General features: G+C 40.9%; 1 protein-coding gene and 1 pseudogene across 3 annotated transcripts; both read left to right on the forward strand.

Annotated features, from left to right (window-relative positions):
- Nucleotides 1-189,465: 189,465 nt before the first annotated feature.
- On the forward strand, nucleotides 189,466-756,949 carry SNTG1 (syntrophin gamma 1). Of its 3 annotated transcripts, none has more exons than XM_030553070.1 (18): nucleotides 189,466-189,524; nucleotides 473,620-473,674; nucleotides 486,569-486,701; nucleotides 505,598-505,654; nucleotides 513,448-513,505; nucleotides 517,366-517,409; nucleotides 517,515-517,556; nucleotides 555,924-556,026; nucleotides 557,399-557,481; nucleotides 570,296-570,426; nucleotides 575,192-575,321; nucleotides 616,790-616,828; nucleotides 654,411-654,527; nucleotides 659,909-659,980; nucleotides 687,563-687,715; nucleotides 700,905-700,997; nucleotides 731,119-731,229; nucleotides 750,382-756,949. In XM_030553070.1, the coding sequence occupies exons 3-18, from the start codon at nucleotides 486,597-486,599 to the stop codon at nucleotides 750,538-750,540; spliced, it is 1,497 nt and encodes a 498-aa protein (XP_030408930.1). In that variant the 5' UTR covers nucleotides 189,466-189,524; nucleotides 473,620-473,674; nucleotides 486,569-486,596; the 3' UTR covers nucleotides 750,541-756,949. The 3 variants fall into 3 exon arrangements, with proteins under 3 accessions (XP_030408930.1, XP_030408928.1, XP_030408931.1); XM_030553068.1 differs by having other exon boundaries at nucleotides 189,472-189,681; XM_030553071.1 differs by lacking the exons at nucleotides 189,466-189,524; nucleotides 473,620-473,674; nucleotides 486,569-486,701; ... (2 more) ...; nucleotides 517,366-517,409; nucleotides 517,515-517,556 and adding exons at nucleotides 531,185-531,270; nucleotides 532,232-532,362.
- A 32,305-nt stretch (nucleotides 756,950-789,254) lies between these two features.
- Nucleotides 789,255-791,161, forward strand: LOC115645048 (annotated as a pseudogene).
- The last annotated feature ends 300,516 nt before the right edge of the window (nucleotides 791,162-1,091,677 follow it).

Below are 1,091,677 nucleotides of genomic sequence, written 5' to 3' on the forward strand. Positions count from 1 at the left end.
AGATCAAGAAATAAATTCACGGGCTATGTAAGCTCCTCTTTCAGTGAGGCTAGTCAAAAATACTTCTGCTGGGTTCAGAGAATAACTCACATAGCATGGGAATTACTGATTGGTTTTTTGGAAATTGTTTATAACCCAAATACCACCTATTCCTACCATATAAAAGCCAGCTGAATGTGACCAAAGGGTTCTTGTGCATTGGCAAATGCCTGTTAAATGATTTCATTACCTCTTTAATGGCCCCTTTAACAGTTTCAGTGATCTGCTACTAGGGCTCTGAAAGGCTTTTTCGCTTGTGTAAAGGTTCATAGGGAACCCCTCCGCTCGCTTCTTCTCACACACATCCTGGCTCCATGGGAAGAGGGGGTGAGGAGGAGAGATGCGGCCAGCTGCAGGGACCTCTGAAGGGAGGAGGTAGAGTGGAGGAGAGGAGGAAGACTCACCAGGCAGCAGCAGATGGTGAGAGCCTCAGGGAGGGGAAGAGGCTGGTGCGGGGACACCACAGCATAGGTGTCAGGCAGCAGGGGTGGCTGTGCTAGAGGAGGTACAGCCTAGGGTTGCCAACTTTGACTGAAACTATTCTGGGAGATTTTTTTCCCCAACATGACGTAATGTCACTTTCTTAAAATATCCTATTAAAATCTCCCGGATTGCTTTCAGTAGTCACCGGGAGATCAATGCCAATTCTGGGAGACTCCAAGCCAATCCTGGAGGGTTGGTAACCCTAGCACAGCCTCCCCTTGCCTGTTATACCCACTGCCCATGATTTTCATGTTGGTTTCAGTTTTGCAGTCAAAATAGTCAGCTAGCTGCTGTGGAAATTTAAATGAGCTCCCTGTGTTTGTATCTCTTCCTCTGCTGTGTCCAGATATAACATTTAGCAACAAAGGATTTATGCTAAGGTTGCCAATTTTGGTTGGCCATATTTCTGGAGGTCTTTAATTTGAAGATTAATCTTTAATTCCTGGAGCCTCCAGGACAATCTTGGAGAGTTGGCAACCCTAATTTACGCACATCCAGTGCACTCATTGCCTGAACAACAAGAAGAAGAAAAATTAAGCAAAATACGATTAAAAAAAAACAGTCACAAGGTGACAGTCTGCTGCTGGGACTGCATGCACTATTTAGTTAGAGAGGGGAAATTGGTAATTAAAAACAGAATGAAGGAATAGGGTACTGCAAACAAAGCAGTGAGGGGAAAGCAAGCAGTCATCTTGCTTGAACTTGCCGTGCAAGTAGGCAAGCAAACTGCTTATCTTGCACCAAAGGCCTACAGCCAGCAGAGGAAGCCCAAGTACAGCCAAAGAAAGTTGCTGTGTTGGTGCACAGCCAGAAGGGGCAGATGGAGTGCAGATGATGCACAGTTTAAAAAAAAATCCCTGTGGCAGAAAATGGGTCCTGGAGGGCATGAAGTCCAACAGGAGAGCTGAGAAATGGCAACTTTTGTGGGGAATGTTGGTGAATTTGATGACAACGTCAAGTCGTGGGGGGTGTACCTTAAATGTTTGAGCAACTTGTAACCTTCAATACCATTCCAGATGGACAATGAATTCAACCTTGCTGACAGTCACAGGTCTGAAGGTACACAGATTGTGTATAGCCTATTGTCTGCAGCTGTGCCCAGAACTGCCATGTATGTTGCTATTACTCAGCAATACAGGAACATTTTTCTCATATCCCATAGGCTCAATATCACTCTATCATCTATCAGCAACATCAAGGAAGTGGAGTCAGTAGCACAGTTCATTTGCTGCTCTAGGAAGCTGTCTGAGCATTGTCAATTTGGACGAACACAGAGTGATGCCCTGTGTGACCAATTTGTCTCTGGATAGAAAATGACCAGATCTGGAAGAAGTTGCCTGATGGTATCAGTGCTTATAATAAAGACTGTGTGTTGAGGTAGCAGTTGCAATGGAGACCACAGAGGAGAAGTCTCTGGAATCTAGTGTAAATTGAGAAGTTCACCTCCTGTATCGGTGAGACAGAGGACCATGGGGCCGTAAGGAATCGCCATATTGTTGTTGTTGTGCACAAACTACACACTCTGAAAAGGATTGCTGGGCAAGCCAGGTTATTTTAAGAAAGTGCCAGAAGAAAGGACCTATCACTGTGACCTATTGCACAGTTCAATGACCAGTAACACAGAGAGGATGGAAGTTCAGAATTGAGAATGTGACAAAAGACAAGTTCTAATTATACTGATTGACCTAGCAGTACACTTGTTGTTAGAAGCTGGAGTCAGAAAACTCATCGGGATTACACCCTTGATCAAAGGATTTCCTACAAGAATGGAGCTTGATACTAGAGTGGCTGTTTCATGGATTTTATGCATCTATCTATCACCAGACTCTGTCACACATTTCTCTGGAAGAAACCTCTATGGGTTTTGAAGAGTTAGACTGGAAAAAAGTTAGTCCAAAAAGTGATACTCAATGTGAAAGTTCTACATGGAGAAACAAGGGTGGGTTGGTTGGTTGGTTGTTTAATCCTTTTATGTGATGTGAAGGAAAATGTCCACCATTATCTGGCAGATTGTGGCTTGAGAAAGCCAAGATAAATTGAACTGAGATCAAGGCACTCACAAAACCACCTTGAAATATTCCAGAAATACTGAACAGACACTCCAAAGTTTTTGAAAAGAGAGTTTGAGAAGATGAGCAACATAACAGTGAAGCATACCGTTAAGTCTGACAGCTAGTCAAAATATTGCAAACTCAGAATTGTGAATCATGCTGTAAAGCCTCTGGTAGATGCTATTTTGGACCATTTAGTGAACATTTGAATCTTGACATTGGTTTCACATAGTGGGTTATACCCATTGTACAAGTGATTTGAGAAGGATGGGTTCATCTGAGCTACTGGAGATTTCAAAGTGACATTGAATCCACTTTTTATGTGCAGACAAGTATCCATTACCTCATACTGAAGACTTGTTTGCTATTCTGAATGGGGGACGGTGTTTCAGCCAACTGGATTGTCTCAATGCATACCTACATTGGTGATTGAGATTTGTGAGATGCCAGATCAATCAATATGTAAAAAGATTATTTTCGTTACAATAAGTTACCTTTTGGTATCTCATCACCACCTGCCTTGTTCCAGAAAGCCATGGATGAGATCATGAAGGGACTGAACATTGAACAATGCATTTGGATGACATCTTTGTTAAAGGAAAGGATCAAGAAGATAATTTAATTTTGGATGCTGCCTGTCCATGGTCTTCCAAACATTGCAAATGTATGTCAAGATAAATGTGAGGGTTCCCAAATCTTGATATGAATACCTTGTACATGTAATTGATACCAGGAGCTTAAGGAAAACTCCAAAGAAAGTTTCTTCAAAGGATCTTCAAAGACCTCTCCCAGAGAATGTGTCACAATTATGTTCATTCCTAGGGCTGCTTAATTACTATGGTAAATTGCTGACAGATTAGGCAGAATTCTTGGCACCTTTATGTGAACTGTTATAAGCAATGAAAAAATGGAAATGGACTAAAGTGTATATGTGTGCGCATTTAAGGAAGCAAAGAAACTGTTGATGTTTTGATGCATTTTTATTCTTTCCTACCATTGCAGTTGGCTTGTGATGCTTCAGCATATGGAGTGGGTGTAGTTCTTTCCCATGTTTTTCACATGGAGAAAGTAATTGTCTTCATGAATGCTCACAAATCCTGAGAGGAACTATATGCAAATAGAGCAAGAAGTTCTCAGCATTATCTTTGGAAATCAGAAGTTTCATACCTATCTGTATAATAGACATTTTACCTTGCTCATGGATCGTCACCCATTGCTTTCCATTTTTGAACCAAAACATGGAATTCTGTCATTTAGCTGCTGCTCCAGTGCAACAATAGACTATACTATTCAATTCTGTAAATGGACTCAGCATGACAAGGCTGATGGTTTGTCATGCCTTCCATGCCCAGCTCTCATCAACCCAAAGTAGCTTTTGGGTGAAGTGTTCTATCTCAATTTGATGGATAGGTTGTCCATAGCTAGCACAGACATCCACACAGAAACTGCTTTCTCTTGTGACGGGAATGGTGCTACAAAGTACAATGCTGAATCATGAGAATCCCCAGTTTACACAATTCTTGTCACATCAGGTGAATTAGCTGTGAATCAAGGTTGCATGTTATGGGAAATGTGAGTGATCATTCAAAAAATCACTTCAATCTCAGGTTTTGGCAGCTCTCCACTAAGGTCATTTTGGCATTGAATGGATGAAAGCTGTAGTCCGAAGTCAAGTCAGGTGGTCAGGGATCAACAAAGATACTGAGAGAATGTGAGGTGCTGTTCTACTTGTCAGTCAATTCAGCATGATCCTAGTTCAGATCATCTACACACTTGGTCATAACCTCAAGCTCCATGAGCGTGTATTCATATGTTTTTGGTCAGTTAATAGCCACTCAAAATGGCCAGTGTTCAGAATGACTTCTACTACAGTGACCGAGACCATTGGATATTTTCATACCTGGTTTAGTCAATTTTGCTTTACTGTTACAGTTTGAGTGACAATGGACCTCAATTCTGTTTTAAAGAATTGTGGAGATTTCTAGTTTCAAATGGAACTCAGCATATACATTCTGTTCCATAGCATCCTGCTACAAACAGACAAGCTGAATGATTTGTACAGACACTGAGGCATGCCTTAAAAACTAACAAGTCTATTTTGAGCCATCTGCAGAAAGTGGACAACTTTTTGTTTGTCCATAGGCACGCATCATGCGTTACTACCCAGAAATCACTTGCAACTCTTTCCCTGAAGCAATCTTTACATACCTGTTGGGACTTGCTACATCCTGATATTGCCTCATGTGTAGCCAAATCCCAAGCTATACAAATGGATTATGAGACTTGTCATTGTTCTTTTCAAGTAGGAGACTTAGTGCCCATTTCATTGTGGAATGAAATGCATACCCAGAGAACTTGTAAAATACCACAAACTAAACAGATCCTATGCAAAACTAGTCGATGGTATTATTGACACAACATATGAACCAGCTGAAGCCTTGATAAGCGCCAGAGTTTCAGGATGTTACCATAGGACTTTCTGTTTCTCCTGTTGAACTCTGTTACAAATCATAACTTTGATGACTTGTTGGGGGTATCTTTTGATTCCTTACCACAGACTGTTCCTGTTGTTGAAGACACTCCAATGCCACTATCACTACATTATCCCAGGAGACTGTGAAAACCAGTTGTGCAGCTGAACTTAGAAATTTATTTAGTGAGTTGCTATTTCAGATCAGAATAATCCCTTACAACTTGAATCTGCAGTAGTCCACCTGCAAGTTTTAGGAGTGTGTGTGTTAAGGTAGGTCCTGTCCCTTTTTTAATGTTTGAGGTTCTCCTACCCCCATTGCAAAGCCTCACTTTCATGTGGGTTGTTGTTGTTCAAATAGAACAATAAAAGCTTTACCAGCAGCTAGTTGTGCTTAAATGAGCTCCTCTGTGTCTGTATCTCTTTCTCTGCCAGGGCTAGATATAACACACAGGTTAGTGACTTGCCCAAGGTCACTTAGGAAATGTCTGGCAGAAACAAGATTTGAATCCATATCCCTTGAAGCCTAGGGCAGTGCTTTAACTACAAAACCATCCTTCTCCAGTACACAAAAAGAGGCAGTTATAAGTCCATGAACCCTCCAATCTAAAAGTATTGTGCTAATTGAACTTTGGGCAGAGATTTGGTTCTAAGTAATCCAGTCACCAATGTATCTAGGTGCTATGCTAAACCCCCCTGAACTTCACTATATTAGGCATTCCTTCAGAATTCAGATGCCTGTTGAGATGCACTCCCCTGTACATACAGTATTTCTCATTTTTATTTCCATTTCACTCATTTAACATGACACTGTATTATGTGCTGTAAGAAATATGCATCTAATCCTACATTATTTACTTGAATGAGAGTTTTGCCACTGTCCTCAATGGGTGGAGGATCAGGCTTTAAATGTGAGCAAAATCGATCTTTTTTTTTTTTTCCAAAATATTATTTTCACTTTGGCCATAGACATGTATTCACTTTGCCTGCCTTCTCTTATCTCTGCTCTTAGCCCTGGAACCCACTTCCATACCTCCTGCAGCCAAGCCTTCCTCCCTGACAAACCAGCAGCAATCTCAAAAGGAAACAGTGTGGTGTATAACAGTCTTTCTCTAATCTTATTATTGAAAGGTAGAGACAGGGTGAGGCCTTCCAACCCTGGGGAAGAGCTAAAAAATAACACCTTCATCCCCATGGAAGACAAGCCATTCTGCTGCTCTCACTCCCTCTTGGAAGAATTGCTTCTGACTCTGATGGTTCAGTCTGTTCCTCCCTCCTTAAAAGGGGTGTAGATGGTGAGACAATCTTAATGCTATGTATAGTAGCATTAGCTTTGGGGTGGGTATCTACAGTCTCTTGAGAGAAGCATTGGGTGATAAAATGTTATGTGAAATCTTAGGGGTGGGAACAAACATCTTTTCAAGGAAGGATGTAGCTGTAATATTGAAAACTAGCTATCATCAATCTTAACAATAAATAGGTTATCACTGCTCCATAAAGAATTCTTCTGTCAGAATAGCTGACACCAAAAATACCCGAGTTGAAGTTTATTGTTGGTATTAATAACATTCCAAGGGCTTTACTTTAAAGTAATGACTTCATAAACCATTTATAACAATGAAACTGTTGTAGAACGGTCATTTACTGTCATTTTCATAGCTAGATTCACATCACTTAATTTGAGCCATAGACCATTTTAAGTCCATTAAATTTATTGTCTGTAATCTTATTTAATTTATAAATTAGAGTTGAGTTATAGGTTAACAGAGTATCTTGGTGTACTCATGCAATATATATATCTACAATATAAAACTACTATTTTTTTTTTTTTTTAAAAAAAGCTCCTAAAATCAGACTCTTAAGAGCCATACAATTCCACCTTGGAACATAATCTTACCACATCCTACGAACTAAGCAGCATTAAACCTGACCAGTGCTTAGATGGGAAACCTGCTAATAATACCAATCCTGACAGAGAATCAATATCCCAGCATAAAAGCAAGTGACATTGTTGCCAGGAATTCCTCTCTTCAGATGATATCCAGGTCATTACTGATATTCATGATTATTTTTTCTCTTGTTTGTACCCCCTAGCCACTTGTGATCATTGAAGATAAATCCACGCTTTGCAAGAGTTGGGTGTGGAGGATGTTAATCCAACTGTTCTGACCAAGTTCAAATTTAGGAAGCTATAGGGAGCGTACCAAACACTCTCCTGCAGCCTTATTTGGAAGCAGTATTTGTCTTTACTTCCTTCCCTTACTAGGGTGTAGCATGCTGTGTTCCATCCCAGATGTGGCTGAATGCCAATGGTAGGTGAAGTGATTTTTATTATAGATCTAACTAACTACTAACAATTGGTCATTTTATGTGGTTACATTAAAGTCAAAGGGCTCCCTCTGTGTCCACACTGGCACCAGTCTGCAGAACCTTGTAGAGGTGGAGTTCTCTGCACTCTCGAACATCTTTGTAACCTTAGTCAATGGATTCCTGTCTTCTTTTGCAGCACCCTCTATATTTCCAGGGATGTACAGGCAGCAGCTGCAACTCACATCCACAGATCAATAATAATTATAGATTTGGTTAAACAACATACTGCTTATCTAAGAGAAGAAAGAGAGACCAATAAAGAGAACCACTAACTTAATTTTGCAGATACACAACTATTCTGCTGGGGGGTTGGCAAACAAATTACAAAGTTTATGGGTGATAACATTGCCCTTTTGCCTGCTAAGCAGTCTGTAACGCTATCCTGTAAGTGCTGTATCTATGGAGAACTATCTCAAATCATATACACCATTACATTCTGTCATGATGCTAAATCACCATTTTAATTTGCGCAAACAACAGACCTGCAGCACATGGCTCAGGTCGTGCCCATGTCATGGCACAGGTCTGCAGCACGTGGCTCAGTGGGAGTCACATGGCCCAGCCAGACTCAGACACTATCATATGATCTGTCTAAGTAAGTTGCAGAACACCTCACTATTCTAGAAGTCTTATGTTCCCCCACGTCCAAAAAAATATGATCTATAAGTCCCTGTTCTGGCTAGGTGTGAAATCTTTGTGCTTTGGTCCCTCTTGGTGACTTAAGTCCCATCCAATCTGAAGAACACTTCATAAAAGATGACGAACTGCCAGTCATGTCTTTCACTTCCTATGGCAGTTCTATGGAACTTCCAGGAGTAACTTTTATGGGTCTAATGTTCAGGAAAGAGAGGGTCAATATGAAAAGATGATTTACAAAAGTTTCCAGCTTAATCCTGAAGCATGATGCCTTCCAAATACAGGGAGCTGACTTCTTCTGGCACTACTATCATCTTCTCAAGCCTTCAGGATATTCTAGGTCAATACCCTGCTGCAGTATATGGCAGGAGAGAGAGAGAGAGAGAGAGAGAGTGTGCCCCTTACAGCTTTGTAACCAATGGTCAGGATTTATTCCTGTCTAACATAGATTACGATGGCCTCTCCCAGTGTTTTTAAAATGAATTAACTTACTTAATTTTTCTTACAACAGAACCTTCATCACCTGTGATTTGTGTCCAACAAAAATCACATTTGAGTTTTTCTGGTTGCATTGTTCCACTCTTGTTTGTATTAAAGAATTTGTTATTATCAACACTGTCAGCTTATTATGTAGTATTGCTCTTCTGTCAATGTATAGTAAGTTAAATAACCCTTGTCACTATTTAAAACTTCCAAATTTGTTCCAAAAGCATTTCATTGAACAGGATGAAATGAAAGGATGTCTTTATTTTTGATACCACAATAAACTCAGTACATGATGGGGCGGGAGGAGTACTAAGAAATCCAACTCGGAAATACATTTACAGTTTTGTTTTATTCTTAAATCTTAAACCACCCTTCAATTGAATTCAATCGTATTCATACTTCCTAAGCATTTATCATGGCAATCATAATATTGTTATTTTCTGCACACAATTTTTTCTCATGAATGGGAAATGTCCATATCTACTTCCTGTACTGAATAAGACTGTCAGGACTGATTTAAAATTGTAATTGTAACTCTGGTATTATACAGTACAAAAACTGATTTGAAGAAATAGGAAATATTACTGAATTTCCCATGTCACATAGTTTATGGTGGTATTAATATTTTTAAATGTACACATTTCAAACCTTTGATTTTTCTTGAAAGCTATAACTACACTTCCCAGCTTGAATACTTAAAATTAAATACTTAATTCCATATTTAGATAGCCTTTAGTGACCTGATATTTTTTGATCACCCTAATTCCAATGGGCAGACTACAGTAGTGTACCCTAAGTGCAAATGACAGCTGTATTTTACTGTAAGGTACCATATAAACTGACATAGAAAAATGTTTTGGTTCAAAGTGAACTCTTTTATAAGTGATGAGTTGACTCTGATTTGACAGCCACAGCAAATGCTTGGAACTAGAAACCTTCTATGTTCAAATCCTACTCACCCCAACCTCTCCTAGAGAAGTGAGCTAACTCGTTGAAGAAATAGGGAAGGAATCTAACTTAAAGGGAGTTCTTATTTGAAAAGACAAGTCTAGCAAAATACAAAGTGAGCATAGAACAAGAGCAAGGCTCCTGACTACTTCTGTGTTCCTTCCAGCAGTGTCTCATCTTAACTAGATTGTCTCTTTGCTATCAAGACCCAAACCTTTTAAAATGGTGTAACCAATAATCCTTTGCCTAACCAAAAAAAAAAAAAAGGGGTGGGGGGGACCAGACTTTCGGTGGTACCCAACTTGAAGCATCTCAGAAAATTTAACACCTACTAAAAATTTGCTTTAAACTATCTAATAAGGCAGAGTTAACAAACAGTAATGCTGGCAGGCAAAGCATGTCTATTCACCTATCCTCGTCTCTGATGTAAATTAAGCATTGTAGGCCAAACCCAATGGGAGCTATATTTGCATTCCAAGGCAACATAGGGGCCATCACAACAGAGAGCAAACAAGGGCAATTCAAAGGTTTACTGTACTGTAACTGCGGGACAAGTAAAATATTTTGTTATCCATTCGAAGAGGAAACCCCTTGAAGGCCAAAGTTTGGATCCTAGTTATGACTGAAAACCAGCAGCTCTGTCAAAGATTGAATCCTTGGGAGAAAATCTACTTCATTAAATAGGAAAGTTCACTATTAAGTGTAGATCTAGGATTACATTTTATGGTTTGTTTTATATGTGTTACCACCACCACCGCCCACTTACTTGCCTTACTTACTCTCTAAAGTTTCTTATCAAAGGTTACATTTTATGATTTTCACCATTTATAAATTCCAGTGCTGTAATATTATGAAGGGCTTGGTCATGAGTTGCACCAATCAAGTATATGTTCACTGTTTCTTCAGAGAAAGTTACCTGGCAATTTCTGTGATTGTCCGATGGTGGGCTGGACTCTACACGGAGGAACTATAGCAGAACATGGGAATGGAGCACGCCAAGGGTTAACCATCCAGGGAAAGATGAGAGCTGCTAAAGCCTTCAGGAGATTGTTTGGGTGGCTAGCACAGTGGTGGTGTGAGGGAGCTGACACCCAGCCTAGCACCAACGAGTCTCTGTATTGCTGAGGCAGGGGGATAACACAGTGACTCACGGTTCTGAGGAAGCGTCACAGGATCACTCTTGTCCTTTCTAAAAACAGTGGGAGATCCCTTTGAGTTACTGACATCAGAATGATAACAATCAAACATTACCATGTTCCTTCCTTGTAAAGCTGTCTGTGAGTAGTTACCAGTCCAAGTGCTGTATGCACCAGAGGCCATTTGCTTGGCTTAAATTGAGATGAGAGAAAAGTAATTGTAGAAGTTGCTTCTTTTTTTCACCTCATATCTGTGGGTACTAGGGCAGTAGAGGTACTACTACCATTGCTGTGGCAATGGTGCTGATGAGAAACTAATCAAAACCTGACTAATTAGTTTTGGAATTAAACCTTAACTCACCATATTTTATTTTTTAAGATACTCAATGGATCAAGTCAGGTTATGTGGGTAGCAGTGGGTGTTTTGGTGGTGGCTGAGGGTATCAAGACAGCTCAAATCTTTTTTTCCCCCTAGCATTTTCTCTTTATTATTTATTTGTAGTCCCATAGTGCATAGGAGCCCTAATCAAGGACCAGGACCCTATGGTACTAGGGATTGTACAAAAAGACTGTGTCTGCCCTAAGGAGCTTATAATTGAAGTATAAGGCAAGAGACAACAGACGGAGGCAGATAAACAGATGGAGTATTGTTTTATTAGCTTCTGCAGAGAAGATGGAAGAGGTAGGAAACAGCAAATCAGCTGCCAGACTTTTAAGAAATAAAAATTCACAGATCTTCATTTGTATTCTTTTTCATCCAAAAGAGGTTTTTGGTTTTGTTTTGTTTTTAAGTTGAGAGAGCTAGAGGCATCTTATTAGTAACCACTGTATTGGAAACATTTTGCAACGCTGAAGTGTCACAGATTTCTAGTCCTGTGCTTTAATACAAAAGTTGACAAGTAGTAGTCCATTCAAGGCTTCTATGTAATGGCCTATACTGATAAACCACTTATATTATTACAAATACTTATTCTTAGTTTATAGTACAGAATAGCAGAAACATGTGCATCATCTCTAAAAATATATGCTGCCTAGAGGGAAGGGGCCTTGTGTTCTCTCTCAGCCTACCCCCATCCACAGCAGGGGCGGCTCTAGGTGTTTTGCTGCCCCAAGCACGGCAGGCAGGCTGCCTTCGGGGGCCTGCCTGCGGAGGGTCCACTGGTCCCGCAGCTTCAGGAGGTCCTTCGAAGCCACAGGACCAGCGGACCCTCCGCAGGCAAGCCACTGAAGGCAGCCTGCCTGCCGCCTCCACGGTGCTGGCAGAGTGTCCCCCGTGGCTTACTGCCCCAAGCACACGCTTGGCGTGCTGGGGCCTGGAGCTGCCCCGATCCACTGCTACTATCTACAAAACCTCATTTGCAAGGACACAATATAAATATCACACACACACACACACACACACACACACACACACACACACACACACAGTGCAGTATTGTGTAAATAGAATGTCCCCTAGTACTTTAGGTGAGCATGTGCAATCCTCAAAAGTACTTGCAAGTCAGGGATTTGTCCCACTGTAGTGCAAGAATTTTACTATGTACAAAGTACCCCTGCTGACCTGCCCACTTTGCCTTTCCCTCATGGCCCTGAGTGAACAAGACTTATATCATACAGGGAGGAATGAGCTCAGAGGTTCCTGGGTGTTTACCTCAATCTCTCCATGGACAACTCTGGGAAGAAATAAGGGTCCCCTATTCCAGGATATTCTTAACTTACTCGTTACCCTTTCAACCTGTAATCGCTCCAGTTCACTTATATAATTTATTTACACCAAAATTGTTTTTGGAGGGGATTAAGGAGCACTTTACAGAGTAAGCATTGTGAGGAAATGGCTTGGGTGAGGTTCAATGCACCAGTCTCTAAAGTGCAATAAACTTTACAGTTAACACCACACTCATACATTGGTTGTGTCTTCCTGGACCTAGATGTGCTGCAGTGATACTGCTGCTGTGGCCCTACCCCAGGATGGGTTGGGACTTTATATAGTAGAAGCCATTCTCTACCTTTTGGTTCTGGCACTCTTGACTGTTGATGTTCCCCTCTGTGTCTGGCTCTTAATGTCCTCTGGAGTTGCTTTGGGAAAGGGATCCATCTCTCCCTAGATTGGTGCACATGACCCTGTGCAAGAGCAGGAGACTCACCCCACCACTATGACACCAGTGCTTCTCTGGCTCTGGCTTCTGCTTTGCTTGCTTGACTGCTGCACCCTTTCTTGTTCTTCACATTGCCCATGGAGCCTCAGCTTACATAGAGCACAGGCTATGAGTTCTTGACTCCCTCATTGGCCTACCCACCCTGTCAATCTGGCTGATTTGAAGTGCTAGCATCTCCTTATTGGCCCTATGGTTAGAGCTCTTCTGATTGCTTGGGGACCTGTCAGTCCAGGATACCAACTTCTCTTTGGCTTTTCCCCTTGTCCCCTCTGGTATGGGGACAGGGCCAACCAAAAAAACCCCACCAAGTTTCGTAAGGAGTCAACAGCTCCCTTACATTCTGTGACACAAAAACGGAGGAACAACATGGTTTAAACCCCATATTTGTTTTTAAAATAAAAGTCTGGCTTAAAGGGGGATGGTATGCCTTTCTCACTGGATGGGGGACTTTGGAGAAAACAGTTGTCCAGTCTGTCTCCAGTTGATCTGCTTTTTTGTTTTTCAAAATTGTTTGGCACATCATAAAGTAAATCCAGAGGAAAAGGCCTTTAAAGATATAGTTTGGGGCATGAGTTCCATTTCCAGGGTGGTAAAACTGCCTCCTGGCTTGCAGGACCAATTGACTTAAACTCCATGTAAACGGCATTTTGGAGAGAGGAGGGGGTACAGAGTTTAAGGAGAGATTATATTCCTCTATAGCATGATAACCCCAACTATGGTATTGCTGAGCTAGTATAGGAGACTTACAAAGTGAAAGTGATCATAAACAAATGTTAACCATAAATGAGTATTTATTAGCCAAACTGGTAGGCATGGCTTACAGAAAGTATACAATTTAGTCAAAGACTAATTATGGTAGAAATTAACTTTTTCAGTTTAAGTATGTTCAGATTTTAGTAACTTTTTTAAATGTATTTTGTTGACAATGTCCTCTTGAAGGCATATTTGAACACATTTTATTACTATAATAAAATGTATATAAGCAATATAATTTGCCAGGAGAAGATAAACAAGATTTTTGCCAATTAGATGGGCATACAACAATAATTGTGATATTTCAATCACTTTTCTAAATTTACCATGTGCAAATTGTTAACATCTCTGAAATAATCCATTAAATCTTTCTTTATAGAGCTATTTCTTGGCTACCAACATGTAGTTGATGCATATACTGTACACTGTCACTTGTTTCTAATGACTTTTTTCCCCTGCACTCTTTATTAGCCCAAACAGGAGTCTTTGTAGACTGCTCCCATTATACTTCAAATTCATAGCCTAGCTATTGTGACACCCAAATTGCAGCATGGTTGGGATGATCTAGCGTCTGTTCAAGAAGTTGAGTGCCTTCTAAGGAAAATCAAATGAAGAAGTAAAAGTGACTTACAATCTTTGAATTTATAACTCAGAAAAATTATACTGTGCCCTGAGATCTCATCTTTCATAAACTATCATCTGCCCTCAGTGCTGTCAGTGTTTTATAAGATGCATCAGTGTACCATGAGAGCAAGTTTAAAGGCTGCCACAAAACTATATATATTTGTGTGTGTGCTATGTTTTTGCACTGCAGAGATTTAAAGCACATTATTACAGTTAAATAATAGCTGCTGAAAACAAAATCGGGGTGGGATGGGTAGAGACCAAGACTGTCTATCTGACAACTACCTAGTGCAATGCACACATATAGACTATCCTGGGTGCAATCCAGGTATGAGGAAAGGTGATCCAATAATTAGGGCACTAGCATAGAAACTGGGATATGTGGGTTCAAGTTCCTGCTCTACCACAGACTTCTTGTGTGACTACGGGAAAATCTTTTAGATTTTCTGTGCCTCAGTTCCCTATCTGTAAAATGGGGATATTTGCACTTTCCTACCTCACAGGGGAATTGTGAGAATAAATAGAGTAAAGGTGTGAGGCACTCAGATACTATGGAAATGGGGGTCCTATAAATACCATAGAATGGTAACCTCACTTGAGAGCTGATCATCAATTTAATGGTCCACCTCTTACTTTAACTTATAATTATGAAGGCTGAGAGAAGAGGGCAATCCCATGTGTTGCCTAGGCTTTACAGAGTTTAGAAAGCCACTCCTCTTTAAAATCTAAGTTTGAATCTGTCTTGCTGTACAGAACTCTGTAAACACACCAAATGAAAACTTTTAAACCATGTATGTTTTAGTCAGAGAGCATAAGACGCAGAATCATAGAAGATTAGAGTTGGAAGAGACCTCAGGAGGTCATCTAGTCCAACTCCCTGCTCAAAGCAGGACCAACCTCAACTAAATCATCCCAGCAAGAGCTTTGTCAAGCCGGGCCTTAAAAACCTCTAAGGATGGAGTATTCACCACCTCCCTAGATAACCCATAACAGTGCTTTACCACCCTTCTAGTGAAACAGTTTTTTCTAGCATCCAGCCTAGACCTCACCCACTGTAACTTGAGACCATTGCTTCTTGGTCTGTCGTCTGCCACCACTGAGAACAGCCTAGCTCCCTCCTCTTTGAAAACCCCCTTCAGGTAGTTGAAGGCTGCTATCAAATCCCCACCCCCTTATTCTTCTCTTCTGCAGACTAAATAAGACCAGTTCCCTCAGCCTCTCCTCATTAGCATGTGCCCCAACCCCCTTATCATTTTCGCTGCCCTCCCCTGCTCTCTCTCCAATTTGTCCACATCCTTTCTGTAGTGGGTGGGGGGTCCAAAACTGGATGCAATACTCCAGATGTGGCCTCACCAGTGCCGAATAGAGGGGAATAATCACTTCCCTCAATCTGTTGGCAATGCTCCTACTAATGCAGCCCAATAGTTAGCCTTCTTGGCAACAAGGGTGCACTGTTGACTCATATCCAGCTTCTCATCCACTGTAATCCTCAGGTCCTTTTCTGCAGAACTGCTGTTTAGCCAGTCGGTCCCCAGCCTCTGGCAATGCATGGGATTCTTCTAGCCTAAGTGCAGGACTCTGCATTTATCCTTGTTGAACTTCCATCAGATTTCTTTTGGCCTAATCCTCCAATTTGTCTATGTCACTCTAGATCCTATCCATCCCCTCCAGCTTATATACTTCGCCACCCATTTTAGTGTAATCTACAAACTTGCTGAGGGTACAATCCAACCCATCATCCAGATCATTAATGAAGATGTTGAACAAAACCAGTCCCAGGACCAACCCCTGTGGTACTCTGCTTGATACTGGCTGCCAACTAGACATCAAGCCGTTGTTCACTACCCATTGAGCTCAACGATCTAGCTAGCTTTCAATCCATTCATCTAATCCATACTTTTTTAACTTGCTGGCAAGTTAAAAAAATCCATCTCTGAGGACAAGTGAGTGACCCTCTTATAGACATCAATTTCAATGGAGCATTTTAAAACTCAAGATGCTTCTTACTATTTGTACAGATTCTCACTTGGAGTTAGAACTGCAGCAATACTTGGTGTTTCAGTAAATTCTGGATCCACCATGTTCCTACAGTAGTTACAGACCCATTGTGGTGGGCGGGGGCAGGAATCTGCTGTGATTAAAATGTGCCAATGAGACTTAGGAATACATGCATACAAAAGGAGCTAGCATAGCATACTAGTCAGTTTAGTACCTGATATACATCCCCGCTCTGGGCGCTACAACACGCCCTGAGGAAGGTGGGTGCAAACTTGTTGATCTACTATTGGTTCCACTTCTTATTTCTGTGAACCCTGTGGTAACGCATGCAAACCCCACTCTGCCCAGGAAAGGATTAATGATCTATTGTGGGCTCAATCAGCCCAGCCCTGCTACACCGGCAGTGGGTGTCAAGCTTAGAGGAAAAGGTTAAAAGGGAGAGCACAGGTTAGTGAGGGAATGACTGGGAAGGGGAGCAGATCTTCAGTTCTTATCTGTGCAGGAGGCCCGGCTGTTTAAGAAATGGCTGCCTGTCAGAGCCTCCTGGAGGGAAGGTAGGCCTTATGCGTGATTATCATTCTTCTGATTTTCTACAAGTGATTTGCCTGCAATTACAGAGGCAGGTGACTGCAGGGGGTGCCCCATCTGAAGATGACAAGAGCCAAATAATATCCCTTTTGTTTCTTTACCCCACCCAAGGACTTGGGAGCTGTGTAGCCCAAGCTCAGGTCACAATTTGCCTTCAAATGCTAAACTTGGTTGGACAGTGCCCTGAACCCTTACCTTTTTAAGGGTTAGATTGCAACAAGTATTCCCTTGCATTTGTAAATAACCAGAGAAATACACTGAGGTCTCAACAGATCCGTCAGTCACTGCTGGACACTGTACTGTCTCCAGATATTGGGTCCCAGAGTTTTCTCATCTGGGGACTGAAGTTTCATGTGGTTCCATGAGAGTGTCTCCTTCTCCTACTTATTCTTAGGTGGTGCTTATTGGGGAATTTTATGTCACTTCCTTCCCTTCCCCATTCTTTTCTTTGCCCCTTACCACCCTCTCCTCCCCCCACCCCCCAAAGAAATAACCCTTCAAAATCTTCAAGGGAAAAATTCAGTTTTTAGCAGGAAAGCTCTAAATCTTTCCCTCATGGAAAATCAAGGTGAAATATCTCACTTTGGGTTAATTAGAAACAAAACACACCTTTCAGGTCAGTTTGACATTATAGCTAAAGGCCTATGTGAGGGTGGATGTTATGTTTTATAGCATTGGTTATTTTGGAAAAAGTTTAAGGGTATGTGCACACTGCAGCTGGGAGAATGCTTCCCAGCTGCTGTGGTAACTCATGGGACTTGCATTTGAGGTGCTGCATGCCCCCCCTTTTCTTTCTTCTCAGGGTTAGACTTCTGGGCTGTACCATGTAGATCTTCCATGATGCAGCACAGTTTCCCCTCTTGCTGAGCCACTGTGGTGCATTGTGCGAGATATAGGCCATCTTGGAGCCAAATTGCTATTGGAGGCAATTTAACCCAGTGGACAGGATTCAGGATTAGGGCTGAAATCCAGCCTGCACACAAGTGCAAGGCAAAACTTCAATTGAATTCAGTGGATTTAGGATGTAGTTCTAGGATTCAGGAAATCTGTGCAACCTTGAATTAGATTTTCTGTGCTTCAGTTTCACCATTCGAAAATGTGAATAATAGCATTACCCCATCCCTGTGGGAAAGTGCTATGAGATTTATCAATGAAAAGCTCTGTCAGTATACTAAATTACAGCTGGAGTAAAGAATTATTTGAAGTTTTGGCTGCTCTTAGTCTGTAAATTTGGTCTCGCCCTCGATCATATAAGTCCAGAGTTAACATTCATGTTCTGTGCCTGTTTCTTAGCATAAACATATTCTATTGAAATTATGACAAGTTATAAACAAACTTGGGCATATACATTTAAGGAAAAATTTATTTTCAGTTCTGTATAAAGTATAATTTTTCACTAAACATATTTACTTAGTTTTGGCAGCTGTAATTTAATAAGATTCATCTTTGGACAGAAATTAATTTAAAAAATGAGTCACTTTTTTGTTTAATGGTGAAGCGTTGACAATTTTTTTTATGTAACTTCACTGTATGAAATAAAGTTTGCTGGACATTATTAATGTACCAACTAAAAATAGACAGACAGTCTGTCAACCTTTAATTTGATAGAGGAGTAAAGATCTAAGGTTCGTATGTGTGTACACTGCATCTGGGAGTGTGCTTCCCAGCATCAGTAGACAAACATGCTCCAGCTCTGTTTGAACTAGTGCACTAAAAACTGCAGGTAGTACAGGAAGAAGCTCAGGCTAATCACTTGAGTACAAACACACCCAGACCCTGTGCTCTGGCAGCTAGCCTGGGTTGCCATGCTACCCCTAGCTACATGGCTGTTTTTGTGGCTAACATGGCTAACTCACGAGAGCTAGCACCTATCTGTCTACCTGGGCTGGGAAGCTCCCTCCCAGCTGCAGCATGCATATACCTGTCATAAACAGATAGCTAAGGGTTAACGTCTCTTTCACCTGGAAAGAAGTAATCTGAACCACCCGACCAGAGGACCAATCAGGAAATAAGACTTTTTCAAATCTGGGTGGAGGGTTTGTTGTGTGTGTGTCCTTTGTTTTTGGGTCTTCTGCCTGAATCTCTCTCAGCTAGAGAAGGATTTTTCTATTTCCTGCTTTCTAATCTTCTGTTTCCCAGTTGTAAGTACCAAAGATCAGATAGGGGACTTTTATGTTCTTTTGTATTTACATGTCTATAGTTGCTGGAGTGCTTTGAATTGTATTCTTTTTGAATAAGGCTGTTTATTCAATATTCTTTTAAGCAAATGACCCTGTATTTGTTACCTTAATACAGAAAGACCATTTTTATGTATTTTTCTTTCTTTTTATATAAAGCTTTCTTTTAAGACCTGTTGGAGTTTTTCTTTAGTGGGGAACTTCAGGAAATTGAGTCTGCAGCTCACCAGGGAATTGGTGGGAGGAAGACGTCGGGGGGAAATCTGGGTGTGTTAGATTTACTAGCCTGACTTTGCATTCCCTCTGGGTGAAGAGGGAAGTGCTTTTGTTTCCAGGACTGGAAATAGAGAGGGTGAACTCCCTCTGCTTAGATTCACGGAGGTTGCTTCTGTGTATCTCTCCAGGAGCACCTGGAGGGGGGAAGGGAAAAAGAGTTATTTCCCTTTGTTGTGAGACTCAAGGGATTTGGGTCTGGGGGTCCCAAGAAGAAGGTTTTTGTGGGGACCAGAGTGCCCCAAAACACTCTAATTTTTTGGGTGGTGGCAGCAGTATCAGGTCCAAGCTGGTAACTAAGCTTGGAGGTTTTTATGCTAACCCCCATATTTTGGACGCTAAGGTCCAAATCTGGGACTAGGTTATTGACATGGTGTGCAGCGTCATGGGAAAGATAGAAGCCAGTAGGAATATTATATTTTTCTTTTCTCTGCTAGGGGCTTTTTAGCAGAGAGAAACAGTTTGGTTTTAAAAGGGAACCAGAGAGAATTTTTTTTTCTGCTCTCTCTGGCAGTTGTGGCTTGCATATTAAGCAAGAAACAATTAAGGGGCTGTTAAAGGTCTTTTGTGACAATAGCACTCCCATTAGGAGGCAGATACCAGTACTATACTCATGCAAATAAAGTGGTTTTTCTGGTTTACTTCACATTGAAAAAATTAGCTAGGAAGACAGAGAAAAAGGCACTGTTGCTAGGCAGACTCCAGGAGGCAACAGAGCCTGCAGTTCAGAAGATAAACACCGGAGGGCACCCCAACAAAAGAAAACAGGAACCATGACTTCTAAGGCAAAAATGGAGGCTGAAGAACAATCCTGAGCTGATGGTGTCAAATTTGCAGATAAACTGAAGCTCAGCAGTTTCTCTTTGAAGTCTGGTCCTGAAGTTTTTTTGCTGCAGGATGGCCACCTTAAAGTCTGCTATAGTGTGGCCAGGGAGGTTGAAGTGCTCTCCAACAGGTTTTTGTATATTGCCATTCCTAATGTCTGATTTGTGTCCATTTATCCTTTTCCGTAGAGACTGTCCAGTTTGATTTCAAATTTGATGACAATATATATCTCCAGATCAGTGGCACTGCTATGGGCACCCGCATGGCCCCACAATATGCCAATATCTTTATGGCCGACCTGGAGCAATGCTTCCTCAGCTCTCGTCCACTCACGCCCCTTCTCTACCTACGCTGCATTGATGACATCTTCATCATCTGGACCCATGGGAAGGAGACTCTGGAAAAATTCCACCATGATTTCAGCAGCTTCCACCCCACCATCAACCTCAGCCTGGACCAATCTACACGGGAGGTCCACTTTCTTGACACCACGGTGCAAATAAGTGATGGTCACATTAACACCACCCTATATCGAAAACCTACCGACCGCTATGCCTACCTTCATGCCTCCAGCTTCCATCCCGGACACATCACACGATCCATTGTCTACAGCCAAGCACTGAGGTACAACCGCATCTGCTCTAACCCCTCAGACAGAGACCAACACCTACAAAATCTCCACCAAGCATTCTCAAAACTACAATACCCGCACAAGGAAATAAGGAAACAGATCAACAGAGCCAGACGTGTACCCAGAAGCCTCCTACTGCAAGACAGACCCAAGAAAGAAACCAACAGGACTCCACTGGCCATCACATACAGCCCCCAGCTAAAACCCCTCCAATGCATCATCAAGGATCTACAACCCATCCTGGACAATGATCCCATACTTTCACAGGCCTTGGATGGCAGGCCAGTCCTTGCCCACAGACAGCCTGCCAACCTGAAACATATTCTCACCAGTAACTGCACACTGCACCATAATAACTCTAGCTCAGGAACCAATCCATGCAACAAATCTCGATGCCAACTCTGCCCACATATCTACACCAGCGACACCATCACAGGACCTAACCAGATCAGCCACACCATCACTGGTTCATTCACCTGCACATCCATCAATGTTATATACACCATCATATGCCAGCAATGCCCCTCTGCTGTGTACATCAGCCAAACTGGACAGTCTCTACGGAAAAGGATAAGTGGACACAAATCAGACATTAGGAATGGCAATATACAAAAACCTGTAGGAGAGCATTTCAACCTCCCTGGCCACACTATAGCAGACCTTAAGGTGACCATCCTGCAGCAAAAAAACTTCAGGACCAGACTTCAAAGAGAAACTGCTGAGCTTGTTTATCTGCAAATTTGACACCATCAGCTCAGGATTGAACAAAGACTGTGAATGGCTTGCCAACTACAGAACCAGTTTCTCCTCTCTTGGTTTTCACACCTCAACTGCTAGAACAGGGCCTCATCCTCCCTGATTGAACTGACCTCGTTATCTCTAGCTTGCTTGCTAGCATATATATACCTGCCCCTGGATATTTCCACCACATGCATCTGAAGAAGTGGGTATTCACCCACGAAAGCTCATGCTCCAAAACGTCTGTTAGTCTATAAGGTGCCAGAGGATTCTTTGCTGCTTTTACAGATCCAGACTAACACGGCTATCCCTCTGATACTTGACACCATGCAAGGCACTGCATTTAGCCGTATGGAGTGGAAATCCATCAACCTCATGAAGAAACTTGCACAAATACAGACAGATATCATTTTCCTTTCCAAATGCAAACGGATGGACATCATACCAAATGGACTAAAGGTAAAAAATCCACTGCTATCTACATACTACACAGACCACAGTGAGAGATTATGCCATACTCTATCAAAAAAACTGAGGAACCACCTGATCAGCATCCTATACAGCAAACAGGAAAACATCAAAAAAGAGCTCTCCAACCTGGAGACTCTCATTAATAACCAAACTTCTATACAAACAGACTTCACTAGAATAAGACAGGAGATCTACATTACTCACTTCACCTCTTTACAAAGGAAAAAGGACTGCAAGCTGTCTAAACTCCTACGTGCCACATGGGGCCACAACCATGGTACCCCTAACCCACCCAGCAATATCATCAATCTATCCAACTACACACTCAGCCCAGAAGAAAAGTCTGTCCTATCTCAGGGACTCTCTTTCTGCCCTGCCACCCCCACCAACATGATACAGTTCTGTGGCGATCTGGAAGCCTACTTTCGCCGTCTCCGACTCAAAGAATACTTTCAGGACAACACTGAACAGCGCACTGATACACAGGTACCCTCCCACCAACAGCACAAGAAGAAGAACTCCACATGGACTCCTCCTGAGGGTCGAAATGACAGTCTGGACCTATACATTGAATGCTTCCGCCGGCGTGCACAGGCAGAAATCGTGGAACAACAACATCGCTTGCCTGACAACCTAAGTCATGCAGAACGCTATGCCATCCACAGCCTCAGAAACCACCCTGACATTATCATCAAAGAGGCTGATAAAGGAGGTGCCATTGTCATCATGAACAGGTCTGACTACCAAAAGGAGGCCGCCAGACAACTCTTCAATACCAAATTCTACAGGCCACTTCCCTCAGATCCCACTGAGGAATACACTAAGAAACTACAGCATCTACTCAGGACACTCCCTACACTAACACCAGAAGAAATCAACATACCCCTAGAGCCCCGACCAGGGTTATTCTATCTACTACCCAAGATCCACAAACCCGGAAATCCTAGACGCCCCATCATCTCGGGCATTGGCACTCTCACTGAAGGACTGTCTGGATATATGGACTCTGTATTCAGACCCTATGCCACCAGCACTCCCAGCTATCTCCGTGACACCACTGATTTCCTGAGGAAACTACAATGCATTGGTGACCTCCCAGAAAACACCATCCTAGCCACCATGGATGTAGAGGCTCTCTACACAAACATCCCACACACAGATGGAATACAAGCTGTCAGGAACACTATCCCTGATGATGCCACAGCACAACTGGCTGCTGAGCTCTGTGCCTTTGTACTTACACACAACTATTTCAAATTTGATGACAATATATATCTCCAGATCAGTGGCACTGCTATGGGCACCCGCATGGCCCCACAATATGCCAATATCTTTATGGCCGACCTGGAATAACGCTTCCTCAGCTCTCGTCCACTCACGCCCCTTCTCTGCCTACGCTACATTGATGACATCTTCATCATCTGGACCCATGGGAAGGAGACTCTGGAAAAATTCCACCATGATTTCAACAGCTTCCACCCCACCATCAACCTCAGCCTGGACCAATCTACACGGGAGGTCCACTTTCTTGACACCACGGTGCAAATAAGTGATGGTCACATTAACACCACCCTATATCGAAAACCTACCGACCGCTATGCCTACCTTCATGCCTCCAGCTTCCATCCCGGACACATCACACGATCCATTGTCTACAGCCAAGCACTGAGGTACAACCGCATCTGCTCTAACCCCTCAGACAGAGACCAACACCTACAAAATCTCCACCAAGCATTCTCAAAACTACAATACCCGCACGAGGAAATAAGGAAACAGATCAACAGAGCCACATGTGTACCCAGAAGCCTCCTACTGCAAGACAGACCCAAGAAAGAAACCAACAGGACTCCACTGGCCATCACATACAGCCCCCAGCTAAAACCCCTCCAACGCATCATCAAGGATCTACAACCCATCCTGGACAATGATCCCACACTTTCACAGGCCTTGGGTGGCAGGCCAGTCCTTGCCCACAGACAACCTGCCAACCTGAAACATATTCTCACCAGTAACTGCACACTGCACCATAATAACTCTAGCTCAGGAACCAATCCATGCAACAAACCTCGATGCCAATTCTGCCCACATATCTACACCAGCGACACCATCACAGGACCTAACCAGATCAGCCACACCATCACTGGTTCATTCACCTGCACATCCAACAATGTAATATACGCCATCATATGCCAGCAATGCCCCTCTGCTATGTACATCGGCCAAACTGGACAGTCTCTACGAAAAAGGATAAATGGACACAAATCAGACATTAGGAATGGCAATATACAAAAACCTGTAGGAGAGCACTTCAACCTCCCTGGCCACACTATAGTAGACCTTAAGGTGGCCATCCTGCAGCAAAAAAACTTCAGGACCAGACTTCAAAGAGAAACTGCTGAGCTTCAGTTCATCTGCAAATTTGACACCATCAGCTCAGGATTGAACAAAGACTGTGAATGGCTTGCCAACTACAGAACCAGTTTCTCCTCTCTTGGTTTTCACACCTCAACTGCTAGAACAGGGCCTCATTCTTCCTGATTGAACTGACCTCATTATCTCTAGCTTGCTTGCTAGCATATATATATATACCTGCCCCTGGATATTTCCACTACATGCGTCTGAAGAAGTAGGTATTCACCCACGAAAGCTCATGCTCCAAAACGTCTGTTAGTCTATAAGGTGCCAGAGGATTCTTTGCTGCTTTTACAGATCCAGACTAACACGGCTACCCCTCTGATACTTGTTACCAGAGTTGATTACTCCAATCAAATCAGTCACTTGTTTCTCTTTTGTGGGTTTGCACAGGTCTGTGTGGTCAGGTCCCAGGCAACAAGCTCCTATACAGTACTTTTCCCCTCAGAGTAGCCTTCCACTGCCTCACTATGAACAACTCTGCTCCCCTTTTTAAAACCCTGCCTCCAGTGTGCACAGGCTTTGCAGGTGTGTCTGGGTGTGACTGCTTGGGCCCAGAGCTGTTCTTTTATCCTTTGCTCTCTAGTGTGGGGCTTGTATACCCCATCACACCCATAAAGTCAATTAAGGTGTTAATGTGGCCCTGAGAGGCCAGTTAGGCTTCCTGGCCACACCCTGAGTGTGTGCCAGCCTAGATTAAAGATGGGAGAAGAGGTAGGTGGCTAGTTTAAAGGCAGGAAGGAACACCCGGAACAGGAAGGAGCTGAAGGGAAGACAGGAAGTAACTTTGTAGCAACTCTCTTAAAGTAGACCAGTTGTGAGGAGAAAGCTTACAGGGAGAATTGGTCCTGGGGTCCTTTCCTGAATAGGGGAATTTGGCAAGAGGTGAGGAGAGACTTGGAGAGGCAGCAGCAAGAAATCAACCTTGGCTGCTGGTTATATGGTCCCTGCGCTGGGATTTGGTTAGTGGAAGAGCCTGAGTTCCCCTAGCAGCCACTGAAGGTGGTTGAAGGCCAGAGGAGAGGATGACTGAGGGTAGGAAGGACCCCCTACTCTCCCCCCTCCACACACACACACAGCCTCTGCTTAAACCAAAACTGATCAGAGAAAAGACTTACAGAAAGCAATGAAAAGGTGGTGGGAGATGCACCTAAACCCATCCTGACAAGGTTGATAGGATTAAGGCAACTCCCCTAGCCTCATCTGCATCAAAGATGGGACAGGGAGGTATCTCCATTAGCATATAGAATGGAGAACAGAGATTCCAAGGCAAGAACCACACCAAACTCTGGGATCAGAAAAGCTGAGAAGCACTGCATCCTGGGGGATCTCTGCTCCAGATGTCAATGAACCTCCACCTGCACACACCCAGCTCAGCAGTTATCAGACCAATTCTAGTAATGAATCCTTGATTGATATCCAAAATACTGAAGCAGCCTAGTTGCATTGTAAGCTCCCTGGAAGAAAACACCACCCATAACCAAGAGTGATCAGCTCCTATTGTCTAGCCTAAAGAAAACCCTTGAGTCATCAGTTTACCCATGAACAAATCTAGTGTTCTCTCTTGAGCCCTTGTTATTTCCTTACAAAAAATCCTTACCCATGCTCAAGTAAGTGTTCTGATGCCTGATCCAAACTCTGTATCAGTTCCACTGGGACTTCATCTTCTCTGACTGATTGTGCTGGGGTCTCTGCCTGTCTCCAGCACTCAGGATCCTGAGCTACCACTATCACCTGGGAACCCCAACCAGTTTAAGCTTCATGGAGTGGTGAGACCCCAGCGCACGCTCTCTCTTTCTTTTCTATCTCAGGTATAACTTTTTAACCCTGACTTGTTTGATCAGGTATCATTTTCTATATATGACTTTTCTAATCTTTTATAATATAACTGTTTTGCTTGTTTAGGCTCTCCTTGTGTGATTATCACTATTACTCAATAAATAACTTTTATGGTTAAGCTGGGTGCTTCCCTTCCCCTTTCTCTGAATTTTACTTTTTTGTGTTTTGGCTTCCCCATTTACTCTGCAGCAACACTCTTCTTACCTAAGCTAAAGATCCCTGTCGCACCCCAAAATACTGTGGGGTTTGCGCCTCAAGTGGGTTACTACCAGAGTAATTGTAACGTGAAAGTGGGGATACATATGTGCTAAACCTGTGACATACGAGGGTGGCAGCTTGGAAGTGCTGCTTGGCCCAGCCTATTGAGCCCAGGGGCATAAAGAGGTGGCAGCTTGAAAGTGCTGATTGATCCGGTCCACCCAGACTTGCTCTGTTAATGTGTATGTGTGTGTTCATCTGGTTCTGGGACTGGAGGAGCCCAGCGCTGGGGAACCTCGGTCCTGCAGGAGAGCTCCATTGGGAGGGGACTTGCAAAAAAGAGAAGTAGAACTCCATATAAAAACACAAGTGACTCAAGCAGTACATTGGTAGAATTACAGACACCCCGCCCCCCCCAAAGAGTAACCCTAATAAATGAGTGTACCCCAAAGTATCGGGCAAATCTGGTAACAATGTCTACACTGCAGTTACACACCCACGACTGGCCAATGCAAGCTGATTTGGGCTTCCAGGGCTCAGGCCAAGGGACTGTTATATTGAGGTGTAGACATTCAGGCTCTGGCTGGACCCCAGGCTGTAAGACTCTGAGTTGGGAGGGTCCCAGCTTTTGGGCTGAAGCCCAAGCCTGAATGCCTACATATCAATTAAAGACCCCCCTGGACCAAGCCTGAGTCAGCTGGCAGTGGCCAGCCATGGGTGTCTAATTGTAGTGTAAACATACAATGAGAGCCCTGAGAGAAGGATGTAAAGACTATGGGGCCTAGAGTTAGGCCTGAAGATATTTTTCTAAGGACATTGGAACTTTTATGTCCAGGACTCAGTCATGACCTGGCTGGAGGGCTGAGTTAGAGAAAGAGAGACCATCATAGGACCAGACCAGGGGTGCCAGGTGGGGAAGAGCCTGCTACATCACACACATCCATGAGGGTGTGTTCTGTAGTAGTGCGTGACTTCTTCTATGCATACACACAAGCAAAGCAACCTTTCATAGTTGCACACTTTATAAAATTGACTCTCTCATAATTAAAAATGTACTGCATATGAAGAAGTTGCAATGATGAATGGGTCCTCTGCCAAGTGATGCTACTATTGACTGGAACACTGGCTGGCATATCTTCAAAGTGAAGACTATTTCCCTGCAAAAGCTAAACTTTCTGGGTTGGTCTCAGTTTGTCTAAAATGACATAAGGCTTCAATAGGATTATACCGATTGCTTCACTTGTGATTCTGACCTTCTCTCCAGTCATTTTACTACTAGATTTTTGGGGAAACCCCACCCACAATATTTTTCTTAAAAGGAGTGAATTCATATTTAATGTTTGAATTAAAGTGTATCTAGGTTTTCCTGTTAACATCACCCATAGCTCATGTGATAATGTACTTGGAAATTGAGTGCTTTTGCTCTCTAGCCAGCAAAGCATTTAATGATAGAATCTAACTTTAAGCATACCAAATATCTGTGCAGCCAAACACAATCTTAACATTATCCATGCACTTATATGCTTTGTTGGAATAGGACTAGAGTGCTTGACACATGGAAGGGTTACACTGAGTGATCTGTTGGTTTGAATGGTGGTTGATAATATAACTTGAGTCTGTTTAGAAACTTCTGTTTCTATTTGATATATCTCTGTTAACTTACAAATGGCTGTTTGAGTTTCATAATGGAAAATGAGAAGGGCTACAACAAAAGGAAAATAATGTATTTGATATGCTGGCATGGAAAATCAGGTTAATTTAACACTTAAAATAACAATTCTTACTGTCTGTATTGTTAATCAGAACATGAAAAGGAGTAAAATTCTTTCTTGAATCCATGCAGCACATATTGTACTAATTCAAAAGCATATTTTTAGCTGTAAGATGAAAGCGATTGGATGCACTATTGCTGTTTATAGTTGCTTCATGGCAAAAGAGCAGGCTGTTATGTATCAATTATAAAAGCATTGCCATATTAAACTAAACTAAACTTTAGAGCTGATAGTGAAGAGTTATAACAGAAATCAACTAAACTGATATAAAATTCAATCGCTGCCAGGATTCTTATGCTCCCAGACATTAGTGCTTTGTTCATTTGTGCTCTATTGAAAGTGTATACATACATATGTGTACAGACCACGGGTTGTGCACACGCATATTGTAGATTGAATGCGCACATCTGAAGATCTAGCTGTAAATTTTTTTTTAATGAGGCTGTCAGATATTCTACATGTCTGATATAGATTGGAGTGGCTTTCCAAATCAATATGTTAGATAAATATGGGCCCCCAAATTATAAAGAGTGAAGGTAGTTAGTTTTGTGCTCCAGTTCGGGGTTTGTGGATATGTAGAGTCCTTCATTCACTAGGAGGAATATTAGAGTCAGAATGATATCTGTCCTCATTTTGACACCCCACTCCAGGCAAGGACACTTAATACCAATTGCTGGACCACCTGGTTCCATCCCTCTCCTGTGAAAGGAGAAGCGGTGCTGCTGATGGTGGCTGACTTCGATCTCCTTCCATACAGTTCTCCATGGTTCTTCTCAGTGGGTATTGACATCCACCCTCCTAAAATTTTTTATTTAAAAATTAAAATAAAAAACAAAACAAAAAAACTCCCATAAAACTTAGACTTTGCATTGTCTTTCTTCCTCTTTCTGCTCCACTTCTTGTCAACTGTATTAAACCAGCAGATTGCAAATGTTACATTTTAAATATTTTAATCAACTTTTTTCTTTTTCTGGTTAATCTTTCAGACACACAATTATGGGTAAATCTAATGTAAGTGACATAGTCAGTTTCATTGAATCTGCACACCATTTCATATATGGACTTTCTGAAATAGAATTTGCAATAAGCTTTCTGCTAGACCCATGGGTGTTCTTCATGAATGATAGATATTGAATGTCGATGCTATTGAAATGTTTATTCTACCCATGATTCAAACTCAGTGCTATTCATATCCATAAGAAATAACCTAAAGTTCATATCAGCCCTCTCTCTCTCTGAACTCTATCCAATGAAGACTTTTGGGGAGGAGGGTGGTAGTGGGGAGCGGGGGAAATATCTTGAGGACTATTTTTTTGTTTGGTTACATAACTTCCAGTTTATAGTCTCCATGGCTTCTCTAATTTGAAAGACATTAAAAAAGAGCAGGAAGTAATCCTGTAAGTTTGTTTTAAAGGAAGAACAGGAGACAAAATGTTATTAAAAGCAGGTGAAAGAGAGAAGCAGAGAAACAGGGAGGGATGTTCTGAATATGGCTGGGGTGCAAATGTCAAATATTGTTAGCATGTGGAGTTCCCACAGTGCTGCAGTCAGCGTATACACACAACGGATCTGGTACAAACGTATCCTGGGGAGTTGCATTTATAGTTAGTTTAAACAACAGCAAAAGACAGACCTCTGCCTAAGCTTTCTCCTGTGCTTGGCTGGACATTTTTGTGCAGAACTGCTCTCTCTGCATCCCATTCTCTTATGTTCTGGGTTGAAGATAATAGGACCTACATGCCAGCATTAGTCAGCAGAAATACTTCCCCGTTATGCATTATTCAATTTCCTCACATTGGGGCAACTCGCCTGTTCATTATCATCTGGAGAACGGAGTCAGTTCCATCCCACTGGCACTGTGAAAATATAAAGACAGCAAAAGAGATTGTAACTATCGTGGCGTTACTCTTCTATCCAGCCTGGGGACAATTTTGTTTCTGTCTAGTTGACTTATTCCCAGCCATTCCATGACAGAGCAAATCTTCATGGTGTGCCAGCTTATTGAGAAGGTACGTGAATTCAAGTGCCCCATTCAGATTGGATTTGTGGATATCAAGTCCACATTTGATACTGACAGGGAATCACTTTGGCTGATTTTGAAATTTGTAGGTCTACTTGACAAATTCTGTAGAATATTCTGTCTTCTATAGGATAAATTCTCAAGCTGTGTTCTTGTAAATGGGGAAAATGCCTTCTTCCAAATTAGGCAGGGCCTTCAACAAGGATGTGTTGCAACACGAGAACCCTTCAGTGCCTTCATATACTATGTGCCTGACCTGGTACTGTGTAAATTTAGTTTGGCATAGGTCTTGCTGATAAAACCTCGCTGATGCCAGTTTTGCTGATGACATAGTGCTAGTTGTTGAATCAATGGGGGAGATAGTTGCAGTGCTTAAATCCCTGGAAATCTCAATGGCAAAAGTCATCCTGAAAATTAATTGAGGATAAACCAAAATACTTCCAGTTAGTGATTTGGAGCATACAGTGAGAGTTAGCATCTTAGTGGGTGACCACCCAGTCGAGATTGTTGGTGATTTCACCTACCTCAGCTCTGTCAATAACATGGATGGTATGGAGAGAACTTAAAGCCTGCACTGCAAAAGCATCATCAGTAAATGGGGACCCTCATCAAGAACCTCTTTTACAATTAGCCTCTTAGAGTTGGTAGGACAACTCCTACCTTTTCATGTTCTCTGTGTGTATATCTATCTCCTTACTATATGCTCCATTCTATGCATCCAATGAAGTGAGCTGTAGCCCACAAAAGCTTATGCTCAGATAAATTTGTTAGTCTCTAAGGTGCCACAAGTACTCCTGTTCTTTTTGTAGATACAGACTGGCACGGCTGCTACTGTGAAACCTTTTAAAACCAAACATCCTGATGATAAAAGAGACGAAGCTGAGGATATATAATGCTTTGGTGGTCAGTATTCTGACCTATGGGACTGAAACAGGACCCTAACTGTCAAGATTGAAGAAAAGCTGGACACCATTCAGCAATTATACCAGGAGTCGGCAACCTTTCAGAAGTGGTGTGCCAAGTCTTCATTTATTCACTCTAATTTAAGGTTTTGTCTGCCGGTGATACATTTTAATGTTTTTAGAAGGTCTGTTTCTATAAGTCTATAATATATAACTAAAATATTGTTGTATGTAAAGTAAATAAGGTTTTTAAAATGTTTAAGAAGCTTCATTTAAAATTAAATTAAAATGCAAAGCTCCCCGGACCGGAGACCAGGACTCGGGCACTGTGAGTGCCGTTGAAAATCAGCTCGTGTGCCGCCTTCGGCACTCATGCCATAGGTTGCCTACCCCTGAATTATACAAATTCAAGATGAATGAAGGATACATTTTTCCCCTAAATGTGTCGTGCACTCTCAAACCATTGCTCAATGTTCATCTGCTCTGAATGCCTCCCATCTTGGCTGTGAGAATAATCTTCATCTCTGACTAAGGAAAGCTGGATGGAAAAGACACCCCACCCCCACTCCCCCCAGAAGACCTAAAACACAATGGCTGGACAGCATAAATGGACACCTGTCCATCATAGGCATTCTAGCCTGTAACGCATCAGATGTGGCTAAGGGCAGAACACCATGGAGATACATAATGTGTTCAGTGGTATCTTTGCTGGCCAACTGACAGCATGAAAGCTAACCTAGTCTAGATAAACATCAATAAATGTTAATGAGAATGCTGCATATTTTCTCAAATTACTTGCAGGTCATTTGCATTGGGTTCTTCACATCAGACTTGTGTCTAGAAAACAAAGCAGACCCACCAAAACCTAAGAACAACTTGATACTGTATGGTTTAAGGTACTAAACTGTATTGTCTTGATGCAAGACAAAATATTCCAGATTAGACTTTCTGGTAGTGGGGTTATTTTGTCATTCAACTGTGTAGGGTTGCCACTTGTTGTGATGCTGCAGTCATCCCTTCTCCTACAGGATGATAGCTCATTTAAGAACATCACAGGCAACATCTACGGCATTACTGAAGAATGTACCAATATCCAAAACATGTAAGGCTGCTATATGGGCTTCAATACATATGTTTTTCAAACCATTACGCCCAGATCCAGGTTGTGCATCTCAGAGGGGTAGCGATGTTACTTTGTATCCACAAAAACAATGAGGAGTCCAGTGGCATCTTAAAGACTAACAGATTTATTTGGGCATAAGCTTTTGTGGATAAAAACCCACTTCTTCAGAGGCATGGAGACTGAAGATGACTCCATGTATCTGAAGAAGTGGGTTTTTTTACCCACAAAAGCTTATGCCCAAATAACTCTGTTAGTCTTTAAGCTGCTATCGGACTCCTTGTTGTTTTTGTTGTCACTGCAGAACCAAATGCTGATGTACTATCTTCGGTTCTGCAGTCTATTCTGAAGCTCCCTCCTGCATCTGGGGATACTGCTTGGAAGTCACCAGAGGTGGAGCACCCATCGGACATTACTTGAAGAAGGTTACTTACTTTGTGCTGTAACTGGATTTCTTTGAGATGTGTGTTCCTGTGGGTGCTCCACTATCCACCCTCCTTCTCCTCTACTTTGGATTGTTCCTTAGGGAACATTTGGGAAGAGAAGGAACTGAGGGCAGTTCACCCACATACCTTTATACAGCCTTGTTATCCAGCCTCAGTATATAATACTTTAAATGCTTTTTATTGATTACAAAACAAACCTTACTTACTCCTTATTCAGACCCCAAAAATACTATACCAGAGTCCAAAAAAAGTTTTTCTATACCTTTTTAATTACCATATTTTTAATTTTACCTTAAAAGTTGGTGGTGGGTTTTTTTACGTCAGGTTTTGTTTGGTCCTGTTTTTCCCATTTTGTCCCATGAATAGTTGAATGTATTTATTCCTTTTAATTCATACCTTTATTCTAGAGATGCTTTTTTATGTGTATTTATGTATCCCTAAAATTTTTTAAAATATTTAAAAAAAATAAAAGCCAAAAACCATATTTTTACCCTTTTTGAATTATGAGGATTCTTAATATTGAAGGCATGGCCATTATTCCATAGGAATAATGTCCGATGCTTCTGGCCATATTATTTTAAATACTTACACTATCCTCTTTTATCTTTGCTTGAGCGCCAGTATTATTTTTTTTAAATATAACACACAAAATGCCAAGCAAAGCAAAAGCAATAAACCAAGTAAAAAAATTGTAGCACCATATCCACATTTCAAATCGAAAGTTCATATAGCATAACTTTCAGAGCAATTGGGCATTTCTTTTCCTCTGTAAGAAAAATTAGAAGAAAAACAAAGGAACATTATTTAATTTTTAGGTCATAACTTTAAGTGTGATGTGTGAACCTAACCCCCCCCCCTTTTTTTTCTTGTTAATTTGCACTACAGTAGGTGAAATTTTATGCATGATGGAAAATGGTCCAACCCATTTTGACTCCAGGACATGACTTTATATACATTACTTTATCTTTGATTTCTTTTTTTATAATTTACTGTCCTGAGAGACATGAGACTTCAGTTTCTTGCTTTTTCAATGGCATCAGTTAGTTTAAATTTCATTTTTTAAAATTTAATTAGTAACTCCCTTTCCCATTGAGTAACTGATACCTCCTCTTCTTTTTCTTTTTCTTCTGGATACAATAAAGGGTTTCACAATCTTATAGGCCTTCCAAAGTGTCATAAACAGATAGTTAAGGGTTAATGTCTCTTTCACCTGTAAAGGGTTAACAAACAGTGACCTGCAACACCTGACCAGAGGACCAATCAGGAGACAAGATACTTTCAAATGTCGGTGGAGGGAAGCCTTTGTGTGTGTTTTGGGGTTTGGCTTTGTTCTCTCTGGACCACACATACCTACAGGCTCTCTAATCTTCTATTCCCATTTTGTGAGTAAAAAGGTAGAAAGGCGGCATAGTCTTTTTATTTCTTTTCCTTTATTTTCAATTGTGTAGGTTGCTGGAAGTATTTTAAATTGTATTTGCTGGGGGAAGGCTTCTTTTTAGTTTCTATAAGCTGACAGACCCTGTAACTTTTTACCATCTAAATTGCAGAAATAGACCTTTTATTTTTTTCTTTCATTTTATTAAAAGTTTTGCTTTTAAGACCAGTCTGATTTTTTCTTCTTGTTGAGGCTCAAGAGAATTGAGTCTGTACTTAACAGGGAGGGAGGGGAGAAGGGGGAATCCCTTTGTTTTAGATTCACAGAACTTGAATCTGGACTGCCTCTGAGGGAAGGTATCATTCCTCCCTGTGTGGTGATTCAAGGAGTTGAATCACGGTGATCTCCTAGTGTACCCAGGGCAGGAAAGAGCTGGGAGGAAGAAAGGAGGGGGAAGGGAAATGGTTTATTCCCCTTTGTTGTGAGACTCAAGGAATTTGGGTCTTGGGGTCCCCAGGGAAGGTTTTGGGGGAGACCAGAGTCTATCAAGCGCTCTACTCTAAGTCCTGATTGGTGGCAGCACTACAGGATCTAAGCTGGTAATTAAGCTTAGGGAAATTCATGCTAGTACCCATATTTTGGATGCTAAGGTTCAGATTTGGGAATTATACTATGACACAAAGAGAATTTGATAAGGCTGGTAGCCAGTATCCAATTGATTACTACTTCGGTTGGCCCCAACACCATTGGCAATTTATCAGTCCAATTTTTACCAGTTTTTTTGCACTACTTTGTGTAGAGCTTGTTTAATAGTTGATTTACTTTATTTTACTGTTTCTGACGATTGAGGATGATAGGGGATATGTAGTTGTTGCTTTCTTTTTAAAGTTTTTAATGAACTTTTACTTACATTTTTTTACAAAATGGTGCCCATTATCTGAATCAATTACTTTTGCAGTTTTATATTTACTACTTTTTTACAACTTTTTGGCAGTGTTTTTTGTAGTATGATTTCTGGTGCCTTTACCCATTCAGAAAAGGAATTTACTATTACTAATAATTACTGTTTTTCCCTTTGCATCTTAGGCAATTTATTAATATAATTAACCTGTATTTTACTTCATGGTCCCACAATTTTTTGTGCAACAAAGGTCCTGAATTTGGTGGTCTATTTCTCTTTTTTTCTATTTGAAGTTTTTCAGGTACCCATTTTACCTTTCCTGTTTTTTTTACTTACCACATAGCCACTTTGTATATTTTAGTTTCCCCATCTTTCCTTAGCTTTAACCTCTTGTTTTATGGTTTGAGCTTAGTAACTACCATAACTTCCAAAGGTTTATTTGCTGCTAATTTAGCTAAAGGATTTGCTTTATTATTTTAATTTTTTTTAATTTTCTTTTTACTTTTGATTACCTTTAATATGTCTCACTCTTAATTTTCCTGGGTGGTTTTTTTTAACCAGTTATAGATAGATTTTCAATTTGTCTTTTGGACCAAATTTTTCCCCTCAGCTGTTTCTCAGTGATTCTTTTTTTCAAATCCCAATTCAGTATAACAGTCCTTGTACACACAGTTTGAATTCATATAGACATAAAGACAGTCTGCAACATTATTTTTCTGTTTAAGCAGATGACTAAGAGCTCTGTGTGACAATGCAGCACACAAGGCTTTATGGAAATATGCTTATGAATGTGTGTGTGTGTGTATATATATATATATGACATAACTGGAATACATTTTATTCTACATATGCCATGTAACATATCTCTGTAAAGGTTATGATCTACTGAATCTATTCATTCTATTTGTATGCATGTGTCATTGTTGTATTCGAAGTTATGAATATTGGCTATGTACTTGCTTTATTTCTAAGTAGCCTTAGTAAAGCATTTGGTCAGCTTCTTGAGAAAGGAATGTGCAAATTAAGTGCCCAATCAAGAAACACTTAAAGGACAATGAATCTTGGAAGGCTACAATCCACATAAGAAGTCTACCTGAGGTCATTTAGGGTAGAATGTAAACAAGGGCTGCTGCCTGTAAAAACTGAGACATGCATGGACATGTGACTTGCCCATGTGACTCCAAAACTCCATCTTGGAGATGGACTTTGCTTAGGATAGAGGAGGGGGTCTCCTCCCACAAGAGAGAGTCTATTTAAACCCTTGGGAGACCCCTCCATTTTGTCTTTAACTGGCTAAAGAGATAGCCTCTCTACCCCCAAAGATACCTGAAAAAAACTGGAACAAAGGACAGTAACTACAGGGGATGTGAGTGACTGCTGGACCCAGACTAGAAGGAGACTAGTCTGTAAAAGGAAGCTTACTGGAATTCATCTGAGGATGAGGTTTTATCTGTATTCAGTTTTCTTACTGTATTAGACACAGACTTGCGTGTTCTATTTTATTTTGCTTGGTAATTCACTTTGTTCTGTCTGCTATTACTTGGAACCATTTAAATCCTACTTTCTGTATTTAATAAAATCACTTTTTACTTATTAATTAACTCAGAGTATGTATTAATACCTAGGGGCAAACAGCTGTGCATACCTCTCTATCAGTGTTATAGAGGGTGAACAATTTATGAGTTTATGCTGTATACATTTTATACAAGGTAAAACGGATTTATTTGGGGTTTGGACCCCATGGGGAGTTGGGCATCTGAGTGTTAAAGACAGGAAAACTTCTTAAGCTGCTTTTAGTTTAAGCCTACAGCTGTTAGGGGACATGGTTCAGACCTCGATCTGGGTTTGCAGCAGACTAGCGGGTCTGGCTCAAACCAGGCAGGGCACTGAAGTCCCAAGCTGGGAGGGCAGGGAAAGCAGGGGCAGTAGTAGTCTTGGCACATCAGTTGGCAGTTCCCAGTGGGTTTCTGTGATCCAACCCGTCACACTCTGACCTCTGCTTCCTGAACTGAAGTTATATTTGTAGAACCAGAAATAGTTTCCCCGTTAATTCGTACAGCAGCATGTCCTGCATATTGCTTAGAGTTATCATGAAACTCTCAGTACCATTTGTAAACCAAACCTCTTTTTCTTTGAGGCTTAACATTTCATCTACCAGGGGTGTTTCTTCTACTAACTTTGGTTTGGTTTTTGGAAGTGGGCATTCATGCTTCTCTTCCATTAGGAAGGCATACAGGAACATTATTGCTTGTTTATTATTTTTATAAGTAACTTGTCTGCTAGTTAACATCAAGGTCCATTGGGCCATTCTGGTATTTGATACTCCTTTCCCCTGCAGTTTTTCTGATAAAATATACTTCCGGGGAGATTGAGATGTTTGACTACTAGCACAGCCCCTATTATAACACAAAGCAAAAGCTTTAATGGCCCACGCAGCAACTAAACATATTTATTTATTTATTTATTTTAAAGATCTCAAACTACTACTCCGTATAGATTAATCTTTTAGACTTGTATGCGACCGGTATTAACTTTCTGTCAATTTTCTGCATTAATACTGCCGCTAAACTCTGTTGGGTTGCTGCCAACTTAATTACAAATGGCTTATTCATCTCTGGAAATTTCAATGGTGGAGCTAGCATTAAGGATCGTTTTAAATTACGGAAAGCTTTTTCTTCTTTCGGCCCCCACTCTCATTCTACTTTTTTTCTTTTTAAATAAACGCCACAAGGGTCCTGTTATAATGGCAAAATTCCAGATGTATTTTCCCACTTTTGTTTGAAAACAAATTCTTACAACTTTTACAAATAAGGAGTCACCCTTATTAGTTTTAAATAAGAACTCCCCCAACCCTGTAAGACCCCATCTCGAAATCTAGCACTCCTTAATATCTCTCCCCCTCCGCATTCTCCACCACATGTTAGACCCACAATAGAGGTCTCCCTTACGGGATGGGGAGTAGGTAGATACCGGACACAGTGTTGGTATATATACTCTAAATGCCCTGTACTTGTAATCTTACTGATTTCAAAACAAACCTTACTCACTCCACATTCACATCCCAAACATATTATACCAGAGTCCAAAGGTCAGAATGGTCCCAATAGCCAGTCGAGATTCTGTCCGATCATAAGATGTGGGGAGCCAGCAAAAACTACATCTATATCCACAGAGGACTCTGGATCAATAAACAACTCTGATTTGCAGAAATCATAGGCAACCATTTATAGTCCATTCTGTTATGTCATCGGTTCTTTGCCTTTGTTTACTAGGCCTTCAACCCACACAATTCCAAAGAGACAATCCTGGGCGGACCGCCATGATCCAAGACATGCCATTTCCTCCAATTCTTATGCAATTTTATATCAGTCCACCTGGTGGTGTTTCCTTTTCTGCTCATTTTCTGCATTTTTCTTGGAACATAGCAAGATTGGTTTTACACAAATAGTTCTAATAGTCCTTGAGCTTAAGTTCTTGCTTCGGTTGCTAGATTGCAACACACGTATTCATGTCAAGCACACATCATTCATACCAGGCCTCAATGACCTATAACATGAATCACAATATATAATTGTGTGTGTGTGCGTGTGTGTGTGTATACACACACCAACAGTGGTACTTGACTGGATAGGCATTCAGAACAAAGTCTTTTTATTTGGGCTTTGCTCCTGTGTTATGTAACTTGGCCCATAGAAGAAATTTCCTAATTTCATTCTGACCTACTTGTAATGAAGCCAACAGCTAGGTCTTTACATGGGCTTCTTTTATAAAAATCAAAGGATACCCTGCAGCCATTAAGATTTGAACTAACCCTTAAATATGTTTTAATATCATTACTGGAATTGTGGCATATATGTAGCATTTCTGGAGTATTTTGTATAAGAACAAATTGTAACTGGTTGAAACAACCAATATGCATATCATAAATATTAATACAGTAGTAATTCTCCATGGAAGAATATTCACTAAGAACATCAATATAAAATACGTTATAATCTTTCTTTCAAATGCAAAGTTTTAAAATATGTTTAAATAACATGGATTTTTTTTTTTTTTCCTGGTAACCACGACTTTGAGAGTTTTTACAGCACTCTTCTCCTTTATTATCAGGCTGATTAGGTTTTTAATCTAATTTCAGTCTTGTATCTAAGGAAACATAATATGATAATCTGAATGTTGTATATTGTTTTGGGTTTTAGAAAAAATGTTATTTTTAGATGCTAATGACAGAAAAATGCAAAACTTTTTTTTTTTGCCTTAGCCATATGGAATGCTTCTCTGCAGTGTATCAAAGTACATTTTCCATTCCCAGCCATTTTGTAAAGAAAGTTTGTTCACAAACCCCCCAGAAAGAATAAAGGGAAAAAAATTGCATTAGTTTGTAGTGTGATGTGAACATATTCTGCACAAATTGCTTTGGTGTCATGTGTGGCTTCTGCCTTTGATGTGTAGGGGGAGTTGCATGCAGACTGATGGCAGGATGTTTCCTGTAATCAGCAGTGTTCCATTACTTGCTAGGTTTTCATATAATGTGTCATTACAGCTGTTCATTCATATCCATCCTTCCCTCAAATAACAAATTTCCAAAGTTTCAGAATACTTCTCTTCATTAATAACAAGCACGAGAGAAATTTCATTGAAGTCTAGGAACAAAGAATGTAGGCCATACTTACAGGATCGGGACTCTATCCTGGAAAGCAATGCCTCTGAAAAGTATTAGAGGGTCATGGTGGATAATCAGTTGAACATGAGCTCCCAGAGTGAGTCTTTGGCCAAAAGGGCTAATGTGATCTTTGGATACATAAATAGGGGAATTTGGAGTGGAAGTAGTGAGGTTATTTTACTTCTATATTTGACACTGGTGTGACTGCTACTGGAAAACTGTGTCCAGTTCTGGTGCTCACAATTCAAGAAGGATGTTGATAAATGGGAGAGGATTTGGAAAAGGCCATGAGAATAATTAAAGAATAAGGAAACATGTCTTTTAGTGATAAATAGCTTGAGCTCCTTGAATTTAGCTTGATAAAAAGCAGGTGACTTGACCAGTTGATAAGTACCTGCATGGTGAACAAATATTTTAATGGGCTCTAAGGTATGACATGATCCAGTGGCTAGAAGAAGAAGCTTGATAAATTCAGACTAGAAATAAGGTGTAAACTTTTAATAGTGAGGGTAACTAACTATTGGAACATTTTGCCAAGGTTTGTGGTGGATTCTCCATCATAGGCAACTTTCAAATCAGTATTGGATTTTTTCTAAAAGATCTGCTTTAAGATATGTTTATTTTGGGGAAGCTTTATGGCCTGTGTTAGAAAGGAGGTCAGACTAGATGATCATAATGGTCCTTTCTGGCACTGAAATTTCTGAAGGTCAGAGGAGTGACCCAAGTTACACTGTCTGAGGATCTGAACCTTGGTAATGTTTTGATTTAGCAGCTTTGGTATGTGTACATGTGTGTATCCATGTCCATCTGTTGGCTCTCATTTTATACTTTTTGTTCTGTTTGTACAGCACCTATCATAATGGGACTTAGTCCACAACTAGGGCTTCTAAGTGCTATATTAGTAATAACTTTACTAAATAATATAGTGATTTGCTACTTATATAGCACCAAACTTATGGCTATTCCATGAATTTCAGTCAATCAGGAAGGTGCCCAATAGTTTTAAGGCAGGTATGGACCATATTAAAACAAAGTGTAATAATTAAGTCAGACACCACACACCTGGATTGAAAAAGAGAGGGATTTGGGGTTCCAAATGACCAAAGAGGACTGATGATGTATTTCTGATTCTGTGTTTAACATAATCATTGAGATATAGTACACCTCTACCCTGATATAACGCGACCTGATATAAGGCGGGTTCGCATACAAGGCGGTAAATCTCTGACATGCTGCTCTGAGCAATGTGTTAAGGGTGCTGGGGCTAAGGGGTTCGATAAAGGGCAGAGGGTCTCGGGGGCAGTCAGGGTCTGGGGGGCAGGAGCTGTGGGAGGGCACTTTTGGGGGCCCCGCAGTTCCAGAGTGGCCTAGGGGGTTAGCAGGGGACTGGAAGCCGCCCACTCTGCTTCCTTCACCCGAGCCCCAGCCGTGTCACTCAGGGGAGAGGTCCTGAGGGAAGAGATCCCTCTTGCATTCACCGACAGCCCAGCTCCTGCCTACTCCACTCCGCCAGCTCCCAGCAGTGAGTGCAGGAGGAGTGACACAGCTAGGGCCAGGGCAACGAAAACAGAGCGGGCTGGGGCTGGGGCTGCTTCCCACCGCAGGTGTCATAGTATAATTCCCCACTCTGAACCTTAGCGTCCAAAAGATGAGGTACCAGCATGAATTCCTCTAAGCTCAATTACCAGCTTAGTACTTGTAGCGCTGCCACCAACCAGCAATTCCAGTGCCTGGTACACTCTGGTCCCCCCAAAACCTTGCCCAGGGACCCCCAAGACCCAGACCCTCTGGATCTTAGCACAAGTAAACCCTTTCCCTCACCGTTGCCTCTCCCAGGCTTCCCCTCCCTGGGTTACCCTGGAAGATCACTGTGATTCAAACTCCTTGAATCTTGAAACAGAGAAGAAAATTCACCTTCCCCCCTCCTTCTCTCTCCCCCTCCCAGACTCTCCCTGAGAGAGAAAGTAATCCTAACACAGAGAGAGAAAATTAACCTCTCTCTCCCCCTTCCCTCCTTTCTCCCCACCAATTCCCTGGTGGATCCAGACCCAGTCCCCTGGGGTCTCACCAGAATAAAAAACAATCAGGTTCTTAAGCAAGAAAAGCTTTTAATTAAAGAAAGAAAAAACAGTAAAAATTATCTTTGTAAATTTAAGATGGAATATGTTACAGGCTCTTTCAGCTATAGACACTGGGAATACCCTTTCAGCCTAAGTATACAAGTAGAAATTAAAATCCTTTCAGCAAAATACAAATTTGAACTCCTTTCAGCCACAGGGGAGTGCGGGAGAGGGGGGAAATCCTTTCCCCAACCTCCCTGCACTCACTGATGATGAGAAGCGGAGCGCTGCAGCTGGGAGCTGGCGGAGTGGAGCAGGCTGGGGCTGGGCTGCTCAGCTTCCCACTGCTGCCGGTGAGTGCCTGTCAGGGGGAAGAGGGTGCATAGGGGTCAGAGCAGTCAGGGGACGGGGGGTTGGGTAGGGGGTGGGGTCCTGGGGGTGATTAGGGATAGGGGTTTCTGGAGGGGGCAGTCAGGGAACAAGGAACAGGGGAGCCAAAGCAAGCTTTTGATATAACGTGGTCTCACCTATAATGCGGTGAGATTTTTTTTGTCTCCCGAGGACCACATTATATTGGGGTAGAGGTGTATTAATCAAAAGGACATACAACACAGCATACACCTCCTCCCCCATCCTCGGAAATCTAAAATCTTCTTTCCAGTAAACATTCCTGTGCTGGAGATGAAAAACCAGATTCTGAATTCCAGTAAACTGGTGTAAATCCATAATTACTGAGATCTGTATCTGGCCTTGTATATAAACTCAAATTTTAACTCAGAATTTCTGGGAGTTTCCTTTCATAGAACAATTTTGGATAAAGATAAAATGATGGAAGATAGAGGTCACTAAATATTTTCTGCTAAGACCTTTTTATTGGATGGTTGCTCAAGTGAAGAAAGTTCTCTTATAAGGCTTTAAAAAGAAATTAATTGACCTGTGGTATAGCTACAGCAAAGCTTTCATAAATGAGAAAATCATCATCTTCAAAGACCTCTGAACAGATTTAATGAAGTGACACTGAGCAGCATTGTACTGTAAAAACTGAGAGTTCCTTTTCATCAGAGAGATATGGAAAGAGCTACCATGTGAGATACGTAAAATGTGTAGCCAATTAGTTCATTTTGACGTTCATTTATCATTGTTATTGATCGGTTATGGTCAACACGTTATTTCATGTGTAATGTGTGAGAAGTAGATTTAAGTTTTAGGTATCAATAGAAGTAAGCTAGGATTATAGAAGTATAAGATTGACAAGTGTTTAGGAGTGATGAATGTGTATTAAATATACAAATAAACAAGGTTGTAATGCAAGGTCTATAGGCTGAGGCCTGTAAGATTTCAGCTTAGTCACGCTAGGCTTAAAGAAACTTGACATAAATGGATGACCTAAAAATAACCATATGCGAGTAGAATCACAAGATTTCTGAAAAGAATGTGCCAGTAGGTAATGTTCCAGAAATATATTGTAATGTCCATGTCCAGACCACAAGACACCTGATTATAACATCATAGATAGTTCTGTTCTGACAACTGTGTACTGTGGAAACAGGTTGATGCAAATGTTAATAAGATGCCAATAAGAAAAAGGGGAACTGAGAGACCAACCTATGAAAAGAGGGCACCTCATTTATGGGATGTGGAAGTACAGATAAGCAAAAGGAGGGTTAGAACCCTCATGCATATGCATAAGGCATATTAGGTGTGGTCAGATAAGAGGTCCTCTGATTGGGATAGAGTGGGAATACCTCATTGGGAACCACCCCTCTATTGACCACCTGTTGAGAGATCCACTCAAATCTATGAAATCTTTGGGTATGTGAGTATGGATATGGCATTGGCCAAAGCATGGACTCTCTCTCAGGTTTTGTATATGTGTAACACATGATACAAACAATATTTTTTACTTCTAACTGTATTTGTGGTTACCTTCCTTATTCTTCATGTATTCCTAGAGCCTCCAAATCGAAGGGTGATTGCCACCCTATTTATCTGTGAACTGTAGCAGCAGGAGCCAGTTTCCCCGTAACTTACCATAGAACTATTAATTCATTCAATTTAAGTATGTGGCTACAATGTTTTGTGTTTTAAACCTTAGGTAATTTCCATTGAACCATGAATATGTATCTCTGTCTCTTCTTGCTCTGTGTGTGTGTGTTATTACAACTGATTTGAGAATATGGGTCCTATCCATGAATCCAGCTAAGTACTGGACCCAAATGAGAAGGGCACAAGGATTACTTAGTCATCATTACAGGTTCCGGAGTAGCAGCCGTGTTAGTCTGTATCAGCAAAAAGAACAAGTACTCCTGTTCTTTTAGTCACCAATATGCTCTCCCCAGTTCAAAGGGAGCATGTAGTTTGGTTCTTGGAGTAAATTAGAGCAGTTCAAGGGCTGTTCTAACATACATGGGCTGCAATGGGGCAGTAAGAGCTATTCTGCCAGTCCAAGTTGCTTCAGCCATACCCTCTTTAGCCCTCAATATGCCTGCTACATTGTTGTGGAGGGCTGATGGGGTTGTTTAGAGACACATATATCTATGGCAGCCAAGGATTCCCATATATCAAGGGAATCCACAGATATCTTCTTAGGACAGCTGTCTACTGGGTGCAAAGGGGGCTGAGAGTCTGTCCTGTTTTGTATTAAAAGACTAGGGAAGCAATAAGCTATGTATTTGATGGTGATATTTTCAAAAACAATTAAAGGGGGTAGTAAGAAACCATATTTGCATTATCATGGAAATAACTTAAAAAGAACTTTTAAATGTCAGCCTTTTTCTAACACATTTATCATATTCTAAGTGTTTTGAAAATAATGGAATATCTCCCTATTTATTGCACCATCTGCTCATAAGAGGAAAGACAAAATTTGAGAAGGTTGAGCTTGTGTTTTAAATATCAACCTAATGCTATCTTGGGAGAGAAGTAATTTGGGACTATCCTTGAAATAACCTTGATAGACTGGAATTGTGACAAGGAAAGGTTATATGAGATAGCTGACAGGCTGCTGACCTGCTTAGCTGAAGTAACAGTGATCAGAGAGACTATTTTCACGAGTTAAATTAAGCTTTCTGGCAAGGGAGAAGAACTATAGACTGTGAAAAATCAAAGGTCACATTTGGTAGAAGTTCTCTTGGTGCTGGCTGTGCACATAAATCCTCTAATAATTTTGGGATTTATTGCTGATCTGCTTGACACCTGTCATACACTGGGGAAGTAAATGGAATTACCCTCAAGTCACCCTTGATTTGTATTGATGTGCAACTAGAATTGGGCCCTTTGTCTTAAATTTTTATCTTCAAAATGGTAAAATATCTGGACCTAAGGATGACTTCTTTTTATAGCCAGAAATGTGCCTGAGGTAGAAATTCTATGTGATTTTTAAGAGACAGCTAAAATCCCACTAATGGTCAACCTGTATTTCTCTGGACAGATAGCTGATTTTTAAAATGGTGATGATTTTGTCCTGTCCTGAATTAATATTTTGGAAAGGAGCATGTCCATATGCATATTCTTAATGGTTAAATTGATTTGTTGGAAATACCCACTTGAGATTTCTTTATGGTTTAACAGGATTTTTGTAATGGAGTGAGAGGGAGCTTTTTCACTTTCAAAAATGGCCATGTAAAATTCTTCAGATTGTCAGTTCAAAGTAAGAAGAAATTACGCTTTTTTTCAAATATATGCCCTATTAATTTTATACCCTTTAGCATAATATACTTGTAACCAACAGTAACAGAAAGCAGCAACTTGATTCAAGCCCCTGAGGCAATAGCATTCTGCCAGCAGTTATCTACATGTTTCCCCACCTTAAAGTTATAGAACCAAATTCATCCACATAGTCCACTAAGTTGGTGAATATTTTTCAGAGAAATAATGTACTTTAAAATATAGGAAATACTTGGCTAAGTTCTGATGTTACACTGATGCAGTATCATTGAAGCCAGTGTGGTTGCACTAGTGTAAAAGAAAGAATTGGCCCAGTATTGATGAAAAAATTTCAAAATCCACTAATCTAAAAGCTTTATGAATGTCACTTATCCAACATTTTTCTTGCTTCCTTTTTTCATACATGCATTTCCCCCTATCTATCTGTTTCCTTTTGGTTTTGGTTTTCCCCTCCTTTGCATTTTTTTCACAGGCTAGGCCTTGATCCTTCATTGGGCAGCGTCCATGCAGAATACTGCTGCCTTTGTGCAGGATAAGAACCCTAATGTATGTTTATCTTACATGCTTTCTCTTGCTCCTACACTGCCTTACTCCCCTCTCAGCCCTACCTTTTACTGAGTCCCTACTAGCCCCTTTCTCCAGTGAGGTTGAGAGCGCTCTTCATCTACTGAGAACAAATGCTAAAAGACCTGTATGCTATACCAAGTCTATTCTCCACTTTTCTGCATCTGTTGGCTGATAGACATAATTGGAGTTATACCGAGGTGGAATTTAGAGCAGCATGTAGTTCTGAGTGTATGACTGAGATTTAGGAATTTGTGTCTGCCCCTCCCTAATATATTGTTTCTGAACAAAATCCTGAGTGGTTTTGTGCACCTGCACAAGGTCCAGATACCACAAAAATTAGACACTTAAGGCTAGTAGGAGAACCAAGCTAGGGAGAGCTTGTATTGGTTTCCACGATGACTCTCCTCACTACCACACAGAGAGGAGAGGGAGCATATGTAGGACATGATTAATGGGTTCCTGGGCTGTATAAATCCACAAGAGACTATGTGGGGAGGATGGCCAGGCTGTACCACCTGTTACTTATCCCATCCTCCATGCCTATTATGTCAATACAAATGCCCTGGAGTGCTTATTGGATTTTCTTCCTCTGCATCCAATAGGAAACATATTTCCCATGACTAGACAATGAGGAGGATGTCTAGATCTTAGACATCCTGCATGGTCCCTGGTGGTGGAGCTGGGGAAGAGCACCAGGAAAACCATGTTTCTCCCCTTCACTTGCCAAGTGACTCAGCAAAGAAGACTGAGGATCTGCTGTGCTCCTATTCGCTACCCAGCGAGCAGTCTCATCTCCTGCTGGAGAGGGAGGCAGTGAAAACAATAACAGGTGAAACAATGGAGTGGAGGGGCAGGAGCAGCATTGCCATGGTGGTAATGCACAATCCTGGAGTTTCAGAACGAACACTGTGCAGTGATTATGGATGCAGCTAGTTTACATGAGTGCTTTGTAAGTGGGTGCACAGAAGTCAATGAGCAACAGCATATATGCTTTTATGTCTAGACTTCAGTGTTCCTTTTCCAAAAATGTTACCCCCAATCCTCCTTAATGCATCCCAGCATCTTGACCTCATTTTGAGGAGTGGAAAGAGGGAGAGCATTTTGTTCATACGTGAATAAGACCTATTTTTTCAAGTCCAAGTTTATCAGTAGCATAATTAATTTTGGTTATTCTTGATAAATTTCCCCTATCTAATGCTGACTTAGTGTCTATCTGGGTAGATATTTTACATGACAGTTAAAGGGCTTTTAATAATACCACGTTGACCCAAGTTCTTGTTCCTTGGCTATAAAGATGGACCAATTTCTTTTCAGTTACATCAGGATAAATCTAGAATTAGAGCAGAGAGGAGAATCTGGTCTCACAATCTCTTTTTCTATGGAAACTTTAATTTCAGGAAAAAATATTGATAAAATGCATTTTTGTTTCAAGTATCTATATTTTTCCTTTTTAAAATAAACTTTCAGTATATATTTTGTCATCTATTTATAAGGTACATATTTACCACAATTCTCAGCAGAAGTTCATGGTGAGGGGAAAAAATCTAAATGTTATAAGAGCTACAGGGTTTTAGTTCACAGAAAAGTTGAAATCCCTGTTTTGCCTTTGGGTTAAATTCTGGTTTAGATTATGTTTATATTCTTCTGTCTTCCATTGTTTTCCACTCTAGCCAATCTAAATTCTTAGCCTCATGTGAATCTTCATAAATCTCCCTTTTTGCTTCTTCCACTATAGGATCAGATCTAGAGCTGCTGAATCCTAGTCTTAAAACAATTATCTTTGTATTCAAGCATTTTGTACTCCAGGTTTTTTCCTTTAGGAAGAGAAATTGATGATAGGTATTTCTTTGATTTAATCCTGTTTATTTATAATACTTACAAAGTCCTATTTCCCTGAATGCAGGAGAAACAGAACAGAAGACCATTTTCTTATTCAGCTTGAAACCTCTCTGAGCCACACTTAACCGAAAAACTTTTTCTTCCCCCCTCAGGGTCACACTAGGGCTTCTCTGGCTGTCTGGACTTTTTAGTTCTTTTTCTCTGACCTTCTGTGCGCTTCTGCCACTTCTTTGTCTCACACATACACGGACTATTCGACTAATCAATACCTTAGCCCCTTCAGTCACTTTTCATCATCACAGAAAATCCTTGGGCCAGATGGTTCAGCTTCTACACAAGCCTTGTCATTAACTTGTGTTTTGGGAGGTGGTTCTCTGATTCGACTATCTGGTTCCATAAAGGAGCTTGATTTGTTTCTTACATTTATTCCGAATGAAGGCCATGTCTATACAGAGAGTTAGTGCATAGGAAGCATTACAGCTCTCTAGCATGCCAGGCACTAACTGGCCCCGCACTGAAAATTTTGTAGTACAGTTTGACTTACTGCTATTCCAAACAGTGACTAATTAAACATCAAGGGAATTAGTACATCCATTCAGTGCGTGGCTTCTACTCTTGAAATACAGTTCTGCTTATATGAAAAAGATTATTGTTACTGTCTGAGATGGATGTGCCTTCGCTGAAATAATAATGATGTTGAGAAGACAAAATTAAATCTTTTTTTTCCCTTCATTTTGGCAATAGTTCATTAAACAGACAACTTAAATGCTTGATTAAAGTACAATAGATTTAACATTAGATTTCAAGACACAGAAGGCTTATGGCTTTTTCACAGATATTTTATAGGTGCTATTTAATTGGAATGAGGAAGAATTGGCTGAATATGTATATAATGTATAGCAGACACTCAGTAACATTATTTAACAAATAACAATGCTAAATTACTGTATAAATAACACCATTAAGTTGGCCAGTGCATATTAGGTTCAAAATTAAAATGGAATACTGCTACTCAGGCTAATACCGAGTCTTAGATATTATTGTCATTCTGATTATTAATGGTTCCTGGATTACTTACTATTTTGTCATGTTGCACAGAGGCTCTCCTTTAATATGTCATGCCTATTAAGTCATAGATTAGGCAAATGGCTCAATTCTGCCAGTATTACTACATTGCAATATACTGTTAGATAAAAATTCTGTCATTCCCACAAGGTTCAGCTGAATTGATACATTACAAATGGCCTTTCAAACTGCTTTTCTTACTGCACCTGACATGTCTAGGCACATTAACTCTTTATTTTGTTCTTTTTTTTTTGTATACACGTTATATTTTCTTGTAAAATAAAACAAAGTATAAAACCAAGGTACTATTTATGGGAAATCAACATTCATTACAGTACGTGTAAGACAAGACATCATTCTTGTAAAACAAGTTTATTTTCCACACACATCTTTCTGTTTCAGTCATTTGTCATCTTATATGCATGTAACCGGGCGGACTCACCCCTGCGGCGCCTCCTGCTGGTTACTTCTGGGAATTAGTTCGGTTCCAGCCCCAGAGCACCCTCTGCAGGCCGGTGATCCACCTGTCCTCTGTCCCCGTGTCCCTCACTGGACCCAGCGCCATTTTATGTGGAGTGCTGCCCCTGGCAGTGACCCCTTGTTCTTAGGGACCCCCTCCCTAGGGAACCCCTGCCCTCTATTCCCACCTTGCCTCAGTGTATGGCTACTGCTAGTCATTGTCTAGCCCCACACCCTAGGGCAGACTGCAGTATCAGCCAAGTCATCACTGACAAGGGTTTGGACCTGCTGCCCTGGCCTACCCCTGCGTTGCCTCCTGCAACCCCCAGCACCTCTTGGCCTAAAGCTAGGTTGTAGCCTGGGCTCCAGGCAGGAGCTCCCTAGCTCCTCTGCCTTCCCCAGCCCTGCTCCACTTAGGCACCCAGTCTCTAGCTCCCCACAGCCAGGTCCATCTCCCTCTACAACTAGAGAGAGAGACTGATTGTGCTCCTGGGTTCTCTGCCTTACATAAGGGCCTGTTGCTCAGTTTGGGGCATGGCCCCAGCTGCTGCCACTTCCCCCAATCAGCCCAGCCTAAAAGGCTGCTTTCTCCAGCCCCAGCCCTTATCCAGGGCTGTTTTAACCCTTTCAGGGCCGGAGCAGTGGTCCACCCTGCTACAATGCAATTCACATTTCATGTGTGGAGAAACATACTGAGTGCTCCGTATACCTTATTTCTAATTTTATAAGGAGAAAGCGTAATCGTATAAGTAGAAAACCCAAATAATTGCTGACAAAGTTTTAACAGTGAAGATCTGATCATTGCACTAACTTATTATAAAGTATTCCTGGCCTAAATGTAGATCTCTGATATTGTTGTGATGGAGAGTGGATAAAATGTTGAAACTTATAGGTACGACAGCTGTCATTCAGTCAGGATAAATGTAAGAAGCAGTTAAGCTCTTTTAAAAAAACAGTAGCTGAAATCATAGAAGCCATTGTTCAAATCACAGGTCACATACAAAGCCAATCATGAGCTAAGTTGTGGGTGAAGGGTGAATGCAAATACAGAGTATTTGCTGGGTATTGCTTGGTGGAGCAGTGTCTGTGTGTGCAGCAGCACCCAGAAAAATAGAGAAGCAACAGGAAGCCAAGGACAAAGTGAGAGAAGCACTTGCAGAGTGAGAAAGCCAAGAGAGACTGCTCTTCTGGCAGAGTGCTGGCTGGAAAGAGGCTTGGAACTGTGAGCAATAAAGCTACCTCCTGTTTAATTCCTACTGCGTTCTGTTTCCAAGAAGTGTGGGTACATTCTTTGATACAGGTATTTCTGTTTATTTGCAAAGAAATAGCTGGTTCCATCACCAATTTCTCTTCTCAATTGCTTTAGGTCAAAAGGGGTGGCAGTATTTCACACTCTTTCCCTCTGCATTCCTGAGCAATATTTCAGATAACCTACTTTGGAAAGCCAAAGAAATACAAATATACACTACAAAAGTAATGTCAATGTGTGCCCATGTTGTGATTGTCTACACCCAAGCATGCAGTTCCACCTCTATATGTGCTGAGGAGCATTGCAAAATGTCTTTCAGGGAACATATGGGGTAATTGCCAAGTCAAGCCACCTCTAAACAGCAGGCCATAAAGCACACTGATGTGGTTCCTGTAATGGAGGTTTGCTGAACAGCTTCTCTGTGAATTTTGAGATGACCTAGGAAAGCTCCTTGCTCAGTGAAGGTTTTCTGGTAGAAATGTATGTGCAGTACCAGTAATAACTAATTTGTAACTATTTTGACACTGAGGCATGGGGTTATGTTTAGTGGTGAATATTTTAGATGACTGCAGTGCATTTATGAATCCCAAGAATTAAGGACTGTAGTCTGTCCTCAGCTGGTAGAAAATGAATATGTATCAGAAGCCCAGGTGATATGAGTTAAATTATATTTTAGAAGTGTGGCATTGCACAGCTAAGCCTGAGTCCAGTTAATGCTCCCTTTTGGCAGGAGGGCTCCAATGGCATGGTCCAGCACGTAGGATGTTATCCTGGACTTTAGAAGACCTGCATTCTGTTCCTCACTGTACCACAAGCTTCCTTTGGGGCTTAGAGCAAGTTACCTAGCCTCTCTGTGCTTCTGTAAAATGTGGGGTAATAGCACTTCACAACATCCTGTGAGGTAGGGAGGATAAATACATTGAAGATTGTAAGGGCCTCAGACACGTTAGAGATGGGGACCGGAGATGTGGTTGAGACACTATGATAGGCCCCCTATCAGTAGTGGGACAGGAGCAGACATCAATAAATGTGTATTCTTACCTAAAGATATAGTAACGTCAAGATGTTCCCTATCGAGCAAGGCTGTTACCCAGGCCTTACACTAGACATTATTTTATACTACATAACTTGATCTACTGTGATTTCTCTGTTTCTAACTCAAACAACCCTATTTTTAACTTTAAGATAAAATTGGAATGATTGGACCAGAAGTTCAAATATGCCCCAGGAGGAGTGAGGGGCACAAAGGAGCCATTTACACACTTGATTCTAAGGCTGATCCTAACTTCATAGTTAGGCAAGTTTAGATCAGCGTCAGGGTGGCTGTAAACTATGCAGGTTTCTAATGGCCCTCTAGGACCTTTCTGGGAGCTCAGACACATTGAGATGGCTGGGCTACACCATTGCTCTCCTGAGGGAGTCCTCCCGGCACTGGGGTGGCCCTACACCATCTGGAGGTTCCCTTTAAACACCTGAACTCCACATTGAAGTCTGACTTGTGATGGGACAATCAGCACAAAAAGGACTTCTTGGTCTCAGGCCAATTACCTAACCCCATCATCCCCTTTTTTTTTTGTGTGTGTGTGTGGCTGCTGACTCTTGAATAAAAAGGCACCTGTTCCAGACAGGTGCTGTTGAAATTGCTGGCTATTATGAGTTAAGAACAGAGAGCCAACATCAGAGCTTGATGAGCAACAGGACAGGGCCAACGTCAGGCTAGATTTTTATTTTTTTTTAATTTCCTCAATTTACCCATCTTCAAAGTAAAGAATATCAAATTATTGCTCTAATCTGAATTTATGGACAGTGGCCCAGACCTCAGCTGAAACAGTTTGACATTGACTTTTCTGGATCTATACTGATTTATAACAGTTGAGGATTTGGCCCAGTATTTTTTGTTCTTTTTTTAGAAACACCTAAGACAGAGAAATAACTAGTTAGCTTTTAAAAGTTTAAACAAATGATTCTAATAATTATTTTTATTTTTGTCTCTACAGCTTCCCCCCCCCCAGGTTAAAGCAAATAGATTAGTCCATTGTCTGGTTAAATCCTAAACTTGTAGCGTGTACAGATGTGTCCTCAGATGCCTTTAAAAGCTTGTTCCATAATTCAGTTACTTTCTGTGTACAGAAATTCAGTCCCAGAATTTGCCTAATGACTAGATTCTTTCTCAGCTTTAATACACCTTTTGTTTCTTCTTCTCTTAGTGAATCTTTTATTATAATTCAAACTCCTGCTGTAATTTTGCTGTGCTGCTTCTCTGAGATGAAGGAGGGCTTTGCAACTTCAGTAGCTCATGCACACCCTGCTGTCTTGCTCTGATGCAGATGCCTAGTAGGAAAATGTTAAAAGAATTCCATGTCAATATCTGGCTGAAGATTTCTGCAAGGGTTATGCATAGCCACCTTCAGGAATCCTCATCGTTTCAAGCTCCTTGGAAATTACTGTTTCCTCTAAAGGACACTTAAATGATCTAAAGAGGTATCTGGGTTTTGCACAGCAAAGAATTCAATAAATGTATAAATCTAAACAGGGCCCAACTTTTCTTCTCGAGATCCACTCTTCTTCCCCTACAATAAATAGAAACACTTTAGTCATAAGTGACCAAAACAAGGATTTAATAAAAATCACATTGAATGTAATAAATAATTATACACCACGTATGAGATGCTTTTAAAATACTCTAGCAGAGAATTGAATTATTTTCAGTAGAATCTACTGGATCTGAATAATTTCTATAAGAGGTAGTAAATTTTACAGGACTCATAGTTCTTACAAAATCATAAGTTATTCCATATGTTTTTTCTCTGATTTTTTTGTTAATTTTGTTATTTTAAAAAAAGAATATGCAGACTATAAAAAGCCCATCTCTGTAGGGCCACATTTCGAAGTTAGGCATGCAGCACATATGCAAAACCACAGAAACCAGGTATTACATACAAAGTGGCTGTGGTTGTGTCAGCTGTTGAATTGGTCTCAACAAACACCAGATTTGTGCACATAGGTGCATCAGATTTGTACATTTATGTTAGCTGTGCAAAATGTATGGAGTGACTTCTACCTGCCTAACTTTGAACATCTGGACAGCATTGTTTTGTACTATTCTGTTGCACAAAAAATTGAGGGGCCATAAATTAACAAATAAACCCTTGTCTCAGAATTGGGCAGAGATGTTAATACTGATACACACACATTACACTATGATGTTAGGGCCTGATCCTTTCAACTTCTACTGATGTAAGTAATCCTTTTTCTGGAGTAGTCCCTTGATGATGAACTGGACTACTCATGTGAGTAAGAATTAGGGCGTGACTAAGGGGTTGAAAGCTTAGACTCTTAATTTCTAACTCTAAAACACAGTCAAGAAATCATTTTTTGCCAAGTGGGCAAAATAGGAAATAATTTGCATCTAAAATGTAACTATTAAAGGACTTTTGGTTTTTTAAAGTTCCTCTAAATGAGGGAAATGTTTGGGAATCATGATTCTCAAAGCTTTATTAATAAAACAATTTACAGTAGTCTCTGGCAGTTAAGTGGGACCTATTCATTCTCTAGGGGTATAGATTATTTAGAATTAAAGGAATATTAGATTGTAGTAAATCAGACTGTGGACAGGGTTACCATATGAATCTTACCTCCAGGCACCTATCAAGATGTGAAAAGATCTGCCTAAGAAATCTAACCAAAGGTAATAGTTCTCTTGGAGACTTGAGCCCAGATCACAATGCCAGTTACACTTGCTTAAATCTGGTGTAACTCTCCTGAAGTTAACTCCCAGCTGATTCCTGTCTCGTTCTGGGTCATGCTGTGTGTCCTTCACATGAGCATGCAGGGTGGGGAAGAAGTGGAGAGGGACGGTACCTATTGGGTGTCTGGGAAGTGGGCGGGCAAAGCCCGCCCACTGCTAAAGGATCCTCCCCCAGCCTAAGGGGAGGAACCACAGGGCCACAGAACTCACTGAGTGCGGGGGACAACTAATAAAAGAACAGGGACAGGAGTGAGGTCAAAGGGTCAGAAGGAGGGAACCTAACGGGGACACCGAGCAGAGAACCCCGGACAGCGCCCACTGCTCCTCGAAGGCGTCAAGGGAGCCAGTGGACGCCGCCCAGAGGAACTCCGCCCGGATGCATGATCAGACCATGGAGCGGAAGCAAGCCCCACAGTCACCGGAGTCTCCATCGGCCAACCTCCCCTCCCTGGTCGCGTGGATGGCCTTTTTCGCCAGGGCGAGGAGGAGGTTGACCAGGAGGTCCCGGGACTTCGTGGGGCCACGGATAGGGAGTGCATACAAAAGGAGGTGAGGGGAAAAGTGTAACCAAAAACGTAAGAGGATGGCTGTGAGGAGCCGGTGTAGGGGCTGCAACCTGGCGCACTCTAAGTACACGTGCGCCAGGGTCTCCCTCACGCCGCAGAAGGGGCAGGTGTCTGGGACAGGGGTAAACCGCGCCAAGTACACGCCCGTGCTCACGGCCCCATGGAGGAGCCACCAACGGATATCCCCAGTGGGCCTTGGGACCAGGGTAGAGTAGAGGCTGGCCCACCGGGGCTCCTCACCCTCCAGAGGTGGCAGGAGGTCCCACCACTTCGTATCAGGGCGGGACACGAGGGTGAGGAAGTGAAGGGTGTGGAGCACGAGCGTGTAGAGCTGTTTCCTCGGCGCGGTTTGGAAACGGACCGGCTGCAGGTCGTGCAGCCGGCTTGCGGAGAAGGGACGGGGGTGCCGGTCGGGCCTACGGGGCAGGGGCCCGATGAAAAGGTCCGGAGGGCTTGGGGAGGGGGGTGGGCGGGGCGTGCCCTCCCGCAGGACCCGGTCGAGATAGGCCCGAGCAGCGGGCAGCAAAGCGGCCTCCACCTCCTGGAGTACGCGCCGGGGAGTGCAAGGTCTGGAGAGGGACGGTATATGGGGCCATCCCATTGCCTTGCAAAGCTTTAGAAGTGCCAAACACATCAGCATTCTCTTCAAGGCCTGCTCCTTCCAAACTCCCCCCTGGGTACAAGGCCTCCCAAAGAGGGCAATTACTGAAATATACAACTGCAGATTTGCGTTCCCTAGTTTAAAATAACCTCTGAATTTTCCCCATAGCATCACTTTCAAATAAGCTGTTGTGCTCAATAACTTTGCATCAGTCTGAAAAGATTTAGTGTTCAATAGCACATACTACCTTTTTGCTTCTTATTACCTTCAGTCCTCTGATTTTTATATACTTAACAGGAGGGACATTTCAGACCTCTTAAAGAATACTTTGCAAGAGTGCGTTTTGATTTTGCTTTCATTCTCCACTTATCACTTATATTGCTGGGTTTCTGCATTTTAAATGAGACAAAGTAAGTTTGAAGGATGCTAAATTATAGAATCCATGTCATGCTCAGGAGGAAAAAACAGTGTAAAATGTAAGAACAAAGATTCACTTTCCTCTATGCAAAAACTGAAAAGTGGGAAGATATAAAAGGTGGTTTGCAGGAGAGAGATGACTAGCTACAACATTTAGGTTTAGAGACAAAGTTCAGTTCCAGCCCAAAGTCTGACTGAGGGGGAATTTAGATCTACAGTTTTTGGCTTTGGCACATCTCCTGAGTTAGGCTCTTTTAGAATGAGTGATTCTCATTTAATCTTTTTGCATCTGAGGTGTGTATATTTTGTTCAGAGTGTGTAGAGTCGACTGTGCCTATAGTTTGCATCAGGAACCCATTTACATGGCAGTTAATCTCAAATATTTCCACTGCCAGCTCTACCATTACATTTTTAGTGCAGAGTTGGAGCTCCGTTGAAGTACACTCATTAGTTTTCACACAGCAGCTCTTCCTTGGGAGAATGAAGCCATGCATGTTGAAAAGTATTAACTTTAGCAGGTACTAGAATTATTCCTCTCCTACCCCATTATGCTATTTTAAAAAATGTGTTTATGATGTTTCTATTCTGATTAGACATACAGTGGCTCATTAGAGCTGAGAGGAATTGTTATCATAGGGTATTTCCAGTGTTCAGAACAGTGAAGCAATGCTTTTTCTCAGGACTTTTATGCTACTGCTGTTGGTGAAAAGAGACACTGCTCCCTTCCCACTAGGGAACTGGGAGGACGTGGGGAACAGCCCCTTAAGCCTGAGGAAAGCTTGAAAGGCCTGTTCAAGCTTTGATGTTTCATTTCTGTCCTTGTTACTTCTAACAGAAGCAGCACGAGAGGAAAGATGCCATCATTTAAAACAACCTCCGTCCCACGCACACAAGGGCCTCCTCCCGTCCCTTCATTCTCCCCCAAAAACTCCCTCTGTTCCACCCTCCCATCCTTGTCTACTTCAGAGAAGCCCCGAAACCTCCCTACTGCTTCCCTCATGCCAGGAGCTCTGCGAGTCCTTCCCCTCCCTCATGCCAGGGTCTCCCATTCTCTTCCTTCCCTTCTAGGGCTCACTTTGCTTGGCTAGTAACCCTCCTCCACTAGTGAGAAGTACCCAGCATAGGAACTCCACCCTCCCCCACTCTGAATAGGAGGCCCCTGTCAGGGACCAGGGCATTTGAACTTCCTGGATTTGGGGGCTTTGAAGCCCTGAATTTAAGAAGCAATGTTATGAGTGCCCTAGAAGAGAGAGATCTCTGAATATGTAATTAGTCATTTAACAGAGAATGTCATACAGAACCTATGAATGATCAAAATTGTTGTGCATGTAATAGCTCCCATTGTGGAGCTCTTAACAAGCAGCACCTTATTTTCCCCTACCCTGGAAGAAATAAAAAGGGACTCCTCCCCTCTGCTAATTACCAGCCACACATCAGGACATAGACTACAGGTCCCCTTCCCATGTCAGGACAGCCCATTGCCTTTAGCTTTAAAAAAATACTGTTTAAAAACGTGCCTTAGGTCAGATCTTCAAACATATATAGGCAGGCAAGGAAGGATTAGACTTTTATCAGTAAATGTCCATAAACATCAATTTAACAGTAAACGCACACAGATCCATGAAAAAATATTTCAATTGAGATGATTTAAATGTATAAATAGGCAAAATAAGAAAAATGCTGCTTGAGAATGTATTGGAGTTTGATTTAAGGATGTTTACCATTTTTACTTTATTTTGTTGTTGACAATGTATTTTTAATGGTTATAAAGTTTTAACTTTTTGAATCTCAAAATCCACTGCAATTAATTGTCTGACCCACCCCACTCCCCACATAATTTCTTGCAGCCGTGAGAAATTTAAATAAATAAAAATAGAAAAAAATGCTTAAGAATCAATATATCAAAATTATTTAAAAAAAAAAAACAGATGTTGCCAAGCCTCTAATTGCCATTGAAAGTCGAGGGGACTTAGTCCCATGTCCTCAAAATGACTTAGATGCCTAACTATTCTTGACTTTCAAGGAGTTCAGTGGGAAGGGGGCACATTTGAAATTGTTACCCAGAATCTGTTGTTTGCAATCCCATTACAAACATTCACCGGCTTTGCTTCTTCTCCAGTCATATTCTTGCTTTTCACCTGTAAAAGTTTAGGAGCAGGGGGAAGAAAGTGGGTGAGAAGACAGCATGCATAAAGTTGTTGTTTTTTCCTTTGGCCATAATGTGATTGTATTTCCATTTAACATGCCATACAGGTGTAACCTCCATAGGGTTAGTACATTCAATCAAACAGCAGGTGCAGTTACAGCATGAGAAACATGCTGCTGGAATTCTTATAAAACCTAGTATGGGAATGTTCTTATATGTGCATGCATTTTGATTAACTTTTCTATATTGGGGCTTGCTCCCCAAGGCTTATTATTCAAGCACCATCAAACATTCACCAGGCATTTGGCTCCAAATTAGAGAGACCTCGTGATAAACTCCTTCGGGTTGGATTTCTCTATCAGTCCGTTCCACTCAAACTGAGGCAAATAATTCAGTTTTTAAAAAAAACAAAGTGTTTATTTAAACATAGTACATTCTTAACCAGGTGTAAGTACAGGTGACTAGAGAAGAGTGCCTGTTGTCTTTATTCCAAACAGGGGAGAGAGACAATGGTTTTGTCTAACTTCCAACCCAATATAGATTCTAAAGTTTAACTCCAATTGTATTGTTTGTTCACTCAGGGGAAATGTGAGGGGGAGGAGGGAAAGTTGCCTAGAGACTGCAAAGAGGAAAAATACCATAATCATAATAATAAAAAAATAAATAATAAAAAGCTTAAAAGTGAAGCAGTCAAAGTGAAAGGCAACTACAGAGAGTATATGGAAAAAAGAAGTAGAGAGGAGGTAGATAAATTCCAATGAAAAGACTATTCTGTGTAGGGTTCCTGATCATGCAAGCCTGGTGTTTTGAAGGGGTTTTAGCAGCAGAGAAAAAGAATGATCCTGTGGTTAAGACACTTGATGGGAGTTCAGGAATTCTGAGTGAAATTCTTTGCTCTGCCACAGACTGTGCTTGACTTTGAGCAAGTCCCTTATGGGGCTTCACAATGGAACCTAAGCACTGTGATGCAAAGCATCAAAAACCCCGCTTTTAGGTATCTAAAAGATTGCAAAACCTGAGTTAGATGCCTAGGCTCCCTACAATGAATGAGGTGACAGAGGTGCCTTAGATTGCTGCTCACAAAACCCAGCAGGCTCAGTGGGGAGCCACCTAAGCTAGCCAATGGGAGTTGCGGATGACAGAGGTGTGTGCTAAGTCCTCTCTTTCCCACATAAGGTGCCATTCTCTGGTAGCAATCTCCAGCCCAGAATCCCTCTCCTGGGGTCAGGTGACTTAGGGCATGTCTACATGGTGAAGTAAAGCATGCTGTGGGGGTATAATATCTAAAGCACTACATTAAAGCACACTAGGCAATATTTATGCATGCCACCAAGGTCTACATGGGCCAATTAAAGTGCAACACATTAGTGTGCCTTAGAAATTATACCCCCATAATGGGTTACCACTCTGTGCAGACAAGCTCTTAGGCCCCTAAGGGTATATCTACCTGGTGAAGGAGGGGAGGAAACATGCAGCAGCAATCTCAGAGCCTGGGTTAACTGACTCTGGCTTGTGGGGCTTGCACTATGGGCTAAAACTAGCAGCGTAGATGTTTGGGCTGGAGCCTGGATTCCAAGACCCTCCTCCCTTGCCGATTTTCAGATCCTGGTCTTCCAACCCAAGCCAAAACATTTACACTGCTAATTTTAGCCCAATATCACAAGCATGAGTCAGTTGACCTGGGCTCTGAAACTCGCTATGTGGGTCTTTTTTGGAGTGTGGAAGTAACCAAAGGTGTTTGTTGTAAGAATGAAAGCAGACAACTAACTCCACACAAATTGGGGTGGAAAGACTTAAACTGTAATTAGCTGAGAGAGGGAATATGATGCTGTAGTCTGGTGGTTAGGACACTCATTTGTGAGGTGAGAGATTAAAGGTCCAGTCCCCCTGCTTTAATTACTTTTTATACACAGTGGAACAACTTTAACAGGAAAAGACTGTGAGAGACCCACATCAGACTACCCTATAGCTCAGCATTCTCCTGAGGTGGAGGATACCTGTTCAAATCCCTTCTTCTCCTTCTGCCTGAGGGGGGAACTGAACCTGGGTCTCCCACAGCCCAAGTGAGTGCCCTAACCACTGGGCTAAAAATTATAGAAGGGGCACTGCAGTCTCTTCTGGACAGAGTTTTGAATGAGACTGGATCCAGTAGGTGTGTTCAAACGCCATTTACCCAACTGGGACCTGCATGCAAGATAGGTAAATGAATTCCTATCTTTCCTGGCTCATTAATTTCTCTGGGGCTTGGCTTAGGAGACAGGCATGCACTCACGTAGAGGGAGGCAGCAGTACACATGCCCAGAGACAGAAATTCAGTGACCAAGGGGACCTTATCCTGAAAAGTTAGGCGCCAAGTGAATTTAGGTGCCTACCGGGTTCATGGCAGGCCTGTGAGTTGCAGTGGAGCATAAAACTGGGACTTAGTCGCCTATGTATGTGATGAATCTGGGCCTTAATTTTTCTGTCCCTCCATTCTGCATCAAACTGGCGAGAAAACTTCTTTTCTCAGTCTTGTCCATTTAGATTGTCCCTGTCTTGAAGAGCTTAGCCTCTTACTGTATTTATGTAGCGTAGAAGTCCGCTGTTGGGAGAGAGAGTTCACCCCTCTCTGGGCTAGGAGCCAGGCCACCTCACTACCTGGGGTGACAACAACAGTTCCAGGCCCAAACCCTCAGGCAGGGACTGAGCAAGCAGTTCAGTCTATAGAGCCCAGGCCCTGGATCAGGGCGGGGCAACAAACAGTGGTGCAGGGCTCAGAGCCTCAGGCCGGGGCTGAGCAAGCAGTTCAGTTTATACAAGGTAAGAGGCCCAGGCTTCTGGGCCTGAGCGTTGGGTCAAGGGGGAGACTGCCACCCATGAGTGTGGTGGCAGGGAGGATGCAGGCCCGCCCACTCCTCTGTGTCCCAGCCCGGGGCCCTAACAGCAGCAGGCAACCTGCGGCTGTGTCAGTGGGGATCCTGGCCGCAACACACTGACATTGGTTCTGGTTCGGCTGCAGCCAGACTAGGGTCGGCTGCCCCCAGGCTATTTCCAGACTCCCCCTCGGGACTTACCTGGATCTTGGGGTCGTCCTCCGCAGGGTCCAGGTGCATGGGTTTGTCCCAGCTGGGGCTGGAGGGTAGATCCGGCAGCTCCTCGGGGTAGCGAGCACGGGGGGCCTCTGGCAGCTCCTCAGGGTAGCGAGCACGGGGGGAGGTTCCAGCAGCTCTTCTGGATAACAAGCACGGGGGGGGGGGTGGTTCCGGCAGCTCCTCTGGATAACGAGCACGGGGGGGGGGAGCCTCTGGCAGTTCCTCTGGATAATGAGCATGGGGAAGTTCGGGCCACTCTGGGCAGTTACCCTGGGTTGCAGGAGTCTCCCAGTCCCAAGCTCCCGGAGAGACATCCACTCGCTCTGGCCACTAGTGCCTCACTGAGCTCAGAGGGCCTGCCTTTATATTTCGAGGTCGGCGCTTGACCCTTTGTGGGGCGGGCTCAGCTCTGTAGCTCCGCCCAGTCTGGCCTCCGTCTGGGCTCTCTGTCCTCCGGGGCAGCTGGGAGCCAGGCCGCCTCACTATAGTAGAGTACTTATCATAATGGGATCTTGATTGTGGTTGGGGCCTGTATGTACCACCATAGTATAAACATCACAGACGTCCATTCAGAGTATGCACTAAATGAGGGGTTGTTTGGTTAATACTAATTCTGTAGGGTGTGGGGAGAGTAGAGACCCAGTTTGCTCTAGGGCAGTGGTTCTCAAACGAGGGCTGCTGCTTGTTCAGGGAAAGCCCCTGGCAGGCCAGGCTGGTTTGCTTACTTGCCGCGTCTGCAGGTTCAGCCGATCGTGGCTCTCACTGGCCGTGGTTCGCCACTCCAGGCCAATGGGGGCTGGAGGAAGGGCAGCCAGCACGTCCCTCAGCCCACACTGCTTCCTGTAGCCCCCATTTGCCTGGAGCGGCGAACTGCAGCCAATGGGAGCCGCGATCGCCCAGACCTGCAGATGCGGCAGGTAAACAAACTGGCCCTGCTCGCTAGGGGTTTTCCCTGTACAAGCGGCGGCCTCAGTTTGAGAACCACTGCTCTAGGGAAAAAGACTCAGTTGTGCACTGGGCCCTCTAACCTTGTGGATGCAATAAACAAAAATAGGGGGACATAAACAAACAATCCATGAGTATTGTTTTTCCCAAGTCCCAGTTCCAACTCTTAAAGATATGGTCCTGTTAAGTAAGGATCAGAAGTCCATTACATTTCAGCTATCCGCAGGCACATCAGTAACAGTATCAGTGGCCCAGCTGCAACTGAATTATCTTTCCAGTATTAAAAAGCATTTTCTGCAGGAAATAACCTGGGTAAAGTAATGCTTGGTAAGAGGGCTGCCATGAACCTACTTCCCCACAAAAATGCTGTGTCTCTTTTCCTTTTTGCTCCCCACTTTAAATTCTATCTCTATTGGCTCCAGTCTTTGGCATTCCTGCTTTATGTTTTCCTGACTTTCTGATCCATTCAGTGTGTGAGAGAGATTACAAACAGGATGAAATTGACTACAGTCCTTATATTGCTAATTTCAATTTGTTGCTAGTCAACTCCAGACTGAACAGCGGGGGAACAGATGCAGGCAGGTGGAGGTTTGCCTGTTTCTGGAAATGTTGGGGCATATATGCCTTGTTCCAATTACATGGCAACTCTGTTGGGGTGTGTGTGAATCTAAACAAGGAGCAATATTCTGCTTTCACATATGCAACTAAATAGCGAGAGCATCTCCCTTGCCTTCAGTGCACTTGTGTAATAGCAGAATCTGGTCCAAGGTACTGGTAGGCTCTGTAGTCATTGAAGCATGTAAAATGGGAGTAAAGTGGAAGCATAACAGAGTTCATTTATTTATGGACTATTTGGCATACTACAAGAGAGTCTTATATCAACCAATCTACTCTGACTTGAGAATAAAGCAATGAACGTATGTGAACTGTGAAAGAACAGCAATTCCAAGACATGCTGTTCATTCTTCTACTCCCACATTTGTAATAGAAGTGACAGTGCATCAGCCTAGTGTTTCTGGAAATGACTATTTAATAGGGGGCCCAGTTGTCCTCTGGGTTACACCAGTGTCAGTCAGACACAATTCCATTAAAATGAGTGTTGTAAATCTGCGTTAACTTACAAGAGACTCGAGCCCAGGGAATGCAGCTTCACTAAAGCCTTAACAACAAGATCTTTTCAACTCGGTAGTCTGTAAAGGCATTTGTATCTAAGAATCCTGATGTCTGTCACTGTAGAGGGGCATTTCGGCAACCAGCCAGGTGTCTTAGACACTGCCAATTATTGGAATGGACTATCAATTGGCTGCTTGTTGCATTTATCTATGTAGTAGGCCTTTGTAGGAATTTAGCATAACTAAGGCAATCGGGGTGGGTGGGGGCAGCTATCACATGGAGTGGGCTTGACTCTATGCCCTCTCTGAATATGTTGGGGGAAGTGTCTGTGGGAAAAGTCTGGATATATTTTAGGACTGTTGTCATGGGGAAATATGACTGCTTGGAAACTGCTCTCTTAACAATTTTTTTTTAATGATCTATTTTTGTAACACCCGCTTTTTGCCCGTTAACTGTTTCTGTTTGATTAGCTATGTAAATTTTTCTTGATTGACATGTCTTTGAGGGAAACTGTGGGTTTGGGTCAAGCAGTTCGCTTCATGAACACATTAAGAAGATATCCAGCCACAGACAGTCACCAGAACTCTGCCGGTTGAGTCACCTAAATACCGCTCCAAACTCCAGAGGGGTAATCCTAAGGGGTAATTATCAAATTGGGGTGTTCTATAACCTATTGTGTGTATGTGAGTGTGCGTACTAGAGACTACATAAAGCAGTGACTTCAAGTAAAGATATTCCCATTGGAATACCAAAGATTGCTAAAGTACTGGCTTTAAGTAAAAGCATGTGGTTCTGATTTGTTTGTATTAGCCATTGTCATAAACAGAGAGTTAAGGGTTAATGTTTCCTTTACCTCTAAGGGGTTAACAAGCAGTGAAAACAGGAACACCTGACCAGAGGACCAATCAGGAGACAAGATACTTTCAAATCTCAGTGGAGGGAAGTCTTGTTTTGTGTATTCTTTTTCTTTGTCTGTTGTTCTCTCTGGGTCCTGAGAGTAACCACACATACCTACAGGCTCTCTAATCTTCTGTTCAAATTTAGTAAGTACAAAGGTAGAAAGGCAGTTTAGTCTTTTTGATTGTTTTTCTTTATTTGCAAATGTGTATCTGGCTGGTAGAAATTTAATGTGTATTTGGCTGGAAGTATTTTTAAATTGTATTTCTGCTGGGGGAGGCTTTTCTCTAGAGTTTATAAGCTGAAAGACCCTGTAATAGTCCATCTTGAATTTACAGTGATTATCTTTACTCTTTCTTTTATTAAAAGTTTTCTGTTTTAAAGACCCGATTGATTTTTTTCCCCTTGTAAGACTCAGAGGAACTGAGTCTGCACTCACCAGGGAATTGGTGGGGGAAAGGAGAGTGAGGAAGGCAAAGGGGAGGGGGGATGGGACATTCCTCTCTGTTTTAAGATTCAAGGGGTTTGAATCACAGTGATCTTCCAGGGTAACCCAGGGAGGGAAAGCCTAGGAGAGGCACTGGTGAGGGAAAGAGTTTACTTTCCTTGTGTTAAGATCCAGGGGGTCTGGGTCTTGGGGGTCCCCAGGAAGGTTTTGGGGAGACCAGAGTGTATCAGGCACTCCAAGTCCTGATTGGTGGCAGCTATCAGATCTAAGCTGGTAATTAAGCTTAGGGGAATTCATGCTGGTACCCAATCTTTGGGACTCTAAGGTTCTGATTGGGGAATTATACCATGACAGCCATAAGCAGACCAAAAGTGCTGTTCTCCCTTGATTTTTCCTGATACTACCTCGCATATCTTTGGTAAATGAAATAACCAAACAATCATTCATTTTCTGATATAGCTGTAAAACTCATCTGAAAAGTTTTTTCAAAATAAACCACTGTTTAAAAATGTGTAGTGTGTACCTTCTAAAAATGAAACTACATCTATCTCTGAGTTGTGAAGAATATGCATTAAGGTTATAACAACCAACAAGAATGCACTTTTATATAGAAAAACCACGATTAAATCGAGTCTTCCTGACTAGTGATTTAAATTGTGATTTAAATCAAATCCATCCTGCCCACTGTGCTCTTGCCCCTGACCCCTTCGTTCCTCGGGGGGGCCCACATGTACGTTAGGCACGGGGCCCACAAAACGTTAATCTGGCTCTGTTAACCATCTGTTTATGACAGTGCATTAAAGGTTAGTGCCTCTTTTACCTGTAAAGGGTTAAAAAGTTCACCTAGCCTAGCTAACACCTGACCAGAGGGATCAATGGGGGAACAAGATGCTTCAAAAGGAAGTAAGTACGTTTTTCCTTTGTTTAGAGTTTCAGTTTCAGCCGGAGGTGAAAAAGATCAAGGAACCAGCCTCTTATCAGAGTAGTAAGTTTAGAAAGGAATAAATAGGTTATGTTTATTTCTTTGTAACCTGTCTTATGCATTTAGAGGTAGAATCAAATTGGGTATTTGGGTATTTTTTTGTGTAACTAAATTTGTGCCCAGGGGAACTCCTCTGTGTTTGAATCTGTTGTCTGTCAGAGTAGCTGTATGCTAATCTCTCCCAGAGAGTTTTCTTTTACCTTTCTTTTCTTAATTAAAAGCCTTTTTCTAATACCTGATTGATTTTTCCTTGTTTTTAGATCCAAGGGGATTGGATCTGGACTCACCAGGGATTGGTGGAGGACAGGAGGGGGGATGGTTAATTTCTCTTTGTTTTAAGATCCAAGGGGTTTGGATCTGTGTTCACCAGGGAATTGGTGAAGTCCCTCAAAACTACCCAGGGAAAAAAGTAGTGCTTGGGGGGGTGGTGGCAGCGATACAGATCTAGCTGGTAATTAGGCTTAGAAGTGTCCATGCAGGTCCCCACATCCTGTACCCTAAAGGTCAGAGTGGGAAAGGAACCTTGACATGCACTTACCTAATTCTTTGTTGAACCCACTTATTCTTTTGGCCTTCACAGCATCCCTTGGTAATGAGTTCTATGGGTAGACCCTGCATTGTAGGAAAAATGCTTCCTTTCATTCGTTTTAAATGGGCTGCCTATTAATACATTGGCTGACTCATGGTTGGTTGTGTTATGGAAGGGGTAAATAAAGCTTCCTAGTCACTTTCTCCACCAACCATTCATGATTTTATATACCTATATATCACCGTAGTCATCTATTTTCTAAACTGAACAGGCCCAATCTTTTTAATCTCCCTCCTATAGAAGCTGGTCCTACCCCCTAATCATTTTTGTTGCCTTTCTCTGTTCTTTTTCCAACACTAATGTATCCTTTTCGAGATCAGGTGACCAGAATTGCAAGCAGTATTCAAGGTGTGGTTCTACCATGGATTTATGATATTATGATATTTTCTGTCTTTTATTACCTCTCTCTTTCCTAATAATTCCAAACATTTATTAGCTTTTTTAACTGCTGCTGCACATTGAGTAGATGGTCTCAGAGAAGTGTTTACAGTGACTCCAAGATCTTTCTAGAGTGGTAACAGCTAATTTAAACTTCCCTCGCTCTGCGTTGCTTCCCGCAGCCCCCATTGCCTGGAATGGCGAACCACGGCCAGTGGAAGCTGCGATTGGCCGAACCTCTGGACGCTGCAAGTAAACAAACTGTCCCAGCCCACCAGTGGATTTCCCTGGTGGGACGCATGCCAAAGGTTGCCAATCCCTGTGTAATAGGAGCCTGAACTTTTCACATTTTCTGACTTCAAGAAAATTAAATGCAAAAGCTCCATAAAAGAAACCTTAAGATTGCAAAACTCGTATTTTCTTAAATTTGCTTTTTAAAGGAAAAGCAGAAAAAAAGGAAATAATGTGTTGTGGTAACTGTCATGATCTGAGGTACTTATCATGTAACCTTGAGTGCCTTAAAATGTTCTGCTGCTGTAGTTCCCTTGTCCGTGGGCTCCCAGCCAGATATTGAGTATCTGTGTGATAAGCCACCCTGGACCAGCAGCTCTGACTCCAGAAGTCTGCTTGTTATACCACAGCCATATTCTGGCCCTCACCAGCCTTGGTTATGCTTGAGAAGATGACCCCAACTCCCTCCAGTCCCAAGTTTTCCCAAAAGGTGCGCTCTGCAATGTCCAGTCCTTTCCTGGATTAGTCAGAGGAACTGTAAGATTTATTTGCTCCTCGAACAGGAAAAACTGCAAAACTTGTCATTTTAACTGGTATTAGCTATCACTTTAAATCAAACACAGCACTTGGCTGGTTTTGTTTAAAAGTAAAACAAGTTTATTAACAAAAGAAGATAGAATTTAAAGTGAGTTCAAGTATAAAGATAAAGTTAGAAATGGTTAGTGGCAAAAAAAGCTTTCTAGTGGCTAAGACTTAACAAGCTACAGCCTTTGTTCAAGGTAGTTTCCTTACCAATCAAACTTCCATTAAGATGGTTGACCATCCCTTAGGAACTTTCATAAAGTCTAAGGTGCTCAGTTCCTTTGTCTTCTTAGGTGAAAGATAGTTTGGTGTTCTTTACCCCTCTTTTATAGTCCAGTGAACCTTTGAAATAGATTTTTCTGAAAGTTACCGCTCAAAGTAAAGTTTATTCAAGTGATGAGGAAGGAAACATGGATTTTACTATTGAAGGAATTTCTGTGCTTCTTCCCCTGCTGGTGTTTGCTAAAATGCAAATGCATGGCCAAGTGTTTGCTAATTGACTCTGGTGACACCCGGCTGGAGGCATCATCCTGTCCTTTGTGTGGAGAAACCTGTTTACCCACTTCCCAGACTTGTCTGGTAAACACATTTTGGTTCCACATTCCTTCATAGTTGTAAAGTCTCTGGGACATTTTACTATATGTATACCACACAAGAATATTAGTAATCAGTGTGTTCGCTTTCTATTGATATCTTACATGATATCTTTTAGACACAGGTTTCAACATTAGTCAATTGGGGTACACTGAATTGGTCAGACCAGCTGAAAATCACTACTGCATACCAGTGAATCCCTTGTCCTCTTGCACTAGGATGCTGTTAGGACCATAGTAACCTTGCCAGAACTTTCAATACTCCAAAAGTTTATGGCTCCAACTTTCAGAAATCACTAATGATTTTTGTGGCAGTTTGTGGCATCTTTTAAGGATCCAGATTTTCAGAGGGTAGGTGCTCAACATTTTCTAAACGTTTTAAGGAGACTCAGACTGAGCACCCAAAATCATTTGTCACTTTTGACAACCTGGTCCTATTTAAAGTACACTAAAAAAATGGTTTTTAATGATTTTATCTGAGCTCAAAGTTGACTTCTGTGATTCCTTACCTCCACTGCCTTACTGGTGACAGGAGCAGGAGGAGCTGGCCTCATGTCATTTCTAATAGAACACAAGGGAAGTAGTAGATTGTAAGTTTAGGGACTTAGCCTGCATCCTTACAGCCTTCTCCAAAGTTTTATGGGTAATGGGGGATCCGCCTCCCCTGTATCTGACAGATGCAGAACTCAGAGGAGAAACTACAGCAATTTGGGAGAGAGAGCAAGAGAGAGCCTGTGAGATAGACTCAGCGAGGAGTGGGCCTAGTGGGTAGCTGCTATTAAAGGACTGTTCAGGCTGAAATGATAGTTCTTTCCCTTAAAGCTGTTTCTGGCCTTCTGCTCTCCTTGACTCAGCACTGGCACTGCTCAGAAAAATCCAGTTAAATGTCTTACTGTCATGCACACAAGAAGTAGAAAAATGGTTTCTCTAAGAAGAAATAACCACTGGTGGTTCTCACTAGTAATACCTGCTCATCATCTGCTCCTTCTGTAGTGGCTACAGCTGCTTTGACTAACTGGCTTCCCTGGAGGAGAAGAGAATTCAACTTTTCCCAGCACTTCCTTACGAAGTTGTTACTAATATAGCTGTGAAGATAAAGAGGAAAGAAGGAGGAGAGATTTTATCTACCTCTGTGTTTATCTATCCCTTTGTTTTTATATAATATATAAAACAAGACAAAGAGGTGCACACATGAAAAAGAAGGTATCATTTATCCTGTAGAATATTCATCACTACTGGAGGTGGAAAGAAGGTAAAACCAAGTTTAATTTTCAGATCCCAAGGTCAGTTTATAGGGGTGGGATATTAGGATAAATATATTTTAATTTCTAAAATGAGTATATTTGATCTGTAATCTACTGCAACACAATACATATGTAACCCCATGATGTCATTTTAACAGTCATTTTTCAGAGACAAAATGGACTTTGAAATCTGCTATCCCAGGGGTGGGCAAATTATGGCCCAGGGGCTGCATCTGGCCCTCCAGACATTTTAATCCAGCCCTCGAGCTTCCTCCGGGGAGCAGGGTCCATGGCTTGCCTTGCTGTGTGCGGTTTCTTGAAGCAGCGGCATGTCTCTCCTCTGGCTCTTACACATAGGGGCAGCCAAGAGGCTCCGCATGCTGCCCCCGCCCCAAGTGCCACCCCCCGCAACTCCCATTGGCCATGGTTCCCAGCCAATGGGAGAGGCAGAGGTGGCACCTGCGGACAGGGCAGCACACAGAGCTGCCTGGCCAGCGCCTCCACATAGGAGCTAGATGGGGGATATGCTACGGCATCTGGGAGCTGCTTGAGGTAAGCAACATTCGGCGCCTGCACCCCTGACCCCCTCTTGTTCCCCAACCCCCTGCCCCAGCCCTGATATCCCTCTTGCCCTCAAACCCCTCAATGCTAGCCCAGAGCACCCTCCTGCACCCCGAACACCTCATTTCCAGCCCCACTCCCAGAGCCCATACCCCCAACTGGAGCCCTCACCCCCTCCTGCACCCCAACCTCCAATTTTGAGAGCATTCATGGCCTGTCATATAATTTCCATACCCAGATGTGGCCCATGGGCCAAAAAGTTTGCCCACCCCTGTGCTATGTTACACCAATATATTGTTAGACTATGTGAAGTCCAAAAATAGATGACAGAGGTATAAAGCTTCTCACCAGTCTTAATTCACCATCAGTCAATAATATTAAATTATATTTCACATTGATACGGTGCCTTTCAGCCCCAAATAGTTTACAGATCATAGGCTGTACATACCCTACCACTGAAATGCACTGCTGAAGCAAAGAGTTCTAGCCAGGGAGGCCATGCACTGCACAAAAATCAGTGAAGGTGGACAGTTCTCTTAGTTCAAGTCCTTTTTTTGTGGTTCCCAAAAATGTATTATTATTTCTTGATGACAAATGCTAAAGGTTGGCCAGGTACTTTTCCAAACAGCTAGAAAAAACAAGGTCCCTGCTACGGTCTAAGTCCACCATTTGTCAAAGCACTTAGTCACATGCTTAACTTTAAGCAAGTGTAATCAGTGGGACTTAGGATATGCCTACAGCACCTGGAAACACGCTTCCCAGCAGGGCTACCGAGAGCAAGTTCAGGCCCCCGGTGAAAAAAAATTTTCAGGCCCCCCAGCAAGGGTGGACCAGCAAAACAGGGCCCCCTTCCAGACGACCGGGCCCCGGTAATTTGTACCGGCTTCCCCCGCCCTTGTTGGCCCTGCTTCCCAGTGAGGGTGGACAGACATGCTAGGGCTATCCAGCTAGGGCACTGAAAGTAACAGGGTGGCTGCATAACACAGGCAGTTACTTCGGCTAGCAACCTGAGATGTGTACCAAGAGACTCTGGTAGTTAGCCCATACTGCTGCAGCCACACTACTATTTTTAACACACCAACTCATGTGCAACTTATGTGAGTCATTTTACCTGTGCTGGGAAGACATACCTTTAAGCACGTGCTTAAGTGCTTCACTGAACTTAAGTCTAAACACCAAGCAAGTAAAGAAGAATGGAATGCAGTGAAAGAGACCAAGAAAGTTAAGTGTTCATTTTGTTACTTCCATGGGGATTTTTTTAATTGATTTTTATACATAAAATGTTTTTTTGTTTATTTGGTTTTTTTTTGTTTTTGGTAAAGTACCTGACAAATTTTTGGCCCTATAGAACCTCAAAATGAAATAATAATAGTTTGGAGACTGCACTGAGTAGGTCTTGAATCAAGTGTGTATTATAGCCATCCTTCAACTTTGCACCGTATACTTGCCCTCATTTCAGCCTGATAGTAAAACTTTTTTTAGTCGCTGAAATAAGCAGATACATCTCTCAGTAGCCTCCAAGAGCAATTTTGTTGAGTAAGAAGGTGCCATTTTCAGTCAATTTTCGGAATAGAACTGCACTTTGTGAGGTTTCATCTGAGGAATATATTTTAAAAATGTAAAGCCAGCTATGTTTTGTTAATATCAGTTCACTATGCATGATAGTAAAAGTAAATGTATCACAGTGATATATTGATGCCCTCAGTTTCACACACACAATCCCATAATTTTTGGAATCCATATGACTGCATGGCGAAACTCAAGGAGGAATCTGATCTAGAGTTTGAAGTGTATCAGAAACTTTTATAGCATTGTATATATCATGGCATGTTCCTATATTATACTTTTTTTAGTCGCTGAAATAAGTAGATACATCTCTCAGTACCCTCCAAGAGCAATTTTATTGAGTAAGAAGGTGCCATTTTCAGTCAATTTTCAGAATAGAACTGCACTTTGTGAGGTTTCATCTGAGGAATATCTTTTAGAAATGTAAAGCCAGCTATGTTTTGCCACAGTGATGAGTGGCTTAGATGCTTATATGGGCTTTTTGCTTTTTCTAGACAAGTGAATTGCTAGAATTGTTCAATTGTTACTACTATTATTGTATTTAAAACTACTTTTGTTATGTGGTATACAATCCCTGTAGGCATAAGAACAGAGAGAAATGGTCTAGTCTTACATGCACACACACAGTATTTAAAAAGATTGATCCTGAAGATAACTCATGTCAATATTCTGTTCTTATGTTATGCAAATATTTACTTTGCTGTTCAGTTGGGGAAAAAGTACCTTAATGTCTTTGGGACATTCCTTGTTTTGCCAGTGAGCTATTGAAAGTTGCTTTAAAATAAGACTGTCATGTACAGTGGAAACACTGGGAGCTGAAATGTTTGGAGGAAAGCACATGATTGATTTAAATATTTTTGCTTTTTTAAACCATTTCCCTTGCAAAATAAGTTATATGAAGCAAAATAAAATGCATGATAAGGAAATAGGGAGCTTTGGAAGGAAGGAAGGAGAGAAAGAGTTACGTGAATAGGGCAACCAGACAGCAAATGTGAAAAATCGGGACAGGGGTGAGGGGTAATAGGAGGCTATGTAAGAAAAAGACCCAAAAATCAGGACTGTCCCTATAAAATTGGGACATCTGATCACCCTATAAGTGAATGAACATGTTGGTTTCTTTATAGATCTACTATTAACAGTTTCTTTGATGAATGCCCCTATTAGTGCCTGATCTAAAACAATAAACTGAATGGATTTTCATTCTACTGTCACTAACACCAGTTCTACACTGGTGTATTTCCATTGTCTTCAAGAGTTATTACCACTTTACACCAGCCCAGGGTGACTGAACGGAGAATCAGTCCCATAGTGGGTTTTTTTTAATCTTATAAACTATGCAGATTGCTCCTCTAAGAAAAACACTAGTATGTTGTAGTTTTTAATTCCATGAGAGAGAGGAAGGGAAACTGATTGAGATTATATGGCACATTTGAACAAATTAATGCAGTTAGGGAGGTGAGTGCATGCATATCTGTGTTGCCTGCAGGATTAGTCAATGATTTAAATGTCTAGAATTAAAAACATTAGCAGACCTTCAGAGATGCATGAGAGCTTAAACAGGGGAAAGTGTTGAGATCATATAATCTCTATGCTCTCACACATCTCTGAAGATCAGCTATGGTTTTAATTTTAGACATTCACCTCATTAACTAATCCCACCAGCCCCCCACCCCCACACGTGTATATTTATACGCACACACGTGTGTGTGTCTGTGTGTATATGTATATTCGAAGTGGACATTTAGCAGATGAATCAAAATGTTTTATATTTTAGTACATTTTAAACCAGGCCTGTATGTTAACTGCAATATTTGACTGACCTTGTAACAGTCACATACAGGAGATGAAATTGGTTGCCAACACCAACACCTGGTAACTTTATAAGATAACTCATTTCTGAAGGTTGGTAATTATCCAGAATCTTATGAAGTTTGAATTATCACTACCCAGCTGCAATGACTTGAATATATTTTTGTTCGTCTGAAACATTTAATGTCACAGAGGGTTCTTTCTCAATATTAACAAAAAAGGACTCCTAGTTCTTTAACTTCCCTTTATTGCAAAGCCTGGTGTTCAAGGTAATCTCAAAAGAGCATGGAACTGTTTGATGCTTGTTTTGACTTGTAAAGTCCTCTGATGGCGTTTTTCAAATGGCAGTTAAGTGACAGCTTGGAAGTAGATGTTGAGAGCATCTCAGCAGATTTCCCCCCCTCCCCGGGAGAAAAATGAAAAAAGAACATAGGTGATGTGAGTCCTAACTAAATATTTTCAAAGTGATATGCACGCGCCTGATCCTGTGAGGTGCTGAGCAACCTCAACTCCCATTGAGCTCAGTGAGAGAGTTGGACACTCAGCACCTTGCAGGTTTGAGATCTGTGAGCATGGTAGTATTAATGCTAGTCAGTGAAAGACAAGGGAACAGCACTTGGGACAGGAGATCTATGCTCTCAGCCCTGCTATCGTTGCTCTAAGCTGTGTCTCCATGGGCAGTGGTAGCTCCTTGAAATTTCACACTATTTCTTCTTAGCCTTGTTTGTTTTGTTTCTTTATTATATTAAAAATTATTTTGATTTCTCCAAAGCTTTGCAAATCCAAAAACTGTGAAAACCCGATTCATGTATTTCCCCAGGCTTTAACAGCTAGTTGAAAATAACAGACAAATGTTCCTTCATTTACATGCGCAGGATTTACAGAACATGTGTTTTGGGAGTGAGGGAGAATTGGAGGATTCTGCAGTTAGGAAGTTTCTAGACACAGAGTGTGATGCTGTTAGAGCCATAATTGCCACAGAGAAAGCTGGAAATTGGAACAGCAGGGGAATGCTGTGTTTTGATGTAGTTTCAATGGATTGAGCGGATCCATTTCTCTGGTGCTAATAATAATAATGATTATGATTATGAAAGGGAGGACAGACCCTCAGCTGGTATAAATCCATATAGCACCACTGATTTCAATTAAAGTCTGTCAGTTTAAACCAGCTAAGGATCTAGCCCCACGTACATGCCAACCAGTGGAGCATACTGTATGAGAGCAAAAGCAAGTGAATTCAAAGGGATCACGAGTATTCTGATCTGGAATTCTGTAACTGATTTCTCATTTTCAATTATTTACCAATTTGTATATTTAAGCTTCATATGCAGCATTGCTCACGTGGATATTTTGGTTTTAATTTACAGAAGGTATATCTAGCTTACTCCAAAATGAAATCCTGAACCTACAGATAGGACTGTGTTCTACACTAGGATACTTGTTAGAGCAAGGCAAGCTGAGTTTGCTTTAATTGTAAGAAATTCAGCAAAGTTATTAGATCACTTGTTTCATATGCAGAGATAGTGAACTTGTATGGATATGTGCATCACTACTCTAATTGTCACTGATTGGGTGACTGATAATATGGGATGGCCAAGTGATTGACTTCATGTTTGCATGCACTGAAGTCAGGCAATAGATAACTATGAAGACTGACAGCATATTCAAGGCAATAGGCATAAAATATATAATGTGGTATTAAAAATGGTAAAAATGTCAGTGTTTTGGGAGGAACAATTTTCTATTTGTCTTATAAACTAAAAGTTCCAAGGTCTGAGTTTCAGTTGTGATTGATAGAGCATTACTAATTTTCACAGCAGCTCTTCTTCTTGTCCCCTCACAATACCACTGTGCTACATGGTTAGTTATGAGAAGTCAATGGCAGCTACAGATGGCTGGGGCACATGAGTTATGAGGAGAGGCTGAGGGAATTTAGTCTTCAAAAGAGAAGAGTGAGGGGGATTTGATAGCAGCCTTCAACTATCTGAAGGGAGGTTCCAAAGAGAATGGAGCTCGGCTATTCTCAGTGGTGGCAGATGACAGAACAAGGAGCAATGGTCTCAAGTTGCAGTGGAGGAGATCTAGGTTGGATATTAGGAAAAACTATTTCACTAGGAGGGTAGTGAAGAAGTGGAATGGGTTACCATTCTTAAGAATCTCCATCCTTAGAGGTTTTTAAGGTCCAACTTGACAAAGCTCTGGCTAGGATGATTTAGTTGGAGTTGGCCCTGCTTTCAGCAGGGGGTTGGACTAGATGACCTCCTGAGGTCTCTTCCAACTCTAATCTTCTATGGTCTACATAGGATTAAAGTAGGCTTAGTGCAAAATTAAGTGTCAGTTATCTGTGCATTTAACACAATTCAGTTTAAAGGTCAAAGGAGATAATGTGATAGTATGGTTCTGGAAGATTTTTCTCTAGTGGAAGAAAGCCCAAAGCAGTTTTTTTCTGTAACTGTACAATAGCTCATAAATCTGAAAAATGGATGACATGTCAATAGTAATGATGGTTTCTCATTGATTTAGGATTAGAGTTAAAGACAAAACGAATAGGCCTGTAGCAAGAACTGAATCAAAATACTTGGGATTCACATGCATTCTTGTGTCTCAGGAAGAACAAAGCTATAAGTTATCATGAGTGCAGCTCACAAAGCTGGTAATAACCAAGATGCTAGCTGCTGATGCCTGAAGTCAGTTATCACATGACAAAGATTGTTACACCGGAGAAGCCTTGCAGAATTGGCACACTTTGTCTTTTAGCAGACTGGTGAATTCCAGTGTCACCAAAACATCTTTAAACATCGAGTCTTATTTACTGTTTCTCTCCAATGTCTGTCTTGGCATTTGCAGGAAAAAAAGAGGACTAAAGACCGATGGATACTTGGAATACCACCTCAGAAATTTAACTTGCTAATGGTTGTATTCAAACTGAGAGAGCTGCCATTATTTGTTTAATTGCTCATTTGACAAATAGTATCTCCAGCAGGACTTGAATTGTCCCATCAATGTCAACTGCGCTATGACATCATTACAGCTTTCCTCCTGGCAGTTCTTCAGTGTCATTATTCAAGCTATTGAGGTAGATGAACTCTGTCAAAAAAATGGACCTCTCTGAGAATCTTTATATGCCTAAAAAATGATCAAACAAATTTAGAGGGATCGTGGAGCTCTTGCGCGGAGTCTGGAAATCCCAGAAAGAATAAACAGACACAGAATAATGCAGGAAGGTAAGATGAATAATAATAGTACCTTCAGTGTGCGATCTAGTCAGCTCTCACTGCAGGGGAGTGACTTAGTACCTGCAAGGGTTGTTTTAGGTGCTGCTGCACATAGTTTGGGTGTAGTAAAGTGGTCATCAAGGGGTTAACTGGGTTACTCTAAATACTATCAGTTAGCTCTGCCTTATTTCCTGTTCAATCAGAGAGTGTTCCCCCCACCACCGCCCCCAGATACTCTGTTTGTTATGTAGGTGAAGGAAGCAGCATGTTCCCAGCCTGCAGTAAGGATGATGTGTTTATTGTGCACTGAGTGGTCCCTTTACAAAGTTGATGATTCAGTAGGTGTCGCCTCTTCCCTACGGAGCAAGTTTAGCACTGTTAACAATGCCAGACCCTAATGTATTACTAGGTGGCACTGAGCTACAGAGGTGCATTCTTATAAATGAGACTTAAAACTAAGGGCGGATCGCTTGGTTACTCTGTGTAAGAATAAAGAGATTTTTAGCTCTACTATTTTGGCCATATTCTAATAGGTAACTACAGTCTGGCTCCTCTAAACGTCTTTGGCTGTTTCATTTAAAAAAAATACTTGTGCTTACTTTCCACCCTTGGGTAGTTGTTGCTGTGCATTGTCAAAAATTACCATAGTTCATTGACGCGGTATTCTACATTCTAGTGGTCTGAAACAAGAGAGGTAGGGAGCTCTTTGCTCCATCTGTTGATGAACAGGGAAAGAATGGCTTCACAGTTGCTCATCTGCATAAGCTATTTACTCAGAACTCCAGTTAGCCAGACCTCCAGAGGAGAGGAGCAGAGCAATTGGCCCTCATATACATGAACAGAGGAAGCACAGCTCGAGATCTTCATTTGCCTTGATTTCTACCCAGAGTTCCTCCACTGGACATTCCAGGAGTCACCATAGCTGGGCACAAACTCAAAATTGGTTGAATAGTGGAATTGAACAGAAAGAAGAGGGCAAAGGGGCTTCTGTTTTGTGGTAAGAACTCTAACTCTGCACAAGGGTCTTATGGTAGGGTTCTCCTGTACTTAGGGTTCTGTAGTTTGAGAGAACTCTGTAGTGAGATGATGCAGAGACAGTTCTTTGATGTATTTGCAGAGAACAGCAGGACTGCCCTAGTGTGCCTCAGGACTTGGACTGTGATATCCACAGACACCAAAGTGTGAATAGGGTTTAGCAGTTGGGGAACAGGGGAAGTGATGTGAGGAAGAATACTTGCCAGTGGGTGGATAGCAGGGTTAACAGACTACTACCAAAGTTACTGTGAGGGACTGTTTTATTTGTCATTAGTATAGATTGTTGCTGTGTTCCCTTTCTCCCTACTATACTCTTTCTTGTTTCATACACAGACTCTGTGCTTGCAACTATGAAAGCATTTCTTATTAAGAATGTCTAGGAAGGTATTTAGTGATTCCAGAAATTCTGGGTGGGGACTCAAGCCACTACTGCTTGTTTAGTTTAAGAAGGACCTCTAGTGATTTGAACCTGGCTGTTGTTGCTGCTGATAGTCTGGTGGAAGGATTATATCTGCATATAGTTTCTATACGATTTAAATCTGTGCGTGCATTGGGATAAAGATGAATAAAAAATAGGAATTCTTACCAATAGAAGTGAGAGTGAGAACTGAAAAGAAGTTTAGCTCTGCCCTACTTTAATGTAGCATTATTTAATATGACAGTTAGTTTACTTACGCATTTGTATGTCTATATACATTACTGTATTCAAAGGGTCAGTCTTTAGACTTAGTTTATGATGGTAATTGTTTGAATATGTAGGGCTAGACTGTCTTTTGCTTGGCAAAGAAGTGAAAACTATTATGCACCTTCTTCAGAAGCTGTGTCAAGGAGATACTTTGTTAAGCTGGGAGGAAAAGGGGTGGATAGTCTGTTTGTTTCTGGTCTTTCTCAGAGATTCTGCAGGAAGGAAGGACATCTTTAAGTCCATATCATAAGGCAAATAGACTATTTCACTGCCAGACAATATGGATGAATCTGAACTTCAAAATGAATCACCTGTTTTAGTGGACTGGATGAATATGATTCAAGAGGAGGGAAACGAATGGCATTGTGATCTGTAGGCTGGATGGTGTGTTTAATAGCTTTCTTAACCCAGGCTGCTTATTTTCTTCGTCCTGTTGCAGAAGTCACGGGTGACAATTTTTTTCATGGTTAGCTGAGCTAATAATGCTCCCGTGTAAGATTTTTGTGCAAACCATTTATTTAGTCCTTTTGTTAAGGAGACTGGCTAACTGGCTCAGCCAGACTTCTCATGTTGTATGTATGTGTTTAATAGTTGTAATGGAATAATATGCTTTCAAGGCTTGTGCTCTGAAATTAATTCTGAATGTTTCACTGTGATGCACTTTATTGTGAATGACTAGTATCTTTGACCAAACATTTCAACTGAGATTGATAGCATAGATTGCAGTTACATGTGTTTATAATTGCACTACAGAAAAGTCAGCATATAAGTTTATATTGTTAAGGTGATGTTTCTTACTAGCCTAAGTTTTGATTATAATATCTAAAAAAGCTCAAAAATAGATGAGTTTTCTCTCTCTCGCTGTATTCCAAGGGAAAGTATGTTTCAAATTCTACCCAACTGTAAACCTGTGCCACTCAGTTGAAATGAATAGCAATGTTATTAACCCTCTTCCCCCTAGAATTTAGCCCAGGACCTCTAGTAAATGAGGTTATTACAATCTCTTTGCATATACAACTTCCCTATTTCATAACAATCTGTTCAGTTCATTGCAATCGAGTTACACCAGGGATGAATCTAACCCAATTACTTTAGTGAATTTTACAGTCTTACCATTCAGGTACTTTATAATGTCTTCAGCCTAACAGTAGAAGCTGAATGAAGAAGGGGGGGGAGCTGGGTAGTTTTTTTTTTGTTGTTTTTTGTTTTTTCAGATTTCAACATCTAACAAAAAGCTTAAAGTCTTGTTCTGTTCCATCTCTAGTAAAGGTTTCAGCCTTACCAGTCTGTTCAGAAAAAAATCCTGCCAGCTCACAAATATGAGCTTGGGGTCTTCTCCGGTTATGTAATAGCTTGAGCATAATGATGAAGAGCCTTTTCTCCATCTGGATAGAATTCCCACCCTTTCTCAATCTCCTCTTAAAAATAACCTGCATTGACACACACTCCTTTAACTCTGTCTCTTGAAGATCCCTTACATTAGGCTGAGGACAGTGATAAATGTTGGTTACAGTGAACAATGGGGCACCTTTACTTGATACTAGGGGATTTTTCAGGGCAAGGCTACCTTTTTGCTTATCTCAATTAGTTCTCTTCCTTCCCTGCTGCAGGTTCCTCTTAATCTCACAGTTACTTCAGTATTTTTTTGTAGATACTTGTCCTTCCTATCTCTTTAGGTTCATGAGTGAGACCTTGACTTCCATCTATCCCCTGGGAACCACTAAGGCTGCAGTTTTCAATGGAACTTGAATTTCTATGGGAATGGGCACCAAACCCTCTTAGGCTCTTTTGAAAATCTCAACCTTAAATGGATTGTTTTCGTCAGGGAAGTTTGTTTGCCTTAAGAGACTCTTTAGTTTCTCCGTGCATTCAGATCTGTTATTTGGCCTCCATCATTCACTGCTAGGGCCTGGCTGCCTTGCTATGGACTTTGCCAGAGATACCTCAACTTTGTTCCACTGTTAGTCTTTTCTCACTGTTTCACAGCTTGCTCCTATTTTTCCACCTAGGCTCCACCAGCACCATTTTCTTCATAATTCATTCAAACATCATGAAAATGAAACCTCCACTGATTTGTTTGAAAGCATTTACAAGTTTAGCATTGCAGGTAGCTGTTCATGAGAGTAGTGGAACAACAGCAATGGCAGCTAGAGTTAGGCAGTGAAACACCCTTGCTCTTTCAATTCTGCCAATTTGTGTTTAAAAGCTTTGTGGACCTCATTCTAAAACAACCACACCAATTTCATTTACACTGTCTAAACAGAGGTTATAGTCCTAATCTTTGGCTGTTTCCATGAACTGCAAAGCGAAGGGATCAGCAACCTTTGGCATGCGGCCGGCCAGGGTAAGCACTCTGGTGGGCCGGGCTGGTTTGTTTATCTGCCGTGTCCACAGGTTGGGCCGATTGTGGCTCCCACTGGCCGTGGTTCACCGCTCCAGGCCAAAGGGGGCTGCAGGATGTGGCGCAGGCCAAGGGATGTTCTGGCCGCAGCTTCCCGCCACCCCCATTAGCCTGGAGCAGAAAAACCGTGGCCAGTGGGAGCCACGATCGGCTGAACCTACGAACGCAACAGGTAAACAAACCAGCCCACCAGGGTAAGCACATGCCAAAGGTTGCCAATCCCTGGCATAGCACAACTTGCATGAAGAGACGCAGCTGTGACTGTAAGCCTTGCTGTGCTTCCTTTATCTTGAGCAAACTCTGTGGTCCCCAAAGCATAAGTTAGCGGGCTAAAAGCTGCCAACAACCTTGAATTAGAGAGACAAGGTGGTTGAGGTCATATATTTTATTGGACCAACTTCTGTTGGTGAGAGAGAGAAGCTTTTGAGCTACACAGAGCTCTTCAGGTATGGGAAAGATACTCCCAGCTTCACAACTAAGTACGAGGTGGAACAGATTGTTTAGTATAAGTAGTTAACACATTTCAAGGGGAAGTGTCCTGTTAATACCTTTCTAGTAATTGGGGGCTGAGGGAAAGAAAGGCAGGGGTGGAGAGTGGGGAAGCAGCAAGGGGGGGGTATTAGTGGATTATAAATTGTTGTAACAAGCCATAAATCCAGTATCTCTATTCAGCCCATGATTTTTAGTGTCTAGCAGTTATGAATTTAATTTCCCAGGCTTATCTTTTAAAAATGTTGTACAGGTTTCCTTGAGGCTGAGGACTGATAGGTCAGATATAGAGCGATTGCTTTGCGAAAAGTGTTCACCTACAGGAGACATAATGTTTTTGTCTTTTATCATTTCCTGTGCTAGTTCATTCCAATGTAGTGATTGTCTGGTTTCATGTTAATGGTCTGTGTCATCTTGAGTGGTCTCTTGAAATGTTTAGCTACTTATACTGTTCCTTCTTGTACTTAGCTGTGACACTCTGAGTATGTTTCCCTGACCTGCTGAAGAGCTCTGCGTAAGCTTGTCTCTTTCACCAACAGAAATTGGTCCAATACCTTGTGTCTCTAATATCCTGGGACCAACAGGGTTATAGCAACACTGCGTATAACCCCCTCAAATGGCCATTGCAACAACTGGGGGTGGCCAACCACAGATAAATCCCAGATACACCTTTATGCTGGAACCTGGGTGTCAGGGTGATTTTGGAACCATGCTGTGATGGCCCTCAGGAAGAGAGATTGCTCTGGGCTGGTTTCACTGAGGGCTATTTTGCACCAGTAGGTTGGTGCAAAGTGGCTAGATGCAGTCTAGGATTAGGGCCTCTGATTTTAATGTCTTTTGAATTGGCATTTTTACCTTGCTGTTTTGTCTTCTAATAAAGGCACACTCAAAAATAAAAATCATAACCATTTCAAAAATGTTGGCTTAGGAACTCTTTTTTTTCCCTCTGACTCATTTTTTTTCTGCGACAGTAAAAAATCATAATGCAGGCTAGAGAGCTGAAGAACACCAAAAAGGCAAAAGATGTTCTAGAGTTTATATAATTAGAAACAGTTTTTAGACTTTAGTGCTGGATATCTTCATTACTTTGATATAATCTAATTTATATCCTTCCCTTTTGAGAAAAAGCCTACTTTTAAAATTTATTTTTTATTTATTTATAGGAAATTTAGATCCATTGGGTTTAGCCAAATCCTGTTTTTCAAACAGACTCACTGGCATCTGTGATTTTTCTCTTTTATAAAGTCTAGATTATTCAAGCATGCAGTCTGCAGTGCTGTTATTTATCCTGATAATCTGCCTCTGGAACCAAATGACTGTCAGTACAGAATATGCTTCCTTTGAATACTTATCTTCACTCATCTATTTTTGATGGACATCACAGCTCTTTAAATCTCCTCCTGAAAGCCTACACTTTCTTAGATGGTTTTGATTTTCTTGCTGCCTTCAGGCTCACACTAGACAGCCCTAGCAAAGAAGTTATAAAGAGTGTAACTGCATGATTGATAAACTTAATATGGATCACAAATAAACAGCCTGCCTTTGCATTCTGTTTCATGGAAATATGTGCAATGCAAACACCACAAATGGCTTTTTCAGGGTCTGCACACCTAGGGTCAGATCTTAAACTAGAGTAAATTGTCATCATGGTATCGAGTTCAGTGTCACTACAAGTATTTACACAAACCAAGAATCTAACCCCGTATAATTCCTTTTGTCCTGAGGAGGAAGCTGCAGGTTTGAGTTCATATGACAGATGAATTAGGAGCAATATTTGTGTATTTATAACATCTTTTTGGTTGATTAGTAATATTCTCTTCCTGTCAGTCTTCAAGATTTTGATATTGTACATCAATATTTTATGTCTTATCAGAATTGGTGAAAGTATTCACTGGAAATCAATGATCTGATGAATGAAGAAGCCTTTTTTTCCTGTTTTCAGGTTGTTAGTAAGCTGATCTCAATCTCTGTGAATATATTCATAAATATTCCCTGAGTAGTTTATAAAGACAACTTGCGGCCTCTGGGATGTTTGCAAACTGTTTTACATGGAGGATTCACTGTTCACATTGTTGTTTGTGACATATAATTGGTCACAGAGTATTTTTTTACACCCTGTCTGGATGCTTGAAGCTTTTAAAACAGAAGAATAACGGATAACCAGTGGCAAATTAAGATGTATTTATGTTATATTTTTATTTGTGTCTGGGATTTGCAAATCCCAAAAGGAATTGAAATTCATTGAAAGTTGGGTACCTAGTTCTCTTTATGCTGCTTTGAAAAGTCCAGTGTGTAGAGTGCTGTCATAATAAGACCTCAGTCAGCAGGGCCCGCTCCAGGCCCCAGCGCGCCAAGTGCATGCTTGGGGTGGCATGCTGTGGGGGGCGCTCTGCCGGTTGCTGGGAGGGCAGCAGGCAGATCCGGTGGACCTCCCGCAGGCGTCCCTGCGGAGGATCTGCTGGTCCCATGGTTCCGGAGGAGCATCCACAGGCACGCCTGTGGGAGGTCCACCGGGGCCATGGGACCGGTGAGCGGCAGAGCGCCCCCTGCGGTGTGCCGCCATGCTTGGGGTGGCGAAATGGCTAGAGCAGGCCCTGTCAGTCAGGATCAGGGCCACACTATACAACTACATAAGAAGATGCACTACTTACCCCAAATTGCTTACAACCTAAGTAAAGACCAGACTCAACAAGAGAGCATAACAAACAGTAGGAGAGAGAATCTGATTCATAGTTATAGAGCTGGCTTGGTAACATAGGGCTAGCCCTATGCAACCTGACTGCTCTAATTTTTCTAACATTTTTTTTTAAATTATAATTTTAGTGGGAGATTTTCAAGTCTGCTTAAGGGAGTTAGGAACCCAAGTCCCAGGGAAAGTCAATGTCACAAGCTCCAAAATCCCTGCTTCACTTTTTAAAAAATATTCTCCTTAAAGAATTTCTGTCTTACCCAGGACTTCCAGTACTCTGTTAAATTCTGAGGAAAAATGACCAAAAATACCTAATATTTGATCATTTGTTTTGTATTTTCCCCTTCTATACAGGTTGTTTGAAACTGCCCCTTTGCCTATTATTAGTTCCTATTTAAACTATAAATTAGCCCACCATTCCCTTAGACTCAATGGGCCCCCTTTCTCTCCATTAGCTCTTTCCACGCCGCCCCAGCCCCATCTAGGACTTAGGAGGCATTGATGCTTCTCCGTTCTGCTGGTGTCGAGTGGGTCCCTACAGTGTCGGTGCAAGAAGACAGAAGGTCCAATAACACTGGTCTACAATTTTTGAGGAGTCGTCTGCTTCAGAGGTAAAATGTGATATTTATTATGTATTTTGATGTGCTGAATTCAAATATGACAATTAAAACAACTGATTGGCTACTGTTTCTAAGATATTTAAGTGTTTACATTTTATGTCTATGTATATTGTGTAGATAGTAGAGTTTTAATCATAAATTGTAAACCTAGGTCTTTTCATGTGTTATGGTTGCTTTACATGATAATATTTCACCTGTCCTGTTTATGTAACACTTTGAAAATCAGCAAAAGGGTTATATAAATAAAATTTATTATGAAACAAAAGGCAAAAAACTATTATGTACATAGTTTAGTCCTATTCAGTGTCTACTCAGTGCTTCTTGGCTTGTCTCTTGTACTCCTTAAATGGAGCATCTCTTGTCACTGTCCAGCAATAGTCTGCAAGCATTGATGGGCTCCATTTGCCCTGATAGCCTGCCAGGAGATTCCACTGTTGTAGTCTGGAGCCCAACAGCTCTGCCTTACTCTTAGGTAGTTCCAAATCCCTGACAAGGTCATTCAGTTCACCTTGTGTTATGAGGTGTGGTTCAGAGGAGGAGGATGGGAGAAAATGGGGGTCCTGTGACATTGATGGTTCAGGACCAGAAGTTTCATCCTCTTCCTCTTCCTCGTCTGACTCAAGTGAGAGTGATTCTGGTGCATCAGGAACCGGCAGTCCTTCTCCGTGGGGTACTGGGCGTATAGCTGATGGAATGTTTGGATAATGCACAGTCCACTTTTTCTTCTTTGACACACCTTTCCCAACTGGAGGCACCATGCAGAAGTAACAATTGCTGGTATGATCTGTTGGCTCTCTCCAAATCATTGGCACTGCAAAAGGCATAGATTTCCTTTTCCTGTTCAACCACTGGCGAAGATTTGTTGCACAAGTCTTGCAGCAGATGTGTGGGGCTCACCTCTTGTCCTGATCTCCAATTTTGCAGCCAAAATAAAGGTGATAGGCTTTCTTAACCATAGTGGTTATACTGTGCTTTTGTGATGCAAAAGTCATTTCACCACATACATAGCAGAAGTTATCTGCACTGTTCACACAAGTAGGAGGCATCTCTGCTCACTTTGGCTAAACAGAAATGTGTTCCTTTGCAAAATCAAACACTGACAAATAAGAGAGCACCACACTGCATGATTTCTAGAGCTGATATAGGGCAATTTGTTCAGCAGAGTGATGTAAGCTTCGTTATGATTGCATCATCCATGACTTCTAGGAATAACATGATGCAATTCATATCATGTATGATGCAATACCAGCTTCAGATTGCATCATTCATTGTTTTGCCTAAAAAGCAAGTACTGTTTAAACCCAGTCATAGATTTATTCATAGATCCAGTCAAAGATGTATTTTAGTCATTTCTGGTTTAAACTGAGATCCCTTCCCTTTACAACTCAGTTATCCTCCGTCATTCCCAAGTCAGGGGTCGTATATACTGACCCAATAGTATATCTTGAAAACGAGAGCCAATCAACAATTTTAAGCATCATTTTCGTTCTCAGTGACCCAGAATTAGTAAAGTTGGACTACATTTATTTCAGAAGCATTTTGGCTGTAGAGCAGTGTAATCAGTTATGGAACAGACACTGATCTTACTGCAGACCGTGGGGCTGTGAAGGTGCCACTGGAGCCTCTACCAAGAGCTCATCTTCCAGCCCTGTTTTTTTAAAAATTTCAGAGTCTGGAGCTCCAGACTACAGATGGACAAATAACAAAATTGAAGAGAAGTTTGAGGTCCTGTCAAAACCCAAAATTCTGAAAAATGTCAGTGAATTAGAAAAAGTTGAACAAAATATTTAGTTTCTGGGCATTTCTTAAATAAAAAGCAAAAGAAACAAAGGGCTAGATTCACAAAATGTCTGGTGTTTCCACTGCTCTCATATCCTTTATCCCAGTGATTGGAGCACCCTCCTGTGATGTGAGAGATATGGTCTCAGTTCCCTCCTCTACTTGATGTGGAATAAGGACTTTGGATCTCCCACCTCCCAGGTGAGTGCCCTAGCCACTAGGCCAGAGGTTCTCAAACTGTGGTCCATGGTCCACCAGTGGTCTGCAAGCTCCATTCAGGTGGTCTGCAGATAGTTCCCTCTAAGGTGCATGCCTGGGCAGCCACACACAAAAGAATGAAGGGCCACGCACCTAATTAGTGGAGACTTGTAGGCGTGACTCCACTAATTAGGTGCCTGGACCCTGGAGAAGATGCACATGTGAGGTGAGGTGATGCCCTTGGGGGTAGTAGGGGGTAGGTGGGAGTGGGCAGTCGGATGAGAAGAGGGAGTGGGGGGAATTTAGGATGTGCAGGCCTGCAGTAGCCAGAGAAAGAGGCAACTTTCCCCAGCTTCAGGGCTGTGGCTGCCCGGGAAAGATGGCTTTCCTTCCCAGCCTCAGCTCTGTGGCTGCTGGGGAGGGGGAGAGACACTCCCCCCCCCATACTTTCCAGCCCCAGCTCAAGGGCTGCTTCGCCGGGGAAGAGAGGGCGCATCCATCGCATTGGAAAGGTAAGACTATTGATATGAAAATATGAGTTGTATGCTTTTATTTGTAGAACAAAAACCTATTAATTATTAAGGGATTTTTTTTATATATATAGTGCTTTTATCCAAAGTGCCTTACAGTAGTTAGCTAATGGTACAAACAAAATTTGGAAAGATCATTAAGTGGTCTGCCGAGACCCTCAGCAATTTTCAAGTGGTCCGAGAAAAAAAATGGTTCAGAACCACTGCACTAGGCTATATTAGGTAGTCTGGGTTGGGATGTGTCTCAATCTCTCTTGCTGAAGCTATTCAACTTTGTACAAAATATGTGAACAGTAATTGGGCCAGAGAATAAGCAAGTGAGAATAGCTCTATGGGGGGACTTTTCTGGGAGTTGGGAGACCCAAGTCCCTGCTTCATGACTATTTAATTATTTTATGTATAGTTTTAACAGCTTCAAGAGGCGAGATTGAGAGAGATCTATCACCCTATATCCCAGTGGTTAGGGCACTGTACTGCATTGTGGAAGAATCAGGCAGAGGAGGGATTTGAATTTGATGCTCCCCCAATCCTAGGTGAGTGCTGTAACCACTGGGATGAAATATACAACTAAGATACTTCTTTATCCGGCTGTTTTGTGAATAGTGCCTACATCCTTCTGTGAATCCAGCCAGAAAAAAAGGTTTGGCACAAACTACCAGACAAATCTGTGTCAAACTTGCAAATAGTTTTGGGTCTACCAAACAGCATTTTTCAGCAAATAGATGTGTTGAGTTGGGACAGCCTGTGACACAATCCAGCCTCTGAGGTTCCATTGTAATCCCCATTAACCAAAATACAGCTCATCCCCATAATCCCAAAGAAGTGGAGAAAATTAGATACCCAAGCTGATGTACAAACAGTATGAAACAGGCCCATGGATTTCTTTGGTTTGTCTCGCTAATTTCTGCTTACTCCTTCTTCTAAAAAATTTCACCCTTTCTAGTCTGCCATTATCTGAATTCTGACAGCTCATTCTTCATTGCCTTTCTTTAGTTTCACTGCTGATTATAAGATTTTGGACTCTGTTATTCTGGTTAACCACAATGCACATTTGCTGTTTGGCGCCCTTTCAAAAATGAGGTGTTGAGCTAAAATTCACTTCCTCTTCCCCTGGTTCACTTAATTAGGCTGTCCTCCTCTAACTAGATCTCTCTCATTTTTGTCTCCTTGATATTCAGACCATCTCAGAGCATGAAAGTCCCATGATAGCTGATTATTATAACTGAAGCAGAAAAACTCTGAATAAAAGATATATTATCAATTAAGAAGATATCACATGGTTTTTAATAGACTGCTCAAGATCTCTAGTTAGCTTTAATTGCCTTAGGATAAAAGGGTTCTGCATATTTTCAGAACTGGTTGCTACTCTTCTGTTTCACCCAGCTGAAACATAACAGGAGCGTACTGTTGAAGAGAATTCATCTAGTAATGGTATTAGTTGCAACACTGTGATATTTAAGAGGCAGTTCTGCACAGAGGGTCATGCAGACCTGTGCTGAAAAAGTGCAAGTTCAGTCTGTCACCCAGGTGTCAATTTTTAGAAAAGCATTCCTATCATACTCTGTACCCCAAAGCAACACCCTGGCACCCCCATATTCATCATGGTGATGTAATTATGATGTGTTTTGTACAAAGTATGCCTTCTAAAGTATTATTTTAAATGTCTTTAATATTAATATCCGGTTGGATTGTATATGCTATCATTGTATGGGAAGTTATGAAGTTTTGCTATGTTTGTGTTACTGAAATATATTTTAAAGTTGGAAACACCCACAACCAACCTTTCTGGTACAATGTGAAGAAGCCAGACAGTGTTGATGGCTCATTAAGGGGAATCCACACTACTAAGGACTATCACAGAATTTGTATACAGTGAAGACTTCTTGGAGGGAGCATGTAGGCAATGGAGGCTGGTCACAAGCATAGATGTTTCCAGCAAGCTGGAAGGAACTATAAAAGAGGAAGTGACATCATCATTTGGCCTCATTCCCTCCACAACTCAACATTTGGAAACATAGGTGCTCACTCCCTGGGTGCTCCAGGGCTGGAGCACTCCTAGGGAAAAAAAATAGTGGGTTTTCACCACCCACCAGCAGCCCTGTGGATCAGTGCCCCCCACCTGCTGCAATCAGCTGTTCAGCAATGTGCAGAAGGTGCTGTGGGGGGAGGGGGATAAACAGGGGCAGGAAGAGGTGGGGGCAGACCTGGGGTGGAACAGGGTTCAAGCACCCCCCAGGAATTGGGTAAGTTGGTGCCTTTGCCTGGAAACCCATCTGGAGGAAAAGAACTGAACTGGAAAGGTGGTCCCAGGCTAGAAAGGAGAATCCCAGCCTGTGCATTAAGGAACAATACTATCAGAGTGAGACACTGCTTGATTCAAATCTGTCTAGTTTATAGAGCTCAGATTGCAGTTTTATTTTTATTTCTTAGGTAATCAGCTTTGATCTGTACGCTTATTACTTAACTTCTGTCTTTCTGTAGTTAACAAATCTGTTTTATATTTTATCTAAAAAGGAGTATTACTTGAAGTGCTTGGGGAATCTGCTCAGTGTACAGAAGCTGGTGCACACCCACTTTCCTTTGTAGAAGTGGTGGACTGGGTAATAAACTTACACTGGTCAGACTTCTAACTCAGGGAAAGATGGTACAGCTCTACAGGGGCAGCTCTAGACATTTTGCTCCCCCAAGCACGGCATCATGCCATGGGGGACGCTCTGCCGGTCGCCGGTCCCGCGGCTCCGGTGAACCTCCCGCAGGTATACCTACGGAGGGTTCCCTGGTCCCGCAGCTCCGATGGACCTGCGGGAGGTCCACCAAAGCCAGCGGACCCGCCGCAGGCATGCCGCCAAAGGCACCCTGCCTGCCGCCCTCCTGGCGACTGGCAGAGCACCCCCCGTGGCTTGCCGCCCCAAGCACGCGCTTGGCTTGCTGGGGCCTGGAGCCGCCACTGCAGCTCTAGGGTCTGAGGCTGGGAAGCTGGGGGAATTGGCTGGAGCCACTCTAGTGTTAGTTCATGAATGCTTCTCCTAGCCATTCATGTAACTCAGCTGGGTGTGTCCCTGCCTGTGGATGGCTGTGTACATGTAGAACCTGGAGAGGTTTACAGCTTATCACAGTGGAAGAGGGAGCTAAGGTTGGTATGACAGCGGGCTCAGTGCTACCCAAGTATCCAGGTTGCATCATGGGGAACCCATCACAATCTCTTTCTAGGAAAACACCTCAGCACATGGATAAGTCCCAGTGAAGTTAAAGGGACTTATGCATGTGCTGAAGAGCTTTCTTGATGAGGGATGGACTTAAACATGTGCTTGAGTGCTTTCCTGATTCAGGGCCCTATGCTCCTACTTGTGCCTGGGAAAAGTTAAATCTACTCCAGTCCTCTCTGCCCCCATTTTGGAGCCCTATTCCACAGGGGGAATTAACAGTGACCCACTGCCCAGAGTTCAGGGACTGCTGTTCAGCCTATGTACAAGCACACAACAGGTGGGGGAGCTTCTTTCTCACTTCTCTGTTGGCGTGTGATTGTGCAGGGGGTATGTGCAGTCTAGCACAAGGAATTTATGTAATTCAACAAGATGGATCATGGAGCCAGTGATGTATCCTCTTTTCTAGAGCAAATCACTTAATTCTTCCATGTAAGTTACCTTGCTCTCAGACAACTCAGAAGGTACTAATAAAAAAGTATGAGTTCATTCAACATTATTTTATTATTGCTGAATCTGTTGTTTATATGCTAGATAATTTAAGGCTAATGCATCAATTGCTTAGGTATGTTAGCCTATTTATCCTTTTCCTTTGTGTTCCACCCCAGAGATAGCTGCATTTCACTGATGCACAGATAAAATGATTCCTAAGTAGTATGTTCTCTATCAGTAACACTGGATAAGTAAGAAGCTCTTGTGGTCAAGCAAAGCCAGAACTGGAGAAAATTCATTGAATAGTATAAGACTTATTTGCTTGGCCAGGATCTTAATTTTGTTTGTTTGTTTGTTTGTTTTTAATAGGGGCAATTGTATTCTGTTGACTCTGTTTTCATTTGTTTATGTGAGGTGCTTCAGTGTCTTGGGGACTGGAATCCACATGCATTTCTTAATTAGTTTATTTATAAAGGGTTTTTATTTCTTCTGGTGAAAGTTGGTACTACTCCTCCACTATTCATTTTCTGTGTTTCTTCAGCACAGGGAAATTGACATTTAGGGACTGATCCAAAGCTCAGTGAAGTCACTAGAAAGGCTTCCATTGACTTCAATGGTCTTGGTATCAGGCCCTAACAGTAAAATGATTCTCAAAAGACAAGTCTTCCCTGGATCCATAGGGTTTAATCAAAGAATTGTTTGAGAAGTTGCTTTTAGCAAATATTTAGAGTTTCTTGGTTGTATTTTCAGGAAAAATGTGGCTTAAAATTTCACATTTCAACCAGAATTTTGATCACAGGGCGACACTATACCAGTATTTTGTGGATGACAGATGATTCATCTTCTGCATTTTGTTAGCGCTTATGCATCTATTCTTGAATGCAGCATTTGGCACTATTGATTGCAGCAGATTAGGCTGTTATATAGCAGTTGGAATCATACCATGTTGTTTTAAAATATGTATTAAATTAATTGAAGTTGGCAGGTTTCCAAACCTCCAAAGTAGCTTTTGCATTTTGCTTTTGTTTGTAAGTCATACATGACAGATAATATCTGGAAGTTAGGATTTCATGTGGTTGAAAGCTGATTGGAACAATAGACATGATCGGGCTGCTGTCCTAAATGATTATGGTTTTGATATTTTTTTAATATTCCTTTGAATACGCTCACACCGGTGAAGCTAGTCTGAAATCAGAGGTAAAATCCTGAAATCCCCTCTCGTTTTACCTAGTTCTTAGGCAAAACTCTAATCAAGATACTTTTATCCACACTAAAAACTGATTGAGGACCACAGGAAAGGTCTATTTTTAGTAACTGTGCAAAATTGTATTAGCAGTTGAATTTCCAGTATTAGAGTGGGTCAAAAATATTTACTCGGAAGAGTTTTCTGCTGGAAAACACAATTTTGTCAAAAATGAAATATTTTAAAATATCAATTTTTTTAAACAGGAAAACGTAAAAATGAATCATTGACATTCTTGTTTCTTTTCACTAATGCCAAAATATTTCATGTGACTATCATTTTGACTCACTTTTAACTTTACTATTAAAAATATTTAATATTCTACACTATAATGCATGTATATATATGATATAATTAGAGCAGGTTGGAAAAAGTGACTGTTTTTCCATTGAAAAATGCTGTTTGGTCCAAACAAAAATGTTTTGCAACAACATATGAAAAGGTAGAAAATTCAGACTCTTAACCTGTAGCCTGGTTGTTCGGGCACTCACCTGGGGGACCCAGGTTCAAATCCCTATTCCAAATAAAAGAAAAAAGGGTTTTAAACCTGTCTCCGACATCTCTAGTGAATGCCTTAAAGCAGTGGTTCTCAAAGCCAGTCCGCTGCTTGTTCAGGAAAAAACCCTGGCTGGCTGGGCCAGTTTGTTTACCTGCCATGTCCACAGGTTTGGCTGATCGCGGCTCCCACTGGCCGCAGTTCACCACTCCAAGCCAATGAGGGCTCAGCCCATGGCACTTCCTGCAGCCCCCATTGGCCTGGAGCGGCGAACCGCAGCCAGTGGAAGCCGTGATCGGCTGAACCTGCAGACGCGGCAGGTAAACAAACCGGCCCAGCCCGCCATGGGGCTTACCCTGGCAGGCCACTTGCCAAAGGTTGCTGATCCCTGCTATAAAGTGAAGCTATCAGCAGATATATTCTGATTTACTCAGATTCAGTTTCAATATCCATCAGGCCCCTGTATAGGAAGACCATAGCACACAGCTACTAGAGATTGCTTTTCCATTTTTGAACATTTTCTAATTTGGATGTTACGTCCATTTCAAACAATATCAAATGGAACAATTTTTCATTTTTTTTCCAAATAGTTTTTTTAAATAATTTTCTGAAAAAAATTCAGGTATTCAACATTTATTTTTCCCTCTTGCCCTGCTTTGTTTAATTTTTGCCAGTAAATGTACCAGAATAAGTAATGTCTAGATTCGTTTCCAATATTTTATTTTTTGCTTTTGCTTTTCCTTGTGCCCCCCACGGCTATTTTCAAAACTTCTCTAACTTTTTAAAGTTTACAGAGTGGTAAAAAAGAGTACAGGGAGAAAAGAAAAAAGTAGTGGTAAAACCTCTAGACAACATTAATTCTGTTACATTCAGTGACAAAGGTGTGTGTGCGTGGGTGGGGAATAGGGCAAAGGGGAAAAACAAATATTCAGAATTTTGAAAATTATTCACTTTCCAAAAAACAAAAAAAATGAAAATATCAGCTTGAAATAGAATGAGTATTTCATTTCAATTCAAAATTTCCCATAGAAAAAAATAAAATAAATTCAAAATATTTGATAAAACCCAATTTTTGGCAGGAAAATATCAACATAGGAACTGCCACTGAGTATTAAAGCAGCGGCCCATCTAGTTTCCAACAGCAGTCAGAACCAGATGCTTCAAAAGAAGGTGTAAGAACCCAGCAAAAAAATTTCACCAAGTCTACTCAATACAGAGCCCTATGATTTGTTTCTATCAAATCTTGCGCAATAGAGACCACGTCGTTTGTGAGATCTATATGTGATACAAAGTTGTACGCCTATAGGTCTTCCTGTCTCTTAGGGTACTTTGCAGATCATTCATGAGCAATGTGTTGTAGTTGATGTTCAAAATTCAAGCTGTGATTGGTCACTTAAGTGCCATGGTATGACTCCGTTCCTTGGCTAGATGACTTTAACTGCTAGATTCAGATGTCTGATCTGAAAGGTCAAGGAACCCAAATATAAAATGTAACTTTTGGTGCGTGTTTTCTGATTCACTTAAAATTGGGTATTTTCTGCAAATGTTCTTGCCAATAAAGTGTTTTGCTAGAACATCCGTAGAAAACACACACAGAAGGGTCCTGAATAGAGTTGAAGTGAGATCTATTGTTCGTGATGCCAGCTCCACTGGGAATAGGGAACGGAGAAGAGGGACTTCTGCACTAGTGAATTGTGCATGAGTCTATAGTACACTCCACAATTGGACCTGGGCTTGTGGTAGCCCATGCTTGTCCACACTGCATTGTAAACATGGACTTGAGTCTCACAACTATGCTAAAGCGTCCATACTGCATTACACAGACCTTCTGACTCAGGTCTGCAGCTTGATTTGCATCCATGGTGCAAAATGTGCAAACAAGGAACTTGGGCTCTGACTCATCCCCTGTTAGGGCTCTAGGTCCTGTGTGCTTGCTGACCCAAGTCAGGCTGATTTGTGTTTGGACAGAGGGGCGACTAGGTGCCTATATACCTTTTCAGGATCTGGATGGACCTGTGAGTTAAATGGACCTACTCATGTACTTGAAGTGAAGCGTGTACTTATCCTTAGTTGGGCCAAGGTAAGAATGCTGAGCATCTGTAGGATCAAGCCCTGTTTAGCAACTTACCTCATTGGTATCTGAGCACTGTACCTATGGTCACTAATAGAAACACAGACTAGAATGGCAGTGACTATTAATTAAGTCACCAGAAGCCTCTGTGAGCCTTTATCAATGTTGTAACAAGCTTTGGATGCAAAGTGTTATGTTCTTGCAGCCATCCAACTGTATTTTTTGCCCGGTAGCACAAACCTGAGATAGTTGATCTGGCTTCTGAGACTCACTGCCGTGGGCTATTTTTTCTATGTGGATGTACTCTTAGGGGTCTGGTGTTGACAGCACACCCACATATCTACACCAGCAACACTATCACAGTACCTAACCAGATCATCCACACCATCACCGGTTCATTCACCTGCACCTCCACCAATGTAATATATGCCATCATGTGCCAGCAATGCCCCTCTGCTATGTACATCGGCCAAACTGGACAGTAGCTGCGGAAAAGGATAAACGGACACAAATCAGATATTAGGAATGGCAGTATACAAAAACCTGTAGGAGAACACTTCAACCTCCTTGGCCACACTATAGCAGACCTTAAGGTGGCCATCCTGCAGCAAAAAAACTTCAGGACCAGACTTCAAAGAGAAACTGCTGAGCTGCATTCATCTGTAAATTTGACACCACAGCTCAGGATAAACAAAGACTGTGAATGGCTTGCCAGTTACAAACCCAGTTTTCTCCTCCCTTGGCTTTCAAACCTCAACTGTTAGAAACGGGCCTCATTCTCCCTGATGGAACTACCTCATTATCTCTAGCTTGCCTGCATATATAACCTGCCCCTGGAAATTTCCACTACATGCATCTGACGAAGTGAGTATTCACCCACGAAAGCTCAATGCTCCAACGTCTGTTAGTCTATAAGGTGCCAGCAGGATTCTTTGCTGTTTTTACAGATCCAGACTAACACAGCTACCCCTCTGATACATTTATATAGTTCTTTTCATTATGAAGAGTCACAAAATCTTTTTCAAACTAGATATATTGAAATGGAGCTGCATCTGGACAGCAGCCAGGGGAAGCAATTAGCACAGTGATCAGGAAGGGATGTATGACTATATTGGAGCAAATAGGGTCAGCTTGATATGAACAATTCATCTGTCTTCATTCTGAAGTTAAAAGGGCCAAACTTATATTAACAAAGAGGGGAAAAAAAGATAATTGTACTCCCCTGCAGATCATTCATGAGCAATGTGTTGTATCTGATGTTCAAATTCAAGTTGTGATTGGTCACTTAAGTGCCATGGTATGCTCTCTGTCCTTTGCTAGATGACTCTAACTGCTAGATTCAGGTGTCTGGTCTGAATGCTCAAGGAACCCAAATATAAATGTAACTTTGGGTGAATATTTTCTGTTCACTTAAAATTTGGTATTTTCAGAAAGTGTTCCCTGTCAATAAAGTATTTTGCTAGAGCGCCATAGATAAAACATACAGAAGGGTCCTGAACAGAGTTGAAGTGAGTCCTATTGTTGTCTCTGATGCCAATTCCACTGGGAATAGGGAACAGAGAAGAGGGACTTCTGCACTGGTGAATTCTGTGCGAGTCCCACATCATATCTGAGCAATGTTCCGGAACTCCATGTAGAGTTGGCCTGTGCCTCAACTTTAGAGTATGGACAGCCCAGGATGGTAGGAGACATTAGGACAAGACTAGCAATGTCAGAATCAGAAAGGCAGTCATGAAAGACTTAGTGTGAATAACTACCTGGCCCTGACATGGACTTTCTAGGACAGGTAGTACTGAAAGATTCCATAATAGCAGCAAATTCTGTGGTCCTTTCCCTTGATTCTGCCCCCAAGTTATGCAGGAAGCCCCCGTGGATCTAGGCAACCATTCTGCATAGGCCCATGTACACATACTTATGCTACAAATCTTCCTAGAATCTCTGCAGCAGAACCTTACTGCTTCTGCTTTCAGGAGCCTTCATCATCTTCACATAAAATCAAATCAGTAACACTGAGTAGGACTCTACCAGTGTGCGCAAAATTAAATATGTGCATACGTCTTTGCGGGACCAGGGCCCAAGTTTGTATTTTTCACTGTACATATTTTCTTTCCTTCTCTTTCCCTCTTTATTTCTCCCCTCCTTTTGCCAAGCGCACACACAGTCTCAGTGCCAACATGACATCTTCCTGTAGGCAAGAGTGTGGGGTGGAACTGCTTCAGCACTATTCATATAGCAGTTATAACACCACATACTAGAAGCAGAAATAAGCAACTAAATTGGTTCTCCCACTTGAGTATCTATACTATCTTAGTTGCTTTTGCCTCAGGATAGGCTGCAAGCTATAACCTCTAGAAGGCCAACTTCAGAAACCATCTCCTTCCTAGATATTGCAGACAATGAATCATTGTTTGGATACAAAAAACACAAGAGTTTCTATAATGTTAGGTCTTAATTATTTTAGTGGAATTAATATTCTGAAATTAGTTGTATAGAATGCTGCTGGTTGGTGTTCCTTTTTCTTCAATAAACTGAAGTGCTATTCAAATCTTGATTATAAAATTGAGTAACAATGGTCTGTGCCTATAACCTCGTAATAAGTAAACAAACAAAATCTGGCCAATACCTGAGCTTTTAAAAGTTTTCTTACTCATCCATGTCAACAAAAGCTCCTAGAAAATATGGTCTACGGTATTCTGTGTTTTGCTTATTTGTCATCTAGTTACCTGTGAATGATGATCCATACCCTTAGCTCACCAGTGGAGTTTTCCAAACTGCTGGAAAGGACAGGCCAGAAATATTAAATTTATGTTAAGCATGAAATTTTATTTGGGAAAAGCCTGCTGTTGCAAAATTAATTTTTTGGTAGTTTTTTGAATTGGTTCAGTGTTTACTTAAAAGAAGATGACAATTTTTACCATTATTTCCTGAATAATGTATTTGATGTGTAGTACTCAACTAGCTACTAAGATGGTTACATGGTGCCAAAAGTATATGTCAAAAGATTATTCAACAAAAAACAGTTAAAATTTTTCTTCTAATAATATATGCAACAAATAGTATTCAATTACCTTTGCTGTTCTTACAAGATCCATGTTTTGAGACTGAAGACATTCTTTGGCTCTATATGACTTTATAAACTGCCCAAAATATGAATGAACCTTTCTCTTTCTTTGCAAAAATTAATTGTTGGAATTATGGAAATTGATTTTATGAAGGAACTTTTACCCTCATTAAATACTCAAATTTCCCTCAATTTTTTTTAAATTTATAATAACTTTATGCCAAATTGAAGCATAATTTTCAACAGTCTCAATCTGAGTTTAAGGGCAGTAGTTTAGAATAGTACTGTGCCTGTGTATATGTCACATTGAAAAGTGTTGTGTACTCAGGTGCTTTGTAACACTGAAAAATGCCTATGTAAAAACTGGTAGTGGAGTGGGGTTTCACTAGTTACAAAAAAGGCTGCAGTTTTGTATTGTCATGTAGATTAAATCTCAGGAAAAACTTCCCTACTGTAAGAACAATGGAACAGACTGCCTAGGGAGGTTGTGGAAGCTCTTTCAATGGAGGTTTTCAAGAGGAGGCTGGAAAGCCAGCTGTCTTGGATGGTATAGAGCAGTGGTTCTCAAAGCTGGTCCGCCGCTTGTTCAGGGAAAGCCCCTGGCAGGCCAGGCTGGTTTTCTGGGTATTCTTTGGTCATATTGAGTGGCTAATAACAGAACACTAAAAAGTTGTGGAGTTGGAGAACATTTCATCATTGTTGATGGCAACACTGCTCTGCTGGGCACTGATTCTGTCCTGTATACATTTCCTCAGCACTACAAAGGCTTACCTTACTCTGTGCTGGCATACAGAGTTGCTCAGAGACTAATAGAAGAAAACATATGTGTTATGTATCTACTGCATTAAGATTCTTATTGAAGCAGAAGGTGGGCTATGCTGGCCTATAGGGATGACTCAAAACTAGTCTCAGCAAGGTTTACTTGGGAATGAAAGAAAACTTCATTATATTGACTCTCCACATACTGCAAGTGGCCCTCTAGACTTGTGCGGCTAAAGAGATCAAGGTGAGAGCACTCGAAGGAAAGCTTACTGATCCGCGAGTTAAAAGGCAAGAAATATAGCATTAGTTTCCTTTCCTCCTCAATCCATACAGATTACAGCTCATTGGTCATTTTCAACAAAACGTTTTTCATCAAAAATAGCCCTGTGTCAGTACTGAAACATCTTGTGGAAACACATCTGTTTTGATTAAACTTTCATTGGGAAGATTTCACAGCTCTAGGGTGGAATTCTAGTCAAAACCAATGAGAGAGAAAGACAGAACAGAATAGCCAATAGCTCATTGATTAGGCCACACTCACCTGGGATGTCAGAGAAGTAGCTTCAAGCCCTTTCTCTACCTGATTCAGAGCAGGGACTTGAAACCTGGGTCTCCTACAACCCACGTATGTGTCCTGACCACTGGGCTAATGGATATTTATGTGGCATGCACATGCAGGTATGTTCTTCACAACTTTCTTTTTTTTTTTTAGATCTAGTTTTCATTCTGGTGAGTATTTAAGCAAATGTCGAAACCTCAATTTTTCATGATCTCAAATGATCATTTTCTGTCCAGTCCTAACAGCTCAATTCTTTAACCCCTAACATGCAGAGCTGCCTGTGGGAGTGCATGGAGAACTGTTATGCCAAAAATTATGACTCCAGTGACAGACGTAATAAAAATGCAGCCTTAAATTCTGAGCTTGCCATTTTTTTTTTGCAAGTATCAGTAATGTTTGACATTTTATATGTGTCTGAGTAGATGGATTTGATAACAAGCTGGGGACACTGCATTGCACTGAGAACTGCCAAGATAAAAGCTGGACCACATGGGAAGCCAAGAAAGCAGGAATTCTCATAATTAGGGCTAGTGGTTTGTCACTCAGTGAGGAGTCTGCAAAGTGCAGTTGCTCCTGCTGCTCTGAGAGTGGCTGAAGCAAGATAGCAGCTCTGAAGAATATACAGACAGCAATGACTCTCCTGCACTCCTGCTGCTGTGGGGCTAAAATGGTTGGCACAAGGATAGTGATTGTAAAGTGGCTTTAAATTATCAAATTGTTGTTTTTGTTGTAGATGAAGGAACTTCTTGGCAATGTGGCCATTGGCATTTGATATTTTGTATTGTGAATGCATGACGTTAGCTGCCTTTTCCATGACCAGACTGTGTTTTGTTTTCCACATAATTTACCATGACAAGTCATTATAACAAACACGTTGTTGCCTGCACAATTTATGACCCTACCCTCTCCGGGGATACTCAGGGTGTAATATAGAGCACCCACTCCTACCCATCCTTATAGGTAATCAGGGCATAATGGATGCAACTACACCTTTCTGTGGGTTCAGGGCTCTACCCTTCATGGGCTCAGGGTTAACACAAATTCCCAGGGGGTTCAGAGGTCTACAGGTCTGTGAGGCCTTTTCCCAGTGAAAGAGCCTTCACACAGTGAATATCCTTAGACATGTACAAGTATTTATTAACAGTTAGCAACAAATCAACACAATACACATGCCAAGCATCTTATGCTCACCACTACCAATAAAACAAATGGACATCTTCTGATGGTCAATCAGAGTCGTGTCATCTGGGTTCTGGATTCTGCACAGTCTGGTCATGCAGAGGTTAAAAAGTCCTTGCAGCTTTGGTCTTGACCTATATTCCAGAGTTAAGTTCCAACAAGCCTGTTTTCTGACCCTTGTTATATAGTTAAAATGAGAATTTCTCTTATCTATGCCTTAACCAATTATTTTATTTAAAACAGCTATATAAAATGTAAAAAAAAACACTAACCAACCATATACAGGGGTTCACATGCCTAAAAACAGCCTAATCATTAGCTTTTATATTTTTCAAAGTTAGTAAAAACTTCTCAAGGTCCACTTATCTTTGTGCTTCCTTAGTGGGATACACTTGCAACAGCAAAACCTCATACTTTTTTATTATCAGGAAAAAGCTGCAGAAACTCGAGGTTAGTTTGTCCATTCTCTCCCCATTCTCATGACTTTGTGAATATATATCTATCCCTATTAGTAATGCTGCAGCTGATACTTTCCTATCTGTCTGCCTATGCCAAGGCTGAATTCCCCTGACTCTATAGTTTTGTTTCCAGCTTATGGTGGGTGAGCATACAAGATGGTTGCCGGTTACACTAAGTTCATACATGAGATGGCTATGAGTCATGTCAAGTCCAGGCCTCTTGTAACAACATAAATAGACAAATTGCAAAAAAGGCTTCATTACTGTCAAGGTTCCTTCCCCACTCTGAACTTTAGGGTACAGATGTGGGGACCTGCATGAATACTTCTAAGCTTAATTACTAGTTTAAATCTGCCACCATCCAGAATTTCAGTGTCTGGATCACTCCCTGTCCCCCCAAAACCTTCCCCTCCCTGAGTAGCCTTGAGAGACTCCTTCACTAATTCCCTGGTGAGTGAAGATCCAATCCCTTGGATCTTAAAACAAGGAGAAATTAACCATCCTCCCTCCTTTCTCCCACCAGTCTCTGGTGAGTCCAGATCCAATCCCCTTGGATCTAAAAACAAGGAAAAATCAATCAGGTGTTAAGAAAAAGGCTTTTAATTAAAGAAAAGAAAGGTAAAAGAAAACCCTCTGGGAGAGATTAGCATACCAGCTACTCTGACAGACAACAGATTTAAAACACAGAGGATGTTCCCCTGGGCACAAATTTAGTTAAACAAAAAAAATACCCAAATACCCAATTTTGATAATTCCCTAATGGTACCAAGACAAGTTACAAAGAAAATAAACATAAACCTATTTATTCCTTTCTAAAACTTACTACTCTGATAAGAGGCTGGTTCCTTGATCTTTTTCACTCCGGCTGAAACTGAAACTCTAAATAAAGGAAAAACTCCCTCCTTCCTTTTGAAACATCTTGTTCCCCCATTGGTCCCTCTGGTCAGGTGTTAGCTAGGCTAGGTGAACTTTTTAACCCTTTACAGGTAAAAGAGGCATTAACCCTTAACCATCTGTTTATGACAATTACCATATTGTCTCATGAGAGCTCCTTTGTGTTTGTGTGTGTGCGCGCACGTGCACACGTGTGTATATATATAAAATTATTCAAAATTCACAACCAGATAAAATAAAACATATTCATTACACCATTTCACCAGATGTAGATCTGAAGTGATCAACATGTTGTTAATAGTAGCCCTTGTTTTCCCTTCACCCTCTGTGTTATCACTGCAAACATTATCTGTAAACTTGAGTTCTGATCCTGGAAATAGTTCCATATAGGAATGGTTGCCCATCCATGCCATGCTCATTGCAGGACTGGGGCCTTAGATTGAAAATCCTTTGGGTCATGGTCTATCTCTCTTGCATATTCTGTAAAGTGCTTAGCACTTTTTATGTACCGCATAAATCAAAGATTAATAATAAGATGAATTAATTTCCTTGAAAATGCAAACCAACAGTAAAAGTCTCAGTACATGACAAAAAGGAGTGTAGGGGGGAAAGAAAAATCAAACTGACAAAATAAAATAGACCCCCTGCTCCCCTCTGTTTTGCATGAGGAAGTAGCAATTCAGTCCAAAGAGCAGCACAAGTAATTAAAAGTGAGAAGTCCTGGTTCTCTGACATGACTCCCCCACAAGAGAGCATTTAGCTGCGTTACTATGAGTTTGGAAGAGGTGAGCTAGAACAGGAGCGGAATTGAAGGAAGACCCGGGGAGCAATGCTATTTACAGCTTGCTCCCCAAGTAACTATTAGATTTCCCTTTGAAATTCACCATCAGAGATAAACATTGGTCAAAAGGATATAAATATTCCTATCTCATAGAAGTTAATGAGACTTTAGTGCAGAGGAGGCAGAAAAAAGTGTAAGTTAAAATAACTCCTACCATATTTCTGGTACTTAAGTAACAACTTGGACTCCTTACACATAGATAGAATGTATGTAAATAGGTTCAAGGGCTTCAACATTGTGTATGTTAGCCCCTCTTACAGTAAGAGTATCTTACATTACTTCTGAACTTGGCCTTCTGATTCTAGAAGTGAGGAATCAAAATCAGTCACACACATGCAATCAGATAAGCTGACGGTATTTGATAACTTACAATTGGCTCTCTTTTTGAGTACATAATCTACTAGCGCCTATCACGTTCTCTAGTAAATGAAAATCTGCCACTTACGTAATGTCAGGGTTTAGCAACACCCACATGAAGAATAAAGGCAATCCTTACCCATATTTTTGCTAACCTTAGAAGAGGCACCCACAGCTGAAGAAAATACTTCCAAAACCAAGAGAAAGAAATGACAAAGAGCAGAATTAAAGGGAGGGATGTACAAGATTGGCAGAATGTGTGTGCCCAGGAGAAGACAAATGTATAGGTCCCATTTTCACAATCACCTCCTTCTGTACCTATAGATATTCTACATTTTGTCTAGGTTGCTCATGATTGTTTTGTTAAACAACTGCTGACAGGACTGTTAATGTGAGCCAAATTCTTCTTACACTCCTACATACGCATGCAGTCCAAGTCACAATCTAGCCCTATGCAATTTATAAAACTCTGTTATTAACTGCCAACAAAGTGTTTGGTTTTTGGTATAATGTGGCTATTGCTCTCGTTTGATGAAAAACAGACATTCCGCACTGTTTTCAGAAAGTCGTGTCAACTCTAATTACCAGGCTGTTCAGCTGCACTTCCACAACTACAGATGAATATTTATGGTCTCTTAATGACTCATTCATATAGAAAAGTCACTACCTTAGCATAACAATAACAGTATAATTGGTAAGAATATAAAAATAGAAGTGTATTAAAAACTGAATGAGTTTTCGGTTCATTAGCTATAAAATTGGTATCTCTGAATTTTTCACTAAACACTACATCTATTTACAAAACAATGTTTAAGAGGTAGCATGACTAATATTCATTAGGAGTACATAGGGTTTTTTTCTTAATGTGACAATTTATTTGCCTGCATGTTACATTGATTTCAGTATGCTAAGTGGAAGTTAAAAATAGACTGAGAAGGTGATGTCTATTAGCAATTAAGAAATGCATGGGAACACAGAACAACCAGTGTGAACAGGGTATACAGATTCATAGATACTGTTTGCATTAATATCTATGCATGTTACACCACAGAATGAACATGCTCTGAATGAGCATTTTTAGAGGAAAAATGCTAGGCGAAGTAGCTGGCAATAGTTCTGTTATGTATGAATGTACCTGCACTTGCATCGAGTAGTGAGTGTGACTGTCATGGTATAATTCCCCACTCTGAACCTTAGCGTCCAAAAGATGAGGTACCAGCATGAATTCCTCTAAGCTCAATTGCCAGCTTAGTACTTGTAGCGCTGCCACCAACCAGGAATTCCAGTGCCTGGTACACTCTGCCCCCCCCAAAACCTTGCCCAGGGACCCCCAAGACCCAGACCCTCTGGATCTTAGCACAAGTAAACCCTTTCCCTCACAGTTGCCTCTCCCAGGCTTCCCCTCCCTGGATTACCCTGGAAGATCACTGTGATTCAAACTCCTTGAATCTTAAAACAGAGAGAAAAATTCACCTTTCCCCCTCCTTCTCTCTCCCCCTCCCAGACTTTCCTTGAGAGAGAAAGTAATCCTAACACAGAGAGAGATGGTCAGGGATCATCAGGGATGGTCTAGACAGTATTTGGTCCTGCCATGAGGGCAGGGGACTGGACTCGATGACCTCTCGAGGTCCCTTCCAGTCCTAGAGTCTATGAGTCTATGAGAGAAAATTAACCTTTCTCTCTCCCTTCCCTCCTTTCTCCCCACCAACTCCCCGGTGAATCCAGACTCAGTCCCCTGGGGTCTCACCAGAACAAAAAAACAATCAGGTTTTAAACAAGAAAAGCTTTTAATTAAAGAAAGAAAAAACAGTAAAAATTATCTTTGTAAATTTAAGATGGAATATGTTACAGGCTCTTTCAGCTATAGACACTGGGAATACCCTCCCAGCCCAAGTATACAAGTACAAATTAAAATCCTTTCAGCAAAATACAAATTTGAACTCCTTCCAGCCAAATACACATTTGCAAATAAAGAAAATAAACACAAGCCTAACTCACTTTATCTACCTAGTACTTACTATTCTGGACATATAAGAGACCGTATCAGAGAGATTGGAGAGAAACGTGGTTGCACGTCTGGTCACTCTCAGAACCCATAGAGAACAACCACCAAATTCTAACAGCACACACACAAACTTCCCTCCTTCAAGATTTGAAAGTATCCTGTCCCCTGACTGGTCCTCTGATCAGATGACAGCATGGCTCACTGATCTTGTTAACCCTTTACAGGCAAAAGAGATATGAAGTACTTCTGTTCCATTAACTCTTAACTATCCATTTATGACAGTGACAGACGGAGGTAGTTTGCACAGCCTAATGGGGAAAGCCATGCTGGGTTAAATAATTAAAAGTAATACCTTCTTCCAGTAATTTTTAACTGAATTTAGAAGTGAATGGAAGGTGTCAGGCTCACATCCCATCTGAAATTGAATTGGATGCAATTCAACAAAAAAATTTGCACCTCAGTTAACCAATATGTATTGCTAAGAGAATATAAATGGCCAAACCTAGCGTCCAATGCAATTAAGTTGCCTTCAGCCTTTGAAGTCAGTGAGGGTTGACAGAATTCATTATATCTCAGAAGTCATTTGGAAACTCAGGCTCTGGGGTTCTCATGACCCTCTATATCCAAAACAAAAATCAGACTAGTTTCCAGCTGTGTGCTTTGATGCTGTTGTATCTCTGTACCTATTCGGAGCCAACAATTTAGGATATCTCATTTGCTTGTTGTGTTGTCTTTGTTGTTAAGGCAGTGGAATGTGACTCGAAATTGCCCTGTTCTGTTCATCCTTCTGAAGCATCTGCCACTGGTCACTATGAGAAACAGGATACTGAGCTAGATGGACCATTGGTATGACCATTTGTATGGCAAAGTTAGAGTCTCTTCCTGATCCTGCTTAGGCCAAAATTTTCAAAAGTAACACTGTTTGGGGTGCCTCAGTTATTAGATGGAAAGCAATTTCGGCATCTAAAAATGGTGGCAACCAAAATTATTGGCCACTTAATAAAAAGACTTTTAATTTCTGTCTCTCAATAACTGATGTTGAAGATGGGGAATAATACTTCTGCTACCTCTGGAGTTTCATGAGGGAAAAACTGTTAATGTTCAAGAGATAGTCAGATACTATGGTGATGAGCATCTGCCTATGAACATTTTAGCCATATTTAGACAGCTGGTGAGAAACAATTACATGCTTGAAAAGTGCACTGCTACCACCAGTTCACAGCCCATCATATCTTATTAACACTTACAAAATGCATGTTGTCATAAACAGATAAGTAAGAGTTAATAGAACAAAAGTGCTTCATATCTCTTTTGCCTGGAAAGGGTTAACAAGAACAGTGAGCCTGGCTGTCACCTGACCAGAGGACCAATCAGAGAATAGGATACTTTCAAATCTTGAGGGAGGGATGTTTTGTGTGTGCTGTTAGGTTTTTGGTTGTTGTTGTTCACTCTGGGGGCTCAGAGGGATCAGACGTGCAACCAGGTTTCTCTCCAATCTCTCCGATACAGGCTCTTATAAGTTTAGAATAGTGAGTACTAGGTAGATAAAGTGAGTTAGGCTTATGGTTGTTTTCTTTATTTGCAAATGTGTATTTGGTTGGAAGGAGGTCAAATGTGTATTTGGCTGGAAGGAGTTCATATTGGTATTTTGCTGAAAAGATTTTAATTTGTACTTGTATACTTAGGCTGAGAGGGTGTTCCCAGTGTCTATAGCTGAAAGACCCTGTACATATTCCATTTTTTAAATTTACAAAGATAATTTTTACTGTTTTTTCTTTCTTTAATTAAAAGTTTCTTGTTTAAGAACCTGATTGTTTTTTTATTCTGGTGTGAAACCCCAGGGGGCGGGGTCTGGATCCACCAGGGAATTGGTGGGGAGAAAAGAGGGAAGGGGGAGAGAGAGGTTATTTTCTCTCTGTGTTAGGATTACTTTCTCTCTCAGGGAGAGTCTGGGAGGGGGAGAGAGAAGGAGGGGAAAAGGTGAATTTTCCTCTGTTTTAAGATTCAAGGAGTTTGAATCACAGTGATCTTCCAGGGTAACCCAGGGAGGGGAAGCCTGGGAGAGGCAAAGGTGGGGGAAAGGGTTTACTTTCCTTGTGTTAAGATCCAGAGGGACTGGGTCTTGGGGGTCCCCAGGCAAGGTTTTGGGGGGGGCAGAGTGTACCAGGCACTGGAATTCCTGGTTGGTGGCAGCGCTACAAGTACTAAGCTGGCAATTGAGCTTAGAGGAATTCATGCTGGTACCCCATCTTTTGGACGCTAAGGTTCAGACTGGGGAATTATACCATGACACATGTATTAAAGATTATCTGGAATCAGATGCCTAATCCTTTGCTGCTATTTAATAAGCCAAGTAGGTGGTTGTTTTATTATTTAAACTGTGGTAGTACCTAACGGCCCCAATGAAGGATCTGGGTCTCATTGTGCTAGCTAATGTACACACTCAGTAAGACAGTTCCTTCTATATAGAGCTTACAGTCTAAAGAAGAATGCTGAGAGGAGCAGAATGTTGGTCAATACACAGGAGTAGATTGGCCTGATATCACTAAAACTCCAAGATGCCCTAAAAATAGCATCTCCCTGACTCCTTGATTTACCTCCCCCATAAGCCTCAAACTTTCTTCTAGATAAATTCTTCCTGTTCTTTTCCCCATCCATTGGATTCCTTGATCTTCACCTCCTTGTCCCGCACAGGCTTTTGATGCCGAATTCTGCCCTCATTTATACCTAGGATTTCCATTCAAATCAATAGAAATTGCATTGGGAAGAACATGACCCTTGATTTCTCCCTGACTCAGTGCTGTGTTGGGCTCATTCAAAGCACTGATCCTGTAGTCCAATGATCTTTCTTGCCAGTCCTGTTGAAGTACTAGACAAATTATTTTAGCACATCACCTACAGAATGCAGTTTTAAAGGTATGCCACTGAACTGGTTACAAATGCACAAATTAATTTGTTTTAGCCTTTGTTAAAATAAAATTTAAAATTGCCCTGTCTGCAAGTTTTATCCTAGAGTGAATTCTATGGCTAACTGATATCCACCTAAAAACAAGGTTGATAATAGAAAGGTTTGCAAACATTAGTATCATTAGCTGTACATTGTGCCACAACAAGAAAGGCCAAATTAGAGACTTGATTTCAGAACAAAAGCTCTGGGCAAGAATGGCTTTTGAAATTAATAAAAGGAAGATGAAAGATTGGTATTTGGGAACTGAGCCAATTACAAGACAAAGATCTAAGATATCAACTATCTGTATTAATCAGCAGGACAAAAATCATGCAAAGTAAACACTGTGGCATACAGGAATAAATTCTGGTTTTACAAACAGCCATGGAAAACTGGTGAAAAGGGAGTTAGGCGCCAATATCCCATTGACTGTCTGAGATGTAGGTGCCACAACACGTACATACCTTTGAAAATCTATGCCTAAGTAACTAACTCAAAGTAAAAATCATGTGACCAGCTAGGGAATCAGGCTCATTCTAATTTATTGTCTTTTTCTGACTTGTAATGGGTCAGTGGTTATGGGAGATGTGGGGCTTGCAACACCCCAAGCCTTGTTGAGAGCCTCTATTCCAGGGTGCAGAAGGCGGGAACGAAACACTGAAGTTTTGCCTGGAGCAGAGGATTGTATTGAGTGATCACTGATTCAGAGTAAACAAGTGCTAAGTGCTTGAATTTCTCAATGGCAGAAACAACATACTTTTAAGCCCCAAATTAATTTGCTTTCAACAGTCTTGTCTATAGTTTTCAGAGAGATTATTTCACTCAGAATACTCCTCCTCACTTTTACGAGAGGATATTTGGTTTTATTTTGTTCAGACACTAGTCTGTGACAGTGTTTCAGACAATAGTGTGCAGAGTACGGAGACACATATATCCATAAACCTTTGAAACTTTCCCTGTCACCAGACACTTTTGACATTTGAAATAAATACAAACTATTTCCTAGAGCTATCCTGAACATAAATTGACAGAAGATTCAAAGAAAAGCTGAGAAATCTGGGCTCTTTCTGAAAGTACAAGAAGCGACAGAACCCGCTAGTGACCTGACTGAAGTTTAAAAGTATATGAATCTAGGAGAAAAAGTAGTCTCAGAACATAATCTATAAGTCAACTCTTCACAAAGAAACCGAACAGAAAGGGATGAAATATGAGAAAACAGGAAATCAAGAGGGAGGGTGGATGAATGAATCTTATCTATTCAGTAAGGTACACAGAAAAGAAATCGGTAGCTGCTGTTTAATGTTGAAGTCAGAAAAGGTTTGTCCTAGCCTTCCCTCTGTCACGGCAGAGGGGCATCTTGTCCAAACTTCAGTGAGTAGTGTTGCGGCCCTAATTTGCCTGTAGCTAGAGCAGCCCTGGCTTGACTATACATGCTTTGAGTCATATTTTTCTTTTGATCTGTCTGGCGTCTGATATGAAATTCCACATGCTTGGAAAATGATATTCTTTTGATACAACTATTAGTGCTTATTGTGAGGCTTAAAGGAGCCTAAATATGCAATGTTGTTATTTTTTTACTCAGAATTTATAAAGTAATGGTATAAAGGCATACCTAGCTTGAAAACTGGCCCTGAACCAACCTAAAGTGTAAAACCACGTTTCCATGAACCTTGGCTATTACAGACACTGTCTATTGTCTTTTTCCTCTTTTCTGAGTTAAAGATACCTCTATAACCAGGAATTGGATCAGTTATGTTCAAAGAAGAAATATAGTGTGGGAGCAGATCCTTTTGACACCTCATCATATTTAGTGTCTGAGGTAAATCCACTCCAACTTAAACTCTTACTCTGAAGCTATGATACCAGAGCTAATATAGCAACCTAATTAGAGATAAGATGTAATGCCATAAAGGTCTCCAGTTATGATGTTCAATATTAAGACACATATGTTAATCCATCTTTTGAAATTCACAACAGAAGGCTGTACCTTGTCTTGTGTTAAACAAGGTCCTTATTGGCTATGAATAGGCATAAAAGGGAAGTTACTTGGGAATATGAGGCCATAAATATTAGAGCCTCCTAAATTCATTTTGGAAATAAATCCTTATTGCTAAATTAAGCCAGATATTAGGGTGTCAATTTAAATACATCTTAGATAGATGGAAGGAAGTATATCAACTTAAAAATCTAAATCAAGGTTCCCAGATTTTGACATTAGAATTTTATGCTCCAAATGTCTTAGCATTCTGAGAAACAGGGAACTATTGAGACCAAAGTAATTTGTGGTCCTTCTCTGTTAGTTTCAAGGTGAGAACTTTGAATTCCTTTCTGGTAACAAAACCTAACATTTGAGTATATAGCTGCATTGGTTATAATCTTTTATGTTTCTAGTTAAATATTTTTACCACTTTAGGAATAATACTTAAGTATTAAGTAACTTAAGTTCATAGAGTCATAGATTCCAAGACCAGAAAGCACCATAGTGCTTAGTCTGACCTCCTGTAGACCTTCGCCAAAATATTTCCTAGAGCAGATCTTTCAGAAAAACATCCAACTTTGATTTAAGGATTGCCAGTGATGGAGAATTCACCATGACCGTTAGTAAATTATTCCTATGCTAAAAAGATGGGTCTTATTTCCAGTCTGAAAATTTCTAGCTGCAACTTTCTAGACATTGGACATGTTATACCATTCTCTGCTAGATTGAAGAGATCATTTTCAAATACCTGTCTCCCATGTAGGTATGTATAGACAGTAATCATCACCCCTTGACCTTCTCTTTGCTAAACTAAATAGATTGAGCTCTTTCAGTCCATCACTATAAGTAGGATCCTACCAAATTCACAGCCATGAAAAATACATCAGCTGATTATCCACCACAACCCCAAAATCCTTTTCAGAGTCACTGCTTCCCAGGGCAGAGTCCCCTTTCCTGTAAATATGGCCTACAGTTTTTGTTCCTAGGGGTATACATTTACATTTAGCTGTATTAAAACACATAGTGTTTGCTTGTGTCCAGCTTACCAAGCAATCCAGGTTGCTTTGCATCAATGATCTGTCTTCTTCCTTATTTACCACTCTCCCAAATTTTATATCATCTGCAAATCTTAGGTTTTCTTCTAGGTCATTGATAAAAATGTTAGCTAGCAGAGGACCAAGAATCAATCACTCTGGGACCCAACTAGAAACACGACTGCTTGATGATGATTCTCCATCTACAATTACATTTTGAGACCTAGCTCTTAATCTACTTACTGTGTCTCTGTTCACTTTATAATTTCCTAGATTTTAATCAAAATGTCAGGGGTACCAAATCAAATGCCTTACAGATATCTAAGTATATTACATCAACACTGTTACCTTTATCAACCAAACTTGTAATTTCATTTAAAAAAAAACAGATAGTTTGACAGCTTCTGTTTTCTATAAATCCTGATATAATGATTGTCATTAATTATACTACCCTCCTTAATTCTTTAAGTCCCATTTATTATTTGTCCAGGATCAATGTCAGACTGACAGACCTATAATACCTGGGTCATCCATCAATCTTTTTAAAAGATTGACGTATTAGCTTTCTTCTAGTCTTTTGAAACTTCCCCAGTGTTCCAAGACGTATTGAAAATCAAAGAGCTCCTCAGCTAGCTCTTTTAAAACTCTTGGATGCAAAATTTCCAGACCTGCTAATTTAGAGTGTCTATCTTTAGTAGCTGCTGATTAACATGCTCCTCAGATACTATTGCAATCAAAAGAGTAGAATCATATGAAATGACTACATCTTTTTTCCTCCCAAATACAGAACAGAAATATTGATTGACTTTTCTGCATTATTATTGATAATTCTACCATTTCCATTTGGTAATGGACTAATACCATTGTTAGGATTTTTTTTGCTCCTAACATACTTAAAAAACTTATCCTTAGAACATGCCTAGAAAACATGTCCTTATCTCTGTTGGCGATAGATTGTTTTCCTATGTCCCTTCACTTCCCTTATCAATTTTTGCCTATGGTTACCACAAATATAAGTAAGCCTCTAATCCAGTCTCTCTTTGATAGTGGCTATGTAGATGAAAAATAAAGTCCTTCTGTATGCGCGTGTGCACACACGTGTATACGCTTAAAGTTCATGTTCAGTTATTGAACATTTTGGTTTCTATAGCAAAAGGATATATAAAAATTAACACTAACATTAATTTATTTGAGGCTAACGCATGTCTAATTTAAGATGTAAGCTTCTAAAACATAGATAAGTATGAGTAAATTTGATTTCTGTCACAAAACTCAGAATGGTGAGTGACCAAGCCTGTCTGATATTTCATATCATGATTTTTCTTTAATGTCAAATTATTTCAGCTGCCATCACCATCAAGATGCCTAATTTATCAGGTCAGAAAAATGTGATTTATATAAGGATCCGTGCATCATTAAGTCAAAAAGCAGGAAGAATTCATGTTTGGCTAAGCCTCCTTGTTTTTTGCTTTTTGAAGGAAGAATTATTTTCCCTTCAGGGGAGAATGTAAAAGTTGTTTCCGAACTGGCAGTTTTTTAAGGAAAAGATCCTAGTTTAAAGTCACAGTGATGCTGAAAATTTGGTGTAAGTGTGACCATATGATCTGTTTTGGCCAAGCAGTGCCTTTAAGCCCTATCTTGGTCATACCAACTTCTTTGGCAAAACTGAGCATTTTTCCTATTTGTTCTTGCCAGCTGATCATCAAAAAAACAAATCAAAAACCAAAAAAGTGTAGGGGGGCACAGAGGAACTTTAGGTGGGCAAGCTGTGATTTTTGGGGGGGATGTCCCCACACACACACACCGCCCCATGGGCAGCCCAAGGCTGGTGCCCTGCCCCCCACAGGGAGACTGTGCAGAAGCCTGGACAATGTGTCTTCGCTATGCCCTGCACCTCCAATCAGGGTGCAATGGAGTGTCACGTGTTCACTCTGAAGCCCAATCAGAGGGCAGCACTGTTGGGCCTCTAATTCAAACTCTTCCATTTCTGTGGAGATGGTGTCATGGCTACCTGGTCCGGCTGACTTGTAGGCAATCCGGCTTGTAAGTGCCTGACTGGGACTTTCAGCATCTGCTTGTGCCAGGGCACCAGGCATGGCATGGCCCCACCGCCCCTGACCAGTTGCCAGAGACCCCAACCCCTGTCTTTTGGGGCTGTTCCCTGGAACCTTCTCCAGTCCCCCCTCCACCCCAATTGGTCTATTTCCCTTCTCCATCCACTTTCAGTCACCCACTTCTGCCACATCCCGTCCTCCACCAACCTCTCCAAGGTTGCCAACTTTCTGACTGAACACCCTTGCCCCATCTCTTCTCTGAGGCCCTGCCCCCACTCACTCCATCCCCTCTCTCTCCTTCGCTTGCTCTCCCCAACCCTCACTTGCTTGCTCATTTTCACCAGCCTGGGGAAGACTGGGGAGAGGGTCCCTTTTCGACCAGGTGTTCGGCTGAAAACTGGACACCTGGCAACCCTAGTCCTTGGTCTCTCCCGCTAAACGGAGCCTCCTTTCTCGCCCTCTGCGATCCGAAAAGGGGCTTCGTATCACTAGCTGTATTGTAATTCAATATCTTCACTGTCTGCATCCGAGCCCAAAAGTACCCGCACACTCACTCTGCTGTGCTGCCCAGATCTCAACCCATACCCATTTCTTTCCTCTCTGCCCCCATGTCTATTAGTTGGCTCACCTGGAGGAGCGGAGGAACGTTTGTGGGGAAGCAGTGGTGAGAACAGGCAGCTAAGGCCAGCCCCATGGATCCCATTTTCACTTTAGGGAAATATGGTTGCTCTAGTTAGAGGCCAAATCCTACAAACTTTAATCAACATTTATCCAGGCAAAATTACTATTGAAACAAAAGAGATTCTTTTTTTCTGAGTAAGGATTGAAGGTCTGAAACTCTTCTTCTTACTTTACACTAATGTAGCTCCATTGTCTTCAATGGTATTACTTATGAGTTAAACTGGAGTAAACGAGAGCAGAATTAGGCCCTAAGTATGGACAGCAGGATTTAGCCCCTGATAAATAGGCTTCTATGACCTGAATTATGCAGGAGGTCAGACTAGAAGATCACAGTGGTCCCTCTGACTTTAGAAAATCTACAAACTTGCAAAGTAAGCATCATTATGCAAATAAAAAAGAAGTGTACAGTTTTAATTGTACTGAATGTATTTAGAGTTACAGTGTTTGGGTTTGTTATGATATATTTGTATACACTATAGTATGATTTCCACCCCATTTGAAACTAAGGTGGCATAAAGAGAGGCTGATGTGGCAATGGAGAATCAGCCTCTCACATTTTATTTTCTCATCTACTCTTGCCATTCTGCGTTTTCCCCAGCCTCCAAGGAAAAGCCTAGACAATTTGCTCCGAAGGTCAGCACATCTATACTCTAGCAGTCACACTCTAGAATTAAATTTCTTCCCTTTACCCCTCTCATTGAGCAGCTGGCAGCCATCTTCCAACTAACCATCTACTATCTAAGCCTGGGATTTGGGGGAAGGCAAGAGGAGGAGGAAGATGTTGTCTCCTGTTTAAACCAATGACCTTTATCTCAGCTGTAGACTGTTGCTCTGGGGGGAGAAGCAGTGTCTGAGTCGTCTTCTCAGCATATGCGCAATGTGTCTCACGTGGCCTGTGACCAGGATTTATCATCAGATTTGGTCCACTGGTAATAAGGGTTTAAAAACTATTTATTGGTTAAAAGTAACATCTTGAATTGCATCCAGATGCCAATGGGAATTTGGGAATTAGCTTCAATAGAGCCAGGATTCCACCCCAAGATTTGACAAGACCTCCCGCAATCAAACCTGAGCTACAAAATTTAGCCAAACAATGTCAATTAAAGGAGCTGATTATTGCCTTCCCAATTTCTTCTGATGTTATTTCCCATTCCAGCACCCTTGCCTCCATCTTAACTCAGCCAACTAGCTTTCAGTCAAGTCTCAGTTTCAGCAAGGCATTGGGTGAGCTGGTATACTACTCTGTCTGTTCTAATGAAACATAGATGTAGAGCTGAGTGTCATCTGCACAGATTCCACAATGTATGACACAGATTTGAGCGGACAGGAAACAAAAATAGACTATTTAAAAGGTTACGATTGTCCAACAAACTGCTGTCTTTCAGATATTCTGCAGGGCAATAAAATTCTCAGGTTCCTTTTTGTGAGAGAGAAAATGAGGCAGACTGAAAATGGCACAGAATTAATTTGTTCTCATGACAACAGTTTTAATGGAAATGGGAAAAGAAATTAATTTAGCCAATTCTTCCTGTAAAGTGAAGATTGTAATCTATGTTCATCCCTAAATGCTGAGCCCATAAAGGCTACAAAATTGAATTAAAAAGGGAAGTACAGTGATTATGCTTCTATTTGCACATCTTACTGGTTCTCTTTGAGTTCCAAAATGAAGTGCATGGCATACCACATAGCACTTGATAAGGGAAAGTTTTATCATATCATGCTTGACTATTCTTCATCATGTACAAGACAACTGGACAATTCTATAATATCTGAGATACTTAGAAAAAGAGGGAATCATTAACACTTCCATTTCAGAGGGCCAGATTTTGCCACTCCTACGCAGATTAAGTAGAACCTTCCTGAGTATTCCCCACTGAGTTCAATAGGACTATTCATGGAGTAGGGTACTGATCAATTTACGTAAGACTGAATCCGTCTCATAATTAATTTTATATTAACAGCACAAAGCAAGACTGCATAAGATGGATGTGAATGGCACTATTAATCAGTTTTACTTTCCCATTTCATAAAATGCACACTTTTTGATGTCACAAATTGCTCAGTCATTATTATGCCACTTTTACCTTAAGTGAACTTAATTTTAAGCTTTTTTTTAACTTGTTTTTATTAGTATAACTAAGAAATGGTTTCAATGAGTTTCATGCCACTGAAATTAAGTCACTTGGAAAAAGTGTATTAACAATGAACTGATCTGGAGAAAAAACAGGTGGGTGAGAACATGAGTGGATGCAGGAAATAAGGGTGTTTATAATGGAAATTAGAATGCTGCTTATATTCAGGCTGCATTAACAGCTCTTTCTATGTTTGTTTGAAACATATGAAACATTAGGGAAGACTCAGTTGTATGAAAATCCTTTTCTTGGCCAGAGCTGCCTACAGAGCAGACTCCATCTTGGCCACGAAGGTGCTAAAGTTACACATTTTAAAATTTCGTGATTTTAAGACAATCTCCTGATTTTCATTTATTTATTTATATTTTATTTATTATGGTTGGAGTTAGCAATACTTGAGAGTGTCCATGGTCACATCCTCCCCACTTGTAGATGTCAGGCCCCCGGGAGGGCCCTCTGTAGGTTCCAAGGAAAGAAAGTGAAATGACATAGAGATAGCTGCCCTTCTCTTCTTTTTGTATGACCAGAGAGAGAACCCTCTCTTATGGCAGGAGCAGCAGTAATTGGAAGAGAGAAAGCCCTTGTAACTTCCTTATCTACCAGTGGCAGATGGGAGGAGGAGATGTTCTGGTCTTTCCTTAACCCAGAGGGAGATGACCTCTGGTGAAGGAAGTTCCTCTGCTGGCAGGCCCTACTGAGCGTATGATTCCTGGCAACAAAGTGCTCAGCTGTGGTCATGACACCCCAATTTCCGTAATTAAAAGGAAGCAACATGTGCTTGTGAAGTGAGATATTAGGATCCATGTGTTTCTTAAGTTGCTCAGGGGAGAGGAGACAGGACAGCTGTACCTGATTACCAGTAAGGGAAATTATAAAGACAGTCTCCTAAGGGAGGTGCTGTTCTTCATTTCTGGAGGGCTTCAGAGGCAGTGGAGTGAACATTACAAGTCCAAGTGATGTATGCCCTCTTTTGTTTGTTGTGTGGTGAATACGCTGCCTGGATGAATTGAGGGTCTCTGCAAAAAGACCTTGATTTGTTTTAGGACTCAGAACAAATTAATACAGCTTTTTGTGCAAAAACCAGTTATTAGCATTTTACTCACAGGGGACTTCTCTGTGGGAAGGACTCTGCAACTGGGACCTGGGTACAGTTGGTAAATTACCCATAAGCACTCAGAGGAACTGGTAAATAGCTTGCTAGCTGTAGGCAGCTGTTCTACCTGGATCACAAGAGCAATGAAGATGTGGGTTTTGAACTGTATTTTAAAATAGGGATGGGCAACCAGTAAGATGGAATGAGACTGTTATATATAGCTGATGCAGAAGTACTAGCACAAGGATCAAATTGTGAGAGAAGAGATGAAGGAACAAGGGGAGATAAAGAAGCCAGCAGTGGCTGGGCAGAGAGAACGAGCTTTTTTATGTTCTCATCTCACTTTTTATCAAAGATAGACTGGGTGAGGAAGGGTATGAGGATCTTTAAATATACGGTTCTGAAAACTTGATGATTTGCTCAAAATAACCATGTCTGAGCATTGCCCTTTTCTTGTAGGGCCAATCAGTGATGTTTTTAATTTACTGGCAACTAAAATGCATATTTAGCTCCTTTAATCTCAGGCAAATGCTGTAATTTGAAGATGGGAGCCAGGAAATATATGCATCTATTAGGGAAATATTACAGTGCTTCCAAAAAGCAGATTTGTTTTGTAATTACCAGAAGAGAGCACTGCCACTTTTCACAGTTGAAGACTTCTTGACAATGTGCTAATCAGCATACTCTGTTGTTTCTGTGTAGATGGTTGCATGTTCTGCCTCCTACTTGTAGAAAAGGTGTCAACAGCGAAACACCTAAAGGACCATTTTATGTGATGTTGGTGCTGGTGTAAATATGAGATTGCTTGCATTGATTAGAGCCAGGCACTTTCTATTTAAGCTTCCCTGCACAATACAGATTTAGACAAGAATCAGGCAGGGGTTTGAGTTTCAGACTGTAGTTCATAGGCTGGGTTTCAGGTCTGTATTTGATGGTGCCACAGTCTTGGCAGCATTCCTTCAAAACCTCAGAAAAACTCATGACAGATGTTTTATATTACTGGATCCTTTCACACACATAGTTCATGCTATCAGTCATGAACTGCTGCTGATTCCCCTTGGAAACCAAGAAGTGGTAAGTGTCAGCATCTGAGAAAGAGATTATTTTCTAGATAGTAGTGAAAAGAAATGGCACCTCTCTTTCTCCAGAGCTCTCTTCTGTAGTTCTATAAGCTCCCACTTTCTTATTGCACTCTGTTAAAATTTTATCTCAAACCACTGGGGGAGATTGAAAGGTAACCTAGACTTAAATGCCAGCTGTACATGCACACACACACACACACACACACACACACACACACTTAGCCATATGTATCTGCTTAATACCAAATACAAATAGTACCATTTGCCAGATCTCCCAATGCCTTGCAAGACGTCAGCACCTGGGTGAAGTGCTGCTTGGCTGGAGCACCCAGAGAAGACCAGGGTGATGCAGGTAGGAAGAGGAAAAATACTTAGAGGTAGCCAAAAGTATATTATCACCCTCCATAAAAGGCTTCCGTTTCCATTCTCAATCCTCCTTGTAAAAGAGAATGCAGCCTCTTTTATCCTCTATACATTGATGGCAACAGCTTCAAAAACGCACCTTCTCCTACCTATGGCTGGCCAGGAAACTATAGATCATCCTAACAAACTTATATTAGGCCACTGAGAGACCACAGCATCCAGTTTTGATCACTGTAGTGCACTGTACCATGGACGCTATAAAAGTTCTACCTGGTGTAACCTGCTGTCACTGACTTTCTAAGCATATTACTATTGTGCTGTGATCAGAACACTAGCTTCCAGCTGAATACTGGATTGCTTAAAGATGGATCTTAGTCCTGTTTATCAAAATTCTGAGTGGATTATCCTGGGCTATGCCGATGATCACCTCTCAGTCCAGGACCTTCTGCATTGACTGCACTCCTCAAGGACAATGGATCTTTCTGTGCCAAGACTAATAAGCATGAGAGTCAGAATCTCTTCAGTGACTGATATGTGATTGCAAAACAACTTTCCATAAAAACCACGTATGACCACTAACTTTGAAGGCATCAAGGGGAAATGTAAGAACCCTCTCCTCATTGCTGCTTTCCTATCAAACATATAATAGTAACTTATTTATTTATTTATTTATTTATTTATTTAAAAAACCTTTTTAGGCAGCAGAAAGGAAACCAAAGGGACAATTATATGTTTAGACTTCATCATAGTCTGTTTGCTTTTTGTAGCCAGTTGAGAAAATAGTGGCTGCTTGTGTGCATCTAGGAAGGCAGACTACATTTTGCCTTTCAACATGTATAGTATTGGAGTTAACAAGAAAGCCCAGTAGGATGTAGGGGGAAGAAAGACTTGTGCAAATCACTGTGGCAAGTTCAGCTACAGTAAAAAAAAAAAAAAAATTATGAGCTTCAGGTGAGTATTCTTAGTTCGTTGCTCTAAATCACTGAGGCACCTTAAAAGGAAAAAAACACAGGAGGGAAACAAAGCAAGACAGACACACCGAGAGAGCCCCATAAATAATGATATGTTATGGCAAGCTTAACCACAATATGGAAATGATTCTAGTGTATTCCAGTTTTTCTTTTATTTCATATAGTTTTACTTTTTGGTATTTTTTTAAATTGTTTAAATACCCCTTTTCACTCAACATGAGATTTAAACTTACCATGGGAAGTTGTTGAGGCCAACAACTTAACAAGATTTGAACAGGAATTGGATATTTATATGGATCTCCAGAGTTAACATAACTAATGACATCCAAAATGTTGTCAGGGCTATTCAACCTTGTGCTTCAGGGTTTAAGCCAATGCCTAACTATAGATCAGGATGAGACCCAAGCAGGGGGCAAATTAACCCTCACCTGCCTACTGCAGGGTTCTTAAACTTCTGAAGCACCTGGTGCTGGCCACTGAGAGAGACAGGAAACTGGTTTAGATGGGTCTTGGGTTTGACCCTCTACGGCAATTCCTATATTTCCTTTGTGAAAAGTAGAGTTAGGTGAAATTTGTTCTGTGAATAAACTATTTGTTGAAAATGCAGTTTTGGTTGACCCAAAACTATTCCCGTAGAGTTTGCTGAATGGTTTTGACTGAACTGAAAAACTCTTGTTTTGGCGTTACCAAAACATTAAGGCTTTTTTTGTTTGTTTAGTTTTTGTTTTTCTTCCCCTACCTGACCCAATATGTTTTTTGTTTTCAGTTTGGGCACTTTAAGAAGAACAAAGGACTAGATCCACAAAGCATCGGGAAGGCAGGTGGATGAGGGGGAACCTGTTTATATAATCTTTAGTCCTGCGGTTAGGGTACTATCCTGGGGTGTATGAGATGCTGGTTTAATTTCCCCTCTGCCTGGTATGGAGAAGGGATTTGAACTTGGGTCTCTCCTGTAGCAGGAGAATGCCCTAACACTGGGTTACATTTATTTATTCCTTAGGTGCATTTATTCATAAAGTGAAAGCATTAAAAAGTAAATTCTTTAAAACAATAAAAGAAGCTACATGCCTGCTAATAATCTTACAAGAGATGACCCTAACCCTTGTTTACAGGATATTCTGGTGTGGGTATTTCCTCAGGATATTTATCCAAAATTCCTTTCTTTGTCTGTTGATCCTCTAGAGAATCCAGTCTGATTCAGTACACGGGAGCCTCTCCAGGTGGTGGAACCTCTTGAGCACTGTTACAACACGAACGAATTTGCCTAAAATCACCACATTGTTCTTAGTTCCTTATTGTGGGCCAGAGATTGTATGCAATTCCATGGGGGAGGGGGACCACAGCCCTCCAGAAACTAAGAACTATGTGGCGGTCTTAGGCAAATTCACTGACATTGAACTTGTTCAGACAATTCTCTAGAGGACAAATAGATAAAGAAAGAACTTTTGGATAAATAGCCTGAATGTAAACTGGCTAATCCAGGAAACAGATAGTAACTTCCCTCCAAGGGAGCCCCAGTCCTCCCTAAGAAGTGTTGGAAGGACTTGATTTATTCAGGAGTGTGCTTATTCTGAGCTAACAGCTGTTATGAGTTTGTAAACACAGAAAAACCCCTTGGTGGGGTTTGAAGGACTGATCAACTGCCATAGACATTGTTGGAGTTGGGTGATCTCTGATAAGATTATTAGCATGCAGATAGGTTCTTTTATTGCTTTAATATATTTTCTCTGTAATGCTTTCACCTTAGGAATAAATGTTCCTGCTTAGAAAAGGTTGTGCTAAAAACTTATACCCTTGGGAAATTACCCTGTTTATAGCCTCTGGACCATAGAGGAGAAAGGCAGGTGCAGTTACCCTGAATGGTGACAATGCTATTGCATGCGAGAATCTTGCTTGCACATTTTGAACCAAGCTGAAAAAAAAAAGGAGGCCAAAGATGCAAACGCAGTTGTTCATCTGTGCTGTTTGTAATACTTGTGTTCAATAGCACACTCAAACTTTGTTGCTGTACTATGAAGCAAATGGTCCCATCAGTATTTATGGGGGCCATAGTGAAGTGCTAGAATCTTTGCTTCAGAGCCCCAAAATAATGATTAGCTTAGGAAAATGAACTCTTATATTATTTCAACAGGCAAAAAAAAAAAAGTTCTATTACTTTACAGATGGTTTTGTAAAATAACCTGGGTCCTGATCCTGCAATTGGTAGTTTGTAGGCTGACTACTACACCGCTACCAAGCCCAGCTGGTTTCAATGGGTCTCTAGGCAGGTGTAGCAAGCCTCCTGTGCGCTATCAATTGGAGGATTGAGACCTCGTATCATAGTCACAAACACAATGAGCCGAAATAGATAGATAGATATATCAAGCCCAAGGTGCATAAGCATGTGCAATTGCATATCTGAATCTGTACATGCACCAGAATTATAGCAGTTTAGGAATTTTTTGCCAAAACACTTTTTTAAATCAGAAAATGCATATTTATAAAAACTGAAACTTTTCTTGGAGAAGAGTTTGTTTTCACAAAACTTCTATTGGGAAGGCTTCTTAGGTCCAGGGTAGAATTGCTGGTGAGAGAGAGACTGACCACAAGGCTATGCACTATTCTTAGGTGGGTCTCTCTTAATCTCACCTGTTGGAGCTAATCCACTTTGTAGAAATAACTCATAGATTCCAAAACCAGAAGAGACCATTGTGACAATCTAGTCTGACCTCCAGTATAACATGGGCCATAGAATTTCCACAAAATTATTCTTTGAGTATATCTTTTGGAAAAATATCTAATCTTGATTTAAAAATGACCAGCGATGGAGAATCCACTATGACTCTTGGTAAATTGATCTAATGATTACTTCCCTTCACTATTAAAAATGTACACATTATTTCCAGTCTGAATTTGTCTAGCTTCAACTTCCAGCCACTGGATCATGTTATACTTTTCTCCCCTAGATTGAAGAGCCCACTATTGGCTCTTTGACAGAGATACAGGCCTAGTGGATAGGCGGGAAGCAATAGATGTGATATACCTTGATTTTTATTAAGGCTTTGGACGCAGGTCCACATGACATTCTCATAAGCAAACTGGAGAAATGTGGACTAGATTAAATTATTATAAGGTGGGTGCACTACTGGTTGAAAGAGCGTATTCAAAGAGTAGTTATCAATGGTTCACTGTCAAACTATGTTGATAAATTGTATAGTCAATTGCTTGACCACACTTTGGTTCATTATTTCGTTATAAAATATACTCTAGACCAAATAACCGGTGTCAGTCAGGTTTATTAATATGGAACAGGAAAAAGATGCTATACAATACCAGTCTCCAGGGAGCTGTCCCATGCAGTGATGTTGTATTCACCTTATGCAGAAGGTGTGCTCTCCAAGTTACTCATTTTAGCTGGTAAAAGCAGCAAAGAATCCTGTGGCACCTTATAGACTAACAGACGTTTTGGAGCATGAGCTTTCGTGGGTGAATACCCACTTCCTCAGATGCATGTGCATGTGCATCTGAGGAAGTGGGTATTCACCCACGAAAGCTCATGCTCCAAAACGTCTGTTAGTCTATAAGGTGCCACAGGATTCTTTGCTGCTTTTACAGATCCAGACTAACACGGCTACCCTCTGATTTTAGCTGGTATTATTTATATGACTTTATAAGTTACACATTTCTTTACACATTACTAAAATCCAACCCATCAATTTGTTCCAATTCCCTAATTTGCTATTCTGTTCCTTCCTTATCTTTGTATTGGATACTGGCATTCCAGGTACTGATCCATAAAGATACTTCCCTAACTTGTAGTAAGACATAGAACAAATGTATTCTTGATTTTGACAGGTTTCCTGTCTTGTCCCAAATGCTGCTTCAGCAAATGCAAGGTGTTATGGAATCCTTAGCATAAGAAACAGGATTATTGTATAGGTCAGTTCAGGCTATATTACTGTTACAATATTTGTGCTTAATATTATTGGTGCCCTATGCATACTAATAGTGTGGATAATATATATTATTAATACAATATGTTTAGACACTAACGAGCATGTATTAGTCATCAGGTTCCGCTTGTCGCCTTGCTGATTGTGATAGTCAAGACAACACCTTTCACAAATTAACATATCAATGAGTGGTGAGTGCCTTTATATGTGATTAAAGTGTTTTAATAAACTGTGTAAGCAGCAAGACAATTAATTACAGCTAAAATTAATACACCTTGTAACACAAGCAAAGCCCTAAATGAAACTTTTATCCAAGTATGGGAAATTAGTATTTCAAGATTCCCATCGTGGATAAAGTCATTTGAGGCTTGTTATGTCTTGTGCGTGTCATTGCTAATCTGAATAATGTGTGTCATCATTGTCTAGTAATGTTTTAAAATTGGAAGTGATTAATATGCACAACAAAAACTAACAAATACATTTCAACTTCATCCTGGTTTGGGGACGCATTCTGAATGATAAATTCATTTTGAAAAAATGGGATAGGCATTATTACAGTGTGCCCCACAGTGCTACATTCTTGAGAAGTGAAACAGAAATTTGGAGAAGTGAAATTACAAGTGAGGCCTCCATATATACATTTTTTGAAATTAGTTACTACACAGTACTGTCCATTTCTGTTATACATTACCCTTATTACTGGTTGTCACCATCTGGTAAGCTTCCGCAGAAACGGGGATAGGAATAGCTAGGTTCTCTGTCTCATTATAATGGACTGAAACCACTGTGACCACATACTGGAGCTGCAATGTCAAAAACATCTCATCAGCACACACATCAATATCACTTAATGGAACAACAAGCTAGGTGAGATTCCCTCCAGGGTTATGTTGCGGTGTAGAACACCAATAGTTGTGGTAGATCCAGTTGTTTCCTGTAGATGCCATTTTCCAGAAAACCTACTGAATGGGTAGTAACCAATACATTAAATATTGCTATGTCAGGATCCAGTATTGGTAGTGATACCATAAAAGAAATGTCCGTATCTAATAGGGCACCACAGGGTTCAGTCCTGGGTCCAGTAATAGTCAATATTTCCATTAATAATTGGATAATGTTGTGGAGAGCATGCTTCTAAAACTTGTGGATGACAACAAACTCTGAGGGATGGGGAACAGTTTGGAGACTTGGTCTAAAATCAACAAGATGAAATTCAGTAAAGACAAGTGCAAAATGCTTCACTTAGGAAAGAAAAATCAAATGCACAACTACAAAATGAGGAATAACTAACCAAGTGGTAGTTCTTCTGTAATGGATCTAGGGATTATAGTGGATCACAAATTGAATATGAGTGAACATTGTGATGCAGTTATAAACAAGGCAAATATAATTCTGGTGTGTATTAACAGGAGTCCCATATGTAAGATTCAGGAGCTAATTGTCCTGCTTTATTCTGCACCAGTGAGTCCTCAGCTGGAGTACAGTGTCCAGTTCTGGGTGTTGCACTGTTTAGGAAAGATGTGGATAAACTGGAGAGTTCAGAGGATAGCAACAAAAATGATAAAAGGTTTAGAAAACCTGACCTATGAGGAAAGGTTAAAAAAAACTGGCTGTGTTTTAGTTTTGAGAAAAGAAGACTGAAAGGGGACCTGATAACAACAGTCTTCAAATATGTTATCTGCTGTTATAAAGAGTACTGTGATCAAACATTCTCCATGTCCACTGATGGTAAGAGGAGAGGTAATGGGCTTAATCTGCAGCAGGGGAGATTGAAGTTAGATATTAAGAAAACTTTCTAGCTATAAAGATAGTTCAGATCTGGGACAGGTTTACAAGGGAGGTTGTGGAATCCTCATTTTAGGAAGTTGTTATAACAGTTTGGTCCAAAACCTGTCCAGTTTTACTTGGTCCTGCCTCAGTGGGGATGAACTTGATGACTTATTGAGGACCCATCTAGCCCAACATTTCTATGATTTGTTGTCCGTGTAGGTATTTACAGGCTGTAATAAAGTCACCCCTTAACCTTCTCTTTGCTAAATAGATCGAGCTCTTTTGAGTGTATCAATATAAAGCATGTTTTCTAATAATTTAATCATTCTCGTGGCTCTTGTCTGAATCCTCTCCAGTTTTGTCAACATCCTTCTTGAATTGCAGGCACCAGAAATGGACACAGTGTTGAGCAGCAGTCACACAAGTGCCAAGTATAGAGGTAAAATAAGCTTTCTACTCCTGCTCGAGATTCCCCTGTTAATGCATCCAAGGATGGCATTGGCCTTTCTGGCCACAGCATAGCATTGGGAGCTCATGTTCAGTTGATTATGCACCACAACCCCAAAATCTTTTTCAGAAGTCACAGCTTCCCAGCATAGAGGCCCCCATCCTGTAAGTATGGCCTACAATCTTTGTTCCTAAAGGTACACATTTACATTTAGCCATATTAAAACATATATTGTTTGTGCCCAGTTTACCGAGCAATCTATATTGCTCTGCCTCAGTAACCTGTCCTCTTCTTTATTTACCACTTCCCCCAATTTTTGAGTCATCTGCAAAACTTATCAGTGATGATTTATGTTTTCTGCCAGGTCATTAATAATAATGTTAAATAGCATATGCCAAGAACCGATCCTTGTTGGACCTGACAAAATGCAAACCTATTCAATAATGATTCGCCATTTACAATAATATTTTGAGAGCTATTAGCCAGCTCTTAATTCACTTATAAAATTAACATTGCACATATTATCATTTGAGGTTTTCTAGTTAAAATGTTGTGTGATACTGAATGAAATGTCTTACAGAAGTCTAAATATATCACATCAACACTATTACCTTCGTCAGCCAAACCTGTAATCTCATTAAAAAAATCAAGTTAGTTTGACAAGATCTATTTTCCATAAACCCTTGTTGACTTGCCTTAATTATGCCACCTTCCTTATGACCATGATGAGTTTCTTGTACTGTAAGTCTTCAAATATATTGGTGTATTTTCCAAAGCAGAATGTGTCTTGCATATATGGATAACAATAATAAAAAGGGGAGTTGAGGTAGTCTACAAGTTAAAAAAAAATAGGCTGTATTTTTAATTCTAAATATTTGTAATGAGAAAATATTTGGTCCAGGCTTTGTGCAATGTGATAGTTTGTACTGTTCTCATCTGGTGTAGAAGAAGGGAGTACGTAAAAAGGCAGGGAAATACAGTGCCAGGGGAATTGTGGGAAGGCATTGGAAGACATTGGTGCTGCACTTAAGTAACATCTGCCCTCACTTCAAAATGGCAGAGATAAAGCCCAAATTAAAGCAGAACTTTAGGCTGTAACCTAAAGCACCTCCAAACCTAGGTCAAAGGTAGGGGTGTGTGTGTGTGTGTGTGTGTGTGTGTGTGTGTGTGTGTGTTGTAAAACGATTAGGGGGAAAGCCTAGGTAAGAGATCAAGTTAACTCTGTAATGAAGATGTATAGTTAGATCTGGATCTGCAACAAGTAGTGGTTTAGTAAAGTTGTCATTTAGTTAAAAAAATCTATTAATCTTAAAGTGCTGCTTCAGGGATGAGCACAGATATACATTTCTAAAGAAATATTCTCTTGCTTCACATTAATTCTGGTTTGTTTAATTAGTTGCACACGGGTAAGCTGTACAATTTGTATCATAGAAATATAGATATCAGGGTTGGAAGGGACCTCAGGAGCTCATCTACTCTAACCCCCTGCTCAAAGCAGGACCAATCCCCAACTAAATCATCCCAGCCAGGGCTTTGTCAAGCCTGACCTTAAAAACCTCTAAGGAAGGAGATTCCACAACCTCCCTAGGTAACCCATTCCAGTGCTTCACCACCCTCTTAGTGAAAAAGTTTTTCCTAATATCGAACCTAACACCTCCCCCACTGCAACTTGAGACCATTATTCCTTGTTCTATCATCTGCTACCACTGAGAACGTCTAGATCAGGGGTCGGCAACCTCTGGCATGCGGCTCGCCAGGGTTAGCACCCTAGTGGGCCAGGCCAGTTTGATTACCTGTCATGCCAACAGGTTTGGCCGATCGCGGCTCCCACTGGCTGCAGTTCGCCGTCCCAGGCCAATGGGAGCTGTGGGAAGCGGAGCGGGCCACGGGATGTGCTGGCCACGGCTTCCCGCCACCCCTATTGGCCCAGAGAGGCGAACCGCAGCCAGTGGGAGCTGTGATCAGTCGAACCTGCCAACACAGCAGGTAAACAAACTGGTCCGGCCTGCCAGGGTGCTTACCCTGGTGAGCCACGTGCCAGAGGTTGCCGACCCCTGGTCTAGATCCATCCTCTTTGGAACCCCTTTTCAGGTAGTTGAAAGCAGCTATCAAATCCCCCCTCATTCTTCTCTTCTGCAGACTAAACAATCTCATTTCCCTCAGCCTCTCCTCATAAGTCATATGCTCCAACCCCCTAATCATTTTTGTTGCCCTTCCCTGGACTCTTTCCAATTTTTCTACATCCTTCTTATAGTGTGGGACCCAAAACTGGACACAGTACTCCAGATGAGGCCTCACCAATGTCAAATAGAGTGGAACAATCACATCCCTCAATCTGCTGGCAATGCCTCTACTTATACAGCCCAAAATGCTGTTAATCTTCTTGGCAACAAGGGCACACTGTTGACTCATGTCCAGCATCTCATCCACTGTAACTCTTAGGTCCTATTCTGCAGAACTGCTGCCTAGCCATTCAGTCCCTAGTCTGTAGCTGTGCATGGGATACTTACGTCCTAAGTGCAGGACTCTGCACTTGTCCTTGCTGAACCTCATCAGACTTCTTTTGGCCCAATCCTCTAATTTGTCTAGGTCCCTCTGTATCCTATCTCTACCCTCAAGCATATCTACCATTCCTCCCAGTTTAGTGTCATCTGCAAACTTGCTGAAGTTGCAGTCCACGCCATCCTCCAGATCATTTATGAAGATATTGAACTAAACTGGCCCTGGGACTGACCCTTGGGGCACTCCGCTCGATAGCGGCTGCGAACTAGACATGGAGCCATTGGTCACTATCCGCTGAGCCCAATGATTTAGCCAGCTTTCTATTCATCTTATAGTCCATTCATCCAGCCTATACTTCTTTAACTTGCCAGCAAGAATTCTGTGGGAGATTGTATCAAAAGCTTTGCCAAAGTCAAGGAATAACATGTCCACTGCTTTCACCTCATCCACAGAGCCAATTATCTTGTCATAGAAGGCAGTTAGGTTAGTCAGGCATGACTTGCCCTTGGTGAATCCATGCTGACTGTTCCTGATCACTTTCCTCTACTCTAAGTGCTTCAGAATCGATTCCTTGAGGACCTGCTCCAAGATTTTTCCAGGGACTGAGGTGAGGCTGACTGGCTTGTAGTTCCTCAGATCCTCCTCCTTCCCTTTTTTAAAGATGGGCTCTACATTAGCCTTTTTCCAGTCATCCGGGTCCTCCCCCGATCACCATGAGTTTTCAAAGATAATGGCGAATGGCTCTGCAATCACATCCGCCAATTCTTTTAGCACCCTCGGGTGCAGCACATCTGGCCTGATGGACTTGTGCTCGTCCAGCTTTTTCAATTAGTCCTGAACCACTTCTTTCTCCACAGAGGGTTGGTCACCTCTCCCCATGCTGTGCTGCCCAGTGCAGTAGTCTGAGAGCTGATCTTGTTCGTGAAGACAGAAGCAAAAAAAAAGCATTGAGTACATTAACTTTTTCCACATCCTCTGTTACTAGGTTGCCTCCTTCATGCAGTAACTGGCCCACACTTTCCTTGACCACCTTCTTGTTGCTAACATACCTGAAGAAACCCTTCTTGTTACTCTTAACATCCCTTGCTAGCTGCAACTCCAAGTGTGATTTGGCCTTCCTGATTTCACTCCTGCATGCCTGAGCAATATTTTTATACTCCTCCCTGGTCCAATCTTCCACTTCTCATAAGCTTCTTTTTTGTGTTTAAGATCAGCAAGGATTTCCCTGTTAAGCCAAGCTGGCCGCCTGCCCTATTTAATATTCTTTCTACACCTTTCTACTTGCAACAAACTGTATGGGCTTCCAAACAGCATCTCCTGGCAAATCATATTAAACCTACTCCAATATTCTAATCCCATAAAATTCATGTTCCATACGAAAAGAATGAGGAGTACTTGTGGCACCCTAGAGACTAACAAATGTATTTGGGCATCCCTTTGCTGATACAGACTAACACGGCTCCCATGCTTAAACCATTTTCCATATAGGGGTTAGTGGGCATTGCATAAGCAATGGAGGTGTTTTTTCTTTAGATATAGCATTAGAACCTATCATGGTACTGATTCAGTACATATTAAGCAACGTAATAATAGCACAGTACTTCACAGGAAAACACTGTATTTGGATTAGATGACTGTTATCTGAAAGTGTGGGATTTAACGTGCAACCAAGCAGATCAAAGCATGGAGCAGAGGAACTGTTAAAGCACTTGCCATTTGAATCATTCTGCGAATTGGTTGGTCAATGTGATTTCCTTTTTATATCAATTTGCCTCCCTGACATCAATGGTAGCATTTGTTTCTGAAACATTCTATATATAATCTAGAAATGGGAATATAAAATGAAATGTCTAGTGATATAGTACCAGGCTAACAATGCTTCAAAAACGTAGTAAACCACGGTCAATTGTTGATATCCCCTCCAGCTTGCAAACCTTTTCAGAAGTGGAATGGATCAAGAATTGTGATGTGTTATGAAAGTCTAAGGGAAAAAAAACAGCCTTGGGGATACAGTTTGTCACTAGAATCTTATCAGTGAAATTGAACTGCATTCTGCAGGTTGACCCCTTTGCCATACTGAACTTTGCTTCCTTTCTTGGCCAAATAGTGATGCAGGTCTTTCAGGCATTTCTTTTAACCTACTTAAAATGTCATGCAGAGGTAAAGCAGAAGAGTCTTGCTCTCCACCTCCCTTTGCTTCTTTCACAATGCTATACTTTTGCTGACCCTTCTATTTTATTATAGAATCAATTTGTTATCAGGAGTATTAAACCTAGCCAGGTCCTCAGGAAATCTGAAATGTGTCAATTTCTGTGGTAAGAGAAATCTGCTGCAGATTCAGAAACGTCTGTGACACCAATGTAGAATGGTAGTTGGCAGAAGTCACCATGAAGTCACCAATGGTTTCTCAGTTCCCTGGCTATGTAGTCGATTATTCAGTGTTCAAAATACTATTTTTTTAAACACCTTTTGATGAGCTCCCACAAGCCTTTGTGGGAAGGGCTGTCCTGTTAGGATTCATGTAATGTCTGTGATATAAATGTAAGCAGAGTCGGGATGACCCTGACATCTGTTGTTGAATTGTGGCAAGTTGTGGAAAAGAACTTCAGGGGCTGATCTTGTTTGCATAGGCACAACCACCCTGCTTAGCATGAGCCCAAATAGTCACTTTGGCTGCTGTGGGATCTCCAGTTTCTCTGTTATTGGGGCAGGAAGAATAAAGTGTTGTTACCCTGATTATGTGAATCAAGGACAATGAAAATGTTTTATGACAGAAGGACTCACCTTCAACTAAGTAGCACTTGCTAGACGAGGGATATGGGTTCCAAAAGCCAGTGAATTGAGAGAGGCTGTGGACAGGTATTTGTACCTGATGGTAAGGGTCCCTTTTAAGGGTCTGAAATACCAATTGTACCTCCTCCTCTCTCTATGGTAGAATATCAGAGCTAATTTTAATTCTATTAGGAGTCTAGTTACAGGCTGCTGAGCTGAATTCCGTTTTGGGCCAATGGTGCACCAGCACTGAGGCTCCCCTACTACAAGCTGAAATCACTAAAGAGCTAAAATTACTAAGAGCTGAAATAACTGAGTGGTGGGGTGGGGCTGAAGATATATGGCTGAGCAGCTGGTGGAGCAGAGCAGTTCGTGGAATGGCTGGAGCGGTTCACAGGACAGCTGGTAGAGCGGAGTGGCTGATGGAGTGGCTCGCGGTGAAGGCTGCAGCAGAACCCCATGGAGAGGCGGGGCAGTCGGCCTCAGACCACGTAAGGTGCCCCTCAACACTGCTGCGTGCCCCTCCCCCCAGGCTGGGAGGTAAAACTGTACAGATAAACTTTTGAAATCTGGGGCTGCACTGACCAGGGACAGAGACTTTTGAGGTGTTGGACTTTTGGGACTTTGGGTGATTTTTTTGGGTTGCTGGACTTAAGACCCTGAGGGGAAATGGATACTGCCAAACTTACTGGGGGGGGGTCTTTTGCTCATGGTTTGCGTTATGAATCCTATTTGTGGAGTTTCCCCAAAATAATGCCACATTGTTTCCCTACTTTATTAAAAGGATTTTGCTACACTCAGACTCCGTGCTTGCAAGAGGGGAAGTAATGCCTCCTAGAGGCACCTGGGGCGTGGTATGTAATTGTCCCAGGTCACTGGGTGGGAGCTCGAGCCAGTTTTGTGTTGTGTTATTGAATCAGAACCCCTAGATACTGAACCTGGCCCTTGTTGCTGCCAACTCAGATGGGTTACATAAATAATCAGTCAAGTTCACAGGGGGGGGACAGGTAGCTCAGTGGTTTGAGCATTGGCCTGCTAAACCTAGGGTTGTGAGTTCAATCCTTGAGGGGGTCATTTGGGGATTGGTCCTGCTTTGAGCAGGGGGTTGGACTAGATGATCTCCTGAGGTCCCTTCCAACCCCAATAATCTATGATTCTAAGTTTTTATATTTGTTGTACTTGTTCTTATGAATTTTATTTTGTATTTGTAATGTGTCTTGTGACTGTTTTTTTGCATCAGTTGAGAAGTTTCAAACTGGATTTTAGGAGCTTGTGAAAATCCTGTTATACATTCACAAAACACAACATATATTTCAATATTAAAATAGGTGTTTTTTCCAAATAAGCCTAAATGTTACCCAGATCTTGCAATCCTTACCCAGTGAGACCCTGATTCTGATTGAGTTCGCTGGGCACTACAATGAAATAAATAGCAGTGGGCCATGGAATTGCTTGCTGAAAAATCCTCCCAGTAGAAACACCAGGCAAAAAAATCTCTTTCTGCTCCAAATACATTGACAGATGGCAGTATTTTATAGCCACGTGCTGCATTCTTTCTAATTCAATTATCCTCTGACAGCATATTTCAATAAATAAACAGGATGGCAGAAAAATCACTGAAACTGATGGAGGTGGAGGGGACTATCTTTTAGATCATGTTTCAATTTTAACTTTTTAAAGCAATTTTTAAGAGCTTCCCAGATATTCTTTTGGGAGGTAATATGGATGTTCTTTAAAAGGCCTTTGTTCCTGTTAAGTCCAAGATGATCAGCACACCTGTCCCTCCCTAGCTGATCCTCTTGCTCAGGTGAAGAGAGACTTTTCCTGCTATTCACAACTGGAGTAGAATCGTTTGCTATATTAAAGAAGGAATAGCAACAACCAGTGCAGTTCAGATTTCATGAGCACTTTCCATCTAGCACTCTGGTTTCAATTGCTCATACCTTTCTGAAATGTTTGCCATTGGGGCTGACATTTGTCAGACTTTGGGTATCTGCCAGAAGGTGATTTTTTTTTTAAAAGAAATGGGTTGGCAATTCTGAGTACAAAGACAGTGAATATAATATACTCTTCCTATTATAAAGTTAAGTCTTACAACCTTTTTTGAACAGCTCCTCAACAAAAAAGTTAATTTTGGGTAAAAAGTTCAATTTTGGCATGAAAATGACCCTCTTTTCAAAGAAATGCCTCTGTGTATTCAGGTGAACATCAGTTTGGATTTGGCCAAGTTAGAATTGCTTGAAAATAGTACTCTGTGTCAGACATGGTGCATTGTTCTTTTTTTTAAAAAAAGAAAATAGTATTGGGGATTTCATTGTTGTTTTCTTCCTGCTACATTCATGAAATGTGCAGCTATGGAAGGCCGTATGTGTGGAAACCCAACTACGCACTGACACATGTAATCAGAGAGTTCAGGAGCTGAGGCCATGACTCCATAAGATGCAAATGTGTTAGTGGGAGTTGCAGCCCACTTCATAGGAAGAATCCCAAGTCTGGGCTCCCCACTCCAGAACCTCCTTATTACATCCGGTCATATAGTTCCAGGTCTTGGAATTGACACATTATATCAAATCATTGCAAATCTGCAGTGATTCAAATTCACTAGAAGTGATGATCCTCTTCTCCCCTCCCCTGCACCTGCTTTCCACTTGAAAAAAAAACAACAACAAAGAAAACCCCCATCTTATGTTAAGAGAAGGTAAAGGTTGCAAGGAAAAACACTCAAAAAGAAGGAAAATTCACATTTAAGGCTGCATATACAACCTTTACTGATTCTGTTATGTGTTAGCATTGCTGTACAGTCTTTAATTACACAATTGTGTCATACTTCTCAGATAATACAGTATGATGTGTTACAGTTTCTTTCTTGACAACCTTGGATTCAACCTTCTCTCTCTTTTGATGGAGTTAGTTCATAGCTGGGCAGTGAACATGGTTGAGTTTTTTGGGGAAGGAGCCTGATTATGCAATGGAACTGTTGTTTGTATCACTGTAGTACCTAGGAGCCCTGGTCATGGGCCAGGACACCAGCTGCTGAACAAAAAGATGGTCTGTGTCCCAAAGAACTTACACTCTACATATAAGATAAGAGACAATAGATGATAAAACATAGATGGAGGAGTACAAGGAAAAAATGAAATTATATTGATCAACATAGCCTCAGCACACCAGCAGCCTAACTATTGTCTAATTTTTTGTAGGAATCAGGGAGAAGAGATCTTTAAGGGGCATATTGAAGGATAATGAGGTAGTTTTGGGGACTTTCAAGGGGAGCTCCTCGCAAGGGTTAGGGGGTAGCATGGGAGAAAGAATGAAGGTGCTTGTTTGAAAATTTAACATGGGCCACAAAGGCTGCATCATGGGCTGATCAAAGGCAGTAGTCGACATCTTGTTAGTGAATGAAAGGTGATAGATAGGGTGGGAATAGGATGTGAAAGGGCTTGAAAGCAAAAGCCTCATCTATAGTAGGAATTTATATTGGTATATTTATGTTTCTCAGGTGTGAAAAATTCACACCCCTGAGAGATGTAGCTATTCCAACCTAACCCCGATGGAAGATTTTTTTCCCATCAGTCTAGCTGCTGTCTCTTGCAGAGATGGAATACCTTCGCTGATGGGAGAAACCCTCCTGTCAGTGTAGGTAGTGTGCAAGCACCACTGATTTATAAGTGTAGACAAGGCCAAAGAAAAGTAGTTTATGTTGGATGAGATAGAGAAGGGATTTGTATGCTCTTTAAAAAAAAATAAACACAATGGGTCAAATCTTCAAACATCACCTCAGTTTTTGCAACTTCTAATTGTGTATACAAACAATTTTGGGGTGTAAGGTCACTCATTTGCGTTTCTGTATACCTAATTTGTTGGTGCAATAATTTAGATATCTCAATTATGTTATCAGAACCCATAAAATTGCAGGTGCAAAATTCCACTTCCAGTTATTTGTTTTCCCAATGTGACAGACACAAAAAGAGAGGTTCTTGAATTTTGCAGCCAGTACTGAATCCTGCATGCTTGCAACTGCAGACATTTGCATATTATTACTACCAGTGGCTAGAAATACCAATAGTTTCCTAAATTACGATTCACTCAAAATGCTTTTAATCTTATGCCAAAAACTGGCACAGAAGTAACACAGAAATAGGTGTTCCATGTTCTAGACAGAGAATATTGGGCCAGAATTCCTAGAGCTGTATCAGTCCTACCAATCTCATTTTGAACAGCATAGGAAAATACAGTTCAAACAGTACATCTTTACAAGTGATGTTTTCTTACAAATCAGTTTCGCTTCAGGCCAAGACCATAGTCCCCAGACAACATAGATCAATTTGACTAACCAAACTTTTGTTGAATTTGATAAATGTGAGAAATGTAGCTCAATGGCTATAGATTTTTTTAAAAAGGCTTTTGATACTGTGAATCACACCATTCTATCAAATAAACTGTCACTGCAGGGCAGTCATGGGCATTATTTATGCTGGTTGAGGTCTTATCTGTCTAACGGGAAACAGACTGTAATATGAAACATTCCCGTATCAGGTTTTGCAATGGTGAGAAATATCAGAGCACCATGAGGAATGTGTGAGAAATACTCCAAATATAATTTAGGTAGGCAGTGAACTATCCTGGTCTCTACTTGTTTGCTCAGAGATTCTATAGGCACCTTATAGACATTCTATAGGCATTATAACGTCTCTTACTGGTTTGTTAGCTTTATCTGGCATTAGGTCGATGTCATTAGGTCGCTAAGCATTGACACCAGATCTGTGATCAGAAAACCGTGCATCTTTAGAAACATGGCAGAATGTGTCGTGATGTTCTGTTGCTCATACTGTTGCTCGTTATTCTGCATAGCATCTGATTTATAATATATTATTATTTAATAATATAATATATTATTTAAACCCCAATGTTAATATACACCTTCCATTTTTATGAGTGAATACTGAAGAGCCCTGAGCTGATTAAACAGTATTGAAAAGATATAGACAAATTGGGTAGTGTTGAGCACAGAACAAAAATGATCGGTGGTTAGAGGAAATTACATAGGAGAATATTATAAGGCCTATGTATAACCAGATGAAGCAATGGCTAATGGGGACATAACTGCCTACATCAGAATGCTATAAATACTAAGGCTGAAAAAAGCATTAGGCTGCTCTAACTTACATTGGCTATTTGTGGCCCTAAGGGCCATTGTGGCAGATGGGGATACCCAAAACATTATTGTCACACCTCTACTTCCCTGGCCATATCCCCACTATTTCACAGCTCTTTGCTTTGTCCTTGCTCTGTGTGACCTAGAGATTCCCCTTATACAAAGGGAAATCTCCAGATATTTGGTTACAATGGCTTTGCTAGCAGAGCGGTATAGGGCACTTCAGGGCCAGAAGTTGGTATATCAGCTGACCCAGGATCTGGGGACTACAAAATGAGCTAATCTGCTCTCTGGTGTCCAGCTATGGCACTTCCATGCAGTTAAGTGAAGGGATCATAGGGTAATCAGGAAAAGGTGACCATGACCCTGGGAGATGAGGTCTGAATCCAGTGCAAGGGAAATTGGAGATTTCACTGACAGCACCAGGGGAGAGGAGAACCAGTGCTGGTGGGCCCCTGCTGGGGCTATAAGTATGACTCCAGCCTGGTTCTGTCTTATTTTTAGCAATACCCTGGAAAAGTGTAGAGGAGCATTGTCATAAACAGATAGTTAAGGATTAATGTCTCTTTTACCTGTATAGGGTTAACAAGCTCAGTGAACCTGGCTGACACCTGACCAAAGGACCAATTGGGAGATAAGATACTTTCAAATCTTGGTGGAGGGAAGTCTTTGTTTGTGCTTTTTGAGTTGTTGTTTGTTCTCTCTTGGGATTAAGAGGAGCCAGACGTGCAACCAGTTTTCTCCAATCTTTCTGAAACAGTCTCTCATGTTCAACATAGTAAGTAATAGCTAGAAGGCGGAATAGTCTTTTTGTTTGTTTTCTTTATTTGCAAATGTGTATTTTGCTGGAAGGATTTTACCTCTGTTTGCTGTAACTTATACTTAGGCTGGGGGGGAGGGAGTCCCTCTGGTCTATGTAAAACTGAGACCCTGTAAACATTTTCCATCTTGATTTTACAGAGATAATTTTTACTTTTTCTTTCTTTAATTAAAAGCTTTTCTTTTTAAGAACCTGATTAATTTTTTTTCCTTGTGTAAGACCCAAGGGGATTGGGTCTGAACTCACCAGGGATGGTGGGGGAAAGGAGGGGAGGGGAAGGTTAATTCCTCTCTGTTTTAGGATCCAAGGAGTTTGGATCAGTGTATATCTCAGGGTAACCCAGGGAGGGGAAAATCTGGGAGGGGGAAGGAGGGGGAATGGTTTATTCCTCTTTGTTTTAAGACCCAAGGGATTTGAGTCTTGGGTTCCCCAGGGAAGGTTTTTGGGGGACAGAAAATGTACCAAACACTATATTTTGATTGGTGGCAGCGTTATCAGATCTAAGCTAGGAATTAAGTTTAGAGGGGTACATGCAGGTCCCCGCTTTCTGGACGCTAAAGTTCAAAGTGGGAATAAGGGCTTGACAAGCATGCTGGACCACATCCGTAAAAAGGCATCTGTCATGGAACTCAGTCTGTGGCCCTGTAGGAGCAGAACTGCTGACACTTTTTGCTGGACTTTGTGACAAATAGATTTACTTGTGGAAACTCCCATCAGTTCTAGTTGCTGAGTCTGCTGTGTCTAGTCCCACCTGCAATGGTGTTCTCGTGACTAGTCCCCCATTGACTAGGGTGGGGAAAGAGGACCGTCTAGTGTTCTCCAGAAGCAGTTCTCTGAACTTTTCCATGGAGCCCCATAAATTAAAATCCAACCACCCCAGCAGTTCTTGTTGGATAGTGATATGCAGCTTCAAATCCCCTGTCAAATAAATCTTTCTGCCAACTAAGTCCAGACTTTTAGCATCCTTTGATTTGGGAGTGGCAGTTTGATGCCATTGATGCTTCCTGGTGAACTTGACCTTCTCATAAACAAACTAGGGAAGTGCAATCTGGATGGATCTACAATAAGGTGGGTGCAAAACTAGTTGGAAAATCGTTCCCAGAGACTATTTATTAGTGGCTCACAGTCATGCTGGAAGGGCATAAGTGGGGTCCTGCAGGGATCAGTTCTGGGTCTGGTTCTGTTCAGTATCTTCATCAATGATTTAGATAATGGCATAGAGAGTAAACTTATAATGTTTGTGGACAATACCAAACTGGGAGGAGTTGCAAGTGCTTTGGAGGATAGGATTAAAATTCAAAATGATCTGGACAAACTGAAGGAATGGTCTGAAGTAAATAGGACTAAATACAAAAAGGACAAATGCAAAGTACTCAATTTAGGAAGGAACAATCAGTTGCACACATAAAAAATGGAAAATGACTGCCTAGGAAGGAATACTGCGGAAAGGGATGTGGGAGTCATAGTGGACCAAAAGCTAAGTATGAGTCAACAGTGTAACACTGTTGCAAAAAAGCAAACATTCTTCTGGGATGTATGAGCAGGAGTGTTGTAAGCAAGACACAAGAAGTAATTGTTCCACTCTACTCTGTGCTGTTTAGGCCTCAACTGGAGTATTGTGTCCAGTTCTGAGTGCCACATTTCAGGAAGGATGTGGACAAATTGGAGAGAGTCCAGAGAAGAGCAACAAAAGTGATTAAAGGTCTAGTAAACATGACCTATGAGGGAAGATTGAAAAAAATGGGTTTGTTTAATTGGGAAAAGAGAAGACTGAGATGAGACATAACAGTTTTCAAGTATGTGAAAGGTTGTTACAAGGAGGAGGAAGAAAAATTGTTCTCCTTAACCTCTAAGGCTAGGACAAGAAGCAATGGGTTTAAATTGCTGCATTTAGGACAATAAGAACTTCCTGTCAGGGTGGTTATGCACTGGAATAAATTGCCTAGAGAGGTTGTGGAATCTCCATCATTGAAGATTTTTAAGAGCAGGTTAGACAAACACCTCTCAGGAATGGTCTAAATAATACTAAGTTCTGCCACGAGTGCAGGGGACTGGACTAGATGACCTCTCGAGGTCCCTTCCAGTTCTGTGATTCTATGTTCTCTCCCATTAGCTGCTGTCACAAGTAATGAGCCCACTGGTGGATGAGTACAGAGATACTTTAAGCCTTTGGAGGGCAAGTGGGTAATTGTGTGGTACCAGAGGTTGAATCACGGGCAGTGGTGACCAGGGCTTACCTTGGTAGAAAAACTCCAAAGGGAGAAACAAGACCAAAACCTTTTTTTTAGTTCTGTTTTAAAAAAAAAACTTACTAACTATCCTAAGAACTAGACTTTCTGTGTGTGTGTGTGTGTGTGTGTGTGTGTGTGTGTGTGTGTGTGTGTGTGTGTGTGTGTGTGTGTGTGTGTATATACGTTCATGTGTATATACACTACATTACACAAAGGCTGAAAGAAGAACTGCTCTTTTATAAAACAACAAGCGGTCAGAAGGAAGTGAGAGGGGCTGGGGCAGCTCTGCCTTTACACCTGCATGCAGTGGCACATGGTAGCAGGCAGCTTAAGCTGCCCAGTGGGTATCACTGACAGAAAAAGTTTCCGATGGCCATGCACTGAGCACACAGACGCCATGAGTGGAATGTGTGTATGCAATCACTCAAAGTACAAACAACATTTCTTCTTTCCTGACAGACTGATTTCATTTCATTCTTGGTAGCTGTCTAATTAATAACACTAGCACAGAGCACAATATTCATTCTGAACAGTTCGCACTAATTGTTTCAAACTTGTGCTGAGATGAACATGAAGAATTTATATTTTTGCATGAACTTAATCTGCAGGAAGGTGAGTCATTTGTACTACAAACACCTGTAACTAATGAGATGGATGATTATCGCATTACATTATTTGTGAAAGTGTTTTGTCTCTTTTGTTTACATAATTTTGCTACAATGAATTCTCCAGTTATCTGACGCTTCAGTTAATCTATCATAGGACTAGAATTAGAATAACTGCACTATTGCTACAGGGTTCTTCAGCTAGAGCAACGAATGCAGATCATTTCTATCCCACAAACATGAAATATATAACTTTGTTTTAGGGTTACCATATACAGATGCTCTAACATAGCTACAGTATTTGCATGAGAAACAGATGGTTTTAATATATTTGGCAGTTACCATATACATTTGTTCTAACATAGTTACATAATTTGCCTGATTAACAGATGATCTTACTTTACAGCACTAATATTCAGCATATCCTTCCTCACACCTTGACATCATGGGCCTGTACACTTTTTCTTTAGCAACCCCCAACTCTCTTTAGATTTGCCCAAAATTTTGTGGACATGGTCCACGTTTCAGACACATTGTACTGACCACCTAGCTCCAAAAAGACCATTTCTAAGAATTAGGGCATAGTGGTCCAATATGTTCTCCTTTTGATTGTTAGTTACAGACCGGCACATTAAGATATATCCCTCTACTGGACAATTGTACAAATTCATTGGGCTTTCTCCCCCTACTAGAATAATTTGCATACTAACCTAACCCTTAGATATCAAATGAAGGGTTTACTTTTAATTATTCTAAATTCATGTGTCAGTTGTCATACAGCATTAGCCACAGTTGTGACTCTTTGTTGTAAATCATTGTTACTTTGAGTCGGTAGATTCGCAAAGAATCACATCATGATGGTAATACAATTTTTGTAAGAGTAGTGCTGGGTGATGCTCCAAATCAGCAGAAGTGGTTATTCCTTCTCTCACAGAAAGAGAGGTATGAACAGTCTCAGGTCATTCTTCCCATGCTTACACTGAAATGGGATGGCATAACAGATGCCCAGTAAGAACAGAAGGAACACTTAAGAGGATGAAGAACATCCAGGATGCTATATCAATTCACAACATAAATGTCTTAACTCACTTCTCCTGCTTGTAATATTAATCCCACATGGAAGCAGCAGTTGGCTAAGAGAAATTGAGACACTTAATTGCTGGAAAACTGGCAATTCAGAATGCTGATACCTCATCAAATGTCATCAAATCCTGAATGCAAAAGGAGAATATGGAAGGAAAGTAACTTCCATGAAATCCTCTGTTTTAATGCACAGATATGCACAATAAAACCATCAAATACAAAGACCAGAATCACAAATATCATTTTTTCCAATCAGAGAAATAGAAATTGATGTGATGTACCCACTTCTTCCAAATCCTCTAGAGGTAGATGCCAACTTCCCATGTTTCCTGCCATAGGCCTTGCAGGAAAATTTCTTCCTAACTACAAATCTGTGTCCAGATTATGCTTGCATATGATCTCCCATGCTCTGAAGAGGATCAGACACCTTCTCACAGTGATACTCTTCACTCCCTCCACTCCCATCCCTTGCAGGTGGCAGTCTGTGGGATTGGCAGCAAGTGCAGGATGTGTTGTCTCCCTCACTAGCTCCACATAACTTACCCTCTCTGGAGTGGCATTCCCTTTTCTTAGTATCTCCTTTTTTATGAATCTCCTCCATGTTGGGGGAACCCATACTCTTTCAGGGAGACATAAGGGAATAGCCATTGCCATGAGTATCAATTGGACCAAAAGCCCATAGCGTGGTCCAGGGCACAGATCTTGGGTGGGGATCTTCTAATTCCTCAGGGCAGCTCCCTGGCTTACTTACCACTTACAATGTTTGGAAGAGAAATTTCATGAGGAACTGGTCTTGTTGAATCCCTCATCTCATGCCTCTGTACATCTAAGGCTACTTTTCAATAGTTTTTCCACAGGAGAGGATGCTCCTTGCCTCAGAAATCAGTATTAAACATTAAGCATATGCAGGCATATTATCAGCAGTTTGCCTATCATGTAATGAACAACAATTATGTGCCCAGTTTTGTAGCGGAAAAAAATAGCCTTGTTAAGTCCATGCAGACTGTGGAAAAACTCAAAAGTTTTCATCAGTTGTTTCCAGAAATATATTTTGAAATTCATGAATTTCAAAGGATGGAAAATTACCTGGAAACTAACAGTATTTCAGGATAAAAACGAGGTGATGGCCACAGTTTTCAGAAGAGTTTTCTCATGGGGTGAGGGGAAAGAATGTAAGTTTTTGGATGGATGGCTTGATTCATCCAGTGCCTGACTTCCAGAAGTGCTGACTAGTGATAGCTGGAGCTGAGGGCAAAGAAGCTGAATATTTGAGGCAAGACAAATGTAGGAAGGGGTGGAATATCTGTGTAAAGAGGATAATTCCAGCACAGTAGAATAAAAATGGTATAAAACTGATGCAAGAGAAAGGAGAAACCAGGACTAGCTGTGTTAGGATTAACTAGCGAATATAGGTGTCCATTGCATATATAGAGCTATCCCAGTTTAAACTCATGTGCTGCTTCTCTGTAAACCCAGGCTTATAGAAAATGGGTTGTAGACTACCAAAACGAGCAGTGCAGGGATGAGCTCTTACCCACTGCCTCCCTCACCTTTCCTGGCACATTCACATCTATAGGGCATGAACATCAGGTCTATTTAAATGCTAACACTACTAAATAGGAAGGTATTGTTTTAAAAGCAATCAAGAATGTAAATGCAAAAACCAATGGGCAAAATTGCCTCTGTGTCATTGCCCTCCAACTCCACAGAATGCCTCTGTAGGGATGGGCTCTATGGGTGGAGCTGGTAAATGGCAATGTAACAGGTTGTCTTTGTGGCATTCTCCTCCCACCAGCCCAAGAGGGGATTTCCTTACTAATCCACTTCTGACTCCTTTATTCTCTCAGCCAAGAACACACTGACAGCAAGGGAGTTCTCGGGGAAGTCGCTGATATAGTTGTTCCTCAAAGCACAGGAACAGGGCAAGCCAGGAGGCACTGCAGAGATACAGGACCTCCATGTGATGACTCTGACATGCCCTAAAGTCTGTGTGGATCCAAGCCATCTTTGCACTAACGGGGCATGTAGGGCAGCAAGCTTTGAATGCATGAAGGAATGATACAGTCTTTGAAAGAAGTAATAGACATACTAACTGACCATTTTTTTCCTTAAACTGATGTAGAGGAAGATTTCAAAATTGAAAGTAAAGAGGCCTGGTATCTGTGCTAAAAATTTTTCTGTAGATTCTTGCAGTTAGTTTTTCTAATCAGGCTTAAAAGTAAAAAGAACAGGAAATGTGGGTTGTTTTTTTTCTGAAAGCCATCATTATTTTGTCACCTGGCTATGTTGTGAGTCACCAGGAAACCTGGAGACAGGCTCATAAGAGGTAATGGTAATACACTGTTGGCTGCTAAGCATTCTTTCTCAAACACAACTATTTAACGAGTGAGCTGCAGCTGAAAATAAAATGTGACTGGCTTAATCATGTCCCTTTCTAACATGTATTTAGGGTCTTAATAGCAATAAGACTTAGATTTTGCCATTCATTTTTTTTCTATGTGAGTCAAATTGCGAGCCATAGGTGCTTTGCCCAAAGTATTTAGTAAGCACAAATAAGGTATATATTCAAAGAAAATCAGGACTGGTTTACTAATGAAAAAGGGTGACAGTAATTTTAAAGAATCATAGCCACAAATAGTTTAATCAGTTCTATGTATGTAACAAAACAGTGATTTAGCACAGGCTGAGTTAGTTATCTACTGTACTATGAAACTAACCATTTGCTTCCTAAACAATGCTGGAGGCTTCAATTCACTTGCTGCCCATACTATACCATGTTCACACAATGTTAATCCCTTTAACCATGAATAGACAAAAAGAAGATTATTGTCCATGATTAAATACGCACCAAAGTAAATTGTCAGACAAGAGCTGTCTACATGCTACCATACTCTGATGCATTTCTATTTCTAAATACCTTTAAGCCAACACATGTGCTCTTGGATAAAATGCCCTGATATTCATAAGCTTTAAAACCATTGAGTAAGGCCTGTAAAGTCAAGGAGGTTTTAATGTTTTTGATGCCAACAATTTTCCTGAAACCCTGGAGTCCACAGTGTATTTTTATTTCAGTCATCCACTTGTAGTCAGAAGACAGAGTGCCTGTCCAGAGCTGAGCTGCTGTCCTTTTTTTGGATATCCATTGTAAGCCTCAGGCACTGTGAATCCTAAATGCATGTTCTTTTGTGAGGAAAGTGTGACAACAGACTCTCTTTTATTTATATATATAAAGATTCTCAGGTAGTTCATACATGAGAAAGTATAAAGTAACTACAGTTTTAACTAGCATTCTCCAAATGATACCCCAATTCAGAATCTGTATAAGTTATTATGGGCAGCTCAGTCCATGAACAGCTGCACATTAATAACATTCTTAAGTGAAAATCAGAAGTTTTATGGGTTCCAAATTTTATCACTGCCAGATAACATACAGTAACTCTTCCTGTTTAAGAGAAAATGTTGTGTTCTCAGGAATGGGTGCCAAGATGTACATTTTTAGTAACTTAACCACAGCTAAATAAATTTGTATGTTAATTTAAAATATCAGTTAAAGGAAGCAGGCAAATACTTGTGCCATTGTAAGGCATTAATGTCCTATTCTTTGTGAATTATGACATTCTTAGGATTGAAGTTTGGATTTTAGGGATTGATATATAACTGTTTTCGGAAAAAGTATTTATATGAGGCAGTATGGTGTAAGGGAATGAGCACAGGACAACTAAATCAGACACTCCATAAATTCGAATCCTCTCTCTGCCACTCACCCTGCGGTGTGATCTTTGATAAATCATTTAATATCTGCTTCTTTCATTCCCCATCTGTAAAATGAGGTTAATACTTACTTTGTGATGGCCCCTGGGAGTTGAGAAAATGAGCAGAAGTTTGTACAGTACTTTGAGGATCAAAACTTCTATGGTTAAGGCTACACTATAAGCTAGGTGTGAGTCTCCACTCGTGTACACATACTTGCACAAGCTCACACTGAGCTAGTGGAGTATAAATAGTAGTGTAGCCATGGTAGCATGAGCAGTGGTGACATGGTGAGTACAAATCTTGTGCCATTGCTGCTACCACGGCTACACAATGAGAGAATGTGTGAATGCGAGCTGGGAATCATACCCCAGGTTCGTAGTGTAGACAAAGCCTATATGGAGTGGTGGGTAGTAGCAGTACACTGTGTCAGAATAGAATCCTTTATATTTCCCTTGAAAATTCAGGGTCCAAGCCTGCTGTGGCTGAAGTTAATGGAAAAACAATGTGAAGTGCTAAGCCCCCAACTCCTGCTGGTTTCAATACTCTGTAACCCACAGTATTGAACCTCTTACATTTCTCTTTATGGTTTTATTACATGACACTTAGTGTAACAATATATCCCAGAAACATGTTCTTCTTAAGATGATGCTGATCCTATCTCTCCAGTAATCTGCTGAAACCTCAGTACAGATTTGGCCTGACTTTAAAGGTCCAATGATCTGAGCAAGCAACAAAGGTTGGATCAGGTATGAGAAGGGAAGGAAAAGTAGTACTTTGAGAGGTAACTGACAGCAATGACAAGTTTGGGTCCAAGGAGAACTGTTGTAGTCAAAGAAGGAGGGAGGAGCTGGGAGAAGTAGATATTTTGTATGAAATATGGCAATTTTATATTCTAATAGATATTCTTGCATAAAAACCAAACCACTTATCTGGCTTCACAACTTGATGAGAATGGCCTTCAAAACCTTATAGTTTGGATATATCTAAAGTTCAATGAAATCAAAGTGATCTAAGAGAACAATGATGCAAACATAAATCTAATAATATAAGATATGCAAAATTGTATCTGCAATAAAATCCTGGCTCTTTGCTCATCTCTGGGATGTCATTCAAAAAGTCTGATCGTTTTAGCCACTTTGCAAGTCAGTCAAAATTATGAAAATGTACATGAACATCATCTAGTTAGACATGTTTGAATAGGTCCTATTCTTCTCCTGGCTTTTCGTCTATTACATGCTTCATAGACTTGTGCAATGACAGAAGACTAGCAAAATAATGTGTTTCTGCTGTATGTGGAAAAAAGGGATGAGACCTGATTTCGGAGGAGGCTTATGGTTCACTTGTGCCAGAATCTAACTTTCTGCAGAAAGCTAACGCTTGAAATATTCCCTTGTTTTACAAGCAACACAAAAATAAATAAATAAATAAATAAATAAAAGGAATCTTTTACACTGTTAAGCTGGGGTTTCTCATGAAATTTGCGGTATAGTATGAAATGTCACTGAATCAGAAATAAACTTTCTTAAAAAAAAAAACGTTGTTACACATTTGAGGCTAGATGCTGGCCTCCAGCATGGTCCTTTTGCTCTGCTCTGCTGTGGCAGTCAAGCTGGCTTAATTGGGAAAAGCTGATATCTGTTGCCATGCAATCCTATCCCATACCACAGAGGACATGGTAGGTCATTTTCTTGGGTGGACCCAGTGACTGGCAGGTTCCCAAGCTCTGTGTAGTTCACAGGGGATCCAAGTGTTCTGGGGGATTGAGCTACTGGCTTCTTGTTCTTAGAGCAAGAGTGGGGAGTAGAAAGGAACCCCAAGCCCCAACCAGAAAAATTCCATGAGCCAGATCCTGGCCTCTTCTGTGGGCTACTTTGCTTCCCTTGAGTGGCACAGAGCAGCCAGCAAGCCAGAAGACCTGCTCCATTAGGATTCCCTCTAAATTCAGGAATCTTTAGGTATTGTACAATCCCCATAGTAGCTCATATGCTGCCCCTTTCCTGGTCCTTGCTGAAGGGACATGTCTGGAAGAACAGGGTCTTGGCTGGGTAGCTAAGCTAACTACAACTTCCAGAACGGCAATTAAGGTTGTGGAAGCTGGCCTGAGGTTTCTCTACTCCTTCCCCATGACTGAGCTGGTGGCTAGTTTCTGGATTGGGGTGGGGGGGCGCAGGAGATAGGATGCATAGAATTGTCTGTGTAGCTAAGACACAGCTCAGGATCTGGGCCCATGATTCCAATATATTAAAATAAGCAATACAGAACATAATGCTGCTTGGTAAGTGCACAATGCACTTCTTGCCTTGAATCTTATGATTTCTTTGCCAAAGTTAATAAAAATCTATGATTTCCTCAGGTCATTGTAGACCTGGGGTCATAGTTTGAAATAAGCTACAGTAAAAAGCAATGCACTCCCAGTCTTACTGTGCCAAGCCTAGATTGCTCCCTTTTCTGAATTACTTTCTTTTATATGGACAAAAGATTTTATTCAGTATTCTAGAGTTTAAAATATAATCAGATCTGTAAACTTTATTCAAACTTTATTTTATGTCACTTTCTGGAAAATGCTCAGCTTTTTGTTGATAGCTCATGTTAATATTCTTGAAACTTAATGTCCTGTTAGGATGCTTCCGGGGACATCCAGGCTTGTCAGGCACCTGCGGCCACCTGCCCTTGGCATGAGGGAGCTTGTATGTGCATGCTAGGGGGTCAGCTCCCCAAGTCCACTTGCCATGGGCAACACAAGCACACCATTCTAGACCTCACAGGCCCCACTGTCTCTCTCTAGGTTAGCAATAGGCACACTCCAACTCTTGATCCCCCCGAGCATCTCCAGAGAGTGTCTAGCCACTGGTCCACTGGACACTGGCAGTATTCACAGATTTGCTGCTTTTAAAGAAACAGTACATCCCAGCTTACCTGTTCCACCTCAGATCCCCACTCCGCTTAACACAGAGCACTTAGATATGTTTACAGTGAAAACAAGTATACATTTATTATAGAAAGCATAGAGATTCAAATAATAGCAAGTATAAGTATGGGATACAAATGGTTACATATAAAACAAAATAATAAGATGCATTCCAGAGCCTAGTGTTATACCCCCAAAGCCCCCTTCCTAAATCTGTCACACTAGACATAATTAACAAGACTCTCCCATCTCTTGTAGAATATTATTCTTCCAAAATCCTTACAATGTTTTATAGTCAGGCTGACGGGGATCCTCCTTTTATAAGACAAACACTGTTAGCTTGCTTTCTTGGTGAAGGATTCTGTGTTTCGTTGTTACCCCCAGATATACCCTAACAATTCATTGCCTTTAGTCATAAACAGGACACCCTCTGCTGTTTGTGTTAGCCTGTGAACTTCCTTTCTTGTACATTTCACAATCTTTTCTTTTGTCTGTGGCTCATTATGCAAGTAGGCCTACACCATGAGACTGACAATACATACATGACCAGACAGAAGATAAACATCTGTTACCTCTTGCCTGAAAGGAACATATCTGAGATACATCACCTCCTGGGGACCTCCCTTAACTTTAAGATGTTAAGGACATAATTTTCCATACAGATACATAACTCCTTAAATATTATGTGCACATAGATTTCCCCATGATTATGATGACTAGTGGGCTACTAGCTCTCGATAGAGATCTCACATGCCCTCCTTCGGTGAATCATGACTATAGCTGGGGATCCCTGTAAAACCCTATACATTCCCAGTGTTACCCTGAAATTTAGGCTTTGGGGCACCCCTAAAATAACCTGCCTATTGCCCTCTTAATCTGCTCCCTGGAGACCCACACCTCAGGAAGTAGTCAAGGAAACATTTCAAGGACACGGATATAACCTTCCAATAAATTGAATGACGCAGGCAGTATTCTTTCCAAAACAAAGTATCATTTATTAATGTAACTAATAATCCCTGCTACAGTGGAAGATAACAATAGAAATTAGACACAAATTCCTCCTAGCAAGTTAAAGAGCATCTGAACTACAATAGCATCCAATTGAAATGATTCCAAGTGGAACCAGTTTTCTATCAATGGCCAGTCTGCAATGAATTATTGACAGCAATTCTTAAACTAAAGTATACGTTTTACATAGGTACATTTAAATTAACACACACAGACACACACATATTTCAAGCATACACATCCTAATACTATATGCTATAGTTTTAAAAAAAAATAACAAGCTTACGCTGTTCATTCTGCCATGTTGTTTACTGTAGCTGCTGATTGCTGCTACTGATATAGCTACTTAGCGATTGTTGCCTCTTGGTCCACTCACTCTCAGCAGCTTCTCTTGCTCTGCTACTGTTACAGCTTTGCATCTGTTCTTTTCTTTTCTCCAGCAGCCATTCTAACACCTTTCCAGCAGCACTTCTGAACAGCACCTAACTGACCTCTGCCTGCTGATTGTCTGCCTTTTATACTGTCCTAGCTGTCAGGTCTTTGTCTGGGCATGTTTGTTGCTGCCAGAAAAGGCAGCCCCATACTAGCCCAGACTGGAACTATTTCACTCTTATCTCCTTGGCTTCCTGCCAACACCCTTTCACCTAATTTTGTACAGCACATGTTCCTTGTCAAGCATTTTTTTTCATTCTGCACATGCTCACTGCCATTGTTTACATCAGAGTTATGACCTTGCCCTACTCTGCTTTTTTGCCAAGACGCCATCTTAGAAATTCTTGGTTTTCTGCCAATTAACTGAATTTTTCACCCTACTTTTTGTGGGGGGCATGCTCAGCCCAGGAATCGCTCAGCTCTGGTCATATGACCTACAATAATGACCTGCAGCTTTCAGTTAGTGAAGTGACTCCTGCTTATTCAAGAGGGAAGCCAGAGACAGAAAATGGAGTCCGAGGGAGTCCAGGGATTTTCTCTGGTATCACCAGCAGGGCTAGCATCAACAGGTCATACGATTATTTGTTTCAAGTTCTCCTAGTTGTGGTTGATTTTTCTTCATAAATCTACAAAAACTATTCCACTAATTTTATGTGGATTAATAGCCACATAAAATTAATTAGTATTTAATCACAGAAAAGAAAGGATGTGGAAAGATTAGCTTTGCCTTGCTTTTGATATTACTGTTTAGCAACCCTTTTTTTGGCATCAGGCTGGTCTTCATCAGCTCAGTTTGAAAAATAGTCTACTCATTATGTAAATCTGAAATATTCCCCATTATTTCCAGGGCATAATATATCCCGTTATTTCTCTGATAACCTATTTTTCCTCAGATGCTTTGGCTCTTTCAGTTCTTTTTGCTACTATTACTTATTATTTATCATTTTTGAACAAACAAGAATGCCTGGCACATCTCAGAAACAAGACACTGAATCATTTTTACAACAAATTTAGCCCTCTCTTCTGTTTGTAAATTATCTGTAAAGTTTGTTTGCTAGTTGCACTTGTTCAGTAGTTTTTGCAAACAAATATTAGCAATAAAATGTACTCTGACTACTTCTGTTCCAGAAATATGTCTCCATTTCCTCATTGTGTGACCTAAGCATTATAAACAGAAGGCATCTCCTTTTCTGCTTGCATTATTGTTTGCATTGCTGTTAGTTCTATTACATTCCTAACAGCCTGCATCAGATGTGCAGCTATTAAATGGCCATGAGATCATGTCAAGTGTGAATGTTCTTAGAAGTAAAACCAGCTTGTATTTATTGGAATTTAAATTTCTTATAACGTTATTGAAGGAGAAAAGCTATACTCACCTCATTGTTCATAAATAAGTGTGTACGAAGGGATTCAACTCTTGGCTAAATAAGTAAATCAACACGTTTCATTCTCATAAATATCCATGGATACTTTTGCTTATAATTGCTTTAGTTAACTCTAATTTTAAAATATTGGATTCACATCCTTCCTTTGCAAACCTTGAGAAAGCAAACCTTGCTCACGAAACCTTGGTGGATTAGACATTATGATGTACCCATTTCAGCTGAATTAGGCTCCAGATGGCAGTGGGGAGACAGAGACTCCACAAAATGCCTTTTAACCTAGAGAATGGGGCACCAGGCTAGGAGCCAAGAGACCACGAATTTCAGTTTCAGCTCACCTGCCACCTTCCTTCCCAAAGCCAGGAATAGACTCCAGGATTCCTAATCTCCAGCATTTTATTTCTATCTAGCAAATAGTTGTGTAACACTGGCAAAGTGTGGCTAGACCATGGAGATGATGACAGTTATTCCCTTAGCTCAAGCAGTGCTTTGTGCTGGAGAACAGAAAATCCAGGTTTCAAACACTTGTTGACAAGCTACGGGGAGGGACCTGATGATTAAACACAACAGAACTTTCTTACAGTTTTTTTAATTTAAAAATTATTTATTTAATTCACACAGTGATCAAATATCCTTAAACAAGTTTTATAATTAAAATCAGTATCTCTCAGTCCTGGTGTGACACACCAGTGGTGTTCCTCATTATGGTCATTTCTAACATGTTTTGATTGCTGTATTTCTCATTAGCAAGTCTGAACGTTGAGAGGTATGACAGGACATCTGCATAGAAGCTATTGCTCCATTAACACACACCCTTCCTCTGCACAATCAATTCTTTATTAGTTTGCTTATTACAATGCCTCCCCCACAAAGACAACTGACAAAGCATGAACATTGCTTTTGTCAAGGTGGTGTGTGATCTTTAAATCTTGTTCACTTCATTTTTTAAACTACTTGGACTATTGTACATTGGCATTTTTTAATCTAAAGAGCCATTGTTCGAATGTATGATATATTCTGAGTATGATTATCTCCATGCAAATAATTGTAAAAAAATGTTCAATAGCTTCAATTATTACCCAAAAAGGCACAATAATTTCTCCTGGCAGAATTCAGATTTTAGTTATAATATGCCACCATCATTTCCAGGTCTCATTCTTTACACAAAAGTGCTCCCAGTAAGCACTTGCATCTGTATTTAATATGACAGGGGATTTGAAACAAGAGTAAGCCAACAAAGGAGTAAAATTAATGTGCAAATGCCAAGTCCCTCTCTTGTGACCACTCCATTTTCTTTTAGCATTTAATTTTTCCAGTTGCTTAGTTTTATGTGCAAGTCTCTAAATGACTCAAAAAATAGAAGAGCCCTAGAAAACTTGATATGCATCTAGGGTGACCAGACGTCCCAAGAAAATCAGGACCGTCCCGATATTTAGGTGTTTGTCTCATATCCTGACTGATCTTTGGTCGGGACGCAATTTGTCCTGATATTTCGTTCCGCTGGCAACACTCGGCTTTTTTTTTTGCTCTGCCAGCAGACCTCCTTCCCCCCATGTGTCCCAATATTTTCTCCCTCTCATTTGGTCACCCTATATGCATCTGTGTTTGCTTTGTGGGATCAAATAATGGCACGAATGTGCTACTTCAGAGCATCCTCAACAGGTTCATCCAACATAATTCGGTGTTGGACTTCCACGAAGGTATGGTTGGACATAAAGTGACAACACTTCTGTGGTAGAGCTGAAGCAACAGAAAACATCTGGGATTTAGGCAGATGGTTCACCTCAGTGGCCAGTAGCACATTCACATTTTCAGAAGAGTGGCAGGTGCCAACAATTTTTCAAGGCTTATTTTGTATTTTTACATTAAATAATACGAAAAACATCATATTTAATATTACATAATATATCCATAAGATAAAAAGAGTAATTTTACATGTAAAAGGTGTTAATTAAATTATTCGGCAATTACTCTTTCATCTTACCATGTGAATTTGCTCTTTTTTATCTACCTGTAAGAAAAATTAAGGAGTTTTTACAAAATAAATATCATAAAGAGTTTTTGTCTTATTTATTTTAAAAAAGTAAAACATTGTTGAACTGCTGGTCCAAATATATTTGTTATTCTTACTTCAACATAGAATGAAGCTTGCAGCCCTGGAGTTCTTTGTCCCCGGCAGGTGCGAGGCCCCAGCTTCTCTCCGGCTTAAGCTGCAGCCCCACGCCTGCCAGGGACCGAGAACACTGGCACCCGCAGCCTGCAGCCCTGGAGTTCTCTGTCCCCAGCAGGGGCAGGGCTGTGGCTTCTCTCCAGCTTTGAAGCCAGAGAGAAGCCACAGCCCAGTGCCTGCTGGGGACAGAGAACACCGGAGCCCGCAGCCTGCAGCCCCAGAGAAGACTGAGAGAAGCCGCAGCCCCGTGCCTGCCAGGAATGGAACGCCAGCACCCGCAGCCTGCAGTCCCGGAATTCTCTGACCTCGGCAGGCGTGAGGCCCCAGCTTCTTCCCCCTGCTGGGCACTAGGCGGGCACACATAAATACCCCAGCAGGCGCCATGGCACCTGCGGGCACCGCGTTGGGGACCACTGACCTATCTTGTCTATGGCTGAGGTGCAATGTAATAGACAGTTCATTTGAATTTAGGTATAAAATCTTCATTCATAAAGTCTTTAATTGACTCAACTTGCTAAGATGCTGGTTCTGTGATACACCTCTACCCTGCTATAACGCAGTCGTGGGGAGCCAAAAATTCTTACCATGTTATAGCTGAAATCCCATTCTATTGGGGTAGGGGCGGCAGGGCTCCGGTGGTGATTTAAAGAACTCCGGGCTCCGGCCACTGCGGGGAGCCCAGGCCCTTTAAATTGCCGGCGAGCCCCGCTGCTGCAGTCCCGGGGGAGTGGTGGCAGGGCTCTAGCGGTGATTTAAAGGGCCCGGGGCTCCCCGCAGCAGCTGGAGCCCCAGACCCTTTAAAGGGCTGCCGGAGCCCCACTGCTACCGCGCTATATGCGAACCCGTGTAATATTGGGTCGCGTTATAGCGGGGTAGAGGTGTAGTTACTGAAAAACATTGTAATGGATGATATCTTCCTAGCTTAGATAGGACTTCGAGAAATAATTTACCACTTTTACCACAAAACATTTGGGTGAAATCATAGCCTGCTGAAGTCATTGAGAATTTGGCATTGACTTCACTGGGGGCCAGGGTATACTCTCTAGTGTTTATTTGAATTTTTAACTACTTCATATTCCTTCTGCCCCAAGACTCTTTCTGACATTTCAAGCTTTGGAGCAGCTGCAAATAATCCTTTATTTGTTTCTTTTAAAAAATAAATACACACAACACCACCACCTTTGTGTGTGTGTGAGAGAGATACTAATATTAATGTGATAAATTAAAGTGCCATATGACAAATTAAATTTATAACAGATTGCCTAAGTGTGCATATTCCCCTCTAGTGAATAGTCTACATATGGCTTAAAGCCTACTACTGGTGCCAGCTAAAAGGATTTATTAATTTTGCTTCTGCAGTAAGGGTCTGCACATTTTCTGCTGAAGATTTTGAGTGCTGACAACATGTAGTGAGATTATTCTGCATTCACCACACACCTTACCAATGCCTCACTTGCAAGCTGCTCATTAATCCATCCTTCCCACGACTATTTTGGATATTCCAAATATCATGAACAGCTTCAAAACAGATGTCACTAAAAAAAAAAATGTGCTAAACTTTTTATCTTATTCCCCTCAGAATCCTTCTTCTGCACCACAATTACACTGGGGTGAGGTAGTGCAGAGAAAATATTCATCCTGATTTTTTGACAGGTTTAGGACCCATCAAGACTAGCCCTGACAGTTTTATAGCATGTGTAAATGACAATTCCTAGATTCCTCCACAAGACATCAAGAAACCATCACATAATTTTTAGTTGTTTCTTATTTTATTTCTTTACATTTCCTTTATTTTAGTGTTACATAACATAGGTCTTCTAAAATTCCCTTGAAAATCCATAATCTCCCATTGATACTCTAGTTTTGAAGTTTGTAGTTAAAAATTGATAGAAAGCTTTCCTCTTCAGATGAAGGCCAGACCAAATGTTACCAATTAAAAAAACAATAGGAAAAATTCCTTCGCCTGCTTGAAAATAGGATAATTAAGAAAGTCAGAAAGATACCAAGGTATCCATTTATGTTAAGGTGAGATCAAAACAGATTTAATTAATGATTATGCAATAAGAGACACTATATTCTTGGCAATGGTATAATAAATGACAAATCATTATTAATGTGTTTTGGTATTTATTTAGGGCCTGATTGAAAGTCCATTGATGTCAACAGGAATTGGATCAGGCCCTGACTGGATTGTTTTCACAGATACAGAATGAATCTTCAGGTGCTGTTCCTGACATCACAAGCTCCAGAAGTAGCACTTATAATTCATTTATGCTAGATAAATGAAGCTTTAACACTTTCAAAGCCTCTTGTAACATGTAGTATCGTATATTTCTTTTTGCTGCACTTGAGTTCCTCTTTGGTGAAATACATGCTGTAAGTTTTAGAATCAAGGCTTCAACATAAAATATGCTAATTACAGTGGTGAGTCTGGAAGATGAAAAGAATATTTTTGAAGCTGAATTTTTAAAATGAGAATATATCTTATCTTTTGCCCACTAGGTATATCTGTGACTGAATTTATATGGGATAGGTCTACACTTACAACTACACATCCAACTAGCATGCATACAAATAGCAGTGTAGACAGCGAGACACTACTCAGGTGAGTAGGACAGAGAGATGTCAGAACCTAGGGTATATCCCCTACGTGGCTCTCTACATGCCAAAGCAATCACTTTCACATCTACGCTGCTATATTTACCAATGTAGGATTCTGCTGCCTCCCCATTGCTAGAGCCATGCCCTGCTGCCTTCCCCTGCCACAGCCTGCCACTATACCATGTAGCTACATGCTGCAGTGAGCATGGATGCAGCCTGTCTTTCACTGTGCCATGTAGCTATACATATCCTATACGCCACTGCAAGTATAGACAAGTCCATGAAGTAACATGGGATGTCTCCCTCCTTTACTCACACCCTACTGCAGTTCTTCCTTTTCCCACGTTTCAGCTCTAGTTATCATTGTTCTTATCTTTTCCTTAAAACCTTCTCTCTGCTTATCCTTTATTTCTTTTTTAATTAGAACTATTTTCTGAGCTTGACAGATGCCAACAGTAGAGTGAATACTGGGAAATGTATTGATCTGAGACCTCATGCCTACAGCTACAACGCCTCAAGGACCTGGACTACAAGCCTGTTCAGGGGAATGAGAAGGTGTAAGAACATTCTTTGTACCCTGCAAAGGATATCAGGAGGACTTTGGGTCGGTGAAAGCAGGAGGAAGCAAACACACAGTTCCTGCCTACCAGGCAGGTTGGTGGGGCGTGTGCAGATTCTGCCACCCTTCCTGAAACTGAGTAGAGTAGTGCTTTTTCACGAGTAGTCCTGTGAACTTCAGTGGAGTGTAAAAGTACAGTTCAACCTAAGGAAGGATGGCAGAATGTCACCTATAGCAAGGTGGTCTGTGTGGGTCCTACAGAATCTCAATTAAGGCTTTGTGCAAAGCCCATTGAAGTCTTTCAACTGACTTCATGAGCTTTGGATTAGGTCTTAGGTCTCTTTGACTTCATTTGTGTACTGACCCATTTGAGCAGTTAGCATTTTGTAAAATCGCTGGAGCTGGTCAATGTAGAATAATGCTCTCACCTCCTTTTTTATTTTTTTTTAAACCAGGTCTAAAATTGACTTACTGTATTCAGCTGGCCTATGTTAACTCTTTGGCCTTTATGCTAGCCATTTTCAGAGGAAGATCATTCTATTTAAACTCCTGTCTAGGTTCACCTAGTATCAAAGGCACTGTCAAATTTTGTACAACCTTGAGTCACAAGCCAGACCTTCTACCAATTGTGGCAACTCTGTACATACTGTAGGTGCCCTCTTTCTGACTGTACATACATTTTCTGAATGTCCGTTGTTTCACCAGGAAAGGAGATCAATAGATCACCATCAATGTAGATTTCTGAAGACAATTTTTACTTTAAGAAATTAACAAAAGAAGAATTCCTAATTCATTTGGTTTAGAAAGGCCGCAAAAAAATCCCTTTCATCTTGTGTTGGCTCACAGGGAAACAGATTTTGATAGAATGCCACCTGTTCTGTCACTGTATATTGATGTCTCCTGCTTGTGTGGACAACTGCTATGTGGCATTGACTGTTCATGAATGTTGCTTTTCTGTCCCTGACACTGCCAACAGAATATTACCTTGCATCATATCCTCATCCAGGATGTCTCGGCTTCTTGATACACATGCTTGATATATACAGCATGTAATGTATAGATTTTTTCCCTTCATTTAACATTCTTCATTTGCTCTTTATCTCCTTTCCCCTCTCTACATACACACAGTCTTTGCTTGTTGCTCTCTTGGTTTCCATACAACTAGAGTTAAGATCTATGACTCAATCTCTTGCATATTTGCTTGCCTGCAGGATCCAACTTTTCTAATCAATCTGTCTGACTAGTTAAGACTATTTCCAGAAAATCTATTATCTTTGTATCTAAATGCTTTTATCTAAGCCCCTATACAGTGCAATAGATCAAATCCATACTTTTATCTGCCTGACTTTTGCCAACAGACATTCAAAATCCTGCTTTGACTCAAGCCAAATGGAGCTGTAGAGAGACAAGTGGAGTTGTGACAAGCATCCTAAATGGTTTTAGGAATAGCCCTGGATTTTCAAAATTTGCATAGTACAGCACTATTTATTTAATTGGTATTTTACTGGGAATGCTGGGGCAAGCATAAAGTGGCAAGGAATATGACACAGAATGGTCACAATGAAACCTAATTGCCAACATTTACCATATAACTACATCTAAGATTACCATAGAATTTCCTTACACTTACAATAGGAGACTGTCTGTGGTAACAGCGGGCAAATGTGACATTTTAATGGCTTCTGTATAGTGATTGCCACTATAATGTCATCATTTATCAAGGGTTGTTGCACAGTGGTGGCTACATTACCACAGTTATTTCCTATTCTAGATAAAGGGAAAATCTATGGTATTTCATATGTCACTGCATCCTAACATCTAGAAAATACTGACTTTCTAATAGCATCCACTGTGTCTTGCATAAGGACCCATCTGGACAGGTTATATCTATTTGCAAAATTTCTGAATAATGGAGAGAATATACTGTAATCGAGGCCACATTTGGATACTGTTGTCTTTTGCAACCAATCATTTGTGAAACCCAACACCCGCTCAAGCCACTCTCATTCAACAGGAATTTTAATGAATTTATACACTCATCAATACAGATGGCTTCATAAGCAAAAGTGAGATTAGAGCACCTGCTTCCTCTAATGTGGATTGCATAATAGCCATCAATTTCACACTAAATGTGTATTATCATCAGAGTATAAAGTACAGACATGTATAGCGAGATACTCTATTATACTTTTTCTAATCCTGACTGCTGGTTTCTGGGCATAACAGACAAGTTACTTAGAGTTAAACAAATATGTATGGAAGTTCCTTTAGAACTTCATGTGACAGATTGAGTAAAATTCTCTTTCATAGGCTATTGAATATGTCCACAGCTGTTGGTTGTAGTCTTTTCCTTTTTCCATAACAATCACAGTATGGAGTATTTTCATACACTTCACTTCAGTTAATGACTTTATACTGGTATGTGACCATACACTCACTGACCCTCAGTTTCTGCTCGTGCAATTGGGGGATAATATTTACCCACTTCTGTGGAGTGCTTTGAGTCTATGGATTAAAAGCATAACAACATTGTTAAATCTTGTTTTTTATGCTGTTTATATGTTTTATGCCTTTAGGTAGAGCCCAGGGAAAAGGACGAGGGGACAGCTTCAGGGGTTAACTACCATGTTTGAAATACCTATTTTAGACTCTAGGGAAACACAGCTCCATAACTTGCAGGGAAAACAATGATCCACCCTGCAGAAAGTGATCGAGTTTCTACACTTAAAACATTGTTTGATGTAGCTATGGTGCTCAGGAGTGTGAAAAATCTGCATCCCTCGGCACCATAGCTATCCTGTCCTTGCTCCCAGTGTAGACACAGCTATGTTGATGAAAGGAATGCTTCCATTGACCTCTAGTTACTGTTACTAGGGAGGTGGAATTCCTGCAGAAAAGGAAAAATCCCTTCCATCACCAGACTTTGTCCCCAATGTGGGGTTACAGCATCAAAGCTATGATGGCATAACTATAATGCTGTAGCACCCACAGTGTAGACATGGCCTCAGTCTTGTGCGATGCTGTTTGTTTTCAAAGCTAGGGTACCTCTAGCATGCTCACTGTTGAAAATAGTCAGCCATTATTGCCAAGTAATTCTTAATTACCCAGCCGCAGCACAGCTTTTGAGACACAATATCTCCTATGTTAGTATTGGATGCGTTTTGTCTGTGTCCTTTCTCTCCTCCAGCTTTCAAATTCACTTCTCATCTATCTTGATATCTAATTCTATTGTGATATGCTGGCTATGGATATGAGTGGAAATTTAAAAACGTATCCCCCAAGGTAGATTGGTAGAAGGAATTATTTTCCATGCCAGCGCCTGTTTTGTATTTAACATTTCATTGTCAGTACTTCTTGTTTTATCACTTGTCAGAAATCCAAATGAACGATTCAGGACCAGAGTCCCTAACTTCATCAATTATATCTCACTTTGACAGTGAGGAACCCCCATGGGGATTCAACCTACAGAAGATTAGCCGTTTTCGCTTTATGTTTCTGCTGGCGGAAGGAGGAAGCAATTTTAGCTGCAAATATGCATGTGTAATACCAACAGAGCCCAGTCGTTGACGGGTGAGATCGAACCTGGGACCTCTGGAGCTAAATGCATGAGCCTCTACTGCAGGAGCTAAAAGTCATATGCCTATTAACCAAGGCTGTAGAGCAGACTCATTAATATCTCACTAGATGGGGCAGAACACCACACCCAGGAGGTGTGTGGATTACACATGCACTTAGCTTCAACTGACTTCAGTGCAACCACTTAAAGTCAAGCTTGTGTAAATGTTTGCAGAATTATGGCCTTTTATTCTTGCTAGAGCTCCGTAGGCATGAGACAATACAAGAAGGCACATACACGGCCACTCTGACAACAGTTCTTTCCCAGTCAGTGCTGCCCACTTCTTGGACTGGATGGCATCCTGGGTCCCTCTCTCACCTTAGCTCAAGGAAACTTACATCTGGTTTTGTTCTCTGCCATCTTCTCCCTATTGGGTGCTCACTGGAGGTACAGTCCCTATGGAAAATCTAGGCTCCTCATCTTAAGGTTACTTAGTTAAAAGGTGTCAGACTGGCTATAATGCATATTGATCCCTAGGTTATTATCAGCCACCAACATATTCTGTTTTTTGACATATTGTAACTATTGGCACCCTGTTACACAAAACATATTGTTCATAGTGTTAATGCCACTGAACATCTTTTTCTTAGAGGCAATGGGCTCAAATCAACCCCCTGAAGCAGAATACTCGCAAACTGTGTGCATATGTGGGGGGGTTGGAATCTGGATCCAGAACTAAATCTGGTGGCTTAGCCCCATCTCTAATTTCTAGCACATCAGTTGTGATAACAAAATTTCCAGAGCTGTACTGTATATTTGGAGATTAGATATTTTGTTTTTCATGGGTAACGCCACTAAAACATGTCTCTTTAAAAATTAGTAGTCCCCCATATGTAGGCACATACTATTGGTATATAATTTAGGCATGACATCTATGATCATTGGCAGCTCTGTTGATAAGTACTCTGGGCCTACAGGTTGTTACAAAAGCCTTCCCTTATTAAAATAATACATATTTTGCACTCATGCAGTCCTATGAGAAAACCAGTTTAAACTTTGATCCACTAAGCTGAGTTGTCACTGGACAGTTTTTAATCTATTTACTTATATGTATTTGATTTTGAAGTGTTAAGAAACCAAATCTGAAACAGAAGGATCATTAGAAATAGTTTTTTGATCATTAAACCCAATCCAGCACCATGTTGTGCTAATATATACTAATATATCTGTTATTCAGAATAAAATCTTCTCTGGGTTTATCAATTACTTTTCTTTCTTTTATTTATTAAACAAAGACAAAATAAAGAAACTTTGGTATAGCTTGAGGTAACTGTACTTACAATATAGCTAACAAATTACTAATACATAATAGAGTAAATATTGCAGTTGTTTATAAACACTATGGCCCCAACTCTACCATTGACCCTCTGTTGCTGGATCCCTGCACTGTTCAGAAGCTCCATTCTAAATTTTTGGTACTTTCTCTGGCTAAAAAGTGATTACTTTCTTTTTCTCTTTTTTGTGTGGAAAGTCTGAAAAAAATCACTTAACTTGCAGAGCCCAATAACTCCTTATGAAGGTAAAATGCTTTTCTCAACTTTAATAGAAAAAAATGCCACACTCTTTTTGCACACAACTGAACTTTGAAATTTGATATGGTAACGATTCTCATACAAGAATACATCCATAGTCAAGTTTGAATAGATTTGGTTGTACAGTAATAGTCATAAATAACACAGCTTGTTGGAGTTTTCTGTTGGAAAAGTCTGATTCAATGGAATCAAAATGTTCCATGGGAGTACGCTAAGTCCATCAAAAATTTAAATGGAAACTGCCTGCCTGGTTTCCTGCCAGGCCAAGTTGCCTATCTCCCAGGTTGCCTGGAAGCCCACTAGATGGGCTGCAGAGGACCATGGGACAATGAGTAGCTTAAACTAATTTTTTTAAATCCATTTTTATCCTTCCATAATAGATGTTTTTGACAATGTCCATCCTGTAGAAAATTTCACTTTTTATTTTTGTTCTAGTGCGAAACAAAATGTTTAATGGAAATGTTTAATGAAAATATTCCATGGGACGGAAATATCCATTCTTTCACAGCTCTAATTAAAAAAAGCCTTTAAAATGGCATCTATACCTGCAACAGAAAATGTTGTCTTAATGTTTGCACTTACATGGTGATGCTGTTCATGTGTATGTCTCCCAGAGTTGCCAGCTCTTGTGATTTCATCGCAAGACTTTCTTAAAGCTTCAGTTACTGGAGTGAGTTTCTAGCCTCAGTGTTGAAGATAAAACTTGACACAAGAATACCCTAAATGTTCAAAAAACAGAAGGTAAACTAATAGAATCCAAAATGTATTATATACTTAAAATCTCAATCTCATTAATTTGGAAGGCCTGACTACTGTGCGTTGAATGCTTGTTGCTGGCAATCTTAATTTTTCATAGATGTACACTTATCAAAGATCATTGTTACTGCTTTTCCTTCTACCACTTCAAGAACATATTAGAGTTGTTAAAGTGGGTTCTGAGTTTGATCCAGCAACCACTGACTTCAGTGCACTTCGGATCAAACCCTATATGCAGTTACTACCTTAAATTCTTATAGCATCTTCGTGAAGACTTTCAGCCTTTTGCTTTCTTGAAAGAAAAAACAGGGAAATTTAAATACCAAAAAGTCTCTAATGCAACAGTCATGTCATGAAGTTACACTAAAAGCCAGGAAAAGCAAAAGTCATCAATATGTTACTCCAGTTCTATTCTGTCACTCGATGTTAGCCACATTATGCATATAATCCAGTAGGGAGTATTTTCTGTTCCTATGTATCTTACTGCATTAATAGCATACATATTATATATGTACCAGGTTGCTGTAGGAACCATGATTTTGCAATTACTGACACTTTTTAATAGTGCTACCTTAACATGGCATATAGATGTTTACATTTAATATATATAAGAAACAAATCTTGTCCATATCTGAGGGTAGCAGCAGTGTAAACATTGCTAAGAAGAAAAATACTTCCTGAGATAGTACATATTTCCTGAAAGCTGAGGGCCTGATCAAAAGAATAACTTTCCCCTTGGCATTATATTTTTTTTACTACTATTATTTCTGGAAACAGTAAATTTGTCTCATTATCCCTTTGGATTTTTAATAAACAAAATCCTTATCTACAGAGACTCCATATTAAAATAGATAATTTCCCCATAGAAATATGTTGGAGAGCCAAACCAACATCTTGGCTACTTTTTTCTCTGGTTAGACATCATTAGTGACAGAAGTAGAATGATTTCCTTCTTGGAAGAACAATTGCAGAAATATTTAATTTTAGCAACAAGGTACATTTTAACCAAGCAGATTGAGGGAAGAAAAAAATTATCATCAAGATTCTACAATATATAAAATAATGTGTGTTTCACAGCACTCTGCATTTATAATACATTGTATCTGTATTTGAGGATCTGAAAGTACATTACAACATGGGGATTGTTGCAGTTTTACAGATGATGAAATTGAATCCCAAAGTTCATTTTCTTGTTTACCATTTTACTGTTGGTGACAAATTCAGAAATAGACCTGTTTCTTGCTTTAATCATTAGACCATATTCCCTCTCTGTATGTGGCTAGCTACATACAGTAGACAAATACACATTAATCACCATGAAAATGTCAACATTTGCCATACTCCTATGTGAGCTATCAGTTACAGACATCCCATTTTAAATATAGGGAACTACTGCAATATCTCTGATAACACCATGTGATTGAAGTTATTAAATTTCAACTTTGAGGTGTTGATCCCGTTGTGTATGTGTGTGTATATATACAGGAATAAAAATACATGTAAACTGTTTTTAAAATTCTTGAAAATGAAAGGTGTTATAAAAATGTTAGATATTTTCAGTGTTTATTGGCATGTGTAACGAGGCGGTGGGATACCCCACAGTCCCGCTGAGGGACGAACCTCCCCTACCACCGCCATGGGCGGAGCCGCTGGGTCCTGCGCCCACCCTTCAGAGGTCACGGCCCAGACCCGGAAGTATAAAAGCTCGCCTCCAGAGCTCAGTGGAGGCCCAGCCGCCGCAGGGGCAGATGTCTGCGGCCGCTGCCAGGCGGAGCTCACACCCAGCCACCCGAGCCTGCCCCATGCCCGCTACCCCGAGGAGGACTGGGCAAGCCTGCCCCGCACCAGCTACCCCGAGGAGGACTGGCTGAGCCTGCCCCGCGCCAGCTACCCCGAGGAGGACTGGCCGAGACTACCCTGCTTCAGCTACCCCGAGGAAGTGCCGAGCCTGCCTCTCACCAGCTACCCCGAGGAGCAGCTGAGCCTACCATTGGCTACCTACCCAGAGGAACTGATGGTGTTTGAGACTGCCGGTGACGCTCCGACGACTCAGGTAACCTACGAGGGAGAGAGTGGAAGTAGCCCGGGGATAGCCAACCCCAATCTGGCTGCAGCACTGCCAGAACCAATGTCAGTGTGTTGCGGCCAGGATCCCCACTGACAGCAGTGAGTCTCTGCCGCTGCTAGGGCTCTGGGCTGGGACGCAGTGGAGTGGGAGGGCCTGCGTCCCCCCTGCCACCTCTCCAGGGGTGGCAGACTCCCTCTTTCTCTGGCCTAAGGAGGCCGAAACCTACTGTTGCTGCTCAGCCCTGCCTGAGGGCCTGAGCACTCTGACTCAGCGTTTGTTGCCCCGCCCTGACCTAGGGCCGGGCTTAAGACTACTGTTACCACTCAGCACTGCCTGAGGGCTGGTAGCGAGGCGGTGGGATACCCCACAGCCCCGCTGAGGGACGAACCGCGGCCGAGCCGCACTACAGCATGGAAGTCAATGTTTTTGCCCTGTAAATTACACAAACCTTTAGAAGACTTTCATTTGGCAGGGGAATAAAGTCATAGAAATAGAACTACTGACAACTCTGTGGTATTAATATCTTTATAGTATTAATAACTGTACTGATTACTAACCTGACTGCAGCAGATCCAGTATGCTTCCACTATGAAGGAAAAGTAGTATTGCTTCTATTCACAAGGAATCCCCACTAATAGGAGAAAACCAACTGTTTAGATTCTAGTTGGAATTTTTTTTATTATTTTAGCAGATTTTTGACAAATCATAACAAAAAAAGGTGGGAGTTGGAGCTCCTGACAGATCATTGCTTCCTTGAATCCGCCTGTAAACAGAGCTTTCTGTGAAATATATTTCTCATTTGTCACTTACTTTCCCTTTGCATTCTTTTTTCTTGATGTTCACTGATAGACTATAGCAAGGCTTATTGGTAGAAAAATAATTTTAACAATAATACTTTTTCTGAATATACCACTATCAATTCAGCAGTCTGATCTATGTCACTGATTCTAAGGGCTGGTCTACACTATACAGTTAGGTCAACATAAGATAACTTATGTCGACCTAATTATGTCAGTGTCTACATTATAGCCTTCCTCCCAGCGATGTAAGGCTGTGTCTACACTACAAAAGTTACGTCAATTTTATGTAAGTCAGCATTGAGCCTCTGATTTAAGAAAGTGGATCTTGCATGTCTCCACTATGCTCATTATGTCGGTGAGGTGCATCCTCACTAGCAGAGCTTGCATCGACACATGGAGTGCTGCACTGTGGATAGTTATCTCACAGTGCATATTGCCGAGTGGAATTTTGGTTTGGGCTTGCAATGCCTTATGGGATCAAAACGTTTGCATGAGTGGTTATGGGAACATGGCATTAGCCTCCCATGATGCACTTACCTCACTCTCTCCTTCCCTCCCTCCCTGAAATCAACGCAAACAAACCAAGCCTTTTTTGTGCCTTTTTTCATAAGCCTGGGTTACCCGTGCAGATGCCATAGCATGATAAGCATGGACCCCGCTCAGCTGTACACTCTTCTTGTGAGCATTACAAACATCTCATGCCTTATCCTGCAGTATTTATGCAGCCGAAACAGGAGCCACCTCATAGAACAATGTGATGCCATGCAAGCAACCCTGCTGGAAGCCATGGAGCGGAGCAATTTGCAGTTGCTGGCGACAGTAACGCATCATCTTGACACCACTGAGCGCCGCTTCTGGGCCCGGGAAACAAGCACTTACTGGTGGGACCGCGTTGTTATGCAGCTATGAGATGATGAGCAGTGGCTGCAGAACTTTCGAATGTGTAAGGCCACTTTCCAGGAACTGTGTGAAGCATTTTCCCCAGCCCTGAAGCACAACAATACTAAAATGAGAGCCACTCTGACAGTGGAGAAGTGAGTGGCGATAGCTTTGTGGAAGCTTGCAACACCAGACTGCTATGAGTCAGTAGACAATCAATTTGGAATGAGTAAATCTACCAGAGGCTCTGTTGTGATCCAAGTTTGCAGGGAAATCAACAGACTTCTGCTAAGGGTAATAACTCTGGGCAACATGCAGGACATAGTGGATGGTTTTGCTGCAATGGGGTTCCCTAACTGCAGTGGGGCTATCAATGGAATGCAAATCCTTATCTTGGCACCAGACCACCTTGCCAAAGAGTACATAAACTGAAAGAGGTAATTCTCATGGTGTTGCAAGCGCTGGTGGATCACAGCCATTTCACTAACATCAACGTGGGATGGTTGGGAAAGGTGCATGTCACACGTATCTTTAGGAATTCTGGTCTGGTCAGAAAGCTGCAAGCGGGGACTTTCTTTCCAGACTGCTGAATAACCATTGGTGATGTTGAAATGCCAATCATGATCCTGGGAGACCCAGCCTACCCCTTGCTCGCATGGCTTCTGGAGCTGTACACAGGCAGCCTGGACAGCGGTGAGGACTGGTTCAACCATAGGCTGAGTAAGTGCAAAATGGTGGCAGAATGTGCCTTTGGATATTTAAAAGGCTGCTGGCATTGTTTGCTTACTAGATTAGATGTCAGTGAAATAAATATCTTCATTATTATTGCTGCCTGCTTTGTGCTCTATAATATCTGTGAAATAAAGGAAAAGTTTCTGGTGGGGTATGTGGGGGTTGAGGCAGATCACCTGGCAGCCAGTTTTGAGCAGCCAGACACTAGGGCAATGAGAAGAGCACATCGAGGGGCTCTGCGTCTCTGTGAGGCTTTGAAAACCAGTTTCAGCAATGAGCCAGAGTAATGTGACACTTATCTGTATTGTTCCTTATCAAACTGTCCCCTCCAGTGCATTTTCTCCCCTGTAAACTACACCCCCGCTAACCTCAGTGTGCTGAATTAATAAAGAGCCTTTTCTCTTAAATCTGTGAAGTTTCATTATGCACACAAACACACAGAGACAGCAAAGAAAAGTAAGATAACCTGGGGCAAAAGGACTGATAAAACCAGGGCAGGGGGAACAAGGACAGCTTGCCTACAATTGCACTGCAGTAACAATCAAAGGTGTGGGAATGGACACCTTCTGGTCCTTGTACTCTGGTGCTGAGTGCAAGGGATCTCAAACTCTACCATCTCCCGCCTCATCAGACATTTGGGGGAGTAGGATATAGAACTTGGCGATGATGTCAGCAGGTTCACCATAGGCTGCAGAGGGACTCTAGTCCAGCTGCCTTTCTTGAACCTCAGCCAGACACCTCAACATTGCTCCTTCATAACTCTGAGCATCTTTTCCTGCGTGGCATGCTCTTGTTCTCTGCATGCTCTCCTGTTCTCCCTGTTCATGTCCAGGTTCTCGGACAGTTTCATCTTCCATGCGCTGAGCTGCATCTTGTCACTCTCGGAGGCACACATTAATTCACTGAGCATGTCCACCTGAGTCTTCTTTTTCTGACAATCTACAAGCCAGGTTCTGCCTAAGGCTGCTTCTCTTTGCTCAACCAACATGGTGACCTGAGCAATGGAACTCATGAAGGTCTTTGCAAGGGTGGAGAGCCCCAAGGAAATAATAACAGACATGATGATTAACTTCATGATGAAGAATTCATGTGAACTACTGAATATTGAAACTCTGAGAACAACTGCTTAGCACCCCAAGTGGATGGGTTAGTCAAACAATACAATGGGACTGTGAAGGGGATGCTGAGAAAGTTTGTGTCTGAAGACCCTCACCATGGAGATTGCTTTTTAACACATTTCCTATTTGCAGTGCATGAGATTTCCCAGACCTCAAAGTGGTTTTCATCCTTTGATTTGTTTTATAGGAGACTACGCTGGGGAATCATAGATCTAGTTCAGGAAACCTGGGAGAAGCAAGAGCCTAGAGGTACTGGGGTAATAGAGTATGTTCTCCAGCTACAAAAGAAGCTGAAGACACTAAGGGATTTTGCAAAGGAAAATCTCTGAAAGGCCCCAGACTGTCAAGAACAAGCCTACAAGAGGGACACCAACCCATGTAAATTCCAACCTGGTGACAGGGTATTGCTGTTATTGCCAACTTAGAGTCAAAGTTAATGACTAGTAGGCAAGGGCCTTTTGAGATAGTACACCAGGTAAGAGCAATAGATATGAGATATAGCAACTGGGAAAGAAGAAGAGATCTAGATTCACCACATAAACCTTCTGGTGGTCTGGTGAACTGTAAGAACTTATTCATAACATCCTTCCCCCATCAATCCAGAGCTGGGCCCCCAGGCTCTGTTACCCAAGAACCCAGACACTATTTCCTTTGGAGAAAGGTTCCAGCCATCTCAATGGACTCAGATGTTGCATGTTGGACTCAGATGTTGCAGAAGGTCTTTCCCTTCCATGTTCTCATCATGGCCCAGACAAAGCAGGCTGATTTGTTACCACGTCATGATGGAGCCTGGATGGAAGGTCCAGAAGAACCTACATCCCCTACTCAGAAAGATGTGGGACTTTGTATATCAGGAGCTGCAGGTGATGTTGAACCTCAGTGAGGAGTTTCACAGCAGGTGGCAGAGCCCTATTGTCTTAGTGCCCATGGTGGACAGGATGTCTCAGTTTTGAATCGACTTTAGGAAAAATGAATGCAATATCTGTTTGATGTGTATCCTATATCATGAGTGGATGAGTTGTTGGAGTAATTAGATGATGCAAAGTATATCTCAACCCTGACTGAGGGTTACCAGCAGATCTCCTTAACAAATGGATCTCAAGGAAAAAAGCAGCCTTTGCAACACCTTTCGACCTAAACCAGTTCAAGACTATGCCCTTCGGCCTTCATGGGGCTGCAGCTGCCTGCAATGGCTGATGAACACGGGCCCTGCGACCACATAGCCAGTATATGACAGCCTATATGGTTGTTTACAGTTATAATTGGGAGAAACATTGCAAGCATGTCTTGATGGTCCTATGGGCCCTTGAAGAAACTAACCACACGGTGAACCTGGCTAAGTGCTGGTTGGGTTTCATGAGGTAACATAACTTGGATATACCATCAGAAGAGACAAACGTAGGCCTCTAATTGGGAAGGTCCAGGCCTTGACTGATTTCCGTATATTGTCAATAAAGCAACAAGTTAGATGATGTTTGGGTCTGGCAGGCTACTATGACAATTCATACCCAACTTTGCTACAACACCCCTCACAGAATTAGCCCAGGTCTATACTACACACTTACTTCGGTATAACTATGTTGCTCATGGGTGTAAAAAATCCACACCCCAGATACCACTTTTACCATAGAGCCCTAAATACTGATTTTAATGACTTCTATTCCACATGTGTGTGCAACTCCCTGTGACTCAAACTGTCTGCTGTTTAAAAAAGGCGAATTTACTCATAGGTAGCAGGCAGAGCTCTCTAAGATATGGCTGTTATTTCCTTCTATTTACATTAGAAAATAACAATGGTAGTAAATGAGGATAAAAGACAATATTTTTAAAAAGTGGAAGGCTGGAGATGTGGACAGTGGGAGCCAGATTAAATATGCTCCCACACAAGCAGTGGCAGCGCAGAAGAGGCAGCCACTGCACAGGATCAAGATTTTGAACTGAGCTGCCTGCACCTCTGCCAAGCCATGGACAAAAGGGAATAGGTCGGATTCTTGCTCCTGCAGTACTTAGAGAGGAAACTAGGAGAATGAGAAGAGCATCTGAGCTGCCACTAACTGAGAACAGTGTGCAGGGAAGCCTATGGCCTTGGAGCAGCCCAAACAGTCAGTCAGTCTGTCTGTCAGCTCTCACAGAGGAGTGAAAAGACTATTGGGGCCTGTTGAAACCCAGCTGCTAAGAGCTAGCTACATTAAGGAGGCTTCATCCAGGTACTCAGTCAGGGCCCGCTCTGGCTTTTTTACCGCCCCAAACAAAAAAACACCTGCGGGCCGGCTGGAGCAGCGAACAGGTGGGGGGGAGGGACAAACAAACCTGCAGGCTGGCCCGAGCAGCAAAGTAGGGGGGACATAAACAAACCTGCAGGCCGGCCGGAGCAGCAAAGTAGGGGGGACACAAACAAACCTGCAGGCCGGCCGGAGCAGCGAAGTAGGGGGGACACAAACAAACCTGCGGGCCAGCTGGAGCAGCAAAGCGGTGGGGGGGACAAACAAACCTGCGCGTGGCCGGAGCAGCGAAGCTTGGGGGGAGGGCAAACAAACCTGCATGCCAGACGGAGCAGCAAAGGGGGGGGACAAACAAACCTGCAGGGTGGATGGAGCGTGGGTGCAGGGGGACTTCCGGCCCTGCAGATGCACCCCGGGCAGCGAGGGGGGAGAGAGAGAAGTGGGGCAGCCAGGGCTTCCTTCAGTGGGGTGCTCGCCACGCCGCATGTCAGGAGGGCTCTGCGCCACTCTGGTCAGCGGGCAGGGAAGGACGCGGGCTGCCCTGCCACACTTGCTACAGACCTTGCACCGCTCCCAGCAGGGCGCTCCTCTCCTCTGCACTGCTGACCCCTACAGGGTGGCCGGAGCAGCAAACCAAAAAGAAAAAAACCTGCGAGGGTGGCCGAAGCAGCCAATGCCGCCCCTTGGAATCTGCCACCCCAAGCATGAGCTTGCTTGGCTGGTGCCTGGAGCCGGCCCTGTACTCAGTTTTCCCAGGTTCCAGGATTCTACCCAGAGCAGACTAAAACTATCTAGGGGGTGGAGCCAAAGCTGAGTTTGGTGAGGGGCGGGGAGTCCAGAAGTGTTTGCCTGCAGGCCAACCCCCTAAGAAACCCCACTGTACATCTAAAGTGTCTGAGAGTCAGGTGGGAACTCCATGTTTGTGGAATAGTTTTCAGTGGACTCTGATGGAGTTTTTCCCAAGTGTCTGTCCCATGTGGTGCTGAAGGGTCTTTGGTGCTCTGGGGAAGACACAAGTGAAGACTACTGAGACTGTTTAAGACTCTAAAATATAAGATATATAGAGGACAGATGGACATCTCTGTTCGAGGAGGAAGGAATGACAGATTATATGCTATAGTGGATGCTATTTGACTTTGAGATTTGTGGGTTTAAATTCTTTCCTGGGGCCGACCCATAACAGTTGTTTTATCAAATGAAGGTTTTCTACTAGAAGTATATTTCTATTCCTGTAGTCGCTTCAGGAGACTGGCCTTTGTTCTCAGTAGGGGGAGGCTCAGGGTACTGATCCGGGCACTTCTGGAAAGTAGAAGTGCAGGTGCTGATGGAAAATGTCCTATACCTTCTTTGGTATAGGACACAGTTTGACAGAAAAGTGTAGCTCCTGATAGAGAAGGTTTCACGCACACCCATCCCCCTCAGTCTTGGTTGGGCTTAGCCATTCCCGCCCCCCAGCTATATCCATCTTGTGTACTCAGTGCATAAACTTTCAGCTCTAATTAGAGCTGGTAAGACATGTTTGGATGGAATATTTTTCCATCAGAAAATGCTGATTCGTTGAAAACAAAACTTTTTGAAGAAGCATGTCATTTTTGACAAAAAATATTTTGACATTTTTGGAACATACTTTGAAACAGAAAATAAAAAGTGACTTCATTTCAATTTTCAATTTAATTTTTTTATATACTATGATATCAGAATGACCTGAACAATGAATCTCATTGTTTCCTGGGACACATCAAAATTTTTGTTTTGCATTTCCTGAAAAATTAAAAAACTGATTCCTACCCAGCTCTAGCAAGAGTGTAATTAAAGCTGAATATCACCTTAAATCCCACTTTAAAAAAATTTACCTGTTATATAGATCTCTTAGGATCCAGATCTCTAACAAGTTTTATGTAGATGGACAAGGATGTTGTTAAGAGCCTGTCAAGGTTTTTTCCCCACTTTGAACTTTAGCGTCCAAAAAGTGGGGACCTGCATGATCACTTTTAAGCTTAATTACCAGCTTAAATTTGGTACACTGCCACCAGCCAAAAATATAGTGTTTGGCACACTTCCTGTTCCCTCAAAACCTTCCCTGGGGAACCCAAGACCCAAACCCCTTGGATCTGAACACAAGGAGAAATTAGCCTTCCCACCTCTCTCCCCCCCCAGACTTTCCCCTCCCTGGGTTACTCTGAGAGGCTACACTGATCCAAACTCCATGGATCTTAAAACAAAGAGGAATTAACCTTCCCCCCCTCCACTTCCCTCCACCAATCCCTGGTGACTTCAGAACCAATCCCCTTGGGTCTTAAAACAAGGGAAAAAATCAATCAGGTTCTTAAAAAAGAAATCTTTTAATTAAAGAAAGAAAAGGTAAAATTTATCTCTGTAAAATCAGGATGGAAAATGTTTTACAGGGTATTCAGATTCATATAGCCTAGAGGGACCTCCCCCCACCTTATCCTGAGATTCAAGGTTACAGCAAACAGAGGTAAAAATCCTTCCAGCAAAAGACACATTTACAAGTTAAGAAAACAAACATAAGACTAATCCGCCTTTCCTGGCTAGTACTTACTATTTTGAAACAAGAGAGACTGATTCAGAAAGACTGGAGAAAACCTGGGTGTATGTCTGGTCCCTCTTAGCCCCAAAGAGCAAACAACGAACAAAAAAAACAGCACAAACAAAGACTTCCCTCCACCAAGATTTGAAAGTATCTTGTCTCCCCATTGGTCCTCTGGTCAAGTGTCAGCCAAGTTCACTGAGCTTCTTAACCCTTTACAGGTAAAAGAGACATTAACCCTTAACCATCTGACAGAGCCATTCATTAACAATGAAAAGTAGGCCTGCCCTGGAAAAAATTAAACCAGATTGAAAATTCAAAGTGTTCTTACTAAAATAATTACGAAGAGAAACCAATCAGAGCTGCACGGAAAATTGCGATAGGAGTGTACTACCTTTGAAAGACTGGCCAGGAGTTGCAATCAGAATTACCTGCATATAAATAATGAGATTCCCTGCTCCCCCTCCCACTCTCCCCTCTCTGAGGGCTGACCTGTTTAAAAGTGGAAGGGGAGGCAAGGGAAAGTGTAGTATGGAAACTAGAAGATGCATACTTGGTAAGGGATTGTGTTAGCTAGCCTAGCTCTTAGAGACTTTTTTTGAGTAGCCCAATCCTGGGCTCACAGGTAAGAGCCTTTAAACTGTTGTTCAGGTGCTCCTCTCAGAGGGCTTATTTAAAAGAAAATATGCTTATGTTAATTAGAATGTTTGTTTGGCTTCTCCTTGCCTCAGCTATTAAAATGAATCCATTGCTGCCCCACTGAAGGGGAACCTGAGGCAAGCCTCAGCAGATCCATGTTTTGCCAGACAGTGGTGCTACAGAGCAGGCATAAAAACTGAGGGGAAATTTCACAGCAATTGAACACTTACTTTTAAAGAGAGACAAGAATTCATGGTCTATTTTAATCCCATTTTATAATGCAACTCTAAATATGCAGTTGCTACAAACTGTGTCCATAATGTTATGATATTTGTTTAGACTCATTTGTACCTACACTTCTCAAAATCACACTCACTGTTAAAGGACGGGGTGCACCCAGCCTGAGTCCAAAGCTAATTAACCTTAGAAAACAAAACATGCATGAACTTTATATTGACACAGCTATTCAATCAATCAGGAGCAAATTTTCTGAAATGTCTGAGGAGCTGGTGTGTGTATGTTTTGTCTATTCTAAGCCACAAAGAAAAATATCAGGTTGGTAAATGAGATGCATTACCAAAAGAAGAAGTAGGTTCAAAGTATGCCTAGGAGTCATTTATCATAATACAGAGCATAAAATAATAAATGTATGCTTCTAAAAAGCAATAAACCTTCTAATTTGGTTTTATTTAAATAGTTAAATTGCTGCCCCAGTCAACCTCTCACTGTGATGTGCAGTCTACTAAGATAAAAAGTCTACAGAAGAGGATAAGTTTCTTTTCACTAAATATGTATATGCTATTTGTATCAAGAAAAAAGCCTCTTTATTCGTTAATGCATAACTCTTAGTCACAGGTGCAAAGGTGCAAAGATTTACCATTCAAGTTCAACACAAAGTGGAATATCTGAAGTCAACTCACTAGCCACCTACAATACAGCATGGAACACATGTTATTTTTAGAGAAAATGGAATTTTAAGTGCATTATACAGTTGTGAGGATAGATTCAGTAAACCTTTCAGTGGGATTTTTTTCCCATAGAAATATCTACTGATGCCTGTATGCCTTTCCAGATGTCTTGCATATTACTTGAAATGTCAAGACAATACCTCAAGAGAACACTCCAATTGGTTAAATTGATATTTTAAAAATGGTATCAATGCTTATTCTGTATAGTAAGTGCTGTTACATCATGTTACCTGAAATGCCCCTTTTAGTTGCTGTACTTCCAAAAAGAGGGAGGATAATGTAAGAAGGGGGATAGTATTGTTAAGGTTAAGATTTTTGTCATGAGTGTTTTCGGTAAAAGTCATGGAAAGGTTGCAGGGAATAAACAAAAATTCATGGAAGCCTGCAACTTTTACTAAAAATACCCTGGGGGGAGCTACCTGGAACCCTGGCGGGAGCTACCTGGAACCCTGCCAGCAGGTGACCACTGGCTCCTGCTTCAGCCCTGGGGGCACCTGCTTGGCCCAGGGGCCGACTCAGCCTGGCCATGGTGCCTGCTCCTGCTCTGGCCCTAGGAGCTGCTGCTCCTGCATCAGGGTCTGAGCGCCAGCCCCTGCCCCAGGGGCTGCTCCTCCTGCTCCAACGGCCCTGGGGGCTGACTGCTGGCTGCTGCTCTGGCCCCGCCACCGCTCCTAGGTGTGGATTGACAGCTGCTCCAGCCCTACCATTGCAGTGGGCTGAGTCAGCCGAAGAAGTCACAGAGGTCCGTTAAAGTTACAGACTCTGTGACAGAATTGTATCCTTAAATATTATTAATGGACTCAACTGGGACTCAAAGTTCAATTCTTGGTTCTGCTACAGACTTCCTGTGTCACCTTAAGCAAGTCACGTAGCTTCTCTGTGCCGCAGTTCCCCATCTGTGTAGTGGGGATAATACTTCCCTACCTCAAAGGCAGTGGTGCTGGAACAGTTTTTGGAATGGGGTGCTGAGCTGCATCCCTCTTACCCCTGTCCGCGCCCCTCAACACCTCGTGGGGCTGGGAGCAGGGCCATGACTCCAGGAGAAGGGGATGTGGACAGGAGTAAGGTGGCTGTGACCCTGCATGCGGGGCTGGCAGCTGGGCGGGACTCTAGGCTGGTGGCTGGGTGGGACCCTGGGGCCAGCAGAGGAGCCCCCAAGGCCGGCAGCTGGGACCCTGGGCAGCAGGGGGCTGGTGGCCGGGATGCTGGGCACAAAACCTGGGAATGCTGCAGCACCCACCACACCTCTACTTCCTATGCTAGTATTTCTAGCTGTATAGTTCCCTGCTTACACTGTGAATTCCACAGTAAATCAGACTGTCTACACAGGCCTTCTTTGCTTTCTCCTATGAGGCTGTGAACACTGTCATTGTCTGTACCTATAAGCTACCAAACAGCCCTTCCTAAGTAAGCATGTTTATTCTTAGTGTATTTTTAAATACAATAAAGGAACCTAAATACATGCTATTAAACTTACCAGAGATCACCTCCCGCTCCAACAACGATGATCAGTCCTTCAAAGTCCACCAAGAGGGTTTTCTGTGGTCATAAATTCATAACAGTTGTTAGCTCAGATCAAGCATTGCCTGGAATCGTTCATGCTTTCCTTTGTACGGTTTTGGCTTTTGATCTTGTCCTCATGTAACAGGTAATCAGCAGACTAAGGTCACCTCCTGCAGGTGAAGCTTCAAAAGGCTGAGTTCTTGCACAACCAGAGGAGCTACACTTGTATAGAACTCCCCATAGAGATTTCCTGGGAAATCTCCTTCTTTTGTTTGCCTTGAAAATTCATTCTTGTCTCACATTGTTTAATAACGTTGGCCATGTCCTCCCCGCACAGAGAAGTTATTTACAATCCCACAATAATACATAAACTTTGCATTTATAATATAATGGACTTCATAGCTGTTTAAATTTAATTCAATAAGATTGCCCAAAGATATTACAGGAAACTACCATACATGTCACTATAAGTACCTAAAACAGACAGATCTCTTTGTGACTTTATAAAAGTCACTTAATTTCTCTGCTCGTTGTGTGAGTGCTTGAGAGGCACTCAGATTATTATTGTGATGAGGGTGATATAAATAGCATAATACAAACATCATTCTGAAATTATGCCACAGACTACAACTCAAAAAAAAAACAAACAAAAAAACCCCAACCTTCAAAAATACCATGCCGATGCATTTTCACTTCCACAAAATGAGCACATATTTATGTGAGTCTTGCTTTTACCACTAAATTATGAATTTCATGTTTTCTGAATAAATTGCTATGGGTGGTGGTTTTTTGTTTTTGTTTTTTGTTTTTAATAACTTTAAGCAACCCAGGTTGGAGTTGCACAAGGGCTTTGTTTGTCCTGGAGTCTGTAGCTCTTGGGAAATGTGGTATCAGAGCTAGAGCTTCAGCTCAGATATTTCATGTTTTTGTAAAGAGTGGTAATCTTCTGTTATATATACACACAACCCCCCATAAAAAACTTTCCAGCAGGAACGTGTTACTATCTGAAGTAAGCCCTACTACTGAATCTAATAGCTCCTCTCTCCAATGATTCCGGTCAGTTAAACTGAAGTGGATAATATTTCCATGTATACAGTCCTGGAAACTGCAACTCCAAGAGGATCCTACACCAGCAGTCTCATGAGAAGGCTCTTGAGTCTGTTGGAACAGCTGTTGCCACATGGGGAAGAGCAGGCTCCAAGGGCTCTTTGAGGAAAAAGGTGAGGAAACACTACTATGGGGTGCTCAGATGCTGCAGTGACAGTGGCCATATAAGTAGCTAGATAACTATAGAGAAGTAGCAGCTTACCGGGATGGGGGCAGAAGACTAGGGGAAAAACTGTTACATCCCTGTCTTCGTGGCCAGTTTATTGAAGGAGTTCTCTTGCTCACTGTTCACCTGCTATCCTTCCACCTCCCTTTTGGCCTCTGTCCATAGGAGCAACACCCATGGGAGGATATCTATACTTTCAGGAGGAGTAGCAGATAGTAGCTCTTTTATCAGCCATCAGTCTAAGTAGTGAAAAAACAGGGTGGAAGGAGAGCAGTGTTGTAGAGAGAGGAAGAGTCACAGGGACTAGGTGGGAGATGAAACAAGGGGCAGAGCCCACCAGGTTTTGTGGGGTGAGAGTAAAAACACAGGGTGGCATGAGTTAATTAGGAGATCTTTCCAGTGGGTGAGAAAATGAATAGGGCATGAGCATGAGGCAACTCAGAGGTGTATAAGGGGGAGGGATATTTTGCATTTGTGCTGGGAGTCCATCTGAATATTATGCCACTAATTAAAGGGGGGGAAAGATGATACTTTGGGCCAGATTCTTATCTGGTATAAATCTACATAGGTCAACTGACTTCAGTGCAGCTGCTCTGATTTATACTAGATGGGATCTGACTCAGACTTTATCTGCGTACTTTTCAACTGTAAAGTAAAATGTGAGTGTATACATTCACCTTCTCCAGTACTTCTGAGACACAGGGCACTTTCTTAAAAAAAAATACATCAGTACAGTACCTCGGTGATAAATTACACACCCATTTTATAAAAGTGAAAAATAAACTCTTTGCCACATTTTATTGCTGCTTTACCCAGCCTACTGGGGTTCTTAACCCTTTTTGGTCTAGGCATTGCTCCAACCTAAACCTCCCCCACTGCAACTTGAGACCATTACTCCTTGTTCTGTCATCTGGTACCACTGAGAACAGTCTAGATCCATCCTCTTTAGAACCCTCTTTCAGGTAGTTGAAAACAGCTATCAAATCCCCCCTCATTCTTCTCTTCTGCAGACTAAACAATGCCAGTTCCCTCAGCCTCTCCTCACAAATCATGTGCTCCAGCCCCCTAAACATTTTTGTTGCCCTCCACTGGACTCTTTCCAATTTTTCCACATCCTTCTTGAAGTGTGGGTCCCAAAACTGGACACAGTTCTCCAGACGAGGCCTCACCAATGTCACATAGAGGGGAATGATCACGTCCCTTGATCTGCTGGCAATGCCCCTACTTATACAGCCCAAAATGCCACTAACCTTCTTGGCAACAAGGGCACAATGTTGACTTGTATCTAGCTTCTTGTCCACTGTAACCTCTAGGTCCTTTTCTGCAGAACTGCTGTCTAGTCATTCAGTCCCTAGTCTGTAGCAGTGCATGGGATTCTTCTGTCTTAAGTGCAGGACTCTGCACTTGTCCTTGTTGAACCTCTTTTCTATGGAAGACATTCTAGGTGGAACCTTGAAATAATGTCAATAGTTCCAAATTTGGGGATATTATCTGCCCTTCCTACATTCAAGATAAACAATACCTAGAACGTGAGATCCATTGACAAAATGGTAAACTGTTTGGTATATATATATGCCCTATATCAATTTTTGTTTAGGAAGATACATTGGCATCCTGCTTACAGATGATGATACAGATGATGGGGGAAATAAATCAGTGCTATAGGTTTCATTTCACTTTGCATCTTGAATCTTTTGCTTATGGAGATCTTCTTGTCAATAGTGACCGCTCTCTCTCATTGATTACTTACTTATATTTAACCAAGTAAGACAGACTGACATTTTCTAAGAATTTAAAAACATTTGTATTCTAAGATACAATTAAGATGTTTTATCGCTAAAGGAAAATAGTTATTTGTCAATGAACATCTCCCCTGACTGACTTCAGCTATAGTCTGTCATGCTCAAAGCAAGCATTTATATTTTTTTTTCTCAGATTGGAGTACATATAATGCCACTGGCTGTTTTAAATTGATGACAAGGGCTTCAATCTGTGAAGTCTCCGTCAGAGAAAGAATAGGGGACACCCATCAAAAAAGACCCTGACATATGTGCTTCTTCTAAATGGGCCTGATCTGAGGCCCTTTTGAAGTGAATGAAGAGACTCCCCCATTGTTTTCCATGGGCTTTGGGTCAGGGCTATTGTTTTCACTTCCTACAGTGAAGTCATCTAGATATGCTGGGAGGAGTGGTAGATACGCTGGAGAGTAGGGATAGGATACAGAGGGACCTAGACAAATTAAAGGTTTGGGCCAAAAGAAACCTGATGAGGTTCAACAAAGACAAGTGCAGAGTCCTGCACTTAGGATGGAAAAATCCCATACACTGCTACAGACTAGGGACTGAATGGCTAGGAAGCAGTTCTGCAGAAAAGGACCTAGGAGTTACAGTGGATGAGAAGCTGGATATGAGTCAACAGTGTGCCCTTGTTGCCAAGAAGGCTAATGGCATTTTGGGCTGTATAAGTAGGGGCATTGCCAGCAGATCAAGGGACATGATCATTCCCCTCTATTTGACATTGGTGAGGCCTCATCTGGAGTACTGTGTCCAGTTTTGGGACCCACACTACAAGAAGGATGTGGAAAAATTGGAAAGAGTCCAGTGGAGGGCAACAAAAATGATTAGGGGGCTGGAGCACATGATTTGTAAGGAGAGGCTGAGGGAACTGGCATTCTTTAGTCTGCAGAAGAGAAGAATGAGGAACGATCTGATAGCTGCTTTCAACTACCTGAAAGAGGGTTCCAAAGGGGATGGATCTAGATTGTTCTCAGTGGTACCAGATGACAGAACAAGGAGTAATGGTCTCAAGTTGCAGTGGGGGAGGTTTAGGTTGGATGTTAGGAAGAACTTTTTCACTAGGAGGGTGGTGAAGCACTGTAATGAGTTACCTAGGGAGGTGGTGGAATCTCCTTCCTTAGAGGTTTTTAAGGTCAGGCTTGACAAAGCCGTGGCTGGTGTAAGCAGAGTCAGGATGAGCTCTACCCTGACATCTGGTGGTGAATTTCAGGGAGCGTGGAAAGGAATTTCAAGTGTTTGCATTTGCACACCCACCCCCCCAGCACAGCCCACGGCAGCCTGGGATGGTTATTTTGACAGCTCTGGGATCCCCAATTTCTTTGTTATTGGGGCAGGAGGAATAAAGTGTTGTCACCCTGATTATGTGAATGAGGGACTATGAGACTGCTTTATGACAGAGGGTCTCACCATCAATTAAGTAGAACTTGCTAGACAAGGGACATGGGTGCCCAAACCCTGTGAACTGAGAGAGGTTGGGGATTAGTGTGTGTACTGATGGCAAGGGCCCCTTTTGAGGGCCTGGAACACCAATTGCCCTGCCTCCTCTCTCCATTGTTGAAGAGCAGTGCTAATTTTGATTCCATTAGGAGTTATCTAGAGGCTGCTGAGCTGAATTCACTTTGGGCCAATGGTGCACCAGCAGTGGGGCTCCCCTACTATAAGCTGAAATCACTAAAAGAGCTAAACTTACTGAGCTGAGATCACTGAGTGCTGTGTTAACTAGTGGGGGAGCCTGAAGCTTTATCGCTAAGCAGCTGGCAGAGCGGAGCAGTTTGTGGGACGGTTGGAGTGGCCCATGGAACAGCGAGCGGAGTGGAGAGGTTTGCGGGAACGGCTGGAGCAGCTCATGGGTCGGATGGAGGAGCGGCACAGCTGGTGGAGTGGAGCTGGTCATGATGAAGGCTGCAGCAGAACTCCACAGAGAGGTGGACCAGGCAGCTCCGGCCCACGTAAGGTGCCCCCTTAACACCCTGTGTGCCCCCCCATTTCCAGGCTGGGGGGGTAAAATTCTGCAGATAAACTTTTGAACTCTGGGGCAGCACTGATCAAGGACAGAGACTTTTGGGTTGTTGGACTTTGGGGTGATTGGACTTAAGACCCTAAGGGGAAAAGGACATTGCCAAAACTTACTTGGTGAGTCTCTTGCTCATAGTTTACGTTATGAATCCTGTTTGTGGTGTTTCCCCAATATGATGCCACATTGTTTCCCTCCTTTATTAAAAGGATTTTACTACACTCAGACTCTGTGCTTGCGAGAGGGGAAGTATTGCCTCCTAGAGGCACCTGGGGGGGTGGTATGTAATTGTCCCAGGTCACTGGGTGGGGGCTCAAGCCGGTTTTGCATTGCGTTATTGAAACTGAATCCAGCCCTTGCTGCTGCCAACTCAGAGGGGCAGAAGGGTTACACTGGGATGATTTAGTTGGGAATTGGTCCTGTTTTGAGCAGGGGGTTGGACTAGATGACCTCCTGAGGTCCCTTCCAACCCTGATATTCTATAAGTCTATGATTCCTGAATGGATTTTGTAATGTCTTCCTAATTTGTCCATCTTGAATGTCCAACACTGCAGATAACTTTTTCTCATATGCATTATCTTTATTCCTCCCCCACTCCATACACACACACATACTTTCTGGTTAGTAACCCTTACCCTGCAGAATATCCTGCTCAGTCTCACACTGGAATATTCAATAGATTTGTGCACAAATGCTGGACAGCAGGATGTCAAAATCACGTCCCACATTTGAGATGAACAGCTGTTTAGCTAGAATGCAGAATGTATTCTCTGGTAATGGGGTCAGAAAAAAATAGGCATACGTGAGTATGGAAAGGCGGTCTATATAATATTATAAAGTGTATCTTAGCATTGATTCTTGAGGTGACATGAGTTCTCAGCAGAGACTGTGAGATAATGCTGAATTTTCTTCCTCTTTATTTTCCATTTCTTATATTTCTAATTCTCCTCCTCAGAGCTTCTGTTGCAGCTGTAGAAAGTGCATTACCAGCTAAACTAACAGTGATTTATCTTTTACATGGTGTCACTAGTTAATGGGAGTGATATGTTTTTACATAAAAAAGATTCTGGTTTCTCTAATCTGACGTTAAATAGTGGTATCCATGCTTGACAACATTCTGATCTTACCTGTAATGTGATTTCATTCCGCTGCACTTACTATTGCTGAAAGAAAGAAAGAAAGAAAGAAAGAAAGAAAGAAAGAAAGAAAGAAAGAAAGAAAGTTAACTGTTAGCCTGCTCATCTTCGCATGGAAGGAAACAGTAACCATTGCTATTGGAATCCTCAGGAAAGATTTTTAGATCTTCTTGCAGCAGCTGGGAATAAACACATTGATTTGTTTATATCAAAGTTTGTAAAATGTACAGAGAGGTGGCTTCAAAAGGTCAAACAGAGGACAGTCCTTGCTGAATATCTCTCTACAAAGAATCCCTGTCCCTTTTTATTGGGACAGTCTATAACCAAACATTCCACGTTTCATCGATTCTGATTCACCCTCCAAGATAAATCTACTTAGTTTAGAAATTGTGCATTTAAAATTAAATTATGGGGTCGCATGCTTCATAGCTTGTATAGGCTGAGCTTATTGTGCATACTGGGGGCTTCTTGCCTCTCTCTCAATTCTCCCCCAAGATTCCTGCATGCCATCCTCCCATGCCCCTCTGTTTTAGTGACTTCCTGCAACAACCCCCAGTTTCCCCTGCCGGGGTTCTGTGTGTCCTCCATTACCCCTCCACCCATACTAAATTCCCCCATACCAGCAGCTCTGTGTACACCCCCATTTCCGCTCTCACCATGGCAGAGGCTTTGCCTGCAAGTCCATTCCCCTTCTACCCTCAATAGTCGGGTCTCCTAACATTTGCCGGTGGCTCTATATGCCCCATTCCCCTCTTTCCCCTCGTAGCAGCTCAGGATGCCCTATTCCACACACACACACACACACACACACACACACACACACACACACACACACACACACACACACGGGTCATGTGCATGACCCCATTTCCCTCTGGCCCAGCTTTTTCCACCACCACCATTATTCTTTCTGTCTAGGAGATAAGTCATTGTCAATGTGTTAAACTGTATTGGGAGGATAGACAGAGATTAGATAGGAGTATTTTTATGCTGGAAGGCAATAATGGGTGTCCATGAACCAATTATTTGATGTGCGTAGACAACTGCAGGAATACTTGAACCTATAGCTGTGCTAAAGAACTGGCAGGAACTTCATGTGTCTCCCATTTTCCACATCTTGGTTTTCCATTTTACTCACAAATGAATTTCTTTCTGGCCCTGAAAATGTGGAATTGATCAGATGTGGCACTGAAAAGTAATTGCATTAGACAGACAAACAAATACACTCAATTCAACAGCATTTCTGTAAGGGCTTCACACAATCAATCCTTACTGAAAACAATATGAAAATGATTTGAGGAAGGGCATTCATTTTCAAACTCATGGGTCTTTTTCCATATATTGGTTTAGCATATTTGAGTTATAGTTGCAGTGTTGCAATCTCAGGAGATCTATTTAACCTCAACTCAAAGATAAATATTTTTATACTTGGATAGTAGCAGATATAATTGATTATTTTTCCAGTACTTGTGTGGAGTTAAAAAAACCAAATCAACATGACCAGAACTGACCATTTAAATCATTCAAGATTTTTCAGTGGATGAACAGTGGGACAGATATCTATTTGGCTTGCAGATACAAATTGCTCAGTTAATATTTCATTATTAAAAAGGGACTTTGTATCTCCAGATCTGAAATACAAATGTGTTCAACTAGGCATAAAGCCTATCAAACTGCACGTTCTTATGCATTTATTAACTCACCACTTATTTACTCTTTCTAGAGTAACTATTAGCTTTGCATTTACTCTGCATAAAGTTGTCTTCTTTAATGTTGCCTGATGGCTCACTACACATTATTGCAGTTAATATTTATAAAAGTAATAAATAATATGAAGAATAGAGCTTCTGTTTGCAGCAGCTCCCAATTTACAGCTGAAGATCTTTCAACAATAAAAAGTAGAAATGAAATAATACTGTGTCAAGAATGGTCTAAGTAATAGTATGTAGGCAAAAGTTCAGTGAAACATCAACTAGCATTGGGGTTCTCCCAACATTTTTTGGTGGCCTCAGAGTGTGGCCACTAACTCTTACTGGTGGCTGCTATGACAATTTTTCCTAAAATACTTAATTAACTTTAGGAAAAACAAATGTGCACATTATACACATCCCAAGCGTAGTAATTTATGTATGTAGGGGTTTTTCACAAACTGAATAATAAAAATAACATACAGTTGTCTCTATTTCTTTACTAGATCTAAACAGGAAAGAAACACAAATAAGAGGCTTTGTATGTTGTTGTATGTTTTTGTTGCTGTTTCTGTTGCCCTTTTTTTGGTAGACTTGCGAGCTAATAAGTCCACTTCTGTGGAAAGTGATATTTGTACATTTCTTAATATCAGTTTTCACAGTAGCAGATGTGTTAATTAGCTTGGAGGCAGTGAAAAGTGATATTAACAAACATACAAATGTCATGTTTCATTACAGACTTACTCAGGCCTGGCAAGCCAAGGACAACTTCAGCTTGGGATGGGGAAGTGGGTAGGGAGGCAGTAGAGGGTCAGGAGAGGCAGCTGGGGCCAGGGCAATGTGGGGGACAGAGCCTAGCTAAAGCCCAGAGCCTGAAGCCCCACAGTGGAAGCCTGCCAGGGCATAGCAAGAGCCTGCTTCCTGCCACTCCAGGGCTGAAGCTGGAAGCCTGAGCCCCACTGTCCTGGGGAAGATAGGAAACTCACACTGCCTGGCTCCAAGGGTGACAGGGCCCAACCCTTTCTGGTGGCCCTGGGGGAGGGGCTGCTGCTTTGCCTCACCCCCTTTCTGCCCAGGAGCCTGTGGCCCCAAGAAAAGCCAGGTGCCGCATTTGAGAAATGCTGAACTAGCAAATCATTTTTAATATGTTCATCCTCAACTGTGTGGATTTGCCTCTAAAAAATGGGGTGCACTTGAAGTGCCTGAACTTCTCAATAAAACCCTAACTCCCAAAACTCTTAAGACAGGCCTGCACAACATGCAGCCCGCAGAGGCTCACTATGCGGCCCGTGGCGGCATTCAAAAGGCTCTGAGCTGCCCACAGTGGCGGGGAGCTCAGAGCTCTTTAAATCTCAGCTGCGGCAAGGATTCAAAAGGCTCTGAGCTGCACACAGCGGCGGGGAGCTCAGAGCTCTTTAAATCTCAGTCGCGGCTGGGATTCAAAAGGCTCTGGGCTGCCCGCAGCGGCGGGGAGTTCAGAGCTCTTTAAATCTCAGCCCCAGCCCAGATTCAAAGGGCTCTGGGCTGCCCACAGCTGCAGAGAGCCCAGAGCTCTTTAAATCTCAGCCGCAGCCGGGATTCAAAGGGCTCTGTGCTGCCCACAGCCACAGAGAACCCAGAGCCCTTTAAATCTCAGCCGCCAGGGCTGGCTTTAGGCCAATTCATCCAATTCCCCTGAATCAGCCCGCCCCTAAAAGGGCCACATGCCCAAGCCCCAGTGCGGTGTACCGGCAAAAGCCAGTGCGCTGTAGCGGGGTGGCCCAGCTTCCCCAGAGGGCAATTTAAAAGGCCTGTGGCTCCCAGGCCCTTTAAATTGCCACCAGAGCACCACTGCTGGAGCCCTGGGGTAGGGCTGTGGGGCTCTAGGGGCTATTTAAAAAGCCTGGGGTTCCAGTCGCTTCTACCACCCCTGCCCTTTAAATAGCCACCGGAGCCCCACCACTTCCCCAGGGTTCCCGTGGCTATTTAAAGGGCTGGGGCGGTAGAAGAAGGGGAGCCAATGGCCCTTTAAATACCCCCAGAGCCCTGGAGTAGCGGGAGGCTCTGAGGGCTATTTAAAGGGCTGGGGCTCCAGCTGCTTCTGCCGCCCGGGTCCTTAAATAGCCGCTGAAGCCACACCGCTTCCCTAGGGCTCCCTTGGCTATTTACAGGGCTGGGGAGGTAGAAGCAGGGGAGCCGTGGGCTCTTTAAATAGTCCCCAGAGCCCTGGGGTAGCGGGGAGGAGGGGTGTCTCCAGCTGCCTTTGGTGCCCTGGTCCTTTAAATATCCCCCAGAGCCCCACCACTTCCCCAGGGGTCCTGCAGCTATTTACAGGGCTGGGGCAGTGGAAGCAGGGGAGCCCCAGGCCCTTTAAATAGCTCCTGAGCCACGGGCTGCTACTGCTACCCTGGTGGGGGAGGCAGGAGGAGGGGGCACTCACCATACAGGATGGGCTGTACCCCCTGTACCTGCACCAGTTGCCCGCAGCCAACCCCTGCCGAACCTCCTGCTCTGCCTGCACCAGTTCCTGTCTGCAGCCAGCCGTGCACCTGCTGCCCACAGCCAGCCCCTCACCCCCTGCCTTGCCTTCAGCCCTGCACCAACCCGTCTCCAGCCAGCGCTGCACCCCCTTCCTTGTCTCCAGCCAACCCTGCTGCACTAGCTGCCTGAAGCCAGCCAGTCCTGCACTCCTTTGTCTCCAGCCCTGCCAACCCATGCCGCACCCCCCCCGTGACCCTGCCTGAAGCCAGCCAACCCATTCCACACGCCGTCTCCAGTCTGCCCCGCACCTCTTGCCCAGCCTGCAGCAAGGCCCTACCTCCAGCCACCTCCCCCCCATCTCCAGCCAGCCCCATGTACACTGGTGCCCTGTAGTTCCCAGGGAAGTAACCTTGCACACCTGCTTCAAAGAGATGGGCAGGGCGCAGCTGGGACCCACACGTGCACCCTAGCACACCCTCAGGGAGTGGCAGAGCTCATTTCTAGTTCAGACACATCTTTTTAAAAAAGAACTTTAGGTAGGGTTAACATACATCTGTACTTTCCCAGACACGTCAGGCTTTTTGGATCTTAAATCGCCATCCAGGAGGAAAATACAGATGTATGGTAACCCTGCTGGTACAAAAAATACATACTGTGGCAGAACTTTTTATAGGGAACCGGTTGCTAAGAAATGAAAGGCTTTTTTTTAACAAATTTTTTTTTTCAGTCATCCCTGCCGGGGCCCCGCCGAAAATGTTCGAATTGGGCCCCGCACTTCCTAAAGCCGGCCCTGCCAGCTGCGGCAGGGATTCAAAGGGCTCTGAGCTGCCTGCAGAGATTCTCGGCCGCGGCTGAGATTCAAAGGGCTCAGGGCTCACCGCCGCCACGGGTAGCCCAGAGCCCTTTGAATCCCGGCGGCGGCTCCAGCGGATGCGCTGGGGCTGGGATTTAAAGGGCTCGGGCTCCCCTCAGCAGCAGGAGCTCTGGGCCCTTTAAATCCCTGCCCCAGCCCCACAAAGCTCCAGGTTCCCGGAGCCCCGGGCCCTGTAATTTGACCCTGAGGGCTCCCAACCAGCTCTTCAGCTGGGAGCCCCTGGTTGATTTAAAATCAAGTATCACCTCCCCACCCCCAACCTTCCTTTTTTGGCTCACAGCTGTTTTGGTGGGGTGGCACTGGGAAAGGAGGGTTTGTTTCTGCAGGGCTGGGCAGTGCCGGAGCGGAGTGTTTCCACTGGCCGGGGGGGGGGGTGGGGGGGTCGGCCCTCAGCTGTTTTCTTTGGAGTAATGTGGCCCTCGCCGTTTTACGGGTTATGCAGGCCTGCCTTAAGACTATCGCCCCAAACCCAGACCAAGAAAAGTGTCTATTAATTCTACACTCTTGCCGCTTTAAGGGGTGAAGTTTTCCTGTCTGTAGCTCCACATAGCGGCAGTGGGTTGAAATGAGTCATCTAAACATGGTCTGGTCCTCCAGCGAGTGGGTTCTACCTAGTGCAAGGCTGCCCCTGGCTCTCTTATCTGCTATCCTAAAATATACGGAGGGGAAAGCAAGGGATCACCGCCAGACAGAACCAGAGCAGGATTAAGTAGGTTTGCAATGTCCAGTGTCTGTGCGTCTTTAAACAAGGTGCTTGATCTGTTTCCTCCTGCTTTAAATGTCTCTTCCCTACGCGGTGGAGTGTCTGGGGAATCACCCTGCAGCTGGAGTGCAGCACCGCTCCTGCAGCGTCCTATCAGCAGGGAGCAAAGGGGCTGAGCAGGACAAACGTGCACTCCCGGCACAGGCGGGCGGCTCCGGGCCCGACGGCTGGGTAGGTGGCTTCTAACCAACCCGGGTGTGAGCGCCTGTTAGTACGGCTGCCTACTTCCCTGAGCAGCCCGACCGAGCACAATTAGCCAATCCCTGCTACAGCCACGTCCCTCCGTGTGGGGTTTGCTCACCAGCACCCCTGGCGGTAAGATCGCTCGCTCTCTCTCAGCCCTTCCTGGGTGAGCCCGCGCCGGAGAGATTTCCTAGCTCTGAGCTAGGGCAGGAGAAGTGAGCAATCGGCAATATACAGGGGTCTCGAGAGCAGCGTCTTTAAAAGATGCAACATATTACAAGCGTCTCAAGCCTTTCCCAGCACGGACCCGGCTTCAGTTATCACTAACCATTGCTTTGTCTATGAATGCGTAGGCGGCTGCTCCACCTCCCCCCCCCCCGGGTCTGTGCACCTCAATTTCCCTCGTCTCTCTAGAAATGCAGTCGCCTACATCCACAGACTAGGAGAGGAAAAGGCAGGTATCCTGGGAAGTGAACGGTGTGTGTCTGATTTAGTCTCACTTTTACTGAGCCGTTAAAGGGCCTCTCGGGAAAGGCAGGATTCTGCCAGATGCTAGCAATTTTGGCTCGTCCAGACCCTCATTTTCCTCTGCATAATTTCTCCTACTTCACACCCGCCTACGCACTCTGAGGCATCCCGTCACAACAGCCCTGCAAAATCCTGGTTCCACGGTCCACCACCTGGATCTTGTTAGATCCAGCAAATGTGCCCCCAGCACTTCTACCACGTAAATACAGAACAAGTGTAGGCACTCTGCCTGTACCAACAACAGTCTCGACAGGGCCGCATCCTGACGCATCAGAGCAGCAAATACCCAGATGGAGCACTTGGGATCCTGCCACATCATGCCATCTTTTGGTCCTCCAACGTGTAAATTACACACAGGGAACACGGAATTAACACAGGGAATTACACACAGTTGTTCCTGTTGCACAGAAAGACCCGATAAGCCAATGCACCACAATGCACCCCTACATTAAAAACCTGGATCTAGATCTTGCCAAATTTTGGCCACGAACCCTAAAATACAGAACAAGCTTGATTCTACTATTCTACGAAGTTCTGCCCCGCACTCCTTAAAACAAATGTCCCCTCCCTACTCCCAACAAATCCTGAGATAGAGCTGCACAAACTCTATTTGGCACCAGTTTACTTCTGGTTGCATCCCCTCTAGTTTTACTACCTAAATTTTAGCACATGTGCAGCTCCCTTAATCTACAGAATCCAGGTCCAAATGTATCATGATGCACCAACACTGCCCTCTATCCCCTCATCCATATCTCACAATTATATAGAAAACTGTAAATAAGTCTAATCAGTGAAATTGCAACTAGTTAGGAATATGTATTTTAAATGTTAATGATACAAGCTAGAGACAAACCTCAGATCTGCAATGTTCCATAAATGATCAGCCATGCAAATTATGAAATATGGATCTCTGTTTATCTATTTACTGTCAAGAGTCGTAATCAGAGCTTATTTCCTTAGCAGGTGGAACGACAACAAAATCAAAGTACAAGAGTCCAAATTAGAAAATAGTCAAGTGTTTCTAGATGATATGATATAATTGACAAGGAACTGGGTGAGGACTATAATGTTTCCCTTTAATATTAAAAAAGGTCTCTGTAGCTTTAAATGAATCTATTAAAAAAGCCGTACATAACTTTTGCTGAATATAGAACTTGATGTATTATACTTTCCATCTGCCAAGGAATAAATACATGACAAGCTATACAATGGGGAAATGTTGCATTTCATGACGTGTAGTAGGAGTGGGGACGGTAAAACGGCGTATGCAAGCCTAAATTAGCCATTTCTAGCAGGATACAGGTGCCAAAATTAAAATATTTGCCGTTAAAAGGTTTGCTAAGGTCCGGATTTTTGATGAAATAGTAGAAGCAACACCTTTTGCTCTGTTTTCAGGTTACAAGTTCTGAGTGTTTGGTGAAACTTTGGCAAGCTCCAGATGTGGGATCTAAATTTGTGTAGTAATTTTGGCTTTCGGGCACATCCTTGTGGATTTTTAAGGTGCAACAGGAGACGCTAAATGAATTCTCTGTTTAGACAATAGAATGTGGAAGTTCCAGGGCAAAACCAGGACCTGTTCATATTCAGTTTCCAGGGTTTATGGTTGATGTGGGAAGCAGTGATGTCCCTGATATAGATGTAGGTAGGGTAGGTCAGGAGGGGGTAGTACATTAGAGAAGCCACATTTGTTCCCTATTCCGATGGTAAAGTTTGTACTTCTTCTATTTATACAATAAGACTTTAGGACGATAGAACCCCCAGATTGCCTGGGTCTCTTAGCATCCAGGTGCAGGTTGCAAGTTCTAGTGGCGGTGTTGCCCTGAGATAGGTGGGGACCAGGGTTGTTTTGAAATAATAGGAATGGCTGGATTTGGACTCCGATTAGGCAGTGTAACGTGAGTTTCTGGGACCCCAAACTGACAGGGTTTTGCAGGATCCACTTTCTCCCTCTAGGGACCCAACTTTGCCTTTTTTCCCCTTTAAAGCGCTCTCCCCAGCAGCATCAACCTCTCCTAATCACGTGTGATTTCCTTTCGGGGGCTCCAAGGGAACTGAGAAGCTGCCTCTCCGAGCCGGGTCTGAACGTAGGACCGCGAGGCCTGTCCTCAAGCTGCGCTCCACCATTGAGGGTGCTGCTCCCCTGTGATATCCCCACAGGATCCGGACAGAGCCCTGCTTCCTCTCTCCCAAATCACACGCCGGACTTTGCAAAAGGCGCGGGGTAAGTTTCCTGCTACACGCATTGGGTCCGCCTAATCGCCCTCTCGCTCTCTCTGATAGGGGCTGATTAGCAAAGGAGGACTTGGCCGGGGACCTGAGCATGGCTGGATTTTCTCCCGAGCTGCACCAGCGGAGAATGCACTGCACCTAAAACCCAGCTAAACCCCGCGCGGCGAATCCTAGCGGGAGCCGACGAAAGGAGGAAGCGACCGAGGCTAGGCAAGCAGGAAGCAAGCTGGTGGGGTGGGCAGCTCTGGGGGCTGGCAGGGTCTCTCGGTGTCTCAGCTCAACACCAGCAGGGATGGACAGCGCCTCTGGACTCTGCCGGCGCTGGGACACAGCGCTGCTGCGGCTGCAGGTGCCGGTACACCGGCTTGGCTCTCTCTGCTGCTAAAAGGGCGGTGCTCCCTAATCTCTCGCTCCCCCTCCTCCCCTCTGATTTATTTATTTTATTGTTTTGGGTGAACGGAAAGTAACCCCCCCTCCATGCAACTGCAAACAGGGACGGTGGCGTCATTCCGCTCCGGAGTTTGAGATCTCACCAGCGACTTCAATACGATTTAATTTTTTTTTTCTTACACAAATAACAGTGTAACTTTCCGGAGGCTTTGATTTAAATCATGGGCACGGAGATCGCAGGCCAGGTGAGAGATTTTCTGTATTACGCCAAATAACCGCGGAGATGGTCCCGAGTGGGTTGGAAATACTTTGGACAGAGCTCTGAGAGGAGATCCGAAGTGTACAAGCTCTGCAACGTTTCTGCAACTGAGAGCAGATCGCCTAACGCTGGCATATTGGCAAGTAAGTCACTGGTTACAGTCCTGATTGCCGTTGTCACCTTTATCCCTTTGCAGCTGTTGGTTTGAAACTCCTTGGCTGGAGGGAGGACGGGCAGTGGAGTCCTCTGCAGTTTTAGATCTCGAGGTCTCTTTATTTGAGAGACTTGTGATAGTGAGAAGGGTTTTATTGCAAGCCAGCGCTAGTCCAACTCTGTTGAAGTGCACTGTAAAATCCGTTTTACAGCACCTATATGCCTTAGCTTCGCAAGAACAATGGTAAAGAAAAAGCTTGGGGACCACTTGTGCAACTACAGCAAATGGAAATGATGCCTTGTATGTTATTAACATATTCATTTTTGTTCTCTGTGTTCATGTGTAACTAATATTGAGAGTCTCTTAACAGAGTGCATTTTAGCAACAGCCCTTGTAGGACAGCCCTACATGTTTCTCAGGCATTTATGCAATGCAAGACAGTGATTGACTTTGATTTGCATACCTTTTAACTTTTACCCATGTCATTTGGTAATTTTGTTTTTCTCTGATGCTCCTTCTCTGTGTGGGTTTTGTTTTCCTGGCTTTTTTAAATGTATGTAGATTTATTGACCTTTTTCTGGTAACTGACATTTGTCACAAAACAAAAGTTGAGTCTGGCATGGATTTAGGGCACACAGAAAAGATGTAGTAGACAAGGTGGTCAGTCCTGCTCTCATTTAAGACCATGGCAAAATTCCACTTAGGAGGGTGCAGGCCCAGGAGGCTGTAATCTTTTCCTAAAAATTCAGTTGAAGATAGTTTGCTCAGAACTAATCGGCCACACTGCAAAATGCCAGATATCCTGTTCACCTTTCGGCATAGCTAGTGGATAAGCTAGCCAACCTGCCTCACCATATCTACCTCCCATCCATCTCGGAAATTCAGGAGCTAAAGATATGATTCTACATGGCAAACTTCAAAGTATGTTTAATTATGTTTGTGTTTATTGATTTTCTTAGCATCTTCTCTACCAGACTGAAAACCACAATCTTTTACAGTGACCTTGATGAGCATCCTGCTTTAACATGAAGGTTTTACAGAGAAAAAGCATTTACACAGATTTACAGCCAAGCACTGACATTTTGCTTCGAGCGTGATCAGTTCCAATGAGCATGTGAATTTTAGTAGTGGTAGTGGGGATTGGTAGGGGGGAGGAAGGGGTGGTGGTGGTGTATTTACTTAGAGGAATGAACTTTCTTCAGCATTATAACATAAATAATACAGATACAAGAAATCTCCAACCTTTCCAGGTTAATGCACTTTAATTTGTCAGCACTTGTCAACTCTGAGGGTTTAGAAAAGAGATCATTTTATCTGGAGCTACCTACATTTTTTTTTATATGAGGAATATTAACATAGTAGGATAAAAAGGTGGTTATACACTGAACATGTGACTAAACCCACCAGTTTATAGCAAAAAGATGAAATAAGTCTTTCGCATGTTGGTGGATAATTTACGTGCAGCATGTCTGAGATAAATAATCTGAGATGAATGTCAGCTGTTTGAATGCACTTTCAGAAGAGCGCTAATATGGTTAAGATCTCTGACCTGCCCAAGATACAGTGAAGTGTGCAATAAGACTACTAGAACTATTGTTAGCTACTGTAACTAGCTAGCCTTTCTTTCAATTGAAATAGCCAGATTCCACTCTCTGTGTGTGAATCCAATATATTTCTAGTGAAGTATACCTATGAGTTTACAGTAGTAATTCCTTCCTCTGTTGCAGCGTGGCAGGCTTTCACTAAGCGTGTGCCAGAGAAATTGTAAAACACTGAAGTGTGCATTGAGCTGGAATTCGTTTAGGGTATATTACTGTGGTCCTTTCCACAGTGAACATAAATGACGGCTAATGGCTGGTTATATAAATGAATGATTTTCCAGAAATCACGTCAGCTCTGCCACCTTAGATGCAAGCTACACAGTGCTTTGTTTCTCTTCTTTTAAGTCATGCAATTTAACTTAATGCCATAAAGTGAAGTCATTGACTTCACTTAATCTCTGTTTGCCTGGGGAAGAAGAAAAAAACATAATTTAATGATGGGTCATTTGGCTTTTGCAGTGTGTCGTATGATTGCTATGAGATAATCTAATGAGATGTCCTCTTCACTGAATTAAAGAAACTGTTACTGTTTATGCCTTCACTTTTTCAGCTATACTACTCAGAAGAATTATTCTACTGCATGGCTTAAAACAAATTTTCACTTAGTATGACAGAGAAAATTATTCAGTTATTTTCTCCAACAAAACTGAAAATGAAGGGGAAGGTTAATATTAAGAGTTGAACTATTCAAGCGTGTAACTAGAGTAGTAACCACATAAAAGAAATGTATTAAGGAATTGATCAAAAACCTCCTTTACCTTTGCTCCTTGACTAGCTTGATAGTCACTTGAACATCTTTCCATGTATATGTAATAAACATTTATAATGTTTAATTATGAAGGCTAAATGAAAGTCATACACTTTTCCACATGTTTTATTAGACTGGTACAGTAGCCTAGCTTACTTTATGTCTTTAAATTACAAGTTTCCAAATGTAATGCATATTATGCTCAGCTTTAAAGTTAACAGTTTTAATCTTAATACTTCTTGTATAATACAAGTCTCTTTAATGTAGAAGATGGTGATTTGATTCAAGAACCCTGAAGCACAAACAAACATTGCAAGTCCTTCCTAACTTTATTATGCTTGTTCGGCAATACTATTTGCTCATTAGACACTACTTATATGAATAGATATAAAGTATAAGTGAAGTTGAACTTATTGCCAAGCAAGAAAGCTTCATATAGTTATCCAACGCATAAACTCTGTCACTCTTTTCTCCTCATGTTTTGATGAACAAAAGATTACATGTTTATGGATTTATTCTCAGTCTTCCTCAGTCATGCAGCACTCAGAATGTACAATTTCCAGAGGGTAATAACTTAGCACTACTCCTAATGTCTCAAGTCCTGGGAAAGCCATTCTTCTTTTAATGCCACTTCCTAGCAGTCATAGCTGGGTTTCCTGCTTGCATGCATTTTTAAGAGGAAGAAATGGTGAAATATATAGTAAAATTCTAAATGAGATAAAATTAGTAAATAGAGGTCTTCACTTCAGATTACAGGGTAGAGGAGTAGGAAGATTGAGTCCCAGTTTACATGCACCTCTTGCACCCATTTTCTAGTCACAGCTTAGTGATAGCATTCATTGGCAGCAAAAATTGGCATCAGAGCCAGCTATTTTTGCTACTCCCCAATCCCTGTCGGAAGAGGAAGGGGGAAAGCTATCATTATCTACAATATTTAAAAAAAATTAAACAAACATAAGTTGCAAGCATGTGAACTATCCAAAATATACAGGAATACAGTGGAGACTTCTGGTAGTAACAGCCTATTAATATATTGCATGTGTTTGTGTGTGAAATGCATATTATATATAATTACTAAAGGGGCAATAATCCAGGGGCTTTAGTGCTAAATCAGGATTGGACAGCCTCCACACTATTCCTTGGCTCCATCCCAGCTTTTCATCCTCAGTAACGGGGGTTAAAGGCCCAGCACCAACTCAGCCTACTTATGCATAAGCTGTGCTATAATGTCTGAACAGCTCTGCCTCCTTCTTGGTCTTTAGGGAGTCTGCATTTGAAAGGGTAGTTTGTGGCGAACGATACAGGTCCTTAATTGGTCACTTAGCTCTAGCAGGTGTGTCTCCTTCAACAGTCACCAAGAGAACTGAAAAACACAGTTGCATGTTGAGACTATAGAGGACCCCAGGAGCAGGGTTGTGGGCAGAGCTGGTTTTAAGGGCTTAAGTCCCACAATCTCATTGGTAAGAGGGAGAGAAGGTAGGACATAGCCCAGAATCAAGATGATCAGCGTCAATTCCACTGTTGTTGTGTTCCACTGTAATTAGTCCTTAGTGTGTAGATGGTGTGGGGGCAAGAATCTAGTATTCACTGTATGCTGATTAATGCTTGTGTCATAAACAGATAGTTAAGGGTTAATGTCTCTTTTACCTGTAAAGGGTTAAGAAGTTCAGTAAACCTGTCTGACACCTGACCAGAGGACCAATTGGGGAACAAGATACTTGCAAATCTTGGTGGAGGGAAGTCTTTTGTTTGTGCTCTTTGTGTTGTTGTTGTTCGCTCTCGGGACTGCGAGGGACAGAACATCAATCCAGGCTCTCCAAATCTTTCTGAATCAGTCTCTCATGTTTCAAACTTGTAAGTAATTAGCCAGGCAAGGCGTGTTAGTCTTATATGTTTGTTTTCTCAACTTGTAAATGTTTCTTTTTGCTGGAAGGATTTTTACCTCTGTTTGCTATAACTTTGAACCTAAGGTTGCGGGGGGGGGGGTCCCCTCTAGTCTATAGGAATCTGATTAGCCTGTAAAGCATTTTCCATCCTGATTTTACAGAGATGATTTTATTTTTTCTTTCTTTAATTGAAATCTTCTTTTTTTTAAGAATCGGATTGATTTTCTCCTTGTTTTAAGATCCAAGGGGATTGGGTCTGGACTCACCAGGGATTGGTGGGGGGAAAGAAGGGGGTATGGTTAATTCCTCCTTGTTTTAAGATCCAAGGGGTTTGGATCTGTGTTCACCCGGGAAGTGGTGAAGCCTCTCAAGGCAACCCAGGGAGGGGAAAGTTTTGGGGGGACAGAAAGTGCCCCAGACACTGAAATTCTGGGTGGTGGCAGTGTTACGGATCTAAGCTAGTAATTAAGCTTAGAAGGGTCCATGCAGGTCCCCCACATCTATACCCTAAAGTTCAGATTGGGGAAAAAACCTTGACAGCTTGGATGGTAGTTAGTAATGCGTTCACTTTCCATGACTTGCTCAAAGATGAGAATAACCCAAACCTGGTTAAATGACACTGGTGGACTAGTTTTGTCAATGCTGATTCCAAACAGGTATTCAGGACACCATGGACAGAAGGATAAACTGATGGGTTGTGTATGGCCGTACTGCTGCTTGCATCTAGCATGATATGCCGGAGCTCTTCCACCCCAAAAGTTAATCAAATACAGTATGTCCATTTTATGAGAGTCTTGGTATGGAGCTAACATGTAACTGGTGTTTAGTATACCAATTGCCCCACTGCGTTGTAAAATCCCTACAAGACTGTTGACGTTCCTCGCTGGGATGGTACTATATGGGCAATGGGGCTATAGTGCTTGATAATTTTAACATTGTCTTGATAGCTCAGGATTTCCTGGTGACCTAATGACCATGGATTGTTGGCTCAGTTTATACTGCTAGTAACATTCTTGATTTAATGTTTGGGTCAGGATTAGAGGTGAGGAACTGAAAATTGTAGCCTGTGTGGTTTAAGTTGAGGTGCTTGTTTTGATGGTGCCCTTTTAGAAGCTAATGGTACCCTGATCATTTTGGGAGTGCTCTGAGGAGCCCTGGGAGGAAGAATATTGGTCCTCAGACAGGCTGTTGATTGATTTTTGCTCAGTCACCATCAACATGTTTCGTTTCAAGTAATGGACAGTCTAGTTAATCCAGAATGTCTTCATTTTGTAGCTGACACAAATTCCTTCCATTTGTAAGGAAATTTCCTGTTACATTGTGATAAAATTTAATTGACTTACATTGAGTTGTATGTAAGACCACATCAGGAAAAGTTACTGTTTTCTTAAAAAATAGAGAGACTGTTCCCTTAATCATTTTTTCCTTCAGCTGTTATATTAATTTATTTAATAATGCATGGCTGTCTATAACCAGGAGCTACATGACTTTTTAATGTTTGCATCATTTTCCTTACCACAATCGAAGTGATTCTGTTCAGATGACAGATCCAGGCAAGATAGTAGTATCCCTTGACTTACATTTTTTCCCTTCTTTTGGGGTGAGGGGTCTTGTCCTGTGTCTTTTGAAGTCAATGCAGAACCCTGCAGTGATTTCAGTTAGAATAATATGAGTCCTGTGGGTTTTAGTTTAAGGTTCATATATTTATTGTAAATTGTTACAACTTTGTTTTTCAATAAAACATTGCCATTGTGGCCTTCACACTTAAAATACATAATCCTGTTTTTGTCATTTTCTTCTTTTATATTTGAAGTAGTTAACACCAAAAAGTTGTGTGCAGCAGCATTACATACCTTAGCAAAAGTCATGCAAGTCTCACGATATTTTGATGGACTTTTGTAGCAGCTGTTAATAATAAATCATACGGTTAAAAGCTTCAGCAGCACAAATGGGCATTGATTGTCTTTGGTTCTTTTGAACCTAAAGAAGTAACACAATTAGAATTATGCCCATAAGATAATTCACTCCCAATCTTCATATGGTTTTGTGTAGTAAAAGAAAGATAGCATTCTTCAGGATATAAGTTAATCAGATGTTCTTCAGGTTGAAAGACGATGGGAAATATCAATTCTCCAGTGCAGAGGGGCTGTAGACTCAGTTTTCATCACATACCAGCTGATCTTCCTGTGCCCACTCCTAGTTTTATGTTAGAGCTGTATTTACGAGTTGACTTCTACAGAGCACTGCGGTAGCTGGCTACTTGGATTTCAACACTAAATCTTCACAGTGTTTGACTATAATGAGATCAGTTGTTGTCCAGTATTAAAATTTACCTCAAGCCATGCAGGGAAATCTCCATTGAAATCTAAGGTATTTCTTCATAAAAATCGTAGCAGGATGTGTCCCTGTAAAATCCTGTACATCTTAAATACATTTTGGAGTCTCTCTGTAGTCAAAAACTATGGATTCTACGTTTTATTGTTCTTGTATGGCACGACTTTGAAAACACTGGGGTCAGTGTGTGTGCGTGGGGGATGGGAAGAGGGTGCATGTATATGTATGCACACACATAGATTCTAAAGAGACATACTCTCTTTAAAGCTACCTTTAGACTTTGAATCATATGGCTCTTAGGAACCAAAGTGTTGATGTACTAAGAATGTGACATGTTCAGCTGCCATAGAGGAGACAATCCGTATCCATACTCCTGCTGGCAAACCAAGGAACAGTGTTGGTTGTTGCTGTGAAAATAAATATTCCCCAAGTTTTTCAGCAGAGGCAAGGTTTTATTAAATATTGTGACATTCACAAATGATCACAGTGGGGAAAGCTTACTTAAACCTTGCTAGATATTTGTAGACAAGTTTTATGAAAGTCACAATCTTATGTAAATCATTATCACCTCGCATTGTCCATCAAATCACTAGGGTTAGAAAGGACCTAGAGTTCATCCCTCTCCATAAATAGAGGATTGCTTTCTACACCAATGTTTTTAATCTTTTAGCTAGTGTGTTCTTAAACATCTGTAGTGATGTGGCTTCAGCTGTTACCGCATTAGTGCAATTGTTAGTTTTTTTCTCCTAATGGTTAAATTAAATCTTCTCTTGTATTCATTTTGGGCCACTAATCCTTCTTGTGGAATAAATTTCCTCCTTTGCTTCTGTAGCGAGGTGTAAAGCTGGGCCCCTCTGGTTTGTGCCCCTGCTTCACTCGCAAATCTGTCAGGGACGCCTCAGGTTGATGCTCTTTATTTATAGCTGTTTCCCACCACTGCCACCTTACTATCTGTGTACAGGTTTTTAACAGCCAAACTTTGTCAGAAACAGACCTGGCCAGACTAGAGGGTTAGGGCAAGGCCTGGGCTTCTCTGTGTCTGGTCTTTCTCTTTCCCTCTCCTCCCCCTAGCTTCCTTCCTCCATACCTTTATAGCCCTTGGCTGATTAGGCTGGCAGCTGTTTCTCCTTACTAGGCAGGCACAGGGCAGTTCAGCCAGCCCCAATCCATTCCCCTTGATTGGGCCTGGAGTGGCAGGGGGCTGATTAAGCCCTCCTTACTCAGCACCGTCACAGCCACATTAAATAAACCCTTCCCACCTAATGGTGCTTTTCATTTCCTCATAACCAATGATCATAGTCCCTGTTTTGTTGTATTTTTTTCAAGCTCTAAATACTACATTTCTTTAGATTCTCGTAATCGCTCTCTAATCTTTCTAACATTTTTGGAGCCTAACTCATTTATTATTGTCTTATTTTTTTTGTTTTTGAACAGCATAAAGCTCAGCTCTTAGTACTATAAGTTTGGTATTCCCTTTTATCTCCCTGTTCCTAAACATCATGCTCTTTCACATACCTATAGCTGTTTAATTTTTTTCCAGTGACATTGTGTTGTGATCTTTATATCTAATTTGCTGCTCACTAACATCACCAAATTCTTCTCTGCATTAATCTTTTCCAAGATACAGTCTCCAGTTTTGTATTTCTGCTTAGTGTTGTATCTCCCTTCATTTGTTATCTGAATTTATATTAAAAAATCATCCCATTGATATCTTTCTCCTATCCGATTCTGTAATGTCTGCCATTGCTAATATGATTAATGTATAATGCTCTGCCTAGAGTGTGAGTATAGATATTAAATAATACTAAATCCATTATTGATTTCCTTTGAAACTGCATTTAATATTTCTCCTCAGTCTGATTGACATTTGTAATTACTTTTTGTTTTTGGTATGTCAATCACATTATGTAGCCATAGCAGTGGCAATTGATTTAGTAACATCTGTAGGCTCGTGGGAAGATGAAAGGCTATTGGAAAATAGGAAGGAATGAAATGAGAGTGAATGGTTTGGGGCAAGACTACCACTAGCATGTTTCAGTGCCCATGAAATGCACAGCAGTCTATCTTGGATGAACTATTAATGAAATGCATGCTGGTTTGTCTTTCTGTTGACTTCCATTGACTTCAGTGAATATTGGATCAGGCCCAAAGTGCCCATACTACCTTGATTTAAATGGCGTTTTGGCCACTTATACTAGCAGTCAATTTGTCCTTTATGTGGTAAAATCATAATTGTGGGAAAAAGCACCTTCCTTACCTATACATAAAAAACACAAACTACTTCTAGCTTTCAAGCATGTTGTGCAGCTTAATCTCAGCTTCAAAAAAAATTACAAATGTTTCAGTAGTTTGTAGTAAGTGGCGTACAGTTAAATGTACATGGCACATGGACAAGTACCATTAGTCACAAAGGCAAATATGGCAGCTGGCCCTAAATCCAGTGCCTATGAATCAGGCCTTCAGGTGGTCCTCCTTACTCATGGACCCAGCATTTTCATGATGAATACAACAAAATATTAATCTAAAGGAAAATCCCATTAAAATGAACTATAGGAAATTGGTGGCTGGTTGAGAATTGGATCAACACAGAGACCTTTTAGTGAAAGATCTGTCTTCACAAAGTGTTCTACATTGTCACATTATGCAGGTTTACTGTGTCGTGGCCTATAATATGTCATACTAGAGGTGGGCAATAAATTATTCAGTGATTTTAAAAATATTTTAAAATTATTGCATGGATACATGAACACAAATATATGTGTAGGACCCTCCAAATGGCCCAGTTTTATGATTCAGTAGCTTAAAATGTTCTGCAGCAATACTTTACAATTCATATTACTTCCATTCAAATTTACTAGCTTTGATATTTCAGCCTAATGACTATAAAATTCAATTCTAAGAAACAAGGCAATTCACAAAAGCAGTTAAGCACGTGCTTAAGTTCCATTGACGTCAGTGAGACTTAAGCGCATGCTTAAGTGCTTTCCTAAATAGGGATGCTTTCCTGAATTGAGGGACAAGGGGTAAATCCTGCTTGCACTTACTACTGGAGGTAGTGCTTACTGCCTACTGCCATGCAATCTAATGAGTTTCCTTATGGTTGTAAGTGTTACACCTGCTAAGAAGTTTTTCCAGGATTGAACCGTAAATTAGCTTTACATTTATGAAGTCCAAAAAACAATAATTTTGTTTAATTTATCTATCAGAAAAAGGAGTACAAGAGAAATTTTGGTAGGCTACAGAAATTAATAAAATGAATACCCAAACTGAACAGACCCTTCTGAGGTTAATTTCACCAGTGATGCTATCTCTTTAACAAACTGCTCCTCTAAGGGCTGAATACACTAATCTAGATCCACACCAGAATGCCTTTTGATGGATGTAAGGTTTCTTTCAGGGGTATCCTTTAGACGTTAAAGGCCAAATCCTGCCCCTTGGAGAAGATGTCATAGGAAGTCTCCCTTCGAGCAACAGCAGGAAAGGATTGTAACGCTGTACTGAATGCATGCTTGGCAAATGTTCCCAAACCTACTGATGGACTGTGATCCCAATGGGGGCAAGGCCTGATGGCTAGGAAACATGGCAAGGCCCTCACTTGGATAGTGCACATACTCCCATCAGCAGCTGTGCCAGTCGAGGAGTGCATGTTGGTGGCATTGTAGAGTGGCAGTCGTGTGAGCCCTGCAATGGGGTACAACTGCCCATGTTATTATGCCCATAGAAATGCTCCTGTGACTAGCATGTACTTTGCACATCTCCACTCCCTTGCCACCTTAGCAATTGCAGAGTTCCACCTCAACCGTGCATCCTATAGGTAATATATCGCATTATCAAATGGAGAAAAATAATTATGAATCCCTACCATGACCCTCTAGGCTAAACTGATAACATTTTAAACAAAGAGCCCATTTCTAAAAGCTTTCTTTATATTTGGGACATGATTACTAGATGCAGCTACAGCCTTTAATGGCTGCTTATAAAGCATGCTATAAAATGCATTAGTAATGAACATTTAACAGATGACAAGCTGTTAGAAAGTGTTATAAAATATAGATTACTTTTGTTAAACCAACATATGTTTATGCTTAATGCCTGAATATCAGTTATCAAATAGAAAGTGTGTATAAGGTGTTTAAGGTGTTCTAATGAGACAAAGTGCTAAGGGATGAATGCTGCTGTGATATCTGTCTGTTCTTTCATTAACTCTGTCTACTATCAAATAACAGCTTCCCAGCTAACTAGGATTACCTTGAAACATGCAGCTAAACAATAAATTCTTCATGGTTCGGTACGATTACTGTACTCCAAGTCTGGTAGCTGCCAACGGGGTTGGGGTTTGAGCCATTTAAGTGGTCTGTGGGAGGAGAGGGAGAGCAGAATGAGTTTGCCTTTGTGTTCTTTATGCTGTGATATAGGGAGAGTGTGTGAGTATGGTGGAAAGAATGAGTGAATTGTATATCTGGGGGAGATGGATGGAGAACTATTTGAAGGGCAGGAGCATGCTGTTAAAGAACCATTAGGACTGTTTTTGGTGGGGAGTATGGAGTATATGTTGTTGTGAGGAGGGAGGATTTTAGGTTAATATTAATTCAGTTCCAGTAAACTTGTTAGAGGAAACTGTTTATCAAATGGAGATAAATTTTGGTTTTCAGTTTTCTGAAATATTGTAAACCATTCTCAAATAGTAACTGACTATAGCTCTCAGCATCTTTTTTAATGAATGCAGTGAGCTATAGTTCTAGGAGCTCATCCAAATGCAGCGTTACAATACAGCATATTTGGTCAGATTGTACCTTCTTTATGAAATCTCTTCAGGTACCCAATGGGACTGAGAGAACTTGGCAGTGTTGTATATACTGAAACAGGTTTGCTACAGCATTTCTAACTGAGTTGTCTAAATGATATACCATAACTACAGAAATTGTGATTTCGGAAACAGTGAACTTCACAGCTGGCTCCCTATTAGCTTGCTTATTTATTTATTTATTTAAAGCCTCACGATTTGAGAGTTCTTGTTGGTCCCATATTCACTATTTACAGGTTTACATAGGAAAATAAATGGAACAGATAGCAACTTTCCTAGATTACTTTTATTTGTTATTTCCATTTGTTCATATACTAGTGGCACAGAGTTTGGTTGTCTTTTCATTTTCCCCCCCTCCTCGATTGTTACCCAGGCATCTATTGGACATGAAAATAAGTGCCCTTTCAGTTTTCAATTGGATCCAGTTCATCTTTGTACAGGGTCGCTTACACTGACTCCACTGCTGTAAAGATACCATAGGGCTGGTGGATACGGACTCCAGGAGATTTTACTGACATACGGGACTTCAATGGTTGGCATATAGCTAAGGAGCGTTCCAGCCGTGCTCCCCAAATATCCTGGTGTGGGGAATCCTGCAGTGATGCTGCTTCTTACTGATTGTGTAGGGAGCGTAGGCAGCTAGGTATAAGTTAGGGAAGCCAGGTTAGTAGAGATGCAAAGGTTGTATAAAACCACCATGCTCCACCTCTTCCCTCATACATCTACTTCTCTGACTCTACCCCATGCCAAGCTTCAGCACAGGGATAAATGAGGCCTGATATGCACACCAGTCTTTATAGCATATTCCCTACATTGCTCAGAAAAGTGGATGGAGCTATGACTCCTGCTGTGCAATTCTAATATTCCTAGAAAAATTATGGAGGTAGCGTCCTTTCCAGTTGAAGAGGCTTGAATGAAAACAACTCCCTCTAAAAACCAACTTTATAAAAATGCATAAATTATGATAGGGATGCCTCTAATTACCAATCTTCACTTGCTCAGAGCATGGCCTGGGAGGACTTTGCTTATGTGACTCAAGTACTACAATCACCACAGTTCTAAGTGATACACAGGAATAGAGTAAGAAATCTTGTTGCTCATTACAGTAGCTTTATTTTTTTACAGTACTCAGGTTAAAGGTATGTTGGAAAAACTATTCCAGATTTCTGTTTAGGAATTTGAAGTGTCAAAACAAAAAACAGTTTATCTGTAATGGCAAAACTTCTATATATGTAACCTTAAACATCAGTATGATCTAAAATAAAATAACACAGAGGTACCATTTTAGGAGAATTAGTCCTTTATTTGTTTTCCTTTTAAAACTATACGTCTGAAATAGTTAGTCATGTATATATTAAACCTATCGTTTTATACATTCAGAGACCTATAGATTTAACCAAAATATGGACCTGTTTCACATCTCCAATGTAACAACTTCATTCATTAAAAATAAAAATTATTTTAAAATGTCATGCTTTTATTATAGAATGTTTTTCTAAATCAGCCATACAAAGTGTACTGTCATATTTATGAACTGTATGAAGGCAGACAATTTGAAAACATGTTTTGTAAATTCTGCAAGTATTTACAGACATCTAATTATTGTGTTTGTACAAGTTGATTTGTTTCACATTTTGGAGTCTTTATTCTGGATACAAATTCAGGACAATATTTGACCTTAGAGTTTGTGACTCTGCAAACGAATTTTAGCACAATGAGCATATGCTGCAAGATGGCATAGCATTGAGTAATATTCTGTCCTAATGATTTTTATCTAAGCAGATATGATTTATAGCAAAGGTCGCCTATCAGTCGATAAATTAGTCTTCTGAGAGTGATGGATCATTTAAAGTTGGCAAAGCAAAGCAAAACACAAATAGTTTCTGAAGTCCATATATCTGCCCATACAATTTCTGGTTGGCATTGCAATGTAAAATAATAGGTCAAAGTCAGATGAACATAAGCCCTGCAACAGAGAGAGAGTCTTCTGGGTCTAGCATTCCGGTCTTATAATAATGGTACTATCTGATAGTCCCAGTATTTCCAAGCCCAAACACTCAAACATCATGAGTACCTTTTAAAATAATATTTTTTAAAAAGGGAAAGCTGAGAGTCTCATGGATGTGCAAGTGTCCTGGAGCTGAGGCTTTAAGAAAATTGCAAATATCATGAAACTGTTAATGAAGTTATGAGTTGTGTGGCTAAAGTTAGGCTTGGCAAAATTTCAGTTTTTATCATTTCAACAGATATCAATGTTTTAAAATCATTTAATTTTTTTTTTAATTTAAAATTTTAGTTTAAGCATTTTTGTTTTATCATTAAATAGTCACAGTTTTGGAAAAATTATTGGAGGGTGGGGTCAGGCAATTAATTATTTCATGACAGTAAACATTGAGATTCAAAAAGTTAAAGCTTTCAAATGATTAAAACACAAATTGTCAACATTACATGTCAAAATATGCATTGCAGATATCCTTAAATCAAACTCTGATTTCTCAAGCAGCAGTTTCTTTCTTTGCCTATCTTATATTTCAGTTGTCATTGACAGAAATATTTTTGTCAATTTTTGTGTGTATAGAGAAATTGACATTTACTGATAAAAATCTAATCCTTTCAAGCCTACTTATAGTAATGTGTTTGTTGGTGGAAGAAAGATTGGTTAAGGAATTGTGATTGGTGATGATAATACTTTCTTATTTCCTCAATCAAAACCCCGCATAAGCCTCCAGCACTTTTTCAGATCATAGCGGGCTTCACATATGACCTGTTTCACTCAGTCATTTATGCAACTTTCTGCCTTTCACCAAGAACCTAACAGGCTCTTCTTCTGCAGTAAACCCAGTTTTCATTAGTCTGGAAAGTAATAGCCCATTGACTTCTTCTAACTAGAGATCAAACAGATTTAAACAAGGGAATTGTTTCTTTTTTAACACTTTCCTCAGAAACATAGTATTTTATACTGTTGCACTTTTTGCCCTGAGCAGGTTGCCTGTATTCAGGGCCTTGCGGGATTGTTTCTGTTAGGAAGAGAAATTGATAGTCAGATATGTCTTTGGTGCAATCCTGTTTATTTACAAAGTAAGTACACAAAGTCCTGTTTCCCTGAATACAGTAGAAACAAACAACAACTGGCAGCTTCCCTTGTCAGGAAGTACAAGTTTGCCTTTCCAGAGAGTACGGTATCTAAAAAGTTATTTTGGCTTCCTCTCAGGGCTACTTTCACCATTGCTTCTCTCCCTTCTCTGCTGTTCAGTCTCACTCACATCAATCAGTCCGCTAGCTCCTGCATTTGCAATGAGTCCCTAGAAACCCTTTAGCCCACCTGGCTTAGCTTCTGATTGGTCATGCTGTTCAGTTCATGGACTTGGGAGGTGGCTCTGACGAATCAGGAAAAAGATCTTCGAGTCATCGTGGATAGTTCTCTGAAGACATCCATGCAGTGTGCAGAGGTGGTCAAGAAAGCACACAGGATGTTAGGAATCATTAAAAAGGGGATAGAGAATAAGACGGAGAATATATTATTTCCTTTATATAAATCGATGCTATGCTCACATCTTGATACTGCATACAGATGTGATCTCCTCATCTCAAAAAAGATATACTGGCACTAGAAAAGGTTCAGAGAAGGGCAGCTAAAATGATTAGGGATTTGGAACTGATCCCATATGAGGAGAGATTAAAGAGGCTAGAACTCTTCAGTTTGGAAAAGAGGAGACTAAGGGGCGATATGATAGAGGTATATAAAGTCATGAGTGATGTGGAGAAAGTGGATAAGGAAAAGTTATTTACTTATTCTCATAATACAAGAACTAGAGGCCACTGAATGAAATTAATGGGCAGCAGGTTTAAAACAAATAAAAGGAAGTTCTTCTTCACACAGCGCACAGTCAACTTGTGGAACTCCTTGCCTGAGAAGGTTGTGAAGGTTAGGTCTATAACAGCGTTTAAAGAGAACTGGATAAATTCATGGAGGTTAGGTCCATTAATGGCTATTAGCCAGGATGGGTAAGGAATGGTGTCCCTAGCACTGTTGTCAGAGGGTGGAGATGGATGGCAGGAGAGAGATCACTTGATCATTACCTGTCACCCCCTCTGGGGCACCTGGCATTGGCCACTGTCGGTAGACAGATACTGGGCTAGATGGACCTTTGGTCTGACCCAATATGGCTGTTCTTATGTTCCTATCATTTCCAGCTATCACTATATAAAGGGGCATTTAATTGCTCCTTCCACTTAGCCTGTAAGAAAGATGGTCAAATTCCTATCAGTTGGAATGAGTCTGTAATTGTCTATAAATCAAAGACCAGCATGATGGCTGTCATTAACCTTTCTGCATAACAGCATTGTAACAGTGATAGTGCAATCCCATAGAATTCTGGAACCAGACAAAAGTTTATAAATTCTATGGAGCGGGGACTGTCTTTTTTGGTATATGTGCATATAGTGCCAAGCACATTGGGTTCTTGATCCTAGATTGGGGTACTAAGTGCTACTACAATACAAATAATAATAATAATCCTGCAAATGTACAGAGAGGAACATCAACCCATTAATAAAAAGTTGGGCTTGATATGACCTTTATTCTCTTCACTTGTTCCACCTACATTTTATATGGAGATTATGTTTCTCTTAAATCCCCATCATGTTGAACTCTTGCTTCAAGGAAAGACAGAACACATTTGTAACTCCAGACCTGTAGGTCCTTATGGGTTTTAATGTATGGATTTAATTTTAGCATGAATTATGATGCTCTCATGTAAACTTTTGTCAGTGTTTCTATTGCAGCCTCCTGTTACCAGGTTATCACTTGGCCATAAAATATACTCCCGGCAAAAACATGGTGTGTGGTTTTATATTCAAGTAATCCATTAGTCTTAATAATACCTTGTTAGTAACTTAACAGTCTTTATTAGATATATAGTTAACATATGCGCTGAGCATCTTAAGTCAATTTCTTAGTTTAACCTAAGACCAACTGAGGTGATGTCTGTCATGTTCCTTTTTGAAATATTAATTAACGGTTTATGATCTGTTTCTGCCAGTACAGATCTATCATATATAAATGTGATTGATTTTTTTCTTTTTGGCATGGAAAAACCAGTGCCAAAGCCTCTTTCTATTTGAACATGCTGACATTCCATTTTTAATGTAGTTCTAGATGCATAAGCAACTGTTTTCCCTAGATCACCATACTTTTGTGTAGAACTGCTCCTAGACCTTGTTCGGATTCATTTGAAAACAATTTTGTAAATCTTTTACTATCAAATAATTTTTAAATTGGAGCTGTTTTTATTAGTTGCTTAACCTGCTTGAATTATTGTTGATGTTGACAGTCCTATGTCCATTGATTGTTTATTTTTACACTTAAATGTGTTAGGGGGGATTTTCCTGCTAAGTTAACTATGTATTTGCCTACAAAATTAACTATATCCAAAAATTTCTGTAATGACCCCTTATCTTTTGGGTAAGCAATATTATCAATAGCTTGTATTCATTGTGTATCTATTGGTAATCCCAGATGGGTCAGTTTTTCTCCTTGAAAGGTTAATTCTTACAATCTAATTTTATATTTTTGATTTAGTTTCAATCCTGCTGTTTTAGTTACTCTTGTATCATTCTTTTTTGTAATTATTTCCCATATTATTATATCATTTATGTATACTTATGTGCCATCTCTATTTTCAACTATCTTTTGTAATGCTCTATGAAATACCTCTGGAGCCAAACATAATCCAAAAGATAATTTTTTAAAACAGTAACATCCAAATCGTGTGTTAAATGGGCATAACAACTGACATTTTTGCTCAAATGGTATTTGTCAAAATCCACTTGATGCAGCTAAGGAAGAAAATTATTTTGCTCCTGACATTTATCAAAATATTTCTTCCCTGATAGGCATTTTAAAATGTTCCGTTTTAATATACTTATTTTAATCTTTTAGATCTAAATATAAATATAAGGATCCACCTTTCTTTTCTCCTGTTACTAACAAATTAATCCACTCAGTCGACTCTTCCACTCTTTTCATTGTATCTAAATTAATCAACCTTTCAATTCCTTTTTGTACATACCTCTTAACACCAAGGGTATCTTTCTAGTGCATGTATAACTGGTCTCTTGTTTCATTTAACTCTGTTGTGTACACTGTATCCTATTTACCAATGCCAGTGAATAACTCTCTGTAACTTGATGTTCTGTTTCCAGCATATTTCATAATCCTTAATAGTTCTACATTGCATCAATTAGATTTAGTGTCTAAACAGTTTTCTAAACCTAAAATAGATATAATGTTATCCCTTAACCACTACAATCTTATTTGTCTAAATTATCTTTAATTGTGACCTGTAATTCAAAAATGCCAGTAACAGGACATTTTTCACCACTATAAGATTAGAAATTGATATGCATTTGTTTTCTTACTACAGGTTTTACTTTTAGACTTTTTTTAATTTTAGAAGAAAGTCACTTGTGCACCTGTATCTATTACAAAATAAAATATTCCATTACTAGATAGTGTATGTAACTGTCCAATCCTCCTTGTAGTTCAGAGTGACTCTGTTTCAAAATAGTCAGAAACAAATTTTTGTCATCTGTAATGTCAGCTCTTTATTCAGTAACTTCTCTGAGACTTTTGAATTAAATGTATATTTCTAAGTTTTTGCAGACTTCTCTATTTATAAATTTTTGCAAATGGTTCGGTTTCATGAACATATGACAGGTTTGACCATATGCTGGAAATTGTCTAGGCTGGTGCCTCCTTCACATCTAGAACATTCTTTCATATGCTCATATTTTTTAATTTTAATACTTTCACTGTTTCCTTCAATAGACTTGTTATTTACCTTTTCGTATTAAGCCTCTATTCATGTCAGTTTGTTTTCTTTCTAAAATGTGCAGTTGTTGTTGATGAAGTTCAGCAATTTGGTAAATTCTCACTGCTTTTTCTGGATTTACATCTGGTGTTTCTAACGTTTGACTACACTTACCCATCACAATTTGATATTCTGTCATTGAATCAGATTCTGTAAATTACATGTCTAATTTCTTACCTTAGATCTGTTAAAACAGTCTCTTCCTCCATTTTATTTCTCGAGTGTAACTGAACTCTTTCAATTGTTTTATTTCTTTTTGGTAAACGGTATTCCTCAAAAGTTTTTTTAAGGCAGTCTCACAGATAGCTTATCTAACATTAAGTTCAAATGAACTATATCATGAAATTGCTCCAGTGTCTGCAATATTGAGGAAAAAAGGCAATCTTATGTTCATCTTCCTTATGAGTATATTCTGATGCTCTCAGAAATATTTATCTTAAGAATATCTTAAATATTCTTATTTAAATGTTTTCCAATTTTCTGAAGAATTCCTTGAGATTTTTAGAAAAATGGGAACTCTTAATTGATCCATCTTTTTTCATTCAAACTTATTTTTCACTGCTGAGCAACTTTTACCCCAGGTTGTGGGGTTTTTTTGTTTGTTTTTTAATTTCTTCCATATTTTTTCACCATTACCTTCACTCCCGGTACCATGTGTTGATTTTCAAGTAATTCACTAGTCTTAATAATAATTCATTGCTAGTAACTTAATAAAAGTCTTTATTAAACACATAGCATACACAGAGTATCTTAACTTGGGTCAATCTATTAGTCTAACCTAAACCCAACTGCCTGATCTCACTGTCAGCTCCCGCATCCTAAAGATTCTACTGATTCTCTTAACACCACAGTAACACTACCCATGGCATGCAAAGTACTATCACTATCAAGTAGGATGTAAAGGACTTTGGAATTTTTTTTACCAAACCCTCTCTAACCTTGATACCAGCCATGTTATTCCCTGTCCCCTCAAGTCCATTCAAAACTCTAGTGATAGGATCATCATTCTGAGCATATCATTCGCCGCTTTGCATCCCTCTGCTGGCTCCCGCTCCTTCATCTTCTGAAACCTCAACTTCTTGTCTGCATTTAGCTCCACCCTATTTATTTGATTTTCTTTTTATGTTACGTTATATCGGCTTATTGAGGCTTTGCCACGCTGCTCTATCAGTGATGACAGCTTTAATTGCTCAGATGTCTGCATCTCCCTCAAGCTATTACATGCTTTATATTTTGCTGCCTCATATGCAAGGGAAAGACTCCCTATTAAATATTGCAAAGCTGCCACGTTATCTTTTTTTAAATGCCTCCTGAAGCCTTCCTGGGCTATGATGCCTACCAATCACTACTGTCTGGCACTGATTAAGGAAGGGCGAAGCCTAGATTTCAAATTTTCTGCTAAAGTGTTCATTTTTTTAAATTTTTCCTCCAATGCCCCTCAGCCTGTCTGACAGTTTTGTCCACCTGTCTAATCCTGCCAGAGTCCTAGACTGTGGGCTGTCTGGTGCATGGCTTGTCTGCTTTGTTATTTGTCTATAGAGTAGCCCAATGGGACACTGATCCTTGATGATACTCCTTTGCACCAGAATAATATTAATAACAAATCAATTGAGTTATTTTTAAGTAGTTATGTTAAAACTGGTATGCAGTTTTCTAATTACAATACACAACTGACTTATGTACTTAAAAAAACCAAACTGGTTATATAAAATAAATACATATTTGGGCCACAGTCCTGCAACTGGATCTGTGCAGGTGGAGTCACAGCAAAGACTGAAATACAAGATTCTGCCCAGTCATGAAGGCAGATCCTGACAAAACTGTAAATCAGAGCACATTTTGGTCTACTGTGTCCTACAGTTCCTCAGCACTTTAGGGAAATAATTAGTGGGATGCTTTGTTATTATACAATGTTTTGGAAAACTATGACTATGAATTTTAACCTTTGGTACTTTTGTACTGCTAGAAAACAAAGTACAGAAAAGCTGCAGAAAAAGGTTCCTAACTGAAACCAAGTGCTAGAAATTTCAGGCAAAGGCAGATTTCCAGGAAAGATTGTGGATTAGTAACTTTGGATAACTTTTAACTTTCAGAAACTGAAATAAATCAAATTTAACTTTTGAGGTACACACTGTGCTATTGTTTTTCCTCCTAATTTTTAACCATCTTTCTATGTGTTTGTATTGCTAAGAAATAATAGAAATACTTTTTGACCAAATTTATATAACTTAATTAGAGCTTCAGAGGCTGCTTACACCAGGTCTGATTTTGGCCCTTTGCCATTTTAGAACTGGAAATATTTCTCCCCTTTTTACACCAGAATAAAATCTACCTATTCTAAGATGTGGTGTATTAAAAATCCCGTCATGGAGCATGAAATTAAAATTTAATAAATTCAGAGCTATTTAATATATTTAATATTCACTTAATTCAGCAAAACCATTACTATCCTTTGTTTCCTGTCTTTTAACCAGCTACTGAGCCATGAGAGAACCTTCCCTCTGATCCCATTATTGCTTACTTTGCTTAACAGCCTTTGGTGTGGGAACTTGTCAAAGGCTTTCCGAAAGTCCAGCTATGCTATATCCACTAGATCACCCATGTGCATGTGCTTATTGATACCCTCAAATTATTGTAATAGATTGATGAGGCATGATTACCCTTTATAAAAGCCATGTTGAGTCTTCCCCAACATATCGGATTCATCTATGTATCTCATAATTCTGTTCTTTACTATAGTTTCAGCCAATTTGCTTTGTACTGAAATTGGTCTTATTGTCCTGTAACTGCTAGGATCATCTCTGAAGCCTTCTTCTTAAAATAAATAAATAAATTTAAAAAATTGGTATCACATTAGCTATCTGCCAGTCATCTGGTACAGATGCTGGATTGAAGTGATAGGTTACATACCAGTTAGTATTTATGCAATTTCATATTTGAGTTCCTTCAGACCTCTTGGGTGAATACTGTCTGGTTCTGGTGACTTATTACTGTGCAATTTATCAATTTGTTTCCAAACCTCTCCTATTGACACCTCAGATTTGTCACCTAAAAAATATATCTCGGGTATGGAACTCTCCTTCACATTCTCTTCAGTGAAGACCAATGCAAAGAATTGATTTAGCGTCTCTGTAATGGCTTTGTCTTCCTTGAGTGCTCCTTTAGCACCTTGAACATCCAGTGGCAACTTCCTGCTTCTGATGCAGTTAAAGATTTTTTTTTCTGTCTTAGTTTTTATCTCTTTTGCTAGTTGCTCTTTATATTTTTTTTCTGTGCCTAATTATACTTTTACACTTGACTTGCCAGAGTTCATGCTCCTTTGTATTTTCCTCAGTAGGATTTGCCTTCCAATTTTTAAAGGAGGCTTTTTGCCTCTATCTGCCTCTTTTACTCAGTTGGTTGGCCATGGTGGCATTTATGGTCATTTTACTTTTTCTTTCATTTGAGCCTCTATTATGTTTTTTAAAATAATTTCCGTGCAGCTTGCAGTCATTTCACCCTTGTACCTGTTCCTTTTCATTTCCATATAACTAGCTTCCTCATTTTTGTGTAGTTCCTATTTTTGAAGTTAAACAGTGTGGTGGGTTCCTTTGGTATCTGTCCCCCATAAGGATGTTAAATTTAGTTACATTATGGTTGCTGTTATTGAGCAGTTCAACTATATTCTCCTCTTGGAACAGATCCTGTGCTGCACTTAGAACTAAATGAAGAATTGCCTCTTCCCTGGTGGGTTCTAGAACTAGCTTCTCCAAGAAGTAGAAATGTTATCTTTGGATCCCATAGTGAGGTGACGTATAACCAGTCAATATAGGGATAGAGGAAATCCCCCATTATTATTGGTTTGTCTGTGTTAATAGTCTCTCTAATCTCTCTGAGCATTTCACAATCAGCATCACCATCTCTGTCAGGTGGTTAGTAGTATATTTCTACTGCTATACTTTTATTATTCACACATGAAATCTCTAGCCATAGAGATTCTATAGTACAGTTGATTAAGATTTTTACTAAGTTTGATTCTATGCTTTCTTTCACTTATATTCCCACTCCCCAACTAGCACAAACTACTGTTTTGTGCCTTTGTGATGCCTATTGTATCAATATGCTCATTTCATAACAGGCATTCAAGTTCACCCATCTTAATATTTAGATTTCTAGCATTTGTGTACACGCACTGATAAAATTTGTCAATATTTAATTGTCTGCCCTCATGTGAGATACTTGAAATGAGACTATTATTTGACTGTTTCTTTCAGTTCCTACCTTTACCAACTCCTTTGCTATCTTCTTTAATATCCCTTAATAAATCATCCCCTAAGGGATGTGCCTGTCCTGCATCATGTGCTCCTCTGTACCTGTCTTCTCCCCCCCCTCTGGTTTCATTTTGGTTTAGGTGGAGGCCATCCTTCCTGTACAAGCTCCTCCTTTCCTATAGGGTTCCCAGTTGCCAATAACCTAAATCCCTCCTCCCTACAACCTCATCTCATCTATGCACTGAGACCCTGTAGTTCTGCCTTTTCTAGCTGGTCCTGCTGTGGAACTGGGAGCTTTTCAGAGACTGCTACTATGGAGGCCCTCAACTTTAATCTCATACTTATGAGCCCAGCTCTTCATGTAAGTCCTCCTAGATGTCTCAAGAGATCAGCAGCTTTGCACCTGGCAGGTAGTGCACCATGCAGTCTCCCAGTCATCACAACCCAATTATTTATATTCTAATAATCAAATCCCCCATTACTATTACCTTTCTCTGCCTAATAACTGGTGTTCCCTCAGTGTGAGAATGATACCATGACATCATCTGGAAGGAGGGTCCCAAATATGGGATCATTTCCTTCTGCTCCAGCTTGATGTTCTGTTTCCCGGGACTTTCATCCTCCCCAGCAGCACAGTGGATGTCAGACCGAGGGGTGGGACTGCTCTATTGTGTCCCTGAATGTGTCAAGTAGTTACTCTCTTTCTTAGCTCCTCTAATTCAGCCACTCTGGTCTCAAGAGCCTGTACTTGGTCTCTGAAGGCCGTGAGTTGCTTGCACCAAATGCACACATCTGTACATGTGCCATTCAGTGCAGTACAATAGATAGCCCCAACTCTGCTGCTGGACATCTGCATGAATCGTTTTTTACCTTTGCAGGGTGTTAGTTAGTTAGTTAGTTCTTGGTGGGGTGGGGTTATGTATGGGGGAGTATGTTTGTTAGAGTTATCTGCCTCTCACATTCCCTCTCTAAACTCTATTGCAAACCTCTGCTGTTTGCTGATCCTGTTCACTAGCTCCTCTTATCACTTAGGAGCTGGCTTTTAAACCCCTGTGCTCCCAGTTAGTATTTGGATCTAGTTGTGATCAATGTGAAGTGTGTGGTACAACTGGGGAATATACTTCATGAGTACAGCAGGGCATAATGGATATTACCGTGGTATTCCATCAATTTGGATGGATGTTCTTTAAAAACTGTCGATTGGGATTATTTCCACTATTCAATAAATGGGCTAAGAAAAGCTATAATCCAATGACACCAGATGTTTTTCAAAAAAACCCCTCTGGTTGCATGAAAGGATGAAAAAGTTTTTGCCACAAAATTCTGGGCCTTCTCAGTTTGTCCTTATCCCATCAAAGAGATTAAAATAATTTAGAGCTTAGAACATTTACACCGGAGCTGTCCAACACAATGTCCAGAGACACTAAGTCTTCAAACCTCATTCAAATGCGTAGCAATAATATTCCAGAACTCCTATATGTACCTAGACATTTAATATCATTTATACTTTTTGCTTCCCTGTAGTTGACATATGTCCCTCGTCCATGCCAGATTTTCAGTCTTTGTAAAGCTGTTAACAGATCTCATATTCATAAACAGTGGCCACACCATTTCATACTGTTTAATTGTCATGTCAGTGATGTACAGGATTATATAGTGAGATGTTTTGCCTTGCTCATTGGAAATATAAAATGTCCCCCTCTTAGCTTCACTGTTTTGTGGATACCCAACACACTAGAATTAGCTTTTACTACTCCTGCATTTTTGGAAAAAAGGAGTTCCTGGCATTGCTATATTGGTCTGGAGTCCTCAAATATTTATGTAGTGCTTTTGAAAGTTAAACATAGTATTAAAATGTTACTTGAATTTTTAAGCCGTGCAAAACTGGCATATTTTGTGGGTTGGCTTCACATGTTCGGCTGGTTCCTGTGCAAATGGAAGGCTGTATATTCTCTGCAGGTGAAAAATTTTCCTTTTGAATTGGAGAGTGTTTGTTAAAGAATGGTCAAAATGGTAAAAATTAGAATTATGCTTCTGGCAACATGTTACTACTAGAGCTGGGCAAATAACTGATTGTTTTCAGTTTGCTGACAGTTCAAAAGCCCAAACTAATTTTTTTCAGAATTTTCAGTGACTCAGAAGTCAGAAAAAAATTATTTTGCATAGAACTGAAGTTTCATTTTTGTTATTTTGAATATAAGCAAAGGAATTGAAGGGCTAAATTCACAACAGTGGAGGAGGAAAACGGTGGTGCTTTCCTTCTGCCCAAGGTTATGACCAGGGCACTCACCTGGGAGAATATGGGTTCAGGATCCTCTATTAGCTATTCTGGGGTTGATCTCTCTCCGTCTCTAATGTTGAGCCTCTTCTGCTTTGTCCCCCTGCTCTCAACCACTAAGCTATATAGTCATTTTCACCACTGTTTTTCTGTTGCCCAATGACTGTTCAATTATTTTATACAAAGTGGAGCAGCTTCAACAGGAGAGACTGAGAGACACCCCGCCCTGAATAACCTACAGCAGTGGTGGGCAACCTGCAGCTTGTGGGCCACACATGGCCTTTCAGGGTAATCCGCTGGCAGACTGCAAGACGGTGTTTGCATTGACCATCGCAGGCATGGCCTCCCACAGCTCCCAGTGGCCGTGGTTCACCGTTCCTGGCCACTGGGAGCTGTGGGAAGTGGCATGGGCCACAGGGACATGCTGGCTGCCACTTCCTGTGGCTTCCAGTGGCTGGGAACGGCAAACCGCGGACACTGGGAGCTGCGGGCAGCCATGCCTGTGGACAGTTAATGTAAAAAAACTGTTTCATGGCCTGCCAGTGGATTACCCTGACGGGCCACGTGTGGCCCGTGGGCTGCAAGTTGCCCACACTGGCCCTATAGCCTGCAGAGGCGAGCTATGCAGGGGAGACCTGGGTTCAAGTCATTGTTCAAGAGTGAGGATTTGAACCTGTCCTAACCCACTGGATTGTTGCATTTAAGGGGGAGGAGGGTGCCTACCGTGGGTTTTGAATGGTGCCTAAATCCCCTTGCGACTTTAGCCCAAGAAATCTACATTTCATTTTGAGACAGTTGAAAAATGGTTTAATTTGACGTTTTTGAAATATTTTGTGTTGTGACTGAAACAACTTGTAGAAATCAGCACACATTCACAAATGATTCAATCAACCTGAATCTGCATTTTTCAGTGGGAAAAAAAAAGTCTCTGAAAAAATTCACCCAGCTCTAGTTACTCCATGTTATGGACTCATAAGGAAAAGGACATTTTACCCTGAATCAGAGTTGGGAATTATTAAAAACACTTGCACACACAAATGCTCATGAAAGAAAAAAAACTCTCAATCTCCGCTCCACAAACTTTTGCCACACACACAGTATTGCACAGCTCAACATTGGGAGCAAAATGGAATCTGGTAGAAACCGCATGCAGAAATATAAAAGGTGGTGAAAAGATAGTTCTTGATAACTCAGATGTATTTGTATTGGGTTCCTCTGAAGTCTTTTCCACTCAGTTCCCCAAGAATTCAGTCCAACTCTAATCTTGTCACTGAGGTTCTTTATGGGGCATACAGCAAAGATACGCGACTCAAGCATAGGGGATGGGTATAGGGCATACCACACATCCAAAGTTACACAGCAAACCTCTTTCTTATAAACATTTAGCACTGCATTTACTGCACATTGTATCACACATTTTAGGTTTTGATGTGGTCACTTTGTAGGAAACCAATCCCTGTACAGCATTCATGACTTATTCTTTACTTCATTTACCTTCAGCTTATCTTGTACATTGTTCTTGTCCATGAAAATGGTTTTCCCTGGGTGTTCTGCCTTGTCATGGGTCGTATATACCCCATGCTGGCCTCACAAAAAAGGTTAATGCGGGAACTGCAGTCCAATGCTGATCGGAGCCTCACAGTAGCTGAGAGAATAAAAGAGCTGATAAGCAGGGGGGCAGAGTAGCTGCCAGAGGAGCAAGCAGGCTGGAGAAGGAACTCCTACCAGCAGGCTGCTGACAAAGCTGCCAGAGACAACATCCAGAGATGGGGGACCCAATCTACAGCTGGAGATGCCTATAGAACCAAGAGAAGTAGAAAGGAACTCAGAGCACAGCAGGAGTGGCTACTGAGGCCTGATTCTGCCTTCCTGGTTAAAAAGGCCCTGATCTAGAACCCAGTAGAGTGGATGGGCCTGGGTACCCCTTCCAGTTCCTCTGAGACTTAAGAACTGAAGTGGTTTCCAGACCATATGAGTAAAGGGCCAGCATGCACACCCCAGTGAGGACTGAGCGTAATACACTTCATAGCCCATAATGGGGCTATCATAGAAAGGACAGGCCTATCGGAGCAGACTGATGGCCTAACCAGACTGAGCAATGTTGTACAACATTCCATCTGACCAAAGGAGGTGCCATTGCATCATCACACCAGCTCGTGCTCCTTATTTTAGCAGTAGGAGACACTGTTTCCAGCCTACAAATCCCAAGAAATGAGATCTTTACCCATATCCAGTTGCTCATGTCAAGCCAGGCCTACAATATGAAGAGAGACTACTAGCAGGAAAGGGAGGGCAGGGGATAGCTCAGTGGTTTTTGAGCTTTGGCCTTCCTAAAACCTCAGGTTGTGAGGTCCATCCTTGAGGAGGCTACTTAAGGATTAGGGCAAAATCATCCATGGTCCTGCCAGTGAGGCAGGGGCTATATGCAATGACCTTTCGGGGTCCATTCAAGTTCTGTGAGATTAGGTATATCTCCATATATTTAAAAAAAGACTTGAAAGGATAAATATGAATAAAAAATTAGTCCTCATGCAATTACTTACACATTAAATGAGTGCAGACTCCAAAGTAAAAGGTTTAATTGCTCTACAAATTAGAGGACTAGTCTTCAAGCCAATCTCATAAGCACATCAATCTAGATAAGAAATAGAAGCATACTCTTTTCAGGAATGTGGTTATTGTATAAAAACACACAGTGTCCATCCATGTACAGTAAGTGTCACACTCCTGCAGTAAGGTCTACATAAAGGTGACCTAATATTTTCCTTTCTCATGTTTTCCATCCTCTCCCCCTTTGCTAGGCCCCTCACTATGCTTTACGTTCAGTGGGGAAAAGAGGCCAGTTGTTTTTTTTCTGGAGACACTGTCAGCAACTTGTCAGGAGAAAATGAACAAATAGGCACTTTTATTTAGTGGCAAAGGATGTTATTTTGTTTATCAGAAGACTCAGCATGCCACCACTGCCTCCATCACCTGAAGCTTGGGAAACAAAGTCCAGCAGCCTAAGTTTAAGTCACTCTACAACAGTAGTAGTGAATGGAATAGAGTTGAGTGGACTAAACCTTAGTTTCTCAGCAAAATACATTGCTTAGAAACCAATGAATGCCATTTAGGGGACCATATACTGGTCTATTACATCATTCCTAGCACTAGTAATTTATTATGTTGTTATATGAACAAGTGGTTAGAACAAATTCATGTAACACCTATTGCTAGGAGCAAATATAATTATAATTGCATTAGCTGTATTTGAAGTTTTGCCCTGTCTTTCCTCTGCTTCAGTCTATAATGAAATGATTTCTTAAACAAACAACAAAAAATACTAAGTAAGCATATTATTTACCTCAGAGGATAATGAATGTTTTGGAATCTAGTGCTTGAGTGTAGATAATTATCTTTTTGGCCAGAAATAGATACATTCAGTGATACCTGGCCTAGGGCCGAAAACCAGCGAAGGGCAAATTTCTAGTTAAGTAATAATGACATTGATCAATTTAAAAATCCACACTAAAAGAGACTGAAGTCCAAGGTTAAACAAAAGCTGTTAATGCCGTTATCTCCTGCACATTTTTTCTTCTCTACTGAAGGAATTTATTAATCTTAAACTGAGATCTTGTCTTTAACAGTTGTAGCTGTACATAAGTAGTTACTGAACAATAATGACTGCGAAAATAGGGAGCTGACACTCCACAGGCAAGGAAGAATTTTGGGTCTGATTCTCTACTGCTTTGCTCTCTTGTGCAGCCACTCAGTCACTTAAGCAGTGAGACTCCCGGCTGGGTAGATAGCAGTGTGGATGTGCAGCACAGCAGAGGCTGAGGCTTGCTACTGAAGCTTGGAACCTGGGTCATGTGGGTGTGGAAGGTTCCTCGACGAAAATGGTAGCATTTTATATCCAATTTGTACATTCTTTTGTATGGGTGTAAATAACTTCATAAGGAAGAAAGGCAGTGGAGAATTAGGCCTTTCATTTAGTACCAGCAAATGTGCTTCAGAACATTGTGAATGCACGCAAACCCCAAAATCAAACCCCATTTACTCATATTGATTTTTTTTCTGGCAGATCAATGTAATCCTTATTGGCCCCATGGTTAACACATTGACTTTGATTGAACCTTGCATCTCTTGGCTCCAGCAGGTAATAAGATCTAGTGGTACTTCTATAATTTAGCTTTTATTTGCATGAAATTTCCTAGCACCAATACTGCTGACCCAGGAAGTCCAGAAAAGCTATGGGGCTAAACTGAATTTTTTTGAGGCTCACTCATTGTTCTCTAGATTGGCAGTGGTAGACCTCAAACCGGTCTTCACTCATGATCTTTACTTCCTGAATTTGAACCCTGCCTGAGACCTCAATTAATTGTGATGAAATTTTGAGGGAACTGGAATATTTAGCAGTGTAGTAGACAACATCTGCTAAAAACAATATTAATGCTACTTTATTAATGCATAAAAATATTTGTGTTAGTCTGTGTAGCAATTTTTTCTGATGGCGGTAACTTAACTTGCTAGATTTGTGTTTGTGTGTTCCCTTTATTATTTAACTCATCACTCCTTTTCTTGCATTCTTTCCTTATCCTGCTTTATCCTGATTTCTGTTTTTCATATTTTTTTTTTAAAATGGTGAGCCCTCATTTTTCCTCCCTCTATTTTTTTTTATTTTTCTCCTTTCCCTTAATTGGTTTTCTCCTTTCCTTTCTTTCTCTATTTCTCTTCAACTCATCTTTTCACCTTCATCTAGTTACTTGTTTTGAGCATTGGCAATTATTATAAAAGTATCATGGTTAAAAGAAGATCCTTCTGTTGTTTTATAGAATGATAATATTTCAAAGTGTATTTTTACTGGTCAAAACTACATTAATGAGTGACAGTCCAAGAACATTAAACATATGTCACTATTCATTTGACCTTGTGGTACCAGAGATGGAGAACAGAACCAGTCACCCAATACTAATTTAGATTTAACAAGACGGATATTTAAAAGAACAAAACAAAAACAATTGGTGGTCAATAAGAACTGATGTTAAAATTGTAGATCAAATGTGCTGTTTCGCAACCTTGACAATGTCCCTTTATCTTAGTTCTGTCTTGCCGCTGTCATAAACAGATGGTTAAGGGTTAATGTCTCTTTTACCTGTAAAGGGTTAAGAAGCTCAGTAAACCTGGCTGACACCTGACCAGAGGACCAATCGGGGGACAAGATACTTTCAAATCTTGGTGGAGGGAGGTCTTTGTGCTTTTTGTTTTGTTCATTGTTCCGCTCTTGGGACTAAGAGGGACCAGACGTATATCCAGGCTCTCCAAATCTTTCTAAATCAGTCTTTCATGTGTCAAAATTGTAAGTAATAGCCAGGCAAGGCGGATTAATCTTATTTTTGTTTTCTCAACTTGTAAATGTTTCTTTTGCTGGAAGGATTTTTACCTCTGTTTGCTGTAACTTTGAATCTAAGGCTGGGGGGGTGGGAGGTCCCTCTGGTCTATATGAATCTGAGTACCCTGTAAGGCATTTTCCATCCTGATTTTACAGAGATAATTTTTACTTTTTTCTTTCTTTTATTAAAAGCTTTCTTTTTAAGAATCTGATTGATTTTCCTTGTTTTAAGATCCAAGGGGATTGGGTCTGAACTCACCAGGGATTGGTGGGGGGAAAGGAGAAGGGATGGTTGATTCCTCCTTGTTTTAAGATCAAAGGAGTTTAGATTGGTGTGAAGCCTTTCAAGGCAACCCAGAGAGGGGAAAGTCTGGGGGGAAAAGGAGGGGGATGGTTAATTTCTCCTTGTTTTAAGATCCAAGTATCATAAACAGATAGCTAAGGGTTAATGTTCTTTTACCTGTAAAGGGTTAACACAGGGAACCAAACACCTGACCAGAGGACCAATCAGGAAACAAGACTTTTTCAAATTTGGGTGTGAGTCCTTTGTGTTCTTGGTTTGTTCTTTTCTCAGCTCTGAGAGTGACCACAGGAATCTCCAGGCTTTCTAATCCTCTGTTTCCAAGTTGTAAGTACAAGGATAGTAAGACAATAGGTTTATATTGTTTTTTTGTATTTACACGTGTGTAGTTGCTGGAGTGTATTTTTTTGGATAAGGCTGTTTATTCATTTCTTTAAGCAATTGACCCTGTATATTGTCACCTTAATATAGAGACCTTTTATGTCCTTTTTTCTTTCTTTTTATATAAAGCTTTCTTTTTAAGACCTGTTGGAGTGTTCTTTAGTGGGGACTCCAGGGAATTGAGTCTGCAGCTCACCAGGGAATTGGTGGGAGGAAGAGGTCTGGGGGGAAAAATCTCTTTGTGTTAGATTTACTAAGCCTGAGTTTGCATACCCTCTGAGTGAGGGGGAAGAGAGATTAGATCTCTCGGTACTTGTGTTTCCAGGACTGGAAGCAGGGAATCTCCTAGGGTCGTCCAGGGAGGGGAGCCTGGGAGGAAGTAAACAAGGGAACAAGGGGGGGTTATTTCCCTTTGTTGTAAGACTTAAGGCATCTGAGTCTGGGGGTCCCCCAGGGAAGGTTTTGGGGAGACACAGTGAGCTAGGCACTGTATAATTCCTAGCTGGTGGCAGCAATTACCAGGTCCAAGCTGGTAACTAAGCTTGGAGGTTTTCATGCTAACACCCAATTTTGGACGCTAAGGTCCAGATCTGGGAAGAAATGTCATGACACCAAGGGGTTTGGATCTGTGTTCCCCAGGGAAGGTTTTGGGGGAACAGAAAGTGTGCCAGAAACTAAATTCTGGCTGGCGGCAGTGTACCAGATCTAAGCTAGTAATTAAGCTTAGAAGTGTTCATTCCGGTCCCCAGTTTTTGTACTCTAAAGTTCAAAGTGGGGAAAAAACCTTGACAGCTGCTTACTTCTTATGAGCTTCCAATTATCTTTGGACGTTAGTTAAGATTTCTTTTGGCTTGCTGAAAATGTTGTCAGCCAGAAACTGCTTTTTTCTTTTTACAGCTTCGGTAAGCTCATCCACATGCTTGTCATTACAGAGATGGATTTATTTTATTTCATGATTGATGAGTCTAGAAAGAACGTGCTTTGTTAATACTTCAGTTGGACCACATTGCTGAGGCAAGGTTACTTACCACTGTTAGGTCAAAGTGGTGTTCTCACAGACCTTATGTTCTCGTAGGTCTTTATGAATCAGTTACTCCACAGGGTCCCTGTAAACCTTGACTACTGTTTTTTACTGTACTTTTTTATTCTATTCCTGTTTTTTATTGCAAGATCTTACTTGCTGTAATTGCACTTTTTCCAGTCTACATTTCCCCTCATGGCATACTTGGGTACAGATTTGCTAACTATACTTAAATATGGAGACAATACAATGACATCAGAGTAAATATTAATCATAGGAAAAGGCATGAGACTTGCAAACTGATACTGGAATGACAATTTATGAATATTTGTTTTAGTACTTTTTTTCAATGAAACTTGGTTGCATTTCTGCCTCCAGACCCCTGGCTTCAAGGGCAGTAGTCATGAGTGATAAGGGAGCTCTTGGGATTTGTCTGTTTTTCTATTGTTTGTGCCATATTCTACTTTATATGTGTTCTCTGTATGTATAGCATATATTACGCATGGTGTTAAAACCATATGATAAATTCTATTTATTATGCACCTTTACTAACTCTTTTGCATTTTTCTAAATAGTCCATCTCCTGCAGGATATATTCAATTATTCCAAAGTTCTCAGGAACTTCAGACAACTGTCATTAAAAGGGTGAAAAAGACAAAATTATTATTAGTTGTTATTTCTATTATGAGAGCACCTAGAGTCCCCAGCTGACATTTGGGGAAGAGGTGTGGGGGGAAGGGGCAACTTACATGTACAAACACAGTCCTTGCCCTGAAGAGCTTATAGTCTAAAGACACATGACAGATATAAAGGGTGGAATAGGAAAGTGAGGCACAGATAGATGAAGTGACTTAATTGATGTTGCACTGAAGATCAGAGGCAGAGCCAAGAATTGACCCCTAGGTCTCAGAGTCCCAGCCTTTATCCATTAGACAACACTGTCTCTCCTCCTTGAAAAGGGAAAATGTTTCCTTTCTCTCAAATGTAGACTTTTTTTTAACCTCCAAATCACAGTCTGATGTACAGTGTGGGCTATACCAAATATTTGTAATTATTGTCAGACAATTATTACTGGGCATATAAGTTTGAAAAGGGAAAACATTTCTGAAAATAACCTTGTTACAGCTAAAAGGCAGTGCCTGTTGAATAGATTCTTACAGATTACCCACTCAGCTGTATCTGGACCGATGGTAGTATGATTGTCTGGCTTTAAGGTAGAAGGAATGAAAACTACTTCCAATAAATATTTGAACATACTCCACAGCATTTTAAAATATGTTTCTATATCAAACATGGGGTATATGCAAAATACACGATGGTGTTGTATAAAGGCGTTATTGGTACATGTTTGGAATGACCTCTTATGGCTATCTGTGGTGGCTACCCTCTTGGCTGGCACACTGGCACACACACTGAAAGCACATCCTCCAGAACTAGAAGCATGAAGCAACTACAGAGCTCGATACAGATTCACAGCCTCTGTGGGTCAGGCAGAGAACACTCACTGACCAGTAGATTGCATTTGTATAGCAGCAAGTGCATTTCAAAAACACAATGTGGGGAACCTTGTACAGCTTCCTGCCATATTTGCCCTCTAAAGTGAGAGGTGTTTTATGGGAGGGAGGCAGCCAAAGGAAGGGATGACCGCTGTGTATTGCTTCTTCAGTCAGTCCTTCTTCCTAGGAACATCGTGCTGCCAGGTATGATGACAGTGATTGAGATCCCTGCAGTTGTGCAGCAGCAGCTGTGTAAGGGATGGTGCAGGAGTCAATGCTGCTTAAGCTCTCCATATCCACTTCATCATATGCATGTAGTGGAAATTTCCAGAGGCAGGAATAAATATGCAGGCAAGAATCAGTCTAGAGATAACGAGGTTAGTTCAATCAGGGAGGATAAGGCCCTTCAATCAGCTGAGGTGTGAACACCAAGGGAGAAGAAACTGCTTTTGTGGTTGGCTAGCCATGGAACTTAAACCCCAGGAAGCTACTATGGATTGTGCACAGTTAGGAACACATTTCTATTCTTCCCTCCTCTCTAAACTGTCTAGCTTTCTTTCCTGTAAAGGAGGTGAAGGAGAAGATCTGGCCAAGTATAAGGGCTACATTCTCACGTATACCCTGTTCACTTTATTAACTTCAGTAAGTTTGCACATGGGGTAAGTCAGAGAGTTTACCTTTGTCTCTTTCTATAGTAAGTTAATGCACTCTGTAACTAAGAATAAACACCTCACTTTCCCTTTTTTTGCTCCAATCTTATTCTCTCAGTTCTCTCAGAATTCCATAAGTGATCATCTGAAAAGCTCTTGTCAGCGCTAGTAAAATATATATAGTATCTATATATATTACTAGTATCTTTCTGTGTACCACTATGACATCCTTTTCACCCAAGTAATTTACCAAGCAGGGAAGATGCAATGAAAGTGTGATTCTGTTGTCCATTCATCTTGGAAATTTATGACATCCTACAAAATGTTTATTTTACTCCCCTAACATACTCAGGGCCAGAAACCAATCTCAGTCACAGCAGTGGAAATCTGGACTAACTCCATTTACTTCAGCAGAGTTACTCCAGATTTACACACGTGTAGGTGACAGCAGATTCTAATCCTAGTCAGATCATGTAAGACGAAATTTTAGAAGTCCTTACATTCTGAATATGTTATAAAACAGTTAAAACATATTCTATTCAGCGCAAAGTAAGCTGTTGCTAAACCTTGCTGGAAACGTATCTTGAAAAATGTTTTTCACAAAAACATTAAAGTCCCTGTTGTGACAGCAATTTTTCACTATTATTTTACCCTGTTGATCAGAAAGCTACAAAGTCCATTTTAAATGCTTCATCATTCTTTCAGTGGCAGTGGAAGTTTTGAGCTTGGTTCTGTTTTATCCTAAAGTAACATTGTTTGATAACATGGTTTTGAGAAAGAAATAGACAGTAATTAAGCTATGGATGTTTTAGTACTCAGTACTCAGTGTTTATAAACCCAAGAATTAATAAAAAGCGACAAAGAGTCCTGTGGCATCTTATAGACTAACAAACGTATTGTAACATGAGCTTTTGTGGATGAATACCCACTTCATCATATGCATGCAGTGGAAATTTCAAGAAGCAGGAATAAATATGCAGGCAAGAATCAGTCTAGAGATAATAAGGTTAGTTCAATCAGGAAGGATAAGGCCCTTCAATCAGTTCAGGTGTGAACACCAAGGGAGGAGAAACTGCTTTTGCAGTTGGCTAGCCATTCACAGTCTTTGTTTAATCCTGAGCTGAGGGTGTCAAATTTGCAAATTTGCTCAGCAGTTTCTCTTTGAAGTCTGGTCCTGAAGATTATTGCTGCAGGATGGCTACCTGTAAATCTGCTATTGTGTGTCCAGCGAGATTGAAGTGTTCTCCTACAGGTTTTTGTATATTGCCATTCCTAACATCTGACTTGTGTCCATTTATTCTTTTACATAGGGACTATGCAGTTTGGCCGATGTACATAACAGAGAGTATTGCTGGCATATGATGGCATATATTACATTGGTGGACATGCAAGTGAATGAACTGGTGATGTTGTGGCTGATCTGGTTAGGTCCTTGATAGTGTCGCTGGTGTAGATATGTGGGCAGAGTTGGCATCGAGGTTTGTTGCATGGATTGGTTCCGGAGTTAGAGTTACTATGGTGTGCTGTGTGCTCGCTGGTGAGAATATGCTTAAGGTTGGTGGGTTGTCTGTGGGCGAGGACTGGCCTGCCTCCCAAGGCCTGTGAAAGCGAAGGATCATTGTCCAGGATGGGTTGTAGATTAGAATTAATGTTTCCTGTTTTTGTGTCAATATACATGTTTATGGAGCATACACCAAAACAGTTTTTTATATAAATAGTTACTCAGAAGTTCATTAGATGAGAGGTCCATGAAGCAAAGCTAGTGATTCTGGTACCCAAGTGTCTTGCAAGATGGCATTCCAATAATCAAAAGAGACAGGTTCTCCAGGCACATTAATCATTTGTGTTGAGCAAGAAAATAGCTATTCATTTTCAGTTGGAAAAGAGATCTAAACAACAACATGGCGTACTTGTGGTTACTCTGGCATTTTTATACTCATTAAAGGCATCTGTACACTGACAATAAACACTGAAATAATTATATCTTCATTTCTGATGTTAATAAGATGTCTGTATGGGATGTGATTTATTGTGCACACATTAGCTCCTTTCAATTCATTTCCTCAACTCTGCTCCTTGGGCACAAATGAATAACTTGGGCCTACACCGGACAGCAATCAAGAGGGGGAGAGAAAGAGAATATTCTTTTATTAAGTATCTTGCTGTCCTGGAACCCCTTTCAAAAGCAATTAGAGCAGTTGTTTTTAAAAGAACCCTGTTCACACTAGGCTCTCTAAAACCTATTTATAAATCAAATGGAAATACATTTTATATGCAAAATCTCAGGATGCCTCCCTAACAGCTGCTGAAATTTTCTTTAGAAGAGCCAGGTGTTGCATATTTTATACATAACCAAAAGTAACTTATAAAAAATGAGCAGCAAGTTGATTAAAAGAAATGAGGAATGACTAAGCTATAATTGTTTGTCCTCTAGGCTCGCCAAAGATTTTCTTTAATGGAACCCTCACAGCTACATTGTGGGTGGAATCCTGGTCCTACTGAAGTCAATGGGAGTTGTCACCCTGTATTTTTCACTTTGTATGTCATGACTGCATTGCTTTGACCAATGGAGGCATAATTAACAGCAGTTTAGTTACATGTGAGGTTGGAATAGGCCAACAATTTTTGTATAAAAAAAACATTCTCCAAAAGCCAGCTTCTACCAAAACAAATCTCCATTGGTGAATGCCTCCCTATTTCCCCCTGCCTGCATCATGCAAAGAAGTCTAGAATGTTATGGTTGGCAATAAAAAGATGGATTTTTCCCCCCTGGTTTCCTTGTACTGTCATTTGGCTGGAATGAGAGCTGCATAGAATCTTCTTTTCTTTTTGTTTTCTTGATGCTTTACATAATGCCTGTGTTCACAAGACCCCTAAAAAAATAGCTGCGAGAGTGATGACATCTTTATCTCGTTGTACCTGATGCTAATTATTTAAGAAAGAGTAAAAAAAGATGTTATTAGGTTGCAAAGTCAAGCACTCAAATATTAGAAAATACCCATGCAATCTTAATTTAGCCACCTTGTGGTATGCATTATGATACAATCTTATTACATGATTACATACTATTCTTTTCCAAAAGACCCCTGTCTTATTCAATGCACAGGATGGATGGTGATGAGTGAATAAATCAGTATTCTCCAATGAACAAGGCTGTTGTGTTGCATCTAATTTTGCTGCTTTGTAATGGATGAGGCTGTGAACTACAGAAAGAGAATGGATGGTCTTGTGCTTGCTGCAGTTGAATATCATCCAGGAGAACTTGGCTTTGTCTGTGACTATGTTCCACTTTGTATGTGATGCTGATAAATTCACTTAAACTAAAGTTTTAAGGAAGTGACCATTAACTCCAAGTTTTTCATTTTCCGAGTTTAGTCTGAGATACCTGGCATTCAGAAAGGCTGAGCTCGCAAAACTGCAACAGAAGTCAGTAGATACTATAATTGCTTAGCAACTCGAAATAAATCAAGCCCTCTAAATTTTCTCAGTGAGTATCCTTATCACTGAGACCCCCAAAATTAGTAGATATGTTAGTGTTTGCAGTGTTATTATAGTCATGTTGGTCCCAGGATATTAGAGCAACAAGCTGGGTGAGGTAATATCTTTTATTGGGCTAACTTCTGTTGGTGAGACAGACAAGCTTTTGAGCAAGCACTCCAAACAGTTGATTAGGAGTGTCGGAGAAAGCAGAAAGCCTACAAGGAATGGAACAGGGTGTGGATCAGCAAGGAGAGTTACCTCTTGGAGGTCAGAAAGTGTACGGATAAAGTGAGAACTGCTAAAAGCCCAGCGGGACTGGACCTTGCAAAGGGAAATAGAACCAGTAGTAAATATATATATAGCAGGGGTCGGCAACCTTTCAGAAGTGGTGTGCCGAGTCTTCATTTATTCACTCTGATTTAAGGTTCCGTGTGCCAGTAATACATTTTAACGTTTTTATAAGGTCTGTTTCTCTAAGTCTATAGTATATAACTAAACTATTGTTGTATGTAAAGTAAATAAGGTTTTAAAAATGTTTAAGAAGCTTCATTTAAAATTTAAATTAAAATGCAGAGCCCCTCAGACCAGTGGCCAGGACACAGGCATGTGAGTGCCACTGAAAATCAGCTCGCATGCCGCCTTCGGCACCTGTGCCATAGGTTGCCTACCGCTGTTCTATAGCCATAACAATAAGAAACAAAGAAGTGGGACCAGTAAGCACTGAGGATGGGGTGGAGATTAAAGATAATCAAGGCATGGCCTAACACCTAAACAAATACTTTGCCTCAGTTTTTAAGTTTCATTAAGACTAATGAAGAGCTTTGAGGTAGTGGCCGAGTGGCTAATGGGAATGAGGATATGGAGTTAGAAATTATCGCATCTAAAATGGAACTCAACTCAAACAGCTTAATGAGACTAAATCAAGAGTCCTGGATAATCTCCGTCCACGAATATTAAAGGAACTGCCACATGAAATTGAAAGCCCAATAGCAAGGATTTTTATTGAATCTGTAAACTCAGGTTATACCATATGACTCGATAATTGCTAATATAGTTCCTATTTTTAAGAAAGTGAAAAAAGCAATCTGTGAAATTACAGGCCTTTTAGTTTGACCTCAATTGTATGCAAGGTCTTGGAACAAGTTTTGAAAGAGAAAGCAGTTAAGGATATAGAGGTGAATGATAATTGGGATAAAATACAGCATGGTTTTATAAAAGGTAGATCATGCCACACCAACCTAAGCTCCTTCTTTGAGAAGATAACTGATTTTTTAGACAAAGGAAATGCAGTAGATCTAATCTATTTGGATTTCAATAAGGCATTTGATACAGTTCCACATGGAAAATTATTAGTTAAATTGAAAAAGATGGGGATTAATATGAGAATTGAAAAGTGGATTAAAGGGGAAAGGTCAGTCAGGGATCAGTCTTGGGACCAATATTATTTAACATTTTTATTACTGACCATGGCCCAAACTGTAGGAGTGTGCTAATAAAATTTGCCTATGACATGAAGTTGGGAGGTATTGCCAATATGGAAGAGGACTGTAGTATCATACAAGATGATCTTGATGACCTTGTAAAATGGAATAATAGAAATGGGATGAAATGTAATAGTGCAAAGTGCAAGGTCATGCATTTAGGGACTAACAAGAATTTTTGCTATGAGCTGGGGACTCATCAGAGGAAGTGACAGAGGAGGAGAAAGACCTGGGTGTATTGATTGATCACAGGCTGACTATGTGCAGCCAATGTGATGAGGCTGTGAAAAAGACTAATGAAAAAGACTAGGATGCATCAGGCTGAGGTATTTCCGGTAGAGACAGGTAGTGTTAGAACCATTATACAAGGCACTAGTGAGATCTCAGATGGAATACTGTATGTAGCGCTGGCTTCTCATGTTTAAGAAAGATGAATTCAAACTGGTCAAGGTACAGAGATGGGCATCTGGCATGATCCAAGGAATGGAATGGAATGGAATGGAAAACTGACTTTATGAAAGGAGACTCAAATTGCTTGGCTCGTTTAGCCTAACTAAAAGAAGGTTGAGAGGAGATAGGATTGCTCTCTGTAAATACATCAGAGGGATAAATATCAGGGAGGGAGAGGAGTTATTTAAGTTAAGCATCAATGTGGACAAAAGAACAAATGGATATAAACTGGCCATCAAGAAGTTTGTTTGAAATTAGACAAAGTTGTGTAATCATCAGAGAAGTGAATCTCTGGAACAGCCTTCAAAGGGGAGAAGTGAGGGCAAAAACCTAACTGGCTCCAAGACTGAGTTTGATAAATATATGAAGGGGATGGTATGATGAGATTGCCTACAATGAGATTTAGCTGATCTGCAACTGCTTGCAGGAAATATCTCCAATGGCTGGTGATGGAACACTAGATGGGGAGGGTTCTGTGTTTACTACAGAGTATTCTTTTCCAAGTGTCTGGCTGGTGGGTCTTGCCCACATGCTCATGGTCTAACTGATCATCGTATTTGGGATCAGGAAGGAATTTTCTGCTGGGTCAGACTGGCAGAGACCATGGGTTGTTTTTTTTTTTTGCCTTTCTCTAGAGTATGGGCATGGGTCACTTGCAGGTTTAAATGGTGGATTCTCTGTAACTTGAAGTCTTTAAATCATGATTTGAGGACTTCAGTAACTCAGCCAGAATTTATGGGTCTATTTCAGGAGCGGGCAGGTGAGGTTCTGCAATGCAAAGGAGGTCAGACCAGATGATCACAATGGTCCCTTCTGACCTTAAAATCTATGAGTCTCTCTAGATATATTGACATATTTTGGCCTTCAAACTTTATGTGCCTGAGTTTCTTATATGTAAACTGGGGATAATAACACTTCCTTGTCTTACAGGGGAGTTGTGAACATGTACTAATCAATGTTTTTCAGCTACTTAGATACTGTACAGAATTCATGAGGAAATTAATAATTCTGAATTCAGTGTATGGCTTGGATGGTGTGCATTGAATAAGACATTGTGATCACACACTAAATTGGCTAGCGTAAAAAGAAGTATTGAACAGCTGTCTCATTCTCTGAGCAAAGTTCATCCTCTGCACAGAATGAGAGAACCTGTGGTGACAGTTATCAGAGGTAGCCATGTTAGTCTTGATCTGTAAAAGCAGCAAAGAGTCCTGTGGCATCTTACAGACTAACAGAATATTGGAGCATGAGCTTTCATGGGTGAATACCCACTTCGTCGGACACATGAGAAAGCTCATGCTCCAATATGTCTGTTAGTCTATAAGGTGCCACAGGACTCTTTGCTGCTTTTGTGGTGACAATATTGTTTTAATTCTGGCATTTCCTAACTTTCAAGTGCTTAACTTTGCAGCCTCAGTGTTCTTTTAACCTAGTTGTTCTTATAATGTGACACACACAGATATAATTTTGTTTGGTTTGGTATAATGCAGAAAATATTGAATGTTCTCTCAATAGCTGGACTGGACTTGGCATTTGTCAGCTCCTTGCGCATTATGTTTTCAGAAATTAGGCAATTTCAGATATACACTTTCACTTTTAAAAAGTGAGTGAAACTGCCCAGATACATATTTTGATATCTTAATCTAAAAATACTGCTCATTATGTATTAACTTGACTAAAAGCAGTAGCATCCTGTTTTAATCCTTTTTTCAACAGTTGGACGATTTTACTAATCTGTCCTCCTTTTGCTGGATCCTAGCCAATTCTTTAGGGTGAGAGGAAAGTGCTTTTTTATGCTCATCTTAAATATTTTTAGAAAGTATCTGAGAATTGCCTATAGTGGGAAATTGACTAGAAATGTAATTTAGGGCAAAAGAACCAAAAAATAAATGTGCTGAACATACACACAGTCTACCAAAATGTGAACTATGTGTTCTTGTTACCAAAGATTACTTATTAAATAGTAGAACCCTTTTGTATACTAAGCCTTATAATTTGTGCAGAATCCTGAAGCAGATTTAATGTATATTAAATATAGTTTAAAGTGCACATAAATAAAATCAATATGTTTAATAAAGGGAAAAACAAACCGTTATCATAAACAGAAAGAAAGTTAGGAACTGGAGCAGAGTTTAATGTACTATGAAAACTCAAGTATAGCTTAGGATGCCAATGGGATCTGCTTCAATCTCAGCATGTAGAGAGAAGAATTTATATGAACATTTTACCAAAGCAGATGAGGGAGTAAAACGGAAACAAAATAACCCACTCAGAGGAATCTTTTATTACTGTGTAATATCAAATTAATTTTATATAAAGGAATTAGATTCAGAAGGACTTTGATGGAAGTAGGAAGTGCAGTATAACTGTTTACAACATCTGGACATTAGTTACTGCATTTATTATGCTACATTGTTCAATGGGTGAAATTCACCGCTGTGCAGAAGATCAGCAGAGGGATTAAGTGGTGCATAAGCGTTGGCTTGGCCTTCTGCATGGGGATGAATTTCACCAAGAAAAAGAACTCCATAGCTGATAGCTAAGCCAACCCTAAAAACATTTTTGCCAAAGGTCAAATATCCTCGCTGTTTCAGATGTATTTTTAAATAAATAATTACAGGAGAGCTGGCAGTGACCCCTATATTTAGGTTGCCTAAGACTTTTCGGTATAAAGGACTCTTGTGGGTTTTTTTTAAAAAAGTATAATTAACACCTTTCATTCAGAGGTGCTTACTTCCCCAGTTCCCGGGAGGTTTTTGACCCTGCTGTGCCCCAGGTCCTGCCCCTACTCCACCCCTTCCCCCAAGCCCCCACCGTGCCCAGCTTCTTCCCGCCCTTGCTCCACCCCACCCCCAAGTGCACCCTGTCCTTGCTCCACCCCCTTTGCTCCCTAGCACCTCCTGCATGCTGCTGAAAAGCTGATCGTGGTGGGTGGGAGGCACTGGAAGGGATGTAGAGGAGCTGATCAATGAGGCCCGCTGGAGGGCGGGAGAAGGAGGAGCTGATCTGTGGGGCTGCCGGTGGGTGTTGAGCACCCACTATTTTTTCAATGGGTGCTCCAGCCCCAGAGCACTCATGGAGTTGGCGCCTGTGCTCCCATTGTTTGCAGCAGGTCTTTGATATTCCCTGGGGAGAAAGCCTTGGGGCTAGATCAGTGGTCCCCAAACTGGGGGTGCAGCTCACTGGGGGGGGTAAACAACATTTGGGGGGGCACAGTGGGACCCGGACCAGCTCACAAAGGGGACAGAGAGGAAGTGCCACCCAGCCCCGCTCTGCTCCTAGCTTACTGCAGCCCCGGCTCCCGGCTGCAGCTCTGCTCCCAACATCAGCTCTGGCCCCGTCTCCAACCGTGGCCCTGCTCACGGCCCCAGCTCCCGACCACAGCTCCCGGGGGGTGGGGCATGGATGGAGTAAAGGGGGGGGTGCAAAATAAAATATTTGGGGACCACTGGGCTAGATAAATGCCTTTTCTTTGTTCCATGAAATTCAGATTTAGTTGAGCTGCGAAGTGTTAAAAATCAGCATTTCCTTTCAAGAAAACTTTGGTATCCTGCCAAAATCAATGAACATTCTAAAAAAAACTGGCCAATGCTGCTGCCACATACTGGGAATGCTTGGGAGATGGCGGAGCAGCTGTAGCAGGGATGGAGCCAGGTTGGGATTTGCATCTGAATCTGTCCCCCTTGGTCCCAGCATGTGACCACATTGTTTTATTTCTTCTCCCCAGGGAATAGGTGGCACTGCATGAATGAGTTCATACAATTGCACCTAGTCTGTTCTTTGATCAAACAAAACAAAACAAAAAACTAGACAATTACATATAAAAATATCTTATAAATAGTATTTAGGGTGCAGAGCCAAACAGAAGTTAGAAAATGCCAGCTTTATATTTGCCCATGCAACCTTAATTTGGCACCTGTCTGGGTATTGTCTTGTGATCTTTAGTTACTTTTTCACCCTGTAGACTCAGTCAGTGCATGGGTTGAATTCACAAGAGAGGCTGAATTAAGGTTGCACAGGTAACTGCATATTTGGCATTTCTTAACTTTAGGGTGACCAGATGTCCCAATTTTATAGGAACAGTCCCAATTTTGGGGTGTTTTTCTTATATAGGCACCTATTACTCACCATCCCCACCCCAATTTTTCAGAATTGCTGTCTGGCCACCCTACCTAGCTTTCCAGTGTTTGACTTTGAAATCAAAATTACTATTTTAATTTAGTTATTTGTATGGAATAATAATAATAATTAATAAAAGTTGGAATAGTACTGGAAAGGACTTCAGTTAACTAAGAGGAAAGTCAACAGCAAGAACCTCTTTTACAGTACAGGTAGCATAAAAGCAATATAATATGTTATGAAGGAAAGGCAAAATGCAAGTTTTAGAAGGGTCTCCAGTAAGCCAGACTGCCTAAACAGGCCAGGATGTGCACTTTACTTTCTCTCCAGAGGCTATGAATAGTGTAGTGGCCCTCAATTATAAATTACCATGCAGCACTTTCTAGGCAAGCACATGTAATCTTAAGGTAAAAGCTTTCTAGAAAAAAACGTAATAAAAAGCAATGAAAGAACCTACATGAACACTGGAAAGCTTACCAGAAGTCACCCCAACTCCAGATTTGAGCTATGTGTCACACCTTCATTATCCACATCTGGTTTTCCCCGTGCTTACAAGTTGATAACTGTCTTTGATTCAGAACCAGAACAGCCATTTTTACCACCTTTATATAGCTTGGGTCTTTGATCTTGGGCTCATGTAGCAAGTGATCTGCAGCGAATGGCCACTCCTCAGGGTGTAGCTTTAAAAGGCTGGGGCTTTGCATAACTGGAGGTGGGGAATTTGCATTCACTTAACACTTGTGTTCCAAAAGTCCTTGTCAGGCCTATTATTCAATATAATCCTCTGAACCCCAGCTCTGATGTCTGTCACATGTCCCCCATCAAGAAATTGCATACAATTGAGGCCCACAATAATACAAAAGCCATTCATTTAGTACAATGGAACCCAAAGCTACTTAAACTTAATTCAGTAAAGTCGCCAATGGATATTGCAGGAAATTACCTTATCTGTCACTACCTTTATCAGCAAAAAACCACTGGTCTTAAAGAGTGAGAATCAGGCCTAGAGATATTTGAATCAATGGTTCCATGCTGCCTATGGATCTCATGTCATGTTCCCCTTCCATGTACACACATACACAATCTCATCCAGTTTATCCTGATTCTTCCCATCACCCATGCAATCCTGGTCAGAATGTTGGCATAGAACTCTGGTCCACAGGATGCAGGGATGTAGGCTTCCCCGTGTGGGCTCTCGACTGTACGGCCCTTTGCATTGCATTTTGTCCCATATGTGGCTGTTAGGTTGAGGAACACAGAATTTACCCCAAATGCTTGTTTTCATGCTCATTTCTCTCATTTATTTCTGTTTGAATCTTTCTTGTATGTAGTTCCATGTGAAAGCACCACCTGTTAACTTATCCATGTCATGTGTTGCTTTAATGCCATATCACAAATACTTCTGATGTGCAACTGCAAAGGTTAAAGGGGTCAAAGGACATATATAGCAGTAGTTTGGCATTCATTTTTCATTGAAAATATTTAGTGTCCTTTCTACATCATTCATTTTGAACTACTGTAACAGAGATCCAAAAACTCTACATAACCCAACAGTAAAGTTAAGTTTGCTACAAAAGGTAAAATGGTTATAATGTATTGGCAATATCTATACAGTTGAAGGAATGGGATTGGAAGTGTTGTTTAGTAGCTACACTACAGGATGGGCAGCAAGGAATCCTGGATTCTATTCTTGACTCTGTCACTGATTTGCCATTTGGCTTAATATCTTTAGACTCTCTGCTTCAGTTCCCTCAACTGGGGGATAGTTACACTTCTTTACTCCTGGTGAGACCTAATTAATGTCTGCAAAATATCTTGAGATCCTAATATGAACTGAGCAGCATAAGTGCAAGATATTACAGATTGGTATTACACAGGCAAGGTGGGTGAAGCAATATCTTTTATTGGACCAACATTTGTTGGTGAAAGAGACAGGCTTTTGAGCCATAAGTTCAAGCTTTTGCAATAAGCCATAAATCCAGTGTCTTTATCAAGACCATGATTCTTAGCATCTAGCAAAGTTATAAATTTAAGCTCCCAGGCTCATTGTTTGGAGGTGTTGTTCAGGTTTCCTTCGAGGACAAGGACTGAGAGGTCAGATCATTTTGTGAAAAGTGTTTGCCCCCAGGTGATGTGGTGTTTTTGTCTTTTATCATTTCGAGAGTTCATTCGAGAGTGCAGCGATTGTTGGGGCATTTAGTGCACTGGATGAGGTACCCCACATATTGTGATAGGCATGTGTAGCACACATGGATCCTTGGCGTATTATTTATTGTCTTAATAAAGACACTGGATTTATGGCTTATTACAACAATCTGTAACCCACTAACTGACCCTTTTTTTGTCCTGTGACTGCAGAGGTGTTAACAGGCAACTTCACTTTGAATGGTCCTTTAGAACATGTGTTAACTACTTATGCTAAACAATCTGTTCCACCTTATATTTAGCTGTGACCTTCTGAGTACCTTTGCCAGATCTGAAGAAGAGCTCTGTTTAGCTCGAAAGCTTGTCTCTATCACCAACAGAAGCTGGTGCAATAAAAGATATTACTTTACCTATCTTGTCTCTCTAATATCCTGGAACTAACATGGCTACAAAAACACTGCAAACAAACATAGATTGATATTGTTAATTAAAATAAATATATATCACCTATATTGTCTTTATGATTTTCCTAGTTTTGTTTAATTCAAAATATTTTTATAGTTTTGTGTTTATAAATACATTTAAGAAACTGCTTTAAAAAAATGAACAAGAAGAAACTGAGCAACTGTCTGTAATACAATGTTTTCTCTATATGTTTCTAAAAAGGAAATATTTCATTAACTTAGGTTTAGTCCAGTATTATAGTTACTCAGAAAAAATATCAATGCTATATCCATTTGGAAACATTTTGATTTAGGGAGAATGACTGAAGCTGACACTTCAGTTCAATAATGGAAACCAGTACACTGGATCAAAGCTGAGTGGTGTACTGGATGGTAAAATTCAGTTCAAGAAATAGAAATTCAATCCATATATGAAGTGAAGAATACCGCCACAGTCATGAATTGATTTTAATGTCAGCTTCAATTCTTTGTCTGATAGTGAGTCATTTTCAGACAGACTTTGCCTTTTTATCACTGATTTCAGTGATTTATTTTTCCTTCTGGTCTCTTCTTGGCTAACATATCATGTTCATCTGTTGCAGACATGTTTCCAGCTGTTTTAAAAGGTTTGTGCGTGGGAGGAAGCTGAGAGAGAACTTGCCAGAGCTCTGAAAGTACTGCTGTTTCTTTGTTGATTATACTGTTTAATTGTCTCGTTCAAAGCATCCATAAGAGCTGTGAGCATATTGTAAATGAAAAGGAAGACTGGGAGAGGTTCTTATTAGGGTTGTGTTTGGTCATTTCACTCCCAACAAAGAATTAATACATTCCAGAAGTCCAGATACTTCTTGACTTCTCAGAAACCAAGACAAATACTTACATTTCTATTGCGCGTTGGGCAACTGGTAAAATTATTGTAATTGGCATTTTCTTAAACATATTTTAACCTTCCCAGATCATAGTTTAACGTATGGTCCTTGACCTTTGAACCTGAGAATTATGCCCCCTTCCCCCATCCTCCATAAAATGATCCTGGATATCCTCACTGTAGGAGTCATAGGCCACTGTGATGAGAACCATGCTAAATCAGCTTAATGTTGAGGAGCTGTATGTCCACTGAGCCACAGACCTGGAGCACTAACCATGGTTATCAAAAGCTCATTCTTCCTAGCCATCCTTAGCTTCCTCTCTTGTAGCTAGATTCCACAGAATAATGATTCACCAAGGACCTGATCCTGCTTTCAGAGGAGGCACCAGCAAAATTAATATCTGCTTCAGTGGCAACAGGAAAGAGCCCTCACCCACTTAAATGATGTTTTGCTTGGTCTATATTCAATTCATTTCATGCAGCTTCCTGCTCTCTTGCTGTTTCTTTAAAGCCACAAAAAGTTGGTTTTAGCATCATATAATTTTATAACCATTTTGGTGCTTCAGACTATGAGAACTTTTAAAACAATCTTAAGACATAAAAGTGAATATCAAAAAGCCCAGTAGAGAGCTCTTTCACAGCAGGGACTTTCTTCCTCTGTGTTGGGATGGGCTTTGAACACTTTTGCAATACAAATAATCATCATCAGCTTTACCAGTCAGGGTTCGATTTATGCACAGCTCCCCGCTGGAGGCAGAGCAAAGCTGTATCACCCCTGTGGGAACCCAGGAAGACTCCCTTCCTGGTACTCTGGGGAAGTGTGCTTGATGCTATACCCTATCATGGGATGCCACTTACTCCCCTTATGCACCAGACCGGCCTGGAAGGGGAAAGGTGGAGCTATGTTCATACTTCCCCTTCCTCATCACCCACTTTGCAGAGCCCCTGGGAAAGTAAAAAGAAAACAGTTCCTGCACTCCTGCGTTGGGAGACTGCAGTTCTACCTAGTCCTTAAATGATCTGTGATAGTGAGGGGACCATACAAACTTTCTCCCCATGAATTCACATGAAGGCCAGAGACAATCTAGTCTTGAACTGGCATCTTTGTTTTTTCTGTGTGCCAGTGTACACTGTATTATTTCCATTTAAAAGACTCAGATCCTGTAGAGGTTTGATTCTAAAGTATTAACAAATATGCTGTTGAATAATTAGGGACTGACTGCAGTATACATAACTCTCCCCCTCCCCCCCACCCATTTTCCACCTACAAATAGCAGGATTATTAAAAGATAAGATAGGCATTGCTTTGAAATCTTAGCTTTAGTGCGTTGGCATACAGCTGTGGTGGAGGTATTTTACACTTCAAAGAAACAAAATGCTATTTTAAATATGCATTGGAAAATAAAGACGTAATAAAATTAATGTTTCCTCCCTATTTAAGGAGCTTTGGAATGCAATGCTTCGCTGCCAGCAAAACATTCAAAATCTGTTGTAAAGTAGGCAGCCTGAGAAGTCTTCAGGGAGATGTTTTGACTACAACAGAAGGCAAGCAGCATCCATCAGAGAACAAGATTACAGAGGGGCATTTACATTATTCAGCATGTAGCTGGAATACAACTACATTTACATTCAATGATTATGGAATACTCATGAGGCTGTTGATGAGATTATGATATGAAGGAGATATTCTGTAACGCAATCAGTTTATAACCATGTTATCTCATGGGATCTGATGGCATGTGAATAGGACCCCTTGTAAGAAAGCTGTGTGAAGTTCTTATCTTTTCCAAAAGACAGAGATGATGATGATAAACCCATGTTGGTGCAGGCTAAAACTTGATCTTGTTTTCTTTATGCACAGTTCAATCAGAGAACAGCCAGATCAATATGATTTTAAAACTGATCTGTGTAAATGTCTTTTAATCTGGGGGGTAGGTTAGGGGAAATTTGCTCCTTATTCCTGCATGGAATTCAGTGCTCTGCTAGGACAACATTTGTGATTACTGAGGGATGCTTAGATATGTACAAACACAGATGATGTGGTGTTGGGTGACTATGAGTTTTTACTTAACATAGTAAACATTCACGAATTTAGTCAAGGTCTAATATTCCCCAATTCTCCTGAATTGTTTTGTTTTTATTTTTATTGTTTGGGGGTAGGGGCAGGGGGGGTGAGGTAGAGGAGAAGCAAAATTCCACTTTGAAACAAATCACAAATTTTCACTTGTCTACCACACATGAAAATGCCTTCTTGTCATTTTATCATTTTTGTAATAGTATTATTATTTTTTGGCCTGCAATACTTACTTCTGTTACTATGGAAGAGTGCAAATGTTTTGAGACAAAAATACTTTTTAATAGATGAAAAGAAGACTTAAAAAAATCCTGCTCATAGAGTGAATTATTTTTCTTCCAGCTTTTTCAGTGAGAATATACATTTGACTGACAATTCAACCTGTAGTTGGGGATCTATTGATGATTTCCTTTGCCATACCTTACTGATGTTCAGAATCAGAAAATTATTCACCACTTTCTGCAACTTAATCAGCAAAGTGTATAAATCTGTCTAGTTAGTCATTAAAGAGAGAAATATCCATTGATCATATCTTCTTCAAAGTATAATCTCAACACCACTGATGTAAAGAAGATTTTGTCACTCAAGAAATTCCCACTCATATTAGAATTATGATATCTTCAATATTATATAGTAAAATTTTTTAATTAAAGGCTACTTAGGCTGAAGAACCCTTCTAGAAACATGTTGCATGTTTAATCAGATAAAAAGGATCTCATTTAATAAAAATAGAACCTTCAAGACTGTCCCAAACTTTTATACTGTTAACAATATGGCCCATTTTTGAACATCGCTTCCTGAGTTGCTCCAGGAAAATAAATGAACTGGCCTTGTAATGTAGTGAGTAGTTTGGGTGTACCAGTGCCTTCCAATGATAGAATGGTATTCTTCCACAAGAGAGTGTCATAAGGCCTATGTAATAGACCCAAGCCAGTTGGGTACAGCAGAATGGCAGAAGGCAGATATTATACTGGCCACTGGATTAACAGTTTTCTGTTCCCTGACTGATCAGAGCAGGGGCTGCTCCAAACTAATGAGAACACCTGACTTTAATTAGCCTGCAAAGAGTCAGGTGAGGCCATTAAGCTAATGTGACCACCTGACTCTAATTAAGGCCCCACTGATATTATAAAAAGGGCTCACTCCAGTCAGGAAGAGGAGATCCAGGGAGCCAGAGGAGAGGAAGTGCAGCTGAAGGGCTGGTTAATGAAGACACCCTCAAACCATCGGTAAGGGAGCCCTAAGATAAGGGTGAAGAAAGGAGAAGCAGGAGAGCTGTGGGGAAGTGACTCAGGGAAATGTAGCAACTCTGGCAGTGAAAGGTTGGCTACCAACAGCTGCTGCCATTAGGGTCCCTGGACCGGAACCCGGAGTAGAAGGCGGGCCCGGGTTCTCCCCAACCCACCACTACAGGAACATCTCCTGGGAGGGGAAGTCAGGCCTCTGTCAGGACAAGAGGCTAAACTGTTCTGAAATAAGCCTCTAGGGACAACAGAGACTGTGGGAGTTCTCTCACCAACCTCCTTGCTGGCCTAAGATGAAAAGGGCACAGTAGACTGTAATGGTGGCCCTAGAGCGAGAAGGGCTATGTGGAGGGTCACAATGAGCCACTGAGGCTAGCATAAACCGCCTATGCAGGACCCACGGGAGCAAGGTTACAGCTCTGCCACAGCCTAATACTGCTATAGATATCTTAATCTCTGGAAGAAGCCAGTGATTTTGGGGCAGAAGGACCCAAAATTCTATCATTGCTTATATCTGTGAAATCATAGGTTGGTATGGTGTAGTATCAGGAGAACTGGAATGTTGCTAGGTGGCCACACACCTGTTACAATAGGCAAATGGATAGTTACTTATTCAAAATAAATAAATGTGTTGGTCGCTAAGGTGTCACAAGGACTCCTCATTCTTTTTGCTGATACAGACTAACACGTCTACCACTCTGAAACATGCACAGTTACTAATTTTGCACACACACCCTAATATCTTGCATGCATGCACAATTACTTGTTTGTGCCTGCACTTGTACAACTGGCATTCCAGCTTTGTCTCTGCTCACCAGAGACCACACTCTGCTCAGTACTCTCCACAGGACTCATATTCATCTAATGGGTTAATAATACCCTGCCAGTAAACATATCATTACAATAACCACAATAAGTTATACACGTATGTTGTGTATGCAACTTTAGTCCATTTTGAAAATAAATGTGGGTCTACGAGCCATGTAAGTACCCTTCTATCTGCAGGTTGGGCTGTTATTTATACATTGCCTCTCACTGTTAATGGTTTGTAAATTCTAAGGCCAGAAGCTCCTGGAATCATCTAGTATGATCTTCTGTAGAACACAGCTATAGAACTGTCCTTAAATAATTCCTGCTTGAACTGGAACATATCTTTTAGAGATAACATCCAAACTTGTTTTAAAAATTGGCAGGGAGGGAAAATCCACCATGACCCTTGCTAAGTTGTTTCAGTAAACGATTACCCTTACTCTTAGATAATTTGATTACTTCACCTCCTCTGAGGAGGAGGTGGAGGAGTTGTAGTGAATATATATATTATGATAGTGGTCAGAAGAAGGTGTACAATTCTGCCAATACCTAACCTGGAAGGGTAATCAGTCTAAAGTTCTCTCCACATCAGAGAATTCACTCTGTGATTTTATATACTATAACTTCTTGGTATGTTTGGCAGTCATTTTACTTCTTCTCTAACTATTTGACAAACAGCATTATTTTTAGGATGCATTTTTGTGGAGTCAAGTGGAAACAAGCAAACAAATCTGGAAAAGCTCAAGACCTGATGTTCTGATAAAAAGAGCTTAAAGACTTTGCAGGTGTTACGTCTGTCTGTCTAATTGTGTGTGTCTAGTGAATCTCATGCAAAGTGAAGAAGTGATAGTGACTCACAGGCAAAGTAGGAAAGGGCAAGTAAAGGTTTGTTCAATGAATATAATGGAAGGAAGCAGTAACAGACATTGGGTATCGGAAAGTACCACTGGTACATATGAGGAGACTACAAGGCCCTAAGAAGAAGAAATACTCATGGCAGGAAATGAGAAACTGCCACTCATTGTCACTATTTAAGAAATGATACACATTGGTTCTGTTGTCTTCACCCAGTTATGACAACCCTTAGGCACAGTGGAAAAGAAATCACAGTTTGGCCACTTTTCTTTCAGTACACTGGTTATTGTAGTTATATGTTTATGTGCAATATTTACCCACTAGATGAATTTGTGAGCTGTATAGAGTACCAGGTGGGATGTGGTCTCTGGTAGACAACAGAGACAATGTTGGAGCGCAGTTCAGGTGGAAGCCTATTTGTTACCTTGTAGTTTGTAGTTGTGATTCTATAATAAATGCCTCCTGTTTAAGGAGTACTGTGATTCCATGTTCAAACATTTTGTGCTAGCCTGAAATAAGGGTAAATACTGTTGGTGAAATGACATTACAGGGGACAGATTAGCAACAATGACAAACAACTCAAAAAATAATAATGGGGGAACAAGATGACAAGGCTTACAGGGAAGGATGAAGAAATCATCTGTTTTTCCCCCCCTCATTTATCTTCAACCTTTCCTCATGCTTATTAGCAATTCTAATATTATAAGGCAGTGTTTCCCAAACTTGGGACGCCGCTTGTGTAGGGAAAGCCCCTGGCGGGCTGGGCCAGTTTGTTTACCTGCCGCATCTGCAGGTCTGGCCGATCGTGGCTCCCACTGGCCGCGGTTCGCCGCTCCAGGCCAACAGGAGCTGCTGGAAGTGGTGCGGGCCGAGGGATGTGTTGGCCGCCGCTTCCCACATCTCCCATTGAACAAACCTTTACTTGGGAAACATTGCTGTAAGGCATTGTTTAATACACAGTGTCCACAATAGGTATTTTTTCTTTCTATTTCCCTACCATCTGTATATTTCTTTCAGTGATAAAACTGGAGGAAGTACTACTGCCCATAAGGCCACCAGTGGTCAAACCACCATCCTTTGAGCAGGTTTAGATTATATGGTGTAGATCAGCAGTGCTTAGCACAACCAGCAGCCTAGCGGCTCCACCGGAAATGTGAGGCAGATTGAAAGGAAGTACAGAGATCTTGAGGAGAAGAGGACAAATGTATGTTAACAGGACAAGTGATCAAATACTGGACTAAATCATGTCAGTCAAAATGCATAAGGCATTGTTCCAGTCTGTCAATTTCCAAATGGTAGTTCAACAGGAAACATGCAGAGCAATCAACATTTGGGTGAGTCACACCTGCATCAGCTTTCTGCAACAGCAACAACTATGATTTTTCTCAAGTTTGAATGATCAGCTCCTGCATTTGGTTAGGACAACAGTGTTAACATCATCAGTGCAGTAATACTTGGTAGGCTGGACGGTAGAACCACAGAGTTACGAACTGAGTAGTCAACCACCCACCTCATTTGGAACTGGAAGTACACAATCAGACAACAGCAGAGACAAAAAAGGAGACGCAAATACAGTACAGTACTATGTTAAATGTAAACTACTTAAAATAAAGGGAAAGCAGCATTTTTCCTCTACATAGTAAAGTTTCAAAGCTGTATTAAGTCCACATTCAGTTGTAAACTTTTGAAAGAACCATAACATTTTGTTCAGAGTTACGAACATTTCAGAGCTATGAACAACCTTCATTCCGGAGGTGTTTGTAACTGACGTTCTAATGTCCTTACTGCTTGAACTTTATTGTTCATAGCCTTAACTAGCAATGTGTTCAGGATGAACTGTGGACTATAGCTTTCCTGTAAATGCTACCCTATCTCCAAATCCCATTCTCCCCGCCAATAGTAGTAATAATTCTAACCTAGTTACAGGAGGAAATTAAATTTTGGAAACAGTTTTAAAGACAGAAGGCCTAACTTTTTGGAACTGCATGTACTAGATGCATACATTTGGCCATATTTCTTGCACCCTAGCTCAAGGGCAGACTGAAATATTTTCATCTTATAGAGCTACAGCTTGCTGAAAGGATGTTCTCATAAATAAAGTGCTGAAGGACGTGCTATTTTCTTCATTTCCCTTTCATGTTCTGCCTCCAGACTAGATGACACAGTATCTTTAGAGAGCTCTGATAATACAAAATGAGGATGTTAAAAAAGTAACAGTACTAATAGCAGAAAGATTGTGTTGGCTCATACACTATTTCTGATTGCTTTGAACATATGAAGAGTTTGAGCAGATTGGATTTCCTAAACAAATCCAGTCTCAATCTCCCTCTCTGTTAATGAAAAGATGTTACTCTGGCAAAGTCCATGAGTGTCCAGTTCTTTTACATGTCTTCATTTGAGAACGAATCACTGAAAGGCACTACCCATTTACAAGAATCTGATATATAATGTATCCTTTAATACTGCCAACTCTCATTCAGTTTTGCATGCTAAAACACAGAGGTTCTAAAATGTTTCATATTGTTGACAACACTTTAATGCAAACTGTCCCCCCATTTGCAAATCTGTTCCTGTTGGAAATAGAGCAATTGATTGCATAGGAAAGTATTTAATGTGTTTTAATGTGGGTGGGTGGATGGATGACAGGGTGAAAATAATGCAGTTTAGCTGCTGGACATAACGGGGAGGAGACAGCAGAGGATGACATTACTGCCTCTCTGTGAACCTCAGTGGGTCCACAGATCACAGTTTGGGCACCTTTTATCCTCACACATGATGAAGGTTTGACCTAACCTCAGCATTGGGTTCTCCATCACTGACCATTTTTAATTCAAGATTGGATATTTTTCTAAAAAGATATGCTTTAGGAATTATTTTTGGGTAGTTTTATGATCCATGTCCAATGGGAGGCCAGACTACATGATCATAATGGTTCCTTCTGGCCTTGGAACCTATGAATCATTGTCATTGCTTAGACCATTCTAAGCAGCAAGCACAAGGGAATGGAAGAAAAGCAGCAGAATATGGATTGGGAACCAGTGCTTTTCTTTCTGTGAGTAGTCCATCTTCTAATGAGTAAAATGATGGGCAGCTTCATGAAGTGTTAGATTAAAAGAATTTTCATAGGGTAATCAGTGAATTTAGTGCCCCTTTATCTGTCATTCAAAAAGATTACATTGAAAATCTTCAAGTTATGTATACCCCTCTTATACCTCAGAGGAGAAGCCTGAGCTGGGCATCTTCTATGCTACAAAGTTAGGCCGACCCATCTTCATCACTCAGGGGTGTGAAAAGTCCACACCTCTGAGCGGCATAGTTAAACTGGTCTAGATAGAAATGCTACAGCAGTGCATGTGCCGCTGTAGCTTTTCAAGTGTAGACAAGCCCTTAGGGTATGTCTACACTTACAGTTTTGCAGCGCTGGTAGTTACAGCTGTGTTAGTACAGCTGTATAGGGCCAGCGCTGCAGAGTGGCCACATTTACAGCACTTGCAGCACTGTTGGGAGTGGTGCATTGTGGGCAGCTATCCCACAGAGCACCTCATCCCATTTCGGCGCTGTGGCTTGTGGGAAGGGGAAGGAAGTGTGATTGTCTTTCCGCTTCCTGTTCCAACGCCCCGTGGTGCTTTGCTACACATTCCGAGCAGTTTGGCGGCATTGTGATTCTACAGCACTCTTTCTGCGATTTTTGTTATAAATGGATCCTGAGCAGCTGACGACCTTATTGATGAATGTTGCCAGCACATCGCGCATGGCAGTGGAGCTATTCCTTCAGCTGCAAAGTGAGAGTGACAGTGACAGTGACAGTGAGGAGTCAGACGATGATATTGAATCGCCTCACTGTGAAGACAGTAAATTGCTTGTGGCAGTAACAGACGTGCTCAGCTCCGTGGACTGGCGCGTTTGGGCTCGGGAAACCAGCACTCAGTGGTGGGATCAAATCGTCCTGCAATCCTGGGATGACGAGCAGTGGTTGCAGAACTTTCGGATGAGAAAAGCCACTTTCATGGCACTTTGTGCTGAGCTCGCCCCTACCCTGCGGCGCAGGGACACGAGATTGAGAGCTGCCCTGCCAGTGGAGAAGTGGGTGGCTATTGCAATCTGGAAGCTGGCAACTCCAGACTGCTTCAGATCGGTGGCGAACCAGTTTGGAGTGGGAAAGTCTACTGTTGGAATGGTGCTGATGCAAGTTTGCACAGCCATTAATCGCACCCTGCTAAGAAGAACCGTGACTCTTGGGAACGTGCAGGACATTGTGGATGGCTTTGCAGAAATGGGGTTCCCTAACTGTGGAGGGGCAATAGATGGGACGCATATTCCTATTCTGTCACCACCCCACCTGGCATCAGAGTACGTTAATCGCAAGGGGTATTTCTCCGTGGTTCTGCAAGCGCTTGTGGATCACCGTGGGCGTTTCACTGACGTTTACTCAGGATGGCCTGGAAAGGTGCACGATGCATGCATCTTTAGGAACAGTTCCCTGTTCAGGAGGCTGAGGGCCGGGACTTTTTTCCCAGACTGCAAGATCACAGTAGGGGACGTTGAAATGCCCACTGTGATCCTTGGAGACCCCGCTTACCCCTTAATGCCCTGGCTCATGAAACCATATACAGGGAAGCTTGACAGGAGCAAGGACCGGTTCAACTACAGGCTGAGCCAGTGCAGAATGACTGTGGAGTGTGCTTTTGGCTGTTTGAAAGCACGCTGGCGCTGTCTTTATGGGAAGCTAGATTTGGTGGAAAGCAGCATCACCGCTGTTATATCTGCGTGCTGTACCCTCCATAATATTTGTGAAGGGAAGGGTGAAAGATTCAGTGAGGAATGGACCTCCGAGGTTCGACGCCTAGAGGATGAGTTTGCTCAGCCAGAGAGCAGGGCTAATAGGGAGGCCCAGGAAAGGGCTTCAAGGATTAGGGATGCTTTAAGGGAGCAATTTGATGCTGAGAGCCAACAGTAATGTTTGATGCATTTGATGTGCTTTGCTTTACCTTGGTGTATAATATTTACCATTTCCAGCAATAATATAACGTAGTGAAAAAGAAAAAAAACCTTTATTCAACATACAGTACATAACAGGCAAGGGGGTTGGGGTGGTGGACTGTACATTCACAGGTTTGAATATGCCCTATTTTGATCACTATTCAATGTCTGCTGCACTTCAGGATTACTATGCTGCAGAATAATGGGGGTGGAGTGAACAGGGTAAGAATTATAGTTATCAGGGCTGGTAGGTGATCGTACAGGTGTTGGGGGCAGCTGGGGATAATAAGGAACTGGCTGCTGGAGAAAGTTGTTTTGTGGAAATATTGGGGAACAAGGAAGAGGGCTTTGGGAGGGCTGTGGGTTACCATGGTACATATTTGTCTGCATGGCTACAAGAGACTCGAAAGACTCAGTTTGGCGAGCCAGGAGGCTTATCATCTGCTTTGTGGTTTTTTTGGCAGACAATTCCTTTCTCCTGCTTTCTGTTTGCCTCCATTCATGTACACTCTTTCTCCATTCATGTACACTCTCTCTCCATTCATACGTCTTTTCTCCCATTCCTGTATCTTCCTACTTTCTCTGTTATAGTGGCTCATAACAGATTTGATCAATTCCTCTTTTGATTTTCTCAGATTCCGTCTCAAGTTCTGCAACCTACGTGAGACCGGTGATCCGGCTGCAGTATTCAAGGTCACTAGAAAAAAGAGAGATAGAACCATGTAATACACAGAGGCTACATTGTTTATTATCACACGTTGAAGGACTTTTTAGACTTTTGGTAGCATCCTTCTCACATACCTCACATAACACAGAGAGGGCAGGCAAGCTAAGTCATGGCGAGCAATGGGGTGAGTGGTTTTGCCCCTATTTCCCCTTGGGAGTGGGAATTGACCAATGGGTCACTAGGGTTCATCAGCAATGGGTACAGGAGGTAGCTGGTGTCCTGAAGAGGGGACAGTAGTGGACAGGAAGGTGTTGAGCTGCTTGGGGGGGGGTGTTCTTTGGTCCGCGTTCACTCTGTCCTGCTGGTGAGGGGGGGGGAAAGTACCGCGGTGCTGGATGCCTGCTTGGAAGGGGGTGCATAACACCGGAGCAGACCGCGGTGCTGGATGCCTGCTTGGAGTGGGGGCGGGGAACACAGGAGCACACTGCGGAGCTGGATGCCTGCTTGGAGGGGGGGGGACACAGGAGCACACCGCGGAGCTGGATGCCTGCTTGGAGGGGGGGTGGGGAACACCGGAGCACACCGCGGTGCTGGATGCCTGCTTGGAGGGGGGGTGGGGAACACCGGAGCACACTGCGGTGCTGGATGCCTGCTTGGAGGGGGGTGCATAACACCGGAGCACACCGCGTGGATGCTTACGTGCTGGGAGGGGGGGGTGGGGAACACAGGAGCACACTGCGGAGCTGGATACCTGCTTGGAGGGGGGGTGGGGAACACCGGAGCACACCGCAGTGCTGGATGCCTGCTTGGAGGCGGGGTGGGGAACACCAGAGCACACTGCGGTGCTGCATGCCTGCTTGGAGGGGGGGTGGGGAACACCGGAGCGCACCGCGTGGCTGGCTACGTGCTGGGGGGGGGGGTTAACAACAGAGTGCCATGGGCTGGGGAAACGCGAACCTGGCGCCCTGCACTCAAGTATCCCTAAACTCTCAACAGGGTTTCCTACTACCAGACATATCACTGCTGCGTGTTACCTGGGAAGAGAGGGAGGGTCTTCTACAGGAATGTGGATACCGCTCTGGCCCCTATGCAGCTTGCCTGTGTGCAGCCATGGTCCCCCCACCCCTCGCTGCACAGTGGATCGGACGAGTTAGCCTGACCGGGACAGGGACCATGGTGGCTCTCCCGATCAACTTGAGAAAGCAAATTGCAAACGCTTTTGCTGAAACTTTTCAAGAGATTACCGAGGCAGATTACAGAGATGTGATAGAGCAAATCAATGGGCTATTCCACGTTTAGGCATGCATGCAGGCAGCCATAACCCAAACCCTCCTCTCCCAAAACATAAAAATCTACTTACCCCGAGCACGATCCTCAGCTTCTTCCTCACCATCAACTTCCAGCTGCTGCGACTGGCTAGCCTCCTCCTGGCTTGAGAAGAGCTCCTGGCTGCATGTGTACTGGGACGCCGGGGTGTCTCCCTCCACGCCAGTAGCCTCACTGTCGCCGTCCTCTACAACCTCCCCCACTTCACCCTGCTCTGAACTCTCCATCGTGCTCCTAGGATTGGCAGTGGGGTCACACCCAAGTATGGCATCCAGCTCCTGGTAAAAATGGCAGGTCGTGGGGGCAGCTCCTGAGCGGCGATTTCCCTCACGAGCTTTGCAGTAAGCACTCCTCAACTCTTTAATTTTGTCCCTGCACTGCAACACGTCCCGTTCATGGCCCCTTCTCATCAAGGACTGCGATATCTGCCCATCGGTATCATAATTTCTCCTTCTGGAGCGCAGCTGTGCTTGCACAGCCTCCTCTCCCCGAACATTTATGAGGTCCTGCAGCTCTGCATTGGTCTATGCTGGGGCTCGTTTGGTGCGTGGAGGCATGGTCGCTGAGTGATTGATTGATTAATTGCACTCCACACCTGGCTGAGCAAACAGGAAGGGGATTTTTAAAATTCCCGGGGCATTTAAAGGAGGGGTCAGGTGAGCCCAGGGCAGTGGAGTTTGCATGATTACCAGAGAGGCTTCTAAGGTATGCTGGGATACCTGCTTATGCCACGGAGGTCAACAAAAACGCTGGTGGGTGACTACACTTGATGACCAGCGCTGGATCACAGGGAGTTGCAGCGCTGGCCGTGCTGTGCAAGTGTGTACACATCCTAAGTTGCAGCGTTGTAACCCCCTCACGAGCGCTGCAACTCTGTAGTGTAGACAAGGCCTTAGTTAAGTCCTGATTGTTTGGTATTTAAGCATGTGCTTAGCTTTAAGCATGTGAATACTCCCACTGATTCAATTGCTACCTAGTAGAATCAGGGTATTTAGTAAAGATAATTTCTTTATATTGTTGGTTTCAGGGCTCAGCTTGAGTGAATATAGTATACTGACACCTCTCTCATGCTGTCTTTTTGTTTTCCAGAATTTAAGCCTTCGTTTTTTTAAAAAGGACTGTTATGATTGCTGAGGTATACTCAGTTCATGTTTTCAAATCTAACTGCAGTGACATCTGCCTGCATTTACAGAACCTAAAACAATAGCTGTGAAAGGTGTGACCTGCCACCTTCACCTCAGTGGATGCTAATATAAGTGTCACCCTCCCCCCCACAATAGATAATACTTTAAAGGTCAATATTCTTGACTTGATATTCAAAATTAGTCAAAGTACATGTAAAAGGAGAGGAGTGTTATATTACAAAGATCTGCACAATCCATTGTGAGAGAGGGCTCATTTTGGCACCACAAGGGAGTGAGTTTAGGAGAGACACTACCACTTTTTTCCCCTCAAGTCTAAAAGCCAAGGACAAGGAGCCTAGCAGAGTCCATCAAGTCATACAAGCTTCATCGTGGGAGATCCAAGCCTGAGGACCCAAGCACAGTTCATTGGTATAATCTGATACCACTGAGGGGACGCAAGTCCGAGGAGCCCAAAGATGCCTGAACTTAGTTAGTATTCGTTATTCTTTTCATTTGCAAACTATATATTGTGATATTTGCATTTTAAAATATGTTCCCCAGATACACTCCCTATTTAGTTATAAACAGTTCATTGCTTTTAATTGTTATATTTAGCATTCTGTTTTCCTGGTGCTTCCTTCTTATGAGTCATCAAACATGCCAGTTTAAGTCCATTGAGCCTTGATCTTTAGAGAAGTGCACACAAGCACTATGAAACAATCTTCCTGTCAGTTTGACATGCTGAATCACACTCTGTTCTTAAATTCAGGTTACATCATTTTGGGCTTTTTCTACTTCTTTTAACCGTATAAAGTCCAAGGATATTGTTTTTTGGTTGGTTCATGAATGATGATAGTGCAAAGAGTATTGTATTGTATTCAGCAGAACAAGACTGCAGGTCCCTTTCCTGTCTCTGGCTTTTCCCTGAACCCCACAAAGTAATTTAGTCCTTCAGCCACTCCTTGAAGGTGAGGACTTCTTGACTCTGCAAGACTCTTGTTCTTGGGTCCACCACAGAGCACCTCCCAGCACTTTCTGCTCCCTGCAGGGGATTACCAGAATCCTGGCAAGCTTCCTGCCGGCCACCAAACTGACTTTACTGCAGAAGAGCCTTCCGACTCTTTCATTGGTCTCTTTCACTCTGTGAACGTGCATCCCACCTTATGGGAGGCATATTTCTGGATTGCTGTCTTATGCCCTAACAGTATCCCAGTACCAAAGGGCTCACTCATATCTGGTAGTGAGTTTCAGCTGGCCTCACCGCTTCATTGTATCCCAACTCACCAATGTCATAACATGTATCTAGAAGATGTCATGTAAGATATCAATAGAAAACCAATAATATCCTGATCATTAATATTATTGTGCGGTGTATGGATGAAGGACAAATTCAACATAACATAATTTCCAATATGTTTGTAATCAAGGTATGTCTGCCTGGCAGGTCTAAAGTTACCTCACCCCAGACAAAGAAATGTGGTTCTACCACCTTGAAAGTGTTTCCAAGGTACATTAAGAGACAATGAGAATGCAATTTACACAGAAGACAAACAGGACCATCATGCCAATAAGGGCGGGACATAACTACTCAGCATCACAGCAGGGTGAGGAGATTGCAGGAAACAGACCAATTTGCATTTTAGGGAACACCAGTGGAGGAAGAAACCAGCATGGAGCTTCCTTTACCACCAGAACCCTTGTCACTTTCCTCACAGCTAGAGTGTTCTTTGCTTTGAGGGATAACCTTTAGAAGAATCCATTTCAAAGGTGCACAGGGCTATGAAAGAGAGGGGCAAAGAACTCCCATGTTATCTTTCACCTAACCACTTTGGACTTTGTGGGAGATGTAGAGGGGTTGGTCAGCCATTTTGCTGAAAGGTAATGTGGTAAGAAAACTATGTAGCACAAAGGCTGTAGCTTGTTTTGTCTTAGCCTCTAGAAAGCATTTTTCACTTTTATTTGCCTGTAACCATTTCCAACTGTATTCTTGATACCTGAACTCACTCAAAATCCTATCTCCTTTTCTTAACAGATTTATTTTACTTTTAATTTAAACCAAACCAGTGTTGTTTTGATTTAAAGTCAGTGTTAACACCGGTTCATGTGGCAAGCTGCTGGGTATTGTGTCTTTAAAGGAACAAGCAAACTTTAATATTTCTCTGAATGGTGCAGGTGGGGGCTGGACATTGCTTCCCAGAATGTGATACCTATGCACAGAGCAGAGGTTGGGACCTTATCCCCTTTTATACCCAGATCACCTTGTGACACCACCCTTCCTCTGCAGCTAAGTTGCATGAAACAGTTCTGCTGGTTGTAATGAGTCAGTGACCTTGTACACATGTCAAAAGTTTTCATTGGTTACTTAGCCCAACTGTCTGTCGCTGCTCTTTAAAGTTTCCGTTGCTGCATGCTGGCTTGGGAATCAGTGCTTAAAAGCCTCCCCACGGCATGGCTGCCTCTGCTCCATTGCATACTGAAGCAGCACTGCTAGGGAAACTGAGGGAGGCGGGGAGGAGTACAACAATCTGAAGGGCGACATATGAAAAATGTACCTTTGAAAACTCAGTTTAATTTAATCTGGGACCACAAATGCTAAAATTCCATAACTGTAATTATATTGATAGTTTGGTGACAGTACAGGACAGCATTAAATTGTTTGGGTGCCTTAATTGTTAATTTTCATTCCTTAACGTGTTGGATTTCTTTAAAACATAACCTTTACTCTGAATTTCCTGGATTTGTACATGGCATTTGGATAACTAGAATATCTCTGTGTAATAGTTTTTACCCTTATGTTATATTGTTAGGTACTTAACTTCATCTTAACATAATGTTTTCTAAGAATCAAGAGGAAAAGTACTTAGCAATAACTGGTCCAACTTGCCACTAAACCTGCTGGTCACTGGTGCTTTAGAGAAATATTGTTTACTTTCCCGGCCATAAGGAAGGCACGCCTTACAAAAGACCATTTGGCATGCTCTGTTTTTATTTCAGCGCTTTCTTTGGTCTTTTATGTTTAATAAGCACTCAGGGGTCTGACTGTCCTGTCAGTTGCATAGTTGTATCTTTCAGTGAAATTCATCCATATTACATGCTTGCCTTTTCCCATTCTCTAACGTAGGAATAATAGTGCTTCCCTACCAAACAGAGGTGTGGCGAGGATAATTCAGTAATGTTTGTGAGGTATTCAGATATTAGACCATTGAAGGCCATATAAGAATGTATAGCGGTGTAATTAGTGGAATGATTGTATTACTGGAGTTAAATTTGTCAGTCTAAAATTAAGACTTTTTTATAACCTGGACAAACATTCAAATCACTCTGAATCTTCTCAGGCTTCAGGAAACATAGAGTTTTCACTAGGTATGGTTGGAGACTTTGCACAGACATTAATATATAGTCACTCCCATACTAACATGAAGCAGATGTTTGCATAATCACTCCCACATTAGGAACCTTTCCTTACAATCTCTCTGCTAGTCTGTCAGCACTATTCTAAAATGTTAAATGGATCTATTTTGAATTCTGTAAAACGGAAACAACTTTGCAGTTATTTTCCTAGTTTTTAGACAGCTTTAGTCAATAACCTGTCTTTAACCTAGATTTTACCTTAGTTATGGGAGTGTGGGTGTGCAGGAATAGTTTAAAGTTGTTCCATGGTGATGAGTGGGTTTCATGAATAAATGAGTCACTTAATGGGTTGGAAAAGCATGATGATGTAAGAAGTCCTTTTAGCTATTAATCAGTATCCTCTTACCCAATAATTCTAAAATATTCTACATTAAAGCAATTTTTAGTAGTGATAAGACAGTGTATTGGGTTATTACTGTAGTCATTTTGGCCCTGATTCAAATGAGTATTTAATATACTTAGCCTTAAACACACAATCTATGCCATCACTATTCAGCAAAGCACCTAAGCAGGTTCTTAATTTCATACCTGCATTTAAATGTTACTGACTGTACTACCTTATTTTTGTTTCTATTGGCGTTTCAAATAGAATTTGTATTGATTATCCTACCATTGCAGCAACAAATTGCTTTCTCCTGCTGACAGAGATTAAGCACAAAGTTATACCCAGGGCCTGAGAAAATAAACTAAAATGGCTTCTGCTAACTCCTAACTATGCAGAGTAGGTTAGCCCATCAGTGGATTCAACCAATGTCATGTGATGTGTCTGACCAGCAACAACTACCAAAACCAGAATAATGTAAAAATAAAACTGCAAAACTTTGCAATGCACTTTGTAAAATTATTCTAACAACTAAAATATGTATTAATAACAAAATGTTGGAAAATTTCTGAGTTTAGAAAAATGTATTCTATGTCTAGGACTCCATAAAAGGCAACTTTTGACCAGTGAAAATATACATTATCATTATTTCACCCAGGTGTAAATTTTATGTAAAATTAAGAATTATTTATGCATGCAGCACATTAGTACTTGATTTTAATAGATATATAAAAAGTGTGATGCATTTGAGATGTGAATATTGGGGTATAAATGGAGCAGTCAAATGGACATAATAGGTTGTGGGCTAGTTCCTTACCTGCTATGAATCAGTTCAGCTATATTGACTTCTAGCTGAGAATCTGGCCCCATAGCTCTAAAAGAGTATTATAGTGTACAAAATAGTCAGTGATAAAGAAAGGTTGTCTTTTGTTACAGAAAAAAATAAATTTATTCAAGATAGTTTGTTCTAAAACAAGATGAAGAAACATACTAATGCATACTTACCACAGAGCAGTAAGACTGGAAAACAAAGGTATGCACAGTTTGACAAATAGAATAGCAACTATTAGAGGAGCATAACTAACAAAAAATGGATAGTGAAAGAATTACTGAAACAATTCCTAGTAAGTGATTACTTAGTGGATTACAGACAGCCCAGCAAGTGAAGAGCACTGGAGAAATGGTCTGACTCTGAGAATACGTCTAGACTACCCGCCGTACTGGCGGGTTAAAATCGATTGCTTGGGGATCAATATATCGCGTCTCATCTAGACGCGATATATCGATCCCTGAGCATGCTTATATCGATTCCGGAACTCCACCAACCCCAACGGAGTTGCGGAATCGACGGGGAGCCGCGGACATAGATCCCGCGCGGTGAGGACGGGTGAGTAATCTGATCTTAGATATTCGACTTCAGCTACGTTATTCATATAGCTGAAGTTGCATATCTAAGATCAGGGCCATAGCAACAAAGAACGTGGCCCCCTCCGAACATATGTCTGGGGCCCTTACAATGCAGAAACTGGAATGCGGTATTTATTTTATACAATATACAGGGTTCATATTATGTATACATAGGCCTACAGTGTACATGTATTCCATATTTACGCAAAGCACTTCTTTCGAGCCTTGTTCTCCGGAAATTGGTTAATCAGTGCGTCATAGTCCAGAGATCTGGCAATCTTGTTTTCGACTGAGATAACTGCAAGCGCAGAAAGCCTGTCATCTGTCATGGTTGAGCGCAGGATATTCTTGATCAGTTTCATTCTGCTGAAGCTCCTTTCAGCACCAGCGACAGTAACTGGTGTGGTCAGAAGAATTCTGATGCAAATGCAAAGATTCGGATATATCTCCTGAAGGCTGTTCTTGTATATGTACGTTAAAAAATTGTTTGCCGTGACAAGTCCTCTCTCTTTCTCGATGACATAAATAAAACGATTCAATTCCATTATGAGTTCGTTGGCATCAATATCTCCCATTTTTCTTTCAAAATTTTTGCTGTGATTCTCCAGTTCATTTTCTCTGTTACACTGCCTCAGGCTATTAGCGTTGTACAGAAATCCAAACAACTTATACCACGAGTTGGTCAAATCGCGAAGAAACAGAAGATATGGCCTGATCAGTGAGAACAAGAAAGAACTGCGATTTGAATTTTTCTTCGGCAGAAAGACGACTCGAATCATCAGCACATTCATAATCAAACATTCACTTCTTACGTCGCACCCTGGTTTCTGGAAACACCTGCTCAATACCCATGTGCTCTGCTATTTCACGTGCATTTGTGACCACAGAGTTATATCCTGTATTTCGATAGTCTTCCAAAAACTTCATTGTAGCATCGACTTCTGCCTGCAATACGTCAATTGACACATCTGGTGACTGAATTAATTTGCTAGTTTTATTGACGAGAAGTAGTATATCGTACCATGTGTACACAGTCAGAACAAAAGGCCACGTAGTAACATGGTCTAAAAGTGCACCGGCTTCTGTTGCTGTATTGCCATCTTTCTTTTCGAGCGCATATTCTCGCAAAGATGACAAAGCATTGCACAATTCTTCAAGGCGATAACGCAATGGCTTCACAGCATCAATTCTCGACTCCCAACAAGTGTCCGATAACCCTTTAACAAATATTGGCATATGTTCTTGAAGTATATCCCAATGTGAAGGTGAAGAAGAAAAGATAATGTATATTCTGTTAATCAGACCGAAAAAGTCAACAGCATATTTCGATGACTTTGCCACGTCTGAGATCACAAGATTCCAAGTGTGAGCTCCACATGGTACATACAAGGCACAGTCATTTATTTCTAGCATGCTGGCTTGAACTCCTTTATTCTTTCCTCTCATATTTGCGCCGTTATCATAAGCTTGGCTTCTCATGTCAGCAATGTCTATTCCTAAGTTGTTTGCCTTTTCAAGAAACGCTTCCAATAAGCCCTCGCCAGTTGTATCATGAACATTAAGAAAACTAACAAATGCTTCACGAATATTGACACCATCTTCACCGTTGCATTCAACAAAGCGTAACACCACAGACATCTGTTCTTCATGTGACACTTTGGGAGTACAGTCCAAAATAACTGAATAATATTTTGCTTTTTTAAGCTGCGCTATGTTGGCCTCTTGAATGTTACTGGGAACAAGTTGAATCAGTTCGTTTTAGATCTGTGGACTGAGGTACTGAACATGTGTCTCTGCCTTCTTAATCCTCTGTAAAAGTTTGCTGAGGACAGTATCATACTTTGCAAGCAATTCAAACAGTCCCAAAAAGTTGCCATTCGAAGGATCGCTGAGCTTTTCATTACTTCCTTGAAATGCCAAGTTTCTTTCGGACAAGAAAAGAATGACATCAACCATGCGTTTGACAACATTTCTCCAGAAATCTCTTTCTTTCAGAAAAGCCTGCAATTCAAGTTGGTCAATAGATGTACGGTTTACTATGCCTGACCGAAGGTCAAACCATTTCACCATACAGTCTTGATGACCTTTGCCTGTTTCATGCTGCTGAAGTCTTTTTGACAGTGCTTTCCAAGCAGATGTTCCACGATGTAGCGGTATGACGCCAGTGCCAAATAATTTACAACAAAAACAAAAAATGGCATCTTTCTGAACTGAGTACATTAACCATGAACGTCTTATTTTCTCACCATTTGCCATGGTTCGATAGAAATGAGTACTTGTGAACCTCCGCCTTTCCTCGTTAAATGAAAATTCATAACTTTCATTCTGCTGCGGTGGGCCACGTGCAACAATGTCACACACTTGCCTGTCCGATATTGTAGACGGCCAATCTCCTGGATCATCAGTCAGTGGTTCAGATTCAGATACTTCTTTCCCGGCAGCAGCTGGAATATCTGTCACAGTTTGTTTGGTAGAACAACTGGCTTCACCTTCGATCTCACTTGAAGCACTTCTGGATACTTCTGGATATGATTCGTTGCTGCTAGCGCTGTCCGTTTCATGTGCCTGTACCTGTACGTTGGATTGCAGCGCAAAATACGTTGACAACTTTGGAATTTTCTCAAGTTCCTTCTCGGCATCTTTTGCTGCCTTTCATTTACTAGCTCCGCTCTTATACATTCTCTTAGACATCACAGAGCACACTTCTGTGTTGGAAAAGATAAAAAACTAAACAACTAAATTAATAACATTTATCCGCCGACCGCCATTATGAACGCAAATACACATTCTTTGAATGGGTCCAACTAAAATTCGAAACTGACCGAGAGACAACTGATGTAGCCAATAGCATTATGATGTATCATAATGACTTTACGGTTTTGTCAGTAAAACCGACATGGATTGTGCAATAGTGTCAATAAATGTCACTTACCTAGTTATACCTTAAATTTTTTTTCCATTCTTAGGGGCCCCCTTCCTTGCGGGGCCCCCTCCGGTCAGAGGGTACGGAGGGCGCTCGGTACACCTCTGTTTAAGATCAATTTCCCCCCGTAGTGTAGACCAGCCCTGACATAGGGATTTGGTAATTGGTAATAATGTATGTATAGCAGTGAATGATAATTAGGAAGCCTGTTCAGGAAAAAGAAAACATGGAACATGGTCAAGCACCAGAGAATTCTGTTTTTGAGCTATTGCTGAGGTTCTGTGGGCTAAATTTTGCCTCTGGCATAAGATCTTGTATTTTTATGATGGTTTCAATTTGCAGCAGTTCATACAAAACAGGAGCCATCACTGTGAGGTGAGCACAGGGTACATTTGCTGCCTTTGGGGAGAGAGAGCTGGGGGAAGTCTTCTCTCCCCACTGTAGCCCTGGAGCACCCTCTTGCACTCTAAACCTCTCATCCCCAGCACCAGCCCAGAGCCTGCGCCCCCAGCCAGAGCCCTCACCAACCCTTTTCCCCGGCCCTGAGCCTCTCATCCCCAGCCCCACTCCCGAGCCCTCACCCCCAGCCAGAGCCCTCACACCCCTGCACCCAACCCTTTGCCCCAGCCCTGAGCCCCCTCCCACACTCCGAACCCGTCAGCTCCACCCCCACCACATGGATTCTGTTATGTTTTATGTTATACATAACAAAATTCATTCTGGATGTGTGGAAAAAATTAGAGTGAACACTGCTTGCAGACCTTAAGGAGAGCTCTGTGTAAGCTCAAAAGCCTGTCTCTCTCACTAGGAGAAGCTGGTCCAATAAAAGATATTACCTCACCCACCTTAATTTTCCTATGGAATGCATTGAAATGAGATCCTCATGGCTAATCTACATAAAAGCAAAGCCATACCACTCTCCCAGGAAGGTTGGTGATCTTTCTGTGATTCTGTTTTTTCCTGCACCTCTGCCATGAAATTTCCTAAAAGTTTCCATGACAAAGTCAGAGTCTTAGTCATAACTAAAACAGTCTAGCTAATTTTTATATTATAAACCTCTTAGGGAAGAGTCTGTGTCTTATATGATCTAATTCAGTTCTTGTCCAGTCATGGAGAGATTCAAAATAGACATTCATTAATACTCTGTGTTCACACTTTCATGCAAATATTTACCAGAAAATCCTAAGTGGGATATTAATATATGCATGAATTTCTTGCAGTTACATCTTCATTCAGTACTTAGGCCAACATTTTCAAACTTGGGTGTACAAATTTAGGGACCAAAATAAAAGTGACTTGATTTTCTGAAGATTTGAGAATTCAAAATTTTAACTGAAGTCACTGAAAGTAGCAGATGCGCAACATCTCTGAAAATAAGACCACAATTTTATTTAGGTACCTAAATATGGATTTAGATGTTTGGGTTTAGGAACTCTTAGTTGTAAATGTTGAGCCTAGTCCATTTATTTTTACAGTACAGGTACATTAGTAATACTGTAATATGCAATTACACTGTAATTTTAACCCTTTGAAAAGTGCTAAGGCAAGATTATGGTTTTCCAGTCTGTCTTGTGTAGCTGCACTGCTTCATGAACTGTGCTGAAGCTTGCTCACAGAGTGTAGTATTTTGCTACGGGTCTATACTCGTAGCAGATTGGTGCACTCCTTCCATTGACTCATGAGTTATAGAGGTGGGACTAGGGCTTACACATTCCCCCTCTATCGGTTTAAACTAGGGAAGAATGAGCAGACAGTACCCAACTTACCCCTATAACAAGGTCTGTAGAGGCTGCATCAGGGTATGTGGAAGATCTCATCCTCCCTTATGTTCTTGCAGAGTCGCACAGTCCAGACCAGAACCTAGCTCTACGTATTTTTATACAAAGAAGACACGAATAGGAGAGACCATGAATAAGATCCTCTCTATGTTATATTCTTTTCCATTTAACAGAGAGAAGAAATACCTGATGATAAATTGTTAAACTCTAGGTCTCCAAACCCATATTGCAATACCTATGTGGGGTAGTTAGGAACTGAACCTTGGTAGACAAGTTTGAAAATATGGCTCCCATGTAACTACCTTAGTCTATAGCAGGGGTCGGCAACCTTTCAGAAGTGGTGTGCCAAGTCTTTATTCACTCTAATTTAACATTGTGCATGCCAGGAATACATTTTAGTGTTTTTAGAAGGTCTCTTTCTATAAGTCTATAATATATAACTAAACTATTGTTGTATGTAAAGTAAATAAGGATTTTAAAATGTTTAAAAAACTTCATTTAAAATTAAATTAAAATGCAGAGCCCTCTGGACCGGTGGCCAGGACCCGGGCAGTGTGTGTGCCACTGAAAATCAGCTTGTGTGCCGTCTTTGGCACGTGTGCCATAGGTTGCTCACCCCTGGTCTATAGAATAAGTCTATGATTTTAAGTCCCATACCTCTCAGTGTAAGATTACATTAAAAAGAAACAAGTAAATAAAAGTATATATGCAAAGGGTACTTTCACTTTGTCAGTAACAGGACTATTTTACAGAGAAACAGAAAGATGCAGATGAAGTGTTTGATGTGGTTTTGCTAATGTTGCCTGTGAATGAGAGGCCACATTAAAATTCATTACATGTCACAAAGAAGAAGGGACTATATGTTATATGTATTTGAAGAGTAGTTTCTTGCACTGTTCTACTATGTATGTAGATAAATATACAGGTCCATAAACACAAGATGCAAAAGTAGATACCAAATGTGCACATACAATGTGAGGACATAACAGAGCTATGAATACCCACATAGACTGTACATGAAAATAATGCTGTATGTATCAAAGTTAAATGACCATCTGTTATAGTAGGAAAAAAACAGAAGAAATGCATTTAGTACAATACCCCTGTAGCTTTTAAGATGCATATTATAATTATCAAGAGGTCCACATTGTTTGTATCCACATATAGTTTGAACAGCTTGCCACATCTCTAAAGAATTTGTTTGCTACCATCATAACTTTCTAATGTCTATTAATGCATTTTTCAATCATGCTATTTAAATACGTAAATTACATTCATTTTGAGATAATACATTTTATATTAAATTCCATTTGATCTTTAAAATTACTTTTTATTTTCATATTCCTTTTTCCTTGTGATAATTAGTAACTAATTCTTTAGCTGCACTTGTAAATCTGTTTCCTCTGTGATTGGTTTTTAAAGAGGCCTGCATGATACCTTCTTCTGGTTTTGTTTCCCCCCCCCGAGCTGCAGATGTTGATAACACACAAGAACATCTGGTTTCTTTTCATAGAGGTGTAATATATGTAGAGATAAGATTTGTTAAAGTATACTGAAATGTAGCGATATGGGCTGCAAATCCTATTCCTACAATTGTAAATGGAGTATTTCAAGCACCTGCAATTTAGATTTTTGATATATGCTTAGCGTCTGTATGTAAAAGGAAACTGAGTGTAAGACTTGCTTTTCACTTTGTGTAGCTATGGGCTATATAGGCTTCTTTGGAGCAAAGCAAAGAGATTTCTTTGTGCAAAAGAGAAAATATTATTCATAGCAAATAACACATTGGCTCAAACCATGGGCCAGTTTATCCCAATATGCTGTCTACATAGAGAACATTTACCAGCTGAGGAAAGCCAGAATGACAGTCCTTATCCCTGCTGAAAGGCTGTCCCCCTAACCTCCCTTCCCCTCTCCACAGCCAGATTCCTAAAACACCCACTGCACAGGGGCCTGAAGGAGGACATAGGAGCCTGCTCCACTGCTGTGCACCCACTGGGACTTCCCCACTGAAGGAGTATCCCCAGCATCTCAAAGGAAATAGAATGGACATCTACTAAGGCTAATATATGGGACATAATGAGTGACATAGATGCAAAATGATGGGTGCCCAGAATTATTTAAAAAATGCTGTGGGATTCCATTAGCATAAACATTTTTTCTGTAACCCCAATTTTAGGAATTTTTTAATTACTGATATAATTTTCAGTTATACAAGTGAGACGTCACCACACTTGTGTGGAACATTGGGAACTTTTGAACTCAAATGAGAGATGCTCAGGTACTTTTGAGAGCAAAATCTTTTTTCAAAGGAGGATCTAGGGAACCTATTTGCTGGAAAATACATTTTCCTTGGACTTTGTCACCAAGCTTAGTGTGCTTTCAAAGTCAACTAAATGCCAAACTTAAAATTTAAAAAACTTAGAGAAGCCAGAAATAAAAAAGAAACCCAAGTAACAGTAAGGAATATTAACTGTAATGAAATGGCACTGAGGATATTGTGGGCCACCCACCTACCAGCTGCTTGACAATGCTGGCAGGCATGCTAAAAATATGGCATTTCCCTTCCAGCAACTGCTACATTTGATATCCCACTGAGGAAAGGTGAGAGAGAAATATTATTGCCTCTTCCAAAGTGCTTTTGTGTAGCAGTCCTGCTGAGCTTTCTTAGATGCCTGCCACAAATAAGTAACCCCCTGTCATACTTCCTGTTCGTATCAAGAAATACACTAAATAAATGCAGAATGACTGGCAGGTTTTTTTTAATTTAGCTTCTCTCTCTCTCTTCTGCATGTATCAGGGTCTCTTTATGTAAACTCCAGCTACTGGAATTCGTGGTATTCTACTACCTAGACCAACCTATTGAGAGAAGTACACAAAGTACTGTGGAATGTTTAATATTGGGAAAATGTTCACTGAAAGTTTTATCCTAATATAGATATTTTATTTAAATTCTGGGATAAATTATTTAAAATATATAAAAAGTAAAGAATATACGTTCAGTATATTGCAATTTAGTCATTATTTGTATTACAATTGTGCTGATATCAGGGCTTCGTGCTAGACACTATACAAAAATGATGAGTCATCTGAGGTAATTACCTCAGAGTCCGAAGGGTCCAGCCAATCCACAAGCAAGGATTTAACCAGGTTACCCTGAGACAAGTTCCTAGTTTCCTTAATTCACAGTCTGCTCAACATCACTGCCTTGTCAGGGATACTGCTAGCTGCTTGGTGGCTCTGGTTCTGAGGTATGGTCCCTCACCCACAAAGTTTCTAGTCTAAACAGGGAAGAAGTGGGAGAACATAAGACAGTGAGACAGAAGTGCCCAGAGATCAAGAGCCAGATTTTCAAATTTTTAGCATTCAGCAGCTCCCACTGGAAACACTCTATCGTGGGCACTACAAAGAACTTAGCACGCAACATAAGCTCTTTTAAAAATGTGACTAATTTTAGTGCCAAAATGCAAGCTGATTTTAAAAATCTAGCTTATAAGTGACTTACCTAGTGTCATACAGGAAATCTGTGGCAGAACTACGTATTGAACCCAGCACTCTTGTAGTCCAGGCTAGTGCCTTAAGTACATGGCCATCCCTCCCACAATGCTTTCAAAGGGGTGAAACAGAGCATCCCTAACTTTCTTTCCCCCAAATATTTAAAAAATACTTCATAATAGAAAATCCAGACATCACCTTATGTAGCGTTGGTTTTGTTGTTTTGGTGCAGAACATGTCTGGTGATAACACACGGAGAGGGGTTACTGAATTAAATCTTTTACCTTAAACATGGTCATACTTTAAGAAGAAAGTTCAATGAGTTAATTCTCTGTAGTGCTTTCTGAAGGAGCTATTGGTTTTGAAGGATAGAAAGGAAGGATGAGCCAATAGTCAGAGCACTAGTTTATGTGTTAGAGACCTGGGCTCAATTCCCTGCTCTGTCCCAGGATTACTAGATCGAGTTACTTAGCCTCTCTGTAGCTATGTCTACATCTACTCCAGCATGTAGAGTGCATATATAGCTGTACATAGCAATGTAGACAGTGAGGTGCTATTTAGGTGAGTAAAGACACACCAGAACCTTAAAGTATGTACCTTACCAGTCTCTCTACATGCCCAAGCAGCACCTCTCATGCCTACACTGCTATTTTTAGCAATATAGTGTCTCATTGTGTTTCCGCTGGAAAGACTACAGCAGTGGGGAAAGACTCTGCCAGATCCTTTTACTGCCAAGCGTGGCTACACACTGCAATGTGGATGTAGCCTGCTTTTCACTGAGGTGTGTAGCTACATACCCCCTACACACTGCTGCCATTGTAGACAAGGCCTGAGGTTCAGCTTCCTTTCTGTACAGGTGAGGATAATAGTACTAGTCCCATCTCACAGGGGTGTTGTGAGGATATATACATTAAAGATTCTGAGGCTCTCAGATACTATGGTTATGAGGATCTTAAATAGAGAGTGGGATGTGCTATGGCGCTGAGAACCAGAACAGTTTGCTGTCATGGGGGGGACTTAGGGACAGACATGACAAACCTGCAAAAAAAAATGCAGAAATTGGGCTTGTTTTTGGCTTAATTGGTTTGTGGGTTGCTTGTTGGCTAGTTTTTGGCTTGTTGCTTGTTGCGTGTTTGGCTTGTTGCTTGTTGCTTCTTTATTTTTTATCAGCTCCTTGCGCGGGCTGGGGGGGAGGGGCAAGTGAGGGCAAGGGGCAAGCAGGGGCAATGGAGGGGGAGAGAATCAGGGATGCACAGCGAGCCCACCACAGTCCCAGACTGAATGCTATGGGGATCTAGTCACATAGAGTGTTGGGGTTCTTAGGGATTGGCTAGTTTTGGCCTTGTTTTGAAGAGGGATTAGCTTGATTTTTGGCTTATTGTGAAAGTCGGGGTGCTTATTTAGCACATGAAAGTTGGCAGTTGTGCTTAGGGACCCTTGTAAAATAAACATAATGTGTAAGTAAACACTCTTAACTGGAATTAATTTGCAAAATAGACACCATTAAATTAGGCTTGAATAAAGACTGGGAGTGGATGAGTTATTACACAAACTAAACTGTTTCCCCATGCTAATTTTCCCCTTACTGTTACTCACACCTTCTTGTCAACTGTTTGAAATGGGCCATCCTGATTATCACTACAAAAGTTTTTCTCTCCTGCTGATAATAGCCCATCTTAATCGATTAGTCTCATTAGAGTTGGTATGGCAACACCCATTTTCTCATGTTCTCTGTGTATATAATTTTCCTACTGTATTTTCCATTGCATGCATCTGATGAAGTGGGTTTCAAGGACTCCTCACTCTTAAATATAACATTCAATATCTCAGCTGTATAACAGACTGACCTATTAATTAGCACCTAGTAATAGTGTATGCCCCATTGTGTCTTGAATTTAGGCCTGCCAGGCAGCAGGTATCTCCATACTGCCACCCAGAAACGTTATATCCAGCTTGTGAATCACTATCCATGATTCACTGAGGGCACAGCTCACGTGAAGTCCCACCTCAAGGGGTTTGGCAGGCACCTCAAGGGTGTTCCAGGAACTATCCAGGTAACAGTGTGGCTCTCCTGTAGCTGCCATGACCATGCCTTCTCCTGGATCTTGAAATCTGACTGGAACTCTGATGCCATATTGACCCCAGTCTGGAACTTGACTATGAACTCCTCTGGTACTCTGACCCTCAGGTTTGACCCTGCTCTGACTCTTGGTCATGACTTTCCTAGTAAGGATTCTGACAAATGGCAAGTCATGAACAAGGAAAGTGTTTTCAGTGCAAACATTTTTTATAAGTAAAATAAACCATCTTTTTGAAATTATTGGTTGTGGTTTCTCCTGTTGCTCTTTTTATTGCTTTTTATTCCTTCCCACAAACATTTCATCCCTCCACTTCATTGACATCCCACTTCTACTCTCAGGTTAGCAATATCTCAGAATTACCTTACTCATGACCTGAATCTCATCGCTCGGTTTCTGACCTTTTCTGCCCAAATGTTTCTGTTTTTTCATACTGAGAACATGAAATGACTTGTCCTTTCTGCCGTGGAATTTTGCACATGATACTAAAGTCCTGATTTGCTATGTGATCTTTGGTTTTGTTCTGCATTCACTTAAGGATTCAGGTTAGCAAGACTTTTTTTTTTTTTTTTTTGTAATCTTTCCCAAAAGCTGTATTAGCAGACCCATTTTTAAATAGTAATCTGATGATGTCTTCTGTATGCAGCAGTCAGTCTGACAGTGTGACAGTGGTACAATGAATTTACCATAAATTTAATAAAAATATTTAATAGAGATAAGCAGAGCAGCTGGTAATTTAACGTGTTAACCCCCCACCAGTATTATCCAGTCAAACATCACAGCTGCAGACACTGTAGTCTTTGCATTGCAGATTGTATTATATTGCAGATTGCAGTACCTTTGGCTGTCACTTCAGGATTCCAGCTGAACTGAGTTTTTCACCCTTAGAACATATAAGGCTATAGGCAGTTGCACTGCCTGTGACCACCCCCTTGTCACTGGAGAATAAATAACTTCTGCCAGTTCCTATGTTGGCTTTGCCACATCTACAAGCATAGTGTAAGTCTTAGTTGTGTCTCAGCCATCTATCCTTCATCAAAACCCCAGTATCTTTTCTAGCTCTACCTTCAGTAGGAAAATTAGCAGCTGTCTTTGCTGCAAGGTGTAGCTCTGATAGTATTAAAAAAGTTTATCTGGTCTCATCCACCCTTCTGAAACTCTCTCTCTTTTCCCTCCTCACTCACGTTCCACCTGCATAATTCTCTATTGGTATGCTCCTTATCTTCCCCGTTTTTTCCCAGCACCCCATAAGAGAGAATATTTCAGGAAAATAGTGTAATACTTTGGTTTCTAACCAAAAATGAAAAGTTTAGTCACTGAACAAAATTGGGTTAATGATAAACTGAATTTTATTAACTTTAGTGATGTTGGCTAGAGCAGGACATTTAGAGAGATGAAACAAAAAGGATAGAGATCTGTGATTTTCTTTGTGAAATAAAATTAATTGCTTTCCTTTTTCTAGTCGTCCCACTCTCCTTTCTTCTCTGATTCCCTATTTATGTATCTGTACTTCACAGTATTACCTGAGCACCATTTACATCATTGGTTGCAGCTGCTGAATGTATTTTAACCTCCTCTGTTCTTGAATATAAATATTCTTTCATTCTTAGTATAAGTGTAAGAATTTCTGTTGTACATACCTTTTTTCATACCTTTGACATATGTGACAGCCATTACAAATACTAAGAGGACCAAAAAAATACCACTATACTAAAAAGAGTAAAAGAGGTGATTAGAGGCAAAAAGATATCTTTAAAAATTGGAAGTCAAATCCTAGAGAGAAAAATAGAAAGGAGCATAAATTCTGGCAAGTCAAGTGTAAAAGTATAATTAGGCAGGCCAAAAAAGAATTTGAAGGAAAATTAACCAAAGCCTGTGGAACTCATTGCCAAAGGATATAGTGAAGACCAAAAGTATACCTGGATTCAAAAAAAGAATTAGATAAATTCAGGGAGGATAGGTCCATCAATGGCTCTTAGCCAAGATGGTCAGGGATGCAATCCCATGCTCTGGGTGTTTCCAGATCGGTGGGTAGTGATTGATCTATCAGGGATCAATTTATTACATCTAGAGTAGACACGATAAAATCGATCCCTGATCGCTCTACCCTCGACTCCGGAACTTCACTGTGGCAAGATGCAGAAGCGGAGTTGATGGGGGAGCGGCAGTGGTCTACTCACCGCCGTCCTCATGACCAGGTAAATCGACCTAAGATACACCGACTTCAGCTATGCTATTCACGTAGCTGAAGTTGCGTATCTTACATCGACCTCCATCCCGATGTAGACCTAGCCTAACACTCTGACAGCTAGAAGCTGGGACTTGATGACGGGATGGATCACTTGATAATTGCCCTGATCTGCTAATTTCCTCTGAAGCATCTGGCAGTGGCCACTGTCAGAGACAGGATACTAGCTAAATGGACCATTGGTCTTACCTAGTATGGCCATTCTTATTTTGTTAGTTATGGAGTGACCTATTTCTCAGTAGTTTGCAAAATATTTCTGGCCTTTAACTCACTTATTATTATTGCACTGGGCATATTGTACAATAGATGAGTGCTGTATGCTGCTTTTAACCAAAAAAAAAAAAAAAAGTGCTCCTCAAAACAGTGTCTTCAGACTCAGTCCTACAATCCAGTAGGCTGTCCCACACAGAGGAGTTATACTACTCATATGATCATACAGTCAGCTCGTTCCGGACCAACACTGAGCTCAGTGGGTTTTGGATCATGCTCTTTATTACTCATGTATAAGTGTTTGCAATTTCTGACTTCATAAAATAGATGTCATTGCATACTCATATATCAAAATGATGGACTGAATTCTCTGGCCAAAACGTTCAGACTTTTGTTGGGCACCTAATCCTTTCTTGGCACCTAAATAGAAGTGGCCAGATTTTCAGAGGTGGGGTGTATCTACAACTCCCATTGAACGTAATGGCAGTGGTGGGTGCTGAGCATCTGCAAATCTGGCTGTTTCTATTATAGAGCCTAACTTTATACACTCAGGGTTGGCACTTTCCACCAGTGTATTTTTCTAAAATCAGTCTTTTTTCAATGTGAGGTCCTAAACAGATTGTAAGCTTGTTAGAGCAGGGACTGTCTCTTGCTGTTTGTTTGAATAGTGCCTGCCCAGGGGGCTTGATGCTGAGTAGAGCCTCTAGTAGCTGCCATAAATACAAATTCTAAATACAATGGTTTTAGTCCATTTTTTGTTTTTGTTTTTTTGCCTGGAGGGCTAAAAAATTATGCAACCAAAGTAGCAGTATTAATTTTACCTTAAACTCCTACAGTTACCAAGTGGGAGTTCTGTTTATGTAGTCATTCAAAAATCAGTAAGATCAGGTTGGTTTCAATAAAACAAGTAGATGTGATTATCATGAAGCTTCCTCGTTTACACAGTGGGGGGGTCAATTATTACATAACTCTCATTCATTTAAGTGATGGTAACTTCACTCCAGGTTGATTTTCCAATTTTGTTTGTGTGACACTTTGGTTGCACAGCCAGCATATTTATTTTATAGAGTTTGCTAAATTGCCTACAATGTTTTTACAATTGAACATTTTTGACAGTTATTTATTATATTGCAAATAGCAGGGTACGACTGCTGTCTACAGTGTGTAACAGGTTCTTGCTGGGTATAATGGACAACGGCCTCATTCATTTCACCTGAGGCTTATAAACATAGAAAAGGAATGAAGGAATGACTGAGATCAATTATAGAAAATAACCCAGATAGGCTTATAACCGTATGGAATTTTAATATGAGCCACAGAAATACATGGTTTTTTTGAACCAGAAATACATGGTTATTAAAATGCTCACTTCCTCTGTTTTACAGAGTTTATGTGCACATGCATCCCCTTTTATCTGTATATCCAGCCGGTACATCCTTCCCAGAAATATTACCTCTAGCAAGAATTACTTTTGGAAATAAAAGTAATAATTCATGCTTACACAAACTCCAGTACTACACCGTTAATCATTTTACACACATACACAGAATATGAAGGATGTTAAGTCATGGGCTCCATCTCGAAACTATGGGGGAAACAAGCAGAATTTTCCCACTACCTTAGATTTTTAGACCTGTTTCCCAGTAGCTGTTCTCTCCATCACAGCTCACCAGAAAGCCACAGTAAATATAAATATCATTAGTTACAATAGTGCAGGTTAAAGAATCAGGGCCAGATTCTCAGCCAGTCTAAATCAGTAGGTGCTCATTCAGTGTCAGGAACAGACTACTGGAATAAGAAGTTCACAGGGACAAGACTAGAGGAATGGAGCTATGCCATCTTGAATTATGCTTTTTTGAGCCAGCCAAGTATACATCCTTTATTGTTTCCAGCACTTCTGAGAATGAAGTCCCAGTGTGTCCATGTATAGAAGATGTTGCTCCCAAACATAGGTATTGGTCTGAATTGCAAAAAAAAACCAAACAAAAACAAAAACAAAAAACTAACCAAACACTTTATCATGTAACTTAATCAGTGGGCACTGCCATAGTTAGAACCTCACAGAATTTTTGAAGGTATGCAGTACCTAGTACAGTCTGGTAGCCTGCTGAGCTGAACCTTATATAATTGATACAGCCTGCAGAAATGAAACATAAAGAATGCAGTGAACTTACTCTGATGTCAAGGCATCATAAACCAAAGGTTGAAACTGCAGTTTAATAGATGGTAATAGGTCAAAGGGATAAACAAGTGAAGACTGTTATGGCTGTGTAAAGCCTGGGCCCGTGCATGCATTTCCTTGTGTATGATCAGATCCGTAGTGAAATGGTCACTGAACACACAGACCATTTTAGATGAAAGAACATAAATGTCACTGATCCATCTAGACCAATATCCCATTTCTGGCTGTCACAGATATTCAAGAGGAAAGTGCAAGAAACTTCAGGAGTGATGGAACCTGAGGTGGTGGTGGGGAGGCTAGTGGCTCCACAATGGAAATATTGTGGAGGTTCTGCTCCTGTGTAAATTCAAGCTCATGAGGGGGTGTGGCAGGAGGGGTGTGGAAAGGAGGTGAGAGCAGAACCCAGAAGGGCTGGAGTATCTGACACAGTGCCCAGGATCAGGCTGGAGAGCAGAGAGTGGGAACTGCAGGGGCTGAAATGGGCCTGGGAGCAGGTGGGAACCCCTGGAATCCTGCTCCTCAGCCTTGAGCGAGCTGCTCTTTTCTCCTTGAGTAACAGTACCCCCCTTTGTTCTCCCTCCTATCCCTCTGCCAGCCATATGCAGGGAGGTCCCGTCCCTCCCCACGCTTCTTCCGAGAAACTCTGTAGTGGACAATTATGGTATAACCTGCCCATAAGTGGAATTGCTCTTTTCAGTTACAGGTTGGCTTATGCCCTGAAGCAACAGGGATTTAGGTCCATGCACTATTATTTATTCATTCTATCTGATGTAACTATGGCTCTTGGAAAACTGTGAGTCAACCCTTCGAGACCTTTAATTCCATTCTATTACTTTTCTCTAAATTCCTTCCAATATATCACCCTCTTGCTGGTGTTCTGCTGCCCATTATTGTGGTGATGTAATAGACTTTTATTATCCCTAGATATGTCATGTGATGACTGTGTAAGCAGCCCCAATTGGTTCCAATGTTGCACTTTAAAAGCCTGTGTAATTTGGTAAACTATTTTCCCTCCCATTGAATGTGTTCTGCATGATCATTCTTTAGATGTATTAGCCTGTATTTTTCTAGGTTGAGGCTATTTTTTTTCTTCTGTCTCGACATCTTGGCTTAGAATTTAACAAGGTTTAAGATATTTAAAATCTCCCCATGCAGGGAGGCAAGCTGTAGAAGTGACAAAAAGCATTCAGTCTGAGTATAACCGGTTAAGAGGAAAGATGTGTTAGAACAGTACGATTTGAAGCAAGTCCATTCCCCACTCTGAGATGGAGTGAGACGAGATGACTAACGTACTTGTCCCTTCTGATCTTTTTATGATGACACTCTTCAGTGGAGAGTGGTGTGATAAAAATTATCTTCCTAAGCTAAATCAGTTAAAGAAACACATGGTGCCATGCAAACTCACCTATGGAGACCAAATAATTTTTTTAACAAGTAGCAGACATTTAGTGCTATCCTTTGTCCACTTCTAGTTACTGTAAGCATCTCTTCATATATTCTTGCTTAACTGGTTCCAAGGCTCATCATTTACCTGAGGTAATAAACCTTAGGGTCTGAGGGACAATAATAATATAAGACCTAACTTTTATATAGGGCTTTTCATCAGCAGATCTCAAAGTGCTTTTAAAAAGATCAGTATCATTGTCCCTAGTTTACAGATAGAGAAACTGAGGCATGATGTGATTTGCCCAGTCATGCAAAAAACCAGTGGTAGAACTGGGAACGGAACCCAGGACTTCTGAGTCCCAGTCCAGTGCTCTCCCCACTTGGTTACACTGTCCTGCTGAAGAAGTTTTTCATGTTATTGTATAACTGTTTACAGTGACGTAGCCTTTTGCAGATCTTACCTTTCTACAAACCAGAAATAATTGTCTTGAAGGGATCTGCTGTTGGCCTCAGTTTTCTGGTGTTGAATCCAGGATTCAACCCCTGAGAAGTTGTCTGGCATGTTCAGCCACAAGATCACTGCGAGCCATTTTTTTGGGGGGGAAATTATTGGTTTCTTATCCTGGCTTTTCTATATTGGGAGTTCTCAGTGGCCAGGAGCTTTCCTTTATGTGCTGCTGTTAAAATGTTTCTTCGTGGTAATTTATTTCTATTCTAGTAAACTCTGTAGGGGTCTCTGTGGTTTAGGGGCTCTCCAGGACTATGAACCATAGATGTGGGGAGACCCACAGGACCACACAACAGCTCAGGGTACCTCAAAGGCTAATTGAACATTGCTACTTGATTTAGTTAATAGATGGTTATACGTTTTTGAAATTGTGTATTATGTTAATGTTGATTGTTACTGTTACATTTGACTTGGAAAGGAAGATGCAGGGAATTGTACCTTTAAGAGATTCTGGCATGAGCCAGTTGGAACCAGTTCTTATGCTGAGTCACTTTTCTGAGGGTCATAGTCCTCTGGAAGGAAAACTAATAGTCTAGCATAGATAAATAGGCATTACTATTTAAGTTTTGAAATGTACATTGTGTATATATCAGCTGTACTTCTATTGCCCTTTATGATTAATTTAAATCATACAATCATAGAATATCAGGGCTGGAAGGGACCTCAGGAGGTCATCTAGTTCAGCCCCCTGCTCACAGTAGGACCAATCCCCAACTAAATCATCCCAGCCAGGGCTTTGTCAAGCCTGACCTTACAAACCTCTAAGGATGTAGATTCCACCACCTCCCTAGGTAACCCATTCCAGTGCTTCACTACCCTCCTGGTGAAAAAGATTTTCCTAATGATCCAACCTAAACCTCCCCCACTATAACCTGAGACCATTACTCCTCGTTCTGTCATCTGGTACCACTGAGAACAGTCTAGATCCATCTTCTTTGGAACCCCCTTTCAGGTAGTTGAAAGCAGCTATCAAATCCCCCCTCATTCTTCTCTTCTGCAGACTAAACAATCCCAGTTCCCTCAGCCTCGCCTCATAAGTCATATGCTCCAGCCCCCTAATCATTTTTGTTGTCCTCTGTTGGACTCTTTTTTCAATTTTTCCACAATCCTCCTTCCTTCACAGTGCAAATAAGTGATGGACACATTAACACCATCCTGTACCGAAAACCTACCGACCGCTATGCCTACCTTCATGCCTCCAGCTTCCATCCTGGGCACATCACACGATCCATTGTCTACAGCCAAGCACTGAGGTACAACCGCATCTGCTCCAACCCCTCAGACAGAGACCAACACCTACAAAATCTTCATCAAGCATTCTCAAAACTACAATACCCGCACGAGGAAATAAGGAAACAGGTCAACAGAGCCAGACGTGTACCCAGAAGCCTCTTACTGCAAGACAAACCCAAGAAAGAAACCAACAGGACTCCACTGGCCATCACATACAGTCCCCAGCTAAAACCCCTCCAACGCATCATCAGGGATCTACAACCCATCCTGGACAATGATCCCTCACTTTCACAGGCCTTGGGTGGCAGGCCAGTCCTCGCCCACAGACAACCTGCCAACCTGAAGCATATTCTCACCAGTAACTGCACACCGCATCATAGTAACTCTAACTCAGGAACCAATCCATGCAACAAACTTCGATGCCAACTCTGCCCACATATCTGCACTAGCGACACCATCACAGGACCTAACCAAATCAGACACACCGTCACCGGTTCATTCACCACGTCCACCAAAGTTATATATGGCATCATATGCCAGCAATGCCCCTCTGCTATGTACATCGGCCAAACTGGACAGTCCCTACGGAAAAGGATAAATGGACACAAATCAGATATTAGGAATGGCAATATACAAAAACCTGTAGGAGAACACTTCAGTCTCCCTGGGCACAGAATAGCAGATATAAAGGTGGTCATCCTGCAGCAAAAAAAATTCAGGACCAGACTTCAAAGGGAAACTGCTGAGCTTCAGTTCATCTGCAAATTTGACACCATCAGCTCAGGATTAAACAAAGACTGTGAATGGCTCACCAACTACAAAAGCAGTTTCTCCTCCCTTGGTGTTCACACCTCAATTGCTAGAAGAGGGCTTGATCCTCCCTGATTGAACTAACCTTATTATCTCTAGCCTGCTTTTTGCTTGCATATATATACCTGCCCCTCGAAATTTCCACTACCTGCATCTGATGAAGTGGGTATTCACCCACAAAAGCAAAAAAAACCAACCAAAAACTGTTAGTCTATAAGGTGCCACAGGACTCTTTGCTACTTTTACAGATCCAGACTAACATGGCTACCCCTCTGATACCTTCTTGTAGTGTGGGTCCCAAAACTGGACACAATACTCCAGATGAGGCCTCACCAATGTTGAATAGAGGGGAATGATCACATCGCTCGATCTGCTGGCAATGCCCCTACTTATACAGCCCCAAATGCCGTCAGCCTTCCTGGCAACAAGGGCACACTGTTGACTTACATCCAGCTTCTTGTCCACTGTAACCCCTAGGTCTTTTTCTGCAGAACTGCTGCCTAGCCATTCAGTTCCTAGTCTGTAGCAGTGCATGGGATTCTTCCATCCTAAGTGCAGGATTCTGCACTTGTCCTTGTTGAACCTCATCAGATTTCTTTTGGCCCAATCCTCTAATTTGTCTAGGTCCCTCTGTATCCTGTCCCTACCCTCCAGCATATCTACCACTCCTCCCAGTTTAGTGTCATCTGCAAACTTGCTGAGGGTGCAATCCACACCATCCTCCAGATCACTAATGAACATATTGAACAAAACTGGCCCCAGAACCGACCCTTGGGCCACTCCGCTTGATACCAGCTGCCAACTAGACATGGAGCCATTGATCACTACCCATTTAGTCCGATGATCTAGCCAACTTTCTATCCAGTTTATAGTCCATTCATCCAGCCCATACTTCTTTAACTTGCCGTCAATAATACTGTGGGAGACCACATCAAAAGCTTTGCTAAAGTCAAGGAATAACATGTCCACTGCTTTCCCCTCATCCACAGAACCATTTATCTCATCATAGAAGGCAGTTAAGTTAGTTAGGCATGACTTGCCCTTGGTCAATCCATGCTGACTCTTCCTGATCATTTTCCTCTCCACTAAGTGCTTCAGAATTGATTCCTTGAGGACCTGCTCCATGATTTTTCCAGGGACTGAGGTGAGGCTGATTGGTCTGTAGTTCCCTGGATCCTCCTTCTTCCCTTTTTTAAAGATGGGCACTGCATTAGCCTTTTTCCAGTCATCCGAGACCTCCCCTGATCGCCATGAGTTGGACTGGACTGAACTGAATTGGACTGTTTAAAAATAAATACAAAAACTTCTGGAAATCCCTCATAAGCATACATGTCTCTAGTGGAATATTGCAAAATTGTTTTATGAATCAGTCTTTTATTTTACAGCTGCTTACTATGACCTGGTTTAAGGCTATTATTTTTCTGTCTATCCCTGGCTACCTATGATGATATCTCAAAACTCTAAATCAGAGTTAGGAATGCAGCTTCCTGACAGCTGTAGGGTAAGCTAGTCCATGAAGCATATACAAGAAGCACAAAAACCTGAGAGCATAGATTATAAGCTTGACAAGTCTTTCAAATCACATTTTGGCAGTGTATGACTCAGTTCTTGGGATCATAATTAAGGTCTTTAAATCTTCAAAAGTATTGTGTTCCTTTAGGGCGGAATGCTTCTTGTGTAGAGGGGCCACCTTCGGTTCTCTCTCTGTATAGGGATGAATTTCAGTGTTAGTGAATTGGGATTTTTGAAGATTTTAAACGTATTTCAGTTAATCATGTAACTACAGATAGACCTTTTGGCTAAATGTTTCTGCCTATTCTATAGTGGATGAAATATACTTTGGGAAATGTCTGCTCTTTCTTTGTCCCCTTTTCTCACCTATATTAACAGTGTGAATGGTGTACACCTCACAGTCTTTCCTCAGTCTGAGCCCTTCTGGGTTTACAGAAATTTCAAAGAAAATCATCTTTATGCTCTGACTAGTCTCTGATTTCTATACCATTTTAACTATAAAACAGTACAGTTAGTCTTTATGAAGATAAATATGCTTGCTTTGTATCTTTATTATCATACTTTCCTTGGTGTGAATCCACTGTTTTTACTGAGGTGGATGTTCCTCTACCTTGCACATACTCATTTTTTGAGGTTTGGGTAAGATCTGTTTAGCTCTCCCCCCACCACACTTACTAGGTATTCTATATTCCAGTATGGAGAAACATTAAATTATTATTACATCTTTTGTTGAGACAAACAGAGATTTGTCACAGGAGGTGCTTTCTGGAGTGGGGAGAGGAAGCATAATGGTCATGTCTTAATAAACAGAAGATCAACTAAATCCACTAAATAAAATAAAAAAACAAACAAACTCTATATTCATAGAAAACTTGTCAAGTGACTACTATTGAATCCAGTCACCTAGGAGAGAGACAGCATGAATTCTTCATGATTTTTATATTGTTCCACTCAAACAACTTTTAGAGTTCATAGAAATACTGCTTGCTCTAACATATGCAAGCAAAATTTTGGTTGCAATGGGCTCACTTTTGCTTCATTTTTCAGTAACACTTATAGACAATAAAACTCTTATCTTATTTTATTGTTATTGTTTTGCTTTTTAGAACATACAATAACTCCAATTCTGCAATTTCAAATCTGCCCCAATTCATTTTCTCTGCTACATTTATCACATTATGCCAAAAGTAAATTTATTAACAAACTCTGAATAAACACTGAATAAAAACAGATGCTGCTGTAGCTATCATTCCGAGCAATGCAGTAAATCTGGTTTTATGGTAGTTAACTTTGTGACCAAAACCATCAGTTAGTATAAGAACTGTCAATTTAAAATGCTTTTTTCTCACTAGGGATATAATCCTACTGTTGACACCATCAACTCAGGATTAAACAAAGACTATGAATGGCTTGCCAATTACAAAACCAATTTCTCCTCCCTTGGTTTTCACACCTCAACTGCTAGAACAGGGCCTCATCTTCCCTGATTAAACTACCTCATTATCTCTAGCTTGCCTGCATATATATATACCTGACCCTGGAAATTTCCACCACTTGCATCTGACCAAGTGGGTATTCACCCACGAAAGTGCATGCTCCAAAACGTCTGTTAGTCTATAAGGTGCTACAGGATTCTTTGCTAATCCTACTTCTGGGATTCTGTCTGTGGCCCTGGATTTAAATAAAGGTGACAGAGAGCAAAAGACAGAATGATTAGAATTGAAATGCATGGCACCTTAGTATTTGTTCCTACCTCCAAATACCTTGGTATCCGTGAGGATGCAGGACCATCAAACCATACCACATCACTCCTGAAAGACTGACTTTGAAAGCTTTCAAAAATCATGTCAAAAGCCCTGTAGTTCCAGTTTCTTGAGGCTTTTCTTTACATCTGTACCATTTCCTGTCCTCTCTGTTGGGAATGTTAGAGCATTTGCATTGCCAATTCAGTAATTATTATTAAATAATGCAACTGGCAAGGATATGTCAAAGTGGAATGTATCCCTTCATTTTTACTCTTCATATTTGCTCTGATGTAGTTCCAGTTTCACAAAAGGGAAAAACTGTTTGCTGAAAATGTCCTTTACATAATGACAAACAAATGTGATACTTAACTGCATCCGTGAAAAGTGATTTTTTTTGCCCTGTTCAAAATGGTCAGACTTTTTATTTCATTTTGTGTGCAGAATTTTTTTCTGTGCAGTCTATGTATGTTGCAATGCCTCTTTTTCTTCTTCTATATTATAGGTAGATTACATTTCTCACAGTTACAAGGTTGGTTTATACTAACCAATCATACCATGCCCATATTTGGCCTCCAGGTGTGCGTGTGTGCTGACTCAATGGCCTCAGCTGAGAATATTAACCAGAGATGTACTGACCCAATATTATTCACACTGTCAGCGGTTCTTTCCTCATCACACCTTTGCTTCATGACTGCTATAAAACTTCCTTGCCAACTGAAAATGTGTGTCTCAGAGAGCAGCTTCAGGGGTCTTGTCTTAATGCCATAATTCTCATTAACGTTTCTGGTAACTACTTTCATGCCATACTGAAAGACTGGGCTGGATTGATCCATCACTGGGCCATAGGCAAACATTCACTTGTCTCCCTGCCATGTTGCAGAAGGAAACATTTTCTTTACCTATAGCCTTCTTCTCTCCTGGGGAATTATGTGGAATTCTATAACATGATAGAGGGGTGGTTGGGCTAAATGTGAGTGGCATTGTGATCCTGTGCCACTCACTCAAGAGAGTGAAGTTCTTTCAGTTCATACACAAATCTGCATTGATTTAAAAAATTGCCTCTCCCCGAATTTATTCCCTCGGCACTTGCCTAGTTTGTCTATGCGTTAATCTGGCCCTGCTGAGAGAAGGATACACCATTTAGTAAGATGGCAACCTTTCAGTATTTAGGCCTAAAGCCTCAGTTTCATTAGGACCACTTTGCACTTGTCTATTGGAGGAGCACCTCAGCGTAGAGAATCCTCCAGTACTCCACAGCCATTGTAATGGCTCTTTCACCACTTCACCTCCCTATGACAGTATAGAGCTGGAGGGAGTTGGGTGTGGCTGGGATTCCTCTGAACAAGACAGAGCAGTTTGGTGCACGGACAGTCCAGGATCAGAGGACTGGAAAGGTGGCTTAAAGCTACCTCTGCACCCGTCCCTTGACCACCTCCTAGTATATATTGTGCTTTTCTTTGCTTCCACTAAGAACCATGGCCTTTGAGCCCATATCGGTACTGTGCACTAAGCTATGTAGCATAAAGAGAGAAAACAACCTTTTTCCCTACAGGTCTGTTTATAGAAAGAATACATCTAAAAGTAGCTGTGGAAAATTTGTTCTGTATAGAGGGACAAATGCTGCTCAGCTTGTTTGCAAAACAGTCCCACTGTGCTACAGCGTTTTATAGGTCAAATCCTCCCCACCAAATATTTGCAAAGTACTTTAGGCATAGGTGCCAAGTGGTGAAATCATTGTCAACACAGCTTATAAGATATAGTCCCAAAGATATAGAGAAAATATTTGTTTATCCCTTGGTGATAGGTAGCCTCTATCCCAGTGGTCCCCAATGCGGTGCCTGCGGGTGCCATTGTGCCTGGCGGGGCATCTATGTGCGCCTGCATACTGGCCAGCGGACAAGCAGCTGCCAAAATGCCACCAAAAGGTGGCATCATCAAGAGGCACCGCCACCGAAATGCTGCCAAAAAGCAGCATCACTAAGAGGCGTTGCCACCAAAATGTCGTTGATTTTCGGCGGCATTTTGGTGGCAACGCGTCTTGACGTTGCTACTTCTTGGCAGCATTTTGGCGGATGCTTGTCCACCAGCCACAGTCCTCAGTGGCTTGTTGTCCGGCACCTGCCACCTGGAAAAGGTTGGGGACCACTGCTCTAGCCAATAGACAAACTACTTTAAGAATATTGCATCCATGGTGATGTAACTGATTACATGAATAAGTCATGCAAGATTTGCCCTATGAAATATTCTCGGGGGAAATACAACTTGTAAATGCACATGCAAAGCCTCTGTTGACTTCATTGGGAGCAGTATGCCTTCAATGGCCCAGTCTGCCACTGGGCAAATAATCTAAGTCAATGCAGTATTATTGTTTGGTTAGAGGCTACCCATAAATATAAAAGTAAGCAAATAGTTGTCTTACACGGCATATGTAACAGACAGAAGCCAATGTTTGGACCTGTAATTTCTTATGAGTGAGATTGCCAATGTTTTTATCACTCTGCAACTACTCCCATCCCTAAAGTGCCTATTACACATTTAGCACTATGGTAACCAGTAAGTACATTTGTCTTTAATCCATTAATCATATTATTGATGCTCTATATTGCCTTCAGAATGTTTTCCTAAATTATGTATTGTACACAACTGAAGATTCTACTCAGAGAAAATTTATATTTGGGCTATTTCCAAGAAGTAATTTATGTTTAATCTAGGGTGAGTAAAAAAGCTTGCAATGCCCTTTTACCAGGTACACGTGGCTCACAATTTGTTAAATCTTCTATTCACAAATACATAAGAATCAGCTTTGCCTCCAGACAGCAGCCGTTAAAATAACAACTCATCATATGGGCTTTATGTGATGTGTTTACTTTATTGTGGAGGGGCAATTCACACTCTGAATATTCAGTACAAAATCACACACATTGTGCTAATGTAACCCAGTGTTCGGTGTAAGTTATACATCTTTTTCTAGTGGCTAAGCCACCGTGAATCTATAGAGAATGAGTATATTACATTTAGGTGCTAAAGTTACTACCTCTTTAGCTAACATGATAGAAGATCATGCTTTTAGCACTGTAGGTCTCAGGTTCTTTCTGTAGTGATGAGCAGAGCTGGCAGAAAAATGGAATTTCGATATTATGGGAAACACCAAGGTTTAAATTTTAGTTTTGATATCTCAGAATTTTTCACAAAATGAAATATTCTGAAATATTTTGTTTGTCTTGTTGAGATTTTTCATTTAATCTTTGTCATTTCAACTTTTATATTGTATCATAATTTATAACATAAATATGAAATAGTCAAAATGATTAAGTAAAAGTAAAACTTTTCAACCTAATCAAAACTGTTTTGCTAATTTCCTATTGCAAATTTTGACAAAATCAGTACATTCCCATCAACATTTTCATTTGGTTGAATCAGGATTTACAGACAGAAAACTGTTCCATTGAAAACATTTCTATCAGCTCTAGTGACAACCCATAATGTCAGCTATTACAAATAGTGGTTTACCTGGGATTTGAATGGCTGTGGACCTCAGACACACAGGACAGCCTTACTCTCACCAGGGGAAGTATGTAATTTGCTGTTCAGTGTGTGCTATGAATACATCATAAGAATGATCATACTGGGTCGGACCATGGCTGGGCAATAGATAATGTGAGTCTTTTATGCTGGCAACTAATGGAGTGACTCCTTTAGTTCAGGTAGTAGTTGTTCATGTGTCTGGCACTGAAAGTCCCAGATTCAATCCCAGTGATACTTATACTAGTCCCTGAAGCACATTTTGCTCTGCAACTTCAGAGATAGAAAGTACCCTATTATGAAAGGTTGACTCACAACAATGTTATATGCCTTGGGTCCAGGTAAAAATATGTATTTTGTATTAAGTGGACTTACTTCGGGTTTCCTTTAGACCAATAAGCAGCACTTTCCGAGCATGTATATGTGGGGGGATATTATTTCATTTTAAAGAAATACCCCATCACTAGTTCCCTTGTGAGTATTCGTCTAGAAAATCTATTGTACTTATTTATGAAAAATTGAACTATTTATATTTGACAGTTCCTTTTATCCTGTTACACTTTGTTGTAATTTCTAAGGCTGGGGAACTGTGCCAAAACATAAATAAATCAGAGACTGCTTTCGTATGCATTTAAGGCTGTCAAAGTGAACTTGAAACTTACCCTTCAACATATTAAGTTTTGAATGGATGCAGCATAATTTTCCACCAGATTCCTGGCCTTCACTGTAGTCTGTAGTGCAGGCTCTAATATAAATATGTGCTCCTCTTTCTCTGGGTTCTTCAATGCTCTGTGTGAAGGCTAGCTACACAGGGAGTACTTGATTAGACCCCAGCTATTGGACACAGATGGCTCTTGGTATGTCTTCAGTGGATACATTTGACACTATAAATTTGATCCTTGTCAGGATCATGCAACCCAGAATCAATGACTGTGAGAGCTGATCTGGAGCAATGCAAAACTTTGGACTTTGAACCCATCCCTAATTTCTGTTAGACTAATAGCAACTAGTGGATAAAGTAGTCAGGTCTTGAAAGGAGCTGCAGATATGGGTTTTATGTAGGTCTTCCTAGTTCTAGGTCAGTACTTCCCCACTCAGAGAACACTAAAATTGGTATATATGTTACACTCTTTTTTAACTGCCCATGGAGTTCTACTTTGGGTTCTAAACCTTTCCCCACCCCCCAAACTCTTGGCTAAAAATAGTAAAAGGGTAAAACTTTAGTTACAAAACCAGGAATGTCCTATAGTTAGTTACAAAGTCAAACTCAGCAACGGTTTGCAAACACGCTACTATAATAAGCTTGTATATGGTTCTAAGGCAAACTCAGGGGAAATTCAACAATTTTGACTGAATTTTGCTTTGAGATTTGAATGCCAAAATACAGTTAAATTTAGCCTTTATGAGCCAAGATAAATTAAACCCAAAGAAACCACTGAGAATCATAATTGCTGAGCTTTGTACAGCGCTGCCAGTGGGAATCTCATGGGGTTAAATTTTGTTTTATAAAATAACTTCCCATTTCAGTATATTTTGTATGAAGGACTGTACCAGCCTAAACTCCGTCATGTCATACTGGCCATATATCAGTACAAGCCTGTTATAAAACTTTCTTTCCCTTTATGATTCAATGTAAAAATGACATCCTAACTACAGCATGAACTAAATAATTGGAAAGATTCCCTACTTTTTATATTATGCTACTGCTTGAGTTCTTTCCACATTAATAAGCTTTATTTACATAAAACACAATTTAAGAAAACACAGCATAATCTCATTATTTTAAATGTAATTCTATTTCAGTATAATTGGTCCCAGATTCTGTTAGAACCTGACTAAATTGAATGGGCTTACTCACATTTGTAAAGTTATTCATAAGTTTATATGCTTGTAGGTTTGCATCATAATTATCGGATACAGTAGTGCTAGTATGAAATTATTTGTTGATCTGAGACCAGATTTTCAGCTACATTCCATTTGAGCAATCAAGTTGCAGTTACAAATAGAAGTAGTTACATATCTATCTGTCTACTGAAAACAAGTAGATGTCTAACTGCTACTATCTGTGCTTGCAATTCATTGTTGGAACAAAAATGTGGATGGAACTATTTCCAGCCTCAAGACAAGGTATCAAAAATTAGACCAGGGCCAGAAATCTGACCCATATAGCATTATTCTACCCCACAGTTGATTCTGTTTAGCTTTAATGGGAGTTTCATTTATGGAAGAGCTTGTGGCTGTTAGTTATACTTTTCTGGGCCTGTTCTTCCCACTTCAGTTTTTCAGAGTATCTGTTTTTTTACGTAGCTTAATTTAAACTATTTAGGCTTTATTTACAGAAATAAAGATACATATGTACTTAATTATTTATAGGAGGGGGCCCTAGATTTGTAAGCTACTAAGTAATATAAGAAATTTCCATTAAATGATCCTAGATTTTAAGGCCAGAAAGGACCAGGGTGATGATCTAACCTGACCTTCCGCATTACCCAAGCCAGAGAATTTCACTCACTTACTCCTGCATCAAGCCCAGAACTTCTGGTTGAACAAGAGCATGTTTTGTAGAAAGACACCCAGTCTTGACTGAAAGATGAAAAGTGATGGAGAATCCAACCAGAGTGGATTTTCCCTCCAGCCCTGGAAATCCTGGCTGATAAGGCCTCCTGGTGATTAAACAGCACACATACTCCACTGGGTACCTTCATCAAGTGCCTTTATTATTATTTCTTGCCTTATGCTCCAGAGACAATGCATTGCAAATAGAAGGAGCCTGATCTCCGGCTCAGCCTTTTATACTGCTTGATTTCTTCTCTCAGCTATTCATCTGCTGAGTTAATTACCTCATTAGCTCATTAGGCTCCCTAGAGGTGCAAGTGATCCCCTCTAAACTTACAAACTCAGGTTACCTAACTCCCTCCTACCCTAAGTACCCAGTTCCTTGCATGCTTTAAGGCAGAGGTTGGCAACCTCTGGCATGCGACTCCCCAGGGTAAGCACCCTGGCGGTCCAGGCCAGTTTGTTTACTTGCCACGTTGGCAGGTTCGGTGGACCATGGCTCCCACTGGCGTGGCAGGAAGCAGTGCAGGCTGAGGGATGTGCTGGTCACGGTTTCCCACCACCCCCATTAGCCTGGGATGGCGAACTGCGGCCAGTGGGGGCTGCGGTCCACCGAACCTGCCGAGGCAGCAGGTAAACAAACTGGCCCGCCTCACCAGGGTGCTTACCTAGGTGAGCCGCGTGCCAGATGTTGCCGACCCCTGTTCTAAGGATATGTCTACACTGCAATTAGACAGCCATGGCTGGCCCATGTCATTTGACTTGACTCATGGTGTTCAGACTAAGGGGCTGATTAATTGCAGTGTAGACTCCAGGCTTGGACTGGAGCCCAGCTTCTAGGACCCTGCAGGGATCCCAGAACTCAGGCTCTAGCCCAAGCCCAAACATCAACACTACAATAAAACATCCACTTAGCCCAGGTCAGCTGGCATGGGCCAGCCACAGGTCTTTAATTGCAGTGTAGACATACACTAAGTGACCAGAGTGCTGCCTCCCCAAGGGGCTCTATTTATAGCTGCTAACAGCACCCTGTCACACCCTCATAGTTAAAATATGCAACCTTATTTTCAGTTTGAACTTGTCTAGCTCCAGTTTCTAGCCAATGGATCTTGTTAGACCTCTATGAGCTATCCGGTGTGATATTTTATATTTAAAATTCTCTTCTACATCAATTTAAATACAACTAATGCTGTCCCTGGATGGTTCAGCATTACTTTGTGAGCTAAAATTTAGTATCCATGAATGACAGTTCTGTAGGTTCTGTGCAGGTCTCAAAATGTACACATTGTGTGACATCTATCTGAGAACAGCTGTTTGTAACCAATACAATTTCTACAAAGAGAAAAAAAGATTAGAAAAACAGCTGGCTATCACATTATTAGGGATAATGTCTAAAAGATGCTGCAATTAAAATAATTATCTAATTGTTTGGTTTTCAGTGACATAAATGTTGCAAAGATTTTAAAGGTTAGTCTAGGCCAAAATCCCTAGAATCACTATTAACATAAAAAAAATAGTAAAAAATATACAGTTTAGTTTTCTCATAAAAGAGCACTCATTTTAGCCATTATTGTAAAATCCAGCTTTGCTTTTCCTGAATTTCTGCTCCCACATCAGGTTAGAGCTCACAGATTCTGTGTACTCAGATTTCAGAGTAGCAGCCGTGTTAGTCTGTATCCACAAAAAGAACAGGAGTACTTGTGGCACCTTAGAGACTAACAAATTTATTTGAGCATAAGCTTTCATGGGCTACAGCCCACTTCATCGGATGCATAGAATGGAACATACAGTAAGGAAATATATACACATACAGAGAACATGAAAAGGTGGAAGTTGCCCTGCTAACTCTGAGGCTAATTAATTAAGAGAAAAAAAAACTTTTGTAGTGATAATCAAGATGGCCCATTGCAGACAGTTTGACAAGAAGGTGTGAGGATACCTAGCATGGGGAAATAGATTCAATGTGTGTAATGGCTCAGTCATTCACAGTCTCTATTCAAGCCTAAATTGATGGTATCTGATTTGCATATTATTATGCTACCTTCTTGCCTTATTGTAGAAGACAATTAATTTATTATTTGCCATACACTGCTGAGAGTGGAGGGAGCCTGTTTTCTTTCCAATGCCATCGATTTTCAGTGTAGCTGAGAAGCAAGCCTCCTCTTAAAACTGATCTTTTACACTGGGAAAAATCCTGGCTGTCCTTGCCTGAGTGAGCTGAGGATGGAGAGGGCGAAATGAAAGTGTTTCCTCTGTGGTTACAGATCATGCATAAATGAGACAGATTGTTCCCTTGAGTACTAGGCAGTGAGGCCAGCCAGGGGGCCTTAAGCACTCCACAAACTATGAGAGTACAACCAACTGAGTTGGAGGCCAGCCCAAGCCCTGACCCATGTACATATGTTAGCATCTGGTAAGCAGGATTATGATTATTCAGCTCTATCCAGGGAAGGTTCGGGTATTCTCACCAGCTGTCACTGAAGCAATCTAGGGTTCCAGCGCTGCCCAGAGGATTCAGGGGGCCTGGGGCAAAGCAATTTTGGGGGCCCCTTCCATAGAAAAGGTTGCAATACTATAGACTCATAGACTCATAGGTCAGAAGGGACCAATCTGATCATCTAGTCTGACCTCCTGCACAAGGCAGGCCACAGAACCCCACCCATCCGATTTTATAACAACCACTATCCCAGGACCGAGTTATTGAAATCCTCAAAATTGGTTTGAAGACCTCAAGCTGCAGAGAAACCACCAGCAAGTGACCCGTGCCCCATGCTGCAGGGGAAGGCGAAAAACCTCCAGGGCCCCTGCCAATCCGCCCTGGAGGAAAATTCCTTCCCGACCCCAAATATGGCGATCAGCTAAACCCTGAGCATGTGGGCAAGAGTCACCAGCCAGCATCCAAGAAGGAATTCTCTGCAGTAACTCAGTTCCCATTCCATCCAACATCTCCCCGCAGACCATTGAGCAGACCTATCTGGTGGTAATCCAAGATCAATTGCCCAAATTAACGATCTTATCATAACATCCCCTCCATATACTTATCAAGCTTTGTCTTAAAGCTAGGAAAGTCTTTTGCCCCCACTACTTCCCTCGGAAGGCTGTTCCAGAACTTCACTCCCCTAATGGTTAGAAACCTTCGTCTAATTTCAAGTCTAAACTTCCTAATATCCAGTTTATACCCATTCGTCCTCGTGCCTACATTAGTACTAAACTTAAATAATTCCTCTCCCTCCCTAACGTTAACCCCCCTGATATATTTATATAGAGCAAGCATATCCCCCCGCAGCCTTCTTTTGGCCAGGCTAAACAAGCCAAGCTCTTTGAGTCTCCTTTCATAAGGCAGTTTTTCCATTCCTCGAATCATCCTTGTAGCCCGTCTCTGAACCTGTTCCAGTTTGAATTCATCCTTCTTGAACATGGGACACCAGAACTGCACACAGTATTCCAGATGTGGTCTCACCAACGCCTTGTATAACGGTACTAACACCTCCTTATCCTTGCAGGATATACCCCGCCTGATGCATCCCAAAATCGCATTTGCTTTTTTAACAGCCGTATCACATTGGCGACTCATAGTCATCCTGCTATCAACCAGTACCCCAAGGTCCTTCTCCTCCTCCGTCGCTTCCAACTGATGCGCCCCCAACGTATATCCAAAATTCTTATTATTAATTCCTAAATGCATAACCTTGCACTTTTCACTATTGTATTTCATCCTATTTCTATTACTCCAGTTTACAAGGTGGTTCAGATCTTCCTGAATAGTATCCCTGTCCTTCTCCATGTTAGCAATACCCCCCAGCTTCGTGTCATCCGCAAACTTTATTAGCACATTCCCGCTCTTTGTGCCAAGGTCAGTAATAAAAGGTTAAATAAGATCGGTCCCAAAACCGATCCTTGAGGGACTCCACTAGTGACCTCCTTCCAGCCTGACAATTCACCTTTCAATACGACCCTCTGGAGTCTCCCCTTTAACCAGTTCCTTATCCACCTTACAACTTTCATATTCATTCCCATCTTTTCCAATTTGACTAACAGTTCCCCGTGCGGAACCGTGTCGAACGCCTTACTGAAATCTAGGTAAATTATATCTACCGCATTTCCTTTATCTAAGTAATCCGTCACCTTCTCAAAGAAGGAGATCAGATTGGTTTGACACGATCTACCTTTACTAAATCCGTGTTGCAATTCGTCCCAATTACCATTGACTTCTATGTCCTTAACTACTTTCTCCCTTAATTTTTTTTCCAAGACCTTGCATACTACAGACGTCAAGCTAACAGGCCTATAATTACCCGGATCACTTTTATTCCCTTTCTTAAAAATAGGAACGACATTAGCAATCCTCCAGTCATACGGCACAACCCCCGAGTTTACCGATTGCTTAAAAATTCTCGCTAACGGGCTCGCAATTTCACGCGCCAGTTCCTTTAATATCCTCGGATGGAGATTGTCCGGGCCCTCCGACTTCGTCCCATCGAGCTGTTCAAGTACGGCCTCTACCTCAGTTGCAGTAATATCCACTTCCATATCCACATTCCCGTTTATCATCCCTCCATCATCGCAAGGTTCCTCACTAGTCTTATTAAAAACTGAAGCAAAGTACTTGTTTAGATGTTGGGCCATGCCTAGTTTATCCTTAACCTCCATTCCATCCTCAGTGTATAGTGGCCCCACTTCTTCTTTCTTTGTTTTCTTCTTATTTATGTGGCTGTAGAACCTTTTACTATTGGTTTTGATTCCCTTTGCTAGGTCCAGCTCAATGCGGCTTTTAGCCTTCCTCACTTTATCCCTACATGTTCTGACCTCACCAAGGTAGCTTTCCTTACTGATCCTGCCTTTCTTCCACTCCCTGTAAGCTTTCTGCTTTTGTCTAATCCCCTCTCTGAGTTGCTTGCTCATCCAGTTTGGCCTACAACTCTTGCCCATAGTTTTTTTCCCCTTTCTCGGGATGCAGGCTTCCGACAGTCTCCGCAGCTGCGACTTAAAGTAATCCCAGGCATCCTCCGCATTTAAATCCACTAATTCCTCAGTCCAATCCACTTCCCTAACTAATTTCCTTAACTCTTTAAAATTAGCCCTCGAGAAGTCAAAAACCCTAATCCCAGATCTACATTTGTTTATCCTTCCATCTAGTTTGAACTGAATCAGTTCATGATCACTCGAACCAAGGTTGTCCCCTACCACCATTTCTTCTACGAGGTCCTCACTGCTCACCAACACCAAATCTAAAATGGCATCTCCTCTCGTAGGTACTTCAACTACTTGATGAAGAAATCCATCCGCTATCACATCCAGAAAAATCTGACCCCTATTATTCTTGCAAGTACTTGTCCTCCAGTCTATATCCGGGAAGTTGAAGTCCCCCATAATCACACATTTCCCCTTTGTGTTTACTTCATTAAAGACATTAAAGAGGTCTCTATCCATATCCCAATCCGATCCCGGCGGTCTGTAGCATACTCCAAGCACTATCTCAGGGGAAGCTCTAGTTGCTTTTTTACCCAGTGTGATTTTCGCCCAGACAGACTCTGTCTTATCCATTCCATCGCTTCTTATTTCGCTACAGTTAATTTCATCATTGATGTACAAGGCTACTCCACCACCTTTGCCTTTCTTCCTGTCTTTTCTAAACAGCACATAGCCTTCAATACCCGTGCTCCAGTCATGAGTACTATTCCACCAGGTTTCAGTTATCCCTATAATATCCGGTTTCACTTCCTGCACCAGTAACTCCAGTTCCTCCATCTTGTTGCCTAGGCTCCTCGCATTAGTGTACAGACCTTTTAATTTTCGGCGTTTGGCATCAGTGACATTCTTTCCCCCGTCGTGCAGAGACCTTTTACCACCAGCATCACCCGTTACTCTGGTTTCTACTCCACTATTCCTCCTTGGATCAAATCTTGGGACCGCAAGGGTATCCCCTCTCACTTTGTTTACTTTCCTCTCCAGGTTATATTCCGGCGTGGAGATCTCCCAACCATCTCCCCCAACTTCCTAGTTTAAAGCTCTCTTGATGAGGTCGGCGAGCCTCCATCCTAGAATTCTATTTCCCTCCTTGCTTAGGTGAAGTCCATCCTGAGCGAACAGTCGCCTATCCGTAAACGCTTCCAAGTGACCGTACATCCCAAAGCCCTCCTTATAACACCATTCCCTAAGCCATCTGTTGATCGCCATAATCTTGTCACTCCTTCGTCGCCCCGCTCTAGGAACTGGCAGAATCCCACTGAAGATCACCTGAGCCTCAATGTCTTTGAGCCTCTTCCCCAGTCTGGCATAGTCCTCCTTGATACAGTCCAGCGAGTAACTAGCCGTGTCATTCGTTCCCACATGAAGGATAATCAACGGATTCTTTCCCGCTCCCGCTAAGATTGTATTCAGCCTCAGGTCCACATCCTGTATCTTAGCCCCTGGCAGACAGCACACCCTTCTGTTCTCCCGATGAGGTCTAGTTACAGGCCTATCTACTCTTCTCAGTAAAGAGTCTCCAATCACGTAGACTTGCCTTTTCCTGGCGACAGTGTGATTCTGCGGTCTATCCCCCACAGCAGGTGGTCGCAATTCCTTTCCATTTGTATTCGCCCTTACAATCCTCCTATGGCTCGTACTTGGTGTCGCCTCCATCGACTCCTCCCCTCCTTCTGCAGGACTAGCTGCTCGCCTCTTCTTTCTTGCCCTTTGTCCTTCAGCAGCCTGCTGTGCTCCATCTTCATTTCCCAACTCAGCAAACCTGTTCCTGAGTTCTATTTCTCCATCGCTGGCCCGTCTTTTCCTCTGCCTGGTTCTCCTAGTCACATGCTTCCACCGTCCACTTTCCTCACCCAGCAGCCCCTCCTCAGAGTCCTTTGGTCCTGCTTCTATCCGCTCGTCTGAGCTTGTCCCCTGTGCCTCATCATGTCTGTGTTCCATCATCTGCTCAAATCCCCTTCTAAACTCAGCCAGAGTTCGCATTTGCATCTCCAGTCCCCTTACCTTTTCCTCCAGCAGCTCTATCAGGCGGCACTTCATGCAGATGAAACTCCTTTCAGGTGCTCCCTCTAGGACCATGTACATGCCGCAGCTACCGCATCCGGTCATCCTCAGTGTGTCTGCACCTGCTGCCTCCGCCTCCATCGTAGCGCTTCAAGTCTGTGCCTGGCAATCCACGCCTCACACCGCACCGCAGGCCACCAACAAGCGTTGGGCTGCTGGCAGACCCCTGCCTCTTCCCTAGTCTGCCTTCCTGGTTCCCCTGCCTTGGTCTCCCCTGCAACCTTCCCCTGGAAACTCCCACTGAAACTCCCCTGTTAGCCGCTCTGTTCGCTGCCTCCTGTGCCGCTGCAGGTGACTGTGCCTGGCTCCTTATATAGGACCCCTAATCAGGTAAGCCCCACCCCCAACTCAGGGCTCAGCCTCGCTCCCAGCACACAGCCCCTAGCAGCCTGCACACACACTCACTCACACACAAACACCACAAACTACACAAACCTGCTCCTCCAACAGCACTCCCACTGAAACTCCCCTGTTAGCCGCTTTATTCTCATGGGGGCCCCTGCAGGGCCTGGGGCAAATTGCCCCACTTCCGCCCCCCCCCACCCAGGTGGCCCTGTAGGGTTCTAATTATATATAAACTTCCTCTGATTGACCGAACCCTTGGGTCTTTTGGACTTTTTGTTTTATCATTTTATTCATCTAGCTGTGGGTATCTGTAAAGAGGAAACTGCTGTAACTGAACCTCAAGTCTCCACAGACAGATATTGCCTCTGAGCAGATGAGAAGCTGTATGTTAATTGAGCTGAGTAGGAATAAGAATACAGATCCCTCTGATAGGAACGCAGGACCCCACTTCAACCACAACAATAGTGAAAAGTGCTAAAATGGACTAATGTCATGGTTATTCCGAATTCCATTTAAGGATTCTTCTTACCAGAATCATTGCTAGGCTGGAAAGGGAGAGAAAAAGGGACAAAAAACCCTTCCTGGGAAGCCTCCAGATGCTTTGTATGGTGGTACAATATGAGCCATAGAAAGTTCCAGTAAGGATTCAGCTTGATTAAATTCGGATCAGGGCTACTCACATGGACAGGATAAAATTACAGGTAAGGAAATTAATTGTATTGCATCTAACTACTTTTCCTCGAATTATAAAAAATCGGTCCTCTCCAAAGTCTTGCATTCTGAGGGGCGAGCACTAGGTGATCATACACTTCTTAGCTATCATTGGAGCCTCTTCGCCGCTGTTAAGTCAGTCAGTCAAAGTTGGAAATTAAGCTGTTGGTAGATGCCAGCGCAGCATACAGGCAAAGAACAACTTCATTTGAAAACATCAGAAGTGCTGGCAGTTGGGTTTTGCCGAAATGCTCAGGGTCCAACTCATTGCCATATCTGGGGTCAGATTGACAAGGACCCTATGTGGGGGTTGCTTTCTTCTGCAGCATGGGGTCTGGGTCACTTCCAGGTTTAAACTAATGTAAATAGTGGTTTCTCTGTAACTTGAAGACTTTATATCAGGATTTGAGGACTTCAGAAACTCAGCCAGTTATGGGTCTATTGCAGGAGTGGGAGGGTGAGGTTCTGTGGCCTGCAATGTGCAGAGGTCAGACTAGATGATCATGAATGGTCCCTTCTGACCTTAAAATCTATGAGTGTAAGACCTAGACAGCAGTACTGAACTGGAGGTGTATACCAACAGAAGACATGAGCAGCAGTCCAAAACAGTGTGTCATGTAAAGCTGCACATGGGTTTTATTGCCTACCACAAACATACTTTTCAAGACAGCAAGGGTGGAATAGAATTGATAGAATTGAACAGCAGTGACAGCAAGCCAAATACTAGTATGATATAACTTCCTGAATCCCAGATGGGACAGCCAGTAAGAGTACAACCAGCACCTAACTACAGAAACAAGGACAGGCTCATGTATACCAAGAGTAGCACCAAGATCATGCATGGTAGAATTATAAGGACACTTCTAATGCTACATCCGGCATTTCCTAAGTACTAGCCAAGGAACAATTGTAAGACCCAAATGAATCACGAAGGTCTAGTTTCATTGTATTTGATTCTTAAATCTTAATACTGTATTGTGATGGATATGGAGATGCTTTGTAACAACTTAAGAATACTGATATATAGCCTAGTTACTGAGAGAGACTATAACTTATACGGGGGGTAGTGAAATATTTATTATATGTCTAGAATGCTTGAATTCATTGGGCATTATGCAGGAAGGCAACACAATGGCTCCTCCAGTAAGAACAACATGGCTCACACTTGAAGGATAATGGGAGGAAGCTATTGAGTTTGAGTCTCTGTCCAGTCTCCTGTGAAGATGCAGTCCTTCTGTTTGCCAGTCTGGTTGCTCAGAGAGCAAAAAATTCTGAACAGTTAAAAGTCCTCTGAGGTGAGGAGGAGGCTTTTCTATTATTGGGAGTGTCTAGGGAGTAATCACTGAGCTCTGAAATAGACAAGCTGACACAGAGGCAGGCTCTTCAGAGGAGTCTATAGGAAGTTGGACTTATCAGGGTCTCTATGTGGAAGATGGTAAAACACCTGGTAAGCTAGACAAGTGTGCAGTCTGTTTATTGTTTTAAAATCTGTTTTCTCTTAAATGCATAAATCATCTAAGTAAATAATACTTTGTTTTAAGGAGGCTGTTTGATCACTGATTACCAGTGTCATTGTTTCCACAGGAAACATTCACTGTGGATGCATAAAAACAGAACAAAAAGAAAGAAGAAACTGTTAGGGACAATGTCCTCAGCTGGTGTAAATTGTCAATTCCCAACATTTTGCAGTGGTATTTTGGAACTGCAGTGTGAGTCAAGCATAGGTAGAAGCAGTATGGCTCTGTGATACAGGGCAGGCATGGCAGGTTATAATGAGTCTGAATGTTTAACTGAAGTTCATCTACCACTCAGCTGCAATTTTTTTTTTTTTTGCTCAATACAGTAGTATTGAAGGCTTTCCATTAGTAAGCTACAAATAGCAACATTTTTGTTAGGATTTAAGCTCCTTTTATATCCTTTTTATATTCCCACTGGCTCTGATTTCTAGTTCAGGATGAGCTACTGGTTTGCTTCACTTGTTTATGCCTGTGATTGTCGGTTAGTTAATGATCCAGATCCTCAGATGTGGTTGAGGAAAGCTTGGTACAGGTCCTGGGACCACAGGCACAAGGCAGAGTAGTCTAACAGTCCAACTTGCACCTGTTTCCTGTGCATAAGGGGCTGTTTAGAAGTTCTGTGACAAGTTTGCTGCTTAGTTTCATCATTGCTTTACTTCTCTTGCTGACCTGGGATTTTTATGTGATATACTAGAAATTTGGAATCTCTTTTTAATCCTAGTTAGTGCTATATTCCATGTTTTCCTCTTAGCTAACTGTTGCCTAAAAGTCTATAATCTCTGACACAAGGTTTGGGTAGCTGTTATTTACATACACTGACTGAAGGGATATAAACATTCTGGAAAAGGCCTGAGAAATTTCACTAAAGCACAAGTCCCTTGAGAAAAGCCTGAGGTGGTAACCCAAACTGAATTTATTTTCCAGTTGTAATTAAAAAAAAAATCTTATTTCTAAACAACATATTCTGAAACCTCAAGAGCAAGATATTGAGGAAGTCCTGATGGAAAAACTTTGTTTTTGTTGTTGTGGTTGAACTGCCACCAACTTTATGCTACTTAATGAAATTAAAATGACTATCCACATTTACACTGGCCTGTTTTCTAATCTCTGTTACTTAGCTATTTCCATTGTTTTTATTAGTCATTATTTTTCCACTGTGTTTTGCCTCCTCTGCTTTCAAATATGTCGGGGGGGTGTTATATCCAATTTTAGTCAGGGTTGTATCATTCTCTTCTTAATCTTCTGTCTGTCAAAGGATTTGACACTGACACCCATCACCATTTAAATTGTATTTGGAAAACATCGTCCCTGGTAACTTCATGAAGTCTTCTGCTCTGCTCTTCTCCCTTTCTTAGTTATGAGAGTGCTGCTTGGAGTAGATTTTTGGGTTGTTATTATTTTTTTTAACCTTCTGTAACAATATTGCCTCTGGTGGGACACAACTGAGAGTATCAATTCAGGACAAATTGCTTAAAAAAAGGGCAGTTACAGCCCAAGGCTGGGGTCCTTTGCACACCAAACCAGCCAGAGAGGACTGGCTAACCAGACGTCATACAAGCAATTCCCTTAGATGCTCCAGTTTCCCAGTATCACCACTGGCACCACACATTATGGGGATGAATGGTTATGAAACCAATACCCCAGTAAGAGAAAAAAAGTTATCCCGATCCCAAAGGACCAAGCCCCAGACCCATGTCAATATACAAGTCAGATTTTACCCACAAATCATGGTGTTGCCAAAGATGAGAGCTAAAATTGGTTAAATGGAATCAATTACATACAGTAATGGCAAAGGTCTTAGTTCAGGCTTGTAGCAGTGATGGAATAAACTGCAGGTTCAAATCAAGTCTCTGGAATACATCCACAGCTGGGATGGGTCATTCAGTACTTCTTTCAGAGATTCAGTTTGTAGCAAGGTTCCTCCAGAAATAAGAAGCAGGATTGAAGACAAGATAGAGGAGCTGCAGCAGCCTTTTATAGTCTCTTGCCATGTGGCCTCTCTTTCTTTGTTCCAAAGACAAGCTATCCAGCACATGGCATGAAAAAACGTTAGAGTTCTGTCCATAGGCATGTTCTCGCGTGCCTTGCTGAGTCACAAGGTGTATCTGCCTTCTCTCAATGGGTCAGTAGTATAGCTTTGTATAGCACTTTGTTTGTTTGCCCCTCTGCTCTCCTGAAGGTTATTCATCTTTGAGGCATTACCATGTTTGTCATGTTAATACAAGAAGCAGAATATCTAAGTTTGTTTTTCAAACATTTTATTGTATTGGTTCTGTAGATGGATATGCGTACTTTTATTTTGGCTGTCAGCTTTACAATTCTTCATTGAATTTAAATTAGCATTGGCCTTGAGGAATACAATAGCTGAATGAAGTGAATTGCATTATTATGAAATGTGTGAGATGTGTATTGTTAAAATTTAGCAAAACATAAGAAAAAACATTTGGCAAAACATAAGAAAAATCTGAAATTGTCTTGAGATGAATTACATCTATAATATTTCACCCCGAGAATTCCTCCTCCCACCATTTTATCATTTAACAAAAATGGATGATTAATGGTCTCACAAATGAGGGACAGACAACACTAGGCATATCCCAATATAGCACTAGGAAGTGTTGTGTAAGCCTCCATACCTGGTTTGCCCAGGTACCTCAATTCTTGTCATTCCCAGGGGTAATTCATAGTCATTCATGATGACAATGAATAGTCATTTGGACAGGGAAAGAGAGACTAAGAGAATCTATTGCTTAATAGGTTACTCAATAGCTTAAACAGAAAAGGTTGAGAGAAAATGTCAATAGAGTATCCTAGAGTGCAGTGGATAGGAAAATCTGCTGCAATGTGAAAGACCCATGCTCTAATCCAGTGGTGGGCATCCTGCGGCCTCCAGGCAAGACAGTGTTTACGTTGACCGTCCTCAGGCTGCCCACAGCTCCCAGTGGCAACAGTTTGCCATTCCCAGCCATTGGGAAGTTGTGAAAATTCATGGAGTGACAACTGAGAAAACTCAACATTTTTAACAGTGAGAGTAATTAACCACTGGAAACATTTGCCAGAGGTTGTGGCAGCTTCTTTCACTGACAATTTTTTAAATCAAGATTGGATGTTTTTCTAAAAGATCTGCTCTAGGAACTATTCTGTGGAAGTTCTATTGCCTGTTATAAAGGAGATCAGACAAGATAATCACAATGGTTCCTTCTGGCCTTCCAATTGCCTCTCTGCTTTCTCCATAAAAAAGGTACTGCACTGGCAGCTAGCATTCAAATTACCTTCTAATGCATCTCAGCTCTAGCCTAAAAGGATACTCCTCGCCATGTGAGAAGAGAGTACAGCTGGTCAAAAGTGTTCATGTGGAAAATTTCAGTTCTGACAAAAAAAAATGCCTTCGAAAACTTTTGAAATACGTTATTTTGGTTCAAATGTTATTTTGTTTCAGTTTTTGGAAACGAAAACATTTTGCTTCATTTCATAATTTCATGTGGAAAATGAAAAAAAAATTCTTTGGGAATTTTTTCTATGAAATCTTTCTTGGGAAATACTTTGCTTTTCTGACCTGCTCTACAGGATAACCCAGCTCTCTTTCTCTGCCTGAACAATCGTTGGCATTTTACGGAGCCTGCCAAGAACAGTGTTTATAGTGGTGGTTGTGGTGATTTTGAGGTGCATGCTTGTGCCCTAGACACTGGAGCATGATCACAGCTCATTTCTTGTAGCTCAACAAAGAACTAGCAGAGAATAATGTCTTTTTGTCTCTACTGACCCTGAGTGGGATTTTCATGAATATCCTAGTGATGAAAAGCTTCATATGCTGCTACCAATTCCCTGAGCCATTCCGTCCTGCAGACTCAATTGAAAATTCACTTCACTGGAAGCAAATTATGACTTTTTACCTTTACACAAAGTCAGAAGTTCTGATTTCGCTGCATGTCCTGGATCTTCAGATGTAGTTCAAACTGCAAGGTTCATCTTTATGTATAGTTGCTATCTAGTCTAGAGTTCTCTCTCCAGCCCCTTCTACTGCCATTAGTAGTGTCCCTTTATATTTTTATTTAAATAGGGCAGCAGAACCTTAATTTGGATTTGATTATGAAATTACAAGTAAATATTATCTTTTAAAATGACCCATTGATAAAGGCTTCCCAGATAAAATAAGAGGATGTCTTTTCTTCATAATTGTATACAGTATAATTGAAGTTCATATAATTATGTGCAACATAAATTAATGATCTCATTCAGTCCTGTGCATGTGATCATTACAAAATTGGAAAGAGTCCAGCAGAGGGCAACAAAAATGATTAGGGGCTGGAGCACATGACTTATGAGGAGAGGCTGAGGGAACTGGGATTGTTTAGTCTGCAGAAGAGAAGAATGAGGGGGGATTTGATAGCTGCTTTCAACTACCTGAAAGAGGATGGATCTAGACTGTTCTCAGTGGCACCTGATGACAGAACAGGGAGTAATGGTCTCAAGTTGCAGTGGGGGAGGTTTAGGTTGGATATTAGGAAAAACTTTTTCACTCAAGAGTGGTGAAGTATTGGAATGGGTTACCTAGGGAGGTGGTACAATCTTGTTCCTTAGAGGTTAAGGTCAGGCTTGACAAAGCCCTGGCTGGGATGATTTAGTTGGGAATTGGCCCTGCTTTGAGCAGGGGGTTGGAGTAGATGACCTCCTGAGGTCCCTTCCAGCCCTGATATTCTGTGATTCTATGTATTAAAGTTCTTACTATGCTGAAGGGCTCATGAGCATTATATTCGATGCTGAAGTCCTTTATAAGGTGCTAAGAATCCAGAGGTCTCTCTGGTGTGTTTTTTTTAATCAAGCATATGAAAAAGACAAATCTTGAAACATAAAGATTTCATTTCAAGCTAAATGAACAAGTAATATATCTATTACACATACAGAGAGCCTGCTTTTAATCTACATATTTTGAATTTCATTATCCAAGGATTCATTTTCTTAGTGGTGGCTTACACATGAAAATATATAACAAATATTGCATTTTTATAAGTCTTATCATCAAAGTACAAACTGTAGACTTATAGACTCATAGACTCTAGGACTGGAAGGGACCTCAAGAGGTCATCGAGTCCAGTCCCCTGCCCTCATGGCAGGACCAAATACTGTCTTAAAGTGCAAGAGCCACATTTCATTTTTCATCTTGACAAACTTGTTATCTAACAGCTGCATGAGCTGTGAGAATATATACACTTTTTTGCTTCTCTTTAATAAAAAAGATAAAAAGAGGTTGCAAGCTTATGTCTTCTTAGACATGTACAAGAAAAGAAGTTTGCTTTTTTGATATTTTGTTTTGACAAATAACTAAATATTTTGTCTTCAAAAATCTACAGTAGGAAGAACTAAGGGTGAGATTTTGCAGTTGGTTTTTTATAATGTGTTGCTCTTTTGAGACTGTAAAATGTTGCACTGATATCATGTGGACTTATTCTTCCGGTTATGACTTCTCTCAATTATAACATAAAAGGTGCAAATTTTCAGGATTTATTACAGTAGTTGGGATAAAGAAGAAAAACTAAGTTATTGAATTTTTTTCATGTTTGATTATCTATCTTAGATGCTTACGTGGGCCTCATCACTGTAATACCTGAGCACCTCACAATCAAAAAATTTACTTCCCCTCATGACACTCCAGTGAGGAACTGATGTACTATTATCCCTATTTTACAGAGGCACAGAGAGGCTAAGGGACTTACTCAATGGCACGTGGGAAGTTGGCAGTAGAATAATTATTTTCATAATTATAAATGTCTTTATTGTAACAGAATCATAGTCCTTTGGGTTCACTCATGGCCCAGCATGCATGTTGCAGAGACATAGCCTGTTTAAGGCAAGACTTTTAGGTGTTCTGGTTGCCAGAATGAGCATAGTACTGAGGAGTCAGGTGACTGCCTGTGGGGACTGCATAAAAAGTAGTTGGAGCTCAATATGGGAAAGACCAGAGCTGGGAAAGGATTGTGACTGTAGCCCAATTCTTTAATGGTTGATAATTATTGATTTCTAACTAAACAAGATGGGGGTGGTAGGGTTTTAGTCCCAGAATCAGACACATCAAAAATATCAAGGTCAATATCTAATTGGGAACCCTGGTGTGCACAATGAAAACACTTACACTGGGGACAAAGCAAAGCTTTGCCACTTTTATTAGCACAATTAGTAGAGACAGAAAAGCTTCAAACGGCATAAATATATAACAGTAATAAAAAGTTAGTTATCTTTTGTACCATCCCTTGTGTTTACTAATATACTCCCATCCTTCCCTGATCTGGTAGTGAAATACAAAGAACTTGCTCTGTCCCTGGCATGCCAAACGAGTCAGATGGTCCAGACCAAAGTTGAGATCAACCAACCCTATTTACATGGTGGTCTGGCTTATTATAGGGCCTAAGGCCTGTCATGAATATTCATTCAAACTGATTAATAATTTTAGCTTATTATCATATACATCAAATTGTTGTCATGGCAAGTTCATGATTAAGTATCAGCCAACAATTCTATCCTAAATTATCCATGCCTAGTCTGAGTTCATTGTTCCTGAGGTTATTTGGTTTAGTTATATACAGACTTCTCTCTTAAGCATGCTATTCCCAGTTCTTCAAAACTCAGGGTGATAGTTGGGCCATTTAGTTATGCCAGAGTTCAGAGGCCTTAAGCCTAATGCTAATTGTTTAAGCTGATGTCTTAAAGGATTCTGTAGGTTCCTTGCATTACTGCGAAGTAAAATAAAATGCTAAAGCTAGCTCTATGGGCTCCAGTTACTAAGGCTGTCCCGTAGTCAAATTTGCTGCTTAGTTTCACCATTCCTTTACTTCCCTTGCTGACTTGAGATTTTTCTGTGGTACACTAGGAATTTGGAATCTCTTTTTAAACCTATTAAGTGGTATATGCCATGTTTTCCATTTAGCTAACAGTTACCTAGAAGTCTAATGTCTGACACAAGGTTTGGATAGCTGGGATTGACCTACTCTAACTGAACAGATATAAACACTGTTATCTGTCAAACCGTTAGCTAGACCGAGGACTGAAATATTGAAATTGGTTAGCATCTTGAGTCTGCTTAATAGCTGCTCCATCTAGTTTATAACTTGTCTCTAGAGTTGGTTGAAACTTGAAATGTCCATTCTTCAGAAAATTCTGGTGTTTTTTTAAATAAATCCTGAATTTGAACAAAAAGTTGCAATTTTGAAATTTCCTCAGAAACAAAATTTCTAGGGGGAAAGGGAAATAGTTTTGTGTCAATCAAAATGTTTTGATTTGGATTTCATTTTTTATAATTATTTGTATGTTTTCATTCTGTTTGATATTTTTGTTGTATTTTATATTTTAAAATGAGGGTTTATTTCAATGTAACAAAAATATACATTTTTATGATTCTTTGTTGTTCTTTATTATTATTGTTAATTATCGTTTGTTATACCTGTTTTGGGTTCATGTAAAAGAGGACTGCTGGTTCCTCAAATGTGACTTTCTCCTATACTATTAATATCTCCATGGCTTATCTGAGAGAATAAATCCTTATTCAAATCCCACACCAGTGTTCAAGATAGTAAGAGGGAAGGGTTGGTAACTGCAAACCTAATTAGCATCTTCGGTCATGTTTATACACCACTTATGTCAGCAAAACTTTGTCACTCAGGTGTGTGAAAAAAAACACCCCCCTGAGAAACATTACTGCAAAGTAAAATAAAATGCTAAAGCTAGCTCTGTGGACTACAGTGACTAAGGCTGTCCATGGAGGATAGGTAGGAGGCCTGGTGTACAAGAGTTCACCTCTCTGGGGTGGAGGGGAGCCACGCCAACTCACTGCACACCGAGGGGTCTGGGGAAATAGTCCGGCTGGAGTCTCCCTCGGTAGCCCTTGTGGTAGTCGGCTGCACTGTGGCCCTGCCGGAGCCGGGGCCAGGCGTAACAACAACCACTGGGTCAGGAGGCTCAGGCTCCCAGGCAGGGCTGAGCTGTAACAACAGTTATGAGCCCCGGCCCTAGGTCAGGGGCAGGGCAACACACACTGAGTCAGAATGCTCAGGCCCTCTGGCAGGGCTGAGCGGTAATAGTAGTTTTAAGCCCAGCCCTAAGTCAGGGCGGGGCAACAAACACTGAGTCAGGGGTGCTCAGGCCTTCAGGCAGGGCTGAGCAGTAATAATCGGCTTCGGCCTCCTGAGGCTAGGGAGAGGGGGAGTCTGCCACCCCGCAGTTGGGTGGCAGGGGGGATGCAGGCCCTCCCACTCCACTGCGTCCCAGCCCGGGGCCCTAGCAGCAGCTGAAGATCCGCTGCTCAGTCAGTGGGGATCCTGGCCGCAACACACTGACATAGGCTCCGGTAACGCAGCAGCCAGACTGGGGTCAGCTGCCCCTGGGCTACTTCCATACTTCCCCTCAGGCCCTACCTGGGTCCTGAGTCGGCCTCTGCAGGGTCCAGGAGCATGGGTTCATCACGGCCGGGGCTGGTTGGCAGGTCTGGCCACTCCTCTGGGTAGCTGGCACAGGGTATCTCCAGCAGCTCCTCCGGGTAGCGGGCGTGGGGTAGCTATGGCAGCTCCTCCGGGCAGTGGGCGCGGGGTAGCTCTGGCAGCTACTCTGGGTAGCGGGCGCGGGGTAGCTCTGGCCAGTCTGGGCAGCTGTCTTGAGCCACAGGAACCTCCCAGTCTCGAGCTCCCCTAGGGACGTCTGCTCTCTCCGGCGGCTCGGGCCCTACTGAGCTCTGAGGGCCGTCCTTTATAGCTCTGGGTCACCGCCTGACCCTTTGAGGGGCGGGCTCAGAGCTCCCTGGCTCCGCCCACTCTGGCCTCCGGCTAGGCTCTTCCTCCTCCGAGGCGGAGGGGAGCCATACCGCCTCACTACACCTGGGAGTATAGCATAAGAGGCCTTTAGTCTGAAAAGAGCCTTGAAGAACACAAAAGCTCCCAACCAGGGAGAGGCCTTATGAAAAGCCTAGAATGAAACATCATAAATGAAGCAGCCCAGGAGGAAAGTGACACAAGTGTGTCAAGTGGCGTGGACAGACTTTGCATATTTGTGGTCTGTAGGTTGGAACCTGAAGTAGAGAAATAGCCTGGGTTCCTCTACAGTGCTATCTTGAGGTGGTGAAAATAAATTGCTGCATTGAGGGGAAAGGACTGACTGAACCCTAAGAATGGGGACCAGAACATTTGGATTATGATGGAAAAAGAATTGGCTAGAGTCTCTAGAGAGGGGCCTGAAAGGACCACTGAGTCCAGAGAATGGGCTGTGGCACAGCAAGAGGTAGACTTTTGTTAATACCCAAGAGGATGGTTTCTTATAGAAGTTTGGCCAGAGGACTAAATGTCAAGATACAACCCATAGGTTACTACACTCATAGATTCAGATTCATAGACTTTAAGGTCAGAAGGGACCATTATGATCATCTAGTCTGACCTCCTGCACAAAGCAGGCCACTGAATCTCACCCACCCACTCCTGTAACAAACCCCTAACCTATATCTGAGTTATTGAAGTCCTCAAATCGTGGTTTAAAGATCTCAAGGTGCAGAGAAGTGACCCGTGCCCCACGCTCTAAAGGAAGACGAAAAACCTCCAGGACCTCTGCCAATCTGCCCTAGAGGAAAATTCCTTCCCGACCCCAAGTATGGCAATCAGTTAAACCCTGAGCATGTGGGCAAGACTCACCAGCCAGCACCCAGGAAAGAATTCTCTGTAGTAACTCAGATCCCACCCCATCTTACAACCCATCACAGACCACTGGGCATATTTACCTGCTAATAATCAAAGACGAATTCATTGCCAAAATTAGGCTATCCCATCATACCATCCCTCCCATAAACTTTCAAGCTTAGTCTTGAAGCCAGATATGTCTTTTGCCCCCACTACTCCCCTTGGAAGGCTGTTCCAGAACTTCATTCCTCTAATAGTTAGAAACCTTCTCCTGATTTCAAGTCTAAACTTCCTAGTGTCCAGTTTATATCCATTTGTTCTTGTGTCCACATTGGTACTAAGCTTAAATAATTCCTCTCCCTCCCTGATATATCATATCTGCCCTCAGCCTTCTTTTGGGTAGGCGAAACAAGCCAAACTCTTTGAGTCTCCTTTCATAAGGCAGATTTTCCATTCCTCAGTTCATCCTAGTAGCCCTTCTCTGTACCTATTCTAATTGGAATTCATCCTTCTTTAACATGGGAGACCAGAACAGCACACAGTATTCCAGTTGAGGTCTCACCAGTGCCTTGTAGAATGGTACTAACACCTTTACCTTTACTGAAAATACATCACCCAAGACCACGTTAGCTTTTTTAACAGCCATATCACATTGGCGACTCATAGTCACCTGTGATCAACCAATACTCCGAGGTCCTTCTCCTTCTCTGTTACTTCCAACTGATGTGTCCCCAATTTATAACCAGAATTCTTGTTATTAATCCCTAAATGCATGACCTTGTACTTTTCAATATTAAATTTCATTCTATTATTATTATTACTCCAGTTTACAAGGTCATCCAGATCTTCCTGTATGATATCCCGGTCCTTCTCTGTGTACCTCCCAGCTTTGTGTCATCCACAAACTTTAGTAGCACATTCCCACTTTTTGTGCCAAGGTCAGTAATAAAAAGATTAAATAAGATTGGTCCCAAAACCAATCCCTGAGGAACTCCACTTGTAACCTCCTTCCAGCCTGACAGTTCACCTTTCAGTATGACTCGTTGTAGTCTCCCCTTTAACCAGTTCCTTATCCACCTTTCAATTTTCATATTGATCCCCATCTTTTTGCAATTTAGCTAGTAATTCCCAATGTGGAACTGTATCAAATGCCTTACTGAAATTGAGGTAAATTAGATCCACTGCATTTCCTTTGTCTAAAAAATCTGTGATCTTCTCAAAGAAGGAGATCAGGTTGGTTTGGCATGATCTACCTTTTGTAAAACCATGTTGTATTTTGTTCCAATTACCAATGATCTCAATGTCCTTGACTACTTTCTCCTTCAAAAATTTTCCCAAGACCTTACATACTACAGATGTCAAACTAACAGGCCTATAGTTACTCGGATCATATTTTTTCCCTTTCTTAAAAATAGCAACTATGTTAGCAATTCTCCAGTCGTACGGTACAACCCTTGAGTTTACCGATTCATTAAAAATTCTTGCTAATGGGCTTGCAATTTCATGTGCCAGTTCCTTTAATATTCTTGGAGGAAGATTATCTGGGCCCTCCGATTTAGTCCCATTAAGCTGTTCGAGCTTGGCTTCTACTTCACATGTGGTAATATCTACCTCCATATCCTAATTCCCATTTGTCATCCTACCATTATCCCTAACCTCCTCATTAGCCTCATTAAAGACTGAGGCAAAGTATTTGTTCAGATATTGGGCCATGCCTAGATTATCCTTAATCTCCACTCCATCCTCAGTGTTTAGCGGTCCCCACTTCTTCTTTCTTTGTTTTCTTCTTGTTTATATGGCTATAGAACCTTTTACTATTGATTTTAATTCCCTTTGCAAGGTCCAAGTCTACAGGGCTTTTGGCTTTTCTCACTTTATCCCTATATCTTCTGACCTCAATAAGGTAGCTTTCCTTGCTAATTCCTCCCATCTTCCACTCCTTGTAGGCTTTCTCCTTTTTCTTAATCACCTCTCTGAGATGCTTGCTCATCAGCTTGGTCTACAACTCCTGCCTATGAATTTTCCCCCCTTTCTTGAGATGCAGGCTTCTGATAGTTTCTGCAACTTTGACTTGAAGTAATTCCAGGCCTCCTCCACCTTTAGATCCACAAGTTCTTCAGTCCAATCCACTTCCCTAACTAATTTCCTTAATTCTTTCAAGTTAGCCCTTTTGAAATAAAAAACCCTAGTCACAGATCTATTTATGTATATCTTGCCATCTAGTTTGAACTGAATTAGCTCATGGTCACTCGAACCAAGGTTGTCTCCTACAACCATTTCTTCTATGAGGTGCTTACTACTCACCAAAACCAAATCTAAAATGGCATCCCCCCTTGTTGGTTCTTCAACTACTTGGTGAAGGAATCCATCAGCTATTGCATCCAGGAAAATCTGAGCCCTATTATTATTACTAGCACTTGTCCTCCAGTCTATATCTGGGAAGTTAAAGTCTCCCATGATCGCACAATTCCCATTAGTGTTTACTTCATTAAAAACATTAAAGAGGTCTCTATCCATATGCAAATCGGGTCCTGGCAGTCTGTAGCACACCCCAAGCACTGTCTCAGGGGAGGCTCTAGTAGCTTTCTTTCCCAATATGATTTTTGCCCAGACAGACTTTGTCTTATCCATTCCATCAGTTCTTATTTCTTTACAGTCTACCTCATCATTGATATACAATGCTACTCCGTCACCTTTGCCTTTATTTTTGTCTTTCCTAAACAGCACATAGCCTTCAATACCTGTACTCCAGTCATGACTACTATTCCACCAGGTTTCTGTTATCCCTCTTAATATCTGGTTTCACTTCCTGCACCAGTAACTCTAGTTCCTCCATTTTGTTACCTAGGCTCCTCGCATTAGTGTACAAACATCTTAATTTTTGCCGTTTGGCTTCACTGACATTCTTTACCCAATTAGGCACAGACCTATTAGACTGGTATCTACAGTACCCTTCCTCCTTATGTCTATTCTGTATCCTTTCTTACTTTTTCTTCCCTCCCAATGTTAAATTCCAGCTTGGAGATTACCTGGACATCTCCTAACCATCTCCCCGAAATTTCTAGTTTAAAGCTCTCTTAATCAGTTGTGCTAGCCTCCATCCTAGAAGTCTATTTCCCTCCTTACTCAGATGAAGTCCATTCCAAGAGAACAGTCCGCTGTCCATAAATGCTTCCCAGTGGCCATACATTCCAAAGCTCTCCTTATAGCACCACTGCCTGAGCCATCTGTTGATCACCATAATCTTGTCACACCTTTGTTACCTTTCTCTAGGAACAGGCAGAATCCCACTGAAGATCACCTGAGCCTCAATTTCCTTAAGTGTCTTCCCCAGCCTAGCATAGTATCCCTTGATACATTTCAGCGAGTATCTAGCTGTATCATTTGTTCCCACATGAAGGACAAATCAGCGGATTCTTTCCCACTCCCGTTAGGATCCTTTTCAGCCTCAGATCCACATCCCGTATCTTAGCACCCGGCAGACAGCACACCCTTCTGTTCTCTGGATCAGCTCTAGTTACAGGCCTGTCTATTCTTCTCAGTAAGGAGTCCCCAGTCACGTAGACCTGCCTTTTCCTGGTGACAGTGTGATTCTCTGGTCTATCTCCTGTTCCCTCTGGCTGCAAGTCCTCTCGATTTTTATTGTCCACTGCAATCCTCCGCAACCATTCCCATATCCTCCTGGGGATCATATTTGGTGTTGTCTCCATTGACTCTTCCCCTCTTCTTATAGGACTAGTTGCTCTTCTCTTTTTCCTTGCCCTCTCTCCTTCAGCAACCACCTGCTGTGTCCCTTCTTAATTTTCTAACTCCACAAACCTGTTCCTGAGCTCTATTTCTCCTTCACTAGCCTGTCTTTTCTTCTGCCTGGTTCTCTTAGTCCACTTTCCTCACCCAGCAGTCTCTCCTCAGAATTCTTTGGTCCTGCTTCCTTCTGCAAGTCTGAGCTTATCCCTTCAACCTCCTCATGTCTTTGCTCCATCATCTGCTTGAACCCCCTTCTAAACTCAACCAGAGTTTCCACCTGCATCTCCAGTCCTCGGATCTTTTCTTCCATCAGCTCTATCAGGCGGCAGTTCATGCAGACAACTCTTATCAGGTACCCCCTCCAGGATCATGTACATGCTGCAGCTTCCACATCCAGTCATCTTCGTTGTGTCTTCCACTGCTACTTCTGTATTGGTCATAGACTTCCCATCTAAAACCTGTTAGTTCAGGAAACACAAACCAAACCGCCACCACCCACAGCAAAACAATCCCCCAATGGGCACCAGAACACCAACAGAACACCACCCACTCCCTTCTCTAGCCTGTCTATTCCTCCACCTAGCTCTCTTAGTCTCCCTCTGTAAACTCCCCCTGCTTACAGCTCTGTTTGCTGGCTCCTGTGCTGCTGCTGACTGGTTGGCTACCTTTATAGGTCTCTTAAGTAGAGAAGCCCCACTCCCTAATCAGGGCTCAGCTTCTCTCCCAGCACACTGCCCCTAGCAGCTGCCACACATGTAACTACAAAATACAATACACAAAATACAAAAACCTTCTCCTCCGACAGAACTCCCACTGAAACTGCCGTTTAAGCTCTGTTTGCTGGGTCCTGTCCCGCTGCAGCAGTCTATGCCACTGCCTGACTGTCAGGGGAAGACAACAGGTTAACTGGAGAACTAATTTATCAAGGGGAAACTGAGTCACTACATGCAGGAGAAAGGTAAAGCACTGCTACATTTATTTTTATATCACTTTTAAGTTCATTCACCTGAATTGTCAGTGTAGGTCCATCTGAGAAAACAGTTGTTGCTACCTTCACTGGTAAGTTGACTACTGGAATCTAGGTGAACTGTAATATTTACAGCCTTTAGACTAATGCAGTCAAACTTTTTTATTGAGAGAAACATATATTCATTTTATATCTACTAACTACAATAGAATATAGCCAGGTTAACATAATATAAGTGTATGCATCAACTTGTTATCATGCTAGATCCTTTCAAGAGAAGGTAAGTCCAGTATGCTCTTCTAAACACATGCTTTGGGTATATGTTGAGATATATATCTTTGCAGAAAGAAAAAGAAACAGGTACTTTTTGGTGATAGTGACTTTTAAAAAAATCTATTGTGTATAAGCAAAATGTATAAACAAAAATAATTAGAGACTAACCATACTGATAATACACAATATTGTAATTCTGTAACACAACTCTCCTCCCCCAAAAACCTAAACAAAAAATAAACACCTACTAGTAAGGTTTAAATTTGGCTTGGCACCAGCATTCACACCCTTGTTAAAAGGCTGTGCAATGATTGAAAGTGATTAAAATCAGGCTTTTGTATCTCAGATTCTCTATAGATTGTACCTTGTGTAGTGAAAAACAATGCAAAGTGGATGTTAGATGCTGCTGTTTTGCTTTTGTAGCATTTCTTGCCTACTTTTCATGGATGTAAATAACTACATAAGGTGCAGGGCAATAGAGAATCAGGCCCTAGAAATAGGGGCTAACCTGTGAAATTTATATAGTTATACATATGAATGGCATAATATAATGTAACTACATTTGTCAGTGGTAATACTGACCACACACATTCTCTAATTTTGAAAGGAAATTTTTGTAACCACATAAAATATACAGACAGACGTACTACCAAGTGTCACTGTTGATGTGTCAACACCTATAAGTATTATCAAAAATTTATGATGAAATGTCATTTAAGTAAATTAAGTGATGATTCAAAATATGTTGTTCTTCCCTTTCGGTCATTACTCTCTGAATTAGAATCATAGAAGATCAGGGTTGAAAGAGACCTCAGGAGGTCATCTAGTCCAACCCCCTGCTCAAAGCAGGTTCAACTCCAACTAAATCATGCTAGCCAGGGCTTTGTCAAGCCAGGCCTTGAAAACCTCTAAGGATGGAAATTCCACCACCTCTGTAGGTAACCCATTCCAGTGCTTCACCACCCTCCTAATGAAATAGTTTTTCCTAATATCCAACCTAGACCTCCCCCACTGCAACTTGAGACCACTTGTGATAGGGCCCTCAGTGGCTAGGGAGCCTAGTGGCTATATTGTTGGTTAGGGGGCCTGTAGGGGGACTTGACTCATCCTTCTCCCTCCAATCCTGGCTCTGGGTCCTGTGTCACTCAGCTCCTAAAGAGTGGAAATGGATATTTCTCCCAGCAGTGTAGCGATGGGGTCAGGGCCTGTTTTCCTGGCCTGCTCCCTATGCAAGTCCTTTTAGTTTGGGGTGTGGCCCCGCTAGTCCAATTGCCCCACAGTTGAGGCTTATCTGTAGGTTCCGCTTGGCAGGGGGAGGTTTACTTGCCTCAAGTGGCTGCATTGGCAGGCAGGTTGTTGGTCTATGCCTTCAAGCAGGCATCCAGAGAGCTCCTGCCTCTTCTCCAGTTGAGCCAGGCTCCCTTCTTTTCTCCCTCCTCCAGGCCTGGCACTGGCTGCAGGTATAGTGAGGCAGGGCTGGCTGAACCCTCATTTGTTCTTGAACCCTCAGGTGTTCTTTAACCTCCTGCTGTTCCCAGCTTCAGTCTCTCCCTGCTCCTTCACACCATTACTTCTTGTTCTGTCATCTGCCACCACTGAGAACAGCCTAGGTAGTTGAAAGCTGCTATCAAATCCCCTCTCACTTTTCTCTTCTGCAGACTAAATAAGCTCAGTTCCCACAGCCTCTCCTCATAAGTCATGTGCCTCAGCCCCCTAATAATTTTCGTTGCCCTCTGCTGGACTCTCTCCAATTTGTCCACATCCCTTCTGTAGTGGGTGGCCCAAAACTGGATGCAATATTCCAGATGTGGCCTCACCAGTGCTGAATAGAGGGGAATAATCATCTGGACCTCATCTGGAATACTGTGTGCAGGTCTGGTCTCCCATGTTTAAGAAGGATGAATTCAAACTGGAACAGGTAGAGAGAAGGCTACTAGGATGATCTGAGGAATGGAAAACCTATCTTATAAAAGGAGACTCAAAGAGCTCAGCTTGTCTAGCCTAACCAAAAGAAGGCTGGGGAGATATGATTGCTCTCTATAAATATATCAGAGGGATAAATACCAGGAAGAGAGAGGAATTATTTAAACTCAGTACCAATATGGACACAAGAACAAATGGATATAAACTGGCCATCGGGAAGTTTAGACTTGAAATTAGACGAAGGTGTCTAACCATCAGAGGAGTGATGTTCTGGAACAGGCTTCCAAGGGAGGCAGAGGAGGCAAGAGACATATCTGGCTTCAAGACTAAGCTTGATAATTTTATGGAAGGGATGGTATGATGGGATAGCCTAATTTTGGCAATTAATTGATCTTTGACTATTAGTGGTAAATATTCCCAATGGTCTGTGATGGGATGTTAGGTGGTGTGAGATCTGAGTTATTACAGATAATTCTTTCGTGGGTATCTGGCTGGTGAGTCTTGCCCACATTCTCAGGGTTTAGCTGATTGCCATATTTGGGGTCAGGAAGGAATTTTTCTCCAGGGCAGACTGGCAGAGGCCCTGGGGTTTTTTTCACCTTCCTCTGCAGCATGGGGCACAGGTCACTTGCTGGACGATTCTTTGCACCTTGAGATCTTTAAATCAGGATTTGAGGACTTCAATAGCTCAGACATAGGTTAGGCTACACATTCTTCTTCATTTTCCTTGCAGACCCTCAGTTCCCCTCTGTCTATTTGCTGCCCATTTGCTCCTGTTACCTGTCCCTCCCTCTCAATTTCACTTTCGAGATCGTTTGTTCTTTGCTCATTCCACTTCAGTGTATCCATAGGCTGTTACCACTGAAAAATCAAAAGCAAAACTTCAGCTTTTGTGAAAATTCATGTGATGTAGGGTGCAGGTAGGAATTTCTGCTTTAAGAGAGGGGTTGGCCAGAAACCTGTCCCTCCACCCCACACATATGTGCCTCCCTAATTGGCCATCTAGTTTATCTATGGTAAATGTTGCCATGGTTTTTATACAGAAATGAAATGAGAACAGTGTCAGGAAAAGAAGAAAATTAAAAAAAAAGAGGAAGGTTGGTCATTTGCACTACATTGATGTAAGTTACATAGCAAAGGTTTGTTGGTTGACCAATTTTTTTCATTAGAATTGTCTCAGACTAGAGCATAAACAGACCTTAAATAGGTCAATAGTTTTGCTGACGTCTGGAGAATTATTAATGGCTGAATTTTGAATAGTTTTATAAATTCCCATTATATGACTATATAATATATACTCATGTCTCTTTAGAATCATCACTACTTTGTTACATGGAACCTCAAAATACCTTATAGTTGAACTTGAAACCATTGTTTTGAAGTGGTGGCATGCGGGGAACTGACTTTCTACCTTTTTATTTTTTAGGCTTAGCAATAATGTCACAGATCAGAAAGTGACATTAATTTGAAACTAATCCAGCTCCAAGAAGATTGACTTTGTCTGGAAACCCACCCTGTATAAAATGTAAAATGGTTAGCAACCTTTTCTGGCCTGGGATGTTTTCAGGATTGGAGTAGGGTATATTGCATGTCAAAACTGAGTTTCATTAGCAGTTCTACATAGGGAAGCTTACACTGTGGCTCCTCATACTGTAGCAAAACTTTTCTCTGCCTAGTGGCATCCATTTTTTACTTCAGTGGTCAAGAAAATTCATGCCATTTGTATTTGCAAAATACCTCAAATATATTGAATATAGAAATGTGATCTTTAGAGTAAATTCAGGATTAGTTATTATATATTCACCTGTTTTTCTCTTCCATTAGAGACCAGTAGATTTTTTTGTGCATTTGGCCTTCAGCATTTTTTAACATAATTGTTTCATTTTTGTTTTTTCTTAAATTCCTTTTTCCTATTGTATAAATATGTATTGCAGTTTATAGACAAAACATTTTGACTTTCTGCTTATTGTTCCATGTTCTATTTCCAGACACTCAGAGCCGTAAATAAATTATGTTTTGTTTTATTCTTCAAGAAAGGCAAATTGCATTTTAAGAATTTTATAATGTTGCTTGTATACATAATATGTGGCTGTCAACTTGTATAAAGTTATCATAACAAACTGATCACCAGTCTATAAAGACCCATAACATTTATGTTGTGCTACAAATAAATGGAGATAAATTGTATTGGATTATGTTGCACATTAGCATTTCTAATTAGGTCCAGTGTATTAGCTATGTGATGGAGGATTACCAATAATGGACACAGAAAAGGCTATTTTTTCATCATAATTCAGTTTTATTTTTAAATGCTGAAACCTTGGGGCTACTTGGTAGATTTCACTAATGCCACAAATAAATGGAGATAAATTGCACTGGATTATGTTGCACATTAGCATTTCTAATTAGGTCCAGTGTATTAGCTATGTGATGGAGGATTACCAATAATGGACACAGAAAAGGCTATTTTTTTATCATAATTCAATTTTATTTTTAAATGCTGAAACCTTGGGGCTACTTGGTAGGTTTCACTAATGCCACATCCAGGTTTAATTTCTAACCTTAGTCTCCAATTCCCTTAAGTTTTCAGTGGTGTGGAAAAATGGTGGGTAGTATACATTCATAGACTGTAAGAATTAGAGGAATCCTTATGATCATATAGTTTGAACTCTGGCAGAACACAGGCAATAGAACTTCAAACAAGGATTCTTTCATCTAGTCCATTCCTTTTCTGAGTCATAAAAACAGTACTCTAGGGAGCCATCAAGTAATGGATGAGATTATTTCTACAAACAATCAATAATACTTTTTCATTGGGTAGAAGACTCACTATGGAACAGTACACTACATTGCACTGTCCAAGGATCAAGTCCAAAATTTTTAAACTTTGCTAATTAAAGTTAGGCACCTACATCTGTATTTAGATAATAAAATAAAAATATCTGTAATTTGAGAACCACACACTTCATTGAGTACAATGGGAGCTTCAGGTGATGGGAGTTCCATCCATCCATTTCTTTATGGAGTTCTTATAAGAATCCTCAAAATGCCGGGGAAATAAAGAAGTGAAAAATGAAGGAGATCTTCAAGGACTCATTGGGATATAGAAATACCACTACTGAGTCGGGGGAACATCTAAAAGAACAACGTATTTCCAACAGCTCGTATTTTAAATGCTTTGGCCTTTGAAAGTCTATTAGGAGGCAATAAATATTTTCATGAATGCTTCTCTTGAGATTACAATATTTACAATGCTTGAGAAAGTCAGCTGGAAGACAGTATCCTGTTACTGTAGAGCTATTAAAAATTTTATAATGGCTTTGGAAGTGTAGGCCTGAGTTTTATGAAAATAATTTTTGCATTTTCAAGCTACAATATCTATATATTTTTTCATGCTTGTTGCTACTATTGAGTGTTGACATTGAAGTAACAACTTGTAATGCCAGCTGTGGATTGCAAAATATCTAATTTAACTATAAACCTCATTTACAGGTTATTACAATTAATCAGATAAAATTAGTGTAATAATGGCCAAGCAGCCCCTCTGTGAAGCTATAGCTCATTGTACTATAGACTTAAACCAGTGAGTAGATTATTAAAGTAGATGGATTTTTCTTCTTCTCTTTCTGTTCGTTGCCAAGGTAATGATTTTTTACTAAATGTAGCTGAGAGCTGGAGGCTTGTAATCATTGTTGCTAAAAAAAAATAAATAGAACTGCTGAAGTCAACATTAACAAGGCATCATAAATATTAACCCACTGCTTCACACTGCTACTCTTTTCCCAATTACTTAGCACCAGTGTTATTCAAAGAAAGAGTAAAGACCCTGATAATTAATACAATAGAAAATTTAGCAAACAAAAGCTTACCCATAAACAGTGCACTATACCAACATTTGATATTAAAAAAAAAAATCAAATCCTGACTTCACCAAAAGGACAGACCAATTCATTAGGGAGTAACATGCTATTCTAATTAAGGGGCTCAGACATGCCTTACCCTTATGTTTTGGCAATGCAGACCTTTAACTCCATAAATAACAAGTCACTTCCAGTGAGGGATATTCATGACTTGAAAGGATTTTTGGCTGTATATTGGGACTATTTAGCATTTAGTGTTTTACTGTTCTTAACTAATCTGTTTCTCAGAAATCTGTAATCTCACATTCATATTTTTAGGAAATGTAAAATACTATCTGAAGAGTTGTAATTTTTCTAGCGATCATCCATATCTTGAAATCCTTCCAGTATAAATCCTTACTCAAATGGGAAAAAATCCAGGCTTGTTTCCTCCCTAGGTCTAGGTGGCCTGTGCAGAGAATAATGCAGCTCTTTAGCAAGCTGAGTGAATAACTGATTTTTCATTTGGTTGCCAAACAGAACATTAAAATTGCCACTTATGTTTGGTTTGAATGAAGGAGAGAGAGAAATATCAGCTCATTCAGAATTTTTTTTAAAGCAAAGTAATGTAAAGCTACATAGATGGGCCAAATGCTGAATTCCTTAATCAACTTTTACCTAATCTTTTTCCAGGCAAACTTCCTATTTAGTGTCATACTCTACCAAGTGGTAGATAATACATGCCAGTAAGACCGCTAACTCTAACCTGTGTGCAGGCATACTTCCCCTCGACTTCCTAATGATATATCAATGCTCTAAAGAACATAAGCAAGGACAGCAGTGAGGTTGGTGGAGAACCGTCTCTGCCACCATTGCACTCACACTTATAGTAGGAGAAAAAACATTTAGCTTTGGCTGACTGTAAGAGCACAATCCAAGGTTATTTATTTAGATTCTGATTATGGCCTCAAGTACATACACGGGGCTGTCACTGAATTATAAGTCACTATTTTTTGCCTCCAAAGTCACTATCTAGTGGTAGAAAATGGTAGTGTCTTTTGAAGGATGACCTTTCTTTGGAAGGCTGGTACTTCAGAGCAGAGATAACTGGAATAGGAGGATAGTGCTAGAGGTGCTTTTGATTTCCAACATACTGCTCCATTAAACTTTACCATAGCTTCTAGTCACAGATTTAAAAAGAACATAACTATTGTCACTCTTAAAATTGTTTTTGTTGTTGTTTTGATATTTGCTGAATAGTGAAACTGAATGCTAGGCTTGGGTTAGAGAGACATTTTGATGTGCTGTAAGAATAGCTCTCTTTTCTTGGCTACGCAGATGTTTCACACCAACATATGTAAACAGATAGACATAGAATATCAGTAATTTATCTTACCTATCCACTTCCCAAATTACCGCAAATTACAACTGATCTTAGAACTTCAGGCCTCAGGCCTGCTTAAAAAAATCACATGAAATTAGTCTCAAGATACCAATTTAATGATGTACTTTTAAAAAATTAACAAGCCATTGGAAAAGACATGACATGACTCATTAGAGAGCACTACAGAATGGACTGTGGGTGATATCTTATTGTATTCTAAATACGGCCTTTTTAGTTTAAACAGAAAGAGGACACATTCCTTCCTATTTCAGAGTGGAATTAGCCAAACCAGCTGTAGAATGATGCTAATGCTTGAGGAAATAACTTAATTATTTTTTGATGCTTTTCATATCTAACTGAGACACTTTAGTGGATTAGAGTGCACCCAGATTAAATTAACTTGCTAAGGTTTAATATAGATGAAAGAAATATTTGTTTGTTTCTCTGTTTTTGGGAAGATTAATATGAATTTTTAATGATGTGAGAACCTCAAAAAGCTCAAAGGTTTAGTCTGATTTTTAAATACTTTCAGCTACGTTTTGGGATCCCAGGTCAACTTGTTTGAATGTGTTTGGTCTATTTATATTTCATAGAATAAAAAGCACACATGAAAGTTGTTGGATTGACAGAAAGTGTGGAATGCATGAAGAAGGGGCAAAAATATGACTCAGATCAGAATTGTGTAGGAGAAGACAAAGGGCACTGAGTGAATATATTCATCTTCATCTATAACTACCACCAATCTAAAGACACCAACAACAGAGGCAGTCACAATAGTCTGCTATACCTCATATTAAAAAGACAATGAATTGACTTGGTAAAGAAAATAAAATGGCAGGTGATGAGTCTGCTTGATGACCCAGAAAGGCATTGTATATAGGAAGAGAGAGGGAGGACTAACTTAAATAAAATTAATGGAGGTATAATCGCTCCTAGAACTGGAAGGGACCTTGAAAGATCATTGAGTCCAGTCCCCTGCCTTCGCTAGCAGGACTAAGTACCGATTTTGCTGCAGATCCCTAAGTAACTCCCTCAAGGATTGAACTGACAACCCTGGGTTTAGCAGGCCAGTGCTCAAACCACTGAGCTATCCCTCCCCTAGTTTGATAGTTCCAGAGAGAGCTGTGTTACTTTCAGTACAAAATCTGGTTAGTTATAAAAAAAGAAGGTAGCTGTGTCCTTGTGATGGGTGTGTACCTTACAGATGTTAATGTGGGCCTGACAAGCCAGATATCACACCTGGCAGCAGTTGTGAGGGAAAGAAAGCCAGGCTTAACTGATGAAGTCCACCTGGGGAGGGGCTGGGTGGTGATTATAAAACCAGAAAGTTCGTAGCAGAAAGGAGGCTCTGAAAATACTGCCAACCCTTACAACAGTATATGGGGGAAAAGATGCGCTACCAATGGAGTGAAAACATACAGTTTTAGTCCTAGTGTGGAAACCAGGTAAGCTGTGAAGAACACACTGGACAATTGCCCTTACATCATGTGTGGGTACAGTCATAGTTAATCTTTCAGTCACCATTCTTTCTGTCTAGAGAAAAATGGACTTAGGGACAATCTGCAAAGTGAGTGGAGGAGGAGGAATACAGTTGAGCATATAGTAGAGACAGAAACACACATGCACAAAATGAGAAAAAGGATGTATAAGAGTAGATTTCCTTGATATTGAAAATGCATCTGATACATTATGGAAAGAGGGCTTGCTGAATCCATAGCATTCATGGGCATAAGAAGAAGACTGTATAGGTTGATAAAAGATTTGTCATGTAAAAGAACTATGTAGGTCAGAATAGGGAGAGCTTACTGTAACATACACAAATGGTACTCCACAGAGGAGTGTCATCTTCCCTACCTTATTCAATATAATGATAAATGATCTCCCAAAAAGGGCGAGTGCAAGAATAGGCATTTATTTGTTTGCCAACGACTGTGCCATATTGGCTAAAAACAGGAACCAGAAAATAGCTGAGAAGTGAATTAACAAAGCAGTTAGGAAAAGAATGGAATGGGGAAACACAGGGCTTTAAACTTTAAATTCTCAAAACTAAAGGAATGATAGTCATTTAAAAGAAAATTTAAAAAGATTGTAAACTGTCTATGTGGACAGCAAATAGATGTAATTAAAAGCTACAAATTCCTGGGTGTGACATTTGATCGCCAGCTAACATGGAAGGATCACATAAAAAATATTGTAGATACATGTAAAGGTAAAATGTATATACTTAGAAGTCTTTCTGGAACTACCTGGGACATGGATAAGAAAGCAGTGCTAATATTTTATAGAGCATTAATAAGGTCAATCCATTGAGTACAGATGCCAAGCTTTTAGTTCAGCATCAAAAACAAACCTAAAGAAGTTAGACTCAATTCTAGCCCAGGCATTGCATGTGGTGCCTTCATCATGACTCCTTTGTGTCAGATAGCTGCTAGTGAAAAGCCTGTAGCATTAAGAATTAAATTATTGGTTTTAACCATCTGGGCAAAAGTCATAGGAAACAGTGAAGATGGAAACACTAACAAATATATAAAGAACACAGGGAATTTAGTGGACAGCATAGGCTGGGGAAACCAAAAATGCCTAATGTTTCTAAGATTAAAATATAGACAAAGGAACAAAGAGAAAATAATTTAGCATATATAGCCACGGGAAAATGCATATTGTCCATAAGTCCATTATATCAATGTGGAATTATACAATGAGATGAAAAGAGGAAGGAGAGCTAAATACTGAAACATAGCAAGTTGCTATGTATATGGTAAATGGGGCAAGCATTGCCAAATATTTATGGATGGGTTAAATGATAAGAAAACTGGGAGAGCATTCTGCGTCCCAGTGCCTGGACTAAAGAAATCAATTAGATGATCCAATTTTGTTGCTGTTATGACTGTATATCGGTGTTATATTGGATACTGAATATGAGACCTATTTCTGTTGTCATCTTGTCAGATTCACTATCAGGAATACACAGGAGTAAACATTGAAATAGCATGGATTCTAGTGCATGTAGGGATAGCAGGAAATGAAGTGACAGATAAAGTAGCAAAAATGCTGTAACAACCAAAAAAAATGAGAGGTCCCTCAAGGGAACAGATGTTTAAAAACCTAATTAAAAATGAACTAAGAGGAGTGGCAGGAACTGTGGACAAAGGAAATAAGGCAGGAAAGTTTTCATGAAATATGCCCTAGAATCTAAAATGCTGACCTATTGCAAGAACCTGAGAGAGAGTGAGGTAGCTCTACTACACATACTGTTTAAGCCACGGTGTTTGTAACTTCTCCTTAAATAATAAATACAAAGCTGGGCTGTGTGAGATGTGCAAGGTCAAAGAAAGTTGATCACATCTTTTGAGAGTCTAAAGAGTGTAACACTGATAGGGAGATTTTGTATGACAAACTCAGGCACCTAAAATACGACGTTTACACTAAAGTACCTAGTAAGAGCATCAGGAAAATGGGGCAACACTAAAAGAAACATTACAATTTTTAAAAAAAAAATTGCGAAAAGAGAACCTAACTATATTTCATGAAATCAAGCACCTGATGACTATGGCCTCAGAATGTGAGTCTGTCATTAAATACAAGAAGAAATAGAAAGGAGGCTGTAGAGAGAGAATCTGCAGCCATTCTCTGGAGGATAGAAGAGGTAGGAGGTGTTCCTGGGGAGTAGACCTTGACTGCCAGCTATGGTATCTCTGGTTGGAGCCTAGGAAAGGCTGGGGTTCTCCTACCACCCACTGGGGAAGGTAGGATGAAGCATCTGAGGTAAAGAGTGTAAGGACCACAGAGCCCAGGGACAGATGGAAGACCCTGTCATAAACAGATAGCTAAGGGTTAATGTCTCTTTCACCTGAAACACCTGACCAGAGGACCAATCAGGAAACCGGATTTTTTCAACTTTGGGTGGAGGGAAGTTTGTGTCTGAGGTCTTTGTTTTCTGGCTGCCTGCTTTCTCTGAGCTTTGGAGAAGTAGTTCTGCTTTCTAATCTTTTGTTTCTAAGTGTAAGGACAAAGAGATCAGATAGTAAGTTATATGGTTTCTTTTCTTTGGTATTTGCATGAATATAAGTGCTGGAGTGCTTTGATTTGTATTCTTTTTGAATAAGGCTGTTTATTCAATATTCTTTTAAGCAATCGACCCTGTGTTGTCACCTTAATACAGAGAGAACATTTGTATGTATTTTTCTTTCTTTTTTATATAAAGCTTTCTTTAAGACCTGTTGGAGTTTTTCTTTACTTCAGGGAAATTGAGTCTGTACTCACCAGGGAATTGGTGGGAGGAAGAAATCAGGGGAGATCGGTGTGTGTTGAATTGGCTAGCCTGATTTTGCATTCCCTCTGGGGGAATAGGAAAGTCCTTTTTGTTTCCAGGACCGGGAACGGAGAGGGAGAGTCACTCTGTTTGGATTCACAGAGCTTGTGTCTGGGTATCTCTCCAGGAGCACCTGGAGGGGGGAAGGAAAAAAGGATTATTTCCCTTTGTTGTGAGACTCAAGGGATTTGGGTCTTGGGGTCCCCAGGGAAGGTTTTTCAGGGGGACCAGAGTGCCCCAAAACACTCTAATTTTTTGGGTGGTGGCAGCAAGTACCAGGTCCAAGCTGGTAGCTAAGCTTGGAGGTTTTCATGCTAACCCCCATATTTTGGACGCTAAGGTCCAAATCTGGGACTAAGGTTTTAACATGGTGGCAGCGGGTGGGAGATAGACAGAATCCAGAAGCCAGTAGGAATATTATATTTTTCTTTTCTCTGCTAAGGGCTTTTTAGCACAGAGAAAAAGTTTGGTTTTAAAAGGGAACCAGAGAGAATTTTTTTTTCTGCTCTCTCTGGCAGTTTGTGGCTTGCATGTTAAGCAAGAAGCCATTACCAGACTATTAACAGTCTTTTGTCACACAATAGCACTCCCATTGAGAGTCATACCAGCACTATATAAATGCAAATAAAGTGGTTTTTCAGGTTTACTTAACATTGAAGATTAGCTAAAGGCACTGTTGCTAGGCAGACTTCAGGAGGCAACAGAGAACCTGCAGTTCGGAAGATAAACACCAGAGGGCACCCCAACACAAGAAAACAGGAACCATGTCTACCAAGGCAAAAAGTGAGGCCGAAGACCAATTCAAAGAAGCTGAACACCGGCGACAACTGGAGCTAAAAGAAAAGGAAGAAAGCATCAAACTGGCAGCCTACCAAAGAGAACAGGCAGCCTTAGAGGCAACACACAAAAGAAAACTAGAAGAAGAAGAGGTGGCCTACCGAAGGAAACAAGCAGAAGAAGAGTTGGCCCACCGCCGAGACATGGAAAAACAACAAAAAGAAATGGAAAAACAACAAAAAGAAATGGAAAAACAACAAAGAGTATGAAGAGAAGGAAAAACAGAGAAAACGTGAACTGGACTTGGCAAAAGCTGGGCTGCATGTGCCAGCCAACCCTAACAACCCGGCACCAATTATTGCTCCACAGCACAGGAAATTTCCCACCTACAAGGCAGGTGATGACACCGAGGCCTTCTTGGAAAATTTTGAAAGAGCCTGTCTTGGGTACAACATCCCTGAAGACCAGTACATGGTAGAATTAAGGCCACAAATCAGTGGACCTTTAGCAGAGGTGGCAGCTGAAATGCCTAAGCAGCAAATGAATGACTATAAACTTTTTCAAACCAAGGCCAGATACAGGATGGGGATAACCCCAGATCATGCCCGTCGGCGCTTCAGAACCCAAAAGTGGAAACCAGAGGTGTCATTTCCCAAACACGCCTACTACATTGCAAAAAACTGAGGCCTGGATAACAGGAAACAACATTCAAACTGTGGAAGAACTGCACCTCCTCATACAAATGGAGCAGTTCTTGGATGGTGTTCCTGAAGACATCACACAGTACATACAAGATGGAAAACCCAAAGATCTCGCTGAGGCGGGGGAGATTGGAGCCAAATGGATGGAACTGGCAGAAAGCAAGAAAGCTACTGTCAAGGGGAACGATTACCCCAGGGGGCACACAGACCATAAACCCTACAACCGAGGATAGCCAAAGACCCCGCATACCACCCAAGTAAAGCCACAAACACCCTATTCTTCCACCTCACCAGTCTCCAGTAACTCACCTCGGCCCAGTGACCCATCAGATGGAAGATGCTTTAAGTGTAATGAACTGGGACATATCAAGGCCAACTGTCCAAAGAACACCATGCGAGTGCAATTCATTACACCTCCATCACACCAAAGATCCCCAGGCCCAGATGGCTCTCAAATACCCTTGGAGCGAAGGGAAAATTTGAGTGTGGGCGGAAAGAAGGTTACTGCGTGGAGAGACACGGGGGCACAAGTGTCAGCTATCCACCAATCCTTCGTAGACCCCAAATTCATCAACCCAAAGGCCAAAGTTACAATTTACCCCTTCATGTCACAAGCTGTAGACTTGCCTACAGCTGAACTGCCTGTCCAGTACAAAGGCTGGTCAGGAATGTGGACTTTTGCCGTCTATGACAATTATCCTATCCCCATGCTACTGGGGGAAGACTTGGCCAACCAGGTGAGGCGGGCCAAGAGAGTGGGAATGGTTACCCGTAGCCAAACCAGGCAAGCTTCCAGACCCATTCCTGTTCCTGAGCCGTCCACAGAGGCCCCGTCTGTGTTACCAGAGACCCAGACAGAGGTAGTGGACCCGGATTCCATGCCTACCACTGAAACAGCCACAGCATCTCCAGTCCCAGGCCCGGAACTGGAACAGCAACCAGCACCAGCAAGTGCAACCACATCTTCAAACTCAACGCCAGAGGGCGCCAGCGAGCCCAAACTGGCAGAAGCAACAGACAGCCATACCCAAAAGGCTCAGCCAGAGCCTGAAATACCCTCAGGTGCACCAGCGAAGAGCGGTTCACCAGCAACGGAAACAACCCCATCACCTACATCGCTTCCAGAGGGACCAAGCCCAAGTCCACAGTCTGAGGAAGAACTGGTGACCCCAGCCTCAAGGGAACAGTTCCAGGCTGAGCAGGAAGCGGATGGCAGCCTTCAGAAAGCTTGGGCGGCGGCACGGAGCACCCCACCGCCTCTCAGCTCTTCTAATCGATCCCGGTTTGTTATAGACCAAGGACTTTTATACAAGGAAATTCTTTCTGGTGCACACCGGGAAGAATGGCAGCCGCAAAAACAGTTGGTGGTTCCAACTAAGTACCGGGGGAAGCTCTTAAGCTTAGCCCATGATCATCCCAGTGGCCATGCTGGGGTGAACAGAACCAAGGACCGGTTGGGGAAGTCCTTCCACTGGGAGGGGATGGGCAAGGACGTTGCCAAGTATGTCCGGTCTTGTGAGGTATGCCAAAAAGTGGGAAAGCCTCAAGACCAGGTCAAGGCCCCTCTCCAGCCACTCCCCATAATTGAGGTCCCATTTCAGCGAGTAGCTGTGGATATTCTGGGCCCTTTCCCAAAAAAGACGCCCAGAGGAAAGCAGTACGTACTAACTTTAGTGGACTTTGCTACCCGATGGCCGGAAGCAGTAGCTCTAGGCAACACCAGGGCTAACATTGTGTGCCTGGCCTTAACAGACATCTTTGCCAGGGTAGGTTGGCCCTCCGACATCCTTACAGATTCAGGGTCTAATTTCCTGGCAGGGACCATGGAAAAACTGTGGGAAACTCATGGGGTGAATCACTTGGTTGCCACCCCGTACCACCATCAAACCAATGGCCTGGTGGAAAGGTTCAATGGAACTTTGGGGGCCATGATACAAAAATTCATCAACGAATTCTCCAATAATTGGGACCTAGTGTTGCAGCAGTTGCTGTTTGCCTACAGGGCTGTACCACATCCCAGTTTAGGGTTTTCACCATTTGAACTTGTGTATGGTCACGAGGTTAAGGGGCCATTACAGTTGGTGAAGCAGCAATGGGAGGGGTTTACGCCTTCTCCAGGAACTAACATTCTGGACTTTGTAAGCAACCTACAAAGCACCCTCCGACACTCTTTAGCCCTTGCTAGAGAGAACCTAAAGGATGCTCAAGAAGAGCAAAAGGCCTGGTATGACAGACATGCCAGAGAACGTTCCTTCAAGGTAGGAGACCAGGTTATGGTCTTGAAGGCGCAACAGGCCCATAAGATGGAAGCATCATGGGAAGGGCCATTCACGGTCCAAGAGCGCCTGGGAGCTGTAAACTACCTCATAGCATTTCCCAATTACTCACTAAAGCCTAAAGTGTACCATGTTAATTCTCTCAAGCCTTTCTATTCCAGAGACTTACAGGTTTGTCAGTTTACAGTCCAGGGAGATGATGCTGAGTGGCCTGACGGTGTCTTCTACGACGGGAAAAAAGATGGTGGCGTGGAAGAGGTGAACCTCTCAACCACCCTGGAACGTCTGCAGCGGCGACAAATCAAGGAGCTCTGCACTAGCTTCGCCCCATTGTTCTCAGCCACCCCAGGACGGACTGAACGGGCATACCACTCCATTGATACAGGTAATGCTCACCCAATCAGAACCCCACCCTACCGGGTGTCTCCTCATGCCCAAGCTGCTATAGAACGGGAGATCCAGAACATGCTACAGATGGGTATAATCCGCTCATCTACCAGTGCATGAGCATCTCCAGTGGTTCTGGTACCCAAACCAGATGGGGAAATACGCTTTTGCATGGACTACCGTAAGCTAAATGCTGTAACTCGTCCGGACAACTATCCAATGCCACGTACGGATGAGCTATTGGAGAAGTTGGGATGTGCCCAGTTCATCTCTACAATAGACTTAACCAAGGGGTACTGGCAAGTACTGCTAGATGAACCTGCCAAGGAAAGGTCAGCATTCGTCACCCATGCGGGGGTTTATGAATTCAGTGTCCTTCCTTTCGGCCTTCGAAATGCACCCGCCACCTTCCAGAGGCTGGTAGATGGTCTACTAGCTGGACTGGGAGAATTTGCAGTTGCCTACCTCGATGATGTGGCCATTTTTTCAGACTCCTGGCCCGAACACCTACTCCACCTGGAAAAGGTCTTTGAGCGCATCAGGCAGGCAGGACTAACTGTTAAGGCCAAAAAGTGTCAAATAGGCCAAAACAGAGTGACTTACCTGGGGCACCAGGTGGGTCGAGGAACCGTAAACCCCCTACAGGCCAAGGTGGATGCTATCCAAAAGTGGCCTGTCCCAAGGTCAAAGAAACAGGTCCAATCCTTCTTAGGCTTGGCCGGATACTACAGGCGATTTGTACCACACTACAGCCAAATCGCTGCCCCATTGACCGACCTGATCAAAAAGACCCAGCCAAATGCCGTTAAGTGGACTGATGAGTGTCAAAAGGCCTTTACCCAGCTTAAGGCGATGCTCATGTCTGACCCTGTGCTCAGGGCCCCGCACTTTGACAAGCCTTTCCTAGTAACCACAGATGCATCTGAGCGTGGTATAGGAGCAGTGCTCATGCAGGAAGCAACAGATCACAACTTCCATCCTGTCGTGTTTCTCAGCAAGAAACTGTCTGAGAGGGAAAGTCACTGGTCAGTCAGTGAAAAGGAATGCTATGCCATTGTGTACGCCCTGGAAAAGCTATGCCCATATGTTTGGGGACGGCGGTTCAAACTACAAACTGACCATGCTGCACTAAAGTGGCTTCATACTGCCAAGGGGAACAACAAGAAACTTCTTCGTTGGAGTTTAGCTCTCCAAGATTTTGATTTTGAGATTCAGCACATCACAGGAGCTTCTAACAAAGTAGCTGATGCACTCTCCCATGAGAGTTTCCCAGAATTCAGTAGTTAAAAAGTGTTCTTAAAATGTAAAAGTCTGTTAGTTATATACTTAGTGGTATATGTAAAGGTGCATGTGTTGTATTAATCTGTTTATTTTCAAGTTCTAGAAGGAAATCGCCGCCAGTGAGCTTCCCCACTGTCTGCAATTTGGGGGGCGTGTCATAAACAGATAGCTAAGGGTTAATGTCTCTTTCACCTGAAACACCTGACCAGAGGACCAATCAGGAAACCGGATTTTTTCAACTTTGGGTGGAGGGAAGTTTGTGTCTGAGGTCTTTGTTTTCTGGCTGCCTGCTTTCTCTGAGCTTTGGAGAAGTAGTTCTGCTTTCTAATCTTTTGTTTCTAAGTGTAAGGACAAAGAGATCAGATAGTAAGTTATATGGTTTCTTTTCTTTGGTATTTGCATGAATATAAGTGCTGGAGTGCTTTGATTTGTATTCTTTTTGAATAAGGCTGTTTATTCAATATTCTTTTAAGCAATCGACCCTGTGTTGTCACCTTAATACAGAGAGAACATTTGTATGTATTTTTCTTTCTTTTTTATATAAAGCTTTCTTTTAAGACCTGTTGGAGTTTTTCTTTACTTCAGGGAAATTGAGTCTGTACTCACCAGGGAACTGGTGGGAGGAAGAAATCAGGGGAGATCGGTGTGTGTTGAATTGGCTAGCCTGATTTTGCATTCCCTCTGGGGGAATAGGAAAGTCCTTTTTGTTTCCAGGACCGGGAACGGAGAGGGAGAGTCACTCTGTTTGGATTCACAGAGCTTGTGTCTGGGTATCTCTCCAGGAGCACCTGGAGGGGGGAAGGGAAAAAGGATTATTTCCCTTTGTTGTGAGACTCAAGGGATTTGGGTCTTGGGGTCCCCAGGGAAGGTTTTTCAGGGGGACCAGAGTGCCCCAAAACACTCTAATTTTTTGGGTGGTGGCAGCAAGTACCAGGTCCAAGCTGGTAGCTAAGCTTGGAGGTTTTCATGCTAACCCCCATATTTTGGACGCTAAGGTCCAAATCTGGGACTAAGGTTATAACAGACCCGCTGTAAGGTCACTGGACTATAGCATGGTTGGAGTCTGTTACCCCAGAAAAGGTGGACTAACCGTGGATGGAGGGCCGAGTGGTGGGAAGGGAGACATCTGCGGTGATGGTGCAACCATTGACAGGGGACACCATATGAGGAGATAGCTACTAAGCCAGGCCTGGCCAGAGGAGGTGCTCCTGCAGTGAATGAACCCTTTTAACAGTCCTTCAGGTATATTTTACTATATCACAAAAATTTTGGTTAGATCCAGAACTCTGGGTCTAGTGTAATGCATTCAACTTTGAAGAGAAATATAAAATTAAATCACAATACCACATACAGTGTTAAGAGATTGATCCTGTGAAATTCCTGGGTGCATCTGTATGTTACCAGATCCTGCTCTATTATTAAGTTACTTGCTGAGAGGCTGCAAAATTGCCAGCTGAGTATTTTTTTTAACTCGTATCCCAGAGCTACCAGCATGACATTCATCACCCTTGATGAGAGACATACTCAAGAAAGTGAAATAACAGAGAACTAACCTTAAAACAAACAAACAAACAAACAAAGAAACCCCACAGTTAAGTGACCCAAGAACAGAGATCTATCTGCACGCTGGGATTTTTACGTGAGTCTAAACAAATTAGTCATCCAGCTACTACTGAATTTCAATGGGATCTGTGCACCCAATTAGATCTGGGTGAGAAATGGTTTTCTCATCTCATGAAAATTTCAGGAAAAAAAAATCCAATTCTGTATTGGAATGAGACTGAGACCTTTCAAAATTCATGAAAAATCAAAGTGAGACCCACCTCAGAACCCAATAGCCTAATGATTAGGGCACTCTCATGGGCTGTGTGAGATCCAGGTTCAAGTCCTTGCTCTACCTGACTCAGCAAGGGTGTGAACCTAGTTCTCATGTCCCAAGTGAGTGCCCTAAGCACCAGGCTGTTGGTTATTCTGGGTCAGTCTTTCTGTGGCTTTGACCAGAAATTCTGTCTTAGACTTGAGAAGCATTCCCTATAAAAGGTTCACTGAAGCTGACTTTTTCCCACGTAATGTTTGGTTTCAGTGAATTGGCATTGTTCACTGAAAATCTGTTTAGTTGAAATATTTCCAACCAGCGCTACACCTGTTCCCTGTGGGCTACTCTAAAAATGCCAGCTGCAGTATCATAATTTTTTGAAAAAATGTTGCTGACCCAAGGAAGGCTTCAGATCAGATACCTTTGTATCCTAATAGCTCCATTTCAGAGCAAATTACACTCCATAAGAACTTTTGTTTTTTTATTTATGCAAGGGCCAAAACTCCGCAAACAAATTTCAAATACCGCTTCCTTAGTGTCAGATGCTTGCAGCCAGGCTTTTTGAACCTTAAAAGCTGTGAAGAGGAAACTTCGTCATAGCTTCTTCATCAGGCTGTTGAAAGGCTTGCTGTAAATTATCCGTCACTAACTGGGTGCAGAGGCAATTTCAAATAATCCTAGTCTATCATTACTATTTTTGGTCATCCATCACTGTCAATGAAATTCTAAAAACTTTGATAAATAGAGGTTTGTAAAGTGCTGCAAAACTGACACTCCCTTTGAAATGCTAAATAACTAATAGCTCAGGGTTTGTCAAACTGAGGAAAGCCCCTGGCAGGCTGGGCTTGTATTGGGAAAGCCCCTAGCAGGCCGGGCCGGTGTGTTTACCTGCTGTGTCCACAGGTCCGGCCAATTGCAGCTCCCACTGGCAGCAGCTCCCGCTCCGGGCCAATGGGAGCTCCCACCGCTCCCATTGGCCAGGAGCAGTGATCCACGGCTAGTGGGAGCTGCAATCGGCCAGACCTGCAGATGGGGCAGGTAAACACACTGGCCCAGCCATCAGGGGCTTTCCCTACACAAGCAGCGACCCGTTTGAGAAACTCAGTAATAGTTGTACCCAGAGAATGACTGACTGTCAAACTTGGGGTTCAACCCAGATCACTGAGAGGTTTTATCACCACTTGTCTTATAACCCTGAGTGCCTTATAATGCTCAGCTGGTGTAGCTCCCAGTCAGCAACTCTGTCTCTAGCAGCCTGCTTGTTACACTAGAGCCACACACTCGTGGCAGCCAGCCTTGGTTACTATTAGCAAAGTGACCCCAGCACTCTCCCTCCCCGATTCCTGAATTTCTTCAAAATCATCTATCCTGAAAGGTCCAGCCCTTTCCTGGAATATTCAGAGTAGTAATAAGGTCTGTTGCTCCTTTTAAAAGACAAAAACACAGCAGCTTGTGCTGGTTCATGTTCCTCCTGCACTGATGGTTGCTAGTGTGCAGATTCTCTTCCTGCTGCAATGATCAATACAAATGAATAACCCACTGAATTTGGGCCATACCTGGTTTGAGGTATTGGCTTCTTTCCTGTGTCTGGAGAAAATCTGTTTATCAACCCCCCGACACGCCTCGTCTAAACACCTTTTTGTGACAAATTTTAAAGCATAATATTAGGGAGAATCCAAAATCACATAGCATTATTACATATATTTTACAATGATGATACTGATCAGTGTGATGTTAGCTTTCAAATGATACCTCACATGGAATATTTTTTTACAAAGCCATGGCAGTACTGCATGGTGTGAATACAGGGGTGTCTAGGTTCGTGGTGGCATGATTTGCAAAATAAATACATGAACAGCCATAGTTTATGGTGCTAGTATCCAGTTCTGTTAACCCATAATTGCACGTGGTTGTAGCAGATCCATATGATGTCACTAGAATTTGTCAAAAAAAATCTGCTGTCCAGCATTTGGGAGTGGGGGAGGGGGTTCACTCTTGGTAAATTATTCAGTTATAAGAATTTTTGTTTTTCTTTTCTTAAAATGTTTTCCCTTGTGTCTGACTGACTGCTTTGAATGTCCTACTTTCCACCAATACAACAATATACTGTTGAATGTTGGTCATTAATTTAAGAACCATGGTACCTATCACTGATATTGGTGCATAGAGCTTTTTATATAGAGCTGAACTAGGCCAGCGCATACTGGGCATTCCTCTATGCCTAGGTGGTAAAATGGCATACATTTGGCCATGTGTTTTAAAAAAAATTCCTTGATGCTTTTGTCTTAAATATTAATAGTAATAATTATTCACTTAGATGTGAGAAATATTTATGGACAGTATTTAGGATGAGAAGTATCAGAGGGGTAGCCGTGTTAGTCTGGATCTGTAAAAGCAGCAAAGAATCCTGTGGCACCTTATAGACTAACAGACGTTTTGGAGCATGAGCTTTCGTGGGTGAATACCCACTTCATCAGATGCATGTAGTGGAAATTTTCAGGGGTAGGTATATATATATGCAGGCAAACTAGAGATAATGAGGTTAGTTCAATCAGGGAGGATGAGGCCCTGTTCTAGCAGTTGAGGTGTGAAAACCAAGGGAGGAGAAACTGGTTTTGTAATTGGCAAGCCATTCACAGTCTTTGTTTAATCCTGAGCTGATGGTGTCAAATTTGCAGATGAACTGAAGCTCAGCAGTTTCTCTTTGAAGTCTGGTCCTGAAGTTTTTTTGCTGCAGGATGGCCACCTTAAGGTCTGCTAGGATGAGAAGAGTTGCTAAACATTCAGTGCTCAAGTCTTAGGCTCAGACTGCAAGTGGCATCTCGTGAAGTCATTCAAAGATGAGGTAATTTTGTTTTCCTCTCCTTTGCTTAGCGTCTGATGTTTGACCTCACTGTGAGCCTTCTGTGAGATCTGCTGAGTGAATGTGTGTATGTCTTCTCTACTGTAGCCTTTGAAGATTTGGCCTTAAGAAGTGGTTCTCTTTGAAGATGTTTTATTTACAATTTAACATATTTTAGTGGGTTGGTCATATAAAATCACTTACTGCCACATGCATTCAAAATTACACTTATCAAGACTGAGTCTTGCATAAATTAGTGAATCTTATGTAGTTACTTTATATGTTCTGACTGATGTATTTTTTTTTTTTAAAAACCAAGCACCAAGCTCTTCTCCATCCAGTAAACACTTAGGGCCAGACTAGCTTTTAAATCAAAGACCCATAAGTAGTGTTATGGAGCTGTGAAGCCCTAGGAAGAGCATTGTGCCTCAGATTGGGTTCTTTTTCCACTCTAGAGAAAGCAGCTGAGATTCCAGCTTCTTCACTTCCCTTTCCTTTCTTTTAAAAGTGATATTTGGGACTCTCTGCTTCCTTGCTTCTTCGCAGACCTCCAGCAAAAGCAACACCTTTGATGCAAGGTTCCCTCACTCCCACTGCTAAGTTAATGGTATCTTAGCTGTATGCTCCATGCGGTTCTCATTCTTTGAAAGGTGGAGAGGAAGGGAACAACAGTTCAGATGCTTCTCTACTCACCTCACCCTCCCTTCCAGGGAAGGAGACAGTCCTGGTCCCAGTCTGTTATTTGCCTGGCTAAAATCTTTGTTTGTCCTGGTGAGTGGGTTTTTCAGGCATTATGGCTATAAATATCAGTGTGAAAACAAAACATTGCACTGAAAAGAGAGAATATATATATATACATACACACGCACACTTAGGACTCATACTCTTTCCTGCAACTTTAAATTCTGCATTTGGCTTTCCCCCGTGGATTATATTCCACAAAGCTGGTGGTTACTGGTCCTACCATCCACCTTTAAGAAGATTTTTAGATATTTTGGAGTTGACTCATTGTGTGTGTCTCAAACCTTAAAAATCAAAGGAAACATTTCAGTTTAATTTTCAAACTTAGATTAAACAAAATGAACTAGATCTTTCCTGATGCTCTTGTATCTTTATGTATTCCATCGTGGAATGACTATATCAAAAAAACTCATAACACATGATAGTGTCCCAAAACTAACCCTGACAAGGAAATGTTTTGCACACTTCAGAGAACATCTAATTCTAAAATTTCAGCAGGGAATACCTATTTGAGAGAATTGCAATTTCCTGCTGTTGAGAAGCTTGGATGATAAACGTAATGGCAAGTCTCAACATACAAGTGTTTGTCATCTCAGCTGTTATCAGTCCGTTCAAAGTAATGTTTTTTTGTTAACCACCAGCAGAAGTAAATTGAGCTTTTGATTTCCCCCCCTCAAAGAGATTACATATATTTCTTAATTAAAATATAATAGAGCATTAAAAGCTAATTCTTTAAAGTTTGATGTTCTTGCTATTTCCTTCTAGTATACAGTACATCTGCCTTCATTAACACTTTTTTTTAATTGGCCATGACTTGTGGCAGCAACTCTACAGTAAGCCTGGTTTAGGGATTTCAGGGTACTGTATGGGAAGGATCAAAGCTTTGGCCTTTCTGTTCCTTAAAGCTTCTCAGTTCCTGAAGCCTTGTGCCATTTATTTTATTTGAGCAGACGACCTTTTCTCTTTATTTTACAGCCAAGCAAAGCAAAATAATATCTTGGATTTTCCACTACATGCATCCAATGGAGGGGGTGTAGCCCATGTTAGCTTATGCTCAAATAAATTTGTTAGTCTCTAAGGTGCCACAAGTACTCCTGTTCTTTTTGCAGATACAGACTAACACGTTTGCTACTCTGAATCTTGGATTATGTTAGTGAGAGAGCTAGTTCTTATTGTGGAGATGTCAGTAGTAACTATGTAGTTTGAGGGTGAGTCTAGTCTAAATCTTGGTTTGGAATAAGCTTTGTTTGCATGTAAGCATGAGATGAAATCTTTCTGAAAATAGGGAAGGTGCCAGTGTGACTGCCTGCTTGGGGACGTCCAGAGCTGTGAGCCTCTGTGTTACCGCTCTTAGTCTAGGCAACTGAGAGTTTTGCTGTTGCTAAACTATGTCAGCTGTGTGATACACTAGTTCATCTGCCTTGCCAGCAGACTCTTCAGGACTCTGCCAGCCCCAATCTTGTCTAATAGGTAACAACCAGTGAACCCCAATTCCTGAATTCACCAGAAGTGTCTTTCTGCAGTGTTCAGTCTCTCTCTCTGGACACTCACACAAGCTATTAAGCTTGCTGCCTCCAAAGAGAGAGAACACTCACCAGCCTGTTAGATTATCTGAAGACTTGCACTTCACTGTAATACACAGCACTGAGAAGGTTTTGTAATAAAACAAGAATGTTGACTAACAAGAAACAGAAATGTAATTGATAAATAAGAATAAAAGAAACAAGTTATGGTTACAAGTAAACAAAAAAAACCCCATGCTTTCTAGTGACTAAAACTTCCAGCAATTTGTGATCTTGGTCTAAGCAGGTTTCTCACCTATAATCAATTTCCAGCTGCTCTTATCCAGGCTGAGAAGGCACTGAACTCTAAGTCTCTTAAGTGATGAATAACCAGATTGGCTCTTTGCCTGTCTTTATATTCCCCAAATAGCATTGTCTGTTTCAAGATTCAAGAAAGCTCCCTGGAATGCAAATTCCTCCCTCTTCATGATCATTAAATGGTCTTCTCCCCTGCTTGTTACCTTGATGTTTTGTTTTCTTTATATGTAGGGGTCTACTTACAAATCCACAAAATTTGCTATTGATTCCGAGACCAACTCACAAAAAATGTGTGATTTCTGCACAGCATTTCTCAAAGTGAGGGTCCTGACACAAAAGGGAATCACAAGCCTATTGTAGAGGCAGGGCCGTCTCTAACTCTCTTGCCACCCCAAGCAAAAAAGGCCCCTGAGCGCCGCGCCGCCGAAACAAAACCCCCCCCTCCAGCGCTGCACCGACAAACCAAAAAAACCCAAAACAAACAAAAACAGAGCACCTCCCCACCCCGAGGTGCTGCCCCAAGTACATGCTTGGTCGGCTGGTGCCTGGAGCTGGCCCTGTGTAGAGGGTCACAGTATTGTCACCCTTACTACTTCGCTGAAGCTGGGCAGTGGGAGATGGGTGGCTACTACCAAGCACCCAGCTCTGAAAGCAGCATTGTTGCCAGCAGCAGCACAGGACTAAGGGTTGCAATAGTGCACCATGCTATCTGTACTACTTTGCTGCTGCTGCCTTCAGAGCTTGGTGGCTGGAGACCAGATTTCAATGTCTGTGACATGATTTTCAGGGCTGTGGATTTGGTAGACCCCCTACTTATGTTTAAATGTACATGCATTGTCCTCTGCCTGTGGTCAGGCTGGTCAGGTAAGGAAATATACACTTCTTTGTCTGCGGAGGCTGGTCTTCCTTGCTGCCTGCCAAACACATTTTAAGAATATATTTCCAGCACACATCAATAGATCTTTGTATATACCCTGTACATATATCACACAATGATTTTGGGGTGCAGTTCCTTAGCCATTCAGGAATAAGTCATTTTCCCATCATGGAGCATTTTTTCAGGGAAGAATTATTTAAGAATCTTAATTGTTATGAATAGAAGCAAAAAATCCCTGATTCTCATTTAAACTAAGTCCCTTTTATACTATCAGTATGGTATTGAGGGCCTTAGTATACATCAGAAGCAGACTCTGTCTTCAAAGTATATAGTTCATACAATGCTGTCCATGCTACAATGATGAAGCAACTTGATCAACAACTTTATTTTCTAAAAGAGCTGGAAATGACTTAATATTTTCAAATATTATTCATTTAAAGACAAACTTGATAGATTATCCTCTTCCCAGTGACTGACATCCATTCACTGTGAACATAGCAAATTATCTGCTCGGAATCATTAGTTTTCTGTTTCTAATTCTGTCTGTTAAGAGAAGACAGAGAGATTGTATGTGTGCCTACCAAAAAGCATTTTTCGGCCTCCTGATCGATGCAAAGTATCGGTGAGGACTTTGTGGTAATATTACACAAAAACTACCTCTTTTGCCATACATCATAGATAGAATCTGAAAACTAGTCCCAGATGTGTTTTATGCCACTTACATGTCAGAAATGCAACCTTAACTTTCTGCTCACATTTGAAGATTTTTTCCTTCATTCTTCAGCTAGAGTAATTGAATCTGTCACTTTGGTCAGAGCAAGTTATCGGCTGGACTAGAAACTTGAGAATTGGATACAACAGGAAGCACTGACAGATGAGTCATTTATTGAACAATACCATAATATCATTCTAAACAGCACTTCAGCAAATATTTTTCGGTGTTCTGAATCTCTACTTTTTAGTACAAAAAATAAAATCTGTTTACAGAGTGAAGATGGTTTAGTTAGGCACAAATGGCTAGAAACTGGACTCACATTTATTCTAGACTGTTCCAGAGGAAGCAGAAAGTCCATTTAAGTGGCCAGCTGGAGATACCGTAGGTATACTGAATCCCCTGGTGACACAGAGCTAGCATATCTTAATCTGTGCTGTCCCACCCAGCACAGAAGATGTGTGTAGGGGGCATGGCTGGAGCCCCATGTTAATCTAACAAGCCCTAGCTGGCAGAACAGGCCAGTGGGGCCTAGTGCTGCTGGTTGCTCTAAATCATTCCTTAGAATTGATGCCTAACACCCAAAGATCAGAATGCTACAAAGATGGCTTCGACTCCCACTCTTGAGCTGTGGTGGCTCCAAAAGAGCTGGTCCCCAGGATCCAGGCCACACCATGTATTCTAAATCAGTTGTTTCAATTGTGATTCAGCTTAAACCATGAGATGTAACTATAACATTTTTAGAATGTTGCCTTATTGTGTTGTGGCATTGCCTACGTTTAATAGGGTCATCGCCCTTCTAGTATCTGGGCTTATTTCTCACATATTGTGATGCAATTTAAATTAGTCTCTTCCTCAGATGCACACATGCCTTGATTTTATCGAGTCTACATTCTTCATTGTTACAATGAGAAACCTTCAAATAAGAAGATAAAGACTAACAGAAAGCTCTTTTGAGATTACATGTGCAAAGCAAGACATTATTGCAGTTGTGAGAAATAATTCACCTCCTGATAGCAACAAATTGTATTTTCTATCTACATCTATATACTGCTTGATTCCTCTTGTGACTAGTCAGGTGCAATTATTTGTTTCATGGCATATATATTAAATTGGTGAAATTCTTGATAGTTTGTAAATTAAATCAGTTATTTTTGCTACAGTGGCTGCAGCCTTACATGTCTCAGAGATAAACTATGATGCCAATGGGAACTGCTGAGTACTCAGCATTTTTGAAAACACAATCACTTATTTCGATGTCTAATTATAGAGTTAGAAACCTACGTTTTGAACTGGAAAAATCTTGGCCCCACTATAACTGTCTGCTTTCCATATTCTGCCATGTCATTTGCAATCAATTGCTTTTAGAAAGTGTTATTAACTAGCCTATCTATTGGGGTTCTAGAAAGAAAGTAGTATTGTGAACCTTTTGGTTTGTATTTTGTAGGTATTGTATGCAAATGATGATCCTGGCTCTTTTATGATGATGGGGAGGGATAGCTCAGTGGTTTGAGCATTGGCCCACTAAACCCAGGCTTATGAGTTCAATCCTTGAAGGGGCCATTTAGGCATCTGGGGCAAAAATCTGTCTGGGCATTGGTCCTGCTTTGAGCAGGGGGTTGGACTAGATGATCTCTTAAGGTCCCTTCCAACCCTGATATTCTATGATTCTGTAGACATAATGCTAACAATGTACTTTGATTGTGTTGCAAGAAACTTTCTTTTGTAAATCAACAACATATAATCCCACCCTCTCTTCTTTGAAACCACTGCATTTAGGGAAGTGGAGAAAATATGTTCTGTTAAATCACACAGGATGTTTGCATATGTTAGGATATTAATGAAGCTGAGCAAAGCATTTTGTTTATCATCATGTACTTGTTCTGTTTTGTATTCCAATATCTTTACTAGACATGGGACCCACACATAACCTTTGATCTAAACACTTTCTGGACAAGATACTTGGCTGGAGCTAGGTTGACTTACACTAGCCAAGAATCTACCTCACTCCAGCAGAATCCTTTTGGTCAGTAATGTTTTACCTAAGTCTGCCAGGACTCTAGTCCTGATCTGCTATCTATTTTACTGTTGCATTATTGTTAATTGACTCTGTTACATATTGCCATTAAGAACCCATGATGAACATAAATACCGACTTTGGTCATTTAACATGTTTTTTAAAGGAACTATGACATCTCTGAAAGACCCAGGTTCAAACAGTCTTTCCTGGTCATGTTTTCAAACCAGGGTGTAATGATGTGCCAATATTAACTTACACTTGTGCAAACTGCTAGGCATGTATTCATGCAAATTAGCCAATTGTGGGCTTTTTATCAGATTTTTTTTTCAGTCAGTTTCTAGGTGTACTGATTGTGCCCAGGCAGCTGTCCAGTTCACATGTGTACATGCTTATCTAGCTAGCTCTTTAGCTGTGTGTGACAGGTTCCCCTCGGAGTACCACCTGGAGCTGGGGTACCATTGTGCCCTCTGACCCACCAGTCTGGGATCCCTCTCGGACTGTGCTGCTGTGACAAGTTGCAAAGCCCTCCCAGCTTGCACTTTCACCAGCATTCACACAGCTAGGGACACACCCAGGTGCAGTTACATGCAGGCTGCCTAACCACCAGTTTCCCAGCCTAGGACTCCAGAGCAGTACTGTCCTGTCCTAGGCAAATCTGGCCAGTATATGGGTTTAACAACCAGTCTGGATCTCCGTCAATGTAGAAAGGACCATGCACACTTGTAGTAACCAAGCTGAGATTTTCCCCAGACACCTTAGTCAAATGCACACTGGTTTGGATTAAAATATAAAATAAGTTTATTAACTACAAAATATTTTAAGTGATTATAAGTGATAGCAAACGGATCAAAGCAGATGACCTAGTAAAGAAACAAAACTGCAAACTGAGTGTAACGTACTAGATAGGTAGGATATGAATTAGCACATTCTCACCCTGAGTGATACACAGGTTCTTGGCTTTGCAGCTTGGGTTTCCCAGATTTTCATACACAGGCCAGATGTCCTTTAGTCTGGGACTATCAGTTCCCCCCGTTCAGTCTTTATTCCTCCGGTGTTTCCAGGTGTATTATTGTAGGCAGAATGAGGTACCCACATTATATAATTTCCCCCCTTTTTATATTGTCTTCCCAGTTGCTGGAAAGCTCTTTACTGTGACCTGGGTCAAACAGTTCCCATTGTCTAGTGTGCTATCTCTGAGAGGTTTCTACACATTTCCTGAGATAATCCATGTGCTTGTGTGCATTTCCTCAATGAGCCATTAACATTGGCCTTTTTACAGCCTGGATGGCTTCTTGTGGGTGTTTTCAACCGCACAACATGTTTCAGTAACACATACATAGCCTAACTTCACAAACAAAAATAGCACATACAATCCAACGAGATATTAATGTCTAGCAGATCAGGACTTTAGAATGGTACCTCACAAGGCATACTTTGTATAAAGCATATCCTAATTACATAATGGTGAATATTGGGGTGCCACGGTGTCACACCATGGGTGAGCAAATCCAGCAGTAACAGTATAAATACAATCCAAAAATGTATAAATGAACAATCATAGTAAGATGAGTCTATATGTTATGTTTTCCCATACACACAAATCAACTAGCTACCGTCAACAAAAATGACCACCTTTTCAGAACCAAAGCAAACCCCAACACATCAGAGAACAAAATAAAGAGCTGATAATCTGACAAAATTAAAGATTCTACACTGCCTGGCCTCTTCAGTAATTTATATCTGTGCAAAGTAGGTATAAAGAACAACCACAGTACAGGGATAGGGTATTTTGCTGCTATTCATTTGTTTTTTAAACCCTGAAGAAGACAATGGTAAATCAGATCCAAAGTGTGTTCTTCTTTGCTGGCAGCCTGCATTTAAGTGAACACAAAATGGCTCCTTGTTTCTATAGACAACAGAGCCCTTCAAAATATAAAGTTGCAGTATATAGAAAGAAAGGAATTATAGTTACCACATTGCACAATTTGAATGGCTCAGAAAATGGTCATACCACACAACTGTCTTGCATTCCAAGTTATCGTCATTTTAAGCAAATAAAAACCAATTAAAAAAGTACTTATGCTTTCTAAACTGATCGGTTGTAGTTATAGAATCAGCTCTGACTTACAGGATTTCCCCTTTCCCTATTCAATTTTCAGGCCAGTCACTTTTGTATGGTTACATAATTTGGTTTAGATCATAATTGTTCATTTGCACTGTAAGAATTTTTTGAAAGCATATGATCATGAATGGTCATGATAAAATGCAAGAGAGTGTGTGCATGTCTTGTTCATGGTGTTCTGAAACTCTAGAATCTGTCTGCATTAAAATTTTCTAAATAGTTCAACACAATGACATTGTAATACGTACTTTTAAAATCTTCATGTAATAATAGTTTTGTAGTCATGTAACTGCTACCAAGTAAGACTTTTACCTGAAATTTTATTTAAGATCAAGTAAAAGCCAAAGGTAAAGTTAAGTCCAGGTTTCAAAGATGAAGGTGAGGTGGGAATGAAGTATCTCACAGAACATTTACATTGAATTATATTGGTGAGTTGGGAAAGGATTGTGTTAGCTACTTTAATTGCCACTTATTTCAGCATCATAAGGGGCAAAATTTTGTTCAGATTTGTAAGCTATTGTGTGTTTACTTACATTTGGAATATTTGTGCCAGTTGGCTAAAATATCAAATCTAGATTAAAAATCTTAATTCTCTAAATGAGTGGTTGAAGGGAGAATGACCACTCTGCCTCTTTAAGCAGGGAGTGTTTGGCTGGCTGGCCGAATAAGGGGAACAGGCCAGTGATGTTGTGGGGGAGATGAAAACTGCTGCAAAAGGGTCAGCGTGGTGACCGACTCATACCCTGGGAATGCAGGGTTTCAAATGGGCAGCTTTCTGCCTGAAACTCCCCTTTTTGCTGTATTCAGGGTACAGTGGCAGGGCCATCCAGCCAATTGCCTGTGGACAACTTGTGGGTTTTTCCACAAGGCTCCAGGGAATTACATCATGGTTATGAAACAATCTGAGGTTGACAGTGGCATAGCAGGCACCTTATCTCATTTTCAGATCCACAGATTTCTGGAGTTGGCACCAGGAGCCAGCCATGAAGCCAGGTAGATGCTACTAATGCTCTGGAAGCTCGGCACAGAATGGTTGTCAGTGTGGTGCAGCCATCAGTTGCTCCACGCACATAGCAGAGCTACGAGAGAAGTTCTAGTGATTTCATACAATTTCAGGATCAGGAAGGCTGGTCAACAATATGGCCCATTACAGCGGACCATGCTGCGGTACATGCGGTCGTTGGCAACCTGTCAACTGGCATCTTCCACAATCTCGAATCCCCTTTCTGCCATAAGATTAGTCAGCAGGCTAAATGGTTATCCTGATTCTTGCAGTGGTTTCTCAGTTTAAAGGATTTTGGCTGGGTGATCGTGTACTGGTGGCCCCAGGGTGGATTCTCATCACGGTTCAGGTACTCAGGGATCTCAGGCATATCCTTGCTGCTATATGTCATAGAGGACAGGAGGTGGCCTTGTTCAGGGCAGCATTTTTGGCGGCATTTTTTTTTGGTGCTTTCAGGATCAGTGAGCTAGTACCAGGGCCTGGTAGGGACTCTATGGGAAGAGTTTTGCAACTGCATGATACACAATGGCATGAGCATTCAGTGATATTACACTTGTGAAGGTCAAAGATGGATCAAGTCAGCCAGGGTGAATCTATGATCCTCCGGCAGGATGGTGAGCCTGGGGTCTGCACAGTTCAGGCTTTGAAGGCCTACAGGGTAATATGGCCAAAGGGGAAAGGGCCCCTTTTTATGCATGGCGACAGGAGTCCCCTCACAGCATATCAATTTGTTAAGGTTAATGTGTTAAGGTGCGGACTGATGAGATTGGGGCAGCCAGCCCATTAATTTGGTTCCCTCTCATTCAGAATCGGGGCAGCAACAGCAGCAGCACAGCTAGGTAAGGGAGCAGAGGCAATCCAGGCAATCGGGCATTGGCATTTGGATGCGTATTGAATGTGTGTAATACCTGAGGCAGTAAATTAACATTAATTTCTTGTAATCTCATTGATGTGGGACGACTGGCCATGCAGACGGTGGTATGGATCTGCGAGCACCATATTGTCTTTTGGGCACATAGGCATGCATCCAGGTTGCCTGAGGGTTTGCAGCTGAGCTTCAGTGATGAGGCGATACTCAATTGTCATGCCAGGAGGGGCATGTTGTGTGATCATTTAATACCCCTGCTGTATGCTGTGTGGGCCTGTCAGTGGCCTTCGGATATAACTGTGGTGCATCTTGGGGGGAAATGATTTGGGAATGCTTAAATGGGTGGAACTAATGCTCCAAGCAGAGGGGTTTAGGGCTCATCCTTGATCTTTTTCCAGGAGTTAACATTGTTTGGTCAGACATGCTTCAGTGCAGGGTCTGGCAGGGAGCCATGAGGCCCCCCTAGGGTGGACAAGGCAAAGAACTGTGTGAACAGGGAAGTAGCTAAATTCCTTGGGACTATAGGAGGAGCAGTAATTTCACATCCTGGCATAATATATGGGACAGTAGAGTTGTTTCAGGAAGATGGGGTTCTCCTGTCTGATTTAGGTGCTGTCATGGTTTTTAACTGATATAAAAGATTCACATTAGGAGATGTCTGGGAACTCAACTGGGTTTGAGGGGAAGCATCCAAGCTAATTGCTGGCACCTTCTTGTGGTGGAAGTCCAGTGCAGGTACTCCATAGGAAAGGTATACAGTGACTGGATAAATGGCTTGGAAATTGACTTAAAAAGGGACTTTCATTAAAGGAACGAATGGAGGTGGTTGGAAACTCCTATGATTGGTATGGCAGGGAGCCAACCCCATTCTTATAGCCCTCCTTAACCATCCTATGAGGGGTGTGGATGAGAAATGGATTTGCTGGAGGGACCTGGATGGAATAAGAGGAGGAGCTGGTAAAAGCTCCCTTGGTAATTATGGAATAAACATGAGGTTACCTGCACTCTGTACACTTTTTTATCTGCCAGGTAGTCCCAAACATCTAATAGTAAAGTTGTGGCCTGATTATACCCATGTCAAATGTCTCCTGTCCTTTTGGCATAGCCAGACAATTGATGAATTCCAAGTTTCTTAGACAGGAATCACTATTTCAGATCTCAAATATATACATAAGTTTGTAATAGCTTGTGTGCCAGGAGCCAGGATCAGTATGTCCTTTGTAATACAAGATTCAGACTTCAGATATAAGTTTGTGAAAGGAAGTTGAAATAAAACACACTGATTTTTGTGTATAGAAAACATTGCAGTTATTGGGCATAACAGAATGAAATTTGAAACTACAGCACAGGAATAGCTTTACAGAGAATATCTTTTCAGAAGATAAAACCAAGAAAAGAAGCAAATTAGCATCCTAGCTGTACCAATCTTTTGGATGTATAGGTATATCTAATGGAATATGATTTGCACCTTTGTTGGGCCAAATACTCTGCCTAGCATTGTCTGTCTCAGCAAACACACAGCATCCATCTCTATGCACATTTTAACTTCTGATGTTTCAAACTGCAGAAAAACATGTATATAAATGAAGAATAGCATGAGGAGGATTTTCAAGCATCCTGTTACTGACCCCATACACTTTTGTTAGAACACTTCCATTAAAGTGACTGGGAAGGAGGAAGAGAGACAAGGTGAATGAGGTAAGTCCTCGCTTCTTTGCTCAGGGCTGTGAAAAATTCACACCTGAGATACAAGTATCAGAGGGGTAGCTGTGTTAGCCTGGATCTGTGAAAAGCAACAGAGTCCTGTGGCACCTTATAGACTAGCAGAAGTATTGGAGCATTAGCTTTCGTGGGTGAATACCCACTTCATCAGACGTCTGATGGAGTTGGTATTCACCCACGAAAGTTTATGCTCCAATACGTCTGTGCCACAGGACTCTTTGTCGCTTTTTGCATCTGAGAGATGCAGCTAAACAGACCTAAACCCCAATGTAGACATCACTAGGCCAATGGAAGAATTCTTCCATCTGCCTAGTCACTACCACTCAAGCAGGTAGATTTACTGCCTTGACAGAGAACCCCCTTCCCTTCACTGCAGTATCTACTCTACAGTGCTAGAGAGGCACAGCTGCAGCTATGCCACTGCAGCACTTGTATTGAAGGCATACCTTTTGTTTGAGAAAGTTCTCAAACTATTTATAAACCACCTATCCCATTCAACAAGCACCTGTCTTGCCACTTGGTAAGCATTAACAGTTCCCGTTTGGTCTCTTAAGTATACTGTAGAATCTCAGCTGCTTCAATATTTACAAGTATATGGCAAGTGAACATATACAGGACTAATTAATAATGAAGAATAAACTTCATTGACTTACGTATTTGAAAAGAATTTTTAATTACTTAACTTCCTTCTACAGCCGACAAAACTGAGACACAGCAAGGCTAAATGATTTTACCCACTCTGTCATACAATACTGAAAAGTGACTGCAGTGTACTTCACTGTCAAACACACCAGGGCTGCTTTTGTCTTTGTTTGCTGCATGTTATGTTTAACACAGTGAGAGATGCTGGCTCCATTCAAGTTAATGGGAATTTTGCCATTGAGTGACTTTAGTAGAGCCAAAATTTCACCCAGCATGATGTGGCATATATAAAACAAAACTCTTAAACAAAATTATTGTTTTGAAACATTTTCTATTTACCGTATGTGGGGGAGATTATATAAAATTGTTATGAAACATTTTCCATTTAAAGTCTCCCACACACAATAAATTGAAGATGTTTGTTTCAAAACAATTTTATATAATGTATACGTATGCTGTTAAAAAATAGGAAAACTTGTCAAGGTTTTTTGTTTTTTTTTATAATGTCCAATTGTTTCAATGTGTTTGAAAATTTAACCAACTCTAATTGTTTTCACATGTACTATGCGTCATTTCACCTTTGTCCATTAAAAGAGATATTTCAAAGTCTCATGCTTCGGCCCGCTCATATTTTGCACGCATGAACACGAACTCTCTACAGCTGTAACAAAAAAGGAAATAGACTGGCTAACTAGGTAATGATGCAGTGTGATTCTTTGAAAGGTACAGGATCTCTGCCTCCTCAACTACATTTCTGCCTCCCACTGTTAAGTCTCCTCTATCTACTTCTAGATCAGGTGTTGCCAAAAGCATTGGCTTAAGAGTGTAGAAACAGCATTCTCTGTCAGGGGTTTCCAGTGTCAGCTTGTAGCATGCTGTGAAATAGGCAGCAGGCAGAAATAGTAAAAATGTTCTATAATCCATGTCTTTAGCATATTAGAGCTAGTGTTTTATAAAATCAACCTGTAACTAAAAGGTTTCCAGTCACTTGCTCAAATGTTCATCTGCACTGTTATTTCAGTAGCCAAGCAGGTACCAACATAAGCAATATCTTCAGCTTCTGGTTATTTTCACCAGTAGAGCTCCTATTCAGAAATTATCAGTAGGATTTCTATCTCTCAGCTGTTTTTAAACTGGTGGGTGTGGTGTTGGCAGATCAGGTGCCAGCTCATGTCGAGGCCTCACTTAACACTTACAAATGCATAGCTGGTAACCAGTATCGTCTACCTGTGTGTTAGCACCATCAACATAGATATTAGATGGTATGTTGAGAAGAATGTGTTTAGTGATTAGGCTTTTTGATTGCAGGATGCTGCATGTATTGATCTCACTTATCTCTATAGCCCATGGAATAAAGTTGACTATTTGCATTGTAAACCCCTGTAACTGTGTAACTCAACAAACAAGAAAAGCATTTATTGAGGTAAAGTGCACACCCTGCATACAAGAATGGCCCATTGAAAGCAACTGATGTGTTATATAGCATCAAGGGACAGACTTTATTGACTGCATTCCTAACTCCCTCCAGGAACGAGAGACCCCAGGTTGCTGAACCTACAGATTCTGGGGGTGTGGCAGCACCCCCTAGCTTGAAGTGCTTTCCATTATATATAGGTTTACCATTTTGTTCAGTGGCTCTCAGTGCTATGCTCCCACTACAAAAATTGTTCCAACGCCACTAGAGATACCTACACATGAGTTTTGGACTCTGGAGAGGAGGGGATGATAAATCCCAGACAAGGAGAAACTGAATCTCTGTTATGCTCTCTGGACAAGGGGCAAGGATTCCTAAACATAAGCTTAGAGATTCCCATGTTGCTTGGCTCTGAAAAAAGGGTTAGCTATGAAAAGACATTTTAATTTGATCACTACAACTCTGTCACTCTTAGGATTTAGACGGAAACTCATTTGTGTTGTATGCTTGTTGCTTTAACCAGTAAATAACTCTTATTTCTTTTCTCTAGTTAATAAACTAAAAAAAGGTTTATTAGAGAACTGACTATAGGCCTTGTCTTTGGTATGAGCTAAGATACCAATTGATCTGGGGTAAGTGACTGGTCTCTTGGGCCTGGACGCAACCTGAATGTTTTGTTTGTAAGTAACCATTTTTCACTAAGTCTAACTTGCCTGAGTGGCCACATAAACTGGGGAACCTAAAGGGACTGTCTGTGATTCTATGCTAAGACTGATACAGTGATCCATTTGTTTTCTAGTTTGGTGAATTCTAATTATAGAACATAGCACCAGTTTGGTGTCTGCCCTGCTTTTGACACACTGCAGTGAGGGCAGCACGCATGGTCATGAGCCACTCCAGGCAGCAGAACAGTGTGCTCCATTAATTTCAGTGGATTAACTCAGGTATACGCAAAACCACAGTCTGTTTAATTAGGCACGCTGGGATATCATCAGATGCAGCATCTCATATTTGAGTCCTGGGTGACAAAAGAAAAGTATACAAATACTGCCTCCCTATATACATAAATATAATGGTAAGGTGTTTTAAACAGAGTTGGTATACAAAGTATTAGTCAGTCATTTAAAAGTAAGCAAATGCTTTTTGAAATGGCCCTACAGTTGAACCTTTTTTATTTGCCGCACTGAAGCTACATCTACTTAGTTTTCACCTTATATTTTACAGTTTTATAAAACGAGGATATTTATGAGCCGTGTGACTCATTTGACAGGAATGATCTAGGTATGCATAATCCTGCTTCTGAGTGGGGTGGGGGTGGACTACGTGACCTCTTGAGGTCCCTTCCCATCCTATGATTCCAAGTCTCATACTACAACCAGAGACTACTCACTTGACTGTATTTTAAAGGATGCTAGACTTGCATGTTTCTAACCCGAATATCTCTGCAAATGTTCTTATATTTACATGGTTCCTCTCTCCTCTCCTCCTAGGGGCCACTTAATGGCCTTCCCATCTTCTTTATCCCTAACTCAGGGGGATTGAGACTAATAGATTAAGTGATTTGCCCAAGGTCACACAGTAAATCTGTGCCAGAGCCACGATCTGACTCAATCTTCTGAATAGAGCTGCTCAGATGTTTTGTCTCCATAAAAAAACCTTGAAGAGGTGTAGTGTTTTTTTTTACTTTAGTCTAAATTTTATTAAAGTTGGGTTTTTTAAACCTGAAAGTTGATGATTTTTTTTTCTAGAACATGAAAAATGAACATTCTGCCCAAAGTGTTAATTTGGGATTTTGAGCTGAAAATTGTCAGTCATTGAAATCTCAACTTATCAGCTTTTTGGTGAAAAGCCAAAAGAGTGGTAGAAAATGGCATATCTCATGGAAATTTCCATTTTGATGAAGCTGTTTTTCATTGACAATGTTTTGAATGAAAAACGTACATCCAGCTCTACTCCCAAGTTTGAGTCCTGTCCTTTTAATAACAAACCCCATCTCCCCTCTCCTGATGAAGCTCTTGGAAGAGCTGATGAGACAACCTGTGCAGAAGCAACTACATGGGAAATGCCCAGCATACCTGTGAGTAAAAATTAATAAATAAATAGCACCATCTCCTTGCTTTCTGACTCCTGGTCCAAAATTAGCCCCTAGATGAATAGCAGCTGCTTAAGCTGAGCCCATGCAAACTCAAAAACAGATAATGAACATTGGAACATCTTGTACAAATACTTTATATTCTAACATTTAACTAGGGAGGCTGTTGCATGTGAAATATATATTAGATTCTGCTATGGTTATGAGGTTATAGGCAGCAAACAGCTGAGTTTTAAAATAAAAGGAAATTATGTACTTAATTTTAGGGCCCATAGGAACTATTATGGAGTTACAGAAACTCCTGTAGCCTCTTCAGAACTTTATAGCTGCCTGTTAAACTGAAACCCTCCTGAGCTGGGACAAGCCTTTGTCCAGGCTAAATAAGATATGTCAGAATCAGTGCTGCTCACTGCAAAGCCTCTAGGCTGCACTCAGGCTTCCACAGCTCCCAGGAAAATTTGTTTCCTTAACTCCATCCACATTAAACCCAGTCAATGAGCAATCGCTCGCAGTGCCAGACCTCTCCTCTGTAACAGGATATTAAAATACAGCTGAAGATTTCTAAAGCTGCTGCATGTTTCATTCAGCAAATGAATGCAGTTTAGGTTGAACAAGTGGAACTTTATTAGACCCTGTGCACTGCTCTGTCCATGTGGCTGTGTTGTTTCCAGCCTAACTCCCTACACTTCCTGTACCACTGGTTTCCCATCTACAACAATCCATGCAGGCAACATTGGCCCTCTGACTCCAGTTCCACTGATCTTGATACATCTTCCCTATTTTACAAATATTAATACAAACATTAAAAACCAATGTCCAGGCCCCCATCCACGCTGCCCCTTTGGCCAGAGATTGCTAGCACATAGCTGAGTTGGAGTGTCATATTTACCACAGACACCACTGGTTACATAGTCTGGTCTCCTCCGCAGGAAGCCATACTGGGTGTGATCTCTCTGTGTCTCCAAGTCCATAGCTCTGTGGAGTCTTCTCCCCTCACTGTGGGGTGGGCCTCCAGATGGTTCTCTGTGTCTCTGTTCTGTGATTACCTTGGTAGACTATCTGGGGGTTGTGTTTGCTGGCTTATCTCCTTGTCTTCCATGCATAGTCACCTTGTATGATCTGGGTGCCACTCCACCCTTCAGAACACCTTTCATCTGCTCCTTCTGGTGTCTTTCTAATGGCTGGATCCTCACAGGAGTGCCTACTTTCATGCCTGGTAAGTCCTTGGCTGAACTCTTTTGTGTCTGGTTTCTCTGTTGGCCATCCCCTTTCTCCAAAGTTGAGCCAAAGATAAGGAAAAAGGTGTGAATTAAAATCAGATTAGTTATTTCATTTGTTACCAACCTTAGTTAAATTGACCTTAGCCACTTTTATTCCAAAAAGGTCTTCACATGTAGAATGTTATGAACTACCATCCAAAAACTCCATCAGTTTTAGGAGACTGAGGTAGTTACATGGTGCAAGTTTGTGTGTAGGCCAGTCCTCACAGGAGCCCATTTTTTACTTACTGAGACTTCATTATCTTACTAATCCTGTACACTTGACTACACAGAGACCAAGTCGTCTCCCAGGAGCTGGGTAGTGTAGTTCAAGTGAATGTGGAACACGATAGGGAGAAAGAGCAAAGCAGTAGAGTTCTTGTGGGGCGGGGAATTTAAATAGAACAGGGTTGCCTGATGATACTGCTTTGCACTTTCATGGCCAGAAACAATTTAATCACTGTAAATGAATTGTTTTCATTCTTATTGGTTTTGAAAAGCTTCCTGTTTGAATAGGAGCTCTGCACAATAGAGGTCAAGTAAATGGAAGTCTTCCTAACATTTTACTTAATTCAATGAAGTTGCCTCTGCTTGCACCAGTGTGTGTGTGTTTAAACAAAAAAAATCTGTCTACACAAACATTAGTTCATAAAGCTCTTTGGTATGATTGAAATACAAACTAGGGTAGAAAAAATACAGAAATAGTTTTAGACATGTGCCTTAATCTTGGACTTACTGACCATGTCTCTAGGGTAGGTCAGTGATACAGGTTGATAATTTAAAATTCCCATTAAATCTGAAAAATACTGGTATTCAATTAAGAAGTGGAACATCTTCATGGAAACAATCTGTGAATAAGGATTAAGACCTTATTTTACTCATATTTGTGCATGTGCCTATCCCCATGCCCCCTGGGAGATGAGATGACAAAAGCCCACCTAGTACAGCTCTCAGATCAGAAAAGACAGTTAGTAGAATGGAGCTAGGTTTTCACCCAGTGGCAAAACTATCTATTGACATCAATGAGGCCAGGATTCTCTCTCCCCATGTGTCTGATCAACCCCAATAGCAAAGAATTGGCATGAAAGTTGAATCTTGCACTAAGATCTTGATTCAGAACTACATCTCTTTTTGAGGTATTTATGTGGGTACTTTAAGCATGTAAAACGTGTGTACATTTACGTTAAACATATACATATACTGAAGTTACTTTGATTAGGGATGGAGCTAGGAATGTGCTTAAATGCTATAGTGAACTGGTACCCACCCTCTGAAAACTAATACTTAGCCACTGATGAGTTGCCAGAGGTAGCAAGTTATGCAGGCAAGGACCCTCTGTAGTAATCAACTTTACTCTGGTCCCTTTGAGTGCACAACTAGAAGGTGTCTACATATTCTTGCATAACAGTTAGTAGCAAAACAGTGTTAGGGACAAAAGGTTTGGTAACTATCCAAGTTTTGGTATCCAGTTATGTTAATTTCTCTTGCACAGATGATCTTCTCTTAACTTTAGGAGTAACTTTCACAGTCTTGAGATTCAGAAGCAGTGAGAAGTGAAAGGCAAGGAACTCAAGTTAATAGAACAACACTTTGTAAATAAAGCTGCATAATATACATGCAGTTAACATCCCTTTAATGTGGTATTTATAAAGCATAGCTGTGTGAACATATTCTCTTCAGGATCCAAAAGAGAAAACTACTGGGCAGACTCAGGTGCGGTGCAAAAAGTCTGACGTTTGAGGGAGTTTCCTTGTACCTTTCCTGGGTAGGGGTTCCCTGTAACAGTCTTAGTATGCCCCTCCAGCCTCTGCCACACAGCCGAGCCCAGAGCCAGTAGTCTTTTTATTATCAAGGACAGAAAAATAGTCCAAAAGAAACTCACTAGTCCTGTATCAGGCCCAACTTCCTCCACCAGGGCTCTGGCAGTTCAGTCACTGCAGAAATCCTAGGCTGTTTCTTCCAGGAAATGAAGGAAGGAGTAAGGTTACTAGACAGCCAGTGTGAAAAACGGGGTGGGAGTGGGGAATAATAGGGCCTATATAAGAAAAAGACCCAAAAATCAGGACTGTCCCTATAAAATCAGGACATCTAGTCACCCTGGGAAGGAGGGGGACAAAGGATTAAAGTTCTGTTCTCTTTCCTTGTCCGTCAACAACTGAGCTGTTGTCTTTCTTTTTTAACTGCTCCTTAATTACCTGATGATGAGTGTGGGGGTAGCAGGACAGGCTACAAAAACAGCCCATGAACTCTGGCTCACTGTCGGGTTGCTATACCCTTTCCCAGGCTGATATAAATACAGGAAATTGGATTATTTAAATTAAGCAAGTTGTATTATCTTACAACAGACTAGCCATTTAAAAAAAAATCTTCAAAGTTGTGTTGCTCCCTGGGAACCACATTAGAGTGACAATCCCCTAGTCTGGTCTTCCTCTCCCCACAGAGCCCAAAGAAATAGTATGTCAGGGAACGTGACAGACAACTGTCATGGAGGTTTTTGTGCCTCCCACACCAGATCTGCTACTTCTGAGTCCTCTCCACTTATGTCCCACCTAAAGTGAAGGATCTCTTGGAATTTCCATTTAACACTTTTGCAGAATGAATAGGATCACATATACATAAGCAGCAGGCCATCCTGTGCCACTAATGGCCAAATAAGCTCTTGCAAGAGTACACGTGGTATGCAATAATTGTAGGTGCACAGTGGGGCCACATAATATTTAGAATAGCCTGATCAGACAGCACGTGTGAAAAACCGGGACGGGGATAGGGATGTAATAGGAGCCTATGTAAGTACAAGCCCCAAATATTGGGACTGTCCCTATAAAATCGGGACAGTTAGTCACCCTAATTTGGAAGGACATTAGCAAACCATTGTGAATGTAACTTAAAATATGTATTGCTAAGCTCATGAATTCCACAATGCTGACATAACTGTATTATTCATCAGTTCAACAGTAACATTTGAAAACACATATTGAGTTGTCTTGCACACTGTTGGGTGATTTAAAACCCATTAGCCCTTCCTGTTCACTACCATTATCATTTATTATCTACATCATTAGATTTCTTTTCCATGTCTTAATGGATCAGATATGATGCTCAGTCATGACACCATGCTGCCTTTCACTCAGTAGTTGAGTATTGTCAGCACAGTAAGCTGGACACAACTGCAGCACAGGAAACAATTTACAGAGAAAATACTTTTCTTTTAATCCCAAATGGTCCTTCAGAAAAGGAAAAAGCAGCTTTGATTCCCTCCCATTCCCCTTTATTTATCTAGGAGATGAAGCCTTAAAATACGCTTTTAAGAATTCCGTGTTTGAGAATCCAATTAGTTGTGTGCTTTTTTTTTTCAAGTGCTTCAATGCAAGGTTCTCTTCTTATAGCTGCTCAGACTCAATGGTTTGAAAGGCAAGCTTGCCAGTACTGGGTGAGCAAAGTGCCATTTTCCAGTTTCATGCATTGTGATGTGATTTAGCTACTTACAATTCTGTCAAGATATCTAGTGTGACTCATGACTGAGTTCCAACCATAGGGCAGACTGTTACAAACCAAGGCACAAACCCGGAAGTAATTGTGTGGTCTAAACTTGGATTTCACCAACCAAGTATCAGGTGTGAACTCTTCAATCACTATAACAACCTTAACAAGGAGTCACAGACAGACTCGAGTGCCCATGGGGACTATCTTGCCACCTAGGCAAGCTTGCCTTTGTGATGGATGGTCCCTTACACCAAAAAACACAATAATATTCTGGTCACTCCCAGTTCCAATTAACCAGTCACTTACCCCAGGGTCGGTAGTACCTCAGATCTGGAACCGAAGATAACACTTTTAGCCAATTCTATAATACTAACTAAAGATTTATTAACTAAGACAAAGCAGTTATTTACAACGTAAAAGCAGGTAAACCTAGACCAACTCATTTGTGTGTTTGATGTTCCAAAAGGTAGTAGAAGCTGCTGTAATATGCAACCTTAGGAGTAACCTCCGCTAAGCAGCTTGGGGAATCTCTTGTTTAAGCTTAGAAATATTTCCATCTCCAAATTCCAAGTAGCATAGTGATACAGTTCCTTTTGGGCAGGCATTTTTCTTCCCTTCCCCCAGAGTTCAAACTGATGGAACAAGAATTCATGCCCGTCTCCTCTCCATGGAGGTGTGCATCTGGTGTAAGGACAGTCAGCACTGTCTTTATCCTTTGTTCAATGGCCTTCCTTGTGTGCAGGACTAGCACTTTGTATTAATGCTTCTTTCCTGTTTGAGTTACAGGCATTTACAATGCAAACACGGAATATAACTTTATACCCTGGGCTACAGATGCTACAAGTGAGATCAATACATGCAACATCCTACAAGCATTTAATCAAGTCTAAACACATTCTTATCAACTTAATAATTTAATTATGCTAATATAACGCCAACACCCACCAGTGATCAGGGTCTGGGATTGAACCTGGGATCTCTGGAGCTTAGTACATGAGCCTCTACAGCATGAGCTAAAAGCCAACTGGCCATCAGCTAAGGCTGTAAAGCAGACTCATTTTATCTCTCTAAGTCGTCTCGGTGCCGCTAGATGGGCCAGAGCACCACACCCAGAAGGTGTGTGCATTACACTAACATACAGCTGAACCAGACTGGATTCCAGCTGTTTGCCAGTATTCAGTGATGGCCTTATCATTAGCTGGCACCTGGTCTGCCAGAGTCACAATCTCCTCATGTTACCAAAATCCAGTCACAACTAACACCCTGTTCTCAGCAGGAGGATCTTTGCTGCTACTGTATGTATGAGATGAAAGATACAGAAATTGCCCATCAGAAGCACCTATTCTCATGACAGTGATTAATTCTGATGTAATCAAAATTGATAGAATTTTGAATTTTAGGATGTGAAAATTTTAGAGGAAAGTACTGGGTCCGAGCAATGCTGTATCTAGCCCATTGCCAGATGCTTCACAGGGAATGAACAGAATAGAGCAATTCTGAGTGATCTCCTGTCATCCAGTCGCAGCTTTTAGGAGTCAGAGGTTTAAGGGCCCCCAGAGCACAGGATTGCATCCCTGACCATGTTGGCTAATAGCTATTGATTGACCTATCTTACAGGAACTTATCTACTTTTTAAAACCCCATTATAGTTTTGGCCTTTACAACATCTCCAGGCAACAGATTGACTGTGCACTGTGTAAAATACTTCCATTTGTTTGTTTAAAACCTGCTGCCTATAAATTTCATCAGGTGACTGGTTCTTGTGTTATGTAAAGGGAAAATAACACCTGCCTATTCACTTTCTCCACAGCATTAATGCTTTTATACATCTCTATCATATAGATCCCCTTAGTCCTCTTTCCCAAGCTGAATAGTCTCAGTCTCTTCACTCTCTCCTCCTGCATACCCCTAATAATTTTTGTTGCCATTTGCTGGACTTTTTTCCAATTCTAATATCTTTTTGATGGGGAGACCAGAACTGCATGCAGTATTCACATGTACTATAGATGCATATAGTGGCATTATGATATTTTCTGTTTTACCTATCCATTTCCTAATGGTTCCTAACATGGTTTGCTTTTTTGACTGCTGCTGCACACTGAGCAGATGTTTTCATAGAACTGTCCACAATGACTCCAAGATCTTTCCTGAGCAGTATCATCTAATTTAGATCCTATCATTTTGTATGAATAGCTGGGATTATTTTACCCCCATATTCATTAGTTAGCATTTACCAACATTGAATTTCATCTGCCATTCTGTGCTCAGTCACCTAGTTTAGTGAGATCCCTTTGTAACTCTTAGTTAAGTGTAAAATTGAGTGCAATCTTGAGTAATTTTGTATCATGTGCAAATTTTGCCATTTCACTGTTCCTTCCCTTTTACAGATCATTTATGAATAGGTTGAACAGAACAAGTCCTTGTACAGATCATCGGGGAACCCCCTATTTACTGCTCTCCATCGTGAAAATTGAGAATTTTATTCCTCCACTTTGTTTCCTGACTTTTTAATCAGTTATTGATCCATGAGAGGACCTTCTCTTTCCTCCTATAACTGCTGACTTTGCTTAGGAGCTTTTGGTGTGGGAACTTGTCAAAGGCTTTCTTACAGACCAAGTACGCTACATATGTACTGGATTTTGTTTGTTGACCACCTCTAAGAACTCTAGTAGATTGGTGATGCATCATTTCCCTTTACAAAAGCTGTGTTGAGTCATGGTCATCTATATGTCTGATAATTCTGTTCTTTACTATAGTTTCAAATAATTTGCCTTGTACTGAAGTTAAGCTTCCTGGCCTGTAATTGCTAGGATTGCCTCTGGAACCTTTTTTAAAAATTGGTTTACTTTAGCTGTTGTCCAGTCCTCTGATACAGAGGCTGATTTAAGTTAGTAGCTCTGTAATTTCATATTTGAGTTCCTTCAAAACTCCGGTGAATACCATCTAGTTCTTATAACTTATTACTATTTATTTTATCAGTTTTTTCCAAAACCACCACTATTGTCACCTCACTCTGGGACAATTCCTCAGATTAGTCACAAAAAAGAACATCTCAGGTGAGGGAATCTCCCTCATATTTTCTGCAGTGAAGACTGAAGCAAAGAATTCCTTTAGCTTCTCCGCAACGGCCTTGTCTTCCTTGAGTGCTCCTTTAGTATCTTAATCATCCAATGACCCCATTGATTGTTTGGCAGGCTTTCTTCTCCTAGAATTTAAAATTTTTTTTTTGCTGTTAGCTTCTGTCTTTTGCTAGCTGTTCTTCAGTATCTTTTTTGGCCTGTCTAATTATACTCTCACACTTGACTTGCCAGAGTTTGTGCTCATAGCTATTTTCCTCAGTAGGATTTTACTTCCAATTTTTAAAGGATGCCTTTTTGCCTCTGCCTCTTTTACTCTGCTGTTTAGCCATGCTGTCATTTTTTTGGTCCTCTCACTATTTTTTTTTTGGAGGGGGGGATATACATTTACTTTCCATACCTTTTCCACTTGTGACTGTTTTATTTTCCATTTAACTTGTTTCCTCATTTTTGTGTAGTTTCCCTTTTATGAAGTAAAAGCTACTCTGGGGGATTTCTTTGGTATCTTCCACCCACCCCACACACCAGGATGTTTAAATGTAATTACATTATGGTTGCTATCACTGAGTGGTTCAGCTATATTCACCTCTTGGACCAGATCCTGTGCTCCATTTAGGACTAACTCTAGAATTGCCTCTCATTTTGTGGGTTCCAGAACTAGCTGCTCCAAGAAGCAGTCAGCGGTGTCTATCTCTGCATTCCTTCTTGAGGTGACACATACCCAGTCAATATGTGGATAGCTGAAATCCCCTATTACTGTTGGGTTTTCTGTTTTAGTAGTCTTTCAAAACCCCCTGATCATTTCAGTCACCATCACTATCCTAGTTAGGTGGTCAGCGGTATATTCCTACTGCTATACTCTTATTATTCAGTCATGGAATTTTTATCCTTGGGGAGTCTATGGTACAGTTTTTTGAAGATTTTTACTATATTTGACTTTTTTCACATAATGCCACTCCTCTGACAATGTGACCTACTGTCATTCCTATACATTTTTTACCTTAGTGTTGCTGCGTCCCATTGATCATCATCAGTCCACCAAGTTTCTGTGATACCTGTTATATCAATAGCCTCTTTTAATGCCAGGCACTCAAGTTCACCCATTTTAGTATTTAGACTTGTAGCATTTTTATACAAGCACTTACAACATTTGTCAATATTTAGTTGTCTGCCTCCATGTGATGTCACTGAATGGGACTCTTTCATTAGACTATTTCTCTTTAGTTCGTATCTGTACTTTATCATCAACTTCTATCCTGTCCTTTTTACCAGAATATTGAGTATCCTCTTTTTAGTAAAATCTCCCCTAAGGGATGTCTGTCCGAACAGTGTACTTCTCTGCACCTGTTGGCTCTCCCTTTATCTCCTCTTCCTTCCCCCCCACTGCTCTTAGAGTAAGAACTGCACTAACCTTTTCAAGGGCAGACGGCCACAAAATAGTTCCACTCTTCCAGAGCCCTTACCACAATATCACTAGATTCTTTGCGTCACATACTCAGCACTAGATCATCTATTGGTACTTTGCTTCAGTGTTTTCAATCTCCATTCTTGTTTGAGAAGGAAAGAAGAGACTGAGGCCCAAATCCTGTAAATTTTTACATAATGTACTTAATTTATAGGCATGATTGTAATTCCATTGACCTGCATGGGACTATCCACATGCTAAAAACTAAGCATGCACATACGTAAGTGTTAGTAGTATGTGTCATAAACAGATAGCTAAGGGTTAATGTCCCTTTCACCTATAAAGGGTTAACAAACAGTGACCTGCAAACAGCTGACCAGAGGGCCAATCAGGAGACAAGATGCTTTCAAATCTCTTGGAGGGAAGCCTTTGTTTGTGGGTTTTGCGTTTGGGTTTGCTCTCTCTGGGTCCTGGACGGGACTAGCGGTGCAACCAGGTTTCTGCCAATCTCCCTGCTACAGTCTCTTATCTATTCAGAATTGTAAGTAAGAAAAGGCGGTCATAGTCTTTTAATTTGTTTTTTGTTTCATTTGCATATGTGTACTTGCTGGAAGTAGCTTAAATTGTGTTTCTGCTGGAGAAAGTTTCTTTCTATTGTTTATAAGTTGAAAGACCCTGTAACTGTTTACCATCTAAAGTGCAGAGATAAACCTTTTACTTTTTTCTTTCTTTTTTATTAAAAGTTTTGCTTTTAAGACCTGTGTAGTTTTTTTTTCTCCTAGTTAAAGTTCAAGGGAATTGGTGGGGAGAAGGGAAGGATAAATTTTCTTTGTGTTAGATTCATGCAGCTTGTATTATCTCTGGGTGAGGGGGAAGGTAACACTCCTCTCGGTGTGGTGATTCAAAAAGTTGAATCAGGTGATCTCCTAGTGTTCCCAGGGTGGGAAGGAGCTGGGAGGAAGAAGAGAGGGGGAAGGGAATGGTTTTTCCCCTTTGTTGTGAGACTCAGGGAATCTGGGTCTTGGGGTCCCCAGGGAAGGTTTTGGGGGGACCAGAGAGTATCAGGCCCTGGAAAATTCCTAATTAGTGGCAGCATATCAGACCTAAGCTGGTAATTAAGCTTAGGGAAACTCATGCTAGTACCCATATTTTGGATGCTAAGGTCCAGAATTGGGAATTATACTATGACAGTATGAGATCCTTGGAAAAAGAAAATAGTGGCGAGGCAAAACAGAGGAGCAAAACCCAGGGATGATGCAATTCTTTTATTACTCAGGACCAGAAAAATTTTAAAGGTTTAGTTCATATGCTTCCTGAAGGTTCCTTGATAATATTAAATGGCATAAGGAAAAATTGGATACTATAAATCAGGAAGCAATAAACTACTTAGGCTGTTTGCTATTTATAAACTGTTGTTTTTTGCATTTTACTGTGAGAATCCTAGATTATGACTCAGGGCACAAGAGGAATTAATGGTATAAAAAGTCTACTTACTATGAAATCTTGATACAAATTCCATGTGTCAGTTCTGCTTACTGCTGTGTGCTATATGCATTTTCTCAGCAGGTAGAAATAATTTTGCCCTGCTCGTAACAGTGTTAATGAAAAGAAGGAATTTTAGGTAAGTATGTAGGCAGGGAAGGCTTAGAAATTCAAGCAATCAGCTATCTATCTGAAACTGTCATACTGAAAAGAAGATGGACTCTTGCAGGATGATTAAGTGCATGAGGAGCTGCAATTTAAATATAATGTTCTTTCTCTTCACAAAGCTAGAAAATAAGCAGAAATATTTAAATGAGTTCAATGGAAGTGCTGAAGAAATACACAAGTGACTTTACGAACAACTCGAGATTTAAGAATTTTTTTAAATGAATCCAGCAACACAGCATAACTTAAACATGATTCCATTCTGTTTTTATGAAATTGTTGCTATTGTGGTGTTTTTCCTCCCCCTTTCCTTATGTAACAGCTCAATTTCCACAGACAAGCATTTAGGTCATAGTTGTTTTGCATCCTTTGCTTTAGTAAAGGCCTTGATAAAGAATGTAAGCTAACATCAGAGGTATATTTGTTCACCTCATATAAACAAAGTCTCTCTTGCTACAGTAACCCTTGTTGATCTGCCATGGGAGAAAAGAAGGGAAAAGGGATTATGTCCTCTCTCTTTATAATGTGTATAATTTGTGGGGGATAGGGAAGGCAGTTTGAGGCACCAGTTGGGCTATAGTTGGTTGTACTCCTTCCCAGCATGATCTTTACTGAAGAAGAGGGAAATGAGGGATGTGTGTAATGATACAGACCCAAACAAGGAATTGCTGTGGGGGAAGACAAGAAAACTGAGTTGTGGAGGAAGAATGCTGATTTAACGTGTTTAATTTAAACAAAAAATAAAAAAAATCACTCTCTATTGGTAATAACCCTTGTTAAAATGCTGTCATAAACCCTTTGTCCTCTTCTTTCATCTGTCTTTTTATAATGTAAGCTTTTTGAGTTAAGGACTACCTTCTCCTGGGTTTAGAAAGTGCCTAGTGCATCTTGGGTACTACAACACTCTGAATAGTTTGCTTATCAGACTGAATCTGCTGGATTAAACTAAGATGATTGTATTCTTTTACATTGATGAAGTGAGTTAGAAACCCTGGAAAACCTTCATATAGATTATTTTCATCATCTTGAAATTGTGTGCTTGACAGATAAACCAAAGTCAAATAGCTGAATACTGTAAAATGTTATAAATGGTGTTAAGTATTATGTACATTAGTAAATGGTAGACAAATTTACCATCCACGATGAGTAAAAAGAAACCTTCATGTTTGAGATCCAAGGAATCTACATCCATATAGAACAAAATGTTACCCAGAATGTTTTTTCAGCATCTTTTATTGTTTCACACTTTTAATTTGATTGTGTCATTACTTTAGCTGTATGCTATGATCATTTTGTCCTGATTTTTTTCATTCTTCATGGATGTAGAAATATATATATGACAAATGTGTGTGTGTGTGTATATATATAGACAAATGTTCACACTAGTATATTATATATATAAACACACTCTAGTGTGAACATTTGTCTTGAATTATTGACGAAGCATGAAATTGTGGTGTTCATTTCTTAAGAGCCAAGCATAGAAGGCTCTCACAGGCTCATGTGTCTAAACAGATTGTAGTTCAGAGAAAATAGAAAATTAAACATCAACATCTATGCACAGGCTTATGCCTTTTTTTAGCTCTTGTTTGTATATAGTTTCAGTACAGATTGTACATCTTAGTGGTTCTTGTCAGTGCCTCACTTTCCTCCTCAGTGCCATTAATATACATGGTGGTGTTGTCATGGTATAAGAGGATGCAACAGTTGTCTGACATTTTGAATGCAGTTCAGCAGATCCAATACAAAGTGTAGCTTGCGTTAGACACATCAAATACTAAGCATGTTGCCTCTGCAGTAGTCCTCAGGTCACTTGAAAATGACACAGCCAAACCTGACCAGCCAAAGTTTACCTTTTAAACATAAGAAATGTCATGCCTTTACTGAACAAGAAATATCTGAGACAGAGTTTGAGGCACTTCCAGCACTTCATCTGTCATAACAGACAACACACACATGAAAGCACTATCTTATTAAATAGGGCTCTAGAGTACAAGAAATGATTGTTACCATTGTGTTATGCCATCATGTTTGGATGCTTAAGATTTTTTTAAAAAGCACATTGCACACACAAACATCAGACATTTTTCATTCCTGGAAATCATTTCTTGAGGCTGTATGGAGATCTTACAAATCAAACACAAGCATACGAGGCCATTGCTGTAGCAATTTAGTCAGACTTTCCCGTTCCTGTATGAGCCCACTACATTTGATGAATAAGTAACAGCAATTTATAGAAAAGAAAGTTAATCTCCTTGTGTTTCTAATACATGAAGGATCTTTCCATTGACTTCAGTGAGCTTTGGCTCATGTTCTTACATGTGACAATTGACCTAGCATACAGGTGTTCCTTTACAAATTTTGAAGCTCAAGGTAAAGAGAATTTATTTTTACTATGAATTTTTTATTGGTCCATTTTTGTGTATTTTGGTAAAAAAATGGGTAGGCAGAAACATATTGCTTAATTTGCCCAAAGAGGGACAGCGCATGTCCAGTTCGGTTTAATGGAAGAAGCTGCCCAGCTCACAGAAGTGATAGGTGACTACCTGAGAGAGGAAGCTATTAGCATAGTGGTAGAATAACTGATGAGGCAGCTATGTGCGTGCATGTGTGTGTGATTGAAGGAAAATCTAGTCTAGAATGCAAGAAAAGGAATAAAAAGCTACAATTTGTAAATGATGATGCTGAAACAATACTAGAACTGTATAGTCAGATGCTTATTTCAGTTACTAGGAATACTGTGCTATAAAAATACCTGTGAATATTTCTTGTATTCCTTATTTTCTGAAGTGTGATGTCACAATACAAGCTGTTTGATTTTACTGACCTTTTTCCAGAGAGACTGAAAAAGTATCTTGCTAAACCTTGGGCTGGGGAAAAATGAACTTCTCCTTGCAAAGCTGAAAGATACCATTTTCTCCCTTAAAATTGTCACAAGACTTGGAGTCTTTCCTTCTCATTCAGCTAAGGGATAGATTGCTAGAGATTATTATTTAATGTAGTTTAAAATTTTAGATTATCTTTTTTTTGGTTAAAGGCTTGCCACATGTTTGTTTTTGCCATTCCAGGATAACAGAAGACATGGATAGTATAGAGGGAATAATTCACACACTACATATACACTTCAAAGTATTACAGCTAAACGATGAAAAGAATAGCATGAGAAAGAATTGGTTTAGTATTCCATAGGAGACAATGTTATGAACTTGAATCAGCTGAGCATCTCTTTGCATTCTCTGACTACAATCATTTTAGCATTAAAATAAAATATTATTGAAAGATCTGTATTTACTCTTCAAATTTTTTGTTAATCTTCATTAAATCATCTAGAACACTCATGTCTTTGATATAGGATTATGATGATAATCTACTCTCCTTGCTAGGAATCCAATAACAAAACCATTGTTGGATATAGTCTGTTTTGTAGTTAAGACTGTTGGCAGCTATCCGTAGTGTATGTCTAACTACTCATCTATCCAAGCAATGAATAATATTGCTGTGATTTTTCAGCTGTTTTCTTTTTGATTCAGTTACATACAGTGTAATCTGACTCATTTGCATATTCACTGGATAATTCATGGCAAACCATGTTTTTTTTTCTTTCTCTTTACCAGCCTACTTATCTATATTTTACAGATAGGTCAGCATACTTACCTTGAGTTTCTGTGACAGAGATATGTCCTTGCATGAGATTAAGGTAGTCATGACTGGGTGCTTACACAGTACAGGACATTGAATTTTATGACAGGTTTGCTGACCATGTGGCAGTTAAAAATGCTAATGAACTGCTGTTATAAAATTGGATTTGGCTCTTTTCTAATTTTATTATTATTGGGGCTGAGCGGTTATGAATAATATGTGAAGAAATAAAATATAGTCCTATAGCTGCTTTTGACAGAAAGAAGAGCCATTTCAAACCTTCTTGGGCAAACCCTGCTACTGCCCTGAAATATACTCATTGTAGTGCAATTGATTTAGGAATTTTAAAGCAGAATGGACTAGGATAATAAAACACTCAGCATCTTCATTTGGAGCAGCAAGTGTTCCAGAGACCAAGTATGCCCATTGAGGCCTTCAATGCCTAGAGTTCTATGCAGATATTCATGGTACCTTTTAGAGTTTGCAATATAACACAGGTCTACTGGGCTTTCTCTGGGTCTTCCTTCAGAAGACCTATTTCATTCTAGCTACAGTTACTTGTATTCCACTAGCAGATGTATATGAAAAGTCTGGGTTCTTAGGTTAAGAGGGTAACAACAGTTACCTGTTTTACAGCAACTTAATAAGATTTAGCCAGTCACTTATTGACGGTATTGGACAATGCCTCCAGGTGTTATGAGGAGAGCTACACAATGGAGCGTCAGTCTACCTTCAGTATTAACTCTACTATGTATATTTTACACAGTACTCTGAAGAGTTAATTAAATAGTTAGGAAATGCTTCCAACAATAAAACTATTTTTTTTAATCCAATTAAGGTAACTTAACTTGTTCACTTCCTTGCTTTGAAAGGTTATATAAGAAACCTGCTTTAACATGCACATAGTGCGGTACATCAGACCCTGCCTCTCCACAAGGAACTCTCATTCCTCACAGATAAAGAAGCTCACTAAATACACCATATTAGTTTCATTAGCGCTTTGAGGCTACCTCTAATTACAGCCTCACCAGCCTTACCATATTTACAGTAGTCTTATGTACACTAGTTAATTGCATAAGTTATGTTTTATTTGTGGGGTAAATCAGTTGCCTTAATTGCCATGAGTCCAAATGTGCAGGCTTTGGAATCTCAGAAAAAAAGTATTAAATAAGCCTCTAAAGGTAATCTTTTTTTTATATAAATTAAGATTCACACTTGGGATCTGATTTCTTATGGCTTATCAGAGCTACAAACAAATGATTTAAACTGTACAGCTGCAAAGGAGGCATTCTCACCTTCTCACTGACATAAGGCAGACATTTCTAGTCTGGAGAGTTCACAAAAAGTTCTCCAGTTATGACACTTGCTTGGGATAGGTCCATGACTGAAGTGTGTCTGTCTTGGGTGTTTGACAGGAGTAATGTTGAGGGGCAAACACAACATATGGGAAGACAGAAGAAAACATGTTTTGTGGGAGGTTCTTTTTATAAAACAGTTTTTTGTGAAAGCTGCCCAGAAATTTAGAAAGTTGGAAGTCAGAAATAGATTAACAGACAGAATAAAAAAGGGATGATAAAGATGTATCATCATATGATTGGAACAATAAAGGAATATAGCACCGGATGTCATCTCCTGTAAATGGTATATATTTGTTGTTTGGAACATAACTGTGTGTAGTAGTACCTGAGGTTGAGGGAGTGCTATATAATTTTAACTGCCATACATTTGGGATGACTGCCTTGCTTACCAATGGGAAGGGAGTTTACTTTCCATGACTAGTCATTCCTTGCCTGTTCTGCTTAGAACTAAAACAATTGTGTCGGATGTCATGGTGATTTTTATTGTTTGTAGAACTGTCCCTGGGTACAGTACTGGAGTCACTAACTTGTTTCACACAGGACCCCAAATGTAACCATCTTTTTGTAACTGCTAGTTAGTTCTGATATAAATCAGATTTGAATTAGTAACTTAGAGATATCATTATACTATCCAACCTTCCAAGATGTACAGGATGAAATCCTGGCTGTAATTAAATCAGTTGTTAAGACTCCCTTTGATTTCTGTGGGTCCAAGATTTCAATGAAAGTGCTCAATATATTGCTGTATTCATGGACTTTCTTCAATCAAACAGACCTCCATTTTTAAGTTTCGGAGGTAGCCGTGTTTTGTCTGTATCTACAAAAACAACCAGGAGTCCAGTGGCACTTCAAAGACTAACAGATTTATTTGGTCATAAGGTTTTCTGGGTAAAACCCCCCATCTCTTCAGATGCATGGAGTGAAAGTGACAGGTGCAGGCATTATATAATGACACATGAAGAGAAGGGAGTTACCTCACAAGTGGAGAACCAGTGTTGGCAGGTCCAATTCAATCAGGATGGATGTAGTCCATTCCCAATGATGAGGAGGAGGAGGTGTCAATTCCAGGAGAGGCAAAGTTTCTTCTGTAATGAGCCAGCCACTCCCAGTCCCTGGTGTTAAATTTGCAAATGAATTTTAATTCTGCAGTTTCTCTTTGAAGTCTGTTTCTGAAGTTTTTTTGTTTGAAGAATAGTGACTTTTAAATCTGTTATAAAATGACTAAGGAGATTGAAGTGTTCACCTGCTGGCTTTTGTATGTTACCATTTCCAATGTCCGATTTGTGTCCATTTATTCTTTTACATAGATACTGTCCGGTTTGGCCAATGAACATGGAAGAGGGGCATTGCTGGCACATGATGGCATATATCACATTAGCAGACATGCAGGTGAATGAGCCCTTGCTGGTGTGGCTGATGTGTTTGGGTCCTCTGATGGTGTTGCCGGAGTAGATATGGGGACAAAGTATGCAGCGAGGTTTGCTACGGGGATTGATTTTTTTGGGTTGGTGTTTCTGTAGTGTGGTGTAGTTGCTGGTGAGTATTTGCTTCAGGTTGGGGGTTGTCTGTAAGTGAGGACTGGCCTGCCTCCCATGGTCTGTGAGAGGGATTGTTTTCCAGGATAGGTTGTAGATCGCTGACAATGTGCTGGAGAGGTTTTAGCTGGGGGATGTACGCGATGGCCAGTAGTGCTCTGTTATTTTCTTTGAGCCTGTCCTGTAGTAGGTGATTTCTGGGTACCCATCTTGCTCTGTCAATCTGTTTCCTCGCTTCTCCAAGTGGGTATTGTAGTTTTAAGAATGCTTAATAAAGATCTTTTAGGTATTTGTCTCTGTCTGAGGGCTTGGAGCAAATTTGGATGAGCTCTGCAAAGAGAAAAATAAAGCAAGATTTTAACTATCAATTTTAATTTTTAGTGCATTAAACAGAAATGGAAAAGTGATGCAAGCATGATCACTTTTTAAAAAGCTTTTTATTTAGTGCAAGTAATTGTAAAAAGAACTAGAAGCCTTTACAGTAATTTCTGGGGACTATATGGTTAGTCACTTAAGTTTGTTCAAATCAAGAGACTTACTTGCATGGTAATTACAGAATACTGAATAAATAATGTATAGAGGAGTATCCCATGCTTTTAATAAGGACAAACAGGACTTGGATCAGCTCAGGCCAAGTGGGAAGTAGGCAGAGAATCTGAGAGAAGACAAAGTTATGGTTCCTCTAGACTTCATAACTACCTGATAAAAGTAGGAATGCGAAAGGACACATTATTTGTAGAAAGAAAAAACATCATATAAACCTTTTCTATCATAAAAAAGAAGCCAAATATTTGTATGATTATAATAAGAATGTTGGAATATGATTGAATGTATAGGAATTTGGGAACAGAGCAGCCCTATTAATTATTCATGCTACTGAAGTTATTTCAGAGGTTTATCATTCTGCTATACCCATCCTTTCAGCTTTTAATTTAACAGAGTAGAGACCCAAGTGCTTAGCTCAGGAAGAGCAGTATTTGAAGGTACCAAGTTTTGCATCCTATGGTATTTGCACACAAAAAGGTGTCATGAATCTGTGGGAATCTCACTTATTTTTATAGCCCAAGTGAAGGGTTTGGTTCGGCTTCCAAAATGTGGTGACTGTGAGCTAGTGGATAGCAGCCAGAGTGCATGCAAACATTTATTATCAGGAAAAAAACAAAGTTAACATGGACTATATATATCCCAGCTCCAGCCTTTTTTCTACCCCAAATGAAACTACAGGCCTCTGTGACAGAAGCCATTCAAGTAACAGTACCCAGGCTGCCTCAGTTCATGCTAAATGAATCTTACTCACCTGTGACTCCTTAAATTAGCCATATCTAGGCTGGTCAGAACCTAATAACCACCATAGCTATCAGGAAGTAGTTAATGGATTCAACCTCGTCCTTCCTCAAACTAACCCACCAACCCTACCTACAACCCTATCACTTGCCCTTCTTTGCAATAAGAATGTCTACCTCTTTGACCCAGGGATAATGGAAAAACTAAACGGAAACTCCCTCCTCCTGTAAGTAATTTAGGATTCTTCTAGTGTTAGCTGAGCCACCCCCAGCATCCCTCAGAGAACATTTAGTTCTTTAAATAGGGAAAGAACAAATGTTTTCTTTCTGCTAAGAAGGAGGGTTAGAAAAGTTAGCCACCTGCTGCTCTTTACCTAAAGAGAAAGAAATGGGGATAAACCTTTTCTGTATCCTTCTGCATTACCCTCACTTGCTGAACTTCCACAAGAGCAAGAACTTTCTATACAGAGAAGGAGCTACAAATTAAATGAAGAGCCATCCTCAAGCTAACATGGGGGATAGGGGGAAGAATAGAGCTGTCACCACATCAGGAGCTCTGGGCTTATTTAACCAAAATGAACTAACACAATTTTAAGAGCTCCTCTCCCCTGGAAATCTCTGTTCTAAATTCCAAATAAGTAAAAAGGAATGTTTTAAGTTGTTCTAAAGCAGAGCACTCAGTCATGTTCTTCCCAAGGGCAAAATTTTGCCTTTTCCATTTCTGTATGACCAGTTTCACAGCAAAATAGTAAAACTCTTCATTTGTCAGCTGCTTCCCAGTAAACAGCTTAAATGATATGCAAGCCTTGTCCTAAGTTCTAGGAAGTGAATAATAAATCCTGCATCCTTGGACCTTGGCTAGGGACCCAGATATTCCTTTGAAGCTGATGAGTTGTCTATGGTGGTTATGACAGCTTCTGGGAGGCCACTTAGGACCATGTCTAATGAAAAGTTAGTGTTAAAAATGTATGCATTGTTATTAATACTGAGTGTGTAGGTGGTTGAGAGGAAGAGGTAGGAAACAGTCAACAGACTTTTCTTAGTAGGTAGGAGGAGAATGAAGGCAGGACATTGATTGGTTTTGGACAATTATGGGAAGGGAAAAATAGATGGATCTGATGTTTCATCACCACCGCCCATCTCCAGAAAAATATATGATCTCTAAATGAAGAGAAGAATATTCATGTGTAGTTTTAGCTCCAGGAATCAAGAAATGGCAAAGTTGAGATTGCTTAAAGAGCATTAACTCTGTCCTGTGTGCAGGTTTTGCAAAATTATTTCATTGTATGATCAGTTGTTTTTTCTCCAGTTATCCAGCATACACTTGTGCATTTTTTCTTCCATGTTAGATACACGTGTTAATGTGGTATAATTTGTTGTTCTTTTATACTTTGCCAAGTGTGCATTTGAAGTTTTTCTCTGGGTGGAATGTTTTCCACTTACTATCAGAGAACTCTATAGGACGAGATGTGCATAGTCTGAGGATTGCAGCAGACAGCTTGGCTTGGAATGAACATATTGAAAGATATGGCACAATTAATGAACAGCCATAGGAAGCTTAATACCTTAAGATTGAAAGATAAACTAGTAAACCTGTTTGCAAAAAGAGAAAATCTCTGAAGATGGAGAAAATAATTATCTCTAGGTATTCCAGCTGCCTGGGTACTGAGAAGGAAAAAAACTGTGGAAACACTCTGGCAGTGGAAATTTTACTGAATTCAGTAATCTTAACTAAAAGCAAGTACAAAACTAAACTGTGGTATCTAGACAATATGGTGGTTTCCTTTCCTGACCATCCTAAACTGTTAAGTGCTGTTGTTTTCTATTAAATAGCTTCCTTCTACCCAAGAAGTGGGTTTATTTGGAGAAGCTATTCTGGTAACTAGGTAGGCCCAGATATCCCTCCTGAAGGAAAAACCCACAAGAAAGGATTTGGGGAGGAAATCTTCTCCTTAAGAACCCCAAACAGCATATTGTCAACACTGTTCGGACAGGGCCGTTGGTGTTTGCCCACAATCCTCCCTACGAAATATGCAGCAGGAACTACTTCCCTAACTTGGTAGAGTCCCAGGATCTACAAAAAAAAACAGGGTTATCCACGTGTAGCTCTTGTGCCTCCATGCATGCTTTGGCCCCAGGTCTAATCATACTCTTTCTGGATGTAGTTGCCCCAGAAGACTTTTGGAGGTGTGACTTAGTGGAATAGGGACAATACATCGCCAGACTATCATCTTTCAGGCTTAAGCTTCATGGAGATGGAGCAGGAACAATTATTTTCTCTCTATCACCCACTCAGTCTCTGATTCCTTCAGCTCCACAGTATGCCCTATGCAGGTTTAGAGCTCCATGAAGCTGTCTGACCTCCAAAGTATGCCTCCCACACGTAGCTCTGGCAAAGGCAATGTGCTCTGGACCATCATTACTTCGGACCGCTGAAGATGAAATCAGCTATATAAATGTAAGATATTATCTCATTGTCAGATAAGTGAAACTCAGCTCTTGGAAGGAATTAATACTGTCCTGAAAATGTTGATTGGAAATGAACATTTGTATGAAATAAAATCCCTTATGGAAGAGAAATGTAGATATTAGATAAAGGGAAAATATTATTAATCCACTAAAATCAAATACCAAGAATAACAGCAGAAATAAAAGGAACAAAGAATACTAGGGAAAAAATGAAAGCATACAAATTGGGGCTGTTAAGCGATTAAAAAATTGTGATTAATCACGTGATTAAAATATTAATCACAATTAATTGCATTGTTAAACAATAGAATACCATTTATATTAAATATTTTTGCATGTTTACATTTTCAAACATATTAATTTCAGTTACAACACAATACAAAGTGTACTCTGCTCACTTCATATTTATTTTTATTACAAATATTTGCACTGTAAACAAAATATTTTTAATTAACTCATGCAAATAATGTAGTGCAATCTCTTTATCATGAAAGTTGAACTTACAAATGTAGAATTATGTACAAAAATAACTTCATTTAAAAAAAAAAAAGTAAAACTTTACAGTTTACAAGTCTACTCAGTCCTACTTCTTGCTCAGCCAGTCACTCAGACAAACAAGATTGGTTACAATTTTCAGGAGATAATGCTGAAGGCTTCTTGTTTACCTTTTCACCTGAAAGTGAGAGAAGATGTTTGCCTGGCACTGTTGTAGCTGGCGTTGTAAGATATTTGTGCCAGATGCACTGAAAATTCATGTGGCACTTCATGTTTCAACCACCATTCCAGTGGACATGCTTCCATGCTGATGATGATTTCTGCTTGATAACAATCCAAAGCAATGAGGACTGATGCATTTTCATCATCTGAGTCTGATGCCACCAGCAGAAGGTTGATTTTCGTTTTTGGTGGTTCGGGCTCTATAGCTTCCACATCGGAGTGTCAGTCTTTAAAATTTCTGAAAGCATGCGCCACACCTCGTCCCTCTCAGATTTCAGACAGCACGTCAGAGTCTTAAACCTTGGGTTGAGTGATGTAGCTATTTTTAGAAATCTAAATTGGTACCTTCTTTGCATTTTGTCAAATCTGCTGTGAAGATGTTCTTAAAAAGAACATGTGTTGGGTCATCATCCGAGACTGCTATAACATGAAATATATGCAGAATGCAGGTAAACAAGAGCAGGAGACATACAGTTCTTCCACAAAGGAGTACAATCACAAATGTAGTTGATGCTTCCTTGCTGATGATGCTCGTTAAAAAAATAATGCATGTCCTTTGGAATGGTGGCCAAAGCATGAAAGGGCATAGGAATGTTTAGCATATCTTGCATGTAAATACTTCCAATGCCAGCTACAAAAGTGCCATGATAACTCCTGTTCTTGCTTTCAGGTGACGTAAATAAGAAGCAGGCTGCAATATCTCCCGTCAATGTAAACAAACTTGTTTGTCTTAGCGACTGGCAGAATAAGTAGGAGGACTGAGTGGCCTTGTAGGCTCTAAAGTTTTACACTGTTGTGTGTTTTGAGTGCAGTTATGTAACCCCCCAAAGTCTCTCCATTTTAAATTACTTTCATGATAAAGAGATTGCTCTTCAGTACTTAAGAGATGAATTGAAAAATACCATTTCTTTATCATTTTTATAGTGCATATATTTGAAATAAATAATATAAAGTGAGCACTGTGCACTTTGTATTCTGTCACTGAAAGCAATATTGAAAATGTAGAAAAAATATCCAAAATACGTAATAATTTTCAATTTGTATTCTATTGTTATAAGTTATTAATCACAATTATTGAGTTAATCGCTTGAGTTAACCGAGATTGACAGCACTAATAAAAATACAACGAATATGGTAACTGAGGAGATTGTCAGAATTATAAGAAGAGCTAAACGTATTCCAGAAATGTTCTGTAAATGGAGCAAAAGAGGAACAAGAAACATCAAATAGAACAGAATATCTTCTCTTACAGCTTTTCAAACACACCTAGTGTTAAAGGAAAGGTAGCCCCATTTAAGAATTACATGTGGATTTAACCAAAGCTAAAGTATTAGCTACTGAATAAGGATAGTAGTAGGGAATACCTTTCAGCTCTTGTCATGGAGCCCTAAAGAGACAGTGCTGTTAGGATGAAGAAGCAGAGAGTAAGAAAGCTACTGATGAATCCTGTGGTTTCACAGTTGCTGCAATCTGGTGACCTGCCTGCTTTTTTGTGTATCTTAATAGCTTCACTGTAGTGAGAGCAGTAAGTTATCATGAAACCTGGACCAACCCTGACATTTGCAGAAAGGTGATATATAAACTGCCTCCTAACTCCAGTTTTTGGTGGCCTGGAGGCCACATCATCCTTCCTACCTTGTCAATCAAGAGAGAAAAAAATCAGTGGAGCCAGCAGAGCAGTCTAGGAAATAGTAATCTAATTTCAAAACACAGTGAAAGAGAAATCAAGAATGGGGTGAGGGGGATGAAAAAAGGGTGATGTTTTCCCTACATTAAAACATTAACCTTTAAAAAGAAGAAAAAACAGGCTCAAAAGAATGGGTAGTTATCAGAGAAGTTTTAATCCTTGACCCAGTCATATTCCTGATATCCAGGCAGAGCAGCATACTGGGAGGAGCATCTCTAAGATTTTTTTTTTTCCTCCAGCTTGGGCAGTGCCTCTTGCTGAGCACTTCCTATTGGGATATTTGGGTTTAGTAATGACAAATGTAGAGGCATCCACATTTAAAAAATTACTTCTAAAACAAAGTATTTATTACATGAATTTAATAGACCTGAACAATATTCCTATATAATCCACAACCCATGTGGATCCCAGCCATCTGTAGGTAGCATCCAGTGCTATACACATCTTTGAGATCTCCCATTCAGTGCTGGTACAAAAGCTGTCTCTGCTGCCAATCGGCTGTCAACCATAGCCCTTTTCTTTGACCTGGTTTTACAGATCAAACAGTATGTCATTGGTAACTCACTCATTGTTAAGTGAGGTTGTAATAGGCTACCTAACAAAACAACTTCAGATTGGAACATGTCATACAAAGCAGCAGCTTCTCTTTAACTAGGCTCCCTTCTCAACAGCCACACACTCCTTTCTGTAGTCACCACAAAGTGTGTGGAATTACAGCATGGAGGTGATTCTGGATGGTAGACACGGGGATGAATGAGTACTGAGCTGGAACTCAAGAGACATGGATTCTATTTCCAGCTCTGCCTGTTGGCTGGTCCTGAGCACCTCACTTTATCTCTCTCTGCCAGTTTCCCCTGGAGCCCCACTATTCCTGTAATATCTAGATAGTGATACTGACCTCCTTTGAGATTTACTGATGAAAAGTGCTATATAAGAGCTGGGTATTGTGATTGCCCTCTGTGCTGTCTCTTGGCTTGGGCTGCATGCATTTAACCCCCATTTGCTCTCTCCTACTGGCCATGTAATAGAGGAGAGTATTGGGCTCCTTATACAGGCAATCTGAACAGTTGGCTGAGATACAGACCTCTAAATGTAAACTGGCAGTTTTCTAAAACAAAACATAAACCAAATGACCTAAAAAAGTTAGGTAAGATGATTCAAAATGCAGATAGAAGCTGGTTTGAGCTGTAGATATGTGTAGAAATGGCACTGAGGCAAAAAGAGCTAATATTTTGAAGAAGATATCCAGAAATTCTACTTGGTGTCTGACAGATATGAAATGTACAACAATGCTTTTCTCTGCTAGTGCCAGGTGAATCTGTAATTTGTATACAGACAGAAAATGTTCAGTTACCTCAAAGGTTCAGGGCAGGAAATTGGGCATTTATGATCAACAACATTGAATTGGAGATAAAGATTAATAGTGTAGGACATATGCTCTGGAGCTGATTAACCAACAAGCTTAGCTAGACTGATGGAATTTTGGTTACCATTAAAAGGTAACCAAGGTAACAACTGACATAAAACTCAAATAATTTGTACACACACACACACACACAGAGTATCAGTAAGGATTTAGCATCTTAGACTACTGAAGCTGGAAACTATAAAAATCTATTTTTTTTTCCCCGTTTGTTCTATAAGCCAGTTTGACTTTCCATTTCTCATGCTAAGATAATGTGGTTGGCTTGAGCTCACAACATAGTAGAGGTGTGTTTAACATTATAAAGGAGGGCTTTTTATTTTCACGCAAAAAAACCCAACAAACCTACTACACTTGTTAAATAAAACTTTTTTGTAAATTAGGGAAAATATGTGCGGGTCTAAAGGTAGACAGTGTCCCTTTTATATATTTTGATGAGTGCTTCAAAGGAATGCACAAACTGTATGCTGGGTGAAATACTGGGGGGAGAAAGTACAGATTTGAATGGTAGTAAAAGCGATAGCTGAGAAAGAACAAAAACAAGACATTACAGCCTATCTTTAGCAATAATTACAAAAAAGAGTTCATCCCACAGAAGGAGGGAATTATACATCTAAAGAAAGGTTTCATGATTTGTCCTATGTTTAGGTCTGTTGGTCTTAATCTAGCAAAAATTCTATTGACTATTCATTGGAAGTTTTGACAGATTAAGCAGTTCAGGATTTTGCCATTAAATTCCAAAACAGAAAAGCGTTAGGGGTGAATTAACTGATTCCACTAAAATAATTGCTGATCTGAACCTTTCCCCCCTACCCTCCTAAAAAAAATACAAAAAAAAATGAACTAAATATTTTTAAAGTTCAAAATAGTTCTGCCTTTTTAAAAGAATACATTCTACATTTTTAAAAAATTTTAAGTACATTGACTGAAACACTTTAGTAAGCCTTTTGCCGGGATATTACTAGTCTGCTTTTTGCAGGCCTAACAAGTTCAAGGAGCATAAAACTGGTATAAATCAAACCAAACCTACCAAAAGTCATTAAACTGATCATGGCAATAATATATCGTAATGTTTCACTCAAACACAAATCAGTGATATGTTCATATGTGTAAAATAAATTTTTGTCTGAAAATAAAATGAGTGCTTTTGATTTAAAAAAAAGTACAAATAAATAAAAGTTACAAATAAATGCAGTTTCACAAATAGGATTCCATGTAGGTACAGGAGGGTCTTTCTACACAAAGCAGCTTGCAGGATTATGGCCAAAGCTTGGTAAGAGTAGTAACCCATCCAATAATTTTAACTTCAAGCCATTACAGAAACTAAATGAAAAAGGGATAGGGGGGAGAAGAGGTAGGTTGAAAGACAAAAACAAACAAACAACTCCACAATACAAAGATGGGTGAAGCTAACATTTCGGCAGAAGGGTGCCCTTTTCAGACTTACAGCTTCAGGAAAACAATTGCACTTATGAATTTCTTGTACTCCTCCAGCATTCAACCCAGTGCTTCCCAGCAGACATCATGTGAATTAAGCAGGAAGAAAATGTAAAGATTACAAGATGCTAATGAAAATAAAACACACAAAGGCAACAAATGCAGTTTATAACTAACTCAACATTTTACAATTTCTAATTAAAATAAAATATCGTGCTATAATATGTACCTGCTTAAAAGATTTTACAGCACTTTAAGAACTCATATTAAGTGTCTCTCCAGTCTATATATAGTTGCTTTGGATTTTTCTATTCTTCTGTCTTTAATGAAGCCCTCAGTTAAGTGACTGGGGATGATATCCTGCAGCCACCTAAATCCAGGGAAAACTTCCATTGACCTCAGGTGTAATAAGCACTGGATCACATGGTAGGGGATTTTGATCACGTGATGAGGATGATCAGGGAATCGCCTGACAAAGGGGTCTGGAGGTTATAAAAGAAAGGGTCTTACATTGGCAATTTTAGAGAGCCGATAGACTCATAGACTCATAGGTCAGAAGGGACCAATATGATCATCTAGTATGACCTCCTGCACAAGGCAAGCCACAGAACCCTACACATCCACTTTTATAACAACCCCTAACCCAGGACTGAGTTGTTGAAATCCTCAAAATTGGTTTGAAGACCTCAAGCTGCAGAGAATCCACCAGCAAGCGACCCATGCCCCACGCTGCAGGGGAAGGCGAAAAACCTCCAGGGCCCCTGCCAATCCGCCCTGGAGAAAAATTCCTTCCCGACCCCAAATATGGCGATCAGCTAAACCCTGAGCATGTGGGCAAGGCTCACCAGCCAGCACCCAAGAAGGAATTCTCTGCAGTAACTCAGTTCCCATCCCATCCAACATCTCCCCGCAGACCACTGAGCAGACCCATCTGGTGATAATCCAAGATCAATTGTCCAAATTAAACTATCCTATCATAACATCCCCTCCATATACTTATCAAGCTTAGTCTTAAAGCCAGAAAAGTCTTTTGCCCCCACTACTTCCCTCGGAAGGCTGTTCCAGAACTTCACTCCCCTAATGGTTAGAAACCTTCGTCTAATTTCAAGTCTGAACTTCCTTATATCCAGTTTGTACCCATTTGTCCTCGTGCCTACATTTGTACTAAACTTAAATAATTTGTAGGAGAAGCTATATATATTGGAGAGCAGAGGCAGAGGAAGGATTCTAGATTCCTTGGAGGATTTTAACCTAAGCCCAAAGATCACTCAAGTGTGGTGAGGAAACTAAGGCAGAGCATTGCATATAGGTATGTGTATTATTTTGTATAGTGTGTGTGTTTTGGTTGGTTTGGTTTTTTTGAGGGAATCCTTAGAGTCTGAGTGTCTCTTTGCTTCATTGTTATGTGTCCTTGAAGACGTAACTATAAACCCAGTGTTTCAGAGTGGTAGCTGTGTTAGTCTGTATCAGCAAAAACAATGAGGAGTCCTTGTGGCACCTTAGACTAACACATTTATTTGGGCATAAGCTTTCATGGGCTAAAACCCACTTCATCAGATGCATGGAGTGAAAAATACAGTAAGCAGTGTGTGTGTGTGTGTGTGTGTGTATGTATGTATATATATATATATATATATATATATATATATATATAATATGTGTGTGTATATATATTACAGCACATGAAAAGATGGGAGTTGCCTTACCAAGTGGGGGGTCAGTGCTAATGAGGCCAATTCAGTGAAGGTGGAAGTAGTTATTCTCAACAGTGGACAAGAAGGTGTGAGTATCAATAGAGGGAAAATTACTTTTTGTAGTGATCCAGCCACTCTCAGTCTTTCTTCAGGCCCAATTTGATGTGTCCAGTTTCCAAATTAATTCCAGTTCTGCAGTTTCTCATTAAAGTCTGTTTTTGAAGTTTTTTTGTTGAAGAATTGCCACTTTTAAGTCTTTTGTTGAGTGTCCAGGGAGATTGAAGTGTCCTTCTACTGATTTTTGAATGTTACAGTTCTTGGTGTCTGAGTTGTGTCCATTTATTCTTTTGCATAGAGACTGCCTGGTTTGGCCAATGTACATGGCAGAGGGGCACAAACCAGTGTGGCCCCAAGGCTGGAGATCTGGGAAGGGCTGCGCTTAAGCTGCTGCGGAATTGTGGCAGTCAGGATTGGTCCAGGAGGCCAATGGCAGCTGGACTGTGAGGGCTCCATTTCTGTAAAGGGATGATGGACAGCGTTAGTACCCAGGAAATGTGCTAAAGAAGAGATAGTATTACAGCCTACTATTAAGGTGCAGAGAAGTTTAAGAGCACATGGGTCTAGTGTATGAGGCCCAACTTCAGCAGGCTAATAGTGTCCAGCCAGGGGGAGTTCTACCAGGACTGCCTGTGACAAGTACCATGCTAAAATCTTGAGGACAGGATAATAATGAGAGTCTGAAAATTCCTAATGATATCTGGAAGAGACAATATACAAAGATGAATATGTTATCTTGAGTTACCCAAGTTAATAAAAGCTGCTCATTTCTGGAGGAAGTACTAAAACTGTTTATAATACTAGATATGTTTTGGACCTAACAAGAAAATAAGAGGCTTTTAACACTAATAGTAAAAAGGAAGTGTAGCAAAAGAGATGAGGATAAAGAAACTGAGGAAAATCTAGTGATTGCAATATTTGACTTGAGATGGTCCCAAGGTACAGAATATTTGAAACTATGCAAGAAGTCCTCACAATTTCAGTGCAATTTTTCGGCCAAACTCTGGCCACTGACAATGGAAGTAAATCCTTTACACTGGCACATATTATAATGTATTTTTAATCATGTCTCTGTGCCCAAATACAAGCGGCAGAAGCCAGAATAGCTCCACCTTGCCGGATGCACATCCTGTACCATTTTTGATAAATACTTCTGTAAAATTGTAGTTTTGTGTGTATATTCAAGGTAGAGTGAATTTAGCCACCTGATTGGAAGTACAATGTAGAAAAGAACTCTGTGTACACACCTTTATATTTGGTCTTAGTTCTAACATCAGCATTGCCTAAAATAGCTATGAGATGGAAGTACATTTTACTATTGATATGCAAATAAGCTCACCAAACATCCAACTTGCTTCCACAACCAGTATGTCCTTTTCTGGCAGCACAAGTAGCTCTTTACACTGCAGCAGCAGTATTCACAGTGCATAATCCTCTTTGGAAAGACAGGTCTGATCTCAATGTGCTAGTTTTCAACAGCACTCAGCTTCTTTAGATCTCTGAAATCCAGCCTCTTTACAATAATTAATAGATTATAAACTTCGTGAGATAAATCTCACATTGCCACAGTTTTAAATGGCCTCTACTCTGCTTAGCTGCTTGAATGCCAATAATTTATTCAGTAGGAGAACACAGCAAGCCATAGATAAATAATTAAAGCTGCAGAAGAGCTTGCAATGTGTCGCTACCAAATTTTAATTTCAGTGTGTGATTATCTGCTACTTGTGTCTTCTAAATACATATTCTATTTAGAGTCTGCATCACTTAACTCTAGCATATATTATACTGCATTAGATTAAAGCTTAATTATTGTTCCCAAAATTTTGGTAGTGCTTTGGCTGCTGTGTTAAAATAAAATTCTAATATCTTATCACACATCTATACTAATTATCACACTGTCTGGTGTGGCACATGACCATGAGTAGCAGCCTCAGGGCAGACATCCCAGATTTGTGATATGTTCTATGATTATATTTCACCAACTCAGTAACAAATGTAAGCTCCTAAAGCCCTCCAAACCAGAGTGCAAACTGATGGGATGCATTCATGCCTAGGGGTCTCCTTCCTGGAGGAAGTTAAGAATGCAATCAACAGGACCTCTGTCCTTGATACTATACAATGCCTCATTTGCCTTCAGTGGGCCATCTTGTATGCTGGATGAGCACTTTACATTATGATTAGATTCTTTTTCTGATTGAGTTACACAATTAAAGAGGTTTACAAATCAAACACTCACAATGGCCTATAGAGGTTGTAAGTGAGATCAGTATATGCAGCATCCTACAAACATTTATCAAGTCCAAATTCATTATCAACTTAAGAGATAATGTCTAGTTTGATAATACTAACACACAGGTCAGCAGAACAGGTTTCCAGTTATACCTTTTTAAATGTTCAGTGAGACCTGAAGCCTTCCACTTGGTGTGCCAGCATCACACTAATAAATTAATGTTTGGCGCTGTTCAGTAGCATACATCTCTTCTGATGGTGGAGCTGGCTTCCACAATTGGCATTATTTTAAAGCTGGAGAGCTAAAGAGTGCAATTGTGGTTTCTTCAGGTGAACAACTCTATAATTTTGTTAGATTTGTATAAAATTTATGTCAAGAAAGAATTTTCCTCCTTGCTTTCTGCCACCTCTTTTGTCCTGTCAGCTCCCATTTTCATTTCTCTTCCTTCACCTAATCTTTGGCTTTCAGATCTTGCTTTTTCCATAACCTCTCAACCAGACCCCTCACCCTGGTTCTTGTCTGCCTCCTTCTCTCTCTTATTCCCTCCCTCTCCTTTATTTTCAAGTTCACGCCTTTTGGCTCCTTTTCTTCTGCCAATGAGTATTCCCACCCCTCCTTATCAAAAGCCTTCCCTACACACCAGTTTGTCCTACTACTGTACTACTTACCTTTTCCCCTTTGTCTCTAAAATAATTCAATGATTAGACTGTATCATGAACTCTCTCCTTGATCTTCTCCAGTATGTCTTCTGCACACCTCCCTCCAATGAAAACCCCTTCCCTAGGGACATCACCCCCTCCTAGTTAGAAACACTTTTCTATTTTCATCCCTTTTGATGACTCTGCTGCCTTTGACACAGCTCATTCCCTCTCCTCACCCACTTTTTCCTCCTTTCAGAGGTTACACAGCATGCCACTCTCCAGTTTTTCTCTTGCCTCACTGACCAGTCCTCCTGTGTCTCCTACCTTGTTTCTCTTTCTGTTGGGGTCTCTCAATTCTGTTCTTGAATACCCTCCTCTCCTTCCTGCCAGTTTTGCTTTTCAGAACCTCATTCATTCCCATGGCTTCCACTAATGTCTCTTTGTGAATTACTCCAAAATCTGCCTCTCAGTTCTGACCTTTTTCCCCAAGCCCAAATGCTCCCCCAAAGCCATCTAGCTGTGGACATCCTGCCACCTTCTCAAACTTAGTTTTTTCAGAATCAAAGGATTTTTTCTTTTTTCTTCTAATCCTTCTCCTCTACCTTTCATCCCTATCATGAATGAAAACTCCAGTATCTCTTTTCACCTTGCTGCCTTTCAACTCTTTCCACCCCAGTCCATCCCAAACACTGCTGCTAAATTCCACTTCTGGAAGTGCTCCAACCATGTTGTTCCACCCACCAAATCCTGTAAACTGACTTCCTTTCCCTTACCTTCAGAGCCAAACTCCTCCTCCCTCCCCTTCCAGATCCTATATAACCATGCCTCCCCCATCTAGCTTTGCTCTCATTTTCTCCCCCTCACTCCTTACGTTCCTCATAATTCTCTTGTCTGTCTTTTTAGCTCCCTTTGTCACCTCTTCCTAGTCTTGTAGCCCATTCGCACCACTGCCCATGTTTACAATAGCTTCTCATTTCCTGTCTGCTATGTTACTACTTCTTTCTCCAAACCATTTTTAAAGCTACTTGGAAATCACTACTTCTAGGAATTCTTCCTAACTTGTTCCCCTGACAAATTCTGTCCCAAGTCTTGTCTTGTCTGTCTCTAGATTCAGGAAGATTTGAAGAGCTTGCAGGCAATGTTTGTAAAATGCCATATATGTTTACAGTGCTGTATTAATGATTAATATGATCACCAATTTATATTTCCCACAAATTTATGAATCCTTATAAAATACTTATGCTTTTTGTTTTCCATCTTATCATGTTGGCTCTCACCTTGTAATGTACTTTCCAGTTTGCTGAAAGCATGATAATGAGGCATGCATAATTGAAATGAAAATCTCTTTAGAACCCCTTTGATTGACTATACTGTGAAGCATAATCAAGGACTTCTGAAATTACATGAAAATACACATGATGATGCACAGCAAAAATCTGGGCTCTGCATGAGTTGCTTAGTGGTTGGTACACTTGTCCTTAAAATTGCTTTAATTATGAAAAAAATAGTAGGGATACACAACTGGGCACTGAATCAGTAATCTTGCATATGCACCAGAAAGGAACTTTATGAAGGAAATAAAATGAAAGTGCTAGAAGTTGGAAGCATTTTGTTCTGGAAATGGTCTCCAAACAAGCAGTTTAAAACCTGTAAGAACAAAGAAATCTTCACATCCTAGTTACATATACTGTAAACAGAAGCACTCTAAATGCAGCATCCCCATTGATATCAGTATCTATGCACTTATTTTACAGATTGAAGATATTCTGCCCTAACTTTGGAGAGAGTGATTTCTGGACATTAAGCAATTACTTTCTGACTACATGCATAATTCCGTAAATATCTATGATGTCCTTTCCAAAGGCAAATTTTGTTTGTTAGAATACTTTATCCCTCAAAATTATGTAATCTTATAGATAGTATTACAGAGACATTTACTAAAAATGGACAATTATTAACACATTTCATCCCCAAAGCTGTGCTAAAAGAATGGGAAGATTGCAAAGTCAAGCTCTGAAGAATTAAGAAACGCCAGAATTTGGGTTGCCTGTACAACCTTAATTTGGCACTTCTGTGCATGTGCATTATGATAGTCTTTAATTACATGATCACATATGATTTGTTCCACAGGATCTCTGCCTCCAATGCAATAGGACAGTGTGCTCACGGAATGTGTGGTTATTTAAATGCTGTTTTTTCTCCTCACCATTCACTGTGCTTCCCCTCCCCACCCCTATGCCTTGTTTACTGCACATCACTAAAACCTTGCTCTGCATACAATATTAATTTCTTTATGGGCTTTTCTATGCTACTGTCGTCATATCTGAGTGCTTTACAAGCATTAATGGGTTTATCTTCACAACACACCTGTGAGGTGAGGGGTGTTATTTATTATCCCTATTTTACGCAGGCAGAACTGAGGCATAGAGATTAAGGCCAAAATTGTCAAATGTCACCTAATTTTGGAGGTTCTGTTTGAGAAGGCTATGGCCTGACTTTTCCCCGGAGTATCGTATAGCATTTCACATGTTCAGAGCAGAACTTCCATCGACTTCAGTTGCAATTGTATGTGCTCAGCACCTCTGCAAATCAGACCCCAGGTATCTCAACTTGGGTAATCAGTATGGGGACCACATAGTAGCCACAGGTGAAAAGATTAGTGATTTGTCCAGCATCGTATGGGAATTTTGTGACAGAGGCAGGGATGGAGTCCAGTACTCTGGCATAGTACTCAATTGCCTTTTGCACAAGACCATCCCAACTGCTGTAACTGAGGAGAGGCCCTACAGACAACAGACTCATTCACTTCACAACTCTGGTTGATCCCCAGAGCACAGACTGTCTTGTGGACTGAATCCGGCAGAGGTCCTGTGGAAAAAGAATAGTGTGATCAGACTAGACTATCATAATGCCTACACACAAGGGAGATGAATTCAAGTTGCACAGGCACCCTTAATACTGACTTCTAAGTTGTGAGTGATTTTTTTTGCAACATTAGCATTCTTTTTTAAATGGTTTTATTCTGGGATGTAACTTCTGGGGGTTTTAAATGCAAACTGAAAAACCAGAAATTCACCACATGGAACCATGTTACTCCCCACCTTGGGTCCTCAGCAGAGTTGGGATGTCTAGATCCACAGTAGAGTCCTCTGTTGCTTGATCTAGCGGAGTAATTGGTAGCAATAGAAATTTATCTTGTGTGCACCAGCTGAAAGAGGAGTAGAGATGCACTTTGCCTATTGGGTTTTACAGCTATTTGGTGGCCAGCATAGAAATACCAAGATCATGGAATCCTAGGTTCAATTTCAGGTCTGTAGAGAAATGTTAGACTATTCTGCTCCCACCCCTACTTTCCCTGTCCTATTCTGTCTGTCATTCCTCTCTCCAACTCCTGTCCTTTTCCCCTCCTCTTCTTCTATACTTCTCCCCCTTCCTGTCTCTGCCCCCTGCCCATTTTCCTCAGGTCAGCTCCTCTCCTCTTCTCCCTCTCTGTAGCGGCTCTCTTCCCCACTCCATATGCTCCTTCTAACCTCGCTTCCCTAGACTCCTATCCTCTCCCCCCGTGCCATCCTCTTATATTCCATCTTACTCCATTTATTCTTTACCTGCCTGCATTCCAGTCAGGTTGCCTCCTTTTTCTCCTCTAAGCTACTTAGGCACCTGATTTGAGGGTGGAGGGGGAAAGAGGAAGAAGAGAGGAAAAAGAACTGAGTACAATAGAAATGGCACCAGAATAGCTCCCTGCAACAGAAAGGAGCAATTTCTGGAAAAGTCCTACTCAACCCCAGCAGCATGTAGGGCTGAGAGATGATGGAGTGTGCTCTGTGTAGATGGAACCTTCTGTGAATTTAGATGCCAAAGTCTAACAAGTCTCTACTAAGTATGAGACAACTGATATTTTTTCAGAGGCTCCTAACTTGGTCAGCTTTTGTCAGATCTTCATGTGGATGGCAAAAGACTAATCTCTGACACAAAGGCACTCCCTTGCTTAATTTCAGGTCCCTGCTCCAAAGTTTTGAGGGACTAGAGCTTCTCAATTAAATTCTTTATTAAAAAAAAATATTAACACAGACAGTGAGAGATTATGCTGTACTCTATCAAAGAAACTGAGGAACCACCTGATCAGCATCCTATACAGCTAACAGGAAAACATCAAAAAAAGAGCTCTCCAACCTGGAGACTCTCATTAATAACCAAACTTCCATACAAACAGACTTCACTAAAATGAGACAGGAGATCTACATTTACTCACTTCACCTCTTTACAAAGGAAAAAGGACTGTAAGCTGTCTAAACTCCTACCTGCCACATGGGGCCACAACTGTGGTACCCCTGACCCACCCAGCAATATCATCAATCTATCCAACCACACACTCAACCCAAAAGAAAAGTTTGTCCTATCTCGGGGACTCTCTTTCTGCCCTGGCACCCCTACCATCATGATACAGTTCTGCGGCGATCTGGAAGCCTACTTTCACCGTCTCCGACTCAAAGAATACTTTCAGGACAACACTGAACAGTGCACTGATAAACAGTTACCTTCCCACCAACAGCACAAGAAGAATAACTCCAAATGGACTCCTCCTGAGGGTCGAAATGACAGTCTGGACCTGTACACTGAATTCTTCCGCCGATGTGCACAGGCAGAAATTGTGGAAAAACGATATCGCTTGCCTCATAACCTAAATCGTGCAGAACGCAATGCCATCCACAGCCTCAGAAACCACCCTGACATTATAATCAAAGAGGCTGATAAAGGAGGTGCTGTTGTCGTCATGAACAAGTCTGACTACCAAAAGGAGGCCGCCAGACAACTCTCCAATACCAAATTCTACAGGCCACTTCCCTCAGATCCCACTGAGGAATACACTAAGAAACTGCACCATCTACTCAGGACACTCCCTACACTAACACCGGAACAAATCAACATACCCTTAGAGCCCTGACCAGGGTTATTCTATCTACTACTCAAGATCCACAAACCCGGAAATCCTGGATGCCCCATCATCTCGGGCATTGGCACTCACACTGAAGGACTGTCTGGATATGTGGACTCTCCGCTCAGACCCTCTGCCACTAGCACTCCCAGCTATCTCCGTGACACCACTGATTTCCTGAGGAAACTACAATGCATTGGTGACCTTCCAGAAAACACGATCCTAGCCACCATGGATGTAGAGGCTCTCTGCACAAACATCCCACATATAGATAGAATACAAGCTGTCAGGAACAGTATCCCTGATGATACCACAGCACAACTGGTTGCTGAGCTCTGTGCCTTTATCCTCACACACAACTATTTCAAATTTGCTGACTATATATCTCCAGATCAATGGCACCGCTATGGACACCCGCATGGCCCCACAATATGCCAACATTTTTATGGCCGACCTGGAACAACGCTTCCTCAGCTCTCGTCCACTCATGCCCCTTCTCTACCTACGCTACATTGATGACATCTTCATCATCTGGACCCATGGGAAGGAGGGTCTGGAAAAATTCCACTGTGATTTCAACAGCTTCTACCCCACCATCAACCTCAGCCTGGACCAATCTACACGGGAGGTCCACTTCCTAGACACCACAGTGCAAATAAGTGATGGTCACATTAACACCACCCTATACTGAAAACCTACTGACTGCTATGTCTACCTTCATGCCTCCAGCTTCCATCCCGGGCACATCACACGATCCATTGTTTACAGTCAAGCACTGAGGTACAACCGCATCTGCTCCAACCCCTCAGACAGAGATCAACACCAACAAAATCTTCACCAAGCATTCTCAAAACTACAATACCCACACGAGGAAATAAGGAAACAGGTCAACAGAGCCAGACGTGTACCCAGAAGCCTCCTACTGCAAGACAAACCCAAGAAAGAAACCAACAGGACTCCACTGGCCATCACATACAGTTCCCAGTTAAAACCCCTCCAACGCATCATCAGGGATCTACAACCCATCCTGGACAATGATCCCACACTTTCACAGGCCTCGGGTGGCAGGCCAGTCCTCGCCCACAGACAACCTGCCAATCTGAAGCATATTCTCACCAGTAACTGCACACCGCACCATAGTAACTCTAGCTCAGGAACCAATCCATGCAATAAACCTTGATGCCAAACTCTGCCCACATATCTACACCAGCGACACCATCACAGGACCTAATCAAATCAGCCACACCATCACCGGTTCATTCACCTGCATGTCCACCAATATAATATACGCCATCACATGCCAGCAATGCCCCTCTGCTATGTACATCGGCCAAACTGGACAGTCTCTACGGAAAAAGATAAATGGACACAAATCAGATATTAGGAATGGCAATATACAAACACCTGTAGGAGAACACTTCAACCTCCCTGGCCACACTATAGCAGACCTTAAGGTGGCCATCCTGCAGCAAAAAAACTTCAGGACCAGACTTCAAAGAGAAACTACTGAGCTTCAGTTCATCTGCAAATTTGACACCATCAGCTCAGACTTAAACAAAGACTGTGAATGCCTTGCCAACTACAAAACCAGTTTCTCCTCGCTTGGTTTTCACACCTCAACTACTAGAACAGGGCCTCATCCTCCCTGACTGAAGTAACCTCATTATCTCTAGCTTGCTTCTTGCTTGCATATATAGCTCTAGCTTGCTTGCTTGCCCCTGGAAATTTCCACTACATGCATTCGAAGTGGGTATTCACCCACGAAAGCTCATGCTCCAAAACGTCTGTTAGTCTATAAGATGCCACAGGATTCTTTGCTTCTTTTACAGATCCAGACTAAGATGGCTATCCCTCTGATACTTAACACAGACTAAGTAACATATTATTCTTTAACTTGTTCTTGGAAATGACTTAACCATTGTAGGTGCAACTTAAAAAATAATCACCTGGAGGCAGACAACTGGCATGGCAAATTTCAGTCAGAACAGTTTACGCAATTGAAAACAGGGTCTCAATTGGAAAATGTTGAGCAACATTAAATATAGGTGCTGCTACCTGCTCCACTTAAACATTTTCTGCTCGCTCTGCACTGAGCAATAGAGTCCCTGAAGGTTTTCAGATATTAGGTATTTCTGGGTTGAATTTTGTCCCCTGTGTGTGATTCTTGTGAGAGGGTGTGAAGCATGGTCTGTAACTGGTCTGAAGATGCCATACAGCTTTAACTTTAATTGAATATGTATTTTTCTGTTAGAGACAGTAGCTGAAAGCTTCAGATATGGACATCTTCAAAGCTTTACAGCAAGTTATAAATCTAGGTTCTAAACTCTGCATCTCAGTCCTACCTCTAGCTCCTCTGGCTCCTCAGTGCCTCAAGGAGCGTTGGCCATGGCTAGGAACATATTGGATAAGAATTCATCCAGAGAAGACTGAAGAAATGCCCCGGGGTATAAGATTCTCTGGAGGAATGAAGGAATATTGTGCCTGGCCCTTCAGTTGAGGGTGTTGTGCTGTCTTTTTCTGGCAAGGTTCAGAGTATCAGGGTCCTACTATTTCTGTACAGTTTTGTGATATGCAGTTAGCAGAGGTAGCCTCTAGTTTTTTTTTTCCATTTCAGACTGGCCATAATGCAACAACCAGATGCATGCACTGCATTGTGACCATGCTTTTGTCACCTCCATGTTAGTTTCTGGAGCTACTACAATAACCCATCTGGTACAGAATATAGTATCCCACTGACACACGGTACCCCATCTGACATTGTGTACCCCATGTTCACCATTTTCATATGGCTGATATAGTCTGTACAAATATCCCTCATAAGGTATCAAATGAAAACTCATAATCTGCTGAATATCATTGTCTTATTAAAATGTGTGTAAAACTGAGATTTTACGATGTTTATTACTTAAATATATTGTAATTCTGGGGAATGCCAACAGACTAGCTCCTCAGACACAACAAAGGACTAACTACAGATGTTAGAAAACTGTTAACTGCTGAAACAACCATTTGCCAGCAGGACAGACTGAGAAAAAATTACTTGTCATCCCTGGTCCCAGCCAGGATGCACCCACTCTGCTCAGAGCCAGTCTGCCCCAGATTCCCCACTCCCAGCACACCTGCTGCCTAGAGGCTCCCGGTGCCCTGATGCCCCCTGGCTTCCCGGTACTTCTGGGAGGCTCTCTCCATGTCGGTACTGCCGGGAAGCTCTCAGCTTCACTACTGCCCCCCTGACTGCCTGGCTTCCCGCTATGAGGAGCCTGGCTGCCCCACTCCATCTCTTGGCTGGCTTTCCACCACATCCAGGCTCCTGGTTGCAAGCTCCATGCCCAGAGTCTGGGTGGCTCCCAGGTTCCTGGCACCACTGACAATAGGAGGGTAGTGTGGACGTGAGCCACCATAGTAATTACTGCGATGGCTGTAAGTCGCCCCAACATAGGTCGACTTAAGATTCTAATGTAGACATGCACTAAGAATGGAGAGTTCACAACACACAAATTAGCTCCCCTCAATCTCTGCTCACAGTAGCTACAATGCTTGAAAGAACAAAGGAAGCTTTTAAGAACCAGGGGTTCTACCTGGAAACCTTTTCAGCTAGTACGTACTGCTGTAAGGTTTTGGATGAGGGAAAAAACCCTTTTGTTTTCAAGGTCACTTAACTTGGTAAAATTGAGGAGTTAGCTTGCATGTTTATTTTTTTATTTCTTTTGTAACCAGTGTTGGCCTTTGTTCCTCACCACTTTTAATCACTTAAAATCTATCTTTCTCTAGTTAATAAACTTCTTTGACTGTTTTATCTCAACCAGTGTGTTTTTGATTGAATTGTTTCGGAGATCTCTCTTCAGGTCAACCAGGCTGTTGCATATTCATTACCAATTGTTCCAATGATGGATTATTTATGAGCTTGTGCCATCCAGTGGGCTGCTGAACAGTACAATTTGCACATTTCTGTGGGGCAAGGCTGGGACTGAGGGATATGCGGGTGTCACCAAGTATCTGTTCATGAAAAGCTGGGTACAGCATTTATGTATTCAGCTGGGAGTGACTTTGCCTGCTGGTGGCTGTGAGTGAACAGAGCCTGGTCAGGTTTGCTGTTCACTAACAAGCAATGTAAAAGGTATCCCATGCTGGAGAGGTTAGGAGACACAGCTTTTCAAGTTGTACCCTGGAGAATGTCACACTCACCTCCTGAATGGGGTCTGCTAAAGTGAATACAAAATACACATGCCATGCTCGCAAGAGGGTGTGCAGTTCAATTTACAAATTGCTTGTGATCATTTAAAAAAAAATTCCACAAGGTCTGTGTAGCTCAGTTTTCTAAGAGATTACCTTTCTCCCTGGGCCCACTGTGGCAGTTAAGGTTCACCATGCTGTCTTGGATAGCACAGCCTGGGGAAGCAGAACATTATCAGTTCCATCCCCCTGCCTTTGAACTCCCTTCCCTTCACTCTTCATCAGAACAAAAGTTTGAATTACAAATCATGCTGCAAGGATTCCTCATTCAGTCAGGCTTTATAATGAATATTCCTCTGACTGCATGGCTTGAATTAGGCAATTTTATATAGAAGGATGTGACATTGTGAGTCATCTAATGCCATATTAAAGCACGTCATCTTTTGTATTAGGAGCTAAATAAGATAATTGTTTCTTAATGGATACTAAGTCATAAACTGGATTCCAAAACCATAATAGCCTTAAAAGCAAAATGTGTGGTGCCTTTGTGCCAAATCTGATGTCTTTTTCTAAAACATCTGATGGAAATGCTGCAGCATTGTGTATGTCCAAAGGCAAATGTGTACCACTTGATAATGGCTAGAAACTTCAGAGCAGTCAATGCATAAAGTATTTGATATTACAAATAAAAGTGTGAAAGCATACTGTGCTACTTGTAAAATGCTGGTAATGTTCACACAGCTTACTGATTAATCTCTACATTTGTTAATAATGCATAGCTCCTATGTAATTCAGTTCTTGTAACTGCTGGTTATCGTGTCCAGATAAGTGACCTGGTTTTAGGACTTTTGCAGTCAGAATTTCTGCTTGCAAACTCTCCAGAATTTTGAAAGATGGAGCTCCTGATATTGATCTGTTGTGAGTGGATTACTTTCAAAGCTAGGTCCTCCAAGATGATGAGCACATCCTGGAGTTCCTAATTGCCGTCAACTACTATTGAGTATTAAAACTGTTTTCTTAGGTCCAAGTTTGATTAACTTAATTATATTTAATGTAGGACTGTCGATTAATTACAGTTAACGCACATGAGTAACTCAAAAAAATTGTGATAAATTGCAGCTTTAATTGTACTGCTAAACAATAGAATGCTAATTGACATTTATTAATATATTTGCATGTTTTTCTACATTTTCAAATATATTGACTTCAGTTACAACACAGAATACAAAGTGTACAGTGCTCACTTTATCTTTTGATTAGAAGTGTTTGAACTGTAAAAATGATAAAAGAATTAGTATTTTTCAGTTCTCCTCATACAAGTACTGTAGTGCAGTTCCTTTATCATGAAAGTTGAGCTTACAAATGTAGAATTATATACAAAAAAACTGTATTGAAAAACAAAACCATGTAAAACTTTAGAGCTTACAAATTCACTCAGTCCTACATCTTGTTCAGCCAATCGCTAAAACAAAAAAGTTTGTTTACCAGAGATAATGCTGCCCACTTGTTATTTACTGTCTCACCTGAAAGTGAGAACAGGCATTCACATGGCACTTTTGTAGCCAGCCTTGCAAGGTATTTACATGCTAGAAATGCTAAACATTTGTATGTCCCTTCATGCTTTGGCCACCATTCCAGAGGACATGCTTCCATGATGATGATGCTTGTTAAAAAATGTGTTAATTGAATTTGTGACTGAACTCCTCCTTGGGGGAGAAATGTATGTCTCCTGCTCTGTTTTACCCACATTCTGCCATATGTTTCATGTTATAGCAGTCTCGGATGATGATCCAGCACATGTTGTTCATTTTAAGAACACTTTCACTGTTGATTTGACAAAACACAAAGAAGGTACCAATGAGAGAGTTCTAAAGATAGCTGCAGCACTTGACCTAGGGTTTAAGAATCGCAAGTACCTTCCAAAATCTGAGGGGGATGAGGTTTGGAGCAGGCTTTCAGAAATCTTAAAAGACCAACACTCTGATGTGGAAACTACAGAAGCCGAACCACCAAAAAAAAAAAATCAACTGTCTGCTGATGGCATCTGACTCAGATGAAAATGAACATGCGTTGGTCCATACTGCTTTAGATCATTATCGAGCAGAAACTGTCATAAGAATGGATACCTTCTCTGGAATGGTGGTTGAAATATGAAGGGACATATGAATCTTTAGTGCATCTGGCACATAAATATCTTGCATTGCTCCCTACAACAGTGCCATGTGAATGTCCGTTCTCACTCTTAGATGACATAAATAAGAAGTGGGCAGCATTATCTCCTGTAAATGTAAAAAAACTTGTTTGAGCAATTGGCTGAACAAGAAGTAGAACTGAGTGGATTTGTAGGCTCTAACATTTTACATTGTTTTGTTTTTCAGTACAGTTATGTATAAAAAATAAGTCTACATTTGTAAGTTCAACTTTCATGATAAAGAGATTGCACTACAGTACTTGTATGAGGTGAATTGAAAAATACTATTGTTTTTTACAGTTTAAATATACGTAATCAAAGTGAGCACTGTACACTTTGTATTCTGGGTTGTAATTAAAATCAGTATATTTAAAAATGTAGAAAATATCCAAAATATGTAAATTGTATTCTATTAACAGCGCAATTAATCGTGAATAATTTTTTTAATCGTGTGATTAATGGTGATGACATTTTTAATCATTTGACAGCCCTAATTTAATTATTTATTAGGTGTGTATATATATAGCACTTATCACAACGGTCAATAGCTACTTTGATCTACCATTTAAAAACAGTTCGCATAGCTGCTGAAGGTGCTCAGCACTTTGCAGTATCAAGATCTTATCTAGATTTGAGGCAGACTTTTTTTTTCTTTTTAACTTCATATGTTTAAACTAAGGTACTGATCCTGCAAGCTGATGCACTCAAGCAGATAATTTCTCAAAGTTATGCATGTACTCAAGTACTGACTACCTTTGAGATTTCTTGATGAAAAGAGCTGGGTAGTATTATTGGCAAGATTGGGACCTAACATTTTAGACAAGATGTGATAAATAGGCAGTGCAGAATAGATGAGGAAAGGAGAACAAGGGTAAAAAAAATACTAGGCTGTCACTTTAGGCTGCTATGTGCACGTTAGCATTAAAACTATGTTGGTACAGGCATTTAATTTTACTTATTTCAATTATTTATTTGCTGTTGTATTAAATATTCAGAGACATAACTCCAGCGTGACAGAGGGAACTTTACAGATCTTAGAAAAGCTGCTGGTTCTATGTACTGCAGGAATTGGTTTGCATTTTCTAGCCAAATCCTTGACTTGCCCAGTGTCAGTGTCAGATGCAACTTCCCTGTCTAACATAGTGTGCATATGTGATGGTTCCTTGACTCTAGGGAACTACAAAGGCCTTCGGTGACTGACTGCCAGGGCCTTAAATTGGCCATATATGTCAATGAAATAATGGGAAATGTTGAAATAATAATGTTGCACCATTCTATAGGCCTACAGGAGGAAAGAGAAAGAAAGGGGGTATGCATCTGCTTGATGCCAAAGCCTAGCTATTGTCAGCTGTATTAAGGTAAGGAATAACTGAGGTCTTCTGAAAACAGGATGTTACTTTGGTTTGATAATTGATCACTCCCATGTGCTCTACACAGGCAGTGCTAGACAATACAGCAAACTGCAGAATAAAGCACAGTGATACAAGTACACAAAGAGTATTTCTATAGTATCATTTCCATTAAATCAATAAAATCAGTAGAAAGTAATTTAAGGAATCATTCTCACAGCATGGTAGATGTTTCATTAAACAGTTTTTGTGCTATTTACTACTCATATCTCAATCCTAATTTCTTTCTACACTCCTCTAAGGTGGGGGTTCCATGCTTTGTGTTGTGCCTTATTTAATTAATGCTTCCTTCGCTTGATTTACCCCCCGCACCCCTCCCCCAATAATCAAATTCCTTTCAATCTGATTCTTAGGCCTGGAGCAGTCGCACTCCCTATATGCTAAGATTCTTCCTTCAGAACCTTCCTTTGAAACACACAACTTTGGGGTTTATAGTAGCTCCTGAGCTGAGTGGAGTAGGCACAGCAAGTGCCTGAGCATTAGTAGGAAAATCCTTTGAGAATAAGGGCAACAAAACACCAAATGCGTAAGAAATAACCAACCAAATGAAAGAATTAAACACAACTAACAATTCTCCTAAAAAGGTGGCAGCAGAGACACATTTAAATGATTGGGCAGGAGCCAGCAAAGCAATGGCAGTACAAACAGTTAGAAGAAAATGCCTCCAAGGGTAAGATTGTTGTAGTACTCACGCTTACTCTACTTTTAAAAGCCCTTAAAGGAGGAAACCAAAGCCTGTCAACAATAAAACAGAACAATATTATGGAAGAAGTCTGTACAGGTGAGAGGAAAAATAACGACCCTGAAAATTGGAGTGGGGAAGTCTGAAGGACAGAATAACTTCTTGGAGGGACAAGGACCAGTCTGAAAATAGAAAACCAGGAAAAATCTGACCATTTGAAAAATCAGTCCAGATGCAGTAAAGTCTGGTTAACTTTCCACCTTGAGGACACTAATCTGCAAAATTTAGAGGTTTTGTGATTTTTTTGTTTTTGTTTTAATCTACTAACAGCAAAAGGATAATGAGATACCTCCTGTTGTTTGAGTGTTCTAACCAGGAATCCACTAATAACTTATTCCAGGCAGCTAGTGAAGGACTATAGGCATGGCAAGAAAGAGTCTTGGTAGACCAGCCAGGCAACTGGGCAAATATAATCTGATGAGAATTGTGGTGTTTCCAGATTTTTAGGATTTGCAATCCAAAATAAAAGGGGAAGTGAAATGAAACTAGGTGAACTAATAATATATTCTGTGGTATATCCAGCTCTGAGTGTGGACTGGAAGAACAAAATGTAGGATTTTTGCAACACCACACGATGCCCTCACTCTCATATTTCTGAGCAGAAAACTAATCTGCCACAGCAAATTTTCAAAGTGAATAAAAGCAAAAATTTTATATTACTAAATAGGTATATTATGTTGGTGTGCTGAGGTTAACTTGAATACAATAATGAACAGAAGAGTGTAAAATGCGGGTCTGAGTGGAACCAATTGTACAGGACCAGAAAATTAAAATATCTTCTGCATTTTACAAAGCACATCAGCAAAAATTTTCAAGCTGGGCCAAAATTTCCACATGTTTATTTCTAAGGCTAGGCACCTAAAACCGTATTTATGCACCTAAATAAATGACCTGATTCAGAGCCCACTGTTACAATCTACAGAGTCATTTAGTAACACTAATTCTCTATCACAGTTGGTTTGGTCCTTGAGCCGGACCCCCAGCATTCTCCCTCCAAGAACAATCCTCATCTGCTAAAGCGACACAAATTTATACCAGATGAGCATCTGGCCCTAAGTTTTCAGATTCCTTAATTGTCTTTACAACCATAGACCAGAGAGTTGAGGTTGAACTAGAGGTACAGATGGAATGATCATATTCAGCACTATCATATCACTTACTGCAAATTTCATTTTTATGGGCTTGTCTTTACTGAACAATTAATTCCAACTGTAACTCATTTGTTGCCCCGACTTGAGTCCTGAGAACACAAACACCCTTAACTCAAGCTGGCTGGCCCAAGAGGGTATATAAAACTTGAATGAGCACAAATCTCCAGCTGTTACTATGAATGTTCTGTAGTGTGGATGCAGAGTAGTTCCACATCAGTGCCACTAGTCCTCCAATGCCTTCCCGTGATTCCCTTGCCCTCAGAGGACATATGAATTATCCCACAACTCACTGGGAAAGAACATATTGAGCAGCTAGGCTAGAGGAGGTCTTCCCAGAAGTCATATGGCCACCGACTAGTGAGTTTAGCACCAAAGTGGAAACAGCAGATCAAGAGTTTTTTTCAAATGTGGCCCCTCTCAATTGAGCTAGTCGACCTTGAAAGGAGTAACTGAAGTGCAGGTAACTTAGGTTAACTCTGCAGTGAAGACATATATCCTATTTGGTGTACTGCTAGAACTGAGTGAAGTATTGACAGCAAACTCTTCTTGACAAATTGACTGGAGCCCCTTTTTCTGTTAAACTATCTGAAAACCGGTTTTGATTTTCAACAATATAGGCAAGGAAACTATTTGCATGATTTATGAGGAGCTATTTGTCCATGAATTGGGTGCAAGTTGTTAATCACGACTAATATACACTATTTGTATTTGACTACTAATGTGATACGGTACTTTACCTAAGTCACATGTTCATGCTGCTTTTCCCTGGTTGGATGAGATCCAAACTCAAAGAGCTTTCATGATGACTGTTCAAACTCTTCTGGGGAGATACTCATGCAAATATAAAATTGCATAGGTATTCACAACATTTTCTTGATGCACACCTTCTGCAAGCAAATGTACATTCATATTAATAGTTGAAATGAAGCTGTGTATGGAGTTGTGAATATAAAGCATATTCACATGAATGAATTGTTTATGAATTTTTTTTGTTTTGTTTGAAATTTTGCCTAGTTGGCGTATAAGTAGATTCGTTAATATAGAAAGAAACAGTGCTATGATCATATACCATAATTCTCATTAATAGTAATGGAAGTTCAATTAATTATGGTAAGAGTGAATCCTAAAAAAAAAATTCCTCAAACATATTGTACACTGTTAAAATACAGTATTCAAAATTGTTTATAGACGTTCCAATTTCATGCTGAAAAAGCAATAAGCTCATGGCTTGGCATTCAGCAATATTCTGTAATTTGTTTCTAGTGTGCACCCATACAGAACTTTGTAATGCTTCACTGGAAGCTTTAATAGAAACTTAAGAAACCAGAAGGTCTCTGGATGGATAGATAGAGAAGAGATGACTCTGAGGGGGAACAGTAGAGGAGAGGCACAAGAGCTAGCAGCCTTCAACTCCATCAGCTCAGGATTAAACGAAGACTGAATGGCTAGCCAACTGCAAAAGCAGTTTCTCCTCCCTTAGTGTTCACACCTGAACTGACAGAAGAGGACCTCATCCTTGCTGATTGAACTACAGTTATCTCTAGATTGATTCTTGCCTTCATATTTAAACTTTGCCTCTGGAAATTTCCACTACATGCATCTGATGAAGCGACTATTCACCCATGAAAGTTTATGCTCCATTATGTCTGTTAGTCTATAAGGTGCTACAGGACTCTTTGACACTTTTTACAGATCGAGACTAACACGGCTACCCCTCTGATACCTTCAGCTGTGAAGAATCACAGGGAAAAGGCAGAGGTAAGGACTGGAGAAGTGGAGTGAATAAGTGAGTCTTAAAGTTTTTAGATTGCTAGGACTACAACTTTTGAATTGGATTCTGGCATGGACAGGTGTGTTACCAATGTGATATACATACTGCTCAACAGCTATGACCAAAATATAGGACACAATCTGGAAACAAGACACACTATAAAACCAATACTTCAAGATCTGTAAAATGATTTGTGATGCAGTTCTGTTTTCATTTTTCATTTCTATAATAGGATACTTAAATCGTACTGTGTTATCTCAATTACATGTTTCAGCACATTTTATAGTACTCTGACGTCTCAAACTTCTCAATGAAGAGTAGTTGAGAATATGGAACGGTTCCATTTTTTCTGGAATGATAGGGTGGTCTAATGTCCATGTTCTAGACCCCAAGATTAGGAAATCAGGATTCAGGACTCCCATAACAAAGTTAATGGCAGCAAAAAAAAAAAGACAAGAATGAATTTAAACCATGCCTTAGAATTCCAGCAGAGGTAAGATTAAAAATAAGAGCAAACTCTGACAGTGTTTAAGACTTGAACAGAAGCTATGTAAGAATGGAAAAGGACTGGTCTGAGTTAAAGAGAATGTTGGCAAATTCAGACACTTTTATTGAAACACCTCATGACTCTTTTTGCTTGTTATGGTTTTCACCAAAAAAATTAATCCTAGTGCCTAAATTTAAGTAATTAGAGGTTAACTATGTATAATCAGATTGTCTGTTAATATGTGTAATTTCATTGTTCTGCATGAGTTCATTCCAAAGCTCTGGCAGTTAGCATATTTTTCCTAGTTCATATAATGACATAGCTGCAAAACTGGAGCTTATTTATAGAGTTGGTAATCCTCCACTCTTAGTGTGTTCGTTTTGCTTTTAAGAACTAGATTTATTAACTCTATTAAATGCACTTAAAAGTGAAAATCTGTATGCATCCTGAAAAAGCAATAACAATATTTAGTTCTGTTAAAGAAAGAACCAATATTTAGTCATTGGTACGTATATTTTTTATCTATTTTATACAATCTCTTATATTTGCTGAGTGTTTCATTATTATTTACCATCTGGTTTTGAGTCTTCACAGTTCACTTTAAGAACCTGTATATTTCATTAATAGGCCATGAGATGTTTTTATATGTACACTCGTGAATTAGTTTTGCCTCTTAAGGTTAGCTGACACTTCCCATTATAGACTCTGGGTTTGGTTGCATATATCTTTGCCAAACTTTAACTGTGTGTGTGTGTGTGTGTGTGTGTGTTAGAGAGAGTGAACTTAGGGGAAAAAATTGTGCTAGTTTCTGTTTCCCCTCTGTTCTTTCATGGTAGGTTAGATGATACCATCCTTCATACTGTAATCATATAACATAAAAACTTCTCACTATTTAATTGATGAAACCCTATGTAAATACATTAGATGGGTATGAAAACGAAATGCAGGTTTTATTTATATTGCCAATGAATACTGAGTTCCAGATGATGAAAACATCAGTATCCTCTAAATGTTCATAGCAGTCTAGCAAGCATGCTACAGACTTTCTATCTCTGCATTGTTTTCCTGTGATGTTAAATGACATTTCAGTTTTTTCCAATAGACTTGTCAATATTTCTGCTTGAAACTAAAATACCAACATCAGGTACTGCCATTGAGTGCCACTTAAAAGTGCATTATTGTATATTTTAACATTTTGTCTTCATTTACGGTCTAAATCACATACTGTAAAATGTTTTGTATTCAGTTGCTTCATGTTTTAGCATCTATTGTATCGTTTTTTTACCATCTCCATTTGATACATTGATCAGAGGTAATTACATTACCAAGAGGCAGTTTCAACTCATTTGTAAGAAACAAGAAAAAAAAGTATTAAGCAGCAACAAGAGATCATGCTGAGAGATGGCCTTTAAGAAGGCTAATTTGCTATCTAAGGGCATGATACAAAGCCCTTAAAGTTACTGCCTATTTGTCACCTTGCAGTCTCATCTGAAAGGCACAGTAAAGCTAGAGTTGGTGGGGGGTCTTTCCATTGACTTCAGTGGGTTTTGGATGAGGCCCTAAATGTTTTTGCTTCAGAGTTTTGCATGACTGAAATAAGGCACACCAAATGCCTAGGTAATGCTGGTATTCAACAGCATAAGCACTAAAGTAAAATTCTTTGCTTAGTACTTTTAGCTATGATTGGTTGGAGATAGAACTGAACAGTATTGGCCAACATTAGAGTTTTGGAAGGAATAGAAATACTGATGATTCAGGGTGAGAGTAAGGTCTAGTGGTTAGGGTGCTAACTTGGGACACCTAGGTTCAAATTTCCAGTGTGACTTGAGGTAAGTCGTTTAGTATCAGTGTACCTCCCTTCTCAATCTGTAAAATGGGGATAATACTTGGTAGCATGAGAAAAAATACATTAAAGTATGAGTCTGAGGTAGGGGACATATAAGTAGCATAGATAAGGGGGATTTCTTCTTAACCCCTACAGTTAAGGGATTTTTTTGTCTGCGGGAGGGGAAGTTGCATCTTCTTCTGAAGCATCTTGTATTAGTCACTATCAGGGACAGAATATTGGACAAGGTGGATCACTGGTCAGAAGCTGTATGGCAATTTCTATTTGAAGTGTCCAAGCTCCCCAGCCATAAGATTCCATGGAAAGGGTGATTAGTCATGGAAAACTTAGTGTTGTTATTAGTTTATCTCCAGAGTTAGTTCATTAGGATAGTCTGAACTCTTAACTGAGTAGATGAGTTAAGGAAGGGACCACACTTGAATGTGTCAAAGCCTTCTGTTGCAATAAATAAAAAGCTAAAATCCAAAACAAAATTCCTCCTGACAGAAGCTGCAGCCTGTGTCAGGAGTGAAAGTTAAATAAAAGATGGATGTCTGAAACCAAAATGGTGCTTCGGCCTCTGGAACACAATGCCATTTTTGCTGTGTGGTCTGTAATTAAAAGCACAGACATCTTTGTCCCAGAGAAACAGTTTGTTCTTCAAGAACACAATTTTTTTTTAACTGTACAAAAGACTTAGGTAGGGTCAGGAAAAAGCCACATTCACAAGACCTTATTGTGAAGCCCCTGATTGGGCATAATGTTTCATGTTTTGAATTCCCTCGATGACAGCATAGATTAATACAAAGAAAACACGCCAATGGGAAAAACAGATTACTATTATTGTAAGGAAATAAGATTTTTAAAAGTAAACAAATAGCTTTGAAAGTCTATATTAGTTTGATATGAGCTACTGTTCTAGCACTGGATGGAACACCAAAGATAAAATAAGAACATACTTAACCTTTTGGCTAAAACTGAAAATTAATATTATTATTTGGATTTCTTTGTTTTGGAGGACTGGGAAACAGGCAAGTTTTTCCTTATTTATACATTTCCTTGTTATTTTGAGGATTAGAAGAAGAAATGCCTAAATAAAACAAGATAGGCCTGTTCTCATATGTAATTCCATTTTACCTGGAAATACTAAATCTCACAGAAGAAACTATTCTTATGTCATTTCCAGTCCAATGATGCAGACTTAAGAACTCTGGATAGTGCAGAGAATTTCACCAGTTCTTCACACCTAAAGGTTTCCAATCAGTAATCCCGCACACACATCCACCAGTAAAAACACTATCACTGACCACTACACAAACAGCTATTATGTCTACACTTACGTATTCATCCCACAAGTCTGATTCATCAAATGCATAAAAATCTCTCACACCCTGCTTTTGTTCATACAAATATTGTACAAATCTTGGATGTTAGTATAACAAACCATCGAAAAAGCAAAGCTACTGTAACATTTCCAGACTAAACATCATGCACATGCAGCAATCTTTTTCCCCTGAGCAAAATAATTCCATGCAACCCTTCTAAGATAAATCTCATTAGACACAAAGCTCTGTTATGAAAAATCCTAAATCTTATGCAAGATAATAACTGTCCCTTATGTGAGAACATCAATTGTTGTTGTAACAAACCATTACAGTTAGTAATACAGAGCAAATGTGTATATAAACCTACTTATACAAGCAATGCTCTGTGTAAACCATATTTTCAATTCTCCATATGTTATATAGAGTAGTAATCACTTCTCTAGATAGCACATAGAACAAGGCATGTATAACACTAACAGAGCTACAGCAATAGGTTTAAAATTAGTATGCTATTGGTCAGCAAGAAACTGTTTAATTGGTGGAGGGGAGCTGTGTGTGAGTGAAGAACTGAGTATTAAGGTTATATATAACCTAGCTTTCCCTTTCTTCAGTTCCTACACTTAACATTAAATGAACATAGATTTTATTGAAGCGGGGGAGTGGAGATAGAGAAGAACGAATACCCTCCATTTTAATAGTGATCCAATGTTAGCCTTTTCAAACATCACAATGGTAGTTTGGATAAGGGCATATAGGGGAAAGTGCCAAGAGGAATCCGGGGGTGTGAGATTGTCATGGAGCCATGCTCTACAGTCTCAGTTTACATGTCTGATGGGATTTCCAAAATCTTTCAGCATTGGTCTAACTCTTTTTTCTCACTGAAGTCAATTGGTCAACCCTTTTGAGAACCCATGCTTCTAGTTTTTGCATAACCATAGTGCTCTATGTTCTGACTTCTCTCATGCCATCCTAATGCCCCGCACCTTTCCTGTTTCTTATCGTGTTTCCTAAGCCTCTTCTACACCCACTTTTGATCTGCTGTTCTGAGGAGCATTGTTCTCCAGTCCAGGTTTACATGTAAATATTTTATGTACATAAAATATGCCACATAAACCTTAAACAGTGCTCCCTGGCCCCAATGCTTCCTAAACTCTTCACTGCCATTCCTCCATACACCACCAACCTCCTTTCTTCCCCTTTCCAAGCATCTCTTTTTCTTGCCAATTCAGAATACCTCCATTATGAGTATGAGAATCTATCTTCCATACTGGACTCATGCCTGCACCCTCCCACATAGTCTCCTTTCTTCCCACAACCCATTCCAATGACTCAGTCCATCAGCTGCTGTGTCACAGTTTGGCACCAGGTCAGTTTATTGTGTAAATGTATTTTTGTTTGCAGGCAAAAAACAGCTCTTCATAACTTTGTATTCCACACCTAATCTGTCACCTGATTTACGAGTAACATTTCTCCCTGTTATGGAAACAAAACTATTCTGGAATTTTGAACATATAAGGTGCTGAAGAAGCTAGAAAAAATCTTTAAAAGTGAAAGAGGGGGAAACTTTGAAAACACATTGGGCAAGTTCGTAGGCTAGTGTATTTTGTCATAGTCCCATTAATGGAGCTATGCCTTGTTTGCATCAGCTGAGGAGCTAGTCCTCCATCTTAAAAACTCCTTGTGGGACACTTCTGTGACATTTTGAAGAAAAAATTCTAGCCTGGGATGCAAGATAACATGAAATTTTGAGGAGAATTTCTTACACTTCTTTTTGGGAGGAGGAGGGGAGCAGTGGTAGATAGCATGGGGACTGTTGAAAATCCAGCTATAATTGGACTATAATGTAATTATAGAGAGCCTGAGTCCCCTCTACAATGCTGTTGAGCTCACTAATTACACATAGCGTGTTGAGCTGTTTTCTTAATCCTGCCACTATTTTTATTTTGCAAAGATTAGCTATTCCTTTTTTTATTTAAACTGAATGATTTTCCCACTCTGGATGAATCATCGAAACACTTTGTACTACACTTCTTCTCAAATGTGTGCAGTCGTCTTGTCACAGTAACTTGTTTTAATTTTATAAAATAACTATCTGCACACAAGTCCAAGAGTAGAACAGGTGGATTTAATTCTCAGATGTTCAAATATAGGGTTGCGCAGACCCTACAAGTTCAGTTTTGAGATTTTGACAATGGACCAGTCACATCTGCTGAGCAAGAGGGTGGATTCAAACTGAATTGTTTGCCAAGATGTGCTTCAAACTGAATTCAAACAGAGTTCAAACCCAGGCTCATCAAAATTATTTTTCATTGCAAATGTTCATGCAGCCCTTGTCAGTAGTCTTCTGCAAGATGGAATAGATCAGGTCACATCCTCAGCTAGTATAAATTGACAACTCCATTTGGCTTCACATCAGCAGAGGTTTGGTCCTGCATGTTATTAGTTCCAGTTGTTCTGTCACTGATACCAAAGAACTAGTGGTTAGGACATTAGTTTAGCACTTGGGAAGCCTCAGTTCAAGACTGTATATTGCAAATCACTTGATCTCTGTATCCTAGCCATACAATAGGGGTAATAATACCTCTCAGGGTGCTGTAAGGGATAAATGCATAACATGCTTGTCAGGCACTTAGGGAAGGATGGGGGCAGAGGCAACTCTAGTTTTTTTGCCGCCCCAAGCACGGCAGGCAGGCTGCCTTCAGCGGCCTGCCTGCAGGAGGTCCTTGGTCCCATGGATTTGGTGGCATGCCTGCAGGAGGTCTGCCGGTCCCGTGGCTTTGGCGTACCCACCACTGAATTGCTGTGGCATCTGTGGGACCGGCAAACCTCCCACAGGCAAGCCGCCAAAGGCAGCCTGACTGCCGCCCTCACAGGGACTGGCAGGGCGCCCCCTGTGGCTTGCCACTCCAGGCACGCACTTGGCTCCAGGCACCTGTGCTCCGCCGCTGGATGGAGGGGGCATATAAGTACCTAAAAAAGACCAATATAGCATCTCTCAACTTAAAGGATCCTACCAGTGGTCTGCAAACTTCAGTTCTGAATAAAAATCACTTCACCATTAAGCAGTACCTACTACTGAGGTGGAGGATGTTATATACAGCACTGCATAATATCAGGTAGTGGAGACTGGGGCTGTCAAGGTTCCTTCCCCACTCTGAACTTTAGGGTACAGATGTGGGGGACCTGCATGAGAAGCTCTAGGCTCAATTAACATCTTAGGTCTGGTCTGGCTGCCACCACCCCCAAGCACTACTTTCCTTCCCTGGGTAGCCTTGAGAGACTTCAGCAATTTCCTGGTGAACACAGATCCAAATCCCTTGGATCTTAAAACAAAGAGAAATTAACCATCCCCCCTCCTTTCCCCCACCAACTCCTGGTGGATCCAGATCCAACCCCCTTGGATATAAAAACAAGGAAAAGTCAATCAGGTATTAAGAAAAAGACTTTTAATTAAAGAAAAGAAAGTTAAAAGAAAACCCTCTGGGAGAGATTAGCATACCAACTACTCTCACAGACAACAGATTCAAAACACAGAGGATGTTCCCCTGAGCAAAAACTTAATTACACCAGTGAAAACACCCAAGTACCCAATTTGATTCTTCCTCTAATTGCACAAGACAGGTTACAAAGAAATAAACATAAACTTATTTATTCCTTTCTAAAACTTACTATTCTGATAAGAGGCTGATTCCTTGATCTTTTTCACTCTGGGTGAAACTGAAAAACTGACTAAACAAAGGAAACTTCCCTCCTTGCTTTTGAAACATCTTGTTCCCCCATTGGTTCCTCTGGTCAGGTGTCAGCTAGGCTAGGTGAACTTCTTAACCCTTTACAGGTGAAAGAGGCATTAACCATTAACTATCTGTTTATGACAGGGGCTAATCACATCCTGGTTTTTTTTTTAAGTCATGGGATCTTTACTGCCTATTTCTCACCTTGCAGTCTCATATGAAAGGCACAGTAAAGCTAGAGTTGGTGGGGGGAAATGTTGACAGAATTTTTAAAATAATTCTAGAAACTTTTCATTAATGATAAACATTTGGACACTTACATTCAATTCAGACAGATGAACGGTGCCCCACTAGCAAGGGTGCTGGGGATGCAGTAGCACCCCTTGACTTGAAGTAAGAATACCAACCAAATGCCTCAAGGCTTTGTTCAGTGGCTTTCAGTGCCTCCACTATGGAATTTTTTCAGTACCCCTGCCTGGTGGGATTTAAAATGGTAGTTATTGGTGTTTAGATTGTTAGTGCCAAAAATGTGCTCAGCATGCTTCCGTATGTTCAAGAAAACATTCCCAAAGAGTTTATAATCTACAATGATGGTGTTTAATAATATTTCTCAAGTTTTATGACTGTTAGGTATGATGGTTCTGGGGACCTTAATGATATGCCTAAAATCGATTAAACTAGATACTCAGAAACAGACTTTAATCTTCGGAGAAGTTAAATTTTGAAAGGTTTTGTCAAAGCTCAGGATATATGTATTATAAGCCAGTACTATCTTCAACATTTTATTAATGTTTGTATAAAGAAAAGAAAATCTACGGGTTGTGGCAAATGACCTTAACGTTGTGTTTTGCAGTCTTTTATTAACTTTACTTAATATTCACAGGTTATGACTTATGATAGCTAATGTTCTCATGGTATTTATTTGGATATATTAAGTCTGGATGAGATATGATGCCCAGCATTTATTGCTTTAATCTTTATTTATGTGCCCTGATTTTAGACATAATGAACATAAAAAAACACAAGCTTTTTTGTACAGGAGGAGTGATTTGATAGAAAATATCAGCAGCACTTTCCACAATTGTTTATTTCCTTCATAAAACAATGTTAGCAAGATTTAAGCTGTCCCTGAAAAGGAATAAGGATATGAGGTCTCTTCTTCAATCACCTATGTGTTCTACATGAGATGACAGATTTTCATGTAATCTAAAATATGCTTTGAAGTACAGTAGGACCTCAGAGTAACTCACACCAGGGTTACAAACTGACTGGTCTACCACACACCTCATTTGGAACTGGAAGTATGCAATCAGGAAGCTGGGGTAGGGGAGCAAATATACTACAGTTCTATGTTAAATGTAAACTACTAAATAAAAGGGATTTTTTTAAAAAAATGACAAGTTAAGGAAATTGTTTCTGTGCTTGTTTCGTTTAAATTAAGATGGTTAAAAGCAGCCTTTTTCTTGTACATAGTAAAGTTTCAGAGCTGTATCAAGTCAATGTTCAGTTGTAAACTTTTGAGAGAACCATAACATTTTGCTCAGTCATGAACAACCTCCATTCCCGAGGTGTTTGTAACTCTGAGGTTCTAAAAAGTGGGTTCAGTGTCTACCCTTACCCCTCAAAAGCTATCTGCCTGCTGAATGTTAACTACTTCAAGTTACCTTCTGGATTAATGATACCAAACCCTTGAGGTCATTTGTTCCAGACAACTTTTTGTTAAGCAAGAATGAATAAGCTCCTATTGAACTCATCAATGCTACTGGGTTTTTTAATTTAATTAATACAGAAAAATCATTATCTAAGATCAAACTTTCTCTCCATGTCTATTGGACTACTCATGGACTAAAGTACTATTTGCTGCACACTGAAGTATCAAAATATGGTTTGCCAAAGTCTTAATGTAAATAAATAAGTATGCAAAAATGCATCTGTGTGGATTCAAACAGATTTAGTGCATAAGCTTAAAACTACAACTCTTCCAGTTTATACCACACTTTTAAATGTATTGTGAGCAAACCAATTGTTTTGCCTTCATTACTAGTCAAGCCTTTGATTATTAAAACAATATTCTAAAGATCTGTAACCCTTCTGCCCCTCTGAGTTGGCAGCAACAACAGCTGGGTTCAGTATCCAGGGGCTCCTTTTCAATAACAATACAAAACCAGCTCGAGCCCCCACCCAGTGACCTGGGACAATTACATATCACCCCCTCCAGCTGCCTCTAGGAGGCAATACTTCCCCACTCGCAAGCACGGAGTCCGAGTGTAGCAAAATCATTTTAATAAAGGAGGGAAACACCACATTGTTAGGGAAACACCACAAACAGGATTATAACACAAACCATGAGCAAAAGACCCACCTCCAAGTATGTTTGGCAATATCCTTTTCCCCTCAGGGTCTTAAGTCCAAATCACCCCAAAGTCGAACAACCCAAAAGTCTCTGTTCCTGGTCAGTGCCACCCCAGTGTTCAAAAGTTCATCTGCAGAGTTTCCCCCGCCCCAAGCCTGGATGGAATGGGGGGGCACACAGGGTGTTAAGGGGCACCTTACATGAGCGAGGTCGACTGCCCCGCCTCTCCGTGGAGGTCTGCAGCCTTCACCACGAATGGCTCTGCTCCACCAGCCGCTCCGCTCCGCTCTTCCAGCCATTCTGCTCCGCTCTGCTTCTCCAGCCGTCCCTGCAAACCGCTCCGCTTCACTCTGCTCTGCTCCACTTATTATTCCGTGGGCTGCCCCAACCATCCCAGAAGCTGCTGCGCTCCACCAGCCATCCCATGAACCACTCCAGCTGTCCCCGCAAACTGCTCAGCTCCACTCCGCTGTATTGGCTCGCTGCTCCAACCATCCTGCACACTGCTCTGCCAGCTGCTTAACAGTATATCTTCAGGCTCTCCCACTAGTTAACACAGCACTCAGTGATCTCAGCTCAGTAGTTTTAGCTCTTTTAATGATTTCAGCTTGTAGTAGGGGAGCCACAGTGCCGGTGCACTATTGTCCCAAAGTGAATTCAGCTCAGCAGTCTCTAGCTAGACTCCTAATAGAATCAAAATTAGCACTGCTATTTAACAGTGGAGAGAGAAAAGGAGTTGCAATTGGTGTGCTAGGCCCTCCAGAGGGGCCCATACCATCAGGTACACATACCAATCCCCAACCTCTCTCAATTCACTGGGTTTTGGCACCCATGTCCCTTGTCTAGCGAGTGCTCTTCACTTGATGGTGAGATTAACTCTGTCATAAAGTAGTTTCATAGTTCCTCATTCACATAATCAGGGTGACAACACTTTATTCCTCCTGCCCCAATAACAAAAAAATTGGGGATCCCACAGCTGTCAAAGTAACCATTTTAGGCTGCCGTGGGCTATGTTAGGTGGGGTGGGCGTGCCTATGCAAACACTATCAGTCCCTGAAACTCTTTTCCACACTCACCATAATTCAGATGTCAGATGTCATAACACCAGATGTCAGGGTAGAGCTCATCCTGACTGCTTACACATCCAATTTTCTTCTTGATGTTTTTGCTGTTTAGTTTTTTTGTACCCTAGAGAGGGAAAATCAGTGGAGTCAGTTTCCCAGTCAGGCTTATTTCCCCCCGCCTCCCAAGGACCACAAGTTGGGCATCTAGTTTCTTTGTTCCTCAGAAATCTGTCTGACATTCAATACTGCATCAAAATATTTGGGTTGCCACAGAATATTCATTTGTTTAGAATACTAATTTCCTTAGACTTTTTATTTTAATTCATGGAAACAATTTAATCACCTTTTAATTTAATCACCATTACTTCTTCAAAATGCAAGTTTTGTCAAGTTACATTCATCTTAGTCTTGTTTCACTCCAAATTAACTACCTCTCATCTCAGTCTTTAAGTGGAAAGGATTCCTGTAGTTCAATTTATAACAAAATATCAAATGAACCACATCCTCCTCCTGATGCTTACTAGGAACTGGGTATAGTAATCAATCATTCTTTACAATCATTTTTCAGCATTGCATATCAATACCAGTTGAGAAAAAGTTTAAACAGATGTATCTACACTAGTGACAGGCAAACCTCAAATAGCTTGGAATTTCCATTCAGGTAAATTCCAAGAGTCTGCATGTTTGTCTGAACTATTTGGACCTCTTTAATCTGTAAAGCTGAGTAAAGGAAAACTATGAGAAGGTTTCTTATGTTGTTTTGAAACTTAAAGCATCTAACAAGAGCCAGAAAGTATGGAAGTGTTTGAGAAGCTAATTTTTTTTTTTAATTCCAAGTTTGGTTAAATTTTGGATCAGTCTAAGAATTATTTCACCCTTCCCTAGTCCTAGGTGTGTTACCCAGGGTTTTAGAACTCAGGACAGTGGTAATTTAACTTTTTTTAGGCGGCGTTAGGAATAAATTAATGGGGACACAGCTTTTATTATATAATAAAATTTTTTATATCAATCATTTACCTAAAACAACATTTTTATTAGGTTTTAAGCACATACACATATATGCTATGAGATTAGAGCACTCTAAATATAGTCACCCAAAGTCTGAGATGGTTTTGAGTGATCACCAGCTGGGCTTCCAGGGCTCTTTTTCTGTTAGCTGATGAGGAGATTAGGAGATAGCTTCTTGCCCGAAGAAAAACTTTTTTTGGACTGCTTTGAGGTATATATTTTTATTTAATTTTTTTCGTAGTTTAGTTTTTTATAAAATATATAATTTATAGTATTTTTAGTGGGTTATTAATTTTTAGCTTCAATAAATTGCTTATTAGCAAAACATTTTAGTATTTTTAGTTATTACAACAATAAAATTTATTAGGAGTATTTAGAAATGTTTGCTATTTACTTTTTTTAAATTTATTTGCAAAGCTGTAACTTCAGCAGTTTTGCCTTGCGTATGAGAGCCCTGACAATTATTTTTCGCTATGTTGTGATTTGCTTTTAATTAATGATGGCTCTAAATACACCCCAAATGGCTGCGGATTAGTTAGGTCAAATTTTGGGGTTACACTCCCCTCCTTGTGAAAGTCATAATTTTTTTTTTTAACTATTAGAACCTTCATTCATACACAATGAGTTTAATTGGTTGCTAGCAAAAGGCCCTAGGGTAGGCTCAAGGGTTTCAACCAAGACCAAGCAATAATTTTCTCACTGGCACTCTCTTTTTACCCTGGATTTTTCCAGTAGAGACCAGTCCTCATGGACTTGTTTTGGAGGAGTACTCGGGATCTGCAGAAACACTGGCTTTTCAACCAATTGATCTTTCTCCTGATCCAGCATGCCAGTGCTAGGAATAAAGCCACCAATGTCACATGAAACATCAGAATCACTAAAATTGGATGTAAGGCTAAATTAAAGGTTCCTGCTGCTGTGAGGGACTGTCCCAACAATGTCTCCCACCATTTGTGCTTTGAATTTCTGCTAACCCTTTTAATTACTTGTTTAAATTTATTGGTAGAGTAATGGACCACGACCATTATCCTGTATGCTTCCTGCATCTAAATAATTCCGTGACCAGGTGTGCTTAAATAATAATTTTACAACACTTAAATTTATTTTAATGGGTACAGGCACTTTATAAGAGTCTCTGAGGTGTATTTTATTCTTAATTTATTTGTATTATAATTTAGGTATTTACAATTTAAAATTACATTTAATAGCTACAATATGACAAAAACACCATTTTGGGGGAGATTATAGGTTATATTGTGCACAAAATTATGAGCACTGGGTACCAACTTTTAAGACATACACAGCTTTTATTCACAAACAACAGATTTATTTGCAAAAGGATTAAAGGCAATTTGTTTTGGTAACTTTAAAATATATATTTTTGTGACTCCAAACTATTTTTGATATATTTATATTTAATTTTTGAATGTTTTAAAGCAGGCTTTTATTTATATATTTATTACCACTGAGCCTGTTTATGGTCCATACTTTGTGGTTTATGGGTTTATTACTGTTTGGTAAATATCAAAGCCTATAGTCACAGTGGGCAGAACCCATTTTATATTTGCCTGTGACATTAGCAAAACAAATGCAGTAATTTTTTTGTTAAATTTTTGATTATAGGTAAAATTTACCATTTTTTAAAAATCAGGATTGCAGATTTTTTTTTTTAACCTGGGTGGAATATTTTTAAATACTTTTAATTTTATGGGGGGTATTTTGCTAATTTTATTTTGAATTATATTTTTACCCTGTTAACTTGCTTCTGTATGCATGCCAGAGCCAAGGAAACATTGTCCTAGAGTACGTCATCAGCCTGCAAGAGATAAAAGTGAGCCTTTTCTTGGATTGCTTCCATTTTTTCAAGACTTGTGCCACTTTGTCTTTTATGGAGCTTAACTGATTTCAGGAGACCCCTTAAGGCAGTGGTGGGCAATGTGCAGCCTGCAGGTCGCATGTGGCCCATCAGGGTAATCTGTTTGCGGGCTGCAAGACATTTTGCTGATGTTGACCATCTGCAGGCACCATCCCCTGCAGCTTTCAGTGGCTGGGAACAGAAAACTGCAGTCACCAGGAGCTGTGGGGGGTGATGCCTGCGTCAGCAAAATGTCTTGCAGCCCGCAATTTGCTTACCCTGGTGGGCCGCATGCAACCTGCGAGCCCCAGATTGCCCACCACTGCCTTAAGGGGTATTGCCAGTTTCTTTTATGTGGTGCCCTACTGTATTTATTGTGTTTGCAATTATTTTTATTGATATAAGAGCTTTTATTTTTGTGCTAATTGCTACATATATATATAATAAAGCAATTAGCACAAAAGTATAAGTTCTTTGTAATTATCTTTATTAATATTAATACAGTAAATTTGAATTTTGTGGGACTTGGGGATATTATGAAGATTTATTTAATTTTTGTTAGTTCTTATATAATTTTTGGACAAAATTTGTGCAGTGAGATTTTAGGACCAAAATGTTTGCTAAAGTGAGATTTATAATAACTTTTTTTTAGGGTATGGGATGGCTGAATTACCAATAGCTTTTATATAGTGTCTTGAACTACATATGCCAAGACTAAATTGGTTACAGGGAGCTTTAATGTTTATATTTTTATGCCTATTATATTATGGATTTTTGAAGAAGCCACTTTGTTATATTGGACTACATATTAATTTTATTAAGGCATTAATTGTTTTACTTATATATTTTATTTTTGTTGTACCTTTTTTTGAGGACCTAAGACATTTGAAGTGCAGGGCAAAATAACCTCCCATTTTCTTTTGGTAGTGTTATTTGTAGCCTCTTCTCACCCTGACTTTATTGCCCAATGTTTGGGGATAAAAGGGATTGTTTCAGCCTAAAATGAATTGGCCTTTTTCCCTAGCGTTGTCTGCTTGGAGATGTCAGTCCATAAATTACTTTGGGCTTACTACAATTAAATGACAGCTTGTCAGTTTTTATTCAGAGACAACCATACCCACCTAGATACCATCCAGTTTGGCCCCATTTACAAATTTATGTCCCCCTCCCCGCTAGCCCTTATGTATATGTAAGGATGGTGGTATTGCCACAAAAATGGTAGAGATTCTCTACTCGCCAGCGTAGACCATTTGCAACCCAAACCATACCGCATTGCCAGTTTTTGCTCATTTCCATGCTAATATTTACATTGTCCAAACTGAAGCCTTTCCGTTTTACTGCAGTGGAATTTTATTCATTCCAGGGACCTAAACAAGCGATTTGTTTTCCTGGGATGTTGGGATCAGTGATGTTAGGGGTATTGTTTACTTACATTTTGCTGTTGTTTAAGGGAAGTTTCCCCATGCCTTGAACACAACAGGTTCTGGATTTACACCACTAAACGAACAGGTCTGCAGTCCAAATGCCAGCAAAAGCACCACACAGGAGTGCACAGTTGCCAAGGTCTTTCAACATTCATACAGTTAACAATTTAAAACACAAATTGAAACAAACTTTTCCCTCTCCCTATATAGCAGGAGGTACTGCTAGACATTTAAGCTAAATTTACTAACTTTACTTACTAATTACTACCAAATGGGTCTGAAAAAAGAACAGGAGTACTTGTGGCACCTTAGAGACTAACAAATTTGAGCATAAGCTTTCGTGGGCTACAGCCCACTTCATCGGATGCTGTAGCCCACGAAAGCTTATGCTCAAATATATTTGTTAGTTTCTAAGGTGCCACAAGTACGCCTGTTCTTTTTGCAGATACAGACTAACACAGCTGCTACTCTGAAATGGGTCTGAGTAACTTCCTCCCCCTTTATTTTTAGAGAGGTTTTTTTTTTTTAAATTTTAATTTTTAACTGTGCTATGAGCACCCACATGGGGCTCAGCAAATTCATCAGCCCTGATTTGCTTAGGGCTTGCTGGGGCTGGACACAACCATTGTTAATTTTGCCAGTGAGCACATATTTTACTGGAGAGTGGGCAGTTTTCAGTAACACGGTACAATTCCACCAGATATTTCTAGTGGTAAGGGAATTCCCAGTGCTTTTGACAGGGACAGCCCCTTTTTTAAGTCCTCTCCCGGCCATCCCTACTTCTTTGGCAAAAGTAGGAATTTTTCCTGTTTGTTCCCTTTTTTGCTAAAAATGCGGGATACAGTGTAATATGGGAGGGAGAGGGGGCTTGGAGTGGCAATGCCAGCCCAGGGCAGGGGGCAGGCAGGGCTCAAGCAAGCAGTGATGTCAGCCCCAGCCTCATATGGGGAGGAGGAACAGGCTTGGGCGAGGAGCTTGGGCCAGCCCCATGTGGGGAGGAGGGGCTCCGACAAACGGCTCGGGCCTGCCCAACAGGGAAAGGGGAGGCTTGAGTTAGCCCTGTTTTCCCTTTGGGAAATATGGTCACCCTACCAATGCTGCAAAGCCCAAACTAGTGCCAAAATCTCCTTTTAAAGGGTGAATCCCCTCTTTATCTCAATGGAAGGTTAGTAGGCGTACACCACAGGGCAGAGCCCTATACCATGGTTTTGAAGTAGTACAGCCTCCATCCCCCTCTTAGTAGTTGCCAGTTGCAGCACAAACAGCTGCCCCACCCAAGGATATGCTAGGGCTGGAGCTTGAGCTCAAGCTTGTTAACTGGACTGTGGCTTCTTGCTGTTGAGGCCCAGTCCCACTCTGCTCCCTCCTTTAACAATTTATGCAGTGGGGCTGCCTTTTCTGAAAAACCCTTAATAAAATTTTGGAAGAAATTAACCATTATTAGAAAGTATTTAAGAGCTGATACATTTGTGGGTGTTGGGAGTTTTAAGAATCAGCTCTATTCTCTGTTGGTCAGGAGAATGTCCCTCCTGTCCCAGAGTCACCCGAAGGTAGTTTACTCATTGGGAGCACAACTGGGCTTTTTGGGGGCTTATCTTGAAGCCTGTTTCCTGAAGTTTTTGAAACACTTTGTCTAATACTTCCAGATTTTGTCCCTGTCATTCACATATATAAAAAACACTATCTCTTTCAGACATCCCAGCCCGCATCTTGAACACATGACAAATATGGTCATTCTTCCAGGCCATAGGCACCCTTGCAAAACACACTACTCTTTTTTCCCCTTTGGCCCTCACCTTCCTATAGGGTACTTTTTGGGAAGGCTGTTGCTTTAAACAGGGTTGCTTCATGCAGAACCACATATCCCCTTATGGCAATGAAAATAAACAGCAATTTGAGCCCATTTTTTTTGTATGCTTTAGGTTAAGAACATTCCGATCATAATTACCCAAAGTCTGAGATGATTTTGAGTGAACACCAGCTGGATTTCTAGGATCCTTTCTTCCATCCAGCTGTTAGGAAGTTTAGGTGTCTTCTCCTTGCCTGAAGAAAAGCTCTCTGACTTCTTCAAGGCATATACTTTTACTTAATTGTTTATAACTAATTGTTTATAAAATAAATAATGTATAGTAATTTTACTGGGTTATTTTTAGCTTTACTAAATCATTAATTTTTTATTAGCAAATCATTTTAGTAAATAATAAAATTTATACATTGGGGTAATTAGAACCAAGGTTACTATTCACTTTTATTTTTATGGTTTAATTTATTTTAATGTATTTGAATTAGCAAAGCTGCAACTGCAGCAATTTGACCTTCCCTATAAGAGCCCTGGCAATTATTTTTATTTATGTGGCCTTTTGCTTTTAATTAATGATGGCTAAATACACCCAAAACAGCTATAGTTTAGTTTGGTCAGACTTCAGGGTTACAGATGAACTGAGTCACTACTGTAGCTGAACTTCAGCTGGTACATTAAAATTACATATTGGAGAGTGGCCAAAATTTTCCAACTTAACTCTCCTTGCCTATGGACAGTATATGATGTTTTTGTCCAATGCCATAAATTGATAGAGGAGCCTGTTTATAATGTTAGACTTATCCTTATTTTGCTTTTTAGAAGCCCATTTTGTTTTCAAAAGGTTGCATTTTTTGATCATGATATGAACTGCATGCCACACACAGAGAAATGCATCTCCTCAGAATGTTATCTCGATAAGAAGTGTCATTGCCAGACATAATTACACACACACACACTGCATAATTTTATTCATATATTAATAGGCATCCAAAACTTTACCAGGTTTGTGCTCAGTAGCAACATGCAAGTTTGTGGGTATCATTTTAACCCATTATTTCAACTCTCCCTTCCCACCTGCCCGCGCGCACACACACACGTTTGTATCTATGTGCCTGGGATCAAAGACATTTTTCTTAATTGAAACTTCTATCCTGATTATTGGGACAGTAATGGCCACCCAGCAATATCTAGTCTAGTTTAAAGAGACTTCGTCTTCATGATCAATCTCTCAGAAAAGTATGCCTCTTGTTTCTTTGCAATCCCTTCTAATCCTCTCAGAAGGAGCAAATTATTGTAGGCAAATTCTGATCCTGCTGATTTCAATAGTGAAAAGTTCAATATTGACTTCACCAAGAGCAGGATTGGGCCAATCTGACATTTCTATAGCGTTGGTCAAAAATTTGATCTCAATACAGAGATAGTCACATTGAACTATCCCTGTATTCTTGTTTCTATTCTGTTTGGGTTCCTTTTCTAATTTCATCACAAAGGATATCTGAGCCCCTTCCAGAAGCCTATGAGTGAGTGAAACATCTGTGGCATATGGTCCTTTTTTTTTAATTCTCTTCTGAAAAGGAAAATTGTGTTTTTAATAAATCATATGTACTCTCTGCTAAAACGTTTATAGTAGCAAAGGCAAGGCCAACGAAATGTGCTTTTCATTTAAAATGAAAAGTGCTGAGGGGTGTGTGTGTGTGTGTGTATTTAATCCCATGTACTCCTTTCCCTCCAATTCACTATTGCATAACATCCCTGTGGCAGCTACAACAGTTTACATTGAAAAGCAATAGGAAAATACACTGTGTAATTTTGAGTGTACTTCATGTAAGAGAGTGGTTGAAAACAAGGAGAGCCAGCAATTTTGATTCTCCACACTGGTTGCAAAAATAAATGGTCTGACTGCAGGTGGAGTGAAGGGTGCCCTTTAGTACATCCTTTCTATTCTCCTCTTCAGGAGGATAGTATTTCAAACCAGCAAAACCAGGATATTATGGCTGGGTATTTGGAAGGGGGTAAAGCAGACTTGTAAGAGAGCCAGAAGAAAGGACTCTCTTCTTGCGTCTACCCATTATTCCTCTCCCAAGCCTGGGACCCATTATAATGGAAGGAAGGGTTAATGCTATTGATCTGTGTTCCCTTATTGTTCTCTCTCTCCAGTGTACTTCTACCTGATCATCCACCCTCCCACCCACACCCACACATTACTATTATTTGACTCAGTTCTCCCTGAACTCAACCTGTCCCCTTCCTGATTCAGAACCTCTTCAAGCCCTCCTACCCCAGCTCCCGCCAAACTTCTCTTCCCAACATATTCCAGCCCCCTCAAACCACTTTACTTCTTACCTAACCCATCCACAACTCAGAACCACTCCCTTCACCTGTAAAGCCTCTCCCACATGACACCCCCATAATCAGAATACCATCTCTCCAACACATACAACCCTCTAGACACAGAAAACTCATCTCCAGGCTTAAAATCCTTCCTTACTCTTCTTGACAACAAGCATCCTCACCACCAGGCACAGATCACCCCCCCCCGCCACTCTCTTTTGGGCTCCTCTCTCCCTCAGTTATTTGCCACTGATCCTAAAGAAGGAGCGGAGGCAGCAGGGAACTTAGACAGAGATTCTATATTGTGGATTTGCCCCACAGGCCTTTATATGCTTCTGTTTCCTTCCTCTGCTGTTTTGCCCATGCTTCCTGCAGTCTGCAGCTCATGAAATTCTTATAGCACAGGGGCATCAAGCAGACATATATATGCTTTTCAGATCTCTGGTAGCTCCACAGAGACTATATTCTCAACTCCATTTCTCTTCCCAATGCTTGCTGCAGTCAATGGGCTCATGTATAAAGGAGTCCTTCAGTGGCAGCCCGATGTAATGCATAATCTGCTCCAAGCCAACCGTGATTCTCCCAGTAGCAGCAGGCAGTACTGCATTAGCCGCCTTGCACATTGTATGGAGGGGACTGACAGCTATGACCTCAATGGGAGTTAGCCACATTAATCCCTAATGACCACTCAAACGCTTCTGTCTCCATAAAGAGTTCCAAAGACCATTTTCGAACCTCTGCTCCAAGCCTCCTATCCCTCTTCTAGATTTCCTTTTTAAAATTCCCATACACTTTACATCATTAGTCTGAGCATCACTGTTTCCTGTGCTTTTTTGCTTTAGCAACTCCATTCTGCTTTTCTTATCAGAAGCAGCTTATATAAGTAAGATAAATACTTCCTGCTGGGCTTTGCGTACTACCTTTTGAGTGAAACCAACTTCATGAGTAGACTCACTGAAATCAGTGGGACTTGTCAGAGAATAAGGTGCGCTGAAAATGAATAAGTAAAGCATGCATGCATATTGTTGTGCTGGATCTCTGAAAACTGAAATGAACTTTATTTGGAAATAGTCAGACCTACTCAGTTCTTAACATAAGATTTTATTTTTCATGATTGTTTTTAACCAAGTCTTCTAATGATCAGACAGCGTGGGAAGGATTTCTTTTGTTCCTCTTTGAACCTGCAGTGATGTAATGCTGTTGGATGAATTGTCCTTTGCTTGGTAATATATTATGATGAAATAAGTACCAAAGCATGATATCACTTCAAGTTGGAGAAATAGAAGCTTAACTGTATGTGGAAACCTTTTACTTATGTAATAGCCAAGAGAAATAGAAGTCAGTGTGCTGGCCAATTACTCTTAATTTTGATTGAGCATTTTTTTATTATTCCTCTGTGTGCTGCAGGCTGAAAGGTCACCTGTAGCCACTTTTGACATAATGTACGAGGTCTATGATATCCACCTCACTGTCAGTCCTGGATGATGTGCCTGCCTACAAATGATATTCCAGCTATGCTGTGCAGTGAACATTCACAGCATCATACCTTTCTAAAAAACTACCAGTAACTCTTAAATTTTGAGTATGAAATTGTACTCATTTCTGGATTTCAAACTATGCCTGTCATACAGTGCATGTGTGTCTGACTCCCAGAGACTATAATTTGGACGTGGCAATTGGAATATTTCTATTTACAGAAATAAAAAAAAATTACACTTCCATTTAAAAAAATTGTTCCATGAATTTATGAATGAAATTGGTACTTTCCAAAGGTTCAATTTAATACTAATGCATTTTTTAGACTCTATCCAACTATATACCACTGATTGTAGTGACAGGATTCAATCCAAAACATGCTTCTACTTTCCTAATATCCTAGTTTTCTTCTATTTCAGCAATGTGACTTTTTTGTATTGGTCTCTGACAACCTCTAACAAAAAGAATCATGATTTAGTACAAAAGTAATAAGTCATGTGGTAGCAAATAATGTTCTGCAGTAGGATTAGAGAATGGTAGTGGTTTTATACATAGATTCTGTAGCACAAAGGGGAATTTTATTGAACACAGTGATATGGTCCAGAGAGATAAGAGCTTCACTATTGAACTAGTGCTGAAAATACAGTGGCAGTATATGATTAAATAGATTTCATTTAGATTTATATAAAAGCCTAGGCACCTTAAAAATTCACAGTGCATGTATCCAGTCATTGATTTTTTTTCCAGACTTTCTGAATCTTTTAAATTAATAATCAGTCTACCATGAGTTTCTTCATTGGTCTGAAAAATAACTTGGCATTGCTTTACTTTGAAATGTTGGCCAAAAATAATTGGCTTCCCGTGTTGTTTTGTATCTTCATTATGTACTATAGCTTGCATTTGCATTATCCTTTGGGAAAGACTTCCATTGCCCTCAGGTCAGGCCATAAAATCTTTATGGACATTGTATTCATATGGCTGAAAGTGTTTGAAAGAGGCTTATTCAGAAACCAATGGTCTCAGTGGGTCTTGACCCTTTAGTACAGCCAAATGTGGTGAACATGCAAGTGGCACCTCTGCCTCCTGCCCCCCGTAGGCGGTCTTGGAGAATTACTCCTCCCTGGAAATATTTTCATTTTGGGATGGGAAAATGGTTGCATGGTTTATATTTTATTTATTCTGACCATTTTATTTAATCATTATAAATTATAGCAGATCTTGTCTAAAGAGTAAAACAAGGTAAATGTGCTCTCCCTCCATCTTTAAAGGAAGTTTGAGCTATATACTGGGCTGGGTGAAGGGTTTCTGGATGCCATCTCCCAGTTATTCTAGTGGACGTGTAGCAGGGCACTCTAAACCTGAAACCCTTGTCTTGGATGGTTGGTAGGGAAGCAATCTTAACATGGTGCTCACAGAAGATATAAATGCTATGGATTTGCCATGTTTATTTCTTTAGCCCATAACTTTCCCTGTTTCCCTGGTCAAAGAAGCACCATCAATATGAGGCCAGATGTTACCACATAGCCTACCTCTGGGATTAGCATGTAAAGATTCTGCCGTCTGCCCCCTGCTCCCTCCCCACACCATCTACATGGTGGTGTAGATTATAACATTGCATGTCTTCTGCAGTTGTGGATGAAATTGAATGCCGGAGGAGAAATACTGAAAAAATTGTCCCTTGCTGCCTAAGGAGGGGACCTGGTTTAGATGAAGTTGCTATGAGTAGGAAGCTGTGCCCTTCAAAATCAGTGGACTTGAGGTGGCAGCCTCACCTTCCATCTTTAGGATTCACATTTCCCCAAATCATCTCCTCACTACCTAGTAGTGCCTGCAAGAATCATCCATGGCTATTGCTTAAAGGAAGGGGCCTTTTTTTTAAAGTATAAGCTTAGGTAATGTAAAGTTTGCAAGCATTATAGTGCTTCACACTTGACTTGGGAGACCTCGTAACATTTAACCTTCAGAATGTAAGAAAATATTACATTGATGAGTTCCTAGAGACTAGCGAGGCAGGCATATTTTTAACACTTACAGAGACCACTGTTTTTGTTATGAATGGACAAAAAGTAATGAGAAAAATGCACCCAAAAGTGGAAAAAACAACTGTTTTCCCCAAAATTATATTGTATAATTCAAGGAGCAGCATATATTTCAGTTCTAATTTTCCTTTGTGTTGGATATATTGTGCTTAATATCTAGGTACCAAGTAAAGGAGGTTGATAGAAATGTATGAGTGAGAAATTTCAGGATAAAAGGAGTGTACTTTGGTTTTAATACTGTAAAGTTAGAAGAGGTAAAGATGGGATTTTAACAGAATCTTACTTAAAGCCAATTCTCATTTACACTAATTCTACTTCATACCCCTCAGGGGTGAAAGTGGGAATCAGGTCTGTATGATCACTACCACAATCTGGTTTTGTCTACTTGATTCTAAGAAAGAGACTCTACTGTGCCCTTAAACAACTTTTTATTCATGAAAATGTCCAGAATAAGGACTGTACTTCTGTGTATACCTGCCTGGTATTGTGTGTGGGGAGTGTGTGTCATTTGAATCTGAACACATGGACCATATTTTTAGCTATTGTCACAATATTTCCAAGGCCAGGGTTGTATGTCCTCTTCTCTCTCTTGTTTGGCTTGCATTAGCCTTTGTTTCTAGATATATTGCAACATGCTATTTATTGCCTGCCTGTGGCCTTCTCCTCTTCTAGCAATTTCACAAACACTTTCTTAATATTTAAAAAATGCCTGTATTTTAAAAAGGAAAAGTGTTCCAGGCTGTTTTTTTTTTTCCATACTCTTAACTCATAGAGCATATTTGGCCATTTGTTTTACTTTTCAGATCAAGAAGGTGCAACATAGCAGAAGTAGTGTTGTATTCTGTGACTTATGAAGTGCTGGGTATATTTACTGTACTACATAAATCCTTGGTAATAAAAAGATAATGAATCTCAGAGAGGACATAGGGTCCCCACTGTGCTGATTACCGCTATAGATTTAGAATGGGGAAGCAAAGAAGCAACAAACTAAGATCGTAGTTTGGAAACACTTAAACATGTACTTCATTTTTAAATGTGAGTGATTCCATTAAAGTCAATGGGAGTATTTGTATTCTTAATGTGAAGTACTTGCCTAAATTGGCAGGATCAGTGCATACATCTGAGGAAGAGTCTCAGTTTCTTGAGTCAGTGTGGATATATGGGCTCTGCTTGTTGCAGGGTCCTTCCCTCATAAATTACAGTTAGGTTTCTTTCTGCTAACTTTGAAACAAAAGCAATGCCTTTTCATACATAAAAGGCAGATGATGGGGTGGGAGGGATGGCTTAAATAACCTCCAAGACTAGAAATCTTCTATAGCAGTTTTAAGTCATCTCTCGCAAGCTAATATTCTGAAGCGATCTGTGAAACATTTTGAAAACCTACTCCAAAGGAATATGGGCTATTTGTGAGTTTATCCAATCTTAAATCTCCTGTGAATTAGGAGTCACATACTAGGTGGTGTTATGAGTCTGAACAGACATGTCTGTCTTTTTCTTAAAAGATAGTTTATAAATAAAATGGCATCTTGGACCAAATGCATCCATAGTGTAACACAATCTTCAGTGAAGTAATAGAAGGTTTCCACCTGGTCAAGTATCAGAGGGATAGCCATGTTAGTCTGGATCTGTAAAAGCAGCAAAGAGTCATGTGGCACCTTATAGACTAACAGACCTATTGGAGCATGAGCTTTCGTGGGTGAAGTGGGACAAAGTGGGTATTCACCCATGAAAGCTCATGCTCCAATACGTCTGTTAGTCTATAAGGTGCCACAGGACTCTTTGCTGCTTTTACCTGGTCAAACACATGTAATGTCTTTTTAAAATCTATTTGTGTATTGTCTTTCTAAATGTTGACATTACTTTGCTGCCATCTTTGCTTAGAGGCTCAGAGAGAGAAACTCTTAAATTCCAATTGAACTAAAGCCAAGGCATTTCCCTTCTTGATAACAGTTGACTAAGTGCCAGAGGCAACTACATAACATGGTAAATAATATACTTTAAGCCCCGTGCCTCCAAATCTGAGGCACAACACACAGACATATGGTTTGGATCATAGAGCTTCAATCAGCATCACTAGGTGAGGGTGTGAGGTGGGTGGGATGAGAGTAAGACATATGTTTGTACAGAACAACATTTTAAAGGTCAACTGTACAATTTATAGCTAAGAGAATCAATATTTATGCAGGCGTGATTGCCAAATAAAATTATAAGTGGAACCTTTTGCTGCTAGCCTGGGATATAGTCTATAATTTCAATTATACCTATATGGAAACAAAACATTTATATTTAACTTGGATGTGGAAGAGGTCTCAAATTCCTTTACTATTATTTTTCCCTTACCTTTTTTATGTTCAATGCCCATGTTTTTCTCCTAAATGATCTTGACTGTCGATTCTGATTTTTTTTTCCTTTGTAATTCATCCAGTGTAGTCAAGGGTCATTTAACTTTGCCTACACTGGCTAACTGGATACTTTCATAAACATCTATAAACAGAAAAAGGCCACTGACACTGCAGGAAAGCTGATACTTTTCTTCTCATTGGCTGTATGTACATATTAACCTTCTAGATATGCATATTTGTTACGCAGGCGAAAAGTATAGAGTTGAACATCTGTTGATAGCTTTTCCATATCTAGGTCACTGACAGTGGAGCTCCTTGTGGATATTAATGAACAAGTTTGGTGAGTTGCTTTCCAAATAACTTTCTCTTTTGCATAGTGTGCAGTACTTTTTTGTATCATTATTTCAGGTTAAAAGGACCTCTTCCAACACTTTTCTTTCAGATGAGTATACAGAATACTGATAGAAAAGTGTATCAGCTCTATTTTGTATTTTTAAAATACCTACATTATATTAATGTTACCTACATTTTATTATTTTATTGCCTGCATTGCAGAATGGCTGCACTACAGAGATTTATCAGTCTATTTTCAAGTATGGACCTGAATTACTTTTTATTTTGGCTTTCACTAAATTCCCATCCAGTTAGGTAACAAAGCTGGTTGAAATGTTTTCATTTAAATTAAAAAAAAACAAAACCCTTGATTACTGCACAAATGGGTCAAAAAACAGCAAAGAATTAGAAAGTGTTGTCAAAAAAGTGCCAAAATCTTAAGCATACAATTGTCAATCTGCTAGATTACATTAATCAAGGTGGGTGTTGGAGCAATCATGCAAGCTAGTCCAGCTTCCTCCTGGCTGCAGGTTGTGGGCTTCACATAGAGCAGGCAGAGGTGAAGGAAGTGAAGGGGAAGGTGGAGCCAGAGAGATGTGGCCCTATTCTGTCCCTTCATTGAGCCAACTGGCTTGTTTGTGGGGTGCACTTCAGTCCTTTCCACATGATTCAGCCCACAGCTAGCTAACCCCACAAGAGCTGTAGAAACACACATGTGCATATGATGTGTAAATACAAGGAGAAATGGGAAGTAGATTTCTTTTCCCCCACCTGGCCTTTTGATGCTGCTGCTACTGATGTTGAAGGTCTTCCAATCCTTCTGAGAAGTCTTCTTCTGTATCCACTGCCATTGGCACATTTGCTAACTATAGACCAAATCCTACATGCTGTGTGCAGGTGGACAGCTGTGCCTACCTGGAGCCCCCTAGGCTTCATGAGAGTCACCCCCACAGAGCAGCTTTTTAGGATTGGGGCCAATTTTTGTAGATTGATGATTAACTTGGAATCTCATACTTTGTTAGGAGCAAACTTTATTAATGTATGTGAAAAGTTATTTAAAATTGGTTGGCTGCTTCAATATCATTTGGTAAAAGCTTTTAATTTTCCCTGTCCCCATCATTTTATTTGCACTATCTATGCATTTTTTTCACTTGGTCTGAGTATCTCCTTTCTTGGGAGTTTTACAGTATTGAAAGCATATGATTTTTTTGTGCTTGTAAGTTTCCATCATTAATCAACTTGAACTTTGTCATTTGTTTAGTTTTACGGTAATCTTTCCTAGGGTTGTTACTGTAGAACGGACGTGGAAACCGGTACGGCTGATGAATTGAAAATAACGTAGACCTTAGTGCACTCTTAATGCTTAGCTCCCCTTTATGTAGGGCCGGCGCTTCCATTAGGTGCCAGGATTCGGGGGGCAGCATTTTGTGCGCTCCCCATGGGCGCACAGGAACTTCCGGTTCCGCTCCCATCGTGCTGCCGAAGAAGGACCTTCTGCTGATGTGCCGCGGAAAACAGCGGCAAGCAACTGAGCAGCTCAATGACTGCCACTGTCGCCTGCAGCATTTTGGCTGAGGGTCCTTCTTCTGCAGTGTGATGGGAGCGGAACGGAAGCTCCCGTGGTGCTCGCACAAAATGCTGCCCCCTGAATTCTGCCTAGGGTGCCAGAAATCCTGGTGCTGCTTCTGCCTTTATGGCAGGCCTAGGGAGACTTGGAATCCCTCCTCCCTTTCTCTACCCAGAAGAAAAGGGTAGCCGAGACCCAGCTCAGAAGTTTCTGCATCCCACCTCCCATTTGTTGTTGCTTTCTCTAGAGAAAGGAAGAAGGCCTTCCCCTCCAAACCCTGCCACTTGGAATATGGAATGGGTGGTCCACCTAGGATTTACTTAAAGAGGAAAGGAATGGGCTGACTGTCTGACTCCCACAGATGAACTTTCACCAGCACCTTTTTGCATCAAATATGTGGTTTGATAGGAGTAGACTATTGAAGGAGAGGATTACTTAAATGGTGTAGATAACAACCTGAATTATCAGAGACTAACATTAGTTCTTTAAATTTACCCAGCACTATTTATCATTTCCATTCACTTCACACAGTCTGATGGAATCCTTCCTACACTTCTTTAGTATTTGCCCTTTCTTAATCCAAAGTCCTGACTCTCTGTTCTTGTATTTATCACAACTCACACAGTGTTGTAGCAATCTTCTCTTCATTATGTTCATGTTGGTAAGTTCTCTTCTTCCTGTAGAGAACACACTGAATTTTTCTCTTAACTGTTTTCAGCAAGTCTGTTATTCTAGCTTCTCCTGTACACATTACAATCCTATAATATCTTTAAAAAAATGCTTTTTCAGATGTGACCTCACTAGTCCCTGTTAGTGTTAAAATATTTTTCCTTGACTTGAAGTACATTCAGTACTTCTATTGCTACAGCATAGAATTATTTTACTTATGTACCACCTACTGCCAAGATTTTCATTCACAACCATGTCCAGATCCTTCTCCAGCTCAATAGTTCTATAGTACATGGCTGCTGAGTATTTATTCTATTTTTAAGAATGGTGTCCATATTAGAATTAATATATTATACATAAAAAGAACAAGAGTACTTGTGGCACCTTAGAGACTAACAAATTTATTTCAGCATGAGCTTTCGTGAGTTACAGCTCACTTCTTCAGATATTATACATCTCACTATCTTACATTGTAGGAAGCAACTTATCTGCCTCTGGAATGGTGTTTTTTATTTTTTTTTATTTTGCTTCCTACTCATTTTGCCTTGTCATCAAATAATTTTGTCATTCCCTTCATGCTGCTGCTGCTAAGATATTTATATATAAAAAGCCCAGTGCTTGTTCCATTAAACTGTCATTGACTTAAACTGGAGCAGAATAGGGATCAAAAGAAGGAAAATAATTCACTGACAAGTTGCCCGGCGTAGCTTGTTGATTGACATCATAGGCCCAGTGTTAGATCATTCTGGCCCCCTAGCTTATTTGGTTCCCCATAGACATAGCCCCTGACTACTGCAAACATACTAGTACCAAAGCAAGAATGTTGCCATAAATCATGATACTGTACTACAAATCCTTATGTGCACAAATGGAACACTGGAATTATTTGTTTGAGCAAGGATTACTCATGTAACAGAGGATTCATTGTAACAGGCTTACATTCTATAACTTTTCTCCTCAGTGCAACTTTACATATCTGTATTCTTCACACACTTTTTTTCTAGATCCGTAACCAACTAAATTACATTGATTTATTTAGCTGATGTGTCCCCTTTGTTAATAAATACTTGTGTTCTGTTATAGTTCTCTTCAATATCCTCTTGCTTTGTGTTTAGAAGATACACTTCTGATGTTTGTATTACTCATGTTATCTCTTGGACAGTCTTCATTTTTCATCTTTACTTAATGCTTTTTAAGACTTAGTTTGATTTTCTAATATCTCCTGTGTCCCCTTTACACCTAATGTTATTGTAAGGCTGCTACATACTTTTAATTAGTACTGGTGTTTCTTTGGCAATCAACCTTGCTCATTATACTAAGAGTTGGTTGCTAGTTTATCTGTGTAAACCTCAGGCATAAATTAATTTATTTTTAAACTTCCCCAAGATCTCCTTGGTATCCCATTCCTCTCTTGTTTATTTCCATGTGATGGATCCTTTATGCATCTTTCCAGAATTTATTAGGATGTAGTTTAATATCTTTTGTTAAACCTCCATTTACTTCTGTTTTCAAATGTAATTAGTTTATGGCAATTGATTGTGTAAATCTCTTTCTCTGCCCCAAATTGTTTTAATTAAAAAATAATTACATGAAAACATATTAAATGGTCCTACCGGGTCAGACAAAAAGTCCGTCTAGCCCAGTATCCTGCCTTCCGATAGTGGTCAGTGCCAGGTGTCCCAGAGGGGATGAACAGAACAGGTAATCATCAAGTGATCCATCCCGTTACTCATGCCCAGCTTCTGGCAAACAGAGGCTAGGGACACTATTCCTGCCCAGTTCAAGGTTTTCCCTTTCTATTCTTTATTACGTTATTTAAGGAGGCTTCTACCATCTTTTTTTTTTTTTTTTTTTTTTTTTTACAATCTTGACTTTACATTCTATCTGGTTTAAATCCAAATAGATTTGAATTATTCTTTTTATAACAGATTTTATTTTGGTTATATACCCATTATTTCAGTCCTTCAGAACATTCTATAATAAATTTCTAATATCAAATTATTTGATTTATTTTCAAGCCAAAATGATTCTGCATCAATGAATATCTTCCAGGTTCAACCACCTCAACCGTTTTCAGTCTGGTTTTCCAGTATATAAAAAAGATATATATTCTTCTCCCATCTTGTTCTTCCTGATTCTTCTAAATGGTCTATATCCTTCAGTATTGAAACCCCATATTAACATTTCCCACTTGTTTGCATCAAGCCCTCAGAGTGCTGTATTTCCATCTTAGTTCATCTCATACTTTTTATCTTACTTTAGTCTTAAATTTGACTACAGAACTATATATTCTCCCTGTCCACAAGTTTATTTTAGCCAATTTCCCCTTCCTTTTTGCTAAAACCTATATATTCTCCTCATATCATTATTCTTCTCCACAACAATTTTGAATTCTTCTAACAGTATTCCGCAGGACAGAGCAAATTGGAGCTCTTGTAGTTTAGCTGTGGTCACTCTATCCATTATAATAATTAATTCCCAATAAACTAAGTATAAATGTTCCATACTTTACCAAAAATCTTTTAAAATTGGAATTTGTTTGAAAATTAACCACTGTGTTCGATGTAGCAATGGCTTTTTTCCCATTTAAAAAAAAGGGCAGCTTTCAACATCCTAATATTTACTTTGTTTCCCAGCTGGGGAAAACTGCATGGAGGACTCTCTCACAAGGACCTGATCTTCCAAAGTGTGGAGCACCATCTTCAACACTGCACCTTGCAAGATTGGACCCAAATCTGTTAATTCCATTACTTTATATGTCTCAGGTTGCTGCTGACTGATATGAGAAATTCATTTTTTCCTCTCCCGCACTAGTGTTACTCCAGTTTTATACCAGCATAATTGAGAAGGTAATTCAGTATTCACATTTTATTAATGAAGCACAGCTGAAGCTGGGAGTCATTCAGGGGTAAAAGTAATTTAGGCCACTTACCAGTACAGACCGGGGGGACGGGGCGGTCAGCATCCCCCAACCAGCCCTTTCAGGCCACCCGGCCTGTGCCGCCTGGAGCTCCCATGTTGATTTAAAGGGCCTGGGGCTCCGGACGCTGCTGCTGCACTCTCCAGCACTTTTAAATCGCTGGCCCCAGGGCAACTGCTCCCTTTCGCCACCCCACCCACCCATCGGAGGCTGCAGGGGATGGGGGACAATGGGGCAGGGACATTAAAGCGCTGCAGGGCCCTTTGCCGCGGCAACGCTTTAACGTTGCTGCACCCCCTGCTGACCAGGAGGTGCAGCGACGTTAAAGCGCTGCCGCGGCAAAGGACCATCCTTAAAGCACTGCCACGGCAGTGCTTTAATGTCCCTGCCCCTTTTGCCTCCACTGTCAGTGGCCCTGCCGGTATGGACCCTACCAGCAGGGCCACCGACTGGGGGAAGGAGCAGCGATGTTAAAGCGCTGCCACAGCGCTCCCTCCTCTCTGCTCCCCATCGGCGGCCCTGCCAGTATGGACCCTACCGGCAGGGCTGTCAACAGGGATGCAAAAGGGGCAGGGACATTTAAAGCATTGACACAGCAGCACTTTAATGTGGGCTGGGTCAGGGGGCTGGCAAGTGGGGCAATTTTCCCCAGGCCCCCTGAATCCTCTGGATGGCCCTGCTTTCCTATTCAGTCTCAACTGTGCGAGAGAGGCCCAGTGACAGCAAGGAGAGCAATGGGAAGGGAAGAGGAATTGTCTACCTGCTAAGCAGCCCAAACAACCCCTTAAGTTCCTATTCACAAGGAGGAACTTTAGAAGAAACTAAAGAACTGCAGCCCTGCTTATGAGTGATAAATCAATAGCAGAGGCAGATGTGTGGCTGTCACCCCAGATGAGATACTTGACAGTCTTGACATTGCTCTGTCTCATACTTCTGAGATGCTACTTAAATCAAAGTAGTGAGACTCATTATTAGGGATAGACAAACTGTAACTTTGTGCTTCACTGATCATGTCTGCATTGTAAAAGTATTCGGCCAGGACAGATTGGCAGTGGGCTCATGGTAAACATCAGATGAGTTTTCTTGCTCCTTCAAAGTTCTAATAAAGGAATCTGGGGAGGTAACAAAGCTCCCTCTGTCTGTAAGCACCGGCAGTGAAACTGAATAAGAATAACTTGAAAAAAAAAAAAAAAGACTTGTAAAGCTTTGCTTTCAGAGAAGTTTCTGTTCATCTCTTCTGTTCCGTATGAATTCAAGCAGTGTGTGTTAGGGACTCCCTTGCAAACTTCTATCTACATTCTCATTGTCTATTGAAGTTTTTCATGATGTAGTAAACTGTCTACTTCTGCAATGCCTCTGCTTCAACAAACATGCCAGCACCTTTAATCTCTTTCCTAACCATTTCTTGGTCGACAACATTTTTTTCTCCACACCAGCATGTCCACACTTGCTAGGTGAGGCCATATTTTCCTGGCTCTACTGAGTAAGATGAGAAATAACCTCAAGAGAAATAACCAGGATTTCTATTTTTTTCATGAAGGAGAGGGAAAGGGACTTTATGCTTTAATAGTTGCTTAAACATATTTCTTGAATATGTTCTGTAAGGATGTTATGATGCGCTTATTAGTTAATATGACTTGAAGTGGTGTTGGACCCCAATACCGATGATTCCAATTATTAAAAATTTAAATACTGAAATCTTGAAGCCTGTCATTTTGTTTCTAATGTTGATTGACAAACACTTGATGTTGTGGAAATCTGGCTAGAATACTAAAATTAATCCAGTTTCTTCCTTAGCTTGTAGACCCTGCATCTGTGACCATGACAAGCTTAACACGCAGAGAGCTCATTATTTTTTACTGTACACAAATAGTTTTTACCCTGCTTAGTCACAGATCTATTACTGCTTTCATAGAATTTGAATGCTCGGGAAAGACTTGAGTATTTTTTTTATTGCTACTCCTGTTATGATGTGACAGCCAGGACTGCTCCATCGGAGCAGTCAGAAGAGAACATAAAGTTAGAAATATGTTACTTTCACTCGTGGCAATTCTAGGCAGCAGTTAGTTTCTACTGAATGAGAAAGTAAGAAAACACAACACGCACTTATTCTAACAGTAAAATAATTGGTTGGCTCACCTGGAAAGCTCATCCTGAAGGAATTGGGATTAATTAAGAAGAAATGGGCTTTGGATTCAGAGCTGAGCTTTTTATTAGGAAATGGAGTCTCATTTTCAAGTCACAATTCTATCAGTTTCTTTTGTTAGCTATCCAAAAGTCCTACCACCTGATGGCCTTTCTGTGGCATATGCATAATAAAATGGTGGACTCACTCCAGTTCCTACTGGACTGGTGTTCATCTCATAAAAACAACCACTATAAAGTTGTTTGGCATTCTTTGTGGCACTCTCTCAGCAAAGAAGGCAAAAATTCAAAGAGCATGAAGAGTGAACCAACTTCTCACCACCAGTGAGTGATCCATTCAGCTTGTAAGTCAGGTATGTTGGTGGTAGAGCGTAAGGAAGCTTACGCTACCTGTGCTCAGATTGTACCTTTCCTGTAGTTCATTTCAGGTAGACAACCCAATGCTTTGTACATATACTCCATCAATTAAAACTCAAGTTTCCATCTCATTGTCCATCTGTTAAATTACCTAGCTATCCTCTCCACGGTTTCTGTCTCCCTCAGGAGGCCACAGATCTGTTTGTAAGCAATAGTTTTAATCTTGCAAGCTGTTGCCTCATATGAAATCAATGGGCTATTGATAACGGCTTTCTCAGTCTTTGTTTGGAAGAAAAGTTGTCATACCAGATCACTGTCACAAGCACTGATAACAGTAAGTGGACACTTATGTTATAAATCCTGGCTTTTATGGTGGTCAAATTTCAGTGGCAAAAGTATCATATTAATGGGAAGCTTGAGGATCACATTCTGCTCTGAGTTCCACCCAGAGCTGGCGGTAGGCTTAAGCAGACTAAACAATTGCTTAGGGCCCCGAGCAGTTCAAAGGAGGCCCCCTATATGCTGTTTATTATGTGTTGGGGGGGGATATATTCTTGATTAGGACCCCCAGTGGGTTAGCACTGGCTTACACCCACCTTCTCTCTCCCTTTTCAGAGTTGTGGATTGCATGGGCATCTGTTTCTTATCCAAGCCTGGAGGCTGCTTTGTGCAAGGATCAACACTTCAAATGGCTATAGCCTTGATATACTCCAGGTTTGCTAGGCCAAAGAAATCTGGTGATGCTTGGCATTTGAGTTTTGAAAAATGGGTGGATCAGTTACTGCTTAGAATAGCTGTTGTCTTCCACTGCTCCCCCAACCCCCCAAAAAGAAAAAAAAATACAACCAAAAACAACAGCAAACTTTTCCCAGCTACAATGAAAGTGTGTCTTCAGGAGATATTAAACCTTTTAAAATCAAGCTATAACCATTTGGCTGAAAGTTTATAATTCTTGTCTCCCTCCTCACTTTCCCTCTGCCATTCACAAAAAAATCTTAATGTTTAAATGGAGCAAGTATGTAATTTGTCCTGACCTTTATTCATGTCTGGTGCAATTTTAGAAGATAGAATAGCTGTAAATAATCTGGGATGCCAGCTTTAAAGGTTAAACAGCTTTGCAAAATGATCAGAATTAGGGATTCCCAGATTTTAGGTTGTTTGGGGTGGGGAGGTGGCTGCTGTTTCTACTTGACTTCTTAAAACTTTGGGACATCCTAGAGCAATCAGGTGTTGAACTGAATTGAGATTTGTATAAAGTAACCAAAAATCTGCTGCTTCATCACTAGCAATGACACAAAAACAAAGACTCAAACTAAAAAAACCAAACTTATTAAGCATTGCTCTCTTAATTTCTCACCTGATGTATATTTGTTTCCCCTCAGTAACTTCCTTGCTGAGCAGTGATTGGTTGCCAGCCTACAAATACATCAGTGGCTTCAATAATGGAATTTACTGAGTCACATTAGGAATTGCCTCAGGTGATATCACCTGTCTTGTGCAGACAGCCAGGACCATATCTCTGCCCCACTAAAGCCCTAGTTCAGGGGTAGGCAACCTATGGCATGGGTGCCGAAGGCAGCATGCGAGGTGATTTTCAGTGGCATTCACGTTGCCTGGGTCCTGGCCACCAGTCTGGGTGGGGCACTGCATTTTAATTTAATTTTAAATGAAGCTTCTTAAACAATTTTAAATCTTTATTTACTTTACATACAACAATAGTTTAGTTATATATTATAGACTTATAGAAAGAGACCTTCTAAAAACATTAAAATGTATTACTGGCATGTGAAACCTTAAATTAGAGTGAATAAATGAAGACTCGGCACAATACTTGTGAAAGGCTGCCGACCCCTGCCCTACTTCAAAGGAATTTTACGCTTAATTAGCACATGTGTCATGCAAACAGCAGAGTTACTTGCACTTTAATTCCCTTGTATATTTATTTGAATAATGCCACTGAACATGTCGTGGAAAAACATGATTTTTGAATTACCAGCTGCTAAATGTACATTTTGTAATGCTATTGAACAAAACACATGGATCTTGCATTTTAAAGTCTGGCATAACTTGGTTTATGTCTTTGCAAAGTTTTTCTATTGAAGTGATTGAGTTATTACTAACACAAATGGCATTTTTTGCAGCTCTTTTGGTAGGTATCCCACTTTGTTTACAAGTGGAGCAATAGAACCTTAATTACATGCTTCAACTTCCAAATCAGCCATTATTGTTTATTTCATACTGCTTTTTTCCTAGTTAGTGTTTTTTTTAAACAAGAGAGAACTTTAAATGAAGCTGGAACAGCTGGTTCATGCATTTCTGGTGTTTTGTCAGTAGTTTAAAGTGAATAGTCTTTTACTTGTTCCTTAAGAGACACTGCCAACTTGAAATCATAGAGCAGATCATATGAACAGGAATTAAATTAAGTTTGGATCTCTTCCATTTAAAGCTCTCCACTGCTGTCATCTTAGCTGCACAGAACAGGGGGGATAGTAATAAGTAGCTTAGGAAACATTCTGCAAGGTGTCAACCCCCTTCTCCCCTCCCACCCAACAAACAAACAAATTAAAAAAACCAAACACCTCTGAATAGCCATGGTGGGCCATGTATCTTTGCAGCGCAGTTTACAGTAGTCCTTATGAACAGGATGTGCAATGTTTTTCCAAGATCCTTTTTCCAAAAACCACGTCACTTCCTAGGTTTTTTTTTTTTTGTATAACCCCTTCTGTTTTGTTTTAAAAGCAATGCTTGGAAAAGTTACAATTAGTTGTTTCCTTTGTTTTTGGTTTAATTTAAAACTGGAATCCATAACCAAAAATATGGTTTATTTATATGGAGTATATCTATATCAAATAATTAACCAGTTAATAAATAACCTAGCACTGCATGTAGTGACCAGATGTTGTGAATATGGTAAAAGATGCACTACTTGCTATTACAAATAATAAAGGTGTGAATTAGAATCATATGTGGTAAAGCCCCAAAAGAACTTGTGAGCAATCCAAGCTGATTTTCCCACTGCCCGTTACCCTGGCATGTTGCAGAATGATTCATTGCATCTTTACTACCAATGCCTTTTATCTAATTTTATTCTGGAATATCTGCAGTGTTGGTATCTTGAACTCCTCCCTTAGCAGTATGTTTCACTTTTGTCCTACTCTTGCACTAGTAACTTAATATGTAGTCTACATTTGTTCTTTTAGCTATTGCTCCATGTCCTGCAATCTCCTGAGAACATGAATACATATTTTTCTTCTGTTATGTTGTTACCTCAATGATATAAATAAACTCTTCCAAGTTATCTTTTGTACACTGTAAACATTTTGCTTTATTTTCTCCTGGTTTCTTGGACTCCAGGCTACAGCTGGAAACAACACCTTTTTTTCTATTTTGTCAAAATTTTCCTTCAACAAAAATCTTCCAGTTAACTTCCCTCCGAAAATATACATTTGTGCTGCTTTTCTTTTGCATGGTTTTGCAGTTTTGCTACAGTATATTTTTCATAAGCTGAACTGCACTCAGTATTTTAAACGTGGTTGCCCAAGGGATTTGTAAAGTAGTGCTCCCTATTTTATATGCAATCACCTATCTCTGTGTCCAAGAACAGAACTGGGTTTCATTACATTTTATTTAATTTGCTTTGCTTCAGTTTTACAACTGTGGCACAATACACGATCTTGCTCTTTATCAGTCCTCTTTCTTTTTTGGGCTTGCTGGTTTCCCCTTAATTTTTATTGATGCTATTTGTCTCTTTTCAATCACATCTCATTGTATGCAACCTACGCTTCACTTATTCACTGGCATTGGCCAGTGTTGGAAGACGGGCTGCTGGGCTAGATGGACCTTTGGTCTGCTCCAGTATGGCTGTTCTTATGTTCTTATTCACAGTAAGTAGTACATTAAAAGTTAATATAGGGCCAGATTTACCCACATAATCCAGCTCCTACGATGCAAATCATTTATCTTTTTTACTAGCTAATTAAATTGGGGTTATAGCTGCTTTATGCAGCTGGAATGGCAAATATAAGCCAGTGTGTATCAAGTCTTCTCATTTCTGTTAGTGTTAGGTTTCACTGCTACGTCTCAGATTATGTCCTGTGTAATATAGTGAAACGTAACTTCATGTAGTGTAACCTGGCATGACATGAGACAATGAAAAAAGATAGCAAAACATTTTTATCTAGCAATAATCTTCTTCTATAGATATATCCAACTCAAAAGTAATGAGTATGACATCTTACTAAGAAGTGCACATGACAAAGGCTAGAATATGGTTGTGACTTAAACTGTGCCATCTCTGTGCACTTTATAATATTCCATCAAGTATACTTTCTCCACTTAAATAATGAAATTGCCAAAATTATGTTTTAAACCAAAGACAAAAAGTACAAGTTCTGTGTTTGAAGTTCTTTCTTGCTGTTTCCTTGCTGTGAAACTCTAAATGATCAAGGCTGACATGAAGGAACAATCAGCAGATTTAAAAATGTATCTGGTTCATAAAATGTGTAATGTTGAGGCAGTATAAATTTCCTGATGCCATGACAGGTTTGTTAATCTCTGTTAAATGGGCATGAAATTTTAAGCATGTTTGTTTTTCTTATGTCTGTCGCTCCAGTCCTACTTTCCGATTTCTCTGCTTTTCTCTCTAAAAATGTGTTGTTTTGGAGCTACTGTTTCTTTAACCTTTTTTAAAGATTTTACAGTAACTCCTCACTTAACATCTTATGGGAAAATTGGATTAGTTTAACATTGTTTCACTTAAAGTTGCATTTTTCAGGAACATAACTACAATGTTAAGTGGGGAGTTACTGTACTTGTAAGATGTGCAGATAACATTTGCCCTACATTCAAGTACCACACACACTACAGAATTCTTCAAGCATACGTTCATAATACAATATCAAGCCACCACTGTGGGATTGGTGGTGAGGGAGAATCTTGAAACCATCAGGCATCTTTGCTGTTTTCTGCTGGTGTTAGACCAGCTTCACTCATTTCTGTTTGGGCCTGCTTTCTGAAATATCCAGTCTATTCAAAGATATCTTTCTGAAATCTCAATTTACTTAATCTTCTCCTACTTAGATAGGTTTGTTATTTGACGACTCTACTGTGTTTATGTACCACTGACCTCTTCTGGATGCAAAGTTAGCTGGTTTAAAGAGGATATAGTAAGACTGCTACATAAAAGTGTTGTTTAGCTCAACTGGTACAATGTTTGCTCTTTGGAGCTGAAACTTCTAAGTCTATCTCTGCAAAATTTTTAGCTGGTATCTAGCATGTATGCAGCCAATTGATTTGTCATATCTCCAACCTGTGTAGTTCATTCCTTACCCCATTTTGCAATAATGCAAACTTACCAGCTTGTAACTCTATATAATACCTGATTTTTAAGCTCTGTATTAAGTATTGATAGGGAATATAGCCCCCCACTGGCCGTTAGATAGCTTTGCCATTGTTTTTATAGTTAGATAAGCTTTGCAATTATTTTTATAGGCCCCTATATGCAGGCCTCAGGCTTTAACTAAACCAATGCTAAATAAAAACAATTTGTTTATCAGCATATTAAGCACTGGGGCATGAAGAAATGAGGTATGATGAAATGGGGGTATGAAACACTGACAAAAGAGGAACTGGGAGGAGGACAAGGGGTCCCTTGGGTGCCAGCTCAGCTTTAGGCAGATATAGTGTGGCAAATATTGCTTACTTAAGGTAACCGCAAGGAGAGGTTACAGAATGACCAGCGCAATCACTGCCAAAACACATGAAACATGTTGAAATAGCTTGCTGATTTGCAATATTTTATGCCAGATACGGTAAAATATTAATCTTAATTTGCAGTGTTAGCAATATAACCCAAATATGGGTATGGGTATGTTTGTGTGACGTTTTGCGGTTTTAACATTTATAAGCATGGTAAAATTTGTAAAAAGCAGAGCAGCCTGCCTCTTGCATGGGGTCTATGCTGTCTCTCCCTGCATATATGCTTGTATGAAATAAAGGTGCCTCAGGCTGTCTGATCTAAAATCAACCGTGTGGCCAATTTTCCACAACAGTATGTTTTTACTTTAACATTGAACTTATACTTGAGGTCTTGTGACTCACAACATAAAGTTGCATATTACATGAAAGTTTCAAGCTATCTACCATTAAGAATTTATGTTTGAGTCCTCTTGACTGGCCCATTAATGCAGGGTATCTTAATCAGAGGTTGCTGCTTGTGTAGGGAAAGGCCCTGGCGGGCTGGGCTGGTGTGTTTACCTGCCCTGTCCGCAGATCCGGCTGACTGCGGATCCCACTGGCCGCGGGTCGCTGCTCCAGGCCAATGGGGCTGCTGGGAGCAGTGCGGGCCAAGAGACTTCCTGGTCGCCGCTTCCAGCAGCTTCCATTGGCTTGGAGCAGTGATCTGCGGCCAGTGGGAGCCGCAATCGGCCAGACCTGCGGACAGGGCAGGTAAACACACCGGCCTGGCCCGCCAGCAGCTTTCCCTACACAAGTGACAAGCCCTGTTTTGAGAAACCCTGCACTAAGGCAACCTTCTGTTTCTGAATTTAAAACTCTACTAGCAATTCATATTGAGGCTCATTATAATAGATTGTACAATAGAGCTTCAGGGTTATGAACTCACTAGTCAACCACACACCCCAATTGGAAATGGAAGTACACAATCAGGCAGCAGCAGAGAACCTCTCCCACCCAAAAAGCAAATACAGTACAGTACTGAGTTAAATGTAAACTACTAAAAAGGTAAAGCAACATTTTTCTTCTGCATAGTCAAGTTTCAAAGGTGTATTAAGTCAATGCTCAGTTGTAAACTTTTGAAAACCACCATAATGTTTTGTTCAGAAATACGAATATTTCAGACTTACGAACAACCTCCATTCCCGAGGTGTTCATAACTCTGAGGTTCCACTGTATTCCTGTCTCTCAAAAAAAGAACTATGAAGTAGCTATCATTAATGTCAGAGATATTTGAGACTTACAGTCTACTAAATGATTAGAATGTCAAAGAAAAAATGCCAGCAGTACAGTACTGTGCAGATGGAACAGCTGTCTTCCTGTGAAGTATGGTTACTTTGTCCTCACCTAATGTATAGTTCTTTTTTGAACCCAGTTAGTCTTGGTCGTCACAACATCTTCTGGGAAACAGTTCCACAGGTTGACTGTGCATTATGTGAAGAAATACTTCTTTTTGTTTGCTTTAAACCTGCTGCCTATTAATGTCATTTGGTGACCCCTAGTTCTTGTGTTATGCGAAGTAGTAAATAACACTTCCTTATTTACTTTTTCCACAGGAGCCATGATTTTATAGACCTCTATCATATTCCTCCTAGGTCATCTATTTCCTAAGCTGAAAAGCCCCAGTCTTATTAATCTTTCCTTATATGGAAGCTGTTCCACAGCCCTAATCTTTTTTGTTGCCCTTTTCTGTGCCTTTTCCAATTTATTCCAGTATGTATATTTTTGAGATAGGGTGACCAGGTCTGCACCCCATACTAAACATGGGTTTATATAGAGGTAATATATTTTCTGACTTATTATCTATTCCTTTCCTAATGATTCCCAGCATTGTTCACTTTTTTGACTATTGCTGCACATTGAGTGGATGTTTTTAGAGAGCTTTATACAGGGTAAAACGGATTTATTTGGGTTTAGTCCCCATTGGGAGTTGCACATCTGAGTGTTAAAGGCAGGAAAACTTCTGTTAGCTGCTTTCAGGTAAACCTGCAGCTTTGGGGTAAGTAATTCAGACCCTGGGTCTTTCCTGGAGCAGATAGCTCAGCAAGACAGGGTGCTGGAGTCCTGAGCTGGCAGGGAAACCAGGGGTAGAAGTAATCTTGGCACATCAGGTAGCAGCTCCCAAGAGGAATTCTATGATCCAATCCATCCTAGGCTTGTTCCTCCCAGGTGCTAAACCCTCTGATATGTTCTACATGCTCTTAACTACCATTAGTTCCAACTGACTAGAGGGTATTTGAGTCCTTTGTTACTATGATGTTTCTGTGCCCATATGGAGCCCCTTTGACTTCAACAGCACCCCATGCAGTCACAACATTCCACCAGCATATCACAGATGGTATGATCAATACCTTAGGATCCAAACTCTTCAAGGCAGGAACAATCATGTCGTTTTGCATTTCTATTGTTGTCTCTCGGATGTCTAGAGAGCCGGTAACATCATCCTTTGCACAGTAATGATATTGCCACCATGCAGCATACCCAATGATAAAATGACCTTGTATAAAAACTGAAATATACTGGCACACAAGAAAAAAGGAAGAATTCCTTTGATTTTTAGTTCAAAGCTTTTAGAATGACAATACAGACTGCTGCATAGCTGACTTGGAGAGTGAATATGCTGAAGTTGTCACCCAGTCCTTCAGTTGCTTTCATCTGATGTTTGCAGCATTTTAAAATAAAGACAGGAAATTAAATTCCAAGCTATATTCCAATCAATAACGCTGAGACTACTATACTAGCTTCATTAATGGAAAACCTGAGTGACTTCTGCTGCTATTAATAAGATTTGTATGAAGTAAAAGATCCAGGCTGTTTTACTGCATGACTTATTTCTGACCTTGCTGTTTTATACAGATTAAAATATAATTATAAAATTTGCACTATTTTCCAGAGGTTTGAACCTTAAAGAAGAGAGAGCACTAAGGGTGTGTCCATTAAAAACTGTTCATGGATTCTCAGAGCAAACATGAGCAGGACACATTTTATAACTGAATGGCCAATTCTGAAAAAAAGTCCGGCCTGGTGTGGATGATCAGCCACCAAATCTTGTCTTAGGTTCTCTGCTCACTGCCACATAGTGAAGGGGTATACAGACTCCACACTGGACAGGAGCAGAGAAGGGCTAATATTCTGCCCTGCAGATCAGGTCTGAAGTTGGTGCTGCCTCCAGTAACATGTGCCAGAAATGCCAAACTGAAAGGAGGACCCTTCTAATCTGGAGGTAAGCAGAAAATAAAAGGAAGAGTGCTTCTCTGAGGGAGGGAGGGAGGGAGGGAGGACCTCTCTTGTAAGCCTAGAAAGAATGGCATTCCAGAGCACTGAGAACTACAATCTGTTTTTTTCCTGAAGGGCAGGGCACAGGTTGCCGACCATATAACCAATTCAATAGGTAGAAAGACTTGATAAAGAAGAATCTACAGACTAGTTGTATGAGATCTTTTCCCCTTCTTAACTGTGTTCAAACTGTTTGAAAATTTGGTGAATATGTGAGACCCTTCAGGAAAGAGACAGCCTAGAAATGGGCTAGATTGAAGGAAAAGGTTGTTCAAAAGCTGACTCCAGTCCATTGCTGTCTTGGGATGACAAGTTTGTTGCTTCTTGGGTTTGCTATTTGAGGAAAGATTACTTTTTTCCTACCTGCAACTAGAAGCACATGTTCTTTAAACTTTCTACTTCAGCCTAGTGGATCTCTGCTAATGGGGCAAGCTCACATTCAGTGTCTCCACTCTGTTATTATTTAAGTGGATTCTCTTTAATGCCCAACCCATGGTTATCACTGAAAGAGAAAGATTCTATTCCTAGTAAAAGATGGGAAAATCTCAAATGTTTGGTTCAAAAAAGCACCCAAATGCTTATCAGAATCTTATTCAAACTATTCTAACTGGTTGGATCAGTTAAACTGAGTTGGAGAAACATCTAGGAGAAGTTTTTGTTCTTGTGGTCAAGATAGACTTATTACAAGGAGTGCATGTTTGTGTCTGTGAGAGAGAGAACATTTTATATATCTTCTGGTCTCAGTAAGAACCATGCAGTACAAATGCTTGGAAAAACAAATGATAAAGACTACTCAAACTGTTTCAAATCTCAATTTCAGTTTTGATTTGGTCTGAGACTAGTAAAAAATAATGTCTTTCCTTGTTTATCAAATTGGTTTGTCCGTGGCTAGTCCTCATGGGATTGGTGAAAAGGAAGCTTTCTCCTGAAAAGGTCTTGGGAGTTCTGGGGGTAGAGTTTTCTACTTGATTACAGAATGCCTGTTCGAAAACCTTCTACAAATACTACTTAAGCCCTTTTAAAGTACTTTAGCAGCAACTAAAGTGAATTGCTTAAGGTTGCTGAACAAGTTAGTGACAGAGATGGAATGAGAGTTCAGATGTCAGCCCCCTCCCTCTTAGTTTTAATCTCTGGGACACATTGGTTCAATTCTGATTCAGTTTCACTGGAGTAAATCAGGCGGAAATCGATTGAAATAAATGGATTAAACCATCATAAGTAAGATTGAATTCAGCTCCATGCCTCTCAAAACTAAACATGAAACTACTTTCCAAAAAAGAAGCAAATGCCAGAATTTACAATGCTGTAAACACACAAACTATAACCTTTTCATTTAGCTTAGTATTAATCATTAATTGCAATAAGGGGACTTTTACAACTAGTATTAAATGTTACATGCTCTTTAGAGTAGGATGATGTCTTAGACATTCAGTCAACAATTCTTCATTTATAGTCATTCATTACAGTAGCATTTAATCTAACAAAAAGTGACATAAAATTATTCAGTTTTAACAAGATTAAACTTGCTTATTTGAGTGAAGTTTCAATTTGAAAATAAGCGCTAATAGAGCTAATCTCGCACAAACATATAGGTGTTAACTACATTCTTTATAAAATGTCTCCAAATCAAACTTTTAAAATAACTGTCCAGGCAAATAAAGTTTTCATGATCATTGCCAATGATATAAGCCAAAACATTAAACAAAACCTTCATTATTATTATTTATTTATTATTACCGTATATACACAATCATAAGCTGACTCCCCCACCCCCAGATGGATAAGTAAAAATGGGAAAAAAATTATAATCCATTCATAAACGGACCCTGTAATTCAGGGGTCAGCAATCTTTGGCTCCCAGGCCATCAAGATAAGCTGCTGGTGGGCCGAGATGGTTTGTTTACCTCAAGCATCGGCAGGCAGGGAAGTAAACGTAAGTAAACAAAGTGTCCTGGCATGCTAGCTGCTTGCCCTGACGGGCCAGGACAACAACTGGTGGGGAATTTTGTTTTTTTTTTTTTGGAGGAGAAGCTGGGAGTCAGGGGAGTAGCCCCTGTGACCACCCCCCACTTGACCCCACCCCTGGCCCGGGATCCTCACACTCTCCTCATCCCATCCCTTCCCACCTTATCTGGGGAGGATGCCTCTGTCCTGGCTGGAGCTGCTCCAGCAGGCCGGGCAGTGCGGCCGCAGCCTGCTCCAGCTGGCCAGACTAGGCAACGTGGCTGCAGCATGTTCCAGCGGGCTGGGCCAGGCGGCATGGCCGCAGCGTGCTCCAGTGGGCCAGGCGGTGTGGTCACAGCCTGCTCTGGGGGGTGGGGCCAAGCAGCATGGCTGCAACCTGCCAGCCCAGGAGCTGCAGCTGCTTTGGAGGCTGAGGGGGAGAGCAGTGTGGCCAGAAGCAGAGAGACTCTGGCCCTGCCTCTTCCCTTCTGGATCGGCTTCCTCTCCTTGCTCCTGTTGGGGGGAGGGGCTATGTCCCACCTCTCCCTTTCTATACCCATTCATAAGCCAACCCCTTCTCTCGTGCTTCCCTTTTTTACTAAAAAGAAAAAATTCGGCTTATGAATGAGTATATAGGGTATACTTGTTGAAAGGCAAATCATATTGCCCAATAAACTTTCAAATTCTCACTACAGGGCAAATTCAGGTAGCTTTGCATATCACAATAGTCTCAGTGATGTCCTCAGTTGATTTGAGTAAGATTATGTGGATTTGGCCCGAAGATCATGCCATCATTTTACATGTCAATGACAGGACAGGACAGAAGATTCTAGGTTAGTTCCTCAGTTAGTGTAAACTTTCTTAGCTCCATTGTCATAGCTCTGTGGAAGTCAATGGAGCTAAGAAAGCTTACACTAACTGAGGAACTAACCTAGAATCTTCTGTCCTGTCACTGACATGTAGAAACTAACCTAGCAAATTTCCGTTGACATCATTGGAGCCAAGGTTTCATCCATAAAAATCTAACCATCTGCACTAAAAATGTTTTGATTTCTCCCCCAAAATTTGCTGAATTCGTAACACCTGAGCCAAGTGTAAATCTGGGGGTAACTATAGACAAATGGCATTGGGGGGGATAGCTCAATGGTTTGAGCATTGGCCTGCTAAATTTAGCGTTGTGAGTTCAGTCCTTGAGGGAGACACTTAAGAATCTGGGGCAAAAATCAGTAGTTGGTCCTGCTACTGACAGCATGGGGCTGGACTCAATGACCTTTTGGAGTCCCTTCCAGCTCTATGAGAGAGACAAAATCAGATATATGGAGATATACCTATTTTTATCTTCAGATTTTTCTTTAAGTTCTTTCATAAAACAGATACAATAGTCTGAAATTGTAAATTGCTCTTATTCATATTGTACTAAAATATTAATACAGCAATATAAAATATCCTTAATTCATTCGTGTTCAAAGTAAAATTTGCTAATTAAGACTGACAAAATAAATGTTTAAATATTTAAAATTAAGCAGTACTCTGAAAGCACATATAATATAGTACTATTCATTGTGTGTAATACTTAAGCTATATCTATGCTACAAGCCAGAGGTCTGATTTCCCCTGTTCATGTACACATACTAAACTAGTGGGTATTGTGCCTCTACTGCCACTATCCATGTGCCTGTGTCCACACTGATATTCATACTTGACCTGTTTCAATGATAGCTAGCAGGATTATGTGTACACAATCAGGGGAATCACATCCCAGTTCATAGTGAAGACATAGCCTTAGAGGACAGTTCTCCTCTGTTACTAGATGTAAATCCAGAGTAAATGCTGTCCATGTGGCTGAAAGATTTTTCCTATGTTTTAAATTACAGTATCGAAGTATTCTAGATTTGTTTGAATTGGAAGTGAAATAGTTTAATAGTAGAATTAAGGCTTGTTTTTATGGATTTTATTATAAGCCTAACTTGTCCAGACAATAAATATAATTTTGTAAATCATAGACATTTCTTTGATTAAATTTTTTATCTATTGAAGCATGGACCAAAAAAATTCTGTTTCTATTATAGATGTTGCTAAACATACTTACATGTGTTTATTTCATGTGTTAAAAGCCTCCTTATCAAATAACTTTTATCCAATCACTTCCTATCCTAAACTGTTGCATAGCATTGTGATCCAAACGGAAGTTGTTTCTCACCTCAGATGTGAATGTATTCCAATGGAATTTGAAGTACTTGGGAGGGAAAAGACTGTGCAGTTGTAAATTATTGTCGTTATACTTTTATTTAAAAATATGTGTTTAACAGTTATATTATGAGGCTCCATTGGTTTTGGGCACTGGACAAACATATAGTACAAGGGTTCTCAGACTGGGGGTTGGGACCCCTCAGGGGGTCGTGAGGTTAATACATGGGGTAGTCGTGAGCTGTCAGCCCCCACCCCAGGCCCTGCTTTGCATCCAGCATTTATAATGGTGTTAAATATATTAAAAAGTGTTTTTAATTTATAATGGGTGGTCGCACTCAGAGGCTTGCTATGTAAAAGGGGTCACCAGTACAAAAGTTTGAGAAACACTGATATAGTACGTGACAGTCCCTGCTCCAAAAAGTTTATAGAATCAAACTAATATTAATTTATAATATGAAACTTTATTTAATCTTTCCAATGGATTCTTTTTCACAATGGAAAGTGATCAGAGCATTGTGAAAGAGATAATAATTCTATTAGTTGTTGCGTTTAGATTTGTGACTTCAGTCAGATCTGCCCACAAGCAGCCAGCTGCACAATTTGGACCACTGAGTAGTCCTTACTCTTCAAGTAGCCCAATGATGGGACTACTCAAGAAGTAAATACTACTCAGTGAGTAAGTTTGCCTGGCCTCTGGACCTCAGAATTGTGCTGATATTGTAAGGACAGTTAATCCTTACAATGCCTTTTAGCATTCAGTTGTCACAACATTTTCAGTCCCATCTCTCTGGTTAGACAACCTGTCTGAGAAGTGGACCTAACTTCTGGGTCTGGGTATAGACCCACATCACAGTTTGTAGCTCTGGGTCTGTAAAGAACACTCCCAGGGACAGACCCTTTTTCTGCCACTCTCTCTTAGGACGCAGAGCACATCAGCCCAGCCGCCTTGGACCCTAAAACCATTACTCAGCCCTGCCAAGACCCTAGTTGGTCATACACGTTCTCTTAGAATGCCATCTCCCTGTGGATGCTGAGAGCTTCTCAATTAACCCCTTCAGGGACAATGCGTCAGGCAAGCAAAGGAATTTCTTATCCAAAGTCATTTGTACTCCTAAGAAAGCACTATTATAGAGTTGCAAATCTTTTCAAAATAATAGTGCTGTGTTCACTTACTCCTCCTCCCCCTTCTCCTTAGTCCAATGTCATCCCTTCTATGAGTCTGTCTGGTTAGCATTTTAACCTCATGCAGAGTCTGTTCAGTCTCTCTAGCCTGGTCTTTTGGCATGTTGATGGTCCCCTTGGTCACAGAAGATCTCCTTAAATATGATCTGTCCTTTTTTTTCCACGTGCTACAGCTATGAAATTCTAGCCCTCCCCCTTCTCTCTGGTCAATCTTCTGTGCAGGTTCTATTTTCCCATGATGATGATCTGGTACTTGAGACACAAAGTAATTAATGGCTCTCAAATTATGATGCTTTCAGTCATAGTCATTCAATCAGATGCACAGTGCCTTTTAGAAAATGGATATTCTAATTGTCAAAGTTAGAATCAGGACTCACAATTTGTCAGACCACTCTGTTTTATTAGCACAGCGCTCTGCCAATAACATTCAGAATATGTGAGCGGCCATGCAAGGCCAAAACAGTCTTATTTATACAGATAAAGAGCGGGAATCAGACAAAAGAACAAAGAAAGCAAAACTGTAAAATTCACCTGGGGCACAGCATGCATATCCTACTTCCTTACTAACCTCTTTATGGATCTGAGGCTAATACTTCACCAATTGCCCTTAAATGGTTGCAATTGTTCTATGTGAATGTCTGTATTCCTGACACCTGGATTGCAGCATTCCAACAGTTTTTCTTAAAGGTACAGAGAGCATTTCTTTAATCCTTTCTATTTTCACAATATAATTCATTCTACTTTCACATAATCCAAAATGGAGATCACACTATGCAATGAAGATCGCTGCAACCCAAGATGAAGGTTACAATGCAAATGGAAATGACAATTTGATAGACATCCCACTTTGTCACATCAGTGACTACTAAAACTATGTTTTAAACTCTAGCTACACTTTATATACTCACTTGGCCAATTTCTGCTTTCAGCTATGCTACTGTAAATCTGGGGTAACACTATTTTATCCAGTGGAGTTGGCCTTGACTTTGCCTTGAATGAGATCAAAATTAATCCCAGAAGTTTATAAAAATATTTTTCGTGTGTAAGAGTGAAATCCACTGAATGGTTTGACATTCCCTGAGTATGTTTTGCCATACTTAATTTTCAGTTAAAATCCCATATGAACACTCTCATTGTAACGCTTGAAAAATAAATATTCTATTAGGGTGACCAGATGTCCCAATTGTATAGGGACAGTCCCGATTTTGTGCTTTTTTCTTATATAGGCTCCTGTTACCCCTCAGCCCTGTCCCGATTTTTCACATTTGCTGTGTGGTCACCCTATTATCTTTACTGGAAAGGCCATTTCAGAGACTTAATCCATTCTTTTCCTATCTAGAGTCTGTATTGGAGATTTCCTAAATGAACTTAAACTATGCTACAATTTCCATGTAAGAATATGACAGTTTAATTTTGTTGTTCCTGCTGAACTTCAGCTAGAATCACAATCTCCTGATTATTGTAGCAAAATGTTCATAGCAAATGATATAAATTAATTATGCAGAACAGTTCTCCTTTTAACCTTACTTTCATATACTTGTACCTTCAAAACATTCACCCCCTGGGTTATTCATGAAGATTAAATTAGTTGGAAAGTTTGAGCAAAATCCTATGATTGATTTTTAATTTATGGATGAGTAAGGGGGAAATTACAGTTTCCCATTTAAAAACAAAACAAAAAACACATTCTTTTGAATTGTCTTGCATCAAAACAGTCCTTCTGAAATCTCAGTGATGAAACTTGGCACATCATAGTAGTCATTGAAGATTAGTGTCTGGTTTGAAAAAAAAAGTTGGTTTTAATGTACCAAAGTTAGGAGCAATCAAAAATTTCATACTGACAACATGAAGAAGAATTCGAGGGGTGGGGGGGGGGAGACTTGGCAGATGCATGCAGCTATTGAAGTGTGATGTCTGTCTTCTCCTATCTCTTGTCCTGAACTCCAGGACCTTTTGAAATTCCCCCTCCCCCCTATGAATTGTATGGGAAGAGGGAGGGAAAAATGTTCAATGATCCTTGCAATTTTAAACCAGTCTCCAGCCTTTAACCAAAATGTCAGTATAACTTGCCTGAGTTGTATAAGGGCTAAGAATCTTCTAAGTTGTGAAAAACATTCCCCCAAATCTCATATTCATTGTTCTATGTTTTTTTTTCTTTGAAATACACGGTTTACAAATGCTCATGTTTGCCATTTATAATTAGAGCTACATTCTATCCTCAGTTACTTTTTACAACCCAGTTGAATTTGTGAGCATTTCGGAAGTGCAAGAGAGCTGAATGTGGCTTTGGGTCTGTAGTGCTTACTTTTGATGACCTCTTGTTAACTGGGGCCTGCTGCTTCTTCAGGTTCATAGCTTATGATCAACCTTTAATGGCAGTTGGCCACTTGTGCCTCTTAGTAAGGCCCCACCAAATTCACAGTGTGACGGGATACCTGGGGTACAACCTGGAACTGGGGTACCGCTGTGCCATCTTAACTCTCCAGCCTGGGCTCTCTCTTGCAATGCTTCGCTAGTGGCAAGCAGCAACCCCCCTCCAGGCGCTGTTATCACTCAGTACAACAGCATGTGGTGTCCCATACCCATCTAGATTGCACGAATGCGCCAGAGCCACTCACCAATCACAAGGAGAAAAGCACCAGCAAATCTCCCAAGTCCCCAGCCTGGCACCCAGAACTGTACCATCTTGCCCTAGTCAGAAACTTGACTAGTGAAAGTTCATTACCCTGTTCACCCCTCCCTTGATGTAGAGAGTCATACACACACACACTAGCCTTTGTAAACTGAGCTGAGATTTCCCGCAAACTTCAGTAAAAACACATTGTTTTAGGTAAAATATAATATTTATTAACTACAGAAAGAGAGATTGTAAGTGATTATAAGTGGTAAGCAGAAAAGGTCTGAGATAATTATCAAAGAAAATAAAAGGCAGGCATGCAGAAGTGAGGGTGGCAATACCATTCCACACCAGCGTTTCTTCTGTGCTTCTGCTTTCAGAGCTGGACGGCTGGAGAGTGGCAGCTGCTGGCCGAAAGCCCAACTCTGAAGGCAGCGTTGCTACCAGCAGCAGTGCAGAAGTAAGGGTGGCAATAGCACGACTCCTCTTACATTACTCTTGAGAGTCCCCTCGCAATCTCCTTTTGGGTCAGACCCTACTGTGAAATTTCAGATTTAAATATCTGAAACTATGCAATTTAGAATTTTTTTTTAATCCTTTGACTGTGAAATTGACCAAAATGGACCACAAATTTGGTAGGGCCCTACCTATTAGTTATATAATTTATGTCTTTTCACTTTGTGTTGTATTTAAATATGCAAATGTCACACGGTCACCAAAGGGTTACAAGTTCCTCTCTGTGCCGATCCGTTCAGGATATGAGTTGGTACAGCTCTTTATGGATCTCCAACTCAAGCTGTGGCAGCTTATCATTTAACTGCGGAGGTCCCTGGTATGGCAGCCATCAAACATACAGTGAAGTTCCAAAACCAGCATTAACTTAGTCCCATGGTATATGTGTAGTTGTTTAAATATCTGCTTTAAGTATTAGAACACTACATTGTGCAGTATATATAATATGACAAAGTAACACTGAGTTAGCGTTTGCAGCTCTTTATTGACTCTATGTTCGAATTTGTTAGCCTATTCTTGCATTAATGTAGGATTTCACATTTTATTGATTTGAGTGGTTTTAGGAGGAAAAATATGTGATGAGAGAAAGGAATGCAATTTTCTATAGCAACTTGTCTGTGGTTAGAAATTCTCAGTCATTGAACCCCTGCAAAAACTGTATTAATTAACAAAACAGTACATCAGTTTGTGAGCCAACATACATAAATTACCTCTTTCCCTATATAACAGTCCCACTAACTGGCATTACTACCAAGAGAGTTCTTATAAATTCTCTGCAGTGTATGTCTAGGCAAGAGGTCTATGCTTTTCATTAATTAGAACTGACTGTACTTAGTTGAATACATATTCTGTCAACAGTATGGCTGGCATATGCCAGCTTCTGTCTCTGGGCTTGCAGCATTAATTTCAACCTGGGTCGCTATGGTAAAAGCACAGTGAGTACACTCCAACCATATGCTATTGACATCTATTGTCCTTTGTGCCTGAGGATCAGGGAAAACCATTTTGGTCTCTACACTATTTCCAATCTTAGTACAGCATAGCAGAATCTAGCAATCTAATATGTTTAATATTTTTGTGATTAGGCTCTTCTCAATAGAATGCAAAACTTGCTTCAAGTGAATGGATTTGATGTAGTTCTGAAATTTAATGGACTCCATAGCTTTAATCTGAAGTAGAATGCGTGTTTAAGATGCTTTGTTTCATATTTAGTACCTATGAAGGCTCCTACCATGGGATTACTGTGCTTAGTAGTGTGTGGGGAGGGGGAGGGGCGGGAGCTTCTGCTTATTTCTGAAATAACAAAAATCATAAGAGCACTTCACACATGCAGCACTGTTAAAACACAATAATCTCTGCCTGATGAGATCAGAATATAAATATCCTCCCTCCACCACATGCTGATGGACTACTGGCCCACTTGAGATACTTCTGGTCCATCCCTGGTTCATGTGCCCCACATCCCCTTAACCCAAATGAGCGGGGACCCTTACAAGAGGCATGACCTCCTTTTTTTCCTCCTAGTTAGACAAAGCCCACATGAAACCCTCCCCCCTACATACACATTCAAAATTGTGGGGAGCACATTCTCAGTGAATGAGAATTTGCAGCTGTGTAACCAAGTGAATTATGTAGTCTTTTTAAATAAGGCTCCTGTGGAGTAGAAGTGAAGAATTTGGCCCAGAGCCTAATTCAGACTGCACTTTTGCTTAATTTATGATGTCACAGTTAAGTTAAAGTTTAAGTTAAGGTTTATGTGCAGTAGGTACCCTCCTGAACACAGCCCATCCATCAGATACTTTATATTAGGGAAACTTTTAATGACTGAAACAGTGCTATGAATCACACTAAGCATTATCTTATTTTGTTTTTCCCTATTCAGGAGCAAGGACATTGTGACTTTGGGTTAGGTGTTTTCCAAATTTCTGCCTGCTGATGTCTGTCAAATCAAGATTAAATTGCTCTAAGGATATCAATGAAATTGACCAAAAAAAAAAAATCTGGACCTTAAAGAAGCATCCTCAACCTGTACATACCACTATAGTTAACTTGCTTTCCCAAATAAGGTCATATAGACAAAATAAGGAATAATTAGAACATAATAGATTAAAAGACATGATCTGCAATCTTCCTATAGTTGGGGAATGTGATGTACTCCCTCATCTTCTGAATTCAGAAATTAATTATCTATCACTAAAAGGGAAAACTGCAGTTCTTGGTACTAATCTTGGAGGATAATCATTCGGTTCCAGCTATGGGGGTTTTATTGATGACCAAAGACTGCGTGGTCCTGGTATGATCTAGGACAGGATGTTTAAAGCCTAGTTTGGCAGCACCACTGAACTTTTTGAGATAAATAGAGTGAGATCACAGGAATCTGGAGCCTATGAAAACTTCAGCTGAGACTGATCTGAACAGAGGGAGACTACTATAGAAAAGTAACAAAGGGGCAAAATGGATTTAGGAGAAATGACAGAGGGATGGAATACAAGAGAAATTGATCATGGAGGAGATAAAGACAAAACTGTAGAAGGTTGAAAGATAGCAAGAGAAGGTGTTTTGTTTTTTATTTATTTGTTATTTATTGATATTAGTTGCTGACAGGTTCAGACAGTGCTGGCAACACGAAGAAAAGGGATGGTTATTGCCCCAAGGATTTTCAGTCTACATTTAACATAGGAAATATTTCAGATACATGCCATATAGAGTTTGAGGTTTAACATCACTATGGTCCAAGTATTATTAATGACTATAATTGAACGGATTTATGTAAGATTTTTGTTGAGAAAAGAAGTCCATGTGTGGAGGAGAAGGGTGATCATGAGGTGCATTCCCCATGAATAACTTCCACACATACCCAAAGGAATTTATATATGTGCTTTACATCCAGCGTTGCCAGCTACCACAAGGTGATTGGCCTCAATAAAATAGAGCCACCCTGCCTGTGCCATAATTAGTTGCCTCCCAGTCGGAGTGGGTGGGACTACTGTGGTTAGGTGATAGCTTGATGAACATAAAAATTGTTGCAAGAAATCGGAGTGGAACTATAGGAAGAAGGTTAGGTTCTTGTAGAAGGCAGGAAACTCCGCTGAGTGGCAGACTGAGAGGGACTCAGGGAAAGCAACCTGGTAGTCACCGATCTTTAACAGATCAGACAAGGGAAAGAATTGAAGGTAGCCCAAAAGATGGGCTGAAGAAGGTAGAGAATCTTTTGGTTGTAAGTCTGGATTTCTGTTACCCTGCAAGAGGTTAATTGTAGTGACTTGATGTATACATTTACATTTAGCCATATTAAAACACCACTTTTTTTATTATGAGACTTGAAATACTGATGCATTCTTTAATAGCCTCAGCTTCTGGAGTGATGAATATAAGAATCTCATATTGCCAACCAAGTGTATTAAATTATGAGTCAATCCCCAATCTTGAGACTGGTTTAAAATAAAATAAAAAATAAACACTTACAGAAAGTTCTAGCCCAATGCAACCTAAAAGCTCAAACTCAGAAGGTAAATGAGAGACACAAACGTGTTTTTTTTATTTTATTTTAAACATCTCAAGATTTGGGATTTGACTCATATTTAATACACTTAGGTTGGCAATAGTGCAAATTGAGGCTAAGGTCCCTTATTTGAGGATTGGGATCAAACCCCTGATCTAATTTGTATCCTGAAAAAATTAGATTATTTTATCAATGTTACTAGGTTAGAATTCGCCAGTTATTTCTGTCCTGTCTGCTAGTAACCAAGAGTTGGTTGACAGGAAGTACATGGCTTTTTTGAGCATCTGAAATAATGTAACACAAAATGCTTATTCCCTATTATTTGCTGATCTGATGACAGTGCACAAGTGGGGGCTCTTATTAAGCAAATTTCAGGTGAAGTGTGTTTCCCTTTGCTTTGAATAAAACACGTGCAAACCACTAAAAACAGATGCATTGCAGAGCAATTTAAAGCACTTAGGTATATGCTTTACACTGAAAAGATGTTAATAGTGTTACAGCTGTGACAGATCATATCCATTATCTTGTGCACTACCATTGAGCTATGTCACCATTTACTAATAACTTTATTGATGAAAGTATTGATGATCATCTCCTTTGTCTCGAAGAAATATTGACAGATGTCATAAAGATTTGACTGAGCAGGTGACAGATTTTAATAAAGAATGTTAATTTGAAGTATTTTTACCAAAAAATAACATTCAAAGAAAGCAAGTTCTTCCTTTTTCAACAGTGTGGGAGAAGAGTCAGGAAAAAAACAATCATTCTTGCCTGTCCACTAACCTCAAAAGATAATCTGGTGTAATGTTATAACCCATGGCTAGTTTAAAACACTTGTCATGTCACTTCTTAATCATCTCTCAGAACTGACCATCCCAGTCTAATACTGATATCTCCTATACTACCATTCCATCATTTACTTGCCATTTTTAGTTTATGCTATGCTACATCTAATTAAATGCTGACTTTTTTCAATATGGTGACCCGAAGTACATAAGAGCATAAGAATGGCCATAATAGGTCAGACTAATGATCCATCTAGCCCAGTAGCCTGTCTCTGACGGTGGCTTTGCCAGTCACAGTAGAGGGAATGATCGGATTAGGGGCAATTTCAAGTGATCATCCCTGTTGTCCAGTCTCGACTTCTGGAAGTCAGAGGTTTAGGGACACCAGAATATGTGGTTTCATCCCTGACCATCTTGGCTAATTGATGGACCTGTCCTCCATGAACTTACCTAATTCTTTTTTTTTTTTTTAAATCAAGTTAACATTTTGGCTTTACAACATCACCTGGCAACAAATTTCACAGCTGTGCGTCCTTCTGTTTGTTTTAACCTGCTGTACTGCCTATTAGTTTCATAGAGTGACCTTAGCTCTTGTGTTCTATAAAGGGGATAATAACATTTCCTTAGTCACTTTCTCCTCACCATTCATGATTTTATAGACTTCTATCATAATTTACCTCTTATTCTTTCTTTTCTGAGCTGATAGTCCCAGTCTTTTTATGCTCTCTCATGTAGAAACTGTGCCATATCTCTATGATCTTTGTTTGCCCTTCTCTGCCCCTTCTTCCAAATTCTAACGTATTTTTTTACACGATAGGGCAACGCAGCATTCAGGTGTGGGCATACCATGGGCTTATATAGTGGCTTTATGATATTTTCCTCTCTTATTGTCTCAGGAGTCGGCAACCTTTCACAAGTGGTGTGCTGAGTCTTCATTATTCACTCTAATTTAAGGTTTCACCGTGCTGATAATACCTTTTAACATTTTTCGAAGGATCTCTCTCTATAAGTCTATATATTATATAAGTAAATTAGTGTTTATTGTAAAATAAGACAAGGTTTTCAAAGTGTTTAAGAAGCTTCATTTAAAATTAAATTAAAATGTGCATCTTACGCTGCAGGCCCACTCAGCCCACTGCTGGTCTGGGGTTCTGTTCACCTAGGCCAGCAGCGGGCTGAGCAGGGCCTGCGGCCGGAACCCCGGCTGGCAAGGGTCTGGCAGCCAGAACCCCAGACCAGCAGCGGACTGTGCGGGGGCTGGCTGCTGGGGCCCCCAGACCGGCAGTGGGCTGAACGGCTCAGCCCACTGCCTCTCAGGGGTTCAATCCACCAGCTCCTGCCAGCTGGGATCCTGATTGCCAGATCCACTCAGCTGCTGCCAGTCTGGGGGTCCCACCCCTGTCCACATACAGTGGGTACCTACTTTCCTCCCTGGTTTCTGGCCCATTCAGAGGGTACCTGCTTTCTCCCTGGTTCTTTTCCTCTCTCTGCACTGAGCTGAGGGTGGGAGTGCACTGAGCACAGGGCTGGGGGTGAAGGGTCTGACCAGGAGCTAGAATGAAAGAGGAGGCTCAGAGTTGGGGCAGGAGGTTTGGATGTGGGGCACTTACCTGGGCAGCTCCCATATGATGCGAGGGGTGCAGGTGGGAATGTGGGGGAGTGCAGGAGGTTCCTGTTTGGTGCTCAGGGTGATAGTGGGGATGTGCGGGGATGCATGGGGTGTGAGGGGGCTGGGAGGTGTGTGGGAGTGCAAGAGTCAGGGATTGGGTCTGGGGGGTGATGAAGAAGTCAAGCAGAGGTCTGGGTGTGTATAAGGGAGGTACAGGGCCCAGGGCAGGGGCCTGGGAGTGCAGGGGGGGGTGCAGGCTCAGGGGCAGAGGTCTGTGTGTGGGGCGGTTCAGGGATGAGGGCAGAGGGCTCAGTGACTGTCCCCTCAGAATCCCCTCGCTCCTTGTCCCTGACTACTCCTGTCGTGGGACCCCTGCCCCTAACTGCCCCCCAGGACCCCATCCCTATCTAAGTCCCCCTGCTCCTTGTCCCCTGACTGCCCCCTAGGACTCTACCCCCTACCTATCCCCTGACTGCCTCAACCCTTATCCACACCCCCATCCCCAGACAGACTCCCGGGACTCCCAGGCCCCATCCAACCCTCCTTGCCCCCTGACAGGACCTCCAGAACTCCCGACCCATCCAACCCCCCCTTCCTGCCTGCTACAACCCCTCTCCACACCCTGCCTCTTGACAGCCCCCCCACCCGAACTTCCGACTCATCCAACTCCCCACGTCCTTGCCCCCTGACCACCCTCCCCAGAGACCCCTCACCCTAACTGCTCCCCCGGAACTTCCTTACTCCCTGTCCTCTGACTGCCCTGCCCCCTATCCACCCCCTGCCCCCAACAGACCCCAGAACTCCCATGCCTCATCCACCTCCCCGCTCCCTGACTTCCCCCCTTCAGAGACCCCCCACCCCTAGCCACCGCCTATCCAACCCACCCTGCTCCCTGTCCCCTGACTGCCCCCACCCCGTATCCACCCCCTCCCCAGCCTTGGACCCCTTACCTTGAGGCTCCAAGCAGAGCCAAATACACTACCCCACACAGCCCCACCCCTCAGAGTGCTGCGCACGCAGCGGCAGGGCTCCAGGTGAGCAGGGAGTGACTTCTCCTCCCCGCGAAGCCAAACGCTGGCGTGCGGGAGTGCGCAGCCCTGGCCCCCAGAGCTCTGCGCGTATGGCGGCAGGGCTCCAGAGGATGGGAGAAGGCAGGGGAGGGGCCAGTGGCTTGGTGGACTCGGCCCGTTGCTTCAGTCCAGGACCACGGGCCCCGTGGCTTGCCATCCCAGGCAGGATTTTTAATGATGCACACAGTTCCAGCAGGCAGCTGCGTGCCATTTAAAAATTGGCTTGAGTGCCATCTTTGGCATGCGTGCCATAGGTTGTCGACCCCTGGTCTATCCCTTTTCTAACAGCTCCTAACGGCTCCTAACATTGTTAGTTTTTTTGAGCGCTGCTGCACATTGAATTGATGTCTTCAGAGAACTCATAGATTCATAGACTCCAGGACTGGAAGGGACCTCGAGAGGTCATCGAGTCCAGTCCCCTGCCCTCATGGCAGGACCAAATATTGTCTAGACCATCCCTAATAGCCATTTATCTAACCTACTCTTAAATATCTCAGAGATGGAGATTCCACAACTTCCCTAGGCAATCTATTCCAGTGTTTAACTACCCTGACAGTTAGGGACTTTTTCCTAATGTCCAACCTAAATCTCCCTTGCTGCAGTTTAAGCCCATTGCTTCTTGTTCTATCATTGGAGGCTAAGGTGAACAAGTTTTCTCCCTCCTGATGACACCCTTTTAGATACCTGAAAACTGCTATCATGTCCCCTCTCAGTCTTCCTTTTCCAAACTAAACAAACCCAATTCCTTCAGCCTTCCTTCATAGGTCATGTTCTCAAGACCTTTAATCATTCTTGTTGCTCTTCTCTGGACCCTCTCCAATTTCTCCATATCTATTCACAATGACTCCAAGTTGTCTTTCCTGAGTAGTAATAGCAGCTTAGGTTTCATCATTTTGTATATGTAGGTGGGGTTATGTTTTCCAGTGTGCATTACTTTGCATTTATCAATGTTGAATTTCATCTGCCATTTTGTTACCTATCACCCAATTTGGTGAAATCCTTTTGTAACTCTTTGCAGTCAGCTTTGGACTTAACTATCTCGAGTAATTTTTGTATTGTCTGCAAACTTTGCCACCTCACTGTTTACCCCTTTTTCCAGATCACGTAGGGAATATGTTGACCATCACTGGTGTCAGTACAGATCCTTGGGGGATCCCTCTGTGTCTCTACTGGGAAAACTGACCATTTATTTCTATCCCTTGTTTCTCATCTTTTAACTAGCAACAGATCCATGAGGACTTTCCCTCTTATCCTATGACTGCTTACTCTGCTTAAGGGCCTTTGGTGTGGGACCTTGTCAAAGGCTTTTTGAAAGTCTAAGTACACTATATCCACTGGATCACCCTTGTCCACATGTTTGACCCCCTGCCTCAAAGTATTCTAATAGATTGGTGAGGCATGATTTCACTTTACAAAAGCCATGTTGCCTCTTCCACAACGTATCATGTTCATCAATGTGTTTGAAAATTCTGTTCTTTACTGCAGCTTTCAGCCAACTTGCCTAGTATTGAAATTAGGTTTACCAGCCTATAATTGCCTCTTTTAAAAATTGGTGTCACATTAGGTACTTTCCAGTCATCTGGTACAGAGGCTGATTTAAGTGATAGGTTACATGTCACAATCACCGTTAATGGATCCGCAATTTCATATTTCACTTATTTCAGAACTCTTGGGTGAATACCACATTGTCCTAGTGACTTATTACTGTTTAATTTATCAATTTATTCCAAAACTTTAATTTGCGACAGTTTTCAGATTTTTCACCTAAAAAGAATGGCCCAGATAGGGGTGTCTCCCGCACATCTTCTGTAGTGAAGACCTATGCAAAAATTCATTCAGCTTCTCTGCAATGGTCTTATCTTCCTTGAATGCTCCTTTAGCACCTCGATCATCCAGAGTCCCCATGGGTTGTTTGACAGGCCTCCTGCTTCTGATGTACTTCAAAAAAACCTGCTGTTAGTTCTCGTGTCTTTTTAGCGAGTTGCTTTCCAAGTACTTTCCTGGCCTGCCTTATTATACTTTTACACTTGACTTGCCAGAATTTATGCTTTCTATTTTCCTCACTAGAATTTGACTTCCAGCTTTTAAAGATTGTCCTTTTTCCTCTGCTGTTTAGCCAGGGTGGCATTTTTTGATCTTCTTATTCTTTCCTGTGTTTATTTACTTACTGTGTGTTTTATTGGGGGTATACATTTAGTTTGAGCCTATATTATGGTATTTTTAAATAATCTCCATGCAGTTTGCAGGCAATTCATTCTTGTGACTGCTCCTTTTAATTTCCATCTAACTAGCTTTATCATTTTTTGTAGTTGCCCATTTTGAAGTTAAATGCATCTGTGCTGGGTTTCTTTGGCATTTCCCCCCTATATCAGGATGTTAAATTTTAATTACATTATGTTTGTTATTAATGAGCAGTTCAGCTATGTTCACCTCTTGAACCAGATCCTGTGCTCAGTTCAAGAGTATATCAACACTTGCTTCTCTCTTGTGGGTTCCAGGAAAAGCTTCCAAGAAGCAGTCATTGATGGTGTATATCTCGGAACCCTTTTCTTAGGTGACACATACCCAGGCAATATGGAGACAGCTGAAATCCCCCATTATTTCATTTTTTGTCTTTGTAGCCTCTCTAATTTCCTTGAGCATTTCACAATCACTGTTACCATCCTGGTTAGGTGCTTGGTAGTATATTCTACTGGTCTACTCTTATTTTTCCATCATGGGATTTCTATCCATAGGGCTTCTCTGGTGCAATTTGAATTTATTTAAGATTTTTATTATGTTTGACTGTTTTTTTTTAACATATAGTGCCACTCTCTCACCAGCATGACCTACTGTCATTCCTATATATTTGGAACCCTGGTATTAGTCTTCCATCGATTATCCCTAAAGCTGTGAGTCTGTTGCAGAAGTCAGATTCTGTGACTTTCTGGACCTCCATGACTTGGTGTGGCTGAGCCCAGGGCCATCCAAGCAGCATGCCTTGGGGCAGTTGGCTGCCTGAGGGCTGCCCCGAGGCCATCACAGAAGTGGTCCCCAGGAGCAGCGGGTGGTGGGAGGCAGTCAGCCCCTGCCACCAGAGCAGGAGGCAGCTGTCTGCCCACAGGGCCCCCCAGAGCAATGGTGCCCCAGGGTCCCAGGAGCTGCTAAGTTTTAGTCAGAGGTAGTTAATGCAAAAGTCATGGACTGGTCCATGACTTCTACTAAAAATACCCATGACTAAGTCTTAGCCTTATTCTTTAGCATCCTTACTGAAAGGAGAGGGAGGGAAGTCATAAACATTAAATACAAAAAGAATGAGAGAAAAAACATCAGTGTAGAGTAACTAGATATACTACCTTTTTTATTAACAGTCTTAAAAATGTCACATTGTGGACTAGAGTTCCTTTTGAGTCTCTATCAAACATAGACCAATTGACCCACAGGTAAAGCAATTATGGTGTTATTTATGAATGTTTGTCAGATTTTTTTTTTTACTCAAATGGCATGCTGTAGAACACAGCTCTGTAAATGTAAATGTTTCCTCCCTGAGAATCTCTAGAGTAATCATGATAAACAGTGTGTGTCTGGGATTTTACATGATTTATTTATCTGTGTTACTCCCAAGTACACAAGTTTAAAGAATTCAGATGTTGGCATTCTTCAAAGATGAAATTTTGATGGTTTTGACCCTAACAACACTAGAAAAAAATCTGTAATTCAAATATGACCAGACCAGTAAGTCTTAGGTTATGGTAGCATGTAGAGTACATATACTGCATGCCCCTTTAGCATGAGTATACATAGCAGTGTACAGGGTGAGGCACTGCTTAGGTGAGCAAAGAAGAGATATGCTAGAACCTTAGGGTGTATACCCTACATGACTCCCAAGAATTGACTCCCCATCTACATAGCTATTTATAGCAGTGTCCCACTCCCTTCTGCCAGATCCTTTCCCCAGTATAGGGAAAGATTCTGGCAGTGGGAAAAGGCAGCTCCCTCCCTCACATTTCTTGTCTCCTTGGAGGGAGACTTAGGAGTAACTCCATTGTAACCAGTGCAAAATGTGATGGCGTTGTTAGTAAATATAAACATTTTAGTCCTCTTTTTCCTGTATATTAAATCCATTTGCATATTAGTTATTCTCCCAGAATCGTTTACAATATTAGCAAAGTGTTTCTGTCTCCTCGTCCTGGTCTGAGCAACACGGTAGTCATAGCTACCTGGAGCTTCCACTGCAGTGCCTCCCTGACAGGCTCCTCTGCCCCTCATCAGGCATGGCAGAACAGCCACACAAGCACTGGGTAAAACCAAAAAGGTGGCCTGTATGAGAGACAGCTTTCTCACACTTGGCAGAGGCTCCCAGGCAACCGATCCTAATTCCCACAGCTACAGGCCCTACCACGCTCCTCTTTCATCTAGTCCACTATCTCCACTGATCCCCCTGAGAGCAAACTGATCCAGAATGAAGGACCCATAGAACTTCTTTCAAAGAAAAGTTCTCAGGGTTGTAGTCATCTTCTTCATGATTTGGAAGTGCATGGGGATCCTAAAAGGCTCAACAAGTGAATGAAAAAAACAAAATTCTGGATGGAGGCCCTACTTTCTAGTGCCATGTGTCAAGGGGGTCTGACAATCTCAGTGGAATGGGCAGACTCGTATCTCCACATATCCATCTGCCCGTTCCGTTCTTCTGACCTGAGGAAGAGCTCTGTGTAAAACTCGAAAGCTTGTCTCTGACCAACAGAAGTTGGGACAATAAAAGATATTACCTCAGCCACTTTGTCTCTCTAATATATCCTGGGACCAACATAACTAGCCCAACACTGCACAGGGAAATTATTCAAGATCTGGAGAGAGCCACATAATGGGTGTAGTGCTTGCCAAATTTTTCTTACTCAAGATATTTGGAAGACTTCTAAAACAAAGACGTGTAAGCAGAAAGTTTAATTCGCATAAATAGATCTTGCATTTGAGTTCTTACTTGGTCGTAACAGAACACTTGTATTGATTTATAAACTCTATAAACTAGGAATTTCTGAGAGGCCGGTTATGATATCATGCAGTCAAGTTTATTTACTGGGAAGTAGCTTTTGTGGTGGCATGCTGTCAAAATGCCTAGAGAATATGCAGATCACACAGGGAAAATGTAGAGCTTAAAATAATATACATATTAAATAAAAGGAAGGGGGGAAAACCAGCAAGAAACATAAAATAATCAAATGATCTATTCTCTGAGGAATAAAACTTCCTGCAGCAAAATCTCTCCTCTTCTTATTTCTTTTATTGCCTCAATAGAGTCTTGTTATCCAGTATTGTTTTGACATACTCTTGTGTTTTTGATCTAATTTAGACTGCAAATGGGAACTTGCCTGTGTCTGTTTGTAGACTTCTATGCTCATCTATGATGCTATGTAAATGTTATAGGCAGGCCTGGTAGGTATTAAGGTTGCTCATCACTTCCCACCATAAGACTGTATACTTAGCTGCTTAAACTGTTGCCAAACTTTAACCATTTGGGATGATTTTATTTATTTATTATTATTTATTTATTATTAGTGTTTTTTCCCATTTAAAAAATTTTGTCTGACTTTCTTTTGAAAAGCTCTAGCATCCCCATGCTTTGGAGCAGGGACTTAAAAATTGACCGGAGATTGATCTCTATAGGTATGTCTACACTGCAAGTGTACATCTGCAACTGGCCTATGCCTGCTGACTCTGGCTTGCAGGGCTCAGGCTAAGGGGCTAATTGTGGTGTAGACAATCAGTTTTGGGCTGGAGCCTGGGCTCTAGGAACCTCTCACATCATAGGGTCCTGGAGCCCAGGCTCCAGTCCGAGCCCAAAGTCTACATTACAATTAAACAGCCCCTTAGCCTGAGCCAGCTGGCCCAGGCCAGCTGTGGATTTCTAGTTGCAGTGTGGACATACCTTGTGTACCTTTTACTCTTCCTGCGAAAATCATCCCAAAGTGGGCCTTGTTATAAGCCTTGGAAAAATCACATTTCGCACATGCTCCATCGAAACTTGGTAGAGCTTAACTACCAAAATTTCCAAAGATTCCATCCTCCATGAGCTCCTAGTGTTGACCAGATTGTGCACATGCCATCCAACAAAGAAAATGAGTGTCCTTCATTCTCTCACAGCTCCTGTGTGTAACACATGTAATTAGGGTGACCAGACAGCAAATGTGAAAAATCAGGACTGGGGGTGGGGGGTAATAGGATCCTATATAAGAAAAAGACCCCAAAATTGGGACTGTCCCTATAAAATTAGGACATCTGGTCACCCTACATATAATGTATGTAGGGAAGGCAATATGCTATATAGTATTTCTTTCCTCTGCCTGTAATTCAGCTAGAGTTCCGTCTTTTCAGCTTTTAATAGATATCTGTTTACCTATTATAGAGTTAAAAAAAAGTGACAAAAATCTCTAAAGGAAAATGTTTACTAATTTATTATACATGCTACTTAAGAAGAAGGACAATTTAGAATCTCCTGCTGTCCTCCACATGTCTGCAGGGGGCAGGAATGAGGTATAAATTCCACTCATATGCCGTGTACTTTCCCCAAGCCTTTGAAATGGGAAGGAAGTTCCTCTGGGACTGATACTAAAGTCTGTTGTTAGTAAGTCTGAAATGACACTACATCATCATTCACAGCAGTGTAGGTGTGTCACCTCAACTGCGCTGCTGTAGCATTTCTGGTGAAGACACTCATTAAGCCAACAGAAGAGAGCTTTCCTGTTGGCTTAATAACTCCTGCCTCCACGAGAGGTGGTAGCTATTTCGGTACGAGAAGCTCTCTCGTCAACATGGTGTTGTCTACATCGGTGCTTAGGTTGATATACCTTATGTCACTTGGGGTGTGGATTATTCACACCCCTGATTAACACAGGTTATACTGAAGTGGAGATCGAGGCTAACAGAAGTGTTTGAATAACTGAGTCTAAAGAGAAACTATGCTGTGTTGTAGCCCTGTTAGTCCTAGGAAATTAGAGAGACAAGGTGAGTGAGGTGACACATCTGATTGTACCAACTTCTGTTGGTGAGAGAGACAAGCTTTTGAGCTAAGCAGAGCTGCTCTTCAGATCTGGGAAAGCTACTGAGAGCGTCACAGCTAAATACAAGATTGAACTGATAAATTGTCATAAGTAACTAGCACGTATTCTAGGGGACCATTCAAGGTGAAGTGGCTCTGTAGTCATAGGACCAAAAAAAGGTTGGGGGGTTAGTGGGTTAGATAGTTGTAATTATTCATAAGTCTAGTGTCTTTTAAGGCCATATTTTTTAGTGTCAATTTAAATTCATAACTTTGGTAATCAGGCTTTTCTTTTGAAGGTGTTGGACAAGGGGAAAGTGTGGGAGATATTGAGCATAAGGAACAAGAAAGAGAAGTGAACTAATGTGTAGGAAGGAGGAAGAGAACAAAACAAAATAGAGAAATAAGAAGGCAGAGGAGGAAAAAGTAGGTCAAATTCTAATAAGAGGAAACATACTGTAAAAGAGGCACCGCAGAAAGAAATGAAAACAAACACACAAAAAAGTGAAGGAACAGAACAGGAGATAATAGGCAAGGGAGACAGAGAGAGACTTTTAAAATGTGTTTAATATCAAGGTGTTACAATAAATAAGAAGATACAGACGTGATAAGTATGTAATTGTGTGGCTTATAAAATTTCCACAAACTTCTCTCTCATTTTATCAGGCTCTTTATCTATAATATGCATCTGTATATTAAGTCAGAAAACTGATTTCTTTTTTCCTGGGGGGAGGGGAAGCCTGCTTGAAATTTTTGTCTAAATATTTGGTTTCCTGTGGGAAAATTCAAAATTAATTGAAATGAAAACTGGAAACAAGTTGAAAATAGTAAGTGCGAGAAAGTGAGGAAAAACAAATTGGAAAAAATAAGGTTCTTCCCCACACACACATGCACACACTTTCTGACCTTTCCTTTCCTTTCCTGTTTCCTGTTTGAGCTAATAGAGTAACTAATAGCAGGAACAGGTTGATATCCCCTATGTGGATCAACAGCACTAGAGGCAAATTAGAGAGATACGCTGCCTGTGGATTTCACTGATTTTCCCAGTGGGGAGGGAGGAAGGGGGGGAGTAAAATGGAAAATAAACAAGAAGAAAAAAAATTAATTGAACGTAAAATGTAAAGCCAAAATATTTATTTAAAAAGAAAACAAAACATTTTGAATTTTGCCTATTGGAAACCACCATTTCTGCTGGGATTTTTTGAAAATATGCATATGCATGGCTTTAGTGAATGGAGGGGAAATTATTCTGAGCAACACTAAAGATACTAGCTGGATCACTTCTGCACACCCCCTGGCCTAGGTAGGAGAGAGGCTGTAGAACAATGGATTGAGGTGTGGGAAAGGGAGTGCAACATAAGGTGTAGGCACAGCAAGAAAGTCTTGGGGTGGGATGCATGGAGTAGAGGCACTGGCAGAGAGTAAATGACAATATCATTTGTCAAAGATCATCAGGGCATTTTCTACCTGGCAGCTTGGCATGTGCATATTATGATGTACTGAAAAGCCTTAACTTTCATTTAATGCATTTTTTGCATACCGTTAAAATGCAATTTGCAAGAACACTGTAGGAAAGCTACTGTTTCTCCCAAGGGCTTCTAATTCTTTCCTTTAGCTGAATTTACTTAATCAGCCATGAGACTGTGGTGATGCCACATTTTCAATGGGGTTCTTGTCACAAGATTACTTGAACTATCAAAATTCATTGCTTCTGCTATGACTGATGTAAACAAACAGGTCACTGAAGTGAAGTTTTGGATACTATGGGAATTTCTGTTGCTTGAAAGAAGTAGTTGTCACATCTTTAGAATACTATGGTGAAAAACACTAATGATGGCGGCACTAGCGAGTGCCCAGCTGCGCCCAAGTCGAAGGGCTAATTCGACTATTTTGGACACGGAGATTGTACCTTGGGGTAGGTGCATCTCCAGACCCTTCGAACCCCTGGCTTGATATCGAGTTAGAGTCTCCACAGTGGCTGTGCAGACCGACAGCCCTGTGACTACCGTTGGGGAGGCACACTGCACTCTAGAGTCTTCCCAGACCATGACTACCGCACGTGAGGTGTATCCCATCTCGAGACCCTCACAGACAACCACCACCGCTGGTGCTATCAGTTGCAACATTGTAGCACAGACTGAAGCCGAGGAGATCCTCCTGGTTCTACCTATGGAGATCTTGAATTCGGTGTTTGGTGAGACTGTGAGGCCCGACACATCTCCCAGACCTTGCGTACCAACAACTCCTGCCAGTGAGCTAATGACATTGGCTACTGACATCAAGAGTGAATGCCAAAAACTGTGTTTGTCTGCAAGTGGGACCCAAGATACTATGCCTACAATAACAGACCCTGTGATCATCGATCACAAACTGCCACATCGCGTTTTGGAATTATTAAATGAGTGGGAGAAGCCGGCTCCCAGGGCAATATACCCTATTGCTGGGGTACTTGGTGATAGAGCTCTTCTATAGTCCACAGACATAATTAACACCTTTGCCAGGATAGGGAAGGGTTTCTCCAACCCTGCTGAGGTGAAGGCCGTAGGGACCTCAAGGTGACAGATGGGAATCTCAGAATAATTAAAATTAACCATAATTCATGACCACATTCACTGGACAGGAGAACCAGGGTTGGACGAGCCACTCGGGGCTCGGTACACCCAAAATAAGTCGAAACAGAAACCCACGTGAGTTTGTTAAATAGCTATCTCTGTAAGGAAAGCACACTTTCTACAGAAAGCCGGTGACATTGAATTAGAACAAATAAAGTGAATGTCCCTCAAATGATAACAGTATATACTGCGGCAGGAAACATGAAATATTCAGTTAACTGGCACAGAGTCCCTTCTTCCCCCAATTAAACAAATTCCAAATGTCGAAACAAACCTCAGATAAAGGGGCATAATGTGTGTTATTGTGGATGTATATGGGGCACATTTATGAGAAGTATTAATGACTTGGATTTGGCAAACCTGTCACAAAAGGAATGATTATGGCAGTAAGCTCAGCTTCAGAAAGGTCATGCAGCAGAACAAAGGACGAGGCTATTTTTGGAACTATTGATGTCTGTGTAGCCCAGGCAAAGGGCTGGCTGCATGCCTTCAGTGTAAGTGACAGCAATGGCATCGGGGAGGGCTGGAAAGACATGTTGGAAGTAATGTCAGGGATGTTAAATTCAAGTCTGAAACAGGAACACAATGTGACATGGTGACCTAGTAGGTGTTCCATAAACTGAATGTCAAGGATGCAATTTCTCAAAAATCTCAAAACACAGGCTATTGCCTTGTACAGGTCAGCAGACTGTTGTCTGTGTTGTAGGCAAGTCAGTTGTGCAAAGCCCTCATCTCAAACAATAATATGAACTTAAACCAACATTGAAAGTATGCCAAAAGTGTTAGGTTGTAACAAACCTTTGAAAGTAAATCAGTCAATAATTTATCTTATCCAGTGCATTCCACGCATTTTCCAAACTTTTAGTAGCTGAAAAATGAAATCAATGATAATGGCAGTCACTCAGAGTAGATTGTGCAAATCTTCATAAGATACTTCTCCTTTCTTACATTCTTTGAGGAGTACAGTTGTTTACAAACCTCTGCAGGCTCTCTGCAACTTCAGGCAGACATAATAGCTTTGGAGTTTGAAAGCTTTTTTTCTACAAACAGAAGTTGCTACAGTGAAAGATATTACCTCACCCACCTTGCATCTCATGACTGGGAACCAACACTGCTTCAACAACAATTACTGCATCGGTTACATCGGGGTCCCATTTTCAAGGTGTTCTTTGCAACTGTAATATCAAGAAATTTCCTTTTTTTGGGGGAAAAAAAAGGCCTCTCACTTCTACTCTAGAGTCCTTATCTCTGTGACCACAGATAATGTTACAAGTCCCTCAGATAGATGTTGGGAAACCCTTCTTTTCTTGAGTAGTTAGAACTGTTTTGCAAGCTTCTGATATATGATATACTAGAAGCATTAACTATCTACAGATGCTGGTGTTTGTTCAAAGTTTTGTGTTTGTGGGGTTTCTACAAAAAAAGGGGGGAGAGTTGAACAAGGAAGCTAAGATGTAACAAATCTAAAGCTGGATTTCCTTTCATCTACAGGTTTTGGATTCCTGTACAACTATTCATTCTTCAGCCATCAGTTATCAAAATCTTAAATGGATAACAAAAGTCAACCTACAAGCTTGTAATGGGGTAGGACTAACCAGGGGTGCTGTGTAGTAATTAGGTCACTGGTTCCGAGCTCTCTCCCTTGCCAGCAATCACTCTGTCACTATAATGGTCCTCCATCCAGTACATAGCAACTTGATCCTCCAGCCAGGTCACCAGCTGAGTTCACCCACTTGCATGATAACAGAGTCTAACAAAATATATGTATTCTAATATCCCCAGAAAAAAGGATCTTCAGCTCACCTCTTGGCCCCTGTGGGTGGCACACCCTTGACTCAGGTATTACGTCTATGTTCCCCCTCTTTTTCTTGAAGGTGGGGGGAAGGAGTTTGTTCCCCCTTCAAGAAAGTGTGGTTGGTAGGGGTCTCCCTCTCTACCAGGCTACAACCCTGGGCCCTAAAAGAGGCAGCAGTAGCAAACACCTTGGATGGCTTTGGGGCTGCCTCCCTGGGCCATTTCCTACCACTTCTTTTCCCAATCCAAGGTGTGGTCAGAAACCTCACAAAAGATCTACCAGAAGTTAGAGTGAAAGGCCTGAGGTAGCTGCCATTTGTGGACCTTTCCCTGCAGCAGGACTCCTTCTGTATCCTCCCTTACTCAGGAGCTCCCAAGACAGGTCTTCTCCTTCTCCTCAGCTGGAGGCCAGACAGAGGGGGTGTCTAGCTCTCATTTAAGCTCTTTCTCCAGCTGAAGTGTGCTTTGCTGGCGCTGCAGGAGAGGATCATCTGGGCCTAGACCTGCTCCTTAACCTCTTGTGTCCCAGTGTGGTGTTTATACACCCCATCACAAAGCTATTCTGAAGAGTTAGAAGTACTGTCATGACAATCGGTAAGCTACTGCTTGAATGTGAAGGAGACTTGGTAAAGATGAAGTGGGATGGGAACTGGTTCTGTGGAATATATGCAGGGGGGAAACTCCCTACATAAACTTTGGTTCCTTTTGAGATGACAAGTTAAAATTTCAGAAATTTATAAAAGCCTTAGTGTAGCTACCCAACAGTTTCTTCCATAGCCAATGAGATGTATTTAGAAATCTATTGACAATAAATCAAATACTGCAACCAAATGATAGTAATAGTTGAAAAAACAATGCATATGTCAAGAGCCTTTGCCTCACTGAATTTTATTCACAAATGCAGTGATCTTTTGGTCAGGTTAACATTTTCTGAACTGAGTCATATTATGATTTATTGAATACATTTAGTAGTGATCTATGTTTATAAAACTTGTGAACATTTTCATTCCTCGTGTATGGGAATGAGGAGTGTTAAAGCAAAACAAAACACCCAAACTGCCCCTCCCCGCAATGGACAAAAGAAATAGGATGGGACCTAAACAAACACCACTGTTTGCTTCCACTCAGGCAGATCTGTCAGCAAGCAGGAGAAGGGGCATAGTTCAAAGCTGCAGCACAGCTCATGCTGGCTATCTCCAGAAGTTGCAAATAGGAGAGCAGACCATGTGTAGCACTGGGAAATGTTAGGTTGTGGAAACATCTTTTATTTATATATATATAATACACATTCCAGTGGAAGTGGGGGTAAATCAAGATACACCAAGGACCTGTTAGTACCTGTCAGCAGGGACCCACAGACACCTAGTGTGTGGCAGGTTAGTGTCAGGCAAGTTTACACCCCAGCTTGCCCTGAGCTAAGTGTTCATGTAAACAGGTCCTAACTTACATCAACTGAGAATCTGGTTCAGTCTCTATATAAAAGACATGCATAATGGTGTGGTATAGTATAAACATTTTATCAGTATGAGTTGGTGATAATGCAGGATTGAACCCTAAAGTCACCATTGAAATGAATGGGATTTTTGTGGTTGAATTGTATGAGAGCATGATCAGACCCTTAGTGAGTTAGAGGTTAGCCCAAACAGTTCCAGTAAAGGTATTAACCCCCCCCCCCATCAGTGTTCTGCATATGTTAATTTATTCTGTGAAATATATATCTTAGAAATATTTTAGTGTATATTTAATTTTTTATTGGTACTACTTTTCCCATCCATCCAACTGGAAGTCAGTCTGTCTTACTTTCCAGCAGTCTTGGCCATGAAAGGATAGAAAATGTTTAGAAAACCTCCAAGATTTCCTAAAACAGCTTTTCCATCCATCCTCCTGAAATTCAAAAGTGTAGTACCTAGTTTAAATACATGTGCTATGTGTTTCATTAGAAAGCTAGATTCTGCTCTTTCTAGCTCCTGTTTCTCATCAGGTTGAACCAGACATATAGACAGTAAATCTGCCAACAAACCATATAATTCCTCTTTTGGACCTTAGTCCAGTGTGGTTCTAAAGAGAAAGATCTGCACTGGGGAAAGAAATAGGAGCAAAGGCTACTGTATTTGTAAGATCCACTTAAGCAACTTCCAAGAGCCTTACATATGAAAAACTAAAATGCTTTACAAATACTATTTTATTCTCCTAAATCCCTTGTGAGATATTTAGAGAAACCAAAACACTCTAGGGTAAGATTTTTACCCTCACCCCACCCTATTACACCAGATATAAGGGACAGAGTGCTATGATGGGAGTCTAACAGCTTGGATCCATCTATGTGTATGTTTTGTGGGCAGGGGTGAAGAGGAGGATTCTCCTGGCACAGAAACTGAGGAAGACGGTCACAAGCTGTTTTACAAGGACTCCCTCGTATGCCCAGGAGATCTGAGTGAAGGACAGAGGAGGGGCAGATGTAATAGGAAGTCAGATCACCAAATGCCAGTGGGGCCCCAGCTAATGTAAATAGGGTTGGGGGGGTCACACTCAAAGAGCACTATAACCCTTTCATTAAATCAAGGCCTAGCTGAACAAGTTTTCATTGAGTGGGGCCTCTCCTCCTTTCCACCTTGCTGGCCTACTCGATTATTTTATTGGCCAGCCCCACACTCTCTGCCCTCCCACTTCTCAGACAGCATTCTGCCCCCACCTCACACTCCCCAATCTGCTTCCACTCCTCTGCTTTTGGTTTCCAGATACAACTTACTTCCACTTCCCACATTCCAGAGCAGCCTCCCCAAGCAACATGCCATATATGCCCTACCAGTGTCCACCCTCTCAAGTCACTCTAATTTTTAAACTGCCTGTGAGAAAGAGTTTGGAATGTATGAGTGATAGTGTCTTCTGGGGGAAGGATTATCTTAATTTGACAGAGAGAGTTTAATTGTATAAAAAATTTTGCATCAAGTGAATTGTCCAAGGTCAGAGAAGAGTTAGAACAGAGTTCTATGTGCCAGAAATCTCCCGACCGGGCTTGCCCCCACCCTGTGCCATGATCATAAAACAAACTTGCCTCTATAAAGTTATCTCCTCATGGCTTATAGATTCATTACTAGTGAACTTTGCTGTTCCAGATTGTTCTCAAATCCAGATTTTTTTAATCTCTGAAAAGGGTTATAATTATTATTACTTATTGATTTGATTTTACCCAAGTTTGACAAGCCAAAGAAAGTCTGAACTCCAGAATGAATCAACTTGTGAATGCTGAGTAACCAGTCCTAACCAGAAGCCCAGCATAATAGCTACCGCAACATATATTCAGTCTTTTAATATGGTCTTGTACTTCCTTGATTCTTACTTGACAAACTTAACGTTTGTACAGTGAATTCTTAATTGGGCCTGCTGATTAAGAACACTTGCAATTAAAATAATAAATTATGACAAGTAAATGTTCTTCTTGTTTTAGCCAATTTAAAATGAATTAGACACTTGAAAAGCTTGTTAGCAACTAATTGCCAACATTGGTTCTTTTGAAGCATGAGCTTCTCTAAGAGCTGGACATTTCATCAAAGAGCTTTATCGGGTGATTATAGTACTTTCTTCATCACTAGAAGAAGAGCTCACAGCATTGGTGAGTTTGCACACTTCATCTGAATTCCAGCGCTATAACCAGAGACCTTAAAGCACATAAAGCTTGATAGCCTCAAACTTTGAGGGCTTGTCTCTATGGCTATTTAATGCATGACAAGCTTGGGTATAAACCTACAGCGGCTTAGCCTGATGTGGATCCAGCTGCCATGCATTAACAGTTCTGTGGCCCACCAGTATGTCCAAGTGCATCATGGAACTTCTAGCGCATGGTAGCAAGATCCACGTGGTCAGTTAGTGCGTAGCTGGCAAGTGTGCTGCAGGTTTACATCCTGGCTTGCAGCACACTAAATCGCTTGTCATAACCTATTCCCAGATTTGGACCTTAGCATCCAAAATATGGGGGTTAGCATGAAAACCTCCAAGCTTAGTTACCAGCTTGGACCTGGTAAAGCTGCCACCACCCAAAAAATTAGAGTGTTTTGGGGCACTCTGGTCCCCCCAAAAACCTTCCCTGGGGACCCCAAGACCCAAATTCCTTGAGTCTCACAACAAAGGGGAATAAACCATTTTCCTTCCCTTCTCCCTTCCAGGTGTTCCCTCCCTGGGTTCATGGAGAGAGACACAGAAGCAAGCTCGGAGAATCTAAACAGAGGGATTCTACCCTCTCTATTTCCAGTCCTGGAAAACACAAGCACCAAGAGAGAGCCAAGCTCCCCCCACCCCCCTCCTTCACCAAGAGGGAATGCAAAGTCAGGCTAGTAAATCTAACACACACAGATTTCCCCCTGACTTCTTCCTCCCACCAATTCCCTGGTGAGCTACAGACTCAATTCCCTGGAGTTCCCCACTAAAGAAAAACTCCAACAGGTCTTAAAAAGAAAGCTTTATAAAAAAGAAAGAAAAAATACATAAAAATGGTCTCTCTGTATTAAGGTGACAAATACAGGGTCAATTGCTTAAAAGAAATATGAATAACAGCCTTATTCAAAAAGAATACAATTCAAAACACTCCAGCAACTGCACACATGTAAATACAAAAAAAAACATATAAACCACTGTTTTCTGTACTTATTACTGGGAAACAGAAGATTAGAAAGCAGGAGACAGAAATCCTCTCATAGCCAAGAGAGAGTACAGGCAGAAGACAAAAACAAAGAACTCAGACACAAACTTCCCTCCACCCAAATTTGAAAAAGTCTTGTTTCCTGATTGGTCCTCTGGTCAGGTGTTTCAGGTTACTCCTTTCCAGGTGTAAGAGACATTAACCCTTAGCTATCTGTTTATGACAGCCATGGAAACAAGCCTCAGGCATTTCGGGCTGTGGGGTGCAGTGATCTGTGTATGCAACTCTTTGTGGGACTGGTCTTAATCTTGAAGTAAGTCAGAGCAATAGATTGTGTTTACAATTATCTTAATGATAGTAAATGGCTTTGATAATTAAACTTAAAGGTTACATATTTTAAAAAATGCAAAAGGTATGGTTCCTGTAATAACAAGACCTTGTTGAAAAATAATGTTTAGATATGTAAATATAGATTTGGCAATTTCATCTTAGGCTTCCAGTTTGAAAACAATGGCCTTAACCTGGTTCTTTCAGAGGACTGTGGTGCACGCATGCTCCTGCAAATGTATTCTAGCACCAATCCCTTGGGCTGTTAGGGCAAATTGGACACTGTGGAGAGAACTTCATTACAATTTCAGTTAGAAATGCTTAGAAACTCCCCCTAGTCTCTCCCAGTATCTTATAACTTAGATTCTTTTTCCTGCCAAAACCTAAAAGAGGGTTTATTCTTCAAGAAGTACCAATTATACATAATGTTTGAAAGGTATTTTTTCTTCCTTGGTAGTTTTTGAATTACTGGTGAGAAAGAAAGTTTGCAGAGCTCAAAAAAGGTGTTTTTGTTTTGTTTTCACTCCCCAACAATTAAAAATTGGATGAAGGGATTTCCTCAAACGCTCCCCCCCCTCACAAAAAATGTCAAAGATTCCAAGGCCAGGAGGTACTACTGTGATCCTCTAATCCAGGGGTAGGCAGTTTATGGCATGTGTGCCAAAGGCGGCACACCAGCTGATTTTCAGTGCCACTCACACTGCTCAAGGCCTGGCCGCTGGTCCCAGGGGCTCTGCATTTTAATTTAATTTTAAACAAAGCTTCTTAAACATTTAAAAAACCTTATTTACTTTACATACAACAGTAGTTTAATATATTATAGACTTATAGAAAGAGACCTTCTAAAAATGTTAAAAATTATTACTGGCACACAAAAGCTTAAATTAGAGTGAATAAATGAAGACTCAGCACACCGCTTCTGAAAGGTTGCCAGTCCCTGTCTGATTTCCTGTATAACACTGGATGTAGAATTTCCCCAAAGTTATTTGTAGAACATAGCTTTTAGAAGAACACCCACTCTTGAGTTAAGACCAAGGGGATGATGATAAAGGCATAAATGACAGAGTCAAATCTTTGAAAATCTCATCAAGACACCTATTCTGAAATGAGCTCTATCTGAGACAAGCCCTAGTGACTTAAAGGGGCGGGGGAGGCATGGCTGGTCGAAAGAGGTCTGTGTTTGCCTGTGAAGAAGTCATTGCTTGATTGGAGCCCAAATGTGGAACATTTCATTTCCACAGGAGACTTTTGCACTAGTTTGTGGTTCTGGGCATGTGAAGGCTGTGGGGGTTATATGGAAAATTCAAACATAACCTTGTCATAACTCTAGTCCCAGATTTGGACCTTAGCGTCCAAATATGGGGGTTAGCATGAAAACCTCCAAGCTTGGACCTGATACTTGCTGCCACCACCCAAAAAATTAGAGTGTTTTGGGGCACTCTGGTCCCCCCGAAACCCTTCTCTGGGGACCCCAAGACCCAAACCCTTGAGTCTCACAACAAAGGGAAATAAATCTTTTCCCTTCCCCCCTCCAGGTGCTCCTGGAGAGATACACAGACACAAGCTCTGTGAATCTAAACAGAGGGAGTCCACCCTCTGTAATTCCAATCCTGGAAACAAAAGCACTTTCCTCTTCACCCAGAGGGAATGCAAAATCAGACTAGTAAATCTAACACACACAGATCTCCCTCTGACTTCTTCCTCCCACCAATTCCCTGGTGAGTACAGACTCAATTTCCCTGAAGTTTCCCAGAAAAGAAAAACTCCAACAGGTCTCAAAAAGAAAGCTTTATATAAAAAGAAAGAAAAATACATACAAATGGTCTCTCTGTATTAAGGTGACAAATACAGGGTCAATTGCTTAAAAGAATATTGAATAAACAGCCTTATTCAAAAAGAATACAATTCAAAGCACTCCAGCAACTATAGACATGTAAATACCAAAGAAAAGAAACACATAACTCACTATTTGATCTCTTTGTCCTTACACTTGGAAAAAGAAGATTAGAAAACAGAAATCACTTCTTAAAGCTGAGAGAAAAGCAGGCAGACAGACAAAGACTCAGACACAAACTTCCCTCCACCCAGAGTTGAAAAAAAATCCTGTTTCCTGATTGGTCCTCTGGTCAGGTGCTTCAGGTGAAAGAGACATTAACCCTTAGCTATCTGTTTATGACAAACCTGAAAGAGAGCTTTCACAGTGATGATAAGCATGACCGACTAAGTGCCAGGTAAATTCTAGTAGCTGAGTCAAAGCAGTTGTTCGCCCATTCAGGTGAATAATGCGGGAGAAAATGTAATGATATTTTACTCATCCCACCCCCAAAAATGAATTACTATTCCCAGGCAAGTGTATTGTTTCCAGACTAATGTAAGCTGTAGTTATCAGCTAAACTTCATTCATTAATATATCCCTTCTACGTACACATACCTGTGCAAGTAAAATTGTATTCTGATTGTGTGATTGTAACCAAGAGAAAGAAATGTTTGCATTGCAAGTAGTCATTCTACTTGGCTAATGGCATGTTCAAAATTATACATGTTTATTACTGCTACTGAAAATGCATGACATAATCTTTTGTCACCTATCAGTTTACTAAATTGTATGAAAATACTCTATCAGGAAACTATGTTGTGAAATTATATCTTCTGCAACACTGAAATACGACCTGATTTATTAAAGGAAGATCAGAATAGCTCAGTTACTCAGTGCATTATCCTAAATGAACCAGAATTGCTGTCCACAAGGGCTGCCATAGTCTTCAACTATATACTATTATGTTTTTGTCATTATTTCCCTTTAGAACAAGGATGCTTAAATAAGGTAGTTCAGTAAATTTTTTTGCAGTATTTAATACATGCTTGTTCTGCCAAAGGGTGCAGGGGCTTTTACAAAAATTTAACTTTTACCCCTTTTAGAGGGACATGTTCTGTGGCCCCCTGCCCACCCCGGCAGGAGCTTGCGCTTCCCTCTTCTCCCTCCCCACCATTGCCCTAGTGCTGGGAGGAGCTCTTCTGGTCCCCCGCCCCCCACTGCTACTGCACCCCTGTGGCCAGAGGAGTTCTGTGCCCTGATGATTATTGGGGGGCCCCATTCCCCTGGTTTTCCTCCCCTTGTGCATGCCCCTGAGGGAGCACCAAATTCAGTCCCAGTATCTGTCATGTGTTATATTGTTTGCATATATCAGCAGAGATGACCTCAACAAGTCTGGTAACTCAGAAGTACAGGAGAGAGAAAAATTTACTAACTTTTCAAAGTCTCTGTTTATTTATATATCTCCTCTACAGTTCCCTGTTGTTACTTTTTTTGTTTGTACATTTGGAAGCTCAGATGTTCCCTTAAGCCACTATTTAAAAAATAAATATTCGAAAATAAGTACATAGCAAAGGTGCTAGTTCATCATGAAGTGCATGTATTTAGTACAGACAACTTATTCCCCAATAAATGTTTACCTTTTCTGATGTCAAGAGCTCTTTAGCAAATTTATGTGACTTGTTAAGAGAGATTCCTAGTCTCAAACTAAGATGTATAATGTTGTCTATAGCTCCTATTCAGGAAAGCACTTGAGCATGTGTTATGTCTATCCCTGTTCAAGGCAGCACTTAAGCACATTCTTAATGGTCAGTGCTGTCCTTAATAGGGAAGCTTTCTAGAATTTGACATCATTTTGTGGTGTTGTGCCTTGTGTGTTCTATGGTGAAGACAGCTAGCTTTATTCATAATGACTGCTCTGTTTCTTGAATGCACGTTAGTTATGGGGCTCAAAATCAATAACAAGGAGTTATATCCCATGTATTGGTATGAAGAAAATGTCCAAATCTTCCCTATGGACCAGATCTTGACCCTTTCACCCTTCACCTTTGAGATGGGCACAAGTATCTCTACATACTTCCATAGCTTATGCACTGACAATCATAGGACCTGAGTATGAAAAGAATTGTAAAGGGACACAAGCCTATAGGTCCTGGAGCATAAGCCTCAACAAGCAAGATTAGGTTTCAAAACACTTTTCTAAGGTGAGGTGGGTTACTAAAAGTCAGCGTGTGTAAACACTGTTTTTTGGTATTCCATCGGCATTTTGCCAACAAAATATTTCCAGCCTCATGACCGGCATTAACTTTGTTGGCAGGAGAGCGCTCCTGCTGACAAAGCCGTGGTCACACTGCCACTGGCGTCAGTAGAACTTTTGTCTTTCACGGGGGGGCTTTTTTAAGTACTCATGAAAGACAAAAGTTTTGTCGACAACATCACAGTGTAGACATACCCTAACATTTGGAAAAGAGTACGGTAAATGAGTCGAGAACCTGTTTCATTGTACATGTCTAACCCTTCAGTGAAGAAAGTCTTTAGGATTATAATAGCAATGGTGCTTTTACTGAACACTGTGAGAACAAAACTATAAATGTAGATGCCTATTAGCTCTTGGTGAGCTTATAAAAAAGATGGAGGGAGTAATGATGTGTCTTTCAGTCCACTGCATCCTAACCTGAAAAGCCTAAAATGCTGGAAATTAATTTAGAGCACAAGCTGTGAGATCACATAACAATCTGAGCACCATAAATAGAGAACATTAGCCCTATACCTGCAGGTATGTACTTCCAACAGACATCACATCTTCTACTCTTTACTTAGGGGAGCAGAAACTTGTACATATGAACAGCTGGAGAGAATGCAGGATTCCATGTGGGGATTTGACTGGGCTGTCTACTAGAAGCAGCATGATAATATCCCAATAGTGTTCCCTGAATGGTGAATCAATAGATCTTACCATTTTGCCTTTTGACTTTTTTCACTTTTTTTTAGATTAGTTTTACTTTCCCTGAGAAGCAACACAACTGGTCAATTATAATTGGGTATTATATTATATATAAGCAAAATCCTTTTTGGCTAACTTCACATAGTTCAAATTTGTGGTTGTTAGCATGTTTAAAAGTAATGCATTTGCCAGTGTCTGAACATCCACTAGTCCTGGAATTGCTACGTTTAGCCATACCCACTTGCAAATTGAAGGCAGCCTTTATGCTAACGTTTGATTCCTCGATACTAGCCTTAAAAGAGGCTCCCTGTAGCCATAATGTTTCGTCCAAAGCAGGATCTGCCTGGCTACAGCATCTAGCTTCCTGAGACACTCTAGAACATTGTGTGCAGACCTAGCAGCTCCCGTTATTCCTGTGTTCTCCCATTGTTTCAAGTAGACAGGACTTCAGTGCTCCCCACACTTCAGAAGTCCCTTTAGTGTGGTCTTTACTAGCCGTGGGTACTAAATGTTAGAGATTTGCCAGCCCCCTGGACTCTAGGGCTTCTCATGATCCACATATATATCCTAAATGTAGCCTGGCTTTTCTGCCTTTGACTGGCTATCTGGAATGACCACTCCCTAGCTGAAGTAAAGTAGGACCTGCCCCGAAAGCCTTCTTTTCTGTCTCCCCACTTACTAAAGAACAAAGCCCTTCCTCCTTTGGGTTATAGCTACAGTGCCAGATGCAGTATTGGAGGTTGTTTGAAGTGCTTTGTTTTCCCCGTTTGTGTCTGAGTGAAGTTCTGCCTTCCATACTTTGGCCTTTCCCTGGTCACAGGTCTTTCCACTTTCAGTCCCTACGACTCACTTCCCCTTCCATAGCTTACCATGTCTTATGGATCTTCCTTGCAATTTCCTTCTCTAGTATCAACTGATTTCCCTCCCTGTCTCATAAGAGGGAAGCTAAGCAGAAGCACATTTAAAAATCTGAAGCATGAAATAATTGCAGCCCTTCCCAGCATGTGGCTAAAGCCTCCTTCCTAAGGCTTGCTACTTAGAGTGTTTGCTCTTTTCACAGGAGTTGGGTCTTGGGTCCCTTTTGTGTGTGTGTGTGACACTTGGTGCCTCCAGCAAAGGTGACTTCTCAATGAGCCTGGGACACAAGCAGTGCTGTCCTTTGCAAAAACAAATAATGCTACTAACAGGCAAAAGTATAAAACCCCGGGACACAAGAAACATGAAAACAAACCCCAGCAAAAAGAATGACGTACCCAGAAATAAGAGTATAATAAAGGGAGTACTTTACTGGGAGCAGGAAAATGGGATTTAAGGAACAAAAAGGTTAGGGTTAACTAAAAAATATTCAACATTAACAAATGGACAAATTTTCCAGCTTCCAACACCTCACGACTCTTCCCAGCTCCCTCACTGGCACCTTCCCAGGCAACTATAAGCTGAGGAGAGTGTGGAGTAAGGTTACCAACTTTCTAATCACATAAAACCAAACATGCTAGCCCTGCCCCTTCCCAGAGGACCCTGCTCACTACATTGCCCCTCTCTTGGTGGTTCGTTCTCCCCCATCTCACTCACATTCACTGGGTTGGAGCAGGGGGTTGGGGTGCAGGAGGGGGTGAGAGCTCTGGATGGGGTGCAGGATCTGGGGTGGGGCTGGGGATGAGGGGTTTGGGATGCAGGACAGGGTTCCAGGCTCAGGGGTGGGGCCGAGGGAATGTTTTGCATCAATATTTATATTGCAGCAGGACACTATTATCCTATAATGACAACTTATTCTAATACTAATACCTAATAATTGGAGATATACCAATCTCCTAGAACTGGAAGGGACCTTGAAAGGTCATCGAGTCCAGCCCCCGCCTTCACTAGCAGAGCCAATTTTTCCCCAGATTCCTAAGTGGCCCCCTCAAGGATTGAACTCACAACCCTGGGTTTAGCAGCAAGCAGGCAAATGCTCAAACCACTGAGCTAATGTTCCATAAACATTAGCTCATAAATAAAGTAAAAATAGCTAAATGCATGCCAGGTGTGTATTGGGATGAATGTATTGTGGATGCAGTCCCAATAATTTGAGTATGTGGTGTGCTGAGACATTTTATAATTCCTGATTTCTATACCATTCAGTCCCCCAGTACTTAAATGTTTCACTAAATTTACTGCTCTGATAATTGAAGTTAGCTTTCTTGCAGAGATAATGTTTGGGAATACAATTTTGTGAGTCCAATGGAGAAAAAAAAGTATTCATGCATAAAGCTTTTTAATTAGTAGGAAAAATCATCTTTTTACAAAAGGGAATGTTATGAAAAGCAAAACTTAATTATTTCTGAAAGATTTCTTTTCAAGTATTCTTACTTTCAAAATAAGTGGCGGTAGGGACAACATATCAAGCAAAAGGTCAGTAATACAGAACAGCACATTTGGATAGCTAGTGCAATAGGAACATCAGCTCTCCCTTAATCACACTTAATAAAATCAGTTGGTGGACTTCATAAAAGCCGGGGACAATTTTTACCGGCATTGTATTCATCCTTACCCTCCTGCTGACTTAATCATTCCTGCTCTTAAGCAATGACTATAAACAAAGCTCACACAGAGGAATGCAGTGTCTTCCGGCTTAATTTAGATAACTACCTTTTATGTTTTGCAATCTGTTTGTTCTAGTTTATAGTACTGAGTTCTAATGAAATCTTTCTGTCTATTTTAGACAAATATCACTTGCTGTGCCATAGCACATGGATTTCAGGACCTCCTGTGAAGAGGTAGGATCAGAATGTTTTATTTTCAAAGAAGTGATATGAACATTAATATACTTTTTGGTCTTCTGTTCTCAATCTTTTATGTCTGAAGTGCAAGGAAATTGGAACATCAGATGTAATTGCAGCGTGCTTTCTAGTGGATTATGTGCCTGTTTACTTATCAGTGTTCTAATGAGGTAATTATGAGTGTTGAGAAAATAAGACTGAGTTGGAACCTGATAATAGCCTTCAAATGTGTTAAGGGCTATTATAAAGAGAATGGCATGATCAACTGTTCTCCATGTCTACTGAAGGTAGACCAAGAAGTAAGCAGTCTGCCATACATGTTAATTATACTATACTTATTACGCTATTCCAACTATAAGGATAATTAAGCACTGGAATTGGCTTCCAAGGCAGGTTGTGGAGTCCCTGTACTGGAGGTGTTAAGACCAGGTTAGATAATATCTGTCAGGGATGGTCTAGTTTTACATGGTCCTGTCTTGACATGGGGAGACCTGTCGAGGTCCCTTCCAGCCAGTGGTGGATTATGATTTTGCTGCCCCTAGACCCTGAAATAATTGCCACCCGCAGCCCCATATGAACATATTAAACATCATATTTTCAATATCAACACCAATATTTTCACTTTTTACTTCACTACTACTTTCAGCTATTTTTTCTGTCTCACTGTCGGCACTAACTGATGTGCAAAATAGATTCCTTTGTTGTATGCTTGCTATCATTTCATTTTCCCTCTATTTCTTTTGTATAGCATTTTTTTTTAAACTGAGAACCACTTAATTTCTTCCTTCCGGTCATATTATTAACGTTTAGGATTCTCGCGAGTTTGTTTACCAAATGGCATTATTCTAGCATTGGTGGTTTTAGTCAGGGCTGGATTTAGGAAGCGCTTTGCCCAATTCAAACAGTTTTGACAGGGCCTCGGCAGGGATGACTTAAAAAAAAAGAGGGGCTTGTACTCACCGAGCAGTGCTCCAAGTCTTTGGCGGCGGGTTCTTCACTCACTCCAGGTCTTTGGCGGCACTGAAGGACCCGCCGCTGAAGTGCCGCTGAAGACTTGGAGCGAACAAAGTACCCACCATTGAAGTGCTGCCGAAGACCCAGAGCACCACCGGGTGAGTAAAAATTAAAAAGGCGCCTCTAGCCAGGGAAGGGATTCTCACTGAGCATGGGGCCCTCTTAGGTGCGGGGCCTGATTCGGGGACATTGGTGGAATAGGCCTAAAGCCGGCCCTGGTTTCAGTACACGCTATGATTGGTAGAATTGCGGTGTCACTGATCCCACGATTACAAAAATGCTGCTGTTATACATTTGCCACCTAAGGCCTATGCCTTGTCAGCCTAGGCGATAATATGTTGCTGCTTCCAGCTCTACGTTTCTATGATTCTGTAATTAAAGCCCCTGATCCAGCAGTGAGTTTTGTGTGAAAACACTCCTGTAGATCTCATTTGGGTTCCACACATATGCAGGGTCTGCCTGCATTGACCTTGTGGCAGGATCAAGTCCTAGATGAGTGTTTTATTGCTTGAAACCTGTGAGGATTTGTATAACTGGAGAAAAAGGAATATGCTGGCAACATAACATGCTATCAAAATCAAAGGAGAATCAATCAGGGGGTTGGGAGTGTTTTGGTCAACTAAAAAAAAAATTGAAAACTTTTTTTCATTTCTTAATTCTCCCCCTCCTCACATAATAAAAGGCATTTTGTTCCAAAATGAAATGGTTGTTTTCATACAAAATACACACATTTTCAAAAATTCAATGCAAGCCAAAATAATTTCAACCATCCAAAATTTACAATTTTCCAGGGACAAAAATGTGTTACTTTCAATACTTGCCACCATTTTTTTTCTTGAAAAATGGCAGAAGTTCTTCCAGAAATAAATTTGCAAATGTTTGTGCAGATATCCAGTTTTTCCTTTGAATATACATGATGTAAAAAAAAAGTACATTCTCACAACTTTAGTGATTCGTGAGCCTCTGTGTTACATTATTAGGAGTGAGGCCAGTTACATCTACCTGGATAGCCTCATAAATACATTATTATAGTAAAAATCACTGAAGGAGAAACTGCAGTCTACAGACCAAAAAGAACAAACAATAGGAGGTGATAACTGGGAACAAAGGGTTATGATCACAATGCATCATAATGTTGAAAATTCCTGGACTGTACACCTGAAAATATGAGTCTCTGATTAGTTGGTGTTTTCAATATGTATTAAACAAGAGATACACATTTAGGCTCTGTTCATGGGATACATACTTTGTGATTAAAATTATAGGACAGGAGATGTTTCATATGAATTCACTTCATTTCAGTCATGCTTGACAGCAAGTAAAGAGATTCTCATTTGGGAATTAGCCTCTATTGTTAGCAAAAATAAAATGGATAAAATGATTAATCTAAATATTGTCAACCAGTCAATCCAAACTAAAATTATCGGCAGCTTTAAATGTTCATAATTTTTCTCCTTCTCACACACGACAGCTAGGAAGGACCAGTAATCTCATGAGACAATCCACTCTTGCAGAGCCATACTTGAACTTTTTGTTCCTCTTCCACTAACTGTAGCTAAAGAAACACCATATCAACCCTTGGTGAACACTTTTCAGAAAACGATCACTTCATATGAGACCTCTCAATCCTCGTCCTCAAAGGAAACTTGCACAACACCTTCAAAAGATAAACCTCGGAGCTTAAATTCATAACTTTTTTAGACACTAAAGACACTGGATTTATGACTTATTACAACAATCTATAACCCACAAACCCTCCTTTGTCCTACAACTGCAGATATGTTAACTCCCCGCTTCACCTTAAATGGTCTGTTACAACATGTTAACTCCTTAAGCTAAAGAGCCTGTTTCACATGGTGTTCAGCTGTGACATTCTGGCAATCTTTCTCAGACCTGAAGCAGAGCTCTGTGTAAGTTCAAAAGCTTGGCTCTCTCACCAACAGAAATAAATCAGTCCAATAAAAGATATTACCTCACTCACCTTGTCTCTCCAACAGGGCTAGAGCAACACTGCAAACAGTTTTGTATCTAGTTATGGATATGTTTATTTTATCTCAGAGGTCAACACAAGGACTTCTGAGATAATTTCACTGTCATAAGGTAGAGGGAAGAGTCAACTGATGATAACATTTCCCTCTTGTGGCTGTACTCACTGGGACTCTTCAGTTTAGATTCTTCCATGGCACTTAAGACTCAAGTGTCAGAGGGGTAGCCGTGTTAGTCTGGATCTGTAAAAGCAGCAAAGAGTCCTGTGGCACCTTATAGACTATTGGAGCATGAGCTTTCATGGATGAATACCTGCTTTGTCAGATGCATGTAATGGAAATGTCAGGGGCAGGTATATATAGACTCAAATAACTCCTTAAGCACTTCAAATAGAAAGTGTCAGTTAAAACACACATTATCAGAGCTCAATCATAGTGAGTAATTAATGCTCCTGTCCCTCTGGGAGATGGTTTTTACCCTGGTGGACAGTCTTACCATATGGTGTGAGCCAGCTGCTCCTTCTGTGCTTGACCAAGCAGCTGAAGGAGATGGAGCCATCTCTGAGAGCTGCAGACCTGAGTGCACGTCTTTTATACTTCCGGGTCTGCCTGTTAGGGAGGGGGTGTGAGAGGCTAACTGATATCAACTTCTGCTGAATGGTTTTCACACTGGTGTCCCAGCATGGAAGGAGTGGAGGAACCAATTGTATGAGAAACATGCAGATTATGGGAGCTCTTTCCATCTGGGATATCAAGAAATGAGACTACAATCCAGACCACCTGCTTCACAATGGCAAACTCAGGAGAATCCCCCCTTGTTACTACCACAGTAGAAGTGAGAGGGGTCTGACTTCCTGAACGATGACTCTTCTGTGAAGAACACATTGAGTAGAGCCACTAGAGGAGGTTTTTCTAGAAGGAAAAGGTCAGTGTCTGGTGATTGACCTGGGAAGGTGATATGTGGAAGCAGAATCCCATTGGTGCAGCATTAGCTAAATTCATGTATAACAAATGTACACACAGTAAGCTTCAATGATCTCTCATTAGCCATCTTTAGTCTCTTGATCACTGCTGTGATGAAATAATCCAATTTGAATGTGTTAAACAGACTTCAGAGATCACACTTATCTGGGCTAGATTCCCAAAACAGGAAGAGTTTTTATCTAAGGAAGTGACTTTGTTCAGTAAGAACCTCCTATGAGTTATTATCAATGTACTTATCATTATTAGTAAGCAGATCCTCTACCCTTAATATGAAAAAATAGTTCCCCATCATATGTCTCATTTCAATTTAGAGTTTATCTGACTGAAAGAAATGTGCAAAATTTATACATTGTAATCAGTTCCTGGAGTAAAAAAAGGTTCAGAAAATGCCAGGGCTTTTATAGGTCTGAACATTAGGTTGCAAGTGGAGAATGAGCAAAGAGGAAGAAGAGTAAGCCAGAAATCTAATGTTTTCCTGAGGTAGTTTTAGGTTGCAGTGTAGAAGGGCGCATTAGGAAAAAACATTTTATCCTTTGTGATTTGAAAATTCTGGTACACGCAAGGATGATTAACAGAGCCGACTTTTAGCAGATCTTTTACAAACTGAGCACTAACAAACTGAGCACATTCATGAACCTATAGGCTAAATTCCAAATCTTTCTTGAAAAAAGTGCTGTCCACTTAGGCAGACTGACAGCATCGCAGCAGCATAAGTAGCTGGACCATTTGAAAAATATCCTTCATGTGTCATTGGCGTCTAGTGATGGCACTGAGCCTGCCTCCTGTACTCCATTTTTTACTACTCCTCATACTTCTAAGTCAATTTTCTATCTCATAATTACACTTTACTTTATATAATGAGCACATCTGCAAATGTGCAGAAGTGTAAATATTTGTCAGATGCAAATTATTCAGTTTTTTTAATTGGTTTCTGCAGTTTTGTCTCCATACAAAATCTTCATCCCCCACTGGTCCCATCTTCTGATTATTAAAAACTGTATTTCATGGGAATTACATAAGTCTATTCTACTAGTATATGTAAGAGACATTTTGTCACGGACAAAAGCAGAAACACATCAGCTTCCTTTCTCTCTGGGGGATGGCTGGAGAAATCTTTTGGGGGTTGGTTGGTAAGTTCTCTTTCTCTCTCTCTCTCTCCCTCCCTCTTTTTTTCTCCTCATTCACTACTTTATTGAGTTGACTGTTTTGTGACTGCTGGAAAGAGCATTACTGGTGTGAATTAGGAAGAGGAAAAAAAACTATTTTATTTTCTTCAGATGAAGAAATAGAGAAAATAAGATAAACTTGTATTGATGTCACTGATAAAAAAGAGTGGCTCAGCACTCTGAATAAATCTCCCGTGATCAACACATGTAAAAAATTCAGTCACTGTGCTTCTTGTTTAACATTGATGACAGGGAAAAATACAAAACAAAAACAAACAAACAAACAAACAAAAACCCTCTTGCAAAAAGAATGACATCTTCCTAGCATATACCAGATTAAGAGAGGAAAACACTTGAAAACCTGTTCAAAATGAGTTTTGAACCCAATAATCCTGTCTAAATCATCTCTCAAACACTATAGATCTTTGTACTTGTTTCGTAGCAGACCATGCTTTCAGTGATCACTTGCTCTATCTAGTGTGAATATTTATTTTAACTGTTGCTCTTTATTTCCTCAAATTATTTCTTAAACACTTTGAAGGCTTAAAATGCTACATCAAAATGTAATCTTTAAGTATTTGTAATAAATATTCTTTAAAAAAGACTAGGGCCAGATCTTTGCATATGGTTAAAATGCACATGTTGGAAATCAGGTGTAGTGTGCAAAAATGTTTTAAAGCACTTCTTTGCACGCTCTGGTGCTGATAATGCTCTGTGCGTGGCTGTGCCCTCTGTGCCTTTAGAGCATCTGGAGGGCTTTTCTAACTATGCCAGTCTTTAACAGTGAGAAACCAAGCTCAGTTTGATTTTGGAGAAGTAGAGAAGTATCCCATCTTTGCCTCCTCTTTCCCATTAAACCAACTGAGGGAAGGTGAGTAGTTTACAAGCTCCCATGTAGGCTCTAACCCACTGCAGCATCAGTATTCCTCCATGGTGAGTTAATGGATTTATAATCAGATTAAGGAGATGATGGTGTGCAAAGCAGAGGCACTGCATTTATTGTTCAGGGCACAGCTACAGATTTGTTTGCCTATACATGCAGCTATTCATTGCCCCCCCCCCATACACATGAACCATTCAGTACCCCTCCTCCACACAAACCCTATCAGTCATCACTCACTGTTTTCTCCACATGCATCCAGCCAGTCTATCCCGGGCACTTCACACAAACACATACATCCAGCCACTCACTGTTCCCTCCCCGGGTACATGTGTAACTAGGAATAATGGTAAATATTAATTTAGATTGAATATTGAGAAACAGTTTCTGACAATTAAATAGATTGGAATATAGATGTCTGGCAAGGAAATCAGTGGAACATCTTTTAGTGGGTTTTTTAAATTAGAATTTAAAAATGCCTTGAATATGGATGGAACAATTCTGTACTGGCTGGGAGATAGAGAACAGTTAGGCCATGCAGTCCAACTGCTAGGATTCAACCAGGATCATACTGGGGAAAAAGTTTTGTTTTTTTTTTCTGTTCTAATTCTACCTTAAATTAAGTATCTGGGTCATCCTCCATTGGTTCAGAGACTGAATACATATGTAAGAGTTAAAATGTTTGTTCAAATCATATCCAATTATCTGAACCCCTGCTAAAAATTTCCCAAGTAGTTCTTGTTGTTGTAATGTCTTGCTGCTTCCATTTCTAGAGCCTGCTGGCAGTGCAGGGATGGACAAAAATGAAAAACAATGAGAAAAAAATAAATGACATTTAGTTGCCTCTCTGAGAATCTGCCATCTTTCAGTGCTCTGGTCTTTCCCTTTTATATATATCTATTAACGCTGCTCACAGGTAGGGAGGAAGGGAGACAATGCAATGGAGGATTTAATTTGGAGTTGTATTGCAAACCAGCTTTCATGCAGCAAAACAATTAGCTACTTGTGCTTCATTACATTTTAGAGTCTTCCATGTAAATTAGAGCTGGGAGCATGTGTGATCAATCTTTCAAAGGACCAAAATGTTTTGCTATTCCCACAATGTGCTTCCTTGTTCTGACTGAATAAACTCTGCCCACATGCATCTAGCTACTGACTTTTAATTTTATTGCAATGCCTAATTACGTCTGCTATGGTTATGTGCCACTTAATTCATGCAAAGAAGCCCCTCTATTTTGTGCAGAAATTTTCTCTGGAGATTTTTATAAGGTAATTGACCGAGTCAGAAATGTGCAGTCAAGTAAAGTACAACTTCTAAAAACAATGTATTAGAGGTCGAATTTACCCCATTGCCAATCATAGATCTCCTACAGGTTGTGGGTGCTTGTCCACAGCTCGCGCTGATGAGTGCAGGTAATTTAGGGGCTGCAGGTTCTTACAACCGGCCTTCCTTGGTCAACAGTAGTTATTCCTAACCTTATGTGTTGAGCATTCAGTGCCATTTCCTGCTGCTATGAGAGATCCCCTGAGAGGAAGCAATAAAGAGATCTGCCTGTGACAAACACATCAGGAAGAATTTTCTTCCAACGAGGAAGTAAGTGATAGGGAGAATAATTGAAGAGATTTAATTATCTCTTCAGTGTAGACACTATCATATTCTGCAGGAAAGAGTTTCTTAGTGGAAGTTGGGAGCACCTAATTGCCTTATTGTCTTTGAAAAACCTCCCCCATATATGTATTAGGCCACATTTAGCCATTCCTTTTAATCCATTCTGTCTCTCTCAGTTTTAAAAAAGAGAAGTAAATGTTAGCACAACCACACAGTGAATCAGCTCTCTGAAGGGCTCTCGAGGTGAAGCTCTTATTAAGTTCACTAGGAGTTCTTGATGTTGAGCACTTACAAAATGGTGATCTTTAATATTTCCTCTTGGCACTTTCCTGGGGGAATTCTGCTCTACTGTGCGTGCGCAGAATTCTTGGCCCCCGCAGATTTCTTTGCTTCCCTGCAGAAAAATGACTTTCTAACAGAGAAGCAAAGGGAAGCAGCAAGAGCAGTTATGCACCACTCTCTTGCAGCGCAGGTACATCATTTCAGGCACCCAGATCAGCTGGCAGAGAGGTGAATCACTGCGGGGTCGGGGACACGCCAGCCAGTGGCTCCTACCCAAGCCAGGATCAGCTGCTAGTCCCGGCTGGGCTGGAGGCAGGAGAGGATGGGACATCCTCTTCTCTTGCAAGGAGTGGCTGAGGCTATGTCAGATCCACCCCCAGAAACCTCCCCCAGCTGCAGGAAGCTCAGCATCCTCCCCTGCTTCCTCCTGCCATTGCTCCTCAGCTGTGGGGGGAGGGGTCACTGTATGGGGAGCTCCCCTATTCACTCAATCCCCCTGCATCCGGACCGCCCACACCCAGACACTCCTGACAAGCCTCATCCAGTACATCCAGAACCCCCCTAGCCCTCCATAACCAAACCCCACCCCACTGAACCTCAAACCCTGCACTGGAGCCCCCCTGCACCTAGCCCCCCTGCCTCTGGCCCCCACCCTGCATCCAGACCATCTCCAACTGATCACAAATCCCTACTCTGATGTCCCATCTCCTGCACCACCGTGAGCGCCCCCATCCAACCCCCCATGCCATTGACCCCCAGCTAGCTGAACTCAGACCCCACCCCACCAAGTTCCACTCTCCCAGCATGCAAACCCCTCTGATGAGCCCCAACCACCTTCACCTGGAAGTCCCTGCAATGTCCCATTGTCCCTGCACCTAGAACCCCGCAACGAGCCTCTGTGCATTCAGATCCCCCAACACCTAGACCCCCTACTGAGGTGCCTGCGCCCAGATTGTCCCACACAGAATCCTCTCACCCCACACCTGGATCACTCCACACTGAGCCCCTTCACAGGCCCTTGGATCCTGCCTGGTTGAGCCTGTCTGCCCCACACCTGGTGCACTTGGTGCAGAGAGGCAGGGCCCCACGGTGTTTCTGGGGCAGGCCCAGGCCTTGTGCTGTTTCAGGGTTGGGTGCAGCCTCACTGCTGGGGCCACGTCCCAGGATTGGGTGGGGGCTGCAGGGTGATCTCCCACCTCCATGGAGCCAGTGGCCTGTGCTCCCCACTGCCACGCTGGAGCGTCTGCATTTATTTATTGACAAATAAAATGTGCAGAACTTTAAAATATTGTGAGCAGAATTTTTAATTTTTTGATGCAGCATGCCCTCAGAAGTATCACTTGTACAAAACAAATGATGTTACAAGCTCAACTAATAACACTATAGAATTGGTGGGGGTTAGAGGTCATTTTAACTTACTTGGTGGCCAGATTTGAGTACAGCTGATCAAGGTTTTTAAACTGACTTTTTTCCTAAAATGCAATTTTTTAATGAAATGTTGACATTACAGGTGTTTTTATATCTTTTCAAAAATTGTCATTTTTAATGCATAGTTCTATTTAATAAGATATTGAAAAGATTATTATTTTTCATTTAACAAAACAGCTTTCAGTAAACCAAAAATGTCTGTAGCCTATTCATAATACTATAGAAAAAATCATGAAAGCCTTTGAAATAACATACAGGGGGCCATTTGGAATGATTCAAAAAATGAAAACAATTTATCACCCGCTTCCCAACAAAAAATAGAAAGCGAAAGAAGAAAATGAAAAGATTTGTCCTTTATCCCCATTGTTCAAACATTCAATGACTTCTCCAAATGACGGCAGTCATCTGTTCCTGGAGTCCTTGTCCTCTTGATAAGAGAAGGTGAAGTCAAGCACCAGCATCTCTGTATGTTTGGTAATAGGAAGTTGGTGTGAACGTATGTATTTTGGTCTTCCTCAATATTCTGGAGGAGTTGTGACAAAATCAGATCTAACATGATCAATTATAGATGTGCTGCTGCTGTTCTGCCTCACCCATCAGTACTTGACATGATGCACTGCACAGTAGTTAGGGGCTCCCTTCTGCCTGAGCCAGGCTGCTGCTTAGCCTGTTTTTGTCTGATTATTTGCCTTGTTATGATTGTGCTTGGTGTGGCTCATTGTGGATGTGATACCCCACATGGGGGTAGGTTTGCCAGTTTGGGTTGGACATACTGTATTCCCGGAAGTTTATCACATTACATCATTTTGAATTTTAATTCCTGGAGACACCAATCCTGGAGGGTTGGCAGCCTCGCAGTGTGTAGAGCAAAAAATTCACTCTCTTCTCGCTGTCCTTTCCACTCAACTCCATATACACATGTACTTTCTACACATTCTTGAAGTAAGGTTTCATCAACTTATTATTGGGAGCTCCTCCTTAAAACCCATTAGTACTCCTTGTCTGTGGAGGAGAAGCTACAGTTCCCCTCAGCAGATTCAACCAGCATCTCAGTTTAGCCATCTCCTTGGCAGAGCGTCTCACAGCAAGCCCTAACATTTCACTGACTTTCGCCCCTCCCCAGACTGAGGAAAAGAAGACTTTATTATACCCAGGAGGTAGAATCCTGCACCTTTTGAAATCAGTGGGCATTTTACCATTGATGTTAATGGGGATAGGATTTCACCTGGCATGTTTTTTTAGCAGTGTACAATTCTCATGGTTTCTGGACTAGAAATCCCAGAATTCTTCTGATTTTGGGAGAGAACTTGTTCCAGAAGTGAGCTGAATTCTGAATCTTCATGAAGACCCAAGCTCACCATTTGATGCTATCCTAGGTCATTATAGAGGGAGGGCTCTGGTAACGAGTGAAGAGTTGCTTAGTTACACCCTAGAATAAGGACAATTTCATTCTGTAACATTTTCTCCACCCATGCCCCAACCCTGATTGATTTTAAGCAGGAACTGACACCTCAGGATGTGGTTATCTGGCTCTTGCTAGTTGCTGGGGTTGTGCAAACATATTTGCTAGATGAAAAAAAATGAGAAAAGTAATAGAAAAAAATATTTTTCTGTCTCCCAGAGGATGTTTATAGAGTTTTTTTGTTTTGCTTTTAACTTTGTAAAATAATCTTGATAGCATACAATTAATATCAGCTAATGAACAATTTCCTCACACCAAAAAACCCTACGCACACAAAAGCCCTAGGTTCCTGTCATTCTGTCTGTGGGCATTGCATGAAGTCTTCTACAGAGATGATTTTGCTGTGTATTTTCAACACAGACTGACATAAAGATTAATAGTACTGTATGCACACACTCCGTCAGCCACTTGTTTCCTAGACCTTCCATGTATAGTCTATAGGTAAAAATGGTATAAGAGACAAGTCCACAATGCCACTGTGCATTAGCTTAAAAGCATGTTGATGGAAGTTGAACAGCCCTACAGATTTTCTGATTTGTAACAGTGTTTTTTAAACGTAAAAAGTAAAAGCCATAGCATGAAGCAGAATACCAGACGCAGCTAGGTTCTATGATCAGTTTTTCCCTGTCTATTTAACTGCAGTCTACCTTGTTCGAAAAGTATGTCAAAAGCACAGGGTGGATTGATTTAAATCATTTATTTAAATCATCTTGATTTAAATCAGGAATCAGGAATCTTTGATTTAAATCTTTGATTTTAATTTGTTTTGCATTTGTATTTGTTAGTTATTTTGCAAAAGTAAGATTGATTCTTCTAATTGGATGGTAACCACTGAGATGTTGATTTGCCATTTACAATAGCCTTTACACTAAAGTTGGTACTTCTTTTGGTAATCCATTATATCTATACACATTGATTTAAGCAATTATTTAGCTTAATGTACATTATTCAGCAGCATTTTTTTTTGTTCGAAAATGGTGAATAATGCATTTACTCACATGATGATGATGATTTTTTTACTTCTGTTTTCTGTCAAGATGCATTTGGATAGAAATTGGAATTCAATTAAAAATGCACAAAACAGTATTTTAAAATTGTATACTATATAAAACTATTTTAAACATAAGGATACACAAGGAAAAAAAAGGAAGTTTGTCAAAACGTTTTGCATTTCAAGCAAATTGATTTATTAAATAAAGGAAGCATTATCTGTAGTTGGAGCTGAGCTGATCGTTTCTCCTCACCATGTCTGTCAAGATTTTAGAACTAGTAGGACTCATCGTCTCATTTCATTTGTATTCCTAAATTGGAAAAGGAAAATACACTTTCCTGCTTTTTCAATTCCCAATCAATTTCTCAACTTTGAATGATCTAATCATTGAATTGAACTGGTTGAATAAATTGAAATGAACAGAAGAAGATACAACAATATCAGAAACTGGTCTAGCACTTCAAACTCTGGATCCAGGCACTTAGCCAGTCATTTTCACCGCTTCAGTGGGGTTTTGATTTTCTTTCAAACTTCATCAGCAAACATGTAGTGCTAAAATATTATTTTTGTTAATGTAAATGAATTTTATGCACTTTGCAAAGGCATGAGTGATGTACCCTTTGTACAAACTAGGTATTGTACATGGCAGTAAAATATTGGCTTTTGTGAACTATTCTTTTTAATTATGTACGATTATTTTGGAGATGTTAAACTCAGTTTCCTTCCTTTGGTGGAAGCCTAGTGGATGGCTATTCTTATCTCATGAGCAGATGGATTAGGTATCCAGCAGTTAATTATCTGATAAAGTATATGCTCTCATTGAAGCTAATGATAAAAGTTTTCTTAACTTATGAGCAAGGTCAAGCTCACAGCATTTAAAAAAGCCAAGATTTGCCAACTGTTACAAGTAATTGCGATAATCACATATATTCTTTGTGTTAACTGTTGGAAATATTGAGTTAAGTTATAGTGACTTCATTACTAATAATACATACAAGAAATATCATTTAATCTGCTTTATAATATGGGCATTGCTGATAACGCAATTTGGAAACTAAGCAAATTTTTCTCTCTGTTCCTTCCTTTGAAGACAAAGACAGGGATTTGTTTGCTGCAGGATGGTAATCAGGAGCCTTTCAAAGTGCGACCACTTAGCCAAAGATATTTTGATGATCCAGGAGCAGGATGTGATCTGTGTGTCTGGTGAGCCTTTCTATTCTGGTGTAAGTAGTCTTTTATTCCTTTCATTAAGGATTCTTTTATAAATGAAATAACAGTGTATTATTTTATAATTCACCCAACTTGGTCTTCTCTTTGATGGAGCTATGTCTAAGAGTATGCAAATGTGATACCTTGAGTTAATACCTACCAGTACTGGTCTAGGAAGCTGCCATAGGTAGCTGTAAGGTGTGCCCCTCACTACTCATTATGGGGTATTGTTTGAATGCTGAGACTGTCATATTTTGGGACCACTGGATAACATATAAATGATATGGCTAATGTTTTTCCTTGTGGTGCTACATGATCCAGATCCTTGAGAGCAATTACATATGTGAGTAGCTGCTTTAAAGTCAATGGACTAATCACATTCTAAAAATTATGCATATTGCTAGGTGCTTTGATGGATCAGGATCCATGAATGATGCCCTCTGCTGCTATTGGTTGCATAATATATTACCATGACTCTGGACTTTATTTAGGTTCAGTGTCCATGCAGTGGCTATCACTTTGAGTTCAACTAGAGCAATGTATTATTTTAGAAGTCATTAACTCCTGTTCAATATTGTAATCATTGAGTCATCCATGCATGTTGTGTTACCATAGTTTTAGTTTCCTCAGTTTGTTATTGGGGGATAGAAATGCCAGAATTAGTCTCATTTAAAAGTTCAGAATTACTCTCATTTAAATGGCAATTTGAGTTTAATAGGCATGAACCAATGTGGTTCTATAGTTTAATGATATGCTATAGAAATTACTTTAGAGACCTATAGAACTTGTTAGTTCAAAAACCTAAAGTAAGGATATTATTCTCTGACAGACTTCTATACCTGGGATATAATATTACATTTTAGAAGATGGATCCAGAACTCATGAAACCCAGTTACTATTCATTTCTGTTGATTTTTCCATACAGACTATAATTATATATTAAGAGGGGTTTTTTTAGGTTTACTCCCAACAATTTAAATGTTTTCTTCTCCAATTCCACTAAGTGAAGCTATCACAAGATTTCATGTGACAACTTGTGAGAGAGAACTACGCAGTGTCTGTATCTGTCAATTTTCTAAGACTGCTGTATGTATTAATTAATAAAGGATCATTGCTGTTGTGCCCCTATATTTTATAGTATCTCTAAATAAAATTGTAATAACTGTCACATTCTGGGGTGCAATCCAGACCAGCAAGAGGTTGTGTCACCACCTGCCCTGTAACCTTGTGTGCATTACAGTGCTTTGCTGTTGTGGCTCCCAACCTGGGCTGCTCCCAGTAGACCTACCAGCATGCAGGTCACTCCCAGCATGTCTGTGTGCTAGGTAGCACTGGTTTAGCAGTTCTGACTCTAGCAGCCTGTCTACAATCCACCACTTCACTCTAGTTTCCACCAGCCTTGGTGACTTCTTGCAGGGTGACCTCAACACACTCCCAACCCCCAGTTTTCCCAAAAATCTGTGTTCTGCAAGTAGCCCTCTCCTGGACAGTTCAGACATTAAGGCTCATTGCCACTTTAAGGAGTAAATATTCAACAGTTTATTACATAAACTGGATTTACCAAACAGTTCAGTTTAAACACAGCACTAGATTGATTTAGATGAAAAAAAAACAAGCTTATTACCAAAGAAGATAGGATTTTACATGAATTAAACTATAATAGAGAAGGTTAGAAATGGTAAACAAATAAAATGAAAAAATTCATCTATCAGTCTAGAACTTAATCTAGCAAGTATTGGTTTAAGGCTTTGTTCAAGATGGCCTTTCTCTCCACAGCCTTCCAGCAAGATGGTGACTGACCCTCTCTTTGGTCATGATCTCTCCCAAAGGTACAGCTGTCTTTCCAGTCTTATAATCTCCTCATACGGAAACTTTCCATATCTCTAATCTTTTGTTGCCCTTTCCTGTACCTTTTCCAATTCCAATATATATTTTTGAGATGTGGCAACCAGATCTGCATATAGTATTCAAGATATGGGTGTGCCATTGATTGATATAGAGGCAATACGATATTTTCTGTCTTGTGTAGGGTGCTTTCAGTCACACCTCCTCCATTACAAAGCTGCAGGAAGGTTAGCCAGACAGGGAAATTGCTAACATATTTGTTTTCCTTTTACATGTATAATTTCCATTTCATATTCTTAGAGTATGGTGCTCCATCATAGTAGCTTAGAATTGGAGCCTTTCGTTTTGTGTAGCCTGACTACTGAGGAATGGTCAGTTAATACCCTGAGTTTTCTGCTAAAAAGATAGGGTTGTAACTGCTTGACTGCCCACACAAAGACATAACATTCTTTCACTTTGAAAGAATAATTCAGCTCAGTGGGTATCAGTTTCTTCCTTCAGGAAACAATGGGGCATTTCTTCTTGTTCTCCCCTGAGTGCATTAGTACTGCCCTTAAACCAGTGTCTGATGCATCTTTACACAGCACATACATTTTGTCAAAGTTAGAAAAGGATTTTCAGACAAGAAGACATTCAAGGTTTGATCTGCATGCTAATAGGCTGGTTGTAAGTGGCCCATATTTGGAGCTACAATAGCCAAACATTGTGAGGCACCTGCGGTTACAGGGCAGGCAGTGACACAATCCCTAACTGGTCTGGATTGGAGCCCCACCTTCCTGAACCATGACACCCTGTGACAATAACAATATACTAAAAATCAGCCAACAAAATGTCATCAGTACTAAAATAATTCTCCTGGATCTCTCCCCAAAGTAAATTACTCTCCTCTCTCTACCCACCCTCGGAGACAAAAAAGTCTGTGGTTGAACTATTGAGAGACATATGGTGAACAGATTAATGGCAAGAGGAGTGGCTTAATCACCTTCACTTCTTTAAAGATCTCAATATGAGTAAATAAATAGGCTTTCTTATATGCACTGAAAGGATATGGACACACTCTCTACAAATGCCTTGGTTATTTGCAATGCAGAGTGTGATTTCAGCGTTTGGCTGTTCAGTCCTGCATGAATGAATTGTGTACATCACTGTTTGCTGATGTTAGTTTGTGTACTATATGGGGAGTGTGGCTGTCACTTTCATCAACCATGGAGTGCAGTATACAATCTGTGGCTGACCTTCCATTTCATAGACTACCCTCTGCAGCACATTGAGTCTTCGTGAACCCAGGCAGAAGGGAGCATAAGTTCAAACTCAGGTTGGTTGTTCCCTTAATATCACCACATTGCAGCACTGCCACTTCACCAGGACAGTTCTGGGTGTATCTACTAAAAGATTTTATCACTTCCAAAATGACTTTCATTAATATACTGTGACATCTATTACGTATGCTAAACTTGGCATTTTAAATAACTTTGTGGCATGCATATTTAATATTTTTCATTAAACATGAAGGCTTTCCCTTTTCAAGTTGTTGTCTTCTGTCTTTTCAGAAGATTATTGTAAAAGTTAGCAAATGATTTGCTTAATTTATTATCCTGCCCCAGATTAATTGCATAGTTTACATCAATATGCATGTGCTATATATCAATATGATGAGGAGGATTTTCTATTCTCTTGGCAGTGCCACTGTGGGGCTAGACATTTTTGAGCCCTTTACCCTGATTTCGTCTGGGATTAAGACAAGGTACTAAATCAATAGGTTCATTCTAACTAAGGATGATAGACGTTTCACAGACTGTTAACTATCCTTTTGTCATAGGCCATTTCAATCATCTTGAATCATGTGCTCTAGTTGTCTAAGCTGATTAAACTGGTCCCTTGCGGTCCTCTTCTTTTACTTGTCAGATTTTTTAGTTTTATTTAGTTCTTGATGAGTGTTAGGATGTTCTTTGCATGTCATTGTAGTTAATATGAATGATCTAAGCCTTTTTAAAAAAACATAGGTACTATAAATGGGTATGTTCTGATCTGTTTCCAATACTAAATCATTTATAAAATGTCCTATAAAGGAAAAAAATATTTATTGTAAGTGAAGAACAATAATACAATTAAACTTTACAAACCAGTCGACATAGTAGCAATCATTTTTATCCTTTTTAAGTACATATTTAAAATTAATTTTAAAATGCATGTTAGGATCAGATGATGCTACCCTTACAAATGGAATAATACCTTCCTTTGATCCCATCTCAACAACTTTCTTATTTAGGCACACTCTTAACTTTAAATTGAAGAATATGTTTACATGCCTTCCTGAATAGAGAAAAACTTCAGCAGGTGTTTAAGTGATTTCCTGAACTCGGTTCTCCAGGAATAGTGCCATAGAAATCAATGAGACTAGCTTGAGGTACTACTTCATATGAGTGAGTGGCTATTAGAATGAAGGCCTTAATTAAGTTCACTTAATCTTTTTTGCAGAAGAGGTTTAAATTTCTAAGTGCTAGGGAGATATGAAGGACCTTTTTCCTTTGTTGTTGTATAATGTTTTAAATACATGGCTAAAACATAAAAAGAATTTTTAAAAGTCAACTGAATAGGAATAAAGTAATGCTAATCTTTCAAGAAGAGTTTTCCCTTTCTGTAGCACCTTGTACTAAATCTTTTACTGTTGGGTAAGAAAGTTTTGTGAAACTCAAAGGGCAGAGAGAGATAGCTCCACTAACTCAACTCTCCTAGCCAATAGTTTTTGCTAGTGGTACTCATGGTTTTTATGGTGAGAAAAATATAAAATTAAGATTGATGAGTATTAGGTAAGAAACATCCAAAAAAAATGCTTTTCACAGTACTGGACTATCACAGAATGTCAATTTATGATGTGGAATAGTATTGCAATCTTAAAAATACTTGCAACTGGTAGAAACTTCCATGACGGCTGAAGACAGTGGCTGAGTAAGAATCAGGATAGTTACTCCTTTTAATTAAAAAAACAACCAAATCAAAACTAAACAATATAAAACAAACAAACTCTCCGTTGTGTCAGATACAGAAATAGAGGAATCTTTTTTTTCCCCCTAAAAATTCTTTGTTGGCAGATTGCTAGAATGACAATGAAATTAAACTTGCAAGAGACTGTCTACTGTCTACTTGCTGTTCAAAAAAAATGTGGGGGAGAGGCAAAATATTGCACAGGTGGTAAAAGACCCAGGTCTCTTAAGATCAGCCCTTAAGTCCAATCTATTCAGCTAGGCAGGTGGATAATCTGCTCTAAGATACATGGTGATAAATTGTTCTCCTTAACCGCTGAGTATAGAACAAGAATTAATGGGCTTAAACTGCAGCAAAGGAGATTTAGGTTGGACATTAGAAATAACTTCCTGACTATAATGGTAATTAAGCACTGAAAGAAATTACTCAGGGAAGTTGTGCCATCTCCAACATTCAAAGTTTTCAAGAACAGGTTAGATAAACACCTCTCAGGGATGGTCTAGATAATAATTCTAATCTCCCTCATTGCGGGGAACTGGACTAGATAACTGTAGTGAGACAGAGTGGTCACTCTTTGGACTTTGAGACCGAGGGACCACTACTCCCCTCCGGTGCATGGAGCCAAACTCTCTGCACCTCACCCCCTTCCCTGAAGTACTGAATTATACAGGGAGGCCCTGCAGCTCAGTTGAGGTTGCACCAGGGGAAGAAGCAGATGTCTCTTGTAGGGAGCGGAGCCTTCTGTGGGAGTCTGGACCAGCAGCTGAGCAGACTAGTGCCCTACTGAATGAAGAGACAAAGAACCCCCAACAGTGGCAGCCGACCAGCTGCAACATGGTGAGACAGGGCCCAGCTTCACAGAGCAACTCCAACTAAGTGAGGTAGGAAGAAACCCAAGGGAACCAGACTTGTGCTACTGGGAAGTGAGGCAGCAGATTTTGTTTTCCCTACTGACTCAGGGGGACCCTCCCGCCGCTAACAAAATCCTAGGCTGGGACCCAGTGGAGTAGGGTGGGCCCAAGTTCCCCCATCCCTTTTTCCACTTCCCCACCTCTGGAGATTGGCAACACACTCACTCTAGGCCTAAAGGTCTGTGCCTTGATTGTTGTTTTCCACACCCAAGAGGCTGTGGGCTTTAGACTGTCGATTGCTGTCTGCCTTAGCCAGCAGGCTCCAGGCTAAAGATGGCTTATTGCTCTGCCCTGCCTGGATGCCAGAACTCCAGACTGTTAAATGTTGTTTGCCCCAGCCAGGAGGCTGCAGGCTGTAGACTGCTTGTTGCTTGGCCCCAGCCAAGAGGGCCCAAGCCCAATTACTGTTGCCTGATGCATTGAGGCGAAGTGGCTTTCCTCCCAACTTGAGAGTGAGGAACCACTATAATAACCTATCAAGATCCCTTCCAGTTCTACATTTCTATGGTTCTGTAAGATGCCTGTAGTGAGAGTGGATAAATTGAGGGTCAAGGGAGAATAAAAAATGTAAAACCCCTTGAAACTGTTGGTATTTGTTATAAATCATGGCTGTGCATTAGGCTTATCCATAGAAGTAGGATTTAGAGTTTTTAGAATTCCAAGACCAAAATGGTTAAGTTAAGCAGCTGAAAATTCATAACATCCCAGCACTTCAGTAGCACATCTGAAATTCAAATTAAAGAACTATAAAACATAGTTGTAACAGGGTGGTCTGTTCTCATTAAGGATGGTAGAGCCAACCCTTATTTCATGACTTGGTCCTTTAAAGTTTGGGGAGTTCTGATGTATGCAAAGGCCTAGGAAATGATAGAGGCACATACTGGTAAAGAGGAAGTAGTCCTGGAAAATTATTTAGTGTTTGAGGGAGAAACCCTATTAGTTTCTCTTTAGGGTCCAGGATTAACATAGGGTGGGGCAAGGCTCCATTCTCTCCAGTGAACTGTGACAAGTCCTGAGAAGGAGGGCAAATATATGTGGGAAACTGAGCCAGGATGGGGAGAAGCTAGCTGAGGTCTGTGTCTGGCCTGAAGTATAACCCAGCTCCTGGGAAGGGCTGGGGACTCCTGAAAGTCAGGGTGGAACCCTACCTGAACGCTTATACAGAGCCCATAAAGGCTTTGACTTCACGGGCTATAGAGAGGCTACATTTTGTACTCTAAAAGAGTTAACAAATCATATGTCCCACAAAAGGGTTATCTGTTTGAAGTGTTCAGGTCTGAATAAATGATTGAGAGAACCAAGAGGGGGTAGAGGACACACATCTTTCCTGGGCCACAAGAAGGTGTTTGATCCTACAACAACAGTACTTTATGAAAAACACTAATTCACCAAGATGAGGAGCCGCAAAATTCTGTAGCATCATTCTTGTTGCTTCTGTAAATGTTGTAGAGTTATTAATTCTTATCCTGAAAGAGTTTTTTTTCTGAAATGGACCCCCATGCCAGTCCAGAAAATCAGCAATATGAAAACCAAGTACTCTAAAACCATGGATGTTTCAAAGTATTTATTCTTTTTCTGTAAGACTGCTATGAAAATAGTGTGTTCAGGCTGACAAAGTATTGCTATAATTCCTCAACAAAAGACATTGATTACTGGTATTCTCAAGTGCTTTTCTGAAGTTCAGGGATGCACTAAAAAGTCCTAGGGTAATCTGAAATTGTACTTCTTGGACTTATTCTAATTGTTAAATTATCACAGCAAGTATAACTGATGGCTGTTGGTGATTTTCTTAGATTTAGTGGCAGACTTATTGCTTTAAAATCCAAAGGGCATCTGTTCAAATTCTTTTCACAATGATGAGGCACAGGTGACTGATTCAGTTTGACTGATCTAATTCTGTGTTGTTGCATAGCAAGTTATAATTTAATACCTATAGGTAGATTTTTGCAGCATTCTGTGATTAAGGATCTTTTGGCTAGATTCATAGGGACAATGTGTAGTTAGTTAATATGTTGAATGTTAATGACTAATTCTGGTATTAAGACACACTTTTGGAAATGCACAGAACAACAATACCTTGGAGTATTATAGCACTGCCCATCCATCATTTAGGTTTAAGCTTTACAAAGAGATTTAAAAGGAGTATTTACTCCATTTAATAGATGAAAAATCTGAGGTACCAAAGAGTAACTTTTTACAATGTTGTCAGAAAAGGAAGGCTGTTGCAATTACTATTAACCAGATCTCCAGATTCTCAGTCATAAGCATCAGTCATGACTTTTTCTCATCAGAATAAGCAAATACCATCACAAATCTATATTTATTTTTTCTTATTTTCACTTTGCCACTTGTGAAAACAAGCAGATTGATAGCTTATAGACACAGTGTATGATTTTTTAGAATAGAGATGAACAAATTACAGATAATTTACTTGAATAATTTTAATTCTTTTGTTTGTAGTCTCCACAAACATCACTCTTATTTGTTTAAAAATAATTTATGCTATTTGTTACTTTAAATTGAAAATTCAGAATGTTGCTTAGTTGTGACTAGTCAGATAAATCATATGGTACTTTTCCCCCTTCCTCAAGTATACATTTTAGTTTTGGACACTTGCTAAAAGTGAATTTTAATTTGTTTTCCATGAGTATTTGAGTGTGGAAGCTTAAAAATTAACTTTCCATATGTATGGAGCCCAGTGGGCTAATTTGTCTTTGCATTATATTCTGCTTTGCATTATATTCAGCAGTAATGCAAGAATTCTGTAAGACATTAGCTTCAGCAAGTTAGCCTATGAACTTTGAACAGATAAACTTTGCACAGATAAATGACCCAACGGAAAACCCCAAGTATTTGGGGAGCTGAAAATAATATTTAAAGTGAAGTTCTGACCACAGCTACGTGAGTCCTGGCAACAAACTGATGTACCTAACAGGTACATGAGATACATCTATGGCTAGACAGCTTGCTGCCTATATATCTTTTCTTATGGGTTTGATTATTGTTTTATTATAATAGGTTTATATTAGAATATATTTTGGCTGTAACACAAGGGACCTGCTGGCTACATCCTGTATGTTGAAGTAAGGCAAAGTTAGCATACACTTGTTTGGGACCTTTCACCTGGATAGATGGTGATGAGCTAAAGCAAAAGGTCTCTATATGGCTGCAACCTTTAACATAGAAGAAGTATTAAAGTATTGGGCCTTTCCTAAGTTCATACCCTTTTAAACTTAACAGATACACCACAGCTTGGAACTTGGAAAAAAGTGAAATAAGCAGTTAGTACAGAAATAACAAATGTGATACCTAACCACAAAAGAGCCATGGTAATGAATGGACGTATATGATAATAAGCTGAGATCACTGATATACTAACCTATAGGAAAAAGACACTCCAACATTAGTAAGGTGAGGAAATACAGATAAGGTAAAAGGGGGGAAATCCCCTCTTGAATATGCATCGAACATAGCAGCATCAGCGTAATGTATTATAAATGTGGCATCTCAGCCTGGGGGTGGTAGGAGAGAAAGATGTAGTCCTTGGGAGGTGCCAGAATGATGATCACTGGTGATGAAGGGAAAGGTGATGGTGATGAGGAAGATAATGACTTCAGGTTGTTCTACAGGAGATAGTGTGATTATATAGATGTGCAGATGGACATTCTGTAGTATCTCTATTTACCTTACTGAACTGGGGTGTTTGTGACTGTGCTAAATGTATTAATAAACTATTTGTAAATATAAAATAGTTCCTATAGTGTAAATGTTGCAACTGTGCACATTGGGGGTTCCCAACTATATAATAATTTGAATAATACTGGACCTGATTGTGGGGCAAGAACATGTCAACCCTCAAAGTAATAACTGAGGATTCTTAAATAATCACTATAATTATTACATAATCTAAAGATCAGGCAACAGATATTCAAATTCAAGTCAAACTCAATTATAAGAACGGTAAGAAGTAAACATTATGGAAGGGTAAACACAAGTGAAGCAAATTTATTCAATTTTTGAACATATTTTTTTCTTACAATTACCTTAGTTTTGAAGAATAATATAGCTTGGACACTGCCAATGAAAGCTTCTTAACCCTGAGATGAAAAGATAGTTCATCTTGGTTTTCTACTACTGAAACATGGCAACGAAAGATGCCGAATTGTGTGGGTGATTTTTGTAATGTGGGTATTAGTCATTCTAGGAAGAGGACTGAGACTACATAACTCTTTTCACAAAAGCACCAAAAAGCCATCAATTGTGGTGACTATTGGTTTACTTACAGCTTGAACAACTTTTAACGAATGACACAGAACTGATGATCTAAACAACTATTATCTAGGTACAATCCAATCCCCTCTATTTCTCTGCATCTGTTGAAAAATGTAACCTCATTATAACAATGTATTGGAACTGCCATTTACTATGAGGCCAAATTTGAAGATCAAAAATAAGCCTGCCGCTTCTCGTAGAAATTCGGGTCTTTTCTCTTATCAGAAAGTCTAATGAAAAAAAGGAACACAAACTCCTCAAAAGCCAAAGCATCATTAATTAGTATAGTGCATGAAGAGCTTTCTCAGTGAGGCATCAGGTATTCAGGGGCAGAGTGATTTTGTATTTGTTTTGTTTTTGAAATACTAAAGCACGTGTACTTGTTTGTGAAAGAAACTGGATTGACAGCACTGGAGTGATGTGTGCCTTTTTAAAGGAACTCTGAGAAAGGAACTGAGATGAGCAATTCTATTTAAGGGCCTATGCCTGTAGTAATGGAAATTATTTTTTGATGTGAGAACAAGCGAGGGTTTGAAGGATGAGGTCCGCTCTGGCCAATTTGCACTAGTTTATACAGCCCATAGTAGTCTAGGCCAATCACTCTTCTTACTCAATGTAAGTGTGGAGGAGCTGGGAGCTCCACTATGCACCAAGTCTCCACTGGCATAATGGGGGCCACTCTGTCTCCCATAGCCCAATCTCATACCCTTGCCACTTAGCCTGCCTTCATGGTGTGCGAGATGAGCGAGAATGATGAGGCAAACTGGCAGCATCACAAAATGGAAGTAGTTGGCAGATCTGAGCACTGCTCTTGGCCGTGGTCATAATTCAATGTATAATTATGTATTTAATTTAAAATGTCACAAGTGGCTTGTGCTAAGATGTTCTTTCAGAGTAATTGCGAAGTTTAGAGTTTTATGGATACAGTGGTTCTTCATGTCGAGGAATCCAAATACATGCAAGCAAAAACAGGACAAAATTCAAAATAAGAACATTTTTAAAAGTTCCTTTTGAAGCATCTAGTCAATATTTCACTAAACAAACAACATGAACATTCAGTTCTTGTGTAAAATTGTAGTGCTATAATGATAGGCAATAAATCCACTGAAGTATGAACATAGAGGATTTTAACTTCAAATGTCAATACATCTTTGTCTCTGCCACTGTTGCCAACAGGTCCATTATATTTGTATTTTGTATTCTTACAGTATGTATGGTATATTTTTCTTATTTTTAGTTATCTTTTTCTGTATCGTTTCCGTGAACTCAATTTTTTCTTCTTCTAATCCATTATCCTTTTTTCACATACTTGTTTTTTCCTTCTCTTCCATGCATCTTATTCACCACCCTTCCACATCTATACCCATTCTCTTTGAGCTACCCCTCATGTTCATAGTGAACATAAGGGAATAACACTTAAAGGTGTCTGTTGAACAAAGCCTCAGTCATGTAGGGAGAACAGCATTTCCACCATAATCACCAGAATCCCAATTTGAAAGCATCACTTTTTTCTGTCTTAACATGAAAGATGTAGCAGGGAGAATTGGAGCATCAGTTATATAAGAGCTCTGGAATATTGTGGTTCTTGTCCAAGTGAAATTCAAACAGTACCTTATAGGAAAATTAACAGAACACACTAGATTTACTGGCTCACCCTTTCAGGAGTTTAATACCCAGAAAATGTTACTAATTAATACTGTAATTACTATTGAGAACCAGCTAATTGCTGTCTTAATTCTTCTCCCCAGAGTTTGTTCCCCACATCAGTTACAGATGCATGTGCATTCTCTTATATCAAAGTACATACATAATTATTAACATTTGAGAACAAGAGAAGCCTTTAATAATTTATTTTATGAACTAATGGTAAAAGTGATCATTATGTATATGTATATGTGTGTATGTATGTGTATATATATTCATTTCAGTGTTTCAATATTCCACACTTCAGTTACCCAATATTCCATTTTTTTAACATCTGTAAGTGGCCAACTGAGACTCTCTGCCATGCAAAATATAATCTTTTTATATTTACCTTGTGTGCTCATTTCACTTCCCACTCTGGCTTGTCTGTTTTATTCATGTGTTGCATCTTTTCATAAACCTAGACTATAGGCATTCTTGTTTGTACAATACCTTGCATTCTGGGTCCCTGGTCCTAATTAGAGCCCTTAAATACTACTCTCATAAATAATAATTCAGTTTCAATAAGCTGTGTGGACAGTATTTTCAAAAGTGACTGGTAATTTGGTGCTGCTGTCTCAATTTTTGGGTGCCCGTCATGAGACACCTTAAAGAGAACTAAGTTTTTAGAGGGTTGGTGGTCAGTACTTTCTAAACATCAGGCTGCATTAAAGTGTCTCAGTCTGGGTACCCAAAACCGCTAATCCCTTTGAAAATCTTAGTTTGCTAGGAAGTTGCTTCACAGGTGGACATTTAAACAACATGTGAATCTCTTATGCTTGTTGTGACGGAGTCTCCTTTTCATGGGTAAACTCAGTTCTACAAGAATATTGTTCAAATATCCGACTTAGCTCTCATAGGTTTTCCTAGACCTGTGAAACTTCCTTGACACATTAATCTGAGTAAACTAAAAATGATAATGTTTCTTGCTTCAACATTATATGTTTCTTGTCTCTGACCTATGGATAAACATGAGCTCCTTTCTCATGTTTTCTGCAATCTTTTTCTTGCTCACAAATTCCTCTTGTTGCCTTGGATACTGCATTCTGGCTATTCTTCACTAAACGATAGCTATCTGAGAGAGGCAGGCAGTGGTTATAATATAGAACAGCCTCCGATGTAGAACCAGCCTGAGAATAGGGAAGCCACAAGCCACTCCTTTGCAGCCTCCCTACTCTGTTGTGCCCAGCAATTACTGTATGTAGCACACAGTGTAGGCCATTATATGCATTCACTCTAAATTACTTGTAAATAGCATTCAATTAATTGGGGGGGGGTGAATTTCTACTACAGTTTCCTCTTTCTCGTTCTGCACTTACTTGCATTTTACTGTGGGCCTACATTCTCCTTTGATACTTTTGCCTTCTCCCGTAGGACTAGAATCATTTCTATGAAGCTACTCCTGTTTATGCTACTGGAGGATCTGGTCCTTAATCATTGTCTTGTCAGCCTTAATGTCAGCCCTGAGAGACATGCACAAAATAAGTCTATACTCTTACATTCATATGTAATGTAAGGCTTTAGTAGCTCAATAACCACACATTATGATAACCTTCTATTTTGGAAACCTTAGTGTGCAGGACAAATTGCAAGTTAGAACCAGAAAGAAAACTAAACAGCATTACACAAAACAAAGAAATCAAAACAAATGCAAAAAACCAGCCTCTTTTGGGTTACTCTGGGTTTTATACTACTCAGTCCATGAAAAACTACTAGCTGTGGACATCAGTACTTCCAAAATTTTCCAATAATTCTCCTGATTTAAATAATTTTCATTTTTCAAACAAGTAAAACTTAATTGCACTCAAAACATATCTGCCATAACAGTCCAAGTTTCTGAAGTGTCATGTAGCTGCGTTAGTCCCAGGATATTAGAGAGAAGGTGGGTGAGATAATATCTTTTATTGGTCCAATATTTTATTATTTATTGGATCAATAAAGATATTATCTCACCCATCTTGTCTCTCTGAGCAGTCCAAGCCTAATTCCTGAAACAAAAGTTCATTCAAGAATCCGGCATGAATTGGGTTCTTAACAACTTAAATGAATTTAGTCCTTTTCCCAAAGTTTAGCGTTCTAGTCCATTGGTCCTAAATCTGTAACAGTCAATTTCAGAGATAGGCCAAGTCACTTGTTCTGATTGGTATAACAGAGCCTTTAGTCCTAGACAATTCTGGAAAAAACACAAAACATTGGGAATATAGTTTAACTAGGCTGTAACTTTATTAAGTAGCTTATCTCGGAACTATCCATCAATTACTCATCCAGTAGAGGTCATCCTTCCTTTGTAATCCCTACTACCTGGTGGGGCCTCCTGATCCTCACACTTCACCTGGCCCCTGCACTATTTCAGTGCGGAATAGTGCACTTGGGCAGGGGGAAAGGCATATTAGCCTCCTTTGGGTGCAGTGGATCCAATAAGCTTATGCTGAACTTTCTCTCCAACCCATCAGCCACAGAGCCCATTCCTCAAGACACAAGGAGGGGTGGGGATTTACAATCCGTAAAGGGGACAGAATTTTTCTTTCCCCTGCTGGTCTACACACACCTCTAAAGCTCTGGAGGGTTATTGGAAGCATTTGCAAAAGATACCTATCCCAGTTCTGCAGGCTGAAGAGGTTTGGATAGGTTTCTGATTAAAAAGAAAATTCAAATATTCAGATTCTTGGTCAAACCAAATCTCATCATGAATCTTTTGCCTGCCCCTAATCTTAAATTTGTTTTTTATATAAATTTTGCTTTCCCTTCCATTTATTTATTTTTACAGAATTTTGTCTGTCTGTGTTGGAAAAAAAGGTGTTCTTCTCCTGTTAAACATTAAGGACTGGCTTCAGTAGAAAATATGTCCAGTTTCCTATCAGATGTCTGTGTGAGGTCAAACAAGTCCCCAAATACTGTTTTGTGTTTCCTGGTTTGGTTTTGGTTGGGTTTCTTTGTGGTTTTAATAACTCTGCCCAAGCTTATATAATGAGGAAGCCAGAAAGAGCATACATTAATTTTAAAGCTAGGAAGATGGACAAAATGAGTCAAAATTATTTTGGAGAATAGTTTTTCTATTAGGCTTCTTAAAGGTGCAGTAGAGTCCATTTAAAATAATACAAAATACTGCCTCTTAAGAAATTATTCTGAATAGAGCCACCATTTACCTTAGACCACTAGTTTACTAAGAACAAGCTTCCTACAACGGAAAAGATTTCTGATGGGTCAATTTTATAAATTAGCAATTTTCTGAGATAGATTTCTTGATTTCCTTAGTTATATGTACTCCATCCTCCATTTATTACACTGCTCTACAGCCAAAATGCTTCTGAAATAAATGTAGTCCAACTTTACTAATTCTGGGTCACTGAGAACGAAAATGATGCTTAAAATTGTTTGATTGGCTCTAGTTTTCAAGATATGCTATTGGGTCAGTATATACAACCCTTGACTTGGGAATGGCGGAGGATAAGTGAGTTATAAAGGGAAGGGATCTCAATTTAAACCAGAAATGACTAAAATACATCTTTGACTGGATCTATGAATAAATCTATGACTGGGTTTGGACAATACTTGCTGTTTAGGCAAAACAATGAATGATGCAATCTGAAGCTGGTATTGCGTCATACATGATATGAATTGCATCATGTTATTCCTAGAAATCATGGATGATGCAATCATAATGAAGCTTACATCACTCTGCTGAACAAATTGCCCTGTATCAGCTCTAGAAATCATACAGTGTCGTGCTCTCTTATTTGTCAGTGTTTGATTTTGCAAAGGGACACATTTCTGTTTAGCCAAAGTGAGCAGAGATGCCTCGTACTTGTGTGAAGAGTGCAGATAACTTCTGCTGTGTTTGTGGTGAAGTGACTTTTGCATCACAAAAGCGCAGTATAACCACTATGGTTAAGAAAGCCTATCATCTTGATTTTGGCTGCAAAATTGGAGATCAGGACAAGAGGTGGGCCCCACACATATGCTGCAACACTTGTGCAACAAATCTTGGCCAGTGGTTGAACAGAAAAAGGAAATCTATGCCTTTTGCAGTGCCAATGATTTGGAGAGAGCCAACAGATCATACCAGCAATTGTTACTTCTGCATGGTGCCTCCAGTTGGGAAAGGTGTGTCAAGAAGAAAAAGTGGACTGTGCATTATCCAAACATTCCATCAACTATACGCCCAGTACCCCACAGAGAAGGACTGCCGGTTCCTGATGCACCAGAATCATTCTCACTTGAGTCAGATGAGGAAGAGGACGAAACTTCTGGTCCTGAACCATCAATGTCACAGGACCAACATTTTCTCCCATCCTCCTCCTCTGAACCACACGTCATAACACAAGGTGAACTGAATGACCTTGTCAGGGATTTGGAACTACCCAAGAGTAAGGCAGAGCTGTTGGGCTCCAGACTACAGCAGTGGAATCTCCTGGCAGGCTATCAGGCAAATGGAGCCCATCAATGCTTGCAGACTGTAGCTGGACAGTGACAAGAGTGATCCATTTAATGAATACAAGAGACAAGCCAAGAAGCGCTGTGTAGACACTGAATAGGACTAAACTATGTACATAATAGTTTTTGCCGTTTGTTTCATATAAATTTATTTATATAACCCTTTTGCTGATTTTTAAAGTGTTACATAAACAGGACAGGTGAAATATTATCATGTAAAGCAACCATAAACACATGAAAAGACCTAGGTTTACAATTGATGATTAAAACTCTACTATCTACACAATATACATAGACATAAAATATAGAAACATAAAATATCTTAGAAACAGTAGCCAATCAGTTGTTTTAATTGTCATATTTGAATTCAGCACATCAAAATACATAATAAATATCACATTTTATCTCTGAAGCAGACGACTTCTCTAAAATTGTAGACCAGTGTTATAAGCAGATGATCTCTTACTCTCCATTTCCATTTATGAATGGCAGTTTTATGGGCTAGAGTTTTTATTTTAACATTGAGGAGCAGAACCAAGTGGTGTGAATTTATTTTAATATATATATATATATATTTATTTTGTAGCATAATTTATTAAATAATGTTTATTTTAGGCTTTGTACACTTTTATATAAAAACATTTAGAAGAGATTTTCAATTATGCCTCTGTGTATGTGATAACTGCGTCATTAAAAAACAAGAAACAGACTGTGTTCTTCAACATCTGATGACTCTTTGGTGGCAGATAGGACAGGAAAGAGATGCCACAGTTGATACATCTTGACATACATGTGGGTAATCTCACTGGATGAGCAGTAACGCCCAAACAGATCACACAAAGGGAAATGTTAAAGATGAGGAGTTCTAGCCCAGATTAATTTTTATTTCTATGTTTTCCTTATTAGCGATCACTGTAATAACTTGGTGTCCAAAGGCTTTTTATGAGAGCAGTTTGCTGGCCTAAATAAAGTAAGTTTGTGGTCTTAGCCCAGTTCCTAGTGTGCGTGTATTGGCACCATAAAAATTACATCCTATTGAGAATTAATTGACACTCAAGAAGGAAAACTTGGTTGAGAGGCCAAAGAATTAATGGCTTTGGATAGTGAATTATTCCTTCATCCCTAGATGTCCTACTTAACTAGGAGAAAGTCTCACTGACAGGGCAGGGTATGGAAGTGTGTTTATGTTGTACCTCTTTGTGACTAAATACAGGGTTAGTCTTCAGGCTTGCAATCTAGCATATATCACCAGGACATAAAAAGTGTAAACAAATGAAAAAGCCTTTTCCCAAATCTGACAAAGCCCCAGCTAGGATGATTTAGTTGGGGTTGGTCCTGCTTTGAGCAGGGGGTTGGACTAGATGACCTCCTGAGGTCTCTTCCAACCCTAATCTTCTATGATTCTATGATTTTATGATTAACCGATGTAAACAAGTTGGAAATGAGAACTTGCTGTGTCAAATATTAGAAAGACAAGGTGGGTGAGGTAATATCTTTTAGTTGGACCAACTTCTGTTGGTGAGAGGGACAAGTTTTGAGTTTACACAGAGCTGTTCTTCTGGCTATACGTAGAGTATTAAAATGCAAGATTCAATCCATCCCTTCTATCTCCCCATCCACTACAATGAATTAGCCAATGACTGTTCTTTCTGTACATACATCATTCACTTTGATCACAAATAGAGAATGTACAAGGCATATGTGTGTCGCCTCTCCCCTGAATTCAGTAAGTTCAAATTCTCAATAGTTTCTGTATGTTGACCTTACCTCACACATCATTCCCTGTCCTCATCTGTCCACCTGTGGGGAAGGAGGAAAAGCAGTGGTTCTGTAGATCCTGCTTCCCCTCTCACATCATGAAGGGTTGCCTTATGTCTCTTTACACCCTTGCATGGACACAGATGCCAGCCCTTAGTTTGGCCCTTCATTTAGGCTATTGCCAGATTTTTCGTTCTACAGATTAGGCAGAAAGCAGTGATACTGACAGACCTATTCAGTTTGCAGTGTACGTATCCTAATTTTATACTATATTTATATCAAATAGATACACACACACAAATATAATATAATTATAACTACACTATAATTATATTGTATTTGTGTGTGTGTGTGTGTGTGTGTGTGTGTGTGTGTGTGTGTGTGTATGTATCAATATATGTATTTATAATTAGATGTGGCTTTTCAGCTGTGAATTTTATACACCCATAGATGTAAAGGCATCAAAATTTGTGTGTACATATATATTTATGCATCTCTATGAATGGTATATGTGTACAAGTGAAATATAATTGTCAATATTATGTAAAGTAGCTAATATTAAATGTTATCCCACAATGAAAATGGGCAGAAGAGCCTACAAAAGATTTCATATTTGTCTTTTTGTAAATATACATAAGCAAGACTGATGTATAAGTCTGCAGTATATCAGCTCTCTACCTTGAGTTTTAAGAAAGCATAATGCAGGAAAATGTTGATGTTATCTTATAAATATTGATTCACCTGTTACTCAGGCAAGATTAATTCAATCATTGCTGTTCATTCAACAGTATCATAAAAAATGGACAAATGAGTTTTAGACTGGGACAAGAACTCTACTTTTCTCCAGATCTTCTTGTTTCACCTGCAGCCAGTTTCTTGGGATTTTTCTCACTCTGGAATTGACAGATGTATTATGACAAGACAAGATGATGTGGGAGATGTAAACTGTTCATTAAAGAGTTAATGTCGATATTGTGGCAGGAAATATTAAAACTAACTGAACTTGATTTAACTTTTTTCAGGAAAGAACGGTAACAATTAGAAGACAAACTGTAGGAGGATTTGGATTAAGTATAAAGGTAGTATGCATTTTTTTTTTGTTTATTTTTCCACAGGTTACACAAAACATGTTTGTGTCTTCTAGTTAATTTATTTTAATGAAGGCAAATTGTATTTCAGAGTATATGAAACCATAGCACAAAGGAATTCTAAAAGGGTTAGTTAAAATATGTATTTAGTGTCACAATAGGCAATCAGCAGAAACATTGCCTGGTGGAATGGAATGGCTGGAGGGCACATCCTCTTAAGATTCAGGATGGGGGTGGAGGCTCCTTAATAAGATTTTACATGAAAATGAAAAAGGGTATCCAACTGCACCCGACTGTTCTTTTGTTCAAAAATACTCTTAATTCAAGTGCTTGTTAAAGAATGTTAAATTACAGTGGCAGGCACAGGGAACGGCTAATGAGTTCATCATCAATTCTGTTTCAAATAATACCACATTAATTCACTTTTCGTCATTAATAAGACTGGAAGTGTTATTGTTTCTTCATATTGGCTATTTTGCTATAGATGAGGCAACAGCATCAAGTTACTGAGCAACTTTATTTTCTCCATTCCTTAGGAAGATTTAAGGGACATTAAAGGCCTATGTGGGCTCTTTCTTAAAAGAGAGGGAAAGAGTTAAGCATTTTGAATACCTTATTTCAACCTTGAATCACATTGTAGGTAACATGGCATTAATTTTATCTTTCTTCTAAACACAGCCCTCTTCAACTTTAAGTTAGCAGTGGAGAAAATCAAATATACTATATAGGAATGCAAAAGAGCCTTAACTTACGCATATGAAATTAAGAGTATAGACTTATTTTGTGCATGTCTCTTAGGGCTGACATTCTGTCCCAGAGAAAGAGATGAATGTGCACTTCCCTTGTATTGTCATTGATAAGAGAATTGCTGAATAGAAATATTTTTTCTTAAACCATGTCTTGATGCTTTGCTTTTATCTTATTGACCCCGAAGGACCACCCTTCATGGAAAACTAATTGCTATTTTGGGCTCAAAACTGCTTATAAACTAAGTCAATGGCAAGCAAGTTGTTCTCCTGAAATGTTGTTATGGGTTGTTGTTACTCAATAGTCATAAAGTACTACATGTCATTGTCAGGTTAGGGATGAGTGAAATTGTGTAGCTAGTATAGGAAAAAAACAACACATGGGTCTAGAAGTCAGGATTTTTGAGATTTGGAGGGTGAACATTTCATGAAAACTCACAAAAACAGGGATTTGATTTTAAAAGTATACAGTACTATGAAGTCACTTGTAGGAATATAAAATTTGAGAGTGGATCTTATTATTTAAGTAACAGGCAAATATTAACACATCAAATAACATTGCTAAACATAAGTGAAAGAATCCTTGGGAAGTACGTTATCTCCACCAGGGCCAGCTCCAGGCACCAGCTTATAAAGCAGGTGCTTGGGGTGGCAACTCAGGAGAGGGGCGGCACTTTCACATATTCGGCGTCAATTCGATGGAGGGTCCCTTACTCCTGCTCAGAGCGAAGAACCTTCCGCTGAATTGCCGCAGATCACGATTGCGTCTTTTTTTTTTTCCTCCCTGCTTGGCGCGGCAAAGCCCCTGGAACCGGCCCGGATCTCCACTGAAATATGTGCATTGCTCTCAAAGAGTTTTCCTGGAGAGTACATAGCCATTATATACTTCTAAATAAAAAAGTTCTACTTTAGAAAATCTGGAAAGTTTGGATCACTAAGCTTGTAAGCTCTTTTGGGAAGGGACCATATTTTTGTTGTATTTGTAAAGTGCCTAGCCCCAGTGTGTCCTAACCCTTGATTAAGGCCTAAAGTGTTAGTGAATACAAACAATAAATAACAATCGTATGCTAAGGGAGTTGGAACAATTTCTACTGAAGTTGCTGAATCATGCAGTTAAAATAAAATATTTTTTTTCAGATTAGATAATTTATTATGTTTTATTTGTATCACACAGAGAATGTCAATCAGAATTGACTCTAACAGCTGCAAGCTGAAGGTCCATAATTTCAGACTAGAAATAGGACCCATATTTTTAAGATAGGGTAATTAACCACTGGAACAATTTACAAAGGAATACAGTGGATTCTTCTTCACTTGCAGTCTTTAGATAAATATTGCATGGCTTTGTGTTTAAAAAAGCTTTAGGTCAACCACAAGAGATGGTCTTGATGCAAGAACTCCAAGGTTGAAATCTGTGGTCTGTATTATGCAGGATATCAGACTAAGTGACCATAATGGTCCCTTCTGACTTTAAAATCTGTGAACTGGGGCCCTATTATATAATGTAGTTTACAAACTATGACAGAACATCATAAGAGTCTTAGTCTGAGAAGACAAGGGATGTAGAGAGGGTTGCGATAGGGATGCAGTCAAATATTATATGCACACATACCGACATAATATATATTTTATATCTGTTTGATAATAAATGAAATACCTCCCAAACTATACCAAAATGTTTCTCAACTTGATCTGGAGTATTGGTATTCCATACAGAGGTTGCTACCTATCTAGTTATTCTCCTTCCTGTTGGTGGACAATAGTGTTTTTCCATGACTCCCACACTTTTATTAGACAACAGATGAGAGTAGGTTGGCTTCTTAACTCTTTTTTTTTAAAAATGCATGCTTTAGTACTTCCTGAAATACAAATAGAAATATTGACAACATATCCAAAATCTTCTATTCAGACCCAACTAAAAGGAAGAAATTTTGTAAATCTTATGAGATCATGTTCTATCATGTGATTTCCAGACCTATCCTTGAGCCTTGGAGTGCCACTGACCATTCCTGTTTCCCTTCATCTGTGGTACAACACAAAGATCCTTCTAACCCCATTGATTCATAGATTTGAATATTTTAAGGCCAATATGGACAAGTATGATTATCTCATTTATGAGAATAACATACCCCATAGAATATCAGTTAGTAATTTCTGCATCAAGCCCATAACTTCTGTCTGAAGTACAGTACATCTTTTAGAACGACGGCAAGTCTTAAATTTAAGACTTCTAATGATGGAGAATCTACCACATCCCTAAGTAAGTTGTTTCAAGGTTAATGACCTTAATGGTAAAGAATTTACACTTTATTTCTAATCTGAAATTGTCTAGCTTCAATTCCCAACTACTGGATTTCATTATACCTTTTGCTGCCAAATTAAAGAGTTATATACGGGACCATCCCTAGCCATTTTGGTGCCCCATGCAGCCCCCCAAGCCTCTGCCGGGGGGGGGCTGGCCCCAGGCCTCTGTGAGTGGGAGGCTGGAGGGCAGAGGGGCAATCACTCCTCTGACCCCAGCCCGCTGTGCTTTGCTCCCCTGGCTGGGGCGGGAAAGAGGCAGGGTGGGGGCGGAGGCTTTGGGGGAGGGGTGGAGCAGGGGTAGGGGCCATGGGGAAGAAGCGGAGCTGCTGCTGGAGCAGCATGCAGCTGCGCAAGGCACCAGGAAATATGGTGCCCAGATTTCCTGGTGCCCTACACAGCTGCGTACTATAAGTATGGCTAGGGATGGCCCTGGCTATATACTGTGAAAAATCTTTTCTTCATATCAGTAATGATAGAGCATGACCAAGTCATCTTTGAAGCTTCTCTTGGATAAACTAAATGGAGCTTCTTAAGTCTCTCACTATATGGCATATTTTCCTGGCCTCCAGATGGACCTTTTTCTTATGAGCTAAAGGAGGCTAGGTTATAATCCCCTTGGAATACAGCACATCTTGCTTAGCTGTTGATTAGTAGTCTTTGGGGGGAAAACTCCTCCATTGCATTACCATTGGTGTGGCTCCATCAACAATTGCGATAGAGAGAGAATTAGTTTAGCTCAGTGGGGGACTGCTGCAATGACTAAGTACCTCTCAGTGTAAGAGCATAAGAATGAAGATATTTTTTCACAGTTATATTGTCTACTTCTGTAGTTTCGACAGCACTTTGAGATCAATTGTTTTACATGCGATTAAAGGAAAGCTGATGTGTTTCCTTGCAGGAATGCAGACCCAATTTCTCCTTAGGCCTTGGACCTGATCATGGTGTCAGTGAAGTTAATAGCAAAACTTGAATTGACTTCACTTGGAATAGAATTGGGCTCCTTATGTAGTCTGAGGTCACTTATGTACAACAAACTTCAGTCAGTAGTTCAGATAGATTTATTTTCTCAAACTTCTAAATCTCCTTCTGAACACCCATTAATAAATCATTGTGATAAAGGATAAGCCCGGAGTGAGATTTTGAGATTGATAAACGAACTGTAGTACTTCAGTCATGTTTTCATATCTTACTGACAAGATTAAACACAGATTCAGAGAGATATGTTTCTAGGTGTATGACTTTCGAAAGAACATTGTGTTTCTCAATAATCTGACAGAGTGTAGCATTGTCACTGAAGGAGGCAATAAAATTAATCGTTCATGAAGAACATTCAGCTTTACAGTTATAATATTACTCCTGGCTCTCAGAGACCTGTCAGTATTCTTTCCTCCCTTGTTTTGATTATTCTTTTTTACCAAATATTGTGCATAAGAAGCCAGCTGAGTATGAATCTGTTAACTTAGGGAGGTGTTTGGGGAAGAAAATGCATATCACAACAGACTAGAGACCAGTTATTAGAATGATTTTGTGAGTCCAATTGTGCCTGGCTCCAGGCCAGTGGCACTCGATTCCACAAAGCTAGCAGAGCTTTGTTCCAGTCAGAGGATCCAGCCTCATGTTCCAAAGAGCAGGGAGAGGAGTGTGTGCTGAACCTAGTCAAAGAGCATATTAATAGCCATGCTCCCCACTGCTTTGAGGCATTATGCCCCAGGCTTTGAGGCATTATGCCCCAGGTAGCTTCCACTGGTTGTTACTTAAAAGTAGAATTTAAACCTAGATGTGTTTGTTGATCCACTAAGGGAGTTTTGGGGAGAATCAGGGTCGGTATTGCAGCAGTGTCTAGCAAGATGCCACATGGAACGTGCAGATTTTCAAAATCATTTACTGTGTAATCTGATGCATAATATATCTGAGAGGCTGGCCATTTCCCCTGTCTCCCTTGAGATTCTTGTCTCTCATACTATGGGGCTGTAGCTCCTTTGGCTAACATTTAGGCTGGTGTCCTCCGGTGCCTGTGGCATGACTAGGACACAGAGAGGGTGTTAATTGTTAAAGGCTGGGATAAAATTTGTTGAAGCAAGTGGGTGTAACTGCTGCCTTCAGTTACAATCATAGAAACAGGTTTATGAGTGATAGCAGTCTGGATGTATTTGAATAGGTGTATATGTGGTGAGATAGAAGAGAAGCAGTAACAGAAGTAACAGAGAAGGAATCTGCAGACACAATGTAGACAAACATTGTGTGTGGCTCTGGGAGAAGCCGAGAGAGGGTTTGGATCAGGTACAGGCTGAAAGAGGCTTGTAAGAATGAGCAAGGAAACGTCTCCTGTTGTTTGATTTCTCCTGTGTTCAGGGAAAAAAGCACTTCGTACATTCTTTGTAAATAAATAAATCAGAATTGCATCAAAGAAATACCCAACTCCATCACCAATTTCTCCTTCCAGTTGGAACAACTTACAAGGCCTAACATGTTTGGCTTGGTGCTCAGGCCAAAAGGAGTAATATTATTTTACCTGTGCAGCATTGGTTTATGCTCCTTTAAGCACCTATTTATATAGTGTTAAACAAACAAGCTATAGGATACTGGAAGCCCAGAGCTGGCTGGCCTTCCTCCTCCCCGTGGACCAGTGCTTGAGGCAGTCAGGCAGGTCAGGCTTCTGTGAAGGGGGAGCTGATGAAATGTCTGTGATGAAGGAAGACCAAAGTCCTAAGCACTGTGCCTGAGCCCTAAAATGCACTAGGCAGAAGGGCAGGACTGATTTTCTGCATAGTCGTGTAAAGGAGGAATAATGGGGTGGAGAGGGTTGCAAAGGCATTGGTAGTGAGTGATTTTTGTTTAGAGGTTGTAGAGAGAATTATGTGTGCCTGTAAGTGGCGGTATTTGAATGGAAGGTGAGACTTGTAAAGTTAGCTGACTTGAGCTGGGTTTTCTTAGCCAAAGAAAGCTCTGTTAATTTTGATGATGATAATGGATGAAAAAACCTCATAAGGATATTTAATACATAAAGGTGTACATTTATTTAGCAGTTTTGACCAGTTCAATTGAATCCCTGAACATATGTGAAATCAAGGGGGGGGGGCTAGGTTCTATACCTACTTACTGAATAACCAGCTCACATCCATGGCAGTTGGTGCATACCTGTAGGAGCTTCCCCCATTCACTGGCAGTAGAAAATATGGGGCTTCTCTCCTTGCATCCAGTTGCTAGGGGATGTCTATGGGTTCCATAGCTTACAGTCAAAGCCTGAAGAAATATTTGTGTTCTCAACCACTGCCAGAAGCCTTAAGCATCTCCTACTGCTCCAAGAGAATTTCAGGCCACTTCCATCATTGTCACAAGGACACATTTACATTTTTGAGAATGGAGAAGATAGAGTCTTTTACCTGGCAGCTCCTATTCTTGTCTCCACCTCCAAGGAAGCTACAGATATGAAGAGAGACCATCTGGCTATTCTGGGAGATGGAAGTTAGCAAGACCCACGAGGGTTTTGAATAGGAGAGAGACACAGTAAAAATTGTTCAAGGGATATTGCCCCAAATAAGTTGGATAACCATGAGGAAGGGCCAGTGGGCTTAAAATGCAACATCTGGTTCTCATTTCCATGCTTAGGCCACTAGCCCATGTTATTCACATTGAGCACTCATCTACAGGCATTTGGCTATTGCCTGGAAGGGATACGTAGAATCCCTAGGCCGTCAAGAGTCGCCCGGATGCAATGCTCTATCCTATAGCTCTGAATTAGTCTGGGGTGATCCTCAAACTTGAGGGACCCAATTCAGTGGTCTTCATGGATGCCAAAGTTAAGCCTTGGTATTGTCGGGAGCAATGTGATGACAAAGTCTTTAGGTAAAAATGACAGTGCCAAGCTGTTTTAGTGATTTGAGTTGCTATCGGTATTAATCAGGTTTACATTTTTAGGGTGACCTCCACAAAGAAAAGAGCAAGAAAGTTAGGATTAGCCTTGACCTTTGTAGAAAACTTCCAACATTGGCCAGAATAGGGCCTGCAGTTTTGGAGTTGGAAGCCCCCAAATTTAATCTCTGCCTACTCTTCGTTCCTTTGCTCTCTCTTTTTTATTTTACCTTTACTTTTAATGTTAGTCATAGCACCATACAGGTCTGCAAACCCAACAGGGAACACTGAGCGAAACAGTAAGGCTAAATGCTCCTTTATGCTAGGGGATTCAGTTTGTTTTCTTTAGTGAATAGCTGCTGCTCCATTACATAGAACTCCTTTTTTGTTCGTTGTACTTATTCTACTGCTGGCTTACTTTTTGTATGCAGTGACAGACACAAAAAAACAAAAGCTGGTGTCCAAACCTTTTGCTTTTTTGCCTTTTGTTTGTCTCTTTCTTGCCAGCACAAAAATAAAAATGATCACAGCATGGTTGCCATTACAGCATTATGCCCATTTCCCCTTTGTATAACATGGATTTGATATACTAATTTGTAGAAAATGTGGAGAAACCTGCAGTGATTTTTATTTTACCTTTATAGACTATGGTCTATCATTCAGTTAACAACCTGCTCAACTGATTTTCTGTAAGGCAATAAATAATTGATTGCCATCCTATGAGAAAAACAGAAAGAAAGCTATTACACAGAGGCAGTGCATTTTATTTGTGTCTGAAAATAAAAGTTAATCTCTGGAAAATACACAAGATGCATTTGGGGTTGTAAACATATTTATGAATGAAAATAATTTCAGTGAGATATGATTGTTTTCTAATTCTAGGGTGGAGCAGAGCATAATATCCCAGTGGTCATTTCCAAAATTTCCAAAGAACAAAGAGGTAGGTGCCTAATAACGGGTGCAGTTTTATGGACTTCAACCCATTACTTAAAGCAGTGGAGTCTTAATTCTTTGGGATTTGTTGGCTGTTTTGAGATATGATACTGCAAATTGTTCATAACTCTGCTTTCATGTGCCAGTTGTGTATGTGTGACATAATGAACTGTCGCTAAATTAAGGTTTCCCAGTAAAGTGCAGAATGGGGGCCAATTTTTTATGTGTGAAGATAGCTTTTCACAATGAAAACATGCAAAAAATGCATACTTCTGCCATTTCTCCTAATATGAAAATGGTCTTTTTTTAAATTTTGCTAAAAGATAATGACCCAGATTGTGGTTCTTTATGCATCCCTCTGAAACAGATACCCACCTTGTGGGCACCAGCATGGGGTTTGCAAAACAGCCTACACAGAGCTGTTGTTTGTCTCCCTGTGCTGGTTGGCTTGGGAGTGGGCAGGCAGGGATGGAAAAGGGCAGAACTTTAATTCTGTACCCCCCCCAAAAAAACCTAAAACCATAGTTGCCACCATGTGAGGCTGACACAGATTATGCATAGGGAAGCTGTCACTGGTTCAGGACTTGACGTTGGCCACCCTAGATCTTGGAGAGGTGTAATTTTTAGAGGGAAAAAGAGACAATGTTCTCTGCCACACTGTTGCGTGTTTTTTTTTTTTCATTAAGTGGCAGTGGTGCAAAGCTGTTGGAATGGTGGAGTGAGTCCCATGGAGACAGATTAGTGAGGAGGGCAGATGATGTGGTCAAATATATGATGAAGTCATTGATCATATATCTTTTATGTGTGTATATGTTGTTTGTTTGTATCTTATATACATTTCTGTGGAGGGGGGAGGGATGTATAAATAATAATATGGTGTTAGGTTACCTACACCGTAGGTTAAAATGTCATCAACCACAACAGGGAAAATACAATACTCTGGATTTAAGTTTAACCAAGTATGTTAAAGAGGAAAAAATTTCCTGTTCTTTTTCAACTACTATTTCTTGAACTGCATATGCAATATAAGCCTAAACATATACAATATTATGGTATGGCTACTTGAATATCTTTTAAGCCTTAGGATACTAGCTAATCTCCAGGGCATCTTCCCTAGGGAAATCTGTTCTCACCAATGTGTCCACTTGAGGGTGCCCTGCCCTGAATGAGTGACGGTGGGGCTGAGTTGGGGCACTAGGGTGGAGGAAAACCTATTCATCCATCTGAAACCCATGTCTCTTATGCTTTGCAAACCTTATCCATCCCTACAGTTCCTTTCCAATCCCTCTCTGAGCCAGTGCACAGGAAGATAATGGTGGGGCTCATCGAGTGCTGCTGAGGCCAGAGAAGATCCAAACTGGCATTGAGAAGAAGAACTCCAGGGTAGAGGGTGCGGGAGGGAGGGAAACAGGTTTTAGCACATGAGGCCACTAGCCCATGAGTTTTCAGGAAGGAAAGACTCTCATTTCTTTGAAGAAAAGGTGGTTCTATTTGGTAGAATTAAACATCTGAGATACTGAAAATTAGGGTCAGGGCTATTGTTTAAAGTTTTTTCAGTTGAGCTTTAAGCCCCGTGGCCTGGATCCATAAAAGGGAGAATTGCAAGGCCTAGTCTTTTAGGCACCTAGAAGAACCACAGCAATAGAACTGTGATCTACAGAGCCTGAATTAGAAGCCTAAGCTCTCTGTACAATGAATGGGGCAGGTGCCTAAGAATGTGATCCACAAAAGCCAGCAGGGAACTATCTAAGCTAGCTAATGTGAGATGCTAAGAAATGAGTGTGTCCTAAGCCCTGCCCCTCTCATGGAGATAGGCACCCCTCTGCACCTGAACTTAGATGCCTATCTTTGCATGTGATTCCCCTAGGAACCTTTCTGCTGAAGTAATTTCTGCTAAAGTCCTAAGTCATTTCTTGTGAGGAATGAATTAGACACCTGTCTCACTACACACAAATGACCAGGAGAGGACATACCACCCACCTTCTAACTTTTGCCCAGTGGTTGGAGCACTTGCCTGAAAATATGGGAGTCTCAGGTTCAATCTCCCTTCTGCTGGGGGAAGGAGGGGAGAGAAAGGAGTTGAATAGGGGCAAGCCTGGCTTATAGCACTCTAGTCAGTCAGGTAAAACTACAGTAACTTTATTGATTCTACCCTTCCCCATTTTGAAGGAAAAGGACAGAACAATAAATAACCAAGAGACCTCCCAGAGATTGTCTAGGATTTGAGAGTGATATTATTAATGCTGACAGTAACTGGCTTGGCTATGCCCTACCTCCTTACTGGCTTTGTTCTTTCCTTTATCCCCTTTATAATTCTATCCTGTTGCCTTAATGGGCTAACCTGCTAGCTGCTGCAGTCATTAGTGGTCCTTGATAACACAAACTAGTTCCCAGGTGTGTGTACTTGTGTTACAATCACTCAGATCTATAAACTAAACCCAGAGCTGGAAAAGAGAACAAAACCCAGGAAGCTTCTTAATGTATGTAATTACTTTCACACAGGTGTCCAATTGAGATCATAAAAGGGTCCTGACTCTTCAGGAATGCTGAACATCCACCCTTTGAGTTCAATTCACCTATGTGAAGTTCATGTATGAGAAACAGTAGGCTCAGACGCTGAAGCAGAAAAACTGAGGGGAAACGCCTTGTTCCATTGAATCAATGAGAGTTGAGCTGTTCTCTTCAGTGAAGCCAGGATCTTGCTCTTGGCAACTTGTTTTAAGCCTTTCTATGCTGTGTCCACCTGGTGATCAATTCTGCAAACATGCAGTGGAATATCATTATTTAAATGAATAATGTTGACAGCACTATTTAGAATAATAGAATATCAGGGCTGGAAGGGACCTCAGGAGGTCATCTAGTCAACCAGCTCCTCAAAGCAGGACCATCCCCAGGCAGACTTTTGCCCCAGATCCTCAATGGTCCCCTCAAGGATTGACCTCACAATGCTGGGTTTAGCAAGCCAATGTGCAAACCGCTGAGCTATCTCTCCCCCCATGAGTGAGCCCAGTCCAACTCTGTTTTGGGATTTAAAAAAAAAATCCTGTGTATTCTAATACATACTTAGTTCATACTTTGTGGCATTAAAATTAAGAATACACATATGTGGTGATTTTGTTCTCTCTCTTTGTGTGGTTTGTTTATTTAGGAGCCAAGGTTTAAAAACAGTAATAATTATGGAAGGGAATGAAGCAGTCTCTGAGCCCTGTGTACAAACTTCTAAAAAGCATTAGTGGTTTGGGTCCACCTTACCTGAAGGCCCTCCTCTCCCAATATACAGATGCAGCTGAGATAAGCAGAAATGTAAGACCTGGAGTATGCTCGATTATATGCAAAGGGAAAGTAAAGTGTTTTGAAAGTGATTCCTATAAGTGTTTCTTGATTCAGGATTGGTCTTTCCCTTCCTGATTCCTCGGAGCTTGGATATGTTAATCTTCTGCATTGCAAAGTACATCTATTCCAGTCATTGAGGGACCAATGCAACTGTTTATCCAGATTCAGCAAAACACTTAAGCATCTGCTGAACTCAGGCTCTAAGGGAGGTTGGAGACCAAGAGATGGTCTGCTGGGAATCTCCTAATAAGATTGTGTAGACGACCTTCTCTCCCCTCTCCACTTTTTGGTAAAATCATACATTGGTATTTATAGTTAGAAATATTGGTGGCAGTAAGAAATCTGAATCCAACCATGTATGGGTATATTTAAGGTTGGTTTTTTTAGTTTTCATTATTCATTTTACATTTTCAGAGTTGACCCAAGATGGGCATATACACTAGATAAATTGATAAAGTGTGTGTGTGTGTCTATTCAATACGCTGTATTGGACAAAGTATCTAAGTGACAAAATATGCTCTCTGTTGTTTACAGCTGAACTCTCAGGTTTGCTCTTTATAGGAGATGCAATTCTACAGGTAGCGTAAAACTGTTAATGTTGTTTAGATTTTTTTCCAGAAAAATAAAACTACAATCTATATTTGATATACAGAGTCAATCTGATCTTTCTTTCCCTTTAACAGATTAATGGGATTAATGTAAGAAAATGCAGGCATGAAGAAGTGGTGAGCTTGTATTCATGTTCTTAATCTTTGGGGGTTTTATGTACACTGACATTTGGTGCACCATCATTGCGTTGTTCATCATTACTCTTTCTATACAGATATGACTATGGCCTCCTAGGTTGCCAAATAGCCCACCTTTAATACAATTCCTTCTCCATAGATTTTTTTTACTGCCCTCAAATCAGTCCTCCTAGAGTTTGGTTCTTTATTGGAAGTTTCCATGAACTTATTCCAAGCTTGCTCTCTCTCGCATCTCTATTAATCTTCAGCAGTACTGTTGGTTTTTAGCTTTTCGTTTAGTTTGAAAAGCTTTGTCCATCACTCCGATTGGTGGGAAATATTTGCAAGGGAAGATCATTCTTCTGTCTTTGCTCCTATGGATGTCAACTTTCAAAGAAGCTGTCCTTCTATTAAACCAATAGCTTTGGGGAAAAGCAAGACTTTAAGAAGAAAAAGCAGTCATAGTGTGTATTTGAGAGATCTACAATGTCCTCTCTCATAGCAAGACTGCCTTATAAAATCTGCTATATTCTGGCTGCCTAAGCTATTGTCAGTCCCCTTTGACCTCATGTATAATGTACGGAGTTTGGCTCCTCTAAGTCCTTTTATGTATATGTCTTGCAAAGGGGATATATGTCTTGCAAAGGGGAGATAAATAACCAGGAATGAGAAGAGATTATAAAAGAGTATCCCTAAATCAAATTTAGATGCAGGGAATTTATAGACAAAGTTTTTCAATTTTGTTCTCATAAGGATATGTACAGAAGTTTAGTCTCTATCACAAATACAAAGAAGCATAAGTGCTGGAACTAGGAGTGTTGGGGATGCTCCCGCACCCCCAGGCTTGAAGTCATTTCCATAATATGCAGGGTTTACAGTTTGGTTCAATGGCTCTCAGCACCCCCACTGTACAAATTGTTCCAGCACCTCTGCAAAGAAGATCTGTACTCACTTACCAGCCTCTTATGTTTGAAAACTATTGCGTTGTGTTGTATGGTAGGCTGTTGAAGATTTACCATTGAAACACAGACAGCATGGTAACAGACAAATTGAGATGAAGTTCTGATGAAACAGATTAGTGCAGTGTGAAAGATTAAACCATTCTACTAATGGCACTTGTCAGAGTGCCTGTTCACCATTTGTGCTTGGATTTGGGATGGAAATGATTCACTATCCTTCAGTATGCAGCTTCCTTTAAGAAAGGCTTAGTCCTAAGAGGTTTTGTGTACATAGGCTCTTATTTACGATATTTTCAATCTTTGGCTTTCCAATAGTGAGCAGATTTTCATCTTTTCATATGCTTTTCTGTAATCCTCATTTAAATGAATGTGGTAAATCCCTCAATGGGATTTAAAAGACTTATTGGAATTTCAGGAATGGAAAACAAGGGAATAGTAAAGGTGAGAACACGCACACATCCAAACACAAAGAAACATTCAAAACTGTGGTGGTGTGCTGCCAGTCATTTCTGTTCTGAGACTGTGATCCTGGTAGAGCTGCAGTTTAAAAAAATAGCTGATGGTATGTAGGTAGGATATAACATGAAAGTTAAGCTGTGTTGGCTCCTGTTAACCTAACTATACTATCCCAGATGGATCTTTATCTTTATTTTTATTTTTTTTAATAAACCTATATGTTTGGCCTTCACAGTATTTCTTTCCTGGAAAGTGTGTAAATATAGCTTGTAAACAAACTGACATCTGAGCATTTCCAGTGGTGTTCAGAGATTGTTTTGTATGTCTGTTTTCAAACTTTTTACTACTTTGATAGCATACACAAATGAAAGAACCATAAAAGAGTCTTCCATGCAAATAATCATATCCATAGCAATAGACTGTAAATAAACCTAGGTTGAGAACCGTAAGATAATGTTTAAACAAAAGAAAGAAGATCCCCAGACTCTGTGCCCATTGACAGCCTAGACTATGCAGGAGCAGTGTGATAGATATTAATGTGGGAGGAGAACCTGAGTTCATAGCTTCCTAGAGTTTATCAAATGAATCTAATATGGTGGTCTCTGGGGCTTTAGTGTTCTGAAATAGTATTATGTTAGAAACAAAATGTAACCAATAGCTGGTAGTGAGCTGTGGAGACCTTCAGTGTTCCAAATCTGTTTTTATTATTACTGTTCTGGCATGTGTTGCATTCTACATGGTGCATTTAGGGATAGCCCTGAGCAGAAGACAGTGCATAAGCTGCACTGCCAAAGGAGGCATTTTGTCTTAGACGCAGCTTGGAGGCAAAATTGCTCCCACATTCCTCTTTCGCAATGGGGAAGGAGGTACTACAGCAGGGTGCACAATGTTCCCCACTTCGATCCCACCAGCTCTGCTGGCTGGGGAATAGAGGGAGTGGAGCCGTTGCTCTACCCACTCCCTACCCACTTGCTCATGAGGAAAAGTGGTAATGGAACCTGTTGTGCCCCCTCGAGCCCAGTCACAGCAATAGAGGTGATGTGAGTATGCCTACACTATACAAGTTTGATGGAACTGAGGACTTGCTACTCTCTAACTTCCTGTGCAGCAGTGTAAGACCCAGCCACAAGCTAACTGTGTGACAATATGGCAGTCTTGATTTCTGTGTCTTAGTATCCTGTAAAATACTTTTTTTTTAAACTAAACCAATATGATGATTATTCTGTGATGCTTCCAAGTGAAGCCAAACTTAAAGATTCAAATATGTGTAAATGACAGCAAAGAACATTCTACATGTTTTCCTTGATGTCATTTCTCCTTCCCTCTTTTTATTCATGAAATGTTTCAGGCCTAACAAATCTTTTTGCAGGATGCTGATATGTTTTAAACAAGGGTCTCAGCTACATATTTCAGCAGTGAATAAGCCTGTGACATAATTAGTGCATCACAAGACAACAGAAGATGATTCACATGATGATTATCTGCTCTGTTCATTCCCTCTGAAGCACTTGGCATTGGCCACTTTCAGAAGACAAGGTACTGGGCTAGATGGACCTGTGGTCTGACCCAGCATGGCCGTCCTTATGTTATGTTCTTTTATTGTGTTACATCAATGATAAATTGTCACTGTGCTTTACTGACAACTGTACTGGGCAAATGAAAAAATGATTATCAATGAACATTCTTAATAAACAGTTTAACCAAGTAAGTGCTGCCTTATATAGTAGATACACATCTATTCAGACTTTCTTAATAAATTTATTTGATCTCAGAGCCTCACAGACGCAGGTCTTCTGTTGAGCAACAGAACTGGTACAGCATGAAGTGGTGCAAAGTTCATGCTGCCCCACCAATATGCCATAGCCCAAGCCTGGAGGGATCAACAGTAGAGGAGAGAGGTAGGACTGTCCAGTAGTTAGACTACAAGCCTATGACATGGTAGACCTGGGTTCAAGTCCCTGTTTTGCCACACACTTCCTGTGGGATCTTGAGCAAGTCACTTAGGTCTAGATTTTGGAAGGAGTTTCGATGTTATAGAACTTGGCCTTGCAATACCTAACTGACTAAATCTCTGTTAAAAATGAGATTTGGGCTCCTAAATTAGTTAGGCATTGTAAGTGTAAACATTTCAAAAAATTCTGGGCCTAAGTTTCTGTGTGCCGTCAGCTTCCCATCTGTTAAATGAAGATAATAGCACTTTTTTACCTCCTGGGGGTGCTGTGAGGGGTTCAGGTGGGGCGCCGATGAATATTGATGCCTAAGATATGTGTGAGAGGATGGTTCAGTCATAATGATCTTTGAGGGTAAAATATATCCCGTTGTGGAGGTTAAGTATGTATGACTTTAGCCAAAGTCCTTTTGGTTTAAGTGGTGCCTGGAATCTTTGGCATGTCCTCTGCACTGTGATGAATATACCCTTAGGAGTCTGCTCCTCCTAGCATTGGTCCATATCAGCATGGGAGGAGACTTATGGGAAGGAAATGTGTATGCAGAACCCCTCACAGAGATTCAGTACATCATCTCTTCAGTTTGCCTCTATACCTGCAGAAGCACCTGGTGCATTGTAATAGGTTTCTAAGATCATGGTGATCTTTCTACCCTTGACCTCCTGACTACTCCTTTTCCCATCCACTCCTCTATCAATTTGCTAAGTCTGGACCCTTTCAGGGCTGAAATTAGGGGTCATCAACATTGGCAACCATCTAGGGTGCTGTGACACTCTCTCAGGGTGCCAAGAACCAGCAGCCACTGTGTAACCCCTATGCCTTAGCAAGAGAAAGCTTTGCTAGAGCTTAAACTGTGTGTCAGCTCCTTCTCATGCCAGTATGTCCAGCTCACCTGCAAACTCCTCAACACTCTACCAGTGAGTGTTCAGTGAACCCCGGTTCCATAGTTCCCCGTAGTGTTCCAGTCCCTCTCACTGGACCCTCACAGAAATTAAGTCCACTATTTCCAAAGAGACAGTACACATGCACTAGCCTGTTACCCCAGCTGAGGATACATTATTTACCTTGATACAGAGCACTGAGACAGTTTACAGTAAAACTAAGCATGACTTTTTAAATAAAGAACAGAGATTTAAGTGATACTGAGCAGAGATAAGAGAAACAGAAATGGCGATGAATAAAAACTAAATAAAAACTGCTTTCTAGTGTCTAAAATTTAACAGATTACAATCCTTATATTGGGTAATTTCTCATCTACGGTCAGTTCTCCACATCCTCAACCCACATAGTTGAGGGATCCACCTGTTCATAGATTCCAAGACTGCGGGTCACATTTGTGCCCTACGTGACGGATAACTCAGGGGTTCTCTTCCCTCCTTATTATAGTCCAGTAAATCTTTGAAATGTATGTGTTTGAAGTGTATCCTCAGATAATATTTTTCTTCTCCCCTGGTGCTTATGCTCCAGGAAGTAGATGCCATCCTGTCTTCCTCACTCTCCTCTCAGTTAGCATTTCCTGTGGGCTGAGAACTTGTCTACACTTAAAACATTATAGACAGGTCTGCTGCAGCTTTGCCATTGTGGCACTTCAGTGTAGCCACCACCTACACTGACAGGAGGGATTCATCCATTTGTGTAATTAATCCACCTCCCTGAGATGTGGTAACTAGGCTGACAGAAGAATTCTTCTATCAACCTAGCACTGTTTACATGGGGACTTAGTTTAGCTTAACTATACTGCTCAGGAGTATGGATTTTTCCACACCCCAACCGACATAGTTAAACTGTCCTAATTCTCTAGTGTAGACTAGACCTCAGATGCAAATGAACTTTGTCTCTGGAATCACTTTACTCAATTTACATTGGAGACACAGGCAAGCAGGCAGAACAAATTTTCTTTGTCTATGACAACCTTGTTCGTCAGATGTCTCCATCATGATTTTAAGAACATATTATTAGCACTCATACATAACTCTTCATACACATCACACAATGATATTGAAGATGAATAGATCACCAGTTTTTATGCAATATCTTATAAGACACTGGCTAAATATTCTGACAATACTGTCTTGGGTGTGCCCTATGCCAGCTTGCATAAAGGGGCTGTTAGGGTCACAGGTGCCTAACTTTTAGGGGTAGCTACTGGCTGGATGTCTCTTTCCTCCAACACACTACCAGCTGGAACACTGGTGGTGCATGTGCTTGTCCTTTTAAGTGCTCCATACCGCACCACTACAGCAGCAGCAGGCACAGTTGGGAGCCACGAATGGAGTTCTGGATCCTCCATTCAAGATAGCTGCAGACAGTTTTCCTTTGAGAGTACTGCAAATGCAGCATTGGCATCCAGCACTGTAAACAGCCATCCTAGCATGACTCTTGCCTGGCCTACTCACTCAATCCCCACTAGTCAAGACAGATTTGGGAAGAGGGGATTCCGTCCTGCACTTCTCCCCAGAACCATCAGATAGCAGTGACATACGGTCCTGAAGTGGTTAGTGCCAGCTACACCATGTACATTGCAGAGAGTCCTCTGCTGGATCTATTTTGCAGGAGGTAGGTTGGGATTGCAGTGGCATGGGACTAACTGAGCCCATTTCATGTGGAAGGAGGAATCTAGATGGGACAATATGGATCACTAAAGTCCACAGCAAGACTCCTCTTGACTTCGGCAATAACAAGATTGGACCCTTAATCCTTGTCCTCTGTGTTGACACTATAAATAAAGGATGTTAATTAGTGCCAACAGCAGTGGTGGTTTGTGTGATGTGGCTATGCAGGAAATGGATTAAGACAATCCATTTGTTTCCATAAACAGCCATTGTTCTGCTTTCTAACAAACCCGTTTCTTTCCTTTGATACTTTTGACATGCTTTTTATATTTGTATTAGCATAGTGCCAATGAGCCCCAGTTGCGGATCAGGACCCCATTGTGCTAGGTGCTGTTCAAACCTAGAACAAAAAGATGGTTCCTTCCCCAATGAGTTTACTTTATATTAGATTGTGTGTGCTTTGCTTTGACTTTATAAGAGTCAAATCCTGTTTGATGCTGAGCGTCTAACAATTCTCATAGAAGTTAATGGGCGTTTCCAGGTCTTTCTCTTCTCTAGGGATTTGGTCATAATTTAGGAGGGTTTTTTCCCCTAGGAGAGACAAATGGCTTATTGTTCCTCCTCACATACTTTCTTCACTATTGGAAATTACACCTGGAACTGGCTTTCACTGAAATACAACAAACATCCTTCAAAGTCTCATTTTGAGGTAAGCAAGTGAGCAGAATTTTGTTTAGATTCAGTTTTTCATTTCCCCTCTTATCCAGAATCCAAAGTTGAATTTGGACATGCCAGAATCTAAACTATATCGGAACTGTAAGTTATTAGTATATTCTAGGGGGTTGTCTACACTGCGAGCTAGTGCACAGCAAGCCAGGGTGTGAATCTACAGCACACCAATTTGCTGTGCACAGACTCACCATGTGGACATTGCCACAACACAGTGAAAGTCCTGAGCTGCTTGTAACAGTGATCATATAGGACATTAGTGCACAGCATGCTGTGCACGGTAGATTCCCAACCTGGTTTGCCACACACTAACTCCCCGTATCGACAAGCCCTAAAATAAGTTAAACAACTGTCTACGTGATTTTTTTTTATTTGCAGATATCCATCTGAATCCCCAAAATGACCTAATTATATCATAATTTCAATTTTCTATCTGATGTTTTCGGTCAGCTCTAGTCTCATTTGTACAGTACCATAATATTGGCATTTATGCGGAAGTTCGGGAGTGGGGAATTGCTTCATACCCTTAGTTGACTCCAGACAGATTTTTTACGTGAACATTAAAATGATCATCGTTCATGCCAGATTTGATCAGAACAGTATACATAAGAGAATGTGCAAATGCTGAATGCACAGATATGCTTAAGGATAAGTGACAGCTTCATAAAACTATTTTGTTTAGGATGTTGCTTTTTGTATTTTCTGAAGCTTTTTATTGTGAGATGAAATCTCTGCTTAATATGCCAAAAAAGCAGAAAAATAATAATAAAATATACCATATAAGAGAGAAGTTCCTCTTTTTTTCTTTTGTTTTAATATTAATGTTATGTGTTGGGAAGGAAAACTTCAGTTCCTGCCCAGAATAAAGAGGGTTCTGTGTAACTACTAGGGGGGGTGGCAATGATATGCTGCAATTAGTACTACAGTTGGATGTGCTATTTTAGTGCCTAGGCACCACAGGAATGATTGCTGGAGAGATTTCAGTGATGCATGGATAATTAAAAAATCTGACCATGCACGTAAAAAGAGATGGTCAACATCCACTTGTCAAAAAACAACCAAACAAACAAAAAACCCCACATGAATGCAAATCTGTACACAAGGATATATTGCATGCACAATAACACATTTGCACACTAATCTGCAATCATGTGAATGGGGTGTGTATGTGCATTTATTTTTACACTTGGCCCTCATCCTCTTTTTTTATCTTTGTTAAAAATTCAGTTAGCAAATCCTTCTAAACCAATTTAACCAGTATGCAGAAACAAATCTTCTTAGACATTGGCCCCTTTCCCCCCTCTTACTACTGCCAGTCCTATAGTGTGTGTGATAATGTTTGCTATTATCTTTTCTATGTTGTTCAGGGCTGGAGTGCAGTCAGTGCCATTACACCACTAGCACAAATGGCACATATGGGATCCATGACACGCATCTTGAACCTGGTTTGTAATGTATGTGAAGATTAAAACATTGCTATGTCAATTGTTTAAAATTGTCACTCTATATACGTCACTGCTCCTCAACACATCTAGATGTCTTGAATCAAAGGAGACCATAATGTAGGCAGTTGGGGCAAGGACCTAGGATTAAAGCCTCTAGAGTCCTAATACTGATTGCCACTTGACCCTCTCACTTTGGACTAGTCATTCAACCCCTCTTTGTTCTCCACATGAAAAAGGGAGCCATATTTCCTTACTTCATGTAGATGTTATGATCCATAATTAAAGTCTGTAAAGATCTGAGACTGGATAAAAGTGCAAACTATTATTATTCAAGGGAGAGATTTGGAAGATGGTAGGAAAATTCAATGTGCTTGTACATCTAATGCAAATCTACACAAGACCGTGTTCAGACACACAAGCTTCTGCTGCCATTGTGCCAAGTACTGTATCAATTAAAAAGAATCCCACATGTCAGTGTAGGTGTTTTGACTTCATAGCCTGTTGTGGTTCCAAGGTTGCAAGGCAATTGTTGTCTGTTGTTAGAATCATTCTTATTTTGTGTGGTGTTGGTTACAAAGTAGCAAATACAGGTTTTGAAGCTAAGCCCGTAGTTTGAAAGTTCTTATCAATTTTTGGTTTTTGTTTCTTGAAAAAAGTGAGTTAGTGTTTGCTGTTTAAATAAACAAATGTAATTCTTCTCTGTTTTGATAACCGCTTTCCACAACTGTTATTTGGAGAACAGTTATCATGTAGTGGTTAAGGCACAGAACTGGGAGTTCAGAGATCTGGATTCCATTCCCAGCTTTGACTTGTTGAGTGTTTGGCCTTAGCCATATCCTATTTCCTTTCTGTTTTCATTTTATTGTCTGCAAAGTGGAGATAATACTGTTGTGAGGCTTCGTTCAGTATTGTTTGTAAAGAATTTTGAGAGCATTGTGACAAAGTTCCTCCTCTACCTTGGCGGGTCCTGCGCTTATTGGCAGATTGGTTCACCTCAGTGATCTTCCCCACAGTCTGGATCAACTCCTTCTGTGTCTGATCAGGAGTTGGGAGGTTTGGGGGGAACCCGGGCCCGCCCTCTACTCTGGGTTCCAGCCCAGGGCCCTGTGGATTGCAGCTGTCTATAGTGCCTCCTGTAACAGCTGCATGACAGATACATCTCCCTGGGCTACTTCCCTATGGCCTCCTCCAAACACCTTCTTTATCCTCACCACAGGACCTTCCTCCTGATTTCTGATAATGCTTGTACTCCTTAGTCCTCCAGCAGCACACCCTCTCACTCTCAGGTCCTTGTGCCTCTTGCTCCCAGCTCCTCACACACACTTCCTCTCCTCTGGCTCCTTCCTGCCTGACTGGAGTGAGCTCCTTTTTAAACCCAGGTGCCATGATTAGCCTGCCTTGATTGATCTAATCAGCTTGTCTGCCTTAATTGGTTCTCGCAGGTTCCTGATTACTCTAGTGCAGCCCCTGCTCTGGTCACTCAGGGAACAGAAAACTACTCATCCAGTGCCCAGTGTATTTGCCCTCTACCAGACTCCTGTATCCCACTGGTCTGGGTCTGTCACTTGTGGCAAAGTGAGGGATAAATCGTCGTAATACCCCACTACACTTAGGGATGCCCGGACTTGTTTCTTGCGACGTGGTCGGGGCCAATTTTGGATGGCATCCAACTTGTTCACTTGGGGTTTCACCAGACCTTTTCCCACAATGTGCCCAAGATATTTGGCCTCTGTAAACCCTACAGCGCACTTGGCAGGGTTTGCTTTAAGGCCAGTTCGCCTGAAGGTATCAAGGACTGCCTCCACCTTCTCTAGGTGGGTTTCCCAGTCTTGGGTATGAATAACCACATCGTCCAAGTAGGCAGCAGCATAACTGTTATGCGAGCGTAATAGCTTATCCACGAGGCGCTGGAAAGTAGCTGGGGCCCCATGTAGTCCAAAAGGGAGGACAGTATATTGAAAAAGACCCTCTGGTGTAGAGAACGCAATCTTTTCCTTTGCGTCTCTGCAAGGGGAATCTGCCAGTACCCCTTTGTCAAGTCTAGAGTAGTCAAATACCGTGCATTCCCCAGATGGTCCACTAGCTCATCTATGCGAGGTATGGGGTATGCATCAAACTGGGATACTTTGTTTAGCGCCGGAAGTCGTTGCAAAACCCTGTGGTGCCATCAGTCTCTGTTGCCTCTACTGGTTCAGAAGCGTTAGGGTGGGGGTCAGACTCGGGTGCTTCTCCCTCCTGGGTGGCTTCCTTTTCAGCTGCTCGGGTCTGCCTACCTACGAGAGGGACCCTCTGGCTTTGAGTCAGTATTCGGGTTCCCAAGGCCTTAGCTGCCCTCCTTTCCCTTTTCGACTTTCTACCCTGTCTGGGAATGGAAATAAATCTGGGGATATTTCAGAGAAGACTGGGGGTTGACAGTCTACTGTGGATGCCTCACTAACTTCAGGATTCCCCTTTTCCTCCAATCCTCCTACTGAGAGTAAGTTTCCAAACCCTGGGAAGTCCCTCCCTATGAGCACTGGGTATGGGAGTTTAGGGACTACACCTGCTGCTACCTCAGTAGTGTTCCCCTGAATCTTGAGTTTTACTGGGATGGTATGGTAATAACCAACTGTCCCATGGACGCATGTTATCCCTGTACACTCAGCCCGCAGCAGCTGACTACACTTGACGAGCTTCCCTGAGACAAGCGTGATAGCACTCCCCAAATCAACCAGTGCTGTGGTCTCAACCACATTTAGTTTCACTGGTCTGGTGTACATATGTGGGGCTAGTGAGACCCCCACAAGGTGGATTAGGGAGCATGGGTCTGCCCAGTTCCCCAGGTTACACTGCATCGACTCCTCAGCATTGGGACACTGTGCAGCTATATGTCCCCAATCCCCACAGGCATAACATCTGTATGGGGCTTTAGGCATTCCCCGGTCTCTTGGTTAGGGCAATGTAACATCATGATCCTCTTCTCCCTCCATGCTCCAACTCTTTGTGGCCTCTGGTGGGCCTTCAGCCCCTCTCTTTTTCCACCTGAGCCCTCCTGGTGGCCCAGTCACCCGAGCTCTAGGGCTTGGTGCTGCTAGTTTAACCTGGGGTGGCTCTTCCTTAACTGGTCGGGTCAGTTCCCTCGCCATCCTTCGCCTCTCTACCAGTGCAACAACCTCATAATAGGTGGAGCGTTCGTTCTGGCTTACCCAGGCACGAAGGTCTGGTGGTAGTCCCCTCATGTATCGGTCGATGACCAGATCCTCTAGTATCTCTTCCAGACTCCAGGACTCCGTTCGCCACCACTTTCGTGTGAGATGGATGAGGTCATTCAATTGGGACCATGGGGTTTTGTTTTCCTGATACCTCCACTCGTGATACTGTTGGGCCTGCACTGCAGTTGTTACCCCAGATCTGGCCAGGATCTCTGCTTTCAGCTGGGGGTAGTCTGCTGCAGCCTCTTCAGGCAGATCATAGTAAGCCTTCTGGGCCTCCCCGCACAGGAATGGGGCAAGGATGCCAGACCACTGATCTCGAGGCCAGGCCTCCCATAGGGCTGTCCTCTCAAAGGCCAGAAGGTATGTCTCTACATCATCCTCCTGCGTCATTTTCTGCAGCCAATGCCTGGCCCGTATGATCTGTGTCCCATCATGGCCGCAGTTCAGCTCTGTAAGGGTTTTCACCTGGTTTACCAGTTCCCGCAACATAGCCCAGTCTTGAGAAGCCTGGTCCATCAGCAGGCAATTAGTCTCTTGCTGCAGCCGCACTGCCTCCTGTTGGGCAGCTGCCTGGACACAGGTAGCCTCCTGCTGAGTCACCGTAACTTGTATCAATGCCCGTACCATTGTCGTGAAAAAAAATAAACCCTCTACCTTTTTTTTTTTTTTTTTTTTTTTTAATATCACTCTCCTCCTTCTGCCATGCTGTGCACACCAAATCCCACCTCTGACATCAGTTGTGACAAAGTTCCTCCTCTACCTTGGTGGGTCCTGCACTTATTGGCAGATTGGCTCACCTCAGTGATCTTCCCCACAGTCTGGATCAACTCCTTCTGTGTCTGATCAGGAGTTGGGAGGTTTGGGGGGAACCTGGGCCTGCCCTCTACTCCGGATTCCAGCCCAGGACCCTATGGATTGCAGCTGTCTATAGTGCCTCTTGTAACAGCTGCATGACAGCTACAACTCCTTGGGCTACTTCCCCATGGCCTCCTCCAAACACCTTCTTTATCCTCATCACAGGACCTTCCTCCTGGTGTCTGATAATGCTTGTACTCCTTAGTCCTCCAGCGGCACACCCTTTCACTCTCAGGTCCTTGAACCTCTTGCTCCCAGCTCCTCACACGCACTTTCTCTCTTCTGGCTCCTCCCCGCCTGACTGGAGTGAGCTCTTTTTTAAACCCAGGTGCCCTGATTAGCCTGGCTTGATTGGCTACAGGTGATCTAATCAGCCTGTCTGCCTTAATTGGTTCTCGCAGGTTCCTGATTACTCTAGTGCAGCCCCTGCTCTGGTCACTCAGGGAACAGAAAACTTCTCATCCAGTGCCCAGTGTATTTGCCCTCTACCAGACTCCTGTATCCCACTGGTCTGGGTCTGTCACAGCATCTAATGGGAAAGGTCTCTGAAAGTCACCTATTATTATTTATGTATTATATGACCATAGTGATGGCAACACTTTTCAAGTGCAGAGTAACAGTCTTTCATTATTATGGTGTTGATCTCTATGCTATATTGAATAGTTTATATCATGTAATGATATATTATCCTTTTCCCTGATTTGATAAAATTAGACATGAATTCTAAGACCTCTTGTATAGTGGTATTCTGTAATCAAAACATTAATAATCCACAAATTTATAATTGGAAATTAAATTTCAAAGTTATACTCTAAAAGATATGTATTCATAAGTAGCCACATAACTGCTTTCCGTCCCCAGGTCCTCTTTTCTGCACTGCAACCACCTCAACTTATTGGCATGACCAATATATTTACAATGTATTTAATGCATGGTATTTGAAATTAATGATAATCTGTTAAATGTTTCAGTAATTTTCAGAAATGAATGTACATATACTGGCAATAATACAAACAAACAGTTGTAAATAATTTGCCATGTTCTCCTATGTTGTATAACTCATTTTTAGACAATCATTCATCCTGGGATCATTCATTCTGAAGCTGTAATCTTGTGTGTGTGTGTTTGAATCTTTTTTTAAAATCCAAATCGACCTGTGGTTTGTGAATTGTAGTTTTAACTCAACTTGTGCCAACCTCAGGTAAAGTCTGATATTCATTCATTGCTCTCATTGATTCTGTAGAGTTAAAATACATTAATCAGCATTACATGTTTTCATAATTTATATTTTTTATTCTCCCCTCAAAATATTTGTAGTTACACAAGAGTTGTGTTACTGAGAATCCATCTATTTCACTACTTGACAGTCCAGTTAACAATCTTTACTATAAGAAATTTCTTCATCATGAATTGGATTGAGTGAAACAGGAGCAATGACACATACATTTCTAATAAAATTTGTTTCTTCATTGATTAGCTTGGAAACTATCTTCAAGGATTTAAATGATTGTTTGCATTTAATGCTCACGAAAGTGAGGATCAGAGAGCAGGAGCTAGAGTGGAGCCTGATGTGAGCAGGTAGAATACTGTATTATTCAGTAAGTTTTGTCATTGCCCTCCTGCCCCATTTTGATGTACAACTTCATTACTTGATTATTGTTCCCCTTTATTTCTGAGCTTCTCTTGAGCAGACTGATCACTGATTGGTTGGTTGTTTTTGTAGTATAGCCTACTTTATCTACACTACAAATGTAGACCACTTTTCTTGTTGACATGGTGTACATTGACGTACTATTTTACTCAACAGTTTCCTTTTGTTCCCCTAAGAAATCAACATGAGTAGTTTTTCCAAAACATTTTTGCAAGATATCACTTCGTAAATACAGAGTGTATTTGATTTGACTTTGGGCTAGAGACTCCATTTTATTTACTTTGTAAAATGCTGTGCATAACTATAGTGCCATACAAGTAAAAATAAGAATATGCATAAAGAGCACCAAACCTCAGTTACCCTAAAAGTGCAAATGTGTGGCTTATATTTCAAAATACACAGCCACCTCCATCTTGTTAACTTTAAATAAACCCACCATAATAACCCATTGGAACTGGACACACGCACACAAACAAGCATTATCACCATTTGGCACCACCTCCAGTGAACAGAAAGAAGAACAAATCAAAGTATTAAAGCATTTTGCAGATTGAAATCAAAACAAGTGTGGGAAGGGGAAAAATCTTTTAATGATTCCTTGGAAACCATGTCTACGTGAAGCAATTTACATGTACACTGGTCACCAGCAAAAAGTCAACATTTACAAATATTCACCACACAGCAGTATCTGAGATACGACTGTTGTTCCTCTAATCAAGAAAAGGGGAAACGGTGTGGCATATTATACTTCTGCATGGTGATTGTTAGTAAATGGGCCACAATTAATTCAGAAGGGCACAAGGAGGGAGTGCTTAGTGCTTGTCTTACACCTGAAAGTTCTTTAGGTCTTTTTTTTTTTCTCTACAATGGGTCTTTGTCTTTTGACAGTTTGTTCGGTGGAGGAGGAAGAGGAAAGGAGAATGGACCCTATGTATTTTTCAATAGTATCCAGTGTTGGACTGTTCCAGACAGATACATGGAGGTTTCCAGAACGCCCACCCCATACTTCTCAACCACTAGTATGGTATAGTATGGTACTGGTGTATTGAAATCAGTATGTCAACACTGGTCTCTTAGTACCTATTTTCCAAGTGTGTACCCTTCTTCCAGTCTAACCCTGGTAGCACTGGTGTTTCTTATAAAAGTTTAAAAGGTAGCACTTTCTGTTCTCCATGAGATGTTTGTTTTGCAAGAAAGGGCCTAATGGAACTGGACACAGTAGTAAAAGATTCATGGATAGTAGATGAAATGGTAGTAGAAACAGGATGCACCTCTCATTTAATATTTATTAATAATGCAGATTTTGTAAAACTTCTGGTACAGAGTCCTGCAGCAGTTACTCTGACCATTGCCTTTTCGTATTGTAACTGTTTTTCTCTGATAAATATTTGAGACTAATACCCTATGGAAATAGGCTAGATAGAGAAGATTTCAATGAAAAAACACTGCCCTCAAGACAATGAAAAATGTCATCTAGTAAACTACTGTCCTATATTACTTTATATGCCCCAACTGAGTCAACAAAGACATTGATACAGAAGACAACAACAGTCCTCATCATGTAGACACCAGAAAGCAAATACCTAAATGACAATTTCCATAAATAACAGCATGTTGGAGTGTGTTGGAAAACGCTATGCACACTTTTGGAATCATTGCAATATGTTGTTCTTTTCCATAATTACTCTCAATACAGTGCATTAGTGTACTGCAAGCTTCTACAGACACGTTGAGTAAAAATTACCATTACCATATCTCTCTTACCTACTCAAGTTCTTGTACAAATATTTACATAAATAAAAATCTAATATAACATTTTCCTTGTCCAAATCACTGAAAGTATTACAAGTCCTATTATATTACTTCTGCATTATCACTATCTGAGAGAGAGAGAGAGAGTTATTATAGAATAAAATATATGCGCAGTACCTTTCTTCCTCAAGAATCCAAAAATTTTATAAAATACATGCAGACATTACTCCATCCGTCATTGAATGTAGGCATCTCTGAGGTAAAATGGATCAGTGATTTAACACTCCACAGAAACATCATAAAAGATTTAGGACAAGGAGATGATACCTTTCTCAAATGAAATGGAGGAGGAGGGCATGAGGAGGGACTTTATAATTTTCCCAGGATGTGGTAAAATCCTACTTTTGCAAATACTAAGGACATTAATGACACAGGCATCAAGTCTTGAGTTTGCATCTCATCCAAAATGTGTCACCTTCAATAATATAGTTCATCTTGCAGCCATGAAATAGTTCAATAGTGACTCAGAAAGAAAAGTCTGTTTCTTGAATTGCCACCAGCAATTGCCTAATATCTAGGTGTTTCTTAGAGCTCTCATATCAAGTTGTATTTGAGCCTGACCGTGCTTAGTTTGTCAGATCTCACAAGGTGTATCAATACAAGGTGATCTGGGATCCCAGAATTACTTGGGTTTAAAAAGTATGGCTTTTTTAAAGGTCAGATTTCTAATTTGAAGATTCATTTGTTGAAAATTTCAACACACCTTCCCAGCATCCATACAGCAGCACTTTAAATATCATTTTTGGTTTTACATTTGTTGTTAGTGTTAGAGGTTTTTTCTTAAAATGGAAAAAATACCTCTAAAATATTGCTGTCTATAAATTATGACTTGTAATAAATTATAACCCCAAATGGTAATTAACTGTTGGCAAGAGTGGATTTCCTTGGGGTTATTGCCTAATTAGGAAAATGAAAATGAAATGAAATAAGAGCTGCAAAGGGATAAAGTTAAATATGAATTATAGCAAACACAATTTTAGATCAGCTTTATGCTAAACTATGAAAATCCTGAAGACCATGTACTACAGAAAGATTAAATCTAAAATTCATATTTTCATAGGCTGAACTACAAACCTAACATTTGCATTTTTATGGAGTTGTTTATTAATCCTCAAAGGTAAAATCTCTGCCATTTCCAAAAGTGCCTATGATTCTTTGCAAGTATTGAATATCTGAGTCCACTCAACTCTACTATGTATATAAGACCTAAAGTATGGATGCTAATGAAAATGATCCAAAACTTGTTAACCCATATAGATTGTTATTAATACTATTTTCACATTATAGGATGCTAACTATAATAGGGCTTGATTCAGCAAAGCAGTTGAGTATGTGCTTAAAGTTATGCATGTGAAGTACTTTGCTGAATTGGAGCCTTTTAGTGCTTTGAACATTTTGTTCTTTTTACATATTTGCAATCTACAATTATTCGTCTATGCCTGAAAGGCTGTCATCATACAGAGTAGCAGTAAAGAGTTTTTACATGGCTTTCAGGTGACAATATAATTCTTTTGTCATTTGACCGCATCTACTGCAAAACTAAAATACCTTTCTCAACAGAGATTAGAGCTTGGACAGCCTAAATAAGTGGAGGTAGCTCCAAGTATTGATCCTAAAGTATTATTTCAAACACAAGATTGTCAAAAAATTGTGCTTTATGTAAGGTGAAGTTCTAATAACATTTAGAGCTGAGCAATAGTAAAATACTTGTCTGTACATTTTGATTCAAATTTGAAAATGGATTTCAATTTCAACCTCTTTAATGATCTTATATTCACTTTCCATGAACATATATGTGCTCATACTTAATTAGTGCAAACTCTCATGAAAAGTGAATGTTGAGCTCGTATTTCCCAAAAGCAATTTTCACACTGGATAGCATCAGGGGCTTGGCTTAGTTCCACAAATCACTGAGACCAAATTTCAGAAAAGCCCTCAGGCATGTTCTGAAGTCCCTTCCTATTCAAACTGCACTTAGGAGCATGTTAGTTTCCTAATTCAGAGCTTCAGTTAGGAACAGAAATAATGCCATGTGGTTCATGTAACAAACCAATACATGCACATTTTGAATATTCCTTATGACCGCTTCAGAAACCATGTGCAGAACAAAAATTATTCACTTAATAGATTTGTTGAATAATTTCAAATAGAACTTCCGTCCAAAAACGTGCTGAGCACTTTCCCTGATCCAGCAAAGCACATAATTGTGCACATAATCTGAAGCATGTGAGTAGTCCTGTTGATTTTATGGGACTACTCAGTTTTAAATTAAATGGGTGCTTCAGTACTTTGCTGAGTCAGGGTTAGAGAGCTCAGACCTGGCAGGATCAAGCCCATAATGAATAAACTAGAATTTAGTCATCTCTAATTTAGTTATTATTTATTATTGCAAATTTTTAATCAAATGCAATGTTTAATTGAATTATTTCCTCATTATTCCCTCATTCCCCATGTCCCCTATGTTATCTGGAACACTTGTCCTTTTAGAAATTTTAGTTCTAGTTCAATGACTGCTGGTTATCCTTAGTCACTATTAGAAAACGCTTTATTTTTCCCCGTGGACAATTTTGACTTTTTGTTGAAAACTTAAAAACTTTTAGCAAAAAAACGAAAAATGGTTGGTATTCAGTATAAAATTATATTTTTTTCAGTTTGTCATTTAATGGAAAACACACATTTCTGTGTGAAAAGGGTTCCGATGGTAAAATTTTCAATCAGCTCTAGTCACTACCCATTTCTATCATGAGATTGGTTCTACACAAATCCTACAGCCATATATAGTACTACTGCTATGGAGATTCTGGGAGAGGTAGCTGGAATATATACATGAGGAGCAGCAGTACCACAACTTTCTTAACTAGCCTTACTTATGGGTTTAGTCTTTTCTTTCTTTTGAGTCTTGTACCCTTTCTCTGGCTTAACCACTTATGTCTCTATGGTCAACTTCCCATATTTCCTGACTGAGAGTTGAAAAAACAAAAGTTAAGAGCTACTATGGCTTTTGAAGAGGCATGCCATCACATTTTCCCCAATCCAAGTGCTTTTCAGATTCTGTTCCTCATAAAAGATTCCAACAATGTAATTAGTGTGGTCTCTTTTAATTTTCTCAGTCACTGCCAACTTTTCATCACTTGGTCATGACCAAGTGAGTTCAGGGTATGGCCAAGGCCTAACTCATTATTTAGCATTCACTCATTTTCTTCATGTAATGCTTCAATAGCTGCTGAGTGAGATAACTGAGCCTAATGATACTTTCAATATTGACTATTTTAGTGGCAGCTAGAGGGTTTTGCTTTTGGTGACAAATTTGTAATCAATAACATATTTAATCATGCCATAGGAAAGTTTCTTTGGGTATGTATGTACATATATCCTAAATTCATTGGATTTTGGACCTTTTGCTGGATTCAGGAAAGTGTCTCAAGTTTTCTGTAAGTGGCCTAAATGAGTGCAAGTCTTGCTGACCTTCCCAGCAGGGTTGTCACCTGCATTCACTGTCAAGAAAATGTGTACGATTGAACTAAGATAGGTTCTCAAACTGTGCTCTGTGGACCATTGGCAATCTGCTGAGCAGTTGCCAGTGGTCTACAAAGAGCTGGCAAGTCATGTGGTGCTAGCTTCTTCTAATTGTTTCCAGGGGCTAAACTGCATTAAACGGTAGCTAAAATACATGAATATATTTTCTAATGTTACTATTCTACATAAGTAGTTGTAGTTGCCATATGGATGTTATGCAGTTGCGTATGTGAGGGTAGGTGTCACAGGCAATCTGTGTATGAAAATATGGTCTGTGTATGAAAAAGTAGAGAACTCCTGAATTAAAATAGTAGATTAAGTGGTGGATGTTTTGAGGTGAGAATCCTTAAGAGTGTTTTGTTATTTAGCTATCATTGTCTGCTGAGAAGAAGACATGTTTAAGGCCCAGGAAAGTGATCCAAACTTTCTCCAGATATTGCTGAGAACATTCAAGAAACTGAAATGTCTGTCTGAGAAAAATGTACAACTTTCAGCACTTCCTCGTTATCAGTGTATGCTGCTGCCGATGCCTCAGATATGTGGACAGAGTCATCGAATTGCTTATGAATGGTCCCAGAAATTGTGCCTAATATAAGAAATCTCTCTTTATGGGCTAGTGGAGGATAGACAGTTGTGTACCTACATTATCATAATGCTGGTAAAATTCATGAATTTTCACTTTATTTATAGCCGAGCTTTCCTGACTTTGGAATACAGCTCTCTATATAAGCTTCTGTTTTAGTTTAGTTCAATTTAAAGGCTTTAGTATTTACCACCATAATATCTGGTGAGATACATTAGGAAACATTTAGCTGCCTTTTCTAGATCTGTGTAAACTAAATTATATTCACCTATTCCATCTTGTTAAGCACTTTTCTGGTGTGCAAAATGTTGATGATTGTATTGGGGATTGTGCAAAACTTGTAAGAAGACCAGTGGAACTCAAAGCAGAATTTCTCCTCTAGTTTCTTCAATTTGAGTAAATGTTTTTGTCTGCTGCTGTTCAGTGGTAAGTATAGCACACATTTTCCAAAGAAGCAGCAAAGAGTCCCGTGGCACCTTATAGACTAACGGACGTATTGGAGCATGAGCTTTCGTGGGTGAATACCCACTTCGTTGGATGACATGCATGCTCCAATACATCTGTTAGTCTGTAAGGTGCCACAGGACTTTTTGCTGCTTTTACAGATCCAGACTAACACGGCTACCCCTCTGATACTATTTTCCAAAGAAGCTTTGAACATAAGAATGGCCATAGTGGGTCAGACCAATAGTCCATCTAACCCAGTATCCTGTCTTCTGACTGTGGCCAGTACCAGATGCTTCAAAGATATTGAACTGAAAAGGGCAATTATCAAGTGATCCATTCCCTGTTTTCCAGTCCCAGCATCTGGCAGTCAGAGACTTAGAGACACCCAGATCAACAGGTTTCATCCCTGACCATCTTGGCTAATAGTGTGTAATGGTCCTATCCTCCATGAACTTATCTAATTCTTTTTGAATCCAGTCATAGTTTTGGCCCTTAACAACATCCCCTGGAAATGAGTTCCACAGGTTGACTTTCCATTGTGTGAAGATGTCCTTTCTTTGTTTATTTTAAACCTGTTGCCTATTAATTTCATTGAGTGACCCCTGGTTCATGTGTTATGTGAAGGGATAAATAACAGTTCTCTATTCACTTTCTGCACACTATTCATGGTTTTTCAAATTTCTATGATATCTCTCCATCCCCCCTTAGTTGCCTCTTTTCCAAGCTTAGTAGTCCCAGTCTTTTTAATGTCTCCTCATACGGAAGCTGTTCCATACCATTCATATTTTTAGTTGGAAAATGTACAGAGAAGTGCATTACTAATATATCTGTTTGAGACGAGAGGACTAGAACTGCATGCAGTATTCAAGGCGTGGAAGTACCATGGATTTATATAGAGGCAATATGCTATTTTCTGTTTATTATCTATCTTTTTCCTAATGGTTCCAGCATTCTATTAGCTTTGTTGACTGCTGCTGCACATTCATCAGATGTGTTCAAAGAACTAACTATTCATGTTGACTCCAAGATCTCTTTCTTGGGTGGTAACAGCTAATTTAGATCCCATCATTTTGTATGTATAGTTTAGATTATATTTTCTAATGTGCATTACTTTGCATTTATCAACACTGCATTTCATCTGCCATTTTGTAGCCCAGTAATCCGGTTTGGTAAGATCACTCTGTAACCCTCTGTAGTCTGTTTTGGACTTAACTATCTTGAGATTGGTAGATTGGTGAGGCATGATTTCCCTTTATGTAAACTACATTGACTCTTCCCCAACAAATCGTGTTCACCTATGTATCTGATAAATCTGTTGTTCACTATAATTTCAACCAATTTGCCTGGTACTGAAGTTAGGCTTACCAGCCTATAGCTGTGAGGATCCACTCTGGAGCCTTTTTAAAAAAAAAAAAAATGGTCTGACATTTAGCTATCCTCTTGTCATCTGGTACAGAAGTTGATTTAAGTTATATACCACAGTTTGTAATTCTGCAATTTCATATTTGAGTTCATTTAGAATACTTGGGTGAATATCACCTGGTCCTGGTAACTAAAACCTCCTCTATTGACACCTCAACTAGGGACAGTTCCTCAGATTTGTCACCTGATCAATATTTGAATTGGAAGTGACGTGGTCTTACCATAGTTCTTAGTCCTAAATGGAAGAAAACTTCACATTTCTATAGAATTTTGATATCTGGATTTGGATGTCCAGAAACCGTGATATTATACATTTTTTCTTGGCCTCACATAAGGCTTATTGAACCCCATGTCATTTGCAGAACGTTGGTATTATCACCACATACTTTTCACCTCTCCTGGGACAGTACTTTTATGATGTTTAAATATAGACTCTTGGTAGAAAGTGTATCTATTATAGCTACTAATTTAAGTAAGGCTAAAACTTATATTGTTTGATTTAAACAATGTTGATAGCTGTTGAGACTGACTAGTTGAATTTTTTAAGATGATGGTGATAGTTCTTTTAACAGTCTCTGACACCTGTAATCTGGTTTTGGAAAGAGAAATTAAAACATTGTGAACCAGTGGATTTCAGAAATTCATATTTTTATGCTAATTTGGGAAAAATTATGGTGAGAAAAATAATTTACAACTGAGTTTCAACCACAACAAGGACCTTATCTGATTTTTTTAAACATTCTCAATACTTTTTTGAGTCACCTGCTAAATTCTTCTTAGTATCAATTTTAGAACTGAATGACTAGCAAGTTACCAATTCTGAGTGTTGTTTGTGTATGTCTCTTGAAAGGAAGTTCAGTCTAATTGTTAATGTGGAGAATAAGGCTTGGAAGGCAGAGGATCTGAGTGGCATTCTTTGTTCTGTCAGTCTTGCTGTGTGATATGTGGCAATCAGTTAACTTCTCTGTATGTGTTTCCTGTTTGTACAATGATGTATAAAAATCTACTAGCATTATTATTTCTAACTACAAGAGCCTGTGGATATATACTTAGCCACAGCATCTCACAGGGGTACTGTGAGGCTTAATGGGTTACGCTCACCTATGCAGAGGGCCAGAGCCAGGGTTATGTCATCGCTCAAATGAGGGCTACAGGAGGACTTCAGAAGCACAAAGTCCTTGTGCGGGATTTCTACACAAGTTTGAGTTTCAACCTAATGTTTAGTGCTTTACAATCCTTTGAAAAGAGTCTGTATGGAAGAGCCAAGTGTTTATTTCTTCGGTGATTGTCCTTAGTTAAACAGCAAAATAATTAGGACACATTCAATGTTCTTAGGGTTCTACTGTGCACCATCACGCATTCACTAAGCAGTGTAGGAGGTAATACTGGAAGCAGAGATGGAGCAGGAAAGGGTAAAATAAATTAGATGCTATCCTAAAATTCTGTTTCATATCTGGCATAGATACAGTAACTGGGTACATTCTTCATTTCTTAATTTTTCATTAAAATTTCAGGCACTGGAAATTTTCATAATCAAATTCTTATGAAATTCCATGAAAATGGGCAAAGAATTATTTGTGTTTTTCTACTGGTGACACCTATATTTGTGATGGGAGCGTTCTGATAGAATTCCCTTTTATGAATATGTGCACATCTCTTTTGAACAGAGAAATATGTAGTCTTTACATGTCTAGTAAGTATTTAATTCTTCTGACAGTTAGCCTTTCACCAGAATGTATAAAATAAGATTATTAGTTGATTAGTCTCAGCACTGTATATTATCCTTTTCCTACACAGCACACCATACAGTATCATACATTAGATTTGATTACATGTTGGTAACTAGCTGGCTATCAAGCTCGAAGCTCATGTACACATGTGTGTGTGTATTCATGATTTTTTAAATAAATTTAATTCAGCGGGAACAGTCACCAAAATGTAAATATTAAATATTGCAGAAATTCACAGTAAATTACTTTTCAGTTCATAATTTCAAGTATTCACACAAGAAATCTGATTGGAAGAGCTTTGCCTTTCCAGTCATGGAACAGGTTTGAGTGTCCAATCAAAATGGTACACATTTTTAATCGTGAATATGAAATACCCATTGCCATACATGAAGCAAAAAGCCGGTGAGCATTCCAGAGGCTGAAATATATGCACATAAAACCTTTGAATAATTTTGAACAGAAAATACATTTGTAAATTGTGTTCTGTTGATGGACAAAGAATGAACAGACATAGACAAGCTAAATTCAGTGAATAATTTCTTTGTTGTGAATAGTGAACCAAACACTACTGGTTTTGTTTTTGTTTTGTTTTTAACCCAAGGCTAAAATTCTGCCCTTGGAACTGTGATGCATGCATGTACCAAGAGAAGAAAAATCCACATCTGGCCAGAAAATATTTGGTAAATTTAGCAGATAGTTTAGCACATTCATGAAAAATTGAACAGCTACTCTAGCCCATTGTTTGGGAGAGACTGGAACATGAACTAGAATTAGCAGGCTGAAACTTCAGTCCAGATAGTTGTTGGAAGCAACTAAAAGTATCGTAAGGCTGATGCTCCCCTGCCCCTTTGTTACTCCTGTGCAGAATCTGGACACTGTGTTGAATACTCATTTATTATAAGATCATAATTTTGCATGAACAGCCAAGAGTATTTTTCTATCTGCAGCTGTCCAGGCAATTACATCCATTTCTTTCAGATGAGGACCTTGTTACTACCGTTCATTCCTTAGTCACTTCAAGTCTGGATTACTGCAGTACGGCCTATGTGTGGCTTCACTTTAAATCAATCTGGAAACAAACTGTTGCAGTATGTAGTAGCAGGTTTACTAAACAGGATCTCGCAGTGCCAGGATCTTGCATCACCAGGGCTCTGTGATCATAGAATATCAGGGTTGGAAGGGACCTCAGGAGGTCATCTAGTCCAACCCCTGCTCAAAGCAGGACCAATTCCCAACTAAAGCATCCCAGCCAGGGCTTTGTCAAGCCTGACCTTAAAAACCTCTAAGGAAGAAGATCCCACCACCTCCCTAGGTAACCTGTTCCAGTACTTCACAACCCTCCTAGTGAAAATTTTTCCTAATATCCAACCTAAACCTCCCCCACTGCAACTTGAGACCATTACTCCTTGTTCTGACATCAGGTACCACTGAGAACATTCTAGATCCATCCTCTTTGGAACCTCCTTTCAGGTAGTTGAAAGCAGTTATCAAATCCCCCCTCATTCTTCTCTTCTGCAGACTAAACAATCCCAGTTCCCTCAGCCTCTCCTCATAAGTCATGTGCTCCAGCCCCCTAATCATTTTTGTTGCCCTCTGCTGAATTCTTTCCAATTTTTCCACATCCTTCTTGTAGTGTGGGTCCCTAAACTGGACACAGTACTCCAGATGAGGCCTCACCATTGTTGAATAGAGGGGAATGATCCCATCCCTCAATCTGCTGGCAATACCCCTACTTATACAGCCCAAAATGCCATTAGCCTTCTTGGCAACAAGTGCACACTGTTGACTCATATCCAGCTTCTCGCCCACTGTAACCCCTAGGTCCTTTTCTGCAGAGCTGCTGCCTAGCCATTCAGTCCCTAGTCTGTAACAGTGAATGAGATTCTTCCATTCTAAGTGCAGGACTCTGCATTTGTCCTTGTTGAACCTCATCAGGTTTCTTTTGGCCCAATCCTCTAATTTGTCTAGGTCCCTCTGTATCCTATACCTGCACTGGCTGCCTGACTGTTTCTGGGTGGACTATAAGGTGTTAGTTATCACCTATAAAACTTTAAATGTCTCAAGTCCTGCCTCTTTCCCCATGTCAAACTGCTTGCCACAGCAGAAGCTCGTTTGAACCCCATTCCCCTCATTATAAAAGAAAGGGTCTGCTGACAAACTATTCTCTGTAAGGACATCTTTCCTTTGAAATGGTTTCCACCTCCCCTCTGGTACCTGCCAAGTCATCCAAACTCATCTGAAGTTTTTGACCTTGGCAAGGTGCAAAACATGTCTGTATGACTGGGCATTGGTGAATCACAGACTATCAGGGTTGGAAGGGACCTCAGGAAGTCATCTAGTCCAACCCCCTGCTTTAAGTGGGACCAATCCCCAGATAGATTTTTGCCCCAAATGGCCTCCTCAAGGATTGCACTCACAACCCTGGGTTTAGCAAGCTAATGCTCAAACCACTGAGCTATCCCTCCCTGCCAGCAGAGTTAAGGCCATTGAGAGTGGTATTTATGTCTGCTGAGAAAGTGTGGTGAGGGGTTTAAAGAGTTACTCTTAACTCAATGATTAAATGGTGTGTGCTGGGGAAGGCTGCTGTTTTGGGTTACTTTTGTTTTGTTACTCTCAGGTTCTTATTGCATTTAAATATATGGTTCAAATGTATGCCAAGGGTGCTTTGGATAGGTGCCCTTTGGTATGGAGTTTCTTGCAGACCAGAATCTAAATACATAACTTTTAAACTCCTTGGTTTTCATAATCTCCATATGGAGCTGACGGCCTGCATATGGTTTGAAATACTTGGGAGACCAGGGAATACAGTATTTAGCATCTCAGAGCTAGAAGCTAGAGTGCATGATCTGGGAACACATTGTCTGATTACAGCAATGTTCTTTGGGATGACATTTATTAATGGTGTCAAGCATTAGTAAGAGAAGAGCATGAAAATGCTGTCACAACATTTTTTCATGCTTCTGTTTTACAAAACTTTTATTCTCATTTGTGTGCAATGTTCTTTTTTGCTGACACATCTCTAAATTAATGTTGAGAGCATAAGCATGCAACTAATCAGTAATCATAGGTCTATTGCTATCATGATTTGAAATATTACTGCACTTTGTAATGCTGATTGAAGTGTATAATATTACTTAATTGAAAGGGTTGAGCTGTCTGAAAGATTTATCTCAATCAGTACTTCACTAAGTTTTGCAGGCTGTTCATTGGTGAGTTTAGAAATAGTTGCTCCTTTAGAAAAAACTGACATATATAATATATACCCAACTTCATTTGCTGGACTTTTTAATTATCTGTTGGAATGGATGTACCTAAAAAGTGGTTGCATATGTCTTTGTGGACTTCCGTTGTGAGTTATATTTGCATTCAATCATTGTTAAATATTAATAAACTGTCCTCCTTTCACTGCATAAACTCACTCATTCATCTCTGGCCAACATGTCATTACTGTGATGATACCTTATAAGCAAACTTGCCGCCATTTATTATCCACCAACTAATGCATATTACCTGATTTGCACAGAGGTTGATGTTTAAATGTGACCTTAATAGAAGCTGCTTCGATTTGCAAGTACAAACTGGTTAATTAAGTAGACTTAACTGGCTGCCCATTCACTATCTGATTGGTTGTCACACCAGAAACAAAACTTTTATTTGTGAATGTCTCCCCCCAAATAGTGACTGCCACTAATATTGGGAAAACTAATTCAAGAGCATAATGTCCTTCATAATGACCTGAACCACCCCATTCTCTGACCTTATTGAAATAGTAATGGTCCTCAAAACCCAGCAAGTTAAAGTCTCTGGAGTGCACAGGAAGTAACCTGAGTGCAGACTTGATCTTACATTTTGTTAAAAGCACCGGGACCCCACACTCTAACCATGCCTAGGGTGGCATCAAACAAGGAATATCAGACTGAACTTAACTGCAGATTGATAATCATTTACAGAGCAGCCCTAGCTTAAGATAAGTGATAGATAATCCTGTGTTCTCCCTTGACCTTTTCTGGTATCTCATTTAAAGGAGAAATAGAAATGTCTGGCATTTTGGAAGGCTTGAGAATGGTCTCACTACTCTCTTCACTGTAGCCTCTGCTCAAATATTGTTCTGCACTACAGGCTCAAATCCTTTTACAGATCTGAAATCCGCAGCCCAAATGTGACACCTTGCTCCTTCCTATGGAATTTGGAAATCAGCTGAAAATCCATTTAACAAATAAGCCATGTCCATCCTTTTAGAATAGTCTATAATGCTCGTGATTTAACTGGAGAAAGGAGGCCTTTTCCCATAAGTGCTGCATCCCCCCACTGGCTCTGCTGAAGTATTGGACCCTTCTTGATTTCCTTTCTTACCACCTTATGGGGCCTTTCCATTGCCTCTATAGCAAAGGAGGGCACCATGCTGACCTCACACTTCCTGCAGTGGTGTTGAACAAAAACACATCCAACCATTAAATACAAAACAAATTATCTTAGTGCCTGTAGTATGGGCACTGACAACCCACTGTCTGCAGAAGCCAGCTAGACACAATGATAAGGAGCAATATACTCTAGCCAGAGGTCCTGGCCTTTTAATTCCATGGCAATTCTGGCTCCTCTTCCACCTTCTGTCTAAATTCTTTATCATATCTTAACCAGGTTACACTGCTGTATGAAGCATGAGCCTTTGCTATTAAATCCTCATGCTTGAACAAGCTAACACTTCTCTCAGGGTTTCTCCCACAAATTATGCTTGCATATATGCAAAATATCACAGCCCAGTTACCAAGGATCAGAGCTACCTTAGGTCTGCAGGTTTAGTCATCATCTTTCTTTTCCCTTTAAAGTGTCCTCTGCCTGAACCTCACAAAAAAGTAGGGTGAATAAATCCATAAACTCCCCTTTCCATATTTTTTATTTTCTACCTCTTTTGCTAAATGCATCCCAAGAGATCGATCAGTCTTCACAAAAGATCTCAGAGCATTGGCTCCCATGTCTCATGCTTGTATGTCATCGGAGACGGGTACAATATATGTGGCCCCTGGGTGTGTTGGTAACTGGAGATGAGTGTATCTTCTACCCTGATTGCTCCATGGCCTGCTGAGACATGGGCTCCACCCCAAGCCTGTGATAGTGTTGTCTATCTAACTGGGGATGGGAGGAAACTTTTTCTGGAAGGCTGCCTAGTCTTTATGAAACCCGGGCCAATGGTTTAGCCAATTCATCCCACATCCCTAGTTGGGCAGGGGATGTTAGTCATCACAGCCAAGGGTGAAAGGACCTGAGTAGCTACATAATGGAACAAGACATTTTTCATATCCCTTCCCCTCCTATTGATCATGGGTGAACCCCGTCTTTGGGACCATGGGGCCTACACTGGACTAGTAGCAGGCTAAGGGGTAGGGGCCCAGGGACACTCTCTCAATCCTCCAATTCAACCTCAATTAGGCTGTAGTTTTACTGTCCCCAGACTCAAATTCTAAGTCTTACTCATGTGCGTCTTGTATAAGGGAGAAGGGGATGTGCCCATCTGACTCACCAGCAGCTGCAAAGTGAATGGTCCCAGATGGAATCTGGGTTCCCCTCCATTGAGATCTCCCCATCCTACTCTGCTCTTCCATCTGGGATTAAGGATATGTTCTCCTGCTACACCCCTCCTGCAACTCTTCATCCACAGTGGAGCATTGCCTGTGGGTCTCATCTGCTTCAAATCATGGAAGCTGAGACTCTCACACCCCTGGAGCAATGATCGAAGGCCCACGTTCTCCGGCAAAGCTGCACAAAGGAATTCTCACACACCTCAGAGGCAACGACTCTTAATGCATCCAGAAGGGTCAGACTGAGCCATTCCAGGGTATGAGAAGGAACCCTGGAACTCAGCAAAAAGAGGCTCCAGGTGGCCCAGGTTAAGGTTTACATTAATAAAAAGTGAGGAAGAGGGTTGAATTATCTCCGTTCCTCTCCAAGCTTGCGAGTGACAGGCTAGAGATGCTGAAGGGGTGGGACACCCCTGCATTCCCTCCGTGTGTGCTCCTCTCCTGTTTAACTAGGACTGTGCCAATTGTTGTTGGCTCCAATAAGTTTCCCTCTGAAGTAGGGGAAGACAATCTCTAGGAACTTGGAATACCCCTCTAACATTATCCTAACAGATCAATATAGGTCCTCCACAGTTCCAGGGAAGTTATTCACATTACACCATTCGAGGGGTTTTGAGTTTGTGTATCTACTACATTTTTATTCTGTTCTGGTGGGTTTATTGAGGTGGGTCTGTTCATTATACAGGCTGTTGTGTAAGCTGCTTGAGGCATTGTGACATACCGGGGCAAAATTCAGACCAATTGGGGGGATTGCCACCCTTGCTCTTCGACCTTGGTTGCCATACTATTCTTTGCTGAAGTAGTTCCCATGTGGGGTGATCACAAACAACCTTCCAGCATGCAAGCCACACCCTGAGTGTCTGTGTGTAACTGCAGCCAACCAGCCACACTTGGGTTACGTCTGCTATCACCAGCCTTGGTTATACTGCAGGTTGATGCCAACACACATCCTGTTCCCAGATTTCCCCCAGAAATGTATGTTCTGTCCTGCCCAGCCCTCTCCTGTACAGGACAAATATATTAAGTCTGTTATTCCTCTAAGGGGATAATAAGCCAGTTTATTACCTTAAATGGAGTTACCCAGACACTTAACTTAAACACGCTGGATTAGAGGAAACATTAAAACAAGTTTATTAACTACAAAGAAATATATTTAAGTGATGAGGCATAAAAGTCAGAAATGGTTACGAGAAAAATTTATATAAAATGCTTATATTGTCTAATTTAACAAATTATATTAAAGTCAAGCAAAATTTCTCACTACATACTTCTAGAAAGGTCACTGTCCAAACTCTTCAGGCCAGGACCTCCCACCCCAGAGTCCAATGGCTGTTTTCCTTTGTTGTCTTAGGTGCAATGCCAGACACAGACAGGGGGAAAGAGAGAGAGAGAGAGATGTGTGTCCTGGAGTGTTTGCCCGTATTTTTATAGTCTCAATGCCCCTCTTGAAAAACATTTCCAGCTGGGAGTTAGGAGGCAAAGAGTCTGTGTGGAAGGATGTTCCCTGCTGTTTACTTTTTTTACCTGTTTCAGCTTCCTTTGTTTTCCCTTCCTGCTTGATTTTGTTTACTGCTTAAATGCAAATTAAGGCAAACATATACTCTTTCATTCAAGACAAACTTGTCTTCTGCCTAGACATAGTTGTGGGATATGGAACATGTGTTAATAACATCATATGGGGTAATCTTATAACAGCACATTTTGCACTGTTGCCACACCTTTTTTCAAGACAGTACTGACCAACAAATTAGTGGGTTTTTTTTAAATCATACCTTGCAAGGCATTCCTTGCATAAAGATTAGTACAATAGTGTGTAGGGTGTGACTACATGGGTGTATTCCATCATAGACATGCCTTCAATATCCTGCTCTGTGTTCTCATATTGTATTGGGGTACTCAGTTTGATGATTGCACCCCTTGGGTGATCTCAGTGACTTAGTGGACCTGCTTCTGTTCCCAGTGAAGTTGTCAGAGGAAGAGAAATGAATCTGAGGACACTTCTGCAGTTGCCTGAGGATAAAAGGAAATGGGAATAATGCCAGAACAGGAGATTAAAAAAAGAAAATCCAAATAAATAAACTCCACAAGCAGTCAATATCCATCCTAGAGCTCGGAAAAAAGGCTGCAAAAGAAATGCAGACAGGACTAGAAATCACTAAGTTGTCATTACTTTTCAGATTAGAGTTGCTTGTTTGTGTAACATTATAGTGTGCTTAAGGTTCTGAACGCAGCTGCAATGTTAGTCTGCTACTTTCAATTATTATATTGGCCTTGTCTTAAGCTTTATTTCAAACCACATTAATTCTAATAAAACTGTATTACAAATGGTCACGTTTATGTTAGCCAAAGGAGAGACATTTGAACTGGTTCTTATAAGAACCTTTTTGTCTTGCCATAGAATATACTAAAGATGGATGATCACCAAGGGTTCAGGTTAATTTCTGGTAAATGCCCAATACTTTAGATACTTAGCTACATGATCCAAATGTTTTGAGGAGAGACCCAATTTATCCACATCTGCTGTTTCATTTTCTGGAAACAGGTTGCTATCCACTTTAGTATCAGGTCTTTTGTAGAAAAATTGTGGAAAGAATAATGCATACTATTTGCCATATTTTAACTCAGTTGATGTTAAAAGGAGGAGGAGCTTAAATTCATTACTTTGCTATCCACAGAATCATGGTCTGAATAGAATTGACTGGAGCACCAATGAGTTCTGAGCTGGCAGATGGTTGCTTGGGCACAACTGAGTCTAGGTTAGAACAGCCATGACTGGAGATGCATGAGACAGAGAATTGAGGAGCTGTAACCAGCTACTTTACAGTGCAGCTCTCCTGCTCCTGCATCAACCATATGTTGGTGCATCAGTTTGGCCTGTTGTCTGTTGCAAACTAACAGCTTCTTTTACTTCAGTTAAGGATGCATAACAACACTGTGCACTGATAAAAATACAGAATCCTAAACTGGGTTAACTACATTTTCTAGGTGACGCTGTTGAAAGAAATAATTTATTTTTCTTGAACAAGTTTTGTGTGGCTTTAAAAATAAACAAAAAACCAAACCTTGCTGCCTTAGTCTTATGTTATAGAGAATGGGCCAAATTCAGGCCATACTCAGTGTTATGGTAGATGAACTGTGACTAACACTAACCAAAAATAGTGCATTTCTTGTGGGATCTGTACTTTAACGTGGTTAAACCCCCATGCAGAGCTCACTATGCTATACAAGTTACTCTAAGTAGTCTAAATTGGTGTTAGCATGACCAAATCAAAGAGTGTATTTACTACAGTGGCCTGATCATATGCAGGACAATAGGCTTTGCCCTAGAACCACATTTCTGGTTACTGCACAGGTGGAATGAGAAATGATGTGGTAGGACACAACTAGTGCACCCCACTTGGAAACCTCTTTTCCAGTTGACACGTGCAAATTAAGGTGATCTGAATTTGGCCAAAGGGATTATGTTAAATATTTATATATATAAACTTGGCTTCTTTGGTAGTTCAGCTGTATGGTTATTACAAGAGTGGCATTTCTTAAAATAACCACTTTCTGTTTTAAATGAAGGTAATTCATTATGGACTAGATAGCCCTTCATCAATTAAACTGCTGGTTGTTCTTGAACAAGACACACAAAATGAGCGTTCTGTCAACAGTTGGAGTAGTTTTACTAAGAAAGATCAGTGGACTGTTGGTATAAAGGAGTGGAGGAGGAGAAGTATAGAATTTAGCAAGCTACTGGAAAATTTAACCATGTACCTCTACTCACCCTTTTAAGTGTTTTAAACTTCCATTTAGAATTATGGTTTAGTTCTACATTTTAAAAGACCTATATAGAGAGATGCAGTGTTATTGTAGCCATGTTAGTCCCAGGATATTGGAGATAAGGTGGGTGAGGTAATATCTTGTATTGGACCAACTTCTGTTGGTGACAGAGACAAGCTTTCGAGCTAACACAAAGGTGAAGGGGAAGGTGACCTGAAGAGCTCTATGTTAGCTTGAAAGCTCATCTCTCTCACCAGCAGAAGTTGGTCCAATACAAGATACTACTTCACCCACCTTGTATCTCTCTAATAAAATGAGAGAATATTATTAAGCAGTAGATCTCTCAGAGCTAAGGTAGGTAGTAATATACACATTTTACTGGTGATCAGACAGGTTAAGTGACTTGCCCAGTGTCACATAACAAACCAGTTGTATGGCCTGAGATAAAGCCCTGGATATGCCCATATCCCACGGATGATGAGGTCCACCTGTTGCTTTTAAGGAATAGCAAAATGAAGTCAGCTGCACTGTAAGCTATTTTCTTCTACACAATCATAGGTTTAAGAACTAGTTTTGTTTTCTCTTTATGATTTTATTTTGAAAAGTAAAGCATTTACCACTGGAAGAGAAAGAAATGAATGTCCAGCAGGTAATAGTCTAGTAAATATTTAAAAAAATGTGAAGACCAGGAAATACAATTTATAGTATGTAAAAATCTTTTACAAATTCATTCATCTCCCTTTTCCCACTTTTTTCTTCCTATATGAAGCAAAATGTTCATAACCATTTCAATGCCATTTTTATTCCAGTGTTAACTGAATATTGCCATGTTCAGCCTTTCATTTTCCAGGCTTTTAGGCAATCACAACTCTATATTTATTTGAAATGCATTCCATACTGAAACAATATTTTATAGCACTTAATTTAAATTATTTTCACATGTATTGCATGTTTCACCCAAGGATTTCAAATAACTTTTCAAATATTAATCAGCACTTTACAGTACTCTTCCGAGGTAGGTAATTATCATCCCCATTTTACATGCGAGGAAACCCAGGCACAAAGAGGTTAAAGTATTTGTTCCAAGTTGTAGCTATTGCAAAACCAATAAGAAAACCCTGAACTCCCAGTGCTGAAGGCCAAACTCACCCCTTGTAAGTGACTGCAGCTTCCCAGTTGAGCTGTACCTTATTTCACAAAGCAGCATACAACTACTAGTACTGTGCTCAGTACTCATTACCATGCTACAATTAATGTGCTGTAGCTACTGGCAATGGTTCAGAAGAGTTCGTTACTATGATAATGCCAGTGTTCTAAGATGGCCTGAGAAATCAACTGATATACTAGTACTGTGCAAAAGATATCCTCTTATCTTACATTTCAAAGGAAACTTGAAACACTTCCGAACTTATCACTTAAATAGATATAACTGACAAATCCATGGAAAGTAACTCAAAAAGTGTCATAAGTCCCCATTTTCTTCACTGTGATGGTTGGATGGGAGAGCAGATAAAATGCTTATCAGTGACTTCATCACTGACTGCTGAATTCTCCTTCACTGTGTTCATATAATGAGAAGTGATGAAAACCCTCGTGGAAAGAAATTTACCACATGCAGCCACTTCTCTGGGAAGGCTGAATAAAAAATGTCTGCGCCTAATCCAGTAATTTATTTTTTTCATCTGTACAAACACTCCTTTTTCCAAATACATACTTACATAAATATAACTTTTAAATGTTCAAGCTCATCATAAGAACAAAGGACTGATGTTTGAACTGGTTCTTATAAGAACCTTTTTGTCTCCCCATAGAATCTACTAAAGATGGATGGCCCACCAAGGGTTCAGGTTAATTTCTGGTAAATGCCCAATACTTTAGATACTTAGCTACATGATCCAAATGTTTTGAGGAGAGACCCAATTTATCCAAATCTGCTGTTTCATTTTCTGGAAACAGGTTGCTATCCACTTTAGTATTGGGTCTTTTGTAAAAATTTTGTGGAAATAATAAAGCATACTATTTGCCATATTTTACTCATTTGATGTTAAAAGGAGGAGGAGAAGGAGCTTAAATTCATTACTTTGCTATCCACAGAATCATGGTCTGAATAGAATTGACTGGAGCACCAATGAGTTTTGATCTGGCAGATGGTTGCTTGGACACAACTGAACCTAGGTTAGAATAGCCATGACTAGAGATGCCTGAAACAGAGAATTGAGGAGCTGTAACCAGGTCCTTTACAGTGCAGCTCTCCCATTCCTGCATCAGACCAATGGTCCATCCAGCGCAGTTTCCTGTCCTCCATCTGTGGCCAATGACAGGTGCTTCAGTGGGAATAAACAGAATAGGTAATCATCAAGTGATCCATCCCCTGTCACACATTCCCGGCTTCTGGCAAACAGACACCACCCTGCCCATCCTGACTAATAACCATTGATAAAGCTATTCTCCATGAATTTATCTAGCTCTTTTTTGAACCTTGTTATAGTCATCCCTTCCTGCTCCGATGAGATGGCCCAGAATACACAATAGTATGACATTGTTCTTAACCCAGAACTTCATGGCACTAGGGATAGCCATTTAGGGAACTGAAAGAGGAAAAAATAGTATGCATTTTCCCCTTAGATAATATGCTCTTGTCCCTCATAAACTAGCTGTTGTGGGAATTCAGCTACTATTGGTAAATGCCTGGGCATTTGTGCAGTGTTTTAATACTCAGACCTAAATTACCTTTTAGTTCTAAACTACTCAATTCAGTAGAACCTCAGAGTTACGAACTGACCAGTCAACCACACACCTTATTTGGAACCCGAAGTATGCAATTAGGCAGCAGCAGAGACCAAAAAATAAAGCAAGTACATGAAGTACAGTACTGTCTTAAATGTAAACTACTAAAAATAAAGGGAAAGTTTAAAAACAAGTTTTGACAAGGTAAGGAAACTTTCTGTGCTTTTAAAATTTAAATTAAGATGGTTGAAAGCAGCATTTTTCTTTTGCATACTTAAGTTTCAAAGCTGCGTTTAGCCAATGTTCAGCTGTAAACTTTTGAAAGAACAACCATAACGTTCTGTTCAAAGTTACAAACATTTCAGAGTTTTGAACAACCTCAATTCCCAAGGTGTTCATAACTCTGAGGTTCTGCTGTACTATCCTTTCTAACGATAACCCCTTAATCTTTATGTTCAAGTGTCCGCTGTTTTCAGGGAATTAATGTTCTGTGAAGCCTAGAGCTGGGTGAAATTTTCTGCATGAATTTTTGCTTGATGAATAGTTTAATCTGTGGAAAATGCAGTTTTGGTTGTCCCAGAATTAGCTGAGAATTTGACATGAAAAATTTTGGCCATTCAGTAAACAGCTGCAGGAGATGGTGGTACCAGTGCTCCTGCTGCTTGCTTCTTGTCACTTTCAACCCAGTGGTTAGGGAACTCGCATGAGATCTGGGACACCTACTTTGAATCCCTGTCCTGTCAAAGACACAAAATGAAATTCTTAAATTAAAAAAAAAAAAGATTTGGTTCAAATTGAACCAATTTTTCAATTTTTGTTCAGAACTGTTTGCCAGCAAACAGAAAAATCAGTTATGTACTCATCACTCTGTGTGAAACCCACTCAGTCAAATTACTTTTGAACTTGGTCCATCTCTTTTAGAACAGTATGGCAAAAAAATCATTTCCTGTGCTAGTGTTGAACTATCCTGGCATTTTATTAATGAATAGAATCAATAAAATAAAATAAAATAAAAATAAAAATAAAATAAAACTCCACAGAAAATGTTGACATTTATTGAAAAATCAAAAACCAATTTTTTTTAGCTGAAATTGAAAATAAATTGCTTCGTTGCCTCATGAGAGTTATAGTTCTAGTATTTTGTTCTCCTCTATAGATTGAGATTTTTGTTAAACTACATTTCCCATGAATCATCCTGGTCTCTCCTCGTGGAGATGGAAGGGTATCATGAAAATCTCCTGGCCACATGAATTATGGGAGATGAAGTCTGGATAAGGAGCTTGAAATATAAAGGAGAATGAGGACATGAGGCAACCAAACTATATATCCCTTGAACCCAGTGGCAGCATATGTGAATCAAAATATTTCAGCTTTCCAGTATTCCAGTGTTCAGTTTTTGACAAAAAATGTAAATTTTCTACAGAAAGCAAACACTTTTCACAACAAATTTTGTTTAGTCAAAATGCTTGTTGTTTTGTTGAAAGCTAGATCTGCTAGAAAATTTTCAATCAGCCCTACTAGTGAGGATAGGGTTTTTTAATGCTTTAATATTGTATTATGGCAAAGTTACAGTGAACCATTAACACCACATCATACATTAAGTATTTGGGATCGGGTTAATATTCAAAGGACCAGGCTATAGATTCTTGCTTGCTGGTAAGGGAACCCTCCTTCTCTGAGTATGCTAGAAAGGGTGACCAGATTTTGAGGATATTTTTTATACTGGATGGAAGTTAAAAACCAGACAAATTTAAATTAGAAATGAGGCATAACAGTGAGAATGATTAACCACTGGAACAAACTACCAAAGGAAGGGATGGATTCTCTATTTCTTCTTGTCTTCCATTCAAATGGAGTTGATATGCTTTAGTCACTCATAAGTTGTTGAGCTAAATGTATGTGTAACTGAGTGAAATTCTTTGGTTAGTGTTATACTGGAAGTAAGATGTGATGATCCAATGGTCCCTTCTGTCCTTAAAATCTATAATCTGTATTGACCCTATAGACAATTCATGTTACACTAGAAATGTAGCTTTTTACCTCTTAAATGAGCATTTTAAGGTGAGTTTCAGGAGGAGTTACTCCTCCCATGCTTCTTCTCCTCTTCTTCTACGCTGGTATGCAGCCCCTTCTCTCCTCACACTGCACACCAGCTGAATGATGGAATAAGGTCCACTCTTTCAGATGGCAGTAACTCTTATCATGCATTGGCCATCTCTTCAGCAGGAAGCAAATTCTGAAGTCAATGCCTGGAAGTTTACACTTCTGATTGTGACTGCTCTGAGTTGCCCACTACTACAGACGGAAGGAAAATAAGTCTTCTGTTCAGAGAGGGGAGGAGGAGGATTTCCACAGAGGGAGACCCAGGGGATGTCCACAACTTGATCTGCCTGGAAGTCTTGACCCAAGGGCTCTCTCCAATGGTTACAGGCTGTCACATCCATCCCATTAGTGAGGAAATTGGCTAGCTAGTCCCAAGATGGGAAACATGTCAGAACTCAGAAATATTCTGTTGGTTAATGCATAGTTCATGAATTGACAGTGTAATGGGGTGACAAACTCGTTCTCATGTGTGTGTTTGTATAATCTTTTTTGCATTTACAGAATGTCTACAATGACAGCAGAACACGGTCACAAAGTCAGTTTTAGATACTGCATCTAATATGTTGTGATCCTATCATCATTGCTTCTGTATACCCAGTGCTACAGGATGGGATTTACACACAATCCTGTAGATTTATGAGGAGCTCATGGAAGCTAGACAAATAAAATCTCTGTGGATTGATGGGAAAGATTTACAAAGTAGCACTTTATAAAAACAAATTTGTTTAAGGACACTGGAGAATAGACTGTGGTAGGCTTCATGGTTTTGGTTCTTTTTTTATATGTCATGTAGTAAGTCAGAGAACAAATATGAGCTGTGAGCGATAACTTGGGTTTTGTTTACAACTGTTACTGTCTTTTTTTTAAATGTATTTATGCCTTCTATATTGAATCTTCAGGTTCAAGTTCTTCGGAATGCAGGAGAAGAAGTGACCCTAACAGTGTCCTTTCTGAAAAGAGCACCTGCTTTTCTCAAATTGCCTCTGAATGAAGATTGTGCGTGTAAGCATTTGTGATTAGCTAAAAGAAAAATCAATTCGTTGTTCATGTGAAATTTCCTGTGCACTGTCAGTGAGTGGCAGGAGCTGTTTCAGTCAGTTTTGTGGCCTGAATATGAACTTTTAATACCAACAGGTGATGTGTTGACTTTGTTGCAAGCTAATGCTATCTTTGCTTCAGGTCATACTCCCAACTGGTGTGAATCAGCATAGCATTACTGAAATCAGTAGGGCTACACCAGTTTACATGAGCTAAGGTTTGGGCCCAGAGTATTTAAAGATCCTTTTTTCAAACATACAGTGTCATTGAAATTGGAAAGGTTTATATATTCTAAATGTGGAACTGAGATTCCACATTTACATTTTAAGGTCTTATCTTCTCAATTTAAATTTCATTCAGGGGCTTTAGTGGAGATATTCCTTTAACTGGAAATTAATACACTCTGAACTGAATAGTATTTTGTTTTAGTGCAACAGAATTTTAGTTGACTAGCCCCAATGGGAATTTGAAAGAGATGTATAGAAGCAGCTGCCTTCTTCTAATTATAGTAAATTATAATTGTTGGTACACCACTGTATATAGCTACAGTGTATACGTGCCTGTGTATATGAGTGACTATGTCTTTATTCACCTCTGCTTTCTTTCAATTTCTTTTTTTTTTCTGAATGTGGGAAGATAACGTTTAGTTTTTAATTATGAGAACAAAAATATTTTTAGGTCTGAAACCTATTTTGTGTGTGTGTGTGTTTTGGTGTATGAAATCTCTTCCAAAATATTTCAGTTTATTTGTATGAATTCATTGACCAATTCCTTATTTCTTACAAACTTTGTACAGGCAATGTTTTTGTTCACAAGTAGAACTGATGAAAATATTTCTGAAACTTTTTTTCTATTGGAAAAAATTATCTTGTCAAAACAAAAATGTTCTGTGATACATTTCTGTTTCAGTGACTGTTTTGCAGGAAGGTTTCTCAGTCCAGGAAGAACTCTCTTGCCTGCTTATTATAGGGCACTGGTTGGAATTTACAGTGAAACAGAGTGGGGACTTGAACCCTCATATCTTAATCCACTTCCTTACTACTGGGCTAATCAGAGTGTAAATTATAAATAGCTAATGCTCACAGTAATACTTCATGAAAAATCCTAAATTGACTGTTGTTCATGTCAGTTATTCATTGGCTAATTTTGAATAACAAACACATAGCAATTAGTCCGTGGATATTTCATGAATAAAAAGAGAAACAAACAAACTGTTGTCTGTAAAGAGCTTAGTTGTACCCATGACAGTGCTTGGGACAAAAATGTAGCTGTTTGAATATGATATCTAACATCATGTAATATGGGACAATGTTATATGCATGACTATTTTTATTAGGTGTCCCTAGTGACCAAAGCAGTGGCACATCATCTCCCCTCTGTGACAGTGGTTTGCATCTCAACTATCATCCCAACAATACGGTAAGAGATTATTTTACCTTCCAGTGCTAACTCATTAATGAGGTGATGGATAATATCCCAGGAGAGGCATAGAAAAATATCTGCAAAGATGGGAGTCACCTAAGTAACACTGGATTTAGTAGGTGAATAAGAGTTTCCCTTTAGTCTTGAATATACCTGTAACATTTTTGACTCCTCCTATTCTGAGGCATCCTCTACTGATTTTCAATTAAACATGTCTGAATGTATTAACCGGTGAGCTAGGAACCATTTTTCTTTTTTTCTGCCTCTTTTTGAAGAGTAACTGCCAAAGAAACAACATACAGCCTGGTATGATTAACATGAGACACATACAGAATATAATTGAATGTCAGAGTTGTATATTTAGTGAAGGGGATCTGGCAGTTGTTCCACTCCTGCCTTAATCAGCTACTAGTGAGAAAACAGATATTTTTAAGTTAGAGAGCATTCTGACGGCATATTTGTATAATCAATTCGTTTGTGCCCCTTGCATTTCAAATGCTTCATAAAAAGTAAGGGTAAGAAAACTTTCAAAGTCACTTTGGATGCTGCTGAACTATTAAATAATTACAGCTGGTTGGGAATTTGTCAATTCTATGGTTTTCACCAGAAAATGCTGATTTGTCACTATTGAAACTTTTCGAAGGAAAAGGTTCATTGTGACAATTTTCCTGGTTTTGAAAAAAAATGAAAAAAGTTTGAAACTGTCAAAACATCCCATTTTGACATTATTGAAACATAAACATTCCGATTGGGGGTCAAAATGATTTTTCATTTCAAAATGTATAGGAAAAAATAACAATTGAAATTAAACTTTTTGAAATTCATTGACACAATCCATTTTTTCCCCCAGATTCCCCTCCCCACAATCATTTTTGAAAATTCCCATGGGGTTGGCAAACAGTTTCCAAGGTCTAAGAATAATCCCTTAAAACATACACAGCATATATAAAAGAGAACATTTTTGGTATTTACTTTGTATTTATATTTTAACACATCAAAATAGAGCCTATCCCTTGAAAATAATTAAAAATACTACTGAATTCTGCACCCCTCCCCAAGAAAGCAAACCAACCATCTTATTCCACATAAAAGAAATGTCACCCAAAACAACAATTCTCCATCTCATCTCTCTTGCTAAGCCTGAAACATAGATATCTGTCTCTAGGCCCCCTACACTGAGCTAAGTGGGGTGTGGAAGAGAGCTGCTGAGCCCAGGAAAAACCGCTGGTTACAGAAAGCAGTTAAGTAAAATCTTCTCCCTTCTACAGAAACCTCTTTGTGACTCACCAGTGCAGAAAATGGGACACAGATGGGAATGGTGGAGATAATAAGGCAAATTCTCAATTTGAGGTCAATAAAGCTATGACAGTTTATACCAGCTGAGTGTCTGGCCCCTGTGTATGTACTTAATAATTCTGTGACGAGATTGAATGCTCAGCAAGCCAAGGTGTGAATGTACAGCACTCTAGCCTGCCGCACATGCTGTATGGACCCTGCTACTGCACACTAAAAGTTCTATAGTGCAGTCTGACATACTGCTATTTAAAACTGAAGTACATCAAGGCATGCTAGAGAATGATTGGCGTACAATATCAGGATCCACATGGCCTGTCAGTGAACAACAAGCTACAACACTGTACATTCACGCCCTGGCTTGCTGTGCACTGACTCTGTAGCCAAGTCAACTGAGCTTACATTTGGTGACCTTAGTAATTAGAGCTAGGTAAACGTATTCAAATACAATAAGAACTCTTCTAGACCTTCTCCCAAACCTTCAGTTCAACTCAAACCATGCTTTAGTTGTCACTTCTAAAAACTCATTTTCTGGTACAATCAAATGAAGATTTTCTTTCATAAAGTGGAGTATTTAAGTGTACCACTTTTCCTGTTTCGTAAAAGGGGTGTATTTTAAATTTCATTAATTAGCATCACAAATTTTAATCAAAAGTGATATTATAATGGCAAACTATCATTTTAAGATGAACCTCTACAGATAGATATTCAAATTTATATTCAGAAATACCTTTGGAGAGTATGATACACTTTCTTCACAATGTCGGAAAAGACTTTAACACATGAATATAAGATGCTTTTTTAAATGCAGGAAAAAACAAAGTGATGGTCACTTTATACAGTCTTGGAAGGTGGTATTTGACATGTAATACTCTTTTTGATGTGTATCAAACAACTCATAGGTGGGCTTCTTATGATAAGCAAGAACTTTCACCTAGAATTATCCATTATAACTTATACAAGATATTGCCAGTAATGATATAAACCACTACATATGCAATAAAATATCAGAGTTTGAATTGGAAAGATAAGTGCTTATGAGTACTCCATCCTAGAGCCACAATCAGCTGGACTCTGACTTCACTGGGTTTCTGCACTGACAAAAAAGGCTGCCTCCATGAATCAGACTTCAGGATCAGGTCTTAGTGCTGGTCAAAGAATATTAAAAAATACATTCATAAGTAAATGTCGGTAACTTTGCTCCACTGCTATTTGAGTGGATTGCATTATGTGATTTGCATGTTTTTTGATAACTTCCATTTCATAAAAAATGTTTAATAATTTGTGAAAATACTTGTAAATTTTTTGAGATTTATATTAATTCAGAAATGTATACTAGGAGGTATTTGCTATTCACCATTCATTATCTGTTATTCTCCCATGTAAAATCTTACAGCTGTGTAATCAGGGAGCAGAAAAAATTCCTTGTTACAGACCACAAATCAGCTGAATCATTACTGCACAACATAAAGGTGAACATTTTTGCCCAGTTTTGGCCATTTTTAAATTTGATAAATTTTAAATTTGAAAAATATTTATAAATGGGGGAAGGGTTACATTTTCAGCAAACATTATTAACAATAAAAAATTAAACCTAGTCATGTCTAGGATGAAACTTTTGTTGTATGGGTACCAAAATAACTGCAGTCTAATTTCAACCAGACGTTTTCATAGAATATTTGTTCTGCATCCAACTGTGAAATTATTTTGGAGAATAAAATAATAAAAACTTTATATAATATGTTTGTTTTTAAAATATGGTTTAAACGAGCTTTCTTCACATGTGTTGAATGGAATGCCATTTGATGGTACATCACAACTAATGAAGGATGAATGTCAAAAACCCAGTGGTTCAAAGAACCACCTCAGCTATTACATCTTCGTCCCATTCACTTCCACCTGTGAAACTGGGAAATAGATTTTCTTTTTTTGTGTTTAATTTTTTTATTGATGTTTTTAAGTTTATAAAAATGACAAATACAAAAAGATACATAACTTATACATGCTAGCACTCTTTTTCTCCCTGGGGTGGAAATTGATTGTGCATTAGTACATATGATTTCCCCTGCGTGTCTTCTTGGATCCTTTTCTTGTGCAATGGAGAAAAATAAGGTACCTATAGTGTCGGTTGTATGAAGGGTCTGGGCTAGCCTAGCTAAGAAGTGCCATTTTCATCCTCACCATCATACAAAAGTATCTCTATAGAGTAGGGCTCTGAAGTGATTAACAAAAATTAATTGCAATTAATCATGCAATTAAAAAATTGTGATTAAATGTGCTGTTAATAACAGAATACAATTTATTTAAACATTTTTGGATGTTTTCTACATTTTCAAATAAGTTGATTTCAATTACAACATAAAATTCAAAGTGTACAGTGCTCACCTTATATTTAATTTTTTTTACAAATATTTGCACCACAAAAATGATAAACAAAAGAAACAGTATTTCAAGTCTTTCATAAATAACTTCAGAATAATGGAACTCCTAGTTCTTGTGTCATGAGAAGGAGTAAATAACACTTCTTTATTTGCTTTCTCCATACCAGTCATGATTTTATAGACTTCAAGCATAAGCCCCCTTAGTTGTCTCTTTTCCAAGGTGAAAAGTCCCAGTCTTATTTATCTCTTCTCATACGGAAGTATGCATAGATGTATAGCTACTATATAAGGTAGCACTCACCTGTTTAAACTGTTTAATATGAATGTTGATGTAAAATCATTTTTATTTGCCTAGTACAGTTGTCAGTAAAGCACAGCGATATTCCGGGACTATTTATCATGACATAAGAAAGGCCATACTGGGTCAGATCACTGGTCCATCTAGCCCAGTATCCTGTCTTCCACAAGTGACCAATGCCAGATGCTTCAGAGGGAGTGAACAGAGCAGATAATCATCAAGTGATCCATCCCGTTACCCTTTGCTGCAGTAATTATGTCATAAGCTTATTCATTTCTGAGATATGTAGATGAAATCTCTGTTTAAAATGTATCTACATCCTGCAAAAAGATTTGGTAGGCCTGAAACTTTCCATGAATAAAAAAAGGGAAGGAGAAATGACATCAAGGAAAACATGTAGAGTGTTGTTTGCTATCATTTACACATACTTAAATCTTTCAAGCTTGGCGTCACTTGCAAGCATCACAGAATAATCATCATATTGGTTTATTTTTTTAAAAAGTATTTTACAGGATACTAAAACATGCAAATCAAGACTAGCATATTATCATACAGTTAGCTTGTGGGCAGGTCTTAATCTCTCCTCATACAAAAGCCGTTCCATACCCCTAATAATTTTTTTTTGCCCTTTTCTGTATCTTTTCCAATTCCAATATATCTTTTTTGAGATGGGGTAACCACATCTGCACACAATATTCAAGATGTGGGCGTGACATAGATTTATATAGAGGCAATGTGATATTTTTTGTCTTATTATCTATCCCTTTCTTAATGAGTCCCAACATTCGGTTAGCTTTTTTGACTGCCACTGCAAATTGAGTGAATGTTTTCAGACCCCAGAATTTTATATGTATAGGTGGGATTATGTTTTCCAATGTGCTTTACTTTGCATTTATCAGCATTGAATTTCATCTGCCATTTTGTTGCCCAGTCACCCAGTTTTGTGAGATCCCTTTGTAGCTCTTCGTAGTTTGCTTTGGACTTAACTATCTTGAGTTTACCCCTTTTTCCAGATCATTTATGAATATGTTGAATAAGACTTGTCCCAGTACAGACCTCTGGGGGACACCACTGTTTACCTCTTTTCATTCTGAAAACTGGTTTATTCTTACCCTTTGTTTCCTATCTTTTAATCAGTTAACAATCCATGAGAGCCCTTCCCTCTTATCCCATGACAGCATACTTTGCTTAAGAGCCTTTGGCGAGGGAACTTCTCAAACACTTTCTGAAAACCTAAGTACACTATATCCACTGGATTCCCCTTGTCCACATGCCTGTTGACCCCCTCAAAGAATTCCAGTAGATTGGTGAGGCAGGATTTCCCTTTCCAAAAACCATGCTGACTCTTCCCCCAACAAGTTATGTTCATCTATGTGTCTGACAATTCTGTTTACTATCGTTTCAACCAGTTTGCCTGGTACTTAAGTTAGGCTTACTGGCCTGTAATTGCCAGGATCACCTCTGGAGCCATTTTTAAAAATTAGCATCACATTAGCTATCCTCCAGTCATTTGGTATAGAAGCTGATTTAAATGATGGGTTGTAAACCATAGTTTGTATTAAACTAATAGCAAAAGGAGAGTGGAAAAACAAGGAAGATATGAGCACTCAGCAAAAAATGACACACTGAGAACAAGAGAGAGAAAGTGGGTGGCTTTTATTGGACCAATTTATGTTGGGGAGAAAGACAAGCTTTTGCGCTTATACAGAGCTCATCTTCAGTTCTAGGAAACATGTTCAGAGTGTCACAGCTAAATACAAGGTGGAACATTTTATTTAGCATAAGTCGTTAACACGTTTCAAGGGACCATTCAAGGTGAAGTGGCCCATTATCACCCTTCCAGTCGTAAGAGGAGAACAAAGGGCGGAGGTTGTTAGTGGATTAGAGATTGTTGTAATAAGCCATAAATCCAGTGTCTCTATTCAGTCCATAATTTTTAGTGTTTAGCAAACTTATGAATTTCAGCTCTCAGGTTCATCTTTTGAAAGTGTTGTGCGGGTTTCCTTTGAGGATGAGGAATGATAGGTCAGATATAGAGTGATCGCTTTGGAAAAAGTGTTCACCCACAGGCGATACGGCATTTTTGTCTTTTATCATTATCTTCTGTGAGTTCATTCAGAAGTGTAGTGATTGGCTGGTTTCACCCCAGGGTTATTGGGGCATTGAGTACACTGAATGAGGTATATCACATGTTGTAATAGGCATGCATAGGACCCATGGATCTTGAAAAGTGTGTTGTGTGGGTATTGATCATTGTAGCAGTGAAAATATGTATACAGATTTTTCATCTGTTTTTTTGGCAGGGTCTGATGCTGCTTTGAGTTGGTGTGTCCTGGTCTGTGAGGAGCTTGCTTTTGATGATGAGGTTGAAGAGGTTGCGGGGGTAGTTTGAAGGCCAGAAGAGGGGGTTCAAGAAAGATTTCTTTCAGGATGGGGTCCCCATTGAGTATGGGTTATCGTTGTTTAATGATACCCTGTATAGATTCCAGTTTGGTGTGATAGTGACTACTAGGGATGTGCGGTCAGAGGTTTTTATTTCCATATTAAAGCAGGTTCTCTTAGAGTATTTGGGTGGCCTGTTCAAGGATGTGATCTACTTTTTTGGTGGAGTGCCCTTGTTTGGTGAAGGCGATTTTGAGTGTGTTAAGGTGCATATCCTGGACTTTCTCCTCAGAGCCTATTCTGTGATATCTGAGTGTTTGGCTCTAGATAACACATTTCTTGGTGTAACTGGAGTGGTTGCTGGATCTCTGAAAGAAGGTGTGGTGATCCGTGGGTTCTTGTATATAGTTGTCTCTAGGGTTCCATGGTTGAAGCTGATAGTGGTGTCCAAGAAGTTGATGCTAGTATGGGAGTGATTTTAATGAACAGGTGATGGTTCTTGAAGTCATGGTGGAAAACTATATTGAGAACAAAATTAATTACAGAACTAAAGAATCTGAAGAGAAGAAATTATTTAATTGGCTGCACATCAATGCTAAGATCCTGGGTAACAAACGAGGAATTAGAATTTCTGAGCATTAATTCTGTCTAGTTGGTATTACAGAACCATGGTGGGATGATTCATACTATTGGAATATTAAAATTAATGCTGCAACCTATTTAGGAAGGATCAAATGGGCAAAAGGGGATGGGGAATATCACTCTGTAAAAATTCATAATTCAGAAGAAGCTATTTTATTTTATTTATTTATTATATTTATTTATTTATTTATTTATTTTAATGCTTCTGGATCAATATTCTAATAGGTAAGCACATGAGGAGGGTATAAGGTTTTTTTCTACAGACTACCAAATTGCACAGGGGATCAGGATGACCACTTCTTATATATCTATCTGTAATTTGTGGAGAAAAATAAAGCTTCATGATCATGAGGGACTTCAGTCTGAGTGACGTATATAGGAGATTTCATGTGACCGGTACTAAAAGATCCTTGTAATTTATAACCATTATAGATGACAATTTCCAAACTCAAAAAGTGTTACAGCCAACAGAGAAGAATTCTTTATTAGTCTGTGTCTCAACAGATAAAGAGAAACTGATCACAGAACTAAAAGATTAATGGTTGCTTAGATTCATGTGATCATGACTGGAATACATTTATAGTGTGCAAGCAATATATATAATATACTTTGTGCTTTAATAGGGCCAATTTCACAAAACTGAAAACAATTATGAGCCAAGTAATCTGAGAGGAAGAATATAATCACAAAAATTTGTATGATAATTGGGAATCATTTAAGAACACCTGAGGAGATGCCTATAAAGCCACAACCCCAAAGTCGAGAAAGAAGGCTATACGGGTTAGAGGGCAGTGCATATATAAATAAAACAGATGGAAAAATGGGGAAGTTGATAGTAATGAATATTAAGCAGAAGCTAGGAATTGTAGAAAATTGATAAGGGAAGCAAAGGGACACAAGGAAAAATCTATGACCATCAGAGTTAAGGACAATAAGAAGGAGTTTTTTAAAAAATATATTAAGAACAAAAAGAATCCTGACATTGGTGTTGGTCCGTTATTAGATGGAAATGGTAGACATCAATAATAATATAGAAAAGCAGAAATGTTCAATTAATATTTATGTTCTATATTTGGGAAAAAATAGATAATATAGTCTCATTATCACTCTTGCCATTCCACTTGTATCTCTGGAAAGTGATAAACTGCTGCTACTAAAGTTAGAAATTTTTAAATTAGCTGGTCCAGATAACTTGCAGCCAAGAGTTTTAAGAGAGATGGCCAAGAAGCTAAGTTAATGGTGATTTTCAATAAGTCTTAGAGCACTGAGGGAATTCCCAATGATTGGAAGAAAACTAATGTGCCAGTTTTTTAAAAGGGATGACCTGGATAATTGTAGGCCTGTATAGATCCCTGGTAGATAATAGAGCAGTTGATACAGGACTTGATTAATGAAGAATAAAGAAGTTTAATGTAATCAATGCAAATCAACATGGGTATATGGAAAATAGATTCTGTCAAACTGACTTACTAATAGGTCTTAAAATGTAGTTGTAAATGGGGAATAGTCAGCGAGCAGGTGTGTTCCAGTGGGGTTCCACATGGATTGTTTCTTTCCCTATGTTATTTAACATTGTTGTCAATGACCTGTAAGAAAACATAAAATCATCTTGATAAAGTTTGCAGATGACACAGAAATTGGGAAGTGGTAAATAATGGAGAGAATAGGTCATTGATTCAGAGCTATCTGAATCACTTTTTTAAGTGGGCGCAAGCAAACAATATGTGTTTTAATACAGCTACGAGTAGGAACAAAGAATGTAGGCCTTACTTACAAGATGGGGAACTCTATCCTGGGAAGCCTGGCTCTAAAAAAAAAAATGGAGGTCATGGTGAACAGTCGTTTGGACATGAGCTCCCAGTGTGACACTGTGGCTAAAATAGTGAATGTATTTCTGGGATTCATAAAGGAGGGAATCTTGAGTAGCAGTGGAGAAATTATTTTACCTCTATATGTCACAATCGTATGGCTGCCCTCAACCTTGAGATTCAGGTTACCTAGATCATACATAAATCTCTATAGAGTGGATGCACCTTTTAATTTTCCAGTGTGTGATTTCTGTGTGAGAGCTGCAGAGTGCCGAAGCTTTGAAAAGTTACCAGACTAGCTTCATTTTTATAAAAACCTTTTGATACAAAGAAATAATAATAGGGGTATACAAAAATTTTGGCTGAAAAGTATGAGTTTATATATATATTAAACAAAAAATCTCCACTAGACCCAATCCAAATAATAGTCTCGTTACCACTTTGGTAATGGATATGAAACAAAGTCAACATCTGAGGGATCAAACCCAGGCCCACTGGACTTACAATCAATGATTGAATTTTTAATGGAGTGTCCTCTGTGCTTTTGATATGCATTTATCAAGAGTCACTTTTCAAAAAATAATTGGTGTGCAAAAGTAGGATTGTATTTAATGTTATAATCCCAGATCCTCGCTGCACTAGTGCTCTATTTGGCATTAGCCAATCTTTGTGCTCCTTTAATCCCATGGCTGGCTCCTAGATAAATTAGCGAGAGCCTTAGGGTTGCTCTACATTTCTCTGACTTGTAGCTGCTGCTTAAAGACAGATTATGAAGGCTGCATATTGCAGGAATATAGTGCTATTTAAGATATTTACCTGTCCCTATGCAGAGGACTGTGAGGGAATGAGGGAATGATGGAATTGACTTGAATATCACCTGGGATTCAGACTCACTGGGAGTGCAAAAATTATCATCTGGATGCTTAAAACAGTTTTCTGGTGCATTTTCCTGGTGCCAGAATAGGAGCCAGGAGATGGTTTTCATGCAAACATTTAATTCAATTCAAGTATCATATGAGCTGTAGATTCAGAAGATATAAATATATTGTCTCAATTGAAAGACAAATATATGATGTTTCTGTGGAAAATAAACCATTTAATTATGAGTATTGCTGGTTGAGATTAATTTTCATCGCAAACTTCACTGTAACCTCTCCCAATCAGTATACACTTATTTCAAAGATACAAAGTTAAGATTACTGCCTTGTGCATATGCATTACAATATATGATCACACATAATTTCCCTAATATAATATATATTTTAAATTTCTACAACTTTAGATACAAGATACATTTCCAAATGTTTGAATGCCTTGTAGAAAGTGTCATGGAAGTCAATTATATGCAAAGTATTCAGTGAATGAATGAATGACTCCTGAGTTCTGCGTCATTTACTGTAGGTCTTAATAGGTTCACCTTTCAGGGTAAAAATACTGCATACTACATTTCATTATCTGAGTTTGTAATTACATAATATACTGTATAATATATAGGCCAAAGGAGCAGAGTCAAGGTTACTCATGCAATCTAAATATACATTTCCTGTCTTTTGAAGATTGGACCTCTGTATCTCTCATGATGGAATTTCACAGGCTTTTCCTTCTAAAGATGAAAGTTTGTCATTTGAAACTATTTGTGCAGACACCTTTGAAAAACCTTAATTTATGAAAGGGACTCGATTCACTTCTGTTAGTCAGTGGTCACCTTAGGAAATGTGTTGCAGTTCAAAACATAATTTATGAATGAGTCACCAGTAAAAAATCTTACCTATCGAATACCCAATCCAAATAATTTAGTTTCTGGATATGAAACAAAGTCAACAGCCAATGACCTAAATCTTAATGGAATGTTCTCTGAGCTTTTAGCAGGCATTGATTAGGAACCCACTTTTCAAGTATAATTGCCCCATGAAAAATATCATTTGTGTCATGGGTCTGCTGTGGTTTGATGAAAATATTTTAAATTTGGTTAAGTTTTTAAAACACAAGTTTCTGCCAGCATGGAATATGTTCAATGATAGGGGTTCTTTCAGTAATGAACTCCCTCCTTTCTATTGGCACAATACATGTGTGCACAACACATATCTCTATTTTTCAATGTGAGTTACACACGCAGAATGGGGCATTGTTGCACCACGTATTACATTCTGTGGCCCTATGCCTTGGTATGAGTTATATCTCATTCATAATTACTGGAGTGTAACTCACTAGACTAAATACAATGAAAATGTTATACTTAATAAGAGGGTATTGAAAACAATATTAAGCAGAAGTAGATTCATTACACATTATGCAATTAGTAATTAAAAGGCTGTTTTCACTGCATAAATTACTATACATAGGTATAACTTAAAGCATATTGGGTTCTTGGAAGATAGAATGGACAGTGAGTACTGATTCCATCAGTGATATGTAGTGAGTGATGTAGTGGTAACAAGTCTCCCCGCCCCCTGCCGCCTCATTCAGGCACAGGTTAAACATAGTATGTGATTATGTAATGCAATATGTCCAAGGACTGGTGATCGCTGTAGTTAATGTTGTCTGTGTATTTCCATTATAATCCCTTTTTCATTCATAACTTTCTGAAACTTTCACCAGGTCTGGGGTGAAATCCTGGCCCCTCTGAACTAAATAAGAATTTTGCCATTGACTTCATTGGGGTCTGAATTTCACACCTCTCAGCTTTAAGGGTCTGGTGGTTTTTGTTTTGTTTGTTTGTTTTCTGTAAGTAGTTCTGCCTTTTTTGTCTAAGGAGGGAGTCGGAAGTAATATATGTCTCCCATTTATAATAATATAATGAAGTTATTATTATTAATCTATTATTATTATTAGTGGTAGTAATAATATCACGGTAGCACCTAAAAATCTCAAATCAGGGGTTTATGTCCCATCATGCTAGGCGCAGCACAAACACTAATTAAAAAGACAATGCATGCCCCAAAAATATTCTTCAGCATTTTGGAAACAACTGAAGGATAGAGAGTAGAAACCTGAAATTGTGACAGTAAAATTACTGTGTTGTAAGAAAATTGCCTTGGAGTGTCCTAATAAAATGTGTTGTATTGTGTAGGTCAAGGGAGTATATACAAAATACATGTTCACATGTGCGCACATGCACACACAGACATTGCTAACTTTGAAGATATACTGTTTGCTTTATTTTAATGTCATTTTAATTATGTTCATAGGATCCTTGAAACATAGGACTGGAAGGGATCTTGAGAAGTAAACAAGTCCAGCCCCCTGCACTGAGGCACCACCGAGTATACTTAGACCGTGCCTGACATGCATTTGTCCAACCTCTTCTTTAAATCCTCCAATAATGGGGATACTGTGCATTCCTTTGGAAGCCTATTACAGAGCTTAACTGCCCTTATAATTAGAACGTTTTTTCTCTAATATCTAATGTAAATGTTCTTTGCTGCCTATTAATATAACAGGTGATACATGTGAGGCATATGGTGACCCCTTGAAGTAGAAGACATTTTATAATTTGGTACTAAAGCAATTGCAGGTTGCCAAGCATGTCAATTTCAAAATATTTATGAAATACTGTATGATAAGCCTCAACTGTGGCATTTTGAATAGCTACTTCTATATTCAACCCTTCAAAATATTGTCCTCTACCTTTGAATTTTGAACACCTTCCTTGGCTATTCATTGCAATAACATGATTCAGTAACATTTGATTCTGTTTGTTTTCCCCAGTCTTGTAATACTTGTAATATTCATTTCCATAGTTTACAATATAGAGTGTTGGTTGAGGGGGTGGCAGTTGTTGCAGTTCCTCCAACCATACTTGTTTCAGGGGGGTTTTTTTGCAATCAAAAGTGAAAAAAAACATGGAATTTCTTCACAGTGTATAAAACTTGATCAAATAGAATTTTCAGGAAAGATTTTATCACATAAAACAAGGCACCAAATACTTGAAGGAAAAATGTCTCTCTCTCTATGGCAGATTATTATGATAAAGGCCAAAAATCAGAAGTGTTTAAAATTTCTTCCAGGATACACTATCATGTTCCTCATGGCCAACATCACCAGGGCTTAGGTGGGAGAAGAGATGGTGTGATCTCCGATTAATCCCGCTCCTTCATTCCCGTTTTTCCCAGTACCTCCCAGGATCAGATTTGTGCAGGTAAATAAGTATGTATGCTTGAAATTTGTCTTTCCTGTGGATAGATATAATCTTAATGGTAACTTAGTAAATCAGTACTTCAGTTGAAAGGATAAATATATATTTCCCTATACTCATGGGCCATAGAGCTACTTGATTGTTCAGTCCTCTGACTACTTGTCACAGTTTAGTTTAATAATGATTCCATTGTTGATCATGGCTCTCAAGCCAATTTTAATAGAAATTAGCAAGGAAGTTGAAAATTAATAATCATACTTTGAATTTAAAGGGCTGTAGTATAACTGGATGCCATGCTCACCTATTTGTGTTTTAGATATATAGTAATCTCTCTTTACCATGCATGGGCCACAAGCACCAAAATCCCTTTTTCCACTTGTACAAATGATGTGGTAAAGATAGACTGGGCAGTCTAGGGAAGTGGAAGATTTTCTTCCACTTTGTCAGGCCAAATGGATACAGGAGAGTGTTCCTATTGGAAACCAGGAAGTGGGCGGGCAGAGCCAGCCCACTGCTAAAGTATTCCTGACCAGAAGTGAGCAAATAATTATTTTTTTGGTTCATTGGCTAAACCAAAAATCTTGGGGGGAAAAAAGTTGTTTTGGGTCAAACAAAATATTTTCCTTTGTTTTGAGGTGGTTTGCTTTATTTATTTATTTATTTTAAATGAAAAATCATTTCAAAATGAAAAATTGAAATGTGTTGTTTTAAAATGTCAAAATGTTTTGACTTAGAATTTTTTCCCCATTTTTTTTTTGGCTGAAACAATTTGCCAAATTTGAAGTGAATTCGCCAACAGTTTCAGTTGACCCAACTCTTTGATTTCACCTCCTCTATTCCAGACATCAGCTTCATTTACTGTTCTTTTACTTGGTGTGGATGAGGACTACATCATACCCTGATTACTCATTACTAAGTAATGATGGATGTTGAGAGAGAGAGAGCATTTTAAAAATGGGAATAAAATGAGGACAGGAAACTTCTCTGGGGAAATGGAAGGCATGTCATTACTTTTGTCAAATTTGAACACTATTTTGCTGTAAACTCAACTAAGCAATTGACTTCAGTGAGGACTACACACATGGTTAAGGTTAAGCATGCATGTAACTAGTTGTTGGCCTTAAAGTTTAATTTTGAACACTGACAAAATACAATTATATTCTATTCTTTTGGTTCTAATTTCAAATGCTTAACATGCATAGACTTACAGAGTTCATACTTAGGTACTTCAGTTTCTTTTAAGAAAGTAACTGTACATCAGAGATTTAAATCCAGTCCATGATTTCCAGAAAATAACTTTGAGTATGTCTAGGTCAAGCTAAAAGGATATTTTGTGTTTTCGTCCTAGAATAATCGCAGTCTCCTTGTATCCTCCTATATCAACTATGTAACATGAACAATTAACCAATACAACTTACATGGAAGAAAGCTGAGTTGGCAATGAGAAAAAATTATGTTTTGGTGGACAGGTTTAAAAAAAACTTTTAGTTGTGTTGGGTAAGGCAGATTCTTGCCCTTCTGATTAGTGAAAATTACTCTGGAATACAGCAGTGTCTCAAAAGATCTTGTTATCAGAGGAGTGCAGATTCCTAATGATGACTGAAAACACTGAAGCTATTGAAAGCAATATTAATGAGAGGATACTGAAAACAGTATTAAATAAAAATAGATTCATTACACATTATGTAATTAGTAATTAAAAGCCTGTTTTCACTAAACAAATTGTGCTGCATGATGCCTTTTTATGTCTCAATTAGTTTATTGTTTGTGTTTTGAAAACAAGCAATGATACATAAGTATTAACTAATTATCATTATTGTATACATTACCATAATCCTCATTACTTATCTACTTCTAATTTACCACTTTATGCACAGTATTAGAGAGGAACCTTCTGTGTAATTTGAAGGTTAATTCAGGATAGTGTTCAAAAAGACTTTGACATGCTTTCAATTGTTTTTTATACCACCTTAAAATATGTTACTGTACAGAAATATTCACTTTCATACACATGCTCACATTTATGATTACCCAAATTATTGCACACATCCTTGATAACATGGATTAAAGTATAAGCTAATAAAACAGCAATATTTGCAACATACTAACACTTTAACCTGAAAATAAAGCTGCATGCTGCCAGACTTTCGCCTTTTGGCTTATTGATTTAAAACCTTCCACGAATTTCATGCTGCAGAAGCCCAGGAACCTGAATTCTACTCAGGCAACTAATTCAGCAAGAAATCAACTGGCAGACAGAACCAGTGTTCTTAAATATAATAGAATAGAAAAATGTGGTGCAAACCAAAGAGTATTTCAAATCTGATTTTTTCTTCTATATATCACAAACCATGAGATTGACTTATTTGTGTTTATGTGGTCATGTATATGAACATCAAAGGGGTTCAAACTTTTCACTGGGGTTAAAGAAGAGATTCTGTATCATCTCAAAATGCCCAGGCCTGGAGGAGAGTCCTTTATTTGATGCTCATTAAGCTTCAGTCAGTAGAAGGGCTTGGGTTGTTTGTTTGTTTGTTTGTTTTTGCTTAGGAAAAGCTGCATTTACTTCCTGATGATAAGAAAGGGGTCAGAACTGGCTTCCCTGAAACCAAGTGACCAACCATTTTGTGTGTGTGTGTGTGTGTGTGTGTGTGTGTGTGTGTGTGTGTGTGTGTGTGTGTGTGTGTGTGTGTGTGTGTGTGTGTGTGTGTGTCCCAATAGCCTGTTGAAAAGGGACTTTTTTTCCTTGTCAAGAAGGAATTTCTGATTATTTTTTCCATGCCTAAAAGAGAACCAGAAGTTCTCTTTGACTCTTCCAGATGAAAAATCCTTGCTAAGAAGGGACTCAATTATCTGCTTGCCAGGAGTCCTGAAAAAAACATTATTTGCCCAAAACAGAGAATCAGTCTGTTTTTCTGAACATGGTCTCTGTTGAGTTTGTGTGAAGTAAGGACCCGACTTTCAGTCAGAAGGGCTTTTTAAAGGGAAAACAGATGTGTCTTTGACCAGAACAGTCCAACCATGGGAAGGGGGCTCAGGCTGGAGAAAAGGTCTCATATACACTCCCATGGATGCACAGGGGCCAGTAGTTTACCTGAGCCCCACCAGCTAGTCCACCAGTTCAGGTGATGCCTAATCCCCACCTCCCAGCCACCCACCTTTTCCAACCTAAATGGAGGAGGAGAGAACCTTCAAGGAACTGCTATCCATTTTTTCCCCCGGATGGTTCAGAAAGACTCCATGCCTTTGAGGTTATGATGGGGGCATTTAAAGGGAAAACAGGCATGTCTTTGACTGACGCTGCTCTTAAATGTAGATGAAGGCAACAGTCACCCCAAATATGGTGGTTACTAACCCACTAAAACAGAGAACCCCAGTGTGGTAGATATACAGAAGCTGCACATTCCACAGTTTTAAGAAATAGAAAGAATCTTCAGAAAATCTTTTGTGATGTCAGCAACTGATTTCATTAAGTGAGACCCAATCCTCCTCTTAAAGATGACTGATTGTGGATGAACTATTCTCACAGTACCTGAATGACACATGCCTAATTTTGAACTATGAATTTAGTGCTGAAGGATGGAGTTGTCACAGAATGCCAAGTGTGGAATGCCATATTCTTGTTCTGGGAGGTGGAATCAGGCTCAGCTTTGGTGGCTCTTAAGCCAGAGACCCACGAGCCTCCTATAGGCTCTTTACTGAAGAAATTAAGTCCCTTAGTAATTAGTATACAAAATTTTTCTCTTGCTTTGCAATTGCCTGGCATTCAGCTGCAGTAAATCAATCTGTAATGCATGACAACTCATTATATAACTGCTTAGATTGGGCTACTTGTATGGCTTCCACTTATGTCAATGGGTAAATCATAAACTTCCGTTTATTCTCAAATATTGCAGAAAGGTAATATGAAAAAAATCATTGTGGATCAATTTTGAATTCTCCAATCCTTTCGTAAGTAGTTTAGAAAAGGATCATTTTTAAAAATAAACTCTATCACCTATAGGAACCAGCATAGAACAATTAGACACTAAGCTAACTTCATTTAAAGAATGATTTTAAAATCGAAGCTTTTAGGTATTAAATGTTTACTATATGACATTTCATGAAACCTTGTTTTTAGTGTTTGATAATTAATTTCTTGCATTTGTACTTTTTTGCTTCATATACTAGTTTTTAAACTTCCAAATAATCCCAGATAAAAGTTGTATAGCTATTGAATTGCTTTTAAAATGCACCCAATATTCTTATTTATTTACCTTCTGAAGCCATTCGGGTAGGTGTTTGGAGGAGACTCTATGAACTGGAATTCTGAGAGAAAAACATTGTTCTATAACTGATGTTATAGAGGCATCATAAATTTCCCAGAACTGAGTAATCATTCAGTCTAAGGGCCAACACTTTCAAACCTGAGTGTCTAAAGTTAGGCTCCTAAATCCATATTAAGAATTTAAATCAACTGCCTAAATACAGATTTAGGAACTTAACTTTAAATAGTCAGGTTTGAAAATGTTTTCAAAGATTTTCATGCAACTATTCTTATCTTTGTAGCTTTGCCATCTATAGAACTTAAATATCATCTCAATTGACCTGTTGTTACATTCATTTTAATTAAAGTCAGATATATACAAATTGAGATAACAAATAAGATAAGAGTTCAGTAGCTGACTATTGTGGTTGAAAGAAAAGCTTTTCTACATGTGGTGTTAAGATGATTTGTTAGAACAGATGACTTTTTCTTCTGATCTGATCTGTTTTGACATGTCTATAGGCAAAATGCATTCCAAGTAATTGCTGTGGATGGAGTTTGCAGTGGAATAATTCAGTCTGTCTCTGCTGAAGACTGTATGGACTGGCTACAAGCAATAGCAACTAACATTTCCAACCTCACAAAGCACAATGTAAGTATAGATCAAAGTGGTTCAGTGGATTTCCAAGTCATATTTGATCATAGCTATTGTAAAATGTCTTATAGGTTTAAGCATAGAATTTTCTGTTCGTAAACAATGCTTGAGATTTCCTCAGGGAAGTCAACTCAGTCTATCATAAAATCAGACTTTTTGAAAACTCTTTGAAAGGGAAATCATTTTCTCCCCAGCTATACAGTCCACTTCATCACTATCAGGATTATTTGCTTCTTAGTAGTACTTACCAGATTAAGAGATACAGATCTTGAAATTTAGGAAGGTCAGATGAGTTCTTTATGCATGTCTGAAAGTAAAAAGTAAATGTTATTTTTATATATTTTAAAAAACGGAAATATGTTTTTCCTTGTAAGTCCATTAGAGCAGGGATCATATCTACCTGTGTGTTTGCACATCATCCTAACACACAGGCATCCTGATCCGGGCCTCTGGATGCTTCCATCGTATCAACATGTAAAATTAATAATGCATTTGTGCTTCATGCTCTTTACTTTATGCATGGTTTAATCTTATGTGAGAGATGTTTCATATTATAGTGAGGATACATGTAATGCAAAAGCTTTTTCAAACTACTTTATTGATAAAATGGCAGGGTATTTGGTAGATTAGATACCATTTGTGTATCAACTTCTGCACAGTATGTTTTTCTTTACTAAAGGGGGGAAAATATGCATGGGGATAAACTTATCTGTGGTATAAGCCATTTAACTCACACCAATGAACAATTCAGCCCATTAGGTTTTAATTTAGGTCCCATAAGATTTCCTTCAATCTGAATTACCTTCCCCTACCTGCTTCAAAATTTGTTTTTATTTCAAATGCTGGGAACATATTGAAGGTGATTTATATTCTAGTTTCAAAACTGTGTTCCATCTGGCAGCAATATGTAAAAGTCAGTGCATTGGAAAAAACATGATAGACATGAATTCATCCACCATCTGTAAGCTTCCATGCGATACAAGCCAAATTTCCTGGCTATTTATTCATCCCTATAATGTTGTTGCTGCATAGAACTGCCAGTCTCACCAGGATCATGACAAATGAGGATGCTCTTTCTTTCAATTACCAACTTTAGATCATACTATAAACTATTTTTGCTATTTAAAATAGAGAATTTGTTTTCTCATAATAATGCATTGTTGCACAGAACCATCTGGCATCGCTTTAAGTGGCTCCGATTATGCTGTAATCACAGCTGCCTAGAGTAACTTCATTTTGCTAAAACATTGTAGTTACATGGCAAGTCTCATTTCAATATTTTAAAATGAGCACAGTGTATAATTCCCCAGTAGATTCCATAAAACACTAGGAACAAATGTAGGCAACACTATACAGTAAGAGGCAAATGGATAATTATTACTTTATTGTGCAAATCTTAGGTTGTTTTATCACCAGGGCTCACAATAGAATGGCTTTGATTGAGGGTCTGCCATGGTTTATAATCCCTCTGCATAATAATTGTCCATATGGATGTCTTGAAGTCCAGTCTGCCCATGGCCATGCTGAACTCATGGGAAGTGATAAGGACCCTGTTATTTATAATGTAGTCATACTGTTCTTTAAAAATATCAATTGCCAGTAAGAATTACAGTTGACAGCATATAATGATGAATGAACGTAAGACCATTTGGAGACACAGATATGAGGAAAATAACTGCATTGCTCTGCACAATGATCAGATGAGATTAGAGGTGCTTCTGATTCATGTCCGTACAGAATGTTTATTGTCATTCACATACTGTTGCTGTTAAAAATGTTGTTGCCTGAGAAAGATAAGACATTTAGTCGAGGTCACAACTGATTCTACTTTAACTTGACATGCTGGGCCACAAATGACAAAAAGGTTACAGGCCTTCCTATAAACAAGAAGACAAACAAACACATATCTACTCTGCTGATCTTTTGGTTTGAATTACATCCGTACTTACTCCTAGTGGTAATGTCAATGTATTTACTCTGAAATTGTTCAGAAAATGCAGGGCTGTATGCACCCCTTTACTTTGAGACACAGCAGTGAGCAAATTTAAGTAATAAGGGTCAGAAAAGCCTCAAGAACTCCTGACAACCTCTTCCATAGTCACTGTGCATGGCTGAAGCTCTGTTGGTTAGTGTTTGGGTACAGGTAAGAAACAGTGGGTTGGTGTAGCATGCTGCAGAATAATGGTCCGGCAGAAGTTTTCTCAGCCAGTAGCACTCAGCTGGAGAACTTTTAATTTATGACCCACAAAATGGCAGATAAATCATTTGCCAAGTCAAATCCCATAAACCTTTGCACGGGGGAGGGGAGGGCTTTCCCCTCTCCTCCCTGCTTGCACAATGTTTAGTGTGGAGATGTCAGAAGTAGTGATCTATGGGGCTCCAAAACCTCCAAAAGAAGCCCTAATGGTCTCTTCTAACTGAGACATGTGTGGGTCGGGAGGAGGGTGGGAAGATGACAGAGCTGCTGCCAGTTTGGATGCTGGGCAGGAGGGTGAATGTAAAGGGGGAGGTAGTAGGAACTTAAGGAACAAGCAAGCTGATCCTTCCTTCTTTTACCCAGGTTCCCAGTGGGACTTTCCGACAAGGAGATTTTGCTGTTCTCAGCCAGTGGGGTGTGAGCCACAGGCCTCCTCAGGACTAGAGCTGAGCAAGCAATTGATATTTTCATTTAGCAGAAGAACCAAAAAAATCCCACCAAAAACAGTTGTTGAACAAAAGCTGATTTTTTTTTTCTTTCAGAAAAAAATCATTGGGGATTGAATGACATGTTTTGTATGTCATTTTGATTGTTTTTAAAAATTGAAACTGTTTCTGTATTTTTGAAATTGTTTTCCTAATTTTTTTTTTATTCAGCTGAAACTATCTGCCTAATTTGACTGAAATTTGTGAATAGCTTTAGTTGCCCTGGAACTGGATTTTTTGTCAAATTTCCCATTTGGCTGAAAAATTTCACCCAACTATACTCCTGAGCTGGTTCTTGGTTGCCCTGCACTGTTTGAGTAGTTCTCCTCAACGAAATGTTAACTTCTGCTCATTTACTTCTGCTGAATATCTACTCCTGTGGAGGGGAAGCTGTGTTGTTGTATGAAGGTGGCAGCAAGTAGCACCATGGCTTTCAAGGGAACTGTGCTGCAAGGAGCCTAGGGAGTGACTCAGGGGTCATGTTCTTTATTAGGACCTTTTGTGTCCATCACTTGCCAGGGCCTCAATCATCAATATAGTATATTCTTGAGGAATTCAATCATTTCAAAATTTTGAATGACTTCAGTGGGGACAGAATTTCAACAGAGATCGTTATCAAGCTCATCTCAGTTCAAAATAATTCTGTGGCACAATGAACTTTGAGTGCTGCAAACATGAAAAAAGGACAGAAGCTTTAAATCTTTGTTATAGGTAAATACAGCACATCAGGTATCTGTCTAGAATAGGGCTGAATAGTATGTTGGAGGTGGAGTGGGGGGGTTATCCTCTGTGTCCATTTGTCACTCTTGTCCATTGCTCTTTCTGTGGAATATTTCTACATAGTGTGATAGTATCTCTGCCTTGTCTTGCCTTTCCCCTTTCATCATTTCCTTGAAACTCTTCAACAATGTAATAGTTTTGCTTATGAGTGTTACCTTGGAGCTAATACTTTATGATTAAATATTTTGTCAAACATTAACTCCAGAAAGACAGCTAAACCTGGTTACTGTCACCCAGGAGGTGAAGTGGTGACAAAAAGTAATTGTAAATGTAGCACAGAAATGCGTATCAGATCTTGTGAAATTTACTACAGTATCTCAGTTTATTCAATGTGTGGAAACAGTGATATTACACACTTTCCAGGTCAATCTTACAAGATGTCACATACCTGTGAAATTACTTCCTTCCTGCAGAGGAAGAATGGCCTTGTGGTTAAGGCACTGGACTAGGATTCAGAAGATCTTGAGTGAACTTTTCCAAGTTGTTTGCCTGTGTTTAAAATTCTATTGAAGTCAATGGGACTTAAGCATATTCTTAAAGTTAAAAACAAGTTTAAGTACTTTCCTGACTCAGCGACCTTATCTCTTTGCCTCCATTCTTCTTTTGTAAATTGGATATAGTTAGGGTAGCCAACCCTCCAGGATTGTCTTGGAGTCTCCAGGAAATAAAGAGTACTCTTTAATTAAAGATTGTTATGGGATGAAACCTGCTGGACAATATTCAACCACACTTGGCAACCCTAGGTATAATAATACTTTCCTGCCTCCCAGATGTATCTGACTCAGGCAGAGCAGGGACTTGAACTTGGTTCTCCCACAGCCTAGCTGAACATCCTAACCAATAGGTTATTGGCTATTCTGTGGGTCTTTCTCCTACCTCTGGCCTCTTCTGCTTCCCCTCTTTCCCCCCGTGAAATCCATCTTGGACCTGGGAAACTCCTGACAAAAATTTTGTCAGTAAACAGATATATTTCCACAAAACATTTTGGTTTCAATGGAAAACATGCTTTCTAGAAAAGTTTTCAACCAGTTCTAGTTGACAGCCAGTTAGCTAAAGCTAAAGATGAGTGTGGCCAGTCCGGAAAAGGGGGAAATATTATGTACTGAATGGTCATGAACTTGTTATCTGGCGTTTTCTACCAAGACAAAAAGTCTGCTCACTTGCTGTAAAGCAGGCTCTATTTAGTTTAAAGTGTGTCCAGCTGCCCCTCAAACAACATACATACTTGTGACTATAAAGACCTTGTGACCTCTTTCCCATCACCCTGTCTGTAATGGGAAGAAGATCATGAAGGCCCTGTCTCCCATACCGTTTACCCATTCCTGTTATGATCCTTCTGGAAACATTTACCTCATCTGAGAGCTCAAAACTGAACACACTTACAGTACAAAGATTGGATGTACATTTTTGTTTTCATAGTTTTCTTGAAACACGTTGACCTGACTGAAAATTTTCATGCATGCAAAACACTCAATTATTTTAGTCAGCTCCTCCTCCTCCTGTTCGTCCACTCCTTGTAAACGCTAGGTTATGACCAACTTACCATTTGAAGAGTTGTGTTTCTGTGTCATTGATGTGTTCCTATGGTTTGCTTTCACTTTATGTATTCACTTGCATTTTCAGTAATTTGCTTTACTTCTTACTTCACTAACTTGCTGGTTGCACCTTACTGACTATGGTGTAATTTACACCATTTTGGATGTAGTTCTGACTGGGTTGATCCAGATTTACATTATGTGCAGCCTCAGAGCAAAGGCATGAAGTTCAAAGATTTCTTGATAATGCTACAGTATGTTTTACCAGCTTACCCAGAAGCCCTTTAATTTGGACAAATATTACTACCAAGTGGGAAGTGTGTGCTCTCTCAGAATGGTGGCTTGTAGGCGGGAGGGGGGATAGCTTCAGAAAATGAAATGTAAGTGGCTATGCTTTTGCATCCATAACACTGTAAACTAGCTTTAACATTGTCTAGAATTAATGCAAATCTGCAGTAGGTTATCTGCTTTCGTGAGCACTGCAGTTGTTACGATGTGTTCTAATCATAGGGACAGTGCAAGATGAGAGGTCTTGGATTTGGAATGGAAGCTTTGATTTAGTCACCCTAGGCATTCAGGCAGCTCACGAAGCACCATTTTTACCTGAGTTGTTAGATAACATGCTTTTCATTTGCCCCTAAATGTTCAAATAATTTTTTTCAGAATGTCCATTTTTATTATGAACTAAAAGGAAAGAAACACTCTACAATAATGTTACTTATTAGCACTATAATAGCTGGGAGACTATCAGTGTCACTTGATGTAAAATATTGTCATTTATGCTACCATAAATAAGTACAACCCCAAACCACAAGCTGTATGAGAGCAAAACACGTCTTTAGAGAGGATAAACTGTGAAAAGGCTTGAATTTTATTAAATACTTCTTCAAACAGAAGAGTTATAATTTACCTCTAGAATGTTGTAAGCTTTTAAAAAAATGCATTCCATTGCCAAACCAGCTGCATTACACAGATGCAGAGGGAATACCTTTTTGTTTGTTTGTTTTGTGAGTGTTATTTCAATGATACTGGCTCAGAGGCAGGAATAGCTACTCCTTTGCTAGGGTGTAGTCAAAGTATAAATGGTAGTATTATGTGTACATTTTGCTGAAAAGAAAAATGCCAGAATAGTTTTCCTTTGGCCCCTATGTGGGATTTAAAGTATAGCTTTAAGGCCATTTTCCCTCAATTGTCTAAGTTGAATTAAAGTTTGTCTGCAGTTACTGATAGTCCAAATGCATATTCTGATTGGTTGCTAAAGCCTTTTCCATAATGCTCTTCCCACACAGCAACCCCCCGGGGAGTAAAGCTGGGGACTTATCTCTGAAAAACAAAACCGTAATCTCTAAACTCATTATATGAAATACTAAAGGGAGATTTAGCGGGGAGAGGGACAAAAATATTAGTACCAGCCTGGGAGGGAATGAGGAAAGGCAGATGAGATTTTACAGAGAGGGAGTGAATAGAGGGGAACAGTGATAATTTTAAATTGCTCTTTCCTGCCAAATTGTCAAATTTACCTTTTAACAGCAGAGTGGAGACTTCTAGACACTCACCCCAGTTTCAGTTGTAACTGTTTGATACTCCAAATTGAGTTTCTTGTAATAGAAAGTGTTAAAAGTGACTGAATCAGTAACTGCTGTTGATATAGCATCCAGGCTTCTAGGACCAGATGAGGAGAGAATAACAAAAATGCTTAATTGTTATGTAGCACTCTTCATCTGTAGGTCTGAAGTCAAATCAAATTATAGCTATTTTTTTCAGGTATGGAAACTGAGTACACAGAAGTTAAATGACTTTTAGTTCCTCTTTTCTCTTATTCCTCTAGGGAATATATTTCCTAGTGATAGATACATTGGAAGTCTCATGCTCCTCTGCACTAACAATTTTAGGGAAAAAAGATTTTTTTAAAGGATAAATTAATGATACATGTAGCAAGAAGCCACATCAGGGTATGAATCGTTAGTAGGCTATCATTACAGTTCTTGGGGTTGAAAGTACTCTTTGTTTGGTCATCTACTACACAAGGGCTAAGATACCCACCATCAGTCTAGAAATCCAGGGGCTGTGGTGGCTTATTATTATTGTCAGATGGGCACAATGGGCAGATTCTCAGCTGGTGCATATCAACATAATTCTACTTCACAGGAGTTAGACCAATTTACAACAGCTGGATATTTGCCCAGTCACTAAAACTAATTATACACAATACAGAGCTGGAAGTGATAAATAGCATTTTATCTATAAAGGGTCCAATCTATACAGAGCAATTGAATAATTGTTCATGTCAGCATGTCCTACTAATATTTTCAGTTTTACCAAAGTATCCTACAATGGGACGGATAAGCCCCACACTGGCAATGAGAAGGTTAAGAAGAGCCTGTGGAGCCAGTTGGCTCTGTCCCACAACACCTGCAGCAAATGTCAGGCATGGAGAGGGGGTTAAAAGGAGTGGACTACCCCAGTTCAGGGCTCTCACCAGGAAGGAGAGCAGAGCTCTGCTTCTCTTGATGGGAGAGAAGCCTGGTTGTAGGTTAAATGCTGAGCCAGCTTGCTAGCCAGAGGAGCCACTGCTAGAAAGGAGAGCCAGAACCAGAGGGATCAACAGGAGCATGGACTGTTTGGAAACAAGCCCTGAAGAGACCAAGGCACATTTCAGTCCTACCTCTTCTGGGGTGTTAAGGTCCACAAAAAATCAGGAACAAAAAACCACCACAACACAAAAATGGGTCAGCCAATAAACCTTGGGACGAATCCTGATGAGCCATAAAGGGATGCCATAGAGGCAACCTCATCACATTTCCTTCGTCATCACTGTCATGCCAACACAAACTCAATGGGACTACTCACCATGTGTGTTTGTGAGGTTGGGTTTTAGAATTTTGCAATTTATTATGACTACACTTAGCTATGTGAGAACTGTTATACCCAACTAACTCTGTTATTATAGCTAGGATAAATATAATCTGAGACATTATGGGCCATTCTTCAGCGGGCTGCATAGCTCCATTGGCTTCAGTAGGGTTACACTGACTTACTCCAGATGAGGGCTTGGTCCTGTGTAACAAATACAGGTGTGCATGGTGATGAATTTGTATCTAAACCTAAAATATGGTGTGTATATATAGCATTTCTGAGATTGTGAAGACAATTTTAGCACACTCCCACATTCAGGAGACCTGCAATTGTAAGCCATTAAGACTAACAGATCTAACTGTCAAACAATGGAACAATTACAGGGGCATTTTCCTAGATGGCCTGACTAGGAGAAAGCAACAAAAGGCAAATGGAAGACTTCATGCCTAGGCCCTGTAACAAACACCACTGAGCGATATGGCAGTTGGGCTCAAGAAAGGATGGTAGGGCTTCGAGAAAAGAGATTTTTTCCCTGGGGTTGGATAGGCTGGAGGTGAGGGGAGAGACTATGTGGAAGGAAAGCTGACACCAGGCTGGGTCTCAAGAGTTCCTAGGCTTCCTAAAAGAAACCAAGCTGTGTCTGTTCCTTTCCTGTAACTTGAGAGGTTTAGACTAAACTAAATATAGATATAGGTTGTTATGCAGTCATTCTTTGTAATGCTTTGTTCCATTTGCTGTTAAACATACATTACTTTAAGAAGGCTGCTAATATCTAGATGATCACAAAGTTCTGAAGGGAAGAAACAGATGTTCAGTCAGACCTACTCAGTAATAAGCAATTGGCATAGATGTGGTTTTATACCCATTGTGTAATAGAATAGAACTGCAAAATTCCATCCCAAAACAGGCAAGAACATAAGAAAAGGAGAATGGCCATACTGGGTACAACCAGTGGTTCATTTAGCCCAGTATCCTGTCTTCTGACAATGGCTAGTGACAGATGCTTCAAAGAGGATGAACAGGTCAAGGCAATTTATTGAGTGATCCTTCCCCTGTCACCTAGTCCCAGTTTCTGGCAATCAGAGATTTAGGAACGCCCAGAGCATGAGGTTGTGTCTCTGACCATCGTGGTTAATAGCTACTGATTGACCTATACTCCCTGAATTCATCTAATTCTTTTTTAACTCAGTTATACTTTTGACCTTCACAATATGCCCTGGCAATGGGTTCCATAGGTTGACTATGTGTTGTATGAAGAAATGCTTCCATTTGTTTCTTTTAAAATCTGTGGACTATTAATTTAATTGGGTGACCCCTTGTTCTTGTATTATGTGAAGGGGTAAATAATAGTTTCCTTTCACTTTCTCTACATCATTCATGATTTTATAGACCTCTGTCATACCTCCTGTCCTTCTTAGTCATCTCTTTTCTAAGCTGAACAGTCCCAGTCTTTTTAATCTCGCCTCATAGAAGCTGTTTATAGAATCATACAAAATTAGGACTGGAAGGGATCTCAGAAGGTTATCTAGTCCAATTCCCTGCTCTAAGCAGGACCAACACCAACTAAATCATACCAGCCAGGGCTTTGTCAAGCCCGGCCTTAAAAACCTCTAAGGATGGAGATTCCATCACCTCCCTAGGTAACCCATTCCACTGCTTCACCACCCTCCTAGTGAAATAGCTTTTCCTAATATACAGCCTAAACTGCTTACTTTGCTTAGGCATCTTTGCTTAGGGATCTTGTCAAAGGCCTTCTGAAAGTTCAAGTGCACCATAGCCAGTGAATCACCCTTGTCCACATGCTTGTACACAGTCTTAAAGAATTATAATAGACTAGTGAGGCATGATCTCCCTTTACAAAAGCCATGCTGACTCTTCCACAACATATCATGTCTATCTATGTGTCTGATAATTCTATTCTTTACTATAGTTTGAACCATTTTGGCTGGTACTGAAGTTAGGTTTACTGGTCTGCAGTTGCCATGGTCATCTCTGGAGCATTTTTTAAAAATCTGTTACATTAGCTATCCTCCAGTTATCTGGTACAGAGGCTGATTTAAACAATAAGTTACGTACCAAAGTTAGTAGTTCTGCAGTTTAAGATTTGAGTACCATCAGAACTCCTGGGAGAATACTATCTGCTCTTGGTGACATATTACTGTTTAATTTATCAATTTATTCTGAAACCTTCTCTATTGGCACCTCAGTCTGGCGCAGTCTTCAGATTTGTCACCTAAAATGAATTGCTCAGGTATGAGAATCTCCCTCACATCCTCTTCAGTAAAAACCAATGCAAAGAATCGATTTAGCTTCTCTGCAAGAGTCTTGTCTTTCTTGAGTGCTTTTTTAGTACCTTGATCATCCAGTGGCCCCACTGATTGGTTGACAGGCTCCCTGTTTCTGATATCCTAAAAAAAGCCTTGCTGTTAATTTTTGTGCTAGTTGCTCTTCACATTATTTTTTTGCCTTTTTATACTCCCCTACCAGCATGACCTACTCCAGGGTCGACAGCCTTTCAGAAGTGGTGTGCCAAGTTTTCATTTATTCACTCTAATTTAAGGTTTCGTGTGCCAATAATACATTTTAACATTTTTAGAAGGTCTCTTTCTATAAATCTACACTATATAACTAAACCATTGTTGTATATAAAGTAAAGGTTTTTTAAAATGTTTAAGAAGCTTCATTTAAAATTAAATTAAAATGCAGAGCCCCCTGGATCTCTGGCCAGGACCCGGGCAGCGTTAGTGCCACTGAAAATCAGCTCGCGGGCCACCTTTGGCACATGTGCCATAGGTTGCCTACCCCAACCTACTTTGTCATTTCTATATATTTGGTACTCTGGTATTACCATGTTCCATAGATTATGTGTCCTAATGTCTGAGGGGGGTGCACTCAGAGAGACAAGAAAGGAGACAGAGGTGCTACTAGCCTTGTAACCATGACACCCTGTGTACTTAGTGGAATCTTCACTCTGTGGCTATTTCTACCCTGGAAGCTAGGGGTGTGGTTCCCAGCTTGTGTAGACATACTCATAATATGTCTCATCAAGCTGGCATGTAAGTAGCCATGGTAACATTGGCTGCAAAGAGTGGCAGCATGGTTTATCTGCCCTGTGTACAAACTTGCCTGGACCCTGTGTATACATACAGACTAGGCCTTGTTTGCGGCATTCAGAAGGCTGGGGAGGAAGTGGGGAGGCTCTGTGCCATGCTTTGCTCCCCCCCCCCGCCAGCCTCCTGAATGCTGCAAGACAGCTGATTGGCACAGGCAGGAGGCGGGGGGATCAGGAGGAAGGCACTGATCTGTGGGGTCTGCTGGCGAGGGGGAGACTCTGGGGGGAGGGGTGTAGGGGAGTTCATAGGGGGGCTGCCAGCTGTGGACAAAGCAGGCCAAACGACATTATAGTGAAGCATTGCACAACTTTAAACGTAGCATGTTCTGTAATGGAGCAGGGACATAACATCGAAACAATGTTAAGCGAGAGGACATTAAGTGGGGAGTTACTGTATTCATAACTCTTCAGATTTTACATACAGACATCCAGCAATGATTATGGTGACTAAGGTGACGCAGGCTTTCATTATAGCCCTTGCATGGTATTCTTTTGGGGAACTCAGGGCATCTATGTACTCTTGTGCCCTCAGCCATTTAATATCCAGAGATCCTTGGGTCACAGGAAATAACTCCAATTAGCAATTAACTCATTGCCAGATGAGGTGGAGCTAGGCCTTATAAGTAAACTGAGGGAGCTCAGTTGGGGAAAGTTTGCAGAAGAGACAGAAACAACAAGGAGTCTGGTGGCACCTTAAAGACTAACAGATTTATTTGGGCATAAGCTATTGTGAGTAAAAAAACACTTCTTCAGGTGCCACCAGACTCCTTGTTGTTTTTGTGGATAAAGACTAACATGGCTACCCCCTCATACAGAAGAGACAGGTCTCTCTGGCAGAGAAAAGCACTGTGACAGGGCTTAACGGGTAGGATACAACAGAGGAAGAAACAACCAGAGCAGGTTAGGCACCTGGAAGGGAAGCCCTGGGGTAGGGCAAATGAGGGAACTACAGTGAACCTGAGAGGGGCAGAAGATCTGTTAGTTTGAAGATCTGTTTGTACTTTCATTTGGGCTTGCCTGTGCTACCCTGGAAAGGGATTAGACTTTTATGTGACTTCGCTGGAGGGCCACGCCACAGAGCAACCAGAGGGGACTCTGAGGAAGACAGGCTGATAAAGGCTGTTGCAGGTCCAGGAGAGAGCCTAGTAGGGGCACCAGAGACAAGGACCCCATGTCACATGATGACCAGAGACAAAGGGGTGCCCATGAGGTGAGGATGCTCAACTACAACTTTCCAAGGATAGTTTTCAAAAATGTTTTGGGGGGTCATACGTTAAGTAATCTCAGGCTTATAGGTGTTATGGTAATACAAATAATAACAATGCAGAGAAGTTGTGCATGCTGAGTTTTTGGCATAGTTAATAAAACATGGAATATATATGTGTACATAGAGAGAGAGGCAGGGCTGGTAGCAGCACCATCTAATATCACTTGGGCTGAAATTTTTCATGCCATGTGTCTGTCTCAGGCTTTTTATTTACATTTCAACCAAAACAATTCAGCCATTTCTGAGAACAAGGCTAGAGAAAAAAATGCTGGTAACCTCTTACTTGAGAACCCCGTGCTTTGTAGCAAGGACTCAAATTCAGGCACTCAGAAGTTTCATAGATTCATAGACTTTAAGGTCAGAAGGGATCATTATGATCATCTAGTCTGACCTCCTGCACAACACAGGCCACAGAATCTCACCCACTCACTCCTGTAACAAACCCGTAACCTATGTCTGAGCTATTGAAGTCCTCAAATTGTGGTTAAGGACTTCAAAGGTGCAGAGAATCCTCCAGCAAGTGACCCGGGCCCCACGCTGCAGAGGAAGGCAAAAACCCCCCAGGGCCTCTGTCAATCTGCCCTGGAGGAAAACTTCTTCCCGACCCCAAATATGGCAATTAGCTAAACCCTGAGCATGTGGACAAGATTCACCAGCCAGACACCCAGGAAATAATTCTCTTTAGTAACTCAGATCCCACCCCATCTAACATCCCATCACAGGCCATTGGGCATATTTACTGCTAATAGTCAATCAATTAATTGCCAAAATTAGGCTATCCCATCATACCATCCCTTCCATAAACGTATCAAGCTTAGTCTTGAAGCCAGATATGTCTTTTGCCTCCACATTAATTTGTGCAACTTTAATTTTTGCCCTTGCACTTATGAATTGTGATACAGTCATTAATTACATGATAATGTGCTACTTTTTCCACCAGATCCCTACCTCATTTAGTGCACAGAATGGACCTGAGGTGGAAATGAGTCAGAGTTGCATAATGAAGGAGACAGTTGGAGTAGACTAGATCCTACACACATTTGTTGCAGAAGTTAGAAGGTGTGTAGTGAGTGAGTCAGAGGGTGGCACGAAGGGAAAGGATGGTCTCTTGGTTAAGGCAGTTGAATGCTGCCCTCAAAAACTAGATTCTATCTTTGCCTTTGCTCCAGATCATCCTGTGTGATGCTAAGCAAATCACTCAAACCAGTTATTACATAGGTGGTCAGTAACTGTGTTTCATTTTTGGTTGCCTGAGTTTAGACCCTGGGAGTCTGATTTGCAGAAGCACTCAACACTCAGAGCTCACTGCTTTGAACATATGAGTGCTTTGAACATATAAGGTGCTATATAATGCTGTTTACTGCTAAAAGTCTTAACTGTCTCAAATAAAGCACAAAAATTAATGGAGACTTTTGTCCTTAATCTTTGTGCCTCTGTAAAATTGAGATAATAACCAGACCCTACTTTCACAGACATCTTCTGAAAATGTATAGATTTTTTTTAAAGCACTTGGATACTATATTGATGAACATCCAAGAAAAGTCCATGAGGAAGTTAATAATTCTGTCTTCAGAGCAGGATTTGAATAGTATGCAGTAAATAAGGCCTGGGGCCACACACTGCACCATGAGGAGAAAACAAAATATTGAGTAGCTGCTTGTACAGTGAGCACTGTCCATCTCGTACACTGAATGAGGCAAGAGTCCTGTGGAAAAAATAGTGTCATGATGATGTAATAAAAGACTGTTTTAAAATGCATACACACAAGGTAGCTGAACTAAAGTTGCACGGGCATCTTTAATTCTGGCATTTCCTAACTTTTGAGTCCTTGACTTTACAACCTTAATAATGTTCTTTTAATATAGGGGTTTTATGTATGTAGTAAATATAAAATATGTTATATGTAAACTTGCTCGCTTTTATTCTCTTTATGAATTCAAACTGTGTGTCACTTTGCTATGATGAATAAATACTTCAGGGTTTAATCCAGAAATCATATTAATCTGATGTATTTGGGTAATATCAAAGTCATTGTTAATTTTTATTTGGCTCAGATAATGGACCATTTTGGGATCCATCATAAATAAATAAATTTGGCAAATTTTAAAGTAAAACTATAGTTGAGAATAGATGTTGATCAAGGCTGACCTTTCAAAGTCATCAAATGTATGAATTTAATCAATAACCAAGTTTAAAAATAGAGAGAGAGAACAATAAAGAGAACATGAATATGTTATAATGACCTAGAAATAAGCTTTTATTTTTTTTACTTAGCTAAAACAATGCAATAAGCTAACCAGCATATTACAGCATACAGAAACAAAGCGAAAATAGTAAGAGAGTATTTTAATTACACTTTGTAGTCTGGTTTGCTCCGTTGAAAAGGAACAACAAACACTATATGACCCCCTTAAGAGTGCATTAGGTTTAGTATCTTTGCTTGTGGGATTTTCAAGTCAGAAATATTTCTTTTTCTGCCAAACTGCGACTTGAAATGTGTTCTTTATAAACTAACTCCATGGGATGTTTACTGAACAAAGGTTTCATACACAACTACTCATTTTTTGTTTCTTTCTGCTTGAAACTTCCATGACCTCCTAACTTTGCAACATAATTAATTCATTGCTTTCCAACTCTCTCTATATAAACTTCTTGTTTTGAATAGAAACTGCGGCGTGTCCAGATTGGATATTAAAAAGCATAACTGTGAGTGAAGAAAACAGTAATTAAAAAAAACAGTCCACAAAGCCCAAGTAGGTACCACAGTATCTGTTTGTGTGGAATATGCTTGAATGAGCAAAGAATGAGTTAAAATGTTACAAGGGCTAAGTATGTTAAAATAGTTGGTTAATTATCACAAATGATGAGACAAATCAGATAGATTTAAATGGCTGAATTTGGCAATCAGTAGCAAATAGGTATTGCAAAAGGGTGACCACTGGTCTGTGGTTGATAGCAGAGAGGACAGAGGAATCTGTTCTAAATGGAAATCCCAGAGTTGGTTTTCAGAAGGTCTGTTAACAGGGTAACCAAAATTTGCATTTATGAGTAATAGAGGCTGATAAAATGAATTCATGGTCTGTGTATGGAAGGGACTTTGTGCATGTCTCCCCCACAATGGCCTCTTCCACAGCAGCATCACTATAGTCTGTATATTAGACTCCCCAGGGATCCTTGAGTGGCAGGGGAAGGTCGTGGGGAGCATGTATCCTCTTCTACCAGCTCCATGGAGCTCAGGAAGCAAATATGATATGGCTAGTGGTTGTATTCTGTTTCTTTTAGGCCTTGGCTACACTACAGAGTTGCAGCGCTGGTGAGGGGGTTACAGCGCTGCAACTTAGGATGTGTACACACTTGCACAGCACGGCCAGCGCTGCAACTCCCTGGTTGCAGCGCTGGCTGTACACCCGGTCGAGCCTCGGGTGTAGAGGATCCAGCGCTGGTCAGCAAGTGTAGACACCCACCAGCGTTTTTATTGACCTCCATGGCATAAGCAGGTATCCCAGCATACCTTAGAAGCCTCTCTGGTAATCATGCAAACTCCACTGCCCTGGGCTCACCTGACCCCTCCTTTAAATGCCCCGGGAATTTTAAAAATCCCCTTCCTGTTTGCTCAGCCAGGTGTGGAGTGCAATTAATCAGTCAATCAATCAGCGACCATGCCTCCACGCAGCAAACGAGCCCCAGCATGGACCAATGCAGAGCTGCAGGACTTCATAAGTGTTTGGGGAGAGGAGGCTGTGCAAGCACAGCTGCGCTCCAGAAGGAGAAATTATGATACCTATGGGCAGATATCGCAGTCCTTGATGAGAAGGGGCCATGAACGAGACGCGTTGCAGTGCAGGGTCAAAATAAAAGAGCTAAGGAGTGCTTACTGCAAAGCCCATGAGGGAAATCGTCGCTCAGGAGCTGCCCCCACAACCTGCCGTTTTTACCAGAAGCTGGATGCCATACTTGGGTGTGACCCCACTGCCAATCCTAGGAGCACGATGGAGAGTTCAGAGCAGGGAGAAGTGGAGGAGGTTGTAGAGGACGGTGACAGTGAGACTACTGGCATGGAGGGAGACACCTTGGAGTCCCAGTACACATGCAGCCAGGAGCTCTTCTCAAGCCAGGAAGAGGCTAGCCAGTCGCAGCAGCAGGAAGTTGATGGTGAGGAAGAAACTGAGGATCGTGCTCGGGGTAAGTAGATTTTTATGTTTTGGGAGAGGAGGGTTTGGGTTATGGCTGCCTGCATTCATGCCCTAAACGTGGAATAGCCCATTGATTGCTCTATCACGTCTCTTTAATCTGCCTCGGTAATCTTCTTGAAAAGTTGCAGCAAGAAGCGTTTGCAATTTGCTTTCTCAAAGTTTGATCGGGAGAGCCACCATGGTCCTTTGTCCCGGTCAGGCTAACTCGTTCCGATCCACTGTGCAGCGAGGGGTAGGGGGGGACCATGGCTGCACACTAGGCATAGCTGCATAGGGGGCAGGGCGGTATCCACGATTGCTGTAGAAGGACCCTCCCTCCTTCCCAGGTCAACACGCAGCAGTGATATGTCTGGCAGTAGGAACTCTGTTGAGAATTTCAGGGATACTGTGAGGTGCAGGGCGCCAGGTTCGCATGTCCCCAGCCCATTGCGCTCTGTTGTTAACCCCCCTCCCCAGCACGTAGCCAGCCACGCGGTGTGCTCCGGTGTTATGCACCCCCCTCCAAGCAGGCATCCAGCACCGAGGTGATCTCCGGTGTTCCCCACCCCCCCTCCAAGCAGGCATCCAGCACCGAGATGCGCTCCGGTGTTCCCCACCCCCCCTCCAAGCAGGCATCCAGCACCGAGGTGCGCTCCGGTGTTCCCCACCCCCCCTCCCAGCACGTATCCAGCCACGCGGTGTGCTCCGGTGTATGCACCCCCTCCAAGCAGGCATCCAGCACCGCGGTGCGCTCCGGTGTTCCCCACCCCCCCTCCCAGCACGTAGCCAGCCACGCGGTGTGCTCCGGTGTTATGCACCCCCCTCCAAGCAGGCATCCAGCACCGCGGTGCGCTCCGGTGTTCCCCACCCCCTCCCAGCGTAGCCAGCCACGCGGTGTGCTCCGGTGTTATGCACCCCCCTCCAAGCAGGCATCCAGCACCGAGGTGCGCTCGGTGTTCCCCACCCCCTCTCCCAGCACGTAGCCAGCCACGCGGTGTGCTCGGTGTTATGCCACCCCCCTCCAAGCAGGCATCCAGCACTGCGGTGCTCCCCCCCCCCTCACCAGCAGGACGGCGTGAACGCGACCAAAGCCCAACCCCCCCACACACAAGCAGCTCACCACCTTCCTGTTCACTACTGTCCCCTCTTCAGGACACAGCTACTCCTGTACCCATTGCAGATAAACCCCAGTGACCATTGGTCAGTTCCCACTCCCAAGGGAAATCGGGGGAAAACCACTCACCCCTATTGCTCGCCATGACTTAGCTTCCCTGCCCTCTCTGTGTTATGTGAGGTATGTGAGAAGGAGGTACCAAAAGTCTAAAAGTCTTTCACTGTGTGATAATAAACAATGTAGCCTCTGTGTATTACATGGTTCTATCTCTCTTTTTTCTAGTGACCTTGACTATGCAGCCGGATCACCGGCCTCACGTAGATTGCAGAACTTGAGACGAAATCCCAGAAAATCAAAAGAGGAATTGATCAAATCAGTTATGGTCACTACAACAGAGAAAGTAGGAAGACACAGGAATGGAGAGAGAAAATGTATGAATGGAGACAGAGTGTACATGAATGGAGGCAAACAGAAGCAGGAGAACGGAATTGTCTGCCAAAAAAACCACAAGCAGATGATAAGCCTCCTGGCTCGCCAACTGAGTCTTTCGAGTCTCTCGTAGCCATGCAGACAAATATGTACCGTTGTAACCCACAGCCTTCCCAAAGCCCTCTTCTTGTTCCCCAGTATTTCCACAAAACAACTTTCTCCAGCAGCCAGTTTCTTATTACCCTCAGCTGCCCCCAACACCTGTACGATCACCTACCAGCCCTGATAACTATAATTCTTACCCTGTTCACTCCACCCCCATTATCCTGCAGCATAGTAATTCTGAAGTGCAGCAGACATTGAATAGTGATCAAAATAGGACATATTCAAACCTGTTAATGTACAATCCACCACCCCAACCCCCTTGCCTTTTATGTACTGTATGTTGAATAAAGGATTTTTTTCTTTTTCACTACGTTATATTATTGCTGAAAGTGGTAAATATTGTACACCAAGGTACAGCAAAGCACATCAAATGCATCAAACATTACTGTTGGCTCTCAGCATCAAATTGCTCCCTTCAAGCATCCCTAATCCTTGAAGCCCTTTCCTGGGCCTCCCTATTAGCCCTGCTCTCTGCTGAGCAAACTAATCCTCTAGGCGGCGAACCTCGGAGGTCCATACTCACTGAATCTTTCACCTTCCCTTCACAATATTATGGAGGGTGCGCACGCTACGGATATAACAGCAGAGATGCTGCTTTCCCCCAAAGCTAGCTTTCCCATAAAGACAGCACCAGCGGGCTTTCAAACAGCCAAAAGCACCACTCCACAGTCATTCTGCACTGGCTCAGCCTGTAGTTGAATCGGTCCTTGCTTCTGTCAAGCTTCCCTGTATATGGTTTCATGAGCCATGGCATAAGGTGTAAGCGGGGTCTCCAAGGATCACAGTGGGCATTTTGACGTCCCCTACTGTGATCTGCGGTCTGGGAAAAAGGCCCGGCCCTCAGCCTCCTGACAGGGAACTGTTCCTAAAGATGTGTGCATCGTGCACCTTTCCAGGCATCCTGAGTAAATGTCAGTGAAACGCCCACGGTGATCCACAAGCGCTTGCAGAACCACGGAGAAATACCCCTTGCGATTAACGTACTCTGATGCCAGGTGGGGGGTGGTGACAGAATAGGAATATGCGTCCCATTTATTGCCCCTACCACAGTTAGGGAAACCATTTCTGCAAAGCCATCCACAATGTCCTGCACGTTCCCAAGAGTCACGGTTCTTCTTAGCAGGGTGTCAATTAATGGCTGTGCAACCTTGCATCAGCACCATTCCAATGGTAGACTTTCCCACTCCAAACTGGTTCGCCACCGATCTGAAGCAGTCTGGAGTTGCCAGCTTCCAGATTGCAATAGCCACCCGTCTCCACTGCAGGGCAGCTCTCAATCTCGTGTCCCTGCGCCGCAGGATAGGGGCGAGCCTCAGCACACAGTGCCATGAAAGTGGCTTTTCTCATCCGAAAGTTCTGCCAGCCACTGCTCGTCATCCCAGGATTGCAGGACGATGTGATCCACCACTGGAGTGCTGGTTTCCCGAGCCCAAACGCGCCGTTCCACGGAGCTTGAGCACGTCTGTTACTGCCACAAGCAATTTAGTTGTCTTCACCGTCAAGCGATTTCAATATCATCATCTGACTCCTCACTGTCACTGTCACTCTCACTTTGCAGCTGAAGGAATAGCTCCACTGCCATGCGTGATTGTGCTGGCAACATTCATCAGCAAGGTCGTCAGCAGCTCAGGCTCCATTTATACCAAAAATCGCAGAAAAAACGCTTGTAGAATCACAATGCCGCCAAACTCGCTCGCAATGTGTAGCAAAGCACCACGGGGCGTTGGAACAGGAAGCAGAAAGACCCTCACACTTCCTTCCCCTTCCCACAAGCCACAGCGCCAAAATGGGACGAGTGCTCTGTGGGACAGCTGCCCACAATGCACCACTCCCAACAGCGCTGCAAGTGCTGTAAATGTGGCCACACTGCCAGCACTGGTGCTGTAAGTGTGGCCACTCTGCAGCACTGGCCCTACACAGCTGTACTAACACAGCTGTAACTACCAGCGCTGCAAAACTGTAGTGTAGCCATACCCTTAGTGCTCCTTCACCTTTAAGCAGCAGTGGGAGGGTTCTCAAGGAGTGCCACTGGCTTCATTAGTCCTGTCAACATTGGTTCCTGTTAAAATCACGCAGTCCCAGGTCTGTGTCGGAGCATCGGAGAGCCAGATCAGACAAAAGTCACAAGGTTTAGTGGAGTGTGTTGGTAGGTCTGTGGCTTACATTAGACTCTGAATTTGTCCCACAGTTCTTAATTAATACTTCTGTGAGGTAACTTCTTTAGCAGAAGTTAGAGGGGAGCAGACCATTCTAGGCTGGAGATTAATGTTATAGGGTTGAATAAAAAAATAATAATAATGTGGCTCTTATTTACCTAAGGCTGAAAAACAGCCATTATTTTAATGTCTATCTATTGCAATTTTTATATCTAACTAGTGCAATGTTGTGAATTTACATTATTTCAATATATTTAATATTTTATAGCAACTATACCCAAAAATAAGTAGAACATAAATATCATAATAACTAGAGCCACAACTAGTATTGCCAAAATAGTGACATCAGTTCTTCATTTTTCCCAATATGCTACTTTCTTTACAATATCATTGTCTCTGGAGACCTCTGCTTGAGGGAAAGGTATTTGAAATACTTTGAAGAAAAAGGCTGCATTTCCAAGTATTATACAGTAATAATTCACTATTATTGGAAATATTTAAATAGATTAGTTATTGAGGGTGTTATACTTTTTTTAAATTTTATCTTTACATCTTTAAAACTTAATTTTGTAAAAGATGTGACTAAAATGGCAAAAAACAAACCACAGGCTATAGGCTTTGAGTACTACAGTACTGAAGTTTTTCGTGGTGGTTTGATGAAAATAAATTGATACAAAAAGAAGAATTAAAATATATCCCCTTTGGTAATTGATTATTCACTGGGCTGCTTTTCTTTCTAACCCTTGTGTAAGAAATGTACCACTCTGGGACTCAGCCTTTTTCCACATTGTTACTCCTCATGTGCAAATTCCTAGAATATTGGTTATGCATGGGCAGTGTTTGTCTACAGAGCATTTCATAACTTTTTGTCCATAACAGAAAATGTGTGCCAAACTGAACTCAAAGGATTTTAATTTGATGACAGAACTGCTGTGCTGTGAATACTGTCACTCACGTCTGGAGCAGAGAGACTAAGAGATTCAGCAAATATCCTACTAGCCTAGGGGAAAGTTGCCTGAGCTGGGAAAGAGGCAACTGACAGGTCAGATCTCATCTCTTCTAACTTTTGTTTGAATTCCCATACAACTCACTAAGTTTATAAGCCCCAGCAGTAGGGTGACAGGATGTCCTGATATTTAACCGTTTGTCCCGCATCTCGATCAATATATGATCAGGACACCATTTGTCCCGATATTCAGGTAAGGAGGTGAGCGGGAGGGAGGCGCTGACCCCATGGGTGCTCCAGGGCCGCAGCACCAATGGGGAAAAAATTGCAGCCAAGCTCCCCCCTCCTTGCCTCCTTCTCCGCTCTCCCCCAAGCACGCTGCATCCCTGCTGTTTGGCAGCGCTTAGCGCTTTCCAGGAGGGGGGAGGAGTGGGGATGTGGTGTGCTCAGGGCAGGAGGTGGAGAAGAGGCAGGGCAGGGGTGAGGATTTGGGGGAAGGGGGTGGAATGGAGGTGAGGCGAGGCCGTTGCAGGGGCAAGAAGAGGCGGGGGGCTGGGCAAGCACCCAGCCGGCAGAGGGGAAGTCGGTGCCATAGGGGGTGAGTGGCGGGCAGGGGGGTGAAGAGGCGGGCGGGAGGGGAGGTGAGCGGTGGATAGGGGACTAAGGAGGGATGCAGCAACCCAGTGGCAGCTAGGGGATGAGGAAGGGCAGCATGGGGGGGTGAGCGGTGGGGGGGGCAGGACCTAGGAAAGAGTGGGGCAGAGGCTGGGAGGAGTGGGGGCGGACTGTGGGTTGGGACTGATGGCACCACAATATTTTAGTGTGGTGATCTGGTCACCCTACCCAACAGGAGAAGGCAGTTTGCAACAGCTGATGAAACCTGTTCCCTTCTCCCTGCTTCTGTTTTTAATTCATTATCAGAGAGCTGATAGGTGAAGGCACAGAACACAGTCTCTCATATGACACGCCCCAATCTTATCCACTGCACTGCCTTTCTGAGTGACTAAACCAGTTTGGGTTATGCTATCTCTAGCCACTACTATAAGCCATATGCCTCTGCTGACTAGTAACTAGTTGTGTAACACCCTGGGAAAGTGTGTGCCAAGCCCTCCTCCCATGGCTGCTATTCAAAGTGGCTAGCGCTTAAATCTAACAGAGGGATCTGAAAGTCAAGGAGGGCAAACACTGCTGCTGATCGAGAGGGACAGGGGTTGGTGCATGTGATGTACTCTGTGTACTCTCGAATACACATTTTGTACGTAAAAGCTGTGATAATCTACAAACTACAGTGTGAAAAAGCAGAACACACAAGATTCACATTTCAGTCATTTGTCACACATTTAGTTGTGTAACCTACAGTTCAGCGTGCTATGTGCTCCACTCCCTCAGTACCCATGTTCATGTCCTCCAGTATCCAGTCCACAAAGGATGGGAGTCTCACAGCTCTCAGTTTGAGACTTTGGCTTTTTAGGATAACCTACAAAGACTTATACTTGTAACTTTGGAGGTCATCTGTTCAATCCCCAATATTGGCCAGTGATAGCTCTCATATTTGGAAGTGTCTCACACTGGCATTTTTGAATGTTGAGAAAGATTTTTCATACTGTCAGGATACAGACCCAGAGGAAAGGGATCGCAGTGGGCACTGCATGCCTTCTTGTACAGTGCAGGCACATACCCTGCTTCTGCGGCTGTATCTAGTTTCCAAAAAATTATGAGAGGCTACAGAGCATCTAGAGAAGTGAGTGATGAGACAGTCTCCTTCACGGAGGTTCTCTCCAGCTTGGAGGTTACATCATCACTGTTGAACATGTAGGGTTGCTCTTGTAATTATGCATCAGCATAAAATGTTTATTGAGGCAACTGTTTTATCTCCCACACTTCAGAAAGGTCAACATCATCAGGAGCAGCTTCAGCAGTGCAGTTTTTCTCTCTGATTACCAGGCAGGTGCAGCTCTTCTTCTCCCTAACCCTGGGAAGCTATGGACTGAGGTATACCAAAGCTGCATAAAAACACCCCCAGGAAATTAGCTAATGAAAACTGTTTTGTGGCTGTTGAGGTTGTGGTAGGACATGCTCCACTCACCCAAAACCTTAAAATAATGGAAATAAGACCTGAAAAGGAAAAACTTGTGCATTCCTTTTCATCTTTGTATAGCCTACAAAGCTACTGATAGCACATTCCAGTGTTCCAAAAGGCTATCACTCCATCTTCAGTAGATATGAAAAGGAAATGTGTACCCCACCTTCACTGAACTTGCACTCAAACACAAAAGTTTAACAGCAGTGCTAAGGCAGAATAACTTCCCAAATGCTTGGAATAGATGGCAGTCAGTGTGTTGATCTGTTGACATAATAGATATAAAAGCATAGGTTATTGTGAAGGATTTTTTTAGTGTGCAGTTTTGATGAAGTTGGGGTACATTGTTTTTGGTATCGGTTGTAGATGGATGCAGAAAGCTCATGGAGTTGCATTATCAATAATATTGTAGGCAGTATGAAGGTGGAAAGGAATGCACAAGTCTTTCTCCTTATCTTCTTATTTGCATTCTTTAAAGGTTTTTGGTGGATGGAGTGTGTCCTACCACAACTGCAGCTACTACTAAATATGGTTTATGTGTGTATGTGTAATATTTCTGTGTGTTAGTATATGGCCAAATTCTTGCCAATGCCACCAAAGCAGGACCCCATAAATCTGTTCTCAGCTGAGCAGCTGAGGATTCCCAAAGGGCAGAGAACTTCATGGCTGGTACCATCAGTTACGACTGCTCTACACCACCTGCAGCTATTCTCTTGCAATCCATAGATGGCTAAATGGTCCCTTGAGACTACTCTAACTTTTACACCAGAGACTGAACTGGAGCCCAACAGCCTCATGGGGTTATGGGAATACAAAGGAAATGTACAGCCACCAAGTATAGCTTGGCCAGACCTGAGTATTGAAGCCACTGAGTTTGTGGCCCACTGAGTTTATGAATTAAGTATCTTAAAGTTCATATAGTGTTCTTAGTTTCTTTTCATTCTGTGTTTACTGTGGCAAATCCTCAGGGTAGGCAAAGCCAATCCAGTATTTTCCATTTGTTTGAAAGCAGTGGCGTCAGCCACATAATGAAATAGAGAGAGAAAAACGAAAGCAGTTGTTGTTTTCTTTTTCCTGTTTCTCCATTCATTTTAAGCGTTGCTTTTCTCACCTTGTGAGTGTCTCCGCAAGTGAGCAGATGCTTTGCAAATTGAGATTTCCCGACAGAAATGTTTGAAGCATACGCTAGCTTTGTCTTCCACAACAGTGCTGACCTCCAGTTGCTCAGGGAAGAATCTTCATATCTCTCTCTCTGCTGTTCAGTTGATTATGATCCTGAAAGAAGGGGGAGATAACAAGGGACAGAGTGAGAGAGAGGATGGTACTACAGAGAGAGGAATAGACGCACCCTTGGTTGAACATTGGAAGAAGTATCACAGGCATGACTGGCACCTGGACGTGGCACATGATTAGTACCTGATCACAGAGCTTAATGATTCCTACTTCTGTGTCATTCTGTGTTCCCAGTTTTCTAGAAAGGATCCTTGAGCCCCTAAGTTTAAAGAATGTGGAACACAGAACTGATCAGAAAATTGGTGTTTTTCCTGTGAAAATTTTGACCAAAAAGTGGGGGAAATTGTCAAAATTTTCCACTGAAAAGTTCAATTTTTCAGTGTAAAATCAAAACCAAAATATTTCAGCTGAAAAACCAAAATGTCTCACTTCTGAAAGGCTGTCATTCTGCCTGATGAGAGTTGTAGGGTGGTTGCCTCATGCTTCCATTCTCTTCTACAGGCTGGGCTCCCTGGTTGGCCTACATCTTCCATGATGCACCAGTTCTCTCTTCCCATGATGAGGGAAGGCAGTCAAATCATGGAAGATGTAGTCTGGCTGGGGAGCCTAGCCTATAGAGGAGAAACATACAACTCCTAGAAGTAAACATGGCAGTATATTCAAATCAAAATAGTTCAGTTTATGGACATTAGCTTTTTTGATGCAAAAATCAGAATTTTCCATGGAAATAAAACAATTCATTCTCTCGTTCTCACACACTCACACACTCACATTCTAACACTCATTCACACTCACGCTCACACACACCAAACCCCATTTTCCATCAAGAGCTTCTCCTGTTGACACAGCTACTGCCTCGCAGGTAGATGGATTAGTTACGCTGACGGGAAAAGCTTTCCTGTTAGCATAGTAGTATCTTCATTGTAGCATTATATTTGTAGATGAGTACTAGAGATGGGGATAAAATTGATACAAAGAGATAATCAAGGAGGTAAAATTCTTTACTATTAGAACAGCAGTATGGGTTTCAGGAACCCTGTTGCTAATGATACTGCCATTTCACAAATGTGGGTGTCTGTACCCCCAGCCCCAAAACAGAGTAGGACTTTATTTCTGACTCTACTAATAGCTTGATGGGTGGTCTTAGAAAATCATTTAAAGCTGGATTCTGATACCTTTACTCTCTCCGAATAATGCTGTTTCATGCATTAATTTACCTGCCTCAGTTCTCCTATTTTTAAAATGAGGATAAAGTTTCTTAACCACTTTTGTAAAGTACTTTGAGATACATAGATGAAAGGTGTTATATGAGTGCATGATATTATTTTTTGATAACTATCCTCATGAATTTTGCAGGGTTTTCACCAATAAATAATGCGAACACTTAGAGTTGGTCAAGGAAACAGTTTTCCCATCCCATGAACATTTTAGAGACTTTGGAAGATTTTTCCATTCTAAATCAGGAGGAGAAAAATGAAATTTCAATCATTTTTTTGGTCAAAAAAATTATCAGCATCAACTCTTTCCCATGAAAAGTTTCAGTTTTTATTAATCTGCATTTTTGATAATAAAATCTTGAGTCAAGAAATTCCTGATTAGTTCTACTAGTATAGTTTCTACAGTCTGATGCAGGATACCCTTCTTAGAGAGAGTGAGCAATATGTATGCAGCATTCTTTATTTTTCAGCGTAATAAATTTGCATGTATAAGACATGAATATGCCTGTGTACAGTGGAATCCAATGCTCAGTCAGTCTCATAACAAATAATCTTCCACTGATCAGTTAATTCTTTCATGTTGAATACACAGGTTACTCATTAAACCAGATGGTTTTGCATATTTTTACAGAATTTGCATTCTATTAAAATATTTGTGCCTCTTTTTCTTACAGTAACAGTACTTTTCTAATGGTATGTTTTCTTGACATCATAACCAATGGATTTCAAACAGTAGCACAGAAATGTCCTTAGGCTAACATAACCCCCCACTGTACTGTGGAACTAAATGTTTTGTTCATATTTTCTTTAAATAATTGATAAACTATAGTCTGTAGTGTTTCTCTTTGATATTAGACGTCTCTCCCTGTACAGCAGCTGAACATAAGTGGCTCTCGGGGTTGTATTCTAAATGTAATCTAGGTGTATTCAAGCAAAATTACCACCATAAAATTATAAAAGTTACTTTTCTTTGACAGACAAGATCTAAAACTCTACAGGGCACATACTATAGGGGATTATCTGTACTCCCTACAGCCATCTGAAAATTGCAAGGAATGTTTCATTAAGTTTCAATATAGAGAGTAAGGAAATAAATCTAAATAATTGTCACCTGCAACTTTCCATGTTTCCATGAGGCCAGAAAAGTGTGGGTATGTTTTAAGTCTAAGTGAAATAGCTCAAATTTTTGAGTTATATATATATTAATGGCAGCTGAAGAATATTGGTGAAAATATGATGCTGAAATTAATCACCAGCATTAAGAATTAGGAGATGAAATATTATAGAATTCAAAATTGGCATTAATGTGGGTATTAGAATGGTCCAAAGAGGAATTGTTGATGGTGTTAAACGACTGGAAATGGAGCAGCTTGGGGATCAAGGAGTGAATGATATGTGGAGATGGAGGCAGATGCTCAGTAGTAGACAAATATAAAGTGAGGGATGGGGGAGGGTGGCTTGCCCTAGTGGAAAGAAGAATGGTAGTGGATGAGCTGGGGAGTTATTCTGAACTGAACTATTGTCTGTCACCACTAATGTAGAATTATTATTTACTTGAAAGTAAAGACAAACATTTTCTGTGGAAATTTATTTAATCTTTAAGCCTTTTCTTTGTGGTTTTAAACACAGAAGTTTTACTTCTATTTCAAGGGAATAAAAATGTCTTTTATGACAGTGAAGTGACACTGAATCATAGAAAGGTAGGGCTGGAAGGGACTCGAGGTCATATAGTCCATCCATCCACACTCAGGCAAGAATAAGTATACTTAGACCATGCCTCACAGCTGTTCCCTTGCTTAACTATCCCTATATTTAGAATTTTCCCTAATCTCTAACTGAACTCTCCCTTGTTGCAAACTAAACTAAATGCTTCCTGCGCTATCATATAAATGCAACGTACTTTGGCATTCCAGTGGGTAAATTATTCAGTTACTGGAACACTTTCAATCCATTAATAAAGTGCAGTGAACCTAATTTTGCTACTTTCATCCCCCACCTTTGCACAGCTTCATATACTCGCCTCCCGTCACACCCTTCATCTCCTCTTTCTTCCCAACAGATTTCCAAAATACCAAGTATATCCTTCTGCTAGGTCCTATTACATCATCTGCTTTCTTCACTAGCTTCTCCTTTGTATCCCAGACAATACCCAATACCTCTAGGTGAGACCTAGATGGTTGGAATTGTATTTTTGGAAAACTGTTGACCAGAATAATCTTGAATACATTTGCCATTACATTTTCAAAGTTAGTAAATATTCCTCAGAAATTGATCAGTTAATCACCAATGTTTGAAGCAATAGTGTACCTAGTTATAATCAATGTGTTGATTGATTACCTCGATGTCAGCAGCGTTGACAACTAAGTATCATTGTCAACTTGAATTATAATGGGCCAAAAAAATTATTCAGATTTCAGCTGGTTTTACATGAAATGCAAAATGCAGTTAAAGTCAGCAAAAGAGAATGGACCTCCTGGTTGGATGGAGTGCCTGTAGGAACTGTCAGGGGAGCATTAAAAGTTTGGAGCAGGTCCTGCCAGTAAAATAGGATCCATTTTTAGAAACTGGACATCTTGTAGGCCAAAACCTAGCCCCAAAGGAGACATAAGCCTTTGTCTTCGTCCTTGCTTTTATAAATGAGTTTCACTTCCAGTTGCATTAATAACTGCAGAGGTGGAATCCATCTCTAGAACAACATTTCCAACACTGTTGGTTTAACACCATTGAGTCTCTGTATTGTAGTGACTTGGAAGTTGCTTTGCAGTTTTATCTAGTCCTCAGGGAAGTGCTATGGAAAAAATTTCCCTTGCATCATATTGATGATCCATAAACAATCCCTGAATTTAGTCCTTTTATCTGATCAGCAACTTTACAGTCTAAGAAGTCTGCCTTTACTGAGATTTGAACAGAAGAGAGAACACTTTGATCCTAAAGTATTTCATCCCTCTCACTTCAGCTAAAAGTCTTTAGTATCTGAGCATCACCAGGCCTAACCTCTAGGCACCTAGAAAATCACCGAGATTCACAAAGCCTGAGTTCAGCATCTAGGCTGAAAGATATGAGGGAGGTTCTCCTTTGCTCTGCTCCCTCCCAACCACTCTCATTTTATGTAATCTCGTCTATAGGGACCCAGACCGTCAGGTGAGCTCTGAAGGTATTTACTGGAGTGAGCCCCACAGGAGAATTATGACTGCATTTAATTACTTGTTCATGCAGTTATTAACAGCTCAAATGGAAAATCCTTTACTAATTGCATCATGCAATACCTAATTGCTGCTAGATAAGTCATTACTCAGACTAGGAGAATAAAAGTGCTGGCACCGTGTTGTCCTCCTCTGCCTTTACACACAAACTTCTGGTCCTCATTGAACTCTAAGTATTTTCTTTCCCACCCCTGAATAGACACGGGGCTCTCTTCTTCCCATCAGCTCCCACATATGGCCGCAATTCAGTAAAGCACCTGAGCACATGTTTTGCTGGATAGGGATGGGATTACTCAGATGTTCAATTGGTTTGCTCAAGAGGGTCCTGTATTCTGGAAATAGAACACAAATCTATTTACAAAGAAAAAAAAAACAAAAAAACCACCTTTTAAAAAATATTAAGGCTGCATAGGTAAAAACTCAAAACATTCTGTCACACAAGATCAGAATTTGCACTATGATATAATTTACCTATGTGCCATTTCTCAAAGAACATATAATTTTTCTTCCTGAAATGTTAGACACACATGGTATTTTATAATTCTTGTATTCTTACACTGCTTTCATTGTTGTGGTTCAGTATATCTTTACTGACACTTCATTATATAATGTCTCTCAGAGGTATTGTATTGTGGTAATTTCCTCAGCATGCATGTACCATAGGCTTTCTTTTTCTGTATAAGGTAGTATTCTGTTCTTAACAACTGAAATGTCATTAGCACAATGAGAAAGAAATCATTATGTAAAAATTTGCTCTGGAGCACTGGATTCATTGTACATTCATTCCTTCAAAATATATAGTTGTCTAAGTAATTATATAAGTAATATATAAGTAAATAAGTAATATATAGTCAGATTCTGCTACCCTTTCTTCCACTGAGTAATACTTTAAAGAACAATAGCTGCCATTTAATGGACCAATACAGTAAAGATAGTATATGTAAAAGGAACATGATTTCAGTAGGACTGCTCACAGAACAATGTGTGTAAGAGTGGCAGAATCTGGCCCTCTATTAATTGGTATATTTCATTACAATTTGTGGAAACAATTGGCAGTGGTAGGCGAAGTGTACTGCAGCACAATAAAGGACAAATATTTCTTCTAGCTATATTCAGATTTCTCGTAGGAGATACTGTAAACCAGGGCTAGGCAACCTATGGCATGCGTGTCGAAAGCGGCATGCATGCTGATTTTCAGTGGCACTCACACTGCCCGGGTCCTGGCCACTGGTCTGGGGGGCTCTGCATTTTAATATAATTTTAAAGGAAGCTTCTTAAACATTTTAAAAACCTTATTACCTTACATTCAACTATAACTTAGTTATATATTATAGACTTATAAAAAGAGACCTTCTAAAAACGTTAATGTATTACTGGCACACGAAACCTTAAATTAGAGTGAATAAATGAAGACTCGGCACACCACTTCTGAAAAGTTGATGATCCCTGCTGTAAACAGACAATTTCTATATTGAGCAGTATTATTTACTTCACCATGTGGAAGTTGCATATGTCACTTAAAATGTACATGGAATGCAACAAATTATTTGAAAGAAAAAAAAATTAAATATGCCAATAGAGACAATGAGTAAAAGCATATTAAAAGAGTTCAATAAAAATAAAACATACACTACTAACCAATAATTACCTCCTTATCATTTTTTCCTAGCCATTAATGAGGGCCAGAGGAGTTGACGTGGTCATTAGTTGTAAGAGCATGTTTGATATGGAAGTCATTGTTATAACATTTGTAAATATAAAAATTATCTATTGCTGAGCTAAAAAGTTCAGCTCCAAACTGTGATAGGAAAATAAGGAGACAAAGCAGTCTAGTGGTAAGTGCAGGAGACTTGGAGCTGAGATTTTGTTTTCATCCTTTGTTCTACCACTGACAATCTGTATGACCTGGCACAAGTCACATAACTCTTGTTGCTTTAGTTTCCATCATGGGTATAATACTGTTTACCACTAGATCTGTGCACAGAAAGGTAATCCATTTCATGGAGAATTTCAATATTATGAAATTTGGTTTAATTCTGATTCAGAATGAAAACCAAATTCCAAAATACAAAAGGGTATGGAGCCCTTTCTTTGGGGCAGTCCACCTGGCAGGTCGTCATGGAGCCAAGTGCCTTGCACCTTTGAAACCCTAGGAATCCAGGTTGCAAAGGAACTGTGAGATTGGCGGGGTAGACTCCCAAGGCTTCTGGGCTCTCTGTTCCATATCAGCCTGGACTGTCAAGGAGCTGGGAGGGCAGGTAGACACACTGGATTAGACAAACTTTCATCAGAACTTTAAAATCTACCCATCTCTGAAACATGTCAATTACAATGAATTGGCAAATTTCAACAACAACAAGTTTCATTAGATTTCTCCGGATTAGCATTTCCACATTTGCAAAGGACTTTGTTACTCTTAGAAGTAAAATATATTATACAGTGCAACAAAATACTTAATCAGATGTTTAACTTTAACTCTTGACTTATGTCTATTAAATGCTTTGCAGAATGAAGGGCTCAGAGAATAGAGTTACAGAGACCACTATAGGTAAGGCTGCATAAGCACATTCATTCTAATGCCCTGTTTTAAATCACTTCTAACTTTCCAACATTTATCTAGTGAGCTGAAAAAATTCATTCTTTCTCTATGCCTGAAGGTGAACTCTGAGAAGTTTGAGCAAAACAATTTTGCCATATTTGAATAAAAAGGAGAATGGAAAGATATTTTCCTCATTTTTTTTTTTAAAGTTTGCAACTTTTTGAAAACCCTATAGGCAATCATGTTGTACAGCATCTGACTCTGGACTCCTTTTCTGAAGTACCTTCTCTTTATCCATCCTAAATTGGAAGCTTATCATGGGGTGTGCATGCCCCTTCTGTCATTGTCACTAGGATGCTAGCCAGTAGGCTAGCTAGATGAGAGGAGAGGTGCAGCTGCCGAAAAGGACACCTAACCTTTAAGGAGGGAACTAGATTCAAGGCATCTGAAGCTAAGAGCCTAGTAACTTTTTTTTATTTAGAAAACAAGCCAACTAAGGTGAATCACAGTCTCTTCTCATTAAGGTAGTGCAAAGATTTCCTTGTTAGGAAGAATTCTCCTCTGAAATGACACTCTCATGGCTGGATAGAGAGGCGAAAGGTGGCTGTGATTCACTCAAATGCCAAATGCAGCAAGCCCAGATGGGATTTCTTATGTTATCACTCATGTCTACAGAAAAACTCTTTAACCTTGTTGCCTCAGGTACAGACATTTGCCAAATGTATTGGAGTTTAGCAGCAGAATCTCTTTAGACACAGGCACCAGTGCATAAGTGTTACATATATTTTTAAAATCAACAGCCGAATTCCTACAGAGCATCAAGTTCAGTCAGGAAGTGATGTTTCATTGGCCTATATTTTATATTATTGAGTAAAATACCTCTCTTTTTTATTGTATTTCCTTCTACTACCCTTCCATCTTAGAAAACATTGATGCCAAACTGCCAAATTTCATTGATTTACCAAACTCCTGAACCTGCAAACCTGAACACACTGAATACAAAGCTGGTCAATGTCCTAGTCCATACCTGTGTGCTTAAATGTCGGCTACTGCATTTTTAAAAGAATTTGAAGTAAAGTCATTTTACTCAGTCTACTAAAGACATTTGGCCAAAGCGTGTACTGAGTTTACCATGAAATCTATAATAGCAGGCAAGCGCCTGAAAGCAAATAAAGTGGGGATAAGCAAGAGAATGTGAGCCAGCTGTTAGTTTTTTATTTAATTCTATGCAGTTATGAAAGCATCAATTATTCTAAATAGAATGCAGGAGGGATACCCATAAGATTCTAATCCCTGATATTTTAAATTGCCACCTTCTCTCCCCAAAACCCTGCATCAGACCAACCCTGTATGTGGGGGACATTCAAATATAGAAGTGACTTTTGCAGCATGACCGCCCACCCATCTTAATTTGGAGCTACAAACTCATGAGGAAAATGTATAATATAGAAAATAATTTTCAAGACATACTCCTCCAGCTCTCATATGTGTCTATGTAAATATCTCTGTTGCTACAGTATAAGCCAGTTTATATTAAAAGCAAAAGTACGATAACAGATTAAATAGTAATCTATAGCACAAAGTAATTGTAAAAATGTGGCATATATATTTACATTTTGAAAAAATATTGGCCCCAGCTCCAAAGACTACTTAAACAAATTTGATCAGTGACATTTCTTAATCCTAACATAATCATTAAATGAGAAGAAGAATATTTGGCATTTTCATAGCACTTTTCATCCTTGGAAGCTTTCAGAGCCATTACAAAGGTGGATAAGTTATCATCATCATTTTACAAATGAGGGAAATGAGACGGAGTGATTAAATGACTTGATTAAGGTTACACAGTAAATCAGCAGCAGACTGGGGAACAGACTTACAGACTCCCAGTGCCAAATCTTTTGCTCTAACCTCTAGACAAGCTGCATCTTGTTCTTACTATGAGAGTTTAGAACTGTTGTTTTAAACCGAACGTGGGTCCTGGACTTCCATTCCATTAATAGAAGAGTATAACGACCAACTAGGTAAAATATCATGCCACTGAAAAATAAGACCAAATTTTAATGGGAATTTTTCCTTACATTTTTAGAAACTATATTGAGCATTAGGAATTCAAATAAAAAATAACAAAGTATATATAAGAGACTTCTTACTGCCTCCCAAAGCTAGTTTCTCTAGAGAATGGTGCTGCAGCTGCTGTGTAGGTTCCTGAAAGTATCCATGGATGAAGACAGTCTAGTGTACATAATTTTAACATATGTAAAGCAGAATCCTATTTCAAATAAGAGGCCCTCACACATGAAGTGAAGCTGGTTGGGTTGGAAGTTACTGTATGTACTGCATCTTGACTCAAAGGTCTATCTAATTTTCTTCATCAAAAGCTAAAAGGAATGTTGCTCATCTGCAAATCATGTACACAGATTTGCATTGTATGCTGTTTTTCTTAGGCATGTAGTAAAACCACTTTAAATTACAAGTTTGGATACTCGAGGAATATATTATACACACATGTGAGGTGATGTTTTGCTGTGTTGCCTTTGACTGCTTCTTTCCAGTCAAAATGACTGAGACCTTTAGTAACTATGCACCATAAGCTACCAGAAATATGATATAAACTACAATTATTCCATTTAATCTGTCCAAGATAGTCTTGACACCAACTGTACTTCTTTCCAAGGTTAGTCTAGTTGGTTTTTTTTCCCATTTGTTTGTAAGTCCTCTTGGTATATCTTCAGCAGTAAATCAAACATAATGTGTTTGTCACTTCCAGAAACAGCCATGGTAGCTTTCTGATATTGTAGTTCCTTTGTACGTTCAATAATATGGATTCTGTCAGTTGTAACTGCTGGTACTTCCATTTATGTCAAGTATAGAAACTCAGGCATCCCAACATGAAGTGGTGCTTATAATACAAACACATTTATTATGATTAAGGCTATGACTATGTCACAGAGGTCACAGAAGTCACAGAATCCATGACTTCCATGACCTCCATGACATTTTCTGCCCCGGGGCTGGAACTCCCAGCCTTCCCTATGCTATGAGGGACGAGGGGACCCTGCAGAAGCCCAGCCCCTATGGGTGGCAAGGGACCCCAGAGCTCCCTGCTTCCATGGGCAGTGGAGCCCCACCCCATAGCTGCTCAACTACTGCATGGTGGGGACACAGAGCTTGCACTCACAGCCCCAACAACAGTGGATGCTGAACCGCCTTCCCACTTGGTCAGGGATATTTTTAGTGAAAATCAGGGACAGGTCACAGGCTTCCATGAATTTTTGTTTATTGCCCATGACCTGTTTGTGACTTTTACTAAAAATATCTGTGACAACATCTTAGCCTTAATTATGATGGACCAGTAGTGATGCTACAGTTAAACTTGTGCCAAGAGTTTTCATTTAAGCAAAGGTGTTCACATGTCAAGATACAGGGCCTTTAACATATGGCCATTCAGTCATGTAGTCCAATAAATACATTTGAATTGAATTTCAAATGTGGTCTTGTCATTGGAACATCACTGATGTTCTGGTTTAGGACCCTCCTCCTACCATTTGGCTACATGGATCCCACTGTAGGTGTGTGTGTTTCATGGTCCTGAGCCTAGAATCATTTAGCCAGCAGTGTCTATTGGGGCTGCTCACACACTCTATACAGCCCACATCACCTACAACCAGGGTTTAAAATACGGAGCAGCCCCAACTGCTACTCAGTTCATTCCTGCTGCCTCTGGGAGCAAATCAGAACTTAAGGCATCCTTCTGATTCCCCACAGCTTTGTTTAGTTAAGATGGTTATTAGAGTTAGTGGAATGTTTTTATAACTTTGGATAAATTCCTTTAAGCACAGTGGCAAAAAACAAACAAACGAGGTTTTTTCTTTGTCTCGCCTTGGTACTGAGGAATGAGAGTGCCAGTTCCAGGCTTTAAGATCTGCACTGCCTGGGGGACTGCTATGCCTGCTAATGATGTCCACAAAAAGGGTTTGTTCTGTTTGGAAGAGACTCAGATCCCTAGCAAGTGAGCCATTTGCAATTATTTTACGAATCACACACAGAAGCCTTGTGATGCCCATCTAAAATTGTTTTTTGTTGAAAAAATCTGCCTCGTGTCTGATGCTGAGGTGCCCCTTCAGGAGTAGCCACTTCCTGCTTCAAAGCCATTTTCAAAAAGTGCTCTGGCTACAAGAGACATCATTCCAGAATATAAGAGCCTTGGCAGGTTCTAAAAGATTGCCTGCTACTAACAAACAGCTCTCAGCCCTGATGCCCAAAGCCTGAAAGATCTTTACGTGGGACTCAGTACTGAATGCCGACCCTAGTACCAGCCAAGAAGAAGGCAGAGTCTGAACTTGCTGACTTACCTAAATCAGCTCCTTTAAAACCATATTGATATTGTAGTCATCTTAGGGTGGGGAATTGTGTTCCTCAGCTTTGGTTGCATGTTGTGTACTTTCAGTGATCAACAAAGCTTCCTCAATACCATTGTCATCTGTGCCATATACCTCAGTTGCTGGTACTGCTTTCTGTCAAGACTTCTGGGACTCATGATCACAGTATTTTGTCATCATCAGTCCCACCTCCCTCACATGCTGTGGAGGTGTACCCATCTCCGGCAGACCTAATGATCACTTCTGAACCTGAGTCTCCATTGCTGGACATCTCTCCTTTGTCTACTGCAGCTAGAGCTCTCCTGGAGCCCGAGGTACTAAAGATGAAAATATCTCTCCACTCAACTTTGACTGTACCAGTACATATCTCTTGTACGATAACATCTAAGGCTGTTGCTCTTTCTACACATCAGGGCTCTTCCCCATTAGGAGGATTTTATTCATCTTCATTCTCTTCTCTGCATGGTAGTAGGCACCCATCTTTTAGGAGATCTCCTTCCCTCACCCGGACTGATTTCTGGGAGTGCCTCTGGACAAAGTCCCTATTTCCACAGATCCCATGCTCCCTCCCTTGTGACACCATATGCCCTTCCCTTATGGGGCACAGGCCTGGCCCTAATGGTTTCCATGAAAACTCAGCCTATGCCATCTGCTCCCTATCTGTCAACTTTGAGATCCAGAATAAGATCATCCCCTCCTACAGTTCCTACTAGGGAGATACTATCATCTCTTCAGGAGCTTCTTCATTCTGATGAACAAGAACCTCTTAGCGAGGAGGAAGACCTCGTGGAGGAATATGAGGATCAGCCTATTCCTCATGTCAGGTGATGATTATATGGCAAGGCCATCATTACATTTAACACACCCATGATAAATTATATCAGGGCCTTCCAGCACCTCCTTACAAGAACAACAGACTTTCTGGAAATCTCCTGGAGGTCATTCAGGAGAGGTCTCATACATTATTTGACATTTTACACCTGGTATCCCAAAGTCATCTAGCCAGACCCAGTAATGAAGGCATTCTTGAGCCAGCCAAAGACCCCTAACTATTTTGGTCATAACTAAGAGGTCTGATTGCAGGTAGTCATTTTAGATATCTAGTGCCTGGGTCTTCAATTATAAGAGCCACTCATGAAAAATCTAAGTTACCCAGGCCCCCTAGATCTACACCCAGAGATAAGGAGGCAAGGCGATGAATCTTCTGGGGGGGGGGAAGTTTATTCATCTGCAGTTTGCACATTTGAATAGCCAGTTACTAACCTTTACTGGCTAAGTAGGACTTTTCTTCAACGTATTAACAGTTTCCAAGAGATGAGCAATGTATTGAAAGCAGTGGTTACAGAAGGCTAATTGATGGCAAAGACAGATCTGCATGTTTTGTTGGATATGTCTGATGCTGTACCATCATAGAGGAGATAAGGGGGGTATGCAGGGTGCATATGCAGCCCCAACAGACACAGGTGGCTACAAGAATCTGCGTTCATGTGCATGAAGACGTGTGTGGACAAAAAAAATCTCGAAAAACTCCAGTTACTGTAAAGTAAACAAGCACTCTTTGCATCCTCCATAATTTTCAATATTACAATGCATTTATTAGAGAGTATCACATTATGAAGAGTAAGAAGATCAACAATTAAGTATAATGGAAGGAAGATATTTGTTGCTACCCAGAGTAAAATAATTCAGGCAATGTGTCTGTAAAATGTAGAACTTGGTAATTACAGCAAAACTTCTTTAATTGGAAAATATTTGTTACACTCAAAAAATAAAATCTAGTTAAACTTGTCTGTGCAGGAACTTTAATTAAAATAGTTAGCATTTGCCGTAAACTGTTTCTTATTTAACTGAAATATTTTCAAAGTCACAAGAGGGGATTTAGGTACCCACTTCCTGTTGACTTTCAATGGAAGTTAAATGCCTAAATTCCCTTTGTGCCTCTGAAAATCTCTACAGATCAACAAATTACTCAGCCATGTTTGCTTTACTCCTGTGTTCTTTACATTCATCAAGGAGTTAGGATCAATTTAGTGTAAAGTTTTTGGTAGGTTGTCTATCTTTTTTTATATTTTCTTCCAGGCAAATTGTAAACATTTTCAAAAATGTCTAAGTCCCAGGACTTAAGAGCCTAAGGTTCAGATTTTTTTAAAGTGGTTTAGGCACATTAGCAGGCAGATAGACTACTAAGTCTACCGTGTAGGCTCCGCAGATATTTTCAAGGACTTGGCTCAGGCCCCCCTGGTTCCCATGCCTCAGGTGAGTTCTTGCATGAGGAAGGTCAGATGCAGACCACTGATAGGGAGGGGCAGCACAGCACACACACAAGACAGCCAGGGGCACAGGGAAACATAGAATGAGTGTGAGAGAGAGAAAGAAATGTAATTTTGGCTACTATGACATGGGCTAGTTAAAGTGTCTGACCTGGCTCAGGTGTCTAAGTTCCAGAAGGTGTTCATGGCTGACGATCCTGAGCAGAGGGAGGCACCTCTGTCTGTCCTGTCAGCCCCATGCACTGAATCAGCAACAGTTGGCTAGCTTCGACAGTTCCCAGCTCAGCTCGCCAGCTCCTTAAAATCCCTTTTTTAGGTGCTTAACTATCCTCACATACTCTATAGGGAAGCTGAACTTGGGGCTGAAAACTTCTTGATGCAGAGGGTATCTAGGAGTTAGGCATAGCTCAGCTAAGCAATGCCTAAATCCTTTAAAAAATCCTGGCCTTAAGCACCTAAGCGTACGTCTTACACCAGAATAAAAGCATGGGCGTGGCAGGCCCAGGTTAGTTGACTTGGGCTCGCGAGGCTTGGGCTTTGGGACTAACATTGCTGTGTAGATTTTTGGGCTTGGGCTGAAGCCTGGGCTCTGGGACCCACCCACCTCTCAGGGTCCCACAGCTCAGGCGCCAGTCTGAGCCCAAACATTTACACAGCAACTTTACAGGCCTGCAACCAAAAAGGAGTTGTGGGAGGGGTCGCAGTGTTATTATAGGGGGAGTTGCAGTACTGCTACCCTTACTTTTGTGCTGCTGCTGGTGCTGGTGCTGCTTCAGAGGAGAGTGGCAGCTGCTGGATGGGAGCCCAGCTCTAAAAACAGAGCCACTGCCAGCAGCAGCACAGAAGTAAGTGCATGGTATGGTATTGTCATCCTTACTTCTGCGCTGCTGCCTGCAGAGGTGGGCCCTCAGTCAGCAGCTGTGACTCTCTAGCCGCCCAGCAGTGCAGAAGTAAGGGTGGCGTGATCTGACATGCCACTCTTACTTCTGTGCTGCTGCTGGTTGGACATTGCCTTCAGAGCTGGGTGCCTGGCTAACAGCCGCCGTTCTCCAGCTGCCCAGTTCTGAAGGAAACAAAGTGAGGGTGGCAAGACCGCAACCCTCCTAAAATAACCTTGTGACCTCTCTGCAGCTCCCTTTTGGGTCAGCACCCCCCATTTGATAAACGCTGGTCTCCTTTGTGAAATCTGTATAGTATAGGATAAAAGCACACAAAAGATCAGATTTCTTGGGGAGAGACCAGATTTCACAGTCTGTGGCATGTTTTTCATGGCTGTGAATTTGGTAGGGCCCTAATTATGGCAAGACTTTAATGGTACCTACAGGTAGTGATGGGTACAGTTATTGAGGGGTATTCTATAGATGTTGAATTTAGGAACAAAACCCATAAGGCTTAAAATCTTTGTACATCGTCTATTATATGGCTATGGCTATGGCTACTCTTACAGTGGCATGTAGAGTGCAGGCACTATACGTGTAGTTACACGTCACAGTGAACGGCTCTGGTAGAGGGGAGGCAGTGGGAAAATGCTCTGGCTGCTGTTTGCGCTTTTTGTCACTGCTTCCCCCTGCTAGAACTTTCCTCCACTGCCTCCCCTCTGCCAGAAACTTACCCCACTGCTGGAACTTTTCATTGTGGTATGGAAGGTCACTGGCATCAGGGATGCAGCAGGACACCACACTGCTGAAAATAGCAGTGTAGATGTGGGAGACACTGGTTGGGCAGGTAGGAGCCATGTAGGGTATATGTCTTATGGGTTCAGGTGTGTAGGGCACTCTCTTCTACTCATCTAAGAAACGTCTCACCATCTACGCTCCTGTTTATATCCATGCTAACTGAGCATCTAGTGTCTGCACTCTACTCACTGCAGTAAGTGTAGATGTAGCCTATATTTAATATACCTGCTCTTGAGAAAAGTGCCTTAGGATAGTTAGTGTCAAATAATTGTACTGAGTATCTTGGAACAACTGGAATATTCCTCTTCCAACTCTCTTTCCCTGGACATGAATGAACCCAGAAGACGAAGGATACTAAGACTTTTGTGGGGAGGCTTTGCTTTGAAACTCGTGACATTTTGGGGTCAGGGTGAACCCAGAACCCAAAATAAATTCAGCAGCTGCTGGCAAATTTTTGACAGTGTTAAATATGCTTTGATAACAAAGCTGTGGGAACTGGCTGTTCAAGACTTGCAAAGTGTTTAATACCTGCTTGATGACCCGGTGAGGGAGTTGATACTGTGGAAAAGTACATTTTTTCTTCTTTAAGTTTACCCATTGAAGTGCATCTTTCTACTTTATGTGTGGATGTTTATTTAGACGAGATTATAAACTTTGGAGGAAACACATTCTCTAGTGATTCATCTTATCTTCCCATAAAATGTCACACATTACATTGGAGTAGTGTAAATGTTATGTTCTGGTTTGGGGACCTGGCTGGCTTTGCCATTGATGCCTAGTTTACAATACGGTTGATCCTCTAATGTTTGAATAGTGTTTTTCTCATTTCCCCCGAGACTCAGAAACTATTGGCAGTAAGATAGTTTAGGAGAGAAAAAAATAAACCCTAGCAATCAAATCTAAGGTCTCATGCAGATGGTAGAGTTACAAGATTTGCTCCCTTTAAGCTTGTTCTGAAAGTGTGTGCGTGCGTGCACGTGTGCGCGCACACACACACACACACGTGAATTTACTCTTCTTAGCAGGGACAGCTAAGTCTGTTGCATATTCAGATTCTCTCATAATTGGAAGTGTTGTGCTTTGGGCTTTTGGTGCTACCCAAATAGAGGTAGCACCTAGCCATGACATCTGAACTTCCCATGATTCCATGGGCTTAGTGTGGGCTCATCTCTACTTTTTAATTTGTGTTTTTAGGAAGGGTAGGTATTTGCTATTTATTAGACCAATGTACCTTCAATGATTTCAAGGACTGAGAGCTGTTCTCATGATGTTAGCTATTTTGATGCTTCAGAAATATTACCCGAAAGTTACACTTAAAATTAAGGTTTGCGAATTTCTAAAAATAGAGATTAATAGCAGTGTTTTCCATTGATTCTGTAATGTTCAGAAAGAAAGTTGCATGTACTGTAATTTCTATAAGCTTGGACAATTGTTTCACTCAGTCCAATATACTGGTTTAAGGAATTCTCCTTTCATTAACAACAGTTAGATGCTGGTATCAGTCCATTAACTTCAGTGGAGTTACTCTTGATATACACCAGTGTAATTTGGAGGACAACATCTCAAAAGTGTTTCACATGTCATCCACAATGCCTTTCGTTGTTGCATTTATTTAGTATATTTATTAATCAATTTTTATTAATTTTTATAGATAAAAAAAATCAACAGGAATTTTCCCGTAAACCAGCAGGTAAGAAAAAGAAATATTTGGAAATTTTATAATTCTCATAGCACCTGTGTTGGAATTGTTTTGTTGCTCTGTTTTTGTTTTTGTTTTTTTCCAGAGAAGATAGGGATGCTAGATCTTAATTAGCTTCCTTTACACTAGATCAGGGGTAGGCAACCTATGGCACACATGCCGAAGGCGGCACGCGAGCTGATTTTCAGTGGCACTCACAATGCCGGGGTCCTGGACACCTGTCCGGGGGACTCTGCATTTTAATTTAATTTTAAATGAAGCTTCTTTAACATATTAAAAGCTTATTTACTTTACATACAACAGTTTAGTTATGTATTCTAGATTTCTAGAAAGAGACCTTCTAATAACGTTAAAAGTATTACTGGCATGATGTGAAACCTTGAATTAGAGTGAATAAGTGAAGACTCGGCACACCACTTCTGAAAGGTTGCCGATCCCTGCACTAGATAATTGAATTAAAAGGGTGTTGTGGTATTCAAGAAAAGTAGGATTTTGCCCATTGTTTCCTAAATACATCTCTGTTTGTTTCTACTTTTATAATGAAAAGAGGGGTAGGATTATTGTGTCTTGAGAATGAAGACATTCTGAGGAATTCTCCTCTTTGGTGACACTTTCATTATTAAAGCTGGCTTGGATTTTAAAGGAAATTTTCCTCCCTCTCACTCTTCCTAAAAGATATTAGTCATCCACAGAAGTGAGAGAGAACGCTAAAAAAAAAATGGAAACAAAAAAGAAAAAAAAATGACAACTAGCTGTAAGACTTCTGTTTTCATGAAGATGTCAATTACCTCGAACTTATTCAAGAACAGTTACTGTAAAATCACTTAGTATTCTGTAGCATAAAGATTGCTGCTGACTGATCTGAAAATAAGGAAAGAAAATTGCTTAGTAAAAACAGATAACTAGCAAGTTAAGGTTTGAATGATCAGGATTTTTTTTTATGAATTCATTGCTCAACATTAATTACCAATCAACAAAAAATAATACATATACAAATAATAGATAATGGCTCAGCAAGCTAGTGCATAACTGTGCAATGCTTTCTGCTATTGGACCTCCAGGTACCAGTGTTTAGAATGGCATTTGGTTCTTTTCATTAGAGTTTCATAGGCTTAAAAAGCAAAAATAAGTTTCTTGAGTTGAGTAGCTTGTTGACATGCTATCTGTAAACGAGTCTGCAATTAATTCATTTTTCCCTCAGGACTTACCGTAGAAAATTTCAGGCAAACAGCCAAAATATCAAGGAGGTATGAAAGGAGATAGACAAATTAGAGAATTTCATATATAAAAAGGAAATAATTTACCAAACTGTGAGGATGCAGGAATTTGAGAGATCAATGATTCAAAATCAGATGTCCTTCTGGCTTGATTTGAACAAAAGTGTTTGTTTGTTGTTGTTGTTTGTTACTGAAGATAAGTATTGTATGGTCTTAACGGAATACTGTCTATCTGTTTGAGGAAAAGATTCCAGTCACACACAAATTTAGGGGTAATTTCTGTCTTCTAATATATAGCTAGCATCAACATGAACTTCAGAGAAGGATCAAGCCATTTTGTTGCTCCATTAACAGTGCATTATTTATCTGCTTATTAAAGTATGGTCTTGTGTATAATTTTCATTTCCACATTTATTTTAGTAAAATGAGTTATTGTCTATCTGAAGTTGAATAACTCTGGGGATTCAGGAACTAACTGCTTTGCTTTATGAAAGTACATTATTAATGTGCCCATGTAATAAGAAACCTTGAACTCTGAAATTGATCTGACTGGAAATTAGTTTGGGGGATTTTCTTAACAATTATATTTAGCTATAGTGATTAGCTCAAACTTTGTATATTTTTATTTGTTTAGTGTGCAAACCATTTCAGGGAAATAGCTTCCTTATTTTATACGTCGAATTAAAAACCCATGAACAAATAAGGTGCTATATACTAAAGAACAAGAGAAACTAGGATAGGGCTCAAACCTGCTTACTCTAATACATGTGAAAAGCTTTGCATGCGTGAAGTCCCTATGAAGCAAATAAGTCTACTCAGGTGAGTAAAATTACGTCTATGCTTGTCTATAGCCCTGAGCCCATATTGACCAGCTATTCTAATTTAAATATCTTCATCTAACTTTTATTACAAATAAATCTGCTCATAAACAAGTTATGGAGAATATTATATTTTACCATTACAAATAAGGAATGGCTTGTATGAGTATTTGGCTATCAAAATGAATTGTAAAATTCAAAATATTTTGCTGACTATGTAAAGATTGTTTGAGCGAGATTAAAAAAGATATTGCTGTTTTTGCATATGTAGGCATTTGCTTTCTAATAAATATTCTCCTTTGCTAAAATTTCAGCTACTGAAATATCTGACTTTATTAATTTTAAACATTATTAATGCTTCAGGTGCACATAAATTTGTTGACTTTTTCATCTATGTTTATCTGGGTCTATAGAAGCTTTATACAGAATTTTCCGTTGGCAGTGAAATTTACAAATATATTAGGTGTTTGTTTTTTCATGGTGCAAAAATATGGACAGAAATGTGAACTTTGTTTAAATATAGACTGTGAATCCCATTTAAAGAGACTGAGTTGGTACCACAACTTTACTTTGTAAAAACTAGCAGGTGGAAGAGGGAGAGAATAGTTCATTGTCATTGAAAGTGATTAAATATATGTATACTGAAGTATCATTTTATAAAAGCACTAGCTAAAATAGCGTTAGCCCTTTTTGAGCTGAACAGCTAGCCGAAAATGTGGGGTCTCTTAGGTTGTTCCAGTTAGGCAGAAATTGATGCAATTCTTTGATGCAGTTCTGTTTATTTACAAAGAATGGTAAAGTCACAGAAGGACTCAAATAGCAGGAAAACTTTATTTTATCGCAGCACCAGGAAACACTCTTTTCAGCTTGCACCTCTCACCCCAAAACCTCAGCTTCTAAGGTCAGACATTATGTTTTCAGCAGGTCTTCAGCCTGTCTGTGTCTCTCCCTTTTCATTCTATGTGTTCTGCTTAGGTTAAAAAACTTACTGTCAGGGTAATTAAGCACTGGAACAAAATGGTGACGGACATTGTGAAATCTCCATCACTGAAGGTTTTGAAGAACAGGTTAGACAAACACCTCTCAGGAATGGTTTAATTATTATTTATTCCTGTCTACTGAAATCCTACTGAGGTTCCTTTCAGTCCTACACTTCTATGATTCTATGATGGAAAAGAGTCATAGGAATAGGATGTGTCCTTAAGGGACTGGGTGTCAGGAAGGTTCTGGGAAATGGAGAGAATAAAGTCAGGGGAGGCTGAGGAAGGAGAATATAACAGTAGTGAAGTGATGGCTGTAAAGAAAATACCACTGTAAAATAAGCAAAATCTTAAACTGAATGATATTTTTATTTTCTTCTGAACCCTAGCCGTTCTCCATATCTAATTATCTAATAAAATAAATACAAGTAATTTAAGAAAACCTGGATTTAAATTACAGTTTCATACATATTGAGCAGAAATCCCGTGACTTTAGTGGAAAGAGGATCAGGCCATTATCAGATAGGCAGTAAGGTTAGAATATCTCAAGGTGATAGCCAAGGGCTTCTATATTTGATCTGCCAAGGTGGAACAGGAAACACAGATGTCACCTTTTCTTGGAGCTCATCGCTGTTTTGCAGCTCTTGTATGAAGCACTGAAATGTCAGCTCCTGAGAGACAGATCGTTAGGCTAGAGGGAGTTCAAAAAGTAACACTGGGTTCTTTGTTGACCCTTACAACACTGCAGACTAATGTACATTTTTTTCCTCAGTAAAAGGACATGTAGTGTATATCCATTTGTAGGTCCTGATCTCATACACTACCCCTTCATGAGTACCCCAACCCTCCTCTGTGCTATACATCCTAATCAATCCATAACTGCTTGCCAATGGACAGGTCTCAATCTGAAATCTACCTCACAGCTTGCCAGAGAACTCCTGAACCAGGCCTTTCTACCAACTTTGCACCCTTCCTGGCAACAGGAGCCAAATTCAGCTGTCTCTGAGCTGCTGTAGACCTTACTGCTAATTCTGGGTATGTTCCCTCACCAGCTATGGGACTCTCAGTTTTTATTTGTGATCCACATGGAATGTGCATCACGATTGTAGGGTTAACATGGTGTTGAGATATTGTTCAATTGAGAATTAGTTTTATAATGGAGTTAGGGTTTAGATTTAAGGCTGAATCATAGCTAGAGGCTGAATTTGGATTCAATGGTAACATATTCAGTGCTGCCAAGTGAAATTTTTGACCCAAATTTCAGAGGCCTGGCACCCTCTTAAAGACTGAAACTTTCAAAATCCTCTGTTCTCATGAAATTTCAGTGGCATCCAAATTTTTCTAGTTTTTGATCCATCCTAGATCCATTCTAATACCAGTGAGAAAGGGCTTGCATTCACAGTTCTGAATATAATCATCCTTGAAAATTATAAAGGGTTGGATTCAAAGTTAGTTTGGGCCCATATTGGATTAAAATCAAGCAGTTTCTTCTCCCAATTTTATATGTATACTACATTTTTTATATCTTATGTGTTAAAATGTCTCTGGATTATTTACATGATGCTAAAACACAGGCAGTACCAAGTTCATCATGAAACAGGTGTCCCTTCTTCTGCCCATTTGTAAATACTCTCCAGCTGGTAATTCAAGGATTCATCACACTTTTTGAAGATAGTAACCTCATCAGTATTCCCTTCTTTTTTTAAGGATCATATTTTTGCAAAAGCTAAGGGAACATTCCAGTAGCTTTCTGAGCACAGTTTATAACATTATTGCAAAGTACTGTTGGAGGATCACTTTGAGTGTGAAAGGCGCTACATATGTAAAATCAAGTCTTAATCTATTTTATGTCTACCTACTAGACAATTTGCAAATAAATACCTAAACTAATCTGCATTGCTTTAATTTTTTTATGATCTCAGTTTTTAATCTTATTTTCTCTTAATGACAAAAAAAATCTATGACTCTTCAAGGATCAAGAAACTCAAGCACAGGTAAGAAGAAAATGCTTGCATCTTTAAAGGACAGCCCAGTGCTGTGGATGGTAGAGAACTGTGCAGCTCCAAGGGAAGACTGGGGAGAAATATTGTCTCAGGTGCAGAATTTCCCACTTGCTTATAGCAGGAAAGCATCCCTCCTTGTGCTCTGTGGAGCACATGGGATTGCACAGGATGTACCATACTAAAATGGGGCACATTTCCTCACCCCAGTATGTCCAACCTCATTGGTAGTGCAGTGCAACCCTTGAGGTGTGCAAAGGGAGCAGCCTCTGCAGTCTGTGCTCAGGAGAGTGCAGTCAGAGGCTGTGCTGTGCAAGATGGTGACTCCTTGGGTTTCCCACACTGAGAAGTAGTTATAATATTTGGTTAGGTTTGTACAATATTTGGTTATACTTAGCTGTGGAATTCCTTTACACACCCTGACACTTGTGTGTCTCTTCCTCCCCCCCCCGACACACTTTACTAAATCTGGCAGTAACCTTGGGAGTAAATTCAATATGAGGGAGTATGTTGTAATCAGCTGAGTAATTTTCTGTGTTATTGATTTACTTCTACGTAAATTGCACTTTCACCGGTACATTATGATCAGCACCCTTTTGTGCTATAGAGGCAAAGCACGAATTGCAATTATATGGTATTAGCGATGAGCTGACTCACTTAAAAAGGAAACGATCTGTACATGAGAAGCTGCTATTGAGTGATATAATTGATACTCTGTTTAGAGGAAATAGCCAAGATTAACCTTTATAAGTAAATCAGATAACTGCTCTTTAAGTAATTATTCTATGTGTTAGAGTTTTTTATATTGATGAAAATAGCACTGGATTATACTGTCCAATATTTGCACATTGTGCTTACACAATACATGAATGTTTCTTTCTGTTTTAAGAGGCAAATTTCTGTAGCTGCTGAAAATTCAGCCCACCATCCAAAAACTGCTGGAGCCTTACCATTCTTTCTGCTATATTGCCATTCCATTAGCCATTTCATTAGCCACCAACAATGCCAGCTTCAGGCAAAAATAAAGGCACCTTTACTCAGGTCATAAAGGTGACTGTCATTATGTGAGAGGTTGATAGGTTAACATCTGTTTGAGTGACAGACATCTCTGCTGAAACATACAAATGTTTCAGTTGTGGGATTATAACCTCCCAAAAGATATCACTTTTACAATACTTTAAAAAGTGAAATGATGGAACAGGATGTTCTGCTAAAAAGTGAGATGTTACTCAAATAAAATACCCTCAATATGATTCTAGCAGTACATGGGAAACAGTGTTTATGTTCTGCCTCATTTGGGATTTTTGACTTTGCAGGTCTATTGAGCTAAATATTTTTCAATACACCATAACTGTGGCTCCTCAGAATTGCCACTCTGCATCTCATGACAGTTAATGAACCTTCAGGTCCGACATACATCTGCACTATCAACATCTGCTGTCACAGTGAAGTTTTTGATCGGGTTTATTCTGGAGGGGGAAGACTCTGGAATGAAGCTCCTATTGTCAAGTACTTATTAAAAACTCTGAGGGAAGCTGAATTTGTGCTGTTAGATTAAGCAGAAATACACAATAAGGTGTAAATTCTGTGGTGATCATTGCCTTGTATTGCATTATACAGCCATACATGCAACTAGGCATTGATTACTCCTTAATTTAAGGCCTAGAAGGTCTTATATTGATTAAGTATTTATATTTCACTTGAACAAAAAAGGAAATATACATATATTTCAAACTTACACCCTTCTTTCTCTTCAGGGAGATGTGCTGGAAAGTAGAAGAAAAGATGTCCACTGAATGAAGTACAATTTATAATATAATGTAAGAGGCTTCTGAGACTCTTACCACTTTAAGGGGGAGGGATAGCTCAGTGGTTTCAGCACTAACCTGCTAAACTCAGGTTGTGAATCCACTTAGTGATCTAGGGCAAATCAGTACTTGGTCCTGCTAGTGAAGGCAGGAGGCTGGACTCCATGACCTTTCAGGGTCCCTTTCAGTTCTATGAGATAGATATATCTCCATATATTACAAGACAGTGATTCCCTAAACCAATAGAAGTATGGCTCATTTGTCTTCCCCATCCTGTGTTTCAATGTAAATCAGAGCAGGTGTCTCTTCTTTGTACCTCAGTAGAGAACCAAACCTTTTAAAAGGCACTGTCAACATTAGCCCTCAGAATACTACATAGTTTACAAGTGGATTAAGCCTGCCCACTGGGAGAAGCTAATATCTGAGAAGGCCATTGGACTCCTTGTCAAAGGGTGTAGAATATCTGAAGCTGGAAGGCAGTTGTATTGAGTCACTTGGTCAGAGTGTTGGAGAAGCAGTTAGTGAGATTTGGGATATTCCACAGCAGTTTACTATACAATTGGCAAAGGGATTGAGGTAACTAGGAGAACAGATGGAGCATTACATAGCAGGAAAGAGAGGTCAGATCACATCCTTTCAATCTCTGCACTTCTAATGTGGCCTTCTCCATAGCGTCAACAGTACATGCCACAAACAGATACTACCATCTGAAATCATATTCATTCCTTATTGGAGTTGGTATGTAAACACCAACAAATGTTGTTTGTTGATGTGTCTTTTAAAGAAAAAAGTCTTAGATGTTGTTGTATATTGGTGTTAAGTCTTCAAAGAACTTGGATGCTTTCATTGGAAGTATAGATAGTACAATGACAGGCCCATTACAAATGACTAAGACAAATAAAGGATTTCTATTTTTTCTAAAAAGTGATATGTGGAAGATGTTGGGCTGACAGTTCATAGTGTGAGCAGCGTTTATTAAAGCAACAATGTTCATTTATGATTTTAATAGTTTTACATTTACATTCTGGTCACTTACATTTTATTGTTGGATTTCGATTTTTTAAGTGCCATCAAAACAGGCGCTGAAGCAGGCCTGTTTTACAAAGAAACAATGTTGTGCAAACAGAGCATTTGTCTACAAACACATGTCCCAAATGATGGCCATGTGCTGGACCTCTCTGGCCTCACACAAGATGCCAAAAAGAGGTGACTGACCCAAAAAATGAACTTGTCACAATAACACTTCAACGTAAAAGGCAGGTTTCTCCCTTATGTCTAGGGATATTTAGAAAAGAAAAATATGGGGAGAACCCCCAACTCTTTGTAAAGCTCAACTTAATAACTTCAGCCTAGTGCGTACTTATCAAACATGGATTTGTTCTTTTTGATCATTTTTTAATTTTCACCTGAAGCTGATGTTAGAACTAAAACCACTGTAACCACTGATTGTGACGGCTCCTTTACTGCATGGAGCGAGAGTCTAAAAGTTCCCAAGGATAATATTAGTTTTATTAGACAAGAATGAAAATCTTCAATAAGTCTACACAAATGTTATTTCTTGGGGAATTGTGTCAATTAAATAAACTAATTGGAACCAATGAAGCAGATACTTTAACTAGTGGTATCTGCTCTTGAAGGAACACATGGGACTCCAAGAACCTTTTGAAATGATTTTTAATTACAATGTACAGGGGGAAAAAGTGAGTGCAATGGTATCTTATTTTTTCATTCCCTGTCTTATATGTGCTCAAATAGTCTGATTGCACCTCCAATAATATCATGGTGTCTATGAAAACCTGATCTGTCCCTCCCCTTCCTAATTCCTAAGAATATAGCACTGCACAGCTTTACCTATCACAATCAACTATTGATATTCTCCTTTTCTTCACCAAGTGGGACAAGAAATACAATTGTGAGAGATTTGTATGATGGGAGGCAGTGCACCTCATTGGATAGGGCGCTGGCTTGTGACTCAGATGACCTGGGCTCTACTCCCAGCTCTGCCATTGGGCTGCTTGGTGAATGAGGGCAAGTGATTTCACCTATTTTTGCCTTGATTTCCACACTTTTAAAATGAAAATAATGCTACCTACCGCCTTTGGTAAAGTACAAGGAGATCCACAGATTAAGTGCTATCAAAAGTTAATATTATTCTTATCATTATCTTAATACCAGGAGCAGAAACTCAGTAGACACTAGACATTTCATTAGTGTATCCTTTTCACACTGTGGCATATTTAAACTTCATCATCTAATTGAGATAAAGTATTAATTTCATTTTTCATTTTCTTAATATCTTTTATAAATTATTTGGCATCATTTTATTTTATCATATTAAAATATTGATCATCTGAATTAAATCTTTTCAGTCTGGGACCTAGAATGTACAAATATACAGCCGGCCACAAATAATAGTGTTGTTTTTCATGGGAGGCCAGAGAAGAAAATCTATTAAGGCCCTATGTCAATGCACTCTTAAAGTCCTAGTTATTGATCTCTTAATGAAATACTGCATGTACAATCCTAACTATAGCTTTATCTAGCTAAACAATGTCTTTCTCTGCCTTTGTATGTATGTTTTATAGCACAGAAATTAGAACCGCATACAGTTTGTGTACTCTGTATATGTGTATAAAAACAACACTGACGCTTACACAGTTAGGCAGGCCAAAGGCAGGAAAAATAAATGTTCAGGCAGTCTTTACCCTACATGAATGTAGGGTTTTTTGGGCGGGAGACATTGCCTCCACAAACAGGGCCAACCTTATGGGGATGATATGGTTGGGGGGACGCCATGATCAGGGGAGTGAGGCTTGGTGCCGCAGCAGCCCTCCCCTGCCCCTGACTTTTTCCTCCTCTCTGTCCAGTAGTCTGGGGTTCTGGCTGGATTGGTGGTCCCAGTGGAGCCTGTGCTGCCATGCGTGTCTGTGTGGTGCAGTGAAGCAGGAGCCTGGCATGCAGCATCCCCTTGGCAGCAGCAATAGTCCAAGCAGGAAGGCAGCAGCACCAAGAAATACCTGAAAAGTGACACCATAAAGTCCAGCTGCAGCAGCTGTGGCAGCCTCTGCCAGAGTGGCACAGCTCCTGGGCTTATGTTTCTGCAGCAGCAGCAGTTGCAGCTCCCCACTAAGCTGGCTTGTCTCCCCTGCCCCCTCCGCCAGCACCATCCCCCCCTCCAAATATAGCAGTCAAGCTATGCCTATGTGTATATGTTTCCTAAAGTAGGATGGTAGGCAGTAGAAATATTTATTGTATTGTTGGTTTGTAGAGTAACTTCAGAAGAAAACGCTGAGAAGCAATATATCGTAAAGATATCCCAAGTGGAACTGATATTAAAAATAATAGCCTAGCTAAACAAATACAATGTAAAAAATATTTTTTTAAAGTCACTCAGAATTCATAATGTGTTACATTAAACTTTTTGTTCTTTCAAGCAGTTACTCCTAGTAATAGAGATTGTGACAGGTATGTCATTTACCGAGCCATAAATAACATGTTGTATATGTTTAGCACACAGGAGAACATTTGGTTTATATATTCTTGGCCACAGATTTATAAAGCTCATGCTATTTTACAACACATAGAATATCAAATTTTCAAACCCCCAGTCCTCAAGAGATTGAGGCATTTATTTTTAAATCCTATTGCCAGACTGTCTCCTAGTGACATGTGTTTAGAACTGAGAGTTTATCCTTACTTAATAAAAATCAGGCTAGGAAATCCAGATTGTGGTTATAATGATGAAACACTGTATATTTTTCAAAAAAATCTGATTAGATATGATTGCAATGGACTCTGATGCTGTTAAGGATAATTTTTGTCTGATGCTCAAGGCAAAGCTGAGTTTTTTAATGAAAATAAATATAACAAATTCAAAGTGGGACTTCAAAGGCAGTGGAGAACAGTCAGAGAGATTTGAAGGCGTTCAGTGCAAAGATGCCTTCACCATTTTCCCCATTCATGATGGAGAAGCTATAGTGGGATCAGTCCTTCCAGTGCTTGCATATGTGAAGGCACTGACTCATATCCCTGAAATACTTTAGCTGGAAGTGGTACATAGTGTGACAGGGTCAGGCCAGATGTCTACAGGAGAGTATTAGAAGGCAGATATATTAGTCCTAGATTAAGTAGGTCTCTTTTCCCTGGGTAAGGTAATAGGGGCAGTTCCAGAACAAGCAGGAACTTGCTGGAACCAATTAAGGCAGGGAGGCTAATTAGGACACCTGGAGCCAATTGAGAAGAAACTGCTAGAATCAATTAGGGCAGTCTGGCTAAGCAGGTCACCTGAGTTTAAAAAGGGCCTCACTTCAGTTTATAGTGTGCATGTGAGGAGCTGGGAGTAACAGGCACGAGGAGCTGAGAGTAGGAAGGTGTATTGCTGGAGGATTGAAGAGTACAAGCATTATCAGACACCAGGAGAAAGGTCCTGTGGTGAGGATAAAGAAGTGCTGGGAGGAAGCCATGTGGAAGTAGCCCAGGGAGTTGTAGCTGTCGTGCAACTGTTCCAGGAGACACTCTAGACACCTGCAGTCCACAGGGCCCTGGGCAGGAACCCAGAGTAGAGGGTGGGTCTGGGTTCCCCCCAAACCTCCCAACTCCTGATCAGACATAGGAGGAATTGACCTGGACTGTGGCTTCTACCAGAGGGGAAGGTCTCTGGGCTGCTCCGTGACCCACGTGGTGAATCTCTGAAGTGAACAAACCTGCCAATAAGTGCAGGACCCACCAAGATAGAGGAGGAACTTGGTGACAATAGGAAGAGCTCTATCACAGAGTATCTTCCGCAATGGAAGTATGAAACAGAAGAGTTGACATACTGCACAATTTAAAATAAATTGGTTGTGATTCTTAAATTATCTAGATTATTTTAAGAAATCTGACTTTCTGGGTTTGGTGATATAAGTGTCATAAAAGAATAGATTTATAATATAATAATCAACAGTACCATATTTGGTTAATAACCTATAATAAATTTAAGATAGATGACCGTCAGACTTTGCAGTGTTTTTAACCACCAAAGAAATATTTTAAGTACATTGTTTCATGATTTCTTTGCTACAACTCAGTAAGGCAAACATTACCGAATAACTTTCTTTCTGTACTGTTGGTGAGATGCATTTTTAGTTTCATTTTCTGAAAGTACAGTCTGAAAATATGTTTAATTTATTTTTATAGAACTGGATTCATTGTATTTCGCCAAGCTATATCATATAATGAAAATGCTCAGCTCAGAGTCCTAAAAAGAATGGCTAATAATACTTTCTCCATTTAATTGCAATGGGAACTGAATATTCTACGGGGAAACATTGTTAATATGCCATAATAGTTTTTCTCTCTTCACCCTGACTAATTCTCTAAAAGAAGGTCTTCACAGCCTGTGATAGTAAACCCCTGTGGCTTATGAAATACGTCAATAGGGTGAGAAACTATCTGTGGGGCGGGTTAAGGAGTATGAAAGAAATATAAATATAGCCAGTATGATTCATGGAAACATATTGATTATTTCATAAGCTTGAATAGCAGTGATTTCTTCTAATCTTATCTGTTTTGTGATATCCAGTAGCATGTGGCAGTCCACCTCCAGGCACTCCTGCACCAGGAACTAGAAACACTCAGTGTGTTTCTATCATTTGCAAACTTTATTGTAAGCTGCTTGAATGCAAACTCAGGACAATGCCACCCACCTGTGGGGGAACTTGATGGGATCAGTGGTGAAAAGGTGATAGTCCCAGTGGCAAGGGAGGGAGACACTCACCCAGGGACAGTAGATAGCTTCCCCCACCCCGGGAATCTCTGGCACCTACTGGCCACATGAGGGAGAAGGGTGTTGTCTGGCCAGCATTCCTCGGCTCCTAGGATTTAGCCCAGCACAGGGGCCATGTCAAGCCTTTTTTGGCTCTGTTTCATCAGGCCATACTACTCATCCAAACTAAGAATGGGAACCTGGCCTAACAGATGCTGTGGGTGTAGCTGAGCACTCAGTGCTTAATTTGTACTAGGGCTTGCCAGGGCTGAGCTCTGGCACCTCTAGGCTTGGCAGTTCATATCCCCAGCACCTCTGGGATCACCATATCAGTTATGAATGTAAAAAAAAAAAAAAAAAAGGTTGCTTGAGCCTCAGCACCTCTTTCATTAGGATTAGGCACCTGTTTTGTGGGTCAGGAAGGATTTTTTTTTCTCCCATGGGCCAATTAGCAGAGGACCAGGGCATTTTTTGCCTTCTTGGCAGCACCTTCAAGACAAAGTGGGTTGTGTAGAAACGTGTTTAGTATCTAACTGAGGTACTTGAGTGACAGTGTTTGTTGGTTGCAAAGTCTGGTTGGTTCCATCACAGTTAAAAGAATAAAATGAACCAGAGGTAAAAGTCTGGGGATTTTGCTGTTGGGCCTTGGGCTCATGTGATGGGTTGAGATCTGACGGAGCTTGAAGTTCCCACCCTCCTGCATCCTGTGTCCCCCCCTCATGGTGGGGAAGATGCTAGGACTCAGAGAAAGCTGAGTCTTGGGGGCAGGCGGAGGTCAGCCTACCCCACATTATGAGTTATATGGAAAGGAGCCCTGTAACCTTCACACTGGAACCAATTAAATGCCTGGTATAGGAAAGTAGGGTGATGGGCAGATAGCTCCCCTCCTCTGTGTTAAAGTTGCGGCCTTCCACTTAATTCCATGCATGTGTCTGTCTTCATTTTGCTTCTGTGTCCATATCAATAGATTTCATATACAGTATCTGCATTTTGAGGATTCAGTACCTTTATCTGCAGTTTTTATGAATTGCTCCATATTAAATGGATTAAAAGTGGCTAACCAATAGATCTTAATGAAACTGTAAGTGGGGAATTATGACTGATGCTGTGTGGGTTTCCAGTGGGGTCTGCAGGGTTTGGTTCTTGCCTCTATGCTGTTTAACATTTTTATCAATCACTGATAAAACAAAATCATCACTGGTCAAGTTTGTAGATGACACAAAAATTGGGGGAATGGTAAATATTTAAGAGGACAGGTCACTGATTCAGACCAATCTGAATTGCTTGGTAAATTGGGTGCAAGCAAGCAATATGTGTTTTTAATATGGCTAAATGTATACATCTAGGAACAAAGAAAGTACTTACAGGAGGACTCTATCCTGGGAAGCAGTGACTCTGAAAAAGATGTGCAGGGGTTATGGTGGACAGCTGAACATGAGTGTCCAATATGATGATGTGACCAAAAGAGCTAATACAATTCTGGGATGCATAAACGGGGGAATCTCAAGTAGGATTAGAGAACACTCTACCTTTGTATTTGGCATTGGTGCGACCACTATTAGAATACTTTGTCCAGTTCTGGTGTCCACAATTCAGGAGGATAGTGATAAATTGAAGAGGGTTCAGAGAAGAATTACAAGAAAGATTAAAGGATTAGTAAACATGCCGTATAGAGATAAATTCAAAGATCTCAGTCTAGTTAGCTTAACAAAAAGAAGGTTAAAGGTGTGATTTGATCAGCCTATCAGTATCTACATCAGAATACATATTTAATAGGCTCTTCAATCTAGAAGAGAAAGTTATAACATGATCCAACGGCTGGAAGTTGAAGCTAGACAAGTCCAGAGGGGAAAGAAAGGATATATTTTAATAGTGAGAGTAACTGACCATTGGAACTATTTACCAAGCACTGACCATTTCTAAATCAAGATTGGATGTTTTTCTAAAAAATATTCTCTAGATTTTTTATTTTGGGGACGTTCTATGGCCAGTGTTATAGAAGAGATTGGACTAGATGATTAATCTGCCATGGAATCTCTGAATCTTCTAGTACACTGAGAGCTCTCTCATTTAAATAGTAATAGTAGAGGGCCCTGAAATTGTGTCTTTGATAATATTCTACCGTAATCAGATATTGTATGTGTGAGACCAAGAATGAAGTGTGCTATTATAATAGTGCATATTTTCATTAGTTATGAGGTTTTTTTTGTCTGTTAAATTCAGTGTCTGTTATAAGCATGGGGTAAGAACATTATATAATTTTACAGGCTTATTAGGTTTTTATATTTGTCGCTCTAATATCTTTCCCTCCAGATGTTTGGATGAGGTTATAATATTGCCTTTTTTGATTGTTTTTTTCCAACATAGTTCACGTTCACAGAAGGTGAAAAATTAAAAACTGTAACCTCTATTTCAGCTTGTATATGAGATACATTATACAGTGGATATCAATAATAGTAATCATTAGGAATGCCAAACCGTGGCATTTAGTCACTGCTTTGTGATTTTTTTTTTTGTTTAATACTGTACACTTTTCTCTCATTTCATCAAATTCACTTACCATTATCAAATGCACTTGCCTACTGTTGTGTATTTGGTTATGTGGTAATAGAATCTTGTTGCTATGGCAACTGAGTTAGATTTTTAGGGGATAGCCCAGCCAGTTTTGGCTGGTTTTTGGTTAGTACAGTGGGTGGCAATAAATGGCTACTTTTAAGGTTTACAGCTCTTTTGTCTCCAGTGATTTCTTCCTAAAATTGCTGCCCCAAGGATATAACAAGGATGGGATGTCTGTGCTGCGCCAGCAACAGAAGGAAGTAGAAGTTAAGGTACAAAAACAAACAAACTAACCCTTTTTGCTGCTGGAAGGGGAAGAGAACTGGCTTGTTTGCACTGACTGTGCAAATTGAAACTAAAACCATCACTACACTTAATGGGGCCACTGGAACTTTTTCAGGAAACTATAGTGCAATGGCATGTATAAACTGAGCGTTTTGAGCTTTTTGTTATTGCAAATGACATTACAGAAGAGAAGAAGGTGCCAATATTCTTAAGTGTTGTAAGGGCTAAGACCTACTCCCTCCTACGCAGCTTACTACACCCTGCTAAGCCAGACAGCAAATCTTACAGTGACATTGTGGAAATCCTGGGGTCCCATGTTTCTCCAAAACCACTGGTAATTGCTGAAAGATATAGGTTCCACAAAAGAGACCAGAAAGAAGACGAAACACTTGTACAATTTGTAGCAACTTTGAGAGCTTGCAGAATGCTGTGAATTTAAGGAGATACTAAATGATGCCCTGCATGACAGCTATATGGAAGTGCATATTGACAGAGGCTCAGCTTACCTTACAGAAGGCTGTTGACATTGCGGCTTCTTTGAAACTGGCAACAAAGGAGGTACAATCCATCGGTGCATCCCCTAGGGTGCATAAGGTGTCACGAGAACCTACCCACAGAAGTGTGGGAAGTCAGGAATGTTACTGCTGTGGTAAGCCAGGTCACCATGTATCAGAATGCTGGTGTAAGGACCTGGTGTGTCGACACTCTAGCACAGAGGGACACATTGAGTGTGCCTGTAAACAAAAGAAAAAGAGCCCTGTGGTCTGGCCGACCAAAAAGGGAAATCTGCATACCCTAGAGCAGACCCAGGATGACCAACAAGACACCTCATCACAAGAAGAGCCGCTTTTGTCTTTGGCAGTGGGCTCACATGAACACTGGATAATGCCGTTGTTGGGCAACAAACTTATACGCATGGAACTGGACACCAGTGCAGCTGTCTCGCTGGTCTCTAAGACTGTGTTTAAAGAAAAGCTACAGCATCATCCACTTAAAGCAACAAAAACAATTCTGAAGACACATACAGGAGAAGCTGTGCCCATGTTTGGCACTATTGATGTTAAGGTGGAGCTCAATGGACAGGCTGCTAAATTGCCACTGTTTGTGCTGAGAGGTAATTACCCAGCTTTAATGGGTAGGTCTTGGTTTAGGAAGATCTAGTTAAACTGAGCAGAAGTTCACCGAATGACTAAAGAAGAATCCAGTCTTCCCACTATACTAAGGAAACATGCTGCTGTTTTGGAGAGGATCTGGGAAGTATGAACGGAATCACTGTGACATTGAACATTAAAACTGACAGTCAACCAAAATACCTGAAAGCCAGGACTGTGCCATATGCCATCAGGTCAATGGTTGAAGCAGACCTGAAGTGCCTGGTCACAAATGGAGTCTTAATACCAGTTACCCATATCTCATGGGCAACTCCTATTGTTCCAATAGTGAAGAAAGATGGCTCCCTCTGGATTTGTGGTGATTTTAAAGTCTCTGTCAATCCTGTGTTGTGTGCAGAGCAATACCTGCTTCCCCACATTGATGGCCTTCGAAGAGGTCTGGCTGGGGGACAAAAGTTCAGTAAGATTGATCTGAGTCAATCGTATTTACAGCTGCACATTGATGAAAAGTCCCAAGAGCTGTTGACTACTGTGACATATAAGGGGCTCTATCGATACTGTCGCCTACCCTTCGGAATAACGTCTGCTCCCACCCTGTGGCTATGGGCTATGGACCAGATCTTGTGTGTCTTGCCAGCAGTCCAGTGCTACCTGGATGACATCCTGGTCACTGGAAGGAATGAGGAGGATCATCTAAAGAATTTAGAGGCTACCTTGCAAAGACTGGAAGCGTATGGCCTAAGAGTTCAGACAAGTGTGAATTCCTCCAGCCCTCTGTTGAATGTTTGGGACACATAATTGATGCTACAGATCTTCGTAAGACCCCTGCAAAAGTTAAGGCTATTGTGGAGGCACGCCCTCCTGGTCACTGTGGAACAGCGTGCATGAAGGAAATTGCACAAAGCTATTTTTGGTGGCCTGGATTGGACAGTGCTATTGATAAGAATGCAAGAGCTTATATGTCATGTCAAGATGTGAGGAATGCACCTCAGTGGGCACCCCTACACCCATGGGACTGGCCTGAAAACCTGCGGCAACATGTTCATGTTGACGTCACTGGCCCCATGGAAGGAAGAATGTTCTTGATGGTGATAGATGCCCATTCTAAATGGCCAGAAGTCTCTGTAATGCAGTCCACTACTGCAGAGAACTCAAAAAGCTACGAGAACTCGTTAGTCATTTCAATCTGCCAGAACAACTTGTGAGCAACAACGGACCACAGTTCATCTCTCAGGAATTTTGAAATTTTATGAAGGCAAATGGGATACACCATATCACTTCAGCACCATATCATCCATCCACCAGTGGATTAGCTAAAAGATTGTGCAGGCAATGAAACAAGCTTTGAAATCAGCAAGGGGACAACTATCTATTCAAAAGTATCTGGGCACCTTCTTCCTATCCTATAGAAACGCACCTCATGCTACGACCAAGGAATCCCCGGCCTTTCTAATGATGGGACAAGAGCTGTGCACTTTCTTTGATCTGCTGGAACCTTCTGAACCCCAACAAATTGTGCAATGTCAGCAGCAAGATCAAGTCATCAGGCTTGCATCCAGAGCAGACCACCGAATCTTTAGCCTGGGACAGCCGGTTCTGGCTCGGAATTATACTTCTGGAGCTAAATGGGTCCCTACCACTGTCATCGCTCAAATAGGGCCTGTTTCCTACATAGTCCAGGCTGCAGAGGATCTCACCTGGCGGCGACATGTAGATCAGCTGCTGCCAGATCAGACCAGTCCTCAGGACACATCTTCAGTTGAGTTGCCTGACTTCACCACTTCCAGCGAAACACCAAATCAAGAGTCACCTGTTCCTGACTTTTCCCCTCCATTACTGCCGGCAGCAGAGATACCCCTCTGCCTGGAACGAGCTGATACCACATCTTCATTCATTCTCCCTACAAACCCTGAGCCCATTGTCAGGCCCACACCCAAGACGCTTTTGGGTGCAACACCACCAGAAGTCCGCTGTAATCCACCTGGAGATGGAAAGCCTCCTCGTCGGCTGGATCTGTAGGTAGGGCTGTCATAAACAGATAGCTAAGGGTTAATGTTCTTTTACCTGTAAAGGGATAACAGTAACCTGAAACACCTGAGTAGAGGACCAATCAGGAAACAAGACTTTTTCAAGTCTGGGTGGAGGGAAGTTTTGGGTGTGAGTCCTTTGTTCTTGGTTTGTTCCTTTTCTCGTCTCTGAGAGTGATCTTTCTATCTCCTGGCTTTCTAATCTTCTGTTTCCAAGTTGTAAGTACAAGGATAGTAAGACAATAGGTTTATATTGTTTTCTTTTGTATTTACATGTTTGTAGTTGCTGGAATGTGTTAAATTGTATTCTTTTTGGATAAGGCTGTTTGTTCATTTTTTTCCTTTAAGCAATTGACCCTGTATATTGTCACCTTATTACAGAGACCATTTTATGTCCTTTTTCTTTCTTTTTATATAAAGCTTTCTTTTTATGACCTATTGGAGTTTTTCTTTAGTGGAGACTCCAGGGAATTGAGTCTGCAGCTCACTAGGGAATTGGTGGGAGGAAAAAGTCAGGGGGAAAAACTCTTTGTGTTAGATTTACTAAGCCTGACTTTGCATACCCTCTGGGTGAGGGGGGAGAGAGATTAGATCTCTCGGTACTTGTGTTTCCAGGACTGGAAGCAGGGAATCTCCTAGGGTCGTCCAGGGAGGGGAGCCTGGGAGGAAGTAACAAGGAAACAAGGGGAGAGGGTTATTTCCCTTTGTTGTAAGACTCAAGGCATCTGAGTCTGGGTGTCCCCCAGGGAAGGTTTTGGGGAGACCACAGTGAGCTAGGCACTGTATAATTCCTAGCTGGTGGCAGCGATACCAGGTCCAAGCTGGTAACTAAGCTTGGAGGTTTTCATGCTAACACCCATATTTTGGACGCTAAGGTCCAGATCTGGGAAGAAATGTTATGACAAGGGCAAACCCATGGTTATGGGGCAAAATAATCCCCAGGGTTTAGCCGGGAAAGGGGCAGTCTACCCTCCTTCTCTAGTTTAGTGTTTTATTTAGGGGATGTTTTTATTAGGGGGGAGAGCCATACATTGTGTATTTGGTTGTCGTGGTAATAGAATCTTGTTGTTATGGCAACTGAGTTATTAGGGTATAGCCCTGGTTTTTGGTTAGTACAGTGTGTGGCAATAAATGCCAAATCTGCAAATTTGACACCATCAGCTCAGGATTGAACAAAGACTGTGAATGGCTTGCCAACTACAGAACCAGTTTCTCCTCTCTTGGTTTTCACACCTCAACTGCTAGAACAGGGCCTCATCCTCCCTGATTGAACTGACCTTGTTATCTCTAGCTTGCTTGCTAGCATATATATACCTGCCCCTGGATATTTCCACCACATGCATCTGAAGAAGTGGGTATTCACCCACGAAAGCTCATGCTCCAAAACGTCTGTTAGTCTATAATGTGCCACAGGATTCTTTGCTGCTTTTACAGATCCAGACTAACACGGCTACCCCTCTGATACTTGGCAATAAATGGCTACTTTTAAAGTTTACAGATTTCTGTGTCTCCAGTGATTTCTTCCTAAAGCTGTTGTCCCCAAGGATATAACACTTTTAAAAATTTTGTCAAAAGCTGCAACTTCTTCATTTATATCAAAATTGTGCATTGGAATAAGACGGCTCTACTAATGTGTTTGAGGTTAGTGAGATCTCACTATGAATTTCTGCCACCACATCCTGCTTCCCAGTGCCGTAATGTCTTCTATTTCTCATGTTTATGAGAATTCATTCCCACCAGTCTTTGAAATGTACTTTGACTCAAATGAATATTGGCTAAGTGTTTGGAGTGCTGCAGTGTTGATGATGATGATGTGACAAATCAGCAACTCCTGGATATAGAAATAATAGATTTGGTTGTAATTAGTGTATAATGTTAAGTGAAATTCACTAAGAATTTTTAAGAACCTATCTGGAAGACGATTACATGCACTTGGCGGAAGGCATTGATGCCTGTAAAATTTAACTTCAGTGAGATAATTCTGAAGAGATTTCCATTATACTTTGTATACCAAAGAACTGCTGACTTTGTTAAATCAGTTACACCCAGATGTAGTCCAGTTTCGTCGTCATAGCCCAGATTTTAAAAGGTAATTAGGCATTAACCCACTCAGTCTTGCAATGCCCAACTAACTTAGGAGTCTAAATCCCATTTTCAAAAGTGATTTGGGCCCTTAGGACCCAGATCCTCAACTGTATGTACTGATTTCAACAGGAATTTTTTAAAATGAGACTTAGGCTCCTAAGTCAGTTAGGTCTTGCAAAGATGAGCAGAGCACCAAAATTCCTTTAAACATCTGGCTCTATGTTCCTGATGCTAGAAGTGGTTTGTATTATACTGATATGTGGTTTGTTTTAACAAACCAATTATATGTAAATTGTCTTTGGAAGCCATTCAACCTTCTGGGTAACTATATGAAATAGATTCATTCAAACTGTATTTGATTCATTATACACATTTTTGAGAATGAATATCTTCAAAGGGTCTTTTTATCTGATTTAATAAGATATAATATTTCCTTCCTTAGATGTTTGTGTGGTTTAAAAAAATATTTGTTATAAGAAACTAATTCCTGTGCAGTAGGCCTGTATCATACTCATTTTATAGCTTTCTTTCCTCTAACCACTGAATCGGCCCTCCCAAGTACTGCTTTTTGGAACCTTTTCGTGTTTTCTGTGCGAAGAAGTATGTAGGAAACTGATCCCACACCTACTGAAGAGTCTATAGAACTCTTCCCATTGACTTCAGTGAGCAATGAATCAAGCCCACAATGACTACACCCCAGTTATATATCATTTGCCTTTCAGAAAAGGCTCTTCAACCTTAGCCAAGAACTTTTAGGTACCGAAAGTTGCTCACTGTAAAAAAAAAAACAAAAACAAAAGCATTTTGACCTTTAGCGTTCCAAATAATTTCTGGATCGAAAAAACAGTACCAGTAATACAGGTTGTATTTAAAGTGACATTGCCAAGTACATGTTTTTATATTTTTAATTTTTTTCTTTTATTATTCATGGTTTGTACTTCACTCTGATAGGCTTGAAAGTAAAAATTCATTCCTTGATTACTTTGTCCTCTTTCATTTACAACCATTGATTTTTCTTTCAAAAGATGAATCAGCCTCTGCGCTGCAATGTAATTCTATGGGTAATTTTGTTTTATATTTATACATTCCAAAGCTCAAAAAAATGACTTTGGGCTCTTATAGTCTTAAAAAAATTAAAAATAATTGAGCTTACAGAGTCATATGTCTCTATGTGCAGGCTGCTAGGCTGGATGTCCAAACTATGACAATATGCTACAACAGTGTGTTTATTAATGGGTCATTTCTCTTATTCCTAAACATCATAAAAATGGCAACCTCTTTAACAGCTTTGCAGCTATAATGCCTGAGGTTTACAAGTCAAAATTTGATCTTCATTCAGGAGCAGTTTATGGTATTATTTCAGAGAAATTTGATTTTGGTTTCACTGGAGTATGAACATTTGAATATTGGGTTCTGAAAATGAACAGTTATATACACTCGGGCATTGCTGATCGCGTCAGTGCCCTGATCCTGCAAACATTTAAGCACATGTATAATTTTACTTGTGTGAAGTCACTGAACTCTAGGGAATTGCTCATGAGTAGAGTTATCCAAGTGCTTTCACGTGTCCAGGGTCAGTGCCTAAATTGGGACCCAAGGAAAGGATGTGCAGCTTGTGCATGCTCAGTTTGGTTAACTTTAAAGTGAGAAGGCACTCACTTATAGACACACTGTTGTGGTTTGTTGTTATGGTTATTTTTATTTTTTTTAATACAGCAAGTAAATCATGTTACAATAACCATTTTGATGACGACATAGTCATGGATAAATGTGGCAAACTTTTCACTAAATATATAAGTAAGAATCTTACAGTGTGAACATGTAGGAGGAAAGACTTGTTAATGCTTTGAGGTTGGGTAATACTAAACCTTATCAAAACCATTTCTGAAGTTAAGGGAGAGTACCTTTAGACCACTCAGATACAGATTTTTCTGTCTATTACAGGGGTCGGCAACCTTTCAGAAGTAGTGTGCCGAGTCTTCATTTATTCACTCTGACTTAAGGTTTCACGTGCCAGTAATACATGTTAACAGTTTTAGAAGGTCTCTTTCTATAAGTCTATAGTATATAACTAAACTATTGTTGTATGTAAAGTAAATAAGGTTTTTAAAATGTTTATGAAGCTTCAATTAAAATTAAATTAAAATGCAGAGCACCCCTGGACTGGTGGCCAGGACCCGGGCAGTGTGAGTGCCACTGAAAATCAGCTCGCGTGCCGCCTTCAGCCATAGGTTGTCTACCCCTGGTCTATTATATCTTTTTGAGGCCTTGTCATAGGGCATCCTCTTGTGCATGGAGTACCTTCCTGCATCAGGCCACAGCACAATTGGCACACCTGTCTTAGTTTCTCTCCTTCTGAATCCCCAGTAACTCTATCTTAGGCTCTTTTGCCACAATATTACCCTACCTGAGCTGCAATGTTACAAAAACACTACAAAAGTAACACCGACAGACCACGGTTGTCAACGGGCGAGATTGAACCTGGGACCCCTGGAACAAAATGCATGAGCTAAAAGCCATATGCCTGTTAGCTAAGGATATAGAGAAGAGTCATCTCTCTCTCTCGTCTCAGTGCCACTAGAAGGGACAGAGCACCACACCTAGGAGGTATGTGGGTTACACAAATATAAAATATAAGTCCCGACAAATAGACTATTTGTCATCCCCTGTGTGTGTAGTTCCTAAAATCTCTTTAACAGCTTTGCAGCTATAATGCCTGAGGTTTACAAGTCAAAATTTGATCTTCATTCAGGAGCAGTTTATGGTATTATGGTATTGTAGTCCTTTGACGGTCCACATACTACATACCATACTTGGCTTTTTGTCAGGCCTTTCCTCTGTGTGTGCCAGGACAGCCACCCCAGCCCTTCCCAACAGGAACCCCCACAGCCATGCTGCAGGGAGACCATCCTCACCCAAACAGCATTCATAACTCTCCCTGGACCATGAGCCCACTCCACTCCTCTGATTCCAGTTGTCAAATGTGGAGACATCAGCGAGTATCCCCTCTTCACCAGTCCCCTGTGTTCAGCCCTCTCTGGTCCTCTGCTTCACTTCTCCAACTTAAAGACATCAACAGGCAATTCCCTCTGCTGCTCTCTGGCCTGTCTCTGGCCCCTCTTACTGCTTTCCTACTTTCAGCTTTTCCCAGGAACCTCTTCCAGGCTCTTAATCTCTGGCAGCTCTCACTTATCCTTTTCCTGACTGACTCCTCTGAGTCACCAGGTCTCCCCATTTCTGATTCTCCCTGTCCCATGGGGGCACCTGTTCTGGCTCAGTGGGACTAGACCTGGTTGATTTACAGTGGCCAGCCACCCTCTGACAGGCCACAAGAAAATCACAAAGCTTGTCCATTAAATATCAAGAACCCTGTCATCTTCTCACAACCATACTTAACTCCATTAATAAGTTCAGTAGATGAGAAATGGGCATGTGGTCAGTTCAAAATCTGTCCTTATTTTACAGAGAATTTTTTTCAGTAGAAATTACTTTACCATGGCAGCAGTTGTGCAGCAGCAATGAGAGAGGATGATGACAGTATGATATACAGTAAGTTTGTGGCCAGAATTTATGGGGATCCTCTCATTATCAAAATGTTGGTTGGCAACTGCTCTGAGAACGACAAAGAATGTCTTGGAGTCCTGAAGTTGGCTGTAAAATTCTTTTGAGGGCAGAAAGATGGGATCCCTTCAATGATAAAACTAGCAGCCTAATTAACCTGATCAGGGTGTGCTAAACTGCTATGAAGATGATGTATGTGACAAGTAAACAAGAAAAATCTCCACAAGAAGAAAGGAAGTTTATGGAAGTGAAGAAGCCAGATTACTCTAGATAAAACAAAAAGTATATTAACTTCACCAATTGGCGCTTTAATTATTAACCAGTCAAGAGTTATATTCTAATTCCATTTTGACCAAAGAGAAAATTTTAAGTGACTCTTGCTGTGTTAAGACACATTCAGCACATTTGTATATAAGATAACTGCCCACTCTAGTTGGTATATTTAAAAATGATTCAGCCAATAATCCTTACGGCATAAGTAGAGCAAACTTTTTTTTTACTGCCATCTCCTATTACTTTTACAAAAAGTGGCAATATAAATCAGCATCCAAGCCTGTTGCTTGCATCAAAATTTGGCTCTGCAAAGAAAGCTCCATTAGCATTTTCTGATGTGTAAGTACTTTTTTTTTTTTCCGCTTCCTTTGGAAGAATCCTTACCATTGAGAGCCATGCTTCCTCAGTGCTAATCTGTCCATTTCCTAACAACAACACATTCATACTGTAATGAATTTTAACTACTGAAATTGTTCATTGACCTGAATAATCCTCAGCAGGGAAAAAAAACTTGTTTCAATTCTGTCATTTTGACAAATGCATGCGATTATCCAATTAGTCTTCAGATTGGCTTTGCAATAAGTGAATATTTCTGTTGCAATAAGTGAGCATTTTGAAAACTTAAATGAGGGGGAAAAAGACTCTCTTGAAAATAACTTCTACCTACTAATCTGCAACCAGAGTGAGGGATCAAGGTATCTTCATCTCCTTGATTAATAGAGATGGAGAGTGAGAGGACTATGGGCCGGATAGGCAGGCAAATTCTGCCTGCTTGCTGCTCCAGGAGACTCTTTAAGCACCCAGGTTATAGATGACACTACTCCAACTACTTGATGGATATGAAAGGAGTGGCTAACCGTACTTGATATAAAAAGTAGGAAGGTGCAAAGAGGGCCACCCAGAATTTTAGTGGGGGGAAGTACAAGTCATTGGGACTTGTTAGGGGATGGCAGAAGGCCGAGTGATATGGAGAACAACCTGAGTTTATGCATGCGAACCTTTCACAAATGTGGCTTTCGATTAGCAAACAAAATGAGCTTTGAACTAAGGTTACAACTGAAGTTGCTAGAAATGCACTTCAGAAGTGTCACAGAGCTCAGCTGTGAAACATAATACAGTAATAAACTGCAAATATCACTCTGGTTGGTTACTATGTGTAGTACTACCTGTAGTTCTCAGCGTAGCAATTCTTGCCTGCTTAAACTATTTGCTCCTTCTGTGATTATATTTTTCTATGTTCAAGTGAGTAAATATTATGATTCAATTTTTCTGTATTATAAGTCTATTTTTCAGTTACATGGAGAAGAATGGGAAGACCCTCATAATTTAATGTGCAAATAGCTGAAATATTTTCCAGTTTTAGTTTAAATCCCCATCATATTTCCTCAAAAGTTTACTTAATGGTTTAAAAAAAAACACCCTATCTTCAAGCTACCTATGATAATAGGGTGAAGAGGAAATTAAATTCTTACCAGGAAGAAATTCAAGGATATTAAATACACTAATATATTTAATCCTCTGATTCCCCTGAAATGGGAAGAATGATAAAATAACCTAGCAGTAAGCAGCTCATGTATGAAGGGGCTTCTCTTTCATGGAGGGTTCCAAAACAGAAGGAGTTGAAATGGGGTTAGGCTAGGAAAAAACAGCAGGGAGGGGAAGAGGGGAGAAGAATAACCCCTCATAATGTCAGTAATATTTTTATTGCTAGTGTCTTAGTTGTTCATATTTTTTTCTTTATTGTATTACAGGGTTTCATAACATTTTTTGAATCCTGCCCAGTGTTAGCCTTGGGTTTGTTTTTTTTTCTCAGACCTCACCCCGTCTTACAATAGCAAGGATACTGTCACCTAGTGTTGCTAATGCATTTGATCAGGAGATATCAGGCAAATTGCTTAAATCAAAATGCAAGTTGAGTGGTACTATAACAGCACCTCTTACCTTTACACTTGAGCAGTGCCGAGACCTCGGATGCCAGGTCACAATGCTGCTTACTCAGATTTGGTTTGGTCCATGCTCTGTCTTGCCAACAGGGGAAGGAGCTCTGCCCTTATGCCATTCAGCTCCTCAAAGGCCAAGGCGAGAGGACCTATCTCCTCCTCATTGTTCCCCTCTCAAATTCAAGTTCTCAAGAGTGTGTGGGAAGGCATAATTCGCCGTTTAAAAAGGAAGAGGGGTATAGTCCTTTACCTTCTGCCACACCTCTGGTATCCGTAGCCATGCCTCCCTAGAAAGTTTGACGCACTCCCCTCATTTGCGAACCTACCTTCTATCCCATTGACCACACACATAAATATCTGCTATACCTCAATGCAGTGCAAAGGAGTGAGAGACTCTAAAGTGCACTAAGTCTGTGCTACCATACAAAGTGGTTCCTACATCAAGTCAGATTTTTAATGTCAGTAAAGCAGGCTGTAATACTTCCCATTAAGTTTTAAATGGCAGTATGCAAGATTAAAGATACAGCTCAATTAGTTCACTTTGTTTACATTTTTACCAGGTTGTTTTAAGAGTCATATAGTGAGAGTACTGTAGAAGCAGGGGCAGCTCTAGGTATTTTGCCGCCCCAAGCACGGCAGGCAGGCTGCCTTCAGCGGCACGCCTGCGGGAGGTCCGCCAAAGCCGCAGGACCAGCAGATCCACTGAAGGCAACCTCTCTGCCACCCTCACAGCGACTGGCAGAGCACCCCCCGTGGCTTGCCGCCCCAGGCACGCACTTGGCATGCTGGTGCCTGGAGCCGCCCCTGTGTAGATGTCTAAATGTTTATATGATTTGAGTATTTGTCTGCAGAGCTTAATAAGCCAAATCATTGTTAGTTCAAGGACTGGGGGAAAGATTCTCCTTTGCTTTGGCAGGAAAACACAACAATCTCAATCTTAATAAATTACTGAACTAGTATATTGTTTAGGACTGAAGACAAAATTGTCCAGTAAACAATTGCTTTTGATAAAATGTATGGGGGGAGGGATTAAACAAAGATAAAAATATTCCATAGGACTATGAGGACCATCACAAAAGGCATATAAAAAAACCTTGCATGATGAAGATTTATGGAACCTGATGCATTCTTTATGCTGGTTTACTAGATAAAGGAATACACCTATGTTGAGCAGTGAAGGATGAAAATTACCAGCTCTATCTGAAGCATCATCTTAAAAACACACAAACACACACACCACATGCAAAAAATCCTTGTGTATTGTGGTATGCCTCTGTTTTCTATGAAACATTCTAAATAAATGGTGAAAGAAAAAAAGCTTATTTAAACAAGGGATTTACACCAATCAATATACATTTTCAAAGCAATGAGCTCTGGAGGCTTAGCTGCCCAATTCCCAATGTATTTATTTGGAAGTGTGAGGTTAATGCTATGAAAATATAGATGTATGAGTCTCTATTATGTGAAGGATTCTTATCACAGCTACTGTAAGAATCAGTCCTATTATATAAGAATGAGGCCTAAAATTCTCTGGGGTGAGGGGAAATGAGAGACTAATTCTCTAAAATGAAATAACTCAACCATCTTGTGAAAGTAATTCTCCTCCACACACATGAACAAAATGGCAATTCTTTTTTATTAAAATAAGTATTTTACCCCTCTGCGAGCTTTGTCGTATCCATGTTGAAATTCAATCAGCTGTGTTATATGCACCATGTAATGCAGAATTTTAGCACTGAGATGGAATAACAATGATCATATAGGACAGTAAGGTAGATGTGAGTATCTGCAGATTAAGGATACGTCAAGGCATGCTGCCTTATCCATTCTCCTATTGATTTAACATACACATTGCTGTTGTTGTTCAACATAACCCTTGAAAGACTCTATATGAGAGGGCATTTGGATTTGATGATTAGTTATTTAACAACAAAGATGGGAATCTGCCTCAAAGAAATTAACAGAATCCCTATAAAGCGATTGTATTCACTTCACTTAGTCTCATAGGGTACGTCTACACTACGGGATTATTCCGATTTTACATCAACCGGTTTTGTAAAACGGATTGTATAAAGTCGAGGCGACTAAGCACATTAATTCGGCGGTGTGCATCCATGGTCCAAGGCTACCGTCGATTTCTGGAGCGTTGCACTGTGGGTAGCTATTCTGTAGCTATCCCATAGTTACCACAGCCTCCCCCGCCCCGTGGAATTCTGGGTTGAGATCCCAGTGCCTGATGGGGCAAAAATCATTGTCGCGGTTGGTTCTGGGAAAATGTCGTCAGTCATTCCTTCCTCCGGGAAAGCCATGGCAGACAATCATTTCGCGCCCTTTTTCCCTGGATTGCCCTGGCAGACGCCATAGCATGGCAACCATGGAGCCTGTTTTACCTTTTGTCACTGTCACCGTATGTGTACTGGATACCACTGACAGAGGCGATACTGCAGCGCTACACAGCAGCATTCATTTGCCTTTGCTTGATAGTAGAGACGGTTATCAGTCGTTCTGTACCATCTGCTGTGCCATTGTAAATTGGCAATGAGATGACGGTTATCTGTTGTTCTGTACCGTCTGCTGCTGTCATGGGTGTCCCTGGCTGAGTTCGGCCGGGGGCGCAAAGACAAAAATGAGAATGACTCCCCGAGTCAATCTCTCCTTTATGGTATCTAAAAATAGAGTCAGTCCTGCCTAGAATATGGGACAAGTGTACTAGAGAACCAGTGTACCAGAGAGCACAGCCTCTCTGTGTCAGATCCCACAGAAATGATGAGCTACATGCCATTCTAGGGGGGTGCCCCTGCAACAACCCCACCCATTGCTTCCCTCCTCCCCCAACCTTCCTGGGCTACCATGGCAGTGTCCCCCCCATTTGTGTGATGAAGTAATAAAGAATGCGGGAATAAGAAACACTGACTTGTCAGTGAGATAAAATGACGGGGAGGCAACCTCCCCGTGCTATGATAGTCCAGGCAGGACATTAAGCGGTGTGGGGGAGAGGAGCCCAGCATCCCGCTGCTATGATAGTCCAGGCAGTACAGAATCTTTTCTTTACATATGAAAGGAGGGGGCTGATGGAGCTCAGCCCCCAGTTGCTATGATGAGGACGGTTACCAGCCGTCCTGTACCATCTACTGGGAATGACTGGGAATCATTCCTATTTTTACCCAAGCACCCCAGCCGCCTCACCTGAGGCCAGCCAGGAGCTCTCACGGGCTCATGACGAGGACGGCTGTCAGTCCTACTGCACTGTACTGTCTGCCACCGGGGAGGGGAGGAGAGAGGATGCTACTGTTTACTGCTGCAGCACCGTGTCTACCAGCAGCATGCAGTATACATAGGGTGACATATAAAAAAGTCAAGCAACGATTTTTTCCCCTTTTCTATCACGGAGGGGGAGGGGGGGTAAATTGACAAGATAGACCCTGAACCACCCAGACAATGTGTTTGACCTTCAGGCATTGGGAGCTCAGCCAAGAATGCAAATGATTTTCGGAGACTGCAGGGACTGTGGGATAGCTGAAGTCCTCAGTACCCCCTCCCTCCCTCCATGAGCGTCCATTTGATTCTTTGGCTTTCCATTACGCATGTCATGCAGCACTGCGCTGTGGACTCTGTATCATAGCCTGGAGATTTTTTTCAAATGCTTTGGCATTTTGTCTTCTGTAACGGAGCTCTGATAGAACAGATCTGTCTCCCCATACAGCGGTCAGATCCAGTATCTTCCATACAGTCCATGCTGGAACTCTTTTTGGATTTGGGACTGCATCGCCACCCTTGCTGATCAGAGCTCCACGCTGGACAAACAGGAAATGAAATTCAAAAGTTTATGGGGCTTTTCCTGTCTACCTAGCCATTGCATCTGAGTTCAGATCGCTGTCCAGAGCGGTCACAATGGCGCACTATGGGATACCGCCCGGAGGCCAATACCGTCGATTTGCAGCCACACTAACCCTAATCCGATATGGTAATACCGATTTTAGCGCTACTCCTCTCGTTGGGGAGGAGTACAGAAACCGATTTAAAGAGCCCTTTATATCGATATAAAGGGCCTCATTGTGTGGACGGGTACAGCGTTAAATGGTTTAACGCTGCTAAAATCGGTTTAAATACATAGTGTAGACAGGCATAGATAGAGTGGGCCTTGCCTTTGACTGATTCAGCAATGCACTTACCTGTTTTGCTGGAAAAATTCCTGACTAGCTCTAACTACTAGTCATTACAAAAATTAATGATGCAATTGGGGCTGTAAACCCTCTTAAACCAGTATGTAAAACATTTAAAAATCTCATCCTTTCCTGGTTTTCTCCAATGTGGTGCTCAATCAGCACCACAAAAGGCAGGCCTCCGGTATATTACAAGCAAACAGATCTTTAATATCAAGTAGTTTGAGCGGTAATTAAATCTCTGTATAGTTTAGCTTGATTGGCACCCCACATTCCATAGTAGAAAAAATAAGAATAGAATGCATAAGAATTGCTGGGAAAGCATCATGGAAATGGATGTGTGTATGTGTGGTCTTTTTCTTTTATATATCGGTAAACCTGGCCCTGTGTTCCTGGTGCAGAGAACCTGTCTTTTATGCATCCTGCTTGCTTAGTGAAGAAGACAGAAAACCACTTACAGAGCTAAAATGACAAGACTGCTTCAAGGAACAGATTTTCTGAATGAGCTAGACTTCAAAACCCTGGCCACCTCTTCTAGGCATTTGTTTTTCCATGTCTACATGAGAGCAAAATATTTTTATTCATATTTATTATTGCTCTTTCGTTCACTCATATCCGGACACGATGGAATCTTCTGATATCTTTAAAAACAGTTGTTCACTTGTAGGGAACCCTATTGAAGTCAATGAGGCTTTTGCCACTAACTGCAGCTGAACCAGGCTCAAATCTTCTTCCCAGCTTTTTTGTTTGGGTGAATTTTCTGTTTAACCATGAACCATGATAAGGTCTGGGAGTACTAAGCTGGGACAAGAATGTCACTAGTAGTGGGGTGACAATTATCAAAACTCTTCACCAAGCCATCAGGATCTTCCTGCCTGCTGTATAACATGTTCATTTGTCCTCTGGCTCTATCTTTGTCCTGTTGCCCTGCTCCGCTGCTGCACATAATATTAGTCTGAGAACTCCCAGGGAAAGTGGCAGTAATTCTGTCCTTATCTTTTAATGCTTATTTTCATAATCACAGAATATCAGGGTTGGAAGGGACCTCAGGAGGTCATGTAGTCCAATCCTCAACTAAATCATCCCAGCCAGGGCTTTGTCAAGCCTGACCTTAAAAACCTCTAAGGAAGGAAATTCCACCACCTCCCTAGATAACCCATTCCAGTGCTTCACCACCCTCCTAGTGAAAAAGTTCCCTTTTATTTAGCATTATTTTGTGGTAATTTTCTTGAGTTAATATCTTTCATTCTTTACAAAGTAAAATTAAACATTCACATTAAAACTCTGTGAAAAATGACACATCAGACAGAAGACTCTTATAGGCTACATAAGTAAATAATTTTAACAACATATTGGGAAGATAAGAAATGTGGATTTAATAAATACATGTCAAGTTATGAATTATTGTCCTGCTCAGCTACAGTGTCTGCATCCTGTAAATACATATTGAATTGGATGTATATGGCTTTTTTGACTGAAAGAAGGGTTCTGGTTAATTTATCATGTAAATATAGTGTTCAAGTGTTCATGGTTCACCTGAGATGACACAATAATATGAATCAACTTGCACTTAATTAATACATTTTGCATCACTTATTGCCTTTGGAAATTACAACAGTTGCAAAAATTGCTTTGTGGCTGGAAGTTTATCGGAAATAAGACTTGTTCTCTTTTTTTCCATGTGACAGGACTGAGAAGGTTGGCAGTCCTCAAACAAAGCTGCTGCTTCTTGAAGATGGAAATGCTATTGAAATATCTAAATGTCCATAGCATTTGGTCATCCCTTATTCCTTTAGGACCTCCACTCCTTTTCTGTGTGTGTGCAGTATCCATACAACTTCTGAGACATGAAGTTGTCTGATGCGATGCTCAGTTCCCTTTGCTGGCTAAAATAGTAGCGATACTCCTTCAGCTGAGTGGATAGATATTTAAATTCTATTCTACATATATATGATTGGTATATGTGATGAGTTCTTTGTTTGTATGTATGCAGCCAAGTCCTAGTTCTGGAAAGGGACTCAGAATCACTGTTTTTTCTTTCCATGTGAAATCCAATTAAATTGAATATGATTTTGTGATGGAGTCTATGCCTGCAGATCCTTGTGCAGGATTAGAAGGGAACCTGCCATGGTACATAATTCCTTGGGTCATCTTTTGTGTGTTAAAAGTTTTTCTTTCTTATTTATATTTGTCACACTCCATAAATGAGCCATTGATCTCCAGAATTAAAAACTGTCCATTTTAAATTAATGAGCTTCCATTGTTCTAGATTTAGTCTTGAATCAAAGTTAGCATGTTTATCAAAATCTAAAATATCACAAGGCTATGGATTTGATTTTATCTCCTGAAAGACAGGATATTCTTTATCCATTTCCAATCAGCTTAATGCGTGTAGCACCTATGCTTTCTCCAGTTTCACATATCTTAATTTATTCATAAGGACTTGAGGTCACTGTAGTAGAAAATCATTTTAAAAAATAAAACGCTAACTTGTGGGCCAATCTTTCTATTCTTAGATCTGTATGGCTGTTTTATTCATTTAAATTACAGAAAAGGGATTTTATAAATATACTTACTGACAATCCGATAGTGTTTTGTTTAACAGTTCCTCTGTAGGTTTGATGGCAGTATTTTAGCTTGAAAGAGAAAAGCCCTTTATTGTTAATAAATCCTCAATAAAGGATATTGTCTGCAAAATCAGTTTAACTTCTTCCCACGATGTAGAGTCAAGGGGAAAAAATCTCAAATATCTCATGGCTGCTTTAGTAGTGAAGTAATCAAATTTAAAATATCAATACATCCACATAGTAGGAGTGACTTTATCCTGTTAGGCTGATGAATGTAGAAGTACAAACTTTATAAAATGTAATCAGAGCTGTGGGAAAGAGAAACTACCAGCGGAACATAAAACTTACCATACTACAAAAATATTAAATATCTTCAGGCCAGGTGGTTGTCACATTCTGGGGTGCAATCCATACCAATGAGTGGTTGTGTCACCACTTGTCCTGTAAACTTGGATGCCTCACAGTGCATTGCTGATGTAGCTCTCAACCTGGGCAGCTCACAAACAGCCTGACAGCATGCATATCACAACCTGAGTGTCTGTCTGTGCTAAACAGCCCTGATTCAGCAGCTGTGACCTGAGTAGCTGGTCTACAACACTACCTTGGCTCCCAGCAGCCTTGGTTACTACTCACAGGGTAACCTCAACACACTCCCAATCCCATATTTTCCCAGAAAAATGTGTTCTGCCACATCCAGCCCTCTCCTGGACAGTTCAGAGAAATATTAAGGTTAGTTGCCCCTTTAAGGAGTCAATATTCAACATTTTTTTTTTACTTTAACTGAAGTTACCAACCAGTTCAGTTTAAACACAACAGTGGATTAGTTTTGATTAAAAATAAAACAAGTTAGGATTTTAAGTGAATTCAAGCATGAGAAAAAATGTTAGAAATGGTTACCAGCAAATAAAAATGAAAATACGCATCTAACAGTCTAAAACTTAATCTAGCAAATTCTGGTTCATGGTTTTATTCAAGATGGCCTTTCTCCCCACAGCCTCCCAGCAAGATGGTGACTGACCCTCTCCTTGGTCAGGATCTCTACCAAAGGCACAGCTGTATTTGTCTTCTTGGGTGAAAGAGAGAACTTGGGGGTTTCCGCCCCTTTGTTTTCTTCTAAAGGTTATCCCTCCAAGTAATGTTTATTGATGGAGTCTGGTGATAAAGGAAGCTCCACGCTCTTTCTTCCCCCCCCTTAGGTTCGCTGAATGAAAAATGTTCTGTTTACTCCATTTCCTCTCCCTGCTGTCTTAAGGACTTTGTTTACTACTTATATGTAAATTCAGTAAAACACACATTCCTTTGTTTCGGATAGATTTGCTTAACAGGTCTTTTGCCTGTCTATTGGTATCTTACTGTGTGTCCAATTAAACAAATCAAACCTAGAACCTACTAAATTTAGTTTAATTCCTTTCACCATGCAACTGTATCAGTCTCCAGAAATCAGCAATCATTTGCCATTTACCTGACATCATCAAAAATATTTTGCTAACTCTTGTCCCAACCTTACAAAGTCTTATATGTGTGAATAATTTTACTCACTTGAATAGCGGCATTTAAGTCAATTACCTCCTCAGACTCCTAAGAAATCTCAGGTGCACACTTCTGATTTTTCTGGCACTGTGAATGACATCCCAAGTACCATTAATAAAGGGAAATAAATTAGGATTTTCAGTGGAATATTTCTTTAAACCTTGCCTCATTGTACTTATGATCGTCTCTCTCATTCTGAGTATATATGTGCAATATAACTTTCCCCTTGGGATCTTACAAAAGAGGTTTAGGCTTTATGCTTAATTTTGCTCATTGGAGTGGACCCATTGAGTAAATGGATTTTCAGGCCAGAAGGGACCATAATGATAATTTAGATTTACGTCTGGCATAACACTGGCAACAATAAAATGCAGCAGAAACATATTTAAACCCTACAGGGTATGTCTACACTGTCCATGTCATCTGACCCAGGATTGTGGGGTTTGGGCTAAGGAGAAATTGCTGTTTAGACATTCAGACTTGAGCTGGAGTCCAGGCTCTGGGACCTCGGTGATGTGGGAGGGTCCAAGACCTTGGGCTTCAGCCTGAGCTTGAATGTCTACTACAATTAAACAGCCCGTTAGCCTGAGCCACATGAGCCCAAGTCAGCTGACAAAGGCCAGCTGTGGGTGTTTAACTGCAGAGTAGACATACCCCCTAGAGCTGGTATATAGAGCCATTAATTTTGGAGCAATAAACTCGTGTATGTTGTTTCTGCTCTTAAAAACTGATGGAACATTCTCCATCCAGGGTCCTAAAATATCATAGGTTGAGTCATGCCTAAATCATGCAAACATGAAGGTGAATCATTTTACTCACATTAGTAATTTTGCTTTAAGTAGGTAGTCCTATTGGCTACTAATGTATATAAAATTACTCATGCATAAGCTTTGGCCAGACTGAGCCCTTTGTATCTCAGTACTCAATCTGCAATACATCGGAACCCTGAACAGAGAAAAGCCCATGCTTATTCGGGTAGAAACAAATTTCACAATCTTATTGCTCTAAAATTAACAGGTTCTATATGAAATAGATATTGGTTTGTCTATTTTCTGTGATATTTTACTTTCTACTCTGGAAGTCAGTTTATTATCAGCAAAAGAAATGTATGTTTATCAGGTGTTTATGGATGTGTTTAGTCCCTGTGTATGGTTTCTCCACAGCTATGGATACCAGTACTCTGGAAATACTCTGGTTCTTCTGCTTTTGGTCTTGACTCACTCACATATCATAGCTTGGTGCATAGTTACATTCTAATTTAAGTAATCAGTTTCCAAAGAGGAGATGGTGATTTTTAAGGAATCCCCCAGCTCTCTGAATACAGTGTAGATATAGGCCAAGATTTTCAATAAGTGCCTCAAGGCAGGCTCCTAAATCCTAAATAAGGAACCTAAATAAGGGGTTTGAGTTTCAAAAGGGTTGATCCACTCAGTAACTCCCATTGAATAAGTACAGTAACCAAAGGTTGTCATTAGACAACCACAAAATTGTATTTGGTGAGTACTGCTGTAGTTATACCATGATATAACAGTTTTGCTCCAGTGTTTCTTCTTTTTCCTTGCTCTGCCTTTGTAGTGGGGATGGTGAAAGGGGAGTTGGCCTATTTTTTTGTTTGGCAGAGCAGCCATTGGGTACATCTCTGTTTTTTATAGTTGTTACAAGTATCAGAGGGGTAGCCCTGTTAGTCTGGATCTGTAAAAGCAGCAAAGAGTCCTGTGGCACCTTATAGACTAACGGACGTTTTGGAGGATGAGTTTTCGTGGGTGAATACCCACTTCGTTGGATGCATGGATGTATTCACCCATGAAAGCTCATGCTCCAAAACATCTATTAGTCTATAAGGTGCCACAGGACTCTTTGCTGCTTTTATAGTTGTTACAGTTCTTAGAAAATGTTCAAATATATTATGCAGGATGAAATAATGAATATTAGATAAGCAAAAACTAACAACCAAAAAGGAACGCTACACAATTTATACTTTGTTTCAGGGTTTTTCTTTCTTAACCCAATTATTTATAATTATACTTTACAAGTTTCTGATGGGCATATTGCTTCTAACTTAAGACTTTTCAACTGGAGTAAATAGTTAAATTTGGTAGTATAATAACATGAATAATTCTATGCAGCATTCAGTTGATGAGGTGTATACAATATTTCAGTTTTTAATATGTCTAAATTATATTTGTGTGTTTTAGCTTATATTTTTTCATACATGTTATAGTGGAAATCTTTTTTATAGCGATAAGTCCAGTATACTGCTACTATGTTTTAATTCACAACTCTGTCAGTTACAGGCTGTGTGGTCTAGGGTAAATCATTGAAGCTTGCTGACCCTTAGTTTAGCTGTATATCAGATTGATAAAATAATATCAACCAAATACCATGATATTTGAGTAATGTCTGAAAATTATGTTAAGGTCCTTGGATGAAGCTATAAAATTGAAATACAAATAGCATGCCTTCTCTCTCGTACTGAATCCTTTCTTTCCACAGAAGGCAACAGACCATCAACCAGGATTACACAAATAAGAATTTTCAACCATTACTTGAAATTTACTCTAGCTTTATGGTTACTTGGTTTCTTACACTTCAGTTTCATTAAGGTCCTTTAATTTGAATTTTCAGCATATTTAGAATGACTCCAGCCAGTTTTTTTATGGAATGATAAACTTCTGATATCTGCTGAATATATATTTGCCTTTTACTTTTGTTGGTAGAATGAAGGTTTGTTCTGATAGTTTCCCATGAATAGGCTTTCTTTACATGATTATAGGTGAATTAAAAATGTCATTTTGAATCACCAGTTCAGGATTTTTAGTTAAATAGGATTTGAAGGGCATCAGCATAATTTGTATGATGAACATGTAATGTATGTGGAATTCATCAACACTATTGATTTTTCCATCAGATAGTCTATATGGGCTGGACAGAAGAACGGGAACAAGACTCCCTTCAGGACCGAATGTACACACCAAAGTTTCTAGCTCTGAGGGGTTCCTCTCTTTACAAATTTATAGCACCTCCAGTAAGTATATTTCTCATATTTAGCAGGGAAAAGTGTACTTAAAATAATTTTATCCCATACAATGCATACAAGCATTTTACATAGTGATAGGTGGATCTTTCCACTGTCTACCAGGATATGTTATATAATAGTGAAAAATTATGGGGAATAAAATTAAAGTTCTGTAAAATAATTGTCAAAGATATGAAGTGCAGCTAGTAACACCTTTCTGCCTACTTACCAGGAGCACTTGGCAAAGTTGGAAGGGAAACACGTTGTTTGCTGCTAGGTATGGAAGGGTCAACCAGCTTGAAGCAAACTGGTTAGATTGTGTTGAATGATAGCCAGACTTCCAGATTCAGGCAGCTGAAGGCATGGGGACTATCAGAGCCTTTTGCATGCTGTGGAAATGAATTTTCAGAACATCTGTGTCTCCAGATTTCATCTTGAATGTGACTTTTTATACTTTGTATGAGCAGCAGAGGCGGGGGAGATAGGGGAAAGGGAAAGTGGGCTGAGTAATATCATTGATTTAATTTGAAATTAGCCAGCAAAAAGTTTAGGGCCAGTTTTTACTATTCTTACTCACGTTAAGTAGTGCCTCACTTGAACCCTAACTCAACAAAGCATTTAAGCAGTCGTGAGGTCCCATTACAGTAAAACACACATTTAAGTGCTTTATTGGGTAGGAATAGATTTAAGCATGTGCTTTAAGATAAGCACATCAATTGTCAAATACATTGGTAGTGGCAAGGGAAGTTAAAAATTCAAAAGACAGACCGAAAGCACAAGAGTGTTTCGTGATTTTTGAACTTTCGGAATTAGCTGTACTGCCTATGCTTAGGTGCTTTGATGAATCAGGGCCTGAGCAAGAAGTCTCAATAATTTCATTGGGGCTGCTCACAGGCCTTTGGTTCTGAGAGGAGGCAGAGAGAAATTGAAGCTTCAAACTGGAGGAAAAAAGTCTTTTCTCTATGAGCTGGGAGGGAAACAGAAGTAAATTTCTATGTCCTGTAGAGCAGATTGAAAGTTACCACTCACTGTGAATAAGGGTGGATGAATCTGACCCTGAGACAGCACAATTATTGTTAGTTTTGGAGAAAACTTTTTCAAGGAGATCTGATTTTTTTTAAAAAATATTCATTCAGGGCCAGATTCTAATGTTCTTACTGGTGCTGAGTAGCACCTTATTCCAGAAGTATTCCTACTGAGTTCAATGGAACTACTTATCAAGTATTTTTTTAAATAAAAATATAATACTTTTCTCCAGAAGGTGAGGCAGTGGGGAAGATAGGCAATCAGAGGGGGATCACCCCCAGAAAAAGCTAACATTTGCAAGAGGGCTGGAGAGTCTCGCATCCCTGACTGCCTCCAGTCCTGGGTCAAACTCGCACAGAAATCATGAGAATTGACAATGCTGGTTGCTACTCATTGAATGAGAGTTTCATTGTCAATCTGGCCCTTTCACACTGGGTAAAGGGCTCAAAAAGCATTAAGTAGCTCTAAAACCTCTGGATCTGGCCATGGAAGGATTCTCTTGGCACAGACACTTGTAGAAGATGGCTGTAACATCCTCTTTTCCCTCCTACCCCCATCCCCAAACACACACACACATAGTGGGTGTGCTAGAGGCAGGAGAGACCGCAGCACCCAGTACTGCAGAGATTCCAGGCAGTCGTGCTGCACTTAGGGCAGCCCCAAAAGGCTGCTGTAACTTGGACAGTTTCCAGGGATTAAAGGCACTTTACACATCCTTTCTTCTGGGCTGCAAGTTCCATGCAGCAAAATATCCCACCCAGTATGAGTAAGAGTATCAGACTCTGGTCCTTGATTCTAAGACAGTCAAAGAGAAATTAGAGCTTAGAACCAGTGGGAAAAAGTCTTTTCTCCATGAGCTGGGAAGGAAACCGAAGTAAAATTGTACATCCTATAGTGCATGTTGAAAGAGAGTGACACTAAGAGTGCCTTAACATAAAATAAAAAAGCCTTTGGAGAGTAATTTTCACCAGACAGTAAGTGCAATGCATGCACGTTTTGGGGTATTGGACAAAATTGCTTTATTTTAAAAGATTGCAATAGTTATAAAAAGGATTTTGAACATCATGTTTTATAACTATACACTTTTGTGCACACTTATGTCTGCAATCATATAGCAATATGTGTTGTTTTTTTCTTGTAATTTTCAAAGATTAGTATCAAACTGTTTCAATATCACAATTTTTCAGCTTCTAATTATGGGTTACTTAAATGGGAGTCATAAAAGGACTATACTTTTTTGCAGCATAAGCTCCCTGAATCAAGTTGCTTTCTAAACAGGGATGTGATGCCAATATTTTTACAAAGAGCTTTTATAGAATTTTTCTTCTTTTTCTTTTTTTATTTTTTGGGACTTCCTGAGGTCTTTTCCAACCCTAATCTTCTATGATCTGCTCTTTTTTTCCCCTTCTCATTTGAAAAATAACACTTTTCTTCTAACTATACTAAAAAAAGCAGCCACGACACTTGTTTGTCTTTGATTATTTATTTTTTAAAGTTCTAAAAGGTAGCAAGTGCAAAAAGGCATTGTCTCAGGTACCCTCTGAGCCACAGCTAATCCTCTGCTCCTGAGAAAGTATACTTGCATCTAGGCAACTGTGCTGGCCACTGTTTGGGAGGAGATAGAGCCAGGGCTCCACCTCTTGCCCCTCCTCTTGCTCAGAGGGTAGAGTATCATGCATGCCATCCCCATGCTTAGAGCTGGGATCTGAGTAGATTCTGTATGGGCAGTGTGTTCTTCACCTGTCCTTATTCCTCTGTATAGCCAAGTAGAATTCAATCATAAAGTGATTATATATTTTCACATAATTCCCTATTTCTCAGTAGTAGCACTCTATCAAATATGGTTTGTCAACTATGGTTTGTCCTCATGTATGTGTACATATGCTGGCATGTATTTATAACATATTTGTAGTACGTTTTACCAGACATAAAACATGTGGACATGCCACTGAGAATTTTTATTCATATGAGTAGTCCCATTTACTTTATTGTGATTACTCATGTGAGGTATGGGACTATTTATATGAATAAAGGTTTGCAGGATGGTAACTCATACTAGGAAAATCTTCCTTTGTTTTTGTTCCTGTATGGGCTTCTCTGATTGCCACCCATAAACCAAGACTTTAATAGGCTACAGCCCAGATAAGAAGTTAATTATACTCTATGCAGTGCTAACACTCTTGTTCCTTACTAAATGTAATTAAGGATATAAAAGAGGTTTAGAAAAAACAAATAAGGGCCAAATCCTGCATTGTTTACACAAGCAAAAGTCCCTTCCACAGAAATGGGGTTTTTGTTAGAGTAAAGACTTCAGGATTTGGATGTATATGATTGAATCTGAAGATCCTTTTTATTGTTTGTAATAGAAAGGATGGGGAGAGGGGTGAACTATGTAACATAGATGACTGCAGACAATTAGAACTCTATTAAAAGAGCAAATATAACACTTAATCTTTTTGATCTTTTCATTACTGAATTTTATTTTAGTAAGATAAAGTGATTGAGCTTATGTTTCTCTTGTCTGAGTTTCAGTTATTTTAATCTATATGCTCAACAAGATTTAGTACAATTACACATTTGTTATGCAACTCCATAATCAAATTAACCATAAAGAGACAGTGTCATCCTTTAGTAAGTCTCATGTAGAAAACAGATGAAAAATGGAAATTTATATCAGCAAACATCTTGGTGTGTTAATAGTTATTTTGAAGTAATCAATATAAAACCGTTAAACAAATCTGTGCATGATACAACATAAAAAATGGGCAAACACTTTATAAAGTCCTAGATTGCTATATTACCCCAATACTTCCCACAATAGCTCCTCAACAATCTAACATACCTCTCTCATGCATGTCCGTAGTTTCACTTAGGAAAAGGGATAAGTTATCTCATATATTTTAAAAGATATTTTTATTCTCAAGTCTTGGAGACCAAATATATTTGCTCTTTCATTTGTCCTGTTCTTGAATATCAATAGCAATGATGTCTCAACCACTTTCATAGGATTCTGTTCTACTGTCCAATTTCTTTTACTGTTAAGAACTTTTTTTTCTAATATATAACCTCAACTTTTCAGACCACTGTTCCTTGTCCCTCTGTCTTCTGAAACTATGAATAGTTCCTTTCTTTCCTTTATCTCAGTTTCCTTGGAGGTACTTATAGAGTCTGATCATATATATCTTGATTCTTCTCCAGACTGTATAAATTTTGCTGCCTGTTTCTGTCTTTTCTAAATCCTATTAATTAACCCTTATATCATTTTATTATAATCTGTAATGTTTCCATGTAATACAATTGTTTTAAAATTAATACTTGTAAAAATCAATGTTATGTCCTGGGATAAACTTTTAGGTGGACCAGAAGTATTTTTCAGAGCTTAATGTTTGAAGAGTGCAAGAGTAGACACTTGCTAACACGAATATGATTCTTAGGCCTGATCTATACTTGGCAGGGGGCAGGGAATTGATGTAAGTTACACAACTTCATCTACGTCAATCTACTTATCACGGTGTCTTCACCATGGTGAGTCGACTGCTGCCACTCCCCCGTTGACTCTGTCTGCATCTCTCGCCAAGCCAGAGTACAGGAGTCGACGAGAGAGTGCTCAAGGATCAATTTATCGCGTTTCGCTGCCGGTTGATCTGGCCACTAGTAAAGACATACCTGGTAGCTGTTGTCTCCTTTCCTGTGTTTGGATTGTAAACTCTTTGGGGACTGTCTTTTGTTAGATGTTTCTACACTGCTTAGTGCAGTAGTGTCCTTTTGTATATTTGGGGGCCTTACCACAATATAAATAATAAAAATAACACTACATGGGGCAGTGTGCAACAGGCCTTTGTGTCTGCTCAGTGAGGGGAAGCACAAAAAGAATGCCTTTTTTACAAGTCCTGTGCAAAGGTCTGTCAGGATTGCTCAGGGACTGCTCCCTCAGTGCATCTATCTGCAGTGGCCAACAGCACTCCAAAGGCAGCAGGGAGAAGACAGAGGCTTGGCCCAACCCCATTCTTGATCCTACAGGAAAGCTAGTTGCACCACCCTAAAGGATGATATTGCCTGAATACAGCCCCACTGTACCCCAGGACACTCAGGGAGGTAAAGTGCTTCCCTGAGGTACAATGTCTCTTTGGGCTCCCTGTGGAGTAGTGTGCTTCCTCAGCACTGCCTACCTGAGGGCTAAATGTGTCAGTATGACCCATGGTAACAGTTCTGTAAGGCAATGTTGTGTGTCTTTTATGTGCATATGCAGTGTATCAATGAAAGAAAATCCTTGGGACAGGACAAAATGGTCTATAAACTGTATCACTAAAACAAAGAAAAATTACATTATTTACTGTATTTTTGTTTATTGTTTTTTTCCCAAGGTCACCACGTGGGATTGGACACGAGCTGAAAAAACATTTTCAGTTTATGAGATCATGTGCAAAATTCTCAAGGTATGAGGAGCAAATGTAAAAAGTTATGGAGGAGGCAGCAGAAAGGCAAGGGGGGAAAACATCATAGCTAGATAAATTGCAGAGCGTGCTGTCAGGAAGAGCTTGAACCTTTTCCCTTTGGAGTCAATGGCAAAACTCCTAGTGACATGAGTGGGTACATGATGAGCAAAGTTTTTCCAAAGCGCTGCAGGATTGGATGTAAACTGAGTTTAACTGGGTTACCGTCCACATAGGAAAGTGTTTTTTTTTTCACCGTGATCCAGTATGTGTTTTACATTGGGAAAACATTTTATAGCTTCTCAACCAATATAACATTTGTAATATAAATAATTTTAACTGAACAACTACAAAAATAGAGATTGATTCTGCCTTCAGATACATGAATGCAACTCTCATTGATTGCCACAGAAGCTTGCACCCATGTACCTGTGCACTGGATAGCGCTCTGAAAATATATACATTGGTGTTCTCAAAAACTTGTCATTTACTGCTTTTAACCATAATTTACTCCATTCGTTGTATTCTCAATACATAGAAGGAGCAACTAAATAATGTTTAAACAGTTATCTTTGCAAATGGCAAGGTTTTAAGGGGATCATATTTCATGTAACAGTATTGCATGTTATATATTTAATGTCATTTCGCGCTTACTATATTGACATTCTTTGTTTTAAACATCATGGAAATTGAACATTCGTGTAATAATTTTCATGTATATTAAATACAATGTAAAAATTGGAGAAAACAAAACAGAGTAGGAAAATATTTCTCTTTCCATACATTTGAAATGATACTTTCCTTATTTTATTTTCTCCCTGATACATGTGTAAGGGAATTTGATGATTTCTCAACTTTTAATGTGGCCTCTATTAGAAGTCATTTATCATTTGACAGCAGTGTGATAGGACAATAACAGTGATATTTCCATGGTGTGGCAACTTATCTGAAATCTTGGCTTTTTAATAGTAACCTTTGTAAATACCATGTTAGAAAAAGTTCCCAGTTACACTCTTAAAATGTTATAGTTTGGTGAAAGTATCAAGAATTCTGTCAAATGCAGATATTTAGAGTAATGTTAAGGTGTCTGTGCAGTGTTGTGCATAGTCAGAGTTAATTATGAGGGCCTGATGGTGCAGCAAACACTGGGCAGTGGGTACATGAGTCATTTTTCTCATATAAATAGTGCTCCTGAAGTCAGTACCAAGACAATGTCCCATCCAAATATTTAATTATACAAGTTTAATTAAAAATAACAAATACTAATATTACATAGATCCTTTATCATTTTTTAAAATGTATTCCTCCATTCCCTTCCTTGCTACCTTATTCTCTCCCTCACATGTTTACTCTTTTCATTCTTTTCCCCATTAACCATCTCTCCTTTCCCCCTATCTTCCTCTATTTCCTAGGAGGTCACCCTTGAACATCTTTCCAAATGCTGCAGATTTCTTTTCCCCTTTTCTCCCCTGAATGGCAGAAGCTAGGATTCCGGGAAGAGAAAATTCAGTGCTGTTAAGTCATCTTTCCTCTTGCCTGGCTATGGAGGCCAGCTGGGGTTTAAAACGGCTCTCTGCCCATGTTAGAATAGTTCCTCATCCTCTCTAATGTATGTCAACTGGAACAGTCCCTTAGGAATCATTTGGCTGGGTAATCACTGCAGGCTGATCTGGCCATACCTCTCTCACTTCCTGGATGGCCTCACAACACCATCTATTTGCAGGGGATAGGAGTAGGTGGTATAGTATATGCCATGCTGGCTGTGTATCACCAGAGGATTTCCCTAAGAGCGGGGGTTTCTCTAAGGGCAACTTTTAACTTTTCTTTATGCCACTAAAACAATGCTAAGGGAACTTAATTTGGGTCGATGGCCTTGTCCAGTTATTGCCTAAGATTTTTTCAACTACTGCATAATAATACAATTGGAGCTAAAATTAAACTGATGGGTGAGTGGTGGAGAAGAAAAGAGGGAGAGAAAAATCTTCATTATATATTTACTACTTCATTAATATTTAATTATTTCTGTGTTATCTGAAAGCCTGGGCTAGCTATTGAAGTCTGAAACTGAGTTAGAGTAGATTCTTTAGGTGAAATATTTGTGAAAAAACAGTGAAATCACCTTACTCTTCCATTAATCCCCACTTTTTCCCAGTCCTGCACAGTGTGTACCGTGGATTTTGCCTTGTTATGTCTAAGTATAAAAACATTAAAAATTATGCAGTTTCAACTTCACATTACCAATGGCACAGACAGGGTCTCTGTAGATCTTGGAAGTTATTCAGGATTTCTGTCAGAATCATAAATCTTGCTTGTTTTTAGCAGTGCAACCTTCTAGAGACACTCCATGGATGTAACTGAAATAGATGCAGCTAAGAAAAATGACTTAGTTGCATTGTCTATTCTCATGTCCAAACCCCGTCCCTTCTATAGTACATTGTGTACTTCTTTTGTCATGAATTTGTTTTCCTTAAGGAATGAGTTTGGGTGAGGGGGAAGGAATGTCAGTCGTGAATGCAGTGCTCAGGCTGGAATTTTTTAAAGGCTTTAGCCTAAGTTGTCTTGCTTAGCTTTCAACATAGAGAAAAGCTTGTCCCTTCTGTGACAGAAGAGGGACTCAGCCACCCTCTCAGCACCCTCTCCATAAACTGCAAAGGAGAGAAATGGATAGCCTGAGAGGGGGAAAAAACCCTCCAACTGTACAGTCTGTTACCTATACTACATACCACTCCCCCACACTACACCTTTTTGTGTTACAGAAGCAGCTGAATCCAGGGGGTTCTAACACAACTATTCTTCTCAGGAGCCAATGAAAGTTACCCCGGTTTTCCATAGATACCTGGGGATCTATCAAGTTTATGAGCAAATTGTGTGGCCCTTTCCATAGGGAAGCAAGCCTTTTGCATACTATTTGATGGGATGATATGCAGGAATTTCCACAAACAGAGAGTATCAGAGGGGTAGCCGTGCTAGTCTGGATCTGTAAAAGCAGAAAAGAGTCCTGTGGCACCTTATAGACTAACAGACGTTTTGGAGCATGAGCTTTCGTGGGTGAATACCCACTTCATCAGATGCATTTAGTGGAAATTTCCAGGGGCAGCTATATATATGCAGGCAAGCTAGAGATAATGAGGTAGTTCAATCAGGGAGGATGAGGCCCTGTTCTAACAAACAGAGATTTATTTTCCCTTGGATGGAAAACAAAAATCTTACCTACTCCATAATTTACACATAGAAATGGGGGGATAGGCCTCGTCTTTCATTTAATATATGGGTGGTGAGTCCCTTCATCTTGACATCCGTAAAGAACTGCAAAATGGAAGGTTAATTAGATACATATTGGAATGATCATGAAAGTTAATCAGCGCAAACAATGTAAAGGGAAAACCTAAAGGAATTCTAAGATTCGAATGAGAGGCAAGATGAGAGAATAAGGAAGTCTCCATAGACCAGTGCTCTATTAAAGAGGGAAAAGAGAGTAGATTACTTGTCATCATCAAATATAATAACCAGTGTCATTATCTTTCTATACACCTATGCCCTTATATTGGTATAGGGAATCATAAAAATGTAGGGCTGGCAGGGACCCCAAGAGGTCATCTAATCCATCCCTTGTGTGTTGAGGGGGTGCCCCTAGTATACCTAGACTATCCCTAAAAGCAGCAAAGAGTCCTGTGGCACCTTATAGACTAACAGACATATTGAAGCATGAGCTTTCGTGGGTGAATACCCACTTCATCAGATGCATCCGACGAGGTGGATATTCACCCACGAAAGCTTATGCTCCAATACTTCTGTTGGTCTATAAGGTGCCACAGGACTCTTTGCTGCTTTTACAGATCCAGACTAACACAGCTACCCCTCTGATATTAGACTGTCCCTGGCAGGTGTTTGTCTAACCTATTCTTAAAAACCTCCAATGACAGGGATTCCACAACCTCCCTTGGTAACATATTCCAGTGTTTAACTATCCTTATAGTTAGAAAGATTTTCTTAATATCTAAACTAAATCTCCCTTGCTGTGGATTAAGCCAATTACTACTTGTCCTACCTGCAGTGAACATGGAGAACAATTGACCACCATTCTCTTTAAACAGCCCTTAGCATATTTGAAGAGTTATCAAGTCCCTCCTCATTCTTCTTTTCTCAAGACTAAATGTGCCCAGTTTTTTAACCTTTCCTCATAGGTCATGTTATCTAAACTTATCATTTTTATTGCTCTCCTCTGGAGTTTCTCCAATTTGTACACATCTTTCCTAAAATGTGGCACCCAGATGGAGCTACTATAAGGTGGGTGTATAATTGGTTGGAAAACCATTCCCAGAGAGTAATTATCAGTGGTTCATAGTCAAGCTGGAAGGACATATTGAATGGGGTTCCGGAGGGATCAGTTCTGGGTCCAGATCTGTTCAATATCTTTATCAGTAATTGAGATAATGGCTTAGAGAGTACACTTACAAATTTGCATATGATACCAAGATAATAGATTGGAGAAAGTCCAGGGAAGAGCAACAAAAATGATTAAAGGTCTAGAAAACATGACCTGTGAGGGAAGATTGAAAAAAATTGGGTTTGTTTAGTCTGGAGAAGAGAAGACTGAGAGGGGATATAACAGTTTTCAAGTACATAAAAGATTGTTACAAGGAGGAGGGAAAAATTGTTCTCAATCACTGAGGATAGGACAAGAAGCAATGGGCGTAAATTGCAGCAAGGGCAGTTTAGGTTGGACTTTAGGACAAACTTCCTAACTGTTAGGGTGGTTAGACAAACACCTTTCAGGGATGGTCTAGATAATACTTAGTCCTTCAATAAGTGCAGTGGAGTAGACTAGATGACCTGTCAAGGTCCCTTCTGCTCCTACAATTCTATGATTCTGTGATTCTATGTCTGCTACTTCCTCCTATCCACTGGGCTGGTAACCCTATAAAAGAAGGACATTGGATTGGATGATAGGACTTCACCCATTCTCAATGAGTTCTTTAAAATAATTGCTAATGCTTCTGAGATTGTTTCAGCTAGTTCCTTAAGTACCATAGGGCAAATTTCATTAGACCCTGCTGACTTTAATACATCTAATTTATCTAAATGTTCTTTAACCTTGTCTTTGCCTAATCTGTCTTGTGTTCCTTCCCTGTTGTTGTTATGTTTATAGCCACTCATAAACTCATTTCAACCAACCATATGTTTTCTAAATATATTCTATGGATTTGGCGTCATGACAATTTTTAGGAAAAAGTTCCTTAACTGTCACCGACTTATCTTATTATTTTCTCCAGGCCATTTAACATCTTTGACCTTCAGATTTTTCATAGGTAGCACTATGCCTATTTTAACCAATCTTACGGCAATGTTGAGAGATCTAATCAAATAATGTTTATAAAGCACATCACAAAGGGAACTACTGCAGAACTATAAATACCACTGATTTACACAAATATGTAAACCTTATTTTTTTCATGAACTGTGTCCCACTCTGGAGTTGTCATAGGAGAACAAATCATTTATCAAATAGGTTGAATCTGAACTAGGTTATTTTATGCTTCAGAGGAGGCACAACAAAAATCTTTTACACCATGATTCATTAAAAGCACTTGCTCATGCTTAACTTTAAGCACAAGCTTATGTTCATTCCTGTTAAGAACATGCTTAGTGCTTTGCTCAATAGAGATGGAGGATTAAGTACTCTTTCAACAGGAGTCTTGATGCAGCTAGCAAATTGTACATGGATCAGGGATTTGTCTTGTAGGTTTACTGAGAGAAAATCATGGAAAATATATGCTAAAATGTCTCGTATTTTGGCAAATCAGTTGCCAAATTGTGTCTTATTCACACTGGCTTTCCAAATTACAGAAATTTTCAGTTTATCTCAGGGATGGGACAACTTTTATGCTTTGGGAATTAGAGCTGCTAGAGCCCAGTGCTTTGATCCCTTGTGTCTCTACCAGTTGTTTCTGAACTCATGTTTTCTATTACCCATGGAGCTCAGGATGCAGTTTTGCAGCTCCTAAGGAATTTTGTTTTGCTGTAAGTAAAATCAGTCCTCGCACCCACTTGCACACAAGTCCCAAAATGTCAAAAGCAATGAATAACTTTTGAAAATCCACGAATGTCTTGTCTTTCATGACAGTTGTGACAAAGATCCAGCATTATTCATTTCACCTAAGCATAGATTGTAATTTGACAGTGTTTCCTCTCCAGTGTCTGAGGATTTATTTGCTTGCCAGTATTAACAAAATCATGTATTTGAAAATGCACATTTAAAGCCTCCCACTTTAACTTATTTGACTGATATTTTTATAGCAGGCAATTCTACATCTCGGTGATCATATCAGACTTACCTAGCTACATCTCTCTCAGAATGAATTGTCCTTCAAAAATGTTTTCAGTGTGTTAGGCTAAAAAACTTCAATCACTGGCATATACATTGTTTTTTAGCTTCGAATGCTATATTAGCATTTTTCTCCTGATATATGCTGGCAACTTTCTCCACTAAATATCCCTTCTATAATTCCAAGCCACACCAATTGTTACCTCTGTTCCCCTAAAAACCAACCCAGGGTCACACTTGTATTAGTTTTATTACAATGCTGTTGTTAGGTCAGATAAAAAAGAGATGGAGCTTATTTATACACGCACACATTCACTGCATTCATACCCTCATGCACCCACACACTTACACAGGCGGAGAGTTACCGGAGACAACATGGAGGCTGAGAAGCTGAAGCGTGGTAGATCTGCTGTGTCTGCCTGCGGTCACGAATCCAGGCTGCTGAGTAGATCGAGAAGCAGCAGCTTGTGTGCATGCCTTCTTCCTCTTATTTTGGAACTGGACGGCTCCTGTCACGTGCACCGAGTTTCCTTTCTGAGTCCGTCACCAAGAAGCATTCCCAGACCAGTTTCTTTCATGCATACCAGGTTCTTCTTTTCTTTACAGCACTTCATGACTGCCTTGTCAGGGCAGATTATATCAGACACACCTGGTTCCTGGCTCTGGGCTCCACTCTCCTTGCAGTTCCTCTCTGCCCAGTCCCACATACACTCCCTTGTTCACACTCCCTCATTCACACACTCTCTGAGGGATGGGATATTACAAAGCTTGGAAGTTCATACAAGTAACTTGAAAAGGTTACAGAGCTTGCAAAGGTTACAAAACTTTAAAGGCTGTGCTAACAATCACTGAATTTACAAAGTCTGCAAAAAGGTTGCAGAACTTGATACAAGTTACAGATCTTACAAGCGCATTTGAGCAGAGGCTTTACATAACACCAATGATACAATGGGAGAACCTATTCTAAGCTTGTCCCAGGTTGTCTTTAGTTCTCCCCTTATTTTTCCCAACTCTGACTACAGCTCTAATGAGCCATCAAGCTGGTTGTGATTAGAGACATTTGCCACCATAAATTTCTCTTTTAGACCAGGACATTGATTTTCTTCATGTGGGGAAGTTTAGTTTCTTCCTTATCACATATAAACATATAGAGTGGTACAAGTATCTGATCCTACAAAATATTACAATACTCAATATTAGAGGACAATGTTGAATAATATATTCAAAGTACTATATAAACTTCAACTAACTAATCCTTATAATACCAAGAGGTATGTAGTTATTATAATCCCCTTTTTTCTCTGTCGAAAATATACCTAATTAAGTTAGGCGACTATCAAATGCAGCTTCCATTGACTTCAATTAAAATATGTGGCCTATTAATTCTAATTTCAAGTTTTTAGAATAAAATAATTATTTCAAAAGCTGATGTGAATATTTCATCAAGGCAATAGTATTCATCAAAATAAATATGAACTCTGTGCTAAATCTTCTAAATACACTGAAAAATCTGCATTACTTTATAAAGACTATTCATACTAAAGAATTTCAATTTGACATATTAGATTTTAACATGTAATACAGATATCATTCAGTAGGTCCAAACTGCATCATATATCAAACAAATTCCAGTTAAATTAGAATGAGTTGTTCATTATGACAATGAAGGTGGGAGGGATAGCTCAGTGGTTTGAGCATTGGTTCAGTCCTTGAGGGGCCACTTAGGGATCTGGGGCAAAATCAGTACTTGGTCCTGCTAGTGAAGGCAGGGGGCTGGACTCAATGACCTTTCAGGGTCCCTTCCAGTTCTATGAGATAGGTATATCTCAGTGAAATACCTAGAAGAGTAATATTGAGCCCCATTAAAAGGATATTAAGTCAATATAAATATGGCTTTTTTTTTCTTCCAGCCCTTGAATAATTTTTGGAGCTGCATATAGAGCAGGGCCGTCCTGAGGCATAGGCAACATAGGCAGCTGCGTAGGACACCTGAAAATTTGGGGCACCACTGGTCTTAGTGTCCACCCCCTTGTTTTCCTACCCATGTTCTGACCCTTCCTGCAGGCTCCCACAGATGGCTGCTGCAACCTGGTGTATCTTCCTTGGGAGGGAATCTAGTAGTTAAAAGTGAAAAAGCCTCCAGCCTGCCAGACCTATTAGCACAACATTGAAACTGTTAAAGAGCCATTCAAGGGGTAATGAAGCCATTTAACAGGCATTTGCCAAATCCCAGGTATATACTGGTTACAGAGTAGCAGCCACGTTAGTCTATATTCGCAAAAAGAACAGGAGTACTTGTGGCACCTTAGAGACTAACAAATTTATTTGAGCATAAGCTTTCATGGGCTACAGCTCACTTCTTCGGATGCCCACGAAAGCTTATGCCCAAATAAATTTTTATACTGTCAGTTTCTGACTTTACTGACAAAAACAGTTGTGCATGACTGTAATATTTACACAGAACACGTCAGTCTACAGGACCTTAGTTTAAAATTTGCTTTAAAAATATTTCATTAGTGGGCTGGTGAAGATTATAAAATCACATCTCTAAAAAATGCTTGCATAGACTTTTAGATGCACAATCATCTTTAGCCTTAAATGTTTGGATCTTCAGACATACAGTTTTTTAAATAAATCCTTCAAAAGACTTCCCTTATCTAAAATACACATTTTAATATCTATAGTTTAAAAAAATATGTGCTTCCAAGTCTTCCTGTCCTTTCTGTCCATCCCTTCACCGCCTCTCTCCCCACTCCCCACTGAAGAGAGCCCTTAAAGGGACAACAGTCCTCCCCTTCCAGATAGCTGGACAAAGAGTTTCCCTTTCTTTAATTCTGACTATCTGATGAACTAGTTTTAAGAGAACCCTCCAGCAAAATCAGTACCTTAGTAAGACACAAAATCCTTGTTATACCTAAAATCTTTGGAAACATATTTTTTAAAGTTGGTGAAATTTCGTAAACATGTCTATTGTTATGAAGATCACAAAAAGTAAATTAGTGTTCCCTTTTCCTAAAAGCAATGAACATTGTTATGAACACACTAAACCTCTGTAATTAATTTAAAGTAATGTCTTTGTTTCAGTGAGTTAAATATGTAGTAATCTGGAATGCTGGTTTAAGGCTTAAGAGTACATTTAAAATATAAATTCATCTTAGAAATACTGATTAGGAAAATATAAAACAGAGAAGAGCTGCATCATGTATTCCATTATATGTAATGTTGTATTCAGCAGGACAGCTGACTCACCCTTACTATGAAGTTTTTGCAAATAAATCTCTGACAAACTTCAGGGCATATCAAAAAACCTGTGACTGACATTTTTTATTCCCAAATTTTAGTGCTTTTATTTAGGTACCTTCTTCATGTCCATTCTGCATGAGGGAGAGGGTATGAGGGGTCTCTGTGGGGAACTGTGACTCTTCGCCACCATAAGGCAGGCCGGGCATCTCATTATCCTTTGCTGTCTTGTCCCTCCTCCCCCTCCCCCACCGGGCTGTGAGCTTGGGCTGCCATTGGGCATAGGGGCACTAGTTTAATAATACTGCGTAGGGCCCCATAAATCCTAAGGACGGCCCTGATATAGAGTGAAAGACGTAAGAATTCAATCTGCTTAGTTTATCAAAAAGAAGATCAAGAAGTGTCTTGATTATGATATATAAGTACATTATGAAGAAAATATCAGGTAGCAAAGGGCTGTTTAATGAGAAGTGTAATGGGAAACAATGCCTGGAAGTAAAAGCTAGACTGATTCCAATTAGAAATAAGACACATATTTAAAAGTGAGAGGATTAACTGGATTCTCCATCTCTTGAAGTCTTCAGATTAAGACCAGATGCCTTTCTGGAAAATACAGTTTACTCAAACACAAGTTATTGGACTCAAGATAGGAGTGACTGGAATAATATAGAACTGATGGTTTTGTCCAAGATAAAGATGCAGCATTTAGAGTGTCTCAAAATCTTAGAAAGACAAAGAATGGAAGACGGTAGGATGGGATGTTTTTAATGATGGAAGAAAAGCAAGAAGAAACTTGTTTTAACAGACTCTGTCTTTTGTGTGTGGTGCTCTGCCAACTACCAGCCAATTCTGGCTTCCTTTAAACACAGCAGGATTAACCAAGAGAAACCCTTAGAGACAGACAGGAGTTGCCACAGCACCACTGCAGAGGTAGGCCCATTTTCTGAGCCCAGACCTAAAATGTGTATCCAGCTAAAATGGTGGGTGCTTTTAGGGTATGTGTTTGTAAATATTAGCCTGTGTAAATATAATATGCTTTGAAGTTCTGAGATAAAAGGCACTACATAATTAAACATTTTGTTATTTAGACCATTTTTTTCTTTTTAATCTAGTGTGGTATGATCTTTTAGGCAGGTTAATCAAATTATATTAAAATGTTATATCCAGGATAGTCAAAATTGCCTTTATTTCCTAAAGTTAGTTTTTACCACCATGGAAGACTCCACTTTCAATCATGAGTAAATCCCTTCTGTAGTCTGATCACCTCCTCTCTAGTTCCTGGGTGTCAAATCACAGATGTTTTGAGACCTACAGTAAAAATGCTATTTTATTTGACATGAAGCAGTAATTGTAGTCTGATGGCAAATTAGCTCTGAAATGAAATAGGGAACGATTATGTCCATATAGGCAAGGTGTCAGGATGGTGAACAGCTGGAGTTTATGCAAGGTATTATTCATATCAGTACAGTTAGTTCCTTACTATTTTCCTAATCGGTTCCAACCTGAAGGCACAGAAGGCTCAAGTCATATTTCAAACTCTCACTTCCCAACTATCCCTGTGTGCATGACTCACTAAATGCAATTCGTTTCATTTTTATCTTGGGTGCTGTAATGATGCATTCTTTACTCAAATTAAACCCCTAGCTAGAACAGCCGCCTCTGACCTTAACTTTATCAGCACAGAATAATTACTCTTGGTGGTAAAAATAACTCATTTTACAGTATGTTTTTATTATAAAAATAGATATGATGAGAAAAAGGGAGAAATACAGGAAACAATTGTGCATTCAGATAATGTGACAGACCAGTGCGAACAAAAATACACTACAGATAGTATATGAAGAATCCAGTCTTCTGATTACATCTATTTGACAATCAGCATAGTTGCTGTGGACCAATATGGTCTCAAGAAATAACTTTAAACAGCCTCAAGGTTACTTAAAATACTACTAGCTGTGAATACTGCCAAAGGAATATTCAGGCAGGGAGGAATCACTGGCCACAGCTCTTGTGCCGAGGGATGAAAAAGCAAGGATAAAGAGCTGGCTATACAAGTTGTGTACATTTGAAAGAGTCCCCAGTGCAAAGAAAATTCTCAGCTAGCCACTTCAGCTGCCTTTAGTCTGTTTTTAAGCTGCCAGAGCAATCTAGTCAAGCCAGGGATCCAACCCTGGGAGGCTGTATTAATTGATAGGTCGAGTAACAGAGACCAAAGTCTTGTTTACTTTAGTAAATTTTCATGTTCTGCAGGGCAATGTGCTCTAGTAATCAGTCATTTCTGCTCCTGCATGCCTCAGCCTCTCCTCTCCCCACCTCCTCAACTCCTGCTCTTGTCCCTTCTCCTGCTGCTATCCCCATGGATTCTTGTGTCACTTCCCTGGGCTCCTGCTCCTTAATCTGCCATGTTTTCCTTTCTCCATGGTTCCTGGCTTAACCCCAGTTTGCTCCTATCCTCCCCTTTCCCTCTACTCCTTCCTATATTCCCCCCAACAAACCCACAGTCATATGTCCCCATGTCTTCCTGCCCCTTCTGGCTCCTGATAACTCCGTTGTACCCTGAACTCTTGTTCCTATGCCCCAACATACACCCTGCATCTCTCTCACCCCATTCCTCAGCACTCTGCATTCAAAACAGGCTGCCTCATCCTTCTTTCCATATTATCTGGGCATCATCAGATAACACTGAGATAACAAGAGAAACCATTCTCCTTATTCTCAGTACCCGCAGCCCCCTGCAGGAGGAGTAATGGCAGGGAAAGTTCTGCTTGACAACTGCAACCCTGAGATGGAGCAAACTCACTTGCCCTGTGGAGATGGAGCATGCTCAGTGTGCACTCTTGAGAGAATTTAGCTGTCAAGTCTCTACTGAGTGCATGTGAACTACCATTTTGAAAAAGCAATTAACTTGGCCAAATTATGACAGATTTTTATGGGTATGGCAAAAGGCACATCCTTGACATCAATCCCACCATCACCATCCAATTTGAAGTCTGTGCTGCAAAGCGTGGAAATACCAGAGCTCGTCAACAACACTGTTGTATAAAGTTCTTTAATATGGGCAAAACAATGTAGTTTTTGGTAACCTTGTTCTCAGAATTGAATAAACTCTTTTAGCTGATACTTAATAAGAACATTCAGCCTGAAGCAGACACCTTTAATGGAAAATATCAGCTCAAACAGTTAAAGTTTGGCAAAGTTATAAGCAAATCTAAACAGAGTCTTATATCAGGCAACCTTAACTTTGGACCTCACTATTTTTTCCACCTATACTAATATGTAATATTCAAGGGCATGACCCTGCAGCATGCTGACCTTCATTGGCAGCTCAGCACCTCCAAGGTAATGTTAAGCATATTGCATCTCACTGCACCACTCCTCTGTACTAAGGCTTTTCTCAGATGTCCATTTGGTGAAAACTGCCATTAGTGCTTCTTTGCAATGTTAGAAAAAGGATATAATCTCAGCATACACACACACACACACACACACACACACACCTCAGCATGTCTCTCAGCAAATAAATACCAGGGGCTATTTTCACCAAACAGAAATCTGGGAAAAATATCAGTACAGGAAGCAGATACTGGGTGCATATGTGTGTGTATGTACATGTTCATTATGTTATGCCTTCTCTTCCCTATTATTTATTAATAAGAATGTTTTATGAAACAATATCTTTGTTACTCTGAAGTGAAATTGCTCTTGCTGTTTGTAAGTGCTATCAAAATCATCTCCATAGTAACTAATTGTGATGCCATGGAAGAGTGTTCTTAAAAAGAGGAATACAAAAGGGAGCATGTGAACCTCTTAGAAAGTGGAGTTATCTATTTATGCAGAAATACCCAGCAGCTAAATGTGAGGGAAGATTAATATCTAAAATAATAATAAACTTGGGCACAGAGTGTGAAGAATTAATTAATAATCAGTTACTAAATAAATGATGACTGGAGGTGCAAAATGCCTGCTAAATTGTTTTTTTAACTTCTCTTTACACCTAATGTGTTCTAGAATTAATGCTTACATATGTATAGCGCTTTTTATTTTTAAAGGACCTAGTCAAGTATTGGGCCCAATTACTGTGTCTGGTAAGCCCCCTTTGCATTTCTGCTGCAAAGAGGTCATTGAGCTGGCTTCACCAGTGAGCAGAGGATCTTATCAACTTTTTCCCATCTACATAGTATAAAATGTTGATATGATAAAATCATTTCCATTAATGTGAAAGTGGTAGCTGAACTGAATATCTGTTTAAAGAATGAAATTAAAGTCACCTGATACCAGAGAGTCTATTTTGCCCAATAACTCTCCTCAGGACAGATTGTGAATGCCTTCCTCATGCTGGTGAATGTTGCCGCCAATGGGACTGCAAAAATGGTTCACCAACATGAGGAAGGGATTCAGTCTAGCCCAAAATGATCCATGTGAGTTAGATACACTTTGGTCACCCAGTCTTGGAAGCTGTTGCTGAGTAGGTACGGTTAGGTTCTGAGCACTTTCAACTCCCATTGACTGCAGTGGAAGCTCAGTCCATTCCCATATTGGATGATTACTTACTAGTGTTTACCAGCTATATTTTAAGTAAAATAAAAGGTAGTGAGCCCTTCAAAAAAGGAGCAGTGTTTATCTGGAGAGCATGGAGTTTTTAGAGAAAATAGACTTTCTGGAGAGATCTGAAGATAATGCCACTGTCTGATGATTGTGAAGTATTCCACTTTAACTTGATCTTTTCAAGTTAATGAACCGTGCTAGTTTCCCTTGGAGAAATTTATTGCTCTTATTTAATAGGTACATCATTATTAACTTGGCAAACAGGAGTCACCCCTCCTGACAGCAGGGATGCTGGATTACATAGCATGTGGACATGAGCCAAAGACCTTCCTAACAGTTAGTTTTGCTGCAAGGCTGTTTCTTTGGACTTTTTGTGGTAATAAATAAATAAATGGATAGATAAAATGACCTTTTTTGAGTGGAGAGTCAGGAAACTGGTACAACTTTCCCTTCTTGTGACAATTCTTTCCTAGAGAATTTGTTTTTAATTGTGGTCCCAGGCAAATACTACCATTAAATCATTATTAGTCTCATACAGCACATATGAAGTCATCACAAAGTTCAGTAAAGGCCACCACAGACTAATAAGTGATAATAAAAGAACAAGATTATGATAATCACTAAGCGAGTGTCTGAGTGCATTATAGTTATACTGAAGTGAAACATCTTATCAACAAAACAACTTCCATGAGATGAAAAGTTAGTTAATAAGGATGGCATCTTAGTCCAGCTCAGCATACAAGACTCCAGACATTTTTATCTCATATTTGCAGCATCCTTTAGAGGTTTTCTAAATGCTTTTCATGCCTTCAGGGGGAGGGCATACTACCCTGAACGAATAACTTTTTGGGACAGGTGCATAGTATTTTTGTTAAAAAAATTTGTTAAAAAAATTGACACACACCTTGGTCTGTCCATTGACCTGCTTATTCATTAGTAAACAGAAAGTACAATTAGATACATAGGGACAGGTTTGGAGTGTTGCACACCTACGCACAGGTGAAAAAGTAATGAAAAGTGCAGGGACTACAAGGGAACTTAATCCTGCATTGAGGAGTGCTGCTCAGCTGCTAGATAACTTTTGCCTAGCAGAAGGAAAATGGCCTGAGGAACAGATATAGCTCAGAGTCCTGTTAGCGTGAAGAGGCTCACTCTTTGCAAAACTCTGCACATTTACATGTTCATTTTGTCAGGCCCCTCGCTAAATAGATTCATTGACTTATATGAGTGTGGCCATGAAACCCTGATGTGTTAAATCCAACCTTGTAAAGACAGGCACTATTCTCCTGTCCCTGTGTATGCTATTCAGTGGTTAATTTGTGTGTGTGGAGGCCTGTCTGGGCTCAGTCCCAGCACTACTAGGCTTGGTAGTTCATAGCCCTAGCACACCTGTGCTTGTTATGTTAGTTATGAAAGTTTAAAAAAATCCCTATTTTTTGCTCTGAAATGTGTTTTTTCTTGAAGTTCTCAACACGGTTGTAGCCATCAGGATCATAACCAGGGTGGAGTGAGTGGGGCAGCTGCCCAAGGTGCAAAGCTGGGGGAGTAGGGGTGGAAAAATGGGATGGGCGAATAACATGGTAGGGGATACAGCTCTGCAGCAGGACTGGGACCCCAGGGGTCCCATTACCATACCATGCCATTCTTGTGCACTACTGTTGGCGGCAGCGCTGCCTTCAGAGCTAGATGCCTGGCCAGAAGCCACCACTCTCCAGCCACCCAGCTCCAAAGGCAGCACTGCCATGAGAAGCAGCATAGAAGTAAGGGTGGCATGGTATTGCCACCACCCGCAGAGGCACAAAAGTAAGGGTGACAGGTATGGTAATGGGACCCGTGGATCCAGGTCCCACTGCAGGGCTCTGCCTCCTACCTTTTCTTTTTTCATCCGTCCCATTTTTCTGCCTCCCTCCCCTGGCTTTGTGCCCTGGGTGGCTGCCCCATTCACCCTGCCATGGGTGGTTACAGCTCTGGTACAATATGTGGTGTAAACATCTAACACTAGTACGTTTTCAAATAAACTTGTTATGACTGAACATGCAGCAGTATTACTGTCATTGGACAAAAGTTACAGGAGTGTTTTCAGTAGGTAATATGTTATTATTTATTAGTAAGGCTAGTCATGGTGGTTACGACAGTCATGGATTCTGTGACTTTACCAGATCTTTGTGATTTCTTCACCTGCCCACAGTTGAAGCCAGAGCTGGAGCTGTGGCTATGCTCCCCACATAGCCCCACAATGGGGATCACAGCCGGGGCTGTGTGCTCCTGCCCCGCAGTTTGCGACAGGGGCTGCAGCCAGGGCCATGGGCTCCTGCCCCGCGGTGGGGCTGCAGCCAGGGCTGTGCACATCTGTCACGCAGCTTATATTGTTATTTTTAGTAAAAGTCATGGACAGGTCACAGGCTCCGTGAATTTCTGTTTGTTGCCCATGACCTGTCCATGACTTTTACTAAAAATAACTGTGACAAAATCTTAGCCTTATTTATCAGTGTTCTAAATATGATGGTGATAGATTCAATTCCATGTACCGTCTAAGTTGTTAGTAGTGTGTGCATATTTTGAGATCATGTTTATTTTTAATTCTTTGCTACCATCCAAGTATAAAAGTGTCATGATTTGTCCTCTAACCCAGGGGTGTCCAATCTGGAGACTGGGGGACACTTATGGCCTTGGGCTCTAACTTCTGGCCTTTGAGATGGCTGTTAAGAAAATTAATATTTGATTATTATTGAAAAATGAGATTGCTAAGTGGTGCTCTACAAGTTGATAAATTGGAATATTTTCACTATGGAGAGAAGCATAGGGGTTGTCACCTCGCCAGTAGTCTCTCACTACTTCCCTGCAGTTCTAGTGTGAGCTTAGGGTGGTCTTGAGTAGCTGCTGTCCCTTCCCTGGTTCAGCTGTTGTACAACTTGCCTGGTGGCTGACTGCTCCATCAAAGGGAAAGGAGGGAAGTAGTTCAGTCTTCTCCCATTGCCTGCTTACCTACCCATTAGTATCAGAGGGGTAGCTGTGTTAGTCTGGATCTGTAAAAGCAGCAAAGAATCCTGTGGCACCTTATAGACTAACAGACGTTTTGGAGCAAGAGCTTTCGTGGGTGAATACCCACTTCGTCAGATGCATGTAGTGGAAATTTCCAGGGGTAGTTATATATATGCAGGCAAGCTAGAGATAATGAGGTTAGTTCAATCAGGGAGGATGAGGCCCTGTTCTAGCAATTGAGGTGTGAAAACCAAGGGAGGAGAAACTGGTTTTGTAGTTGGCAAGCCATTCACAGTCTTTGTTTAATCCTGAGCTGATGGTGTCAAATTTGCAGATGAACTGAAGCTCAGCAGTTTCTCTTTGAAGTCTGGTCCTGAAGTTTTTTTGCTGCAGGATTGTCATAACCTTAGTCCCAGATTTGGACCTTAGCGTCCAAAATATGGGGGTTAGCATGAAAACCTCCAAGCTTAGTTACCAGCTTGGACCTGGTACTTGCTGCCACCACCCAAAAAATTAGAGTGTTTTGGGGCACTCTGGTCCCCCTGAAAAACCTTCCCTGGGGACCCCAAGACCCAAATCCCTTGAGTCTCACAACAAAGGGAAATAATCCTTTTTCCCTTTCCCCCTCCAGGTGCTCCTGGAGAGATACACAGACACAAGCTCTGTGAATCCAAACAGAGTGACTCCCCCTCTCCATTCCCAGTCCTGGAAACAAAAAAAAGCACTTTCCTCTTTACCCAGAGGAAATGCAAAATCAGGCTAGCAAATTCAACACACACAGATCTCCCCCCTGATTTCTTCCTCCTACCAATTCCCTGGTGAGTACAGACTCAATTTTCCTGAAATTTCCCAGTAAAGAAAACTTCAACAGGTCTTAAAAGAAAGCTTTATATAAAAAGAAAGAAAAAATACATACAAATGGTCTCTCTGTATTAAGGTGACACAATACAGGGTTAATTGCTTAGAAGAATATTGAATAAACAGCCTTATTCAAAAAGAATACAAATCAAAGCACTCCAGCACTTATATTCATGCAAATACCAAAGAAAAGAAACCATATAACTTACTATCTGATCTCTTTGTCCTTACACTTAGAAACAGAAGACTAGAAAGTAGAAACTACTTCTCCAAAGCTCAGAGAAAACAGGCGGACAGAAAACAAAAACTCAGACACAAACTTCCCTCCACCCAGAGTTGAAAAAATCCGGTTTCCTGATTGGTCCTCTGGTCAGGTGCTTCAGGTGGAAGAGACATTAACCCTTAGCTATCTGTTTATGACACGCCCCCCAAATTGCAGACAGTGGGGAAGCTCACTGGCGGCGATTTCCTTCTAGAACTTGAAAATAAACAGATTAATACAACACATGCACCTTTACATATACTCCTAAGTATATAACTAACAGACTTCTACATTTTAAGAACACTTTTTAACTACTGAATTCTGGGAAACTCTCACGGGAGAGTGCATCAGCTACTTTGTTAGAAGCTCCTGTGATGTGCTGAATTTCAAAATCAAAATCTTGGAGAGCTAAACTCCAACGAAGAAGTTTCTTGTTGTTCCCCTTGGCAGTATGAAGCCACTTTAGTGCAGCATGGTCAGTTTGTAGTTGGAACCGCCGTCCCCAAACATATGGGCGCAGCTTTTCCAGGGTGTACACAATGGCATAGCATTCCTTTTCACTGACTGACCAGTGACTTTCCCTCTCAGACAGTTTCTTGCTGAGAAACACGACAGGATGGAAGTTGTGATCTGTTGCTTCCTGCATGAGCACTGCTCCTATACCACGCTCAGATGCATCCGTGGTTACTAGGAATGGCTTGTCAAAGTCCGGGGCCCTGAGTACAGGGTCAGACATGAGCGTTGCCTTAAGCTGGGTAAAGGCTTTTTGACACTCATCAGTCCACTTAACGGCATTTGGCTGGGTCTTTTTGGTTAGGTCGGTCAATGGGGCAGCGATTTGGCTGTAGTGTGGTACAAATTGCCTGTAGTATCCGGCCAAGCCTAAGAAGGATTGGACCTGCTTCTTGGACCGTGGGACAGGCCACTTTTGGATAGCATCCACCTTGGCCTGTAGGGGGTTTATGGTTCCTCGACCCACCTGGTGCCCCAGGTAAGTCACTCTGTTTTGGCCTATTTGACACTTTTTGGCCTTAACAGTTAGTCCGGCCTGCCTGATGCGCTCAAAGACCTTTTCCAGGTGCAGTAGGTGTTCGGGCCAGGAGTCTGAAAAAATGGCCACATCATCGAGGTAGGCAACTGCAAATTCTCCCAGTCCAGCTAGTAGACCATCTACCAGCGTCTGGAAGGTGGCGGGTGCATTTCGAAGGCCGAAAGGAAGGACATTGAATTCATACACCCCCGCATGGGTGACGAATGCTGACCTCTCCTTGGCAGGTTCATCTAGCGGTACTTGCCAGTACCCCTTGGTTAAGTCTATTGTAGAGATGAACTGGGCACGTCCCAACTTCTCCAATAGCTCATCAATGCGTGGCATTGGATAGTTGTCCGGACGAGTTACCGCATTTAGCTTACGGTAGTCCATGCAAAAGCATATTTCCCCATCTGGTTTGGGTACTAGAACCACTGGAGATGCCCATGCACTGGTAGATGGGCGGATTATACCCATCTGTAGCATGTTCTGGATCTCCCGTTCTATAGCAGCTTGGGCATGAGGAGACACCCGGTAGGGTGGGGTTCTGATTGGGTGAGCATTACCTGTATCAATGGAGTGGTATGCCCGTTCAGTCCGTCCTGGCGTGGCTGAGAACAATGGGGCGAAGCTAGTGCACAGCTCCTTGATTTGTCGCCGCTGCAGACGTTCCAGGGTGGTTGAGAGGTTCACCTCTTCCACGCCACCGTCTTTTTTCCCGTCGTAGTAGACACCGTCAGGCCACTCAGCATCATCTCCCTGGACTGTAAACTGACAAACCTGTAAGTCTCTGGAATAGAAAGGCTTGAGAGAATTAACATGGTACACTTTAGGCTTTAGTGAGGAATTGGGAAATGCTATGAGGTAGTTTACAGTTCCCAGGCGCTCTTGGACCGTGAATGGCCCTTCCCATGATGCTTCCATCTTATGGGCCTGTTGCGCCTTCAAGACCATAACCTGGTCTCCTACCTTGAAGGAACGTTCTCTGGCATGTCTGTCATACCAGGCCTTTTGCTCTTCTTGAGCATCCTTTAGGTTCTCTCTAGCAAGGGCTAAAGAGTGTTGGAGGGTGCTTTGTAGGTTGCTTACAAAGTCCAGAATGTTAGTTCCTGGAGAAGGCGTAAACCCCTCCCATTGCTGCTTCACCAACTGTAATGGCCCCTTAACCTCGTGACCATACACAAGTTCAAATGGTGAAAACCCTAAACTGGGATGTGGTACAGCCCTGTAGGCAAACAGCAACTGCTGCAACACTAGGTCCCAATTATTGGAGAATTCATTGATGAATTTTCGTATCATGGCCCCCAAAGCTTCATTGAACTTTCCACCAGGCCATTGGTTTGATGGTGGTACGGGGTGGCAACCAAGTGATTCACCCCATGAGTTTCCCACAGTTTTTCCATGGTCCCTGCCAGGAAATTAGACCCTGAATCTGTAAGGATGTCGGAGGGCCAACCTACCCTGGCAAAGATGTCTGTTAGGGCCAGGCACACAGTGTTAGCCCTGGTGTTGCCTAGAGCTACTGCTTCTGGCCATCGGGTAGCAAAGTCCACTAAAGTCAGTACGTACTGCTTTCCTCTGGGCGTCTTTTTTGGGAAAGGGCTCAGAATATCCACAGCTACTCACTGAAATGGGACCTCAATTATGGGGAGTGGCTGGAGAGGGGCCTTGACCTGGTCTTGAGGCTTTCCCACTCTTTGGCATACCTCACAAGACCGGACATACTTGGCAACGTCCTTGTCCATCCCCTCCCAGTGGAAGGACTTCCCCAACCGGTCTTTGGTTCTGTTCACCCCAGCATGGCCACTGGGATGATCATGGGCCAAGCTTAAGAGCTTCCCCCGGTACTTAGTTGGAATCACCAACTGTTTTTGCGGCTGCCATTCTTCCCGGTGTCCACCAGAAAGAATTTCCTTGTATAAAAGTCCTTGGTCTATAACAAACCGGGATCGATTAGAAGAGCTGAGAGGCGGTGGGGTGCTCCGTGCCGCTGCCCAAGCTTTCTGAAGGCTGTCATCTGCTTCCTGCTCAGTCTGGAACTGTTCCCTTGAGGCTGGGGTCCTCAGACTGTGGACTTGGGCTTGGTCCCTCTGGAAGCGATGTAGGTGATGGGGTTGTTTCCGTTGCTGGTGAACCGCTCTCCGCTGGTGCACCTGAGGGTATTTCAGGCTCTGGCTGAGCCTTTTGGGTATGGCTGTCTTGTGCTTCTGCCAGTTCTGGCTCGCTGGCGCCCTCTGGCGTTGAGTGTGAAGATGTGGTTGCACTTGCTGGTGCTGGTTGCTGTTCCAGTTCCGGGCCTGGGACTGGAGATGCTGTGTCTGTTTCAGTGGTAGGCATGGAATCCGGGTCCACTACCTCTGTCTGGGTCTCTGGTAACACAGACGGGGCGTCTGTGGACGGCTCAGGAACAGGAATGGGTCTGGAAGCTTGCCTGGTTTGGCTACGTGTAACCATTCCCACTCTCTTGGCCCGCCTCACCTGGTTGGCCAAGTCTTCCCCCAGTAGCATGGGGATAGGATAATTGTCATAGACTGCAAAAGTCCACATTCCTGACCAGCCTTTGTACTGGACAGGCAGTTGAGCTGTAGGCAAGTCTACAGCTTGTGACATGAAGGGGTAAATTGTCACTTTGGCCTTTGGGTTGATGAATTTCGGGTCAGCGAAGGATTGGTGGATAGCTGACACTTGTGCCCCCGTGTCTCTCCACGCAGTAACCTTCTTTCCGCCCACTCTCAAGTTTTCCCTTCGCTCCAAGGGTATTTGAGAGGCATCCGGGCCTGGGGATCTTTGGTGTGATGGTGGTGTAATGAATTGCACTCGCATGGTGTTCTTTGGACAGTTGGCCTTGATATGTCCCAGTTCATTACACTTAAAGCATCTTCCATCTGATGGGTCACTGGGCCGAGGTGAGTTACTGGAGACTGGTGAGGTGGAAGGGTAGGGTGTCTGTGGCTTTACTTGGGTGGTAGGTGGGGTCTTTGGCTGTCCTCGGTTGTAGGGTTTATGGTCTGTGTGCCCCCTGGGGTAATCGTTCCCCTTGAGAGTAGCTTTCTTGCTTTCTGCCAGTTCCATCCATTTGGCTCCAATCTCCCCCGCCTCAGCGAGATCTTTGGGTTTTCCATCTTGTATGTACCATGTGATGTCTTCAGGAACACCATCCAAGAACTGCTCCATTTGTATGAGGAGGTGCAGTTCTTCCAAGGTTTGAACATTGTTTCCTGTTATCCAGGCCTCATAGTTTTTTGCAATGTAGTAGGCGTGTTTGGGAAATGACACCTCTGGTTTCCACTTTTGGGTTCTGAAGCGCCGACGGGCATGATCTGGGGTTATCCCCATTCTGTATCTGGCCTTGGTTTGAAAAAGTTTATAGTCATTCATTTGCTGCTTAGGCATTTCAGCTGCCACCTCTGCTAAAGGTCCACTGAGTTGTGGCCTTAATTCTACCATGTACTGGTCTTCGGGGATGCTGTACCCAAGACAGGCTCTTTCAAAATTTTCCAAGAAGGCCTCGGTGTCATCACCTGCCTTGTAGGTGGGAAATTTCCTGTGCTGTGGAGCAATAATTGGCGCCGGGTTGTTAGGGTTGGCTGGCACATGCAGCCCAGCTTTTGCCAACTCCAGTTCATGTTTTCTCTGTTTTTCCTTCTCTTCATTCTCTTTTTGTTGTTTTTCCATTTCTTTTTGTTGTTTTTCCATTTCTCGGCGGTGAGCCGCCTCTTCTTCTTCTTGCTTCCTTCTGTGGGCCAACTCTTCTTCTGCTTGTTTCCTTCGGTAGGCCACCTCTTCTTCTTCTAGTTTTCTTTTGTGTGCTGCCTCTTTGGCTGCCTGTTCTCTTTGGTAGGCTGCCAGTTTGATGCTTTCTTCCTTTTCTTTTAGCTCCAGTTGTCGCCTGTGTTCAGCTTCTTTGAATTGCCCTTCGGCCTCAATTTTTGCCTTAGAAGTCATGATTCCTGTTTTCTTGTGTTGGGGTGCCCTCCGGTGTTTATCTTCTGAACTGCAGGCTCTCTGTTGCCTCCTGAAGTCTGCCTAGCAACAGTGCCTTTAGCTAATCTTTAATGTTAAGTAAACCTGAAAAACCACTTTTTTTGCATATATATAGTGCTGGTAATGACTCTCAATGGGAGTGCTATTGTGTGACAAAAGACTCTTAATAGCACCTTAACAACTTCTTGCTTAACATGCAAGCCACAAACTGCCAGAGAGAGCAGAAAAAAAAATTCTCTCTGGTTCCCTTTTAAAACCAAACTTTTTCTGTCTGCTAAAAAGCCCTTAGCAGAGAAAAGAAAAATATAATATTCCTACTGGCTTCTGGATTCTGTCTATCTCCCAACCGCTGCTACACCATGTCATAACCTTAGTCCCAGATTTGGACCTTAGCGTCCAAAATATGGGGGTTAGCATGAAAACCTCCAAGCTTAGTTACCAGCTTGGACCTGGTACTTGCTGCCACCACCCAAAAAATTAGAGTGTTTTGGGGCACTCTGGTCCCCCTGAAAAACCTTCCCTGGGGACCCCAAGACCCAAATCCCTTGAGTCTCACAACAAAGGGAAATAATCCTTTTTCCCTTCCCCCCTCCAGGTGCTCCTGGAGAGATACACAGACACAAGCTCTGTGAATCCAAACAGAGTGACTCCCCCTCTCCGTTCCCAGTCCTGGAAACAAAAAAAAGCACTTTCCTCTTTACCCAGAGGAAATGCAAAATCAGGCTAGCAAATTCAACACACACAGATCTCCCCCCTGATTTCTTCCTCCCACCAATTCCCTGGTGAGTACAGACTCAATTTTCCTGAAATTTCCCAGTAAAGAAAACTTCAACAGGTCTTAAAAGAAAGCTTTATATAAAAAGAAAGAAAAAATACATACAAATGGTCTCTCTGTATTAAGGTGACACAATACAGGGTTAATTGCTTAAAAGAATATTGAATAAACAGCCTTATTCAAAAAGAATACAAATCAAAGCACTCCAGCACTTATATTCATGCAAATACCAAAGAAAAGAAACCATATAACTTACTATCTGATCTCTTTGTCCTTACACTTAGAAACAGAAGACTAGAAAGTAGAAACTACTTCTCCAAAGCTCAGAGAAAGCTGGCAGACAGAAAACAAAAACTCAGACACAAACTTCCCTCCACCCAGAGTTGAAAAAATCCGGTTTCCTGATTGGTCCTCTGGTCAGGTGCTTCAGGTGGAAGAGACATTAACCCTTAGCTATCTGTTTATGACAAGGATGGCCACCTTAAGGTCTGCTATAGTGTGGCCAGGGAGGTTGAAGTGTTCTCCTACAGGTTTTTGTATATTGCCATTCCTGATATCTGATTTGTGTCCGTTTATCCTTTTCTGTAGTGACTGTCCAGTTTGGCCAATGTACGTAGCAGAGGGGCATTGCTGGCATATGATGGCATATATTACATTGGTGGACGTGCAGGTGAATGAACCGGTGATGGTATGGCTGATCTGGTTAGGTCCTGTGATGGTGTCGCTGGTGTAGATATGTGGGCAGAGTTGGCATCGAGGTTTGTTGCATGGATTGGTTCCTGAGCTAGAGTTACTATGGTGCGGTGTGCAGTTACTGGTGAGAATATGTTTCAGGTTGGCAGGTGAAAGTGTGGGATCGTTGTCCAGGATGGGTTGTAGATCCCTGATGATGCATTGGAGGGGTTTTAGCTGAGGACTGTATGTGATGGCCAGTGGAGTCCTGTTGGTTTCTTTCTTGGGTTTGTCTTGTGGTAGGAGGCTTCTGGGTACACGTCTTGCTCTGTTGATCTGTTTCCTTATTTCCTCATGCGGGTATTGTAGTTTTGAGAATGCTTGATGGAGATTTTGTAGGTGTTGGTCTCTTGCCACACTATAGCAGACCTTAAGGTGGTCATCCTGCAGCAAAAAAACTTCAGGACCAGACTTCAAAAAGAAACTGCTGAACTTCAGTTCATCTGTAAATTTGACACCATCAGCTCAGGATTAAACAAAGACTGTGAATGGCTTGCCAACTACAAAACCAGTTTCTCCTCCCTTGGTTTTCACACCTCAACTGCTAGAACAGGGCCTCATCCTCCCTGATTGAACTAACCTCATTATCTCTAGCTTGCCTGCATATATATAACTACCCCTGGAAATTTCCACTACATGCATCTTACGAAGTGGGTATTCACCCACGAAAGCTCATGCTCCAAAACGTCTGTTAGTCTATAAGGTGCCACAGGATTCTTTGCTGCTACCCATCAGTGAGAGCCCAGAGACAGCAGGATAGTTCAACTAACTCTGTATGAACCTGGCTAAGGAAGACATCCCTCCCTCAGTCATCTGGAGCAACACAGTACAGGAGAAAAAGAGAAACTGAGGACCAACAAACAGATTCTTTCCCTCAGCCCCAGTGCAGGCTAGAACACTATAGGGTGCTGCTCTAACTTGTCTCTGTTGGCTGTGGTCCCTGAAGGATCAGAGCGCAGTTGAGGATAGCCAGAGTGTACAGCATTCCAGCCAATCCGTTTCCCTCGCCCCCTGTACCAGAGTCTAGAGGAAATCAGCTATGTCAGCTCTACACCCCCTTGGGAGACCCTCCATGCCAGGGAACATCCCACAAGGGGACTGACTGGTGGACTTCTCACTTTTTACACTGCCTGAATGGTGCAAAAGCAAAGGAACGGGAAAGTGATTCTGTCCCAAAGTAATAATTGATCTTTTTTTCACATATTGTGTTCACTTCTCAGCATATATTACCATGATAGTTTGGGTAGATAATCATTCTTACAAGAAATCCTACATAAATACGTCAATTCAGGCGAATGTTATTCCATAAGGAGTTTGAAACATCCTAAATAGTCTAGTTTGTGGAAGATCTATGTATAGTTTGTAAATGTACATGAACGAATATTGTATTTTGTACATTGTATTTTCAAACTGTGCTCTCTTACATGCAGAGAACCAGATCCTATGCTGATGTAAGTCATCATGACTCCATTGTCTTTTAAAGATCTATGCTGATTTACACTAGTTGAGGATCTGAGCCTCCGAGAATGTATACAGTTCACAACTGCCATCACATTTCCATGGTATCTGAGTACCTACCCCCTGTGTGGTTGTGGTTCAAATGTCTGTGTTTATGGGCCTGATCCATTGCTATCTGATGTAAATAGAAAGACTCCTTGTGACTTCAGTAGGTTTTGAATCACACACTAAGTCACTCTAATATCTGATGTACAGTGGGTACAGACACTAATGAGCTGTAGCTAACTGAGACTTCCTTTTAATTCAGCTGGTAGAGGAAGAGCTCTGTCTAAGCTCAAAAGCTTGTCTCTCCCACCAACAGAAGTTGGTCCAATATAAGATATGACCTCACTTGCCTTCAAAGCCAAAAGCATTTATTTTTATCGCTGATGCCATATGTGCTCAGTTTAGGTGGTGACCTTGTTGCCTGTCATTTTTGACAATGAATTTGTTGCACTGTGATCCTTCTGGGTGCTGCTTTTCTTGTTTTCACAAGTGTGTTTGCGTGAACTGTGTACCAGAATTTTAACTCACAATGTTCCTGTTTTTCAAAGTGCTGTTTAAAAAATTCATTGATAAATTTTTGTTAATGGTGGATTTCATTGCGAATATCTCAATTTTAAATCCTGTCAACTATTTAATGCTATATTTTTCTACAGTCTGATATCAAATATCTGTCTTGGTAGTCTACGTAATCTCTTCTCCCTGGATCTTAAATTATGGACAAACAATCGTAAAGAGAGCAACTCTACTATTGAGATGAACAAAAATCTCTTCTGGCTGGCTATAACAGTGTATACCTTTTAATACTGGCTTTAGTAAACTAGCACAAATATGGACTCTTTCCTGGAGGTTTCAGTAGAGAGGCCAAGGACAGAATTACTATTTACACTGAAGTATTCTCTCGCTCCATTGGTGGGGTACAGTGGGGTATGTTGGTGAGTTTGGCAGAGTAGTTTAAAAAGTCACATCTTATTTTGTGCTTGACCTCTTTTATGGATAAATAGAAGACATATTTTATAGATGCTTCATTACTTTAAAAAAAAAAGCTATTGTACCCTTTTTGAGAAATGGCTTGTTAAGATGTTGAAAGTTATGCGTGTGGTTTTCTGTAAATCCTAGTACAGTATGTTGATAAAATGCACATCTTTCAACATAATGTCTTGTTTCAAATTCCTTCAGATGCCAGCATTTAGGCCCAAGCTTTCCTTTGCAATTCCTGAACTTTCACCTGTTAATGCAATATGTATAAAGTTAGCAATGCCTAACTATAATGTTAAGTTTGAGGCATAGATCTTTACAGTAAGAAATATTAATTATGTATGCCAGATTATATAACTTCAGGTTTTCATCAGGACAGTGATCTGTTGGATCGTCGGAAACACTGCTTCGGTGTCCAATCTGAATCTGGAGAGGACCTCTACTATTCTGTGGAGTTAGAGTGTGACCTAACCCTGTGGGAAAAAGCCTTCCAAACAGCAACTTTTTTAGAAGTTGAACGAATTCAGGTGAGACAGCTGCCATAATGCCTGTGTTTTGGAACATTAATAAGTGATTGTCAGGGATGGAAACTAATAAGAAAAAAAGCTAAATGAGATGGAAACATCTAACCTTCTAATGGATTATGCACGTTATTATTATTGTAACTATACGGTGTCCTAGCTGTTCCTGGTGTTTTGATTATATGTCTATCTACCATTTTGCTATATTACTCAAATCTCAGTACAAGAAGACACTGTCACCTTTCCTATGGAGTTTATAATCAAAGGCTCATAGGACATTCTTACTCACCTCAAATTAATTCCTTTAATTACCATGGATAGGTAACTCAATAAATGATGACAAAAGGCAAAGGGCAAAGTAGGGACAGAAGGAAAACAGGAGAGAGAGTCTTTAACCAATGGGGAGGGAACATAGCTGTTTGGACAGCATTGTTGTACAATCAAGTGATATAAAGAACCCAATTCTGACCTCACTTACAAGAATTAAACTCTCATTGTAGTTAATAGGTGTTGCACCAATGTGAGGGCAAAACTGAGCCTAATACTTTTCTTTTGTTTTCTTCATACATTTCTTGGTTTTTGCAATTTCTTTTTAATTAGCAGATGCCAGAGTGGGGAGTATGTGATACCGGAGCAGAGATTAGTAGTGAACTCTTCTATAGTTATAATTCTAGATCAGGCTGGGTAATATTTGATGCCGAATCAGCATTTTACTTTGAAACTAAGATGACCAATAGTGCATTATAGTTTGTGTTAAAATTTAAAGAAAAAGTTCCAAGTCCTTTCTGATTCACCCATTCCTAGCTGTAATGTTGATATCGCAATCAGAAAAACATCTTTCTGAACACATCTGCAAAGATGTTGACCCATGATTACTTTTCCAGCTGCACCTATAAAAAATCATATTGTGTATCAGTAGAATATTTGGGCATGTAAGTGTTAGCTGCTGCCCCTATTTGATATATACACATGCTGATTTGTGCTCAAAGACAAGTTTCTATGTATACATCATTTGTGCCCTCATTTGAATATCTGGTGCTTATTGTTTAAACAAAATGTTAAATGTTTATATATGGTAACACCCTCCTGATCTCAAAACCATCAGAGCTGAGATGAAATAAGGTTAGTTTATAAAACTGGTAGAAGTTCTGTCACTTTTCATGCATATAGCTATTTCCGTTAATCTCAGAAATGCTAATTTTTAACTTTAAAATGTTACTTTCTATTACACTTTAGAGGAATAGTTTGAACTTTTATTACTGTACTGGAAAATGTAGATACCGTTTCACTCTTTTAAAAAAACAAAACAAAAACAAATAATCTCGTAATTCAGAAATATTCATGGATACCTCTTACTTCTCATATCATTACCGGAGGCACTGTTTGTAACTGCAGTACAGGGCATTCTGCAAAAGAAAATATAACAAAACATCTTTAATAACCATCAGCATTCAAGTTACTTCAATTTTGTCTCTTCTTATATGGGTACCTGCTGCGCCGCTTCTGATTTTTGGCTCTACTTCTTAGATTTTATACTTCGAATGTATTCAATATGCTCCAGTGTCCTCAGCAATACCTCTTCTAACAGTCTTATTCCCACATCTCCTCATTGTGATCAGCACATCTCATATTTATTGAGCTGAAAATATTTTTTATGTGCCAAGGCTGCATTTTGGCTATAGCAAATGTGAGAAACTGAACTATCAACAGTAAAATATTTTATCATTTGTGAAATTGACTGAAAGCCAAAGTTTACAGAATCAGTTTAATCTTTTGTATGTACATATGTGAACTTTTTCCTACATCCCAATAAGGAGGGAAAAGAGGGTAGATAAGATGCCAATTCCATTTCCCAAATTACTTTTAGTTTGCTCTCATTTTCTTTCAGTAGTTTGTGACTTAATCCTTCCTCTCACAATTTTGTTGCACATTTATTATCAAACACATAATAGATTGTTGGTGCTAGTTAAGAAGTGGCATGATTGGCCTCTACAAAGTGCCAATGAGTCTCATCATTCTGTGACAAGGAAAGGGCTAGGTTCAAATCAAAATAGGGTCTCATTGGTGAGTGATCAGAAAATTATAAATGGGCACTCTCAAATAATAATTATATTGATATTTAAAGTCAAGTCTCTATGCAGTCACATGCACAAGCAAAGGGGTAACTGCATTCAGTGTCTTATTTGCATATAAAATTCACTTTGAATGAAAACCTAGGTATATGCAGATATTTCTGCACGAGCCATCCATATTTTTTATATTTTAATTAAATTTAGGATTTTGTTAATTTTTCATTTTAAAAATATCATCCAAATGTAGGCTGGACTCTACTATAGTCGCACATATATTGGCACCATTTCTCTATTGATATAAATTAACATAGCTCCATAGAAGTAAATGGAGCTTTGCCAATTTACAACAGCAAAGAATACGGTCCAAAGAGTTTATTACAAACGGAGTTATTTAAAATATACTGATTAAGACCACAATTCAGCAAGGTACCTAAGCACTTGCCACGCTTCTAGTATGTGACTTCTAGTAAATGGGACTACTCGTGACCCCCAGATAGGCACCTTGCTGAACTGTGACCTAAGTTCATAGCTTCTGCAACTTCTAACACACAAGTGAAGAACAAACTTCCTTTAGGAAAAATTAAGATTTCAGGAAGACAAATAAATAATAAAGCTGATACCAGTTTGCTATTGACATGTCATGCAATTTATAATACAGGTAGGAGGTGCCTTTGTAGAGCATGTTATAGTTAATTAGTTTTCAATAGAGCAATAAGGAACATCCATGCTTATAATTAGATATTTAAAGAAAAAACAGAAGTCACATAGATAGTGTGTGCGGTGAGGTCATTTTCCCTGTTGTCTTATAGAATTTTTTTGAAATGTGAGAAGAACCCAAGACATCTGCAGCTTTTATAGTAGTGTTCAAATTAACTGAAGTCAGCTGAATGCAGCTGACAGTCTCTCTTTAAGTCCCTACTATTTTATGTTGAATGTTTCATTCCTTGCTTTATGGGCTTCCTTTATGTGCTTTCTTACTATCATTCTTGCTTTTATGATAGCTGTTCACTCCAGAAGATGGGTATTGTCTAGCCTGCCTTGTGATTACATTTTAAAGTTTGCCCCCATTGAAGTTTTGTGCTTGAAAAGTTGAGTTTTAAAGTCTGAATTGATTCTTGAACCTATAACACAAGTGTTTTCAGGTTCTCCAAGCTTCAGAAATAGCTTACAATAAGCTCACAGCACATCACGCCTTTCATAATTTAAACATCTCCTTGGAACTGTAGTGTGAACTGAGGGTGTAGAGTCTGAGGAACATAATGCTTTGGGCTGTCATCTTCTGGAGCTGAGCTCCTGAATTATTCATGGACTCAGCTTAAGTTTCCATACTGTGGGAGTGCACTGAGACTGACAGAGGAAATATTTTGTGGCTGTTTATTTGGGATACATTTTTAAAAAGGTTTCATGTTTTTGTGTAGGAAACCAATAATCAATGTGAAATCATTTGTTATAGCTTTTAGTACATCTTTAAGGTTTGTCTTAAAGCCATAGTAACTTCGTCATTCTCCATGCTCGTGGGTAGTAGTCTTCATTTTATTCTCTCCAAGTTCATGAAGGAGGAGCTGAATTAAAGACAGCAGAGAAATTCAATATGAGAAGACATCCAGAATAAATAGAGTTAACTAGTTTACCTTTATCCTATAGTGCAGACTCACTGCAACAATTCAATAATAATGAATTACTTAGGATTATTATTTGTATTACTACGGTGCCTGTGAGCCCTTGTTATCCTGGATCAGGACCACATTGTGTTCACTGTTGTACAAACACAGAACAAAAGAGGATCCCGTCCCAAAGACCTTAAAATCTCATTTGGTCAAAGGCCATTATAGTTTTTACCCTTTTTATGTTGTTGTTTTGGTTTTTTTTACTCTGCTAATTGTGTTATAGATCCCTCTGCAAGATTTCGAGGAGTAAAAAAGATGAGCGGAAACCTTAGTCTGAAGTGATAGATTGAGTCTGATCTTCCATATGGGTGGAGTTGCTGATTATACTGTTGGAATAGGAGGTCAGCTCAGTTGGAGCAGGCTGTTATTCCCAATCTGAGAAAAAGACAAATTTTAATCCTCAGTGTAGTTTTCATGTTTACTTAAGGTAGCTGGAACCATATATGTAAAGCAGTTATTGTTTTATACATGTTCTAGTGAGTTGATAATAGAACTCTGCACCTACCAATTTTTGCTTTGCATGCAAAACCTGAGGGTTTTTCAATATTTGGGAATTCATAAATCTGATCTAGTGTGAAATGTGTTACTTTACAAACGTGAACCCATTTTTTCTCTCAATGGGATGAAACATTTCCAAAGCTAAAATCATCTTCCCCCCCCCTTTATTTGACCCAGGGGAAAAAATTTTAATATTTATAATATAACAACATTTTTACAATACATTTGCAGTGAAAACTGCCTCTCACTTCTGCAAACACAACAAATAAAATATGAAGGTAAACCTACAAAATGAAACCCTGATTTTTGAATAAAAGTGGGAGTTTTCTTAACAGAGCATTAGTTAACCTTTTTAATGAATTGGCCCACATCAAAATAAATTGCAGTTCACATTTTGCATCACTGAATGGTTGAAGTGTGTGTGTACAACTTCTCCCTACTGGAAGGAACTAGAACTGCTCTATCATTTCTCTCACTCTGTCTAGAGGCTGGCATAAAAATTTCATATCTGCCCTAATGACAACAAATGGAGATGTTACTTTAGTTTAGATGCTAGAGGTCTGCATATTTGAAGCTGAAAGACTTGAATTATGTGATATGCTTGTACAATTTATCTATCAACTATGGTATGTGCCTTGATACAGCTGTCACCATATTCCATCCTGGAGAGAAAAGTAGTGGACCTATATGTCAGCCAGCATATTAACTAAACAAGATGTAGTTATTTCAGTTCCACAAAATATACATATCTTAAAGTTTTCAAAAAGTCAGTGTTCAAATCCTAGAATAGTATATCAAGTAATAAATGTTTCCTGCAATTTAAGAAGCAGGTGTTCACAGTTCATCCTTTTAGAGGAGAAGAACCTTTCCACAAGGAAGATGTAGTTTGTGGTCCTTGTATTCAGGGGGCTTCCCATTTAAGTGTGTTTCAAAAAGTAAAGTCATCCCATTTGTAGCTGTAAATAAATGTGTGTGTGTGTTTATTTTTTTAGGGTGCCCCTTATGTGGTGCAATGTTAATGTCAAAATAGCACTTCGTTCATGTGACTCAATGGCATTTACAGTAACAAAAATGTCAAAAAGATGTGATCTGAATATCTACAATGCATATTTTCCACAACCATCAAATACCCTATCTCTTGACTTTTATTGTGTTTGTCATTGTCAGGTTTCCTGCTATATAACATATTTCAGTGCAAATTGTTTAAAGATGCAGTAATACACCAGGACACACATAACTACTAAAATATGAAAGGTAAGATTTTCAAAAACTCTCAGTGTGAGCCTAACTCTGCTCCTACTGAAGTAAGTGATAAAATGCCCATTGTCATCAGAGTTAGGCCAACACTGATCAGTTTTGAAAATTCTATCCTAAATTTCTGTATTTAAGGAGACAGTAACGTCAACATTTCCAAACCAGGGTTTCTCAAAGTAAACCTCTAAATCCATATTTAGGCACCAACTAAACATGGCCTTGTTTTTGGAAGTTCTGAACACCCACAACTCCCATGCTTTTACATTTGGGGGCAAAGGTCTTAGACTTGTTAAAAAACTCATGACACAATAATAAAGATGTTCCAATTAACTTCAGTGGGGCCAGGAATTCACCTATGGTAGCTCTAGAAGCCAGCACCATGAGAAAAATAAGATAGTGTTTTTGGTGGGGTGTTTCTTGGTAAAGAGAAATTTTAATAAATACTATTTATTTATTATTCATGGATAGTCACAGTTCCATAGAAATAAGTATCTTCATAAAGGCAATACAAAAGACGGTTACTCACCTTTGTAACTGTTGTTCTTCGAGATGTGTTGCTCACATCCATTCCAGTTAGGTGTGCGCGCCGCGCGTGCACGTTCGTCGGAAACTTTTTTTACCCTAGCAACTCCAGTGGGCCGGCAGGTCGCCCCCTAGAGTGGCGCCGCCATGGCGCTCTATATATACCCCTGCCGGCCCGCCCGCTCCTCAGTTCCTTCTTGCCGGCTACTCCGACAGTGGGGAAGGAGGGCGGGTGTGGAATGGATGTGAGCAACACATCTCGAAGAACAACAGTTACAAAGGTGAGTAACCGTCTTTTCTTCTTCGAGTGATTGCTCACATCCATTCCAGTTAGGTGACTCCCAAGCCATACCTAGGCGGTGGGGTCGGAGTGAGAAGTCGCGGCACAGAGCACTGCAGTTCCGAAGGCCGCATCCTCCCTCGACTGCTGGACCAGGGCGTAGTGGGAAGCAAAGGTGTGGACCGATGACCAGGTCGCTGCCCGACAGATTTCCTGGATGGGCACACGGGCGAGGAAAGCCAGCGACGACGCCTGCGCCCTGGTAGAATGCGCAGTCACACGGCCCGTAGGGACATGGGCCAAGTCATAACAAGTCCCGATACAGGACGTAACCCAAGAGGATACCCTCTGGGAGGAGATAGGAAGACCTTTCATACGATCTGCTACCGCCACGAAAAGTTGGGGGGATTTCCGGAAGGGCTTAGTCCTCTCTATGTAGAACGCGAGAGCCCTACGGACATCCAGCGAGTGGAGCTGCTGCTCCCTGCCTGAGGAGTGAGGTTTTGGGAAAAAAACCGGAAGGAAAATCTCTTGGTTGACATGAAAGGCTGAGACCACCTTGGGCAGAAAAGCAGGGTGTGGCCTCAGCTGCACCTTGTCCTTGTGGAAGACCGTATATGGGGGGTCTACCACAAGAGCTCGGAGCTCCGACACCCGTCGAGCTGAGGTGATAGCCACTAGAAAGGCAGTTTTCCAAGAGAGGTAGAGCAGGGAGCAAGTAGCTAACGGCTCAAAGGGGGGTCCCATGAGCCGGGACAACACCAGGTTAAGATCCCAGGTTGGAGCAGGGGGACGGACGTTAGGGAATAAACGTTCCAGCCCTTTAAGGAATCTCGACACCGTCGGGTGAGAAAAAACGGAGCGACCGTCCGCACCCGGGTGAAAGGTGGAGATAGCTGCTAGGTGGACTCGCAACGACGATAAGGCCAGACCTTGCCCTTTGAGGGACAAAACGTAGTCTAAGATTTCGGATACCGAAACTTCCATAGGGCGGAGATTTCTCTCTACGCACCAACAGGAGAAGCGCTTCCATTTCGCTGAATATGTGGCTCTTGTGGACGGTTTCCTGCTGCTCAAGAGCACCTCTCTCACAGGCGTAGAGCAGCGCAGCTCGGAACCAGTCAGCCACGCAGGAGCCACGCCGCCAGGTGCAGCGACTGCAGGTCTGGGTGACAGAGGGTCCCGTGGTCCTGGGTAATCAGGTCCGGATGAAGGGGCAGGGGAACTGGGTCGGCTATGGCCAAGTCCAGCAGCATGGTGTACCAGTGCTGCCTGGGCCACGCCGGGGCCACCATGATCACGAGAGCCCTGTCCCTGCGCACCTTCAGGAGGACCTTGTGGACCAGAGGGAACGGGGGAAATGCATAGTACAGGTGGGTCGACCACTGGATGAGGAAGGCATCCGCTATCGACCCCGGCTCCCTGCCCTGAAAGGAGCAGAACGCTTGGCACTTCCTGTTCCCCTTGGACGCGAAGAGGTCCACACGGGGATAACCCCACCTCCGGAAAATGGAGAGAGCGACGTCCGGGCGAAGGGACCACTCGTGTGACAGGAAGGATCTGCTCAATCGATCTGCCAGAGTGTTCCGTACTCCAGGGAGGAAGGAAGCCCTGAGGTGAATGGAGTGGGCTACGCAAAAGTCCCAGAGACGTATCGCCTCGTGGCACAGGGAGGAGGACCTGGTGCCGCCCTGCTTGTTGATATAGTACATGGTCGTCGTGTTGTCCGTGAACACGGCGACACAATGACCCTGAAGCTGATGACAAAACGCTTGACAAGCAAGGCGGACCGCTCTCAACTCCCGCATGTTGATGTGGAGCCCCACCTCCTCCTGGGACCACAGGCCCTGTGTCCGCAGGGTCCCTAGGTGGGCCCCCCAGCCTAGATCTGAGGCATCCGTTGTCAGGGATACCGATGGCTGAGAGGGGTGAAAGGGAAGACCCGCACATAATACGGACTGGTCTAACCACCAGCCGAGAGAATCTAAGACCTTCTGGGGGATTGTGACTAACATGTCTAAAGGTTGCCTTGCCGGCCTGTAATGACTGATAAGCCACAGCTGGAGAGGCCTCATGTGGAGCCGAGCGTAGCTGGTCACAAAAGTGCACGCCGCCATGTGGCCTAACAGGGTTAGACATGTCCTCACTGACGTCAATGGGGCTGACCGCAAACGTTGAACGATCGCCGCCATGGTCTGGAACCGTTGCAGAGGCAGCGAGGCCCTGCCCACAGTGGCATCCAAGACGGCCCCAATAAATTCCACCTTCTGCGTGGGCCTCAGAGTGGACTTGTCTGTGTTTATCAAGAGGCCCAGACTTGCAAATATGGCGGTGATCATGCGGACATGGCTGTTGACCTGCTGTTCCGACGTGCCCCGAATCAACCAGTCGTCTAGATAAGGGAACACGTGGACACGGTTGCGCCGAAGATGCGCCACGACAACTGCCATGCATTTTGTAAACACCCTCGGGGCCGTGGACAGGCCGAATGGGAGGACTGCAAACTGATAATGAAGAGCCCCCACAACGAAGCGGAGAAAGCGTCTGTGGCGCGGCCAAATGGCAATGTGGAAATACGCGTCCTGCATGTCGAGGGCGGCGTACCAGTCTCCCGGATCCAGGGATGGAATAATGGTCCCCAGGGATACCATGCGGAACTTCAACTTCACGAGGTATTTGTTGAGTTCTCGCAGGTCGAGGATAGGCCTGAGGCCCCCCTTGGCCTTGGGGATCAGAAAGTAGCGGGAATAAAACCCTTTGCCTTTCTCGTTTTCCGGGACCGCCTCTATAGCTCCTTTGCTGAGGAGCGTCTGCACCTCCTGCCGAAGGAATTGCTCGTGAGAGGGGTCCCTGAAGAGGGACGAGGAAGGAGGGCGGGAAGGAGGAAACGAAACAAACTGCAGGCGGTATCCCGTCTGCACCATGCTTAAGACCCAGCGGTCCGATGTTATTTGGGACCACGCCGGGAGGAAAAACGAAAGGCGGTTTGAAAACGGGGGGAAAGGATCCATAGGGGAAACTGTTACCGCGCCCTCGGGCGCACCTTCAAAATGAAGGCTTAGGACCAGGCGGGGGTTTTGAGGAGCCTTGGTTCTGCCCCCCTTGGTTCCCAGACTGCCTGCGCCTGCCGTTCCTGCCGCGGCGCCTGTAAAGGTCCTGCCGCTGGCGGAACTGGGAAAACGGCCTACGTTGTTGCTGTTGTTGCGACCTAAAGGGTCTACGCTGCGTCACGGGGGTGTGCATCCCGAGGGACCGCATGATGACCCTGTTGTCTTTTAGACTCTTGAGTCTGGGGTCTGTCTTATCGGAAAACAGGCCCTGGCCTTCGAAAGGAAGGTCCTGTATAGTGTGCTGGAGCTCCGGCGGAAGGCCGGAAACCTGCAGCCAGGAGATGCAACGCATCGTAACTCCTGACGCGAGGGTACGGGCAGCCGAGTCCGCAGCGTCCAAGGAGGCTTGTAAGGCCGTGCGTGCGACCTTCTTGCCTTCGTCCAAGATGGCCGTAAACTCTTGGCGAGCATCCTGTGGCAGCAGCTCCTTAAATTTGTCCACTGCCACCCAGGAGTTAAAGGCGTATCTGCTCAGCAGGGCCTGCTGGTTAGAGACCCTGAGCTGCAGCGCCCCAGCCGAATACACCTTACGGCCAAGGAGGTCCATCCGCCTGGCCTCTCTGGACTTGGGGGCCGGAGCCTCCTGGCCGTGACGCTCCCTATCGTTCACCGATTGCACTACCAGTGAACCGGGAGTCGGGTGAACATGTAGATATTCATAGCCCCTAGAAGGGGCCATGTACTTTCTCTCGACTCCTTTCGCTGTCGGAGGGATGGAGGCCGGGGACTGCCAGATAGTATTGGCGTTGGCCTGGATGGTCCGTATGAAGGGCAGGGCGACCCTGGTGGGAGCATCAGAAGAGAGGATGGTGACAATTGGGTCCTCTATCTCCGAGACCTCCTCTGCCTGCAGACTCAGGTTTTGAGCCAATCGCCTGAGGAGGTCCTGGTGCGCCCTGAGATCCAGCGGGGGGGGACTGTTGGAGGAGGTACCCGCCACCGCCTCATCCGGGGAGGAGGATGATGAGACCCCAGGCACGATAGTGTCCAACTGAGGGTCTTCCTCAGCCCTCGCCTCTGCCTCCGGAGCCACAGCGGAGTCCTGCTGTTTGGACCCTTCCTCCCCTTCCGGGGAGGGAGGGGGGCGAGACAAGGAGGCTTCAGGGGCCCTACGCTCCGCAGTTGCCGGTCTAGCAGGGAGCTGCTGGGGGCCCTGGGCCTGATGGTATGCCCAGGGTGTCCAGAATCCCCACTGTTGTGGGCCTTGGTCTTGCAGCGGCGGATCCCCGAACAGCGCCGCCTGCCGGTCGGTGCCCAGCGCATACCCACTGTCCGTCTGGGAGGATACGGACGGCTGTCTCGAGGGCCACGGCTGGGCCGACCCCGGATGGTAAGGGTCTGCGCGGGCCGGCACGGAGGATCGTCTCGGTGCCGGGGACCGGTGCCGGGAGTCATATCGGTGCCGGGACCGGGATCGGGACCGGGATCTATCGCGGTGCCGGGATCCTGATTAGTACCGGGTGCCGCTTTGGTACCGGGACCTGCCACCAGCTCGGTGCCAGGAGGTCGACCGGGACCTACCACCAGCTCGGCGCCGGGAGGTCAACCGAGACCGGGACCTGCCACCAGCTCGGTGCCGGGAGGTCGACCGGTGCGGCGAGTAGCGTCGGGACCTGCTCCTGGAGTCGCGGTGCCGGTGTCGCCGACTGGAGCCTGACCGCGACCGTCTCGATGCCGACCGTTGCCGCGAGTGCGACCGGTACCGCTGAGGGGAGCGATGCCGGGACTGCGAGCGGCGTCGGGATCTGGAGCGCCCAAGACGTCGGGACCTGGATGGCGAACGACTGTCTCTGGGCGGCGCCGACATCATGGGCTTGCCTCTGGACACAACCCGCACCGGAGGTACCGGGGGTGGCAGCCGAGTGGGCTCAGTCAGGGCAATAAGGTCCCGAGCCGAGGCGAAGGTCTCCGGTGTGGATGGGACCACTACCTCAACCCCAGATCTCATGGGGGAGCTCGGCGGCACCGGACTCAACGGACCCGCCGGGCCCGGAGTCAACGGTGCTGACGGTGCCGGCGGCGCCGCGGCCGATGTCGAGGCCGGGCGCTCAAGCCGGGTCTGCCTGGCCGGAGTATCAGACTTCGACGGCCTTGGCTCTGATTCCGGTGCCGGAGAAGGTCGGTGCCGGGGAGTCTTCTCGGTGCCGGAGCGATCCGGTGCCGGTGCCGATACCACGGCCTGCGAAGCCGACGGGTCAAGTGCCGCCTCCATTAGGAGAGTTCGGAGCCTCTGATCCCTCTCCTTTTTTGTCCTCGGCTTAAAAGCCTTACAGATGCGGCACTTGTCGGATCTGTGCGATTCCCCGAGGCACTTCAGGCACGCTTCGTGGGGATCGCTGGTAGGCATGGGCTTCTTGCAGGCCGCACACTGCTTGAAGCCCGGCGAAACAGGCATGAGCCTGGCGCCGGGTGCCGGGAAGGGCTAAGCCCCCGGCAAAAAACTACTTAACAACTATTTAACTAAACTATCTACTTAACAAACTAATTAACAACTATAATGGATGAACGATAGACAAGCGATAGAGAACTAGGAGAGCTAGGGACGTGGAGGACAGCTAAGCCGCGCTCCACAGTTCCAACGACCGACACGGCGGTAAGAAGGAACTGAGGAGCGGGCGGGCCGGCAGGGGTATATATAGAGCGCCATGGCGGCGCCACTCTAGGGGGCGACCTGCCGGCCCACTGGAGTTGCTAGGGTAAAAAAAGTTTCCGACGAACGTGCACGCGCGGCGCGCACACCTAACTGGAATGGATGTGAGCAATCACTCGAAGAAGAACAATAACCAGCATATGTAAATATTAATAATTAATATTCAGTCTGGTGACACAGTATGCACATTGTATTAACATCCATGAACTGGATGAAAATGAAAAATCCTGTAATCTGTGCTCTTGCTTAGGGTCTTCAGCTCAAAGATTTTGGGGGATTTAATTGTCTCTGACTTTAATCTGAAAAGTAAAATTCCCCGAAACATTTCCCTTGTGATACAGCTGTATGAAACATGGTCTTTAAAGCACTTTGGTGCATCAGATTTTGACATAATTAAATATTTTTGACAAGGGAAACCAGAATTTATGTTGAACAATGCAATCTTGCCATTACGAACCTGAAGCATGCTTTGAAGTAGAGAGCTCAGTTTAATCAAGAAAATGTCACTAATTGATTTCTTATGTCGTATATCAAAATGTCATGTTCTTAAAAAAAGAAACCAAAGAATGAATGCCATTTAAAACGTCAAGGTTTTCCCTTAGAAGCTTATGGTTAGAGCTAAATATTGTCTGCTAGTCGACACTGAAAGTTCTCTTTTGATTGCATAAATTATTTTTCACCATATTGTACCACTGAGGTTGAGCAGATAACAAAAAAGCAAATAGTATCTCAAACAGATTTTTTTTGCAAACCCAGTTATTTATTCTAAATCTGGATATAAGAAGGTTTAGTGATGGTACTCTGTTTTATCTTCTAAAATCATTAAAAAATTTAGTTATAAAATGAGACTTTCTTTTTATCAGTTGCTACAGTAATCCACTACAATTACTGTTGAATTACGTTTGTTGTTTTTTTTTCAAAATGAAATGAAAGGCTCTTTCTATTGTATTGGCATAATTTCCTCTCTGGTGTAAATGCACTAATTTTAACTACATCAGGGATGAAATTGACCTAATACATATGTGCAATCCTTTCTCTGACAATGAGATGTGTGCATTGGAGCAAACAAAGAGAACTTACTGGAGCTAACAGACAAGTGTAGTGCTACTTAGTATAGTAACTGTGTTTTCTGATTTTTGCAGTGCAAGACATATGCCTGTGTTTTGGAGAGTCATCTTATGGGGCTTACCATTGACTTTGGCATGGGCTTTGTCTGTTTTGATGCTGCCACAAAGGTAAAGGTCTGAGACCTGCATCCAATATGGTACTAATATTCTTCTTCCAAATATTATGTTTTGAGATGGAGAGCTAAGCCATCCTTGAAATGTGTTCTTTCAATATTTTGGTAGGCCATGATGTGTCAAATCCCTTGTACTTTATTGTAATCCTGGGGAGTTGTTTCTGAATGATATGAGATGTTGCAATCTGTAATGCAGTTGTTACAGAGAAGCCAGTGGTAACCCTGATCAAGTGTCAAATCCTCATACTATAGTTTAACAGGAGAGCCCAAATGGATGTCATTCTCCTGGTGTTGCCTGGTTTCCATCAAATTTTAAAGAGAAATCATCCTGTAGGAATCCATAATGGCACAGGAATTCCTCAAAGAGAACCCAGCATTCTTCATCTCCCATTGCACCAGTAGAAAGTATGATTATTATTGCAGTTTCAAATATGTATTATTTCATATTTACATGTGTAGTGTTTGTAATTTTATAATGCAAAATGTCATCACACAAATATCTTAATCAAAGTGTACCTCTTCTGGCTTTCCCATCAGGATAACATAGGTAAATCAGCCACCTAGAAAGGAGCAAACAGCAGCCATTGGATTCAGCCACTGGCTGTATGCCTTGTAATATTCCTACTCAGCCTTAAAAAAAATCTACTCACTCAGTCACCTGAGGCGAGTAATTTGTTTTGACAGACAAGTTGCTACATTATCATCAGTTTTCACATTATGATTATTATTGGCCTGATCCAAAGCCCATTGAAGTCAGTCGGAGTCTTTCATCTGATTTCACTGCACCTTGGATCAAGTTCTCATAGAGCTGCACAAAATACTACAGGTATCTTTCCTTGACTATTTGCTTGAATTAGAGAATGAATGTACTTTTGTGTTCACTTTCCACGCACATTAAATCAGTTGAGTTTTGCTCACATGAATCCTCACAAAACATTTTAAGACTCGGAAATAATGAGTTTTTAACGTGCTTTGTATGAGCGTTTGTACATTTTGTTTGTAATCGCTTTGTGGGTTTGGGAGTGTGAGGGGAGGAGGTAGGAGAGAGGAAATAAGGGGAGTAGAGAGAAAATCAGAGGGGGATAATGAGCTCCAAAACAATCACTCTAGCAGCAGTAAGGAAAGGCTGGATGAGGCAAAGAGTGGTCCTGCAACAGTAGCCACAGCAATCTGCTCTCTTTATCGTTTTCTCCTTGACCAGTGTTTTGACAGGAATGTGGGGATATAGTTTGGTTGGGAATTTTAAAGCCAAGCACCTGTCCATATCGAAGTGTGGCACTGTAAATTATATGTGAACCAGTGTCCCTCCCAACCCTACCCCCGCCAACGAGCCTGTCAAGGTTCCTAAAAAATCCCTCACCGCTGCCACCAGGTCAAGGTTCCTTCCCCACTCTGAACTTTAGGGTACAAATGTGGGGACGTGCATGGACACTTCTAAGCTTAATTACTAGCTTAGATCTGGTACACTGCCGCCATCCAGAATTTCAGTGTCTGGAACACTTCCTGTCCACCCCCAAAACCTTCCCCTCCATGGGCAGCCTTGAGAGGCTTTTTCACCAAGTTCCTGGTGAACACCGATCCAACCCCTTGGATCTTAACACAAGGAGAATTTAACCATCTCCCCCTCCTTTCCCCCACCAATTCCTGGTGAGTCCAGATCCAATCTCCTTGGATCTTAAAGCAAGGAAAAATCAATCAAGTTCTTAAAAAGAAAGTTTTAATTAAAGAAAGAAAGGTAAAAATCATCTCTGTAAAATCAGGATAGAAAATACAGGGTAATCAGATTCATATAGCCCAGAGGAACCCCCTCTAGCCTTAGGTTCAAAGTTACAGCAAACAGAGGTAAAATCCTCTCAGTAAAAAAGGAACATTTACAAGTTGAGAAAACAAAAATAAGACTAACACGCCTTACCTGGCTATTACTTACAAGTTTGAAACATGAGAGACTGATTCAGAAAGATTTGGAGAGCCTGGATTGAGTCTGGTCCCTCTTAGTCCCAAGAGCGAACAATCCCCAAAACAAAGAGCACAAACAAAACACTTCCCCCCACCAAGGTTTGAAAGTATCTTGTCCCCTTATTGGTCCTCTGGTCAGGTGTCAGCCAGGTTTACTGAACTTCTTAACCCTTTACAGGTAAAAGAGGCATTAACCCTTGACTATCTGTTTATGATAGGGCCACATGCAAAGGAAGAAAGGAAAGAACAGACTAGGAAGTAAGAGTCACTAGGCAAAGGGCTAACTCCTCACATAGTGTCTGGGAATGGGGGCAGAAGTAGCAAAGGAAGAGTGAGGGTCCAAAGCAGGAAGGTGATGGATAGGCTCTTCCTGCTCTTTATAAGTGTGGCCAAGGTGAACTGATTTGCTTATCTCTGAGTGACAGTTGTCAGAGCGCCTGAGCCAGATGGTGGAAAGAATAGGCCCAGAAAAAAGGCCAGCAGACCTGGACAAATATTGGCAGGTGGAACTGCCACACAACCTGCTTGATTTTTCTAACCTTCACTGAAGCTGGGATGTATATGGCTGCAGGTTCACTTGCTAGTCCTGCTATTACTCAGAGTTCTTCAGCTTATGCAATCCCAAAGCTGCAGTGCTAGGGCCCAAGCCGGTATCTGGACCATAAAGCATAAGATTGCTAGATGCAACCAAAAGATAGGGTGCCACTACCTTTGCTGCTACAACTATGAACAGACACACACACATTTTGTAACAACTGGAGGAGAATGACAGAAAATTGCCAACTAGTAAATGTAGTGCTCTTGGTGTATTGGGTCTGGATGAAACACTGCTTAACACCAGAAGGAGACCAGTATCCTAAGAAATTTTCCATGCCCTGGCATGTGACCTAGGCAGTTAAATGAGTTAGACAATAATCTGACAGTACCCTTCACAACTAGAACTGTACATATACAGAAAATGTCTTTATGTGAATGTAGTGAGAAAATATTGGCTGTAACCTCTGCACCCAGCAAATTTTGCAGGAGCCAAATTATTCTAGGAAGAATCCCTTGAGAAAGGCCTGAGTGGATGAGAGAGTGAGATTTCTGAAATTCCATAATTCTGTGTATCTGCGCCTTCTCCCTAAATTATTGAGAGATTTAGAACTCCAGAACTTCCACCTGATAAGAGAGATGTTCATGCAATCAGAGAGTGCAAAGAATATCATGTAGCTTGTGTGACTCATCTCCAGCTAGCTGATACAAGCTCAGATACACCAAGTAAACTGTTCACAATATATTCATAGGATTAAAGATGGTGTTGGAGCTCATTAAAATGCGGCAAGTGAATTTGAATAATGAATAAACTTAAGGAAATCACAATCTATTCACAGACATTTCCCAGGCTGAAAAGAGGCAAAATTTCATGAGTTGAGTGCTTGCTCAGCTTTTGATTATTATGGTGAGAGCAGGGGACTGAGTTTTGAGCCAGTGTTTATCATTTTTCAGGATAATTTTGCAAAGATGATTTAAGTTAAACTATTATATCTCTGCCTAATGATAAAATTCATTTTGCTGGAGGGTTCGTAAATGAGCTTTGGCTAGGCAGGAAAGATGCAGATGGAAACAATGCAAAGCATAGATTAGTATTCAGGGCAGCAATGTGAATGAAACTAAACTAAAAAACCCTGTCCCATAAAAATGTAAATTGTAATTTTTTAAAATTAGGATTTTCATAAAATTCTTTGTACCTCTTCAACTGCCACTAGACATGTTCATTAATGAACACTGCAGTGAGGAAAAATACTTTTTCCAATATATTTTTATTTTATTTTGGCACAAGGATATTAATAATTTAAAGAATACTTGACTTTTGTTCATTTTTAATTAAAAGATTATTTCAAAAAGAAATTAAATTCAACTTCAGACAAGAGTTATGAGAACCTTTCACAAGAGAACCTGTCACAGACACTTGAGTTCATTTGGGAGTTTCACTACCAGACAAAAATGCAGATATGAACCTATATATGTGCCCCTGTTGGGATATGCTTGGCCCAGTTTTGCTTCCACCAAACATACAAGTCATTTGATTCCATTTTCACCAAGCAGACCCAGGCTCACATCCCTTTGTCATTTTCATTTTCAATCCCCCTCTCCCTCCCAGAGTATTTCATTTTCTTGTATGTGGATTGGCATGCAAAGCCCTTTCATACGTTCATAGACTTTAGGGCCAGAAGGGACCATTAAAACATCTAGTTTGACCTGTATATCATAGGCCATTACAATTCATGACTTTAGCACTGTACTGAGCCCACTTCTTCTGTCTTTATGGGCAGCTGCCAATCCTTCCCCTTTCAGAGTATTTCAAGGGTGGGTACCTGGATAGCCCACTCTTCTACCTGCCACATCTTCAGAAGAGATGGCTGCCTCCATCCCTCCCTCGTTTGCAGCAACAGAACCCAGAAGGGCTCGAAGGGGCAGCTTGCTTCAGCTCCCCTAGTTAAAATTCCAGCACTTGCCACTAGAATATTTCATCTGATCTTCTTTGGTTTCTACTAATCCCTTGTGGTTTCCACTGCAGAATCAATAGGATTATTGTTGTATTCTGAAACATAATTCTTGGAACAATAAAAAGCAGTTGGAAATTTGAGCTGAGTGTCCCAAAATGAAATACAGCTCCCTAAATTTGAAACACATCACACTCCAATTAACTGAAACCCCAAAGAAAATCTTTCCCAAACTTCTGTGGTTTGCTCCCACTGAGAATTTCTCAGTTCTACTACTGACTTTTTTCTGATAGGGCCTTATTAAGCTGTTGCAGCTCCAGGATTCTATAGGACATTTTCATGCTAGGAAGGGCATTGATACTATTATCAAATGCATTTTCTTCAGTGTCTATGCTGAGCATATTTTAGTATCAATTTCATGTTTGTTTATCAAGGCTGGTCTTCATTAAACTGAGATCCCTTTTGCCTATATCCGATAATTCTCCAGCTATAAAGTTAAAGGTGCTATGATGTTTTCTCCAAAAGATTAATAACAGGAAACAAATTCGGAGTTCCTTCTTCCATTTTTACTCAGACCCTAGTCAGACAAACATCCATTTAAGTCAGTAGCAGTTTGCCTGAGTGGGAAATGAGTTTAAAAGAAAAGCAGCACTTAAACTTGGATATTAGAACAAGAACCTCAGAAGTTGGCCTGGCTCTTAAATGCATAATGACAGTTATGTGTGCCTGAACAGGACATCTATCTAGTCTAATAGTCTGTTTGAGATGATTGATTTTCTTCTTGCATCAAGATTTGTACTATACAGATATATATACACCGCTACCCCAATATTGTTGGGAATTGGTCCTGCTTTGAGCAGGGGGTTGGACTAGATGACCTCCTGAAGTCCCTTCCAACCCTGATATTCTATGATTCTACTATATAATGCACCCCGATATAACATTAATTCGGTAATGCGGTAAAGCAGCGCTCCAGTGGGGCAGGGCTGTGCACTCTGGTGGATCAAACAAATTCGATATAACACAGTTTCACCTATAATGCGGTAAGATTTTCTGACTCTTGAGGACAGCGTTATGTTGAGGTAGAAGTGTGTATATATATAAAAACTCGTGAATTTCAATGCACATCTTTGCTTATGAATTTCCTATCTATTTGCAACTTTGCCAATGGTAAGATTTAATAACTAATCCGACACTGTTGGTGCTACATATATAAATAATATGTAATAAAAACTAATGAGAAACCAGCCAACAGAAAGGAAAAAAAACACAGTGTATATATTTATTAGCAAGCTCAGAAAACAAAATCACTGATGGCTGATGACACCGTGTACAGATTAGGAAATGAGTGTGGGATCTACATAGAAAACGTAATAATGTTTGTCCAGCAAGGATCAGGAATTATGTGAAATCAAACCTTAGCTGCAGAAAAAAATGCCAAATTCTGCCCTATCTTTCATATAGTATGACAACCCCATCATATAACTGGAGTTGTACAAGGTGTAAATAGGTCTCCCCAAAAAGTCATTGTGCAAGGCAAAAAATTATGCGTTACTTGTGTAGATAAAACAACCAAATCTCTAGGTATAATTGTTGCTGGATTTTAACATTCCTAGGAGTTTGCTCTGAGTTTAAGGTTGTTGTTTTTTTTTTACCAGAACTTCAGCTTCACCTTACTAGCTCACTGTACTGCTCTTATTACCCTTTTATGCATCATACTTTCAAGGTACATATGAAAGCTCAAGGTGAATATGTGATTGGGCTCTTAATGAATATCCCCAGTAATCTTTCTTGAAGTAAACTGGCTCTATAAGAGTCTGATCAGGAATCTCTATACAAGTTTGTAGACTTAAAGATTTCATCTTTGATGATCTATTTGTACAAATACACAGTAGTTCTCATGGCAAGTTTGGCTTTTAATTTGTAGCACATTAATGTATCTCAGAGCACATATCCTTTTCCCTTCATTCTACTCAGGTGTCTTCTTTTCAGCACACTTGAGAAGCACTCTTCTGTATTCTGGTTCCTATATTCATAGGGACCCTGTAACTCCTCATTTGTGCTCTAGTAATCTGCCTCTTTAAATGTGAAAACTACTTTAGAGCCCACAGTCACCATGAAAATGTGAAATCCTTCCATTACATCCAACAGGGGATAGAAGGAGGGAGAGAGAGCTCAGTGGTTTGAGCAGTGGCCTGCTGAATCCAGAGTTGTAAATTCAATCCTTGAGGGGGCCATTTAGGGACCTGGGGCAAAAATCTGTCTAGGATTGGCCCTGCTTTGAGCAGGGAGTTGGACTAGATGACCTTCTGAGGTCCCTTCCAATCCTGATATTCTATGAACAGGCCAGATTATTCACCCCGTACTCACAATGGTGAGTAGTCACTCAAGCAAATAGTCCCATTGAAATCAATGGAACTACTCATGGAATAACTGCATGTGAGTGAGAGTCTGGACCAATATGATAAATAGTTCTCCAGTTCATTAATGGACGCTTATCCAGTTGTGTTGACAGTTAAGTTATTTAAACAAGATAGCAGCATTTTAATTGTTTTATTTCCTTACAACCTGAATCCCAAATTATCACACTTCCCTTTGTTTAATTACTTGATTTTTTTTGTAGATTAATAAAATTTTATTCAATATCATGGCTAAATAATGGACTTAATTTCACAAATGTGACAAAGAAGAATACTAGCAATACTTATATGTGTGTTTACATGTAAGCAAATCTCTGTGTAAACTTACACTTCCAAGCCAAAAAAGCATAAAAAATCTCTACGGATTGCTACATTGTCTAGTATCATTTAATGAGCAGTAATGTTTCATTTGTAGCCCTAACTCAGTGATATAGACTTTCATCTGTATAGGCCCTGTTTAAACTTAATCACGTCATATTTCAATAAAAATATCTAGAAAACATTTTTATGAATCTGTGCAAAAACCTACATAAATATGAAACCTATTTAAACTGTGTTATTTAAAATAAATCCATAGTGTGAAGTGATTAAAACAGTGTTGATGTAAATCATATTTCTCTCTCTTAAATCTCTCCTGCTCTCTCTCATTCATTCTCTAGCTGACAGCTGAGAAACAGAGCCAACAGCAGTTTGTCTTTTTGACAGTTTTTGTTGCTCTACAAACAAGCTATTTTGATTTGAATGAACAGCCATTAAGACTTGCCAGTTAAATCAAATTCTTCCACCCTTACAGGAAAATGTCAATTACCTACCCAACCAGTTTTGTAAACCATCAAGTAGCATTTTGATGGCCCTAAAAGATAAATAAGGAAGGATATAATTATCTTGCCCCTTTGATATAGGAAAGTTATAACTCAAAAGAAGTATTTGTTCTTCCAAAGCAGTCTCTAGATCCAAAGTTCAAGAGCAAGAGATGTTCTTTTTTATCATTCAAGATTTACAGTGTAATGGAGCCCTGCAATATATAGCTTCTTAATGATTTTAGCAAGTGTTTAATTAAGATTAAATTCTACCACATGCTCACTGTAGTGAAAAGGCTACCTGCTTAGTGGTTTATGTGGACAAATTCACAAGAAGTGCCAACTGAAATTGTCAGTATGCATATTGTGTAAAAACGTGTATGGAGTCACTGGCATATATGTGAAGCTAATTCAGATGGTTCTTTACTGTACTCACAGCATATCTGCCATTTGCATCTTCCTTGAGGAAAGTTTAAAAGCTTATTTAAGCTACTTGATTAACATTATTTAAGATGTATGATATCACACAGAATGCTGTTACTGAACTTTTCTTTTTCTTTCTTTCTTTCTTTCTTTCTTTCTTTCTTTCTTTCTTTCTTTCTTTCTTTCTTTCTTTCTTCTGTTAAAATGACGTTAAACAGAACTCAAAAGACCAGTGCAGAACTCCTTCCTCTTGGCTGTCCAGGCACGGCTGTCAGACTACCAGCCAGTTAACATCTTCACTTTTGCTACAGGCCTTCTTAATCTCAGGCATCTAATTTAGATGGACCACTGAAGTCCCAGAGGTTCCTTTTCCTTTCTGCAGGCTTTTAGGATATGTCTAATGTACAATTAAAAACCCGTACCTGGCCTGTGCCACCTGACTTGGGCTCATGGGGCGTGGACTAGAGCTGTTTAATTGTCATTTAGACGTTCAGCCTTGGGCTGGTTCCTGCGAGGTGGGAGGGTCCCAGAGCTCAGGCTGCAGCCCAAGCCCAAATGTCTAATTTCCATGTGGATAGACATACATCAAAGTTCAAGAGTGTAAGGCAAACATTTTATTTTCAGTTTCCCAGCTGCTGCTGTCAGAGTGTGTGTTTGTGGAAGATGTTTCCCTTGGTTCTGCAAAATTGCAAAAGGTTACATCAAGTTCTACATCTCTTTAATGTAAGCAATGTCAACTAGTTATTGTCGTTAATTGGTAATTTAGTTGCATCTAGAGGGCCTAGTTGAGATCAGGGCTCCATTGTGGCGGGCACTGTACAACCATGTGCCAAGAGTTTATAGTTTAAATTTGCTTTTGTTTTCCGTTCAGTGAATGTAATCCCAACTGAACATGTTGCTCATCACATCTTAGGTTCCTGATGTACAGTAAATGATCTGGATACACTTCTACCTCCTTTCAGTGTAGCTCATTTTGGCACCGTGGATCTTTCTGAATAGGATTGCCAACTCTCTAATCACATGAAACTGAACATCTTTGCCCCAGCCCTTTCCTAGGGCCCTGCCTCACTCCATCCCCCTCCTCCTGTCCCTCACTCTCCCCTACCCTTATTCATTTTCACCAGGCGAGCGCATGGGGTTAGGGTGTGGGAGGGAGTGAGGGCTCTCACTGGGGGTGTGGATTCTGGGGTGGGGCTGGGGCTGAGGGCTTTGGGTTGCAGGCGGGAGCTCCTGGCTGGGGCCAAAGGGTTCAGAGTGTGGGAGGGGGCTCAGGGCTGGAGCTGGGGGTTGGGGTGAGGGCTCTGGGCGGGAGTCAGGGTACGGGAGCGGGTGCCGACCTGGGCCAGGGGGTTTGGGGTGAGGCTCTGGCCAGGCAGCACTTACCTCAGGTGGCTCCCAGAAGCAGCCAGCATGTCCAGCTCCTAGGTGGAGGGGACAGGGGCTCTGCATACTGTGTACAGATGTCACCGCAGCAGCTCCCACTAACCATGGTTCCCAGCCAATGAGAGCTGTGGTGTCGGCACTGCTGCTCGGGGCAGGAGCAGCGCACAGAGCCTCCTGGCCCCCTGGCTAAGAGAGAGACATGCCGACTGCTTCTGGAGCCACACAGAGCCAGTGTAGGCATGGAGCCTGCCTTAGCCCTGCTGTGCTACAACCAGACTTTAGCAGCCTGGTCAGCAATGCTGACCAGAGCCGCCAGGGTCCCTTTTCAACCAGGCATTCCAATCAAAAACCAGATGCTTGGCAGTCCTATTTATAAATGATTAACTTCAAAATTTCTTAAATATTCAGATGAGTTTCACTTATAATTTATATTTAACTTTTTTCAGATTTATTTTCCTAATGACAAGCGTGGCCCATCAGAGATGAATGGATTCAGAGTTCAACTCACCCCCCTCTCAGTTTCTTACCCATGTTACAAAAGGGAACAAAATAGATTTTTTCCTTTCTTAAGTGATTAATGCACCAACCGTATTCTCTATGAATTACACAGTGCATGTTCCCCTGACATGTTTCCCATAATCTCCAAAACACCATCTCCAAGACAGAGCAGAAGACCTTTTCAACAATGCAGTATTACTGACGTATAATTTTACAGTACATCAGCTTCCATTATGTTTAAAGTAATGTAAAGTGACTTTGCCTTTTCCTAAGTTGAAATATTATAAAGGTGAGCAGTATATCTTTAAGACTAAAGCTTCATTCTTAGACTCCTTGGACTATATCCTGAGCTGTGGTTGAATTACGTTCAGCGTAGGTGGGATGGGGATGCAAAGGTGATTGTAAAGCACCTTTTATGCTCATACTCTTTGGCTATCTGGGAGTCAGTGCATGCCTTGATTTAAGTTACAGCAGAGTCATCGCCGTTCTGTCTTACACCCAACTGTTCACATCCCCAAGGGACTGGCACAAGAGCATAGGAATGTTCTGGTCATACCTCCTGTACTGGAGCTCAAGAAGTGGGGTGTGATAGGCCGCATACCAGTGGCTATTCACCCCTAAGGATTCCCAGTTCTGAAGTTGGTTAGTGCTGACTTATGAGCAGCTTGGCAACATGGGCAAATCAGACAGAGTATAGTGGAGGAACTGACCCCCATGTTCTCATTAGTAAATTTGTTAGGTACTCGGATACTAAAGTAATGGGCACAAAAACTAATATTGTATGTGTGTTTACACTATCACCTTGGTATGTAACCATATCACTGCTGCACAATATACATTGCATTGTGTGTGTGTATACATACGCACGTGCATACACATATACACACCCATGTATATCATATTCCCCTTATCCCATCATCTGGGACTGGGTCATCATGCAAGGATCTGCCACCCTCATCTGTCCGAAGCAGCGCTAAGGTCCATTTCCTTGCCATCTTCTTTGATGCAATCCATCCATCACTTCCATAGCTTTGGCTGGTATCTGTTTCCTACCACTCTCTCCTGCAGTGCTGTCTTAACCAGGTCCTCTTCATTTATCCTCTGTATATGGCTGAACCAGCAAAGTGGTGCGTCTTGGATTTTGTCAGCCACATCACATACTTTGACTTCCACTTTGACTTCATTCATTTAAAAATCAGTCTCTTCATGTAACTCTTTTAATAGAGCAAAGACTTCTTATCTCAAGCAGCTGTAGGCGTTGAACCTGTCTCTTTAGGACCTATGCTTCTGCACCATTCAGCATTGCAGGGTGCCTTCCTGTTCTGTACATCTGGGCTTTCAGTCTTAATGGCATACACAACACTTGAAATGTTACTCCACACACATCCAGCTCTCCCCTGGCCTAGACTGGACTGGACTGTGTCTCACATTCAAGCTTGCTGTCTTCCATTACCCCAGCTACCAAGGTACTTGACAGGCCAGTCTGGTCTAGTCTCACTCCATAATCTCTGTCCAGTTTCCCCATGGCACTGCTGCTGACCCACATGACCACAGGCTTACACATGTTCATTTTCATCCCATGCCAGTTTAGTTGGTTATACCATCAGTTTACTGTTTCCCCATAGGCTACTTTTGAGGATACTTTTATTGCTATGCGATCGTAGTTTCTCATTTTTTCCATTGCAATCTTCCTGCTGACGTGGTCCATCAACATAAAAAACAGTGGCAGCCCAGACCCATAATGAGGTCTGAATTTCACTGCAAAAGAGCATGTCATTCCAAAACATGTTCAAATCACTGTTTTACGTGATCTATCTAGTGTATTCACCATAGTTATTAAATCCTCACATATATTTCCTCAGCACTGGTGTGAGCATCCTTTTCTCCTCTGTACTGTATGCCTTTTCTAGGTCTATCAAAGCTCAGAAGCTAGCCTGTTGATACTCAAGCCACTTCTTTATCACTTACTGAATTACAAACATAGCATCTGCAGTTCCTCATCATTTCCTAAAGCCGAACTCCTCTTCCTATTCCAGTCTCCTATTCCTCATATCCCAGATGTGCTCCAGTATCTTCATCCCATGCAACAGTAAATTTATCTCTCAATGGATACTTCCTTTCTTATGTGTTGGGTGTAAGATTGGCTTGCACTAATCTTGTAGAATTCTCTTGTCTCAACATACAGCTTTAACTATTCTTCTCATCAGTTTTATGCTTCTCTTGCCCAAGAATTTCACCAGGTCTGCTGTCACTTCTTCAGGTCCTACTTCCCTACTGTTCTTCGTTACCTGGACTGCATTTCTCATCTGCTCCTCTGGTATATCAGACTCAGACACAACATTAGGATCATATGTCAGCAACTCCACCCAAAAGGGAGTTGCATCATTCAAGTGACTCTCAGAGTATTGTTTCCTCCTCTCCTTCACATGTTTGGGTGTTACTACAAGTTTCCTCTGGTCATCATTTACAAATGGTATTGCAGTACCATCCTTCTCTGTGTAGCTTTTTATTCTATTTAATGTTAATTATACTGCACTGGATTTGGTTCTGGCAGCTACAGTCTAAAGTTCAACAGTTTGTTCTGGATCTGATGTCCATAGGAAGACGTGAAACCATAGGCATCTATCTTTTATTAAGGTTACCAACTAAGTTATAAATGTCATAGTATATACAATTCCTAAAGATAAGTACCATGTACCAGTCATACCTACAGACATACTCACATGTTCCTAGATTATATTAGAATCTGTTGGCTGTCTCATGGATTGATCATCAATACGGGAGTGGTTCCTGCTGGAGTTTCCCATAGGAAGCTCAACTTTCCTACTCTGGGCACCCTTTTTATACTGTGATTCTGTCTATACCTACATTCTGTGCTTGTACATGAAAGTTTCAACCCTCTATATCTTATTGGTCTGTGTCCCCTACAAACACAAGGGACACCAAATTCTATAGGCTGTGTAGATTCTCATTAACATTGACATACTACTTTTTCTTGAGGTTAAGGCATATATTGGAGACAATATTTACTGTTGCAGCATTTTATAATTTAAATTTAATCTTCCCAGCTATACTTCCACAACATTACCAGTTGGTACCTCTTTCCCCATAATGTTTGGAGCTGTTTCTCAGTCATTGATTTATGCCATCATTTCTTGTCTCCAAGGCCAAAAAAGCTAAGCTAAAGGCTTGAAGCCTCAGCCTACAGGTTCTTGTGTTTCAGCTTGTCTTACTCATGTCTAATACTTGATTCCTCTAAATACTGATCAGTCTTATACTTTTATAATCCTAAAAATTAACTCTAATTAACATACAGTGAATATATGTAATATAACATATTGATTGATCATAACATCACACAATAAATGGATACTGAACTAAAATCATTGATTACATTTTCTTTGTGTCTACTTTTTGCAATGCCATAGATCTTTTTGTCAGCCAGCTGTGGGTAGGTTACAAGCTCAGCTCTCTTTGGTCTTCTTTACTGTCCATTTGATGCTTTGATTTTTTTGTATTTGTTTTTATTTGCACTCAGTGGGTTTATTTCTTTATTTTTACATGCTATTTTACTGTTTTGGATTCCTACCTGCGCTTCCCAGGTCTACTAACATTCCTTTCTCTCTCTCTGGGTTTTCCCCATCTGCATTGTCCACAAACCTCTTCTGATGCCACAATCCATGTTCTTTTGGGGTAGTTCCCTCCTTTTCAGCTGATGCTACTAGGGCTACTAAAGCAGCAAAGAGTCCTGTGGCACCTTATAGACTAACAGATGTTTTGGAGCATGAGCTTTCGTGGGTGAATACCCACTTCGTCAGATGCATGTAGTGGAAATTTCCAGGGGCAGGTATATATATGCAGGCAAGCTAGAGATAATGAGGTAGTTCAATCATGGAGGATGAGGCACTGTTCTAGCAGTTGAGATGTGAAAACCAAGGGAGGAGAAACTGGTTCTGTGATTGGCAAGCCATTCACAGTCTTTGTTTAATCCTGAGCTGATGGTGTCAAATTTGCAGATGAACTGAAGCTCAGCAGTTTCTCTTTGAAGTCTGGTCCTGAAGTTTTTTTGCTGCAGGATGGCCACCTTAAGGTCTGCTATAGTGTGGCCAGGGAGATTGAAGTGTTCTCCTACAGGTTTTTGTATATTGCCATTCCTAATATCTGATTTGTGTCCATTTATCCTTTTCTGTAGCGACTGTCCAGTTTGGCTGATGTACATAGCAGAGGGGCATTGCTGGCATATGATGGCATATATTACATTGGTGGACGTGCAGATGAATGAACCGGTGATGGTGTGGCTGATCTGGTTAGGTCCTGTGATGGTGTGACTGGTGTAGATATGTGGGCAGAGTTGGCATCGAGGTTTGTTGCATGGATTGGTTCCTGAGCTAGTGTTCCTATGGTGCGGTGTGCAGTTACTGGTGAGAATATGTTTCAGGTTGGCAGGTTGCCTGTGGGCGAGGACTGGCCTGCCACCCAAGGCCTGTGAAAGTGTGGGATCATTGTCCAGGATGGATTGTAGGTCCCTGATGATGCGTTGGAGAGGTTTTAGCTGGGGACTGTATGTGATGGCCAGTGGAGTCCTGTCGGTTTCTTTCTTGGGTTTGTCTTGCAGTAGGAGGCTTCTGGGTACACGTCTGGCTCTGTTGATCTGTTTCCTTATTTCCTCATGTGGGTATTGTAGTTTTGAGAATGCTTGGTGGAGATTTTGTAGGTGTTGGTCTCTGTCTGAGGGGTTAGAGCAGATGCGGTTGTACCTCAGTGCTTGGCTGTAGACAATGGATTGTCTTATGTGCCTGGGATGGAAACTGGAGGCATGAAGGTAGGCATAGCGGTCGGTAGGTTTTTGGTATAGGGTGGTGGTAATGTGACCATCACTTATTTGCACCGTGGTGTCTAGGAAGTGGACCTCCCGTGTAGATTGGTCCAGGCTGAGGTTGATGGTGGGGTGGAAGCTGTTGAAATCATGGTGGAATTTTTCCAGAGTCTCCTTCCCATGGGTCCAGATGATAAAGATGTCATCAATGTAGCGTAGGTAGAGAAGGGGCATGAGTGGACGAGAGCTGAGGAAGCGTTCCAAGTCGGCCATAAAAATATTGGCATATTGTGGAGCCATGCGGATGCCCATAGCTGTGCCACTGATCTGGAGATATATATTGTCATTAAATTTGAAATAGTTGTGTGTGAGGATAAAGGCACAGAGCTCAGCAGCCAGTTGTGCTGTAGCATCATCAGGGATACTGTTCCTGACAGCTTGTATTCCATCTGTGTGTGGGATGTTAGTGTAGAGAGCCTCTACATCCGTGGTGGCTAGGATGGTGTTTTCCAGAAGGTCACCAATGCATTGTAGTTTCCTCAGGAAATCAGTGGTGTCATGGAGATAGCTGGGAGTGCTGGTGGCATAGTGTCTGAGTAGAGAGTCCACATATCCAGACAGTCCTTCAGTGAGAGTGCCAATGCCCGAGATGATGGGGCATCCAGGATTTCCGGGTTTGTGAATCTTGGGTAGTAGATAGAATAACCCTGGTCGGGGCTCTAAGGGTATGTTGATTTGTTCCGGTGTTAGTGTAGGGAGTGTCCTGAGTAGATGGTGCAGTTTCTTAGTGTATTCCTCAGTGGGATCTGAGGGAAGTGGCCTGTACAATTTGGTGTTGGAGAGTTGTCTGGTAGCCTCCTTTTGGTAGTCAGACCTGTTCATGATGACAACAGCACCTCCTTTATCAGCCTCTTTGATTATAATGTCTGGGTGGTTTCTGAGACTGTGGATGGCATTGCGTTCTGCACAACTTAGGTTATGAGGCAAGCAGTGTTGTTTTTCCACAATTTCTGCCTGTGCACGTCGGCGAAAGCATTCAATGTAGAGGTCCAGACTGTCATTTCGACCCTCAGGAGGAGTCCATGTGGAGTTCTTCGTCTTGTGCTGTTGGTGGGAGGGTACCTGTGTATCAGTGCGCTGTTCAGTGTTGTCCTGAAAGTATTCTTTGAGTCGGAGATGGCGGAAGGTGGCTTCCAGATCGCCACAGAACTGTATCATGTTGGTGGGGGTGGTAGGGCAGAAAGAGAGTCTCTGAGATAGGACAGACTTTTCTTCTGGGCTGAGTGTGTAATTGGATAGATTGACGATATTGCTGGGTGGGTTGGGGGTACCACGGTTGTGGCCCCATGAGGCAGGTAGGAGTTTAGACAGCTTACGGTCCTTTTTCCTTTGTAGAGAGGTGAAGTGAGTAATGTAGATCTCCTGTCTTATTTTAGTGAAGTCCGTTTGTATGGAAGTTTGGTTATTAATGAGAGTCTCCAGGTTGGAGCTCTTTTTTGATGTTTTCCTGTTTGCTGTATAGGATGCTGATCAGGTGGTTCCTCAGTTTCTTTGATAGAGTATGGCATAATCTCTCACTGTGGTCTGTGTAGTATGTAGATAGCAGTGGATTTTTTACCTTTAGTCCATTTGGTATGATGTCCATCCATTTGCATTTGGAAAGGAAGATGATATCTGTCTGTATTTGTGCAAGTTTCTTCATGAGGTTGAGGGCTACTAAGATGATCTCAGGATTGGAAAACCTACCTTATGACAGCAGACTCAAAGTGTCACCATGTCTCAGTGGGTCACAACTGAGAATACCAAATTCAGAACAAGCTGCTGAGAAATAGCGCATCCACACCCCAAAACTGGTGGTTATTTTTCCATAAGATAACCAAACCAGCAACAAAAGTAAACTTCTGTCTTACCACACTGGCTAACAAAAAGTCAGAAATGCAGCCTCCTTGGGTATTCCAGTCCTGGATTCAACACCCAGACCCTGGACTTAATGATGAGGGGTTATTTAAAACCAATTTAATCAAACAAAGGGTTCCTCTGTTCCCAAAGGACCAGCCACATACCCATGTCAATATATAACTTAGATCTTACCCAATAATTGCCAATCCTTTAGCATGCTGGGAGCTGTGGGTGGCCATGCAAATACAAACAAACTGGTGACCCACCAGCAGAATACCCTGACGGGCTGCATGCGGCCTGTGAGCTGCAGGTTACCCACCACGAGTTAGAGCGTCCACAGGAAGGTCCATCGGGTAGGGATAAGCTTCTTCTATGGTCCATTGTGAGTCAAGTGCTCCTTGATGGGCAACTCAACTTGAATAGTCCCTTCACAGTGTTCTGGCCTGTTACCGAGGTACTTTGTGGGTGTTAGCACAGGAGCAAACACATTTGAAATACAGGTACATAGTCAATATTCATATACATATATAACTTCAGATACAAAAATGATGCATGCATACTAATAGGATAATCATATTAAGCAAATCATAATGTTTCCATAGACACCTTATATGACCTACTTTGTACAAGTTTTGTTGCAATTATATAACAGTGTTAGCATCAATGATCGACATAGTCATATTTTAATCATACAACATCACACAAAGAGCTCAAAGAGGGCTGAGGGGAGATATGATTGCTCTCTATAGATACACCAGAGGGATAAATACCAGGGAGTGAGAGGAGTTATTTAAATTAAGCACCAATATGGACACAAGAACAAGTTTATGCTGGAAATTAGGTGAAGATTTCTAACCATCAGAAGAGTGAAGGTCTGGAACAGCCTTCCAAAGAGAGCAATGGAGGCAAAAAACCTAAGTGACTTTAAGACTGTGCTTGAAAAGTTTATGGAGGGGATAGTATAATGAGACTGCCTAAAATGGCATGTAGCCAATCGGTGACTGCTAGCAGCAAATACCTACAACGGCTAGTGATGAGACAAAATGAGGAGGGCTCTGAGTTACTACAAAGAATTCTCTCCCAGGTATCTGGCTGATGGATCTTGCCCACATGCTCAGTGTCTAACTGATCACCATATTTGGGGTCAGGAAGGAATTTTTTCCCCAGGTCAGATTGGCAGAGATCCTGAAGGGTTTTCACCTTCCTCTGCAGCAGAGAGTATGGGTCACTCGCAGATTTAAACTAGGGTAAATGGCAGAGTCTGTGTAACTTGAAGTCTTCAAATCATGATTTGAGGACTTCAGTAATTCAGCTAGAGGTTAGAGATCTATTACAGGAATGGGTGGGTGAGGTTCTGTGGCCTGCAACGTGCAGGAGGTCAGACTAAATGATCATGATAGTCCCTTCTGACCTCAAAGTCTATGAGTCTATGTCATGTCTGTTTCCTGGTACTTATCCTGTACTGCTTCCACAAACTTCTCTGCTGCATTTCCCCTTAACTTCCCATACTTTAATCTTGTGTCTTTTCCTCCTTGTCTGAGGCTTTATTTGTAATCTTTATTGAGAAAAGTTTGTGCTACCATCTCACTGGGTATCACCTTGCAGTTAATAACTTGACATCACTGAAATTTCATCAGCAATAACATCAATCTAGTTTTGGTGTGCACCAATGATGACCAAATGATTCTTTCTTTTGGAACCACGTATTGGCTATCATCCATTGATTGATAATACACATGTCTAGAGAGTCCAGAGAAGAGTGACAAAAATGATTAAAGGTCTAGAAAACATGACCTATGAGGGAAGATTGAAAAAAATGTGTTTGTTTAGTCTGGAAAAGAGAAGACTGAGAGGGGAGACGATAATAGTTTTCAATATACCCCAATATAATGTTACCTGATATAACATGAATTCAGATATAACACGGTAAAGCAGTGCTCTAGTGGAGCGAGGTTGCGCACTCTGGCGTATCAAAGCAAGTTCGATATAACGTGGTTTCACCTATAACACAGTAAGATTTTTTAACTCCCAAGGACAGCATTATATTAGGGTAGAGGTGTACGTAAAAGGTTGTCACAAGGAGGAGGAAGAAGAATTGTTTTTCTTACTCTCTGAGGATAGGACAAGAAGCAATGGGCTTAAATTGCAGCAAGGGAGGTGTAGGTTGGACATTAAGAAAAAATTCCTAACTTTCAGGGTAATTAAGCACTGGAATAAATTGCCTAGGGAGATTGTGGAGTCTCCATCATTGAAGATTTTTAAGAGTAGATTGGACAAACACCTGTCAGGGATGGTCTAGATAATACTTAGACCTGCCTTGAGTGCAGGGGACTGGACTAGATGACCCTTTGAGGTCCCTTCCAGTCCAATGATTCTATGATTCTGTGTCTAGTAACACTTTACCTTTTAATTCATGGTGCCTAGACTAATATTTCCTAAACACATTTCACACTCCCTTTGGTTTTTGCCTCTCTGTGCATTCATATCTCCACATACCAATATCAGCACTTCTGGTGTTGCTGTGTCTGCTCACGCCTGTTAGCCTTGGTAGAAATGCTCTCTTCTTCATTGCCTCCTTGCTGAGGTACATGCGCTGATATAAAAAACAGAACACATTTTTTAACTTGGACTCATTCAGCTGTCAGCCTGTCATTTACTCTAAAAATTTCAATCACCATCTTCCTCATCTGCTCCTCTTACTACCACCTGGACTGCATTAGACCCATTTTTCACCTGTGTAGAAGAGTTCACAAGCTAAGCTCAAATCCTTCACTGTGTTCTCCATCCGTCACGTTTTCTGTAGGCACAGAACATCAATACCTCTCTTTACACTGTATTAACTACTTCTACTCCTTAACTAGCCAAATGGGATATATTTAGTGTTGGTCCTTTTATAATATGGGGTTTATATGGCTGTGCAGGTCACTGATTTTCAACTGATTTTTCATCTGACCACCTTGGACTTTAGAGGACAGCTTTGATGCTGGCTACCAGATATCCTGTTGGTCTGGGGCTGCTAGACAGGCAAACTTCTGGCATAGGGCTGAGATATCCTCCCACCAGCCCCTGGCAGAGAAACATATAGGCCAGTCTCACCTCTCTTTATATCTACCACTGCCCTTTGATAACATGCCAAATATACAAAACTGCACCAACATAGTGACTTGTGCAAAAAAAACCCCCATATTGTATTGGCTGGCATCCTTGATATATATCATAGTGAAAGGGCCTTTCCCCAATTCCCCTGAGTTCTAGCCACTCTCTTCCCATGCTGTTGCTGCAGACCTAGTAGGCTGCTAACAGGTGGAAACCGGGTGTGTGGGTGTGTATACAGAGCATTATATATCTAATTGTATCTCTCTTCATTTGTATGTGTTTATATACATACACAAAGGAATGTTATACACATACGCACGTGTGCATATACACATTTACAATTACTCATGTACATGTGTGCATTTGTACTTTGTGTATATAATACAATATATCTTCCTGTGCAAAAGTACTGTGTTTGCACTCCAGAGCATTTACTACTCTTTACAATGGCAGTAGAAAATATACATTTGTCAGAAGAACAATTCATTCCTGTAGAAAATGATAATTGTGAATGCTGCTAATTATACAATGCTGCTGGAACAAAGTAAGAAAAGGATCCATACCGGCCCATTAGATGCATATCAACAAAACCCATTGTGACAATCATCTGCTATTTTACAAACACATTACTTCATCAAAAGAGGAGAATACATTATGAGTAATAAGTAGCATAGCAAATACTTTTATGTTTTTTGTACCAAATGGATACTTGGTCACATAGTACAAGACTTCATTGTTCCTGAAATAATAAACTCTGTCTGTGTTAAGGTTAACTTACGATGACACATACAAAAGAAGCTTATCAATTCTTTCATTTGTACTGACTTAATGTGCACTCTGGATGTCCAAATGAATTGATCCAATATGTATTAAAGTTCTCCTCATCACCAATGCCACAGTTATTATTAACAGCACAGATACCGAACAGGAACTTCACTGGTTTCAGGGATGGGGAATGTAAGATATCAATTCTGTGTAACAGTGATAATTTATTAGCTGGCTGGAGCATTGAAGTTGAATAGTAGTGACTACAACTCTAATTCAAAGAACCGGGCACTGTTGGTGTAGCCATGTAGTCCAGCAGATAAAACGCAAGATCTTGTAATTCATCACTCAACACTAAGAAAATAGACTGTACTCTGTTAACAGTGCATAGGATATTAGAGTTTGCCAAGATTGGTTATTTTATTAGTAGTGATTTTTCTCTCTCTTTTCCATTGTCCCCCTTTGTTCTTCAGTCTCCATTGTACTTATAAAGCCCTACCAGTTGACAAAGGAAATTGACTCAGATCATAATTCTTTACAGCAAAGCACTCCTGTGAGTGTGAAATTGAGTAGGAACCAGATTTTGATCCTAGTCAGTTCCAGACTACTGCTAGCAATAGGGACAGAGTGTCACTTCACAGAAATGCAATCTCTCTCAATTTCATATGAGAAGAAGCAGTGTGTTGTCAAATTAATGCACATCTCAGGTGCCCAAGCTACCAATTACTTTTATCCTTGACAGGAAGGACCCATAGGACAGATGTATCTAAGACTGATTAGGTTTAAGTTGGTAGCAGTACCACTTATGGTACTGAACAGACAAATAATATTAGCTTAAAAGGATTCTTAACTGCAACTGAGAATAATTCTATATTTTATTTTGTCTTCAAAAGCTGTACAGAAGCATGCTTTAATAATTCAAAGTATTGAATGAGACTAAATGTGATGAAAAAGTACAGCTGAGTCTTTTGAAGGTATATTGTATAAAACAAAATATAGAACTGATATATAGAGACTAATATTTAAAAATATAGCGTCCAATTTTGCATCCTTAAATAATAAGCCTGTTCTATAGCATTTGTAGGCACAGTCTGAAAATTAGTTGTCTAATGATTGTACAATCCTGACATATAACTTTGATTGTTTCCATGTACAAAATTGGAGGCCAGATGAGACCCATTGTCATTATGTGTTGCATTAATGAAAAGGAGTGTTGAAATTGCTGTTGTGGGTATATTTTAGTTTATATACCTACAGTAGAACACTTCATAATATAGGGTCAAAATCTGAAGTGTGTACCCCTATGATTCATTTCCAAAAAAATTATTTACCCTGGAAACTGGTATTTGCATTCTTAGATTAGGTAGTTACTTACTTAATTACCCATTTACACATTCAATTGCTGTACTTGATTTACATGTGCAAATACTACTTTACAGGCTCAGTTAGTGCACATTTGTTTTCAGATACAATGCAGGATTCTTGTAAGGTCTAATGTGATAGAGAAGAGGGAGGACTGCTGTAATGAATATAAAGTTAGTCCTTTCTGGAAACTACTAGACAATTTAGAATTTTCTCTTACTCTCTAGCTCCCAGCCAGACTAAGCATAGCTTTTGCTTCCTTGCATCATTAGAGAGGACTTCTCTGAGACCTGGCCTGGATCAAACAGTCATGAAAGGAGCTATTGATTAGTTTACACACTCATGTTGTATAATCTGGCTAGGAGTATGTTAAGTAAATGAAACACAAATAGACCTGATTATTCTGAGTTTTTTGGGGAATTCATATTTCTCTGGATTTTTTTTTTAAAAAAGCCTTAATAGTCATGAAACCATGATGGATTACTTATTATTTTTTGATATTGCAGGGAGAACAAACTAGTTTTAACTGTACCATTGGAACAATGCAATACCTCCTCAGGAACTCACATTTTGTAGTACAAGAATGTGAAATGACTGCAATAAGTAAAAACCAGACCTTTTTCTAAGCATTGTTGAAGAATGTGTCTTCTAGAATTAGAATGAGATAAGGAATGTAGCTTTCCTCAATTTGTGTGACTGTGAGGAATTGGCCGAAATGCCACAGAATCTGGGAGCACTAGCTTTCCTTGGTGTTTTGATAGTGTACCTATTAAACAGATATACAACCAGTGAAAAGTGGTGGGTGAAATTATAACAATGTTACACTGGCAGGACATGATAAGCAACACTGTTATGAAGAATATAAGGACACGCCACCAGAAAAGTAGATTGCTTCATGAATAAGACCACTCAAATATGCCAGGAGAACCTTCTTCAATATAAGGAAAAAATATTGCACATTCCTAGTGGTCACTTACCACCTCAGACTAGAACTTATATGGGTTATCAAACAATTGCAACCCATACTTATAAGGACCACATCCTGAAAGAAATGTTTCCTGAACCCTCTCTTCTGAACTTCCAGGGGCGGCTCTAGACATTTTGTCGCCCCAAGCACGGCGTCATGCCGCGGGGGGCGCTCTGCTGGTCACTGGTCCCGCGGCTCCGGTGGACCTCCCACAGGCGTGCCTGCGGAGGGTCCGCTGGTCCCACGGCTTCGGCGGAGCTGCAGGACCAGCGGACCCTCCGCAGTCCTCCGAAGCGGCAGGACCAGCAGACCCTCCGCAGGCACACCTGCGGGAGGTCCACCAAAGCCGCAGGACCAGTGGACCCTTTGCAGGCAAGCCGCCAAAGGCGGCCTGCCTGCCGCCCTCCCAGCAACCACCAGAGTGCCCCCCGCGGCATGCCACCCCAAGCATGCACTTCGCGTGCTGGGGCCTGGAGCCGCCCCTGTGAACTTCACACCATCCCCTAGCCTTGCCAAACTCATCGTCAAAAGCCCGTTCCCCACAGACCAGGACATACCAACTCATGGTGGCACCAGACCCTGCCAAAACCTGCACACATATCACTACTGCTGTGATGATCAATATCCCTTGCAACACACCTTTCAAGAATCATGGGCCCTACACGTGCCTATCACAACATGTGGTGTACCTTATCCAGTGCATCAAATTTGCCAGCAACAACTATATGGATGAAACCAGACAATCACTACGCTTTCAAATAAACTAACTGAAAAATGATAAAAGACAAAAATACCTTATAACTCATGGAGAAACTCTTCACAAAACAATTACCAACTGTCCACAAAGGAAACCAGCACAGCACTTTCAAAAGACAAAACTAAGCACTTAAATTCATAACTCTGCTGGACACTAAAAACCATGGACTTAATGGAGACATTGGTTTCATTGCCCATTACAACAACTTGCAGCAGCCTGCTGCCTACTCCATTGTCCTATGACTGCAGAAGTGTTTGTTAAGTTTTCCTAGAGTGGCTCAAGAGCGTGAGTACCAGCCTCAGAGGAGACTGGTAAGAAGGGCAGAAACCCCAAATTGGTTGTGAGTTTCAGATTTAGATTTCACCAACAAGCATCAAGTGTAAATTCCTCAAGCACTATAACAGCCTTAACATGGAGTCATGGACAGTCCCCTAGGGTACTCTGAGCTATCTTGTCTCCCAGGGAAGCTTGCTTTTGTGATAGACGGTCCCTTATGCCAAGAATCACAATATTCAAGTTACTCACAGTCCCGATGGACCAGTCATTTACCCTAGGTCAATTGCACCTTAGATCTCACACCAAAGACAATGCTTGCGTAATAAACTATTTAAAGGTTTATTAACTAGAAATACAAAATACAAGTTATTGACAAAGTTAAAGCATGTAAACACATGCACACACTAATAAGTTCCAATCTTAAGTTTCAAAAAGTAATAGACGCTTTTATGATAAATAAGCTTTATATGTCCTTTACAGCTACCCCAGGCCAAGCACCATGAGGGTGGGAGAGGGAAAGGGGGTTTACTTATGCTTAGTAACCCTGGCCCCTCAGACTGAAGAAGCATAAAAGATTGAGTTTATCCTTGTTATGGCTTTTTATTCCTTTCCGCCTTTGACTTAAGTTGCAAATTCAGCTTTTGGGAGGAATTCGCTTTCAGGGCTCCTTTTTGTGGATAAGGGAGCAAACAATAGTCTCTTGTCCTCTGATGTTCCACAATAGCATAGCAGGTATTGATGGGCCTTCTTTTGGAAACTAGTATTTCACACTCGTTAATGCTTCTCTCTTAGAGTTTACAGGGCAAACACTTATATATTACCTTATAACACAGGATACAGATACTGTAAGTGAGATTAATGCATGCAACAACTTACAAGCATTTCATAAAGTCTAAACACAGTCTTATAATTCTAATACCTATTTTAACAATACCAACACACACATGAGCCAGACTATATATTTGTCAGCACTCAGTTGAGACCTAGGGACCTTGGCATGAGCTGGCACCCGGTCTGCCAGTGTCACAGTGTTAATTACCCACTTTATTGTGAGTCATCTCCTACAATGTGTGTGACCCCTTTTATGCTTAACAATCTGTCCCACTTTGTATTTAGCTTGAACACTCTGGTTTCATTCTCCAGTCCTGAAGCAGAGTTCTGTGAAGCTCAAAATCTTGTCCCTTCCACCAACAGAATATAAGACACACAAATGCTAAATGGTAAATTATAATGAATTATTTCTTAATTAAAGTATTGGGGTGAAATCCTGTTCCAATTGAAATCAATGGCAAAATTCCTATCCACTTAATTGACTAGAGGATTTCACTTTTTGGCATTTCCAAACTACCACAATGTATCACCATTTCAGAATATGTCTTCTGTCTAGTTTGCCAGGTGCCTCTTTTGTTTAGTTGCTTGGATTATGTTCCAGTATTTATTGAGGCTAAAGTTCTGAAATGATGCTATACCATTAGTGGTAAAGCTCTAGAGATATATGAATAATACATGGAAAAGGAGTTGCAGCATTTGTTTAATATGTTAAATCTAATATCAGATTTATTTGTTCAGTGGAATTGTCTGTCATAATATATATTTCTTTAAGAACTGGTTAACTTTGTCAGGTTTTCTGAACATCCAGAGTTTTGTGAATGTGGCCAGAACATTCATCTCAGAGTGGGAAGACATTTTATGATTGGGTTGTTGATTTGAAAAAGTATTTTAAATACTTTTCTGTCATCATGTCTATTAGAGTGAAACGTGCTGTACTATTCCTAAAACGTGTACTTACTTTCACTTATGCACAGTTTGTGTAGATTCATACAAAGGCATAGCCTTTTTTAATGTCTTGTTAAATAAAGGACTCTCCACCCACACACATACCAGAACTGACCATAGACTACCTAGTAAAATAACACCCCAACTTGCTTAAGGTTTGTAGTCACTACTGTTGTACTCATAAGTAATAACAATAGAGTTGGGAATAATTTATACATCAGATTTAGACCCTCTTTCTATTTGTGAACAGACTTCAATTTTTTACAGATGTATTTATTATTCAAAATTTGACTAATGGCTTATGCAGACATATTTCAGCCTATGTTTCACTCATGAACAATTGTTTGAGTAATCTGTATACTTGATTTCCTATTTGATATGTGTGATTTATCGCCTAAGTCACATAGTATTGTTTGTTTCCTTACCAAATGACTTCTAAATCCAAAAACGCTATCAAAATGATCATGGGGTGCACTTTTGATGTGAAGCCTTATTAGAATTTGTACAAGTATTTATGTACCAATATATAGCCATGTGAATGTTCACATTTTCACGAACATTTTTGCAAACAAAACTTGCTTCATGTGAATGTCTGTGAAAAATGAATAAAATGTGGGAAAAGCCATCAAAAGCAAATTGATTGCTTTTGTCTTCATGAATCCTTTTTTGCAATACTTGTGAAGATTCTATCCCTTACTACATAGGATGAGTAAGATATGATTGCCTTTATTCAATGTTTGTTTTGTTTTGTTTTAACTTTCAATTCTAGGAGTTATGTTCAAAATCCTGATAGAAGAACAAATGAAATCTCATTGTGACCACATTGTCTGGCTATGCTGGAAGACAAACAGGAGGCACTGGATGTGGTTTTAAATGGGCTGAAACTTTATTCTTAAATATGTGGAAGTACACTGCAGATAAAACTGTGCGGTGCAGGTGGTTCCATATACCTTTCCATATTCCTGGGGAGCGGCTGTCAGCCTTTCCCCTTTCCAATCCTGGTCCCATACCTCCTGCTGCTGAGACCCCACCATTCCTCCTTGTATAAGGATTAAGAGGAGCTAGAAAAAGTGGGGTTGACTTCCTCCCATACCAAGTGTAGGAGCCCTGAACCATCTTTCTCCTCCCCTTTAAAGGATGCCTCATTTTAATTCTTTGCCAATTAATTGTATCTGATCACCATATCCATTCCATACTGTCATAGGTTTAACTCCCAGTCTGAACTTTAGGGTTCAGATGTGGGACCTGCATGGACACCTCTAAGCTTAACTACCAGCTTAGATCTGGTCTTGTTGCCACCATCCAGATGTCTGAGTCATCTGGAAAACACTGTCTTCCCCCAAAAAACCTTCCCCTCCCTGGGTAGCCCTGAGAGACTCCTCCACCAATTCCCTGGTGAGTCCAGATCCAATTCTTTTGGATCTAAAAAACAAGGAATAATTACTCCTTCCCCCTTCCTTCCCCCCCCCCACCAATCCCTGGTGAGTCCAGATCCAATCCCCTTGGATTTAAAAAAACAGGGAAAAAATCAGTCAGGTTCTTAAAAAGAAGGCTTTTAATTAAAGAAAAGAAAGGTAAAAAAAATAAAAACACCTCAGGGAGACAGCATACAAGCTGATCTCACAGACAACAGATTTAAAACACAGGATGTTCCCCTGGGCAAAAACCTTAGTACTCATTTGAATACCTACATTTGATTATTCCCCTAATTGCACAAAGACAAGTTACAAAAAAAAATAAACATAAACCTATTTATTCTTTTCTAAAACTTACTACTCTGATAAGAGGCTGATTTCTTGATCTTTTTTACTCCGGCTGAAACAGAAACTGACTCTAAACAAAGGAAACTTCCCTCCTTTCTTTTGAAACATCTTGTTCCCCCATTGGTTCCTCTGGTCAGGTGTCAGCTAGGCTAGGTGAACTTTTTAACCCTTTACAGGTAAAAGGGGCATTAACCCTTAACTATCTATTTAAGACACATGCAGAGAACCTGCACTAGACATCTGCCACAAACTTATATAATGAGTTGCAGCATTATAGCCGAACTCCCTTCCCCCCTCCATATCTCACCAGGTCCGTAACTCACTCTAGGGAAGGCAAAAAGCCAACCTCATCTCAACCAGTGTAGCAGTGAGTGATAATTCCTTCCCAAAGCCCCAAGAAAAGGGGCAACTAGTATCATGCCTGTGGCATATAATGACAAAAGCTGGGAATTTAACTATGCCAATGAGTGGGAGGATGGGTGCAGCTAGTCTGGTCTGGGTTAAATAGGACTTTACTGGGACTGTCCTGGGTATAATACTGCCCTGTGTCTGGTCAGTTGGGGAGGAAAGGGACAGCTCCCCCTTTCCCCCAACCTATTCTAGCTGTACATCTTTCTGTCTTTTTACCTGGAATCCAGGAATTCTTTCTGGGTGGGCAGAGGCCTTAAATGGGGGCAATGACTCCCTTGCTAGCAACCTGCTGGACAAGCCCCATCCCTGCAGTTAAATGGGACAACTCACTTTCTCTATCCAGCTAGACCAAGGGTCCCATGGCTTAATGTGCTGTGAGAACAGTCTGGCCACTAGAAGTCTTTTGTCCCTTCATTGCTATGGCCCCTAGTACAGAAAAGTACTTAAGCAGATGCCTGATTTGAAGTATGACTACCCACGTGCTTAAATCAAGTGTGTGTTTAAGTACTTTTCTGAATCAGGGTATGATTTGGTATGACCAGCATTCTCTGTTCAGATAAGTGCAAGGACTAGACTAGTAGGAGTGATGCAGGCAGAGAATGAGTCAAATTGACAGAGCTGTATTGGGAAGTTTCTGAGTACCACAATGCTGTTGATCCTTAGCTTTCATTAACACCAATTTCACCCAATTTTTAAAGTTAAAAAGGTCATTTTTAACAGTCGCAAGGTAAAACTTGCTTAGCATTGTACAGTCCATTTGAAATTAAACCACTTACCTATTTATCCCGAAGTCTGTGCTTCATGCTAGCTGTTGCTCATTAGATATGTATACTATCGTTAGGAGAAGTAAGGCCCCCCCAAAAAGGGAAAAAAAGTTTACAAAATTCTGAGCTATCAAAAGGTTAACATTTATTTTCTGTAGCAATTGGCAGCAAACAATAAGGATCTAAATGAAAACTGAGATAAAATTTTCAGCACTTTTCTGTATTTTCCCTTACAGCATAGAGGCATTTATTTAAGAAACTTATTCAGTTTGAGATTTGGATGGAAACAGTGCAGTGTTAATGAAGGCAAGAGAAGAGGAAGAAGCAGAAGATGAATCTAATGCAGACAGCACTGTGAATGTAAACAAATTTGGTAGATATGGAGATTTTTTAGTGCAGGAACTAGAAAGAATTCAGCTGATAGCAGCCAGTAGTGTTGTGAAGTCATACATACAAGATCATCCCTAATGTTCCATAATAGTTTTGCTCATTATTTACATTTCACCAAGACACATTTCTTGTCCATCTTACTTAAACATAAAATGTGATATTGACTGTAGGCTGTATATTGATTCCAGGCTGATGGATTTGATGCTCTGTAACATTACAACAGACTCTAGATACAATATTCCTATATATTCTTCAGAAGATACATTTCTATTCATTTGTAACAGTGACTATTTACAGCTTTTCTATTTAGTTGATAAACTTATTACAAAATTCATAGTGGAGTGGGAAATGTTGTCATATATTGTCGTCTTTTAATATTTGGAGCTGCTAACACATTAACGGCTCAATCCTGGAAGGGGCGGAGCATTCTGATCCCAGTTCAGCAAGGCATTTCAACACGTGGTTAATGTTAAAGCAAGTAGTTAAACCCATTGACTCTTAACTACTTAAACTGAAGCATGTGCATTAAGTGCTCAGTTGGACCAAAGACCAAAGACAATCACTTTCCATGAGTAAATGCTAACTGTATGGTGTCATTTTTATCTGTATGGTTTTTTTTTTACTTTTAAAAATACACTATTTTTAGTTCATATAAATACAGACTCACACACATGACTGGATACCTTCTTCTATGGAAATAAATAAATAAGTAAATAAACTAATTAATTAAAATAAAATAAAATAAAGTAATTCCATGAGACATTAGCACTTAAGAGATGGAGTCTGACTTATCGTCAAGGGGAAAGGCTTTTCTTTTTTGACATTACAGTGAATTAAATGACCCTTTCTTTGTTAACGAGGGTTGAATAAAGCTAAAGAAGTTTCAAAGAATGTTTCACAAATGCAGTCTGACTGATCTGAATCAGACACTGCCAATTTATAATACATCCATATAATCAAAGGGACTTCAGGCTAGATGACACTACCTTGGTTTAATTATGTACCATAGGCAGGTTAAAAAACTACCTAGGAAGACGATCCTCTGTTTCTAATACACTTCTCTATATTAACTATGTTGACCTTTCTATGTATGTTTTGTTTCCTTTAGGCTGTGCTTTGGAGGTACAAGTTTTCCCAGCTTAAAGGATCTTCAGATGATGGCAAGAGCAAAATCAAATTTTTGTTCCAAAATCCAGATACTAAGCAGATTGAAGCAAAGGTAATAATAATAATAATAATTAATTAATAAAAAAATTATTGTATTATAAAGCAAGAAGTACGTTAAAACTGGTTGACAATAAAACAACCCGGGAATGAGAGAATTAACGTCAGTCTAATTTACTGATGCTGAGAGGGTGTTCAGATTAATGTGATGTGTGAAATTAGGTAAATAAGTGAATACACAGTAGATACTAAGCAGAGGTGTGTGAATAGGGTGCATAGTGCAATTGGTTAGTTAGGAATTTTAGTATGTTAAAAGAGGGAGTTTAATCTTTTATTTAAATTAAATAAATATGTAAGTTTTATGCATGATAGTCAGCTTACTTTTTTTAATCACAGAAAGAGAGAAAGCCAAGAGGCATGTCTCATCATCTTGAACTGGTGTGTTCCCCATTTTATTGTACCTTCATGCTACTCTCCAAGAGCAGCAGCAGTAATGTGCATTATGTTCCAAAGTACATGTGGATCAAAGGTAGTGATGGGCTAAAAACCCTTTGAACTCTCTCAGGGGTGAAAGATATAGGGTGGCTTCTAATCGCCATATAAAAGCTTATCATTACAGTTCTGGATCCATGTCAGATTCAAAATTCAGAGGGGTCTGCTTTCCAGTTCTGGTGTTGATTCAAAGAAAATGCATGGAAATAGTAATACCTGTGAGACTTCTGCATAGGCTGGTAGATGCCTTGCAAGAATAAATGATATCACAAGATTTGTACCATCCCAAATAGTCTAACCCTTGTAGGATGAACTAATCTCACAAGAATTCTATTAGTTAGAATTGCCTTTGAATCTGAAACCAAACTGTGATTTGAATGGGAATCTCCAGACCTAATGTATATCTAAATTGTATCCAAACAGCACTTAATTGAATGTCTCTATGCAGACACCATGCTGTGGTGCAGCACCACTAAAGCCAATGGAGTTTCATCCTGCTATGCTAGAGGTAAATTTGCAAAACGAGTTTAAATAAAAATAGCGCTTGGAATAATAATAGAAATCTGAAAGGAAACATAAAAATGTTCAATTACTGTATCAAGTAATTATGCATCTATCTACATACCTACATGACATGATAAATTATGTTAGGAAAAATACACTGTTTGGGACAGTTGTGAAATTCAAGAAAAAAATGTTGAGGTACAGTCTCACAGTGAAAATCTAATCTTTTTCCCTACACTTTTCTTTCTTTTAGTAATGTGTATATTACATGATTATTGATACTATGAGTTACCAATACCAAATCTTGTTCTCAGCTGGTGCGTGAAAGCTCCTAGTGAAGTCATCAACAGTGAAGGGTGTCAGAATTCGTCCCTAAATACATTAGGTTTTTAATGTATTTTAAAGGGAGACATTTTCCTAATTATTATTTCCTTCAAATAATGTAGTAGTAGGTAGAATTTGTTCTCTTAGCTAATAGGAAAGCACAACCCACCAACCCAATGCTATATGGTATTTTTCCTTTCAGCAAATAATTAGGAACTTTTATCATACTCCTAAGTAGCTACAGTGCAAGATTAACCACTCACTTTTTTATTATCTGTCTCTTACTGCTGTTCTGGTACCACAGGGTCTTCCTTTGGAACTACTTAAACTAATGATGTAATATTTCTTCAGGCATTTCTAGGAATGCAAAGATGGTTCTTGCTTTTAGATAAACTAAAAATAACCATGTTATGGATAAAATGAAACAAAATATTTATTACAAAAAGTGCATTTTGAAGGAATACCACAGTTTCTGTATGCCTACATTAAGATCATAGGGCCAGATTTTTAAAGGCAACTAAATCCCACTGAAATCAGTGGTACCTAAATACCTTTAAAAACTGGCCCATAATGCTTACCTACCTTTGTGACGTCCTCTCAAAAATGCTATATGAGTGCTAAGTACTGCCAAAAGCGAGATTCTGCCATCCTTTCACATATTGATATAACTTCTCCTCCAAGCTGTGGCTCAAACATTTTCCCTGCTGCTTGCTACTTGGAGTGCTTTCTTCCTTCTCCTCAAGTGAGTCCTGGATTTTTTTGGCTCATCATTGTGCACACGACACACATAGTCCTCTCCTGTCTCCCTGGTCTGGTGTCTGTGAAGTTCTCAGCTGGGTCTTGGTAGCCAATGGTGGGTTGGATCTCTGCCACACTGGATGCTGGTCTCTAAAGGGCTAGAACTGCCTGACTCATGCTCAGCAGTTCAAAGACTCCCTTTGTAGGGAAAGGCAGTTAATCAGAGACTTCCTGGGCTGTTCTGCCTCACTCAGCTCCCAAACACAAAGCTGAAGCAAAAAACTAGTCAGGCTGTCCCCTCCCACTGAGGTTCTGAGCCACTCTGGCTCATCATTGGCCCAGCAAATTGCTTATCCATATTGTGCAATGCAGAACATAAGAACGGCCGTACCGGGTCAGACCAAAGGTCCATCTAGCCCAGGATCTGTCTACCGACAGTGGCCAATGCCAGGTGCCTTAGAGGGAGTGAAGCTAACAGGCAATGATCAAGTGATCTCTCTCCTGCCATCCATCTCCATCCTCTGACAAACAGAGGCTAGGGGCACCATTCTTTACCCTTCCTGGCTAATAGCCATTTATGGACTTAGCCACCATGAATTTATCCAGTTCCCTTTTAAACAGTGTTATAGTCCTAGCCTTCACAACCTCCTCAGGTAAGGAGTTCCACAAGTTGACTGTGCGCTGCGTGAAGAAGAACTTCCTTTTATTTGTTTTAAAGCTGCTACCTATTAATTTCATTTGGTGACCGCTAGTTCTTGTATTATGGGAATAAGTAAATAACTTTTCCTTATCCACTTTCTCTACATCACTCATGATTTTATATACCTCTATCATATCCCCCCTTAGTCTCCTCTTTTCGAAGCTGAAGAGGCCTAGCCTTTTTAATCTTTCCTCGTATGGGACCCTCTCCAAACCCCTAATCATTTTAGTTGCCCTTTTCTGAACCTTTTCTAGTGCTAGAATATCTTTTTTGAGATGAGGAGACCACATCTGTACACAGTATTTGAGATGTGGGCATACCATGGATTTGCATAAGGGCAGTAAGATATTCTCTGTCTTATTCTCTATCCCCTTTTTAATGATTCCTAACATCCTGTTCGCTTTTTTCACTGCCTCTGCGCACTGCATGGACATCTTCAGAGAACTATCCACAATGACGCCAAGATCTTTTTCCTGACTCATTGTAGCTAAATTAGCCCCCATCATTTTGTACGTATAGTTGGGGTTATTTTTTCCAATGTGCATTACTTTACATTTATCCACATTACGTTTCATTTGCCATTTTGTTGCCCAATCACTTAGCTTTGTGAGATCTTTTTGAAGTTCTTCACAATCTGCTTTGGTCTTAACTATCTTCAGCAGTCTAGTATCATCTGCAAACTTTGCCACCTCACTGTTTACCCCTTTCTCCAGATCATTTATGAATAAATTGAATAGTCTCGCTACTGGCTTCAGCAGGAGTCCATTCTATCCTCACCCCTGACTTTAAGCATACTGGGATATTAGAGAGCTCTGGTAGCCATTATTGTGTTGTTCATAGAGTAGGAAACCTAGAGGTTCAGTCCAGAGTTCCAGGAGCTGGGAAACTCCAAGTGGAATTTACACTGAATAGTGCCTTTCTCTGCAGTAAGTTCCACTGAAATCTGTGGGACTTCACAGCATAAGATGTTACTCATTTGGATGAGGGTGACAGAATCCAGCCCTAATTTATTATCATCATTATTATATGTTATTAAATTTCCTTGTTGCTTCATAATGTTTTCACTTTATCATGTCTGCACATTCTCAATACAGTAAAATGGAAGAAAATGTCTGCTAGTTTTATTGTATTTATTTGCTCCTAATGATCGAAGCATAACACAGATCATAGCATGAAGTTTATATTAAAGAATCCCATAGTATTTCAGCACTGGCAGGCACTAAGGCATTTGTATGGGATAGAATGAACAATTTTGGCTTGTTCATGTTTGAACTGTGGCACTTACTTGAAGAAATGTAGATCATCTGACAGAGCTAGTCTCCAGCACAATTCAGAGTGTTTGTCAAGTGATGACTGTAAACCAAACTTACAGTTTAATAATTTTGAGCCAGATTCTTCCTCCCTTTACTCATGTGAAAATATAACTTAGTCTGGCAATAAGCCCATCAAAATCAGCATGAACAAAGGTGGCACAATCTGGGCCTCATTATTTTGTTGCTTACCTGGCTACAGAGCATGGTGTTTGACTAGTTTAAGACTCAGGAAATGTTGATTACATTTTCAGAAATGTTTATAAGCCTGTATTTCATGTCCTGTGTGCAGACTTCATTAGAGTTAGAGCATGGGAAATCTCCGCAGCATGTGTTAACAATTGTGTTGAATATTCCTGGCCATCCTCACTTACTAAGGGCTAAATAGCCTATTAGGCACAGCCCTGCATTGTGGAAGGTTCAGAGCCACACCACCCCAGGAGAAGCACAGGGAAACATTATGCCTCAGACAGACCCAATTCCTTCTGGAGCTCCCTGGCTGCACAGTAGAGGGAGTAATTTGCCCTTTAAAGGGCACAGTTTACTTCCTCCTGTGTGGCTGGGTAGCCATCCAGGTGTACTGACCAGGTGGCCTAAGGGCAAACCCACAACTTTGGAATCCTTACCCACAATATTTGTTTTTCCCCACTCTACTTCCCCAGGAGTAGTGAGGTAGCAAGGACAAGGTGTAGGTCTTTCCCCCACATCTTTGTACAATCAGTGGAGCTGAGACAATCCTCTTCCCACTCACTCCATGAAAGCAGATGAAGAGTGAGGCAGCCTGCTAAAGCATACTTATACATAGATCTGAGCCTCATTTGTTTCCCTCTCTCATGCAGGATCCTTTTCTGAGTCTCGGCTAATGTCCCAGACAGGATGTGGCCATTCTTTTCCCCTTCGCCCTAATTCCTTTTCACCTCCATAGCCGGGGAGGATAACGTAGCATAGTCACAGACCTATGTGAAAGTGCTTGATATGAATCTCAGTGGGCAAGCCCTCACTAAACCAAGACTGAGATTCACCTCACTCAAATGTGTCCTCAAACTTGCTTCACTCCATTGCAGGCATTGTTCCGTGGGCCGTGAATCATGACCTCACAGCTCTGTGAGTTGTGGCATATAGTACATGCGTGGTATCATCCTCTAGACCAGAAGCCAGAATCCCCTAGACCAGGAGCATTTGCTGAGTCTAGAGAGAGGAGAATTTCAGAGTGATTAGCTCATGGATATTAACCCAATGCATGAATGAATTTGTTAATATTTTATACATACTCCCAGAGCTGTGGGTGGGCACATTTTAAAGAAATCTAAATAAGTATTCACTTTTCATTTTTGCACTATAACCTGCTGTGTTGTCCAGCAGTTCTCTTATATTTTGGTGGAATATGTAGCACTATCACTGTTAATGTTAGAAAAAGCTATGAAAACAACTTGCTGCCAGAAGATGTAGAACAGCACCCATTCATCAAAGTCAGCCTTTTTTAAAAAACTGAATCATCACCAGAGTTTATATTCCTGTGTGACAATGGAAAGTCCTTCAGTGACACTGATACCTAATATTTTTATAGTGCTACTGGATGTGTTTTTATAGTGTATTTCATGCCTGACTTAACACAATGCAAAATAGCATGCTTTGAGGTGCACGTCACCATGTGCTACAGATTTAGTTACAGCTTTAGAAGGTGTACTTCTTTTCACCTGGAAAAATCATTTAACATACATTTTAACATTTACATTACTCTGCACAAATATCATGCAAATATGGCTTACTTTTATTAAGTGCCTCTGTACTGTAGCTTTTTCTTGGCCAGTTTGTTAGTTGTTTCTTGATAGTTTGTTTCTTGATAGTCCTTAGCAATTTTACTCTGAATAATCAATCCATTAATAGGTCAAATACTGGAGTGTTCATGGAGCCTTGTCTAGAAGAAGCCACCTGCCCTTCAGGGGTGGCAAGGCAAAGCCTAAGTGTCTCCTGATGAGAAACCCACTCAAGGGCAACATTAATCACAGATACCCTCCAGGGGCTCCGATTCCTAGTGGCTATTTCCCAGCTGTCGCTCAGCTGGAGAGACTGCACAGATCCAAGCAGCTAAATAGGATTTTCCTGAACAAGAGCTACAAAAAGGAGCTGTCAGCTTGGGGAATTATGAAGCACAGGATTCTCTTTACTTTCTCCATTCCCTGAAAATCAGGAGATGAAACAAGGAAGAGGAGCAAGGGTGGAGCCTACTCCTCCCTCTAAGTTATAAATTTGTGGGTGTGCATGCACAGGGGCTCCTTAGTGTCCCTGTTCTCCATTGCGAGAGCTTCCTGGGTGTTAATGCAGTTGCTGGGCTGCAGTAACCTTAAAAGACGTTGCATTTCTCCTTTGAATTCAGTTCTGTAAAGAAATGATGAACTAATACAATGGAGAAAATTCTGATATTGTTTTCTGAGGTTTACTTTTAACATATACTGAGTAAATAATATACACCTTACATTTGTGCACTGTAAAGCAAAAGCACAAATGTTAGTACAGGACTTCACATCACTCAACATTCAGATGGGGAATATACCCATTGAAATGCCTGTCATACTGGTGGGGATAAAAATAAGCTATATACTATAGACCATCGGTTCCCAAACTGGGGGGAGGGGGCATGAAGAAATTCCAAGGGGGGCACTAGGCTGTGAAAGTTTCATAACAAATTTTTTTTTAATCAGGATACAAAAAAAATATTTATTTATTTAATTATTTATTTAATAGACCAACAGACAATATATTATACATATTCTATGTACATAATAATTATTGATAACATTGTCCAGTTACAGGCCTATATTATTTAACTATAATAAAGTATTAAGAATCTTTTTGTTTATGATTATGAATATAAGTAGACAAGAGTAAAGGTATAACATAAAGTACAATAATAAAAATACAACTATAAATAAAAGTGTATAACTGCAATGTTTTCAAATTTCATATCAGGAAATGTGAATATTTTTTACTTTTTTGCCTTTCGATGTGTAGGAGTGCTGTTTCAGTTGGTAGGGAGGCCGAAGAATGATGTAGAAAGCGATGGGACTTTTAAAAATGCTCTAGCTCGCTCATGAGAGTGTTCGAGACTGTTTTATCGTGGGAGTGGTTACCTCCACCACTCACTGTGCAAGACCGGCTACTTGCCGGACTGATGGTGGGTATATATAGGGCAGCACGCATCCGTATATAATATTAGTAGTAAATAAACATTCGCAATAACTCAAATTAACTTGCATCCATTATTATTCATGAATCAGGAAAATTATTTTTATAGATTGTTTTTATTAATATATTATGGCTGTGATTAAGAAAAGGAAGTACCATGAAGACTATATTGAGTATGGTTTCACCGTTGTGGAAAAAAATTGAATCGATCATTCTCAATGCATAGTATGCCACACAGTTCTCAGCAATGATGCCTTGAGACCTAGTCGTCTTGAACGACACTTGACAAAGAACCACAGCGCTTTGAAAGGCAAACCAAAAGAGTTTTTTGCTGCTAAACTTCAAAATTTAAAACACATTAAGCTGGACACTACGGGAGCTTTTCAGCAAGCGTCGTCTAAAGTTGGTAGAAGCATCTTATGAACTGTCATCGCTAAAGCCAAGAAAGCGCACATAATAGGTGAAACTCGTGTAAAGCCTTGCTTGTTGGAAGCAGCTCATACTGTGTTTGGTGCCGAAACCAAGAAAAAAATATCGGAAATTTCGCTTTCCGATAATTCCGTGAAACGTCGCATCAATGACATGGAGAAAGATCTAAAACTTCAAGTTGTGGAGGCAGTGAAAGCTGCTTCTTTTTTCGCAATTCAATGTGATGATACCGCTGATGTAGCACAATGCTGTCAGTTGCTTGTCTACATTTGATTCATTAACGATGGAACTGTGAAAGAACTGCTTTTTTTTCGAAGGAATTGATGACCACATCAAAGGCTTCTGATGTTGTGAAAACAGTTTCTGACTTTTTTGAAGAAAATGGACTTTCATGGGAAAAACTGGTTGGTATATGCACAGGCGGTGCTCCAACGATGCTTGGCTCTCACTCTGGATTTGTGACATTGGTGAAAGAAAAAATCCAGCTGTAACCATGACTCACTGCATCAAACACAGACCAACATTGGTTGCTAAAACCCTTCCAGATGACCAATGTGACTCACTGAATTTGGCCATCAAAGTTGTCAATTTTATGAAGAACAGCACTTTAAATATGAGACTTTTTGCAGCTCTTTGCATGGATTTGGTAGCGGATCATAAAATTCTTTTGTTTCACACGGAGGTATGATGGCTTTCCAAAGGGAACATGCTTTCAAGATTATTCAAACTGAAATACGACTTATATCGTGCATTTATGGTCCAAACATTTAAACTTTCACTGGCATACCTCGTGGACATTTTTGAATCTTTGAACAGTCTCAATTTGAAGCTGCAAGGGAATAATGCTGCAAACATGATAGCGCACCATGATGCCATCAAAGCATTTACAGAAAAAATCAAGCTTTGGAAATGTCGAATGCAAGCTCAGACACCTAACTTTTCATCTTTTCCAATATTTTAATCACTTGCTGAAAATGAAGGTTTCCAAGAACTTTGTAAAGAGGATGCAAAGAACAAAATTGTGTTTCATCTGGACTGTCATACTGATGAATTCATCCGCTATTTTCCAGACAACTTTTCTGGCAACCACCATTCATAAATTAGCATGTAATCCGTTCAACGTTGATGTCGATTCATTGCCAGAAATATTGCAAAAACAAGCACTCAAAATGAAATACAATTCAAGTATGAAAGATATTTTCGAAAACCTAAGCCTGGAGGAATATTGGATAAAATATTTCCCAATTTACCCAAAAGTTGGAGAAGGAGCTCTACGTATTATTCTTCCTTTTTCATTTACGTACCTCTGGGGAAAAAACTTTTCAAGATCAGTCATAATAAAAATGAAAAAAAGGAGTTGACTGGATGTCGAAAACTATTTGCTTTGCACACTTCCATCTTTCAAACCTAGGATTTCCCAACTCATGGAGAAAATGCAGCACCATCCTTCACATGAAATTTGTTTTGTTTATGTTATTTCGTATTTTAAATTAATTTTTTATTAATTTTTTGTGCCAAGAAAAACTATTTGTGCTTATTTTAAATTTTAAATACAAAAATTTATACCAAGTTTTTTGTGTTTTTAATTTTAAATCACAAACTGAATTTGTTAAAAGAGGGGTCAGATGATGGTAAAGGAGAGGTAGGGGGCATGAGGGTTTCTCAAAATTTAAAAAGGGGGCATGATGCCGAAAAGTTTGGGAATCAATGCTATAGACTATCTTGGTTCTTTTGTGTGTATTCTGTCATTTGCCTTTGTTGCCACTATTATCCAAGCCTAGATTTTTACAATTATATTATCCTTGTGAGTATAGTTAGCAGAGGAGATGATCTACAATTAATACTACTTCTTCTGCATAGCATGTAAAACAGAAAATGAGTAATATAACTTGTAGGAAATTTTAGTTTACCTTTGTTCTGTTTTGTTTTAACACCAATATTGTATATGTGCAAGTAAGACCACTTCAATGGCCCAAATTACTAATGGTGTATGTGGTAAAAAGAGTTGCATCCAAACTTGCCAGTGATGAGTTGGGCCCCCTTTTTCAACATCTCTATTATAAAACTCTGAGACAGGAAAAAGGCCACTACCTAGGCCTGACCCTAACAGTTTAATGCCACGGCCAATTACTTCTGACCTGTTAGCAGGAGCAGTGGAAACATAAAGGACTGCCTGAGAGGTAGCAAGGAGGGGCTCAGCTGGAGCTATGCCCACAGGTCTGCATGATGAGACTCTTCGTTGTAGTGCTGTCTTTGTTTTGCTACTGTTATTTTTGTTTGAACTCCTTATAAATCCTCATAAAGTTGGCCCTAGAAAGAAGGAACCATGATAATAGCTCAGTGGTTTGAGCATTGGCCTGCTAAACCCAGGGGTTGTGAGTTCAATCCTTGAGGGGCCATTTAGGCACCTGGGGTTAAAAAAAAAAAGAGTCTGGGGATTTGTCCTGCCCTGAGCAGGGGGTTGGACTAGATGATCTCCAGAGGTCCCTTTTAACCCTGATATTCTATGTCCCCTCTCATAATCAGGGTCCAGATAGCTTGGGGGAGAACAAGGGGCCTGAACACGAAAGAATAAGTAACTGGCTGTATACGATATTACTGTGTTATAAAAGTGTATCAAATAGGTATTTTATGAAAGCTGGTGACTCACTGGTGATTAATATCATTGTGAAAGGTTATGTATTATCACTATATGAGGAACTGTGGATAGTCATTGATATTATGTGACCAAACAAAGAGAGAAACAGGTTTTCTCCCAGACAGGAGTGAAAGTAGCCATCTACCTGTCTCCAATGTAAATTTAGCATTATGGAAGCAAAACAACAGTAGGCCCATTTACAGAGAAATCCACAGGGGGATGGGAAGTCAACAGAAAGGGACGAACAGCTGGAGGTCATCCTGATTCTTGGGACAAAGCAATAAGTATGGAATGGGGAACACAGCTGCTCAGATGGTAGGGGCAAGGAATACCTACCCTGGTAATACTGAGAGCATAATTTAGTAAAATTTAATTCTATGAGCAAATTAGAACTAGAAAGAAAAGAGAGATGCCATTTGATTTGTAAGAATCTACAAATCATAATTCCAGTGTTGTTACCCTCTGCGGCATGGCAGGGGGGACACAACTTTTTTAAAATTATACTTTACCAAAGGGATGCATAGCCTACATAAAAAAGACATTGATCTTTGGTAGTCCTAAGGAAGTTAGCCTGGACACATAAGACTGAAAACATGGAAAAGAGGAGACTAAGGGGGGATATGATAGAGATATAGATATATAAAATCATGAGTGATGTGGAGAAACTGGATAAGGAAAAGTTATTTACTTATTCCCATAATACAAGAACTAGGGGTCACCAAATGAAATTAGTAGGCAGCAGGTTTCAAACAAATAAAAGGAAGTTCTTCTTCATGCAGCGCACAGTCAACTTGTGGAACTCCTTGCCTGAGGAGGTTGTGAAGGCTAGGACTATAACAGCATTTAAAAGAGAACTGTATAAATTCATGGTGGTTAAGTAAGTCCATTAATGGCTATTAACCAGGATGGGTAAGGAATGGTGTCCTTAGCCCCTGTTTGTCAGAGGATGGAGATGGATGGCAGGAGAGAGATGACTTGATCATTACCTGTTAGGTTCACTCCCTCTGAGGCACCTGGCATTGGCCACTGTCGGTAGACAGGATACTGGGCTAGATGGACCTTTGGTCTGACCCGGTATGGCCATTCTTATGTTCTTATGTATCAAGACATCATCAGTGTTGTATCCATCCATGGCACCACTACTACACATGTTGTCACTGTGATCCGCATCCATGTCTGTTTTTCTTGATTGGAGCCCATAGATTGATGTTGCCTTGGATACTTTGAGTTTTGAGGGTTTCATATAAGTCATGACCAAACATATCCATTCGACTGACATCTTTAGCTATCTTAACATTGAAGACTGCTTTTGTCATGATATCAATGTGCTCTGATCCATCATATGCAAATGGGTTGCCAGTGAATGTAAACTCATCCTGTAGCTCTAAAATTGCCCCTCATTGGCATTTAATAGCACCTAATGAATCTAGGTGGTGCCTTGTTACTTTTGGGGACGTCATCTCACCCAAGCTTAATGTTTCATTCAAAATTCAATATAGTTCTGGGGTTGTCAGTAAAAACTGGGAGAGAGGATTTGGATATTGTGTTGTGCCAACCAAAACCCCAGCAATTTTCATTTATCTGAATGAAGTAACCAAGTACACAGAATGGAACTGGTAACCTTTTAACAACTCAACATCCTTTCTGAAATTCCTCCACTATCTCCTTTCTACAGAATTTTCTACACCTCTTATGCCAGTGGAGTACCAAGCAATCATTGCAGAATATCTGGTTACATCTCAAGCACAAAAGTATTTCTTAAAACCTTCCAGTTCTGTGAGGTTCAAATCCCAGTTAACAGTCCCAACAGATCTCCTGAAATGGTGGGTTATGCTGTGTCCTGGGTGTCTACATCATTTTCGGATATGTCTTTCCTCTCTTCAGCTGAAGCTGTGCTCAGTGCCTTTTTTGTGACTGGTGCATATCACACTTTTGCACAATAACCAGCTTAGGTCAAGGTTAGTGAATGTAGAAAGATCTACTATAGTCTATTTGACTGCTGCTTCATTGAAAACTGGCTTTCTTGGCTTCAGAATTTTTAGACCTTTGTGGGAAAGTAAGTGAGTCAGGAAGCTTCTTCAAGGAATGGTTCTTTGCTGGTCCAGACAGCACTTGAGGTTCGGATGGTCCCCCTTAGTATGCTCCTGATAGCTGACTATAAGAGTAGCATGAAGGGTACCTTTGCCATTTGCTGTATCTTCTAAGATATCTAAGTTATCAGCAGCACAAAATATAAACCTACCCTTGACAAGGTCTGGGGGAATGTACAACCTTTCATGCAGTGCCACGTAGTGAAGAACCTTTTTTTGTAATTTCAGTCTCCAGGCAAAGTATTTTGTCATCATAGTCAATGGATAAGCCAATGCTGTGCATCAGCTGCGTGAGGAATTTGCTTTGGGTTTTGGAATGAATTGTTAAACTAACAGCCACTTAGGGAGATGACACGTACAGTGCACATTTGTTGTGTATGTGTTGGAAACCTGCCTTTCACTCAAGCACTCATACATGAGGCTTTGTGACAAAGTGGCAACCATGTGCTCCCCTTCCTTTCTGTTGTACTTGCCAGTGCTGAGGTCACTGCAGTCACCAATATACCACTTAGCGAAGAAGTGCAGGTCCTTTTCAGGTTTGGCATCAGCTGTGGAGCCCTGAAACTCCCACATAATGCAGGACAAAATGCTTTTTCATAAAAATGTAACAGCTGCAAACAGAGTCTTCATATTATTGTTGACATCGGCGCGTTCTTCTGCTTTTGATGGTGACACATCTTTTTCAGCTTTTAAGAATATGTGCTATGATTGATTTCTGCAAATAGGATTGCTAAAAAGTATGTCTCTGTCCCACAGTTCATCTTCAATAAGTGCTTTAAGAGCTTTTCTGCAGGGACTGGGGTTTGGTCAGTCATGCCTAATAGTTCGAGTCAGGTGCCTGGAACCAGAGTCAGGGCCAGGGCTGGGGTCAGAGTCAGGTGCCAAGCTGAAGGTCAAAGATAGAGTCTGGTGCCAAGTCAGGAGTCAAAGCAAGAGTCAGTGGTACAGCATAGGAGCAGGGGCTTGGAGTGAGGCAGGAAAGCAGAAGCCAGGAACAGATTGGGGTCTGGAATAAGAGGACAGGAACCAGGAACAGGCATGGCTCAGGAGTCGGGCAGGTAGGCAGGGTCTGTAGTAACAGCCAGTCAAGGATTCAGCTAGTTGCTTCGGCAACTTCCTGTACCTCTTTCTGGTTTAAGTAGAGCATCCCAGCAAATTGGTGGAGCTGGACTTTCATCCAAGTCAGAACCTTTGTGGCCAGGTGGTCTTTGCAAGTTAGAACTTCATTGGCCTCCTACTGCACTAGTTCAGGTGAACCACTGGGAGGCAGCTGTGGTCTGAGCCTGGCCTGGGTTTGAGGGCCATGATCCCTCACATTTTGTTCCTCTTCAATTCCATTCAAAGAAGCTATTTCTCTGTACTTAGCCTCTACACCAGCCAGTGCCACCGCTTTCCCATCCATTAGAGCCTTGACTCCAGCTGAGTCACACAGTTTGCGGTAGTAAAATCAGTATTTGTTTCTGTTCCTTTTACCTTTTCATGCAATACATTACGCACAGTCTTGGTATAGCATTTGATGTGATATGCAGGGTCATATGTGTGGGCATCTTTTGGGTCAATGCACCCACTTAACTTTACTTTTCATGCAACATTCTCATTAAGAGTGACTGCTTCCTACAGTTTCTCTCCTGTCTTTAAACTGTGCTTAATTGATGCCTTTAGGCTTCTGGCAGAAGAAGCAGGTGTTCTTCTTGAAACGTGCCATGGGGCCTAGTATAAGATGAATCTCACCCATAGCTGGCACTCATCCCGGAATCTTCATCTCTTTCCAGGTGCTTGACCCAATTCCTCTCCAACCTTGCCAGATGAGTTTATGGGTGCACTTCTTATAGCATGTAAGGTGCCATTGAACATAGTATTTAACGTGGTCCTCCACAGTGGTATTCTCCAAAAATTTGGCTACTAGTCAGTGCTGTTGTCTTCTCCACTGATGCCTAAAAATAATCAAATTCACAGTAAAACAATTTTGTAAGTCATTCTCTTTATACAATGCCAGTTTTTTAGAGAGAGAGACTGAAATCAGATTTTAGAAAACAAATCAACCTACACAAGACCGCTTTCTATGTGTTTGAAAGAAGAGAAGATGTTTATTGACCATGTCATTAATATTCATAAAATAACAGATGCTTCAGTCCATAAATATACATTTACACATTTGAGACAAGTGTTGTCTTCTCTCTTACTTGGCCCTGTCAGTGTATATTCCGACGAAGTGGGTATTCACTCACAAAAGCTCATGCTCCAATACGTCTGTTAGTCTATCAGGTGCCACAGGACTCTTTGCTGCTTTTACAGATTCAGACTAACACGGCTACCCCTCTGATATATTTACTCTGAGAGTTATCCCAATTACTTTGTTTGTTGTGCAAGTTCTGTGTAATTTCTGTTCTGCTTTCACTCTTTTGCACGCACCTTGTTACCAAATTAGATTTTCCCCTTCCATAGAAGTGATGGATGTTTGGTGTAGTAGTTGGTTGTATTGGGAAAAGGTCATTTAGTAGAGGGACAAATGGAAGGCTGGCATCTGTAGGAGGGTAAAGTTAAGGTTGAGGTGCTCAGTCTGTGTCGAGCAGTAGTTATGGTAACAGTAAGGTGCGTAATTGTGGATGGACAAGTACTGTTAGGTGACTTTCATCTGGCAGCAGCTGCATATCAACTCTTCTCTCTTAGGAAGGGATCAGTCAGCAAAATATAGCTCCCGATAGAGAAGTTTTTATGTGTTCCTGTTTCCATCAGTGAGGCTTGCATGAATCTGTGCCTCTCACCAGTCACGTTTGTGTGCCTTCAGCACTGATCAATCAGGTTTGTGTGCACAGTGCATACATCTTTAATTACAATGTGAACAATAGATAAAGATCACCCTAATCTTTAAACAAACAAAAACTGCCCATTGTACTACATCTATTGAGAATACACATCTTTACCAAGTTTTGTGTAGATAGACAAACTTTTAAAGAGCTTTTAGTCACCAATGAAAAGAATTGTCAAGCAAAAAATTCATCCAGAGTCAAAATTCAAAGACTTCTTATTAATACATTATTAATAAACACACACTACATAGGACATAAAAACTAATCCTGTATGACATTTCACACTAATCGGCGACCTCCTTTTAAAAAATCACAAACATTTTGTCCCATTTTAAGCACATGTTAAAATTCAACCCTAACTAGGAAATCACTGCCAGGTAGCTGCATGTTGATATGTCCCTCATGTATGTTTTTCTTTTTTCCTTCAGGGGTTTAAATGTGAAGTTTTCAATGGCCCTTATTTGACTTATGGGCACAAATCCCATAGAAACTCAATGGGAGTTGTGCACCTAAGTCACTTGGGTTGTTTTTAAAATCCCATAGGTCTTCATCTATTAATTTTCTCTTTGTATCTCTATAAGATGATACTTTTTCGCCTTTTTTACATGCATTGTTGAGCAGTGAAACAGTTAACAATGTTTACCTTTTGAACTATTGTTCTTTATATCTGAGTTAGTACCCATTGATAAGAATGGTGCAGTTCATAGCTCAAAGCTATATATAGGGGACTTGCTTCTGAAAGCATAAAATGGTACATTATTAAAGATACTTAGATCTTTTAAAAAATTAGTGCTTATATGCTTTTGGTGACTGAATTGTATATCCTTCATTCACAAAACATTTCTAGTGTTGTGTTTTCTAGCATATAGAAATATTTTAATAGATTACTATCAACTTTGTAGAACCACATATCTTTTGAGCGCATTATGCAGGATTCTGTATCGTAACTTGTTCTGAGGTGTATGTCTAAAATCACAGCAGTGCCTTACATGAAAGAAGTATAAAAAACAAGAAAAATCCATCTGGTCCCCACTATAATTGAACATTTTTCATTGCTTTCAACATCACCTTCCAGTTCTTTGCTATGCTTCCCAATTCTCTCTTTCCCCAGAAACCAGAGTACCAGTATGTGTCTTTTGAACTCTGCTTTAGTGGCCTTCCCTGCAGATTTTTTCACATTATTCTTGTTAAACAGTTCAGCCCAGGTTCTGCAGTTTTCTCATTTTAGTTCACATTGACTATTGGGTGAACACTTCCCCACTGGGAAAATATTATCTGTCACTTTTACCAATCCCTTTTGTAATCTAAAAAAGGTTTCCCTGGATTATCACAAAATATTTTTTTAAGTAAGAAAAAGCCTCAAGTCCTAGCCTTTCCACCTATTTAATATTTTTGAAAACAAGTGTTAGTGTTTTATTGTATTCTGCCCAGTAATTCTGCCCGTCTCTCCACAATAAGCAAGGTAACTGCTATTAGCTTTCATATGTTGCTATCTGTGAATTATTAGCAGATTAAAATTAGTCAATACAGTAACTCAGATCTAGTTACATTTTATTTAAAGGGATAGTAATTATTATATCCTACTGGGCATTCTTAGAGCAATACTCATCAGGGTTAGTCTATGTGATCAGTGTAAGTACCTAGTGCTCGTTCACGTAAAGTTGCAAATGCACTTACCTGGCAATTAGTCACTGATTCTTTAGGTATGTCTACACTTGCAGAGTTTTGTGCTGTAAGTTTCACCAGTGATAGGGAACCAGTAAAAGTAAAGCACTGGTTTATGTACTCAATTTCTCAGGCATCAGAGAGTGTTTATATTAGCAGCAGTTTCACTAAGGATGAGAGGAACACTCCAGGGCAGCTATTCAGGAGCAGCTCCAGGCCGCAGCATGCCAAGCACGTGCTTGGGGCGGCAAGCCGTGCGGGGCACTCTGCTGGTTGCTGCGAGGGTGGCAGGCAGGCTGCCTTCAGCAGCCTGCCTGCTGAGGGTCCACTGGTCCCGCAGCTTTGGACCCTCTGCAGGCAAGCTGCCAAAGGCAGCCTGCCTGCTGTGCTTGGGGCGGCAAAATCCCTAGAGCCGCCCCTGCAGCTATCCCACAGTGCAGGTCTCTCCAGTTTGATGATGGGTCTTATGGGAAGGGGGGGGAGGTGGTGGCGGGGCAACCTGGTCCCTGCACAGCCTCCTCTCCCCAAACACGGACATGCTCCCATAGCTCAGCATTGCTCTAAGCAGAGGATCGTTTGCTCCATGGAGCAGGCATTGTCACCTCGCCAGATAAGTGAGCACTTGCCAAGAAAATAGGAAGGGGAGTTTCAAAGTTCCTGGGGCTTTACAGGGAGAGGGGTGGATGTCTGTTTACCTGGCAACAGAGCAGCAGAGCTGCTGGCTAGAGGGGTCACCTAGCACTGTGGGGTATCCTCAGGAGGCTAAAAGCTATATAAACAGAAAGAATGTGTCTTCACTTGCACATCGCCACAAAAGTATCACCAGTAAGAGCTGTATGCCTCTCATGGAGGTGGCTTTCTTTTTGTGGTGAAACTTCTGAGTTATTTACAAGTTCGCAATGAACCTCACAGGTACCTATTTGAGGTCCATGAATGATGAATCTTTCCAGTGTGTTGCAATTACCGAAACACCTGTGCTAACTGATATTTACGCTAATGCACTGAAAATTTAATGTCCAGTAATGATAATTATGAAGTGTATAGGAACATTCAGCTAGTAAGATTACTGAATTGCTTTGAAAAATCCTCAGACTATAATATTAGATTTAATATCTAATTACATATTAAATTAAATTAAATCTTAGTCTGTTGAGAAAAACAAGGGGAAACTATTTGCTTTGTACTCATAATACCTAGTATCAATATAGGTTCCAGTGCAGTATTGGTTTCTGTGCTTAAGTTTTAGGTATAATTTAATTGTACTTGCAGAAGGAGAGGTAGAAAAAGAAATGGAACACTACTTTATTATAGTGAGTGTTGATTCCTGTTGCAAAGCAGCTTCAATGACAATGCCCTGTTTTCTCATGCTCAGAGCTTTCTGAATTTCCATTCTTGGGTTCCGTCTGAAAATAATTTTTTGTTGGAAAATGGGAGTAAAGTCTCTGACACAGTGGTGAAAATTCACCTCTTCCAATGTTTAAAAACAAAAAACGTTCTGAACAGATTTTTTTTTTAAATAAAGCACAGATGGCAGTTGTGTGAAACTTGGCATGAACTTAGTCATTGCAATTGAGAATTAGTGGTTTGGGGAGTTGAGAAAGAACCCTGGAGCAATTAAATATTCACTTCTGAGCATGGCCAGAAGACACTTGCTCAGATTTTTACAGAGATTAACGAAGACCCACCCATTTATTACATCACTGCACAATCTCCCAGCTGGGGTTTCTACTTTCAGGCTGTTCCCTAACATTTTGCACAAGGTTGTAAATATTTCACTGAATTCCTCAAGGCAAAAAAATCTATATAAAAACCTCAATGTCAAGGACAGAAGAAAATTACAGTCTTAAAAATACGACAAGCGGTCACTTTGGGGGATCTGGCAATTTTTGTTGACTCTACGATATTCTCAGCATTCTTAAAAAAAATCTATTCTAGCACCCTAGAAATACCATCTAGAGTGACAGAATAAATGGTCTGTAAATGGACCCTATATATTGCTTGGCAACATGGAAAAAAGAAGAAGCCATCAAAGTGTTCTCTTTTTCACCTTTTGTTTACATTGAAATAGATGGACCTTTACATTTCAGTGGGAATTTTGAATGTATTCAACTCAGAAATTCAACCATATTTGCCACAATGCACAATTCTTTTGTGCATGGAGCATGTTCAGTGTTCAACTTCCCACCATGAGAAAGAAAGCCAGCCATGTTGGTAACCTTCTGTCATACAATTAAGACCACTTATGTAAGCTCAGTAATAGGGATGACTTTATGATATATTGTTTTGTCTCTTATGTTTAATCTCTTTGCTTTCACTTTCAGGAGTTGGAATTTTCCAATCTGTTTGCAGTCCTTCACTGCATTCACTCATTCTTCGCTGCCAAAGTGGCTTGTTTGGACCCATTGTATGTAGGCAGTCAAGCCGCCACATCTGCTGTTGCCACAACTTCTGGTACTGGCAAATCAAAGTATACTACTTGACATCTTGCATTTCAGCACTGCCACTTACCAAAAGTACATAACAATGTATAAATATTCATCAAATTTAGACCTTTGGGGACTGCGAACATGGAAACCAATCCAAGAGGCAAGCCATGCTGCAGTTTCAGCAGAAAAATGGTCACATGGGATCATACATTCATCTCTGTTCTGCAACTCCAGTAAATAATCCTAGCTGAAACCCTGGATTAGGATGGATGTGCTTTTAGTATGATCTATTTGTACTTACATAGTGCTTTAAGCAACACTGGAGGCAAAAGGAAAACAAATGACACAGTGAAGCACTTAAGTATTTAATAAAATTTTCAGCTGTCTGTAATAATACACAATTAGAATTGTCATTTACTTGTTTTCAGGTGTTTTTATATGACAACATACAAAGCTCTGAGTATAAACATAGGGCAATAGCATAATAGTATAAATGACACAACAGCAAGCAAGAGGCATATTGTTTGTGACAACAAGGAGATAAGCATGAAAGGGCATTTGTGTAAGTATCTCCTCAAAGAAGAAAGCACTTTGCACACTCTTGTAATTTCATACTGTTTTCCTATATGGAAACATGCTATTGTTGTTTATTTTGTTGTCATTCTGTTCTAATTGTAATGATAAAGTTATAGCCATAGTGGTCTAGTACATAAAGACAAATATAGTGGAGAAACTTTTACAGACACAGGACCCTCTTCAAGTCAAAATAGGTGCGATATGAATTTGATTTCAATTATAAGTTAAGTACAAGTGAGTGACGGATCTGGTACAATGGTTGCTTTGTTCATTCTCCTGTTTTAAAGGGAAGGAGGTCTTGTAATCTAAGGGTATTTGTATACAAAACCTTAGTATTGAATTTTGTTTCAGACATTGTACATCTAACACATTGTTTCAGTATGTAATGTTGATTTCATATCACAAGCAAGGAGGCAAGAACTCTGTTCCACTCAGGCTCTTAATAAAACAGGCACTAGCAGTAACACTAGAAAAATGATTCCACACCTTGAATTCTTACCAATTAAATGACATTATTCCTTTTTATTTATGTATTTATTTAGTTTAAGATGGGAACAAATTAAATAAACTGCAAAGCTAGAATAATTGACATAATACACAATTGCTTTCTGTAGTTAAAATATGACATAATCCAGGACTACATATTGTACATATTATTCTAAGAGCCTCATTTCATGATGAATGTAAAGCTCAAGGAGTAAATTTGGAACTCTCCATGCATCCAAAGATACATTACTTGAATATCATTTTTGCAACTGACTTTAATTTTGAACTAGCAGATGTATGAACATGGTCAAATGTTGGGAATATTATTGTGATGTAGCTGAAACCTAGTAAATTGAGGGTTTTTTTAAAAACATGACCACATAACTCAAAAGAATCAAATATTTATACACCTACAGTAACACACATGAATTTTATTGCAAAAAGAAAAATAGCCTGCTGCAGCTGTAGCGTGTTTATAATGTTTTAAATACTAATCATTATTCTGTTGTTTCTTGTTATTTCTGGAATATGTTTGGGTGGCAATTGGGGGAGGAAAAGGAAGAGTTCCCAAGTTTGTAAAAGGATTCAGCCAGTTAAAAATAAAAAAACTTAAATATTTTAGTATGACTATAAAGTAACAATTCTACATTTAGGTCCCAGTCCTTCAATTTAAAATGTATGGGCAGACCCTTGCAGATATGCTGGGATCCATCCATGTCAGAAATTGCAGGATCAGGGTCTGAATCCTCCATGCATTCTATCAGCTACCATCGTACATATCACGTGAGGGTTATGGACACATTTTTTATAGCTCTGCCTTATGTGCCAGACAGGTTAAATTTATCAGTGTTCCAGGTAATGTATAATTATTTTATATTCAAATATAAATTTAGAGGAACTTTTTTTTTTCAGAAAGGGCACAATTCAAAATGAATGTTTGGAACATATCTGACTGCTTGCTTCTCTCTCTCTGCATGATTTTTATCACCAGCACTTGGCTTTACCCACATAAGAGGAAACCCACCTTTTTGAAAGTCTGCACATGAGACTCACAGTAGCTGCCTGACTCCCAGGAACATTAAGTATAGTTACAGGGATTGCCCCATTCAAAAAATTGCCAGCACATTTTACATAGTTAGCATGGTTATTTCTCATACTAACTACCCTACTGTCGTATCTCAGCTACTTGTGTAGTAACTGTTGGCAAACAACGATTTTTTAATAACAACTGTTGTGTTGAAGGACAAACTCTGTCCTCATTGAAACCTATGAACAATTCTCATGGATTTCAGTGGGACCCAGGATTTGGCCCTTAGATAATATGAACTGCAGATATTTTGAATCTGAAACTGTAACCGTATCAGGGGTTAAGCATAGTAATTGGGCCTCTTTTCCTGTCAAGAAAGCATCAAGCAGAAAAATTATAATGCAAAAATGATGATTTTAAAAACAGGAGACCAGTTTATTTTAAGAATAGTTTTACTGCCTCTCTGTTCCCAAATCTGTCCCCCTTTTTAAAAATCATTATTATGGCTCTCATATATTGCAGTCATGGTGTAAATAAATACCTAGATAAATAGATTGTTGGTGGTACCAGAACTAAAAACCAATCAACACATATTGTGCTAAAATCTGTCCTCAGTTTACACCAGTACACATTATATGCAGGACTCCACTACTGGAACTGAGAGCACAATTTACGAGGTTTTCTTTAAATTCATATAAAACTCTGAATATAGCACCATATATGAAGCATAACTGATAGCATTCCATGTGAAAGCACTAAGATTTGAAGAGTTTCATGTGGCAGAATGTGATTTGAAATCAAATAATTCTACATAGTGCTGAAAAGGATCAGTGAAATATTTAAGGCAAAATCCCCCCTTCCAATCTACACTGGAGATTTGTTACATAATCTGTATATAGAACTGCCATTATCACCAGTGGGAATTTTGCACATGTAACAAGCATAGAATATTTAACAGATGCTGCAGTGAAAATTGGAAATCAGGATTTTTCCTTGTTTTGGAAGATCTAAACTGATTTATGAGATTCATCAGTATTTTTTATTTCAAAAAGCTGAAACAATGTCATAAAATTAGCACTGGCTGCATTTCTGTCTTGCTATACAAATACAGGAATGAATTGCATACTAATGACATAAGGTGAGTGGGATAATATTCTTTATTGGGAGAAGTTGGTCCAATGAAAGAGAGATTACATCACCCACCTTGTCTCTCTAGTGTCTTGGGATTGACATGGCTACCCCACCATTGCATACTAGTGTCACGGAAATAAATCTTTTCCCAATTTATTCAGCAATAGATATGCATGTCAGGTTGTTCATCCTAGAGAGGGGTAACTGGTAATTGGAAAGTCAACACTGGGACCAAGGGAGGCAAATTTTAATATGTTACAGAGCCTATAAAAGTAATGAGAAATGTGAAATATATTATAAAAGTGTTTAAGGGCCATTTACTTGGATACATTTATGAGTCTCCCATTTTAATCACTAATCACTTCATGCACACATGTCCAACGGCAAAATGTATGTATAGTAGTATTAGTACAGGAAATATTACACTCAAACCATTGGATGTATTAAAATGTTTATAATTCTGTGCATCCAAGCAACTATAAAAACTATATACAACTAATGAAACTATCATTTTCTGGGAAAAGGCTGTGTTACAATTAAATACCAACCCTTCTGTTACCAAAACGAACAAAAAACCAAACTCTAGGAATAATATGTGAGTTGTACTATCTATGGCATTGACCCTTAGAATTAGTTTGATCAAAATATTTCTTTACACAAAATGTACCTTGTCTACTGTTATCTTATAAGATATACAACTGTTAATTGTAGGTTAAAATACTTGATTTGAGTCATGATGGAAAATTTTAGATTGACCTGAACAGAGTTAACCATAGCTGGGTATGTTTCAGGGGTATAGCATAGATGTAATTCTGCTATAAAAGTGTTGTAGATTCTGATGATACAATGTTCTGGATTTCACGAGTGAAGAAATTATATGTTTCACTTCCCTAAATTTATTTACAAATATAGGACCAGATTTTTGAAAGAATTTAGCACTCAGCTGAGATCTTTTGCAAATAGGTCCCCAACTATGAGTGCTCAGCGCTTTGAAAACGCAGCCTCTAGCTTCCAATTTGGACTAATGAAACCAGAATTCTTAGGAATATGATAAGCCTCATTCTGTAAAATAATAATATACTATATCTATATCATTTAGAGTTAGATGCCAAAAAACGGACTTACACATGCTTAACTTGACATCAATAGGACTTCTCACAGTGCATAAAGTTAAATATGTGAGTAAGACTTTGCAGGATTGGGGCCTTAATGCCCTATTCTGCTCCCAATGAAGTAAATGTCAAAATTCCTTTGGCTTCACTGTGATCAGAACAAAAGTGTCAGCTCCCTTAACTAAGGGTATGTCTGCCTTGCAATCAGATGGTATAATGGTGGCATGAGTAGACATGCCCAAGCTGGCTTTGATCTAGCTAGAACAAAGCTAGCTTGAATAACAATAGCAGTGAAGCTAAAGCACATGGGAGGCTGCATGGCCTACCCCCACCCACCCAGAACCCTGGGAATGTACTCAAGCAGCTACCACCATGCTGCCTTGTCTTCACTTCTATGGTTACTCATGCTGCTACCTCTGTAGCTAGAGCAAAGCTGGCTCAGGTATGTCTATGTGCTGCCTTCACACCACCTGATTGCACTGTCGACATACCCTGGCTGTCTACAGCGTATAGTTTTAAACAAATTATGTTAATTCCTTCAATGCCTTAAGATGTATCTTGTGTCCAACAAAATGACAAACAGGCATAAGATCATGTGACTGTACAGTGGATGCCTTTATAAAGGCAGCATCCATCACTTACCATACAATGGTATCTATGATACCATAACTTTTCATTTGCTTAAAATATGAAATAATTCGGGCAACTGTGTGCTGACTCCATGCAACCATTTGGCAAATGCTGATGTATTAATAGTGGTCACTGTACATTATATTGTACAGTTCACTGGCTTAGAGTTGCAGAGTGGTGGTGGAATACCAATACAGCCAATGCTTGAGCCTAATATGGGCCTCTTTCCCTTTACACAAGGTGAAAAATCTGAGGAGCAATGAGTAATACTGCTCCACCCAGCCATTGCCCTGCTACAAACGTACCCCACCCAGAACCACTGCAGCATGCAGAGCCCCTGTGCGGCCTTCTAAGCTCCTATCCCGGTCATGCGGAAGAACTATACTGAGCTCGCTGTACCTGTGGAGGAGGGGACAGTATTTGTCCTTAATAAGGAGCATGGTCCTGATTCAGAAAAGCGTCTCTGTTCTGGGAAGGTGCTTAAGCATGTGATTAACTTTAAGATTAAAGCAACTAAAGCCAAGTATGTGCATAAGAGCTTCCCTGAGTCAGAGTGGTCTTAAGCATGCTGGTAAGTGCATTCCTGAATCAAGGCCTATAGTGTCAACTAAATTCTGTGTACAAGTTTCCATTAAAAAGTCACCATTTTCTAGCAGTGGTACCTGAGATGTGGCAGTTGTCTTCTATTGAAAGCATTGGAAAATCCTGTGCTATCTGCATTATAGTGCTATAATTGGTGGCAAACGCTAGCAAACATTCAACTCATGTTAGCTATCACCTTTTGCTCAAGGGAATAAAAATATTTTCTATTTGGATTCTGTATATTATTACAGAACTTCACTGAACCATAATCTAGATAAAAATAGACTGAGTCAATGTATAATCTAACCATTCTCCTTCAGATAATATAATCAGTTGGTACTTCTGAGAAATATGTACGAATTCCAGCTTCAGCACCTTCCAAATAAAAATCCCAGCCAGATATTCTAGAAAAACTTGCTTTATGTAATATATATTAAGAAAAAAAATCTATTGGGCACAAAGCAAGCATAAAGGCATAAAATATTATCTTTTAAACACTTCACATGCTAAGAATATAAATTTAAAGTAAAATATGTATATTCGTTGAAGAAATGACTATTGCAAAAGTTGCACAGTCTGGATATACAATCAGTAAATTGATTATCATTAGCGGTCTCACTTTCCCACACCTCCAAAAATGCTATTTTTGAATTATTATTATCCCTTAGCGCATTTGCAGTATATCTCGTAAGTTTTAATTTCTTATGGAAAGAAATGACTGAACAAATGTAACAGAAATTGCTATATATATTTTCTAAATATTAAAGATTTTAAAATGAAGATGAAACCATTCAAATTATTTATTTATTTTTAATTATGTTTTTGTGGCTGTTTGTGATTATGTATGTGTGACAAACATAAGTCACATAGTTGTTTAAGATCATAAATGTACCTCTAATAAAATTTTATCTCTGTTTTGTTTGGGGGTTTTTGGTTTTCTTTTTGTAATGGATCATACCAGAAAAAATAGAAAATAAATACTTTTTAAATTATTTTTTTGTATTCAGTTGTTCAGTGTGTGTTGTATTGTTATAAACAAGTCTGAGGAGACCAGCAAAATATCTAACTATGCTGGGGTAATAAACTACTCCTGAAAGCCTAATACTGGAAGAGTTAACTTGATGGTTCATCCAGTACAGATTACCATACCCGATTTCCTATATGATCATATATTATTTCAAAACTGTTGATGACTAATCGCCATGGTGTTGTGGTTTTGAATTACTTTATTAAGTACATGCATATATTTTTGGCCCAGTTTTGCAGTTGTTTTTTTTCATAAGAGAAATTCCTATAGACTTTCATAAGAGTTAAAGACATGCAAAGACTGAAGGAGGGTGGTGCTTAACTGTGGCTTTGCGCATGCATGCACACTCTGCCAGATGTGGTACAGGGATTCTCTGCATATTTAATAGCTATTAACTATATCACTGGATCGCCAAGTGAACTAGTAATTCAATTCATAGAATTTTGCACCATTTAAATCAAGGAGACATATAACACTGACTTCAATGAGAGCAGGATTAGACCCATAGAAGTGAAAGATGGATAAGATTTACTATAGTCAGCAAGGTATTTAAGCAAATACCCTAACTTTGAATATTTGAGTTAAGGTGCTCTTGTATCTCAATGAATTAGCGCCTTAGAGCAGGTCTACACTACTTCTTATGTTGATATAACTTATATCCCGGGCTGGCTCCAGGCACCAGCTTAGCAAGCAGGTGCTTGGGACGGTCACTCTGGAGGTATTCGGCGGCAATTCAGCAGAGGGTCCCTTGCTCCCGCTTGGAGCGAAGGACCTCCTGCTGAATTGTCGCAGATTGGGATCGTGGCTTTTTTTTTTGTGTGACTGCTTGGGGCGGCAAAACCCCTGGAGCCGGCCCTGCTTACATCACTCATCGGCGCAGCTGCGCCGATCTAGCGCTTCTAGTGTAGCTTAGCCCTAGAGTCTGGTTGTGGACCTTGACTGTCCAAAGTAACACTGATTTGCCAGCTGAGGCTTTTTGATTGTGTCATACTAATCCAAATGGTGCATGGGTGCAACCTCAGCACACAAATACATGGACAAAAACCCTGGTGGTCCATAATGTTAAGAGGGGAATGGGTAGGAACAACAATAATCATGCATTCTATGGGAATGGTGAGAAAGAAGTGGGGTTGTTTCAGAGGAATGATGGTAGAGGGACAGGAGGAGATAAAATGTGTTTAAAATCACACACACCCACACACACCCTTCCTTACTTCCAACAGCAGTATTTGGCCATTTCAGCAATTTGGGATGAGATTCTGTGCTGCATTTGTGCCCAGAACATCCTGTTTCAGGGGCTGGGACAACAAGAGCCACCCACCCCTATGCAGTACTGCTTTTTTTGGAGGGGCGGGGGGGTGACGACAGCTTGTGGCTGTCTTTCTCAGTTCCTTCACTGATAGAATTTTCCCATCCCTGGATCTGGGGCTTTTAGAAGCTCCTTGTACTGCTCCAGCCCTCTTATCTGGTATAAAGAGGTTGGAACATGGATAAGGATCATACTCTTGGAGTAATAAATGTGACATGACTACAAATGCTGGCCAGAGACTGTTTATTTTCTTTCCAGGTCCCATTCACCTGGTGTGGCTTACAAAAGGTCAATACACCTGTAACAGAACAGCAGTCAGTGTCCTATTACACCAGTTGCTACAGTGACACCTGCTTAAGGGGCAGAAACAAATAGCCTTGCAAGCCTTAAAAAAACACCACCAAAGAAAAGGTTATTAAAAATCAACACACAAATATATTCCAAAGAGTAGAGAAAAATGTATTTAACACCATTTGTCAAATATTGCTTCTTTCATTACATCAACTTTTCATGATGTAACTCTCCCAAAGCTGAGTTTTATTCTTTAAGAGCTGTTTACTTAATACTTAAAAGTATTTTGGGACAGGATGCTGTGCGAAGCTATAAACTGAGCCTATTGAAAGCCAGCACCATGCTCATTTAGAGCACTCAGGGCACCTGATAGTTAGAGTAGTGGGGCATTTGGGTTTGGAAGGGCAAAAGAGATCACTTGTACCTGTAGGGAGCCTGATGAGCTTACCAGGTGGATAGTGCTGAGATGAAAGCCAGCATTATAAAAGGCTGAGCCAGGACATAGAAAAGTCTGCTTTATGTAACTGCTGTGCCATTGTGATGTACCCACAGCATAAGCCAGCCTGCACAACTCGTAAAGCAGCGAGGGTCATATTACTCCAAAGAAAACAGCTGAGGGCTGAAACATCCCGGCCCTGCTGAACCCTCCCCCAGTGCTGCTGAAACACCCGCCCCTGTGCCGCCCAGCCCCCCCAAAACCACAACCCCCTCCGCCACAGCTAACCTTGGCTCCGTCTCATTGGGCCTGAGCACGAAGCTGCTGCTTGTTTCTCAGCCCTCCCAGGCTTCTCAGGCGAACCGCTGATTCGCAGGAAGCAGGGGGGAGGGGAGAAGTGAGGCAGAGGTGGAGCAGCGGTGGGCTGGGGCCAGACGCCAGCTCACCTGCCTCCCCGCCACTGTCTGCCCTCTTGCCTCCTCAGTCCCCCTCCCTCACCCGCCACTTGCCTACTCACCCCCCCCCGCCCATGGGCCGCATGTTGTGCAGGCCTGGCATAAGCAGTAAGCTGCATGGGAGAGGTACCCTGCTGCGCTTTGTGTGCTGCTTAATTCACAAACGGGCAAGGGTGAAAGTAACATTTAACACTTACTGGAATGGGGGCCATCTCCAGGCCCCTGGAAGGGGTGGGGCCTTGAGCCGAAAGGGCAGGGCTGGAGAGGTCAGAATCCCCCAACCAGCCCATGATGCTGCCAGGGGCTCCAGGAGCGATTTAAAGGGCCCGGGGCTTAGGCCACCCCCGCAGTAACAGCAGCAGCAGCAGCCAGAACCCTGGGCTCTTTTAAATCGCTGGCCCTGGGGCAGCTGCTCCTTTTGCCCCACCCTGTTGGCAGCTGGGGGGGGTGGGGGAATGAGCAACGACATAAAAGCGCTTTATGTTCCTATGTCCCTAAAGTGCTGCTGTGGCAACGCTTTAACGTCAGCTGTGTATGGGCCGGTACTGGCAGCTATTTTTTTACCAGTACACTGTACTAGCTTACTTTCACCCCTGCAAATGGGGCTTGCTGGCTAGGATTTCCAGGAGCTGAAGTTTTAATAAAATCATCTTTGCTATTTCCCCACAGAGTTTGTCCTCCGATGAGAACACTTGCAAGCTAAAGCAGTTTCAATGTTATGCTATACAAAGCACATGGGATCTTTTTGGAGGGGAGAAGGCAACACGCTACATTTATTGAGAATACAGCAGTTAGCATATGCTTTTCAGTCACACACACACACACACACACACACACACACACACACACACACACACACACACACACACACACACACACACACACACACACACCATGCACACAATCCCACCAGTTGATTATAGTTACCAGCCCAGAATCTAGATCAATCTAGTGGCCAGCCAGATTGGTCACAGAGGGGACCCGGGCTCTGTCAGTTGCGATCCGATGCTCCTGGAGTGTGGCAAGACAAACCCCAAGTCCCATGGCCAGCCGCCCTGTTCTTACAGTCTTTTTTCTTTGTAGATTTTGCTGTGTCAGTCTCTGGCCATGGCTACACTGGAGAGTTGCAGCGCTGGTGATGGGGTTACAGCACTGCAACTCACTCTGTGTCCACACTTGCAAAGCACGGCCAGCGCTGCAACTCCCTGGTTGCAGAGCTGGCTGTACACCTGGTCTGCCTCGGGTGTAGCGATTCCAGCGCTGGTGATGCAGCGCTGGTCATCAAGTGTGGACACCAAAAGCGCTTTTATCGGCCTCCAGGGTATTAGGAGGTATCCCAGCATACCTTTTCAGCCACTCTGCTCATCGTTTCACACTCCACTGCCCTGGGCTCAGGTGACCCGCCCTTTAAATGCCCCAGGAATTTTAAAAATCCCCTTCCTGTTTGCTCAGCCAGGTGTGGAGTGCAATCAATCAATCAATCAATCAGTGACCATGCCTCCATGCCCCAAACGAGCCCCAGCATGGAACACTTCCGAGCTGCAGGACCTCATCAATGTTTGGGGTGAGGGAGCTGTGCAATCACAGCTGTGCTCCAAACATAGAAATTATGATACCTATGGGCAGATATCAAAGTCCTTGCTGCTAAGGGGTCATGAACGGGACGCATTGCAATACAGGGTAAAAGTAAAGGAGCTGCAGAGTGCCTATTGCAAAGCCCGTTAGGGAAACCGCCGCTCAGGAGCTGCCCCCATGACCTGCCGTTTTTACAAGGAGCTGGATGCCATACTTGGGTGTGACCCCACTGCCAATCCGAGGAGCACGATGGAGAGTTCAGAGCAGGGAGAAGTGGGGGAGGGTGTAGAGGAAGCCAAGAGTGAGGCTACTGGGGTGGGGGGAGACACCCTGGAGTCCCAGGAGGCATGCAGCCAGGAGCTCTTCTCAAGCCAGGAGGAGGCTAGCCAGTCGCAGCAGCTGGAACTTGTTGGTGAAGAGGAAGCAGAGGAGCGTGTTCCTGGTAAGCAGATTTTATTTTTAGGATGGAAATGTTTTGTGAGAGGAGGGTGGGGGTTATGGCTGCCTGCATGCATGCCTAAACGTGGAATAGCCCATTGATTTGGTCTATCACGTCTCTGTAATCAGCCTCGGTAATCTCTTCAAAAGTTGCAGCCAGAGCATGAGCAATGTGCTTGCGCAAGTTTATAGGGAGAGCCAGTGTGGTCCTTGTCCCGGTCAGGCTAACTCATCCGCGCCACTGTGCCGCGAGGGGTGGGGGGACTATTGCTGCACACAGGCAAGCTGCATAAGGGCCAGGGTGGAATCCACATTCATAGACTCTAGGACTGGAAGGGACCTCGAGAGATTGTCGAGTCCAGTCCCCTGCCCTCATGGCAGGACCAAATACTGTCTAGACCATCCCTAATAGACATTTATCTAACCTACTCTTAAATATCTCCAGAGATGGAGATTCCACAACTTCCCTAGGCAATCTATTCCAGTGTTTAACTACCCTGACAGTTATGATCTTTTTCCTAATGTCCAACCTAAATCTCCCTTGCTGCAGTTTAAGCCCATTGCTTTTTGTTCTATCATTGGAGGCTAAGGTGAACAAGTTTTCTCCCTCCTCCTGATGACACCCTTTTAGATACCTGAAAACTGCTGTCATGTCCCCTCTCAGTCTTCTCTTTTCCAAACTAAACAAACCCAATTGTTTCAGCCTTCCTTCATAGGTCATGTTCTCAAGACCTTTAATCATTCTCGTTGCTCTTCTCTGGACCCTCTCCAATTTCTCCACATCTTTCTTGAAATGCGGTGCCCAGAACTGGACACATTACTCCAGTTGAGGCCTAACCAGTGCAGAGTAAAGCGGAAGAATGACTTCTCGTGTCTTGTTTACAACACACCTGTTAATGCATCCCAGAATCACGTTTGCTTTTTTTACAACAGTATCACACTGTTGACTCATATTAAGCTTGTGGTCTACTATGACCCCTAGATCTCTTTCTGCCATACTCCTTCCTAGACAGTCTCTTCCCATTCTGTATGTGTGAAACTGATTGTTCCTTCCTAAGTGGAGCACTTTGCATTTATCTTTATTGAACTTCATCCTGTTTACCTCAGACCATTTCTCCAATTTGTGCAGATCATTTTGAATTTTGACCCTGTCCTCCAAAGCAGTTGCAATCCCTCCCAGTTTGGTATCATCTGCAAACTTAATAAGCGTACTTTCTATGCCAACATCTAAATCGTTGATGAAGATAGTGAACAGAGCCGGTCCCAAAACAGACCCCTGCGGAACCCCACTTGTTATACCTTTCCAGCAGGATTGGGAGCCATTAATAACTACTCTCTGAGTACGGTTATCCAGCCAGTTATGCACCCACCTTATAGTAGCCCCATCTAAATTGTACTTTCCTAGTTTATCTATAAGATTCTTAAATTGCACAACTTTTGTTTTCTCATGAGCACAAAACATACTACTGGGTATCCATGTATTTTAACAGCTATTTTAGCTGAATTGAGACTTTTTAAAAAAGAATTTATAAACAACCATAGGGCTCAAGGATATCCACAGCTGGGAGACTGAGAAATCTGCCTGAGGCTATTAATATAGCAAGTGTGCAGAAATAAAGTTTATTTGAAACATCAGTTTTAAATTAATCACACAAATAGATACAGACTGCATCCAAGGCAGCTTTAGTGTCATGGTGTGTTCCTATGCAAGAAAATAACTTCTTTATCATCCTGAGTCATAATACATTGGAATGTCTCATAGCAAAGGCACAAACGGTAAGAAGTAAGAGGCCAATGATATTCCTTATTTCTTGGATTCCTTTACAGCCAAAGGCAAAAGCAAGATAGAAAAAAAAACCCAAACCTGTTCCGTCTATTAAACTAGCAAAATTATATCCCCTCTTTTAGTATATTAAATATATTCAGTGGCCATCACCATCAATAACTTACCTTTTGCCAACAGTTACCACAGCCTTTCCCGTTATACAGGATAAGAACTAAATATCGTAACTACAACCGAACTGGGTGTTAGCTGTTAGCAAATGTTGACTCTAATGTGGCCCACTGTTTATTTTTTTAATAAATGTTTTAAATGAATTATAACATTTATTTTCAGCTGTGATTATTTTTAAATCTCAGTTTCATTTTCTATTTCAGTCCTATTAATTTAAAATGTAGTATGTACATATGAATTCCTTCATGACCTAATGTCCTTGTGTGCTTTAATCTGTGCATTTCGCACCCCTTTGTACTCAGATTGTGTCAGAGAACAATTTATAAACAACACATTTTTAAAACAGACTGTGAAATAGTTGTAATCTGGTCCAAGTCATAGAACAACACAGAAAACACTGGGCCAAATGCTCCCCTCAGTTACACCAGTGTGCATCTGGCATGACTACATGGACAGAGTTGAGAGGATGAAAACTGCCAGTGAGTGATCTTGAGGAGCTAAAGAAGAGATAGTAGGAATTGTTCTGTCCTGGGACATATTTGCCAAAAGTTCCTCCTCTCATCTTCCAGCAAACAGGGAAAATACTTGAGCAGCCTATTCAAGAAATTTCTGAAAATTACACATCCCTGTAGATAGATGGCACATCTGGAAGACGCCCACTAGAAGTAAGTTAATAATAATAATTACCCAAACACATTTAGTATATATACTATATTGAGCCATGAAGGCATGCACATATCGAAATAGAAGGACCTTCTGAGTTTATTGCTTTAAATCTATCCTTTTTCATCTCATATCCTCCCTTTCATTTGGTAGCTTCACTCTTCATGTTATATATAACATTAGGCCCTGGTCCTGCAATGATATTCGCACAGCTGGACAATTATGCCCAGTGTAGGATCCCCTTGAATGCATTCAGTACGCAAGGGTCTCATTGCAGAATTGGGGCTTTAGATTGTAACCTTCTCAGCACAGGGTTTCTATACTGCTGTTGCCTTCCTCAGTGAAGGCTAATAATTTGTAACTATTTTCACTTTTGCTCCCCATTGCATAAATTAATGTCACCCCTTTCTGTATTAAATTGCATTATGGTTTGTAAAATGGTGAAGCACTTCTGCTCTGGCCATTTTAGGGCTTTATCACCCAGAAACTTCTTGTGGAGACCTGAACTTTGCCATTGTCTTTTCCTTTTATTTGGTTCAAAATATTTATTTCTGACTCCCTTTCATGAGACCATGGAAAAGAATCAGACAAAGAGTTGCTTTCCCCTAATAGCAAATCAAGAGTGTAGTAAGAATCAGGAAAATAGACTTATCCTAAAGCTGCATAAAGTATGGTATTTTTAAGATGGGGATGGTGAATTAGGATGATTGAGATGAATTGCTTCTCCAAAAACTCTTACAAGAAATGGTAAAATTACATAGTTTAAGTAAGTGAACATCACAGCCTGTTTTGCTGGTTTAGTTTCTCATAGGATCCAGACAAAGCAAAGCCAGTATAAGTGCTTGAGGCTGCTTTTTCTTGTTTTTCCTCTCAGATATTTAAATTGGTCCTCATACCATCTCAGCAATTCATTATTGATTGTGAACAATTTTTTGATGATTACTCTTTGCTTTGCAGTTTTGTGTCATGCTTTTGTCCCAGCTGGATTGGATGGCTCTGTCTCTATAGCTAACATTGGATCCTCTTCTGCATACCTGGTATGTGTTTAATATTAGTTAAACACTGCCTCCTCCTCCTCCTCCTCAGTTTCAGAGGATCACTTCCTGCCAAACTAGTCTGGTTCTGTTGGGGAATAATGGTTATTAAGGTCCTAAAATAAAAAGCACCCCTCAAAATACAATGAGCAAGATTACTAACAAGTTTTTTTAAAAAATATATAGTTTACATACATAATGCTGGACTTTCAATGGAAAAGTTCCTAAAAACCCATGTTTAAAAAAGACAAAGAAATATTGAAGAGAGATGTCAAGGCACTTTCTAATACCCCCTAATAAAGATCATGATAATATGCTTCTGTATATATATATACTGTGTGTAAATACACCAATTTACAATATGAAAAGTTAGAAATGAAAATTACTGATTGATAAGATTAAAAGGTTTGTTAGTTATACTTTGCTAATTTATAATTATGGATAATACATGAAATAATACATGGGCCAAGGTTTCAGGCTAACTTTGCCTGGCCTGAATGTCATTTTTCCAGTTCTTTTCCTCTTACATAGATGTGCTGATTTGCTTAAATAATGTCACTGCAGACAGAAAAAAGTGATATGTTGTGCTGGAAAATTTTAGGTGAAAGGAAAAGTTAATTAGTAAAAGAAATATACAACCTTTAATGCTCAAAGTCCCTTTACTGGGAAAACAAGACCAAGGTAACTTGTAAAAGAGAAGACCACCAAGGTGACACGGGACCATCATGACATGAAAATTGTCTGAACAGCAGACGTTGTGTAAAATAAAACAAATGCTTAATGCTGATTGGAGAAAAATTGATGAATATGTAATGTGGACATGCATAAGAATTCATGTGAAGGAGGGGCCCAAATTCGAGACATACTGGACCAGAAACTGAAGGAATAAGACGAAAGGATCAGACCAGGAATCATAGGTGGTAATGATCATCATGAAGTACAGAATAGTTTCTTGGTACCGTGGAACTGGGAAATTTGGGCCTCTACCTGTTCCTTCTTATCTGTGTATCATCTGACATAAATATGTGTTCAGACACTATAAGTGACAATAATTCTGTCTGAAAATCTATAAATAAAGGTTAAATGAAACCTAAATTGGGTGGATTTGTGCTCAGTTTCCCACATGAAGGGAGATGTTTAGGGGTCTATGAACTGCCCAGAGCTACATAACAGATTCCTATAACCTAGCAAGGAGGCATAAGCAAGGGCAGACCCTTGTGAGAGGGACAGGACTAGAAGAGCTGTCTCTATGCAGATCCTTCTGTGTTCTGTCCCACAGGAAGGCTGCACAAGTGGCTGATGTGAATAGGTTGTAACCATTGGGCTGACAGAGCCTCTTCAAAGTGGCTCTGTGGTCACAGAGGGGGAAGTTCTTCTCCATTTCCCTGTGCCTCTGCTTAGCACCTTTCCTATCTGTTTGACTTCCACTGTGAATGTGCATGTGTTTCAAGGCAGGTTTGTCTGGTATCACATTATACTAGGATGCTTTGGATCCAGCCAGAGCAGTACTGGCGTAGAATAAAAGGCACATTAAAAAAATGTAACTTCAGATATGCAAGTTACTGTATTAACTTTGACCATGGAACAGAGTTTTTCCTAATATAAAGAAAAGTTTCATATATATGTATGTGTGTTACTTACCAGAATTTCAACTCACATTTAATTTAAAGGGAGAAAAGTATTCAGTGTACCAAAAATGAATTGTGTAGGTACCACACCTTAGGTCAGAAATATCCAGGAAAAAAAGGAGAAAATATTTCTTTTCTTATTTTCCCTTGGCTTGTTTGAATTCTTCCCTAGGAAAGAGGAAAGTTTCCCCAGGAAGATCAGGCTTCCAGTTTGATTTAAATCTAACCCAGCATTTCTCACTTTAAGGCAGAATGGTAGATCAGAAGACATTCCCTGCAAGACTGTAAGAACCTCTCTCTGGTCAACAATGTATGATAGATTACTTCGAATTATCAGCAGGATCTCACTGCACTTCTACATTTCTCCCAACAGCAAATTTCACTTGTCTTTGGATTCCACTGTTGCTAATCAAATCACATGTAAAAATTAAGCTTAAACTGAATAAGAGCAGTATGCTTTGATTGTATTTGACTTCCTCAAAAACAACACATAGTCCAGTGGACAGGGCAACGGACTAAGACTTGGATAATTGAGGTTTTAGTGCTAAGTATTTCATTGTCTTGCTGTGTGATGATTTTGGGCAAATCAGTTCTCCTCTCTCTGTTCCTCCAGCTGCAAAATAATAATCATACCTTCTTTGTAAAGTGTTTTGAGATGTGTGGATGAAGTGTTATATAAATGCCCTAAACATTTGTATTTTACATTGAAATGTCTTTGGATCTGCTTTTCTACCACTTACACTAGTGTGAAAATCAAGAGTAACTTCATTAAAGTCAACGGAATTAAACTGGTTACATGAGAGGAGAATCGGCCAAGTGTGTTTTTGTTTTCTCTTTCATTTAAAAATTTGAAAATATAAGTCACAGATAAAGGAGATAAAAGGATGTTAGAAGGAAAATTTAAAACACTGGCATTTGACATTTGTATTAAAAACATAGATTCTCTCATTTTTTAAGTTTTTGACTACTGTGATTTGGATAGAGGACTGTGTGGGATCGCATTGCAAAATATGTATTGTAAATACAGTTCTACCTGTATGTGAAATGTTTTGCTAATTGAAGATGCTCATCAGCTCATAAGCATGGGTCTTTCAAGTGCTCCAGTCAGAAAGGGACAGTTTCCCATGCTATTTCTCACATTTTACAAGCAAGAGAAAAAAAATATTGATCTATCATTTTTGGTCCTCTAAAAATCTGTTTGTGACAGTGTTGGTATTAAAAATTAAAAATTTGAAATATTCTACTGAAGAATATCAGCGTGAAAATGAGCAGTGCTTCTAACAGAATTTAATCAATGAATTGATATAAAAAGGTTTTGCCGGAATGCCATTATAAATTACATTGAGACCGTTTATATGAAAACAATTACAGTTTATTGTATTTTTAACTTGTTCTGGGCCAAATTCTGCTCTCAGTTACAACATTTCTAAATCTGGTGTAACTCCAAAGAAGGTCAAATGTTAATAACCATAAAGTAAAACCTACATAGTCACAACATAATTAGGACAAGAATGTGCAACATTGCCTGTGGCAGCTGTCAAATGAAAAAATAAAAATACAGTGAAAAGCAATGAACCTTAAAAGGAATTAAAATTCTTTCACAACATGTTTTACAATTCAGCACTGACAAGTGTTTTCAGAAGATCAGCACATTTCCCAGCTAATGTAACAGTTTCTGGCTCATTTTTGGCATACAACATAGGATGTGTGTGCATACAGTCAAAGCTGTCAGCTAACCTAAATTCATAGTTAGGATAAAAAAATAGAAATAAATAATATTCAGGAAGATTGATAAAATAACTTGGTTTAAAGCTGAGCTCTGAAGGAGTTTCTAAAGCCATGTAATTAAATTCCATGTGGAGCTTCGAGGATGAAGTGAAGCAACAGAGAAGACCTGAATAAAATCAGTTCCTCAGCTCTTTCCTGAGCAAAAGCAGCTCTCAAGCTGTTTCAGGTCTATAGTTTCCCTCCCCCCACCACCCAAAACTTTGCAAGCTGTTTGAGCCTGAGTGCCTCTGTCCTATGACCTTGATGCCGTGTGAAAGATTCTGTCACAAACCACTGCCACTTTACTGGCGAGAACTAATACTCCTCCCAATTATTACATGTGTGGATCAAAAGTGATAAACAGGTTTGTCAGAGTTTTAATTAAACCCACATGCAAAACCAGTACTGTGGTGCCAGTGCTCAAAATTTTATTACAAATATTGGGATACTTGGGGGTCTGGGCCAAACTGAAGACATTAAGGGTCTTAGGAACATCATGACATAGTGATCCCACATGGCTCGGCCCTTGTGGCTTTGTACTGTGCCCCTCCACCTTCTTAGAGTACCAGGGTTTTATTCTCTCCAGGAGAAGCAGAAAGGGTAAAGGGAGTGATGTGAGGTCAAATAAATGGAGAGGATAGGTGTAGGACAGGCAACTGTGAGGGAGCATTCAGGCAGAATGAGAGCATGATGACTGGCCATCCTGTCCAGCTAGGGAGAGGGGAAGCAAGAGATAAAATGGCAGCTCCCTACACCCATTGAGATAGAAGGGTATGTTGAATCCCCTGCATTTTTGTGTGTAATAAAGGTTGAATTTTGACCCAGAGATGACCACACACAAATTGAAAAAAACCCAAAAGGAAAATGAAAAACAATGTTATTTTCTTTTCTATTAATGTCATGAGATTTTTTTTTGTGGGAGAGGGGTTGATTCATGATTTTTGAACATTGCAAGTTGACAATACAGCAAATGCATATTAGAATATCAACTATCAAATATAAAGCATGAGCCTACAGGCTTTGCAGGTTTCAATGTTAGTTATGGGTGTGCAAGACTACAGGATCAGGGCTATAAATGTCAAATCTATGACAAATATAGGCCTGATCTTGCAGATGACATGAAGGAGGGAGCCCACTTATAGCATATTTGTCCTGGTTTTGGTTTCCCTGAGTATACTCAGCTCACATCTTTGGCCTCTTTCTCATGATAAAATCATGGAGTCTTCTGTATATCTCAATTACTTAATCGCCTTTCAGGTCCAGTTGGGTTTCAAGCACAGATGTTTTCTTGTGGCAGGAAGTTGTGACCAGGTATATTGACTAACAGCTTTCTTAAAACCAAGGGGTGCACCTCACAGGGTCCCAGCGAGACTAACAGTGGCCCTGCTTGGTGGACCCCCTGAAATCTGCTTGTGGCCCCTCCTGGTTGAGAACTTCTGCTTTAGACAAATCATTACGAAAAGAAAAAGAAAAGACTGTAAAACAAAATAATGGTCTACACAGGTATTCTTACCTAAAGTCCTAGCAGGCCATACTGGTGACCTAGGAAGGCTTAGTTTCTCTAGACAACCTCATGGGTTCCTGTGGCTGAATTTTTTTTTTCAATATATTTTCCTGCTTGTATCCCCAAGACTGTTCTTTTGAATTCTGGAAGGGTTATTTGTTTCTCCATGGTGGCAGGCTTTAACCCTCATCTGGTCAAACCATTTCCATAGACTGAGAAGAGACTAAACCAGACTCCAGAGTTAATAATCTGGTATTGTCCCTTGAGGACTTTTAAGTGGACACTGATGGTGACCATCTTGAGACGTCCCCACTTCCTTGCCTAACCCATCTCAGACAGACCTCTAGCAAGAGTCACTTAAATGAAAATAATTGAACAAAAAGCAGTAGACCAGAATCAGGCCAACATACAGTATTAACAGATTATTACAAAACAGCTCCATAGGCATCACAGTACGACTGCTATATCTGTGAGGAGCCCCATTGCTGTTCATGGGACTCCATGTGAACATAATGGTGTGTCCAAATGGTATCAGTTGCAGGTCCAGGGCCATTTTTAGGATATTAGTGTAATTATATTTCAATAATGAATCCTCACTCGGTATTAGGTTTTGTTTTTGGAAAGTCATGTCTTGTACAAAAACCCATTCCTGCAGTCCATACCTCTACATAGGTCAGTGGGAATGGGAGTGGAACATGGTTCAGGACTGCAGGAGTAAACCCTATGGCCTTGTCATAAACAGATAGTTAAGGGTTAATAAAACAGGAGTACTCCATGTCTCTTTTGACTGTAAAGGGTTAACAAGTTCAGTGAGCCTGGCTGACACCTGACCAGAGGACCAATCAGGGGACAGGATACTTTCAAATCTTGAGGGAGGGAAATTTTTGTGTGTGCTGTCAGTGTTTGGTTGGTGTTCTGAATTCTGAGAGTGACCAGACGTGCAACCAGGTTTCTCTCCAATCTCTCTAATACAGTCTCTTATATGTCCAGAATAGTGATTACTAGGTAGATACAGCGAGTTAGGCTTATGTTTGTTTTCTTTATTTGCAAATGTGTATTTGGCTGGAAGGAGTTCAAATTTCTATTTTGCTGAAAGGATTTTGATTTGTACTTGAATACTTAGGCTGGGAGGGTATTCCCAGTGTCTATAGCTGAAAGACCCTGTATATATTCTATCTTAAATTTACAAAGATAATTTTTACTGTTTTTCTTTCTTTAATTACAAGCTTTTCTTGTTTAAGAACCTGATTGCTTTTTTATTCTGGTGAGACCACAGGGGACTGGGTCTGGATCCACCAGGGAATTGGTGGGGAGAAAGGAGGGAAGGGGGAGAGAAAAGTTATTTTCTCTCTGTGTTAGGATTACTTTCTCCCTCAGGGAGAGTCTGGGAAGGGGAGAAAGAAGGAGAGGGGAAGGTGAATTTTCCTCTCTGTTTTAAGATTCAAGGAGTTTGAATCACAGTGATCTTCCAGGGTAACCCAGGGAGGGGACGCCTGGGAGAGGCAATGGTGAGGGAAAGGGTTTACTTTCCTTGTGGTAAGATCCAGAGGGTCTGGGTCTTGGAGGTCCCTGGGGAAGGTTTGGGGAGGACCAGAGTGTACCAGGCACTGGAATTCCTGGTTGGTGGCAAAGCTACAAGTACTAAGCTGGTAGTTGAGCTTAGAGGAATTTATGCTGGTACCCCCATCTTTTGGATGCTAAGGTTCAGAGTGGGGAATTATACCATGACAGGCCTGGTCTACACTAGGCGGGAGGGAGGGAGTCGAATGAAGTTGCGCAACTTCAGCTACATGAATAATGTAGCTGAAGTCGACATACTTAGATCTACCATGGTGTCTTCACTGTGGTAGGTCAACTGCTGATGCTCCCCTGTCAACTCCACCTACGCTTCTTGCTCCGGTGGAGTACCGGAGTCGACAGGAGAGCACTCGGAGGTTGATTTATCACGTCTTCACTATACACGATAAATTGAACCCTGCTGGCTCGATCGCTCTGGAGGTAAGTATAGACATGACCTATGTGTTTTTTCAGGATCAAATCCTGCTCCTACTTTCATAGCCATGGAGTGTTCCTTTGCAAAGGAAGTCGCGCTAGGTAGCTCCTATTTAACTTTTAGAAGGCGCCAAAGAAAGGGGTGAGTGAAAGCTACTGAAGCTACAGTAACAGCTGTAGAACTGGTCCAAAGTCACTTCTCTGCCAAGGGGGAAGACACCTTTCTCTTAAATGTGATGGAGTAGACAGTAGTGTAATGTGCAGCACTCAGACTTTAAACTTAAATTAATTATCTCAACTATTTTGAGCTCAGTCTTCCTCACTCTAATGTTCCTTAGCATTAAGCTGGTTTGCTTGACAAGAACCTTTTTGTGCCTGACCCCAAGCTCCATGTGACTAACGAAAGAGCTCATTGTGTTTCATGTTGATTTTGGAATGGTTGAGTTGCATTTCATAGATTCATAGACTCTAGGACTGGAAAGGACCTCGAGAGGTCATTGAGTCCTGTCCCCTGCCCTCATGTCAGGACCAAATACTGTCTAGACCATCCCTGAAAGACATTTATGTAACCTACTATAAATATCTCCAGAGATGGAGATTCCACAACCTTCCTAGGCAATTTATTCCAGTGTTTAACCACCCTGACAGTTAGGAACTTTTTCCTAATGTCCAACCTAAACCTCCCTTGCTGCAGTTTAAGCCCATTGCTTCTTGTTCTATCCTTAGAGGCTAAGATGAACAAGTTTTCTCCCTCCTCCTTATGACACCCTGAAAACTGCTATCATGTCTCCTCTCAGTCTTCTGTTTTCCAAACTAAACAAATTCAATTCTTTCAGCCCTCCTTCATAGGTCATGTTCTCTAGACTTTTAATCATTCTTGTTGCTCTTCGCTGAACCCTCTCCAATTTCTCCACATCTTTCTTGAAATGCAGTGCCCAGAACTGGACACAATACTCCAGTTGAGGCTAACCAGTGCAGAATAGAGCTGTCATAAACAGATGGTTAAGGGTTAATGCCTCTTTTACCTGTAAAGGGTTAAAAAGTTCACCTAGCCTAGCTAACATCTGACCAGAGGAACCAATGGGGGAACAAGATGTTTCAAAAGAAAGGAGGGAAGTTTTTTCCTTTGTTTGAGAGTTTTCAGTTTCAGCTGGAGTGAAAAAGATCAAGGAACCAGCCTCTGATCAGAGTAGTAAGTTTTAGAAAGGAATAAATAGGTTTATGTTTATTTCTTTGTAGCCTATCTTATGCAAATTGAGGTAGAATCAAATTGGGTATATGAGTATTTTTTTTTGTATGTGTAACTAAATTTGTGCCCAGGGGAACATCCTCTGTGTTTTGAATCTGTTGTCTGTGAGAGTAGCTGGTATGCTAATCTCTCCCAGAGGGTTTTCTTTTACCTTTCTTTTCTTTAATTAAAAGCCTTTTTTCTTAATACTTGATTGATTTTCCCTTGATTTTTAGATCCAAAGGGATTGGATCTGGACTCACCAGGGATTGGTGGGGGGAAAAGAGGGGAGATGGTTAATTTCTCCTTGTTTTAAGATCCAAGGGGTTTGGATCTGTGTTCCCCAGGGAATTGGTGAAGTCCCTCAAGACTACCCATGGAAAAAGGGGGTCCTTGGGGGTGGTGGCAGCGATACCAGATCTAAGCTAGTAATTAAGCTTAGAAGTGTCCATGCAGGTTCCCACATCTGTACCCTAAAATTCAGAGTGGGGAAGGAACCTTGACAAGAGCAGAAGAATGACTTCTCGTGTCGTGCTCACAACACACCTTTTAATGCATTCCAGAATCATGTTTGCTTTTTTTTGCGACAGCATCACACTGTTGTCTCATATTTAGCTTGTGGTCCATTATAACCTCTAGATCCCTTTCTTCTGTATTCCTTCCTAGACAGTCTCTTCCCATTCTGTATGTGTGAAACTGATTGTTCCTTTCTAAGCCATGGATGCATTGCATAGATGCATTACATAGATTGCATAGATGCCTTTCCATAGATACATTACATAATAGAATAATGAAGCACGCTTAAATCATGTAATTCAGCAAGAGTGGTCACCATTAAAAAGTATTCATCAAGTTTCTATGTTCTAGCATCTGAGATTATCACAGGTTTCTATTTATTTATACTAGGACATCTCTGTAGTAACAGTGTGGGAATGATTGGTCAATGCTGAATTTTAATAAGGGCATCTACTGTATATGCCACATAAATGAAATAAGCAGCAAAATGTCTTCATAGTAAGATCCTGTAGCTTTTACTCAGAAATACTTTGAAGCTACAGGATAAGACCCCAAGAGTAAAAAGTGATGGAGCCATTATGATAGTTTCACTTCTTTAACTTATTTTTAAAGTTACTTTTGTTTGTTTTTAAACTGAATATCAGCAGATAATAAGTAACAAAAGTTTGTGGCCAAGTCTGGCAAAATCATTCATGTTTTATCTAAACTTTTGCAAGAAAACCAATAGATTGATGTGAATCTGTACGATGTCACATCAATATTACAAAGGCACCAAACACTATCAGTCATCCAAGCTAGCTCATATCTCTAAGGAACAGTATATAATCAAAACCAAATCATAGAATTGAATCTTTGTGCTTTATTACATCTGAAGCAAGCAGGAAATTTTGAAGGCTTCAAGTTAATAGAAATGTCCAGGACTTCTGTACTTCTGCTCTTTTGCCTCCATCCTGAAGTGATGTTGAAAATACACATCCAGTACAGAAGTCAATGTAACCTACCAATTATATTTTTGTTGGAAAAACTACATAGCTGGATTTTGCAGAATTCACCAGTCTCCCACACTGATACAGTTAACTTTCAATAAGAAAGGAGTTGCTTCTCTTAAATCCAGATAAACATTGAATTCTGTTTTAAGGCTTCTGTTAACAAGTTTGCAATGACTCTCAGGGACTACAGATCCCCATAAAAGGCTTAATCCAAGGCCCAATAAAATCAAAGGGAAACTTTTGTTTGTAGTCAGTCGGCATGGATCATAGGCAATATGTTTATTTTTATGTATTATGTTTATTTTGACATAATTATTTCTATCAGATATTCAAGTCACTTAAAGTGCTTGTCCTGTGCATTAACACAAAATCACATTCAGAAATCTAAGTCCTAGTTAGAACTGAGACATTTGTATAATATAGATGTTACAAAAGAAGTTTCAATGTGTTTGTGTTGTAAGCTTATAGACATACATATTTGAAAGCTCATTGTTTTTTACATAAAATAGTGACTGTTACCATGATAATCATTATTGGCTCCAGGGTCCCTCACTTCTATGCATCTATTTTGGAGAGATTGTGACAGGTCTTTGCATGGAGAAGGGAAGCATACAAAGAATCTCCCTTGGAGGTTCTGTTGCTGTTGCAGTTCAGGGGAACACGGGGATTGCTCCTTCGGTGCACCTCACAGGGACACTATCTCAAAGAGGACAGGAAGGAGGCAGGCCATGGCTTTCTTGTTACTGGACTACAGACTGGGTCAGCTGCAACAGAGGGAGAAGGCTGCTACATGCTAAAAGAGGGGCAGCCTGCATAGTCTGCTTTGCATTGGGCTGCTGAGGCAGGCATTGTGTTTCAATTCCTCGGCTCTCCAGCTGGCAGTATAACTCTGGAACACCCTGCATGGTACCAGAAGCTAAATGACACTTGGGCTTGAAGATTTAACTCTCCGTATTGGGTGAGAAAGCCACAAGAATATGATATACAGCAATAGTATAGTAATGCAGTTACTATTGAATGTTGGATGCCAAGTTGGACTCCCTTCGTATTTTTCCTAAGCATGTACTGTAATTACTTGGCCAAAGAGAAAAGAAGATATACCAGAACTGTTAAACAAAACTTAGGCTTAGATTTTTGAATATAAAATGACCTCACATCATTTGCAGTAGAATTAAAACCATTATCATGAACTGTACTGTAACCTTCCATTAGTTAAGAAAGGTAAATGAATGGAGCAATGTAACAGCTCTCCTTGAGACACCTAATGAGGACAATTGAAGCTGAAGAAGGGAATGGTGGTCTAATGCTGCAGTGAGATTCAAGCAAGAAAACTATCTCCACCTTATAAGGCTATTAACTTTTTCAGTAAAGTAGTCACAGTAACAGTGTTGTGATCTGTATCCTTGCTCAAACATTTTAAATGCATCATTCTGAGACAAAAACTGAGACTATTACAGGCAGAAACACAACAACTCTGGTCATGATCAAAACATATTTTAGGGAATTGTGATTATCAGCCTTATTTCCTATACATTTTGCATGTGAACTAAGTTTTAGTTTTCTAAAGTAATAATCAGAGTGTTTTTCAGTTCCATTGCTGCTTATGCCTAGGTTTTCTACAGCAATTAAGAAACATGAATGCATTTACATTCATAGCATCTTTGTGTTTGCACTGATGGTATATTGCAGCAGATGGGAAGCCTGAAACAGGATTAGAACCAAGGTCTCTTGAGTTATGGTCCTGAGCTTTGCCACAAGCCATTTTAAACTGGTTTATCCATATGAAAAAAAAATCCCTCTTCAATTGCATCACATAAAGTACTGGGTTAAGTTAATGTATAAACCCTTCTCGAAATCTTAAAGGCAAGCCATAAACGGCCAAGCTGCTGCTCTGTCCTTAACCCCAGCACGGCTGCTTGCCTCTCTGCAATGCATAGGAATGGAGCAGCAAGTCAAATGAATGCAGTGCCAGGTTGCACAATTAAAAAATTAGATAATGATACTGCTGAAAACTAAAACAACAGTGTGCATTTATGAAAGGAAAGCATATTAGGCATTCAACCTTCACTCTCAATTTCTTGTCTTTTGTACTTCTCAGTTACTTTAAAGTGGCCTTTTGTGGTTTAGCTTTTGGGGGAAAGGTATACGGTAGCTTGGAGAACCCCATAAACATGACAAATAAAAATAAAACCAATGGGCTAGGGAAATTAGGTTTTTATGGATGGATAGCTTTTAAATGTGTATAATTTTCACAATAATTTCCAATACTTTCCAAGTCATCAAGAGCAGTCCTTGGTGGCAGCAACAGCAGAAGCTGTAGAAATTTAAATGGCTGCTGGTAGTGGCAGTACTCTGAAAAACTCCTTCTCCACAAAGTGGAGCACAGTGGTGGGGTTAGCTGGCAGGCAGATTGAGCGAGACAAAGTTTGAAATACTACAGTGCTTCATTAGCATGGTGCACAAGCTCATTCATCTTGACGGATGATATCCCGATTCTTTATAAGGTCAGTTATCTTCAGCTTTTTCACAACATAGATGGGGAGCTATGAATCTCCCTTAATAGACGTTTCTCCACCAGTACCTATCTTTTCTCCTTGTCCCATTCCTTTCTCAGCCCCTAGCTGTGGAACTTTACCACACTCTCAGGTGTCATAGCATAGGAACTTGGGGCCTATATGGGGCAGGTGGGGAGTCAGCTACACCGAATCTTGATGGGGCCTTGCAGATGAGAGTGAGAGCCTCAGGCAAAGCGGAATGCTTGAATCTAAACTGTCTGCAGTATACCCTCAGAAATGACCCATCTTTAGCTGGTGTCAGCCATAAACTCACCTTTAAGCATATAATAATATGCTTCATTTATCTATGTCTCTCCTGAGTAGCCATAGTGTACACACTGTGTCTTTGAAAGGTACTTTGGCAGTTCCATTAGGTATGTTTTTAAGCTGATAATTCCAATGTGTTTAATGGTATTCATGGTTGTACTATTAATGGAAAACTTTTGAACTCCGCCATAGATTAAAAGATGTGCAGGATGACTTTGATAAGATTTTGGCTTCTTTAATATAGCTGCTTTATGTGCTGTACAATAACTTGATGTTATTAGTGTCGCCACATATGCTCAGTTAAATAGCACCTGCTTTCCTATATTGACATGCGCTGCTTAGACAACAACAAACTGAATGGTGCTGAATCTTTATAAACCTGAGAAATGTCAGTATAATTGCACATGACTAGAGCCTACTGATACATAGGTCTAAGCGCCAAAGTGAGGATCTCAATGCAAACTTTCCCATTATTGAAGGATGGGATGATCCAATTATTTGGCTGGCTTAATAGAGAAATAGAGACCAGCTGCTGCAAAGTTCAGCTCCAGACTGAAACTGTTCGGTATAGAGAGACTAAGAAGAGTTTAAAAAGCCCCCCTTGAGGTGATTTTTTTTTTCCCCACTGGCTTGGCTCCTTTTTCTTAGTACTCCTTTTGCAAGAAATTGAAACCCTGTGGGACCTGTCACTTAGCCACATTGTGGCTCCTCATGTGCTACATATTTAAATGTCAGTTCTACAGTATCAGGGGGTAGGTGTATTAGTCTGCAGCCACAAAAACAGCAAGGAGTCCGGTGGAACCTTGAAGACTAACAGTTTTATTTTGGCATAAGCTGTCGTGAGTAAAAACCGCACTTCTTCAGATGCACACTTCTTCAGTTCTATGGTGTTTGTCTACAGAGCATTTTACAATTTTGAGCCACAACTGCTAGTTTGTGTGGCAAGATGAGCCTGCGGAAGTAGATGACAATTTTGTTCTAACGTGTATGCTGCCACGCATTTCTATGGGCAACAAAAAAGGAAAACAAGAGAAGGAGCAAGAATTTTCTTACCAAGTTCTCGTGTAACCTAGGAAGAAGCTTCCTCAGAAGGGAAAAAGAAGCCAGAAGTTCAATTACAAAGAACCTAAACCATTTGGATTACCCTAGCTCTAACCACTACAGAATTCTACTCCCAGAGCCAGGGTTCTCATCCAAGTTTCCTGATAACTAATATTCTGCTGCTGACTAGTATCCTTGGTAGTTCATCGGATTCTGTGCAGATCATCTATTGTTGATCTCATGGTGTGCCCTCTGATGACTGTACAAGCCAATTCTAGAGGTGCACATTTTGCTGCAGATGGTCCATGGGAAGTTTGTGGTCAGTGGATTGCGTGCTGCTGATGCTCTGTGACGTCATTCACGTGCCTCTTGTAGACGCCGGCAGTGGTCTTCCTCAAAGGCGATGCAGGTATTTCTGACCATTGCACACCACTGTGTTCTGTCACTGGTGGCGTCCTCAAGGTCCCTAGATTTGATACTGCTGTACTGCAGATTGGTTTTGATGGTGTCCTTATAACGTTTCTGTGGATGACCTATATGCTGGATGCCCTGGGAGAGCTCACCATACAGAAGCTGGCAGGGGATTCTGTTGACATCCATGCGGCTGACATGACCGGTCCAACGTAACTGTGACTTCATGATCATCATTTTGATGCTTGTCATCTGGGCTTTCTCGAGGGCCTCAAGATTGGGCACTTTGTCTTGCCAGTGGATCTTCATGATGTTGCGGAGGCAGCGCATGTGGAATGCTTCAAGCTGCTTGATGTGACGCCTATATAGTGTCCATGTTTCTCATTCATACAAAAGAGATGAAAGAACAGCTCTGTACACAAGCAGTTTTGTTGACATCTGGATGTTGTGGTGCTTTAAAACTTTTACACGCAGACAGCCAAGTGCCTGACTTGCCTTGAATATTCGTGCGTTGATCTCATTATCCAGTGATCCATCACTGGCTATGACACTACCCAGGTATTTAACGTTCTCCACTACTTTCAGCTGAGTGCTGTCAATGGAGATACCCAGGACAGAAGCATTTGATCCAGGTGCAGGCTGATGGAGAACTTCTGTCTTTCTGAGGCTGATAGTTAGTCCAAAAAGTGTGGTACCTCTGATAGGGGGGACTTGTCATACCCCTTCGGGGATAGTCCATCCACTTTGGTCCCCACCTGTCACTCAGCTCTCACCTGTGGCTCCAAGTAGCTGCAGCATGCGCAGCAGCCACACCCCGGCCAACGGCTTCGACAGGCTGGCCAAACCAGGTGAGCGTAACTGGTGGGACTCAAACCCTCAGTGAATTAGAGATATGCCTACCCTGCATGTGAAGTCAGCTTTGGCGGTCTGAGCGAAAGAGATCACTAAGATCCAACGGCCAAGAAGGTGGTTCTGCAATGCTTTGTGGAAAGCGAAGGCCTTGACGAGGCATGAAAGATGTCAAGGCCATCCACTGCAACCAAAGAAGTTACCAGTCATGGCTGACTAATAAATAGTTGTGTAATTCACTGGGAAAGTCCTGTTCCAATGAGTGATCTGTAAAGGGGTTGATAATTATTCCTGTAGCTCAAACAGTAAGGATCAAAACTAAGATCTTGGGAGTGCACAAGCTACTGTTAATCTATATGAATGGGATACATATGACTCACACAACAAAAATACCTCTTTCAAGACAGATTTCGTACTTAAAAATGGTAATAGCCCATATATTATGGTGCGAATCACCAAAATATAGATTTATTATTTCAGTAATTTATCAGACTTTGACCCACTCAGTTCACAGAGGACGTGAGTCAATAACAGCTGTCAGGTTAAGGGTTGGGTTCTTAGCACACGCTGTGAAAATGTGTGCTTAGCATTGGAGATCACTGGTTCAATTCCTTGGCATGGGCCAAGCTGGTATCTGCCTTACTTGTTGGTGTCCTATAGGGGCACAGGTGAAGGGTATGTTTCATACTGGAAAGGCTGGGGAAACTAGAGAAAGAATGCAATAGCCAGACCTGCTGGCACATGCATGCTGCAGCTTCTCCTGGATATATTCAGTCTCCAGAAGTTCATTAGGGGCGATGGAATGTTTTGGGAAATGAATGATGACACAGGGTCTTCCACAGAGGTTCCCTCCAGCTGACAGGTTATGCCATATATAAAGGGTTGCCTTTGGTGTGTTTATTTCCATTAAATTTAAATGGACATAAAGTATTTTAGACAAAGGACCAGATTCACAAAAGGCGTTAGGCCACTAAATGCCACATTAGGCATCCGTCTAACACTTAGACATCACTGGCATTCACAAAACCCCTGTTCTGCTGCCACCTAACCCTGGTGGCACCTACAGTCCTGTAAGAGCCAGAGGTGCCTTAATTTCAGCAGCTACGCATACAGCCTGACGCTGCCAGCAACTTGGTGCCTAAACCCCAGCAGGAGTCACCAACTAGGTGTTACCCAATCTCTCTTGCTTTCAGGGTCCCAATCCAGTGGACATTCCAGAAAGGATTAGCAATAGTGCGAGAATGACAATAGCCCAGTGTTAAGATACTCATCTGGGAGGAGGGAAACAGTGTCTACATATTTAATGTTATGTATAAGAGATTGAGACACAGCTGCTCTAGAATATCACATAACCCACAAAGTAGGGCACTCTCCTGAGAGGTAGAGACCCAAGGTCAAATACTAAGTGCCCCCAACAAGTAGATAGGGGAATTGAATCTAGATTTCTAACATCCTGACTAAGTGCTACAATCAGTTGACTAAAGATTATAAGGGAGGCTTTATCAATCTTAACTTAGTTGCTACTTTAGGAGAGGATTAATGGCTGTGAATCGCAAGTGGATATAGCCAGCACAATCTGCTAGGACTTTACAGCCCTTGAGTAGCTGACATGTTTACTCAGGGGCACCTGAATAGCCACAAAACCATTCCCTGAGCTTTATAGAACTGAATTATGATGGGATTGGAGACAAGATAATTGAAGGAAAGTTGGTATCTCCCTCTCTCTCATTTAGGGGAAAACCTTGAGAACCACTGCTTTGATTAACCCCGGGACAGTCTGGTGTCTAGGACTAAGCTGAGTGCCAGCTGAAGTCTGAGCTGTGCTCCCATTTTATTCTCTAACCTTTTAGGATGCCTTGACCAAATACACTCCGCCTGAGTCAAACCCACCGCTAAAATCCCTCTGCACTCACCTCCTGGCCTTTTCTTTCACGAGGGAATGCCGTTCAGCCCTTGTGGGGTCCTTGCTGATTCTTCCTCTTTTCTGACTATGGGTGAGAGATGGGACATGCCAGAGGGTTTCTGGGTCAAGATGCCTCTTTGGACTTAGTTGGGGGATGGAATGGGAAGAAAGTTCAGCCTTTAAATGTAGCTCACCTTCAGTAGCATCTTTCAGTTTCATTAAATGTTCCATTGTGTTTGCTTTATGAGGAATCACTGAAGAGCACAGATACAATGGTGAGGAACAAGGTGCGGATGTATGTAAAGCTCAAGTGCATACAGTGGCATGTAAATGGACTTGTACTCCAATGATTTTTCATAGTAAATGAACTATTTTAAATAGACTAAAAATACATCCTTTCAAGGGGCTGCTGGCTAAGTGTCAGAGGACTCTGCAATCCAGTCCCCTCAAGATACATGTGAGCAGGGGGAAGGAAGAAGACGCCATTTTCAGTGCAAAGGGGAAACTATGCCTCTCTTACAGAAGGCTTTTCTGTAACGCTTCTCTGAGGGTGTGGTTCTGTGATGACCTGCATCTCTTTCTGACTCCTTAAAAACTACCTTTGTTTCACTAGTGAACAGAAAAGACAGCAGAAACACCAGATTGGATGGATGGATACAAGGATATCTATGGTAGGTGATAAATAGAAGGGTATGACATCAGGCACACTATCAGAGGCTCACTCACTTGCACATCTACTAATATGATATATGCCATCATGTGCCAGCAATGCCCCGCTGCCATGTACATTGGCCAAACCAGACAATCTATGCAAAAGAATAAATGGACACAAATCAGACATCAAGAATTATAACCTTCAAAAACCAATTGGAGGACACTTCAGCCTCCCTTGTCACTCAATTACAGACCTCAAAGTCACAATACTCCAACAGAAGAACAGACTCCAATGAGAAACTGCAGCATTGGAATTAATTTGCAAACTGGACACCATTAAATTTGGCTTGAATAAAGACTGGGAGTGGATGGATCATTACACAAAGTAAACACTATTTCTCAAGGCTAATTGTTCCCCTACTGTTACTCACACCTTCTTGTCAACTGTTGGAAATGGGCCATCCTGATTATCGCTACAAAAGTTTTTTTTCTCCTGCTGATAATAGCCCACCTTAACTGATTGATTACTTTCATTATAGTCGGTATGGTAACACCCATTTTTGAATGTTCTCTGTGTATATATATATATTTTCCTACTGTATTTTCCACTGCATGCGTCTGATGAAGTGGGTTTTAGCCCACGAAAGCTTATGTTCAAATAAATTTGTTAGTCTCTAAGGTGCCACAAGTACTCCTTCTTCTTGTAACTAAATGATTTTTCACGCAGGATGAAATCGCACACCTTACAGAACTGTTAATGAAGTGGGCTGGGGAGTTCCAGTCTGCCATCTGCAAGTACCTGGGAGATTGGGCAGTGAGGAGGGCTAGATATACAGTGCAGAGGTTGGAGGTGGGGGTAGGAAAGCCAGACCAGCAATGACAAACCCCGTTTATTCCAGGGCTTGTGTGAGGGCTGGTTCTGTGGTGATTCTAGTCTCTTGAACTTATCTTTGTTTTTATAGTGTTCAAGAAGGAGAGAAAAAAATAAACAGGTGACTATTTATAGACTCTGAGCAAATATATACGGAAAAGAGGGGTGTCTGTGCTGACTGACAGATGTTTAATCATCAATTTTAATATAAACTATTTGAATTCAGGGCCTAGTTGAGCCATTCAAGAGGTAGTTTTCCAAGTATGAGGAGTACTCACAGGCTGTCCTCTCCAGGTGTGTTGAGGGAGGAGATGGTGCAGGTGGGGATGAAAGAAGGTCCACAAACATAGTTATGCATTCTAGAGTTCCCCTCAGTGGGGTAAGGGAAGGCCTGTGATGACCCTGATTTGTTTTTAAGCTGTTATAACCTTAGTCCCAGATTTGGACCTTAGCGTCCAAAATATGGGGGTTAGCATGAAAACCTCCAAGCTTAGTTACCAGCTTGGACCTGGTACTTGCTGCCACCACCCAAAAAATTAGAGTGTTTTGGGGCACTCTGGTCCCCCTGAAAAACCTTCCCTGGGGACCCCAAGACCCAAATCCCTTGAGTCTCACAACAAAGGGAAATAATCCTGTTTCCCTTCCCCCCTCCAGGTGCTCCTGGAGAGATACACAGACACAAGCTCTGTGAAACTACACAGAGTGATTCCCCCTCTCCGTTCCCCAGTCCTGGGAACAAAAAGGACTTTCCTATTCCCCAGAGGGAATGCAAAATCAGGCTAGCCAATTCAACACACACAGACCTCCCCTGATTTCTTCCTCCCACCAATTCCCTGGTGAGTACAGACTCAATTTCCCTGAAGTAAAGAAAAACTCCAACAGGTCTTAAAAGAAAGCTTTATATAAAAAAGAAAGAAAAAATACAAATGGTCTCTCTGTATTAAGATGATACAACACAGGGTCAATTGCTTAAAAGAATATTGAATAAACAGCCTTATTCAAAAAGAATACAAATCAAAGCACTCCAGCACTTATATTCATGCAAATACCAAAGAAAAGAAACCATAGAACTTACTATCTGATCTCTTTGTCCTTACACTTAGAAACAGAAGACTAGAAAGTAGAAAGTACTTCTCCAAAGCTCAGAGGAAGCAGGCAGGCAGACAAAAGACTCAGAGACACAATTCCCTCCACCCAAAGTTGAAAAAATCCAGTTTCCTGATTGGTTCTCTGGTCAGGTGTTTCAGGTGAAAGAGACATTAACCCTTAGCTATCTGTTTATGACATAAGCCCTGGCAAAACAGTCTTCCACAAAGCCCAGGAGAGATAGAAGACTCATCTGCTGAGTGACAACATGCTCCAAGCATTGAGGGAGAGAAATCAGGACTGTGTGGGCAGATGTGTACTGGTAGTTGCATGAGGCATGCATTGGCCTGAGAGACAGGAGCACTGCCTGGGAGGAGCAAGAGGAGGCCACCACCATCCCAAGGCTCGTCTTTTCAGCTGCATGGGAACTGAACTCTGCTCCAGAGGGTGTGAGAGCTCTATCTGAATGGGGACTGTGCCAGTTCCACTGTTCTTAGGACATACAAAATTGAGTGTGAGATGTCAGCTGCCTCCCTGTTTCTCCTCCCTGTTCAGCCTTTCTACAAATGCCTTTTCCCACCCACTGTCCCAGTTCAGGGGCTGTGCAGCTTATTTATTGACACTGCTGCACATGCTCTATCATGTGCATCAGCTCCTTACTGCAAGAGCCAGGTCTCATGGTACAAGAGACATTGACTTTAGTGCTTGGACACAGGAAAAAAAATAGGTCTGGCTCAAGGAACATTTAGTTTGCAGCAAACAGAGGAGTGAATCTAGCCTGAACTAACCTCTGACAGTCTAACTGTTTATGTGCATCTCACTGATGTACATTAATAGTCTGCAAATGTGTTTTGATCTAGTCCTGTTTCAAAGAGGAGTAGATCAAAGATTTCTAATGAGCTGTTACTGGGTGTCAGCAAGGTGAGCACAAATACTTAGACTATGGCAGACTAGTGATGCCACTATCCAATTGTTTGTGTACACTAAGTGCAAAAAAACAGGCTTCAGTGCAAAAGGGGCAACTGCTGTGCCCAGTTTTTCTCTCTGTTGACCATTTATTTCATCCCACATCCAGGACTAATGTCATTAGGAATGACTCTAGTCTCACAGCCTGCAGCACCTCCTAGTCGTGTCTTTCTAGGGCCCTTTGGAGCCCTATTCTATCCTCTGTGCATGTTTGCTGCCCTCTCTGGTTTTTGGGTCACCACAGATTTGCTCATGATGACTTCACACCAAAGAACATGGTAAGGACACACAGCTGCTGTGGTTTGAGGATTTTTTAGTTCAGCTGGTAAGCCTAAGGAGCACTTGATCCTGGCTGCAACCAATCAAAGTATGTGGCTGTCTTTGTGATAGAGGCTTTGCCTTTAAGTCAGAAGCATGTGTCCAGATCTCAGGGTATGTCTATACTATAAAATTGGTAAATTTTATAGAAGTTGAGGTTTGGAAATTGATTTTATACAATTGATTGTGTACGTCCCCACTAAAAGCATTAAGTTGGTGGCATGCATCCTCAATACCATGGCTAGCATCGACTCACGGAGTGATGCACCGTGGGTAGCTATTCCCACAGAGTCTCCGCTGCCCATTGGAATTCTAGGTAAAGCTCCCAATGCCTGATGGGGCAAAAAACATTGTCATGGGTAGTTTTTGGGTACATGTCGTCAGTCTCCTGTCCCTCCCTCTGTGAAAGCAATGGCAGATAATTATTTCACGCCTTTTTTCCTGCATTACCCCTGCAGATGCCATAGCACGGCAAGCGTGGAGCCCATTCAGCTCCCCGCTGCTGTTGTGGGTATTGCAGACATCTTGCGCATTATCCTGCAGTATGTGCAGAACCTGTCTAAAAGACACCAGCACAAGGATGATTGTGAGGAGGACATGGTCACAGACATTCCTGAAAGCATGGACTGTGGTATTGGGATATCATGGCAGCAGTGGGGCTGGTTGATACAGTGGAATGCTGATTCTGGGCCTGGCAAACAAGCACAGACTGGTGGGACCGCATAGTGTTGCAGGTATGGGATGATTCACAGTGGCTGCAAAACTTTTGCAGGTGTAAGGCCACTTTCCTTGAACTTTGTGAATTGCTTTCCCCTGCCCTTAAGTGCAGGAATACCAAGATGAGAGCTGCCCTGACAGTTGAGAAGCGAGTGGCAATAGCCTGTGGAAGCTTGCAATGCATGCCTGCTACAGGTCACTTGGGAATTTGGAGTGGGCAAATGTACTGTGGGGACTGCTGTGATCCAAGTAGCCAATGCAATCACTGACATTCTGTTATCAAGGGTAGTGACTCTGGGAAATGTGCAGGTCAGACTAGATGGCTTTGCTGCAGTGGGGTTCCCTAACTGTGGTGGGGTAATAAAAGGAACACATATCCCTATCTTGGCACCGGACCACCTTGCCAACCAGTACATAAACCACAGAGGTACTTCTCAATGGTGCTGCAAGCACTGATGGATCACAAAGGACCTTTCACCGACATCAATGTGGGATGGCTGGGAAAGGTGCATGGTGCTTGCCTCTTTAGGAACTCTGAGCTGTTCAAGCAGCTGCAAGAAGGGACTTACTTCCCAGACCAGAAAATTACCATTGGGGATGTTGAAATGCCAATAGTTATCCTTGGGGACCAGGGCCGGCTCTAGCAATTTCGGCGCCCCAAGCATGGCAGCACGTCGCTCGGGACGCTCTGCTGCTTGCCGGTCCTGTGGCTCTGGTGGACCTCCCACAGGCCTTTCTGCGGAAGGTCCGATGGTCCCGTGCTTTGGTGGAGCTGCCGCAGGCGTGTCTGCGGGAGGTCCACCGGAGCCGCGGGACCAGCGGACCCTCCGCAGAAACGCCTGCAGCAAGTCTACCGAAGCTGCGGGACCAGCGGACCCTCCGCAGAAATGCCTGTGGGAGGTCCACCGGAGCTGCCTGCCACCCTCCCGGCAACTGGCAGAGCACCCCCCGTGGTGTGCCGCCCCAAGCACGTGCTTGGCGCACTGTGGCCTGGAGCCGGCCCTGTTGGGGACCCAGCCTACCCCTTGCTCTCATGGCTCATGAAGCTGTACACAGGCAACCTGGACAGTAGTAAGGAGCAGTTCAACTATATGCTGAGCAAGTGCAGAACAGTGGAAGAATGTGCCTTTGGATGTTTAAATGCTCACTGGCGCTGTTTGCTGACTAGATTAGACCTCAGCGCAACCAACATTCCCATTGTTATTGCTGCTTGCTGTGTGCTACATAATAGCTGTGAGAGTAAGGGGGAGATGTTTATGGCAGGGTGGGAGGTTGAGGCAAATCACCTGGCAGCCAATTTTTAGCAGCCAAACACCAGGGCAATCAGAAGAGCACAGCTAGGTGCACTGCGCAGCAGAGACACTTTGAAAACCAGTTTCATGACTGCTCAGGCTACGATGTTTCTCCTTGATGCAAACCCGCCCCCTTTGTTGATTTTAATTTCCTGTAAGCCAACCACCTTCCCTCCTTCAATCGCAGCTGGAAATAAAGTAACTATTGTTTTGAAACCATGTGTTCTTTCTTTATTAATTAAAAAAAAAGTGAGATAACTGACAAGATAGCCCGGGTAGGATGGGGGAGATGGGAAGGACACAGCCACATTGCTTATTGTAGCCACACTACAAATGAAATCTGTTTGAATGACAGCCTTCTGTTGCTTGGGCTGCCCTTCAGCCTCCTTCCCCTGCATTCTTGGCCATCTGGGTGAGGAGGATATTGGACTTGGGGAGGAGGGCAGGCAGTTATACAGTGGATGCGGGTGTGTGTGTGTGTGTGTGTGCTCTTGTTGGCTTTCCTGCAGCTCCACCAGATGCCTCATGATGTCTGTTTGCTCCCCCATTAGCCTCAGCATCACCTCCTGCCTCTTCTGATCGCGCTTACTTAATGCTTTGCTGACCTCCGCCACTGAATGCTTCCATTCATTCAGCTGTGCCCTATCAGTGCGGGAGGACTGCATGAGCTCGGAAAACATGTCATTGTGAGTGCATTCTTTTCACCTTCTAATCCACAATAACCTCAGGAACAGAGATGATGGGGGAGCATAGAAACATTTGCACCTGTGGGGGAATAAAAAGAGAGAGTAAAAGTTAAGATGATATACTTCTGAGAACAAAAGGGAGACTCTTTCACAGTGAACTATAAAGCTGGGGTGCTTTGCCGTGGAATTCTGGGATTCAGTCCTGCAAAGCCTTGGTGCATCAGATTGCCACCGACAAGAGCCCAGCCCCTCACTCTAACTGGCCATTAGATTGACTCGAGCTACAACAGACTGGTAACTATAAACATCAACTGACAGGACTCTGTGTGTGTGTGTGAGACTGTTCCCCTGAAAAGATCCCATGCGCTTTGTATGAGCATAACATCCTCGCTTCCTCCATATCCATATATCATTTCATACATGCTCTCTTTGTTCTTATTTATAGCCTTTCCCTCTTCTAGAATCAAACCTACGTGTTTCTGCCAGGAAGGTCTCGAAATTTCTCTCTTTCTCATTCCATATCTTTCAGACAGAAAAATATTATTTTTGATGTTCATTATTCATTCTTTCCATATGTTCAGACCATCTTAACTTTCCAATTATTATCCTGTTTGCAATTTAATTTTAAATTTTATATTATCTTCTTATCCTAACATTATTTACCCTGTTGATCAATGTTCTCTCGCACATATTTCTCAATAAAAGAATTCCCACTGCATTTATTTGGCTTTCATCCTAATCTCATAAATTAAGAATATACCAGGGTAATGGAATTTATATTATTTTTATGCCTAATTTACAGATGGTGAAGCGAGGCCCAATCAACATATTTATCAAGCAGAGACATCCGGTTGCTGAACACACAAGTAATTCTGAATCAGATGATGGCAATGTAAATGAAACCGAAGTATTGTCAACAAAAAGAATTTGTACTAGCTTTACTCGGAAATACGACTCCTCATACATTCAGTTCAGTTTTGTAGCCACGAATGATGGTGGAGTGTCAAAACCGCAGTGCGTTATTTGTGGCGATATGTTGGCTAATGACGCAATGAAGCCGTCAAAGCTCAAGAGGCATTTAAATACAAAACATAATGAAATTAGTTCAAAGCCGAAAGAGTTCTTTGAAAGAAAGCATGTTGATTTAAAAGACCATCAGAAACAGATGTTTGAAGTGTCACACATAAATACTTGTGCTTTGTGAGCTTCTTATAAAGTAGCGCTTTGCGTTGCTAAGGCTAAAAAGCCATACACAATTGGTGAGACACTAGTGATAGGCTGTATTAAAGATGTCTGCATGGAAATGCTGGGCCAGCCGGTGGCAAAGGAAGTGGCTCAGGTGCCACTTTCAAATGACACTATAGCTCAATGAATTCACGATCTGGCTCACGATATGGAAGATCAGCTCATAGGACAGATTAAATTAGCAAAATACTTTTCTTTGCAGCTTGATGAATGTACAGACATTGCTAATAGGCAATAATGATGGTGTATGTGTGCTTTGAACATGAGGGTGATTTGAAATAAGAGTTTTTGTTTTCTGCTTCACTACCAACAAAAGCAACCAGTTCTGAAGTGTTCAAGACTGTAAACGACTACATCGTTAACAAATGTGGATTGGATTTCAAGTTTTGTGTAGGTGTATGTTCTGATGGCGCTGCTGCAATGAAAGGACGGCATTCTGGAGTGGTTTCCCAGATTAAGGCACTTGCACCTGAATACAAGTTGACGCACTGCTTCCTTCACTGAGAAAGTCTTGCAACAAAAAAAATGTCAACAGAACTAAACAGTGTGCTCGGCGAAGTCAGAAAAATTGTGAACCATGTAAAGGCGAATGCTTTAAATTCGAGACTATTTGTTGCATGTGATGATATGGGAGCTGATCATAAACAGCTCCTATTGCATGCCGATGTACATTGGTTATAGAGGGGAAAAGTCCTGTCAAGAGTATTTGAGCTCCGAAATGAGCTTGCCGAGTTTCTTCAGGACAAAAAAACAAATTGGTCACAATTGTTCCAAGATGTGGATTGGATAGCCAAGCTGGCTTATTTGGCTGATATCTTTGCCATCTTTAATGATCTCAACACCTCCATGCAGGGAAGGATGACTTCGTGTCTTACAATGGCAGATAAGATCGATGGACAGAAATGAAAGCTAAAAACATGGAAGAGTCGAGTGTCAAGAGATTGTTATGACATGTTTCACAACTTAGCGAAAATCATTGCCGATGCAGGCGAAGACCTTGATGTTACATCTCTATGAAATGTCATCAGTGAACACTTGGCAAAATTGGCAGAATGGTTTGAGTTTTACTTTCTAGGAGAAGAAGATCCATGGAAAGGGACTGGATGGATCCAAAATCTATTTATTCTATTGAAAGATGACTTAATTCTCACTATGGAGGATAAATTATTGGAGCTGGCTTCTGATGGAAGATTGAAGATGAGTTTCGAAACTACAACATCGCTTGCCTCCTTTTGGCTAAAAGTGAAAGCAGAATATCCTGAGCTTATTGAAATTGCTCTGAAAACTCTTCTCCCATTTTCTTCAACATACCTCTGCGAGACTGGCTCCTCAACCATGAGTGTCATTAAGACAAAGTACAGAAACAATAAGGATAGTCATTCTCCATTGTGTGTGGCACTTTCCTCAATTGAACCACGACTGGATAAGCTGACAAAGAAAAAGCAGGCTCACCTTTCACATTAGTAAAGGTTAAGGTTTTAACATGCCTAATGTTAATAATTTTTTTTATAATATCTTTGTTAGAAGACTTTGCTGGTTTGATTTTTTAATTTTTTATTTGTTCTGTAATATTGTATTTGCTTACAAAATAAACATAAAATTAAAAAATGTCTGCCAACTTTTATTTTATTCATTATTTTCTTTCTGATATAAATTAATATTACTATGACTGTTCAAATAATATTTTCTTGGATGGTAAATGAATAATTTTATACTATCCGCACAGATGCACTGCCTTTCAGTTAGTCTTCAATGTATTTAAATGGGAACATCTCCGCATGTACACCACATTCCCATTCCAATGAATGCAGTGAAGAATGTTAGTTTTTCTGATCTGATGTGCTATGTGCCTATGCAAAACTATAGTAATATGGCACCAATATGGTACCAGTCCCTAGCACACTGGGGGAAAAAATTGTTGGTCTGCCACATCAGATAGTTTGAGAAGCACTGATCTAGTGGACAGTGGACTGGAGTGGGACACAGGACATATATGTTCCATTCCTGGCTCTGCTATTACCAGCTGTGTGACTTTAGGTAAATTACTTCCCCTCTCTGTACCTGTGTTTCCCCTCCCACCCTTTATCTGCCTCTTTGGGATAGGGACTGTCTCTCACTCTATAGTTGTGAAATGCCTTAACACAATGGGGCGCCAATCTATGCTGGGAATGCTAGATGCTATTGTAATGCAAATAAGTACTAATCTCTCTCCAGCCAGATTAGTGTATTGAGAGAGGCATGGTGCCAGCACAGGACTGGGAACCAGGAATATGCGAATGTTAATCCTGCCTCTGATATTCTGTTTTTGGGCAAATCATTTAAACACTCTTCTCCGTTTCTTGTAAAATATGATGAATAATAATTAATTATTTAACAGTACTTAATAGTGGGTGGAGGGGTGTGAGGATTACTTAGTTAATGCTTGTACAGTGCTTTTACATGGAACTTAATTTTCAGCCCAGCTTTAAGGGCTCAGTCCTTAAAATACTTATGCACGTGGAGTAGAACCATGGAGGAGAGTGGGACTACTCATAGATGAAGTTACTTACACATGTAAATGTTTCCCAGATCTTAGCCTAGATGTATTAAATACTATGTATTAATTTACACTGATTTTTCCGCTTTAATCATGCATAATATTTTGCATATATTTAAGGCCATAATTTTGGAGTTGCATGTTATCCATCTGAGGGTCTTTATAATTTAACAGGTGATGTACAATACTCCTGTTTTCTTCTTATTTCATATGTTGCAGCCTATTCATTTTGCCTGCATTATAAGCAAGTACTGACATCCTTATATTATAGAGGGGGGAATAGTGACATAGTAAAAAGAACAGAGAGAGTCACTGTCAGAGCTGTGATTAGAACTCATCTGTCCCTAGTATCTAGTCCTGTCCTCACACCTTTAGTCAAACCCATAAAACCATTTTTGTCTTTAGGCTCCTGATCTCTGGAGTCCATTTACACTAGCTTTATAATTCCAAGGAGGAAAATTGCTCATTTAAAAAAATATTACATGCATTGAGCTATTCAAAGTGTCTTTCACACCTTTGCACCATAAATTGAACATTTAAACAACGATGGTTTTTTTAAAATATATGCAGAACATTGTGATTGATATAGGATAGAAGGTCTCTTGGAGTGGGAAAGTGTGGGGAGTATTAAAACAGTTGGCTCCCATTTATCTGAACAGCCTGGGGGACATCTGAAACTTTTGGATAAAGGGGCACTCATATAAATGGAATTGCTATTTTGAATTGCAGATTCACTGGTATAGAAATAGAGGGAAATAAGGGAATAATGCTGATGTTTGCTTACTAGTTTGTACTTTAAAAAAGGGTAAAAAAATGAGTTTATTAAATCATCAAAATTGTATGGACATAAACTGCTGTTGCCATTGAAATGGAATTAGGGTTGAGTACTTGGTCAGAACCACTATGGAAATAAAAGGTTGTTGATTAGTCCTAGCAGGCACTGTGAGGCTAATTGGGAAGTTACTAGTGAGTAATTAAGTAACATAAGGCTATGGTGGAATCACACAGCTAGGATTTTCAGATAAAGGGAATTCAGAAAACTGGAATTATACTTCATGTCTGTGTTATTAAAAGGTGATCAATCATGGACAGCTCACGACTTTGTGTTTACTCTGTAGATATCTTTTGTAGCCAATCTCATAAATGTACCCTTCTTGATCAGCATTTGCAAAAATCTTAGTAGCACTTATTGACTGACAGTGGTTAGCATAATTACATTAATGTAGCCTATCTAATGTCATCAAATGTGATGTATGTGGCTACTTTGCAGTGAGTCTAGTGGTCAGATTGCATATTAGTTTCAGTGCCACATAGCTTGGGATCACTTTCTTTCATACCAGACAACTATTTTTATCTCTCTGGTGTATTGAAAACTGTGTTAAAATTGTAAGCTGTTTCTTTAAATTTCAGAGGGGTTTCCTGGTCCTTCTTGCAGACTAGAGGTCTCTGTAGAAAAGCATGCAATGCTGGGCTAGAAATAGTCAGCACACAGATTAGATTAAGATGAGGTGATTTGTGCCTCTGCTTTAGGGAACTGCCTGTTTTGTCTCCCTCTCTTTTGGGGTAGTTGTGTGTTATCATTCTGCATTCTAAGCCTCAAAGTAGTGTTACATTGCAACCTTCCAGAAAGAGTATTCATATTTTAATCTAACTTCTCTGTGTATATATTGTGAACATAGCAATCTCAGCAATGTTATTGTTATAGTACATGCAGACTTTTTAAAGCCAAGTTGAAGATTGTCCATGGATTCCACTTTCAAATGCCCAGGGCACTTTTTATTGTTAAAAAGAGATTTAAAAAAAGGATTATATGCAAAAGCTATGCAGATAAGTATTGAGCATAAGAGGGCTTTTTTTAGGAGGTAAACATTTATATTTAACTACAGATTCTTAAAAAGACTGTTTTCTTCTTTTAAGGCAACTCTGTGAAAGTTCAGTTGACTGTATTATGTGTAGAATTTTTTTCTTCCCTTTTAAATTAAATGCAGAGCTCAGTTAAGAGCGATCCATAATATTTTTTTCTCTCTCATTTCCAGATTTTTCACCTGCAGCTTCTAGTAACTTGTAAAAATATTAAGAAGACATTGGTAGTGACTCCAGAATTAAGCTTGCTTTGGGATTTGAACTCCATAATTCTGATTTACACTTAATCACTGGATTAAGTCTTCAAATCTGGCACAAGAACTCATCATAGTACAGGTGAATTTTCAATCTAATTTTAAATTCAATATTTTTCATCTCTTCCAAGATAAAATATTTTAAAATGTTTCCTTTGTGAAATGTTCCCTGTTTTCCTCAGATTTCTAGCTAAAGAACCAAAGTCATAAATGTCTTGAAAAACTCCAAAATTCTCTCTCTCTCTCTTTCTCTCACACACATACCCACACACACCCTTCTAACATACTGGCTGATTTTTTCCCTGTAGAATTAAGTGCATCTTGCATCCCTTTCTTCAGGATGACCTAATTGAATGATGCCAAGATTAGCCACTGAAATAGTCAAGCACCATCAGCTGCTTCATTTTCTGATGCTGCCAGCCTACCTTTCTGGTCCACCAGCTCTACTCAGTATAGACCCTGGGCAGACAGGGAGGTGTCATGGACAGCATAGGTATGGAGGGTCATCTAGAAAGCATGGAGAGAAGGAGATCAAGGTGATGATGCTCTTGTGAGGATATAAGGAGCACAGGGCTCAGCTGGGTAACAGAGACTGATGGGACTGTGAGCAGTCAGTGAAAGAATGTGAACACTACATGTAGGGGCTGATGTTGGCTGCTGCCATACAGGCAGACTGGAGTCTCTATGGTACAGCAGAAAGCATTACCTGGTGTTTCTGCAGAGATAAGTCAGTGGTACTTGTTCATCAGAGCATCCAGGATTCCCCATTGTACAGCCGAGACCTGGAAGTGCTAGTTCTTTAATACTGCTACATCAACTCCCGAATGCACAAGTTGGCAGCACTGGGACCAAGTAACGTGGGTGGGAGGGGGAGAGTCATGGGACAAAGCTAGGAATGTAATTGTGAGGCAGGGGGAGAAACCCAGAAATCTTGGGGATGTAGGTGAGGCCAACATGCCCTGCATCTTTCCCCCAGTTTTGCCGTTCTTAAGATGAAGAGAGACAGATTTTGAAAATAGATCAGGAGAAGATAAATATTTTGCTATAGAAGTGGATGGGGTGGGGTGGGGGGAAGGTGGGGGACCATGACCATGGAGAAGACAGAGAAATTTACAGATGGAGAGAGAGAGCAGGGAGAGCTGTGGATTTGGTTTCCATAATAACGCTCCTTTCCTCTCTATGCCTCCTTTTACATACCTACATTCATACTTCCCCTTTGGTGTTCCCATAAGGTTTCTAGGAAGTCTTTGCTCTTCACCCTTCCAAGCTGTAGTCCCAAAGTGGTGGATCTCCACAAGCCTGTCAGATCTTGTCTCCCCTCTAGTAAATAGGAAGATCACAAGAGGCAGAAGCTGCCTCATGAGTAGAGTTTATAGCTGCACTCTGGAGGCAGCTTCAGCAGCAAATCTCCAACATCCATCATAAAAAGAGGCATGGGGTTGGGAGGGAGGGAAATACATGCCACTGAAATAGTCTCAGGACAGAAACTATGAGCTTCACTCAGAAGGCAACTGTAGCCGGGTGTTTACCTGCTCCTGCCCTTCAGAGTGGAAAACAGTCCAGGAAAGGGCTGTGGCTGGGGCAAGAAGCCTGGGCTGATTAGGGAAGGTAGGCTCAGCTGTGACCAGGGGCGGCTCCAGGCCCCAGCACACCAAGCGCGTGCTTGGGGCGGCATGCTGCGGGGGGGCGCTCTGCTGGTCACTGGGAGGGCGGCAAGCAGGCTGCCTTCAGCGGCCTGCCTGCGGAGGGTCCACTGGTCCCACCTGTGGGAGGTTCACCGGAGCCGCGGGACCGGCGACCGGCAGAGCGTGCTTGGGGCAGTGAAATGTCTAGAGGTGCCCCTGGCTGTGACCAAGCCCCAGTCAGGCCCACCTGGCCCCTATAAAAGGCAGTGAGCCAGAGGCCCAGGCAATTTCCCTCTGGCTGTAGAGAGAGAAGGGCCTGGCTGCAGGAAGCTAGAGAAGGGTACCTGAGTGGATCAGGGCTGGGGAAAGGCAGAGGAGCTGGGGAGCTCCAGCCTGGAAAGCCCCAAGCTATGGCCTAGCACAAGGCCAACAGGTACTGGGGGTTGCAGAGGGCAGCCCAGGGGTAGGCAAAGGCAGCAGGTCCAAACCCAACCTTGCCAGTGATGAGTAGGCAGATACTGCAGTCTGCCCCTGGGTGTGGGGGCTAGATGATGACTGGCAGTAGCCTGATACTGAGGTGAGGTGGGGATAGTGGGTGAGGTTTCCTGAGGAGGAGAGACCCTGAGAGAAATGGTTTACTGCCATGAGGCAGCACCCCAGATAACAGGGCACCAGAGTCCAGAGAGGGACACGGGAGCCAAGTGGACAGGCAGATCATGGGGCTGCAGAGGGCACTCTGGAGCTGGAATGAGCTAATTCCTAGAAGTCACCAGCAGGAGGCGCTGCAGGGGTGAGCCTGCTCCTCTACAGCAACTTATTTCTATGATGAACCTCCTGTAATTTGCCACAGGGAAGATCTGATCTGACAGACCTGAGACGGCCGAACACTCTGGGACTACAACGAGAGAAGATGAAGACCTCTCGCAATCCCTGTAGATGGGGGGACATCTATCATTCCTGTTCCCAGCACAGCTAGTTCCCCCACATGGATGCTTACCCCCTCATACTACTCTATCATTCTGTTAACCTCTCCCAAGCCTCCCCAACAGGGCTATGTACCCTCAGGAGCAGGAGGGTGAGGGAGGGAATCAGGGATGTCTGTGTTAATGTCCTGGCATTTGAAGTACTACCCTTGCATAGCGTTATCAGCTTCATGTCATGTCAAATTTCCTCATTTCTAAGGCTTCCTATCACTGAAAAGTAAGGGAATGACTGGCAGCCAGAGCACTGAATGGGAGAAACAAGGCTCTGTGGACAATCTGGCATGAAGAGGAACTGCATGTTTCTGTACCGTGAAAGGCACTTGATTTGTTAATGCCAGAGCACTGTTGCCTTGGAGCACTGGGAAGCCAGAGCAGTAGCACTGGGGAAGATCTCCATGTAGAAGTAAGTGGTTGCATTTTGTTTGTTCAACAGCTTTGTGACTGGAATTTAAGGTACTCTGGTATCTTTCATGCAGGTGGAGGGAGGAGGAATGTGTGTTATGGGAAGGAAAAAGTGGTGAAGGTTAAATCTTAGTTCAAGAAGTTAAGTTAGGACTTAACTAGTGATTTCAAGACATTATTTTTGGTCCAATATGCACTTGAAAAACGTTAACTTTTTGTAATTGTTTTGATTACAGCAATATATATTAAGTACAGATGACCAAACATGGTATTCACCTTGGTTTTATACCTTAGCTATGGTTCTCTTTTGTCATTACAAGAAATCATATGCAGCCAAGTGCCATAATGATATTTCACTGTCCCTATTTTTGTAGGACTGCAAAATAACTGTGTTAAAGGGAAGCAAGAAAAAACAGAAACATAGAAAAGATAGTATTTAAATGGAGGCATGCTATTATTATCAATTCTGTTACTTGACTATAAAGATGGAGAATATATTCACTTATGCAGATTTAACTCTCCTCCCACCTAATTTCAGGAACACTTTCTCTATGAGAATTCCCTTCTCAGTATGCATAATCATATCATAGATTCACATATCTAATTCGCCCTAACTCCCCTGTGAATTACAAAAGTAATGTATGTACAGACTAGCCAAAATAAAGACTTCCCCAAAGAGACATATAGAGAATTTCTTGAGGCTTTGTCTTAAGGAAATGTCTCTTTAAATCCAGATATTTAAACTATGAATTGTCATGGGACAATAAATATTCTAGAAAATGTTTTTATATCACCAGTCACCACCTCTGTCAGATCTATCCTACCTAATCTAGAAGTATTTGCATTTCCATTATTTTCTCAGTCCATCCTTGTCGCACATTCTCTGACAAGGATGAACTGAAAAAAAATTAAACTCAGTAGGCCAAATGTGGTTCTCATATAAGTGGATGTAACTCTGCTGAAGACAATGAAGTCACACCTGCTCATACCAACGATGGATTTTGGCCCATATGTTCTTATGCGATTAACGTCTGTGGCTAATATTTTCAAAAACATTTAAGTGCCGTAACAGAAGAATAGAGCAAAATTATTTCTAGTGAAAAAATGTAGATTTGGCACCACAGAAATATTTTATATTTTCTAAATTGACATTGGTTTCACTGTTGTTTTTTTTTTTTTTGGTAAATTAAAACCTAAAAAATCTGGAAAAAAATGGAAACATTTTGTTCCAACATTTTCAAAAAGAAGTTTCATTTTTAGGCTTAAAACAAACATTTCTTTAAAAGACTCCTCCAATTTTATTTTACAAAATTAATCAAAAATATTTAAAAATGTTTGAAATCAAAACAAAACATTTACATTTGCAAAAAAATTGAATTTTTTTCAATTTTTCAGAATTGCCAATGAACTGAAAAATCCCTTATTTGCACAGTTTCACACAAGAGCTTGTCTCATTTTCAAAAGTGACTTAGGCACTTGATGGTCTAAGTCTCACTTACAGTCAATGGGACATCAGGATTTTAAATGCTTAAATCATTTCTGAAAATTTAATCTTATGTCTGAGATAGTACCAAAATCTGTGTGTAGACTTTGGAGTTTGTGGGCACTATGGTTGTTTACTCAAACAATTATGAAAATGAAAATTTCAGGTGAAATCTTAAAAAAAAAGAATAATTTAAACCATTTTCTTTTGAAAAATATTAGTAAATATTACAACCCCCTCCTCCTCCCTGGAATGTTTGAGTCCTCTGTGAAATATAGAGGTTTTAATCCTGCTTTAACAACAAATCAACACAATCTTAACTATGAAGTCTCTAATAATGCCTGCATAATAACAGTATGCACAACTGTTTTTCATGAATTCTATTTCTATTTCTTCCTCCCACCCCTAGTTTTATAAATGAACTCTTTCCATTTAAGGCACTTTCCTTTAAAAATGTCATTGATGTCATAAAAATATGCTTCATTGGAATGAATAATGATACACCTAAAACATCACAAGCCAAAACCACAGTGTCAAAAACTGTATGGCTGTCATTGAATAACTGTAAAAATGAGAGAGGGAAAATAATGTATATTTTTATCACACTTACATTTTGTTTTGTTACATACTACAGCTACTGAATGCTAACACCACACACAATTCATCAACTGTTATTTAAGAGCAAATATTTACTGAAAATACCACCTCTGGCAAGTATGCATATGCTTTCAGATAGCTTAATATTGATATTCAATTGTGGCTAATAACATTCTCATCAACTCAGTCACTCTGGAAGAGATTGAGAAACAAATGATGTTAACACGCTATATTTAATGTCTTGTTTTGATAGACTTTCTATGCAAAAAGATGAGAATTTTAGAAAGAATAAAGTAATTTAAAAGTATACTATAAAGTCTGAACCATCTTTGGTTTATAAGTTTTATAGATGTCCATCTGTTTCCATGAACAATATCTAGGCACAATTTATTTCTATATAACCTCCAGATAGTTATTTGGATTCATGGATTATGTGGACAATTTGAAGAGAAAGCGTCCCCACTAAGGATATTTTAGACTTGCAGCCTGGCTAGCTAGCCTGACCAAGCACTGGCTTCTGGCACTGACCAAGCTTTTTATGTTGCAAAAAGATCTAGCACCATGGAGAGTGCTCACCATGAGTAAACTGTTCGTACTAGATTTTCAAGGCAGCGGTGCGTCTGACTGGCAATTGCTTCCATAATTACACAAACCATTGCAATTGTTCCACGTCGGGCCTGAGCCAAAGGCTACGGAAATGTACTGACGTAAGGACTTCAGATGTAAGGACTTCAGATCAAGCCCATAAACATTTCAGCAAGCAGTGCTTTAGACTCTAAAACCGTCCATTTAAGCAAGAACAAATGGGCAGTTCTGTGATTATGGCCATCAGTTAAATGGTCAAGGGTGCACAGATTAGGTACCTAGTGTGCAGCTGAACTTTGGTGACATATTATCAGAAAAGTTGCAAAATTCAACAAAGAAATCACTATGCATTACAGATTTCACTCTACTAGGTTATAACATGTAAAGTCTACAGAATTATTGGGGGGTTTTGCCATAAATTGAACCTAATTCAGACAGCTTTTTAATTTTCTATTCTGACCTTATTAAATGTAGAGAACTTTCAGCTTTTCTCTCTCAAGTGGTGATATGCTGTCTGTATCTTACATAAGGTATTTGGTGCCAGTCCCATTGCATCTAGATGCCCATTAGCCTTCCTCAAATAAAGTCATCAGCAAAGGGGAGCACAGTATCAGTGGTCATTCAATATAAGCTAAATTATAAGTACAATAATTTATTCCATAGAAAAAAACTACATTAAAAGAACATTATCGAGGTTGCAAAGCCACACACTCAAAAGTGAGGGAATGCCAACCTTAATTTACCCCATTTGTGTATACTCATTATGATAACTGTGTTATATACTACTTTTTTTTAGAGGGCCCTTACCTCTTTCAGGGCACAGAATGGTATTTACTCTGTGAGCAGCTAGTCAATATTTCTAATCATTGTTCAGTCGTTGGCCCCATGACTTACTTACTGCACGCTATTGAAAATCTACTCTGAAGACATAATTACTAATTTCCTCTTGGACTTCTCTATGGTGCTCATCATTAGAGTATTTACCAAGTATCAGAGGGGTAGCCCTGTTAGTCTGGATCTGTAAAAGCAGCAAAGACATGCATCCAATGAAGTGGGTATTCATCCATGAAAGCTCATGCTCCAATACGTCTGTTAGTTTATAAGTTGCCACAGGACTCTTTGCTGCTTTTAGAGTATTTGTGTGCTTCACAAACGTTAGTGAATTAATTTTCACAACGCTGTGAGGTACATGGGTGGTATTATGCCCATTTTACAGATTTGGAATAGAGGCACAGAGTGATTCAAATAAAAAATATCTGCTAATTTTGGGTGCCCACAAGGCTGGCTCTACTGTTTTTGCAGCCCCAAGCAGAGCACCGAATTGCCTCTGCAGACGGCGGGAGCAGTCCGTGTGCCATTAAGGTGGCATGCGCGCTACTTTACTTTCCCCTCAGCCTCGAACTGCTCCTGCCTCCGCTCTCCCAGGCTGGCTGGGGCACTTAGTGTGGATCCCAACGCATGCCACTGAACTGCTAGGACCAAGCTGGAGCTCCCCGCGACAAACTCTTGGAACCACCCCCACCCGACCCGCTCTGTGCCATTGCAATTTGTCCGACCAGCACACCCAGCCATGGGAGGAACGTTCCAGCTTCAGGAAGGGCTGGCCTGGAATGGGGCAGGGAGTAGTACACTGCCCCCAGGGGGAGCTACGCAGGGGTAACACATGTCCCCCATCCCTCCCCCATCAGGCCCAGACCGCCCAAGGGGACGCCTCTCCCTGGCCGGGCTGACCCATTACTCTGCAAGGCTGCTGTGGGTTGGCCCCAGCCGGCTGCCCACAAGCGCTGCCCAAGTTACACTGGACTCCGGCACTCTGCCGACTGAGCTGCAGCCCAGCGCTGGTGCATGTGGAGTGTCCGCGCTCCTATCTCCACAGGCCCTGCTCGGCCCGCTGGGGATGGCTTGGGAGGCGCCGGTTCTGAACCTGGCCCCAGACACCCCTGGGCTGGACACTTGCAACTGGCTATGGCAGGAGTATTGTGCTAGGTGTGGGCAGTCCATGTGCCTTTAGAGCAGCACGTGTGTTTCTGTCGTGGTGGCAATTCGATGGCAGCTTTTGTCTTCAGCTAGAAGATAGAAGCTGCACCGCTGTGGACAGCTGAACTTAGAAGCTGCCGCTGAATTGCTGCTGCCACGGAAACGCGTGTGCCACCCTAAGGGCACACGGACTGCCCCTGCTGTCCACGGTGGCAATTCGGTGCGCTGCTTGGGGGCAAAAACACAGGGACTGCTGCCCCTTGTAGACTGCTACCCCAAGCACCTGCTTGGGATGCTGGTGCTGGAATGCCCAAGTGGAGATACCTGTGACCCAATTTTCTGAGTATTTAGTATTATATTGCACTGTGTTTATTCAAAACACAGCTTTGAGAAAGGCACTGGGTGTCTGAGGTGGCTGTACCTTCTCCTCTCCAATTAAGCTGTCCCCCACAGCACCAGCAGCCCAGGTACCCCTCCAGACAGGGAGAGAAAGCCAATGAGTCAGGGGAACTGGCTTCAGCACACACACATTGCTCCTCCCCCAAATATAGCGCTCAAACTATGCTTATGGAGGGGATGCAACTGTCCCTGGAGCTCCACCTCAGCCCTCACTGTCCTTTAGGCAGTGTTTAAATCCTCAGCTCATCCATGCCCCATCACAGCAGAGTGTGATGCCCCCAGTGCCCAGGCCACCCGACAGATTGCTCTGCAGTGCCACTGGAGGGGGCTGTTCCCAGGTATCTGCTCCGGGCAGCACTTGGGCTGCAGCTTCTCAGTCTTTCCTACCTGCGGCAGCTGGGACGGGATTTTGCAACTTTTGTTCACAGATGGTGGCAGATGTGGTGCTGAAGTGTAGCAAGATTTAGCAGCCTCTCTCTCACCTCTCCCTCTGACTGCCCTGCACAGTGCACCATGCCACAGAACCCAGTATCCCCAGGGGGTACACCCTCTACCTTCTCTACAGCCTGGGATCACCTACCCCAGAGGATACATCCTCTACAGACAGGGATCTCCTGGACACATCCAGTTTCCAATCTGCCATCTCTTGAAGACACGACTAGAGTCCCCCATGCTCTTGGGCCTTTTCCCTTCCAAGGACATTTCCCTGTTCTAGTTTAAACTGCATGGAAGAAGCAAAGCATGGCTGCACCCCTCACTATGTACATCCTCTCTCCGGAGCCCAGGGCATGACAACCTTCTCCCTCTACTCTCTGGTGAAACAGATACCTTCCCTCAAGACCATGGCAGTGAGCAGCCCCCTTGGCTGGGGCATGTGTGCAACTCTCACATTGCCAGAAAGGTGACTCCTGAGTCTTACCCATGCTGCACAAACCAGTACGCTGAGTAACAGAGGGAGGAAACTCTGTCTTAGGCTGTGAAATAATCTCACAAGGGAGAGGCTGGAAACACCAAGGCTTGGGACTTTTGAAAGGAGACTGGACAAAACCTATTGTAAGACATAACCCTGCACTGGCAGGGAGATAGTAAAGATGGGATGATTACAGAGGGCTTTCTCTCATCTAATTCCAGCCCACTATTCTGGGAGTACAAATCCTTATACTAAAGACCTGGTGCCTAGATCCCATTGCTCTTGGATTGTGAATTAGAGCCCTGTCATGCAATTCTTACCGGGTCAGTAGTATAGAACAGGTGTTCTCGAACTTCATTACACCGCAACCCCCTTCTGATAACAAAAATTACTACGCTACCTCAGGAGGGGGGACTAAAATCTGAGCCCACGTGAGCCCCACTGCCCCAGGCAAGGCAGCCAAGGCCAAAGCCCAGGGGCTTCTGTCCCAGATTGGAGGGGTGCGGGGCTGTAACCTGAGCCCCACTGTCCAGGGCTGAAGCCCTTGGATTTTGGCTTCAGCCCCGGGCCGTTGGGCTCAGGCTTCGGCTTCAGCCCTGGGCCCCATTAAAGCAGGGGAGTGACCCACTTTGGGGTCTCAACCCCCAGTTTCAGACCCCCCAGTGTAGATCCTGCAGTTAACACAGCTGTTAGCCGGTGCTCTTGTGTTTATCTGAACCCTTACACTCGGGACTGAGTGCATCCCCACAATATTGTGAGCAAGTATTCTGACACTGCTAGCTTGCTGTGTGGAGCCTAGTGTGTTTGTACTGTAAATTTTTAGCACTCACACCCTATTATATGTATCTTATTGTGCTGGTAGTGCTAGTGCCCTGGTCTATTGACATTATGCTAGAAATATGAAGACTGAATATAGTGCCCTGGTGTGATGGCTACTCTGGGCTGTTGATGTGAACCGTCGATTGTTGTGTGCAGTCTGGTCAGCAGAAAGAAACTTGAGCATGCTGCATGAGGACAGACTTTTCTGAGATTTTAGCTGTTAAGATCTAAGAAGTTTCTACTGTTAATGTGTGAACTATAATTTTTCAAAGGCTTATAACATGGCTAAATTTAGGTGGATTCACAGGGATGGCAAAAGGGCTCGTCCCTAACACAAAGGCCACCCCCACCCCCTTTATTAAGTTTCAAGTCCCTGCTCCAAAGTCTGGGGCACTAGAGCATTCCAAAGTAGAGGTCACCAGATTTTTTTTTTTTAATACTGAATTTTTCTCTTGGCTCATTCTCATCGAGTTTAAGATCAGAAGAACATCTAGTCTGACCTCCTGTATATCGCAGGCCACCAATACCAGTAAGCACCAGCACACTCACTCCAACAACTGAAATTCAAAAAAAAAAAAAAATCCATCATGGAACAGATTCCTGGAATGGAAAATTTCAGCCCAACCAGTTAAAGTTTGGCAAAAATATAAGCATGTTTTATAATTGTACATGTTGGGCATCCTTAATAATAGGCAGTACTACCTGTCCCATCAATAATATTGGCAAAGTAACCATTAGACTGATCTCTATTAGACTTTGATGATTAGATTAACTTGTATACTTGGGTCTCTTTCTTCTAAATTGTATAGCTGTGATTGTGTTTCTATAGTTTTGTTTCCCCCAGTTCCTTGTTTAATAGAACGTTACCCACATGTCATCTTCCTATGCTTTATTGTCTTGCTTGATACTAATCATGTTGGTTCATAAACTTAACATCTCTTTAAATAGCACAGCATGTATCAGAGGACTAATTAGTTAACTGCTTCCTTGTGAGCATTTATTAGACATTCCCAAAACTCCTGTTGCATTGCTGGCATACTCAACTAATCTCAGTTCATTTCACTGAGAAAAAAGGAGGTTCAATACACGGGAAATGGCTGTGCTCAGTGGATGAGTGTTTCCCTCAGGGTGTGTCCATACTGCAATGTAAAAAAAACCTTGTGTCATCGAGTCTCAGAGCCCAGGTAAGCTGACTGGGGCTGGCAGGGATCAGGCTGCAGAACTAAAAACTGTAGCTGACCAGGCTCAGTCTGGAACCCGGGCTCTGAGACACAAACCATTATGGGATTTCAGGGTCCAGGTTCCAACCTGAGCCTACATGGCTACATGGCTGTTTTTAGCTTCACGAACACAAGTTAGCTGATCCAGGACAGCTGTGGTCTTTTAGCCCAGGGTCTTTTATTGCAGTGTAGATGTATCATGAGTGTCTCCATAATGGCTGCTGCAATGTTTTCCTTCCTGGGGAGCAAAATAGTTATGGTCTAAATTACTTTTCTTTGAGATTAATTGAGACAACAGAAAGTGGTCCAGTAAAAGATATTACTTCATTGACCTTGTCTCTCTAAAGAAGAAGGAACAAAGTTGCAAAGCTGTGTACTCTCACTGGGGTTTGGTGTGTCAGTATCAACCCTTGCTATAGGCTGTGTCTAAAGGCTATACACACAGCTTAAAGTAACTTGATAGAAACTTTAAATTGCAAACATTTAAAAAAGAGCGAGTTTAATATTTATTCCAAATTCAACACACAACACTAACTTATTTTGGAGAGGGGAGGGGAATGGGAGATATATCAAGGGTTCTTGAGAATCACAGTTTGCTTTTTAGGAAGTAGGCCTACCCCAGTTTGCAGGAGAGGGTCTACATATTCAGACTGTTAGAGGCTGAGATTTAAGAAGTGGTTTATCTAAAAGGAAACCCCAATCTTAAGCCAAACCCTTACAAGTAAAAAATTGAAACCAAAAGTTATGTTTTCCCAGAGTATTCCGCCTGGAAAATATATAGATATAGAAGGTTTTTTTCCTTTCTTTGCTCTCATTTGTCCAATGACTGGGTAAACGATCAATTCAATGAAATAAGCTCTGATGCTTTGTTACCTCTTTGGTTAATCATATTCATTGCACAGTGCTGCACTGAAAGTGGCCCATGGGGCTGCATTGAAAAGGCTGTTCTAATCATCTAAAGAGACAGGGGAATGGGCTTTTCTCCAGAAGAAATAAACAAAGGAGAAAAATATATCTTCCAGCAACAAGCAATATCCACTCTCACTCATACGTGCTTTTAAGCTGAGGTAGGTAATTTTGTTCATAAGGTTTGAACTGGTGTGTTTATTTAAAACAACACAATAATCCACCACTACAAAAAATAAAAATTGTTTTCCATTCATTGTTAAAGCTTATCCAGTGAACATCAAGCAGATTTTTAGAATAGGCAATTCCTGGGTCAACAAGCACATGTTGTTTCTCAACATGGTACTCATTGGCATACACTTACCCACAGCTGGCTAAAGGCACTGGTCATGGCGAGACACAAAGCAAAATACATTTAAACACAGCTTAATGCAGTGCATGAAATACTTAGGTTTTCTGAGTCTGCTGCTGGCTTTCTATTCGGGTAACAAAATAAGTGCAGCTATAGAAAGGAATTTGAACATTGCTAAGTAAGTTTGAAATCTACCATTACCAGAATTAATGTATTAATGGGGACTCAATGCCTCAGGGGGTGGATACTGAGGAAATGAATTGGGATAGTCTAGTCTCATTGTCCAAAAAGTGCAAAACATAAGCAGTGCAACAGTGAAAAGTTGTATGAATTTTAAAATTACTGTGGCATTAACAATTTAAGGAGGCCTTAGTATACATTTATTTCTTAAGGTAAGAGTTCTAAACTGATAGTGCCCTTTTAAATTAAAGGAGTTAAAATAAAAAAAGTTAACAGGACAACCACAAGCTGCGCAGTTATAAAAAAAGTTTTGGGATCTACTGTCCCCTTGATTTGTTGGTGTAGGGGAGGAAACTGATGTTACTCTAAAGTAATGCACAGGTGTCAAGTATCATTAATAATAACTGATCTAGTCATAATTTAATCATTCATATTATTATAATCAATAACAATTAGTTATTTTAATAGCTCCATAAATGTGCATGGTACTTCACAGATATACAGGAAGACATATTACCCATCCTGAAAAACAGACAGACAAGAAAAACAAAGTCACAGAACAATATAAGTGAGGGAAGATATGAAAACATTTTACTTATTTTTCAGCTCTAAATAATAATGAACACACACACAAACCCTAGGCACCATTTAATGATGCCCATACCAGCATTAGTGGAGAAGAGAACAAGGTCATTGTAACCTATCCATTATTTCAACATATATGTTATAGTCATATAAGGGATGAGTTACCAATGCCCAATAACCAATAATTGAAAGCTGCAGAATAGATTTCATTGTTATACAACACAGATATGATGTTACATCCAACTGATTTGTTGTTAAACACCCTTGCCCAACAGTTAGCTATTAATATTGTCCTCCTCCATATGACAGAAGGCTTGTTGTTTGGTGGTTTTTTTATTGCTTCATTAGCAATGCTTTTAATTAAACAATACTGAGGGAGATACAAAGGCAGATGCATTTCCTAGGGGCTAATAATTGGCTGGAAGGAATTTATAACCAAAAGTCTCCACCAAGGACCATTAACCCCAGCTAATCATTAATTCTTAGGGAGTGCTTTGCAGTTGGTTTGTTACTTTTGTTACGAAATTAACATTGACCACACGGGGTTTTGTAGCTGGTGATGCAGTTTCATCTAGCACGTATAAGGTGCTTTAATACAATTAATGCCCTGTACAGTAGCCAGATTTCTTGAAACATCTTTCATTCTGTTCATCCTTATAAAGGGGATAGACATTCATATACTTTTAATGTTCTTTTCCTTTTGTGGTTTGACTAAAATTTTAAAGTGTTTGAGCAGTTTTTATTCAGGCAAAGCTCCCTCTGAAATCAATGGGAGTGTTGCCATGAGAAAAGCCATAGTAAAAACTAGAGCAGTGGTTCTCAAAGCCAGTCTGCCGCTTGTTCAATGAAAGCCCCTGGCAGGCTGGGCTGGTTTGTTTACCTGCCATGTCCGCAGGTTCGGCTGATCACGGCTCCCACTAGCCACGGTTTGCTGCTCCAGGCCAATGGAGGTGGCAGGAAGTGGCAGCCAGCACATCCTTCAGCCCATGACACTTACCGCAGCCCCCATTGGCCTGGAGTGGCAAACCGTGGACAGTGGGAGCTGTGACAGGCCGAACCTGCAGACAAGGCACATAAACAAACCGGCCCAGCCTGCCAGGGACTTTCCCTGAACAAGCGGCGGACCAGCTTTGAGAACCATGGCACTAGAGTGTGTTGAAAAAGAAGAGAAAACTTCATGAAAAGTTTTGAAATTTCCAACCTGTTTATAATTTGCCAGGTTCAAAAAACAGACCCATGATGATATCTTTATTTAAAATTTTGTGTGAAAAAATTAACAGTAAAAGTAAGGATCAAAAACTTTACATAAATTATTATCAGAATTGTTAGTCAATATGTCCTTTATTGAAAACCATGTTACTGGCAAATGATTTACCAAACCCTTTCTCCCATACTTAGTTTCAGTAAATGATACCTGTTGATACCTTTGTAATAAATATAGCTATAGAAGTTCATGAAAAAAACTATTTCAAAGAAGTCAGCAGGTGTTTTTTTTCAAAACACTGAAAAAAAGGCTTTTTAGAAAAACACTTCTCATTTGAAAATAAAACTCCCTCTGTAAAAACTGAGTTAACAATGTCCACTTTAACCCTTTATATATGAGAAGCTGAAGATGTGGCCAGTCCCAATGCTTCAAAGGACTGCCACAGAATACAGCTGGCCCATGGCGCATGGGCAAAAAACAAAATCCTTCCAGAACTCTGCAGGTGACCATGTGACCCCCTGAAGCATGAGATTTGATTATAGTCATTGTCTTGTAGACAATGTCATTGTAGAGCTGTAAGTGTTATTATGAACATGCTGAGGGCAACGCTGAGCTTCCTGTTGTCTCTCCATGGCCCATGAAGAGAGGGAACAAGCAAGGGAAACTTCCAGATTCCAAGCCAGAAGGGATCCTCTCCGCACAACCATACAGCCCTCTCCTGCCACAGGCTATGGAGTTTCTCCCAGAACTTGATTAAAGCACATATTTTAGTAAAATGTGTAATCATCATTTGCTAGTGCATAAACAAACCTTTGATCTTTGATGAAGTCCATTAAGGCAATGTTATTCATTTTTCCCTTTTCTAATTTTCCTCTTCTGTGCAGGTCATCTGTGTTTTAAAAATAACAAGGTTGCAACCATTTGTTAATGGCAGCTGCCTGTGGCTCTGGATAAAAAATGTTCGGTCTGTAAGGAAACTAATGAAAAAATAAATGGATGTGTATTTGCAAACAGATGTTATTAGACCCTGGTACTGCTGTTTGTTTATGCCCTGGTGTATACTTATTGCAGACTGCACTACAACTAATCCAGACATTAGTCTCAATGTAGAGTCCATTCATCTGGTGCTTGTCTTGGAGCCGATTTAATCATCTGCCCTTCAAAGATATATAGAATTTGACCCTGTGAGATGCTGAGCACCGTTTATACTGATTCAGGTCACTGGGAAATGAGAGCATGCAGGATTGAGCTCATCAAACTTTTTATGTCATTGACTTAATCTTACACTGAATTATGACAATTTCACCACTAGCAAATTAACTGGTTATTCTCAAAGCATTGTGAAATCAAGTTGGCTTGGTTGAACTTTATGACGATAATGGAATTGGCATCACAAGGACCCTAATTGTTTGGAGCTGTGGTAATTGTACAGTATTCTGAAATACTGCGACTAGTGAAACATTTCCAATTCTTTTTCTGTAGGCTTGCAAAGGTTCATTCTTCAACATTTCCTTTAGTCTTTCTTATTCAATACATTACTTCCATCCTCTTGTGTTACTGTGGTTGCACTATATCCAATGCGTTTCTACTTCTCTTCATTTGTAAAAGTGGCCTTGTAAATAGCAGATTAGAGCTGCTCTTCTAATATTCTTTATTTCCCCTCAACAACTGACACTTTGTGTTGCTTGGCTTCATATTTTCCTTGATATATAGCACAAGATGATCCAAACCATCTGTTTTAGGTTTCTTCGTTTTCAATCTATGCTGTGCCTAATAAGCTGAATATATTAAATTCAGATATTAGGAAAACATTTTAGCTGAATTGCCAGTTCAAGTGCTACATCATAACATAATGTGATCTAAAATGATTCAGTTACAAAGGGCCCTAACCAGCAGAGAGTGAAGTCCTGGCCCTCTTGACTTCACTAGGACCAAGATTTTCATCCCGAGGTTTAACTGATTTTGTCTGCACAGCTTGTAACATCCAAAAGTGATTTTTCGAAAGGAGCCATGCATCCACCCCCTGAAAATCAGGCTGCAAATGAGGCAACTGCAACTTATTAGTCACTTTTGAAAATGTAGGGCAAAGCTTACAACAGAAGGTGCTATTGACCCATATATATGGCATCTCAATATAATGAGGTCTATAAGGGACACAGTGCATAGACAAGGACCCAAAATTAAAGCTACATGAAAATGAATAAAGTGAAAACATTATGGCATTATGGCATTGATAACGTTTGAGTTAACACACAATGTACTGAACCTCAGATTTTATAATTCATTTTTTTCTGATGTCATTAACTTTGCTATCAAAAACGGATTCCATAAAGATAGATCTAACACTAAGTGGGATAGCAATCTCATTGTTACCCGGGGTTCTTTCAACCCAAAGCTCTTGGTAACTTTACTCTGTGCGAGGAGGTGTCAGGAAATAAATCAGGGGAGACACGGCCATCCGACTGATAGATGGCCGGAACAAACAGGACAACACAAGAGTGCTTTCAGTTAAAGCTAAACTTTACTAGTCTCAAGCACTTACACGCATCCACAATAAGTTAGTAAAACACCCCCAATCCTTGATAATTACCAAAGCTAAGTGCGGCTCTTGAGTGACACAGCGGCAGGCTTCCGGTGGCCAAATCTTCCGTCTGCCAGTGGGGACTGCAAGATGTATCCAGAGGGAGAGTCCATAAGAGTCCCCAAATGAGTCCAATTATCTCAAGCTTTTTCCCCTTATTTATACATTAGTAACAGAATGACATGTCTGTTAAAGTAACCTTGTTAAGTAAGCAGTTTCAAGCAAGAGATTCCTTCTGACTATTGATTAACCAGGTGTGGGTTTTCCAGAGTCTGCAACTCTGAGACTCCAATAGACTATGGGGTCTCAATAGACTATTTAAAAATGCATGTATCAGCAACTTCAACACAATTCTTATCAGGAAGGACGATGTGTCAAGCTGCCCTTTCCGTGGCACACAAACCCCCTCCCCTCCTGTCTTGGTCAAGCCTAGATTGCTGAATGATCAATTTACAGCTTGCTGACTAGGTTGCTTTTTAACAATAAGCCATAGTAGTTTTAGGCACTTTACTGGTTTGCCAAAGTCTCCCCGCATAACATGAGGTGATGGGTAAAACGTAACACAGCTCATTCACTTGGATTGCAAAAAATCTATTTTTTTTAAAGAGAAGTCTTTATTTCTGACTTTCAGAGTTTTCAGTCACTAACTGATTCACCTTGCTATCTGACTATACCGAAAGATGGACAGGAGACGATTGATATGGTTTTAACCAGGCCAAATCTTTATTATTAGGTGTCTGGAACTACCTGGCAGATAAAAATGTACAGTGCAAGTAACTCCATGTTTATTCTATAATTACTTGGGGGACTTCTGCCAGCTCCCCGACTTTTTCCATCTGGCTCCCTCAAGCCAACTCACTGCTGGGACTTTACTATCCACCTCACCCCTGTACTAGGAAGGTTAAGGTGAGCTACAAGAAAAAGGGGGTTGGCTCCCTCCCATACCATTCATAGGGGCTCAAAATTGCCCCCCATTGCATTCCTTTAACCAATACCTCATTGTAAAGTCCTTTACCAAGCCATTTATCTGATCAATGTGTACCTTTCCCTATCGAGTATCTGCACCTGCCTCCCTGCCAAACCCAGCTGGGTTCCAAGACATCTCCCAATGCCATCTTTTATATCAGTCAAAAATGTGTTGGAACCCAAATCTGACAGGTGAACTCCCATCTCCCACTGCCCCCTTTTATATTGGCCAACAAAGTTTCTTCGCCCCAAGTCCGACAGATGAACCCCAGCCACCAAAATAACTCCATTGCCCCATATGCCATGTGAAAATCATTGAGGATGCCAGTTGCTGGGTTGTCAATGACACTGGGTACTGCAGCACACACTCTTCTGTAATGGGCCATATCGGTGTTCCAGATCCTGAAATTGCAAGAACTCATTGCACCACCGAAAACATCATATACCACGGCTCCATAATGCCAGCAGCATCCACTTGCGTTCCTTGCTGGCTTCTGGTGCAAGATCCTGCAATCTGTCAAACTGAAAATGAGACAAGGTATCTGCTATGCCATTATCAAACTCTGTGCACATGCTTGGAAGAAAAACAGATGTTAAGGCTTGAACATTGTAGCACAAATGTCCTCACTAACCTCATAATCCTGTGTGATCTGGAAGTTTGGTGATTGATAACATGTGCCACTGCCATGTTGTCACATCATAAGCACAGGCTTTTATTAGCCAGCTCTGGTCCCCAAATAACCATTGCAACCAATAGGGGGGAAAATTCCAGGAAAGTCATGTCAGGAACTCTCTCATTTTGTATCAGAGGGTGGGTCATTTCTGGGCACACCACCTGCCCCAGTAAAACGTCCCAAAGCCAATAACCCCTGACCCATCTGAATGGATCTTCAAACCAGCCTCTAATAACTATTCCTCTCTCCATAAAGATATCTCATTAAATTGGCTCAAAAACTGTTCCCACGCCTTCAAGTCTTCCTTCATTGCTCTAGTAACTCATATGAAATGGTGCAGCCTTGCTACGCATGTTGTGGCCAATGCCTGCCAGGCACAGAATGCCTGTCCTGGGGCAACAACCCTGCAGGCAGGGTCGGGGCCAGGATTTTTGCTGCTCCAAGCAGAAAAAAAAAAAGAAAAAAAAAGCCGTGATCAGGAGCTGCGGCACTACCGCCGCCGCTTCATTCTTCAGTGGCAATTCAGCGGCTGGTCCTTCACTCTGAGAGGGAGTGAGGAACCCGCCGCCGAAGAGCTGGATGTGCTGCCCCTTTCCGTTGACCACCCCAAGCACCTGCTTGCTGGGCTGGTGCCTGAAGCTGGCCCTGCCTGCAGGCAAAGTTACGGTGCCCCATAATAGATTGCGTCTCTCACATTGTGAGTTTTTTGGCTCTTATAGCTCTCTGAAACAAATCCAATAGCTCCTGAAGCTTATCCTGAAGCCACTGCGATATGCCCACCACTGTGTCTAGCTCAACCTCCAGGTAAGTCAATGTAGTGGAAGGGAAGGGCCCTCTGTTTTTATCTTTGCTAGGGGTACCCCCATCTGTTTAGCCAGGGCCTGAAATGTGTCCAACAGGTGAACAATCTCATCCAACTCTGCCGGGCATAAAAACAGAAAATCGTCTAAATAGTTCACTATTTGGCATAGACCCGCTGCTTGCATCACTGCCCAGTGCAACATTGTACTATTTTTTTCAAATGCTGAACACGGTACCACACAGCCCATGGGTATAGCCTTGTCAGAATAAAATTGTCCCTAAGAAGAACAACCCAAAAGGTTGAAGTCCAATGGATGCACTGCCAGCAGTCAAAAAGCAGGCTTGAACTCACACTTAGCTATGAGCACTTCCAGGCCACACAACCTAACTATGCACACAACTTCCTCAATAAAGAATAGCAAATGAAACAGAGAACCTGGTCTATTCCATTGTTAATGGAGCTACCTCATGGGTATGAAAGGTGATTAATTAATTGATAATTCTCCTGGAGCCTTCTTTAGGACCAAGTCCAGGTGAGAAACCTGCAAGTTCTCTATACGTAATTGCTTGAATGGCCCTGCTATCTTACCCTCATTTAACTCCTGTGTAATCTTTTTCTGCACAGTATGGCCCATCACCACCATTTTCAATTGTTCTGACATCACATGCGTCCTAGTTCCTGTAAAGGGAATCTGAAATCTCACAGTAAACCCCTTGTCAAAACCTAGTCCCAGATTTGGACCTTAGCGTCCAAAATATGGGGGTTAGCATGAAAACCTCCAAGCTTAGTTACCAGCTTGGACCTGGTACTGCTGCCACCACCCAAAAAATTAGAGTGTTTTGGGGCACTCTGGTCCCCCCAAAAACCTTCCCTGGGGACCCCCAGACCCAAATCCCTTGAGTCTCACAACAAAGGGAAATAAACCTTTTCCCTTCTCCCCCCCTCCAGGTGTTCCTGGAGAGATACACAGAAGCAAACTCCGTGAGTCTAAACAGAGGGACTCCACCCTCCCCGTTCCCCAGTCCTGGAAAACAGAATTACTTCCCTCTTCACCCAGAGGGTATGCAAAGTCAGGCTAGTACATCTAACCCACACAGATGTCCCCCTGACTTCTTTCTCCCACCAATTCCCTGGTGAGTACAGACTCACTTTCCCTGGAGTTCCTCACTAAAGAAAAACTCCAACAGGTCTTAAAAGAAAGTTTTATATAAAAAAGAAAGAAAAGTACATACAAATGGTCTCTCTGTATTAAGGTGACAAATACAGGGTCAATTGCTTAACAGAAATATGAATAAACAGCCTTATTCAAAAAGAATACAAATCAAAGCACTCCAGCAACTATAAACATGTAAATACAAAAGAAAAACAATAACTCTTATTGTTTTTATGATCTCTGTACTCACAACTTGGAAACAGAAGATTAAAAAGCAGAAAACAGAAATCACTTCTCAAAGCTGAGAGAGAGGCAGGCAGACAGACAAAGAACTCAGACACAAACTTTCCTCCACCCAGAGTTGAAAAAATCCGGTTTCCTGATTGGTCCTCTGGTCAGGTGCTTCAGGTTACTTTTTTTTCAGGTGAAAGAGACATTAACCCTTAGCTATCTGTTTATGACACCCCTCCCACAAATATGCCCCATCTGCTTTGTTGGGGTAATCCCACAGGAGAAACCTTCACACCTCTGGCTTAATTGGTGATAAAACGCTTGCCCATTTCACTGCTTTCAGCCCACCCTTTTCCTCTGCTTGTGTCCTGTCCCCCATCTCACTCCAGTTAATATTTGACACATATCCAATCCTGTTCTCCTCCTTTGACCTTTCCCTACCTCTCTGGCAAGAATGGGCCCCAGAACATATTTTGTAAGCATGACTGAATTTACAGATGCTGTGAAAACCGTTGCTGTCATTAAATGCCCAATAAATATTGTGATGCAACTCAGGGCCCTGCCAGTCTTGCTGTGGAATGGACAGGCCACTCTCCTGGTCTCTGCGGAGTCATCCACTCCAACCACAGCATATGGGGTGGTATGTCCCACTGGATCCCAGTTTGTTTTGCCACCCTCAATCTAAACTGCTCGTTCTAATTAAACCAAGACAAGACAAGACTGGAGATCTTCAATGATCAGAAACTCAAAAAAGAGTCCTATAAAAAAGTGAAAACTAGGACAAGTTACAAAGGATAAGTACAAACAAATAACACAAGTATGTAGGGACAAAATTAGAAAGGCCAAGGAACAAAATGAGATTAAACTTGCTAGAGACATAAAAGGTAACAAGAAAACATTATACAAATACATTAGAAGCAGGAGGAAGACAAAGTACAGGGTAGGCCTATTGTTCAATAAGGGGGCTGGGGTGGGGGGGACACAATAGAAAATGCAGAAATGGCAGAAGTGCTAACATCACATTTTTCTTTCAGTTTTCACTAACAGGTTTAGTAACAATTGACCATCTAATAGAGTTAATGCCAATGAAAATGAGGTAGGAGCAAAGGCTAAAATAGGAAAATAAGTTAAAATTACTTAGATAAGTTAAATGTCTTCAAGTCTCCAAGGCTTGATGACCTATTTATTGGTAGGTTCCAGCTACACTGTAAATCCTACTGCGCTGGGGGAACCCAGTTACAACATGGTATTATGTGGTTGTGGTTCATTGCTGCTATTTAAATGGGTCTGACCAGCGTGCTGATGGAGACAATATCTTGCTATGTAGTAAACTGCTGCCTGTCAAAATGGACAACAGTAAGAAATGGACAAAAGGGATAATATATCAAAGAGCATGTAAAACCTTATTTTGGACAAATTATACCTGCTCCTTAGTGAAGTGTTTAGAGCTTGGCATGCCAACAAAGTGTCTTGAATGAAATAGTGCTTACAAATTATGCTTCAGCCTTAGGCCTTAAGCAGGGCTGATGGAAGTTTCAGAACCAGTCATAACATGGGTTAATTCTGTTTATGTTGAGATGGTGTTGGAGACTATCACTCACTGTTAATAATAATATATGGAGATATACCTATCTCATAGAACAGGAGGGGGCCCTGAAAGGTCATTGAGTCCAGCCCCCTGCCTTTGCTAGCAGGACCAAGTACTGATTTTGCCCCAGATCCCTAAGTAGCCCCCTCAAGAACTGAGCTCACAAGCTTAGGTTTAGCAGGCCAATGCTCAAACCACTGAGCTATCCCTCCCCCCGTTGCCATATTCCCCAGAATGGTAGAAGTTGTAGCGTAGCTAGATGGAACCTTAGAACTGCAAACGAGATTTTGAACCAAAATAAGGTCTGCTACTGGGGCCAATGATGATTATCCACCCTATGGTGATTTGCAAATCAATATATTGAAGCAGCAAACCATAAATGGCTGAACTCTGACTTTTAAGCCCTGCCCTAGGTGGCTTCACTGCAATTTCCATTCAAAAATATGAACCCCAACCAATATCTCCCTACAACTGAGGGGAGAAGATAATTCTAGTCAACTGCAGGTTTCTATTGATGATTATTCAGACAATAACCTAATATATTCAAAGTTACAAATACTAGCAAATGATGTTTATTTGTAGAAATGTCCTGCTCTAGAAAATTCAAATCCAGAGCCACATTTTGAATAGTAGACACACATATCCATCCCAAACTTATGGGTGTACAAAGTTGATGCTCTCAGTACAGCCTCCTGTAAAAATAGGAGCCAATTACAAATTTCAAAGCTAGATGTAAATTCAGATAAATATGCTGGTGTTTGGGATTTGGAGTTTTCATTTGAGCCTGCTCTAACTGTGGCAATTTATAACAATATATTTTAAAATTAAACAAGACACTGACAGCTTTACAAGTAATATATTTTGGACTCCTCTGTGTTGGAATAATAAAGAAAAACAGATTTCAGGTCATCCTTTAACTTGTATATTGAGCTAGCATATAAAGCTAGCTAGAAGAGTCTGAGAGCTAATCCCTGAAATTATATAAGTAAACAAGGTGAAGAAAGACAATTATAACTGTTTTAAGCACTGAGAAAACCACAAGACTAGAGGTGATCAGAGGGCTGATGATCTTCCATGGACATTTTATAATTCTTTTGTAGTTTCAAGCCTTTTTCAGCTGTGGACAGCTAAACTGGTGTTTAGTGTGTTCTGGTATAAAAGTGCTTCTCTACTGATAAAATATACCACACCTACACCGATTAAAACTAGATGCTCTGTGGTTTATACTCCCAGAAGATGAAAGTCTATGGGGAAGAGATATGAATACTAAGGTGAGAGAGATAATTAGTTTTAATTAATGTATTGTAACAAAAGTAAAACTCGGCATCAGATATTAAGAAAGCAGCATGGTCCCTATGTATCTGAGAGGAAGAAAGAAATATTATAAAGTAATCACTGGAAATTAGTGCTTTTGAAGGGAGCAATAGATCAGTGTTCTTGTCACACCCTCCGTGAGTATCTGGGTCATACTAAGGAAACTGATGATCCAACCAGTGGACTGCATTCAAAGTCCTTTCTAAGGTGAAGCTTGGCCACTTGCCAGCCAACATTCCTGTTGCAATTCCACCCCCCAACATTCGAGCCATCAGGCTAGCCCAGAGAACATTGTAGCTTAATTTTGGCGTCTTTCAAACAAAAGGCAAGATAGTTATTAATTCTATCAACTGTAGGCAACAGTAGTGTTATGAAGCAGCAATTCTAGTCAAGATACAGACAAGTCACATGATTTAGTAATTCATAATGTGGAAGAATAACATCACCAGTTACTCACCTAGTTTTGCCCCAAATCCATCCACATTACAGTCATGATGTATTGTCAGTAATACTTGCCATGTGGTGGCTCCCATGTAATACAGGATTGTATGCACACACATCACATGAAGAGTTTGGTTTTAGTTTACAGTAAATTTTTTCTTTGGGGCATGTTTGCAAACTGATTCAAGCAGTGAGTCTATTAGCTAATAGATGTGAAGGTGGTTTTGCAAGTACTAGTTGACTGATTATTTGACTGTTCATTTGAGCTTTTAAATATGGAATATGTAGTATAATTTATAAATGTCAATTTAGAGGTGAAGGGTGAAGATAGACATGATAATGTGAATGTTTTAATAATTTATTGAAATTATTTGGTTTGCTAATGTCAGCCACAACTGAGGTGTTTTGTTCCAGTTTTAAATATTTGTTACTCAGGCAACATGCCCATGAAGTTGCTCAGCAAAGAAATGTGTAAAAGCTTGCCTCAGGTGGTGGCCCTATACAAGTTTGAAATATTCAGCACTTTATTTGCAACTGAAGAAAAAAAAATCAATGGAGTTTAGACTGTATGGGCCTGATTCCCATGTACATGAAGGCCCCTTTACATTTCTCTGGTAGGTATTTATGTAATGCAGGGATTAGTTTAAGACTGAGTCTAAATTACATATACAGTAATTTTAAGGACCTTTTATACTACCAGCATTCTGTAAAGGGGCCTTAGTGTAAATAATAACCAGGCACTATACACTGAATAGACAAAGGCTCTGAAAAGAATGTTGATATGAAAAGTTCAGAGGGGAGGATGTGTTAACATCTTATTTAGTTAGAAACATCTTTTATTTTTGTGCATACCAAGTAGTTATTTGTGCACAGAGGATAAATTCTGCCTTCAGTTAAACTCATGCAACACTATTGATTTTAGTAGGAAATAAATGAGTAAAACTGAAAGTGAATTTTGATTTTTCCCTTTACTGGCAGTTCTAGTTCTTAGTACAGGAAACTACTTCTTGCTCTGTACTGCCCAGAGTCCTTGACAAGAAGTTTGTTGTATCTGTTTTTGGAGCATGAGAATACAGCAAGGTAGATCCACTTCACAAGCTCTGTCTCCCCTAATAAAACAAAATACAAATGCCCATTTGTCCCAGCCTATCAGAATCTTTCAGTGTGGCTATGTCATTTTTTAAACATTTTATTGAGATTGTCCTTTTGAGAATGCTGAGAAAAGAGTAAGGTGGCACATTCCCCTTTTGAAAAGCTAGAGGACAAAACAACGCTAAGGCTACTTATAGGTCTTCAGAAATGGTACTCTGTATTTGATGAACCAGGCTGGCTTATCTTTTTTATTAAAAGAAATATTACACAAATATTCTTCTCATGCTGCTATAGGCAACAATGTGTATCTTCCTATTGCATTCGCTGGGTAATCAAAGTGGAAAATGGTGGCTGCCTGAGGTTCAGAAAAAAATAATTTATGTGGGTTTCATGCTCCCACTGTGCTTGTTAAATATTAAGCACATTCATTATAATATATGAAACTAAAACTCCATTTACTGCACCAAGTACATGGTACTATTTGAATAATGAATTATTGTTAAAGCCAACATTGTCTGCCTTTCTAATATACTCCACATGGACACCGGATGTCAGTCTCTGCATAAATAGCAGGTGCAAATATACTGTTTTCAGTTGCTTGGTTGCAAGGTGACTATCAATAGAGTACTGAATATATTAGCTGTAACACAAATAGTGCAACTCCAGCAGCTCATAAAGCAATATGCTATTAACTTTTTGTGCTCAAAATCTCTCAAATATATGAACATGTAAAAAGTTAGCTGCAATAAGTCAGAGAACCAGCTCTTTTCTAATTTAAAAAAAAAATTGGTATGCAGATGGGAAACAATTCCACTTGTTGTTATAATAAAGGGGTAGCTAGAATAAACATAGAAAAGTGCCCATATTGTGATCAGTTGCTTTAAATGGGATGTGGAAGTGAGTTTACCATACCCATGATGTAAACAGTATCAACCACATTCATCCCTTGAGGTAATTCCATTGATTTCAAGGGAATTACACCAGATTGGCATTTTCTGTCTTATGAAACTGTAGTATAAATGAACACAATGTTTACATTGTTATAACATATGTTTAAGATGGTCTGTATATAAGGTTTGTCCAGGGTCCCTCCTTGATTTCTCAGTATCCTCTGCCTTCTCTTCTTTCCCTAGGTTCTCTCTCAGACCCTGCCAAATTCAGCAAAACAATTAAAAATGTCTAGGGATGGAAGGGATAGAAAGAGCCATTGAGAGGATGGGCACTCCTATCAGCTAGAGTTATAAATCACGTCCAGAAGTTCAGATATGAAACATCACCATCTGCAGGATGTTAAAGATTAGTTCTGTGGACCACCAGGAAAAAAATAAAGTTTGAGAATCAATGTACCAAGCATTGGCCGTATCATTGTTCATGACACTACTAGGAGCAAGTGAGATTCCATGTTATGGTTCAGTGATGACAATGTTCTAGTTTGTTTCTCTCAACTGTATTGGTGGCTCAGGATTTTTCACACTAAGCATAGACAGGTTGTACTAATGCCAGTTGCTCCGACTCCAACTCTTAGTTGGGAATGGGTCTAGCTGTAGTGGCTACTACTCAATACAGTCAATTAGACAAAGTGCAGATTGTCAGAATCTTAGGGATGATTACCTGTCCATCCCTGTGTCTGTCCCCATGTCCCCACACAGCAGCCAGAAGGCAAAAATTATTTAAGAGTTTCTTGTTTGGATCCAGTTTTTGCCTCGTAAAACAGCACCAGCAGTTGCTTTTCTACATGAAACCATTGCTTCTTGAAATGCTGATGTAGCATGGCAGGGAGGAGCATACTAGAAACACCGCAAAACTATGTTATGGTTCATGGTGGTGAGATAGACAAATACTTCTGCCCAAATTATAGTTCAAATAAAAACAGGGACAAGGCCTGGCAAGGGGACCGTTTACCATGTAAATGACAGTTGACTGCCTCTAGTATTCTGTCATCTGTTCTTCCTGGATACTGGCCCCACAGCTCTTCAGCATCTTTAATGGCAGTTGGATTGTGAGCATGGCTATATGAGTGTTAAGTGATAGCAATGAACTTTGAAAGTGACTATTCAATACTGTAGACGCATTCTGAGATGTATGCAGAGTACACTAGAATAGTGAAACTTATAGACAAGGAAGAAATTATGTTATTACTTTCATTTGAGTTTACTGCATATCTTTCAGTTAAGTACAGATACATTATAGTCACCTTCACATGAAGATATACAAAAAATATGATAAGCTGAGGTATCAATAAGTGACGTGGGTGCCTCCATTTTGGGATGCTCCATTGGAAATTATTTTAAAGAGGGCCAATGTGCAAGAACTGCTGAGCACCACTGAAAATCAGGCCCCTTACAAATGGCTTCTCAATTTAGGCATAACAAAAGACAAAAAAAATCACTAAAATAATGAGTCTGTGCCCTCACTAAGGAAAAGCTATTAAATGGTATCTCTGTTAGCAGGGACTTTTAAACACAGTTGAGATCCTGATAAGTTAGAATCAAAGTCCATTTTTAAAGTGTATTTTGACTGGAAGAAAGCAATCAACTACATTCTAAATTCCTTCAGACTTCCTGCAGTTGAACTCAAGTCATGGAACCAATTCTTCTGAAAGCTCAGAGCTCCATTAATACACCTGTAAACTGAGGATGAGACTCTGATATCAACAACTTGGAATAAGTCTCCAAATGAAAGTCCATTAGCCTTCGAGTCCCTTCTATTTCATGTATTTTTATAAAAGGCATCAAGTGTGCCAAGTATTTCAGACACATTAAAGACTGAGGATGTTCTATAACCTAATAAATCTTTGAGTAAAGAAATATTTTTCCTAAATCTTTTTCTTTCCTGGCCTTTATAGGAGTGGTTTAATTGTGATGAAGGAGTTTGGAACTGGTCTGGATTGACGTGTGGAATGCACATTAGTCTGCTGGACATATATAACTGAGTCTCATTATCATAATAATTTTGTTAACTCAATTAAGTCTCGATCAGTTGCAGTCCCTAAGCACTGTAGTACAACTAACTCTGCTGCTGTTAATTTAGACTAGTGCTGGCAGCTCTACAATTAATGACTGTGATAAGCTGGTAGTTTCTGAATGACCTTGCTCTCACCATGTTTCTGATCATGCCTCCAGAGGATGTTCTTATCCCATAGTTGATATTGCTGTTCCTCAACTATAGGTAAAATTAAGATGGGCAGCAGCTACCTAACTCCTACAGCAAACTTAAGACAATTTATATTTATGTTTACTTAAAAAGCCAGCAAACAAAAATACACAAAAATTGATCACAAACATACATGATGTTTGAAGTGCCACAAGTTCTTCAGGTGTTTGTTTTGGAGAGGCCTACTAAAATGCCTTTGTCTACATTCTCCTTGCTATGAGTCTACATGCATCTGATCAGAAGTATTTATCATTTGATCTTTCCTTTTTTTTCCATGATGTGATGCAAGTGTATCATTCTTACAAAGCAAAAACTGTTTGGATGGCAAAAAACAACCCCAAAAAACCAACAAAAAAATCCCTGTATTTCTTTTTGAGGTGGAATGTGAAATTGTTATACACAAAGTGTCATTTTTAACTTTCATATCAAATCTGTTTCTTTCCCACCTTCCTTTTTATATGGGATTGCTTCACTCACACAAAATCATAGTATAATAGACAGGACATCTGTGTGAAGGGTCTCTGTTAGACCTGGATGAAAATATCATTTTTTTCTCCTCAATAGTCACATCTGAATAGTCAAATCTGAAATATCTATAAATATTTTAAATTTTGGATGAGGCAAAGGGATATTAAGAAAATTCATGGTAATTTTCAGGAAATTCTCATACATTTAAGAAAAAATTAAAACAGGCTATTTTCCTACTTTCAGCAGTGTCAATTTCACTGGAGGAAATTTTCTCCCTCTTAGTGCCAGTGAATGTAATCTGAAAATGACCAAAAGGACAAACAGCCATATTTTCTTTACAATAAGTATTTATCATTTTAATGGAAAAATGAAATAAGGTTTTGCACAATTCTAATCTCTTTATGCTTCCACAATCAAAGACTTCCTGTTAAAACCTGTATCTTTATACATAGCAGTGGTCACATATATCAGCATGAAAATTGTGTCAGAACCGATAAGTTCCTTTGCAAAGTTTCAGTTTCAAGACATCACCATTCCCCAACAAAAAAATCATTGTCACAAAATTCCCAGCCAGCTCTACCTGTGAACTTTTGGAGCATCTGGATCTGACCTTCACAGTCTTTCAGCCACTGTTTGAAGTTAATCCATAAGAGGTTGTTCAGTAATAATAAAACCATCCTTTGTTCTCTTAGCTTTCTTAAGAGATACAATGTGTCATGTAAAATGGGAAAATGTCTTTGATCTTTGGTATACTTATCTCAAGTTTCATTTTGTTTAAAATATCTGGTGCTAACTGTGCTGAAAATGAAGTTGGTTTGAAAGCAAGATGTTTTGAAGTATGAAAAATGCATTGCCTGACTGAAAAAGTTCAAAAGAATGCCTTCTCTTCAATTGTACACTCTGTATGTGAGACTGCAAATATCCTTTTTGCATACTCTGGCTCAACAACAGTGAACTGAAGCCGTTCATCATCCTTTCCAAAGCAGGGCAGCTAATCATTCTGTCACCTGCAGCTTGGGACTTATTTCCATAAAGTTTACTTTCACTAAGCACTATTGTAATCTTTGATTTCTTTTTTAACTAGCACACATATTCAACTAAGGGGTAGCAATTAAGACTTTTTGATTTAAATAGATTCATAGACTTTAAGGTCAGAAGGGACCATTATGATCATCTAGTCTGACCTCCTGCACAATGCAGGCCACAGAACCTCACCCACCCACTCCTGTAACAAACCCCCAACCTATGTCTGAGTTACTGAAGTCTTCAAATCATAGTTTAAACACCTCAAGGTGCAGAGAATCCTCCAGCAAGTGACCCGTGCTCCATGCTTCAGAGGAAGGCGAAAAATTCCCAGGGCCTCTGCCAATCTGCCCTGGAGGAAAATTCCTTCTAAAGCCCAAATATGGCAATCAGTTAAACCCTTAGCATGTGGGCAAGACTCACCAGCCAGCACCCAGGAAAGAATTCTCTGTAGTAACTCAGATCCCACCCTATCTAACATCCCATCACAGACCACTGGTCATATTTACCTGCTAATAATCAAAGATCAATTGCCAAATTGCCAAAATTAGGCTATCCCATCATACCATCCCCTCCATAAACTTATCAAGCTTAGTCTTGAAGCCAGATATGTCTTTTTCCCGCACTACTCCCCTTGGAAGGCTGTTCCAGAACTTCACTCCTCTAATGGTTAGAAACCTTCATCTAATTTCAAGTCTAAACTTCCTAGTGTCCAGTTGATGTCCATTTGTTCTTGTGTCCACATTGTACTAAGCTTAAATAATTCCTCTCCCTCCCTTATATTTATCCCTCTGATATATTTATAGAGAACAATCATATCCCCCCTCAGCCTTCTTTTGGTTAGGCTAGACAAGCCAAGCTCTTTGAGTCTCCTTTCATAAGACAGGTTTTCCATTCTTCAGATCATCCTAGTAGCCCTTCTCTGTACCTGTTCTAGTTTGGTTTGAATTCATCCTTCTTAAACATGGGAGACCAGAACTGCACAGAATATTCCAGATGAGGTCTCACCAGTGCCTTGTATAATGGTACTAACACCTCCTTATCTTTGCAGGAAATACCTCGCCTGATGCATCCTAAAACCGCATAAGCTTTTTTAACGGCCATATCACATTGGCAGCTTATAGTCATCCTGTGATCAACCAATACTCCAAGGTCCTTCTCCTCCTCTGTTACTTCCAATTGATGTGTCCCCAATTTATAACCAAAATTCTTGTTATTAATCTCTAAATGCATGACCTTGTGCTTTTCACTATTAAATTTCATCCTATTACTATTACTCCAGTTTACAAGATCATCCAGATCTTCCTGTATGATATCCCGGTCCTTCTCTGTGTTAGCAATATCCCCCAGCTTTGTGTCATCTGCAAACTTTATTAGCACATTTCCACTTTTTGTGCCAAGGTCAGTAATAAAAAGATTAAACAAGATTGGTCCCAAAACCGATCCCTGAGAAACTCCACTAGTAACCTCCTTCCAGCCTGACAGTTTACCTTTCAGTATGACTCGTTGTAGACTCCCCTTTAACCTGTTCCTTATCCACCTTTCAATTTTCATATTGATCCCCATCTTTTCCAATTTCACTAACAATTCCGCATGTGGAACTGCATCAAATGCCTTACTGAAATTGAGGTAAATTAGATCCACTGCATTTCCTTTGTCTAAAAAATCTGTTACCTTCTCAAAGAAGGATATCAGGTTGGTTTGGCATGTGTATTTGTCTCAATTACCATTGACCTCAATGTCCTCAACTACTTTCTCCTCCAAATTTTTTCTAAGACCTTGCATACTACAGATTTCAGACTAACAGGCCTATAGTTACTCGGATCACATTTTTTCCCCTTTCTTAAAAATAGGAACTATGTTAGCAATTCTCTAGTCATACGGTACAACCCCTGAGTTTACTGATTCATTAAAAATTCTTGCTAATGGGCTTGCAATTTCATGTGCCAGTTCCTTTAATATTCTTGGATGAAGATTATCTGGGCCCTCCGATTTTGTCCCATTAAGCTGTTTGAGTTTGGCTTCTACCTCGGATGTGGTAATATCTACCTCCATATCCTCATTCCCATTTGTCATCCTACCATTATCCCTCAGCTCCTCATTAGCCTCATTAAAGACTGAGGCAAAATACGTGTTTAGCTATTGGGCCATGCCTAGATTATTCTTAACCTCCACTCTATCCTCAGTGTTTAGCAGTCCCACTTCTTCTTTCTTTGTTTTCTTATTTATATGGCTATAGAACCTTTTACTATTGGCTTTAATTCCCTTTGCAAGGGCCAACTCTACATGGCTTTTGGCCTTTCTCACTTTATCCCTACATGCTCTGACCTCAATAAGGTAGCTTTCCTTGCTGATCACTCCCATCTTCCACTCCTTGTAGGATCTCTTTTTTTTTCTTAATCACCTCTCTGAGATGCTTGCTCATCCAGCTTGGTCTACAACTCCTGCCTATGATTTTTTCCCCTTTCTTGAGATGCAGGCTTCTGATAGTTTCTGCAACTTTGACTTGAAGTAATTCTAGGCCTCCTCCACCTTTAGATCCACAATGTAGTAGACAAGACGAGAACCTGGCATGACCCAGTGGAAAACACAGACTGGATTGCTAATCTTTGATATTTTGTATTATATGTGAAAGAAAAACTATTACAGTTCTATCCCCATTTTGCAAGGCACACACATTGATCTTGTTTTGGGCAGGCACACACACTACCCAAACTGATAGCACCATCATTTGTTTTCCACCATTTTCAAAACAAACATGACACATGAAACACTGTGCCTGGTACCTCGGTGGGCATTCTTTTGGTCACAGCATCACATGGTGATAAATGTCTCTACACACAAAGAAGAAACCTTTTACAAGGCTATAGTGTTAGGACAGACTAACGCAGAATGCTTGGCTGTACCTCTGTTGCTACCGTCATTCTGCGGTGGATAGAATAAGGCTAAGATGACAACAACTATATGTGCTCGTGAGTGGTAACAAAGAATTTAAAGCTTGATCAGAGTCTTGATCAGAGGAGAAAGCCACTGAAGATGTGAATTTAAATGGTGTTCTTTAGACAGCAGAGGAACATAAAGAGAAAGCAAGGATATTGGGTATTATTGATGTAAGAGCAGTGCAAATGCTATGAGCCACTCTGTAACCTCTCTGTCTTAGCAAGAGTAAGCTTTGCTGGAGATTGGACTGTGTGTCAGCTCCCTGTCACATGAGTCCATCTTCCTCACCAGCAAACCCCTCAAGGCTTTCCCAGCCCAAACCTTGCCTAGCAGGTAACAATCAATCAGTGAACTCCATCCTCCGAGCTCCTCAGAGCTCCCCACATACACAGCCCCTGCCACCGTGCATTCATAGAAGATGGTAAGTTTGTTGCTTTTCTTCTAGAGCCAGTACATAACAGCTTATCAACTTAACTGGGGTAAACATACCCTGCCCTTCAAACACAGCGTTGAGTTGATTTATAGAACAAATAAAAAGTTTATTTACAAAAGGACATAGCTTAAGTGATACCAAGGAAAAGGAATAAAGATAAATAAATAAATGTTTACAAAAAAGAAAAATACGCTTTCCAAAAGATCTAACTTAACCAGTTACAGTTTTTGTTCAAGGTAGTTTCTATACCAAGCCTCCTTTCCCAGAAATAGCTGGCTAACTCTTACTCAGGCTTGCCACAGGGTCCAAGGCACTGGTTTTCCTTGTGTCCTCAGGTAATCCAAACTCTGTGTGTCCTTTATATCTCAAAATCTGCCTTTGTTTCAAGGGTTAATTTGATCCCCTAGGGTTCAGTCTCCTGTCTCCTCCGGGGGGGGGGGGCAACTCCATCTTGATTAAAGTGTTACCTGGTGTATTCCCTTGTGATGTTGCCTGTTGCAATTTTACAACATAAATATTATCTTCCTACAACTCCTGATACAAATGAATAGCCCCTGAATTTGGCCACACCTGATTTGAGGTGTTGGCCTCTTTCCGAAAAAATCTGTTTATGACCACCGATCCCCACAACATGCTTGGTTTACACAACTTTTAGTCACAGACTTCAAAACATAGTATCAGTGAGTATCAATAATTCCACATACAGCATTGCCACAGTGATATTATTAATCTGTGTGGTACTTGTTTTCAAATGATGCCTTACAAGAAATAGTTTGTAAAATAACATTGCAGTAGTGTGTAGAGTTTGGACACAGGGATGCCTCGGGCTACAGTGGTGTCCACTGGACACCAGAGAAACATAAAGAGAAAGCAAGCATGTTGGGCATTGTTGATGAAATAACAGGGAAAATGATGAGTAATAAAAGCAAGGTGAACTTTATTTATATGTGTTGCAATCATAGAGGGTAACTGTAGAATCCATTGCTACTTGTGTAAAAATTTTTCTTAAAGAATACATTATAACGAAAACCCTTTACTATGCTTTTAAGAGTATAAAGAGTTCTTTGATATTATCTCCGCGACTAAACATGGTGCACAAAATGATAAATCTATGAATTTTCCTTAAAATAAAAAAATGTGTCTTACTCTCTCCCACATATACACTTGTCCTCCCCTACCTCAATCTCATACACACTCTAGATACCTGGGCCTTTAATGTGAACATCCAAAGATTTGGATCTGGTTTTGTTGTTTTGGTTAACAATGAACAGTCTCTCTGCTGACTGATTTATACCTAAAGAAACTGGAAGTTGCAGCTAATGTCTTTACAGAAATAAAGCTCAAAGGTAAAGTTGAGCCTGCTGTGACATTAGAAGGATAAAGAGACAGGAGGGAGGGAAGAAAGGTTAATTTGGTCCTAAATTTATACACACACATATATATATACACACACACACGAGCAGAGTCAGCACATACACACACACTTAAGCACAATTTGAACTCTTTTGGATCCAATTCTCTATTTCCTTACACGTGGCATAGCTCTTTACCCCTATGCAAATTGAATGCAAAGGGATTTTATGTTCTACCATTCAGACTTCATCAAGTTTTACATTCTATTTAGACTCATCATTTGCTCCTATATACATGAACACACGAGGAGCAAAACAGTGGGGAGTCAGCCCTGTGTTGTTAGATTTGGTTAATGAAGGGTCATGGGATGAGAAACCAGTTGAAAGCTCATACAAAAATGAAAAAAAAATGTAATAAGAAGCTCAGCAGAAAATAGTAAAGACAGGAGGCCAGCCAGAATATATACACAGACTTGTAGTAGCAGCAGCCTGCCTGAAAGGAGCAAGATCAGTTCATGGAATTCTCAAGTTCCCAGTCAGAAGCGGCGTGAAAAGATGACCTTTTTCACTGGCATGGGATACTTTTTTTCCACATCAAATGACAAGCTGTCAATAAGGTATTGTGCACCCAAAGCACTCAGAAAGGAATCTTTTCAAAGATGAAAATATGACTGATGTACTACATTATTCAATGTTTGCAACAGGATGAAAGAAGACTCCTGAACTAGTATTGCATAGGTTCCGATGCATACAGTTGTTAAGCTCAGTAGATCTGGATCTAAAACCACCAGCTTCTACAGTAAAATATCTCTGGAATTGTCCTACCTTGTGCACCATAAATAATTAAGATGAATAAGTAATATTGAATATATTATATTCTGCTGCCAAACAAAGCAGAAATAAGCATTTTTTTTCCATTTCATGCTGTTGAATGATACAAAGGGAGAGGAAAATATGTATGAATATAATGGTTTGGTTAGTTATGTTCTGAGATGCAAAATATATAATTGCTACTCATTTACCCCGCTTAAGTGGAGAAGGAAGTTTTTTTTTCATGCTTGGTGGGAATGTGCACTGATTCCTTAAAACAGACCAACCTGATCAGTTGATTATATCTGAACTATTAGTGAAAATATTTCTGCAGCATGATGCCATCTCCACCAGTGGTCTCACTAATACCTCTGACTACTGTCTTTATTTCATTAACTTGTTCTCAGTCAAATACTGTAATACAGGCTTCTGGGTGACATCATTTCAGAAAGAGTTAAATTCAGTTTAAAATTAGGGTTTTTTGAAATTATTCTCTCAATTTTCAAACATGATGCTTAAAAAGCTTGAAATTAGATTTTGTGTGCATGCGTATAAAACTAGATAAATGTAAGCTAACATTTGAGATCATTTAAAAATAATGACACTGAATTAGGTGCTATCCTGCAACTGGATCTGTGCATGATTCTCCATTGATTTTAATCAGGATTTGTGTAAGTGCATAGGTCCATCCAGATCGAAGTGTCTGCTATTCCCTCACCTCAGTAAGTATTATTTGAGGTTTGCTGGCCAAGAACCATGGCTGCCATGGAAAGAATCAATATTAGTCAAGCATTACACAAGAGGTCTCTAAAATACAAGAGCCCTCTCTAACTTTGAGTCATTCCAGTTGCCTAATGTTATATGCTCCTATGCAACAAATATCTTATTTTATGAAATGGTGAAAAAAGTGAACAGTGTATTCAAGAAGATTTTTAATCACTGTTTCTTGCATAAATTCATCTACTTGTACTATCTCCACCTCTGGTATAGCCTAGTGTATTTTTAGGCCACAAGCAATAGTTTTGGACGATATAAAAAAAATAAAAATTCTGCAGTAGCTTCTCGGTAGCAATGAAATAGCAAAACACTCTATTTACTAATGAAAAGGGTCCCTTATTAAATCACTTGCATGGCTGTTTCATTTCACGGGTACTCACTAGCCTCAATCTCATTGGAGGTAATCCTGCATTCTTTGTCTACCCAAAGCTCCTGCAGAAGTCAATGGTAGCTGTGGATACTCAAAGAATGAAAAATTGGGCCAGTATTTATGTTTGTGTGCCTTAAACCAAAATTTCCACTCAGTGACTTAAAGATCCATTTTGCTTTAAGTCTTGTTTCATTATTCCAGATTTGCATGTACTGATTTTACTTTGATCGTTTGTCTTAGCTACTCTTCCCTTCTACAAATTATGTACATATGGCATTTTGGGAAAAAAATAAAACATTAATTGTTGATCCATATGCTGCAAACAGAAAAGAAGCATTCTTAAAAACAGTGACAATAGAGAATGAAGTTAGCAGTTATATTTGTTCAGAAATGACCGAAGAACGGAAAATGTCTTCCTGTGTGCTATGTATATAGCATAGTCTATGTTCTATACTGCATTGTAGTTACCATGGATTGATGTCCTATCAGTACCTAACATAGTCAGTCAATCTATAATAAACAGCTTGTTCTCCTCTAAAATCAATGTTTTACAATACTGATTTTAGGCTTGGGTCATCAATAAAATTCTCAAATTCATTGATCTTCCTGGGAACATCAAGCTGTCTCTTTAGATCTGCTGTTCACTCTCTTAGCACCATAACTTACAATGCTCATAAAAAAACAACCAAACAAACAAACAAAAAAAGCCCTGTGCTTTCACCTCCTCAAATTTTAGATCTCTATATTACATTGCAATATTTGTATAATCCATACATTATTTTGAGAAGTAGAAAGGCTGTGATTATGGTCTGCCTTACTTAATATTTTTGATTAAGGTTTCTATTATTTTTACTTCTAAATTTAAACATCTCAATATAAAAAATAAAAATTATAAAACTTAAAATGTGTTATATACAGCACAGTATTAACATATATGTGCAAAAACCATTTTAACCCCCTTAGTATTAAGTGAGAAAATCAAATGGGGTGGGGTAAGGCCAGACAACACAGTAAGGGAAGAGAAGTGTGAAAGTAGGGGAGGCAAGAAGGAGTCAGGAGCTGGAGAAAAGAGAGGGAAGTCAGAACTGGTGCCTGAACATTTGGTATTCCTTAGTCAAATTTTATTTTAAATGGAGCCTGGATTTCTTCAAACTCATGTTGTTGATCCCTGTGGCTGCTAGGTCAGATGAATCAGAATACCCTTGATTCATTTTTCTACCTCTATAAAACCACTCACTTCATGATCATCTCAGAAACTAAGAATGTTGACTGATGAGAGGCCCAAATAAATGGTTACATGTAGTTATCAATGGACGTTTGATTGCTAAAGCCCCAAATAATTTCAATTCTAGTGTCAACTTCTTTCCACAAACGTTTAACTGGAGGTCATCCCCACAGTGTGTGCAAAAAGTACACCCTTAACTTTATCACAGGGGTAGCATTCATCCAAAGGAAGAACTGTCATCTTACGTAGTCTTGTGGTGTCCAATATATTCTAAATAATTTGTTTTTACTTTGTTTATTGAAAACAAACTGTATCTAAACAAAACCTATCTTTGGTGGGAGACAATACATACTTTTCTCAGCCCGTTTTCTTTCTCCTAAATAATCTGTTTGACCACAGCTAAGGCATTGCTTTCTTCTTTGTTTTCCAATAAATGCTTTTGAGTAGCTGAATAACGCATTGTGAACTTCCATCTGTATTATTCTGGAGTAGTATATGCCTAGCAAGCTATCTTAGGATGTCATTGAGAGCCATAACTGGACTGGTGTAAAGTCAAGCAGGAACCAACAGAGATCAGGCAGTCGCCTCCCTTGCTCCCGACATCCCACAGAGGGTCTTTCATGGAGAAAGGGGTAACAATGCAGCTCCCTCCAATCCTGTAGTGCTGGGGCAAGGAGATTCCCTTGATGGGGAAGCCAGCACCAGAGTAGCAGACTAGTTTTTAGATAGCTTAGTATAAGAGGATCCCTAGAGTTTACAAAAAAAGAAGTCTAGTAAAAAGCTTGATTTTAGAAACAAAGCCTGTTTTAGTTTTCCACACAGACACTGTGAGAGAAAATGCTACATTTGTTACAGGACATTAAAGGAGTTATTGGGCCATATCCTTGACCTCTCTTAAATTCCCTTTGCACCTCTTTAATAGCAGAAAGGAATTTAAAGCAGCCTTAAGGTAACTGCTGAAGATTTATCTGGTAGAGAGCTGGCATAGCTGAGCTGATACTCCATTGTGTACCTAATTTAATTTATATATTATATTTATATATAAATTCTTTACTCAAAGGATTAAAGTGTGTGTGTGTGTGTGTGTATGTGTGTGTAATCCTTTGAGTAAAGAATTTAAATATATGAATGTGGATGTTGGAGAATTGGCAAATTCAGCCCTCCTTTTCTCTATCCATTGGTGATTTAATATTCAGTCTCTCTCTTTCTCCTTTCATATTTATGGGTAAGAGATGGGGGGGGGGAGAAACTTAATGCAAAGTTGACATTCCCTGTTCTTAAAAAAAGAGATACTGCTTAATGATAAATAAGAGAAAGTTCTAACATAATGCTCTAAATGGATCAGAAACAAAGTTCATAGTTTCTATAGATGAGGGCACACCCTAGAGCAATGCATTTTAATAAACCAAGTACTAATGTCATGCATTTAAATATTTCAGAACAAACACACAAAATCTATAGCAGTAGTATTGCAAAATTCTCCTGAAAGGCATTAAAGGGAAAGAAAAGACTGGATTGTTACTACCTATGACAGAGTGCAAAAAATATAATTTTAGAACTATAATAATGAAGATTATGGAATTTATAAAGACTGAGGCAAAAACTGGGAGAGGTTATGGGATAGCCTCTTTTGGAACAGTAAATTTGTTAAAAGTACAAGAAATTTGCCTGATCCAGGTTATTCTGATTTATGCAAGGCTGAATATTTGGTAATGTTACCACTCACCACATCCTGATCATATTGCCTGCTTTATTAATTATTAAATATTAAATGAGAGGGACACATTGATCTTTAGAAAAGATATTGGAGATTTAACAATTTTAAGCATATTTCTAGTTTCCATTCACTTCATATTTAGACTCAGGGACCAATCCTCAGCTGGTGTAGATCAGCTTAACTCCACTGGAATAAACAGTGGAGTTATGTTGATTTTCACCTGTTAAGAATATTGTTGAAAAGCAATGCTGTAAATAGTTACATTGCTACCTCCATCTATTTAAGAGGTTACATTGGATTATACATAGATGTACATGATATAGTTTATCTTTTAAGAGTACAAAAACATTCAGAGTACAAAAGATACAACATGACTATGAAATAGGCAGTGAAAATACTATTGTGCTCTGTGGAGTTCAAAAGCCTTGATACTTCAAGATACTTCACAGCTTTGAGACACTTCACTAATAGAGTAGTGAATGAAGGCAATGCATTAAAATAGGGCCAAAGGAAACGTATCTTAATGACAGATGAACAAATCAAAATGGAGTATTTTAAAAAGCAGCTAAGAAATTAAAGTATAGAAAGGCAAAACCATCAAACAAAATTCAGGTAAAAGCAGCAGTGTGGTGAAATAAATTAGGCTGACAAGGGAAAGAAAAGGAAGAACAAGTAGAAGAATGAAAAAAGGCCAAAACAGATTAAGTTACAACATGAGCAATGCCAACAAAAGGAAGTGAAGGGTATACTAAGGGACCAGTAAAGGAGAATATGTTAAAGAAAGAGATAAACATGTTAAAGATAAATATGTTAAAGAAAGAGATAAACTTTTTTTTAAAGTGCTGTTTACAAAGCTTGTTATCAGATTTGCCCATTACTTTGGGGTATGCTCATTTATTAGGGTTACTCTTCTGGGGGGAGGGTCTGTAATTCTATCAATGTATTGGTTGTGTCACTTGTGTTTTCATTGGAGCTCTACTTCTCCCTTCTCCAAGTTCCCTCTCAATGGAGCTATTCTGCAGGACCTAGGTTCCCCAAGGCTGAGTTCAGCCCCAGAATCAGATGAACACACACAGACACAGACACAGACACACACACACATGTTAACAGAGCTCATCTGAGTTGACCGGGTCAATCAACACTCCCAAGCTGTCACCCTTATAAGCCCTCAGACTCAGCAGGCTGGTTCGAACAGCACTTCCAGCGGCACAGGCACCACACTGGAATAGAGTACTCCTGAGCAGGCTGGGTCGAGCAGCACTTCCAAGCTGCCACCCTCCTATGCCACAGGTTCTGCACATCCCTATCCCCACTTTCATGTTACGATTGTTCTGGTAGTAACCCACTTGATGAACAAACCCCACAGGATTTTTGGGTGCTGCAGGGATCTTTAGCTTAGGTGAGAGACGTGTTGCTGCAGAGCAAATGTGGAAGCCAAAAACACGAGAGAGAGGGAGGGAAGCAACCAGCTTAACCATAAAAGTTATTTATTGCCAGGTAATAACCATACAAGTGGAGCCAAACAAACAAAACAGTTACAATATTGAATCTAGCTTAAATTTGATTACAAAAGTCAAGTTTAGAAAATTATACCTGATCACACAAGTCAGGGTTAGAAAGCTATACCTAGAGTAAAACAAAAAACAAACAAAAACAAACCAGGGAGAGTTGGGTTCTCGCCACCACTATGTGACTCTTGAACTGGTTGGGGTTACCAGGTGGTGGTGGTAGCTGATAGTCCAGAGTGCTGGAGACAGGCAGAGCTCCCAGCACCATCAGTCAGGAGAAGATGAAGTCCCAATGGAACTGATGCAGATTTTGGATCTAGGCATCAGAGCACTTACTTGAGCATGGGTAGGGTTTTTTGGTAGGAAAAGAACAATGGTTCAAGAGAGAACACTAGATTTGTTTATGGGTAAACCGATGGCTCAAGGAGTATACCAAAGTTGTTTTATCCAGGCTAGACAATAGGAACTGTTTATTCCTGGCTATGGGTGGTGTTCCTTCCAGGGAGCTCACAAAGCAATTAGGCAGCTTCAATATTTTGGATACCAATAGAGGATTTATTACTAAAATCGGTCTGATAACTTCTGAGCTGGGTGTGTGCAGGTATAGGTTCATTAACATCTGGAGCAGAGATCTCCCATCATGCAGTGCTTCCCTGCTTTTCTGGTCCCAGAGTTCAGTGCGGTTCTTGCCTTGGAATCTCTTTTCTCTATTCTGTATGCTAATGGAGATGCCTTTCTGTCTTATCTTCAATGCAAATGAAGCTAGGGGAGTTACCTTCATCCTGTCACCCTTGTCCGGAGAGGTTTAGGTGTGTCTCCCACTGTCTTTTCATTGTTCTTTGTAAGTCTTTCTTCTGATCGGTTTTGATTCAAGCAGAGGTTGGGGACAGACAGGGCCGGTGCAACCATTTAGGTGACCTAGGTGGTCGCCTAGGGTGCTAGGATTTGGGGGGCGGCATTTTCTTCGGCAGCAACCATGGCGGACGGATCTTCAGCTGCCCCGGTCACCGACGGCATTTAGGTGGAGGGAGCTGGGGCAGAGGAGTGCGAGGAGGGCTGCCTACAGCAAGTAAGGGGGAGGGGCGGCATGCAGGGGAACTCCCTGCCCCAGCTCACCCCTACCCTGCCTTCTCCCCGAGCATTTTGTGGCTGCTTCACTTCTCCTGCCTCCCAGGCTTGCTGCACCTAAGCTGATTGGTGCTGCATGCCTGGGAGGCAGGAGAAGTGAAGCAGCAACGGCGTGCTCGGGGAGGAGGCGGGGTAGGGGTGAGCTGCTTCACTTCTCCCACCTCCCAGGCTTACGGCGCCAATCAGCTTAGGTGTCGCAAGCCTGGAAGGCGGGAGAAGTGAAGCAGCCATGGTGTGCTTGGGGTGCTCGTGCTTGGAGCAGGGGTGAGCTGGGGTGAGGAGGGTGCCTCAGGGCGGAGGGTGAGGGATGGGGAGCTGCCGCGGGAGGCCTCAGGACAGAGAGCACGTCAGGGCAGGGGCTCACGGATGGGAGAGGGCGCAAGGTGGAAGTTTTGCCTAGGGCGTGAAACATCTTACACCAGCCCTGGGGACAGGGGGTCCTTTGTGAGTCAAACAGGCTGGATAATGCACCCTGGTTATCCAAGAACACAGAGTTGACAGGTAGCAGTATGTATCAAGGAGTTACTACATGATAAAGAAATAAGGTATAGCAGGAAGTTTACAAGTAGCACATATCTTTCAGGACATCAGAAAATGCTCTTCCTCTTAAATCTAACAGACTAACAAAAAGAGATGTAACCCCCCTGCCAAGTGAGTCAGCAGCAACAATGGCCAAATTCAATAACTAGGGGTTCCTCTTAACAATAAAAAACAGAACCAGCTCAAGTTCCTACTCAGTAATTTGGGAAAACATAATGCCACCCCTGGGCACCTCTCAGAGGCAATACTGCCCTCTCACAACCACTGAGTCTGTGTATAACAAAAGAACACTTTTAATAAAAGGAGAAAAGGAGTCCAGCACTAATTTTGGAAAACACCACAACACCTTTCAAAAGCATGTAATCATAAACAAACACCACCCCACAGTACATTGGGCAGTGTATTTTACCTCAGTTTCCCATCTTATGCTGTGAAAGTCCAATGAATGAATGTTTTTTTAAGATGCCACTCCCCTCTCCCTCCACTGCATTCCACTCCACTCACAGTTGACTGTGTGTGGTTAGCAAAGACCCAGATTCCAGAGATGCATTCACATACCCTCTCCTAACAGCCTGGGGTGGGGGAAAGGTGTAAGACGTGGCCCCTAGCCTAGACCTTCTCATCAGTGATGTCAGCTCTAGTAATCACTGAATAAACAGAAGGATTCTCACTTGAGTCTAATCAGCTCTTCCTTTAAACACTGGAAAGAGGAGGGTCAAAAGTGGTCTAGGACTCTTTGGGGAGAGTCCCCACCACCAGATGGAAACACCTGTCCGCACTCCATCCTATTTTCACTGGGATTTGGCATTGCTATCCCCTGCTTAGCAAGTTTACTTCAGTTTAGGATGCCCTTCCCTGCCCTCCCCAGGGCATGCTAAGTAGAGTTCTGCTGTCCTTTACTCATACAAAATGGATAACATTTCATTACCCCTGCATTCAATATGCAAAACTGTTATTAAAGCTTATATTAAAATTATCTAAAACAGGGTTAATGAAAAAGTTTCTATTCATCCCGATATAATGCTAATATGTTATCCTAAAGTAGAAAATTTGATTTAAAAAGTCATAAAATGTATTAAGTACATATTTGCAATGTCCCAAATTAGTGTTAATACATTTGACAGTACAATTTAAATACCCAGTATCCAGATCAGTCATGAGATGTTATACTAGGGGCAGCTTGCAGAAAATAAATGCAGTAATGAATGTACATTGTCCCTCAGTAATTGAGAATTTAAGATAGGTTGTCTCTGTATAAATATGGTAATTTGTAACTCAAAACCAGCCAAAATTGATCACTTTGCCAAAGCAGCTCCATCTGCTGAGCACCTAGGTAGAGTAGGTGTAGTCTATGCAAATACTATATGCTCCCACAGTCTTTTCTCCAGCTCATCACTAGATGTCAGACCCTTCTTACAGAGAAATAAATTGCAGAAACTGGGACAGCAAATACCACCAGGCTAGATTATAATCACATCCTTTGGGTGTTAAAAAATGTCTTACAGAGTTAAATAACTCATATCTAGTATAACTGCCTCAGTCAATTTGAAATACTCTCAGTGATATATTGATCACAAAAAATATAGACAACCAAAAGGGAACTGTGTAATGTAGCAACCTGCATGGAACTTGGAGAGAGGACCAAAAGCTGCAGGAGGGATGAGTTTAAAGGTGGCACCAGGAATTTAGTCTGTGTGTACATGGGTAGAATGCTATTTGCAACTGTACTTAATTCTAGACAACATTTCTCTGTTTGTAGAGGGCATTCCAGAAGTCATATTCAGATACGGATGATAGCATCCAGATAAAATAAAAAGTATTTATTATTTTTATCAAGTAAGGTTTATATTTTAACTATAAAGTAGAGTATGTGGAACTGGTTCTGATCTCTAATTCTGGTGTAAATCCAAAGTCAGTAAGCATCATTGTAACTGAGGGGAAGAATATATCCTTTTTGCTGAGGCTGTAAAATGACAGCATCAGATATTTGTTCATAATATTTTAAATTAAATGTTACTTAACTCTACATTGTTGTAGTATGGGATATAATGAGAATCTTAGCTTGATTTCAAAATCATAAATGTTTCCCTATATGTGCTCTACGGAAGGCCATCGCACTAAAGGATATGGTATATCATTGTTCATTCAGCAAATGTTATTGATGACTTAGCCTGCTTGTAAATTCAAGGACTGTGAAGGCCAGTGTCATAACAATTTCCTTTTTAGGCTTGAGTCCAGAGCTTTTATTAGATTGCTATTTTTATTTAATAATATGTATAGTTCAAATTTCATACCAGTATCCAATTTGTACTCTAGAATTTAGCTCTGTTGAGGTAAATGCCCGTATGACAAGGAATTATGAGAAAGTGACAAGAACACTACATTACATAGCCTATCTGAACACTATAACATAGTGTCGAAAGGGGGTTTTAACATTTTTTGCAGTAGAAAGAGTTAGTCTGAGATGAGGCTAAAGCATATTGGGCTAAATTGTCACTGAATGCCCAGGCATTAGCAGACATTCCAATTTAATACTAAAATGAGTTGATCATCTACTTCCCCATCTGGTACCTTAAACATTTTCCCCTAGTATATTTAATAACAGCTAAAATGCATTGGTGAGATCTGTCATTGGGTAGAAAGGTCATAAACATGTTATTCTTGCTTGGAAGACAATATAGGTGACAATCACCAACACTTGGCACTGACAATCTGACTCTTGTCCTCCATTAGTGTCTAAGCCAGGGGTCGGCAACCTTTCAGCTGTGGTGTGCCGAATCTTCATTTATTCACTCTAATTTAGGGTTTCATGTGCCAGTAATACATTTTAACGTTTTTAGAAGGTCTCTTTCTATAAGTCTATAATATATAACTAAACTCTTGTTGTATGTAAAGTAAATAAGGTTTTTAAAATGTTTAATAAGCTTCATTTAAAATTAAATTAAAATGTAGAGGCCCCCAGACTGGTGACCAGGACCTGGGCAGTGTGAGAGCCACTGAAAATCAGCTCACGTGCCAAAGGCGGCACCGGTGCCATAGGTTGCCTATCCCTGGTCTAAACCGATAGCACATATTTTTTATAAGAGACTGTTTGCAAAAGTTTGTGGGAAGATAGCTTTTCATGTACCAACGTGCCTCAGATCCCCTTGATCCTCAATAGTTTGGATACAATTCCACAAATTTCATTGCAAAATTTTATACAAAAAAATTATAAACCCCCATAATTTTAAACAAAATTTGTCCAAATATTTTCAATCGGGTAATGCTTTCCCCACCCCAACCACTGTATATAATAAAATACTGCAGGTCAAATTATGCCTTTAATTACAACCGAGAAACCCTTTTGCCATATTATGCCCTCAATTACACAAGTGCAATGCCATTAACTTTCACTGCTAATGAGTAACCCTTGATGCAGAAATTATTGGATGAGGTTCTATGGACTGTAGACTGCAGGAGGTCAGACTAGATGATCATAAGGACCGTTCAGCCCTTAAAAATGTATGAATCTATTAGTCTAGGAGTAATGCAGTCATGTTAAACTCATGCTAACAAAATCTTTAGACCACATACCATGCTACATAATGAACATTATATAAATAAAAACAAGCTCTGGGGGGAAAAAAACAAACAAAAAAAGCTAATGCCATCATGATATACACCATGCAAGCAAAATGAAGAGATAGCATTCTATAGCATAAGTCCTCCAGGAAATTCAGAGATGCCAAACTTCCTGTACACTATAGATTCAGTCTTTGGTTTCCTGACCTACACTTCCTGCTGAGGGAGTAACAAACGAAAAAAATATCTCAGGACATAGCAGTCACAGGCTGAGCAAGTTTTGTTACATAATTTCAGTTCATAACAAATGGTTTATTTTGACACTGGCTTGCTCATCAGTAAGATACTAAATGTTAGCACAGAGCCTGTGCAACTGCAAGTAACTTCCCCACTAGCCCTGAGAATCAGAGGAAATGCTCAATAAGCCTTAAGAAGGTTCAAACAGAAATTTGAGCTGTATAGGATGAACCCAGGGGCAAGTCATCATTTCTCTGCTATTAACAGTGACAAGCAAAAAACTATGGTGTACTCCATACTGATAGTGGTGGGGAGAAACAGAAAAGCTTTGCAGAAGAAATGAAAACGTTTGATGATCATTGTGGCCCTAGGAAAAAAAAGTGTTTCATATGAGAGATACGTGTTTTGTGAGAGCACAGAAAGAAGGGGGAAAACTAGAGGAGTCTGTCACAGACTTAAAACTGCAAATATTCCTGTGAGTATGGAATCTTAAAAGACTTTCGCATTGAAGAGCAGATTGCCCTGGGTTGTAACAATGAAAAAAAGTATGAACAGTTACTCATGGAGATGGCTCTGACAGTAGAAAGGGAAAAATGTACATGCTCAGCAACAGAACAAACACAAAAATAAAAAGCCCAGCAGAGGGCACAGAGCACATGATTGTTTACTATAGCTAACTCAACAAGGGAAAAGTTCACAGAAATTAAATCTGCCATGGAACAAAACGTGGAAAGAAAGAAACAGTGCCAACAATGTGGTAGTCAGTAGGCATATAGGAAATGCCCAGCATTCAGGCAAATATGTAGCAACTGTAACAAACTCAACCATTATGGTAAAACTTGAAGAAAAAGAAGCAACGTAAGGCAGAAAGGGATTCCTCAAGTAAAGGGGAAGAGCTGTTCTTAAGCACAATAATGAAGACTGAAAACTCAAAAGAGTGGCTAATTAAAATCTACACAAATGGCAGCAATTATGTGACATACAAGATAGACTCTGTGGCAGAAGTAAAGGTAATAACTGAAACTAGGAGATGTAAGGAGTACAAAAAAGTGGCAGGGCCAAACACATCTGTGAAAGGCTATTATGGAGGAACTCCAGTGTTGGAAGAGCACACATTGATATTTAAATACAAAGAGAAAACAACAGAATAAGAGTTTGTGGTGGTACACAGAAACAAATAACCCCTCTGGGGCCTGCTCATGTCTGAGGTGCTTAGTCTCACTAAGAAGATGTAAGCCATATAGAAAGAGAAGGACAACACACAATCAGCTGTGAAAGAATTAACAACATCATAGAATTATAGAAATGTAGGTTTGGAATGGACCTTGAGATGTCATCTACTCCAGCCTCCTGCACAGAGGCAAGACCAAGTAAACATAGACTATCCCCGAGAGATGTTTGTCTAACCTGGTCTTAAAACCTCCAATGATGGGGGTTCCACAACTTCCATTGGAAGCCTGTTCCAGTACTTAGGTATCATTATAGTTAGAAGGTTTTTACTAATATCTAACCTAGATCTCCTTTGCTGCAGATTAAGCTGGTTGCTTCTTGTCCTACCTTCAATGAACATGGAGAACAATTGGTAAGAACCCTAATGGAATCAAATATACAAAAAGAAAGAACAACATATTAATATATTCTTTAGAATCTTTATCTTCAACAAAGAGTATGTGTGAATTCTAAGGCCCAGAAAACTGGTCCTTGACTGAAAAGTAAACCTATTAAGGCATTTGATCTATTTTGCTATATTGTAACAATCTTAGGTGCCTTCATATTTATACAACTCCAGATATTCTTGTAAACCATGTCCTTAACATATCTATATATAATGCTTACATAAGCACATATAGACTTGAGAAACTAATAAGGGAAGAATGTTATAGCAGATGTTTCCTGTTGGGGAAATCAACAGGGAAGAATGATGGTGGGGTAAGAAGAGATATTATCTTGAAGAATTATTAGTCTAACCAGTTGTAAATATGGGAGAAAATTCTTGGCAATGCAGCTTCCTTTGTCTGAAACACTATATAATGATACTGAAATGGAAACGTAGTTGGCGGAATAAAGACAGTGTGTCCCTTCCAGATGCAGATATCCAGCTCTTAGTCTGACAACAAAAGGTGGTAATGTATCCATCTATTTCTCTATTCTGTATAATATTATACGAATCTTCTTGATAATCTTAGATTAAATAATTCCAATTGAGCCTTTATTTCGACAATCTTGGGTCATTAGCTCAGACATGCCACAAACAACAATTGATATCTTTTGGAGAACAGAAGAACCAGATTTGGTTCAATCTTTAGTAATTATGAAGAAAAAAGGAGGCACACTTTGGCTGTGTGTGGATCCTAGAGAGCTGAACAAGAACATAAACAGAGAACATTTCCACTTGCCCACAAGAAAAAAAACACTATTGTTAGTGATGCCAGTAGCCAAATTCTTCAACCAATTAGATGTGAAGGAAGGATTCTGGCAGATCCCCTTGGACACCGATACCTCCAAGATGTGCGTTTTATCACATCATTAGGCTGATACTGTTTCCTAAAACTGTCAGAATACGTGCATCTCCAGAAGTATTTCACCATGAGCTGGATGCTAGAGGATGTGGAAATGTACAGTGCTGACATAATTTGGGTCACCACTACCACTGTATGTAAGGAATGACTGAGGAGAGTACTGGAAATTGCAAGAGCTAATAAGCTTAAACTGGATACAACCAAATATAATTTTAGACAAGGAATCAACGTACTGGGGAAAAAGACTGACCTCAAAGGGGATCTTGCCCACTGAAACAAAGACTCAGGCAATACTGAACATGCTGTTCAGTAGCTTAAAAAGGAAATTTAAAGGCTGCTAGTTATGTTGAATTATATCAGCTAATTCATACCCACCTATATGACGACAACAATGACCCCAATATACAGCTCTTACAACTCACTTAAGGCTACGTCTACACTGAGTGCTAGGGATGTGATTCCCCTGCTCATGTACATATACTTGCACTAGTTTTCAATCTACACTAGTCAGCAAAGCTATGGTAGAACAGGTAGTGGCAGGGAAGGCTCAGCTGACTCATACTGAGCAGAAACCCACTTGAAACTGGTTGGTAAGTTCTCAGTAAGGCTCAGCCATGCCTCTGTCTCTGTTGCTGCTACCATGGCTACACTGCTATTTATACTTGTGCTAGCTCAATAAGGCCTAGTGTATGTACACGCAAACAGGGGATTCACACTCCTAGCTTGCAGTGTTGATACAGTCAGCTCTGTGTTCTTGGGGAACCAGGGTGCAGTATCTAGCCTGTCTGACTCATGAAAGACACCCCCCCACCCCCCAGCCTCTGCTTGAACCAAAACTGATGAGAGAAAAGGTTTGCAGAGAGCAGTGAAGGATGTTGGGAAACACACCTAGACCCCTCCTGACAAGGGTGCCAAGATTAAGATATCTCTATTTGCATACAGAATGGAGAGCAGAGACAACTCCCATAGCCTCATCTGCGTGAAAGATGGGTCAGGGATTAGCATACAGAATGAAGAACAGAGAACTGCACTGAACTCTGGGACCAGAAAAAGAAGGGAAACACTGCATCATGGGAATCTCTGCTCCAGATGTTAATGAACCTCTGCTTGCACACACCCAACTCAGCAGTTGTCAGACCAATTCTAGTAATGAATCCTTGATTGATATCCAAAATATTGAAACAGCCTAGTTGCATTGTAAGCTCCCTGGAAGAAAACACCACTCATAACCAAGAGTGATCAGCTCCTATTGTCTAGCCTAAAGAAAACCCTTGAGTCATCAGTTTACCCATAAACAAATCTAGTGTTCTCCCTTGAACCATTGTGGTTTCTCTAAAAAACCCCTACTTATGTTCTAGTAAGTGTTCTGATGTTTAGATCCAAACTATGCATCAGTTCCACTGGGATGCCATCTTCTCTTGACTGATTGTGCTGGGGACTCTGTCTGTCTCCAGCACTCAGGACCCTGAGCTACCACCATCACTGGGAACCCTGACCAGTTCAAGCCTCACGGAGTGGGTGAGATCCGCTTTTTTCTCTCTCTCGGTTTTCCTTTCTACCATAGGTATTAACCTTTAACAATGTATGTTATGTTGGTTTAAGCTCTCCTTGTGTAGTTATCACTATTATTCAACAAATAATTTTTATGGTTAAGCTGGTTGCGTTTCTCTCTCTCTTGCTGAGCTTTACTCTTTTGTGTTTTTAGCTTCCCCTATTTACTCTACAGCAACACTTCTTTTACCTAAGCTAAAGATCCCTGCGGTGCCCAAAATACTGTGGAGTTTGCTCATTGAGTAGGTTACTACCAGTACAATTGTGATGCGGGAGTGGGGATAGGGACATGCTGAATCTGGGACACATAAGGGTGGCAGCTTGAAAGTGATGCTTGATTCAGTCCATTGAGCCCAGGGGCACATAAGGGGACGGGCAGGTTGAAAGTGCTGCTTCATCCAGCCCATTAAGTTCAGAGACATATAAAGGGTCAGCTTGAAAGTGCTGATTATCCCCATCCACTCAGACTTGCTCTGTTAATGTATGTTTGTGTGTATATGTGTGCGCGTGTGTATGTGTGTTCATCCGAGGCTGGAGGAACCCAGCCCTAGGGAACCTAGATCCTGCAGGAGAGCTCCATTGGGAGGGGACTTGCAGAAGGGAGAAGTAGAACTCCATATTAAAAGACAAGTGACACAAGCAGTACATTGATAGAATTATAGAAAACCTCTCCTGCCGCCCAGAAGAGTAACCCAAATAAATGAGCATACCCCAAAGTAATGGGCAGATCTGGTAACAATGTAGACATAGAATATGAAAGAATTCAATGATTTAAAGCACATTATGGCATTAGAGTCAGTGTTGCAGTTTTTTGATTCATTGTAAGACATCAAATTCTCCATAAATGCCTCAAAAGGAGAGCAGAGAGCATTATTATTACAGTATGATGGAACTGATTTGTTGGTAGTCTCTCATGCATATAGGGCTATGACCAGCTTCAGAGACAATGTACGCATATATTGAAAAAGAGACACTAGGTATGGCATATGGATATACAAGATTTCATTAGTTTCTCAATCAGACCTTCAACCCAGAAACCACTGATTGCAGTACACAAAAAGGGACCAGGAGAATTACTTTCAAGGATACTTTTGACAATACAGAAGTATGGTATGACCCTGAAATTACAACCTTGCTGCCACTTAGTAATGGCAGACACTATCAAGTGCATATGCTCCATCTGACACTACACAGTCTGATGATCTGGAACAAGCAGTAAACATGATAAAGATGACACCGTATCTCCAGGCATATGGGATGAACTACAGACAGGAACAGCAAAAGATGATATGCTGCAAGCAGTGATACAAGTAATTGTGTGTGTGTGTGCAGGGGGATCAATACTTTACCTGCTTCTTCCTACTTTAAAAATGAGGTTTCATTTATCTCAGGAGTGCTCTTGAAGGGGTCATAGACTGTGATGAGAAGAAAAAAAAATTGGAATGAATACAAAAATGGCACCTAGAATTCCCAGTTCCAAAAGGAGAGCTGGAGTTGTATTCTTGCCACAGATAAATAGTGACATCAAGGAAATGGTGAGGAGGTATGGAAGTTGTACTGAGATTCCAGGATAAAAAGCCAATGATTCTGCATGAACAACTTTAAATTCCATTGGACAAGTTGGAATTGACATGTTCAACTTGGGAAGACATGAACACTTGTTGGTAAAGTAGTCCATTATAAATTTCTCAGACGTAGTCACTCTTGAACATAGTAGAGGTAATCAGTTGTCAACACATTAAATATGTATTTGCATGTCATGGAATTCCAAGAACAGTAGAAAACTAACAATGAACCATAGTTCAAAAGTAGGGAATTTCTGGACTGTGCTAAAATGTACCACTTTCATTATGAGACCAATGGATCAACTCAGTGTGGAATATTTATAGTGAAGAAGTTGCTCAAAAAAAGCAATGGATGCAAGAGAAGATCCATATTTGGCATTACTCAACTGTAGAACTACACCACTATGTTGAAAATCACAAACTCATGCATCCGACAAAGTGGGTATTCACCCATGAAAGCTTATGCTCCAATATGTTTGTTAGTCTATAAGGTGCCACAGGACTCTTTGCTGCTTTTACAGATCCAGACTAACACGGCTACCCCTCTGATACTGAACTGCTATACAACAGACATGTAAATACCTGATTACCAGTTATGGGACTAAAACAAAGGATGCCTAACGAGTCTGATAATGAGGAAAAGACTAGGAAAGTACAATCAGCCAAAAGACTGTTCAATCTCAGTGCAAATTTCTTTGTCACCAGTTTGCTACCAATTTCTGAAGGCATTTAGTTCCCCAGAATATCTGAGAAAAATGTATGAATTATGAATGTGTTTAATAATAAAAAACACACCAACAATCAGAATCTCTTTACCACTGACAAAAATTCCAGCCTCATTAAGTTGTCTCTGAAGCTAATATATAAATTTCTCTGACACAGGGCACAAATGCCATTATGTAAACCTGAACTCTTACAGGATTATTACACTCACTATTTAAACATTCTTACTAAGCTGTTTGATAGAATTTGACATGAACTGTATATAAAAATTTTATGCAGTATCTTTGCTGTCCCTTTCTCCAAATACGAACCTTCTCATCTATGTGCTTTTTAGACAGCATATGTAGAAAACAAAGATTACAAACTTATTGTATGGGATTCAGGCTTGGAACCCAGGCCCATGCATGCCCAAGTAGGAATCAGACCCTGGCCATAACTCAGCAGCTAACCTAAACCACCGGAGAAGGGAGACAGTGAAACTGTAGCTTGCAAAGGGCCCCACTCACACAGCCCCTGACTAGGGGAGATGTCCAGCCCACTGATTGGCTGGGATGTTCTACTTAAACCAGAAAGAGGAACAGAAAGTTATTTGAGCAACTACGTGAATTCCTGATTGGCTACCACTATGGAACCTCCCTACTTGATACCAAACTGGGAGGGATTGCAACTGTTTTCAGGATAGGGTCATAATTCAAAATGAACTGGACAAATTGGAGAAATGGTCTGAGGTAAACAGGATGACGTTTAATAAAGATAAATGCAAAGTGCTCCACTTAGGAAGGAACAATCAGTTTCACACATACAGAATGGGAAGAGACTGTCTAGGAAGGAGTATGGCAGAAAAAGGATCTAGGGGTTATAGTGGACCACAAGCTAAATATGAGTCAAGAGTGTGATGGTGTTGCAAAAAAAGCAAACATGATTCTGGGATGCATTAACAGGTGTGTTGTGAGCAAGACACGAGAAGTCATTCTTCTCTACTCTGCGCTGGTTAGCTTCAATTGGAGTATTGTGTCCATTTCTTGGCACTGCATTTCAAGAAAGATGTGGAGAAATTGAAGAGAGTCCAGAGAAGAGCAACAAGAATGATTAAAAGTCCAGAGAACATGACCTATGAAGGAAGACTGAAAGAATTGAGTTTGTTTAATTTGGAAAAGAGAAGACTGAGAGAAGACATGATAGCAATTTTCAGGTATCTAAAAGGATGTCATAAGGAGGAGGGAGAAAACTTGTTCACCTTAGCCTCTAAGGATAGAACAAAAAGCAATGGGCTTAAACTGCAGCAAGGGAGGTTTAGGTTGGATATTAGGAAAAAGTTCCGAACTGTCAGGGTGGTTAAACACTGGAATAAACTGCCTAGGAAGTATTTGGTCCTGCCATGACCTCTTGAGGTCCCTTCCAGCCCTACAATCTATGAATCTACTTGCTTGACTCCTGAGCCTTTCCTTACTGCTGGTCTTTCATTACCCCAGAAACCCATCTGTTCCTGGTTCTGACCTTTGGATTGACTCCTGAATGTCTCCAGCTCTGGCACCAGACTCTGGCTCAGGTTCCAGGTGTCTAACTCTAACCATTAGGCATGACTGCCCACACCTTGGTCCTTGTACTTATTGTGCCTCCAGAATACACAAATATTTTAAAAAGTGTTTCTTTCCATGGATCATATTATCATAACTCATTTTAGTTGGTATTTTCCTATAAGAATATACTGAATGCACGCAGAAGTAGATTATCAATGTCAGATTACAAGTAGACCGTTACTTTACAGCAACCTATAGTAAAGTAGCCTATTTTTTCACCTCGGTGCGCACAATGGTTCCAATTCTCCCCTCGCTATCAGGAGTACAAAGGAAAAGTAATTTTACCAATCAGGCCTTCAAAGTGCACTTCCACTCACTTAAAAAGGAAAGCTCTCCAAGAAAATATACATTTATGAGTTCTTCAACCTTGATTTAATAAGACATAAGGGGTCAGATAAGTTTCATCATGCTATGGACTGGTACAAAGTGGCTTATTTAGCCAGCTGATGTTTCTTCCTGCATTGGAGAACTTACGGGTGACTAGTACACCACATCTCCTTATGTTAATAGTAAAGAAAGCATAGGGATTACTTCTTTTTCCAACATGACATTTCTGAGCTACTGCGATGTGACCAAGTATTTTAAAGTGATGCACTTCAGCCAATTCTAGAACTGAACTCTCACTATGTTCAGTATTTTGCAATATACTGGACTCTCAGCAACAAGCACTTAAAGCCTCAAGCCCTAAGAATTGCAGCTCTGTTGTAATTTTTTTTATAGTATAGCAGTTGTTCCTCAAGCTTTATTTGCAATATAACCCACTACCACCAAAATTAAGACCCCCCCACATGCTGATGACTCCCCCCACCCCCTGCCGCCAAGTGTTTAATAATTTAAATTGGTATTTTCTAGCCCTCATCCTGGTATCATAATTATGGAATCAGACATCAGAGTGAAAACAATTGTTACCTAATATAATCCTTTACCAGTGCAAGACTATTCCACTCAGTATGATTTCTAGCCTATTGCCCATATTTAAGTGTCCAAATATGGAAACTTTAATTGCTTCCCCTTGCAACTAATGGATTTTTTCCAGTCTAACAGAATATATTGCTAGAAAAAATCTTCCAACTACATTTAACCTATACCCACTCTGTTTCATACTCAGTTTAATGATCTTGTAGCACCCAAAACAGTTCTTCCTCTTTGATTTTACAGTAGAGTTGTGATGAATTGCAGTGATTCAGTTTCAATTTTAAGTGATTTTCTGACAATTTGAAATTAGACTAATTTTGATGGTCACTTGATTGTCTACTGTTTCCCATTATAGCCTGGCAGCCCAGTGGTCTGTCAAGCATATGTTGAAAATCAACCAATATGGACTCATTTACTGTGGATAGATGAGTGGGAAAAGGAAGAACATGATCACTTGGGAGATATTCCTCAGTTATTCAGAGTAACCCTAAGTGTAAAGTTTGTTAAGTGTTCCTTGAGGGAATGTTGTATGGTTAATCTTAATCAATTATGAGAAAGTGTGTTTATCAAAACATCCATAAGCACATTGAGAAGGTTAACAGAGCACCATACATAGCTTTTTGGCCATGTCACAACTACCACAAACGGTACTCAGAAACATGGCGAATACTCAAGGTGCATCCTCTGAAGCAACTAATAGATACACAGGCTAGATCCTCCGGTTCTCAGCACAGGGGCAATCAAAAGGTGTCTTTACAATGGGGATCTTGTTGAAAACATCTCAAAACATTGTTAAACCTTCATGTCATAAGAAGGTTTCACTCTTACCTTGGTTCTTATGAGTATTTGGTTGAAGCTTCCATCTTTATCATCCTATTTGCTACAGTCCGATCCCCTGAGGAGAGGCTAAGGATAACAGTGATGTTAGCCCTGTAGAGTCTTTCTACTTTCTGAACATGAAAATTCTTATTTTTCTAAGGAGCTAGCCTTTTTTACTCTTTCCCTCACTTGAAGACCCATGCAGGACTGGGGAAAATGCCACACTAAATATTCTAAAAAGTGGAAGTAATAAGTAGCAGTGACTCAAACTAATGTTGTGTGGTTCTTCACTGAACAGATTGTTTTTTCAATGAAGGGTATAGCTGTTTATAGCATTGTGCTGCTGTCATTGCCGGAGACATCTTTTGCATTTGGGGATAGGCCATGAATCAGTGTTTCATTCCTGTTCACCAAAAAGCACATCACTATGATCATAATTTGTATGTGATATTGGACATTTCCAGGGGAGGGCAACTGTGTAATATAATCAGTATCTGTCAGGTCTACAAAAGAGACATCCTGTTAAATACTTGTTGATTTGAATATTGTGCAAAATTAAAACTGGGAAGGGGGAGGGGAAGAGGAAGAAAAGTATTTTTACAGCAGTGACACCTGCATCTCCATATTGGAAATTTGTTACAAACACTGTTCCTATTAAAATATATTTTAATATTTAAAGAAAATGAGCCTCTTCCTAGACTTCTGGAACTTCAGATTTTCATTTTATAACATCTTTCTGTTGTGCAGAGAATCTCTCATAGAAACAGCATATAAGCTATCCATATACAAAAATAATCTATTTTAGAGATACAGCTAGGTACCCAGCTGTATTTCCCTATCTTATAATATACCCAAAATCAACTGATTCTTTGATCTTTTTCCAATTGGTCTCTTTTACAGTACCTGAAATACTGCTACCGTCTGACAGCCATAAGTAAAAACTGACACAACATGCTGTCATACTATACATAGAGGAGCTGTTAATTATCATTAATGAAATTCTGCCTGCCACTTCTGTTCTTCAGCCTCCCTTAATGCTACCCTTCAGGACTCTTTATGCACAATTCTAAGGAGGCACCCATTTTCTTGGCACTTAAAAACTCTTTAGCAATGACAATTAAGACTGTAATAAAGATTCTTGGCCTAACAGCTCACACTGAAAACCGATTCCTTTTTAAACTGAGTAGAATTAAGCAATAAGATATGGGAGGCCATGCTGTAGTGAAGATGAATGCATACCTCAGAAATACAGTGAGGCATGCAGTGCAGAAGTCTATTTTCCACATAATCAGCGCCCTGTCTTCTACATAATCCCATAGCAACAGAATTTCTCACAGAATCCATCCCCTGCTGCACAATGTGCACCAGAAACTCTATTCATTTCATTTAAAAAAAAATTCTCGGCCATTATAAAACCATTTGGTCATAAACTGATGCCGCATTCTTCTTCTGATACCGCGTCTACACTTAAACAACTACAGCAGCAGAATTGCAACACTGCAGCTGCATGTTTGTAGCGCTTCAGTGTAGATACACTCTACCATGATGGGAGAGGTTCTGCCATCACTGTAGCTAATCTAGCTCCCCAAGAGGCAGTAACTAAATTGACAGAAGAATTATTTAGTGACATAGCTGAGTCGACCTAAGTTTTTCATGTAGTCCTCACCTGAGTCTGTAAACTGATAGCTTGGAAACAATGACGCCAAGAGGCATAAACTCATTTATCTCCATAGCGTGTTAACTATGAATCTCAATGAGAAAGGTTTAAGTATAGACATTGTTAAATGCTGATCCTTTTAGGAGAACCAGCTATTGTGCTTAGCTATCATTGTTGGATGCTGTCTGATAGCTGGTTCCTATGAAGAATTTCTCCCTAGTTCCCAATTCCTGTCCTTCGTCTGCTCCCCCAAAACAACATGGAATTACTATATGATCATAGAATTATAGAAAAGTAGGGCTGGAAGGGAACTCAAGATATCATCAAGTTCAGTCCTCTGCACTGAGGCAGGACTATGTAAATCCAGACCATTCCTGCAGGTATTTGATCTTCTCTATCTATGGAGTCAACAAATTCTGAGTAGCTCCCGACTGTTTAAAAATAAAAACAGTAGGTTTTAGGGGGAAGGTAGTGTCAGACCAAGAACCCACACTTATTTTCTATTGTGATAGTACCCAATGGCCCAGTCAGGATGGTGTATTGCTAGACAGCTTGCAAATACATTTTCCTTATCATGAAAGATTTAAGCCAGCCACAGCCTCATACACCTATTCATTTTGCCATAATCTCACAAGGGACTGAGTGTAGCTGTACCTTCTAAGAAGAGTAAGATGTGCTTGCAGTTGCTTGGGGTATGGGTACCTCTCAATAATGCACAAAGATGGCAATCAACACTAAATGGATCTTCACTGCCTGAGCTATAAAGAGGTTGGCTGCAAACACTGAGCACTCAATGCTATGCTCTGGCTGAGGGTACATCCCCATAGCTTACAGCAGTGAGTCTCAGAGCCTGGGTCTATAGACTCGGACACATTTTACGGCACTAAAAATAGCTAACAAAAGCCCAACCCCATCCATAGGCTTCAGAGTCCCAGCCCAACCCTGGACATTTGCACAAATATTTATAGTGCCCTAGCACAATTCTATAGACCCAGGTTCAGACTCAGTCCCTCAGGCTGCCACTTGCTGCATAGATATGTTCCCTAAGAGGGGTGATACAGTTCTTAGATGCATAAACTTGGGAATACTAAGTAGCAGTAGGGATGCGATATTGCCTCTGTATATAGCACTGGTGAGACTATTATTGGGATACTGTGTTCAGTTCTAGTGACCACACTTCAAAGAAGTATGTTGAAAAAGGTTTAGAAAAAGAGCTACAAGAATGAAACGAGGTCTGGAAAAATCTGCCTTACTGTGAGAGACTAAAAAAAAGCTCAATCTATATAGTTTATCAAAGAGAAGGTTGAGAGATGACTAAATCTCAGTTTATAAGTACCCACACAGGGAGATGCTTTCTGATAGTAAAGGGTTCTTTACACTAGTAAGCAAAGGCACAACAAGATCCCATGGTTGGAATCTAAAGACAGATAAATTTAGGCTAGAGTTAAAGTGAAAATTTTTAACAGTGAGGGAGTTAACAAATGGAGTTTAACAGTGAGGGAGTAAATACAATTTGCCAAGGAATATGGTGGAATCTCCATCACTTGACATCTTTAAATCAAGACTGGATGTCTTTCTAGGAAATGCTGCAGCTCAGCTGCAAGATATGAACTGGATAAAGGAATGACTGGACAAAGTTCTTTGCCTTGTATTAAACAGAAGGTCAAATTACATCTTAATAGTCCCTTCTGGTCTTAAAAATCAATGAGGTATTCCTGAAGACCTATTGCCTGCCTTAAAAAAACAAAGCAAACAAACAAACAAACAAACAAAAACCCGAAACAATATCTGTACTATTGTCAGGGAGCATGTATGAATATGTGGATCACTTAACTTGATGTTTAGACCCCTGCCCCCCCCCCCGCCCTTTTCTGCTCCTCTCATGGAAGGCCTGTGGAAAAGTGAATCCATGTATTTGGGCAGAAGGTGGCTGATTTCTAATTCATGCTTGTGCTGCTGGAGTTTTGTGATAGGAACCTACCAGTGTTTGCCAGAATTTGGCCCCCAAATATTCAATTTGTATTTAGATTTCCCCCAAGTATCAACATATTATCTCTGTTCCATTTAATTTTTATGCTCTCTGCTGGTCTTAACAAGCCAAACTCATTACAGAGGATGACTAGGTAGCATCATAAGAGGATTTTGTGATTCATCCATTGTAGTGTGAGCAGTGGCAACTGCCAGAATTCTAAATTGCTCCTCCATAATTAAAATTCTTGCCAGTGGTTTGACAGATCATCCTGAATCTAACGGAACCACAATTTTTTAAAAAGAGGATAAATCTCTGAAACCTAGAGAGTCTTTTGAGTTGGTGGAATTTGTGCATGCTCATATTTAATTTTTTAGTTTATAAAATCTGCTTATCAAGATGTTTTTGTGTGCAGAGTATTTTTTAAAATTTAAGAACATACATATATTCCTTAACTAAACTAATGTCAAATTAGTATTCAGGAAGCCACTTCTCCCTCTATAAACAAACAAACAAAAAATCTCATTCCTCCTTCTTAAGAGAAGCTTGAGAAAAATATATAGGTCTTGCACACATTCCCTGAAGACCTATAAACCACACTATGACAGGTCAAGTGGGATAGGGAACAGAGTTTTTCCCCTCCACTCTTGGTCCCCAGAGATATAAATCTAAGAATTTCCATTTTAATAGGTTTAGGTGATCTAAAATTAGCAGAAAACAAAGAAGCTGTCACTAAGGCAGCCAAAATCTAAGTCAAAAAGCACTTCCTAGGCCAAGCAACTTTATTTACCCTCAGAGAGGGTATGGGAAGTCAGAATAATCTATGGCATAGAAGTGCAATCTTCCATGTGTGTGAACTACCTTTACGTATCATAATATGAGGCTTCCTGCTTACATCAGCTAATGTTTGAGTGGGTTTCAAGAGTAGTTCCAGGTAGAATGCATTGGAAATAACCCAACTGTTCCATATCTGAGAGGAAGGATCACAGTCTCCCTGCTAAGAAAAGATGGTGGGGGAAAAGGGTAGGGAGGAAGAAGAGAAAAATCACTTTAGACACAGTTGCTATCTGGACATCCAGAAACAGCTCAGACTCTAACAGGACTACCAGTCAACTAGCATCATCTCTCTCAAATTGAGGTTGACTTTTGCTCAAGCAGTTCATCCCAGGCTCAGATTTGGCTGGAATGTGGTAAATCCAAACCATTTCACCATCTGAGCCTGGGAGAAATAAAATGTAGAGCTTACTGTCATCATCATATTGGTGGCAACACGATCCAAACATTGCAGAAAAATGAAGCTGCCCAATACACATCAAGCATAAAGGTTAACAGAAAAGACCCCTGTGTCACATACGAGAGCCCTTCAGACTGCTCTTTTGGTCCTCTCTCCAAAAAGGAACTGAGCCTCTCATGCATCTTTCCCTGCCAGGATTGTAGATGGATCAACATCACCATGTTGATCAATTTCATGAAGGACAGATGTTTGACAGACAGTGGCTAGGCAATAGGTCTTTACAAAAAGACAGCATGGATACTTAACATGTGTCAGTGCCAGAAAGTGTCCATACTATACCCAGACCAAAACTAAAATGGATTGAAAGGAGTCAAGGGTCTCTCTGGTCCACAGATACTGCAGAGCTGCACCTCCGCAATCTGGTAAATAATCTTCCCCTCATTCCCATAAAGAAAGATTAGCAACGGGGTGTTAAATGGCAAGAATATCAACACTATGGATTGCCTCTTGGATTACAGGCTGAACAATTGCTCGCTTTGAGAAATGCAGTTATGATAAATTGACTCCATATTTTCTCTGGTAGATTTTGCCAGCCAAGAGAAGCATGGTTCCAAGTCACCCCTAGCCTTTCTAGAGGCTCTCAGTGAGACTGGTTAGAATCCAAGCAGAGAAACTTTGACATTATCAACAACTTAAATGGATCTGGTATCACAAAAGTGACTGAGTCGGTATGAGCATGATCAGAATTATCACTAAGCAGATAGAAGGCTCTTCATAGTAAAAAATCTTTGACTCTCTGAAGAGAAACTACCTATATAGGCCACGCTGCCCACTGCTCAGAATGGTTTTACTGGGAACTGATCCAATGCCTATTGGAGTCAATGGCAGGGGTTTCCCACCATTTATTTCAACAGGATTTGCATCAAGCCCTAAGTCAGGATTTTATAAAAACCGCAGAGGGGGGGAAATACCCTAGTCACTAGTGATTCTCAAGCTCACTCTCTCTCTCTCACTCAGTGAATCAGTAAGTCTATATAATAAGTTCTCTGTGTACCACTCAGAAGTTAGACTGTAGGTTGAGTCAATGTGAAGCAATGGAAATAGCTATAAGCATGGCTGAGTGCTCTTTTTGTTCTGAATATCACCAGGTTCAATAATTACTGGGTTTCATCTGAAAAATTTTGCTCAGCTCTGATACACATACAAATATGGGGATATTAGATTAATATACAAGGATAAACTAAATTCAACTATAGATTGGGACTTGCTCTTGTTCATTCTAAAAGCTTTTTTGTGAAACCTCTCTCCACCTTGTACAACCTCTCTCCACCTGACACTCTGCTAATACATATTAGCTCTCACAGACACCTCCTAGAGAATGCTGGAAAGCAAATCTTATTTAGAAACTGTTCTCATAAGTGTTTGCATTGGCTCGTCTGTTATTCCCAAAAAGACATTTTATGAATGGTGTGATGGGTTGAATCACAGAAACCCTCTGGGGGTTGCCACCTGATATGCCAAGACTACTTCTGCCCCTGCTTTCCTGCCCCGTCAGCTTAGGACTTCAGTGCCCTGCCGGGTTTGAGCCAGACTCACTAGCCTGCTGCAAACCCAGGCCCAGGCCTGAACCATGTCCCCTAACAGCTGCAGGCTTAACTGAAAGCAGCTTACAGAAGTGTTCTCACTTTTAACACTTAGATGACCAACTTTCAATGGGGTCTAAACTCAAATAAATCCGTTTTACCCTGTATAAAGCTTATATAGAGTAAACTCATAAATTATTCACCCTCTATAACACTGAAAGAGATATGCACAGCTGTTTGCCTCCCACCCCGTATTAATACATACTCTGAATTAATTAGGTAAAAAATGTTTTTATTAAATACAGAAAGTAGGACTTAAGTGGTTCCAAGTAGTAACAGATAGAACAAAGTGAATTACCAAGCAAAATAAAATAAAACACGTAAGTCTATATCTAAGAAAACTGAATACAGATAAGATTTCACCATTTCCAGTAAGCATCCTTTTACAGACTAGTCTCCTGCTAGCCTGGGTCCATCAATTACTCCTCCCCCACCCCCGGTGACTGTTCTTTGTTTCAGTTTCTTTCAGATATCCTTGGAGTGGAGAGGCTCTCTCTTTAACCAGCTGAAGACAAAATGGAGGGACCTCCCACAGGTTTAACTAGACTCTCTCTTGTGGGTGAAGACCCTCTCCTCTCTCCTATGCAAAGTTCAGCTCCAACATGGAGTTTTGGAGTCACATGGGCAAGCCACATGTCCATGCATGACTAAGACCTCTACGTAACAGCCATTGTTCAAATGCTACCTTGAACATCCTCAAGTAGACTTCTTATGTGGATTGGAGCATTCCAAGATCCATTGTTCCTTAAGTGCTTCTTGATTGGGTATTTAAATTCCTTTCTAAAGAAGCTGACCAAATGCCTTACAAGCCTTACTTAGAAATTAAGCCAGTATACAGCCAATGTTCATAACTTCAAGTACAAAAATGATATATGTGTACAAATAGGATGAATAGATTCAGTAGACCATAACCTTTGCAGAAATATGTTACATGGTACATGTGTAGCTTAGCATTTCATCTTCTTTTTTCTCACCTGAAGTAATAATTCCATAACATGACAATTAGTTGATGTGGAAAAGATAACACAAACAAAGAATTATGACTCAAATAAGTAAAGCAGCAGGAGCAAAAAAAGCCCTTATCAAATAATAATCCTATTATTGTGCAAATGCCCTTGAATGCAGTCCTGAAATTCTTACTCAGATTAATCATGCCATGGAATTCATTAGTTTTTTGTTGTTGTTTTTTTTAAATCTGATCAAGAGCTTCAATCATGTCAGCAGAGTTTCATGCACTATAACTAAAATGTTTAAAGATTTCCATAGGGCATCAGGCAGATTTAAACACATAGCAAGGATTCAAGAAATACTGTAGTATCTTTTCTCTCCCACTACGAAAAGCTTACTGAATTCATTGTTCTTTATGAAGAATACCACCCATGCCCACCTCCTCAGTGAAAAAACAAGACAAGTCGATGATAACCAAATACATTATTCTTCTTGGTATCTTAATAGTACAGACCTATATGAGGGTGCCATGCAAGAAAGATATTGCTATGGCAATTACTCTATCTATTAACAGCAGTTACTGTGACAATACCATCCCAGGCACATTGTTAGCAGTCGGGTTGGAAATAGCTGTGGTCATTTATCTGTGAATAGTCTGCATAGTTGTCTGGCTTAATAAACTAAATATGTCACAACACTACACCAAGAACACCTCCTTTTTATATTATGAGGCTCTGCCTCAGTGGAAGGCTACTCCCTTCCTTGCAGTGCACCACAGCATTTGTGTATGGAGAGAAGAATCTAAAGACTAACAGCACACTGTACATCTGAGACTTGTAAATTACTAGTTTCGTAAACTACCATAAACAAGAGATAGAACCCTGAACAACTGTTACACAAATCAATCTCTGTCTGTTTAATTGTTATCTCTACTGCCATATTCCTCCATAATCTGCAAACATAACATTCAATTAGGGAAGCCATAATGGGAGTTCTGAAGCTTAATTCTTCAGAATGAGAGTTTTACCTGCAGACTAAAAATTCTTCTGATTCTTAAAAGCTGATTCTCTTTTTATCCCCCACCATCCTAATTAGAGATCTTGATGTGACTTTTATTTTTGTGTTTGATTTTCCATCCAAAAGGAGTTGATATTCATTGAAGTAAGGGACAAATGCCATGGGCTAGAGCCCATACTCATCAGAATTGAGTAATCCTGGCAGGGGTTACTCACTTCTGACATGATAAATTTCTGTCTGTTTTGCCTCTCTGCATTCCCTGAGCAAAGATTTCCTGATTGTGTGTGGTGGTCGTTGTGGGGGAACAACATTAATTGAATGTAATGAATGAGAGATTGATAGCAATGTTTATCCACAAAGTGCAGCATGAATAGTGGCACATTGCTGCATTGCCCCACCAATGGATCTCTACTTTAGTAATGAAAGTAGGTCATTTTTCTTGCCGTGCAGTCATGGCCCTCTGGAGCAGATTAAGTAAAATCCCTTATTCTACACAAAGATGAAGCCAGCACATGCTTATTTCAGCAAGCTTGCTTGATTTAGTTAGTCATGGCCAAAATAGGAGACCCAAAGTTAGGGTTCTCCCATGCTTGGATCACATCATATAAGGATCATGTTTTATATCCACAGTGACCTGAGGCAAGGAAAAGAGTTTATTGCATACATGCTTTCCACTCCAGCTACGATGTATCCAAGATGAAAGATTGCTAAAGAGGAAGAAGAAACCTGGGTGACGAAATTAGAGCCTTTTATTTATTAGAAGTTTCTCGTGGTGTTCATCACCTGCATACTTTACATGTATAAAGCTGCCAAACAATTTTATAACAGACTTTTATTTTAAGGAACCCCACTATCCCTGCTCCATAATTAACATCATTGTTCTAACTATGAATACAGGATCTGACAGAGACCTGGCCAAGCAGACTGTACAATGACTTCAACAGAGGCAGAAATAGATTAACACCAGTGCTTTTGAAACCCAAACCTGAAGTTCGTTAAGCTCAAGCTCTGACAAACCACTTGACAAGAAGTGAGTTGTGAAAAAGTCTGTGGCCAATACACAGAGAAAACCCTGAAATGATAAGTCTCAGCTCAGGTATCCTCTAGGAGTGGGCCCCGTGGATCATAATGCAAAAGATGGATCATAGAGAGAAGTGATTTCCCAGATCAGTGGATCCCAGAGATCCCAACTCCTTGAACTGTACTCAGAAGTGAAATGGTAGCCAACACAGAATGTGTTTATGATCATAAGAGACAAGTCTTGCAAAATGATGAGTAGCTTTGAATCAACACCCTGCAAAACGCATTCCATAGTGATGTCTCTGTAGGAAAGTTGCTGCAGTCTGGCCTATTTTAAAGTTTCAGGTACTTTTCAAGTGTGTCCCCAAGTGGTGTTCATTGTAATAATACAACCTGGAGGAAAAAACGGCACTGACGCAAGAGGCTTGCTTGGCTTGTCAAAGGAGTCCAATGTCCACATTTTCAGAGATGTTGAGCACCCACATTGCAATCAATCGCATGTACAACTCTGAGAATCAGGCATCTGGTCATTACCTTAATAAATGAAAATTATAATGCCATGCAACAAGATTTGAGAAAGAGGTAATCCCAAAAAGGGAACTTCCCCATTTCTACTTGCAACTAATCATAGTTCTGATCTGAAAAGTAGGGCAATCAGAGAAAGATTGATGTTTTTAGGAAAGCACAAGAAAGTTCTTTGAATTCACTCTTTTCTCCTGCCACAAAGATATGCAGATAATAAAATTAGTTTTAGATCAGGGATTCATTAGATAATGCATTTTCCACTTAATAGTGCAATGAGATTCTGATCACAGAAATTGAATGAGATTGGGAATGCTTAAAAGAAATAGAAAGAAAAATGCTTTCTATTCTGACTGCTTGACTTTTTAAACTCCAATATTTCAGCCTAAAGTGTTTGGAGACATTCAGGGAAGACATAAAACATGACTTTTTTCACCTAGCTAGCTTGGCACTTAAGCTTCAGATGTGGCTGAACACTATCAAATACTTGGAGAAAAACATTTTTGAACATTTGAGGACTACTATATTTTGAGAGGCTAGAAAGGATTTATAATGGTCTATGAGATGTATTGACGAAAAGTGCAGTATAAGAGCTAAGAATTATTGATCATTAATTAGTGGACAGGGCACTGGACTAGGATTGAGAATCTCATTTGATTCCTAGTTTAGCCACGGAGTTCCTCTATGACTTTGGACACATAGCTTAAGCTAACCTGTGCCTCAGTTTCCCAAAAATGGGGACAGGATTCTCTTTACCTCAAAGGGCACCTGCAGTGATAGAAATCATTTATGAATGTGAGGTTTTCAAGTACTACAGCAATGAGGATTGTATGTGTAGCTGGACAGATATCTCTCTTTCTATAGGCCTTACCATCTTGATGAGGTGCATATGGCTAAATTCAGAGATAAGGCTGAGAAAGTCTAGAATAAGTTTAAGTGGATGTAACATGCCTTCTTTTGATGCGGTGAATGTGTTCATTGCACCAACTTTAACTTCACTCTAAACTCCATTAGGAATAATCAAAATAAAACTCCCTCAGACTCATTTACCACGTGTTGAGATTTTCCACATACTCCTTTCCTTGAACTACTTCTAATACCTGCAAGTTAAGCACTTTCCTTTCAAGTGGGAATGAGAAGAAACTGATGTCATTTAGAAATGGAGTTTCAATGGGATTTTTTCCAAACCTGAATAGTGATGCAACCCCCAAAGCAAGGAACCAAGCCTCACCCCACAGAATAGGAGTCATTGCTGTGTGGTGAGTGCGAAGCAGGCTTGCTCTCCAATTCTCCCCTCCACACCAGGCCAGGATTAGGGTTGCAGTGTCAGGGCAGAAGGTGCTGCTGAGGGGCCAGTGCCCTCTCAGCAGGGTGAGGAGGAAGTAGCAGATGAGGAGAAGGGCACTGACCTATGATTTTGTATTTCCCTCATGAATTTGGACCCTGGTTGGATAGCAAAAAACATAAAATAAAAATACAGTTGGTGGGTCACCTTAGTAAAATGTTTGGGAATCACTGTTGTAGATGGTCTCTAGTTATAGCCTCCAAAAGTATATTCCGTACAATGTTAGATTAACAGGACCCAACAAACTGGAATGCGTACAGGAAGTTTCTACATTAAAAAGCTAATTTTAAGTGGCATGGATATCAGAACTGCGAGAGTGAAGAATCCCTTCTCCCCCATGTCACAACCTGACCATCTGACTGACTTGTGAGCCTCTCTCACTGACAAACTGCCTGTAGCTGTCATACTATTTCCATTACTGTCTCTCAAGGCTTCTTATGAGCTCACCTTGTGAACCACTTCAAGTGGCTACTAACCTTCTCCTTTAAAAACAAACAATAGACCAAATCCTTCAGTCATAATTCATGTAAGACTCCCACTGATTTCAGTTCTTCCTGAATAATGACTGCAGTTTGGTGCATTATCTTTCTGAGGAAACTCATCAGAAGGCTCTAAATCAGAAGGAACGTTATGCTTCTATGAAAAACACACAGTATTCAAATATGTGTTAAAGCAAATTAAGTGACCTTTAATTATTTTTGAATATGCTGAAGATTTTGAGCCAAGTGCAGTTATAAAAATCAACAGAAAAGATCCAGTAGTAACACTATGGGGGTACATTTGGCAAATAAATACCCCAGGAAAGCATTAACAGTTAAAATTATGCATATTTCAGTTAACCACAGGCTAAATTGTTAATTTTCATTCTGATTGCATTACTGATACTATTCATAATGAAGCTGGACAAACCCCTTGTCTTTCGATTTTATTTAATTGCGGACAAATATTAAGTGGATATCTCCTAATTCAATACACTTGTCAGTAAAGATATCCATCTATGACATTTTATTTAATTGGGCTGTCAGCAGCAATATGTCAAAATGGTACTGCAAGCAAGACGTCTCCATATTTAGGTGTTTTTTCTTTTCTGATTTGTATTAACACAATAGGTTGGACCATACACAAAACAACACCATCGTATTAGATGAGTGTGTATAGATAAGGGGGGTATTTATCATTACTGTGCAGAAATCAGAGCAAAAATAGAAATGAGTAAAAATAGAAAAAAGTCCTTCATATTTAAAATGGTCCATTTGGGGTCTCATTTGGTAGAGGAACTTATTTTGGCATCTCTCATTGAAAATGAGTAAGAAAAGGGAATGTGTACAAGAGATTCCCAGCAAGTCCTAAAGTTGACTATGTTCTGTCAATCAAAATCTCTAGAGGCATTGCCATGGCTGACTATTCAACAATTAAAATGAGGAGCACACTGAAGTCAAATTTCCGCATTAGAACAGCACTGTGGAAATAGCTGAAAAGGGCATTGTACCCTAAGGGAAATGACGCTGATTAATAACCAGCCAGTTTCTTTTGTTGAGGCTTTGGATGTCTGAGGCTAGGAGTACAATTCCCAGATTGCACAGACATCCTCACGCTAGCATACTAAAAATAGTTTAGCCACGGTACAGGCCATGGGCAGAGGCATGGACTAGCAGCCCCAAATACAAACCCTCCTGGACCCCTTCACATCTATTTGGGGCAGCAAGCCTGTGCTGTTACTCACTGCTGCCCGTGCTACTGTAGCTACATTATTTTTAGCATGCGAGCTCAGATGAGAGCCCCTAGCTCCAAGGGTAGATGTAGCCAGAGGCATTTAAAAGTGCCTGAGTAGAGGGGTTCTAATGCAGATGGTCAGGGTCCTTTTCCATAATTAGTTTTCACGTACCACTATTACTGATCTACTATTGAAATCTTCTTATTGCAGTAGTGCCTAGAGACTAACCAATTCAGGGTTGCGTTGAACAGGACACCATGCAGATTTAAAATAAATACATTTAAAAAAATAGCTTCAAAGAGCTTACCAAAACAGACAAGACATAACAGTCGGATGAGAAACAAGCAGGTCAGGGTTGAGGTAAGCATGTTCGCATGCAGGTGCTAATGGACCATACGATCAAACTAGTTTGCCTAAAGTATCTAAATGCTTGTTGAGATTCCTGAATTCCTATTTAGGTGACTAATTTTGCCTTTGGAACCCTAATACAGGTATTTTGTTGCCTACGTACAGCCTTAGGTATCTAACTAGGCACTTGGATTTGAGTATTGACTCACTAGAAACTACATTAAGAAGTTAGTTATTTCTGCTGAAACAACATTGACCGTCATGACTCATTCAAAAAAGCACAAATACTTTTGATCACTAAGTACCAGAATGAAACTGCACAGCTTCCTCAGAATTCTAATATTCCTGATAAGTAGGTCAATAGAGTGCTTGAGAGAAACCTAGCATTCCATTTACTGCAGTCCATTAGGATAATAGCATGTTTTGTTTTTTAAAAGAAGACTGACTATCCATAAGGCATAGTATAGTTCCTTATTATTGGAGCCAGTAAAATTAGGTTGCTTTTCTGATGTTTCACTTTTCATACAGAAAGATCATATAGCTGGCCCTTAAAAGAATCCATCAAGATAATACATATGTATTTCGGTGACATTTAGGGCAGTGCTGAATGAATATTTCCAGAAAGTTTATTAAAGCACCTGTGTATGCTCTATTTCAGGCTTGGGAAACAAACCACTAGAGAACAGCAAAGAGTCCTGTGGCACCTTATGGACTAACAGACGTATTGGAGCATGAACTTTCGTGGGTGAATACCCACTTCATTGGATGCAGGATGATGAAGTGGGTATTCACCCACGAAAGCTCATGCTCCAATAAGACGAAGTGGGAATTCACCCACGAAAGCTCATGCTCCAATATGTCTGTTAGTCTATAAGGTGCCACAGGACTCTTTGCTGCTTTTACAGATCCAGACTAACACAGCTACCCCTCTGATACTTGACACTAGAGAACAGCATGATGCATCTATGTAAAAAACTATTCATAAAGGTTTACTATCAATCAGTGTGATCAACATCTCAGGCTAAAATCTTTTCTTTTTTTTTAACTTCTATGTCTATTTGTGTTTTTGAAATGAAAAGGTTACAGTTTTGGGCAGTCTTGGAACATGGCATCTTCCCATTGATAATGTGAAAAGGAACCCCCTTAAACTGAAGAGTCAAAAGTTAGCAGCTTTAACTTGGCTCAGTGTCTCGGTGTCAGCTGCAGAGGTAATGCATAAGTTAGTTTCTGTATACAGGGTTCACTTACACCAATATACAACAATTTGCCAAAGTGCAAAGGGTAAAGAAGTCCACATTGGTTTGACTGGCAAATCAAGGAGAGAGGAGGAGAGCTTGAACCACTTTAACTTACACCTTTTTACATCTGCCTGTTAGGGACACAGGAAGAAAAGCTACTTTCTTCTTGCCTCAGAAACGACAGATATGAAGATAAGATTTCATTTAAAAACAAAAACTTTTACTTGCAGAAACAACATCAAAGTCCATTCTGATTGATAGGGAGGTTTATCACTGGAAAAAGTTATCCACCTTAATTGCACAAGCCGTTGGAAAATTAAAAGTCATATTCAAAGGGTAGAATTCATGATTAGAAATTTGTTCTATTTTAAAACAAACAAACAGAGCTTACCTTGTAGGATGGACAGTGGGAGAAAATTAAAAATAAGTTTCCATTTAGATAAGGTGAGGGAGGAAGAGGCTCTTCCTGGTCCCTATCCATCCCATTCCTTGTGAGTCCCAGTACTTCTTTCTTACAGATTTAAAGGTACTAGTTTGGGAGGTGATTTTAAAATGTCTTGCTGGGGAAAAATTAAAAACCTAGGCCCTGAACTGAATAAAGTATCCCAAAATGCAACAGACAAAAATTACTGGTAAGGGTTTTTTTTAGTGATTTACAAGTGTGATGCTAAAAATCCCTTGAAAACCCATATTTGGAAATAAGACTATGCTGACATTAGGGTCAGGTAGTCCCGCCTCATTTTTATAGGCATAGAAAAGTTGAGGTTATGTTAATGAGTAATTTAGGATAATCCATGTATACTTAACTATAATATTAAAATATGAAGAAAATTGCTGAATGGTAGAAAATAAGGGTTACATTTTGTTAGTTATTGTTGATATAATGTTAATGATTTGTAACACAGGAAAATGAAATTATAAATTACAAATTACGAACATTTGGATAAAATGTATAACTGTGTGTGTGTAGTGTTCAATTACATATTCATTAGCTTTCCTCCAATCAATGTTATTTGGAAAGATATAAAAAAATGAGTAAAAAAGGCCCCAAATTGGAGAATACCAGATGAGAGACAGGTGACCACAAGACAGTGGAGAAGAGCTTCCCAGTACCCAGTAACTTCGGCCCCTATCTGTTCTGGCTTATCTGTTAAGCATGTCTGAAAAGACACTATACGGAACAATGATTTTGTGTGAAAATTTCTAAATAAAAGGTAAAAATTGATTAAGCTTAAATTGGGTGGACTTGTGCCTCGGTTTCCAAGCTTACAGTCTGTAGAAGGTGCATCTGTGTGTGCATGTGTTTATATAGAATGGGTAGAGTTGGGCTGAGAAAAGCATGGATTTTGCAGGGCATTGGAGAGCAAAGATAGGAAGATTTCAATAGAGGGGCAAATAGAAGGGGAGCTCTTGCAGCCCTTAATCAGTTCATCAGGGCACTCAAACCACCACCACTTTACCCGTGTCCCAGTAGAGTTGTAACAACGTCACATTCCAAAGGTTGATTTAGAGCTAGACTGTGAAACTCTTGTTTATATTATGAGTGAGTGAGACAATTACTCCCATATTGAAGTCAATGGGACTATTCAACTTGAGTAACAGTATCTAGCTTTTAGGAAGCTAGGTATAATATTTCCACAGTTTAGATTAAGGGCGTCTGTTCAATTGGATGTCTAAGCTAGGCAAGTCAGAGAAATTGGGGCCAGAGTCTTAGCTAGGGTAAAGCAGCATAGCTCCACTCACTATGCCAATTTACACCAGCTTGTTGATTTGATTAATTGACCAACTGCCTAATTCTGATTCATGAGTGCCTAGCCTGGAAGGTTGTTTGATGCTCTTGTTGGCAAATACAAGTGTAAATTCACAGCCTACAATTTTGGGCATCTGTAATTTAACAGATGAGAAATCCTTTGTATGAAGGATTGTGTTCATAGTTTTAAATAAGATCTTTTAGGAAAATAAGTTAATTAAAAATATACAGCACTTCTGCATTTGAACTGCTGAGTCTTGACAGAGGAGCAGAGCACTTGTCTCTTTTGAAGCTGAAAGAGGTTTCCTATATGTACACAGCAGTAGAATGGAGAAGTCTATTGTTCTCTGTGTGTGCATGAAAAGTCAGTTTTCCATTATGTGCATTCTGAAGTGCAGCATTAGAAACAACTTATTTGTACCAAGACAATTCACAGTAATGGAATCCTGGCTGGTTCCCCCCCATTTGAAAGTATGCATTGTATCTTAATGCTCTCTCCTGAGCCAGAGTATTTTGGGAGAAATTCTGTGGAAGTGTAATCTTACTTCAGAATTTCCTGACTTTCAAACATTTGATTTTATTGCAATTGCTGATCTCTGCTTGCAAACTGAACAAAATTTCATTTTTGGCTAAGAATAGACTAGACAACTAAGTCATCCTTTCCATGCATAATTTTTGTAAAGACCGTGGTCATTGTGGCTGCAGTCCACATTCCTGAGTGCTAGTAGTTACACGATAGTTTAAATGCATTGCAGTTATTTTAACTTCCTCTAATTATTGCTCATTTGTAAGCATGTCTAGTGAACTCCACTAATGACTAACGAAAGCCTGAAAATAAGGAGAGGGCTAGTTTTACACAATAGCTTGTTTCAAAAGTACTGTGACATTTTTGTTAGACAGTCATAGTTATATTATTGCTTTGTGTATATCCCTTGGGATTTTCTCACTCTTTTTGGAAAATGCTACTGTTGTAAAGGTAAAATATAAACCTTGAATTTAGCTTCTTCCCCGAGCTTAGCTGTCCCTACAATTTCCCTTGAGGGCCTCATTCTGTCCCTGGCTCCCTCTCTAGAGAGCTACTCCTAGTGTTTAAAGTGTGCACGCAGGGCGGGGAGGGAGAGGGGATCACAGACCCTGCAAAAACATTTTTTTAGTCAAGTGGGGTCCCAGACAGACAAAGCCCTGACTTTTCAGTCCACTTTAAGCACTGGCTACTCCCACTTACTTATAAACTAGGAAACTTTAAACAAACCAAAGCTGGCTAGAGTAGCAGCAGAAATTCAGCAGCTTTAGGTAGGATTCAAATGCCTGCTTAGAGATGGGTAAACAGAAGGTTCCTGACACCCAGTTACATCTTTCCCTATAGAACAAGATTCAGGGCATGGCTAATTAGGGAATTTACAGCGGCACAGCAGGAGAAAGTCCACCTGTTGGCTTAACTACTCCAGAGCCCCCAGTAACAACAGAGAGGTCAGAAAAGAGCCACAACAATGTTTTGAGGATTAGAAAACATGATTTATGGTTAAAAACTGAAGGAGCACCATTTTTTTAAGGAGCAGGGTAAATGGTGACTTGGTCAGTGTAAGTACTTACACAAGGAACAAAAAATGATAATAAGCTTTTAAATTTAGCAGACAAAGATATAAGACCCAACAGCTAGAGGCTGAAGCCAGACAAAAATCAGACTGGAAATAAAGTGCAACTGTGATGATAATTAACCAGTGGAACATCTTACCAAGGGTTGTGGTTGATTTTCTGGCATTCTAAATCAAGATTAGATGTGTTTCTATGAGACGTACTCTTGTCCAAACAGGGATTAATTCAGGGAAGTCTTATGGTCTGTGGTATGCAGGAGGCTATACTGGATGATCACTATGGTCCCTCTGGCCTTCTAATCTATGAATCTTTGCTGAACCATACAGGTTACATTTCTTTGTGTGCCTCAAATATCTCATTAGATAAATACAGAATAGTAAGAGCTTGTAGCTCCTCCACTACACAGGAGATTGTTATTTGAGGGGAGGGAGGGCTCCCTGCTGGAGCCATAGAGTCTATTTTTTCTTCCCAAAATGTATCTTCTGCTTGTCATAGACCACAGCTATCATCATCTTGTATCTCTCTGCCTCCATCCGCTATACAGCTTCCGTGTATGGCTGATGTCAGTATACCCACATTTCCATCACCCTAGGCAAACTTTCTATAGTATATACTTTTCCAGTATTAAAGTCCATTAGTTTCCACTATTGTTTGATTCTATGGTTCAGTACTGAGACACAAGACAGCATCAGTAGGTACTTTTTTTTTAATAAAGAAAAAAATGGCAGGGTAGAGAATCCATATGTCTGGATATAGACACAGTCTCAGAAAAATCACTTTTGAGTAGTTAAAGAACTATTTTGTAATGAAGGAACTTTTCTTGTTCTATATGCATATGAGACAGTTAGGATATAATATCGCATTGGGAAAACTTTTGGTTTTCTGCTTGTTTATTTCTTGGGATCATGTAGCTGCCTTTATGACACTTGATAATTAAAGTCTAATATTTAGAATGGGGGTTATATTAAAGATGATTATAAAGTAGACATCAAAATAAGCACACAAATCCTGACAGCTAGAAAAAAAAATCCTGTTTAAGACAATATTCAGGATTATTTAAGATAGATTTAGCAAATATAGTGATAAGTGCTAATGGAGGAGTAATTAAAAAGATGGATTTGACTTATAACAAAAGATAACACAAAAGCACACGGCATGAAGATATGTAATAAGCATAGGAAGAACAATGTTCCATTGCCCATTGATAGTATTACTTTAACATTAGAATCAGTTCTCAATGGATATTTCTGTGAAAATGTGTGAACTAAGTTTCTCAATATATACTTACCACTAAAGTATTTATGCCACTGGAATGCATATTGACCAGTTGTCCTTTTCTACATCAAATGGACACAAAATAACATTCTCTATCCTGACTAGAAATGCTCCTACCCTTGCTGTACAACAGGAGAATCTTCAAAGCACTGTCTATTGCCAATATTTATTGACTACTACTTTGATAGAAAATGAATCTCAGTACCCATTATTATCTAATAGGTAGTGAAATGTTGGCCTATTGGTGTCTTTGTCCTGGGATGGAGATATTAAAACTCAGCAGGAGAATTTGTGTCTCAAGTCTTTCCAAGGAAGGATTTAATACTTCAGGCTTGTGAAAGAAAATATGGATTTTGCTTTTGCTCTGTCAAAATGCTAAGAAGTGATGTTACTTCTTGTCATTTTTATATGTAATATTTCAGTAAATGAATATGACCTGTGAAAAAAGAATGTGATGCAGTAGAGTATAAATAACAAGTTCCATTCACACCTCTGCTACTGGCATGATGGGTAATTAGCAAGTCACATAGGCCTGAATTTTCAAGAGTAGCCTCTAATTCTCTGTGTATCTATTTTTGGGTAACCAACTTGAAATACATGCTAGGGCCTCATTTTAAGAAGTGCTAAGCAATCACAATACCAGCTGGAGTCCATGGTAGCTGTTGACAATATCATCACTGAAAGCAAGACCCATAGTGCCTTTCACTAGCTCAATTTCCTGGTCTAGGGACCACTACTTGTTTTGATTCCAGTCAGTCTCTTGGAAATACGGGGGTACCATTTCCTGTCCCTTACCTCAGTTGGGTTGAAGTACTAATCTTTTACCAGCACCCTACATAACAGTTTAAGCTCCTTTAACAGGAACCAAAAAGCTGCCTGGAAGAGAATCCCAGCGTCAGATGCAGGAGCTGAATTGACTTCAATAGAACTTTTGTTGACCTACACCAGCAGCGCAGGGCCCTGTAACACCATGCTGAAGTACTGGCTCATTACTCAAAGAAAAAGCAAATCACAAAGTTTAACCAGAAATGAACCATTCATTTAAAAAAAAAAAAGTGTACAAGATCTGAAGTCATTCTATCTGAGTCTGCTGCAAAGATTTCATGAATCTTGTTTCTTTCCAAGTTGGTAATCCATATATCAGATGATGATGATGACATTAAAGACGCAAACCATTTCCATTAGACTCAGACATAAAAGAGTGAAGTTCCAGTGAGATTTAGGAAAGTCACATCTGAGCACACACAGAGAACAAAGCAAAGGATTGCATGCTTCATCTTAAAATGAAGCAAACATCAATATTCTTCAGATACCATTCTCTATCCCCTCAATCTCAGTTTTCCCTAGGTCAAAAAAATTACTGACTATTTTCCCCTTTGTATAGCAAAAGATCTTTACTGGCTTGAACAGCTGCAGTTTGCCCCCAAACTGCCCCAAGGGTGAATGGTAGAGTTGGCCAGGTTGAGCAAATGTTGAGAGGTTGTGAAATATAGATTAGCTGGTGCCAAGCTTTTTGCAAAGCTGGAATTTTTCCTGCTCTCTGACTCTCTCATGTATTTTTGTTCACAAACTTGATAAAATTAAACTGGAGGAAGAGGGGAGGGATTTTCAAAGAGACAGTGGGAAATTGGGCCTCTAACTCCCCTTTGCATCTCTGAACATCTTCTCCAGAATACTTAATTCCATAACCCCACATTTGCTGGGATCAGATTTGCTTCAACCTGCGTTAAGCATTAGAACAAAAGTGTGGCACAAATCACTAAGATTTGTACATTTGAAATAGATACACTTAAAATAATAGCAAAAATTTTCCAAACATGCAAGCAAAGACTGAGATAGAGAAAGACAATACTTGCCATATGCATTTCATTATCATTTTAATCAACCTATAAAACTCAAGAGAAGATGGATCGATTCATTTTTTTCTATTTTAATAAAGGTATATCTAAGGATGGGACACCATAGCTCACTTATTGGTTTGACAGTCAACGTTTACCTTGCATACCTTGCTAGCCACCCCACATTCCACCTGAAGCATAGAGGATGGAACTAGGGGTGTGGGGAGTGCTGTAGCACCCCCTGGCTTGAAGTGTTTTTCATTATATACAGGGTTTACAGTTTGGTTCAATGGCTTTCAGCAGCCCCACTATACAAATTGTACCAGTTCCCCTGATTCAAAATATTCAAGAAAAAATCATGAGACTGGTCCCCCAAAAGTCAATCATTAAACTGCTTTCAAAATCATGGGAGTTTGAAAACACATTTGAAGTTTTTAATTGTTTGCCTTCTGGTACTGAGTGTTTAAATTTCATGTTTTCCAGGAAAAGAAGGGCTAGCACGGTCATTTAAAAAAAACAAAAAAAAGCTCAAATTCTCTGGTAATAACCCAATTCCAGTTGCTGCAGGGGTTCAAAAACCTGACTAACTGAAAGACTCACTAAAATTATGAGCATTGGAAACACTGATCTAGGTAGGTAGCTAAAGATGGGGTTCACTATTGGAGGGGGGCAGGGGAAAGGACTTTCTGAACTTATTTTTGTGCTTAAAGCTACTCAGCTTGGTTTCACTTTACAACTCCTAAGAATGTTGTAGCACTAGGTATCTGAAGAAATTAAGAAATCCAACAATCCTTAGAGTACTCACGCAGAACCACCTGTTGCCCCTAGAATGGTGACAGGCAGTTCCACTCCTAAGAGAACACTCCTTCGACCTCTCTCCATCCACACAGCTTGTGGGAGAGAGGCAAATTACTACATCACCATCAAAATAATGGAAAAAAAAAGTGTGTCTGTTGGGGGAAGAACTGACAACTTAATCCATGCTATTTTCATAACAGCTGTGTCAAACTAAATTAAGATTGTTCCGTTTTATTCTTACTGGATTTACAGATAATGGGCTCAAAGGTACATGACCCTGCACATGCCAGTGAGCTGCTGCACACCCTGAATTCCAAAGGGGATAATAAGTATACTCATTATCCATAAGAACAAGGCTCATTATAAATTAGCAGCCTTAGATCAACTGCGAAGAAAGTTATATCTGTAGACTCTGCCCCCAAACCTGCAGTGAGCTCTGCAAAGGTGTACCCCTGTGCCTTGTGGACCTCACTGAAGAACTGGAGTGTCTATATGTTTATTAATATCTTTATAAATCATACAAGAGATTAATGGGGTGACCCATTTGAGGAAATAGGATCAACAATATCAGCCTTGAATGCCTAAAGTTCAGCTCCTAAATAAATGTTCTAATGTTCAGAGGTGCTGAGCAGCCACAGCTACACTTGACTTTGCCCATACCTCTCACGGAAGTCAAGGGTGGCTGCTCCCTACCTCTGAAAATTAGGACATTTATCTAAGAGCCTAACTAAATATCAAATTTGTCAACACTGACCTGTGCACTATTTTCATTTAGCTAATCCCTCCACACACACACAACCCACAGTCTCTTCCCACTTCTCAAAGATTTCACAGAGTACTGAAGAGATACCTGATGAGTAAAACTCATTCCATTTACAAGTTAACATTTCTACAGAGGTTATCACCATGATACTGCAGCAAATATAAAGCGTTTAATGAAAGATTAAAACTACTCTGGTCAAGTGAACAAAGCACTTTTTCTAATACATTATCCTTTTCATTGTTTATTCAAACTGTAGTTAGGGCAAATAATTGAGGATTATAAAAATGGCTGAATTATTCAGATAGTGGTGTCATTTTGCAGATCAGATCTGAGATTGTTTTGTAAATTTAGAGAAATGTAATTTTTAAAGGACATAGAGCAGTGCAGAATTGTCAACTTTCACTAGTGCAGTAGGAGATGTCTCTGATTACAATTACAAAGTCGGTTATACTGTAAGGCCAAAACTTAAAGGATCCAATTCCAATTTAATACACGTGTAACTCCAGAGATGTTATGGCATTAGCAGTGTTAAACCTGCTAAAGCAAGATCAGAAATATTCAGTGTGGAAGAGTCAACATGTTTGCAACCAGAGTGCAAAAGCTCTTGCAGCCTCTCTAGCAAAGCCTCTAAACTCCTCCTTGCTAATTTATTTGTACTTTCTCCTTGGCAAGATCTTGAAAAGAGCACAATTCACATCTTCAATCCAGCCCTGAAAATAGCTTAGCCTATAACCTGAGCCCCTGCAGCAGCACCAGCAAGTGTGAAGGGGCAAAACTAAAAAGGTAGAAAAATTGGTTCAGGGTAAAGACTGCTGAAAATTCAAATTATTTTTCATAAACTAAATTCTAGTTTCTTTTGTTGTTTGGTTTAAGCCAAGGCGTTCTGCAGAAATGTTGTTGCATTGACAGTTTAAAATTGTTTTGGGTTTTTGACAGTCCCCCCAGTAGCAATTATTCTTCCCTTTCTCTCATTTTAACTCCCCACCACCGACAAAAAGCTTGGCAATTTTTCCTTCCACCCAATTGTAGTGAGAACACCTACATTCAAGAAGTCAGAGAAAACTGCCATAGAACGGGTCCCTTCGAATCAGAGTGGAGACATTACTGGGCCCTGTTGGGAAACCTATGCTACAAACTCTGTTCCATGGATATAAGCACTGGATGTCAGCCTTCACAGCTGTCAGGAGAGTATCAGACCTAAATGACCTTACATATAAAGAAAATACTTATATTTAAAACACAGCATATCTGCCAAACAGAACTAGGACTTTCTATGTCTTTCTTTTGAATGTTGCTAGTTTTTAAATGAATAGTCTTGATCATCTTATCTAAAACACATATCAAGTTGTCAAGGCTTAACAACCCATTCTTTTTGTACAAAATTTTCAACATAGCACATCTGTTCAGTCTGGAGGGCAGTACGCAAAAAGCATCTCAGTAAAACAGGACAAAACTTTTCTCAAATTTTATTTTCTGTTTAAAATCATTCATATTTTACCAGGCTTTATAATTGGGATAAAAACTAAAGTTTCCAAATCATGTAGCAACGGACACTTATATTGACTTTGATTTAGTCACCCTGCAAGCCCTGTAAGAGAGAAGAGAAAACTGTACATTTGCCCTTCCATAGTTAGAAATTAGTAAAAAAATCTCATTGGACGAGTGGTAAAGTTTAGGGTGTGTTTATTGTAGCTAGTGAATATTTTTCTTAGATACAAAAGATTTGCTAGGTGCTTTATAGAGCAAAAAAAAATGAAAAACATGGTAAACTCTTCAGGACATGAGCAATCTAAATTTGTATGGTGGTGGCAGTAAGGATACTCAGCAATTGACATAGTACAAACGCATGGTTACTCAGATCCATACATCTTTATGATTCCATTATATTTTAGAACTGAACAACATACTTCTTGATGGAATTAAGTTCTTAAGAGACGCTGGTGGCTAGGTGAATAGAAATCAATGACCCACTCAAGGGCTGAATGCAAAGGTCTGTGTGTCTGGTTGGATTCTGCTTTGTGCAGGACCAGAAGAGTTTCATGCTATTTCTAAGCTTCACTCCATCATATATCCATCTGTACCGTGGCCCCAAAAGGACACTAACTACCAGAAATCCCTGGAATTTTTATAGTGCTCAGGCCAACTGTTCTTTTCCAGGGATATACTCAGAACTCGTCACATGCATGGGAGAACTGTGGAGAGTGCTGAAGAAGAGCTGGTCAAAGTGTGATTTTTTACAGTTCATGAAAAATTTCATCTTTACAAAATTTGGATTTGTTCTGAATCAGAAGCTATCTGGCCTAGGAATCTGGAAGCTTGGTCTCTCTGCTGTCCAGCCCTGTCAGGATAGTCCTCATGGGAGAGCTGGAGACCCTGGGAGCCTCTCAGGACTTTCAGGGTCCCAGCTCCACAGCCGTGAACCTGGAAGCCAGAGCCCACAGGGTTTCCAGACTCCCTGTTGTGGAGCCACAAACCAAGACCCTATTACAGTCATGACTCCTAGAGCTTCCAGGCTCTTGGTTCCATGAGAGTGAGCCTGCAAACACTAGTATGATGGAGCTGCCCAGAGCCTGGGGTCCCCGGGTTCTGTGGCAGACCACATGGCAGAGCTGCCCTGGAGTCCATCAGAACCCTGCCAGAGATTTGATGAAGTTTGTGGAACACAACTTGCTTTTGCAAGAAAAATTCAGGTATGACAAATTGGCATTTTGCAATAAAAAAAAAATCTAGCTGGAAAATGCCCTCCCTCACCTGCCTTCCCTCCAAATTCAAAATATGCCTCCATTTCCTGCCTTTTCCACCCATGCCCTAGCAATTTGGTCCCTGCTACATCCCATTCCTCCTATGTTGGTTTCCAACCTGAGGGAAGGGTCAGGAACCAGGAGCAGGAATAAAAGGTCATTCTAAAATCAAACACTAGGGAGTGTAGGGGAGAAAAGGGGTTTTGATGAAGAGAAGCAGAATTCACTTCAGACAAGGGTCTTATACACTGTAGTCAGGCACTCTCTGTTGTGGTTAGCCCAGTGCTATTTCAGTCAAAAAAAAATCCTTAGAATTAATCTGTTCTCAGTTGTTTAAAATCTGGTATGTAAATGGAGTTTTCATACATCATTTTTACAATGCTGCCTTTGTTGTCTCCCTGATTCCCAATCCATGTTCTCTTTTTAATGTTAACAGCTGTGAATACAAGTTAACATTTCTTCCCTCTATATTATTAGCAGAATTATCAATATCCTTTCAGGAATGAATAGTCACATTATTCCAATGCTGGAAAAATACCCTGTTTAATGCACATTAGATTTTGAAGTCTCATGCAGATAATTCTTCCCAGACCTTAGGCAATTTAGCTTCTCCAGATCTTTGATCTTATGTGCTTATCAATACTTCACTTTGTCACATACAATGTTCTGAGTAATGAGAGAAAAAAGCTAAAATGTTTTTCATCTCAGTTATGTATAGAAGTTCAGTTGGAGGCAATGAAGCTGTTCCATACTGAGTAACTAAACAATAAATCCAGAATCAAAGAATTTGAGCTCTTTTCATTTGTAGTTGATTGCATGCATTCCTTCCAAACCCAGTTAAAGCTTCTTAAATTTTCCCCAAAGTGACTGCAAAAAGATACTCAGAAGCTTAAACATTTAATAGCACACTTCTATAATAAAGTATGAAGTCACAAATTTTTAAATGTGAACTGCTGTGAAATGGACTGGTAAGGTTTTCTTGTAGCTGAACAACAATAGTAAATTAGCAATATAATAAGAACGGCCATACGGGGTCGGACCATCTAGCCCCATATCCTGTCTTTCGACAGTGGCCAATGCCAAGTGCTTCAGAGGAAGTGAACAGAACAGGTAATCAACAAGTGATCCATCCCTTGTTGTCCATTCCCAGCTTCTGGCAAACAGAGGCTAGGGACACCATCTCTGCCCATCCTGGCTAATGGCCACTGATGGACTTATCCTCCATTAACTTATCTAGTTCTTTATAGTTTTGGCCTTCACAACATCCTTTAGTAAAGATTTTCACAGGTTGACTGTGCATTGTATGAAAAAAATACTTGCTTTTGTTTGTTTTAAACCTGCTGCCAATTAATTTCATTTGGTGACCTAGTTCTTGTGTTATGAACATGACTAAATAACGCTTATTTACTTTCTCCACACCAGTCATGATTTTATAGACCTCTATCATTTCCCATCTTAGTTGTCTCTTTTCCAAGCTGAAAATTCCCAGTCTTATCACTCTTTCCTCATATGAAAGCTGTTTCATACCCTTAATCATGTTTGTTGCCCTTTTCTGAACCTTTTCCAATATATCTTTTTTTTTTTTTTGAGATGGGGTGACCACATTTGCACTCAAGTATTCAAGATTGTACCTTGGATTTATATAGACAATGATATTTTTGTCTTTTACCTATCCCTTTCTTAATGATTACCAGTAGGTTGATATGAAAGTCATTTTTCTAAAGTATTTCATGGCTTGGGGAATTCTATTTTCTCCCATACACAGTATTTATTTTTAACCATATTGCCAAGGAATAGGCACAACGATAGTCTCAGAAAGAGCACTCACAGGATCAATTGTACCACCACCGGTAGTTGGACTAGGAACATTTATAAAGACAACTCATGCAAGCTGTCCACTTCCAAATGACAATATGGTCCAACCCTGTTTGAAAACATTGACTCTAATGTGTATCAAAGCATTTTTTGATGCAAGTTTGCTTGTTGACCAAAATTCATTTTCAGTAAAAATTTTTATTTTGGTCAAAGATTTGGATTTTTATGAAGATTTTATTGAAAATGTTTCAATTTTGAGTTTAAAAAACCCACCATGAAATGCAGCAAAGAATCCTGTAGCACCTTATAGGCTAACAGACATTTTGGAGCATGAGCTTTTGTGGGTGAAGACCCACTTCGTCAGATGCATCTGACGAAGTGGGTTTCACCCACGAAAGCTCATGCTCCAAAACGTCTGTTAGTCTACAAGGTGCCACAGGATTCTTTGCTGCTTTTACAGATCCAGACTAACACGGCTACCCCTCTGATACTTGCCACCATGAAACGTTTCAAAGACAATTTTGAAGTTTCCTGCACAAAAGACATTTTTCTAACTAGCTATGATACATTTGATTTAATCCCTTATGACATACCTCGAATACTGTCAGACATTAATTTTTAGTTTGAATTGTAAAGATAGTAATATGCTGTAGAGAACAATCCTGCAGTACCAAGAGCTGTACTAGAAGACTTACAAATATTTAATTATGTTTGTTTAGTCTATTTTAAATTTACCACAGTGATTGATTTGCCCTATTATTGTATGCTTCACAACTTGCATATGATTGGGGAATATGGAATTTGTTCAAGAGCAATATTTTCACCTCAGTTATGATGCTGCTTATGTTAGCACCGATAAATCTTGAAGTGGTTTGGCTATTGTGGTTGAAATATTGTTTTACAAAGTGATTAAATCACTCCCTCACAATCAGTGGGCTACCCTGCTTTCAGCGATGTTGTAATACACTGAAGTGACTCCACCGAAGTAAAACAGTACCCCAGATTTTCAGCAGCATAACAGCGAAATAGGCAAGTGCATAAAAGTGACAATTTTTAAAGTATAATATGTTTGTATGAAATATATCAATATACGTTACACCCAAATTACTGAAGCTATTTATATTTGGAATGATTTTTTGGGGAAATCCACTTATCCCTACAGCTTCAGATTGCTGGTGCAAGTAATGAAAGCATAAGCTCTTTGGGGCAGGGAACATTTGTTACACCTTTGTACAATGTGCAGATCCATGACTGGGGCTCCTCAGTACGACTGCAAGATAAATACTAAAATAATTCCGCAGGTAGTTTCCAGCTGGGGGCTGCAGGAGCTAGTTCTTCCAATTCCTTTGGGAAAGTGGTCATAGTTGCACCAGTATAACATTGGCATGAGAGAACAACAGGTTTTAATACTGGAAAGAGACCTTCTACAAACATTAAAATGTATTACTGGCACGTGAAACCTTAAATTAGAGTGAATAAATGAAGACTCTGCCACACCATTTCTGAAAGGTTGCCAACCCCTGCTCTAGTACCTGAGGCTCTTGTAAACTGGCAATTTAAAATTAATCTTTAGAACACTAGGAGCCAAAGAACATAATTGCAAATTGCATTTTAAGAGTTTACCATTGAGCATGTTTGTACCTATGAAACACTATAAACAAGGTCATGTTTGAGGAAATAGTAAAGAGAAACAGATGTGACCTTAATGAAGGTTCTTAGTAAAAAAGCAAGTCGTGCTGAGTTCACAGAGGCAAACTAGCAGAATCCAAACCCAGGTTTAATCAAAATAGCGCTATATAGTAATAGTTCTTACAGTTAATTAACTGTTGTCATCATGTCTTAAGCTCTAGACAACAATATAATTATTTGAAAGGACAAAAATAGGTATTAAGAACTGCAGTAAGTTGTCCAACTGGCTGTTTTAAAAAATTACCTGCTAGTACAGAAGAATACTGGCACTAAAATTAAAAGTTTAATTCATTATGAAGCACAACAACAAACAACATCATGTTTTTATAGCTGTGTGACAGCTCATGATTGTTTGCTCCAGCACAATGAATTCCTTTTACCATATTTGAAATGGATTTGAGTTTGTTTGTGTACATGCAGGACCACATACGGCTTAGACACTTACATTAGATTTAACAGAGTTTTCAAGCAAGTTTCACAGGCACCTGAGGCCCATAGTGTATTATCCCACATTATCAATTTAAGAAATACTTCCTTCATAAATATATTAAGTACTAAAATAATTTCATTTAAATAAGCAAAAAAGGCTTTCTAATGTTCGCTTTTCTTGAGAAGATGAGTTATCCTAAGAAATGAGGCCAAGCAAGACCATTCCAATGAAACTAAAGAGGTAACTATAGCAGAACCGCTTGGAAATAGTGACCATAATACAGTAGCATTCAACATCCCTGTGGGGGGGAGAACACTTCAACAGCTCAACACTGTGGCATTTAATTTCAAAAGAGGGAACTATACAAAAATGAGGGGGTTAGTTAAACAAAAGTTAAAAGGTACAGTGACTAAAGTGAAATCTCTGCAAGTTGCATGGGCCCTTTTTAAAGGCACCATAATAGAGGCCCAACTTCAATGTATACCCCAAATTAAGAAACACAGTAAAAGGACTAAAAAGAGCCATCATGCCTTAACAACCATGTAAAAGAAGCAGTGAGAGATAAAAAGACTTCCTTTAAAAAGTCTAGTGAAGCAAATAGAAAGGCGAACAAACACTGCCAGCTTAAGTGCAAGAGTGTAATAAGAAAAACCAAAGAGGAGTTTGAAGAACGGCTAGCCAAAAACTCCAAAGGTAATAACAAAATGTTTTTTAAGTACATCAGAAGCAGGAAGCCTGCTAAACAACCAGTGGGGCCCCTTGACGATCAAAATACAAAAGGAGCGCTTAAAGATGATAAAGTCATTGCAGAGAAACTAAATGGATTCTTTGCTTCAGTCTTCACGGCTGAGGATGTTAGGGAGATTCCCAAACCTGAGCCGGCATTTGTAGGTGACAAATCTGAGAAACTGTCACAGATTGAAGTGTCACTAGAGGAGGTTTTGGAATTAATTGATAAACTCAACATTAACAAGTCACCGGGACCAGATGGCATTCACCCAAGAGTTCTGAAAGAACTCAAATATGAAGTTGCGGAACTATTAACTAAGGTTTGTAACCTGTCCTTTAAATCGGCTTCGGTACCCAATGACTGGAAGTTACCTAATATAACGCCAATATTTAAAAAGGGCTCTAGAGGTGATCCCAGCAATTACAGACCAGTAAGTTTAATGTCAGTACTGAGCAAATTAGTTGAAACAATAGTAGAGAATAAAATTGTCAGAGACATAGAAAAACATAAACTGTTGAGCAATAGTCAACATGGTTTCTGTAAAGGGAAATCATGTTTTACTAATCTATTAGAGTTCTTTGAAGGGGTCAACAAACATGTGGATAAGGGGGATCCAGTGGACATAGTGTACTTAGATTTCCAGAAAGTCTTTGACAAGGTCCCTCACCAAAGGCTCTTATGTAAATTAAGCTGTCATGGGATAAAAGGGAGCGTCCTTTCATGGATTGAGAACTGGTTAAAAGACAGGGAACAAAGGGTAGGAATTAATGGTAAATTCTCAGAATGGAGAGGGGTAATTAGTGGTGTTCCCCAAGGGTCAGTCCTAGGACCAATCCTATTCAATTTATTCATAAATGATCTGGAGAAAGGGGTAAATAGTGAGGTGGCAAAGTTTGCAGATGATACTAAACTACTCAAGATAGTTAAGACCAAAGCAGATTATGAAGAACTTCAAAAAGATCTCACAAAACTAAGTGATTGGGCAACAAAATGGCAAATGAAATGTAATGTGGATAAATGTAAAGTAATGCACATTGGAAAAAATAACCCCAACTACACATACAATATGATGGGGGCTAATTTAGCTACAACGAGTCAGGAAAAAGATCTTGGCATCATCGTGGATAGTTCTCTGAAGATGTCCATGCAGTGCGCAGAGGCGGTCAAAAAAGCAAACAGGATGTTAGGAATCATTAAAAAGGAGATAGAGAATATCTTATTGCGCTTATATAAATTCATAGTACGCCCACATCTCGAATACTGTGTACAGATGTGGTCTCCTCACATCAAAAAAGATATTCTAGCACTAGAAAAGGTTCAGAAAAAGGCAACTAAAATGATTAGGGGTTTGGAGAGGTCCCATACGAGGAAAGATTAAAGAAGCTAGGCCTCTTCAGCTTGGAAAAGAGGAGATTAAGGGGGGATATGATAGAGGTATATAAAATAATGAGTGATATAGAGAAAGTGGATAAGGAAAAGTTATTTACTTATTCCCATAATACAAGAACCAGGGGACACCAAATGAAATTAATAGATAGCAGGTTTGAAACAAATAAAAGGAAGTTCTTCTTCACGCAGTGCACAGTCAACTTGTGGAACTCCTTATCTGAGGAGGTTGTGAAGGCTGGGACTATAACAATGTGCAAAAGGGAACTGGATAAATTCATGGTGGCTAAGTCCATAAATGGCTATTAGCCAGGAAGGGTAAAGAATGGTGTCCTTAGTCTTTGTTCATCAGAGGATGGAGATGGATGGCAGGAGAGAGATCACTTGATCATTGCCTGTTAGCTTCACTTCCTCTGGGGCACCTGGCATTGGCCACTGTCAGTAGACAGATACTGGGCTAGATGGACCTTTGGTCTGACCTGGTATGGCCGTTTTTATGTTGTTATGTTATGTTCTTAAAGATTTTTCAAATCCTTAGAATTGCCTACAACAAGGTAAACGACAACAACAATATAAACTATGTAGATTATATCCTTTGGCATGAGAGGAAGGTATGGACTTTAATGTTCTAATGGATAAAGTCATAAGCTAAAGTACAATCATTAACAAGGAGAACACACTAATTGATTCTTTCGGTTTCAACCCGGGTTAATTCAACATAACAACCAAACAATAAGAAGATTGTTTCCTCCCTGTTGAACAGAAAGTATTATTATTATGGAAGGAGTCACCAGGTGCTGCTGATATATGTGGTCTGCCAAGAACTTTTTCTTAGAGTACCAAAAAAAAAAAAAAAAGTGTTGAGTCTTAGGAAGACTGTAAGCACATAGGACTCACCCCTGTGGTGCCTCCTGCTGGTCATCTCTGGGAATTAGCTCAACCTCAGCTCTGGCGCGCCCTCTGATGGCTGATGTCTCACCTGCCTCAGGCCCCGTGTCCCTCCTGGACCCCAGTGCCCCTTTACCTCCATGTTCTTCCCCAGCAATACCCCACTCTCTGGGTCCCCCCTCCCAGGGGAACCCCCAACCCTCTTTCCCACCTGCCTCAGTGGCTACTGCCAGTCATCATCTAGCCCCGATTCAACGGGGCAGACTGCAGTGTAATGGCCACTTATCATTGGCAAGGGGGGGTTGGACCAGCTGCCCCTGCCTAACCCCAGGCTGCACCTCTACAACTCCAGTACTTGCTTGGGCTTTTAGCAAGGCCTGCAGCCTGGGGATTTGCCAGGCTGGAGCTCCTCTTGCCTTTCCCTAGCACTGCTCTACTCCCAGTACCCTGAGCTCCCAGGCAGCCAGGTCCTTCTCTCTCCACGGCTGGAGAGAGACTCTCTACTTTCTGGCCTTGCCGGCCTTTTATAGGGCCCAGCCTCACCCTGATTGGCTGCCTCTCAGCCTTTTTTGATTCGCACTCAGACCCAGCCCTCTCTAAGAGCTGGCTTTTAACCCTTGCTGAACTGGAGAGAGGTGACTGCCCCACTACATTTCAGTATGCTTGATGTAGATTTTCAGAGCTGTACTGATATCTAAAGATGTGCCATTTCTTTTCCATCAGAAGTTGTGGATAATTAATGGAACATGTTAAGACCAGGGTACAAAATGTATAGGAATGACAGAGTAGATCGTGCTGGTGAGGGAGTAACAGTATATATGAAAGAAAGCACAGAGTCAAAAAAAAACCTCTTAAATGAATCAAACTGTACCATGGAATATCTATGGATAGAAATTCCATGCTTGAACAGCATAGTATAGCAGGAGAAATATGTTATCCACTGCCTGACCAGGATGGTGACTGTGGTTATGAAATGCTCAGGGAGATTAGCGAGGCTGCAAATGCAAAAAACCACAATAGTAATTGGGGATTTCTACCCTCATAGTGACTGAGTACATGTCATCTCGAGATACGATGCAGAGATTAAGTTACTATAAATTACTCCTTCTTGGAATCTCTCCACATGGGGAGAGGCAATTCATGATTTAGCCCTAAGTGGAACACTGGATCTGGTCCAAGAGAATACAGCTGAACCACTCCGTAATAGAAGCCATCATGTAATTAAATTTAGTATCCTTGGAGGAGGGGAAACACCAAAACAACCCACCACAATAGCATTTAACTTCAAAAAGAGCAACTACACAAAAATGAGGAACCTAGTTAAAACAGAAATAAACAGTAACAGTCACAAGGGTACAATGCCTGAAAATCTGCATGTAGACTATTTAAAAACACCAAAATAGAGGCTCAAACTATATGTATACCCCAATTAAAAAAAAATCAATAAAAAACACACCACAATTAAGCAGCAGAATAGACATTGTTATAGACGAAGGCATCCTTTAAAAACTGTAAGTCAAATCCTACTGAGGAAAATAGAAAGGAGCCAAATGTAAAAAGTGTAAGAAGACAGGCCATGAAAGTATTTGAAGAACAACCAGCTAAGAACAAAAACAAAGATCAAAAAAAAGAAAAAAAAAGCAAGAAACCTGCCAAACAGTCACTGGGGCCACTGGACTAACAAGGTGCTAAAAAAGCGTTCAAGGAAGACAAGGCCTTTGTGGAGAAACTAAATGAATTTCACATCAGTCTTCACTGCAGAGATTATTGGAGAGATCTCTACACCTTAGCCATTCTTTTTAGGTGACAAACCTGAGGAACTGTTCCAGAGTGATAACAAATAGATAAATTAGACAGTAATAAGTCACTCGGGCCAGATGTTATTCACATAAGAGTTCTGAAGGACCTCAGATATGAAACTGTAGAACTGCTAACTGTGATACATAACTTATCACTTAAAATGAGCCTCTGTATCAGATGTCTGGAAAATAGCTAATGTAACTCCAATTTTTAAGGCTCCCAAGGCAATCACAGACTGGTAAACCTAACTTCAGTACCAGGCAAATTGGTTTGAAACTATAATAAAGAATAGAATTAGACATAGATGAACACAGTATGTTGGTGAAGAGTCAACATGGCTTTTGCTAATATATTAGAATTCTTTGAAGGAGTCAACTAGCATGTGGACCAGGGGATCCAGTCAATATAGTGTATTTGGACTTCCAGTTAGCTTTTGACAAAGTCTCTTACTTAAGGGTCTTAGAGAAAGTAAGCAATCTTGGAATAAGGGGGAAGGTCCTCTCATGGATCAGTAACTGGTTAAAAGATAGGAAACAATGGGTAGAAATAAATGATCAGCTTCCAGAATAGAGAGAGGTAAATAGTGGAGTTCTCCAAGGATCTATACTGGGACCTGTTCTGTTCAACATATTCATAAGTGATCTGGAGAAGAGGATAAACAAGTGAGGTGACAAAATGTATGGAAAATACAAAATTAGCTAGGATAGCTAAAGTCCAAAGCTGACTACAAAGAGTTACAAAGCAATCTTACTAAACTGGGTGACCAGGGAACAAAATGGCAGATTAAATTCAATTTTGATAAGTTCAGGACAATGCACACTATAAAAATAATTCCAACATATAAAATGGGGGGTTCTAAATTAGCTGTTACCTGCAAAGAAAGATCTTGGAGTCATTGTGGATAGTTCTCTGTAAGCATCCACCTAATGTGCAAAAGCAGCAAAGAGTCCTTTGGCACCTTATAGACTAACAGACGTATTGGAGCATGAGCTTTCGTGGGTGAATATCCACTTTATCGGATGCATGTAGTGGAAATGTAGTACAGCATATATATACCTGTCCCCGGAAATTTCCACTACATGCATCTGACGAAGCGGGTAATCACCCATGAAAGCTCATGCTCCAATACGTCTGTTAACCTATCAGGTGCCACAGGACTCTTTGCTGCTTTTACAGATCCAGACTAACATGGCTACCCCTCTGATACTTAATGTGCAGGGGCAGGAACAATTAGGAAAAGGATAGGTAAACAGAAAATATCATAATGCTGCTATAGAAATCCATGGTGTACCTGGACTTTGAATACTGTGTGCAGTTCTGGCCATCTCATCTCAAAAAAGAAATGATGCAGAAGAAGGCAATTAAAATGTTTAGGGAGATTTAATCTCTCCACACAATGAGATCTAAAGGACTGTGATTGATTCATTTAGAAATGAGATGACTGGGTGTGGAGATAGTGAATAAGGAATACTTAGTTATTTACACCTCCACATAACAATGAATGGAAATGAATTGATCCTAAGAGGATAATAAACCATTTGTTGATACACTGTACAAAAAAATAAAAATAAAAAAGAGTTGATTTTAATACTTTTTTTTTATTACTTCTCTTAGGTAGAGTTTAGACCACCTCAGGATTTTACCATAAAATTCAAGCTCACTAATACAGCTGGTCAGAAATTTTTTATTTGGAAGATCCTGTTTCAACCAAATTTTTTCCACCAAAAAAATTGTTTAAATCAAATATTTGGTTTAAAAAATTGGAAAAAACATTTTCAAAATATCCTGGTTTGATATTTTTGGATCAGAAAGTTTTGACTTTACATTTAAACATTTAATATATAAAGTTCAAAATTGAAATAAAATGTTTTCAGACCCAGTTTGGGATTTTTTTTTAAATGTCAAAATTTTTAATGGGATGGAAAAATCAATTTTCTAATCAGTTCTACTTACTGCAGCTCTTTAAAATTTCTCCATTTAGTTTAATGGAATTTAGATTCTCCTTCATTTTAATGTGGTAAATACCTTGAAGATTTAATGTCAAATTATTTAAAGATGAAGACAGCATCCTGAAATAACTATTTGCATAAAGGTCCTTCTCTTCTTTACCTCCCAGGAAGAATAATGGAAGCTGTCATCTCACTCAACTAAAAAATAATCAGGAAGATGGAATTTTAAAATTTAGATAATAATTAGCTTTGTCTAAATCTAATAACTCATGGAATATGTAACAAGGATGATTAAATGTGGAAAATGACCGCTCAACTAACAGAATGAGAAAAATTTAAGCCATTATAAAGAATTAACATTATTGTAAGTCAAGAGATATACAAAACACTGCTGATTCTGGGTGTTCTTGGAATAAGTATTTTATACTTGGAAATAAATATTTTCCATATGGATAAATTGAAACTTTTTGAGACAGAGCTTCAACTGATGCAAATTAGCATAGCTCCAAAGAAATTATGCTGATTTACACCAGTGTAGGATATGGCCCTTTGATAACAATAAATCAAGTGCTACTCTATACTAGTAATCAAGAAGCTATCTGGCTGGCATAAAACATTCTTATTGTCAGCTGGCTTCTAATTGGGTCACTGATTTTTAAATGTATATTATAGTCTAATATATATTTAAAACTTTGGGGGTTCACGACCAACAGAGTGTAAAAAAAAAAAGGGAAAAATCTTATCTGCAGTTAATCGGTGTTACTGCATGCTTCCAAGTATCCTTGTGTTCAAATGTTTTCAGTTAACGGAAGATGGGAACTGTAGACAGGCATATGGAATAATTGTGTACACTGGTGGGGAGACATAGGCCCAACACTTGCCATCCCAGTCAATGTCGATATTTCCATTGATTTTGAGTGCAGCAGAACTTGTAGTGAAGCTAGTGAAAATGGGATGTATTTGGCATTTTGTTCATTACCTGTTTGAAAGCACAAGTAAGCCAGGTCCACTGCAGACATTAAAACCTGATCAAGCACAGTTTTGCTCACACTCCTACACCCTCTCTTCTGATGTGCAACTGACAGGAGCAAATGGTCAACATGAGTTGAAATTTTTTTAAACTATATATTGTTCAATACTGGTCCACTCTCACCCTACTCCTTAGCCACAGAAAGGGTATGAACAGACGCTCTCCACATGGCTGCTTTACTAACATCTCCCCTGCTCAACTCTGTCATGGGGCTTAAATGGGTGAGAGTACCCAAGATTGGTTCTCTGCATAAAGGTGACTATCATCATGGAATGAACCTGCATCACACCTTCAAGTAAAGTACAAACACAGTCCTAGCCCACAGTTTGTAGCATACACGGTATAACTGGTCCTGGCAATTCAGTTGGTATCTAGGGTCATTTGACAATCCAGAGCTAACCTCTGTGTAACTCATAGACTCATAGACTTTAGTGTCAGAAGGGACCAATATGATCATCTAGTCTGACCTCCTGCACAAAGCAGACCACAGAATCCTAACCATCCACTTCTATAGCAAACCCCTAACCTATGTCTGAGTTATTGAAGTCTTCAAATTGTGGTTTGAAAACCTCAAGCTGCAGAGAATCCACCAGCAAATGACCCATGCCCCAAGCTGCAGAGGAAGGCGAAAAACCTCCAGGGCCTCTGCCAATCTGCCCTGGAGGAAAATTCCTTCCTGACCCCAAATATGGCAATCAGCTAAACCCTGAGCATGTAGGCAAGACTCACCAGCCAGCACTCAGGAAAGAATTCTCTGCAATAACTCAGATCCCATCCCATCTAACATCCCATCACAGACCACTGGGCATACTTACCTGCTGATAATCAAAGATCAATTCCCAAAATTAAGCTATCCCATCATACCATCCCTTCCATAAACTTATCAAGCTTAGTCTTAAAGCCAGATATGTCTTTTGCCCCCACTACTCCCCTTGGAAGGCTGTTCCAGAACTTCACTCCTCTAATGGTTAGAAACCTTCGTCTAATTTCAAGTCTAAACTTCCTAGTGTCCAGTTTATACCCATTTGTTCTTGTGTCTACATTGGTACTAAGCTTAAATAATTCCTCTCCCTCCCTATTAATTCCTCTGATATATTTATAAAGAGCAAGCATATCCCCCATATATTTCTGGCACAATTATATAGCTGAGACAAGAGATCGCTAACAGGAAAATCAATAATGAAAATATTTTTTTTAAATGAGATAAAAAATGCAGGAGGGAGACTAGACTTCTGGGTCTTACTCAAAATAATCCTGGTGTGATTGCAATCTTGACAAGGTCGGTCATTTTTAGCATAGTGACTACAGTGTTTCATATGCAAAGAATCACCTGAGATGAAAGACAATGAAAAATTTCCCAAGGCAATTGAATGATATTGTAATTCCAGTGTTTTTGTAGCCATGTTGGGCCCAGGATATAAGAGAGATGGGGGGTTAAGGTAATATTTTTATTGGGCCAGCTTTTGTTGGTGAAAGAGATGAGCTCTGTGTAAGCTCAACATTGGTTCAGTAAAAGGTATTACCTCACATCCCCCTTGTCTCTCCACTGAAATTCCAAAGAGGAATAACTTTAGCATTATGAAATGGTATCATACACATCCGTCTTATAAAAGGTTAGTGCAGGTCCAAATAATGCACATAATTGTCTCATACATCTGTTTTTACTTGTTCTCCATTGTGAATTGCTTTTAAAAATCCACTTTGGAACTGCCCCATTCCCTGTTTTGCAAGCCATGGAACCATTAGTAAAAGTAAGGTAAATCAGGGGAATTATTGCACTCTAGGCTCTAATCAGGGATGAAGGGATGCAGATTGTGAATCAGACACCTTCCTTCCTACATGGGGCAGGAAGAAAGAACTATTGTAAGCCTTCCATCCATGTCCTTTAATATAAAAAATATGAAGGAAGATACTTAGAGACAAATTCTTCCTTGGTGTTTTCACCACAGGAGATATAGTAGGAAATAACCACAAGTAAGTTAACTGAGCTCTTACAAAGCTTATAAAAGGTATGAGTTTTATTCAGTTTTGCAGTAATTGTTTATCTGAAGTCTATTGTCCATTGATGTGAATTCTTTAGTCCGAGTGCAATGCTTTGGCATTAGCTGGTTCTCTTGACTGGATTCCTATAATGAGCCAATACTTATTTAAACTCCTATTGGACTTCTCTCTATTTTACTGCACAATTGTGCCTTCCTGCTCTGAACCCCACTTCCAAACCCTGTGGAGCCTCATCTGTGTGATTCTGCAGTGAATGGGAATCTTTAGGGATCAAGGGATGAAGTTTGCACTGGAAGGAAGATATCCACATGCAAATTCCAGGGGAAGGATTTGGCTTTAAGAAACCATTTAGAACAATTGTCTTCCATTACATGGGATTCTTACTATTTCAATCCAAATTTACAGATGCAAACTTGAGTATTTTCCCCTTCTGTAAACCTGTTTAAATGAGGCTAACTTTTATGTCTGTCATGAACATCTGACAGATTAACACTAAACTTGTTTGGAAGATGAGCAGAGAGACCTTTCCAAGTCCTTATTTTAGAGTGCAAATGATATTAAGCCTGATCCTGCTTCCACTGAAGAATGTGAGACTTCTGCTATAGAGAGACTTCAATAGGAGTAGGGTTATCAATGCCCCAGATCATGCTCAAGTTTTGTCTTCTCTGCTTTAGAGTCTATATTTAAGATATCCACTTTGGTTTTAAGCATCACAGTCCTAGGAGAGTATGAGTCATTTTTCACCTCCAGTGTCTTTACAGCCCTAGAAAATTATTTCTAATGTAGCAGTTTTTGGTTTTAAGAGAATTAAGATGATCCTTCTCCTTTTAAGCTGAGAATGTGAGAGCTTGTCACCATACTTCACCTACTCATTTGATAGCATCTTACTTGCAGAGAGCTATCATGGAGACCCTCATCTATGTGATCCCTCTGCAAAGTAGCAAAAATTGCTCCTGCATATTTGAAAGTCTCATGCTTTTTGTGACAAAATATAAACAGGAAATTTAGAGTGCTTTTTAAATGATCACTGCTTGGTAATATAGCTTTTAGCAATACCAACACATGCCAATTTTATCAGCATCTATAACCTACTCTATCTGTATAAATTAGCTTTAAAGAAAGAATTACTTTCAACAGCCTCTGCAATAATTTAATTAGCAAAAATAAGGCTTTCCTTAATTAAGCTGAAAAACATACAAGCAACCAATGTTTGTCTCAGAGCTTATAGTGCAAGATCCAAGAGATGGAGCAATAAAAGACTATTAAAATAACACATTTAAGATTCAAGCTGTTACTAAATACATCACAACTTCTACCAACATCAAGTAACATAAAATTAAAGGAGTTCTAGGCAAAGTACAAAACAAATATAAAAAGAAACCTAATAGAGAAATGAGATGGACAATATCAGTTAGATTGTCTTTGTGATTATTTTTCCACCATGGTACATTTTCTGGTGCATTATCCAAGTAAGACTCCTAAGTGGTAACTTCCCTTGGGAGACTATTCCACCAGAAGTTTTTCGACATGCCCCACCCAGAAACATTCTTTTGTAATGGAATAGTAATGGGGCCAGTGAGCAGAAGAAAACACGAGAAAAAAAAACGTAGCCAGGGAAGCAGGTTCTTACATGCTCAGGGGTAAAGCTGTTCAGTATTTGAAGAACAAGCTAAAACAGCTTTGGGGGCCAATTCAAAATCAGTGGGAAGTCCTTATTTTAAAAGAGAGTTTATCTGTGCTTTGGTTTCTGTGTAACTCATTTTAAAGTCAAATATTTGACCTCTGAAGTATCAATAGCCTAAAGTGAAAAGATTTACTAGTATGTGTTGCTGACATTTAAAGAGGCTTTACATACTCAGACTCTACAGCACATTTTTAATCAGGGCTGGCAAGAAAAAAGTTCTGTTTGACAAAAAAAAATGAAGTTTTGCAAATTGTTTTTGCTCCAGATTGGGATGAAACCAAGTCTTTTCAGAAAAAAAAAGAATTGTGGAGAAAAGAAGAGTCCCATCCCAAAGTAGCCAACAGTTCAGGCATGTATCCGTAATGTGGAAGATCCTCATTCAAGTCTCAGCTCTGAATCAGGCAGATCAGGGAGTTGTATCTGTGTCTCCCGCATCCCAGGTGAATGCCCTCATCACTGGGTATTGGCTATTCTGGGGCTCTTACCCCCCTTGACACCTTGTAACAATGCAGTTCTGGCAGGACCTAACTGAGGGTGCCAGTTCAGGACAAATTGCTTAAACAGGGCAGTTACAGCCCTAGGCTGGGGCTTTTCAATCTCTAAGACAAACCAAACCAGCCAGACAAAGAGGACTTTGGTCTCACCCCACTGGCTAATGACAAGCAATTTCCTTAGACACTCCAGTATCACAACCAGTGCCACTCGTCCTGGGGATGAATGGTTATGAAAACCAACACCCTAATAAAAGAAAAAGGTTCTCTGGATCCCAAAAAGTCAAGCTCCAGACCCAAGTCAATATACAAATCAGATCTTACCCACAAATCACGCTGTTGCCAATCCTTTAGAATTTAAAATCTAAAGGTTTATTCATAAAAGGAATAAGATATAGATGAGAGCTAGAATCGGTTAAATGGAATCAATTACATACAGTAATGGCAAAGTTCTTAGTTCAGACTTGTAGCAATGATGGAGTAAACTGTAGGTTCAAATCAAGTCTCTGGAGTACATCCCCCACTGGGATGGGTCATTCAGTCCTTTGTTCAGAGCTTCAGCTTGAAGCAAAGTCCCTTCAGAGATAAGAAGCAGGATTGAAGACAAGATGGAGATGAGGCATCAGCCTTTTATAGTCTTTTCCAGCTGTAAGATCCTCTTTGTCCTTACTGTGGAAAATTACAGCAAAATAGAGTCTGGAGTCACATGGGCAAGTTCCTGCAAACTTTGCTGAGTTACAAGGTCTATCTGCCTTTTCTCAGTGGGTCAACTGTATAGCTGATGGTCCTTAATGGGCCATCGAGCAGGCTAGGCAGAGCTAACACCAACTTGTCTGGGATGTCACCCAGAAGCACAGCATAAGTTTGAAGTACAGACAGTACAGAGCCAATATTCATAACTTCAACTACAAAAATGATACATGCATATGGACAGCATAATCATAACCAGAAACCCATAACCTGATCTTAGACACCTCATCTGACCGCCCTTTATACAAGATTTGGTGCCACTACAGGACTTCGGTTGCAACCATGTTCTATATGGTCCCAGGTTATATCAATAACGTCACACACCTCCTACCTAAATATGATGACTCCTTCGTAGAAATTGACTCTTTCCTATGAAAATTTCAGTTTCAATGTTTTGACATTTAAAAAAAGGTTTCATTGGAAAATTCCCAAATAACTTTACTTTTAATGTAATGTACAGAGATCAGTACATTAGTGCAATATTAAAAGCTTGGATATTTAATTAAGGAATTTATTATTGCAGCTAAAGTGCTTGTTTCCTATCACCATGGTTTATTGCTTAATACTCTTCCTTCCACCCCTACGAAAAGTTAGTTAATAGAGTTAATCATTGGTTCCAGCTCATGTGGTTTAATTTGACTTAAATTAAAATATTATCTTCCCTACTATTTTATGGCTATATTTGCTGTAAAAAACATGAAAAATGAGGATGAGAATCAAAAAGTGGTTACCTTGTTCTGCCTAATTTTATTTATACTAGGCAGAGTAGTTACTACTTTAAAGCATGGGTCTTCAAACAGGCGGAATGTGCCCCCTAATAGGGGGGCATGAGAAGGGCCAGGCAGACCATGGCTGTCCTCTTTCCTGATAGAGACAAATGAGGGGTTCCTTCCCCTCACCCTCATTTGAAATATGGTGTCACAGCAAGAAAGAGGTTGAGGACCACTGTTTTAAAGCCCAAGTTTTGGAAACACTTTGATTCGTACTACTGTGACCGAATGTACCCCTGTTTTCACACCCTACACCCTATTGTAATATTCTAGAATGTGATAACTACTAACCCAGTAATGGCACTGCGATTTCCATTTCACCCCTTCCCCCACAATATTGATATAAGAAAAGTGGCATAGTCATGGAATCTTGTGTATTCCACTGATTCTTCAAGTGCCTCTCTCTAATCAGTAGACCTAATTATTATTCCAAGGTATATGAGTTATAAGGATTCTCTTTCTGGAAGGAATGTCATTTAATGACATACCACTCTCTTAATGGTGATAAATATGCATGATTTCAAACGCTTTGCATTTAATCTTTATACACAACATTTGTTTCCCTAGGCCACGTCCAGACTACCCGCTGTATCAGCGGGTTAAAATGGATTGCTCGGGGATCGATATATCGTGTCTAATCTAGACGTGATGTATCGATCCCCGAGAGCGCTTATATCAATTCCGGAACTCCATCAACCCCAACGGAGTTCTGGAATCGACAGGGAAAGCCGCGAACATCGATCCTGCGCGGCGTGGACGGGTGAGTAATATGATCTTAGATATTCGACTTCAGCTACGTTATTCACGTAGCTGAAATTGCGTATCTAAGATCGATTTCCCCCCCGTAGTGTGGACGTGGCCCTAGGCTGTTCCCATTGTCAATCCTTTGCAGGATTGCAACTGTATAGACAATACTGAAGTACCAGACCTTACATTATACTTTTTATTTTCTCATTCTCCACCTATCCCACTGGTTAATTGTCTTGGGGACAAAATCTTAAGAGTTAATTTAGCTTTTACTGAGTTTTTCAGACAGATCTCCACTGAAGTCAATATAAATCTGCCTAACTAAGACAAGAATTTATAGGATTTATCCTCATGATCTAGCCTTTTGTCTCAACCATAGGATTTATTATAATTCTTGTCGCCACAATATCTAAGTACTATTTGTTCATAGCACTCAACTAGGGCAAATATTGCATCTCTTGTGCAAATTATTTTTTTAACTACTAGTTTTAAACTAGAATGTTATTATTATCTGCCCTGAGTAAGAGACAGCATGCTGGTACACTTCCCCAGAACAGACCCAGGAATGAGTTATGGCACCCTCCCCTTAGTCCAAGACAAGATATGTAATCTGCTACTGGTATATGACAGTATATAGATCAATGACTCTCTGAAATGGCTCTGCTCTGCTAACTGGCTAAAGGGCCATAGGAGTGGAGTTAAGGCTCTGTTTATTTCCAACATATTCCAAACACTTTCACAGAAAGATCAGTTTCAGTCCCATGGTGTCTGATGTCTCCCCTGCACTGTGACCTTCAATGTAGATATGCCACTTCTCTTCCCTGTGCAGGTTAATGCACCACTTATGCCCCTTTACTTCCCTGAAACCCTTGGTGTTAGCCTTTCAGTTACAAGTTGCCAGTATTTGCCCCTAAAGAACCAGAAGACAGAAAAGTAAAGTACTAGGGGATTAGAAACTCCCTCCTCATCTGAATTCATACATTTGAGGCCAAATCCTTATCTTATTTATATAAGCACTCCATTGTGCCAAATCCTGAGGTACCTGGTTTTCCTGAGAAGGACTGAGTAAAGAATTTAGGATTTGGTCCCCTGACTTCAATGCTGTCCGTCCCTAATGCAGGTTCGGTGAATTTTTAATCGAGAGAGGAAAATTAACACCAGACAAATGTAAATTTCAAAACACCACGTGGCTGTTTATTAACAGGGAGAAAAATCACAACTTGGGCTGGGGAGGAGCACTTTTACCAACTAAGAGTACTATTGGAACAAGAAACCTTTACACAACCTGAAGCAATCTATTTACATTTATCAACAAGGAACCAAATAATTCAAAATTAACTGCTCTTTAGGAAAAGGTAAACAAATACACCAAATAAAATAAACTGTGTGCACACTAACCAAGTGCTACTATCAAATACACCAATTAACCTTCAATAGTAGTTATTACAACAACTCAGTTCTTATATACCATATATACACAACTTTACATCAGATAACAATATATGCAGTTCTGTACCAAATAAGAGAGGGGAAAAGAGAAAAGGTTAAGCAAGGCACAGAAAGAAAGATTAGAAAGCAAGTACCGTATTCCAGGCGCAGTTGACCAGCAGAACAGACACCAGAAGCATACCGAATCCGTAGAAGATAACGTTGAAAAAGCAATAAAATGACACATCCCAGCTATATCCGGAGGAGACCCCTGGCAGAAGGGTTGATCAGGTCCTTCAGTCAGTACGTGGATACTCCTGCAGATCCTAGCACGAGGCATGGTTTTATTCAAAGGCCCTTTTTACACTTGTCAGGATCTGATTGGTCCATAGCTCCTACGCCCTCCAGGTTCCGAGCTGTTGCCCCCTACGTAGATAGAATTTGCACATGGCACACTAGAAGCTGCTAGAAGCTGCACCCAGCACACTAGCATGGTTTTGCATACAACCCTAATCTGACCGTTTGAACTGAACTACGATTGGTCAGATTGGGTCCCTTTGCCCACGGCACGCTGGTGTTATGCACACAGCACTACCCTGACCCCTGGGTTACCAGGCAGAGGAGCAGGAGACTGCACACGGCACTAGCCTGGCCCCTAGGTGACCAGGAAAAAGAGCGGGAAAAATGCACGTGGCACTCTAATGTTGCACTCCGCACCATGGTGTTGTACATAGTACCAGTGTGACCTCTAGATGACCCAGCTATTGGCCATACAGACACCATGTTGGAATAAAGACCTTAGGGCTGTGACAAATGCAATCACTCACGTGCAGAAGAAAAGTAGGATTTGGTCCCTCAAGTAAGTGTTCCAACAACACTCTGACTCAAACAAAAACTCTTAAAAGGAAAACTATGTTTCCTTCCCCCTCCCTTCTCACATACCCTCCATAGGAAACTAGTCAACAACAGCAAACCAGTAATATTAAGTATTTGTACTCCGAAGGGAAATCAACGTTTAATTTATGGTCATTTAGGAATGATTGTTATTACATGGTACCTCAAAATGGCATGGATCAGGAACTTAATAACAAACAATATCTCTGTTACACAGAATTTTATAACCAGGACTCATTCATGAGAAATATGGGATGGGACACAGTTTGATATATTTCACAATTGTAAAATCTTATTAGCATATATTCAAAAGCTCTATTTTTTTTAAACAAAACAATATTTAAGGATACATTTCAAATGATAGATTAGAGCATGTCCTCACAAGTACTGCCACACTCACTGCATCTTGTCTAACCCCCTCCATCAGCACTTCCCCCCGCCCAGTTCCCAGATTGATTAGTTGCATGTGCAAGATTACTTGTGATACCTCTGCAAATCAGAAAACAGCATATAAGCAGATGACATGAGACTTACCATTATGTTGGGTTTCCCTGGGCCTGTAGTATCAAGCACTGAAATAAACACAATATCCAAACATTGTAGCCCTATTCCTTTCTTTAAAGCAGATGCCTGTTTCTCAAGGAGAAGGTTGACGTTTAGCTGTGATCTGGGACATAGAATCATTGAACTGGAAGGGACCTTGAGAGGTCATCTAGTCCAATCCCCTGCACTCATGGCAGGACTAGGTATTATCTAGATCATTCCTGACAGGTGTATGTCTAATCTGCTCTTAAAGATCTCCAATGACAGAGATTTCACAACCTCTCAGGGCAATTTATTCCAGTGCTTAACCGCCCTGACAGTTAGGAAGTTTTTCCTAATGTCCAGCCTCAACTACCCTTGCTGCAATTTAAGCCCATTGCTTCAAGTTCTATTCTCAGAAGTTAAGGAAAAAATGTATCCCTCCTTGTAACAACCTTTTATGTACTTGAAAACTGTTATCATGTTCCCTCTTAGTCTTCTCTTTTCCAGACTAAACTAACTCAATTTTTTCTAGTCTTCTCTCAGAGGTCACATTTTCTAGACCTTTAATCATTTTTGTTGCTCTTCTCTGGACTCTCTCCAACTTGTCCACATCTTTCTTGAAACATGGCTCCCAGAACTGGACACAATACTCCAGCTGAGGCCTCTTCACTGTGTAGCAGAGCAGAAGAATTACTTTTCATGTCTTGCTTATAACATTCCTGTGAATACATCCGAGAATATTTGCTTTTTTTGCAAGAGTATTACACTGTTGATTCATATTCAGCTTGTGAATCATGACCCCCAGATCCCTTTCCAAATTATTGCTTTCTTGGCAGCTATTTCCCATTTTGTATGTGTGCAATTGATTGTTCCTTCCTAAGTGAAGTGTTTTGCATTTGTCCTTATTGAATTTCATGCTATTTATTTCAGACCATACCAGCAATCCTCTTCCCACACCTCTGGCAGGCTCAGACTTTAAAACAAAAGAAGGAATTAAGTGGACTTATCTGCAAACTTCTACAGGAAGAGTACACAAGAAGTAATTCGTTTCCTCAGGTTTCTCCTTCCTGTGATGGACTCCATTCCACAACAAATTTTGAAGGAAAGCAGACATTGTCCATGTTTTTTTCTGCTTTTTAAAAATCCCTAGTTTTTGTTCCAAAAAAAGTTCTGATGGAAAATATTTGTCTAGCTCTTTTAATGAGCTTTAGTTCCTTTTAGCATTAGCTGATGCTGAGAACCAGTGATAACTTGTAAAGGTGACTTGAAAAGACATTTTCTCAAAAAACTGGGTTTTTGCCAAGATGTGGAAAGTTTTTAAATATTTATTTTTCCCAGGGCTGCCTGTGGGCGGGGGTGGAGGGGAGGAAGTGGGGCAATTTGCCCTGGGCCCTGCAGGGGCCCCCATGAGAATATAGCATTCTATAGTATTGCAAACTTTTTCATGGAAAGGGGCCCTGAAATTGCTTTGCCCCAGGCCCCCTGAATCCTCTGGGCAGCCCTGCGGGGTTTAGTGGATTACAGATCAATATGAGTCACTATGATGCAGCTGCAAAAAAGGCTACTATCATTCTGGGACGTATTAACAAGAGAGTGGTATGTAAGATACAGGAGGTAGTTGCCTCGCTGTATTTGGCACTGGCGAGCCCTCAGCTGGAATATTGTGTTCCACTCTGGGCATCAGTCTCAAGGAAAGTGTATAACTAGGAGAGAGCCTTGGAAAGCCACACAAGTGATAAGAGGTTTAGGAAACTATTTCAAATTTGATGACAATATATATCTCCAGATCAGTGGCACTGCTATGGGCACCCGAATGGCCCCACAATATGCCAATATCTTCATGGCCGACCTGGAACAACGCTTCCTCAGCTCTCGTCCACTCACACCCCTTCTCTATCTACGCTACATTGATGACATCTTCATCATCTGGACCCATGGGAAGGAGACTCTGGAAAAATTCCACCATGATTTCAACAGCTTCCACCCCACCATCAACCTCAGCCTGGACCAATCTACACGGGAGGTCCACTTTCTTGACACCACGGTGCAAATAAGTGATGGTCACATTAACACCACCCTATATCGAAAACCCACCGACCGCTATGCCTACCTTCATGCCTCCAGCTTCCATCCCGGGCACATCACACGATCCATTGTCTACAGCCAAGCACTGAGGTACAACCGCATCTGCTCTAACCCCTCAGACAGAGACCAACACCTACAAAATCTCCACCAAGCATTCTCAAAACTACAATACCCGCATGAGGAAATAAGGAAACAGATCAACAGAGCCAGACGTGTACCCAGGAGCCTTCAACTGCAAGAAAAACCCAAGAGAGAAACCAACAGGACTCCACTGGCCATCACATACAGCCCCCAGCTAAAACCCCTCCAACGCATCATCAAGGATCTACAACCCATCCTGGACAATGATCCCACGCTTTCACAGGCCTTGGGTGGCAGGCCAATCCTTGCCCACAGACAACCTGCCAACCTGAAACATATTCTCACCAGTAACTGCTCACCACACCATAATAACTCGAGCTCAGGAACCAATCCATGCAACAAACCTCGATGCCAACTCTGCCCACATATCTACACCAGCGACACCATCACAGGACCTAACCAGATCAGCCATACCATCACTGGTTCATTCACCTGCACATCCACCAATGTAATATACGCCATCATATGCCAGCAATGCCCCTCTGCTATGTACATCGGCCAAACTGGACAGTCTCTACGGAAAAGGATAAATGGACACAAATCAGACATTAGGAATGGCAATATACAAAAACCTGTAGGAGAGCACTTCAACCTCCCTGGCCACACTATAGCAGACTTTAAGGTGGCCATCCTGCAGCAAAAAAACTTCAGGACCAGACTTCAAAGAGAAACTGCTGAGCTTCAGTTCATCTGCAAATTTGACACCATCAGCTCAGGATTGAACAAAGACTGTGAATGGCTTGCCAATTACAGAACCAGTTTCTCCTCTCTTGGTTTTCACACCTCAACTGCTAGAACAGGGCCTCATCCTCCCTGATTGAACTGACCTCGTTATCTCTAGCTTGCTTGCTAGCACACATATATATACCTGCCTCTGGATATTTCCATTACATGCATCTGAGGAAGTGGGTATTCACCCACGAAAGCTCATGCTCCAAAACGTCTGTTAGTCTATAAGGTGCCACAGGATTCTTTGCTGCTTTTACAGATCCAGACTAACACGGCTACCCTCTGATACTATCTTAAATATGTATATGTGTAGAGAGAGACCAGAATACCTCACAAGCAAACTTTAGGGTTTTTGTTCTGATGTTTTAAGGATCCTGGGTGCAAAAAAGTGCATCTAGAAAATCATAATATCCATTCATTGCAAAATGGTAAATATGCCCAGTGGCCTGTGATGGGACACTAGATAGGGTGGGATCTGAATTACTACAGATAATTCTTTCCTGGGTGTCTGGCTGGTGAGTCTTGCCCACATGCTCAGGATTTAGCTGATCGCCATATTTGGGGTTGGGAAGAAATTTTCCTCCAGGGCAGATTGGCAGAGGCCCTATGGGTTTTTCACCTTCCTGTGCGGCGTGGGGCATGGGTCACTTGCTGGAGGATTCTCTGCACCTTGATATCTTTAAACCACAAGTTGAGGACTTCAATAGCTCAGACATAGGTCAGGGGTTTGTTACAGGAGTGGGTGGGTGAGATTCTGTGGCCTGCATTGTGCAAGAGGTTAGACTAGAAGATCATTATGGTCCCTTCTGACCTTAAAGTCTATGAGTCTAAACCATTTTCTGCTTAGGGAGAATTAAACAGATATATCACAACAGAGGGTGAAGCTAGTTTAAAAAAACAACTACTTGATACACACTTTGATGGATTGATTAATTTGAATACAAGATCCAAGGTCTGCTTTCAGGTACAAGAGTGTAAAAACAGTAATTTCAGACTTCAGTACAATTACTCCAGATCAGTCAGTCAGTCTTGATTCTGCAAACTGTTCTGCTCAGATGACTCTCTGCGTAAGTCTACACTACAAAATTAGGTCAAATTTATAGAAGTCATTTTTTTAAAATTGTTTTTATACAGTCAATTGTGCATGTCCCCACACAAAAACTCTAAGTGCATTAGGTCAGTGGACTGCGTCCACAGTACCAAAGCTAGCGTTGACTTCCAGAGCCTTGAACTGTGGGTAGCTATCCCACAGTTTCTGCAATCTCTGCTGCCCATTGGAATTCTGGGTTGAGATCCCAGTGCCTGATGGTGCAAAAACAGTGTCGTGGGTGGTTCTGGGTACATGACATCAGGCACCCTCTCTCCCTCCCTCCCTCCATGAAAGCAATTACAGACAATGGTTTAGTGCCTTTTTTCCTGGGTTACCTGAGCAGATGCCATATCACAGCAAGCATAGAGCCCGCTCAGCTCACTGTCACTGTACATCTCCTGGGTGCTGGCAGACATGGGACTGCATTGCTACACAGTAGCAGATCATTGCCTTTTGGCAGCAGACAGTGTATTACAATTGGTAGTCATCGTCGTCGTACTCCTGGGTGCTCTTTTAGCCAACCTCAGTGAGGTAGGTCAGGGGCATCTGGGCAGACATAGGAGTGACTCAGCCATGTCATTCTCATCTTCTGCCAAGCACCCAGGAGATGACGATGGCTAGCAGTCGTACTGCACTGTCTTCTGGTGAGCAGCCAGGAGATGATGATGGCTAGCAATCGTAATGCAGCATCTTCTGCCAAGCACCCAGGAGATGACGATGGCTAGCAGTCGTACTGCACTGTCTTCTGCCAGCCTAAGATGTAAAAGATAGATGGAGTGGATCAAAACAAGAAATTGACCTGATTTGTTTTGTGAAATCAATGGCCTGCTAAACCCAGGGTTTTGAGTTCAATCCTTGAGGAGGCCATTCTGTGTGACAGTTGTTTGTGTTTCTCCTTGATGCAAAGCCACCCCTTTTCTTGATTTTAATTCCCTATAAGCCATGTTGTCAGTCACCCCTCCCTCCATCAGGGCAACGGCAAGCAATTGTTTTGCACCTTTTTTCAGCTCAGAACCAGAAGCTGCAAAAACAAAACCAGGCAAGGAGGCAATGGCAGCGCGGTGATGAGAGTGATGAGGACATAGACATGGACATAGACTTCTCACAAAGTACGGGCCAGGCAATGTGCCCCAGCAATGTGCACATCATGCTAATGAGCTCTGCATGAGCTCTGCATTGTCACCTGTGCTGATCAGCTCATCACACTGGCCAAACAAGAATTGAAGTTCAAAAGTTCGCAGGCCTTTTCCTGTCTACCTGGCCAGTGCAACTGAGTTGAGAGCGCTGTCCAGAGTGGTCACAATGGGTTAGCTCCTGTAGGCTAATACCATTGAAATGCGTCCACACTACACCAAATTTGACCCGGCAAGTCCAATTTCAGTGCTAATCCACTCGTCGGACGTGGAGTAAAGAAATCAATTTAAAGAGCCCTTTAAGTTGAAAAAAAGGGCTTCGTCATGTGGACGGGTCCAGGCTTAAATTGAGGTAATGCTGCTAAATTCGACTTAAAATTGTAGTGTAGACCAGGCCTCTGTGCCAGTGTGGAGTCCTATTATCATTACAGAAGCTCCACACAGGTGGGGGGTATCATGTTCCAAGAATATAGGAACATAACAGGAAGAAAAGTTGGTGAGGGGAAGGAGACTGGAAGATGATGTTGAGAAGGGAGTTGTGTCTGAATATAGGGTACATTGGTAGGAGTGGCAATGGACATTGAACACAATCTTCTTGGAAAAAAGGTAACATTTTTGTAAACCCTCACAGTTCAGATGAGATTTGCTTAAGAACCTAAACTTCTAGAGTTTATTGGAATACCACGTTGTTACAGCTGTCATACCAATACTGTCAGGGAGGAGCACAGCTGCTCCAGCCTCACTTAAACACATCTAACTAGAATCTTTTATGCTACCTGTTGGACTTTAAAATATCTGACCAGTCCAGCTCTATTTGATCAAGATGTACAGATATTTCTACTAAAATCAGACTGGAGGCACTAATTCACGCAGCATACTGTCGAGACTTCTACTTAAAAGGGGCTGAGCACAGAGATTAGATCAGTGTTTCTGGCCATTGTGGTATGTTATTTAATAGCTCTCCTTGGAGCACAATCATCTTATCAATTGCACATGTACAGCTCTTGTTAAAGTCAATGGGATTTGCACACAGCAAACAAGATGAATGGGTCCCTAGACTTTCCTTTAAGTGACAGAGAGTTTTAAGTTCCTATTAAAATTCTTGAAAAAGGGGATTTGGATCACCTTAACTCTAAGAGCTGAACAGTAAGAAATCATTTTAGTGATGATTAAGAAAAGCATGGCTTAGTGTCAGCTAATCTAATCTGGCATTTCTATGTATGTGTCCCTGAGGTGTGACTGAAAAAAATGGCATCATCATCCAGGGAACAAGTTCTGCAATAATAATAGTTTAAACCTGAAAATTCTGTATGTTAGGCTCTCAGTTGTTTTATAAAATAACTCTGCCTTTGGGAAATACTACAATCAGGGCTGTATTCATTTTTGTATTTATTGGGATTCCCTGCCTCACCCTCAATTTGGTCTGTTTTGTCTCTATAAACAACCGCTTTAAAAACAAAACAAAAAAAGACCCAAAATAAAATAAACCTGAAAAGAATTCAGTTAAATTAATCCAGGGGATTAAGGCTCTAACAATTATTAGTTTAAATACTCTAGCTCATTAGTAACTGAACAATAACCCACTCTTCGCACTAAAATGATGAAATACCATTTGAATTTATCAGATAATGAACATTCACATAATTTCAACCTCAGGCACCAGGAAGACTAAAATTTAAAAAGCTGTACAAAATGGTTCTTTAGAAAGAGTGCGTTATCTGTCATTGGCAAGCAGCCAACATCTCCCTGCACTTTTTGCATTTTCGCTGCCCATAAAGATAGATTTTACCCATTTTCTTTTGGAAGAGGAAAATTTTATTAAAATACCGCATCCTATTTTTTCCCCATTATTACAATTGTCCAACTTTTGTTTAAAGAGAAAGGCAAATGAAGGAGGTGTTGAATTTTCAAGTACAACTGCTGAGAGAAATAGAAAAAGTACTAGTCCAGCAGCTATATAGCTAGGTCAAGGTATAATTAGTAACAAGTTTCATTTCTTTGTGCTGTGGATAAAGAGATAAATAGGAGATCTAACTCCTTTCATATTATTTCTCCAACATTTTCCACATTATTTATGTAAGCAGCTAAAAGCCTCTTGGATCCTAAGCTAATTTGAATTAAAAAAACCACAACAACCTTCCTGTGTGAACAATGAAGATAGTAACAATTTTTTTTCCACAGGTGTATGGGTGTGAGTGAGAGCACACACTGCAACATACAGCCTTAAGGCAGTATTTACTCTATCGGCTTTTGAATTGTGCGACATTTCTAAAAATAAGAGAAGTAGCAGCAGTTTTAGGGAAGGATCCCAATGGCTAGCTTGTTCTAATTCAAGATGCTGCATGAGATATGGGTATCAGGGATAAAGGAGTAGGGAAACATGTTGTCTGAATTATCTGGTAATTACTTTTAAAGTAATTTTGCAAATTTTCAAGGTAACATTATAAATCTGCACGAAACTTGCAAGTTTCAAAACAAATAAGGCTTGGTGAACCCTTTTTATTGTTTACTTCAGTAAGTATAACTTGGCAATACCTGAGGTTTGCTTTGCATTATGGGTTTGAACGAATCAAAGTCGAAACTGAAATTTATTCAAAACATCAGAGATTTTCTGGTTTGGGATCAAAACCCCTGAATGTTTTGTGGTTTTTGTTTGAAACCAATCAATCCTTCACTGACACTTACAGGGAGACTAGGACTTTTTTAGAAATTCAGACCTGATTTATAAACTCGATGTGCCACATTTAGGGTCCTTAATAAAGCCACAAACCATCAATGTTTTCTAGTTTTAGTTAGTTCTGAAGTTTTGCATAATTCTAAATGATATGTAAATGACATGGGATAGAAATTGTACATTAAAATATGGCAGTGGAAACTAGAGATGAGCTGCAGAGGATTTCCATTCCTGAAGTGTTGGAGCTTCATACAATTTAAGGTCAGATTTAGTTGCTGCCCAGGAGTGGAACATGATGAGACCCCAATAATCCATCTGATGAACTGAAGCTCTCAGGTTCTGTATCTGTCTAGACCAACATGAAGTACAGTTCCTGTCTGGCAGAACAAATCAACACCAACCTCACTACAGAGATGTACCCTAAATGGCGCAGTTTAAACCAAATACAAGAGATGGACACAGATAAGAACCACAGTTGCCAACTTTCATGTGATAAATAAGCACCCCGACTTTCACAATAAGCCAAAAATCAAGCTAACCCAATTCAAAACAGGGCCAAAACAAGCCAATCCCTAAGAACTCCAATACTCTATATGACTAGATCCCGCCCGCATGCAGTCTGGGACTGTAGTGGGCCCACTGTGCACCCTTGACTCTCTCCCGCCTTACCCCTGCTTGCCAGGAGCCAATCAAAAAAAAAAGAAGCAACAAGCTACAAGCCAAAAACTAGCAAACAACTCACAAGTCAATTAAGCCAAAAACACACCCATTTTTTCTCTTTTTTGGTGAGTTTGGCATGTCTGATAAGAACAATGAATCCAAATAACTTCGGGGGAATTCAGAAGTCAATACAAATCTAAATCATATGACAGAGTTCCGATCCCTAAACTAAAAGACTAGTACAAATACTTGAATCAGTAGGGCCACATTCCAAATCTCCTACAAGGCAAGATTCCCATTAAAGTCAGGGGGAGCTTGTCTCCTGAAGGACTCCAGGATTTGGTCTCTAGGGAATAAAGTTGATGTGATTTAGAATTACTGACCATTTTCAGCAAATCTTTTTGCCCTATCATTTTGTTAACCCATAGTAGTAACTCTAAATGTTTGTGTGTGTAAAAAATATGGCATACAACGAGACACTCATCCACTATGCTGTTAGGCATGAATGCAGACTAACTAAAGAGCAGCCATCACAGCAGAGACGTCAGAAATCAGCACTCTTTACTTGATCCTGGTATATGATAAAAAAAAATGTTTAAAGTGTTATGTGACCATCCCTTGCAAGACCTAAACATACCTATTTCTATAATAGCTGTAACTTACCATTCTCTGAGCTATATTAGGACTTGGGCCTAGAGGGACTCTAAATTCACACATTCATCCAGATCATCCCTACTCAAAGCCTGTTACACCTGCTTAGACATTCCTTTTGATTTACTATCATTAGCCTACTCTACTGCAGAAAGACTTCTTTGGGACTTGTCTACATGGTGCAGCCATGCACACTGGAGGCTGTAAATTATAGAGCACTCTAAAGTGTTCTTTAAGTACCTTATGTAGGTTCCACTGATTAGCTCTAAAAGATACTTAGAATATGTTAAACTAGTCCTGTTTGAAATAGTACTAGATCAGCACTAGGTACCTTTTAGAGCAGCGGTGGGTAACCTGCGGCCTATCGGCCAAATGCAGCCCATCAGGATAATCAGCTGGTGAGCCTCCAGACCGTTTGTTTACATTTGCATGGCCGCCACCGGCTCCTAGTGGCCGCGGTTCACCGTCCCCAGCCAATGGGAACTGCGGAAAGTGACAGCCAGGCCTGTCATAAACAGATAGCTAAGGGTTAACGTCTCTTTCACCTGGAAAGAAGTATCTGAAGCACCTGACCAGAGGACCAATCAGGAAACAGGATTTTTTTCAACTCTGGGTGGAGGGAAGTTTGTGTGCTAGTCCTTTGTTCTTGGGTCTTCTGTCTGCCTCTATGCTCTCTCGGCTATGAGGAGTGATTTCTATTTCCTGCTTTCTAATCTTCTGTTTCCAAGTTATGAGTACAAAGATCAGATAGTGATTTCTATATTTTCTTTTGTATTTACATAGGTATAGTTGCTGGAGTGCTTTGAATTGTATTCTTTTTGAATAAGGCTGTTTATTCAATATTCTTTTAAGCACATGACCCTGTATGTGTCACCTTAATACAGAGAGACCATTTTAATGTATTTTTCTTTCTTTTTATATAAAGCTTTCTTTTTAAGACCTGTTGGAGTTTTTCTTTAGTGGGGAATTCCAGGGAATTAAGTCTGTACTCACCAGGGAATTGGTGGGAGGAAGAAGTCAGGGAGAAATCTGTGTGTGTTAGATTTACTAGCCTGACTTTGCATTCCCTCTGGCTGAAGAGGGAAATCATTCTGTTTTCCAGGACTGGGAACGGGGAGGGTGGAGTCCCTCTGTTTAGACTCACGGAGTTTGCTTCTGTGTATCTCTCCAGGAACACCTGGAGTGGAGGGGAAGGGAAAAGGTTTATTTCCCTTTGTTGTGAGACTCAAGGGATTTGGGTCTTGGGGTCCCCAGGGAAGGTTTTTGTGGGGACCAGAGTGCCCCAAAACACTAATTTTTTGGGTGGTGGCAGCTTTACCAGGTCCAAGCTGGTAACTAAGCTTGGAGGTTTTCATGCTAACCCCCATATTTTGGATGCTAAGGTCCAAATCTGGGACTAGGTTTTGACAAGGCCACAGGTTGCCCACCACTGTTTTAATACCTTTAAATGCTTCTCACATTAAGTGGTCATGTACAAATGTGACAATCATTATCTTGGCTGACATGGAACTACCAAAAGCAGGGACCTCCACAGCTAAAAGCATGACTCCTTTCAATTTGAGCTAAAGAGCTAGACTGTAGCTGAAGGCTATACAAGACTAGTTTCTTATGTAGACTGGGCACTGAGGGACATGTTGATCTACAGATTGCACAAATACTTGTTTTAGATACATAAATCAGGCAAGTTGCAAATGCACACATACTATTGCTTATGCTTCGATGTGAAGCCTATTTTAATGTTGCTTTAAGGTGAAAAAAATCACGTTTAAAACTGTGAAACTACGTTTTAGAACATTTTCCCTCTTAAATGGATATTCTTTAAGGGAAAATATATTGAATTTTTAAAACAACCTCAAGAATTCCATAGCTAGGACCTCTGTTAAATTAAATGTAATAGGACATTTTACATTATAGAGAGTATCTCATTATCTATTCTATTCAATTTCAGGGTGATTTCTATAGATACCTATTAAATACTAAGAGAACCCTAAATGATTTTTACCCCTATTAAATTCTATGTTTTTTTTTTTTTTTTGGTAACTGAAATGGTGGCTTCTTTCCCCAACTCCTTTCTTCATACGAAGATTTCTATAAAGAAAAAATGTCACCCATTCATTTCTGCCACTAACTTTTACATGTTATTGTACATTGTAAATAGGGGTCAGACACAATAACAACATCTAATCATCAAAAATTTATTAACTTCTGGTGCATAGCACCATCTCAAGTTTTGTCCATGACTTCTACAGAAGATTCTATTTTTAATAGAAAATAAGACTAATTTCTGAGCCTGCTAAGTGTTTTGGGGTGCGCCACTCACTGCTGGACTGGCACCTCCACCTGGTCACTCCAGAGATTGGTTCAAGGCTGACATCTTTGTCCATGGTTTGCACACCATCACTCTTGATGACCTACATTAGACCCAGAACCACAGCATCCAATTCGTGACTCAACAACCCTCCATCATCTGTGTTTTCCCCCTTCTAGGGAGTAAGTATACCACAGTCCATTCGTCAAACCACTTCTCCAGTCACAAGTGGGGGAACACAGGCTCACCCACCACTCTGGGTCCTGACCCAGGGACGCTGTAATGTGCTACATTCCCTCGAACTGCTCAGTACATTTCCTGGGCTACTTCCCCACAGCCCCAGCATCTTTTTTTACCCTTTGTCTCAGCATATCAGTCCCAGCAGCCAGCCAGGAGCTCCTTCCTACTCCCTGCTAGCAACTGTTCTGTCCCTGATGCTGGCATCCATCCACCTACTAGGAGCCCAGTCCTCCCTCTCTAAACTCTAGGCAATGACTAACTAACTCTGGCCCAGCAGATTCTTTTGAGAGAGCCTGCTGGGCCCTGATTGATTGCTCCATGCAGCCCTTTCCTGATTGACTGCATCCAATGCAGCTTCTCTGGGCTGCTTGGAGGACTCACCTCCACTGCTCATTCCTGGGATTAACCCCTTCTACACCTGTGTGGGGTAGACACTCCATCACACTGAGTAACATTTATATGTGGCAGCTACTAGTATCTATGTGCTTCATATTTTTAATGACAGTAAGTAGACTGTGCAGGATAAGCCAATACTAAATATTTTTTTTTGCATTTCAAATGAGCAGTGTTTTATGACCTGTGTGATGGAGAGAGACCAAATATTAAAAGAAACTGATCTGGTTCCTACTTATTTTTCTGTGCTCTTATATTGGACTGGCAAACTCAACAGGTTTTCTTTGTTTCTCAGTGTATAAGTGTGTTTATTTCTCGATCAATTTTAAGTGAAATTTAAGTGTTTGAACTGCTTTTGTCTCCTTCATGGCTGTAATTGTCTATGATTGCATCTGATTTTCTGTGATTGTTTATTTTCTTTCCCCAGCTGTTGCAATGGAAGTGACAGCTGGAATCACTTGGACAAAAAAAATAGAGAATAACTAAGAGGGACTATTGAAATGAAAACAGACCCACAAAAACACTTAGGTGCATAGGTGTTGGTTTTACTCACAACTGCAATTCACAAAATTCCCACTCAGCTGCCACCTATCCCTGTAGGTGCTTAAACTTTTTTTTGCAGAAAATTTTCTGGCAGTTTCGTTTAGAGTCAGGCAGCCTCTGAGCATGCCTATTGGATCAGGCCCTGCAAGATAATTAGGCAGAGGAGAGTTTATCTTTCACCTATTTGTGGATCATTAGCAGAGATTGGTGCATCCCTGCAGCTTGGACTTAGATGCCTGTTTCTGAGGGGGAGGAACTCAGGAATGTACCTATCTCATCAGCTAGCTTGAGTCTCCTCCATCTAACATTCTGGCTTTATACATCACACCCTTTGGCACCTGTCTCTCCGTATGCATTGTACAGGGTGTAAAGGCACCTAATTCAGGCTTTGTGAATCACAGTGTTGTTCCTGTGATTTTCTAGAAACCTAAAAGTGAGATGCTGCAACACTCAGCTTCACAACTAAATCCCTTGGGGTGACCAGGCTTATGCTGTGCTCTTTTTACGCTTTTGTATTTGCTTATTTATCTTTTTAGTGTCCTCTGTTCATTTAAACCATAAGTCTAGAGCAGGGGTAGGCAACCTATGTCACGTGTGCCGAAGGCAGCACATGAGCTGATTTTCAGTGGCAGTCACGCTGCCCGGGTCCTGGCCACCGGTCCACGGGGCTCTGCATTTTAATTTAATTTTAAGTGAAGCTTCTTAAACATTTTAAAAATCTTATATATATAAACCACAAGTTTAGTTATATATTATAGACTTTTGAAAGAAACCTTCAAAAAACGTTAAAATTTATTACTGGCATGCGAAACCTTAGACGAGAGTGAATAAATGAAGACTCAGCACACCACTTCTGAAAGGTTGCCGACCCCTGGTCTAGAGGCACATGTGCAAATGTAACATATTTTGGAACTCAAGCATGACACGAGAAGACGGAAGGTATAAAGTTTTATAGTATGGCCAGATGAGACTATGAACCATTGTGCAGGACATCATGGACACACTGTAAGTGAGTAGCTGTCCAGATGGCAGAAAACTGAAGACATGGTATGTGTGAGCAACTGGTTCTGTGGTGGGGAAAGCAGAAGAGGGCTAAAAATACTGAAAATTGGATGAGAAGAGGCTGCTCAGGCTGATCGGATGAGAAGAGGACCAAATGGGAATAATAGTCTTTATGGAAAGCTGATACAGAGGTAGTCCCTAGATGCTGCTCAGACTTAGTGGGCTTTGAAGCACATAATATCCAGTACAGTATTTGGATAAAAAAATTGCAGCCTAATGAGTATCCAACAAGGGGAGCTTGACTGGTTCTGTGATACACTGTAGCAAATTTATTTCTACATACTCAGGCCCCAGGTCTGTGTAGTTTGGCTAGGGGCATAAAGGAGAGATGGAGGTGGGGGAAGGACATTTCAAACTCATCCTTATGGCCGTGTGGATGCACAGTTCAAATTAAACTCTAACTTAAAATGTATACCCTTCTGTCTTTTCATGATAACTATGAATGAAAAGCCCTTGGCTAAGACACAAAGTCCAAGTCAATTAAGCTACAACATGAAAAGGGTGCATCTGATACCACAATGATCCTGCCTCCTGACACCACTCTGTCATTTAGAGGAACATCTGATCATGGGTAAAATCTAGCATAGGCTCCATGGTTTTAAAGGAGCCAGGATTTCAACCCTGGTTGTTAGGTTAAGAGGAGAAACGTGTGGACTTAGCTCTCTCTCTCTCTCTCTCTCTCTCTCTCTCACACACACACACACACACTGTTTTTAGCGCCCTAGGCACACAGCCTTTTCACAGCCCCGTGCGCTGGTCCCGCAGCTTCAGTGGACCTGCCGGAGCTGCGGGACCAGGAGACCCTCCGTAGGCACGACTGCGGCAGGTCCACATGAGCGGCCTGCCGCTCTCCCCCCCCGGCAAAATGCTACCCCCCAATAATCCTGGTGCCTAGGCGATTGCCTAGGCCGCCTAAACGGAAGCGCCGGCCCTGCACCCATCTCTGTGAGAGAGGAAGAGAATGGTATAAGTGATATAGTAATGTCTGACAACTAACTGCAGTCTAGTGGGCATGAGTTTAAATAGTATGCATTGGAATTTGGGTTTAGACATGTAACTTCTAGCCCCCATTATCCCCAATCCATAAGGTTGGTGGAAAACTGTCAAAATAATTAAGTGCCTACTGAAAAAAGATTGCAGAGAGTCAAACCCTAATTTGTATTTAGCAAAGGCAAATTACAGAACAGCATCTGGAAAGCATGGGTCATCACCTGCTGGCATTTTGTTCAACAAAAAACTGAAAACAAGAATGCCTGAACTTCTAATAATTGATTGCCAGAGTTACTGGGGACTTGCAGATGTATGGAGAGACTGATTGGGCATAAAACAAAACAAAACACATGTATATTAACAGAGGACAACTTCTGACCAAAGCTATATAAGTACATATTTTACCATGAAATGAACACTGAGATGGCCTTGCAAGTGTCAGCTGAGTACAACAACATTTTTAATTGAGGGGCATCTGAAAGCATCATAAGAATCTTCACATTACTCTATTGTTTGGGATAGTCGTACTTCTGCAGCAAGTGTGTGGTGGATAAAGTTCAAGCCAGGCTTTTTTTTTTTTTTTTTTGCGCAAGCACACTGATTCTCCACTTAGAAAATATTAGAAAACAGTTGAGCATTCACAGCATAAGCCAAGGTTTTAGCTAGACAAGCAAAAGGAAAATGATCTGTGAGAGAGATTCCCCCTGAGTCAAGACAGACATCAAGACAATTATGAACTATCTTGTATCATTAAACCAGCACTTACTCTGCAATGTGTGACAGATCTAACTGCCACTTCTGGTAATTCCTGCTTTGAGTATCTTTGCTGGTTTTAAAAAACGCAACACAAGATAAAGAAGCAATGGAAATAATGGCAAATGAGAAAGGTATCTAGTACTAGGCAAGCATGATGTGACAAATATCACACTAGTGTCTGGAACCAGGGAAGAGAGGAGGACCATGGAATTAGGAAGGGATGGTGAGAGGGGGGACAGGTCAGTGAGGAGTGCGCTGCTTGGTGTGTATATATTGAGCACTGGCCATTTGTTTTGCAAAAGTTCAATTTACGATTCCAATAATAGAATTACTTCCTGTGCTTGGAATGGGACAGCCTCCATTCCCCTGTTTGCCAGGTATACTCTCTCTTCCCTAAGTCAAATTCATTTCCTTGGGCTGTTTTCCTGTTACCAACTTCCACTCTGTGGCAATTCACTTTTCTCTCCCAGGATCACATTTTAAAAGTATTAAAAAAAGAGTAAAGTAGAAATATCAATGTACATAACAAAAACTTAGTTACACCTCCCCCCACCACACACTTATTTGTTGCTGCTGCCGTTCTACCTATCTTTGTTCCTGCTCAATTTTATATGGTTTCATCTGTCAGATTTTGAGGGGAGGGATTAGGATTCTGTCTTCTTATTTGCCTATGAAGTGCAGCATAGAAGCAGGATCTGTATTAACAGTTTATCAAAATGAAGGGGTTTTTTTTCCCATAGCAAGCAGGGCCGGCTCCAGGGCCAGCTCCAGGCCCCAGCACACCAAGTGCGTGCTTGGGGCGGCATGCCCCAGGTGGCACTCTGCCAGTTGCCGGGAGGGCGGCAGGCGGCTCTAGTGGACCTCCCGCAGGCATGCCTGTGGAGGATCCACCGGTCCTGCCGCTCCGGTGGAGCATCCGCAGGCACGCCTGTGGGAGGTCCACCAGAGCCACGGGACAGGCGAGTGGCAGAGCACCCCTTGCGGTGTGCCACCGTACTTGGGGTGGTGAAATGGCTAGAGCCGGCTCTGATAGCAAAGCTTCACTAAGAGCATAATTCTACTCTTCTTACTCAGGAAACACAGCCACTGAAGTTAATCAGCGTAAACTTGGATTAAGACTGCAGGATTTGACCTCTATAATTTCATTATGAGCACGGATGTGGTTTTCAAAACATGCACAGTTTTATCCATAAGATAAGTCCAGACAGCAGCATTAAGAATTACTCTCACAAGGCATTTCCATTTGTCATGTGACTCATTCCGGGCATTTTTCTGATGAAGACCTGGCAAATGATGTATGTGACTGTCTGAAGCATAAAATCAAACTGTCACTTTTTTCCCTTAAGTTAATGCATCATCTTATGTTGCCCAAATAAGAATGTGCATTAAGTGATGGGGACATCAGATCCAGACTCCCTTTCTCAACATTCCTCTTTCATCAGTTTGACTGTACAACCAACATCCTCATCCATAAGATTTCCTATGCTCTCAGCCTCCTTGACAGTGTTCACGTACCTGTTTAATTCTATTTGAGAGAGAAACTTCCAGTGGTTGCACTTTCTCAGCACTTCTATAAATGATGGGGGAGGTTCCTCCATCAATAAATCTATTTTTATAGAAACTGTAATAGGCTAAATCAACTGAACCAAAACCCCAACAACCTCTTGATAATGTCAAGCAAAGTGATCTACTGTCAGCTAATTACCACTGAGGAGTAAGCCAACATCAACCTTCCTCAAGTCTGTGGTTACTGGGGTTAAATTCACCCACATAACCTTTTCATGATTCATTGATCCTGTATAAATGACTAGTGCTTGGTGGCAGGCAAAATTAGCATGACATCACAAAGACTAATTTGTGCATGAGTAGCATAATTATGCAGAACCATTAACATTCATCTATGGATTATGTAGCATTTATTGTTCACTTTTATTAAATTTCTTAAAATCTGCTGTGTCATGCTTGCATTGATCTTGGCCCTCTATTCCACAGGCAGCCAAACTTAGGTTTGATCCTACAAAGATTGTGGTTTTTGGTTGTACGTCCCTGAATTAAGGCTGCTGGGGTCTGGGTTGGCCACTGACGCAAGCTTAGGGCAGCTCTGAAGGCTGCCTTTAATTGCGTCCAAACTGCCATGGTCTCTGTCAAAGTTCCTTCCCCAATCTGAACTTTAGGGTACAGATGTGGGGGACTTGCATGAGAAGCTCTAAGCTCCATTACCACCTTAGATCTGGTCTGGCTGCCACCGTTCACAAGCACTCCCTTCCTTGGGTAGCCTTGAGAAATTTCACCAATTTCCTGGTGAACAAGATCCAAACCCCTTGGATCTTAAAACAAGGAGAAATTAACCATCCCAGTTCCTTTTTCCCACCAACTCCTGGTGGATCCAGATCCAATCCTCTTGGATCTAAAAACAAGGAAAAATCAATCAGGTATTAAGAAGAAGGGTTTTAAATAAAGAAAAGAAAGGTAAAATAAAACCCTCTGGGAGAGATTAGCATACCAGCTACTCTCACAGACAGATTTGAAACACAGAGGATGTTCCTCTGAGCAAAAGCTTCATACACCAATGAAATACCTAAATATCCTATTTGATTCTACCTCTAATTGCACAAGTCAGGTCACAAAAAAATAAATGTAAACCTATTTATTCCTTTCTAAAACTTAACTACTCTCATAAGAGGCTGGTTCCTTGATCTTTTTCACTCCGGCTGAAACTGAAAACAAAGGAAAAAACCCTCCTTCCTTTTGAAACATCTTGTTCCCCCATTGGTTCCTCTGGTCAGGTGTCAGCTAGGCTAGGTGAACTTCCTAACCCTTTACAGGTAAAAGAGGCATTAACCATTAACTATCTGTTTATGACAGTCTCTGTGGGCCATACACAGTTAGGGAGTAGATAGCATGAGTGTCCCAGTATCACTGCCAGCCCCCAAACAGCTCTGTCCTGGAGTGCACATCTCTGTGCCTGGTGCCTACATGAGTAGTACTCATTAACGTGCTTTACATTTTGGAAAAAAAACAAAACAGTTGCTTAGAGCCGGCAAATTCAATGTAAATGGGCTACAGGAACAATGAATCAGGCCCCATTTGAGTGTTTAGGAATTATGTTCTTCTGCCTTGCCATCCTAAGAGCCATCCATCAGAGAGCTTAAAAGAACTCTTGCCTTCTGCTCAATTTTCTCCTTTACCAAGGAACAGGGCTAATAATTATGCTTCTCTTACCAATAGCAGAAATAAACCAGAAAAGCAATGCCTTGTGCTACATATTTTTCCTTCCCATATTCCTTTTCTTTCTGCACTGCTCCCTTCCCACCTACCCTAGTCTAGTTACATTTTTTTTTTGTTTTTAAGTAAAGTTGAAAGAATGCACACACCAATCCCTAATTTGGCAGTGGTGTCTATTCAGTTTAGATAAGCAGAAAAATCTTCCTATTTCTTTGATCTTTTGAGCAAGAGATAAAGATTTTCTTTATATCTTTACTTTATGAGTCATTTTCAGCCATTTTGGTGGGAAAGAGGTTCTTATTTCTCTTTTTTTGGAAGGAATGTGTTTTCCTAGTATTTCTAAAGGCTTAAATTGATTAATATATTAATAGGTGCCAATTAGCATTTCAGTGCCTTTCCCTTGGAATTGGCAGTGATTGCACACAGAAACAGTAGACCAGGAAGTGTTAGGTAACTTGATTAAGCCTCATCAGCTCCCACAAATTCCTTATGTCCGGAGTTATGTTGGCGTATAAAAGGAGAACAACTGCCCAGGAATCTCATTCAAGAACCTGTACACTTTTACTTTATAATAGGTGGAGTAAAATGCAATGGTAGACCAATTGCCTTTATGCAGTATTTTTAACCCCCCTGGACTGCAAAGCACTCTACAGTGCATGGATCTGATCCTGAGATGTGCTGAGGGAAGGCAAATTTGTAACATTGGGGCATTGCTTTTCAGCTACCTGTGCTATGGACAAGGGAATCACAGTAATTAGGAAAGTTCAACAATTTAGCAAAATGCCAACCAGTGAGATCTTTTGAGCCTTCTAATCTGTAACTTTATAGAAAGACAGGACAGCGTTGATCCTAAATGCTAACTGAGAGTTGTATTTGCTTGGCCCCTCCTAGAGTCTCCTACTAGAATCACTGCATCCACTGCCAAAATTCAGCCACCTATAAGAAGGAAGGCAGAGGAGAGGCTGGTGGTAGCAATGGGAAAAGAGACATATTGATTAAGGACAATGGTTAGAATCCCAGGGAATCTTCGATATTAGGGGAGGGGATCTTCAATGCCCATTGTGACAAAGTTCTTCCTCCACTTTGGTGGGTCCTGCACTTATTGGCAGATTTGCTCCCCTCAGTGATCTTCCCCTCTAGTGGAACCCACAGTGTGGGTCAACTCCTCCTGTGTCTGATCAGGAGTTGCAAGGTTTGGGGGGAACCCAGGCCCGCCCTCTAGTCTGGGTTCCAGCCCAGGGCCCTGTGGATTGCAGCTGTGTATAGTGCCTCCTGTAACAGCTGCATGACAGCTACAAATCCCTGGGCTACTTCCCCATGGCCTCCTCCAAACACCTTCTTTATCCTCACCACAGGACCTTCCTCCTGGTGTCTGATAATGCTTGTACTCCTTAGTCCCCCAGCAGCACAGCCTCTCACTCTCAGCTTCTTACGCCTTTTGCTCCTAGCTCCTCACATGCACACCACAAGCTGAAGTGAGCTCCTTTTTAAACCCAGGTGCCCTGATTGGCTGCAGGTGTTCTAATCAGCCTGTCTGCCTTAATTGGTTCTAGCAGGTTCCTGATTACTCTAGTGCAGCCCCTGCTCTGGTCACTCAGGGAACAGAAAACTACTCATCCAGTGACTGGTATATTTGCCCTCTACCAGACTCCTGAACACCCCTGGTCTGGGTCTGTCACACCATGTAGCAGGACCTTAGCTTTTCAGGTCTCACTCAGAAAACACACACGCTCCAACCCCAAAGTAAAATGATTGAAACTTAATGTACATAGCTTAAAAGGAAGTAGTGAAGAGTGATCCCAGCAAAGACTTCAAAGCTGTGGTTCTAAGGAATATAGGTATTTCAGTCCTGATGTTAGACCAGTAAGCCATGCTTCTGGCACTAAGAATTTAATCCATTTACAGAATTTGTTTCTGAATCCAAATTTATCTGGGGCATTAAAAAAGATAATCCTACCTTATGCTGTCAAAGTCCTTTCTGGCATTAAATGGAATAGCAACTGTTTGGTAGTTGTCTGCAGGTTGATATTCATGAAGATCAGAGAGAATCTCATGATTTAATTTAAGTATCTTCTTGCAATAAATTCCACTTTGTTTGGATGTACTGAACCGGGAAGAATATTTTCTTCAATCTCATAGCTAGTGTTTCTGTGAATAATTTAAAGTCTATACTGTTTTTATCTTATTTTCTTCATTACTTTCATCATGTATTACTTAAGACAGTGGCTCTCAACTAGGGCTGCACATACCACTGGGGTAAGCAGAGGTCTTCCAGGGGTACATCAACTCATCTAGGTATTTGCCTAGTTTTACAACAGGCTGCATAAAAAGAACTAGCAAAGTCAGTGAAGACTAAAATTTCATACGGACAATGACTTGATTATACTGCTCTATATACAATACATTTCAGTGTAAGTACAATATTTATATTCCAAATGATTAGTTTTATAATTATCTGGTAAAATGAGAAAGTAAGTAATTTTTCAGTAGTAGTGTTCTGTGACACTTCTGTATTTTTATGTCTGATTTTGTAAGCAAGTAGTTTTTAAGAGAGGTGTAACTTGGGGATATCCAAGACAAATCAGACTCCTGAAAGAGATATAGTAGTCTGGAAAGGCTGAGAGCCACTGACTTAAGACAACTTAAAAAGGAACAAGTATGTATTACGTAGCACATAGCATGTGAAGAGCACTACAAAGTGAAATAATTTGTCTGCTATAGAGAGTTCTTGGGGGATATTTTTTTGAGATGTTTGTTTTGGCAGGGTAGTTGAATTTTTAGAGAACCTACTGATTTTTTTGTTATATATTTCATTTTTAGGATTCAGAATGCAACATAGCTGTGCGAAGAAAGTGTTTACATCCAGGATTATACATATAACACTGCTCTACAGCCAAAATGCTTCTAAATAAATGTAGTCCAACTTTACCAATTCTGGCTCACTGAGAACGAAAATGATGCTTAAAATTGTTGATTGGCTCTAGTTTTCAAGATATGCTATTGGGTCAGTATATACAACCCTTGACTTGGGAATGGCGGAGGATAAGTGAGTTATAAAGGGAAGAGATCTCTATTTAAACCAGAAATGACTAAAATACATCATTGACTGGCTCTATGAATAAATCTATGACTGGGTTTGAACAGTACTTGCTGTTTAGGCAAAACAATGAATGATGCAATCTGAAGCTGGTATTGCATCATACATGATACGAATTGCATCATGTTATTCCTAGAAGTCATGGATGATGCAATCATAACGAAGCTTACATCACTCTGCTGAACAAATTTCTCTATATCAGCTCTAGAAATCATACAGTGTTGTGCTCTCTTCTTTGTCAGTGTTTGATTTTGCAAAGGGACACATTTCTGTTTAGCCAAAGTGAGCAGAGATGCCTCGTACTTGTGTGAAGAGTGCAGATAACTTCTACTATGTTTGTGATGAAGTGACTTTTGCATCACAAAAGCACAGTATAACCACTATGGTTAAGAAAGCCTATCACCTTTATTTTGGCTGCAAAATTGGAGATCAGGGCAAGAGGTGGGCCCACACATATGCTGCAACACTTGTGCAACAAATCTTGGCCAGTGGTTGAACAGGAAAAGGAAATCTATGCCTTTTGCAGTACCAATGATTTGGAGAGAGCCAACAGATCATAATAAGCAATTGTTACTTCTGCATGGTGCCTCTAGTTGGGAAAAGTGTGTCAAAGAAGAAAAAGTGGACTGTGCATTATCCAAACATTCCATCAGCTATACGCCCAGTACCCCACGGAGAAGGACTGCTGGTTCCTGATGCACCAGAATCACTCTCACTTGAGTCAGACGAGGAAGAGGAAGAAGATTAAACTTCTGGTCCTGAACCAGCAATGTCACAGGACCCACATTTTCTCCCATCCTCCTCCTCTGAACCACACCTCATAACACAAGGTGAACTGAATGACCTTCTCAGGGATTTGGAACTACCCAAGAGTAAGGCAGAGCTGTTGGACTCCAGACTACAGCAGTGGACTTTCCTGGCAGGCTATCAGGGCAAATGGAGCCCATCAATGCTTGCAGACTATTGCTAGACAGTGACAAGAGATGCTCCATTTAATGAATACAAGAGACAAGCCAAGAAGCGCCGAGTAGACACTGAATAGGACTAAACTATGTACATAATAGCTTTTTGCCTTTTGTTTCATAATAATTTATATAACCCTTTTGCTGATTTTCAAAGTGTTACATAAACAGGACAGGTGAAATTTTATCATGTAAAGCAACCATAAACACATGAAGAGACCTAGGTTTACAATTTATGATTAAAACTCTATCAACACAATATACATAGACAAAATGTAAAAACTTAAATCTCTTAGAAAGAGTAACCAGTTGTCTTAATTGTCATATTTGAATTCAGCACATCCAAATACATAATAAATAGCACATTTTATCTCTGAAGTAGATGACTTCTCAAAAATTGTAGACCAGTGTAATTATTGTAACTGTGACAGGAAGGAAAAGGAAATGCAGAGGAAGACACAGTATACTACAGAGAGAAAATAATTGCAAATGGAGTATCAATGTCAATTGGTCACAGTCAAGAATTTCTTTCATCTTTTAGAAAGGATAGATGATATATACATAAGAAAATAAAAACAGATTAACTTTGATTATAAGATCAGGTTATTCTATTTATTTGAGTGGAAAGGGCATTGTTGTCATACCTGTACGCTGGTGCTCTCAACAAAATCCCTCTGCTGCTCCATTTGTGTTTGATCCTAGTCATTTAAAAAGGAAGGAGACAGTCTCAGGTAGATTTGTTTTGGTGACCAAGGTCACTTCCTTCCTGGCACCAACGACTCTGGGGATGCTTGGAAAGCCAAGATGAGAACAAAAACACATTTACAAAGAAATGATGAGGGTAGCCACAGATTGGCAGACGGATCCTTTTAGACCACTAGCATGCCGGTAAGACAAAATTGTCTTTTTGGACTGTATCCAGGAGACCTTTTTTCTTGTCTGTTTGGGATGGGAGGGTGGAACAATGTGATAGAATGCATTCTGATCACCAGAATAAATGTGTCCACAATCCACTGGTTGGTGATCATACTGGTGTAGGCCTCAAATACAAAAAAAATGCAGAATCCCCTTTATCAAACTGTGATCTGAGATTCACCTGAGGCTTTTGGTAATAGGAAAGGTGGAGCTGTGGTATCCCTTCACAAAAGGGTCTGAAGGGAAAACAATAGCCTCAGAGCCCTACCTGGGAAGACCCGCACTTAGCTGTGAACTTCTTCTCTTTCCTCTAGTGAAGCAACTGGAGTTTGCTCAGTTTTGTGGAGTTTGATGCTGTCAAATGGGACTTGGATGAGATGTGATCTGGAGTTGGAATCTGTATTTCATCATTGGAGCCCAATGTTACCTTGTCACCAAGCACAGAACAGAACATAAGGACAAGCAAGTTATATTGCATGATTCATCAAGCATACAAGAAGTAGGGGAAGGACAGCAAATCTTCATGAAGGGTACTGAAGAACTTACTGTTCAGCTCTTGCTGTTGCCAATGCTGAAGCCTGATGCATCCACAATAAAGAGTTTGAGCCATGTTCTGGGATTTGTCTCACATGCCATCCAGATTGGGAGCTGTGGATAAAATAGATCTTTCTGTGTTAAAAGAAAACTCTGAAGCTTTAATGGGTGCACTGGGGATTAAATTTCCCACCTCCAAAAGTTTTTTGATAGCTGTAATCAAGATGTTGTATAAATAAATGATCTTTTTTCACTTGTAGAGACCTTAGGAAATGAATGACTGTTCTCATTACCATTGTAAAAATCCTTGAGGCAAAGTAAAGATCAAACAGCATTACCTTCCATTAATGCAGCATTTCTTTCCAGGAGATGCTTTGTTATGTTTTTAGATAAAGTATTTTGGAATACTAATAAACACTTTGTTTGTGAGATAGTAGTTCAAAACTCCCCACCGTGCTATTCTTTAGCAGTTACTTTTGCCTGGCCAGTACATCAGGTTGGGGAAATCCTGGGGTTTAGGCAGAGCTTTATCCAACTTGACAAGCAACTGTTAACACCCAGCACCAGTGATATGCACTTGGGTCTGCTCCGCCATTAGGGTTGACAGAAAAATGTGTTAAGTGACAGAACTCTACTTCTGAAATGGGCTTCAGAGAATCCCATTCAACAGATTTCAAAACAGTCTAACATCCTTAAAGGGAGCCACTGTATCAGCAACTTTCTACTGCTTTTCTTAGCACACAGTCTTCTTCTCAAAGCTTTGAATCTTTCTGCTTTGTATTGGGGATCGTTTCCTTGTTCATAAGAAACTGAATGCCTGCTATATTCTTTATGTAGTAAGGCAATGACAGAGCCCTCCTCGTCTACAATCTATTTATAATTGTGTCAGAAGATGGTAGATGGGCACCATCAACCCATCAGAGAAAGTTCCAAAGATAAAATGGAAGCTAAAATATCAAACAGAAAAAAGGTTATGATTGCCACAGATTGGCAGATGTACTCTGAGCAGTTCAATAGGCAACTGAGAAAAAAATTGTCCTGTTCTCAAATGATGTAGTTTGTTCCTACCCCTGTGTAACAGTGTTGGGACTCACCACTTGGCACCTCCTGCTGGTGACTCTGGGAATTAGCTCTGTCCAGTGGAGCGCCCCTCCTGGTAGTGTCCTGACCATCGTGCCGCCCCCAGTTGGCATCTCTGGATCCGCGTTGCTCCCTGCTTGGCGGTGTGCTCTTCGAGGCCAATTTCCTCCGGCAGTGCCCCTTAGTCGATCCACACTCCCTTCCGGGGGCAGGGGTGATCAGCAGTCCTACACCCCAGCCACCATGTCCAACCACACCCTCTGTGTCTAATCCCTTGTCAGGGATCTGGCGTAGTCTATAGTGACTGCTCCCTACAGCCAATGGCTGGGTGTACTGCAAGGAGGGAAAGGGGGACCCAGGCCCGCCCTCTACTCTGGATCCCAGCCCAGGGACCCTCTGGTGGCAGCCTTGCTGTCCTCCTTCTCTCCCCTCCTCTGTCTGCTTCCCTGGGCTGTTTTCCCTACCACCCCTTGCACCCGCTAGACCCTTCCCTTCAGGGCCTGCAGCCTATGGGCTAGAGCTTCCTAGCCTCCTTGAGCCTGACCAGCATTGTGCTGACTGCAGTGCTAGTCTCTCACCTTTGGAGACTGACCTTCCCCTCTCGAAGACCTGGGACAGACTGCCTGCTCCCTTCCTGGGCAGCCTTTTTATAGGGCTGAGCCTGGCCCTGATTGGCTCACAATAAGCCCTTCTTTAATTAGCTCCCTGTCTGCCCAGGCTCCCTGGCCTGCCGCAGCCCACACTCTCAGAGAGTAGGACAGTCACCCAACTATACCCCATATAATATGTGGGAATCCATTTCTTGCACTGGAGTGGATCATTCTAGAAGTCACAAAGAGTTATATGGAGGATGGAAATTCTGTTTCATGAAATATTTTGAGATTTTGAAATTTGTTCTCATACCAATTCAGAACTAAACCTGAACATTTCAAAATTCTCCATGAAAATTTTACAAAAATGTTTGTGATTGCAACATTTCATTTCCAAAAATCTGTATATTTATATTGTTCATTTTTAATACATTTAAACAAAAAAATTGAAACAAAATCACTTCAAAATGAAAAAAAAGTCTTAATGTTTCATTCCAAAATGTCAAAATGCAACGTTTTAAAATTGTCAGAACTTTTTTTCCTGACTGTTCTCCAAAATGAAACTATTTTTATTTTGTAAAGCCTTTCTTCAACAGAACTGCACTTTCTGATTGAACTTGGGTTTTGTTGCAGTTTTTCCAACAAGCTTTAATCACAATCTTCCTAGCACATGGATCTGGGAGAACCCTTCCTGATCATTTAGAAAGCTTGATGATATGCCAGGGGAGAAAAATATGCCTTCTTCACAAATGATAACATAATATAAATGTTAATAAATACAAAAAGGTCAATATTTTCAAGAGTAATTGGTATTTAAAATCACTTATCTTGAGACAGGGTTCTGATTTCAGAGAGTGCTAAGCACCCACCCTCTGAAAAACATGAGCCCCTTTAAAGATGGAAGCATCTCAAGTCATTAGTCATTTTTGCAAATGTTGGCCCAGGTGATTATGTACAGGTATTTCACAAACAGCCCCATTTATTGTTTATTATTGCTGGTGAGTTAGTAGTATCAAGAATGGAAAAAAAGATGAAATAAGGAAAAAGCATGTGGAAAAAAGATGCAATTGCATCAGGATTATATTAGGACAGCATGAGACTAGGATGCAAATAGCCAGTTTCCATGTCTGAGTTCAATAAAACTTTTGTCCATATGATGAATTTCTCTGATTTTTTCCCATTAGATAAGTGTCTTTCTTCCCAGACAAATGGATTTAGCTCACAGGGAGTTGAATGTGTCATTTTAAAACATGAGAGCTAAGTGTTTCGAAAAAAGAGTGTTTGGAAAAAAGTTACTTAGCTTTAAATTTACTATTATAAGCAAACAGTTTTTAGAAAATGTGACTTTACTTATCTTCAGGCACAGAGGAAAATACAGTGAGTGGGGGTTTCAGATCAGATATTGTCCATCAACATGATACCTAGAAAATTTGCTGGGAGAACTTACAGTATATGATTTATCTTAATGAAAGCCAGAATTAGTAACTAGATAAAAAGTATTTTCCACAAATATTATAAAAACAAACAAAGTCAATCAACTTATAACCTTTCACATTTTTAGGCCTCGTTCAACCCTAAACGTGAAGGCTTCTCTATGAGACATGCTTGGATTTAAAGATCATTCTGTGTAAATCAATTCGTTACATTTTCATGCACAGAATTTGTGTCATAAACAGATAGCTAAGGGTTAATGTCTCTTTCACCTGAAACACCTGACCAGAGAACCAATCAGGAAACTGGATTTTTTCAACTTTGGGTGGAGGGAAAAGTGTCTCTGAGTCTTTTGTCTGTCTGCCTGTTTCCTCTGAGCTTTGGAGAAGTAGTTCTATTTTCTAGTCTTCTGTTTCTAAGTGTAAGGACAAGGAGATCAGATAGTAAGTTCTATGGTTTCTTTTCTTTGGTATTTGCATGAATATCAGTGCTGAAGTGCTTTAATTTGTATTCTTTTTGAATAAGGCTGTTTATTCAATATTCTTTTAAGCAATTGACCCCCTGTTGTATCATCTTAATACAGAGAGAACATTTGTATTTTTTCTAACGCTTTCTTTTAAGACCTGTTGGAGTTTTTCTTTACTTCAGGGAAATTGAGTCTGTACTCACCAGGGAATTGGTGGGAGGAAGAAATCAGGGGAGTTCTGTGTGTTGGATTGCTAGCCTGATTTTGCATTTCCTCTGGGTGAAGAGGAAAGTGCTTTTGTTCCAGGATTGGGAACGGAGAGGGGGAATCACTCTGCGTAGTTTCACAGAGCTTGTGTCTGGGTATCTCTCCAGGAGCATCTGGAGGGGGGAAGGGAAAAAGGATTATTTCCCTTTGTTGTGAGACTCAAGGGATTTGGGTCTTGGAGTCCCCAGGGAAGGTTTTTCAGTGGGACCAGAGTGCCCCAAAACACTCTAATTTTTTGGGTGGTGGCAGCAGGTACCAGGTCCAAGCTGGTAACTAAGCTTGGAGGTTTTCATGCTAACCCCCATATTTTGGACGCTAAGGTCCAGAATCTGGGAATAAGGTTATGTCATGGTGGCAGCGGTGGGATATAGACAGAATCCAGAAGCCAGTAGGAATATTATATTTTTCTTTTCTCTGCTAAGGGCTTTTTAGCAGAGAGAAACAGTTTGGTTTTAAAAGGGAACCAGAGAGAAATTTTTTTTTCTGCTCTCTCTAGCAGTTTGTGGTTTGCATGTTAAGCGAGAAGACTGTTAAGGGTCTTTTGTCATGCAATAGCCCTCCCATTAGGAGGCAAAGTACCAGCACTTATATGCATGCAAATAAAGTGGTTTTTCTGGTTTCCCTTCATTGAACATTAGCTAGAGAGAGAAAAGGAAAAAAGCACTGTTGCTAGGCAGACTTCAGGAGGCAACAGAGAACCTGCAGTTCAGAGGATAAACACCGGAGGGCACCCCAACACAAGAAAACAGGAATCATGACTTCTAAGGCAAAAATTAAGGCCGAAGAGCAATTCAAAGAAGCTGAACACAGGCGACAACTGGAAATAAAACAAAAAGAGATGGAGATAAAAGAAAAGGAAGAAAGCATCAAACAGGCAGCCCAAGAGGCAGCACACAAAAGAAAACTAGAAGAAGAAGAGGTGGCCTACCGAAGGAAACAAGCAGAAGATGAGGCAGCCCACAGAAGACAGATAGAACTCCAGAGGGAAGCCCACCAACAGGCCATGGAATTAGAAAAGGCTAAGCAACAGACTCCAGCCAATCCTAGCAACCCATCGCCCATTATTGCTCCACAGCACAGGAAATTTCCCACCTACAAGGCAGGTGATGACACCGAGGCCTTCTTGGAAAATTTTGAAAGAGCCTGTCTTGGGTACAGCATCCCCGAAGACCAGTACATGGTAGAATTAAGGCCACACCTCAGTGGACCTTTAGCAGAGGTGGCAGCTGAAATGCCCAAGCCGCAAATGAATGACTATAAACTTTTTCAAACCAAGGCCAGATACAGGATGGGGATAACCCCAGATCATGCCCGTCGGCGCTTCAGAACCCAAAAATGGAAACCAGAGGTGTCATTTCCCAAACACGCCTACTACATTGCAAAAAACTATGAGGCCTGGTTAACAGGAAACAACATTCAAACCTTGGAAGAAGTGAACCTCCTCATACAAATGGAGCAGTTCTTGGATGGTGTTCCTGAAGACATCACACGGTACATACAAGATAGAAATCCCAAAACTATCGCTGAGGCGGGGGAGATTGGAGCCAAATGGATGGAACTGGCAGAAAGCAAAAAAGCTACTGTCAAGGGGAACGATTACCCCAGGGGGCACACAGACCATAAACCCTACAACCGAGGACAGCCAAAGACCCTACATACCACCCAAGTAAAGCCACAGATACCCTACTCTTCAACCTCACCAGTCTCCAGTAACTCACCTCGGCTCAGTGACCCATCGGATGGAAGATGCTTTAAGTGTAATGAACTGGGACATATCAAGGCCAACTGTCCCAAGAACACCATGCGAGTGCAATTCATTACACCACCATCACCCCAAAGATCCCCAGGCCCAGATGCCTCTCAAATACCCTTGGAGCGAAGGGAAAATTTGAGAGTGGGCGGAAAGAAGGTTACTGCGTGGAGAGACACGGGGGCACAAGTGTCAGCTATCCACCAATCCTTCGTTGACCCCAAATTCATCAACCCAAAGGCCAAAGTTACAATTTACCCCTTCATGTCACAAGCTGTAGACTTGCCTACAGCTCAACTGCCTGTCCAGTACAAAGGCTGGTCAGGAATGTGGACTTTTGCAGTCTATGACAATTATCCTATCCCCATGCTACTGGGGGAAGACTTGGCCAACCAGGTGAGGCGGGCCAAGAGAGTGGGAATGATTACCCGTAGCCAAACCAGGCAAGCTTCCAGACCCATTCCTGTTCCTGAGCCGTCCACAGAAGCCCCGTCTGTGTTACCAGAGACCCAGACAGAGGCAGTGGACCCGGATTCCATGCCTACCACTGAAACAGCCACAGCATCTCCAGTCCCAGGCCCGGAACTGGAACAGCAACCAGCACCAGCAAGTGCAACCACATCTTCAAACTCAACGCCAGAGGGCGCCAGCGAGCCAGAACTGGCAGAAGCACACGACAGCCATACCCAAAAGGCTCAGCCAGAGCCTGAAATACCCTCAGGTGCACCAGCAGAGAGCGGTTCACCAGCAACGGAAACAACCCCATCACCTACATCGCTTCCAGAGGGACCAAGCCCAAGTCCACAGTCTGAGGAAGAACTGGTGACCCCAGCCTCAAGGGAACAGTTCCAGGCTGAGCAGGAAGCAGATGACAGCCTTCAGAAAGCGTGGGCGGCGGCACGGAGCACCCCACCGCCTCTCAGCTCTTCTAATCGATCCCGGTTTGTTATAGACCAAGGACTTTTATACAAGGAAATTCTTTCTGGTGGACACCGGGAAGAATGGCAGCCGCAAAAACAGTTGGTGGTTCCAACTAAGTACCGGGGGAAGCTCTTAAGCTTAGCCCATGATCATCCCAGTGGCCATGCTGGGGTGAACAGAACCAAGGACCGGTTGGGGAAGTCCTTCCACTGGGAGGGGATGGGCAAGGATGTTGCCAAGTATGTCCGGTCTTGTGAGGTATGCCAAAGAGTGGGAAAGCCTCAAGACCAGGTCAAGGCCCCTCTCCAGCCACTCCCCATAATTGAGGTCCCATTTCAGCGAGTAGCTGTGGATATTCTGGGCCCTTTCCCAAAAAAGACGCCCAGAGGAAAGCAGTACGTACTGACTTTAGTGGACTTTGCTACCCGATGGCCAGAAGCAGTAGCTCTAGGCAACACCAGGGCTAACACTGTGTGCCTGGCCCTAACCGACATCTTTGCCAGGGTAGGTTGGCCCTCTGACATCGTTACAGATTCAGGGTCTAATTTCCTGGCAGGGACCATGGAAAAACTGTGGAAAACTCATGGGGTGAATCACTTGGTTGCCACCCTGTACCACCATCAAACCAATGGCCTGGTGGAAAGGTTCAATGGAACTTTGGGGGCCATGATAAGAAAATTCATCAACGAATTCTCCAATAATTGGGACCTAGTGTTGCAGCAGTTGCTGTTTGCCTACAGGGCGGTACCACATCCCAGTTTAGGGTTTTCACCATTTGAACTTGTGTATGGTCACGAGGTTAAGGGGCCATTACAGTTGGTGAAGCAGCAATGGGAGGGGTTTACGCCTTCTCCAGGAACTAACATTCTGGACTTTGTAAGCAACCTACAAAGCACCCTCCGACACTCTTTAGCCCTTGCTAGAGAGAACCTAAAGGATGCTCAAGAAGAGCAAAAGGCCTGGTATGACAGACATGCCAGAGAACGTTCCTTCAAGGTAGGAGACCAGGTTATGGTCTTGAAGGCGCAACAGGCCCATAAGATGGAAGCATCATGGGAAGGGCCATTCACGGTCCAAGAGCGCCTGGGAGCTGTAAACTACCTCATAGCATTCCCAATTCCTCACTAAAGCCTAAAGTGTACCATGTTAATTCTCTCAAGCCTTTCTATTCCAGAGATTTACAGGTTTGTCAGTTTACAGTCCAGGGAGATGATGCTGAGTGGCCTGACGGTGTCTACTACGACGGGAAAAAAGACGGTGGCGTGGAAGAGGTGAACCTCTCAACCACCCTGGGACGTCTGCAGCGGCAACAAATCAAGGAGCTGTGCACTAGCTTCGCCGCATTGTTCTCAGCCACCCCAGGACGGACTGAACGGGCATACCACTCCATTGATACAGGTAATGCTCACCCAATCAGAACCCCACCCTACCGGGTGTCTCCTCATGCCCAAGCTGCTATAGAACGGGAGATCCAGAACATGCTACAGATGGGTATAATCCGCCCATCGACCAGTGCATGGGCATCTCCAGTGGTTCTGGTACCCAAACCAGATGGGGAAATACGCTTTTGTGTGGACTACCGTAAGCTAAATGCTGTAACTCGTCCGGACAACTATCCAATGCCACGTACTGATGAGCTATTGGAAAAGTTGGGACGTGCCCAGTTCATCTCTACCATAGACTTAACCAAGGGGTACTGGCAAGTACCGCTAGATGAACCTGCCAAGGACAGGTCAGCATTCGTCACCCATGCGGGGGTGTATGAATTCAATGTCCTTCCTTTCGGCCTTCAAAATGCACCCGCCACCTTCCAGAGGCTGGTAGACGGTCTACTAGCTGGACTGGGAGAATTTGCAGTTGCCTACCTCGATGATGTGGCCATTTTTTCAGACTCCTGGCCCGACCACCTACTCCACCTGGAAAAGGTCTTTGAGCGCATCAGGCAGGCAGGACTAACTGTTAAGGCCAAAAAGTGTCAAATAGGCCAAAACAGAGTGACTTACCTGGGGCACCAGGTGGGTCGAGGAACCATAAACCCCCTACAGGCCAAGGTGGATGCTATCCAAAAGTGGCCTGTCCCAAGGTCAAAGAAACAGGTCCAATCCTTCTTAGGCTTGGCCGGATACTACAGGCGATTTGTACCACACTACAGCCAAATCGCTGCCCCATTGACCGACCTAACCAAAAAGACCCAGCCAAATGCCGTTAAGTGGACTGATGAGTGTCAAAAAGCCTTTACCCAGCTTAAGGCAACGCTCATGTCGGACCCTGTGCTCAGGGCCCCGGACTTTGATAAGCCATTCCTAGTAACCACGGATGCATCTGAACGTGGTATAGGAGCAGTACTCATGCAGGAAGCAACAGATCACAACTTCCATCCTGTCGTGTTTCTCAGCAAAAAACTGTCTGAGAGGGAAAGTCACTGGTCAGTCAGTGAAAAGGAATGCTATGCCATTGTGTACGCCCTGGAAAAGCTACGCCCATATGTTTGGGGACGGCGGTTCAAACTACAAACTGACCATGCTGCACTAAAGTGGCTTCATACTGCCAAGGGGAACAACAAGAAACTTCTTCGTTGGAGTTTAGCTCTCCAAGATTTTGATTTTGAAATTCAACACATCACAGGAGCTTCTAACAAAGTTGCTGATGCACTCTCCCGTGAGAGTTTCCCAGAATCCAGTAGTTAAAAAGTGTCCTTAAAATGTAAAAGTCTGTTATATACTTAGTAGTATATGTAAAGGTGCATGTGTTGTATTAATCTGTTTATTTTCAAGTTCTAGAAGGAAATTGCCGCCAGTGAGCTTCCCCACTGTCTGCAATTTGGGGGGCGTGTCATAAACAGATAGCTAAGGGTTAATGTCTCTTTCACCTGAAACACCTGACCAGAGAACCAATCAGGAAACTGGATTTTTTCAACTTTGGGTGGAGGGAAAAGTGTCTCTGAGTCTTTTGTCTGTCTGCCTGTTTCCTCTGAGCTTTGGAGAAGTAGTTCTATTTTCTAGTCTTCTGTTTCTAAGTGTAAGGACAAGGAGATCAGATAGTAAGTTCTATGGTTTCTTTTCTTTGGTATTTGCATGAATATCAGTGCTGAAGTGCTTTAATTTGTATTCTTTTTGAATAAGGCTGTTTATTCAATATTCTTTTAAGCAATTGACCCCCTGTTGTATCATCTTAATACAGAGAGAACATTTGTATTTTTTCTTTCTTTTTATATAACGCTTTCTTTTAAGACCTGTTGGAGTTTTTCTTTACTTCAGGGAAATTGAGTCTGTACTCACCAGGGAATTGGTGGGAGGAAGAAATCAGGGGAGTTCTGTGTGTTGGATTGCTAGCCTGATTTTGCATTTCCTCTGGGTGAAGAGGAAAGTGCTTTTGTTCCAGGATTGGGAACGGAGAGGGGGAATCACTCTGCGTAGTTTCACAGAGCTTGTGTCTGGGTATCTCTCCAGGAGCATCTGGAGGGGGGAAGGGAAAAAGGATTATTTCCCTTTGTTGTGAGACTCAAGGGATTTGGGTCTTGGGGTCCCCAGGGAAGGTTTTTCAGTGGGACCAGAGTGCCCCAAAACACTCTAATTTTTTGGGTGGTGGCAGCAAGTACCAGGTCCAAGCTGGTAACTAAGCTTGGAGGTTTTCATGCTAACCCCCATATTTTGGACCTTAGCGTCCAAAATATGGGGGTTAGCATGAAAACCTCCAAGCTTAGTTACCAGCTTGGACCTGGTACCTGCTGCCACCACCCAAAAAATTAGAGTGTTTTGGGGCACTCTGGTCCCACTGAAAAACCTTCCCTGGGGACTCCAAGACCCAAATCCCTTGAGTCTCACAACAAAGGGAAATAATCCTTTTTCCCTTCCCCCCTCCAGATGCTCCTGGAGAGATACCCAGACACAAGCTCTGTGAAACTACGCAGAGTGATTCCCCCTCTCCGTTCCCAATCCTGGAACAAAAGCACTTTCCTCTTCACCCAGAGGAAATGCAAAATCAGGCTAGCAATCCAACACACAGAACTCCCCTGATTTCTTCCTCCCACCAATTCCCTGGTGAGTACAGACTCAATTTCCCTGAAGTAAAGAAAAACTCCAACAGGTCTTAAAAGAAAGCGTTATATAAAAAGAAAGAAAAAATACAAATGTTCTCTCTGTATTAAGATGATACAACAGGGGGTCAATTGCTTAAAAGAATATTGAATAAACAGCCTTATTCAAAAAGAATACAAATTAAAGCACTTCAGCACTGATATTCATGCAAATACCAAAGAAAAGAAACCATAGAACTTACTATCTGATCTCCTTGTCCTTACACTTAGAAACAGAAGACTAGAAAATAGAACTACTTCTCCAAAGCTCAGAGGAAACAGGCAGACAGACAAAAGACTCAGAGACACTTTTCCCTCCACCCAAAGTTGAAAAAATCCAGTTTCCTGATTGGTTCTCTGGTCAGGTGTTTCAGGTGAAAGAGACATTAACCCTTAGCTATCTGTGAATAAGGTTATGTCAATTTGCTTTGAGAAAAATGCTTAATTTGGAAATCAAATTAAACCCTCCTCCCTGGAGCAGCTGGCCCTTCAAGCCAATCTGGAGACCATCAGTAAAATAGGTCTGGAAGATTGTACAACATTCTCTTGCTGCACTGAGGTGCTATGTCTGGTCTGAGAAGAGACAGAAATTTTGCTATTCATACTTTATTCTGACAAGTAGGAAAATGTCATGGAATGCTCCACAGTCCTGAATGTGTAACACACCAATATAATTCAAGAATGCAACACACCTGTTGAGGGTTTCAAGCTAAATACACACACACACACACACACACACACAAGACAACATTTACTATCTTTTAACTTTGGTACGGAGCCAGCATTTTTTTATTTGGGGTATGGAACCTGAAATCTTGAGGTGCCTGCAACCCACCTACAAATGGCTAAATCTCCTGAATCACAAATCTTAAATCTGGTATGGCAATATAAGGCATTGGGAATGTCAGAGGGAAAGCTCATATCATTTACACATATGGGAACCATTGTACTCTTTCCCTACTCCCACTCCCAAACTGTGGTTCTGATTTTCCTGCAGCATGAATAACTTATACTGATGGTCCATGGGGGATGCTCATAGTGCCAAAGGGAGATTTGGGGCACTGTAGTATTAAGTGCTGTACAAAGACTTGGGAAGAAACAGCCCTTCCCACTGAAAGTTTACAAATTAAACTGAAAGAAGATGCAAGGAGTGAGTGTAACGCGCAACAGGAGTGAAGCAGGAGGGAGGAAGAGAAAGACAGGAAGTGAGACCCAATATACACAACAAAACCCACCCATGGGAAGGGAATATGCATACTCTGACTCAGAAGCTAGTCATGAAGGGCCAGATTGTGGCATTTAAATTACTAGCTGCATTGGGTAAGGTGGTACTGACGGCAGCAGGTGCCTCCAAGGAATTCTTGCTGACTCAGTCAGAATTCCTCCTAGGTCTTCTTTTGAAGGGTACGCACTGGACCAGCTCTGTCCTCACCTCTATGCTATATTTCACAACACAAAAACTAAGTAGTAAGATAAAAACATAAAACTCTTGCTGAAACATAACCCTGTTTTATTGCTCAGTACACAGAACGATAACACACATGAATCCAAAAACAGAGAGAGCAAAGCAGGCTGCTCCCTAATGCAAAAAAGGCATAGTAGAAGATTCCATATGATACCTAAGAAAATTGACTATATAAAATATGTTTTGAAAACAAATCACTACTTTCTGAATTGCAGTTGGGTTCTCTCTTTTATTTAATATTTTATTGAAGCTATTAGGGGGACTGTTTGCAAAGTTTGAGATAAATTAAAATGTGTTAGACTGTGCTGCTTAAATAAAGAGCCAACTGTGCTTTGTAGGGAAGTGGTTCCTTGCCGTCAACTTTTTTCAGTGGGACATTCAGTAATCGGCTATGGCATTCTTACTGCGTCTCAATGATTTATGGCTTTAATGGCAATATGGAAGAGGAGTGGTGCACTTCACATTGTTAAGTTGTAATAAACTTTAAATGAACAGGCAATACTTACTTTTGCTTGAGTATCCCACTGGTCATTTATAAAAAACTTTCAATTCTGCTTTATCATTGTCCAGAGGCCAAGCATGTGAAACTTGAAAAATATAAAGCATTGATTAAAGTATTTAATTCCCTTAAATTAGGTACAAAAACCTGGATTAATTTAATATCACAGGTATTCTTAACAGTTTTTGATCCCATTTATGCAATGCTACTTTGTCTGGGCAAATTACATATATACACACAAGCAGTATTTAAGTCTAAATTAAAAGGAAGCTATCAATGGTTTTAGGTCAGCCTGATCCAGGATGAAATATTTCCCTTCCAAATACTAGCCATGAGGATGAAATTGAGGAGAAGAGCCAAGAAGTGAGAGCTAAGTAGATAAGGCAGGAAAAGGGTTGGAGGCAAAGGGAATTAGCAAGACAGAAGCAAGAGGGAAGGAGATTGAAAGAAAAGACAGTCGAGGAGGCAGCAGGTAAGGATCAACACGGGAGGAAGATGGAGAAGCTAAAGGAAAGTAAAGTAGAGGAAGAGCAACAAAAGCAAATCTATTTTTTAAAATAACTAGTGATATTGGGGGGGCCTCCCCAATTTGAAACACATGAAAAGGGCCTGATTTTCAGAGGGCAAGTGCTCAGCACCTCATAAAATCATGTCCCTTTAAGGTGTGTCAAGTTGGGCACCAAAAAATGGAGGCATCCAATATCATTAGTCCCTTTTGAAAACTTGAGCCTTATTCTTACCCAGTTGTTCAGGCCTTCCTCCCTCAGGCTCTTGGGGAGACCAGAAGAGTCCACATCAGCCAACAAAGGTTAAAGATCGGCAAATCAAACCTTAACTTCTGTGACCACAAACCTTGATGATGCTTTGGGTTTATGTCCTAGGATTGAGGACGCTAGCATTAGATTGATTTAAACCTTTCATAGACTATGAGTAAGTTACAATGCACAACTGAGAGTTTTAGCTTTGAAGTCTGACATGGTCTTCTAGTGCAGAAGCAGAATTATGCTAGGTGCTCAGTAATGCTTAGAGCAACACACAGATTCAGTGTAGGGACTCGGGGAAGGTGCCGGATCATTTTTTTCAAGGACAAACTCATCTGTCTTAGCTTCTCTTAACTTTAAAGCCTAAAACCAGTGTTAAGACAACTAAAGAGTTAAGCTACACATTATAGCATTAGTCTTTTCCTGGTATCATGCCCTTCAGTTGTATTAGACTCATTTCTTTTTGTCAAAAAATGTCAGCAACTAATCTGTACCGATGAGCACAACAAAAGATTGTCACTTTAGAGATAAAACCAAGCAACCTGTACCACCATCAAGAGGAAATATCTTACTCTATACTTAACATAAGGCTGCACACCTCCAGTTTCCCTTATCAAATGAAATTTATGTGACTGCAGCACAGGCTGATACTTGCCGATAAATAGTCCACAGCATCTGACAAAATCCTCTGCTTATCCTGGAGATTACGCTGGAAAATTAACAAATAGTTTCAGCTTGTTTTGGAGATAATACTTCTAAAAATAAACAGCAAAGAACCTAAGCATGAGAATTCTCACACTGATTTCAACATCACAAGTTAAAAACTTATGCATGTATTTCTATGGGCTCAGCAGTTTGCTGTATCGAGGACTAAATCTATGCAAGTGGCAGCCACAGTGAGTCATTTGTTGACAGATCTTCTTATGGCCATTGCAGTCACCTTCTATTACTGGTTGTATGTTTGCTTTAATGTTGATTTAGCTGTTTTGCATTTTATTTGAAAATTATGAAATAACTTATAGATCTGAATGTACTTAAATTATTGTTTTTGCATTGCTTTTTTAAAACACCCACAATACTAGTTAGTGTTTTAATGGTTTCCTTATTATAGGCATCCTTCCTCATACCTGTCAGCAGCTACCTGCAGTTGCAGGACATATTCCAACATTCTTGCTCATTATTCTTATTAAAGAATGTGTTTCTGTTCTCAGGGTATATATTGACCTGGTTTGTTGGTTTTCTTGTTTGTTCTGGGTTGGGTTTTTTTCTCAGCCATCATATAGTAAGAATAGAAAAAAAGTTACACATATCCATCTTGAGAGAAGTGCATAATATTACTGCTGTGCTGGCAAAGGGCCTGGAAAAAGAAAGCAGGAATATGCCCACTTGATCCAATTGCAAGCTGAGTTTAACCATGATGATGATTAGGAAATCTTAGCTCAGATGAAAATCAGGATTTTAAAGGTCCAAAGTACTTCATTAAAATACCTTGCCTGAGACCATAGCATGAGGCAACTCCCTCATTATACAAGTATTTTCCACACAATGAATGACAAGATGCCTTCTCTGGTAGTGCCTTTGCCACTGCTGAGAGATAGGAAAATGAAAATGCAAAGGGGAAGAACATGGCTTTTTTGAATCCTCAGCCTTTTCAGGGAGAGAAATGAAAAAGAAGGATCTCCCTCCAAACCCAGTGCAGGAACTCCACTTCCAAGGTCCTTCAAAAAAAAAAACACAAAAAAAACAGCAAGTGGATTGTGAGACAGATATGTCAATTTCCTGCAATATGCTGAACATACTCTATTGAAGTAAATTAAAGCTTATTGAATGAATTTTAAGTATCTTAGAAGTTCATTGTATTAGAACTGCAAAATTGAGGGGCTTATTATGGAATTGTGCATAACGTCACTAGAGGGGAGACATGACTAATGCAAACTTTGGGAAAGGTTATTAGTTTCAAAGGTCTATTTAAAATAATAGGTAGGCAAAAACAAACTTTTAAGTTAGTGGATTGCCAGGGAATATCTGGGGGATGGTTATGCAAATGTACCCACTCCACTCTACTTGGTCCTGCTAGTGAAGGCAGGGGGCTGGACTTGATGACCTTTCAAGGTCTCTTCCAGTTCTAGGAGATTGATCTCTCTCCACTTTTACATTACATTAGTTACACAAGAACTCTGCCTTTTGAAGCTTTGCCCTGAGGATAGGTCCTTTGTCTGCTGATCACCTATTACATCAGGAGAAGGTCAGAGGTCCAAATTGCACAAAGGTGTGACTGATTCATGAGTGTATTTTGGAATAAATATTAGATACATTAGAATTGGAAAAAGAACAGAGAAGGATTTAAAAAAATAGAGGTATGGGACAACTTCCATATGAGGAGCAATTAAAAGACTGGAACTATTCAGCTTAGAACAGAGACAACTGAGGGGATATATAATAGAGGTCTATAAAATTGTAAATAGTGTGGAGAAAATGAATAAGGAAGTGTTATTTACCCCTTCACATAATACACAAACCAGGACTCACCCAGTGAAATGAGTAAGCAGAAGGTTTAAAACAAACCAAAGGAAATACTACTTCACACAATACACAGTTAACCTGCGGAACTCATTGCCAGGGTATGTTGTGAAGGCCAAAAGTATAACTGGGTTCAAAAAAAAAAGAAATAGATAACCATTCATGGACTTACCCTCCATGAAGTGTTATTAGCCAAAATGGTCAGGAACACAATACAATGGTCTGAGTGTTCCTAAACCTCTGACTGAGACTGTACTCAATACATTTTCTTGTTCTGGTCACTCCCTCCGAAGCATCTGGCATCGGCCACCAATAGAAGACAGGATACTAGGCTAGAAGGCCTATTGGTCTGACCTAGGATGGCCATTCTTATGGTGTGCTTGTTCTGAGGCAAGTAAGATATGAACTTGTAACTGCAGAGAAACCCTTGGTGAAGTTTGAAGGACTGACTCATACCTAAGCCCTTGTTGGAGATGGGGTGATCTCTGGTAAGTGTATTAGCATGCATGTAGGTTCTTTAAATGTTTTAATATGTTTTCTCTCTTAATAAATGTTCCTGTTTAGAAAGAATTGAATGGTAATTCATAGCTGTGATCAGTCACCCTGTTTACAGACTCTGAGAAGAAAAGCAAAGCAGGCCTGCTGAGGTACTCTGACTTGCTGGGGAATTTACAGTGTAGGCAGCAAACTGTTCAGCCTGAAAATATTCCAGTCAGGAGTGAGTGAAATGTAGATTTCTGCCCAAAGGAGCTGATGGCCAGGGAGCCAGAAGCCTAACAATGAGTACCCTTGGTGGATCAGTGGGTGTATATAGGTGTGGTTGCCCTGAACTGTGACAGATTGCACATAGGGAGTTTCTCTGTTTAGTGGGTAGTGCTAAAGGGAACATATTTGGTCAGTGCTATTTTGATTCTGATGCAATTCAAGTTGTTGTCATTGCTCTTCAAAGTACTGTATGATCTGGACCCCACTTATCTGAGAGACTGTCTCATCCCATGTTTTACTATGGAGACTGGCATGGACACTAAATGCACATGTCTGCAGAGGTGGCAACTGGCCATCTTTAATGGAGAGCCCTCAGTTCTGGGATTCACTGATGCTGGTATGGTCCTAGATTCTTCGTCTGCACTTCAGAGCCCCATTCTCATCTACATGGGAATAACACACATAGCAGGGGTGAAATTCATGAATCCTCCTAGTCATTCTTCCCTGGGGGGAAGGAAGCAGTTTGCCATCACCCCAGCTCCGAAGAAACTGTGGGATACTCCTCACTTTGGAAGATGCAGAGGGTTTCTTCTGACTAAACCAGCAGGCCCCCCAAGATCCATCAGGGTCTCTGGGAATCTGCCAAAGGCAAGGGGCACTTTCACTCATGCCTTTTACTTCTGCACTGCTGCCTGGCCATTCTGGCTTCTGCTTAAGCCTACACAATGAGGACCCTGCAAGAGCTGTGGGTGCAGAAGAACCATCTACTGGGCTGTGCTTTTGGAATCCACACTTGGAGGGTTCACAATATGGCTGTACTTAGGCTTACGTTGTACTAACTTCAGCTGCTTTCCCCCATAGGTTTGAGCAGAAAAATTCTGGAGCGTCTCAATTCACTGCCCTGGAGCCTCTTCCCCTAGCTAATCCAAAACTATTGTTCTGAATCCCTATGGCAAAGGGGCTCTGCCAGTCCTAGAGAAGGAAAGGTGGTAACCATGGTCCTCTCCCCTACGAGCACAGGTTTCCCCTCTCTGTACAGACCTAGCAGAAAGGAGCAGAGGATACTTAATGAGAACTCTTGTGCTCAGCCCCTCTCCTGTGACATTGCTCCCTTGTCATTCACTTGTGAAAACCACAACGCAGCTTGATGGGTTTTAATCTTGGTCTTGAGAGACTGCTACATATTGGCATGCAAGTCAAACTCCACTGCATGTTACAACGTGCACAGCTGAATGGCAAACTGCAGGTATTAGGCTGTACAGCCAAAGTCTTAGGTTGGTAAACAAGGTCAGTTGCCCAGAACCACTGGGAATCCTATTCAAATCATCTCATAGTCAAACAACAACTATAGGATAAAAGCAAATACAGCCATTATTTGGGTAGAATAGAAGTGAGATAAAAGAGGTTTAGAATTATAACTTAGAGGTTAAAGAGAATTGTGAGGCCTTTAAATGCCAAAGAATAGATGAATGTTTCATAAACATGCATTTGTACTACAGTAGCTCATTCTGCCTAAATCAACAAAGATCTCAGGGTCACTCTGCAAACTCTTCTATTATTCACTTGTATGCATTTCATGCCTTTCCATAAATCATATTATTCTCCAATGCTATTGTCTTTCCTGTGATCACTGTTTTCTCCAGTTTAAATTATTCCTATAAATCAGCACCCTAAAGTACCTAATTCACTGCTGTCATCAAACTTGTCATACAACTGCCTCAGCCTGTGCAGACTTGCAATACATTCTCTGATGCATATCAGTGAGTAATTCACAAAAAAATGTTTACATTCATCTAAAGAAAATTACTTACTTCGGAATGTACATTTGAATTGCTAAATTTTAAACAGGAACAGAAATGGAAGGGAAAATTATGAAAAAAGATTGAAATAAAGAAGAAATAGTGAAAATATTCAATTAACTATTAATAGCAAAATAATTAGCAAATATTATAAAGATTGCCTTGATGTTGTACAGGAAGGGGAAATCAGCGAGGCAAGGAATAAGTGGGACTATTTTACAACAAAGTGGAAATTATAGTAATGGATGGTGTAGATGTAGATATCCCAGAATGAGTTAGGTTGAAATCCTGGTTCCACTGAAGCCATAGACTTTAGCCAGAATTTCATCCCTAGAGTTCAGAAGAAACTAAAGTTATGTTTCAGAGCAGAGGAACATAGTTTCTCTGGAAGAAGACATTAATGACATTAATTAACACTCTTAAATTATTTTAAGAAATTGATACAATCAAAAGAAGTGATGCCCAGAAGTTTTGACTTTAGAATTCAGCTATGAGTAGCAAAGACACTAGAGGACGGTTCTTTAGACAGCAGTTTACTGAAGATTACCACCTCTGTTCTCTGGCAATGAGTAATTAATGCAGTTCCCATTTTGAAGAAATAACCCAGTGCCAGGGAACAGGAAACTACTGATGTGGGAGCTGAATTTCAGTTGCAGGGGAGGTATTGTGACAGAATTACATAGCATATAGACACGTATAATTTGGCAGTGTTTAATGTGATTGGACTCACAGAAAGAATATTGTGACTGAAAAATGAGTTTGAAATCCATGGCTATAAAACTGAATAAGTAGACTAGCATACAGCAAAATGTTTGTGTAATCCCTGAATTGGATATATTTCAGGGAGTCTGTTAGACACTCCATAGGCAGGGCTGGCGCTACCATTTAGGCAGCCTAGGCAATCGGACTGCCTGTGGACAGTCGGCTGGTGGAGCTGCCGCAGGGGCACCACTGTGGCAGCTGCCACGGAGCACCGGACCCTCCACAGGCACCACTGCGGCAGCTCCAGCGGAGCCTCGGGACCAGCGCGCGGGGCGGCAAAATTGCCATCCGCCTAGGGCGCTCAAACCCCTAGTGCCGGTCCTGTCCATAGGAATGCACGACTCCCATTAGACACTCCAGTGCAGTGGGCCAAATACTGCAGGTTTGCCAGAGGGATGAGAAAGTGCAAGGGTCCCCTTTGTCCCCACAGCACATCGAGGGAGGAGGAAACAGTATGTCTGGCTGCAAGAGTGGGGATGCTAACAGTACCAAGAGGGGAGTGTCTGCCCAATGCAAGAGCAGGCCAAGTCCCTGGCAAGCACTAGCTGTACTTGTTGCTCGGGATTATCAAACTCCCCTGTCTAGCAAGTGGTCCACAGTGCCTCTGAAGCCATGAAAGTATATAACAAATGACTGTGTATTACAATTCTTGCACATTGCTGCTCCCTTCACTTCTCAGCATAGCTTTATGGTGGAATAACTGATCCCTTTATTTACAAAGTGTTTGCAAGCCTCTGCTCAGAAATATCCTAATCCTCTGCAAAGGCACTGTCTGTTCTTACAAAAATTCCACAAAAGTTCATTTTAATTGCTCAGAAAAGCAAAAGATTCACAAAGGGTAACCAGCGCCCTGTAAAGACCTTTCAAATACAACCCAGTTATTTTTGTGAAGTCCCAGGCAAACACCTTCATTACATTGGAGTTAAGGTGGTAAAGACAAATATTTGTGCATGAGAACAGAAATATAAATATCCACATCTACCCTCCCCAATAATTAAAGGCCTGATCATACTTTCTTCCATTAGGTATGATGATTACTAGTCCCTTTCTGGCCTCCAAGCACCACGGATCTGTTGGGTACACAGTCCCTGGCACTGCCTTCTTCCTTCTGGGCATCACAGCTTCATTTGAGCCACGGTAACAGGTCTGGTTCAGGTGGCAGCTGCCACTAAGTTCCTACCCTCTGGCACAGGCCTGTCTGCCCATAGGCGCCAATTCCGTGGGTGCTCCAGGGATGGAGCACCAAGGGGCAAAAATGGTGCGTTCTGAGCACTCACCAGCAGGTCCCCCATCAGCTTCCCCCCATGCCCCAGTGCATCCTGCCTGCCAGCAGTCCCCCTGGATCAGCACACACACATCCCACCTACCACAAACAGCTGTTTTGCGGCATTTGGAGGCTTGAGAGAAAGGGAAGAAGCAAGGACACAGCGTGCTCGAGGTAGGGGGTGGAACTGGGCAGGAAGAACAAGGGGTAGGGGGGAAAAGAAAAGTAGGGGTGGGGTGGGACCTTGTGGGAAGGGGTACAGTGGGAATGGGGGCAGGGCCTGGGTCAGATCCAGGGGTCAAGCACTCTCCCCCACGGCACTTTGGAAAGTTGGCGCCTGTGTGCCTACCTACTTCCCTCCTGGGGGCTGATGTTGTAGGAAGAGAATAGGGGGAACACCATGACAGAGGAAACTGCCCTCCGTTTTCCACATAAGGTGAGGGGATCTACATGAATGTCACAAGGCTGTGACCTGGCCATTAATTCTAGAGATACACAAATTAAGATAAAAATACTAACATGTTGAAATCTGGGAAATTCCCACACATTAAAAACTTGGTTAAACAATAGTTATATTTGAAAGGCTTTTACCACGTATGCAGTTAATGTTGCTAATATGCTTAACCTCCTTTAACATAGTGTATTAAAAAAAAATCCCTAAATATTAGAAAGTCTGGAAAGACACAGAAAAAAAACATACATACACTCATACTACATTTCCCGAGCATTTTCACTTGCTAGTTCACCATGAGAACTCTGGATAACCGTAAAAAAATCTTGAAATATTAAATTCAAATTTCAGTCTGATTTCTACTCATTATGGCTAGTAAATGTCATCTAATATATTCCCCCAGTTCTTTTGATAATTCCTTTGTAATTAATAGGATCTCAAGATGAAATAAACTCACTTTCATTTGTTGTTGCTCCTCTCAAAAGAAACAGAAAAAAAACCAGCAGAAAGACTGCAAAATAAAAAATAAGTAGACTGAGCTACAACAAGAACAGATTTCTACTGCAGGCTCTCTTCTCAGTTTTAGCATTTGGAGCCAATTTAGGATTTCCCCTTGACCTCTCAATTAATGTTTGATGACAATAATTGAATATGACACCCGTGAGCTTAGTTGAATTCCCTTGGGATAAGTTTAAATCAGAAATTGCTGCATAATGCCATGGTTTAAAGTTTGCAGAAAGTGGTTCTGACTGTATTTTGTTGTCAGGCATATGCACTGCAAGACAGTCTATTTAGAAACAAGTTGCATTCCTGATGATTGAACTATTTCAGCCTAGTTTATAAAAAAACAGATAGGTATAATTTGATATCACAAATGCAACACTTCTTTAATGAAAAAAGATTTAGAAAATATGCAGGATCAGAATACTTAACAGGTTCTGGTACATACTGGAAGGGGAGAAGAACTCTGAAAAATATGTGCTTTGTTAAAAAGCATAAGACTCCAGAGCACTCACTCACAAGGCAATTATATTTCAGAGACCTGTTAGCTGATTGCAGCTTCAAAACAAGCAGCAGCATCTTCAGATGAAACTTCAATCAGTAGAAACCATGGCTGGAACTCAAACTACAATTTCAACACATTAGTGATGTTAAAAAACTGAATGTTTATTCTTTCATGTTATGTTGATTAAAATATATGTGTACTGTGACAAAGTTCCTCCTCTACCTTGGTGGGTCCTGTGCTTATTGGCAGATTTGCTCACCTCAGTGATCTTCCCCACAGTCTGGATCAACTCCTCCTGTGTGGGACCAGGAGTTGGGAGGTTTGGGGGGAACCCAGGCTTGCCCTCTACTCTGGGTTCCAGCCCAGGGCCCTGTGGATTGCAGCTGTCTATAGTGCCTCCTGTAACAGCTGCATGACAGCTACATCTCCCTGGGCTACTTCCCTATGGCCTCCTCCAAACACCTTCTTTATCCTCACCACAGAACCTTCCTCCTGGTGTCTGATAACACTTGTACTCCTTAGTCCTCCAGCAGCACAGCCTCTCACTCCCAACTCCTCTCACACACTTCCTCTCCTCTGGCTCCTCCTCACCTGACTGGAGTGAGCTCCTTTTTGAACCCAGATACCCTGATTAGCCTGCCTTGATTGGCTGCAGGTGATCTAATCAGCCTGTCTGCCTTAATTGGTTCTAGCAGGTTCCTCATTACTCTAGTGCAGCCCCTGCTCTAGTCACTCAGGGAACAGAAAACTACTCATCCAGTGACCAGTATATTTGCCCTCTACTAGACTCCTGTACCCCACTGGTCTGGGTCTGTCACAGTACGCACACAGACACACACACACACAGAGATCTGATTCTTTTAATGGGAAAAAAAAACATTATACATTTCCTGCCCCCCCTCCCGTTTCTTTTCCTTTTAGGGGGTTGGGAGTATGTTCATATGAGGAAGACAAATATAACTAATTCATTCTGACCCATGCTAAAGGATTGTGTCCCCATAATAAACAGCTCTTTAGTAGAAAAAGGAATAGCTGGTTGCCCACCTTTGGTCTAGATGATCATATTGGTCCTTCCTGGCCTTAAAATCTATAAATTTGTGCAGGGGTGGCAGAGGAAAGAGCCTGTAACCCCATCAGTGGAAATATTGATGGGGCTGAGGTATGTTTCTGCCCCCACAACATCTTGAAAATGTCATAATGGCACCTGGATACATTTCTGTGCACATATACAGGGTGTGGAGGTGATAGAAAGACGTGCAGGACAGCTTAGCGAACAGGAGCTGCTAACAGGGAGTTTTGCAAGGGAATTCTCCAGGTGAAGGAGGAGCACATACAGCATCTGTGGGGTAAGTGACTGTCTGCAGTGTTTGTGTTTGTGTTTGGGGGTTACTTGCTGTGTGCTGAGCTTGTGTTTGTCAGTTTGTTTGGTTTGTTTGTTTGAAGGATCGTGTGCTGTAGCTGGCAGTTGGAGGTGGAGCTACTAGGAAGGTTTGAAAGCTAGAAGCCTCTGGTAATTGGCTGAGCCTTAACCAGTGGGCGGGGCATTCACTCAGGCCAGGGCTTTATAAAGCTGCGCACAAGTGACCAGAGAGCTTAGCAAACAGGAGCTGCTAACAGGGAGTTTTGCAAGGGAGTTTGGAAGGGGAGTAGGAAGGGAGGGGGGGGTCCCTTGTCGGTCTCATCTGTGACCTATTGGTCTCCTGAACCTATAAACAGAGCCACATCCAAAACTTTTCTGTTTACAGCAGAGCAGAGCGGACAGGGAGCTGCAGGTGGGAATTTGAGAGAGTTTGATAGAGGGAGGCTTACAATGGTAAGGAGGACCCGCAACACCTGTGCCAGCACTGCTTCTGTCTCCTCCACCTGCACCTGTAGCCAGACAGAGCACCAAAGCATGGATGCTTTTACCCAGATTCTGGTGTGGGCTTGCAAAGACTGTAATTTGCAATTTCCACTTACTGATATCCAGGCTGGGGGTGGCATCCAATGTGAAAGGTGCCTACTGGTGGAGTCTCTCAGGCAGCAGGTGGGAGAGCTACAGGAAGAGGTGGCTAGGCTGAGGAACATCCATATCCATGAGCAATTCATGGACAGTAACCATGTGGAGACAGCTGATGGTGCTGTCCCAGTTGACAGGACTACTGACACACCAGTGGAGGAGGAGATACCTCAGGGTGTATCTGACACACCAGTGTAGGAGGAGGCTCAGGGTGGACACAGCCAGCTGGTTACTTCTAGCAGCAGGCAGTGCTCCACCGCTGCTGCAAACCCTCCTGCTGTGGTAAAAGATAACTGTTATGCTCTTTTTGATACAGGAGAGAAGGAATCACCCCCAACAGTTAAGGAGGTGAAGCCTCGTACCCCTAAGCCTGGGACGTCTGCTGCCACCACTGATAAGAAACATAGGGTAGTGGTGGTTGGAGACTCTCTGCTGAGGGGGACGGAGACACCCATCTGTCGCCCTGACCGTTCATCCCGGGAGGTATGCTGCCTGCCAGGGGCCCGTATCCGAGATGTTACAGAGGCATTGTCGAGGATTATCCGGCCTTCTGACTACTACCCCATGCTACTCATCCATGTGGGCACAAATGATACTGCGAGGTGTGACAATGAGCAGATCAAGAGTGACTACAGGGCTCTGGGAGTATGGGTTAAGGAGTTTGGAGCGTAGGTGGTATTCTCTTCAATTCTTCCTGTTGAAGGTAGGGGTCTGGGCAGAGACAGATGCATCATGGAGGTGAATGCCCGGCTGCAAAGATGGTGTCGCCAGGAGGGCTTTGGCTTCCTCGACCACGGGATGCTATTGGAGGAAGGACTGCTAGGAACAGATGGCATTCACCTTTCGAAGAGGGGAAAGGCCTTATTTGCGCACAGACTGGCTAACCTAGTAAGGAGGGCTTTAAACTAGGTTCGACGGGGACAGGTGAGCAAAGCCCACAGGTAAGTGGGGAACAAGACCTGGGAGATGGGTTGGAAACAGGAGGGAGCATGGGCTATAATGGCAGAGAGGAAGGAGGGTCAGGGCGAAGCTGGGAGGCAAGATCAAACCAGTATCTTAGATGCCTATATACAAATGCAAGAAGTATGGGTAATATGCAGGAAGAACTGGAAGTGCTAATAAATAAATACAACTATGACATTATTGGCATTACTGAAACTTGGTGGGATAATACACACGACTGGAATGTTGGTGTGGATGGGTATAGTTTGCTCAGGAAGGATAGACAGGGGAAAAAGGGAGGAGGTGTTGCCTTATATATTAAAAATGTACATACTTGGACTGAGGTGGAGATGGACATAGGAGATGGAAGTGTGGAGAGTCTCTGGGTTAGGCTAAAAGGGGTAAAAAACACGGGTGATGTCGTACTGGGAGTCTACTACAGGCCACCTAATTAGGTGGAAGAGGTGGATGAGGCTTTTTTTTCAAACAACTAACAAAATCATCCAAAGCCCAAGATTTGGTGGTGATGGGGGACTTGAACTATCCAGATATATGTTGGGAAAATAACACCGTGGGGCACAGACTATCCAATAAGTTCCTGGACTGCATTGCAGACAAATTTTTATTTCAGAAAGTTGAAAAAGCTATTAGGGGGGAAGCTGTTCTAGACTTGATTTTAACAAATAGGGAGGAACTTGTTGAGAATTTGAAAGTAGAAGGAAGCTTGGGTGAAAGTGATCATGAAATCATAGAATTTGAAATTCTAAGGAAGGGTAGAAGGGAGTACAGCAGAATAGAGACAATGGATTTCAGGAAGGCGGATTTTGGTAAGCTCAGAGAACTGATAGGTAAGGTCCCATGGGAATCAAGACTGAGGGGAAAAACAACTGAGGAAAGTTGGCAGTTTTTCAAAGGGACGCTATTAAGGGCCCAAAAGCAAGTTATTCCAATGGTTAGGAAAGATAGAAAATGTGGCAAAAGACCACCTTGGCTTACCCTTGAGATCTTGCGTGACCTACAAAATAAAAAGGCATCATATAAAAAATGGAAACTAAGTCAGATCACGAAGGATGAATATAGGCAAATAACACAGGAATGCAGAGGCAAGATTAGAAAAGCAAAGACACAAAATGAACTCAAACTAGCTATGGGAATAAAGGGAAACAAGAAGACTTTTTATCAATACATTAGAAGCATGAGGAAGACCAAGGACAGGGTAGGCCCACTGCTCAATGAGGAGGGGGAAACAGTAACGGGAGACTTGGAAATGGCAGAGATGCTTAATGACTTCTTTGTTTCAGTCTTCACTGAGAAGTCTGAAGGAATGTCTAGTATAGTGAATGCTTACGGGAAGAGGGTAGGTTTAGAAGAGAAAAGAAAAGAGCAAGTAAAAAATCACTTAGAAAAGTTGGATGCCTGCAAGTCACCAGGGCCTGATGAAATGCATCCTAGAATACTCAAGGAGTTAATAGAAGAGGTATCTGAGCCTCTAGCTATTATCTCTGGGAAATCATGGGAGACGGGGGAGATTCCAGAAGACTGGAAGGGGGCAAATATAGTGCCCATCTATAAAAAGGGAAATAAAAACAACCCAGGAAACTACAGACCAGTTAGTTTAACTTCTGTGCCAGGGAAGATAATGGAGCAGGTAATCAAAGAAATCATCTGCAAACACTTGGAAGGTGGTAAGGTGATAGGGAATAGCCAGCATGGATTTGTAAAGAACAAATCGTGTCAAACTAATCTGATAGCATTCTTTGATAGGATAACGAGCCTTGTGGATAAGGGAGAAGCGGTGGATGTGATATACCTAGACTTTAGTAAGGCATTTGATACTGTCTCGCATGATATTCTTATAGATAAACTAGGAAAGTACAATTTAGATGGGGCTACTATAAGGTGGGTGCATAACTGGCTGGATAACCGTACTCAGAGAGTAGTTGTTAATGGCTCCCAATCCTGCTGGAAAGGTCTAACAAGTGGGGTTCCGCAGGGGTCTGTTTTGGGACCGGTTCTGTTCAATATCTTCATCAACAATTTAGATGTTGCCATAGAAAGTACGCTTATTAAGTTTGCGGACGATACCAAACTGGGAGGGATTGCAACTGCTTTGGAGGACAGGGTCAAAATTCAAAATGGTCTGGACAAATTGGAGAAATGGTCTGAGGTAAACAGGATGAAGTTCAATAGAGATAAATGCAAAGTGCTCCATCTAGGAAGGAACAATCAGTTTCACACATACAGAATGGGAGGAGACTGTCTAGGAAGGAGTATGGCAGAAAGAGATCTAGGGGTCATAGTAGACCACAAGCTTAATATGAGTCAACAGTGTGATACTGTTGCCAAAAAAAGCAAACATGATTCTGGGATGCATTAACAGGTGTGTTGTAAACAAGACACAAGAAGTCATTCTTCCGCTTTACTCTGCGCTGGTTAGGCCTCAACTGGAGTATTGAGTCCAGTTCTGGGCACCGCATTTCAAGAAAGATGTGGAGAAATTGGAGAGGGTCCAGAGAAGAGCAACAAGAATGATTAAAAGTCTTGAGAACATGACCTATGAAGGAAGGCTGAAGGAATTGGGTTTGTTTAGTTTGGAAAAGAGAAGACTGAGAGGGGACCTGATAGCAGTTTTCAGGTATCTAAAAGGGTGTCATCAGGAGGAGGGAGAAAACTTGTTCACCTTAGCCTCCAATGACAGAACAAGAAGCAATGGGCTTAAACTGCAGCAAGGGAGATTTAGGTTGGACATTAGGAAAAAGTTCCTAACTGTCAGGGTAGTTAAACATTGGAATAAATAAACCTAGGGAGGTTGTGGAATCTCCATCTCTGGAGATATTTAAGAGTAGATTAGATAAATTTCTATTAGGGATGGTCTAGACAGTATTTGGTCCTGCCATGAGGGCAGGGGACTGGACTCGATGACCTCTCGAGGTCCCTTCCAGTCCTAGAATCTATGAGGAGCGGCTGGAAAAGTCACTGTGTTGCATGAGATCTAACTGGCCACCGGGAAGCTGGCAGGAATGGCGCAACTTGTTCCACAATCCAGCCACTGCGGGTCCCAGTAGAGACATCTGGCCCAGGGGAAAGGCAGGAGCATATGTGCCAGCTGCTGGGATGGGGAACAGGGCACCAACACCAGGGCAGGAAGAGTGGAGGGTGTCATCAACACAGGGTGCCAGCCACCAGGTAGTGAGGGGAGCACAGGGTACTGGGCACATGCTGCAAAAGAATGGTGATAGGAACTGCCAGGATGCCTCTTTCCAGCTTCAAGCTGGCTGCCTCCACTTCCCCAAGCTAAGTCTCAGTGGCTCCCCTTGCTCTCTCTCCCTGTGAATCTATGAATTGCGTAATGAACTCTAGGGCTCACCTAGTACTGCTTTGGATACAATCAGTGGGAGCTGAGGATGCTCAGCGCCTCCAGAGGCTGTGTGCTCCGTCAGGAATGGAACCCCAATGACACTGCAGAGAACAGCAAGTTGCTCCTTTAACTAAAGTTGGATTAATAAACCAGAACCACCTGCTGGACCATTGGCTATAAAAGGAGATGTGAGTTATGCTTTACCCCAAACTCCTCCTCAACATACACCCTCATCCCAGGAGCACAGGAATAGTCATTCTACATCATACTACACACAGGCTTGACAAAGCCCTGGCTGCGATGATTTAGTTGAGAATTGGTCCTGCTTTGAGCAGGGAGTTGGACTAGATGACCACCTGAGGTCCCTTTCAGCCCTGATATTCTATGATCAAACCAGTGGTCCATCTAGTCCAATATGTCATATCTCTGCAGGTGTCCAGTAGCAATAGAAGTAGCCCGTACCTTCATAGAAAGATTCAAGAAACCTTGTAATGGATAAGTATAGAAAAGCTTGCCCAACAAACCCAGTGTAGGCCTAGGACCTACAGGTAACTTCCTCAATTACAGCTCTCAGATCACTGTGCATGATTAGTAACTACTCCATATGGAATTCCTGCCCTTCTCTAACCCATGGCAGCAGGTCCAGCTTGCAAGCATAGAATTTTTAGCACCTCTACTACAGCTGCATGTAGTTCTTCCTTCTGGAAGTGTTAATGCTGTGATGGGATAATCAGGACTCCAATCCTTGTATCTTCATATCAGGAGGGTCATATCACATGCTTCAACATACTCTCTCCTAAACAACAGAACCACAACCTCACAGGCATTTCTGTGGACTGTGGAGAGACAGGAATAAATTAGAGATGCTACTCCCCTCATTTTGTACTCTCTCAGAACCGTCTGTGCCAGCTTTTGTTACCCTCATGCAGGAAACATTTCACCTTGTGTGACATGCAATGTTTATATCTTGTACCCATTTGGAACAATTTGCTCTTGTTTGTTACCATAGAAATCCATAAAGATGAAAAAGCCTGAAGAAGAGCTCTGTCAGTGAAAGAGACAAGCTTTACACCTAACAGAAGTTGGTCCAATAAAAGATATTACCTCACACACTTTGTCTCTAGAATATTGGTGGCATGTTGTTTTTCTAACATGAAGGTAAATGGCAAGCAGTACTGTAAGAATTGCCACACAGTGCATTTAATCCTACAATTTCTCTTTTACTCCTCTTCCCACCTTCATTTTAGGTTTATTAGAGAAAAAAACAACACTGTCTTGTTCACAGTGTTGGTACATTATTTTTTAACTGAGCATTCAATAATTCGTGAATGTTCAGACACTTTCAGAAAATGTCATGAACATTTATCAGGTTGCTATAATCATGCATTTGTTCTTGACAGTTCATGAATTAAAAGTTTATGAAAATTCATAAAGGTTTTATTAAAGGGTTCATGACCATCCACATACTTGAAATGTCTCATTTTATTTTCATAGTCTGACATGAAATATTTATGAACATTTCTCCTGGGGATAGAGTTCTAATTTAGCAGACAATAACTGACAGATTATTGACGACTCCGGTCACACAGTTAACTTGTAAGTATGCAGTTAATATAATTGTTCTCTCCTTTAAGATAAAATTGATGCACTTTTTCTACTGGGTCTGACACTCACCATATGCTAGTATCATTCCTTAAGAAGCTCAGAGTGGACCTTTACCTCATTTTGATCATACGTTTATCTTGTAACCAATTAGGAAGTCTGAACATAACATTTATTGCATCTAATCATCTCCCATAGTGTTGGGGTTTGGGTTTTTTTTGGTTCCATACACCATTTTAACACAGCTGCCCACACAAAGACAAAAGAGTACTTAAATGCTTTGAACAGAATTAATTTCCTCCTGCTGCCTTGTGATTAAATTTTAAATAAAGTTGTGCTGTTCTTTGGTCAGATGAATTAATAAAGACTTTTTAACCAGCAGTTCTGTATTGTTTTCCTGAGCAGCATCTGAATGTCAAGCTATACCGGTTGGACAGTCTGGCAAGGGGCTGAGCCACAGCCAATAATCATAGGAGAGAGCAATAAAAGAGAACTCTGGTTACCTAGGGAAGCCCCAGTTCCGGAAAACACTTAAGCAGGTGCTTAAATACCACTCACATCAAGTATTTAACCATACCACTGGTTAAATACTTTGCTTGTTCAGGACCAGAGTGAGGAATCCAATGGAATATTACACACATATGAAAAAGGGTCATGTAAAGGGGACACTCACCATCTGGTGTGCCCCCTGATGACTGAGTGTGGCTTAGCACCCTCTCTGGGCCCTTGCATCCCCTGTCAATGGTTACTCTAAGCCTGGGGTGGCTTGCCCCTTTTCATTCAGCCCTCCAGACAGATCAATAATAGTCCCACCCTTTCCTGGGTGATAAGGAGCACAATAAAGCCAGGGCCGGCTCCAGGCACCAGCATTCCAAGCTGGTGCTTGGGGCGGCAATCTGCAAGGGGTGGCAGTCCCTGTTGTTTTGTCCCCTAGCAGCAGCCAAATTGCCGTCGCGGACAGCGAGGGCAGTCTGTGTGCCCTTAGGGTGGCAGGTGCGTTTCCGCGTTGGCGGTAACTTGGCAGCAGCTTCTACGTTTAGCTGTCCGCAGTGGCTTCAGCTAAACATAGAAGCTGCCACCAAATTGCCACCACCGCTGAAACACGCCTGTCACCCTAAGGGGCACACGGACTGCCCCCACCCCTGCGGTGGCAATTTGGTGCACTGCTTGGGGTGGTGAAAACTGTAGAGCCGGCCCTGAATAAAGCAGAAAACTAATGACCCTATCCCAGGCCTTGCCCCACCCTGTGCTTGATGGTTCTTAGTCCCCCCTTTGTGTCAGGGATTTTTTTACCTGCCCTTCCTAGAGGGTTGCCAGCCCTCATCTCTGGGTTCTGTCCCAGGGGCTCTGTATTAAGCAGCTAATATTTGCTTTTGCAGATTTACTGCTGTTTTCCTGGACCCCTTCTTATCTTCAAGCTGATGCACAGCCCTTTGGGGTTCCCTGACACCAGACAGCCCCTCAGCGGCTGGGCCTCCTACAGCTATCTGTAAGGTTTTTCCTTAAGTTGTTTTCTTGAGATTTCCTGCTCTCTTCAGTTTCCTGGGAGCTGAGCTCAGCTCACCTCAACTCCCTTCTTCTCCTCTGCAGTCTCCTTTCTCTAGGAGGCTTCTCTTTCTAGGAGCAGATTTTATCTCAGTTGTTGCTCATCAGCCACTTAATCACACCTGGGGAATTAACTATTCTGCCCCTTAACCCCTTGGTGATTGCTACAGTTTGGGATTTACACCCCCTCCATTATGGGTCATTAAAGTTCAAAGGACTTTAACTAAAAAAACCCTGGAAGTATAATATGATATGATTAGTATAGTATAGTATAGTATTCAGCAACAGTTGGAAGGCTCTCCGAACATTCAGAACACCTTCCAGGAATTGTAAGGGTAAATTAAGAGTTCATATTTAAAGGGATACTTTATGCAACTCTTTCATGTGTCTCCAAATGTTTATTAAGTATCAGAGGGGTAGCTGCATTAGTCTGGATCCAGGGCCGGTGCAACCATAGGCGACCTAGGCGGTGGCCTAGGACACTGGGATTTGGGGGGCGCCATTTTCTTCAGCAGCCCCAGTTGCCGCCGGCATTTAGGCAGGAGGAGCTGGGGCAGGGAAGCGCAGGCAGGGCCGCATGCAGCAAGTAACGAAGGGCCGCAAGCAGGGGAACTCCCCGCCCCAGCTCACCGCTGCTCCGCCTCCTCCCTGAGCAAACCGGGGGCAGGGGTGAGCTGCTTCACTTCTCCTGCCTCCCAGACTTGTGGTGCCAATCAGCTTAGGTGCTGCAAGCCTGGGAGGCGGGAGAAGTGAAGCAGCAATGGTGTGCTCAGGGGTGCTCGTGAGCGGAGCAGGGGTGAGCTGGGGCAGGGGGGGCGCCTCAGGGCACAGCAGGGGAGCTGCCGAGGGGGGGGCGCCTGAGGGAGGGGTTGTGGGGATGGCGCAAGGTGGAAGTTTCGCCTAGGGCGCAAAACATCCTTGCACCGGCCCTGTCTGGATCTGTAAAAGCAGCAAAGAGTCCTGTGGCACCTTATAGACTAACAGATGTATTGGAGCATGAGCTTTTGTGGGTGAATACTCACTTCATCAGTTGCATGTTGGATGCAAATGTTTATTGTGCTTTTTCCAACTATACCTACCGCCTAATATTAATTTCTCCATTAGCAAAGTGTTAGATAATTTAGTCAGCCCTCTATTTAAGTTGGCAAGAGCACTGACTTCCATTTTATAAGAATGATTCTTTTTGCCATTTATAAGTACTATTTTGTATTATTTATTAGTACTTTCAATTCAGCCAATAATCTTAACCATTTTTTTAGGGCTCCTTTCTGTTAGCCTATATGTTGCTATTGTGGTATTCTTTGGGTTTTAACACACTGACACTCCAAAATGGATGTCCCTTGTTACACAAAACAGAATGAGACATGCCTTTGTCACACAGGCCAGGTATATAAGTCCTTAGGAAATAGCCATGTTTCTTAATTTCCTGGGAAAGCTGGTCAATTTTGGTGTGGCCACTAGGGGTACCAGTGATGTTAGAAAGTCTTGACCACTACGTGGAGGGGTTGGGTTTGGATTTCTGTCATAGGGAGTTCCACCCACAGTTAGATTTCACTTCCTTTGAGATATTTAGAGTGCTGAGGGGAGTCCCTCTCCTTTGCTGCTGCGACCCATCTTTTCTCGTAACCCAGAAAGCAGCAATAGAAGCTGGGCCAGAGTGGTTTCAACATAGCTAGGAGATGAAAACTAGGGGGCAAGAACAGTGGGGCTCTGCAGCACCTCAAAAGGTGGCTTCCTCAAACAGCTAGTGTGGAAGCTAAGAAAGGGACAGAGTGATAAGGGTGTCCAGGTGTCTGGTTTTGATGTAAGGGGCAGCCAAGGGGCTCTGCGCACTGCCCCCATGTAGAAGCCAGAGAGGAGACATGCCGCTGCTTCCGGGAGCCGCTTGAGGTAAGTGTTGCCTGGAGCCTCTAACCCTGACCCCCTCCTGGGCCCCAACCCCCCGCACCAGCCCTGATCCCCCCAATCCCAGCCCAGAGCACACTTCTGCACCCCAAACCCCTCATCTCCAGTCTCACCCAGAGCCTACACCCCCAGCTGGAGCCCTCACTCCCCCCTGTACCCCAACCCTCTGCCCCAGCCTAGATCCCCATTCCACATTCTGAAGCCCTCAGCCCCAGCCCAGAACCCTTCTAAACCCCAAATCCCTCATCCCTGGCCCCACCTCAGAGCCCATACCCCCAGCCGGAGCCCTCATCCCCTCCCACACGCTAGCCCCCTGAGCAAGCCTGGTGAAAATGAGTGAGTGAGTGAGGGTGGGGAGAACAAGCGAGAGAAAGAGGAAAGGGGATGGAGTAAGCATGGGCGGGGCCTCAGAGGAGGGGCAGGGTAGAGTAGAAAGTCAGCAACCCTAAGAGTAAGAGAGACAGGTAGGCTCATTTTTAATGGAAAGGATCTCTTCTCAAATGACACAGGCTACATGGAGGCCAGCAGGTGCCTCAGCTCCTCAGGTTCCTTTAATAGCACTTGCCTCCAGTACCTCAGTAAAATTTACTGAGGATGGGTTGTCCTTTAGCCTTAAGGGTTAGGCAGCCCCTCTGTGGCTAAGAGGAAATTTGTTTAAGTTCTAAAACCAAACTCAAGAGGATAACCACCCTGAGGACAGAGCAGAGGACTGGTGCTCTGGAGACCTGTGTTCTAATCCCAGTTCTGTTTTTTGGCAAATCCTACAAATGCTTGGCCTCAGTTCATTCATCTGTAAAATGAAGAGAACCCTCCTCTATCTCACTAGGAGTACTGAGGCCAAATTATACACCTAAGATTAACCAGTGTTTTTACCCCTCTGAAACTTCATTGGCTTCAATGGAGTTACTCTAATTTACACCAGCATAAATCAGAACACAATAAGATACTTTATCCTTGTTGAAGCCATGAACCTTGCCATCCTGTCATCGCAGATGGAAATCAAGGGCTTTCATTGAGTATCTGAAAATTAAAAATTAAAAAATAAGTGAGCAAAACTAGCCAAATTACAACAAATTTCATGTGAATGATTGGACATGGCCAACAGCCCATTTCTGCAAAATTCCTCTGTTCCCACAGAAAAAGATATGCTTATTTCATTAAGATTTCCTCAAGCAATCCAAAAAACACCTCTACTAATTATTCTGTTTTCTCTATTTCATTTCCTGTGTATATATTTGGAAAATTCCTTTACTTTGTTTACTCGTTATATTGATAAACACAGCTAGATTTGCCTTATCTTTCCAGAGCAGTGGGTCTTCATGCACACATTTTCACAATTAGTATTTCAGGGCAGATATCTGCTTTCAGATCTGCTCAGTTAATCTTACATACCGTATTAACTTGCTACATGCTACACATATTTTTACATTAAAACAGTAATATCACTGCAATGGGTTTCCAATAGCAGACTGGAGTTGCTTAGTCTAGCTTTAAATTCTACACTAGAATTGCGAACTGACAATGCAATTGAAATATTAAATATTCTGCTGTGAACTGACTAGTAGGGTCGCCAGCAGGTGTCTGGTTTTCAACCAGTACACCTGGTTGAAAAGGGATTCTGGCGGCTCGAGTCGGCAGCGCTGCAGAGGGCCGGGACTAAGGCAGGCTCCCTAACTGTCCTAGCTCCATGTGGCTCTCAGAAGCAGCCACAAGCCCCTAGGGACTGGGAGGCTCTGCATGCTTCTCCAGCCCCAGTGCCAGTTCCACTCCGAGAGGTCTTCCGCGAGACCTCTCCGGGCTGCCGGTCTTCTACCAAGACCTCCTCCGGACCTGGAAGCTCTTTTCAACGACCAGGTCCGTGGCGGCCACCGTGGGGGTTGACCTCCTCGCGGAGCCCCTGCTACACAATCCCCAGCTTCGTGTGCAGGTGGCGGAGTCCCCCATGGTGTGTCAGAGGCTGGTCTCGGCGGGAGTCACCAGGGTCGGAAACCTCCTGGACTACGACCGGGGAGACTGGCTGGATCCCCTGACGCTCGCTCAGCGCATGGGGCTCTCCAGACCTCGTACTCCCCAGCGCGTACTTCAGGAGGTGAAGGCCGCTTTACCGCCTGCTGCTCGGGCTTACCTCGACCGGGTCCTGCGAGAGGGCACGCCCTGCCCACCCTCCACCCCAGACCCCGTGGACATTTTTATCGGGCCCCTGCCCCGTGGACCCAATCGGTCCCCTCACCCTTTCACTGCCAGCCGGCTGCATGATCTGCAGCCGGTTTTGCTCTAGACCGCGCCACGGAAACATCTGTACTCGCTCGTGCTCCATACCCTTCACTACCTCACCCTCGCGTCCCGCCCCGATACCAAATGGCAGGACCTCCTGCCGCCTCTCGAGGGTGAGGAGCCCCGGTGGGCCAGCTTATACTCTGCCCTGGTCCCGAGGCCCACCGGGGATATCGGTTGGCAGCTCCTTCATGGAGCCGTGAGCACGGGCGTGTACTTGGCGCGGTTCACGTCTGTCCCTAGCACTTGCCCTTTCTGTGGTGAGAAGGAGACCTTGGCGCACATTTATTTGGAGTGCGCCAGGTTGCAGCCCCTGTTCCGGCTCCTCCTGAATATTTTCCTGCGTTTTTGGTTGCACTTTTCCCCTCACCTTTTTATCTACACGCTCCCCATCCGTGGCCCCACGAAGTCGCGGGATCTCCTTCTCAACCTCCTCTTGGCCCTGGCCAAACTGGCCATCTACAACACCAGGGAGAGGAGGTTGGCCGATGGGGTTTCCTGCGACTGTAGGGCCTATTTCCGTTCCTCCGTCTGCTCATGCATCCGGGCAGAGTTCCTCTGGGCGGCGTCCACTGGCTCCCTTGACGCCTTCGAGGAGCAGTGGGCCTTGTCCGGGGTTCTCTGCTCGGTGTCCCCATCGGGTTCCCTTCGTTTAGCCCTATGACCTCACTCCCGATCCTGTTTTTTCATTAGTTGTCCCCCGTAATTACTTGGTGTCCCAGACCTGTGGGTCCTCCCCTTAGGCTGGGGGGAGGCCCTTTAGAAGTGAGCGGGCTTCGCCCGCCCACCCCCGCTGGATGCCAATAGGCCAGTTCCACAGCTTCCATTGGCCAGGAACTGCGACCAATGGGAGCTCTGAAGAGCGGCACCTGCCAGCACAAAGGCAGCACACGGAGCCTCCCTGGCTGCCCATGGCCTAGAGGCCACAGGGACCTGGTGGCCACTTCCTTGGAGCTGTGGTAAGTGTCACTAGGACCCCACACCCTCTCCCGCAACCCAACCCCCTACCCCAGCTCGTAGTCCCCTCCAGTGCCCCAACCGCCCCATCCCTAGCCCCACCCCCAGACGGAGCCCTCACCCCTCTGCAGCACCTGCTATACCCCAAATCCCTGATTCCCAGCCCCACTCTAGAGCATGCACCCCCAGCCCAGAGCCCATATCCCCTTCCACAGCCCAACTTCCTGCTCCAGCCCTGTGAAAGTAAGTGAGGGTAGGGAAGAGCTAGCAATGGAGGGAGGGGGCAGGGCCTTGGAGAAGGGGCGGTGCAGCGCTGTTCAGTTTTGTGTGATTAGAAATTTAGCAACTCTACAGACTAGTAGTAAAATATGTGACAATCCTGAAGCCCACATCTGACAACTAAGGGAGTTTGGCTGAGTAAGAACAGGGTAAAGAATTCAGTAATAGTACTGTGTATTTTTTTGTTGTCTAAAGAGAATACATATTTTGATGATAGTCTCTTAATTATTGATTATGGTTATTTGTGAAATGCCAACAGTATATCTAGCCCTGTACAAGATACAGAAAGAGACATGGTCCGGGCCACAAAGAACAAAGATTTAGAAGTGCAGTTCAAGTAAACATCCAAGTGTCCAGAGGTTTGATTCTGGTTTCATTGCACTAGGTTTACACTGGTGCAACCATATTGGTTTTAGTGGAATTACTACTGAACTACTCCACAGCAGAAGCAAGCTCCTGATGTTTATCCAAAAAGTATCTGAACCTCCTGACTCTACTTCAGTGGCCTAGAAATATCATGAGCTTTCCAGTATGTCCTGCTTCTGGAGGGGACAGAAGGGTCACAAGAAAAGTTGGCAGTATTTCAACACTTTTGCTCCTCTTTATTCTTGCTGAAACCCAGAAACAAAAGTGGAAGTTAATCAAATTAGAGCTGGATGAACAGGGGAGAAAAGTTATTCATGGACACTTTGGCAAGTTAGAGACTGAATTTTCATTTGCCACTTTCATACTCGATTTCATGAACATTTGTGGGAATTAAATTTTGTTTATACAAATGTTTGCAGAATATGAATTTTAAACCCATTGCCATTGGCTATTTGGCTGCAGGTAACTTAAATTCATTTTGGGCAGCAATAGTATTATTACTGTTTTTCCCCCCCCAGTTCATTTGTCAAAATTAACTGCTGGCTGTTTGCTCCTGATGGTTTATTATTATTTGTATTATCATAGCACACAGCAGCCACAGCCATTGAACAGAACCCCACTGTGCTAGACGCTGTACAAGCACAGAAGAAGATAGTCCTGTGATGGGATGGATCCCCCTTGGGAACTGCCAACTGATGTGCCAAGACTACTTCTGCCCCTGCTTTCCCTGCCAGTTCAGGACTCCAGCACCCTGTCTTGTTGAGCCAGACATACCTGTCTGCTTCAGCACAGACCTAGAGTCTGAACCACATGCCCCAAAGCTGCACACTTAACTGAAAGCAGCTTACAGAAGTGTTCCTGTCTTTAACACTTAGATGCCCAACTTCCAATGGGGTCCAAACCCCAAATAAATCTATTTTACCCTGTCTAAAGCTTATACAGGGTAAACTCATAAATTGTTTGCTCTCTATAGCGCTGTTTCCCCCCTCCCCAATATTAATACGTACTCTGGGTTAATTAATAAGCAAAAAATGATTTTATTAAGTACAGAAAGTAGGATTAAATGGTTCCAAGTAGTAGCAGACAGAACAAAGTGAATTATCAAGTGAAATAAAATAAAACATGCAAATCTAAGCCTAATATAGTAATACAGCTGAGTACAGTGTGATGGGGTAAGGCCAGATGGCTACAGTAAAGTACTGAGGAACAGGTATGTTAGCACCAGGCTAAACAAATCTCCAGTACTATGGTAACCAAATGGCAGTTGCTCCAGGTTAATCAAGGCACCTGGGGCCAATTAAGATCTTTCTAGAAGGCAGTGGAGATAGCTACATTGATTGGCTGCAGGTGTTCTAATCAAGGCAGGCTAATCAGGGCACCTGGGTTTAAAAAGGAGCTCACTCCAGTCAGGTGGGGAGGAGCCAGAGGAGAGGAAGTGTATGTGAGGAGCTGGGAGCAAGAGGTGCAAGGAGCTGAGACTGAGAGGGTGTGCTACTGGAGGATTGAGGAATTATCAGACAATCAAGTATTATCAGACACCAGGAGGAAGGTCCTGTGGTGAGGCTAAAGAAGGTGTTTGGAGGAGGCCATGAGGAAGTAGCCCAGGGAGTTGTAGCTGTCATGCAGCTGTTACAGGAGGCACTATAGACAGCTGCAATCCACAGGGCCCTGGGCTGGAACACAGTAGAGGGTGGACCTGGGTTCCCTCCAAACCTCACAACTCCTGATCAGACACAGGAGGAGTTGACCCAGACTGTGGGTTCCACCAGAGGGGAAGATCACTGAGGTGAGCAAATCTGCCAATAAGCATAGGACCCACCAAGGGAAAGGAGGAACTTTGTCACAACAGAAAATCTCACCCTGAGAGATGTTTCAATAGGTTTCTTTCACAGGCTGAGTACAGTAATTTCCCCTGGTACAGCTCTTGTTCCAGCTCAGGTGGTAGCTAGGGGATTCCTCATGATGGCTCCTCTTCCTCCTTTGTTCTCTTCCACTCCTTTATATATCTTTTGCATAAGATATATAAAGGGAATCCTTTGTCCCTCTCTGGGTTCCCAGCCCCTTCTTCTCAATGGAAAAGCACCAGGTTAAAGATGGATTCCAATTCAGGTGACATGATCACAAGTCACTGTAAGACTTCATTACCCACTTGCCAGCACACAAGCATACAGAGAGACTTACAAGTAAAACAGAGCCATCTGCAGTCAATTGTCCTGATTAATGGGAGTCATCAAGATTCCAAACCACCATTAATGGCCCACACTTTGCATAATTACAATAGGTCCTCAGTTATATTTCATATTTCTAGTTTCACATACAAGAGTGGTATGTTCATACAAATAAGATGACCACACTCAGATTATAAGCTTTGTAATGATACCTTACAAGAGATCTTTTGCATGAAGCATATTCCAGTTACATTATATTTAAACTTATTTGCATAAAATCATAGAGTGCAATGTCACAGGTCCCTCCCATAAAGGTGGGGCCCAGGATAGGATTTTCCCTTGGCATCTTCCTAAGGCTAAAAGTGTCATTTGTACTTTAACTGACACTTCTCTATACTGCTATCCTGTGTGCTGATGATCAGATAAGGACAAATACAAACAGAATAACATTTAGGGTGGAATTTTCAAAAGCACCTGAGTTCCTCAGGAGCACAACTCTCCTGGGACTTTTGCTCCTAAGTGGTTTAGATGCTTTAGAAAATCTCACCATTATTTAATGTACTGCAGGGACATACTTCATCTCAGTTTGTCCTATCAGATCAGATGATTTGCCCATCTTATTTGATGTACCTCCAGCTGTGGTTTGTAGCCAATACTGCTGAGGAAGGTCAACTACCCATCCTCATATATTGCATCTAATATTTTCTATTTTTAAAAAACTGCAAATTCAAACATTTTTAATTTTAAGATTTGTCAAAATGTGTATCTTTTTCATGCTTAAGGAAACACTCTGAATTTGAAACAGACTGTTTGGTTTGAGCTGAATCTTTTAACAGTTGACTTTTCCTTTTACAAACCCTTATGCTGCATGCTTTCCTTTACAAACACCTGATAGTTTTTGCCTGTGATGAACTGCAATTGAGCTCTTCTCTTGTTTAGGCTTTATTTCAGTGTCATTCTAGCAAATTCTATTCACAGAAACAACTACATTTCAAGTGGACAAAAGACCTTCTTGACTTCCTGTCCTCCCTTGAGCTTTCATGATACTGTCCGCTCCTGGTTCTTCTTTCTCTTCTGATTCTTCTTCAGTCTCTGTTTTGGAGGATCTTCATTCAACCCATTGTACAATTATCATCAAGACATGGCCACTCATCACCTTGACCACTGGACCCATTTCTCCTACCCTTTACTTACCTGTCTGTTTTGTCTTTTAGATGGTAAGTTCTCAGGGCAGAAACCAAGCCTTGCTGTATGTTTTTACATTCCAAGCATGTTGTGGACACTACTGGAAAGAGAGAGTATTTAAGGAAAGTGAATTCTGATCTATTCAACTCAAAAACCTAATTTTAAGCATTATATTTATCCAGTCCCCTGTGGTGTTGTAATAGGAATAAATATTTCCATATTTCTATTATCCTTCCCCTTCCATCTTCCTTTAGAAGACATAATTAATGAAGAAAAAGTGGAATAAAAAGGGCTTTTTACAGCCAAACAATTAAACTTATGACTCTACCTAATATAGCAGGGCTTAGGGGGGAAAGGAAGAAACACAATTAACTTGGAGATTAATACTTTCCTCCAGGAAAAGAGCTAGAGCTTCTCTCAGATATCAGAAGAGAGAAATATTTTTAAAATCAAATAATGTGAGCAGAAATGTACTAAAGTAATTAGCAGGATGGACTCACCTCTTCTCTCTCTCAGAAGTGGCAGTGAGAAGTGAAAGACAAGGCTTCTAACTACAGCTGGTGGCAAAGGAACAGCTTTAGTGAACTATTTTTTTTTAAATTGCACTGTTTTCATTCTTAAGGGTTTTGAAACAATGAGTATTTTTATGATTTTGAATTTCACATTTTATCAATTTTTCCCCATTTTTCAAAATTAATCATAATGGTTAACAAAACCTTTCATTTACTAAAAACCCAGCTTTGATTTTAAACATTTGATAAACACTGAAAACATTTTCAATAATATGCTTGATGACAATTTTGTAAAAAAAAAGTGATAATTTTTCATGAAAAATCATTGTTGGAAAAGCAATTAAAAAAAAGAAATCCCTCTTTGTTTGAAAAATATTGACCTGCTGTAGTTACAACCCACGCACGCTGACATTGCCTCCAGTGGTCCCAAGTATGGGGTGATGCACTTCTTCTCTAAGCATCAGGTGCAGCAGTTAGATATACTTGTGTGGCAAGGGGCTTATAATGCCTCACCTCATATCTATACCTCAGAGTGTCGGAAGTAGAGTTCAGAACAAAAACCTGCCTCCAACTTCCCTCAGATGCAGCCTTGTAGGTGACATTTATATAAAATCACAGTACAGATTTAGGATACTACTCTGATATCTGTACACACTTTGAGGATTGGACCATGTTGCCTCTGCAAGTAGTCCCATTGATTTCAATGGAATTACTCACAGAAAAGTAGTATTAAGCATGAGTATAGAGAGAAGAATTGCACACTTGGCATCAATGTACTCATTTTTAGAATCTTCAGATACAAATACATTTCTGGAAGTGTTCTTAAGAAAGCTACAAAATTATGGGATGATGTTGCTGGATTTTTAGTTCTCTTTTGGTTTTTATTCAAGCTGCTCTGAGCAATGTTTTTCTCCACAGTGAAGAAATAATAACACTATACGAAGTTGATTGATGTGGCAGAGTACAAATTTAATGGGGATAAAGCATGGCACAAAGGAGAAAGTTATTAATCCTCAATGACATTGGAATTCACCTTTGCTAAATTTCTTGTTCAGGATATAAAATATTTCTTTGTAGAGAGTGAACAAGGCTAATGTTTTGAAACTCAAAAATGAATTTATTTATAGAAGACTATTTATACAGTACTAATCCTTTAAAAATTCAACAGTAGATTCTTATGGTGGAAAGGCCTTGGTAAACATTTGAAAAAAAAAGTAATGTCCAACCTATGCACAATTATGCAGTCTATTATTCAACATAAACTACATAAGAAACATACAGCACGCAGTTTAAATGTAATGACACATGAGTGTCCATATAATTAGAATTTAATAGGCAGCACGAATAGGAAAGTAAGAGGAAAAACTAAAGAAAGAACAACAGGAACCAAGAGCTTTTAAAGGTATTAAAGTTTGCTGTTCATTGATTTGTTTTAGCTTTCAATTATGTGCAGTGATTTGAGAACCAGGAAAATGACTTACCATTCTGTATCTGCTTCTGAAAGGTGCTGACCCCTCACATAAGGTGCCGAGTACCCTCAAACACCATTGGGCCAGATTGCAATACCTTTCTCACCTAAAGCTTTATACCACCAAATAGTCCCATAAAAATCAGTGATTTTTTGGGACTATTTGTGGAACAAGTTACTATTTAATATGAACAAAGGTATCCCTATTTGGCCCACTGACACAGTCTCATATGTGAACTGGAGTAACGAGACATCCTTTGATACTATTACCATCTTATGTTCAGAATTATGGATCTCTTTGGCCTGGTCTGCACTGGGGGGTGTCAACATAAGATATACAACGTCAGCTAAGGGAATAAAGTAGATGAAGTTGACGTATCTTATTTCAACTTACCTCCCATCCTCACGGTGCGGGATCGATGGCCGCGGCTCCCCTCTCAACTCCGCTACCACCGCTCGCTCTGGTGGAGTTCCGGAGTCGACGGGGAGGGTGTTCGGGGATCAATATATTGTGTCTAGACGAGACACGATATTGATCCCCAATAAATCAATTGCTACCTGCTGATATGGCTGGTAGTCTGGATGTGCCCTTTGTTTTTGCCTTCCAAATCCTCAAACAAAGACTCAATGGGAGTGCAAAACGAAATACTGAACAAACTTGAATCTTTTCTATTATTATGACAGATATTAAAGGAAAAATTAAAAAATGGAATATGGCCATGACCTATAACACTGTACCATAATGAACAGACTACAACTTTTATTAAACACAAGGGAGGGGCACTACCCACCCATCACCCATACTCTCACGATTGATGCCAAACTTAAAAAAAAAAAATAAAGAAAAGCTAACACCACCACCACCAACAACTATTTCATTAAAACCAATGTGAAAAGAAATTTCTCAAGGTTTTAGTTTTGATGATATGCTTTTATTTAAAAAAATTACTCTTCCAAGTTTCCTAAAAGACTGATCTATCACCTCAAGATAGAAAATCAGCAGCAGCAGCTTCTACCAAATGTGGTCATTTATGGCTATATGCTATGGCCTATACCAAGGATTTATGCACCATTGATGTGGACATAGCGGCAAAATGAGGGCAGACACATGCATGGAATTAAGTGGCAGCCTGTAACTTTTATTAAACCTTAACACAAGGGAGGATGCTAACTACCCATCACCTATACTCTACTATATCAGGCATTTAACTGGTTCCAGCGCAGGAGATACAGGGCTCCTTACCATATAACCCATAACACAGGGTGGCTCTCCTCAGCAAAACCCACATGAGAGAAAAAAATATCCTTCCTGACTCTGAAACAGGTGATTGGCTAGATTTGCAGAATCTGTCAGGCAGAGTTCCCATCCTAGTTTGGGTGGGTAGGGGTGGCTGCTAGAACAGAGATGAAAGAGGCTCCACATGGCCCCTGCACTGGGATAAATCTTGGAAGCTGGGAATGCTGGCCAGTCAGCACCCTTCTCCCCCAGCTGGCCATTGGATGCCAGAGACTCCTCGGGGAATGTGACAACTTGGTCTGTAGGACTGCTGTGTTCCCTTTAACTCTTCGGATCAGGGTATTCTCTCATACTGCTCTGCTAGTGACTAAGCAGCCCCTTCAGTTTTCACTCTCACACAAGCAGTAGCATGTCAAGGCACACCCAAAGTGCATGCAGGTTCTCACGGCCACTCATGAACTATACACAGGGAGACATCAGCAAATACCCCCCAGCCCCAAGCTTGCACTCCAGAAATGTGCAATCTTACACTGCTCAAGACCTTCCTGATCAGTATAAACTCATTAATTAGTTTTCCACTCCTTCAAAGGGTAGTTGGCATGCCCCAGCCTCTGTATTCTGAGCAGATTCCCCAAGCACTTTAGAAAAAATGGCTGCTAAAGATAAAACATTAAAATAAATGTATTTACTTAGAATCTATTGTTTTGTAGTTATTATAAGTGTTAGGCATAGAAGTCAGAATTGGTTACTTAAGAAATAAAAGGTAAAATTGCAGTCAAATCTTAAACTTTATCAGACTAAGCAATAGTTGAATCAAGTAGTTTTTTTCCCTCACTCTTCCAGGCATTGTAAGCAATTCACAGTTCTTAATACACAGGCTGAATTCCCTGCTCAGCCTGGGACCAATCTTCCCAGTTCAAAGTCTTTATTTCCAAATATTCTTGTTGCCTTCTGGATAGGTGAGGGAGGAGATAAGTGGACTCATGATGTCACTGTCCCTTATTTTATGTTCTCAGTCCATGTGCCTGGAAAAATACCTGCTCAAACTTGAAGTCAAGCAGCACATGTCCTGATACCTGGATGAGTCTCAGAGTTAAGCAATCCCCATTATGTAGAGCCTGAGCAACTGTCTCTTACTGAACTGTAAATCTCTTATTTACAATTCTCCCACTGGTCAATAGCTGGTGATGGTCACGTAACACCTGTCTAGGTATGGGTCACCCCCTTTGTTGCCACGGGAGATCTAGCTGTGGGTGTCTCCCAGACTCACAACATATTTCAATAATGACCATATTTAAAAAAAAATCTCATATTTTAGCATAACAATGAGTTTCAGCAAATCATGACTTTTCATTCAATACAAGGCATTCTTTGATAACCATATACAAATAGTGAATGTGGGGATTACAGGATGCTATTTTGAGGTACAATATGTCACGGGGAGAAGCTACCTATTGTTCCTCAGAAAGTGTCTCCCTCCCTTACTATTGGGACTGTCTCCCCTTCACTGCCAGCCCCCATCAATTTTCCCCACCTGTTGTTGCAGGTGGGGAAAGTTCGATGTTAAAAACCTGAGGCCCAAATTTTTTAAAGATTTTTAGGCAATGCTCTAAGCTAAGCATTGCAAAGCCTTAGGCAGCTATGTCTCATTTTCAAAAGTGAACAGGGTCTATCTACACAGACAAATCTGTGCATTACTAGCCTATACGAGCTAGCTTGAATCCCGCTAGTAATGAAACTAGCCCAGAGCGGGTTTAAGAGCTGGTAGCGAATCAATCACTTACCCAGAGTCTTGCCAGGTTTGTACTACCTGTGCCAAAGCCTAAGCTGTCTTCACCACTATTGTTACTCGTGCTAGTTGGATTCAACCTAACTACAGCTTTTGCTGTGTAGACATTCCCTTAGGCACCCAAGTTTCAATGAAAATCAATGAGAATTGGGTGACTAAGGCCATGTTTACATCTAAAATTTTGCAGCGCTGGTTGTTACAGCTGTATTAGTACAGCTGTATAGGGCCAGCGCTGCAGAGTGGCCACACTTACAGCAACCAGCGCTGCAAGTGGTGTTAGATGTGGCCACACTGCAGCGCTGTTGGGCGGCTTCAAGGGGGGTTCCGGGACCGAGAGAGCAAACCGGGAAAGGAAACCAGCTTCGCCGCGGTTTGCTCTCTCGGTCCCGGAGCCAGCCAGCAAACCGCAGGGAAGGAGACCTGCTTGCTCGGGGTTCCGGGACCGAGAGAGCAAACCGGGAACGCCGCGGTTTGCTCTCTCGGTCCCGGAGCCAGCCAGCAAACCGCGGGGAAGGAGACCTGCTTGCTCGGGGTTCCGGGACCGAGAGAGCAAACCGGAAACGCCGCGGTTTGCTCTCTCGGTCCCGGAGCCAGCCAGCAAACCGCGGGGAAGGAGATCTGCTTGCTCGGGGTTCCGGGACCGAGAGAGCAAACCGGGAACGCCGCGGTTTGCTCTCTCGGTCCCGGAGCCAGCCAGCAAACCGCGGGGAAGGAGACCTGCTTGCTCGGGGTTCCGGGACCGAGAGAGCAAACCGGGAACGCCGCGGTTTGCTCTCTCGGTCCCGGAGCCAGCCAGCAAACCGCGGGGAAGGAGACCTGCTTGCTCGGGGTTCCGGGACCGAGAGAGCAAACCGCGGCGAAGCTGGTTTCCTTTCCCGGTTTGCTCTCTCGGTCCCGGAACCCCGAGCAAGCAGGTCTCCTTCCCCGCGGTTTGCTGGCTGGCTCCGGGACCGAGAGAGCAAACCGCGGCGTTCCCGGTTTGCTCTCTCGGTCCCGGAACCCCGAGCAAGCAGGTCTCCTTCCCCGCGGTTTGCTGGCTGGCTCCGGGACCGAGAGAGCAAACCGGGAAAGGAAACCAGCTTGATTACCAGAGGCTTCCTCCTTCCACGGAGGTCAAGAAAAGCGCTGGTGAGTGTCTACATTGCATTACCAGCGCTGGATCACCAGCGCTGGATCCTCTACACCCGAGACAAAACGGGAGTACGGCCAGCGCTGCAAACAGGGAGTTGCAGCGCTGGTGATGCCCTGCAGATGTGGACACTCTCAAAGTTGCAGCGCTGTAACTCCCTCACCAGCGCTGCAACTTTCTGATGTAGACAAGCCCTAAGTCACTTTTAAAAATGGGAATGAGCTGTCTAAATCACTTAGGCATCACAAAACTGAGCGGAGCAATGTCTATATACCTTTAATAATCTGGGCCTGAGGGCAAGGTGCTGTGACGAGGAAAGCTGAGTGGGCTCAACACATTATAGGAACAGGCTATACACAAGGCTTAAGTGGTACATTGGACCACATGTGAACCCTGTGCAGTGGGGATGATTTCCCTATAGGAATGCAGACTATTTTAAGTTTTCAGAATTTACTGAATTTTGTTTAGGTTGCTAGTTGAACATTTTAAAAACAAATCACATGTACTGTGTAAATACCTTCCATGCAAATCCAATGATCAGCCTTTTACTGATGGGAAGCACAGGCGCACTCAGCACCTTGCATAACTGGGCCCTCCATGAACAACTCATGTGCTTTCCTGACATGCAGAATGATATATTATATTCTGAATCTCCTCTTCAGTCTCAGCCACATTGTAACAGCTGCACAACTAGTTCTGAGCTGCAATGACAACATACACGTTGGTGCTACTGCCATCGTATGTTCAGAAGTCTTGCTCTCTTTGCTTATTTTTTTAATCTCACAGGGATGATTTTCCCTCATGATACAAACACACACATGTATATTGCTGATCATATTAAAAGGAATCATCCTTTTAGTATTGTCCTTGGCTTTTCCCTCCTTTAATCATTATTAGATACTTTTAAATTCCTATATAAACCATACACATGCAATCCAAAATTACAACTATTGGCGTTTTGAATATAGAATGTAGCACCACTATGGGCCACATTAAGTAAAAACTCCCTCCAGTTTCTGCATCACAGGAAAAGATACAAAAGGACCCTTCACTAAGCCCCATTTTTTGGGAGGGTGGGGGGGGGAGGTTTCTCTGAGGCATAAACTGGATTTAGTTTTTATTGAATCTGGTCCTAATATCTGCAAATCTATTGCAGTTTTTCAATGTGCACTTGGACTTAGTTAAAATTAGAAATGTCATAATGTTTCAGCAACATTTTATCAATTATTTTTGGACCACCATATAATGATGCCAAAGATTTCAAACTCTTGTAATTAGTCAGTTACACCTACACTATATAGTAGTTAAATTAAAAAAAAATCTTTAACAGATTTGAATTTGTCACACAAGCACAATGTTAATGACATAAATAAAACAAAAATGAGGAAACAGTGAAAGTAACATTTCATAATGAAAAGCAGTAATTTGTATTTTAATACTGATGACAACAGATGGTTGCATTGGTTCTACAATCAACTAACATATTACAATGAAATGAAATGATCTTCATTTTCCCCATCTGTTCAAAATACAATCATAAAGACACTGATCAAATATCAGCAGTATTCCCTAGGATGTGAAAAAATTAAATAGTATACCACTAGTTATTCACTTAAACAATGGTTCCATTTTAAAACATGGCTACTTTATTAAATTTAAACAATATGAACTCATTGAGATGAGAACACTGTATGATGAATAAGTGATGATATTAAGGATACCTTAGAGTCAATAACTTCATGTAAAATTACTGTAGTTTTTAGTACAAATAGAGAGTACAGATTATGACTCCAGCAGTTTCTAAAATCCATTTCATATCTGCTGCCAGTTGTCAAATGTGAGCAACATTTTTGGAGGTGGGGCCCTGTCTTTGACCAAGCTTCCACAGAGCCACTTCCACAATGCGAGTTAACAAATATAGTAGAATGCTTGCAAAAAAACCCATCCCAGCTGGTCAGAATTGGGCTGTCCTGCTCCACAAGGTGTGAAACCCTGTTCAATGGTTCCCCTGTAAGTGGGCTCACCACCGGTACCACCTTTGTCTGGTCCACAGGGTATGTGCAAGGACAGAGTAAGAAAAGCAAACAGGACTGCTTAAAAAAATCCCTTAACTTCCTATGGCTGCCATCAAAGTGCTCCAGCAAGGGAATGCAGGACCCTGCTAATATGAGGGAGTTCCTCTCTGAGCCTGGCTGCACTACTACACATTTTAAAATTCCATGCAAAAAAAAAAAAATCCTACATGATAAAACTCTTTGATTTAGGCCCAAGTCATCTCATAATGGGGTGTTGGAAACTCCGCCATCCTGGACAAGTGAAGTTTTTGCCTGTTCGTTTTCTGAGGAACAGGAGGAAGTCTGGCCATTAAGACCACCAATTCCCTTCAGATTTGCATGAAAGCCAAGGTCTTCCTGGCAGAAGCCTGTATCACTGTACTGCTTCCTAGTCTCCAAATGAGTGTGGCTCATACAGGAACTGTGCTAGTATTGGGTCCTTGCACCTAGTCCCCAGTTGTGGAGGAGAGTTCAGAAAAAAGCATCAGTCAATTCTGAGTCACCATTAAGTAATGCACATGGACCCCTTCAGGGTTGTATAGGAGGAAATGATCCCCCAGACCTTGTCCCCTATACAGTTGCATGGCCATGAGCTCACCAGTGAAAAGTCTTCTCTGGGTTTTGGGGAGAAGTCTTTAGAGAAAGTTTCCTTTTCATAGATCCCCCCACCAGCCTCCATCTCTTGTATTTTACTCCCCTGTGCTTAGAGGGGGAGGGCAGCATTTTGTCCTTTACAGTTTAGCAGAGCTACCAGCTTGGCTTTATATAGAAGTTAAATCAGACAAATCATTCTGGCACAGAGTCAAGCCTGCAGGTGTGCACCCTGTTGCAGACATCTTGGGAGCCAACACTGCATGCACAGCAACACACAATTCGTAAGAAAGGTTTAAAAGTAATTATAAGGAGACTTTCTCTGCTGTAAAGGAATAAACAACTGCCTGCTGCAGAAAGAAATGTCCACTCTGAATCTAACACTGTCTAATTAAGAGATGGCTTAAGTAATTTTGGGATTTCACATAAAATCTGAAATGCTTTTATAATAATGAATTCTTTGCTGAATTTTAAAGGATAGAGGGCAGTAAAACAAGCATCCCAAGGCAAGGTATGGCCTGAAGCCACTACCAACCATTGGGGCTGGGAAACACGATAAAAACCCATGCATTCTGGCAGAAGCTCCCACAGACATTTAGCTTGAAGCTGCTAAAATGCTTATAGGTGTACAGGTGGAGCTCCATGTTACTCTTGTACTAGGTTAAAATTGTCCAACATCCCTGGAAAAGGGTGAGGCACTTAATCACTTCTACTCCTCAGTTTAAGGTGTTCGTATCACTGCAGGGGTCTCCTTCAGCATGAGCCAGATCAGGACGACTGGGATTTTGGCTGGTTCTTGTACAAGAACAGCACTTTGATGTATCCTGTCACTGACTTGAAGTACAAGAGCATGGAAGGAATAAAAAGCTCTGCCCAGAGCTGGTCAGGAGCTGCCAAGTGTGTGGTGGGGCTATGCCATCTGGATGCAAAGAAGGGGCTCTGGGTCAATGACCTATCACCATTTATTGAAAGGACAGGGAGTGGAAAGGATGTGAAACTTATGTCTGTTTTGGATTCTGTTGAGGAATTTCACACCTACACAAGAGCTAGACACAATCCAGCTCCTGAAATATATATACACATATATAAAAAAAAATCACATGCGAATGAAACACCATTTGCTTTTGTTTTCAAGATCACGCACACAGGGCATTCACATGAACAGGAGGGAAATGGCACTATGGCTTGCCAGCAGTGACATCTGACATGAACATCTGCAAGTTGTAGCTGCCAGCACAACTCTAGAACTGCCAGTCCCAGCACACTGACATCATCAGCTGGACATCTTGTCTGCTAGGTCCACAGAAATAGTTCCTTTTCTCTGGACCTTGTTCCACAAAACAGCAGAAAACTAGTATCAGCAAGAGACCCACTGGTTCTAAGCTTAATATTAGTCAATATGATTTGTTAATATGAGCTGGCCAAGCTTAATATGAGTCAACAGTGTGATACTGTTGCAAAAAAAGCAAACGTGATTCTGGGATGCATTAACAGGTGTGTTGTAAACAAGACACAATAAGTCATTCTTCTGCTTTACTCTGCGCTGGTTAGGCCTCAACTGGAGTACTGTGTCCAGTTCTGGGCACCGCATTTCAAGAAAGATGTGGAGAAATTGGAGAGGGTCCAGAGAAGAGCAACAAGAATGATTAAAGGTCTTGAGAACATGACCTATGAAGAAAGGCTGAAGGAATTGGGTTTGTTTAGTTTGGAAAAGAGAAGACTGAGAGGGGACATGATAGCAGTTTTCAGGTATCTAAAAGGGTGTCATCAGGAGGAGGGAGAAAACTTGTTCACCTTAGCCTCCAATAGTAGAACAAGAAGCAATGGGCTTAAACTGCAGCAAGGGAGATTTAGGTTGGACATTAGGAAAAAGTTCCTAACTGTCAGGGTAGTTAAACACTGGAATAGATTGCCTAGGGAAGTTGTGGAATCTCCATCTCTGGAGATATTTAAGAGTAGGTTAGATAAATGTCTATTATGGATGGTCTAGACAGTATTTGGTCCTGCCATGAGGGCACGGGACTGGACTCTATGACCTCTCGAGGTCCCTTCCAGTCCTAGAGTCTATGAGTCTAGCGAAGAATCCCCACGTCCTAAAGCCCCACTACCTTAGTGAATAAAGTGCAAAGCACTCTGTCTCCTCTCAGTACATCTGGGTAGTGGGCCAGACCTGCCATTTCCCTGTTATCTTACTGATCGCTGTCCTGAAACCTCTAATCACTCCAGCAGTGTTCTTCAGATAGAGAAAGAGAGGTATAGTCTGTATCCAACGTCTGTAACCACAAGGGGTAATAGAACTGTGGTATCTGTGATATTTGTGGGCAGACGTTTGGCTGCACGTGTGCATTCTCTCTGCACGTGTGCGTTCCCTCTGCTTGTTGCACTGGGCTCTGGCCAGATCACCTGTACAGCAGGCTCCAATTGAGCTGCCCAATAACCACAGACCTGTTAAGTAGCAAAGGCACTCAGTCAGGTTTATTGCCGACGAAGCACGGTGCTAATGCCCCTGCTCAATGGTTACAGTTACACTAACATGGGTATGCCTGTGACAATGGACCAGCTCAGTCAGTGGCAGGACTTTCCACTGGCTCCTAGGCCAGACGAAGGTTTAAAGCAATGTATTCCAACATTTATAGACTGAGACAAACAATTTGGTATAAACTTACGCATCATCTTATGAGTTTCATGACATGTTCGTTACCTCCCCTTGTACTTTCCTCCTGTTGTTTCAGACAAAATATTACTATTCACCACCTGTCTTTGCACTTTTACTCCTGATGTGTCAGACAAAATATCACTATTCATCACTTTTGTCAAACCATTTTATTGCATGCTAGGTTAGCGTGTTCTTGTGCTGGCCTGCTGGAATGTGTGTACATATTCAGTGTGTGTTAGCAATCCTAGCAGTATCGGTGCCGAGTTTATGTACTGGTCACTGACTTGTCGGCAAGTATCTGTTTTTGAGAGAGCCTGACTGTGGCTCATAGCATAACTTTTACTGACTTTGGTTCAGGCTGCAGGCCTTACACCAGGCCCATGCTTCAGGCTCTCTCTATTACAGTATTCAGACCCAAGGTGCTTGAAAGAGATCCCCTTTATTCGGCAGCTCAAGTTTCCACTGCCTTTGTATAACATAATATGGGTTTCTGAAGAGCCCCTCCCCAGACTTCCTGGGGAAGTTCCAGAAAACTGGAAGAGAGCTAGTGTTGTGCTAATATTTAAAAAGGGTAAATGGGATGACCCAGGTAATTGTAGGTCTCTTGGCTGGATATCAATCCCACATAGGATAATGGAGCAGCTGATACAAGACTCAATTAATAAAGAATTAAAGGAAGGTACTATAATTAATGCCAAACAACATGAGTTTATGGAAAATAAATCTTATCAAGTTAGTTTGACATCTTATTTTGATGAGATTACAAATTTGGATAACAGAGGTAATGGATGTAATGGACTTCTGTAAGGCTTTTAAATTAGTACCATATGCCATTTTGATTTTAAAACTACAGCAATATAAAATTAACATGGCACACATTAAATGGATCAAAATCTGGCTAACAGTCTTCAACACGTAATTGTAAATGGAGAATCATCAAAGAACAGATGTGTTTCTAGTGGGGTTTCACAGGAATTGGTTCTTCTTGGCCTTATACCATTTAACATATTTATCAAGGACCTGGAAGAAAACAAAATCATCAGTTTGCAGATGACACAAAAACTACAGAGCAGTAAACAATGAAGAGGAAAGGTCACTGGTACAGAGTACTCTGGATTGCTTGCTAAAATGGACAAAAGCAAACATACATTTTGATATGGATAAATGTAAATATATATACACGTCTAGGAACAAAGAATGTATGCCATACTTACAAGATGGGGGACTTTATTATGGAAGCAGTGACTCTGAAAAAGGATTTGGGAGTAGGAGTAGATAACCACTTGAATATGAGCTCTGAGTGTGACGCTGTGGCTGTAGGATTAATGAGATCCTGGAATGCATAAACAGGGGACTCTCAAGTACAAGCAGAGAGGTTATTTTACTTCTATATTTGGCACTGGCATGACCGTTGCTGGAATACTGTGTCCAGTTCTGGTGCCCATAATTCAAGAATGATGTTGATAAATAGGAGAGAGTTCAGAGAAGAGGCATAAGAATGACTGAAGGATTAGAAAACATGATTTGTATAGTTATAGGCTCAAGGTTCTCAATCTATTTAGCTTAACAAAGAGAAGGCTAAGGAGTGACTGCATGGGGAACAAGTATTTAATAATGGACTTCAGCATAGCAGACAAAAGGTATAATATAATCCAATGGCAAGAAGTTACAGTTGACAAATTGAGACTGGAAAATGAGTAAATTTTTACAGTGAGGATAATTAACTGTTAGAACAATTTACCCAGGGTTGTGGTTTGATTCTCCATCACTGGCAATTTTAAAATCAAGATTGGATGTTTTGCTAAAAGATATGCTCTAGGAATTATTTCAGAGACGTTCTCTGGCCTGTGTTATACAGAAGGTCAGACTAGATGATCACAATGGTCCATTTTGACCTTGGAATCTATGAACATGGGCTCTTCTGCTTGACTTGACCTGCAGATTTTGGGTATGATACAAACTTTGACAGCTTCCTCAATGTCATTGTTCATTTATGCAGTCACAGAGTTCCCAGCTGCCTCTGCATACGTAGCAGAGCATAGGCTTCTGCAATGCCCCCTCCAAGACTTCCTATCTAGGAAGCTAAATTATTTATTTAAAGGTACAGTTCTCAATACCACCCTCACACCAAAAATGCTCCTTTCAGCTATCAACCCCCTCACCAAAAATGTTCCTTTTAGGGGAAAAGAAGAACTCAAAACACTTCATCAGTTGACCTGGAGGGAGGTGTGTCTCCATGGTACTAGGACAAGAATACTCAGAGGCTCACGAGCCACAAATGGCTCTTTAATATGTCTCCTGCAGCTCTTTGCAGCACATGGTGTGATTTAATTATTAACCAATCAGGATGCTCTTACTAGGTTAAGCACCATTTGCAGTTGATGAAATAATAATAATGCTTAGTCAGATTGCTGAGAGAATTATACATAATAAAATAATATATATAAAAAATCTGAGTTTCACTTGTTAGGATAATAAAACTAACAGTGGTTGTACCTGGGAGCAGTAGATACATATTCACTGGGAACTTCTCTCAGCCTTTGCTTATAGTAAAGATACCAATATCTCAAGAAATACTTTATCCACTTGGGAAATATTTTACTGCTGTTGTCACTAGACATATTGCTCACCACACACAAACACACTTACAGGAGGTATAGTGCATTACAGGTATTTAAAGAGGAAAAACTTAAAGATAATAATAACATGAAACAGAAATTAGACTATAAAGCACACACATACCATTAGTCATTCAGCATATACAAGCCCTTAAGAAATATAGCCAGGCACATACAAAACTCAGATAAAAAACATACCACAGAGACAAGCATAGGTCAGGCAGTATTAAAAAGAAGGCCCAGCATAGCAGGTATGCTCTTGTATTATACACACAAAACTGTGAATGCCAGAGGAGAATAGAATGATGATTTATCTTAAAATAAAAAGCTTGGTAGCACATTTAACCCATGATTTATTGAGTCAAACAGTGTGATTATGCACAAGAAGTATGTTATGCAGAATCAGAGAAATTGCAGGTATGGTTTTTGGGGGCTGAGCTAACCAATGCGGAAAAAATAACTACCTGGATCCATGAATGACCTTATTCAAATTGTTCCTTAAGTTTCATTTTCTCCCTATAAGTAGTAACTCAACAATAATATCTGTATGACAGACATACAGAATTTTTAAAAACAGCAGAAAACAAAACCATAAAACCACCTCAAAATGAGTAAATGTGTCACCTTTCTGCTGTAACTCATGCTCTGCCTCGTCCTCTCTCTTCCCAAATTGTTTGTTCCCCTTTCATGTCTAAAGTTAAAATATTAGCTCTTCACAGCAGAGGCCACCTTTTTCTATCTATAAAGAACCCAGTGAACATTCAAGTGCTGTGAAAATAATAAGAACCATCTTTGCTATACACCTCTTCCCTCCCCTAACCAATATTCTGGTTCTGGTTAGTTCAGGAAAGGAACCCTGTTCTTTTCACCTCTTTTTCTTGAGAGACATTTCCAGCCCATCAGGTCTTCTTCCTTCCCCCAGGCCTGCCAACATGTTTTGCATCTTTTTAACATTAATAAAAGTATTGAACATTCTGCAAAGGTGTTGTGTGCATATGGAGGGGCTGAGCAGTAAATGGAGATCACCGGGGAGGAGAAGAGAAGGTTCTACTAGCTCTGAACAGAGTTCTTCTAGGTTATCTAGGAAATGACTGAAGTGAATCTGATTTTTTGTCTCTCTCTCTCTCTCACACACACACACTCTCTATCTAAATGCTTGGCACATGGCTTGCTTTTATTTGTACTATGAAAGAAGACTGGACTACCTGTGGTGGTATACTTTGCAAAGTTTCATTAGGAAGTGAATTATGGATTATTAGGGTAACTTTGCTAAAGTGGGAAAAGTCACTCCAGTTGATGCAAATACAGATTTGCTAAGTGGCTCAGATAGAAGTTTGCACAGTGGTGAATATCACAGCACAAGAATATGACACTCAGTGGATAAAACTTCTGCCACATATCAAAGCAACAAAGTTTGTGTGTATTAAACTTGGGAAGAAAATAACAAACCTCTTTTTAATGTTGCTACCATCTACTTCTATACAACATAACTGTAACTGATATACATGTGCTCTGGTTACATACGTACAGTATCCAATTTCCATACAGAGCATTCGCTCTCTCTTAGGTGCTTGACTGGCTAGTCCTTGCTCACATGCTCTGGACCTAACCACTTGCTATATGTGAAGTCGGGAAGGAATTTCCCCCCAGGTCAGATTGGCGGCATCTTTAGGGTTTTTTAACTTTTTTCAGTGTGTGGGTGCAGGTCACTTGTCAGGATTATCTGGGTCTCTCTCTATAGTGCAACTCTGCCCTTCCTATTCTTGGCCTGGTTCACATAATAGCCTGATCTCCTGTGGGCTGTAATATTTTGTTCTAATTTCATTTGCTGGATTTAGTGTGCAGGTGCTGGATGTTGTTAGTGGCTGTGATATACAGGTCAGACTAGATGGTCTCTTCCGATGGTCTCTTGACTTTCAACCCTATATCAATGTGTACATCATATTCTGTCTATAAATTCAGATATGTATAATAGTCCAGATGGTGTGGCTTTTGACCATTGATAGGGTTTTTGCTCCCTCTTGTTCTTTACAGCTGATAGTATATTAAAGGTGGAAGATTTCACTGATACTAGTACTGTTACAGAGCCACCATTGCCCCATGAGAATCTTAGAGGGATTTGCCTTTGTGATTATTTATATCACAATGCAGCCATAGGAATGGTAGAGGTCAAGGATAAGTAAAATCAATCCAACCTGGAGATAGGTGACAGACTGACTCACTAGAGTCTCCTTTTGTAGAAAAGGAATTCTAGGACTCTTATGTAGCACCTGTCTGTCATTACATTGCTGGGCTGAGATTGAAGCAAAATGGCTACTGGTATGTGTATTTTACTGTGTGAAAAGCTTCATAAATTCACACTATTTTCTTGTGTGATCAGGTGCTATATCCTTTTAATGCATGATGAATCAGTAAATTCCAGTGAAAACGGGAAGCTAAACAAGCAAGCTGACAACATTACACTGTTTTGCATTGTAAATCAGCTCAGTGGAAATAGAAGTGGAAAGATTGCTAGACTGGAACCAGTGAGTGACAGTTAAGAGCTTAGTTCAGTGCCTGAATAAGTCACTTGCAACCCCTGCTGGCCCTAAGTGGCAAGCGCCTGGAGTTAGCCCAGAGCCCTGTTTTCCCCATACACAGCAGAGCACTAATTACACTGCTCTACAGCCAAAATGCTTCTGAAATAAATGTAGTCCAACTTTACTAATTCTGGGTCTAATTCTGAGAATGAAAATGATGCTGAAAATTGTTGATTGGCTCTAGTTTTCAAGATATGCTATTGGGTCAGTATATATGACCCTTGACTTGGGAATGGCGGAGGATAAGTGAGTTATAAAGGGAAGAGATCTCTATTTAAACCAGAAATGACTAAAATACATCTTTGACTGGCTCTATGAATAAATCTATGACTGGGTTTGGACAGTACTTGCTGTTTAGGCAAAATAATGAATGATGCAATCTGAAGCTGGTATTGCGTCATACATGATATGAATTGCATCATGTTATTCCTAGAAGTCATGGATAATGCAATCATAACGAAGCTTACATCACTCTGCTGAACAAATTGCCCTATATCAGCTCTAGAAATCATACAGTATTGTGCTCTCTTCTTTGTCAGTGTTTGATTTTGCAAAGGGACACATTTCTGTTTAGCCAAAGTGAGCAGAGATGCCTCGTACTTGTGAAGAGAGCAGATAACTTCTGCTATGTTTGTGGCGAAGTGACTTTTGCATCACAAAAGCGCAGAATAACCACTATGGTTAAGAAAGCCTATCATCTTGATTTTGGCTGCAAAATTGGAGATCAGGACAAGAGGTGGGCCCCACACATATGCTGCAACACTTGTGCAACAAATCTTGGCCAGTGGTTGAACAGGAAAAGGAAATCTATGCCCTTTGCAGTGCCAGTGATTTGGCGAGAGCCAACAGATCATACCAGCAATTGTTACTTCTGCATGGTGCCTCCAGTTGGGAAAAGTGTGTCAAAGAAGAAAAAGTGGACTGTGCATTATCCAAACATAGCATCAGCTATACGCCCAGTACCCCACAGAGAAGGACTGTTGGTTCCTGATGCACCAGAATCATTCTCACTTGAGTCAGACGAGGAAGAGGAAGAGGATGAAACTTCTGGTCCTGAACCATCAATGTCCCAGGACTCACATTTTCTCCCATCCTCCTCCTCTGAACCACACCTCATAACACAAGGTGAACTGAATGTCCTTCTCAGGGATTTGGAATTACCCAAGAGTAAGGCAGAGCTGTTAGGCTCCAGACTACAGCAGTGGAATCTCCTGGCAGGCTATCAGGGCAAATGGAGCCCATCAATGCTTGCAGACTATTGCTGGACAGTGACAAGAGATGCTGCATTTAATGAATACAAGAGACAAGCCAAGAAGTGCCGAGTAGACACTGAATAGGACTAAACTATGTACATAATAGTTTTTTGCCTTTTGTTTCATAATAAATTTTATTTATATAACCTTTTTGCTGATTTTTAAAGTGTTACGTAAACAGGACAGGTGAAATATTATCATGTAAAGCAACTATAAACACATGAAAAGACCTAGGTTTACAATTTATGATTAAAACTCTACTATCTACACAATATACATAGACATAAAAATGTAAAAACTTAAATATCTTAGAAACAGTAGCCAATCAGTTGTTTTAATTGTCATATTTGAATTCAGCACATCAAAATATATAATATCACATTTTATCTCTGAAGCAGATGACTTCTCAAAAATTGTAGACCAGTGTTACTGAACTATTAAGCTAGTTCTGTGTCATGTTGTTGCTTCATTTTCTTGGATTGTATTTGCCTTCCCTTAGCTATGCAAATCCCACACTAAAATGAGTAGGGAGTTCAGGATACATGGCAGCACTGAGAGCCAGATGATTTGAAAAATAGCTGGGAGACAGAGCTTTTTTTATTTTAAAAAGGACAAGGAAATAACGAAAAACAAAACCAGAAAGCAAGCATGAGTTAATGGATATAAACATAAATAAAAATAGTTTTGGAGTCTGGATGGAGAGACATAAAAGGATGGTAGCAAGGAGCTGTGTGCTCCCCTTTCAGTTTGAAGGGCTTTGTGCAAGTCTCTTAAGTTTCGGTTGATTTGAAATTAGACTCCTGACTTGCTCTTTGAAATGTCAGATTTAGTTGACCCTAAAAACCTCATTAATTTTTTTTTAAAACCATGTCCTATAGATTTGCCAGGTTTGGAGTGAACTAGCCCAAGAAAGCATTGAGTTTCTTCCAGTTTTCTCCCACATAAATCAGCCCTTATACATCAGACACTCAGCTAAGGTTCAAGAAAAGTTTTCCAAACTTTGCACAGGTGTAAGTGACTATACAAGGTGCATTATAGTTGTGAATCAAACCCAGCTGGCCCAGTAGAGGGAATGTTAGCAAAACAGGATACGAAACTTACACCATCACTGTGCTGTATTTTATCTAGACAGAAACTGATAATATCATCAAGTTAGCACTTTCTATATCTGCATTCACTTTTTAAATGTCTTCAATAAAGTCTTTGATCCAATATTACCTTCTTTAGTCCATCCTTATTTCTTTCCCCCTTTGCTGTTTAGGAAAATAACTGAATAATCTGAATATACTTCTCAACTCATAACAAGAAAGAAACAGATTCCAGTGTTAAAATACTCAGTACTGTCAGAACAACCAAAGTTTTCATCTTGAAGCTTTGGGCTCCACAGATCTTGTGCCTTCTAGTATACATTGACTCATTCCTCTAAAAGAAATTAACTAAAAAGTAGATTCTCAGCTGTTAAATGAGCCAGAGGGGAAGCTAATAAGATCTCATGAAAGAAACAGAAAGTGTATTCAAGATAGAAAATTTTGAACATATTGGGACAATAAAATTACATGGATGCCTATAGCAACTCTTGTTAAATTGGAGGTAAATTATATGGATTGTCTATTGTTCTCCCCTTCACCTGAGATTGCGAGCATCTCAGAGCACAAACTGTGCTTTTAAGTATTTGCAAAGCGCCTACCAGAAAGTGGGGCACTACTGCAAATAAAATAATGGTCAGTGAAGCTCCACCACTTTATATCGGCTGAGGAGCTGACCTTTTATGTGAAGTGAGTTGGAAGGAACTGTATTCTACATTGGGTATTCTATCAGCCTCTAAGAAAAAAACCCCATAAACAGACTTATCTTATCCTCCTAAAGGCACACTGCTTCCATGAACTTCACAACAGTAACCCTTCTTGGGATCGTGAAATCACTCTTGTAGGTCAAAACCTTAGGATCGTCCAGTGCATCTTGGCTTATTTATGTCTGCCCTGTCCTTGGGTTAGGAACTGTTTGTCTGTGTCTTATGTAGCACTAGACGTGTTGCCAGCACTTTAATACTGATGATACTGTTTTGTTTCACAGTGAGAAGCCGTAAAGGAAGACTAATGAATGTCCCCTTGTTTTGGCTGATATAGTAATATAACTACAGTGGCAGATGAGGACTGGAACTATGGTTTTACCTCTGTAGACAGAAAGAAAAAGATCAGACTTTGGAAGTGTTATGGAGAAGTAGCAACAGGATCAGGACGGCTGAAAGACAAGAAAAAGAGCAGAATCTATGGGCTTGAGCAACAGGGAGGATGGAGATATTGTGAACAGTGAAGGAGAAAGAGGGGGAATAAGGAATTCAGCTTCAAAAATGGTGGTAAAATGGACTTCACACTAATGCATCCATTCTTTATTAGTAGGTTTGAGGAAAAATTCTCTTCCTCTGCACTGCATCTTGCTCATCCCCTCCCCTACACTCTCCGATATCATTTTATTTGTGTTATGCTCTCCATCAATAATATTCTCCTCTTGTCCTTCAAGATACTACATCAAATTCAGATTTAATGTAAACAACTGCATCTCCCCTGGACTCATTTGCTTTCTAAAAGCACTCCTCTTCTCCCGTGCTTCTGATTCATTCTTTTACTAAAACGTGTCTGATGTGGTTTATGAAATATGCTACTGAAAAGTTAATTGTATTATTACTAGTTGTAATCTTATTATAGTAGTGCCTAAGGGCCCCATTGTGCTAGACACTGTACAAACACAGAGCAGCAGACTGTCCCTCCCCTGAGGCATTCACAATCTACACAGACAAGACAAGGGTGAGGGGTGGGTAGAACATAGCAGCATAGTCAACAATGGAATTGCAGTAAACATCATGTTAGTGCCATGATTTTTCTGGGGTGGTTTTACTTAGGAGGGGATCAATTATCTGGAAAGAAAAATGAAGGAAAGAGGCAGAGAGAGACGGGACAAGGGAGCAGAGTAAAGCTGAAAAGAGATAGTAGGGTGGCAGGGAGGGTAGGAGCAAGCCCTACCCCCCGCCCACTCACTATATTCCCCCTCCCTTGGTGGCTCACTGTCCCCCACTCACTTTCACTGGGCTGAGGAAGGAGATTGGGGTGCAGGCTCCAATGTGGGTGCAGGAGGGGGCTCCAGGCTGGGGCAGAGGGATTCAGAATGTGGGAGGGGGCTGCAGGTTGAAGTGCAGGAGGGCATGAGGGCTCCGGTTGGGGGTACCAGCTCTGGCATGGGGCCAGGGATGAGGGGTTTGGGGTCCAGAGGGGGCTCCAGGCTGGGGCTAAAGGACTTGGAGTGCGGGATGGGAGTGTTGGTTGAGGCAGGGGGTTGGGCTGCAGGAGGGGGTATGGGCTCTGGGATGAGGATGTGGGCTCTCGGTGGTCCTGGGGATGAGGAGTTCAGGGTGTGGGAGGAGGCTCTGGAGCAGAGGATTGGTGCAGGGGGGGCAAGGCCTCCAGCTGGGAGTGCAGGTTTTGGTGTGTTGGGGGGGCTCAGGGCTGGGATTGGGACACAGGCTTACCTTGGGCAGCTCCCAGTCAGCAGCACAGCAGGGTGAAGGCAGGCTCCCTGCCTGTCCTGATTCTGCACTGCATCCTGTAAATGGCCAGCAGGTATGTCTCCTAGGTGGCAGGGGCAGGCGGCTCTTGCTGGCAGGCATTGCCCCCTTCCCCCAGCTCCCATTGGCTGTGGTTCCCAGCCAATGGAAGTATGAAGCCGGTGCTCAGGGCAGAAGCAGCATGTAGAGCCCCATGCCCCTGCCCCCCCACCTAGGAGCTGGACCTGCTGGTTGCTTCTGGGGTGCAGCACAGTGCCAGGACAGGTAAGGACTAGCCTGCCTTAAACCTGCAGCACTGCTGACTGGACTTTTAATGGCCCAGTCGGTGGTCCGGACTGGAGCCACCAGGGTCCCTTTTCAACTAGGTTTTCTGTTCCAACGCCAGACACCTGGCAACCCTACATGGCAAAAAGAGGGGCAGCACTCCCTGGGTCCTAGTATCCCCATAGAATGTGTGTGTGGAGGGTCTTCCTGCATAGTTTTGAGTTCTGGGAGACTGGGGGAAGGAAGGCCCTGGCTGGGCCCCATTTCCCAACCTCCCTCAGTACAACAATCCCTGCTTTGACTGCTTCTGCTCCTACTGGCTTGAGTCTCTGTCTGTCACCTCTCTGCATGCTGACTGAAAGAAAACTGCATGCAGTTTCCAGACAGGACATTTATTTTTGTATGATTATATATTTATTCAGCTAATTTGTTGTATTCTGTCTGAATACCACAAGATAAATAATAATTGAAGAAGTCAGACTAATACCACTTCATGGTATATGCTTCAGGTTCATATTGGGAAACTGGTTGTGACACTATATTGTTACTAGTGTAGCAAAGACTGGGAGGACTGCTGTCCTCAAATTCGATTCTTGCATCTCAACCATGCAGAAGATTTCCCTTGAGCTCACTTCAACAGCTGCCCAGTAGCCAACTGGGACACTTGCTAGTGTGATAGCCTTGCTGCTTGAAAGAAAAGGGCGGTATTTAAGCTGAAATTCCTAGACAATGATGCCTTCCTAAGTGACAGGAGTATTTGAACTGAAACCTTTCTCAAATCCTCTGGGAGGTTAGTCATTCCAGTAGCCTAAGAGGTAAGCTAAGTGAGTTTCTCATTTCTTAGTTCACTCTTAACTTCTGAGTTGCTGCTTCAGACACTCCCAAATTATAGTCACAGCACTTTGTATTCTGTGACTCATAAGGCTTGAATTTTGCCAGACTCCACCCTTGCCACATCATGGAGCTCCAGAATCTACATTGCCATAAAAAAATGGTTTTAGCCTTGTTTAGATGAAGGAGACAGTTCACACTTACCAGAGCTATTCTCTCAGGCTGTCAGCAGACTCAGGAAGAGAACACAAAATTGTTAATGTTTCCAAGGTTTTCTTTGTAACCATAGAGCTAAAGCTATTTGCCCCTGGCAACTTATGCAATTGATTGAGATTTGTCAGTACAAAAATCTTGAATGTACTGAAATCATGAGAGAGAGTAAAAAACTGAATTTCATATAAAAATGAACAGAACATGGTCAAATTTAGGATTGCCCATGCAGCCTTAATTCAGACTCAGTTGTGTCCATCTGTGCACTAAAGGAGACTAGAGTCTTTGCGGAAATAGTATGTGGTCCTGTAATTAAAGACAGTATCATCATAATGCGTACATGCCAGGGGTTGAACTAATGCTGCACCTGCAAACATAAAATTGGCATTTTCTAACTGTTGCGTGCTTGGGTTGGCAACCTACATAAGGTTCTTTAAATAATTTTTGTAGGTTGGTTCCTAGGTTTTATTTTTTAAAGGAAAAATGTAAAGACAAAATTATGTGCAGCTGTAATAAGCCCCAGCATGCATCATCAACAGGATTTGAACCTGGAGCACCGCTGTAAAGACTGCTGCAATCTGAACTACAATATATTATCTGAGAGAAGGCTGTTATCCCAGACAGGGATGGACAGCTGGGACCAGGTGCTGGAACTGGAGGTTGGCAGTGGGTGATCCAGCCTCTCACACACACTCTCTCCCTTTCTTCACCTTGCCAGACTTGAAGGAGTTCTGCCCCATGTAATCTCCCAGAGATGGGGATGGGGTCCTAAGCCCACCTGCTGAGTCCAGGGATAGTTGAGAGTGACCCTGGTGCAGACCTCTCTCTCCCCTGCTAACCCCAAGAGGTGAGGCATTCCTGGTCCATTTAGTACACCCAGAGGGGAGCATGGGCTACTGGAGGCAAGTGCCAGGTCTGGGGAGAGCCTATCCTGTCTCTCTTCTCCTGTATCTATTACCACCCCTACTCCTGGTGCTACAACAGCTCTGGCAGCAGGAGTAGGGGTGCCCCCAGTGAAGCATGTGCTGCTGCTTTGGTGGTGGCATGAATCTCACCTTAAAATATGCCCACTCAGTTATTCTAAGAAACAGTCAACATTTTCCTGAGGACCATAAGCTGGAAAAAAGAAATGTCAAATTTGACAGTCTTATGTCTTGTCAAATTTGGTTAGAACCTCAAAGGACTTCTAACCAGAGTGCCTTCCTCTGCCAAATATCAAAAGCCTGCTGCAAAACATGGGGTTCAGAGGTCTTCTAAAAGGTAGCAAGATTTTTTTATAATGGAAAGTGTTAGGCAACAGAATTAGAAGGTGTTGCCACCAGCGCCCCCCTCCTCGCCCCCGTAATATATAGGTCCCCATTCAAGAAAGCATACCTGTTCAGGAAGCACTTAAAAATGTGTTTAACTTCAAGTATATGCTTAAAATGCCTTCCTGCTTTGGGGGCATAGAGAGTGATCTAGAGGGTAGGAGTCTTAGTACAGTGCATGACCAAAAACCTCAAGATTTATTTTAGGCACTTTAAACCTATGGTACATAGAAAAAAATTCATTACTGGAGCTAGAAGTATATCTGTAGCACACTAGCTGGCCAAAACATATCAGCTACATCAAGAGTCAATAACAGATAAATTGCATTAGAGTCAGCCTAAAGCTTGTGGTTTAGGACAGTTAGTCAATGCACTCCTGAACAGATGGTAACTAATCTATACACCATGTGAAGTTTACAGAATTTTAGGTAACCTGTTTATAAAAGTATGTTCCTACCGTGTAAGCCTTTGGAATGTTTGTTAAACAGAAGTAAAATGAAAAAATATATACTGGCAGCAATGAAAAAAACAATGCCCAAATAATGTGAGGCTTCCTTAATGCCATAGGGATCTTCAACTAACTACCCAAATTAATCCATTTGCTCAGAGTAACTCTCCTTCACACACTTGCACTAATTTAGGAAAATGCTCAAGTCAACAAGTGGTCCTGAAAGCTAACAGTGACCAGACAAGGAAAAGGTGTTCCAGAGCCATGACCTAGCTATTTATGATTATTATGATAGAGACCCTATCTACAGTCTTCCTAACATCCAAAATAGTAACTATTAACACAAGAGTTTTAAAGATTAATACCTTGATACTCACTCAGAAGCAAACTGGAATCCAGTGTTACAAACAGAACACAGGTATAACATGCTCAACATGGCTCATTTCATATTCTGCACTAGCTGAAGCTTCCAGGTGACCTACAAAGGTAGCCTCAAGTAGAGCACATTTAGTATAACCTAGATGTGACAAAGTCATGGACAAGTGTGGGGAGGGTTATGTTTGAAAGAAAGGCACACATTCTAGGTAATGTGAATGGTGGACTCACCACTAGAATATCTTCCCATGTGGCACCCCCTTACTTATTGCTGTTCTGATCCTGTGGTAGTCCGTCTCTTCCCATGACTAAGTCCCCCCCTTTCTGGGGTAACAAACAGTCAAATAAATTTCCAGATGTCCTCAAAAAAGGCTTCAAACCCAACGCTGGGTCCCATGGGCCTCATACCCTTTTATCAGGGTCTTTTCCACTGACCTTTTCCCCTTATATCAGGAAGACTGTGTGTCACATTCCTTGGCAGCTAGTAGGAAAACCCAGGCCCCATCACTCCTCTGGGCTTCAGCCCAGGGCCCCTGTGCTGTTTCAGGGTATTGGGATAGAGGGAGTGAGGCCCACCCAAAGCTAAAGGCCGGCCTCCTCAACTGAGCCCCCCCAAGCAAAAACCAGGGAAAACACATGAAGACAGGGATGGGAGTGAAGGCTAAAGTTTAAAACTCAGGGATCCTGAGGAGACCACTGAGCAGAGACTCCTCAACAGCACCCACACTGCTCCTCAAACATCTCTAAAGTGTCAGTGAGCATTGCCCAGAGGAACTTTGCCTGGAGGAGTCATCAGATGAGGGACCAGAAATAGGACTCACAGTCACAGAGCACCTCCCTTCTGGCTTCCTCCTCGTGGTCATCTTGTCGAGTTCCAGGAGAAGGCTAACAAGGAGGAGATGTGAGACCATGGACGGGGTGTGAATGACTTAGGAGGTGTGGGTAAAAGTGCATCCAGAAGCTCTTGCTGAGGTTCAGGAGGACCCAGAAGAAGCGCTTCAACCTGACACACTCTACCCAGGGACCCTGTAGTGAGCAGGTATGGTCTGTCTATATTCATACCCACCCCCTGGTACATACCTGGGCTTCTTCCTTTCTGAGACTGTCAGCAGGCCTCTCCAAGCTCACCCTTCTTGCAGAACTAAGGGTCACAGAGATCTCTCCTGATATCTCCCCCCAAAAAAATCCCAAACTAAGAATATCATCTTAACCCAACTTCTGACTTCCTCAGGCTTGACCTTTCATTCCTTTCTGCTGCTCTGTTACTTAACTGAACACCTCCCAGGATTCTTTTCCTTGAGATCGACATCCTGCCCCTTTTTCAGGGCTAACCACAGGAGCTTGTTCCACTCCCAGTGGCTGCTTTGACTCTATTGGCCTCCTGCAAGACTACCCTACTCCAGAGAAGATCTCAGGTACAACTCTCCCTCTGGTGTCTCCACTCTCTCATCCCAGAGAGTGACTGCAGAGTTTCTCCCTGCAGCCCTTTCCTGCTCCAGACTTCCTGCCTTTAAACTGACCACCCAGCTCCTTTCCCAGCTGGGCTTCATTCTCAGTTAAGGCTGCCTCTTTCTCCAGGTGCAGCCCGACATGCTAACTAGCCTCTCAGGACCACATTAACCTTTTCAGAGCCTATGTGCGCTACACACCCCTTCACAACTGTAAAAAAGCAATCTTGGCCATGCTGCCACTTGTGGCTCCAAAACAACCCATAGATTATAAAACTTTGAGGAAAAAAGATTGCTTCATAGACATTCCCATCCCCACTCTCATCATCTCTGCTTTGTCGAGACTGGTCTTCAGCCACCTTTCCCTCATCTGATCCCCAATTTCATGTGAGAAGTGTGAAAGAGCAATTGCACCACCTGGATCTGATGACATACACAGAGTTAAGTTTCAGAGAGGTAGCCATGTTAGTCTGTATCAGCAAAAATAATGAGGAGTCCTTGTGGCACCTTAGATACTAACAAAATTTATTTTGGCATAAGCTGTCATGGGCTATAACACACTTGTTTTTACAGAGAGCTAAGTTGCCAGCCTACTGATGGCACTGCAGCCCAAAATGTCTCAAGTCTCCACCAGAGAATTTACAAACAGGATTAGTGACAAAATAGAACCCTGCTGATCCTTACATGAGAGATCCCTCAGAGAGAATGAGCAATTTCCCCATGCCCAATATCTGGGACCTCTTCAAGGGAAAGGAATGGAGCCAAACAGCCTTCCTCAATCTTGCCAGTGTCAGTCATGTCATGCCATGCATCCGACAAAGTGGGTATTCACCCACGAAAGCTCATGCTCCAAAACGTCTGTTAGTCTATAACAGAGGTCAGCAACCTTCCAGAAGTGGTGTGCCAAGTCTTCATTTATTCACTCTGACTTAAGGTTTTGCGTGCCAGTGATACATTTTAATGTTTTTAGTTCTATATTATAGAAAGAGACCTTCTAAACTATTGTTGTATGTAAAGTAAAGATTTTTAAAATGTTGAAGAAGCTTCATTTAAAATTAAATTAAAATGCAGAGCTCCGCAGACCGGTGGCCAGGACCCGAGCAGTGTGAATGCCACTGAAAACCAGCTCGCGTGCTGCCTTTGACACTCGTGCCATAGGTTGCCTACCCCTGGTCTATAAGGTGCCATAGGACTCTTTGCTGCTTTTACAGTCATGTCAATAACACCCTATGATTAATAGTGTCAGACCATGCTGGTAGATCTAACAAAATCAGAATGGACAGATGACTTTTGTGTATTATTAAGAAGAAATAATCAAGAACAGTATGGTTGAGGGCTAGGAAACTCAAACTTACCTACAGTGCCAGAACTCACCACAGTCTTCCCAAATACCTTACCCATACAAGAGAAGATTTGAAGTCTGTAGGATTATCCATGTAAAGTGATGATTTCTCAGTTAGCATTGTGGGGGTTTTGGTGTTGTCATTATTTCCTCACAGCTGATGCTCCCTCCATCACAGTTCTCATGGAGAGGTCTAATGTGTAAATTACATTAACCCAATGGGAACCTGAAGCATAGGGAGGATAACAATCCATGTACACATGCACTAGTGTAACTTGGCAGAGTAACACCACTGAAATCCTTATGTCTAATATCAGCCATCTTCACCTTGAGGAGCACATTATGAGACACACTAGGTTACATATGAAATAGATATGCTGAAGGGAATCACTGTGCATGAGAGTAAAAAGACAAGTTTACGTGCCTCTGAAATTCTCTGATTAACCTCATTATTAATATCAGCAACCCTTGAATAAAACCCATGGCTTTGATTCGGTGATGTGCAATTAATTACTCCACTGGCAAAATTTTCTAATGGAATAAAGAAATGTTGATCTGACTGAAGTCATAAAAGATGAAGAAACATCTTCTGAACAGCCATAAGCCACCATGAATGTTTAAGCAGCATTAGCAGCTAACTGATGGATAATAATCCAATCAAATCTCAAATACTGAACTCTAGTGACTGGCTTTTTATGATTTCTAATCTTCCTCTGGCACACACCTTAATACATTTTACATATAAAAAGGAAACAAATGCATTGAAAAAAGTCTGCACAGAAAATTAAGAAATGAGATTGTACTGATGGAATGATTTCAGCTTGAAGAGATAGTCAATTTATCTAAAGTTCTTGAATTGCGGCTACTACTTCCAACTTGAATGGAATAATTACAATAGGAGGACTGCACTAAATAAATAAACAATGTGTAATTATCCTATGGTAAATTTACCATCAAACTGTGATAAATTCTTGCTAAACTGAGACTTAATAATGAGGTTTGTAGCTAATAACTTTCACCTGTACTGAATGTATCTGCATAGTATAGATATTTTACTTAGCATTAAATGCCCCAAACTCTCTCAGCACAGAGAGGGCTCAGTGCAAAACCTAAGATGGATTCTTTGGACTTCTGAGCTGAAGAAGTGTTCCGTGAAGCATGAAAGCTTGCCTCTTTCACCAATGGAACTTGGTCCAATACAAGATATTGCCTCATCCACCTTCTCTCTGAAGATTGGAATTGCTAAAGAAATGACTAACCCCTGGTCAGGATTAGAAATGGTTCTTCCCATGATATTACACAGAACACAGGAAGGAGGAGAAGATATTGGATAGGTTAGTGAGATCAAGGAAAGCACATAAAGATGAAAAAGCACAGGAACTTGTGTTCAAGAAAATTCCAGCCAAAGTTCCTAAATATACCATCACTCAACATTGACACTCCCTTCTACCAAAAAACCCCAACTAACTACCCTCCTAAAATGGAAATAAATCAAATTAAAAAATATGTAAAAACTGACCTCAGAGTTTTTACCCTGAAAACGGAGAAGTGCCAGAGATTCATAAAGTCTGCTAGGCACTTCACTGTTGCTATTAATTGTGCGTGGAAGGCACTCAGCTAATATGGTGACGGGAGACAATATAAAACCCTAACCAGATATATAATATCAACCATAAATAGGACTTGTTCCATTATACTTTGTGTTGTCAAAAGATGCTTTTAGTCTTACAGTTATAAGTTGTGCTCAAGCAGCCATATGGCCAAACGTAACCCTGACATCACTATGCTTTTGTGGATGTTTCCATCATGCTAGATAATAAACACGCACAGTAGAAGTACAGAAGAAATATGCACCTGAGTAAAATATTGATGAGGGACCAAAATGTGTAAAACTCTGTTTAGTGGTTGTCATTTTCTTCTCTTCAGATATTATACTAGATTCCCCTTTAAAACATTTCACAACTGTACTTTGCTTTTACCCAAATAATGATTTGGGGAAGCAAGGACATTTTATTTTAACTGCATCCCAAATGGGAACCCTTAGCCACTGAACGGCTACTAACAGTGGGTTCAATACTTGTGAACATAATTATTATTAGTCATGTGAATGAGCAGAAGTTATTTTCCTTCCTTTCAGTGGGTACTCTGGTAATGGAGGTTCAAGAAAAATGCATAACAGATGCTCAAGGTAAAATATGTTATAAGTCTCAGAAGGCTTGTCTTGTGTGATCCGGAGCCTGTGGAGATAAGGTACTTGGCCACCTGCGTTAATAACAAATGGAATGTGGAAGCAAAGGCTGTGCTTTAAATAGTACAATAGAAAGTGCAACCCCCGTTTGTCCCTTAAAAAGTGGCTGTAATGTAAGGTGAATGCCAAGCTAATCTCCTAGTGCCTTGCAATAGAAAATAAGAAAGCGAGAGATTGATGGCAACTCACTCTGTGTACCGCAGTCTCCAATTACTGTTAACACAGAGAAAATGTGAGATTTTACATACTCATTTTAAGTAATGCAGTACTTAGAGTGCTATGTGCATATTGCTGGGCTCTATTCAAATTCATTTCCTAGTTGTCAGCTTTAGATTCATTTACTTCAAATTTATTTACTTCCACCTTGTGGGGTTCATACACCACTCATATTCAGAATAATGTGTCCATATCAGGTGCCCCGTGAACCCTTAAGAATACACGAAATATACATTTTCAGTGCTGTTTTTGGATTAAATTATATTTTCAATGCAACATGTGTCCCTAGACAAGGGGAAACGACCACACAATCGTTATTTTACAACAGCAGCCTTAAAGTCTATCCTGTAAAAACCTGGATATAGTTTACATTTCAAATGCTAAAAGTTAAATGAAATACAAGCCGAGCCAAATCCCCTTTACAGCATTTGGGAAGAGAGATGTGTCATGATGGCTGGAGTGGTTCATGACTGAGTGCCAAACTCAGGGCAGACTGTCAAAAAGCAGGCAAGACACCCCAAACTGGTAGTATGTTCTATAATTAGACTTCACCAGCCCAGTAACATATGTGAACTCCTGCAGCACTATAGCAGTCTTAGCTTGGAGTCACAGAAAGTCTCCTTGCACATTCCAGTCTAGTCTATCTTGCCACCCAGGTAAGCTGGACTTAGTGATAAATGGTCATTTACACCAAAGATCACAAAATATTCAGGTTGATCCCAGTCCCAAGAGACCAGTCACTTATTCCAGGTTAAACATATCTTTGATCTTGCACTAAAGACAACCCTATAGTAAACTCACTAAGGATTTATTGACTAGGAAAAAGAAGAGACTTAGTTACAGGTTAAAGTAGGCAAGATATATACACAAATAAGTTACAGTCTATGTTCCAAAATGTGACAGAGATGTAGTAAACTGTCAGCACTAAGTGTCTTTTAGTGCTAATCCAGGTTGACCCTGGCTATCTCTGCTTTTGTTTCCTAGCTACAGTCCAGCGAGTCCAAACAGCAAAGAGATGGAAATAATGATAACTGACAAGAACATTATTCTTCCAGCATTCAAGCTCATGGGATGAGCTTTTTCACGTGTAGCACCTTTATGAGTATAAGATGACCATCAATCCAGTCTTTGTATTGTGATGTTTCACAATGGGCCACTTATTTTTTATAGTCGTTCTTGATGAGTGGGGGAACCATTCCTCCTGTCTGGGTTCACAGGTTCAGATCAAGGATTTTTACAGTTATAAAGCAAAAAACTTAATACTACCTTATAGCATCGGATACAGACTTTACAAGTAAGATTAATGTACACAGCAACTTACAAGTATTTTATACAGTCTAAACACTAAATGCACCCTTACAAGTCTAACACCTATCTTGAATAATACTAACATACAGGTTAGTTGGTCAGGTTTCCAGCTATGAATTTTTCAGTACTCAGCTTTACAGCCTTGGTAAGACTTGGCACTTGGTCTACCAGCATCACAGGTTTACTTGATTACATGGTGATTTAGAGATTGCAAAACATTCTCTATATAAGAAGAGAAGAATTTCCCCCATTGCCAGTGGTCCATCTAGTGCAGTATCCCATCTCCAACAGTTGCCTGTACCAGTTGCTTCTGAGGTATAAATTAAGTTATAATGTGGATGGGTAGCTTATGTCCAAACCAACCCCAACACTTCCAGAGGTCAAATTCAACTGAGATTTAAGCATGTGCAAATTCCAATTATCTTTAACAGCCTGAATAGATCTATACATTCTCAGTGCCAGGTTTACAATGGCTCCATGGAGCTGGGCCCATGGCCAGGAGAGGCCATGGCCTGCTCTGCTTGCACTGTGCCCCAAGACTCCTCTGACTCCCCCAAAGCACAACTTGCTCATCTCGGCCTTCCTGCCAGCTGGCCAAGGGCTCCTCTCTGCCCCCTGGTCCCACTCCCCGCTCCTCTCAGACTCCTGCTCCTCTCAGTGCACTTCTGGCTCTGGACAATCTCTGCTTCCCACCACCTATGGATCCTCACCTGTCTCCCCGGTGCTGAGCTGCCTGGGACTGGTGCAAAAGCCTGGCCAGTCTCAGCCAGGTGTGTGTGAGGGGAACAGTATGGAGGGCTTGGTTGGGCCCCTCCAGGCAAGTGTGTCTTGAGGGGTGGTGTTGTGCAGGGCACTGTGCATTTGTGGGTGAGTCTGGGGGGGTGCTGGCCATAGGGAGTTGTGGTGTAGGCATTAAAGAAGGTTTATATTAGAAATGAAAGTGATTCCCCATCATTGCTCCCCCATAATTTAAATCTCATAGCATTACCAAGTAAAAGATCTCTTGGATTTATTGTTAATTTACAAGCTACCCTCTGTGTAAAGCTTGTAAGCCATTGATTGCATCTGTTCTCAGAAAGATACTTGATTGATATGTAAAACTTGCAGTCAGTTGACTCTGTTCTCTGAGCATACTTTGTAATTGATACTGTGTGAACAGATGCAGTAAGCCATTAATTAACTCTCCACTCAAAACGATACATTGTAATGGCAACTGCTCTTAGAGAACACAGAAAAAAAAACTCTCCCTCTGTAATGAAAGGATAGGTAGTCTCAAATAAATTAGTAACACTCCAAAAGTGGTGGAGACAGTAAAATACATGTGACTAAAAGAAGGAATGTATGTGAATGAATGCTTTGTTTACATCAGTGATCAGGGAAGTGCCAGCCTAGGAATGCAGTATCTGTCGGCCGAAGAAAGCATCAAGAGGGAACAACCAGATGACCACCGGAGGGCAAACTGGAATCCACCCCACCATCTCAAAGGATGAGAAAAAACCAACATCTGACATCAACATGGAGCCATCAGGAATGTGCCACTTGCTGATTGATTCAGTAACAGCAGGATGAAGCAATTCCCATAGACTGACATAGGAATAAATTCCTATAAAAATGGACTCTAAAGACTAAGAACTTTGAGTCTCTGGTTCCACTACCACCCTCCAGGAGCATGAGGTGTGCATCTGACAAGGACTCAGCTCCACTCTTGTGGACAGGATACCTGGCCAGTATTCTGTCACGAGCAACTTCCAGGCTGGTAACTATAACTGATTAATGCAGAACCTGTGTAAGTGTTTGTGTGAATGAATAATGTAACAACTGTCTGTTGTATTTGCAGTAAATGTCGCATTTTGCCTTATCCCTCTTATAAGATCCTATTGGTATTATTTTATTAGTATAATAGTAAGGGATTGGGGGTTGTGTGGTGTGGCATAGACCCACTCCTGAGGGGAAGGAGCATGCTGGTAGCACAGGGCCAGGCAGGCCACTGTGTGTCTGGCAACTGCCAATTTGTAAATAGTGCCCTTGCGTTGGGCGGAGCAGGGCCACCCCTGCCATGCCATGCCTCTTTGCCTCTGGCTGGCCCCTCACTCCAGGAACTGACCTCCCCATGCCATGTTCTATTGCCTCCATGGGGGCCCACAAATATGTTTGGCGCTGGGCCCAAAAAAGGTTAATCGAGCCCTGTTATAACATTCTGCTAAATGAATGTACTGTAGCAGATAATCATACTTGAAAAAATATCCACCACTATAATTGACCTGGTTATCTATGTTTTAAATACATTAGCATATGTATTTCCACTCAAGAAAACACTCCTGTGTAGCCTACAGGTACAGATATTTGCTAACTAAGGCAAAGGTATAAGATAAGACTAATGTAATGAACCCACCTGGCCTGTAAGACAAGAGCTTAGCTAAACAAGGCATAAGGCCCAAAAGCTTTAGGGCTTGTCTACACATAAAATGCTGGAGTGGTACAGCCACACCAATGCTGCTGCGCCACTTTAGTGCTTCAGTGAAGATCCTACCTGCACCAATGGGAGGGCTTCTCCCATCAACATAGGTACTCCACCTCCCTGAGAGGTGGTAGCTATATTGACAGGAGAAGCCCTCCCAATCAATCTAGCTAGGTCACTATAACTGCATAGCCCACCCTACAGTAAACTCACTAAGGATTCGTTGACTAGGAAAAAGATAGACTTATTTACAGGTTGAAGCAGGCAAGATATAAACACAAATGAGTTACAGTCTATGGTTCCAGAAGATGACAGATATAGTAATCCGTCAGCACTGAATGTCTTTTAGGGCTAACCCAGGTTGACCCTGAGCAATGTAGTTATACTGACATAAGCTGCTAATGTAGACCAAGCCTTAGCATAAGCAATCAAATATCACAGGATAGAATGCTGTAATGACTAAACTGCTGACAGGTAACTACAAGGGGTTAGTTTATACCAGCTTAGGATATTTTAAGCTAGGAACATCAGCAGATATTTGACCAAAAGAGTGCCATGGAAACTAATTGACATATATGCCAATAAGCGTGAGGTAAACGAACTAGTTAACTATGGAAGAAGTGTACAACATTAGTAGGGTGAAGAAATACAAAGGAAAAAGGGAACAAACCCCTACTGAATATGCATTAGGCACAGTGGTGTCAGTGTAACACATTATAAAAGCTTTATCCCAGCCTGTGTGCCATGGGAGATGTAACCCTTGGTAGGTGCCAGGATGATGACCCTTGAGTGTTAATTGGGAATGTGTATGTGATCGATATATTTAATACACAATCAATAGATCAGACAATACATGCCTAAATGGAGAGTGGGATAAATGTTTTTAGGAAATTAATGGCATAACAGAATGACGCATCATCCTTACTATGAAAGAGTAGTTTTTAACATTTGTTGTTAATATTCTGAAAACAGATCAAAATCACTTCATTCTTGCAAAGCTGTTACCCCAAAAATTCTGCCAATTTCTAAAGTGTTGATTACTCCTTCAAACAAACATTTTTCTCAGTAGAGCTAACAAGACGTCTATAATTTAAGACTCATTAAACATGTCTTTTGACATAAGTGGGGATTCAACCAATAAATTATGGCTTCAATACTGCAAAGATTTATGCACTTGCTTATGTTCATGCTTGGTAAGTAGTCCCAGTTTCTTCAGAGGAACTGCTCACAGTAAGCAAAGTTAAGCATGTGAATATTTTTTTGCAGGACAAAGGAATACAGGGTTAAAACTAGGATAAATGGGTAAACCTAGAACTCTGGGCAATGGAAAGAGAAGGACTAAAGCAAAGCTCAGTTTGAGAAAAGTTTGAGTGTCCCACCTTTGGCCAATAGGAGGTTTTAAACAGAGAACTTCAAAAAGGTAAATGTATAAGCCCAAATCACTTGAACAAAAGGACTTGGCACCCTAGCTAGCAGTTGTATCTAATCACTAGACGGAAAAGATCCACATTTAGCATGGGCTATATAAGCAACATTTCTGGAAAGAGCCCCTATCATCACTGAAGGAAAGGCATCATCTTGTCGTTGGATGCTAATGAACTGAAGTTAACAGTATGTTTCTCCACAGTGAAGGAACTATCATGTTCTATGCTCCTGGGAACAATCTTCTACCCAGCACTGCATTTGTTAGATCACTTAAATTGACAAAGACACAAAACATTCTCCCACAGGATGCTGTATTCATGGGATTTGGCTTAAACAGTTCATGTATAATCTGTTTGGTGACAAGGAAGAGCAAAGATTTTGTACTTTGAAATATACTCAGAGGGTTTTGAAAATTTAGTGTCTCTTGAATTATTCAGTCAAAAATGCTTCATTTGCTTGTCAGACCTTCCTTGAAAATGCCATATGTTTTGCTAATCATATCTGTAGATTTTGCTGGTTCACGATGACGTTGGAATTTTAAGTTCTTTCAGCAGAACCTCATCTGTTTCTTCTATTTTCTTAAGATTTTGGTTCTCAATTCTGCAGACAACTTCAGTTTTAGCAAAGTCTGAAACAGTTTTCACATTAATAAAATCAAGCTCACTTTATTAGACTTGATAGAGACAATTCCCTACTTTGATAATTCTGGTGACTTGTTAAACTTGTGTTTGTAAGCAGAGAGAAGTAGCACATTCTTATAACGGAGTGAAAAAATGTCATCCCCAAAGCAGCAGTGATCTCTGTGTCTGTTTGTGAGATCTCTGCAACAGGAGTATATTGTAATTTAGATTGGAGGATTAACATTGAGAGTATACTTGGCACTACTCATAACCCACCGTGTTATGATGCATGAGAACAAAAGTAAAAACTGCACAGTGATGAGGCTATGATATTAGCTTGACTACGCTGAAGAGCATAAACATTAGATATTTTAGCTAAGGGTGAAATAATTTCATTATAATTATCCACTTTTAGGAGCTTCAGCATGTCAACTGCATCTGATGTCCCTCCTCAGTAATTTCAGAGTAGCAGACTTCCCATAAAAAAAATCATCCTTCAGTAAAATTTGAAGAATTCACAGTACTTCGCAGATTCTATGGTGCAAGAACGTTGAGATAAAGCACCACCATCATATTCCTGAAAGCTCCATATGATATTCCTGCAAATTTGTTACACACCAGAAGTGCAAGATTCATGCAAAGCAGGACTTGGCAAAGAGGCTACTATCGGTATTCAGGTTTAGCGACAATCTGTTCTAGGATAATATGAATTAATCATAATATCAGATTCAAAAGGTAAAACCCTTGGAGTGCTGAGGGAAACTCCAGAGTAGATAGAGGGGAAAAAATGAATCAAAAGCAGTTATTGTTTCCATAGCCACATCAATGCAACAGATAAACAGATTACTGGCATAATACCAGGGTAAAAGCTGCAACTACTGTACCCTCTCATCTCAACACTGGAGGTTATGGATGGCAGGGTATAATGAGAAAATATAGCAATCAAAAGAGTAAATTTTTCTCAAGACCAGTGTACAAGGTACAGCTGTACTGTTTTTAATAGCTTTAACTGATTTAGTTATATCAATGCAACCCTCAAGTTGGATACTTACTATGGTTCAGCTTAAACCTGTTCCTTGTCGATTTAAAAAAGCCACTCAAATTGACATAAGGCTATGTCTATACTAGTGCTAGGGATGCGAGTCCCCTGCTCATATACACATACTCTTGCTAACTTTTGTTAAGCTAGCACTAATATAAATAGCAATGTAGCCATAGTAGCATAGGTAGCAGCAGCATGGCTGAGCTATGCCAAGTACATGCCCGCCAGTTTCTGGGAGGAATTTGCACTGAACGCCAAAATAAATTTAAATTTACACTTTTTGTTAAGCTGGTGATACTCTCACAAGTGATATTCCCTTAGTGATATGGGAAACTTTGGTGGTATTGCTTACATCTATTCTAGAGAACAAGAACTTCCATTACATCCTTCCACCAGGGCACTAGCGGAGCACACAATGCCCAAGAATAGGGATAAGGGGCAGCGCCCTGACCCACCACACCAAGGAAAAGTGCGGGACCCACCACAATAGCATTGGTCGTCTGCCACCTCTGCTTTGCATTATATTCTGCAGCAATGCAAGAAACCTACAGGCCTGAATACTGTAAGACATTAGCTTCAGCCAGTTAGCATAAGGCTTGAGGCGTATGAACTTTGAACAGACACACTTTGCACAGATAAACAGCCCAACAGAAAACTCCATGTATTTGAGGAGCTGAAAATAGAGTTTAAGGGAAGTTCTAACCACAGGTAGATGACTGTGCCACAGAAGTGTTCTGGCAACAAACTGACATACATAACAGATACATGAGATACATCTAAGGCTAGCCTGCTTGCTTGCCTATATATCTTTTCATATAACTTTCTTATTTTCTTATGAGTTTGATTATTTGTGTTATTATATTAGGTTTATATGAGAATATATTTTGGCTGTAACACAAGGGACCTGCCGGCCACATCCTGTGTGTTGAGCTAAGGCAAAGGTAGTATGCATTTGTTTGGGACCTTTCAACTAGATAGATGGTGATGAGCTAAAGCATAAGGTCCATATATGGCTCTCACCTTTAACATGGAGGATGCATTAAAGCAGGCTGGCATACGGGCTTTCCTAAGTTCATACCCCTTTAAACTTAAGAGGTACACCACAACTTGGAAAGAACTGAAATAACCAGTTAGGACAAAAATAACAAATGTGATACCTAATCACAAAAGAACTGTGGTAACAAACTGATATATATGATAATCAATTGAGATCATTGACATACTAACCTATAGGACAAAGACACTCCAACATTAGTAAGGTGAGGAAATACAAATGAGGAAAAGGGGTGGGGGGTCAGGGGGAATCCCCTAATGAATATGAATCAAACATAACGGTGTCAGCATAACATTCTAAAAAGTAGCATCCAGCCCAGTGGTAGGAGGCGGCGGTGTAGTCCTTGGGAGATGCCAGTATAATGGCTATGGGTCATGATGAGGAAGGTAATGAGGAAGATGATGCTAACACTTCAGGTTGTTCTACAAGGGATGTAAGTAATGGATGAGCAAATATAGATTCTGTAGTAACTCTACCTACCTTACTGAGTTGGGGTGTTTGTGACTGTGCTAAATGTATTAATAAACTATATAAATATAAAATAGTTCTTAGTGTGAGTGTTGCAACTGTGCATATCGAGGTTCCTAACAACATAATGATTTAAATAATACTGGACCTGATCTTGGGACAAGAACCTGTCCACCTTCAAAGTGATAACTAGGAATTCTTAAGTAATCAATATTATTACTACACAATCTAAAGATTGGGCAACAGGATAAGTTCTGTTTATGTTGTACACAGTCTTCCTTCATGGGAGATACAAAGATAAACATTGAAACTTCTCCTCTGAACATCTGCCACCATATGAGCTATGTAAATAAACTTGGGTACATATGCTTCAGACATACAGATTGTAACAGAGACAAAATATACTTTTCAGTCTGTCCTCATGTTGACAAACTGCAAGTTGTACTTGTCTAAATGCCATTAATTCTAGTGGGAATTGTGAAAAGTACATCTTCACATTGAGAAATGAACGTTCATTTCATTCTTTTAGCACAATTGCTAAAATAATCCTGCTTCAGGTTTACTCCTGGCTAAATGCTATAAAATCTTCCACAATTTATCACAGATTCTGATTCAGAGAAAGTCTGGCTAGGTGAAATTTAAAACAGACTTATCAATGAAATAGTTTGCACAATTCAATGAGACAAATAACTGGAGTTTGATCAAAAAATTTCCACTGAAACTGTTTTATGGGGAAAATCAGGTTGTTGATTAAGCTATTTTTTATGACAAGTGTCTGCTCTGCACAGAAAACTGAATTTGTCAAAAAATAACTACTCATATACTAAATTTTGATTCAGCTGAATTTGAATTCCTGCTAAAAATTCAAAATTTTCTGTGAGGGAAAAATACCTTTATAAATTACGTAACCTTTCCTTCTCTTTCCTTTCCATGAAAATTTTTAGCATGTTACTTAATTCATTCACACCGTGAATATAAATTACTGACCTCTAATTAATTAGAAGATCTTAAATGTGAGGCTAAAATTAACCATTAAAAGCCTGATAATGTGGTGAACTCCCTCCTCATCTGCTAGTTGAATTATTGGGAGTTGTGATATGTCACACCTTAATCATAAGGGAGATTGATTTTTATTTCATCTCTCTAAACACATTATATGTATTCAGATTACAAAAAGTTATACTCATGTCATTTGGAAGGGATTAGTATTTACTGACCCCAGGAATTCACAGGAGCCACTTAGCACTTCATAGGGTCTACCCCTTACACCATATTTAATGTGTGGGCCTTGTCAGATATTAGCAGAGGTCTTTCTTGATAGACATTGTATATCATCACACTGTAGTGGGGTGACTGCCCCACTCACTGAGAATGTAGGATGCAGCAGGCCAGTGCTTCCAGCCATTGGCTGTGAGGAGTGGCCATCATAGACTACACCAGATCCCTGACAAGAGGGATTAGACTTTAGGGGTGTGGTTGCACATGGTGGCTGGGGCATAGGAAGACTGCTGATCACGCCCCCCAGAAGAGGGTGTGGATGGACTGAGGGGCACTGCTAGAGAGCAGTGGTCCTGAAGAGGACGCCGCGAGCTGGAGAGCGACATGGGTTCAGACGCCAACCAAGGGCAAGACAACGGGCTGGACACCACCAGGAGAGGGCGCTCCACTGGACTGAGCTAGTTCCCGGAGACAACCAGTAGGAGGTGCTGCAGTGGTGAGTCCCAACCACGTCATGTACACTCAGGCTATTTATTTGCTAGAGCTCTTTTAAGACAAAGATTTGTGGGGGGGGAATATAAAGGTTCTCCAACTCAGCATCCTCTCTTTCTTCAAACACGAGCTTTGCTGTTGTCTTTCTAACAGTAGTATCTGATATGAACAGTATCAGGAACAGGAATCAGCCATTTCCTGGCCCAAGAGAATACTTTAGCTTCACCTTAAGCAAACCTTGTTCTTTCCACAGCAACAACCTGAATATCATCACAGTAGTTATGCTCTGCTCTTAGATAACCATGGCACAAAAGACAACTCCTAATAAAACCAGGGATTTTAGAAACCCTTAACAAAGCTCAGCTGTGTTTTAAAATGGGCAGGATGAATTAAATAAATTAACAGCAAAATTAGGTCAAAGCTTGGAAGTGTTTGTTTTTCTTGAGGAGCTAAAATATTAATCAAGGTTTCTTTAGAATGCACATATGGTGCGTGATGGACTATCAAAGTTAATATTTTAATAAATCACAAGCATAAAACACAGACAGAAGATTTGAAAAGTTTAGACAGACCAACAGAACTGCTTTTGTGTTCGAATAGTTCACCCCTGCACTTACTCTGCCACTCAGGAAATAAGGAAATCAAAGGAAAACTAAGAATGATGAAAACATCACAAGGTCCACTGGAAAAAAAAAATTAAAAAAACCTCCCCTAAACTCAAAATGTCAACTCAACCCTAGAGTAGAAAAAAAGAGTTACTTCTGTGATGTTGTGAACAAATCCATATGTAACCCACCATTGCATGTCCTCCTGCGGCCATTCTTGTCTAAGATTTTCATTAGCAAAGTGATTTGTTACACATATAGCCTTTAAACACTTAACATTATGGGTTGCGATGAAGTTCCCATATGAGCAAGAAAATTAAAAAGGTAAGGAAAATGCAGTCTGAGGCTGAGATTCCTGCCCCAGAAACCAGCACTGTTATTCCAGTTTGGCAGTTGGCAGACAATATGCCCCATAAAGGAAAGCTGAAATATTTCATATAAAATTAACATTTAAATATTATCTTACATATTAATATAACTAATTATTATTATACACGTTTCTAAATGCCCCAAACAAGATTGTGGTCTCACTGTGTTAGGTATTATACAAATGTGTACAGTCTCTGCCCTGATGAGCTGATAGTCTAAATAAACAAGAGAGAGAACCTTGCAAACTGAATTAGAGAAAGATTAAGTTACTTACCAGCCTGGAGCTCCCCTGGCTCTCTCCAGCCCTGCTTCACTGCCAGCATCCTTTTTGCAGGCAGCCAGTCCCTGCTCTCTCTCCCAGCCTAGAGAGAGACTCCTCTTGGGCCTCTGGCTCACAGCCTTTTTATACAGGCCAGCTGCGGCCTGATTGGGGCGTGGCCCAGCTGTGGCTGCTCTGCCAATCAGCCCAGTTTTCCCCTGCCCCAACCCTTTGCCAGGGCTGTTTTAAGCCCTTCCGGGCCGGAGTGGGTGACCACCCTGATACAACATATTTTAGCAATTTTAGCGTTCTTAGCAGGGAGGATACGGGGTCAAGCTGCCCTGTCTGTGGCACCCAAAATCCGCTCTCCTCCTGCTTTGCTTATGCTAAGGCTGTTGCATGACCAATTTATGGCCTGCTGACCTGACTATTTTTAGCAATAAGCAGTAGTGGTTTAGTAGGGCCTGCTGACTTGGCCACTGTTAGCAGTAGGCAATAGTGATTCAGGCACTTTGGGGAGATTTTGGCAAACCAGTAAACACTTCTGGCCTCCGAGTCTTCTCTTATCAAGAGTCCCCAGTATCAAGGACAGGTTTTCTGCCTTCTACATCCCTTTGCAGTTGGTAGGGGAGCCTGGGACCACCCATTACACCAGGTTCTATGCCAGGGCCCAATAACAGGCAGATAAATTCTGCTATACTGATGCTTGTGTGAAACACATACTACCAGTCCCCCCTTTCCCAATGGATAAACTCACTAAACAACTGAAACCAAAGGTAAAGACTCAGACCTTCTGAGTGTCATGAATCCCTTCTCTGTGCGTTCGGCAAAGTCACCATAGCCAGAGGTCTCAAGCAGCTGGAGCTCCTGCAGTGCTCCTTCCCAAGAGCTGGACGGGTAGGTTAGTTCACTTCCACTGCCTGCCCTCCTACTCAGTTGCTCTGTTCTCATTTTGTGCTCCTCCTGCAAGCCATGCATGCTTTACAGGTTAGCAAGGTGGACCACCCACGTGGGCCAAGAGAAGCTCTCAACTGTCCTTTCCAGTGCGTGGTTTATATACTCCATCACATTCCCAAATTTGGAAGAAGATAACGCTTACTCAGGAGATAAGGGCTAAGGTTCTGTGCTGCTCCATTTTCCTTGATACTTAAAAATAGCATTCAATCATGTAATTATCTTGTGTTATACTTATGTTGCAAGCTCTTTGGGGCAGGGACTTTGTTTTTGTGCTGCATTTGTACAGAACCTAGCAAAATAATATATAGGTCTATCACTAGAGCTTGTAAGCCCTATGGTAATACAAGTAAATAAATACATAAATGTCATGTAATACATATCAACCAAGGGGCAGAGTTCAGAGTGTTTGATAAAGTTGTGGTTTCTGAATTTTCTGTATAGATAGGGATTTACACACTTCATTTAATTTTGACATTTACTGACATTCAGGTGCGTAACTGTGTAACATTAAGCTGCATAAACTTTGGGGGAGGGCTGGGTGGGAGGGCAATTCATACACCATACCACTCCTACTGCATTATTTCTTTCTGCTGTTATTTCGCCTTAGTCTGAAGTTTTCAGTGGAGGTGGTAACATTTGAAAGTAGGCACCTAAAGGTGTACTAGAAACCAATTTGCAACAAGTAGTGAAGATCACTCTCTCCTTCCATGGGTAGTTTCTAAGTTGTGGTAAAATAAGCTTGTCTTTTAACTTCTCTCACTTATTTACAGTTAGAGAACAGTTACTTGAGGAGGAAATAAATCTAGTGCGAGCACTTCTTTCAAATGAAAAAAAGCAACATTGCTGGCACCATAAATCAATTCAACTCTGTCCTCTGGGAGTAGCCACCACATCCTTTGCTACATTTTTTCTTTTGGGACCAGAGGAGTCAGAAATAAATGTTTCAAACTAAATAATGACCGGAAGTAGAGGTTACACTTATTTTTCATTTTTCCCTTCATGTATAAGTCAAATTCTACAATTTCTGGGGAAAAAAATCTTTAAATTAATTTCCATTCCTCATTACCATCCACTGCGGTATGAAACAGAAAGCATGCATAAAAAAATCTTTGATTAAGTGTCCATTATGTAATGGTGATGCAATGATCATTCAATTAGATGGTTTCAGTGTATAATATTCACGATCTCCAATAAAAATATGATTGGAGAGGTACATATGTTGCAAATAAGTTGACACAGTAGTTTACAAGGGATCTTTTGGAACCTTTATGACCTATCATATTGAAATCTAGAGACTTTCTAGTCTGTGGGCTAAAAACACATCAGTGTCCTTTTATATGTGGTTCAATGGCCTAACAGACTATAACTGCTCCTCTACTCAGTGGAAATTAAGTGCATGCATAATAAGCCATGTGAAAAATCCAGTTTTTTAAAAAAAACAATCAAATGAAAAAATCCAGACATTTGACAATGACTAGGCACCAAGGTGTGCTGTGATCACTGCTTATTAAATGAAATAATACTATTTCACTAGCACCTTTTGTTCTCCCTGTATTCATTGCCTCATTTTATAGATGGTAGGCTTTTTTGGAATCAGGACCATCTTTTTCTAGCAGAATGGGGGCCTGATTCTTGATGGGGGCATCTAGTGTTACAAGAGAAATTGACAGCCATTTTGTGCACTCATCTACCATTAACTGGAAGTGATAACACCAAATAGTTAGAAATAACTTGAGCTTTTGTATAAGCATACAAAATACCTGCAGCTGCAGTTTTGCTGATAAGGATGGAAAGTAAAATTGGAAGAATCATGAAAATGGGCAGAATTGTGAAAGGTTGAGCTTGGATGTTATGACAAGGGGTTGCTAGCTGATGTTAGAATTTTTTTTATTTTTCAAGGGGTTACTATGAGCTATTAGCTTCATTTTGAGCAACCTATAAAAAGATCTGTCAGAGTGTGTAATTTGGAACAGTTTGGAGAGGTTTTCTATGAGTAAGGAGGCTGACATCCAAATCCCCAGTGGCTAGGAGGAAGGCTGGCCACCAGAAACCTGTTGCTGACCACTCACAACCATCTCAAACTTTGGGTAACTATATCTGGGTTGCTCTAGAAATAGACTATTGCTATTTTAGATATGTGCTTTAGACTCAATAAAAAAGATTTTAGGTGAAAGCACTCTCATTTTTACCAATCATTTGTCAGATGAAGGAACTGTGTCCACTTCGATTTATTTCCTGAAACCACCTGGAGATAAGAAAATATAAGTTACAATAGTTTCGGATTGAGAACACCCAGGGTAACACTAGGCACAACCACGATAAAAATAAGTACAGCTAATTAAATTAATATACAGACAAAAAAGCCCCTACTGCACCAACTTCACCACATGTTTGTCTAATGATTTGGAGGCTTAATTGTGTATTGATTTGTCTTTTTAAGCTGCTAACTTCCTAGGCGAGATACTGTAGGTCAGTGGTTCCCAAACTTATTCCACCGCTTGTGCAGGGAAAGCCCCTGGTGGTCCGGGCCGGCTTGTGTACCTGCTACGTCCACAGGTTCAGCCAATCACGGCTCCCACTGGCCATGGTTCACTGCTCCAGGCCAATGGGAGCTGCTGGAAACAGCGGCTAGTACGTCCCTCAGCCAGCACCACTTCCAGTAGCTCCCACTGGCCTGGAGCAGCGAACCGTGGCCACTGGGACACACGATTGGCTGAACCTGCGGATGTGGCAGGTACACAAACTGGCCTGGCCCGCTAGGGGCTTTCCCTGCACAAGCAGTGGAACAAGTTTGGGAACCACTGCTGGTGAAATCCTGACTCTGCTAAAATCAATGGTAAATCTCCCATGAACTTCAATGAGGTTGGGATTTCACCCTGTATCTTGTTCTATGTATTGTACAGTTCAGAGCGCACAATTTGTGCTCAGTATATAATAATATATGATTATAATGCTATATCAGAAATGCAGTCATAAGTAACCTTAATAAAATCTATAAAAGTAAGCCTGATGCACAGGTATCAGTCTGCAATGTGAAATATCTACTATAAGTACTCATGGGATGCCAGTCACTACAGTACCAAATAAACATAATTTCATTCCCTTTTTACGTAGCAAAAAAAGCACTAGTCTGCATTACTCCCCTTTCACATTATGGAGCTTCTGAAGGGACTGTCTGTCCTTGGATGACAAGCCTTCCATGACCTCCCCAACAAGGGGATCCAGCAGTATATCAGGTCACAAGCAGGTTTAGGGCAAAAAGCCACAATCTAGACCATTGAAATGAACTGGGAGGAGGGAGGATGGGGGGATTTCAACAGGAGCAAGCTGAAGCCTTTATCACTTTTTAAGCTTACAAATGGTCAACATAATTTCCTGGAAAACAGAAATAAAAACTTCCCTCTTACCTGTGACTTTTGGCCTTTTCTGAATTTTTATGGCTAAGTTTTAAACCTGTGGAAAATTGAGTTTATAATGAAAAGTGTGATGGACACTTAGCTTCAGTTTTAATGAAAGGTGCAGCTGTGGTAGTGCATTCTGGTAATGGAAAAATACCCTGCTGAAAGCTGGGTCTTCAGACTTAACTTATTGCCCAAAGCTACCATAAATCTGATAGTGTTGAAATCATCTTTAAACCAGTTTTCATTATCAGTCTGAAATTCCTCCACACATACACCCAAAGTGATTTTCAGTGCCTAATGTGTCCATGAAATTTTCAACTTCTGAGCAACTTTGTATGTTATGGGTAGAATGAGAGAGGACAGTTGCTCCTTTCACCCACAGAAAATCAATCATCAGATAGATTGTTACCTATTTATACAACCATTTCAGAACACTGCTGTTTTAATGGTGAGACAGCTGTTCACATATGATAACTTCAGTATACTCTGAGATATTACCTTTGGAATAGCAGCATCATCTTATGAGTGATATAGGTAAGCAAGAAAAGTTGGTGAGAACAGAACTTCACTTTTGTTTCATTTGTATCAGAACAAAACTCAAAGTACTGTCCTTGAACTACAAACCCCTCAATGATATTGATTTAGCTACCTCAGAGACCACTGATACTCTATCACTATCCCAAAAGACAGCAATGATCCAAAGGAATGATAAAGCTGGAGAGTCTCGTATTTAGATTATTGGGTATTAGGGGCAGAATATAGTCATCGGTGGCAGACAGGCTATGGAATTCTTTGGTTACATTCATGCCAAGTTTGATGTTCTATGATTGAATGGTCAGGGGTATTCCCTCAATTTGCTGTTCTCTGGCTAATTTTTTGTTTGTTGGTTGGTTTCATTTTTGCCCCTTCATGAAAATTTTTGTTGAAAAACTTAATTTTTATTTGGGGAGAGGGAACTGGGAGGAGCGGGGTTGAAAAAACCCTACAATATTTGGATTTGGGATTTCATCAGTGATGAAAGCAATAAAAATATATTTTTCATAAAAATGCATTTTCTATCAAATGTTTTGAGAAAAATTTTGATCAGTTCAAATTACTTTAAGTTTTGTTTACTAACTAACAGTGAAACTGGATACTAAAATATTGTAGTTTGCTCTTTCAAAGCCTCTTTTTTCAGTAAAACCATACTGCTTCTTTACAAAAATGACTGTGCATGAATTGTTGTAGTCATTCAGAATATATTGGTATTCTTTTAATTTCATTTTAAAAGCTCTTTTTAAATAGAGTTGGCTGGGAATTTTCCATCAGAATTAATTTCCTACAGAAAATGCAGTCCCTGCAAAAAAAAAATCAAAATTTCTTATGAGAAAATTTTGATTTTGTAATTTTATATATGAGAGAGAGAAAGACAGAGAGAGAGATCATCCATCAGGAATAACTAAATGAAATATTTCATTTTGGGTCAGTTCAACCTGAATTGGAATATTTCATTTTTAAAGTGACCCAAAGCATTTACTTTCCAATTTGTTAAAAAACCATTAAACTGTATTTAACTATTGCCTTATGGGAGTTGTAATTTGGCCCCCATTCTCTCCTCTTGGCCATACTTCCTAGCAGTACATCTCCTAAAAAGCATTTTCCCTGTGTGGTGCATCATGGGAGTCACATGACTCTTGGTACATTATGGAAGATGTAGTCCAGCCCTGGAACTTGACCAATATGGTAGAAAACGGGCCAGAACTACAATTACCATAAAGCAACAGGGAAATGCAATTTAATGTTGAAAAATGTAACTTGACAAACTGAAGCAACTCTGTTACAGGAATTATAGAATCATAGAAATGTAGGTTTGGGAGGGACTTTGATATGTTAGTTAGTCCAGTACCCTGCACTGAAGAAGAACTAAGTATTATTTAGACATCCCTGACAGGTGTTTGTCTAACTTGTTCTTATCATCCTCCAATGATGGATTTTCCACAGTTTCCTAGGTAAATTATTTCAATGCTTAACTACCCTTACAATTATGTAGTTTTTCGAAATATTATGCATTTCTGAATCTAAATTTTTGGAAGATCCACTTCCTGGAAAATATCAGCATTTCAAGTTTTTGTCTCCAAATAGGATGCAAACAAATTTTGCTTATCTCTACTTTGAAAGCTTGCACTATATAATCAAAACAAAGCAGCAAGAGTTCCACTGTTCTCCTCAATTCAAACCAAGTCTTATTGACTGTAAACATTAAATAAGCAGAAAAAGCAAGTAGAGCCAGACTCATTGTACATTAAAAGGCAAATGCATTGTCAGCGTGCACACAGACTATCCTACCACAACAATTTTATCTGAGTCTCTAATTATTTGTTTAAAGATAATGGGTTGGAAGCATAAAATGGTGTGACTCATTATTTGATTAAATGTTTCCCTCTGTGATTTATGGATCACTGTGAAAGTGACAAAAGTAGTAGTAATAAGACAATGTAAGAGCTATAAAAGGAGGGTTATTACCATGCCAGCCTGCAATATTTTCCCAGCAGGCAAAACCTCCGAATAGCATTGGCAGCATCTTGCCTCATTGCTACGAGAAGGATCAGCATTTAGTCATAGTTACTAAAATCAGTACAAACCCAGACATTTCTAGGGCCAGTTCCTACCCCAGCACATGAGGTTAATGAAGACAGCAACAGAGATTCTGGGGACACTCCTCAATCCTCACAGTGACAGATGACAAAGCTGCCAAATAGGAAATATGATGGATGATGTCAGCTCTCAGTGTGGCAAAAATGGGAGGAATGGGAAGCTCAGCTCTTAAGGCTAGGAATAATGGTTGCCAATAGTCCTGAGATGTTGGCAGTTAACCAGGGAGCTTTCCAAAACCCTAGCATTTTCCCAGCCAAGCCAGGACTGTCATCAGCTACTAGAGTTAAGGCTTTATCAAGCTTTGAGCAGGAGGCAATGATGCAGACTTGCATCGCAAAGCCAAAGTGGCAATACATCAATGACCACATACCATTTATGCACTGCAGTCCTTTGATGCAGGAGGCATTGGAACTACAGGCCTCCTATTAAGGGACATCTCTGTATGCTTGTGCCATGAAGCAAAGCAATGGTTGGGTTACACACTCATTTTAGGTAGTTGATGCAGAATGGCAGCTATCAGTGCTGCTGGGGGGGGGAAGAGGGTGTTGTTGGAGCAAAGCCACGTTATCTATCTCTCTCTCTATATATATATACACACACCTTGTCCATTATTGTAGTGCCTAAGTGCTAAGGAACTGCAGGTTCCAACTCAAGCAATCAGTGTAGTATTACCTCATAGGATCTGCCAAGAGGTAAGGTGCAAGGTGAATGGGATAAGCAAAAGATCACACCATGGAACCAAAGTATTGATGTGCTGTATATCAGGAAGCTGCCTTGAATGCAGGGTAACTTTGCAGTTTAGATCTGCATCATAAAGCTAAGTGGCATTGCACTGTAGATTCTGCACTGAGGAGTCAGCTCAGGATTGCCTCAATTCATGAGTGTACAAAGCTTTTGACTAAGGTAATATTGGCACAGAGCCAGGACACAAGATTTAATTTGAAAGGAACAGGCTTTTTCTTAGCTGATCCACTTAACAGAATCATCTACATTCAATGCCTCCAGACAAAGAGTATTGCTTTTCACAGAAATCAACAAAGAACAATTCTTAACTACAGCATCTCAAGTTGAAGGCCGTAATGCAAAACCACTTTACAGTTGTGGGCTGTGTTTTTGCTAATGGTCCAGTGCATACCCACTGACCCTTTCCAGCCTTATGTCAAGAAACTTTGGAACACAAATGCCACACAAGTATCTGTAATGACTCCTGGGCTTTATTGTCATGTAGGGAGCTCCTGGAGACATGCCCACAGATGCCCTGAAAGCTTCAAGCCAGATAACTTGCTCCACAAAGCTTCAAGACTGAAGCAGATTACCATTGCTTAAGGGCTTTCGTTGAGGTCATTCTTTGAAGGATAAGTCTAGACATTTGAGAATCCTCTTTCCCACATGGAATTCAATCATACAGATGGAGGAAATCTATTGAGCTCTTTAAATAATTACTCTGTTATAGACAACTCTCCCTCAACATGATGTTCTTTTATGAGCCAATTTTACTTTGTCTGATGTAATTTATGAACACAGAATGTTTTTAGAAAACTTTCTTAGCCAAAATCTTACAAAGATGCAAATCTGTGTCTTGTGCTAAAATCATCTGAATCACCTGAATTTACTAATTATAATACTAGGATCTCACTGAAAAAAAAACATGTTTTTCCCTGTTGGTGATTGACACAGTAAAATTACAATGCCATCTTTGACACTTCATTTTGTTGCAAATTTTTATCGACTGTAATGTCAGAAGAAATTGATCATGAAAACCTCCAATTGTAAATGTGTGCAATGGAACTGAAGAACGTGTTCAATTTATTTTTATATGTCTGTTTGCAAATCTGAAAGACAACATGTATCACATCCAGATTTTTTTTCTTGAACTTTGGATTACCAGACAAATCTTGGGTAAACTGGTAAACTGCAGACTTGCTGAACAAATGTTATTTTCCTTTCTAGCGTGTGCTTAGCTGATTATAAAAATCACTGCAGCACTTTTGAAGCTTCAAAGGCTGTTTCACAGATTCATAGATTTCAAGACTAGAAGGGACCATTATGATCATCTAGTCCAGGGATTGGCAACCTTTGGCACGTGGCCCATCAGGGAAATACGCTGGGGGGCCAGGCCGGTTTGTTTACCTGCAGCATCTGCAGATTCGGCTGATCGCAGCTCCAACTGGCCACAGTTCACCGTTCCAGGCCAATGGGGGCTGCGGGAAGTGGCACGGGCTGAAGGATGTGTTGGCTACCATTTCCCGCATCCCCCATTGGCCTGGAACGGTGAACTGTGGCCAGTGGAAGCTGCGATCAGCCAAACCTGCAGACGCTGCAGATGAACAAACCATCCTGTCCCTCCAGCAGATTTCCCTGATGGGCAGCATGTCAAAGGTTGCCGATTCCTGATCTAGTCTGACCTCCTATATTTCACAAGCCATAGATCTTTCCCAAAACGATAGATAGATTTTTTAAAAAGAAATCCAACCTTGATTTTTAAATTGCCAGTGATGGAGAATCCACCATAATTCTTCAACTTTTTGGTTTTGATGTTTAATTACTCTCACAGTTAAAAATTAACACCTTATTTGTAGTCTCAGTTTGTCTAGTTTCACCTTCTAGCCATTGGATCATGTTACACCTTTGTCTGGTAGATTGAAGAGCCTATTACCAAATACTTGTTCCCCATGTGGACTATTATCAAGTCACCCCTGAACCTTCTCTTTGCTAAACTAAATAGACTCTTCGAGCTCAATCTATCACTCTAAGGCATGTTTTCTAATATTTTAATCAGTCTTATCGTCTTCTCTGAACTGTCTCCAATTTATCACCATTCTTCTTGAATTGTGGACACCAGAACAGTATGCAGTATTCACACCAGTGAAAAATACAGAGGTAAAATTACCTCTCTACTCCTCGTCAAGATTCCCCTGTTCATGCATCCAAGGATTGCCTTAGCTCTTTTGGCTACAGTGTCATATTAGGAGCTCATGTTCAACTGATTATACACCCCAACCTCCAAATCTTTTTCAGAGTCATTGCTTCCCAGGATTAAATCCCCCATCCTGTAAGTGTGGCCTACATTCTTTGTTCCTAGATGTATACCTTTACATTTAGCAGTATTATTTCTTGCACACAGTTTACCACGTGATCCAGATTGCTCTGTATCAGTCTGATGAACTATTGTGGTCTGCTTTTCTCCTGAAGTGCAATTTATGCAAACAAGTGTGATCTTTTACACTTCCACTACTCTAGCGAGAGAATATATTTAATAGATTAGCTAGATTAGACAGATAATATGGATGAATAGAGAGAAAAATATGGACTCACTGGCCCAAGACAGATATTTGAGAACTGGAGCTAGTCCAAATAGGAGTTGTATTTTCTTTTGCCATTTTCCTATTTAAAATCTCTGCCTTGTTTACAAGTGTATCAAGTCATAATATGTCTGCTAGAGTAATTGCAGCTTTTTTTCGTTTTGTGTAAATTGTCTGTTCTACAGAGAATTGGATGGAATGTCAGGATAATATTTTCCAGTTCCCTGTGGTTTAAGGAATTGCTCAAAGATCAAAAGGATGGAGTTCTGATAAGTAGGGTATTACTGGAGGAGTGCTCCAGACAAAACTCTTAAAATTTTATCAAAATGTTCCACTCTGAAACAGCACTCTGGTCAAGCATTTCTTCAGAAGCCATTACTATTTTCATAACAGCCCTGATCTGACAGCTTAATAAGACAGTCTGTTCCAAGTCCTCTCTAATACTCCAGTCCTGGAACCCTTACTCATGTGAGTGGTGCCAGTGAATAAGAATATAAGACTGGCCATACTAGGTCAGACCAAAGGCCCATCTAGCCCAGTATCCTGTCTACCTACAGTGGCCAATGCCTGGTGTCCCAGAGGCAGTGAACATAACAGGTAATGATCAAGTGATCTCTCTCCTACCATCCATCCCCACCCTCTGACAAACAGAGGCTAGGGACACTGTTCCTTACCCATCGTGGCTAATAGCCATTAATGGACTTAACCTCCATGAATTTATCCAGTTTCCTTTTAAATGCTGTTATAGTCCTACCCTTCACAACCTCCTCAGGCAAGGAGTTCCACAAGTTGGCTGTGTGTTGTGTGAAGAGCTTCCTTTTATTTGTTTTAAACCTGCTGCCCATTAATTTCATTTGGTGGCCCCTAGTTCTTGTATTATGGGAACAAGTAAATAACTTTCCTTATTCACTTTCGCCACATCACTCGTGATTTTATATACCTCTATCATATCCCCCCTTAGTCTTCTCTTTTCCAAGCTGAAAAGTCCTAGCCTCTTTAATCTCTCCTCATATGGGACCCATTTCAAACCCCTGATCATTTTAGTTGCCCTTCTCTGAACCTTTTCTAATGCCAGTATATCTTCTTTGAGATGAGACCACATCTGTATGCAGTATCCAAGATGTGGGCGTACCATGGACTTATATAAGGGCAATAAGATACTCTCCATCTTATTCTCTACCCCTTTTTAATGATTCCTAACATCCTGTTTGCTTTTTTGACCACCGCTGCACACTGCGTAGATGTCTTCAGAGAACTATCCACGAACACTCCAAGATCTTTTTCCTGATTCGTTGTAGCTAAATTAGCCCCCATCATTTTGTATGTATAATTGGAGTTATTTTTTCCAATGTGCATTACTTTACATTTATCAACATTAAATTTCATTTGCCATTTTGTTGCCCGATCACTTAGTTTTGTGAGATCTTTTTGAAGTTCTTCACAGTCTGCTTTGGTCTTAACTATCTTCAGCAGTCTAGTATCATCTGCAAACTTTGCCACCTCACTTTTTACCCCTTTCTCCAGATCATTTATGAATAAGTTGAATAGGATTGGTCCGAGGACTGACCTTTGGGGAACACCACTAGTTACCCCTCTCCATTCTGAGAATTTACCATTTATTCCCACCCTTTGTTCCCTGTCTTTTAACCAGTTCTCAGTCCTTGAAAGGACCTTCCCTTTTATCCCATGTATCATGGTATAATCCCCCACTCTGAACCTTAGTGTCCAAAAGATGAGGTACCAGCATGAATTCCTCTAAGCTCAATTACCAGCTTAGTACTTTTAGTGCTGCCACCAACCAGGAATTCCAGTGCCTAGTACACTCTGGTCCCCCCCAAAACCTTGCCCAGGGACCCCCATGACCCAGTCCCTCTGGATCTTAACACAAGGAAAGTAAATTATTTCCCTCACCATAACCTCTCTCAGGTTTCCCCTCCCTGGGTTACCCTGGAAGATTACTGTGATTCAGAGAGGAAAATTCACCTTCCCCCCTCCTTCTCTCTCCCCCTCCCAGACTCTCCCTGAGAGAGAAAGTAATCCTAACACAGAGAGAAAATTAACCTCTCTCCCCCTCTTCCCTCTTTTCTCCCCACCAAGTCCCTGGTCCAGACCCAGTCCCCTGTGGTCTCACCAGAATAAAAAAAACAATCCGGTTCTTAAACAAGAAAAGCTTTTAATTAAAGAAAGAAAAAACAGTAAAAGTTATCTTTGTAAATTTAAGATGGAATATGTTACAGGGTCTTTCAGCTATAGACACTGGGAATACCCTCCCAGCCCAAGGATACAAGTACAAATTAAAATCCTTTCAGCAAAATTCAAATTTGAACTCCTTCCAACCAAATACACATTTGCAAATAAAGAAAACATAAGCCTAATTCGCCTTACCTACCTAGTACTTACTATTCTGCACATATAAGAGACTGTATTACAGAGATTGGAGAGAAACCTGGTTGCACGTCTGGTCACTCTCAGAACCCAGAGAGAACGACCACCAAAATCTAACAGCACACACAAAAACTTCCTTCCCTCAAAAAACACTTCCTCAAAAAACACTAGGTTGATAGCAGATGAAAGTCAAAGTATATGGATATGTGACAATATAAAAATGAATGTTTTAGAATAAAGGCAAGCAAAATCCATGGAGTACTTTTCAGCTAAAATTAATGGAATGAAAAATAGCAGTGAAATATAGTATGAAATATGATCAAGTGAAATTATTGGAAATTAAGAAATTATTCCCACATTACGGGAAGTGAAAATAACAAAAGACACTGGTATAAATCATGACCCCCTTCAAGGTCTTGGGCAAGATGAATATTAAGATCTTTTTGATTTACAACATTTGTGTCTGTTGAACAAATCTCTTAGGTGACTTGATGGGTACAATACATGTGGGCATGGTATTCTAGCCTTTAGAGGTCAATAATGCATAATGTAATATAATTCCATCTCTGGAATTTATGGCATGTATTATATTGTCAAATGTTTGAACTGAAGGAGAGAGAAGTGGTATACAGAAAAATTCAAAACAAAAAAATAAAATACCTTTGTGCATACTTATTCTAAGGTCTCTCTCTCCTCTCCCTTTTAAAATATATGCATCATTGAGAAGTGGGGTTATGCCAAATACATCTATAACCCTTGCAATGAAAGAGCTGAGATGACCACATGAATAAATATTGAAAAGAAAATACATTTTCACTTCCCATTAGACACAAGTCCCTGGTACAGAATTTGAATATGTATCTGAAGTAACCTAAAGAAGGAGGTTTTCAGAGCTTACATTGTAGTTGCAGCCCATCTCTATTTCTCTTGTATCTTTTCTTTCTGGTAAATTGCTGAGAATAGGGTATGGCTTTGTTTGGTAAAAGACAACATATAAGCACCAAAAAGGGACACAATCAGGAAGTGCTAATCCAATTTTGACAATAGAGAGAAAAAGATATAGGCCGTGGAAATGAACTAAGACTGAGTCTATAGTGATACTATGGTCGTCCTGCAGGTTGCTGTGTGCTGAGCATCTTTGGCTCCCACAGAAGTCAATGGGAGTCTAAGGCACTTAGTGACTTTCAGGACCCAGATGATTAGGGCCTGATTATACTAGTCACTGAGTTTCTTAACATCCAGCAGGTATCAGTAGGGGGTTGCTCAAGCACCTCGTAAGATCAGGTCTTTTGAGCCTGATTTTTCAGAAGCAATGACCACACACTAGTCTATTTGAAATCATGGGTAGCTTCAAATGCTCCATACATATGGAAATAATGCTCTTAATGTGCACCAACAGTTTGCAGAATCTCCTCAGTACCTGCCCCCAGCTTTCTTCCATAAGCACTCTTTCACCAGCACATCAGATTAAGTGCATGTCAGTGCTAGAACGCTAATGTTTTACTCTTCTGGCTATACTGTAGGTAAATAGTCAAGTTCTTTCACACAAGATCATTTTCATCCTGATTTCTCTTCTAGCAAAAGAAGCGAAGTCACTTGTCATATATTATGAAATACTTTCTCTTCTACATTTTGAATTCAAAATATCTGTATTAATTTTATAGTACTTTTCTTTTACAAGTTACATTTTTTTATATGGAATGTTAACACATTCCAGGCAAATTAAAAAATAAGGATAATTAAATATTCCATTAATAATGAGAGAATGCATTCATGTGTGAATGGCTGTAGATAATTTTTATTATCTCATTATTAGTAGTAATCATTTGTTTAATTACTTTTCTAACTAAGTATCTAAGGTGTGTGTGTATGTCTTTGTTTCCCCTTCAGTTTCAATAGAAAAGTGTTTCTTAATACTTGGTTGCCATACTCAAGGAGGTGATGAAACACAATCAGTGCAGTCATGAGGCACTGAAAATATTACAAATACAAAATATCCCCTCCCATTCTCCACATGCTCTTACCCTTCAAGGTCAAGTATTCTCTGTCAACCTCTCAAAATACACACACAAATTATATGGTTTTATTGATATTATCATTGATACATCTACTATAAAAGAGAGGGGAAAACATGTAAGAGGATCACAAAATAATTGACTTCAAATAAGGGTCTCCAACCTAACTATGTTGCAATAGATAATAACTTTCAAACTTTTTTGTTACGCTTAAGTAAATTCTTGAAGAAATAATTTCTGGAAGAACAAATGTTGATCATTGCATGAAGGTGAAGTACAGTGCTATGATACTTAATATACTAAGTAAAATATTAGGAGGAAGAGAAGCTGATCCTTTTGAAATATTGTCGTCTTCTGAAAAGTGACAGTGTAAAAATGGCACCTTCTTACCACATAAATCAGCTCCTTGTGCAAAATTCAGTCACATCTGTTTACTTTTAGTGATAAACATACATATTTATCCCTTTTCCTCTAGTAAGTGATACAGAGTCAACGTAGTTCTGGGAGAGTGAGACGAGTTCTATTGTCGCTCACATATCAGCACAATTGACTAAATTGGAAATGCAGACCCAAAATTCTGCCTCAAGTCCCACTTATGTTGTTTCATTTGAATCTTATAACAATGGTTTGGCATAAATGTGACCAGGGGCAGAAAATGTCTTGCCAAATTTTTATCAGTGGTGATACATGTATACACACACAATGTGTGTGTGTGCGTATGCGTACATGTTATTTTAATTGTAAACTCACTCTGCTCTTCCACCAACTCTGTCCAAACACATAGTCCATCCCACAGATCCCTGCCTATTCCTCATCCCCATCATCTGTTTCTTCTGTTCCTGCTCCTGTGATACTGAATGCCTTTGGAGAAAGTCTCATAACTACATGGATTTCCTCCACTACAAATTCATCTTCTCCTCCACTTCTATCCTCTACATTGTCAAATAGAACTTGTTGAACCTTTTCAGTTTTTTGATGTGTTGATTGTTCCCTCCCCATCCAAACAATTTGAAGTGTTTTGCAAAAGTTCTGCATTTTTTTTGACCATGTCTACTTGCCCAACTGCACTGTTTTCTGACTTTTATTGATTCTCACATCCACTTCTCTCCATTGCATTTACCCAAACCTCCAGTGGCATCTTCCCATCCAAATATAAGGTCCTTTATTCTATCCTCATCCACGTCTCTACTGCTTTTGACATTGTTGATTAAAAGGTTCTTCTAAATAGCTGTCCCACCCAAGACTTTCATTATAATTTCGTCAGTTTCTCTGTCAGTGGATCCTCTTCCCCTCTACCAGTCTATGAAGAGATGAAACATCTCCACCATGGTCCTCTTCTCTTTCAAAACTTGTTTCCCCTGAAGTGATCTCACTTGCTCACAGAGCTTCAGCAACCACATTTATTCTAATAACTCATGAATCTACTTCTCCAGTCCTCAGCTTTTCACTTGATCCAAATGGCCATCTCAGCCTGTGTAAGACATCCACAAAGAAACACCTGGCCATCAATTTTAATTCTGTGCAGCCAAAACTTAGCTTGTGATCATTCTGCTCAGACCCTCCCTCATCTCCCCCATTGACAATATAGCACATCTTTCCTGTCATGCTGGCCCATAATCTGAGAGCCACATTTGAGTCTTCCATCTCTTTTAACTTGCACATTGAGGATGGTCTACAATCTGAATTTTTTTTCAGTCCAAACAGCTAAATCCATTGCCCACATTAATGATCTCCCTAATATTTTCTGCTCATAACAAAAAAATCAGTTGTAAAGTTCACCTTTCTTGTCTGTAATTCTGAACATTTTACCTCCCTCTGTGAATCATTCCATTAGTTCCTCTTGTTCCACTGCTTTAAAGTTCAAGTGTCTTGCCTATCTTCAGGCAACAGTTTATTTAACAGCACAGACTTATTTTAATTCATTAAATTTCTGTTCACCTCTGCAACTTTTGTTGCTGCTCCACCTCCTTTATTTGGCCAATGACGTTTTCTTTGACTGTGCAGTTGGACATTTCTGCTGCAAGAATCTTTCCATCCCTTCCCCTACCTAAAATAATCTATAAAGCCTTCTCCTTCTTCAAATCCTTACTCAATATCCATCTCTTCCATGACACCAACAAGAAACTAGCCTACTAATAATGGACATGTGGAGGGACAGCTGAGCCATAGCTCATAGCCCATAGCTCATAGCTAATGTATACTATTTATTGTACGTGTGAGTGAATACCCATACCCTCATCCACCAAATGTGTGTAACAAAGCTGGTCAGAAAACTAAAATTTCCATCCTATAGGAAATTCCAACTTTCAAATGTGTTCTTGTCCTGAATCAGGATGAAAACTTGAACTGCTGACATTTTGAGTGGACCAAAAATTCCAAAAAGTATTTAGGAATTGCTGTGGTCAGTGTTGCAGCAATGCCTAACTGATTTAGGAGCCTAAGTCATTTTAAAAAGTGATGTAGGCATCTAGAGACTAAATTCTAGTGGGATTTTGGCTTCTTAGTGCCTATATACCTTTTAAAAATGAGACTAAGGCTCCCAAATCAGTGAGACATTGCAATGTTGAATGCAGCAATGTCTAAATACCTTTAAAAAAACAAGTCCTTTTCAAGTGTTTCTATATCACATAGCACAATGAGTCCCCAGTGGCTGAAGCCTTTGGATACTTCCAAAATATTAATAAGTAATTCACAACAACAGTAATAAAATTGATTTGGAAGCCATAGAGTCAAGAAATATGGAACTCTACAAATACAACTTTTGGATGTCTTAAGAGTAGAATCAGACTTCAAGCAGACACAGCTGGGTCCATATGTGGTAAAATGTTTTCCTCAAAGTTAAAAACTCTCTTTTGACTAGGTGCAAGCCTTTGCCTGTATTATCCATGCATTTTTTAAAAGTCCCTAATTACTGATTTGTTGAAAACACTCCACAATGGGGTATCTGTGGAACATCAGGCATATGCCTAATTATAAAGTTGTTTAAAATGCATAATATTAAGAGGATTAAGTACATAACTGAGGAGCTATCATTCCCAAAACAGTAGGCTAAATAAATGACTCTGAATTCCGTTAAGTAATCAAGGATTGATTAAATGTTATTTATAGTACTTGATCTATGAAGAGAATTTGCAGCACTTTATGAATCATTGGCAACATCTTGACCATAATGGCTGTTTTGGTGCCATTAAGGCCTATCAGATCAGACACAAGTACAGTGCACAAAAATGCTGAAACATGTATATTGTGGCAAATTGCCGGTACTGTTATGCTGCGTCTCGTGCTTTCTCTTCTTTGGGGAAGGTTCAAGGCACCATTGCTTGCCTCTGAATCAGTATTTTAATTACCCCACTATTGTCCTTGAGGAAGGGAGTGGAGAGAGAGGGACCTGGGCCCGCCCTCTTCTCCAGGTCCCAACCCAGGGGCCCAGAGGTTTGTGGAGAACCACTTGAACTAGCAGTTCCTTCCCCTGGGCTACTTCCCTCTCCTGCCCTTCAGCTTGTGAAGGGGTTTCCTGCCCTCCTTCTAGGTAAGCCAGGTGCCCCTTACCTAGGGTTTTTTTGGATTTCTCAGCCCACCACAACACTCCTCCAAACTTTCCTTTTGGTCTCTCTTCAAAAGTGCTCTCTGCTCCAACCAAACCTTCCTGCTTCAACTCCCACACTGTCTGACTGAAGCAGGGGGTTTTTATCACATGACTAAATGCTGGTGCTCTAATTGGCTTCAGGTGCTCTAGTTAATCTATAGCAAACCTTCCTCCCCTTGCAGAGAATAAAGCTCCCTGCTAACACTCTCCTGCTGCCCTCTGGCCATGCTGTATCCCCCCCCTCTCTCTCACACACACACACACACACACACACACACACACACACACACACACACACACACACACACACACACACACACACTTACTTTAAAATTGTACAGTTGATGTCAACAGTTTCTTTGCTTCCTTAAATCATTTTTTTTTTTTTGGCCTGTCACAGTTCATGTAAAGGTACCAGTTCTGTCGTCAGGTCAGGCAAAAATTTATCATAGTAGTTAAGCAGTACTAAGAATGAACATAACTGTGGCACATTCTCTGAGGATGGTATTTGAAGAATTGCCTTGTCTTTCTCTGGCAATGTCCTTAAGCCTGTGGCATCAATTACATATTCAATGTATTCAGCTGAAGGTTTGAAAAACTCACATTTGTCTCAATGTACACTCAGTCCATGGTCTTCCAAATGTAGCAAGACAGCCTCCAAATTTTGAAGATGATGCTCTGGATCCTTTCCTGTAATGAGAATGTTGTCCAAATAGCACTGAACTCCATTCAGTCCCTTTCTGGAACAGAGCAAGTGCCAGTGTAATATTGAAAGACAATCTGTAAGAAAATAAAATTTTCTGTATGCATAGGTGCTGACTCTGTGGGTGCTCCAGGGCTGGAGCACTAGGGGAAAAATTAGTGGGTGCTCTGCACCCACTGGCAGCTAAGCTCCCCTCACCCCCCACCCCACCTCCTCCTCCTCCCGAGTGCATCACATCCCTGCTCCTGCACCTACCTTCCAGCGCTTCCCAGCCGGCTGCCGCCAAACAGCTGTTTGGCAATGTTAGCACACTCCAGGAGGGAGGGGAAGGAGTGGGAACATGGTGCACTCAGGGGAGGAGGCGGGTAAGAGGCAGGGCCGGGGCGGGGATTTGGGGAAGAAGTTGGAATAGGGGCAGGGAGGGGGCAAAGTTGGAACAGGGACTTTGGGAAAGGGGTGGGAAGAGGCAAGGCAGGGGTGGGGCCAGGGGCAGAGTGTGGGTCGAGCACTCACTGGAAAGAGGGGAAGTCAGTGCCTATGTCTGCATGTTGATTGTAAGGCATTTGTAAGATGCTGGTTCATTCTTCATTTGTAGATACACACTGTTATAAACAGATAAGAAAAGTTTATAGCACAGAAGTACTTTATATCTCTTTGACTGTAAAGGTTTAACAAGTTCAGTAAGCCTGGCTGTCACCTGACCAGAGGACCAATCAGAGGACAGGATACTTTCAAATCTTGAGGGAGGGAAGTTTTTGTGCTGTGCTGCTAGTTTTGGTTGTTGTTCACTCTGGGGGCTCAGAGGGATCAGACGTGCAACCAGGTTTCTCTGCAATCTCTACAATACAGGCTCTTATAAATTCAGATTAGTGAGTACTAGGTAGATCAAGCGAGTTAGGCTTATGGTTGTTTTCTTTATTTGCAAATGTGTATTTGGTTGGAAGAAGTTCAAATGTGTATTTGGCTGAAAGGAGTTCAAAATGGTATTTTGCTGAAAAGATTTTAATTTGTACTTGTATACTTAGGCTGGGAGGGTGTTCCCAGTGTCTATAGCTGAAAGACCCTGTACCTATTCCATCTTAAATTTACAAAGATAATTTTTTACTGTTTTTTCTTTCTTTAATTAAAAGCTTTTCTTGTTTAAGAACCGGATTGTTTTTTTATTCTGGTGAGATCCCAGGGGACTGGGTCTGGATTCACCAGGGAATTGGTGGGGAGAAAGGAGGGAAGAGGGGGAGAGAGGCTAATTTCTCTCTGTGTCAGCATTACTTTCTCTCTCAGGAAGAGTCTGGGAGGGGGAAAGAGAAGGAGGGAGGAAGGTGAATTGTGTTCTCTGTTTTGTGATTCAAGGAGTTTGAATCACAGTGATCTTCCAGGGTAACCCAGGAAGGGGAAGTCTGGGAGAGGTAACAGTGGGGGAAAGGGTTTGCTTTCCTTGTGTTAAGATCCACAGGGTCTGGGTCTTGCGGGGTCCCCAGGCAAGGTCTTGGGGGGACCAGAGTGTACCAGGCATTGGAATTCCTGGTTGGTGGCAGCGCTGCAGGTTCTAAGCTGGTAATTAAGCTTAGAGGAATTCATGCTGGTACCCCATCTTTTGGACGCTAAGGTTCAGAGTGGGGAATTGTACCATGACACACACTAAGCAAATCCAATTTACTGAAATATTATTCTCCACTAAAAGTAGCAAACAAATCTTCAATACAAGGTAGCAGATACTGGTTTGCACATAAAACTCAGTTCAGCATTACTGAAATTTCCAGAAACTGGGACTGAGCCATCCTTCTTGATCACTGGTATGATGGATGTAGCCCACTCACTGTGTGAAACTGGTGGCAAGACTCCAACCTTCACTCAAAAGTCTAAATCAGCCTCCCCCAGAGGCTTCAAAGCACAAGGCACAACTCTGGACTTGCAATATTTCGGCTGGCTCTCAGATTTAACAGTGAGCTTCAATGACACATTCCTCATCTGTCCAGGTTCTTTTTCAAAAACTTTGCAGCATCCATCCAGTATTTCTTGAAGGTTTCGAGGTACTTTCATGAATGCCTTGATCTCAGTCCAATTCCCCTTGAGCTTCTTTAGCCAAGAATTGCCAGATAACGGGGATCCTTTCCTTCAGTAACATACAAGAGTAAAATGACGGATTGTCCACATAGCTGAACTTTCACCTGAAGTATCCCTTATGGGACTAACTTTTCTCTGCTATAAGTCTTCAAAACGGTGGAGGAACTTGTGATAACATCTGGTGATAAGTAGAAGCAGAAATCAATGAAAAAGCAGCTCCAGTATCAAACTCCATTCTCATAGGAATTCTCTTGATCAAGGGTGTGACCCAGATGCCATCTCCAACCTCACCTTCTGATAATGCAGGCAGTGGTAGGTCTTCGTTAGTGTCACAAGAACTCTTTTTTTCCCCTTCATATTTTGAATTCCTAAACTTCCATTCTTTCTTAGGTTCAGTCTTCAGAGGTGTCTTCTTAGATGTACGGTTACTCTGTGTTAATGATCATTGAGCTGCGCAACAGATCACAACAATGTGTCCTTTCTTCTGGTACTTCCTCAAATGACCTGGCATGCCCTGCAATCCTTCTCAGTGTGCACAGTTTATGCACAAGGACCACTCAGAAATTCCTTGTGTTCCTGTGGAGCACTGTCTCGCTGATTCAGGAGATGTACTTCTCCTAAATTCCAGAGAATCTTTCTCTGTGGTTTCCATGGAAATAGCTACCTCAAAAGCCTTCTTGAATGTAAGTACTGATGCAGTCAGTAACTTCTTCCAGATCTGGACATTGCAGAATCAATCCCAAAATAAATTGGTCACACAGGGTTTTTAATATTTGTCCAAACTGACAATGCTCTGCCAAATTTCTTAAAGCAGCACCAGACTGTGCAACTAACTCTCTATTTCTCTGATATTGCCAATGGAACTTTGCACACTACTGGATGCTCTCTCTTCCACAGGAAAACATCCTCAGCCACTCGCCAAGTTTAATATTCCTTCAATATTGGGCTTGCATACCCCTTCCTCAGGAGTTGGCAGGGAAATCCAGACCCATCCTCTACTCTGGGTTCCAACTCAGGGAATCTACATTAAGCAGCTAGATCTGCTGCTTTGGATAGGCTGCTGTTTCCCTAAGCCACTTCCTACCATTAAGCCCCTTTGTGCTCTTTCCCCACAGCCTGTGCTTCACATGGCCTCCTTTTAGTTCTCAGATCCCTGGCTTCTCCCTAGTTTCTACGACCTTCTCTTTTCTCTGGGGAACTAATCTCTCCATTTAAGTACTTTTACTATCTCTACCTCAAGGCCTTCCCCATAGGAGCCTAACCTAGTTCTTGTGTCAGGTTTCAGAGTAGTAGCCATGTTAGTCTGTATCTGCAAAAAGAACAGGAGTACTTGTGGCACCTAAGAGATTAACAAATGTATTTGAGCATAAGCTTTCATGGGCTACAGCCACTATACTATGTGTTCCTTTCTGTGCATCCGATGAAGTGGGCTGTAGTCCACGAAAGCTTATGCTCAAATAAATATGTTAATCTCTAAGGTGCCACAAGAACTCCTGTCCTTTTTGCTAGTTCCTGTGGATCCTCCAAACTGGCTCCTTGCCCTATTTCAGACTCCCCTTTCCCTAGCCCCTGACCTGTTCTCTGTGGATAGGGTGACTAGACAGCAAATGTGAAAAATCAGGATGGGGTGGGGGGTAATAGGAGTCTATATAAGAAAAAGACCCAAAAATTGGGACTGTCCCTATAAAATCGGGATATCTGGTCACCCTATCTGTGGATTTCTCTCCATGGGAGAGTCAGACCACCTCTGTAGTCTCACCCCACTAAGTTCTCCATACTATTTGTTTAATCTTTCCCTAATGCTTTCACAGCTGGAGTCATTAATTATCATTAAACTGCCATACCACCATTAGCTAGGGGTTAGCTGCTAAATCACAGGCAAGGCTGAACCTGGCTAGCTTTAAAGGGCCAGCAAGCCTGTGAAATACCGCTTCAGTTTTTATGTTGTCCACAGCTTTAATCATGGGTAAACTAACTCAAAGAAAAAACAGACCTAAACCAGATGTGAGCAGAGAGATGCTTGACTATTTTAGGGGATTTGTTTGTTTTTAGTGTGGGGAGAACATTTGTTTTTAGCTTACCTGACTAAAACAACTTGTGGAAGTCACATAAGTTGACACCATTAGAACAAAGCAGCAAAGAGTCCTGTGGCACCTTATAGACTAACAGAACAAAGCATCATTGCTCAAAAACTGAACAATGCTTTGCCCTTGGAGAAACACTTGTCAGGTATGGTCTAGATAATACATAGTCCTGTAGATCTGGGCTAGACGTAGTCCCAGGGTCTGGGCTAGATGACCTACTGAGGTCCCTTCCAGTCCTACATTTCTATGATTCTATGATAAAAACAAAAGCAGTTCTAGGTACCACACAGAAATAATCCATGGATGACAATGTAAGAACACCTGCATAAGGACGTAAGGACGCCTACCACTAAAGTTGCTTAAAAGAGTTGCAGTGCTACGGCCATGTGGGCCGGGAGATTGAAGTCTCCATTAGACCAATCTATCATAGTGATCAAGGGTACGTTGGTAGTAACTCTTCTTCAATAAACTTGTGAAATGAGTTGATAGTCCCCAACTGGTTTCCAGTGGACACATATACCATGTGTATACCACTAAATGGCTATCACAGTAGAAATCCATATAATGAATAGGCAGGAAACACCAACTGTCCCTGGCATCCTAAAAGTGGGGACTCCAGAATAGGGTTGTGGGACAGTGAGCAAAGCTGCTACTACATCTGCCTGCATTTTACTTGTTCTGTGGCTCCAGGGAAGAAGAGTTTCCCCACCTCTGCCAATAAGAAGTTTTTGCAAGTAGTGTGAAGAACTATAACTTTCCTCAGTACTTTTCAAAGTTAAATGCAGTAGGACTGTGTGCAGTAAATTAGATTCTCTAATATTGAAAACAATAATGATCTTATCACTAATCTGATATTTCTTCTATTAAGATATGTTTGCATCCAGACTCAGAATTTTGAGGATTAGCCCTATGTCTATTAATTAATAATTAAAGAAAAGGAACGAACAATCTCAGAGACTGCCATTTCATGAATGAGTATGTGTACAGTCCCTTTGGAATTCGGGGAACCACCTCATCTGAGCCAAAAGCACTAAGTGGTCCTGGAAATAAAACAAATTATCTTTGTATCTGTTGCAGGAATATGTCCAGAATCAGCAACATTTAATAAGATATATTGTCATGAAAAGGCAGATAATTAGAGATATACCAATCTCCTAGAACTGGAAGATCTGACAGTGTTGCAATTAAATGGCACTACAATAAATAAATGTTAATAATAGTACTGGGGTATAACTCACTCTCACTCCCACTGTCTATTAGGCCAAGAAAAAAATTGCACAGTTCTCTCGCTGAACAGTGGGGTGTAATACACTGACATTATCAGCAATGCATTATCAGCAGATTCTCTTAGCAGATCAACACAGTGGAACTTTGGGGGCAGATTCTAGATTCATACTCCACACACAGGAACTCTGTTTGGCTGCATAGAAAGTCAGATATGGTTATAGAGATCCATGGATGTGAACAGAATTTCCCTCTAATTTTCTTATTTGAACCACACAACTTTAGCTGAATATGAAAAGAACAACAGTGTTCTTGGTAGGCAGCATCATATACAAACATGAACATGGTACTAGATTCTAACATCAGTTGTGCCACTGATTTGCTGTGGAACCTTGAAGAAATCAACAACTCTGTCTCAATGTGAAAAAGGGGACAGGACTTATCTACCATATAAGAGTACCATGAAGATTGAATAGTTGATGTTTATAAAAGTAAATACCACTAGGTATTATTGTTGCATTGAGTCTGATTGTGACTGAGCCCATTTGACTGAGGGCTTGGCTACTCTTGCAAGTTACAGCGCAATAAATGAGCCCTGGGTGCACTAGCTCATTCCCCGTCCACCCTGGCAAGGCACGTAGAGCACTCTGACTCTGCAGCTACAGTGCTGCTGGTACTCAAACTTTGCGAGTGGAATAACATTTGCTATGCCCCGCTGGAGCACCGCAGCACCAATGTGAACAAGGTGTTGCGTTACTGCACTGTGATCAGCCTCCAGAAACATCCCATAATCCCCTTAAGTCAAGTGGCCACTCTTGTCAATGTTTTGAAATCAGCTGCAGGAGTGCAGAAATGCCCTTTCAAAGCTCCCTTTTGGAGAAGCCGGCTGCTTATCAGCTCTGAGAAAAAGCAAACATTTACTGTTTGCTTTGAGTGAGAGAGAGGCAGGAGGCAGGGGTCTGAACTTACAAGACAGCATGCTGACACACCCTCAGCACCCCAAAAACCCACTCTCTCTCCCCACTCATACACACAACACACTCCGTCACACTCCACCCCACTCCCCCTTTTGAAAAGCAAGTTACAGTCACTTGCATGCTGGGATAGCAGCACATAATGCACTGCTCCCAATGCCACTGCAGGTGCCACAAATGTGGCCACGCCAGTACGCTTGAAGCTGTCAGTGTGGACAGATTGCAGCGCTTTCCCTACTGCGCTCTACGAAGGCGGGTTTAACTCACAGCGCTCTACATCTGCAAGTGTAGCCATGCCCTTAGATTGTAAGCTCTTCAGGGCAGGAACTTCCTACTACCCTGTGTTTGTACAGTGCCTAGCACACTGAGGATCCACTCATGGGTGGCCCATAGGCTCTACCATAAGGAATTTCTTAAATACTAAAATAGCAAGTACTATTACTGTCATTCCGGCAAAGGAACACAAAACCTCTGTCCCACACAGTAGATATATTTCAATTAGTTTTCAGCATTTTGAATTTATTATTATGGCCTTTGTATTATTTTTTTAGTTCTTCTATTCTTTGAATAGATTGCACTCTTTTCTTGAACTTCAGAGACTGGACATTGACTTTGTACCATGTACAAATGATTGCACTCAATGATCATCAGCAGCCATCCACCAACGGTTTTATGCAATGATGCTTTTAGAATTATTTAAAGTGAACCATTACAAAACAAAAAAAGATGGCAAATTCACTGCAGTCAGCCAGCTCCTCACTTTATTAGCCACGGAGATGGTCTCAATTATTGATATTTTTTAGAACGTTAACATCAGCATATGCGGTATCTAGCCACAATAAAAAGGCATTATTTATTTTACTTTGTCATCAGAAGAGAATCGCCACGTCTGGTTTGTTTATTCCCTGACAGCAGATATAAAACCCTGAGAATGTGACATCTTAATATAATTTAAAAGGAACTTTAATTCAATAAAACAAGAAATCCTCATGATCTGGGACATTATCAAAACACAGAGGGGACACAGTCTTTCAAATGTCCTACTCATTCAAAAAGATCTCTAAACACTGTTCCCTCCCTGGTTTCTATAACAACCCAAAGTGCAAATTCTCCCTACCCTTTATCTGGAATCCAGTCTTGTAAGGACTTCACAGTGGGATTCTAGGTTGTTCAACACTTTGCTGGGGAGTGACAGCTTCTCCTTAATTATATTAAGATGCCAAAACTACAATACCCACATGAGGAAATAAGGAAACAGATCAACAGAGCCAGATGTGTACCCAGAAACCTACTGCAAGACAAACCCATGAAAGAAACCAACAGGACTCCACTGGCCATCACATATAGTCCCCAGCTAAAACCCCTCCAATGCATCTTCAGGGATCTACAACCCATTCTGGACAATGATCCCACACTTTCACAGGCCTTGGGTGGCAGGCCAGTCCTCGCTCACAGATAACCTTCCAACCTGAAACATATTCTCACCAGTAACTGCACACTGCACCATAGTAACTCTAGCTCAGGAACCAATCCATGCAACAAACCTCGATGCCAACTCTGTCCACATATCTACACCAGCGACACCATCACAGGACCTAACCAGATCAGTCACACCATCACCGGTTCATTCACCTGCACGTCCACCAATGTAATATACGCCATCATATGCCAGCAATGCCCCTCTGCTATGTACATCGGTCAAACTGGACAGTCACTACGGAAAAGGATAAATGGACACAAATCAGATATTAGGAATGACAATATACAAAAACCTGTAGGAGAAAACTTCAGCCTCCCTGGCCACACTATAGCAGATCTTAAGGTGGCCATCCTGCAGCAAAAACAATTCAGGACCAGACTTCAAAGAGAAACTGCTGAGCTTCAGTTCATCTGCAAATTTGACACCATCAGCTCAGGATTAAACCAAGACTGTGACTGGCTTGCCAGCTACAAAACCAGTTTCTCCTCCCTTGGTTTTCACACCTCAACTGCTAGAAGAGGGCCTCATCCTTCCTGACTGAACTAACCTCGTTATCTCTAGCTTGCTTGCATATATATACCTGCCCCTGGAAATTTCCACTACATGCATCCAACGAAGTGGGTATTCACCCACGAAAGCTCATGCTCCAAATCGTCCGTTAGTCTATAAGGTGCCACAGGATTCTTTGCTGCTTTTACAGATCCAGACTAACACGGCTACCCCTCTGATACTTGACAGATTTACATATGGGTCCTGAGATGACTGGAGTCTTATCCTGGAACCACAGATCTGCCCGCAGTAGGTACAGACATTTCCTAGGGGGTCAGCTATCAGCTGGGAGAAAGTTCTTTCTTTTTCCTTCTTTCCTTCTCTCTCTCTTTTCAGCTTCAAGGGCAAGACACTTCTCCTTGAAGCAGGTCACTGCCTGATGGAGGATATGGTGCCATTGAGGTCAGTTGGTGGCTTGCTCCTCCTAGCTTCTGATGTCCACATCAGTTTTCTTTGAAATACACTTTCAGTGTCTTTGTAGCATTTCCTCTGACCACCACGGGATCTGTGACCATGGGTAAGCTGAGAGGACTTGTTTTGGGAGGTGAAAATCTGCATCCACACACAATGTCCAGCCCACTAGAGTTGGTGCATGAAGATCATTGCTTCAGTGCTGGTGATGTTGGCTTCGGTGAGGATGCTGGCATTAGTGCAGCTGTCATCTCACTTGATGCGAAGGATCTTCCAGAGGTATCATTGGTGGTACCTCTCCAGACTCTTGAGATGCTGTTGATAAATCACCCAGGTTTCATATCCATAAAGAAGGAGGAATAACAATTATCTTATAGACGTGGATCTTGGTGTCCTGCTGTAGGTCACAGTCTGTGAAAACACGTTGAAGCAATTTCCCAAAGGAAGCACTTGCACACTGGATCCTGTGCTGGATCTCACTGCTGATTTTTGTGTTTTGAGGAAGTTGGCTACCAAGATAGCAGACAGGCTCGACTGTCTCCAAAGTCTGTCCCTAGATGGTGATTTGTGATGAATCATGTGCCAGGCCTGAGGCAGGCTAATGGAGCACTGAAGTAGCCCACTATAACTGATTCCAAAAAGTATTATTTTAAGAAAGAGCAGATCGTTTATATTCAGTAGAAAAATCAAACACCAAACACTGTAAAATATTTTTTTTTAGTCCAAGTATTGAATAATGAGGTTCTACAGTTTTTGACTCCAATTAATTTTTATTTGCTTGCACACATCACTCTATTAAAACAGCAAAATTACAAGTAAGTAACACTGTAGAAAAATGTTAATATGCCTCTCCTGCTGTGGCCAAACAGTTTTTGTGTCCAGAGGGGATATACCCTGCAGAGAGCATAGGTTAAGTTCCAAAAGAGCATTTAGTTCCAGTCATAATCTACACTGCCAGCTCTCAGCAGGTGAGAATGATTCATTCTGTAACTTCAGTGTCTGTGAAACTGATGATTTTCAAGTCTTCCAGAGTTTGGCAGACCACATTTAAAGATCTGGATTTATAACTTCGTTAGATCTAAGAGCAAGTGTCTAATAGAACCTCCAGGTATTGTAAGCAATAGCTTCAATTACTATTTAATTTTATATTTCAATTTATAATCTAAGTCTATAACTGCTAGATAGTTCAGTATGAGTCCAGACTCTTAAATATTGGTCATAATTTTCAGTTAAGGGATAATGCCAATGAAAAAGAACATTGTTATCTCACAAGGATCTCCTCCTGAAATATAAATCTGATCCAGAAGTTACATTCAAATCTTAACTGAAGCTCCATTAAGTTTCTGCCTTAGAACATCTTCATAAGGCTGAATTGTTCTGAATTTTGTTGTTTTCACACCTGTGAAATATGTTCAAAATTTCATTGAAAGCACACAAAAAAAATTGATGCTGACTTTTAAACTTTTGAAGGAGGTTTTAATGCTATGTCATGTATACAGCCTGTGGAATATAACTAAGTACACATACTTGTACAAATCATCTTCAGTTATGTTACTTCATGGTTGGAGAAACTATGTATATAGTCCCTTTGAACTGACTTTTTACAGTTAAATACAAGACTAATATCTCTGATTCTGGGACAAAATTTTATTCTCTACTATTTTGACAAAAACCTGTTCAATTTACCTTAATAGTCCCCATTGACTGCAATCTGAGAGAGACAACCAGATCTACCACATTGGCTGGGATGAGTGCTAGGATGCATTGTATCCTACCTGCCTTTCAGGTGCCATCTCTTGTGTAGAGTGTAGGGCTGTCGAATAATCACAGTAACAAAAATTAATCAGGATAAAAAAATTAATCGTGATTAATAATAGTTTTATTCACACAGTTAAACAATAGAATACCAATTTAAATTTATTAAATATTTTGGATGTTTTTCTACATTTCTAGATATATTTATTTCCGTTACAACACAGAATATAAAGTGTACACTGCTCACTTTATATTTTATTACAAATATTTGCACTGTAAAAATGATAATGAAAATAAATAATATTTTTTCAATTTACTTCATACAAGTTCCATAATGCAATCTCTTTATCATGAAATTGAAACTTACAAATGTAATTTTTTTTTGTTATGTAACTACACTCAAAAACAAAACAATGCAAAACTTGAGCCTACAAGTCCACTCAGTCCTACTTCTTGTTTAGCCAATCGCTAAGAGAAACAAGTGTGTTTACATTTACGGGAGATAATGCTGTCTGCTTCTTAATTACAATGTCACCTGAAGGTGAAAACAGACATTTGCATGGAACTTTTGTAGCTGGCATGCCAGATCTGCTAAATATTTGTATGCTTCTTTATGCTTTGGCCACCATTCAAGACGACATGATTCCATGCTGATGACACTTGTTAAAAAAATAAGGCATTAACTAAATTTGTGACTGAACTCCTTTGGAGAAAATTGTCTGTCTCCTGCTCTGTGTTTTACTCACACTGTGCCATATATTTCATGTTATAGCAGTATCGGATGATGACCCAGAATGTTCATTTTAAGAACACTTTCACGGCAGATTTCTCAAAATGCAGAGAAGGTACCGATGTGAGATTTCTAAAGATAGCTACAGCACTCGACCCAAGATTTAAGAATTCGAATTGCCTTCCAAAATCTGAGAGGGATGATGTGTGGAGCATGCTTTCAGAAATCTTAAAAGCGCAACACTTCAATGTGGAAACTACAGAACCTGAATCACCAACAAAAATAAATAAATAAATAAATAAATAAATAAATAAAAATCATGAAGCAGATCCTCAAGGAATCAATTTTGAAGCACTTAAAGGAGAGGAAAGTGATCAGGAACAGTCAGCATGGATTCACCAAGGTCAAGTCATGCCTGACTAACCTAACTGCCTTCTATGATGAGATAACTGGCTCTGTGGATCAGAGGAAAGTAGTGGACATGTTATTCCTTGACTTTAGCAAAGCTTTTGATGTGGTCTCCCACAGTATTCTTGCCAGCAAGTTAAAGAAGTATGAGCTGGATGAATGGATTATAAGGTGGATAGAAAGCTGGCTAGATCGTCAGGCTCAATGGGTGGTGATCAATGGCTTGTCTAGTTGGCAGCCGGATCAAGCAGAGTGCCCCAAAGATCAGTCTTGGGGCCAGTTTTGTTCAATATCTTCATTAATGATCTGGAGGATGGTGTGGACTGCATCCTCAGTATGTTCACAGATTACACTAAACTGGGAGGAGTGGTAGATACGCTGGAGTTTAGGGATAGGATACAGAGGGAAACAGACAAATTAGAGGATTGGGCCAAAAGAAATCTGATGAGGTTCAACAAGGACAAGTGCAGAGTCCTGCACTTAGGAGAGAAGAATTCCATGCACTGCTACAGACTAGGGACCGAGTGGCTAGGCAGCAGTTCTGCAGAAAAGGACCTAGGGGTTACAAGACGAGAAACTGGATATGAGTCAACAGTGTGCTCTTGTTGCTAAGAAGGCTAACGGCATTTTGGGCTGCATAAGTAGGAGCGCTGCCAGCAGATAGAAGGATGTGATCATTCCCCTCTATTTGGCATTGGTGAGGCCTCATCTGGAGTACTGTGTCCAATTTTGGGCCCCACACTACAAGAAGGATGTGGAAAAATTGGAAAGAGTCCAACGGAGGACAACAAAAATGTTTAGGGAGTTGGAGCACATGACTTATGAGGAGAGATTGAGGGAATTGGGATTGTTTAGTCTGCAGAAGAGAAGAATGAGGGAGGAGTTGATAGCTGCTGTCAACTACCTGAAAGGGGATTCCAAAGAGGATGGATCTAGACTCTTCTCATGGTACCAGATGACAGAACAAGGAGTAATGGTCTCATGTTGCAGCAGGGGAGGTTTAGGTTGGATATTAGGAAAAAAAAATTCACTAGTTGGGTGGTGAAGCTCTGGAATGGGTTACCTACAGAGGTGCTGGAATCTCCTTCCTTAGAGGTTTTAAGGTCAGGCTTGACAAAGCCCTGGCTGGGATGATTTAGTTGGGGATTGGTCCCGCTTTGAGCAGGGGGTTGGACTAGATGACCTCCTGAGGTCCCTTCCAACCCCGATATTCTATGATTCTGTGAGAAAGAAAATCAGCCTTCTGCTGGTGGCATCTGATTCAGATGACAAAAATGCACCACTTTGGATTGTTATCAAGCAGAACCCATCATCAGCATGGATGCATGTCCTCTGGAATGGTGGTTGAAGCATTAAGGGACATATGAGTTTTCAGTGCATCTGACACGTAAATATCTTGCAACGCTGACTACAACAGTGCCATGCAAATACCTGTTCTCACTTTCAGGTGACATTGTAAACAAGAAGTTGGCAGTATTATCTCCTGCACATATGTAATCAAACTTGTTTGGCTGAGCAATTGGCTGACTGAGTGAACTTGTAGGCTCTAAAGTTTTAAATTATTTTTGAATGCAGGTTTTTTTGTACATAATTCTACATTTGTAAGTTCAACTTTCATGATAAAGAGATTGCACTACAGTACTTGTATTAGGTGAATTGAAAAATACTATTTCTTTTGTTTTTTACAGCACAAATATTTGTAATTAAAAATCAGTATAAAGTGAGCACTGTACACTTTGTATTTTGTGTTGTAATTGAAATCAATATATTTGAAAATGTAGAAGACATCCAAAACTGTTTAAATAAATGGTATTCTATTATGGTTTAACAGTGTGATTAATTGTGGTCTCCTCACTCATGCAGGAGGAACACAAACATGGTATTTCTAAATCAGAGATCCATGGACATAGTAATGGTATAATACTTCTGTTTGCATATGTTGAGAATAGACGCCTCCTGAATACCCCTTGGTGTCCTCAGGGTGGTCCTGCTAATGACTACATGACTTGATTTCCTTTTTCCAGGCATTTGGAGTTCCCTTCTTTCCAGAAGCTGATTGTCCACCTCCATTCTACACCTATGGTGACAAGGCTGCCCTGCCTGGGGCTCCCTACTGGAACAGGCCACAGCCTGGCCAGTATGCCTGTCTCCATTTCCCTTTTTGTTCTGGAGTGCCAATAATTCCGCACAAACTTTCCACAAAGAAGTAGCCCTTTGTGTGGTTAATTTATTACCACAGTCCTAAACCCAGCACAGTCCAAGCAGTACATTCGCTCTTTCAAGTCCCAATGGTCCACCAACAGACAAAGTACAGCATTGGTCTTTCTCACCATGCTCTAGCTCTCCAATACATCTCCAGCATCTCTCACCACACTCTGGCTCTCAGGTATGGTTTTGGCATCCCTCACCACGCCCCACCTCAGCCCTGAGATCTGCCTCCGCCCTGTTTCCTCTTCAGATATGTTTCTAGCCCTTACCCAGAGACATCAGGGGGCTCGCCCCTCCAGCTTTGCCCAAACTTCAGCCCTCTCTGGTCCTCTGGCTTCAGCTCTCCACTTCAGAGAGTCAGCAGGCATCTCCCTCTGAAGCTTTCAGACTTCAGGCCTCTCTGTCCGTGGCTGTCTGGCCTGGGGAAGTTTGTAGGTAACCCTTCCTCTCTACCCCACCTCCCATTGCCTTCTGCTTTTACCAGCCTGATCTGACTCCACTGCTCACTAGGGAACTCTCACATTACCTCCATTAGAAGTATCCCCTCCCAGCTCTGCTCTTCTTCTGACCTCACTCTCTATGGACACTGCGTTCCTAATGCACTGTTGCCTTTGGGCTGTCTCTAATGTCTAACAGCCAGGGATAGCCCCATCCTCCTCATTACACCAAACCAGAAAGCAGCTGGATTGTAACAATACAGCTAGGCCCAATTTAATTTAAGAGGCCAGCTCCCTGTTACACTGCAGCCAGGGCACCTAGAATTTTTGTGTCATATCGCTTATCCATGGAGCTCCATATCCCTTATGCCAGGTTGCTTAAGCTTCTATGATCATCTTCTTTGCTAGCCATTCTGATTATCTTGCCTTTATCTTGAAATCCATCTAAAGGCTTGCTGTTTTCCCCACACAAGTTCAAGTTTCTTGTCCTCACCCTCAGGATGTTTCACATCTCTTCCTCTTCCTTCCTTTCCTTCTTCATCTTTTACCACTTTTCCTCCAGCTCCTCTAACTAATGATGCAGCCCTTGGAGCCAATGTATCCATTCTGCATGCAACTATGTTTGCATTTTCTATTGCAGTGCAACTTAAGCACTGAACTGATGCCTTCAATGACTCCTACCCGCTCCTCGTTCAAATCACTCTAAGGCCCATTTCTTCTGACACTCCAATTGGTCTGCTTATCATGCTTAGTTGAGGGACTGTTGTGTATATTTGATGTGGATTTTAAGTATAAGTGTGTGTAAAATGTGTACATGAATACATTTAGCAATTGTACTATTTAGATTGTTCATTTCTCCTACACTTCAGAATGTTTTTTGCCTTAAGGACAAAAAGAAAATAGCAATTGGTAACACCCCCACATGTGCATATGGATGATCCTCTATTCTTCCCTTCCCTTTCCGCATTCCTTGCCATTTCAGTTCTAAGTGTCTCAGGGCAGAGGTCATGCCTGGCTTTGTGCATGAACGACACCTAGCGCCATGGGGCTGTGTTCCGGATTGGATTTCACCATGTGACAGGGCATATCTACCCCAAACCAGTCCTGAGAGGGTTAACTCTGCTTTGCAGGGTAAGAAAGCCCCACCCCTCTGACCTGCTGGGCATGCTCAGCCTGAAGGCAGCATAGAAAAGGTAGCAACCCAGCTCAGTCTGGGCAGGCTCTGGAGGGGAAGACACAGGCTGCAAGCTCTCTCCGAGGAGTTGCTACAGGCCCCGACTGTGGGACCACAGCTCACAGAGTTCCAGACAGACTCCAGGCTGCCCGATGAGCCCTGAGAAGGGACCACATCCCTGGGAGCACGGTTATTTGAGGGCCACAGAGGAACCAGGGAGCTTCAGTGAGGGGGGAAAGGGTAAGAAGCAGCTCAGGAGACCTAAACTTTTCACCAGTGAGTGAACCAGGGAACCAGTCAGCTTGTTTCAAGAAGAGTTAGTTGAAAATTTTCAAAGTTGAAAACTTTCAATGAAAAACAGGGACAGTTTTTTCTTGTGAAAGTGTTAATAAAAAAAGGTTTCTTATTTTTGACCAAGTTGACTTTCCAAAGCTTAATATTAAATACTCCCTTAATAAATACTTCATTACTATATATTTCTGCATACACTACTCCTACAAGTGAAGCATAAGTACTTCAAAATAATGTTTTCAAACATATATTGTCACTTCTGGAATGAAATTCATATAGTAGAAGTTCTCTTATTGTACATTTGATTGCTGCCCAAAGCAGAGAAATGTTCATTGCCCTACATTTTTTGAGCAGAAACCAAAAATTTTGGCAATAAAAAGTTTTTAAATTAACCAAAAATCAACATTTGAGTTTGATCTTAAACTACCATCATGTCCCCCCTCTGCAAAAAAACCACTTGCATTTATAGTTTATTCTTCCTTTATTGTTTGGCTTGTGAACACCATAATTTTCTTTAATATTACTGTGAGTTATGCATGGATATTGAGAGGAAAAGAGAAAGCTTAGTTTGGTTACCTTTAAACTTCAAATATAAAATGACAATTGTATAGCCTTTTGGGTGCACACACAATTATACCTCATAATAAAAAGTAAAATTAACAAATGCCTCCTCACTGCTCTTGATCTTTTACCTTTGATCTTTATTTCATCCAACATATTACAAGAATAAGTGGTATCAGAATCACATCAGGTCTTGTTTTATTGGTAAGAAGAATGTTCATGTAATATCTCCTAATTAAATAATCTAAATTACTAGACACTGTAATTACCTATAACAGAAATACACCAGTGATCTGATTCGAAGACATGAAATTTACCTATTTATAATGAACAGCAAGTGACATAGCATCTTGTAACACAATGAGCACACTTAACATCATTTCCTTATTTGAAATGTATAGGCTGTACATCATTAGCAATATAATGAAAGAGGAAATGTTTTGCCAGCTGCCCAGTTTCCAACTGATATAAAATTTAAATATTGTATAGCTAGTGAAGGGGAAAACACAATTTTTCAAGACTACTAGATGTGTGCATGTTCCAGCATCAAGGAAAGACAACTTTTTGAACCTTATTACAAAGAAATAGAACAGGTGTTTAGCAAGCTTTGAACCAGCTTGACATTTCATTGGACTAATGAATATCAATATGCCCTCTCTGTACACCAGATTTTCTCTATTACTTTGGCTTCTATAGATTTTTCTATAGCAATATCTGTATATTAAAAAAGCCCAGTGCAGTGCAATATAATTATTCCATATACAGTGTCTAACGTTACTTACACTAGTATATATGATAGAGGTGTCATAAACAGATAGCTAAGGGTTAATGTCTCTTTCACCTATAAAAGGGTTAACAAACAGTTATCTGAAACACCTGACCAGAGGATCAATCAGGAGACAAAATACTTTCAAAACTGGGTGGAGGGAAGTTTGGGTGTGAGTTCTTTGTCTTGGTTCGGTGACCCTCTCGGCTCTGAGAGTGATCTTTCTATCTCCAGGCTTTCTAATCTTCTGTTTCCAAGTTGTAAGTACAAGGATAGTAAGACAATAGGTTTATATTGTTTTTTCTGTATTTGCAAATGTGTAGTCTGCTGGAAATAGTTTAAATTGTATTTTTTCTGGATAAGGCTGTTTATCCATTTTCTATAAGCTAAAAGACCCTGTATTGTTGACCATCTAAACTGCAGAGATAAACCTTTTACTTTTTCTGTCCTTTTTATTAAAAGTTTTGCTTTTGAAGACCTGTTTGTTTGTTTTTTCCCCTTATTGAGGCTCAAGGGATTTGAGTCTGTACTTAACAGGAATAGAGAAGGGGGGGGAAGGGTGGAATCCCTTTGTTTAGATTCACGGAGCTTGAATCTGTATATCTCTCCAGGAGCCCAGGGAGGGAACACCTGGAGGGGAGGAGGGGGAAGGGAAATGGTTTATTCCCCTTTGTTGTGAGGCTCAAGGAATCTGGGTCTTGGGGTCCCCTGGGAAGGTTTGGGGGGACCAGAGGGTATCAGGCCCCAAAAATTCCTGATTGGTGGCAGCACTATCAGATCTAAGCTGGTAATTAAGCTTAGGGGAATTCATGTAGTACCCATATTTTGGATGCTAAGGTCCAGATTTGGGAATTATACTTGACAAGAGGATACACTGTAAAGAAAAGCTTTAAAATGTTAGCACCAAAAATGGGTGCTATCAAGTATCTCGCAAGTAAAAATCAATCTACAAAATACTACAAAATAATTAGTTAATAATAATTAACAAAATAATGTTAATTTTAGCCTCTCACAAAAATCTATGTCAGAATCAACAGAAATGCAGGCAGACTAAATACATCTCGGAAACTATATTCTGAAGAGAAATAACATTTTGCATTTATATAGTATCTTTCATCCTGAAGGATTCCAAAAGTGCTTCACAAAGTACAGAAAGAGTCATTATATGTTCAATATTTATGAGAAGTTACCTCACCAGAGCGTCTCAGATACTAGTTATTTCCCATTCTAATATAGGGAAATAATGTGGTATCTCAGACACTGATGGTTGTTAAATATTGGTAAATGTTTACATTTTAATGGCAACCACTGGATAGAGACACAGCATCACTGGAATGCACCCACGCATAGGGTGGAGGGCAGTTCTAGTGCATCACATGCACAACAGCAGATGAAGGGAAACATTGGAATAGGATAGATGACACAAAACTGTACACTTATGGAAAAGTGCTGTGTGCTCCTTAGTTGCCATGCAGAACAGACAAGATCTTGGATTTTAAGGTGTTATCTGAAAAGAAAGAAAAAAATATATAAACAATGGCATACCAGACAGAACTGCCTGTGAACAAGCCTGTCACTGAATTTAGATTCAGGCAACAGATGACCTACCGGAAAACCTCTCCTGTAAGGAGTAGGACTAGGTTTGTTTTATACGCACTGTATGTTATCAATATCCACCAAAATTCTATTAATTTCAGCTGGGAAATGTTAGGCAAATAGTGAAAACCCTCAGTCCCTTTCCCAGCAAGGCAGTTTGTGCAGTAGTGTCTCTATTACTTGTTTCTGAACACTCTCGGAGGGTTCACACTCTTGGCAGGTCCCAATCAGAATTTTCCCCTTGTTCACTATCCAAGACTGAAGAGTTTTCATAGAATGGTAAACTCCATGTAGAACTTCAGGCATAATGTTGTCTATAAATCATAAACAGTATTGTAACTTCTCTCTTCTGACACTATTGTCTTCTCTTTAGCAGTATCTCATGGTCACCTATCTTAGCCCAAGGCAGATGTCTGGAAGTCCCATTTTGCCACCATGGTTCAGTGAGAGGGTGAAGTACCACAAGTTTCATAAACAACTTTTTCTGCTTAAGCTGAACTAAATAAGGCTCATCTATCAGGCCCTATCTTATATACAATTGGGGGTCTGATGCTTTCTCCAGAATTTCAAACCAATGAACGCGTCTTACTGAAATCCACTTGCAATTTTCTGCTACTACAGGGAACATTTGGTTTGAGATATTTCTTGTTCAAAATACATACACACACCCTTCACCACGCTGTAGACCAAAGGGATAATTAGAAGGGAAGGACAGTATCTAAAAATATATGTAAGTACTGCCAGACAAATGTTTGCAGTGTTCTTTATCAGTTTCCATATTATGCTCTGCATTAATACTCACCTTTTGCAGGGACTGTGTTAGCAGCTGTCTTTTGATTATAAACACTGTTCAATAATAACTGGGCTTTGTGCATGTTGCCTTGCAGACATTCTTTTGGAGATTTTTCCTGAATCTAGTAGGGAAATGGAGAAATCCCACTAGCAGAGATATTTTAGCTGTCTACATTGTTGTCATACGTGTTGAATGGGGGCTGGGAAGTTGCAGAGAGAATCCACAGTACTAATAGTCAGCAGAAATCCCTCTTGATATGATAATTAGGGGAAAGAAGATGGCATAGTGTTTCTTTTATTCTATAGCAGGAAGCCTAGTAGGAAAGGTTGGGGATGGTTATAAGAAGATTTGCAATGAAGCAGGGAGAGAGACCAAGACTTTCACAAGTGACTAGTGAGCTTGAGTGTCCAACTTGAAACTCTTTAAAGGGGCTTCATGTTCAGAAAGTCCACTGTTGAGCATCATCCCTCTGAAAAGTCCCTTCAAGATGTGTCAAGTTGAACAATCAAAACCTGAAGCAACCAAAATCGCTAGTTACTTTTGAAAATATTGACCAGTAGCTTTAGGAATAATATTGTTTTCCTTATTCTAACTTAGTTCCTCATTCAGTATTAGAAGAAAAAATGAGTGTGATTCTTTACCACAAGTCATGAAATCTCTCCCCAGCTCCTGCAAGGAAATAAAAAGTATTTATGCTAGCATAATGAAACTCACTTCCCCATCTAAGACATTTCAGAAAACAATATCTGTACTTAAATTTTCAGCTGAAAATCCAACAATAAATCATAGCTGGAGGATGAACATTGAGTGAAATCAAGGATTATGGTCTTGTCTCACTTATATATTTTGTACAATATTGCATGAACTCCCCACCTCCAAATTCTCTTGGTATATTTCTATGACTTATTGTTTCTTTAAGGAAGAGTGGAAAAATAGCAGTAGAAGCTATTCAGCAAGGTTATCAGTTCATTGGCAATGAAGGCAGCAACAATACAAAAGTAATGACAAAGGCTGGGGTAGAGCCAAAATTGCTATGGTCCTACAGGAGAAAAGCAGAATAAAAACCCAACAGACCTCAAAGTCAATAGCGAAGTATAGAATGCCTTTGAAAAGGTAAACAATGCAAAAGGGAAAAAAGGAAAATTAGATAAAGGAAACTGAAAAATGTGATGAAAAGTTCAGCAAAAATAGGAACACAGCAAAAAAGAAACCAAGATGTTGGCTGAAAAAAGAAACCCATTGTTATTAAAGAAAAAATTTGTATTTTGTTACCTGTTGAATTTGGTTAGACAAGAAAATACTCTTTATTTTAGTAAGGATTCTGAATAACATATCCATCATAAGTATAAACTACTTTAATGAAAAGTAGAGCAAAAAGGTTCAAAAAGAAGAGTTAACTGCCTCTCCTTTCTAAGGGCTCTCATCTTAACTGAGCCAACAAAAAAAAATGTTAGACTGAGGTGGCCTCTCTAGTTTTGAGGTTGCAGACTCAGAACTGAACGAAGTAACCATGCCACATTTCTTGTCATAAATTGTCCCAGTAGCAGATGCTCTGAAAGAACTTAGTGATGTCTGTTTCACTAAAGGAGAGATGGATCCTAGTCCCTTGTAAGTTTATGAACACTTCAGATTACTGCTAAGCAAAACCAATGCTTTCCTTGGAAAAATCAGGGTAGCAGCAAACTTGAACTATGATGCAGCCCAGATGTTTACTCAAGCTACCATTGGATGCCTATTATCTCACTAACTAGTTCCACTCTGCTTCCAATCTTCCATTTGGGATAAAATTATAGAAGAGTGTGTGACAGACCAACTCCAGCAGCAGCTAATATCTGCCATGTATTAGACTCCTTGCAGTCAGGCTTCAAACCTTGAGACAACAGAGATGGTACAATCAGTAATCAACTGAAACAAAGGACCTTTTGAGGTTCAATCAAACAAGCACAGGGCTGGGATGGGATATGAGTTCTATCCCTCACTCTGCCAGAGATTTCCTTGGCTGCTCCAAAAACACTTTCTCTCTTTGCCCCCGTTTCCTCATCTGTAAAACAGCAATAATAAAGTCTGCTCTGGGGAGAACAGAGTGGCGTAATACAGCACCTCCAAAGCCATCTGGCAACCTGGGGTAACCAAAATAATTAGAAAGTATCCAGAGTTGGGCAGCAAAAACTCACCATGTGGATAGAGATGACGAGAAAGCTGTTAAGTCAAGTGGTCCGTTGGGCTCCCTTCCACTTCCCCTGCATATCCTGCCATTGCTTGCCTGGCTTATACCTTCCTATAAACCTTTTGCACTGCCACTGAGATGGAAACCTACCTCTCTCTTCCCATCCTCTCCTCCTCCCCCGACTTCTGTTTTTCCTCACTTCAGTAGAGAGAAGTCAAGCAAACCTCTACTCTAAAAGGAGGTTGGGAGAAGAGTGACAGTAAGAACATAAGAATGGCCATACTGGGTCAGACCAAAGGTCCATCTAGCCTAGTATCTGATAGTGGCTGGTGCCAGATGCTTCAGAGGGAATGAACAGAACAGAGCAATCAGCAGGTGATCCATTCACTATCATCCAGTCCCAGCTTCTGGCAGTTGGAGGTTTAGGGACACCCAGACAATTGTCAATTCTACTGTCTTTTTTGAGATTGGGCAACCAGAACTATGTGTAGTATTCAAGGTATGGGCATATCATGGATTTACACAGTGGCATTATGATATTTTAGGTCTTATTATCTATCCCTTTCCTAATAGTTCCTAACACACTCACCGGATGTTTTCAGAGAACTATCCACAATCTCTTTCTTGAGTGGTAACAGCTAATTTAGACCCCCATCATTTTGTATGTATAGCTGGGATCTTGTTTTCCAATGTGCATTACTCTGCACATTGAATTTCATTTGTCATTTTGTTGCCCAGTCACTCAGTTTTGTGACAGCCCTTTGTAACTCTCCTCAGTCTGCTTTGGACTTAACTATCCTGAGTAATTTTGTAACATCTGCAAACTTTGCCATCTCACTGTTGACCCCTTTTGCCCGATCATTTATAAATATGTTGCACATTACAAGTCCCAGTACAGATCCTTGGGGGACCCCATATTTAGATCTCTCCATTGATAAAACTGACCATTTATTCTTACCCTTTGTTTCCTATCTTTTTACCAGTTACAGATTCTTAAGAGGACCTTCACTCTTATCCCATGACTTCCTACTTTGCTTAAGAACCTTCGGTGTAGGACCATGTCAAATGCTTTCTGAAAGGCCAAGAGTACTATACCCACTGGATCACCCTTTTCCTGTTGACCCCCCTCAAAGAATTCAAATAGATTGATGAGGCATGATGTTCCTTTACAAAAGCCATGTTTACTCTCCCCCAACAGACTGTGTTCTTCTATGTGTCTGATAATTCTGTTCTTTACTATAGTTTCAACTAGTTTGCATGGTACTGAAGTTAAGCTTACCGCCCTGTGATTGCTAGGATGGCCTCTGGAACCTTTTTTTTAAAAAAAAATCTGCATCATATTAGCTATCAGCCAGTCATCTGGTACAGAGGCTGAATTAAGTAGAAGCAGATCAGAGGATTCCTGGGAGGGGATTAGTAGTGGTCTGGGCCAACACAGTGATACCACTTTTTCTGCAGAACATGTAACGAGCTCAGGGAGCAGAGTGTTTTCATGGCAGCTTTCTGAGCTGCTCCTTTGGTTCCCTATTCCTCTGATTCACATTCTGTTTATTTTGCAGGAATTTTCCTTGAACATCAAGCTAGTGGTACCAGATTCATGGAACAGGCTTAAGAGAGGTTGGAGGGGAGACAAATGATACTCTCTCCCCTCCATCATTCTATCTTGTCTAAGTCACTGCTTCTGCTCATTGATGTTGTAGCATCGCTGTCTTCATCCAATCCGTGTTGTTACTGATCATGTCCCTGCCTCCCACTGAAGGTGTAAAAAGCTACTTGAGCAAAGGGCAGGCATTAAGTCTGCTATCAGGAAACAAAGCAATTATGCAAAAAAAAATTAGTAACACGTATGGGGGCAGCTGATTCATGGCAAAAGATACAAAAGAACTAAAGGGCAATGTTGCTAGGACAAAGCAGTTAGAATAGTGAAAGTGTATATTCTATAAATTATAGCTAGATTAAAGGTAAATTAAAGTAGAGGAATGCTATTGTTGTTATTTACTTGTACCAGGCTCAAAGATTTGCTGTCTCTCTATCTTAGGAGCATATATGGCACCAGTTACTTTACTGTCTGAGCACCACCCAATTTTTAATTTGTCTGAAGCGCAAAGAAATAAGGTGACTTCCCCACAATCACACAGGTCTGTGGTGGAGCAGGGAATTGCACCCAAGTCTCCCAAGCAGGTACTGTAGGAACTAGGTACATAGTTTAAAAAAGTGAAAGAAAGAACAAAGGACTAGAGAGAAAGGGGCTGGACAAGGCTGCCTAAATTCATGCAGATTCTCAGTATGTGTAAACCTTTTTAGGTTCTAATCCTGCTTGTGCAGTCACTGATTCAACTGCAGAACCCAACAGCATCCACGCATAACACAATGTTACCCCAACCTGACAATGTGCTCAGCTTTACCTGGACAGAAATCCTACTCATTACTGTTGTATGTTTTTGACTGCTCAGTTGGTATTTACCAAACAATGGAAGAGCATGCCTATAACATCTGAACAGACGAGGCCCCGGCGTTTTCATATGAGGTATGTGAAATATCAGCATTAGACAGATGATAGATTGCTTTCCCCCTCTGGAACCTGCTCGCTTTCTCACCCGTTTTTATAAATCATCTACAGCACTTGTATAATCTATGTAATTCAGAAAAATCTTTAAGAATCTTCAGAGCTGTCACTGGGTGGCACATGAAATTCTTGACTTGTTAAACTCTGGCCTTTTTTGTGATTTGTGGCTTTTTGCCTTATTCTATGCTCTCTCATATTCCTTTGATTCAAGCTGGTATTAGCTGCAAATGTGACTGTACATGTGATTGAAGTAGAGTTATGTGACTGTAAATCATAGTCACAGAATATTTACTCAATAGTCCATTCTCTACTGTCTCAGGCTTTTATTTTGTGGCTCTGATGACAGCAAGGGTCTGTTGGACTATTTCGTGTCTTATTTATCCTTCCCACAATCTTCCAGAGATGGAGGTCTCTTTTCAAAGACAGCCACTTGTCTTTTTCTTTCTGCTCATAGAAAATTCCATGTCTTAGGTCTACACAGGTATCTGCACCCTAGGGCATTTGAATTTAACAATGGCATAATTTATCTTAGTATTATTGCCTGACGTCTCTTCCTGTTATCTGTTCACGTTATTTTTTTACATTACATTTCTCAATAATTCCATCTGCTGCTGTATTCACTATGTAAAACATGAAGTAACTGAAATGGTCAAAAACCTAGCATTAAAACGGACACCTTATATTTTACCAAGAGGTTGCCATTTTTAGACGCTCCTTGCCCTTGCTGTTGGGAAGCAGGGATAGGCATTTTGTTTTGTACTTTGCCTGTGTAATGGCCACCATATTAGCTAACACCAGGGATTGTAATAGGGACCTCCATCTGAAAAGCAAAAGTCACTATAGCTTGAGCTAAAGAGGCACCCTCTAGTGGGTAGGGACTGTAAGATTCAAAACCTCTCTGGATAGTGCACAAAGCGGGACACAACATACACGCTCTGAAACTAGCCAGCGGGTTATACATGCACACTTCTCAAAAGGACCACATATGTTCAGCACTTTTTGCAGGAATTAGTTTGAGAAACCAGCTGCTAAAGAAATTGATTAACATCTGAGCTACACCTAAGACCTGTGTGACATTCTCCGTGGTTTCATTTTGCTCTTACAAATATTTTCTTCAGTTTTAATGTGCATGTGTTCATACTGGAAGTCTGTGAATCATTTACTATTGCATTTGAAAGGCCTGAAATTCAAGCATAGCTACCTTCTGGTCCCATTTCTGCAATATTTTAGAGCTGTAGATTCATTTTCTAGTGATTCTACCCCACCTCTAGTTGTGAAAACACAAAATGTAGGGGATGTAACAAGCAGCAAAATAAAATTGTGGAAAATTCCACAAAACACTGTTTACAGTCCTGGGCCTTTATCTTGTAATGAGATCTGCATGGCAGGACCTCCGTGCAAAACTCCACTGAAGTCAATGGGGACTCCCGTCACCCCCGTCCCCAGGTCCACTCATAAGTCTCACATGGGGGTACACACAGGGTTTTAGCTTGCCACACCCCATCAGCCAAAAGTTCAGCTACACTTTCAGATTTAAATAAAACTCCAAACAAAAGTCATGCAAAACCGTAAATTGCTTGTCATTTATTGAAGAGCACTAGTGAATCTTTTGATAAATGTCATAAATGTGTCAAGTCCATGATGTAGCTACCAGGAAAGTTTTATATAGCTGGGGTTTATGCAGACATTCTAAACTGCGATGCTATGAAATGTTCTTGCTTTTTTAACCCATTAGACATCGACAGCATTCAAACTGTAAAACATCTATCCTCTATATGGTTTGCGTTATACATAAAAACTTGTCAATTTTTCAACAGTGCTTAAACTAGTTTTTTTAAAAGTAAAATGACTATTTTCATGCTAAGAACATGCCAGCCAAATAGTTTGGGAGGCGTTAGACAAGCTATAATGATTCAGATTTAAAATTAAAATGACAACAAAATTTTAATTTCAGTTGGGTAAATGGTGATGCTTTAATATACACTGTGAAAGGCAGATTTCTAATTAGTAACAGTATGAATTGAGGCCCTGATCCTGCACCATGAAAGTCAATTGCCATTGACTCAATGGGTAGGAGATCAAGCCATCAGTGCTCAGATAAGATGCCAGTTTGCCAACATGGGAGCAGAACTAAAAGTTTCCCAACCACACCCATCATAGAATCATAGAAGATTAGGGTTGGAAGAGACCTCAGGAGATCATCTAGTCCAACCCCCTGCTCAAAACAAGACCAACTCAATGCAGCAATATTCCTCATTCCTACACTAGCGGGATAGTCTTAGGGTTGCCAAGCTTCCAGGATTGTCCTGGAATCTCCAGAAATTAAAGATTAATCTTTAATTAAAAATTATGCCCTATGATGAAACCTCCAGGAATATGTCCAGCCAAAATTGGCAACTCTAGATAGTCTGTATTGTCAAGAAGACAATTTAAGACTTGCATCCCCATTCAGTCTATGGCTGCAACTGGCATCCAGGTGCTCTAGCTCAGCAGTTCTAAAACTTTAGCAACCTGAGGACTGCCATTTTGATTTTAAAAATTTTGTAGCCTCCCCAAGCCCCCCTGCTGAGCCCCTGGCCCTGCTGCCTCTCCACTCCTTCCCCCAAGGCCCAAGACCCCTGTTCACTCCATTCCCCCATCACTCACTCTCTCCAACCCTCACTCACTTTCACTAGGCTATGGCATAAGGTTGGGGTGCGGGAGGGAGTGCAGGGTCTGGGAGGGAGTTTGGGTGCAGGGTTTGGGCTCTGAGCTGGGGAAGGGGGTTGGGATGCAGGAGGGGGTGAGGGTGTAGGCTCTGGCCAAGTGGCACTTACCTTAGGCGGCTCCCGAAAGCAACTGGCACATCCCTCTGGTGGCGGCTCCTAGGCAGACAGGCCAGAGGGTCTCTGCATGCTGCCCTTGCCCACATGCACTACCCCCACAGCTCTTGTTTGTTTGTTTATAGTGATGTGGACCCTAATCCATTAGCAACAGAACGGCGAGAGAGAGAGACCCCAACTCACTTCACATAAGCCACAAAACAGCAATCAGAACTGCCTATGGTTACTATCATCTTGGGATGGATTTGAGCCAGTATTTTCAATATGAAATTTGAAAGGCAGCCCTGACATTAGCAGGGATGGACTTAGAAGGGCCAGAAAGGTTGGTCGCCCTGGATGCCAACTTCTGGGGGTGACAAATCAACATCAGGAAGGTGCTAAATAGGGTTTGTTTTGGTTCTTTGGCTCAGCTGGTTTCACCCTACTACATCCCCTCTGTTGCTCAGGCGGTAGAGGGTGCTGAAAATGTTTTCTACCCTGCATGGCAAAACATCTAGGGCCAGCCCTGGACACCAATGAAGGCTGAGACAGTTAATACTTGTCCTTTAATAATTTTGTATAAATAGTATATGATATAGAAATAAACTGTCAAAAGCCACACTGTGTTTAATATTCCATGTTAAAATATATTTTACCAGTTGCTAAAATCTATTCTTAATCCTAATGATTACAGTGTCCTCTGGGTTAAGCTATTTCTTGTCATCTGTAATAGTCCAATTTATTTCGGATTCTTGGAAGATTTTCTTTTTGATTATGCAGCAAAAGCAACAATGCATGTCAGAGTGCGAGGGGCATTACTAGTGTGATTGGAGACGTAAGAGCTGACTGTATTTGCCTGAAGCACAGATATGGAACCCATATTTGCCAGTGCAAACAGAGCAGCACACAGTTCAAGTTTTGTGGCCCCCGTATAATGTGGAGAACAGAACTAGCCTGAAGTCTCATTCAACCTGTGAACATCGAAACTGGGATCATTTTATTTCCTTTAAGTCCTGTTTCCATTGAGGAGCCTTTGAGAACTGAAGCTTTTCAGAACGTGCCTATGGCTGGCCCTGACGCAGACCCACGGTTTGAGGTTCTCTCTCTGCTAGCACTGGGCACCCCCCTCCAAAGTAAAGTCAGAGTCAAGACTTAAGTGTGCAGGGAACTGTCTGTTATCTTCCCATAAGGTCCTGAAGTTATGAAATTTGAATTAATCCACTGGAAGTTCTGAACTTATACCCTTCCTTTTAAGTAGGAAGAGGCAAATTGGCTAAGAAAAAAACAGTAACTTTTCAAACTTTTTTGAAATTTCAACTTAAATATTTGAGGATAGAAAAATATGCAGTTAATTCCATTTTCCATGACCTATGTACTTCCAGATTCTGCCAAAAGGCAGATGTGTCAAATTACTAGGAAAAAAATTGGTATTAAAATATCACCAACCTGACATGAGGCACGAAATACCATTTTTTCTTGAGAGATGTCCAGCCCAGTGTTGTGAAGTCATGAAGTTCAAGCTGCTTTGAGGGGGCTCTGGTCTTTGTGATGAGTTTTCAAAACCACAACTTTTGAAATTCACCCAGGGCCGCCCAGAGGATTCAGGGGGCCTTGGGTCTTCAGCAGCGGGGGGCCTCCGCTTTGGTGGTAATTCGGCGGAGGGGATCCTTCCACTCTGGGACCCACTGCCAAAGTGCCCCAAAGACCTGTGGAGGGGGCCCCCTGCTGCCGAATTACTGCCGAAGCAGGACTCGCCGCCGAAGTGCCGGGTCTTCGGCAGTAATTCAGTGGTGGAAGGACCCCCCGCCACTGAACACCCGGAGCGGAAGAAGCTTCGGGGGCCCGAGCCCCCTGAGAGTTTTTCGGGGCCCCCGGAGCGAGTGAAGGACCCCACTCCAGGGGCCCCGAAAAACTCTCATAGGGGCCCGGGGCAAATTGTACCACTTGCCCACCCCTCTAGGCGGCCCTGAATTCACCCCCCTCTATATCTACCCATTTTTTTCTTGCACTTTGAAAACAGCCAGTATTCAAAAGGTTAAAAACTTGCTGCTGAATTTTAGTGCATTTACAAATTTAATAGAGAATAATACCTTTTTATACAGTTTTGAACCATTGTAAAGAATCATATAGCAGGGGTAAAATTCTCTATTACCTTTCTAGGGTAATTTTAAAAAAATGTATAGTAAGGAGATAATTTTCTATTTAATTCTACTGGATTTTTCCATAAACTTTACCTAGATAGGTCTGGTTTTACTTTCTTTAAGTAGGGTCAGGGTTACCTTATAGTCCACCAAAAAGAAAGAAATTCAAATTGAAGGGTGAAATTCCATATAGGACACACACGTAAAAAATTTAAAGGTTTTGAGGAGAATGAGGGAGTTGTGTGTAGTTTTTGATAAATTATTATATGCCCCTCAGTTTATCTGTTTGATATTAACCTGTTAGACAGACAGGAAGCTGTTAAGGGAGAAACCAACAAATGAAAGAAAAGAAATGAAACAATGGCTAAGATATAGCATCTAGAGTGAGCAGCTTCCAAGGAATTAAGACAGCAATAGCTGGGGCATTGACTGGGCAGTAGTTACCTATCTGGCTCCATCCATGCTAGCATGGCTTACTCGTCATAAGTTTGACAGCCCAGGATCAAAGGGGATCTTCAACCTTTAAAATGATAGTTTTAGGAAGGAGGAAGAGTGAGTAGGTTGTCAGACAGACACAGAGACTGCATAAGCAGGCTGGGTCTCCCAACCCAGAGATGGGAATTGATGCGCCTACCAGAGTTATGGATAGAGACATTGCTCTAAGGTAAGAAAATATACATATAGATCTCTTTGTTGTGTTAATCCATTTTCCTAAATGCTGTATTCTCTTTGGCAATTACAAGCTACTTTATTCTGAAGATGCTCTTTCTGAGTAAATTTAATCAGCTGCAAGTCCCCACAGAACAAGCATTTATAAGTGCCAAAAGTAGTTGGGTCTGTCAAATTAACAGTTGGCAAACAGAAGGCTGTGACACAGAGATCCAGTCTAAGAATGGTAGGATCGCCCGTTTGCACCCAGACTGAGGTATCAGGAATCAGGCCTATCACCTAAAATTGTATTCAAGAAGGACTGAAAGAGGTCTAAGGCACCGCTTGCCTAGTAACTGTGACATATGTATTATTGGAAAGACCGGTCACATGAATTCTTATTTAGGAGGCACTTAACAGGGTAAAAGAGAATACCATGTACTGCAGAATGATTATTTGAACTACTTTGAAATTATTATAATTTAGAAGAAAATGACCTTCAGAATTCTGAATCACTCAAGTAAAAGGAAGCCAAATCTGAAGCCATCTGTGAGCTATGAGATGCAAAAAGCTTTTAATCTTTGATGGTGAACTGTATGCTTATATACTGGATATTTTTGTTTATAGAAAGGAATTTTAACTGATAGTGTGCCAAACTATATGGATGCTTGGTGCAGGAGAATACACTGTGATAATGGGACAGAAGGACATTTCAAGGCTTTAAGAGTCCTGGTCTATTTCTTGAAACAGTTGACAATTAGTGTTGCAAATCCATTCCCCGGTACTGATTTTAATGGTCTTTGAAGTGAAATGGAAAGTGTTGTTTCTCTGTGTCAGAGCTGGAAATCATACCTTGGGCTAAGCAAACTGCCAAATAAATCTCAAAAAAGGTGGACATCAATTCAAGTTAACTGATGACTGTTAATATTAAACTCAGATGCAGCCAGTAAAGCCTACCAGTCTCTGGCTATGTCTTCACTACCTGCCGTATCGGCAGGTAGCAATCGATTTCTCAGGGATTGATATATCGCCTCTCATCTAGGCGCGATATATCGATCCCCGAACGCTCTCCTGTCGACTCCGGAACTCCACCAACGCGAATGGCAGTAGTGGAGTCGACAGAGGGAGCTGCGGACATCGATCCCGCTCCATGAGGACCATAGGTAACTCGATCTAAGACACTTCGACTTCAGCTACGCTATTCACGTAGCCGAAGTTGCGTATCTTAGATTGATCCCCTCCCTTAGTGTAGACCACCCCTCAGAGTTTGCTACATTTTCCTTACTACTTGCATGCTGAAAGAGCAGGAAGCATTTCATTCTTATGGCCTTTCCAAACATGAGAAACTTTGACAGCCTTCTTCCCTTCTTGTTTCTTCAAGCCATGGCCTGAGGCCCCTCAAGTCACTAGGAATTGGTAAGTGCTGGTCTTTGCATTAGCTCAGTCCACCTTTATCTTGCCGCTCCCCCTGCCCCATCTCTTGGATATTTCTTTCCACAGCTGCTAAGGTAAGAGAGGAGGATTTTCCAAATTGCCTTTACATGCAAATAAAACCTGAGAGACATTGTGCAAATATCATTTATGAATAATAAATTAGTTACTGGAAATAACTCTGCCACTCTGTTCCGTTATTTACTTCTATTTACTGTAAGTACAAATACTATATGCTGCACTTAGTGGTAATTATGATAGTTTGCTGTACAGTAATTACACTTGTCTAATAAAGATATGACAATAAGGGTGGTGTGACTAGAGACTGTACCTCAAGAATTAAGCCATTTCACAGTGTTAATTAGATGGGGGAAAGCACTTACAGGTAAATGGCATTTCTGTTCCAAGACAACTGCTGCATGTAAAATCTTTTGCTGGCAGCTCCTATAGATGACATAAAGAATTCATTATTGTAAATCTTTTAACTTCTGCCCTCAAACATATTGCACTAAATCCAATGGATCAAATGAGACAATGTTGCAATAAATTACACCTTGTCCTAACAGTGTAATCAGAATGTTCTCCTGTTGAAGTGACATTCTTGTATTTTTTCCAGAGTGTAGCCACAGAGTTGATAAAACTTTTTTTTCCAATGATTTCTGCTTAGATGCTTTCTCTCCTTGGTTTTGAGGAAAGGACCTGCAAGGAAAACTCCCCCACCCCAAATCCTCTAAGATTAAGGGCCAAGATTATTGTTCCCTGCATCTACCTGACCTTGTGGCCAAGTGCAGTTGCCAAGAAACAATGGAATTCCTTCAGCTTCCTTGCGGGCTAGCAGCCACAAAGCTTGGAAGTCTCCAGAGGTTTGAGACAAGTAAATCCATGCCCCCTTCTCTATACCGGTCAGCAAAATTTGATGGGCACATGGGGACACTGCACTCTGTGGCGCACTGAGAAGTCTCCCTGTCTGCAGGATTATCACCTTCAGAGTTGCCATCACTTTGTTCCAGTTCAGAATTGTCCTTTCAAGACACAGTCAATCAAGCAAGGTAATGAGCATTCATAACTCTTCAAGCAGAAGAGCAGCTTGAACAGCAGCGAGTGGACACTTTCCTCCACTGAATTTGGAGGCCATTTAGAGTTAAGGGCACTCCGTGCTAGAGCTGTACAAATAATTGATTTTTCAGTTTGCTGGCTGAACAGTAAAATTGAAAGAAAAATCATCTGAGTCAATCCAAAGAAATGGCAAACCATAAAAGCAAAAAAAGAAAACTTTCATTTTGTGTCAAATAAAATAATTTGTTTGACTCAAAACACTTAGTTCCATGAGAGTTTAAAACTTTTTCAAATAAAACTGAAGCAACATTTGAGACAAAAAGTCTTTTCAAATAAAAAAGGAAATGTTCCATTTTGTTAATGCCAAAATTAAACATTTTGATTTTTTCTGATTTTTTTTCCACTGAAACAATTTGGTAAATTCAGAATAAATTTGTGAAAAATGTCAGTTAACCAAATCTGCATTTTTCTTCAAAAAAAGGTTCCAGTCAAAAAATTTGGCCCAGCTCTACTTAGCACCTTGGAGGATCAAGCCCACAATAAAATGGTAGCTAATTGTTTTTGTAATTACACAGATTTGTCTGCTTCTTTTACAGATTTATTTCTTCCCTGGAAAGTTTCTCTAATGTATCAGCTGAAGTAACAGAGTTTTGACATATGAAGTTTCATGTGCATTAGCCCCCGTTTTCCCTTTCCTCCTCCTCCGAGTGTCTGGGGAAGGTGCCGTGTTTTTTCAATGCAAAACTGTCAAATGCCTGGGGCACAAAACTTAGGTTTTATAAAAAAGGTTGAACATGAGCTAATATTAACAGCTATTTTTCTGAATTTAGGGCTAGGTTCAACATATCTAGAGTCTTTCTTGCCAAATAGCTAAACCAGCTGCTAGAGCTTTCCAGAAACCTGAGAAAACTCAATGCAACCTCCCAAGGTGCCCTTCACAGGCAGCACTTCCCCACTTTCCAGCACTATAAGACTGTGTAAAAACAAAGAAATCTTTATTAGGAAAAAGGAAACACAGTCACAGACTAGGGAAAACAGAGCATAGAACTTTTAAAACCAGAATAATATACAATTAAAGAGAAAAATACCCTCTCTCCCTTCAGTTACTTTAGCAGCTGGTGAGAATTTCCCACAGGTAACAGGTGGCTGCATCACCTCAGCAATCCACCAAACCCACTCACGGTTTAGACCAGCAAGTAGATGTAGTCCAAGTGTCTTTTTGCAGGTCTGTCTCCAGCCCCAAAGGATCTGTCTGCCTGGAAGTGAGGCCATGTTAATGAGTCTCCTTTATTAAGATGCTGGGCAGGTGGGACCTCATCGGAGTCTACTTAGCTCTGCTGCTGTCCTCTGTGTCATTGCTCACTGCAAAGTTCTCACAGGAGAGGAGCTATATGCACTTAGGACCTCTGAGCAGAGTCCCGATTGCTTGGAAATGAGATTTTTGCCACACAGTAAGAGCTGTTTCCTCACTTGGACCTTCTCCGGGAGCCCACTACTCATTAAAATCCAATTTCATGTATAGTCACGACCTCACAAGTGTCACTAGAGGCATTGTGGATAAATAGTCTATGCAAATGAAGCTCTCTATGGGAGAACTTTCATCTTTATACCAAGAAAGGGATCAGAGAGCTCCTTCTCCTCTGACCTTCTGGTCATATGGCTTATATAAATATCAGAGGCCAGATCCTCAATACCTCCTAAATCCTGTTTGCATAGAAACAGCACCATTGTGAAGGTGGCTTAAAGCTGCCTTAAGGTAGCAGCTGAGGATTCTTCTGTTGCACTACAGTGACTTTCAAGGCATTATCCCCCACTACTGGCCCAAGGATCATTCTGGGATGGGGAGGAATTGGAGCTGGAGTTCAATGTTCTCTAGCAATCCTGGCCATTGAAGTGGTTCCTTAAGGGCTGTTATATACCAAGCCAAGCTAGTGCAGTCCTAAAGTTCCAGTGCAGTCCAGTTTTCTAGGTGCCTAGCATTTTTGAGATTGTAACGCCTCAGTCCAGGGCCATCCAGGGGGGGTGCAGGACTAGGGACATAGCTGGTGAGTTTCTATCTGCCAGGGGGTGCTCCCCCCCAGCTCTGCCCAGGCCCCATCTCCACTTCACCCCTTCCTCCAAGGCCCCACCCCAACCTTGCTTCTACCCAGCTCCTGCTTTACCCCTGCCCCACCTCTTCCCAACCTGCCCACCTCTTCCTGTTCTGCCTCTTCCCCATCCAATTCCCCCCCCCTTGCTCCTCTCCTCTCAGTGCCTCCAGATGCCACAAAACATCTGATTGGCAGTAGGCATTGGGAGAGAGCTGGGGGGAGGGCGCACCGATGGGCAGGAGGCACTGGGGGGAGGGGAATTTTGGTAGGGGGGCTCCTCATCATCCCCCCTGCCTACCCCCTCTTGAATTGTGGGGGGCCATAAAGCATGGGGCCTGGGGGAGTTGCCCCGATTTACTGTACCATAGGGACAGCTCTGCCCAAATCCCTGGGTGGATCCAGGCCCATGTAACTTGAGCTAGAGATTTTTGTGTTTGGATGGGAGTCAGGTTGGGGCAACAGTTGAGGTATAGCTCAAGCTAACCATGCAGTGAAGACAAGTCTGAAATTTATTGTATTTTTCTTTAGATGTAATAGCAGACAATATCTGAATTTTATTCAGCCTTCGGAATTTCATTTCAGTCCCAGGAATAATACATTTTACCATATCAGTTTGGCTCAACTCTAAAATGAGAACATTTTTATAAAGGGTAAAGAATAAGACAACAGTGCAGAATGTAAATGATAACTATTTACAACATTAGAAAACTTGAGTTTAAAAATTACATTTATAGCTGCTCTTCCAAGAAAAGTTCTACAATATTTTTAAAATAACCTCCCTAAGGAATGAAATATTAATATTTTGAATGCAGTATTTGAGGGTGATTACTGTGGTACTTTACAAAAAAAGCTATGTTTCTCCCTCTTATAAAATATACATTTAAATTGTCCAAATGTTCATGGAGCACTTTAGCATCCAATGTTTATAACAGTATCTCCATCTGAATGACTGGCGGAACAGATGTATCACATATTGCAGCAGAAGTCCTGGAAAGAATATGTGGAATAATGAGTGAAATAAGTGATTGAGGAAATCAGAAAGCCATCTACAATGGTACTAATGCTAAGCTTGGTGCTTTTGAATAATTAACTTTATTAGCTCTATACACATGAGAACATTACATGCAGAGCTGACTGCATTTGCCATATGCTGGACAGCCATCTAATGTGAAGATCCTTTACTGCAATAGAATGCTAAAAAGCATACTGCAGCGAAAAACAGTTTTACTGAATAGCATCAAAGTATTGAGCATGTGATTGAGCCATTGAGAATGTTGTGATACGGTAATACTTCAACGCATGTACTGTGAAAATGTGGGCATCGTACAGACTGCCGCTGGATTAGGAATAGAACTGGTGATGCCATAGAGAAAGGACTTTCAATAATCATTGTATGAGCAGAGGAAACCAAAGAGAATTTCAGCAAAGCTGAACTGTAAGGCAGAGGACACAGTTTTAGTGACTCATTAAAAAATTTGGGTTTAAAAGTCAACCAGCATACATAAGGTACTTTTACTCCGCGCAGTTGCTTATGGTGGCATGTAGAGTACATATTGCATGCTTCCTAAGCACCTGCTTAGGTGAGTAGAGTAAAGACATGCCTGAACCCTTAGGATTCAGGGAAGACTCCAGCAGCTGGGAGGCTATGGGAAAAGGCTTTGGCAGCTCTCCAGTACTGGAGCCTCTCACGGCAGCCGGGAAAGGTTCTGACAGCTTCCTCAGATGGAGAAAGACTCCGGTAGCAGGGAGGTGCCAGAGACTTTCCCCACGGCCTTCCTCCTGTGACAGCCTCTGATTGCCACTTGTAGCTACACAACACAGTGTAGATACAGTCTGCTTCTCACAGCCGCCTGTAGCTACATGTTCCCTACATGCCCCCATGTAGCGTAGACTACCTAAACAGGGGTGTGTATATTTTATTCTATAAACTCCCATCCTATTTTTTTTATTATTATGTAAATGGGGGAGTGGCAGTAACTCTTATATTAAGATTGCCTTACCATTCCAGTTACTAAAAACATCCAACCCAGTTTGTAGCAGGGACTTTAAATTTGGTAGAAGATAGTCATGGGGCCAGAAAGGCTGCACAATCAACCTTAGGTCTGGTATCTATTTAGCAGTTAAGTTCTCATCTGTGGAATATTAATAACACTCTTAACATGGGTTGTTTATTAGATATACATATATAGCATGACTGAAGTGTTGTCAGAGTAGTCAGGTAAGGAATAATGCTTTTGCAGATGAATATAAGGCAAAAATGCCACATCATGCTCTGCTGACACTGAACTTTCTTCTGTTCCTTTTCCCCAAGCTCTAGTACCAGTGAGCCAGACTCCCCATTTTCCTCATGCTGTTCGTCTCATACTATCTCTGAGTGCCACCGAGTCCTATTCTCCTAGTCCCGCATGACCTCACTCTTTCCCACTGCAGCAAACAACACCAGCAAAGCCTAAGAACCAGCAACCTTTGGGGCCCCAGACCCAGCTCCTTCCCTCTAGAGCCAGAAAAGCAGGCAAGGAGGACGCTCTCAATGTCCCTTTGCCTTTGCTTGAGAGACAAAATATTCATATGCTTATAGCTGATATGAGAGAAAGTCTCTTTGTGTAGTGACTGTGTAGGAAGAATGCACCCATGACTTCATATTGCTAAGGAGCAGGGGCAGCTCTAGGCATTTTGCCGCCCCAAGCATGGCAGGCAGGCTGCCTTCAGCGGCTTGCCTGTGGATTGTCAGCAGGCACGCCTGCGGGAGGTCCGCCGAAGCCGCAGGATCAGCGGACCCTCCACAGGCAAGCTGCTGAAGGCAGCCTGCCTGCTGCCCTCGCGGCGACCGGCAGAGCGCCTCTAGTGGCTTGCTGCCCCAAGCATGCGCTTGGTGTGCTGGTGCCTGGAGCCGCCCCTGCTAAAGAGTCTTCTATTGTTATGGAACTATTTTGCAACTTCTCCAAATGGTGAGAGGGTACAGGAAATTGTGAGTGTGCATGGGATGATAGGGACACACCCAAAGAGAGAACATAGGTAGGTGCATGTGTGATGCTAGAGCTTTGGTGCCGGATAGACTGAGTTGTGGGTGCACAGTACTTCTGGAATAATGACTGATAGAGAACAAAAGTTCCTCATTCAATTTATAGCACATATACATCCAAGGAGCCCCACCTGTTGGCTAGGATGCACTACATAAGCCAGAAAGAGGCATAGGAAGTTGTCTGACCAATCCGGTGAATACGCTGGGCTCTGCCTACTTGCCTGACTCCTGATTCACTGTTCTCAGCCTGTTCCTGTCTCCCTCGTACCAGACCCCCATCTGTTCCCAGTTCCAGCTTTCCTGCTTCACTCCAGGTCCCTGCTCCTATACCTACCCCTAAGTCTGACTCTTGGCTTGGCACCTTGGCTTACACAGTGCATCCCAGCCAACAGGTGGGGCTCCTTGGATGTATATGTGCTTGGCACCTGACTCTCATCCCAACTTCAGCTCCAGGCACCTGACATTAACCATTAGGCATGACTGCCCATGTCTCAGCCTCTACACTTAGGTCTGTACCTAGATCTCTACCTAGATCAAGAGTGGCAGGGAGCCTTCCATGCCCATTGTGCAGAAGGTCCAGGCAGAGATGTAGTCCCTACACTATGTGGTGGAACCTGGGTGCCCATGAGGAATCAGAATGTCTCCTCTTATTGCAGCCTTTGTTGATGCATATCACAGCTTTTCCCTATCGGTTTTTTAAGAAGATAACCAAATTCCTTACTATTCTAATTCCTTCCACACACCCACATTGATTTGGAACGCATTCCTCTTTCCCGCCCTCATCCCATGTGAGTAACTGCTCTGTTCCATCTGTTCCATCTGTTCTAGCTGATATGGCATAGGTTTGGAGCAAGTTGGGGAGAAGAGTGCATAATGACTCTTGACCATTGTAGCTGGAGGGCTGGTAGGTAATTGCTTTTGCAAAGGACCCGAGATTTGCTTGAACTGGCCCTAATGGTTTATATGGACTTTAATGACAAAATAAAAATATATTTTAAGAAGTGTGCCATCAGAAATGTTCTACACACCACACAAAATGGCTTCTGATGCGTTTAGTTTCACTCCTGATGAAAATATCTAAAAATAGACATTTGCATATTTCTGCCCTAATCATGCACACACATACTAGTGGATGCAGCACTAACTACTATGAGTATTCTAACTTATGTTAATGAGAATACCCCTTCCAGGTAGTATTTACAGAATCATTGCTGGCATATGAATGGCATATATGCCATCATATGCCAGCAATGCCCCTCTGCCATGTACATCGGCCAAACTGGACAGTCCCTACGGAAAAGGATAAATGGACACAAATCAGATATTAGGAATGGCAATATACAAAAACCTGTAGGAGAACACTTCAATCTTGCTGGACACACAATGGCAGATTTAAAGGTAGCCATCCTGCAGCAAAAAAAACTTCAGGACCAGACTTCAAAGAGAAACTGCTGAGCTTCAGTTCATCTGCAAATTTGACCCCATCAGCTCAGGATTAAACAAAGACTGTGAATGGCTTGCCAACTACAAAACCAGTTTCTCCTGCCTTGGTTTTCACACCTCAACTGCTAGAAGAGGACCTCATCCTCCCTGATTGTACTAACCTTGTTATCTCTAGCCTGCTTCTTGCTTGCATATATATACCTGCCCCCGGAAATTTCCACTACATACATCCGACGAAGTGGGTATTCACCCACGAAAGCTCATGCTGCAATACGTCTGTTAGTCTATAAGGTGCCACAGGACTCTTTGCCACTTTTACAGATTCAGACTAACACGGCTACCGCTCTGATACTAAATACAGTAGTGTGGCAGCAGTAGCCTGGCAGCAGCTTGGGCTACCTGCCCAAATATGTTCGCACAACTTTGTACTCAAGGGGCTAGCCCTTCCTGTCACCCATACTATCACAGCTATGCAACTATTTTTAGCACACTAACTCGATGAAAGCTACTATGAGTATGTCTCCCTGAGCTGGGAATCACAACCCAGGCTCCAGATGTAGACACATTCTTAGTTTACTGTTCCTAGAGGCAATTTGAAGAGAAGTATAATGTAACTATCAGAACAGTTAACTAATTCATCAGCTTTGTGCATGCTTGAACAGCATTGTTCTTACCTATTTTATGAAACAGATAACCATCTCTGACCTTTACTATCATTTGCACAATCAGCACTATTTAATGTGCTGTTACATTTCTTAATGGTCCATGTTTTAAGCTATCATTACAGGTGCCTGAAACTTCCTAACTGATGAGTATGCAATTAAAGATTAATATAATGAGCAAAATAATTAAGAACCAGACTTACATCTGCCTTATTTGAGTTATAATGATACCTCCACTGTTTGCCATGACTTTAAGAGACAGTCTGACTATAATCAAGTTTCTCATCATAATCCTTTGAGGATTTCTCAAGACGAGTTGAATTAATATCAGGAAGATATTACACATTTGTTCTTGGAGACATGTATCATGTAGTTGATTAAAGAAATCAGTGTTCAAGAGGGAGAAATGTCATTCTTAAAACATTTGCATAAGAATTTATACGAATAAAGGCAAGAGTCTGAAGATCACAAAGAAAGTGGAACCCTTGTGCTCTGAATGAAAGTTAATATAGAAGTGAAAAATTGACATAAACAATAAAAATAGTATATGTGCTCATCATCATATAATGAACAAAATGAATATAATCTAATGCCTTTATCCTGCAACTTCTTAATTTTACTCACATGAATACTTCCATTAAAGACAATAAGAATTCATGAAGACAATGGATGTACTCACACATGTAAAGTTAAGCATATGCACAAGTGTTTGCAGGATTGAGGCTTAAAGGAAAGGCAGAGAGAAGACAAGATATACCAGGATGCTCAGAAAAAAGGACAAAATGGAGATTTCTGTTTTAACAACAGATTCACTTCTTCCGGGCCACAAAGAAAATGTGAGTTGTCTGCAAGGATTTGATCATGGAGAGGGTGTTGTCTTCTCATATTGAGATAAGGATAGCATGCACACATAGCATACTGTGTAGTAAAAGACTCAACACTTTAAAACTATTTAAATTCTGAAAGGCACATTTACATTTTCCAACTTATGTGCTTTTCCAATGTACTGAACAAAAGAAAAATGTAAACAATTTTATAACCTTATTACAGAATTCCCTATTTATTTTACATATATCATCCTTACAGCTGAATAAAACAAGGATATTTCTGTAGTATATTTCTGCCATTCAAACTTTCCTCTCATTTTGTCATGATGTCATCCAGGTGTGCAGTTGCCCTTATTAAATCACACCACAGTATTGAATACTACCCTTCTGTAAACTGCACCCCACAACACCTGACTTTAGACCCCTTTCCCCTGCTTGACAAACCCTCCTATATCACTCCTAAAACGAGCCTCAACCTGATTTGCTCACCTTGTCTTCCGCCTCCAGAACCCTTCTGTATCGCCTTCTAGAAAGTGCCCCTCCCACATCTAAATTCTCTAGCTAAATGTCTTGGATACTTTCCCCTCCTGCAATTCCTCTGACAAGCACCAAGAGCCAATCCTTCTCTTATGCACCTCATTCCTCACACAGCTGCTAAACCTTCTCCCTCTTCAGCAAGTGTCCTGACCCTATTCTCTTCTCCTGCCTGGCTATTAAACTCTCCGTTTCAGACCTCATTGACCTGAGACTTCAGCAGCTCTATAAGAGTTAAAACTTGTTCAGCGGATCTTGAACAGTTCATTTTTCCCAGTAGAAAATAAAATTCTGTTTTCAACAAAAACTTTCAGTCATTACTGGTATTCTGACCATTGTACTAACTAAAGCCTTATAAACAAGCAATAAAAATGAACACTCTATAAAAAGTACCGGTTGATTCCTGCCTTGCTTTCATTGGTGCCTCTACAAGATTCACTTAATGAGAAAATAAAGTTAAATCAGGTTGTGCTATTCTGCAGATTTAATTTCTTATTAAAAAAACACTTAAAAAAATTCTCACAGCTCAGTGCACCAGTTTGGTTTTTAGAACTTCTCATGTTTTTACAGTTTACTTTGATAGTAACAGAGTTGAGACATAAGTTGTGTCCGAAGACTTAGAATAGATGTTATCAATTATCAAAATTATCACAGGCACAAACATAGTTTCAGGGGGTCAAAGTCAATATGGGTTTATAAAGGGCCTACACATTCTGGCTAACAGCAGATTAGATTGGCACACCATTCCCTTGGTGAGGAAGGAGAGTCGAATATTGCCTCAGGAAAAGGTGGGCTGAGATTTTCGATGGGACCATTCAAAACCTGAAGGAGTAATTCTGTCATACCGAATTACTCCTGTTACGAGAGAGAGATTTTGAGGTGGAGAAGGAGTTCAAATCCAGCTTGAATTAATAATAGCCAGAAGTCATTAACATGTGCTAGTTGTTTCATGAGATATCCCTGAAGCCCCAAATCATAACTACAAACAGCACCCTTATTTACAGGCTCAAGGGGTGCTATTTGTAGTAATGATTTGGGGCTTCAGGGAAAGGATGATGGATTGTACTGACACAGCAACTGAATTACTCTCCAAGCCCAAAAAGACAGCCCGTTTCGTTTCAGGTTGGTGCACACTGATTAGTCAGACAATGGCACTGTCATGTTGTACTTACTATGTGAATAAACAGAGGACCACAGTCTTCATGACTATCATTCAAGCACCATTCAAAAGCCTTATTTTCCCTGGAAATATTTATAAAAGATTAGCCCACAAATCAGTCTTGCATCTGGCCAATACATTGATGGTCCTATCACATAGACATAATCTAAACGTAAGAGGCCTCTTATATAGACAGAGTAGCAACAGCATAGCAGGAAACAGGTGCTGAGGATAGCTCAGTGGTTTGAGCATTAGCCTGCTAAACCCAGGGTCATGAGTTCAATCCTTGAGGGAACCACTTAGGGATCTGGGGCAAAAATCACTACTTGGTTTTGCTAGGAAGGCAGGAGGCTTGTGATGGAGTAGGGACTGTCTATGTGGGGGATAGGAGAGCCGGGGATTACTTTAGGTGAGGGACAAGTGCTCAGCCTGTAACCTGAACCAGGGAGAAGGGTCAACAAGGAAGTCTTAACGGACCAGGGGTCCAACTTCATGTTGGCCCTGCTCCAGTCCTTATGGCAGAAATGTGGGATCCGGCACAACTGGGCCTCAGCGTACCATCCCCAGTCCAACAGGTTGGTGGAAAGGTTCAATGGGACACTAAAAATGATGCTAAAAACATTTATGAACCAGCACCTGCAGGACTGGGACAAGTACTTACCTCACTTGCTGTTCGCATACAGGGAGGTAACCCAGGAATCTACTGGGTTTTCGCCTTTCGAATTGTTATATGGAAGGTGGGTAACAATGGAAGGGGAACCCTAGACCTGCTGAGAGACGAATGGGAGGGGAAGGCCACTCCCGATGGAGAGTCGGTGGTTGAGTATGTCCTGACTTTCCGGGAAAGACTGGCTGAGCTCATGGGCCTGGCCAGGGAGAATCTGGCCCGAGCCCAGAGGAAGCAGAAGGTCTGGTACGACCACATGGCGTGGGCTTGCGCCTTCGCCACCGGGGATCAGGTGATGGTTCTCATCCCCGTGAGGAAAAACAAACTCCAGGCTGCCTGGGAAGGGCCCTTCGAGGTTGTCAAGCAACTAAATGAGGTAAACTATGTGGTGGAGCTGTCTAACCGGGCTCATCACCGCCGAGTGTACCATGTGAATATGATGAAGCCATACTATGACAGGGGGAATGTGGTGTTGGCCATGTGTGGACATTGGGAGGAGCAGGGAGATGACCCTTTAGTGGATCTATTCCCTGGGACAAAAGCTGGTTCCTCCGTGGAGGCAATTCCCCTCTCTGATCAGCTGACCCTGGCCCAGCATGCTGAGATCAGAGGGGTGCTGCATCTGTACCTACAGCTGTTTTCCAACCAGCCTGGACGCACTAATTTGACTGTCCACCGGGTGGAGACTGGGTCACATCCCCCTATAAGATGCTCCCCGTTTCAGGTCACCGGGAAAGCTGCCCAGGACCTAGAAAGAGAGGTCGGGGACATGCTGGCTTTGGGGGTGATCCAGCAGTCTTCCAGCCCTTGGGCCTCGCCAGTGGTACTGGTCCCCAAGAAGGACAGGTCGATCCGGTTCAGTGTGGACTATCGAAAGCTCAATACCATCACCGTATCTGATGCCTACCCTATGCCCAGGCCTGACGAGCTCCTAGACAAGCTGGGAGGTGCTCAGTATCTCACCACCATGGATCTTACAAAGGGCCACTGGCAAGTGCCACTGGACGCAGACACCAGGCTGAAATCAGCCTTTATCGCCCCTCTGGGGCTCTACGAATTTCTGACCCTGCCCTTCGGCCTCAAGGGAGCGCCGGCCACCTTCCAGCGCCTGGTGGATCAGCTACTGTGAGGGATGGAGAGTTTTGCCATGGCGTATATTGACGACATCTGCATCTTTAGCCCTGGGAGGCCCACGTGTCCCAGGTTAAACAAGTGCTGGACCGACTCAGAGAGGCTGGGTTAACCGTAAAGGCTGAGAAGTGCAAGATGAGGATGGCTGAAGTATCTTACCTGGGCCATCGGGTGGGGAGCGGCCGACTAAAGCCAGAACCAGCCAATGTGGAGGTGATCAGAGACTGGCCTGCTCCCCAAACCAAAAAGCAGGTCCAGGCCTTTATTGGGATGGTGGGGTACTATCGAAGTTTCGTGCCCCACTTTAGCACCATAGCTGCCCCCATCACTGAGCTGTGCAAGAAGGGGAAGCCAGACAAGGTGGTCTGGACTGAGCAGTGCCAGCAGGCTCTCCGGGCGCTGAAGGAGGCTCTGGTTAGTGGCCCAGTTCTGGCAAACCCAGACTTTGACAAGCCCTTTATGGTGTTCACCGACGCCTCAGACACGGGACTGGGGGCGGTGTTAATGCAGGAGGATGAAAAGGGGGAGAGACACCCCTTCATGTACCTGAGCAAGAAGTTGCTACCCCGGGAACAGAACTTTGCGGCCATCGAGAAGGTGTGCCTGGCCATGGTGTGGGCCCTTAAGAAACTAGAGCCATATCTGTTTGGGCGACACTTCACGTGTACACTGATCACTCTCCCCTGACCTGGCTGCACCAGATGAAAGGAGCCAACGCCAAGCTCCTGAGGTGGAGCCTGCTCCTGCAGGACTATTACATGGATGTGACCATGTGAAGGGAAGTGCCAACTTGATAGCAGACGCGTTGTCCTGGAGGGGGGGGCCTGAACTTCCCCAGGTCACTGGGCAGAGTGACCCTGCTCAGTTCAGTCTCGAAAGGGGGAGAGATGTAATGGAGTAGGGGCTGTCTGTGTGGCGGATGGGAGAGCCGGGGATTACTTTAGGTGAGGGACAAGTGCTCAGCCTGTAACCTGAGCCAGGGAGCAGGGAGGAGGGTCAACACCTTTGCCCGGGAAGGTGGACAAAGGAAGGTGCCAGCTGTAGGGGAGTTAAGTCAGTTTCGGTTTTGGACTGGGGCGGGGGAAATCAGGATATCCTAAGCTGGGATCGAAGCACCCTGAAACTCCAGAAGGACTCGATTGAGGGGTAGCTAAGGGTTAATGTCTCTTTCACCTGAAAAAAAAAAAGTAACCTGAAGCACCTGACCAGAGGACCAATCAGGAAACCGGATTTTTTCAACTCTGGGTGGAGGAAAGTTTGTGTCTGACTTCTTTCTCTGTCTGCCTCTCTCTCAGCTATGAGAACAATTTCTATTTCCTGCTTTCTAATCTTAGGTTTCCAAGTTGTAAGTACAAAGTTGGTTTTTACTTTTGTATTTACTTGTCTATAGTTGCTGGAGTGCTTTAAATTGTATTCTATTGAATAAGGCTGTTTATTCAATATTCTTTTAAGCAATTGACCCTGTATTTGTCACCTTAATACAGAGAGACCATTTGTATGTATTTTTCGTTCTTTTTCTATAAAGCTTTCTTTTAAAACCTGTTGGAGTTTTTCTTTAGTGGGGAACTTCAGGGAATTGGGTCTGCAGCTCACCAGGGAATTGGTGGGAGGAAGAAGTCAGGGGGAGGTCTGTGTGTGTTAGATTTACTAGCCTGATTTTGCATTCCCTCTGGGTGAAGAGGAAAGTGCTTTTGTTTCCAGGACTGGAATTACAGAGGGTGGACTCCCTCTGCTTAGATTCACGGAGGTTGCTTCTGTGTATCTCTCCAGGAGCACCTGGAGCGGGGAAGGGAAAAGATTTATTTCCCTTTGTTGTGAGACTCAAGGGTTTGGGTCTTGGGGTCCCCAGGGAAGGGTTTCAGGGGGACCAGAGTGCCCCAAAACACTCTAATTTTTTGGGTGGTGGCAGCAGTACCAGGTCCAAGCTGGTAACTAAGCTTGGAGGTTTTTCATGCTAACCCCCATATTTTGGACGCTAAGGTCCAAATATGGGACCAGGTTATATGACATGGCTGTAGGGGAGTTAAGTCAGTTTCGGTTTTGGGCTGGGGCGGGGGGGAATTCAGGGTATCCTAAGCTGGGATCGAAGCACCCTGAAACTCCAGAAGAACTCGATTGAGGGGTCCTGACTGTGCCTACAAGCTCTGCTGTAACCTGCATTCCTGTTGTCCAATAAACCTTCTATTTTACTGACTGGCTGAGAGTCACTGTGAGTTCCTGGAAGAGGGGTGCAGGACCGGACTCCCCCACACTCCGTGACAGGGCTGGACTCATTAAAAAAAAGGACAGACACTTTCTTTTTAAATAACACTTTCTTCTTACCCATGGACGGCTCCAGGCATCAGCACGCCAAGCGCATGCTTGGGGCGGCATGCCACGGGGGGCACTCTGCCAGTCACCATGAGGCAGCAGGCAGGTTGCCTTCGGTGGCATGCCTGCGGAGGGTCCGCTGGTCCCGTGGCTTGGATGGACCTCTCGCAGGCATGCCACCGAATCCGCGGAACTGGGGACCTCCCACAGGCAACCTGCCGAAGGCAGCCTGCCTGCAGTGCTTGGGGCGGCAAAATACCTAGAGCTGCCCCTGTTCTTATCTGACCATAGTCTAGGTACACTAGCTCAGAGGCATTTATTATGGCTAATCAGGAAAGTATTCAATTGTGTGGAAAAGGAGGCAGCCATCCTCTGTTAAACTTTGAGTTTGCTATGCTCTGAAAGAATATCTGTTTTGGAAGAAGGAGGTCACTACACAATGTTTGAATAAAACTGACATGACAGTAGCTCACTAGGAGTTAGGAAAAGACCCTGAACTTTATGACTCAAACTTTATTCAGAACTCATTTGCATTTGTATTTTAATGTATGAACTATGTGGCCTTTCAGACCCCCTGTTCTGATGCAATTGCATCTGTGCTGTGGATTTTATTTCTAAAGTTCACAGCATATATTAAAGTTGATACTATAACTCAATTTAAGGCCATGAGTACAGCATGAAATAAAATTTGGTAAGCCAATTTGCAAATGAAAATTAATACTATAGTAGGGAGATTCTAGTTATTAATATGACTATTGAAGTCAACACCAGAAATGATCATGGTATTCCATTACCAGCTCTAGAAGTGTATTTGGGCTATTCTCTGCATAGGAAAATGAATATGAATGTGTTAATTAAATCTCAACAATTAGATTACAAACCCAGAACTCCAGTTCTGTCACCATTATTCATGTTATATACAACCTACTCCACAACTGATCTCACGGAAATCAATGACACAGTTAGCATAGAAATATATTACTCTACAGGAATAGGGGTGATTTAATTGAGCCCATAAATATTTGAATGCTTGATAACTTAATTTATGTAGTAAATGTTTTTGACATGTATCTTTACCATCCTTTACTATTAAGATTTAATTATATTACCATAGTTATAGCTAATGTGACCACCACATCAACACATATGCCATATTTTTATAGTATGAATCAAAATTACTTTAATTCAAATCTACATGATAAATATGTCAGATGAATTGAGAAGTGGCTGAAGGTCCCTAGATAAAAGGTAATGATAAATAGCAATGTACTGAGTTGTGGGCAGGAGTAATGGGTTACCCTCTGGTATTCACGTTAAATTTGATTTGGGTTGACCTCCCTATTAATACTCTGCAAGTGAGAATAAAAGGAACATTAAGGAAACCCAGGACTAAATTGGAACTTAACACTGGCCAAAAATAAAATGAGACTAAATCTGAAAACATGTAAACAAATACATTTAGAGATTAATAATCCTACCCTCCTAAAAAAATATTCATTGCAATTGACAAAATTGGAAAGTGTTGATGCCAAGAGAGATTTAGGTGGGTTTAGCGGAGGGCAAATTAGATATAAGTTTGAAGTGTGATAGAGTAGAAAAGCTGACAGCTTTTTGTTGCATATGCAGAGGCAGTTGTCTAGCCTGGATTTTATAAAGCATTCATCACCATGGTCTGGGCAATTTACAAAGGCATCCTGGAGCAGAGAAACCATATCTGTGCTTTATTGCAGAGTGTAATCATACCTTAAACACAATGCAGTTAGTTCTCAGTTTCTCATGACCAGAAACTTATACAGACATGTCCCACAGAAGCATCAGAAATACCTAGGAGGTTGGTGGGATTGATTTACTAGGAAAAGTTTTAAAATAAAATAAAACAAAACAAAATAAATGTGTAAAGTTAATCAATTAATGAAGGAGGTCATGAGACAAGTCTTTAGCTCTCTGGTAGGGAAACACCAAGTGAGATAGGAATAATTTTGAGTTCTATAAAGAGACATTACTGGGAGTAATTGGATACAATTAAGAAAATGAAAATGTAGGATCAATGTTAGAACTTCCTGACAGTGAGCTCTATTATGTAACTATGGAATGTTCTCCACAAGGAAAGCTAAGGTAACTTGGGACATTTAAAATTAGACTAGTCAGTCTAATTTTACAATAAGGAATACTTGCATTTGGCAGTGAGGTGGGCTAGAATATGACCTAATCGGTCTTTTCTGTGTCTAACATTTATGAGGCAAAGGAAATCAACTAAAAACTGACATGGGATTGGGAAACTTCATAACCTGAATGGTTACAGCCGAAGGCACTTTCCAAATAATTTTTTCTACCTTTTTTTTCCCCCTTACTGTGATTATGGATGACAATTTGCAGACCATTCACATTCAGTTATAGGAAAAGTCTAATTCTGCAAGCTTTTTAAGCAATACTTTATTCTTTTCTTTACACTTAGAAAGAATAATCATACATTTTAAAAGAGAATATGAAAAATTATATGGGGAGCTGCACTGACAAAAAAATCACATTAATATTCCACACTCAAAGTTCTTTCCATTCGGGAAAACAACCTGTTTCCCTTTAAGAAAGTCAATTATAGATGGTAAAAATAGACCCTTGATATATAGCCTAAACCAGGGCTAATGCAAATTTGAGTGAACATAAAGACAGCAAAACATTTTGTACATTATTAGGAAAGAGCAGAAAAAAGGACAAAATTCAGTCCATTGAAGCAGCCACAAATTTAACTCTATTAAGGGCTAGAATCTATTCAAAAATTACATTTTAAATTATTTTATTTTTTTCTTTGAAAAAATACTAGACAGTTTCAGTCTTATTCTTCTGAGTTGATTTTCACACCATGATAATAATAGGTTTCTACATCCATATCCTTATGTCTCCCACTTCCTCACACACACACTTTGCTGACCAATAAGTTACATTCTTATCAATGGTGGGTGAATTCCATATGTAATGTAATGTTCAGGTGAGTTTGGCATGGCACAATAACTTATGCATGAATCTATATTAAAAAAAGTCTTGCAATTGTGTTTGCTGCTGAAGGCTGCTCCTGTATGCTGAAGGATCTGCTGGCAAGTCAAATTAGAACATCTCTTGGACCTGCAGACTTTCCATCTAGGTGCTTCTGTGAACATCTCACAAACATTCATGAATTTATCATCACTGTATCCCCATGAAGTAAAATCTATGCCTTTCACATCCTGAGAATAGGTGGTTACATGCTCTATGTGGGGTATGTTGTAGTGGCCATCTAGAAACTCCAAGTAGTGCAGAATATGGCTTCCATTTTGGTAGGGGTGCGTCTCACAGAGAACACATTAGCCCAGTGCTCAGCAAACTGCAGCAATTGCCAGTGGCCTTGCTGGTTGGGTTTAAATGCTTCCTTTTATCTTTGAGGTTGTCTTCATGGGGAGATTTACCAGTATAATTATAGTACTGTAGTTATTTTGGTGCAACTCCCCATGTGGACACACCTATTCCAGAATAAGTATCCAAACGGGGAGTTATATCAAAGTAACTATAGTTCTATAATTATACTGGTCAATTTTCCCACATAGACAAGCCCTTAGGAAGCTTTAAGTAGCTTGGGACATGGGTACCTCAAAGCCCAGCTCTCCACAGTTGCAATCAATGAAAGTACTTGAACTAGGACCCACTCATTAAAACAGAGAGGGGGCTACTGACAGGACATTCTCCATAATGAGCCTTAAGCTTTGGATTCACTCTCCTACCATAATCCTTGATCAGCCAGAACAAGGATTTGTCAGCATGCTGGACATTCTGCAAAGTCAATCTATTCTCTTGGGCATTTGAGGAGGAGGAAGGCTAACGATGTTGGATAATTGCATTGTTCAGTAACATATGCAAAATATTCACCAATCAGGAAAGTGATCAGTACAGCTCCCAGGATAAGATTTAACAGTAGACATCTGTTCATTTTGAATACATCTTTTTAAGCCCTTCAGTATCACACAAATCTTTGCCAGGTCTTCAATCTGTATTTCCACAGAGAAAGAAGCAATACTGGCTCAGAGTTTCTGGCATCAGTTTCTCTGCCCTTATAATCTAGAGTTTGATAAATTGCCTCCTGCAAGGTGTCAGCTAGGTCAGGCTGCAGCAGGGAAATAAAACAGTATGGAGGAAAAGAAATGGTTAATTTTTTTTTTAAAAGGCTTAAAGACACTCTCGCAAACACCATTTCTGTTAAGAAATACTTGAAACATAATGCTGGGACCACAGAAGACCTTCCCTTATGTAGTGCTTTGATATTATTTCAAGACTGCCTCAGTCCTAGGTTTATTAACATCTTAAATATCTTTTCCTTATAAAAACAATAAAAAAGAAACTTGTTAAGTAGCTGGAATCTAGCATAACCTCTCTCTGGCTATTCACAAATCCTATAAATCTGCTTGCTATTTATCCTATCTCAAGCATGAGTCAGGATGCACAGAGATAACAAGGAGAAGGAAATGGCCTCTAGAAAGACATTTTCATCTCCAGAGGGTATGTTATGTTTATTCATAAAGATAATAATATAAGCCATACTCGAAAAGGAAGGCAGACAGATTACTTTTGGTAGACACATAATGCACAATCCCCTGCCCTTCAGTTGTTGCATGTGTCCTCTCAGGGGAAATAACAACACACGTTTAGGGAAGAGCAGATGCTTGATCAAAATTCAAGTCAGATTGGAACATCTGAATCCAAAAAGACTGTCAAAACTGGACTTGGTTACATTTAGTCAAGAACTCTGGGACAGACACTGATCTCAGTGGATAATTGAAGTCAGTGGTGTTAATCTGGATTTACAATGGTGTCACAACATCAATCACCTAATTGCAGTTCATGCAGAGTTAATCTTGGACCGTCAAAGACATAATACAGCTTACTGTAACACTACAACATGCTAAATAATAAAAAATAAAATCACCTATGTGGAATTCAAACCTATATCTTCACCAGTTAAAAAAAAAGAGATTATTATCTACAAATATTCCAGTAATTACATACTTTGAAGTACACAGAGTGAATATTAGCAGTTTAAAAATCTATTAAATCAAACCTTTGCTATTCCAGAATACACTGAAAGTGACAGTGCTCCATTTTACTGTGACCTTAGGAATGTACTCTGCAACAGGAAGTGTTAGGAAGTAAGGATTTTAAACTTGATTGAAATTAAGACCCTGGTAAGAATTTACATAGCAATCTTCCTATGTGTTCAGTATTGATTCCCTTTGTACATATTATTATGCTTAGACTTATTTTGGGAAGTACCTCAAGGAGCTTGTAAGCTTATGATGAAAAAGAATCCAAAAGTTCTGAAACTTATTCAGCCTCTAAGGTCTAGAAATTGGTCTGGGAGTCCCAGAAGACTAGGCTCTCTCTTGAATTTTTTAATCTGTTCTTGTTCCAATGGCGTCACAAATTTGATGAGAATCATCTCTCATTTAGAATGTCTATGCTTCCATCGCTGACCATGGCCAAAGTCAGAAATTGCAGAGCACGTGAGAATGGAAACAGAAAAATTAACTGAACTTATTCCAAACTCTATAAAGGCCTACTTGGAGTATGAAGAAAAAGTTTGACTCATTACTAACTTTACCCAAACCATAGCTGCCACAGTTTAGACCAATAACATTTTCTAATTGGCTATTGAGTTCTGATTCTGGGGTTACACCTCATCTCCAAAATTGTTATTTGAGACTTTCAAATCAGTCCAGGGCATTCAGAGGCACATCTTCCAAAAATTTTAATAGAAGACACGTGGCTTAATGTCCTTCAATGTTTAACATAACAATTGTAAGAAAAGATGGCTTCCCAGTCTAAGTTAATGTTACTTTATAGCAGCTAGGACCTTCACAACAGAACAACCAAACAACTGATTGTTAATGAGGACCACCGATGAAGGGAAGTTGCATGCCTTCACTGTAGACTTCTCTCCTGGAAGATACAATGCTGTTGCTAACATTCTAAGGTTACATATATAAAGCACGATATCGCAATAATATTTTTGCAGCTCTGTTTCTCATATGGATGGATTTACCATTTGACCACTTCTGACATCTTTGTCCAGGCTTAGATCTGTATAGAACTGCATTTTCTTGGAGTCACGTAAGCTTTCAACAATTCCTGTTTAAATCCATTTTAGAAGGAGCAGTTATTATGCTGTTACTAGTGCATACACTGTTGTGCCAGCCTGACATTGCTTCATCTGGCTAAACCTCTACTTGCTATCAAGCATTCATTAAACTTTGCTTTTACAGTTTCATAGTTTATTTTTCCAGCAGCCCTAAGTGACAAACCTCATCTGCCTCATCACTCAGACAATAAATAAGGATGTTTATTTGTTCTTCATCAGAGAACTCTTTCGATTACTTTCCTGATGAAAATGTTTGATCCCTGTAGTGACTTAGTGAAGTCATAAGCTCAGATTGCACAATATTTAATATTATATTTTTGTTGTTCAAATCCCTTCTATGTTGTCACTGTAAAAATATACAAAGCTACTCAGATTACTTAAGGAATTAGGTAAATTCACCTTTGAAAGCATAAAGTAATATCTCTTTCAGAGAGCTAGACAACAGATCACCCTCTCTCATAAAAATGGAGATTTATTGCAAGCATAACAATACAAGCCACAGTCACCAGCCTGGCTGCCTTTTACTCCTTGAAAACTTATGGTTATCCTGAGGCTTGATGGGAAACTTAATACCAAGTTTTACTATGGTTTGCTTTTTCAGCCATCAAGCTATTTGCAGGGATATTGCACTGTGTGACTTCAGAGTGATACAGTTCAGGAGAATGCAGTAATCACTGTGATAAAAACAGATCAGAATGTGAATACTCAACTGATATGCAAATATCTAAGAACTTAAATAAAAGACTTTGGATTGTCTAATCAGTACCCGAACTAACCATTCTCCCCTCTCCAAACAACCTGAGGCTGCACCAAATATCTGCTGTTAGTATCACTGCTGAAATAGAAAACACTCCCCAGAAATGTGATAAATGGGATATGATGAAAGAGTACTAAGGGAAAATATTATTCTGTTGCAGAAAACCAACCCATTCAAAAATAAACAAATCCACAGGATTATCTTTATACTTTTCCCTGACTTTCTCTAGGTCATTACTAGAGTCACTATTTCCCTTTTCAGATAGGTAAAAGTAGTTCATATTCTTAAACTAAATTTGCTGGGCAGTTATTGTGACACTTCCTGACACTTATAAGCTTTATATTGACTTACATAATATTACCATGCTCCTAGATATAAACACTGTGATCATCTGATGATCACTCAAAAACAAAACTAACAAAAATGTTAATTTATCAGAGCAGCTGAAAGGGTAAGGAACGCGGGACTACAACTTAGAGAGATCTTCCATATTATTTAGCTCATAACTGATATAATTCAAAGTAAAATTTCACAGCATGGTCTGTTCTAAGACTAAAAATGCAGGAGGGGCATCAGAAAAAGGAACAGTGACCTCTTTCTGCCCAGTTTCAAACCGGAGACGTTTCCCAGGTTAGGTGAACGTGATCCCCACTACACTATGGGGCTTCTCCTTTTTTGCCACAGACTTTGCCAAATGCACAGGAATGTTTTCTCTATCTACAGAAGCTACCTAATGCAATGTCTATATCTATGGCCTTCCAGCTCACAAAGCGCTCATGCCCCTGTCCAAGGCTGACACAGCGCGGAGTGCATGTGACCTACTGACCTGGCTCGGGCAGGATCGCTAGCGAGGTATGACACTTTTGCCATTAAGCGAACAGCAATTTTTTCCTGGCCTCTCCCACTGAATACCTCCATGCATTAGGCTGTGCCCTATCAGCACGGGAGGACTGCATGAGCTTGGAAAACATGTCATCGCATGTGTGTTTTTCACACCTTCTAATCTGTGATAACCTCAGGGATGGAAATGATAGGGGGAGTGTAGAAACATTCTGGGGGGGGGCTGCATGGTCACCTGTGCTGCTGAGTTCACCACGATGGCAAAACAGGAAATGAAATTCAAAAATTCCCAGTGATTTTCCTGTGTACCTGGCTAGTGCATCTGAGTTCAAAGTGCTGTCCACAGCAGTCACAATGGAGCACTCTGGGATAGCTCCTGGAGGCCAATACCATCAAATTGCATTCACACTACCCCAAAATTCAACCCGGCGATGTCAATTTCAGCACTAATCTTCTCATTGGGAAGGAGTACAGAAATCAGTTTTAAATAGCCCTTTAAGTCAACAAAAATGGCTTTGTTGTGTGGATGGGTGCAGGGTTAAATCAATGACACTTATCTTTCCCTCTAGTAATCTGCCTCACTGACACAGCTATATGCCATACAGTGACCAGGAATTATTTATTTCAGGGAAAAAGGATAGTAAAAAGAGGGGGGTGTTGCTTAGGTAGACGGTGTGACACTGGCAGACAGGCCATGTCAGAGTGTATTCAGGACAATTAACTTGTGTATTAGAGCAAAGCAATTCTTCAATGTATAAGTGTTTTGGGTGTTTAAAAACAGTGCATGTAACATCCCATTCATTTTATTAAAGTTTACTTATATGTGTCCTGTCATAATGTATTAGCAAACATTTACGGTGTAAAGACCCCTGAAACTAAAGTCATCAAAGAATACTTGTGGAATACTAGTGAAGGACTGTATCTGATTAGCCATTGTGTGTGATAACTGGAGATCAGAGACTAAAAGTGCATTCTTCACTTATCATTAAAAGTAAAGTATCAGAGGGTAGCCGTGTTAGTCTGGATCTGTAAAAGCAGCAAAGAATCCTGTGGCACCTTATAGACTAACAGACGTTTTGGAGCATGAGCTTTCGTGGGTGAATACCCACTTCCTCAGATGCATGTCATTAAAAGTAAAGCTCACAGGTAGAGAGACTGTTGGCTTATCTTCTGTCTGACAATATAAGAAAGGATTCAAAGAAAGATCCTTCATTGATGAACTTTTGGGACTCTTACAAGGAAGTGTATCAAGTGCAAAGCGCAGATCCCCAGAGACAATCTGGGTGCACTGAAAGACTTACATCACTGCCATCATTTGGAATTACAAACTATGATTCACCTGTATGTACATTTTACCTGTTTTAATCTCAATAACCTCATAGACTCATAGACTCTAGGACTGGAAGGGACCTCGAGAGGTCATAGAGTCCAGTCCCCTGCCCACATGGCAGGACCAAATACTGTCTAGACCATCCCTAATAGACATTTATCTAACCTACTCTTAAATATCTCCAGAGATGGAGATTCCACAACCTCCCTAGGCAATTTATTCCAGTGTTTAACTACCCTGACAGTTAGGAACTTTTTCCTAATGTCCAACCTAAATCTCCCTTGCTGCAGTTTAAGCCCATTGCTTCTTGTTCTGTCATTGGAGGCTAAGGTGAACAAGTTTTCTCCCTCCTCCTGATGACACCCTTTTAGATACCTGAAAACTGCTATCAGGTCCCCTCTCAGTCTTCTCTTTTCCAAACTAAACAAACCCAATTCCTTCAGCCTTCCTTCATAGGTCATGTTCTCAAGACCTTTAATCATTCTTGTTGCTCTTCTCTGGACCCTCTCCAATTTCTCCACATCTTTCTTGAAATGCGGTGCCCAGAACTGGACATAATACTCCAGCTGAGGCCTAACCAGCGCAGAGTAAAGCGGAAGAATGACTTCTCGTGTCTTGTTTACAACACACCTGTTAATGCATCCCAGAATCACATTTGCTTTTTTTGCAACAGTATCACACTGTTGACTCATATTAAGCTTGTGGTCTACTATGACCCCTAGATCTCTTTCTGCCATACTCCTTCCTAGACAGTCTCTTCCCATTCTGTATGTGTGAAACTGATTGTTCCTTCCTAGGTGGAGCACTTTGCATTTATCTTTATTGAACTTCATCCTGTTTACCTCAGACCATTTCTCCAATTTGTCCAGATCATTTTGAATTTTGACCCTGTCCTCCAAAGCAGTTGCAATCCCTCCCAGTTTGGTATCGTCCACAAACTTAGTAAGCGTACTTTCTATGCCAACATCTAAATCGTTGATGAAGATATTTAACAGAACCGGTCCCAAAACAGACCCCTGCGGAACCCCACTTGTTATACCTTTCCAGCAGGATTGGGAGCCATTAACAACTACTCTCTGAGTACGGTTATCCAGCCAGTTATGCACCCACCTTATAGTAGCCCCATCTAAATTGTACTTTCCTAGTTTATCTATAAGAATATCATGCGAGACCGTATCAAATGCCTTACTAAAGTCTAGGTATATCACATCCACCGCTTCTCCCTTATCCACAAGGCTCGTTATCCTATCAAAGAACGCTATCAGATTAGTTTGACACGATTTGTTCTTTACAAATCCATGCTGGCTATTCCCTATCACCTTACCACCTTCCAAGTGTTTGCAGATGATTTCTTTAATTACCTGCTCCATTATCTTCCCTGGCACAGAAGTTAAACTAACTGGTCTGTAGTTTCCTGGGTTGTTTTTATTTCCCTTTTTATAGATGGGCACTATATTTGCCCCCTTCCAGTCTTCTGGAATCTCCCCCGTCTCCCATGATTTCCCAAAGATAATAGCTAGAGGCTCAGATACCTCTTCTATTAACTCCTTGAGTATTCTAGGATGCATTTCATCAGGCCCTGGTGACTTGCAGGCATCTAACTTTTCTAAGTGATTTTTTACTTGCTCTTTTCTTATTTTCTCTTCTAAACCTACCCTCTTCCCGTAAGCATTCACTATACTAGACATTCCTTCAGACTTCTCAGTGAAGACCGAAACAAAGAAGTCATTAAGCATCTCTGCCATTTCAAGTCTCCCGTTACTGTTTCCCCCTCCTCATTGAGCAGTGTGCCTACCCTGTCCTTAGTCTTCCTCTTGCTTCTAATGTATTGATAAAAAGTCTTCTTGTTTCCCTTTATTCCCATAGCTAGTTTGAGCTCATTTTGTGCCTTTGCTTTTCTAATCTTGCCTCTGCATTCCTGTGTTATTTGCCTATATTCATCCTTCGTGATCTGACCTAGTTTCCATTTTTTATGTGACGCCTTTTTATTTTGTAGGTCACGCAAGATTTCAAGGGTAAGCCAAGGTGGTCTTTTGCCACATTTTCTATCTTTCCTAACCATCGGAATAACTTGCTTTTGGGCCCTTAATAGCGTCCCTTTGAAAAACTGCCAACTTCCTCAGTTGTTTTCCCCCTCAGTCTTAATTCCCATGGGACCTTACCTATCAGCTCTCAGCTTACCAAAATCCGCCTTCCTGAAATCCATTGTCTCTATTCTGCTGTACTCCCTTCTACCCTTCCTTAGAATTTCAAATTCTATGATTTCATGATCACTTTCACCCAAGCTTCCTTCTACTTTCAAATTCTCAACAGGTTCCTCCCTATTTGTTAAAATCAAGTCTAGAACAGCTTCCCCCCAGTAGCTTTTTCAACTTTCTGAAACAAAAAGTTGTCTGCAATGCAGTCCAGGAACTTATTGGATAGTCTGTGCCCCGCGGTGTTATTTTCCCAACATATATATGGATAGTTGAAGTCCCCCATCACCACCAAATCTTGGGCTTTGGATGATTTTGTTAGTTGTTTGAAAAAAGCCTCATCCACCTCTTCCACCTGATTAGGTGGCCTGTAGTAGACTCCCAGCACAACATCACCCGTGTTTTTTACCCCTTTTAGCCTAACCCAGAGACTCTCCACACTTCCGTCTCCTATGTCCATCTCCACCTCAGTCCAAGTGTGTACATTTTTAATATATAAGGCAACACCTCCTCCCTTTTTCCCCTGTCTATCCTTCCTGAGCAAACTATCCACACCATCATTCCAGTCGTGTGTATTATCCCACCAAGTTTCAGTAATGCCAATAATGTCATAGTTGTATTTATTTATTAGCACTTCCAGTTCTTCCTGCTTATTACCCATACTTCTTGCATTTGTATATAGGCATCTAAGATACTGGTTTGATCTTGCCTCCCAGCTTCGCCCTGACCCTCCTTCCTCTCTGCCATTATAGCCCGTGCTCCCTCCTGTTTCCAACCCATCTCCCAGGTCTTGTTCCCCACTTACCTGTGGGCTTTGCTCACCTGTCCCCGTCAAACCTAGTTTAAAGCGCTCCTTACTAGGTTAGCCAGTCTGTGCGCAAATAAGGCCTTTCCCCTCTTCGAAAGGTGAACACCATCTGTTCCTAGCAGTCCTTCCTCGAATAGCATCCCGTGGTCGGGGAAGCCAAAGCCCTCCTGGCGACACCATCTTCGCAGCCAGGCATTCACCTCCACGATGCATCTGTCTCTGCCCGGACCCCTACCTTCAACAGGAAGAATCGAAGAGAATACCACCTGCGCTCCAAACTCCTTAACCCGTACTCCCAGAGCCCTGTAGTCACCCTTGATCTGCTCAGTGTCACACCTCGCAGTATCATTTGTGCCCACATGGATGAGTAGCATGGGGTAGTAGTCAGAAGGCCGGATAATCCTCGACAATGCCTCTGTAACATCTCGGATACGGGCCCCTGGCAGGCAGCATACCTCCTGGGATGAACGGTCAGGGCGACAAATGGGTGTCTCCGTCCCCCTCAGCAGAGAGTCTCCAACCACCACTACCCTACGTTTCTTATTATCAGTGGTGGCAGCAGACCTCCCAGCCTTAGGGGTACGAGGCTTCACCTCCTTAACTGTTGGGGGTGATTCCTTCTCTCCTGTATCAAGAAGAGCATAACAGTTACCTTTTACCACAGCAGGAGGGTTCGCAGCAGCGGTGGAGCACTGCCTGCTGCTAGAAGTAACCAGCTGGCTGTGTCCACCCTGAGCCTCCTCCTCCACTGGTGTGTCGGTAGTCCTGTCAACTGGGACAGCACCGTCAGCTGTCTCTACATGGATACTGTCCAGGAATTGCTCATGGATATGGATGTTCCTCAGCCTAGCCACCTCCTCCTGTAGCTCTCCCACCTGCTGCCTGAGAGACTCCACCAGTAGGCACCTTTCACATTGGATGCCACCCCGAGCCTGGATATCAGTAAGTGGAAATTGCAAATTACAGTCTTTGCAAGCCCACACCAGAATCTGGGTAAAAGCATCCATGCTTTGGTGCTCTGTCTGGCTACAGGTGCAGGTGGAGGAGACAGAAGCAGTGCTGGCACAGGTGTTGTGGGTCCTGCTTACCATTGTAAGCCTCCCTCTGTCAAACTCTCTCAAATTCCCATCTGCAGCTCCCTGTCTGCTCTGCTGTATACAGAAAGATTTTGGATGTGGCTCAGTTTATAGGTTCAGGGGACCAATGGGTCACAGATGAGACCGACAAGGGACCCCCCCCTCCCTTCCTACCCCCCTTCCAAACTCCCTTGCAAAACTCCCTGTTAGCAGCTCCTGTTCGCTAAGCTCCCTGGTCACTTGTGCGCAGCTTTATAAAGCCCTGGCCTGAGTGAATGCCCTGCCCACTGGTTAAGGCTCAGCCAATTACCAGAGCCTTCTAGCTTTCAAACCTTCCTAGTAGCTCCACCTCCAACTGCCAGCTACAGCACACGGTCCTTCAAAGAAACAAACCAAACAGACTGACAAACACAAGCTCAGCACACAGCAAGTAACCCCCAAACACAAACACAAACACTGCAGACAGTCACTTACCCCACAGATGCTGTATGTGCTCATTCTTTTTCTTAGCTAATAAACCTTTAGTTAATTACAGAATTGTCTGCCAACATTGTCTTTGGTGTGAGATCCAGAGTACCAATTATCTGGGCTACGTGACTGGTCTCTTGGGATTGGGAGAAACCTGATGTGGTGTGATTTTGGGTTTAAGTGGCCTCTTATCACAAAGGCCAGTTTGTCTGGGTGGTAAGATAGACTGGAAAGCCTAAGGGTACTGTCTGACTCCCTGGTAAAACTGGTATAGTGATCCAGGAGTTCACATTTGTTACTGGTTTGGTGAAATCTATTTACAGATCACACCACCAGCTTTAGATATCTGCACTGTTTCTGACAGAAGACCCTGAGGAAGACATTCACAGTTGTGAGCCACTCCACACAGTGTGACAGATAGGTTCATCAGTGTTGTGCATGTTATTCTTGCTATGGTGATAAAGTTTTACCAAAGCAGTAGGTTTCATATCCCATCTCATTTTAAGCTTCCTTCTTTAATATGGCTCAAATACTATTATGGTAGAGGTCATGCTAGTACCTAGATAGATAGTTAGCTTGTATTCCTCATTTTGGATCTTTTCCGCACTATTTTTGGCCTCAGCAGATGCCTTAGATAGCATTTAAAAATCAAATAACCAAGTAAACAGATTGTATAATAAGGAAACTCATTTACCTAAGGAAAAGAGCTGAGCCGCTATTCTCAAATTTATCATTTCTAAATAGTGGTCTGAATTGCCAGAAACTCTGCCAGTGGTTTAAGAAGTGAACATGACTTTGAAATACCTACAATGTTATTTTGTTAATGTAAACTTCTTTGGAATTGGTTGTTCCTAATACATTACATTAACTCTCTAAGTGACTTAGTCCTGGACTACTGCAGCTCAGGACTCCATTTCTCAGATTGGCTATACTCCAGGGCAGAGACAGAGCAAGCTGGAAGCTACTACCATAACTAATCATACGCCAGAACTCAGCAACAAAGGGTTTGGTTTACTTTCACATTTGGCTGTTGTTCGAGTGGGGCAGAGAAAAAAGCATCATGGCCTGAGAGTTCCCTATTAAATTTCACATTCTTACCCAAAGGGCAACTTTGAACTCTGTTGGTGGTAACTGGGTAGTTGGAAAGTGACGGTCCAATAGGGATCAGCAACTCAGGAGGCTGGGGCGCGATTCCAGGTCAAGCTACCAAGAGTCAGCCTAACTTTCCATTGGACTCCACACCACGGAGCCTCAGGCCAATACTATCTTTTTACGGGATCAAGACCTTGCAAAAAATCCCATGTCTATTTATTTTGATTATGAAAGGTTTAAGCTGGCCAACAATTACAGCACCCATCAAAGGACTATCTCTCAACTTGCAGTCTGCCTAGACAGGTAGCGGTAGGGAGCCAGGACATTGGGCCTGTTGTAAATGGTAGTAGGTTGGGGGTTTAAGGTATTGTTAATATTTTATTATTCTACTTACTATTTTTTTCTTATCCCTCATCCTTTGTTCCCTGTACCTAATAAAGTTTTCCCTGTTGTGATATTGTTATTTTGATGATTGTGATAAGAATTTTATTCCTTGTATACTGGACTAAAGTTATAACATACTACTGGTAAACATTTTCCCAGGGCACAGTGACCCTTGTGATCCAGGCACTAGGAAGGTTTCCGCTTTGGATGGAGGCACCAGGTGCTAAGGTAAAGAACCCAGGACCCATGCCCCTGAGGGGAGAAGCTGCTCCAAGCAGCAGACAAGTTATTCGAATCTGTGACAGTTTTATCAAGTATTTCTAACAGCATCCTATACTTATACTTGCCTACTACATAAGTACTTCGGTCATTCAAAAACCCTTCAATGGGATTTAGGTCCTATATCATTTAGAATTGCCTGTTATAAATACATCAGTAAAAAAGTCACTCCAGCCCCCCACAACTAACCAACCTTGTTATACCAGTACAAAAACTGTGTATAGATCAGGCCGTAGGGATTTTGAATATTTTACCCTACTTCTGCTTCGTTTTAAGACTATGTAAATATAATCCCATTTGTTCATTAAAACAACAAGGAGTCCGGTGGCACCTTAAAGACTAACAGATTTATTTGGGCATAAGCTTTCGTGGATATTGTTATGCCACATTGCCAACACAGTTGCAGTTCTGTTGTAAATTATGTGTTTCTGCATTCAATAGTTATTTTCAGTAGTTTGCACCCAGCCATTTTTTCATGATCAGGGATCATAAATATCTTCTGCAGATGAATAATATGTCAAATGAAGCAGCACTTGATAGCATTAATCGAATTTTATAGAAAAAAATCAATAGGTCTTGGCATACGATCTAATCTTATTGCTCATTGACAATGATTCTTGCTCATTAGACATTTCTGAAAAAAGTCATCTAATGTTTTATCAGGCTAAATCACATTTTGGAGCCATAAGGTTAAAAAAAATACATATCCAGCTGTTAAGGGCTTCCTAACATGGACAGATACATTTGATGCTAGAAACATTTTACACATAGATGTATATAACTGTGAAATTAATCAGCAACTGATACATTTCAAACACTGGCCAGAATCTGATGCCGATTTTTAAAATGATCTCTCACTATGCCTACTGTGAACTCTCCACCATATCTGTGCAGCTGCAGTGAACTTACAGAATTGCTGGAGAGAATCTAGGCTCAGAAGCAACAGCCTTACCTGAAGCTTTTTATTACAATAATGTTTCATGGTAGGGCAGCCAGTATGGTCTAATGGATAGGACATTGGAAAGGAGGTCAAGAGACCAGGGATCCATTCACAGATGTGCCAATGATTTACTATGTTACTCTGGACAAATCACTTCACTTAGTTTCCCTTCCTAGCCTTTGTCTCTTTAGATCGCAAACTCCGTGGGGCAGAAGCTGTCTCTTAGGCCTGGTCTACACTGAGCGTTTAAACCGAATTTAGCAGCGTTAAACTGATTTAACCCTGCACCCATCCACACAATGAGGCCCTTTATATCGATATAAAGGGCTCTTTAAACTGGTTTCTGTACTCCTTCCCGACGAGAGGAGTAGCGCTGAAATCGGTATTACCATATCGGATTAGGGTTAGTGTGGTCGCAAATTGATGGCATTGGCCTCCAGGCGGTATCCCACAGTGCAACATTGTGACTGCTGTGGAAAGCAATCTGAACCCAGATGCACTGGCCAGGTAGAAAGGAAAAGCCCCACGAACTTTTGAATTTCATTTCCTGTTTGCCCAGTGTGGAGCTCTGATCAACACAGGTGGTGATGCAGTCCCAAATCCAAGAAGAGCTCCAGGATGGACCGTACGGGAGATACTGGATCTGATCGCTGTATGGGGAGACAAATCTGTTCTATCACAGCTCTGTTACGAAGACAAAATGACAAAGCATTTGAAAAAATCTCCAGGCTATGATAGACAGAGGCCACAGCACAATGCTGTGTGACAAGCGGAATGGAAAGTCAAAGAATCAAATGGACGCTCATGGAGGGAGGGAGGGGGTACTGAGGACTCCAGCTATTCCACAGTCCCCGCAGTCTCTGAAAAGCATTTGCATTCCCAATGCCTATAGGGTCAAACACATTGTCCGGGGTGGTTCAGGGTATATCTCGTCAATTTATCCCCCTCCCCCCCGTGAAAGAAAAGGGAAAAAATCGTTTGACTTTTTTCAATGTCACTGTATGTCTACTGCATGCTGCTGGTAGACGCGGTGATGCGGCACTGAACAGCAGCATCCCCTCCGCTCCCCTTCCCTTCCCTCCCCTCCCCGGTGGCAGACGGTACAGTACAAAATGACTGATAGCCATCCTCATCATCCTGTGAGTGCTCCTGGCTGGCCTTAGTGAGGTTGGCTGGGGGCGCCTGGATAAAAATAGAAATGACTCTCGGTCATTCCCGGCAGATGGTACAGAACGGCTGGTAACCGTCTTCATCATAGCAACTGGGGGCTGAGCTCCATCAACACTCCCCCCTTCATGTCTAAAGAAAAGATTCTGTACTGCCTGGACTATCATAGCAGCTGGAGGCTGCCTCCTATTCATTTTATCTCACTACAAAGTCAGTGTTTCTTATTCCTGCATTCTTTATTACTTCATCACACAAATCGGGGGACACTGCAACGGTAGCCCAGGAGGGTTGGGGGAGGAGGGAAGCAATGGGTCAGATTATTGCAGGGGCACCGCCTAGAATGGCATGCAGCTCATCATTTCTGTGGGATCTGACACGGAGTGGCTGTGCTCTCTGGTTCTCTGGTACACTGGTTCTCTAGTACACTTGCCCCATAGTCTAGGCAGGACTGACTCTATTTTTAGATAAAACGTAAAGGAGGGAATGACCCGGCGGTCATTCCCATTTTTGTCTTTGCGCCCCCAGCCGACCTCAGCGAAGGCCAGCCAGAAGCACCCATGACAGCAGCAGACGGTACAGAACAACTGATAACCATCATCTCATCTCCACTTTACAATGGCACGGCAGACAGTACAATAGGAATGGTAACCGTCTCTGCTACTTTGCAAAGGCAAATGAATGCTGCTGTGTAGCACTGCAGAACCGCCTCTGTCAGCAGCATCCAGTACACATACGGTGACAGTGACAAAAGGCAAAACAGGCTCCATGGTTGCCGTGCTATGGCGTCTGCCAGTGCAATCCAGGGAAAAAGGGCGCAAAATGATTGTCTGCTGTTGCTTTCACGGAGGAAGGAATGAGTGATGACATTTACCCAGAATCACCCACGACACTGTTTTTGCCCCATCATGCATTGGGATCTCAACCCAGAATTCCAATGGGCGGGGGAGACTGCGGGAACTATGGGATAGCTATGGGATAGCTACCCACAGTGCAACACTCCAGAAATCGACACTAGCCTTGGTACATGGACGCATACCGCCGAATTAATGTGCTTTGTGTGGCTGCATGCACTTGACTTTATACAATTTGTTTCCAAACACCTGTTTATGTAAAATCGGAATAATCCCATAGTGTAGACGTACCCTTACTTTGTGTATATGCATTGTCTTTCACAGTGGGATACAGATCTAAGTTGGTTCCTCTTGGCACTACCATTATACAATACAAAATACAAAAATACAAAAATGCTGTTCATTATGAACCTTAGATTAGATTATTTAAAAGTAGAGAATTCATCAGATCTTTCTTTCTTTCCTCTTTCTAACCCTCTAGCACGTATAAATGTACTGCAAAGTCGTTATTCTCCTACCACCTATATTACAGAAATAAAAAACTGAACACTTACCTTAGGGAGCTACTATGCTGAACTTCTGCTGTATCCCAGGAGAAACTACCACCACTTGCTTACTGCTGGAATACACCACCTTGGAATCATGTTATTGCACATACCCAGGGCTGCTAATTTATATTTTCACACAGCTCCACATAGTGGCAGAAATGGATGTATAGTTGCTTCATATTGACTTGCAATGAAGAAGTTGCGAAATATTGGTTTGGGTTGTTTGTTTTCCTTTTGTTTTGTCCTATGAGTGGGTGGTGTTGGAGTTCTCTTGTTCCTGCTGGCCACACAAGGATGAAGGGCTGGGGTTATTCATTTAATGATTTAAACACATTCTGTGGAGAAGCATTGAAAAGGCAAAGTACGTTGATAAGCTCCCTAAAGAAAGCCATCATGCATTATGGCAATAGAAGATATCCCTCCACTAAATGTTCTACAAATGTTTGTCCATAAAATTCTTGCATGAAAAATCTTCCTCCTTACACATCACCTTCCATCTCTGAGGTAGGGTTGCCTCAGAAAAACTGGTCAGTGCCTACCCCACCACCGCAAAAAAAATAGTCCCTGCCCTCCCCCCCAACAACAAAAAGGGTCCTAGTACCAACTAAAGCTAATTATAAAACATTTTAGTAAGAGAAGCATTTTCCACACCCCCTCCCCCGCAAAACAAACAAAAATACAACATATGTATTTTATGTTATTTTATCATTTTTCTTATCTTATGCTATCATGGCACTGCAGTTCAGACAATGGGGTGAGAACTATGGAATGCTCTAGCATGTTCCAAATGAAGAAAAAACCTGAAACAAAATGGCACATTAAATCTTTTAACCAGCAAGGCAGTACAGGAATTGGCCAGGCTGGTTAAAAACCAGCCAGGTGGCAACCCTGCAGTAAGGAGGGGAAGCATAGTATAGCAGAATAGGAGTGATGTGTTCAATATTCACTTACAAAATCTATTATTAGTAACAATTTTTAGCCTAACTAGTTTAATAAGATGAAAGCCTTTAAAACCTGTTTGGCAAGAAGAGGTGGGTGGGTTTGGAAAGAGAGGAGTTGATAAACAGGACTAATTCTGGGACAGTTTCTTTATTACTGACTTGAATGTGCACAGTGCTGTTGGAATCAAGAATTGTTTTAGGAAATTGCATCAGGAAGCTGTGGTTCTGGTGAGTCATGCATTTGACCATGAGGCTTTAAGACCCTGATTCAGCAAGGTACTTAAGCATGTGTCTGATGTTAAGCACAGTCAGGGGCGGCTCCAGGCCCCAGCACGCCAAGAGCACGCTTGGGGCAGCATGCCACGGGGGGCACTCTGCCGCTTGCCAGGAGGGCAGCAGGCGGCTCCGGTGGACCTCCCGCAGGCATGCCTGCGGCTGCTCCACCAGAGCCACGGGACCAGTGGACCTTCCGCAGCCCAAGTATGTGGGAGATCCACCGGAGCCACAGGACCAGCGAGCGGCAGAGCACCCCCGGCAGCGTGCCACCACACTTAGGGTGGCGAAATGGCTAGAGCTGGCCCCGAGCACAGTACTAGTGCTATTAAAGTCAATAGGACTGCTCAGATGGGTAAAATCAAGCATTGTGCTGAAATGGGGCCTAAGGCTGTTGAAGAGGCACTAAATAGTCACTTGTATTTTCCTGTCTGCAGTATCTTTGGGAATAGTTTCTCTTCACTGGGGTTTATCCTTATTAAAATTGCCACAGTGACTTTTTAAAAAAAAACAACACGCATTTTTTATGCTGATTTTTTTTCAGTTTTGTAGCTCTTCCTTTCCTCCCTCCAACCACTTTGCCACTAAAAAAGGGAGAAAGAGGGAAATGAAAGGGGACAGGGTATTGGGATGGGTTGTCAAAAAGAAAATTTTGAAAAAGATTTGGGGTTTTTTTTAGCTAAAATTTCTTTTTTTGAAAAATAGGTGACTTTTTCACAAAAATATTGACCAGCTTTACTATAACCACTTTGAAGAAAGAAAGAAGAGGGAATGTGGAATTTCACTTTAGTTTTGATTGGAAGATTTAATGTTGGCCTTAACATGTTCATCCGCTTCCCTGGCTGGGTCTCTAGAACAGCTACCATTTTCCTCTTCAGAGTTTCAAACAATTCTGGTAGAAAAAATTCCTTCTACTTCTATGATTTGAACTCAAGTGTTCTCCTTTTTAGGGGAGGAGCTAAAGTCTGTGGAAGGAAATCTGGATCTGAATTGCTTTTTGGCTTTTCTTCTCTGTTTTGGGGTTTGTTTTATTTGCTTCAGCTTTACTGAGAAAGGGTGGTGCTCTCCCTTGGGAGACTGGTCTGTTTTCTGGTCTGGTGTTTGCTCATGGATCATCTTTCTCTAGAGCACCTTATCACTGCACATATAATTGGAGAAGAAAAGGAGGGGAATATCTCAGAGAGCCCAGATCTTCCTCTTGAGAAGGAGTATCAGATGGGATGCCAGATTCCTTGACATGTGACTCAATTTAAATTCTGGGAAAGGTCTCCAGAACTTTTACCATTAGAGATGGATTGGAACAGAGTGCTTGGGGAGATTTTGGTATTTAACATCTGATGAGTCCTTGTTGAGGAGCTTGGTTTGCTGAGTCACAGGAGCTGAGGAAGATTAACCTAGCTTTTTAATGAAGGCTTCTTGGCTAGTGCTGGGAGAGAGTCTCTAGTTGCTGTCCGGACTCTGAGCCATTTCCTCAACAGAGTGAGGAGTTGGGAGCAATTGTGAGCAGAGTTCACCTGTTAGGATGCTCTCCTCACAGATGCAGCACCTGGGGACAAAATGAAGAGTAGCTCAGTGGGCGATCCAACCTGGGGATAAGAACCCCAGAAATTCTGATACTGTAAGAGATGGGGAGAAAGTGGAGACCACTGCTGCTCCAAAATAAGCTGTTAACAGCCAGGACTGAATAATATAGAAGGGTTTAACTGCCATCCTGTTTGCACTGCAGGAGAGAGGGAATCTGTTAGGAGAGTGGAAGGGGCATGATCAAACTCCCTAGTTAACTTAGAACTGCCTGCAGTATTTTCAGGACGAGACATGCAGCCCAAACGTCTCACATTGGATGGAAAAGTGAGGTCTAGAAAGCCCTTTTAGGTTCTGCCTGAACCCGAGACTTTTTGTAATATTTTTATTTGCCCGAGCACATTCCTGTGTGTTGATGAGTCAGTTGAATAAATTTCCATTTTCTCCACCACAAGGAGCTAAGTTTATTTTATTTACTTTAAATGCTTCTACTGCATGACTGTTTTGCAGAAAGTATATGGTTTCTCATAAAACTCTGCAAATATTTCCTGTGTTTTTTTCCTGAAGAGATGAGTAGCAATCTGTGTTAACTCTGTAATTATGACTAAATTCTATTTTTATTGACTAAGACAATCTGTGTTATTTCCTGCAGGATTGTCAATGAGAGTGTATATTTATATGCAAGTACATTTTTCAGGGTTTAGGCTTTGTCTATTAACTCTGTTACCAATCTTTCAGAGGAAGAAAATATACATAAAATATCTACCTGTGCAAATGCAAGTTATATTTTATGCACACAACTAAAATAAAAAAAGAGAAGAAAATATAATCTTGTATTTTGTCTAGTATAAATACTCCATATGCAAATATTACTGCTACTCACTGAGCCAGGAGCAATGTGTCCATGACACAAATAATACTTTAGGAAGAAATATTTACCACCACCTGAACTATGAAGAATATTTGCATCATTGCAGCTGCATAATCAATATACTGACCTACAAACTGTGGAGTAATATCTTTATCCTTTTTTCCTCTCCTGATAAATAAGGTAATATCTTGCTAGATAATGAAACTAGGACTTCCTTCTATAGAGTGGGAAAACGCATGGGAGGAAAAAACTAAACTGAAAAGTGCCCCATCAGGACTTAGATAAGGAAATGTATTATTTGTGAGAGATGCCAAACTGTCCTGGGAATTGAAGTCTTATCTGTATCCACAGAACACAAACACAGTACCATGTGCTCATTTCAGAACAAGCTAGCCCAGACTGCCTTGTCAATGTGCCTGTCCTTCTGTTCTAGAAGGATCATTTTCTAGGAAACAAGAGAGTAGTTTAGCCTTCGGACCCATTACATGTTTGACTCTGCAAAGACTGCCAGGAAGGATGCCAATTAATGTCAACTCAGGTGATGGTTTTTGTATTATTCAACATTTGCCCACTGGGATCTCGAGTGAGACCAAAACTTATTTCACAGACCTTTGAACAGTCATGTGACAGTAATTACTTTAGTTCAGTATCAACTTGGTCTGAATGGAATAGGTTGCAAATAAATGGAAGTCCTATGATGGCTCTAAGTCATCTAGTCTCTAAAAGTTTTAGAAGCTTTTTCATTGCCACCAGGAGTCCACCCCGTGGCATAATATCTCTCATGAACTTTCAGATGTTGCTCTGAGTGTGTGGTTTGTGGGTTTGATCCTGCTTCTATTGAAGTCAATTGCTGCTTTTTTATTGTTGGGAGCAGGCTCAGATGCTATAGCAGAAATATACATCCAGGATTATTCTGTTCTTCTGCATGTACTATGTTCACAATCTTGGAGTGCATTGTCAGTAGTTTCCATGTACTTTTTGAAAATATGTTTGCAAAGAAAGATATTGCTCCATCTTACGTGAGTAGCCCTTTTAGTCCAGATTCATTTCTGGGATAGGCCCCAGTTCAGGACAGAATCTCTATTCAGCAAATTACATTCTATTCTATTTAAACACATACTTAAAGTTGAGCACTTACTTTTGTAAACAGTTCAAAGCCCACATTGGTCAACAACAAATGCTGGATGTGCATATTCTTCATTTAATTAAAATTTTCATCCAAATACAGAGATTTTTTTCAGGGTT

This window comes from Gopherus evgoodei, chromosome 2, assembly GCF_007399415.2.
Source record: "Gopherus evgoodei ecotype Sinaloan lineage chromosome 2, rGopEvg1_v1.p, whole genome shotgun sequence".
In the NCBI taxonomy this organism is placed as follows: Eukaryota; Metazoa; Chordata; order Testudines; family Testudinidae; genus Gopherus; species Gopherus evgoodei.

Bases quoted from the DNA above. Each gene is read 5' to 3' on its own strand.
- SNTG1 (XM_030553070.1), top strand. From the start codon at position 486,597: ATGGTAATCAGGAGCCTTTCAAAGTGCGACCACTTAGCCAAAGATATT. The intron at 556,027-557,398 runs GTAAGCATTTGT...TATTTTTATTAG, and splicing joins TCTGAATGAAGATTGTGCGT to GTGTCCCTAGTGACCAAAGC. The intron at 557,482-570,295 runs GTAAGAGATTAT...AATTTCTTCCAG, and splicing joins ACTATCATCCCAACAATACG to GATACACTATCATGTTCCTC.